Here is a 1,117,232-nt window from a genome sequence, read left to right as displayed (position 1 = left end):
CCCTTATGTAAGGGGAGATTCAAGTAATCTGCAGTTGTGAAAGCAATACCTGTGCTGTTTGAAGATTTCACACTGGTAGAAAGGGAGTATCTGAAGCAAAGAGAACATAGTTAAAGTATCTCCAGCTCTTAGAGACTCCTCATCTTTGCAACTTTCTTTAGCCAGCTCTAAAATGTTCCAGAGACTTGGGCTTGTACAAGGGAGCAGTTACCAGAGTGAGTTAATGCCACTTTTTTTCAAAGTGCAGCAGAGTTATGGCATGGGAGGGTCAAACTCTGACTGTCAAACTCAGGCCACCTGGGTTATTCCAGCAAGCTTTCCACCCATAACTACCTTAAGCAAATACTTTCTCACTTCCAAATGTTTTTACTAGATTTGGGCAGCAAGTAAAGAACAATACTGCAGAATTAAAATAGAAATAAAAATCCCACACGCTTTGCTGCTGGTGGAGCTTTAGCATTCATTAGTCATAATTCTATCCTGTTTGACTGTGTTATTACTACTTGCTTTCAGTCTTTTTCCAGAGGCTGTCTGTAGTTACACCTGATGACAGTTATTATTTCCATTGTTGCTTTTCTAGTGCAGTGCCCAGAATGGCGTATTGCTCTGCTAAATGTAATAAAACATTAACTATAAAAAGTGTAGAAAGGATCTGCCCACTAAAATAACAACAACATGCCTCTGGCATGTGAACAGCACTGAAAACCTTCCATTCCGGACTTCCAAAGATGTTCCTGGATCTACAGAAACATCATGTACAGATAATTAGCTTTATATATTGATTTCTTAGATCATTTCAGAAGACAAGAAGGTAGAATGGGAACCATTACGAAAAACAATTAATAGTCCTATACACTCTTTCTATCCTGAAAATGATATTCCTGTATTGGAAGGCAGCAGTTATTTAACACTGAAGATGACCAGACCTCCACCTCATTGAGCTGCAACTGAAGTCAAGGACTAGTCAGCAGTGGATTCTCCCTCTAGCAGTAAAGAATGAAGTATCTGAGGTCTGTCATTCTGTAATGTTGTTCATATTACTTTCTTTTCTCTCCCATCCTCTATCACACAAGCAATATGGGTTGATCACCATTCCTCTGCGATTGTACACCTTGTTTCTATAACTACTGAAAAGAATGTCAGTGCCGCAAAGAACAGAGTTGCTTTACTTAGCTACAATCTTGGCCCTCTTTTCTTTGTGGTAGCTGCAAAACAATTTCCATTGCTAGAGTAATAAAAATGCTTGTAGCTCTACAGGGGAGCTGAGAGCGCGGTTAAAGCGTGAAGGTGTATGTCTGCACTAAGCTGTTGCATTTCACGCTCTGAATCCCCCTGTACTAACAGAGCCCTCTCCTGCCTGCCTACCTCCCCCCTCCCATTACTCTAAGTCACTTCTGTATAAGAAACCTGACTTGTTGATCCATTACAATATGACTATGTCTGGTACTGTTATTCACAGGGAAGGATTTGATGAAAGATATTGGCACTATCCAACACTAGGCACCAAACTTAACTGCCAAAGCTGATATTCAGGGACTCCAATATAGACAGTGGAAGGTATCAGAGAGTCACTCCTGGAAAGAGTTGAAGTGAGACCTCTCTGTCCTCCCCAACCATTCAGGGAGTCCAAAGCTATCCGCCTAAATTCAGACTCTGTGAATACCTTTCAGTGAGACATTGTCACTTCTATTATTGAAAGCTAAGAGATTAACAACATTCACATAGAGGGACTCTTCAGGATAAAGCCAAATCTATTTCCCCTCCCCAGGAAAATCTCACTTAGACAAAACAGAATGAAGATTCAAACTAGTAATAAAAGAAAAAGTACCACAAGTACGTAATTGGTTCACAGGCTACAATATGTTTTTCTTTAACAGTTTCTGTAACATTGGGAAGTACAGTGCAATCCCATGTCACAGGTGGGGAGTTAATATACAAATACTAAGATTCAGGAAGTGTACAGTATTCAGATCCATACATTCAAAATTAAGTATTGACTCAATGTTAGGGTGTTAGAGTCCTAAATGCTTTGGAGGGATTATGCTTAGATAACTCTTCTTCGGGTCAGATCAGAAGCCAAGTGTCATTGGAATGGATCTTCCAAACCCCAAATTATCTCACTTCTCGGGACTGCCAGGGAAGCCATTTTCTTAGGCTGGTTTGAACAGTGGGGTTGCATCTTTTACCAGATGATCTCATGTAAACCGTCTTCATAAAACTCATATTATATCCATGGAGAGATTTCCAGACTTTGGTTGTTTGTGCAGATATTTTAGTAATTATACTGATGCGTACAGGAAAAAGCATTTTAAACAAAACACAAAGAATTGATCTCTAATTGTTTTCTGTGAGAATCTGCTTAAGTTTTTGAGTTCTTTCTCTTTTTGCAGAGAGAAAGTGAAGCTGATAAGAACCTTCCATGGGTCAGGCTCACAGATATTCCTCCAGGCTTTTTTATTTCCAATTCACACAGGCTGAAGAGACAATCTTTTAGTTCCTGCTTTTGCAAACATTCTGCTACTTAGCAGACTAGCTCCCATGACATTTGCATAAACAAGTCCCTCATCATTTGCAACAGTCTCAGCTAAAACAAGACCTTTCATTGGCTTCTTGCAAATTGGAGGAAATGAGCCATGGATATACCACAACCTGTGGGCATCTCTGGATCAAAAACTCCCATAATGATATCCACTAATATCTTTTAATATAATGCAATTTAGTAATGACAATATCAGGAGATCACCTGAATTGATAGGTGTTTTGGGGAAGAAAATGGACAAAAATATAAAAGAATCCATGATAAGCACTCAAAATGTAAATAGGCAATACTCAGAAGTTGTGGAGTTAAGGAACAGAAGGGCAGAAAAATAGGCAGAAAAAGACAGATGTTAAAATAAATACACATATATTGCAATCGAAATGTCATTATGATTCTTTTGTTTTAAAGTAAGGACAAAGTCAGACTGATACTTTCTGCTTCCTGGTAGCCTGTATACGATATCTGCTCAGATTTACTTTCTTAACAGACTGAATATAAAACTGACGGTAGTCTCCAGGTGGGCAGTAAGGGACCAGCTTTTCTATCTTCTGGACAGAATATTACATTTTCCCAATATTTAAAACATCTGCCTTGCATATTTCTGCATTATGCAAAAATGGCATTTTCCAACAGAAAATCATGGGAAATTTCCATCACAGTGTGCTGTATATAGGAGTGAAGAAAGCATCCAGAACAAAATAGTGCAGAACTGTCCCCGGTCAGTGGTAACATCAGCAGTGTATGAAGCTACTCCTCTGTGCTCCTGCTGTGTCTCTGCTCATTGACTGCTTTCAAGAGCCTTTCTGCCCCAAGCTCACCTGGCAAGGGAAAAACACACAGCTCTGAGGCCATATTGAAAAGGAGGGAGGCATCCCACTGCCCACTTTTGGCTCCAGTGGCAACCAAAGATGGGTGGAAGAGTTAGCCTGCCCAGTTCTTCTTCCCCTTCCCTTCCCAGAATGGCCAAGCATGCTGAATTGTCATCTATTTCACATTAGCAAATTTTGCCTCCTAATTCAATGTTCCAATACTTTATCTATTACCAGTCAGGAACAAAATCTTTGAGGATCACAAGTTGTTCTATGAAAGTGTTTGTTTGGTCAATGCTCTGTCAAAAGAGCAAATCACATTTGAAGAATTATTAGGAAAGCAATAGAATAGTGTGCCTCATTATAAATCAATGATGTGCCAATAACTTGACAACAAAACAATTCTGGTCCTGTAAAAGCAACAAGAACAACTAGAAAGCTCTAACAGCTTCTGATAAGGAATGATTAAGGAAACTAGAGTTTTCAGCTAAGGAAAGAGATGGTGGGTGTGGGAAGGGATGTCAAAGTGAGGATATAGTAGAGATCTAAAACATTATGAGTAGAAGGGAGAAGATAAATAGAGAATGATTGTTTCTTACCTTCTCCAATACAAAACATGGGTGTATCAAATGAAAATAGGAGGTGGTAGACCCAAAATAAAGAGAGATATATTTCTTGAGTAACAGAGTTAAACAGCATAGCCCCTTGCCATAGGACCTTATAGGTATCAGAAGTTTATGGGGGTTCAGAGAGCAATTGGATAATTCCATGGAAGAAAAATGATGCTTAGCAGCCTTCACTCACATAAATGATGCTCTTCCCTGCTAAGGGAATCCTGCATCACAAATTCCTTGAGCCTAGAAGACTGTTCTGAAAAGAGTTATCAGTTTCCCTGTTGTTATACATCTCTGTTGGCACCAGTTAGTGACCACTTGCAGAGACAAATTAGGAGACTAGATGGACCTTGGTCTATGTCGTATCAAACTGTTCCTATGTTTGACATTCATTTTTCTTCCAGGCTGGTGAGAATAGCTATCCATAGCTATAAGAATAGCTTTCAGGCTGTAAGAATAGCTGGTGCTCAAATGCAACAGAAAATAGAAAAAAACTATTCTGGTACACAGGTACCTTCCCTCTAATCTTTCAGAGCTGAGACTGCATTTACAGCCTGACTAGACACCTATAAAATGTATTTGCATGCATTCCAAATCTTCCATGGGAAAATCCCTACTTCACTGATTTGTGCCATCATAAGCACAGGCACCCTGCAAGTACACACTTATCAGCTACATTTCTGTGGGTATTCAGCTCTCAGGCCTGAAGCCTCTTAAAGTCCAGCTGCTCTTCTAGGAATGACCATGGAACAAAAACATAACGGAAGCTGTCTCCAAAAGGAAAATGAGTGTCCAGAAAGTCCTCTACCATCTTTCACCTTGCAACGTTTTCAGCACATTACTTAAAGACAAACAATCCAGAAAGTGAACTTTGTTCTTTATTATCACATTGGAACTTCCCCACCTGCAGCCAAAGCAAGCTCCAGTATCACAAAGGCTGACTGCTTATTGATTTTGCAAGAGACTGCACATCACTTCAGAGAGCACCAATGACAGCTTTGACTATCAACACGCCTCACTTTGCAACAAAGTTGGAAATAAAACCTTATTCAATTTTATCTGAAAATTTTCTATGTTTCTGATCATTTCTGATTAACCAGTTCATCTCCAAATGCTCACAAGTCAGATATCAAGTATCTGAGATAAACAGGTCACATTACCAAACTGCTTTTTTCTTTCACAAGTAGATTGCTGGGTCATTTATACTCCTCTCAGAAAAAGAATAATGGAGCCCATAGAGCCCTCTGGATATTTATGTTTTTGCATAAACTTTTTATTACATAGCTGATAGAGGAAAGCAATTTTCTTCCCCACATATATTTGCCTACAACTGAAAAACATTAAGCATTTTAATTTAGGCTGTAGTAACTCTCATGTTCATTAAAAGAATCCTGCTTAACTCAACTGTGCTGGGATTTTGTGTGTTCTTTGTCCCAATTAACGACCTTCGTTGATATGAATTATAGGCATTTCATTGAATGAGACACAAACACATACCATTCATGATATGGGGCTGCATCCATTCTTCTGCTCTGCATTTACACAGTGCATATATCACCTTGGATGGCAGTACATGACCAAAGTAAAACTCTATTTATTATTGTAATAAAGGATAAGCATGGCTCAGCAGTCTAAGTATCAGAAATGGAAGAGAAATTTTTCAGTATCTTTGACTGTGAACTCAGCTTCTTCCACAACAATAAAAATAATTTAGGAAATAGTTTTTAGCTGTTGGTCATTCATGCATGCTTATGGAACTGTGTGCCTGGTTACCCCTGTTGTATAGGCAATAGGACACAAAGAAGCAAAGACATAACATAACCATTTTAGGAAGCTAAGAATGCCTCGTAACATTTGATGTTGCCAGACATCCTTCAGTGCTTGGTCAGGTTACAGATTATTAAACTGTCCTGAGAATTTCCCTGACCTGAGTTAACTATAGCTAAAGTTTATCTCTCATTTCCTGTTCTATCCCCTTCATAAACCCCAGCTCCTGGTTATACTGTCCAGAACTGAAGTCAAGCCTGAATGTGTCACAACTTCACAATTCTAGCACAGCCTTGCCCCAACCCTTGAGGCTGGCAGTTTCCTAATTCTTCCTCCCTCATGTCTTGCAGGAATTGAGTGAATCTAAAACAAAGGCACACTTGGACATTTGTTGTCAAAATAGTGTGAGCTTTGCTGTAGAAGCCTGGGTCCCTTTTAGTGAGGCAAGAAGCAGTAGAGAACTCCAAAACTACCTTTAATAAATTATTTCAGTCGTACTCTGTTTTCTTCACCAGAAAATGTGCGTATTATCTCATCTTTTCCTTATTTCTCTTTTGTCAATATGTAGGTTAAAGTATTCATTAAGTTTTCTATTAATGTCTATTGTCTGTCAACTGCCTCTGAGAATATATTAGCCTTTTCAACAAGGCTCCTTTGAGCTCTTTGGCACCCCTTTCAAAGTGTCACCCCTGCACTGAACTGTGTTGCAATCAACTAAGGGCAGACTGTCAGTTCATAAACATTTCAGTTTCAAAGCAGCAAAATTATTTTCTATTTCTTTTATGAATGGAACTTGAACCCTGTAAATCTGCTATTGAAAGGCAGCACACCACAGAGTGCATGCTCTGTCGGAATGGAAGACAGCTGACTGTCAGCACGGAGAATTCAGCACTGCCTCCCCCAGCCAGGCACAGCCTTTCCTCATAAACTCAGTCATGCTGCCTTCGCACACCAAGTTTGGCACCCTTAGAAAGCAGACTCCAGCTTCACTGCCTCCTTTGTTCCTAGATCATCTACCAAGCAACTTTACATGAAAGGTGCTTAGCATGCATGCCAACCCAACACATTTAACACAGGTAGACTGCATCATGTCCTACAGCCCCGCTGACTAAGTGCAGGCCCAACTACACAGGTTTCAGTATACAGAATCAAGGCCCCTGTGGAGACCATAGAGATAGAGAAATAGTAGAGGGCAGAAAAGGAGATGTAGAAGGTAAAATAAAAAGGTTTCAGGTTTATTAAATTACATTTGTAAGTAGTTCAGACTGGGGTTTTACAAAGATGTTAAAGAGATCTGGGCATGTGAATCTAATTAAAATTCAGTGCAACTAGAAATTGAACTCACATAGGCTATTTTAAAGGTTCCAGTATCCACAGGCTTGTTTTTATCAGCAGTATCTTTCTCCATGTTATTTTAGACTGGTATTTGAATAATCACATTCTTAGATTCCTCTTCTTCTCTAGTGTAAGGAGGCTCCTCCATAACCTAAACCACAAATTGGATTGCCTTATTGCAGAGAGAGGAATTCTATATTTGGCTTCCTTATTACAGACCTTATCTGTCCAACATTATAGATGAAGGGAGTTTTGCTGGGTGAAGGAGGAATCCGGCAGCTAAGTTGGAGACAATAATGAAAGTGGGAGCTTTCACAGTGGTGGCCCTCTGTCTTGATTATATCCATTCCAGTCTGCCTACATGCCAGGCAGATCTTTGGATGCAAAGGCAAATTGTTCTCTTGTGCCAGGGAATGAGAAATTCCCTCTGTTCAGTAGGAGATAAAACACAGAGGAAACAAACAAAATCAGTGGTGGGGGAACAATACAGCAGCATCTCTCTCAGGGTACTCAAAGGAGAAGGAAGCAGATCCATCAATTTGGATCTTACATTTTATCCTTTATTAGCTTTTAGGGTTTTAATGGGTTTAGGCACAGACTTACTTAGTTTCCCTTATTTCAGCCTTCCCAAGTTGTTGTTGAGAGAGAAAGCTAAAAGGCACCTGTTGTTATTACTGCATAGTGTTTGTATTTCCTAATCTGAGGATTTCCTTATCATTTCTTAATCCTGTTATTGCTTCAGCCAATCACAGGATATTCCTGCTTTTGGTTTATTCCCCTGTGTCTAAATTTAGACCAATGGTTTGAATCTGTCAGCTCTTGTTCTAATGTCCTCTATTTGGGTTACTTCACAATCTTTCCCTCTAGAAAGCATTTACTTTATGTCCAAAGCACTATATAAACATAGATTAATCCTCATAGCTTTCCTTTGAGCTAGGCGCTTTGTGTATCTTATGCGGTTTAGTAACCTGAGGCAGAGCTATAGTAGAAACAGTTCATCTGGTATAGCCTCCTGTCGAAACTACAGCACACTATACAGAAAGCAAAGCTTTATCCACCATTCCTTATATTTGGTTACTTTCTCATCTCTCAGTGAATTTATCAGAAGAGTGTCCCCGGCAGGTTCTGCTCACTGCCCCTGCTGGTGTCTCTCCCAGGGCCCATATCATCCAGGTTAGCAGTATGCAACACAGACTGGCTTCCAGGTATTTCTCGATGCCTTCCTCACTTGAAACTTGTTCCTTCATTTCAGTGCCACACAGGTCATGACACTTCCTCGTAAGAACTTCTGCAGCTTTTTTTGCAGGCATCTGCTGATGTAGAGATCACCTATGCATAAGCCCAACATGCAGCTAACTCTTTGTAGCCTGTTCATTTTTATACTGCTTCAAATATAATGGCGTTTGACTCATCTCCAGTTTCTTGTGTCACTGTTACTAAGGGTGTACTTGTTTCCAGCTAGCTTCAGCTTTTGTTCTTTAAATTACATCACCTTAATTCTATAAATTATTGATACGCTTTTTTTTCTTTAGAACCTTTTAGGCCAGGTTTTCTCAGGCTTCCCCTGCTCCCACTCTCTTCACATTCTCCTTTTCTGACATTGGTAATATGTGGCCAAACCCAGCTGTGATTAGTTTAATAGATTGTTGTATTTATTCTAGACATACTGGTGTCCCACTGCAATGCCAATGATTGCTTTCAATCCTTGCTTTGTGTGACTACCTATCAGTAGGACCAGAGAGGCCTTAGGCTTTTTTGGCTGCTTTCTCACAGCACATTGCCTTAATGCCTTGTTTGACATCTCATCTGTGGTTCCTCCAGCCAGTTCCAGCAATACTATCCCTCACAGCAAGTAAAAATTTCAGTTCTCTAATCCATCATTCCTTTTTTGTTCACTTCTAACCTCCGTGTGAGTTTATCAAAGTATCTGTTGCCATAAGATAAGAAACCTTCCCTGTCACCTCCCCCTTGGCTGTCCTTACTCAGCCTGCTCATTGCTTTGTTTCAGACCATGGTCTTATTTGGCACCGAGGCATTTGAACAGTCCCCAAGTGTAGCCCTTTGTCCAAATGCAGTGGATATACTGGTGCATTGAGAGACCAGTCAATGCATCCTCAGTCACATCATGATAATGCCATGAAACCTGTATAACCTCTGACCAGTATGCTTAAACTCTTGCAGAGGGGGAGATTCCTCAAGCATTCTATCTTGTACTGTCATTATCATACTTTTCCTAATATTTAAACCAAATCTTCCATCCTAAAGCATCATTTCTGAATATAAAAGTTTTTCAAAAACTGCTGAGAGGTAGGACTTACAGGCTTGAGCACAGTCCTACAGCTAATATATACAGCTATTTAACTTCCAGAAAAAATCTATGTGTTTCTGCTCTGTCTGTAGAGTGTGGACCTTAATTATCTTGTCTATTTAGCTAAGTTCTTCAGGGCAATTTTTTTCTCCTCAGTATATTCACATAGTTCAGCCAAAAATGAAAACTTGCATGAGAAGTACATAAACTCTTCACTCTGTATGTACCGACATAGAAAAATTATTTGAAAATATAATTTATTTAATGAAAAATTCTAGTATGCTCTTGATTCTTTTTCTTCTCTTCTAATTATGGTTACTCTTTCATCACAACAGTAGCATATCAGCAGTCAGAGAACAAGACAGTTTTAGATTTCTAAAACTCCTTCTAATTGCTATAACCAACAGCAAAATCTGAATCTGCAAACTTATTCAGAGAAACTATTATCATACCATGAATGATATTCTTAAATTGCTTACCTGTAAGTGAAGTTCTACTGCTATTTACAACAGATATCCCTATTTTGGGGTGTTATAAGCACATTAGACTGAAATTTGATATACACAATATTAATCTCAAAAACAGTTTTAAATCAGAAGTGCAGGACTCCAAATACTTGCTTCAGCAGTGCAACACCTGAAGTGAACTTCATGATGAAAAGGGTATATATATTTGAATTTTATTGTTATAACTAGATTTTTCAGTGTAACCAACAAACTTGGAAGTGTGCCCACTAGCTTCCATCAATTTAGATTTTCACCATTTTTAAATATAAACCAGACCTATTAAGTTACTTCCATTATCAACCCTGTGAAAGCTACGTAGCTGTAGACAGCACCATATTATTTTCTTTGAGATGGAGATGACCAGATTAGAACATTTGCGGCTACTGCTCTTCAAGAGTGACTTTCCAGCCGGACCCACCTCAGTCTCCTTATAGACTCTCCTGTTTGTTTGGTTTACACATGAAGGAAATCACAGCCCTGCCCACAGATTCTGTTTGCACATCTTAAATACCTGAAGCAGCTCTCATTCAAGAGCCACAGTATAGCAAGTAAAACTTTATAGACCAGTGAGAAAACCAGACCAAAATATCACTTGACCGCAGCTACCTCTGGGACAGAGATATTAGCAAATGAATTTGGTTACAACAGGGCTACATGAGAAATAAGGATGTACAAAGATAAAACTTTTTCTAGGAGGCTGTCTAAAAATTTCACCTTGAAATTGATTAAAACTATTTTAGAATATGAGTTATTTTTCTTACAAATTTTTTCAGTCTGCTCACCTGTAAATAATAACTGGAAAAGCATTCAGGCTCATTTTCTCAGGAAGACATTCCTGCTCCTGTGCACTCCCAAGAGCATGGCAGCTACTGAATTAATGCATGGCTTTAGCACTATTTTTTTGGTGGGGGATTTCAAAAAAATTCGTCCCCAAATACAAATATATTCAGGGTGATTCATCTGTGATTTTCCACAGTGAGTATTGAATTTACATGCAAATTTGGAGGCTTGTGTAAATAGTTAATGAGCTTAGAATATGAGGAGGAATAGAGAGGGTTAGACCGCTTATTTGCATTAGACTGAATGCTGTGCATCTCAAATGTTGTCCTAACCACACAGTCAGTGGGAGTTTGGTCAGTGGTACTGATAGCATGCATCTGTCTAAGTATACAAACACCTTACTGCATTTCCACGGTGTAGAACTTACATAACTATAATTACATAGCAGGCAAGATATTGTGCTTTTTCCAGCAATGTGTCATTCATCTTGACTTTAAAACAGGTTAGAAAATAACTTTCAGAGTAGATAGTTTTGCATTCTATACCCATATATTGCACTAATTTTAACTTGCATGGTATTTACTTTTAATATATTTGTATAACATGTTTTTGGCTGTAACTCTGCTGCTAAGCAATTAGTTGTATCCAAAAAAAGCTAGTGACCTCATTTCCAGGCATGCAGAAGAAAACTACTAGTTATCTCTTACTATTTACCTTGAACAGAAGCAGGCTGCAAAATACCTTGGCATGGGTGTGCAAATACCATATATTCTGGAGCCGGTCCTGGACATGGGACATAGAAACACCATGTGGGGAACTCCCATCACAAGTTCTGCTTCTCATTGCTCAGAAAAGCAGTGCCAGAGCTTAGTCAAGATAAGGTGTAGAGTACATAAAGCACAGAAAAGGGCTTCCACCTCCCATTCTCCTGAGATAAGCTTCCTATACCAGGAGCATATGTGCTCACAGAATGAAGGGGCCACCTTTATGTCGCTGGTTACACTTAACGATACCTGTGAATGCAAGATGCACATATTGCACTCACTCCATAGCCCTGGGCAAATGGCACACATTCCCTGGGGCTCTGAGAAGCAGTCTAGGCTGCAGCTGAGTTTGGCAGCCTTGAGGATCTTATTGGCACACACTGAAAAACTGAGTGGCCTTTCCCTGCTATTTCTTCAGTATGCTCACCCGGTTGTGCTCAATTCTGAGTAACGAAGTGTGGGAGATTTAAAGAAGTGAAGTGAGAAAAGAAACAGCTAGAAGAATGAGCTGGCTCTGCAATCTTCAGATATCATAGAGTTTGTTTGTGTGGGAAGGGACAGGTTAAGAAACAATGAGTTGTTTTTACTTAATTTCTAGTTTTGATTTTTTTGGTGAAATAATTTGCTGGAGGAAAAAAAGAGGTAGTTTGAAGACACAACACAGCTAAAACCTGACAGTCTTTTAAAAGCGAGTTCAGTCTTCTGCTTCTCAATTCCAGAAGCCAGAACTGGAGACAATAGGGCTTCTTTTACTGTGAGACTTGTTTTAAAGATGCAGAAAAATGGAGGCAACATGAGTCTTGTGGAAAAAAAGAAAAAGGAAAAAAAAAAGGAAGAATAGGACTAAATGATAAACAAGACCTTTTTACAGATAGCAAAGGCTAACAGGGGAACTGATGCTAACATAATGAATATTAAATCAAAGCAAACGATCTTCCTCCCATTCATACAGCTCTCCATCGCTCAGTTGCACCTCCCATTGGATCCCTTTCGCCATCTAACCCTGTTACGGATGCTGGCTGCTGTTCAGATGGGTTAGAATCAGGAACTCTGCATCAACTGCTGCCACTTTTGGGGAAGATTCTGTAATGGAAATCATCTCTCAGTTGCATCTTTCCACAACATCTGCACACTGTTTTCAAGCTGCTAACTCCACTGAGTTCGACAATCTGGTCATGAGTACCATCACTGACAATTCTGTGCAAAACTGCAGACTGAGCCCACAGGAGATCTCACAATAGATTATGTTCAGGCCTTGCACTGATTGCTAGCATTCCCTGTCACGAGGAAGTAAGTCTGCAGACCAAACTTAAATATAACACAGCTTTATAAACAGAGAGTATATGACTCCTCCAGGTGAATCCTTGAACTGGAACTAGCTCCTCATCTTTATCGCTACATCCTGCACTTCTGACTGAAAAAAGAAAAAAAAAAGAAAAAAAACCCAGAAAACTGAAAGAGGAAGTAAAAAGCCTGAGATAGTTTGGCAAGTAAGACAGAATACACTGTCTCTTTAGGAGAGAACAAAACCAGACAAACAGGATTCCTCCATCATATAGGGGTGTGAGAATGAAAAGTATTGATGTGGTACATGGCTGACATGATCTCAGGGCAAGAATTGCAACAAGATTTGGTGGCCAGCAACTGCTGCGCCCGTGGTTGCTATGATTTTTCATGTGAAAGATTAAAGACCTTCCTGTCACTCTTCTCACAGGGAAAGACAGTGCCATCCACCCTTCAGGGATTCTTCTTGCAAAGAGATGAACTCAGGTAGAATAGTGAGTTTTGTGGGACTTTGCCTGGGTAGGAGTTTCACGGGTATTTCATTTTCATGACTGGAACTATAGAGGACTGCAATAATCTCATTGCAATTATTGGGATGTTCTGTCTCCATGGCATGTGTCAGTTAAGTCATGCACACCCTCTCAGTTTTGAACACTGCTCAGAAGGGAATAATATAGCCTACAGTGACTCATGTTAAAGTAAATATGAAAACTGATATAACCCACCTGTCAGCAATTGCAGGAACTCTTCTCTGCTGGCCATATCTCAAATCTGTGCTTCAGAAGCTGGTTTAAATCTTTAAGAATCTTTTTTTTTTTATTGCAAAAGTCCCCAGCTTGGTCACTGTGTGAGACAAAGTGGTTGCCACAACACAGAGGGCTCCAACTCCATTTCTGGCAGATGTAGCTTTCGCAGTCTAAGAGGTTAGCAGATGTTAACTTCAGCAGCTTGATTCAGTCATGCAGCAGTCACAGATCAGGCAGTGCATACAGGCCTTAGCTATCATGTGTTACAGTCTCACACATAACTTAGATGGTCATTAATGAAGTCATTAACTTTATTTTACAGTAATACACCAGAATGAACTAAGACTGAGAAGATCAAATGTCAGTTCTTCCACCCTACTATGAGAACAGTAACATCTGTAAGAAATGTAAGTTGGACAGCTCGGGACACTGATTGCTTAAGTTTCCCCAACATGCATCCCTAGATATCATAAATGTGATTTTATTTGGGATAAAAAGGGAGAACGTCTTAACACAAAGGTGATCATAGGCTTAAAGCCAGGATGACTTTACAAGGATTTCTTGGAGTAATAGTCATACAACAAAATGATACACCCAAAATACTGTATTAAAACTAGCTTTTGATTCAACAGCAACATGCATGTTTCTTGAGCAGGAGATTTTCTCCATTTAATATTCTGAACAAGATTTTCATAAAACACTCATCAGACATCATTAACTTTCCCTTCGAGCATGTGAACAGTTTCAGTGATATTTACAATTATTTGATTTATCTTCAAGCCAAATGCTTTGTGAACTAAGAGCAAAAACTCATAACAAAATGTGTTTGTGTACCAAACAACTTGAACATATGCATTGTTATAATGTGAAAAACTTGATTAATAAACAAAACAACCCAAAAATCAAAAAGTGGTATACAGGATAAATGAAGTGTTATGTCACTAAATCTTAGATGTGCATTCACATGTATCAGTAAATCATAAGTAAAATTTGATTTGCTACAAGATCATCAGCAGAAGCAGTGCATGAGACTTTGCTCTGTGTTACAGTAAAGCAAGTTTTAAGTAGCCTCAGCAAATGGATGCCATTCTTAACTATACAAGCCAATGCACACAAACCAACTTCAAAGCATACAGCTTGATACTTGGGGTCATCATGTAGATAATCTGAAATTTAAGAGCATCTTAGAGGATGGAACCTATGCTCCTTTTGCAAAAGCTGATTTTTCTCTGATGTATTTGTTCACTAATAATGCAAAGAGTAAGACACAAACCTGTGATACAAAGCTTTGCACAAACGTAACAAGTAAGCTGTCTGTACCAGTTCATATTCACCCACAATTTTATTGGAGTAATTTTTGTCCCTTCAAAACAAGATTAGAAAAAGCCAAAAAAATTAGTAGTTTGTTTTGGCATTAATGTATTTTAACATTTGCCCTTGTGTTAGTAGGATATCATGCAACATCAATCTCATCTAGAACCCCCCCCCCCAAAAAAGAACAAATCATACAAATTCACAGTTATTTCCTATCTTAATAAACTTGCACCTTCTCTTTGATAGCAAACTACTTTCTGTAACACTAGAGAAAATCAGTCAACCATTATTGACTGACCTTCAGAAAGTTCAGATGCTTTTCACTCCAGTGAGATTGGTGTACTTTATTTTTCATACCTCCACAGATAAACTTCATGGGGGAAGGGCTTTTAATCTATGGAGATTGCTCTATCAGGGAATTTTTATAATGACTTAAGTTTATCAATCAAAGAAACATTTTGAAGTCCTGACTGACTTTCATTCATATGACTTTAAGAGCATGACAGCTAGAATTTTTTTTAAGATTTCTCTCTAATTCAACTGTGGGTCACTCTGACAATACATTCTTTCTCAGGAATAAGAGAAATGGGCCCTGGAGAATTTGTAAACCACTGGTTTTTTAGGAATAAAAGGTGAGAAGTAATACTGGGCATAATGGAATGTGTTTCAAAGATGATCTGATTTAAAGATGAAAGCTGAGAAAAATGAAGTGGCAATCTACCTATAATTCAGAATGAAGAGCATAGAATTGCAGGCAAGAAACAGATTAAGGTGGTATGAGGAACTTAGTCTGTTTGCACATGACTTGAATGCCAGCTGCAACTTTAGAACTTCTTAATAAGAAGAAACAATTTACTTCTAGAAATACAGCATTCTCTGTGTTGAATCTGATAGATTATACATAGAACATAAAATTAATGAGAAGAAACCTGAAAGGAAAAGGAGGAAGACAACCTACAGCTACAATTTATGAAGAGAGAACATAGAAGCAAACAGAGAAATAAGCCTGGTGAGATTCACACCTAAGGAGATGAGACTGTATGCAGTCTTGTGTCACTTGGATGAATTGATTTCTAGAAAGCTGAAGCTCTGAGTACAGCTCTGTCTGTGGTTTAGTTATTCAGAATAGCTTTCCACCAGGTGGATCCTCTGATATCTAGCAAAGGCTGAAGCCTCTCCCTTTCCAAAAAGTGGGTGGGCAGGGGATGGAATGGTCAGTGAAAGAGTATCCAGCTTCATCTTAATTGCCTATTAAGGCAACTTCGCTGCATTTTGTGTCTTTCAGACCTTAAGCTCTGGCTGAAATTTGTCAACATGTTCAAAAGTTAATAGATGTCATTAATAGATGTGACACAGAGAGGATGCCATGACTCCATTCATGAAGGTACTTCCTCTTTTCTAGCTCTGATTATTTTTTTGGTGCCAGGCTGTCATGCTGTTATCCTAAGGTAGTCAAAACATTTTTTTTTTCTAATCTGGATGCTAATTCTCCCCTCTGGGTAGTTGAAAAAACCAGAAAAGATTAGATAAACAAACAAGGAAAATCTAAACCATGAAACACTAACAATAGTGCATCATCACCAATGCAGTGAAATCCAAAGGTACTGTTCACCCATTTCCACTCATGCAGTTTCAATTCTTGGCAATTTGAGAGCAAATACTAGAGGTAAACAAGCTGCAGTAGCCAGTCAAACACATTTTGTGCTCCCTTTGGCCAGCAGAAGCTTCCATTATGCATCTCTGCCAGCACCACTGAGAAAATAATCTTCTTACCAGCTTTATGTAAAATTAAATCCCACTATGCTAAATAGCTTGATGGGTCTTAGCAATACAGATCTGAAACTTTATTTTGCAATATATTTCCTGGTCATTCTCTATTTAATATAGGAAGAAACACTTCTGAGCCTGTATGGGCATTTTATCCCTGGAACTGCAGAATATTTCTTATAAGTTTTAGAATCTTGAATTTGCCTAAGATGAGACTTAATTTGCCCATCTTCCTGATGTTTCTTATTTATGTTTCATTATATAAATGAAGCTTTCAAAACCCTAATGTGCTTTAAGTTAATATTTAATAAGATGTACTTTTTCCCTCCTGATGACTTAGCTCTCCAAGACAGGACTACAGTAGCATGTATTGTATATGTTCGTATGACATATATACACACATACATAGACCTGAAACAATTATTTGCCAGGAGCTGGGAAACCACATCGTGCACAGTCAGCCTGGTTCTTAATGCTTTGCCTTTCATGCTCGTACAAACTGGCTACAAAAGGTAACTATGCTCCACTCACTTTGTACTTTTCTATCCATGGAAAACATTTTATCATACCAGTTTCATAGTTTTCCTTGTGTGAATTTATAGCTGCTTTTAAACAGTTTTGCTTATTTCAACACATTTCCAGATGAGGTGAAATCAACACAATCTAACTGTGAAAAAGAGCACCCAGGCAGAGGTCTGCACCAGCTTATCCAAATCTATTCTGAAACTTTTAGTTAATCAAGGACAAATAGTGTGTAGACCAGCTTTTACTTTGGTTGTAGCCTTTTTATCTATGTTATGTAGTGTATGACCTTCTGGTAAAAACAGTCTTAAATAAAGTCAGCAACCAGAATTTGAAACACCATTTAGTATTTAACACAGTGTTATACCCTCAAACATACCTTAGTTTTAACATTTATTCTGGTCTATGAATGAATGTTTCCATTGCATGAAAATAAAACCAGAAATCATTAGTGGATATTGTAATTCTTAATGATAACTTAAAAATTGAATCTATCCCTGATCAACTAGACAGCACACTATGCAAGCTCAGGACAAAGCTAATCCTATCGCTGTTGCTAGATAGGGAAAATCAGTTTGATTTCATGCTCTAAAATCATGACAAAAAGATTACATGCATGAACTATTTATATCTAAATAATATTAAGCACATTCCTGTTCAGGAAATGATCCTTTTACAAAGGAACAGTGGAAGACTTCCAGGTACAGCTAATTTTTTTTTTTTTTTTTTTTTTTTTTTAGAATCCTTGTTTTGGTTTTTTTTCCTCTAATGGTATTTACATTTATAAATGCATAAATATACCCTTCTGCAAGTCTCTTCAAGTCAGTCTCTGTGGACTTGAAATCACTCCTATTCACAACATTCTTGATTCTTAGCTCAATACTAACATTTTGCATGGCTTTGCTATTCAGTAGTTTAGGATCAGGCAGTTCTGTGAGGGTTAGTACTGTTGCAAAGGGAACAGGTCAACTGCAGCTGCTGGGCCTGTTTGGTCCATGCTACTGAGGCTCTTGTGCAAGGTCAAGCATTTCACAGGATTAGGAGCTCTAGTTAATATTGTGAACACCCTCTTTTCTTGGTTTTAGAACCTATCATATGACTGGTTTAGGGATATCTCAGACTCTTGGTCCAAAATTATACATTAAGGTCTTTGAGCTAAGTCCCCCTGGGTCTAAAACAAGAACTTTAGCTACTTAACCAGAAGCCTTCTGTTGGGTTTCACCCCTTCTCCAATATAAAGTCTCTGTACCTCTAAATCTCTGCAAATATGTATATGAAGAACTTGTCTGTGATATCCCCACACTTCTCAAGGTAAATGTGTCAGCAGGAGTCTTGGATCTCTATAAGCATTCCCAAAATTCTGAAATATTCTTTCACCTATTCAGCTCACAGGAGATAAGAGCTTTATTTCAACTGCCAGTAACTATGAAATCCACATTGCCTCAGACATCAAGCTAAAGATACCTTCCTGTGTGGGATATTTAGGCCCACTGTATGAAGGCTTCACTGGCATTATCTTTGCATATATTTGCTGCTTTATTTAAAGCTGCTGATATTAGAATAGCAAATCAAATTAAAAAATACAATTCCCAACATATGACTCCAGTCATGCATGCACACACATAATCAACATACAACATCAACACCAAGATTACCAAGACAAACAGTGAAACTGGGACATGCTAGAATTCACTATGTTTTACAGTTATATCAGAAATCAAGGTCTTAGGAAGAACACTGTTAGGTAAGCTTAACTAGAAATTGCCTTGGCAGTTAGGCTTCTAATATAAGGCTAGGAAAAGACCACTTAAGTACTGAAGACAAAATGTAATTTATTCAGCATTTTATATAAAAAAAGGAACATAAAGGAACATCTCCATGTTTGATTTAGAAACCTATATGTATATTACTGCCTTTTTACTGTATTCTGTGTTGTGCACCTTGCATAAAATAAGGAGCAGGTGGAATAAGTACATTCACCCATGATTAGAACCAGCAGTTAAAGACTAGCAGTGCCTAAATAAAAGAAAGGAGTAATTATGTCAATCTTCAGTAAGACGCATTTTCTGTAACTTTTCTGATGGGTGGGGAAAGATGAAAAGAGTGAACTGTAGGCTGATGGAGCAGACTTTTCCTAAGAAACTATAAATCAGATGCTTGCATTAGAATGTAAACCCCACAAAAAGCAATGGACTTGCAGAAACAGCAGGTGGTGAAGAGCAGCAAAGGAATGTGATAGAAGAATGTTTTTAATGAAAGGACTAATCAAGGAAGTCAAAACCTGACTGAAGGAGGTAGAGGCTGAAGGTTCAGAGGGCATTCTGAATTCCTTAAAAGGTTTGGATATAACCCGTAAAACACTCTTCAATGTAAGGAAAATATCTTTAGGTGTTTTATTATTTAGTTGCAAAAAAAGAGAGTGAATTGATTTCAGAATGAGCAGAAAAATCTCAGTTTGTTCCACTATGACAGAGGAGGCCACTGTGATCATCTAGTGTGACTTCTCATGTGACACAGACCTCCCCTGAGCAGTCTGTATATCAGTCAGAGGGCATGTTGCAGAGAAATGCATTTCATGCTGACTGAGAAGTTTCCAAAAGCTTCCCCACAGGGCTGGGGGAGCTGCTCCGTTCATTCCTCTCTAACTTTCATTTGCTGCGGAGGCTGTGAAATCAGCCAGAGCAGCACTCATAACAGTGGGCTTCTGCACAAAGGTGTGCTTTCCAAGCATGGTGCCTGCTGCCCAGGGGGCTGGCAGCTATATCGCAATGCTGAATGATCACATATTATTCAGGTCGCACAGGCCTATCATGCAGGACCCAAATAGGCAGCCTGATGTCAGTAACATTACCAATCTAGAGCCAAACCCTATGCTCTTTGGTCAGACATCCCATCGTCAGAAACATCTGCAGGCTTTTCCTTTAGAAAAGTATGCCGAGATTAACTAGCATATTACAGATCCACATTTGATCTAGTGTTTTAGATAAATGAGAGAAAGGGGCAGGAAGAGTTTGTTGGGAACCTCTAGTTAGTTTCACTCTGAATGTTTCAAAGACTCTGGCATTAGATGTAATGTAAAAACTAAAGTAAAAAAATTTTCTTCTCCTGAGCCCTCAGGATAAGCTGTTGTTGACATGGATAAAGCAAGATTCATCAGAGCACCCACTCCTTTAGAAGGAAGGAAATCCCCCTACCTCTTTCTCTGCTTTCACAGAGGAATTTTAATAAGGAGTGCCCAGAGCCATAGCTACTACGGCATGGAAAGCACATATCTTAAATTTAACAGTTGGCTTCTTTGAGACCTTCTGTTTTGAGATCAGGCTGCTTCTCAGTGGTAGCAAAGCACATATGCATTGGATATACAAATATATGCAAACAATTTTGCACACAAGGCTTGTACAACATTTTATATTTGTTATGAAGTGTTTGGGAGATAGGCGGGTTGTGACTAGTCAGCAACTCAAGCGTGAAGTTCATCTTTCTGGACAAAGTGTCTATTTCATGGTTAACTGCAATTCCAGGAATACGCTTCCAGGCCTATGTCTTATGGCCAAAGAGCCAACTGCTGCGTTATCATAACTATTCATATTTTGTGGTCCGCAGGGCTGCCTGGGAAGTAGACAAGGGCAGAATTTCATTGGAATCACCAAACTGATGTTCACCTTATCGTAAAACTGGTAAAATGTTTTATTGCTGCTGTCTTACTCTAACATCAATCTACTTTGCAGGGTAGAGTTTCCACTCTGAGTTTACTGATATGAGCTACCTATATAAATAACTTCACAAATCCTGCAAGATTTAAGTGTGTAGATAAATAAAATGCTCTGATGTCAAGCAGTAATTATTTCTGATTGTCAAGACTTGTGTACTCCCTAAAATAAACAGAAAACCAGCTTATTATAATGCCATAAAATGGGATAGATTACAGTATACTTTCATTTGGAAAACTTCAGTAAGCCAAACCCTAGGGCAATTCAAGTACTTAAATGCTATACATTCTATTTGCTAGAGGAAGGAAAAAGAATGAGTCATCCAAGCAGATGCTATTTTCCACCATAGACAAGTTTACACTTTAGTGTTAGCAGGTCTCTAATTGAAAGTGGCAAAAGAAAACATCTTCTGTTACAATCTAATATTAAATTATAACTATAACTAATCCACCTAATGTATTCTAAGCAAAAATGAGATATTTGAAGCAAAGCATTTTTCTGTGTTTAGGCTGATACGCTGCATCATACTTCCTGAAAGTAGAACTCAGCAGAAAACTTTACATTTAATTAGTAGTATTAATGGAGCTTACATGACAAGGTTTTAGAGAGTTAAGCCATATAGCTCGTAATTGTTAAATGAAAGCAAATTAGAAAGTACTCAGAACAGAGAAACTTAACTGGCTGTAAATGGAGTAATCAGTCACATCAGATGTATAGTAGTGAAGGAAGTTATTTATCACTACAGCTCATACCTGCTAGGATGCAGTAGGCCCTGCCTATATTAGAAAGTAAGTTTGACATTGCACATTTATGAGTGCAGTTGAACTAGTTTTGAATATAATGTAAAGGTAGAATAGGATCAAAGTGTTTACCACCAGTTCACAGATGCTGTGCTGTTCTGTTTGTGCATCTCCATTATAGTTTCTGAACAATGATTGCAAAGCAGACCATCAGTTGACTGTGTCTATACTTGCATTAAAAATATTCAACTATTCTTGTATTTCACCTGTTGATAATATCCAGGAGGAACAAAGCAGACATCTTATTAAAAAAAAAAAAAGTTCACATATATCAATTCTACAAACCATGCTTTCATCATCACACTCCATAATCCAAGACAGTTAACAGTTTTGCTTTGAATTATTTGTCTCCTGTTCATCTCTTTTCCCTACGTAATAATAAGGCAGTGTATCCCTATTCTCCTTGAAATACTGCATGCTTCTCAGACATTCTGTTTGGGAACAGAAACCTTGAAACTAAGTACAAAACAAGATGGACACTTCTTCTTCCCATAATTTCCATGTGGTTGGAGTTCTTAGTTCCTACCTCACCTCTGAGAGAGGTAACACAAGCAAAGAGGAACCACAGGTACCAGAAAGCAAATTTATCTTGTATAAACAAGCTTTCATCTTGTCATCTCCATGCGTAGTATATCTTGCTTTACTAGTTTTCAGTCACAAGTAATGTTAATACCTATCTTCCCCCCCTCCCCCATTCCTTTAAGGGCATGTAGAGAAGAAAGACAGGTTGGTTTCAGTATTTATTTCTGTGCTGACAGGACAGTCAACCAGACTCTGCTTATTTGTGCCAAATCACTTGGGAAATCACAGGACAGAACACAAATCTACTTTCTTGTACTTTGGGTTTAATACAGTCCTGGTTGCCAGCAGTAAAAAGGCACAAAGACCTGAGCTGATTTGCTGGGATTTCAGAAGCCTAAACTGGTACAACCCAACCAGATTTTATTGCTTATGGGACGTGTCTAATTCCCCATGATACAGCTAACGTATTCCTTCCAAATGTAAACTTCTGGGAACTATTGAGAGTCTTTTTGCCCCAAATACTTATTTTTAAGATCAGCCTGCCCTCAGATTGATCAGGGTTGCTGCTGTTATTCTTACTGCCATGTCCCTTGAGCAATCTCTCACACCTGGAGAAGAACAGAAACTAATGGGCTTGGGTGGATGTGTAAATATCTATGCAAGTATTTTTCATGTGGTTTTCTTCTTCCATGCTAGTGCACATTACTAAATAACTTTCTTGTAACATCAGACCTCAGGTGCATGTGCAGATATAACAAGTATACATTATTGTCTAGGTTACTAGAAATAAGCAATAGCTAAAAGTATTTATCTAAAAGTAGCTGACAATAAATAATAACGAAAATAAAAGAGCAATAGAGGACATTTCAATGATAAAGACAAGACCAGGCAAAGCATAATAATCTGGACGATTTATTTCTCACTAAGTTACACTCATATTAACTTACGAAGTGTAGATTTTAAAAGGTTGGTATATCTAATATGTGTGGAGAAAACGTTGGCTGAAAAAACTAAGAAGCTGAGAAAATTAAGCATGCCTACACATTATCAGGTTACAATGGTCAGACACAGGGTTTGCAAACATTGATTAAAAGAAAATTGCAGGTAATTAATATTTTTCATTCTTTTAGTTTTCCCTAGGGACTCGCTATCCATTCAAGAAGCATTTTTCCTTGCCAAGTCTTGAATTTAGTTGAAATTAACACAAGATCTAGTTCAGCAACAGCTTCCACTTGTATCTGTGTAATGATACTTAATGAGAGGTTTCTAGTGCATTTTACTCTCATGTAAAAATGCTGGTATACACAGTCTGATATTAGAAAGTATCTAACCCAGGACAGTGTCAGCTATCCACTTCATTTTGCTTTTAAAGGTAGAAACCTAATACACTGTCTTCCAAAGGAAGTAATACTCACTGAGGGGAAGGGGCATGAAATGGGTTAAAAGCAGCCCTAGGGACCTTGCCATTATCTTAGATATTTCCACCATGCTTTAAGCATTTGAGATCTTATGATTTTCTACAGTAGTGCTTTGATTTTAATGTATCATTGTCATATGTAATAAAAGTAGTGCCACATAGTAACTTTGCGTTTCGCTAAACCATTCTAACTGACATTTCCGTGCAGGAGAGTTTTCTTGTTGGCTGCTATCCCGCAGTAATCCCTGAAGACACCAATACTGGGAAGAGAAACGCAACGTCCAGCAACATTTCCTGCGCACACAGCCAAAGAGGAAGGCTCTTCATACTCCTCTGATTAAACACCACATACGCTACTTCATGGATTAATTTCAAGATGGGGAGATTTAAAATCCGAGCCTTACTCCTGTCTTACTACCCATCCTACCACTAAAGCAATAGTGTGGGGTGTGGTTTTTTCCCTGTAAATATAGTGAAAACAATATTTTAGTCTATATGGAACAAATTAAGGTAGCTCTTTAATTCTGGTGACAAAAAGCGTGTGGTCTTACAAAATAGGACCCTGGAGGTCAGTCTGTGACCCCAGGGCTGGTCCCTCTGCCTCCCTCAACACGGGCGTGGGGAACTCCCAGCGCTGAGGTTTCATTTCCCATCGCTCGTAGCAGAGGAATAAACTAAAAGCGAAACCGCTGTGCTCTGTGAGCTGCCCTTGGTCATGGCGGAGGGCCGTGCGCGGCCCAGGCGTGCTGGCACCGTGCAGGTGCGACGCCTCCCCCTTTCACACAGCCAACAGCCGGCGGTGGTCGGGGATGGCTGCTCTCCCCACCGCAGCGCAGCCCCGCACGGCAGTTTGGGGGGCGGCAGGGCAGCCTTCGCAGCGGGGCAGCCTTCGCGGCCGGACCAGGCCCAGGCAGTGCTGCCCGGCGCCACGCAGAGACAAGGCGCCCCGCGCGGCACCCCAGCACACGCGCTAGCTTGGGTCCAGCTCCTCCAGGGTCCCAGCCAAGGTCGCTGCCTCACAGTCAGGCCCAGAGAGAAAAAATAGGTGCAAAGCTTTTTTCTTACCGCTTTCTTCCCCAAGCAGCACTGGTGTCAGCAGGGTCACTCAGAAAGGCAGCCTGGTAGATCAAACAGCAACAGCCTGGCCCCAACCTCACCCCCCCCCCCCCAAGGGAGGCCCTAACTGAGGGCCCTGGGGTACCCCCTGCCCCCAACAGGTGCATGGAGGGAGCTAATTAGGCCCCTGTGCTTGCTAACGACCCCGCTGCAGGGCCTGCCGGGGCCTGCCGCATGGCGGACACCGGCTGCCACAGGCCCTCCCGTGGCAGCGGCAAGAGGCAGCGGACCCCTCAGCCACGTTTGCTGAGGGGGTGATGAGGCCATGGCATCTCCCAAAGGGAACGGCTCACTTTCCTTCGATGCCTTCCCGTACCGTAACTTCCCGTTCAGCTTGCTATGCCTCATTATGCCTTTGTGCTTTTTTAGCATTATTGACTTTGCAGGATCTTCTATCCTCTTACACAGCTGTGGGCTGCACTAATTGCCCAAATGAAGTTCCCACTACCTTTCCACAAGATCGGTCCTGGGCTTCACCTTTATTTCTTATCTCTTTCAAATTTTTTTTTATAGAGTATATAAAGGTGTTTTGTGTTGTGGTGTTTCTTGCTTATTTATAGTCACAGTCCTGCCTAACTTCAAGCAATCTGGAAATGAATTCAATTTCTGCATTACTAATTAAAATATCAGTTGAAGCCCTAAACACAAAACATTTACAGACATGTTTCATTTTGACTTCAGAGAGACTCCTCCTGAGTCAAATATTTAAGCTTAAGCAAAATAAAGAGATGGAGGGAGCTACTTTGCCATCAGGTAATCCTTTGGCAGGTCAGAAATTTATTTTCCAAGCTGCTGAGTGGAACAGACACAAGAAACATCCCAAAGTGTGTCCCACCCACCAGACTATTGGGTATCACAGAAAAGCCATCTTAATCCATTGGCATTGCTCCACTTGGGATAATGATTAAGTATTCATTGGGCCAGAAAGAAGAAGACAAGGACTTTAGGGCTCAGTGGTTAGGGCACTGAGGTGGAACAAGAGATTCTGGTCTTTGCTCCACTGGATATTTAATTATTTGTAAAGTAAAACAGCTCCAAAGATAAGGTTGAGAAAAACCCTCTCAAGAACAGCCAACAACCTGCAGTTTAGTGCATACAAAAACCTAGATTCAAGTCCCTACTTCTTATCAGACATGGTACGGGTTCAAATCTCAGCCTTTTATATCCGTCAGAGTACTTCAGTCACTGGGTTGCTGAGTAAAAGAAACACAAAAACAATCATTCCCCTGATTCCTCAGTCTTCTTGCTCTTGCCTGGCTCATGTGAAAGGCCATCACTCTGGGAGTGCTCAGCTGGCTGGACTAACAGCTGGAAAAGATAGTGACATTTCATCAGGGCTTTGCTATGGGCTAGTAACTCAGCTAGCAAACTGATAGGAGCTCTGGGGGTTGTACATCTGCTGTTCAGCAGGAACTTAGGTGTTAAACAATTAGTCTGTAGAACCAAGTGTAGACAGCCCTCAACCAGACTTCACTCGTGCTGACCTAGTAAGGTGCAGAGCATAATACAGTAAGAAGAAAATGCATTTTGATATCATTTTTATTTTGGTCATCAGGTATCATTGCAAATAAATAAGAGGGTATCATTGCAAATAAATAAGAGGATTTATTTAAATTTTCAAGTAAAGAAAAGGCTTGCATAAGCCCTTAATCTTACATAGCTTGACTTCCAGGTTGGTTTGAAAAATATTTAAGGGGGTTTATTTTGTCATTATTACTTTACATAAATCTCTGTAATTGTTTAAAGTGGCTGTTTTCACCTCACTACTTTTTCTTCTTATCCCTCCCCCCAAGAAATATGAAAAAAAATTAAAGCTTTTTCTTTTTTCATGAAGAATATCCCTAGATTTAGAAAATTGTAAAGCAGCTGTATTACATTTGAATCAGCTAGCCTTCAGAGGCCCACAGAAGGTGAAATCATAGTTAGCAGTTTCATGCAAGGGAGTTTAAAATGCTAATAGAATATGTCTGTCTGTCTTTCTTCTTCCTTCTATTATAAAAGATAGATTTTATCCATTTTCTTTAAAAAGCACCACAGATAGAAACAAGACTCTCATCCCATTATTAGAAACAAAATGGATGTTATTTTCTCTGAAGCCAATTCCAGTGACATGGCTAAGGCAAGAACATGGTTATCAATCCAAACTTTCTTTTCAACCCCTTCTCTGTTGGATATAGATGCTAAAAAAGGGGTTCGTTACTTGCACTGGGCGCATACTGCACTGAGAAGCACTAGAAGGGAGGATTATGGCTGGAGCTGTGGGAGCTAAGGGTTCTGGGTTCCTGGTGAGGCCACAGATTTCCTGCCTATGCTTGACTAAATCCTCACCGCTCCATGAACCAATCTTTTTATTTAAGTATATCAGCACTTCATCATGTAGATTGACACCTGATACCTTTAAATAACTCACACATGTTCCTTCATTTCCTGCACTGCTAAGTGGGGATAATGCTGTCTTTTCCCAATGGAGTGGTGTGAGGCTCAAGTCATTAACATATGTAAAATGCTCTCATAATCTCACACTGAAACCTGTGGAGACCAATCAAACACACTAATATTCTTGTTTACCATTTCCTTAGGCACAATTGTCTTTCTGGAAGATAAATGTTTAAAGAAAGACCAAATTCTATTCCAAATGTTTGACCAAAATTAACTATAAGAAGTCCCACTTCATGCTATGTGTAACAGTAGCACAGTACCTTAAAAACACATCTAGTTTCTTTGCCACATATACTGGAAATATGCATGTTGAGTCACTAAGGAAAAAGAAAGTCTGGTAGGGTTATGTTGAAAGAAGCAGAAAAAGTTATGTACTGCTACTGAGGTAAAACGCAATACACATTTTTCAGAAAACAAATATTTATATGCACTAAAAATCTACACAATATCTTCAAATCTTTGTTTGTCCTATGAAACAATGAGACTTTCATGGCACATTGTGAAAATAGATTTATGTCCACCCTTATTTTACCTAAGACCATATACTAAGCTAATGGAAGTGTAAATTCAGATGAGGGGGAGGTGTTATTGGTCTTAGATAGTCAGTATGTTTCAGTATATAGTATCTTATATGTTAAATGCTTTCATTATTATAATAAGGAAACTATGAATTTAAAAAATGTTAATATTTTTGGCTGGAATAAAATGATCTTCTGTGGTGCATGGTTAAGTGACTGAACAAATAAATAGGTTTAGAGTACTGCTAACATTGTGCCTTGTCAACTTTACCTTGTTTATCTCAAGTGATGTATTGATTTTCAGTGTAACATGTCATACTTAAAAAGGTGTGCCGCCTGCTGCTCTGCAGACCTAGCACAGAATCTATTTCCTGAACTGTAACAGGAATGAAATGCATCATCTCTGTGTTATAGTTTAGTATATAAGGGCTTTAAATGGTTAATCTATTAATTGACATTAAAAGAAAGTTAAGTATATTAGTATTCTATTGCATATTCACAGTCACACTAAAGACTTTAGAGGTGGTCAAAAAGCATGACTCTAAATAAACTCATGATCTGCTGACTCTATAACCATCACATTTATTAAAACATATAATCAAATATTAACCTTCTATAAGCATAGTTTTATCACATTCATGGAATTTTTCACTTACATCTTAAGGACATCATATGATCAGTCTTTTTCTTTCATCAGGGCATACAGTACCAAATGGATGTCCATCTCTAATTGTGAGGTAGATTCACCCAAGTCTAAAAATATACCTGCTATGAAGCTCCAACCAAGGAAAGTCCTTATAGTAGAAACCATTTCTAGGCAGAAATCTGAGCCCAGGCTGGATGCCCTGGCACTTCCTCAAGATGCAGATAGAGAGAAATTCACCCTCTGAGCTCTACATCTCAAATCCATGGTGGTTTGATCCAAGTCCGTGGCTTGGTCTCTTTACAGGAAACTCTTGCTGCTCATTTGCTTTGCTCAGGTCCCTCCATCCAGGCACAGTACCTGGAATAGCTGCAAAATATAAATGATAATTTAGCCAAATGATCGGTTCTAGATGAAAAGAGAAAGCAGCAATAAAGCCATATGGGAGACAGGGGTAAGAATAATGTGATCATCTTCTGATGTCTCTACAGATGTCAGGACTATAGGAAATAAAGAGAAACAGTGAGAAACTTAGCATACAGCCAAAGCCATGACAGAACTGGCATCAGGGAACTGAGATAGAACAAACTGTGAGATGAGTACTGGTATAAAAGAGTACAAATTATTCACAAAAAATAGAAGGGAAAATTCAAGAATATACTTTTTCAGTACATATACATATTCTAAGGATCAGGAACAAGTGGAAGGGTAAAGATAAAGAGGTGAAGAAAAAAGAGTAACATCATGGTAGGGATCTAACTCTAGTTAACTCTGGGAGAGATGTAGTAAGTCTCATGCTAAATTATTCTGAGTCCCAGTCATTTACATACCCTTTTAGACAACCTACAGAGACGGTTTCATAAAACAAAGGAAAAGTATCAAATGTACTGTAGCAGAAAATCAGGGACATTCCTCAAACTAGAAACACTTATAATTTACTCAGAAGAGAGACTGGAGAAATAAAACCACATAAAAATAGATTAACACTTAATACATTAACAGAAAGGCAAAAAGTCTGACAAGAATTCTGTTTCCCTTTCTGAGTTGAACTCTTGGGTACTTTTCTGTCAATTAGCAACAGAAAATGGAAGGCCATCTATATCACAAGTCAATGTTGTTCCACTGGAATAAAATCTACTTTAGCCTTTCAATTCACTAAAAGGCTTTTGCAGCATTCACACAGTTTTGAAGGGTTATGAGGGCAAGTTTTGCACAGACACCTCGATGTAGTTAATTTACTTACGGGTACTTTTCTTTGGGCAGTGTTATAAAAAAGTAAATTGGATTCATGCTTAGCTATTTTTACCACCAATGGAATCTAGCCTACCCAGTGCCTCCTCTAAGTAAACTGCACCTTCAGGAGTTTTAAGCTTCTCATCTGTCAAAGCTTGATTTTCCTGATTTCAAGATGTAACTTTCAGTAAACTCAATACTTTAAAAAGAATTAATCTCCCTTGTAGACTTGTAGATACTTTTGGACATTCCTCTAGAGAGCCAGTAACCAGTCAAATCAAAACAATATCTCATCCACGACAAAGAAGTAGGTGATGCTTTTTGAGAGCAACTAGTCAACACATCCAAAGGACAAAATTTGTTTGTAAATGGGAGAACTTTTCACATATGTAGGAGGAAAACAATATAACAAGATGCAGAAAGGCTATCAAATTCTTGGCATGTACTGGGACAACTTTTTGTTTCAGCAGCTGAGGAAGCTTTTCAGGGAACTGGTGCTCAGTATTTGGTTCTGAATAATAGGGAAGAATTGAGTAAGTACGTAAACGTGCAAGGTAATTTGCACAAGTTTAATGAGAACTTAGGCACTGTTCTAAGAAATGGAAACATAAAAACTAGGATAATTTCCTACAGAAAAGCAGAGTGCAGCAAACTCTGAAAATTGATAGGTAGTATTTCTCAAAAGATAGCCTGAGGATTAAGGGAGCACCAGCTGTAGTTTAAGAAATGGTGTTCAAAGCAGGTCCACAGCTGAAGGTGGCAATCAGAGCCCAAGCATATGATGTAAAAATAAGAAATACTACAGGCATCTAACTTTCAACTGGAAAGAGACCGAAAAATAACAAGAAGTAGTTCCACAAAGATATTAGAAATGAAAGCGTGCAAAGGGAAGTAGAAGAGGCTCAAAACATATAATGACAGAAGGAATGTTTTCTGCTCCAGTCCTCATACATGAGGATGCTCTGGGTGCATTTATTATGTTAAATGAAAGGTGGATAGGTGATCTCTGGCTTCAAGGTGGAATGGTACAGACTGGCTCATGTCTTGATTGCTCAGGCTTGCTTCCTCTGGAGTAGGCTGGATTCACCCAGCTGTGGAGCACTGGGCCATCAGCCTGCTGAGATGCAGATGAGGCCCTAAGATGTAGTTATCATTTTTGTGTTTTTTTCAGTTGGAAGTGTCTGACATAAAGAGGATGTTCACGGACCACTGAAGTGGTGTTCTTCTGGTAGAAAACAGAAGATATGTTCTGCTTGCCCTAGTGTCACATGGGATCATGTCACAGTGTTTGAGATAGCAAGGCCACCTGGAATAGAGTTGGTGCAAGGTGGAAGGGATCGAACCTGGGGTTATCTTATCCATAATGCCTTTTGGAAATGGTCCTTGGAGTCATTTATCTCCCAGACTGTGTCCACAGAGAGAAGTAGTTGGAGCAATCAAAAACAGATGCATGAAATGGATGGAAGTTACAGAATACGTTGATGAGATAGATGTATTCATTTTAGCAAGGTCTTCTAAAATTCATCTTACTTTGCTTAAGGAACTAGCAAGTGTGATTTCTGAATCATTAATAATTATCTTTGAGAATTCATGAAGATCTGGGTACATTTCAGAAGCCTCTAAAATCTCTCTTTAAAAAATGGCAAAAAGGGACTGAAGACATGCTAAACTAATGTCACAAAAATTGTTAAACAGTCCGTAAGCACAGTCTATAAGCCCTAGGTGGAAAAATGATACTCAAAGATGATCAGTTATTCCTTGTCAGACTAAAGACCCATACTCTGAGCTAGGCCCATAAGGATTGCACTAGGCTCAGGTCTATTCAACATTTCCATTACTGAGTTGGGAAATGGAAACAGGCAGTGTGCTTGTAACGTGCAGGTGACATTAAGCTCTGGGGAGGGAGAAAGAAAAAGCAATCAGTGGTTATATTCTTTCCATGTTCAGACTTGCCAATTGCTTCTCAAAGAATACAAGAATTATTCCTAAAGACCAGACTGAGAAGCATAAAATTTGTTTAACCAATGATTCAGAGATTTACAAACAGATAAATACATTATACATACATATATATATATATTTGTATGTATGCATGTATATATTTATACATATATATAGTGGGCCATTTTTTGGCAGAATGTTCTGGGAAGAGAATATATACAGAGAACGCTTGCTTGACTGACAGGGTGTTATAATCACAAAAAGATTACCAATATTAATGAAAGCTTCTTTGGAAGTAGCTGTATTTATGAACAAACATTTTCTATTATGAAACTACAAAAATTGTAATTAGTCTCACATAAAAGATTTTGAACGGCATTCCGTATTGTATGTGGCCACTGGTACATTAAAGTTAGATGTCCAAACACTAGATTCAGAAAGATAATGCCAAACTTTCAGTTCACATTGATTTTCCTCCTTTCTCTCAAACCATAATTTTTCCTGTGGTTTTCAGTGGTTTTAAAACAGATATACTCTTCCATTAAAATATTAAATATCCCTCTGTATTACTAATTTACACTGTAGGTATGCATTAGGACCACAAAAGCTGCCTTTACCGACTTGGTTACATAAGCTTGGGTTATAATGCTTCTGTATGGATTCAGCAAGAGAATATGGATGGGATCCAGGAAGACTTCTGAGACTTTGGAGGAAAGGACCACAATTAAAAATGATTAGGATGCTTCACAACAAATTGCAAATATAACCTGAAATCCCCAAAATAACAGCAGTGTCAAAGTTGAAGCACAGAAGATGAAAAATGTTTGTTTAATGTATTTTTATGTAATATAATACATGCTGTTGGACATTCCCTTCCTGACAGAACTCCTCAGGGGAAGAATAGTAAAGGACAGATGTGGCATAAGAAACAAATTAGTTTCCCTAAAAACATATGAAGTCATTTGGTATTCATTGTACTGGTAACCATCAGGATGGATTGGTTGAAAGTACATCTATTAAACTGAAAAAATATTCATTATTTAAGTGTGTTCTATTTAATCCATTGTTTCAAAATCATGCTCCCTCCCTCCAGGCTCCACTCACACTCCTACACAGTAACAGCCATCTATTCCAAAGAGCACCCTTTGCTAATCTCTGATTGGGACATTTCTCATTTGTTTAATATCCTTCCAGTATTAACAGACTGAGTTACTATCATGGCAAATACAAAGGATGAGTCTGACCCCCTGACTTCTCTTTGGCATTAGAAATCGTAATGTACTCTATATTAATTAGCAAGAGGCAAAGTTGTTTTAATAGAAATGAAGCTAGGATTTCGTCTGGGGCACTCTACTGATTGCAGGAAGCTGTTCTTTTTTTTGTTATCTGTTTTTTTTTCCTTAACATAATGGATCCCTACAGACTACTATTATGTTGAAAAGCAATTGCCTACCTAAGAATTATGCTCATGTGTCATCAGCCTCCGGCCTAAAGTAGGTTGGGAATTTTTTGATATATAAATATGTATTTTTTGTCCAAAGACGCCTATTCATCAGATTCACTATGTGTCAGGAAAGTTTCTCATGGACAATGAATTTCCTAAAAAAATAAAATGCGTGGGAGAGAAAGAAAAGGAGAGAGAGAGAGAAAGAAACAGAAGGACACTGGAATAGCAAATAGCTAACTTACGATAGGAAAGTTTGTTTGTTTTCTGTAAAATTGTCCATGATACAATTCTTTTCCCATTCCACATCAAGATAAAACCAAGATGTTTGAAAATGATAGGAAAGATGCATATGAAAATATTTAGTGAAAAAAATGAATAAGAGATACACAGTAATTCAGAACAGCCTAATGATTACGGATGTGATTTGGGATGCAAAAGACTCAGTTTTAAGCCCTGGATATGCATTATTTAGAGGAAGGACTCCCTGGTTCCTTGTCTCCCCAGTGACTGTTCTAATTTCTAAGCTGATCTGACAGGTTCTGACTGAAGTTATCTTGTGGAGTTCTTCTGATTATATAAATAATTGAGTGGTTTTTGGAGCAGAGATTTGAACCTCTCTTCCCAAATGAGTACTCTAACTGCTAGGTGGTACAGTTCCTCCTCTCACTATTTTTCTCTGGTCCAATGAGTATTTAATATTTTATATAAAGTAGAACTCCTCCAAGAAGAGCAACTGAAGAGAAGAACAAACTGTATTTTCTTTTAGCATAGTTTTTTTATAGTGACTGCTGCTACACTTTCATGTGTTCCTGTTAAAAATATGTCTGGCTCAGCACAACGCAGTCTATCAAATTCCCTTCAGCCTCTTTAAGAACTATATTTTGAAGGACCTTCTCTTCCCTATTGGTCTTGTTGTTGCATCCCATCATATTATTCAGTCAATAATGCAACACCTCTGATTTCTGCAAAGTGTAATGAATAAAAAGGCTACTATCTTCTTATTTTGGTATTATGTGGCACAGCATAACTGTTACAAATATGCTTGAAAATAATATTCAAAATGCATCTTTATTTCTTATTAAAAAAGCAAAAGGTTATTAAAAGTAATATAAAGAAGAGATATTAAAGGAAAAATAGTTCTTCTAGAAGAAGAAGACCACAAAGAAAACTCTAAATTTTTTGATTTTATAATAGAGGGTCCTTCTGAGGTGAAAGTAAGTTCATGAAGACAGCAGTGAAATAGAGACAATACTCAAGAAATGGAAGGGAAATTGTCATCATGTCCTATGCCTAAAACGTATTTTATGCTGATCTATAATTCTCTTATGCTCTTCCTTAACTGAAGTCCCTAAAGGAAAACTCCAACTGAATGTTGCCTTTGAGGTTATGAAATGCATAGAGAAGAGACTGATTAGAGGGCCTTTTTGCTACTCTGTATAACAATCCAGAAAATATCTCAATTGCAGTTAAATCTCAGAAAATTCTGGGAGAGATATTCCTTTTGAGATGGAATATCATCTTTGGGATGGAACGACATCCACTTTTTCAGTTCACAAATAAAAAAAGGGTCATGTTATTTTTATGTTTACATTAAAATTAAATGATTTCTAGCTTCTGTAGAATGTGTTTGAGGAGCAAACCTTGTGCACTCAAGCAATTCATATTAGTCCGGAAGTCAGTCTCTCTGCGTGACAGTTGTCTGAAACATGTAAATCATTCCAAATTTCAATGTATGGACACATCATACTATATAAATTCTGGCAGTCAGTATTTCTCAGAGCTGGATATGCAGTTCTACTGAGATTTCAAAAAAAGACATATTTTGAGGCATTCAGTTCAACCTATTGCAGCTGTAGTCTTTGCACCCACAGTTTTCAGGTTTTCCCACTTTCTTTAGTCAGTCTATAGTATTTTGAACTGCCTAGGTTTACCCACCCCAGCAATAGGAACCCAGACCTTTACTTCCTCAATGTTCCCATATGCCAATGCAACTCTGAGTCAATCTCCGACAGTACACGGATGGAATAAGTACTAGACATGACAAAATGCTTATTTCCTTACTGCTGAATGGCTTGAGTTTTTCATATTCAGCACATTAAAAGCCCAAGACATCAGGCATTTGAACAATGTTTTCTAAATGACTAGCCCTCTGGAAGGAAAGCTCACCAGCAGGTATCCTCCAGTGCAGGTGAAAGGAGCAACTTGTGGAATACATATCATTTTCTTGAAACAGTCAAAGAATAAGGTGCACCTTGAAATAATGAGGCAATAAGACAGTCTTTTCTCAATCCTGGCTACTCCCAGCTGGCACATTCTTCTTTTCAGTCATTCTTACTATACTGTTTCCCAAATGCACTCAGCACAGAAACCCAGTCAATGTAGACAGAGACAGTTGTCTCTAGTCAGTGAGCTGGCCCAGCCCGTCACAGTCCCCTCCTTCACTGCTTTCTGGGATAGTTACTTCCAGAAAATTAAAGCTCTAAATTTGGTCTTAAGACTGGAAGGCAAGTTGAATGGCACTACAAAATACTATCACAGGCTCTTGTTGATTATTTTCTTATGTTTGAAGTGAATATCACAAGGCATCATGCCAAGAATCCCATTTTGTCTGAGCAATCCTATTATCCAACTTTTGCCATTTGTGTTTCAGCTAGATTATATTTTCTGAATTGAATTTCCATTTCCACTTTCAGCACTGATGTAATTCTACTTGTACTCTTTTCCATTGCTATTTCTTGGTAAATAGATTAGTCCAAATATTGTTTTGTGTTTGTTTTCCAGAATTAGCAAAAGAAATGTTCTAGTGGACAAAGCCTTTTAAAGTAAAACATGCTTTCTTTTGAAATGTTATACATTAATTCATAAAGAGCTTGCACTAATTTTTCAGCTATTTGGGAGGCTATAATAAATCTCGAATGGATTATCAAGATGTAGAAGTGCAAGGAATAATTAGAAGCCTTTTACCCTAGGAGACCTGTGCCTAAATTCTGTCTAGCAGTTGGTAGCATGAAAACTGGAATTTGTTACTATCATGCAACTTCTTGGTGCCATTTGTGTATTTCAAAGCTGAATTATACCCTTTTCGCTGGAGATCCAGGGCTGAAGTATGCAAACCTGAAAGGCAGAAATACAAGCGCAGAATTATGTAATGCTGAGAAACACTAGATGTCTGTCAGCTGAGTTATTGAGATTGACAACCTGCAGAGGTATATCAAACATTCACTCCATCAGATTATGTGGCTTCCTCTCCTCTCCTTCAACTGTTTAATTGTACCTCTTGAGGAGGAGCTAGAATAAAACAGCTCTCCCTTTAGAGGTAGGATGGATACAACACAAAACATACCCAGACAAACCTCTTTGAATTGCTCTTCCATGGCAGGACTCCTTTACATCGGTGGGGCCTTCTCAGAAGGCAGGAGAAGCTGATGCCATCCTCTGCCACTGCTGGCCAGTTTCAGGGAGTGAGAACACCCTCGTGGATACAGCAAAGTGCACGTACCTCCACGGAGAACTGGACTGTTGTTGCAGTGATCCACTCAATAGATACTGAAAGAGAACGCCTTTTGGTAGCTATTGACTTCTATTGAAAAATGTCTATAACTATAGCAATATTCTCAGTTAAAATTTCAATTTAGAAGTTATTTAATTCGGGATTGTTTATTTTTCTAATAGGATGAAAATGTTCATTTTTCCTGAAGCTATTTTATTTATTTTTCATCTCACTTTACCTATAAAGGACTGCGCATCATGTGCTGGCTCATCCTCGATTTCAGTGCAGAGATCACAAAGATTCTAATCCCCTTTTTCTATTTGATGTGTTTCATCTTTTCCTTTACTTAAAGCAGTAGGGTCTATACAAAAAAAGATTCTTCCTGTAAATATATATATATATATATATATATATATTTTTTTTTTTTTTTTTTTCTAGATATCAAAGGCTGAGATGTGGTCTGGCATTTTTGAATGACATGTAACATGGTAGGGATGCAGACTATCTGTAATAGCTGTGATGTAACAGACAAACTATTTGGCTAGTGCAAATGCTACTTCCTTTCTCAATTAAACCTGCTGCTGCTTAATACTACGGGCTACATTCAGAGGAAAGGAACTGTTCAGCTTTCAGGAGGAGACAATAATTTATTCTTCAAAACTGTTAATTAAAACACAAACACAATGGCTTCTGAATCACATTTAGCCTGCATTATTTGTTCTGGGTTTTGAAATGGAGATTGTTGTTGGCAGCTGCAGGCTTCACACAAAAAGTTAAGACATAAAAGACTAATTTCTGTCTTATCACATGGAAGTGCAAATTATGCCTTTCTTTATGATGAGCCAAACTGACTGCTCAAGCTCTAGAATATCACTGCAGAGTTAGGCCAACCCACTGGGATAATTTCAGTGTTGGAGGATCAGCAGTAAATTTGGGTCTCCAGTAAGGACAAAGCAATGAATAAAAATATAAGAAAAGCTAGTAATATGTGAGGTTTTGCTCCCAAAATATTCCAAGGTTAGGGGTTAGACAGCTTTATATTTTTTCCTATACCTGGCTTACTCCAGCAAATAGATGTGGATGTTTTTCGTAGTAGAATCAGGCTGTTTCCCTATTGCTATTGGGATTATCCTCATGGCATTTAAAAACCTGACTTTTCCTTACTTTACCAGTATTCTGAGGACAATAATTTTAAGCAAATATATCACGGCCCCACTTGTTTGTGCCATATCTTGTTGAGGAGGCAAGTAAATAACACATGCAAGAAAAAAACATAAAACCCTGCAAATGTTCATCAGAGCAATTAAATGAAATCCCTGGCATTACTTTTGCATCGCTGTTGTGCTTACTTTCCAACAGTCAAGGAGGAAATTAATATTCCCTGTCATGAATATTGACTAGAACAGTAAATTTAAGTGACAATATATTCACCAAATTTCAAATTAGCATTTACCCTACACAGTGGAGATAAAGATGTAGAGTCAGTCACAACAGCCCGAATTTGAAATATAAAACGTTCAAAAACAACTCTGAAACAAGTTTTATACCTTTAATCGAGGAAAATTTCAAACAAGCCAGTACATAAACAAACTGGGTTAAATTGTTTCTCTCCAAACCAAACCAAAAAGAACTTTTACAATTTTTTAAGTTACTGTCTGCTGTGGAATTCTAAGCAATCTTCTTTGCAAGTATATTTGTCATCTTTTTCTTTATTCTGATAAACAAGGATGTTAGAAATCAGAAAGTCCTACATCATTATTTGTCCTGCTACTATCAAGCCATTATTACCTTCTGCCCAATCTCTAGGCCACATCCCAGGTGCATAAGTTAGCTCAGTGCATTTTAGATGCCCAGTGGTACCCTGCCCAGCCTTCCATTACTACTCAGGGAGGCCACCAGTCTTCCAGTAGTCCTGCGTCATATCTACCAGCCCTGCGCAGATGTTTAAGATACCCTTAGACATCAAGGGTGTCACTAGACTCCTCTGTGTAGACTGCCACAGTAGAAGTCTGAATAATCTAATATTAAAAAATTCCAGAGCTAGGGCTTATACTACTACTTTAAGAAAGTCTTCCACAGTGAACAAGGCCAAGTTTTAAAGGCAGTCCTTCGTCATATCTACCAGCCCTGCGCAGATGTTTAAGATACCCTTAGACATCAAAGGTGTCACTAGACTCCTCTGTGTAGACTGCCACAGTAGAAGTCTGAATAATCTAATATTAAAAAATTCCAGAGCTAGGGCTTATACTACTACTTTAAGAAAGTCTTCCACAGTGAACAAGGCCAAGTTTTAAAGGCATTCCCTTCCATATTCTCTGAACAACATTTTTTCTAACAAGAATATCTTTACCACACAAGGCCCTGTGCTGGAGATGCTTCTTGTGCATTAGCACCAACAGTATTTACCACACAGAAGAATTCTTGCAACACAGTATAAGAATTCTCCAGAGCTAAGACCTTACAAGGACTATACAATATAGCACAGTGAAGTCCCTTTGTGGAGTGAGTGCTTTACAAAGCTGGCACAGACTAAACATTTCCATTTTTTGTCTGAACTTGCCTTAGAAGGAATAATTTCTAAGTCATGCAGCAATTAGTTAAGGCACGTGGGTGCAGATGTGTTTCTGCAGCTCTGAATGCTGCATGTTGTTGTGAGCTTTTCTGTATTTCAGTTCACTTTCACCCCAACCTGAACTTTTTATGTTCAGTTTTAAGAAGCCTGAAAAGATTTTTTTTTAAAGCAGCATTTAAAGGTCAGTATAATAGAACATCTTAATCATGCATTTTAATATGGAAATCTAAAGACTGAAGACAACAAGGAATTTGGCCTTTAGTTCTTTAAGACTTCTTAGAATAGTTTAATAATTAACTTATTAAAAATTGTACATATAAAGTATATTTTGTTATCGAAGGAAATCTAATACACATGGGCATATGTAAAATCCTATTGAAACGGAGAAAAGAAAAAATGGGCAAAAAAAGGCAAAAGAAGAAAGCATGCATGAAGGTTCAGCCACAAATCAGAGACAGAGTATAGATAACCCCTGGCTATTTAACAAAGTGCCATACACAGGAGCCTTTCTTCTGACAGTCCTGTTCACAACCTTACTGAGTATATTTCTTGAAGTAGCACAGGTCTGCACACATCAGCTTCAATTGGAGTGACAAGCTAATGACATGAGGTAAAGACTGTGTGAGCAGAAAGGCATGGGTCATGTAAGCAACATAAACTATGCCAGGTTGCAAATGATAGGCTACTGCCATGGACTGCTTTCCTCTTTTACAAATTTGTGCATGAAATGGTTCAGCTAACCATGGCTGAACTAACCAGAAAGATAGGAAGGGGAAAAAGACAACAGAGGTAACCGGGCAAAAGTAGAACATAATTGGTAAGTGAAGTGAAGTCAACCAGTGAGGTGAATCTCAGTGAGGCCGAAGCTGAGGGGAGTGGAGCAAGCAGCCAAGTAATGAAGGGAAGTGAATACTCAGGGACAACATTTTATAAGAAACACTCCTAACTTCTACAGCAAGAGAATAAACTTACTGCTTAATCTACTCCTTCCTGGCATGAGCAAGAGGGTACTACTTCAATGCAGCCACAGAAATCAAAGATTCAAGGAAAAAATTTAGGCTAGTGGGGACCTCTGGAGATCAGCTAGTCCAAACTCCCCCTCCAAACAGAACTAATTCAGAGCCCGTCCAGGTTGCTCAGGGCTTTGCCCACTCAAGAGTTCAATACCTCCAAGGGTAGAGTCCCCATCAGCCTCTCTGGGCAGCCTCTTCCAGTGCTTTACCACTCTCATAGTGAAGAATTTTTTCCCTTATGTCCAACAGGAAATTCCCTTGTAAGTTGTGAGTGTTGCCTCTTGTCCTTTTGCTGTGCAGCTCTGGCAAGAGCCTGGTGTTGCCTTCCTTCTAACCTCCCTTTAGGTCAGAGAAGGCTGCTGTTAGATGCCCCTTCTCTTCTGCAGGCTAAACAACCTCAGTGCCTTCAGGCTCCTCCGGCATCACACGTTGCAGCCTCCTAACCATCACGCTGGCTAGCTTTCTGATGGATTCTCTTCTATTTGTCCACGTGTGCTGTGCTGGGGGCCCAATAATCCAGACACAGACTTAGGAGCACTGAGTAGCAATCCACTGGCTGCACTCTTCTTCATGCAGCCAAGTACCTGGTTAGCCTTCATTGCTGACCCACATTCAGCTTGTGCACCAGGGCCCCCAGGTCTCTTCCACAGAGCTGCTACCCAGCCAGGCAGTCCCTGGCCAGTACTGCTGCATACAGTTATCCCACCCAGATGCAATACTTTGCATTTGTTTCTGTTGAACTTTCTGAGGTTCCTGTCAGCCTATTTCTACAGCTTGTCTATGTCCCTCTAAATAGCAGCACTGCCTTCCCATATATCAGTTGCTCCCCCCACTTAGGTTTCACCCACAAACTTGTGGAGAGTTCATTCTGTCCCATTATCCAGCTTGCTGATGGAGACGTTAAATGGGATCGGCCTCAGTGTCACCTCCTGAGGAACAGCACTTGTAACTGATTGCCAGTTAGAAGGAAGAGAGTGGAGAAAACCCTTCACAATCACAATACTGGAATCTTACCCTGTCTGAATTTTATCTTTTTCCATCACTTTCCAAATCCTTGATATCTGCTATGCATCTTTCTTTGGTATTCCTGTTTCGTCAGGGCTTTGTTTTCATTTCCACATTTTACTGGATATCTAGAAGACCTCCTTCACCTGACAACAGGAGCTTCCATTCATTGACTTGAGTGGTTGTTGTCAGAGGGACTCACACTCTGTTACTCAGCACAGGAGGAATGAATTGCAATAATACTACCTGGCTATGCTAAACTTAAGGCATTATACTGGAAACCAGCCGAGAGCTAAAACAATGCTTTCTAAAGTACCGATGGGGTGGAAAAGTTTTCATATGAGAAAGCACTCATGTCAGAAGCTTTAATTTTCTTCCAAACATGAAAGAGAGGTATTCTTCAGCATTATGTCCCCTAAGAGAAGTTTTCTTGAAAGGAGTTATGTATAGGGGGACCATGAACAGCAGGGAAATATGTGGTTACAAGTTTTGATTCAGTTAACAACTTTCTGCATCTATTTCAAGAATTGTTGTTAAAAATGACACAAGGTGGGGTAATGTACTGATGGGATAGGAACTCTCAGAATTTCAAAGATCCCTGTCATTTCTGATTACACATAACTGAAATCTGCACAACATCCTTTGCTTTTTCAGGAACAGTTTAGTTTGCTATAGAAAGAGGGATGGTGTTGGGAGGAAAAGAAAGCTGTTATTCCATTACCTAAACTGAACTAGTTGGGATGAAATGAAACTCAGTCTTAACTGCCTTTTCCTGAGGCCTGATCCTTTTTCTCATTCACATTTTAGCTTTTCACTGTAAGCATATCCAGAAAAGAGAGTTAAAGACCTGCTACAAAAACACGATACTAATACTCCCTTAAGCTTCATGCGAGAGGCGAGTAATATTATAAGCACATTTGGAGGCAGCAGAAAGTCAAGGAAACCTGAATCTCTAAGAAATCTCATGAACATATACTGACAAAGGACACTTGGAAAACATGTTTGTCAGTGCAAGAAACCAATATCCTGGAAATGTTCTTCTAACAAAGATTACCAGAAGTCTCAGCCCAGATATAAGAAATCTTCCTAGTACAAGTGGCCAATTGCACATACATATGTTACAAAGAGAAAATGGAACATAAGGAACAGTTCAGAGATTAAAAAGATGTATCTCCAAAGGAGTAATTCTAAATTATTTTAATTGCAATTGTAATAACATAGTACTGTTGCATATCTCCACTTGAGGCACAGATAGAAACATAGCACAGACCTCACCCTCCATAGTTTATGACAAGCAATGTGCAGCAAGTAAAGACAAGAGTTCCTCAAGAAGTCTGGTCCAAAATTCAATGAAATAAACCCTAATCTATATTCAAACACTTTGCTGAGGGATGTGAATGGTATTTCGGAGCAAACTGGTCTTTTGGAGTTTTCAGTGTGACCTACTAACATTTGAATCAGGAATTTATGTTTGTCAAAACCTGAATCGAAAATGTGGTCCTCCTCCACTAAACCAAACCCTGTTGATTTGAATTTCAGAATAGTTTTCATTGTTTTCCACAACTTAAAATGAAGCCACTACAAAAATGAGACAGAAGAAAAATGTGGAGAAAAATAAAAATAACTCTAACATCTAGCTAGACCAGAAACTATGTAACATTTTCTCCCAGGGATAATTACCTCTAAAACTAAGGTTAAAACCCTTAAAACAATCCAGTCACTTTATTAAAATGTTTTAGGAAAGCTCTTTTGGCAGTAAGAACTAGAATGATGTGGAGGCCTCAATTATCCATGAAGTTTAGAGATAGCAGACCTAGTGGGAATGATTAACTGAGTGGTTTTATGGCCAAAACAAATGACTGTGATTCTCTCCTGTGGCTCATTTAAGTTTTGATTATGTTGCCACCAGTCCCATATGTTGCTTTCATCAGTGACTCAGCAAAAAGGGCTGTCTTCCTGACCCAGGAATAGGCCAGACTGCCTGCCTCTTACGTGAGTATATCTGGAGCATCCTTGGTGCATTACTAAACTGTCCTGAGTGCTAGGCACAAAAACAGCCCTGGTATTCTGGAGCAAGAAGGGAGGCGAGGGAGAAGATGGGAAGGAAGAGACAGGGCCATGATTCATATCCCATCAACCTGGCCAGCTGTGCCTGAGGAAGAGCAAGCTGCACCCTATAAAATGCAGCAGGCAGCATTAAAATAAATCAAATTCAATAGCGTACAGAGGCTCCTACATTGAAAGGAGCTTTGCCATGTGACAGCAGTTTAACCTTTTATAGCTCATTCAGTTTCTTCATTCCCCACAGTGTCCACACAAATCACTTCCTAGACAAGATTGTTGGGGTGACCTGGATCTGAGGACACCTACACTGGGAGACCCACTACAGCCTGAGACTGCCTGCTTCCTTGCCTATAAAACCTTCTCAGATCTCCCCACACAAGATGCTCCCCCTGAATCTTACTTGCCCTACAAGGCCAGTAGGCCAGTTTTCGATTGAAGACCCTATAGAAATTCCTTTGGATTTCACATTCCTGCTGGTGTGGTGACTCAGTGATGACTCTGTTTCTGAGTTCCTGTTAGCAATGGAGCCCTTCCCCCTTTTGCTTTTTGTCCACATCTATCCACATCTGTAGCCCGAACACATTAGGCAATTAGGAATAGGAACAAAATTCACTCTCCTTGCCCCAACAATGAAAGCTAAAACTTTTAGAGGGCATTTCAGCTGTAGAACTCATCTCTTTACAAACTACATCTCACAACCTATATTTTACAGATGGGCAAACTGAGTTTCCAAAAACTGCAGAAACTTGTCAAAGGCTGGCCACTCAGCTGACAAATGAAAATTTCAAAAGAGAACGTATTAAAATTGAGCTCCCATTACAAGGTACCAAATGCATGTAAAATGTGGGTATCATTCTTTTGAGGCTTAACAAGATACCCATAAGAGCTACCACAAGCACAGAGTCCATGATGAAAGAAAGTCCAGCAGGGTTCAGAGATGTAAAATATTTCTGTAATAATTCTATTAATTAACAGATTGAATTTTTAGTCATGCATGCCATCTACGACATGACAATTCTGCAGTACTGCATGAGCTCTGTATGTACTGCAGTACATAACCAAGAAGAGAAACCTTTCCCAGCAACGGCTTTAAGATGACTATGGTATTGTGCTGTCCCCATAGAACATTGGAACAAAATAAGTATTTATTCCCCTTGAGAATGGAGAGGACTCAAAAAATGCTGAATTATCTATAGCATGAAAGAAAATTAGGACCATTGGCACGTAAGCCTGAAGTATTACACAGGGCCAGTCAGATCACCCAGCCCAGGGATAGGAGATACAGCTACTAAAGGAAAACTAGTCTTCAGAACTGGAAAGCATGACACACAACTCAAGCTCCAGTTCCAATATTAGTTCACCTGCTCAGGAAGCTTGCAATTAATCCCAGGAAGGAAGTAAGGAAGGAGGGAAGAAAGAAAAATAGAGGGAGGGAGAGAAGAAGGAAGGAAGTTAGTTTAGTGGATACTACATTTTCTTGAACTGGAGAAGATATACTGGGGCAGGTCTGAGGTGTGGGGCTGGGGACCCAGGATGCAGCCTCCCACCCATTAGCACTGCCTGCTGTACTCTCCAGATCATGTAACAGAGGAGAGGCAGCAGTATCTTGAAGTACCACCTTCCCCCAAACACAAACCTTCCCATCTTAGCACTGTGCTGCTTCCAACTTTTTGAATTATGCCAAATGGTAAATCTCTAGACAGACAAGTTATCAGTTCAGGGTGTTGTATGATGTAGATATTAACAAGCTTCATTCGTCTGTGCATGTTTTGGAGTTTTCTTTTTTAAATGAAGCTCTGTAGGCTTTAGATAGGAATTGTGATTATTTAACAAGGGTGCCAATGGCTGCAGAAGTGAAAGATAATGTTAAGTGTTGAAGTGCAGTGCCATTTCTCTTCCTTGATGTTGCTGGTGAAGAAAGGGAAAGCATCCTTATTAAAAAACCTTTTTAAACATTTCTTCATGTCTGCCCTCTTATTAAATAGCCTCCTTCTTAGGCACTTGTGTATGTTTGTATTCAGGGGTCCCCTAGTAGCTGCTGCAATAGTTTGGGGCCTGCTCTGAGCTGCATGCACTATCTCATGGATAGTGACGAGGAGAGGAGAGCCACCGGACACATTCTCAGTACCTGCCCTCTGCCTGCGGCTGAAGTTTTAGCAGTAAAAAGCAGTTTTGGCTGCTCTAGACATAACCTCTTACATAAGGGATGTTGCTGGAGTCAGTTTTCTTTATTTTAATGCCCACAGAGCAGAGCAGAAAAGCCATTCCACAGTCCTTTTTTTCACACATCAGTGTGGGAAAGCCAGCTCTCTATTTAACCATTCAATCTAACACATAAGCATACACACCCCTATGTAATATATATATATAATGTTAATGAACTGTTTAATTGAAAATACATTGAGTCTTGTCCTTGTTTGGCTCCCAGGACTAACATATGACAAACCTGTCCTGACCTTTTTCCAGACCTGGTTTCTTGTTTGCTAGGCCAAGAGGAAAAGGTTTATGTTACTCTGGAAGAACTCCATGATTACATGAAGAACAGCTCTGACAGCATCCTTTCCCATATTTGCTTACCCCTTTTTGGCTAACCCTTTCAGAAACATGTAGCAGGATTAATCTCCCCAACTGTAAATGTCTACAGTGTAACCACCTACATCAGAGCTAGTCATCTGGACTCCCTGTGCAGTGGGTGGAAAGAAACAGGCACTTTCAAAATGCAATAAATCTTGCTTATTTTAGGTTTTCCCTTTGAATGAGATGAATCACTCTCTGCATGCATTTATATTTCTTCATTTGCTAGAAAACCTCAAAGACCTCAAAGACAGCTACACTACAGACTTCTGAAGATGAGCTGCATCCCACCTATCCATTATTATGACACAGTCCTTTATAAATAGAATGTTTGCTATCACCTTTTTTACTTATTACTGGTGTCAAGTTTACAAGTGCTTCTGAAGTTTATTAATTTGTAAATGTTTTTTGACAAGGAGTTTAAATACAGATAACATACTGAAATCTTGTGCAAACTGTGTGAGGAAACCATTGCACCCTTGTCTACTTGCAAGAGTTGTACTCCTTCAGCTAGGCAAGTGTAGCTAAAGCAACATAACCAGCTCAGTATTTTTGCAATTATCTCAGAATGAAGAACTCATGTCTTTTATTCCAGACCAAGAAGGGAAACAATACAGTTATCATATATTGAAATAAGGCATTTTTATACTAGGAAAACTGCAGTAATCGTAGGGACCTTACTGGTATAACTACGTATATTAAAAGCACCAAACACTGATGTTTTTAAATGTTTGTGTCTCTCTGGCTTTAGGAGAAACACATTTTCACAGTGCTCTTGAGTATTTCGCACCTCTGAGCTTGTCTTACGCATGCTGCCTTACTGCTGAATCTGCAGACATGGACAGTGCAGTCATCTCCCCTACTTTTGGTGTCTACAATGCAGATGCCTATCTCCAAGCTAGCAGACTTCCTTTATAGTCCACGGAGTGGAATGCCTTCTGGTGTTTTAAGGGTACAATTCATCCGACCTGTTTTAGACACCTATTTGAAGAGCTGAATCATGCAGTAGAAGTGCCTATTTCTCTCCATAGACTGCAGTCTCCCAAAGACTAGCACAGATGTAGATTTCTCTCTCATAGAGGTCTGCTTCTGAGCAAATGAATCCCACCTCACTGTTTTGCTAAGTCTTTGTCTCTTTGGCTGTCACTGTTGGTGAAACAGGGCCAGGACAAAGGTGGAAGTACAGAAATATAAGTACCCATTATGTCAAGCTAACAGCACAGTTCCTGGCATGATTTTGGCTCACACAAAACAGCAGTCTCCCAAAGGATGTCAAGGCACGATTCAGGGTTACCATGGACCAAGGACCATTCTTGAAAGGAAGTTTGAATGCAGCAACCTTATTTTGCCGCATAAGAGACTTTAGACATATGGAGGTGAGCCATGCTGTGCCCTGCAGCCTTGAGATGTGAGAACTAACCCTCTGGGTACTTGCACAACATGATTACTACCATATTTGGTTGCAGATTAGAGAGCTGATTCTAACCAAGCACAATAGCTAATATCTACCCCAGCAAAGATGAAAGTTAGTATATGCCAGTGTGCTCAGATTTTAAGTGAGCATGTTTCAAAAATGTCATTATGTCTGTGATTAACCAAACACCTATGATGAGTCCTTTTATTGCAGACATTTCTAAGAGAAAATGGAAATGTCCTGTGTGGTAACCTCCTAGGTGGCTCTGTAATCACAGTTTGAGAAGACCTGTGCCAATGTGTATTGGTTGTCATCCATTCTTACAAGGCATAAAAGCTCAGTCAAGCTTCTGGTCCCATTTCTCACATGTAGGGTTGTAGAGGACTCACCACCCAGAAAGCCTTGCCCCACATCTGAAGACTTCATGTCTTGACATGCAGTCCCCCACCTACAGACTTCCTGATAAACAGCCCCAATGTGTCTACCCATCTTTGCTGGTACAAATGCTGGGATCTCCAGTAGACAGCTGAGTTTTCAAATGTGAGGATTCGGACCTTGAATATAAAGAGAAATTACATGTGTTGAGGTGAAATTTCAAATCTTAGAAAATATGTGACTGTCCACTAATTGAGGAAACCAAAATAAAGTAGAGCTGTCTGCACTTTCTAGTTTTGCTAGAGCAACTTTCTTTGGGGATTGATAATTCCTCCACCCTTAGTGGTCAGCACAGGCATTTGACAATTTTGGCAGAAGTGAGAACACATTATGGAAAACAAGTCAGCAGGACCAATTCTGTTTACTCAGTACCGGTGTAACTCTGGAGTATATCTGCCTTGGTATTAACTTGGAATGGAAGTTAAAATGAAATACAGCTTGGTGCCACAGAATTTGCCATTTAATCTGACCCTTTTCCCATAGTTGTTAGTGACATTACTGTAAACTCTCCACACAGACATTAAGTTCCTGAGACATTAGGTTCTTTTACTGTGTAGGATGCCTACCCCAGTGGGACCCAGATCTCCATCCTTAAGGCCATAACAATATACAGGGATTTGAAAAAAAATCTAAGGCTGTCAAAAAGCACACAAATGTAAGTTAATTTACTTATTGATCCTGTCTATGCTTCAAATTCTACAACAGCTCCAGAGACACTACTTTTATCTCCCTGATTAATAATATTTTTATTCCTTATTCCTGTTGGGAAGCAGAACCCATTCTCTTAGTTCACACTTCTGAGCGTTTTTCCATTAGAAGTTGCAGGGCAAGAACCTTAAATAATTTCAAGACTGAGATCCATTGTAGGTGATAATAAAGAAAAGGACTCAATATCCAATATGTGCCTTTTGGTCAAATGTTCTCTTATTCTTAAATGTCCTTGTTTTGAGAAGGTTAAATTAGACCCATGCATTCAGCTCTGAAGTGCTGTTGTTTTGATAGTAGTTATCATATATGATATGATATGATTTTAGCATTATGTCATGCTAAAAGGAAGCTACACTTAATACCTTAGTCTAAATCAGTCACAGCAAGATCTTGCTAGGCTGCTTTGTGGCTTAGCCAGCAGCTTGTGATACATGAACGAAGTGAAAATGGACTGGGGAGTTCAGAGGCAAATACTCTGCTTCTGTCATTCTGCCAGGTCTACTACACCACTTTGTGGATTATATTGGAAAGGGGGGGAAATGCTGTGCCCCACTGAAATCAAAGGCAATGCTTTCAATTAATACCATAAAAGCAGGAGCAAGATTTTTAGGAGATTTCCCAGTATTAGGTTAGGTTTTCTTAGATTTTATTTGCTTTGTTGCTTTTTCAATCTAGGCATTTTAAGGCAGAACTGAAAACTGAGATCTCAGTTAAGGCAAAATATATGTGCTTAGGTCTCCATTTAAAAATATTTTTTGTTAAGAAGCAATGTGATTCAGTGCATTAACACACTGACCTAAAGGTCAAAGGAGACAAGTTTCATTACTTGTTCTGCCACTGAATTGCCTTGAGGCCTGAAGTAAGTCACTGTACCCTCTGTTTTAACAGGCTGTCTAGCCAACAGGTTGTAGCTCCCAATGTCAATGCTCTCAAGTGATACTAATAGATAAGCTTTGAAGAACATATCATACAAACAAGTAGGTTTAGAAACCATCTACTTTCTGAGAGTCCTTTTTCTCTTCACCGATTGTACTTTTCATACAGCAAACCAAAGCAAATTGACATTACAGGTCTTTTGGGCCTGACTTTAAAACAAAAACTTTCTTATAAATGTAAGACCACAAGACAAGAAATAAAGAATGTGTCCTAGGCTAACTGCACTAACTCAACACACCTTGTCCCTATCTCCTCGGCTATACAAATGAACACATTGCAAAATACAAAGTGATCTTGGGAAATAAGAGAGATTTTCACATAGATTTTCAAATCTATCTTTGAAAAACATTCCAAGTTTGGGTTTTTTTCATTTCAGAAAGTTAAATTGATCATATATGCATCTTCAAATAGAGATTTTTCACTAGGACATCAGAAAATGTTGACAACAAAAAGCTGAACCTGTCTAATATAAAGGGAAAAAGCTGGAACTTACATTAAAAAATTGGAGGAGAAACAAAGTACATTTGACTTTAGATCCTGCTTTAACATGTGACACAGCTTTAGGTATGAGATTTTATAAACCTGTGCTGCTTGAATAAACCTCTCTTCTTTTGTATGCAAAGTTGCCCTCACCATGCAATTGTTCTGGTGATCTCTCCTGGTCTACACAAGTCTACTGGCAGAAGAGTCCACTGCTTGGTAGAAATTACTCTCATTTCTTGAACGAAAAGCTTGGATGGTAAAAGGACATTTTCTTTAGTGATTATATGTGTGCCTGTATGAAGGTTTCTGCTGTGCCAGTTGGAGTATCAGATTTAAATGCAGGCCAAGCCAAAGATCGTGCCAGCTTTTCCATTAAAAAAATTATCTCCAGTTACTCATTGCTTCCTGAAATTGTTTGGCTATAATTGTCTTGAGCCAGATATTGCCCAGAGCTGTCATTCTGCTTCAGGGTTTCAGCAAAGAGACTATCTCTAAATGCCCTTTGAATCAGAGGAAGCTGAAGAAAAAAAACCATTTTACCTATAATAATACTTTTCCTCTTCTGCAGAAGGAACTTTGAGTAAGAGTTATATTCTGGCAAAGAAATAGTCCTCAATGAAGGAAAATGCCTTGAAAAGTGTTTTTGAAAAAACTGATGGCAATGTTACAGAGTTATGTAGAGTTCAAAATTGTATTTGGGGAATTATTTTGGTTTCAGCACTCTCTACCAGCTTTCTTATCCAAGCAGGACTGTGTTTGCATGTGCAGTTAAATTAGCTGATGGGAACATCTCCAAGGAATGCATTAAATGGAACCATAATTAGGAAGAAAGAAGTCAATGGTTGTTGCCTGTATTCTTTGCTCTTAAAAAAGTGTTCAGGCTGGGAACTGCATTAACTTGTATTCTGAAGGCTGTAAATCAGTAGAGGGTGGAATTATGGTGTAATTCTCATGAACATCTTTTAACAGCACTTCTTTTTTGTTGGACACTGTACTGCACATGTATTATTACAGGGTAGCTCTTAACGTGTATTAATAAGACATATGACTATTCAGGCTCTCATTCAACACACCTGCATCTTTGATGAATTCATGATCTTCCTATTTGAAAGTATTTCAGATGTCTGTTATGAAAAAGGCCTAGTATAGTTTGAGGGAGGGCAAATGTTTAAGTTGAAGAATCTAAGTCAGAACTGTACAACCTGTATACAATGTCTTGCTGTAAATGTTTCTGCAATTCCCCTCCTACTGAAAATGTCACTGACTCAGCTTTTCCTCACCACAGATCAGAGTTTCGCATAAGCTTTAAAGGGAACAAGAATGGGATGAGGTGCTTAGCCACTCCAATATTAAATCTGGAACAGAAGAATAAGTCTCCAAAGGCAGGAATGTTATCTTGAAGCTATAATAACAATGCAAATCCTATTGCCCTCAAAGGAAAAAGTCAGAAAACAAGATCCTACGGGTTCAACCTGCATAAACCTGCCTACAGCCCTGCATGCATTTACATTCTATGGGAAAATCTTTCCTAGTGTAGACAGGTGATTATGTGTCTTGGAATACCAGACACAGGCCTGGAAGTTAAATTTCTAACACAATATCCTCTCCTCCCCACTCCCTCCATTAGAAATAATTGTTCCACATGCTTTCCTTCTGGAGCCCAGCATGTTCTCTGTCCCCATGTCATAACCCAAAACCCTGGAAATGTTCCCATTTTCAGAGCCCATGGAGAAAACAGAGACAGAAGCTCCTTGTATGGATGCATCCCAAACATTTAACTCAAAATAGGGAATGTGATTTGGACACACGACTTTGGCATCTTGCAATGTGGATGTGTCCTCATCTCATATGTAGGTTATTGCCTTGCATTTAATTCTGTTTTTTGTTCTCATCACTCCTCCGTATTAATTCCTGAACTAGGAGTTACTGTCCCTTTCCAAAAGGATTGTAGGGTCTAGCAGAAATGCAATCACAAAGCATATGACTTGCAATTGGAATAACACCTGTGAAATTCAGGGTGCAGCCTGAACGAGTCAGCAGAAAATATGTGGGAACTGCTGCCTGAGATAGCAACAGTCCAAAAGAATAAACTGAAATTTTACAGACTTGCTTAGTAATGAAGACAGTTTCTTGTCTTTGTTGATGAGAAAAGCAGGGCAGTCACTCGCACATCTAAATTATTAGCAAAATGTTTAGGGATTTCCCATATGGCAGGCTTATACGGGGAAAACTGACTGCTGGGAGAACTCTCTTGTTTTGTCATTCTCTCTCCTTTTCCTTCTTCCAGCACACCAAATGATATTGACTACCACATCATGTTGCACCATCTTTGTAATAGTATACCACTCTGTATCAGTAAATCCTGCTTTATGGCTCTCTCAAGATTTTCTTTATATCCGATGCAAAATTCTGGCTGAAAAAAGAAAGAAGAAATAGTCGGTGAACAGTGAATGGCAGCCATCAGCCTCCAATGCTAAGAGATCTTTGTCTAGCATTTAGTGATTTAGATGCCCATGTTTTAATAAAACAGGAACTTTTATCAAGGTTGCAGACTGCTAATTCCTTATTGCCTGCTCTCTCTGATTTTCATTTAATTCAGTCTCTCTTAGGAAATTGGGAGCTGAGCAGTTAAATACACTGTCTGGCACTTTTCACTTCATAAATAGATGCTCTCTAGCCTTCGACCATGAGCTGGCCAGGAGGGCACCCTGACTCCATGCCAGGGAGCTCCCTTTCCCCATTGGTGGGCACTATCCCAAATGAAAAAATGATTGGAACTACCCATATATTTAGTATGCTGCTTTCAATCTTCAGGCTTGACAAGCAGAGGAACATCACAGAATAACTAATACCTGACCAGGCTGTGAATATTTTCAGATTTCAGTGTTAAGATCTGTTTAGAGATTCTTAGTGCAGGAAGATCCATTTTTGAAGTTACCCACTCTAGTTCCAGTCACGGCTGTTTTAAGTATGGAGTACAGTGAGCTAGCTTGTTAAGATATTTATAGATTCCTACATTAAACCAGTGCTACAAGTTTGTTAAAGAGATTTTTCATTTCTTTGCTTTTAATACACCCAATATGTTAGAAGCAACTAGTCGAGCTACCATTTGAGATCATTTCAAACACACATCCAGAAATTCTGTGCTATGAATCTCCACGTAAATGGAGGTATCTGTCCTTGTATTTTAGCATTAATTGAAAAATGTTAGGCTTGTCCCATAGAATCTAAATTACAAAGAGAATTTGGCCAGATTAATCTTTTGTCTCATAACACACCCAAAGTATATACAGATGCCTCAGGCTTGCACACCCTGTCCTGGTTTATTGCTGTAATTAAGCACTAGACCTGTCTGCATCTATTTCTTTTCTTTTTTTTTTTTTTACTGAAGTGGTTTAACAACAAGCACTAACACACTTTGCTTTGCAGTCTTGGCCTTCCATAGTCTCAAAAGCAATATCATAAAGTCATGCAGGTGAAGGTAAAAGAAAAGCTCAGACAGTATCTTGAGGCTCTTTCAGAGTTGAAAAGACAGGATATGAAATAAAGTTTAGTGTCCATGTACATAACTGACTTAATGGCTAATTCTCTGTCTAGAAAACAGCTGCAGTAGAATTTGTAAATGGAAATAAAGATAATTATATTCCCTAGGCACTCTAAGGCAGATCTGACTGATTTCTCAGGGATTATTCCTGACTCTATCAAAATGTATGGAGCAGCTACAAATGCAGCACAATAGTTTTCTAAATAAATTGTGTTCCCATATAAGCTTAAAATACATCAGACTCCTATAAATTATTATTTAGAAATACTTAGTATTGAATGGATAGATCAAGAGTTGTGTTCATCTGAGAGTTAAGGCCACAGCTGGGGTCCTGCTGTTGATGGGAAGGGTCAGCTGAATTGCAATATTTGGGTGGTAATGCAGGTTCCCAACCATATACTTGTATGATAGGAACATCATCGTTATCCTGGATTTTTTCTCTCCTGTGCTGGCTTGTTTACTACACCTGCTCTCTCTGATCACAGTCTAAGCTCCCCTGCTGCCCCAGGCAGGCAGCCGCTGAAGGCGGCTGTAACAGGAGAGCTCTCCCGCCCGCCAAGGCCGCTGGCAGCTCAGCGCGTCCCAGCCAAGCGACGCAGGAGAGGAGTACCTCCTCCAGCGAGGGCTGAGGAACAGGGATAACTGAGCTCCGCAGGGCATGGGGCACTGCTATATGACCATATGCCTCATAACTCCAGGGAGACACTGCTTAGGGGCATCTCTGTGTGTAACTGCAAAATACAAAAAGCCCTACATAAAGATATACATTTGAACTGAGCATTCAATATTCAGGATGATACAGACAGCTTTAATTAAGAGCGTAACATAAGAACAGCTGTACTGGGTGAGACAAATGTCTGTCTAGCCTAGGATCTTGTTTCCTGCGGTGACCCGGAGTGGATGCCTACAAAAACAATAAGGACATGGCGAATGTGCTGTGGCACTTCACACAGTATATCCTCCAAATCCGGGTTAGGGACCTGCTGACTCAGAGGTGTTTGTCTTTGTGGTCAATAGCTCCTGATGGACTTTTTTTCTGTTTTGTCTAACTCGCTTCTGAAAGCATGCAATTCTCTAACATTCACAGCATCTTGCAGCAAGAAGTTCCACAGATTACGTATATTATGTGGACAAGTATCTGCCTTTTTTGTTTTGAAAGTATCATCTGACAATTTCTTATGAGGCCTTCTAATTCTCAAGACTCTTTCCTGTTTGCCTTTTCCATGTCCATCATGATTTTATAACCATCCATAGATCTTCACTTAAATGTCCTCTTCCCAGGTAGAACAGTGCTAGATAATATATGTACGTAATTCATTACTTACCTTTCTTGCTATTCTCTGCATTCTTTTCAATTCTATCTTTTCCTTTTTTCTGTGTGGGGGGTAAGTGGGAATACATGCAGTATTCAAGGTATGGGTATATCATGGATTTTTATGGGACATAATGATATTTTCTGTGTTGCTCATTATTCCTTTTATAATGATTAAAGCATTATATTTAGAATTTTTTTGTTTTTGTTTGTCACTAACACAGAGTGGAAGTTCTCAGAGAACTGTCCACAGTGGCCTCAAAATCATTTTTCCAAGTGATATTAATTAACTCAGACTATTGTTATATAGAGCCAGTTAAGACTATTTCCCTCTGTGCATTACATTCCATTTCTCAGCATTTAATTTTATCTGCCATTTTATAATGTAGTCACTCCTTGTGGGACTTTCCTGCAACTCTGTGGATCAACAAACACTGTCATGTTCATGCTGCTCTCGAATTATTAATGACTATGTTAAACAGCAGAGGGTTCATCATAGATTTTTATGGATTCTACCTAGCAGCTTCTTCCACTCTGAAAACTCGCAGTTTATTTCTACCTTTTAATTCCTGACCTGAATCTGTCATAGGCCCACAAAAGGATCTCATTCCATGACAGTGTAGTTTCCTTAAAAACTTTTGGAGAGGAACTTTGCCAAAAGAATTTTGGAAACCCAAATAAGTGTTATCATTTTTACTGGCTAATCCACACCATCAATGATTTTTTCAAGGACCTCTGACAGAACTGCTTAAAAAACAAGTGTTGTTTTTTCACCACCATATGTTAACTGATTTCATTCTTCATGATTTCTCTAAGTTTGGCCAGTATGATCTGCAGCTTCTTGGATTACACTTGAAATCATTTTAAAATTGGTGACATGTTAGCCATCTTCCAATCCTCTGGTACCATAGCATTCAACATAGAGGATATATATCTCAGTTAGTAGTTCAGCAATTTCATATTTGAGTTGTTTTAGAACTCCAGAGAGAATACCATCTGCTTTTAGCAATTAGTCAGTGTTCATTATATTGATTTATTTTAGAACCTCTTCTACAGCCACTTTAATTTGAGACAGTTCCTCAGTGTGATCTGGAATGCTAATTAAGCTGATTCATTAAAATATATTTTAATATAGCTGAAAGTAAAATCCCTCACAGTTCTTAAGAACAGCAAATGCACACCACATGCACAGAAAGAGTGACTGTATCTTGGAAAGTTACTCAGGAAAAGGATGTAGGAGTCCCAACAGAAAAGCAATTCAATGTGAACTTGAAGGGCAATGATATGGCAAATGAGCTACTACACTCCTTTGACAGAAAAAAGGGAGAAAGGAGGAATCAAGCTGAAGGAAATAATTTGCATTTGTGTAGAGCACTGGAAAAACATTACTAGAGCACTATGTCAGCATGATTGGCTGTATTTTATAAGACTGGAATATTAGAAAAGATACAGAAAATATTCAGAAGAAAACCATTTGAAGGCTGGAAAAGACACCATCTTCTTACAAAGCAAGCAATTATTCACTGGAATTTCTGTTTCATCTCTGTTTCAAGTCTTCAGAACAAGTTTGAATGGCTTTTTGGTATGTATGCTTTGTCATACTTGCCAAAGTAACTAATCCCTCCCTTCTCAAATTTCTCTCTAAGTGGCCAAATCTTTGATATGGGACTTCTGAACTTAGTTGCTTCGGCGTGTTTGAAAATTATACCCTTTCTTTCTCATGACTCCCAGGCCCCCAGCCTGAAAACAAATGGAAACAATATGGACTCATTTGGATGTCAGAAATTCTGCAAGTCTGTAAATAAATACCTAAATAAATAACTCAGCTGATAGTGTGGGGAAGCACAAAACCAAGTCTGAGCTGCTGCTGACCACATGATAATATGAGACTGCATCCCTTTCTTCGGTAGAGATGTAAATCTTTTAAGATTGTTTGTCTTTCATGTACTAGTGAACACAACATGTGTCTCAGTGATTGATTGACTGATTGAAACAAAGACAGAAAGAAACAACCATTAAACTTTTAAGCCCTTTTTGTGGGTCATCTTTGAGGAAGCAATCTTGAATAGGCCAAGCTGCCATTGAAGGTAAAAAAATCTGTCATCACTTATCAGTTGAGTCCAGCTCTTACTTTTAACTGTTTGAATTATTTAACTGAAAAACAGGTTTTTTTCTCAGAAAGACCAGATGGAACTGTAACCACTTAAATAGCCAGGGGTCTTCAGGTTTGATTGTACAGGTATACAAGCCATTCTTTGCAGAATAGGAAAAGAAAGCTCACTCAGCACATACAGTGCAAGAAGTCCTGTTGATAACTCTTGTTTAGGTCATAAGTCTTGGCCCTGGAAAAAGAATATATATATTTTTTGCTTGCACAGAGTCTTACGAAGAGAATTAATAACTTAGAATTTTACAGAAAAATGCAGTACTATAAATCTCATAAACTATCATGACATACCTTTCACCCCAACATTAGCATAAAATCATAACAGTGTCATAACAGCTGGTCTGTGTGAATTTTCCAAATTGCAGCTGTAAACTGCAATCATCTGACTGAAAACAAGACAGAGATACAGTCCCAGTCACGTGGATTTGAAAGCCAAAATTTCTCGAAGGTTAGGGCATCTGAATACAAACATAAAAGGCAGATCTGTGATGAAGGTTTGACTCTCAAATTGTTAAGTGGAATCCAGGATCTGTTCAGCCCTAATCATTTTGCTAAATCAGAACCTGCCCTCACTTGTTGTGTAACTTCAGATGTTGTATTCCACAGCCCGTTCTTTGTCAAGGTTCACAGTTATCTCCCCCCAAACAACAACACTGTGTGACAGCAATTGATCTGCTGGCAAGGTATCAGTGCAACACATCACTAATCCATCATTCTGCTTCATTCATTGATGAAACACAGTAGGGAGTTGAGCACCAGCCAGCAAAACAGTCCTGGCTGTGCTCCCTGCTTCCCACGTGATTGACACAGATGGACTTCAGTGATGAATGGGCAGACAGCAGAGGGACAGGCTAACAGTTTGAGGACACGCTCTCCCACAGCACTGCTGGGACAGACGGCAAGCTAACAAAGCAGAGAAGCACACAAATTGGGAGAAAAAACTCCACCCAAGCCAAAACCTCCCTTATACCTCTGACTAAGTTCACTGTGAAAATGGATGAAGTCCACTCACCTTTCATGTGGACCATCAAACAATCCCAAACAGTCCTAAGGGCCTGCAGCCTGCAACTAACTTCATTAACAGAGAGACAACCTTGACAGACATGGGTTTTGCAGGGGTCCGCAAGGAAGTGTGATGCCTCATGCAGTGAACTGCTGCAAGCAGCTCTCTGTCCATTCCCATCAAGGCTGCACTTGCTTACCCAGTCTGATGGGATGACTAGCTGGGTAGATGAGGAGAGAGCAGTGGATGTTGTCTACCTTGACTTCAGCAAGGCTTTCAACACTGTCTCCCATAACATCCTCACAGGCAAGCTCAGGAAGTGTGAGTCAGATGAGTGGATAGTGAGGTGGATTAAGAATTGGCTGAATGGCAGAGCTCAGAGGGTTGTGATCAGCAGTGCAATCTAGTTGGAGGCCTGTAGATAGCGGTGCCCCCAGGGGTCAGTACTGGGTCCGGTCTTGTCCAACTTATTCATCAGTGACCTGGATGAAGGGACAGAGTGCACCCTCAGCAAGCTTGCTGATGATACAAAAGTGGGAGGAGTGGCTGATACCCCAGAGGGCTGTGCTGCCACTCAGAGAGACCTGGACAGGCTGGAGAGTTGGGCAGAGAGGAACGTCATGAAGCTGAACAAAGGCAAGTGCAGGGTCCTGCACCTACGAAGAAATAACCTCATGCACCAGTACAGGTTGGGGGTTGACGTGCTGGAAAGCAGCTCTGTGGAGAAGGACCTGGGAGTCCTGATGGACAACAAGTTAACCATGAGTCAGCAATGTGCCCTTGTGGCCAGGAAGGCCAATGGTATCCTGGGCTGCATTAGGAAGAGCGTTGCCAGCAGGTCGAGGGAGGTGATCCTCCCCCTCCACTCAGCCCTGGTGAGGCCACATCTGGAGTACTGTGTCCAATTCTGGGCTCACCAGTACAAGAGAGACATGGAACTACTGGAGAGAGTCCAGCATAGGGCTACAAAGATGTTTAGGGGGCTGGAGCATCTCCCCTGTGAGGAAAGCCTGAAAGAGCTGGGCCTGTTTAGCCTGCAGAAGAGAAGACTGAGAGGGCATCTTATCAAACTATACAAATATCTTAAGGGAAGGTGTCAAGAGGATGGGGCCAGACTATTATCAGTGGTGCCCAGTGACAGGACGAGAGGCAACGGGCACAAACTGAAACACAAGAAGTTCCATCTGAATATGAGGAAAAACTTCTTTACTTTGAGTGTGACAGAGCACTGGAGCAGGTTGCCTGGAGAGGCTGTGGAGTCTCCTTCCCTGGAGATACTCAAAACTCGCCTGGAGGCGATCCTGTATAATGTGCTCTAGGTGACTCTGCTTGAGCAGGAGGTTTGGACGAGATGATCTCCAGAGGTCCCTCAACCATTCTGTGAAGGCTGAATACAAACCCCAGCATGGAGATGCTACCCAGGGAGAGGATGGGCCACCCAAACCTGTTTTAGATCCCAGAACCAATACAATCCTGGGACTTGCCTCCCTCTCCATGCCTTTTTGGTTCGTTCCAGATGTGATCAGCCAACCCTTTCTCCATTCCTCCATTAAAAGTCTCCCTCAGCCCTCACGGTTAGACTCTTACCATTTTATTAACAAGGCCCCTGAGTCTTACTAATCTTAAGCAACAGCAGAGAGTCTGCCACTCTAAGTTTTATTTATGGTATTATTTGTACATGCCATGCCATGGTCAAAGGATTGGCATACCTTTTCACCATATTTTTGAACTCTGTGATATCTGAGAAATTGTATGTCACCAACATTAGGGCTTCCAGTCAGCTCTGTCAAAGTAACGTGCTCCAACAGGATAGGACCTGTGAGATGTACCTGCATCAGAGCATGATGCAGTGCCAGGTTCACGCACGTAGAGTTTCATTTGTGCTTCCTGCTAACTAGGTTGAGCACTGTAAGTTTAAACTCAGATATTTACAAGTTTATGAGAGCAAAACTTTTCAGGAGACACTTCACCATTTAAAATACAGCAGCAGGAGAGTTTAGCTGTCAGTTTTGATATCTCCTACATAGTGAATTTTTGTCACAGAGGATTTTGGGTCTTGGGTTTTTTTCCTCAGCAGGATTAACTGAGTCTGTCTTGAAAATCTCTCATTAAAACCCAGTAAACCAGTAGTACTGGGCACAATATGAGAAACCCGCAATCCAAGCAGAAGACCAACTACTACAAAAATGTGAGGTGGAAAAAAACTCTGCAAGCCAGTATATATGCTAGTGGGGCCAGAGATTCGCTTTAACCTGAAATAAGGGAGAAGGACACTAGAGAAATCTAGTCACATCCAGATAGTGACTTTGTGAAATTCACCTTTGGAAGGTAAGTGGCTAATAATTTCCCTGGGGTTCTTCCTAAGGTCACAGCAGCTCACAGTGCCACTGTCGCTCACCGATCACTTTGTCTCACAGAACTCCCAGGCACCCTGGGGCTTCCAGGTCCCCTGGAACTGAAGAGTCTGACCAAGTCTGCGGCATGTCAGCACTCTTCAAACAGCTCTTCAGCAACAGTTTATTCCTAAATAATTACTCATTTTAACCACAAGCATACATAGACTCCTATTCATAATACTTAGAGGAATCTTAAAAATCTGAATGCTCAGCTAATACTCATACAAAATCTGTTTCCTAAAAAATACCCCAAATTTTATTTTGGTGGAAAAATAAGTTTGGGGTGTATGATAAACTTATTTATTTACTAGAATAATCTCTTTGATCTAGAAATCTTATTTTTATACAGTTGTGTGTTTGACATTTTATAATTGGTTAGAATACTACAGTACTCAGTGAGGTTATTAAGTAACCTAATTATTTATCAGCAAAGGGGACCTATAGATATCATATGCCAGCAGAACCAAACAGCAAGCACTGGGAGAACCATAACTTCCAACAAGGATGCCAATCAATTGTTCAGTTCCTCATGAGAGTCATTAAAATAAAAAGAAAAAACAATGCAATGATCTGATAAAATATTTTCTTCATATAAGCTTATTTTAGAGGTGTGACTTTATATTATTTCAGGGAACTTGTAATTTTTTTTATCTAACAGAAAACAAACACAATTAAACAGGCTTTCAGATGGAATCAGTAAGTTTTGGAGAGTTTTAGTACTGCTTAGACACATACACTGTCAATATGGTATCGGAGGTGGGATGATTCCAAGATCAAATTAAGAAATACACCATGTTTCCATTTAAATTTTCCATCTAAAACCAGGATCTGAGTCGCCTTTTCCTTCCCTCTTGGGCTTATCTCAAAGATAATGGCTTCAAATTATAGTTCTTTTACCTCTACTTTCAGGAAGGCCCAAGAGACTTTGCAGAATCAGATTGATTGTTCCTGAACCAGGAATAAAGATTAAATTTACAAATATAGAAGAGGCCCTTAGCACAGCAAGTACTGTTTCTTACATGTAAGTATTTAACTGGTACGTACATTGCTGTATTAGCATACTGCTTCTTCTAGTATGACAGGGGAACTAGACGGAATATTCATTTTCAAAGCCAAAGAAATGAAACTTTGTATTCCTATGTTATTAAGCCCTGTAGCAATGAAGGCTAACCACATACTTGGCTGCATGAGGGAGAGTGCAGCCAGCAGAACAAGGGAAGTGATTATTTCCCTTTATTCATAAATTCCCAGATTTTATCTTGAGTGTTGCACTCAGCTTTGGACCTCCCAGTATAGCAGACACAGACAAATGGAAGAGAGCCCATCAGAGGGCCAGCCAGCATGATGGTTAGAAGGCTGCAACGAACAATGCAGGGGGAGCCTGAAGGCATGGGGGTTGTTCAGCCTGCAGAAGAGTGGGGACATCTAACAGCAGTCATGCCCAGCCTAGAGGAAGGCTAGGAGGAGGGCAACACCAGGCTCTTGTCAGTGTTGTGCAGCAAAAGGACAAGAGGCGACACTGACAACAAATTCTTGGTAAAGCACTGGAACAGGCTGCCCAGAGAGGCTGGTGGGGGCTCTAGCCTTGGAGATACTGAACATGTGAGTGAGCAAAGCCCTGAGCAACCTGGACGGACCCTGAATTAGTTCTGTTTGGAGGGGGAGTTTGGACTGGCTGATCTCCAGAGGTCCCCGCTAGCCTACACTTTTTCACTGATTCTATGATGCTGTTATATGCATCACTGTATCCACCTATATCTAAATCTAAATCTATCAGCTTTTTCACATGGAAAATTATATGCATTATATTTAAGTGTGAAAACTCACACTTCATGTGACTCCTCACCTTCCTGTATCCTAGGTCCCACAATTCCCTCAGAAATCTTGCCATGCACTCTATAGTAAGGCAATTATCTCCTTGTCACTCTTTTTGCAAACTGGCGACGACTGACAGTTCGAGAAGAGCTATAAGATGTGAGGCTTTTATTGAAGTATATTTGGAAATGAACAACAAAATCAGAGCACTGATTTCTTTTTTTACTTCTTTCTACTGATCCTGGAGTTTTTAATCAGCTATGCGTGCCATCTGGTGTCAGATAGCACCAGAGTCTATGTCATGCAGCGTATCATACTGAGCACAAACTGTGCTTTTGACATCAAGAAGGATAGAAGTCTTAGATGCAGGGATGGACGGACGGATGGACAAATTCATTGTCTAAGCATTAATACAATAAGCAGCTATTGCTAAGTTCACTGCTGAAAGTATATGCAATTTTTTTTTGAGAGTAAATAAGTCTCACTACAACAAACCATTAGCTATTCTGGGAGAAAAGGGTAGTCCCCACTCTGGTTGAAACTCTACTGCTGCACAGAGATTAAAGATTCATTGGATGAAAGAAGGAGCCAGCTCCCTCGTGCAGAAGGAAGCTGTAGCTCTCCCTGGCAGAGGTGAACTGTGCCTTCCTTACGTCCCAAAGAACGTCAAAGAACTGCATTTTACCCAGTGACTGTTTAACATAAAATACGCACTGTCCTTAGAACAGGCCTGGGACCCATGACTTCCCCTCTCTGCCCGACGTACAGACTGGAACATGACACTGCATTTTTGAAACAATAGGCTTAGATGAACCTTGCACCAGGTTATCAGGTTCTGAATCCCTGGTGGGTGGAGAGATGCCAAATAGCACTGACTAAGGTGAAAAAGCCTCGGTGATGCACGGGATTTCACTGGGATCACTGTTTCACATGGGAGTACTGCAAGGACATTGCACAGTGCTGCCCTAAGCAGAATTTTGTCCCAAGGAATTTAGCCCTCTGTGTTCACTAATCGAGAATACAGGTATAGCTCTAGATTCCCATGTGGGGTCAGGCATGAAAAGATAAATGCTGCAATGCTGAAAACTGTGGCAGCCTCTGTCTCTTTGTTAATCAAGGCCTCTGTCCTCGCCATAAAGCAGTGGGTTCACACAGAGATGATAGTGCCTTGATGGACAGAAATACCTCCAGAAGAGTGAAGGCGTAGCTATGCTTATCTTTACTTCCATAAGCTATGGAAAATTTGTGAAAGGCTTGAATTCTGATATCCAAATCTGCAAAATGGTAGGTTCTTCTGAAAATAGCACAGCTGCAGGCTTGCAGAATATAATGGATTTAGTTAAAACCAGGACAAATCTAAAGCTGTCACCACCAGGAAGAAATGAGACAGAAAAACTTTGCAGCTGCAACGCTTCATTGAACTTCTGACACAGTATTAGCTACTACACCTTTCTAACCCTGGGAATAGTTGGAATAAGAGTGCATTTGCTAAGAGAGGAGGAGAGTTTCAGGGCAACAGGACCTCTTCTGTAACTTGTTTGGTTCTTTATCCATTTGGTAGACACTCAGCTCTATATAGGTCAGTCAAAGCATGCTAAGCATTGGAATAATTATGCTCTGAAAAGGAACATTCATATCAGAAAGGGAAACTGCTTTATTTAAATAAGGTCGGAAATAATTATGTAAAGTCAGTGATAAAGAAAGAATAAAGTTCACAGCAGGAATTCATGACAATGATAGGTCATGCTTGCACAGTGAAAGCTTTGACACAAAGCTTGTGTCACACTGAGCTCAAAGGAAGGTTAGTCACTGTGTATTAGTAACCACTTGACTATATGATTTCCTAACAGAAGGTGCAGGACATGTCTGAACACTTTTGAAAATAGTGAGAATTCCTTTTTCACATTGCAGAGCCTTGGCTCTTCCTGGAGGCGGGAGGGAACATGCAGAGCAAAGCTGCTCTGGTACTTCACAGAAATATGTATCAATAGGGATATATTTCTAACCTGTAACCACTCTCTAGCTCTGCTTTCATTAACAGTCTGTCAAGCTTCTCCTATAAATCTCTATTTTCACTGCTTTACAGCTCAGCCATAAAAATTCACTGCAGTCTAACATTTGGCAGAAAGTTTCAGCCTCAGCACAGCTCTCACCTTCACACTTAAACCAAAAATTAAAACAACACCTTCAAAAGGAAAACTCAAAGACTACAAATGTATTAAAGTGCTGCACAGAATTCAGAAAGGCAAACCCAGGATCAGTAAGAGCGCAGGATTCACACAAGAGGCTAAGTTAGGTATTGAATGCCACATCTAGTGCTCAGGTGTTGAAATAATTTCCTACGGAGGACCATCTTCCTATACAAACAGTGTCTCATTGTGTACACATACACCAAGGCTGAAACAGGAACTGGGGTTGGGCTCTGCTTCTCCATGTGCGTCTGTGAAAGTCTAGCTGATCTTTACAGTTCAGTTTCCTTACCAGTTAAGGTAGTTAACCTGTCAAATGCAGGTCGATGCCAAAGTGCTCATTTTACTAGACCTTGCAGTAAACCAGATCTAGTAGCAGATCATAGTAGTAAGATCTACTATGAAGTTCACTGGTATTTAAGTGTTTTCCCCAGATCTGGGAAAGTATAGGGGAGAAATGGCTATAACTTGCACTGATCCTTAATATTCCCCCAGAGTAATCTGACATGAAGTGGCATTTCCATGTGCTTCTCTTGTCCATCCTTGTGGAACCTGTAGGGAAAGGAAGAGGTGGTGGCTATGCCAGCACGGTATCCACCATGGACTCCACCACCCAAGCCTTCCCAACTGGATTGCATCTAATTCTTTTGCAGTGTCTGGCTGGTACAAGGGGATGGAACAAGACAGACTTCTTTCATCTTCCTATTTATTCTAATTTCTACTGCAAACACACACTCTGGGGTTTGTTCATGCTACACAGCACAGATGGGAAAAGCACTCTGGCAGTCCTGGGCTAAGTGTGTCTAAGTGGCAATCTCATCTTCGGTTTCCTCTCGCCTCTAAAGCAATGCCTCCCCTCAGCATCCTTAGGCACTTCCTAGTGACACATCACTAATTAAACAGAGAGATCGTGGCAAAAACCAATGAACAAATAACAATGTGGCAACCAGGCTGGTCACATTGTCATTGTGAGAGGATGGAGAGAAAAAATAAAGGGCTGAGAGCAGAGTCTTTGGGGATCAGTAATTTACTGCTATATGCAACCCTTCAGGCCTTGCGCCTCAGCTTTCCTGCAGGACATGTTTACAGTATATTTCACTCCACCATATCAATGGCTTTTCAAATAAGGCCTCCAAACTTGTGCACTGTTACCTGTGGGGTGGAACTGAGCCTACAGAGAGACTAAAACTCCAACTGGTACTCAAATGAATGTTTGGAAGGAGGAAGGGAGGATTTGTCATCAGTTTACACAATGGCTTACATTCTGGATTTTTAAATAAAGTAAATCTTTCATACAGAGCTCATTAATTGCAATTAAAATTTGCCTGGTGCAATGAGTTTTTAAAGAAATGTCCCTAGAGCTATCCAAGCAATCTTTCATGTTACAACTAAAGATTTGTACCTCTACCTCAAGCAAAATGAGATGCTACTGACACTTAAGAATTTCCTGGAGGAACTGCTACTTTTGCTGTAAATAGAGAGTGATTATATAATAAAACATTACATTTAAATAGATAACACACATGCAACTGCACCAGCATCAGGGGTGATATCAGTTAGCCATGAAACATAACAAGGGGCATCAGAAGTCTTCCTGTATCATGAGTGTATTCTAAGGAATGAAAGCATAACTGTATTTTGTCTGGCTGAAATTATTATTAGGTCATCCAAATGAGGAAATGATAGTTGCTTTCAGAGATTGTATCACTGCTTACTCATGCAAAAAAAAAAAAAAATCTGGAAAAAACTAAATTTCAGTGACCATTTAAGAACAGACTTTCCTTGTGATGTGCAAATGCAACACAGATTTGCATTAATGAGAATTATTCCTGTGGTATGAAAAAAAAACCTGCCTAAGAAACTACCCCACTATATTGTTATGTAATAATAAATAAAACAATCACAACATTTAAAGGGAGCCTGCTGCCCTAAGGAAATCATTGGATATGACTTATTTATACAATTTATGGGAATTGTTTCCCTTTCTTTTTTCAGACTTCATTAACACAGAAAATACATCTGCCTGCTTATGTCTTATTTTGCTTGTTATATGAATTTCTGCCATATTCAGGTACTTTTATCGCTATTTTCCTGTGGCTGAAGGGTAAAGATGCATACTTATCACTGTATGACTTCAGAGACACAGGACAAAAGTTTAGCCCAAGGTGGCTTGAGAAAAAAAACTACTATTAAGCAACTGTACCCACATGCTCATCATTAGGGCATTATAATTCCTGACTGCATCTCATGGGTGACTCCCTAGAGATCTTACAGGCCGCTTTTCAATGAAAAAATGACCCCAGTCTATAACGCTTCAGACATATCCATCTAATTGTGGGTGCTATGAGGAGGGACAACATTAAATGCTTATGTCAAGTCTAGACTCCAGCTTACACAAGAAATCCCTGAGGCTTCATTACAGAGTCTCTGCCTGCCATCATGGATGTATTGAGAGCCATAGTGGATGGAAAAGGAATTTTTCTCAAAAGCATTTTGTTTTAAAGGCAGGTCACAACAGATATCCCAGACCCTACATCCAAACTACAAGTAATGTCTCCCAGGCAAGCTAACCACAGTGAAATTTCTGCAGTGGCAATTGCATTCACAGCACTTAACCAAGATGTAAAATTGGTACTGTAAAAAGTTCTACTGAAGCTTTATACTGTTGGTTATCTTTGTTTGCTAAGCATATTTTATATTTTTGTTCTGCTCTTTGCTCCATCTGCAACTAGAAGGTGAAATGCCAGAAAGATGCAAAAAATATAGCTCTTGCCTTACTTCTGATTCAGATTTAACTCGCACAAAAATGTCTTCAGATTCTGTTCCAAAGAACTAAATCCAATTATAAGTAACAGTGTTTTCAGGAAGTTTCCAAAAACCTGAACATTTGAGAGCTTAGCTGTTATCTGAAGCCCATCCGTTACGAGTGCTTTCACCCTTTAGGGTGAAAGTTGGGCAAGCAGAGGTGACTTCATGCAAAGCTCACTTATCTGCTACAACTGAGAATGGGAGTGACTGAAAGACTATCCAAAGAGGTTAAATTTATCTTTGACCCTGAACACAGAAGAATTTTCTGAGCTAAAACACATCTGGTAGCATTCCTATGGATCCACAGACCCCAATCCCTTGCACAACCTGAACAAAATGTTTGTGGTTAATTTTAATGCACATAAATTTAGACAAGGATATGAATTCTATCTCCCTGCAGTGCCTCATCAGATAGAGAATTACTCTGGGTTTGGGTTTTTGTTGTGGAAAAATGAAAGGGGGTGGGGAAAGTAGAATTTATATCAGCCTTCATAATTAATTGTTCATAACAAGTGTTACATTTCCAACTCTACATCAGTGTCAAGTGATGGGATTTAAAGATGTCAAATCAAATAATTCTAAAAGTGGCATTGAAAATGAAGCTTTATTCCAAAAGGCATGAAGTAGAGGGAAAAAAAGAAAAGTAGTTTGGCAATTGCTTGAAAAAAATTCCAGATTTCTTTCTTGCCACATTATGTTCTGTCTGGCAACATAATGTAACATATTTAGCAACACGTAGGCAATGCAAGGGCAGGCCACAAAGTACCATGATATTCATTCAGTTATGTGTATTTACTTAAAAGCAGGATAAACATCACTCTTTTCACCCATTAGAGCTGATTTGCAGACTAACAGCTGCCACAAAGAAGGGTCTGGCACCAGCTTTCTTGCTAAAACCTATTAGTGAGGCAGGTGCTAACTGGGCTGCTGACCCTGCGGAGTGCATGACAATCAGTGAGAAACAGGATCTCCCTTTGTTTTGCTACCTTTGTTTTATTTTTCATTATACTACTATCCCATAATCGCTACTTCTAATCTTCAAAACTGACAAATGCTGCTCGAGAATTTATTCAACAGACAAGTCTATGGCACTCCCGTGCCAGGCAGCTGTTCCTGTGTCTGGGGTTTAGCGTTGTGGCCACACAACTATTTTAAAGTGCTGGCACAGCGCCAGTTTCACATTTCAGCCTTTGCTGTACGTGTTTAGGTATATGCAGTGTGGGAGAGAAAGATGTGTTGGAAAAAACATAAGAAAACATCATATCAGAGAGAACTTCTGCTGTGGGCCTTTCTCCTCCCACTCAAAATGGGTCATTTTATGTGGCTGCTTTTCTAGATTTGAATCTCTCAGGCTGCAACCCTGCAAACACTCAGGCATCTGATTAACTCTGACTACCCACATGCATGAAGTGCTTGCATGATGGGGGCTTTAATTTGTTGTGACAATGTCATGGGGAAGGGAGCGAAGTGGCGATATGTGAGGAAAGCTGTATAACTGAGGCCACCAAAAGCAGGCTGTGTTAACCCTTGACTGGGCAAAACTTTGTTAACGATTGCCGCACCTGCTCAGACCAGTAGTTCATAGTATCATGTGTTTTGTTTTTGAGATGACAGAATCACTACCAAGTAGCTCAAAGGAAAGCACAAGGATGCCCATCGTTATGCAAACATTTGTTCTGAAGAGCTTTCTTCCCAGTGCTTGCTGTTACCAGCTGACTGGTGAATTGCCCTTGGGAGTGTAATGGCTTTGCTCCCGTGTCAGGACGGCACACTGGAGACACACCAAGTGCCTTGCATTACTGAGAACTGTCAGGCACACAGTGGTAAGTGTACCTCCTGCATTTGTGCAGCACAGTGCCATGGCCCCTTTCTCCCTCCATGATCCCCTGTGCCAGATACAGCTGGTCGGCAAATTTTGGTGATTCCCTGAGTGCTCACCTCTAGGACAGGGAGCAGGAGAGAAGCCATAGTGCTGAGTTGTGTCCAGTGCTCAGAGGAGCTCTGCTTTGGGGCATCTTCCCTAGCTGCAGTTCAGTGCCAAAACATCATTTAACTGGCCACAGGACTTGCCCCTACCATATGACAAAAGGTACCCCATGTAAATGCAGCACATATACACAAAGCCTTACTGGGGAAAGGTGATCATGCCATCTCCTGTGCTGGAAAAGATGAGACCTGGTACTTGGCTACTTTGTTCAGTGACTCCTTTCCTGAGGTTCTGCAGCCCTTTCTTTCTGAGGTCATGTTATTACTGTTTGGCAAAGGTTGCGCTTATTGAATTCACCACACTGCTGTCTCTCTCTTTTGTCCCAAGATACAGTTAAGAGTTGCTCTCATCATTTTAAACAGTGCAGGACAGAGTAATTTTCCATTTTAATCACATTGTAGTAAACCTTGGCAGACACATGCTAGGCAGAACCTGCACGGAAATATTGAAATGTCAATAGGAAATAGAGAGGGGTTGAACCACAAACATTTCTTCCCAATCTGCAGTAACACAAGTGACTGTAAAGATCAGTTTTCTATTGTAATTTCATCAGAGCAATTTAATAAGAGCAAAGAATATAACTTTTAGAAAAATGAGTAAGGCTAATTTGACTAATAGAAATTGGACAACATATACAAACACTCCTCTCAGAATTTTAGCAAGTGGCTGGGCCTCTTTCTTATATAACTCTCTGCTTCACTAGACTGTGAATGCCTGAGGACATTCTGTCATCATAATGTGTTATCAAGCACCTTATCTTCAGTTTTCAGTTCTGTGAACAATACTTCAACAGCTAGAAATCAGAACTTCCTATGAAATGACTGACTCACTCCAGAGGTGTCGATCACAAAGCTATAGGTAAAGTCATAAGGGATTGCCAAGTGTCATAATATAAACACTTGATTATCAGGTGATTACATTATTGCATTCATAACTCTGTACCTAAGATGCACAGTTTCATAAGGAAAGTTCCATAAGCAGCGGCATGGTTGAAAAGTGTTTTCCCTTGACTTCCTGTCATGTAGTTAGATCTTCCCAAGGAAATGCAAGCTCTGACTGATGCTTTTCCTGCATTCAAAATATCTGTCTGCCATGCAGATCCTCTTATGTCTAAAATGGCATATGATTACACTGCAGTGCTTCTGCCACTGAGAGCGCAGAAGCATCTCTCACCAAATACTTGAGCCCTCATTTCATGAAACAAGGAGCAATATCTCTGAGTGCTCAATCCCACTGTAACACACAGATCAAATTAGCCAAGACAATCAAACAGCTGGTAGGAGCATACAGACTCTGATTACATAAATTCCGTTTCTTTAGGAATTCAGGCTAGAAAACTACACAACATGAAAAACTTTGTAATTTTTCTCTGTGGCCAGATAATTTGAACCTACCTCCCTTGACTAGAAACTAAATTTGAGGAAGAAGAAAAAGTTTCCAATAAATATTTAAACTGCAATTTAAGAGATTCAAAATATTTGAGGACTTCATCTCACAGTGATGGTGCAAGGACCACCAAAGGCATAAACCCTCCTAATTTAAACTGCTGTACAAGGCCATTTGTATATTATGCCTACCTATGGGACGCCTGCATGTGCCAGTGCATATTTTGATAAAAAATCAATACCACAGTTTAGCTTAGAGTATGTCCCAGAACATCTTATTGTGAAGAACGGAAAATTTGAACCTCCATCTGGAGTTTTCCTGTTTTAAAGGATTTAAAAGTGTTTAAAATAGCCACGGTCCTTTGAAAACATTTTTTTGGTGGGGGGGCATTACACATTCAAAAGCTGCTATCATTTAGCCAGGTTAGTGAGGATTTCCTTAATCTCTACTTTGGTCTATTGGAAAAGGGTCTGTTTATTCACAATAAACAAAAGGGGCTTTCTTCTGGCCACATTCAGGGCAATTTGACCAGATGAAGAACTGTTGCTCTGTTGCAGATTGGGAGTGAATAGAACTGGGCAATATCTGTACTGGAAACATACTTTGGCATACTCACACACAAATGTAGAGGCTGTGATGAAAATGCATTTTCTGAATTTGTCTCAGGTTATTTTGTGTTTACAAAAAAGAAAAAATACGTATTTTTCTGTTTCCACTGCAAAAGATTTCTACTTCTAAAGTCTTCTATATGTTCTTTGGCAAAGTTTGATTGCAAAACTAGACTACTTTTTCAAAGACAGGGAGATTCCTATAGGCATGGTACAGCTTGCAGTCTGGGACCAGGTTACAAGTTCTGAGAAAGCTGCAGTGTCTACCTGATCTGGCACAGCTTGGTTGCCATGTGGCCCAGAAGAGCTGCAGTAGTGTGGTGCTACCTGAGCTAATTTACCTAACTCCTCCGTGCCAGTTAATCAGGGTGTAGCACTGTGCTGATACAGCAATTCTGCATCCAGTTCTGCAGTTAGCTCAGATATCTCTGTCTGTCACTGAACTGCAGGGTGTGCACGCTGCAAAATCATTTCTGGAGAATTTGATAGGGTTCTGCTTTATGCTGCTCTTGAGGTCTAATCCAGCAAAGCCCTTGGCACACGCTTAAATTCTGATGCGAGCCAATCTCCCACTTCCCCTTTTCAGGGTTTTTTGCCCCTTTGCTACTTCTCTAATAATAAGGAAGGTAGAAAAAGGTGGAAGAAAGATGTCATTCACCACCTCTTCTTGGAGTTTACAGGACATTTGTGTAGCCTTTTCACACAGTGTCCTTCCAAAAGAAAACCCAGAGTTTACACCATCTCTAATCAGTCCACTGCTGATCTCCCAAGGGGCAAAACTGGTACCATGCAAAAGAAAACAAACAAGAACATAAACCCTGTTTAACTGCCACATTTCATTCCTGGAATAGCTCTTGATTCCTGATATCAGCTTTGAGGTTTCCTCAGGACATTGTTACCTATTTCTTAATCCTGTCACAGAACTGTATATATTTTTCTTTTTGTTTAGAATGGAATTCATCTAACAGAAAAAGGGCTTGTAGTTTGCTGGTGGGAGGGGGGCATCCTGCTAAATACAGCCTATCTCATTGTAAAATAAATACATCTAGTTTTCTGACTTTACATAATTATAGTTGCTGAGACTTACAGTCCTCCTTTTTAGCATTCCTTCATTCTGGGAGGACCATTTGTTACAGGCACGTTGCAGGGCAGTCCAGTGGCTCAGAGTGTAATATCCTTTACAGGAGGCTGGGACATGCAGCCTGAGAGAAAGTGTGCTGAGAGTACTTTTAAAAGTGAAAGAACCAGTATTATTTCTTAAAATGAAGTATATGACATTACTGAGATTGGAACACATTTCTCTAAACCCCAGAACTAAAGCTGTTTGATGCAGATGTCCATCATGAAGGCAGACATACAAATGTGGGTTTTATATATAAATCCAATAGAAGTGACAAAATCTCTAGCAGACTTCATGGAATCTCTGGTATGTATCAAAAGTCTTCCTGGGCTAGTTTTCTGGTGGATTTTGTGAAACACAGAGGTTTGCATCCCGAGTGTCACATATAAAGACTTTCTCCTGAAGATAGTCAGTCTAAAGTTGACCACTTCCCTGTGGAATATCTCTCCATAGTGTTATCTCCAAGACAGTTATTTCCTATTCTTGAGGTCTCTCTCAGCATAGTGAGTTTAGATCATAAGTTTATCTCCCTGGCAGCTGAAGCAATGATTGCAGCATAACACAGGAATGTAGACTGAAGCCAGCATTAAACTTGCTAATCCACAAGCAAATAAGGTTGCCTCTATACTATTAAGTTCTGTATGCTTGGGGTCATTGCCAAAGCTAAGACACTGGCAGAAATTAGCCCATTCCCAGACTTTTAGACTTCCTCCCTTCCCCTAACAGGATGAGCACATCCCAGCTGCCTCTTGGGCAGCTCCTCAAACTCCTCAAACCATGCTAATTCCCTTGCCATGTCCAGGAATTGTCTGACCCAGAGGTAGCTGGCTCAGGTTAAAGGTGTGCCCAAGTCTAATGACCCAACAGCAAAAACAATTGAGTTCCAGTGCCCAGGAATGCTTTCTTGCACTTTTCAATTTAACTGCATAGACGCAGTCCAACAATTTATCAGTGAGAACACAGATTTCTGGACAGGGGTATTTACCCTTGTTGTCTAGCACTGTAGAGAAGTCTGAATTGAACTCTGCGGTTCAGCCATGAAACTGCTAATCAAACCGCCCTTTAAAAACATCATGAATTTCTGCTGTGTAGATACCCCTGTGTCTGGTTGCAAACACTGTGCGCTATTTGAAAGGGAATTGCAAAAATACTGTGGAATTACTGGGTCCATGACATACTGCACATCCTTTCTCTACACACAGCCTTCTCTAAATGTGGAGTACCAACTGCTATGCCCTATTTTTCCTAACAAGAGAGAGAGAAAAAAAGTCCTTCTGTAGTAGTTTACATTAAGTGTCTTTGATTCCAGATGAGAGCAGACTCTCTGCAGAGGCTTGCCCATTTATATATTCTGCAACCATACTGGAGTGGCACACTGACACAGCAGTCCTGTGGAGACTGTAAAACATTTCTGATAGCTGTACTTTATTACCCAGCAGTACGCACTTAACAACATGGGCATCTAGCTGAACTATTTAAGAGGCTTTTTGCCGGAGTGTCATCCAACAATGTTTGTATAAATACTTCACTGATCATCCAAGAGCTCTTATTGGCCTAAATGTTTATAGAAAAGTTGAACTGAGTTATTCACTTTTGTGCCCCGTCTCTGACAATGGCCAACACTAAATGTTGCAAGAAAGAGGTACAAGAAACACCATTAAAGACGACAGAACAATAACTTCTCCTATGGGAATTTCATTCTACTCTCAGGTAATTATTGATTGACTTGCACTCTAAAGCAACAATCTTTATATCTCTTCTGAAAAACTTACCATCTTTTATGTTATTGCGAGTGATTTTGTTTGTACAAGTGCCTAGTGGCTTTTGAATCCTTTCCAAGTTTTGGCCTCACTGCATCTTTTGGCAAGTAAGTTTCCCAGGCTGAGTTACTTTTCCATTTTTAATGTATGCTGCAACTTCAGTCAGTGGATTCTCTCCTTGTACCATATTATTTGATTAGAAAATAGGACCACACAGTTTACTTTCACTCAACTATTCCTCTCTCTGCCATCTCCCTCTTATTATTTTCTTGCCTAAGTGTTGCGATCTTTTTCCAAACTCCATAAGGAAACAATTTCAATAATACATACTTGATAGGATATGTCACATACTCCCTGCAGCTCTGCATCAAGAATATTTGAAAATAATCACCATCTGTGTGGATGTCTCTACGTTTGAAATAATTTAGAAAATGCTCAGGGTTTATGTCAAGAGCTTTTTCTTTTTTCTTTTTTTTTTTTTTTCCTTTTTTAATATCCTAAGAAATCTTCCACTGGAGTTAAAAGAGATGTTTCTTTGAGAAGAATCATGTTTGTGTCATCTGCTAACAATAATTGGAAGAAATAATAATAATAATGAACAGTCAATAATAATTAAAAGAGAAACTAGCAAAGATCAATCATGAGACAACGGAATATGTTGCCTCTGTCTACAAGCATACTTAATGCAATGTCTGTCTTCATGCTCTGAATCTCAATGCAAAGTGGAAAGGAAATAGAATCTTCTTCAAACAAATTACAGTGATACGCTTTGCCTCAGAACAAAAACAACCCAGGATGCTAGTCAAGACTAGCCTTCTTCTCCGCAGGCTTGGTAACAGGGAGAGAGAGGGTTGCAAACCCTGCTTGGATATTACAGGGTTTGCTGAAACAGAGACACAATCTCAAACAGCTCTTCCACACAAGAGCAATTGTGGTAGTCTGTTCTGTGTAATGTAACTGCCTCTTTGAATAGCTGTTTTGGACTATTTCTCCAGGTGGATAAGCTCCTAAATGCCAGTTTATTTCCTTTCATCTTCTACTCACCTTAAGAATATACTAGCATAAGAATCTGCAAAATGCAATCACAAATATCTGCTGTCCAGAGGGTATATGAGCAGGGAATTCAGCATGATACACTCCTAGACAGGGAGCAATAACAAAACAGAGAAGGCCTCAGGCAGATATAGACTCTCAAGAACATTTTGTGATGGTGCTGCCCCTATTTAGGCCCTATGGCTATTGGTATGAAACTACACCTCTATAACTGTCAGAAGAGGCAGATCTTATAGTGAAAAAAGCATACCTGAACTAATGAAGAACAATATATGCTAGCAGAAAATCCCACTTCTTCAGCACAAAATAGGAGCAGTAATGACACAATAAAGATTAATGAACTTCCATAATGTTGCTGATGAGGGGGAACAAACATCCCTTTAAATTCTAATAAAATGAGGCTTGTACAAAAGCTCACATCAGCATCAGTGAAAACAGTCATACAGAGAACTTGAAGGTTTAACACACGAAATGGCTTATATTCTACCACAGGGAACAAATCCACATTTAAAAGATCTAGAGCGCTCCTTACCAGGGTCTCTTCAGCTTTTTGTTTCAGAGACATATATTTACAGATTTCAGACTTTCCACAGTTAAGAAAACTGTCATGTTTTGTTTGTGTTCTTGCAGACCGGAGGTACCAAAAACTCCAAACCACCACTGAAATTTTAATGGTGACAAGTATATCAAAATGGAAGGGACAAGATGATTTCACAGATGAAAATTGCAATTTTCTATATTTAAAAGGGTTTGGGTGGTTTTTATTGTTTAAGCTGAGATGAGGTGTTGATTTGAAATCTAAAGTAGTGGGAGGTTTAATGATACAGAGATGAAGAATGTTTGGAGATTACATGATTCATCACACCAGCCTGGTTGTTTTAAAATAGATATGCATCTAGATGAATGGCTACAGATTTTCATCTGTTTCACCTTTTTCCCCATGCAATGTTTTGGCATGGAGGACATGCACGGTTATGAGACCAAATAAAATCAACATACTATATATGCATAGGAATCAGTGTGCTTTCATTCCAGTTTACTGCATATATCATAAAATCTCTCCAAGCTCCATAGTAATACAAAAGTCACAATGCCTTTTGTCCTCCTCCACGTTGCTCATTAGACCATTATAAGCGCAAAGCTAGTGTTATCTTCCTCACAGGCTGCTCCTCCTGCAAAGGCAGAGAACTCATTAGCTTAAGTCCTTAACTCCAGGAGGTAAGAAATTCATGAAGGTCTTATTTCATCCTTTATAGGTAAGTACTTTAAACAGATCTCATTAGATACGCATTCTAGGGTGAAACTGAGGGATATTCTGGAGTATGCTTAGGCTACAAGCACTGCTATGACTGCTGCTCTAATATGCACACTTACCCTGATTAGCTACTGCCAGCAGTAAGGAGCTCCAGCTGACTAATCACGGAAGAATTTACCCAACACTCAAATGGGTTTTTCAGTCCATGCTGGGTTTTGTGTTACTGATATCCAAGCCAGGTGGTGTACACTAGTCTGGGTAAATCTGCAAGAGAGGCTATAACAACAATAACAGCCTCATAAACGAATTCCTGAACTGTTCATATTATCAATGATCAAAATTTTCTGTAGGCTATTAGGTACCATTATTATCAAAATTCACATGGAAAACAGTGCAGTGCTGCCGACCACTTATCATGGCCTACAAAACTCCTTTGAGACACAGGAATCACTGATGGAAACACAGTCTGTGAGTTTATTGATGTTATGGGTGGATCGGAGGGCAAGAGGGTTTGCACAGATGTGGTAACCTGCACGCTACACCAAGAAGTGCTATTGATGCAGCTATGACCTTGTCAGCCAAAGGGTAAACCTGCATCTGGATCACTGAAAACAAATTGACCACGGTAGCATCTGGATCATTGAAAACAAATTGACCATGGTAGTAACTTGTAGTATTCCTATAAAAATGACTACGTTCATGTTTCCTTTCAATCACACTTCCCTGTCTTTGTCAAAAATTCATCTTAGATAGCTATGCAGGGAAGTGTTTATCGAAAAGGTAGCTAACTGTAAAGGATGGAATATACAAATAGAAGCATCTCTGGCCTACAGAAATCACTGCCAATTAGTGGATTCTTGATGTATTGGCCTTTAATCCTCGGAAGAGGGAAAAATGGGTCATCCTTTTCACATTGTTCTGCAGAGAATAAAATTCAGTGAAATAACATGAGCTTGTTAGTTTCAGTTGATAATTTCTGCCCTTTTCACGAACTGTCAAATCAGTTGGCTGAGGAATACAGTGCTAAGGGTATAGGAGAATAATGCAATCAGGGGAAAAAATACTGAAGGATATTTTTAGACGGCTCAGTACAATGAGGAAAAAAAGCCATGGAGAACATGGAGAACAGAAGTTAAAGAAAATGTGTCCAGTCCCATAGTGTGCTTGAAATATGCAGCTGAGAAACCATGTGTGTATTACAAGTAAATCACATAAGGATTTAAGTGTTTCTTACAAAAGGATTTTTTTCAGAGGTAATTGTCAAGTGCCAATTTAAAAATATATACAACTTAATTGCCCAGTTCCTCATGTAGCGCTGCAAATTTATACTTCAGGCATATGAGGCAAAGCACTGCAGATTTGTTGTACTCTCTTAACAACAGAGAAAATATCTGAAAAACAGACTACAGACTGCTAATCCTGAGAAAAGGATGTAGTAGCCAGGTGAAATGATCTTTCAGTCTTGGTAACAGACAAGACACTTGCACTTCCCTTCCTCTTTAGCACCATTCTGAAATGATCTGAAATTAGAGGCCTCTGCTATTCCAGAACTGAAGAAAAAAAAGAAAAAAGAGCGAGATCGACCCATGAAAATGGTTTGGTGCTTCCTGCATTCTGGGAACTGGTTTGGAGCTTGGTCGACCAGCAGTGTCGTGCAGAGCCGCTCCCAGCCTGCTCTTTGTGGTCTATTCCCACAGCATCCAGTGAACTGGGAGTAGCAGTGCACAAATGGAGCGTAACAGCCCCCAGTCTAGACTACAGCCTCTTTTGGCTACTTGCAAGATGCTTCCCTTATTAGCAGCTGGTAGATGAGCTGGCTTAGAGTTGCCCCAGCTGTTCTATTGCTTTTAGACAGTAATCTTATTGGAGTTATTTCACAGAGGCTTTGCCTCCTGTTTTATGCTACAAAGGGACTGCCATCGCAGTGTAGCCAGCCAGGAACTGTGCCCAGCGTAGCACTAGGAAGATCAAGGATTTGATGGGTGCCAGGCCTGGTTTCATTCCAAATAGGCTGTGTCCAGGCTGTGTAATTTAAATAAAAGAGCGCATGAACTCCTGTATTAGATACTCACATTGTGTTAGTCCGGAGCACAGCAATGAGATGTTCAATTACTTTTGGAGAGAACGAAAAGTGTATTAGCATATTTATCATTATACTTTAAAATAAGATTGAATACCCATTAACCATGAATGAAAGAACGTACATAAAATGAAATCCTCACAGGCAATTTTCAAACACAGGACCTTGCCACTTCAACCAAAACCTTTTGCCATGGTGCTCTGTTGAGATTAAATGCACATGTAAATTTGTGTTTTCTCACTGCCTCTGCAAAAAAGTAATTATATTTTCGAAGCAGTATTTACTTCTCCTTTTGCCTCTGCTACCATCTTTTCATCACAGCAAATGAGAAGATATAAGTAGGCGACATTCCATTTCTAGTCCAGCTAGGTACTGCCTTTGCTAATAGCTTCCTTCCAATACTAATTCTTGAAAATATTAGGTATTCACTAATATCAATGTCTTTTTTCCTCAGTGATTTATAATCTATTCAGAATAGCATGGTTTTACCTACAAAATCATATTGCTTTGTGTGTACTTGTGTGGGTATTCATGTATGAGTTCCTACATCAAGGGAAACGAAGTAATTATGCTACTTAAAATTATTTTTAGAAGCAAAATCTATCCTGAGACTGATATCATGTATCTGCAAAGTGAAAGAGGATTTTAGTCTTATTTTTCAAATCTCTGTTGTTATAATTTATTATGTATATGGCATCATTGATAGGATGCTTTAAAATGAAATATGGATGAATTTGTTTTTTTCGTGATCTCAGGCATCAGAGAAGTCTCAAAATCTCAGGTAACAAGTGTAATTTAAAGAAAATTAGATTGCACCAGGCACAGATTCAACCCCCAGCCTTTCCAAAAGCAGGAATCTTTCTTACTAAATCTCCCTCACTATGTCAAATTCGCACTATAACTCTCACCATTTATATTTAGTAAATGCAATACATTCTTTGTAGTTGCTGTGGACTTCACTAGGAGTTTGGCTGAAGAAAGATGGACTGAAAACAGAGGAAGATTTCACAATTTGGACTAATGTCAGTAGAGAATACTTGCAGGCCAGGCATATTAGATCCAGCAATTTAATATTAAAGTAATCCTAGCCCTTCTGTTGCCCATTCTTTAAATGTTTCCCCCTTTTCTATGGCTTGAGCATTGAAATAATTGCAATACAAGTATGACAGATAGAAATGGATGCTCCTTTCACTCAATTTTCAGCACTTACATCAGAACTGGGATGGTTTAGCCTCTATAAAGCAACAAATCATAAATGGCTTCCCATTCGATGACCTATGACATTCATTTAGATTGCAACTACGGCTATAGAAAGACATAGGAGGAAAGAGTGGTAAATGGGTCAGGGAAGGTGGAAAAGTACAGTATTGGTTTTGCTGCTGGAGAGGATTACTTTAGTGTGACACTCTTTATTATTCATGCTGGTGTCGCTTTGTCACAGAGCGACTGTCAAACATATAATCTGCTCTAAAAAACCTAAGGTGAAACATGAGATGGCTTACATCTTCCTAATGAACAACTGTATTTCAGTAGAAAAACAAAAAAATACGTTTCTCGGAAGAAAACAATCAAAGTATTTGCAGCATTACTGTTTGAGAATGTTAATTTATATGGCATGGTAATTCCAAAAGATCCAGGCTGTTAAAAATACAGATGCATATACTGGACAGGACAACAAAAGCAGCTGTATTTTCACATAAAATGTAACAGTTAATTTGACCTTGGAAATAAAGCAACATCCTTCGTTTGTCCATATAGTGGTTTTTACAAAACTCACAACGAGGCTTATTAAAAGGCATTGAAATTCCTAATTTTATTATTTCTAACTACCCACTAAAATAAAAATCAAGCCTTGCTCTATAGCAAGAGGTTTAAAATCAGTAGCAATGAGACAGATTAAATTAATATTCTGATCATACAAAGAATAGGACTGTTTACCTCAAGCCTTGTCCTACTAAAACTGCAAAAGTGAAATGCAATTTTTCAAATGCATCAAAAAAGTCCAATCAGCAGAAAAGGTCCAAAGGAGAAGTGTGAAGGTGAGAAATATGAAACAGACTTAAGTGTTAAAATACTGAGCACTGAAGGGTTTTACTCTCAGTTGTCTGCCACGAGTGGAATCCACAGTCCCGGGGTGAGTGTGAATACAATGCACCTACCAAGGGCACTGCCAAAGCCAGCAGGGGACCTTGCCAAACTCACCAACAAGGATCACCAAGGAAGAGGACAAGTGCTAAACTTTGCACTTCTGAAGGACTTGGACAACTTAGACCAATCTGTAAAGAACTGATGCCACTTTTTTAAAGGTTAAGTGGTCTGAACTCTCACTTGAAGGTAGGTGCCTGCAGCAGCCTTTCTCCCAAAACAGTATCAGCAGCTTCCCTCCCCCATGCCAGTCACTCAAGGACCCAAGAAAGACCAACCTCAGTGTTAAACACGAGATATGTAACAAACTTAAATCTATCCGAAGTTTCTCTTCTGATTATGTCAGCTAAGTCTGTACCCACTGAAGGGGACTTTCCTCCTTCTAAGAATCATATTATTCTTCACTAGCAGAAAGGACTCTCAGCTAATAGCGTAGGTGGGATAAGCTGCTACGTCTATAAACTAGCTAAACCTCTTCATAATCATATTGTAACTCCGAGGAGTGGGGTCCCCCAGCAGGACTTGTGTATAACGCTCCATGTCCAAGAATCCAGGCAGGATCCTTAAGCAGTCTGTAGCTAGAGAAGGCCAAGGAGGCATGCCAGGGAATGAAGACTTTCTTCCCTCTCTGTTAGAGGAACAGCATGCATGCTGGATTACTTGGCTGGCAGAAAGGGGAGGAAAACATGCCTGCCGATGACCAGAAATCCCTATGCAGGTCTCTCAGTACATGCCTTTACAGTTCAATGTGGGATAATGTCTATGTTCAACATACTGGGAATAGCCAGCATGGATTTACCAAGAACAAATCATGCTTGACCAACTTGATTGCCATCTATGAAGAAATGACTGGTTCTGTGAATGAGGGGAGAGCAGTGGATGTTACTTACCTTGATCTGGCAAGGCTTTTGATGTGGTCTTCCACAGCACATTTGTAGTGAAATTGAGGAAATAAGTTCTGGATAGGCGGACTGCAAGGTGTGTGAAGAGGTGCGTGAAGAACTGCCTGGTCAGCATGGTTGAAGATCAGCAATTTACCACTGAAAGTATAATTGACAGTCAGTTACAAGTGGCATTCCTCGGGGTTGACACTGGGACCAATACTGTTTAATATCTTCCTCAAGGACTGGGACAATGGGATGAACTGCATCCTCAGCAAGTTCATGGATGACACCAGGCTGGGGGAGAGCCCAGAACACAGAAAGAAAGCGCTGCTATTCAGAGGGACCTCAATATGTTGAAGGAATGGGCCAACAGAGACCTAATGAAGTTCAAAAAGAGAAATGCAAATACAGATGCACCTGGAATAAAATAATATCAGGTGCCAGAACAGGCTGGGGACTGACTGGCTGTGGAGCAGCCCTGCAGAAAAGGTCCTGGCTGGTCCTGGCGGACAAGCTGAATATGAGTCAGCAGTGCTCCCTTGCAGTGAGGAAGGCTAATTGGTCTGCATTAGCAAGAACATGCCAGCCAGTCAAAGGAAATGACTATTCCCATCGTGCCAAATTTTTGGCCTCTCAGCCAAAAAGAGCAATTAACAAATGGGACAGAGTCCACAGGAGGGTCCATAAGATGGTTTAGGGGCTGGAGCATAAGATACATGAGGAGAGGCTGAGGGAATGTGGTTCATTCAGCCTGGAGGAAAAAAAGGCTAAAGTGGAATTCAAGCGCAGACTTCCACTACCTGAAGTGGCTATAGGGAAGACAGAGCCAGATCCTTCTCAGATGTGCACAGCAAAATGACAAGAGGCAACAATCAAACACAAGTGAAATCCCAGTTGTATGTAAGCAAAAAAAATTCTCCACAATGAGGATGATTACACACTAGAACAGGTTGCCCAGAGAGGCTGTTGGATCTCCAGCCTTAGAGAGTTTGGAAACTAGAGTGAACAAGGGCTTAAGCAAACTGGTCTGCGTATTAAGTTAGTCCTGCTTGGAGCAGGAGGTTGGACTAGATGGTCTCCAGAGGTCTCTTCTACCCTAAATTTTTCTATGACTCTATTCATACATACTTCAGACCTACATGAATGACAAGGGCTTGTGGACAAGCACAGCTGAAGCTTTTTGCTTAACTAGGATGATGTTTCCCAGAATAAAGTTCATACATTACAAGTTTACTTTACAAAAAAGAAGAATAAAGAATTTTCACTTTGCAAACTGCAGGTAGCTCTCAAAGAATCTGTGAATCTGTGACCCTTCTACAATAAAAAAAATTATTCTCAGACAGAAAGGGAATCCATATACTTCAATTCACATACCTGGAAAAATACTCATTTGTGGGTGGGTAACAGGAGAGAGATATCTCGAGACTAGCCCTGTAAAAGTAAATTTGCTCTATAAAAATAAATACACAAAAACTGTACATTGTTCTGACACCCTAGACTTCATCAAAGTATTTATACAGACCAGAATAGCACCTGGTAGTTCACGACATTGTTTTGATAATGGAATCTGGCAAGGTGCAGAAAAGTTTCTCGGAGAGACTGGCACTTAAACAGCAAAAAGATAGCACAAATTTATGTTCTTAGTTTGAAAGGGCTTCAAGAAGCCCTGCAAAAGTCCATTTTAAGGAGCTTGCTTGCCAGTATGACTTAAAGAAAGGCCTCTTGATAGTGTTATGTGAACCAACTTGGAATAGGCCAGTGCCCTACAAGGACATTGCAGGGCAGTTAGTAATTTTAACAGGTCTGATATGGCCAGTGTGTTTGTGTGTGAACTGAAAAGATATTGCTGAAGACCGAATGTGAAAAGAACAGCTTATGGGTGATCTAAAGGTAAAGTCCCAGAAAACTGGAGAAATGTGAACTGGTGATATTTACTGAATACCTTCTAAAATCCCCTTGGTATTTTTAAGCCAGTAGGAGAATAAATTTTGCATTAGAACTGCTTTTTCCAGATAAAGAGACTTAATCAAACCTCAAGCCTAACAACGTTTCTTTACACTGCTAATATCGTATGTTTGCCTATGCTGGGAAAGAATTTGAAGTGCTCCTATAATTACCTTCCTATCTGACAGAAAAAAAAATGCTCTGCGGTTGCTTCTATGCCCAATGAGAATATTTAAGAATCTATTCTCAGTGGGACAAACACTCTCCAGTTAGCCAAGTGTGAGTTAATAGGATGTACCTACAAGTATTCAGCAGCAAATTCTTCCCATGTCCTCAGAGCACCTGCACAGCAGGCCAAAAATCTCAAAGAATTGCCACAAAGGGGCTGGGAAGCAAAGCTGTAAGACGTGGCTGTGCAAGGAAGGAGACACCCTCATGGGTGTTACCTCCATAGCCTCAGAGGGGGAATCTGTAAATGCTATGTTCCTTTAAAGCCTGTTACTGAAATCTATTCAATATGTGCGACAGTCTTATTAACTACTTTTAAAATGCCCCAACAGTTCTTTTCACCCATTACACTACCATGGTTTGGTTCCCCATGCAAAGTGGCTCCATTGCTGATGAGCAGACTTTAAATTTCAATGAAATCTGTGAATTAACCATTTGACTTTGTGCGTATAGAAGGCTTGCGCTGATCTCCCAAGTGCTCACCCAGGTTTTATGGGGAAGATGCTATATAAAAATAAACAGTTTGAAGGAAAAGTGAAGGCATTGTGCTCCCACAAGAGACTGTTCTGTTCAAGGTAATTCATTTATTCTGGAAGAGATCTTCCAGATATTCCTCTAAATTAGGTCCTTGGAATTACCTATAGGGAGTACAAAATGGTTGCAGAAATCATTCCAACCTCCGTCGTGTAGGAACTGGCCCCGCATTCCTAATCAAAACTGGCCTACCTCAAGCAGAGAAAGATGGCAGAATTTAACGCTTCAGTTTTACTAGGCCACAGAGTATCAGAGAATTCTTCACTGTTTTTCAGAAATAATCTATTTTTGAAGATTAATACAAATAGAGGGTGAATAGAACATACAAGATTTTCTGAGTGTAGCATTAATTCTTCTTGCTCTTTCATGGGGTAAATAAAAAAATAAATTACGTCACATTCTGTGAGAGAGAATAAAAACTGAAGTAGAGGAATTGGTTAAGTGGATTTCAGCATAGTCAGTTTCAATACAAAATTAATTTAGAAAATAGAGTAGAAGTGTAAACCACAAAAAGCAAATGGGAAATATCTAACATGTAAAAGCTAATGAGTCTTCTAGCTGAGTAGCTGCAGATAAGCAGAACAATGTGTTATAAGAAGTGTTAAATTATCTCGTAGCATAATAACAACAGGCTCATATTATCAGAAGAGAATAATAAATCTGGGTGTCTCAATTTTGTTTGCTTAATGAGGTTTCTTAAGGGAACCAGAACTGTGCATCCACTCTCTGCAAAACCTGTATTCCTTTTAACCTGGATAAAACAGGAACTGCTTACTTTCAAGAGTACTAAAATTTGGCTCTGGTTTCAGTGGGATCACTTTAATAAATGAGATTTTAGTTGTCTTATTGTAACTTTATATTTTGCCACACATACTGGCATATAAACAACATTGTGTAGCTTGTGATCGGCATCAGCCCTGATGCAGTTCCACTTCTAATACCAGCAAATTAGAAAATAATAAGACTGTGTGGTAGGCAAACAAATCCAATGTTTTCTAAGGAGTTCCAGGAAGGTCAGATGAAGGGGAAACCAAAGGCATCAGAACTACCACATGCAACATTTTTGGAAGCAAACTACAAAGACAAAAGGACAAACCACCAAAGCAAGAGTCAGTTCAGGTGACAAGGAAAACAGTTGACAAAGAAGCACAGAAAGGTGGGGTGCCGGCCATGCTGGCAAGGTTGTCTTGTACAATAACAGGATGTCCTCTATCATATGATTAGGTCCTACTTCGCATATAAAAAAAAATATGTGAGAGGGCACTTTTTTCACATTTTTGTAGTAACTAGCTACTTTTCCCAGTGTTTGGTATACCACATTTCCCTGAAAAGTACAGAGCAGGATGATGCAGAGTAACTATAATTCCCATGCAATGAATCCAAAGAATCAGACTTGCTCTGTTTGTACAGTGTAGTATGTTTTGTTCATACTGACTCACATCTCAACACTTGTAAATGTTTAGCAGCTCTCATACCAAAACAAAAAAAAGGTAATTTATTTCTTTCTTTAAACCACATTTCTCAACTTCTCTTAATAAGTTAACATTCCTTCTGAGGAAAAGGAAATGGAGCCATGTTCAGATAGACTAATTTCCATCTAATTTGTGCCTTTACATTGGAAAGAGCAAAATATCCCAGAAGACTTTGAAGAGAGAGACAGAAGGTCTAGCGCAGGAACCAGCACAGACTGGCCTTAAGGAGAGGGGGACTTGGACAGGTTTGAACCTTCTCAGTATGAATTTGTACTACCAGACAAAACTTCTTACTAGACATTTTGGACAACTATGCTCTGTGTGAGTTGGAAAGCCCTCCACATCAGCTTTTCATTCTGAAAAAAGAGCCCAAACTTAGGAGATTAGTAAAAGCTGGGAATATTCATAAGAAAAATCAAGTACAAGCAGCTGTCAGTACTTTCTGTAGTTCAGAAAAAAGCAAGTCTCAGGCTCCACAAGAGATGGCAGGTTGTGCAGCAGTTCTCCCAAGAGACACAGTTCCAGCCACAAGTAACACGCTCAGAAACTAGCATTTCACACGCAAGCCTGGAATATTTGCTCAGGAGCCCACCCACTGCATATTCCAGCCACGTTAACTGGGGGAACTCTTTGGAGAAGGCTCCCAGGTGGAATGTGTGAATGGAAATTCACACTTACGGGGACATATTTAGAATTACCTGCAATCTGCTGCAAACTTAAACACTGCCTGAAAATACTCTAGATCCAGAACTGAAGATTTCAGAACTAGAGTTAAATTCAGGGTATGTTTACGCAGCTAGGTACCATAGATTTGATCACTTCTGCCCATTCCAAGAAGCCTGAATGTAAGCCTGTTCCCTCTGCAAGTCGCACAGCTATTTCATACCCAAGCTGTCCTTTTCTGGCCTTTTTAGGGATAACGGCTATGAGGACCAGAGCTAAGAACAGTGAGCTCAGGCCAGTCTGCTTCTGCCAGTGGAGACATTTTCTCACAAGCCATGTCTCTGGGCTTGATCATGCTTTTATTTAGGTTAATGGCTCACTAATCTTAGTGATGCTAGATCAGGCCATGTCTCCACTTTGCTATTTTCTGTTACTCAGGTGTGTGACCCAACAGCCTGTGTCTCCTGCTCTGCCAATGCCAGCAATAGCTGTACCTTGGTCTAGCAACAATCCCTGTATTTTCTCCACATCATGCCCTCTGCACAGAATGCCTGTCCTGAGCTGTTCTGCAAGTTCATTGTCCTGAATTCTCCTTGGTCCATCCCCCAGATACACTGCTTTCACAATATCTTAATAACATTAGCCAATTATGACATTCACTCTAATTAGAATAAAACAACAAACAACCCCCCCCCCGTAACTGCATTGTACCAAGCACCATCCCTTGCTGAGCGACCACATAATCTTATTGTTGTTCCTTCTGTCATTCCTCACTGTCATATTACGCAACAATTATTCTATGGCTCTAATTAGTCCCCAGAGCGGCAACAAGATATTAACTCAGCCCCCTAGGCCTGTTTGAAGATTTCCTGAAATCAGAAGGGTTTTTACAGAGGGCAGCAGCTGCTGGTGGCAACTACGACATATAGATGGGGTTGGCAAGTCCCCCATAGGAGAGGATTTTGTGTCCTTTCTTTTCAGAAAGACACTTAGCCACCCCTAGAAATCATTAGCACTAATCACATTCCAAAAGATCTGTTATTGCAGGCCCTTACCTAATGAAATCACTAGGGACAAATACAGCTTCCCTTTCTCATTTCAAAAGTTCCCCTGATACCAGTGGAATTGCTAATGTGAGCAAGGTGAGCATGATTTATCCTTAAGCATTTAAGGCTTTGAGGATTGTCTAGTCCATCTAAATTATTTAGTGATTTCACATTCTTTCGTTTCTGAGAAGCATTCATCACAGGCAAGGAAAAAGATTCCTTCTTAAAATGAGGCCAGTAAGTCAAAATCAGCCAAAATAAATATATATATATTTTTTTTGCTCCCTTTAGAAAAGAATAAGAAATCAAATCTCTGCTGCAACTTGTGTGCAGTACCTGAACCATTACAAAGGTTTCTTCTAAATTTGACTTATATCCAAGTTCTGGATTTACTAACCGCTAGACAATATTAGGCAGATTCATCATGCTTGTTCTCTGTGTCCACTGTAATCTTCCTTTATAAGCATTCTTGAAACCATAAGATTTAAAGGACTTTAGTGTTTTATGGTTATTTTACATCTGTTTAGTACTACAAAACACTGAATAACCAATCCCTTCTCTCTAGCTAGCTCACAAAGTTTTTATAAGTGTTCTTAAAATTATAAATATGAAAATGCTCTTTTTAGGCTATCAAAGAGAGGATGAATTTAATGAAATTTCTAAAAGTCTTTTAAATGGCAGACAAGACACTGGTTACATTTTTCCCCATTTTCTAGCTTAGCAGAGTCCAAATTGGTTATAGAACAGCATATATGCTGTTGAACATAATTTCATTTGAAATGCCAAATACTTAAACTTTGTGAAATGCCAGAACATTACTTGTACATTAATTGGTCACTTCATTACAGGATCACCATTTGGCTTTCCAGGACCCTGATTTCAATAAGTCCAGAGCATAAATCTATTGTTTGAGGGATGAATCAGGGTATTTAGAAAAGGCCACTGCTGTGTATAGGGCTTCTTCCTGGTTTTGTTTTTCTTTTCGTTTCCCCCAAAAGCAAGGTTATCTCAGGATCTGATCAGCAGAAATGCTGAGCATGTGGAGAAGTAACTGATGTGAGCAAGAGCTCTGAACATTTGACGAAACCTGCAGAAAGGGCTCTCAAATTGGTTACTGGATTCCTCCCTGCACTCCGTTTCACTTTTGTAAAATGGGTGTACTAACGCTCTTTATCTGGCAGCATTGTTTTACGTAGCAGTGCATTAGTATTCAGGAAGAATTTATGAAATGGGGAACTCTGCAGAAAAGCCCCCAAATATTAAACACAACCCCAAGGGGACCTTCAGTGCTCCAGACACAAAGCGAGTGCAGGTGACACTCAGGGAGTGGAACCAGGCTGCAAGTTTCTGAGGCAATGATGCTACAAACTCACACTTTGGGCAATGCCACTGTTTCATGCTGCTGAGTTGTTGCACTTGTTAGATAACTATATTTCCAGGTTTGAACAGAGTCCACACGCCTCCCCACAGTCTGCTTGCCCCCGATAATGTCCTTGTGCTTGTCCATTCCACAAGTTTCAGGTTATCTGAGCTCTGTATGGCACACATGGTATCTAGGCACACGGGAAACATTAAGCTTCCTGCTGCACAGTACATTTACTGTTGCTATTACTTGGATTAGCTAATATGTTTTTTCCCCTATTTGTCCAGTCACAGGAATGTTGCATGATGCAAAATTAGCCAGTGACTAGTAAAACCAGAGGACTAGAGGTGCACTGTTTTCTTCCTCTACACATGCTCTCTACACTTTACTCGTAAAAGCATGCGGTGTTACAATGATTTTCTATCACTCTTCTACACCCAAAATATCTAAAAAGGGGAACATGAGACAGAAAAAATAGCAATCTAATAAGATACTAATTTCACTTATTATAGATTAATTAGAAAATATAAGTTATTTACTTTGTCATATGTGCAGATGATACACCATCAAATGAAAGCAACAACAACAACAAAAGTCAGAGAATAAAATACTTGGAGATTGGTAGCTCTTTCCACTGTAAGTAGCAGTACTGAACAGGCACAACATACAAAAGTCGCAAGTCCCCATTACTCCTGGAAGCTGAAGCTCAGAAAATCAATGGTCAGTCCTAAAAAGGCCACCCATATCTGACACATCTCAGGCAGCAACTGCAATCACACACCCCACACAGGCTCTGACCAGGCAGGGGCTGAGCTTCGTGGTAGCAGTGCATTTTAGTTGCCATGCCTGTTGTTTAGTCAATAGTCTTCCCTCTGAAGACTTCCAGCAAGGATACCAATTAGTGCAAATGGCTTGTAATTAGCAGTGATGATTTTTGTAATGTGGATACCTGCTCAGTATGAACAGGAATGAGCCACCAACTCATTTCACATGGTCCATAGGAAGCCAGCAGGAGGTAAAGACTTGCAGTTAATAAAGGCCCATGTGAGAATGAAACCAGTGACTCAGAGGGGTAATTGTCTTGCAACACTGGTCCCCAAAATCAGCACCTTTAATGTAACTGGATCACTGTTAATGCTGTGTTTTACTGAAAACGTAAGAATTCCCTGAGCACTCACTTCAGTTTCCTCAGCGATGCATGCTGTATGCAGCAAGTGCCCTGGGGCTCCCGACCTGGCGCCCTCTGTCCTGGAGGTGGGAGCTCACTGGCCGCCTCTGCCCTCCTGGTGCCCTCCACCGCCTCAGTCCCAGCCTCCTCCCGCAGACTGCCTGCACCTACTGTCTTCGTTTTCCCAGCACTAATCCTCTGCTTGACCTACTTTTGTACTGCTCTCTCAGCTCTCCTGGCACCAGATGCGTAAAGGCTGCTAATAAGTAAGTTCAAGTGGCTTCCCTCAGGTCCCACCTCCATTTAATGTGTTTAGGCTCCAGCTCTTCTGGGATTTTGAACTTCGGCACTTGACTCATTCCCTTCCTGTTTTCTTGATCATTTCACTGTCTTCTTCCATCACTTCGCTTTCTTCCCTCAGTATTTCAACCCTGGTCCGTTGGTTTTCTCACCAACGCAGCGCTCCTGCTGCCTTTTCTGTCATCTCCTCACTCCCGCAAAGGTCCCTGGGGGCTGCCACAGGGTTGCCCCAAGCCTGCTGCAGGGTCCCCGCAGGGCTGCCGCAAGGGTCCCCCCGGGGCTGCCGCAAGGGCTGCCCGCGGCCTGCTGCCAGCATCCCCCCAGGGCTGCCCCAGCCGCCTGGCCAAGCACCTCCCCCCGTCCTCTCTCCGGCCGCCTCCTTCCTCCCCGCCTCCTCAGCTCTCTACTTCCTCCGCAATATGTTTACGCTGGAAGCGGGTTCAAGGCATGTGCCTGTGCCTCGCAGGCTCCTCTGGCTGTCCGCCCGCCCGTGCCACGGCTGCTGGTTGCTGGTGCCAGCCCTTCCCTTGCGTTTCCCTCCCGTTGCTTCCTCCCCAGCTCACGGCCCCTCAGCGCCTTCCCTTATTGCCCAGAGCTGCCAGCTCTCGTGCCTCTTCCAGGACCCCTCTGAAATCCAGCATGTTCCCACACACCCTCTTGTGCTGTGACGCACTCTCCCAAGCTAACCTTCTAATTATTTATAATTAACAATAACAAGAAGGGACTGACACGACATGGAGATGATCAGATGTGAGGATGAGAAGCTCAGTGTAAATGCTTAGAGAGACAGAAGCAGCATCATATACTATTGAATAATCCTATAATCACTTTGTGTACATTCCCCTTTCCATAACCCCTGCATGACACTATCACGCCCTATATCCTATTATGAGATATCTGACCTAGATTGTAAGCAGAGACCATTTGCTTCATTTTTGTAGGTGCTTAGCACTTACAGAGTCAATTTTTCTGAAAATCAGATTAGCTTTTTTCTTTTTCTATGTAAAACGTCATACACAACTGTTGCAGCCTTTGCTAATATATGATAAAAAGCATTTAAATATGTGAGCTGCCTCAGATTCCCTGTACTAAAAAGTCCAGCCTTTCCAGTTCTATTCCTTCATTGTACCTCTCATGCGCTCTTCACTGTGTCTGTGCACTTCATGTGATTGCAGCTATGAAAAGCTGGCCTCGAAGATGACAAGAATTTTTTTTTTCCTTAGAAGATGAAACTTGCTTCGATAGCATAACCTTGCTTCCTTTCTTCTGTTCCTTGAGTATCCTTCTCTGCCACAGACGTACTTTCTCAAGCACTATACTTCCCCCTTCCCCTCCCCTCACAAAGAGTAGTCTTCATCCATTAGAGCCGGAAGGGCTTACGTCTAAGTCCACACATAGCATTTTTGCTTCAATTATAATTCTATCCATACGTTATATACACTGTGGTAAAAGATGACCTATCAAGGAGCAGGGTGGGAGGGGGGTGGTGCATGCACACACATATACACACACACATATATATATATACACGTGTGTGTGTTTTTCTGTCTAGTTTCTCTTCTTTATCATGTGTCAGGAAAGAAGTGCCTGAGAGAATTGGGAGGGTTGAAAGGTTTATTTTCTACTTCATTTTTTACCTTTGAAATAACAGCAATGTCAAGTCTCAGCAGCTCTGGTTCTGCAGGTACTCTCCTGAGGGACAAGGACTAGTAGTTTTCTTACTCTTCAGTTTAAAGGAGCTGTGGTTTTGTGTGTGTTGGAGGGGATGGGGAGGAATTTGCAGAAACTGTTTTTCTTCCTCAGATCTGTTGACAGTTTGCACTGCAGAGGTGTCAACAGAAGGAAAAGACAAAAATGTAGAGTTTAAGTTGTCTTTCTCAAATCTATTCCTCTTTCAAGCACTCAGCTCCCAGTAATTTTGTAATTACACAAATCTTCTAGTTTTCAAGAGATAGGAAAAAGAAGTTCCAGACCTGCCAGTACCACTATACAAGCCTTGGCTCCTTCTCTTCTCCATAAATGCCAATCCAAGCCCATAAACCTCCTTCAAACTTTTCAGCCTCTTTATTTATAATAAATAAGAAAAAAAGGACCATTTATGACCATAAATTAAAGAGGCTACTTTTAAGACCAGAAAAGTCCGTATGTGCAGAATTTTACTATACTGTCAATGTTTAAAATAGTCAGAGTTTACCTATGAATTTGATTCTAATGCTTGTTTCTGTAAAATTAGTGTTTGAAACATTGGTTGTAGCAGGTGCAGTCTTCCTGAGTCTGCAGTAAGACTGAAAAGGTGACCTCAAAGCTCCTTTTTTTCATCTTGTTAACAGTGTTGGCCTTGAGTTGGTCATTTGGATTGAAATACTGTGATCTGAGTCCTTCAAAAGAATTGTCCACAGGAAAAATGCCCAAAATGTTGAGGTTATAAATATGGTTATTTGAATTATTGTAGCACTTTTGAATCCTCTTTGTCTAGGAAGACCCAGTTGTGCTATAGGTTATCAACCCCAAAGATCTTAAATGCAAGTAAATAATTAAATGACCCTAATGTTTATTCCCCAGGGTGAGAAAAGAGAACAAAAAATCAGAGGGAGTTTGGAAATGAGATCTCCAGGAAGGGAAAAAGATTAGCTGAGATCTCTAGTAATGATAGTAGTAAGGCACTAAATATGCTGTGGAGCAAGGCTAGAACTTTTTATTTTTAAAACAAAAGTGGTTGAATTAAAAGAATTTGAATCTGGGCAATCCAGTCAATAACCACAGTCAGAATACAAGTATTTCTCTAAACCAAATCTAATAGGTCAGGAGAAAGATGGGGATTGCTCTCTGGTCGGAGGACTGCAGAGGTTGTGCTGACATCATTGAGAAGGCTTAGTGAGGAGAAGGGCAGCACCTTGCGTATTTGGGGCTGTGGGTCAGGAGGGATTGGGCTACCAGCACCCTCCACTGTTTTTTGTCCACCTCTACCTAAGATCCTCGTTGTATGGAGAGACACACACTCACATACAGAGCACAGTTGTTCCACCCTCTCCTTTATTTGACTTCTGAAATTATGGATGGAAAACAAGAAGTCACTTTCATGAATCATTCTAGATAAGCAAGAGAGGCAGAGCATGGAGAAATTTTCATTTTTGGCCTACCTCAGGAGAAGTCAGCCCTAAATTCTGGCAAAGTGCCAGGGAGGTCATTCAATTCCTGCAGCCAAGATCTTTTGTGGAGGTAACTTTAAGTTCCTCTTTGCTTTTTAAACCTGAAGAAACAGCTTTTAGTAACTCTTGCTCTGGGCTAGTTTTGAACCAATAATGTTTTTGTGCAAAGTATTGTGGATTTTTAAAATATTTTTATGCCTCCATACCAATTTAAGATATTTTCTTTAAATAAAAAGCAGGAAAGAGCAGTAAATAGTCAATCAAGATAATTCTGTTCAGATCACCTCCACATGATACAATGTAAAATATTTTTTCCCTATGATTTTATGATGGAGAAGAATACCTGAAACAGTTCCAAACCTGGCCTAATTCTATGTCAAAATGCCAGAATATTTCAAATTAGTATTGTTTCCATCCTGAAGCTAAATTACATGGATCTTTATATTCCATTATACCAGATTCCAAACACTGACGAACCACGATATTAGTTTCCAATACTGTACATTTAAATGGATTTTAGCTTCTTAGTTTGAAGGTATTAGTCTAATTAAATTGTGGCAATTCAATGTCTGCCACTACTAAAGTTAATAAAGCATAAAGAGCCTGAAAACAGACAAAAAATCTATGGCCTATACTATGCATGATTCAAGATGATTCCTTAGGCATATATTTCATTTGGGTTTCACAATTACTTATAAGAAGAAATACCTTTTTTTTTAATTGCAAATTTACATTTACATTTAGAATCCAAGTAGTCAGTCAGAAAATTCTCAGTTATGGATGGGCACTTGAAGGATCATTCTTTGAACCCACTATTTTCAGAACCCAGGAAATACTTTAAAATCTTTTTCTAGTTTCCATTTCTAAGTACCCTGGGCAATGAAGGGAATTTGTTCAACATTGCAGAATAGCATGTAACCCAAGCTCTCCAATTCTTTTTCTCATATACTGTATTTGAAGTGATTTCGTGAAATAGAATAATTTCAGACCACCTTAAGTGAATTACAGAATGCCCCAGAACACTGAGCGACTAGTGGCATCACTGGGTAATGCATTACGTTAACATTAAAGGATGACCTATTTGAATTATTTCCTTGACTTATTGCTACTGGCAGGTTAGTGCACTGGGCTATGCATGTACATATGTACATTTACCAAAATATATTTGAAGATTTGATAAAGGGTGTTTTGATACTCACAACAATATTTATTTTTTCTTGACAATGATGTCATTTCACAGGTCCACCCCTCATACCTGACAAACTTCGTGTGCCAGCTTTCATCTAGTCCTTTAATCCCCACATTTTCACTCAAGAACAGATGCTCCCAAGCTACTTGCTTATGCTGTATTTGCTCTCTTAAGTAGAAAAAATAGAATCACTGCCTGACAAGCAGAGAATAAAATCCAGAACATATAACCTTCTTGTAAGAGAAGTAAGACATTTGCTATACAGAAGAGTGTATGAGTACTTTTCTAATCTAAGCTTCCTATGTGCAGAATTGCAACAGGGGTGATACGTAATCGGGTAAAGCAGGTCAATTAGCGCACTATATAGTGTCTTATTTATGACAGGATCCACCCTGGGAAAGAATTTGAGAACCTCTGTTCTATATACAAGTTCTTATATTACAAGTTCTAAAGCAGCTTTCCCTTCTTGGGCTGAAAGGCCAGGGCTAAGGTGGTGTACTTTGAAATGGGTATTTCTCCTTAAGTCTATTGAACAGCCTCTCATATTTTGCAATAAAAAATAAAAAGTGAGGTGAGGATACAGTGCACTAACCGGAAAGATACAGAAAGGTTTTAGAAAGCATCAAGCCTCTAGGTACCACACATACACATTGCATACAGATAAACTTGAAGCACTTAATTGTGTTTGAATGAGGTGCATTACAATCGTCCACAACCAGTTAGCATCCTACAATAGCATTTAGGGCCTACCATCCACTTTTAAACATCCTAGACTTGAGGTCAGGCAGGGTACTGGCTTACACCAGTCTGAATTTCAGCCATAGAAAGATGATTTGATATTCAAAGAAATTGTAGCAGCTGAAGTAAAGGTTCATGCTTTCTCCGGCACATAAACATTCAAACAAAGAACTGTTTTTGAAGAGACTAAGTATTATAGCTCAAATAATTTTTGTGTTTCAAATACACAGAAACTGTGTGCTTACTGATGTCATTAAAAGTGAGATCTTACTTTGTAAGAGAAAAGGGCTCAACAGTGGTGGTGTATGTGTAGCAGAATGAGGCAAGCCATTGCCTCCCAGGAATAAAATCAATCATTTTCCCTTGAAGAAAATAGACAGCTGGGGAGCTGAATTCTGCTCACTATAGCAAGCATATATCTAACTTCACTGGACTGCCTAGAGTTACATTAATGAATCCATCTGAAGAACTCAATTAGGTTTTGTTGTCTAGACTTGAGAAGTAAATAAATATTACTTAATGCATGGTATTTGATAAAAGGAAAATAATGGTATTTGTACACACTTGCTGCAAGATGAAGCAAGTCAGCAATACCTCCTCTGCTCACTATTTTGGCTTGACATCTGTACCTCGTTTAGTCTGAGCTTTTTTATATTGCCTGCATGCTCTTTGCATTCCACTACTTTGATTGAAACACTGATGGCAACAGAGTTCTGTCTTTCAGCACAGACCTGGCTCAGTTATATGAGGATTAATCCGAATAAACAATTGAACTACTGTTTGCTGCAGTATCAGCAAGCAACAAGCTGTTGCTTGAAGACTACTATGTGTTTATATAGGTCCAGGTGCTACGTAAGCCCAGGCTACAAGTAGACATTCCTCTCCTGTAATTCCCTCTATTTGCATAGGTTAGACAAATAGCATTGCTTTTAATTTAGGACTTATAATTACTGTAATATATGTACTCTTATTAGCAATGGAATTGCACTGATTAGCAAACCAACTGTCAGCTGTCCTCAGATGTTTTAAGCTACTTAATGGAGAAGTAGTTCCATAAAAATTCTTGGACTTAGAAAAAAGTGGTAGTTGTCTAACATTATCAACTTGGTAAAGTAACCCAAAAAAGTTGATACTAAACTAAATCTGCCTTTAATCTTCTCACCTTTTTGTTTTACTTTGCTAGGGTTACCGTTTAACCAAGAGCAGGCAGACACATACAGTAAAGCACAAGAGAAGGGCAGTGTGCTTAATAACCTGGTGATGTGTATGCACAATTCATTTTAGTGTAGAATTGTTGGGATAGTTCAATTCCTTGGTGAATAACAGGAATGCAGGTCCAGTTATCACAGTTACTTTCCACTAATTATCATCCAGAAGGGAGGAGCAGTGTTCAGTCACAGTAAAACATCAATATCAAAGTGTCTTTGAGAGATCCATACTTACTTTGGGTTTATGTTTCTAGCCACTAGTATAATAACCAAGTGTCAAAGCTACAGGCTTACTCAGCAGCAAACCTGAATCAACTGTTGATGAAGCTTGCAATAATTAGAGCATATTGACAGTTGTGACTACTGCTGTGCATAGACTTGGACAGATTGCTCAGTTTTGGAGCCTCAGTCATCTACATCCTGACCTGCATCAGGCTAGCATTATTATTATTTAAGAAAGACGTCATAAACAAAGCAGACCTTCAAAGTTTTTAGTAAAACAAAGCAGGGCATGTTAAGCTGTATTGTAAAGAGAGTGGAGATTGCTGCTTCAGATTTTCCATTTTCTTTATTGCCAACAGATTTATATTTAAAATATCAATGTCCAAAAAAAAAAAAAAAAAAAAAAAAGAAAAAAGAAAAATTGTGTAATAAATACTTCACTTTAGGCTGTAATAAATAAAAAAATTATTAACAAGGAATGCACTTTTCCAGCCACAAGTGTGGGTAGTTTTTGAAAAATAATGAAAAAAAAAGAAAAAAAAAGTATGGCCATAGTTCACAGTTAAGCAGCCAGAAGCTGCTTATTACAGCTATTCCACAACAATGGAGCTCTCCCTTCCCTCCCTTTCCAGATGCGTATTCACAGTTTAACTCCATCAGAAATGCTCCCTTATAGAGCAAGCAGTCATACTCTGCTGAGTTTGAGTCAAAAATATCTTTAACACACACATGAACCAAGGAAAACTATGGTCCGAAGAACTCCTTGTCACACCATTTTAGTCCAACAGTAGGTTTAGGCTTCTGTCTAATAGAAGTGTGCCCAGCACACCATGACAGTCAAGTTTTCGTACCACCACACATCCATCATCAACATACTAGTTGCTCCACCATCTCCACTGTAGATTTCACAGTGAACAAAAGGGTCCTTTTGGTTTAACAGAGTCAGTCCCTTCAGTTACATCTCTGCAGCAGCATGTTCAGAGCATATTCCATTCTATGTTTTAGTTCCAACGAGCATCCAGAAACCAGAAGAGTTGTCAGACGAAACGTTGTGGATATCCTGTCTTCATTAATGTACGTAAGGAGGTACTCCTCACTCTGATTGCAAATGATGATTTTTGTATGATCGTGATAGAAGTTTACCTGCAAAGAGAGAAGAGTTGCTGTTTGTATACTTTCTCCTCTCAGTTTCTGGTGCTTATATTTAGGAGTTGTAAAGAAAAGCCCCAATCTCATTTTGCTCAACATTATTTCAGAAACACTTTCTCAGGTATATGCTATGAACTTACCTGAAACGTGCCATCATTGAAGAGCATCATTAATGCTCTATCAGATTTAAGCCACTGTAAGAGGTAAAGCCTGGGCCTACGAACATCTGTTAGGCTGGGCAGATCTCCTCCCTAGGAAAGGGAACAGATGCTGTGTTTAGCATTCAACTCGCATTTAGTTCAAGTTCCATTTCTACACCTCAAAACGCAGAAGGTGCTGTACTTACATCCATGAGGTTTTCTTCCATGTAGTGAGAGAAGTATTTCAGAACTGTTACTTGGCTAATGAACTGTTCAGGAGCATCTGTGGCTGAGAAGACAGAGCACTGGCCTAGCTCAGCATAGTAGTGGACTGTCCTGTAAGAGAAGAAAGAAAATAAGGATGTTAGAGGGAAGATTCAAGCATTTCAAGTATATACTGCCTTAGGGAATTGTCAGTTTTGTAATCGTTCTGAAGTACCTACTTTTTGTCTGGCAGAAGGCTCATGTGTGCCCCGTTGTTGAAGAGGACACCAACGGTGTGATCTGACAGCTGGTACCCGAAGCCATACTTGTTAGAATAGTCTACCCATTTCGTAACCCACTGGAAGGATGTCGTCAGCTGTTCCTTGGGAATGCTGTCTGCTTCTGGCATGTTCTCTAGACACCCTCGCAATACCCTTGCAACGGTATCAGCAACGCTTCCCATAGTACTGTCTTCCAGGCCTGAAAGAGAAGGACTGTTAGATGGACCAGACCACAAAGACAGCAGGCCCTCATTTATCTAAATCCTTTCTCATCTATCTCATCTTTATCTTAATTGCACTTTTAAGAAATCTAGCCTTCATGGCTTTCCAGTTTTAGTTCTCCCAAAATGCTGGTTATAGAACTTAGTGTCAAAATGGGAGGAAAAAGCAGCTGCTTGTTTCAGGCTTCTAAATCTGAGACACAAAGAATGTAAAAGTGGGGTTTAGAATTAGAGATGTTATGGTAAGTTTTGCTGCACTTACATTCACTGCTGCTGCTGCAGCTTCCCAAAGTTCCTCTGACTATCATCCGAATAGCATCTCCAGCCTGCTTTGTTTCTGATAACATCCCTGGCTTGGCTACTGTTGTGTTAGGAGGCTGGTTCTCCTAGAAGGGACATCAGACAGTTAAGTATCAAATACAGCATAAACCAAGGCTTACACAAAGTTTTGCATACCTCTTCTGGCTATCAACAAGTGATAAATTCCAGGAAAACTGGTATTAATGTTTCCCAGAAAGTCCAAAGAGCTGCTGTTAGACTGAGCTTAGAAAGGTCTTTCCATTCTTTAGATCCTCAATTTGCATCTTACATGCTATTAATCTATCTTTACTCTCCTGCCCTAGAAAAGGAACAGCTGTGTGCAGGCCTGGACACCACCTCATAAGAGTTAAATCTCAGCAATTTATCCAGGAAGAAGTTCTATTTGATCATGAGCTGGAGCCCTGTATTTGGAGTACAGGGAAACAGCACCCAGCAAGCAAGTTTCCACAGATGACAATGGCTTCTAGACAGATATTATAATTACTCAAAAGACAAAATTGATGGTCTCCCTACATAGGCTACCAAACCTTACTGAAGCTTGGTTAAGCCCTCTTAAAGCAACTCTGATAATCATTTAAGCTTGATTATGCTGTGCACAATCCCAGCTGGGATATCCAAGTCAAATATAATTTAATTATAGCTACCCTACCCCACTGTTATTGGATTTGAATTGAACTGCAGTTGCATTTACCTCATCTGTTCTGTGTTTGTGGGGCTGCTGGGTTATCGATGTCTTCTTCAAATCATGCCTGAGCTTGTAAATTTCTTCATCTTCTTTAGCTAATCTATCTGTAATAAAGAGAAAAAAAAGATACTTAATGCTGCATCTGGAAGCACTGTAAGATCCGGCATTACAGCAAACCTAGGAAGCTGGCCGCAAAGTGTATTATCTCCCCCAAAGTATTTTCTTTTAAACCTGCCATAGTCTCCAGGGCAGAAATACAGAGATCAACCTACACAGAGCATATTGTTAGTCTAGTATGTGTTTTTCAGAAGGCCACTATAGCTTGTCTGTATGCCATCAGAAGTATTTCTTTATGCAAGCTGATGTAGGTTGCAGGCTACACTTATCAATAAAGAAGTCAAACTAACCCAGGACAGCTCTGAGATATAAATACAACTGCTCTGTTGCTATCTCACAGCTCTGCATTACTAACATGACAATTATGGCATAAGTTTAAGTGTAGTTATAGACCACCACTTACTGTGCGTGTCAAAGTATCTTGCTTTATCCTTTTTACCACCAAAGAGGGCAGCAGCTGCTTTTTTGAAGAAATTTTTAGCAGGACTTGACAAATGGAAATCAGGAACAGTGTGACAACAGCTAGCAGAAAGTCTATCGGGTGTAAAGCCCTGTGGAAATGAGATTCAGAGACCAATTTTTAGACCACAGGGTGCATTTTTAGAGCAGATATTTTTTCCCAGACAGAATACCAGACAGTACAAACCTGTAAGAAAAAGTCATGTCGAATTATATCATCTAAACTGGGCCTGTCTTCAGGATTTTTTGACAACATGCTAGCTATTAAGTGCTTTGCAGGTGCAAGGAGAGATGAAGGCAGACTGTATCTTGCTTCCCTTATACATCTGTAGGTTTCTTTAAGATTTGTAGTCTCAAATGGTGGTCTTCCCAACAGCATTGTATACCTATTTAAAAGGTGAGGAAACAAATTTTATTTATTTTACATACCCACAACACTTAACTACCACTACCAAGAAGGTTTTGTCCATCTTATAACAAGGAGAATTTCTGCAGTTGGGTTAGACATATTTAAAGGGCTGCAAACTGATGCAGTACTGCATCCCCTTTGAACACTTACAAGCTTAAGCCAGTGACAGCAACATTTCACTTCAAAGGTAGCAAAGTACTTACATTACACAGCCTAAGGCCCAAATATCAGATTCACAGCCGTGCCCTTGTTTGTTGAGGACTTCTGGAGAGAGGTAATTTGGTGTGCCACATATTGTTCTGCAAATCAAAGAGACCACGGAGTTGGTTAGTATCTCAGAGGGGAGAGGGGGGAAAAAAAGAAAAAGAAAAAAAGAAGAAAAAGAGAGAGAGAGAACCTGTTTTTCATAGGGCAGATTTTACTCTCAGTTTAGGAGCCTCTGAGAGCTGAGAGACTCCTAAAGAAGAGTTCTAGGAATGTTAATAGTGGAACCATGTTTCATGGTGTCTTCACGCTGCTGCAACAGCAGACTCATAGCTGCACTATTAGTCAGTCAGACACCCTGCCTCTGGCATATGCTATTATCCAAATGCTCAGAGGAAAGCAGAAGTCACAAAGCACACAACTGTTTTCTAGGAGGGGAAATTCTGATCCCAGAAACAATTTGCTTTTGCTGTGGAACAGATGTCTCTCTCTCTCGTTTCTGAATGAATTTGGTTTCATTTACTACTATCCTTTACAGGTTTTTGATGCTCCTACCTCCTCCTGTGCTCCAGTGGTTCCAGCCTGGCTGCCAAGCCAAAGTCACCGAGTTTCAGTTCCATGTTCTCATTAATGAAGAAGTTACCTAGCAGGAAGAAATTCCAATTAGCCGTTTTCTTGTAAGGTAGGAAAGCATTTGCCACAGGTGCTGAGTCATACTTTGTTCAAAGCCAGAACCTAGCCAGGATTTTTTTTTTTTTTTTTTAAATAAACAGGAATACTTAATGTCATCCCTTAAGCACTCCAATTTTCCACTGTAAAGAGAGACTGAGCTGATTCGATCAATTAAGCTATCACTATACAAGTGTAAAGTGGTACAAAGCTGACAGGGCTGGAAGAATACGTTTTGAAGACAGCGACACAGAACTTACCTAGTTTAAGGTCCCTGTGCAAGATTTCCTGCTCGTGAAGATACTTTAGCCCTGACACAATCTGCCTGAGGTAGTATCGCACTTCTGGTTCTGTCAATACCTTCCTTGCTTTTAAGATGTGAGCCATCGACTGCAGGGGAAAAACAAAGGCACAAATATCAGTGAGCATTTGCAGATACGATTCACCTTAAGCAAAAGTAAATCAATGCATGGAGAAATTATAACTAAAGGAGCCATAAAAAAATACCTTTTACACATTACATATTTAAATTAGTTCCAGATTCCAGGTAAGTAAATACTGGATTTCTCCCAGTTGATGCTCACCCTTCTACTGCAGTATTCCAGAAGAATGTAAATATTCTCTCTGTCTTCAAAGTAGTGATAAAACTGCACGACATGTCTATGATTAAGCATTCTGTGCAGCTCAATCTCTTTATCAATCTGAAGACAGACAAGGGGAGGGGGAGAAAGCGATGTTAGCCTTGTGTCCACAAGGCTGAGCAGACAGCTCTATCACAGCGATCTCAGGGAAAGGGTTGGGCAATCCAGCACACAAAGAGTTGGAGGGAGAATGGAGGAAAAAAAAAAAAGAAGAAAAAAAAGAAGAGTCATTCATGCACACGCACCTTTTCCCTTTGATGAGGTTTTGCTACTCTGCTGTGAGGAATGATTTTTGCAGCATAAACTTTATTTGTTGTCAAATCTGTCATCTCATAACACTTGGCGAATCCACCCTAGAGAGACACACAAAAAAGGCAATTACACCAGGTACGAAAGAAGCGCCACACTTAGTCATTCACCAGCTCATGTATTAGTCAAGTAACTTCCTCTCCACAGGATAGTCGGGCAAAAGACAGGTCCTCGGTTCATCGCCTAGACGATGCCGTGCTGCCTCCCCGCTCCCCCGGTCAAGGCCATTCTTGCGGGCTCGCCCCAGCTAAAGCGCACGACTCCGTCTGCCTCCAGGGCAGAGGCGGAAAGGGGCAGCAAGGGCCGCGGACCGCACCGCGGGCAGGCGGCGGCACCTCGGCAGCGGAGGGGGAAGGCAAGGCGGCCCCCCCGGGGCGAGGCCGGCGGGGGCCCTGCGCGCTGCGGAAGGAGCCGGCGGGGCCCGCGGCCCCGTCCCGCCGCCGCTCCGGCCATTACCTTTCCGAGCACCTTGCCGCGGCAGTAGCGCTTCCCCGTCGTGGGGTCGGTTATAATCCGAGAGACCTCGGCGGCGGGGTGCGAGTGCGGCTGCGGCGGCTCCTCCGCCTTCTTCCTGCGGGACTCGCCGCCGGCGGCTCTGCCCAGCGCCGCCTCGCAACCCTTGGCGCCGCCGCCGCCCGGCGGGTAGGCGATGGTCCGCAGCAGCTCCATGCCCGCCTGCCCGCCTGCCCGCCCGCTCCGACGCTCCCGACGCCGGGCCGCGCCGCCGCTCGCCGCTATATAGCGAGCGGGCGGGACGGCTCCGCCCCGCCGCCGCCGCCCGGCCCCGCCCGGCCCCGCGAGGCGGCCGCGGGGACGCGCCTCCCCTGCGCGCCGCTGGGCGGGCGACACGCGGCGGGGCCTTGCGCGGCCGGGCCGCGGCCCCCGCCGGACTGCCGGTGCGGCGCTGCCGCGGGCGAGGGAGCCCTGCCCGGGGCCACCCGAGCAGGCTGCCATAGGGGAGGGACTGCTTTGTTATTTCTTCTGACTGCTTTTTTATTTTCACGGGCAAGAGCGCCCCCCCCCCCCCGTACCCCACGTGCACCTCAGTAAGCTAACTGACACTTCGAAGGCCTCCCGAGGCGAAGGGCAGCTTCGGCCGCGCAGGGCAGTCGCTGGCTGCTGCGCTACGTTGCACTGTTAAACTCCCAGCACGTCCCGGCCCGAGCGTGCGGGCTGCGGTGCGCGGCGGGTCTCGCCGTGTTTGCTTTGCTGCCCGGACCCTCGGGGCGGCAGAGCCCGCAGTCGCCCCCGCCGGCCCCAGCCCGGCTCCCCCGGCGGGAGGGCAGCGGCTCGCAGCGGGGCCGGCGGCGCGGCCGCCCCGTCCCGGCCCCCGGGGCAGCAGCTCCTGCCGCGGCAGGCTCCCCCCGCGCCAGGCTGCTGCTTTGCAAGCTGAAATTAGAATTTCCGCTCGCTGAGTAAGCCCTCGTGAACACTGAGGGATCCAGAGACCGCGTTTTCAGACGTGCAGCACCTCTGACCTAGCTGCTTGAGTACAGGTGATGTTCAAAAAAGTGCATTTCAAAAATTTTTGAATCCGGAACTGTTCCGCATTTCTTCTTTCCTTCTAAACATGCAAAAATGCAGACTTCATTACTTCCTCAGTTTATTACACTTTCCCGAAATATTGTTTGCATGTTGGTAAGCACTGGGAGTACATTTGCACACTTTCATTGCTGGTTTAAAAAAAAAAAAAGTCTAGTTGACTTAATATATAGGAATCTGAGAACATGTAACTGCATAAATGATTTTAATGCCACTCCCTGAACATTTCCCAGTTCACATCTTAAAACAGTAAAATACTCATTTTAAAACTGTGAACAATAGCATATCCCTTTTATCAATAACAGAAGTGCAGAAATGAACAATATTTCAATTTCCCTTAAAGGAGTATTGCATTATGAAGATGGCAGTGCTTTAGTATCAAATATATTTGATTGTGTATGCTTTGCTTTTATCCATCTCCAGTCATTTACTAGGCATGCACCCCTGCATGCAGGTCTCTAACTTCCTACCTCTCTCTCTCTGCAAAGTTTCATCAATTCATGTTAGTATTATTAGCATAAAGAGGGGGGTAAGCACAAGAAGAGGGAAAAATCAGGATACACAGACTACTCTGTCCTGTACCTACTCTCACCCCTTGCAGGAATCTGATTCCTTACAGCGATCAGCAGGCTAATGTTGTTTCCATCACACTAGTTAACTTTCTCCAAATTAGTATCAGTTACTGAAAAATAAGTTACTTAATGTAAAAGTGATTTCTTGATGCTTTGTTTTATATCACTACATTGCTTTTGTGACCTGTGCTGAAAGGCACCACAGAAAGGGAAAATAGCCAGGACGGATGTACACGATTTCCCTCCACTGGAAAGAAGTGGAAGTGCACGTGGCAAACCACAAATTTAACAAAAATAGGCTTTGTCTGCTGAAAGTTAAGGGGAGATTGTTGAGATTGACCTTAAGAGGATGCAAGCACATGCTCAAAGCTGAGAACACATGAGATGTTTTGCTGAACGAGGTTAAGACTGTTTATTCTTACCTACTTTCCTGTTTTTTAAGCTCCATTCCTGCCAAATTACAAAAAGCCATAAGGCTGCCAGGCTACCTCTGTGCAGTACATTTGGTTAACTCTAGTATTACTTCTACTACTTTGGCACAGGTGGCATTTAGCTAACACTTATTTTGAGGGGCCAAGTTCACCATACCACTACCATACCATGAGAGGTTTTACAAAGACAAAGACATCCCAAGAATAAGAATTTACTCTAAAGAAGTTCCAGTCTTTGAGAGCATTCCTGATCCTGCTGATGAACTGTGTTTCTGCCATTTCTTCTTCATAGTTCCTACTGCGTCTTTCCTGTTCCCTAGTTTTTCCACTATCTTGCAAATTCTGCCATGCATTCTTAGTCCAAAGGCGCACAGCTCATTTTGTGACTTCAGCCATAGGCACAATGTTCAATACTGAAGAGCTTCAGAGTTCTCTAAAAGCCTAAGTGCTGGCACTTACATACTCTTCTTACATGTCTTAAATCCTGTTAGATAGCAATTGGTATTTTGCAATGAAAATATTTCTTCTTTCCTTCGGAAGCCGTTCTTCTGGATAAAATAAACAACATTAAAGCAAGGACTTAAACTGACCCTTTCAAACCTTGCAAGATGAAAGTTATCCTACAGTCTCTCATATTTTCTTCCTAGCTATGCCAACATAGTGCTGAAGTCTACCTGCAGCCTGCCAGTGAAGTCCGTTTCAAAGCTACTTAGGATAGCAAAGCTTTCTAGCCAGGTCAGGATGCAGCACTGCAGTTACCCTGCCAAGAAACAGGGCAAACTTAGCTCAAAACCAGGCTTCAAAAATTCTTGTTCCCTCCACCTCCTCCAAAAAGTAATCCCTTATGCCAGCAACTTCATTTTGAGAGTTTCGTACAACTTTTTTGTATCAGCATGATTATCAGGGGTCTGGGAAGCATGGGCATAGGCCCCTGGCTCAAGTCAGGAAAAGCAGGAATTTGGTAGAGCAGCAAGCGTCCTGACTACAGGCCTGGGGCTGGTTACAGGGGGTGCCACGCTCCAGGCAGAAGCTCCTGGCAAGAGCAGCAATCTGACCCAGGTGTTGAGAAAAGAGGTGTTAAGACTCAAATTTCCAGTAAGCAGTATGGCAAGTCCTGGGCATCTAGCTGCTTGTGTATTACAACAGAGCCTTGGCACTGTGGCTGTCAGGGCCAGGAATTCCCTAGGGCACCCAAGTCCTTATGTGAAATCAGGTGGCCACACTATTTAGGTGGCCCCCAGACTAACACCTGAGCTTCCTTCCTAGGATGCTGCAAATATGCTTTTCCTTCAGCAGGATGCCACTGCCAACCTGACGAGCCCACAGGCAGGTAACTCCCTCCGTGGCTGCCCTGTTCGAAGGGCACTTGGCATTGGGCCCTCCCTTGTCAGAGACGGCTTCCTCTGCTCTCAGCTCTGCAAGGGGCTGCTCTGCAGCCGCGAGGGGGTTAAGGAAGTTAACGATTTTTATTACCAAAGGAAAGAAAAAAAGATTTCCATCTGAGATTTCAAAAAGTTTTTTTGTATTCTGTTTATTTCAGTTTGGGGCTTAAAACTGGCCTATTTTTATTTCATCTGAATCAATTTGCTGTGCTCCTGCAGTTACCCACATCAATAGCCCCAATCCATACTAAGTCCACGTGGCAAACCAAGCTGATGTTTTTGTCAGCCTTCTCCCTCAGGCAGAGCTTGCCTTTACCCATCTGAACTCATCGGTTTATTTTTGCTGTCAAAACGACCGCTTTCCTCCTTCGGGTTAATTTTTATCAGCCCCCCCAGACACACACACTTAGCCTGTCACGGAGTGCCCTCAGCTGGTAAGATGAAGTTATGACAGTGTTCAAAAAAACATTCTACATCAAGGTGGGACAAATTGTTATGACCCCCAAACAGCATTTTGCTGGAATACATAACAAATATGGAGAACAAAAGACACTATGTCTAAAACAGCCTTTATAAAAAGTATGTTATTAAAATCACAGCTTTTACAAAGTGCTTCAGGATCCTTTGTGACATGTCAGAGGATGCAGTAGTTACATCTGAAGGAACTAACCTTATTGCTAACCTTACTGTATTTTACTGACTGACCTAGGCTCATTTCCCCTCTTGCCTTCTGGTTCCCTAACCGGTCCCCTTCATTTCTTCCCTCCAGTTTAACTTAACATTTTCTAGCCAACCAGCTTCACACCAGCCTTCTTCCACCACCCTGTATAGGTCTTATAGACTTTGCTTTTACGTTCCACACCTTCCCCATTCTCTTGCTGCTTTGCTTGCAGTAGTCATCTCAGTCTGTAGCATGTCTAGCAGATAAAGATCAGATAAAGAATAAAAACTTTGGAGTTAAAGACACAGAACAAAACTTTTGATCTGATACTGCCATGCAGCTTATCAGTGTGCCATTCCCCTTGCAGGGTTTTACTGTCACTAGGTTATCCTTACACACAGACAGGGTACCATTTGTAATGCCTCATCCACTCTAACTCACTGCAGAGCTTCTGCAAAGCAGGAAGCTTCTGACATAAATCACTTATTTTCATTCCCTTTTTTGGAAGCTTGAGTTTCCAAAGACTAGAGTTCTTCCACAGTTTCATTTAAAGTGATTCACTTGAAAAGCAGGCAGACTACCAATATATTAAAACAATCATACCAGCGTATAAGACTGTATAAGTGTATATGCTTTCCCAGAAAAATCTCCAGAAAAGAGGGTTTCTAGCCCAACAGTCACATATGCTATGCTAGTTCTTCCATCCTTCTGGGAACATATCAAGGTCTACTCCCATCCCGCAGGCTCTGCATGGATTCCCAGGGCCAGCAGGAAGCCAGGGCTATGGTTGCAGTAGCTATACACTTCCATATTAGGTCCCCAAAGACAAAACTCTTCCCACTTCCTGGATTTTAATGATGAATCTACAAGGTCAGGATGCATGGCCAACTCTGCAGAGACTGAGTATAAGATGATAACTGGAAATAATATAGCTGCAGTCAAGTGTCAAGTCAAGAGTGTCAATGCAAGACCTGCCTTTCTCTTACCCCTCACTACTCTCACATTCTTTTCTCATGCTATATAGGATGAATCTCTCACAGCATGACTTCAGGCACTAGTCCCCACACTCATGAAAGTTCAGTAACGTCTCCCTGTACACGACTTAAGAGTGAAGTCAAACCACATGTTTGCACATGTGGTATTTTGCTCATTTTGTTTCTTACAGCCTAACTTGTTTTTCTTGCACATCTCAGAAACAAAGATACTAGCCTCAAAGTTACACCAGTACTGTAAAGGTAAAGGCTCTAAAGCACCAAGGTTCATCCATTTTGGTTTTTTAAACTTTGCAAGGTTTAGAGTTGAGGGTATGTTTTCACAGATAATACTGCCAGGTACCTCAGTGCCGTCAGCGAAATTTTCTGCCGCCTCCATTTGCCTCCCTTGTCATGCACTGGGTAGAATCAAGAGCGTTGGTCTGTCCATCCATAAAAAACAGTTTAATCTAATGATCACAAACACACTAGAATACCTCATGCACAGCCCTGTAAGACTCATGCCCACTCTGCCTCTTTCTACAGCATGAAGGCTAAGTGCCCACTTAGCCAAAGAATATCTGACCACAATTTAACAAGACATCCTGCCACCCCAGCCACCCATTCAGCCAGCATGCTAACCCACTGGTGATTTTTAGTATGTTTTTGGAGGTGCTTGAGACTTCATGAGACTAGGATTTAAGATACTACATGCCAATGATATAACCATTATGCCCAGAATTAGCCTGCCTCCCATATAAAAAACTGCTAGGTCCATTGTGCAACTTCAATCATGCAAAATGCAATAGGAACAAAGATCTGTGTGATGGTAAAGCATCATGCCCAGTATTTGGCTTCAAACCTGAAGAACAATCAGAGCAGTGTTTTGTGCCCTAAAAGAACTGTCTAGATTCTTTTACTTTTTTGTAGCCCTTCTCAGTGCTCAAATATCTTTAAACATAAAACCTCATTGTTAAAGGAAATAATGCCAAAGGGTAGTCAAAATCCTCTAAACAGAACAAAGTGTTCACTGCTTCAGTTGTTTCCCTTCCTGTTCCCTTTTCTCCCTTCCAATTTCAGTATTCAGCTACCACAGGACAGGAGACAGTTTCCTGCGGATTAAGCCTATGGATAGGAAAGCAGTTTCCTGAATCTGCAAGACAAAAGTCACTGTTACTGGTGCTTGAGTAACACAGACAACACAAAAATAAAGTTATGCAGTATATGAGGTGTATAGGGTGAAGGGCCCATGTTGCAAGGTTATCCATCTCCATGACATTTCTTTCTGCCAGCCACCATAAGTGTTTTTCCATCTACATATTGCCAGCAGCCAGACATGCATAGGCCACTTCCTAGATATTATAAATGTGAAGTACAAGAGAGGGGAGCAAGTATTTAGGAGGTTGAAGGCATCTGTTGCCTTATTTTCTGCAGTTAGGTATGCTTGTGAAACAACGCAGCTACAAACACCTAAGCACTCACGCAGACAGGAGCACAAGAAGTCATTCCTAACCCTCAACAATTGCATATAATGTTGTAGTTCAGCCAGACACCTATGGATGTCTCATGTATGCCAATGTCTAGAGGAAGTGGACAGTTAGAGCCGGAGGTAGAAGAGTTTAGTGGACTACAGAAAAATGAGTTACTGGCTAATTAGATACAAGCCAGGGCTTCCTTTCAGTGTTCCAGGTGCTACGATGGTGTTTGATACCTGAGAGAAGTGCGAGCAGCAGTCCTGAACAGAGCAGGAGGGAAGGACTGCACTGGGTGAGGAAGTGGGCTGAAAGCTGCCACTGTTGGCGGCAAGTGTCTGATGGCATCACCTGCTAGGAAGGGTATCCTGCACTCTTTTGCCCAGTGCAGAAGTCAGAACCCAGTTAACATTTCTTGCCTCTCCTAGATTTTTTTCTACCCATCACTGTAACTCTAAAGCCAGAGGCTTAAAGAAAAAGTTTAGAAGAAAGAGTTGACACTGTACATGTTACCATCAAAGCAGTTGTTCGTCAGGGGCAACCTGACGGTCACATGTTCAGAAACTCTGGGGAAAGCTTCAGGGAATCACCCATTTCCATTAGCCTTTTCTCTCTTACATACAGTAGACACTTTCTAAATATTTCTTGCTTCCATCAGCTCATGGATTAAGGCATAACAACTGCTCTTGGCAACACAAATCATTTTAATCTAGTTTAACATTGATCATATAATCATGGTTGTATTGTTAGAACTAAAGCTTGCCTTCCATTTACTGACAAAGAAAGTTCCATCAAGCAGCCCAAACACTTTAATTCAAGAAGAGAATGCCTATTTTCTTTTATACATAGGCCACTACAGATTTTCCAGGTAATAAGGTACTATTAGTTTATTGAAGTTGCACTCACTCTGACCACTAGTCTGAAAGTATCTCATAAGCACACTCAGTGTACAAAACTAAAAAACCACACAAAACAAAAAATTACCCTTTGATAAAAGGTATGTAGGAAACAGACATATAAAAGTAGGTCTGTTAGGCTTTTTAAGAGCAGAAATGATAGCAGGTAGTGGTTAAAGCAGGATAGATAAAAGATGAACAAAAAGCATGCCCTAAATAGCTAGGTGTGAAAGCGAAAATCCCCACTAGACTTTTCCAGCAACTTGCTTTGATTTTTTCATTCTAGCATGCTTTTTTGACAGAAGCTATTACCAGAATCAGTGACCCAGGAAAAGTAGTTAGGCTGGTGCGGTGCTGGCCTTCTCCTGAGCTTAGCTGTGCACTGCACCAGGGGCTGAAGATCTCAGGCACTAACTGGACATCTGTTAAGCCAATGCCCTCTATAAAGCTCTTCATCAGTACGAAGAAAAACCTCCAGAAAGGTATTTTGCAAGCACAAAAAAGCCATAACCGAGCAAAAACTTGCTGGCCAAATGACAAAATCCATGAGCCAGAAGGACAGATATTACTCTCTGAACATGAAAAATCTCTTTAAATGTGAAAAATCTCTTTTTGGGTGCAGTCACTGGCCCAAATACTGGCCACACGCTAAAGAGTAATACATTTTTATGCTTCCTGTCACCATAACAGATGCTTTTCTGCATGCCTGCAGTAAGAGAAACTCAGGAGAACTAAAAGGAAAAGTGGGGGGTGCAGACCCACAGCTACAAAGTGAGCTAGGCATTTTATCTGGAGCAGGGTGTATTTTGGCAAACTTTAGTTCCATATTATTTCTGTATAATCATTAATTCTATATCCAGTTTACATTTTAAGAAGGTTTGGGTTGTGGGTTCTCAGTTCACCTTTAATAGCCTCTCTGTATTATTGAAGGTGGGCTAGTTGGTGGGCTGGTTGTTTTTTTAGCTTAGGCAGCAATCACTGTTGGCCTAGACCACAGCAAATTTACTGTGTAACAAGCACATCACCCTTTGGTGTCTACATGCATAGTCTCAGCCCACAGCAAGTGCAAGTTCATGCAAAAGAAGTTAAAGCTCAACTGAACTTGTTACAAGGTAAGGACATGAGCACAGATAGTTACTGTGACTGTGATGTCTAGAAAGCTGTGAAGCTGTGGTATCTGAAAAAACAAATCCTCAGAAAGGAAGTAAAATATTGCAAATACAAGGTAGGAACAGGATATGATAGCTTAAGTCCACAAAATAGATTACCGACTTGCAAGATGGGACTGAGCTAATTTTAGCTCTCATTTCAGACAAAGCAGGGCGCTTCCTTCATTGAAAGTAGAGGTGACCTACACAGTGAGCTGTGAGGTTTCTCCTGTTGGTGTCTGCATTTAGCTTTAAAAGTTTCTGCTTCTATTTTAGATTTCCAGGAAGGATGGTGTGGTGAAAAGCTTGTCTTTTTTCCAGCTACATCAGTTTGAATAAATCAAAAATATTACCTCTCCCTGTAAACCTTTCCTGGCTTATATTTTTAGAGCCTAATGGCAAAGATACCTCAAGCTTGCTTGCCAGTTCTGGCTTAGTTAAGTAGCTCATTGCTGTGAGCCTCAAATGATAAATCTGAGAAACAGGAAATCAGCAAACTTCTGACTACAACAGACATCGACAGCTTTCAGCTATCGTCAGGTGATGGCAGGATCTCACTTGCAGGATTCCAGCTAATACCCATCTGATGAATGAAATGTATGAAGGAAATCCTGCAGTGCTCACTTGCACAAAACATACTTATTTAAAAAACAAAACAACTTTGACCTTGCTGATGATATTTTTGATTAGACATACAGTGCTTAAGGAAACACTGCCGCTTCTAGAAGAGTAATACTGATTTGGAGGGACAGAAAGAGTTAGCTGCTCAGTGAAGACATCCACAGTGATGAAACTCTAGTTTCCTGCCCCTTCTGCAGTCAAAGTGGTGCTGTTCACACTTGCACATGCTTTGCTAAAAGCAGGAAAAGGTCACATAAGCAGGAACTAATGTGGTGAGTGTTATTTTGCAGCTACCTTAGAGTGCTTTAAAAATATGTACCAAGACATTAAATATACATGGCTGTTGAAAAATGAAACATTTTCGAGCACACTTCAGTCCTTTGCAGAGCACTGCATCAAACCAACTTAGTTATCATGAGGTCAGGCTGGCCCCTGAGTGCGTGTCTTTGTATAACAAGAAACAGAGTAAACAAACTTCAGTGTTTGCACTTACTGAGCAGAAACTTTGTTATGCAGTTTACATGTATTAAGGACTACAGACTTCACTGGACTTTGTTAGACCCATGCCTACCAATTTGTTACTTTATGCATGGAAATATTTGTCACACAAATCTGCCTGCAGAATTCCTTGTCCTGCACAGACCTTCAATGCCCTGCAAAATTTACTAAGCACACTCATAGGACTTGCATCAGCTTTGCAAGCACTGGCCTAATCCAGATTCAAGGAAACTCTGTATTCTCATATGTCCCTCTTCCCAGTAAGTTTCCCCCAGGTTACTGAAACTTTTCATTGCAATGAACTTGATGCACAGCCACGTTCACTGATAAGAATAAAGAACTGATCGAAGGGAAAAATAAAACAAACTATTATATCCCTCTCTGAAGAAACGGGGGAAAAAGCGTTTGAGATTTGCATTAGACTAATATACATTCTTTTCTGTTCATGAGAGAGAGGCACAGACAGAGAAACACTGAGATATTAGGGCTCTGCTGTTAGGACTGATGGGAGGTAACTTTAGGAATAATGATTTTACCCCCTAAACTTTCCTGCTCCCTGTGTGCAGCTGTTCTTTTTCTCCTGCTTTTAACCTACTTAATTAATTTCTCTTTGTCATTGTGTCCCTCCTTTTCAGTCTGATGATATCCTCTGCTTCACTAGTTTAAGCTAAACTAAGCTGACCTTCCACAAAGCAGAAGCAGCACTTAGGTGTCTCAGGTGGCCCTCAGAAACCCTTCTATGCAGGCCAAACACCTTCCAGTATCTGTCTGGGATTCTCCCCTGCTTGCACTAATCCAACCTGTTCACTTTACTCCAGAAAAAAGCTGAAGAGAAGCATCTTCAACTTGAGAGAGTCACACTCGGCTGTAGTCTTGGCAAAAAGCTCAAACACAACCTTGGGAACACCAAGAAACAGAAAGTGTGGCAGTGTACAGAAAATTAGACTTCTGGAAAGAGAAAGGGAGAATAACCAAGTTATTGTGGAAAGTTCTCATTGGAAAGGACAAAAGATTATAAGAAGTACAGAGGAGAGATTGTATAAAAACTCATTGCTTGCCAAAAAACTGATGTCCAAACCCTGAGCTAAATAGGCACACTTAAGGTTAACAGTTTGGAATAAAACAGATAGGTTCATGGAAATGGGTATCTTGCCTGAGGTAATCTACATGCTTTCTCCCTCTCTGCTCTCTGAGAAGGAGTCTTCCTGAGATAATACATTAAGTAACATTTACCGAATTACAAACAGTTTAGAAAGAAAAAAGAATGTCCATTATGGACAACACCTCAGCAGACAGCAGCATGCTCAGGAACTGAAAAACCACCCTGTTCCTTGAACATTAATTGTACAGTTGTTCATTACAACCATGTGCATCATCCCGCACCTCACAGAACAGCCATTTCCTCAAGGGAACAAAGCAGAGTCTGTGGAGGACTTCAGACTCCCCAGATAATTATGAAGATACTCATCCATCAGCATATTGTCTCAACAGATTTGATTTGTTAATGTCCAAGGTAGTTGCAAGGGAGAGAAAATAAAGTCTGGTACCTGCTTTACAATCTTGTAAGAAATGATGAGCAACTCCTTTCCCAGGGACCACAAAGGAGACAGATGGGTTTGCAAATAAAAGTCATAAGGTGTTCATCTGCAGTTATATTTTGTTGTACGCATTCCTTGTGTCCAAAACCAGAAGGTTTCCCTCCCAAACTGCAGGTTCGCTTTGTACCAGCAAGGATCTGCTGGCAGCCAGAGGAGCTCTTCCCAAGGATGACAGTTGTGTTGCAGCAGGGCCAGAATGAGCAAGTGCACATATGACATGGGGAACGTGCTCAGCTGGGGCACAGCTCCCCATCAGGGAGGGTGCAAGGCAATAAAACCCTCTGACCATGAAACTCTTCCGACTATTTGGAGTTAATACTGGCCTCTTGAATTCATTTACTGGGCAGCAGAGGGGACAGGAGGGAGTTTGTTTCTAGGCCTCAAGCACCTTTTGTGACTGTTACACAGAACCTAATTAAAGTGGTACAAGAGAGGAATGACTCAAGATATACGTTCTTTCCAGCAACTGTGTTGCATTTCCAGAACAGCTAAACCTCTGACCTTTTCCTCAGATCTTGCCTCTTCAAGTTGCATGGCTGGAAGCCGTCACCATGTTGTGGTGGGAGTGCTGTACTTGTCCCAGTCAGACCAGTTCCCAACTGCTCCATCCCCCGTGCACGCAGTGGCAGGGTTCAATAGGCTGCAGCAAGCATGTCCCAAGAACCTTCTCAAAGCATGGTGAAAATGCTTTAACTGAAGAAACAACATGATTTAAAAGGGAAAGAAAACAAGACTGAGACTTCATGTGTCTTATTGAAAGATATGACTAGGCCTAATTTATACCCTCACCCCTTTGGGGTATGACAGTCATACTGCTTCCCAATTTCTCTGCAGATCCCTTCATAACAGCAATCTCCTTTGGCAGATGCAGTGGCTTTAAAGTGAGCTAAGCTGCCATGCTCTCTGAGTATTTCCCAAGAGGAATGTATGATGATTCATCTCCAGATCTAGGTGTATGATGCCTGCCAATGCTGCTTCTGAACAAGTTCAGTAAAAACATCCAGCTGCCACTATAAAAAAAGTGTTCGTTAACACTACCCCTGTGAACTCTTAACTAGCAATGCAAAATCTTTTACAGGCTCCCCCACAAAACCCCATGTCTGAACAAATGCACACAAGCACAGGAAGTTGGGCTGTGCTCAGTTCTAGAGAATGTATGTATTTTCATGAATGCCATAATTGCAAACATGTTAGAAACTTACTTAGTAATCCAAAGCTCCTCCATGGGAAGAACATGTTTTCTTCTTTTTCTGGCAATCAGTGGACAGAACAGAAGTGCTAGTAATTTTTCTAAAAACCATCTTGTCATAAGTTGTTCCAAAGATCTGTGGAGCACACCTGCGTCAACCCACCTTTCCCTTTTCCAGCTTGCCAGAAAGTACAGGCACTTCCAGGGACACAACTCCGCATTTCTGTTTTGAAACTTTCCTTTAGGCAAGAAAGTCAGAGTCCATTCTCTCTCTCTAGTTCCTAAAAATAGCAAAGGAAGGCAGGCAGCTTAAAGTACTGAGCGAATATTTTCAACTGCTTGTTTCTGATTCTGAAGTAGACCCCAGTGCTACTCCTCCTTGTGAAACAAGCAAATGAAAAACTCAGTGAAGGAATGGAAGCAGGGACTTCTGGCTCCCTGGAAACGCAGGAATGCACTATGGTGGCAGTCAAGTTGTCCATCTTCAACCATCTGAATTCAAATTCATCTCAAGGCATGAATAAATGCCTTGAGTCCACCATTTTCTTTTTGACTGTGCCTCTCTACATTCAAGTAGAAGTGTATATTCAGAGGCAGAACATTGCATGCTCCTGTAATAAACACATTGCTTCTTTTAACTGGGAGGTCTGTGGGAAGAAGATATACTCCTATCGTCAACAAATGGCTTGTGCTTATGTAGCTGATTAATAGCCCCAGTGCCCACAGGTCTGACATTTCTTTATTTTAATGCCTCTAAAAAGCCTGACATGCTAAAAAGAATGTAATTCATGTAATGACAGTGAATAACGTGGATTGTGAGCCTCGTGGAAACCAAAGCACTATATCATGATATGATTTACTGTCTTTTCTTAGTAATATTTTTGTCAAGCCTGAAGAAACAGTAAAACAAGTTTTTACAATAAGTATTAATCAAAATTGTGGCTTTGTTACAGGCATAATTTTAGCTTATAGTTAACCATACTTACCTTTCTTTCCAAAACATAAACAAGTTCAGTGCAGATATTTTGAATATCTGTCTGGCTGAACACATTCAGTGCTCAAATAGTTCTCAAACAGCTTGAGCTATACCATGGAAATAAGATATGAAAGACTTGAAGGTCCTCAGACAATATTTGCATAAAGTACTACATTGGTAACAAAAAGACTGCACAGATGGAGGTTCACATAGCTCAAAAAGGGGAAGAGAAGAAAACTGGAGATAAAAAACAAGGTAGTGACACCTCCTAAATAATGCTTCCACATTCCACCTTGCACAAATGTTAGAAGATAACTTTTATGATAGTAAGTTAATATTCCTGAAGGGCTTATTTCATGAGATAGTGTTTATGAAAAAAGGACAGAAGTGTTCCCCTAAGCCCGGCTAATGAGACACATTCATACCTTACTACAAGCAAAGCAACTTGCAGTTCAATTTTAAAACATGTATCTGCAAGTTATCACTTCCACCTACTTACGGAAAAGTTTGTTAATACCAAGCCGTACTCAGAGCAGACATTGCTCAGCAAGAAAGCCTCCAGGCAAAGGAATCACCCACTCTGTAAGGATCACCAGGTTGTTTTCTGCAGATGATACTCAAAATAGGCCCATAGTTGCTGGAAGAGGTCTAAGCAATAATACCCCCTTAAGGATAACTATTTTGTGTCAGAATGCACAGCCCTGGACCAGTGATCACTTATTTATAAACAGCCTTACTGAGGAACATGGTTGCTGCTACAGTCTGCTTCCTGTAGCAGATACACTGGGCTTTTCCAACCTTTATAAACAAACAGTACTTGGAGACACGTGAGCTTTCAAGGGTCATCAGCTTTAATCTAAAAAATTCCTATCACTGAGAATCTTTAAGAAAGAAAGCCTTTGAGGATGAAGGGATTCCTCAGCAATTCCTAGCTTTGTGTGTAATTATCTCCATAATGGATGTAATCTTCACTTTTTTTTTTAAACAGACAGCCTCCTGCAGGTAGGAGAGATTCCAACCCCCTTTCCTGATAACTCATGACTTGCCCCAAAAATATAACTCTTCTCACATCTAGAAGAAAATACACAAAAAAGCAAGATACTACAAAGGATTGTTATAAAACGGTTATTTTTTCCTCATCTCCTTTTCTTAGGGCAGTGTCTTCCATAACTTCATACTCATCATTATAAAGGTAACTACAGCTGCAATAGGTAACAGCATCTCTAAGTTTTAAGAAGTTAAGCTGTATTAAAATATTAGCGGAGAATGGTATTAGTTTAGAATTGAAAAAAAAATATATCATTATATCATCCCATTATCTCCCAATATTAACCAAAGGGGAAGAAAACAGAGCAGCTGTTTAGCTGGCAGCTAATCAATTATTCCTTTCCATTGTGATAAGAAACCAGTAAGTCTTTGTATATCTATGCAAGCTTACTTTTCTTAAAGGTTTGATTAAACCCTCATATTGTATCTGACTTGCAACATCATTAAGCATCATTGTGGATGATGATGCATTTTTCATAGTTTCATAAAGGAACTTAGTGAAAAAACAAATATTTACACTCAAATGATTCACATAGTTCGCAGAAGTGAGATGGAAAAGACTAACAGCCCTAATAAAAAACAGTTGGTTGCATAGTTTTAAATGCATGTACTGGCTTTAAAAATATGAAGCTATTATATGCATATACTAACCGTTAGTTCCAAACGGCATACATTACACCAGGTTCTGATTTCAACTCACTCAGTCAATTCAAGATTTACAGAGGTGATTTTGTCCAGGAGTAAGTTACTAGTTTTCTTTCCATACAAATGCATTTATTTGCTTCTGTTCCCTTTTCGGCATTTCCAGATCACAAAGTACTCAAGTCCTTTTAAGATGCATGCTATTTTTGATAAATAAATAATGCTCACTAAAAGCAGAAAGCAATACTTCACTGACCCTGAAAGACAACCTAGCTGCTAACATCAGGCCTCTGTTTCCTTACATTGCCTACAATTCAAAGCAGAGCATTAAGGACTGTCAGTGTTAGCTTCAGTGTTTTAAGGCATCCCTGGAATCCCCTGGACTACAGCAGGAGAAAAATGAAGATTTTTTGGAAACATGCAGCACTACTGAATTGGGCTGACAGCAGACTGTTGCTGGGGGGAAAGCAGCAGGCTTAGAGCAGAAGGGAGGAGAGCAAGTGCAGGGCTGAGCCGCGGCTTGCAGCCCACATGTTGGCTGTCACCTGGGCAAGTGGCAATGCCAAGAGGACTTCCGACAAGGAATGCCCCTCTCTGGGCAGCCAAGCCCGCCAGGGGCTCCAGGGCAGCCACCCCTTCCCTCCCGCCGCACACCCTCCCTAGGCAGGGCAGAGCCTTTTCCGAAGGAACACCTGTGAAGGAAATAGCATATGCCAAGTCAGTGGCAGAAGAGGAAAAGGAAAAATAGAGAAAACATCCTTTGTGGTATAAGAAAGCTAAGACAGAAGAATCATTCAGGTGCTGACACCAACATAAGAGCATGTTGTTGCAAGATATGCAGCAATATGAATAGCGTAGTTTGTTCTTTATTGGGCCTCACACTGTTTACTATCTACATTTAAAAACATTCTCCAGCTTGCTTACTCAGCGATTTCCCTCCCGGTTTTATCTGCTGTTGCTTACAACTGGAAGTGATAAAAGCCCAATAGCACACTGAGTACTTTGCAGCAGCAGGCCATCTTCCCATTAATAGCAGTGACTATGTTGCACAGCTTCTTATGGTGTCCAGCACTTTTCTGCTCCACAGAAGTAAGGAACAAAACATACTAAAGCAGCTTGCCTTGCTAATAAAAAAAAATCCCTAATATAATTTGCAGCAAGAAAAAACAACTTAGATTGAGTTACAGAACTACAATGCATATGATAGAGCTAATCCAGGTTCTCTCTGTACAGCAACCAATCTTCTTCTAACTACAACAGCCTTATTCAATGCTTTATAATAAAAGGAAATATTTTCTATGAGTACTAAGGTTAAAGACACTAAGTGCAAGCATGCCTGTTCAGTTGCTACAGAACAGGGGTTTTATGATGCTGTTCTAGAAGGTGCTGTCCCAGCTTCCCCACATTTTTTGGTAGTTACCAATGAAGACAGACAGGCTTATCATTTGAAATTATAGATCTGAGTTTTAGGAAAATGATGAATTTGCTCTTTAAGAGATATATAGGCTCATTTAACTATAAAACAGATTAAAACACAGTTAGCAACAACATAAGCTTACCTACCACACCTCTATACTTAGACTATTAAGGGCTGTTTATGTGTTTGCCAATTAGCACCTTATTTACACCTGCATGCAAGTGGGCATATGTCCCAGGGGAGCTGCTTAACAGCTAAGTTTGAGGGTGGTGGTTATGGTTTTACTGGGTGCCTACAGAGGAGCAATCATAATAGCAGCTAAGTTTTTGGTAATATCCTTAAAGTGTACTGATGTATGTAGTATCAGGTAACAGACCATAGGTTGAGCAATATTTGAGCTGAAAGCTTTGAAGAAAAAAGGATTATAGCACTTCTCTGAGGCAAGTGAAGTTATAAAGAAGTCTTGAAGGTAGGATGTTATCTAGCTTCTTGCCTGATAATCTCTTTAAGTAATGCATCTCTCACAGCATGTATGACTGACAACACCTATTTTTTTTCCCTCTTTTGAAACACAGGTGACTCATAGCCCCTAGAGAGGGATGATGTTTTTGTGCATGCTGCAGGAGAATTAACAAGGTAAAATAAGCCTTTTATTTCTTCCTTGTATATGTGAGGCATAACGAGGAAAGCACATGGAGAAAGATGCATTTGTTACATTGTTCCAAAGTAGTTTGACTAATCTGATGATACTATTAAAAAGAGCTTCAAAGATACAATGAGATTTTAATAAACTAACACTTTTCACAGAGACTTCAGGGATAGGACTTTGTTAGCATCTAAACCTAAAGAAGACTACCGAGAGAAAGAAGCAGACTTTTAAACTACCAGCAGCACATGGTAGGAAGGCTATATGTCCCAAGATCAAATTATCCATTACCATTTTCCAAAAAAAATAGCCAGACGCCCTACCCAACAGCCTGGGAAACAGCATGTTACTTGCAACAAGCAGCTCTCTCTGCTCTCAAGGAGTGAGTGTAGAAGCTAAAAATTAGGGAATTTTACAGAAAAGGAAATAGAAATCTGGCTTTAAGTTTATACTGTTGGTTTTATCCTGTAAATAATCAGCATTAGGCAGTTGTCTGCAGGCTGTGTTGGCAATAGCACTGAGCATTTCCCTAGCATGGTGGACAGCAAAGGAGGTTGTACGTCTTGTGCACTGCGCAGTGCCGTGGTTCCTTATCCAAGGCTGATGAGGCCTACGCTGTGGCCAGGGTGGTCTTTTTTCTGTTAAAGATGTGTTGCAGCAGGGTAGCAGGGAGCACAATACCAGCTCTGATCTTGTTTAGGAGAGCACTTGCTCAAGTAAGCGGTCTTGTTTTGCTCACTGCTTCGGAAGGCACCTCTGTGCTATATTCCCCAATTCATTGCCTTTACATCAGCTCAGCTTTTCAGGAGGGAAACAGTAGCATATCGAGATCTGTTTTAACTGGAGTGCTTCCCTTCCTGTCTCTTGCCTCATCTAGGGCTCTTTCACTCTGTTGCTCCAGACTGTGTTGAGAGCCCCTTAATGCAGCTTTCTTGTTAACCATTATGAAGTAGGGAGGATGTTTTCATTTCTTGTATTTGAAGTTTGGCAATTGGGAAAACTTGTCAAATAATGTTGTTATTCTATATCCTGGATTATTCTTTAATCCTTTTGAAAAGATTGTCTGCTCAAAGCTTTATATACATATATATATCTACATATATACAGACATACTTTATAATACTTCATATATACTTTTATATGTGTGTACATATACACACACTTTATATACATATATATATATATATATATATATATATATATGAAAATAAACAACTGAATAGGCCAGACCTCATTTATATTCTGCTTGATAAAAGCTGTCAGCAGAAGATGGTCTCCTAGTCTGAGATCTGCATCCATTTGCCTGGACTTCTCAGATAGGCTTGAACTGTTCTTTTTCCTACTCACCAACAGGCATCACCAAAATGATCTCCCTTCTCTTCTAAGCAACTAGACTTAAAAACATTGGATGCAACTCATATTGTCCTTCAGCTGAAAATCAGAGCTGACTACAAAAAGACATCAGGTAGAAAATTATCTTCTCCAAAATAGCTTTTCTCCCCATGAAACCTAATTTAGTCCCCAGGGTCTTAATCATAAAACTGCTCAAAGCTGCACTGAATTATACCTTGTCCTGTATCCAGATACAGGTGACTTAGATTAAGCAGTCCGTATAAGAAGTACTGCTTCCTAGAAGGACTACAGAATTGGGATTTGCCTCTTAATGTTCAGATCAGAGGTTTAGATTTTGTTTTATTTTTAGCAGAAAATACTCAGCTGAAAGATTTTTGTTTTAGGTCTCCTAGCAGATAGCTAAATATATAGATGATTAAATTACCTTTTTTGTTTGTTTGTGACCAGCAGTTTGCAACCACTCAAAATTGTTACAGAGTCAGGAAGGGAAAGGTAAGAAATGGTAAGAAAGAAAGGTAAGAAAAGATGAATGAGACCAGTCAAAATGAAAATCTCAAACTACATTTTGGAGTTTCCAGAGGAAAAGTGTTAACGCACCTCACTGTCTGGTCTGCAGTGGAAATAATTACCTACATAAGTGTCTAGTTTTCCTGTTTGAAGTAAAGAGGGAGCACCTTCATAGTAATTTCTAGAAAATTTTGTTTAAGTCCCAAGGCTGACAGCAGGATACTGATATAGTAAGCTGGTAACTTGACTCTTCTTCAAAAGGACGCCTGGTATTGCAGGAGAAACTGCTTAAGAACATGTGTTTTTCCCATCTCCATTGCAAGAGAAGAAGGTTTGGCCACAAAAGCACTTTTATAAAATGTTAGCTAAGGTATGAATTTGCAATGCTCTCATCACGTGGTAATAGAGAGGGAGCTCATATTTCTCTTGCATAGACCATCAGTTAAACCATGAATATCGATACTTCTAGGTTGCAAACATGGTAAATTCATGTCTCAACTTGGGGCAACAATGCCCTAAGCAATTCATGCCTCACATTGTATTTTAATGTAAAAAACTCAAAGATAATAAGGTTCCATTTTTTTCTTTTTTTTTTCGTTTGCAAAAGCAACACTGAGTATGACTTACCTAAGTATAGAAAGGAAGGGTGTGGCAAAGAGCTTGCATCCATATCTCCCAAGTGCCAAGTTCATACTTAATATTGTTCTTCCTCTGCATTACACAACTTTCACTTTGAATGATTAATTCCATTAATTTGAAGTATATTTGAAGTTAGACAAGAAAGAGATATGGATACATTCAAAATCTCTCCTTGAGCTTTCTGCTACAAAGACCCCTTCAGGAGATCTCTTTTACTGTAAGTAGACTTCCTAAAGCCAGTCTCCAAATCGGGCTATGCCTCCTACCAGTGCATGTTGAATACCATACAACTCAAATGTCAAATGTCATTGTCATTGTTGAAATCTAAAATCACGATGTCTGTGTTGTCTTTAGAAGAGTTCAGAAAACAGCAGGTAACCTGTGGCTAATTTTTTTTTTTTAACAATGCCTAACACGACCTAGGCATTTTGATTACAAGCTGGGAGAGCAGCCATTGCATGCACCCTTGAAGTATCTTCATTAGTTGGAAATCTTTGGCAGAACTGCTCCAAATTCTCTGGTCTGCAGGGCCAAGCAACTGTGGGGTGGAGAACTACATCAGGTAGGGTTTGGTACCAGTTTTGTGTTCTTCATGGCACAAGTGAGTGCAGCAGTGACTCTCTTTGCAGAGCTGTCCTAGGAGATTGGCAGTCTGTATACTAAAATCAGCAGATGAAAGAGGCAATGATCAGAGAGGAGCAGTTATGTGAGTTGTTGAAAATGGCAAACCTCTGAGGCAACAGTTAGCAGGAGAACATAAGGAAAAGAGGCATTCTGAAGCTGCACATAAACAACAAGATGTGTAACAAAAGAAGGTCAGAGTGCCTAACAAAAAAGGATATTTTAAAGTAGTTATTTGCGCTTTTTTTCTTTCGTTGTCAGATAAGATGCATGTTCCAAGCAGGATTATACAATCCATGAACATTTCAAGGTCCCATGGATGGGATTTTACACTCCCTGAGCATTACAGGGTAATGTTTCGTGTTAGTGGGGTTTTTTGTTTGTTTTCAGCACTATTTCACAAAAGAGACAATCGTATTGTTGAGTTCTTCTAGGACCACTTTGGTTGGCCCCAAATGTGACAGACAAGTTTGTCAGTTTGTAATGCATATTCCCCGGGAAAAGCTATTGGACATGTGCAAAAACCACCCAAGAACCTAGAGGTAGTGAGTGCTGGAAGCGCCAACACTTTACATGCCGTTCTTTAGGGTCCCTTCAGGCCCAGCAGTGCCAGGGCTTTGTACCACTGGCCTTGTGTCTGCCTTTTACAATTCTTCTGCAAGAACAGGTTGTAAGAGAGGTCTTGGTGCCATTTCTGTCAGTAGCTTCATCTTCAGTGCAGCAATGGCTGGGGTAGCACCTTGCATATCTGGCAGTGTTTCAGTCTGTCATCCTACTTCGAGGGTGCCTTCTAAAAAGCCAGATATAAACAATCCCCAGCTTCAGACTGTATCTATACCTACATCAAGATTTGGTGTTTTGGACCTTTCTGTGTAGGTGCAAGTCATGCAAGTACAAACTTTAAGCCTTACTTGACCATTACTTAAGGATTTTTAGGGTCAACATGGCTCAAATAGACCGATGTTTACTTCAAAGACATGGCATGCTAAGTCCAGAGGGAAGAAAAGGGGGCTTTCTCACCTAAATTTGAACAGAGCAAAGCACGCTGTTTGTGTGCAATAAACAAATTAGGGGAGAGAAGGAGGAACCAACAAGCAAAACAGGAAACCTAGCTTTCATTATGATACCATTATTCTGTTGAAGTTGGTTCAGTGTTACATCAGACTTCCATAGCACTTTAATTTAGGTGGAAGACTAAGAAGTGTCAAAGGACTGTGGTCATAATGCCCCCCCTGTATAAATATAAAAGGCCCTCCTGAAATGGAAAGAGCTTTGGGATAGGAATAGTCAAAAGACCATGGAGGCAGGTGGACTTTCATTGTGGTTAGGTGGCAAAGGCTTCAGAACATGAGATGTAGCATACTTCTGTTGCTCATCATGTTCTGCTTGGCAGAGTTGCTCTGATCTTGCTTAAACCTTGATTATGCAATTAAAAACAAATAAATCATCAGCAAAGGATGTTGGTAGAAAGTTTTGGAGCCTGGCCTATTTCAGTAGGTGGATGGGTTAGTTAAGGAAGTTAAGTGGAAAGTTAAAAGCTAGAATGTATGTGCTATAACGCTTCCAACTATCTTATCTGTGACTCTTCCCACTGCCCCGTCTTTGAACTCACGATACTTGAGATTTCTCCTTAGGCCTTTCAATAGCAAACCTGCTCTCAAGAGCACCATAACTTTCCTGTGCCTCACCCGCTCCACCCCCCAACTTTTATTTCCAACATTCCTCAACATTCTTGTCTTGCCAAACACCAGCTTTTCACAGGCATTTTCACAACACCAAAGAGCTTTCACAAATGCCAATCAGCTTATAAAGGAGAGCTAAATCTTCTTTTGCAGTGCCTGGTGATTCAGTTACCTCCCCAGATCTGGGCGCTGTCATGACTGCCTGTCTCCTGTTAGTCCCTTTTCTTACAGTGGGAATTGGTTGTCACATCAGTCCTTGGTCTTCCTGCTAAAATGCCCAGGGTACAAAAGTCAGACCTCCATTCTAACATTGTATCTCTAGACTACACTGCCTTAGCAGGCTAACCTATATTTCTTAGAAAAAAGGGTTTTCTTAAAGAATATTGCTTACTATTGTAAATATCAGTGTCTGAGCTTTATTTTCAAGGGCAAACTCTGTACAGGGAAAGCTCAGAGCCCTGAAGGATCGGTGGCTTTGCAGTTACAAGGTAGAATACTGATGCAGAGCTCTGTGGCTTGCAATGGCTCAGTTGTTTATTCAAAAGCAGCTTCTAAGTCTCAGATTACTTTGAAGTCATTGGCAACTATGAAGAAGTACAATTAGAGAATATGAAATGTTCAGTTTTGTTATTTCGTTTGGGATTTCTCTCTGAGCCCAGCAGTGACCCAGATTCCTCATCAGATTTAGGTTTGCCTCTGTTGCCTGAGAGCTGGAATAACAATTGCAGCTGTCTAGTGCAGATCATGAGCTCTCTGCCCTGACCCCAGATGTCTAAATTTTGACACCTTACAGGAGGTTTCCTTATAGTGAGCAGGGTAAGTATGCCAAATATGTCATTCAGTTTTATTCAGTATAGAGGCAAGAGGCAGTGATGCTAAAACAAGCTCCCAGGTATTTCACCCTGAACTGAAGTCTGCATATTCCCTAGGCCTCTCTGCATTTGCATCCACAGATGGTACATTTGTTGTGCTGTGGAAAGACATAAATAAGATTTTATCTCCTCATCTTATGGAAATACAAGACAAAGAAATATTAGACAAAGGGCTTTTATTTGCTTCTGCTGGACACAGTGTTTGAAGACTGTCCTGATTGTGTTTTGTTTTGCTCAGTTTTTAATAAAGTGACATAGTGGTTCTGATTCAAAATGATGACAAGGAGAGATCTGCTCATATTCTGTATCAAATTATAGTATATGATTTGACCTCCCTTTATCTTGGAGCACATATTTCAGTTACGCTGCTCCAATGGTTCCTTTGGTCTGCATTTCTTCAGGTTAAGGGAAAAACTGAGTGAATTTCCCCAAGCTCCAAAGACCTTGACAGTAATAAAAACTTACTTTAATAAGCAGAGTTTTCCAAGGAGCTCAGCTCTAAGATCTTAAGCAAGCAGTACTGAGGAAAGCATCTTATTTCAGCAAGAGATTATAATGCTAAAGAGTAAAGCAGCAGGAGAAAAAGGGTGGGGGGAAATTAATTGGCTATTACTACTAAAAGCAAACACAAAATGATATTGTCCTTCTGCCTCATATCCCAAAATAAGACCAATCAAATAAACATCCATAGCTTCATTTTCCTGTTCCCAGCAAATGTATCTGTTCCATGAAAATCACTGAAATGGGCATTTTAGCCTGAAGACCAGGGACTGAAAGGATGGCCAATTACCTCTCATTTTTCACAGTAGCCTTGTCACAGTGGTGACACTGTGCCTAAGCCACTCTGCTCCCTTGCAGCCTCAGCTGATGACCTGTCAGCCTGAGGAACAGGGAAATCTTTTCCCTGTCTTAAATTATGGAGAGGTGTAAATAGCTCCTGAAGGTCAAATTAAGGTTGAAGGAGGCAAATACAGTCATACTTGTGCATACATTCATAGTAACATCTGTGGGGCCTATTTCAAATTTGTGTTTTATGGCAGAGCTGAACCAGTTGCAATTACAAAATGAATCAATTATACCAAGAATATTTGTTGCAGGTTAATGGCCAACCTATTCACAGACCCCTGAGACAGATATTGCTAGTGCTTAACTGTCCTTTCTGTTAGAAAGTTTTCTCTGTGGTCTAAACTAAATCATCTTTGCTGCGATATTAAGCCCATCATTTTGACCTCATTTCTGGTGGATACAAGCAACAATTCCTTACTTCCTCCTTCTTTTCCGATATTTGAAGAATGTCGTATTGCCTCCCAGTCTTCTCCAGGGAAAACAAATCCCATTTTTTCTGTCTTTCCTCACCCAGTTTCTAGACCTCTGCCCATATATGTTGGCTCGATTTCTCTGGATACTTTCCAGTTTACCCATATCTTTCCTGAAGTGTGGTCATCGCATCAGGACTCCAACTGAAGCTTCACAAGTGCAGGACACAATGGGAGGACTGTGTTGTATGACTCACTAGCCATGATCTGGATGTCATGTTTTAGCTGATCCCTTTTTTCAAAGGATTACTTTTTTCTATGGTGATGTTGACCATATGACACCTTGTGCTCTAGATACTATTTTGTAGAAGTGCTATATAGTCAGGTGTTGCATTTTGTATACTTTTGCTCTTTATTATTTCTACTTCAGTTTGTGGAGCTTAACACTTTTCCTTAAATCATTCTATCTTATTTTTCAGTCCATCCAGTCTTTCTTTTTCTTTTTTTTTTTTTTTTTTTTTTTCCTGTGGGAGGAACACCTTGCACAATTTTCACAGTTGATATTTTTCATACCTTAATTCCCAGCTCCCAAAAAATCCTCTTTCAGAACTTTTTATTCTCACATTAATGCTATAAACAGCAAATGCTAAAGGAGTCACAATTTAAAATAATCCTGGGCCACATCTAGTGCAAGGAAGAGGCACTAAGTTAGCTGTGTCTGTGGTGACATTCCACAGACAAACCTGGAGATCACATCTGGTTTTTGGATGGGATTTGTGTATATGTGCCTATATTGGTCCATGCATAGAAATTAAAACAACCCCAAAGCCCTCTGACAGCTATTCTCATTTTTTTAATCTTAGAGTCTTGGAACAGAGTCTGTAATAAAGAGGCTGCAGCCCTGGGAGCCAGCAGCATAACATAGCTCGTTTTCATGCTACTAAACTCCTGCCCCACCAGTGAAACGCCACGACCTCCTGCGTACAGTGTTTTGTGCTGGGTGCCTGGCCTGCGCCCCGGCTGTGCCTGGCACTGAGTAGGGTGCTGGGGCCAGTGCGTGCCTGTGCATGCCAGGGGTGTGCTAGCAGGGACGTGCTGGTCATGGCGTGCCCTCGCCCTCTTCAGTCCATGGCAAAGATGTAGCTGTAGATCCCTTTGGTGTTTGCTAGCTGCCCTGCCGTTACACCAGCACCTTACCAGCCACCAGCTCCAGTTCAAACTCCCCGTTAATCACCATCAAAGAGCTGAACAGCTGTAACCCGAGTCTTGGTTTTGGAAGGGTAAGACTCAATCTTCTTCCATAGGGCAACTTCTCATAGGTAAGGACGTGTTTTAGGCTGGTTTTAAAAGCAGCGTGCTACCTCCTGCTAGCCAGGACTGACAGTGACCTACCGCATGATAGCAAGAGACAGCCCTCCACTTTGTTCTTAAATTCATTTGAAGGTTCAACATCAATTCCCCTGCAAGAGGACTATTACAGGACACACTTTTCCTTGCGTTTGCAGGTGATTAAAATAGCCCAGAGTGACTTGCTATAACAGTGCACTTAGCAGCCATCAGCCATTTAAAATCCTAGAAATAGGTAGAGAATTATTATATCCCCCATCCTCTGCCAATAACTGTCATTCTCACTAAGATCCATGATAGTAATTTAATTTCCATAAAGGGCACTGATAATTCAGCAAAGACATGCACAGAATGGTACATAAAATCTAAGCTGAAATGACAAAAGTGTCAGGACAAATAGGGCTTTTAGGATGGAAAACCAGCATTTATTACAAAAAAATTATCCTGCATGTCTCTATTCTGCGCTTTGTGAGCACGGACTCAAAGGTGAGTCCTAAATGCCTGTGCCCATAGGTTTAGACTTATCAAATAAATACATTTTGGAATTGTAATGAAATCTTTAGGATTTCACAGCTTTGCTGCCATAATATATCATTCATCTGTTAAGTATATGCTCGGTTTTTTTATTAACAATTACTGTATTCAACAGCATTTTTTTCTTAAAAAAGAAAAGATCAAGACTGAACCAGCCTGACCAAAACATTTGGTCAGGAACAGGAAATAATGTTTAAAATTAACTTGACCTTTTAACTAAAAAACCTCTTGCAATTAGGGGAACAATTAGAACAAGGTTAGCCTGAAAGAGACTGGTAGATCAGAGATTGTTGTTCTTTTCTTTTTGGGTGTGGTTATTTTGCATACTCTTTTCGGATAGCTTGTCCAAATACTGCCGCATAGCGTTGCCGTTTAAGAATCATCATGTGTTCGAGTCTGCACTTGTTCCCTATACTATTAATAAACATAATTATTAGGGATGAGCTGTAATTCTACTGTTTAACTTACAAGGTATTTACATCACACATGTTGACTTTTATGTATTGGGTTGATGAATCCTACTGACTGTCTTGAAATGAAGTGAATGCTGATGTCCCTTCATATAACACTATTTACCCTCTGGCAAAGACAGTTCACCTGCCAAAGCCTTTTTGGGATAAATAAACTTAGCTTTATCTGCTTGTGGTATTTTGCTGATTCCCTTATGTCGTGCTAAAATCCATTTTTCCTATTTTCTTTCTTCCTTCCTACCACTATTCTCACTTTATATCTCAGGGAAGATGTGATATGAACATTTCTGTAGATATTTTTTAACCCAGAAAAGGTCATGTAATCTATCCTGTCCTGAAAAATATAAATCAGAGAATTTTGCCTAGTGATGTTTCATTTTGCCCAGCTAGTTTTTGGTTGAACTGTGGGATTTAAGCTGTTTTAGAAAGTCAGCTAGTTTTGATATGTGTTTTTCACCACTTGGATTTTTTTTATCATGTTACCTCTTCGAATGCTTAATTGCTTTTATTGTTAATTCTGTGTTATTTCCAGTCTGAGCATTTCTGACTTCAAAATTCCTGTGTCTCTGCTTTCTCTGCTATACTGAAATAATGTTCTATTATCAGCTGTCCGTTAGCCATTTCTGAATAGTACAATTAAATTCTCTCTTTCACAAGCTAAATCTATTAGGCATCTGTGATTTATTTAAAAAAGATATTTTGGACGTTTCTGAAAAGTAAGGTCCTCTAACTCCAGTACAGGTTAGTCATGTTAAATATACGGGAAGACTGTATAGAAGGAGAACCCATGATTATAAAATAATTCAGGGCCCTGAAATGGTGTAGCTCAGTCTCCTGTCTTCCATATCACAGTATCACGTATAGAATAGTATAAGCATCCTACATCTTCATATCCTTCTGCCAAAGGTTTCTTAAGACTGTATGAGAAGAGACAGAATGAAGGTGACACTTTATAATGTCCAATATTAATACTTTGAATGCCTGAGCAGTTAGGAGTTATTTTTTAATATAGTGAGACCATCAGCCACTAGAGGCCCTTCAAGTCTAGGATACCAGCTGAGCCAAGAGGCTGTAGACTATCCCTCTGATTTGATTTAGTGCACCCAAAGGGGAAATACTGAAATGATAAACCATCTACCTGAAAAGCAACATTCACAGTGTCTGTGTCAGGCACTTCTGAAAGGATTTGGCCTCTTCTCAGCTGCTGTGTTATTCAGAAAAAATCCTTGATATAAAACCTCTTCTATCAGGCATGTTTTTCTTTTTATTCCCTCCTACCCAGATTTTTTTCATAATATTTCCTCAGTTGTTTAAATTGAAATATGGAATCTGGTATCTTTTATATTATTTCTGCTGTTAATGCTCAAGGTACCTTATTTGAGAAAGCAGGGGGGACCAGGGATCCGTGTGGAGAGAAGGAGCAGCAGGGCACATACACAGCACTGCTGTGTGTCCTTCCGCGGTCTGAACTAAGTAAATTCAGTTGGATGTGCCACAAAATGGGGACCCAGATCTCCAAACACTTACCGCGAGTGCTTAGCTGGAAGCATAAGAGTCATCTGATGACTTGCCAGAGTGGAAGGCAGGTTTTCAACTAATATTTTCTTGAGAAAGGGAATTTGCATTGAATTACTATTATTTTTTATGTTACTACTAGGCAAAAACTTCAAATTAAATTAGGATTTTGTTGTGCTGGGTGCTTTCAATCACGTATTGTGAGCGTATGATGCTGGTCCAGCTCTCAACTCTAGAGGGCAGGGGCTGGAATATACTGATATACTGAGAAAAGTGGCTGCCAGAGAAAAATGATCCCTTTGCCTTATAAAAAGGCTGGTACATTCTGCAAATCCAGTTATTGAACACAAGGAGTGAGACCTGGCTGTCTGTACAGTCACAGTCCACTGTGTCTGTCAGGACAACACACAGAAAACCTACAGATGAGGAAAACATATTGCATGTTTCCCAGCTGCCTTTTATTTGTTTGTTTGATTTTTACTGTGTATTATCTTTATGGCAATTAATTATCACTGTTATGGTCATCAGTGTTTTTAAAATATTCATATGGCAATTAAACAAAGGTCCATGCTGAAGACTAAATGACTAAATTTCAAGCATTGTTACTGCAATGAGAGAGGAGTTCTTTCATGCACCTCATGCAGGATCAAAATAACCCTTTGAAATGGCTCCGCAAAACTTCAAAAGGCTGCTAACATTGGAAGGGAGTCCTTGAGCTAATCACACTGACCATAAGGAAGTAGAATTGTTATGTGTAATTGGGAATATCATATCACGCCAAAGATGAAGTTTTTTCTTGATGTGCTAGCTACACAACAGAGGAAAACAGATCTGTGTGAAGCAAGGACACTGAAGTTCAGCAGGACAAGAAATGTTGTTCAGTAGCACGCTACATAGTCAACTATTCTGTTTGCTCTGGTTGGACAGTGAGCTGCAAACAGAGTAATCATCATAAGGGAGAGGTAAGGGAGATATGGCCAATTTTGCATTTTTCTTTAGTCTCTGTTCCTTCTTTACACTTTTTTAAACAGCATATTTTAACCAGAGCCTTTTCTTCTACTTGCCTGTTAATGCGACAGCAGGTACTGGCTGATTTGCAGGGAAGGCAAAATATCTTCTGCTTCCGTGGTAGGAAGAAAATAGAAACAGCAGAACGGACTATAACTTGCCCAGAAATACACAAAGGCTCAACAGAAAGCAGACTGCAACTGACTAGACATAACTGTGGAAAAAAAGCTGAAAAAAGGCTCGTGCTGTTATAAAGCAAAGCCTCGTTACTGAAGTATGGCATGACATGATTAGGAACTAAAGGCGTTTAAAACTGGAGTAATTGTTCCTGTGTATTTATTTTGCAAATGTTATCTGTATTCAGATACGACCTTAGGTGTGGTCTTTTTTCCTGTGTTCCACCACATGTAACAATTCTAGTGGTAAGAATAAGAATATTGGGTTAGAAAAACTGGAAAAATGTTTGTAAGAGCTAGTGAAAAAGTTGCTATTTCCAATGGAAGGCTGAACCAGGTAAAGCTTCAGATAAGACTCCTGCTTAAACACCTTTATTCCTTTCCTCTCTCCAGTCCTACATTTCCTCTGCCGTTCATTAGTGAACAGGTGAGTTACTACTGCCCCTGACGTGGTCCCTTGCCCTAGAGCAAGCGCCCAGCAGACCAGCACAGCAGTAACCAGATCCCCTTTTGCATGCTACATGGTGCTGCAAGTGAGCAGGAGTTCATGGCCACACCATGGCTTATGGGGGAAGGCAGATGTCACATCCTGAGACTTCCAGTAAATTGAGCCACTCTCCATTTTTTTCCCCCCAGACAAGTGTGAAAAGGGCACAGTGGGAGGAAAGGTGTGAAAAACCTGAAGGACTAACAGCGCTTGTCTGCTTTAGCCTTGGCAGACGGCACAAAGCACGTGGGCACTTGATGCAGGGTGCAAGGACGCAGGGGCTTTAATGACTGGACAAGACATGACCTGCATGCAAAATGCTGAGCAAGATGAGAAATGTTGGCCTCTGGGCAAGAGACAGCAGGATGCCCAGGGAAGACCTGGAGTTAATACTGCAATGAAGGCAAAGCCATCTCTGGCCTTTATTCTTTGCTTTATTCAGTTGTGACCTTCCTAGGGGAGTTTTTCCAGCAAATGAAATCAGTGTGGCCTGATGAAAACTCAGACTCCAAGGGGATGGAGTAGACTATTTCATTCTTCCTATGTCATGACAAAACTTGTTTGTGCCTTCGCTCTACCAGCATGTTCCACTGCAGGCAGTTCCTGAGTGGCAGTTATTATGCTGTGGAAGCATGCAGAAGTAGCCTGAGATAGCTTTTTCTTTGTACTGAATGCTCTTTGATCAAGGCTTTTGAGGCCCAGTCCTGAACATGTCTGCGTGAGTCAAGGCCAGTGAAGAATGAATGCAGCTTAAGGGTGTTTGAGGTCTCTGGTCAAACCTCCTTTTCCTTTCAGACACTGCTTTTCAACCCAAGTTGAGGTATGGACAGAAGTAGTGCAGATAGATCAAACTCAGACTCCTCGGAAATGTGGTCTTTCACAGGTGGCACCAAAGAGGCAAGTCAGTGTTGGGCAGGAGAACTGGAAAACCATAGGCTTTGCCCTGATGAGACCTCCTAGAACAGAGGTGACCAGTACCTTGGGTAGCACTCGAGCCCAAAACATTCGTTATGTGACCATCACCATGTCCAACAGGACAGGGCTAAGATCCATTCTCTGGAACGATAAACCAGTATGGAAATCCAGTATTTTCATAGACCTTATAAGTCTCCCAGATCAATTTGTACAAAACAAATAATAGTAGGAATATTTACAACATCAAGAATCATGATTAACCCTGATTCCGCTTTTTATTTGAGCAGAATTAGGAAAAGAGCTAATGAACTCCTTAGAAATATATATGTAAGATGGGACTATTTCCCTGGAAATATATATGCATTCAACAACATAATATGTTAAGAGAAGACAGGTTGTTGATTACAGTGATATTGGATGTAACACAGTAGTTAGCCCAAAATGCCAAAATTAAGGTTGTTTGTACAATTTAATTCAATCTCCTTGTGCAGCTGCATTTATGATAATCTTCTTAAATTCAGTTAGAATGTATTTTTTCCACTCTCTTTGCATAGGACAAGCAGCACTCAACTAATGAGCATCTGTTTAATATTTACTGCCCACAATTCAGTGTGCTATGAATACAGCTTTAGTAGCTTTCTCCTTGGTTTTCAATAGTTCTCATTTATATAATATGTGCACCTGAAACTTTTTTCTTCCAAAAAGAATACAGCTGATAGAGTTTTGTCATTCTTATTTACAGTTGGTAAGAGAAAGATTTAGGTAAGAGTATCTACTGATTTCTTGGGGTTTTTTTGTTTGTTTGTTTTGTTTTGTTTTTTTTGGATGCCAATCTCAGATCTCTTGGGTCTAACTTAAAGAAAAGTAGCAATATTCATTCTCAGAGACTAGTTCTTTCAACTAGGTTCAGTGCCACTGCTAAGTGGATCCTAGATGCACTAATTTAATGGATAGCCTGTTATTAGCCTGTTATTAGTTTTGACAAAATCTAAATGTTCCTAGAGCATGTCAAGTTTTAAAATATGTTTTTAACAGGAAAATATCCACATTATATGAGGTCTTTTCTGCCTACAGAGATGGATAACTTCAGCACAGTTTCACAAAAATTAGAATCTGCTGACAACAGTCTTACAATGGTGTGTGTCTGGCAATATTGAGGGTAAGCTATCAGTCTATAATATTGATAGTACTTGCATATTTGTCACAGTGTAAAGACTTGACTCTGACCTAAAATAAACACCCTTTTCATTAATGATCTAAAATTATATTATTATTTTATTATTATTACTATTATTATTATTATAGTCTTAGCCAAAATAATTCTGAAAAGGAAATAGACTTTTTTTTTATGAACACAGTAATTAAACACTGGCCTGCTTTAAATTCACATCCATGTAAATTACAACAATACAGTTAATGATATTATCAAGAAAACATCTTTCTTCAGTTTATCAGAAATGCCAGCCAGTAAATAGGAAATACCCTATGATACCTATGTATTTATTTTGACAGATATTGCTGACTTGATGTTAATATTCATCAATATTTTACTAAACCAGTGTAACCATTAATGTAGGTTGTTTTCCTGAAACAGACTTTTTTTAATGCTTGCTTTCTATGTATGCACATCTATGTTTTGATACTCTTAATAGTTTGATTTTCTTCTCTTCAAGTAGTTGAGATTGTAATGGATGCATAAGATAAATATATTATTTGTATACAGGAAAATTAACTATGAATAGCTAAATGTTATGAGTTGCTGTTTTTAACATTTGGTTTTATTATGGGTGTTACAATCCACTACAGAATAAATACAACACAGCTACTAGTATTGTATAATAGAGAGCTGTCAACTCTGACCTCTCTTATTTAACTGCTATCTGCAGATAACACACAGATACGCGATGTGACTGCAGAAGAAAGCCTCCACTGTGTCTGTTCAAAATAACATGTGTGTGACCTATGTGCAATTCTGGTTAGCACAGAGGATGCCACCAGAATTTAATTCTGTCTGTTCTCTGTGCTTTCACTAAGAACCAAATCAAGTTGGTTATTTGGGAGAGGGGACCTAGAGAAAATTATGAGGAAAAACTTAGAGATCATAGCTGGAGTTTAACAACATATCAATCAAAGTAGCTGGAGGGACGTACTCATTCATTCTCCCCTTTGCCCAGTATTCTGGGCCCAGGAAGTGTCCCCTGTTACCAGGTGCACTCACCAAGACTACCTACAGTGCCTGAAACACTGTCGTAGATTATATATCCAAACCCTGGACTGCAGGGCTCAGGACCTATGAAAAGCAGACCACTTCAGATGGCAAAACCTGCAGGAGCAAAAAGAGTACCTAGTAGGTAACCAGATTTGTTCTATTGTGGAGAAATATTGTGAGATAAAGGACATTAGTGTAAATACTTGAGTTTAAACCTGGCATGCTTTTTCTTGTGATGCATGGCACTTACAAACTTTTTATTCTCAGCATCAGCTGGTCTTGTTTTGCAGAAAGCACCAACAACCCTTCTAAAGGAGAATCCTAGTGTCATGAAAAGTCTGTAAGCTCTCTGCCCTCCACCAGCTCTGGCTGTAAGTGCAAAGGGCTCACCAGCTCCTGGGCAGTAATGTTTTTTTTCTTTTGTTTCCCCCCCCACCATGATACACAAAGGTAAACACATTTGACCCTTACATAAAGTGATTAAAGAAAATGAATCTCCCTGAGTGTCCACAACCATATGTCTTTCCAGGGCCTCGTTTGCTCTCGTTACTGAAACGTGTGTTGTTTCTCCTCTCCATTCAGAGCCTGGACAGAGCACAAGTATGTTTTCCCGCATTGTGAGGCAGCTTAGGCAGGCTTCTTGGTATCATTTCCTATGACAGGCCTTTCTCTGGGCAAATACCATTGCTGCAAATTAAACAGAATATGCATAATGTTTCTACTAAAGAAGAAAGGCGAATGCCATCCTCGTGACACTGAGGCCAGGCAAGCCGGCCTCCCTGGTGCCATCCTGGCATGGCAGGCTTGGGGGCAGGTACACACACAGAGATCTGCTGTTCCTCTGTGTAATCAAAGCTTCTGCTGGCTATTTTCTTCACTTCCTGATGCACTGCTTCTGGAAAGCAACATCATGTTTGTGTTACCCACGTAAAACTGATTGTTCATGCAGTGAAGCTATTCCCGTTTGAGGGGGACATGCTGTAAAACCCACGAGGCACCCATGACCGAACACGCATGAGTGTGGATCTCAGGCAGAAGTAGGTTCTGCCTTCAGTTTTCTCCCAAAAGAAATGAAATCAGAAAGTTCCCAAAAGACATGGAGAATAACTTCTCTGTTTTGCCACACTCCAGGCTTTTTGACGCTATACCCTTCAAATATATGGCCTTCTCCTCATGTTCCTGTAGCCAAAAAAAGGCCACCTGGGTCCCACAGATGACTGCAGCTCAGTTCAAAGAAGCTCTTTGCCCTCGCTTCCTGCAAGCTATTAGAGCTCAGCAACCTTAGGCAAAAAGATCCATGAATGAAAGATATCGTACATATTTCTCCACTAACTGCATTTTCTCCCTCCTTACTGATGCCTGATACTGCAGCTGCAGCCATCCTATCTTTGGACAGGAGAGCTCTTGATGCTGTGCTTTGCCTCCGTGTCCTTAACCAGTGTTCATTACCAGTGTTTAGCTGACTGATCTTATATCATATATTTTAGTAGCCGTCATGGGGCTGGAGTGATCTGGGACACTGGATGAATACAAAGAGGTTGACATTAACCCAGTACATATGTTTTTACTTTACAAGGCTGGTGGGTGAGTAATTAGGAAGGAAATTCTAGTGACAAATGAGATTAACAACTGCAAATCTACATTTCATATTTTTGAAACTCGAGCCATATGACCTTGCTTTGTGTTTCTATTCAGATGAGAATAATAATGTACTAAAATCTGAGGAAACAGATATGGCTTAAAGTAAATCCTTTCTTATGAATGTACTTATTCCAAGAATATAAAGAATGATTCATAAACTAGAAGAAATTTTTAACACAGACCATCAGGCAGTGCTGATTTAAGTGAAAACAAATCAGAATATGTCAGTGGATAATTTTGAAACTGGGTATACTTTGGAGACCTTTGTTTTACATTTGCTATGAAAAAGCTAATAGCAATACTTTGAGAAATATTACAGAACATAATATAACAATATTTTCTGCAATTTTGTGTTTTCAAGAAGGAACGTTTTGACTAGAAATTACTGACTTAAACTGGTAAAATGCTGTCTGTGCATGTTACTTGCAAAACTATTCCACAAAATGTTATGAAATCCAAAGAAAGATTAAGATTTGTTGCCAGTGCAACACTAATTCTCATTCCTCTGCTTTTTGATACAGTTCTAAAAATATAATTGAGGAATAAGCTTCCCATGGTATAGAATAATAATTATAGAATATATTTCTCTTGGCTCACAAACTATATAGATGGATGCTGCTTCATGAATGAATTGACTGGTTATTATTTTTATCCTTATTTGATAAGTATCTCTCTTAGTGGAGCATATTAATCACCATTTTCAAAGAAAATAGTCTTATTAGTTTTATCAAGATCTTTTTTGTTGTTTTTTCCTCACTGTAATAATGCTCCACAAACCTGCATCAATTTAGATGTAAGATAAAAAAGAGTTGTTATCTCATTTTACAGAAGAGGAAATGGAGACAAAGATTTCCTTGAAGTCCCCAATGAATCAGTGGTAAAGGCAGAACCAAAACCTATTTTCAAACAGATTTCCAGACTACATTTGTTCTTCCAGAACATGCAGCTTAGCATTTTGATTGCACTTGTGAGAACTAAATGTTTATGCAAATAAGACACCACTTAGGCTCCCTGAAAACGAGGAACATGGAAGCTGACCGTGCTCCGAGTTTCACTGCAGAATTGGCTGTGGCAGTTTCAGAGCTCCTTGCCTGCAGATTGCGCATTGCTGCTCCGGGTGCGACTGCTGACGAAGAGCCAGTGGAGTGATTTGTGAGAGCGCCCATCGCCAGCTTCAGCAGGGACCTGGCCAGCTCTGCACAATGTCTTAAAATGGCACATTTGGTTCTGCGGTGAATATATAACTGTGGACTTCGTGGCCAACTGCCAATGTTTTGTTCAGCACTTTCTGCAAAAGTTATGGTGGTAGAACTGTTTTTTCCCGAAAAACATTCATTTACCTTATCCCATTTTTCATTACTTGTGTTTTTGGCCTCGTTTTCTACATGTTTTCTAGCTTCTAGAGCATGTGAGACAGAGACATACAAACAGACTGATTTACTTCCCGATTAATTCCTCTGCAGCCTCCTTCCTGCATGCCAGATGAGACTGCCCCTGGGATTCCCAGGCAAAGTGTGCTAAATCATGTCACTATGGCTGAACCTGCCCTTAGGTCCAGATGTTCATGTTCGGTTATTATTTTGGCGAGATGTACGGTTTTAAAATGAATCCAAACAACAGAGGAAAACAGACATTCAAAACATGGACGTATGTGCATGGGACATAACCCCCAGTGCTTTTTCCTCACAGATTTAGGAGACAGTGGCAAATAATGGAGCTACAAAATGATGATTTCTCTCAAACGGCTAGCAGGCTCTTTTTTGATGGAAAATAATGGTGACCTAACATTGGGGGCACATTTGGAAATACAGAGTAAAATGGAGGCAATGATATGTCATTAATCACGTTTGGAATCTGTCAACTACTCAACATCTCTACTATTGTGAATAAAAATTATTATTAGCTCTTTTCAGAGATTCCAAATGATGTTTATGAAGCTGATGTGCCATATAAGGCCAAGTTGGAGCTCCTTCCCTGGGGTTGAATTTCAGCCTAAGATCTCAGACCTGGGAGAAGGACAGACGGACACCTCTCACTGAAAGCTAACAAGATCTGTGGAGGATCAGGATCTCCCAGAGTTACATCCTTGCATTTGAGCTTCAGTGGCTTATTCTTGATCTCCCTGATGAAACAGGACTGATGTTGGCCTGGTGACTGGTGTTGTAAGTACCTAGGCAGAATAGAAAATCAAGTAATGATTCTTTTTCTTCCTGAGTCATGCATTGCTAAGGAACCCAAAAATAGCTATTAGGTTGTTTCCTTCCACAACAGCCTCTTCTGACACAGCTGCACAGCATTCATGGGAAGTACTTGATAAAATCACCATGATATCATTAGCAGCAACTGTGTTTTTATCTTGAAATGCTTATTAGATGAGAAAAAGCAAGCAAAATTAAATTATATTTGAGTTGGATGTGAATACATTTATTTCCTTAGTCAATTTTACATTTTTAGCTGAAAAATCTGCAATCTGACTAGATGCACTTCTTTTAAATGAATGTTTCTTCTTTTCCCTGCCTCCTCCTACTTCAGTCTAGTTGCTCTAGCAGGATCACTGGAAATAAAAAAAAATCTAGTGGGCTGCAGAAAAGCTAGTGAACTGCAGCAATATTTGTCACTAACTTCCATTCAGTACTGGAAGTTTTATGCTAATGTCATATTGAGGGAAGACAGACCTTAGTCAGAGGCAAAATCTGAATGAATGCAACACCTGTGTGAGTCTGTTGGCTGTGTGTGTATCTGATAAAATCTGTAAGATTCTTTAATCAACCAGCCTTCCACCAAGAAAAGAAAAAGAAACACATTGCTTGCTCTGAGAGCCTTAAACCCATTATTTAGTGCTGCCACTTCCCTTGGCTGTTCTGCAGAAATTAGTACAGCCGAATTCATTAGACAGCTTTTGATGTGATGCTGTTTTAATAACAATTTTGGCGATGTACAAATGATCTGACAGGAAGAACTGTGTGAAAATTCCTACCAGAGCAGTGGCCTGAGCACCCTTTCTCTAGGCCATCTGATTGATCTGAGCTTCTGTCAGTAGAGAGCCATCAATGTCATCTAATGGCTGTCCAGAATTGTGACACGGTGTATCATGGATCTGACTGAATGCAAGTGCATTTTGTTTGCTATGTTTTAGAATTTCCATGCCCGACAGAGATGAATGCATACTCTTTTCTCCTGTTGGAGCTTCCTCTTCCCTAGGACAGATTGTGTGATGAATGGTATGGGGATGCACAGATAGTAGAAGACCCCATTCCTCTCATATACAGAAGGCTTAGGATGCTGCCATTTTGCCATAAATAGAAAGCTTATTTCAAAAGTGTTACGTAAGCAATACACTTAATCTGTAATTTAAGTACACTTTTTAGTTTGTTGAAGCATGTACTGTTACTAAGTATCCCTGAAGATATGTGCACAATTCTAAGGACGGTGTTTAATTCCATAATTTCTATAACCCTAATGGCCTGCCCATCATGGTAAGATACACTGCTTTGGTCTTCCTCTTGAATGGTAAGGAGACTCAGAGCCTGGAGCCTTCTTCAGGAAACAGCTAAGCAGACGCTTGGCTGCAAGGATATCAGTATTCCCCTTTTCAGTTTATTACATTTTTAAAGTTAGACTTTGATCCAAACACTATGCTGAAAGACTTAAAGCACTTCCCCGCACAACTCCATGTGGCGCACTGTTTCCCAGTGTCCTTACCGGTGGGCGTCACTGGACGTGCGGATGCCCATGCAGTGGTGAGAGCACACAGATCTGGTTGTGGCTGGAGTCAGCTGCAGGAGGCCAGTCTCTGCCACCCAGGACGTGCATCGAAGGCAGAAGCCGTTCCCTGTGTGAAACGCTTGTTTGAGCTTTGCTAATCGGGGTGAGGTTGCTGGATACAAGTAAGTGTGCTATGCAGCACGGAATGAAAAACACACTGCAAGTTTTCCCCTTCCTAGACTCCAGCTAAACCATTGCATATGGCATGTGAGGATGCAGGAGATGTAGTTGCGTTTCTAGTGCTGTGACCCGGTAGCCATGGCAACTCCAGTGCAAAGACAGACTACCCCAGTGCTCGCTGCCATCAACGGCAGAACTGTAGTTATTTACACTTGTCCCTCATCCACAAAATGAAAAGCACTGCTCTGTGTTACAGCGTGCAGTGGCTGCAAAGTTTAACAGGAAATAGACCCACAATATCCTTCATACTGGGAAATAGGAGAAAAAAATGACAGTGACAGGAACACTGTACATGTCTTTCACTGTAACACAGACCCATCAAGCTTCATGTGCTGAGCATCAGACTGGCTCTTCCAGCCACTGCTTTCTCATTCCCCACTGTGGCACCTCCAGTCTGCACATCAGCAGCCTGCTGTCATGTGGCCTGATAGGTGAGTCCTGGCTCCTGGGATTTTAGGGACTGGTAGAATCTGTTGTGGTCACAAAGCCAAGCATCTATACAGCAGTGATGCATCTTCACCTGTTGCAAATATGACAACTTCCATCTTTTACTTCATGACAAGAGTCTGTTTAGTTTGTCTGTCTTCTGGCCTGAGTGGAAGTCCCTGCATTTTCTCAGTGGTTGTGCTTCTGGCCTATGAGGATCTGTGTTTGAGACAGATTTTGTCTTGTTTCAATGCCTTATCCGTTCTCTTCAGAATTTCTAGTTTCGTTTCAGAACAGAGTTCTGTTAATTTTTGCTTGCTTTCCTATTGAAATAATGTCAAAACAGTCATCAGAGAGAAACATTCCTGAGATCTTCAACTACTGTTTTCTTGTTCTCTAAATCTCCTGTTTACCTAGTCAAAGGTAAAGATCCCATACTTCTTAAAAAGAAAAAAAAAAAAAGGCATTTACATTTGACAAGCATGAGCTAGACTTGCAAACAGGAAAGACTAAGTCAGGGTGGAGAACTTTTATTGCTCAGTGAAAGACCTGCAGCTCGCTCGCTGTCTTTTTTTTTTTCCTCTCACATCCAATCCCAGGATGAGTCAAACAGCAAGAAGAAGTAAAAAAATATAGTGTTCTAAAAGGTCAAGGAAAAGAAGAAAGCTATTTGACATTAAGGAAAAGAACATGAGCAAAAACATTGACAAGATATATAGATACTTCAAATTGGCTGGCAATTTACCTAACAGGAACCTTTATTTTCTTAAATTACAAACTGAAATGATATGTCTTTTGATCTATAAATTACTGAAAGGAATAATAATCATTAGTTGACTTTCTTTTCCTTATTTCTCTCTCTTTTAACCTAGGCTGCTTTAAGTTCTGAATCTTGCTTGTTTGTTAATTTTATAACATAGCCTTTACTTCGAAAGTTCTAAAAGTATATGTTTATTCCCAATACATGTACTGAACTTCTGAAATAAAAGTAGCACTGCATTTATTTTTGTTCATCCATGTAAGCCTCCAGCATGAAATTGAGAACCACATTTGTCCAACAGTGTGTCCATCATTCTAGAATTCAATAAAAAACATGACTCAGTGGCACACAAACTGATTATTTTGTGACGCCGTTGCTAACACAAGATTTCTTATATTTAGTATGTAGCCCTGAAAGTTATTGTTTTAATCTTACACATATTGAAAAAACAGTGTTCTAGCCAAAAAAAACAAAAACAAAAAAAAACAAAAAAAACCTGTGTTACAGATGTTGTAGAATTATGTCCAAAGGTCAGACTATTCTATGTCTGGGTCAGCCAGATTTATTGTACAAGCTATAGATCAGGCAATAATGTGATAGAGAGTGATGTGTTGTGATGGGATGGGATGGAGAGGTCATGTGATGTCATGTCATGTAACGTGACATGATTTGATGTGATGGAGAGTGATGGGATGGAGAGTGATATGACGGAGAGTGATGTGAAGTCATAGAGTGGTTTGATGTGATGGAGAGTGATGTGATGTCATGTGATGTCATGTCATGTGACAGAGTGATGTGATGTCATGGAGAGTTGTTTGAGGTGATGCAATGTGACGTGATGGAGAGCGATGTGACGTGATGGAGAGCGATGTGACGTGATGTGTGATTGATGTGATGTGATATGATGGAGAGTTATGTGATTTGACATGATGGTGAGCAATGGAATGGGATGGGATGGGTTGGGATGAGATGGAGAGAGATATGATTTGATGTGATGTGATGGAGAGTGACGTGACGTGACATGATGTGACATGACACGATGGAGAGTGATGTGGTGTAGAGTTCTGTGATTTGACGGGATGGGATAGGATGGGATGGGATGTGCTGTTATGGAGAGTGATGTGACGTGATGTCATGTGAGGTGATGTGATGCAGAGGGATGGGATGGGACAGGATGGTGGAGAGAGATGTGACGTGATGTGAGGTGATTGATGTGATGTGATGGAGAGTGATCTAATGTCATGGTGAGTCATGTGATGGGATGTGATGAAAAGGTGATGAGATAAGATGGAGAGTGATGTAATGTGATGTCATGCATTGTCATGTGATTTGATGTGATGGAGAGTGATGTGATGTGATGCTATGTGATGGAAAGTGATGTGACATGACATGATGTGATATGCTGTGATGTGACATGTTGTGAAGTGATGGAGAGTGATGTGATGTGACGTGGCGAGGGGTGATGTGATGTGATGGAGAGTGATGTGATGTGATGGATGCTAATTATAGGTTAGCTTTTGTGATGATATATGTTCTTTGGTAGGTAGGTTATGTACTTCCTGTTCACCACCACATTAGGATTGTGCCAAGCCAATAAGGCTGAGGTAGATAAATAGGACTTTTATAGTCTTAACTCACAAGATATGTGTTCTCCTCCCTTCTTCCACCTGTTCAGTTGACTATTCACTATTGCCCAAGGAATATGAAAATATCTGCTTTCTTCTGTAGTCCAGGTCACCAAATAATAATTTCCCATTTGTATTCCATGACCCAGCATTTGTTTTGAACAAAAATTCACTCTTGTGAGTGTTGGCAAATGAAAAAAAAGGTAGTATAATTAAAGGAAACAGCCACTGCTTCTGTAGTATTTTCTTTGCTGAGCTACTCCTGATTAAAGGAATTAGATGTCTTACTAAACTGGATGCCTTGTATATGTGGAAACAGGCAATTCATGGAAAATGACGTACAAAAGGGAGCTTCAAGCATACCCTGTTCCAAAATGTTAACATACTGTAAAGCAGTGATTAATAATCAACAGAAATTCTGGGTCCTAGATGATAGTGCTCTGGGCACAAGAGTATTCAGGAGTATTTTCAACAGCATATCACTGGATTGGGATGTCTGAGGCACAATGCAAAATGTTAGTTTTGTCTAGCATTAGATTATTTAATTCTGACAGTATTTCTTTCCCATGTCTTCTCCAAAAGTCCCTGAAGAAGAAGAAGATGACAGAAAGAAAAGGAGAAAGTTACTACTAGAATGTGAAAACAATAAAGAAAACTTGATGAATTAAAAAATTATATCTGTTACCAACAAATACGCAAAAATCTCTGCATTATTTATTGAATTTTTATACTTAAAAAAATCAGTTAAACAAGGAAACAGAAGAATATTGTTTGTGCAGAGATACTGTATACCTTAACTTTTTTAGATTCAGAAAAAATTATGACCTAATACTTTAAATAAGGATATATGACAATCTAAGAAATAATCCTCCTCTATATTCTATTGATAGTTCCCCATATGGAAGTTGTAGGTAAGAGATTGCTTGGAGGCATCAATGCTAAGATAAATGCCATATAATAAAAAGATGTAGAAGACCTTTTTGCTGGAATAAATTTGGGAACCCAGAATCATTTTAGTTCATAATTTTCCAATAGAGTGTCTGCAGTAAGTCTACTAAAAAAGTTTAATAGAATAATGAATTCAGAGTATCTGCTTCAAAAATTCTATAACCAAAAACATCTCTTACTATTCTAATCTAGTGCATCAGATAGCCGTCCAACTAAGATTTAAAATATCATTCCGAAATAAGAACTATTTTATGGAAAGCTAGAGTTAGTTTAATATGTTCATAGCTTTTTCTTAAAAACTGTGCAAAACATCATTTTTGTAGAAGAAGTTTTTCCCTAATTGCAATTGAGAATAAACATAATGTGCCCTGTTTTCACAGAGAAATGGGTTGTTATTCATGATTTGTTGGTTTGTATTCACCCAAAATCAATAGAGAGAGAAAAAAAATCACAGGCATAAGAAAATTTAACTCTTAATATGCTCATGCATACACACACACAGAGAAGGTTTTAAATGTAAGTACTGAGCAAATTCATGATGTCTGCATGCTCAGTGACAGAAAGACTATCACTAAGTGCTTCATGCAAGAAGGAAGGATCAGCTGCAAAAATGCATGATGAGATATTTCATGTCCTTGAAAAAAACACTTAATTCCTATTTTCATCTCATTAAATAGCTGTAAATGAAATTACAGAACACTCCAGTGTTAAAATTAAATTTCTTCTGACACCTACTTTACCATATTCATGACTCCTCTATACAAATAATTTGCATAGCGTGATAGCTCCTATAGGTGATCCGTTTTACACAACATGCATCACGTGTGTAGAAGTGTCACTCCACATGACAAACTGCTGTTTTCGTGCAGCCTCAGCCACCGCACCTGCGCTCTTCCTGCCCTTCCCTCTCCGCTGAGACAACTTCCAGCTCTCAAAACCCAGGCAGAGGCTCCAAGAGTTTGTTATCTGTGCTGGTCACACCTGTTTGGTCCTGACCTTTTCGGTAGAGAGGAACATATCAGGTCTTAAATATGAATACAGAATTGCTGGCTGTACAACATCTCTAAGTTTCTAAAACTAATTACACATTTTCCTGCCCACTGAGGACCTGTATATTTGGGTGCAAGATAACTTAAGGACTTAGAGCTAGAGGCATGGGAATATGGGGAAAAAGTGTCAATAAAAATGTCTAAAGCTTTTTCTTGGATAATGAAAACAGCTTTGGGGACACGTGCAGAATGTGTGCTGCTTTTCTGCTGCTTTATCGGTATTTATTTACGATGACCTGGACAACTCGGTCAGAGATGAGCGTCACCGCTCACGAGCAACGCGACCATTTCGCAGCCGGGCTGCCAGGACCACACGGCAGCGGGCCATGCTCTGTGCCGCTCTCGGGAACCGTCCCTGCGCCCGAGCTCCGCCGCTTTTTAAATAAAGCAAAGGCCCCTGCGGCCCCCCGCCCCCGGGGCCGCCGCAGGGCGCTGTGGGGCCGGGCCGGGCCGGGCCGGGGGGAGAGCCCCCGCCCGCCCTGCCCGCGGCTCTGCCCGCTCCCGCAGGGCTGCCGGCGCCCGGGCGGCTCCGCTGAGCCGTCAGCCCCGCGGGGCTCCGCCGCCTGCTTCCCGCTCGCCGCGGCCCCCGCCGGGGCGCCCCGCGCCGCCTCCGCAGCCCGCGAGACGCCGTGCGACGCCGCTGCCCCGCGAGCGGCGCCCGAGCGGCCGCGCTCTCCCCGCCGCCGGCTGCGCCGCCTCCCCCCTCGCCGGACGCGGCGGCGGCGGGCGGTGCGGCGGGCGCTGAGCATCCCGGGAGCTGTAGTCCTCCGGGGCCGCCGGGCCGGGGCGCGCGGGGGCGCGCGGGGCGGCGGGGACTACAGCTCCCAGGGGTGCGCGCGGGGGGGCGGGCCGGGGGCGGGGCGGGGACAGCTCCGGTGCTGATCGCGAGGCGGGCTGGCCGGCAGAGCCCGGGCGGCGGCGGCGGCGGCGGCGGCGGTTGTCTTGCGCCAGCGGCACCTGAGCGAGCGGCGGGCCGCGCCTGGCCATGAGGCACGAGGCGCCGGTGCAGGTCGGTATCCGCCGGCGGGAGGAGCGCGAGGGCGCGGCGGGAGAGCGGCGGGCGGCAGGGCGGGGGGGCTCCGCGCCGCCGGCGACAGCGGCAGCGGCAGCGCGGCGGGGCCCGTCTGCGCGCCCTGCCCGCCCACGCGCCGGCGGCCCGGCCCGGCCGCGCCGCGCGCAGCAGCGGCCCGCGGGGTGCGTGTGAGTGTGCGTGTGTGCGAGTGCGTGTGCGTGAGCCAGTGTGCGTGACTGTGTGTGCGTGTGCGCGAGGGGGGAACCGGTGCGTGCGTGCGTGTGCATGTGTGTGAGTGTGTGAGCGGGCTGGTGCGTGTGCACGTGTATGCGTGCATATGTGTGTGCACACGCGTGTGCGTGAGGGAGCCCGGTGTGTGTGCATGTGTGGGGAGCAGTATGCGTGTATGTGCGTGCGTGTGTGTGTGAGGGGAACCAGTGTGTGTGTGTGAGTGTGTGTGTGCGTGAGGGGTACTGGTGTAGGGGCACATGCGAGTGTGTGAGGGGGACCAGTGTGTGCATGTGTGTGTGTGCGTGTGTGTGCAGGGGGGCCCGGTGTGTGTGCGTGTGTGTGTGTGAGAGGACCCCGTATGTGCAGGTGCGTGGTGCACACGGGGTGTGTGTGTGTATGTGCGTGCGTGTGTGTGAGGGGGCCCGGTGTGTGTGTCTGTGTGTAAGTGCATGTGTACGTGTGAGGGGACCCCGCGTGCGTGTGTGCATGGAGTGCGTATGTGTGAGGGGGCCTGGCGTGGGTGTGCGCGTGGTGCGCGTGGTGCGTGTGCGCGTGCGGGGGGCCTGCCGTGTGCGTGGAGGGGCCGGTGTGTGCGAGCAGCCGCGGTGCGTGCGAGAGGGGCAGGGTGCAGGCGGGTCGTGGGGCCCCAGGCGGCTCGGCTGGGTGGCGGCCCCGCGGGCGGCCGCGGCCGGGGGCTGCCCGGGGCGGGGGGCGAAGGCGGCTGTGGCGGGCCGGGGCGGTGAGGGCGGCCCGGGCCTGTCCCCGGCCCCGCGCAGCTCCGCGGGGGAGCGGGGCAGCCGAGCGGGACGGCCCCACGGCGCAGCCCCCGGCGCCCGCCGCCCCGCTGCGGTGTCGCCCTGCAGGTTGGGGTCTCACCGTCGAGCCAGACGGTCTCTCAGAGAGGTGCAGGGTGCTTTGCCGCTCCTCTCCAAGTGAATTGGCCTAAGTTTTAGGGGTGATGCGTAACGAGCTCCTACCGGAGCCGCAGGCAGTTGGCAAGGCATCTCCACCTGTTTGTCCAGGGAGCAGCTATCCGCCCGCCCCGGGGAAAGGCGGCTCGTTGCTCGGACCTGGGGGAGCAAAGAGGTGGCCACTTTTCAACTGTTTTTTATATGGAAAAATATAATGTTCATTAGCTCTGGAGCACCTGAACGATATCCAGATACGACTGACGTATTTTTACATGCGCTTTTTAGCAGTTTCTAGGTAGTGGTTTCAAAACAATTTACACCGAATGGCTAACCGTACACCAGTTATTTATTAGGACCTGTTTTATAATCTCATCCGGGATCTCTGGGGGCCCCAGGCTGTACACTCGAGCATGTTACCGATGGATTGGAAACAATCAATCCTGTTGATTTTGTACAGTGCAAAGAGCTCTTTTGCACTCCACTGTCACTTAAGTTATGAATTACAGCTCTCTTGGCTAATTTTTTCCATGCTGGATGTCTACTCTGGCAGTGACAGAGTCTCAGCTTAAAGGGAAGATCTGCGTTCTCTTTAATATGCGTGCACAAAAAGAAATCTGAAATCTTAATTTACATGGCTGTGGAGTTGGGTTTGTTTGACTTTGGACAGAGAATGATAATCTCATAAACCTTTCCCAGACCAATTGCATGGATGTCGCATGCTGAAAACTTTCTGCCAAAGAGGTGTACAAGAAATAAGCCAATCTTCAGTAAGCATGTTTCAATTTTCTGATTGGAGAACAGCAATAATTAGGATGCTGCTTAAAATGCTTTGAAGAGCAGTTCTGTAAAAAAAACAGATCTTGCTTGTAAAGGATGGAAAATACAGACTGGTTACTACTGGATTAGTGACATATGACAGGTGTTGAATTCATTGAGGTTGTTAAATAGCTGTAGAAAGAAAATGGTTGTACAACATTTAAATAAAATTTAAAGAAAGTCCAGATCCAAAAAAAATATGTGTTTGACGTGTTAAATAACTGCTTTTTGTTTTTTATATATGACTGCCAGTAGAATCGGAATTATCGTAAAACATAATTGAATAAAAGTCAGCAGAAAGCAGAGCCTTAGTATAAAAAGGGACAGCAGAGAAGCTATAAAAAACCTATAAATTCCACTTTTTCAAGGATGGCAAAATTGTTAAACAATGTCTATTCTTAAGCACACCTTATACAAAATTATAATCACAAGCAATTGGATTTTTCCAAGACGTAAAAATGCTATCAGGCAGATTAGATGTGATTTTCATTTGTAATTTCTGAGTGTTTTTTTCTTTCTTCTACTTATACCACTTCCAGTGCACTTAAATATTATTCCTATTAAAGCTTCAAGTAAAACAATATTATATCGTGGGTTCTTCTTCTTAACAGTCTTTGCTTTCTCCAATATTAGGCTAGTACGGTTGGTCCTGGTTCAAATGTGGTTTAGACTGGCTGAACTAATTGCTTGATTTATCTCTTTTAGTTATCTGATTTCCTACATGAAACAAATGTAGCTGCTTCTTTGTACACAACAGGTTTATGGAACAGTCTGTTATAGAGCTAACATCTCTCTGGATTTTAGAGAAACAGGAAGACTGATCAACTACATATCTTTGTATCATGACAAAAACAAATCAGAGGAGAGTGTAAGCACTATTTTTCCATATCCGTCAAGCAATATTAAAAAAAAAATGTGAAGTTAAAATGTGACAGAAGGATGAGAATAAGGGCCTATCCAGGGGCACTGTATTTCTGTGTCTGCAAATTCTTTATTTGAATCTTCAGCTTATGCTGTTTCTCTGTAGATTAGAAGGGTCAAAAAGTACTAGAGAGGGAGCCCAGACAAGTCCTTTCAGAGAGGGACTATGTGATGTAAAAGTTTGTCATTGTCATCTGCTGAATGTAATTGGATCTGAGTAAGAGTTTATGACTACTTTTCACTTTTGTAGTCATGTTTTCAAAGAAAAGATATAAAGTTTAGTAGTGCTTATAGGCAGGGAGAGGGCTTTGGTTTAGAAATCAAAAGCAATGAACTCTTTTTTTGCTGAGAAACATAGAAGTGTGCATGGTTTCTGCATGTTCTTTTAAGAGCTGTTCTGAATTACTTGAAATACTCTGTGTGTCTCTTAATAGTTTCCCCCAGGACTTTGGTGGTACTCTCAAAATTAAAAATTCAGTGGGAAATTCTCAGTGGTACACACATTGATTCATTCACTTCAAGTTCCACTCCTTATCTGATTGTGGCATGCAAATTTTCCACGTTCCCGAACTTGCCAAAATCAAAAAGATAAAGTGCAGTTTGGGTAACTGGGTCTTAATGTTTATCAGAACATATGGGCATTAATGGCAGCAGTCTGTAGAAAATGCCAGGTCTCTGCACACCCTGCTGTTCATTTACCAGGGCATCAGATCATTTCAAAGGTGAGTGAGGCCAGAAAGGTGAGGGAAAAGTAGGAAATGGGAAAGAACCTGTAAAGACAATGTGATCATTCCTGATGCTTCGCCAGGAAAATAAATGAGCACATTTTCTTCTGAGCTTTCCATATTCTGCTGTCACTGTGATGGTTATGCCCAAACCAAATAGGTTTATAACAGATGCATCCAAGCAAAATGGAGAAGGGCAGCAGCAACAGAAAAAAGAAAAAGGCTCCTTCCAAATTTTCAAGAGTTTATTATAAAACTGTAATGAAGAAAAGCCAAATCAGAGCTATTAGATGAAGGAGTTAGCTTGGCAATGTGTCTCCTATCACTCAGCAAAATTATTCGATACCTCACTCATGGTTCATCTGCCAAGCCACTGAGTCCACAAAGCAAGTTATATATTTCTTTTTGTTCACTAGTCAAGCTTCATTTGTAGTCAGTAATTCTCTTTCTGTCGCTACTCCTACTTGGGGAATACTGTACTGTGGAAGTTCTCTCCTTTGCTTGTTGGATATAGTCTGATCTCCAGGTCAAAGGCACTCAGGACTAGTTTATACTCATTTCTTCTTAATGTCCAGTGTCTGCTCCAGGATATGTCAGTTTAAATAGTTCTCCCCATTCTCTAATGCTCCTCCAGATTATTATCTAGAGTAACCAATTTATGTTTTACTGAGCTTTTCTAGATTTCTCTCATGAGATAAGCTTTTCATCCTTGTGTCTTCCTAATAATCTTTCTCTGTACTTTGCAGTTTGAAATCAGCTTTCATGAACATGATTGACCAGAATTGTTATTAACAGCATCTCACCCGTGCCGTGGAGAGTGACATTAGTACCTCGCTTTTTCTTTCAGCCTGATGCAGCTGCTCTGTCAGCTGAGAAGCTGGGACTTTATCTCTGTTGTTGTTGCTATTTGGAGGAGAGTTTGCATTAATACCTAGAGTGGGAACTGGACATATGTTTCTTAAATTGCCCTTTCTGTGCAGAAGGTAAACCTGGGTTAAGAAAAGATGGCTGGGGTGGGGGCAATGCCTTAGCTCATCACAAGAAGATTCACCAGAATTCTTCTGCTAGACTATGTCAGAGCCATTCTCTACTGCACCTTGATTTCTGCTCCCCTGGGCATCAGGATCTGCCAGTACTATGGTTACATTCATGCTGTTTCTGCTGATATGAAGCAAGCAGAGCTTCTTTAAAATATGTTAGACTCTCGCCTCTCTGTATCTGCTCAACATTCCACAGCTTGGCATTTCAGTGTGCTGCTTGTATAATAAAACTTTGCATTTCTAACTACACCGGTTGGACGGGGTTATGATATACTTACACATATTCATGAATATAATCTCGTTATACCTTGAAGCAGATAAACTGATGCTGCCAAGTACATCGGTTCACAAGCTGTGCTCTGCAGATGGCTGGTAATCCATAAATTCCAAATAAGTGGTTGGTTCATTGTCCACAGAACTCTGTTAAGTCTTACTAATTGGTCAGTTAAAAATAGATGATAAAGGTGATCCATAGGGATTTGTGAGGATTGGCTGTGGTCTGCAGGGAAATGACTGGGGTATCCTTTGAGGCAGAACCAAGAGTAAGAAAGCTTGTCTAAGACATAGGGAAAAGGAGAAGGAAAGTCATAGGATACCTCTGAGTCAGGAATAAAATCCAATCTCTACATTATTGGTCTAGTACTTTACCCCTAAAGTTATAATTTTCTTCATGATTGGGTCATATTGTCGTAGAATAAGTGGAGTGTTTATATATTTAAGGATCTAGGTAACATTTTGGCTACTCTGATGATGATGACACTAGATCTGCACATTAGAGACACTCAGCTGTGATGCGTCTTCCATATAGGCCCAGGAGTTACAGGCATTGAATTTTCCCATTATTTTCCATTGCCCATATTACTTTGAATAAGTTTGACTAATAATAATTGACAAAAAGCAAACGGATCATGTCACAAAAAGCTACTTGTGCAGGAAACTGTCTTTTTATTAGAATACTGAGTAAAGTCAGTTTCTTCTTAGAAAGCAATGTAAATATATGCATTTCTACAGTGTATATAGAAAAGGAGCGTTGCTCTTTGAAACAACTGTAAATCACTGTATCTGAAGAAGCCAGTAAGTGTCTGTCCTTACTGTAGATAGGAACAGGACATTTTTTCCTAGGCTTACTATTGATCTGCTCCTTTACAACGGAATTGTTTTATCTTTGAAAGAAAATAAACTGTGAAAGATACAAAGGAATGAGACTCAGTATATTCAATCCCATTATTTCTTGCCTTTTGCATCCTCTTTTCCAGGGGCAATTCATTCTGTATAGACATTCAGAGTGGGGTGCATATGTAAGTGCAAACTGAAGTGATGTGCAGTCAAGGAGGTCATGGCACTGTGCCCTGCTTAAGTGAGAAAGCTGTTCAAATTAATTCTGTCAAAGAACAAGGTCCTCTAAGGCCAAAGGGAGTCAAGTGTTTCATTACAATCATGAGAGTGGCATACAAGCACATGCTTTTTCAGACATTTGTTTTCAGCCCATGCCCTGTTTTTCCCTGTTCTCTTGGGAGCAAGGGAGCAGCTGAACAGGAGACTTGAGAACTACTTGGACTTAATATAGCAAACTCTGCTTAGTGATTAAACTTGCACGTGCCCATAAATTATCTTCCTTTAAGGACTTTAAAGATGTCCTGAAGGTAGGGAAGCATACAAAACCATCTTTTTTTGTTCCTGAACCATATTCAAGGTGAGGGCCTACCTTCTCTCCATTATTAAGATAAGGAGCAGGAGTCTGATAGCTCTTGACAATAAGTGTTCTGATCGTTGCCTTGAGCTTAGATTTCCCTGCGGGCTCTCAGGTCTGTCCTGTGTCCTCTGGGAGGTGGCCTGAGACTGCCCTTGGTGCTAAAATCCAGATGGGTGGAAGATCTGAGTAGGGACTCATTCTGCAAAAAAGCAGGTATATAACATGCTAATGGAAATAGCCTTGTGCATTTTCTCTTTAATTTTAGTAAATAACTAAGGAGAGATTTATCCCAAAGAAGAAAACATTTATTTTGCTGAAAGTGATGTGTGCTTAATATATCCATTTAATCATTTGAGTACAAAGAGAAGAACTTTGTCAAAGTAAAGATAAGGTTTTTGCATTCTTGGAAGCAGAACATCATAACATTAGGGAGGCTGACATGTTTATTTGGTTTTCTGTCAACATATTTAGCATTTAATAACAGATCTGAAAATGGCAATCCTTGTGATTATTTCCACCATTGTTTCCAAAGGACCAACATAGCATCAGCACCAGCTTCTTCACATTTCTTTGCCAAATGCCTCCACAGTAGAGGCAGCTCCTGTTAGGAGTGAACTGATGTATTAATACATCTGAAAGTGGCCTACAGTGCACTCCATACTCACTTGAAGTCTACAGCTTGCATTTAAGAAAGAAAAGCACTGTGGATGTTTTCACAAAGCCCAGGAGGACTAAGCATCTACATTTCCTCTACAGTCAGCAGAAAACCAGAGACTCTAGAGTATCGTTAAGAGTAGTAGCCTGCTGTAGGTGATGGGTACTGCACTCTGAAGAACCTGTCTCTGTGCTGACTCTAAAATGAGTTTTGGGACGTAAAGGCAAAGCATTAGCACCAGTTCTGAGTTTGATGTTCCTTCAGACTCCACAAGCACTAGTACTTTTCTAAAATTCTCTGGATTTTGGACAGAAGAAAGGATCACTATCAGTAATCTAGGGATACTGGGTCTCTAGGAAGAAGTTAAGCTATCCCAACACTTTGAATCATTGTCAATACCTCACTAATCTTCCCATAGTTCCGCAGTGGAGAGGTAGGGAAATTAGCCCTTTTCCATGCCTTCTGCATCCAGCAACAGGCAGACATACTCCAACTCTAGAAATAAAAGCTGGCTGCAATTCTGTGTTCAGCTTGCCCATAATTCTGCCTGTGGTACTGTAAATAGTTAATCCATAAGTTCAAGGCATAGAGAAGATTTTGCCTTTTAATTTTTTTAATTTTGGGGGTTTTTTAAGGAACTTTTAAGGGAACGAGGGCAGGGGTAATGCACCTAATTTAATTTAGAGAAGCAATGAAATTTCTTTGTGGGGAAAGTTTGTGTTTAAAAGCTTCCACAGGTAACAGGTCCTTACTCAAGACAACTACAAAATGCACAAGTATTAGTGAGACTATTGTTCGAATTCAGGTCTCTGATTCCTCTGTTCGCTCAATGGTACTGTTTTTGAAGTGGTAGGCATTAATATATATATGGATGAAATGTAAGGCACGTAGGACTGGGGCCAGCAAATGAAATGAAAGCTAAAACCCCTCTTTTTAATTCTTAAGCAAGTTGAGGAAGTTACATGCAAGGATTTCTAAGAGATAAAATGAAAGAAGAAGATGATTCTTCTTCTTCCTACTGAAAACAATAACTGCTGATTTCCATTACAGAAAGAAGCCAGAAGGACAGTAGAAAAGGCTGCTAGTGAAAACATACAGGCTATGCACTGGCATCCGCCAGCCACTGCACGTTTTTTTTTGTCTGCTCTATTTAATTGTTTTGTTCTTGCAGTTACACTGGTATAAACAGCACTAGAGAGTCATGAAGCTGGGCGGGATTTCCTTCTGTCTTTTGCTAAAGAAATCAGAAAGATGAAAGATTAGTAATGTGTACGCTTGGTAATAGTTAGATTTTTATTCTAAAACTTCCTTATAGTGTATCTGTGAAAGGAGTGAAAAAATATTAAGGCCTAAGTGTAAGCACTCAGGATGCAAACACCTAAATATCTAAGACCACAGTTAGTCAAGAACTTTAGTCACTAATAACTTAAAGGGTAATTGTGTGCACAGAAATTCTGAAATCAAGCACTCCCTACTGCATTGTTAATAAAACATAAATTTTAAACCGAATTTTCTGACAAAGGCTTACTACTCCTATTGTCACCTTCAGGATGTTTTGTCTCCGCTTCTATATGCCTCTTCAGTATCCAGAGAAGGTGGTATACTGTTCTTTGTACTATGAGACAGCAGAATTAGCTGAGAAAATTTATGCAGTAATTGAAATCTTGCTAAGAAGGTGCGTTAGTATACAGCCCTCACCCTTATGCAAGGTCCAGCTCCAGTTGTCCTCTCAAACAGTCCAAATGCACTCTGAGATGTCTAACTTAGCTTTGACCTGGGCTGCTTTTCCATAAGCCTTTATGTTAGGATATACTGTCTTCTTTTTGTCTGAAATCTGTGTGCAGATGTATTGCCAAACTCCAAGAATTAAAAAATTCTGCCAGGCTCCCCAGATACTTGAGATTTTTCCTAAAAAGTATATGAGGTGAAACACTAGCTAATTCTAAGTTCTTTATTCTTGCCATCTGCTTTTTGAGCCCAGGTAAAATTTTGGCCAGGTTTTCAAATTACTCTCTGCAACCCTGAAAGCTAAACACATATCACAGCCCAGCTTTAGTCTCTTATTTCCCCCTCATACACATGAAGAGAAGGGCTTCTATCTGCATTTTCAAGGTATGAGTCTACCTCATCCACCATACTTTCTGAAAGTAGATTTTTTTTTTAATGTTATGCTCAAGAATTGTCATGGAGTTTTAAATGTTTTTTGGTACCAATCACCAATGACGTTTAGCTTTGGTACACTGTCTTTCATTATGAATGTAGCTTTTGCTGTTCTCTTTTGCAATGGGAATTATTAGCATGGATACAAGAATCAGGAAAATACTTAAGCCCACTGTGAACTTCTTGAATTCATTCATGTCTGTTACCAAAAATTCCAATAAAATATAAATGTTTCCAGTTTTATATAGTACAAGAGACAATAAATTATTCCTTTTTCTTTTTTATTACAGATGGCATCTGCTCAAGATTCCAGATATGGCCAGAAAGATACATCTGACCAGAACTTTGATTACATGTTCAAACTGCTCATCATTGGCAACAGCAGTGTTGGAAAAACATCCTTTTTGTTCCGTTATGCTGATGATTCCTTTACATCTGCATTTGTCAGCACGGTTGGGATCGATTTCAAAGTAAAAACAGTTTTCAAAAATGAAAAAAGAATTAAGCTACAGATTTGGGTAAGCTGAAAATAATAATTTTGTGAACTAAGCAAGCTATAGCAGTTTGATATATACAGCAGTTTGATACAGTAGCTTTTAAGCTATCGTAGGTATATATTCTTTATCATTATCTGTATATATATATGGCATAGTAGTAAAAAAGCAGTTAATTTCTTTCCTGCAGCATTCTTCTGTCTTGAATAATAGAGTGCAGACAGTATTTTTAAAGTATTGAGGTTCAGCAGAGTGTATATTCTGAATTAAATTCCTTTAAGAAATACTTCAGGATGATATACATTGATAGCTGTTCACCCAGGTATAAGGAACTGTGCTGTATACAGTCTGTTGAAAAGGTTACGTTATTAAGGAGTGTCTTGAAATACCAGGTAAGATCTGATTTTTTCGCACAAAAAAAATACAAATTAATTTGGGAACTATGATAGTGGATGCGTAACAGAAGGCATAATTTTTGTGCTCTCAGTTATGTTTGTCATCCTGGTCACTGGAAGCCTCTTCCACTGCTGATGAAGCAAACAAGAGGAAAGAGAGAGTGTAACAGCTGTGTTGCCTGAGTGTACAAAAACCTTTACCTACACCTCAGAGACGGAAGAAAGATGTCAAACATAGGAAAGCCTGATGCCAGGGAGAAGGTGTTCTTTTCTGCAAGCTTTCCTCAGAAAGCAAGGGTAGACAAAAACTTACTTATGCAGAAGTTGCTCATGGTCACAACTGCTAATTCTTGGGTGATACTCAGGTAAAGAATGGGTGATTAACAGTGTGGGACCTGGAGTTAAATTTTTAGGTCTTTGCTGGGGTGCCTGAAGATTTTAACCCACATTTCCTTTGTGGGATATTTGTAATAGCCACACTGCTCTGAGAGAAGTTTTTAATCTTTGTCTAGCCTGGAAAGATGTTTCATTAAAACAGATGTAAATTAACAAGTAACCAATATTTTCCTTATATGTGCATAAATGCAAGACATTTAAAAACGTGTTTAATGATGAGCAGCTGTTAAATCTGGGGAAACTTTGGATTAAACCTGACCAGACCACCTGACATGTTTAGAACAGCAGATAAAGTGAATATGTTTTTAATATGGCACGTTTTCCCAGCAAACCCATTTCTTACAAGAAGACTGTGATCAGGAAGGTAAATCCAAACGTGAGTTTCTCAGGTCAGGCTGAGTCTCATTCCTGCCTTTTTAGGTAGGATGCAGCCCTTGACATCTCAAATCGTTTGTCATTCTGTGCCCTCTAGGAACTGGAACACAGACTCTTTGCCTCTCAACTTCTCACCTTTTTAAACTTAGAGTCTTATTTTCATCATGGTTATAACAGATAGTGCTACAGTCTAAGTAACTGTGCGTTGTGCATGCTTTCACAGCACTAACGTGGTAGTTTCACTGTAACACAGTAGTGTTGGAGATGACAAGGTAATTCACACTGATATCACCTCATTATCTCCTGTTAATGGAGCAATAAAATTTAGTTCACATTAGAGTCTTTACGCAGTTCTTCTTCTTTTAATCACCAAGTGGCTTCTACAATGTGTTTAATTCATCATGTCTCTCCTAGAAAAAGCAGCAACATTAGTTTACAACATTGTATTAAGGCGATTGCTTTGACACCAACATATTTCTCATAATGCTGCTCCATAGCAGACTACGATACAGATATGTGCTTGACTCAAAGCAGTCCATTAATCTAAATGTGTCCAGAGGTATCTGTGGCATAGAGAGGATATTGTGTTAGCTGTATTGTCGCCACCCGGAATAAACTTCCAGTTCTATCCAGACACTTTGTTCTTCTTTGCACAGCAGTAACGTACAGACTCTGCTCTGAGAATGAGCTCCCTTTGTTCTGCAGTGACAGCCAGGAGAAACTCTGCTTGAAAAAACGTGCAACCGGAGTGGGTGAAACAAACACAAGTTTTCCATGTGTCACATGGAAGAGGGAATAGAGACTCAGATTATGACAGGGACCTTCCTAACATCACCTACCAGGACACAGAGAGGGTTAGGAACAGGTCTTCAGATCTTCTTACTTTTAGGTTAAAGCTTTTGCAGCAGCCAGCACTGCCTCTCCTTATTTGTTTCCATTAAAATTTTAATGCAAGTTCTTAAAAAGCCTTGTCATTGCCAAATGAACTCAAATTGCAACAGCTCACTATTACTGTTTGCACTTTTAGATGGAGTATTCTGCATTGGAATATTGTGTTGCTGTTATGCTTGCTAGAGTAAATCTGTTGAATGTTGCACTCCTGGGACCTTAAATAAAATCAGTTAAGTATCCCAGAAAGCTATTCCAGTGAGTGAAATTTGAAACAAACATAGAGCACTGTCACCACATCAGATAAGCTGAATCAACAGCTGTATTATTCCTATTATGTAGCATCTATATATGTAACACCTCTCTATATTATACTTTATTACTTTTCTTTGATTATGCAGATGTCTTTTTAAAATGAACAGTACTCATGCAATATCCATTTCAAATTGCTTATATAAAAGACAGTTTAGATTACCTAAAATATAAAACTGAGTAAATCAGAGTGAGTTTTTGATTTGATGTTAATTCTGTCTAGAAATATCCATGACCCTGTAACACTTCCTTTGAAATCAGTGACAAAGTACTTGGTGACATCATGTAATAAGTGATGTTCAACAGATATGAAATAAAACATTTTGAAAAATCTCATAGGTTTGAATAGAAACTGGAAATTGAATTCTGTTTTAAAACGTGTTCTGAATGATGAGATCAAAGCTAAAATACTTTACTATGTACTGCAGTGAAGAAATACAAAGAATGCCACTGTTCTGCTATCCTTGCATGGTAATAAGATGTAGAAATGTGTAAATAGTAAGGCTGTTAAATTCACCAGATTTCCTAGTTGGAGACAAGGTTGATCCAATATGTGTTCAGTTACAATCCCCCCCCCCCCCTTTCTTTTTTGGATGGATGTATAAACTTCATATTTACCATCTGTTTCAACATGTAACTTAGTGTTCAACTTGAAGTATGTTGGAGCATTGAGCATTGATTTTCCTTTGAATATGATTCTAGCAAGCTTATCAGCGAAGGGTATAAGACTGTTTGAAAGTCCACATGAGCATTCGAGGAAGCAGGGTCATTATTTCTTAATAAAAATCACTATGTGATTATTACAGATGAACTAGCAAGGGATAATAGGTTGCAGCTGGTGCTGTCTTACTTATTGGGATGCCCTGAAGGGTTTTTTTGTTCGTTTGAGTTTTTTTTTTTTTTTTTTTTTTTTTTTTCTGTAAGGCAATGGTGCTTCATTCTTGCATTCAAAGGACCCAAACTGAACTGTCCTCTTTTATTGTTAAAATCAGGTAGGATATGGCTTTTTTATTGTTAAAGTCAGGTAGGATATGGCTCTCTCTAGTGCTTATCATTATCGCTTTTTCATATGGTTAGAAAGAGCCTGCTGGGAGCAGTGAAAGGTTTACATTATTCCTTCTGAGACAAAAAAACTCCTCTACAATATTTCTTACTGAAATTGAGAGATGTTCAGAGTTCAAGTCCTGTATTCATTAGCAGTAGCACATTACCTTGTCACAGGACCACTAGCTGGCTCCAAACTTTTGTTTCAAGGTAAGTTATAAATGTGGCAGCCATAGTACAGACAGTGTAAAGACAGACTATTAATAGATTGTTTTTCTTTTTAAGGTGAAAAATCCAATAAAAAAGACATTTTACCTAAAAAAATTGATTTCCCAACAGAAACTATGAGAAATTTTGGCACGGAATTCTATCTGTATGCGGCACATAACTGCATAGGGTGAATTCCTATATGACAGGGCTTTTGAGTGTTCCACAGTGGAAGCCTCAGATGTGCAGCATCAGATTCTTTCAGTTTCCAACATTTAGATTTAAATTATGTTGAATGAAAAGATAAGTGGCCAGTGAGTACCCATCCTGATAAAAACACACGCTAAAGGAAAAGACTAAAAGTGCAAAGACCTGCAAACCAAAAAAGAAAATTAAATTTAACCTTATAAATCTACTACTTTATTCACTGTACAAAGCAGTACAATTGGTATACAATGCAGCTGGGAAACCGTAAAGGTTTGCAACATTTTTGCAAGTACTGTAGAGTCTTTAATGAAAATAAAAGAAAGCAAGAGCTTATAGAGAAAATACAGGCATTGTACAGTAAAATTTGTCAGATATCATTTGTTAAAATAAGCCATTGCAATCGGAAAAAGTAAAACACGTGCAGATATTGATTCCTGTAAAATAGAAGAAAATCTACAAAAACAAGTCAAAGATTGTATTTAATTGACAGGGTATCCATGTCATATCTTTAACTCCAGTCTAAAATTTAATTGATCAGAGCTCTCAGTGATTTTTAATTGATTTGAGTACATATTTTGTTTAAAGAATCAAGCATCAAGTTTTCCCACTCTGATCTGTCTGTCATACAAAAATGTTCTAACTGCAAATAAGAGCACTGCATTACCTTTTCCTGCTTAGATGGCTTTTGCCTGAGACCAGACATAGACTGCATGAACTAGAGGCGCTGATCATTGTTTCCCAAAACTGTGTGTGACAGTTTCATTTTGATACCAAAAATGTTGCTGTCATCATCTGCTGTCATCATCTACTTTCCATAAGCTATCATGCGCTCTGGCTTAGGGACCAGGTGAAGACTAGGTTTAATAAGCTGAATGAGGAAATCCAATTTCATCATTCAATAATTAAAACTGTAGTACTTGTTCAAAAAAAATGAATAAACATTAGGCACCTGGTTCTTTGCTTGACAAGGCCCCTAACACTGCTCTAGCAGTAAAAAAAATGAGTTAAAATGAGAATAAATTTCTCAGAATGAGAACAAATTTTTTGTCTGAGAGGGGTCTGTGGGAGCAGTCATATGAATGAAAATTGCCTTGATATTGGTGTCTTTAAGGGGAATCCTACAGTAAGTCTTTAGTGTGGAGGCAGTGCAATATTCCAGAAATATCCTGTAACAGTGACTAAGGCTATGATGTCAGTGCAGTAATGACTGGATATGCTGGTTCAGAAGAAAGGCGGTGAAAGCTGAAGCAACAAAAAATCTGTTACGGAGTTGAAAGCAGGGTGAGGGAGAGGATGATGATATATAATATATTGGAAATGTTTCATCATTTTAGGGACTGATTTTGTGTCGTCGGAGTCACCTGAGTATTTTTAATTGGTATGATAGCTCCATCAAAGTTTATTTTATGATTTTTTTTCCCCAGGTGCTAGTGACAGTGTGTGTGTTGCTGCTTAGTATATGCAGGCTTTTTAGATTAGAATAGTAAATCTAATATTAAAAATTTAATTTCCTCATCTCAGCATGAGAATCAAATGCATGTCCAGAAATATACCAGGCAGCAAGTGATCTGATGATAGCAGTAGAGAAGGCTGAAAACTTCAGGGATTTAAGATTTCTCTGGATCCATCTGTACTAGTAAATTAAAGATACTCATGTTGTCCTTTACCACTGAGTTCAGCTGGCATAGGATAGCTTGTGTCCATACATCTAAAATCTTTCAGTCTCTGAAACAGGATGGTGACACTCAGACTTTGTAGTGGGAATGGTCTCTGGCCTGTGCTGCCTCCTGAACCTTGCCCAGGAACTGTCTGGCAGAGTGCTAGTGAGTTTGGCTAGTAAGTTCAGAAAGCGTGCTGACAGTTTCACAGTACAGAAACTTCCATAGCCCAGAAATGCCCCCTGGCACAATTTATTCTGCTTTATAGGCATAGCCTGAAAGGGCAGCAGCTCAAGTCAGCTGACCTGTCTCTGGTGATAAGTGATGCAAAGTGTTAACAATTGATTTTCTGTCAGAAGGCTTCAAATGAGCCATTTCTGGGCAAAGATAGTTAATGAGGAACATGGTTGTGTTGGTCAGAAGACAAACTCTTGCTGGACCTCCTCTGTTATCTGAAAAAAGGTGTAATTCTGGGCAGCTTTTGTCACAGTTTAAGCTGCCCTTCAGCAGGGGCATGTTATCTGAGCTGTGATCTATGACGTTGTTAGCCTAAAATATTCCCCTGCCTCTCCTTGCTTTATTATTTCTCTCCTTATACACTATACGTATTATTGGAGACCCATGAAAACTTTTTACCTGGAAGTTTTGGGATACAATCCCTTTTTCATGTAGTGCTTCTTAAGTTTTTTCAAGAGCTATTCCATTTATGCACAAGTCGTATTTGGTATACTTTATTTCTCAGAAATACTGCTATTCATTAATGATTATTTTTCCATCACTATTTTTCCCCTTTTTTTGTAGCATACTTAAAGTATCCGATGCTAAGGATTTGCACAGTGAAGGAAAGCCCCTTATAGTATGGACTTGTATATGTACTCTTCATCCTTATACAGCTTGGGTACCTCGGTTACTTCAAGAAGTCTTGTGTTTACATTAAATCAAAGATTCTTAGTGTTCAATTTTCTTTGCTCTGCTTATTCTGTTTCTTGTTCCTGTTCTGCTATTTATATTAGAGTTGCAGCTATGGATCCAAGTCAGCTCAGGTTTAATTGTTCTAGGTAAATAGCCAAAAAATGGCCAAATAGCTCACAGTCAGCCAGTCTAGCGGGAATGAACAGCTGAGACAGGGAGATGGCTAAGGAAGACATTTGTAAGAAAAAGAACAGCACTTACCTGAAAAACAGGCAAGACAGCTTGCCATTTCTGTAGAATTCTAGCAGATCCTGGTAGCTTGTAGGCATCACAGCAGAAACAGATGAAAGCAGAGGTTGAAAAGATAATGTGTGCTGCTATTTGAAGTTTGACTGGAATTCTTTGAACATGGAGGTATGTGAGAGAAAGCACCTACGTGTCTGAGTGAGAATGGGACCAAGAGTTTATGAGAGAGAGCACCCTTAATCAAATAAAAATTCAGAAACAGTTAAAGATACTAAATGTGGTGCCTTATCTTGGTTCCTTGCAAAATACACTGCAAAAGGGATTACAGATGTGACTCTGCAGTCCTTTACTGGGAAAGACAAAACTGAACTCTGTAGAACTTTGTGCAAGAAGTGCTTCCTTGGGACCTATTCTGGGTGTAAAATATAGATACATCCCTTATAAACAATCCACTCCTTGCGATGCATTTCTAATATAAAGCCAGGGCCTAGTCTACAGTGCCAAAGAAGACCTCAGCAAAGTAAAAGACATGCTCAGTTCACATGGATTTCAGTGCAAACAGCACATGCTGTGAGCTTTGTGAGAGGCTGGCTAGGCTGGCCAGAGATGGCACTTCTAAAGGACATACAGGTGATATGTTTGTATTTAAAAAGTACCACTGGCTATTCAGATATGTATGTGACATGACATTTTGGTATTACAATAAAAAGCATGTCTTGAGAGTTTCAAACATCTGTGCTAAACCCAGAATGTCAAAAAAATGTCCCAGCACATCAGTCACACTGGCTTTCATGGTTGAAACTGCCATTTCACTGTGATTTTTAAATTTCCTTAATATTTTTGTTATCACAGCATCAGCTTCTACTAATGGATTGAAAGACACATTACTATCTTTACTTCCGAGAGAACTGATATAGTGTGTAACATGTCAAGACATATAAAGCCACTTGGCTGCCTAAATGCTGTAAGAAGACATATTATGTCTGTAAGACAATGTTAGTATTTCTGCTTAGCTATAAACAGTATGGTTATTTTCATGTTTCTTTTCAGTTCCTTCTCTTCCTGCTACTTCTATTTCTGGTCTGTGATTCTTTCTACTTAGGTAAATGCATACTGGAACTTCTGACTGTCTTTCAGCTGGACCATCTGTTTTTCTGTTTTCCAATTAAAGTTGTGCTGCTAAGGAGTTATATGGTTCTGGAAATGGTAACCATCCATAGAGCCTTTCAGCTCCAGGCTTGTGATTTAAATCCAGGTCAGGATTGATCAATAGTAGTTTTTGTCTGATAGATGTTTCGTTGATCTATGTGAAGTGAGTTCAGCAGTCTTAGACTAGTTTCTAATTAACCTGTATCCACCTTGCTTCTTCTAACTACTACATTTAACTGAAATTCTCATACTGCAAGCACTTCTGCACAATCTTAACATGTTTTGTCCCACTGATGCTTTTAGTTTTAAAATTGTCTTTTAAGCCATGTGCTTAATGTTATCTATGTCAAAATTCTTGAGCCACAAGTGTTAGGAGAGAGTTTGGAGCAGAGAATATACTAGCCCTGTTCTTATATTCCTTCCTAGGCAACAGCTTTTGGCCACTGTCATGATAATGAGCTAGAGAGCCCTGTGGTCTGTTCTAGTACAATTCTGTGCTTTAGCAAAAGCCAGCATTGCCTACTTTAACAATTTTGCTGTATAACCCTGCTTGCTGCATACAATTAAGGCCCCCATAACCATCTTAGTTATATATTATATATATATAACTAATATATATATAACTAGGTATATAACTTATATATATATATTACAGCTGGACCTTAAATATTCTCTGACAAAGGCTGCTGTTACTGGTAACAGGATACTTCTGTATTCAAAGGCAAAGATTAATTGGAAAGACAAGGTGGCGTTTAGCATAATTAGAATTCTAAATAAGGCTCATTTTGCTGTTTAAGTGGAAATGTCCACAGGGATTCTTCAAGGGAAACTCAGCTAGTTTAAGACACTGTGTAGAACATTTTGCTGTAGCGTGTCTTAGGCAGATTTATTCATAGGACTCCTGGGAAATGCATCCTGCCATCACATAGGCCAACAAATCATCATTCTGCCAGACCTAAAGTGACTGTAGGTCTCCCCAACCTGTGACCAGGCAGTTCTGGTATAACATTTTTTCAGTTGCCTTTGCCATCCCTATCACAATCTGCAAGTCCTCAGCTTTTCCTATGTAGGGAACCTTATACCAGTGGAAGGACTGTCATGAACCAGCACTTGTATATGTGCAAGCATCATATAGAAGCTACACAGGCCCCTTAAAAACTGGTGATGAGAAAGGGAAGATACAAAAGCCTGTCATTAATACATGTCTATCTGAGTAGAAAGATCTTCGGTTTTGCTTGAAGTAGAGAGACAGAATTGGAAGGAAAAAGGGGATGGAAAGATTTTACTGAAGCACGAGCAATAACCTTGGGCTAGTATTGAAAAACAAAGAAGTTATTTTAATTGTTCAGGATGAATAAAATGCTGAGATATCTGACAGTATATTCTAAATTGTGAGGTGTAAGTTAGACTTATTAATGCTATCATTTGAAGAAGCAAGAATAAGTATATTTCTAAAATGAGATTTATGTTGACATTATTCCTTAAAGTGAAGTCAGCTGTGCTGCCAGCTTCTGTGAAACATTTTAATGCCACATTTAAGACATCTGTACAGCTGCAATGAATCTGCAGAGAAAAGGCAAGACCGTACAGGCTATTCACTGCATTTTAATAAGATTTGGGTTGTAGATTATAGCAAAATGTTGCACTCTTACTGTGCAGTTGTCGCTTTGAAATCAGAGGACCAGAGCCTTGGATGGGAGCCATAATGTAAATACCACAAAGAGAGGAGTGTAGAAACAGTGTTTAAAGCTCAGTTTTGCCTTCTCCTGCTGCTCAGTGCAAGCTGTTTCCCTGTGCTGTGTTAGAACAGCTTGAAGTCATTCTGAAATTATGCTGGGTTGAGAGGGACACAAGTGACTGAGGTGAGGATGGGGGTCACATAAAAGCAACTCATTTTTATTTAACACTACCCACTTTGCATTGCTGTTCTGGAAGTAAGCTTAAGTGCATGTCATAAGAAGCCAGAGCCATAAGGGGCTCTGTGCCATTTCAGCATAATGCTTGTAGCGGTTAACACATTATGGACAATGCACCCAGCTTTTACATGTGAAATGATGACATCAAGCAAAGCAGCATCCCTGGAGGATATGGATCTGTATTATGTTGTTATTTCCCCCAATAGTCAGATAAGAAAAATGAATTAAGATGTTGATTGCATTTGTTTTTAGTAGAGAAACTGCTTTTTCTGCTTTTATTTCTTTTCAATGTAGTTTAGGGCTAATCTCCTTCAGTCTATTCTGAACAAATATATTGTTCTCCTGTAATCATCTAGCTATTTTCTGGCTTAACCCAGTAAGATTGTTTTATTACTCACTGTCTGTAAACAAATTCTTTCCACAGTTTTTAACTGTTATGAATTTATTTATTCATTAATCACAGTTTGAGAAATACAGAGAACTCTGTCTCAAAGAACTCAGTTGTCAACTCAGATGGGAGTTGTTGAGGGTATAATTTAGCAAACTTGTTTACTCTAAATGAGGATGGTATCTAAGTGTGAAGAGTTATTACTTTCATGCCCATCAGTTTATTATTTAGGTATATTTATAAAAAGAAAAGGAAGTTAGGTCTGTCTTAGAAAATCAGTTGTTCTTTTCTGACAGTGAGAATAAAATTTGGTAGATATTTTTGGCCCTTTTAGATTGGATACTATTGCCTTAGTTTTATTTTATTTGGAAATGCAGCCAACCCTGCAGAAAGAAATATGAAGTAATGTCTTGTAGAGATTTCTGTTTTTCCTTCCCTAGATGGCTTGGTCTGTCACATTTGCTAACTAAGCCTGTATTTTTTCAGCTTAATGAGTCATTCTAGGATGAGCTGAGCTAGATAACCCTGGAAGTGTCATGTTTTATAATTCTGTTTCACCTATAATTACAACTCGTATTTCCTGCGGACTCGTGAAGAACCTTCTGGGACCGCTTATTTCTGGCTTCTTCTCTAAAAGATATTCAAATTCTAGGCATTGTAAGAGGTGTTTTAAGTGCAATTTATTTGAACTATAGTTTCTTCGGAGCAATCTCTACATGTCTTCCCTATACAATGACTAGTGGCATGGAGTGCTGATATGAGATTAGAGTTCCTAGGTTTTAGTGGATATGATCACACATTAAATGTGGAGGCATCTGAGATGGCTTCACCTGCACTAGCTGTGAAGTGCCAGAGAGTGAAATGAGGAAGCATCACAGTGGGCTGAATGCAAATGACAGATTCTTTTAACTGTATCAACAAAAGGAAACAAAGAAATTTCCTGGACAAGATGGAATTTAGTAGTGAAAAGAAAGTTCGATAAGGAACTGGCTGATAGATGACAAGCTGTCTTGAAAGGAGAGGTCATCAGACTTGGAATGTATTGTGGAAATGTGTCAGGACTCAAGCAGTTAGCGATTTTAATAGTCAATAGGCACATGCTAATAATATTTGTTAATGACAGGAAGTTAGGAGGTATTACCAGTATGGAAGAAGACCAGAATATCATACAGAAAAAAATAATGACTTTCAATAGTGGCATAATAAAAATGGTATTTAACAGTTCCAAATTGTGCACTTTGGGAGCAATAACAAGAGATTAATCTATAAGGTAGAAGTTATTCAGTTAGCAACCACTGAAGAAAGGCACAATCTGGGTGTACAAGGGAGAGAAAGGATGACTATGAATCATCCTTCTGATGCCCAATGAAAAACAGTTAATACGTTCCTTGCATGTGCCTAGTAAAGCACTTCCAGAGGAAACAGAACTGCACCATTATCCGGTGCACTGGAGATACTTCACATGGAAAGAAGAACTCAAACTGAAATGGGTGGAGAAAAGCACTACTGTAGCGAGTAGGGGAACAGAAGGAGGTAGAAGGGAATTAAAAGTCTTTTTACTCTAGAAGAACAAAGGTAGAGAGTAGTCCTTAGTTTTTTGACAAGTAACTTTTTTCAAAAACGTATTTAATTCTGTCAAAAAAAACTAATTCTCCACTGAGAAACAGTTTGAACAGAAAAAAAGTGTAGGCAAGCCTATTATTTACATGACATCAATGTGCTGTAGGAAGAAGTCTGTAACAAATGAGCAGTATATGCACTGACAGGCTGTATAAAACAGAGAGGCATTTAGAGAAGTGGACACTAGACATGAATTGCCTTAGAAAACAAGGAGTTGGGCTGACAAGTGGGACATGCACTGTTCTGGGTGCTTCCAGTTGCTTTCTCCCCAAACATACAGCAGAAATTAATGCTTGTATGATATTTTGAATATGACAGTGGTCTTACTTATGGTACGTGAGATTCAAGTATTTGTCTTGCTTCATGTTCATGAGCCACCATCCTTCTTCCTGTGCTTTTTTAGGCCAAATTCCTTTTGTAAAGTCCATTCATGCAGGTGCTAAGAATGCTTTATTCACAGCACTCTACTTCAGACAGTTTAATGAAATAAGGCGGTGTAATGGTGTAATTAGCTGGCTGCATCTCATAAGAGGGAGCTGGTGGCAGGTACAAAGAGTTTTAAGAGAAGTGCGACTCCAGGGCTATCAACAGGAAATCAATTTGGTCATTGGATACGATCAGTTTGGCAGACAAAGAAACTCTCTGGCCAGCAGCAGAGCACGAATGTGTCTATTTGCCATGTTGCAAGGAGTATAGCTTCTAAAAAGGGAGACAGACATTAAAAAGACAGCATAAAAAAGGGGAAAGGGGGTTATAGCTGCTTTAAATGGAAAGGCTGGGAAACCCAACATTGTGCTAATTAGAGGGGAAGAGAGAAAAGAGTGATGTGATTGAAGTATATGAGGAGTCCTGTGAAAATGAATGTCAGACCTGAAGCAAGAGAGTAATTAACAACCTCAAGGATAAAAAGACATTACAGAAAAGTCAGACAGTCTGGGAGAAATGCCTTTACTCTGAAGATAATGAATGCCATTATGATGGCACAGAAACAGGAGTCTTAAAAGTTAATGGAAGAAACGATGATAGAAGATGACATTTGTATGTAACATCCTTAATTGGACATCAGCTCTGGGGATTAAACCCAGTATATTTAGAGCTAAAATCATGAGCTCTTCTTGCTTGATTTGAAAGGCTAAGTCAGCTTACTCAGGAGCAGGCATAAGTTTCTTGAAGCAAACCACCCATTATAAGGGCATCTGTATAAACATGGAATCTCTTCAAAGATTCTGTCAATCCTATCCATGTAGTTAAGCTGTGGAACTCCTTGCTAAAGGACACTGCACATGCTAAAAGTTGACATGAGTTAAAGGAAGTCTGGGAAAATTCATGGAAGAGATATTCATACTTAAAGGCACAGAAACTACATCCAACTTGGGAAAATCACTGAGCTGCAGTTGGTTGGAAGTCAGGAGTATGTTAAAAAGAACTATCACATGTGTCCACCTTTCTGTCATAATTTTCCCTCAGCAATTGCTCATCAACACTATCACAGAGGATACTGGCTAGATATACTTTTGGTCTAACCCAGCAGGACTGGTCTTATACAAATTTTTGTTTACATTTAAAACAGACCAGTTCCCTGCTTTCTTTGGGGAAAAATCATCCCTGCTTTTTATGGAACTCCATTTCCCAGCTGGAAAAGTGCCAGAAGATTCAGTCACAATCATTTTAGTACTCAGGCCTCTGTCACGTACAGATGAAAAATACTTTGAAATACTTATACCTGAATACTTAGTACTAAGAAAATAACAGGAGCCAGGAAAATAGAAATTTCACCTGCCCATCCCTCACAACAGGGTTTTTGTGAGAGCTGTCATGTAGTAATACACAAGTAATCCCAGGAGAGGTTGAAGATGAGGCATGACAGAACTGCAGTCTTCCTGTTTCCTCATGGTGAAGGGTGCAGGGATGGGAACTCGGTGGATTCCAGGAAAACTTGCGTTAATAATCTTGGTGCTTTGATTCTCATTCTTAAAGGAAGACTAAACTAAGAAGCTAAATTTGGTATAATTATCTTGCAGTTCTTGATAGGTTATTTGCTAGCTTTCTTTTACTAAGTTGTAAAATTCCTTTACTTCTTTTTAGGCCTCTGAAATCAGTCTATTCCCTGATGAGTTCCTTTAGAAATGCCAGGCCTCTTGCCAATGCAGTGATTCTTAAGCTTTCATGTTTGGGCCTATGGTGTTCTGTAGGACAGCCAGAAGTGGTCTGTGAAAAGACTTTAAATTAACAAATAGAATATATTCACACACATGCAAGTAAGGAAATAGAATGCGGGAATAAGAATAATAGTTTACATTGTTTGGTTAGAAATAAAACCTGTGTTTGGTTAGAAATAAAAACTCTTGTGAGGCATCTCAGAAAAAGACATTGAGTAACCCCAATTTAGAAATCCCTGTTTTCCATCTACAAACATAAGAACATATAAAAGCTACTTGGCTTACAATAGACATTTTCCCTTGAGCTCTTATTTACCTTTCTATTCTTCCTTTGTGAATGCTATGAAATAGTCATAGCACAGCATAGCCCTTGGGATTTAATTCTTCAGTGTTTTCCATTTTGTATGGCCAGCTAGGATGTGAAACAGAATTGTATGGCTTTCCTTATGTTTGCATATAAAAGAATAATTAAATACGGACACCTTCTTTATAGGAGTGGGTCAGATTTCCAAGAGAGACTGGTTTGGGTAAGGGAATTGATGCATTTTGCACTTATTCTAGAAAGATGCTAGAAACTGTTTCTGCTGACATTGATGAACATATGTTCATCTAATACATCTTTTGTCTTAGCCCAAACACTGTGGAAAGCAGAGTTTCCAGCACACAGCGTTACCACACAACGAGTTTCAAACACAAAGCAATGACACAGGATCACAGCATGGCAGCTTTTGTGTAGCAGAAAGGGAGTCAATGTTCTTCTAAACCATTTTAAGTTTTTTTTTTTTAACCTGATTTACCTCTGTGTCGTGGAGTGAGAATATAAAGAAGACTCAGCAGGTTTGCCTTAATTTACAGCCAAACTCCAGATAAGCTCTGCTTTGTGCAAGGACAAATCTGATTTTTTTTCCCTATGTACTGAAGTTCTTAGGAATGGAAATGGCACAGTTCTGCAGGGCAGGAGAATTTACTTCCTACAGCTGTTTCTCTCTGATTATGCAAAAAGGTGCCTGTGTTAACACTCTGCCCAGGCGTAAGTTTCAGCAGACCAAAATGAATGTCTGGCTTTTCTGAGAGCTTGGGTTTTCAAGATTAGCATTGATCTTTTACTAGGCCTGTTTATTTTGGAAGCATATAGTTAAATCCTCAGGTATAGTCTATCTGCACAAAGATATCTTGTTTAGCATATTTATAAACATGGCCTATGTAGAAAGAAATTTAAATGCTGGAAGTTCCTTTTATCTTAGCAGTTTAAAAAATGGATAGGACCACCAACATAAAAAGTCCATTTGGTATAATTTCCATTGATTTGTCTCATTAAATATAGCTCTAAACCCAGCTAATGTAGGATTCCTTTTTTTTCTCTGACATCCTTGTGGATTTGATCAGTGGTGTCTGGAAAAGGGTTTTAAATGTGGCTGACTGATTCATAGCTTTTTTTTTCTTTTTCCTTCCTTTTTTTTAAAAATCACATATCACTTTTCAGAACAGAGCAGATCCTCCTCTATGGCAAACTTCTTCCAAGTCTGAAAGAGCTGATGCTGAATTATGGTGATTCATCTGCTTGGTAACCCAAATTATATCTCCAGGGCTGCCAGACTTTTAGCATTTTGGAGATTAATGGGTTCTGTTTTCTGTTTCTGGAAGGGATTTTGAAGTCTGGCTTTGAATTGTCTAAGGAGGCAAGAAATAATTTTAACAACCATTCACATCCTTGAAGGTCTTCATCCATCTCATTAGCAGCCTTCCATCCAGAACTGAATCACCTGTGAATCTAACTTAGCAATTACACCATCATTTGCATGTCCCACACAAAAACATAGCTGGACTTCCTAAAAATAAGTCAGGATTTAGGTAAGATTTTAGATTTATCACAGCACTGAAACACATGAGTTTGACAACACTATATTAATTTAAGATCTCCCAGTTTTATCAGTTGCTGTGACTGTCAGCAGGTATATTATTGTAGGAAAGTCAAACTTTGACTATTACACCAGAAGATATTTTCTTCTCTCCTGTGTAACTAAATGGAGTGATGTTTTCTGAACAGGTCCTGATGAGATTTCCACTCTGATTTCTAAATCCAATAAGCTTGCAGACAGAACTTCCAAACCTACTGATGTTTGCTCCCCAGTAGTCAAACCAGAAAGGCTTCAGAAAAGTATACAATAGCAACTTCTCCTTTATCTCTGTTGGAATTTTAAGTAACTTTTATACTTAGAGGCAGATTGTCAGTTGATATACATCAGTTGATATACATCAGTTGATATACATCAGTTTTATTCCCTTGAAGTCAAATGAGTTAAGCTAAGATGAAGAACCAATCTTTATACTGAAAAGTGATGGAGGAAGATATAAAAAAGAAGTGAATCAGAAACTTAAAGTGGGCTTCATCGAATTTATCTTTTAGTCAGTAAGAGCTAGATATCTGCTCTAAGCTAGTAGTTTATGATGGCTCTATAACCAGTGGCCAGAGACAGACATCTTCAGAAGCATTTAACATTCTGTGCTAAAATACATCCCTAAAAAAAAAATTCCTCCTAAAAATATCCCCTTTGGATAGTGGTGTGCTCTGCTAAACTGACTATGTGGTGGGCCTAAGTTGCAGAAAACTAGATGATTATATTTTAGATGGCTGGATCCTACCCTTAGCAACTGGAAAAAAAGGGGAGGCTTTGATAGCAAGAGGAGTGAGTGGATGAGAGATCACTCCTGTTTTTGTCATTCTTTTTCATAATTTTTGCAAAAATCTGTAGGCTGTAAATTAGTGACCGCCGGACCATTTTGAACAGGCTGTGAACAGTTTAAATGATATTAAGGAGGCAGAGAGTAGCCAGTGAAACAGTATTATGCATGCAGAAACTTTTTTTAGTTGGATGCCAATGGTGCGATGATGCCAGCTTTTAATAACGTTAAGGCATTTTTTTTTTATTAGAACCAGATGCCTATGTCCTCATTCTGACTTTCACTCTCTGGTGAAGAAAAGGGTTTTGCAGAAGGGGACTAGAGATGAGTACTAATACTTGCTAGCTGGGAAGGTCTGGAGACAAAAGACATAACTAGGCCAGCTTTGCTAAATTTTTGAGGAAGGGGAAAAAGAGTGGCCATCAAGGCAGTATTTTTAAGCAAAGCAACAAAACTTTTCCTCATCCCACAGTATATATGGACAGAGGCTTGTATCTGTTTTATGGAAAAAAGTTACCTTTCTGATTTGGTCCGATGCCTTGACAGAGACCCAATGATTGCATTTTATTGTAACTGTGGGTCTAGCTTCAGAAACACCTTTGTGGCAGAATCCAGAGTATTCTAGAAAGTCTCTTTATTTATGGTCTAGAATATTTTATTGATGCTATATTTTTCTTAAAAGGCAGAGAACTGAGAATGGGACTGGTAAAATTCATTTTGGGTTGAGGTAATGTTTTCCACAGTCCTTGAAATACCTGTTGCAAGAGGACAAATTTAAGATCTGTACACTGCTAATCATCTCCATTGGTGCTGTCTGTGATGAATGCTTCCCATCAACTATGTCAATAAATATTAATGAATAAAGAGGCTACATTTTCTTAGTTTGCTATTTTATCAAGCATTTTTGAGCAAATTTTTCATGAGCGAATACTACTTTTCTTACCTTCAGTGGTGTAGTAAAGAACATGCTAAGGAGGTTATATGGTTTCTTGAGCTTTTTTGTTTTTTCCTTCTTTAAATGACGATTTTTAAAACAGCTTCTAAAAGTTGTCGTCTTCTACCAGCCTCTTCTGCCAATGGGTATGTTAGGATGTTTGGAAAAGGATCACATAGAGTTTTCCAATGGGACATGAGCCATGCAGCCTGAGGAATTGTGGAACAATAACTAAAATCAAGACAGAACTTTAAAGGGAACTGGCAAGAGTTTCCTAGTCTTCTGCTGTTATCTATGTAAGTGAGTAGGGATCTGTGCTTCATAACCATAGCTTAGGAAAAAGATATGTAATTAATTCTCATAGCAGTAAGTTCTGCTCGCCAATCCATTTTCTTTCTGATTTGTTTATATTTGTCAGAGAACATTATGCAATGCCTGCTGCCATTCTTTTCACTGTTAATTAGCTGGACTGTAATTCAATTGTCCCTTATATTCTTCTGCATTAGAAATCTTAAATAGAATTTTTCTCTAAAAGCCAGGCATTTCCCTTGAATACAAGCCAGAATTTTGCAACATATGTCTTAAGTAAATGAGCTACATGTGAGACTAATCATTTAGAGTTTCTCTTTTCCAGTCCTTAATAGGCCTTGGCACAAATCTACACTTCACTGTGTCTTTTCAAAATAATTGCTGGGGCTTTTCAAAGGGGAAATTTGTAGCTTGTTTTTGTGATTTGGCTTCCATGACAATAACCTACTCACTTGCATGAAAGTAACATACTTGCCTCTACCATCCATGAGTATCTGTTCAAGAGAAACTGTGTTCTTTGTCTTTTACTTCCTCCTGCTTCCTTCCTTGCTCCTGCAGGAACTTCCAGTAGCACAATTACATGTAACAGAAAAGCCTAACTTTTAGTCTTAGGCCTCAGTTCTTCAGCCTTTACATGAGTGATCCCCAGTCACATAAATTAGACTATTACAAGTGAAGAGGTTACTCAGGTAAATAAAGACTGAAAGATCAGCTCTATATCATATACTCCTTTGACTTCTGCATCTGCAATCATTCAGCTTCAAATTTTGCCATCAACTTGTCTCATTTGAGTCATGGCTAAATGCATTTCTACCTAGTAATAATTAGTTCCTGGTGGCAGCTGCCTGTTTTCAAATCACATTCTGTACTCATGTGCCTGCAACACATGTAGTTAATTACGGCAGAGGACCTGGAAATGTTATTACAGTACAACCACTTAGAGACTTTCGTAAATTTTATAGAGAGCTACCTGTGATCAGTTATGGTTCCTGCTTAGCATGTTTTGCACAGAATTGAGTTTGCGTAGAGAAAAATTATGAGGAATGATTAACCTTGAGAAAGCTTTCTACACTATGAAGGAAAAGAATGCATGAGGAACTTCAGAAATGGGCAAAGCTCTTTTATACTAAGATCCCATATTTCTGAGGTGTCTAGTTTGTAAATCTTGTCTACTGATAGAATATCTGAAATCTCAATGTTGTGTGTTAACTGAACTTATATGTTCATTTCTTCTTATTACTTATCCTAAAATTTTTCTGTATGCTTGGCAAAGCATGTTAATGCTCTTTGGGTTCCCTACTGAGTGTTTGAGAAAGGAAGTAGGATGAATAACATTAGCTGAGGGGTGCACTTACAGACCAGACAAATATCACTGAACCTCTTGCACTCTCCTTCTAGTTGCTGGGAACAGGTCTGTGGCAATAAGATAAGTAGTGGCATCTTCTTTGCTATATTTACTGAAGGACTGAGGCACAAAAAATTATCACAATTTGCCTAGGACTACAGAGTAGAACTGTCATTCCTCAGCTTTCCTTTTCCTCTTTGACATTGTTTCTTCCCATTTCCATTAAGTTTTCAAAACACCTTTGAAGTAATCAGCATATGGACTTTCTGTGTGATTGTTAATGAGCTTATTAAAAGCTACAGTACAAAATTACAGTTGAAAGTGATTTTGCCTTACTTTACAATGGGCTTTTAGTTAGCTGCAAGCACTTGATGAAATACTGTAGCTTAATAACTTTGCAATGTGAAAAATTCTGCAATGATATTTGCAAATGGGGAATTCAGTGGGCAAGTAGTACATACTTTGGCAAAGCAGTCTGATAACTTTCATTTAGAGCAAAATTTCTCCCCAGGCTACTGCTTAGAGAACATGATAGCTATCACAGTCCTGGTGATAAAATAATGGACACTATAGATGTTAATTAGATTTACATAGTACCTAGATATTGGGTTAGCTCTTTATAATATCAGTCTTAATTATATAATGACAGCTTGATATCAGAACATGGGACTATTTAATTAGCAAAGAATTTCTAGTTAAGTTCCCAAAGATTTTATTAAACATAGAATGGCGAAAGTCACTGAACTGTTTTTACTGTGCTAAAGTAAAAGACAAATTTCCATGTAGGCCAATACTTGAGAAAAAAGGACAACTAGGAAACAGGAAGATTTCTTTCAATAACTCTGTTTTTACTTTAGAAAACTACAATCCATGTGCAAGTGTTCTGCTTTGTGTTCTTGTGTTAGTTTCCCTTTTGCCTTTCAAGACTTTATAGTGAGTGAATCAGTTTAGTTTGTGTTGCTGATTGTAATCTAAAAATGTTTGTTACTTACTTTTTTTTTCTCTTCTTAATGGCCAAACTCTGCAATGGCAGGAATTGGGTGGACCCAAGTGGTTCATAGATTACATTGCTTCTACTTTACATGCTTCTACTTTAGTATTCTGGGTACCTCTTAAATTTAAAATTAAAAGCAAGTGTCATGCTAGGATCTCCAAATGTTGCTAAACATCATTGCCATATACATTTTAAATAGAAATATCTCTGGTTCTATTTTTAGTCCTCGAATTATCCACTTGGGGTGATGTTGGGTTGCTGTCTTGTGATATAGGCAAACCAAGCAATGACATGCCTGGTGTTGAGGCTTTCCCCTTATTTCATCTTCTAGAGCCTGTACTATGGAGATAGTGAGCAGATGAATTCATGAAGTAGAAGACAACAGTATACAGTGGACAGACACACAAGGCTAAGCTCAGCACTGTTATAACCAAAGGCCGTTCTATTGGTTTAAGAGTTCTGCACACTTATCCGTGGGCTGAATTTGGCCTTTAATCTCATAAAAATGAAAGAGATATTTATTCTCTACTATTCTCTACAGATTGATTAGAGAAATGAGACATACCCAAGATTTCTGATCTGAAAGAAAAATGGATGGGAAAATTTTTATGATGAAAGAGACAAGAGGTGCTACTCTTCACACATCCTGTCAGCTTTTGATGTTCCTGAATTACAGGTCTCTGATAGTACAGCTCTGACACATTAGGAACCTGTGACCCAGAATCATTCCAAAAGTTGATAGCCTGGAAGTAGCAACCACAGGAAGTCCAATAACTGCTTGAATCCAAAAAGAAATTTGAGCTAGTGTAACAGGAAGTGTGACAGAGAAAGTGCATCTAAAGCTGAAGCAGATGGGTGTGGGGGATACATGTGAAAGCTGGTTGTCAGGTTCTCCAAGCTGCCAACTGCTCAAGAGTTTGCACTGTAAATCAGATACACTGGAACAACCAAGTGATTATTGTTAGGTGTAAATTAGAGCTGCTTTTCATGATTTTTTTTTTCTTAAGCTACCTGGAGGCCATTAGGGGTTGCTGAATCCAGTAGTCTGATAGAGATGAGGCTGCCAGAGCTCCACATCCTGAGGTCCAGCCAGTAGCTAGGCTGAGCATGTATTCCCAACAGGCACATATGCACACATGCAAATAATTCACAGAGACATTATACACAGATTGACAGATCAACACAGAGAGAAAACACGGCACTTATACAAACACAAATAGCACCAATAGCCTCATCCAGTTCCCCTTTCTGGTTGATCAGGATGAAAGCGCATTAGTAGAATATATATACATATGCATATATATGTACAGTATGAATCCCTCCAGTAGCTGGGCTTAGATACTCAGTCTATCTGATAGCTGGCCCCTGGTTCCCCAGATCTCCCCTGTTGCTAATACCTGAACATATGAGCCCCTGAGGCTCACAGCCCCACTCCAGTTGCTGGAACTCAGACCTATAAGCACACATGCGCGCACACACACAGACACAGTCCCTCCAGTAACTGGCCTTAGACACTAAGTCTATCCAGTAATTGGATAGCCAGGTTTCCCAGTTACCTCATGCGTATGCACAGGCACACATGCAAATGGGTCTCTCCAGTAGCTGGTCCAGATTGCAACCTTACCAGTAGCCAAGCCCCAGACCCCACAGTCTTTCCTGTAGCTGGCTTGGACCCCCTAGCCTCTCCAGTATCCAGCCTGGACTTATGGCTTGGCTCCCAAGCCTCTTATCCTTGCCAGCTAGTCCATCCTGATGTTTGCTAGCAATTACATGTTGACATACATACCCACATAATATGGATGCACTCTGGCCTCTCCATTTGCTGGCACCACAGACACATGGTCTAACGCTTGTGGTCCCCACTCCAATGGCTGGCACTTAAACGTCCGTACACACACATGCAGGCAGAGTAGAGAGCTCCCCACACGGACAATAGTTACAAATGGAGTTTAATGATAAGACAGGACAGACAGGCGATCAGGCACAGGGAATGGCCAGGCAACTGTACTGACCAGCAATCTGTTTAGGGACAACTGGCCACTTTTTCTCCTCTTATTCCTCTATTTTCCTCATGCTTGTTCCTCCCCAAACCACCCTGATCCCTTTCCCTGCTTTTTGTCCTTTCCCCAAACATCCAATAATAAGCCTTGTACAATTCCCAAATGCTCCTCTTTGCATCCCTTTATGGGTCTTGTATATTCCCATAGTCCACTTAGACTACTCCATAATAAGCCTTACTCAGTCCTTAAAGCCCCTTCCCCTGTATCCCATAATAAGTCCCATATGCCTGTAAGCAATCTCCCTCTTTGTTTGCAAGGGAGCCCGGTTAGAGTTTCCCTCTTTTTTTCTCAGGGACACTACACTAATCACTAGACATTCCCCTTGGACAGACTTTGGGAGTGGCTGATTTCATCCATTTTCACTAACTAGCTTCTTAGGTTCCTCCGCCTATCACTTTTCTGATCTTCAGGTCTCTGTGCTTACGGTGATTAGCCTTTAAATAGATAACCTAACAGAGACAAAAGCTTACAACTGTTAATTCTAAAAGCTTGATCTAAAACTTTTGAAGCACACCTTTCTGCTGTTCTATTGTAAAACTTATCTATCGTTAGGAAACGGAGCAATGTTCATATGAACTGTGAATGATACAGGTGAATTTTTTTGTGCATTGTCTTCAAGGAGGCAGCTAACTGGAGCAAGCGTAGTGTGCTTCAGTGGAACCTGTGCCTCAGGACATCTTTATGGAGTTTGTGAGATTGGGACAACAATATTAGAGATCAATGTGGAGCTGCAGACAGCTGAGAAAGAGATATTTCCACCACCAGTTATAAATAAATATCCCTTCTTTATGGAGTAGATAAGACACACATGCTTAGAGTCCTCTGTAACAAAGCAGTGTGTATTATTTACATAGACAGCAGCTTTAGATTTGGATAGACTTTGTGAAGGGCCAATTTATTTTAGAAATAATTATTAGACTTGAGAAAAAGGCGTAAAATTGTCATTAAAAACTGAATTGCTCAGCAGTTCAAATACTATTAAGAAAACAAAGATATGGTAAATTTGTCATGTTAATAAGATCTCCCTTCTTACATATATTTATGTAAGAATGAAGCATTGTGCTTCATGAGCAGTTTAGCATTTGCTTCTACCTTCATTGGTCAGGTTAAGTGCAACTGAAAATGTTGTAGTGCCAGATTATGTGTGCCTGCAACCTTGAAACCACAAGGCTGAAGGTCTTCAACAGAATTATTGATGAGAGCATTGTGATAATCTGGTATGTACTGGCATGGACAACAGGTTGCTGACACAAGTGCTACCTCAAGAGTGGGCTGATACTGGAAACAAGGAATGGCATTGCCTTGCCCATGTCCTGACACTGCTCGTAGAATCTGACTCATTAAAATTTGCTCCTGTTAGAGAGCTGTAGACAAACCTCAGCAGCTTACCTCTGGAAGCTGTCATTTTCCAGTACCTTAGTGACCCATTCAAAGCTGAAATATGATGTTTCCATGTTGAATGTGTAGGGAAATATTCAGACTTCAGTTTTGCTCATTGATAAAGGAATGCAACTCTTCTGATGTCAGAGAGGTGTATCCATGCAACTCAAGGCAACCATTCACATCTTAAAAATAACAAATCACTAAGGATTACTGTTGATGTGTTTCTTCTTGCTTCCATTCTTGGCTTGTTTCTTAAAAGTCTCAGTGCCTCATAAAACCACATAAATTTGTCATAACAAAACATCATATTATTGTTTTTTAAGTCGTAAAAATAATGTGTTCTCCAATTTATCTTTGAAATATAGCTGGTCTCAATAGAGTAAGAAAACATCATTTCAGCTTTAGTAATCAGGACACATCTCCCTGTTCTTTTTCTGTTCTACTTAGAAGCACTGTCAACTTCTGAAATCCTGGAAAACTTTGGTTTTCTGCCTCAAAACTTGAGATTAGATGGATGTATTAGCTGTACGGTAAATGATAGAGATCAGGAAAAGAAGTAGCTATTGAAGAGCATTTGCTGGGAATTCTGTTGAGAGTGTATTTGTTTCCATTAAAAAGTGTTGCTCTATTGAAACTGAAAATTTCTGATAAAATTTCTGCTGAGGAAAGTTTCTGAAGTTCTACATAGTATAGGTAGAGTCCAAAGCAGGCAGTAGGTAGTTGGGTCTGTGACATCTCCAATGAGTGTTCTTGCTACCACTGATATAATGACCATTCTGAGGTGAGTCTGCTATTTTTTGATGAAAAAGTGAATGGTTTGGGGTTGATCTTGATGTGATCAGGGAGCTTTTTAAAATATTTCTCTTTGATGAAATGGAAAAAGAAATAATTTCAAGTCTAGTTCATGTTTAATATATGCAAGAGAGGAGGATTATGGGAATAGAGGAGAAAACTGTTTTTTTCATGGTTTCCCTTTCAAATTTACTAATTTCCTGGCAAACTTTTGCTAACCCACATGAGGAATCAAATTTGAGTTGAATAGGAAATTGCTCCCCTCACAACTAGGCTAATTTGTTTGTTTTGTTTTGTGCTTGTGTTGGCTAATTTCATTGAATCTAGCTGGCCATTAACAAGACCTTTAAAGAATGTATGTTATTTGCATACATTTTCATATATTGCATTGTGACATTAGAGGTTACTTTGACACCATGCATCACAGGTACAGTTGAAGCAATTAGAAGCTAGAAGGCATTTTCTTTTTCTAGATTCTTTTGTATTATGTAAATGTATTAAGAGATGAATCAAGACTGATTTCCTGCAATTTATACATCTGAATAATAGTAAGTCTGCCTTTCCCAGCATGATTCTCCATTAAGGACAAACTAACTACTATTTATTTCATAAGCACTAGTTATCAATCTAACAACTTATGCTTCTTCCATGGTGTTTTGTTTAAAAAAATTTAAATCAATTGTTGTCAGCAGCATGGACAAGTAACACAGAACTACTGGAGTTGTGGTTTTCCAGGTGCTTTCAGTGAGATCTTTCAGAACTTGAAATGGTATCTGAATTAATTTACAAAGTTGGAAAAGAAGAATGTACATAAAAATAGCAATGGCATAGTGCTGTTGACTTAAATAAGCCTGAATATATTTAAAAAATACTTAAAATCTATGCTGAAAATGTAGAGATTTTTTCCTGGTCTTTGGCTATTGTGATTCTAGTGGAATTTCAAATTTGAAATACATTCCTTACACTTAAAGCAATGGTACTACAGAAATTAGTTTATCTTTTTTGTCTGGTAATGAAGTATAGCTAAAATTCATAAGTTGTTGTACACATCCGATACTTTTGAGGCCCAGCATCTTCAGTACATCTTGGAAACAGAAATTTTATGATCTTTAAAATTCTTCTGGGAAGAGCCTTCTTTCAAAGATCCATGGAAAATAAATTTCTTTCATTCTCAAGTAACCCATCCAGTATGGGTTGCCTTACAGTGGTCAGTAAAGCCTTGGGGGTTCAAGTGGAACTGGGTTCCTTAGTTACCTTCAAGTTATTTTGTCTTTTAACAGCTAACATCGTTTTACCTTCTGGTTACCCGATTAACCCAAATTAAGCTGTATAGCTTGTGCATGTATATATGCATACACACATATTGTATGTTCTTAAATAACATATATGCATAGAGAGAGATTGACAAACTTACTAAGACTCTTAGTGCTATTGGCAAACTTATAAAAAAATTCTGTAGGTCAGAGAGTTACCTGCCAGACAGAGGGACCTAAACAGGCTGAGGGAACAGACCAACAAGAACCATGTGCAGTTCACCAAGGACAAATGTTCTGGGTTTTCAAGACCCAACTGGATAAAGCTCCAAGCAACCTGGTCTGATCTCATAGCTGATCAGGAGCTTTGAGTAGGAGTCTGGACTAGATGACCTGCCAAGGTCCATTCCAGCCTGAAATATTCTTTGGTCCTATGATTAACCACAATAGCAAGCTGCTTAACTGATAATTTTGCAGTCACGATTTATTGCAAAATAGTTGCCACAGTGGGATTTGAATTCCTATGGAGCTCAGACGTTTGGAATAAACTTGTGTGAAACTGGAAGTACATACTATGCCCAAGTAACTTCTCTCTTGACTATAAATTATAAAATTTTTCTGATGTATTTCTGTTGGCTCAAGATGGAAATAATTATTACAATGTTTTCAGCTAACATCAATATCCCAGCAATTCCCTTAGTTTGTTTACAGTTATGCAACATGGAGAGTACTTTTGTCAAGTTAGTCTAAATCCTTTGGATAAAAAATGAATATAAGCCAGATGATAAGTCTCTTGGGTTGTTATGTACAAGGTCCACTTAAAGGTGCTCTGCTGTGGTATTTTACTGCCATCAGGCACTAATGTTGCTATAGCGTAGTGGGGAAAAGTGACTAAGGGTATCCCTATGTGGTGGGGTTAGGAGACAGGATATATTTGCTCACATTTAGCACTGTAGAACTAACTCAGTTCTGTATTCATCGCTGTAGACGTGTTGCAAGTCAGATTGAAATTGGTATGTAAGGAAGAGTGAGCACTATCTCTTTTGATGGCTCATGGGCCTAAGGTAGTTTGCACTGACATAGCACACAGTAAGGGTGAAGTTTTTCTCTCCATGAAAATATAGTGTATACATCCTTATGATTCATTTTAGGGTGTGTAAATGAGAAATACCAAACCTCAGCCAACTGTTACAATAAAATAAAATCAATATTACCAATGTAAGCTTAATCAGTTGATTTACACCATAGTGAAAAACTGGGACTGTCTCTGCTTCCTGCCTGGATGAGTAAGTGCATATTATAAAGGAAGAAATATCTCTATTATGTGGCGTTTGCAGCTGTTGTGCCAGTGTGGGGCAAAGAGCTGGAAGAACAGTTTTGTGCATCTTCATACTACAAACAGACATGTTTTCAGAAAAGAGGGGGGAAAAAACATGCTCTGAACACTTCTAGCAAATTTAGCAGAGGAAGACCTTGAACTTGACTGTAACAGTATAGAGGTAATAGCTACTGTTTGAACCATAACTCGGTTCTGAAATACAGAATTACAGGAGTCCTTCTACATACTGGCCAATATATGAAATTCAGAAGTGGTAGATTTATTCTTCCGGTGCCAAGCTGCCCACTAAACCATTGCACATCTGTCCCATAGGTATAGTATGGCATCCGCGATATATTCTACTCCATAACAAGCTGTCCTGAGGAAGCCTGTGCCGCATGCTGCAGTACGCAGGCTGCGTTCTCCCAGCAGTCCTCGTCTGAGTCCTTTCCTTGCCCTCACCACAAGAAAGCAGAAGCAAGAGGCATTTGCACAGGTTTTGAAGGGGATGAAAGAAAGACTTCTGAGTGGTGCAGCTTGTGGCAGGCTGTGAACAGACAGAAGGAAGGGAATGTGGCATGCAGTAGAAGAGTGGAGTAGAAGTCACAGGTTATTGTCAAAGTTGGTAAAGTTAGTAGGTATGTTCATGTATGTTGTATGTCACACAGAGGCACTTAATCTCCTCAGCAGCCAACTCTATTTAACATTGATCTATTTAATTAATGAAAGATTTATCTAAGTCTCTTCTCAGATTACCACCTTACTCATGCTGAGCCATTTGGATTTCATTATATTAATAAAATGCACCTAATGTAAGCAATAACAGAATAAATTAATAGAAAAAAGTGTTAGCTTAGTCACAAAGAGCAGTGAAATAAAGCCTGCAATCAGGAAGCGTGGTTGTGTTTCCAGCTTTGTCAAACATTTCCCCTTCCTTTTGACAAGTAGCTGCCCTATTGCTCATTTCCATTAGGCATAAAGACACTTTCCTTTAGAAAGAGTTTTAGATTCTCTGCTTGATGCACAGTCTGCAGTGGGTGGGTCTTGAGCCAAACCTTTTGAACTAACTTCTCCTTACACAAGCAGAGAAGACCTCTTTGCAGAAGGGCATCTTTTATTTTTTTCTTTTTTTTTTTTAATTAAGTTTGATCAGATTTGGAGTTTAATATTTCCTTGGAAAACAGTAAGTGTATGAGAGCAACAGTTCATTCTGTAGGCAAAGTGAAATATTGATGATATTTTGTATTTCTCTTGGTGTTCAGTCCAGCGGAAAAAGAATAATATATTTAAATCAGTTTGGGGCATTTTGGCTTCTTTCTTCAAAATTTGAAGTTTTCACCTGATCTCTCTTTGTAGCTTGTTTTCTGAATAAAATGGTTTCATAATGTGAAGCAAAACATTTTCCTAGCATAATAGGCATATATCTGCATATTTAATGATGTATGTAGCATTTATAGTGCAAATAGTTCAGGCAATGGATGTAGCATAGAATCTGTGGGAACACTCTCCTCCCACCAGCACCTCCCAGGCACTGGTACTGATGCTGCTTCCCCATCACCTGACATAAACATGACACTTGGAATAATTTTTCTCTTCTTTTCTTCTTCATTTAAATCAGGACTTTGCCCATCCTTGTTATGTGAATTACACACATTTCAGACACATTTTGGAGAAGGAGCTTGTGCAAGAAGGATTATCATGAGTTTTATTGTAAACACTAATCTCTATTTACAGTATATCCATTGCTTGTGTGTAAAAGAAAAAAAGGGAAAAAACCCAACAAAATAAGTCCTAGACACTCCAAAAGTCTGTGGTTTGGCAGCAGTGTCAGTTTTGTAAGCATGCAGGCAGTAACAAGTAAAGGTTAACTCCTCTGCCCAATATTTCTGATTGCTGAAGGCCTCCTCCTTTGCTAAAATGTGCTTTCCTTTTCCACTTTCCTCCCCATTTTACATGGGTTATCTGAGGACCTGTTTCAGGTGTGGGCACCTTTAAAGACATTCCTATTGTCTGCTGTACTGGTTTCTGTGCATGAAAATACTGTTATTTAAGTTTTACAATTAAAAATGTTCTTATGTATAAAATGTTTGCTAAGCCAATCCTGATGTGTCAGAAGGTTGTTCTGCAGCAGTATGCGTAGCACAAGCAGCAATCACTGCAATCAGACAAAATTATATTCTAAATCTCTGATTGCTTGAGTGTCCCAGAAATGAAGGGCATTTTAATTCCTGAAAAAAAAATCGTTAAAATTAAAAGGCCTGTTTTGTATTGATGCTACCTGGATGCTTTTCAGTTGATTTAAAAGCAACTAATGATGGGTTTTCTCTTGCTTTTTTTTCCACCATATAAGGTATTCTTTGAATTAAAAATATGTAGTTTGTGTCTCATTTTTTCTACCAGATTAGATTTATTATTATTATTATTATTATTTCAGCTGGTATTTTTCATTTTTAGGAAACTTTTAAAATATTTCCCTCTTGCTAACAAACACAAAAAGTGATTTTAAACAGGGCTTTAGCAGCATTGTTCATCATGGTTCATCCATACTGGTCAATGTTGATTCAGAGGCCTTTCTTGCTGGTAACTGCTGTAAGAAGAGGTTATTTTTTGGGTAGAAGACCAATCCCTGGTGTCATCCCATTGTTCCAGGAACACTAACAATGCAAACTGGTGATACCCTTAAGAAGCTCTATTTTTCAGCTGGTTTTCTGACCCAGAAAAATATTTTGCACAGGACCCATTTGTAAATAAGTGGGAAGTATTCTGGATATACAGTAAAATTGATGTTCTTATCTCACTATGAGTGGAAACATGCTGTAGGCTCCACTGAATCTCATTTCTTGACTAATACCATCTGCTTTTCAGACATCTCAGGTATACTCTGGGTGACCTCTACTCTCTGTTTGGCAAACATCATCCCGTGAGGCATCACTACTGAAAAATTGACTGTTACAGGTCTATAACAGCAAAATGGATTTGAGTTCTTAAATAACTGTCTCTGTGGCTCTGGCCCCTGCTCATGCTTGAAACCAATAAATCTTTGTGCATATTCTCTCCATGAACTCATCTTTTTTTTTTTTTTTTTTTTTTTTTTTTTTAAACAGGCAGTGGTGGGTAAAGTGCTACCTTTCCCAAATGGTTGTTTTGTATTGAGTCCCCTCACGCCTGAGGACATAAAGCTCGCTGAGCAAGCATTGCCATGGTTCTGTATGAGTATGCTTGCCTCACACATATTCTTGTGTTACTGCAGCATTATTAATAATTAATGTCATATTAATGTTGTTTCTTTCCAAAGGAAAAAGTTTGAGGACATTTGTGAAAGTGGCAGTAAAAGGAGAACAGATGCAGTTACATTCCAATCTGATTCAATTTAACTTTTTTGTGAATAACTGTTCTCAATGTTGTTCCAGATCTCCTCCTGAGTAACTAACAACTGAGGAAAGTTCCAATTCTTTAATTAATAGATGTGTATATTCCAGGGTTGAATACTGTCCGTACATGTGAAGATGGACATCTCCAGGGTGTGTCAATGGAAAAATACAGAATAACTCTTCAGGAATATAAATGTCTCTGTGGACAATGAGCTTACTGAAAATAGTTGCCTCTTCTGTCAGAGAGGAAGGTAAAACAAATTATTCATGTCCTGTGAGTGGACAAGAGGAATGGGAAACTGCAGATCCTGAAACTGCTTCTGATACCTGAGAATGAAGGTCTCAGAGATCAGCTGACTTCTTCATTAGCCTTAGTTTGCAAACCAGCAAAACTTACCGGGTTTGGGGTTTGGATTTCCTAGCACTGACTGGGCATGTATACCCTGACGTTTTTTGTCCTCTTGCCTTTTCTTGATGATGACTTTCTGCTTGTCACTCTCCCTTATCATGTGACAGGAAAGGTGTGCTTTGCGAAGTATGTGAAGGAAACAACTCCTGAAGGGCAGGAGTTGGAAGTCCTACTCCCACTCAAGTGAGGAGCAGTTTGGGCTCTGCTGTCCTCAGAGCTGAAATCTCTTTCCTGGGCAGTGGAGGGAAGGAAGTGTTCTCTCTCACAGTAACAGCTTCCAATTAGGGGTGCAGTAAGAAAAGAAATAAAGATGCAGTAAGAAAAAAATTATGAATCAGCTGGGTTCAGCTAGGAGATTAAGGAGGATAATATCTTGGGGAAAAAAATCTCACTTTTCTACAGACAGCGCAAATCTGATTCAAACCATACAGGAACTGCTGGGTTTAACAATCCACATATTCCTGAGAATTTCTATATTCTGTCTTGGACTCTGTTATGTTCCCATGAGACCTATGAAATGGTAAAGGATATACTTTGCCTTACTAAAGAACCTTCCTGTAGAGATTCTTTCATTCTGTCTCTATGTTGATCTCTCTCTCTCTCTCTCTTTTTTTTTTTTTTTATACAGTATACAAAGGAATTTAATTTAGACCATCTAAAAAACCTTACGTTTTAGCAATGCAGCATTAATTAGAAGAATATATTTAGGGTCATCCATTCATTTTTGTAGGAACAGCTGCCTCATTTCTTCTGCATGTGAAGTGAGCAGATATTTTTCAAAAGAATGATCTTTAAATTATATTTCAAGAGGTTAAACTGCAGGTCTTCTGAAACCTAGTTAATTGATCAAACTGACTATAAATTAAATTAATTACCTGGCTGCAACGCTTGACCAGAGCCTGTACCACCACGGTTTTCACCTTCTTACGGTCCTACAGGACAGGAACAATGAGAATACCTAACTCTCATGCTTCTATCATTTGAGAATTTTAGTGTTTCAGCTCTTAAGTGGCACAAGAAAAAATAGGATCATAAATAACAAGTGCTTAATTCTTACAGTCAACTGCCTTTAATAGGTGATGCTTGAATGCAAGAAACACACTTTTCTAGCTGGCAGGAATCACATGTGAGCAGTGGCAGTTTCTCCTTGCTTTCCTTAATGAACTCTTCAGTAACTTGGCTGTTTTCCATATTATGGACTATATTATTGCTTTGCCTGTGCTAAAGCCTGATAATCACAGATTTTAATTTACTGCTTATCCATCATGTCTGCACTGCTGCTTGATTTTCAGGAAGGCCTAGTTTGGCTCTGTGGAGCAAGGTTATTCACATTAAATATTTACACAATATACAGAAAAGCAGTTCATACTCCTGCAATTATTTAGAGCCCAATGCAGTTCATATATGTATCAACAGCAGGACAGATGCACATGATTATCATTTGATCCAACAGTAGGAGCTAACACTATCTAAACATTTTCTACCCACTCACTTTACAGTAACATCGGGGCTTGTGCAACTTCTTCCCAGAGACTGAGTAAACATTTACAACCAAGGTACATACCTACCCCTTCAAACAGAAATTTTGCCCTCATTCCTATAGCACCAGAATTTATCAGCAGAGAGTTCCTGCTGCCAGCTGTCCCAGCAAAGCAGGAGCTTCCTTTCCTCTTTTACATATTGCAGTCCAGCGCTGCTTTTGAATGAGTAGTTAATGCGGCCATAAGGAAGCCAATATATGGGACTTAAGATGAAACAGCATCATTCTTTGAAGTGAATTTAATAATGGGATGTGATGTTCTGCTTTTAAATTGTCCTTGGTTTATTACAGTAATAAAAAGGAAGCTCTCAGAAGAATAACTCTGCAATACTTTATGGAATATGAAAGCTCTGTGCTATATTTTTTTCCTCCATTTAAACCGCATCCCTGTCAGGCTCTGCCTGAGCTAACCAGCCTTGCAGCTAGCTGCAGCTAGCCTCCTTGGTAGCTGATACCTTGGCAAGTCCTTACCAGCTGAGAACTGGCCTATACACCTGACTTTTTCTCCCTGCTAATGTATAAAGGAATAGCAGCAGTTTCCCTTTGCTGTTCAGCCAGTTTCTGAATTACATGATCTTCAGGCTTTTATTTTATTGCCCCTGTTCTTGGCTTCTGTCTATTCTAGTCCTGACCTGTAATTTGGCTTCTGCACCATATTCCCCAGTCCCACTTAGTTCTTACCTTCATCCTTGTTTCTGATCTTCTTTTCTGTCACACTGACCCTGATATTTCTTCCTGACTACCTTTCTTAGCCTTTCACTGGTCATGCCTGCTTCTTGTGGACCTTGCATTGCTGTTTGGTTGGTATGCCTGATGTTTTGCCTGCCTTCAAACTGTGTTCTGGCCTTGCACTATGCGTACAGCTCTCCTTGTGCACCTTAGCTCTCGCACTTGGCCTCTTTGCTGTTCTTTCTAACTTGGCCACACCTTGACTTCTGCTTCTTCCCTGGGTCCTATATTCAAGTTGGAGCCCACTGACATGCTAAGATTACCCTCCCCAAGTGCTGGTTTAATCTCTGTTGTCATTTAGGGTGCAAGTCCCAACTCCAATGGTAACTGAGGACTGAACTCAAAATACATCAGCCTTTAAAATATAAAATAAGGAGGAAGTGGAGCAAATTTGTTTTGAGAAGAAATTTTCTGTGCATATATCTGTGAATTATTCAGATATTCTCGAAATCTTCTTCAGACCTTTTCTATGTTCATAACAGCAAGCCTGTAAATGTTCTCAATATTTCTTCTATAATCTCATTTTTCAGGCCCTGCTGGGCCTGAAAACAAGGGAGCCTTTTAATTTGGATGAGCTCTCAGGCACAATCTGTCCACTTAATGTTGGTCTAAAACAAGCACTGAAGTGTAAAGTCTGATTCTGCTGAAGTGGGCAAATGCACTAGGCTAAGAGATGATAAAATTACCAAAATCCATGCTTTTCTCAGGATAGACTGTGGAATGATGAGGAAATAAAGCTGATTGTATTGAAATACAGTAGCCACTACAGCATTGCATATACGAAGCACTGATCTGGTATAAACTCTTCTGCTTGTTTGTTCAATAAATATCTGAGTTCCCTTTTTATGGGACAGCTTTGTATCATATTTACGTAAGTGACTCTGACCTTAGACTGGAACAGATAATGGCTGTTATTATGTAGATGACATACAAGCATAATGTCAAAATAAATTCTATAGGATGTACTCTGGTTAATTCAAAAAAAAATGTGCCCAGCTGCCGGTTTCAGATCTGTATCAAATTTACAGTGTGATATATTCCAGTATACATCTATAGAACATCAATACTTGTGGAGACATAAATGTCCTTAGCAAATAACACAGAAGTTCCTAAACTGTAATGATGAAAAACTGCAGCAGAATCCAGTTGCTGTGATAACTGCATGCATACTCCATAAGTCATGGTAAAACAGACTTTACATAAACATGACAGTAGAAAACTACCTTAGCAGGCTTATGATCAGAGAGGAAAACAATGGAAATGTATTCATTTGTAACTATCCTTGGGACTTGGATAGATGCAGGGAAGATGGATGCTTTCCATATCGAAGTATAATTCAAATTGCTTATGACCTTCAGGGATTTTCTCTAAAAAACAAGCTGAAGATGTATGTTTATGTCCTATTATTCCTTAGATATAGGTTTCACACATACACAGAAATACAGAACCTTAGCTTTCCAGTGGTGTAGCCTTAATATTAGAGTTATTTTGATGTGTTTTTCTGGAAATCGAAACACCTTTTAGATTTTTACATAAGAGCTTTTGTGGAGGTGCTGAATTGGAATAAATCACCTATGTTTAATGGAGACTGTCTAACACATTTTACCTCCTGTTGTAGGAAGCTATGGGTAGATATATTGCAGCATCATGAAATCAATCCTTTACCCTCCTAACCCTGAAAAATTATTGAAACAAAGCCAGGAATACCTCTGTCTTAAAAAATGATTTCATTAACCTACACTGTCTAATATTAAGAAAATTTTGCAATAAAGATTGTGCCATTTCTGGATGAGTTGCAGAATACAGAAAAATGCATCTTTTCATGTAAAGATGCTTTCTTTTTTTTCCTGCTAGATGCATTTATCAAGATATATAATGTACGGATATTGGTAGAAATGTCTTTCATTTCTCTGACATCTGGTGTACCATAGCTAGTATAGAGGACATGAGAAGCTATTTCTTTAAATGGCTGTCAAGATGATTTGTATGGTGATTTACACAACAGGCAGTAAATAAAGGTTGCTATTGTTAAATTAAAATATGCATTTGAACCTTAGTAATACAATCACTGTCATGTAGTTGCCTCTTTAAAAAATTTCATTAGGAAAGTAAACCAATTAAAATAAGAGTGTGCCTTTATGCCAGAATTTGTGTTCATTTGATCTGTTCTTTAAGGAACTAAAAAGACAAACGCCTAAAAGAAAAATAAAAATACAAAGGAGTTGGTGTTAATTAAATCTGTCATAACTAGCATTAGTCTACAGGTCTGTGAGCCTAATTCTACAGCCCTTACAGATGGAGCTGTCAGTTTCAGCAGGCTTGAAGAGAGTCTTTTTAGACATCAGCATAAATATAAAGCATTGCAATATCTCATCAGAAAAGGTAAATAATAAATGTAATGAGAGATGAACATTAAATGAGACAGATTAGCCTGTCTGCTATGTTTGCAAATGCAACTAAATCCAAAAAATCTAACTTGGAATAGAAGGGCCTACACAAAGAGAAAAAAATGTGCTCTGAGCTTAAAGGACAGGGCTAAGTGTTCTTTTTTTAATACTGTTAATAGATGTCTGCATCCATCTTTCTTAGGCAAATGTTAGTTGTATGGTTTAACCTGTGATATTTCCACATTTTGACTAGATGGGGAATTAATTCTTTGAGTAAATGTTAGGAGAGCTTTTTTTTGATAGCTCTGTGATATGTAGAGCTCAGGTCAAAAGAAGCTCACAAAGAATAAAACCTCTTCTCAGTTGAATTGCAGCCTGTTGAAAATTAGAGTATATGTGCTAGTCTCTTTCATAACTGCACAAGAAAGTAATAAAATACCTTCATGTGAATGGTGAAAATCTTCACACTTTGAATATAGAAAAGCAGCTGGGAAAGCCATGAACAAAAGCAAGAAACAAGCTTACATAGATGCTTAGTTCAGTTCAGAAACATTTACTAATTCTGTGATGTATAGTTATTTCTTATAACATCTTCTGATGAATAGTTATTTCTTATTACAAACTGGGAGATTTCTTATTACAAATTGGGAGAAACAAATACATGATAAACAAAATAGGTCACTATATTTGCTTTTCAGACAATTCTCTTCCTAAATACACAGTTTGGAGAAGGATGTATTTGTAATGATTTAGAAAGGAAGGTGTCAATCAAACAAGTCATAATAGCTGTCTTAAGATGTTTTTTATATATAAGGAAAAAAGAAACCCAAGCAGTTTTGGCTGATTTACTGGGCTCTGCAAAGTAACAACTTCAAGACCTCTTTAGCCCAGGCTAAACTCACATTACAATACTTGATGTGTTAGTGAAAGAAATATCAGCTGTAGCTAAGAAAAACATATAGGTTCTTTAAATCTAAAAGTCCACTTTTTGTACAAATTGCTTTAGATGAACATACTAGGTAGAAAATTTTGGGATCAGCAATCAATTTTGAGATTTTTAATTTTGAGAATTTTGAAAATGTTGCTTTATAAAGTTATGGACTTCACAGTTCTGAGGGAAGAACATTAAATGAGACAGATTAGCCAATAAGGACTGTGATTACAAAATCAATCAAATCCAAAAAATATAACTCAGACTAGAAAGGCCTACTCAAGGACAAAAAATATATCATGAGTTAAAGCATACAACTAACAGATCCACATTTACCTTAAAAAACACTGACACTGACCAAGTCTACTATACCAGTTAACAGTATTAAAAAAACCACTTAGCTCTGTCCCTTAAGTTCACAGTCCTTTTTTTTGCCCAGCACCCCAGTAAAATTACAAATACAAATTATTCATGGAGACTGTTGTGGATTTTGCATAATAACTTTACATTTTCAAGCTCTCTGATTGTTTTAGTCAGTATGTGTGAAGCTAAGTCATTTACGTAGATCTGTATTCTGGTCTTTGCACTTCATTCTGTTCCCATTTTTCAAAAACCAAATCATATTAGGACAGTGGATTCCACCAAAGAGGAAGCTCCTACTACTCTGTATAAAGCTCATTTTCCAATAACAAGAGAGGCATGCTCTCTGACTGTCCATCAGTCTGAAAAATTCCGTTTTTCCAGCATGATATTTAATGTGTTTGCTCCCAGTAATACAAAGCTAATACTTGAATGAGGCTGGGAGGGATGATTTAGCAACTAATGACCCTGAGAGCCAGGAATTCCTGACCTGGGAGCAGCAACATAAGTTGCAGATCTGCCAAAGGCTTTTGAAAAAGAACGGGGGATTGAGATGGGTGTCAGCTAAGAGTTTGGTGCAAATCCTGTCCTAGTAATAGTAGCTGCATTTCATGTAATTGTGACTATACTCTTCATGTCAAAATAATGTGTGTGTATTTTTTATCACTAAATCTCTCCCTCATTTTCTTCTTTGTTTCTTGACAAAAGTGCTTTAAAAAGAATATTTTCTGAAAAGCTTTTTCTTTTTTCTCTAAGGAATTAAAGGCATAACTTGTGGTAAAGTTTTAGCAGCAGGAATGCTCAGATCAACTGCGGTCACTGTTGATCACCTTTTTGACACTGCTTCCTTGTATTTGTTATAACTCTCAGAAATCATACCTGCCCTCTGTCATCTAGTAGACTTACGCTTGGGCAGCCTCTCACAGAGGAGTGAGACAAAGCTTCTACTGGCATTATAAAACAGATGGGTCTTTTATGAGCTATTCATATTTCCCTAATTTGTAGTGAGGTTCAGCTCTGAAATCAGTCTATTTGAAAAAGAACTGTGGGTTTCAATGCTTGCCCAGAAATGGCAGTTCTAATGTCTAGTTAAAAATATGCAAGGGGCCTGGTAATACATGTCTTAGTAAACAGTTAAATGCTTGGTCTCTTTTTAAATCTTTTTTTTTTCTCTCTCTCTCTAAGTCAACTTCACTGTTAAAATTCAAGCTCTAGTCTGCTTTTTTTCTCCTGATTTCAGATTTAAATTAGGGATTGGCTCATTCTGCTTTTATGCTAAGTTTAAATAACTATGACACAGCAGCACAAGTCAGATGTGAGGAAAATGTTATTGCCAATTGTATATAGTGATTATGAAAGATGTCATCCCACAGCTCAGTGACTATCCTCCAGTGTATAGATTATGTCACAGGCTATTGGCTATTGGGATTTACAGCAGAGAGGTTTATCATTACTTTGTTTACTGTTTGTGCTCATGTGAATATATTTCACACTGATTTTTTTATGTTTCTTTATAATGCAGATCAGCAGCCTTTGTAGTTTTGAGGTTTTATAGTCTATCTTTTTCCTAGTCATGAAGGCACAAATGCATAAAGAAATTTGGGTGTAACAAGAGCTTTCTTAGATACCTAGTTCCCAGAGTAGAAATCCCATACCTAGATGAGGCGACTGCATTTCCTAGTGCATAAGAAGAACTGGACATTTAGGGCAAGAACTTAAAACAGCCAGATGGTGCCTGGAGTGAAGGGTTAGGGTTTGTAAGACAGGAGTAGGAAACGTGGAAAATGGAGACAGGTCTGAAATTTTGTAATGCTGAATTAGGTATATTCATGGTATCAGAACTGACAGTATGAAAACAGCTCCCAGACTAAGGTGCTTCCGTGTTCTTTCTCTGTATGTTGAATAACCAGTTTATTCCTAATATGATGGATGTGATGGAGGTTAAGGAATTTGCCCAGGATGTGAGTAGTCTGTGTCATTGCTGCCAAGAATCAAAGCACTGTTCTCATCTTTGTAGAGAAATTCAAATCTGTAGGCTGAAGAGAAGTCTTCTATGTCTCTTTGAAGCTATATCTCACTGAAGAAACAATGCAAATTCCTGAGGCCACAGACAAGAGAGGGCGTTCACTAGGTGAGGGTAATTGAGTAGTAGGAACGCTTTCCTAAGAAATGGGAAATAATCTTCAGCCCTTGGGCTGAGCAGGGCATTGAGCCTGGCTTTTTCTCCTTTCTGAATAAGAGCTATAACTGTGAGTTTACTATATAAAAATGACTAGTGACACCATAACCACTGCCAGAAATGTGGTTTTCATTCACAAACAACAGTGGCAGTAGCTATGGTGTTTTGTGATGAGTTCAATACTGTCAGCATGTGGCAAAGACTGCTTCGAGGGAAATGCCTTGAGACTTTAGGGAGCTGGGTCCCTAGTTTGTGGTTTCTGAGTATACTTAGACATAACAGGAGGGACCTAGTCAGGATGGGAGAATTTTTACATATGAACAGTGACAGCGTTATCAGGAAGGTTACAACTGGTGAGGTTAGCACTTGCAGCCTAAACCAGGCGGGGAAGCTGTGGATTATATTCTCGGCACTTCAGTTCTCCATCAGACACTAATAGTTCACTAAGCTTTGAGAGTGCAGTTCAGTTGTTCTTATCTAAACACTTGATTCCTAGGTCAAAGTTCGATCCTTGGTCGAAGTTTTTAATTTTGGATTTATTTCATGCTCTGAGGGGTTCTAATCTCAGGTACTCAAAAATTGATCCACTTAAATATTTTTCTGATATCTATGGTGTATGTTTGGTGAAACTTTGTTATTGATCTTCATTGGGCTTTTGAATCAGCCCTGCAGTCCAGAAGAAGAATTATTAGTGCTGATTTGATAAAAGGAAATGAGTTCATACCACTCTTTTCCGTCACTTTTTCAATGGTCAAATGATGCCTAAATATTGACACAAGCATGTTGTTTCCAGGAGTCAAAACTCCATATGGATGAGATGACTCCAACCTTACCATCATAATTCATGATTTTAGGCATTAGTAATGACATTAGGACTTTTTTTACCTTCTGACTAATTCCTAACACAGGATTCTACAAATACTGCATTTAAGATGCATTTAAGATTAAGTGTTTTGCTGGATCAAGTATTCAGCACCACACAGGACTGGCACAGTTCAATAGATCACTTAGCAATTCCTGGGCTGTAAGAGAGAAACTGCAATCACATATGAGTGTGATGCTTCTGCAAAAGCTGGATAATATCCAATACCATATTCATGCTAAGTATTAAAAAGTACATTACTATGAATCACAGGAAAATGTGTTTGGATATCCAAATAGGTATTCGCTATTTTCACAACTCATATTAAATATGGAGAACGGAAAATTTGGCCTAAACTGAATTATCTTCTTCAAATAAGGTCATCTCTTCTGTGTTCAACTACACATTGGCTGTGTAGTTCATGTGACCTTACTTATGTTAATGTGATTTATAGATTGCCTTCTGAGAGCATTCTGCGGGGTTGGGAATGGTATACAATCCACAATTAAATTAGTTTTCAGAGCATCACTTCATATTACTTACCATAAGTTGTGCACAACTCTGCATAAAAGACATCTGCATCACAGTAATATTTTTGCTATTTATTTACAGCAGTGCCCACACTGTGCTTCCTGTTCTCCAGACACTTACCCAGTACCTGCTCCGAGGAGCTCAGAATTCAGTACTGAGCAGAGGAGTAGCAGTGGGCAATTTGCAATAATTGATAGCAGAGATCAATGGTTTGTTGTAAGCAGTATAGCAGAAGAGCACTATAGCAGAGCAGCTTAAGTGGAACAGGGCTAAAGATCTTGTGAGCAGGCTAAAGGAGCTGCCCCATGCACAGGGTAAGCAGATACAGGACAGAATCAGATGAGAATATAGTAGCGTGGATGAGCGAATGGATGATGGCAAGCAGAAGCCAGTCATGCTCCAGCGTTGTGCAGTCTGCAGCCTTTCTCCCTTAGTGCAGCGGCATTTGGCATAGCCTCAGAGCTGCAACATCCATCCAGCAGTACCCAAACTGCAAATGCTGGTTTGTCCTGCATGAGTAGTGGCTGCCAGCTTGGGCGATCGATACTCAGATTGAAGGGGGGAGCTTCCTCTGAGCAGAAAGCCTGAGATGCTGCTCTGGAGCTTAGCTGCAAAGCGTCAGCTCAAGTGGCGTAGCAGATTCCTCTGCTGCTGATAGCTCTAGGGTGCACCTTGCAACACATCCTCACTACTGCAATTACCAATGTATCTTCTGAAGGCAAAGATCCTCATTTTGAGCTTTTCCATCTTCTACAATTTTAGCAGATGATTTTTCAAATTTTCATTTAAATTCCCAGTAGTGAATCCACAGAAAAAAAGTGCAGCAGTTCTGATCCCTGTCCCTGCTTAAGAAAAATGCATATTGGCGTAATGGATTTTTCCTGAAGCAAGGACAGCATGATTAATTCTTACAGACTCATTGAAAATCAACAGATATCTCATCTGATCTAAGATTTTTTAGGTAAAAGGTTGGATTAATATAGTATATATTTTTATATACTAAATAACATGGTGTATTATCTGTATATATAATGTGTTGCTTCTTAATGACATAGATTTAATGATATAACTAATTTATGAGATTATCAGTATGCTTAGCAATATATAAAATGCAGAGGAATATAAGATGCCTATTGAAAAAAGTTATACTTGTTTTTGTAAAAATAAATATTTTATAACTGTATCTTTCTTAAAATTCATTCCTTAGCCCTCACATTATTTAATTTTAATTATCACTATCAAATTCCATCATATAATCCAAAGAAATACCCATTACACACCTCTAAGTGTATATGTAAATAATATCATAGTGGAAGACATCTTTGCTCTGCAGTCAGGCATTGTGTTACAATTGCCTTTTCGTTATTACAGGGAAGGTACATCATGACAATATACCCCAGGTTTTCCTGACTGGAAGCAAAAGAACTCTGTACTAAGGATTCAGTCACTCCGTTCTCAGCAAGAACTCCGGTTACTTTCTCTTACTGAGATGGAGTTGGAAGGGACAAGGAAAGTCAGCATGGTTAAAACAGGTTTGAGATTTAATATTCTGTGCCACGTTTCAAACACTCCACCTGGGAGGTATCCAGCTTACCTATTTCACCATACTGTAGTGAAAATAGGTTAATAATATGCAAAGGTGCTTTAAGAATAGTGAGAAGACAGAGAGGACAATGTATCATATTTAAACTGGGAAGTGGAGCTGTCATGTTGAGCATTGAGAAAGAAAGTGTGCCCTGCAAAGATTTGTCTCACTTTAGTTTTCAGCATTCTAACCTCTATATTATTTTCTGATTAAAAAAAAAATCCTAAGTGAAGAGAGGTTTTTGCTGAGCCACTGTCACGGAATATGAATGTCCGTAGGTCATCAGAGAGGACCCATGTTTTATCTCTTATCATTGGTGCCTCATGATCCATGTCCTTGCCCATGCCTCGTGTCACATGCGTCACTCATGTCAGTTCAGACTTCTGTAGCCCTAATCATACTACATGGATCCTGGGGTGATGCCTGGAGAAGATAGATACTTGTTTGGACCTCACAGGTTGAAAGTATACCACCTATCTTAGACATTATATTCTTTTCCCATTCCTTTTTGGGGAAGGTTTTAGCCTCAGGTATGCTATTTAAAAAGGAATTGACAATTTTAAGTTTGAACCTGTATACTTCTTTATTTTTTTTAAGGTGGAACTTAATTTATAATTCTGAACAAATGAAAATATGATGATGTAAAAATTAATTTGTTGCTATGCACTTTTCTGCTAAGCGTTACTGGAATGGACAACAAGCTATTTTCAGCAGTCTTTTCAAAAACTTCTTAATTCACAGCATGCTCTGAAAAATTACTGGGTCACTCTGACATTCCAGTTTTTCAATTTTAGATAAGCATATGGTAGGTTTAATACAAAATTTCAGAGCAGAGAATCATTTCTGTGGTTAGTGATTTTGCTCTAACTTCAGTTAAATTCTGCTGTGAGATTAAGATCATGCTTGGGTGTATGATGTGACTGAGTGTATTGTAGTTGCCATAAATCTGTGACATAAAAGTCATAATTAATTAATAATGACTCTACTATTTCCCTATACTACTCTCTTGAATATATGCAATATCTTACTAAGAAACATCCATGCTGGAACCACTTGAACCACAGTTACATAACTCCAGTTATAGCATCTGGCGATGAGTTAGCATTTCTTTGTGTGATCTTTCCGTAAATGCTTGAGTTGTTTTTCCTTCTGTCACATCTGCTTTCGGAAAAGTCTAACACTGAAATAGCCATTTAAGAGTACCATAATCTTTCTTCAGGAAGTACTGTGAAGCTAATATAATTAAAACATAGAAACACATGAATACAACAGTGTATTAAATAAAAAGGTAACTGTTATGTTGCAGTGAATGTCAGTAGGAATACTCAGACTTTTAATTCTTTCCTTTGGGAAGTTAGATCTTCACTTTGGTTTGCATCAGCCTGGATTTCGTTGCACTATATGTGTTTACTTAATTATGTTATGTAACAAAGGACAGAATTTGGCCCCCTTCTTTTTAAATTTCAGATCCTAGCAGTTATCATGATTTGCTTAGTGTCAATTACATCCTCAGCCTTCTTGAACTCCTAACCATGAAGATGGTTACTGGCCTATACAGCTGTCTTTATTGACAGTTTTCACATCTGGGTACGTGAAGTACTCATAGACTTCTGTGTCCTGCATAGACACAGAAGAGAAGTTTGGTTTTCGTAAATTTGGAAAATCTGTAACTTCCACCAAAGTTACTGGACACTGCAGGTGCTTGGCATAAAAGAAACAGCGGTACAAAACAAAGCATCCTAGTACAGCCATCTTAGCCAAAATTGAGTGTCATTACAGATCATGTTTTCCTCATTCTGAAGATTAAAAGGGAAAAAAATGGGAGAAAAATCGGATGTTCCACACTTTTATTTGTTGCCTCAGATCGCCAGTAAAGAGCACTTTGAAAACCAAAGTACATTTCCGTGCTTCTAGGACTGAATATAATTTCCAGGTTTACGTTATGAGGTCTGTCATCTAAAATGGCTGTTTGTTTTGGCAGATGTTTGGAAAGGACTATTTTTCCCCCCAGTTAGCATCATGTAGGTTTAGTGAAATCAACAACTTCTGTTTGAGCTATGTGCTGTGGGCTGGAACATGAACCCCTGGGAATTTATGTGGAGCTGACTAATAAACATCCTCCTCTTACTGCTCTGGAGCAGCAGTCTCTGAGCTTGCTTACCTGCAAAATGGCCAGAATTCAGATTGTTTTCTTCTTTCTCTGGCATTTCTGAAAGTATATTAGAAAAGACTCCTTTCTGCAGCAATATCCTGGTTTTGATCTTTCTTTGTTCGAGTCTCCTCTTTCATTGTCAGTCTTTCTTGTCAGTCACAACAGCATTTTGTCAGCTGATGGCTGATGATTCGGTTATGTCTGCACAACAAGAGAACATGTCCCACAGCTTAATCAAATCAGGGTAGAAATAGTCCTTATTTTTTATCTAGGATCAAAGAAAAAATTGGTTGAGTGTCAGATAATGCAATTTGCAGTTAATATGCTGATCAATGTAATATTCAATGAAAAGATTCCTGGAGGTCCTATTCAGGGCATAGCAACCAAAGCAAGAGACAGAATTCAGGGAAAATATACATCCACCAAAAAGATACCTTTTCCAGTGAATGAGGCCTGTTAAGGAACTTGAACTACATTAGCTCTGCTGTGTACTTCAGTAGCCACTCTATCAAGAGATTTCTTAACTTGGCTTTACAAATTAATTTAATCTAATCTGTAATTGCAAAAGGTTTGTTTGCATATATTTCTTTTAAATTTAACTTTATATTTGATTTTCTTTGGTAAATTCTATATGTATCTGAAATAATTATAATATTCCAATACAGTTATATTTTTGATTCAAACTCCTGAGTTTAACTCTTCTGGAAGGTAATTTTCTTTTTTGTTTATACTTAATAAAATGTATATGGGAAGAACTGGGACCAGATACATTTTCTTCTCCTGATACTCTGAAGAGGTCAATAAGAATTGTAGGACTGTAAGCACGGATTTTCAATGTGACAAATTTGCTTTCTTTATCCCCGGCATAAAGACATGGTATTTAGTGCAAGTTAAAAATAATTTTGTTTGATAATAATAGGAGTATATAGGATTTATATTTTTATTTATGTTCATAGTATTTACATATATGTTTATACTTATACATTTGTGTATGCACACAAGAACATGTAGCTTTGTGAATATATTTTCTGCAAATTGACAAATACTGCTAGTACTATAAAAACACTGTTATGTGGAAGTTAGAAGCCTGGGAAGAAAGAGGATAGTGCTGTAGCAGAACATGGAGACTTTCAGGAATCTGCATCTTTTTTTATTGAATATTTAAATTAGAGATGAAACAGTACAGTATATAAAATAAAACAATATTATCATCATCAAACATCTACTGCTTCAATGAAGACAGTGCTGCATTGGAGGCAGAGAAGCCCTTTGAAAGTTATTTATACTCAATTTGTTTTTAGACTGTTCTCTGACTGTGTATAAGCCCAATGTCTGGTTTTGTAGTAGCTAGTGCTTTAATCTAGCTGTGATTATAATTATGCATGCTATGGATTTCACAGCTGGTCATTTTTCTGCTTCCATTAGACTGTAATTTCCTATTCCTTTATGATGCATTAAGACAGAATAACTCTGATTACTGGAAAAATACCTGTAGTTTGAAAATTGCAGCTAAAGAATCACGCTAATTATAGTACATCATACATGATCTAAATCCTACCTTTAGAGATTATTTATAACCAGTATGCTTTATTTTATTGAAATATTTGTGTTCAAAACTCTTTTAAAATAACCTATGGCAATCTTTCTGATAGGTAATATATATAAGAATTACAGTGTTCTTTGGAAGAAAAGTGTTTTTAAGTCAGGCCTTTTACTTGGTCAAATTCTTTGCATACTGTATTTCTTTGGTACTTGATTTGGACTTTTGTCATGACGTTGTAGTTTCAGGTCTGTTAGAATTCTACCCCTTTACTTGATCAGTGTACGTGTTTTTGGTTCCTCCTAAAAGGTTAATTAATATATTAATTATATGATGTAGCATTTCTGCCCTTGAAAACATGCATTTTGGCATTTAAAAGAAAAACAAGCCTGAATATGAAGTAAGTATTATAGCTACAGAAGCATGAAATCTTTTTCCTCTAATTGTATTTTGCTTGAAAGTTCCATATAATTGGAACCCATAATCCACTGATTCACCAGCTGATTTAAAAAAGAAAACCAAACAAAAGAAAATCAATACTGTAAAATTAGAATCTTTGCTAGAAAGAAAGGAAAATGGAGAAATCTATCTGCTTGGACTCTGAAAGGATCTGTTGTATTTAGGCAATGTAGTAAAAGGAAATCTTCAAAATAATTGAAGAACATCTCAGATATATAGTGATGTGGCACCTCTTATGCTTCTGTGCATATTGTGCTCTACAGATTTGTAAACCTTGAACTAGAAGAGAACTTGAGCCCTTTGGAGTCAGATCCACCAGTCCCTTCAAAACAGAATTTTCATGATTCTGTTACTCCATGGATTTCTACAGCCTGTGGTGGGAGTTATTTTATGGTTTTGTCCAGAAATTCATTTATGGGTTTGATTTGATTCGAGTAGCTGCTGCAATGAAAATTTTCACAGAAACATAAACTTCACCAAAAGTTCATTTTGGATAACTCAGCATTTTCCAGTGCAATACACATTGCATCAAAAATACAAATTGACATTATTATTTCCTCAGTTATTTTAACACAAAAATCATGAGTATTTTTAGTGAATAAAAATTTTATTTTACTATGAATCATATAGTCGTATTACTTAATATCTGTAAGTAGTCAGCCAGCTGTTATTCAAACATAACAGTTAAAAATAGTTATCATCTGTAAGCAGTACAGCAGTACAGCAATTTCACATTTTACAAAGTGAATCAGCAATTTCACATGCTTATTCTGAATTTGTAAACTCAAAGTATTAGTGTTACACACGATGCTAACCCTCACCTCTCTTTCTTTGTCTAAGTCTAAAAAATCAGATTTCCTTAGAAGTCCAAAACATAATGTTTTTTCTTGTAAAATTTGATCCCAGAAGGTGATGAATTCTGGTCCTCATCCAGCAAAGCACCTAACAGCCTGAATTCCTGTGGAAGGTTGGGCACGGGGACTTTCCGGTAGCCAGGCTTTTATTTTTTTTCCAAAGTGCATCTACCTACCTATGAAGTTATAAAGTTTATAGAAATCTTGTCTGGAACTTATAAATATCACCAGGCCAGTTACCAAACATTCAAGAAGAAATGTCAAGAATGCTACTGCTCTTGATTGCCTGACGCATTTCTGAAGTATAAATAGAGAAGGAAAATCTCCTAGATAATAACCCTCTTCTTTTGATTCCTCTTCTTTGCTTCACATAGTGCTCAATTTTTCGTATAAACTTTTGAACAAATGTGTCTTTCTTTAAACTGTTGCTGGTTTTCATCCCTCTCTGAATAAAAAGGATTAGTCAGATTTTCTAGCAAGAAGATTTTGGCCAAATTGACATTAAAGACTAATTTTGAGCCTTCTTAAATGGTTTATAAGATCACAAGAATTGCCATGTTGTATTAGATCAAAGGTCCAGCTAGTCCAGTATTTTGTGATGATTGCCAGTAATAGATGCTTAGAAGATGGGTGAAGAACAACAAAGTGCGTTTCTACATAAGTACACTCTAAATGGTACCTCTTTTCCAGTTTGTCCAGGCATGTGCATTTGCACATTCACAGCTACCTATGTGCCTACTTTTTTCTCACAAGGGTTAGTTTGCACAGGAAAGCCTATTGCAACCTAGTTGGAAGGTAACAATTATGCTGAAGTTGTATTGTCTTCAAGAGACTGAAAAGCAAATGTCCCAGAATTTAAGGTCTGTATGCACATATGCAAGCATTTAAAAATAAAGTGCATTGAATAAATCCTCTCTCTAAATATTTAGCAGCCTTATATGGTTGTACTTTGATAAAATCAGCATCCAGTATAATGAACACTCTTTTAGGAGACTTTTGTCAGAGGTGTTTATATCCAGGGCCAAATCCTTGTGTAGTAAAAATTTGTATAGCTTTTTCTGATATCAGTGTGATAATACTTACAAAAGTAAAAAATTTGGCCCAACTCATACCATAGCTTTTCACTCATAAAGGAAATAGATATCTCTGTATTTCTTCTCATGCTGGATCATGAACTGTCTCGCTTACAGATTGCCGGTGAGGGTGTTCAGGGTTCAGCTTATGATGATACTGGCTACTTTATCTGGAAACTTACCTGTTAAATAAAACTTCTTAATTATTTCAGGATTTCCTTGGAAAAAAACCTATGGGAACAAAATGTGGCCGTTTTTTAGAGAGTAAGAGATAATATGTTTTTAATTCTCCTGACTATAAGAGCAGCAGTAACTATAATGCTCATGTCAAGTTTACTGTGGCAAAACCTATTGCACAGTGACCAGGACTCTGAAACAGCTGGCATATGTAGAAAGATTCAATTTATCATTACTTATAGAAAGCAAGAAATACTAATAGGTCTGGCAATTATGCTTCGTGGTAAGACTACATTCTTCTTGAAAGTTTGCATTTAAAATTACAAAGAGTTCATTAGAATTTCTAAATATGGTTACACATATGCTAGATACATAGCTCTTAACCAGTCTGAGCTAAAAAAAAAAAGAAGAAATTGGGGCCAAATTATTATTAATTGCCATTATATAGTAGTTTAGCTGATATCCAGTTTATTTATGTCACTTAATCCTAGAACTGAATTCAAACCAAGATCTCACCAGGAAGAGAATGCAAAGATAGGGACACTGTACTTGAGATAATTTGAGATTCATATATTAATCACACCTGGTATATTTTTATCTTCTTTTTATGATTCTCTCTTGAATAATTTACAGTCTTAAACTGGAACAACATGAAGTTTATGCTTCGTTGATGTGTGTTAAACTATGTCAGCTGCTGAGCTGTTTTGGGGGTAAACAAATATTTCCCTGTAAGAGTCTCTTAAATTACATTTCGCTCATTAAAAAACAAGGCATAGAGGAGTGTTCGAGGCATAACCTTTTGATGTCACCAGCTGTAGTGCAGAGGTCTTTACTAGCTTAGACAAGCAAGAGACGACTGAGGCACTTAATATAAATAATATAGTTTTCTGAAAAAAACCCCAGATCATATAGTAGGCTATATTCTTGTTTATATTTAGCATCTCTTAACCTTTTTTCTTTGCAAAGAGATTATAGCAGTGCTTATGCCTTATCTAAGAATTTTATCTTGTTTTGATGAGACATTTTTTTCTTGGTGACTTCAATACAAGTTAAAGATTCCCAAAATTAATAGATAAATCCTTCCTAGATGTAGATAATGCTACCAGCTTATTGATGAGAAAGGGATTTTTTTTAAAAAAAAGGAGGTGTCCTCTTAATTTTTCCACAAATAAACTAAAATAATTAAAAGTCAGACAAAGTAAGAGGTTTTCTGGGGTCCTATAAGAGCTGTTAATTAAAGGAGAGCTCTGACAGAACTAAAGAAGTCACTCAAAGCCTAAAAGTAATGGAGCCAGATTCATCGTCTTTCATGAATCACCTTTGTATCACAAGCTGTCTGGATGCAGCTGTGGAGCCCAATGTTGCAAAAGATCTTCCAGCACCAGACAGCTGGTATCATCTGTCTTGTGCCACCTGTCCTTTCTCCATCTTTCCCTATAACACAGAAGTATTTTGGACAGGTTCAGCTGAACATGTGGAACACAACAGAAGAACTGACATGGAGCATGTGCTGTATAATATCCATCCTTGCAAAACTGAATTACTGATCACTACTGTCAGACCCAAGAAAAGTTAAGATGATGGAAATTCATATGGGTCCCAGTACTTTAGCTGGGCTTCCTATCCCACAGCAACATATTTAAGGGAGTGTCTGGTGATGACAAATTGTTGGAAGGTAAAGGAGTTAAAAGTGGAAGAGATGAAGAGTCTGATGGAGCCTGTCCTGAGAACACCACAGTCACTAGTTCTGTGTCACAGGAGGGGAATAGTTCCATGAAAGGCAAAAGAGGCTCTATGGCCGGTGGAGAAAAAAGACTGTGGTAATCTGCTCATTTTATACATCTTTAGTTAAGTTCTCCAGACAGCATCAGCTGCTTTTTCAGCTAAGCCTTAAAACCTTAAAATACCTGCTTAAAATGCAATGTAGAAAGTGTTACCAGAATTTCTTCAGGTATCTTTAATATCTGCCCCAGAAGACAATGATTCTTTGGGCACTGCTGCTGTTCTTTTTATGTCTCAGTATCCTGTCACAGCCATAGAGAGAGAAAGGACACAGAAGTTACCTATAGATCATCACACAAGGAATCTTCCGGCCAGCATAAAAACAATGTCATGTTGGCAAAGTGGTAGGAAACTCTTTTAGCACAGACCACACTGTAGTTCCAGTACTTTTATAATAAGATTTTCTAAAGCACTAAGCTGTGACCTATATTTGCCCTCATTAAAGTTTTGAATGGGATCGAACCTGAGCCATAGCTGAACTATTCCAGAAATATTACGTGCATAGCTTCTTGCTTAAAATAGATAAAATGTGGCTTATTTTGTGTTCCAGAATGTCTCTTTTCTTTTTTATAGGTCATCTGGATTTTAAAATATTTTTATGCATGAGCTGATAGTAATTCTAATGAGCTTTTAAACATAGTTTGTAAACTTGATATTCCGCATAAGAACACTTTCTTGTACTCTTGGGAAATTTTGGAAGGTTATTAATATTTAATAGGAAGATTCCTATAACATGTTCCAAATGAGAGAAGCTTCACTGTAGATTTAAACACACAGGTTTACCAAAAGGAAAAGCAGTGATGAGGAGGTCTAGTTTCTAGCTAGACTATCTGGTTTATGGCATGAGAGGTCCTTTGCACCAGCAGTTCATACTTTTTCCTTAGAGTTGGAGAGTTACAAAACTCTGCTCCTTAAAAAGCCCCAAAACCAAAAATATGCCAAGTTTGGTTTTGTCATGAGGAAAGAGTTATGCTCATAGCTCTCAGTAGCTGAGAGATACTGTTAGCTAATCAGTAGACAAGGATTTACATAATACTGTAATATGATAACACAGTATTATGCAAATTCATGCAGTGTAGTGAGCTATTAACATAGAACTATTATCAAAATGGCTGGTCAAACATTTCTCCATCCAAGCAGCCCACCTCATTCTGAATAATAAGGGAAAGTTAATTAAATATGAATAATGAATATTAATAGAGAAAGCTGTCCTCAAACTGCAGAAGAGGACAAAATATCAAGGTAGAGAGAAAGCTGAAAGCTTATTGCTCATATTTTATGACTAATGAGTTCCAGAGGGAAGTAGTTCATCCAAAAAATTTATAGTATGTAATCAAAGTACAGAACTGTGAAGAGAGAGAGAAGATACAGTGATATTCCGATATACCTGGAGAATGCTCTCTGTTCATGTGATAATAGCCAGCTTGACTTTAAGTCTCCAAATTTATATTTTATCCCAGTGTTTTTCCCCATCTCTGATAAAATGAAAGACAAATGCCTTTAAAAATGAGGGAAGCTCAGGCAATGATGTAAAAACTTGAGTACGGCTGTGGAGAAAATACACATCTATCATAGGGCAAGAAGACTTCTACTTTTAGGCTACAAAGTGCTTTGTGGATGAAAGAACCAGTTTTGAAGCTCTGACAGGTTGCAAATACCTTTAGCAGTCACCAAAGCCAAGTGAGACAAGGACTGTTTAGTGGAACAGCTCTGCGTCTTATTTTCCTGATAGGCTGAAGTCTCACATCATTAGCATTGGCTCTGTGGCAACCTATCCATATCCCACTGTTTGACTACCGCTGTTTAGTCTCAGAGTTACCAAGTACACTCTGGAGGAAAAGGAGATTTTCTGTTGAGTTTCAAAATTGTTCATACCGGATTTGACTGTCAAGTTTCTAAGATTACAGTTCCTTGAAATGTAATTATAGATTAAACATTTTTTTGTATCCCTTTCACTCAAACCTAAGTTGTTCTGGTCCTTTCAGACTTTGCCAGAATCCAAGGCCAGATGTGACCATTCTGAAATCAAAAGTCAAACTTAATCCCAAGATTATTTTATTTTTCATGGAAGTCCTATTCTTAATACAGCAATTTGGGGCCATGTTAAATGCCTTCTGTTGTTTTCATTATGCACTAGACAGAAGTTTATTCTCTAACCATAATGATTAAAAAAAGGAAAAAAAAAAGTTGATGTTCTTGTGCAATTACAGGACTCTGGGAGCCAGGGCTTTAAAAATAAACTATGACAAGACTTAACATAAAATCCCATGATTTTTCAGTGCTGTTTCCTGTATGGTCATATCTACCTGTAGAATATGGATCCTTAAAATAGCTTTGCTGGTTTCTCTTGTAGATAGCAGTTTTTTTCAGAATGACTCTCCATTGCCTCATTTTTTCAGAAAAATATGAAGAAATGAGTACAGTCTGTTTGACTTACAAGTAATTAAAAATAACAATACAAACAGAAAACTGTTCAACTGATTTTTCCCTAGCTGCAGTTACAAGCTGGGCTCCAATATTAATTTGCCTTTAAATTTTACTCAGAAAAAAGTACTTGACATTATTACATAAGGTGAAAATTAGAATACTTCATAAATTCATGATTTCCACTATTTATTCTTGGTGCTGTACTTAATGTTTCATTCTATAACACTTCTCATTAAATAAAAGAAAAAAATCTCTTGGAAGTAAAACCCAAACCTTTTCGGAAAGAGGAATCCTTCTTAAGACCTAACATGAACCTTGTTTAAAATATAAAGTGGTGCTTTAATCAAATTAATCTGTTTTACTTTTGAGGAGAATTACAGGTCCCACTGATGTGACAAATGTTTTATAAAGTGCATTCAAAGGTGGGGAAAATGGACCAGAAGAATTGGTCCTAACCTCCCCCAGAACAGGACAGGCCAAAACCAAAATGAAGATAGGATGGGGAGAAAGCTGCTGCACCTGGCAGGGGAAGAGAGAGACATGCTAGGAGGGGGTCAGAGGGGCTCAGAACTTGGGTCCAGAATCAATGGCACCTGAGGTCAAGCTGGAAAGGAGGTGGTGGTACCATGACTCTCCTAAGCTTCATGTTTTAGGAAGAAGTGATAGTTTACAGAGAATGAAAGCTTTATGTGGGTCTTAAAAATAAAGAAGAAGAGATCCTCAAGAAAGGAAAGGAAAAATATGGAAAATTTAAAAGGAAATGAACTTCAGGCAGAGTCAACAGCTGCATGAATGGAGAGAGAAGAAGCAAATTTGGCAGTGAAGTACTTTTACAACCCTGGCTTTGACTTTCTGGGATCCAGACTGCCCCTGTAGGGTAAGCTCTGCCCACCTTCTGCTTGCCAGGACAGCCCTCCCAGGACCATTTTGCTAGCTGATTTTGGAGTAATGCCTCCCGCTTCAGCCCTGGCCCCTACTATTTCCAGGTGGCCCTGCCACGCTCTCTCATTACTCCAGTATGATGAATGAACTGTCAGTTGTGATTTTTGGGATGACTTCTAAGGATTGGTATGCCGTTCTAGCAGATGGGTATGGTCAAGCTGAGTAGCTGGATTCTTAAGTTCCAAATGCTGTTTTAGCATATATAGAGATAAATACACACACATATGCATACACATACATACATGCATGTGCACACACACACACACGTGCACACACACACATATACACAGAACAGAATTCTTGAGAAATCAAAGCTGTTAGAAGTCTGGAAAGAGCTGCCAGTAGGAGATGAGTGGGCAATATACTCTGTTATATCTTTTGTGCCTACCTTTATTTAAGAAGCTGTTTTGAACTGTGTTTTCCATTGCTTGCTATAAATGTTTGTATATCTGTGTTTCTACATGCCTCATACCCAATTGGGAGTTGCCTCATAGCTCGATGGCGCTGCTTGTTGATAAATGGTGTTCCCCAGGCACTCTGCTCCTGGCACCTTTCCTCCCTTTCCTCTTTCTTTGTGTTCTGCTCAGCTGCTCCTACTATAAACCTGCAGATGTTCTTCTTGGGTGTCTAGCAAAGGCTTCAGATGCATTTTCCACTGTCCACCTCCCTGCCTCAGAGGAGTTTCTGCAGTGCTTGTCCCTTGCCCCTCCCTGAACAGTTCACTTACTGGTTTTTGTTTGTCATACTTTTCTTTTTACCCTTTCTTGCCCTAGATCCTGGAGATCCCCAGGGAATGATCTTTTGTGCTGCTCTGCAAAAAGGCGGTTTAGATTTTCATTCATTTACTGCCTCAAGTTCTTTTATTTATCAGTAGGAGAAATTAAAGAAATATACTATCTCTTTGAGGGAGTATATAAATAACCTTTGAGCAGCAACAACAAGAAAGAAACATGAAACTTATAAAGGAGCTGCAGTTCTTGAATGCTGTGCCAATTCTGTTTAAGTTAACAGAAGATTTCAACCTGTAAAGTGACAATTCAACCAATTCACATTTCTAATTTTATCTTTCTGTTTGCCTCTCTTCCAATGTTGTGGATGTGCAGCAGAGATATAAACGGCATCCAAGAAATCCTCCTCCACTGCTGCCAGTTTTCTGGCACAAAACACAAGCTGTGTTGTGATATGAGTAAAACTTATCATGTGGGAAATGAACCTAAAATGACATTCTTATGTTTAACTTACAGGAGAGAAATGCAGAGGCACAGAGTCACTGAAGTGTGCTACAAAATCAGTTTGTGTTTTGCAGACTGAATTCCTTAAAGACAGTCTCATTAAAAGTTCTTGCTGCCAAATGCTGTTTGCTTTCACCTTCAAAACTGTCTGCATTAATAATGAGCAACTTCACTTGGAAGTTATTTACATAAAGTACTGTTCATGTCTGTGGCACAGTGCTAGGCAAGGGTGGGAGGGAGAGCACGCACACCCAGCAAATGAGTTCAAGAAGGGCCCGATGTAATGCGTTGCTCAAAAACGTTGGTAGAGTCTAAGAGTATGAGCTAGTATAGCACATTCTAGATGAAGTCTAGCTCAATAGGACTTGGCAGCAAGGGGGATTTACTTCTGCTTAGTTTACTCAGCTAAATGTACATTGCAAGTCTAAATAGTGATGTTTTGAAGATCACAGTCAGTACTTTGCTTTCTCTGTTTTGTATTTAAAGATTTTCCACCCCATAAACTCCAAACTTCATGTGGAATACAGGTTCTTCTACGAGTCAGGTAGCCTACCATTCCTAAGTGTTTCTACCTGCCTAGATGGCTTTTACTTTATAATAAGTCTCCATTTCTCTGGGAGCATTATTGTCAGCAACTGGTATGTTCCCCATACACTGAGGCCTTGAGTGATATGACAGTTCTATAGTATAATGAGAATCTGTAGACATTTTCCCATAACATTATTCAAGTGTGGTTTCAAAGTAGAGGCACATGATGAAAACTTGGTTTATGTGGTTACTGTAAAAATAGCTAATGTATCTTTGCTTTAAGCTTTATTGTAATGTCAGATTCACAGTTTTCAGAGTAACTCACATGAACAGGCAAGATAATCTAGAATTATCTAGTTAACCTTAACCTAAATGTGTGTATGAGGAAGGACTGTTGGACAAATATTTACCAGATTGCGATCTGCACCCTGTTGCACAAACAAATATTTTGCACTCAGTCTATGTCTCTATCATCCTTCTTCTGCTACCTACACATATGCATGCCCTGTTCAAGATTGTTAGTGATGGGAATGCTTTAGTGGTTCTTTAGGCTATCAAATTTCTGGCAAAAAACAATGAATTTTTGTAATACGCAATGATACATGTAAGGGTCTGGAGCATGAGAATGACTGCTAATACATTACTTCTATTGTTTTGTTTAAGATTTATAAAATGCCCCTTTTTGTCTTTTCTACATTGAACTTTTCATAAAGCATTCTCTCACTGTCATTCATTCCCTGATGTTTTTCAATTCCACTTCTTTAATGACCAGTCAGTTGTCCTTATCAGACATTGCCTACATGAATGAATAGCCCCTCTAGACAATCCATGCATCTTGTTTTCTGCCCATCAAAGATGGAAACAGACTGCCATGGTAACATTGCCATTGAATATTAGATCAAATTTATTCTTCCTCAGACTTATTTTATTTAGTTTCCCTTAAAAATAGACCCCAGTGTAAAATACAGACATCATGTTTCATAACTTAAACCTAAAAAGGTGATCATCAGATCAATTCCGTGATCTTACTAAAAGAACTATGATAAAACAGCAGCAGCCAGTAATCACAACTGAACTGGAAAACGTTTTATTCAAGTACATGTCTAAACCAGTACCTGACGATAAAAATCAAAGTGATTTACAGATATAAATATGATGAAATATGGAAATTAGTTCTTTTCTGCTCACTTCTGCCATAAGAATAGAACCTAATAAACAGAGAAAAAGGCCACTTGCATTGTTGGATTATCGGTTCAAATAAATGAAATCATAGTAATAAAATAAAGTATTTAATATGAAAACATTTAATGTTTCTAATACGCTAATTCTCCTGACAAATGAACATATTTGAATTCCTTAAAAGTACTACAGAAGAAGCCTTCTTTGAGGTGTTTATGAGTGTAATTATAGGCAGTATGCAAAGGAGATGCTTATGAATGCATAGAACGCAAAAATTTTGACAAAATTCATTACTGATATTTGGGCTCATTTCTTAAAAAATCTTAAACCCTCTACTGCATAACTTCTACATTACACCTGTTAAAATTTTTATTGCTTCATTACTGCAAGTAAATTGAAAATAATACCAATAGGGACATGATTACAGACATTTGAAACAAAAAAAATCTACTTTATTTGTGGTCATCCATCTATGCCATATGCTAAAAGACCACTTTAGAAAATCTTTTTTTTAACATGACATTAACATAACATTAGATACAGGCACATACTATAAACCTTCATTAAGAACAACCCCAAATACCTGGTTCCTTCTTTGACTAACCCAAACCAAATACTGAGGTCCAGAAGAGCATCTCATATCTCCAGTCTGTCAGTATTTGGATCTTCATCTGCATCAGGCTTTCCCTTTGTGTAAAAATATTTAAGAACTTCTATCTTGATTCTTCTTCCTTTACATTCATTTTTGTTCTCTGTAATCAAGAATGCCTAAACCTATACTAGCTCCCTTAAGCACTGCACAGAAAGTTATTGGTGTCTTGGATAGGAAGCCTCACTGGCTTGCGGCTAGGGCTTTTCACTCTTATCTGCAGACAGGCTTCAGCAGAAATCACCTGCAGCAAAATAATGTCTGCTTCAGTAGCAATGGGCTCATGCTTATCATACTAACATAATTCCAACCATATATGTCTCTATTTGACAAATGGGCAGATAATGGCAAAACATGTTTGAAAATCATGTCTGTTCTGTACAGTAAGTGCTTGCTATAGGCCATATTTTCCTTCTCTCCCTTCCACCTCTTTTTCCTAAAAGCAAATGAAAGAGATGAAGCCATCAAAGCATGTTAGAGTAAAACTTTTTGCATAAAAGAAGTACAAAGAAGTGGTTTTAAATAATGGCAGATGATATTCCTTCCGCTAATAAATGGTTTTACTTGACATTTCCATGGTACTTTCCAATTATTTACAGAGTATGACCTACTTGGAAAGAACTGATTTCTGAGCATTAGAACATGCCCAGGTTAGCTCAATCATAAAGTTTTGTAAATCCAGGCTCCAGACCATAGTTGAACCCAGCTCAGAGTATAGACAGAAGGAATGTAGGTCTGTCTGGCCTTTCCTATGCAGTCATATACTAACATCCTGTGAGATCCATTAGGCTCTAACTTCTATATTAGCTTTCAGTCTTAGATCGCTGAAGCTATAGCTTCTGTAGGCAATAGCAGCTGTTCATTCCAAAATGAACTGAATCCATATGTTTTGCCTAAAAACTTGTTTGTTTTTGGTAACCGGTTTGCTTATGTTTCTTATTCTATAAAAGCTTTCTGATGTATGTAGAAGCTCCTTTTTTACTTTATTAGTTTACAGGATGAACATGTGTAGAGGAGAAGGCTCATTTAATCTATTTTCTCTTATTCACGAGACAGTATTAGTAGCACAGGTACCATTTGGTAAAACCATCCAAATAATATATTATCTATTAGTGGGGTTTTTTTTCTCTCTAGGAAGACATATTAAATAGATTTGTCCATATCGTAAAGTAAGCTATTTGTTATCAACTCAAAAAATTCTGAGATAATGAAAGTAACTTTCAGTATCTGTTATAATCAAATTTGCATGGATGATCTGTTAGACAGTTATGGGATTTCACTGAGATGTTATGTTTCGTCTCTTAATGTGTTTATGGTTTAAAATGTTAAACAGGTAAGTTGAAACTGAAAATAGTTATGTATTTCCTATATTTAAATATTGCTGGTGTCTCACAAACTTACTAGAGATAGTGGTGGTTTATGCTAGACATTGTATATTAATGTAGTAACAGAGAGTCCCTGCCCTGAAGATTTTATAATGGAAATAAATAAAGTAGGCAGTAGGAGAAAGTCTTACATGTCCCAGTTAAAGGCAGGAGGCTGAGGTACAGAGAATGTGAGGGAGAAAACTGGTTTGAGGTAAGGGCCTGCTAGCAAACTCTTTTGGTGTCAGGTGTCATCCTTATTTTAAAGACCATTGCAGCCCAAATCCCAATTTTATTTTGTCATCCCAGGTCTCTGCTGGTGCCAAAGTTGGCACAAGCACCAATGGTTTACAGTCACAAGAACAGGACAATCAGACATCACCTTTTTGGTCAGGACATTCCTGAACTTCATGAATTGTCCTGATCTTACAGTGAAGGTCTGAAGGATGCTGTTTTGTCCCAGCTTTTTGCCCAGAATTTGGGAATGGGATTTTACCTATTCCCACTCTCAAACTGGGAAGGTCCAAGGCAGGAATAGGAGACAAGATTCTCAGGTTGTCATGTAACATGACTCAAAGCATGATGCCCATCATATGGCCTGATGTGGGACCATGCCTTTCTGCTTCTCTCTACTCCCACCACATGACAGTTGACATGTCCCTTGTATTATGAGCCAAAGCAGATTTCTTCTTTTTCCTGTTATTCTTTTCTATTTCTATTCAGTTTCCTCTCCCTCTAGGACTGCAGAGTTGTACAATGACCACTGTCAGAGTTTTCTTCAAATTTTTACGAAAAATTCTTTGTTTATTTATTTGTAACATGTAAAAAATGTTTGTTATTGTTTCAGGACACAGCAGGTCAGGAGAGATATAGAACAATTACCACGGCCTATTACCGGGGTGCAATGGGCTTCATTTTAATGTATGACATCACGAATGAAGAATCCTTCAATGCTGTGCAGGACTGGTAAGTTAAATTTGGAATTCATTTTAAATACTGTAGAGAATATTCGGTATCATTCATCTGCTGTGATAGTGTAAATTATTTTGGTAAGCTTATTTCCAAATAGACCGCCTAAGCATTCCTGTGCTCAAATGCTACTTCATTTGTTTTTTCTTCTGAGAAAAGGAAATAAATACTTTAAAATGTGTTGCATATAATTCGTCTCAACCACTGTGTTTTCCATGGTTTCCATCAATAAGGGTGGCTTGTTTATACCACAAATCCAGGAATGTCCTAATATGGAGAATAACTACAAAGATAACAGAAGGGTTTTCCATAGTTTGAAAGTTCATGGAAAAAATGGGTTACCTTTTGTGGGGAATTCCTTTTGATTTAATTTTTCATCATGTTGCTTTTAATCTTAGCTGGCTAGGCGTTATTGTCTCAGTCTTGTGCCTCAAGTGTAAAGATGATGAGTAGACTTCGTCATAGTAGCAGAACCTAAAATTGCTGGTAGTTATGTTAGGATACATTTTGTGACTGTCAAGATATCTGCATAAGTGCGTCATTTAAATCAGGCCTGGGTGAGTCAGCACCCAAATAGCTCAAGGCTTTTTTAAATAAAGCTGGCCCAAAAGGAAAACTAGAGTTAATCTCAGTGGTCTCATTTTTCCTTTCATAAGTTATGTTAATATCTGATGCTTTCCTAGCAGTGCACGGAGTGATGTGAATAGCATTTGTCTTGTGTGTGCCACATGCTCTCTTGCATTCTGTTCCCATGGGAGAACTGTGTTTGAAAGAGGATTGTGTTTGGAGGTTGGTGTTTTAGGGGGTGTTTTTTTCATTTCAAGTTATACGGGAATGTGTGCTTTTTCCAGGGCAGGCAAGGTCAGAAACATGTTTTATGCTTGAAGTAAAAGGCAGTAATGTTGTGATAGTTTTGTTTTTTGTTTCTAAAGAGTTGGTAAAGAGTGCCTGAACTCAGACTCCTCAAGAAAAATCTCTCTTTCTTTCACACTCCTCTACTCATTGTTACAGTAGGCGTTTCACTGAACCCTTGGAGCAGCTTCCTTCTCTTCATCTGGAGGGTTTTTTGATCTAGATGTGCTGAGCCTGGGTCACTCAGCACTCCTGAAAATAAGAATTGGGAACATGAATTTGATTCTGTTATAGAAGAAATAGGCTGGAACCTGGGCTGCCTAGCATTGCCTGCCTAAACAGGAGGGATGTACTCATTCATGCTCGATCAATGGAAAGGGACAACTCCGGAGTGTCTCCTCCGCACCTATCTGAGATACTTGTATGACTCTGCACTGAATTGCTCTTATACAGCATTCATGTTTTTCCATTTACCAAAGAATCAATAAGCTTAAATGACTAGTGTAGACCCGACATCTAGCTTTTGGACAACTGAATTTATCTGAGAGGAGTCTCTGCTTAGTACAGAAAGTGGAAGACAGGTTTTCTCACTGTAACTTGTTATACCAAGGAGATATTCTGCCCGTTTTACACAAGCAGGAGGTAACATGCTGAGGGGTCGCTGTTAAATAGTTGAGAGCACAGCTCTGTTCAACAGCATTAGTCAGAATCTCCTACCTAGCAGGAGGTAGTGGAAAATGTTATTCATGGATGCTGTGGTGTGAAAGTTTAGCATAACCAGGGATTCAGGCAGCACACCCAGCCTCCCAGCTGACCCAGCGATGGTGTCTGCAGCACCACTGCTTCCAGGCCCTGCCAGCTGAAGCTCTCTCTTGCTTTGGCTCTGCTGTCCTTTGTCCATGGGCTGATTCCATTCAAGCACTGGGTTAAATGGGGAATAGTGGCTGTCTAAGGACAGCCAGAACCTCTTTACCTCACTCCCGGGCAAACTGTATAGCATACCATGAATTATTCAGCTTCCCCTGATACAAAGGTTTCTTTATAGCAAGTGTAAATACAAGTGCTTATTATTAATTTCCTCACTTGTTTGCTTTCCAGCTTCCTGGATCCAGTGTGGCTGGCACTCTTTCTCGCTGATGAAAAATAACTAGGCTTCATACTAATAACAAAAAAACCCACTGTAAAATGAAACAGGAAAATATTTAAAAGCTATGGAATTTTTAAATAGGTTTGTGAAATATGATTTTCCATCATTTTTCACTAGTAGCTGTACAAATAGTTGGCAGCTACTGTAGATATTTGGTGGGCATGGGGGATTACGTAGAGCTACTGATCAGTGATCTGCATGATGAAAGGGGTGACAGATAGGCAGAGTGCCTCACTTTGCAAGAGACAGGGATTTTAATTTACTTTTATTTTTATTTTCATGAAGCCAGTTGCTGCCCTGCTGTTCTTCATCTCTGTTTTATTCCTCCCATCTCACAGCTGATAATTGATTTTAATTAGCCCATGCTCCAGTTTTGGTAGCAATCACAGAACTACAGCTTGCTTCTGAATCTGAGGGAAGTTAAAGAAAACTCCCAATTACCAATGCTGCAGAAGTCAAGTGTGTCTGTGTGCATGTCTGTCTATGTGTTTGTGAAAGATATGCAAGAGGGGGAGGGGGGCAGTGAGAGCTTTTAAGCCTTTCCATCTTGACATGCTTTTCCTTCTGATAAATTGCCTCTGAAGGCAGTAGTGCCATTGCGTTCATGTGCACAATTGGCCAAATTCACACTCAGATCTCATCAGCCTCAAGGCTTGATTTAGGAATGGCACTACAGTCAGGGTAATGAATCTACAAGTGCCTTTTAGATTTGGATAAGGGACTTCAGTTCAAAATGTGTGTTGGGATGATTCTTTAAAAGCAATTTGCTCAAAGCTGCTGTGTACCCATACTGAAAGGCACTTTTTCATTTGAAGTCTGGTTGAAATTTCTCCTTTACAACAACAGATGGATAGTCTTATTTCCAAATGCAGTGCTTCCAATATGCAGTGCTTAGGTCAGCATGTCTACTCAGCTGTGAGAGATGCTATATCTAATGTGACTATTGACATTTTGCATACAAAAAATCAGTATTTGTAATTTTATTTAAAGCTATTACTACCAGTATATGAAACAGTATAGTAGCCACGCATCTATTCACCACACTGTAAGACTGGGAAAGTGTTTGGTCTGAGTTTGGCTAAATGACTTGGAGGTGCAATAAATTTCAGCTAGACAACAGACACTTCAAGAAACATTCATATCGCATCTTCTTCCCTAAGTAAAGGGAGGTCCTTGAAGATTATAAACAACAGTAACAACAAAAGTTGTAACCTAAGTAGAGATCTTTTTTTTGAGATTCAGAAACATTTTGTATGAGAGATCTTGAGTTACTACCTTCTAATAATTCTTATGTATTATGTACACCCACTGATTTATTGCCTTCAGTCTTTTCCAGAAGATCATGCAAAGAATACAATGCCCGAGCTTGCGTACTATAGTTGCTCAGGCATTTCAGAATTGCTGACTTCCAGGGTACAATCCCTTACCTTACCTGTGTTCTCTGTGTAGCTATGTTCCCTATATACTTTTACATGTTTTAAAACAGATACTGGTTAAATGAGCCCAGTTTGCCAGCCAATTCAGGTTGTCCTATATAATTGACTGATCCTTAATAATTTTTACCATTTGGACTTTTTTTGCATCATATATAGACTTTATCAGCTGTTGTGCTACATCTTCATTAAAAACATTGATAAAATGATTGAAGTGTATTTTTCCAAGAACATGGAAACCAGTTTATTTCTGTGTGTTAATTTTAGGGAGTATTACTAATCTTCTAATTAGTTCTTCTGAAGAAGAATCAGTGACCTATTTGTATCACTGCTAGTATTCTGCTAGTATTCTTCTCTAATCAGACTGTATTTTTAGGTATATATTTTCAGTTCTTTAGAGAGTGCTAAAATGAAATGAAAACAGTAAAGTAACTGAGGCAAAGCATTTTCCTGCTCTAGATTTCAGAAGCATTTTGAATCTGAATTATGTAGCTAACAGTTTTTTTGGTACTTTATTTCTCTGTGAAATATTCAGAGTAGTTCATTCCCCAGTGTGGAAGAAACACTCAGTGCCTGCATAGCCTTTTTTCATGATGGAAAAGAGTTGGAGCGTATTATTTACAATACTGAAATATCAAACTAATTATAGAGGCTTGACAAAATGCAGAAAGAGAACTTGTCTTTCTCAGATAGGAAGGATCACGATTAAGAGTACTCATATGACTCAGGCAGAGGGAGAAGTTATCTTCTTTCATTGGGCTTCGACTTGTGCCCCCGGCAGCTGGTTAGGTGTGCGACCTGTGTTCACGTCCCTTTTCCCAGACAGCCTGAACAAGCCAGTACGGCAGGCTAGGAAGCAGTGCTAAGTCAGTCTCAGAATGTGTTTCCTTTAAAGAAAATACCAGTGGCAGCAGTTGCAGCACTGAACAATGTTCTCCTTTATAGTTACAGATTTTCAGAAATTCTCAGGGACTAACAGTTTCTGTTTTTATTCAGTAAGAGTGGGTGTGTGCTGAAAACTGGCTGCTAGCGGAAACAGCAAAGCAAACATGCTTTGACTCAGCAGATCCAATGGACCTCTGCCCAGATTTTGAAGCTGCCTTTTCCAGGAGGTTATTCCCTTCAGAAGTGCAGCTAACCAGGCAAGTGCAAGGTGTGAAACTTGCAGGGCTTTGGGGCATAGTAGTCATGCTGCCCTAAAAAGATGCAGATTTTTAGGAATGGATTTATTTCCTATGAATAGGAATCTGCTGGTGGGCATCTAGTCCTGCCTGGCTGAGGACTAGAGCCTGAATTAGAAACACGGAATAACCAAATCATGGCATTTAGCTGAATTCTTTAGACAGCATCCACAGGTTTCAAGTAATTAGTCAAGTGGAATTTGACTTCCTTTAATACATTCCTTCTTGTTAAATCTGAATCGGAAATCAGTGAATGTTGAGAGTGCCACTTCAATGCACATTTGTTTTATGAGCTCAGTTATAATGTCACAGTGGTTGCATTCGTTCCTTTTTTTATGCTGTCACCTATAGCATGTACATTTTTTAGACTTTTTTCATCATTATGTTTCAGTAGGGGGGTTTATGCTTCCCTTCCTCATAACAGTTCAGGCCACATAAAGTGTTAGCTTTATGGAAGTGGATCCTTATGACTGAGAGGAGAAGGTGAAGACTTTATGCTGTCTTTGCAAATGCTCTCAGATCAGTATACTTACTTCTATAGAGATTCCAGGAAAATAACTGTCCCTGAGTTGAAATTAAAGCTGTTTTTATAAATACAACTTTTCTAGACTTCTATTGATTGGTTTGGAGGAGGGAGAGTTTTTTATACCCATGGTATTTTTAATGCAGTGTCCCCAGCTGGGTCAGAAACAGTAGGAATGAAAATCGTGATCTAAAAGGCTCAGGTTTTATGTTCTAGGTTGAAATCCAGCTGGCTTGACTTGAAACTTTGCAAGGTCCAGAAGCTAGACAGGGGCAAAGAGCACACTGTGTAAAGTGTTTTTCACTCAGTTGTAAGTTGCTCCTCTGTACCTGAAAATGTTGTCCTAACTTCAAGTGCTTGTCTGGCAATATCTCTATAATTATATGATGACCAGGTAACTTCTGAAAGCACTATTGTGGAGGGCTTCCTAGGTAGTGCAGGAAATCAAAACTGAAGAATTCCACGTTGCTGAAGTCAGAGATTCAGGGATGCCTCCTTGGGAGACACACGAGGTTGAAGGAGCCTGAGAGGCTCTGAATTGTAAAAGCTGTCAGAAGATCTCTGCTCTTGTGAGTCTGTCAAGGTGTACAGAACTGGTTCATGCTGCTTTCTGTCTGAGGTCTAAGGGAGTGGTGAGCACAGCATCCTGGGAAAAACTCTCTTCCCCCACACCCTTTAAAAATAAAGTTTTTCTTAAAACTGATGAGATGGATGATTTTAATTCCCCTGTTATAAAGGACTATGACTACATCTCTTAAGGCAAGAAGTTCAGAGGGTCTTCTATGGAAAATGTTTCTGTTTTTTTCTTTCCTCTTGCTTTTTCTCTCTGGCATCATTTAAACAGATCCTCATCTGTCTGCTCATGGTCATCAGTTTTGGGAAGGGGTCGTCTGGCAGAAGATACATAAGATTCCTATTTAATGAAGGAAACAGATGCTGAGGACATAGCAGGTGATTTTTGGTGTTAGAGCTCTCCTGTGTTGCACATCTGCTTGTGTATTTTCATAGGAACTTGCTGTATAATTTAGTATTAAATGATATTTCTGGAAGAATATGAAAACTATCTGAATTTCAAATTAATGCCAACAGAATTAAATTCTGTTTCATCTGTGCCCATAACACATGGGAGATGGTTATTGGGAATTGGGTCTCAGCAAAGACAATAGAAATGAGATGTAGTCATCATGTAAGACCAGAGTAGATTTTGAGCTGTGCAATATTATGAGTTCAGCTACTAAAACAATTGCCAGGAATTGATTTTTTCTGCAGCATACATGTCTTGAATTAAATTCTTCAAGGCATCACTGGAGAAAGTTTTAAAACAGAACCTTAGATGAGTGACTATGCTACTATCAATACAAGATAATATTTAGAATTAAGACTCAAAAAATATGAACATTCACTGCAAGATGGCATTTGGCAGCTGGATTTATTGAGTATGCCAGTACCAGTAGTCATTCTGGACAGCATTCTGGGAAAAAAAAAAACAATTTCTTTAAACAATTAGCTTTTTCTTTCCCATTTAGTTGAACTAGAAGGTAAGAAGCTAAGACTGCTGCGGTCTAGATTTTTTGTGTCTTGCCCTGCCTCTGTTGTAATAAGATACACGATGGCACTTTTTGAATTGTCATTAAGAGAAAAAATAAAATTGGAAAATACATTAGCATGTTAATAGAGGAATGTAAGAAGTCCTCAAAGCAAATGAAGCCCATTAAGTTAATGTCAGTACTGTTACATGCACTCTAAAGGGCATATGTTGTAAAGGGTACATTCTTCTCGCTTCTCACTCTCAGTTTTCAGTCTAACATTTATTCTTGGTGCATGCTTGATCTACTGACAAGCTATTTTTCTTTTACCTCTCAATATTCAACTTAGTTCTATCATTTAGGAAAAATCTATTATTTGTTGTATATCAGCAAATGAATCTGGAAAGTGCTTCTAAGCAAATTTGACCTCCATCCCTCTTTGCCGAAACGTATGACCTGACATGCAGCACAATTTGTGCGGTCCTGCTGCCGAGAGCGTTGACACAAGCCGTGCATCCCGTTCCCCGTCTGTGCCCTGTGAAGGTCTATCCTGTGGGGCTCTGTCCGGACACGAGCTGCATCACGTCTGCCAGCAATCCACATGCAAACTGCAAGTCTGCCCTGCAGCCGACAGCAACCTCCCCACAGCAATGCAGCCATAGAGCCGTTTGAAAGAATATTCTGGTGGAGCACTCTGATATCAAGTATTAACTTGGGCTTGATACAGACAAAAAGATTTAAGCGGACACCCTGGTTAGCTGACATAGCTTTGTTTTCTAGCCAAGCAAGTGCTAATAAATTGCACATTGGTAGATAGTTCCATTTCACTCTCCAATTAAAACAAAAGAATAAAACACTAATAGTGCATAAGTGATACCTTGCAAAAAGAAGAGGGTGAAATTTAAAGATGACTATTTCAAAGGAAGCACAGTTTGGTATATTTTTTCATTTGTGTCTAAGTGTCTTTTTTGCACAATAGATATTGAACATAAGGGGATTGGTATTATATAAAGATTTGTATTTTATAATTTAAAATAGTATTAGTGGCTGGAATTACATGAAACTTCCAATTTTGGCTTGTAATGTTCACTATTGAAAATGGACTTTTGTTATGCACAAAATGACACTAAAATTCTTTGCTTCTTCATAATCTGTGAATACTTGCTTCACTTTACTCTTCTCTTTCACTTCTTGTTTCTGTAAGAAGAATTAAGTTCAGTGGCAAATTAGATATGCCTCAAAACCAAAATATTTTCTCTGACAACAAATAGTATCAAGGCATTTTTACAAAATAATTCTTGGTAGAACAAATATGCCTTAAAATATTAAAACAAAATTCTGTATTCCAAGTCAGTTTGCTTAGCAGCTTTTCACCCATTTTGGGGGGATGGAATACCTGATGTTGTAATTTGAATATGGATAACTTAGTTCTCTGGGGTAATGTGTTATCTTTCCCCTCAAAAGTCTATCTTCAACCTTAGTTTGGCTCCCAAGTGCTAAATTGGTACCAGCTCAAACCACTTCCATGCTTGCCAGTTTCACAGACCCACTCCAAAGTCTGCCACAATGTTTCTTCTATGATATCCAAGAAACGAGTATCCCCAAGTTTGAAAGTCAAGTGTGGGGAATATCCCCAGAGGTTTGAGGAGCAGCGTATACTGCAACTGACTCTCCCGGAAGAAAAGTTATGTTGAAAGGAAAATGTCACAAATAGATTGTTTTCCATTTTTAATTACAAGTTTCTATAATTTTCAACAGATTATTCTTATCACTTATGATGGACAAACAAGCAATGTTCAGTATCAACTATACTCTTTGTTGCTTGAAACTTCTGATGTGCCAAAAAGTAATGTATTGCCTTCTGCTGTCACTGACTTTGCCAAACACAGGGCTCTAGCTCTGCCTGGAAAACAACTCTCAGTGATGAAAAAGAACACACGCCTGTTGTATTTTTAAAGGCTCTTCCTGATAACATACCTGATATTAGGCTTAAGCAGCAATGTAGCCTGGACAATGTTGCTTTGATGAAGATAATTTTCTTATCTTTTTCCTTCTGCTAAGTTCTAGATTTACATATGCATATTACAGATGGGAATTTATGCAAATCCTTATCCAACTGTTTTTGTCTTGAAAATAGTAAACCTTTGATTTAAAAATTTGGACATCATAGTAAAAGTTTTCAATAGGTTTACACTCAAAAAATGATTCAAGCATTGTGGCAGTTAATTAGGAAAGACAGCTGTTAAATTTTCATTCAGATTTTCATACTTTTTTATTTTTAGGTTTTTAAATCACAGAGAAAACACACTTTGGGGTTTGAAATTATCCATACTTGGTTCTTGGTCTTATTTGCCCTTCCACACTTGCTCCCTTCATCCATATTGCTGTGGAATTAAGTGCTTCTGCAGAAGGTCCAACATCCACCTGTGTCACCTTCACTGCAGATGTGCCATCTTCTTCTTTGGTACCAGGGTGCCATGCTCCCTGGTACCAGTGTGTTTGTTCAGCTCTGCCATGCTGCATCAAGCCGTATTAATGATGTCAGCAGGGAGTCTAAGAAGGGGAAGCTAGTGCTGCCTAGACCAAATTCTCTCAGGCTGCTCCACATCTTCCTTTTCCCCCAACTCTGAGCATAGTCATGAAGGTGTTGGTAGCAGTGGTTCACCCAGATCCTGCTCAGCCGCAGGTGACTGAGTGGAGCTCCACAGTGGGGATAACCTCAGTGATATGCCCCAAGAATTCACCAGAAAACCTAAGTCAGTCTTGAATGCCACTGCACCTAACTGGCCCTGTGAGTGCCTTAAATGAGTGGCTAGCAAGTTTTTCAGTTTTAGCTAACACAGTTAACAGTTAGCTAAACAGTTCATTAGGGCTGCTACTGGCCACAGCTGGACATGATTCACTGGAGGGCTAGCAGGACAGATAGGGGGGATAATGGGCTGTAGCCTCTACAGATCTGTAACTATGTCATGAGTGTGGCTGCACCTCTTCTACTGCCCCCATCCCTTCAGATAAGGGCTGCAGTTTTGAGATTAATTTCTTTTCTCCTTGTTAGACCTGGGTAGTAGTAACGAAGGCTGCATTGCTCCTTTCCTAGTCCCTTTTTTCTCAAGCAGAAAAACTTGGCAGTCCTCTCTGATATGAAACCACCAAAATCTTTTCTTTGGAAAAACATGACAAAATAGCAAATCACAATTGAGTACTATCTGACAAAAAGAGAGGTCTGGCTTGAGATATAACTATCCCTATACTTAAGTTTTAATTCCCAAGAGCATATGCAGCAGAATTTTCCTCTAGTTCATGAGTTTCTGCCCATTGCTCTTTATGATCACACAGCAAGCAGCACAACACACCTATTTTGTAGCCTGCTATCTCTCAGCTGGTAAGTGAACTGAACGTCAATAATTAATAATAATACTGCAGATGTGACATTCTGGGAATAAACTTTCTTTGTTGAGCTAGAATTTCCACTGTGTATTTTCATTGCATTGCTGATGAGGCAATATAGATATTCAATTAGTTGGAGAACTGTTATTAAATAAAGATGAAGGCTCTTCCATTCTGTACCACATCCTGTTCTTCTTCAGCTGTAGTCACAGAGTTACACTGGGGCAGATGAAAGCAAACCAGAGAATCGGATTAACATCTAAATGCTGCCACGCTAGATTGATATTCATTAATTAAACTGTGCTATGATACTCTTAATGAGATTTGCAGTTTTGCCTGTGTTTTTTAGACTAAATGATATGCTTTCTTTTTTTTCCAAAAAATTTACATGGAAAATGCCTCTGAGAGGCTAATGGTGAGCTGCCTGAGTTTATTAGGAGGATAAACAAAATTAAGCAAGGTAATACAATCATATGCTAAATAAAGTATATGAAATATTGATTCAAAATTCAGACAGTCTAGTCTGCCTCTTTCGTGTATAGACAGTCACAGCCAGTGGCAAAAGAAATAAAAACTGGCATTTTATCATCCAGTCACAATATTTATTTTTGTTGGTAATAAATGTCATAATGTTTTGTGGCAATGAGGTAGTTTTTATTGGCTGAACAGTAACTAATATACTCTTTTTATCTCCCTGTAACTGTGCATGTTGACAAAGTAACACTGTTGCTCAGCATTCCCAAATGAAAACGCTGCCCCAGCAAACAACATAGGAGTCTTATCAGTAACAGTTCCCACGGCCAGCTCAGGTTGCAGAAAACTTACTTTTTTCCATACTCTAATTCTGTTATTCTTAACTTTAGAGGAATATTATGGTCTCACATGACTTATGAAGATACCAAAATCAAACCTGGAGATTCGCTGAAAAAGCCTTTGCAATTGGGCATTTCAGATTTGCAGTTATCCTCTGTGGACTGGGTTATGTATCAGTAGCACTAAATGCTGCACTTTCATTCATGTAACCTGGAGATTATCTCTTTAAAAACCCAACAAAGTCAAGAAAGTATGAATCGACAGCAAAGCAGTGTATAGCCATTTGGGCAGTATGAGGGAAATTTGACAGAGTACCTCTCCCCATCAGCTTTCTCACCTCCGATCTCCTTCAGGTTGCTTCCTTTCTCCTGCTAACTTCTCTGCTTTTGATTCCTACTTTCCTCTGCTTCTGATTTCAGCACAGATTGTTTAAAGTGTCAGGTACTGGCAGTTTTAAAAGAGTGCCAGTTGTGTGAGACACAGGCAGTGTGTGGGTGATACATTTTGTTGCAATTCGGTCTTCTGGCCAAGGGCAAGAGCTATCACTGTAGCTAAATTCAGATGGAAACTGTAAGGTAATGTAGCAATGTAACCCAATAGTTGTGGTTATTTTCAAAGCGCAGTTTAATGTTATTCAGGTCTGGCCTACAAATGAAGCAGCCTCCAGAATGCTTCTCATTACAACATTGCAAGAATCTGAACATTGAACTAAAGCATTCACAGAAAATGTTTAATAATGAATGTTTTTAGTTTTAAGAAGTATCTAGTGTCATCAGTCCCATTTTGTGTCTGCACTACTGCCAAATCCACACAAAGAACCTCATGGCATGAACAGTAACATGTAGCAAATTAAGACTTTTAAAAATTTCAGCTTCAAGGGAATCATGAACAGTGACTTAAGTCTTAAAACTATTATGGTGGTAGATTCTAGCTGCTTCCAGATTACATGATACTTGAAGAACTGTGTATTTCAGCTTCTAAGAAAGCTCAGGATGCAGATATTTTCTGAATAGGTTGTGATTTGTACAAGCCATCAAAGCATCACTGCATAGCTCTGATGGTCACAAAAAATCCAAAACTCCAGCCTCAAGAAGGAGCTTCCATTAGGAAATCTATTTTTATCATAAGCATGTTAAAGACAAATAAAAGTCTCTGAATTTCTAAGTTCCTGAATATAAAGTTAATGAATATAAAATAAGGAAAAAGAAGGGAAAATACCTTGTTAATCTTAGTTACAGAGGATATACTTCTATCCACAGCTCACTCCTCTTCCCCAGAATATGAGTGACATTAAAGCCCTTCTCTTTCTAGAGAGTGGGCAGGACACAAAAGCCTGTCTTCTGTTTTAGGCCAAGGTTTGTTATGCTTATGAACTGGGCTTTAGACAAAAACATTCTTCAATAGCACGTAATTTCTCCAAGCATCATGTTATGCCTTTGCAGAACTGGCAGTGAAAACAGAGCCTTGGAGCTCACGAGCTTCTTGAACTCTCCTGTAAAACTCCCCAGAGGGCCTGGAGGAGGTACTATGTCCTACTGCTTGTGTCCTCCCCAGTGCTGGCCACTCAGCAACTGGGAACTGGTTTAGTGGCTGAAAATGATGCAGCCTTTCACATACAATGTAGTGCTGCTCAGAAATATGCAAGCTAGCTAAGATGCCCCTGCAGGACTCTGGACTAACACTGTTTCCAATACCTAAGCTAATATGCTCCAGCCTGCTTTTAATGTCACTGTGCAATGCTTAGTTCATGAGGTATTGAGTTTAAGTATCTATTCTTCCTGCAAAGTCAGGGTAGGGTGATAGATAGATAGGATGACAAAACACAGCATACATAGCCTCAACCTTTTAGGTATGTTCCTTTTAAGTAATGGGCAGATGGGGTTGGACAGTGACAGCTCAGTGATTATAAGTGACAAAAAGTATTTCATCTATACATTAGTCCTTCAGCAGCAACTGGTAAACTATTGTTTCAGTGAAGATATGGAGAGGGTATTAAAAGGCTCTGTGTCTGTCCATAACTCCTGGAAACGCCCAGGAAAACCTACAGAAATAGACACTGCTACATTTCAGCTCAGACTCTACCTGGGACATAGGGCCCTCACTCCATCCTTCCCTCTTCTTGCTTCCTTTGGGATTTTCAAAAATGCAACTAAAACAAAATTCACACATGAAATCAAGAGGAGAGCTTTTGCTGCCCAGTGTTCACAGCAGGGAAGACTTTCATACCCTTTCCTCCACTCTGCTTGCAAGCAGCCACTCCCTGCCATGAGTTCACATCATAGGAACAAGATACTCCAAGGGGGGAAATAAATCAATGTATATTATCTTGAATTACCTACTGTCATGCGCACTATAAATCTCTATTTACAGTGCTTTGTTCACAGCAAGTGAAAAGAAAGTGTTATATCAATTAAAAGACAATTGATACAGAATGGCTCCCTTGGAAAACCATAACACTGACAAAACTGATTTCAGGTCCAGTTCAATGAAGAGACAGTCTGCATGATATTTTTCCATGTCTACATTTTAAACTATGCCTTTCAAATGTACACTAAACAGCACAAGTAGCATCTGTCATGCAAGATGATTGTTTTTGCTCTTGCTCCTAGAGAGCAAAACTCTGTAGGAAATCCATATTAATTAAACACATGAAATTCACACTTCGCTATATGTATGTATTAGCAGAGGCAAAGTGCACTAAAGGAAACAAAAATAAAGCAAAAACAAATAATTCCTACACTGAACTGTTTCAAAACGCATCTCAAGAGAGACTAGGGCTCTCTAGCAGTTTCAGCTGCTAGTCTTTGAGAGGAACCTGCATATTACAGTTCCCTTGTTAAAAAAAACTAGATAATGGAAATTGAGTGTTACAGCCTCTGGGAGAAAAGGAGAGAACAAGACATGAACCAGACAGAAAGGATGGGGATGCAAAACTTCCTTTGATGTAATATTTAATATCTTTCCCTTCACTTTTGGCTTCTAGGAGAGAATCAGGGAACATATCATTAAGACCCACTGACAATTCACCCACAAAAACCCCTGTGCCTGTAATTTAAAAAAAAATCAGATATAGATTAAAATTTCATATATTTAAGCTGCAGAAAAGTTGAGAGACATCATGAATATCTCTTTTCTAGTATATTTTTAGATGCAGAAATCAAAATGAGCTATCTTAGACTCTTTCTTTATTTCGTACAGCTTTTATAATCTACATTTTTTTCTGAGCTTTTAAACCATAAATGTTCAACAGTTTACACAGCAGTTAGATTTAAAGACATTTCCTTTGTAGATCAAGGAAAATCAATACTGGTAGCTGGTCTTAACTACAAGTGCCTACTCATTTTGCATAACCTTCAGAGTTTTATTGTCAATATATGTATACCTTTTTGTGTATTTATGTCAGTAGATTAAAGAAAATGTAAAAGTACCCAAAAATGATAAGGAAATGTTGCTTCTAGTTTGAAGAACATGCAATATCAGTTAAGAGAGATCTATATTCTGAAAAAGTCATGGGTGTTTAAAATGACTTTTTGGTCTCCATGGAGACTCTTCTCCAGGCTAGTTACTGCAGTCAAAGCTTAGATATATAAATAAAAGCACAGATACTACTGCTAATGGGGGATGTCTGGTTTATTTGAGGTTTTTAAAGGGCTTTTCTTACCGTCTAGCACAGTAAAACAGTCATGTGGATCTTCTGGATCCAGTGTCTTACTAAGAAAGCAAAAACTAATCTTTTCCTTACATTTAATGAAAATTTTCAAAACTGAATAGTTATTTAGATATCTTATTTTTGCATTCCACAGGAGAGACTTTCCAGGGCTCATATTTTCGAGAAATGTGGTCATGTTTCAGGCTCTTTTATTGGTATCTCAAAATTGCAAGTAGATCTACGTCTTAACTTGTTTTAATTCCAGTTCTAAGCCAAAATATTTCTCTCTCCTGATGAAGTCATGCAGAAAAATGCAGTCAGAACTGATAGTGCTTGCAAGAGCTGACCCTTCAGCAGAATTTAAAATATCTCAGAAGCTGGAAGGGAGCTGTGTAAGAGGGGTGACAATACTGCAGCTCTCCCAAAGAGACTGACAGTACTATCCCATGTAGCAAGCAGGGAGTGCAGAAAGAGACAGAAAATGATTTGACACTCCATTTCCTTTTTAAAGAGGATGGCAATATCCTGAATGGACAGAGGGGAGGCTTTTAAATGCGGAAGCTGAAAAAAGAGAATGATTCTCCAAGTGAGAGTCAGACAAGGAGAAGCGAAGGTGTTTGTCAAGAGTGATAGTTATGCTGGAAAGTGGATACGTTTCTAGTAGAGAAAGGCTGGAAGGTGAGCAGGCCTCCTTCAGAGCTTTCCTCAAGTCAACTTCTGCAGTACCGATGGACGGCAACTCTTGCTGCGGAGCACAGCCCTCGCAGCGTGGTGCTACAGGGCTGAGAGGAGTTTCTCTGGGAGCCACTGGAATTGGAAAATGCCACTAACAGGAGGGAACCGAGTGAGAGCTGGGGGAACAAGGCAGCAAGGATCATCCTTGTTCTCAGACTGAGTGTGATAGAGCAGGAGGGCTCACACATTAAAAACACTGGGGACATGCTGCTGGAAGCTTGTCTTTATTTAGTATTTCTGTCATTGATCTTTATTAATCCCTAGATCCTCTCACGCTGATTTCTCTCCCTCATCTCCACTGCAGCTCTTAAAAATCATTTCAACTCTGTGTGTCTGAGCTTTCTTACATACCCTCCAGCCTATTGACATCTTCATTTTCCCTGGTGTTCTTCATTTACCTACTGGATCCAGAGCACCAGCATCTTCTTGAGACTCTTCCTCCAAAAATGGGGTTATCCACTCTTCGTTTGTCCAGCCAAAGGCTTCATGGGAAGGGGTGAAAGAGGAAGAGAGCAAAGACCTTTGCTATGGGTAAGGAGAAAGCTGCAGACTGAAAACACCACATAAAGTAGTAGGAGATTTAAAAAAAAAAAATGTGAACAAATCTTTGAATTGTTGTTTTCACTTAGGGACTGTCAGGGCCTGCTGGTTGCCACACATTGATAGAAAGTCTCTGAAACAGCTCACCTCCATTTCAGTCTGATTTTTTATAAAAAACAGCTGAAGCTCACTTTTCTGACAGCAAAGGTTATCTTGAGAACAGTGTGGCAAAAGACCAAAGAAGGGTGTTTTAATATTGATCTAGTATATTTAGAGCACAAAGCTGAAGCTGATAATGGCAGCCCTTTCTCTGCAAAATCATTTCCTGAGCACTAAGGTCTAGAATGTGCTTTCAGCGCAGAGTCAGCTTAAAAGATGGCAGTGAACTGCACTATCTGAGAAGAAAGCCTGGGATAGCTTGGAGAAGTGCTGTGATCCACCCTGGGCAAGTGTATGGGCAGCACCCTCCTGTAAGCACACATGGTCAGCTCTTCTCCCTGAATGGGACCAGTAACCCACATTGTTTTCTTAAGGAAGAAGTGCAAGTACTAAAGTTCATCCCATGAGTTACAGAAAGGTACTGAAAACAAAGGCTCACTTTAAATTACTGGGCAGGTTAAGGCAGTTCGCATTTTCCATGAGGTGTGTCAAGGGAGAGGAACTGTACACTGTCTCTGTGCTCCTCTACCTATTGCCATGTACAGAAGAAATGCTTACATTTGCTTTTATAGCTTCCAAACTAAAGCTGTCTCATATTTCGCCAACTTATCCACCAGTCCTGGACAGATCTTGCTAGCTGCTGTCTGTGCCTCACCTATCAGACAGAACTGAAGTAGAGTTTTGAAGTGTAAGGTTGCCCTTTATTGTAGAGTCCTACAGATTGCTACAGAAAGGGTCCTTTTCATAGGTTTATTACATGTAAATATTTTTCATCTTTGTAATAGAAAGTGTCTTATATGGTTTCCTGCTTGGATATAGTGCCACAGCAGTAATCTTGTTGCATCTCTGGGTAACATTGACTAATACCTGCTCTCAGATTCTAGTAGTGCTTCTGAATTTGTTGTCATTTGCTTTTTTTTATGGTGTAATATTGCTTACGTACCTGAGCTCCTGTGGGACAGACAGGCTTTTTCTGCATTATTGTCTCCTTCTGTCGAACCCACCCTTTTTCATTTTCATGTTAACAAAATCTGGAAATTCTTTTAAGTAGGGTGTCCAGATCCTGGCCCTGTCCAAGTTTTGTTTTGGATTGAATGCAAAGCAAAATGGAAAACTCCCTCTGACTTCAGTTACACTGGGTTTTCACTTTCTGTCTCTTTAATCAGTGATATGCAACCATCTTACCAAAACACAGTATATTGAAACCAGGTTCTAGCTTTCATTTTTATTAACAATGATATTGAAAAATAAGAATACAAATGAAGCTTTACAAGCTGCAAAACCTACTGAGGGAAATAATGATACAGGCTCATTCCTATTTAGTAGAATAGCTGAGTCATTAACTGTGTTATTGCATGAGGTATGTACAAATCCAATTTATTTCTGTATTTCCTGTATTTATTAACCCTGTTAATAGTGTCATCCTGTAATGGGGTCAACACTAATCTCTATCAGACTTGGACTGACTTGAAATCAAGATCCTGATTTGGACCTTGAAAAAAGGATCTTCTAGTAGCAGAGGTCACATGGAAATAAATAACATCATAAACTATGTAACTATTTCTATATTTGAATATATTTAAGTTGTTTTTATTAGAGATCACGGTTACAATTAAAAAGTCCAGGAAATTTAGCGCTCCTTTCTTATGTGCTAGCAAATATTTCTCATGTAGACTATATAGAGTATTATTGAATAAAAAAACAAACTCAATACAGTCTACATGAGAATCCGAGAGGGAAAAATGCTCATAAACACAAGTGTTTCACTTTTAAGCATTATTAAGTCAATCAGTCAATACAGATTTCATTACCTTGAAATGATTTTTACTGTATTGCTTTTGGGGCTTTTTTGTTTTTCCTGAAGGCACTGTGTTACTTTCCTTGGTATACTTAATTGAAAACTATTGATTCATTACACTGGTTGCACTCCTTTTCGATGTTTTGCTTTTTTACAGCCATGGCCAACATCCTACACATATAAGAACCTGCTGCAGTCAGAGAGAGAGATGAAGTCCTCAACATTACTAAAAATCAAGTTTTAAATATTTTCTCCTTTCTTGTTTTCAGGTATAGTTAAGGTCGTCAAGAATGAAATCGACAAGTCCTTCCTAATTAAGTGCCTGAAAAATACGAATGCTTCAAATATAGTTTATTTAATATTCAGCAATTAATTAGCATTTATGATATTCCTTTTGATTGGCATTTCTTTGTGATTATTTTTAAGAAATCGTTAAAATGCCTTTAAGAAAGCATTCATAAACAAAAAGTAGGAAAATAAGGGAGAGGAGGGAGAGATTTTCTGGAAAGAATGTGTATCTGTGCAGCAACGCGTAAGTGCAGCCATGTTGCACATGGTTTCCTTCTAAATCTTAGCAACGTATCTAATATTGTAGAAAATAGTATGAGTACAAACTTAAAGGCCCGGGTTTATAACAAAGGGGGGGTAAGTATGAATAGCAAGACACCATGAAGGTATAAGAAAGAATGGTAGAAGTCTGATTTTTTATTTTTTGAGGAAAGAGAAGTGAGAAAAGAAGTGGTTTTGAGAGGACTTCATCAGGTCAGCAGCATTCACTCATTCAATACATTTTCTGATTTGGAAAGCTCTCCATCTCTTTTTGGACTGCTGACAAGCTGTGTGCACCTTGTGCAAGCTCACAGTGATGCAAAAAAGCAGTGTTGCTTAGCCTCCAGGGCAGGAGCATTTTAAATCAAGAGCATGTTATTGCATTTAGAAGACCCAGGAACAGGTCTGTTCAGCCTGGTCATGCGCCAGGGCTGAACAGGCTTCCTAGAGCGCTTGCTTCTTTGATATTTTCAGCAGAGCTTTAGACCGTAGTGGGATGGAGCTCAAGAAAATCACCCTGTCAAGTTTTAAACAAATTCCAGACATATTTTAAGCCAAAATATCATTTTCACAGTGAAAGTATGTCAAAATGTATGCTTCCTGACAGATACAAACATGGGGAGATGACAATGAAAATCAAATACACTGGAGCTAAGCTTGTTTCCTGCTCCAGACAGCTATTGCTTTGTTAGGTGAATAAATTCATTTCAGCAGCTAACTCATAATATCCATTTATTTAAACAAAATTCTGTGTAATCATTTATCTGTGACTTAGTGAGAAGACAACAAATATAGCATAAACTAGGAACATAATAAACACTGGAGTGTTTGTTGAACTTAGCACATCCAATGTTCAGTGTCTTACATACACTAAAGAAGACAGAGACATTTGTTGTCAGCCAGCATGTTGCTTCTGATGGTGATTAAAGAACATTGCCACCTTGAGCAAGTTAAGACTCAAAGTAAGTGATTTATACATCTGCATTATTAATATGTAAATATTTTGGCAGCACTTCATACAAATAGTGTATTCAGAGGGCTTTACTATCATTTTCAAATGAGTATCACTGTTAAAGGAGTGTTTGCAATATCTACCAGTACCAGACCATTTTTCAAAGATTCAGTAATGAAGAAATGGTTAGGATTCAACCTTTTTTTGAAGAAGCAAACAACTGTGTTGTAGATGAGCAGCCTTCCAGTATCAATCTTCTTGCATATATTTCAACCTGTTTTTTCATATTGCTGATTTCTGTAGAGCTATAGGAAAAAACATTGCAGAGAAGAGGAGTCACAAACATGGAAGTATTAACTTATAGAATATTTTTGCTTTAGGAAAAATGCAATCGGTAATAATGCACAGTTAACAGATGTCCTAGGAAGGAGGGTGTTAATCTTCAACTAGACAAAGTTAAAGAGAATAATGAAAGGACATGAGAATGAGGTCTGTAGACTATATTACCAATACTCCTGCATCAATGTAAGTTATAACAGGAAAAGCAGACAATTGGACTTCAGGGACATGATGAACTGCAAAGAGATTATAGCCTAATTGTTGACACTTTGTCAATATAAATGATTTTTGTGGTGGATTTTTAAACTGTTTTGTAAGAGTGTCTATAATTACCTGATCTGAACACTTTACACTGAAGAAGGTGCTAGAAATAAATGCCCTGATAATCATTTTCAGCTATGCTCTGCCAGATGCATGCCTGGCATTTTAAAGCCAAGAAATAGGTCCCTGTGTACAGATAGGGAGCATATCCTATCTGGCTTGCACATAGTTACATCACTGGGCTGTGCAAACAAGAGGCACTTGTTTCTATGGCCAAACTAAAACAAAGTATTTCAGTCAGTCTGAGAATCTTCTCTTTTATCTCCAAGAGAAAATTTTTACACTAGGAAGAACTGGGGGAAAAAATTCAGGGTGGAGATGATGTTTTATTCTCTCTTGAAACTGGTTAGAGCAGAACTGCATTGACTTTGTGGTGAAAGGGACAGTGTGGCTTGCAAAGGTCTCCATTTTATGTTTTATTTCCACTTGTAAATTTGCAATGGGAATGTAAAGAAGGAATTAGGCACTCTTCCCAAAGTGACAATTTCAATGGCAGGGATCCCTTTTTTTACCACAGAGGCCGGTGTTTAGAGCACTTCATGTAAGGAACTGGAGTTAATTTCCTCTTCTACTTGAGGGGTTTCGAGCCTACATTGCTATTCCCAGTGGTGTATCCTAATTGCCATACTATAGGCTGTTCTGAAGGTCATTTTCATATCCTCTCTAGAAGCTGATATCTTTTTTCTATAAGGTGCATCCAAGATATATTTTTGGGTTAGATGCATTGAACAATGAGAATAAAACCTTTTACCCTGGTGGCCTTGTAGTCCCTGAGGTCCACCTGAGGAGAGGGGTGAATGTTCTTTCTTGTTGGCTTGTGACTTCAATCTGGAAAAATATATTTATAATTAAAGTTATTCAACAAACCTGACTTTAACTACTCAACATTTCAAATTTGTTTTAGGCAAACAAATGAATAAACTTCTCCTGCTCAGTATGGGAAGGATGTGCATAGACATTTCCCGTAGCATTCTAAATGCCACAAACAAACAGGGCTGTGGTTGTACATTTTTCTTGAAAAGAGTTCAGTGTTTTCTAATTCAGAATAGTAGTAGTGTTGGAGTAGCAGTTCAGTACCTGCTAAGATGGAAGAGAATCACCTTCCAAATTGTTAGGACCCCTTCTCCATCCGAATAAAAGTCTTCCAGGCAGAATCTAAAACCTAAGCAGTCCCCCAGATCCAAGTTCTTTCCAGTGCTAATAACGGACAGAATTACCACATGTGAAGCTAAGTCTCTTGTCCACAACACAGTCAGTATTATCTCTAATACATTGAGATTATGCAACACCTTTACATCTAACATTATGTAAAACAAGTATATAGAAAATACCTACTGAGGAGCAGTAGAGAATGGTACCTCAGCTTGCTTTAGGATTTGAAGAAGCATGAAATTTGAGCTCCTTTTATTAGCTTTTTTAGTTGTTTTAAATGAAATTTATCGACAACCATGAGGGGCAATAATATCCCCTTTTTTGTTTTAAATAAAGATTAAATGTAATCACACAATCCCAAGAGCTGCAATTTCAAAGAAAATGCCAAATTTTATGAGAAGACAAATATGGTCTTGGCATCAGGAATGCTGTAAGCATATAACTTTTAAATGTATTTCCTTGCAAGGAACATGCCCTGGACAGAAACAAATCCATCTGTTCTACCTGGAAATCATGAAGAAGTGGCAAGCTTCAGAAAAGAGGCAATATCCTTAAGATATCCTTAGAGCCTTAAAAGTGGCTCTAAAAATTGCTTTATCACTTAAGTATCATGATGTGAACTAACTGTACATTAGGAGTGCAACCTAATCCTATTTGCACAGTATTGCTTTATACAATCCTCAGTTATTTTCTTCCTTCATCAAGTTCAGTTCAATTCCAGTTGATAAGCTATTTCTTCCTGTTCATTCCCCAACTTGGGCTTTCCATGATGCCAAGGAACAGAGAGTAAAAGTCCCCAAAATAGTTTGGAACAAATGATAATTGGTGATAACTGGTGTATGCCCCATGCTACACTGACCACTTCAGGGGTCTGATGTCATGGCTCTGTGTCATGCTGCATTGCATTTTACAACTTAGATAGCCAGACACTTCCCAGGAGGAGCCCTAAATTAGTGGCATGTGCTGTATGCATGCCCTCTGTATGTATGTTTGCATATACCATCTCTGCATTAATGATCCTTTCTATTTTTATTTTTTCTGTGCCCTGACATTTAATAGGATATGATGAGAAATGTAAATTGATTTATATTGTTGCCTTCTATTGTTAATGCATTGCATTAAAGGCCTTATCGGAGCTGAGTGCTAGCTGTAGTAGGCTTCATGCAAAAATGCCATGTGAAGTGTCAACTCTTACAAATTATTGTCAAGGAGATTATCATATACTTCTACATTTCAGCTTTGCTGTTTTCAAATATCTTCCTCATCTTAAAGGATTAGAAATCTCCCTCACTTTAAAGGATTAGAAGTGTAGGAGTCATGCATTTAAGCAATACACAGATATTCAAGGTAGATGTGAAGAACTTTATACATAAACTTTGCAAATGTTCCACCTTAAATCCATATACAGCAGCTGGAAATAGGTCAGCCCTGAGCATCTTGTTGTTTGATGAAAGAATTCAAACCTGTTTCCAAGGTAACCAATCCCATCCTTTATAAATCTCTGCCATGCTCCCACCTGTTTTGAGAAGCTGAATGCTTTTTTCATTTCCTGAGATATAGTCTGAACTTTAACACACACATGTGCACACACACCACATGCTGCTTTCTTTCCACCATCACAAAGGAGACAACAAAAGTAAATAGGAGGTGGTTAATATTTAAACTGCTAATGCAGGTGTCTCAGTAGCACATTTTTAAAGATATTGTAAGTGGTGCCAAACAGCACTCAAACAAATTGCTCTTACAGGAAAAGCAGATTAATTTTGGATGGATTCCTGGGTATCTGGTCTTCAGGTCACTGTAGTTTCCTTTGTTCTCTGCTTTCTATACAGGCTAGGAAGGGCACTGTGTTTTAGCAAGAGTAATGAGGATCTGTCAGTAGAGGCAAATGATGTTCAATAATACCATTTAATGCATAAATTGCCATCTTGTGTGATGCATTAGGTGGTTGCTCCACACATCTGACAATAGCACATAAAGGCAGAACGCTTATTTTAGAGAGTTCTATTTGCACATTTCACACACTTCTACACACATTTAAATATTTCCTGTAAAAGGTTTGACAAATCATGCATTTTGTTTCTTAAAATGGTTTTTCCCATTGAGACAATGACCCTTTCGGAGGGCAGAACACAGAATGTATGACAGGAGAGTACAGAACAGTACAGAATGGAGGAAGGCAATGAAAAGTCTTGCAAAAATATTTTCTTTCATCTGGAAAAAAGTATGGGCATGATACCTAATTAAGGACATTTTGAATGTTGCCAGTATTTTGTAGAAACCTTGTTTCATTTATAATTTCTTTTGCTTCTGTTTTATTTAAATATTGACAATACGGACAATTTAGAATTTCCTAAATGGCTCTCAGGGTAAAACTAAACAAAGCAACTGTGGCAACACAGGAACTGCACCTGTTCTGAGGAGATAGCATATGTATCAAATCTATAGCTCACTTTAATAGAGGACTTAGCAATGGTGTAACACGATCATCCATATAATAATCCAGTAGAAATGCTCTAAATCTAGTAACCTATTAATCATATAATTTACTACTATTAACCAAAGAATACCAAGCTGCCATGCTTAAATAATTCCTAATATAATTCCCTACAGTCTGATTAACACTTTCTGTTTCATTTTTGAAAATTTAACTTATCTGAAAACAGACCAGTTATATCAATTAGATAAATCAGCTTGATAAAAGATGCCACCTACAATAGGCACTGTCCCAAATTAAAGGAACGGGTCATTCACCAAATAACATTCTGGCAAGGTCTCTTCAACTATATACAACTGAATACAATATTGTTCAAATGTCCATGCCTTCAATTTAGATCTTAAGACCAAGGATCAACCTAAACTTCAGTTCAAGATGGCATTGTAATTAGTCTTCTATTGTCACAGAATTAGAAGAAAAAAAGCTACTGTCATGAGTACACTTCAATGCTTGTGATTGCTCTGGATGACACTAAAGAAGGTGAATTGCAGAAGAATTTCTGTCTGTACTGGAAGTTCTGCAGAGACTCAGCTGGATGATGTGCAGTTCAAGGAGAAGCAGTGAAATGGAATCATGTTTCTTTAATGAAAGTTCTGAGTGAGTGTTTCTCTAACAGCCTCTTCTGGAAAATGTCTTATAACAATCAGTATAAAACACATCATAGGTCATTTCTGCGTAAAACATCAGGAAAGCAAAATATGTACTTTTTGTAAGGGTACGTTTATTTTAAAAAGTACAATATTCCTTGATTAAAGGTGTTGATATATCACTATTCTGTTTAGGACTTCTTTAAAAACTTTTGACATTTTGATCACAAGAGAAGAATTTATTAATTGTGTTATTTTGAAAATTTCCTATTACCTACGTTTTAGGGAAGTTGTAGAACATGTACTTCATGTTCAGTAAATTCTTACTTTGGAGAGTTTGGTAGCTTGTCAGTAAATGTTCATCTTGGTAATTGCTCAGGTCACTGCTGAATTTTTTTTACCTTTGATATCTCTTTTTATTTCTATTCCAAAGTTAATTTTCCTCATCTCTTCGTATCTACTATCTTCAACCTCTTAATGGAGAGTTCCAAAGTCTGTTTACTTTCTACATGTATTGCATATTAATCAATATTCATTTATCTTATTTAGACCTTTCAGATCTGTTTAAAGATAGATGACTAAACTGTATGCTCAGTTAGTTATAACAGAATTAATTTCTCCTAACCTTAAACTACGTAATAGTCTAACCTAGTCATCAAGGCTCTCTTTAGAGTCAAAGAAGAGAAATAAGAGCCTCTGAGGGGAAATTCATCTACCAAACTTTCGTAATTTTGACCGCAGTCATTATGCAGTGGAATGAACTGCTCTCTCCCAGGTTCTGTGTCTTTGTTTTGACTTAGACGGAGACAACGCAACTAACTTAGAGTGGATACGCAGGCTCTCAGAGGCTGAAGTTAAAAGTGCTGAATCCAGTGTTCTGCCTTTGTTGTATTCTGCTTTGGACTTATGAGTGCTCACCGTTCCATGAAGAAATAATACAAAAATTATTTTGGACGTTCAGGACCAATATCACATGACGCAGTTTTTAACCAGCTAACAAACATGTTTTCACTTAATATTTGTTCATGGACAAAGACATTGTGGGTGGAACTGGAAGCAGAGGGACATTTCATCCATTTTGGCACATCATTCCATAGTTGGAGCATGGATGCTGCTGTCAAAGATCTTGTCTTTATCCTTTGTTAGAACTGTATAATAAAGGGCCTGGCACAATATGGGGGATTCTCAGGCTTGTCACGTTTCCCAGTGTGGTCCTGCAGTGCATATACAAGAATTTTCTCTGGAATACAATAAAAAATGCACATAGCACATTTGCAAAGCACAAGAGAAATGCTGATGTATGCCTGGGTGACTCTAATAAGAAGTGCAGCAAACTGATTTGCCACAGAAGAGGATATTCAGTACCATCTAATCATAGTAAGCCAAGCTTGTCAGCTACATCACAGAGAAAAAAGTGGCATGAAATCCAGACTCCCTGCCAATGGGAACTGTGGGAACCCCAGAATAGCCCTGCACTAGACATTCTCAATGGACTAGTGGGCTACTGTGAGTGCTCAAAATTTCTCATGGCCTATGCAACTTGTATCATCCAGCTGTTAAGTATGCTGAAGTAACTGATTTTTGCAAGCCATTAGTGAACCATTTGCCATAGTTACCTAGTGTTATATAATTTACCACTGTAGCCCCAAACTGGAGTTTAAGAGCCACCAGCCTAGCTTCTTCCTGAAAAATGTCTGTCTATCTTATTCTTAAAAGTCACTAGACAAGAGATCCCATATCTTCCATGACTCTCTGTTTCAGTGCTTATCTACCCTTATCATCTGAAACCTTATTCTGATACCAAAAGCTACTTCATTGCAAATTAGGCAAAACGCTTCTTGATCTGTCCCCAGTTAAGATTGAGCATTTTTTTTTAATCTTATTTTTATACTTCAGAGGACTGTTATCATGCTTCTTCTTCTCCCACTTTATCTAAATTTAACTTGTAACCCTTTCATATTTGTTCACAAATCATATTTTCTAAACCTCTGATGTCTTGTTTCTCTCTTCTACCATCTTTTTGATTTGTCAGTGCATTTCTTAAAGTGTAGCACCCAAAAGAGATCAAAGGTTGCAGCAACTGCTGAGTAGTATGAGTAATCCCTATTCCATGTAACACCTCTTAACACTGCCAAGAATGAGATTTGTCTTGTCACTCTGTTACTCATACTGAGGTTTTGGTCGCTTTGTAGCCCCAGACTCCTTTTCTTTAGAAACACTATCTAGTCAGTTATTTCAAAGTTCATATTTACGCATTTGTTCTTTTCTTCCAGAAGGTAGCACTTTACACTTGTCTATATTGAATTTCTTCTCATTGATTTCAGATTGCTTCATCAGTTTATCAAGATCTTTAGAATTCTGATCTCATCCTCTGAAGTGCTTCCAAATACTTCCTTCTAGCTTGGTGTCTTCAGATTTGATCATTGTGCTCCTTATTCTGTCATCCAAGTCATTAATACAGCAGTAAATAGAAATGCATTGACAGACCCCATTCAGAGTTCCCGTCTATCTTGACAGTGAATCATTCATTACTAATCTGGGTGCAGATTTTAATTTATTTCTGTTGCTTTTCCACATATTTCCCTTGTTGGTGTATAGAAAATTCCTGTTACATGTTATCCTTACTAAAAACAAGAAGAATCACATTCATTTTCTCCCATGTATCTGCCAGGTTAGATAGCCTGCCAATGAAGGCAATTAGATTGGTTTTACATTCTTTGTTAATGACATAGCAATGTCAGTACAAATCTGTGGTGACTATTTTTTAGCAACTTCTTAAACCTAAGAAGCCAGTAAACTTTTCTAGTTTTAAATATTTTCAGTCATTAAGGGGGCTTACTGGTCTGTAGTTCCTCAGTTCTGCTTCCTCTTCTTAAAAAATGTATTCTATTCTCAAAGATAATAGTTGTTTAGAGATTATTTAATGCTTGAGGGAGAATTTCATCAGGCCCCACTGACTTAAATACTTCTAAAGTGCCTAAAAATTCACTAACATCTTCTTTTGCTATTTTGGCATGCATTCCTCTCCAGTTATTAAACATGCGTTTGTACACAAAAAACATTTTTCTTAACTGAGTAAAGTATCAAGTACAGGATGTTGAACACTTGGGCTTTGTCAAGCCGTCATAATTCTTCTCTGCTCAGTCAGCAGATCTGTATTTCCCCCTTTTTTCCCACTCAGTTCTAATGCATGTATATAACTTTCTATTTAGGTTTTGTTATTTTTTGATCTCCCAGTTGTTGTATGAGATGTATCTCTTGCTCCCTGTTGCTTGTGAGAACCAGATTCTCCCAGAAGGGAAGGACTCAGGTAGGCACTCATAGCTTTGTTCAATGCAAGAGCACCTTTCTGCTCATCACCGATCACTTTAAGACATTTCCCCAAATGCAGTTTCTGTGTGGATATATTCTATTACTTTTTGGGTACTTTGGAAAATATGGGGAGCTAAGAACTCATTAAGCTGCACCAGGATCACAGTTTCTAGATTGCTTTCCCGCTTAGATAAGGAATATTTTGTCAGCCAGATACTTTCAAATCAATCCTTACTCAATTCAGGTTACAATTAAAAGGAAGTAAGATCTGCTTCTATTGGACCAAGAAATACAGCTGAAATAAACAGAAAAGCTTTTAAGCTTTTCCTTGAAGACTTAAAGAAGGAGATCTGTGGCTGAAAGCTTTTCTGTTTTCCCAACTCTATCACTTGGCCTAATAAAAGATATTACATCTTTGGACAGTCTTTCTGTATGCAGCTGACATTCTATAGATATTTTCCTGATCCACATGGTCAGAAATTTTTTCATCTTATGTATTCTCTGTCTTAGATTTTATTCCTCAGAGATGATGGTTGCAACTGAGCTTCTTAAAGTCTTTCAAGACATCCAGGCAGATTTAATTTTTCTCTCTAAGACATATTTACTGCTAACTTATTCAAAAGACAGTCTTAAGGTTTCATTACCTAAAGGACAAACTCATGTTTTCAGAGACACAGATACCAGTTGGCAGGCCAGAGACCTTCTACTGTACTTGGTTGGTCAATCAACTTGGTTGGCCAATCAAGTCTAACATTTTGTGAATGAATATGCATACCTTATTGTAAAATGTCCCTATCCACTGAACTTTTATCTTAGCAGACATACTTTTTAAAAAAATGTGAATAGGTTAGGTGCATGTAACTACAGTTTTTTGACTGAGACTAGGCACAGTGGTGCTTACCACTTTGTACACAAATTCTTGGAACAATGGTAAACCATTGATGTGACTGACTCCAAAGCCTATTGCCAAGGGATATCAAATAATATTGATGATATACAAGAGTGTGGGGAGGGCAGCAATGCACTGACAGATCTATTTTGCTCATAATTCTGAGCAGTCATCTGTTAGTCTGCATAGCTGTCCATCCATTTCTGTTTTAACACAGATAATTCAGCCAAAATGCCTGAAGATTTTTACATACCTATTATCACAGACTTGAAGCTGATGGTATATCCCTCTTTATCCTGCTTAACCATTCCACCTCCCCCAATATCTCTGTGTAGGAATGCCATAACCTAAACAGAAATAAATTTGGAAAAAGACCACATATGTTACATCAAAATACCAATTTTAAATTATCTCAGTCCTCCCACAGAAGATCTGTTATATTTATGCATATGTCTGTTCCCTATTTCTTTGCATAACTAGTAGAATCACTAGCAGTGTCAAAACTGAAAAACAGGGAGGTGTGAGCAAACATTTCACTTTTGTATACAAATCACAAACCAAACTTGCCAGCACTTACATGGAGTGGTGCAAGTGGGGTTGTAACTGTGATGGTCTAACAACCTAAGTAGGGAGATATCTTTTACTAGGCCAGTTACTATATTTGAAAATTGCAGACAAGGCTTTGGATTGCCATGAATCATTCTGAATTCAAGCCAGTATGAGGTAGGATGCAAAGAGATGTGTCTAAAATGGACAACGTTGTAATATTTATAAAGCAAATAGGTAGAGAAATCGAAAAAAAAATCATACTTTGTCTAACTACATAAATATCAAATCAATATCAAAGAAAGACTCTCCTCCACTATCCAATTTATTTGCTGTAAACTTTCCAAAAAGTATGTTGTCACTGAAAAAGTCCCTGCAGGATTTATTTTAGGTTGTGTTTCTCTGACTCCCATAGCTATCTGACCATCATGTGAGGCACCTGAAAAAGGCACTGACTAACTTCCTGCCTTCTAGCCCTTTCATCATGACAAGTTGTCCAGGCTCTCCTTCCTAATGTCTCAGGGAATGTCAGGTTTCTGCTACGTATGGATGCAAAGATTTTTAAAAAGCCTTTTCCACTAACTCACAATTGTCTGTAGACTTGCAACTTCAGTGCTTTGTTTTTTATAAAAACTACTTGGCTAAGTGAGGGTTAAAAGCATCCTTATTATCTATACTTACCAGAAGGCCTTGATTTACTTAGTCCTGTACCCAAGCAGACATCTCCACTTTGTGTATAGCCATTGTTATTAGATTTAATGGGAAAAAATTAGATGTTGAGCATGAAGAATAGAATTAATTTTGTGAAAAAGGCTGAGGTCTGGAAAGACTATTTTTAAATACTCTTTTTTCTGAAGCTGAAATCTGTAATTTGGATATGCTTTTCTCAGAAAAAAATATTATTTGGCTTCCATCTGTTACATATTAAATAAAGATTCTTTTTTATTATTTCCATCCATCAGTTACAATGAATTGAATGAAGACTTTCAGCTTCTTGCATTCATGTGGCCTAAACTGGCTTGCAGCTATGACTCCTGGAACCCCAGGATGGGCTTCCGTCCAAGCACTAGTCAGTAGTTTACTTAGGTATTCAGTCCACTATAAGAAGACAGAATACTTTTTAGTATTTTTTTCAAAAATTTCAAAAATCACAAAACATTTTTGCAGAATGAATAAAAGATGCTTCTTTCAGTGAAACTGTACGACTTCATTTGTCTGAACTGAAAATAAACATAAATGAAGCCATCACATAGGACACTGACTGTTCACAAGAAATAAAAATTCTGCTTTCCGTACCATACAGTATGTGTTTTCTCATGTCTTGTTTATACCTCTGGGCTGTTTTTATTTATACATTCCTGTGCCAGAACGTAGCAGTATGTTCTAAACAAGCTTCTGCAAACAACTTATATATTGGAGTATTAGTTTTGTTACGATGATGGTCAGGTGAAACTATGCTATTGATATGATGGCCATATATCATTAAAAACAAATGGAATAACCGGCAAAACCCCTGTTTTGGAATAAGCTAGCTGAAATGTTGAAATTCACTACCCAAAATATATGTTACACACAGTACCTTTCAAAAAACCAATCTGTGGTAGAGCTTGGGTCATGAGTTGCTGATGAACTGTAAGGTCAGCATTCGTCTGACAAGATGTCAGCGTCTGCCGTGTGCTACTTACTCCAGGCTCACTTTATTGCCTGAGCAGCGAAGCAGGCTCTTCTAGCACATAATTCGTCTTGTCCTAAGACAGACATCTAAACTAGGTCATGTATCTCCTATCATAAAAGTGCCTTTCCCTCTTCAGTGAGGGAGTCAGCACTGAGTAAATCAGTCATAGACACCTATACTGTAAATGTCTCAGGGTAGGTAAAGTGGAGCCTATTCCATGTGTCTAAAAGCAGAAGGCAGAAAAGCAGTCAAAAACAAACACAAAAAAACCATGAGGTGTGCTCCTCAGAGAAGGTGCAAGGCATTCTTTGGGCAATATGCTGGTTTTATGATATTTGGGGATTTGGGGATTATGAGCAAAATAATTGACTCATATGCATTTTCTATTGTGACCTCAGTGTTGTGCACATTTTTGTACGTGAGGGAAATGCATCAAAGGTCTAAATGGCACCATCTTCTACTAAGAAACAAAACAAAACAAAAAGCCCCATCTACCAAGCCCTAAAATTTGGCCAACTGCCTTCAGCAGAACAGAATAACATTTTTTCAGTATTCTATTCTGCCATGTTATGCATGCAGCCACATTTCGCTTGATTATTTAACCGTTGCTGCACAGGGAGCACCGGTTTTCATTAAGCAGTTTGCAATAACACTTGAGATTTTTTCCTAAGTGGTTGTAGTTAATTTAGACTTCGTTAGAGAAGATGAGTAGTTCAGATTATCCCTTCTAACATGCATGTCTTAAATTTAGCAACACTACATTTTACCAGCCATTGCTCTGTCCATTAACTTAGAATGGACATTCCTTAACTCCAGATGAATTTTTTCAGTCATCCTTCATCTTGACTATCTCAAGTTATAAATCCATGTGTCATTTTACTCTGTCATTTTACTCTGTCATTTTACCCTGTGTTTCAGAATGTGATTATCTGTGCTGTTGCACAAAAATTGGAGGCAATGCTACTCCTTTTTTCACTGAGTTAAATATTGATCTTTTTCCCTCTTTGTGTTGTCTCTTAGCCAGTTTATGAACTATGGTGGTTTTTAAGTACTCATTGTATACTTTAGTTTTCTACTTGTATTTACTAGACGAATAGCTGCACTGGCTTGAGATGTTACTTCCCTGCCTCACCTGTCCAACTGCTCTCCATCTGTATATCTGTATATGCAACTCAGCAGAACAAAACATTTACATTTATCTCAGCCAGCTCACAGCCCAGAGCCATAGTTCAACTTCATCATCAGTTTAAGCTAAATCATTGCTGTGGAAGTAAATATATAAGGGACATCATGCTTTGTGTCCTATGCTAAAATTCTAGCAGAGAGACAGTAAAGGAACAGTGGACAACCACAGCTAGTTTCACCACAGTTCAGGTGTCAAAACTGTCATTTTTCTTCAGAGCTTCAGATACTTTTAAACAGTCCAAATACATTATGTCAAATATCTGGTTCACAACCATGACAAAAACAATTCTTGAGCTTTAGAGAAAACATTTCTTCACAGAGTACTTGAGCTGAGTACAATTTTTCCTGTATAATTTATTGCAGAAGAAATTTTATTCTCTTTGACTTTGTAGCAGTACACATAATCCCTTTTAAAGTACAGTAAACATCAGAGTTTATATTCTATTTTATTTTAATACCAAAGCCTCAGAATGCTATGAAGTGTGGGGTATTTCATGATGCCTGTAAGGTGCCCTACATCATTCTGTCATTATAGGAATAATTAGGAGTAGCTTTAGATATAAATGCATTGCTCTTTTAATATTGCTGCCATTGTTCCCTTAGCCCACACAGTTAGCTGATATTCAGGCTTTAGCACAGTTATTTCTGTGAGACAGAAAAACTGATTATATTATTCAGCTATAATATAATCTTTTTTATTTACAAATGGGTAGGCAGTGTTCTGTTTCCCTGTAGAAGCAAACAGTTGCCAGAGGTCTTCATGTGTGCTCAGTCCACAGAGCTCTCAAGTCTCCCTCCTTCATCTCTTTGTTTCTGATTTCCTTTCTTGGCTATACTCTGGCCCCAACACCAAGACAGCTACAAACCAATAGTATATGGTAAGCCCATGTTACTTGCTTTAGCCCACAGTCTGGCCTAGTCGTTGAACTTTTCCTTAGAGTTTGCAGCACTCTCTGATATTGTCTTGAGTCTGAGGGAGTATGTGACATACTGTTGCACTAATCATTGTATATGAATATAAAAAAAAATCCCTGATGAAAAAAGTATGAGTAAAACATGAGCAGAGGCATAAGAAATAAAGATATAAGGCAACACAAAGAAGCACAGGATACCAGTGAAACAGTGAGAATTATTGTAGTAACTACATTCACAGCACTCCAGCTGGCAACTCATTACACAGAACCATCAGTACACAGGTTGTTCTTCGGGAGAGGTTTACAGGAGGAGAACATCATGCTGTTTTTACAAAGGACAGCTTGGGAGAATGTGTGGATGTTAGAAAAATGTGACAGATGAGTCTTCTAGCTTGGAGTTATCACTGAGGCAAAGGAGAGGTTTGGTAGCGTGATGAAGTATGAGAAACATGAGGTATTTTGCAAAGAAGCATTCCAGTAAGAAGCAGTAATCTGGGATTTCAGAGAAAAAAGCAACATCTTGCTTCCATTTGTCTTGTTTGGTAGTGAAAGAATCAGTCAGATCATGTCAAGCTCACCTCTTGACATCATCCAAGTACCACACACTATGCTGGAGACCTCTAGAAAGCCCTGAAAATGAGAGGCTTATAGTTCTTCTCAGGGCTTGTGGATGAGTGCAGAAAGAGGGAACAGCTTAATATTTACATCCATTTTGTGTATCTGTGAAAGGTCAAGCAGAGGACAGCCCTAACCATTCTAGGACTGTTCTAAATTGCCCATCTAAAATTAGACTCCTAAATCCATAGTGAGGGACTTCAACAACCATCCTAATTTTGTAGAATTCAGCATCTAGCTTCAATACTCAGGACAATGTGACTCCAAATTTTATATGTCCTTTCTCCTTTCTCTGAAAATCCTGTCATCAGTTTTAAAGGGCTATAGTACAGAACAAATTGCAAAAAAAAAAAAAAAAAAAAAAAAAAAGAATACCCGAAAACCTGAGGACTGTCTAGGATACTACAGTTAGAATCTGTCAGTGATTCATGTATCCACATTTCAGACTACAAGTAAAAATATTTCCCTTCCTCTTGTCCTCATTCTTAGTCTGAGATTTAAGACTCAAGTTCTGGGGTGTTTGCTTCTCCTTTGCCCCCTCTAATGGGAAGGAGAGCTCCTGTTCTCCACAGTGGGTCCACAGGGTGCCTGTGCCACCTCCCTCCTGCCAGGGATTTGCAGTAAGACTCTGTTGTCATCAGGATTAGAGCCCAGTTGTCCTGCTGCTTAGATACATACACTTAACAGAGCAGGGAGCAGTGGATGTTTTGCTACATGTTCCTTAGCTCAGATCTGCACACAGGCAATGAGCTTGCAGCATGCCTGAGGTGTCATTTTGGGGTGTCCTGTTTGCCTCCTCTTCCAGTGTTCAAGGTAGAGAGGACTGTCCTCAGCTTCTTACTACAGCTGTATAGTCAAGGGCCTCCCCATTCCAACCCTCTCCCAGCCTTTAGCAGTTATACCTACATTAAAAGTATTGTGTATTCTTTTCCAAGCCCAGAACAGAGGTGAAGGACAGAGGCATATAAAGAGATCAATTTTGCTTTAGCTACTCTTTCTCTGCATGAGGGTTTTATAACTAAGTCTTTCTTTTTTTTTTTTTTTTTGATTGCTAGGTATGCTTAAAGTGGTTGGCCAGAAAGCTTTGAACTTAACTGAAGTACAAAAAGCAAGCTGTTCATTTAATCAGCACATTTAATTCATCCTGTTTTGCATGCTGCTCCACACTGTCTTCTTTCCATATAAGGATTCTGTGGTATCTTCCTGCAGCACCCCTGCCTCTCTTCTGAAAACAGCCAAAGATGGCTTTGTGCGTATTGCTTATATATGCTATAGGCCCAACTCCTTTTCGCTGTGTAATATAGCAGCTACCTCCCTCTCATATATCTCTTCTCTTCGGGTGAGTTGTTTATATTCAAGTTCTTTTCACACCTACTGAGAGCATGCTCTTAATTTATCTTGATTCTTAATATTTATTTTCAATCTGCATGAATACATGGGAAGTAAATCAGCAATCCGAGTTTTGCTTATATTGAGGATTTATATCACTGGTAGATGTCTTCTGCCTTTAGATATTCCTTTTGTTGTAATTCTGGTTATTCATCAGATTTCTGTTTATGCAGCCATTTTTTAGAGTCTGATGAGGGTTTTCTAATGTTGTTCAAAAATTTTAGGCAAGCCTGCAAGGCAAAATTGAAAAGAGGGAGGAAAGGTTTTCTAATTTCTCAATTATATTATATTTAAAAATACAGCATATTTGTTGTGGGCTTTAGTAAGACTAGGGATGTTTGTTTGTTTGTTTGTTTTCTGCACACAGACCTGCTCATTCACTCTTGCATGATATATAGATATGCAACATTCAGTTTACAACTGATTAATAGCACCTTATGTGTAACTTTCTGTGATCTCTGTGTTTTATCTCATTTATCTTCCTACTCTAAACTGATTAAGGACAGTGTGGCACTTCAGTATTCAGAGATTATCTGCCAAAGTTTTAGAAAGGGTATTAGATTACCCTTCAGCATCTGTTCACGCACACCCCACTTTACATTACTGGACTGGTTTCAGATAACTCATTGTTTCTTTCTCAGCCTCTAAGTCCTTCCCCTGCCAGCTGTCCAGAGGGTAGAAGTTAAAATTTGTTTACCAAATGGTTGATCTATATATCATTGCTTTGAAGAATCAGAAAGAACAATTAAGATTTAAACACTGCAGCCCAAATTCTCTTCTCTACTTCTGCGTGGAAGACTGGAGCTCCCCCAGAGGCCATGAGATTGCAATGGAAAGCAATGTCCACATTTTCCTTGTCCTGTTCCACAGGACAAGCCCCTTTCCTCTGGAGCCCTTCTGCATGCTCCCAAGGGACTCCGTTGCCCTGGAGAGGAGAGGGCAGCAGTTTAGTTACATTCCAGTTTATTCTGCATTTCCCCCCAAACTTCCCACATCTGTACTTCGAGTTGGCCTTGGATTGGATACATTCCTTTTTATGGATTGTCTTTGTAGATTCTTGCCTTGGGTCTTCCCAGAATTATCCAGCTCCTATGTTCTATGCAGGGACAGATGTGAGGTCACACAGCAGAATGGTTTTGTGGAATCACATTGCCATGGATCTAAGAGCTTAAAAATATGCATAAATAAATAGTTTTGTGAGCAGTAAAATTAAAAAAGCCTGATTTCTTCCAATGCTGTGTCTTACACTGTCATCTCATCTCTCTCTTGTCCTTTTCACCTTCCTCTCAGTTTCTGTACTTACATACATCCCTGCCTACACACTACCTTGTGGTCCCTCCCCTCCTCCCTCTATGTCCATGTTTGACCACCTGGTTGGGCAAGAGACAACACATTCTGAAGCTAATTCACACATATATTGGTGTACAGTATGCGTATAAAATTGGTGACTGGATCTTGGCCAGGAAAGCCACACAGTGTCTCAACTGCAGCAGGCCAACAGATGACATCAAGGACTTTGCGCAGCCTGCAGGCCATGGCCTGTTGTAAAAACTTGATGTCTTTGAGCCTGGCAAATGAACTGAAAAGTTCTCAGGTGTGGGCAGGCAGGGAGATGGACAGCATGGTTATATAGCTGAGAAATTTTTTAGGAAGGCTAGTAAATATGGCCCCCTCTGTCTAATAAAGGTAGTCAATTCTAAGCTTTGCTCATGGCTCAGGCTCTGCTCAACGATCTGTTTAGGTTCTTTTTAGATTTATCCAGACCTTTAGACATTAATAGATGGAGAAAATTTCAGAGGTGATTCTTTTCCCTTGCTTTTCTAGAGGAAATTGGACAGGAAGGTTTTCTTCAGGTATATTATGTACAAATATGTTATAAATACTGTGCTGAGCACTAACATTATGAAAGGTAAGATTGAAGTGATTCACCTTGAATTTAGAGTGAGTCATATAGATATTTGTAGCTTCTGTAGATCTTCCATTGACTCATTCACTGGTTAATGAAAGATATATGGAAAACACTTGTCTCTAGCACAGATGAAATACACTTTTGCTGTAGACCTGTGTTTCCTAAAACTCTCTCACAGACCAAAAGGTCTTGTGTAGATCTTATTCTATGCTCAAAGATACATTGTGTGGCAGGGAGAGGTGACTGTGCGTTTTTGAAGACAAGCCCCAGTGAGAGTGAATCACATCCTTAAAATTTCTTCTTTTTCTTAAAAAAAGTTCTTAATAAAAGACCATCTCTATAGCACTTAATGGGTCCCACTAGCAGTTGCCCAATCTGCAAGTACATAATCTACAGTTAGATGATAATTTGGAGTTGATCTTTTAGCTGTCTTGGGCAAATATCAAGGAGAAGGATTAACACTCAGACTACAGTAAAATTTGTAGGAACTTGGAACTAGGCACTGAAATATCTTGTGTGACTCTGTATCTGCAGCCCCTATATCTGTAGGGTTAAATGAGCTCAGAGTAGCACACATTGCTAGGAAGACAATCAGTGCTAGCTGAAGTTTCTGAGAGGACAGGTTTCATGCCCAGAGAGATTTCTTGCTCTAGTCCCACCAGATGCTGACAAAGGCATATATAAATGAAGCCAGATTTGCTGTAACATTTCATTCAGCTGTGAACAGCAGAGACCTCACTTTCATATGTTGCTGTAGAATGCAGTTTCTGTGAAATCCAGTCACTTTCCTAAATGACAACAGCCGTGGCATCCCTTTCTTGTGGGACCTGATGGCATTACACTGATTTCAAATACATCACTTTTCCCTTCTAACCTTTCTTAGCTCTGTTGATTGGAGTAGGAAAACATGTGAGTATTCCCCAAATGCCATCACAACCCAGTGTGATGCCAGTCACAGAAGAATGGATGGAAGAAAAATTCTCCTTTCTGTCAGGGATTCTGATAGACCTTTCTGAGTTACATCCAGCAGATCTACTAAGGCTGATATTAGCACTTGGGCTTATGGCTCCCTGTGTATGCAAGCAATAGCATTGCATTTGCCTTCTATTGTCAGGAGTTTTAACAACTGAAATTGTTGAAGTTTTACCTTTTTAAGAAAATAATGAGTGCTGAAATTCTGCAAAACAAATGGGAGAGTCAGAAAAAATGAGTAGAGTCCCTGCATCTTGAGTACTGGTCATGGACTCTCTTGATATGGCCAAACTAAACACAAGGGAAAAAATAAGAGGTGTGTTAGCCTCTTAAATCAGTATGTTCTGTTTCTTTTCTTTTCTTTTCCTGGTCTGTTCTGTGTCAGTTGGGTTAGTTCTTGCATTTGCAAAATAGACAGAAAGCTTGTCTTCTCTTTGAGTACATGTGCTTACATTTGCATGTGCTCAGTGCTTATGTAACAGCTCTTTCTGGGCATAAATAGTTAAGTGATTCATACAGAGATAATTGGTGTAGCGGTTAGGATCTTTACAAGGGAGTCATACTGCTTGTAAGTGATCCACCAAATCCCATTTCCCTTAGTTAAGTCAGAGTCCCTGGTCTGTGGGATATATAGGTTCCTACATCCCCTGTCCTTATGGCTCCAAACTGGGGTTGCCACACAACTCTAATGGTGAAGAACAAGCAAAGCTGGACCTGCACCTGGGACCAGGGTCAGGAGAATGTCCATAAGTTTTCTTCACATTCTTTCACATTGAAAATTTCTCTCCTGCTCTGCATAAGAAATATGCCCAAACCTCCTCAGAACTTTTCAGGTCCACTCCAAGCTCTGGCCCAGGGAAAAGATCACAGGTCACCCTGCCCTGCCCTGCCCTACTTTGTCACCTAGTAGGCAACAAGATGAAACGCATCACTTTTTTTTTTTTTTTCCACCTACCTTGTTTGGTTCAGTCTGAGACCATATGGAGGAGTATGGGGAGAATAATACTCTGTCCAAAGCAGAGAGGAAAGAGGAGATGCCCTCTTCTGCTCTTGGAAAAGCAACCAGATAGTGGGTACTCTGAGGAGAATGTAGACATGGAAGCTGGTGGCAGGAGACAGTGCCATCATTCCAATTTCCAGGTTGGGGAAAAAAATCCAAAATCACAGATTCCAAGCTTTCTGCAGGTCCACAATACACACAGAGGTGTACTCAGCTGTTCTTGAAAACTGCCACAAGTGAAATCCTGTGTTTTTCCTTTTTCAGTTACAGGAAGTGAACATGCCTTAGGGGATCCACCTTGGCCAGAAAAGCTTCGTATCAACAAAGCTTAAATGAGTTGGCTAGCTAAACTATCCCCTGAGTGTAACTAGCTCTGGAAAAATCTTTCTCTGGTATGAGATAAGTCTGCTTAGTGTTTATTAGTTTATGTTTGTCAAATAGAGGTGTATGGGGAACCTTCACCTGATGCTGTTACTCGGTAAACAAACCCTGTAGTCTGTTAGTGAATTCTGTAACCTTGGAGCATGACAACATCCAAAGTTGTGGGTGAGACTGCTCAGAATAGATTTAGCTGGTACCTTGCAGTCATCCATATCCAAATCAATCATGTAAGGATACCTCTTAGTCAATGGCAAGAAACAGGCACTTTCAGCTCATTAGTCATTTCATTCTAGAAGTTGTCTAGAATAGACCAGATGAATTGGACCCAGAAAGACTTCTGCCAAGCCATCTAAGTCAGAGTTGTGAAGAGGTGTGACTCCTGACCTGTCTAGCTCTGCCAAGAGAAATCTCTAATAGAGATGCAGTTATACTGGCAAAAGTTCCACTGCTTAACTTTGTTTAGCTATAGGATCATGGCTGGCAGTGCATGATAGCTTATTACATTCCCAGGGCAAAATACAGTTTTGTTGATATAGCTATGTCCACACTGAAAACACTTTGCTGTTAAAGTGCAGTCATTTCCTGTACTCCATGCCTTATAAAGACCTACTGTCTGACTCATTCAGTCTTAATTGTTTGCATTGGTAGGCTTTTTTTTTTTTTTTTTTTCCTGGAAGAGTGCACGGAAAATGTTTTATCCTCTTATAAAATTCCTGAAGTAGTGTGTTGGAAAATTATCTTGTTATCCCCAGGGAACACAAAACGATTTCACTGTTGAGCTTCTGAATTGGTCACACTAGCCCTTCTAAGCTATCTGAAGATTCCTGTCTACCCAAAAACCTGTTCGATGCAGACACTTATGTCCCCTGAGAGGGTCTCTACTCACTGAAGTCAAAGGTGAAGTATCAATAGGATAATGTCAAACATTTAGGTTTTATCACCAGAGACAGGTTATAACCTCAAAAATGTGTCAGCTAACATGGTTTAACCAGCATGCTTGAAAGTGCTCATGGAGGCAGGTTGAGATATACTTTAATTTATGGCAGTTCAATATGAGCCCTAGGAGAGGCTTAGGCTGCATTGTATTAAAAGACTACTTCATTCAGTTTTCAAAAGTGTTAGAATGTTTTCAATCTAATCTCCAAATTCATAGCTGAAGGGTTGTATTCATGCCTGTATATGTTGCTGACAGCTTCCACCATATTCAGGATTTCATTTTAGTTCTGGCTTCTGGAGTCAGGTGATCACAGTATACATTTGTTTTAAGAATTGTGATGCAGAACAAAACTGGAAAATAGGAGAGCTAAGAACTGAGAACTTCAGAATGTATATACATATAAATGCGTATATATACACATACACACAGTCTAGTGATTCGTGAATCATGTAGCACTACTACTTACATTTTGAATGATTACACAAGACTTTGGGTTGTTTTTATGATTTTTTCTTGTTTTATTTCAAATCATCAAAATAAAATCTAGAGTCCAGTGACTCCCATCAGCTTCCATGAGTCAGCAGAAATACACCTGCAGTTTCCTTGAGAAGCCGCACTTGCGCAGAGGGTGAGTCAGCAGGACAATCCTGCCACCCTGTGACAGGCAGGAAGTAGACAGTGAATTGTTTAACACTGTTGTTGCTTGCTTCTGGAAGCTGTCCCAAAATAAATTTTGTTCAGTATTGTCCCAAATAGCAAAATGTGGCCAGAGTAGTTTGTAACTTACCTTCAGAATCTCAAAGGAAAAAATATATAATCGCGTAACTCATATTCCTCTCATTAATCAGCATCATTTAACAATGGGATTAAGGCAGTTGCCTTCTTCAGTTTTAAATATCTGCGAAAAAAGGCAGAGGCTCAAGTGTTCAGATGAAAACTAGGCCACCAATGTTCTAACTCAAAATTTCAGACCTCCGACCTTTTGCACTTGCAGGTGTACAGGTAGTGGTGCAAGGACACAGTGATGGAATCATATTTTTATGCCTTCAGGGTTCTAGTGTAGTTTTGAAAGATTCCTCTGTTCTGCCTCCAGGGGGTAACACAATATGCAACTTTAAAGACAAAATGCTGATAGAATTTATACCAGCTCTGGTGTAAAATGTACAGTTGCGAAAGTCACATACCTTGATGTTTTAGTAAAACACTCAATAACGTGTCTTCCTTATCAACAAAAAGTAAAATGACTCATATGATAGCACTGCCACATGGCTTGCAAGCTGGATGAATCCTTAACAAGGAAAGCATGTGATAATATATCACAGGTGGCATTTATGACCTAGTAAGCTTTTTCAGTGATTGAGGTTAAGTCTAATTTTTTAACCCTTTCATTAGGACCTTGACACAGGCATTTCAGAACACATTTCATGTGCATATGAGCCTCAGTTATGTTTGAAAGAGGCTGTGCAAAGTATCAAATGAGACAAATAACCAAAAATGATCTAGCAAGATCAGACATAAGAGAAGCAATAGCAGAATTCATTTAAACTTGAGAAATGAAACCTAAAACAATAGAGGAAATAAAATCCAAAGCAGTGTATTTGAGAAATGGGAGAAACTTAGAAGACATTCTTGGCAGAACAGGGAGAAAGGGATTAATGGCTACAAATATGAAACAAATCTGATAATGAGATATGACAGTAAAAAGTCAGTGTCAGTCCAGAATTCTAGAGAACTGTTTGATGAGAAGTTCCCTAAAATATGGACTTTTTGTTGCCATGTACTTGACATGGAGGAAATTTTCAGGTGAACAAATTATACTGGAAATATGAATCTGCATTTGATATTTAAAAGAGAAAAAGTAGAAAGGAAAAATAAAACACCCTGTTTGACCTACCTAAATGCACACTTTACTGCACTGTGCCTGTAAAAACTTTGTTATCACCAGAATAGTGTTGCTGTGCTGGTGCTCTGTGGGGTTGAAGGAGGAAGGCTAAGAGAACCACCACAAGCACAGGAAGGGCTTTTCAGCCAAATAATGCAGTCCAAGGTTAAGGGGACCATTGCTGGTACAGAGAAAGTGGGAGATATTGGATCCAAGTGTGTATGACCAAGAGGACCTGCTCAACTTCAATATTCCTCACTTAAATATCTTTTTTATTTCATTTTATATTAAAAGCACATCACAGCAAGAAAGAAAAACAGCAAATTAGAGGAGACATACGTGTGTGTCTGTATCTGTTTCCTGATATATATGAATATGAAATAGTAGCCAAAAATACATTTTAAAATGACAACAAATCACTCATTTATTTAAGAACAGGCATTGTAGTTGCATTAGTAAATGTACCCAGTATTCCTTTTCAGCATTATTCACAGCTATGTTTTTCAAATATGACAGGAGAGTTAGGATCAGCTGTATTGATTAGGGTCATTACTCAGACTTCCAAAGACAGTCTGTGCAATCAACATAAATTGGTGATTAACAGGATCATTTATTTGGAAGCATCTGGAACATGAAACCATGGGGATAGTCAAAAGATCTGTGAGTGCAGACTGTATTTTGCCTTTTATTGTTTCCATGAATATTATTTTCCTTGTAAATACTTTTTTCTGTCTCCTTTTATACCCTAATCTTTGATGATTGTGTGCACTGTGCATGTCTAGTAGGAGCTTTGAAGGATGATAATTTAATGGTGGGTTTCTCAGTGGGGAGAAAATTAAAATGTACAGCCTTTTGTCTGTATGGTGAGTTGCTAAATCACTTTGCACAGTGTGACACAGCTTGCGGCATTATACATGACATAAAAACTCTTCATTAACTTGTATTGTTACTGTGTCCTACTGTGAAAAATGTGGTATATTAGTTGGTCTATTTATAAGTAAACCTTGTTGTAGGAGAAGATTTTGTACTTCTCTGAATAATATAAATATTGAAGTCTATTTTATATAGTTTTATCATGGCACAAAACATGCAAAATAAGTTGAAAGATCTTTCTGCCTTTAACATCTATCACAGTCCTTATTGTGTCTTCACTACTGTCTGTGTAAGCTTTTACCAAGCAAAAGGCCTGGAAAGGAAATATATAATAAACATCAGAAAAGGAAAGAAGTACAGTTGACTTTGACAGGGACTTCACAGTCTATTATTAATTCTGCACACCTGCAGCTGAAGTCCACCTTGCCTAGGTGTAGGTGAGAAGTGCCTGTGTGAGCACTCTGTCGTCTGCCTTCGTGACACAAAGGCTACCGAGTCTGTGGCTGTCGGGATGACATGCTGCATGTTGGGACCTTACTCTGCCTATGGCTGTTCCTTTGCATCACCATTGGCTGTTTCAGTGCCAGCTGCAGAGTGCTGTCCATACAAGGTACAGGGAAAGACCGGACCTGGTGGGCTTTTCTTCTAAAAAGATGGCCATTAGAGCTCAGGCACTGGCTCCACTGAGGAGGAGGAGGGATATAGAGTATAGCACTGTCTTATAGCACAGCCTTTTTCCTTTTCATGTAGTAAATGCATAATTGGGCTCCTGCTACATTGGTACTGGAAAGTAGTTTCAAGGTGTGGATGACAGCTGGGAAGAAAGCAGGATGCAGAGATGGTGCCAAAGATGCAAAAATTAAGGACATCTGCAACCTGATTTATTTAATACAAATTAAGTATGCCCTGCAGGCTTCTGGTCCTTCACCCTAACTTTGACTAGAGACATACCTAAGAATTACAGTTTGAACATGAATATCTTCTGTCCACACTATACTGATTTGTTACCATATACCAGCCATCCAGTGAACTTGCATTTTAGTGTCAAAAATGAATCTTCTTCGATAATAACAGACTATTATTTCAAACAGCACTGTACAGACAAGGCACTGAGGCTGATTTGTGGGCTGTTAAGAAATTTTTTTGTGTATTACACTAAAAATGAAATGTAATGCAATATAGTACTCAGCAGTGGATTCTGGATGGGAACACACTTCTTTGTGAAAGGCAGGAATAGATAGTAATGGCTGATTATAAGGAAAGAAAATTCTGATTGATCAAGCTCTGCCTATCTGCCTATCTGCCATCATAGGCACCACACAGAATTAAATAGTTAACAATCAATGACATGTCAGTTCTTATTGTGTTGTGTTAAATACAGACGAAGGGCATTCCCAGTAGCGGACACTACTGGGCAGACATTACTGAGCAAGCATATACTTCTCCCATACAATGGTAATGGATTGTCACTAAGATACTTACATAAGAATAAGTGTCATAAATACATAGACAGTGTCAGGTCTTACATATTTTCTTGTCCTCTTTTTGGAGGAGTTCTCCATTGCAAAATGAGAAGTGACATTTTCTTACATAAAAATCTAGTACATAGACTAAGACATTAGCTCAGTTTTACCCAACAAAAGAACTGGAAATACATTTTGGCTCTCATTATGACCTATCAAAGCTGAAATGTGGCATGTGGTTTTCTGAACAAAGTTATGGCCTCAGAAACTTGCAGTGCAGTTTCTGTTAAGATTGCTTTTCTGCTTTGTTCACCAGCAAAAATAAATTTATTCTCCCTAAAGTAAACCCAGTTACTGCTGGAACATGGAAAACCTGTAACGTTCAGTGTAATGCTCATTTTGACTAGTCTGCTGGCTGAAAATGAACCTGAACTTTGTTAGTGCCACTCATCACACAGCTTCTGCATCGTCAATTTATCTTCCTCCAAGGGAGGGTTAAGTGTGCAGCCTTTCATTGCAAGGTGTGCACACTTAGATTCTGCACAGGGAAGATAAAGCTGTCAGAAGGAAGTGATGAGTCATTGCTGTTCTTCTGGTTTCTTAAATATTGGCTTATTTCAAAATCATAAGGCATTTTTCAATTCATTTGCCCTTTAATCCAGAAAGAAACTATAATGATGTTTAAATAATACCTGACAGACCAAACCCTGTTAGTCCTAGCAGCTATTCATGTACCCAGGTCTGTTGCAAGAGTAAAGGAGTTGGTATATCCCATTTTTGCTATTACATCCACTTCTCCCTGGATCCTTTTGCCTTGCTGCTGTGTGGAACTGAGCACAGAAAAAATTATATTTGTTCTCTCTCTCTCTCTCTCTCTCTCTCTCTCTCTCTTTTTTTTTTTTTTTTTTTCTTTTTTGGCCCCTTCCGTCCATGTCCAATACTGCTATTTCACTGGGAGATCTTAGCCTGTTCTCTATCATACATCAATAAACACATTAAGTCAACAGGTGCCTGGTACCACCACTATAATTCAGTAGCAGATTCAGTATGCAATCATCTATTCGGAATAAAAGCAGAGATGTACTAGCTTCAGATCCTCTAAGAGAAGGGCTTACCTCTGCCCAATTCCCCATTACTATCACAGATTCATCTACCTCGACTTTCTATTATGATAATTATTTCCTTTATTGATTGATTTTCATGGTTTTCACTAATTGCTTCAATAATTTTGAAGGGGTTCATGAAGACAGGATGTCAAACAATTTGTAGTAGTCATAATCACTGATCTTATGTGGCCCTTGGCTGGAGCATGCCAGAATGATCAAACATTAGTGTTGCAATAGTTTGTGTTTAAAAGTCACAGGTATCCAAACTCTTCTTGACAGTAATTGAAGGAGGAAAGATTCTGAGCTGTTTCTCAAAACTAATTCTCTTCCTTGGGGCTGTGAATTCCTCCAGCTGCTAATAAGTTCAACTAAAATCTGGAAAATGTTATGGTCTTTTTATTATTACTAATATTATTACTAATTATTGCTATTATATTACTACTATACCAATATGCAGGTCCATAAAAAGTCTACTACACAAATAAATACCCAAAAGCCTGAGGCTATCCCAGGACCCTTCTGCTTCATTTTGGCTCTGAGTAATTCAAATTCTTAAAATCTAGCACTGTTTTCAAAATCCCAATCAGCAAGTTGAGTTGGGGTTGTGGGTTGGTAGATTTATATACTTTGGATGGCTCATCTCCCACTAAGAGTGGATTATTCTGGAGAACAGATGGGAGGCCTGAGGCCACCTCCCTCCCTGCCCTCCCTGCTGCAGGGTCTGAGTGCCAAGTGCAGAGCAGCTGGTACACAGCTAGCTTCCAAATGGCCACTAACATTGCAGAGTGCAATGATTTAATGTGCTGTGTAGAATAATCCTGGACAGGCCCCATCTCCATCACATCCCCAAGTAGGGGGTGACCAGGATAGACAGAGGTATGAGGGCCTGAGGAACATAACCTATCAGGCTCATTGGGAATAATAAGAGCTTAGGAGGGGGTAAAGCAGGGCATGGGGGAAGACATGGGGCTTATGATATGCACTGAAGACATCTGATAATAAGAGGGAGACATCAGACCCACCCCACGGAAAAGGCAGATTAACTGGGAAGCGTGCCAAAGGCCCTCCCAGACAACGAGGGTAGGAAAGCATTCCTGACATGATCCCATCCCCTGAAAAGGCTGGACTAGCAGAGCTTGCCCTTACTATCCCAGTCCGTGTTGGGGTGGGAGGGAACTGTGCCATACCTTCCCACATCACAAGAAGGGGATTAGGAGAAGGGGGAAAGATACTCTCCATTGCCTCAATTACAGAAGTAAAATGGTTTCTCCCGAAAATGCTGGAGGACAGGCCTTCTTGCTCCAAGGTAGCCAGCCATTCAGCACTCTCACCTGCAAATAAATGAAGGAAGTTCAACTACATACTTTTGGGCAAACCTCCAAACTTATCGATGCTGATCTGAAACTGCCATTCCCCAAAAATTCAGACTTAGATAACTGAAAAAGTTTTGGGATAGATAACCTGGAATCCACCTCAGCACCAACGGTCCATGAAGGAGCTTTTGAAGCATCATGCTGGGGACAGAGATGAGAGTTTTTAAGAACAACCTGTGAGCTCAGCACAACAGTAGCTTCAACAAATAAGAATATTTTGGTTTTCACTTGGGAGGGGATTGCTTGCTTGGTTTTGTTTTTTCCTGGCAAGATGCTGCATTCCAGTTAATTGCATACTCCTTTCTGAAACCAGAACATCGGAAGTACAACACGTTTCCTGAACTTGCTCAAATAAGCATTATACGTGGTCCCCTTTGGAGCACTTTTATTAGGGTGATTCTCTGCTGTCAGTACATGTGACTTATTACATCTAAAAAGCCCATAGACACTAGCCCTTGTAGAGACTGTAACAGTCCTTGGAGGGCTCTGGGGCCAACTTTTAGTGCATGGATTACAATTGTTGCTAAAATTCAGATTCCTGAGAGATATTTACTGCACAGACACATCTGTATCTAATAGATATAAATGTTTATTTGTTTGTTTGTTTGCTGTCTATGGATAAGAATGTACTGGAGACTACTCCAGGTTAGATTAACTATGTATTCTGGAAATTATTATATGGGTTATTAAAAAGTGATCCTCTGGGAGTATATTCCAAGTAAATCCTAAAGTATGCTAGACAGTGGATACAACTTGAAATGTATGAAGCACAACAAGTGGCTTGTTTGCTCTCTGTAGCAACTTCAGCATGGCATAGTGCCATGTGCATACTCGAGTTAAGTTTGAACAAGGCAGCTTGGACAAAGCTAACCACTGCAGCAGTGCTACCATATTGCTCTGTGCTAGCTGACTTGGCTTCCAGAATCTCAGCTACCTCAGCCGGCTCCGGCTGAGTATTTCTAAACCACACTCCATCATGCAGTGCAGATATTCCCTGTAACCTGCCTACACAAACACACAAACATCATAGTTACCTGGATAATTATTTAAATTGTTGCATGTGAAGAGGTTGGGAGCATACTGATGCACGTAGGTTAGGTCTCCTGCTTTTTTTGAAATGCTGGTTCTTTAATGATTGGTTTCAGTCTCCTTTCTAGAGCCAAGATCTTTATTCAGTTGATTCTTTCATAAACCCCATGCAGAATCTTACCTGAGAAAAGACTTAGGCCTTTTGGCTCTTCTCTGATCTTTTCCCAAAACACAATACTCTGCAATATAGACTGTCTACTTGCTAATTCTTCTCTTTCATGAAGGTCCTTTTTACTATGCTTGGTTATAACTAGAATTGATGTTTAATTTTTCTTTGGCAGGCTTGGAGGGGTAGTCTGTGGTAATGGTGTCTTTTGTCTTTATAATGATGTATTTACTGTATGCATTGTAATATTCACTTTGAAAGCTGTGTGCTCATAAAAGATGAGGTAACAGTGGGTAGCTCTGCCTAGGCAACATTGGTATTATTCTCTCCTTTAGTAAATGTCAGTGTTAGAAGTAGTAGCAATATGAAATCTTGTCATACTCTTTTGAAGTAATAAGCAATTTTTTCAGAAGAATATTTTGTAAACTAATCAAGTATTACAAGGCATTTCCTAGGAGCAGAACTAGGTAGAATATGAGTACTGAAGCAATGTGTGTATGGACATATGACAATGTGAACTGTTTAACATTTCCATTCCTTTAGGTTTAATTTCAAACAAAGTAGAATTGCAAAACTGCCTTTTAAGCAGTTCTTCACAGGTTATTTCATTCCATCAAACAAGGAAATAAGCCTCCATATTATCTTTGAGAGTCTTCTACTATAACAGTCCAAAACTCTCTGGTAATTCATTGGTGTAACTTTGCAGTACTTTGAACCATTACTGCAGAATACAGTACTGGTTTTAGATGAGAAAATAGCACTGCTTTAGTTGGCATTCAGGAAGCGTTCTCCTCTGGCAGGGAGTATGGTGGAATCGTACAATGGGGAGAACAAGTCTTGCGCTGATCACTGAAAGTAATGGATCATTGCATTGCTGCATTAATCTGCCTCTCTGGTGTATATACATTATAAAAATTTGAGCATGTTGCAGATTGCCTGTCTACAAAACAAGTAGAAAGTGAAAGATTTACAGGGTAAATTCCTATTGACATACACCAGGTCAGAGAAACTGAACAAGAATTAGTGTATTCAGCTTACTGCAAACATCAGCTTTGCCTTTTCGTATCTTCAGTCTTCCTGAGGCTAAAGTTCTTTATGAGGACAATGTTATGTGTTTTGGATTAGTCAGAAGCCTCGGTCATTTGAAAGGCCATATATGCCAGAGATGGCAGAATCTGTTTTTTTAATGACCTATGTTTTGGCTTTTGTGGAGAACTGTGGAAAAAAGTCTATAGAAGCCATTAGTGCAAATGTATGTCAAAAAGAAAACAGAACAGTGGTAAGCCTATTAAATTATTTGAGTCCAATCTCCTACTGATGCAGGATTGGGTGGGGATATGTTGGACTGTTTTTTCACAGTCAGTCAGTTGTACTTTTGCACTACGGAGTCATTTGCAAACCATGAGCTGTTAGAATCATTATCAAGAACAAGAACTCTTCTCTTGATGCCTAAAAAAAACCCTTAGAAGATGAGACATAAGCAAACCAGATTAGAAATCTAAGAATGAAACAACTGGCCTTGATAATGGGAAGCATTTGAATGCATAGGTTCACAGTTCATAGAATGAAAATTGCAGCTTGCTCCATTTGAATGAAGGATTTTACATTCTTAAGCAAATAAACTCAAGTAAGGTCTGTGGAGCGTACAGCTGCAAAATAAGGCTGAATGAATCTTCTTTACAGTGGTGAGATGATATTTTTTCAAGTTATATTTCTTCAGAATTTAAGTTTTGCAGAAAATGCAGTACAATTAATTCTTTCAGTGAAACCTAATATATTTACTATATATTTTGCTTTTGAAACATCTTAAGTTATGTACCAATTGTACCCCAGCTCATAACTGATCAAAACTGAGATCTTTTATAATCCCTAATGGATTGTCCTGCTATTATGTTTGACTTGCTAGTATTTGCAAAGTTGCTATGGTGACAATTGTAGCTCTGGTTAAAAAAATATAATAATCCTATTTTGTTTAACCACAAATTCCATAAGATCTCAGCATGATTCCAAAAGTACATTTCCACCAAAATGTATGCATTGTGCCCTCTTTTCTGAGCAACTGTATCTGTCGTAAAATATAAGTGTAAAGGGAACTCTAACCTCTGCTTTGGTCATAGTACCTTATGACAGTCTATTCAAATCACTATATGTTTTTTAAATAGCTTTAGAATAGCAAATTTTCCATTCCTTGAAGAAAAGATCAGAGCAGACCCAAGGGAAGAATCCACAGTACAAAATTCCTAGGGCTTGCTTCAGCTTCTTTGTGATCATTCTGGTAAGGCAAAGCAGCCCTAAAGTCAGTCTGACCATGCCCTTTAATATTCCTCTGACCTGCACTGCAGACACATCCCATGCAGCTTTAAGGTGAGCTTCAGCACACTGATTTGACTTATGCCAAGGGGGCCTGAGTCTGGCTTTGGGGCACAAAGATTGCTTGTAGAAGCCTTTGCCCATGGACCCACACAGATCAGCTTCCAAAATACCTTGGCAAAAGATTTTTGAAGCTTTTGGAGATTTCAACTCTCACACAGACCTAGGGCACTGATACGCAGCAGGATTCCCTTCCAGTGCACCCTCTCATAAATGTGTAGTTAACCTTGTCCAAGGAGGAAGAGAGCCGCTCTTCACTGACCTCTGGAAAAATCTCTTTCTCTCCCCATTGATTGTATAGGGTGTGAACTGATATTAACATCCTGCCAAGCACTGAAATCATGAGCCTAAAGCCAGGCATAGTGACAAAATTCTCTGCAAGACAAAGAGTATTTTAGGTAATAGAGGTTATATTTACATTGAAGTGCAGGTACTGCTCTCAGCTGGAAGGTGGTAGCCAGCAGCGTCACTCCCCATAGGGCCTGGAGCCAGGACATGGTGCCCTCCTTCCTAAAAGTGGGTCCGAGTATCAGCAGAGTGGTGGCAGTCAGATGCTGAGAGGCGCTAAGAGTGTGCTCCTAAGTTGCCCATGAGCTGCGTCGCATTCAAACTGCAAAGAAAGCTTGGTAGGGTGAGTTGTTTCACCAGCAGCACGCACGGTCCTCATAGTGTTTCAAGACCTGGGATGCTCCTATTCAGCTGTAGTCAAGGTTAGGGCTTGAATAATTTAAATGAAAGGTAAATTAAAGTTCAAACTCAGCCCCAACCATGGCTTAATGTACAATGTAAATATTGCTGTCATCCTGCTAGATAAAAGAGCTATAGTGGAACGTGCTGGAGAGAAACAACAGAAGGAAAAAAGAGTGGCTTTGAAGTTTTGCTGATAAATTTAGATCCTAATTTTAAAAGGTGAAAGATAAGATTTGAATAAGCTGCTGATTTTGTTTCAAAGCTCTGGTTTTAGATGATAAGGTTTGCTTTAAAATGGGAAAATGTTTTTTCTTCAATGTGTAGGAGAAAGTGTCACAGCTTCTTTCTAAAAATGTAGGAAGAAATGCTGATGGCAGGAGAAAACTTGGAAACACTGTCTTGTTTTAACGAGCAAAAGTAAGGCCTGTGTTGATACTGTTCCTCTAATAATAATTCCTGACAGGTAATCCTTAGTTTATTTGAAATCCAGATTCAAACAGAATCGTGTTAGCCTGGATGTCAAAATCAGTATTGTCTTTGTTTGTCTTGTAACAATTCTGTTTGAAATTGATTTAAGGGAAATTTGCTTTGCTTTGACTTTTCTCCCTCTCTGTCTCTCTTTTAAGGTCAACTCAAATCAAAACATACTCTTGGGATAATGCCCAGGTTATTTTGGTCGGTAACAAATGTGACATGGAGGATGAGCGGGTAATCTTCACTGAGAGAGGCAAACATTTAGCAGAGCAACTCGGTAAGAAAATAAATGACAAAAGCTTTATGATTGTTTGTAACAATGCACAACATAATGTCACTAATTGCTAAACATTTGTAATGAAACGTTCATGATATAATCATTGTAAGGAAATACAGCTATACAACACCTCTATTTTGTTTCTGCATGCTGAGGTTTAAACTGCCCCTGCTGGTATCACGTAAACTATAACATTATTAGAATGGACATGTGTCCAGTGATGACCTTATGCAGAACTGTGAGATGCCATCTAAAAGGGCCCGCAAGACCAGTGTTGGCTCAAAAGCTGGCTTAGACTAAGGACATCTCTCATAAAACCTCCTTTATTCTGTTCCTTAGATAAGAAGTACATTAGGGACCTTGTGATAAGCAACAAAAGATTGTGCGTATATATGCAGATATAAATAATATGTTTATGTAGGTATAGACATATATAGATATGTTCTAGCCAGGGAAAATTAAGGAAAAAAAAAATCTAAGAGAAGGATCATTTACCACTGTAAGATTTAGCTTGTCCCAAACTGGGCAATTAGGAGGAGTTCCTGCCTTCCTTCTAAGCTTTGGCTGTTTCTTCTTACTCAAGATCTGGGGGGAAGCTTTTGAAGTGAGAGAATAAAAATGCCAATACAGAAATGGAGGCTTCAGTCTAGCTTGCCTTTTGGAACTGATATTTTGATTTTGAGGGGAAAAACATTCTTCCCTTGGCTTCCGTTGACTGCAGCTTATCTATGTCATAAATCAGACAAAAGCCTGCTAACTCTACTTTGCCTGGGGCAAGGTGTTTTAGTTACTATTTTTTCATCAGGTAACCAAAACCAAAATAGAATTATTTTTAATATAGTAAGATAATTCCTCCTAAGAGTCCCATCTGTGCTGCTTTGCAAAACACAAAAAAGAAGGGGAGAGAAGAGAAGAGGGCAGGGCAGGGCAGGGACAGGTATATGACCATAAATTAGTCCTTTAAAGGTGACAGAGAAGACCTGACAGCAGGTTATGTCCAGATAAATTGCCAACGTTGGTGAAGAAATGAATTTTTAAAACTGTTTGTAATAAAAACAAAATGGTTGCTGTAGCAGCTACTTTAACAGGGGATACTTTTCTCTGCAGAAATACATACTACACTGTATAATACCATAATCTGTTCTTCCCTCTGTTAGCACTCCTAATATTTATCCATTTTAAAAGGAGTTAGGAAGGTGTATTGAAGGAAAATGGGATCCAAACATTGTTGTAACTGTATATGCTAACCCCAAATTTTAAAGATGCACTAAAATGTCTGGCACTTCATAAGCTTGTAACGTACATTTTGAAGAATTATTTTTTTTAAGTAACATAACTAATCTGAGATTCTAATCCGCAAGCTGTTTTCCTATAGAAAGGTTAATACAGTGAGTTGACAAGCGATCCCCGAGGTCATGAATTCAGCAAGATGAGAAGAAACTTCGGATGTTGTACAATCAAGAATCCTCAGCTGTAATAACCAATGATAGCAAAAAAGGGTAATGAGATACATATCAAAATTCATGTTTCAGGATTTAAAGTAAACTTTAACCCCTGGGACTTAGAATTGAACATCTGTGGAAGCAGATTATCCTGTATTCCTATCTTTACCTACTCTGGGGGTTTCCTTTCTCTGATACATCTCCTGTGGCCATCTCAAGGACAGAGTACTATATTGGATTCTGGCTCTGATCCAGTAAGCCATTTACTGTATTCAGAGTGCACACACATATGTGTGTGGCTTTTTGTACAGCTACAAAGATTTCTTAAATCTGTTCAGAGATTATGGGAGATGATGGCAGGAAAAAACGAAGAATGAATTTCCCTCAATTTTAGTAGGTGCTCTGACCATGTGGGTCCGGCTGAAGGGCACTGAGTTGTGTCAAATATTTATAGTCTCTCCTTCGTCTGCAAGTGAGTTGATTAAAATCGCTTGCAGACAAGTTTTAAAAATAACAATATAGATTTTTGTGTCCAGCAAGACATTTTAAGGCTATGTGGGCTCTTTGAATGGTATGGTCTGCAATGCTGATTACAGGCACAGTTATAAGCGAGCACAATACATGTGAGTGCTGTACAAAGAACACATTGTGAAACATTGTGTTCTTAAATGATGTTTTATTTTGAGCCCTGATTTATTTGAAGTCACCTGGAAAATGAATATATATATTTTAGGCCAGGTTTTCAAAAGGTCAAAAAGAGCACTGAGCATTTAGCCCTCTGGAAAACATTGGTGTCTTGTTGAGAACTGAGTTATCTGAAAATGTGGCTTCTTATGTGGCTGCAGAGCTCTTTGAAAAGTGTGGCCTTCAATTTTACTAAGGAGAAGTACTCAATCATTTTTCTTTTTAATATTAATATTGGCCTGTTGTCCAGAATAACCCCCAAAATATGATTTAGATCAATTGACAGTAGGTCTGGTTACCTGCTGAAGTTTGGCTAAATTAGAGAAGTGTCACTTCTTGTCAGGAGTTCAGAAAAGAGATAAGGAACTGTTAATAAAACTAGATTTCTAAAAATTGCTTGACAGAAATTTTCTGATCAGATCCAACCTTGAGAATATATCTACAGAATGTTTATGAAGACAGAATTTCTCTCTTTCGTTTTACATTTTTTTTTAAAGCTTGCTGTTAATGACATAGAGCATAACAATGGCCGTACCTCTGCAGATGCTGGGGTCAAGCAGCTCACTACCTTACCTGCAGTAATGGCCAGAGGCAGGTGTCTTGGAAAAGGTGTAAAAGAACAAACAGGGCAAATATATCGTGATACTTTCACAGACTGCAGCATGTTGTGTTCAGGGATCTCATAAGCCAGAGGAGTATCTTTGTGTTCAATAGCCTTTTCATGATTTTTTTTTCCCATGGATTTGTCCACTGATTTCTTCGAAATTATCCACTACGAACTTTAAATATGCACAGTTTCTCTGAGTTATCTGCCTTGGCTTTGAATCTACTACCTGCTAGTTTCATTTTGTGTTTCTCAGTTTTTATAATGTAACACTGAACAATTGTTTCCTGTTACCTGCCCTGTACACTGCTGATTTTAGATACCTCTATCACACCCCTTCTTTTTCTCCAGGTTGAAAGTTCCCAGACTATTTAATTGCTTAAGATACAAAAACCACCTCATATTATAGACATTCATTGTCTCCCTATTCAGTAATTTTTGTAAATAGTACATTCTTCTGGAGAAATTAGTTCATGCTTGTTTAACATATTAGCATCATAAAAAAGTTACATGAGAATGAGATGAAAACAGGGAGGAGTAAACAAGTACAGCTGAGTCATGTAACTTTACCTCGTAGAGATATCATACTAAGAAATCATAGAAATGCGACAAATCAGCCAGTAGAGGGAACCAATTAATGTAATGTTAATATTGATGTGGGGATGATAGTCATCATATTTAAACAAGTTTATTCACTAATCACTACAAAATATGGTGTGGAACATAATTTATATGCCATTCTGTCACTTCATAAATGTTTGCTCTGAGGTCTACATGCATTTGTTGCTTAGTGAAAAACAGTACAACTCCAACATAGTCAACACTTATGTGCTCTGAAGCATTTTAGTAAAAAAGGTTTGGAATTTCTTGCAAGTAAAAGTGCATGTATACTTACCCGCCTACATTACTCACACAGTTGTCAGACATGTTCAAAGCTTCATACACTCGTACAAGTTTGCTGTCACTTGTCAGAACAGATATAAAAAGAATGACTCACAGATGGCATGAATTGCCTTGGTTCATTTGTGGTCTGTATGATATATTGCGATCTATATTCTGGCAAAGGCTTAGCAGGCAGAGGTGTGGGCACAGACTTTCAGTAGACAGTGAGTAACTGCACATGCACGTGGGCAGTTGCACAGGTAAGTTGATACACAGTTTCCCGATTTATTTACGCCATTTTGCTATTATTATGCCTGCAAATTATGTGCATAATTTTTTTTGTGTTTTTGCCTTTGGTAGTTCATGTGCTTCTTTACAACTCAGATTTTCTATGCATATGCTACAAATAATATAAATATTTATTAGCTTTTAATAGCAAGTTTTGTCATTACAAGGTACATTATAACTTTAAGGCCCAGACCCCTAAGGTTGCTGCAGAAGTACAGTCCTGCCACAGGTCCAAAGCATACCTGTCGTGCTCATGATACACCAGTTACTAGGAGGATACTGCACCATCTGCCCCAAATGTCTGGTCATCTTTGCTGTAAGATCCTATTTGTCCTGTCCTACCTTCTTGGTTGGGTTGGTTAAGGCTTTGGGAAATGGAGTAGATGTATCGTAGAAATGTTGGTTGGAAGAGATCTCCGGTGATCATCTAGTGTGACATCCCACTAAAATCCATCTCTGGCTCTATTTATTGTCTAGCAGTTTTCAGGGCAGCACTGTGCACCTCCCACTAGATTTGCTGTGCCTCCACACTTCATGCACTCTGCAGCCCAGGGTCATCTCACAGCTGACCTGTCTTGTACTTCCAGTAGGAAATTTCTGGGAAAATTTCAGAAAACTACTTTTGAGCATGCCTTAAGTCACACTCACCTGCTTTGTAAATGTATCCTGGCACACACTGTCTTTCCCAGCAGCCACCAACTGACATCAGAAAATGAACCAAAATGGGCCCTTCCTAGGAGAACGCTTCAGCAAGGGGAGACAGAAGCCGACTCTCGCACTGGGTTCTGGGCGCCTAGGAGGGCTGGGAGCACTAGGTGCCTCGGCCTCAGCAATGCCCTGATCTTCAGCATGCCTCCGCAGCTTGTCGCTCACAAAGGTGGTCACTTTATCCCTCAGCTTTTAACACACACATCATTTTGCATGGGTTTTGTTTTGAGGGGGGGGTTCTTCTCCTCTCTGTATCTTCTCTTTTCTCGCTTCCTTTGGACCTTTTCTTCCTCAGAGTCTTTATTTTCATCCTTATCTTTCTTTCTTTCTCTTGATTCTCAGTGCTTTGAAAAATCAGCCCTACCAAAAGCAGAAAGAAAATTTCTCACTTCCAACCAAAATCAGCCAGCCTTGCTTATTTTATTTTCATTTCATTATTGGCTCAGGCATACACATAATAACACTGCTGAGGACACGCCAGAGAGAAACAAGATTCAGCAGTGATTAGATTTCTTCAAATTAAATCTATTTAGAATCCCAGTAAGCCTGAAAGCAGAGCGTTTTTCAGTGCCGTATGCTTATACAGCGTGTAATTCAGCACCCATTCACTTATGTGTGATCTGACCGGGCCCACAAGATTAGGCCTGCTGGTAAAATTGGGCAGGAAAACATCTGACTGGTTTCTGAATCCTACCAGGGCTTGAGTATAAGAGAGCAACTCTGCAGTGTAAAGCAAGGGTGAACCGTCGCTTATCTATAGGTCCTTGGGGCACAAACGCTGGATGTTAGGCATCCATGAGTTTAGGCAGCAACCAAGGAGACATTTTTAGGGCTGTAGCTTTGACATCTGAGTCTGGGATGAAGTGGGACCTGGGACCTCAGCTCACGGCTCGCTAGAACGCAGAGTTCTGCGTTGTCTCCGTGCTGGCTGGAGGCCTGCGGGAGGAAGGCAGGGCCGCCAGCAGCTTCAAGAACACTGGCATATGGTTACTTTCAACTTTGTGTTAAAAGTGAAAATAATTGGGTTGTGCAGGAACAGGCCTTTTGCATATTTTCATCCTTCGCCATTTTTTAGCTCTTTTAAAAAGGCAAATGTTACTGCCAGAGGAAGGAGCCAGACTGACAGCACTGGCAAACACAAAGTCTTTGCTTTAGTCATAACAGACACAGAGTATTGGCAAAGTGATTAAAGGCTCAAAAGCACCTATCCACAGGATGTTTTTTTACGGGGGAGAATTGCCCATTACTTCCATGGACTCTGAGCTGCATTACAGGAAAGTTACTTGATGACAAAGCGAAGCAAGTTTTTTGCTCACCAAATGTCTCCTGTAAATAAACAAGAAAAAATTTCTTTGTCACAAATGTAATTTTTTCCTCAAATGCCCTATTTCATAAAGTATCTGGAAGCCACAATCAAAGTCAGTACAACTGGAATTTATGTGGAAAACTTTTGTCCTGAAAGACTGAAAAAAAAGCATTTACTAGACCGTACCCAGTAATTGCCCCTCAAATCTGTGCATTCTGTCATAACTGAGTGTCTTCCTTTAGCTTTTTTTTCTCAGTTTGGCCACCCTAAAAGGAGGATAAATATCTTAGCATTTCTATTAACAGTGACTATATTAGCTCTGTCTAGAATGGTGCTAAAGCACTTCTCTCTGCTGAGAAGTTCTGCCTATTAGCTAGGTGGGGCATAATGTTCTTTTAATACTTTTCTCAACACTGTCCAGCACTTGGCCTTTTCTGGACAGCATAGCTCCCGCTCAGCCAGCCTGAAAAGCAGAACACACTGTCACCAGATCTAGCATGGCTGCAGGTGCAGGAAGTCCTCTGGAAAACAACAGTGGTCACAAGCTACTTTCAGTCTGGTTTCCTAGGAAGGAAGACCTTTGCAACCCTGCCATGTGTCCCTATATCTGTCTCTCTTTTTGCGAGATGGCTACAGGTCTCAGAGATATTAAAAGTTCTGAGGAAGTGGCAGCTGAGCAGGGGAGCTGTAGTTGCCTTGAGTGAGAGAAAGCCTGCAATGTGAACACAAACCTTATTAGATGTTAGAGAATTTGCTGCAGGCAAGAAGATAAGTGTCTGTCAGTGCCCACCCCAAAACTGACCACAGGTTGCAAACACAAGAAAATGGGCATCGTTAGCTCCACTGCTTTTTGCACTATTACATTGTTAAATGATTCTATCCCACAGCTTCCTAACCTTTGCGTTTCATATACCATGGCATTACAAAGAGAACAGCTTCCTGCAGCTGCTTCTTGCTCTGATGTTGCAGTCTTCCTTTCACTCCTCAAAATACCAGATTGAAGAGGTTGCTGGTAAGGGCAGTACTAACAGTCACAGTTCAAGCTTGTCTTTGAGGAAAGATAGCTGTTGGGAGAACATGGCTTTGCGGACATCTGTTAAACACAGCCTAACAGTCAGGGGAGATAAATAAAATTGTCTTAGTTGTGGACAAACACTCTGAAACCACAAGGTATTCCTGATCAGCTGGTGCAACATTAACATAGCTCTTGCCTGTATGTGACTTGGCTTGGAAATGTGCTTAAAATGTGTTAGTTAGTGTGTCCTTTTGGTGTCATATTGTCTTGGAAGATGAGAGGGTGCAGAATGTTCTTCTCTGCATATGGCTCTCCTTTCTGTTTTTTTCTTCCTTATTTTTTGAAAGCAGGCATAAACCAGCAATAATGAGCACTGATGAAGGAGCATCTGCGGAGCCAGCACAAGTGCAAGACAGAGAGGGAATGAAGTCAGTAATTCAGGCTGTTTATTTGTTTCAGGGTGGCTATCTAAACTGCTTTTTCTTTGTGAGAACAAGGAGCAAACAATGGCAGTGGGAATGCCCCACTCCTTCTTCTGAAGTTGCAGAGAAGCTAAAATAGTATCCAGATCAGTTCTGTAAACCTGGACTATCTTGTGCTCTGGAGCCTTAATCCCTATCTCCCACATGCTGAAAGGCCTTGGCTGTTTTCTCTCCTCACCATGTCAGACTTCAAGGTGCCATGGGATAGAAAGGGAGTTCATTCTCCAGGGAAGGGGAAGAATAAGGATTATGTCCAGATCTGGCTTGTTCTTGTGAAACGTGGCCTCAGCAGGCAAATGATGCAGGGGGGAGAGAGGACCCTGTCCGGAGGCATTTCATGGGATTGCTGGCTGTAGCTCACCTTGTGCACAGGGCCATCCTGCTGTGGCAGGGCTCTGCCAGGGCTGCTGTGATTTGAATCAGCGCTAGAGGGGAGAAGGTAGATACAGAAAGAGACACACAGGTGAAAGGAGAGCAGAAGGGAAAGTGAAAGAGACACAAAAAAGGGAGATAAATGAGAACAGCTTGATGCATCTTCCACACACAATGTTCACGCTCAGGTAGCACTTTAATAATTTGGGGTTTTCTCAGTTTCAGCTGTGTTCTGCCTTATCTACCCACCTGCCTCTTGAGCTTTGTCATATCTTTGCAGTAATCTGCTCTACCCCGTCTCATCCACGTTTGAAGTACAGATCATGGTGGCAACATGGTGTTTTTTGAGCTCTGCTGTCATGATAACTGCAAGGGATTCACCTCACTTCAGTCTCATACTCACATGGAAAATCTTCCTCTCAGTTAATAGCAAACACTGGAAAAAAACCTGAAGACATCATTAAAAGGCATAGGTCTGAGGCCCTCATACACAGGCATTTTGGAAGCACGGGGTCTAAGCTCTATTAATAAAATATTTGCCAGATGAGTCAGGAGGACGGGAGAGGTCACTGGCAAAAAGCTCTGCAAAACATTCATAACAAAGTGAAAAACAACCAGAATTCAGGAGTTTGTATCTCTTTCTAGTTTTTTACTGAAGTACTTATTCCAGACACACTCCTCGAGGAAATACAACCTCTATCTCTCTGAACCTGTTGCACAGACATTCACGGGCAGAGTTAGTGATATTGATATTTTTAAACTGTGCACAAAACATCTCTTATCTGTCTTAACTATGTACAAAAGACTGTCCTATATGACCATTTCTGCATCTACAGGACCAGTTTCTACTGACCATTTACAACCACCTTACCTGAGTACAGTTCAGTCCATCCTGCAGCAGGAACTGTGCAGAGGGGCAAGGGAGAACATGCTGGGGTGCCCAGGTTCTCCAGCCAGGATATTAATCAGTGCATTTAAGCATATATATAGTGCCTATCAGCTGACCTCCCACAGCAGGGGCTGCCTGGGGGAATTTTCAGGACTATCAGAAAAATCCCACCTGGAGATCTCCTGTAAGAATTACTCAAATGCTTCCCTAGGAAGGCAGCTAGGGGTTCGGTCAATTATCTTCTCTCGGGTCAGTCCATTGTCTCAAATCAGTGCATTGTCTCATCTGTCCAGGGACTAGCTGGGAGGGTTCCTGGACCACCCAGGGAATTAATCATTAAGTGGACGTGGTGCGTACACAGGCACAACTTGATACGCAGCCACATCACTACCGTGACTACAATTTCCTTCTTATGTCAACATCGTACACAAACTCCATAGATTTTGACACAGCTGTACTGTGTATTTTTACTATATTTGAATAAATATGGCTCTCTGCTTGACATTCTATAGGCCCCTGTTTTACTGATACAATGGGAGCTTCTTAGTTTTCGTGCTGTTCTTACGCAGTACCTCCTCACTGTGGCAGAGGACCTGTTTTCTTGCTCCTGCCTGTGTTAGATTCTTTCCTGACATCTGTCTGCTCTCTTCTTTGTGACTTCTTTCCTTTCACTTTCTGCTTTTCTCTGTTCAGATATCTTATCTACCTGTCTTACCTATCATTCATTATGTAGCTCCTGTGCCAGTTATTCTGTCTTCCCAGTAAAACCTGCTCCCGTCAGAAACATCTTTTAGATTTATTCTTCTTCCTTCCGTTTTCTCCATGCTGTGGTGTTCCGGTCCTGAGCGGTCCCCTTGTTGCCCCTCAACCCTTCTGCCTCCCAGTCCTGCTTGCATCCACCTCCTTCTCCTCAGTCTGTCTCCATTGCCCTAAGCAGTGAGGGAGTAGTGCTTATGCTATTGCTTTTCCACACATCAGATCACTACTACTTGTACACTAAGATCTTTCTCTGCTTGCAAGGCGTTGAAGCTGGCAGGGAAGGCAATATTTACCAGAGAAACATCCTTGCTGTGTTAGGCAAATTTGAAGGCAGTGGGCCCTCCTTTGATTTCATACTCAGTTTTCATCTCTGTTTATTTATTTGAGAAGGAAAAGAGCTCAAATATGGAATGGGAACAAGGAATCAGTGCTTCTTATTACTCATGGGATCGTGGGCGGTGACATTACTGGATTATGGTCAGACTAGAAAACTGTTATCTAGAGAGTAATAATGATATTCTTTCGCCGTTGTGACTTGTTTGTACTGTAAATACAGAGTGATGTTCCCAGCAGTCAAGGGAGTAACGCTTGATTTTACGCCATCTTACTGAAGTTATATCTACTTCCCAATCCAAATGTTCTGATTTCAGCTTACAAAAGCACAGACAGCTGCCCAGTACCTTCCCAGCCGGGTCAGGGCAGCCTGACTGCCACAGCTCACACTGCTTCCAAAGTCTAAATTAGATAATGACCTGCAGTCACCCTTTTGGATTCCAGTGTAGACATATCCTGAAGTCAAATCTAACCAAATCAGCCTCTTTGGGGTGGCCACTTTCCTCCAGTTCCTGCTGGGCAGATGCCAGCGGCTATGGAAAGCTCTGGCTGCACCACTACACTGCAGGGCTGCAGCCGAGCTCCAGCACAGAGCGCTGCAAAGGGGGAGGCCATTCTTTCCCCCAGGCGCTCCCCAACACATCTGAACAGTCATCTCTGGCATGAAGCTCCACAGGAGCCCTGAAAACCACCAGCAAGTGGGGCTACACCTTCTTTCCACTTTCTCCTTCTATTTTAAAATGAAGAAGAGGATGCATAAATCCTGCTAAACTAAAACAAACAGTTGGTTTGAAATGCAGATTGAAATCATCTCCCAATATATGATTTCTGTATACTATGTCTTTTATTATGTATGTTTTTTCTGCTTTCCAGACACATGTAGAAAGGAAAAGTTTTCAAGTCAATATATGGAGGGTTAACCTCACATCAACATTAATGGAAGTTGCAGGAATAAATCCCTTTACAGTGTTTGTATCTCTAAGGGTTTATTATCTAAACTACCTACAAACACTAACTTTGGTCTCTAGTTAGCTCCTATACATTTAAGCAATTTAGCAGTTTGTGGCATTTCAGCACAAGACACTTTATGTAAATCAAAAACATTAAGAATATTTAGAACAGAGAAGTTAGTTAAGTTAGTTTTTGCACTGGTTATTAGCACATGCTGGGATATCATGCCAAGCTAAATATAATTATTTACTGCAAATCTACACTAATATTTGGACATGCAAAAGCTATTTGTTAAGCAGTTATTGGATTAAATGTGCATATTATATCTTGTTTAGAGGGCATATTGAATGCACAGTACTAGTGTTATCTAAGTAGTTGCATTTAATTTTCAAGTGGCCTTTTGAAATTAAAGATTAGCCCATTCACTAGAAAACACACACCATATGCAAAAAAAAAAAAAAAAAAAAAAAAAAAAAAAAAAAAAGCTTTCTCCTTTTCTGCCAAGAGTTTAAAGTGACTGGCATTTTCTGACTGGCATTTTCCTCATAGCAAAACACCGTGGTTGTTGTAGATTGTTACACAGAGCTAATCAGAAAGAATCAAAATAGTTCTGCAGATGCTCAGCCACTTCTGCAAGATTACCAGTGGATTAGATGTTTTGTAAACTGTCTTAATATTGAACCCGTAGGCACTGGAAAGACAGAATTACCAGAAAGTCTTAAATTACCAAGGAAACCTCGGGTGAGAGCAACGCGGTAACTGTGGGATAAGATGGAGTGCAGGAGAAAAGGCTTAAAAACCAAACAAACAGAAAAAGACAAAGGAGGCACAAAGGAAGCAAGAACAGGGGAAGCTCCAGCACTGGCAGAAAGTGGGTGGACTGCAGGCCGAGCAGCAAGCTGCCTACCTGGCTCCGGCGGCTGCGGGAGATGGGAGACACAAGGGACAAACTGGGGCAGAGGAGAGAGCTCAGGAAAGCTGGCTCTGCTACCTACAGACTTGCAGTGTCTCTTCTAGGTTAAGATAGACTCTAATTTTTACCTTTGGGGTAGTACATTGGGCTTGGATAGATTAAAAAGTCCTTCTGTATAAATGAATTAAGGAGAAAAAAGTATGCATCTTTGCTCATTTATTTATTTATGTGTTGTTTTGGTTTGGGGGTGTGCCTTTGTTCCAACAGATGTTCCTCTATTCTAAGTAGATATCACATTGCAGAAATCTTCCCTTGCCTTGTTTGTTTTTCTTACCTGGTTGTTTCCAGACGCAATTTTCTATTTTGGCACCAGGTTAATGACACAGTGGAAACGGCTGTTTCCAGCAGAATAATGCTCAGCAGAATGTAATAGAGATGGAAAACAGTAGATTGTTCCTTCACAATGGCCAGACATATAGGGCATTTCAAACATAATAGTACTCTCAAACTGCTGTCAATTTTGAGATGAAACCATTTTACAGTAGAATACGCTTAAGAGAGTGGTTTTGGGCCAATCACGGTTTTAGCTGGCTTGGTATAAAGCAAATAACTCTAATGTAGTTTCTCTGATTGTTTTACAAATTTAACTGCTCTTGCAATATCATTGCAATATCGTGTGTGCTCTTACATGTTTACTTTCTGAGTGTCTCTCCACTCTTCCTTCCCCAGGAGAGGTCTGTGTATTTATTGGAGATATTGGAATATGTTTCAAACCAACATGTTGTTTATTTTATTAGGTTTTGAATTTTTTGAAACAAGTGCCAAGGACAACATTAACGTCAAGCAGACATTTGAGCGACTCGTTGATATCATCTGTGACAAAATGTCGGAAAGTTTGGAGACAGATCCCACCATTACTGCCGGCAAGCAGAACACACGGCTAAAGGACACCCCCCCTCCTCAGCAACCCAACTGTGGCTGTTAATGCAGCCATCAGCAAAGGCAGCTCCAGTCTGCTCTATTGCCAACAGAGTATTTATGAATGGTCTATATGCCTTTATTTATACTGTCTTATTAATTTATTTGGGAGAAAAGTCTTTTATTTTACATCAGCAGCTGGTCAAGTATGTATATAGAGATGTTATCATTAGTTTGTGACAATGATCCTTTTTTAGCATCTGGCTTTTGCATGCAGGATGGCTCTTAGTTTCTCTTTTCTTTTTATTGTTTTACATTACACTTACTTCAGCTGGTGCCATGTCCTCAGACCACATTTGCCTAGAATTGATTCTTGCTTCATCAGTTTCAAATTATATGCTTGAATCCTTAGGGTAGTGGCCAAGATATTTCAGAATAAGCTTCCTGAAGCCACTTATATTTTTTCCTGACTGAAAATCAATTTAGAAATATTACTCTAGTGAGCTAATCGCTCATTCTGTCCAGATCATTTGTACAAGGGACACTTCCTGGAGCATAATGCCTTGGCAATTCTGGGCTCACTTATGTTACACACCGTGACTGCTTGGAAACTGCCAGAGTTAGGAAGGACAAACCTCCAGCCTTCCTGGGCCCAAACCCCCCAGATTTACAGCAAGGAACACTTGTGTGGGTTTCCAGCTAAGTATGGGTGTTCACTCCAGATCCTCAGAGATCTTAGGTACTTCATCCTGTTTAGATAGCAACTATATTTACATTTCCTTGGGAACCCCATGCCTAGTATCTTTCTGAAACTGGACTTCGTTTATCCATCACTAGAGAGAACCTGCCAAGACCTGCCCCGGTGGAGGGCTGACTAGCTCTTTTCAGTTCTACCTGCATTAGATAATAAAGTTCTGCTATTACCCCTGACAAAGCCAAATCCATTATGCTCAGTTATTCATAGCCAAAAACTGTCTTGTCATGTTGCTGTCAAACCTGTGTATTTAAGCTTTCAGGAATTTCATCTTCCATTCAGTCCCTGAGAGCTATCACTACACTGACTACAAAGGCCCCATGTTTCACCTCATACCCATCATAGAGATGCTGCTGATGTCAGTGAGTTGGAATTTGATCTCATTTTTACTTTGCTGAGGATATCTTTTTTTGACAAGACAATCAGAAATTCACAAGATTTTTAAAAGTTTTAGGAGTAATAAATAATTGTCAACATTTCTGGAGTTAGACTGAATAAAACCATAAAATCAGCAAAAGGTTGTGAAGACAGCAGAATAAAGTCCACCACTTCTTTCTCTAGTAAAATGTTAAAAATAGTCATATGTCACAATGCTAAAAAGTACTCACTCTAGTAATTAGCAGCAGTTTCTTACATCTGTGCCCTGTGGTATACTGCATTATTTGGGTCACAGTGACATTTTTTAACTAAATGTCATAACTGAGAAAGCATTAACTGTGTTATTGGTCCTGTTAGACCGGCTTTAGGACTAAGTTGACGTTTCTCAAACTGTCTGCAACAGGAAAAAAAAAGGAAGACAGGTTGAATAGATTGAATAGGTTGAATAAGTTGGCTTTTGCAGCTGTGTGTTTCACAGCAGTCCTGAGTGTTTTGCTATAAATTTTGGTCAGATTTAGACAAGAAGAATCACCATCTCAGTACCCCTCCTTTCAGTTCTCAGCTGGAACCTGGCTATTGTAGAGAAACCCCAAAACCACAGTCTTTTTGGAAGTAGTTTACTGTCGCTTCCCCAAACATTCTGAAACTGTAGTGTGAGTTCTGGGGGAACTAGCAGGATGGGGATTTTCAATTCTACTTCAAATTATGTCTTGGTCTGTTTGATAGGGGAGGATTTCCAAAAGCAGTCTGTGTCAGTCTAATTCTGTTCCTACCAACTTCTGTGGTAGAACAGCAATTTTCTTAAATGAAAACAGGGTTACCCAATACTGAACACTTTCAGAAATCTCATCCCTTACCAAGATGAAGATTTAAACACGCAGTCACACATATCTAATAGCCACTGATTATAAGCTAGTCGTTGGAGAAGGCAGAAGCAGGATTTGGTAAGATCTCTAATCTAACCACAGCTGTAGCACAGTTCTGTCAAGAGCAAGTTCCAGGCTAGCAAAAGACGTATTTTAGCAATACAAGAGGGCTGGATCATTAAATTGACTACCTGGGATAATATATCCAAAACTGTTTTCAGCCTCATCACAATTCCCTGTGGAAAAGCGCTCACATGATAAAACCCAGTACACTTTGCACTAATTTGTTGTCACTCTCACCACAGAAATAGGACTGAACATCATGGGAGCCAGCCACAGGTCACCACTTCAGCTGAGGTTTGGTCAGATACAGCAGGTGAGACATAGAGCACGTCAAATTTCTGAGAGACTAGACGCCTCTTGGCAGAGGGTCCTGAGCTCCATAGTGCCAGCTGAACTAATACCGCACAACCCATTTTCTGAGTTACGATCTAGACTAATAAATACTATTATAGTGGCAGGCTAATCCGGTGCATGGCTAGTACACCAGCCTTGTCATGCTCTGACAGTGCCTTGCTTGCTGCATGATCCAACCAGCGCAGAGAAGATGCCCAGGGAGCCCCGGGGAGCGCGGCCGTGCCGGCGCCGGCGGTGCTGCCTGGCCTGCCACCAGCAGCCAGCAAGCCCTGCAGAGCTGAACCTGCACATGCATGTTGGCAATTCGGATCGGAGTTGATGGACACAGATGTCCTGGTCCTTAACAGCGCAATTAACATGTTACTCTATCAGTTCTTTACTGTTGGTTTGATTTATTTAAACCTATTTGTTTGGTGTTTGAAATACATACAAGCTAGCCTGATTTTCTGACAAAAAATACTCTCTCTCTGAACTGCTGTGTACGTGACTGTTACCTGGGACTGTTTGTTCCTTTGTGCTTATCCTTAATGTATGCATAGAGAAACTACCTGAGCAGCTACATATATGTGGCCTTTCCAGAGCATCAGTCTGAAAAATTAGGTTTTCTTCCCAGTCTGCTCAGCTCTGTATATCCAGCTGTACTGCCTGCACCTTCTTTATTTTAGGAATGAAGTGCTATTTTCTGGTGCACAAAGCCTGCTGGAGTTTGATCCTAACTTTGAGAATGCTTTGAGTTCAATTGTTTTTTTAGGAAAAAAATGATTGTACGAATTCTATATCTGATGATGACAGCTTTGCTTCTTCAACAGCAGACAAATGATGCTGTACTTGTATATCAAAACAGACCCAAAAAACTTCAAAAACCAATCTGCCCCCAAACTACTCTTTACTGCATTCATTTCTGAGAGACAAGTTTTGTGACTGGCATTTTTTAAGGGCATCAACTAAATAGCTGTTCTGCTGTCAGGACAGTTCCTCCTTGGCCAGTTTCATAGGCAGACATACTGCACACAAGCCAAGTTCTTCTTCAGCATGACTCCTTCAGATTTTGCGGCATAAAACCATGGGGACGTAAATCCTCATAGGCATACCTTCAGGGGGTGTAAAGCAACATACCTTCACTTATGCCAACAGAGGGCATGAATTTTGTTGATTTACAGCATTTAATCTGTGCACGTAGTCTCTTCAGTACGGTTTGACTCCAAATTCTCTAAGGTTCTTCATCTGTAAGGTCTCGATTCAAGAGGCAACTTGGTTTCAAAATTTGAATGTTTTTTGTCAGTTTTCTTTATTAAATGAGTGGGGAAAATGCACTTCATCCTTGTTATTTAAGCTTTTTTCTTTTTTTTCCTCTTTTTTAACTTTGTTTATACATGGATGCTCATTTAAGCCAAAATTGCAACTACACATGTATAGTATGCATATACAGCAGTAGGTCTCTGACACTCATTCAGTTCCCACTGCTACTTGTTCACGCTCAGTGCAGCCTTCCCTAAATACCAGAGTGGAATTTAATCAGAAATTCTCATTAGCACTAGAAATCAGCTGCATTAAATTTGCAGGCTGTAGGATTATTATCATCCATAGTTCCAGCAGGCGTAAATGGCACATCATTTATAGTGTAAGGTAACTGGTATTCGATTTTGGGGGGGAAGCATAAATCCTAACCTTCCCATAAATTCAGGATCATGTGTAACATGCAGAAATAAAAGCCAGGGATTGTTTGACTACTTTTAGTGATAAATTTCCTTGAGTAATCCTGACATGTACCTGCAACTGGTGTTAAATGAAATCTGTTTGTGTTGTAATTCTCATTTAATATTTTGTCAATAATGTCAGCTATGTCGTGGTTCAGTTGGACTGTCAGAATGTGTAACTTATATACTAGTGTTTGTGGAACTGAAATGTCTTAAATGTTGCATGAAAATATGTTATAAAAATAGATTTGTTTTCTATTTTTTGAATACCTCAAAACTGAGGGATCATGGGCCAATAAGTGCAATATTTAATGACTTACTCAGTGTATATAAACTTGTGTGAAAGGGAGAAGTGTCATGTATGTGTGATAAGCTGTTGATGATGCCTGTGTGGCTTAAAAGTTTTCTAGTAGCTGTGTGTGTCTTGTAGTAAAATTTATGTAGTAAATGCTTTACCAGTGTAGTGTAAGAATACTCTATTCTTAAGTCATTTAAACTATTTTTCATATGTAAGATAATGATAAAAGATATCTGTATGTTTACTGCAAGTGCATGTCAATTTTACTTTTAGAATCGTGAGTGTCCTTTTCGAAAATGATAATGTTATATTGACAGTAGTGGGGCAATGCTTTCAGCCAGAAGATACTTGTAGCCATTTCTATCCTATCTGCTTAGATTTTTAAAGCATGTTCTCCAGGAGCATTAAAGGAACCCTCCTGGCACTCAGCACTTACAGAGAGTTATTTACTCCTAAAAGAACCAGTTATATGCTCTGTCTGCCTCTAATGCACAATATCATGTGAACATGTTTTCCTTCGTGTGATACAGTTAAGATATAATACTTACCTGAAATATTGAATATGAGTATCCAGGACTCTTGCAGATGACTTGGCGAGCTTCAGTGGATGCCTTGAGTCCACATTTTTGGGAACAGTTTGCAGGTCACAGTCAAAACGGTCCAGCACAGTGGATGGTGACCTTAATCAATCTCTGTCCATTAAGTTTCTTAACTCTCTTTAGAACCTAAAGGCAGAAGATATATTCCTAAAAATGCTGACCCAGACTCTTCACTCACCTGTTACCCCGCTCTCAGTGTCAAGTAACCCACTGTTAGCAGTAAAGTTGCAGTACAGATGGGAACAAAATGCAGCCCAGAATCCAACCATGAAATGAAAAGGAGACATCCAAGCATTTCTTTTTCCTTTCTTTTTAGCCTTGCATATTTCTAATAATTCTTTAAGCATGTGAGTAAGCCTGTCTCTATTCAGCAAAACCCTTAAGTACATTTGTGACTTTAAACCCTGAATCTCTGGACTGCCAGTGGTTCCCAGCTGTGCCGAGGGACTCCGCAGAGAGGAAGCTAATTCTGTTAATTCTTGCTGCATCTCTGGTTTCACAGGAACAAGCCATGTGCTCTGGGAATTTTCTAAATGGAGACAGGCCACTGAATCTGGGCCAAAGGGAGTAACAGTTTTTGCTGAACAATTTTCATAACAAATTGTTTTCATTAGTACCATGCTAAAAGGTGCATAAGTAGATTTTTGAGTTTGATCTGATACATTTTTGTGACAATATGTACAAAGTTGACTTAGTTTTTAAGGTTTTTTTTAATTAACCTGATCAGGAAAAGAACCAAACTCTAAGGCCTGCTGGAAAACAATAGCATAGTTTCCTTTACTATATCATCAAATAATTTCTCTGAGCAAGCAAAATAGCCAGGTTGCATTAAGGAGCACACAACAGTACTTGCTATGGCCTGAGCAGCTCTTAAAAATGCTTCCTTGTTTCTATACCATAATGCCATGAAACCATCTGCAAAATTTAATAGATCAGAGTGAAATGAAAATGTGTTTTGAGAGAGATTCAGGATTACTTAATGAAAAAAAGAAAATTTTGGATGTCTTTGCAGCTGAGCAGCAGACAAAGTAACAGTCATAATATGAGGTACAACTTAAATATAGATATACAGGCTGCCACAGGACTGAGGATGCATTACCTAGATTTTTTTTACTGCTAAGTGACCTGACTGTTCAAGGGCTGGCAGATAATTTTACCTGGTATTTTTATTATTGCTCATAGACATGTGATTACATAAACAAAAACAAATGCTATCTTCAAAATATGTAGCTGTTTTGGCTCCCTCAAGCTAACTTACTTGCTGAATATTTCTTGAAGAAAAGTTGAAGTACTTGCTTAGAATACATTTGTGAGGGGGTGAGCCTCAATCCATCCCTCCTTCCCCAGCTATTACTGCAATATAGTGACTGTGGTTCTAAAAAATATGTTAGTTTAAAATGCTGCTGGGTGACAAATGTTGTGAATCTTCTGCATACATCCATGGGAGCTCTTGTCTGAACGTGAAGTACAAGTTTTATCCACGTGCAGAGTTTTAATTATATGTGGAAGTAGAGACTGTGTATTCCATTGGATATTCTGTTTGTATGTGAATTCTGTATACCAAGTGGATTTTATTTGTTTATTTTTTGTTGGAGGGTTTTTTTTCCTTTTGCGATTACAATAAATATTCAAGAGACTATATTCATGAATTTCTCAGTTGTTGTGACATGGTCTTACCCTTCTCCTCCCTTTTTATTTTTTTTTTTAATAACAAAAAACAGTGAGAAAATTACTTCATTTTTGACAAAATAGTGGACAACAATACCACATCTGTAGTAGTTCATTTCAGGACTCTGCTTCAGTACCACTGATGGGTATTAGTTCTATCTTCATCCTGTAGAATTCGTTGGAAATTTTGCTCTAGAATTGTGTAGGAGAAAGACTGGGCATTTGCCTTCCAGAAGTGCAGAACACAGGCCACCATGGGACATGGTGCTAACTTAGCACATTCATTTCATATACACGAATTGATAAAAGGTTTTGTTGCTGTGCAGCAGGGTGTTTAAGGTAAACTAAGAAGCTCTTATAAAACATTCCTGGAGAGGTAAAAAGGAGAAGGTTTGCCCCGATGTCTGGGTACTTTTGCCTGAAAGCTACCTGCACCGTCTGGACCTTCAGTGTACAGCACTGTGCTTGTCACAGCGCGATGTCCCAGTTCCCGCAGTGCTCAGGCTGAAGAGTCTGTGCACAACAGCGTTGGGGCAGCCTACGTGCTGGCCCTTTTGCATGAGGCGAAGGTTTTTCTTTTTGCTTTTCACTGTGTAAGTTATTAACCAGCACCCGGTTGGAAGCTGTTATTATTTGGCCAGATAAACTTGGGCTGCGTGATCCATCTTAATTGCTGGGGTGGTATTTCACACACATTGTGGTATAACACTGTCCAGGAATTGCCTATTTCTAGACACACAGACATCCTTGTACTTGCTTGAGCCCTACTGTGACTCTCTCTTTTTTACCTTCCCTCCACGTAAGTCCTAATCTTGCGCCTTATCTGCTGAGCAGGTCACACTCACCATCCCGTGTCCCACAGCTCCTGCTCTCAATCCTACAGCTTCCAGGAGTCCACTAGCAAAGTCCTTTAGCTCATGTCCCCCCTCGCCATTCCATTATGTTTTGATCAAGTTCTCCAGCTCTTCTAGGGTATTTACATCTCATCTGCAGAGTAAACATTGCCCAGTGAATGCCCAGTTCTCCCTTAACATGAAGGGTTTACTAGTACATTGTGCTGGACCCTGTATCTCTAAGCAGATTTTGTTGCGGGGTCTAGCTGCATGGCTCACTGCCCTGGCTCTTGGTGCTTTTCTTTCTGGCACTGGTTCGTGTCATTGTACCACCTCTGGGAATGAAACTCCCTTGCTCCTCCCAGCTACCTGTTGAGCTTGGTTTCTTCTCCATCCACTTTCCTCCTGCCGTTGCCCCGTGAGATCGGTCCTAATATAGCTGCTCTGCCTGCTAGGGTGAGGGAAGACAAGAGAATGAGGGGTGAAAGGGGTAGGACGGGGGAAGGGAACAGACTGAATTCTGATTGGTACCTTGGAATTAGGGAATTGCTGTATTTTTGAATATGTCATGTCTTTTAACACATGGGACTAGACTAGAGAAAATCACAGCTGGGTAGATGGTATGGTGATCTACTAGGAAAAAAACTGTTTCAATGACAGGTGTTTCTTGCTCAAGAGAACCCATTTTATCTTATTTCCAGTCAGAAGCCTGGGGCCAGAGCTTGGAAAGTTGCCAACTGCCAAAGCAAAAGATGTCAGCAAAGATATTGGAAAGGGGAGATAGATAAGAAGTGAAGATTCATGACTGAGTAAGGAAGGGCAAATGAGTGTGATTTCACAGTGAAGAAGGGCTGGATGATTTAGCAAGGGCATCCACCAAAATCAAGAAGGACAAACTGTGGGCTCACACATGACCAAAAAAATGCTGCAGGTTAATCAGAGAACTAAGAGCAGTAAGTGCAGGGAGGGTTGGTTATATTTGGATAGATCTGTGCAACTCTTGAGCTGTAAAGTCAAAAACAAAGGTGTCTTCAGAAATCTTATGACATGTCTTGCTATATATGTGTGCGCGTGTGTTTGCACCTATGCAAGCTCCTGAAGAGCTAATCTGTAAACCATCAGATTCACAGCTTACCTGGTGAACATTAGGAAAGGGTGTGCTTTAAGCCATAGTGAACTCAGGTCATCAGTGGTAGGCACAGGAGACAGGAAGCTGGACTGAGGTCCTATCATCCGTGATGCGCCAGGCGAGGGTCTGCTTAGTGCATGGTCCCAAAGTGCCTGGGGTCTGTCTGGGCTCGAGAGGCTGGAGGTGTAGCAGGACAAGCAGATGCCCCAGCCCAACGGTTGATCAGCCCGAGGTGAGAGCTCAGGCAGCTCTGCCAGCCGGTGCAGGAGAAGGACAACCACACCAGAGACCTTTCCAACAATGGAAGAAAGTGTGGAAGGGCCAAAACCCACTCCCAATCCCTGTCATTAGGAAGATAAGAGCCATCTTCTTGGAGGGTTAGAAATTGTAGGGCTATGCTGTTCTTCCTTAGTAACAGCTGCCCCAAGGAAGGATACTTCCTCTAAGCAGGAACATGCTCCCCTGAGGAGATATCTCCTGTTCTGCATACCAAAGCATGCAAAAAAGGACCCTGGGCATGTGAATGATTAGCAGGACACAGAGACCTAATGAGGTGGTGCAATCAGCCTGCTACGCCCTGGCTGGACATAGACATGAGTATGCTCATGCCAGAGTAACCTTGTTCTGTGGCCGGTGCTGGGGTGCTGGGTTTTCTGAGGCCCCAGGAAGTGTTTATGTGCTTGTTTTAAACCAGTACTTGTGGTTAGAAAATAAGTCTATAAATAGCTCTAGCATCATTTGGGGATGCCACACAGGATGTCTTCCTTTAGCCAGCCTCTTAAAGCTTTAATGTTTAAACAAGGTTTTGGGAAAGTAACTTCAGGCAGCCATTTTTTAAAACCCTACCCTGCTTTTCTTTCATGAAGATGTACTGTAAGAGGAAAGCTGGCTACAGCATGTCTGCACTGTTACTGTTATCTTTAATATTCAACAAGCAAGAAAAGATCAAGCCTCTGACCCCAATACTACACAATCCACTGTACAGGCATTATCGCAGGTCTGCAATGCAACACCTCTCCCCAAAGGGAGCATGCAGCAGCTTGTGCTGCTCCGCACGCTCTGAACCAAAATTGCCCTGGGAACAGGGAGGGAGCGATTAACTCAGGCAACATCTGGTGGGTGTTTGAGGTGGAATTTTCCTTCAGGCCATCTCTTCCATTTCCACTGGGGAACAACATCAAAAATTGTGCAGAAAATAAAGCCCATTTCAAATTACAGTTTGTTTTATCTGCTTAGCAATTAACAAGAGAAAGAGTTGTTCTCTGGCATCTTCCTTGAATGAAGGCACATAACCGTCCACATGCCACCTGGCAAACCAGCAAAACACATTTTACTGTGTAACTGAAGCAGCACACAACAAATGTGCTTTGTGTCCATGCAGTCTATAAACATCTGCACTAATGTTACTGACAAGCACAATTCCTGTCACCTCTCAGGGAACGGGGAACACGGACCATCTACAAGGATGGCGGTACTTGTTCAGCTCTCTTCCTTCACCCCTGTGGTGACAGCACCCACCTCCACTTTGCGGCACAGGGAAAGGGCTGCCCTGGCCCTGCTCCAGCCTGGCCATGGCCTTCTCCAGAGCTGCGGTTTCAAACACGTGCTGGCTGGGTGATGTAGCGCTAGGGAGGAAGGCAAATGCACAAGAGCTCTCCTATTTCCATCCATGTTTTAAAAGAAAAAAGAGTCTCCACTTAATCAGTTCCTCAGGTGGCCATCTCAAGCCTGCAGGATGGTGTCAAGACTCAGGGCATATGCAGGATTTCAGACATATCCTTCCTTTCTGTGCCTCCTGCACTTTTGGCCAGCAGGCTGGCTGCTCTCAGCTCTCTTCTCAGGTGCCACCCTGTCCACACCTCCGGTTTTAGGGAATGAAAGCAGGTACTTTGGGATGCAAAAGCATTCCTTTGGGATGAGGCTTCCAGCCTGAAGTTGGGTGCCCAGTTCCCTTTCTGGATGTGACCCCAACTTTTCTTCCACCAATCACTTTCCCAAAATACAACAGTAGAGAGCTTTCCAATTGTATTAGCAGATAATGGTTTCGTTATTACATTTCAGAGGGAGCTAGCAAGGCAACTTATTAACTTGCTAAACACTCTCTGTTGCATTATCAATCTTTGCTAAAGGTAGTCCCCTCGCACACAGTCCCATAATGCAGAAATCACTAACACAGTGCTGACGGCGTCTGCTGACTGTTCCCAAAATGAAATGGAGAAATCACAGAACTTCATTTTGGAGACTCACTGGCAGGAGAACTTCCCTCTGCACTGAATTCACTAATGACCTGACATCGCAAACTCATTTCTGTCACCTTGTTGGAGTCAGCTGCCTCACCGCTAGACAAATAGGTGGTTTTCCTCCCTTTGCTTATATTCAGAAGAGAAATTGTGACCTTTTTTGTGCTGGGATTCTGGGAAGTGATCGTTGTTTTTGAAAATGAAGTACACATCAAATAACCAAAAGAGCTATTCACTGTGCCAGGAAAGGTATGGACAAATGCTACATGCAAATAATGAGCCATGCACTGCATGTGTGCATAATTATAGGAGTCAAGCCACAGCAGAAAAAGGCAGCTGGACCTGCATGGTTTTGATGACCACAGATACCTCATCAAGCTCAGCAAAGCTGCATCCAAGTATGAGCAATGGAAACTATGATCTTGTGGGCTGCCACTCTTTCCTGATTGTCTGTTTGTCTTGAGCCACCCTTTAGCCACCCTTTAGGTTCCCACCATGAGGTTCACGTACACTGTATTTGCTTGCGCTTTCCAGACAGGTGCTGTTCCATCACAGAAAGTGTGGACTCACACAGCTCAGCTGATGGTTTCATCTCATAATGCTGAAAGTAAGAAGGTCTGGGGAAAGGGCAGGGAAAGGGAAGGAGGAGTATAGGTCTGTGAGAGATGCACAAAACGTTGGCGTAAAAAAATACTCTTCAGGAGTAGAAGTAAAATTAGTAAATTAGGACTGATCCAGTCCCTTCTTCCATTTTAGAGGTCCAAGGCTTCCAGCACGTCAAAGCCCTTATGTGTGCATTTGGTAAAGTTTGCTATGGGGCTTAAAAGCAAGCCTGGCTACAGAGGTCACCTCTGCTGGGAGGAAGGGACTTCACAGGAAAAGTCACCTGATGAAGCCCCTTGCTACTGTGGTCAGTGTGTGGCCAGTCCCAAAATTAGCCCCGTTATTTCGGCATGACATTGAACTGCACTGCGCCGTCTGTGCTTCAAGGGTTCATTTCTTCTTCCCTCCCTTCTGCCTCTGTCCTTTTATTTGGACTGAAATAAAAATCAAACGTCAGAGACACCTTTTAACTCGCTGACACCTCTGTTCTCGCAGGAAGAGCTAGCCCTTGTGTTACATGATAGCACATACAGGTGTTTCTGGCTAAAAATCTCTCCCCACCTCCCTCCCAGTCTCTTCTATTCCCGCATCTCTTGGGAAGGAAAAGCGGTTGCCTTCCTCCTGTGTGGTTTATAATTGCATTAGATAGCCCTCTAACGTGTGTGTGCCGCAAATGCACCTCGCTGGATCTCAGCAGCCCATGCAGCGCCACGTGAGGAGTGCCTGTGCCGTCACCTCTCAGCAGCAGCAAAGGCAGACACCAGCACATGAGCGGGGGAAATCAACTGTTTTGTATAAAATTACCTAAGAGAAATAAGTTCAGAGGAATCTAGAGCAGAAGCGACTTTCCTGACTGCAGCTGCAGACCGAAGGATAGCCGCTTGCCTTTTCACAGCACGCTGGCAGAGCTACTTTCCAAAGCGGGGGCTATTCTTTTTTCACTCCAGTATTTGTTATGGGTATTACTGTGCTCACCATAGCATCCACCCACCTCCCCAGACTACTTGCCGCCTACCTTGCTGGAAGCCATTCAGAAAGGGGCTGGCTCAGAAAACGATCCAGGCCAGCAGCAAAGTTAACCATCTCTGCTTGGCCTTGCAGCACAACCCAGCACCGGCCTGGCCCAGTCTCACGGAGGCGCCCGTGTACCGCACGGGGAGAAGCCAGCTGGCGAGAGGAGAGGCTGAGGTGTGCGCAGGGCACTGCGAGCGCGAGAGCTGGCCCGGGCTACAGCAGAGAGGCAGGGTGGGAAGTGGCAGCTATTGCCGCGGGGAGCGACCCACGGGGTGTGGGGCCAGCGCACGGGCGTCGCGGTGGCGGGGGTGCAGGAGGAGCTGATAACCCAGGGGTAGGAGAACATGCTCTTCTGGAGAATATGTGAGAAAGGGGAAAAATTAAGCAATCTGTAGAAACATGAAGAGCAGTCAGGAGACAGAAGGGCGGGCAGAGCACCCCGGTGATGGGAATCGAAAGTGAGGATGGCTGTCGAGCCCCAGGCGCAAGGATCTTGCCGCAGAGCTGCTGTGGAGACCCATGCAGCCGCGAGTGGCTCCAGTGCTGAACTTCACTTTGAGGTGTCCATATGGACTGCAGGGGACTCCCAGTTTGGTTCAACAGATGTGTGCAAAATACTTTGATTAAGCAATGGCAATTTTTTGTTTTACATAAAAATGAAGACTAAACAAGTGAAAATAATCCTTTACAAAGGCCAGGTTTGGGAAATAGATAATCTGAACTTTTTTGTTCTGTGAAGAATCTGCCTCCTTCAAACAGCAAATTTTTTTCAGAGCGTTTTGCCTTGGGAACAGTTTTGTCATTTCAGCTTCCCTGCCATGGCAGTTCCCATTTTAACCCGCTCATACAACAGCAGGCTCAGCCTGGTCGATAGCTTGAGCTAGCCCGTAACGTGATGACATCCACTTTCCCCATCACTTTGATCTCTGCGTTTGAGCGTCAGGCCTGACGGCCAAGACGAGCCGCGTTATCCGGCCGCAGCGCTCCCTGCCTTTCTCCATGAGCTGCAGGACAAGAGCACTTGCAGCACAGCCTCTGCGTGCAGGAGGGAGCTTAACGCTAAGAGCTGCTCTGTTGGCCAGGGCCAAGGCGAAGCACCGGTTCAGTGAGCCTGTAATACACACATCTGTCCCAGTGACCATTTAGTGTCGCTTTGGCTGTCTTCCTTATCGCAAAGCCGTGTGCCAGACAGGGACTGTTGGTGATCGCCCTATGTAAACCTGCACTATTACATCCCAGGAACGACACCAGCTCTAAATCTAGATCAGATTAGATTTGAAGAAAATGCATTTTGACCTAACTCTTCCTCTTTATCAGCGGTTTTTGTCTTGAATGTGTCAGGACGGGGGTTAAACCGTGCTTCGAGGCCGCTGGGGCTCTGTGTCTGCAGAAGCTGCGGGCTGCCAGCAGCAGAGGGAGCGGCAGAGCAAGCTTCGTGCCGCCGCCCGCCCGCTCCGCTCCGGCGCCTGCTGCTGCCCCCGGGACCTGGCAGAGGCTTCACTGAGCATTTCCTCCAAACCGCCTTTCTATGTCTGTACGGGGCGGGGGGGAGGTTAGAAGAAGAAGAGGAGCTGTTATCTCCACGCCAGAAATGAGTGGCTCTTAGCTCAGTATCATCTTCTGCTGAATCGCTTGCAAATATCCTTATCACAGCTTTTTTAGCTGCTACCTTTTCCCATGCCAATACAAGCATGGGAAAAGTTTCTCTTCCTTTCATGCCCTTGCCTCCTTTTCCCACACCAACTCCATCCTGCTTTCCTGAAGCACACATTTTGACAGCAGCTGGTGATGCTTTTCGGTTCTGTCTTTAATTAAAGCCTTCAGTATTGTCATTCCTTTGATTTCCCAAGCCATGAGGCTGGCTCCAGGAAAGCTGTGAGATAGGCTCCTAAAAGCTTTGTAAAACATTGGCTTTATACTTTCTATTGTCTGGTCTTTAAGGGTTTTTTGTCCATAGTGCAGGCATGTCTGGGATGTGTGCTTAGTTTCAGGGCAGTTTCTGTTTAGGTGAGGGGGGAAAGAGCAGGAGAGGGAAATAATGCTGTGAGCTCTCCCATATATGTAAAGGAAAGGGATCAGGTAAAAGTGCCCTCCACCTCCTCTTGCAGGCAACCCAGTCCCTGCCTCACCGTCTGACCTCCACTCCAAGGAGCTCTGTCTGCCTTTAAAATATCCTGCATCAACAAGCCTTTCTCTGAGCTCTGAGACCTAGAAACTCCCTTAAAAAATAGTGCTGAGAGATTCACCGATCATCATCTACCAGGAACCAAGACCTTAAGAAAAGACTTAGTATCATAGCTGAGAAAACCACTGCATAGTCTGTGGGAGCCTTACCCACACTTCTGATATTTTTTCTGACAACAGGGTTTTCTGTGTTTTTGCAGCACTCCCAGGCAGGCTCACAGGGCCACCTGAACAGCTGCAGAGAGGGCGCAAAACCCATAGCTTTAAGGTGGGCCCAAGTCAGTTCCTGAAAAAGCAGCTATGAGCAGCTATTAGTTTAGCGGTCTGCTTCAGCAGCTGAGCGTAGCCCGTGGCTCAGGCCATGCTGTTTGTGGGAGCACAGGCTTCCCCCTGGCTTCCCTGCCTCCAGGGAACGGGGAGATGGGCAACACCTTCCCTCCCCTCCTCCTAGCCTAATGCCTCCCTCCGTCTGTTTCTCCTCCTAGGCAATGGGGAAAGTACCTTGGCACACCATGGGAAGGGGTTGCTCCAAGATATCAAAGCAAGAAAACGTAACGTAGAGCCTAGGAAATGCCCCCCAGTGTTCTGCTACTGATCCTTTGCTACCTTTGGTTTGCCGCATGGCAGGCATGTGCTGCACGAGATACAGCCTGCAAAAATGGTGCATCCCACTGCTAATTCTCGTGATTCCAGTGCAGCTCACGTGCTTCCTAGTGCTTCTTTTAAAGCCCTAGCCCTTAAATTCATCATCCTGCTCAAAAAAATGCTTACATTTAAAAAATATTTCTTATAGATGAAAGCTTGCAAACCTGGGCAAACAGCAAGAACCCAAAATACATTTCTTTTCAATCTTCTGGTCTAGGAGAGGGGGCCCTGCTGACCCTGCTGGCTCGCGCTGGCAGTGCGGCTGGGGTCCCTGCAGCAGCCCCGCTCCGCGCTGCCCGCACAGACCCTGTGCTCCTGGAAACCCTCCCTGTCGGCCGACCTCTGCAGTGAGCACGGGGCCTGGAGCAGCCACGTTGGGAGAATTTGGGCTGCCTTTTATGTTAACTGGAGGTTGAAAGGCAGGACAGAAAGAGCAGAGCTGGCTGCAAACACGCAGCTGACCCCCTGCTAAAATATCGGGGAAGGCCTGCCCCGCTTCTGTGGGGGAGAAGAGGCTTCTCCCCTCCTAGCGCCTGCCAGTGCCGGCTGCGTGGCCGTGGGGAACTGGCCTTTCCTGCCCCCTGAATTAGCATGGGCACAGGGTGTTTGGCTCTCCCAGGGCACAGGATGGCCTGGACTTTCCCAGTTTTAAGGGTGGCCCCCTCCAGGGCTGTGCTCAGCAGCCCCTCAGCCACTCCTGGGTCAGGGCTCCTTTGCCAGCCCCCACGGCACGCGGCTCTCCCAGCTCTGAGCCCCCGGCCGGCCTTGCCTCAGCTCCCACAGGCTTTCCTCCTTCATCTCCCTTTCTTCCGATGCCCTTCGTCCCTCTCCTGCTTCACGCATGGAGGGGCTCCCACACCTCGCCTGGCTGCAGGTCCCCTCATGCCCTCCATTTGCAGGTGCATTTGGCTGCATCCAAAATACCGTGAGTGACTGATGCCCCGTATCCAGCCTGAAGGTAGGGGAAAAGACCCTTAGCTCAGACAGGCTTATGGCTGCAAGCAAGCCTTGGGAGTCCCTTCTCCTCCCTGGGGCAGTGTCCATGGGGCCGGCAGTGAGGGACCGGATGGCCCACGTGCCACCCGGCGTGCCAGGGGACTTGCTGCTTGCATGTGTGTGGCATGCACCCCAGCCCTGTATTTCAGAGCAAAACTCATTGCATTTGTTATTTATGTGGCTGTTTAAGCACAGAAAGCACTGACCTTAAACAACACCTTCGAAAAGGCTGGGCAGAGAGAGGACCCGGGCCACTGCCATAATATTATCTGTGTCTTTTGAATGATGCCTGAATGAAAACCTGCCTTCCTGCGAGCCATTTTGGAGGAGAGCAGGCCCGAGAGGCTGGCGGGTGCCCCCAGCCGCCGGCCCGGCCAGGCAGCCCGGGGAGCACCGCGCTCCCGCCACGCAGCGCCTCGCTCTGTCCCTTTGACCTCACTTGCTGCAAGCGCCGAGATACTTCTCGGCAGGAGCGTACGCAGGACATGAATCCCCGTGCCGCCTTACGGCACCGGAAAGGATGCAGATGTGACCTCAGAAGGGTTTTGGGGAGGAACGCGTGCCCTTCTGGTGCGTGCCTGCACCAAAGCTGCGGGGAGCGCCAGCGAGGCGAACCCACTGCAGGAAAGTGGGACAAGCTGTCGCACCAAATACTGATGGAAGAGAAAAGGGTACAGATTTTATCCAAAAATGTGTTCACAGAGGGAGAAGGAAAGGGAAGATTTTGAGGTACATTCCACAGGAATTAAACACTGCCAAAACCTACTAAGACTTTTGGGTTCTCCCTCCCAGTCCTCCCCATCCCTTCTCATTTAAAGATGTGACTTCAAACTCTCAGGGTGTCATTTTCTTCTCAAGTGAGACAGCCTGGCCCAGCCCACAGCAGCAGACAGCCCTGCTGATGCCTGGCTCTGCTGAGGCTGGGATGCCACAATCTTGCTTTAATTTTCCTGCAGCAAGCGATTAGGAGAAATAGTCCAGCTCTAATTTAAATAGCAAAAGCGGTGATTGAGAGTGATTATCACACCCACAAGAACAGGGAACTTAAAAAACCGGAAAAACAAAAGCCAGAAATGGTGGGAAGACTGAGCACCATAATATTCATATCAGGCATAAATCCACAATGCAGTGGCTTTTCTAGGGCTAGATGCTAACATCTGGGGGGGCCTGCTGTGACTGTCCAAGGGAGAGGGACACTTGGTCATAGCCACTTTCACCCTTTACGGCTGCTGTTTTATCTCAGCCATCAATTCATCCTAGTGCAGATCAAGGCTTGTGTTGTAAAGACTCGTTAGCTAAAATCCCTCCACAGACTCACAACTCCCTCCTGACATCTTAGATCCCATCAAAGGAAGAGCATTGTGCAGCACTCCCTGCACTGCTGCAGTGACAGAAAAGGGCAGAGGAAGCAGCAGAGCCCCGGGCAGGAGTCATTGTTCGGTGACCGAGTGCACTGGAGCCGGGAGTTATCCAAGGGGAGGACTGCATCTCCTCTCAGAAAGCAACATGAGAAGGGAAAGCAGCCACATTAAACAGTTTCATGCTGCTTATTACCTACCACGCTGTTTCAAGCTGACATGATTAGAGAGGCCTGGGAAAGCACATCTCTGCTTCTAATGTAATCCTTGTTATATTTCTCCTGGAATCTCTGCCAGCTCTAAATTTCTAAGTTTAAACTAACTCTGACTGAAAATGCCAAGAAGGGGCTACATCCCATGCTAATATGTCTGCCCAGCTGCAGAAGTGACTGCAAGATTCATGAAGTCACAGGAAAGTTCACAATGAAACAAATAGGCAACACACTGGATTAGGCTTTGATTTATAAACTTTACTGTCATTAAATAAATGAGCAAAAGCAATTTCATAATTCCATTACATAGTATGATGGGGGAAGAATCTACACTTCATTAATTTTGTACGGCCTGAGGCCATGTGGGTTTTTTGTCTATTATTGGACAACGCAAAGGTGAGTGACCTACCAAAGTGCTGGAGAAGCTTCCTCAGCACATAACAGATGTCTCCTTCTGGTGTCATCAGAGACAGGGCTGGCCGGCAGAGGAGAGCAGCAGGAAGGCAGCAATGCTCGAGTCCGCAGGTGAGTTCATCATCTACTCAGCCCACCTTCTTCAAATACGGGAAAGTGCCACATGTTTCCAACCAGCCTCATTCACCAGCACATGCTGGTAGCAGGAATTCATGACAGCATGAAGCATTGGATCTAAATGAGAGGACTGGCAAAGAGAAAAGGACAAAAAGCCTCTTGGCATGAAATAAAATAGTTACAAAGAAATTATGGAGTATGTAGTCCTATGCTAATGGCTACCATGCATAATATTTTCAGCTGAGGCCAGGAAATCTCTGTGGAGCAGAGCTTTGCCTCAGCACAAGAAGAGTGGATAGATTTGACTTCTGTAGTGACATGCTTGTCTACCTTCAATCTCTGAGTCTGATGACAACATGTGCAGCACAGATAAGTGCCCTAGACAGAGAGCCACAGCACTGACATGAAGAGTTTACAAATGCTGCCAAATGTTCATAAACTGAAACTGGCTTCAAAGGAGCAAAGCACATTTGGCCACCCCAGCTTGCACAGGGCCAAGCAGAAGGGCTGTTAGCACTCCCGAGGTCCAAGGACCCAGCCAGCCCTCCTGTGTGGGAGGGCAGGAGATCCTGGCTGTGAGAAGTGGAGAGGCACTTGCAGACATAAGGGGTGGCATGGCAGAAGCTGCAAACTTAGACCTTATTGAGAAATGCAGCAGGGAACAGAGCCCTTTGCAAAGTGTCTGGGCAAAGGAAGTGGCATGTGAAAATTAGAAAATATCAGGTACAGAGCAGGATGTGAAAGTTTGCAGATATTGAGTGAAAAGTGCAAACAATAAGAAAAGCTGAAACAGAGAATGTGGGAACTGCTCAACCCCATGAAAACTTCTTGTTTCTCATACCAGGGACCTGTGTTGTTGCTCCTTTTTGAGCTAGAGAAGAAGCTGCCATGTTGTACTTCTAGGAAGAGAAGTAGAGCTTTTGCAGGCCAGGAAGAAAGAGTGTGAGGTTCCACACTGCATGACCTTACCTCATCCACCATACTCGCCCGCACCTGCATTTAACAAGGGTCCTTGGAAACTTCATGGTTTCTGATTGGCTCTAGAGCTCTTATAACAGTCGAATTGCCAGGGATAATATCAATGTTTTCATGAGGTGCATTGTCAGCTCCCCTACTACCTACAAGGTTGGGTTAAGGCTACCTTAATATTGGTCCATAAACTGTGATGGTCCAGGAATGGCTTTGCACACAGCTCTGCTTCAGGGTCCAGCAGTATCAAAATGAGGCCTGTGAAAGACTGCTGGAGATGCTAACTACATCTGAAACGGGAGCTTAACGCTCACACATCAACGCCCTGGGAAATGCTTGAATCCCTCAACTAGTGGTTATAAAAGCTGGAGAGCACATATAAACCCATGCAAAGTCACGTATAAAGTTATGCAGTGTTCAGGCAGAAGTCAGCTCCAGAAAAACTTCAAGTGTAGAGATGGAGAGGAGCCTTATAGGATTAGACAGACGTTTCCTATCACTTCAATGGAAAATCCCTTCCTTGGACACATCTTGGCTTCTCCCAGATCCCTTCTTTAAAGCTAGACCACACATACTGATGTATAGAGAAAAAGGTGGCCTTGGACTTGCCACCACATAATTCCGATTGCTGTGCTGGAGCCTTCTGGTTCTTGATGTCCAGATGGGTTCCTCCGAAATGCACCACATCAAATAGATAGTGGCTTTTCACAAAGCTGTAAGTGAACATTGTCTCATGACAACCAGGCTATAACTCTCCAAATAAAAATCATTTCAAGTATCTGCTTGCAATCTGGTAAATATATTTCAGTCTCTTTAATACTCTAGTATCTCTACTAAAGCCTCATTTTTCTTATTTTAGGACTTTGGAGACTAAGGTTTTTACCTTTATTACAGCCACATAGTGCTCATCAATAAACATAGCTCCATGTTCAATGTCCACTGTTTCCATGTTTAATACAGAAGCAGCTCTTCAGTGAAAATAGCTGAGTTTTCTGTATCAGTTACAGCGATATGACTGTCTCTGGAGCAAGTCCACAGTGTGCAAACTTTTCACCTTTCAGCAAAGTGAAAGACTGTCCCAAGAGAGCCAGGCTCCACTCGGCCATGCTCTTCTGGCTCACCAAAAGCCTTGTATTTGGTGGCAGTGGAAAAGGAAGTCTTCAGAGAGCCATTTTTAACATAACCAATAAATCATTTGTTAAATGTCAAGAGCTTCCCATTTTTTGACATTGCTACTTTTTAGTTCAGTTGCTTTTTTTAAGATGTTTTTGAATCAACAGAGCGATACAATTTAAAGTTTACTGTTATTGTGTGTTAATGAAGGTCGTCTTTCCGCTGCAAGAAGGAATCTACACAAGAAAAAGAAAAGCAGCAGTGTGTATAAATAGAGGTGTTCAACACAAGACAACAGTAATTATCTAACACAGCATAGCACCCTGGCCATCTCATATTAAATGTACTGAGTCTGATTCACCTTTCACACCCATGTTAAACAAGAACTACTCAGTAAAACTCCAGAATTATTAACTGCAAGCTTACAATTTCACAGTATTTTATTTCCAAAAAAGGCATTTTAGTGCTGTTGCATGTAGAATGAAGGTCAATGTGCTGGCCAGTATGTATGTTACCTGCTTTAGTATTTTCAGTCAAACCACTGGAAACCTTTGTTCTTGTTTTGAATCACGGATCAAACATCTAGTATCAATTCACAAAATAGAATAAAAATGAGATATGATTTCATTGCAATATTTAAATCAAGCTCTCAAACACTGCCAAGATTCAGTGCATTTCAGGTCTAGCTTTTAATCTAGCCAGTAATGATATAAGGGTTAACAGCAAAATCCTTATCCACTTAAATGCTGAAGATTGATCTTGCCTTTGTATTCATAAATATTCAGATCTGTGGGTGTGCCTCAGGTATATCTTTGCTGAAGATTTTGGGAAACAGGTGTGTGCACAAGGGAGGCAAGAGGATCAAGAGCTCAGCTCTGAGGAAGGAGTGCTGCCAAGACCTGTGCAAAGAGAGAGAGGGAGAGAAAGAGACCATGTGCATGCGTGATGAGGATGGGTTTGGTGTGATCAAACTCTGTGTTGCTGGGTTTGGAAATCAAGGAGGGCTTGAGTAATAGTCAGGAATTACTGCAAGTAATTCCTGTAGTACTTGCTCCTGTATCTCTTCTCAATCTTCAGCTGTGCCTGCTGTCCCAAAGACACTGGTATCAGGTCTGCAGCTGTCCAGACAACCATGCACCGTTTTAGTCAAACACAGCTTTGCATAACTACATCTGATTCTGGGACATGAAGAGGTCCGATTATATGATCTAATGATTCTGCAAGCCTCAAAGTCTGTGTGTAAGTCAGTCAATGAGGAGGGAGATGGGTATTTTGGCTGTTCTCAGCTGAATGAGTCAGAGGTCCAAACTGTAAACTCCTGTCTCCACTTTCCATATCTAAAATATTTCAGTCACCAGGACTGACAGTTTCTTCCCCTCTGGATTATGTCATTGGCTTTCACCCATGGATTCACACTCTGTCTGGTCTGTATATGACACATTAACTGGAACTCACCTTTAAAATAGGCATTTATAACTCGCCTGCCATTCGGTGAAGCCTTCCAAAAAACACTCTGAAGACATAAGACAAAGTCTTGAAGAAATACTGAAATCTCTGAATCATCTCCCCTAATGTTAACATTCTCAAGCAGTCCGAAAGTACTGCAAAAGCCTTAGCGCAGTGCAGCTTGTTTTAAACACAGCGAGTGTACCTTACCATATCTCAGGGCTGTTTTATTTTCTCTTAGGCTGACAACTTTGACCTGTACTTCTAGAAGCACGAGTCAGAGCTCACTGCAATGTGACCAGCCTCCCGCTCCTGCTCGCTGAACTGGAAAGCCTTGCATGTTTTCCTGTCACAGGACCTGTTAAAAGCTAGAGAGATCAGGAAAAAAAAAAAAAAAAAAAAAAAAAAAAAAAAAAAAACCTCCTCACATGCATGCAAATGTGCAATTTCATATCACAGTTCTGTGAAATACTTGTTCAGTTTTCAGCTTATTCTCCCATGGTGACATATTAGAACGTATGTTTCAGTACTTAGAGGAAGAATTTCATGAATGAATTTGCTGTCATCAGCTTCCTAAAAGCAAGCTTTAACCAGTTTTGCATGGCAGGCATTGAAAACTCTCTTTGTTCTAATGAAGCCAGCATAGCTTCAAATGGAAGCAAAACATTCTTTAGTTATATAAATGTTTCCATAAATGCTCCCTGAGGTTTGCATAGCAAAATTTTATTTTAAATTGATTGGGTTAGGTTAGGATCAGCACTACCATGTCTTAATGCAACGTGATGCCAGTTGTGTCACACATGATTCAATAGAGACAATGAGATAACATTACAGTACTGACTCTTCAATTCCTGCCATTTTTATTATGAGCCCAAATTTTCAAGGCACTGAACCACAGCACATTTATGATTCTAGGTATAAAATAATTAGATGAAATTTACTCTTATATGAATTTTACCCCTATACAAATTTACTCTATCCAGGAAGACCAGCACTTGGTCCCACTTAAGCCCCACTCAAGCTCTGTTTTGGACAGCATAGTAGTCTGTATTGATTTTCAGGAAGAATCACACCATCTCCGATAGCAATCAAAAGCTTCAGCTTGGAGTGAAGCACACGGTGGTTTACAAAGGCCCTCCCAGGCCAGAGCACAGATGCAGCCCTTACCACGGACCCCTAGCGAGGGCTGCTGAAGAGGCTGACTTCAGCTCCCCGGTCCGTCCTAGCATCCTAAATACGCCGTGTGAGGGACAAGGTGCAGACCAAGCCCGAGAGCTAGAGCTTTTGCTGGGTGAGGAAAGTCAACGTCAGGGCAAAAGATCTGCTTGTTTGTGTCTGCCCAAAGCAACAAGGCTTGCGGGGACTTAAGGCTATGTGCTGTAGAAGTGTGGAGAGTACCTGCAGACCACGGCTGTGCAGGAGCTCACAGCTGACGGCATGGGGATGGCTGGGGACTCGGGGGCACCATTGCCATAAAACGGGAGGAATATGCTCCCTCTGTCCCCGTTCAGCAGAAAGGACGGTTTCTCCAACTCAGGTGCATTACTAGTGTCAGCTATGACTGGTCTGACAGGGCCCTGCATGCCGGATGGTGCATCCTGCTGCTCGGCCGCGGGCCCTCAGGGGCGGGTGGTGCCAGCAGTGCTTGCCAGGGCTTGAGCTGACACCCTTGTCCCCCGGAGCAGGACAAGGAGCCGGCAGCCTCCAGCTGAGTTCATGGCAGAAAGATACACGAGTGCTGAAGTCAGCTTTCTGCATTGGAAGCAGTCATAATGACCCCAATGCCCAAACTCGCAGGAGAGCTAGAGCAGAGCATCTCTGGGCCCAAATCCAGATCTGGGGAAGGGAGAATCAAGGGCCTTTTTCTCTTCTCCTCCAAACTCCAAGAGCTATAAAAGTAAGCTGTGGTTAAAACAGTCTTTTGATCAACTTCTGCTTTCTGGCTGTCCTCCATGTGGTTAAATGAAAAGTCTGGGTCTGAGATACAACACATCTACGGGAATGAAGCAATGTGAGAGGATGTTGTGGGAAAAGGGTTTGGTAAGTTCAACAAAGGGTGTTAGTCCAGAAGTCTGGGTTTGAGAATAAGCCTATCCGAACAGCAAGGGAGGGTTGGGACCAGCTGGCCTGGACACGAGTGACCCAGGGCTAGAGTCATCATCACACTGCTGCTGAAGTGCAGGGCATCATCTTTATTTAGCACAGGGTAACTGTTCAGAGTTTGTATGGCAGCTGGAGCACAACTGCCCCAAGAAAAACAGGGAGGTTGGGGTTGAAATTCTGCTTTGGACAAACAGGCACAGCTCCCACCTACTCTGAGTGGAATTGCACATACACACCTGAGAGCACAACCTGCCCCTGTGACAAGCTAATGAAGATACACATGCTTGTCTTGTCCTGCTAGAGCTGGTTTTATTTGCAAGTATTTATATCACCAGGTATCCCAGACAGAAAGCAGAAACCTGGACACTACCTTATTTTTCTGCCCTGTAAAATAATGTCATTTCATAAGCATTCCTTCACATCCCCTTTCTTTGTCAAGATACACAAACTACGCAGAAGATGTAGGTAAAAAAAGAGGGTGGGAGGTAGTAGTTTCTTCATACGATTTGGCATTAGCGTGTCACCGATGTATCAGGGGACTCATCAGAGGCAGGAATAGCAGGTGATTCGTAGTGTGTGTGTGTGTGTGTGCGTGTGTGTGTGTGTGTGTGTGTGTGCGCGCTGTTGCACATCCCTGGCTTAGGTAGCATGTTTGCTAGTCTGATTTTATGTGTCACACAACTGCAATGGGGGATTTGTCAAGGCTGAGGCAGCTCCACCTCAGGCTGGCTGTCAGCGTAGGATCCCTATTGCTATGTTCAAGACCTGCTTCCCTCACTTGCTGATATCTGTGTTTTCTACAAGGCATTCAGTACCTAAAGAGGAGTGCTTCCTGCCTGTGCTGGCTACGGAGCAGAGCAGTGGTGTATGGGGCGGTTTCATGATATAGCAGGGCCCTAACGCGTGTCTGCTGGTCTGTACAGCTGCACCACGACACAGGAAGGCAGATGTCACAGCGCCCATCGCCCCGGGAGGTGCACCTGTGTCCGCGTAGCTGCAGCTCACTGCCCATGCCATCCCAGAGCGAGCTCAATGGTCCAGGCTGCACAATTTGCATCCTAACACATTGCCTCTGATCTAGGTCAGCAAACTTGCTGGCATAGTGTACTGGTGAGATCTGTCTTGCATTTATTGCCTTTGTACTTCCCTAAAGGAAAATAGGTCTTATGACTCTTTTCCCCCCCCCCTCCCCTTTTTCTCCTCTGAAAGGGAAGGATTCCTTTCAAACACAGATGGGATTTCCCAAGGAGCATCTTGCTCTGTGTCAGGTGTTTTGATGCAGAGTGAGTCATGTCCTGGAGACCTGGCAGCATGATCTCTGCTTTTTGGCAGCTCCCTGCTCCTTTCAGCAGCAGAGAACAGCATGCCATTTTCATTACTGTCTGTAATTAAATACTGGGAGGACTTCCAGGACCAGCACTAAGGCACCCAGCCGTAATTTGGCTACTAGCATGTGTTTTCCCATGCTCCAGAGGGAACCCAGGCGGCAGAGGAAATTCCTTTGGTTAGGAGATCCCTTCATAAGATAGGGCAAAGCCCTGGGCTGTCTCCAGGAGCATGAGGAAGCCTGTTTTTACAGCACTGCCTTACAGCTTCTCTTTCCTTCACATCACCAATGCCTTTTAGGGCATCTACCCTTGCCATACAGACAGAGACTACAGTCAGAGCCTACCACCCTACTTACAGGCCAAACAATGTCCTGGCTCTCCTGTTCTCAAGCGCCTGTGAAGTGACCTTTGCAATAACTCTGGTGCAGCCAAGTCTCCCTCTCTCAGGCCCCATCTATATTTTATGTTGGTGTTCATATGAAAGCACTTGCTCAGATGCAGCTTACCAGCTGTTTTGCCAAGACAGAGAGTGCACCTTGATCTGGCTGCCTGTGAACATCACCTTCCTGCACAGCACTTCTAGGGAGACAAACTTACTGCTACAATGGTCAAAAAAGGGTGGTGGTGGGATCAGGTACAGTGCTCCCATCCACACCACTTGTGGTAAGCAGCAGTGCTAACAACTAGACCTTGCTAACAAGAACATCTACCTCTTTCCCTTATATCCCAACAGACCCATAGCGATGTGGCTTTCTCTCCAGATACTTTGAGTGTAGGCAGACCTGGGGTCAAGCAGGGCTCTGGAGCACAGTCAGCAGCCTTGTAACCTTAGGTTTAAAAAGTATCTTCACTGCTAGTCATAAACCTCAGCCTGGGCCAGGCTCTGCTCTGGCCCTCTTCCACACACATGCAAACACCTCTAATGAAGGCTGAAGATGCTTTTAACCTCACCTAACAGATACAGCTAAGAATATGGGCTTGAGCCCAAGTTTCATCTGCTTCCAAGTGGACAACCAGCTTTTTCTGCACTGAGAATCAGGCTTGACAAGTGTTGATATTGCTGGGTCTCTTTGTGCCATCTCATGGTTATATGTGGGAAAATTGGGCTGTATTTCCTTATTTTTCTCTTTTTAACCTGTCTTCTGTGCTAAGAGCTGCCAATCTGTCAAAATCAGCTCAGCTTTTTGATTTCACATTTTCCTGTTCCTGGTGCAATCCTCCAGGAAGCAGACAAAGTAGCGGGGTGCTTAGATGTAAGGTGTTGTTCTTGCACTGATGGACCACAGTTCCATGCTCGATGATGAATAGAAAGTATGTGTGTGCACATGGTAAATCATCCTACTTCATGCTGTACAAAGATGTGGCTAGCGTCAGTATGAACACTGTTACCCTGGTCTGGGTGGGCAGAAGCATGCGATGAGAGCGCTCCATTTATGCTAGGCTGACTCTCATATTCTCTGATGAGCGCTGTGTCAGCGGTTTCAGAAGCTGCCTGCCCCTCTCCACTGCAGAGGCACAGGAAGGGAACACGCACCCAAATGTCAGTTGTTTCAGTGCACAGCTCCACATCTTTGTGCAAATCCATCTTCAGCAGCAGTCTAATGGGTGACGCCAGGCTTTGCTTTGCAGTGGTTGAGTCATGGGCAAATGTTCCCTTCAGGTGACTCTGCTGTGGGGGAGGCACCCTCCCCCAGAGGGGCAGGGCAGGCAGGTCAAGAACCCAAATGCTTAATCTACTGCAGCAAGATTCACCAGAGGGAACCATGTGTGTCCTCGGATCTGGAGTGAGGCAGCTCACACTGATGGTTGAGCAGGGCCAAAATCCTTTTGGATAAATGCTGCAAGAGTTTCTTTCAAATGCAGCATAAGGGATGGAAAAATATACTCTTTGTGGTAAGAAATAGTTGATTCTGACCCACTGATGATGGTTCAAAATACTTACCATTGAATGATGTCTATGCAGAAGGAATGCCAGAACCAGAATGTTTCTGGAAGACTCAGTGCCAGGAGGAAAATAAATTTTTCTATTTTGTATATACATATATATACATGCACGCACACACACACATATCCCAACCAATAGACTTTGGAAGCAGTGAGTTGCCTTGGGCTAGGGACAGCAGAAATATGTCCACAAAAGTGCTTAACCAAGGAACTGGAAGGTGCAAGAATATCAAGGTGATGACATACAACCTACAAAGAAAGAAAACTCATGGCACCAGGAAAAAAGATAGAAACAGAATCCCCTGGCCTAAGAGAAAAAGATTGCTGCGTGCAGGAAGGAAAAAAAATAAAATAAGTGAGAGTGTGGGGAGTTACTCAGCGCAAAGATGTGACGAGTGATAATGAAATGCAATGAGTGTGATGAACTGCAGTTAAAAGACAGTTGACAAATGGGTTATTTCTGCAGAGTTGTGACAGAATTTGATTTGGAGGAGTGGCAAATTCAGACTGCAACAACTCCTGCTCTGCAACCGCTTCCAACCCCCTCCCATCTCCTGGATGCCAAGCACTGCTTAGGGTGAGATCTTTTTACAGCCTAGCTACTGGAAGGGGAGGTGATATTTAATCCCTTTCTCGGTTCCTGACAGGAAAAGGAGTAAAGGTTGGGAGGAACAAGTTTTTGCACCTGGAGGGGAGTCCATGTGAAAAAATTAAATTTTGCTCACACAACTCTACATTAAAAGTAGATCCTACTTTGCGCAGCAACCGATAGAATAGACTTGGTGACACAAGGCATAAACACCAGACTCCCAGCATAACTTGGCTAAAAGTTTCCCAATAACTAACATCGTATGGTGCATATACTTGCACAGAGTGCCAGTAAAGCCTGCAGGCATCCTAGCTCCTCCTTGCAGAGCTGCATGAGAAGATGCTGCCTCCCACGCACCCTGAGCAGCACCCCAGGTCTTCACACTTCTCCCCTCACCGGAGGTTAAGTCCTTTCTGCCAGCATTAGCTGGGTATGGGAGCACTCACTGGCCTTCTCTTTGGAAGAAAACAAAAACAAAAACAATGGACTATTAAAAATGCTTTGGCTAACTTGGATTATTTTGGCTGAACAGGGTTGAAATAACGATCTGAGCCATGGTGCTGGCAGTGAACCCCGTGAGTAGAGCGTGGTAGAGCAGGATGGCAGGGTCTTTACCACAGCTGCTGCGGCAAGCTCCAGGGTTGTACAAGTTCTCCACTGACGTCCAAGAAGTGAACTAGTCATTGCAAATGAGCACAGAATTAACCAGCCTTGATCTTTTGACTCATTCAGTAGTTTAAGATGACCATGTCAAAACTTACTGCCAAAATATTTGCCATTAACAGAAAATAGAGGTAAACACTGACAGAGTTTTGAAATTTTGTTCTGATTTGTCAGAGAGTTTGCTCTGCTCTGTTCAGTCTAGCTCCTCATTTAAACTACAAAGAAGCAGTATTTTACCTCTTCAGTTTGCAAAGATAGCCTCTGCGACTTCCTGGCCTGCTCGCCCTTCCTGCAGCCAGAATGAGAGAACACAAGCCGTAGAAGTGTGAACTTTCTCCATTCATCTCAACCGAGCGTTATATTCAGTTTATTTTAATCGTTAAAGTGCCATCACCTGCTTGATTCCTGAGACTTTCCTGACCATCCCAATATAAAGGGTATAAAACACATTTTAAGTTGAGTCACAGTTCATTACATTGCATGATTTGCTCACAGATCCATAGTCATAGGCCATTTTAAGGCATGTCTGTGCAGTGTTCCTCATAAATAAAACAGAACCACCTTCGTGCGCATACATGTGTATATTTCCATACAGTAATCTGCTCACTTAGTTTGCTTAAATGTTACTTCAGATGTCTAAGGCTGTGCATTTTGCTGCTTGTTGGCAGAGGAACGGGTATGGTGGGCCAGGAATGAGGGCCTCATTCCCAGCTCTTTGTCCCTTGCTGGAGGAATGAGATCAGCCAGTCAGGGCATAGTCCCTCACCTTAGTTTAAGTTGTTGGTAGGAATGAGTTTAATATGAGCTAGAAGACTTTGCATTGAAGCTGTTAATATACATTCATATGTTTCTTCTTGTCGACGCTGTTGCAAGGAAGCTGCTTGCTTATAGAGAGCCTGGCCAGATGTGTGCTGGCGATAACAGCTGGAGTTGCACCAGGTGGAGTCCCTAGCCTGGGCACTAATGACCTGCACTGGTCAACCACTTTCTGACAAGTGCAAACTATTGCACCAGAGAAACATCTTCACCCACACACTCAGGCAGAACTTCCCCTTCCCAACAAGCAAAGAAAGATTTTCCCCACACACACCCCAAGCATAGATTATTTTGTATCTCTTTTACTGAGAGGCGTATAATAAATTTTCCTAGGCCATAAGTTTCAAAGCTCACTAAGCAATAGTGATTTCTTTACTGTAAAAGCTTTTTGGGAAACTTTAACTCACAGTTACGTACAAACTCCATGCTGCATTACAACTTGCTAGCTGATGTCAAACACCAACCCCCCACCTAGAAATACACATGGACAGTTTCTGTAAGTAGACTGTAACTTCCCTCTGTATCGGGGGAAGCTGCTATTTTATCATCTCATCTAATCAAAAATAAAGTTGTGGATGATCTAAAACAGGACTCCATCTGCTGTGCCTACGGTTAAGCTGTTCATCTCTGCTCTGCCTGTGCAATAGGCCTGATTTACTCTGAGCTGTCCCAGAGACCTTTCCTCCAAGACCTTTTCAGCCTCCACGCTCCAGGATCACGGTGCCAGGAGGTCCCTCCTGTGCTCGATGGGCAAGCGCTGGCCTGTCTCCCTCAACGCTCGCTGCACATGGTGCTCTCCCCGACCGCCCCGAGCCCTCTGCGTGCCCTCCGGCCAGCATCGCCTCCTGCGTGCAGATGCTCGCAAGGTAATAATTCTTGGGCTAAGATGACACCCCCCCCCCCCCCGCATCATCCTTTCCCATCAGCCACCCCTCCCCATCCCCATCCCACCCAAGGGGACACCACAGGCTGGAGGTGTATCCTAGAGGTCCTGGGGCTCTGAGGGGCTGCACAGCCATTTGTCTCGCTATAAACCATCTCATGAACAGACTCAGGCTATTTTACAGGTGTTAATTAAGGGATCCTCAGGGACAGACTGAGCCAGGAGGCCCTGTGCTTGTCCCTCTTTCAACAAGCACGATAATCTTGCTGCATGAGCCTTGCTGCAAATTTCAAGGTTGTTTTTCCTATTGTGTGTTTGCTACCTCCTCTTCAGGAACCTTCACTTCACCTTGGATGTTGTATTCAGCTTTTCTAACCTACCATTATTATCTACAGCAAAAAGCAGTGATTTTTTGTTACTTTTTTTTTTTTCTTTTTTTTTTTTTTTTTTTTTTTTTTACAAACGCAACCATCCTTTCAAGAGCTTTGGAATAACAGTGACTGGGTGGCTCTAAAAAACACACTTTCCACTGTCACCATCACAGAAAACAATGCCGACAAGCCCAGCTTCTCTGCTGTTCTCTGCTGTATTAATTATTAATGAAGGTGAACACTGGAGCAGTCCAGCTGAAACAGCACAAAGGATAACGGAGTGATTCATACCCACTCTTGCGCTGCCATTCCAGCATCCTGCTAATGCACTCAGAGTAATTCACTGTATTTCCAGTGACCCACAGTTAAATATCCCCTTCCCCTTTTTTTAAATCAGGCACAAAACTCTTTTCATTAGAGGAAATTTGAATTTATCAGTGATGGAGTAGGCTGTCAGTGATTCCAACAGCCCATGAATATCCCAGCCCAGCAGTGATGCCTGAAATGCAATATGGGGTTCTAGACATCACGGCTTTTAGGAAGGATTTCCCCCTATTGATCTTTTTTCTTTTCACAATAGTGTGCTGCTACATACTAAATTCAATGTAAAATACTAAGGAGTGTCCAAAATAGCATATCCCATCCACCACCACCATGTAATCTAACAGCCCAGCAGCCAGTGACCATGCTGACAGCTTTTCCACAGAGCCCCACTGGCAGCCCAGCTAGAAGCTGTGCGCGCTGTGCTCACTGCATGCCTTGTAGTGCCCTGCGCTGAGACCATCCACGGGCACAAGACCTATTCCCGGAGAGCTGTGGGAGTCCCCCCGACTGCTAGTGCGTAGCCACCGGGATCCCACTCCGTCATTGAGGGAGGAGGAGGGGGAAGCACTGGGATTTAATCTCCATGAAAATAGTCTTTGTTTTCATTTCTCCTGCATCCAGCACAGCGGAGGAAAGCCTGGGTACCACCACAAGGATATCTTTCACTAAAGGGAGGCAAATCTTAACATTGTCTCCCCAGAAAAAACAGCTGCTACTACTGCTGCCAGAGAAGGGTCATGGCAACAAGGAGAGCTGCAGGAGTCTGCAGAGACATAGGGATGCCACAGCTAACTGTCAAAACATATCTAAAATAAACCTCTAGGCTTCTGAGACTGGTCATCGGTAACCAAGAGTGCAGGTAGCCCAAAATCTCACCCTGCTCTCAAAGCCACAGCAAGCATGTTTCCCTATGCAATATCACCATCACTCAGTTTTGATTTTAACCACTCACCAAGCGCTAAGCCCTCAGGAGAAAAGCAAGCCAGCCAACCTGCTAGAGAAACATGCAGCATCACCACCCACACCACCTCCTGGGCAGCAGCTTGTGCAAACAGCCCATCTGGAGGGGATGAACTTCAGGACTGCCATCCCATGGGAAAACAGCACTGGGCCTTCACTGCAATCACCCAGCTGGCAGAGCACTGGGACCGGCAAAACCAGCTGAGCAGAAAGCCCCAGGGTTCAAAGCCACCTGAGACAGACACAAGGGCTGGTAACTGAATGGGAGCTGCAACAAAATGCTTAAAAAAGGCAACCCTACTCCCTAGACAGCTGCAGGCCAGTGAGAAGCACTGGCTGGTATTTATATATGTATATATAAAGGCAGGGCTTGTACAGGGAATTTTGGGGACAAAAGTGTCAATGCCACCTGATACTCCTGATAAAGCATGAATTTGAGAGTTGCCTTGCCTATCTGGAGAGGGAAAAAAAAAGCGGGACCACTTGTTATAAGTCATGCTTCTGACTGCTCTTTCAGCTTGCACAGCCTAACAGATAAACTGCTTGAATATTAATTGTGTTCAACACTGCTAGTTATTGACTGGAGGAGGGCACTGGGACTGCACTTGCAAGCTGACTCCTCTGGCCCTCCTAGGGGCTCCTCGCCCCACATCCGCACAGCTGTCCATGCGGCTGTCCGTGGAGCGCCGCACACCAAAGCCTGCAGCTTGTGGGAACAGCAGAGGCACCTTCCTTTAGGAAGCAGGATTGAAAGACTCCTTGGTGCCCCAGCACGTTGCTCCCCAGGCTGGCAGTCTGGGGGTGTAGGTGCAGGACGGCGTCGCTGAGCCCCAAGCCCCTCTCTGTGACTGGGGAGAGGGGAGCGGTAGGGACAGGGTAACTCCACGCTGCTCCTGCCACCCGGGGTGCAGCAAGTCCGATTCACGTGGTGGTCAGTTTGGCTGTGCTGACTTCGGAGGGAGACCTCAGAGACGCAGCGCAGAGCCATGCTCACACCAGCCCAGACGCATGGCTGGCCGGGCTGCGGGCTCCTCAGGCGCCGGGTCCTGCCCCATGCAGTGTCCACGGCGTCGCCTTGCCTAGCTCAGGCTGTGGTGCTTTGCTCGGTGTCGGCTCACCCTGAGCCACAAGCCCTACAGAGATGACGATCTCACCCCAGGTAATCCACAGGGGTGGGGGTGGGGGCAGCTTTCCGTCCCGGTCATGGTTGCGATATGGACCACCAGAGATACTTTCAGTGGTTCATTTCAGCCTCAGACTACCAGTTTTCCAAGGGACCTTTCTCTCAGATGCCTTCAGGCCAGCTTGCACTCAGACGTGCAGGCTGTATTTAGCCGAGAGCAACTACTCCAGATGACCCTAGGCTAGTCTGCTGCAGCAGGGAGAGACTGCTCAGGCTGAAACACGAGTACACAGCAGCCGCAGATCACAGGAGATTTTTTTGTTTGTTTGTTTTAGAAGATTTGTACCTCTTCAGTCCTTTCAAGAGCAGAATGTCTACAGTTAAGACACTTCTTCATTGAGGATCTTTTCCTTGGTTTCCTCCCATTCCTCCTTCTCCTCTCCATCTCTCAGCCTCCCCCTCTCCAACCCCTTCACAGATCTGCAGCAAGGCCAAGGGGTCTTCACCCACAGATACCCTGTGGAGCGTAAGGAAAGTAGAGGACACAGCATGAGGCTGCAGCTCTACGAAGTGCCAAGACCCTGGGCCAAATTGTAATAGCCTCAGTTTTGTATTTTGGGTTTTTTTTTTTCTAAATTTCCTTGAAAAAATTCTCCCTTTCCTTACTTGTGTCTCACTGAGGGTTTCATACCTGAATTCAAGGCGATCGCGGGCAGTCCATTTGTGATAGGCTGCAATGTGATCTCATCAGCTAATTGCGCCTGAGGATGGCTATGTCTTACATGAGTATCCTTCAGAGAAATTAGAGTTGTTAAAGGGATGGTCTCTTCCTGAACAGTCACACTAGCAAAAAAAAACCCAAAAAACAAAAAAACCCAACAACACACACCACCATGCACACACACACCTCAGGTGGGACAAGGCCATGTGCCATTACCTCTCGCCTTCCTTAACCTTGCCATAGCAGAGCTGACTTCTGGGCCTTTGAAGAAAGCACTCACTAGGGAATTTTTTTCAACCTGTTTCATATCTGGGCAGCACTGGGAGCCAGCACAGTGCTTTGAAGGGCAATGCTTGCCCGGGAGAGAATGCCTGCCTCTGTAGCACTGCTCTTTCAGTACTGGCCTGGAGACAGTTGTTAACTGTAGGCAGAGTCCCCTCTCTGCAGCCCCCCGCCAGGGAAACACAGCTGATGTACTAATGCTATCTGGCTACATGCCTATCCTTTAGCTCTTGAAGCCGTTGAACAAGTTTTACCACATTAAAGAGCCTAAATTCCTAAAAATATTGGGAGAAAAAACACACTCAAATTTGTCTCCTCATTGAGGGGCAGGCTCAGCTGGCAACTTCAGACAAAATGTCAGATCCTGGGCGCTGGGGGGGGGAGGGAAGGGGCACGAGAAAACAGGCTCTGCAAGCCCTGCTACGCAGGGAGATATGCTTTTCCATTACCAGTATTCATTTCACAATCATAACGCGACTCTTCAGAATGTGCTACGCGGGACAATGTCACACAATGCGTAATGTATCCCGGCACAATGTCCTGACACATTTCCGGACAAACTGCAAAGTTTTCCTCTCCCGCTTGCCAAGGAGACTGCCCTACAGTGCCAACAGCGCAATATTCCCCCCGGAGTGATGCCACCGCTGCGTCATCTGGAGAGCAAGAAATTCAAAGAAGGGGCCGGACTGTCGTCAAGTTATTGATTGTCAGGAATTCCTAAGCACTGAGCACAGGAGGCTTCGCAGCTCATGAATGAGAGATTTAACTACATCCTTGAGGGATGGGGAGGAATAGTGTTATTTGAAATGCAAGCTCCAGTAGCTGATGAGGCCTCCTAAATGCAAAGGTATTTGATATGGAAAAGTGAAAGACACAAATGAAAATGTACACACATATGTGTTCAGAGCTTCAGTCATACCAGAAGCACAGCAGAGCAGAAGGCTACCCTCACTGACTGCAAGCATTACTTTCAATACTGAAAGGTACCGTCTCCCCTGTGCTGGACACATTCATGTTGACCAACACAGCAAACCAACCCTGACAAACTCCATTACCTAAAGATGAGAGAAATAGGAAACCCAAACCATATTTAGAGCAAGAAAGAGAAACGACAGGACAGAAAATGCAGCTGCAGATCCCCACCTCGGGATGCCCATTGCTGCCTGGGGACCCCGAGGACGTCAGTGGCCGGACACGAGCAGGTGGGCTGCCGCCAGGGCCGGTGCAGCAGGGACCGGGTCTCCTGGTCCCTAGAGCTGGGTGCTCTCCTAGGCGCTGTGACTGCTGGCAGCATCCCAGGCCTTTAGCACGTTTCCCACCAGCCAGCACTAGCTGTGCCACAGCTGGGGCTGCCAGTGGCCCGGCTGGCACAGTGCCGCAAAGGCGCAGCGCTGAGTCCTTCAGCTCCCATGCTCGGCCTTTTCAGGCACGCTCGCCGGCAGCCAGGCTGACCCAGGCTGCATTCCCTAAAAAATCCAGAGAGGCCCACGTGCAATTGCAGCACGCGCCTCCAGGTCTGCTGGGGAAAACAGGGCTAACGCTGTGACACTAACGCAGGGGGACACCGAGCTGCTGCAGCGGGAGAGCACGCTGCAGTGATCAGACAGCTCTGCGGGCTGATTTCCCGGCCTCGTGCCACGCCGCTCAGCCGCCCTCTCTTAGGGAAGAAGTAAACAGAGTGGCATTAAGAAATGTTTTGCCACATGACCTCCTGTGCCACTAAATCCAGCAGTGGCCTTTCCCTCCTGCAAGCACATGTGGAAGCAGCAGGAAATGGAGAATGTTAAGCCAGAATCTCAGCTCGAACCAGGGAGGGGAGAACGCTAGAGCCTTTTGCCTGAAAAGAAAGTGCTTTGCTATTTTGCAATAAATGGCCCTGCTGCTTTATGGTTTGAAAAATCATTGCTGTAGGAAAAGCCCCTCCACCCCTTACCAATTCTGTGTCCTTCAACCCCTACCCCCATCATTTGGGCAAAGAACCAGCCCATTGCTGGCCAAAGGGGAAACAAAGTTATACTACATTCCCTTAAATCCTTTTAAAGGTAGCAGTTGTGGAGCTAAAACTAGTTTGTGTGGCTCCCAGCACATACATGACATTGCTCTGTCCTAACAGGTATGGTTATTCGATGGTATGACTTGATCCTGACTGGGGGGTATATCCACCTGCCCAGGTTTTGCTCCCAATTTGTCACCCCAGATCCTGGTCACCAGCAAGGTACCTGCAAGCCCCCAAAATGAATGAAATCAGCTGCAGCTGCTGCTCTGTATTTCCACTTGAATTTGTCTCACATCAGCTTCCAGTTATGTGGCTCCACTGCCTGGGCCTGCCTTTGCCTGCTAGACAAAAAGGACAAATTGAGGGACTATCCTGTTAAACTCAAATCATATCTTAACCTTCTCTTAGATAAGATAAATACCCCATATTCCTCAAATCATGTTAGACAGCAGGATTACAGGCTTTTAATAACTTACGTTTTCTACTGTATTTTCTTTCTTCTCACACTACATCTCCAAATATTGCTACCAGACCTGAACACCACACTGTAGCACCCTCAGCAGTACTAAAGTCTGTTTAAAAGATCTCCCATTCACTACTGCGCAAGCATTTCATTAGCCCTTTTATAGCCACAGTGTGGTAAGGGCTATTTCTCTGCAGCTCTGATTACACCAACGCCGTCTCACACACGCTGTATCAGTGACTCCTTGACGGCCTCTCGCCTGCTCAGTGTGCCCACGTTCTTTACTCCCAGGTGCATGTGGCTGTCAGGGACATGCTACCCTGGCTTATGGGAGAGGAGCAAGGGAGAGGAGGAGCGAGGGAGCACAATTGCTTTGAAGAAGAGCTGTGGTGCTTCTTTCTTCACTATAAGCTTAATAATTTCAAGGACCTCAAAATATTTGCTTTGTGAGAAGGAAAAAAAATGTAGCTTTGTATCTGGGAAACTCGGAGAGAATTAAAATCAAACTCAGTTCTCATATTTCCAAGGCATGGGATCACCTTTGATGGTACGACTTGATCCTGACTAGGGCGGGGTATTCCCACCTGCCCAGGTTTTGCTCCCAATTTGTCACGCTGATCTCTGTTGCTTGGCCTTCCTATCCTCCCCCTTTATTACTTTTGCAGATTTCTCAACCAGTTTTTCTGACAGGAGGAAGCTGGAGATTTTCCTTACCCTGCAGGCTACACTAAACTAAACCAGCTAAAGGCTTTTGCATCATCTTTGAACTTTGTCTTTTTTTTTTCTGCAAAAACTATGCAAAATTATTCACAGCTGGTGGAGCAACTGGGCTGGTCATCCCAGTAAACACTATGTGTGCTAGCAGCTGTCATTTTTGTTTTCAGTGCTGCAGAGAGGGTGAGCAAGCGAAGCTGCAGCCTATTCAGTCTATTATTTGCTTTACTAGGAAACAGGGGAGTCATTAGCTCAAAAATACATTCAGCTCAAGCAGCAGCTGGCTGCAGTGAACAGGGGACCCAGTTGGGAATTGCTCTGATACTTGCCTGCTCTGAGGTGTTATTATTCACGAGCACTGAGACTGAGAAGGCGCTGCCAGAGGATGTAAGAAGCGGTGGTGGGCCAATCCTGCCAGGCTCACCGTGCGCCCGGCTGTGATACCCAAGCTCCTTACTGAAAAGCTTTCAATAGCACTAACAAGAATTTGAGGTTTCTTCTTCCCTTCATGCTAAAGGCTATGGTGTATGCAAAACATCTTCCAGTTAAGGCTGCTGGGAAAGCATGAGGATGAGAGCGCCAGAAACAGCAGGCACCACCCGGTTCCTCTGCCCCGGCACTCAGGGCAGCAGCCTCCACCTTCAGAGGCTCACCACCCTCTTCTGCCACTGGTGTCTGGTTAAAAAGGAGTCTTAGGGGTTGGTAGTCCTTATTAGCAAACTAATCTCCAAATCCAAAGAAGGACTAAAAGTCTGAAGGAAAAAACTGAGATAGAATTTTTGTATTCAATCCAACAGTATTTTCACTTGAGCAACCAGCCAACCCTCCACGCTCTGGTCAACAGGAGGTTAGTTTACACAAGCCACTTCAAGAGCTGTACCTGCTTTAACACTAAGACTGAGAGCTCTAAGGCATTTCTTCTCCAAGATAACAGCTGTCATTTATATAGTAATCTGACTATTCTGGCATTATAATTTCTCTTAAGAGGTCACAACTATGGCTTGTGAGTATAAAAGTTTTACCTTGCAAAAGAAAATCAAGTACAGTAACTAGGCAGAATCAACCCATGCTTTTATTTCCATTGCATATAAAAATTCCATATGAAGGTATTGATGTACAGTACTATCCCATAGGCTGTAAGAGAGGCTAAGAAACCAGTGAAAGAATCATCATGTGCAATGTTCACACAAGTTGCCACTCTCAAGACATACCCAAAGGAAAAATCAAATTAAAACAGTAACAAAAATTGTTCAGGATTTCTGTCGTTATAGTGTCCCTTTTATACTGTTTAAAACAAAAGCAATCAAATTCCTTTGGGCCAGGGCTGCTAAAATCTACAGTTTGTGTCAAAAAGGAGGCTCTGTTTTTCCTTGAAAAAGAATCTCTCCTTTCACTGGAGTTGCATGCTACAAGGGCTGGGCATCGCTGGGATGGAGGAGAGGTACTGACCTCACACTGGCAAATTCACTGCTATCAGGAGCTCAGCGTGGTGAGAGCAATGTGATATTCAAACTGCAAGAGATGCTCAGCGTCCAACTTGCAAAACTAATACTAGTGTTATTAAAAGATCTAAAGGTTTACCATTCTCCTATAGACCTAGTGCATTATGCTATACACACCTGTACAAAGCCTTAGATACATCTATACAGAATAAAAGCTTTGGCTGCTTATAACACTAATATTAGTGCTGGAAAGCATTTCCAAGATTAAGGTTGTCTTTTGTCCTACTTCATGGATTCTGCTTATACACTGATAACTGCTGCTACTAAATACAGAAGGAATATTACGGATGATTGTGAAAGAACAGAGTGTATAAATTAAACCCTTTTAATTCCAATTATTTCATTTGCCAATATGCATTAGAATCAAATGCTTATTAGAGATGCTGTCTACATAGCACAGTTTCCAACACTGTTTCAGTAAAACTCAGTACTGAAACACAGCATCATCTTTTTTTAGTAGCAAGTAATGGCTGCAATAATCCCTGATGATAGTCTGTAAAAAAGATAATCAGAAAGGCAATACAATTATATAGCCAGAAGTCTGGAAAAGCTGGAACTTCCAGTGGGGTCACAGATGAAAGCTCATTGCAATATATATACTAGCTTGTACTAGTAACCCCATCGGTTAGCAACTAAAAATATGGTAGGAATGCCCAGCCCTAGCCCCACAGCTACCTTACTTTCCAATGCAGCAAAACAGAAGAAAATATTGTTTAAAGTTAAGGCACAGCCCTGGGACCAAAGACCTGCAGCTTTTTTATTGATATATCTTTATGTATTTTATACTTATCTTGAATCTTCCATAAACAAGCTCTAAGGTGACACAGAATATATTACAGGAGAAAAAATGTACAAGGAATATGTATACACAATAATCATTCTCTCACCAAGAGTTTCCAAATATAGCAACACCACCCTGACAAGGATGATGTTATAATAAGAACTGATAATTTACAATTAACATTACAGTATGTACATTACAATAAATACATGGTTGTAAACAGAGACAAACAAGACTGTATTACAGGTAAGGTCATTTGGTGAGAAAAATGCATGGCACAAATAAAATAAATAATGCATTTTAAAAGAATTGTCAAAGCTTTCTGTAAAATCCATACCATTCAAGTTTTTTAAACTTCTGAATGCTATTTGTTCTATCTATATTCTTTCATTATAGTTTTTTTTAAACAATGACACAAAACAATTTAAAAATTCAAATACAGCATTGTTGAGTACAGTAACTTGCAAGCTAAAGTGTACTGTTATAAGCAATGTGAATTTTCTTGTTTCCCCACTCAATACCCAACTCACTGCATTTTCTTATGGCAAAAATATTTAGAACACATAAAGCCACTTGTAAATTATACTGTTTTAAAGCAGTGTGCAATGCAAAAACACACTTTGGCAAAAGAGGAAAAAAAAGATTGTACAGTGCATTATATCCCTGGCTCTAAGAAATGATATAATTTTCTATTATTTGATTGTCCATATGTATGGGTGTATATCTCACAATATGGTATTATTCTCTTTACTTACTTTCAATTAGTGCAGATACAAAACCTTTTCAGGTCCCTATTGATTATTTTGGAATTTATATTGCTTTTCCATTATTAAGGTTCCAGGCACTCTTGGGGACTGAAAGGATTTTTAGATGGGTTGAGGTTCAGGGAGAAATGATGAACAAAAAAGTCAAAAACTGAAAAAAGATGAGTTCTCTTCATTCTCTTTCCCCCTTCAGTATCTTCTGTGCTAAGGCCCCGTGAGGGCTAAAGGTGGAGAAGTCTATGAGCTGGATACAGAAGAATGCAAAAGGCATTTAAAAGCTGAATTATTAGGCAGCAGATTTTAAATAGGTTCTCATTCTAGATCTCAGACACTAAAACAGACACCTATTCATATCCACAAATTTACCAAAATAAAAAAAAAAAAAATACAAACAGGGAAAATAATGGTTGTTTCTGTTTTGTTTTGTTAAGAGATCACCTTGAACTTGCCATTTTACCAGAACGTTACAAAGTGGGAGTCTGTTAACTTCTCTAGGCAACTATTTCTCTACACTCAAAACTACAATTTTAATGAAGGGTCAAACGGAGGAGATAAAATTCCTTCTCATTTCATGTGACATGTCACCAGGACTGCAAAATGACAAATATGACCCCTTAACTCCCTTTAACTTTCCGAATTACAAAAACTTTCAGTACTAATCAAACTTAAAAGTAAGATTCCCTCAGCACAAGTTGGATAAAGGATGAAAACATCTGGGATTGAAGCAATGTGGAGTAAACTACAACACTCATGAAGCATTGCCCATTTACTTAAAAACATAAGGAAAAGAAAATATACAAATAAGAAAACATAAAAAAGAAAACATAGAAAAGACTGATGTGGCTCTTCAGCCAACAAAACCATAAAAAAATGCTAATCATTATTATGTCTCAGATTAGCAAATGGTTTAACTAGACACTTGACACAGATAAAAAGTTAGTAAGGGAGACAAAACCGGAAATACTACACTGATGCTTTTTTGTCAAAACAAGTATTCCATACATTGTATTAGTCATTCTGACAGAGAAATCTATAGCTCCCTGGCATAAATATCCTGAAAATGATGTTTGAGAGGGACTAATTTTATTAATACAACAGAAGAACTGTTTTATATTTTAAAAAAAGACAATTCATCACCTTTTTTACTGGCTTTAGTCCTGCAAATCCTAATCTTAATGGTCCAGCTGGTTTCAACAGGACCCCATGTGTAAAGCTTAGTTTTGGAAGTAAGACAGAATTGACAGGATCAGACCACTACGAGGAGAAGAGCACAGCTAAGTTCCTCTAGTACGTCTGGGAAAATTGTAATAAAAACTAAAGAACAGATGCCATCATACTGAAAGAGTTTTATGTAACATAAAGGATATTCATGGAAGTCACTAATATATAAAGTGATAGACTTTTACAGCTCAATATTGCCATGAAATTCTAAGGTGCAAAAATGAAGGAAAGAAAAAAAACCAGAAGTATTATCCAGTGTAGCACAGATTTGTACTGAAAACTTGCAAGTTACTCTTTGGAAAAAAAAATAACCAGTGGCAGATGAAGTCTGAAAGTGTTTTTCTTTAAATATAATACCTCAGTACATTTAATAATAAAAGTAAGCTCTACAAAAGATCTCTTTTACATATTATACAAAATGCAGAGGTTAGTGCAACCCACTGGGTCACACTTTTTTCAGTCATATATCAGGAAGACTTGAAATTAGAAAATTATGCAATTTCCACAGCTCATCTTCCTATTGGTAACAGATTCATGTTGTGTCCCATCACTTATGTGCATTTGTTTTCCAGTAGGAACTTCAGTTTATTTTCTGTTTCCTCTGATGATGAACATTTTTCAATGCTTTCCTTGTGAAATAAAATGAAATCAAAAGCTATCAAAGCATACCAGCCTTCGGTTGGCAGGTGGTACTCCTCTGAAAACATTTGCTCTATTTAATCAAATCTGCCAAATGGAGAGCTTGTTAAAATGTAGTTTATGGATGTTCTTCCCCCTGCTTTCTGATGCCATGGAGGTGAAAATTCTGGTTACAATATTCCTGAGTGCCAAACTGAGTCATCAAGGTCAGTTTTGATCGACAAACGTCCTGGCAGATGACAGTGAGTTGTGATCATGGTTGTAGCATGTGACATACACTTTGGAAACTTTTTCTAATTAAAAAAAATGACAGAGAAAGAGGAAGAGAATGGGAGAGGGCAAGAGAGAAACAGACTGCATCTTCATCGTTACGTGTCAGGAGAATGGTCTTCTACTACACAGGGTTCTGTCTGGTTCTCCTCCTCTTCCACTTCTTCCCCTACTTGCTCATCAAGAGGAATTTCAGTGGATTCTGAATCCTGGGTGCAAAGAGTCTTGGAGTCACTGCAGCTGGTGTCTTCTTCTACTTGACTTCCACTGTCCTTTTCGGTGTCTGACTCACCATCTTCCTCCAGGGTTAGTTCAAACTGGAATTTTTCAGCTTGGCCCTGCCTACCCTCTTCCTGGTCATCAGGTGCAGGAGAGGGACTTTGAGGGATTGTGCTCTGGTACCATTCTCGATTGTCCTCCAGTGTATCTAAGATATCCTGGGCATCCGGGTGAACAAGATCCGCCCATGTCTCCCACAGAGGATGAACAATGTAGTCTATAAACCCCACCTGTTTCAAATAATGCAAAATTAGGATGAGATCTTATTCATAAAGAAATAAACAACTATGCATAAAAGTCACATTTTTTTTTCTGTACAAATGCTTTTTCTATACAGACAGACACTTCTGATAATCATGCTGTCAAAAAGGAAGAGAGCACAATGTCTGAGAACAATAAGAGACACTAGAGAGACTATCCTGAAGGTGCCTGAATGTTCCTGTTCTATGTAGAAAACTGGTTCTTTTAGCATTTCAAAAGTCTGATTCAGGATACTGGATAAGGACTTGGAAAGGATTTGTCTTCAAATGAACTGTTCATTCCAAACAACTCCAACTGCATCTACTGAGCCAAACAGCTATTTTATATTTAATTCTGCTTTTGAAGGAAATCCTAATGAGCAGATATACAATATCCTTTTCTGAAACATATGCTTCATTGCAGATAGCTACAGTGATGGAATCCCTTCAGCAAAAACAGTTATGCCCTATGTTTTCACAGTAAGAAAACTCCCCACACCCTCTACTCAGACGCTGAATTAATTAGGGGGAAAAAAAAGGCGAAATCTACATTCAGAAATTCATCAAAATAAAAAGAATGGCTATGAGCCATCATTTTCTATTAAAATGTCATAGTATGTTATTTGACAGCTATTCAAATCAATTACCTGTGATTTTTCTACTGATGCATTGTGCTTATCACACATGGGACTTATCTCCATTCCTCTTTCTCTTTCTCTATCTCCTTGTCGGAAGAATTCCTCCATTATTCTGTCTGTCCACTGGCGATAGAGATGGAGTGGCTTGGTTGGATTGCTTAGATCTGCACAGTGCACCATATTCTGAAGGACCTAAAATCGATGAAAACATATCATCTATTGAGCACCTGCTGTGTTATTACACTAGAAAAAAGCAGCTCCTTTTCCATTTACACATTTAATAGCTGTGAAACAGAATCTTGAAAATACATGTAGTGTAAGATTTACTCTAAACAGCAAAAACTTATGTGTGTGGGTGGTTTTCACACTTGCATTAATAGACACGAATTATCTCATTTATGCAGCTTCTGCCTACATAAGAGTTAGAAAATGTTTGAGTGAAAGACCAATCAGGCAGATAGTTTGAAGTGTAGGCCAAAGCCAAATTCAATCCAGAAAAAGTGCTTTACCACCTCATCACTCTCTCAAAGAGTCACTCAGTACCTAACAGAATATGGCATATGTGAGAAACACATACGAAGAAGACAGAAGAGAAAGAGTCATGAAGCATGAATGGACAGCTGATCTAACCCATGCTGGAGAACAGGCAGGCAAATGTCATTACTGACGTAAGTTCATGCAAGTGACCATTTTCAGATGAATTTTCTTACCTGAATCCTGTCTGAATAATTATCAAGAAGTAGGACACCAGAACTTGTCACTTTTTTGGTTTCAACCATAGTTTTTAAATCAGCCAATAGATTCATATGCTTAGACATGTCTGTTGCAAGTACCTTGAAAGAAAGAAACAAACAAACAAATGAATATTAAGTAAATTATTTTACTGATTTATTAAAAATCTTTAAACACAAAAAGAAATAGTTCTGGGAGAAAACATAATCCGTATATCTGAATATACTATTAAAGTCTGAGTATGTCAGTAGTGCCCAAATGATAAGTTTTTATTTTAAAAATATGAGAAAATAATTGGGGCGCCATTCATAAAGACTTGATCAGCCTGAGTTCATCAACAACTCAGTAGCCAATTTTTAACTGTGATGGTGCAAAGGCAGACATAGACATTTTAGTATCAAAACAGCCTGAAGCAAGATTGTATACCTTTCAAAAATGTATACCTGGTATTTAAATTAAAAAGAACCTGCTATTCACGTTTGGACAATACATAATAAAACTTAAAACTTCTAATTCATTGCTTACATGTCTAATTTACCATAAAACTTTACTGTGCTTTATTATTCAATTTGATAGCGCGATGAAAGTGGGACTCCGAAGCGGAACTTACAATGTCAATGACCATTTTCCTCAATGATTGCCTCTGTTTTTTGGTCAAATTCTGGAAAATGTCACAATTCTCTTCCTGCAGCAGCTTGAAGCCCACAGCTAAGTGGTGATTCTCCAGCACTGATGAGTCATTGTACATCAAGGCGAGTTCAGAATCTGCAATAACAGTCACAAGGCAGAACGTTACCAAAGCCTATACTTCCACTAAATCCCTTATGATTTTTTGATTTATTACATTCATAACAGATTTAAAGATGAACTTTTAGAAACAGAATTCCTGTAGTTCACATCACATCACAAATTATGAAATTAATGACTGAACATCTTAACAAATCGAGGCAAAGTATTTTGAGGAAAATAAAAAGCAAGCTTCGCACTGTGTGTACACAGGCCTGAAGTGGCAAGTGAGAAAACAGCAGAAGGAAGATATTTTCAGAACTCATTTTCATATGTAAACGAGGTCACATAGAAAACATTATGCAAAAACACACATACACTAAAACACATTCTACTGTTTTCTCTTCTCCTCCTTCCCTCCCACCACAACTATTAAAATTCAATTGTTTAAGTTAAGTTGTACCTATCCACTACTCAGGCTTTGTTGCAGGTCAGGCAGACAGCGCGCATCTTGGTTTTCAAACACCGCACTCTTGCAATGATCTCAGGCACTCAGAAGACCAGCAAATTAGGCCCTAGGGGGTCATTAGTCTATAACAACAGGATGTTTTGAGAGGAGGCTGATAGGACAGTAAAAGTTACACTTCTGATCTTTTTAATGTGGAAAGTCATGTGGCTTGAGAATGTCAGCAGTGGCCTTGCCTTTTGTCTCACACTTGAATGCAATCAAGTACTGATGCCATAATGCTGCCTTCTCTCGCAAAAGCATGCTTAACTCGGTCATTCTGTATGGCTGTGGGAGTAAGTGGAGTTCACATACCTTCTTAGCAATGCCCATACTAAGGCACGTGCAAGGTCTGCATTTGTCTGCTTAGGCACACTGAACAGCCAGCTTTGAAAACAAATGCAGTTAAGACTGTTTTCTGCATATATTTAGATTCTGCACAGGTACACATCTGGATTGCATTCACATAATCAGGTTGTGTGTGTTTTAAGACAAGGTTTGCAAATGAATCTGTCATTAAAGAATACTTTATATGCAATCACACTTGTCATGTATTGACATTAATTTCTATTTACCACAGTTCTTCTATCCTAAATCTAGCCATACATAAGTCTATTCTACTGTTTGTCCTCATTATCTTCTTTCACAGCAGCTTTGTTTTAAAATCCCTCTGGCTCAATGGGGTGCCAATAAAAGCTCTCCTCTTCAGATTTCATGAGTCTCATTATGCATTCTCCTGCTGTCTCCCTCTCCTGTCCTGAACACGTCAATCTTGTGAATCAGGAAATCCTTCCTCTGCTTTCCTTATCCTGACAGCAGCAAAGCCATAATAGCAAAAAGGAAAAAGAATGTGAATTTGTCAATGTCTTCTTCATCTTCCACGGAATATTTATAAAGCTTGCCTACTTGTTATTTTTTGTGCTCAGTTTTGAATGGAGGTGGAAATAGAAGAAAGCTTCTCCTTGACAGTCTCCACAACATTTTACAAGCCTCAAGAGTATTTCTCAGGAAGGACAGACTTACAATAATCAAATAAGCATCTCGTCTGATACTAACACAATCCATATTTGTTTATTCTTTAATAATATTTAAGAGGGATCTGATTTTTTAGACAACTGTGTAAATAGACTTTAAATCCTGAAATAAGGAAATAATTTTCGGAAATATCACATGTGAAAATTATAAAGAATAAGCTGAAATATGGCAAATATGTAAATGCTTTGAGAAACTGTAAGTCAACTATGCTTTTTTTTTAAATGTATTCTTATACTTCTTAGTGAAAAGTTAATACATTGTAGGCATCAATGGAAAGCACAGAACTAGATGGAAGCAAATGATGTTCCAGAGGCTAGGAAAATCTGGGGCTTGAGAGAGTTCCTGCATGACTTTTGTAAAAGCCATGTGTGCACAGAATTTTAAACTCTCATTGAAATTGATGGGCATTAGACACCTAAATAAATTTAAATTCAATGGTCTTTATCTCAATCTCTGTCCTCTCAGTTTCTTCTTTGTGCGCAGGTAACAACTCAAAAGGGATAAAATCCCTTTACCTCTTTTTAGCTTGGCAACAATAATACCGATTAGTGATGTTTGTCATTCACATGGACTCCTTGCCTTCCTTCGCTGAATTTGAACTGCCTTCCTAAAAGTAAAAGCTTTAAGTATCACTGCTGGTCCCTTCAGCTAGCCAGTCACCCTGCTTACACTTAAGCAACTTCATGGTTTCCTCATAGCACTTCAAAGGCACCAATATATTCTGCTATTCAATTTCTGACCAAACAAACAAAAAGCCTGTGTTTTTATCTGCCCACTCTTAGGAATCCAGATATTATGCACTGCTTTGTGCACAAAGCTTGATTTGCTCTGTTCCTGCTGCAGAACTGTACTCTCTATCAATACAGCACCTAAAATCTAGAGACAATCCAAATCTTCCTCCTTCCAGATGAGTCATCAAATTTAATTTCACTACAGGGTAGCCCTCAGGCCATTAAAGCACATAAAATTAGATGCAGGCAAGACTGGAGGTCTTTTTTGAACGTGCAGCAGCAGTGAGTCAGAACAGGAGCTCCCTTCAAACTACACTGCTCATTTTGGGTCATGCTATTTTAGCAGCAGTGCAGTAGATTCAACCAAGTGAAGAAATCACAGTGTCTATAACTCTGTAACCAGATGGGTCAAACCTGAAAGCCTAGATATTTTTCCATTTCCATAGCTTTCTCTTCTTATGTGCTTGGATTCTTAATATTATTTCTACTTCTGGGCCAGTTATTATAAAAGGAGAAGTCAAGATAGCAAAAAATAATAATGTATGACAGAACTTGCACTGACCTACAGCACGCTACCCACTTAAAATAGTAACATACACCACTGATATCAAAGCAGGTTACACTGGGGCAACAAGCCATTCAGTAAATGTGTCATGATCAGGTTCAGTGAAGCTAACGTGGCTTTTCTTCTAGTAGAAAATTAAAGGGGAGGAAGTGCAACGGTGCAGAGAACAGCCTTGAGGAATGGAGAACAAGTACACTGAGTTTCAAATTTGAGAGTTGGCATTAGGCACTTATTTCATCAGGGCTTTCTTATCCATATATGGAGCAAGAGACACACAAAAGAGAGAAGAGGTTTGCCATAGCCTGCAGAGATAGGCAGAGAAAAGTCAGTCCAAGAGACTGAATTAGTATGCAGAGGTCAGAAAACAACTATAGCAGCCATGGAGAGAGAGAGATGGGCCTGGTCATCTGTTTTCTAAAAAGTAACCTGTTTTCTACTATGCTTCCAGTATAAACATATTAATTGCTATCCTTCTTTTTCAATATTTTATGTAATCTTCCTTCATTTTTCTCCTACAGCTTTATTTAATTAGCTTTATTTATTTGTTTAATGTAAGCCTTACAAGCTTCCAGGAAAGAGATCGCATGCAATAAGCAGTGCCTGTATTATAGTGAGTTCAACCCATAGTAATTCTTGCTAGAGGGTACTGTATAGATTATTTCTAAGGTTACAAATAGTGCAAAATAATATAAACACCTATCTATTTACTGAGAAAAAGTACAAATAAGAGCAGACAAGGAATGAGCTGAATATTTTCATTTGCAACGTGCAGATCTTGCAGCAAATCTATGAGAAAACCACAGAACGCCACACTTACTTGTGTTGATAAGAAACTGGTTTGAAACCCCAGGATGATCTACATCATGTATTGCACTGGCAAAAATTGCTGCAAGAATCTCCAAATCAGTGAACACTGCCTAGAAAACCATGAAACAGAAATGACAATACCTAATCAATGGAAAAGTATTTTCAATAAAAGGACTGCACTTTGAAACTAGAGCTGAGCAAGCAAAACACATTTGAAGTATATTGGGATTTTAAGAAGAGATTTCTATATATAGGTGATAATAACCTTCTGTAAAATTGTCCATTACATAGACATTTGGTAAACATTTCAGGCTTAGCCATCAAAGTAGAACTATCCTTACCTCAGAACTGCTGAACACTAACAGCATCACTAAATTCAGTAGCAGCTGAAGGTTTTTCAGCTTCAGTCTGCAAATACAATCACTTCTACTAGATCATTAAGTACAGATTTAGGTCTCTGAACTAGAGCACAAATTAAAGTTAAAAAGTTCAGCCTGATTCTTACATATCATGGTATTATGTTATATCAGACATGGCTACACTGCACAATAAACATATAGTACGGTATTTGAAAGGAGTACATCTCCTAAATGACATTGAAGAAAATGGTGACACACTACAAGGTATGCAACTTAAAATCTACTGATTTTTCTTCTGTATGAGATCATTAAGAAGACAGGAATAGAGGACTGGAAGGGACCTGATGTGACACTGAGTCCAGTCCACTGCTGTCAGAAGAAACCAAGTTACATAAGTGCTTTTGTAACTGATCAAAAACAGCTTGTAAGTACATAGGTCAGCAATGGCATCCAGGCAGATATTAGTATTTTAGTGGCTAAAACACTGCTAAGAACAAAGCCATAAAAACAGCTGAAACTGCAGTTTTTGCAAAAAAACAAATAATGCTATGGGCAATCAGTTCAGCTGTTTGGTGAAGCCAGTGGTGATTTATCCAGACCTAATCTTCCTTTTTGAGATACAGACAATCTTTCCCAAGAGAATTCTTGAGTCTTTGAGGATCGGGACATGCCGACAGTCTTAGGAGCTGCTTATAATGTTCACTTTAATAAGAAGGTAAGGCAGAAACATTCAGTAATATGAAAGATTGGTCATTATGAAAAAAAGAGTCAAGATGCAGCCTTCCTTGAAAATGGGGGCAAATCCTTCTGAGCTACTGAAATTTCACCTATTTGCTTTATCTGTCTTTTTCCCCCACTTTACTGGGATATGTCAATGTTTGCTATAATAAGGATTGAATCGTGTTTAAAGAAGGGAAATAAATTTCTATCTGTCTTTCTTTCACTTCAGGGATTCACTTTCAGCAATTCTTCACATAAGAAACGTTAACTTTTTCAAATAATTTTGAAATATCTATGACAAAAATTAAATTGGCCAACAATAATTTAGTACATGGTCAAATCTACCTGAGAAAAAAACCCACAAAAGTAGCCTTTCAGGATCAGAATGAATATGCACAAGGGAAAAAACAAAAAACAAACAGCCCTACTGAGGGGAATTCCATTTTATCTTTCCTAAGTATTTCCACTAACTGTAGTTAGTGATAGTTCCACACATGAAATAATGACAGAACAGGATGTAGTTAATAATGAGATGGTGGAAACAAGTTACGCATTGTGTTACAATGAAAAGGTTATGACAGCAGAAATCTCAAAGTGTAAAACCATGCTTAAAAAAAATGGCATGATATTTCCTCCACAATAGTTACATGTAAATATACTTTGATCCTCACAAAGTATCTTTAAAAGAGAACAATTCATGAAAGAAACGTCAAGATCTCTGTTAAAAAGACCTGCAGACACTAAGATCTTTAACATTCAGTTTAGAAGTGTCTTGGTATTTCCCTTTCTCTCATGCCTGCCTCTTTCCCATTTCTGTGTAATTTACCTCCAATGCTGGGGTTGATAGCAGGACATGGGTTGACTGAACAACATCTGCAGCATGTATGTTATTGTGATATGCCACATCTGCATGGTAATGATCTTCTAGGGTCATCAAGTAAGTTATTAAAGTGTCTACTGGAATTTTAAAAGTTTTTAACAAATCCCGTTCCTGGAAAAGCAAAGAGAAACATTTAAGATTATAAAGCACAGAATGATCTCCAAAACAAGCAAAAAGCAGGATAGCTGCGCCTACTTGCCTGAAAAATGGTGTGCATGATGACTGTCAAAGGTCTGTTTCCAGATAATTCTGCTACTCTGAAAACCTGAAGGCCCCATTTGTTTACATCTTCTAGTTCCTAGAAGAGAATCCAGCAACAGACACTTTGAAATCTAATACACATAGTCCAATGGTTTCTGATTGAAACAGCTACAAACGGCAGACTCATGAAGATTCAAAGCTTGCAGTTTGGTTTAGCTACTGTGAAGATAATATGCTAAACTCTCTGAAAGGGTGAATGCTGCTGCTACTAACCTTGTAACATTTGAATTTGCAGCTATCAACTTGCCAGAATTTAACTCACTAGGCAGGGAAGAGTCCCTCTTTTAGGCAGATTGCTCCAGGGGGAAAAATGCTGCAGTATCTTGAATGAGTTGAACTGACACACTTTGCTATCTACCTGCCCAGTAACAGCACAGCTCAGCTAGGAGGAAACCTCCAGAGACGCTGTGCTTCTCCTGCTGTCTCACCTGCTCTTAGAAGCAGAATGTTCAAACAAAGGGGGAGATTCCTGAAAACACAAGGGCAGATGTATCTCAAAACGCAAAAGCCTAAAACTGAATGAAGAATCACTTTATACCAGTTTCATGTTATTGTCAAATAGTTAACTGCTGATGCAATAATCAGGGGAAATTTCACTAAAAATGAAAATGCAACTGATGTACATAAAATGATAAAGCTGAAGACAGGACCTGCAGGGATAGCTCTAATGCCACAGACAGTTGCGTATTTTCAAAATAATATGGCTACTATATATTTCCATCCTTCTGACAATATATGAGTCTTCATTCTTCAGATTTTATTTATTAATAAGCAGCTTTATTAATGCATACACAAATACGAATTTGCATTCCATGCCCAGACAGCAAATATTCTTATTGGAATCCTGTTAGTGCTGAATTAACCCTCATGGCCTGATTCTGACTTCATTTATGTTATTTTTCCACTGCACCAGTTTCATATTATTTTAATGAGATCAGCCTTTGGCATTACAGCCTGAAATCAACGGTTATAAACAGAAGATGGAATAATACTCTTGAGTCCATCTGACAATCTTTTATCTTGGCTCAATGGTTTAAGTTCAAGAATTTAAATATTCTTTACCTTGGCAAGAACATCTTCTTGGTCTGTTTTGACTCCAAATCTGGGAATACTGGAATTAGTTAAACTGGAGCTGTGCATCAGTTTTTTGACTCCACTGATCTGGGACATTGGCCTCTTCTTTTTCTCTTTCTCTTTCTGTGTTGGAGAGGGGATTTCAACTTCATGTTGTTTATCTTCAAAAGAATGAAGAAAAACAGAACAATTTTGTCCACTTTACTGTTAGGTTTCATACTATGGATATTACAGTTCTTAACAAAACTGTTTTTTTATTTTTAAGTGTGGGGATTTTGCAGTAGGTATTTCATATCAACAGCAGTAAAAAATGTGAAGCAACATAAACATAGACCCCTTCTGAGTTAAGCAGAACTATGTTTTACAGACTGCCTCATTATTTTCTGAACTGGCTTCGACTGTGACTTGTGATTGTGTGACCTCCCCCACCTTCCCAGCCCTGTAGAGAGAGTTAATCCTTTCTATTTAAAAAACGTTATTACAAATGAACAGAAATCTGCATTTCCATTTTGCAAGAAATTTTGAAATAACTGGAAAAAACACTCTCTGAAATTGCAATTCCAAAAATCAAAATGATATCTCACGTAAACATTTACAAAACATTTCCGAACTCAAACGACCTAATACTTCGGGAGTGCTTCTACTGCACAACTCAAAAAGGCTTTTGCCAGTGGAGCCACATCAACAAACCCCTTGGATGGAGATGCAGTTCACATCAGCAAGACAGTTCTTTACTATTATAATCTATACCACTTCCCAAACTGAGAAAAGGACTGTTCTCCTAAAATGCTACATCTTCTCGCAGGCTTTTGCCTCCACGACAGTATCAGTGGCATTACTTCTTATACCTGCTCAGCATACGTGCCAGCAAAACTTTTGGTGAGAACAGACAACGATTAAAGTGAGAGTGAACTATATCCACGCCGCTGTCAGATGACACCTGCAGACCCTGTCTGGGGCGGGCAGCACGGCAGGCACCTGCAGCACTGCTCTTCCGAGCAAGAGCTGTCGCCCAGCATTGCTGGTGAAGCCGTGTGGGACAGTCCTCATCTGCTCCTGTGCAAGGCGACTTGGGCTGGCTTACACGGCCCTTTCCAGCAAGTCTGGCCAGCCCCACAGTCACACCAGCAGCTGACTGCCAACGCTGACCTCCCAGGACTGTTTCTGCGGTGTGTATCTGTCTGCAGCACAGCTTCCATCTTAAACTCTATAACAGGTGAAAAGCAGCTATAAAAAGAGGTCCTTTTAGACCTGGATTTAACCAAATGCAATTCACCTGGGAAGCTTTTTCTTGAACTATCCGTATTTTAGTACTTGGGAATAAACAAAGGCTGCAACACTTAAACATGGAATCTGTTTTTTTTTTCCCCCAAAGTAGAACTTCAATAAAATAACCCTTAAATCCTTTCTGAAAATTTTTAAGATCTTTTCACCTCTGCTGTAAAGCCATATAAATTCTTGAATGTAAAAGGTGTTGAAACTAGACTAAAACAAATCTATAACTCATAAAGGACAGAAACACTTGCTTTCTTTGCATCATTAGGACACACGAAAGTAGGTATGAAAACACTTTGAAAGGGAGTCTTATGTGTTAAAGACTTCAGTAATAGTAAGATTACCTAGTGCCCATCTTTTGCAATATTTCATGGAAGACTTTTTGGAGAACTGAAGAGCTAAGGTTGTTCTCACCCACCTTCCCCAGAAGAAACCAAAGTTATATGCAAGAAAAGACTTTCTGCCAAGCTGGAATTTGTATTAATTTTTGCTGATTTTATTCATACAATTTTTTAAATGTAGACTTTTAATGTCTGTCTCCAAATTATCTCCTCTCTGCTAAAATGGAACTGCATCTTTTCTAGTCCTCAAGAAATCTTCTAAAAATACAGGAAAATCAAGGACAGGTATTTCTAACATAGTAGCCTAGAGAAAACTTGTATTTAAAAACACCTCAACACAAAAAAAATTGGGGATTGTAAATATCTGTAAATATGACCAATATGATCGTAAATATGATCATTTTTTTTCCTTCCTGTATTGGACATTTTCAATAAAGAAGTTGAAACCAGATGAGAGCAGAAAGTTCATTTCTAATATCTAGATTCTTATTGTGTTTGCGGCTTTTTTTTTCCTTTTTTTTTCCCTTTCTTTCTTAATTACTCTTTAGCAGCCTGTACTTACTGGAAACCTCGGCGAATTCCAAACAAATCACAGCAAAGAAGAGACTGTGGAAATGTCACCGAGCTTTAGCCTGCAGCACAGAGTTCCCTGACTGCCCCCACCGCTCTCCTCATATGGACGATTAATAAAAGGGGGAGCAGGAGCACTAGAGCTCTTGACTGGTGCAAACTGACAACAGACGAAGAGCACTGACTCGTGTTCATGCTTTGATGTTTATGGTTTCAGTCATATGCTCAAAGATTAGGCCCATCAAAGGGAGGTTCATACAGTGAGTTGTCAGAACAACTCAAGTGAAAGGACGTGTCTGTCTGAACAGCTTTAGCTCTCCGATGGAATTTCGCGGGATTGCCAATGTTTTCCTAATTATGAGCACATTAAACAAAATATCCTGGGTCCATCTGAACGTCCAGAAAAGACAGCTTGCCATTCTGACATGGGGTTTTGCATAGGGTTATTTTATACTCATTGGCAGGCTCTAATGTATTTTCTGGCTGTAAGAAAACAGGTTAATTACACTGAGAAATAAAAAGCTTCTGTATTATCATATTCAATGTAGGAGCCTTAATTCTTTACACAAGGAATATTTTTGGTGTCATCATTTTGTTGTCATACAACTGTTGTCATTATTAATAACTGCATACATATCATATAGCTCTGCTTGGGAAAACAATCCTAAACAGTGTTTTTCCCTTGTATTCCTCTCACACCTACATTTTTACGTATCCAAAGTTTTTATTACACGCAGCCACAAAACAACACGCAGGCTCTGCATGTTCTAAGCGATTGCTCTCCCAGAGCCCCTTCAGCTCAGGACTGAGGTCTTATGTGAAAGGCTGACAGATGCATTTCCTTACACCTGTCAAAACGAGTCTTAAGTTTTCAAGTGAAGGCGTGCAGAGGCTGATACCTCAGTCTTTTCAGCTAGCCTAAGTGGGTCATCGTCTCAGCCAGCCTTACACTGAGCCTTTCAGGGCTCCTGAAGCTGTGCAACACAGCTTCTCCATAACAGGCTCATCACTTGCCTACTGCACGAAATCCTGCTGTGCTGCTGTTCTCGGGGATGCTACTGAAATGATGGATAAACTGAACAGACACACTAAGTGATGCATTTAGGATACAGTGATAAGTAGGATACAATATGCTTAAAAACTCCTACTTTGTTAAAAAAAAAAAAAAAACACACAAAAAAGCCCCAGCTATGGTACCTCACACAAATAAAACAAGATGTATCTTGATTGACTGGCACTTTTTGAAGTATTTGTTATCCTAATTTAGATGTATTCAGCTGTGCCTCGCTTATATGTAGTCTTTGTGAACCAATGGTGTTTCCAAAAGCTAATTTTAATTGCTATATTAACTATATCTTCATGTTCAAAATCCACACAGATGGGACAAAGTTTCATTCCTTTTAAACAATTTTATCACAAAAATATATATTGCCTTTCGCAAAGCCACAGAGGAGGAAGCATACTCTTTGTAATATCATGTCAGGCTTTTTTAATGCTTACATCCCACCACGTAAGCACTTTAGCTGTACATATTCTCCCAGCAGCAATCTGTTCAGATGTTGATTTAGTCGTGTTTACCAACTTTCCCCTGTGCAGGCAGGGAATGCCAAAGCATCAAAACTGTGTGCTGTGAGACTTAATGAGGTTACTTATATTTATGTACTTCTGGCACAGTGACACCTCTTTGGTGTAACTTTCATTCTGTCCATACGAGAAACAGAATGGAAGAATGATTTTTAATATATGAAATACTTAGTTCATCATGTATTCCCTTCTTAATGTGGTAGCAACATATTAGTTGCAATTAATTAATTGTACATGAATATACATCTATCTGTAATTACACACACAGGGAAACCACATACAAAACCTAAATGAGCTGTGAAGAAATGCATCTACCATGATCTTTCTGCTCAAATACTGAACAATGAAATAGAAAATGTACATTTTCTGGAAACAGAAAACAGTATGAAAAGGTACTTGCTTTTACGCTGCATCACAGCACAGAGAGGGATAAAAAACAAAAGCCAAAAAATTAACTCCCATTAACTTACCTAAGAATGTGTTTGATATATATTCTGAGACCTGATTGCCTGACCTACTCATTTCAGAGAGGTGGGTTAGCTCCCGGTTGAGCATTCTTTTAAACTGGAAAGAAAAACAAAAAAAGCGCAAGTTAGAGGTCAAGACATATTTTCACTGTCATGAGAAAATGCCATCACTTTATAATTGGCAAAAGGACGCGCGACACTAAGAACATAAACTAAACTAACTGCAAAAGTAAGAATTACATGTAACACTGCTCTATCCTATCAACTTACTTGTGAGTTGGACAACAGAATTTCTAAACACAGAACACCCCATAGCGATTCCATTTCTTACGACACAGGGCCCTACTAGTAACTGAAAACTTTAACTATAAAGCATATGCACACACAAAACAATTAATATTGCTGTCTTTTTAATCTGGGGATTTTAATTTGGAGAGAAAATAAAAATGTATTTACATAAAGCACATCTTTACAAGCACTAAAGAAAACTATCATTGTTTCATACTTCTCTGATAGGAGTTTCTTATCATGTTTGTAAATCAATCTGCTTGTGCACTTTTGCCGTGTATCTTGTAACCTTTCAAGTTTATCTTCCTGTACATCATCAGTCTACTCAAATATGTTTCACGGCACTGCTTAAAAAAATGACAATACCTTATTCTTTTTCTACATACCAGTATGAATAGAAATGGGCTCTGTTGTCTTTTACTTAGAACTTTTATACTGGATCAGCCTAATGATTTGCCCATCCCACTATCTCAGAAAGTTGTCTGTATCTATACGAAATATCAGAGTAGAAACCAGCAGTCTATAGAAATTCCTTCCTATTCCCCGTAAGTTAGCAATTCACATGCACAGTTTATTTGATCCAAGTGGATATTAATATTCCACTAAGGACATAATTGATTCCCTAATCATAATTGATTCTTGATTCCTTCTGACGCCAGGATTAAATGATATCCCGTGGCATTGTGTTCTACAGGTTAATTGTGCAATACAGCTTTAGCTGTGTTATTTGCAATTTCATTGAGCGTATCTCTGCTTTGATATTATCAGTAAATAGAACTCAGCAATATTTATTAGCAATTCAAAGAACTCTTTCTGACATACATTAACATCTGTCACTATTGAATGTTGCCTGCCATTGTGCCACCCTTTCATTTTGTTGTTAGATTTCTCAGTCATCTTTTCTCTTAACAAAGCCAAATAATTTGTGCCATTTTCAGAATCGTCTTCCACCTTGTTCACCCAGTTATGACTATTTATTACATTAAACAACAGCTATCTTTGGTACGTATCCCTGTAAACATTCTTCTATGCTGAAAACTGGTAATTTATTCTTCTATAATGGATAAAGCACTAGACTAAACATTAACCACCTCCTTTCCATCCCACTGGCATCATCAAAGCCCCTTCTTCAAAGAGGCCTTGCATAGTGAAAGGTGTTATTTTCTTCACAATGTCTTTGTAAATCACCAATTACTGAGTTGCTCACAGTGTGCCATATAAAAATTACCTTTAATATAACACTCTAACCATCAGCCAGTGCATTTTTCCCGCCATCTTGACAAGCCATCAGCCCGGGAACTTCCTGCTACAAAGACTGAACTCTACTTTTGTCACAAGCCTAAAGCTCAACTTTGATCTCAGATACAGCAGCGTGCTACCAAATGCTCAACAGATTTCTGAAAATTAGACCCATACTGCAACTGCAGTTACAAATATTACAAAGTACAGGGCAATATAATATGCATGGAACCAGTATAGGTTTTTACAGTGAGTTCAGATGTTTGTCACGAATGTTAAATATTAAAATACAAGTCAACCTTGCCAAGCAATAACTGATCCAAAAAGCCCAAGAGTATTTTTAAAACCTTTCTTTAAACCTTTAACGTGCACTTAAGTCATGGTTGCATGCTTTTTTAATGCAATCATGAAGATAAGAAACTGAATTATTTAAGGTAAAAACTGAACATCTCACAGAATTACTTGTCTGCAGACTGTAACCAGAAACTGCATATTTCAATTAAATACCACATATAGGAATCTTAATAAAAAGTCAGAAGTTGACACGAGTGCATTAACTTCCAGGCCCGTAATGAATCCATCCATTACCTCTCCAATATTTCACCTACATTCTCTTTCTTAATTTAATTCAGCTAATTCAACTGGACCCCCCAAAACAGGTCTTTATGTCCATTTTTTTCCTGATAAACACTCTTAGACGATGTCCAGCTTTGCTATATTGTTTTTGCAGCTGCAGAGCAACACTACTGGTTGCTTTCCCCACTTCACTTTGAAAAAAGGCCATGTAGTAACTGAGTTGATGGTAAGTGCTGTTTAGGAACTCTCCAACTACTTGGGAGTACTGGCAGCTAGGAGGAAATATTTCAACCTGGTCAGATTGGCAGGAACCATTGCGAGAGGGTTTGGGCCCTCCTCTGTGCCTTAGTGTGTGGTCCATTTCTGAGTTACAGTGAACTAATACCATATAAATGCAGAGATGGAATACATCATCATGACCTCAATCTCTTCTGCCGTCTTCCTGCAGTAAATCTAATTTTGGCTTTTGATCTCTGAGGTTTGTTATCGAGCACTGGGAATCATTTAGCAACCTATGGCGTAGATGTTCTTTAAGAATTTCCAACTAAACAATTACTGCATGGATGTCCACAAATACAGATGACTACTACTGGACTAAAAGGGGCATGGCAGCTTCCAGTCCTACGCCCCTAACTGGTCTGATGCAAAGCCTGGCTTTCTCACCTCCTGTCATCCTCCGTAAGTCACCAAAACATTCAGCATGAAACGTGTGGATTACACTCCATGTAATTAGTGTGCTTCCTTGCTGTTGAACATGGGCATACAATAAAACAAGTCTCCCAGCTTCTGCAAAGCCCTCCTACTAACAGCGAATTCAGTGCGAGAAGCCTTTGGCTCTCAAGAACCGCAGAAGCACCACTTCCTCACATTCCTTCACAAGCTGCTGACGCAACACCAGAACGGCTTTAATTGATACCTATTTTGAAAACATCTGGACTGAGCAGGAGTTTAGAAGACTGCTTGATTTTATTTTTTAATTAAACATGACAAAGCCCTATGACTGTCATCCACACTAAAACATGTGAAGTTGAAGACCATATGCAGACAGCGGTTTCTGATGCAGGACAATAAAGTTGCTGCTGCTGAGTGAATAACATCAGGAAAAACATAACACAAGAAGAGCACAAAAAACTGTTTGAGAACATAAAAAAAAGAGACAACAGTGATAGAGAAGTTCAGACATTTTTACTGATTATAGCCTGGTTTAGTAAATCTATACGTTACTTAATATCTGATGTTTAATAGCCTGTCTTTTGGAAAAGACTCTTTTTCCTAAATAAAAAAATCTTGCTGATTTCAGTGAGTTCTCAAAACTTCATTTGGGCCCAAGTGCACCCATCCACAGGCTGAATGTTGCTTCAGAGCATTAACTTTCCACATTTTCATACATCTCTGTGTTATTATTTTAGAATGAACCTCTACCTAGTTCTCATGTGGCTCCCACAAGATCTCACGGCAAATCAGAGAAGATTCTGTTACTCCTGTGAGTCAACGTTGTTTCAGTCATCCAGAAAATGCCGCTTTTAAGTGCTTGAAACTTGGCTAGACTGTCCATATTCTTACAATTTATCATCTCAGAAATAACATTTGGCACTTGATTCAAAACAAGCCAAGTAAAACATTAAAAACCCCTGTCACTAATATTACATGTTAAAGATAATAGTGTATGTAACAAACTGTAAAAATCAGAATACCGTATACTTTCCTAGATGAAGAAAATGTATTATAATATACCACAACTGTTGCTACTAATACGTATATATTACGTCATATGCTTCAATTATGATATTGGCAGCTTAGCACAGGCAGGAAGTAGACATTTTCGGCTGAACCACGCATACATCGAATTCTTCTTCAGAAAGAAAGATTTTCCAACTTTACATTCTAGGCATTGTTAGATTGGAAAAATGATACATCTATGACTCTTTGGTACATCACAGCCATTGACTATAGTCTAGGAACTTTCCCCTGGGAATCGATAGGCTTTAAAATGTCCAATAAGTCAATTACGCAGTTCTTTGCTGCTGAATATTGATGTCGCGGCAACAGAGTTCAGTAAAGTTTTGACTGAAAAAAAATTTAAAAACAATTCTTTCAGCAGAATTTGTTTTATTTTACTTGTTTCTATTTTATTTTAATGCTTTTCTTTTACTCTCATCATAGAAAAAATATCACAGGCACAAAATCAAAAATTTCCCAAAGCAACAAAACTGCGTGTGCACTTTCACCTCAGTTTAAGAATCTATATAAAGTCTGATAGAGTTAGAACTCCGATACACAAGAATAAATGTGCATACATTGATGAGACTAAGACATTTTCCTAAATAGTGGTCATCTCCAAAGAACAGGTTACAAATTGAGGAACGAGCTAGTTTAGGTCCTTTTGGGCTGAAGCCCAATGTGTGCACATCTCTGCACATATGTTACTGCTGTCAATCTATGATTATTATTATTAAATGTTTTTGTGGGGAAAAATACCATTTTTTGATGCTAGCAAAGGTTTTTTGAAAAAATGTGGACAGTTTTCTGCAGTAATAGTGTTCCCAGATGGTACTCCAGTGCACTGATATGATTTTGGGGAGAGTTCGCATCAATGAGCAAGAAACTTCCAGTCTAAAGACATGGAGAAGATGCAGTTACAGAGTGAATTCATGGCCATGAAAAAGTGTTGAAAAGTGTGTGCTTAACATATATGGAGTTTACTGATTACACTTTAGACCTTCTCACATTTTTTTGCATAAAATTCTTGACTCGGTAACAGAAGCCTTAAGTGAACGTGCAGTCTGCGGCTCCTTGTGGAGGGAGAGGAAGCGTGCCGAACCACCCGCGGCGGGGATGCCCCGAGGGCCTCGTCCGCCCAGGCCTTCCACTTCTGAAGGGATGATTTGCTGCCTCTCAAGGACTGTGGAAGTGGCAGCCTCCACTGCAACCTTTGGCAACGGCACTGAAGGTGAAGCTGAGGGAGGAAGGTAGTCCACGGACCAGCAGGCCCCTTCCTGCGTGTCCTCCAGGCTGAGAGTCAGTTGTGCTCCAAGCCCCTGTGTGGTGGGTCCGTAACGCTCAGGAGGAGCTGGAGCCCTCCTGTCATGCTCTTTGCACGTGTCCCCAAACCCACAAGGCAGCAGGTCGCAGTTTTGACCTTTCTGGCTGCCTCCCTTCTAGAAAAAAATTCTAAAAACTTGCAGAGATAGAATACATACATGCAGTGTGCATGCAATACTTGGAATATTAAACTTATATGACAGCATATTTTCTTTCTGAAACATCTGTTGTTATTTTAAAAGATGTTTAAAACTCAAAAGGGAAGAAACTGTATTATTTACTGGATTTAAAAAATCTTATATTCTATAAAAATGAGTCAAGGAGCTTAATACAGGCCAGCCATATGAATTAATGCAAGTCTTCTGTTTTTATTGCCTAGCTATGTAAAACTATCTTCGATTTCAATAGCATTCTTAATAAAGGTTTCAGTTTGAACCCCAGGTGTTTAATAAATACCAAGGTCATGCTCAGATTTTTATACATAAGCTATAGTGAGGTACATATCTCTAAACCTGGCTTTGTGATAAGTGGTACTTACTGCTTCAAAGAAGGATACTCAATGAAAGGCAGAGAGAAATATGCCATCATGACAATCATTCTCTCAAATATAATTTAACAAAAGATAAAGTATAGCCTGAAACATACAGAAATTACTATGCAAAATATCTATGTAGTCGGGGATGTAAATAGTTGTAATGATCTCTGAGACTAAGGCATTGCGTTCTTCCTCCAAATTTCCAGAATACACTACATTTTAAAATTCTGATTGTAAGAAAAAGCAGATCATCTTTGCCTGTCTTCACATTTTTTCCTAAAATGTGTGTATTGTGACCTTAAAAACCCATGTACTAAAATCGTATTCAAATAGCTCCTTAACTAAAATCATTGTCTATACACAGTATAAGACACTGTCTGTAGAGAAGACATTTTATCATACATAATCAGCTACAGCTATCATACTCTCTGTGAACTTCAGTTAGCAAAAAATCTCTCCATTTTAAAGGCTGGGAGTAAGAATGAAAATTTGCTTAAGATCTGTGATGGAATACTTGTGATGGAGCAAGTAGGAGCAACACAGCAGTTGCATGGCATTCCAGGAAATGTTTCCAAGCAAATTATAACAAATGTTCCACTTTTGGCTGAATCTATCGTATTTTTTTGGTAAATGAGAAGGGAACCCATCTAACTGGCATAATGGAATCCAATCTCTTCATGGATGACTGAACGAAATCCTTGAGAATATACTGTAACAGTTCGGCATTAGCTGAGAATGGTCACAAGGACCTAATGAGGGTCTTGCATTTCCACCTTTTAAAAAAAATCAATGATGAAATTAGGTATTAATACAAGGCGGCATAAGAAATTCAGTCATGTGCAAACACAATGCTTGTATTTTATTAATAATCGAATTCAACTCTTGCATTATTCAGTTCAGGGGAAATGAGAATTTCCTTTGAAACAGGATAATTTGGAACAGCTTTCTATGTCAAGCATAGGATGATTTTATTACCACTTCATAAACAAAATTATAAAGGCAACATCATTTGTTAACGACAATCACGTAAATAAGGATAACACAAAGCCCAAACGTGATTCTGTATTAAGTGAATTTGAGTTCTGTATGCTAACATATTAATTCACCATGCAAAACTTTTCCATGAAAGAGCTAAAAGCTCATTTAATTCTAATTACTAGCACTACTGCAGTTTCAAGCTTTCTACGCTGCTCTACATAACAATTTTGATCAATACTAGAAGACAATTTTCAGTCTCCCAGTGTTTTAATCAATAAGCTGTCTCACACACACACAAACACACACACACATTCACAGAGGTTACCAGAAAATGCTGCTTGAGCATACTGTTGATAATTGCACATTTCTTCAGATATGAAAACCAGTATGAGTCATACATTCATCCATTATCCTCAGCCTATTCTCTTTAATCATGCACCCTCCTATTATATGGTATCTCAGGTTTATTTTGTGAAATCCTTTAATGTGCAGAAACATAGCTTTGTAGCATAATCTTAAAAAAAAAAAAAGAAAAATAAGACTACAACTCCACTGACGACTTTTGGCTTTATATCTGGTCTAACTATGCACTACAGCTACACTATTTTATAAGTCCCAGCACAGGTTATGAGAAGGACTGTACACTGTGCAGTTCATTCTCACTGCTGAACAAAGGCTTGCTTTTCTGATTTTTGTCTTTACAGTCATATTACTTGTAGTCATATTACCCACAAATACACATGCTATCCAATAACCATGCAATCATGCACTGCATATCAAGGTTCTTAAAAGGCAAAATAAAATCCTACCTTTATGTAGCCCCAAGAAACTGAGAGTAAATAGTTTGCCTCAGGCATTTTTGATTTTTTTATACTACCAATCTAAACTATTCAGTTCGTCACTATATGATACTGCAAAAGACTTTCGAGAAGAAAGATCCCTTCTTTTTCCCTCTTAATTCTTTTTGCTGATCTTCAGGTTCTCAGCAATTAGGTGCATACAAGACATTCTGCAATGAAATCCAAACGTGTGGTCTTCCGATTGTACAAATGCCATTTGTAAAACTCCAGACCTTCAGAGGCTAGGCTGAAGAGACAGATTGCATGAGTTGAAGAAATATCTGAAGAGCTAGGGATATGCATATTTCCTGAACACCAGGACTTAATGAATAATGTATGTCAAGATGCTCAGCTGCTGGAAAGACTTGTTCTATCAACAGCTACCAAATAAGGACCTGAAGGGGAAGCCACAAACAGTGTCAGTAATCCCTCCCACAGAGCCTAACTAGCAGCCAATAGCATGTCACCCGAAAAGATAAGGGCAGGGGGCTAGCGACATGGTGCATGGTCATCGCCGATTGGTCAGCAAGGGTGCCTCTCCTGGGAATGGGGTATTTCTTCTTTCTTATGGCAAATGCCATTTAATAATGGCATCCCTGCCTGCAGCATTCACTCCATTCAAAAATAATTAGTTTAACCTCTTTGATTTTCAGTAGTACTTGCCTGGTCTCTTCAACAGATACACTACAGTTAAAATGAGTATTCGGTATATTCATGCAGCTTGCCTAATGTTTAACTTTTTACATGGAAGGGAAATATATGAGTTTTATACAATATTAAAAAAAAAACAGAGAAATAAGACTATCAGGATTCCTGAGCAACTGTGATGTACTGTTAACAATGAAAATGTTTTTCGCTTTTATGCCATCTGGACTATAAAATGATCTGCTCAGCCCATTAGGCCAGTCTGCTAGTCCCTGCTGCTTTTTATGTTAGCAGATAAAAGCAATTATTATTAAGATATAGCAGTTCATGTGTGGAGTCTTACAATTCCCAGTAAGTTTGAAGTTTCCACGGAGAAGTCAGAACAAAGACATAAGAATCCTCAAATTCTCACTGCATTTATTCAACTTTTGCTCTTTCTGCCTTGGCAGAGTAATATAATCAATTACAGCTATATCTCACAGGCAAAAAAAAAAAAAAAAAAAAAAAGGATTAATTGAAAGTGAAGTGTGTCAGTGAGCTGACTCAGAGCATTAAATAAAATATCCCACCATCTGCCATTCAGAGACCAAAACTTAAAAGGAGGAATACATTATCTTGCACCATTTTATATAAGGCGTATGCATTACTGCGGCAAATTTCTGAGTCTTTGTTGTATCAAAAGGAGGGAGAGTTTCCTAATATGACAATGAGGAAATGTCTAAGGACAAGCTGAATGAGGTGCAGCATTCAGCCGAAGCCCACACTGCTGATTCATTGGAAGATGCTGACCGACAACAGTCATAAGGGAGCTTTTGGCTGAAGTGGCTTCTACTTCTCTGGGTGATGCTACACAGCAATGTCAGCAATACTGAGTGCCTGAAAAAGAATCGAACCTGGAAAAATCTATAGGGGAAAATATGAGATTAAAAAACTTCTTCCTTACAGGAGAGAAATGTATAGCAACGTGACAACTGGATACAGTCAAGAAGTCATCTAGTGCATATATAATGCATTTTCATATGGAAAACATAATGCTTTCCTTAAAATACATAAAACAAAGAAAATGTGAATGAACACATCATATACACTAATATACCTGCCCTGGATCTAAATAGCAACATGGCTATGAGATTATTAATTTCTGAAAATAGATCTGGGTTATCAGAGACTCAGGGGGACATTTAAATAGCCTAAAAAGTATTTCTGGAAAATATTTCTCCTGTTTGTTCCAGCTCAGCTTTGTAATGCTAAATACAAAGCTTCACATCTGTGTTGCATTGTTTTCAGATCACCCGCAAGAGAGCACTGCTGCCACCTACCCAATATCAACTCTACGAATTGAAAATACTTTTGTTGATTTCTCAAATTAAATACACTGCAAGATTACCTTCCACCCCATCTCAAAAAAATCACAGCATTAAAAAATGACTGCTAAAGACCCCTCTGAAGCTGGAGAAAATAAGCTCAAACAGTTGCCTGGCAATTTGGGAACAAGGGGGGCAGTAGCATGAAGCTGCAGTGCCCCCACCACGCTGCCTCCTTCGCTGCCGCTTTGCACAGGGCGAGATGGACGAGCTTGGACCAGGCAGCCCTGGGCACAGGGAATTAGATTCTTCCCCAGCCAAGAATTTCCAGATTTAGAGGCTCCACAAAGATTTCCAGTACTAGCACAAACCCATAAAAGAACTGCAGCCTACCCAGGAGGGGGAGAAGGGAAGAAAAATGATCCAAGAAAACTCTTCAGGGATGCTCTTGGGACAGTCCCCATTCCTTAAGCCTTAAGCCATTCATATCATGACTTAGAAGATCATATAATAACAGCCATTTACTTCTGGCTAATTAACAAGTTAAGCATGTATGCATGTATGACAGCTCAGTTGAAATAGGCAGTAAGAGTGGACGTTGCAAAGCTAGGGTTTTTCATCACTTCTCTTACTCAGCACTTCAAAGGCTGGTTTCTGGTTAAATCTTAACAACAACTGTCCTAAAAACAACAGAGGTTGTATTAGATAAGGAATATTTTAAAAGGGTGTTATATAAACTACACTAGGTTCTTAGAATGTATAAACATTTTTTTTGATTATTTTTCCCCACCACTGTATGAGACAAAAATATATCCATTAGAATTACTGCATTCTAGTTTATTGAATTTGTTGAAGGATGTTATCTCTAAAGCTATTAGCTAGATGGTTTTATTTTTTCTAAGGAGATTTTATGGTTCATGTGGACTTTTCTCTTATTTCTATCTTTTCCTGAGATGTTTACAAGTCTGTAGGAAAACTACATGCATACCTCACTGAATCTGCGAAATTCTTGTAGCATGCAAAATCATGACAATCTTTGTCCTCCAATGTACCTATATGGTATATTCTGTCTTAGTAGCAAAATAACTATGTTGGTAGTAGGAAATGATACTGATATTGACAGTTTATTCCTAATTTGTATGATTTTTTCTGACACTCCTAATCTCAATCTCATAAAAAGTACCAATTGCTGTGATATAATTCACCAGCATGACTTCACTGATTCTGCAGATATGCCCTCTGGCTTTGGCTACATGGAAAAGTATGACTGACTACCTCGAATTTATACTTGGAAAATTCACACCTGCATTCATTTACAGTAATTGTTTTTGCTGATTTTCATCCTCAATTCCCAAATTGGAACAAGTGATTAATTAGCTTCAGAGGAGGTTGTGGTGGGTAGACGTATATATCAAATAGTTGCCACACACAAGTAAATACCTAGAGTAATCTGAGATAAGGAAATCATAAATTAGAGATTAATGGAAATTTGGCAACTTGAAAGGAAAATTCTTGTTTTCATACACATGTACATCCATGAAGATAAAAGGGGTGAGTGTGGGGGCAACACTGGCATTTTTTGACAATTGTTCTCATCAAGAAAAGAATATGGAAATGAGAAAAGTATAATTTGGAATGATAATTACCAAGTAATAAAAAATTCAGAAAACAAGGAAGTTTCTAATAAGCACTGTTGCATATTTAGAAAGAAATAAGACAATGACCTTGAAAGGCAGAAAGATGATCAAATCTCTTAGAGCCCACAGGAAGTGATAGCCATTATTTAATGAACAAGCCTGGATAACTTTCTCCACAAGAGTCATAAAAGAGGTGGCAGAAATCCCAGGAGCAGTGATGTTCAGCTTTAGTAAATTTTGAAAAAACAGGATAAATTCCAACAGACTGCAAAAATGTTAACACTGGGCCAACTACAGTTTACAAGCAGGATGGCTGAGTAACCCTAGGCCACTTCACAAAACATCAGTCCTGCGCAAAACTATGGAAAAACTGAAATATATATTTTTTGGCATTTGCCTGATAAAGAATTAAGAGTTAGGAATATAATTAATGCCAGTCAATGCAGTTTTAAGTCTTTGAACATGCACTATTCTTGGATTGTTGTAAGGCATTTGACTTAGTACTGTGTGGTGTGTATTAGTCTGCAACATCAATCCTAATGTTGAGGTAGGACACATAAATGGGTTAAGAACATGATTACTGACTGATTTCTAACAACTGTCAACAGGAAGTCTTCATCAAATGGGACAGTTTTAAGTCAGGTTCTACGAGACCCGGCACTATGTTACGGTACTCAGTTTTGTTCACTGATGATCTGGAAGTAAGTCGATACTATGAAAATTTTCAGAAAATAGGAAAATTGGAAAAAATCAAAATTATGAGGGTACAGAAATCACAGAGAGCCATTTGTTTAGTCTGTTGATGCCACTCTCAAACTGTGATTCAAGGCAGTTTACTACGAAGTTACAGACCCAGTGACAAGGAGCACAGCCCACACATACCACATGGTGGGTTGCACTCTAAAAAGCAGGAATTCTGGAAGAGTTTACAGAGTCACAGGGGAAAGAAACACAACAGAACATCTTCTAGTGATACTGCACTCCCTACCCTGCTTCCCCCTCCAAAAAAAGAAAGTCTGTGTGTTTTGTGAACCTACAAATTATAAATAAATCACCAAAATAAGTGAGGGTCTAATCCTTTTATTCATCACTGATGCACATGATTTACCACAAGCACCTACAGATGCCTATGTAACCACTGTTGAGCACACAGATCGAACCAAAAGATCCTATGGCTTGGATCCTATGGATGCAAAAATTTCAAATAAAGGCCATTTTTCCACATATCCAATGCAGGGCTTCTGATATACAGAAACACATTACTGACAGGGACAATGAAGAGAATTATTGCTTCTTCAGAGGCCTAGGATGAATCCTGAGCCTCTGAAGTGAAGTATCCATGTTCCTTTCTGGCTCCTGCTAGCAAGCAAAGGTTCCTGAAGGCTCAGTCAACAGGAAAGCGAGATGGCAATGTTTCAGGCTTGAGGAAAAGGATGTGAAGAAGGCTCAAGAGCCAGCTTGTTGATTCAGTTGCAGTACTTTTGAACTATCCCACAGGAGACATAATTTACGATCTCACTCTTTCCTTCCATAGGTCAGCAAATGGTAATATGGGAACTCGAGCAGAAATGTGGTTAGCTTTGAAGGCAGAACAGTGCTTTTTAATTCTCACCTGCAATCCCCTGGATTGACTATCAAGCAGTCCCCTGGACTGACTACCAAGCTGTGCTATGAACCTCCAAAGGGATGTCTGAGTATCAATCCTGAGTACAAGGATGCTGGATGCAATGCCTACCATCTAGTAAGTGAGAAAAAGTAAAACAAAGAGGAGAACAGCTAAATACTTCACAGATTTTAGTTTTCAAGGTCCTGCATGTTATAAACAGGAACATGTAGTCTGTATCTCCTGAACCAGATGAGAATTCTGTCTGAAAAAAACACTTTTATACTGATCTTCAAGCACCAGAGAGCAGCAATAATCACCTATGTCAATAATCACCTGCTGGTCACAAACATGACTGTTTTCATAGAATTAGCCAACTTCATCTACAGTTTATACTGGCAGGAGCCCCAGCAGAGAGCCTCCCCACAAAATGGAAAGTCTGCTGAGCACAGGGAGACGACAGCAGCAAAGTACAGTCATTTCATCCAGCAAGCAAGGGTACAGGGATGGACTCAACCGAGCCACAAGACAGTCAAGACTGGTCTGGAAAAAAATGCAGCAGGACAGCTAGGGACAAGGAAACTACCCTGAATCAACCAGCCTCACCCAACTTCTCTGAGTTCCACCTAAGTCTCCCTTACTGGAAGGGGAGAAAATTTAGAGCCTAATGAAAAACCTCAAGGGATTTTACAAACCCTGGGAGTTGTGCCAGGAACTGCAGCAATCAGTGCCCACACACCAAACCGGCTGCAGTGGTGCAGATAACGGGGGTTTACCCTGGTGTCAAGGAGAGATGAACTCCACTGAGGTCTAACTAGGGATGGCTGTAATTGGAACAAATACCTAGCCCTTCTGAAGAAGTCTCAGCTTTAAGGTTCAAAACTGTAGCATAACTATGCTGCTGTAGAAAAGGCCTTTTCACAGCCTCCTGGTTTTCAGAAGTATATTCATTAAAAACAATGGAATAGCCTGAGCTATACTGTTTTACAGGTCATTTTATTTGGAGACACGATACATAATTCTCATGAATTAAGTAAGAGTATTTTATGTTGCTGAGGAGACTGAAATGAAAAAGTTCTTCTGAATTATTTGGAGGAGGGAATAAATAGTACAACTTAGCAGCTGAATTGTTTAATACAAAGTTAGGCTCCTTTATTCATTTTAAAAAAAAAAGCTTTCGGGTAAAATACATAATTCAGTGTTTGTATTTACTGCCCTCTAGTGATAATATGAGCATTAGCTACAGATACTTAAACTTTTGTTTGCAGCATTACACCTTTTCCAACGAGAAATCTCACGGTGTGGACCAGTAACTTTCACCCATGCTAAATCAGGGTCTTAATGGGTGTTCTTCACAATTCTGGTATTTTCCATAGTCACTCCAGAGCAATTGCACAAGCAACAAAAATGACATCATATTTCAACTCACATTTTGTTTACCAGCATCGATATTCAAGACACAGTATTCACCTACAGTTATCTTGCAGGAATTGTTCTACATAATGAAAGGGCAACGTATACAACGGATTCTAACGAAGTCCTTCCGTAAATGCAATCTTAATTTCAATAAGTATTTTTCAGTTTACAATATTCTGCCATAAATTTACTTTCTCCCTAATACAGTGCTGTCAAAATGATGCAGGTTACAGAAAAGCTATTATTACAAGCTGATTTAGCTCCCACACAAGTGGACCGGGGTGTGAACACACCTGCAGTCACAACCGCAGCTCCGAGGGGGTGACACCCTGGCAGAAGACAGTGATGAACAGCTCACGTAGTTACTCCTCTGTCCCGCTCGGCAACTGACAGAAGCAAATGCGTAACCACATCTGATGTGAATAAAAGGCCTTAAAAGTTCTGCCCTAAAATAATTAAAAAACAGCTCTACTTAGATACGTATCACATCATAAAAGCACAATATGTACCATGTTTATGTATATGTTTTACAAATCCACAACATATTGATGTAAGCATATGACATGTTTGTAACAGGGAAAGCTATGAAACAACAGGGCAGTTATTCATTCCTCTGGTCTGGACACGCTCCAAACAAACATCCTAGTTTAAGGCAAGAATTTTTTTAATGGTGCTTAAATTGTAGCAATATTAGCTGACAGACCTACTCCACTAAGACTTCACTGTATCAACACAGTTCTCGACAGACACCAACCTGTTTTGCTTACAGGTTTTCTCCCTAAAAGATGCTGGCACTCAAGTCAAATGTATGATCAGTTTGCACATGACACAAGCTCAGAGAGCTTGGAGCAAACTCTGTGAAATTTTTTACCTTTACATGATATGTAGAAATCCCTCTTACGTATGCAAGGTATTTCAATAGCACACTTCTCTTTACACTATTTCCCAATAACAACCAACTCTGCAGGAAACAAGCTTAAAAAAAAAAGTCTTTCAAAACATCACAAGAAGAAACAACAAAATAACACCACAAGAGGGCCCCGCCTTTGACTCTCTTAAAATAATGCATTTCTTTAGCATACCTGACAGCAATTTGTTTGACCATAATGCTCATATTTTACAGAAACTATAATTTGGGTGGAAAAGTGGAAAAGCCAATGAAATTATTTAATTATCACTAAAAGGAAAACAAACAACAACAAGTTATTAGGAGCATGAAAATGTATTTCTGTTTGCAATTATTACTGGAAAGGAGTTGCTAGCTAATGTTAAAACAGGTAGAAAAGAACCTGAAATGAAGAAGAAAGTATAAAGGTATGCTTCACAACTTTGGAAAGCAGGCAAATGGTAAGGAATCAAAGTTAAAACTCTCTCTGAGCCTTTGAAATGCATAATTACTATAGGAACCAACTGAGGAATTAACAGTGCTGACAAACTGGAAGTGCTGTACCTTCCATCAGTACTGATACTGAATCCCTCTGTACTACACAAGAATGGGGAATGTAACTTTTGCCATTCAACTTCATTTAAATCTCGTTTGTATCAATCTACATACACTAACACTACATAACTATGTAACACTAAAGGGTAGTTGTGTGTTATTATAAACAAACTGTCTTTCTGATTAGTATTTTAAAAGGGCATAATTAAAATATCCCTCAAACAATGGTGTTGGCAAAAATTCTAGTTAAAATCTGTTTCTTTCTTCATAAAAGATGACACCTAGTCTTTACCAGCGGAGAGTGCTGCCAAGCTACATTTAGGAACAAATGTGTGTTGTAAACTGGTAATGCAAACTCTGCAGGCTGGGAAAGAAAATATCTATGCCCATCCACAGATAGATTAAGTTTGGGTCTTCTCTTCCCACTCATCCTCTCCACTTCCGATAACCAAAGTTTGAAACTCATTACGTACCCAACTACCTTTGCACCTTTTTGCATATACCTTGAAAAATCCCCAGCCCACTGTAGTCAAAGGATCACAGAGTTTACTTCTAGGACTCCCCCAACATACCTCTTACACAAACATGGGCTTCCCCATGACCAAATCTCAGAACCAACTAGTTTCCATTTCATAATCCACCAAAAGACCCACTCTCCGGCCTTTCAATCATACCAGGAGAGGTATGAACACATTACTCAAAGCCTAAAAATCTGTGATAGAGATATACTCCTTTTAGGACTTCTTTCTTGGAAGAAAAGATCTAAGACCTGTGACATACAGAAGGGAAAATTCATTATTCCTCTTCCCTTAATGCTTATATTTTGCATACTGTGTGTACAGTGATCTGTACAGGAGAGTGAAACAGCCATAACGCTTACCAAAATAAAAAAAGCAAATAAAAAAAGTAAGTCATACATGGGACAAAAAAAAAGATATGACTTCCTTCTAAAATTCCCTCCACAGATGGCAGAGCAAGTCATTGCAACCACATCTTTTTGTCCTGTATTTCTCAGAGACTGCCCTGGGGGAGGTGTCTGCCAGGGCAGCTGCTCGCCCACGAGCCAAAGGCCCCGGGCTGGGCTGAAACGGGGTCCTGGGCCTGGGGAGAGGCCCCGGGGAGGGCCAGGGAGGGCTGGTGGGACTGCGAGGTCCAGACAGCTAACCCACCAGCATTTCTGGCCTTTCTCCTCAGTTCTTTCAATTACGCAGATCCATTCACATCTTCAGAGTAATAACAATCAGATTTCCACAGCGCCGCCCCCCTCCTCCAGGCATGCACCAGCACAGAGCCAGGTGGAAGTTTCAGCCTCAGATCCAACTGCATGATTTGGCTAATACTATACTTTTCATATCACTGAGTTGCTATTTTTTTCATGCTTTGAATTAGGACATGATACAAACAGCATATCAAAACCTCTCCCCCATTCCTAAGGGCAATCCCAGTGAAGGATACTTTTTCAGGGCAATTGATGCATAAAACTTGCAAATCTTGTCTTGAGCCCAGTCTCAGGGCTGCTCCTATGCTCTTAAGCCGCAAGGTCCTATGTTTTGCAGATACTTTAACAAGCTTTACAAAAAAACAAAGAAGAAAAAATAACCTGACTCAACAGACTAGTGTAGTCTACTATATGCGTATGCATTAAATGGCTAGCCCCATTTCAGTGCAGCTGTGCAGACTTGCAGTCCAAAGATAATCAAGACAATGAAAGCAAACATACTAGAGCTACTGCAAAGATATAAAACTTCCATAATGCACATAAAATCATGCAACACCAATGTTAAAGGAATGCTGCTGTTAATAAGAAACACTGTGCCACTAAGATATACATGCTCTTAAGCTCCAGCTAACCACCCATGCCCTGCAGGGCAGGATTTCCTAGAACTTGTACAGATTATCCTAGCTACAGTAACTCCAGATGCTTTTTTTAACAGCTTATTTGCATATGTAAGATTTACAAGCTATAACGCCTCATAAGAATATTCTTATTATGGGATAGGAATAATTTCACTTACAGCAAAGTTTAAGCCTTTCCCAAAACAACCTGTGCTAAATCCATGAAGTACTCACACTTGAGAAATTGTAAAGGTGGCAGTACGTACAGTTTCTTCTAATAACAGAACACTACTCTGAAAATAAGTATTTTGTCATTTAAGTACCTTGAAATGAGAAACAGAATTTTTTTCTAAAATACATTTTTAGGAAATTCCATCAGTTCCCTTCTTATTGAATGGAAAAGAAGTTTGACTTTAAACACATTTGACACAGTTTCTGTCCTTTTCCTAGCTCTTATCCAGTTAACACTTGTTTAGATAACACTGGCAGACATGTTGGACATTGAAAGTGAAAACCAGGAGTAAAAAATTCCAGCCTGCCACTAGTAACAAACAGGAATATTGCTCATGTTCTGAGGCAAATATTCAGAATTTCATCTTTTTTGTAACAAAGGAGAAACAAATGCATCTTCTCACAGAGAAACTGCCTTAATGGAACAATCACAGAGCTCACGAAGACCTAGAGCAGCCAAGGCATGGCTAAGCCAGTACCTCAAGATATATCAGAAGTGTAAAAAGTGCACAGGTTCTGGTAATGGAGCTTGTTCTTTGATCATTCCAGAAATCTCAGGCTGCTACTCACAAACAATCTAAGCATGTTCAGAGAGGAGAACTGTTGCAGTTTTCTCCTCCATTTGAATAACGTATACATACATACATATATATATATACACACATGTATACTATAGACAGATAGCTAAATAAAATGCACTGCAGGCAAAGACCTACCCTGCAAGTATCCACTGTAGCACAGTGACAAAAGAAGCTCGTACCCACAGTACACATATTTACAGAGAGGTATGTCTAACAAATGTGCAAAGAGGGATTACTGACTCACAGAGCTGTGATGGCATATTCACCTTAAAACTGATACAGCTGTACCAGCAAAAACTAAGCTTTTACAGGCCTTGCCTATTTCACTCAGAAGACTAGTTGGACAAATGCACAAAAGACAAAATACAGCTTTGCTGGTATGGCTACATTCATCTCATTTCTCCTGTAAACCGATATTCTTATTTTAATGAAATGTTTCTACTGTAGGCCCGGTCAAGCACATGTTTTAAGAGTTCATCAGAAATCTTGGTGAATGATAGCCCTTTCACACGAACAGAAATCAGTCTCCTAGTGGCCTTTTTCAAAGTTACAGACATAAAGGACAGTCATATTAAACATACATATTATTCTCATGAAAAAGGCAAAAATCTAAACCACAAACATGACATTTTTTCCAATTCTAATATATATGAAAACCAAATATCAAACAAACCTATTTCCCATCCATATAATTACTATCGCTCGGTTTAAAGAAATTGACAGCAGGTAAAAGACATCTTACGAAAAAAATCAGTGATAGCACAGAAAAAAGCAGAGAAATGTAGACTGTAAGATAACACTACTAACACTAAGACAAATTTAGTATGGCTTTCATATATACATGCCTTAGCAAGCTCCTATAAATCATCCAGAGTAGATAGAAGACTCTGAAGGTAGACTGTAAGTCGTTTCACATAGTTATGTTAGTTCAGGCTCCAGTTCTTATTAAACCGTGGCTTTTGTACTGCTAACTAAAGGGCATTTGATAGTGTCATTCTTCTTTCAGAGAAAAAGTCAGTGAGTTATTAATCAACAAATATTGATTCCACCATCTACTTGTTCATTTGATTATGTATTGAGACTACATGCTGTAAATCAAGGTAGATTCAGAAAAAAAATGAGTATTTCTTTGTCCAGACCATAGCAAACACGCAATCTCATCTATTATGTTCTCGTCTCATGCATACATGGAAATACGCAAAAAGGTAGCACTTCTTTTTCTCCAAGTGAGTACTTCATCCAAATGCCCTTAGCACAAATGAAACGAACAAGCATAAAACCCTCGTGGTTTCCAGTTCTGCAGGCAGGTGTGCTGTGAGGTTGGTTTTACTGGGATACATGAAAGAGACATGAAGACAAGATATAAAACCAGGCCAAGGGCAGCTCTCTAATTTCATGAATTGCTTGCTTACTTATCTGTGTAATTTAAACCGCTCTTATAAAAAGCCTCAGCATTTGCATGAGGAAGTTTATGGTATTTTCATGGAATGATTTCCTTACTCTCCTGTCTATTGGTATCTGTAACTCGTCTCTTATCTCACACTTAGAACCCAAGTGTGCTTTTGGCCACTGACTTCTTGTTTTTGTTTATAGAGCACAGTGAAACTCTACTCTGTTATGATCATCAAGAACAATCATTCTTACCTGTCACTTGATACACCATTTACCAGCCAGGGACGTTTGCATACTTGGCCTGGGTTCTGCAGGGTTCAGATTAGGCCATGCTAGGGAGGTGTTAGGTTAGTGCTGGTAAGGAAGAGCTTTGTAAACAGTGACACATCCAGGCCTGACTGAGAACACGCCACTTCTCCGTTCCGTGCAGAGCCAGACAGGTTAGTTTGGTTTTGGCAACCCTGCTTAACCTTGCACTGCAGCAAAGCAGAAGAGTCTGACTGCCACAACTGCGTCTCAGCTGGGCAGCAACTAACAGCTGAGAAACAGTTTAAGAAATAGCTTGTTACCATCTTTCATCTTTAGCCACTGGAGTTTCTGCATAGCTCATCAATCATAACATACAAAGCAAACAGCGTATGAAGGATCACATCTGCTCAGGAGAGCGCGTTCTTGGATACCACGCTCATAGGAGGCATCAGGAACAACGACTGAGGGTCAGCAGATGTAACTGGCTGCCTGGTTCTTGCATAAATGCAGGCCTAACACTGTCAACTTCTCCTGTGAGTATTTTGTCTCATCCTAGCACACACAGATTTTTGAGAGAGGATTTATTTCCAATTAACTTGGAATTGCTCTCACACTATATGGCACATGCACCTTCCAGACGGGAGCTGGTTCTCACCGCGCCAGCTCAGAGCCTCCAGGCACAGCTACAGTCGAAGACCCTGTCAAGGACAGCCCAAAACCACAACTGTTTTTGCATTAACTTTATGGCTGCTGCAGGGAACCATCAAAGCACAACTCCTACATCAGTCAGTCTCCCATATGTCTAATCACAACACTTCAAAGGATTTGGTGTAAGCCCTCTCACCAGAGTGAATTTCACCTTTTGTCATGACACAGAATTAACACAAAACAAAGCACCAAGATTACCTCTTAAAGTCACATAATATACAGGAGAAAAAAAATGTATGCATTTTTAATAAACTTTGTAGAGCTGGATTTCTGGTCAAATCCACCTTTTTTTTAAGTAATCCTCCATCTTTTTTAATAACTTCACAAATGATTATTCAAATATAGAAACAATTTTATTCTAATTTTTATAGAATAATAAATAGTATGGAATATATAAGTAGATATAAAGGTTGTACGCTACACATCAATATACACAACTCTCACGAATGTTACTGTGCGTTGCTCATGAGCAATCCTAGCATGACAGAAAGCCCATAAATTGACACTTACATGGAAATAATTTTACAGCTAAATCAACATTGCCTTTTAAAATGCTGATAAGCTTAAATTTAGCAATTCCAGTAGGTATCGTAATGTCATAGGATAATCACCTTTTGTAAACACTGCTTTTATTCATGGTCTATAACAAGTGAATCTTTTATACGTAACAATTGTTAAATCTATGTTGGTAATGAATTAATTAATATGCTTTACCTTTGATAATTTAGGTCAGTTATGAACTTCTAAAGTATAGCCAGAAAATCTAATTTAATTTGAAACACCAAGACCTGTGATTTAATCAATAATAACCCATCATTACTTATTTTCTTTTTTGAACACAAAACTGTAACAACTCCTGCCATTCATGAAAAATTAGAAACCAAAAGGTAGATTAAAAATAATGAAAGTAATATCACATACTGGCAAGTGATTGAGTTACACTAATAAAATAAAAGTAGATGATTACATTGGGATATATTCTCTGATAAACTTCTAACATGAATACAAAATACACAGACATTATTCAAGTAAAAGATTTTATACTGAGTTCATTATTTCTGGATTTATCTTTTTAAGAAACAAAATATTTTTCATATTTCAATCTGCTTAAATAGATATTCTTTAAACTCTATAAAAACCACTCCAAGTTTGGCTTGTATTTTCCTTATAAAAAAAACAAAACACTGGGAAAATTTAGCTGATTTTTGCCCATTTGCACTTATACATATAATGTTCAGAGCAACTGGAAAAGCTCTGAACAACTCATGAGAAACTAGAGATAGCTCTGCAGACTCAGAAAGACAGCACTGGTTTAGATGGGGGTTCACATCCACAAGAGTATTTTTGCTATCGGAAGGATAGCAAATGTTTATGCAGCAAATGAAACTGTTCCTTCAGCTCTCATTGAATCCAGCCACACTGCGTTTATACACCTCAGGAAATGGAAGGTGACACTAGTGCTATCTTCTGATGCTAAATACCACACTTTCAGCCAAGTTCCAAACCAGAACACAAAACTGAAAGGGTGTAACAGGTATAGCTAATCTGCATATCCCTATATAGCTAATTACTGAGTCTGTTTTCTTGTCGAAGGCAAAATCCATAAAAAATTACCTAGGAAGTAATACTTGATAATTTCAGTGGGCATTAAAATTAATTTTCAGACTCACTTCATGGCGATTGATATATCTATTACATTAATGACTGCTTAATTTAATACTACATAGAAGAAAGCATATTCCTAGCTTTTAAAAACCAAACATGGTGCTGAATTTTATGACTGCCTTCTCAGCATGCACTAGTTAACACATATGAACACCTAAAATATTGCACATTCTACTGTAAACACAACACATACTTAGCAATTGCTGACTAGGAACAAGCATTTGTCTTGTCTACCATGCAGCTTACTGTTACATTAATCTCATCTGAAAACAATAGTATCAATACATAAACCCCCAGTTTTTATTTATAAAACCTTTCCAAACCAAAAATAGTGCAAAGCTGAGGTAAGCTGCTTGAGTTTGCAGACAGACTCCTTGAAGCCCTCTGGCATTCATAATGTGGGAGTCAAAATGGGTCTTATCACTTCCAATATGCCACCTAGACTGCTGTGAAAACGGTGCTCAGCAGGTAAGGAGCGGGTCACTGCAACTCTTCTGTTGTTTAGCAAAGCTATAGGGATCAGCAAGGCAAGGGCCCATCCCCAGGCAGGAAGGGGGGTGAAAAGCCAGACTGGAGAAGAGAGAGATTTGTGTAGAACTTGCTCTTTCACAACAGCCCCCAGATTGTGGAAGGAACCAAAAAAAAAGCACCACCCAGATGGCCCCTCCTTTAACCAGCAGTTAGGGTGCAGTTTCATACTTAGACACTTACTAGTCAAATGATAGAGCCTAAGCAAGATCTAAGACCAACACCTGTATTCTCATCCTCCACACTGAGCTCTGCCAGGAAGTTTTAGTCTTCTATGACCAGGAAATTTTTCAAGCTCTAGTAATAATTGGAAGAGAAAACCAAAAATCCCTATGTATATCAGCATCTATTAAGTCGAAAACAAGGACGCATCAGCACAGTAATTTTATCTACCTGGAGGGGGAAAAAAATCACAACATAGTTATAAAATTATTTTTCTTTCTACAGTCCTACTTTATACCAGCTACACAGTTTTAGCTTTTATTGTCTTATCATTCCTCTAACCAATCTTTCTTTCACAACACTGAAACTGTAAAACAGGAAGATCAGACTACAGCAGTACATCATAACTAGTAAAGACAAAACATTATTTAAGGGTTTAGCCCCCAACTGCTAAGATTTGTTTCTGGAGGAAATTTCTCATGTTCTCATGCACTTTATCTTCTGGTATGTGGAATTCGGTGATTCAGTTTTAAAATGCAGTTCTGTAAGCAGGAGATACTGAAAGCTCTCCCAGAAATTCCAAGCGTACGCTATGGACTACGCATCTGCCAACTGCAGCATCTTCACAAGGATGAGCTTTAAGAGCTCTCCTGTAATAATGCCTCTGCAATCTTCTCAGTAAGGCCCCAAAAGAGCTACAGTAAGTTCCTCCCAGCTAGAAAACATACACGTCAGTTTTACTGATGCTCAAAAGAGAGGAAAAAGCAACTAATAATCAAATTATGAAATGTAATCTTATGTGGGCCCAATATTAAGACATACAAAACTTTGGACATACTTCATAGCACAAAAGAACCACAGTCATTTTACTAAGAAATATGAGCCTTGGACTTTAAAGTTCATGCTTCCAAAAAGATATTCCATGATTTGTCAAATAATTCCTCACATCAATACTTCTCATGAGTGAAGTGTGCTTATAAATTTTCCAGCTAAACTGCAAGTGAAAAAGTATTTCAATTAAAGACACCCTTACATACGGGATTGCAGATTTTGTTTTTTAAGCTGTCTTCTTGCAGATAATGTGTTTCATAAAACCTCTGATGCGCACACATAGAAGAGCTTTGTAAATCCAGCAAGATACTTTCCAGCTTCTTGTCGAGCCATCCTTGGCTGCATGCGCTCCAGCGGCACCGTCGCCTCGGGTAGCTGCGATGGCCGCACCGCCCGCCAGGCCTCCACGTTTTTCCTCCCCTGCTTGCTTATGCCAGGCCCAGGGGCTTGCTACGCCGGTGCGCGCGGGCGCCCAGCACGCACCCGCCAGCAGCGGTGCCAGCAGCAGCCACGGCGGGACCCCGCGGCAGGCAGCGGGGGGCCGTGCCGAGGCCGAGCAGCCCTGCCGGCCTGCGGGGCACCGAGCACCAGGGCTGTTTCAGGGAACGTGCCACAGCGTACAAACGATTCCAGGTTTTGCCGAAAAAGTCCTAGTTTTCAGTGGTGGCACAATATTGAACACGGGTGAGCTAAGGCTGAGAAGCGAGACTCTCAGGGAACCGCATGTTCAGAAAGCAAAATAAAACATGAATTTTAAAAGCTCCGATAGCTGTCTGTCCTCCCTCGCTGTAAGAAGCTGCTACAGAAATTCGAAGAGTTAAGCCTTTTAACTCGCATAACGAGCACACTAAAAGCCATTACTTTCTAATGCAATTCTAGTATTTCATAGCTTATTTTCATTCCAGCTATTAATCTGAAAATGTTTTGGTTGTTTCATGTGTACTCAGTGGGGAGGTCCCTTTGTGCACGGGAAAAACATGCCGAAAACCAAAGGTATGGTAACTCTCATACTACCTGCCCACTGCTTCTGATGTATCAGGGTTTACCCACGATACAAGATGAAATAAAGTCAGCAGTGCCATGCTGGTGGCAAAGAAAGTTTATAGGCAATAGCCAAGCACTTACATAGCCAAAGATTCACAAACCCGCTCTAATACTTAAGATCATTAGTCATCTGCAAACCCAGCACTGGCTAAGCTTATAACCAGTTATCACTCTTCTAAATCATTTAGAGAAGTACAGTGCAAAGCAAAACTTTTTTTTTTAATCTGTTACAAACTTCTAGAAAAAATCATCATTTTTATTTTTGGATATTTAATATTTGTATTTATTGTCATTACTTACAAAAGCCCCAATATACTTTGACAAATTTCAAGCACAGAGAATGTATTATCTGCTCTGAAGATTGTATGTCTTCTGAACATACTGAAGTTCATACTAAACAGACTGAGGTTTCTGAATATAAGAAACACTTCAGGTTAAGGCATCAGTTTACATTTTAGAAATCTATAAAAATATATATTTTTATAGATATAAATAATATATTTATAGATAAATAAATTTTTATAGATTTCTAAAATGTAAACTGATGCCTTAACCTGAGGCATCATATACACTGATACTTTGAGAAAAAGTAAGAAAGAATGTTTGGCACCTTCATTTTCAATCCCTGCAGTTAAAGTAACTTTTTTGGTAAAAACTGGTGCAGTGCTGCCTTCCTCAACTGTTAGCAACATACAATAAGGTAAGGATATTTCATGATGAATTTCCACCTACTCACCTCAAGGCAAGGTTGATGGTCCTCCCCTTAAAAGCTGATTTATGGTAATTAAAATATCAACATTATTAGCCAGTTTGCTCTTGGTCATTAGAAAAGACATCTCTGTTACAAGTGTTCACTCTAAATGGTTAAAATCAGTTGATGAAGATGTTAGTGTTTCATCTGGCACCATGAGGTTGTCTGTAATTTTGGGTAAACTGTACAGCCAACTTAGACTAAAACAAGATCAGATAGTCTGGTTCAAATATGTTAACCCCTACCTGAAAAGGTCCTTTCAATCTATCAGCTAATACAATTAAACAATACACATAATTAAACAATACACATATCCATTCAACCACACTCCTAGACTTCTGTGTCTGGGAAAAATTATTGATACAGCAAAATGGTTACAGGGCTGCAGCCTACAGTGTAAATTTCCTGTAAGGTTATTTCCAAAATAAAAGGAACTCTGGTTTTGCTTTGATTTACGTGACTCTGAAAAATCTGCTTGTAGATTGCTTCAAGAAGACAAACTTTGGAAGAAAGGAAATGTCAGGGGTTAAAATATAGTACTTATGAATGCAGGTGAGCAAAAGCTACCATTAATGCATGTTAAATTAGTGCAGGAGAATGATGGAGGAGTTTGAAAACCAGCCTAGGCTTGTACATATTAATGTAATTGCTGCTTCATTAACATTTTGCAAACGTCTAGTGTTGATTAGAGTGGATTGCATTCTGATGCTCTGAAAATGTGCTAATGATTGATCTTTCTAGCTGAAAAACTAGCTTACGTATGAATGTATACAGTGAGCAGCACAGCAGAGTCCTGATCGCAGACTGTGCCACCCAGGCACTCTAACTAGACAGCGTTACTGAGCACACGCAAGAGGCAGCCAGCAGCTCTGAAGTACGCTTCTGGTCAGCCAGCGGCTTGGACCACCACAAACACCTCAGCCACTCTGCCTCACTTCCCCAACCTGTGAAGCATGAACGTTGGGGAATATTGCTGTAGCACAGCATCTGCAATTTTTTTTTAAACAAATCTGATGGTACAAGTAGATGAAAAAAGGAACTTAATGATCTGCATTGTTTCAGGTCAAACTATTTCAGATATTGTTGTTATGTATTTTATATTCTGACCTGTTTAAAATATATCCATAAACTACTTATATTCATTCTGTACAAATTAGAGACTATCCTGGACTAGGAAAAAGAGGCTACTAAAATGCAAAACTAAATTTGTATATTAAGGGTAATTCAGATATTTATCTATAATAAAATACCCAAGCCAATCAAACTTAACTGGAAGGTCTTTCTCCAGTTTAACTTTCCTTTGTCCTTTCACTCTCCCTCCCCAAATAAAGCCAATAGCAAAAATGCATAAATAAACCAGCAGTCCTTCCTCCTGCAATTACAAATGGACGGTTCAGCTAAGCACTCTCTTGCTGAAGAATCTGATAGAAGTATTCAGTCAGCCCAATTTGATTAGCTGATCATACATTAGTGGCTTACAACTTAATTAATAGCAGAGGTAAGCTGTTTAAATTTTATTGGTAGATAATCTCCTAAACAGGCCCTCCACACCAGCTTGATTCACTGTTGTTGTTCTGCTTGTGATTTACTGCAGATACTACTACCGCTGTAGCTGCATTTCAACACCTGGGGCGGGTAAGTAAAGCCAACAGAAGACAGAACTTGCACGAGCAAAGAAGTGTTTTGGACTAACCAGCAGCCGCCACCACAGCACAGCTGTGCCACCAGACACGCTGCCGCGCAGCCGCAGCGAAGCTGCAGCCGAAGTGCTCAAAGGTGAAACGCAGCTCAGCAGGCACACGCTGGCCGCCCGGCAGCTAGCCCAGTCCCAAGGTGGGACGAGAAGCATCGCTGTCCACGATGCCTTAGCTTGCCTACGTTCAGTTTTGCAGCTACACAGAGGACTGGCCACAAGGAACTACAGCTGGGATCCATTCCTATTGCAGATATACCCTCTGCATAAGAAAAATCAAAACATGGTATATCCAACTGAAATATACTTAATTCTGTAAGTCTCTTAAAAACAGAAAGTTTTGGCAAATCATAACAAACCAAAACCCTTACTAATGTAACTGACACTGCACAACCGTTTCTTAGAGCAGTTTCTTTATGATACAGTGGCTGAATTGGTATTTTGGTGAACACCATATTCATTGCATGAGAAGTTTACTCAAGAGAAAAAGCTGCCTTTTATTGCAAACACAAAATTGAAAAAAGAGAATGGCCACTTCTTGCCTCTGAAATACTTAATCTTACGGTCTAACCAGGATTACGTCAGCACACTATGCAGAATACAACGCAGGAGTTCTTGGCTCTAAATGCAGTCACAACAAGCCACAAGTAGTTAGATACTTATCATGACTTTCAGTAGCCCTAAACTCTATCTTTATTATTGAGAAGTTATGAAGTGCTCATTTCCACAAAGCCTTTTCCAAGTAACACCTTTGAAACATTCAACACTATTTTTTGTAAATGTCATAACAAAGCTACACTGACATTTATACTTTAAATAAGACAATACACTTCATAATTTTCAAATCCTCCGTTCTGGTGGTTGAAAGTAAAGCCATTTTCCCACATCAGGCTCTAGCTGTTTATTCCATAACATTTTGTCTATATTATTCTGTGCCATTACGCTAAGAGGAAAGAATTTCTCATACTGTGGCATTTCCTATAATGAAAGAGGCTACAAAAATGGGTGGTTGTGTGCTGGTATGGACCATTTGCTTGTATTTATGGAAAAAATGATCAAATTATTAGTGACTGGGAAGCTATGTGATGCTAGAAGTTGAAAAGCTGAAAAGTGTTAAATCACAGCAACCTTAGAGATGTATCATTCCTCTTACGTAGCTCTTCCATTCAGGTCATTTTAAGAAGAAGGGAACACAAGAAGCAGAAATTAGTTTTTCTCAAAATTTAAAGTACAGACCAAATCAGTGAGATTAGAGGATCCTGACTTAGTTTGGGGCTCTGAAATGCTATTGAGATTTTTTGTTCTTACCATTATGGGTCAAATCTAGACTCCTTTCCGCTGACATAGAATAGGGGATAGTCTGCATGGTGAAATTCTGTTTGAGAAGACCCCTGACAAACAGCTAAGGGGCTCAACCCACCACTGGTCCTTGAGGGCTGGGGAGATGAACGCCTGCTGTCATGGACGTGCGCCAGGAGAAGAGGCTGCTCAGGCTGACCTTTAGCCTCTCCCACCGCATTTGTTTCTGTCCTTCTCAACAACAGACCTACAACTCTATCGCACCATCAAAGGCCCCTCTTACTACCTCCTTAGGAGAGCAGGCATTTCATGATTTTTCTCATTTAACACCAACTTGGCAGCCCCTACAGAAGCAGCACACTTTGTCATAAAGATCTTCAACCACTACTGAACTAGTGTCACATTTCTGACAAGACAGAAGTGTTCACAAATGATAGGAGTTGGTGCAAACCATCTGCATGAGAGTGAATTTCACCCATAATCTTGCTGCAAAAAGTCTTTGCGCAATACAGCCAACAAAGTGCTATCTCCTTGTTAAACCTCACTCATCACTGCGGTTACCCGAGGGCAAGTTTGCTGTTCTCCACAAGCATGAATAGTCTCACATGGGAGCAAGTAAGGCTGTGCACAAAGAACGGCACTCCAGCCCAGAGGTCTTAAAATTCCTTTGGACTGGCTCTGCAGCATAAAAAGGGTGGAGTGAACCTGGAAAGGAAGTTTTTCCTTACCTCCACAGTCCTCTTTTCCTTTTCTCCTGTTATGAAGTAAAACAAAATTGGGAGTCCTGTATAAATATGCAAAAAATTCAGTTCAGGGTCACCCATTTACCACTTTATTAAACTCAGGTCTCCCATTACTCTGTCACCATACAAATTCAAATCTTTAATGAATACTATTTTTCCTGACGCTGCACTCAGACAAGCTTTTGCTTGAGAACAGCTGCCTCATGCCTAATTGCAACCTTGTCAGAAGCAGCACTCTAAAGCAAAGAGCTAACCAAATCCTCAGATTTTCCTAGAAAGATCTGGGAACATCAAGAGCCAATTAAACTATCATGTCAACTGGCTGAGTGTGATGGTATTGCCAGACATTACATAAGGGCATTGTCACGCAATAAACCCTATGAATTTTTTGATCTGGTTATTTGCACTCTTTATATCTAAGAAGCAAAACAGAGGACCTGTCTGCTTTGCAGCACTTTAGTCATGCTAACAACAAACTCCTTTTCCACTGTTTTGTTTTCAGTATATATTTTTCATGTGCAATAGCTGAAACCCAAGAGAATGACTGATGCTCAAATCCTCTTAAGTGGACATGACAACTTTATCCTTTCCTGTAATTGGAAGCAGGTCACTCTAATCTGTGACTATGACAGAAGGAGATACTATTTTACCCTGCCTGAGCTTTCACATTTGGAAAAAGTATTACAAGAAGTTATGCTCCTACACATGAAATGCAATTTCTGAAGAGAAGCTTCTAACTGTGTGACAAACTGTATCACCAAAGTAGGCAGCAACAATTCAAAGAGACAACACTAAAAACTAGTCTGTAATAAAAGTTGACGTTCTGACCATGACTGAGCCAGTGACGTCAGCCATTTTCATCAGCTTTAGACTAATCCTATCTAGACTCTTCAGCAGCTACTGACCACCATACCATTTAAGTTTCTTCCATAGAATAAGACAAAGATAAAACAGATGAATGGACCAAGTCAGGAGCCCGAGCCTGTCCTGAGCTCTGTATACTCTGGAGACGTAAAGAATGGCAGGAAAACCCAAAAAGCTGCTACCAGCCTGCTGGAACAAGGCCCTTTCCCCTTTCCCCAGGCCGGTGCCGGTGCCTGCGAACGCCGGCCAGCACACACGGGCTCCCTGGCCATGCTTGCTCACTCCAGCCAGGGTCACGCAGCAACGCCGGCAGCGGGGGACTCACCCACGCTGTGAGCAAATACAGCAGTGGTAAAGCAAAACTCCCGTTCGAAACGTATTAGGGGATTTATACACAGTCCAGTTTAAAAACATCTAGTTTTTAAACCAAGTAATTCATTTAGCTTTATTTTTTCCATGGATATTACGTTAGTCAGCTCCCCTTGTTGGCTGTGTGAAATGCAACACAGACTGTAGAGGAAGAAAGGAAAAATACTTTTTAGCAACAGGAAAATGTGATTATAAAACAGCTCAAATTGGCAGGGGACTTCAGGGGACAACGTTAAAAAAATAAATAAATAAACTGAGCGGATTTCAAGTTGTTTTTTTTCCCTTCCAGTGTCCTTTTAATTTACACTAAATGTTTACAGCTAGGACATGGTAATTTTTTTAATAAAATATCATTAATTTCCAGTGCAAAGTTCCCTAGTTTCTTCTAACAGACAGCAAGGTTATTGTCTGAATATAAGTTATGAGTGACACGTACAGGACCATAAACATAAACCAAGATCGCGTTGACATTTGTACTGATTGTTACATTAGCATAGTCTTTGAAAGTTAGTCGATAGTTAGATAAATTTGATGCTTTGGGTACCTTCACAGCATCCAAAACAAAGAAGAGTTTTTGAACAGTAACTAACACGAGTAACTGCTTGTAAATAGACTTCAGCTTTAATCTCTGAGCATTTTCAAATACTGGTACACAAGCTGGACAACTACACAATAATTTATATAGAAAAAAGTACTTTCATACTTAGCATGGTCAAACTAAATGAAACTTAAATCTTTTTAGCTTTGATACCTAAAAAAGCTTCCTGTAGCAAAAAGACATTCACAGAAGTTTTCAGTATAAAAGAAATCTCCATTATGACCCTAACATCGATCCTCAACGACCTTTTTCCATGTTGCTGTTCATTACCAGTTATCAGCAAATCCTGCAAAAAAAATCTGTCATCTGCAGTAAACTTAAAACAGAAGCAACATGAATTGAAACTTTTCCATGTCTACATTCAGATACCCAGACACACAAAAGCAATACATTAGAGATGTTTGCAAAATTGTAATTACAGAAGTGAAAATATGTTTTTGCATATCAGTTTCATTATAAGTGTTCCTCCACATTTGACTAATCTACAATTAATGCAGTCCAGCAGAAAGTGGTTGCTAGATCTTTATTGTTGGCACTGCTTATTTATTTATTATCTGCCACAGTAATAACTCTAACTCCCTGCCTCAAATCAGGGTCCATTGACCATAGCCAATATTGACAACATACGGTCTATAAAATTAGAAATAGGTCTCCAAAATTTAAAAAGATTTTTGTCCATTTTTAAAATTGAAGATTCTTATCTGTTTTCTAGTTTCTGGGCCTTTCAAGATTTTACAGTTTTTCCTGCACAAATATGAGGACTGGAAGCTTCCTTAATTTTTTAAAAGAAGCTGGGATTCTCTAGTTACCATCTGATTCTAGAAGCTGGTAATTTAAGAAAACACCAAGTACTGTGAGAATCATATTAAAATAATAACTGACAGTACTTTTAAATATGATGACCTTTTGAAATGTGATTTATTTACAGTCTATGCATCAGAGACCTATCCACCCAGGATTTCACATGCAATGCCTCCAGGCACTTGGTAACCTGCTGATTCAGGGGTGGCTGGGAATCTGGACATCATCTGGACAATACAGTGGTCTTGGTGTAACTTTGCCAGCCAAGCATCCTGGCTGGCATCCTACAGGACAGCTCTAGAGCATGTTTTCGGGTTTGCCCCTACCTGCACAACATGCTGGCGTTCACCCGGAGGTTGTGGAAAGCACACCGTGCCTACTGTTTCATGCAATTTTAAGCAGGGAGAACAGAAGAAGGATCTTTTCCTATATCTGTATCATCCCACTTTCAGTCATCGAGACATGTGAGCTTGCACGTCACTGGCTACTGCTAACTGAGCAGTAGGAACATCTAAATGAAATAAACAGACCTCAGTCCTGGACTGACATATGCTAACGCAAGTCCTACGCGGGCACTGCTGAAGGTAAGGGGATTCCACGCGGATGCCATGGCTCAGGCTGCCAGCTCTCCGTAAGCAGAGGGATCAAAGATAAGCCTCACTCCCGGCCTAGTTCAGACCTACAGGCCACACAGTGCCGTTTCCTCACTGGAATTCTTTCCTCTGCTACGGCAGCCTTTGCGTGTCGGGCAAAAGCTCTCACCCGGAGCGGAGCTCTGCTCTCATGCCACCCCTCAGGTGTGAGAATCATGTAAATAAGGAAAACCAACACTAGTGAAAATGCTGTTATATAAAAAAAGGAAAAAGGTAGATAAGTAAAAGAAGTGAGAGTCTGAATTAAAAAAAAAAAAAAAGCTGTTTATTAAAGAAATTCAGGGAAAGGGAAAGAGGGAAACAGTGAGAGAAACCATGTTACATACTGACAATGTTCTGTTTCCTGATTTTCTCATCTGATTTTGCAAGACTTACTCCTGGGATAGAGAACTGGGTACTCTTGAATATTCCTGCTGTATTGAAGTCTATTTTCTTAGCCTTTAACAAAGTCTCTCTGCTGCAGTTTCTCCATAAGCCAAAATAACATCACTTCTCTATATACCCTACAAAGATGTCACAGAGAGTTTGCAGTCATGTTAAAATAGATAGTGCTATATAAATGCCAGATACGTTTTAATAATCTGGAATAAAATGATTGTTTAGAACAACCTGTTACACACCTAAAAGTAACATCTTTCTGCACTGAATTTTCTTGCAATATTGTATGGGCTCACTGATTTATTTATTTTCAGCATTGTTCACAGGATGGTTAATGGCACTGACCACTGAAAGATGTCACAGAGATTCCTATATAAACAGGGAGAGAAAGAAAAGATTACCTTCAAAACTGAGTATAACCTGCAAAACAGAACAGTGGCTACTCCTTCCCAACAGAGTAATACTGACAGTGTTCCTAAACACTGCAGTAGAAGACAGCAAGTAGCAATAAAGCGCTTCAGGTACATTCATACTTGATAGATCAAGCAGATTGAGGTGATATATTACTGCAATATAAATTTCCAGCTCTGATGTAGGGTATTCTTAATGACCTTCAGATTAACTATGACGACTGGTCTTACTGTATATCTTGCACCTATCCCTTCTCCGCACAATCTTATTTTTGAAACAAGGTGACAAACTTCCTTCTGAATCACATTTTCCTTTTAATTTGAATAAACACATGTGAAGAATGTTTATCCAGTAATCTATGGCAAACTATCCTTTAACTAGTTCAAACAAATACCAATGTAACAGTATAGGATGCAGCACCTTTGCATTTATTTATAGATGCAAAGCAGTTGTCTGTCATGTTTTATTTTAAAAATTGATCCTCTTTTAATAAAAATTTGAATGTACTTGACAAAGTAAAAATATTGATTTGTTATTAGTTATATCTAAAATATCTTTCCTTCTTCGTTCATAAAATATACCACACATGCTATCTGTTTTAGGGATGTAAAAAATAAATACTTGAAGGATGTCCAGGTTCTTGTGAAATAATGGCTATACAGATACCATAAATAAGGAAACAGATATTTGTTCAAACATGTTTGTAAGGAAAGATCAGGCCTCAAGTGTTAGCCTGATCTTACTCTCTTTAAAAACAACACAAGTTTTATTACTGGATTCAAAAAGTGTTGAAACAGACTCCAAAAACTCTTGATTTTACAACTTGACAGCACATATACAATATGTCCTGAATAACTGCATCTTTCAATTAGCAATAAAAACTGAAAACACAGTTTTGAGGATAGGGCAGCTCCAAATGGATAACTCTTAGAATGGAGATTTAACTGCTCATGAGTCTTTAATGATAAGAAAAAGTGCATGGCATGACAAAGAAAAAAGCTAGTTATATTATGGGACTAAACTGCATAAGAGTACAAGCACTCATACAGTTTAGTATCTTACACGCAGGCCAAGCTGAACATGGACTTAAACAGCAGACAATAAAAGTAGGTATTTGGTAACGGCGGTCAAAGCATGACAGCGGAATTGAAAAAAACCCAAAGAACTGGCATAAGTTGGGCCAAAACTCACAATTTCTTCACTTAAAAAACCCTAGTTACAACTAAAGTGGTAAGAAGGTACTAAAACATATCATCAGCCGCTTTCACAGGTATAAGCGAGGCAAAAACCAGTCCTTTTATTCGCTACAATTAAAACTTCCTTTTTCTCTCTGATTATGCATGTAGCTCCCCAGACACCCGGGGTATCGGCTGATGACAGACGTAAAATCCCATTCTGAAGCAAGACAGCAGGTCTATCGAGTTGGCTTTACAAATGAACTCCCAAAACGTGGCTACCTGTTCGGTTTGCCAGCCAAGATCAGAAGAGAAAGCGCAAGCACGAGCGGAGCAAGCGGGAACTCGTGAAGAAGCAGCGGGCGGCAGGGCCCGGCGACCCGCAGCCTGCACCGCCGGGCAAGGGGCCCCCAGCCCCGGCGGGTCCGGACCCCCGGCCCGGCCCGGGCTGCCCGGACGGCCCGGCGGCTCCCCGGTTCCCTCGGTCAGGCAGCGAGATCCGTCAGCACCACTTTTTACGAAGAAAACGCAGCCGGTCTCACGCACCGCGCCAGGGACTGCCTCTGCCACCTGCTCGCAGCGTTACTTTCTGACACAGGGCAGTGCACGATGCTACACGCTCATTTTAAATAACCAGCTTCTGACACCGAAACGCACAGGTTTCTCGAGCAGGGCCCAGACCGAAGCAGGATGCGCGCGGAAAGGGCGCACAGCCCAGACGGCTGCCGCTGCCGCCGGCGGCCAACAGCCCCCGCTGCTCTCGGACCGAGACGCGCGGAGGCAGCGCAACTCTCCGAGATCCGACGCCGGCTGCACCGCACCGCACCGCACCGCACCGCACCGCACCGCACGGCCGCCGCGCAGCCCCCCGCGGCTCCCCCCGGCCCCGGCCCCGGCCCCGGCCCCGGCCCCGGCCCCGGCCCCGGCCCCGGCGGGGGCGGCCGCCGGCTCCTACCTTGTTGGAGGCCATTTCGCTGACGGAGTGCCTGGTCTGCAGGGTCTCCAGCTGGTCCAGGCACCAGTCCAGCTCCTCCAGGGTCTCGCTGGCCAGCTTTTGGTAGGCCTCCTCTGCGAAGAGATAGGGAAAGCCGTACTCAGTCCGCAGCCGCTTCCCGGGACTAGCGGCCAGCTCCAGCGCGTCCATCCTGCCGCCGCCCGCCCGCAGGTGCCCGGTGCCCGCACATGAGTGCTGCTCCCTCATATTGCCAGCCCGGGCACCGGGCGCCGCGGGCTCTGCCCTCCGCGGGGCCGCGCCGAGCAGCGCAGCTCAGCGCAGCGGAGCGGGGCGCAGCGCAGCGCAGCCGCCGGCCCGCTCGGCCCCGCCGCCCGCGCACGGACGCGCCCGACAGAAACTTTCCGCCGCGCCGCGCCGCGCCGGCTCCCCGCGCCCGGCCCCGGCCGCCCGCCCGCCCGCAGCGCCGCCCCCGGCGCCGCCCGCCCGGCCCCACGGCGGGGGGGCAGAGGGGGGCAGGGCCTCCCGCCCCGCGCCGGCCGCCGCGCAGCGGTGAATCAGCGCCGCGCGGCCCCGCGCAGCCGGCCCCGGGGGTGGGGGCGGCGCGGTGCGAGCGGCCGCGCGGGGCGGCGGGGCCCGGCGGGGCGTCGTGGGGAGTAACGGGTCGGTGTTGCCCGCGTGCGCGGGGGGCAGGGGAAGGGCGCCGGGTGCTGGGGGGCTGCGCCGCGCCGGCCCGCGAGCCGTCGGAGGCATGTTCAAATACTGCAGTAGTCTTTGCTCCCACCCCAACGTCCGTGCGTGTGCAAAGCATCGCATGGTGGCTCCAAGGAAGTAAATTAAAAGAAAAGGCTGGTTGGAGTTTTGGAAATGGAGACCCGACATCGGTATGGAAAGTCGTCGTTTATTCAAAATTGCTGCGTGTCACGCTGCAGCATCCGGTCTTAAAATTTGCAGAAGTGAACCACAAAGAGGAAGGCATTCCCCACTTCAGCAAAGCACCGACAGCAGGACAGCTGTTATTAAGTAAAGGATTTCAGAAAAATAATTCCACTGCTAAGGTGCAAGTCCCACCTACAAAGCCATCTTTTTTATTCGTTCCCTGATGTAGATGGGGAAAATCTTTCTCCGCACCGAACTCAGCTGAGAGCTGTTTATCTGAAACACTGAGTTTTGAAAATGCTGCCATGCACGCTTCTGGGATCAGCGATGTGCAAGCCTAACTCCCAGGTAGAGAAGGCTTTGTTCACGGGACTTGTTTTTCCATACGAAACAGCTCCCTGAATTTGTTTCACACTAAATGAACTTTTTTTCAAAATGTCAGACGAGCAAAAGATCAGGCCAACCAATTAACTAAAACGCCTTTCTAAATAATATACTTCAGCATGCACTAGTGCTATTAAATAGTTCAGTGCATTACAGTCTGACATGTAGGATTCATGCTGCATTCATCTCTTTTTACATTACAGAGCACATGCTCCAGCACTCTGGGTTCCTTCGGAGCTGTGAGACTTTGTGCATACTTGTGGATATTTCAAAAACGCTACAGAATTTTGAATAGCCTCCACTCATTTTTGGAAAAAAGGCAAGACAAGAACAAGAAGTTTGGATTGAGATTAATTGGCAGAGCTGTTTAAAGAAAAAATTTCAGCGTTTGCCTGCATCACGGTTAATCTGCCACTTCAGCGAACACAGCATTAACAGATACTCGGCAACAACATCCCCACTGAATTGTAAACACTGTGTTTCAGATGTGTCATACTTACTATAAATGCTACCCAATCCCCCAAAAATTCCCCTGGCAGATGAAGTCAGGATTTTCCAGACTGTTTATCCATCAGAAGAGAATCTGTGACATTCTGCAACGCAACAGACATCACGGCTCACCTCACTAGCCTCCTAAATTATTTTTAAATAGTCATAACTGCAACTAGTTCTTGAAAGTGAACACTTTGTACACTGACCTCAAAGTGCAGATTTCATCCAGATCCATGCTAGAAATGTAAGAAACTTTGTTCATAATATGCTTGTAAGTGTACTGTGTTAAGTATTTCTGACGAAGCAGAGATGAGTTTAACATACGCATAGTTATCTGATGACCTTATACAATGATTTCATTGAGGATAAAGCACATAATGAAGTCAGGTAAAACGAATATGTGCGGCACTGTTTTGTTGTCTAGCTAGCCGGCAGCCTGCCCTTCAGCATTTCTTGAAAATCAGATATTGGGAAATTTGTATTTTGCTTCACAAGTAAGCATCACCCCTTCAAGTACTTAAGACTGTAAGAATGTGAGGTTTTTCCGAGAAGTCTGAAAGCAATAAAAAAACGTTGAAGGACACCAACTGAAGTTAAACTAATGAAATGCTCCGTTTGTTGTTTATTAATTTTGAAACATAAATCCCTTCTTATCCATGTGTTAAAAATGTCCTCAACAGCACCTTACAGTTGTGTGTCTTTATCCACCTTCCCTGTGCATCTCAAAGGACGTTAGGAACCAGAACCCCTCCCTCACCGCGCCAGCGCCACCCCCCTCAGGCGGACGGACGGACGGACGGACGGACGGGACGTTCCTGGTGGCCTCGCCGGGCTCCCACACTTCAGCAGACTCCTGGCGCTCCAGGGCCCTGCACGGATGCTGGCGGACCAGTTTGACTACGCAAAATCCTAATGAGCGCTGGCAGACTAAAGACCATCAGCATGACCCGCAGGTTTCAGCACCCCACACGAGTTCTCAGATCGTGGACCCCGCAGGCCAGCCCTGTTATCCTGATGGAAATAAGAAGGGTTCTAGAGAGTGGCAAGGTGCTCATCAAAACAAGCACCCGCCTTGTTCCCACAGCTCCCACAGGCTGCCGAACAGCCGTGGGAAAGCTTTTCCAAACAGTACTGAAGCTCTACATTTGGTCCACACTTTTGTTGTTATAAAATGTTGTGGAAAACGTTGTCTAGGTTAACACCTTTTAAGAATAACACCCTGTCACTGCTGAGCTAAAAATAAAAAAATAAATAGCCCAGATCTGACAGCCCCACAAAACTGTCTCTGACCTCTGTGTTACCTCTGGGGTAGCACCACGTAATTACTCCCAGCCCAGATAGTCTACCAATCCGTTTTTGGTATAGGCGCATGAGCAAGCTTTTTGCCAGAACTACACGAGTGGAAGAGGGCTAGATCCACTTCATCGTCATTCAGAAGGAGTATGCAGGCTGCTGTTTCAGTGGAAACACTGCTTTATATCAGCAGAACGAGAAGAGATTGCCAGGGATGGAGTCCCAAAACAGATTAACTTCTGTAAATTAGAGTTCTTTTTTGAAATTTCAAAGGTTCTTTTTGTAACTCATTAGGCCTCAATAAGAGGCAAAGAAATACAGTTTCTGAGAGAAACACCAGTTACTTCGAAAATTTGCATACTACTTCATGTATGCTTTAGAAAAAAAGGAAGTGACAGCAAATGTTCTCTTTCCAGTTCACAGATTAATATAAACAATTCCACCATGTCTAGCTTTCAGTACCCACCATGTCTAGCTTTCAGTACAGTACCTAGGAAAAACAAATCACAGGCTAACAAAAAGAACAAAGGTTAGCCATAATCCCTTGGCATTGCACACCCATTTTTCTTAAAAAAGGATATTCTAGTGTCCATGTGTATAAAAGGGTCAATCGTTAGCACAGCTCCTCATACAACACTAGAGATAGCATCCAGGCTAGTCAAAATGAAGATGAGCTGAAGGTCTACTGTGAGACTTGGACCTAGATCTCTTCCCTGCATTTTCCGACCATCTTCTTGCTCTTCTACCTAGTGTAACCCTGAAGTCTGGAGCAATAGAATCACTGGGCCAAGAGTTTCAGTTTCTCTCGCTACCACAGCATTTCAAAAAATACTCTGTGGTTCCAACTATGATTTTTTTCAGTAAATGAGTCTGCTAATACTTACAGCCTTAACTGATGGCCTATATATTGAAGTGACTTTGACATTTTAGTCAACGTTGCCACATTCTATTAAACATAGCCGTATTAAAACTGATTCAGCATAGAAACAGTATCCCTTTTCTTAGTCACACATATCACAACTGAAAAAAAATTAATTTTGCATTTATGTTTTACAGAGAAATTCATCAGTATTGTGACTCAAAAGGCTTTCTCTGTGGAGTGTTGAGATGTCATACTGTAGTTAAACTGTAATTATGAAAGATTCTTTGGTTTATCAACCTAGAAAGTTGCTGAACACCCTCTACAATCACAAGTAAAACAAAATAATCTTGATCAGATTTTGGAATGTGCATCTGGGAAGGGAACTCAGCTACAGCAGATTTCTCAGAAGCTTTTTTGATAGTTCCACTTTGAACACTTACTCGCTTCCATGCCAGGAATCTCTCCAAATTTCCATTCTAGAGAAGAAAAATCAAGTGTACCATTTAGTAGCCTTGTACACAGACAGACCATGTCCTAATGACCAGGACTGGTCTTCTTCTGAACCGGGAGATCTGTAGATCACACCCAACATACTGCTTTATGCTCTGCCAGCAGCATTAGCCTTAGGATATGGAAACTGCCTTATCTCCTTGAGCAGAAAATGTAGTAACCTCCAGGAAACAATAGGCGCACAATGATAAAGTCCATTTGTGGACAACCTGTCAAGCTACTCTATTTACACTTATTTTATAAAAAAGGACCATATAAACAAATGCACAGGCAAAACATACATTAAATGAGGACCTAAAGGAACTATGCTACTATTTTCATAGGTGGAAAAGGGTATTTTTCTACCAATACTTCATATTTCTCTCCTGGTCTCAGAGAAATCCACACATGCTATATACCAGTCTCTTTATACCCTAGGACTGCATATTTCAGGGGCAAAGGTATGAACAACATATGTTTACATTCTTACAAAACCAGGTAACAGAAAGGCTGCAGACGTCCAGGAGGAAGATATTGTGCTCTTAAAACAGGTTTGTTTTAAGCAGTTTAGTGTAAGGGTGACACTTTTGACTCCTGCAACTGTAGGAGAACTACATAATCTGGTCCTCACTGTGTCGTTCAGTTCCACTGCATGGGGTTGGGGTTGCTGTCTGTGGTGGCTTTCTCTACTGTTTTCTCTGTGTCAAAGATTTGGTCCACTCATTAGAAAAGGTTTGGAACTAAGTCACTAACTGTTATAACTTGTTCTAATGCCTGGCCTAGAAGTATTTCTATATTAATTCATCCAAAGAAACAGTCTTGCAATGCCAGAGTAGTACAGCAGACTATTAAAAAGCATCTTTCATTGAAGCCAGGTAGGAAAAGAAACATTAAATACATACAGCATATTTAAATAATTTACTACTTTAATGACAGAGCACATCAAAATGTTTGTGAACATTTATATCAACTCTTTACACTTACCAAAAATCCCACAAGGCCAAATGAACTTCTGTTTCCCCACATCCCTATCTAGTGCTCTCTTCTCCTCTGACTGCTTTTGGCAAAGGACTAATAATTTCCTTACTCCGCTGTCTGTAAGAACCTGACAGAAGGACCGCTCTCACTCAGAGGCAGAAGTAAGCCCTTCCATCAAACAACCGACCTTGCTCAAAATGAAAAAAAAGGAAAGCTTGCCTGATGTTTTGAATTTGTACTATAGCAAAATGTCCTTTGAACGCATTTTTATTGCTGGATTTTGAGAAAAAGATCTATATCTATTTAAATTTATTTTTTTTCCCAACAGCTGTAACTGTGTTGATTCTGAGCTCTGAGAATCTTGGGCAAGAAGTCCAATAAGGGGTTCATTGTTCAAGCGGCTTTCAAATCTTGTTTCTTGCATCATACAAAAATAACTTTTCTAGGTGCTAGGATGTATCCTAGAGATCAGTTCCTTTTACAGTGGTGAAACAGTTTGAGTCTGAGTAGGATACTGCTGCTGATTCAACACACTGAGACGAGTGACAGATTTTCAAAGCAGAATTAAATTAATTTAGCAGTTGAGAAAATAAAAGCTATTCTGGCAAGAAGTGGATGGTTCAAACAGTCACACTGTCATGTTTGCTGTTCTGCCACATTGTCTGATCCTAGCAGAAGGGATCAAGGGATATTTATTACATTGCGCCCTTCAGGATTTTGCTGAAGAGCTCAACTGTTATATGTTATTCTTGGAATTAGGATGAAAACAACAAGAATTACAAGTCACTAAATTTGTACATGTAAAACTTTACTGTTAAAAAGACCTACTAACAGTTTTGTCTTCCTATTTTCCTAGAACACCAAATCAGAACACAAAGGAATAGCCCAAGTTTTTGTCAAATACCAGTATAAGTCCATTAGAAACTACCATACACTTCGCCTTTAAGCAGATTACTGCTGGTTTCCTCTGAGAGACCAATAGCTCCAAAACCCAGTAAGTCTGTTTGGTCACAAAATCTTTACTACCAACCGGAACTTGTTTAGACCAAACCGAAATTTGCAAACTGGGAGTCCCACGTGGGAAAGAATTTCAGGATCTGTATTTGTCTTTGAAAAGAAAGGTGCTCAAAACTTCATAAATACATGTTTGGAAATCACAGCAGAATGAAAGAGAGAGAGAGAGAGAGAGAGAGAGAGAGAGAGAGAGAGAGAGAGAATGCACGTTGTAAGTACCACAACTAACAAAGTCTGTTTTCCTAAGCATTTGTGTCTCCTGGTTGATTTGACTTTTGAACTTAACTACATTAACGGTGCAGCCTGAGCTCACATGATCTTAAAAATTATAAATGCCCAAAGTGTAGAAAAAAACACAACTGGACTTTGCCGAAGAAACCTCAACAGAGGATTCCTGGTGTCTGATAAAATGTGAAAGCTGAGTGAAAACTTTCCAAGAGCTGAGGCATTCATATTGGCTCTTTTCTGTCTAGGTTCTCTGATGCCTAGCATGAGTTGTGCGCAAACTTCTTTTTTTTTTTCTTAAATGACAGTGTTAATAGGGTCCTCTATATAAAGTCGTTCCTTTTCACATAACTTAGAGGAATTTAATAAATTGCTACCTCACTATCAGATTTGGCTGGCAGTGGTCAATGCTGTCAAAAGATAATAGGTGGCTGCTAGTAATATATACCCATTTTCTGAAGAAAACACCCTAAAAACAACCTGTGTGTTCCTGTGGTAATTTAGATTTGAAATAGATTCCTATGATACTGATAAGTTAAACTAAATGAAGTGACGGCAAGAGAGCCCAGCTGGAGACAAGGCTTTATGAAGGCAGCGTGGGGCCCCGGGGATTCCCGGACACAGGAAACCCCTCGGTCTAGCCCCAGTTACACACCGGGAAGCTGACTCTCTTCCCAACTCGGCAAATGGAGAAATACGAGACTGAGAGGCTTCATTCTTCTTCAGTCCTGAAAGTAGCAAAAAAGGCAGTAGCAGGAATCAATTTTCCCCCTTCCCTTTTATGAAGCAGTTCTCCTTCCCTTCATACGCAATTAGCTGGAGTGCATTTACATGGGGCAAATGTGCAAAGCTTCTACGTCCTTCTCTAAACGAAGAACACGGGCAACCCGTAACCATCTCTTTTCGTTTCAATATTTATTTAGTTCTTAAAGCTTCCCTCTCAGGTCAAGTGATTGCCTGACACAGCCTCTGGGCTGGCAGCATGCTCCGTAGCAGCGGACCCTTGTACCCCACTAAAGATCATAGAAAAATGTGAAGGCCTGGGAGTTCCTGTCTGAATGACAGGGGATGCTCTCGATGGATTATTCCCAATAAGTGTGTGCTGCAGCAGACCTTTACTCTATAAAGTCTGGAGATCATCTACCACATCTCCTGTGTCCCGTAAAATTCCAAGCTTATCTCTGACTCCAGTGAAGAAATGAATAATCTTTTTGCCTACAGATTGTAAGAATAAAGAGGTGGATAAACATAGTTTTAACAAAATAATTGCAACACAATCTCAAAGCTGTTTTATTTACTGATATCATAAATATGTCTATCTTCTCTTTTTATTAGAGCCATCGTTTATTAATATACGAAAATATTTTTATAGTAGTGCCCAAGAGCTCCATAATTTTTTAAGCACAACTTCACTTGCTTTTCATGTTGTTTTTAAGGGAAAACTGCTTCCATTAGTTTATTTGCTTTTGCCGAGAAACACAAATACTCTTACACAAGTCAGATGTGCATAACTTTTATTATATTTATGTCATAGATAAGAAATCTGCACTTTAAACTGAATGAATTATGTTAGTCACACAGTTTCTTTCTACTGGACAATGAGTCAATCATTATTTCCATGACATTTCTGTGTCATATTGCCTCAGGAAATTATCCCAGAGGCTCATGACCCTCTAGATGCCACTGTAAGTATCAGTCGCTGTTTTTGCTGCTGTGGAAGGCCAGGCTGGGAGAGGGTTTGTTTTGGATGACAGGTATGTGACTGACAAACGTCATAAGGCAAAACCACAAAACAGCTCAACCTGCTCCTCCGTGCGTCAAGTTTAAAACTTGACAAACACTGTGTCAGTCTTTCCCTTACAGCACATTTCAGCTCTTTCACAATATTCATTAACAGTCCATTTCCCTGAAACCCACAGAAGGATTTTTTTCCTTACATTTCCTTTTTAAAAAAGCCTTGAGTCAAATGTTCAGCATTGATCCAAGCGGTGCCAGAGTTTTACATTAACTGATGAACTGTCCCCTGATTTTAAGACAGATGAAGTAAAATCATCGGAGATCAAAAGTAGTAGTAAGAATAAAAAGGTGCATGAAAGATCCATTACAGTAATTTTTAATCTACCTTGTTCTGTGGTTTATTTTCTGAGAGAGATTGACCAACAGGTTCTTTTCTCCTTCCATGGATATAGGTCCAAATTAGAAATCATGGGAAATTTTTTTCCCTGCCAGAAAATTTTTGAGATTTCAAAAAGATACATACATAGATATATTTATCCTGTTCTACAGAAAAGTGACAAAAATTGGTTCAAAGTTTTGGGTTTTTTTCCTGAAATGCAATAAAATAACATCTAACCCTAAAATAGCTAATAGCCTGATTATTATGCAACAGTCCTGGAATAGCCAGGGTTCAAAATCTTTTACAATTCTCCCACATCCTATACAACTGTCCTGAATGCAGCAGTGTTGACTATTTTGAGGTGGATCTCTTGATCCACTTCCACTGAAGTTCTTCTGATATGGAGAGATAATAATAAGGAAGCTTTTCACCTCCCTGCCCTGCAAATGATTGGTATCTCTGTGGTTCAATGTTTTATTTACCAAAACAAAGTGGAGCAGCCCCAACAGGCGATACCGAGAGCCACACCACAACCTGATTGTTTGAGATCCTACCTTGATAATCAGGCTGTGGAGGTGCAGCCGCGCAGCAGAGGAATGCCCTGATATTGCTATTCCAGTAACACTCTCTAATGAAGCTGAGAAATTTTTCCCAGTGTACACTTCAGTGACAGTGAAAAATTTTTGTTTTCTACAACCGTTATTTTCTAGTGAAAAATAACAGTAAGAATTCTGAACCTCTTAACACAATCAGCTAGATTTGGCAACCTGACTATTCCAGCAATCTGGGATCTCACCACAGCCAGTTGCTGTAGGTTTCGTAGTAACTGAGGTTAGTGTGCAAATTTGCCCCGAGAACGAAGGAGCCTTAACAAGCTCACTAATGATTCCCCATCAGTGCTGCAAAAGGAGGCTTGGCACAGTAAAGGATATGAAACTTGTTTCTCAGAACGTTTGACTTCCTAACAGCAAGAAAAATCGCTGTGGAACAAAGATCCATATTTTGTGATTCAATTCATCATTAAAACATATTGTTCTTAATCCTGACATTCATACGTGCAAAAAGCCAATTTCAACATGTCAACAGTTTTTTTTTTTTTTTTTTTTCCTTTGAAAGATGAGGTTTGTTAATCATCTTTTAAGGACACTTCTGCCAGGTGAGCTAGAGCCGTTCCAGTTTCAAAACAACATTTCTAGAAGTAATATCTGTAAGAGTTTCTCATCTACTCATTCCACGGGTTTCCAAGGAAAGATATTGGAACACACCTAAAGAAACGTAAGTAACTGCATTTCTCACTATGGAAAGATTCTTTTCTCTTTGCACAAAAACCTGTAATCAGAACCTGTAACTTCATCCCAATCTGCTACCCAAGAACTGCACTGTCTCCTATAGAATACAAAACCAAGCAGGTATCTGTAGTCCACAGAGCTAATACCAAAAACAATGAATTTCTGCAACTCAACGTGTAAATATGAAGGCAGCAGGAAGATACAGACAGTGCAATAAGACAGCAATCAGTTGTCTAGGCTTAGGAAATCTGGTAAAATTAATTCATATATATTCTGCCAGCAGGGAGGGGTTCATTAGTATTAATCAAAGAAAATCTTCCCTGCTAAATGCTGTAAGAAAAAAACAGATTTTCTCTGAATTCAGGTGTAGAATACATGTTTGATTCTGTTCTACCTTCTACTAATAACTTCCCTAAAGAGATAAATATTTTGCAAGTAATTATAGATATTTTCCCCATTGGTAATTTATAGGACATTTTTTGATTTTGTACATTTACATAATGACATTTGCCAACATTTACCATAGAAGGCTTGACCTTACTAAAGAGTATTTCTTGTTGAAAGTCAGAAGAGAATTATTCTTAATCAAACAGGACAACTGTTCATTGCCTGGCCCAAGACAGTTTGGTCTGTTGTAGTTTACAGTGGGTCCATGACAGCAATGCTATGCAACTATCTTGATTTTGAAAGCAACTTGAAAGACAGCGTTGCAGTTATAGTGCTTTGAAAGAGAGGGAAATTGCATTTTTTATAAAAACTAGTGATAGTGATGAATCTAAAATGAGCTTTAATGCAGTACCTTCCACTCTTGGGTATAAGAGTGGTTTAACAAGCTGCATCTAAATTATATGCATTTAGATTACATTCATGTTGTTCAATAGTGAAACACAAGAGTCGTGGCATGGCAGTTAGAGATTAGCAGAGTGTACAAGTGATAAAAGATAAAGAAAAGATTAAAACCTATGTACAACATGGGACCTACCTGAAACTGCATGAACAGCTCAGCCATGAAGTAATATAAGTATGACTAGCAGAAAGCCAGCCATGTCTACAAACACCAAATTTATATCTTGACCAAAACATCACAATTTTTTAAACTGCCCACCACTTAACAGCCTACTAACTACCATAGCTTAGCATTGATTTAGAGGAAAGGAGAGCACCAGCTTCTACTGCTGCATGTTCCTGAAAGCACAGTTTCGTGTGCTGACCAAACATGACTCTACATTTCCTTTGAGACCTAACATGATCAAAGCTTCTGGTAAAATGGTTTTATTCTGCTTGGCAAAGCTTGCGTAATCACCAGTTACTACCAGGTTTCAAAATCACTGGTTGTTTCTTCATAGCGTTTTAGGTAATTTCAAATTAATTAGATTCGTGTGTGTAGTTTGATAAAGCAAATGACTCTGTGCAGTGTCATATCAGCATTAGGCAAACACCAACTAATTTTTTTTCAGAATCTATCTAGTAACGTTCCACGTTATGGGAAGTGTGTTATGCGAGGGTGCCCTGGTCACAGGCGGTTTAACCACAGCTCAGTTTCTCTAGCGCTTGCCCAGGAACACGAGAAATGTATAAAACAGGAAAATGCCTCAAGAGTAAGCAAGGTCAGTCACTGCTAAACACGTTCTCGCAAACCTGCACTTACTACGCTTCTATTGGTATGTTTATATTTTTTAATATTTGTTCATTAGTTTTAATTGACTAGCATTTTTGTATATTATATTTGTATATATAATTATTTTTCTCCATGCTAGTCATACTTTTACAGGCCTCTGTCATAAGTAATATAGATTTTTATGCACCTGAGCATATTTCTCCCTCCAACACCTGTATCAAATTATCTGGTGCTCAAGCATGGACCATGGACAAACATCCTCTTCCATCTCTGCCCAGAGTAGCGGCTCCTTGCTAGAAGTTACAAATATCACCACATTGCTGGTAGAAAAGGTTTGGAGAGCTAGTACGCTTCACGGAAAAAAAGCTAAGACAGCTCCAGCATTTTAATTGTTCATCTGAGCTAAATTAGCTGATTTTTTCTGGAGCATATTAGGAAGCGTGCACCGGGACTACTTCACTGCAAAATAACTTCGGATGGTACCTTTTAGGAGCCTGTAGTAGCCTCTGTGACCAGAAAGCTGAATCTGAAAGAGGACATCTGCCTATGGCTTCAAATAGCGATATTTCCCTAAAAGCTCAACAGGAAAACAAAGAAAGATGTGTAGTTCCCCGAAGTGTATTTTACACTTCAGTTTGAGAACAATTACATTTGTTGCTTCATTTATTCAGCTGTTAAACACAAAAGTAGTTACTTCTCACAAGCTGATGCAATGAATGTTTGGTATCTTTTTTACTACAAAGTTTTTCCTGCAACCCCATAAATCTCTGACATATGCTTTACTGTACAGCTATTTATTCAGGAAATATTCAAAATTATTTCTCTCTTGCACAGAACATCTATACTGATAGAACAATTCTTGGTTATATCTAAGTCTATAAATAAAGAATGAACACCTTTTATCCTGTTACTAGAATTACCCTTAAAATACAAAATATTTTTTTATTTTACAAATCATCTCTATGATCCAGAAAAAATATAAAAAATCAGGAAATAAATCTTTATGAGAACCCACCTATACATCAGATCTTTGACTACATGTAAAGACACACACACTATTGCATTGGTACAAATGAATGGAAGATATTCACAAAATACTCTTGCTTTTAGTTAGTCCGTGGGTATATGCCTCCATTTGAACCTTTTAGTCAGCCTGAACCAAACCTAGCAGAGGTGCAGAAATCTCAAATGTATTAGATTCTACACCGTCTACAGCGAAAATCTTTATTAATGCCTCTACTAAGTGAAGAGACGTAGAGTGTGCTCAGTCTACATATGGACCGTATAGAAGCTGCAAAGCAGAGAAGAGCTACAAATTGGAGGAAAAAGCTTCCCTTGGAAGTTGTAACTGTTAGACAGGAAAGAATCTAACTGTAAGAAATAAATCCATTGTAAATCAGGCTTTGTTAAGCCTGCCACCCACAGAACTGTTTTTTTAAAAAATTATGAATTAATGTTTTTCATCTAATCATTTCACGCACTGTCATTGGAGTTGTTTAGATGTCATTATAAGAATTCTGAATCATTTTTGCCAAAAAACTGGGGGTTTTGCCAAAAAGTGCCCAGTTTCAGTGTCCACGATGGACGTGCCTGCTTCTGTGATAACATTGACTGTAATGGTGATACACACATAGGAAGGTGCCTGTCTTCACTCTGAGCTCTCACAAAGAGTTTGCATGGAAACTGGTCAGGAGGAATAACAATCCTTTTATTTATAGGCTGAGAAAATATGGTAAAGGCAAACAAGAGAAAATATGGGACCTAGCAATGGCACTGTACAGTCACTTCTATTTCCATGAGGAAAGTAATTTTTCAAGAGATAAGGTATTTTCTCCATGTACTATTGCATTTAGTACAGAGATGTGCAGTTATGATACAAGTCAATTCTTTCAAGTAACAGATACAAGAAAATGCAGAAGCTGGCTGTACTTTCTGTACAAAACTGTCTGCTAAGCCATTTCTGTGACGTTGATTCTGAGAAGCCAAGAACCAGTGGTAAAGAACAGATGGTATAGCCATTGTATGAAATATAGCCGTTATTTCAAACAACAAGCCCAAATGCCTAACTCAAATTAGAATTTCATGTATGAGTGAATGGAGCTGCTAAAGAATCTTCTCATCTGACAAAAAATTGGAATAAGTTGACAAAAAAAGTACTTGTACTTTGAAAAAGATCTGAAAAGGGGCAGAGGAATCACTGGCCCCTCGATGTCTCTCACAGCAGTTAATGAGAGGCTGTTGGTAGCATGTCACTCGCGTCCTTGGCAGCCCTTACTGCAGTCCCAAAGGCACAACACAAAAGAATGCAGTTAGTGCATATCATCTTTCATAGAGTGGATCAAAAATATATTGCAGAGGGTAAAATAAGAGACAAAGAAGCTTGAATAAGTAAAAATCAAAGCAGAAATAGGAAAAAAACCAATACAATATAAAGCATTAAATACAAAATTGAACTGTGGAGGTAATCTAAAACCTTTTTTTTAAAGAAGGAAGAAATGAGTAATGTTTTTAGACCCATTAACAAAATTTATGTGTGGACTTAACAAATCCTGTAACTACATTTTAAGGTCAAAATAAGACTTTTGAGTTCTGGCAGCCAACACTTCTTTTTTCCTGCAGCAGTTAGAACATTAAAATCTGAATGGAGCAGAACTCCTTTACATGTTACTGATGAAATCAGCCCACATAAGGGAAACACAAATCTTTCAAACTTTGGCAGGGATGAACAGCTATTTTCAAATATTTTCATTTAAAATGCAAGAATTGGAAATTTTCAAATTGAGATCAAGCTTTTAGCCATATTACTTGTCTCTTGTTTGCATTTTAAGTACTTCAGTAGTCTTTAAATCTGGACAAAAATGCACAGCTCCAAGTTGGTTTGTGAGAGGAGCGAGGTTGAATGATGTGGAAAAGTAAAGCAAAAGTTTAAAATCAGCTTTTGCTTGAACTTACAGATACATTTTAATATGAGATGTGAAGATACTGAAAGAACAGATTAGCAAGCAGCATAAAAGGAGAGATGAGCAATATTATCCCAGCAAGAGGCAGATACAAGTAACCTCCAGTGAAAGCAACTCAAACTCATGGCATCCTTCTAAGTCCAAAGTGAGCTCATGCAATATGTGAAAGAAAGGGAGAGCAGCATTCAGTGTATCACCAAAGTAAGAGGAAAAGGAAGCTCCAAGGAAAATATGTGGATCCCATAATTTCACATGCTTAGTCTCTACTGGCTACCTGTCCAACAAAGAATTCATGCTGAAAGCCCTTTAAAGAAGTATCTGCTGCTTTTGCCAGCAGCATACATACCAAGCTTCCAGAAGTTACTAGATGCAAACCTCCCAGTGGAGGGGTTAAAAAATACCAAATATAATTTACGATGAACATTTTGTTTCATTTTTAATGTAATTGTTGAAGATAATGCAATTCAATGAAGTGTATATGGGCTGACTGAAGAAGAATAAGAATAGCTATAAAACAAGAAGAGATACACAACTCGGCAGGATTCCAGATTGAGACAATGAATTTTCCAAAAGGGAAAAAAGAAAAGAAAAAGGAAAAAAAGTTCTAAACAGAAAAACAGTCATTATATCATAAAAATCCTCAACAGGAAAAGAACAGCAGTTAAAACCCTGGCTCAAGTGAATTCTTGGGCAAAAGTCCCACTGATTGCAACAGATCCGAATTTCACTGAAGAATCACTCCATAGAGTTGTCAGCAGTGGTATCAGAAGTGATGAATAGAGGTGGCAGAATGACAATGTTCGTTGCGCTTTCTTTTTTTAGCATTTGAAAAATAAAGTACTAACACATGGTAATTTGTTTTCACCTCAGATGACCTTTCTTTACGGAGATTTTCCAAAAACTACCTTCTATCATACACCTAATGTTAGTTTTAGTTGGAACTGGCACTTTTTTTTCTAAAAGGTACTGAAAAATGACTATTTTAAGGACTAGTTTTGGAAAACTTCTCAGTGCACATTAGCGTGTAGAGCCTCTTCTTCTACTCTCTTTGTCGGGCATTTTAGATTTCTGACATTCAAAACCGATTATTTCAACAAGAACGTTTACTTAGTAAATACAATCAAACCAGCAGCAAGCTATCACAAGTAAAGTAGCCAAACCTCCTGCCATAAGAAATACTAAATCAGACTTGGATTATTAGGTAAGCTCTCTCAACCTCTGTGACCTAAGCAAGGTAACACACTGAACTGCATCTTCATCTTAATGGCTTCTGTAACCTGTTTAACAGAGTTCTGCTTAAAATTCCATTTTGGTCCAGCATAAAGAAGGACTTTTTTTTAAGGTAAGAACGCTTTACACTCGGGGGTATAATTTTAACACCTTATCCTTTAAAACACAGTAAATGGGCTCACAAAAGTCTTTGCAATTGAAAATATATAAAAAAGAAGGGCTATAATAGCCAACAGGTAGGTACCAGTGATTTTAACAGGGCCACACTCATTTACTGCAGCTGAGGATGTAACACAAAGCTTGCAGTTGTTGCACAAATGTACTAAAATACGCAAAGAAAGCTGAATTCAAACTCATGAGTAAGTAGCTAAATAAATACCTAAAATTAAACAACCAAACAAGACAAGTTTTTGCAAGATTAGACAAGTGGTCAAGGTACCAAAATGTGCAAGACAAAAATGAGTGCTTCAAATAACCTGCAAATTATGTTGCCTCGTAATAACAGAAACCTTAAAATGTTCCACTGTCAACATACAATGGATTTCACAAAGAGAGTACTGGTGGTTTTGGGGAGGAATCATATTGTCTTTTTCAAATTGTATGATCATTTCTTTAGATAATCATTTACTTTAACAAATCTTCATTATAATTAATTTTTTTAAACAAAGCAAAACAAGAAATATTTTTGTTTCTTTCTCCAAAAGTGTTCTGGCCTCAGATATATTGATGAAACTCTAAGCATCCGATACAGAAAACAAGAATGAAACAATACTCTTAGAAAAGAGACTGAACTACCTACTGTGCCTGTGTGGTTTTCTGGAGGCTGATTAAAAGCGATTAAACTTTGGAAAATGTTCTTTTCTGATATAGTTTAGAACTATGTTCTATCATTCCCATGGGGTAACCGTGGCTGCCAAAAGAAAAAAAAATATGCTTCTCTGCCACTGTTTCCTTCTTCTAGCAATGCAGAAAAATACTTCCTCAGAAACCAATATTCAACAGTAATGTGTTTTGATTCCTCAGTACATAGGAACAGGAAAGTACCCATTTTATTGTTCTGTAGTCTAGTCAATTCCGTGGTCAAACACTTCCTTCGGACCAAAAGCAAACTGATAATGGACCATTTGCGATAGCCTGAGAATAAAGATGGAAAAATAAACTTTTTAATTTATGAGTTTTTAAGTGTTTTGTATTTTATGAAGATAGCCCTCTGATACAGGAACTGTGCAATTTTGTAGTTGTTATCTATTTATAAATCCAAATATATGGAGCTTCTCTTCTCTTTTGCATTGTGCATAACGGACGTTTCTCCTCAGGTATCCCATATGTCCTTCGATCTTTAAAAGCTGGAGACTAAAACTACACAGAAACAAAGTCAGGATTAATTAGGTCTGAAAGATGGGTTAAGCGCATGAGTAAGTTTTTGGCTTAGCTAGAAGGAGAAGACCTTGAGCCAAAAACTGTTTACGTATTTCAAAATAAACTGTAATTGGATAAAGGACCTTAGGCAAAGGATGGATTAAACCCCAGACTTTCCCAATTTATGTGAGTGGTGACCTTGGGTGAACAAATGGAAGAACTCCAGCTCCCCATGCCACCGCTGCATGTTGTGCACAACGTATGCATTACGCCTGCTTTAACTAAGCTTAGCGAAACAGTCCCCTCAGGAGGCTGCAGATGGAGTGGGGAAATGCAGCTAATTTGGAGTTTTGGATCAGGATTAGGCCAAATATATGTGCAGAGCTACTGGGACTTGACAAGCCAGAGCTGGGCATGTGCTAAAGCCAAATTTGATGCTGTAGTTTCATGACCACTTAAAACTGGATTAACTAGCACAAAACAAGGTGGTCATATCTTCCCCTGCCTCTTGACTCTTCATGGTCTCATGCAGGTATTTGCATGTCACATAGTGAACTGTGTTGGAAAACTAAAACAGGCTGGAAGTAACCCAAGACTAAAATATTAGCAGTTTTCGGTTCCCCAAAGCAATTCACCACATGGCTGCAGAAAGCATGTGAAGAGGGAAGATAGATACAAAGAAAACCTAGGCTGAGCAGCAGAGGCAAAGACGACCACTTCTTTTGGTAGCTGCACCAGCATGTCCCAACTTAAATGGGGCTGCACTTTCGAATTAAAAAAAAAATTGTTAAATCTTTTGAATACCAAACCCCAAGGTATTAGGTATTCTAAAGACCTCTCGAGAATGTACCTCCTTGCCATGTGAAATTCCATGTATCGGATCATGCAATCATTTCATCTCTGCTGTGGAAGGAGTACATCCAGCGTGTTGGAACATATATAGCCCACATGCCTGGGTCGTGTTTTTGGCATGTCAAGGCAATTGGAAAGTACACATAGGATTTCTGCAACTAGTCTGGCAAATTCCCAGACTTTGGTTCAGTGCTGGTGATCCCTCTGGCTCCGTGACCTCACTTGTCAGGTGCAAGTGGTCAGTGGACTGCAGATCAGGCTGCCCAGCTGCATTTGACATGTGGAGTCACAGAAACAGAGAGACTATGGTGCTTGGCTGTATGCTGGAGAGCTTAGGATAGGAAATTATGATGTCCAGTGTATGAAAATAGACAATTTGATTTCCTCCTCTGGTCAGGTTTGATAAAATATAGTTATTATGATTAAAGCCAGTCCATGTGCATCTTTCAGCCATGAGAGTTGCACATTTTTTTCCATCCTGTCAGAGGTATTTCTGCTATAGCATTTCTGTCCTGTGAAACTCTGGACACAACTCTTAACTTCCTTCTGGCTCCTGGCATTTCATAACAAAATAAAACTGAAGAGTGAATACTTCACTGGAATCACCATCATCTGCATTGGTCAGAGCTTGGGCTAATTTACAACATGGCAAAACAGTAGTTTAAAAAATCAATCATTTTTGATTGAAGGAGTTTTGTTTTGAATGGGAAAGCAACACCAGCATATCAGGTGGCTTATGCTGGATCAGCTTTGTTGGTATATCATAGCCAATAAACAAAATAACATTTGAACACCAGGGAAATGAAAAATGCAGGATTCAAGGTATGGTTCCATACTCTTGTTTTCTGGATGCGGTGCTGGGTTAGGTAGTTCTGTCCTTGCTCCGATCACTGCAGTCATTCTCACCCATTCTTACGCTTCTTTGTGGGGACACAGGGTGACGTAGACAAGGAACTAGATCTTGGCAAAAATAACTCTACCAAAAAGAGTTCTTTTTAACCTGCCTAAGTTCTCATCAGTTTATTGCATGGCTTCACAACCAATAAAGCTGGCACAGGTGAGGGACATGACCCCAGGGTAGGAATGAATGGCTTGGGATGGTGTACAGATCTCTCAATGTGGCCAAGGTATGTGGAAATGCACTCTCCAAGGAACAACCATTTGCTAGCAAAACATAGTTTTGTTAGAATTTATGAATATATATTTTGACCAATACCATACTAGCACCAATCATGTCATTTGCTGACTTACCAAAAAAAAAGGTTCATACCAAAGTAGAGCTCTGCACTTTCGGTGAAAAGTACAACACTGGGGGAACATTTGCTAAACACTGAACTCTTGGTTGCCATAAGAATAGTTTTTAGTAGGTTGAAACTGGTCAATCCTTGTGTTGCAAAACTATCCTCAGACTGCTTCTTTAAATGCTAACTTTTTAAGGCGGATGACAGCATGCCTTGATATTATACAATTGCCCAGCTTTGACTGCGGACAGGTAAAGAATTGGATAAAGTCTTTTAACTCCTCCGTGAAGATTAGGAGAAATAAACTCTCCCTCCCATTCCTTCCTTCTCATCATTGAAGGAGAAAAGAAATATCACAGCATAGTCTAGAAGAGTAAGTATACACCAAGAGTAGGAGAAGAACATAAAAATTGTTTGATGACAAGAAGATTCAACTGACCATAGAACCCTATACCTTATACAAATCTGAATTGCCCCAAATCTGCTTTAAAGAACATTGCTAAAGCTTAATAAATTGCACTTCATATCAGGATTCAACGAACTTTTAGCAACGCACACAGTGCACCGCAGCTACTCTTGCCATTAACTTCCATGTGGCAGCATATAGGTTTTTAGATTAAAAGAAATCACAGGAATGATTGGCAGAATATGACAATCATTAGAAAAGCAAACGGAAAGAAAAATGACTCACATTAATTTCCGTCTAGTCCAAAGAAACATAAGACTATAGCTGGAAATGACTATCGATTTCTCAAGTGCTGCATGTAGCTTGTTTAACAAACACGTAAAGAACCGGCCAACAGGAAGCTCAGCCTTCCACTGCGGACTAGCAAAATGCTTTGAACTACAGTCAATATGCACACCCAAATTACATACTGTGATACTCACAATATTTGAGCTGTTCCACGATGCGGAAGCCAATTATTCTTGGCAAGCATTCTCATCATGCCTTCCAGCTCACCATCATTCATGTGTGGAGTAGTGCCACATCAAAAAACCCCAGTTATAATTTCTATAAATCCTTACAGATGAAAATCAAGTGGAAAAAGTACTCAACCTTTAGGAGCAAGTAAAATTTAGAACTGAGCAGCATTCATCTATTCAGAGGTGTTATCAGTATAGCCCTTTGCTAGAAAGAAGAATAGCTATGGCTAGATCCATAAACATCATAGGCAGTTTAATAATGACATTTTGTTATGCTACAGTGCAATAAAGTGTGGCAATGGGAAATATTAATTACATTACATGAAAAAAAACCAAACCTCTAACTTTTTAAGGAAGTTTCCTGTATATTTCTACAGATGTTTGGTTACTGGCTGGTGTCAGCTGGATTAATTACACATACTATAAGAATTCACAAGACCCCAAGTGAACTTGAAACCTCTAGTGCTACTTATTGTACATCAGATTAAGAGACAGTCCATGACATGAAGCATCTATATTCTAACAGATTGCAGGAACAGAAGCACAGGGGGGCAAAATGAGTTGCCCGAGTCTATACCACATACCTTGTTTGTCCCACAGCTGTGACTAGAAGCCAGGTCGCTGAAATTCAATCCAATGTTCTACCTAGGAATCACACTGCCTCAAAAATTGTTAAAATTTTACTTTCAAAGTCTTCTGTTTTACTTCGTAATATAAGAATCAGTTTGGGGTACAAGTCAACTTGCAGCTCAAGTTAATATTGTGGTGACGACAAGCTCTCAGAGAAAATAAAAGACAAATCTAACTCAAGTGTTCCATAACACTGCATCACCAAGGGCTGTGATATTTGAATGACAGAGTCTTTAATGTACCCAAAAGAGCAAAATGTTATGCTTGGGAAAGGAGCAAGTGTTCCATTTATATCTCCTGCAATAAATAAGGATACAGGAGCTTCCCAGTTAAGGCAGTTAGGGAATCAAATTAAAGAATTAAGATGTGTTTGCTTATCACAAGAATAACTTAACTGTTAGCAAAACAGTTAAGTAGAAGAAAGAATGTCTGAGAGAAGAGTATGTGAGAAGAAGTGCAATCTCTATAGCATTCAGCAGGAATACGATATACTTGTTGGGTTGCCTTTGTGCTAACAAAGGCCAAAACTTGGTGATATAAATACAATTAGTGGCTTACAACAGAGTCATCATCCAGCAGTCCTGCGTCAGGCCTGAAAAAAGCAAAGTTTGGGCAAAGAAATGAAACACATTGGTGCCACATAGATAATGTTAAAGGGGACTGTGCAATTAGCTCTGGCAGAAAAAATGTATTACCAGAAAAACAAGGACATCAAGATTATAAGCTTTTACTCAAAACAACCAACACAACAAAAACCCTCAGGTGTTGGGCTATGCAGCCAAATGAGATATAGAAGGTAGATGAAAAAATGAAAGCATTCCTACAGGAAGTTTGTTCTCTGTTGTCCCATGGAAGAATTGTAAGTGGAAAAAATAGGTAGCAAAGTTTCTCAGTTTCATAATATTTTTCTTCTTAAGTTCTAAATTATCATTTCTTGAGAAACAGGTTGAACATATTTCAGAAAAAAATCCTAACACATACACTAACATGTGATTTTATATTTAAATATAAAATTGTATTTTTATAATACATAAAATAATCAGGCATGCTGGGCTGTTGGATGAGGTAAGAGCCCGTTGAACTCAATAGTGAAGCAGCAAGCCAAACCCACGTGTCTCTTGGAACCAAGGAATGTACCCAGCTAATCCACCACAAATGCAGTTCCTACCAACTGAAACTGGTCCTGAATCAAATACTTGGAGGTAGAAAATTTTATTATCTTATTAAAAATTCCCAAACGATTCAGTCCTAACATATACTAAAGCATAGCTAAAGCACATTCCACAAAATTACTAATTCATATTTTAAATGTTTTTGGAAATTTACAGATCACTGATGCCAAAAGGAAGAGCCTGTCATGGGGCAGCAGAAAACCACTGTATTAACCATCATGCCTCCCATAGACCACTGCAGCAACGTCGTATGCCCTGGCTTAGCTCCTCATACTTGGTGATGCCCTGAAACAAGACTGAGGTTAATCTTTCCAGGCTCTCAAATTCACTCACAGCTTCTCTCCTACTTTTATTCAATGAGAGTAGTTTTGGTATATTCATGGATTTAAATAATTCAGACTATTTCCGTTTACTCTTTTACAGGATCAAATAATTCAACTAATATTTTTAGCATTAGCTTCTTTTTAGAGTTAAACTGAAATGACAGCTCTAATTTTTACCAAAATGTAGCAGTCAGTTTAGGTTTCTGTAAGTATATTTTCTTCCTGCTTTTTACACAGATCACTCATTTTTACTCCTTAGACATAAACTACAAAGGATTTCACTGCACTATTCTACCTTACAAATATCCACTTAGAAGCACTTCACAGTCTGTCCAGATTAGGAATTTTTATCACTGTAAATACATAGCAGGAACACTTGATTAAAGTTCTCTAACAAGCATTTTGAACCACTCACAAATTCACTCCACTCACAGCAACAAACTGCGAAGAACCAGTCCGTGGTCGGTTGGGGAAGAACCACGACCTTGCCCCACACTATCATTTAAAGATCTGATACCAGAAAGTGGTTTATCACTGTGCACCTGCACACATAAATCCTGAATTTGGCCTGTCACGTCTTACTAGCTTCGTATGTAAGCCTCCCTTCTACAAACGCCTAAACATCCCTGAGATATCAGAGTAGTGTATGTTCTAATTTAATATTTAATATCTCCTTTTGCTTCAGTTATAAATCTCATTTTAATAGGATTTTAACTTCTAATTAATTAAGTTCTAACCTTCCTTTTGAATAAAGACTGAGATATGAATTCTCACCAATGAAGTGCACATTATACTTTAAGTTCTTGCTTTCTAGCCACACTGTGCAAATCAAGAGTTTCACAAAAGGCTATTTTTGTTTATTTATTTGTTAAGCACATTATAGTCAAGCAGGGAGAAACTACGGCAAAGCACAAATACACTTTTCTGATTCCATATGATGTCTTTTTTTCATTTTGTAAAAGATTCCTAACAAACCAGTGCATTCTGCAATACAATTAAAATAAAAAATGCCACACTGCAACTATCATGACACTAGTGAGGTAAAGAATAACGTCAGCCAACATCATCTGATAAGAATGTTGGAAGAATAGAAGATATATAATGCCAGGAGACTTCAAAGAGAACGCCAGGTTCCTTTTCAGCATTAACAAATGTAAAACATTAGCAATATAATTCAAATTAGTGGCTTGTAATGATGTCATCTAGCAGTCTGACGTCGGGCTCGAAGAAAACAATATAGAGGCAGTGGAGTGAAGCACATTTGTCTCTTTCAAAAAAGTCCACAACAAAGGAATACTTTTCCCCCATACAATTAAAACAAAACAGAACAAACAAAGGCAGTACCCAGGGCAGGATGCTTATTAAATTTTAAAAGCTGTTACTCTGTAAGTGGTAATGTTTTCAAATATTATTCTTTTTTCTGCTTTGTCTATTGGAACTCACTGACAGAAAGGGACATATTTCTTACAGTTAACGTAGTCCCGTGGACATAATGTTAATGGAACAAAGAGACATTATTGATTTTGTATGTTTTCTCTTAGTTGCATTTTTAATGTTCAGATAGAGCACCTAGAAAAAAAAGAATGTTTTATTATTTTCTTATCAAATTAAACAGCAACATGACCTTTAAGAAATCTCTGTAACAACCCTAGCGGATACCCAACAATTTTTCATTGTTGAACATTTTCTGAGCGATTCAATTTTCTTACTGAAAATACTTACAAATTCTGTATACTATGTTTTTATTTCATACCACATTTTGCTATTGTTTCTTTCATCAGATATTATGTAAAAAATAGAAGAATTTACTAGATATTTTAGTATTCTACTACTCTCGAAAGTCACAAGTAAAAATTAAACCTGCTATTTTTATTGTTTCAGTTTTCTTGAAATCAGGGTTAGCAAGGTTTAATGACAGCACAGCCCAATTCTCATTCATCAGAATAATCTTTAAAGGAAGTCAGTCATCAAAGAAACTGAAATTGTACAACTGGCTAATGATGGAGCAAAGGCTTTCTCATTTTCCTCAAGATACTGCTGAAAAGATTGCAGATATTAGTGTTTATATTGATTAACTGTAACTCACTTCAGACTTTAAAACAATTGCTTCTGCTTCTAATGTTGTTAGCATTGATTTCTAGGACCTAGTAGTTCAGGCTTGCAGAGGCAAATCTGGAAAATGAATAGGTCTTGTAATAAAGAGGTGTTAACCTGTTCAGAGAACATCTGCAAGCATGTAACCTTCCTACTTTTCCTTCCCTCTCTCAATAGGAAAGCTGTTAAAATCAGTACAATTGCAACAGAAGTTACAAGAGCACTGTTAAATTAGAAAGAAGCATTCTTAGGAGCCACTACTTAGAAACAATTTAAGAGTGTGAAAGGAAGATCCTGTATGGCGGCAGGAAGTGGCAAAGGGAGATACCAGCTGACGTGACCAAAATGACGACTTCTATCAAGACAGAAAAAAGGGGAAAGATGATTGGAAATCTGGCTAAACTCTCAAGAGAGAAGGGAAACACAGATGGGAAACTATTACACACAGTAAAAAGGCAGAAAAGCCATAACTGGAAGTATTTCAGTGGGATTTCTTCTATATTTATGATACGTGTCCAGATCAACACAATAGATGTAATAGTCTAGGAAAATCTGGATATAGATCTGAACTCTGTAACCAGTTTATTCTCTGTATGTTCACACTACCCATGTCATCCCTCTTCTGGCTTCTTCTTTTCTATTGTGCCAAAAATAAGCTATTTGCTTTAGATTTTAACTATTTCACAGTCTGCCTCCTCCCCTATTTGTTATCCCTCATTCAGCACTGAGACATTATTTCCCCTCCCTGATTGGGTCACTACACTTTTAAACTGACACAGTTTCATTTCTTCTGTTCTGCTTTCCAGTGTGGGGGATCTTGCGTAAATGTTGGCAAAGCCGCCTCATTATTTTCTTTGAAATCATGCCCCTGAATTCTCCATTCCTGCGATGCCTCCAGAACCTTGACAGAAATGACGCTGCTGCTATCTTGGGTCCCTTGTCTCTCATGCCAAATAATACTGCCAATGTCTTTTTTTCCTCATAACCCATCACCTCATTTCTTTCTTCCGAATCTACCCAATTCTAGCCCTCTGCTAGAGGGCTACATTATAAATGAAAAGGTCTTTGCGACATAGACCATGTCTATTATAGCTTGTCAGGGCAGGCCCTAGTCTGGGACTAGAGCTCCTTGGTGGTACTGTAGCAATTACAATCAAATGATAATGAAATGTTGACGTTTTCCTTCCAAATGTTGAAGTCTGGGTACGCTCAGGTATATGCATTGATTCTAACCCTGTAAATGAGGTTTCTCTTTCATTCTTTCTCAGTGTTAAACCAGCATTGAAAACACTCAAGAAGATTAGACTCCTTATCTTTAGAAACACAAAAAAATCCTACTTTAAAAGTGCATCATAAGCTACAACTTTCAAATTCTTTTAACACTAAAATACTAACCAATTCAAACCTGAGTTCTGTTAATATTAGTCCCCACCCTGTGAACTTTAATCAAATGACAAAAACGAGACGACAACCTAACATCTTTCATATTTTGAGATGTTCACACAGAAGTCTATCTGACCTCGTCGCCACTGTTAGTGCCTTCATATTTCTAATTGTGTAACAGAGGATAAATATTTAACATCTAGGTTTAAAAATAAATGTTCCAGGTCACTTTATTAAATGTTAACTATGTTCTAGATTTAAGAATCAGCATAGGACAGAATTGGTAGAGGACACAGAATGTATAGAAATTGCATATGTATGTGCTCAGTATTTGTCAAATATACCAATAACCTTTTTTAAAGGCTTTTTTTAGTAATATGGAAATCTGTCACCATGAATGCTGACCATCTAAGAAAAAATAAGAGTCTGTTTTCCTAAGAGTCTGGTTCTGAAATGCCACAAAATAGTGCTGTGGTGTTGTCTTTCAAAACAGAGTTGATACAAGATATGTAGCATCAAGAGAAATCCAGGGCGAGCAAGTAGGCGTAAGCTGAAATAGGTAACTAGAGCCATCTCACACTTGCAAGAGTCACTAGTTGCCAGCAGGCTGTTCCAGGGGCTGCTGGCAGAAAGGTGACTTTACTGAACGCACCACCCAAAAATGCAACTGAGGGACGCAACAGCTCAGGCTGGGGTAAGTGGACCATGAAAGGCCTCGTGAAAGGACTTCAATCTTTTGTAATCCTGACCGATGTTAGCTTACTAGCCCCAGAAAATACAGTCAGGCTTCTACTCCTGTGGGTCGCACCTTTATTACAGTATATATTTCCTGGTTAAATTGATTAGGCTGCACCATACGTATTACCTTATGTATTAATAATGTACATTTAATCTGCTACTTTATCACTGGACGACGTTTTATTACATGGAGTGATGTAAATACAACCACTCCCATTCCTGAAATATGATATTATGATATTCATAAAAATAATTATGCCTATATTGTAGCCTGATGTTTTAAGCAAATATACCAGAAATGTGAAAGATAAAAGCAAATAATGACTTAATGCTTTGTTATCTAATTTAATAACGCACAAACAGTCCATATTAAATATTACGGACTGAGGCAGAGTCAACCCAGACTTGTCTGAAGGACACCTGAATTGCAACAAAACTGTAACAGTTAATGTAGATTGTAATAGTCCTGATGCAGTCTAAGGATTTTAGACAGTAAATGAAATTAGGTCAGGTACCAAATAAAGGAATACTGGTAGTACTGCTTGTCTTGTCCTCAGCTGAGTTATTACAAGGAGCAGAATATGTATGCACAGGAAATTTGTCATTAAAGGATTTTAGGTAAATCACTTTGTGGGAAATACAGAGTATCATTGTGTATTACATCCTTATATGTATATATATGGATGCATGTGTGTGTGTGTGTGTGTGCCTTGCTACCAAGAGGTTTTAAGGATTATTGAGCAAATAGGTATGATATTTATACAGTATCAAAAATATGGTGCATAGCATTAAGGTGAAGAAAGCTATAAAGATAACTAGGAAAATGAAACAGGAGCTAAGCAAGCTCAAAGTGTTTTACAGTAGGACACAGGTCCTTATCAAACAGGGGGATTCTGATTTCCAGGCAACCACTGGTCTGTAAGAAATTAATAAAAAAGTATTTCATTTAGTGGATAAAAGATTTAATGAGTTTCAAATGTGCAAGCATTAGCCTTCAAGAATATATGAGACAGAAATTCCCACATCCATGAGGCTATGGAAACTTAGTCATCTTAAGCAGCATTCAGTTATAATCCAGTTATAATTTTCCACAATTAGATAGGCAGAGATTGTTTCTTTCAGCTACGTTTCCCAGACTATCTCAGAATATATCTGCTCTCCATTCTGAAAACGGAAGTTGTTCCACCTTCCTAACACATTCATTTTCAAAGGTCATAGCGACATATCCAAAGTGAACAGAGGGCAAAGGCACACTGAGTTACAGGATTCTCCAAGAAGTTCGCTGACCGCAAGCTCATGATGCGTAGGAGGAAAAGAGGTTTTTTGATCATACCTGTTAATATCCTAAATACGTGAGGTTTGCCTCTTGTGACACTGTCGCTCTACAATACCCTAATTAAGGGATATGGAGTGCACTTGAGGAGCAGAAGTCTCCCTCATTACACAAGCAGACTCTCTTCCACCCCAAATCTTTAGAAATGCGATGTGTACAACACCCCTATGTGCCATAATTTGAAGTATTTTAACATAATCCCAGCGTAAAACGGTCAGAGAAACTTGTCATCCTACTGATTCTATTTCATTTTAAGTCTATCTTTGCGCATATATAATGCATACAATCACTTAACAGAAATAAAAGGTAAAATATAAATTCATAAAAAGGGATAAAGTCATAAACGAGAGGACCAGGTATAAATTTGATGGAGTAAAATCAAATAAAACTACGCTGAGATTTGCTTGCAGACATAAAAAGACATCTGATTTTGATTTGATGCATATTTTACACAGAAATCACATTGATGACTTTATGGGGATATTCATGACTTAGAGAAGATTCAGATACAGTAAGTACAAAATTATTTTTCATTTTTATGTCGTGTCAAAGTGCGTCAATCACTAGCTCAGCAGCCACAGTATATTTTAAGGCAACTACAGTTAGAATACTATGTTTTCTTCCCTACCAGAAATACAAATTTACAGGAGCACCTAAAACTACGCTCTCATTTAGCCATCACAGTAGCTACAGAAACGGTTGATCAGCATGATTTTATAGACTTCAAATGCTGTAGAACCAGTTCGCAAAATATAGTGGGCTGCACTGGTGATATACTTCAGACAGTTTGCTGCTTATTACTTTGTACGTCTAATTTCAAAAGAAAAAACTGCACCCCCAGCGGCTTGAGCCGCCAGCAGAATCTGTACAAGCTTTGTGACAGCGCTGCTGGTTGTGCAGGCAGAACCTGCCTCGCGTTTGTGCCCAGAGTCGCAGAAAAAATTAAATTTTCCCCAGCTGTGGAGCTATTCCTCTGCAGGAAACGCATCGAGTTTTATTGCACAAAGGAGAACTTGTCTCGAAGATCAGGTCATACTTCTCTGAAAATCTACTCATGCCATACTCCTTTTATTTTAAGCTTGGTCTAACTGTTCATCTGTAATTATTGCGGATGCCTTTGATCCGGTGTACGTACGTGTACACACACACACACACACACACACACACACACACACACACACACACACACCCCCAGCACTTGGGTGGTACGGTTTGTTTCCCTGGGGGGAAGGGGATCATCCTCAATTAAACTACTTGCTCGGCGGGGCCGAGGAGGGGCGGGGCCAGCCGCCCCCCGCTGCCCCCGCTCCCCCCCCCGGCGTTGCGGCGCAGCGCGGGCTGCCCGCTGCCCCCCCGCCGCGCGCCGCTGCCGGCTCCGCTGACGTCAATGGCATTCTTATCGTGCCGCCTGCGACAGCAGAAACCAGCCCTCAGAGGCCGCTCGCGCGCGGCGCGGCCGGGCAGCCGCTAAACTGCGGCGTGGAGCCGGCGCCGGACGGGGTGCTCCTCGGCGGCGTCTCCGCCCGGAACGGCGGCGGGGCGCTCTGCTGCCGCCTCCGGCCCCAGCAGCTGGCGGCAGAGAGCTCATTCCTCAGCCGCGCCCGGTCGCGCTCTGCCTGCGCCTCCCGGGGTCGCGGGGCGGACGCGCGGCCCCGCCGGGGTCTTCAGCCGCAGCGGCGGTTCGTTAACCTGCCCCCCCCGCACCCCCAGGCGTGCGGCGGCCGGGGGTGGGGGCCGGGGCGGCCCCGCGCGGCTCGTTCCGCTGCGGGGGCGCAGCAGCCGCCGGCGGCCCCCGGCGGGGGCAGGGAACCTTCTGGAAGGCGGCGCCGCCCGCGGGTCCCCGCGGCAGCGGCTCCCTGAGGGCTCGACCTGGGGCCGCAGGAAAGGCCCCTTGCCCAGATCGCAGAGGGGTGTGAAGCTGCGGTTTTCAACTCGAGTATCCGATTTAAAACATTAACCCCAAGGGCTCCAGTCTTCACTCTCGCATCCCCGTTTTTTATGGGGTTACACCTCATCTCAGCATTACGAGTGAGATGAAGACTTGACACCTGCCTCTCTCCAGCACCATAGATGGGGAGTTTTTAGAAAATGTATTCCTTTTGGATTATTTAAATGGCACTGATCTGACAGTGGCTCCACCCGGTGCTGTGGAAACCTCATGGAAAGAACCGACACTCAGATCCACGCGGCAGCGGGAGGTCAAGGCCGCCTGCCCGCACGGCGGGATGTGACGTAGGGCCGCAGCCTGCGTTGCAGGGGACGAAAAGGACAAAGACACGCCGAGATTTTGCGAGATTAAATCCCTTCCGAGCTGGAGCTGATGGGAAAACCCTGGCAAAGGCGGACAGCTCCTAGTTAACCGTCTGGCTCTGTGATGTCAAGTCTAGCTGGATTTACTCGGAAATCTGCAGCATTTATGCATTTAAATTCTCACAGTGTTCAGCATATCAGTCTGTTTTGCACTTTACAACTGACTCAGCCAGTTGCTAGTTACCCTGATCAGCCCTTGCTGCAAACTGTGAAATGTCTGTTCTTGCAAGTTTTTCTGCCTGTCTGCACTGCTAGTATGTATCCATGTCAGTACCTGTTGTCTGTACACATATCTGTATACACACATACATCTGATACAGTCTGAACATACATATAAAATATGTATAAAATCCAGCAAACAGAATGTTAGAAATTATCACCGGGTTTAGCTCCTTCTCTCTAGAGCACCATCCCTTTTTGTATGAAGCACATAAGTGACATTTAAGCCCAAGTTTTTGTACATAGAGGCATCAAGCCCTGGATTTTTTCCGTACGCTGGTAGAGTGTTCACACACCTATGCTCTGTTACTATGTATGATGTGAATAATATTCCCACCCACCCCCAAAACAAAGCATTAAGAACCAAATCAAGTTCAGGCCTAGCAAAAACAGTTGTAACTCCATTACTTTTGAAAAGAATTATAGCTGTTTGTTCCGTATCTGAACTGGGCCCACAAAGTGGGAAGCAGCACCTTGATGGGTTTGCAGAGGAAAAGCATCACAAGCTGAAGGAGCAAACACAGCTGCTGCTCTTGGGGTTTTCACAGTGTTCAACGTGATAGCTATACTTTGCAAATTTTGTTGTTACTTTTGTTTTGAAAAACATTTCTTCAAATGGATGGTAGAGGAACTACACACAGATAACGGAATAGAAAAATGATTTTGGAGACTATACTCGTTCCTCTCTTGCTCAGTAAGGATATCACTCATTTCAGATGCCCCTTTTTTCAATTGCAGGAAGTGAGTATTTTCCACAGAAGCCAATAGGAGTCAAACAGGTTGATCTAAAGGACAGTTGAGTGGAAATCTCTAGTGATCACTGCATTTTTTTTAATATGCTAATCATGTGCTATCCCTAGTGGTAGTAATAGCTGTCTTTTGAGAGAATAGAAGAAACTATAAGGAAGAAAATAAAAAACAGAGTCTGTTCCCACATCTGCATTATGCAAAAAAGATGATTATTCTTCAGATCAGATGTGTTCCAAACGTATCCTGCCAGCATGAAAAAGATTAAGCCACAATCTGCCTAGGCTGGAAAAAGTGTCAAAAATTATGTTAGCTGCTGCCAGGCTTAGTCAGTTTACAGACAGCTCCCTAAAGCTCCCTAAATTATTTTTATTTTGTATATTTTTCTGTTGTTGTCGCTCTTCCAGATGCAGCCATGGTGCAGCAATACGATGCAAATATAGACCAGCTATCAGATTTTTCAGTGAAAACAACCATTACAACACCAAGTGGCATGTTCTGACAGGGCCCAATCATTCCTGCCACATATGTAGCTAGGTGAAAAATCAGTGAAAGCAATGGTGAGAAAGTAAGGAAGTCAAATCTACACCAGGCCTGAAAAGGCTTTCAAATACCGTTCACTGAGATTGTTGTTTTAATCCCAGAGTGGGCCATCAAACCGAGAACAGCAACTGAGATGGAAGCAAAACAGAACTGAGCTTTCCACTCATGAAAATATCTCTTAAAAAAAATGGTTAGGCTTCATGCATACCTTAGAAAACATTTTTTCCTGAATTCTGTTTATATTGAATATAATGGTTTAAAGATCCAGTAGAACTGACGGCTTTAAATTAGGAGTTTTATGCCAAAAGTCTATAGATGTAGCCTTTGATGAGCTCAAACTCTGTGGCACCAGGAAGAGAATATTTTGTTCTTTCCTTATTTATAGAATGAAATTCAAAAGTTACTGTGAGATTTCAGTTTGAGAAGTCCTCTGAATCTGTGTTTATAAAAAATAATTTTGATCGTGTCATTCATTTAAGTGAGTTAAGAATTGTATTTGTCTGGGAGGTAGATTCCAGTTAAGAAAATCGACATATCAGTAAAGTTTACCAGAAAAGAATTTCTGCGCTATACACAGTGCTTTGTCTCTGCATTTGCATCAGTAAATAAAATTGCAATGATTGTGACATTTATAAAGGTATTCTAAGACCATATAAAGAGAACATAAAAATGAGCCATCTAAGTCTGTTAAAAAATTATATTTAGACTTTGTAATGCTTTTCTGAGTGTAATACAAAGATATCAGAACTACTATTATGAATGACAAATATCTACATATTTAATATTATTATATATATTGTACTGGGAGGAGATAATATATTGAAAAGTAAAAGTCAAGCAACTTAAAGTGAGAGGCCAGATTATATTTTTCCAGGATAGTATGGCATTTAATAAGTAACCATAGGATATGTATTTCTTCAAGTATAAATTTTCTAGCTGGATATTTTCAATAACCCAACTATCAAGCACATACATGATTAAAACCTCTCTTCCATGCTTTTTGCTTGAAGAGTAGCCTAGAAATTCCATTTCCACTTACAGCTGTGATGGCCTAAAATCTGTTGTGCTAACATTTCCGCTTCACTGGACAGCCTGACATTCATTCTCAGCTACATGTTTCCAAACTATTAGCAACACTAAAGCCATCTCTTTGCATTGCAGGAGTTTCTGTCTGTAAAAAAATGGCAGGAAGTGGAAATTACAGTCTTAAAATATGGCCAGATAGATAATAGTGGCAGTGTATCATGAATAACAGCACAGGCTGAAATAATTTATTCTGGAGAAGAGCCTTTACAGCAAAGCACAGTAAGCAGAACCTTCTTTTCTCTCTTTAAAGAACAATTCCTGTTTCCAGCCTCAGCTAAAAGAACAGACTGTATAGAGAGAATGAATTTAAGAGCACCACCTCCTGAACCTTTTCATCTGCTAAGTGACTTCATATGTTAAACAACTCATTAAAAATGTGGACCTATCTTTTCTGTGAAGCAATTCATGTATTAGTTTCCTATTCCAGTTATATAGAATAAAGCCTTTTTTAATGAACCTGAATGCCATCTGATGGTAACAGTCCACATGCCAGCAACACAATGCACAGCCTACTGTGAGAACTGCTCGCGGCAATCTAGCGTAGCAGGAGTGGCTAGTTTAATAATACACATGGGATATATTTTGTTTAAAACTATGTTGACACTGCAGCCAGGGATGTGCTCATAGCATGTGCAGATATAGATAAGCTGGCCTTAATCTAATAGCCATGAAGCTGTGAGAGCATGGGCTTTAGCCCAGAGTTTACTAATCCACCAGGCCCTGGGCTGTTACTCAGATGGGTGAAAGGCACACTGTGCTTCACTATTGTCGGTACCAACGCTAACTAAATACAGCTAGCTCATGTATGTCTACACATTCTGCAATCCTGCTTATGCGCAGGACAGATACGGGATACAACCTTGCCTGGAACAGACTAAGGAAGCTATTGCCCTGTACTGAAATATTAATGCTGGCTTCCAAATAAACTTGGCTAAGCATTGCCAGATGATGAGACAATCAGTAAGGTAGACAATACAATGGCAATCTGTTGAAATACAAGAATACTGAGCTTTGTCATAAAGAATATTTGAGCTACTGTTAATAAATTCATTTTTCCCTAAAATAAAGTTTATAAGGCATTTCATATTAATCATTTTGTATTTAGGAGTGGTGAAACTATAGCATTGGCATACACTGTACACAAGAGAAGAAGAGAATGTGAAGAGAAAGGGATTTTACTACCCAACAGATAGAAAGAAAAACCTACTTCTTGATAAACAACTCTTATGAAAGAATTAAAAAAATTTAAAAAGCCTGGAGTGATAAAATGTTAATTTTCAGAGAACTCTCATTACTTAGATTGAAAAACACACAAAAAAAAAATCATTGAATCCAATATTCTAAATAAAAGTGGTTGGATCCAGTTCTACTTTTATAAATGTTCCATATGCAGTCTGTTTTGACAAGTTTTTCCTTGTAGGTCTAGAATTATTCTAATCTGTCTAAGTCTGTGCATCTGATAACTTTTTTTTTTTTTTTTTTTTTTTTGTGGCTGCTGCTGCTGCTGTTGTTTTGTAAAGAGGATGTGAAGGAAAATAAAGATAATAAAGATAATAGATCGTAAAGATATGACCACACATTGCAGGATCACATTTAAAGAAAAACATGAAGAGATTTAAATAAGAGAAAAGAGTAAAGTCAGGTCATAAGAGTGGAGAAATAAAATACTGAATGAAGGAAAAAAAGACATAAGGAGAAGACAGAGCAAAATAATGATTTTTTTGTTTGTTTTCAAGGAATAATTTGAAGGAGAACAGTAAGTTGAAAGGAAGACAGAGCAAACATTTAGTTTTTAACAAAATGCTTTGCATTAACACAAGGCATTTTAGTCCTATGAAATTTGCTAAACAAATGTAAAAAGTGAAATTAAATCTGTAATATACCTAACAGGCTTTTCAAGACTTTTTCAGATTTCTTGCCTTCCTCAGGCTATTCCAGACAAGTAAGATCACATGACACACACTGTTATTCCATCTCTCCCAACAGCTGCGTTTTGAAACGGCTGATCACCAGATCATCAGAGCATCTCACAGACAGTAATGTGTATGTCCTCATAATGTGGTAGGAAGTGTGAGACAGGAAGTCACGGAGAAGGTGCGATGATATAAAAAAGCTCAGGGCTGATTCCAGGTAAGAGTCCCAGCGCCATGCCCTAGCCATAAAGCCATCTTCTGAAGGCAACCTATGTTGCTGTCAAAGCCTTTATTGCTGCTGGCTACAAACAATCTCCTCCATGCAGCAATGGCAGCACAGCTCAGGGTACAAACACCACAGGGAGACACTCGGGCAGTCAGCTCCGTGCTGAACTTCATGCTGTTTTGACTTTTACGCCAACTTGTGTAAACTTTTCTCTGTGGTCAGACTTGCGCGCATACACACACAAACAAGTTAGCCTAACAACACATGAAAGCATCATACAAGTGCCCTGAGTCACTTTTGTCCTGTTCAAAGTGTCACTCTACATCTTGCCCTTTTTTCCCAATGTGAAGATTGAAGACTTTCAAAAACAGTTCTAAAGCACTATTCCTAGAATGAAAACTAAACTACAAGGTTATGGCGAGTTACTGTTTGAGAATAAATTAACAACTGGTTGTATTTATTACATTTAGAAATCTGGGTAATGGATACTGTTAATCTTCAATAAGTTCATTTTTAATAAGCAATGGATATTTTGACATTTTCTCACCAAAAGGAAGATGAAACTATTTACCTCAGCAAACTGCTCTGAAAGTTGAGCGGGAAAAACATTTTAGGCCACAACATTGCTGTTTGTTCATTTCGGTTTTTAATAAGCTTTCTTACTTCTGCTCATATGCAGTTGAGTCTTTACAGTTAAATCTTATTTTTCACCTTTCCCAGCAAAGAATCATGGGTCTTCTCAGCTACATCTGCTTTAGGTTTGATTGGGGGCAGGGAGGAAGGGGATGGTTGCTTTTTTGTTTTTTGTTTTTTCTTAGAGAAGTGAACAGGATGCATCCATGTTTCATGTCTGAATGTTGTATCTGCATAGTGATCTCTCCTGCACTTTGATATGCAAGACTTTTTTTGCCTATATGAGAAAAGGGCAGCTAAGTCTTTAAAATGAATCACTGTTGTTTCAGAAAGAATCTACCTGGGGCAAAGAGTTTAAAAGAAAGTAAAAAGAAGTTCTGGAGGCACAAAAGCTGAATATTTGCCTTTGCATTTTAAATGTTATTCAGCTAGCTGAAGGAAAGGAAGCACATCTGCATGATGTTTTGTGTGATTTTTGGTTCCTTTCTAAATATTTTTAAAAGACTCTGAAATGCAAGTTCCATTTATCTGTTTAAGATTCCAGTAAAACTAGTTTTGCTGCGTGAACCCTACAGCCATATTTCAATATACAGTTCCATTTTCAGCAATTCAGGTTGTCACTTTGTGTGGATTAAATGATGACAAGAGGCAAAAACTTGTTAAACATGCATTTGATAATGGAAAGGCAAGCTCTGTTTATGAGCCCATATGCTTATACACAGTCCCCTTAATTTATTTTATAAATTTAGCTATCGTCAGATCTCTTAATCTGTTAATCTCTTAATATACCAATTTTTAATGCTATTAAATTCCTTTAAAATTCTCCTAGTGCTGCCTATGCTTCCAGCAGGCCTCAACATCATATGGAAATGTTTGTCTGTGTTGTTACACTGGGCCACCTCTCTGTCAGTCAGATAACACATGTATTTTTGTGGAAAATTTTCCAGCTCTGCAGTGCTAAGTGCTGTATGCTTGTAAAGGTTTGAATGGCAGCAAATGATTTAAGGCAATATTTAAACATATACTTATCTTCAGAAACTTGTAAAAGCTCAGTGCCGCTATTCTGTGGTAGTACTGCTCAAGCTAATTTCAGGTTTCTAGCCTATCCCACCATTGGCTGCTTAATTCTGTCCCTGTGCTCCCCATCTAGTTGTTTTCAAACAAGTGTTCAAGTGGCTGTGTCGTGAATCAGTTGGAAAACTGACTGAAAAAAATCTGGAAAAATAATACTGGTTATTTTTCAGTCAGTTTGGCTCCTTGATTATTTCACCCTCTATCTGCACAGACAAGTTGATAGCTTATTGCAGGGATCAGTGAGGGGAAAGAAAGGAGTGACAGGGTTCAGTTATATAAACTGACTCTGTTTTTCAAAAATACATGTTGAACTGTGGCCTAAGTCCTATGTAAATCTATAGGACCTAAATACATATCTTAAGTTTTCTGAAACAAGGCTTAAAGTGGGGAATAAAAAATGGGGAATAAAAAGAATAATGATTTATTTTTAAACCACTTGAGTTGAATTTTGGATGTATCACTCAACTGAGCAGTTTCAAATGAAGCAGAATGAATCTGTGCATCATACTACGAAGGGCAGATCAGCAGAAACCATGTAGAACATCTAGAAAGTCAAATGGCCGCCTATGACTGAGGTCCCAACTGCAAAAGAAAAATGTTCCCTCTGTTGCTAACACTTCTTCTACAGGAAATGTAGACAGGAAGTCTGTAGATTTTCAGAAAAAAAAAAAGGTTCCTGAGGAGCATAAAGATTAAGTACAGACATAGTATATTCTTCTTTCAGTCCACTATACTATCTAGTGTGCATCACAGAGTTTAGCTGGTAGGCCTAACTAATTTTAAATAAGGTTTCAACTCCTACAGCTGTTTCATTCCTTTAATTACTCCAAAAGAAATTATATTAATCTAATTTTGGAAGCACTGTTTCAGACATAATCTCAACACTTCTTTAAAATGGGGTTAATGTCCATTTGCACGATCTGGATTGACTTCATTCCACTTTTTAAATTTGAGAAATTTACTCTAGAACATGGTAGTAGAAAACAACATCTTGAAATATATTTTCTCTGGAAGGTAGTATTTAACATCTTCTTGAGAGAAAGAAGGGTATTTTATGGTTTATTTTACTTTTTTGGCTGGACAGAATTGTTATTGTTATTTGAAGAACTATAGCCCAATGTGAAAACTTTTATTGTATTGTGATTTTATTCTTTGAAATTGTATTCTTTAGAATATTGATTTCAAACTTTTTTTATTTTGCAGAAGGAAACGTATAGACATTTTATAATCAAGCTCTGCAAGATCAATCCATACTTGAGAGAAAGGCCTATAGTACTCGACTCTCACAGAACCATCAAATCCTAGAAATAATTTTCAAGAATCAATGTCTATCAGAAAACCTGCCTAACATATGAAGTAGAAACATCTCGTTATTTTAACAACCAATCTTCAAAGAAGTTCTTGGAAAATCTGTGCTATAGGCAAGACTAACAACATCTTTGGAGAAAAGAGATTTCAAGTTAGAACTGGTAAGTATTTCAACATATCAGGTTGTACCACAAACACATACTATATGTTGAAGCAAAAATTACTCCTTTGAGCATCAGCTTGGTGTTCCAGTGGGTATGTGTTGACAATAGCATTTATAAGAAAAAAAAAAAAAGTATTTACAAGCAACAACCAATGTGGCTTTTTTCTTTGCAATGAGGAATGAGGCTACAAGGATCCTCTTTGGAATCTTCTCCCACTGGGGCTTATCTCAGCTTCATATCATACTGCCAGCTGTACCTCCTAAAGAAAAATTTACCTCAAAGAAATTGGGAAAGAGGTGAGGCACAGAACTCAAGGGAGTATAAATTTGCAAGAAGAATAGAACTGTGCTAGATCAGAGATAAATACTATAATAGCCTCATTGGTATTGCAGGTTCAGGTTTTACTCAGCAAAACAAGGTCTTGCAGACTTCATCGTGAGAATTAGTTAGAGCAAAGCAATCACATTTTGGTTTCACAATATCATAGAGTGAAAATCTGTGGCTCATAAATAACATGCTTATATGTATTTCCAAGTAGCAGAAGCACATGAGAAGCAAGTGGTTTTGCCACCTTACTATTACTTTCCTGTGTAGCAGGCTTGTACGTAGTAAGTATGTATATCAGCTGCTTGCTCTTTCTCTGAAGACATAGCCTTGACCGGCAGAGACATTAATTGCTTCAGGACTATAGACTCCTTCTCTGTCCTCCTCCTCCAGCCTGGTAGATACCCATTTTCAGGGTTGAAGTTTGGGGTATGACAAGGTTCAAACAGCCTTTTTATCTGATATGCCAAAAAATGTTGAGAAGAACAGAAGAAAAGTATTTCTGCAGCTAATATCCATCAGACAGATCCCTTTAGCTTAGCAAACAGAAAGGATAGAATACAAAAGACAGATTTAGGGCATTACATTTGCCAGAGCTCATAAGGGTCTGATCATTGCTGCTGCTTCTATTTGCCAAACTCAAATAAAGAAGAAACAAACCTGCCCAAAACTGTGATTTTGCTTTTTCCCCTTAAGAAATTGGATTTGAAAGCTATAATAACAATAATGGCATCGAAGACTCTCTCCAAGTAACTACTGGTTTCTTTTCCTGTCAGCTGCCCCTCTTCATCCATCAGACCTTTCTGCAAGCCATTAATAACATTTGGTTAGCTTGTGTAATCAGGTTATGTCAAACAGTTTTCTGAATTTCTCCTTCATTTCTTTGGCACTGACTTCTTGGGTTTTTATTACTTTTGTCTTTGCACTCCTTCAATTAAAGACAAATTAGTCAATGGTTGTTGCAGCATGTCATTAAGCACTAGCATATGGCTTACTGAATAACAAGTGGCATTTTAAAATGTCTACTAATCCAGTAGTCACTTGTATAATTTATTTCTGAGTTATTTCCTGTTTCTTTAGCATAGTAATAAATAAGTTATCTAGTGGCAAAGTTCACTCACTCACATGTAATGCTACATTATTCTTCATTATGAAGGAAAGAAACGCAAATTATTATTCTATGACATAAGAGAGACTAGCTACCTTAATTTATTGTCTGTCACCTTTATTTTTTATTTGGCTTAGAATTAGTTCAACTTCATATCTAATTTACGCTTTCAAAACTAAATGTCAGTTGCAGAAATTAATTTAAAACACTACATGGGGAAAGAATCATGAATTAGATCTGCAATTTACTACTAGTATTTTAATGCAAATATTTGGGAATCATTTTTATTATTTAGTATCAACTAAAACTTCATGTATAATGCCAAAGCTGCTTCAATAATTCAGAACATCATAATAATGGGGATACAATCTAGATATTCCTAGTACAAAAAAGTCTGTCCCTGTATGAGTTGGAGCTGAACCTTCTTAACTGTGAACAGATAAGGACTATGATAAAAAATATTTTTTTCCAATGTATTAACAGAAGCCAGAAGTCATACAGCTCTAGAAACCGGCCTGAGGAGAACTACAGTTTGTATTTGATGAGGAAATTTAAAAAATATCATACCCTGGACTTTTTAATATTTACAGTGAAAGCTCTCCAGTAAGAACTACTGGGTTTTTCACTGCCTCCTGTCATTGCTCCTGGACGCCCAGAAACAAGTCCAGTAAACTACTTGTTGTTATTGCTCCCCAGCAGGCTTCTGCGAGGAAATGCCCGAGGGTGTCTGGGGCTACGCTAGGCTGCCCACTACTGGCGCATCATTTACAAGCAGTGACACTCCCCTAGTGTTTGCCGGGTGACTCCAAAGTCTCGCCCAGGCACCTGGGGAGCTGAGGCTCCAGAGACCATTCAGATCGCCTTGGGCACCTGCCTTCCTCTGCGGACGGTGCAGGAAGCCTGAGGCTTTACAGAAGATTAAATATACAGAGCCAGCTAGAGCCAGCTAATCGGAAACATTAAAAACACACGGGCATATCTGAATATGTGATTGACTACGGTCCACACACCAGTTACTTTCATGCAGACTGAATCCCACCACCACAAGGTCTTCCCAGGTTATTCACCTAACACAGGAAAACAGTCTGATGGTGACTGTCTTTTTGCATAAAGGTGTTAGAAGCTGTCCTGAAAGCAGAAGCCTGAGCTCTAGGCTCTTCTTATCCTTAGGATTTGAATCCATTGATCCCAATTCCCAAGAAAGTGCGGTAAGAACAAGTCAGTTTTCCTACAGCCAAAGCTGGAGTTACTCCCTCCAGCTGAAGATGAGTCACTTTGCAGCATGTAATGCAAAATGCATGAGATCAGAGAGAGAATGAGCAAAAAGGAGGCTGCCTCTGTAGTCTGCTGCTGAGGTCGCTCCTGGAGGAGATGCTGTGCAGGTGTGAGTCCTAAACTGTGCACACTACTCCCAGGGTTATTTATACACTTGACTTGAGCATGGACAATATATGGTGTGTGGGTACCTGTGGGACTTTCTGGTCTGCAACAGAGGCGCTGTTATTCCTGCTTGCCTCCAGGGCCTCTGATTCATTGCCTTGCTCAGGCTCTGTAATTAGGAGCTTGCATATAATCAAACCAGACCTTAGGCACTTTAGTGGGTAGTCTCAATGTAGCTCTTAATATTTAAATGGATAGTCGGGAAAGTGAATACGTTTCAATAAACCATTTTCTGAGTAACCTATTAATGGAAAAGAGTTCTACTTTCAAATCCATCTTTTCAGTTGGAGAGAAGACAATGTCACTGATCACAGATGTTAGAAGTCAGACGAAGTGTGAGAAAAGATGCACTCAGGCTACCTCAGATGGTCATACCAGAACCCACATCTACAGGTAGTTTCATTTTCTATGTATGTCCACCAAAGGGCTGCATTCGTAACAGGAACAAAAAAATGACATTGACAAGAGTCGTGTTTTTTCTTGCAGATTCTTCACATCTCAGTCCTACAAACCAAACCACCTTTCACTCTTTCAGCTGTTCTGCTAGTCTTATCAATGCGGTAAATGCAGTCTGGGGTCATGTATGTTTCTCAAAAGTGACAGTAAGTGACACAACTGGGCTGAAAAGAGAAGAGGAAGCACACTAAGCTTATCATCCTGTCTATCTTTCCAGTAAAATGGACAGTTTTGGTGAAATGATGATATAGTGATTTTTCCTGAAGCAGCAAAACACAACCTCAATTTGACTTTAAAGGTAAGAAGCTGCATTTGTGTCGGCTTGCGTATCAAATCATCAATGTGGAGATAATCTAGACTAGTCTCTCTCACGTTTTCTTTTTGAACTTCAGTAGATCTTTTTGTTTCAGCATGCCTATATTCTAACTACAAAATGTGTTAAGTGTGTTTCAGAACCAAAGCTGTACTACAGGGCAGTCCTATGGAAAAGTAACCTGAAGTCCTGGATAAAGCTTACAGGCAGAGGTCAGTTTTGAGCCTTCTAGTCTCTGTGCGCTTAGATAGCTTAACCACACATCACCACCAAAACCAGATTATTATGAGATCTCCCGAAATACATTACAGCCAAGTGATGTAGTCTACACACTGCAAAACAACTACGCTTATTTTCTAATTGTTGGTTTTGGATAGATCACCGGGGAAAATGCATCTTTTCAGAATATGTGTTAATAAGCATTTTAAAATAACATCATGAAGACTGCTCTTTTGCCACTAATGCAGACAGGTAGGTCATCATTTAAAAATATCCTAGGTGATCCTGATAACTGATCTCATACTTTCACTATAGACAAAGCCTGAATCTCTCAAAAAATTGACTACTATATTTGACTACTATACAGTAGTCAAAGGTAGGGACCATTCTATCTTGTACTCTGATTTTATTAACTTCCTTGAATGTGAGGTAATAAGTAAACAGCTTATGATGCCCAAAACCACATCAAACTTCTTCCTGCCATTCTGCCTCAGGAAAGTTAATCACTGTTTAACAAACCCATAGAACTTAAGCCAGCACTAGATAAAAATTACATTTTGATTCTCTCATTCAATTGGGAAAATTTTGCAGCATGAATTGAAGGTCTTCAGATCAAGGTGGAGAAAGCATTCAATAAGCCCTGACAGATGTACCCTGCCAATGACAACAGCTCCCTTAAACCAAGGAAAGGGCTAAACTAGAGACATGAGTACTATTCACTTAAAAAGAAAAATACAATTTATTCTTTTTATTTTCAAATGATCCATTTCAAGCAGGTGCTTTTTCATTATAACACATGGCTGTGCTGCACAAACTGTGACACAAAGAGCTAGTTTTTAATAGAAAATAGGCAAATAGAGCCCCTGTTTATGAATATGAAGTGCCTGCAAACTCTGCATGTGCAGGGAAAGAAGCTGCTAGTTCAACCAGGGAAGTCGACTAGTGACAGTGCAAGCCTGGGTGAGAAGGGGACTCCTGTCTTTCCAATTCACTGCTTCTCTGCAGAAATTGTTTACTCTGAGCAGGAGACATATGACTGAATTTCACTCCAAATTCAATTTCTGCCATGTACCTCACAAAACAGTAAGATTTTCCTTCCATAGAAAAGCAGGCTGTAAATGAGATAACTCTCCTTTTAGCTATCATTACCTACATAATACCTTTAATGATTAACTGGTTGTGGTTTTCCAAATCTGTGTTATTTATGTGAAATATTATCAATCATTTAAAAAAAAAAAAAACAATGTATAGGCCTCTATAAGCTACTCTGTAGTGATGAAGGTTGGGTTCAACTTCACTGAAGTTTATGATTATCAATCCTTTATTCAAAATACTTGTTGTAAAAATGTGACCTCTTTTTTAGAACAGAATAGTTGAAACTAGCTGAAAGACAGGATATCCGCAGTTCCAGCTGGTTGCCAAACTGTGTGGACAGGCTGGAGGGTTTTCACTGGAAGCTAAATGTATATTCACTCTGGATTGCAGAGCTTGAAGCTCAGTTTCTTTTTGTCTGTTATCTGAATGGCATGACAAGAAAAAATTCTAGTCCATAATGCATCACTCCAAATATTCAACAATATCGTTTTTTTCTCAAATCCAAGCTTAACACATACATTTGTAATAGAGTTTGTCACATAAATGTGAATTGGGATCTGGTCTAAAACAGCAAGAGAATGGAATACTTCTCAGACTGAGATGTATCTTAGATTTTAGCAGCAATAGTAATATTGCCACCCATTCAAAATATCTTTTCAAGAAGGCACTGTACACCACGTAGACCCGGGTTCTTCCACCTCAACCATCTGTTTCTACTATCCATTCAGTATGTATAAGCCCTGAGATCAGTATCCTAATTAACTCTAAAACAGAGCAAGGATGCAGACCATAAACAAAATTCAATATTATGTAACAACTGCTTACCAAAAAGGCACAAAGGCATTTAAAACTCCATTCCATTTGAAGAACTACTAATCTTTTTCCAATTGCATTCTTATTTTATGTATTAATACTGAAATTAGATTTGTTAATCCAAAGAGTGGGTTACATTCCAGTATTAGGTTTTTTTAGGTTTTAATAAAACTTTTTTTTTCCTAAAAAAAGTATGTGCCTTTCTTGCAGGTTATTTTCCTCAATATTCTCCTCTGCTGTTTCAAGTTATCTACTGAGCTTCAAAATTTAGTGACACTGTTGACCCTAGAGAGCCATCAGAAGTAACAGCAATAAAAGAAAGTAACAGCTGAAGAAAATTACCCTCTACACATGAAATTTGCTTGTTATTTATCTGATTGACAGTGACGAAGAGCATGTATATGTGCTGTGGGTATCTTCTGAAAAATACATTCTTGGGATTCCATTTGTGTGAAGAGCTCAGCGTAAGTATATACCCTTCCATATAGTATTTCTTTCAAATTGTCAATTACTCTCTCTTGTTCCACTACTCTTCACATAACATAAAATCCACACCAAATGACACAGTATGTTATTTTTGCTACCTATCTGAGAAAACAATTACAGTGAATGTGGCTACCTTTGCATAGGTCAATTAATGGTAAAATTTCAAAAGCATTTGCAGAAGTTAAAAGTTAAGAAGTTAACTGACTCTCAGTAAGAGTTCTGGTCCTAAATGCCAGTTTTGGAAATATTCCCCTAGAAAGTAAGTTTAGGTGGACTTGCGTTTGTGTGCCAGTGGCTTCCCTGCACATAAAGCACTTCTAAGTATTGAATTCAACCACTGGCAAGGTATACTGTTATGGCTGCTGCAGTCTGCAGATATACATCTGCTAATTTCTCAAAAATTAGATGTAATTTACTGCAGACTAAAGGATGGGAAAATGATACAAAGCACATTTACATTTGAAAATATAAGTATCTGTGGTATTCACCCTGAAATTCAAATAATTTGCTGAGGTGAGTTATATTCTGTTAAATATCCACAGATGTATGGGTATAAAAAAGGTGTGAAGAACAAAATATTTATATATCTTTTACCAAACTACACTGAGAGCAAAAGTCGTTTTACCAAAAACACCCCCCTTCTCTTTAAAAACAAGCTGTCAGGTTCCTTCAGTGCTTTGGGAAAGCGCCCTTTACTCAATTAACTTGAGTGAGAATTTCAGAACATTTTATCTTGCCTTTGCCAAAAGTTTGGCAGTAAAGTTTACTGTAGGAATACTTCTCTGTAATAAGAAAAAAATATATTCAATGGGCAAATGAAGTGAGAGTGGGAAGTGCTCATTATAACTATAATCCTGCTGACTAAATCTAGAGAAGTGATATATATACTGCAATTATCTCTTGAATAGGGCATGTTTTATAAATCTGCCTAAACCTGGGTATGAAATCTAAGGTCTTCAGCATTTTAAAATGAGACACTGATATTGCAATACAACATTTCTTTTGTTAAAAATCTGAAATATTATTTTTAAATCTCTGTTCTCAAGGGCATTAGCATCCACTCAGTTCCATATATCCATTCCCAAGCTAGCAGCAATTACCTCAGTATTGCATGAATTAACTTCTGTAAGGCATCTGTTGTTCTTTTCTGTCCCCTCATATGTTCTCCCATTTACTTTATCCCCTGCTGTGCTCTGGTAGAATCACAGACACAAGAAAAGATAAAAACCACTTAGATTATTTAGGACATCTCCATGCAGTGATACACTGTACAGTCCAGCCAGGTCAGCAGGATATTTAACGCTTTACCTACTGGGCTTTTGAACAGCTTACAGCATATCATGATCAGGAATGCTTCCTCTTATTCAGCAATAATTTAACTCTATTTTAATTCCATCCGATTATTCAATAAAGCCTTTAAACTACAGAACTGGCTTGAATGGGAGATGCTTACATATAGATAAACACACACATATTTGCATTTAAATGTGTGTGCATGGGTGTGTGTGTATAAAGCTAGACTTGAACATTTTGGTACTCAAGTTTACAGCTCCCTTCCCCGATGCCTTCTAGTCATTTTCAGTCTGCTTTTGCTTACTTATGCTTGCCCTCCACACCAGGGAAGCTACAGCAGCCTGACGCAAGTGTACTTGCTTGCCAGGGGTTCAAGCATATTTGACTCTTCATAGAGTCATCCCACCAGGCTGGATATCCCTTTACACACTTTGCTATGACTGAGTCTAAATCTGTGCGTGTGCATGTAAAGTTAAGGCACAGGAATGAAAACGATTACATTCTTTTGGACACATGTTGATTTGGAATTTCAAGCTTCAAAACTGAAATAACGTTTTGCATGTGACTGGGTTCACATTTTCAATGGAATTGAACTACACTGATTCAGAAATTTCTATATTTAAATTTAAATGGAGCAATTCCTCACTATGGAATCTACAAGATTGTTAATGGACATAATTATGTCTACACATCTGGGTGGTAGGGCCTTAGATTTCTATATAATCAGGATTTTTTTGTTTCTCACTACTGTTAGTGCTTTGAATAGTAATCTTCCTTTTCCATTACCTATAGGATGGATGTTTAAGTTACTTTGGTGCTGTTAAATGTATCATACTGAAAGCCAGGAGGTTACTAATTAATTAATTAACTATATTTAATTATTAAATAATGATTGATTATAATTCCAATATAATAAAACAAAAACTATAGCACAAGACCTGTAGATTCCATTTCACAACCTTAAACTTTATTAGGCAACCTGAAGCTATTCAATACAAACCATATAATATGTTGGAAAAAGCCTATGAGAAACATGCAAGAAATTCCATTTAACTAGCAGGATATTGAAATTCTGCTGGATTTAACATGCAGAACCATATAAAGTGCATAACTCTAGTCCAAAGAGAAGTAATAAGAACATACAGTAACACATTAATTCAGTTTAAATTTATAACCTCATAATATTTGCAACTACTTTATTTCACTGTTGGCATGGTTTTTGTATATATGACAAAGAGGTCTTCCTGACACTAAGCCATGTGCTTCCTACCTTTTAATAAATGAAATGTAGAAATATTTGATGGCTTGTTAGTGAATAATTCCATATATTCTGTTCTATCTATGGGATGAAATAGGTTTGAGTTAGCTTTTAGTGGAAAATTTTAAAGTGTAAACAACTTCTAAAAAGTGAACTTTTGCGATTAAGATTTATTTTATTATTAAATAAAATGGTTTATTTGTTATATATACACATCTTTACTTAGAGGTCCTTTGACATTCTGTTTGTAACATAAAGGGCCAGTTATATAAGCTATATTTAAGTCCACTTCAAAGCTATTTCTGTTAACAAGATGTCTCTCTAATATATGTGTGTGTGTGTATATATATATATGTATATATATATGAATCAGATCCTGTGTCTGTGATTTCAGGTTAACTAAGACTTTATTTGCCAGTTAATCACTAGTTGTGATAGTATGCAGAGGCTCAGAGACTCATTCTCTTGGAGAGACTTACCTCCTTTTGCCTGTATATTTTTCATATAAAAACATCTACCAGATTGAGTTCACGAATTATAATTAGTGGACAGAGAAGTTGTGAGATCTCCTATCTATTTTAAATCTAATAGACATTAAGAACTTACATAGTTCCTTCATACCTAATTCATATGATTTTCATTTAGAAATGCAGATATTACAACTATAATAATCAAAAGATAAGTAATGTTTCCTCTTTTTTTCATCAGTCAAAAATCACAACACAAAAGTTCAGTCCTGGCTTCACAGCTATTAGTGTTTTTGGAAAATGAAAGGTTATTTATAGTTCACTGGTGATGTTAAGAGAATTAAGAACCTGCCATGAGGCACCATGCACATCACCGCCTTGAAAACGTGACTCTTTGTGAGGGGAACCCCTCTTTTGGCCGAAGAAAGACCACCAAGCATGGCAGAACCGTAAAAACACAGAGCTATCTCAGGCAGGCCTTGGTCCAAGAAGAAAGAAGGTACTTTTACGGAGCAGTTCATCTCCCTTTAAAGACAGCATCTAAAATAAGTCAATTTATGTCTCCTTATTCACACTGACTATAAAAGGACTTCAGAGAGCCTTGACAAGACAGAGATACCTACTTTCTAGATGTCTAAAGCAGGTGAGAAAAGTCTGTTATTACATGAAAAGCTCCTACCTCCTGCCCCCTACTTCCTCTGGAAAAGCAGGCTCAGCACGCTCCACATGCTGTAGCATACCTGGCTTATACCGAAGATCAGCTATGCCATTGGCATTCATTGCCTTTTTTCAGTGCAGTTTCTGAAAGGGATTCATGGGGATATATTGAACAGAACAGGCCATATTTCAGCCATTAACTTTTACATATTTGCTTTGAAAAATCACTGCAAATTGTAAGGCCACCATCTTCTTCTCTACGTCCAGTCTTGTAGCTGTGTTTTACTGCATGGTTGCTAGGCTTCTACCAGATTGAACATTTTATTCACGTACTGCTGCACCTCTCAATTCCACTATTCTCAGTTTCCTTAGTTCTCACCTCTCAGTTTCCTATCTCTTGCATTTTCTCCCACATTTATTCCTCAGGGTGAATTCTTACAATAGTCAAAAAATACTTTTTCATCTAAATGGGAAAATTTTGCCCTTGCAATTTTACTTACTTTTCTTTACCAAAACCCTTTTCATCTTTTTCTTTTTTCACATATCTTCTGCCATAGTTCCTTCTTGCTACACTTTCCTTTTGCTTTCTGTAACCTTCCCTTTCCTCAATTAGATCCTTCCTAAAGACACTTTTTCCAGGAAGCTTAGTAACTTAAACCCTCCCTTCTTAGGTGTCTATTTCTGTTTTAATATTGACATTGTTTAGTGATGCTCTACCTTCCAGACACCTATTTTATTACACTGGTGATCAGTTCTTGCTGAGATTGCTAGCTGTGCCAACTGGCTGATGTGAGGGTCCCCACCTTTCTGGTGTATTACTCTAGATATTCAATGACTTAGACTGTGAAAGCAGCATGTACAGGAGGATTTTTCAGCAGGAAGGACTCTGCACAAACTGAGAAGAATTAGAAAAGCATGATAGCATCTGAAAGGGTTTTTAATCATTCTAAGAGCAGGAAAAGTGTTTGTAATATATTTTTCTTCTTAGCCTAGTGTTTTACTCTAACATGCTTTACTAGGATTTTATATGCCTCAAGAAAGCACCTATGCATTCTTCTGTGCTTACACCATGAAATTTGTTGCTATGGAAATACCGAAAACAGGCTATGATTAAGAATGGGCAAACCCATTCAGGCAGAATAGTATCCAGCTTCAATCTCCATTCAACAGCTAAAGTGAATTGCAGCCATTTTCATGCTTTATAGTGGCTTAATATCTCTTCTGTATTATTAAAGCCTTTTAGCCTGCTATATCCAACTCACACAAGCCCCAGCTCACCCAATTCAATGGACAGTTTGGGCACAGCAGTTCCAGTAGCTTCTCTGATAAATCAGATTAAACTAAATTAGATTAAATTACCCTTACTCTTCTTTGCCCTCTGCTCATGCTTCCTTTAAATTTCTTGGCACAGAAAAATTTTTTAGATTATTTGCACCACTGACTGCACTACCTTCCTTCTAAACTTCAGATGATTTAGTGCTTCTGACATGTACAGTGTACTCCGGAGGTTAACCAAATGGAAACCTTCAGATCAGTGTGGAATTTAAAAAGAGCAACATTAACTTCCAGCAGAGTGTGTCTTGGGTCCTGCTGTCTGAGCAGCTTCTCCTTCTGGAAAAAAGCAGCAGACCTCAGGCAAACAGCTGTGGGAGAGCATGTAAGGTGGCCTTGCTGTATGTTCATGTGCACGCATATCTTCTGTTCTGGATGTCACATATTCTTTGATTATCAGGGATTTTACTGCATTATAGACTTTCTGAAGTTAGTCCCTTGGAACCACAGGAAAGAGACATATTTTTCAAAAAACTCTGTCTCCATTTAAGATAACAGACTTCAGGATCAGACAAGTAAAGCGCACCCTTAGAAACAGGTGTAACATCTATCAATAACTGAAATGGCTAATGGGTGGTAGTTTGAAACCAACACCCAGAGTTACCTCTTCAAGGAATACATTAACAAAGGATTATACCAGAAGCAGGTCATGAGAGATCTATGAATTTATCCTCTCTCCTCCTCCCCACTCAATTTATTTAATTACCACAACTTTAAGGATGGTTGCAAAACATTCTTAACTGAGGATGCTTTTCAGTGAATAGAGTGGATTTATAAGGTTTAACCTTCTGTTCCCTGATAAGCCGTAAGCACAAATGCTCATATTTACATATTGAGTTCCTTGGAGAATAAAGGATGGCTCTTTTAGAGGTAAATGTGTATATGGTGTGAGGACAGATGAAAAAAACTAAGGATGTTATCACATTGGAAGCCTAAGAAAAGAATTATTGAACGTGACAAAGCCATACTTCTCTTCAAAAAAGCTAAATTACTGTTTGTTCCTTGCGTTACAATCCTATTATACAACTAAAAAGACAAGAGTTTGAAGATCATCAATAAAAATCAAGCCAAGTTCCATCTGGAAAAAAAATAGAGTTGAAAATTCTGGAAATGATAATTTTTCTGTTTAAATGGTAAATTATCTGTTTACTAAGTATCTCTCCATGTTCATTAAGAGGCAAAGCAAATGCTCTTTTACTCTGCCAGCACGACACTGAGGATGTAACTACCTGGAAAATTACACCATCTAAGAACACATTGATTAACATGTATTAACAAATATGATGTAAAATAAGGTGTGTTCCCATAAAGATGTCCAAGACCAAGTTGCCAAATACTAATTCCAACAATACCAATACTAGCCAAAAGTGTTACAGAGTAAAATTTTTAAAAGTGATCATGTAATTTAGGATTCCAGTCCTGATTTCAAGTTAATATTTCTTTAGAAATAAGTGTCTTTTACAAGTAAATTGTTTTTAAGCACCTAAATGTTATAGAAATAGAGTCACAAAAGTTAGCTTTGAAAATTTCCCCTCATTACCTAAAGTTTTGTAATGCCAAGACTTTGCCTCAGTATAGAACTCCACCTCCCAAATAAAAGATCAATCTGTTCTTCACACCAGTTCTTTCTACTACATTTCATTGCAAAAAATTACTGATGAAGATAATCATGACATACTCAATCACTGATATATGAAGAAAATGGAGGACAAAGATCATGTCAAAAAAACCCCACCAAAAATCTGGGAACGAACTTAGATTAAAAACAGGATAATAAGACAGAAATCAGAAGGCTAAGATGATATGTCTCCAAAACTATTTACAACTACACAACTCCCATTCTCTTTAATAAAATAGATATAAGGATATGAAAGAATATTAGATTACTATTTCAATATTCAATCTTCATTGAGACTAAAGTTTTCATAAATATTAAATTTAGAAACCCATGATGCTTTCACAGACGAATCTGCAGTCATGTGAATTTCTCTTACCTGTTATAGTTGCTTTGTTAATAGATGGTTGGTTACACATTGGTGACCGTCTGATAAGGAAAAGAAAAAAGGTGTAAGCCTGATAATCTTGTAGATTACCGAATCTTTGAACAATCTAATAGAAAATACTTTTCCTCAGGAAGTTATTTGGAGCTGGAACACACTGTCATAGACAAGAAAAAAGTTCAAATATTTTTTCTAGAACTAATATTTCTTAATAGGATAGAAATTTCTTTCTAGTAGAGAATGAAATTCACAGCTGACCCTGAAATGTCTCTGCAGATTGGGAACTCCAGTTCATTAAAAACCTGCTTAATCATACCTAGTACTTGTACCTAGCTTGAAGTTTGGTCCATATACATGTTTATCATTATTCTAATATGGCCATTATAAATTATAATTTATTTTTCATTTTCTTATTTGAATACACATTTCGCAATAATCTTTAGAGCAAACAGCTCAGCATACTGTTTTGCTCATTTAAGAAAGCTGGAATTTGTTGGCCTGACACAGTGACCTAGGGAAGTGTGGAGGCTGCAAGCAGAGGTATATGAGGTCTGCATATTCCATCCTCCGGGCTGGAAACATCTTTCTGTATTACTGCATCTATAGTGGTAAGCAGCTGTCTTACATGCTGAACTCTTCAGTGAGAAAATGCTGTGAGTCAAAGCTGCCATGAATGCTAATTACTTTTAATTTTTAGGGATGCACAATTTTGGTGAGGGAAATTATTCCACTACAAAAGCTGCCAGTTTAACTAACATTAAGTAGCACTTAAAGCGCCTTTAAATAATCCCTTTCAAGAGAACAGAACGATCTTTGGCAGCAGATACTTCCCAATATAATGCTGTGGTTTTACAATATATACAAAAGGATTAAACTTACCTGTGGACTACCTGAATTTGAATTCTTAAAATTCATAGTTAATTGTTTTAATATAATATAGAAAAACATAATAAGTATATAAGAGGTATGCTATAAAAATGATGCTTCTTCCATAAAATGTCATTACAGGAAACTTAGACTCCATGTACAGTTTACTCCAATTATTTTGCAAATCTCTGTAAAAGTTTTTGTAAGCCTTAAAGACTTACCATTCTGTCTTGTATGGAAAACAATTATTACGTTAATAATTGATATTATGATGCTGTAACATGATTGGAGAAAGATCATATTTATTATGTCTCATGGATAATTATGCACTGCTGTGGATATGTAGGATGCCTAGTATCTTGGATGGATTAGGCAGAGTTCTAGGTTTACATCATGGAGGTAGCTCACAGTGAGGGTAGCTGTCCACTCACTTGGGTTCATTTATAGGACTCAGCCTCTTTGCCTGAATGGTCATCTTTGAATGATCTTTGACATATGACTAATTTACTGAAAAACATGGACGATCCATGAAAAACACTCCAAATTTACGCATAGACAGAAATACAGGAGCAATTAGTAGGTGATGGGGCTGTTGTCTCAGCTACCAAGTATAATGGTTTGAAAGGATTAATAAAATCATTAGCCATCACATGATTTATACAAGTTTAGTGACACAGACTGACATTTGCAACATCTAATCTCATAATTCTTAGTTTCAAAATTTAAAAAGTACCACTGCAAAAGTTTAGTCTCAAAAAATTGACACTCACTTGCTGGGTGCCCGATCTTGTAAGTTGGTTAATGCAGCAAAGTTATTCCGTACAGTACGCAGGCTGGCCAGCACCTGGAACAAACAGAACGGTTGCATTCTGAATATCTACGCAGGTAAGACGGATTTATCTCCACTCCACTGTGCTGGCAGCAAAAGGAAAGGACATTGCAAGACAACTGTAACAGGTTTCCAGGACTGGTTTAATGTCTGTGGCCTTTGACCATTATTTAACAATAGCATGTCTGTAATACAAGGGCAATCGTTTATTTCTTTCTTCTTCCTCATAAACAACTCGCTATTTGTTTAAAGAGCCTTACTTGAAGAGGAGGAAAGTTTTTCACAGAATACTACTTAGTTCTCTAAAATGACCATAAAAGCATTCATGTCTGGAAGATAATAGCCCATTCAAGCCTATTGCTTCATACATAAGAAATGATCAGAGAATTTTCCATTTGCAGCCCAGCCCCCACAAACCTCAAAGGACAAAAGCAATGACATTGTCTAGCCTGGCAGGAAAAGTAAAAGTGGCTCCTTTAAGGCGCTGCATTCCTTTGGGCACTTTGGACAGGCGGCCAGAGTAAGAAGAAGGTATCACCTGGGCAGGTGGGAAGTGTCTGAGGACTCTTGCAAGATCTGCCCATTGAAAAAGGTAATATAAACTAAGTACTCCTGCCTGGCCTTCCTCCCGTGCAAGGCAGCAGCTAGAGGAGGCAATAGCAGAGTGTCTTCTTGTTGTAAGTGGCTTATGCAGTCTCCAAAGATGGAGGCTGGATAAAGACATCAGATTTTGTACCACATAAGGGTAATACGACACATCCATGTGACTAGAGAGCAGCTGTTCAGCTATGCCAGAGAGGGAACCATTAATTATTTAGAACCTGACTGGGAATAAGAGGAGGCAGCAAAACTAATCGCTGATGTGTCCCCGTGGTAGTTGCTCATGGTTGTTTCTCAGCCCAGACTGGTCTGGTTCCCTAGTGAACCCACACTAGGAATTTAGAGACCGACAAAGCTGGGAATGGGAATTTGGGCTCCTGAGATCTGAGACAAGGAGGATACAACTCTCTCTCCACAGTCCCTCACATTTATATGTGAGGACGCAAGGGGGTAGGAGGCTGGAGACACATGAAGGACTTAACAAAAGCTTGTAACAGACAGAAAATATTCAGGAGAGAATCATGATTAGCAGTGTCCAAGTTACTGTGGGCAATTCCCAGATGGGTTAAGATAATAAATTTGTTGCTTAGTTAGGGAATACTCATTTCATTATGTTTTTCTTTAAAAAGATAAGGACAAGGAGGCAAACTCATGTATTTTACATTTAGCCCTAAATAAAAGTAATTACATATGCTATCAAATTTGCATTCCCAGGATATTATGACACTAACAAATATTGTATCTAGATGATGGATATACATAGATGGGAACATGGCATGAAGTGAACAAAAGATGGCTGGAGATGCTGGTGTTCATAAAAGAGGTGACAATAGAAACTGCTAAAATACTGAGGAAAGAAATATGAAAATATTTTAAAAGGAAAGCATGAGCTAAAAGTGGGAGAGAAAGGATAAAAGTAAAAAGGTTGGGCATATTAGGGAAAGACGTACATTTTATTGACTGCAGTCAGTTTTCAGTTCTCTTTGGTCAGTCTGCCTGGATTCTGATCTACCTGTGCCAGAATGCTGAGACTGCTTGTATGTGCTGTGGTTATTAGAGGTAGCACTGCACACACAAACACATCTACGTGGCTCCCAGAGCTGCCTTGGGCCATGAAAAAATGTAGTCCATTTTTCTGGTGGCAAGTTCCTACTCAGTAAGCCCTGTTGGGCTCAACCTGGCTGTATATTCAGGTGCACTGAGAACTGGGAGCACATACAAATACAGCAAAGTGACTCCTCAGTGAGTCATCTCAGATACAGCTATGCTTGTTAGCTCTGCCTCTGCTGGACCAGAATGAACGTCTCTGTATCCGCTGCGCTGTGCTGAGTTTCAGCAGGGTTAATAGGCTAGGCACAATGCCATGTGAAAACGTGAACCTAGTTGAGGTTCACATTACAACTGAAATAATATAACACTCAGAACTTGGAGCACTGGAGACAGAAGTGTGCAGAGCTGCAAGACTGCTCGGGGCCAGTTATGAATTGAAGCTTCATAAGCTTAGCTAGACCCAAACTTGGGCCCCTGAAGAGATGCTAGGGTGTCTCTGCTTAGTTCATGTCACTATTGACATGGTTCAGATTTTTCCACTGTCCGAGTCATTATGAATCTCTGTTATTCCAGAATAAGGAGACTTGACTGTGTAACATGCATGTGCCTCCATTTTTTTCTTCTTGCAGGTTAGATAGCTGTTTCCTTGGACAAGGGGTAAAATGGCCAGCATCTGCCCAGCGTTCCAGCTGCTTTAGCATACTACAGGCATACCTTGGCACTTTCTCCAAGTGCAAGGGGTCTCCACATACACAGCAATGAACATAAGAGTGACAACAAAAACTTTGGACATTGGTTGCAGTGAATTCTGGTGTTAAACAGCTTGATTTATTGAATATAAGACCAATTATTTGTGCATCTATAATATTTAAGCATCGGTATATATAATAATATTTTCACTTCCACTTTTGCATTATAGTTTGCTTTAAGTGACAATTTCTCTGAGCACAGAGGTTCCACTTGTGCTTAATGTTTCCAGGGTTAGATCTATGAGCAAAAAAGCAACCTACAAATTAGGTTTTAATCCCTAAGTAAATAATATTAATTTCAAAATCAAGTTATATGTGAACAATCATAAGTGGATTAAAATAGTCGACCATTTTGAAGTTAAAAAACTACATGTGGTTCTTAAATTTCACATCATTCAAACTATATTCTTTTGAAAAATAAAATTCTAAGAATTACAGCAGCTGGTTTACATTATAGTATAGGGAAGTGCAACTAATAATATCCTTGTGATAGATTTTTATTTAGTCTACTGAATCCCATTTCTGTTAAAAGTAGTAAATTGTCTTGTCTGTTTGGGGCCAGATGCTATGTGAGGGACATAGCATTCCACATTGCCCCCAGTAACATAGTATGCAACTGGGCTACCATGCTGATACGGTGATACACTGAATGGTAATTGAAATGCTAAAAATTGAACTATTACCACCAGGTGGCTCACAATCATATGAAACAAGCCTTCTGCATGAGTGAAGAAAATAAAGACGTTTTGAAATAAATAGAATGTGATCCACATGCCATGACCTAGTGTCACTAGGAACTCCCAAACTGGTTAAAACAGTGCCTTAGCTGTTTGCAAAACAAAAATGAATCTACGTGAGGAAACACTGCTCTTATTAAGAAGAAATTAAAAGGGTGTTTTATATGATGTGTATGCATTATACTAGCATGTGAGGTTCAATCGCTGAAGTCCGCAGCGAGGCCCTGATACTGCTAAAGTAACTCTGCGGGATGGGCCCTGTGCTTATCTGGAGTTGTAGTCTGTGAGCAGGCTCCAAAAGGAGATGGGATTTTGCTTATATAAATCATTTTTAGATAAGGGCTATTTTTTCCTAAGAGCATAATCAGATGCCACTTCCCCCAGTTAGGCACTTCCCCCAATCTCTCAACTGCATTTCAATTCTCCTTTTGGGGGGGGGGGGGGGGGGGGAATGTGCCATGTGATAACTCCTCTTGCAAGTGCTCTTACTCCTGTTCAGTGCAAAGGAAAACAGGTTGATTTAAACTACTGCTACCAGTGTTTTGCACTGAAACAGCGTACAAGTGTTCAAGTAATCAATTATGACACCTTGGTTCAAGTAGCAATAATGTCCAACTGCTCCTGCTCTAATTGCAGAAGCACATCCATCTATGTCCATAGACATACCAAACCCTATTTAAAGCAAGTAGGGTGTTTTGTCTCAGGAAAAAAAATCAGTAAATGTGGTGCAGTATTTGTTGTTTTCTGAGGAACACTGTAACCTGACTTATCTATATAGTATAATTTGTGATAAAAGCTAGATGGAGATAAGTATAAACTCAGCTAAAGTAAATATTATTAGATTGTGTGACTGCCATAGGATTTCTATAATTTCTGTGCTTATGAGTTAGAGCTTTCATGTTTTCTGAGGAACTAATAGAGCCCAGAAGTGGAACTTTCTTTTTTTTCTCCTGTTTTTGCTATAATTTCTTCTCTTTCTGTATTGTTGAAGTATGTTTATCATTTGACAGGTCTTAAAGTATTCTCAGAAAAGGCTCAGGCTTAATCTTTTCTCTGCTTATAAGAAAATGAAGCTAAACTTCATATTAAGGATGTGACCCAGTGTCTTATAACCACTACATCTGTTTGTTTACAACAGAATTAAGTATATAATAAACTATTAAATGAATATTCATTTTGTGTATTTTGAGCATTGGGCTAAAGCAACTTGCGTATTCGAACTTCAGGTGGTCACTGTATTCCTATTTCAGACTGTTGCATGTCTGAACCTTTCTCCTCCTTTTCAATCCCTTAAATCACATACAGCTTCCTGATTTTTTTTCTCTAGTTAGGCTGAATTAACTTTCATTCCTATCTACTACAGGGGAAAAAACTATTAATACGAGTACAAGGAATATCAGTGTTAACTTTTCATATATGACAAGACAGCTCTTTTGCTAAAAATTGGGGAGTTTCTATACAAGTTATACAAAATTTTGAGTTGGTATTTTATAGAACCCAGAAGCTGAATGGAAAAATCAAATTAATAGATTTGGCTTTGTGAAAGAGCATAAGCATTCTGTATAAAACTCATATTTCTTATAAAAATTACCTTGAATTGAATAGGTAAAAGATGTCCAGAAGGAGAAACCATGATTATAAACAGCAATAGAATAACAGAAAACAGATTTGTTTTCATCAGTACATAGTACCACTATATCTGCTACAGTAGTCGAAAGGTGACTAGTCTCAAGATCCTGCTGCTTTTGCAACTTTTCAGATAATCAAAGAGCAATAATGAAATGAGAAGTATAGGTAACAGAGCGGGAAGATTATTACTTTTTATATAGGGTTTTTTTCCCATTTAAAGCAAGCATGTATATTAACAACAGTGGAAAACAACTGGTTTGGCCTTTTAGACCTTTAACTCGCAAGATTATGTGAGAAATATAGCAAAATTGTGCCTACCTGAGCAAATGGTGTCACAATCAAGTCATCTCCATGTCTGAAAAAAGGAGCAAAGTTGTAAGTTAGATTTGACTGAAAACTTTTATCACTGCTGCTGCTTTAATTAGAAATAAAATTAGGTTTTACAATTCACCACAGTTAAGTCTAGTTTTTTCTTCAACAGTTATTCAGTACAGGTGCTTTAAAGATTTTTTTTGAAAACTAAAGCTCGAGATACTTATTGTTCAATGGCCTGACATGGCCATGGGATGACTGATGAACCAGTCAGTTTCTACAGCGCCTGTTGGGCAGACAAACAAGCAGGACAGACCTGTGGAGAGTTCATCCCAAAGGCTCCCCCTCCCCTTTTCTTTTTAGCTTGTCTGGAATTAACTGGAATGTCTTTAGCATAAGAAATAACCATGTTTGCCTTGAAGGTTGGAAGGATCCAGAATTGTTTTCACTGGCAGGGTGCAGTGCTGCTAATACTAAGAATGATTACTTTGAGGGTTACTAATAGATCATCTGTGAGCACGGGACAGACTAGTAACTGCATATGACTGGGCCCTGCATCACAGACTAATAAAAACCTAGTAAAACTTTTAAACTGACTCACACATCTGTAGTTATAGGGGGGGCTACCTAGTGTGTGCTGTTGCTGTGGCAACCTCACCCACACCACACTGGTGACGTAGGAACCAGCTACTGGGATGACGTGCCTTAGTGGAGAAGGGAGGAAGGAGAAGAGGGATTTCAACTCTTCTGCACTGAAAAACTTGTAAGAATAAATTGCCTTATATTGTGAAGTAATTCCCACTCACTTCATAAATAAAATATTAAAGTTACACACAAAGTACCATGTGTAGTCACAGCTTGTGCTACAGGAACACTGAGCAACCACAGGAAGAAAAAGATGGGAGACTGAAGTACACATAGATACTCATCCTCCTCTGAAATGTTCGTGAAATGGTGGCTGCCGATAAAGTGCTGGGGTGAATGCCCGTAACAGATGCGCAGAATCTGGCAAGCTGTCACTTCAAACAGTTTTCAAAAAATATAATCTTGTAAATAGAAATAGACTGAGCTGCTGTTGAGCTTATGAATAACATAGGTAACACTGGGCATATGGAATGAGGCCTCTCTTAGAGACTCGCGGGAGACCATGGGAGCAAGCAAAACGTTGAGAGTTTTCACTTACCACTGACAACAATCAAAATAAGACAATGAGACAATAATCAAAATGAAAATTCCCCAAACCAAAATCTCCTATGACTCCATTCTCTTATTTTTTCTGCAGTGGGTTTACCATGATGAGCTTTCACATCTGAAATAATTCATCAGAAATTACCACTGCTTTTGAGCTATTTTCATATTCTTTAAAGTTTTAAGCATAAAATAGGAGTATTTAACAAAAGATTTTCAAATCGATAAAAATCTGATCACAAGAAAGCTTTCTGATAAATGGAGAAGTTTGACTGACAAATCAGTTGATCTAATTGCTACAAAATCATTCTTACAATTTACACAGTGCCCACAAGATGATAGTATTTTTTTTGCAGGTATTACAATAACCTATAAAAAAACAGTAAATAGAACCAAAAAGTGCATAAGGATGAAACAAAACTCCCCAATATTAAAAATGATCATGACACTTAATATCTCCATAGCTGTTTTTATGGCTATCTCTCTTGTTCCTATTAGTTGAAATAGAGAATTAGATTTTTACAGACCCTGTGGAAGAGGTCGGCACTTTAAACAAGGTCTTTGCAGGAGTGGTTGGAAAAGCTGTTGCTTCAGGCGTAAACACAGTCCCAGACTGAGCAGAAAGAGCGTAAGCCTGATCGCCACACCAAACTAGAAGAAACATGGCACCACGGGAGGAACTCAGAGGCTTTAATTGTCTAATGAAACCAAATCCAATTGGTTATTACAGACATGATCAGCCCAGGGCAATAACAGGGGAGTTAATGACCAGTTGGGCTTAATAGCTATTCATATTTCTGTTGAGTCATGAAAATATCAGGAAATGCCTTAGACCTTGATTTTTTCTTTAGTTTCTCAGAAAGTGTCTCAAGATCACAATTTAATGAAGCATCCGGACAACAAGGATTTCCTCAGTCAGCCAAGGAGGAAAATTTCCTTCACACCCCTCCCATCAGCAGGGGAAGAGATTTTTCTCCACTGCTGCTGAAGCAGTCAGCTTACCTATTTCTCAGTAAAATCTGTTCATTTCTTCCTTTTTAAAAAAATATTTTTACTATTTGTTTATCAGTCTGGATCTCCATTTTCTCTACAGTTATCTTTTTGACACTGTAAAGAGGCACGGCTATGTAAAGCAAGGGCTCCTGCTTTAGTCATTTTGCAGAATCACAGAATAGTTGGAGTTGGAAGGGACCTTTGAAGATCATTTGATCCAAACCCCCTGCTCAAGCAGCATCGCCTAGAGCAGGCTGCCCTGTCCAGATGGCTTTTGAGCATCTCCAAGGATGGAGACTCCACAACCTCTCTGGGCAACCTGTTCCAGTGCTCAGTCACCCTCACAGTAAAGTAGTTTTTCCTCATGTTCAGATGGAGCTTCCTCTGTTTCAGTTTGTGCCCGATGCCTCTCGTCCTGTCACTGGGCACCACTGAAAATAGTCTGACCCCAGCCTCTTTACGCACCCCCATCAGGCATTTATACACATGGATAAGATCCACCCTAAATCTTCTCCACTCCTTGGAGGAGTAAATGCTAAGGCAATTCAGAGAGGTACCAAGTATGTGTTTCTGGGCCTTCTGCCCTGGAGTTTTTTTCATAAAACGGGATCACTCCACTCCTCTAATTTTCAAACCTCGGTCTATTTGAGCTCTTGCATTTCATTGTGGAATGCTGGAAAATACTGTGTCTTGTTCTTTTTTAGAGGAAACATTATTAAGTATTAATTTAATACACTGAAACCAATTTGAGATTTAATCTTCACATTTCAGATGCCCCTTCTGTCAAGAATGAAGGAATTGTCATTATTTTGGTAAAAGCGGAATGCTGAAAGTACAGATATCCAAAGCTTTCACAAAGTAGTCTAACAAGTGCCAGACCCACTTGGACAGAAGAGCAATTGCATAGTGTGGTGAGTAATCTTTAATCCACATTGGGTCAGGAAATCTGGAAAAGATGAGGCTGTTCAAAAAGGGAGCAGAAATGTCTAAAGCACCTGTAATATGAAGTGATTCACTGCTGCTTCTTGGGCAGGCAACAGTAGCAGCCATTTAGTCTATCACAACCTGTAAATGGGGAATGAATGAAGTTCTGTTCCGTTGTGTTCATCCAAAACAATATTTAAACATAAAAACATTGTTCTGTGACAGATTTCAAGAAAGCAGACTGAAGTTATTTTTTGTATACAAGTGCGAGAACATATGATTTAATCTAAGTGTTATTGATCCACCGTGTACTGCAGTGTATTAAAACACTACAAGGTATGAGTGCCCTGCTATTTTCTTTTCAGGTGCTATGGAAGCCGATAGATGATTCTGTCTGAATTCTGGACAGGATAGTGCCACACATCTCTATACAGAAGCAGCAAGAGGGAGTGTAAACCCCGTACAATATAGCACAAGCTTCTAAATATAGACAGAGCTGTTAACCTTTAAGGTTAGAAGAAATTGTTGTGATAACCATTAGGAAGACTCAGTTAACTAGAATGCTGGGCATATTTGTTTGTCTGTTCATTTTTCAAAGGAAAGCCAGAACTGAAAGCAGAATAACTTTCACCTGGTTGAAAAATGTAAAACAATGTAAATTCACCACCATCGAAAAATACTGTTAAAGCACATAACAGTACTCATGAGATGAATCAGTGTTTCATACAACTTAGACCAAATATCCAACAGTAGACCAAAGAGTAAATAAAGCACTGCAAGTTATTTGCCAAATTAAAGTGATGAAGCCTCGTCTTCGGCAGATTTCTGGTTTTTGTTTCTTAACCTTTCCTACGGGACATAGCTGACCTCTCCCCGTATCACCTATGATGGTCTCCACCCCAGAGAAGGCATAACAGTGCTATGCTAAATCAAAAGCTAGATGTACATGCTCAGCTGAGTGTTGCCAAATACAAAGTATAAAAATTTTGCCTTTCTTTCCTCAAGAGTGGCATTAATTTGTCTCTCCTATCCCAATTATAGGAAGGTAATTAACTTTACCCCCACTAAAGAGGAACTTAGAGATATATGCATGGACAGAGGGAGAAGCAGGCACAGGGATAGACAGGGTGACTGCATAAGATTTATTTCTTAATTAAGTTGGGATAATTTAATTTAATCATTTAATAAACAGATTCGCAAGAGAGACATTCTGCAGACCTGCCAGGATACAGTTAAAAAAATACTTATTTTTTTGAATGTGATTTGAAAAAGCTCAAGATATCCATTAAGGGGATGTGTCCCAGAACTTAGAGACCACTAGAAATGTGAGAGTCTGCATTTGCCAATGTGGAGCTTGCCGGGAAGAGCCTGACTAAGATTTATCTTCATAAAAGACATAGTGAACTCAAGTTACTACTTTCTAGACACACAATATGAAGAACACCAGGTGAGTGATTTTGAGGACTCATACTGTAGATGTGAAGCATAAACAGGATAACGAAAGCACAGTTTAAATAGAGGGGGCAAATGTACAAAACATATTTAGATCAACTTGACACAAGATAGGGTCAAAATAAAATTATTTTTTGACATGCTCTTCAAAAAAACAAGGCAATGGAGAAGCGCTTCCTCACAATGCCCAGTTCTCCCTGGCAAGTTTTCTGTAAGTTGAAAAAAGGTTATTAAGGTACAGCTTTCCTTTTCAGGATAAAAACTGAAATAACAAGTGCCATAAAGGCAAAGTTATAGTTACTGATCAGCATACTCAGTCTTTAGCACTGGTATCACTATGCCACAGAATCTGAAAGAGTCACTGGAGAGCACAGTGGGGACAGGACTTGAAGGAAGTCCTTCTGAGCACTTTCAGAAAGTGTACCACACAGCTAGGAAGGACATGACAGCACTTGTTAAGATTTTCCAATCAACATGTTCTAGTCTCAGACAGCAAACAAGAATTTTCAGAGCTGGTTAATCTTCATACAATTTATATAACGTATTATGACGGTAGTGTAAAGAATCTTGACCCTCTGTACCATTTTGAAGCATGATCATGCTGGTTTACCCACTCCATTTGAATGAAAAATTCACTTATCTCCCTAGGATAAGTATTGGCTCAGAATGTCTGTCAGTCTCTAAAGCCAGCTGGCATACTCTGCATTGGATTCTCTGGCTACAGATTCGGGACATAGCCTGTTTGAAAGAATAAAGCTGCCAACAGACTTTGAAAAGCCCGAGGGGACAGGGCTGTCTGGCAACCCTGCACTGTGCTCTGTAGCAAAGGGCTAAGGCTATTGTCACATCGTGACAAGAACTGACTCCTTTTTTACAGAGTTCCATTCTGGCAATCTTTTTTTTTTTTTTTTTTTTTTTTTTTTATTGCAACATATCAAATATAACAAAAGCAAGGGAAAATCCATGCTGTCCACACACAAAAATGCACAAAATGTGAAAGAATACCAACATGAAAGTGCCCTTCTGTTTGAATCAGAAAATCTATCGCAGCCCCTTTTTTCAGTGTAAACTTCTAAATTTGGATTAAACATGACATCCACCCATTTCTTTATATAGGGCAGATTCAGACAGACTATCCAATAGCAAGCTATAAACACAACTTAGATGAGACATTCATATTTTGCTGTGCACACACTCATGCAAGCCCATTGTTCACCCTATTTGCTAGTGTTTTTTTTTTTTTTTTCTGGCCCATTTTATAGGAGAAGCCAAATAATCATACAAGAAACATATGGATTAGACGTGCTGAAAATATGTGCGTTGCTCAGATTCAGATTTTAGCAGCAATGAAATCTGATTCCAAATTGCACTATGATTTAGTAATGGAAACATTGTGTAATAATACTAGCCAACAGAACCTGTCTGTCAAAGGACAGAGAGCAGGAGGAGAGGTGCCTGGCTGCTCCATGCAGCCTGCACTTTCCTGTCATCTGTATTTGGAGAATCCGGGATTGCCTGGGTTGGTGCATGGTACTTGCTGCTTCAGAAATCATAGTGCTTCAAGTTAGTTTATTGTTAGTTTATTCAAGTTATTTTCTAGTTCTAGTGTGAGATGAGACACAGGCCTGCCTCCAAAAGCTAAGACAGACTGCAGATAAGAGGCATATCCCAGTGCCCTGTGCACTGAGACATCACCTCACATCCTAGAGCGTGACAGAAACTGGCTTTCAGCTTTTCTCAGGTAGTCAGTGGGTTGTCAGTGATTTGCATTTCACTGAAAGAAGCAGGTTTTTTTCAGAACCAATAGGGAAATTGGCTGAGTGTCATTTGGGTGCCTGCTGAAAGTACTACAATCAAAATCAGCTGCCTAACTCAAAAATTGTAAGTATTACTATTTTCTCCCATCCGTTATAATTTGGTGCTAATTTGGTATTATAATGCTATCGGACTTCTTCCATCTCCCATGAGAGTATCGTAGTGCCTTTGGAAGAGTTGAAGAGGTATTGCTCAGGAAGCTTAAACATCTTCCACAGACACTGCACTCTAACCTCTAACTTGTGTAGCCTGCCTGAGGAAACCATCTAGTTACTGATCTACCTGGCCATCTGCAGAAGGATGCTAGCATGATGCACAAGACCATAGGACAACTCAAGAAATTAACTGTACCACATTGTCCCAAACAGCCATCAAGCTTCAGTGCTTTAACCCTACCATAGCGTATCAGCCGTGTGGGTGAGAGAAGTACTGTGGACAGCTCTGAGAAACTGGCTTGCATTAAGTCTGAGAGAGAAGTATTCACGCCTAAGGAAAGACAGAGCATGGACTTGCCAATGTGCTTCACTAGTGCACGTGGTTTTCTTTCTAAAATCAGAAGGCAGCCTGCCTGGTGTTCACTGGGGTGATGGCGGGGAAAAGGAGCTACTGCAGTGCAGAAGTTTGGTTTGTGGGTTGAAGGAGGGACTGGATTAAGCCAGAATGGTGTGGTGATGGGATGTGATCCAGAAAAGAGCTGAACTCAACCAAAAGAGTCCAGGCCAATTCAGCAGTGCTGTGGCTGGACTGTCATACAACAGGAATCACCATCTAGCCCTAAGCAAGGCTGCAAAATCAGCAAGCATCAGTGACTACGGGACAGGTTTGTTTTCTGCTCAGGTTAGAGGAAATTAATCTTTGGGTGGGCACACATGACTGGAAGTAATCAAGTTAGTGCAGCTCAATGAGTTACCATTCATCAGTTTTAATTGCATTAACTGACACATGTAAGCTCTTAGCTTGTTGCAAATGAAAATAAAACATGCTAGCTTGAACTGCTTTTAAACAGCAGTCAGTTGGTTGCATGCTTGTCCCTCCTCCATATATTTAAGTGTTGAGAAGTGTGTTGTTTCATAGGAATAAGAACACATGACTTTCCATGTGAATCTCTTTCTGACAAAGGCTGAAACATTTCCTCTGTGAGAGAAAACAGAGCAGAGCTGTTGAGCGCAGCCCTGGCGCAAGGTGACTTCCTGCGCCGGGGGAGCTTGCTGCCAGCCAGTCGCAGAAAGGCTGTCGCAGGTTCACGGGTCAGGACAGGGGGTCCCCTAACCAGATTCAAGGGCCCCTACATGTCTGTATATAGGAAGAAACAAGAAGGCTTCAAGAGAAATGAGCAAAACACCTAAGAATTTCTGCCTCCCCATTTTTAGAGAAGGAACTCCACAGTTAACACAAAATTAGCGTCATCGCAAACATACAGAAAGTTGTTTGTGCCCTAGGGTATGAAACAAGAAGTAATGTTCTTCTGCGCTGTGAAATCAATTTAGCCTGTGCATGTAGGTGGTCACTGAGCTGCAGCACGGTCTGAGAGGTTTCCCCAACAACATCCAGCTCCCTCTTTTCAGAGCAGCCTTTCTCCACACCACTGCCGTCGCTGCCTTCGCTCCTGCGCGCACACGCCTGCGCACGCGAAGCACACACGTGCCCCCTCCCTCCCGCTACAGCGGCGGTAGATCTGGATAGCAAGCCTGGAGATGAGCGTCCTTAGGGTTTATGTGAAGTCTCAGCTACAAATCTTTTTTGGTACTGTTATTAATAACATGCTGTCTTTGACTGAAGAGGTTTAGGAATTCAGTTTTGCTGGGTTAGCACAGGAGCAGTAAGTGTCTTCCCATTTTGTTTCAAACATCCATAATTTCCACAAGAAAAAAAAGGAAAAAAGAAGCAAAAGCCTGACATCTTCAAAGAAGTGAGTGTTTTATGGTAGAGATTTCTATCTGGAAAACAATTAGCTTTTAATGATTACATATAGCACCAGTGATGATGCTGTGTTGTCTGAATGTAAGATAAAATCAATTTGCATTTCCTCAAAAAAGCCCTGAATAAACAACCCTGTTTGGGCACATTTTAGAGCACCTGTGGGTCTCCTGAAATAAAATGCTGATCAAAAAAAGCCTTGTCAATGAGAAAATGTTCTCTTTTTGTTTACAAAATAACTGAGTCCATGATCAACAAATGAAGCTTACTCAAACTTCTTATTTAAATTTAAGCAAACTGGTTATTACCGAGTTCTGTGGTTTAGACCGCATTTGTAAAATGTCCCTAGCAACTGGAAAGGACACAGTAGTCTTTTTCAAATTATTTTTGTTCATAACTGTAAAAAAGTGATTTACTAATTAAATTATTTAGCTTAATTTAAGCTGAAACATGATGACTTATTCAATTTAAAAGATCTTAAAAACAAAAACCAAAGCTAATGAAGCAAAATATTGGCCTATCTTTCCTAAAGTCATATAAGTGCTTTTTTTGCAATGAATAAATAGATGACTCAAGCAACCTTTATTACAGTTTTTCATTAGAAATTGTTTCTAAACTGAAATTAAATAGAAAATATTTCATCTCAAAAGCTTTTTTTAAAGAAGGTTTGACTTCACAGTTTAACTGGCTCTTTTCAGCTCTTCCATACAGTTTTATCACAAATTCTGTGAACAGAAGTTTAAACAGCAGTTTATTTCAAATGAAAGACAATTACTTCTAATTTGTTAAATTGCAGTGTGATTAATTTGTTCAATAACTATGTGTTTTTTCTCCCAGAATCTTGTTCAGAACTTTTTGCAGATCCTCTTTCACGGAAAGGGTTTTTTTTCTCCCTAACTCCAGATGCATACTCAGAGTATTTTATAAATACATCCAGGCCTTCCTGGCTCAGAAAAAAATAATAGGCTCTATCACTAGTAATTTGGCTTCCTGTTCTGGATGAAAATATTGATCCTCATTTTATTGGTGTATTAAAGGCTCAGATGAAGCTTTTTAACTGTCCAGGTTTGCCATCTTTGTATGTCATTATTTTTAAGTACTTTTCCCTTTATGAATCCAGTCCAGATTGAATACAATACATTTTTTTTTTAACAGAACAAACAATCTAGAACTGGAAAAAGTGTATGTGAGTTCACCTTAAAAATTCCCTTCCTCTGGGAGTTGTTCCACATGCCAGTTAAATGGATATTTCAGTCCATTTGCAGCTTCAGGTCAGGACCAGACCTGTCAGTCAGTGACAAATAAGGGAACGCCCCATCTTGGAATTTCCCTTTATTTAAGGCCATTTTTGCAGCCAGAAAAAATCTGTTTTTCTTTCTTCTCTATTATTTGCAAAATTACAGATTATGTTAGCTTTGTTTTGGGGAAAAACCTCAAACAAATGTAAAATCCCACAACTATTTCTCCAGCTACTGAAAATGGGGATAATTAATCCTGGCAAAACAGTCCCAAATCTATCTATGTCTATCAGACTACAGAGGCTTTCCTTGTCCCAAAGTACATTTAAAATTTATTATTCAAAGAGAGGACCTTTTTTTTTTTCTCTCTGGTAAACATGGAGCCAAGGTTTACAGATATATATGTTACAGTGTAATCTGTAAAGCTGCATGCCCATGAGACAGACACAGAATTATAGTTATAGTTATAGTTATAGTAGTTACAGAAAAAAAAATCCTGCAGTAAACTGGATCCTCTGGATACTTCTCAGGGACTGTGGCAGAGAGATGCTGCTCCCTGCAGAAGGCAGTGGCCAAAGAGCAGCAGGCCAGGCTGGGGACTGGGGGTACTGATGGCCATTTGGCCATTTAGCAGATCACCAGGCAAATGACATTGCAGTTCTCTTAATGTCACTGTTCCCTGGCTGAGTCCTGATGCTTAAAAGAAGGAAGCAAGGTTAAACAGAAATTAGCAAATTTTGTGTAATGTTGCTAATTACAGCTTATATTGATATTTCACAGCAACAGTGCTGAATCTCTCCAAAGAAACCCCCCAAACTCCCCATGCCAGCTGCCTTTTTACTGAGTGAGGTTCAGTTGGACAACTCAGGATGTCTTTTTACTGAATGGTGCCCCAAAACCATGTTCTGTGACCTTGGGGAAGTGTGAAAAAGGTAGGTTTCAGGAGTGCTTACTGTCATGATTTGTTGAAAATAATTGTTTCCCAGATACAATCAGAAGAGGACATGGTAGCGCTCAGACACTCTTCCATACTAAAATGTCCCTGGAGAATAGAGACCATGCTTTTCTCCTTTTAAAGTGGTAGTTAAAACATAGGCTTTGCCCTAGCCAGTGGACTGCTTATTGGCTTCTTTCTAGAGTTTATGAGAGTATTAATGATTTCATTAAAGAACCCATTTTTTAATCTGATTAGAAAACTGATTTTTGGTAAAGTGGAGATTCTCTATAAATTAAATCTCATGCATGGTTAAGCCAGCCAGTGATCCCTTAGCACTGAACGGCATAAAATGTATTACTACTGCCTCCTCTGCCTAGATTTGCATGTTCTGGGCAGCAATCGCAGTGGTAAGCAGGCGAGCCTTAGGTAGTCAGGCCACCTCTGCAAGACATTCACATTCAAAGCTCCCTGGTTTACTGATGTTTTCAAATGTAAATGAGATATTTCTTCCACTACAGCATTGATGATTTCTCTCATCTTTCAGCTGGCTTCTCTTCCTTCTTTTCTCTGTGTTGTGACTGTGTTGTTGTGGGCTTTTTTATTTAACTCTACTATCTTAATTCTCCTCCCCTTTAAACATGCTTTCCTCTCTCTCTCATCACAAACCCTGTCCTGTAATTCCTCATATGGGCTTGCTCATGTTTTCACTTCTGACCTTCACATGCTCATGTCTCTGCTGGAAACCTCACAGCCAGGCTTCACACCACCAGTGTGCTTTTATGCCTTAGACCTGGTATCTTCCTATCGCAACCACCTGCCTCTCCGGTTTACAGCCTTGTATGGCTTTTCTTTTTTAATCTTCGCACATCTTCTCCTCAGTCTATTTCTTCTTCTCTCTAGGACCATGCTATTTCTTTCAAGAGCTGATTGAAAAAATATGTTACTGACTCCACTCCTTTTGATTTGCTTTTCCTTTCCTATCCTACAGCTGCCTTCTTCTGCCTTCCTCAGTGCCATCAGTGCACTCACATTTGCCCCACAAGCTTTCTCTTTCTCTCATCTTATCTGCCTTGCAGTATTTTATTATTTCCCTCATCTACTCTGGCTCCTCACAGTACGGTATGTTTTAGTATCTCTGATTTTAAAAACTCTCCTCCTCCCCCTTCTCTGCACTTGTTTCTGTTACTTTTATTTCAACTCACTGAATGAACCCTTCGGCTGCTCTCTGACCTTTCGCTAGCCTACTACTTTGGGCATAAGGACTCCATATCTTCTTCTGGGGATTGTATCTGACTGTATTAATCTCTTGATTATTATCTTATAGTTCAATTTTAAGTTTTTGTGCAGTAGAGGCCATCCTTTTGACCTGGATTTGCAAAGAACTGAGCCTGACGGAGTTCCAGTCCTTTGCTACAAATAAAAAATAATGGTAGAATAATGAATTTAATACTTTAGTACTGCCATCTATTGGCTGTCTTTGATCATGACACCTCAAATTTGACTAATTTTGAACTTTTTGTTTCATCTGCTGCTACTGAAATTGAACGTATTACAGTAAGCACCCTATTTATACTAATGAGTACTGAAACTATCAGAAATATTTATGTTACTTTAGAAACAATACATTTGTTTCCTTCCAAATACAAGATGTATGCCTTTTGCTTTATAAAGTTACATATTGAGGTTGAGAACTGAAGCACTCAGGGATCAGGGGATTCCAGAATTAATTCATTTACGTTACCTGAATGATGTGTATATTTTGTAGTATATTTTACTCATACATAAGAAACATGCAATACTTAGAATAAATCATGTATATACACGCAAAAGAGAAACAGGACAATTTGAAAGTGATCTAAATGTGCATGTGATACTTTTCCTGACTACTCTTCTAGCTTCCAGCTCTTTTTGGAAAGTCCTGACCCTGAGTGAGATTATATTTAATATCGTAAGTAGGGTTTTTCCCATGAGCACATTCAGTTTCTCCTTGAAGTCATATGTAAAGAGCTTTGTGATATTTTTTCTCTATTTGTTCTTCGCTATTTTCTTTTTAAAATTTTCCTGTCTTTCATTGCTTGGTGTTTCTTTTCTTTGTTTCTATGATATAGTCAAGCTTATTAGAGTTAGATTTACTGATATATGATTAATATCCTGTAGTTAAAACAACTTGCTCTTTACATTTCCTGTTGTGTTCCATCCTAAACAGTGGCAGGATTAGTTCCTTCTAGTGCAGCAGCTCATATAGGACAGGAAACTGTGGAAATCTGTCCAGGTGTGAAGTCCACTTAATTCAATACAAAGATGTGTTTTAGGAAGATTTTGAAAGGAAGAGTAGATACAAGTATCCAAAGAAGAAACTGTGCTCAGTGTTTCAGTAATTAGATTGTTTATCCAATTTACTGCCAAGTGCTGAAATATTACCCAGAATTCTAGGAAACGCAGAAGTGCATTATGAGTTCAAGGGTGGAGCACTAATCGAATTTTTAATTGAAATGACTCATGTAAGCAGAGCAGGGATCTGGATTGCCCCTCAGAACGTGACGGTCTTCCCAAATGGTATCCTGACATGGGTGTCACACTAAAAGCCTGACTTCTGAACATCTAAAGAAAGGTTAAATGTCAGAGGGAGACTAAGGGTCTCCATTTGCAAGTGAAATGCATTTTTCTGTACTACAAGGCAAAATGGATTGGTCTGTTTCTCGCTTATCTTGTCTCAACCAAAATCATTCACACTGGGCACAAACTTACTAAAGTACTTAAATTTACAGGGCTTAACTGATGTATGAACCTTACATAAAATCTCTGCAAAGGCATTAATTTTGCTTATCTTGATACTTAAATAGGAAAAAAAGCTATTAATAGATTGACTAATCAGCATTTCTGAAAATGATACATAAGCTGAAAATAGGAATCCCCAGTTATAATGACCGCAAGTTCAATAGCAGTTGAATTGTCACTCGTTATTATGAAAAATATTTTCCTTCGACCTGTGTACTGACTTTTTTTAAAGAGGATGTTATATTCTGCTTCTTTACAAAAAACAGCATTTATATTACTGCTGTATTTTTAATGCTTTTGACTTCCTTGGTCACTAGGGGACTTTCACAACCCTGGTCATTTATTTTAGTGGTTTATAACCAAACCATAAACACATACTTGGCAATGACATTTGGAACAGAATAAGCAAAGAAAATATTTAGCTATTCTTCATTTATACTACTTATAAGTGACTAGAAACTTGAAACTAGAAACTAGAATATTTAACATGTTTTTAGTCTTACAAATAAACAGAGATTTGCATCTGACTGCCACTACTCATGCAACTTAGAGTCTACACATACTTGCAAAGTTTGATTCACTAGCAGAAAATATACACATCACAGAAGAATAGTCAACAGCAGTGAGAGAATAGAAAAATTTCCCTAAAACCTTTCACTAAAATTTTTCCACTTAGTTGAAAAGCTATTTGAAATAATTTTTGCCTCTTTTGAATTTTCTCATTTCTGCTAGCTGTTAAATCTTTGCTCTGAGAGCCTCAAAAACACTTCAAAGGTGCAAATATGTCTTTGTAACAAACAGCTATTGTGCTGTCCACAGTTGTTATGACAACAGAAACTGAAGTGAGGGTATCTTACAGACTTTTCCACCTCCTCCTTAATTTGCTGAATTATCAAACAGTATATATTTTAGGGAAAAGCATACTCTTTCTTAGGAGTGGGCATTATATAATTTAATTTAACGTGTGGTTAAGCTGAAAACAATTGCTGTACTTAAACTGGGGAAAATGAGTAAATCCCTAAATGCTTCAATCTGCAACTACTTATGCAGGATTTATACTAAATTAACTGGGATTGTTGTAAAAACTTTGTAAAAATTCCTAGTGCAAAGAAATGGAATCTTAATATTAAGAAGCAGAAATCGAGTTTGTATAGGTTGTATTGAAAAGAGCTTAACAGCCAAGATATCAAAGGTCTCTTTAGTGTTTTGGTACATCGATATTGATTGTCTTGATTATTCTGTCAAAGCTAATACAGTGCATAAACACATCAGGTACACCCTCATGATGTTATGTTCAGAAAACTGCAGAAACAAATATGAGCTTGATTAAACAAGTTAACAAACAACAATTTTCCATGACTTGAATGGCATGAGTGATTATTGTCTTTGATTTTTAAAATAAAATTCTTGTGGCTGGAAAAATGTTAGCCCAATGATAGCAGAGGATAAAACATGGGCTAAAAATATTTTTTAAAGTACTTACATGTCACTGGCAATGGAGGAGTTCCTGGACATGGACTTTGGAGAAAGGTCATAGTCACTGTCTGACCGGTAAAGGAAAGACTCCCTACGTTGACTATGGACAAAGTTTGCCTGAAGAATCAGCCCTGATCCAGGGCTTGTCATGGGATCCAAGGGACTTCGTCCTGATGATGTGCCATTGTCTACATCGAAACTGCAAAAGAAAAAAAAGGATGAAAAGATTTATGCTATTGACATATGAATTTTGAAAGTAATGAACACTTCTGACAAAGTTAGCACTAGGTAATTGCTTCTGTTAAACATGGGAAAATCAAAAGCCAGTCAATTCCACTGCTAAGGCAAAAACAAGGGGCATAAGAAATATACTGTATAATTACTGATAACCAAAAAGAACAAGTCTGAAGGAAAAGAAATTTGGGAAAGGAAAAAGCTAGTATTAGACATATGGAATATATGGGCTACATGCTTCTCTGCATGCAGGGCGTCTATGAGCTCTAAACCTGAAGAAACACGATGTTTCATTGTCTTCTTTCCCAGGCCCCATCTCTCTTGATGTGGTACCCTCATTACCTGCTTCCCACTCCCATGCTTAGTTATTGAGCAGCTACCCATCACTAATATTTCATTACTACTCAAACATTTTAAGAACATATTTTGTCTTTTCTCAATGATTAGGAATCAAATACTGGAGTATGATTAATGTGCAGATGTGTGTGCACATTTGTATGCATTAGAGATAGTTGCTATTGTAGAACAAGAACAAAGAAATGACTTCTACAGTTACTGCCAGCAGAGTAACTTCTGTAGCTCTTCTGGCTATTGCATTTGATAGAGGGGTAAACAACAGTACCGTTCCTAGGGAACACTGCTGTCATGAGAGGCTGGGGCAGGAGGGCAAGAGAGAGGGGGAAGGTCTTTCGCGTAGTCCCTGACAGTTCCACAAAGTGCTTTGAAAAGCAGAGCAAAGACCTTGAATGGGACTCTGTAATCAGTCAGAAGCTAGCGCAGGGCGAACAGTGCCCAGAGTATGTGCTCTTGGCAACCCGTGTTGCTTAGCAGCCTGATAGCTGCTGTATGTACCATATGGAGTCCTTTTGGAGCATGTGGCTCCGTTTCTAGATTTAATGAGTTGCAGTACGCAATCTCAGAGGTCACGTAAGTAAGTGTGGATCAGCAAGATTATGTCTGCATCTGATAGGATGGAGCACATTTTATTCAGACAGAAATGGAAGATAGTTTTTCCTTCCTTGGTTGGTCATGTCTCTAAAAGCAAACAGCAATTTTAGTTTCACAGTTGGACAGTAGAAAAGGTGTGTATGAGACCATGGTTTATAACTAGTTTAGCTCCTTTGCAGTACTAATATAGGAACTTAAATAATGCTAAAACATTTAGTAATGAGGGACAAACAGAGGATCCATCATACAATCTTTTAAATATAGATACATGTTAGTATCATAATATGTTTTTGCAACAAATTCATCAACAGTACTCATTTGGAAAAGAGTGTTCACATAAAGGACACCCACTGGTTTTCAAATATATCTAATGACAGTTGAAGAGAAACGATTCGGTACACATCAGCTGTTGATTAGACTTCAGCCTTGCACGTGTCCTAGCAGGTACATGCTGCTATCTGGACTAACGTGTTTCTTGCTATTAACTGCTACTGACCTGAGCTTGTACTGTCAGCAACCATAATGTTTCACTGAAGTGACAGCATTCCCATTGCTTTTTTGGTTTTTTTAAAGGAACAAATATATGAAACAGATAGTGCTTATCTTGACAAAGATGCACACTGCCTGGCAGAGAGTGAGTCTTGGTTCCATATTTTGTTTTTATCATTTTAGCAGCTACTTTGTATACACACATGGAATTTCAAGCTTTCTGCTGCACTCAGGCTAGATTTCATAGGACTCTCTCTTCATGCTGTACTCACCTTTCACAAACAGTGTGAATTTAGGAAAGCAAAATAATTATTTTCCAAAAAACTATTTAGAAAAAAAGAATTCAACAAATCAACTTGAAGAGATGCTTTCAGAACAGTTCACTTAAATAAATCCCAATATATACACTTCTTCCTAAATTTGATTTCTTTTGATTATGCCTGAGTACTTCTGTGTCCTCAAATATCCTACTACTACAAGACATTATTTGTCTCAAATTAGCTGAACTTAATCTGTGCTAATGAGCATTCTGCAACTAGTCTGCTGGGTGAGCATGGACAGCTCAAGGCACCTCTGGTTTCAGTTTCTCTATCCATTGGATGGTGATAAAAACTTTAACTTTTTCAGGATTGTTTTGAAACTAAAACTGTATTTTATGATCCACTTACAAAAATATTGGAAAGGGCTAGATATTATTAATATTAGAGTAAAACATCCTTTACAGCTTATATTGCCATATGTTAATAAACATATTGCAATTACTTTTAATGTGGCTATTTTCACTCACTAGCAATGCATATCCTCAAGCTGGATTTCCTGAGTATATCAGGAGCACAGAACACTCACAATGTCTGTGAAGTTTTTGGAACATTTATGAGCTCATCATATCCAAAAATTATTACACTCTTATTTAAGCATCTAAATAAAAAAGTTTTTCCTCAAGCAGCTGTAAGATAACACAAGATCCTAAACAATACACAGCATGCGTGTTTTTTTCAAATGAGGGCAGATCTTTCACACAATTTTGGGTCAAATAGAAGATGATTATTTTACCCCTCTGTGCAGTAATACTAACTTCTGCAATGACACTATCATTTTACATACATATAAGCTTGTCTGAAAGCTCTAATGCAAAAGTTAGAGTGTTAGAGAAATAAATTAAGGGAAAGATAAGCCAGTCTCACAGCAGGAAAACGCTGAGTAAGGAATATTCTTTTACATAGATTTTCTTAGCAGTGGACTTCATCAGTCAACTAAATAAATGGTATTTTATTGGATTAAAGGAACATGTGGGTTTGTTTGCAGATTTGGGGTTTTCTTTTTCACCGACCCTTTGTGAAGATGATACGAATATTCTGTTACCAGTTTTATTTCTCCCAGTGAGGACCTATGGCCTGTTTCAATGAATGATTTCATTGTCAGATGCGAAAATACTTTCTTTCTTAAAAGCTTAAAATTTAAAAGTTCATTGGATAAAACTGCAGATTTGTCAGTTGTGTGGGGCCCTGTGACCTGTACTGCTAGATAACAAGCATGCCTAAGATTTGCACAGAGCTGTTTTGACAGGAATTTTATCCTGTGATACTATATTATGTCCACTAGATGGGTGTCAAAAGTAATAAAATGGATCCAGGTGTATCAGCTAGGATTTGGCTCATACTGTTCAACTGAAATGTCTTTCATGTAAATATCTATCAAGAAAAAAAATGCTCAGTGCTACAGTCAAAGGGGAAGTGTGAATACAGCACTGGCTTGCCAAATACATATGTTTATATAAAAAGTTTGTAAGATGCTACAGCAGTTAAGTGTTTTGTTTAGCTCTTAGTTACTAAGACATTTGCTAACAACACTTTCAGACACAAAAGATTACACAAAACTAAATGAAAAATGTGTTGTTCCACTACATGGCTTGAATCACAAGGCTTATCTGCAAGAACTGGAGCTGCTGATCACACGGCACCAAGTGAAAAAAGATTCAGAATGAAGAATTGAAGACTTTCACCCAAGTTGTCTGTCTGTTCTTTGTATATACCCTGAAAAACTTCAAAATTTAAGTTACAGAATGGGACAGACTCTTCATTTTTCCTGGGCAGAGATTGCAGAAGATCAGTTGTGGTTGCTTCGTATTTATCTTCCCACTCCTGTTAAGTTTTGAGCTGCAGCTGGGAACATGCTGTGAATTTAAAAGACTTACGTTCATTGACAAACTGAACGTAGTGAATCTTTGTGCTATTCTCTCCCTAGTGTGTTCCTCTGCCTCCTTATACTTTTGGTGGAGGGTACTCTTTTGAAAGGAAGGAGTAGTATAGAAGTTGCTACTGAAGGCACAAGAACTGTTTTGCCACCTTTTCACGGGCAGAACATGAGCACTTAGAGAATTTTCCACTGGAGTTGTACAGCTACCTTTAGGCACTTTGCATGACATATGCAGAGCTAAGTTACTATTTTTGACAGGAGTGTCTGGCACAGAACGCACCACAGAATTGTCTACGTTCAAAGAACTTGCACCTCCAGAGGTGCCAAGGTTCAAACAAGCCAGTACTAATTCAGCACCTTTTGTGTGTGCATTTTGACAAAATGTTTCATGACATTACTGCCTACTGTCAGTCCTTAGAACCTTCTTTGTTCAGCGTTCAATGATGACAAACAGGATATGAGATGAAGGTTCAGTCTTTTTTCCTTTTTTCGCTATCCATTGTATTTCCATGTCTTGTCCACTGCCTATCATCCAGATGGGCATAAAGAAGGTGAACTCTCCTGAGTTTTGTGTAAACATTCATGGCTGATCTTCCCTGTGCTCCTACTAGGACAAGAAGCAATAACATCACAAGCGACCTTTAGGAAAATTATTAATGATTTGCTTAAGGTGATGCAGGGAACCTGTGGCAAAAACAGCAAAAGTTCTAGTTCTCCCGGACCCTACATCTTAGAAGCACTGCTTCACTGGTAACACCACCTAACTCCTTTGTACAATGAAAGAAAACCTCTGCGGACTTCCTTTTAAGTCTTTAAGTAATTCTCTCTTAATTTCTGCCAGGTTGCTAAAAAGAAGAAAGTAGATCAAAATATGTACAAAATATCACATATAGCTATTTTGGACATTAAAGGGACAGAGATAGGTAGGAGCCAGACTAATTGATCCTCTAGGGATACCTCATCTTTTAAGACCATCTTTAAACATTACAGAGTGCCAAGCAAGGTCTAGAGAAAGAAATTTTGTCTCCTGTCACAGGAGTCTTCTCCTAGTGGCAATCAATCTCTCCAGCCACCTTTCTGCACAGCAACCTACCTACCCAGCTCACTTTCCCTTACTTTCCAGATGCCCTGTCCTGTATTTTTACCTGGAAGCACAATCCCACCATCAGATAGGATGGGTACATACTGCATGGCAGCTGTAATTCACTTAGGTTATCACAGAAGTGCCATTCTGCAGTAACTTCCTTTGGACAGGCCCTCATTTATAGCAAAAAAACAAAGTAATAAAATTTTATTTACCTCTCCAAAAAAAGGGTAAACTATTTATAGCATGTGCTCCAGGACAGGAGCCCATAGATAGGCATCTACTGTGGAGGAGGTGGCCTGTGGCTACGGGAGAAACGGGAAGGTCGGATGGGCCCCTGAACTGCAGAATCCTAATTTGTTCCTTAGACTGCTTGTGGCTACGGCTCACTCTGCTTGCACTGTGGGCAGACACGGCAGGATAAGCCCTGCTCGCCTGCTTGGTATTCTGGGACTGAGAAGAGCAGTAAGCAATCTCACCTGGCTGACCCCCGCGGCACACGGCGGTAGAGAAAGGCCACAGCGTGCCCGTGCCTCGGTAGCTCCGTATAAAGCCCAGGCGAGGAAAGGCTCCTTCCCTGCCACGCAGGATACAGTGAGCCACGCGTGCTCTCACACCTTGAGTATACTGATGTTTGTGCATGCTGGACATTTATGTGTCTCAAATCAAAGTAGGATAGTTTACAGTTTTGCTCTTAGATTTGTTGGCTATATTCTGCATTAGTTACAGATTATTTTCATATTTCAGTTACTCCAGAAATTATGCCAGCTACTGTGACCCAGTCCTTCAAAATATGTAGAAAGACTCTTGAGATACCATGCCATTAGAAAGCATTTTGTGTAAGGTGGACACTGATTCTATTATATTGATTTTAAAATCCCAGTCAGAGAAGGAAGGAATAAATGAACAAGATGAAGGGCCCTTTCTCTCCGGTGAAATACAGTCTTTCTGCTAATAAAAACTGACTTTTCATTGACACATTTTAGGTAGTTAATTTCCATCTGAATTTAAACGCTAACTACATTCACTGAATTCAGTGCTTTCAACGATAAATCTGTCCAAAGACTTGCTAATATACCACATAATTATTATATTTCTTTTGTGAAATACTGATTTTAGACAAACTTTAAATAAATTAATTAAATAAGACTGGACAAGCACTTTCATGATGTCTTTATGACTTCTCTTGGGCCTCTTGATTTCTTATTAATATACTGAGCATTATATTGAGCCAGCAGCTGACTTGGATGTCTCCTTTCTTGCCAGAAATAGCTACCCAGTGACTATTTTAATAATAAAGATCCAAATTTACAATTTTCTTCATCAGAAAGAAACAAGTTGTCAGCAACCAGCCCCTACCATAGGCTCCCATTGGACTTTAGATATTAAATAGATTAATGTGCAGTTTCAGAAAAAAAAATCATAAAATAAATCAGTGGATTTATATAATTGAGTGGCAGGCCTGAAATGTATTTCTTATGTTAATTCTCTGGCCAAGACCTGTCAAAATGTTTCCTTTCTGTCAGTGACGCAGGAGTGACCACATCCGGCTTTCTCTTTTGATTTTTCTTTCTACCTCCTCCCACATGCCTAGTAAAAAGCAAAGACCTGAGGGAAATGAACAACAAAAATGGCAATGACGTTTTTAGAAGAAATATCATATAATCACTCTACATTTGAAGAAAAAATACTTTATATACAACCTAACTGGTATTTTTATTTTCTCTGTAGCAAAGCTAACAAAATACTTCTACCTTTGTTGCTCGCATATGCGCTCAGTGAGTTGTAACCAAATGATATTAAAATAAACTTACGATCTAAATCTGAATTTTGTCCTACCACTGTATATGGGAGAATTCAAGCCAACTATCTACTTGTGGCTTTGGGTTTCCAGTCAAGCAATTCAGCAAGCAAGCCCTGTGATTAAGTCCATTTTTAGAAGCGGTATGGATAGCTTTTCCAGTACCAAGACTGCAAGCGAAAGAAGAAAATGTGTCATTTCATGAAATTTCTTTCTTTTAGCATCAGAACTTGGCTTTTACTCTTGGCATAACTGTTTTAGTAAACACTTGGAGTGTAACAGGGCCTAAAACTAATATTAAAAGCACAGAAAAAAGAGTAAGACACCATGAGTAGGACAAAAAGATACAATGAAGCAAAAAGATTTATAGGAATTAGTCTACCCAAACATGTTAGCAAAGGAACTCCAACTACATGTTTGAGCTTTTGTCTCATGATTTTCTAGGAAGAGACTTAGGAAATGTAGCCAATCTCTACAGAAACTTTTTCATGCTCTGTTACAAAGTTTGCAAGCAAGTAGCTTCCTACAATGACTATTCCCTATCTTTGGGGATTTTGCTTTGAAAAGTCTCCCCATACTAAATTCAAGGCGTACTTCTCATAATGTCATCTCATTATTCTTAGTTATACCTCAGTAGTCCATGTATCTTTGATACATCAAGCCTTTAAAGCCTTTGTTGCACCTATTAAATCAATTTGCTTGTTGTGCCAAGCCATACTAGGATTCTTTTCATGATTCTTTTCATTCATTCCTCATTCTTGCCTGATGATTTTTCATCTCTGAACTTGCCTCTTGGAAGTTAACATCTTCCTAGTAACACGATGTGCAGAAATGAATGTCAGATTCCAGATACTGTTACATGGATTATATCTTCCTTGCTTTGATATTTCTTTGCAGTTTAAATACTTAGCTTATTGCAGCATAATAAAAATGCAAACTAAAAATGTGGGAGAAACAAAATACAACATAAATTTCCTAGAGATGTCATAATCTGACCATGATTCTACTAGTTTTAAGTCATTTTGTGTGATTTTTCTGTTCTAATAATCCTGTTAGGACTAGCACCCCCATTTTCAGATAATAAAATATGGCCACCAACATAGTAACTGTTTTCCCCAAAGCTTCTGGGGAAATCTCTGGCATGTCAAAGTCTGAACAAGGAAGTCTGCAGAAAGTATTTAAGAAGCAGAACTATTTCTGTGGAATCTGAAATAAAGAAAGCTAAAAAATAGAATCGCTCAATCCAAACATGAGAAAGAATATATAGCAAATCTAGTGGAGCTCAAAAGCAACCCCTCAGCCAGCTGGCCCTGAGCCATCGGTGGACTCTTATTGCTTTAGTCACCTAGTCAACTCCTGGGTATATGTCTAGGAGCGCTACCTCAATGGTATCCATGGTTCTCCACTTAATTCCTGTCATTATTAAATTTACATTCTCTGATTCACCATTCACATAAATATTTACATAATATCATTTACATTATGAGTGCTCTTATTTTCAGTAAGTTATCTTTTCTCTGGAGTACCTTCAAACTCTTTTAATAAATCACTTTACCTAATTTCTTCAAGAAATTCTAGAACAACACTTCCTTTTCCTTTCCAAGGGCGAGTGTTGATTCAGCTATCCCCACATCTTTTTCTGTACCAATACTTTCCGAGCAGTATTTTGGACACTGGGATATAAAACAAGCTTGTATTGAGTATAAGAATATAGTATGCATTTGCTGAAATTCATGTTGGTATTAATTTTCCGTTGTTTTAAATATACCCAAATTAGCTCTCAGAGCATTTCAAAATACTTCTCTTGCAATATAATAAAAATGCAAACCATCCATCAAGCGTATTGGCTAATGCTAACTAAAATGCAGCTCCTCTAAGATATTAGCTGAATAGTAAAGTCTTTCAGGGAAAAAAAAAAATCACATATAAAAATGAATATGACATCACGCTTGAGAAGCAGACTGCTGCCAGAGAAGGAAAATCCAATCCACTGACAGAACTCCGCCTCCTGTTTCGGTGAATTCAGTCGGATCTCATTATCAGAAGTGGCCAAATAGCTTGTATGTTCCTTCTCATTTAGTGGTGTGATGAAGCAAGTATGTAGGGAAAGAAGCAGCTTCTCAGATGTATAATTCTTAAATCAATATTCCATAGTACTCCTGAAAGCAAACAGAATCCAGAAGGGAGGCATAACAGTTCCCTGGGGCTAACACTGCCATGTAATTGGAAGCTGCCTGGAAAACAGGACCTCCTAAAAAGTCTTCATATATAACCACAGTGAGAAGAAACACTCCGGGAGGTCACAGAAGATACGGATACAGGTACCCTGTGCTTAGTGGCAGGGGAATTCTGAAAACACTGTCCTGGCCAGATACAGGTGGAAAATAAAAGAAATAATAGTTATTACTAGCTATTTTCAGTTATTACTGGAGAATGAGCTGCAGAAGGAGGTTCCAAAGAACCTGAGTGTGCAGACTTCATGACAAAAAGGGGTCACATCCCTCAGCATCACCTGGCTCATAATCTTTAAGTCTTCTATCCAACTGAGCTTCAACCAACCTGTGCTTAAAAAGTTTTTCTTCCAGATAATGGATAAGGCCTGTGGGCAGAAAGGTCCAGAGGCAAAAAGGGCTGCAGCCCAAACCATTCATATAGGAAATTTGCACACAGAAAATAAGATACATTTTATCGATACTGTAATTATCACTTACATGATGGCATCTATATTTTAATACACACAAGGTGAAAGTCTTTGAGCTTCAGAGATCTACAATTTTTGTACTCAATGCTTTTTTGAAATTCTTTCACTGAAATCCTTTCCACTTCAATTCTTACCACACTGGGTTTTTCTGTTTTTTTTTTTTTTTTTTTTTTTTTTATTTTACCCAATTCTCTAAGTTATTAGTCTTCGCCACTTCCCTAGACTTCTACTGAATCTATCAAGGTCCACTTCTTCACGGTCTGACCTCTTAAAATCCTGGCTGTAGCTTTGCCACATACAAGCAACAGCCTTAAAAGGGAAACAGAAAGGTTAGGAGCCTGACTTGGAAGGATGCCGAAGCTGGAATATCTTGAGTGCATGTGCTCATACTGTATTTTATTTAGGCCTTTAAATACTGATGGAAGACTCTGAAGCACATTTGCTAAACAAGCAGTATGTCCAGAATGACAATTCCAGTCATTAATCCCAAATGAATTATAAGTAACAACAATGGATCATTTTTTGGATTCTACTCATTGATATTTATTATATTATTTTATTCTTATATTATGTTATTATAATGCCTGGCAACATTACTTAAGAAGACTGGCTAATACTCTACATTATAAGACTCCATTTTCCATTCTTTTTACCCTTATCAAATTCTGGCCAATGGTGCTGAAATCTTCCTTCTGCAACCTTTTAGGGGGGAGTGGGTGAACTGCTGATGAGAAAGAGGCAGAGAAAAGTACATTATATTCACTTTTTAAAAAATGCTGGAAGCAGTTTCGCAAGATACTCTAGTGACTCATATTTTATAGCAGGGACCTGGAACTTAGCCAAGTGCCTGCAATACGCTTTTTTGCTGATTCGGTGGACATCTTCCTACATTTCAAGAAGTTATAAGCTTAGGCCAACCTTAACTCAGTCACATATGTAGTAAAACAATTGTAAAACTCCTGCCTTGCTCAGCGCACAAGAACGCTCTGAGGAACGCTCTGTTAGTGGGATTCTTGTCACATTTACTGCAGAAGGTGGATACTGAAAGAGGCAATGGACTGCAAGAAGGTAAAAAGTTTTATCAACAAGACCTGGAGATAATCTTTGTCCAAGCTGCAGACCACCCACCTGATCCTAGGATAGTCACTTATATGTGTTTCTCATTCTTGGGCTACCCACTCGGATAAAGCCGTTGTCTGAGCTGTACGGGCACTGGCACTTTCAAATACAAACGAATTTAGAAGACAGGAGAAGCTATACTGGATGAATAAAAGTCCATCAGATCCTGCCTCCAGAAGTGACCAAAAGTGAATGTCGGTGGAAGAGCGTTAGAACAGGGCATGTATATATGATACTTCACCCACTCTCCCAGCCTGTAAGCATTCGCTCAGCCTTTCATAGGAACTATGCTTTGAATATATGAATCATTATACAACAAGTAGTCCAAAAAATGAAGTCCTAGGCATCTCATTTTGGATACACAATTTAGGGAATATTTTCACTTTAATCTCTGTGTTTCAATTCTCTCTTTATTAAGCAAGGAAGGTACCACATGGGTGCTGTGAAAATTAAGTTATTCAAGTTTCAGAAGTAGGAAGATACCATAGTGATGAACACTGTAGAAAAGCCAATGAAAACACTCATAATTGCTTTCCCAATAGGTCTGAATAGCAGGTTGCAAATAAAGCATGAGACCACATAAAGAACAGCAAGAAAAGATTAGAATACTGAATATCTCACTAATTGAGTTGTATTCATTCGTGCACTTGGTGAAGTAAAAACAATATGGAATCATATTATTAAAGTCTGTGCCATAATATTAATGTACAATAGGACTAAATCAAGGTCCCAAAGTCAATCTCAATGTTGGCATTCCCTTCTGTGGCGCCTTTTCAACTGCAATAATGAGCATATGAGGTTATTATGTATATGTTTGTGCATATGTTGGAGAGATGCTTTCTCATCAATTATTACAGTAATATACTGCATTTATAAAAGCCCTTATTTACCTAAACTCTTGCCTTTCCCATTGTTTTTCTCCTATTTTTTTTGTCAGCATACTGAAAAACCATCGACAGCTATTACCAGTAGACCGTCAGAGTTCAGACTTCAAATGTAATGTTGCAGACTTGCTTTCTAATGGTTAGTATATATAGTAAGAGCGAATTCCATTTTGTATATCACGCACATTTGATTAACCTCATATTTTACTGACTTCAAGATCCTTGGAACACCTCATTCATAATCTCATTATGATTAACTACCATCATAATATAAGCATTTTCTAACTTAAATCCTTTGTGTTCCTATACTGTGTGCAAAGTTTCTCTTACTAAGAGTAAGATCCCTATTCTGCACATGACTGTTGGACTCTATGAACAGAAGCTCTAAAGCCATCAATGCAGGGCTTTGACAAAATAGAGAACATATTATCAGGTGTAAAATTACTACATAAATTAAGCAACTTTAATTTGATGAAATACCTAAATCAGCAGTCTACAAGTTCTCAAGAACTATTCCTAAATGAACTTGAAACAAGATAAAACAAAACTCTAGGTGCTGCAGTATTCTCATGCCCCACACAGGACCAAGCACATCACACTAAAGAAATGATTCTTTCTCTGTTGAGGAATATAGTAGCAAAAGTATCAGTTTACACTGATTCACTCTTCAGTTAAAACAGTGCTAAGGCAGTTCCTTTAAATATGATCCTATAAATGTACGTTCAGTTGTCCTATAAGAACTAGCTACTGAATGGCATTTTTTCCCAGTATTAAACGAAGTCAGGAGCAGATCTGATGGGGTAGGCTGAAACAGGAACTTAAAAAATACACTTTTTAAATAAATGTGAGTGGTCTGGAAAGACAAAGCTGTTAAAAATTACGGTATATTGCAAAACCAAATCAAGCATTCCTCTTACAAAGTGATACCAAAGTGTTTTACAAATATTTACAACTCAGTCTGCCACATATAGAAATATGCACTTACAGACCTATCAATACATACAAAGACAACTCAGGCTTTTCCCATCAATATGAAGCTATTTGTAAATTCAAGCCAATTCCAGAGAATGAGTGTTGGGGGGGAGCAGATTGCTTGCTTGCTGCTGTGCTGATCCAGCACCCATCCTCCCAGCTGGACCTGCTTCTCTGCTGCCATGCTAGATCAGGCAAAGCACTGCTGCCTTCCCTCCTTCCTCACTTGATTCTGCAGCCTTCCCCTAACACCAAAGCACTGGGTAGTCACACTACTAAAAGCATTACAAAGTCTGGTCAAATGATAACACTTAAACTACAGAGTTAGTTAGAATAAAATGATTATTAAAATGACATCTGTTTACAAATAGAAAAAACAAATCCAAATCAAAGGCAAAAAAAAAGTCTCCTGAATTAAGTAATTTCCACTTTTCAGGGAAAATTGTGTATGCCTTATTTTACTCTGTGCAAAAAAAGGTGTTTGACAACTTGATTCCAAAAGTCTATTTTCTTGATACCGATGTCATTACTAAAATTGGGGCAGGACATGCCATAATTGCTGGCGCCACGGAGGTGATTATATGACTTTGGAAACATTACAAAATGTGCAATGCAACAGACAGAAAAGCAGAAATGCCAGCTTTTAGTACTAGTGGGTACAGCTGAAAAATGAAAGTATAATGTTGTTGCTTTTGGAACGAGCTTTGTCTAGATCTTTTTTTTTCATTGAGATCTGGTTATTTCACCCTCTGAAGTGTTCCCAGTCAAATCAATAATTTTGCCAAATGTAAAGCTGCCTTCTAAGCAGTTCTTTTCAGCAAAACTCAGTCTGCATGTCCAAAGCCCTGACAAGCCTGTCACACATGCGGACACCCTCCCTCCTCAGCTGACACAATTATACATGCACAGTCAACCAGCATGTATACCAGTGGTTCCGGAGCAAAATTCCTATCAGAGTCTTTGGTTTGGTGTGGAAAAGAAAATAGTAGCTGAGAAACCTTAGACAGACATGGGGCCCTCTAGGCAGCTGAGTAAGGAACACATATTTTACTCTATAAGCTATCAGGAAATTATTCATTTCAGTCTTTTCCTCTGCAGGAATGAAGTGGGATAATAGGATACAAAACCAGTTCTTTCATCGGGTGAGTCATCCTGAGTGAATCATTTTATCCCCTTCTGTGCTTCCATTTCCCTTCCTGCAAAATGGATACTTTGTAAAGTGCCTAGAGATCCACTCATAAAAAAAAGAGACTTAATAAGGCCTAAAATTAGTATTACTGGGAGTAGCAGTATTAGTGGTGCTAATATGAGAAAGATTGTTCTTCAAGAACCTAGCAAAAGTGGATTTTTGGGAGAAAGGGAGAAATTTAGAAATTTTACTTTTTTTCTCATAGGAAACAGTTGAAGAAATATGAAGAATAGAAGGAAGGAGAGACTTGCTTATTTATCTGTTTTAGTACTTTAACTTTCCACAACCTTTCCACCATTAAAAAGGGACTAGGGGAAGACATGAGACCTAGTATTTACATAACATTTAGTAGCAAATGGAAAAGAAGGAGAGAAGGGGGGAAAAAAAAAACCTCACCAAAGATTTTATTATAAGAAGTTTTATGAAAAGTTTTGGAAAAGAAAAAAAAATCATTTTTGCCTCAGGCCAGAAGTCAGTCAGAATTTGTTTTTTAATACATTTTTTTCCTCTGCAGTCTGTGCTCTTCCGTAAGGTGCAGATAATCATTATAAACTCATTTTTCAGGTGAAATCAGATTATTTTGATTTCAGAATGAAAAAAGGTATCATAGAATAAAATAAATGCTAAACAATAGTAATTATTGCAACAGATTAAACACTACTGAAGTCTAAAGGACTGAAACCTGGCAGTGACCAAATCTGTGCTTGGCACTCTGCTACATAGCCCTACCAGGCCAGCACACTGGCACGCTTCTCCTCCTGTGAATCCGGCAACTCTGCCTAAACTAAGCCTTGACAGTACAGATTTTCCTGTACGATTCTTTTTTCCCCCCTCCAGGCATGGCTCTCTGCCCACAGAACCTGCCCATCCATGAGAGAGACGTACATACATTAAAAAGGATAGCCACTTAAGCAGACATGCATACTATTTTCTTCTTTGAAATTTGTCTTTCAGTTTTGAACTGGAAAATAAATTGTTCTTCATTTTGGATTTCTAAATGCCACTGAATAAATAAATAAAAATAAATTCTTATTTTGAAGCAAAAGCCCCAATATTACCACAATCAGTATCTGGAACATACAAACTAAAGTAAGCAGAGAGAACAGCTGGTCCATCTTAAGGATGAAAGACTTACAGTATTTTGCTTTCAATTACACAGGACAATACTGGACTTCTCATTTCTACTATTAGGAACCAGTAAGAAAGTAACTACTGGTTAGGAAATTAACAGACTTTAGTTGAGTAAGCAAAATGTTCTAAAGAATTAGGTACTAGTAACTGAAAAATGCTTCCTTCCCACTCACTTAAAAGCATGTAATGATACTGATAGCATAAATACAAAATTACATTTTACTGTTGAAATGAACAATTATGAGAAGTTGCAAATGCGCAGTATCAGTCACAAAGCCGTAAGTTAAATAATATTAACAAATGAAGGTCATCTTACAGACAGAGGGGAGAATGCATTTCTTCTGGGGGAGGAGAAACTGCTTGGACAAGATCAAAAGCTGTGATAGCTTTACAAAATGTCATTTCCTAGTCATTCATTTCCAGCATTTTCCAAGAATGGAAATTCCAAGAAGAATAATACATTGCTTCACAGCTGTGAATGCCCTGCCTGCCAAAAATGTGACTGTAATCACTATCTATGAATCAAAGACAAATGATGGCATTGCTGATAAATATGAGTAAGGACTTTATGGAAACTTAGCCCTATAGAGCTGAAAGTCGGTCTCATTTGGAAGTGGTATGTATGCACGTGCTGTTTAACAGCAAGCACGTAAGTTATAAACTGGCCTGTACCAGAAGGAACGTAATCATAAGAGATAAAATCATTTTAATAGGTGATTGTGGTATTTGTGTTGGCACAAACGTTAAGATTTTACGAAGGCTGACACCACCACTACTCCCAGGGATCCAAAGAATTCTTCATAACATTTGTCCAGCTCAAATCTCTGGCCTTTAAAGAATGGAAAACACATGTCAGCAATTACGCCACTAGTCACAGCGTTACTAGGCATAAAAACAGTTCTTGTGCCAAAATTGACTGAGTCACTTCTTTATGCATTTTCTCAAATGTCCTGGACTATACATGGCATCTAACCGAACTGGTCACATCGGTCGCAGTGAAACTCAGGCTAGCATGCTCCTTTCTTGAAGCGCACAGCATTCAGCACAGACGGCGCTGAGCTGAGTATCATGGGAGAAGCCGGACGTTAAGACAAAGGCCAGCACACGTCGGCCTAGCCAGGGTTTCCAAGAGGATACATGAAGAAATAAACTTCTGCAGACTAGTCTGGAAAGGCCACAGACACAGTATCACTAAGGCAACATCACTGTCAAGCTTTAGCTCATTAAAAGAAAGGTATGCAACCAGTTAGCTTCATAACACAGAGCAGGTTGTACACTTTAAAAATAATTAATTATACAGTTGCAGTGCCTAAAACTGATCATCAGCAAGGTTTGAACCAGGGGTTCCCACTGGCTTTGGTCCACTCTTACCTGCTTACCAAAAATATTGTAACTTTAAAAATATTCCTTATGCCGTGTATGTTTTCACTTGAATATTGTAATTTTTTTTGTGTATCTCCTTGATTCTTGTCAGATTTCCTTGGTATCTCGGTACACACGAACGAGTAGTATCACAGGCCTTTCCTGGTAAACCGCCAGCGGTACTGGCCTCAGATTTTTGAGTGGGGCTGATAAAATTTCTCTCTTTTTGCTTGTATTCAAAGATTAGTGTGTATGTGTCTAAAGCAAATTATCCTTACTATACTCAGGTCCTAAATCACCAATATCTCCTCTATTGTTATATTGGCAAGTTGGGAACTTCTACCACTTCAGACAGGCCACAGTATGAAATGGGCATGTGAGCACAATAAAGAGGGGGAGAAAGTAACAGTATGGTCGGCTCTTTGGGCACTGACTGTCTTCCAGAGATTGTGGAATAGCTAGCAAAAAGGCACTGAACAATGAGAAATAATGCTGAAACTTTGTTTTCCAGGATACTTACAATACAGTTTCTTTTTGTGTCGTGTACTGCTAAGGGGGGAATACTAAATTTAAAATTTTAAAAGTCTACTTGCTAAAGCACAAAGAAAGAACTTAAGTTATGAAAGGTAATGTAAAAATGTATTTACAATCCTAAATAATTAGGGGACAGCCCAAATGATCATTATGCAAACCAAAAAGCAGCCAAAGGATTTAAGGAGGATGTTTCTTTGCCACCCAAAAGGCACCCATCTACTATCTCAGTTTATGATTCATATTGAGTTTTATATTATAGAAAAGACACAGAAGAGAAGCTAGAGCAACATCACTGTTCTCCAGCCTCAAAAGCAACAAATCATAATAGCTCCTGACACACACAAAATTCCTCTTTTCAGTCCTATTTTGTTGGAAGAACACGATCCATTCTAGCTTGACTTTTTAAGAATCTCTGAAAAAAACTGTGGAACAGTGTATATGAGAGGATAAATCCAAAGGAATTAGAGAAGAAAGAAGCAAGAAGCAGAATAGGAGGCAGGAAGGAAGAGAAATCCAAACCCAATTGTCTGCTGCTGTAAACAATCATTTGCATAATTTACAGCCTGGCGTTTCTTCCATTTAACTGACGGAAGATTTGTTCCCAAGTAAACAAGAAGCCAGGAACTGCCTGAGCAGAGTCTATTTGAAATAGCAGCCTGCGCTGAATGAATTGTTCAACATCCAGGTGGTTTAATGATTGGCAAGAGATAATAAGAGAAGTGGGAAATTAAATTATTGTATAATTGGAGGATATTTCAACTTCAGAATTCAGTACTATTTTAAGGGTACCGTAATGTAAAACTGAAGGAGACATGACGAAGATCTGAACGTCATTTGGCAGCATTACCAGCATCGCACTGAGTGTCTCTTTCGGCCTAGCTGACTAGCTGGACACTGCTTGCCAGCTGTATGCCACAGCAGCACGCTCAAGCGGAGCAGTCCTTTGTGTGTTTTTAATTGCTTTCAGCGTCACTAATCATGCTTGTAAGGAAACTTGGGTTACAATGGAAGTAGGTGGAAAATGGACTTGGTTCTGCAGCATAAGCAAGGGATCCCTTCAGGGCCTTCGTTCCATTTCCCACCTAAAAGAGTTTGTGTTATTGTTTCCTTTCCGCCACCGACCTTAGGTCAAAGTTGTGTGTGTTTCTAGCGGTACCCAAAAATGTGCACAAGAATGATGACGACTACAGGAACTAATATGGCCTCTAATACTCACAGGTGTCTGATGACCAGTATAACCCAAACGCGTACCCACAGACAGATACCCTGAGAAGATCATTTACTGCTGTTCTTCTGTGACTCGACATTTTTACTTGTCGTAAATTAACATGCCCGGTTTTACCATACTGAATCTGCCAGGGTTAGCTTAAATAGTTGTCTTACACTCTTACTGCAAGTGCAGCCCTTCTAACTTTTAAATATTCATATTTAATTCAGCATATTTCTGTCTATAAGACAGGGCTATGCCTACTAACAATTTTTTTATGCAGCTTCAGACATAACAGACTAAAACTGATGAAAATCTGTACACAGGAATTGTGCAAGATTCATCCAGGGTTTGTGAAATGGCTTTTCAGTCTATCAGACATCCTTCCTCTGTATTTCCTTTTTCCTATGTGCACTATAACCTCAACAGATAATGGCCTTATCATACCATCTTTATACAAAACATATGAGAAGTAAATATACACACAAATCAAGAAAAAAAGGCAAATAAACAAAACAAAAGGATCTTTTTGTTCTCTAAAAAGTTGCTAATACACTTGGAAAAACTTTAAAAATGCTTTGTTTAGAAATCATGTGGGGAAGATTTACAGCACGTATTTTGATAGATGTCTCAATTTGGAAGTTAGGGTCCCTAGGTAGTCACTGGAGAGACAATTCAGAGGAGAGCCTTGAGCCCGCGTTTCAGTGCGTCGCCTCAGACCTTCTGAATGGCCCGCTAGACGCACACGTTTTCTCTACTGTCTGTATAAACATGGGTGAAAACTTGTCAGTGTATCATCTCCCATGTTGTGGATATGTTTTATATCTAGCAAGAGGGCTGTCTGAGCCCGAGGACTGAAGAGCAGTTTTGGCCCTGGCAGTGGGAGCATGGGTGACGCCTACCTGCCTGTGACCCGACTGCCTGCTCAGTCCTAGCACCGACGACAGAGGGCAACGCCGAGAAGATGGCATGGCCCCCCACGCAACTCTAGCACAGTTCTTGCCCACATGGAGATTTTGGCATGCAGCCTGTGTATGTGAATATAATAAGACATACATGTTTCTTTAATTTTCTTTTGTGTATTCAACCAACTCTAAGTACTGCAAAATGACGAGGCTGTCTTTAGAACTGTGAGATTTTAAAAACAAGTAACATTTTTTCTTACTCTTCACCTTTTAATGTTTGAACCTTTGAATTCAAATTTACAACCCTTTCTATCACCATTAAAATACAATTTTTTTAAATGTAAGAGCTGAGAATTTCACACAACTATGAGACTTAGGTTTATATAAAAATGTCTGGAGCTATGCCAAGTAGAAAATAACAGCAGTTGGTAGATTTTTGTAAATGAAAAAGTCTTAACCAAAATATATGTTAGGATGGGAAAAAGAAAACAGTATTTATGTATACCATTTAATTCAGACACACTATGGGATAGTTCCTTTGAGATGACAGCCACAGGACTATAAACTGCTAAAACAAAGGCGGTCACTTATCGAAGCCTGAAGTCCTTCATTTGGTCATACACACTACAAGCAGTACAGACATCATAACACTTGATTTGGCTTCTTACTTCAAAAAAGAAGAAACATAGCTTGTGAGCACTAGATCACAAATTTTTAGCACACCTGGAACACCTGGAAAAATGCAGAGATACAAAAAATGAAAGTGGAAGTTGTAGTATACAGCCACAAAAGCACATTTGTGCAAGTCTACAGGCATCATGTGCCTAAACTGCCAATAAACAAAAAGGATTAAGCTGTTATTAAAATAAATCTACTTAAAGATAGTTTCCCAATGTGTAATGCAATGCCTTTATAATCATTTTTAAAGTATCTGGTGATTTGTATGTTAATAAAATAGAATTTAAAGTGAAACTTTTATTAGGGAAATTCCATAAGATGATCTGTTAGAAACGGTAATGCACCAAATCACTTATTTTTATTACTTAACCACCTCTAGTAATTTAGGTCTTGTTCTTGATCCTTTGATTAGCACCACTGGTAGGCTTCACTGCTCTTTTATCACACAATATTTATTATTTTATAGCATCTCAGAGTATTGCAGATGCTTTTTAAAGAAACTGAAAGACACAGCTCACAAACAAAGCATTTACAACATAGCTAGATTTGTGATACAGTAATAAAGATGACAAACAGTGTAGGAGAGGTTGAACAAGGAAGGATGAAAGCTGCAATAACACAATTATGTGATTGCTCAGTTTTAGGCATATAAATACATATTTTATATCTGGAGGTTTTGAAAGACAAAAAAGGAAGCCAAGGCTTTTTTTTTTCATGAAATCAAGATAAAATTTTGAAAATTGTTTTGCTGCAGCATCACAAAGGCTAATTTTCATGACGCATGCTAATTAGGAGGGTTATTTCAAACTCAGGTAGAAAGTAAGATTTAAATGCAAATGAGAAAGATAGAAGAAGCGCAAAAGAAAAATGGGGCGGAAGTAAAAGTAGCCTATACTTATGGAGATGGGACCCATATAGTAAGGTAAATGTATAAAGGTATGATAAGAGGAAAATAGCAGTTGGTTAAGTCAAGGAAACATCACATGTCAAATGACTACTGCATGAAAGATCCGAATCATTAAATATAGAAATGTCTCTGGACAGTAGAAATAATTATGAACATAGAGTTCTAGGAATGAAGGTGATCTTAGGTAACTGACCTTACGGATGGGATGCTTCGGCACTGCAGCCAAGGAGCTTTTGCAGCGATTGGCTGGTTTTTCTACATATATACCTCTGGCAGAGAATTTCCTAAAAGTACTTTTCGGAATCTGCCTTGATGTTTGTGTGGGTGGATGGTGGCAGAAGCTATGAGATGCAGTACAGCACCACGTGGAGATAATCATTTGGGTTCAGAAAGCAGCATAGCCACAGCAGTGTGGTGTAGGGCTAATGAGCCTCTGTACAGCATCATCCCTTCAGGTCCAAAGCGGGCAAAGCTAGCACCAGCTTGCAAGTCCTTGCAGCATCTGTGTATGTATCATCTATGTCCTTCTTTCTTTGATACATTTTATGGCTGCTTGAAAGAAAACATACCCTGATTGCTAATGGATTAGATTTGCATATGATTTTTTCTTGTAACTTCTCTTTCAGCTGCAAGAGAATTTTAGAGCTATCTGTTTGTAGGTTCTCATATAGTTACTCATGGGAATTTCTTGACAATTTTTGATAATAGAAAAATATTGCATCAAAGCAGAAACCTTTTGCAGGAAAATTATTGTATTAGAAGAGATTTAAGGATAATTTTCAAAATTGTCAAAAATATTTTTTATCAAAATAAAAATCTTTTTTCTAGTTTGACATGATATTTTCTTCAAATAGCTAATTCTAATAATAATTTTAAAAACTGAAATGAAAATAATGTAAAATGAAATTACTGAAATAACTGATCTGAGATGAATTTATTTTCACATCTCTGACAAAAAAAGTCAGTTATTCATACTTCTGAGCCAATCTGCTCTTTCCTTTTCTTTAATGCAACAATCTCACAGAAAGTTCAACAAACTAAATAGCCATGATGTAATGGAAGTGAATAAAAGGGAGGGCACTTCTTTATGGTATCTCAGGATTGATCCAGAATGTGGCTTTTGGGCTAACTCTTATCCTCAGTTGATCCAGCTGTATATGAACTTCTGGTTATGCAAGCTGAGCTGTCAAGTCAGCTGCCCACGGAGCCAGCCACACTACTCCTTATGTGACGCTGGGGATTGAAATTAAAGTACCTCAATCCCACTGGCCTACTGGCCCAGCTAAATTGTAGTGGAGCTTTATCCACGACCTGATTCTATACATATGTGCACAAGAAGGTATGAGAATGAACGGGGCTGTAAAGACGAGCTTGTATCCTCAGGCAAATTGAGAGTGGCTTGTTTGTACACTATACAGAGTGGCAGAGAACTACATCATGTACTTGCATGCAGTGAGGAAAGAATATCCTGTATGTTTTCCTAGATAGATTAATGTTGCTTGAAAGAGAATGTCTCTGAGGAAGTGCCCTTTCTTTGCCGGAGTCAAACTTTACATTTTGAAGTTTTATTTGGCATGTTTTGTGATATTATTGTTTGTTTAAAAAACATTTATTATTTGTAGATAGCGGTTCTTTTCACATTCATGTTAAAATACTTGGATTTTGTGTTGGCAAGGCTAATACTTCTTGCCGTAAAAAAATGCAGAGATGTGACCATGCCAAAAGATTTTATTGGCACAAAAAATCAGTAAAAGAATTCTCTGAAATCACTGACTCAATTTGCAGTGGCAGCCAAAAAAGCTAACAGTATGTTGGGTATCATCAGTCAGGGTACTGAGAAAAAAAGCAGGCATAATTTTGCCACTATATAAAAACCTCGGTGTGCCCACATCCTGAATAATGTGTGCAATCTGATCTCTCTACAGTTCAAGAAGTACACACTGGTGTTCAAGGAGATACAGAAAAGGGCAGCTAAAATGACCAAGGGATAGAGCAGCTGCCTTATTAGGAAAATCTAAGATGGCTCGACAGAAAAAGGCTGAGGAGGTTATGACTGAGGTTTACAAAACCATGAAGTTGGTGGATAAAGTGAATACAAAGTGTTTCACCAAATTCCACAATGACAGAACTAAGGGACACTTGTTGAAACTAGTAGGACATGAGGTCAAAGCTCATGTCCTCAGCTCAGTAAAGCTCAGTAAAGAAGGTCATCTTTACAAAGTAGGTAAGGCTACCAAAAAGCTGTGAAGGAAGACAGTATCAGCAAATTCTAAAAAGAGACGAGACAAATTCATAGACAACAGATAAATAAATGGACTCTAAAGGGAACAGGCAAGGAAGAACCCGTTCATATCCCTAATATACACTTGTGGATGCTGGGCAATATGATAGGAATGGACTGCAGAAGTTGGACAGATTTTTCTGTTCTCCTTTTGCCACTGATGAAGACAGAAACTAAGCTAGGTAGACCACTAGTTGGGCCCAGTAGGACATTTCTTATATTGTTAGAAAACATGACACCTGATTAATTCAAATGCCACACCTAATTCAGAAGACAAAATGACATTTGTGTCCCTGTTTCATTTTGCAAAAATACCAGTATTTAACATACTACAATGTGTAAACTAACAGTGACTATACAGGCTTCCTCATTAGCACTGACGCTGGCAGAATATATACCACCTCAAATTTCCCTGGCCTTCATTTGAGGCCCGTACTGCTTATGAAGGCATATGTAGCTAACTGAAGTCAGCTATGAATTCCACCAAAGTCTGACTTCATGTAGGAAAGGTCATCTCCAGCTTGCAGGCTTTGTTCACCATTCAGAAACTCCCCAGTTCTGGACACGGTATTTGGTACTTCAGCATCCCCATGAGTTTGGACACTGTGCAGCTTGCTTTGAGCACTGTATTCTGCCCCTTCAGCTATTAAACATGTCGTTGAAAATTATATGAGTTCCCAATCCTCTTTTATTCAAGAGTGGTTGCATAAGCTATGACAGCAAGGGACAGGTAGTGATCTCCCATGGTGACAACAGACTCCCATCTCCCACAGATGACTGTAATACTGGAGAGGAAAAGAGATTCATCTTGCCCAGAGATATAAAAGCCTGATTTCTTCAACAGCCTGGCAGTGTGCATGCTGTTAATATGATTCTCAGTTATGTTTATATACTGTTCTCTGTCCTATAGACAAAAGTGTACCTCTCATTCAAGTCAGCGTATTTGCTGATTCCTTCACAAATATCCTATTTTGCTGCTGATCTCCCCAGCACTGAGATTCTCAGTCTGAAAGTCAGCAATTATTTCAGACATAGGCCTGATGCCAATAACCTAGAGGTATGTGACTCTTTCAATAGTATTTATTATATATCTCCACCACCATAACACTGGCAATGGGCTTGCCAGCACCAAGTGATCTGAACTATTTTGGGATAGCCCATGTGATATAGCCACATGTTCATCCTGTCAAAGGCTCCAGAGGGCAGGTCATGTTCATGGCATAGTTCTACTTTGTGGTGCCTTTAAGTCGGGAAGCCAGTGCAGCTGCGCGGGGCTGCGCAGTGGGATCTCACCCCATCACTCTGCGCTAGTACTTCAGCTCCAGAAACAATACTGTCCACTGAATGGATACCACAGTTGTTGCCTTGTCCGCTCTCAATAAAAATTTTACTCAGAATCTCCCTTGTGATCTACACATTAAGGGTAAAATCATGAAAAGCTCATCCAAAAGATCAGTATTGTTCTACTTATCTATACATATGTTTTACCAAACAGCCTTTTAGACTGAGTAAGTCATACATGACAACATCCTTCAGTAATTCCCAATCTTCCAAACTGAATGATACCACAGACAAACATCACCCAGTTTTGGAGTTAAATAAGGCTGGATAAAGTGTTCTACACAAACAGAATCCTAGAAGGCCTCTGCTCTATGAGACACCAGGGAGGCTGCGATATGCTCTTCGCAGATCAGCCAACTGTAAACTCCAAAAACCAGGGAAGCAGGAATTGGTGTATGTTATAAAAATAAATGAAGACAGGGAAGGCCAAGCCACAAGGTAAACAGATAGCTATCATCTAGACACACCACGTAGGCTGCAGAAAGTATTGTGGGCAAAAAGCTGACACTACTTCTGGATGTATTAGATCTTTGGCCTAATTGTCCACATCACGAAAAAATAATGAACTTCTAATACCTGATCAGCTGCATGTTTCCTAGCTAATGAGCCCTATCTTGTCCAACAACCATGGCTATTTGTTTGACTCACCAGCATGTTAATTCCTTTCTTAAACTTTTAAAATTTTATTTGAGTTCTCCAAAATAGAATTTTTCAGTAAGTTCAAACTTTTCGTTCTGGTACAAAAGAAAGGGAATCAGAAATAGGACATTTCTGTGGAACATAAATTCCCTTTCCATTGGTGCTCTACAGCTCAGTGACAAATAGTCAAGAAAGTAGAGCCATATTCTCATTTAAATGCATATAAATGAGCCAAGGTTTTATCTTACAGTGATTTTCCCTCCGACCTTGTTATTTCTTCTGAGGAATAACATGACAAATCAATCTTCTCTCACCAAAAAGTCTGTACTGTCATTTATCCATATTCTAGATATTCCCCAGAAACATTCTGCTCACTTCACAATCACATCTTGGTTAGGAATGAGTGGCAGAACAGAGCAACATTAAATTAATAGTTAATAATCCTTAAATAAGTCATCTTCCGCATTATTTTGTATAAAATCCAACCTTCTGCTTCTACTTCTGTGACTATAATTTCAGATGAAATTTTCAAAGATGCATCAGCAACAGAAGGTTTGTCTACAGACCTTAATAGAGTGCTTAGTGTCAATCAACCCTAACTGAACCAGCCAACTTTGACAGGGCAAGCATCAGCCCAGCTTTCCACTAGGCCTAATTTGCCCCTCCTCAGAGCTAGCTTGGATGTCTCTGCACACTAAGAGTGGGTGATATCATCTGAATGCATCATAATATCCATACTAAAAAGACAATCATGATTTCAGCACATATTGTGAAGTTATTTTTACACCTTTTGGACAGAGGGTCAGTGTGATTTCAGGGAACTGAGAACAGATTTCTCTGCCTTGCCTCATTAACTCTCTTCCATCCTCAAACTGGTTTCAGCTAGTTGGGAGTCTGGATTTGGTTCCTCATGGGAACTTTATTTATACGGGAAACTGCAGTACAAGGACATCCTGGGGCCATTTCTCTCAAACCCTAGCAAATGGGATATTCATACTTCAGGACAACCCTGTCCTCCTGGGACCCCCAAAAAACCCTCTGTGATTTCTCCTTCTTCCTACACTGTCCCATCTCTCTCTCCCTCTCGTTTCCTTCCTCCTCCAACACACAGCAGGATCGCTGTGCTGTGGCTTCTGTTGATACAGAGAGTTAAGAGATACAGAAAGGAGAAACTCGTGCTCTAGCTCTCCCTGCCTGCAGCCTCAGCATCACCTCACTTCGGTTGAACGGGAGAGCGGTTGTGTACAGCAGGCCTGCATCAAGCCAAACAGGTGCCACAAAGCAGGACTCAGGATCGGTACTGCTGGCTTTTGCCTAATCATTTTGGAATTGTTTAATATTGTGGTAAGACTGCTGTGTTGGTATCCTGCCTAACAGTACTGTACAAAACAGCATTGATCCACGGATCCTAAATCTGTGGATTAAAACCACTTATGAGTAGGTGAAGTCATGCAGGTGTTTTGGAAACCGGTACTGCTCAGGTCACTTCCGAGCCGGGATCCAAGAAGGCATCTCGCCTGGACGCAGCTGTGGAGGGGCTGGGGGGCGGCCTGGGCTGCCACCTCCCCCGGGGGGCTGGAAGTTCAGGTGCAGGGGGGCCTCATCCCTCCCCTCCTCTTCCTCCCTCTGTGTTGCTGTTTCCCTCTAGTCTCTCAGTGGGGCAGGGCTTGCTTGGCTTCGCTCCATGCTGCCACTGAAAAGCATTTACCTTATCTAGACAACTCTCAAGGCTCTCCCCTGAGCCACTTCCTGGGCTCAGGTAATGTTTCTAAATTGCAAGGTAGCACATGACTCTCAATTCACAGTTAGCAGAAACTGTATTCTCACCTCCCGGATCAATACTCTACCCGAAAGCGGCAGCAACGAAAGGGAGACAGGCAGATATTTTAGACAGAATACTTAGTGGTCATATCAGCCTGCACATCTCAGCTCAGAGGATTTATCTGTTTGAAAGAACTCTTTTTTTTCCTTCAAGAATCGATGGAAGCTGTCAAAAAGATATCACTGAAGGGCAGAATTAATCAAAAAGATACTGATTTTCTTTGCATATTTGTACATAATAATTAGGGCTTGTATGTATTAGCACACTGATTTGGAGACACTCTGCCTATTATATAACGTTTCCAGACATCATTGTTTTACTACCTTGCACAGCGTAATATCAATACAATATCAGCTTTACCAATATACAGTTCACTAACTTTTGTGTTACTTTGTTGCATTTTAATAAAAAAAAAAAACAATTCTTACTGCTATTTCAGCAAAATTCCTCCTCAGCAGCATATGAGAACAGCTGGGATTACTCTGTACTTTGAGTAGGGTACAGATTTCCCTTTCTACTACAAGATGGCTTTAGCAAAGGATAATTGGAAAAAAATAGCAACTGCTTTAATAGTAGTAGTGAAATAACTTGGAATGATTTAACTCAGAACCAAGACTGTCTGAAACATAAAGCTTTTAATAGCCTAGAGTTCAATTATATTAACTTGATATATTTGCTTACAAAGTAATATAGTTACTACTCTAGCTCACAATAAGACATCACCCATTTAATTCTAAACAAAGATTATATTGTAAAATACATCATTTTATGTCAGTGACTCAGATTTTCCAGTTAAACATAGTCCTGAACCATTAGCCTACTATGAGTATATAAAAATGATGGTGGTTTTAAGAAAAACATTGAGAGAGAAAAGAAAGTGGGAGGCTAATCAGCCTCATAGAAAATTGTCCTGTCTGTGCCTATTAAGCTATATGATGCATAAAGTTCTCACAAGAAAAATAATTACTCCAAAGACAGAACTTTGACAACTGCTAACTGAAAAATTAGCAAGAAAATCATACACACAGACCACTAATACAGTCTGCTTCTACTTCTCTGAGCCCTGACTGCAGAGGAAAGACACAAAGCATAACACTGCACAATCTCACTTCTGCCACTATAAAATCTCTCTCCTCCCAGGACACCTACCTCTGCTAGTCAGTCTGTTTATGCAGCAAAACTATTTGCACGTATCCCAAAATAGCTCATGCAAACTGTAACTTCATTTTACCCTCCAGCCTCCAAAGCTGAAAGTTTTAGGTTATAACTTTATCACTGAAACAAATCTACTGAAAAATTTTAGAAAGTATTCCTAAGTGCAGAGAGCGGCACTGACTACCAAATGTGAAAATCTTATGTAATAGGTCTCGTTATGAAAATACTACATACATAGTATTATATAAGAAAAAGCGAAATAATTTTGTTTCTTACTATTAATTGTGAAACTTAGCAGCTGAACATCTTCAACAACCATGCAGAATCTATCAAACCAAAATTAAATCCTGTCACTTTCTTGGGACATGTCTGTGTGTCATAATAGGAAGGGAAGCTTGAAAGAAAAAAGCCAAACACGTTACCACATTGCATCGGCAGTCCTTAAGGAGCTGGTAGATCGGGATCTTGGCTTCATAACAATGCTCATTTTGAAAAAATCCTCAAGTATTTTTAGCAGTCAAACATCAGTTGGCCTTATAAAGCTCATTCTCCAAGTATTCCATTTCAAAGTGTTTTCTAAAATCCTCCAAAATCCTTCTCCTGTAATAATGCAAGCTCCGAAGGAAGAAATCTAACACACTGCAACTCCTTCCTTTTTCACACTGAATTTACTCTAGCACTGTGCTGTTCGGAAATGACAGTGCTTTTCTCTTCTGTCTTGTATTGCCCTGGGAGGAACTAGTCTATTTTGAATCTATTCTCCCGGTAGGTCACATGGGAACCAAGGCAGCTGAAAAGTGTCTCTATCTCTTTCTTGCAGTATTATAACAACAGGTTTAAAGGTTAATCACACTGAAAAAAGAACACTACCGATGGACAGTAAATGAAAGGAAAAGATGAATGTAAAGCATAGTTACACTAGTGAGTTGGCAGGGAATTTCCATTTAGAGACTTGCTAGATAAATTAATCTCTGTGGAGTCGAGAAAGGAACAAAGATTTTTATTCCAGGGAAACGAAAATCTTACCTAGAAATATAATTCTTCCCTTTTTTTTCTACTAACCCTTGCCTCTATTACATACTGTGAATAAGTACTATTGTTTAACTTCACAAAACAGAAAGTATTCCCTATCTGAAGGAAATTTAAAACTCTGTGGGGAAGTTAAATAAAAACAAAATTCCTTTTTGTCTGTTCAAGTCAAACACACATACAGACAGCTATTGTTATAAATCAGTGAAGGACAAAATACCTCAGTAAAAGATCTCTAACATGACGTCTTCTCTACCATACTGCAGAAGGAGACCTTTTCCTGTTATAATAAAGACTGTGATAGCTTCTGCATTACAAGCAGCTGAACTTGTATTTGAAAAACTTATCACAAAAGCTTTGAGAATGAATTTGTTTTAGGAAATATTAACATAAGCTTATTTGGCAATTTCACTGTTAGAAGAGGAAAAAAGGAACCCCCCAAAACTGGACTATGAAAATACAATTGAAATTATATATTTTGAATTTGCTCTGAACTGTGTTGGAATTGTTTTTAAGCTGAGAGAGCAGAGTTATTGCTCAACAAGTGGTTACATGCATAATAGCCATTCCTTTGTACAGTGTTTACAAGTGTTGCGGCCTATTACTGGCAGCGCAGCTTGGTTAATAATGAAAGAAAGCACAAAATTTTGTATTTATAACATGTATACAGACTTGGCAAATAGAAAAAAATACGGCAAATAGTTTATGCATAATATATCAAAACGTTCATCAAATAAGAATAATTCAAATAATTCACTCAAATAAGAAATTCATCCCTTTCTGGATGACAGTTTGCAAAGCTCTATAGAACCTTTGCACTTTATTTTATAACAGTACCATAAAATGCATTACGAACTACAATATATATCGACAGGAAAGAACTAACTGCCCTCCAGGCTTTTGCCAGCTATCTGCATATAAAGTGCTCTACAACAGCAGAAAGAATATTAATAACATTTCATGCTAAGCATTCTGTTCTTCATATTTTCTGGGCTCTATCTTTTAAATATCATCTGGTGGTTAACACAGAAGTGTCCCATGGAATCATAAAAGTTAGTCTCAAAGAGTGGAAAAAGCATCTGTGATAAATTTAGCTTGAAGGGTCATACAGTCATGAGACCTTTAATAACAGTTGGGTCTGTCTCCATGCAGGTCACATGTCTATAAGAGTGGACATAAATCTGGTGGCTTTTGCTGAATCTGTTTTACTCCTGAAACAAATGTTATAGGTCCTGAAGAAAAACAAAATAAGTATGAAATAGAAGTGCTGGTATTTTTAAAGCTTTTTCTAAGTTGGTCTGGTTATTTAAATATATATCAAAATTATTCCTGTATCAGTATAGGAGCACAGACTAAAAAGTTAGAGCATTTGACTAAATGGTCTCACGGTACTACCCTGGAATGAAATATTCAAGGACAACATCTGCTGTGTCACGCAGTAGACATCTCAGGATGTTTTGTTCTCCAATGTATATCACTCAAGATGCTGCCTCTGACTATGCAAGGTACTGATGGTTCAAAAACTATTTTTCAGTGCAAAGATTCCAAAAAATGTCTGATACAGATGCAGACCACCAGTGGAGGTAAATATTAATTAATGCCTATTGCTAATAAGCTTTCTTTTTTGGTCTCCCTCATCGGCTCCTTAGAAATAAACCTCAGTTCTCTGAGTGCCTGCCAACTTCAGACTGGAAGCCATTATGAGATGTACATTAATTAGCTACAAGAAGACTGCTATACTGCAACCATACATATCCCAAGCAGTCAGATCACAGCCTGTCCCTCAGGTGCCGACCTGAAGCATAGATTTTCTGAAGCCAAGAAGGTATCAGTAGAAGGGAGAGCTCAAAATCCTCCAAGGAATGCTAGTTTTATGTGAGATTTAAAAATTGATGAAACTAAAAAAAAAAAAGGTAGAGTTTGAAAAAATGAGGAATAAAATGGAGCAAAAATAAGTAACCAGAAAACCTCATTTTTTCATCTGGATTGGTATCCTGCAAGCCTCGTGCAAAGTAAGAACAATTGCAAAGTGTCTGTGTCTTCTCAGCTCCATTAATGGGAATAGATTTTTGCACATAACCTGGGTATTCAAAAGTTGGTGTAAGAAAGACAAACCTTTCCTAGAGATGCTTCTAGAAAAACTTTTAGAGCATATTCAGAAGTTAACAATAGCTTTTAATTCATATATAAAACCTCGTCCTGTTACCATTAATACAATGGTCACTTTTTCAATGATTTAAATAAAGATAGGAGCATACCCATCTACTCTGCTGGTGAAAGATGACAGATCATTTGTTTTAGGACCCAGGTCTTGGTAAGTGGTGGGGGGAGGGATGTCTAACCATATGAACTCTCAATTTCTCACAGCGTGCCATAAAGAAAGAAATGGCCATTCCACTCTGATAACAATGGGAAAATGTATATCACCATGGTGATATAAATTAATTAATTGTTAAAATACCCAGTAAGAAGCCATCAGGAAGAGAAGTAAATGAAACTTCTCAAAGACATAAGAAATCGCAGTATCACATTCAACTGAATTATAAGAGCTGAGCCTTAAATGTAGGCAGAAGAAATCGCAGTATCACATTCAACTGAATTATAAGAGCTGAGCCTTAAATGTAGGCAGATGGAAAACGGACGTATGTTCATTGGAGGATTGTTTTTCCCAGAACAACTTTTTACAATTAAGAGCTATTGCACGCTATGGTACTAAACCCAAAACACCAAAATGTAACTTATATACAGATAAGCACATAAAGTCAAATAAAAAAGAATATAATAATTTATTATTGTACTCTGCACGTTTATAAGCAGATGTACAGTTTTTTAAATATGTACATATATTTTTTGCATGTGAAAGCAAGCATTTATTTGAGACAAATGCAGTAGCCTTTTGTAACATCTGATTTGTGCATTTTATTCTGTAACTTAAAAGTACTGTATTTCTTTTCCTTTCTTGCAATCCTTTGTTTTGAGTGGGAGCGACAGAGAAGAGAATAAAAACTGCTGTTGAACTGAGCTTTTGTTATGCCATCACAACTAAGGCAAGTGTTGACTGCATAATGAGAATAGGAAAAAGAAAGATTTTGAGATAAAGAGAATACTAAGAGATGGAGTGCTTCACTTCAGTACTGCTACTGACTCTGATAATGAAAGCATCAAGAAAAACTATGTTTTATCTGCATGTGTCAAACAGCTGATGTTTTGACTGCATAGTCAAACTCTGTAAGGAAGAAAAGATATGGAAGTGATCAAAACACCAATAACAAAAGTGCAGGATTCAACCCACTTTAAGGGTGCTTTCATTTTAGTTTTTCAGCCTCAAACTAGTAAGAATTGAATGCAAACCAGTGTTACATTACACAGAACTGAAAAGTATCATGAAACGGAAAAAGCATGGCTTAGGGTACAAGGCGCAGGACTGCTTGTTCTGTTCCGGGCTTGGGAACATCTCTGTATTGAGAGTTTGGAAAATTTGCTTAATCATTCTGAGCTTTGGCTTCCTTATTTGTAAAACAGGGATAATGCATATCATACTGCTTTGAATAGCATTTGGACATCAAAGGACTAAAAACATGCAACATGTGCCAGGTTATTATTAATGTTATTGTTCTACACAAGTTGAAGAAATAGATTCACAATCTTCCTTTTTAAGATAAAGTGAAAAGTCCCTTTAATTTGGCAAGAATTGAGTTTAAGATTGTGAGCTACACCTGCAAGAGCTGATATCATTTCTTGTGTTTATTGGAGCGAAAAATTGAGGACTTTCCAGCAAATATGCTTTACTTTAGGAGAGTGAGGGACACTGCCAATGTATCAAGGAAGATAAAGAAACCTGGAAGCCTAAAAATCAAGTCTTAACATGTAAAGAATGAACGGTTTAAGTACGTTGTTTGGAATGCGTATTAGCAAATGTAAGGTATGCTACACACTTCTGTTTCTTGAAATGCAAACTCAGTTTCATCACAAACTTAGCTGAAATAGGATTAGCATAGCTTCTCTAAAAACCTGGAACCAGGCTTATTTGCTCAAGACTATCCCCAACATTGCTTTGCTACCATAGTATCTGGTCTTGTGAACACTTTGTATCCTTCCTTTCTTTTTATCATATACGCTTGCCAGGTGACATGGTTATACCAAATGCAGTTTTCAGTACAGAAGGACGTATGCACGGAGATCTGAACCCAACCCTTCCATTCCCTGGGAGCACTTGCTCCACAACAGGGACAATTGCTCAGAGCTAAGCTCCGTATCAGGTAGTTTTGTTTAACTGCAGTCACAGGGTTAGTTCTGCCTAAGTACACCCCAAAAGAACAGCAATTCTAATATAAAGCAGAGATGGTTATTTATCCTTTGGGAGAAATGCTGAAGCCTGCTAGGTTGATTAAATAGGATATCTGTGAATTGCAGATCTCTGGAAGAAAGGTGTGAATCTGAACAGAATTCATAGGAGAGAACGGGATCGCAAGGCGTACAGATCCTCCCAGCCATCTTTCCATGAAAACAGTAGTTATTAGGAAGATCTTGCCTGGGTGGTTAATTCCAGATATTAGAGTCTCTCTGGGGGTTAAATTTTTGAGCTTGAATTAATGAATGATTAGTTTCCTTTTATTTTTTGTAGATCTAGATGTAAGCATAGTAAGTACAATAATGTTTGGAATGAAACAAAGAAATTAGGGTGGAGTTCTTTTGGCATTTATTAGTGTTAAGAGTGGTTATAAAACAGATGTATTCCATCCCCATTGGAGTGTATGTATAGGGATACTAGTTCATCCTCTTATATCCTGAACTGCAGTACATGACTGAAGGACAGAAAAGATTAGCAAGATGTTCTTATTTTACCCTCATGGGTGGGTTTGAGAACTAGTACTGCAAGTGTTGCTATAGAAGAGACATCTATAACAAGCATTAGCCAGAGAATTACAGAAAGTAACTTTTGTCATAATTCTTGTCACCTCAGAAGATCACACTAACAATTGATTTCAAAGATACACTTTTGTAGAGTGTTGAAGGAATGCAGGAGAATTAAATTCTGCCTTTCATTTCTACATAAAAGCATACTCTCTTTCAGCTGGAACTGCTTTGTCAAAGAAGAAAAAGGTATATATATAACTCCATAAGTAAAATAACTAAATAATAATAATAATTATTATAACTCTCGGAATTGTTAAGAATGGAAAAAGGCAAACCAAAGGACGCAGAAGAAATATAGTCTATTTCATTTATCTATTTTCTTTCTATACTCATGTATACTCAGCTGTTCAAACTATGTGAATTATGAATAAATACGCTTTATTTGCTAAGTGGTTACAATAAAGTTACTACACATTCTACAGATGTTTTACTCAGACTTAAGTGTGCAAAAGTCCTCAAAGGTAGCACTGTGAGGAGAGCCTTACGTGAGGATACACTGCTCTGCCATGACACTTTACCCGCGGACATTCAGCCATGGGACTCTTGGAGACTGACAGGTGCTGCTTCCTGAGCTGGACCGAGTGGCACGTGCAGCACGTCTCAGAAAGAGGTGTTACAGTCCCTCACTCCCTAACACAGCAGAACCCAGTATCTTAAATATATGCTGGAGCCAAAATGTGTCCCTCTGCCTTTATTCTGGCCAGACTTCCATTTAATCCCATCAATTCTGCAATCTGAGATTAGAAAATTCAATACTAACAGACCAATACCAGTCCCAATAGACTGGTTGCAGAAATAGAGCTTTCACTGAACCACAGAATAGTTGGGGCTGGCAAGGACCTCTGGAGGTTATCTGGTCCAACTCCCTGCTCAAGCAGGGTCACCTAGAGCAGGTTGTCCAGGACCATGTTCAGTTGGGTTTTGAGCAACTCCCGGGACGGAGATTCCTCTCTGCTCTGTATCACAATAGATCAAGTACCCATGTAAAGCTTCACTTGCTAGAGCTCAAAAAAAAAGGGGGGGGGATAAACTCCTATTTTTTCTAAATCTTTTAGGCCCATTCATATAGCCAGATATGTGCAGGAGGATTTTTTAGAAGGAGAATAATTTTTCCTGACAAACATTACATTCTAGGAAAAAAATTGTGAGCTCATGCTGTCAGACTGTTGGGTTATGGTTATGGCTAGGGTTAAGGCTGGGATAAAAGATACCTACTATCTTTATCTAAATCACTAGAAATCAGTGAGAAGCCTAAAATTAGATACTGGACAAATGGGAGATTTTTAGACTTCAGCTGAGTGAAGGCTGCCTAGTGTGTCAGGCTATTTTTTTCTGTTTTTAACAAGCCATGAAAAAACAGGATATTTAAACATGTCTTTGTCCACATGAAACAAAATGACAATGCATTCTATTTATGGCATTTATTATAAAAGTACGGTTTTGCTTTCTTCTTCTCAGCTCTAAATTGACATACTGCAATAATTACAGCTGTAATTATGCTGTTAGAGGGAAAATCTATTGATGTTTCCATCATACCCTCTGTTTTTCATGGGTTCATAGCTCATTAGCATCTATTTGCTCCACAGAAACTTGGACTAAAATGTCTTAGCTAAATACTGCTTAAAAAATAAACATAGGTGGCTTATATTTAAGTCAGGACAGAGTTAAGCAGTGGGTATGTTTCTCAAGTGCAGTGTGTCAGTCTTTTGGAATAAAAATGGTAAAGACTAACATTTTTCTTGCTTTTGTTAACAAAAGAGTGGCCTTAAGGAAAAGTGAATGAGAACTGTATTCCATTTACAAAGACTTCCTAACCAAGTTGGGTCCCATAGAAAGTTACTGTTAAGTACTGCTAAGTACTCCTACTTTCAGAGTAATGCTCAAATAATATTTTGGGCAAAGTTTCTGGCATATATCCTCATTCATTACTGTTCAGAAGAATAAGGCAGTTCTGCTGAGTACCACTCAAACACAAAAGTGGGAGATTAAACAGAGACATCTGTGAGATACTTTGGAATATTACAATTTCGAGAAGACTGCAGATATAGACAAAAAAGTATATATACAACTTGGAAACTTGCACACACAGTTAAATTTTAAATATGTTAGAAAATCTTATATATTAAAGTACATTTTTGTATTTTATCTTTAGTTGAACAAAAATCTACCATTAAAAGCAGAGCTGTATGCTCCAACCACTGATATTCTAAACTGAATGTGTTTCAGTAATGTTTTTGTCTTTTTGGAAATGGTGAAGAAAACCTTTACTACCAGAAAACAGATTTTAGCTGGGATGCTTACATCTGTGTAACAGCACAGTACTTTGCAAAACCGGACAGTGGATTTCCCCATGTTCTTCACTAAAATCTTGACATCCACAGATATTGGATTAACTGCGATTAAAATTAAAAAAAAGGTAACAAATTCATCTGTTTAAAAATGTGGCAACCTACTGGAGAACATTCTGTGAGCACAAGTGAAGGTTAAACTCAGAGTATATTACTTGCCATGAATTATTCACTGAGGTCTAAACAAGGCACACTAAGAAGGGGATTTTCTCACTAGCCTTGAGCTGTCTGAGAGTTTGGTTGCTGACCGAACTGGTCAGCTAGGGTCCCTTTACTGACAATGCAGACAGTCTACTTCCATGATTTAGACACCTATTTTAAGACAGAGTGAAATGCTGCTCATAGCTGCCTATCCCTCTGTTGACTGTAGGGCATGCCTGCCTATTTTACACTAGAAACCTAGATTTTGGGTGATTAAAGATATACTTGATAAATCCTATGTTACAAGTCCAAAAGCCGTAAATAGGTGTAGCATGACTGTTTTTCTTTTTCACTCTCTCACTTGTAGCAGTTGAACTGAATGAAGATGGGATTACAAAATTTGCTTTTACAGAAATGCAAATTTCAAAAATTTTCAAATTTTCAAATTTTTGTGTTTGGCATCACATATTTGGCACAAGTGAGTGATTAAACAATGTCAAGACATCACCTCCTCAGTGCATAACTAATGTAGTAACTATCATGACTCAGAAAAAGCTCCACCTTTGACCCCTCACTACTTACTTTCATTCAGATCCCGAGAAAGCAGGCCTGGCACTTGCCCTCCTGTCACTGGACTCTGACACTTCCAGATGGGATTTCAAGATTACAGCATCCATTCACCTTTCCTAAACACTCCTGCCAGCGGTTGAGCTCTGCTGCAGGTTTCCATCCTAGCTTTGTGTCGTGTAGGTAAACGTAGGTGACACTGAATAGTTCTTCAAAAGAGTATCTGTTGATTTACCCATAAGAACATAGCAAAACAGAGGAGGAAAAAGTAAAGCAATGGAAAGGAATACATGCATTGTGTATCACTTTCACTAAAATTTATGTACGACTGACTTCTCCTTACTACCCAGACATCTGGAAGAGGAGCTACACTGTTTTCCCATACTCACTGATTCTTATTTTCTCTCCATTTAAGGGCTACTTTATTAGTTCTATCTGAAAACTTTATTTCATTTTTCCCTGTTTGAATTTTCCTCATACAGATGACTTGCCAGGCACAAGAAGAGCATGTTGCAGAATAAATCTCAAAGAAACTGACAGCTACACTGACTGTTAAATACCACTAACAGAGGTGACTACAGCCAGAGACTTTTAGTTATTGTGGATATATCTGCAACATACCTCGCTCACAACCATGTTCACATTTGTAAGCCTGTGGTAGAGAGCAGTGTATATAATGTTCATAAATGTCATCATTCTTGACAGTAACAAACAGTCTAGTATTAAAATACACCTCCCTAACAAAACAAGTTAAATCCAATCCCTCAACTATTAAAAATAAAACCCCGAAAATTTCTGTTTGGAGAGTCATAGGGAGAAAAATGAAAGGAAGGCACATTAGGAGCATTGCTGTATCTATAAAGGAGTTAGAGAATGTTATTAAATCTTGGGAAACATTTCTCTACAAAATCATAACAACTGTATGGGAAGCAAATACTCCAAAGAGAACTTACATTTTTATTTGTCCAGGAGTAACGAAGAACAAAACAAAATTAACTTCTTCTGTGTTTACCTTTCTCAGAGGAAGGCTTGCAAGAAAAGAAAAACTCCATGCATTTCTCTGTGCCAATACTCACATACGTGTAATCCTATGACATCTGATACTCCCACCTATTATATAAATATTGGAGTATTTTGTGCAGCCTTCATGGTATTTAAAACAGACACAGGGTGCCCTGGAACAGAGCACTATTCTGATGAAAATGCAATAGATTTAAAAGCTGTTCAGTTATTAAATTCAAAACAAGTTGTTGCATGGGTAGCACAGTAAGTGAAGCCTGTTTTTCTGTGGGATTGCGTCTTACATCCCACACCTCTACACTTAGCTTTACCTTCCCCATGGCATCCAGTGTCCTCATGTCCCCTAAAACTGTCTCACACATAGCCTCTTCTTGCAAGGTGGCACACTGAGACCAAGCTGCGGGAACGCTAAGGAGAGCCTGGCCTGGAGGCTTTTTTCAATCTGGCCCGCCAGTGCTCCCACAGCACAAACACACTAGAGTTTGCAGTAAACCCTTCTCACAGCAGGAGCACTAACTTGGGTCTCTCATGCTCACTGTCCACTTTCCCCTGCCCCAGCATCAGTTTTTACACGGCCTTCAGGGGCTTGATGTCTGTAGGAGCCCTACATTGATTAGTGACTGTTGACACTGGCTCATGGGTTCAAAAGCTCTAATATCAAGATGGAAAGATAGAGTGATTATCTGAGCGTTGTTTCAGCATAGTAAATTCTGTGGTGCTGTTTTGGGGTAAAGCGTCCTGGAAAGACAAGTAGGGCAGTAAGATTTCACTTTTAATTAAGCTGATATACAAATAGCTCTCTTAGAGCATTGTTCACTTGTGAGACGACCACAGGAACTCAGTGCTTTCTGCAGATAATTTTGACTTTTCATTAAAAATCTTAGTGACCAAAGTTTTTCAGAAGATTCATTTTCCATCTGAAAGGCAAAAGATTTTGGCTTAGATATGTGCTTCAGAAGAACTTCACTCACACCAGGATCTTCCTGAAGGCATGGTCTTGAAGGCATGGTTATACACAAAAGAAGACTCGGATACAATTTGGGTCCAGCCTATTCAGAAGCATAGGAATAAGCAGTATCTCAGCTCACGTTCGTGTTTAGTAATGATGTGGCATATCAAAAAATACAAAGCTTTCGGTCTCAATTTTCTGTGAAAAAATACTTTATGATCAGCCATAATTTTGCCTTTTTAAAAGTAAACATTTTTTCCTTAAATTATTTCCTTTTTTATCCTTGAAACCTTTCTTGTCCTCCAGGTCTTATCTGTATGCCCAGAAGACAGAAGCTGCAAGCTGGGCTCTCCCATGAGACAGTAGACTATCTGATCTACAATGTGTGCACCAAAACTGTAAAAGAAAAGCAAGCTGAATCTCACCTATGCATAGCAGGCATAAAACCTGCTAATACTAGCAAGGTTTCAAGAAGCATTTCAGCATTGCCAGTGAGGTGCCACATAGAACATGGTTAGTGACGTGCTTCTTTCATCTTCACCCTCTGTGAGTAAAACACAGTGTAAGTGTGATCAAATTCCTGAAAATGTGTCATAGCTCAGAATATTATATAGGTTTCCATAGAGGGATATTTATAGGTAGAACAGCAATTATGAAACTAGCAGCAGAAAGTTTTACTTAGCTAGTGACTTCCTTTTCACATATTATAATGATAACCCTCTACTACAGAAAATCAATCTTTTCTCTCTTCTTGATGCTCTCATCTGTTAGTTGATTAGCCAAGCTATCTCTATTTTTAACCATTGAATCTGATCCAGCTAACTTCCTTATAGACATTTGCTGCTGTGTTAAATGCAGAAGAAAAAATCTTTATTTAAAAAAGAGGAAAGGCACCAAGTCTTTCTCTTTCGTGAATTAATTTTTTTTTACATAAAAGGATTTTCTTCATCAACTTTACAACATCATATTTACTAAAAAAAATCATCACTGCATTTGGCCCATTGCAATAGAAAGTCTTACCTATTCATTTCCTTTCTATGATCCACATGTCCACAAGTCCATTACTGATACATTAAAGATAATTCTCAATGAAGACCAAGAGTTCAATTCAATTGTTAAGGGGCCTGGACTCAACTCATTCCTTTTCTTTCCAGAGAGTACTTCTAAAAGAACACATGTGACTATCTATCACTGAACTTGGTATCTTTTTAAAGTTTTAATTTCTCAAACTGAATAAAAACTAAATGTTGTCACTTGGTTGAAGAATTATGAAACTTTTCACTCATACAAATCAAGGAATTCATTAAGAGTAACCCTTCTCCCAAAGAAATCTTCCTTCAGAGGAATCTGCTTTTTCCAATAAAATAACCTTTGTTATGATATTTTTTAGAAAGGTTAGATTTACACATTGTTCTAAATAAGAGGTCACAATTTAAAAATACAATGTCAGTTGAGTTTTGTCTTCTAAATAGCTACAATTGGGTTAGTCAGAACCTCACAGATTTTCAGTAGTTAGTTTGCTCTTTTATCAGTCATGATTCAGAGAACCTCCTCCTGGCCAACCAAATCTTATTTTCATTCTCCTGGAGCTCTGACAGATTTGGGGCCAGAAACCATTCTGTAAAATAGTCCTAAAATTCTGACTTCCACACTCAGCATCCTCTCCTCTCATGTTTCAACTCTTCTGTCTGATTGAAATCGTGTTTTCTTCTCTCAATTTTGCCCTGCATCTTCTCCAACGCTAATTCCTCAGCCCTCTGTTTTTGACATTTTCTTTTTATCCATAGTTTTAGATAAAGCTTTATACTGAGAAGTCACTGTCTGTCGCTTTCTATATTAAAGAAGTTCTATCTCATTTTACCTAGTCTTGCTTCTCATACTATTTTCTGATGTCCTCTTGCAAGCAAAATGTTAAAACTGAGCTTTAAATGAGCATTAGCTAATCATTTTTTCCGGCGGGGGGATAGCACTCAAACTTATTCCTATTTTGGGCTGTCTCCCTGCCTTTCTTATGTAAAATATAAATCTATTCTCTTTCATTTTTGACACTTGCATATCCACCATATCTACTAGTTTGTCAAACAGTTGACTTCTGTCTGATAACAGCTTCAGTCACCAATTTTTTGTTTCTTTCTCAAACTTCTCGTGTTTTCCATGCAGAGCCTCTGTGCATGGGAAAAGATCCCATCAAATTTCATACCCTCCAAACCTCCTCTTTTAAATTACTCCTGAAAACATGCCTAGCGTGGCCAGATTATTATCATGTCTGACAATACTAGAGAATTACAAGTTGGATGTCTATTCTGTATAAGCTTGAGTAAAATCCTAGGACCACTGAGGACATGGAAATTTTGACACTAACTTCAGTAGATCTAGAGGCACACTGTCTATATTGCTACTATTTCTTCTCCAGACGCAGTTGTCCAAGTTGTCTGCTTGTTTACTATTGCATCATGTATCTCCTAAACACTGTGGACTCCTTGGGAGATTACGTCTATGCCATACCTTGAATTTATTCCAAAAATGCCTGAAACTTGAGAATGTTCAAGCAATCAAGGAACAGTTATTCAAGGACTAAATTAATTTTGAATATTTTAAGTCTGTGTTGAATCTCATCACAGGCTTTCATAAATCAGTGTCAAATTAAAGTATATAGGCATCAGATTGTGTTTGGCAGTTGATTCCATATAAATACTGTTCTGTGCCAATGGAGATTTATAATGTGCTGTTTTAGAAATGTGTATCAAAATGTGTTTATCATTTTTCATGCTCAGAGGCACATTATCTCATAACTATTATCTAACTTGTGCTAGCACATACACTGGCAGTTTTACGAATCACAGCAAGAAGGACATCTCTGTTTGAGGAATGTAAAGTTTTAAAATATAGAAACTTATTTTTGCTGTTTAAGCAACTTCTATATATGTATATAAACTCAGTTCTGCAAAGTTATGTTCATGTCTAGCTGGTAAACGCTCAGATAATATAACATTTAAAAAGGGAAAAACTAGCTGAGATATTTTTCCCCCTTGTTTCTCTCCATTGTGCTCAGTTATTTTGGACAAGAACCAAAATATATGATTCGCTTTTGTCTTTTACAACCGAAAAAAAAGGTCTTGGAATATAGAACATTTCTCAGTTAGGATGCCATTCTTGCAAACAAAGCTAAGGATGAGCTACTTGGACATTTTATTCAAAAAGCTTTCAATCTAATGCATATTATGTAATCAGCAGTTGAAAAATTATAATTAATAAAATACTTCTTAAATGTTTATTTTAAATTACATTTCACAGAGTTAATGAAGTTAGTAATTTTATGAACATTTGAAGCTTAGTTGTCCCAATCTTACTTGTTCAAATAAAGTCCTCCAAATACTGGACTGGAAGTTTGGATCTGCACTGTTTTCTCCTCTAGCCTTATAGTCTCCCTGCTCAAGCCCTCTACTGATTTCTTGCTTTACTGCCCCAGCCAGATGGTTCAATAAGGCAATATTTTAGAGAAAGCTCTGGGCAGAGATCTTTGTTTTAGAAGGACTCATCCAGAAAGCAAGTATAAGAAGCACTCATTCTGCCAATATCCTCTCTCAGAAAGGCGCACAAGGAAAATGAAGGCTCAAGAATCTTCCTCATCATTAATAATTTTTCAGCTCTCTAGAGAAAGAGAATAACCTAGAAACAGAAAAACGCGATTTTAAGGAAAGTAAGGACTACTTTGAAACACATTTAAAAGCCTACAGCTACTAAAATTATGATTACAGTCCTCAGTTTTGCAGTTCAAGAAGGATTCATGTCCTCTTGTCTGAGGTTGTAATCTTTTTTAATATAAAAACCTCCTGAATACACAGCCCAGAGAGAATGAGGAAGTAACATCTGTGGCAGCCCAGCTTGACACAGATGCGCCTCACGTGGCACAGATGCACCTCACGTGGCACGTGGCACACAGCTGGAGACTCCCAACGCTCAGGAGGGAGGCTGTGCTCTAAGGAGCACGCAGAGCACCTCCAGGTCTGCTCCTTCACAGCACTGCTAGGGCTGCCCATGTATTTCTGAAATGTGGGCCAGCAGCTATTTACTTCGAAACTGTGTCTGCTCCCAAATTCTAAGAGATTAGAGAAAGATTGTTTTGTTTTGGAGATAACACCTTGTTTGTATGATATTTCCTTATACAAACAACTTCCATTCCTCAGTTAATGACGTCTTGGTTAATGAAAAAAAGTACAGGTTCTTCCAAGAAACTTTCATAACCTATAACACAGCAAAATATTCTTTTTCTGCTGGTGACTTAGGCCAATCCTGATGAATTATAGAACCACAATATCCAAGAATAATCATTAAATATTGTATTTTATACCGTAGTTACAGAACACACAAATAATCAGTATAACAATGTGCAAAGATTGTATGTTTTCTAACAATTGCTCTGCTGAAATGAACAGAGAAGATGATAGCTTACAGAAAAATGAAAAAAAGAACCCCCGAGGGGATGTACAAAACCAGCCACTATGTCACAAACAGTTATTAAAAGGACACTTTCTACAGCAGATGAAGAAACAAGAACTAGAGGAAAAGTCTGGGTCTATCTGAAAGGATTTATGGGGATCTTGGATGTTCCAAAGAATGAATATATATATATACGTATGTACACATACATATATATATGTGTGTGTGTGTGTGTGCGCGCCAAAAAAGGGCATAAAAAGAGCAAGGGAAAGTCCTTTACCCAGGTTTTCATTGTGTCTTAGTAGCACATCTCTTCCAGTTTGAAATACAGCCACCTTTTAGGTGAACTACCTCTGACTTTTAAAGGGAGGGAAGCATTTCAGAGAGTGGCTGCAGGGGCAATCAAGATGTAATTTCTTTAAGTTCTTTAATTTTGAAATCCCTTCTGTAAACTTGGCTTTTTGTAAAGAACATGATCTGAAACTAATCTTCTAGGGTGTGAAATCAATTTTTCAATCATTTAGATATTTAAAATGATATTCGTAGTGCCACAAAACCAGTTTAAATGTGGCAAGTTTACAAGTTCACAAGGCTTTTCTAGAGAAGCCAGGTTTGCAAGAGAAGATAACATTTTTCAGAAGATGAGTTGACAGCTTTAGAAAAAGGGGACAAAGTTTGGATACACAATCTTTTCATCTAGGTCTGATTAAGAAGTAGCAGACAACAGACGACATAAATTAGAACCAAATGTTCTAAATTTAATATAATTCTGTTAACTGATTAGAGCTGCTAGTAAGGGAACAAATGGCAGGTCCATATAGAATAAAGAGAAACAGCGTCCATAGAGCAGAAAGTGGCCAGTGAGAGGATGGAAAAAAGAAAGGGAACACTGAAAAAAACAGTCCCTCTGTTGATTATATTAATTTCAGTGTCCGGTAAAATAATGACTTTTAATTCCCAGGCTTGTCTGTTGAAGATATTCTTAGGTGTCCTTTGTGTATCAGACTAAGGGATCAGAAGTAACAAGGCTGCTGCTGTTTCTGACCTTCCTCTGCCGCTTCAGAAAGGTCATTCTAGATTACAGAAGTTGCTTATTCCCACCGATGTAGTCTCTGCAACAAATGCATGGGATGAAGTACATCGCACTGATGATGAACAGATGTAGAATCTATGGATTTTGATAGTTCTGTTGTGAAAGGGGTTTCTCTTTTTGTACTGTAGTAGGTTTCTGCTTGGATGGTTCATTCATTTTTTCTTTACAGTTGCTAGATTTTTCATATATCATTACACCACTTTCCACTCTATCTATGCTGTTTGGAGGTTTTCAAAAAGATGCAGAAGCAAAAGGCAGAAAGTTCTGCCTTCGAGGAAGTCTATTTTAAAATATTTTAAACTAAGAGAAGCAACTCTTTTTTAAGATGAAAGAATCATTAACAGAAATGATTCCATTCAAAGCTCATTCTATTCAGCTATTCTTCAACAGGTAAATGATCCATGTTCCCAACAAATTTGCAGCCTCATTGAAAAACACTTGAAAAAAGAGCCTCTTCCTCTCACTTTTATGTGGCATTTTAAAAAATCTGACACATTTATTCAAAGCACATTCAAGTTCTATGTCACTATGTGCAAAGTCACATTTTTCAGACTACATTGCTAAATATATTACCCTATCCCCCCAACGAAGCACCCAGTAACTATAGAATTCAATTCATTGTACTCTATCCTTTTATTTGTTCCTTCTTCCTCAGACATTTCCAAACTCTCCATTCCAGTTTATTGCTTTTTCTTGCTAAATGCAAGAACAGTTTATGTGCTACATTTGATATAGTAACTCACTGTTTTTGGACAGACATCTACACTTTCAAACTGTTTATTGTATACCCTCTTTATCTTCAAATTTTCCTTTTTGCTCAGTTTATGCATTGCACTGAATTCCTCCTAGTAGCCTCTCAAAATTGCTTGTAATTAAACCATCTTCATGTACGCTTTATTAGCAGGGCTTGATTATAAATTCTTTGAATCAAGAACTTTCTATTTTAATGCAGCTATTTACACAATGAAATCTGTAGGTCATAATGAAATAAGGAAACAAAATGTAAGTTTTCTAAAGTTCTTTGATTTGAGATATGAAGCTGACTTTGATGTGTACTCCACTGTCTCAGTTTCTTCCTTCTTAATGAAAAATATTAAATACTCTGCTTGTGTCCCTAAGATTTTAGCCTTTACAACTCTCAAGTCTTTCTTGTTTTGTTTTATTAAGAATGCCTAAAGTATTTCCATATAAAATAGACCTCAGGTCAGTAAAGTTGGAGAAGAAGTTCATGGAGCATTAAAGAAAAGAATAAGAAAAAAATGCATTGAAGCATTGGAAAAAAATGAATTATTTCCCTGGCACAAAGTTCTCATCACCTCATATCACCTCATCACCTCATATCACTAACTGAAATCTCAATGGAAAAAAGCCATTGAACTTGTGAGCAGTTATATCACTTTTCTAAAAAAACGCGAGGGACCCTCATCTGGGACAGCTATCCTTTCCATAGTTTAGGTTAGGTTTTGGCTTGACTATGAAATTTATTTGACCTATTATCAATGCATATATAGTACTTAAAAGCAAATTAATAACATGAGTGTGTCTCCTTTAGGGATTTATCCTCAGATATATAGCACTGGTAGAGCTTCAGTAATTCTAATCTGTTGTATTAGACATGAAACAGTGGTATATATCTGAACCTGAATGAGAGAATGAGAGCACCACATTCCACATTATCCCACTTCAGCTCTTTCAACATAAACTCTTTTAATAAACCAGACTAATATAGTCACACTGGAGCAATGTTATTCACACTGGAGTAATGCCTTTCCTTGGTACACTTAATACTTAAAAAATAAGATACATACTATAAACAAATGCTTCACAAAAAATGCATCATAATGTAAGATCTTGCAGAACATATTCCTATAATACCTTACTTGGGTTTCTTCAATTTAGCCTTGTGACCTCAGTTCTGACCTTATTGTTTGTTATCTTATCCTTAATCAGCGGGGAATTTTTGTTTTGGACTCAGCTGATTAGCCGTTATTCTTGAAAAACTAAGCCCAGCTATGGCAAGTACACCCATTACATGTATAAAGTGGTATTTAGCTGCTCACTGCATTTAGTTAACATAACAGATTTTTGATATACACAGTGATTTTTACTTTTTTCCGATTGATTTATAAATTGAAGACGTAGTTGATGGTTAACATTAACACTTTCCTGCCTCATTTTGTATTATAACTTCAGCAAACACCACCTTATTGTTATAGAAAAAATTAAAGCACACAGTCAAAAAAACAATAAAATGAGTGCTTATTTCCATTGGTAGAGAAAAGAGTACCACCTATAATATATTTCCAGGCTTTTTAAAATGTCAGTCTGCAGGGGAAGAAAGAAAACTCACCTAATAAACATGACTCTCTGTATTTAAAAATACCATAACTACCACGAACAGAAAAATAAAATAAGGAATGATGAATGGCCCAAAGCATTTGCACCTCAATTATCCAGAGTGATATTTGGCTGAACAACAGGAGAACCTCTTCATATCTCAGTGGCTTATCTTTGTTCCTCTATGCTCTGCCAGCACTTTTTCTGCCCCAACATATAAAATTTAGAAATATGACAGTTCCATACTCCTGTATTATTCATTTGAATTTCATGCCAAATGACAGTCGGAACCTCTTGTCCAGTTATTTTCCCTGGTTTTAATCAATCTGAATTGCTTATTACAGTGTGTCAGTTCCCTAATGTTCATCTTATGTACATATGTACAATTCAATTAATATGATTTCACATAGATTTTGGAAATCATTTTTTTCTCTGTAAATTAGCTAATATAATTAGCAAGAAGCTGAACTATCTCAGCATTTGTCTGACTACTTTTTCATAGTTTTTCTTACTGTTTTACATACCAAAGATCCAACTAAACCTGTAACTCACAAAGATGAACCATATCAAATAAATGTAGACATCTGCTTCATGAAAATTTCTCCCTGTACTTCAGTCTGGCAGACATAGTATACAGTAGCAGCACTCTGCCACAGAAGTTTCTTCATGAACCCGACTGACTACGTACCAAAAGACAGGCCCTTATAGAATATCTGACTTCTGTATAGAAGACCAGGAACTCACCACTGACCAGTGTCCTACAGTTGCATTACACTGCTTAGTTTAACTGGGCCTCCAGAATTTTTCCTTTTTGGAGGCAGAAGTTTTTGAATTTGAACTAAGAACGAAAAGTGTTGACAATTAAAACCCTTGATTTCATCACCAGCAAAAACTAACACTGCATACCACCTCAGAAGGATCTAAATGCAGGGTTTGATTGGAATATGTTCACAAGACCTAAATTTTAACAACTTTATGTTGATTAGATCACTTTGCAATGGTTCAGAGATGGACAGAGCTCAAACAGGCATTTCACATGCTGCCTTGAAGCGTACAGACTGCAGGGGTGCATGTGGAGAGGGAATGCTGTTTTCAATCCTGTGAGTTGGTATTCCAGGGAATGTCAACACCTGCTGGTCATTTGGATGACCTTGGACTGAAAAGCAGCCAAGTTTGTAAATTAAGTGCCTGGTAGCATTACTTAGATGGTATTTCTTTGATTTAAGAAAATCCTTAGAAAGCCTTTATGTTTTTGCCATATTTTTGATTAAAATCAATTGAAGGAGGTATTAAAAAGTAGTTTTCTACATTGTGAAAATCTGCCAACAAGATCTGTCAGCAAGATCATTTGTCTTGATACTAAATTAATTCACCATGGTAATGTTCCTTTGAAAAAGAGATGAAATAAATCTTCTACCATTCAAGAGGCTGTGAAAGAGAGAGAGCTGACAAATAACAATGAAAAAATGTTATGAATTCTCTGTCTGAGGCCCATAAGGGGAGATTTCTGCATGGCAGTACCTGCATGGCCTGCCATGCTCTTTATGAAACAGCAAAAGATTTTCCACAAATTTTTACCTTGAAAACTGTAATAAAGGCATTATATAATTCTAATCTATATCTATATCAAGACACTGCCTGTTACAGTCAATCTGGTGTGCCCATAACCTATGTCTCGCCATTACACAAATTATGGTTATTTATTATGCAACCGATTCTAATGGATTAATTTATATTCAGAGGAGGGGAATGCAGACTCAGTGGGGCAAACTATCAGCTCCAGGGACCCTATATCCTGTTCCCAACGAGCTGCACATCTTAGTTTATCAAAGACAGGTATTACAGAGCAAAAAGCTTCTAGGCAGCTGGGAATTGATTTCAGCCCTGCAAAAAGGCAGCAATAAAACAACTGAGCTGTAAGCTTCAGAGCAGGGACCCGCAAAGAGAGAGGCTGCTATGGAGAGAGGGAGGTATGGAAGAACCTCTAGCAACAGAGACCCAAGAATCCAGAAACACCCTTAGGCATTTAATTCCTATTCCTAAGAGACAAGTTGATACCCAAAACACAGGTGCAGGTTTATATGATGGGACCAAGAGAGACTACTTGCATAATTTACTTGCTAACTGACAGAAATATGACTGGGCTTAAAGTAATACAGTGTAAAAGAAAAATGTTGCTTACAACCTTCACACTGAAGTTCAAGACGTTCATAACTTAACTGACATTTGCTTTTCTTTCCACAGCTGAGCATTTGTATCCGCATTGCATTAGGAATCAGTTTCTACTGGTAGTGAGGAACATGTACAACAATTTTTCTGTCCACATTCTCTCCCCCAGAAAGAGACTAATACCCAAACTATTTTGACCCGGGGTAACACAGAGGAGAGACTAACACTTCTAACATTTATATAGATAATTATAATTGAAGAATTTTTAAAGGAAAACAAAAATGTGAAAAGGAGGGGCACTGTGCATAACTCTTCCAACTCCACTTGAATTCAGTCAGGAGTGCTCAAATACAAACACTGCTAGCAGTATGATGCAGTAGCTTTTGCTAATGCTTGCTTAGACAGTGGTTGTACATCAGTGGAGTATAAACATCTTTCATCTGCATGCTCTTCTCTCCTTTTCAGCTCTTTCATCTCTCTTTTCCACTCTCTTTGCCCTACACTTTTCTGTAATGTGGCCAAAACAAAGACGGATATTAAAGTTGCAAAAATTAAATTTATAACTCCTGCTCCTAATCTTCTGCAATTATTTATTTCTTAATTTGCAGATCTTAGTCCACAGGTAGTGAGATGTACAGACAAACATTTGAAGATGAAAAATAGTATCAGACAATATTAAATCTGAATTAAAGAGACATTAACAAAGCCTAAGAAAACCATTAGATTATTAGAAGTACACAAAATAAACCCATTATTTTCTGTATCTTTCTGCCAAGTATGAAGTATGAAAATAAAATATTCTTCCATAAAGGTGCTATGAACAAAGTGTTACTCTACTAACTGTAAATCGAATTGCAGTGCTATTATGTATACTCAGAGATAAAATCAACAGAAAGAAGGTAACTAAAGCAGGCAATTTGTTAGCCAGAAAAAAATTCTAAAAATATAGGAAAAATTCTGAAATTACCTCAATTAAAGAATGGATAATAAATTCAATCAGAGACAATTATTTAGGCTGTACATAAAATATTAAATATAAAAATGTGCAACAGGTACAGATGTAGAAATTATTGAAGAAAAAAACCCTTTCAACAAATCCCTTTTGTTGACTATGCAGAGAGAGAACATGTCTTTCTAACAGTATATTCATACCTCACTTTCTTAAGCTATCTAGTGTAACTGCAAAAATAAAGATGCTGCGCCAAATGTAGGATAAGATCTGTATGACTTCAGAAGCAGATGCCTAATAATGCTTTACATTATTACCACAAACTGCTTTACATTATTACTATAAACTCCAAAAGCAGCAGTTTTGCGGTGAATGACTTTGTCTGTAAAACCAGAGAGCTGACATAACCAAGCACATATCCTATTGAAACAGTCTGTACTTGGAAGCATTTTTATCCTTTTATAGTAACAGACTGTATGACATTTAACAGTGAATTAAATGTTCCAGGATCAAAATAATATACTGTACCAAAAAGAAATGTTATCTACTCTATTTAGAAGTATTATCTGAGATTACATTGAAAAAAAGATGCTAATAACATCCATTTATTTCTCTTTGTGGAAGTTAAGCTGGCAAACTGTAACTACATCAGATAGTTCAGCACTGTTATAACTAATTATCACTGATTTTCTGTGACTGTTTTTTATCCTCCTTAGTTTAAACTTCCATTAGGTATTTTAAACTATAATCAAACATGACAAATTAATTCCAAATGAATGGGTCAAACTATGAAATCTTTTCTTGGCTGAAAATCAACTGCTCCTTTGAAAGGGTGAAGAGAACGCCGATTTAGCAAATCTCTTTCTCAGTGGAAAAGATAGCATACCTTTTCCAGGATTGTCTGCTTCTCCCTTTACATCTTAAAACTGACCTGTTCTACAGCAGGGAAATGCATGTCGCGAGAGAAAAGCAGGGCAGAAGAGGCTGGTGAGTTCTGCACCTTAAGAGCAGTCTGTGCAACTCTGTTGCCTATCTTAATACCAACCCAGGATAACGCACTGCTTTGAGCTCTAAAGGAAACAACTACCTCAAAACAGGCGGAGTCCTGCACATCAGGAGGACCAGTCCGGCCTCACTTCCACTGTCTGTGCTGGGACAAAACCCTTAGTGAAATGAAGTACAATTCTGGATAAATAAAGTTTCCAGGGTGTGACCGTCCAAGCTGCATGATCCTGCCCTGCCAACCTCTGAAAGGTTATTTCCAGTCTCACAAAGTAAAGCCTTCCTTAAAGATTTCCTTCTTTTTCCTTAAAGCTTCTACAGTCCAGCTATTATATGAAAATATCAAACTGCATTTTAAGAAAGCTTCTGGCTTTTCTGGTTTTGGGAAACTCTTTTAGCAATTTAACCACTAAAAGACAAACATGAAGAACTTTTAAACAATCTCTGGTGGATTCTTCAAGGCATAGTTAAAAATAGTTGGGGTTCACAGCATTGTAATATAATCAAGCAGATTATAGTATAATCAAGCAGACAAGTTGCAATCAGTTTATCTTAACGGAGCAGGAAGGGATTAAAGCATTCTTAATGAAGATTTACTAATGTACAATGCATATGTATAACAGAAGCACTAAGCACTGATGCCTCTGCTTTGAGACTTTTTATTTCTGCTTCTCTGTAGTAGTGCTGTTTCCCTTAGCCCACATTTCCACAACCACGTCATTTTCTGTCACGGTTTCGGAAGATTTTTCTTTTTTGTTAATAAGTCTTTTAAAGGTTTTTTTTCATTAGTAATCCTCTTATTTCATCTGTACACTTACATCCATATATACTCAGGCATGTATGCATACGCCTTAAATAAAAAGAAAGATTGCCTAATTTTTTGTAGGTTAAATATACTTGCAAAGTGAAAAGCATGCAAAAATGAACAAATAAACTCTCGCTTCTAATCTGCAACAGAACATGGGCATAAGACCACAGAAGATACAGCGCTCTCATCAAAGTTTGTTCATTGGACTCTAAAACCATTTTTCATTGAGAAGGAATGCCTTCATTATGTATATATATTTTATTTTCATGGCCCTTTTGTTAATCTCAGTATGAATGCGATCAGCAGTCTGCCAGCTGAAGAGAGCCCCTTTACTGCCTCTTGCAACAGCTGCCCAATGAGCTGTAGGTGCTGCACCCTGGTATCCTGTTGGTTTCAGCACCTATGTAACAGTATGCATAGGAACAGTTTATTTAAGGTTATTTTACTAACCTAATGAGGCAGTTTGCCCTCTTAAATGTTCAAAGTGAATATGATGATAGTATTCTACTTTTTCAGCACTGATTCGTTTCAGAGTGTTGCTGTGCAAATGGTTATTTCATCCTGACCAAGGGGCTGGCCAAACGGTTCCATACAGATATTAGCCTTCACAAGCTACAGATATATATTGATAAGTCCCTCTGGTTGATATTTTAGAGGTCTGTCATCCTTTGATCACAGATATAATAAAACTGCAAAGCATTATTGATATTAACTGCTGTGAATTTTAACAAATACTGTAAAAATGTATTCCTTTATCTTTTCAGGTTCTGATGCCAAATAGGTTGTAAATTTCTAAACTAATTTTAACTTTAATTTCCTGTACGTCTCCTTCTCTTTCCTTTTTTTAAATGATTACTCTGTTACATATCATGCCAATGTATCAAATTATTAAGACCACAGACCAAAACTCTTCCAATGCGGTATTCAGCGTGAAGGGCCCTCATACCTCGTCCTTTCAAAGAAAGACAACAGGGCATGCCTGTACTATTAAACCCAACAAGGCTAGGGGCCAACCTCTAGCCAGCAGTGTTCAACACTGTTAGAAAGGTCCCTGGCACAATTTTGGCCTAGGCCACCAACAATCTTCCACACATCTCAGAGCAGTTTGGAGATGACCACGGCCACTTGAACCCTGGACCAAGGACAACTCTGACTAGGTATTTTGGACCCTTGGGGAGTGGCAGAGGTTAGCTTTGTCAACATGAGCCTTGCCATGCCAGCTAGTCTTCGTTCACCAGCTGGAATTATTCCTGGTCTGTTTTATTCACTGTGTAGAAATAACCAAGGAACAATAATGGTCCTCACATGGCACTCGCTAAAACTAGTCCAGCTGGCACTTTCTGATAGTCTTAAGCTACTTCACAAAGAACAAGAAAGCATGGCTTTTCCAATTACTATACAATTCAGTGTTTAACAGACACGACCTGGATTACTAAATATTTCTGTTTAATTGTATTGTATATGGATTTGCAGGTTAATATTTAGTGTATTTAGGAGTGTGTATTGAAAGGTATGCAAAGAATAATTAAAATTGTCTATCTTTTTATGATATCCCAACAGGGAGAGCCAAGCAGGACAAACTGTGACAGCAGAAGTTACGCCTTTGATGGATCACAGAGGTATCTCTTTCTCTGCATGTGAGGATCAAATGTTGTCTGTGTTTTGAAACAGTTTCTAATGAGATCACGCTACATTTTGCTAAGCTCACAGTATAAATTAATACACCATCTGTTCTGTATCATTAATATTCTTATCTATAAACAATAAATATATTAACTTATTAAAATGTGCTTGATTTGCATTCACAGAATGGTCAAGGTTGGAAGGGACCTCTGCAGATCACCTAGTCCAAACCCCCTGCTCAAGCAGGGTCACCTAGAGCATGTTGCACAGGATCGCATCCAGGTGGGTTTTGAATATCTCCAAGGAAGGAGACTCCACAACCTCTCTGGGCAACCTGCTCCAGTGCTCTGTCACCCTCACAGTAAAGAAGTTTTTCCTCATGTTCAGATGGAGCTTCCTGTGTTTCAGTTTGTGCCTGATGCCTCTTGTCCTATCGGTGGGCCCCACTGAAAATAGTCTGGCCCCATCCTCTTGACACCCTCCCTTAAGATATTTGTATACATTGATAAGATCCCCCCTCAGCCTTCTCTTCTGCAGGCTCAACAGGCCCAGCTCTCTCAGCCTTTCCTCATAGGGGAGATGCTCCAGTCCCCTAATCATCTTCATAGCCCTCTGCTGGACTCTCTCCAGTAGCTCCATGTCTCTTGCACTGGGGAGCCCAGAACTGGACACAGCACTCCAGGTGTGGCCTCACCAGGGCTGAGTGGAGGGGGAGGATCACCTCCCTCAACCTGCTGGCAATGCTCTTCCTAATGCAGCCCAGGATACCACTGGCCTTCTTGGCCACAAGGGCACATTGCTGGCTCCTACTTACCTTGTCCACCATGCATTGTAAAACCACTCTGGCTAGAATTCCTTCTGTTTTCTATGATCCTGAGCAGAGTTCATCAGAAACCAGAATTACATGTATTTTTATGCCAAATTCAGATAAGCCTCAAAATATGCCATGTTTCAATAGATACTGTACCCTCTTATGGGGTAGAGAGATCAAACAAGGACTTTAATCAAGAGGAAACAAGGAACAAACATGGTATCCAACTTACAGCCTCATTAAGACCGTAAGATTCATTCATTAAGGGAATCACCTGGATACTGGGTTTAATATTAAGAAACCTGACCTGAATTTCTAACTTTATTTTTTCTATTGGAAATAGAAAAATATCTGCAAAAATCAATATTATTCAGAAGACCTACATGATTAACCATATATACCAGTATAATGTCCGCTGCTTCTTGATTCTCAAGTTCAACAGAATAATGCTTCTCTTCAGTAGCCTCTCACTTCTAAACGTCTCATGGAAAACTCATGGGAGTGTTTTCCTTATTTTGTGCTTAGAAGAAACTTAATTTTCTTCTCTGTCACCAGGAAGCCTAACTCCCCAGTCTCCAAATAATCACTTTTTTTGGCTTTTCTGTCACAGCTTCAACAGAGTGCAAAGGATGTTGAAAGATGTGGCTAGGCTTCCAGAGCCTGAAATAAAATGGATGAGCTTTGCTGCTTAGAGTAGCTGACTTCTTCTCTGCTTTTGCTATTTAATGTTCACATGACAACATTCTTTTCCATTTTCTTTTCTTTTTATAAGTAAGAGGAGAAAAGAGAAAGGGAAAATTATTTAATTGGATGGTCACTTAGAGACTCCATTAGAAGTTGAAATGTGTTTCACACATTTAGGAAAACCACATAAGAAAAGATCCAACACCTGTTAGTGTCATATGAATTAAGGTCAAAAACCTCATCATTTTCATATGTCTTCCTCAATACTACTTGATGCCTTACACCAGAGCTGTTTGAGCAGTGTATTCTGCTGCATTTGCAATTTTTTAATTGGCAATTATAATTTCCATGTATTCCCACATTTTAGTTTATCACAAGAGCTTTAAATTGAACAAAAGAGACTAGAGTGTTTCTAATATGGAAAAAAAAAAAGATGATGCACTATTGCCTAGGCATGCACTACGCTTTGGAAGGGATGAAAGCTTCAGCTAGCCAGCCAGCCAGCCTCCTTGCTGCTCAGCAGACCTAAAATGGTCATATAGAGAATTAGACAATTCACCATTTAAGAAATTGGCAAAGTTACCCACAGAGTGTGAACTCTGTGGTTTTCTCTGTGGTTGAGATGCTCCTTAGAGCAGATCTGATCAGGGCCAAATATAATTCCTAAAGAAGTAACTGGAAAGTGGGTCACCAATGAGTGCCTATATGCCCAAGGGCTTTTGGTGGCTGCTGGTGCTTCTGTTCCAGCTTATATCAGTAACAAGGGCTGCGCGTGCATACTGGTGTCTGGAAAGAGCTTGGGGGAGGAAAAGGTGCCTCTAGATGAAGTGTTGTGAGGACACTGAAATGTCTTCTACAACTCACTTTACAGCAGCTGTGGCTTACGTTAGATTCGCAGTCCATCTCAAAAGGTATATCAGAGAAATACACAGGTAGCTCAAGCTTGGGTTACTTCATGTTTTTCTTTATTATATTTGGCTTTTTGCTTCACCTACCTCTGTTATAACAAAGAAGAAAATAAGAGGCCTCTCCATCTGGAGACAGTTATATCCCCACCTAAATAGTTTCTTCCATTTTAGGTTTCTTCATAAGATATTTGTAAATAACTTCAGCTAGCGTTAACAGGAGCTTATCTGATCCTGTTTGGGAGAGATGATAGATATTCTTAGGCTTCCCTTTTGTTTGTTCTGCTGGGTCACTGTGCTTTTACAGCTTCAACTGAAATCTGTTCTGAAGCCTGTGAAAGCTAAGCCCCTAAAGAACTGACTATTGATTGACTGGAAATGTTGCAAAGCTAAAATAAAATTTTTAAAAAAAAGGAAAAAAAGGAAAGTAGAATCTACGTGGACAAACAGTAAAATTAGTCTGGTGTATTTAGCTTCTTCCTGACCAGCTTTTGAGCGTTTGGTCATTCTAATGTAGAATAAAAATATGTGTATGTGTATATACATATGCAGATATACATAGACACACACACATATACTAATGACCAACTGCTGGACAGTGGTGATGGGAAGCATCTGTCTCCTACTACTTCTGAGACCCCTGATTTCTAAGGTTGCCTGGATTTTGGCAGCTTCCCTGAAGGACTCTCTAACCTCCTAGGGAGTCAGGAATCCTGAAGAAAAGAGGCTATAAAAAACCTAAATCACATTTATATTTTATTATCTTAAAACAGAAATGTTCTTCCCATGGAAAACTGTGTACAACCGACTATTCATCATGAGGGATTTTTTTCTTTTAGAAATGCAAAATTTCCAGTTTTTCCAGCCTTCATGCAATACCATGTCTTTATACACTCTCTCAGAGAGAAGAGAATGGGCAGACATGAAACATCAAGATAAAAATAATGGAAGTGACAATATTCCAACAGGGTTAAAAGCACAGATTATCTAGTCTGGGCAGTATGGACAGTACCAGGTATTTAATGGAATGAGAACTTACTGCTCAGTACTGAAAATTAATTAACCAGCAAATCTATTAAACTACACCAGAAATGAGATAGAGAATAATAATGGAAATGTTAGAAGGGAAATATTACTAAAATTATATTTCCATGACAATAGGAATATTATAATTTATCTAGAACATATGTCCTCATCAGAAGCTCTGGATTTACCTCTATTCAGCCAAGATTAAAAGGAATATTGCAAAAGGAGAAGGGGTTAAGAGATCTGCAACATGAAAAATTTTCCATGTGAAAACAGGCAGCAAAAATTTGGATTACTTAGAAAACTGGTGAACACGAGTGGTTATTACACAAATTTTCAAAATAACAAAGAATATAGCGTTGTTGGGTTAACGCTTTTAACAGCATAAGGTCAAGATACGTTTTAAAACATTGAAAAGACAAAAGATGAAAGCAGAATAAAAACACTGTTTTGCACACAACGTAGAGTTCACTTGTGGAAGTGAGTGTCAAAAAGATACTGCTGAAGCCAAAAATTTTACATCATTTTAAAAAAATAAAAACTTTGTATGAATATATAAAGAATCTAGACTATCAGAGTAAGCAATACATACAGTAAGAAGAGTTCTGGAATATTTATTCTTCAGCAAATCACTGAGGATTAGGAGGAAATTTTCCCTCAGGCAAGATTACATGTAACCATCAAGTTTCTTACTCCTTTCTCAAACATTTGCTGCTGGCTGCTGCCACAGACCAGGGGCTGGATTTGACGGCATGGACTACCCTGGCGATGAAACATAACAATGCTCCTATTGTTAAGGATGCCAGAGCGGTGTGGGTGCCAGGCCCTTCTATGTGGTCAGGAGTCTCTTCTATTTTTCTCCTCTTCATTACCTTTTTTCTTTTTTGCTTCATAAAGAAAGGCACATTAGAGCCTTATATTACCTTTTGGCATATTGCAGAATGTTTTCTGTTAACACTCACATACTGCTTTCACAGAGATAGCTGAAACACTAAATGAGCTTCAGATATTAGTGGTTCCTGGGGCTCAAGTATAAATTGTATTTACTGGTTCTAATAGACATGTCTGATCTCCAACAAGAAACTCCAGTTTTTCAATTTCCCAAATTTCAATAAAAATGATCTATTCAGATCCACAATGGACATAAAAATATTCTACAGTGGCATAAAATAAGCATCGATAGGTTACTCCCTCTACCAGTCTTGTTTAATGCAGTATTTAGAAATTAATTATAACATTTTGACATGGTACATGCTGAACTAGCGTCAGCTTGTTCCTGATGTATTGAGTATCAGATTGGATGCTAGATCTATTTATAGTGCTTCTAGCATTTGTTATACATCAGGGAATCACAAGTCAGATAGCCTTGACATTAATATAAATATCCATAGACATCTAAAATTTGTAAATCAAACTGAATATTTCCTGAGTATCCCAAAGTATTCTAACATCTACTCTCAGCTTAATCTGGAACACCAATATTGTTTTGTAAAGGACATAAGTCTGCAGCGATACCAAGAGTGAAGTATGATTCACTTACCTTCCTACTGCTACTTAACCTGACCAGCAATATGCCTTGCTACTTTTTCTGCTTCTTCAAATCAGAAATTCTTTCTTCTTCAAATTAACCTAAATGACTGAGTTGGATGTGATGACATTTTGGCATGTGGATTTGTCTAAAGCAAACCTGAGATAGACTCAAAACATCATTTTAATAGTGATAAGGCATACTCTGAATTACAGAACTTTCTGCGATAAATACGAATCAATTGTGTGACTCTTGCTAGCTAGAAAGAGTCCACACTTGCGCAGGCTAACATTTTATTTCCCAGACAATGCTTAACGACTAGTCAAAAAGAACCAAAGTAGTCCCAGCATACCTAACATTAGGGACTCTAATCCCTAATAAACAAAAAATAGAATAGTAACTTTAATCTGGTTTCTATTCCCACTTCATTGCAAGGCTTTAAACAACAAAAAAGTTAGAATGTTACACTCTGGCTTGCTAGAAAAGCTTAGACATCATTAAGAAATCCCCTCAGAGCAGGGATTCCCGAAAATTGCTGTTTGAGAGAGAGATTCCCGTTTCCAGCCCTGCTCCCGAGAGTGCAGCGGCCGGGCGTACGACTCTGGCAAGAGGCACCATGCCTCCTTGCGCACAAGGCCCCGAGCAGCTGGCTGCAGACCTGCTGCTGGCAGCAGCTCCAGCCACATGACCGCTCCTCCTGTCCAGGGAAATGCGCCAGATGGCAGCCAAGGAAGAAAAACAGAAAGCAGGGGAAGGAACAAAAGCCACTCACATAAAACAACAAAGCAGCCTCCTTTATTTTCCATAGGAAGAAATAAGTTTCATGATGCTGGAGTCTCAGGAAGCGTACCTTCCTAGCTAATCAAAAGAAGATGCAGTTCTGGCACAGCATTAGTTAACAAACTTATTATTTCCTTGATTATTAAATTTAATGCATACTATTGCCAGCACCACTTCTCCATAATAAGCTGTTTCTTTGGAGCTACAGAATTGTCATATGCTACACAAACCGTTTTTACTCAGCAGGTTTTCACTCAGAGCTACTCACAAGTCCTTCATTACGAAAAAAGATTTAATGACTGGCCAGATCATCAGGGTAGATCCTGCTGCCTGTGGAGAATCTTCTAAGTGGCCCTGAGGACCTGTCATTAAGTCAGTGGGAGGTGTGAGCATTTAGCTTCTAGCAGGCTTGAGTATCACATAACACGTTCTTATTCATATATCTTGGCTACGTGTACGAAATTTTGATAGGTGTTTCAGTTCTGTTTCATTTATGTGTGATAGGATTTACAGGTCATGAAGAAGGCTTCTGTCTACATCCATTCTTCATGCTATTGCATAAGCCTGGGCAGCTCTAACTCCTACCTGTGTTATAGTAAGGACCCACTTTTTACAGTCACATCTGGTGGTATTTTCCTGAGCAAAGCTAACCGCAGCGGGAAACAGCATTCCTGTCTGTATCTCAGGAAATGAGGTGTGCTTCAGTTTAGAGAGACTCAAGACTGAAAAAAAGGTAAGTTTTTTTTGTGAGTCTTGAAGACATAATGAAGATATATAAATACCGTGTTTTTATTAGAATAGAAGAACGTTCATGCGTCAGAAAGAAGGATGGGCAGAGATTCACTGTTTCCTTTCAGAACAACTAGGAAAAAAACCTAAGCAACTCTCCTCTTTTTCCACTGTGTAAAAATACACTGAAATCATGAAATGGTTTTGCAGTCTCCTGCATTTCTTTACCTGTGAAATACTGGGTCCTGGCCTATGCACTACTTCGAATGCTGTGAATACTTACATTTCTAGGATACAGTGAATCATACATGAATCTCTCTACAATTTTTTGTCTACTTTCCTTTGTTTGCTGCTGCTCAGTACAGTCGGGGCTTTAAGCTGTGGTTTATTTGATGGGAAGTGAAGAGGAAAAGGACCTTTGACTGACTGCATTTCACTCTAACTCTTTGCAGAAAAATGTCATTGTCTCAAGCCATATTTTTTCTTAGTCTCTGAGGAAACTTACATTTGCCCAGTTGTCCCACCACCTTTTGAAAGACATGTGCCTCCTGTGTGCCCCAGCACTTGCTCATCAGCAAAAAAGAAACCTGACTCACTCTTCAGCCAGGAGAACGCACCACTATATAACGGCATCTCCCCCAAAGGAGATATATTACACTGCGTTCTGGGTATCCCACAGTTGAAATTCTATGTCTTGCCCAAAATGGAACAGAAGACGTTATAAAAGCATTCACAACTTAAATTAACATTATGAAGTAGAACAGCATGGTTTGCTAAACAATGTTCGTCATGGAAAGCTTGGCTGTTACTATCAGGCATTTGGCTTTAGAAACCAAAGCCCCTTGACATCAGATAGTTCAGTGACGTGAGCAGAACTGTCAGTTGACATAAACAAGGTTATTACATTACATAGGGACCACGTACTGTAAAATTTTGTAGTAGATTTCTAAATATAACCTACAGTGTGAATGGAGCTATGGCAGTGACATGGCAATATGTATATAAAGGATTTTAATAATCTTTTCAGTAAAAATTCACGGTTATATTAAATAATAACAACACAAATGGCTAGCGTTCAATAATACAATTACTGAATGTCAGTTTTTATGAACTGAATGCCAGTTTTTATAAACTTAACTTCAGTTCACTACCTCATGATAATTCTTTAAAGCTATTGAAAAATACATATAATACTTTCTCTATGGTAAAGCATAATTTGGTCATACCTCTTGAGCTTAGGACAGGTTTATTGTTTTTCATTTTATCAACAACTTTTAAGGATGTTCTCAGTTTGTCACACTGAAAAATTAGACAACGTGCTACACTTACACTAGTTAACCTTCAAAAACATCAGATTATATATTAACATGCTTCTTGAAATATTTTGCATCTCCAATATAGATCGTTCATAAAAGAAATTTGACTAGATGTTTTTAAAACATTAAAAAAACTATGTTAAAAATATTTTTAGAATCTACGATAGAAAGATTATTTTATGGTCTTGAGAATGTGTTAACTGAACTATGTGATTCAGTTTTGAATTTTTAAAAACTGTAACGGTTACCAAGTAAACATATATTCTGTATTTGAATGTTTATTTATTTTTATTATTTTAGTGTGATAAAAATAGCTCCCTGTGTATAAACGACCTAGCTTTTGCAAAAGAAAACACTGAGAGAAGTTGGATTGCACCTAGCTAGTATTTTGACAGTATATACACAGGCAGTGTTTACTATTGTTAATCTTATGTAAACCTTTTAGCTTCTTGGGCACTTGATGTTGCACATGTGCAAATAAATGTGACTATTGCATCAATGAATATTAAAGAGCTATCATTAAGATGCTATGTAATAAGTTCTTCAAAGTATTATATACAAATGGGAGGATATTTTCTTCTTTGTTAAGAATTTTATATTTGAAAATTTATACTGCATCTATTATAGATAAACGCAAGGAATTTCGAAAACAGCAACTATTGGTTCAGTTGCAGAAAGCAGTACAAGAAATACTGGTTACAGTTAGAAAAAAATAGAACCTGCATATTTTTCTTGTTATTTTTACACGTTGAACAAAAAAACTAACAAACACAATTTTCTAGTTAGGCAAATCAACCAAAGCCCCTCAACTTTAAATATTAATTCAGGTGTGGTATGATGTATCAGTATCACATTTATAAGTACTTAAGTTTACTTATAATAAGTACTTTCATAAGTACTCTAATGTAAATGTTAATCCACTTTTTCCTCAGACTTTGAGTGAGAAAAGATTCAAAATGATTATTTTTTCAAAAGTTCAGTTTCATAAACTGCTGCAGTCACTTATATGTTATATGTTACAACCGCACAGAAACACTTATTATTTTCGTAAAATACATGTGCCACAAAGCCTTTATGAGCTCAGTGAAATAATGGGAGTCACAATTAACACAAGACATTTCCATACTTTTACATACAGTAATCCTATAGAAGAATTATAAAGAACCACAGCTACAATTTATTATTAATGTCTAGTACACCATAAGCCATTATAAGAGATACCTGTAAGACTTCAAAAAGCGAAATCTCATCTTATTTCTTGGAGATGGACGAGGGATATAGACTCCAAAAGGATCCCACAGAAAGGCCATTGGCAAAGTTAATTCTAAAATTCTCTGAAAAATGTATTTCTCACAGGGCAAGCAGGGCAGTTGTGCTGGAGGTGCCCTGCACTAATCATGAAGCACTTGTAACTGTGTAAGGGAATGTCCTTTTCCTATGGTATGCTTTGGCAGAGATGTGGCTGGCTGAGAGCACAGACTAGAAGGGATAACTAGGATTTCCTGCTGCATGAGACTTGCCCTTTGCATGAACGTTTCCTATATTCAGGGCTCTTATCTCATTATTCAAGTGAGAACTGTTATGGTAAATCTTGGATAACTACAGCAGCCATTAAAGAGTACAGAACTGCACAATTAAGATAGACCAGAAATAGCTGATGCTCCTGCTCCCGTTATTCACCGCTATTCAAACAAAGGCCTTCAAACTCTGACAATCGGTTGACAATATTTTTCTATGGATTATATTTGAACAATCTGTTCAGGCTGGCATCAGGGAGCTAAAGAGTATACAGCACAAGAACAACGGCAAAACAAAACCCCTCCATCCAAATCCTCACCCCAATGCCTGTCTCCTCCCAGCACAGTAAGGAGGTAGTAACCAGGGAAAGAAACTGATATTGAAAACATGTCCTCAGACTGCTAAATTGCCTCACTGTTAAATTCTTAACTGTGTTCAAGTGTGTCTTCCTTCCTCACAGTTTCTAACGGGAATCAATTTATGTCATTAAGTAGCTTTTCTGAAAGGGCTTAATCATCTGTGAGAGATCAGCCACTCTAAGAAAATAAGTCTCAGACTGGTAGATAATTTTCAGGCCTCTTGGCAGCTTTTCTCAAAGACGACATCACTCCTCTTACTGAATTACAGCCAATGACTTTGACAACTAAACTCAGTTTACTGTTAGTGAGGGTCATTCTGAATTCCAAAGAGCTGTTATTTTCAGATTCTCTCTCCTCTTTTTGTTGTTTGGTTTCTTTTGTTTTTAATCCAGACCCCAAGGGTTGCATGCAATTGTTTCAGGCCAGTGATAGCAGCGGTGAACATGGACAACAACCTACAATTCAATTCTGCCACTGTCTGAGGCAACCCCAGCCCTCAGCCAGCTCTGAACGTGGCAGGATTTCCCAGCAGAAGCTTCTTGCTTAAATTCAGATGATCTTTGAAACAAATCTAATGCAGCCATTCTTACCCATAAGAAACATGAGGGAGAAGACATTGAGTATTTACACAGAAAAAGGGTGAAAATGAAAATTTAAAAATACTGAGAGCTCTACTGGAAAAGGCTGGAGAGTTAGGAAGACAAATTCCCAGGGATAAATTACAAGGATCAACTACTTATCTGATGAAATGCACTATTTTCATGGTAAAGGGTACTGTGAGAAACTACACTGTTCAGAAAAATATAAATGTACTCTAACTGAGTTTATTTTGCTCCTTGGAGCTATCACGATCTATGTTACACTAAAAAATACACTACAGGATCAACTGACAGTAAATCCCTTCACACCATGAAATAAGCCTTGCATATATGGGATTCACAGGTGAAATCACTGTTTCCAGAATAAAAGTCACATTATTGTTGTGCAGTTTAAAGAATATCCTTTATAATTCAATTATAATAATATAGCATCTAATTTCCACAGGAACAGAATTTTGCTAACTCCAACAATAGCAGTTACTAAGCAGCTTTCTGGATATCATAAGCTATTACTCATCTTCACAATCACTGCATATCATTTAAGTTTTGAGAGATTAATAGATCACTCTAAACATAAATGAATAATAATATTGAATGTGAACACTGCCAAAATCAACACTTCTCTTCTGGGAAACAAAACCGGGGATAGCTTTCATTTTTGTAATTACATCCTGAATAACATAACATTGCCAGGTATCTTTCTCAATATTTCTTTCTTACAGAACAAAACAGAACCAAACATGCTTATTATTAACTATCTTTTCTCCTCCTGCCCTTCCTTTACTATTGCACTAAACCTGCTAACGCAGCCAACCGCAATGAGGTCATAGAAATAAGCTTCTTACAACAGGATTACTGCAGACTAAATTTATACCTTGATATCAAAAACACTTATTGTCACTATATAGTGACATGCAGTGTCATCACAGTATCATGACAAATTGCAGTGTTTATGGAAATTCAAGGAAATGAAGAAGCTAATAGCTCTGTTATTTTCCTTGAATTTGTACAGAGAAGTGGCTAGGCTCTTCCCAGTTTTTGTCTTTGTTCAGAAAAACCTAAAACAGAATATCTCTAAATGCACTCAAAGAAGATAAAATGATTTGACATGACGTTGTTATTTGAAGGCATTATTTGGGGGATAAAATAGCTAGATAAGTCTAGTTCTGTATAAGAGGTAAAACCAATTGTTGCACTTCGGTGATGATCCAGATCTGTTATAGAAATGTATAATTGTAATAAATATTTATTGTGCAACATCTTTGACATTTTACACTGTTTTGTGTTTACAACTTTTGCACAATGTATTTGACACATATTGGGATTTTGGCCTCACTCTCTTAGCTGTTCAGCGGCACCACTATTTCATATTATTGTAGATGGCTTCAGATTTACAAGACCTACAATGAGAGAACTCTTAAGGAAGCATTTCTTTTACTATCCAGTACTCCTGAATAGCTAAAAAACTGTTATTTGTTTTCAGAAAAGGCTATCATAAATGAATCACAAAATAATATTTTTCTTCGTTAAAAATATGAAACAAATTAATAATGAACACACAAACCCATCTAAAACCCTCTTTTGCTTGTCAGTTAAACAGTCCAAATATTGTAGCATTTGGTCACAGGCAGGTTCAGTGATAACTGTAAACATCTATATAGAATCAGTTCACTTTCCCAAACCTATTCTGAAGCATTTTACAACTCAAAGGGCCAAGGTTTTGTTCTAAAATCCTCTCAATGTATCCAAAGCTCAAACAACTACAGCATTAAGGGGACTGTGGCCAGGAGGCTCACCTATTAGTGGCTGTGGTGCTTTCATGGACATCTCTTTCTCCTGATCCAGCTCGACACTTTGGGTCACATGACGCATATCGATTAAATTTTGTTGAAATCATACAGTTTATATATATGCATGCACATGCACTCACTCACTCACTCACACACATTGATTCTGTAAACTGAAAAGCAAGCTAAAAAGTACCAAAAACATTGCAAAACACCTGAGTTTTGTTCTTACAGTAATTTTATGCAAACGTAACTTTCTTTCAGTGCTAATTTACAGATTATAAAATAATCCCATTCGATAGTCATTTAAGAAATATTTGGTCTAACAGTTATTAACTATTTGTGGCCTCTCACATCCCTTTTGTGGAAATTATGGTTGAATTATGGTGGCAAATTTAAAGCAAGAGAAAGCTTGGTGCTCCAATCATTGCTGCTAAATTCATGCAACGAAGCACTAATTTCTTCCCCAGAAAGTAAAATGAATGTTTCTGTGTTGGAAGTATATCACATGGAGAGCTAAATGTAAGATAAAGAAGTGTGAAATTCTTTACTAGAGATTGAAGTATTAATGCCAGAGAGCAAGAGACAGGGTCAAAAATGTACCAGTCTGAATAGATAGGTCTTTCATTTAAAGATGCATAGAGACACTGCCTACAAGAGATGACAAGTATCATCAGGAAGGGAATATCAGAATGAAAGCCAGGAGAGACCATAGCTCAGAAATAATTTGGCCAAATCATGAGGATGGGAAGGAAAGGATGGTGCTAGACCAGGCAGAATGCTAAAGATATTGGAATGCCTCTCGTCAAGCCTGTTACAGAGTTTGCACAAAGAACTTTTACTGAGCAAGGTCTTCCTTTGAGTTCATTGGCAACCAGTACAGCCTGTGAAGGGCAGCCATTATCAATTGTTTGGTGAATGATTATATGGTCATCCATGGCCATTACACAGGCACGGCACATTTCTCTGGAGTTGAAAAAGTTATAAATTGCAAAATTCTGTAAAAGCTACAGTTGAAAGTATTTGCTTACAAAAGGTAGTCAAATTAAACAACATGTGGTATAGAAGTGCTCTTATTACTGCTAATTTTCCAATATATGACCTGTATTAAAAAATAATCCTCTAAATTATTTTACAAAATAAAATTCTACCATCCAAATATATGTTGTTGCTATTTTTTAAAACATTGCTTAAATCAAAGCTCTTCAATTTATCTATTTATTTTTCCAAGGGATGCTGATACACTTCAAGGACAAATGGTGCCTCAAGAATCACAGAGGAACCTAATTTTAGTACAAATGAAACTGAAGAGCTTGTGCAAATGATTACCAGGCACCTTTGATTCATGTGTGGAGCTGGGTCATTGAAAGGGGATTTCACAAATAAGGAAAGTGTATATTCAGCAAATTACCTAGGAAAGCTTTTAGTTGTTCCTGGGGACCTTAAACAGTTGCTTGGATTCTCAAGGAACTGCCAGAGAAGCATGAATTAGAGTCCATCCATGCCCCGAACGCTTTCAATCTATGTTTTTAATGGGATTTCAAGAACTATTTGGCAGGAACCCATTCTGCTTCTAGTTGACTGCAACAGAAGTGGCATCAGAACTGCTTAGATCAGAGCTAATTTGAGAAATCCTGCCTTAGGACAAGGGCAAAAATGGGACAGCTCTGGAAAGTATTGAAATTATTTACCTGAAAAAAGATTGTTTTAGCAAATCTAAAAGAAAGTGTTTAAGAAACAAAACAATTGTCTGCATTTTAATTTACTAAATTTACTTTTAACACATACAAGAAATCCTGTTTGCATCCTGCAAAGCATTGTGATTTTTTTTAAAGATGGAAATAAAGATCGTATTTTAATGCCTCAGCACCAGAAGATAGAATTAATGTTGCCAAAACAATTTAGCAAATCTGTTCTGGAAGTCTGAGTCTTAAAGTCTTAGCAACTCAGCCTTACTTCTCCGCGTGACAGTTAAAAAGCATCTACAAATTCCCCTGATATTCACTTGGTTTCAGAGATTGTAGGCAAGTTAATCTGTCATTCAAAGTTAATATACAATATGAATAGGTAAGTTCTAAAAGTTTAAATGGGAATGTACGTGTTAGGTATACATGGATGAGAAAATCAAAGTCTTACTCAAAAGAAAGAAACAATTAGAGGGAAGGCATTAGGCCTGCCCAAGAGCAATCTGCTAGAGAACAAGCAGACTGTGCTGCTGCTTTATCCTCCAAGAAAAATACATCCTATGAAAATAAATATAGTAGAAAGGTGGTAAACATGAAAGATTAAAACACTGAAAAAATATGTAAGTGCAGTGTGCAAGAAAAGAGCGGAGATTAACTCTTTTGCCTAAAATGCATAAACACAGACTTAAAATGTGAGGTTCTCAGGATGTACTAAGGTTTTGCTGATTAAGCTGACAGAACAGGCATACTATACATTTTGTATTCAAGAGAGAACATCCTATCTGTGGAACTACATCTCATTAAATACCACTTTAAATATCTGTATCAATACTGGAGTTGTTTTTTTTCCTTCAGCTTACTAAAAAGCATGTTAATCATCTGGTGGTAAAGAGTATTTTCTCATTTAACAAATATGGAAGCTGAAATAGGGAACTTGTTGATTTGCCCTAAATCCAAAAGGAAATCAGTACCCGAGTTAGGACTGGAATCTTGCCTGATATATGATTCTAATGTAATTAGAATCCATGTAATATACGCTGTATCTACCATGTTCTGTTGTAATTAAGGGAGCTTAGATTTAAACAAGGAATTATAGTGCAGATAGATTATATTTTGTTTCTATTATTTTTTCCAGAATAGTTATTCCAATTAATTTTCTTCTGTAAGCTTGTGAAAATCAAGAAGAGAATTAGATGCATAATTCATTCCTTTAGAAGCTTTAACGGTATAGCACAATCCTAACATAAGAATTGCAATATAAGTCGATGAGAACAGTTTTATTTAATTTTATATTAAAAAACTATCATAAAAATCCTAACGGAATTAATGCAAATCAACTTATATAAGAGGAATGAAATAAAGAGGCCATGCTTCACACTGCAAGTTACCCTAAAAGCTGAGCAGATCCAGAAGGAACATTAGACCATTTGTTGTGGCAGGTAACTGTGGCAATCTTTGTTATAACAAATTTACCAAAGATTTCTTGATTGAAATAAGAAATGGCACAGTAGTACAACATGATATTTACATCATGTTTAGAGCACATCAAAATTACAAATCAAGCTGCAAAATTATCAAGTGACTGGTAAACCAATCCATTTTCTCACAGTTTTTGAGACTACGAAAATTATGTGATTTCAGATGCTCTTTAATTTACTTGCAAAGGATTTCTGTCCCTCTGGAAACATGCTTTCATGCCCTCTAGCGTTCAAAATCATAAAAGCTTTTCTCTCCCTTTGGTCAGTTACACCTAAAATAATCACTCATCCTTGCATATGTCATTCAATCCAACAGTTCCTCTCACCAAGACGAACAGTCCAGCTACTGATCAAAAGAGTGAACAAAAATAAGAGCTACATTGAGATATTTCTTTCTAAATGGAGTAACTTCTGTATGTTACATATATAGAGAAACTTCACATGAAAGATAAGCAATCTGCCTGTTGTTCAGGTGACTTAAAATGCACAAGGAATATATATAGTTTAACAATGAACTACCACAAACACTTCATTTGTTAAGTTTTAAGAAAACAATCATAAACATCTTCACACAAATCATCAGTATATTTTAATAGGACTCAATACTATAGGATATATTCTGTAGCAAATACTATACTGGGACATAGAGCAGGAGGAATTCACACATATGGTGGCACATGCCAAGCAGTAAATACTTGCACTGTTTTGTGGAACATCAGACGCTAGATTTGTACAAAAAATCAAAATCAAACCAACACCATACTAGGAGAATTTCCTAACTGCCACAGTCTGGCAATATCAGCTAGGGTTTTTAGCCTGTTTTCTCTGTATTTGTATTTTTGTTGCTTCTGGAACAAATGATTTAAATAATCACTGAAGCAGGTACAGCAAAACATAGGCTCTAAATCTAGTGCTTGTACTAACCACTAGTCCAAAGAGTCATTCTTACACTGACTTATTGCTCAATTAATATTTAAATAGCTCAAACAGACTGGAGCAAAATAGACAGGAAACAACCCTAATCAGAAAATATAAATACATGAGGTTCATTAAAGGAACCTAAATATAGAGGTTCAATTCCTTCAAGCAGGAAGACATGAACATGGGACTCCTACAAACTGAGTTATCTGATAATTAGGGCATTATGTAAACAGAGTACTATCTCAAGCTCCTAAAAACATTAGCTTTGAAAAATTATCAAATAGAGAATTTCAGAGAAAAAAATATAACAAAACATCTGTCCTGGATCAGAAGAAGGTTCATCTAGAGCAGCATTTCTTCTCTACCAATGGCCAAAAGCGGCTGACTAGAAAATACTACAAAAATAGACCTAGTACATGGTAATACTTTTCCTGAATATACTCGTAGGCTTCAACAAATTGTGACTCTGGGTCTTTGTGAGCTAAAGATAACTGGGTTTTGTTCTGTTTTTTTTCGGCTGTTGGTTTTTTTCATTGAAATTACTGCTGGACATCCCACCCAGGGTCTGAAAGCCCCTTCAATTCATGGAGGACCTTGAAGTAGCTTAGTTTATCTCAAATGACTCATTTGAATATGTGCTTAATATATTTCTTAGAGTTTTTTATATGTGAAATGCTTTGAAATTTTATAATGACAGTGCTACATAGAACTACTGAGAAAGAATGTAAACTAACAGACAAATCTGATTGATTTTTTCTGGTTTTATGGGATATTGCATATATTTTTTTCATATTATAAACTTGTTTGATTTTTCCTTTCATAGCAAAAACAACCATTCTTAAAAAATGCTAAACAGAATCATAATATATTTGAGAAAAGAATTTGAATATGTTCAGGCCCCCATTTTTACTAAAAACTCTTTAATTATTAAGTTAGAGTTGATTCTATACTTTTAAAAATACAAAGAACTTTAAACAGAACCTATCTAAAAAGACCACTTAAGTACTCCGATTTTGCAGGAAATAAATTCTCACGGAGCAGCCCTATTCATACCAAAAATTCCTTCCAAATATGAAGTGACTGAATACTATGACATGCCTGGTCTTCCTTTAAATCTGCAGGTGGGCACAATAAAAGGCTAAAAGGCTAAATGAATTGAAATTACATTTACAGTGCACTAAAAGCACACATACAGACAATGCATATTAGATGACAATAATACATTCTTTTTTTCCTTTGAAAAAGTTTATTCAGCTAGCCATCACCGGTGCCTGTATGGTGAGCTGAACTGCTGGTTAAGCTGTGCTGACAGAACCGACCTGTTTTCTATTGACTATAATAGTTCGACATCATACCTGCATAGACCACCTGCTTATAGATAGTTGTCTGAACCTAGGGCAAATCCTGTCCTGGGATTCTTAAGGGCTTAAATTCCTCAGAAAATGGGATTTAGACAACATTTTTAAAGGGAGCTAAAAGCCTAGACATGTTTAAAAAGATGGGCTGTACACAGCTCAAAATGCTTAACATAACATTCAATCTCTAAAATATGTGACTGTGAGGTAGGAGCTGTAACAAATATACAGATTCAAAGTAGAGGTAAACCGAAACAGCAAAACTGACTTAGCCCTGTATTCCCAAATCAACGATCTTAACTGGGGTTGGAATACGACTTTTTTTTAAAATAGGGACCACTTGGACTTCACATACAAACACCTCTTCAGTACTCTAAAGTGTGAAGAAGGATATTTTTGTTTGAGTCCACCTCTAACACACAATTCACATACCAGCCACTGACACGTCCTGAGCATGAGTCAGAATTTAGAACGGAATTCAGTTGCCTAGGAATCACTGCTTTTATGCCTCAAAATGGCATTGTGCCTATTTTTTAGAAAGAGTAGAATCCCAGATGCATTAAAAGCAAGAATTAATATTTCCAACAGTTATCTCACACGGTTTGGCTCTGTGTCTTCCTCAAGGGCAGCACTCCATTTGTCCTTGTTCACTAGATGCCTCTGTATACATGGCATCCCCTTCCAGGCAACAAAGGCTGAACGAATGCTACCTCAAAGCTCCACTGGGGACTCAAATTTGACCAAACAGGCCTGACTCTTTAAACATATTTCAAATAAATGACTGCGAATTTCACTTACCATAACTAAAAAAGACCTCACTGCTCACCACTAAATTAGCCCAATAGAGAAGTGTCAGGCAGTGTAGAAATGGCTGTCCTTTAAAAACAGTACCCTTTCAGCTAGTCTGCTATTAAAAACAAGTGCAAATTGAGGAAGGAAAGATTATTTTTGAACAAAAGTCAGCTGTCCCAAAAGAGGTCCTGAAATGGAGTCAGTGAAAACGTCTCTTCCTCGCATGACAGAATTGAAGGAAAATACCTTCATGCTGCTCTTCATATTTTTAACAAATTTCCAGCATAGCTCTTTCGATAACCAGAAATAGGAACAAGAACAAAACGTGCAGGACCCACTGTCTGCCATGTCCTGAGACTGCAAGACAGAGGCTGACTGTAGTCAGATACAAATGGATATCCATGATGGAGATTTACTTTCGCATGAACCTGTGAACCACAGTTTCATACGAACCACATTTCCACCCCAAAAAGATGGAGAGTAGAAGTAGGAGAATGATCCAACTGGAATAGATTTTTTTCTTTCCAGAAGAAAATATGAGAGAGCATGAGTGAGAACACATGTGGAAAGGGGTGGGTAGCATACGTGCCCTGAACAGACAAATATAGATGACGTACTGGATAACCTTTGTAAAGAAGCTACTTTAGAAGCACTAAAGAGTGCTTTTTTGGCATTGTATTTCAGATTATAAAAACAGATGGTAATACCTTGCATTGTGCTGCCTTTTATTTATTGGAATGGTAAAATGTGACTGTACTAAACATATTTGTTGTTTAGTAATTCACAGGTGAAGTTTTACAAAATATAGCATATATATTGAGGTAGATAAATATAGCCCATGTGCTTAGAGTTCTCTTCATAACTACAGCAACGATCATTGACATAAAGTTGAGGGGCTAGAGAGGACCAACAGAGCGACCCAAGAGCCAGGTGGATCTAGATGAACTTTGGAGTATTCAAAAGTTAAAAGGAAAATCACGGGAATGGAGAAGAAACGGGCTCCATCGAGAGAATGTCCTAGAACTTCCAGAAAATAGGGAAGGAAATCTATGAGAAGAACTGAAAAGAACAGGTAGCAGTTAGGGGACAAGGAAGGAGCGAGCGATGGTAAATGCAGCACAGAGATGAAACAGGCAATAAGACTAAACAGAGTTCCAGGCTCTAGGCTAAATTGTCTGGGACAAGGAGAGGGGGTGGTTTCTAGTCTAAAATAACAATCTTTTTTTCTTTTTTGCCTTTCTGCAATAGATGTGAAAACTGCTTCATTAACATACAGATATTTTGGTCAGAGAGAGTCAACGTGTTCTATATTTCCAACATTTTCCACAAAAAAATAGCTTTCTCTCATAAGAAAGACAGTCTTCAGTGAAAACCTGTAAGAAAATTTGAGCTCACCCCCTAGATTTGCCTGGAATATTTTATGTGACTTTAAAGCAAGGGCAAGGTCCAACTTTTTGATCATATTACTTTGGGAGTTTTTGATAGGCTTTTATATCTGCATTAACTAGTAAAGGAAATCCTGAGAGTCACACAGAAAGATTTCTCATATTACAAATATAATCTCAGAACAAAACGACTAATACTTTTTGAAACACATATAAAAGGAAAACAGAATCTGAAAATGTCCAGCAGTGATCTTCAACCTCTGTTTCACAACAGGATTTCTTTCTGCCCTATCCGCAAAGTGTAAGTCAGCACTTTTCTTCTTAGATACTGTTGAATTATGTAGCAGTTAAGTTGTGATTGTCTATTGTATTGCAAGGTTATAGTTGAATAAAATCATTGACTATTATGCTGATTTGCAACATTAGTTGCCAGTACACTAAACCATTTTTATCAACTTCACAATTCTGGACAACAGACAATATTTAGTTGAATGAATAAAGATATTTTGGAAATTACTTCAATGATATTTCTGTAAATTGACAGTTGACTGTAACAGATGAAGCTGAATCATCAGCCAGTCATGGCTGAAATCAGGAAGTGCAGCTGTAGAGTACATTGATTTCATGTTTATTATGCTGTTAAGAAAGTTTCAAGACTTTTTAACCTTTCTGACCAGACCTTAGCTGAATATAAGTCATTTCCTATCATTTTATAATTACATCTACTTTATAACAAAAGGCTTTGCTGAGCTCAGGTAGCTGGGCTCTTGTTGTCTTTTGGGAACTTTTTTCTCATTAAAAGCCTAGATATTTTAAGTATTTTAGCCAGGTATACTTTTCTGATAGATTTGCTTTAAAAATCAGTTGAAAAGCATATGCTGTAACAGGCATAAGTGAACAAAGTGTCATTTTCATAAAATACTAGTCTGCTGTTGTCCAGACATCTGTCTTTCCAAAATTTAGACAGATTTGCTATGTCTACACTGTACATTCACTGACTATTCTGGAAGAAACCTCACACCTAATATGCTTTCAGTACTGTCAATACTTTGGAGGTGTACTGGACTATGCTGTCTGTCTGACATCAGTCTGACAAGGCCACTGCAAGAACAGAAGAAGGCTGCCTAGCTCACTGCAGTTAGTCATGACCCAGGCACTTGGTGACTAAGGACACCACTGGATAAACTGAATCCTATGAGCCATATTGAGTTTTCTTCCCTGGCCATAGGAGCTGAGCTTTCTCCAGATTTAAAAAAAAAAAAAAAAAAAAAAAAAAAAAAAGGAATCTACACAGATAAGTTTTTGAAAAAGCTGAAAATCTCACCTCAAGACTGGTCTCAAAATTATTGCACAGCAATATTGATATAGCCATTATTTAACATGAATAAGGTTTTTCAACACAGTTCAGGGCCAAAGAGGAAATTAAACACTCACAACTGAGTATTAGGCTGCAAAACTTTACCATAGGTTCTCTTAGAGCATTCTTCAAAATCTCAAAGCTCTATACACTAGAAGGCAGACTAAATAAAAACAAAGCAATATATTCTGTCCAAGGGGGTTCATCTTGATTTGAGGGCTATGATAAGCTTTGAAGTAGATAATGCTTCTTAGATTACACACAAAAATATATCATCTTATTTAAAAGCTAATTTGTAATTTCCTGAAACTGTTGTCAAAAGCAGCCCTTAGGAGAGTAGTAATAGTGCCCTGGCAGTCCAAATTCAAAGCACACCCATTCTTCTGTATGTGTTTCACTTGCTACAGTCTGGTAGTTACAACAGATATTAGGCCTGCTATTTTAACAGTGATATTATAGTCCATATTTGCAAAAGCTTCTTATTCAGATCCAGATCCAATAACAGCCATTTCTTTTTTAACATTCCACTGATGAATAATTTACATTGAACAGCCCAATTAAGTGTTTGCGAAGACCCACACTGCAAAGCACTTAATTAAAAATTATCAAACTAATAAGAAAAAAGAATGATTTCTTTTCCAAGATTACCCCCGGATAAATACGTAAAAGTCAAGATTAATACAATATCTCAGAAATGCTGGCAATATCAGGCAATTGGCTCCTGTCCGCAGAATGGCATCCTACAGCTCCTTGCTGTTCAACGTCTAATTTCCCTCTTTTTAAGTCTTTGTGTCTTAAGAGGCTTTGTTTTACAGCCTTGATATTATACTTTGTAATAAGCCACTTTTCACCTAAAAATGGCATAATATTCACAAAATATTCTGGAAGACTGGAAAATTGTATTGGTCACTTAGTTTTACGTAGTTGCTGTACTGTTTGCAAAACTGCCTAGCAAGGTGACAGACCGAACAGTTCTGTTGATTGCATTTGAAAATCATTTTCCATATTTGCACAGATATCCCACTAAAGTTCCTGTCATCCAGAAACTCAGAAAAGGAAAGGCACAGAGTCCCTTTGAATGATGAGGAAACTGCAGAGAGGCTGCAGGAGATATCCAAAGACTCATGGGATCCATGAATTTTGGCCTCTTCCCACCATTTAGAAAGAAAGTACATGGAACAAGGTCAGAGAGAAAAAGGAAGGACAAGTAGCAAATCAGCCCAGCAGGAGTTGGCACTGGCTGACCCATTGCAGGTCTTCCTAGTGAAAAGAACCCAGAACATGAGTCATTTGCTGTTTCCACAAGAAACTAGATTGCCAGATCCTGCTGTACCTTTTTCCTTTCTTCTGACTATATACATCCCAGCAAATCCCTCTTCTAAAACAGATTTCTGTGCACGCTAGAAAGGCCCAGTTGTCTCAGTTCTCTGTCAAGGGCAACTAGCACCTTTTCCAGCTTCTAAGCAGATGAATAAAATACAGAGTAAGAGAGGGATTTCATGTGAGGTCAGCGCAAACAATGAAATTGCCAATTTCCTTTGTCCTCTTTGTACATGTGCATTGTGTTACAGTCTTTAATTAGAGGACCATATATCCTTTTTATCCACTGGAGTCTACTTAATTCACTAAGATGGAGCTGATCTGGAGAGGGGAGAGAGGAAGTATGGACAGATAAGAGGAGAGAGGTATGTCTCCTAGGCATTGTTTTGGCCAAAATTGGAAGCCATATAGTAAATGAGATGGGAGATTATAGAGAAAGAAAGGGTAATCTTATGATTGAGGAAGTTGAATGCAGAACTGAAGAAAGTCATAGATAACAATGCATTATATTTTCCTCACTGACTTGCTATTTGAGCCTGTTTTGCTGAAGTACTGAGTTCATAAGTTGAGATGAAATGAAAGGAAGTTGTTTCTGAAAACACAACAAATTTTTATTACAAGTCTTTGAGGCATTCAACTAAGTACGTAAAATTAAGAGTGAAACTTTACCTTATTTTCTCAAGTACCCAGTTACAAAATGAGTCTAACAGTAGCCCCTTCTCAAGCAAGTGTCGTTGTAGACAATAAATAACCACTGCTGTAAAGTACTCAGCTATTCTAGCAATGAATCACAGGATCGCAAAAATATTGGTTGGAAGGGACCTCCGGAGGTCACCTAGCCCAACCACTCCCTGAAATTAGGACTATTACCAGCACAGAACAGTTCAGCTGTGGGTTTGTTTAGCTGAGTCTGGTAAACCTGCACAGAAGAAGATATGACAACCGCCCCAGCAACATATTAAAGAATTGCAGTGATGTCCTAGCGGAAAAAAAGAAAAATTATGTCAAACACAAACACACACACACCCCAAAGCCACAATTTGTGACCACTGCTGCCTTTTAGATCACTTTCCACTATGGAGAAGAGCTTCGTTATGTCATTGCTTGCAATTACCTTTCAGCAGCTGTAGGTGACTATCAGATCTCTCCTTAGTCTTCTTTTTACTTGATTAAACAAGCCCAGCTCCTTCAACCTCATCTCACTCCACCTCGGTAGCCCTCCACTGGATCTCTGCTGGCTTCTCTAAATCCCTTTTTAACTGGGGACCCCAAAATTACACACAGTATTTCCACTGTGGCAAGTGCTGAGTTGAGGGAAATAACTACTTCCGTTGATCTGTTGGGCACAGTCACCCTAATGTAGCCCAGTATGCAGTTTGCCTTGTTCTTGATGAGAGTGCACTATTGGCTCATGTTCACCCTCGTATCCACCAAAATCCCAAGGTCCTTTTCAATAGGATTGCCCTCAGCCACTCACTCCCTGCCCCCTGCCTCCTGCATTCCTCCTTATTAAACTTCAGGGTTAGCCCAATCCTCAAATTCCTCTGGTCTGAAGATCTGCTGTTTGTCATGTTAGCAGCTTCCCCCACCTTCCCCCACAAGCAAGAGGCATCCTGAATGTTTTTTGTTTCTTTTAGAACTAATACAGTCTGATTTTCAGCTCAGTTTTTAACTCCCAAAGGGATTTATCAAGCAAGCCATGTCTGAATTAAAATGTTCAATATTTAAAAGTTATGAATTAATTAATTTTACAAGGGCTGTATTTTATGCTATTTTTAGATTATTCTGAATCTAAAAGACTGAATGAAAAATGTCAAGTGAACTTCAAACTAATAACCTTGAAACTACCAAACCAATTTTCCTGTAACGTTAAGTTCAGTTAAAAAGTTATTTCACTCTTTAAATATGTATATATACATTGGCAACCATCCGTACTTCAGACACACATTTAAAACAGCAATGTTTACTGTTCATGTGCCACCCTGTGCTTTTAAACATTGATGATTGAACTTTTTTCACTCCTAAAAATGAGACTTGGATCTTCAAGGATAATTTTATTCCGGGAACCCCAGCCTTTCCTCTTTATCATTAAGAGTTTCTTGGAGTCTGAAACCCACCCAGAGCACAGTTTAAATCTCAAAATATACTCCTTTCGCAGCAGGAACTACACACACTGGAAGGAAAGGCAGCCAATCTCCATTTCATGGAAGACATGTTGCTCCTATGTTTGAGGCTTTTTCAACATACTCTCTGATGTTGCTGCTGGCAGCACAACCTGATCTTCTGAAAAAAGTACATGTTCCTTGTTCTTACACTTTTACTTAGACAACCTCTGCTAAAGATATCACAATCAAGGGACTTCTGGTCTTATCTGCTGTGACTGCTATTTTTTTCTTCTATTAATCATTTTAGAATTTATGTAATAAGAAAAATAATTTTTCATTCTTCTTCCAATAATCTATATTCTTCCTGGTAGCTCTATCAACAGCTCTAGATAGCTTCATTTGTTCCCACTGAAAAGGAAAGAGGTTGACAAAAATCTATTATTTCACTAGAAACAGAATTGACTTCACTTACTTTCAGTCACTTAAAAGTTAGGGGTCTAGTTCAAGACATTTTTGCAGCTCTCTGTATACTAATGGACAAAGACAGGTGTCTCCAAGAGGGTGACTCATCCCACCTGCCTTGAAGATCAATCTGAGATGAACCGCTGGAGATGTCTTTCTCTTTTCAAAACTCAGAAAGGAAACGTGAATGATTAGTCTAACAAAAATGCTTGTCTCTTGAATGACTATGGAGCTGAATCTCAACCCAGCTGTTTAATTACTGATACGTAGCTATATTCATACAAATTCTTTTGCTAGTTCAGTCCCTTGAAGCGTCTAATCTTAAAAAAACATTTTATTTGTCAGGGGAAAAAAAAAAGCTTAAAGAATTACAGGAAGAGGGTGAGAAGCTGATTCAGAATTACAAATGTCAATGTATTTTTTCATTTCTAGCCAATATTTAAAATTCTTGTCTTGGTTGTTAAACATCCAAACTGAACTGCAGAATCTACAAAGACCATATCAGCAGTGATATTTTATTTTCCATATGATATGTGCAGTCACATACCATGACTCTAGTCTTCCATATGAAGCTAAGAAAGGCAAAAAATTCCAAATGGTGTTTCAGAGAAAACAGTATTACAGACATGTCTATGCTTGAAAATATTTCATCTCTATATGTTCACAAATACAAGTTCTATGACCTTTTGCATCTTAGGTCAAAATGACACATCTCTGGTCAGGTTAATGATTCATACTTTTCAAGCAAGCCCTTTTTTTCAGAAGACAATTTATATATTATCTTCCAAACAAAACTGGATTTAACAGGAAGCTGCAATCACATGCTGCGTGCTTCTGTTTAGTAGGGGGTTTTTTTGTTTGTTTGTTTTTTCCCCTCTTTTCAAGGTAATTATTAGGTTTGGAGAGAAAGTAAGAAAGACAGTTTTGTCATTACAAAAAAGTTTTCTACCAACTCCCTGTTACAAAGTCAGAAAACTCAACACATTCTGCTATTTCGCTTACTATATACATCTTTTTTTTTTCCATTCATAAACAACTGCTCTTAGGGTCTCTTCAATGAAACCTGTTATGCAATGGTTGGAGGATTTCATTTCCCATTTTCCAAATAACAATGTTCTCGGCCAGTTTATTACCCATTTTCAAATTTTCACTGCATCTGGCTCTCAGTCCTGCCACACAAATGCGGGCTTTGGGGGAGGGGGACAGGGAAGGTGGTTTGCCCCCAGAGCTCTCCAGCTGTTCTACCTCTGGAATGCCATAGCTTGATAGGTGGGAATAACACGGAACTGCAGACTTACATTGGACCTGCCCGGGACTAAGTATCAAAGTTTGCTTTCTCTCAATGAAGCATCATTTTGTTTGTTGCGACAAATCAGCAGGGTGGGTCCCACTACAACTCTCCTTTTGAAGATGACATGTTTAGTGATAGTCCTGATATTTCCTCGTGTTTGATGAGATGTCCCTTGGGAAATGCTGTAGCTATTTTGTGATATGGAAGCCACAGTTTTATTAATTTTATTTGGTGAAACAGTATCATGATACTTCCTACTACACAAATGATTCCTGTTTGTATTGAGAACACCCGCGGAAGATCTGGCGAGGAGTCAGTGACTGGCAGAGCAGGCGGTAGCAGGCCCAGCGTGTGAAACTACACACTGACCAAATTCCCATCTGGGCCGGGCATGCGTGTTCCATTTTGTCAGCAATGTCTGGCTGCTTCCCGGACAGTAGTTTCTCACGGTTAGCACAGCTGAGATACAGAAATAGTTCTAGTAGATTTAAGGGGCCCTTAGGATGCAACAAGGAGAGTCTTGCCTGGGCTTCTGACCTATGCATCCGACCTGTGCCTCCAGCAGCCTCCCGTTGGCAACCCCTCCACGCAGTTCCTGGGGCTCCCTGTGCAGCTTGGAGTGCAAGTCCGTTATTAAACCTATCCTGTTTAACCCCTCACGAACCTTGAGCGTCTCTCTATGCCAGTATCCAATCCTCTCTTGTCCACCTTTTGGTCACACTGCTAAATATCTTTTATCAGCTGCATGATGTATTGGAATAAATGTCTCCTATTCTTCTGTTGCATTACAGTAACTATACTGTCTGCTAGATTTATCTTCATATGAAGTGCTATAGGTAAAAAATTAACACATTAGGAGAAAAAGACATTAGACTTCTTATCAATTACTCCAATAATCTCTCTGAAGTGTCTATTACAAGTTGCTTGATTTCCTGACAGCTCACTACCATTACATACACAGTGTGACTGAACGTTGGTAATGAATGCGGGACTGAAGTCTATTTCTACACAACCTTCAAAATGCGCTCTAGTGCAAACCACACCTAGGCTCCTTTTGACACGTAACATTTCTTCAATACATCTTTTATTTCAGAGAGCTGTCACCTTGCATGTTCTAACAGTCATCAGTACTAACCATGTCTATCCCTGCACATTTACTTTCTCATCAGTAATATAATACCAGATTTTTTTTTTTAAATCTCAAAGTTCAACAATTGTATTTGTTATTACTCCTTGTTATCTGAGTCACTATACAATCCAGGAGCCTTATCAGTGAATTAGGTCTCCCCCTTGTTAGCTACGAAACAAACATATTCAACGCATAGGACTTTTGTATCAATTCAAATATTTCCAGTGGGCAAATCAATCAATATTGATAAAGAAAAGTTATTTGAATCTATTTAGGTTGCTATTTGTGTCTTTGCTCTTCCTTTTTCCAGGTAAATATAGCCTTTTTCAAAGTGCCTTTGCATACACTTATAAATTCAACAGAGATTCTTGGAGTTTCTGAATTTTCCTGATTTACTTGAATATAGGTCATAATTATCTATTTCTGCAATATCACATAGGCATAAAATATAGTTATAAAATTGCTTAACCAGCCCATGAAAATACAGCAATGATCCATTCCAAGCAACATTTTAGGAACCACTGCTAGTAAGTATCAGAGCCATGTATCTGAACGATGCATTAAGTGAGAAGAGAAAGTTAGGAATTAAAAAATACAGTATGAAATGAGGATCAAATCATTGTGCTATATTCCATTTAGAAATCCTTATAGGGCTTAATCACTATAGCATTTGAGAAGATGCAAATGCCAGATGCATCTGAGAAGATGCTATAATATTGAGGACTATATTTATTACATGTTACATGAGGTTCTAAATCCTGGACAAAATCTGAGTTATAGATGTTAAGTGAATCAGCAAAACACACAGAACTACTCTTCTGTTTCTACAAATTATTGTATCACTAAAAAAAAAATGCAGTAGTTCATCCATCAAAGAGATTGCAAAATATACCAGTAAAAGGGAGCAGCCTGATCAGAAGGGGCTGCAATTACAAGTAATCATATCACTTAGTATTTGAAAAGGACAGAAATCCCCTTGAAGATAGGGGCAATTTTTCCCCTTGTTTTTTTTTTAAAGCTTTTTCTTTTTCTTAAACTTTGTCCTTTTTCTTGAAAGGCAACTTTGGAAAATTTTGGCTGTAAGGAGCTGCAAAGAAGACTGACTTTTATTTAGGGCTATTTTAGGTGGCAAAAGCAATATGAAGCACATTGCAAAGAAGAATGCAAGTAAGAAGTAGACACAAAGTTCTGAAAGCTAAAAAAAAAATAAAAAATAAAAAAAGCACATTTTAGAATGCTAAAGGAGAAAGTAACCTTATGTAGTTACTCTATCAACAGAGGAAATTATGACCGAATGAGCAAGTAAGACTGAAAGTGGCTGTATGGCATGAGAAGTACATCAGTATCATTCTCTGAAAATAGAGCAGCAAAATAGCAGAGGCAACTACTGAAGTAAGTTGGTGGCACAGTACTACTAGTAGACATAACTTTGTACCATAAAACATTCACACTTAGGCATCTCAGCAAAACTACTACTTTTCCTGAAGCATAGAAGTGGAAGTAAAGAACAGTCTCCACATTTTCTTAATATTTCTACTTAAGATACTAAGCGTATATGGTTCTGGAATCAGGCAGTTGCAAACTCAGAGGAGCATATGTTAAAAACAAATGGATATATCTCCCATTCTTCTGTTTTGTATGTATTTGACCCCTGCAATGCTAATGGGTGATATCCACGCTTATCAAATAGCGAACATGCCCCAGAATGTAAGCATCTGCTTCAGATTTCCTGGCTTTTGTTGATTTGTCCCAGTCATAAAGCTATTTAAATGTACATTTCCATTACTAAATAAAAAAAGTAATAATGATGCAGTTGCTGTGCTTATCTAGCCACCAACATCTGTTGCTTTGTGGCTGGTTCTTATTATTTACTTTTTAGAAGACATTTGCTAGTTAAGATCCAATAAGCATTTCTAATAGCTATTGATTTTGCTTTTATTGAAAATTAATGAGAGGTTAAGGAAAATACACAATTGTTCTATATGCTTACACAACCTATATATCTTAAAATTTATCAAGACAATTTAAGATCCTGGTGGAGAGGCTTACTGACATTTTTATTTCTTACCACTGACTTCATTAACATTATTCTCAAATCATGTATATATAATTTTATGATGAACATTTACCAGATGAGTTGCAAGACAGACTAGGATTACCGAAAACAGAAGGAAACAAAAGTAGGAACACATCATAACTGGACCTTTTTCTTGTCAAGTAACCTGTAGATACACAATTGACTATTGTATCAGGTAGAAAATCTTAGCTGTTTTTTTGGTATAAGCGACAAAAGCGACAAACCTAAGTCTAATATTCAGGTCTTTATCAGTTTTGAAAGCACAAGCCTTGGCTTTGGCCAAATCTCTGGCCTGAAAATATAAACATATTCTGGCCAAACTCCTGTATATTTGCAACCAGGCACATGCATACAAACTGTTACAGGCATGAATGAACTTCCTTTGGCATTTCTTTAAGAAGTTTGCAGCTAGATTTAAGTAACTTAATGCCTCTGCACCAAAGGAATCTGCACTTAAAGGAATCATAAGCCAATAGGAACGTTACCAGCTGCATTTACTGCAAAAAATGTTAGTTATCTTTAGGCAAGACTCTGGTGAAATGCAGTGATTTATGCCGGAGAGTCAGATGATCTGATTCTAATTTTCTCAAATGGTCTTAAGCCTAGAAAGTTACAAAATATTTCTATCACATTAACTTATCTACTTGAGCAATACTCTAACATTAATTCATTTAAATTATATTTTTCTTTTGTACTGCTGAGAGACGCATGTTGGTAAGAAAACTAGGAATTTCTTGACTATTCAAAGAAATTCAGCTATATGACTGAAAGGGGCGGATTCTTAACACTAACAAAAATAGAAAAGCAAGTGCCAGCCGTAGAAAAAAGCCACTAGATTTGCCAGCTTTACAAAACAACGCAATGCAGTTTGTTTCTTGATATGTTCCAAAATAATCATTCTAGAACACATCCAGAGTTCACAGAGTTCGCACAACAGCTCTCCCATCAGATAATAAACACAACATACAAGTTCAAACTGAGTGATAGCTGCTGTCATTCAGTATGCCCAGTCTTGCCCACTGATCCCATATTTCAGTTTCCCTTTGTGCATTCTTCTTGCCCTTTCTGAATACCAAAACAACAAGAGCTCAGTCAGCAGGTCAGTCTAGGGGTTGCTACAACAGATTTTCATCACCTTCTCTGTCAAATATGTTGCATACAGCCCAACGGAGAGGGAGGTCATTATCAGCCATGTTCTATCTGAGAAAGTAAGATTAAAAACAAAAGTTTGACAGCATTTGCTGAGTGCAGACTGGCTAATTATTGCATCGCTGTAGGAGAGCAGCTATAAGTATATCACCAAAAAGGTATACTTCCATCGTTTCCTCTTGCTTTATTATTTTGCATTATTTTTTGTGGATTTTAAATTAAAAGGTTAAATCTCTAGTGTATTCTTGATTATTAATGATGTCTTAATATTCAAAAACATTTTTATCCTAAAATTAGAATTCACTGAATAGCGTTTGTCAGTGTAAGCATTAAATGAATCCTAAGCATTTTGGCCTGCAAGTAACTTGTACTAATATCCTTTCATTGCAAATATATTGGACATTCAAAAAATATGCCATATAGTTGGAATAAATGTTTTCATGATTGAAGACTTCCAGACCCAAAGTTTGGGGATTTTGTTCCATGAATTTGTCCAGTTGCTCTTTGTACCCATGGAAACTCTCAGCACTCACAACAACCTTTGACAAGGAATTCCACAGCTTAACTGTGTTTCATGAGAAGATCCCTTCTGGGGTCTGTTACAAAACTGTTCCCCACTTACTCTGGCTCATGTTTTGCAATTGTACTACAGAGATGCTAAGCAGTCATTTCCCATTCATATTTTTCATGATCTTTCTCATACTTGTCAGTCATCTCTTTTTTAGGCTGAAATGCCCTAATTTTTGTTTCCATTCCTCAGAAGGTTTTCATATTTTTGACCGTGTTTGCTATCTTTCTCTGTACCTTTTCTGACTATGCTGTTTTTGAGATTGAAAGAAATCAGAGCAGTAAACATTCAAAACGAGGCCATACCAAGGATTTATATAATGGTATAACATTGCTTATCTTTCTGTTCTCTGTTCCGTTCCTCTCAATTCCTAACGCTCAGTTTTCTTCCCTGACTGCTACAGAGCACTGAGATAATGTTATCATAGAAATATCTACTAAACTAGAAAAGCTTTTGTTCCTGAAGGGAAACTGGTAGTTCAGCGCCCCCTCAAATTCTCTTTGCCGCATGCGTTACTTCATATTTATCTGTGTTCAATTTTATCTGCTCTTTTATCAGGTTTTCAGCACATCAAGGTCCTTCTGCAATTCTTTGCAGTCCTGTTGGCCGCTCCTGTTGACACCTTTAAGAGTTACTTTGGAACAGCATCACCATGTTTTGTTTGTGATCCACCACAACCTACAAGTCCTTTCCTAGTAGCTGCCAACACAGCTGCCAACCTGTTTGTATTTGTACAGTCTATTCCTGTTTCCTAGGCACTTTGTGCTTGTCTGTATTGAATTGCATCTCAATTTGATCTCAACTATCCTGCTAAGCCTTTGCAACCCTTCTCAGATTGTTGTTATCCACACACATTGCAAATACTTGCTATTTCATCACTCTCTTAATTCACCCTGCTTGACATTATATTCTTATTTGCCAAAAAGAAATTTAAACCATTTTTTACTAATTTAATCTAAACCACATTTATCTAGTTTGCTTGCAAGACTGCCAGTGGACAGCAGCATAAGCTTTCCTAAGATCAGATGCACAAAATCCTCAGATTTTCCCCTAATACTAGGCCAGTTACCTTGCAAAAGAACAGTCACGTTGGTTGGACATAATTTGTCTTACTTAATCCACATTGGCTGTCAGGGTTCTCTTCCACTTAATTGTTCTCTAGTTGTTTATAAATTGAATGTGTGATAAATCATTAACTATCATTCTGGGTGTGAAAGGTAAGGCTCAAATATGCAATTACGTTTAAAGAGCTACCATTCTTCAGCAAAGCCGTAAGAATTGTCAGCGCACGTGCTGTTAGGCTATCACAAGCCCCAGGCAAAATATTTTAACTTTGATTTCTGACAAATGAAAGATGATGTATTAAATCAACTAAAAAGTAGAAATAGCAGAAGATACACTAACACACTGGGCCAAAAATATGGCTGGATCAGGAACTCATTCACAAATAGATCAAACAACCCTTTCTGTATTAGGAAGAGGGCAGCTGGCTGAGGGCACCGAGAGCCTGAGTTATCCAATTGTATTTTGTGCCTGCACATTTGTTAGAGCCCCCAAATCTCAGTAATGGAGACTGAAAGCACAGCATCTTTTTCTTCATACTGCAAAAAGCTACAGGGTCATTGCCACAGATCAGCTGAAATGCAGTGACTCAGTCCTGTGTGTCAGCCACTAAGATGACTGCTGTACAATTTCTTCAGTCAACTTTTTGCCTAACTTTTGAAAGATGGAGCTATGTTTGGCCTCACTACTCCTCTTTGATCCATCCCACTATATGAAAATCCCATAGATAAACATTAATTATTTAGCTAATTGCTTAGATGCTTTCCATTTTAAAACATTTAAAGAGCATGACTGTGAAAAATATAAAACTAAGTCAATGATACGAGCTGCTTATCACTTATAACAGTATTGCCTCAAATGAAACAAATTTTACTTTTCTTACTTACTGATGGAAATGGCAGACCTGAAGTTTCTGTACTCTTGTTGACACAGTATTTTCCACTATATTTCAAATTACTCGTTCGCAAATCCCATAGTGCACATATCTACCATCATTCACTGATGTGTTTCCCTGAAATTTCCCTAAGCCAAGGTCATGTAAAATATATCAGTACTTGGTTTCAGCACATTACTCTCTGAGAAGGGAAAGTCTGAAATCAGTCTCTACTTGTATGATAAGCTAATACAAAGAAAAATTACTTAGTTGGTCATTGTGATTTTTCTCAACTATTAATATTAGCCATACAACATTTAATAACTAATTAATGAGCTACATTCTAACTGCTACAAGCCATGTACCCATCAAAGGTTACTCTATTGCACTTATTGCTACAGAACAATGAAGTCTTATTTCTAAAGTATTTTGTTAATCCACAAGTCATTACAATTCCCCAAAATACACAGTGCCATCATTTTTTTGTTGGGCTAATTCTGCTTATATTGTTTAGATTGTTTTTCCTGTTCAAAAACATCTTCTGCTTTTTTTCTTTCTAAAGAAAATTCACCAATACATAAGACAAGACATGCCGTAATACAGAACTTTAGGAAGAACATCATTTCTCCAGTACTTCTGAGTTGCGAAAAAAGTCACCAATACTGCACCAAAACCTAAGCAGCCAAAAAGTCAACATAATTTTATCCTATTTAACCACAAACCAAACAAAAGCAAGCTAGCAAAAACTCGGACTGTACTTTCCTATACAATCCATTGCCTGCATACATAAGTCATTGTTTCAGCACCTATTCTTGCCCGATAGTGTTGATATCTGTGAGAACTTCATTATTTTACTTTGAGATCAGCACCTCTACATTATGATAAGGCAGGGAAAAAAAGGAGACTTTTTAAACAAAGAAATTGAAAAAATTAGTGTATAAATGCAGAAATGCAGATTAGTATATTTTGTAGTTCAATATATACAAGTGGGTGGCTTTCAAGGGTCCTGAGTACCATTCCTCAGGAAAGAGTACTGGCACAGTTCAGAAGGGTAACTGCACCTAAATAGCGAGGAATCGTCCACAAAGCTGAACTACTGTAGCTGGCCTCCAGTGGCCAGACAGGCTTGAGTAGTGATAATAAATTAATCTCTTCAATATGAACCTCTTACTCTGGCTTGTAATGAAATTAAGATCAAGTTCAGTAGTTGTTCTTTGCAGAACAGTCTGAAAATGAATTTAGAAATGAGTAGTAAAAATATTTAGACAAACTCAGAGAAACTGCAAGTTTCATGTATGGATTCAATAATAAACACTTACTGGGAGAAGAAACAGCTACTGCTGTTTCAGAATCTGGCTGAAGCCTCTCATCAAAATAAAACTGAAGTAACTTTCAATCTAAGAAAATCATCTTTGCTCCATTTTTGGAAAGAGTTACTGTAGTTCCTTCTAAGCCTCAAAAGAAAAAAAAAATCAATGCACAAGTATTATAACACATTTCTTTTTAGCTTTCCACATGATATTTAAAGTAGGTTTTATTAAAATCTTGCAGAGTCAAATGGACACATATGAAAGATATACATTTCATTTTTTAGATTGTGAAAGATACAAAGACATTGCCAGTGTTCGCCAGCTAATTTCTCCCAAGAATTTCTCCCAATTACAAAGTGAACCCAATGAATGAGTGAAAGAAAACATTAGATGCAATAATTGAAATTGTACTGAAATCCCTATAATTTAGTGGAATTCTTTTTTGGGGGGAGGGGGGTACTGGAATAGTATTTTCATGCATTGCTTCACAGCCAGAAGTGTTAGAAACTTAAAAAGAAGCCCAAGATTCTCCCCTTACAATTTGTCTCAAGAAACTAAACCTGGAAGTCAGGCACTCAGAAGGCAGGGTTGTAATCAAAAAAAGCATACCAGACTACGTAAAACAGACTGTGCTGTAAATGTTCTTTAAGTCACAGTTATCCTCAGCTTCTATTCAGATGCACCAATGCTTGTAAAGAGCAAGAAACAAACAAAAAAACGTCATTAAAGTCTCAGTGAGCTCTATGCTGCAGCAGTTAATCATCGGGGGGGGGGGGGGGATATTTTAAAAGGAATGTATATGAGAACATTTTTAGTGATACAAGTTAAATAGCAGATAAGTAACAACACTATATCCATGCCGGTGAGAAGAAAAGCTAGAAGAAAAATGGATAGCTTAATGTTAAACAACAAAAAACAGAAAGATATTTTCTACTACTGGAAATTGGCTACAAAAGAAATGTATTTAAGAAATTACTATTCCAAGTCTATGTCAGTACTGCTCACAAACAAGAAGCATATAAAGTACATAAATGCAAAGTGTTGGATCTGTATTAGCCTCCACAGCAGCAGCCAATATTGTGGGGGAAGAAAAGAAGTCAGGACTGCTGGGATCTCCTGATGTTAGAGGCAGGGAAGAATATGTGTTTCACAGACCCGGCGAAGAAGAGCAAGCGCAAGCAGCGAGCTCTTACAGGCCCGGTGCCCGCAGAGCATCACGTATGGGGGAGAGGACGACAGGGACAGGAACTGCGAGGGAGTGAGCGCGCGGTAAAAGCTGTCATTCACAGAAGCCGAGGCTGTAACCGCAGCGTGGCTAAGGTGCCTCCTCCATGCTGACAGCCTAGAAGATAAAAGCGAGCTGCCAAACGAGCTAACCAGAGTCCATGACAACAGAGGATGAGGCAGGAAAGCAAAGGGGAATTTTCCTATGAGGAAAAGTTTTGCAAGTCAGGTTAGGATCCTTCTCAGCGTGTCACCACGGTATGACTTATGCTGATTTGAAAACACTGTCATCTACTAAAGCAGCATTTATTTCAAGCATCCTGGAAGTGCTCTATGTTATCATTTCCCCAAATAATCTACCTGATGCAGACTTAACATGACAAACTGAATGTACAATGCGGTTTTTCTATGATAACACAACATATCTTAAAATGGCAGTGAAAAAAAAAACAGGTTTTAGAGACAATTTCAGTCAGAATACAACATGAATACTAAAATGTTATAATGCAGGACCTGCTTCTCAATTAAAGCTGCTCACATCAACCAGTGAACAGAGCAGAAACAAATTAAGTAGAATTACTTAGCTCCCTGTCATGGGTCAGCTTGTGCTGTAGGTGGAGGAAACATTCAAGATGGTGGTTAAATGAGCCAGTTTTATACCAGAATCAGACCAGTCACGTGCTCGTTACATTGTCAAATCCAGTTCTGCCAGCTCACCTAAGCATGGTATTAAAGAGAAAATAAACTAGTCTTCCCCTATACACTGAACATAGGTTCTCTGTATATTCCTTTGTAGTAGAAATAAAAACAGGACTTCTTTATATCTCTCAATTAGAGCAAATCACTTTTTTACGTCAATTAGTTTCCAATCAAATCAATTCTTTCTTAGAACATGATGTATTTTTCATCATGGTTCACCCTAATAATATTGGGGCTCACTGATTGTTTCTATTTTTATTGGCATGAAGATAAAACTAATACATGATTATTAGTCCAAGTCCTAACTCCCACCACTGTGTCATTGCAACTCAAACATTTCCATGGATACCATTATAAAATGATGAATAGCTTGATGATTTGACGAAAAACTACTTGTACTCAGACATAGACCCATATGAGAAACAGTCATCTTGCTTTGGGTGATAAATTTCACAATTTTTTAAATTTCTTCCTATTTCAGAATGGAATCACATCAAAACATTTGGAAATTTCACATGATCCAAAATTTTAAAAGGCCTGTATTTCAGGCTAATTGAAATGTATTTAGTTTTAAAAATCAGAAATGTTTCTTTTTCATTTTAGCTTTTTTAATTTCTGCTATTAACAGCCTTCAGAGGCTTCATAATGTAGGAATATAATAAGAAAAATATCCTTTGAAACAGAAATTTGAAACATTTATTCTGAAAGATAAAAAGGAATTTTCATTTTGAAAATATTCATTTTCAAACAAGTTTTGCAAAAACAGAAACGTGATTCTGTGAAAAGTTTTTACTTTCAAGAAACACTGGGAAATATTCAACTTGCATTATTAAAAGATGAAAATTCTTGTTTCAACTTTGGTAACAACCATGACAACACTTCAAAATGTAAATATCTATGTGTATGCTCTGTGTACGTATGTGCATATAACATATACCTACACATATATGAATGACTGGGTTTTTCTCTAGAGACCTCCAGTCATCAAAATAATTCATAGTCCGAACTCCACAATCTAGATATACCTACTTGTCACCGCCTGTGAGTATCTGGTTATGAAAAATGTAATGAATTCCCTCAACCTTGATATATTTTGCATTGATAACAAAAAAGGAATCAGCTGAGAGTCTTCTTGCATATTAAGCAATGCATTTAGTGCCAACCTTGAGAGAAATTCTAGATCCACACATTCTCCATACAATTCCTACAATCTCAAGACCCCAGAATTTCCTGAAAATAAACTGTTAAGAAAAAATAACGTATTTCCAAGTATGCCATATCTGATTTGGAACTGAGCTTTGCACTTGCTTCCATAAACTATGCCTGGATTTATTTATATTTTTTGAAGTAACTGCTGCATCTCAAAGTATCTTGTTTCCATGACCTCCAGATATCAACTTGATGAACTGAATGAGGTATAAACAATCCTAAGAAACTTGAAAAAATTTAGTATTTGCAACTGCATTTTCTACCAAAATTTAGGATGATCTGTCACCTAGCCAAGCTTTTAATCATCTTGCAGTATAAAGCATGACTTCTTTTTTCCAGTTACACAGCTCAGCAACTGATATCCCTACCAAGAGGGGGGGGGGAAAAAAAAAAAAAAAAAAAGAAAAGGATGGTACCCAATTGCAAAACAGTTCCCTTAAAGTTTTTTCTATTCACACTTTTCCCCAACAGTTAAATCTGTGTTTTCTTCTATTAGCCAAGGAAACACCTGTTGCAAATCCTCACTCAAAAAGAGTAGCCTGGAGTATCGGGAGCATCAGTTCCAGTCATTTCCTTCATTTTATGAATACTCCCATTGACCTAAAAGCTTTAAAATATTTTAACAATGAATTCCACCTTCTCAAGAGCTCCTAAATCTTGGCACCACCAAACTAATAATCTTATTCTGCTTAGAAATTCTTTACCTACCACTTTCCCAAGTCCTGCCTTAAACTGAGACAACTGGAAAATATGAAACTTGCATTTTATGCTTTTGAAAGGACCTTGTGCACAGCACCTCTTCCGCCCCCTGAGAACAGAGAGCAAGGACTTCCAGCTGTACGCAGTGCGGCCCTGCACTGAGGCTTGCCTGAGTTTTCTAAAGAAGATGAATTGATAGGTAAAGAGCTACAAAGTCCTTTGGGACATGAAAAAGCTTCAGTTCCTAATACTATTTTTAACTTTAACTGATTTAGTTTTGAGATTGCTTAAGAGAAAGGAGGAAGAATATGTAGCAGTCTCTTTTTTCAAAACCCAGAAACTAAAGTGTTACATCCACTATTAAACCGGTTGCAGTCTGTGCTTGAATTGATGTCAAGTAAGAAAGAGTTTTCTTTACAAGAAGCAGTAATACATTGACTTCAAATTAATGGCATGACAAAGAAAGGCCTTGGAAATGGAGAGCAGCAGAAATATCACACCATGTCTAGTGGATGCTAGAATCAGCCACCATATTTTTCAAAGGTAGCAGAGTCATTCCCCATCGTGAAGATAGTTTAAAGGAGGAAGTTTCCCTAGCTCATACATACAAATGAATCACTGCCGGTAAGTAAGTATATCGTTTCATATCCTGCAAAATGCAGTTATGAGTGTGTACAGCAGCCAAACACATGAATTTCACTAGTACACACACACACACGCTTGTAAATTTTCACAGGACAGTTTACAGGACAGAGTAATATGCTTATCCAGTACCAAACCCCCAAATCTAGGTTTTAATAAAAACAACATATAGCCAGATATTATGTTAAGACAGAGAAACTTCATTTTAGGAAGAGTTATGAATTACATAAGTTTCCAAATTATGAAAAATCAGCAATGTATTCAAGAGGAAACTTGATTTTGTAGAAAAATCATGAAACTCTCTGAACACACTCCTTGAAATCAATTAAGCAATTCCTGCTAAAAATAGGAAATATTATTTAAAAAGTACTCAAAATTTCCATAATCAGATTATTTTTATTCATAGTAGTATTTTAAAATTACATTATCAGAAATATTCCAGAAAGACATCATCTTTCTGAAAGTGGATCAAAAGTTTCATTGCACTTTTCACTTTGGCTTTTTCAAATTAAAATATGCATATAATCTTGTCATTTAGATATAAATCTCCCATGCTTATGTACCATATATATGCATCAAGGACTTGAGGTTATAAATATTGATTTAAACTGAAACTACTTTGGGGAAGGCACCAGAATAAGACAGCATTATTCTTAAGGCAACTCTTTTAGAATATTGCTAGTGTACCTTGTATTCAAACAAGATAAGGAAATGAAACTCTCCTAACACACTAACTGAATAACAGCAGCTGTCTGATCCCAAATGAACTTTATGTACTATATTTTTATATATAATATATATATAATTTTTCCCCCACCAAGATAAAAATCAAGGAAGACTGATTCTTCTCTACAAGAAGTTTCAGTAAGTCTTTCAATTCCTTTCATAAAGGAAGTTTCTCTTCATGGCACAGTTTGATAAGATGGCATAGAAAGAAATTTTGCCACACTGAAAATAACATCTCTTTAGTTGGAGATGTACTTCTTAAGCTACTAGTTCAAAAATACAATATCATTAAGAAAATAAGTCTATGACAAGTACAATGACAGTATTGTGGGGCTTTATAAAAACTATCTGACATATAGTTTGGGTCAATTTCTAAGATGGTTATCACAGATATGCAAAAGTCTGTTTACATTTATTTTGTTAAAGCATGAAACAAATCTATTTCAAACAAAAAAATTGAAATATTCCATGTAATGCATAATATCTGACAAAGAATTTTTAACTAATAAAACTCCCAGTATATTTTGCTTGAAATTCAGAAAGAGTAAGCCTAGTTTACTTGTATTCGAAAACTTAAGCAACATTTCTTCCCTGAAAAAGTGTCTAATTATTTATCACTGCAGACATATACAACACTGTCCGAAGAATAAATATGCTGAATAAATAGACTGTTCATATCTTTGTGCAGAATAAATATAAATGTGCTGGTATAAGCCAGCCAATTTTTGCAGTTATCTGGTATTGTATTTTTTCCATCACATTTCTCTTCCACAGTTCAATACCAAATACAAACAGAGGTTTCTTTTTTCTTTTGAAGTACGCCCCTTCTCCCCCTTTCTCCACACACAAGCACAGAACATTTAAAGGCTGCAAGCTGTAGACAATGCAAACGTTTTTCTGAAGAATAATAAAGACTCATACCGTCTCCTTTGCTGTTTAATATCAATTGGCTTGTTAATAGCATAAGGTGATCCATGAATGTAAGCACTCCGGCATCTAGCTACTTTCTCCAGAGTCAGGTGCTCACAGCTAGATGGTAAACTCATTTTATCCCGGTATAAGCAGCGTACAGCTAATAGCAAAAAAGATGCATTCCTAGGAGAACTGGAAACAAAATGCTACATAACGAATTTCATAAAAGTATGCTATTCCAAATGAGCTTAACACTCCTTTGCCTGGAAAGCAAATGCCCCTCTTTTCAGCTGCTGCAGTCACCCTCTTGGATACAGGAAGTTGGCTGCTTATTTCCATCTAGTCATACTCCAACCAATTACTGATTAAGCAGATAAAGCAGAAAGTCTTTAGCTCCTCAGAAACAGTTTCCCCCACTCCTGGGCACTAATCTTTTCTAGAATCGTTTTTTTTGGTAGACACAGACTGTAAACAGAGTTTGATCAGTTAAGACCAATGTCTAAAAAAGCCACAGACTGAATTTACTTTGAAGCAGGAGATGGGGCAGTAGGGCTACTTCTGCATATATCAAGTGATCTCTTCAGGAGGAGGGGAATCTATCCGTATTTCAAAAGGGCAAATAACTTTTCAGATTCTAATCAGAATGATTAGATTTGATATAAAAAAGACTCCAGGAGTTAATCTATGTGAAGACAAAAATAGGATCATATATGCTTTTGCAAAGTTTTATTCTTTGTGACATGTTTCTCATTACATAGCAGCATGTTCTCCATTAATGCAAAAAAAACAACTAAAACATATGTATGACCTCACATAAGAACTTACTCAGACCATGACCAACAGGAATATATTAAATTGAAGATGCAGCTGTTTTAAAACATTTAACCCCTTAAAACTATCCATGTGATTGCCTTTATTCATGAAAGTGCACCTACTGTGGCCTGCACTGCTTCTGCCTCTATATGGTGCTCTTTCAGGTCCCAACTACATAAAGCAGAAAGGTAGTACTTCAGCGGTACCTTGGAAATCACACTAAATCAAATTAAAAACTTGATGTTACACCGCAACATTGGAATTTGAGAGAGACAAAGGAGAATCACATCCTGCACAAAAAGAGCTGTATCATGGAGAACTGGAAAACAGTTTTTTTTTTTTTTTTTTTTTTTTAATATAGTATTATATGCACCTAATTCTATCTGGCTAATATTAATCCTCCTGAATGGTTGGAATTAAATCAAAGGAGGCTGCAAAGGTGGAACCCCAGCAGGAAACAAGGCAATCAGAAAGATAAGGCTCCTTGAGGAAACAATGGAGCGGGGGGAGTGCTTGCAAGAGGGGAATACCCTCTGCCTGGCTCCAGGCAGGGTGGCAAAATTTACCTCTCCCAGGCTACAGCATGCTAGAAAAGGAAAAAGAACTGAGTGATAAGAGGGTGCCCAGGATGTCTCTCTAAAAGCAGACAAGTAACAGGGATACCCACTGAGAGAGAGTCTGCTGCTGCGAAACAGGCTGCTTCTCTTTGACACAGAAAGAATTAATGGGAGGCAGGGATACTTGTAAGATCTGCCAAGAAAAAGTTAAGACATTAAACAGCTGGGCATGCTGGCCATATAAATTTGCTTACTTGTTTTTCCATGTGCTTTATACCTTTGAAGGGGAAAAAAAAGTGATTCTTTGTTTGAAAAGGCTGATTTGGGAGTGAATTTAACAAATTCTCCATTCAGAAGTAACCAAAATGAGTGACTCCAGAGACATGGACCATGGCTGCACCTACGTTCTCACTACCAGAATAGGAGAGACTGATGTCGAGGAAGGCAATCACAGGACACGGACCAACTGGTGCCACCAAAGTGCCCTCCTGAAAGCCAGAAACAATTCATCCCTTGTCTGTGGCATGCATCAAAATCCTTGCAGGAGATTGTTAAGGGACCAAAAAGCCAGGCAAAGGCTGACAGTTCTTTTTGCCTTACCTTTCACTATGTCTAATACAAACCTCCACTGTAACAGACAAGCATTTTTCCAGTTGTTCTTAATTCTGTTACTGTCCTGAAACTTTTCTGAGGTATAATGCAAACATAATTTTGCATGCACAACAATTATAAACTTCAGCTCAAGTGAAGTAAATTTTATAGTGCATTAATAGCAATTCTGAGAAGTAAAGGGGGATACATACTCCTGAAAAGATAAAAATGACTGAAGTGAGACTGCCTGACAATCTGCATTAGTTTTTTAAATGTGATAACACTATAGTAGATGTATTATAGTATTGCATGTGTGTATATATATATATATTGTTTAGAGTATAAGACATCACTAGTTAAAAATTCTTTTAAAAATGAATTCAGCTTTCTGCTACAGAAAGCTAAAATGAATACATTAGCCTAACCTAAGTCCCACCAACTAGCAATTCTCCTAACTTGTAGAAAGAAAAAGACCCAAAAAGCATACAATCTGCACCCCCTATCTTTAAGCTTTCTGACTTTAGTTAGGAAATAAAAGAGAAAAGGTAAGAGAAGCAGGGAAAACTAACGATCATTTAATAATAATCTGATAAAATTCAAGGTAGTTTTAGAAAAAAGTACAACTAAAGACAACTTTGAAGCAATATTTCTAAATATGGACCAGATTCTTCCTTTTCATGTCATGGAATCAATTTTTTCCCATTTCGTAATGGGTACATACACACAACTAGAAATATTTGCTAGATGCAAAAATTGACTTAACTGACGCACATTCACATAGCTATGCCACAGAGAAGATTCATCTCTCTGAGGAAAGAGTTAAAACGTGCACAGTAGCACTTCAGGAGACAAGTGTCAGTACCTTCCCGGGGCACTGCCTTTACAGGTGCCGCAGGAGTGCGTTCATTGGGCAACCCTCCTCCGTCTTACCTCGGAAGAGCTGCGACACTTCATGGTCTCCCTCCCAGCAAACTCCCCCTCTTTAGAGGCAAAACTAACTTACAGGGAGATCTGTGGCGAATTACCTCCTCCCATCGCATGTTCTGTGGTCACGTGTCAGATGAGGAGGTAGTCTCCCATCTGCAGAGCACTTCTTCCAGCTCTGAAGAGCCCACTGTGTGGGATTTTTTTTTTTTTAGTTAAGAATCTTCTTTTTTATATTCATAGATCAGACAAAGTATTTTCTTCTTTTTAATAGTTTTAAAGATCTTCCCTTTATATATTTATTTGTTTAACTAATTTACTAAATCTTGCTATTGAGCATTGAACAAAGAACTCCAGAAATATGTGTTATTTGAATTTCTGTTCTTGATTTAGGAATATTTGATAGTCCTTCTTGTCTTTGAGAAGGTTAATTTCTTCAGAAATTCACTGCTTCTTTTATAAAATTATTACAGGAATTGTCCCCAAATTTGCATGTATATTTTTATTAGGTTCTGTATGTGATCTGACTACAGAGATCTGAGCAGGTATGCTAGGTGACCAGAGAAGTGTACATATGCTTGTCACCCCACCCCCCCCCCCCCAAAAAAAAATCTAACATAAGGGTCATATAATAAAGTTGTGAATATGAGTACGTTCTTAGTCACTTATAGCACTATACACTTTACACAGACATATCAGACCACAAGTACATCCTTTTTACATAAGGGGATCACAGAAATGATTTTATATGGTACATATCAAACACACCCTGGAGAAGCCCCTATATTCAAAGGAGTGAGATATATATTCACTAAGGATGTATACTTGGCTGATAAGACCACATACAACCTATAGCCTCATCTTGTTCAAAGCACTTTATATGGATTCAATGAAAGGTATTCCTGAATTCATTTTTAAGAACTGAAATTTCTGTGTGGATTTTTTTATGTTTTGTCTTATTCAACACTTAAAATTGCCTTATGCAGCTGCACCTGTTTTCAACATATATTCAATTATTTCTTTTACCTCTGCCAGTATGTACTTTTGCTCTTGAAACCTGGGACTTCATACTGCTGCCCTTTGAGACTTGCTTTGTTATTAAGCCTCCCCAGAGAACCTTTCATCAAACCTTCTGTTCTCTCCCTTACATATCTTAAAGGCATTAGAATAACCACACTGGGTCACTCTACAGAAGTCCTTTCGGCTCAGTACCCAATTTCCAACAATGGCCAAGAAGCCTACTGTGTGTGTGGCATACTTCATAATTACAAACCAGAAATGTCCTATAGGTAGAACTTCAATAATCACGTTACAGAAAAATCATATTGTTCCAACAGAAAATTTGCTTAATAGCACAGAGTAGTTGATAAATGTAAACAATTAAAAATCAAGAGTTCTTACTAAATCCTGTCTCCAACCATAGACAGCCAGTGCCACTATATATAATGTTACTCATTAAAAACCATTAATGACATACTGCTGTAGTTACACAGCAGAACAATTGTGTTTATTCATCTTTCCAAATGAACATCTTCCTTGAACATCAGCTGCTACCACTATATTTAGAATACCAAGGTAGCAATGCAAACGTTGTTTATTGCATAGGCAAAATAAAGACATTTTAGAAATGGTAGGTCAAAAAGTACTGTTAATATGCATTACCTACGTAGCGTACTGACTAGCACTTTGGCCACTTCAAATTAAATCTGTATATTTTGTACAAGTTAATAATAAACTCATTTATGAACCTATTTCTTAGGTATATACAATGCTCTTTTTCTGTGGTATCACCTTCCATGGATTTATTTCTTATTTTACCAAAATATGGGTACAAATAAAACCAAACATGTATCATGTATTTGCACGCTATTCATCAGGGCTGAATTAAAATTGACAGCATACAGGTGAAACTCTATGTATCCCATTACTGGTTTCCACTGATATCCAATTTTCCAAAAAGATTATTTCCATTAGAAATCATAATTTTAAGAAGTTTATAATTTTGTAGCTAATTTTCAACTTCTATAGGTTGTTTTATTCATAACTCAATGAATTAATCAAAGTAAAAGAACCATTCAGTCCCCTTTACACTGCTATTATCAAGACTTTGCGACTCCCACTGCAAAGACTAGACCCCTCCTCTGTATAAGCTGACCTCCACATGCTATAATGTTTGAAAATGCATAATATTGATCTAGTAATATGCATTAGTTCCACTTGGCACGCTATAACCAGGCTGTCTTAAAACTATAACCATCCTTTTTAAAAAGCAAATGTTGTCCACATAGATCCCCACATAAATCATGCATGACAGAGGGAGAAGAAGGACACATCTTCAGCTTAGGGTAGCTGATGAAATGATGAAATGAGTGATATCCTTTCCCTATTGAAGGCAACAGGGCATATGATTCTTAAAATCTACATTATGTAGCAAGGAAAAAGGAGGACCATTTGCTCTAAAAAAGACTGGTATAGCATAATTATGGTAGATAGCTTGATGCTGGTCCTAACAATCTGAGTTTTTCTGCTATGATGAATTTTCACAGTACTTTGCTCACAGCACCGTTTAAGCTGATCTACTACTCTAAAGACATATGAATAACTAGGAATCAGATCTTAAATATCTTTTCCTTATGTTTTAACTAGAATCTCTTTTAAGCTCCTGATTGTCTGACACTACTCTTGAAGTTACAACAACCTCCCAGAGTTCGGCATGCCCACAGGTGAGCACTGGTATGCACAGATATCGCAGAGCTGACTCTGGCTCCCTTTGGCTCTTGATCGGACACCCCTATGGCTTTCCTTGAGCTGGCTATAGTGCTCATCTGAGCCCATGGTGAGCTCGTACAAGGTGTTAACCTAGCTGAAAAGCAAAAGATCAAGAACGACAAAAGTAAATAGTGTTTTGCTAGGCTAGGTATTTGAGCTTCTAGAATGAGAAGTTACTCCCTAAAAATGGCTGCATCTTTCCATAAAGAGTGCCTGGTGTGACATCCTCAAATATAATGCCTACAATAGAGGTGTCCACCTTCAGCCAGGTGGACATCCCTTCCCTATTGCCCCATCTGTGGAAATGATGAACATTTTCATTTGAAAGTGAAGCTGACAGAGATTTGAGCAAAAAGGTGCTATAAAAACCCGAAATATCAGGACCTTGGTATTTAAATTCAGTGTCTAAAATAACTAATGTATATTTCTGCCATTAATCTTCCTGTATGCAATACTTCATCCGAAAATAGAAACAATATCACTATTTTATCTCTTCAGGTTACTGAAAAGATAAACACACAGGCCATTTGTCAAGCCCTCAGATATTATAATGCTGAACACTACAGGAAAGTGAACACAGGAACTAAGAAATTTTTTTACAGGGCAGGATTCGCAAAGTTATATAGACTTTGTGATGGAATTAAAAAAAAAGGGGGGGGGGAACTCTCCACGAGGAACAATGAAGATAAAGTACAATAGCGTTGCCTACACAGTGAGCCCTATCCATCTCCCTGCAGAATGAGGGTAAGATCTTACGTACAAATTGGTAATTATACAACTGAAGACTATAAAATCAGGTATGCAGGGCCAAAATTAAGTTTATAAAGTAATAGTAATTTAACCCTTTCCAAAGCTGGAATGTCAAAGTGTGAAAGATTTTTCTTAACGCATTTTTGTTGTTTGGAATTTTAAGTAGGCTGCGGCAGATAAAGGAAATATAAAGATAATGAAAATATTCACAGTGGTGCAAATAGTTCAGAAATCATAGTCTGTATAGAACAAACAAAATCCTCTTTTCTTCCCCACCGAGATCTTGAAGTACTGCACTTTAACATTTCAACTGTGACAATTATAATACTTTTATTCATGCTGCATCAGCCATATTGTGTTAAACTAACACAGAATTTTGGATTCTTTTCCTTATTATCATCATCCCAATTTCTGATCTCTGCTGGAAATGAACTTCAGTTATTGCAGAGAAAATTGCATGCTGATTTTCAACTGAAATCAGTAGAAAATCTACTTTCACACACAGGGGCACAGCTTCTGAATTACTGCATGTGGCATTGTGACAGGTATGCTATTATGATTTTCTTTTGAAAGAAAAGAATGGGTTTACTTCTCTTGCAGGAAGTATTGGGTAGGGTTTCCTTTCCCCTTTCAAACCTTTGAAAACAATTAGTAGTTAGTCTTCCTCTCTTCCTATGTAATGTATATACCCGCTTCTGTTCTATGTCTATCACAAATAAGTTTTGATTCCTATCAAGGTAAAACACACCACACCACTATCTCATAGTAAATCATTCTCTACAAAATGGCTTCATTGTATGAAATGAGTCACTGCTTTCCAGAGTAAACCGCAGAGCAAGAGTTAGGGAAAAGAATACACTCGCTCAGTATTTGCAAAAATTACTTCACACCCCAGACGAGTTTGATGAGCCTGTGTTAAGTCAACTATAAAAATAAGGAGAAAAATACAAATTAAGCCATTATCTCACTTTCATACTGTAAACATTCATTCACACATATACAGTAATGCCTAAGTAAACATCACGGCAAAACCTTTGAAGCTTTGTAGCAAAGACTTCTGACTGAAGTTTTCCCATTTCTTCACCTTAAATTTGAAATCCATTCAAACCTGAAAAAACATATGGCTTCATTAAAGACTACTAACATGAGTTATCTACTCCTGTGCTATCTGAGCCTTAAACTAGTGAAGAAAGTGTATTCTGTTGACGCTCCTCAGGATATTACAAGTAAAAAGGCTAGAAGTGACCCTTGCCAACTTTTGGAAGTTTTCTATGGCTTGAAGTTAAAATTGTGAACAGTCACCAGATGCATGATGCCATGTTGAATATCACTGAAGCAGGTAAAGACAGCGGGAACTTTCAGAAAAATACACTGCAAGCTTTGAGACACAGCTAGGCGACTTATGTCTGGCGGTAAGTTTGTGTGAGGTATAAAGCCATTCCTTCTATTTTCTGGGGGTGTCAGTGTAGATGCTATTACAGACAGCTGACAGATTGTATCCCCTCAGGATGGTGGAAATGAGAAGTTCCAGTATAATCAGTCAGAAGAGACTGTAATGACATTCTTAGACTTGTCATATGATCCTTTTAGCATTATGTGTTTGACACTGCTGAACATCACGTTGCTTCTTTGCAGATTTTGAGAACTACTGTATCTCCAAGGCTGGCAGTCTTGCTTGAATGTGGGTAGAGCAAGCCTTAATATTTCATGGGAGAGATAATCAAAGATATACTCTGTTATTCTAACAACACTGAACTCAAGAAGGCCATGTGGAACTTGTAGTCCTTTTATCTATTCAAACAGACTTTCTCACCTTTGAAAAAAAATCAGCTCTTTTCAAAAATAAAATGGCAGACTCTCCACATAGTGTTGTTCTTTTGATATAGTGAAGCAAGGCTCAAAGCAAAATTTTGAAGATGCTACTGGAATACGAGTACCTTGATTAGAGCAGAATTTTGAAACCACTTTAGGAACTGATTTAAGTTGATGTTTATGTGAAGACTCTTTTAGGGAGATTGGTAGTAGTGCTCAAAGCCTTTCACACTCTTCTAAGCTGAGGAAGTAGCCATTAGAAAAAAAAACTGCAGAATGAAATGGTATAACCAAAACAGCCTGAAAAAGGCCAGAAGGAGACTGTTCATAAGTTGCAGAGAGGTGATTATAAGTTCCAGGCAAAAAGAGATTCATTGGTGAATAAATGCATAACAGTTACCTTAGTCAATTGTAGTGATTGTGTTTGGATGGAGCATCTGACCATAGTAAGGTGAAATCAAATTTGGAGCTAGGTAGGCACAGATTCAAAATAGTAGATCCAGTTACTGTATACAGTCACCTACAAACTTAGTAAACATATAAAAAGTGAAAACATATAACAAGTTGTTACAGCATATGACAAGTTTCCATAGGTTTTATTTATTTTTATTACCAATGTGTAAATGCATCACAGAATTCTCCATGAGGTTTTTGCTGGCTATCCTCAAGCTTGCAGAAATGGACATGCGGTAACTTGGGCTGAGCATGAAAAACATGTAGGAGAAAGTCACAAGGTCCTTTACGTGGTAATGGGCTTTTTTTTCTTGCTTTACAGTGTATAGTCCTAACAAGATGCAATTAAGTTGTTACCTGAATAAGATACTGTTCTGTTTTGTACAGTAAGGTTCTCTTCTACATCTGCTGCATTATACATACACATTATTAAACGTTATGCACACACACACACTACTAGAAAATTTTCTATCAAGACTCCTACCATATAAAAAGTATCAGAACTATCATAGCTTTTGTCCAGCAGGTCAGTTCCATTTTAGCACCAAAATGTTGAAGTGAAAAAAGACTAACATGCAGGAGTAGCAAGAGTTAAATTTTGTAGGATATTATAATATAGTATAAGAGAATAGAACTACATAAACAAGATCAAAGTATGATTTTTCACATTTTAAAAGACTAAAAGAGACACCCAGGAAAAGTCTTTGTTTTCCAGAAGCCTTCGCTGAAAAATCAAATACTAGCTTGTACATGATGTTTAGTAATGGACAACCTGTTCTAGAATAACTCTCTAAAGCAGGAAAGGGGGGGGAGGGGGGGAAAACAGACCCTCAAGAGATATCCTTGCTGTCACTCTCTGCCACATAATAACTAAAACTCCATAAAATTATCCATAAAAACAGATTAACAGCATTAAAGTCCAATTAAAAAGTCCAGCTACTCAAAAATAATACAAACTTTGCTTGTGAAATCTCTTCCTTCCTTCCCTCTCTCCTTCCTTTCTTCCTTAATAAAATTTATAAAGAATAGTGTTCTTACACTCTGACAGTCCTGTAGTTCACCAAGGTGGGGAGGGCAGAACAGTACACAGGCCCAAAATATGGCTGGAACAGGGGAGAAGATGGGGAATAGAGTCATGCTGAGAAGACATTTGCTCAGGGCAGGAAGGGATGAATAACACAGGACAGAAAGCAAGATCAAGGACTGTCATGGATAAGCGATGAGTGAGGCAATTCTCTTGTGAGAGAGAAGCAGCAGTATGTTTTATTGAGATGAGATAGTGATTTAACAAAGTTCAATCATAAATAAGACAATGATTTAACAAGGGTCGATGGCAAGGTTCACTCAGTTATGTACTGTGTGGAGGACAGGGTCAGGTAAAAGTGTCAAGGAGACCCTCCCATTGAGTCATGAGGTTCAGAATGGACCCCCTTGCTTTCCAAACTCCTCCTCAGAGGAGTCTGGAGGCAGCTGGATCCAGTCTTAGTCCCAGACTTGGTCAACAGTTTATGTCTAAAGGATTATGTGCACAATCATTCAGAGATGTAACTTTACAAAGTTTCAGCATGCTATTAGTCCTTACCAAGGATCTATCACAGGTAAGGAATCTTTCGACCTCAAGGAGTAACTTTGAGGAGTGTCCCTGCCCAAGAGGAGGTCTTGCAGTGCAGCCCACTGCTGTGCAGGAGAGCTCAATGGGCTCTGGGCTGCCCCCTATTTATGGGGTAAGATGACTGACTCATTCATATTTGCATACTAGAAGGATTTTAGTTGGCACATGCTCAATTAGCCCCTGCCTATGGGCTGTTTACGGAGAGGTCAGGGGAGAAGGAAGGAGCACACCGTCACAAGGACGTCTCTGGTTACCCAAGAACGTTGAGAGCTTCCTGCAGCCGCTGGCGAGAGGGTGAGACTGGCATGTTAGACTGTACATATTACTTCCAGCTCCAAATGGGAATAGGGTAAAGCCACTGGACTTGGGGAAGGGGCAGGAAGCAGCCTGCTCTTCCGAACTCACCAAGGCCACATTAAAACCTTTTTGTGAGTGGCAGGCAACAACTACAGCCATTTGTTACAGGCCAGCATAGAAGATACAGACTGCCACCATCTCACACAGTCTTGTGTTGTAGGGAAAGAATACCCTGTCTTCTTATTACTTAGTGAGTGGAGCGATTTAGCAAAATCTACAGAAGGACTACTACCGTGGTCACAGAACTGAAATTAGACAGAAAAGCTCAGCTCCCCAGATTTCCTTCTACATCTCTTGTATTTTCTGTCTGCAAGTCACTATGCCAAACTCAGTTACCCCTATGATCTAGACTTAACTGCACGTGACCTGCCCTAGGTGACCCTGCTTGAGCAGGGTGGTTGGACTAGATGATCTCCAGAGAGCCTTTCCAACCTCAACCATTCTGTGAGTCTATGTTTTTTTGTGGGAGAATCTCTGAATAAAGTGCATGATATTAAGAGTTTTACATAGATTTCAAATATGCGAAGTATGCAGTACGTTACTTTATAATTATCTGATGAGTTAAATTAAGTGTCATGATATTTGCTCTGAATCTGAGATATGGACAAAGGTTTTGAGTTCATCTCAGCTGCAACAAGACAAAACAGGTACATTTCCATTTCTGGTGTCATTGGCTGTAACACGCACTAACTGTGACTACTTCTCTTTTATTAGCTTCCTCGTTGAATTCTAGAGTCTACTACACTCCTCTCTCCTATAGGTACCCAGATTTAATTCTTATAGCAGCCTGTTAGGATACATTATCGTTCATTTGAAGAACACCTTTTCAGTGCTTAGATCTGGGTTTGCATCATAACACAATATGTATGGAAATGCTAAGGAAATATACTCAAAATCCAGTAAAACCCCACTGTATGCTAGACAACAAAAGTCTGATTAAAAAATTCTAATACTCAAGCTTTAGAGTCAGTAAGACTCTGTTATTAAATAGATGACTTGCCTTTAATCTTCCTCTAACAGAAAGAACACCTGCATATTAAATCAGTTTGGCAAAACATGTTAGAAAAACGTTAGTAGAACAAAAAATAATTAATGCAATTAAGAGATTGACACAAAGTGGCTAAAACCATTCCAGGTAAAATGTTAATATTTAAAAACAAAAACGATTAGGTTAAAAAAAATAACTCCAAAACACAACCATATTTTAATTTAGCTTAGTCCATGTTTATCAGCACACAATTATGTTTGTGCCATTTCTCAGCATTTTCAGTTGTGCATGCACAAGATATTCTTAGACAACGTGCATATATACAGGATACTACCTAAGTAATGCAATTTGCACAGCTGAGTGACCCCTGCATGAAGAACCTTAGGCCTTATCTGAAAACATGCTCATTCCTTTATTTTGTGTGGTGCAGAAGAAACTCAATCTGCTCTTATAAGTCCCAATTCCTTTCCTCTTATGGATCTTTTTCTAAACAGTACTTCTGCTACTGGGGAGATGGTAATACAAGGATCATGGGAACCAGGTCTAAAAGGATGCCTTTCAAAGGACTCAGGAAAGTCAGATTCAACCTTACTAATCTGTCAGAAAGCATACAGCACTATGAAATGTGCCTATACAAACAGCGCAGTGTTTGCTAGGCCTATGCCTCACAATTGACTTTTACCATATAAATGTATTCGCTGCTCTTCCCCCTCCTCCACAAAGGGTATTTTAAGTGAAAAGACAGAAGATGAAAGCCGCGGGAAGCAGAAGCACAGTCACAGGGGTGTTTTCTCCATTTTTAACAAACATTAATCCTCTCTCCTTACTTGCAATATGTCATTTTTTCAGCTTAAAGAAAAAGATAGAAGGACATTATATTTATTCACATATCAAAAGATTTATGAGACTGTACTTTTTAACATTAATATGTTTTTCCTTTCTAGAACTACAAAGAAAAAAGATTTTTTTAAATGACAGCAAGACTGTTTCTATCCCGTAACAACTCAAAACAAGATATATCATTTTAGCATTAAAAGCAGCAAAATATAGTAACCATAAGTATTTTGTATGAACTTTTTAACTGCCTATAGTGAACTTTGAATGAGCTTTCTCATTTCTCTATTACAACCTCATAAATTTTGCTGTGCGAGAAACACATTGCCCTCTACAGGTTGATTTAGTACAGTACTCTGTGGAACAGCATTCATTCATGCTGTTTGCCTGAAGCGTAAGGTACCTCCCACATTCTGGAACAATAATATCGATTGTGGAAAGTTTTAAAATTACGTATTTATTGCATTGTTATCAAATCCTTCCTAATGTTTTCAGAACAAATGTAGAGGTTTTTAAGATGTGAATACAGAGTAGCTGCATAGATTCATCAAGAAAGAAAACTGCATCAAATGCTATGAAAAATAATACATTAAATGTGAAAAGAAACATCACTGATGGCTTTAAATTTGTTGTTCTTGCTGTTCTTTTAAGTTTAATTTTTTAATTATTAGAATACTCAGTTTTAATAGCTGGCTTGATTAACTTTAAATATTTCAGCCAGAAAGAAGTTTGCATTAAAAATAGACACGGCAATCTTCTATTTTCATAGAACTGTAAAATTTTAAGGGAATATTCTCTTATGTATGACCTCATTTAGTTATTGAAAAATAGAACATGCAATTCTTTAAAATGAGAAATTGTCAAAATGTTGCCCTGTTCTTCTTCCTCTTTCTTAGATAAGACAGAGCTCCTTATCCATTTTTCCTATAATTGTAGTAAATATTATGCCTAGTCTTCTCTTAGGTATCTCTTTCTCAGCCTTTTAATCTTTCTACAGAGAAAATGTTTTCTATACAGCTATTTTCATTTTCATTTTCTAAACTCCCTCTAGCTCAATAACATTTTACATGTGTTTTTATCGTTGTTTTGCATGTGTGTATGCACACACATGTGTCTCTGTACATATGCAAACACAAATATGGGGGAAATTTAAAGTAGGCAGAGTACAATTAGACAAGTTAAAATTCATGCAGGATTAGAGTTAATAATTATTTTTCAAGTATGTGCCAGAGAAGCTTTAATGGCTACAAAGGAAAGATCTTGAGTTTTGTAATGAAACATATATTGATCCCTAGGCCAGCAACACTGTTCGAGGATACACAGTTTTACGCTGGTACTAAAAAGGACAAGTAGATTGAAGAGATCAGAGCCAGCATGGTAGCCTTCGTGTCCTGGCCCCCGGGATCCATTATAATACCACTGAACATTCAAAGCCCACATTCAGAGAATTGCCATAAATCACGCCAGAGGACCTCACCATATGACATCACTGCTTCCAGTCTTTGGTTAGGTCCCAAAAAACACCTGAGCGCAAGAATCGCATTTCCACTGCAAAAGCCTTCACTTGTGTCATTTTCCTTGTAATTTTTTTTCTCGCCAATCTCCTCCTCCTTTCTTCTGCTTTTTCCTCTCTTTAGCTTTCTAGCTAAAAGCAGTCTGTCCTAACAGACAAGGAGTGCATTCTGCATTCCTATGAGAATATGACTAGAATGGAAACTCTCAGTAATGACAGAATAGCTTGAATTTGGCGCAAGACAGCCAGATACTGGAGTAGCTCAGAAGGCCATCTGTTTTACCTGAGGTTTCTCCACCATATGATTGTTACAAAAATTGCAAAGAACCACAGTAAAGAGCTGCATTTTCCGCACTTTCCATTTGTGTGTTCTTGCCTTGTCTCTCTTTAAGGAAGCAAGGAGCATCACCACCTCCTCCAGATCACCTTATGCAACCCTTCTTCCAAAAGGACAATTTCTTCCATCTTTGATACGATCTACGCAAGTGTCAAGTATGGAGATTTCTGACATCTAAACTCTCCAGTTATGCTGTATTTCAACCTTTCAGGAAACAAAAAGCCTCTGAGCTAATAACACAATGCTGGACCGTGGAGAGGGGTGGATGCTGCCTGCTGTTCACCTGGTTTGCCAGCAGGCACCATGAATATTTCATGAAAATTTGCTGCAATCCATTTCTCTTCTCTCACCAATACCACACATACAACCCTCTGTAACAACCACAATCCTTCAAAAATTAAGTAGATGAGCACATAAAACAATCTGAATTCTTACCAAAAACTGTTTCATTTTCTTTGCCTTGTTTTTACCTCTTTTATCACACTTCAAGAATACCTTCCACTTCAAGAATGTCTACCATAGGCACGGTAGATTTTCTGTCAGCTTAATGAAGAAGAACACAGAACGTACTTACCTAGAAAACAGAACATTAAGAAAGGAGTTATTAGAGCAGGAAAACCTACATTTATACAGCATCATGAACACACACAACTATTTGCAGAATCAGTAAAGAAAAGGAAATTTTTTGTTTAGCTATAAGAGCCAAACTTACTACATCAGTGCATCATGACTGTGAATTCAGCAGATAAATATATATATATATATATATATAATCTCAAAGGACATTTCATTTCTTTGATACTCAAAGTTATCAGCAATTTTTGTTATGAGTCTTCTTTCTTACAGAAATAATTCATTAACAAGTCACTTAGAACATTTAATATTTGACACATCTCTTCTGTACAACACACTTCTCTGTACAATCTGATGTAAATTTTTACTTTTATTTTAAACTACAAAATTAACTGCTAACATATTTTTGTGCAGTTGAGTTTAAAATTAGTTTTACTTTATTATTATTGAATCACTATATTTACTAATAGCAAAACATTTTGTGAGTAAAAATTGAATTCTCATAGTAAATGAAGAATTTTTCAGCCATGACACATCTAGACAGATCAATTTTTATTAAATATGAAGCACTGCAGTATTATCATCTCCGAAATTCCTTTGCTTTTTAATGCCACACAAAATTTCTGCGCAATAAATTGTGACAAAAGAAAAAGATATAGTAATAACTTGAATGATAGGAAGAACTGGGCAAGAGGAAACAAGAATGCCCTGCATTTAAAATATGGCTAGAGCACTAGCAATATTACCAATGCTGAGGGTAGCACTTCTCTCTCTCTTTTGGGAAAAAAAAAAAAAAAAGTTACTCAATTTCTGCTAACAATGAAAAGTAAAGAATTAGTGGTTTAAAAGATATCTTCCTTAGTGGTCTAAAAAATATATATTTTCTGTCACCTTAGTTACATACATAGGGGGATTCCTGGCCAAAATAACCCCAACCAAAACAAAATACCCTAAACACAAAAAGCCTGCACAGAATAAAGCCTATTTTACAGTGCTACTGAATTTCCAATATATTACACTTTTGTGGAAATACCATGAAAAATGTGAATAATGCATAGCTGAATGCTCAGTCCAGAAGCGATACTGAAGAACCACATGAATAATACAAGTCTATACAAATGGATTCTGACACTCATTAGAAGTCATTGTCACTGTAAAACAATTCTCTCCATGCTTTTCTATTCAGCATTTTTTTGGCTTGCTTTTGATGATCTATTGCTCAATAAAAACAAATCACCCTTTGGTGTTGTAGAATAGCCTAACATCTGGACTTTCCAGGCTTCACTACCTGCTTCCTCCTGGTACTTTGCTACTCAACTACGCACAATTAATGAGACTCACGGCATACCTCAATCCAAACATTAACAAATGGCACATGCAGAACTGGAGAAAACAGAGTCAGAGCGGAAAAGTTACTGCTCTATCTCTAAACTCATCAGACCACCATGAATAGGATCGAAACTTAATTTCTCAAATCCATCTTTCTACTCAAGGGAAAAAATAATCTAAACCAGTAACAACCTTCGATGAAATCCAGGCCATATTGATGCAAACTGGATTTTAACTACTGACTTCAGTGAAATAAAGATACTGCTCAGATTTTCAAAAGTGATGAGCTCCCTATGCGTCATAGTGACAGTCAAGAACTGCAATACCTACTACTAAAAATAAATAAATAAATAACTTCAAACATGAGATACATTAAAAGATGAGGGGGAAGGAAAACAAGTCAACATGTCAACTTTATTTTTAACATCAGCTTCACTATAGCTGATTCTGTTTTCTATTAATGTTAAATCACCATTTAAAATCACCATGATAGCATGGTAATAAATCTGCATGATAGCAATTGTCCATGTATGACACTGCTACAAATGTCATAATTATCTTGTATTAAAAATGCCATACTTTTTCCTATACTTAAAATTTTTCCTAATGATTTAGAAAGGGAAAATTAACAATGCAACTCTAATAGAAAAGAATGATAGAAAACAACCTTTTATTAAATTTAATTCAGACCCTTTACAAAAGGTTTTCCATACTGGACATCCCTCTTAGAGGGGAAAAAAAATTGAGTGGAAATATATTATGGGAGTAGATACAGTTTTCAGCAGAAACAGGCTGAAGAGGATCTTAGGTGTCTGAAGAATTGAACGTTATTAATTAAAGACCTCAGTACATAGAGACTATTAATATTTATAATCAGTAGATGCTGACTACTGACACTTTCATGTTTTACATCTGTAGGTTGAATTATATTTTCACTCTTTTTCAAAACAGGTTTCTAAGATACCTCTTTTGCTTTCATGATAGCTATTCTCTAGCCCTTAGGGGATGGCAGAAATAAGGAGATTATAACAAAATGCCTGTGACAAGTGCCAGAAGGAATATTCTCATATTCAGGAAAAAGAAAACTTAGCAGTTAGCAAAAAAACTTGATTTAAAAGTTTTCTGTTTTAACACTTTAAAACACCATAGAAATGCATGTCTTACCAGTGTAGAATGCAACTTATTCTGCAAGGCAATTTAAAAAGCTTTAGATGCTTTGTCAAACCCAGAGGTTCAAAAGAAGACATGCATCCCTGCACACTATCCCATAACAGCATCATCTATCTGCTTCTCCCTTCATAGCTGCTTCAGTGACAAAAGAGCTTCAAATCAGGTTTTAGAAAAGGAGGAAGATTCTATATGGCATGAAATGAGAAAGAATTTTATGATAATTGATTTAGCTTTAATTATGTCCTCCTTCCTTCTTGAGCTAAAGAAGCTATCTCCATAAAGCATGGCTAAAACATACTTGGTTTTTAAATAGCCAGATCTGCAAAGGATACCAGTGCCTGACAAAGAGCTGCGGGTTTGCTAGATCAGCTACAGCTGCTAGACCGCCACTTCTCCCCCAACCACAACAGTAATCCGTACCCTCCTGGTTGCTGTGTGGTGTCACAGCTTCTGCCGGCTGCTGTAGGTCCTGGCAGAAGCTGCAAAGCAGCGCTGGGTAATTGTATCAGGCAGAGTCAAGCCCAAGTTAATGAATTCTTTTTCTCACTAGCCTTTATTAGCTTGGCAGCCAGACTGGCTGAGATCTCAGGCAGTTCAGAGCATTAATGGAGCAGGCGCATGACCTTTCCATTGACATGAGCAAACTAGAAAGAGCCCAGTGGGCGACCACTAAGACAGTCAAGGGGATGAAACACAGTGAGGACAGTTGAGGGAACTGGTTTGGGGAACCCTGGAAAAGCGGATAAGGGGGAACACCCCTAATTATTGTCTTTGACTACCTAAACGGAGGTTGTAGGGAGATAGAGCCAGACTCTTCTCAGATATTCATGGAGAAAGAGCCAGACTCTTCTCAGATATTCATGGAGAAAGGACAAGAAATTACAGTCACAAGATGCAGAAAGTGAAATTCTGACTGGACATAAGGAAAAAAATAAAAAGTCTTTGCAGTGACAATGGTTAAGTATTGAAACAGGCTGTCCAAAAATGTTGTGTACTTTCCACTCTTGGAGGTATTCAGAGCTTCACTGGGGAAAGCCCTAAGCAACTTGATCAAACTTTGATGTTAACCCTGCTTTGAGCTGGAGATTGGACTAAATAGCTTCCAGAGATCCCTTCCAAGCTAAATTATTTTATGATTCTTTGATTCTACATGTGTATTTACAACTAATAATAATAATACAGTTTTATAGCATGAGAACAGAATAAGAAAGCCAGAGCATTCTTTATTCCTTTCCCTTCCCTTGGTTTGCCACCATACATTCATCAGCTGTAGGCATCACTCCGTTCCCTCCCACAATAGGACTGAATCTTGAAACAGCTTCCATAATGCCGTCTTTTTTCTAGCAGCCCAGATGTGTTGTGAACACTTGTCTCCAAACTAAGAAATTCATCTACATATCACAAATGCATAGTCTAAACACATGAATATTGTTAAACATTTCCTATTTCACTATATATCATGTTATAAAACAGTTTTGCACCTCAGCAAAAGGGAATAGACACTTCCTAAGGAGTAGACAGTGGTATCAATGAATTAATTGTAACCATTAGATGTGTAAGTAGATATTTGCTTTTGATTTTTTCTAATCTAATCCATTTGAGAAGTGCTTTGTGAATTCCTAGGACAATTTGGTAATGACTGTAAACTTTTCTTATAATTGCTTATAATTTGTGGATAATGGGCTAGATTATGTTCTTTCATAATAGGGTCTGGTGAAAGGAACATTATTTTTGGAAAAGAGACATAGGACTGAAGGTAGGATATATTATTAAATATATTATTAACATTTATGTTACATTAATATTACATTAAATATATTATTTCATAATGTCTACTGTTACCTATTCTGGTAGTAAGCCATGCTTCCTGACGGCTTATAAGAGGGACAGGTATCCTGGAAGCATTAGGCAAGGCTGTGTTTTGTATGTTTTTCCAGTCCATAGAAGGAGGATGGAAAGGATCATCTTCCCTCTGCTAGTTTAAATCTTATAATAGACATATTCATGAAGTCCAAAATTATACACAACTTTGAAATCAACAAGTTCAATTTTTATAAACCTATTTCCTTTAGCTGTAAGACCACTATACATTTATAATGTTAGAATCTTGGCACTGATGGATAGACTCTATCAATGGTGCTGTTGCAGAACTCCTAATTAAAACCACAGCTGGAGGAAGAATTATAAGGACAAGGAGAAATCTGGAGCAATTTTAATTTCCTCCCCCATAAACACATTCAAGTCCTCTCAGCCTTTTTGTAGAACTGCTCAATACCAGATGAAGAAGCATAATTTGCTTCTCACCAGAATAAAAATACTTGCATAATGAGCATTTGAAAAGTGTGATTGCTGTATGGCACTGCCACCAAACTAATGCTCTCCTTCTACTTTTTCTTTCATTTGTTTCTCTTCGGAAAAGAGATCAGAGATGCCTACTCTGAAAATAATGATTCTCAAACTCTAAAGCCACAGGTCAGACAGAGGTGGGTCTCTGCAGGCCTCTGCTCCCACTTTGGGGCTGTATGCTACTGACAGCTAGAGGAGTCGACAACACGGCAAACATTCCTAATCTAATGTAATATATATGTTTTCTCCCATTTTGAGAGAAAAATGTTAAGTGCTGTCTACCACAATATTACAGCCACCCAAACTGTTTTCTTCCCTCTATCCTCCTCCGCCCCACTTTCTCTCTTCCATATACTTTCCTTTCCTTACTTTTCCATAAATTCATTGCCTTCATACTTTTTCATTTGGGAAAAATACTTTAACATTTAGGACTCAGACATGCATACATTTAGCAAATGACTGTGACTTTTCCCTTTGTTCAACTGCCCATCTCCTCTACCCTCTCAGTTTGCTCACCGATGTATTCCTGTACTTCTGCAAAAGGTTACTGTTTCCAGGGAGAAGCTGAAGAAATGGAATATGTGAGTGCTGGAGAGCCACTTCAGCACAAAGACTAACTTAAATGGTCATTGAAAGTGAGTTGCACTAAGTTATTGTATCTCGGACTCAAGTGGCCAAAGAGTGCTCAGGCTTCCTGTTCTGGCAGAGCTCTGGGGAAAGGAAGCACTGTGGCGGGATGGTATTAAATGGGTGGAGAGAGAGAGTCATCTGTAACTGCTGTTTGCACAATGATCTTCACTCCATTCTGAAAAAGGAGCAAATGAAGATTCTGCACCTGCATTGCCCAAGAAAGGAGCAGGCTCAGAACAGACTTCCCATCAACAGAAGCAGCAGCAGCAGGGAAGACCCTAGCCTTCTTATCATATGAATACCCTTGGTAACTACTCCTGGAGAACTAGGGCGGAAAGTTTCTATATTTCTGTGCAGCAGCAGGCTTTTTTCCAAGTATTGCACTGGCATAGATCCTGTGTTATCATTTGGAGTGACTCAGAGTTTCAGTCCTGGCTGTATCTGCTTATAGTGCTTGCTTCAACAACTCTGCTTCCAGGGAGACCAGGCCATGGACTTCCAGGGAGGTCTGCTTGTCATGACTTCCAAAGAGAGAGTCAGAGAGGAGAAGAATGAGAGAGAAGCTGGGAGAAAACGGTGCAACATCCACAATTCCTTCTTATTGCCCCATCGCTGCTGTGCAGCTGCCTCAACTAGGCCTAGGAAGAACTCTCAAATTCATATGTACGTGTATTTGGAAATCATTAACAGCACTGGCAAGCACCAAGTGTGAGAGCGCACTTGTGACAAGAGAAAGCATTCTGGAACCTTTACAACATCCCCAGGATAAACTCCACCTCCCCAGCAACTTACAGACCAGCGTTCAAATCTGGAGATCAAGAGAATTTTGATGAGAAATTATAAATGGTGCACATTTATACACAAGGACAAGGACATCATGGATTAAAGTGGTAGAGTCAGCCAGTACAAGCCTGCTCAAGATATTCTGAATGAACAGATAGTGACGGCACTCTTTCTCAAGATAAGAGAATGGCCCAGATCCTTTATGTTATTTAGGCATCTTTTACCATTGTGGCCAGGACTGCAGATTAATTTCACTGAGATTTATATAATTAAATATTTTCTTGAGTTTCAGTAAATAAATAAATAGAAGATAAGCAGCAATGTATTTTCTCTTCCTGAATATATCACGCCTATATCTATGTCTCTGAGCACTGACTGTGAGTATAACTTAAGATGTTCCCAGCTGAAATTTATGCAAGCTCCTAGATCACATAGTCTGGAACCAAGATGCCTAGAGTATGAAATATGTCTTAAAGAGAGTTTTTAAGGGATCTCAGAGAAGGGATACTGCTGAATCTCCTTGTACCTAACTGCTGCTCTGTCCTCCCCATCACTGCAATTTCTTTCCTCACAAACTCCCTAATGTTTAAAGAGATAATTGGGTAGCTATAATTTCAATGCTCTTTTTGCACGTCATTGAAAAACATACTTATGGAAAAAAATGCAGATAGCTCTTGAATCTATTAGCTCTTTTTTTAAAAAAAAAAAAAAAAAACCCAAGTATGTAATACTTTGTCACAAACGATCTGACTATTCAAGCAATAAGACATGACCAATATTCCATTTCTGAAGTATTTTGCAGTTGAGTAAGACTGCACTTCAAAGTAAAACAACACACGATACCTTATATTTAAAGGATTTTCAAAGGCACTATGGCGATGAAAATGCTGCATTATTTACAAAAGTTATGAAAAATTATTAATATCACCACTGAAAGATATTTAAGATAATACAAATTGCCTTCCGTGTAAAGAAAATGCACAGAAAGCTATGACTGATCAGTTAACACCAAGTATCTTTTTCTTTCATGAACAATACCTTGTTATTTAGTTATTTATTTATTGTTAATTGTATTGTTTTCCTCAGTAATATTTACAGAGATAGGATCAGGAACTTTTGGATGAAGGACTGTCTTCTGCTATGATGCTCATAATGGATGAGACAAAGTTCTCAGGAGGATGCCTAAGGAGGTACAAGCAGTTGTATGCAGCTCTGGGAACACTCAGCAAATGACAGACATGCACAAAAGAATTGCCTTCATTCCTTCCATAATTTCTAGTTGAACCAGCAACAGTTTATGATTCACATTATCTAGCACAACAGACCGATCTTAATAACAACGGCTGGGACATCCAATCTTAAACCACAATCAGGAGAGTATCTACCAGTTCCACCACTGCAGTTTCTAAAATGCACTATGCCTGCAAGGAATAAATATATTTTAAAACCTGGACCTGTTTGTTTGTTTTTTCTGTTTAAGTGTACTTAAATAGCTCCTGTAGCAACACAGCAAGCGATGTTGGTCCATATCTAACTGGCAAAGATCCAGCATTCTCAAGACCTCACTTTCCACCCAGAGTCAAAATGCTTGGTCTGGAACTGATAACCTAAAATTTCCTTACAACAGAAGATAAACCAGCTCCCTGTTTAACAGCAGCTTGCATAGACAGATAATTCAAACATCCAGGCCATGATACATGGTTAATGCACTAGTATTGTGCAGTATGTGTGTAAATATATATGTGCACATATGTATGTCTAAGTACTTCTCTCAACCATCTGCACTTTACATGAAACCTGCATATAGAGTAAATTCTCCTTTTTCCTTTTCCATATGGGTAAAACAATGAGCCAGGCTATGACATTAAGGCAGAGACCTACACCGAATAAAGTGCAAGAGCTCTCTATAGTTTTGCTAACAATACTCCCACCTGTGGCCTGTCAATTCTTTATATCCACCCTGATTTCAAGCTGTTAGCAACTCTGGAAACATTTGCAGTTTGAAGAGTACTGTATTACAGAGTTTCATTCATATGAGAACTGATAAGCATCCTTTAGGATAATTGTGACTATAAGTGAAGCATACTTTTAATAAATCCTTCTTAATAGTTGTATAGTACCACTTGCTGTACTTATTTTGCTGGGAACTATACAAAAAAGTAAGTAGAAAAGCTACTTGATTTTAGGGGCTTAGCATATAATTTAATGTTTTTTCATTTGCTATGAAAATTTGTATGTCCTAACTACAGGCTTTAGACTTACTTCTTAAAATTCTATTACTCTTTTTCATGACTTAATAAGGTGTCAAATTTATTTTCAATAGCAATATAAATTTTCTGCTATGATTCATTTCCATCTGTATAGAATCCAAAATTCACACAGCTTTACACAATGTAAAATTACTCAGAGCAAAAGTCAGTAGAATAGCAATAGTGATGGGCAATAAAACATTTATAGTTGTACCTCTACCTAATTAACTTAACTGAGACATTCATGATATTACTCTGGGTACCCCAGAGCAGGGTTAATTACTAGCAACATACAGTTATAAATATTTTATCAGCTGATCACATAGGCTCCTCCAAAGAGCTTTACTTCTCACTTAACACACACCTAATTTATGACCCAGCCAAAACATTTACAAGGCGCAGAAGGAGAATTAATGTTGCATCTATCAGCTTTAACTCCTCTGTTCTTTATCCATTTAATTTTTATGGATAGCTTGTCACAAATAGCAAGTGAAACCATCTCTCCCTCTTACATGGCTTGGCTTGCTGATCCTCCCTCCCCTCCACACCCAAAAAAGCCTAGGTACTGAATGCTTAAAAAGAACTTCCAAAAGCCCAGTGAAAGGCGTCTCACAGTGCAGTGCTGCTGCCGCCGCCGTTGCTTTCACCTCTTGTGCACCTGCCACGTTCCATTAGCTTTTGCTTGCATCTACCAGAACAAGTGGAAAGCAGCATAACCTCATCAAGTTTTAACTTTAAAACTGTATGGCTCTGAAAATGCATGATCCTGCAACTGGACCTGCATCATTAGACTGGAACACATTTATCAGGATACATATGTACACACTGCATTGTTCTTTTATATCACTGTCTTTACTATATTTCACTAGCTATACCTCTGAGTATATGAGGTTGATGTTTGTGACAGTCTCAGGACTTCCCCCAGTTGCAACAGTCTGGAGTACTGTCGTTTTTTTCTAAGCTCCCTTCACTGAAGAATGTAACTTGTTCCATTCCCCTGTTTTTCAAAATACTTCTTACATGCTGAGTGGATGCATTAGCACAAAAAAAAAGAATCCCAGATTATGTTATGAAACATCACAATTCCTAAAATACATGCTGGATTTGAAAATATCCTGTAAGATAATAGTTTTCTAGGAAATGAACATTTCTTTAACTATATTTCAATTTTTCTCTTGCCCCCAGTTTCTGTGTGGCTGCCTCATCTAGCAATCTTCAGCATGCTAAGAGTTAAACAAACTGAAAGATCAGGCAAGCAGTGATGGCACCAATGAATGCATGGTGGAAGAAAAGGTCCTATGACATGATTGCTCCTCTACCACCAACCCTGCTGCTAATATTTCTTTTTCTGGAAAACGGGCTTATTTCTATTTCAGATTTACAAATATAATGGGTCAGAAATGTTTGAAACTTTTTTGCATTGCTAAAAAAATAGACAAAAACTAACAGAAGTTCTTTTTAATAGACAAGTATTAAGTTTCATGAAGAAAGATTTCCGAGGTCCATAATAGAATTTCCAGCCAAACTTAAGACAGAAAAGGAGTCAAGTGTCTCCACTGCAAGGAAAACTGTTTTAAAGCCTTGTCTTTTATTGCTGTAAATGGCTGTCTTTGAAAAGGACTAAACTCTGTTTTTTAATTACAAATCATAAAAGGTTTGGCTTCATGCAAGTGAAAACAAATGAACAAAACATCCAGAACCTTGAAATAGCAAATGGATCCCTTTTTTCTAGTCATCCTTTTTCATCCTAGCCTCATGTAGCAAAAAACAAGCAAGAAGTCTCACAGTTTTGGTAGCAGTTTTTTCAGTGTGACAAACAATATTTATTTTACCCTTATAAGCAAACAAGATATTTACATACATGAGTGGAGTTACACATGTGCTTAACCATCTGCAGGATTAGGCTCTGCAATGTTAGCAGAAGAACAGATATGTAATGTAAGCAGTGAAAACTTAAGGGAGCATTTAGAGCTGGTTTTCTTTGAGAAGGATAATGGTGTTAGACACCACTGAAAGCCTCAGCGTAAAATAAACTTATGAAAACCAAACAAAACTATTTTTTATTAAGAAACTTCTATTTTTTGCATTATAAAAGATCATGCTGGCTTGTATAAAGAAAAACTGCTTTTTATTTTAGAACTCAACGTTTGGGGGACATTTCAGGCTCTGTGTCATGAAGCCCACCATAAGAACTTCCAAATCACACCTGAGCCAGGGTCAGCTACCATGCTGATATTGTAAGCAAGACTGGTTAATAGCAGGATACTTCAGGGAAAGGTAAAAACGTGTTTCCTTCCAAGTTTCCAAAATAACTGTTATCCAGCATGATCTTATTTCTAGTATTATCACATATATTATTATTCAATAATTCCCCAACCTTTAAGAAATATTAAACTAATGTCACTTATATATCTCACTGATTTAAGGAGGATGCAAGTGAAAAAAACAGGAAGACAGCAATAAAAAAGACAAACAACAAGTTGCATAAAAGTGAGGGAGACTTAAAACAGACAGTATGGTACACTCACAGACGCAAAATCTACCACCTTTGCCATTTATTTTTCTGAAGAAGTTCATCGCTGTTTGCTATTCCAAACATAAGTGAGAATGCATATGCACACTCTAAGTTTCCCTGCAAAAACATTGTATCCAGATAACTAACTGAAGCCTTTTTTGTCTGTAAGTATAGTCTCATAAGAGAAAAGGATGTTGCTCATCTTAATTTATACCAGACTAAACATGAACTTCATTCCTGTGAATATATGTCTAATGGAAGAATAGCAAAGCCAGGCTAGAGATTTGAGTTTGATGAAGCCATATAATTTATCAATAATCGAGAAAATTCAGCACAGGCTAAAGATTCAAAATTATATGAGTATATTATATCTTCTTTCATTTTACCCCAGCTCTTAGACTGACTTTACACTGAGGGAAAGGGAAGCACAGAGCCGCTCCTGGCCAGCAGAGCTCACACAGCAGCTACTTCCAAATTGCTTCCAGCGTTCCCAGCCAGCACTGGCTGTTCTTATCAAAAGCTGTAACCTGCCCAGCCATCTTCTGAAGTCTCCGAGAGTCCCTTCTCCCCAAAATTGTTCCCAATTTTAATCTATCATAACTGTGATTTATTGGCACCAGTGATTACTAGAATTCACTCATTTCTAACATTTTTTTACCTTATTTTTTAAAAATAGTAAGTGTAAATGTGTATTTCCTATTCATTTTCCCCGAAATTCTCAACCGAAACTGGTGTTTCCTTTTGCAAAACATTTGGAGCTACCAGGGACTGGTGGAGGGAAGCCTTCCCCTACCACAGAAGGGCTAAGCCTCGTTTCCTATTTTCCAGGATACAGTTTGTTTAACAGCCTGCAGGAGACAGGTGCCACCTGTGCCCGCGCAGCGCTGCCCGTTGCCAGGGAAACAGCACTCTGCCGGGGCAGCCTCTTCCCTCCCGCAGCGTACCTCGCACCAAGGGCAAACAGAAAAAGGCTGCCATGATTGCTAACGTATAGGAAAAAAATAATGCCTTCAAATACTTGCGTAAAATAGCATAATATTCCAGTAATATCATAAATGACTTGTTAGCAAGACTACAGATTGTAACCTGTCACCTTCCATTAAAACTTTGCTTTGCCATGAATATGGCAAATCAAAAGCATAGTAATAAATAAGAGACTGTTCGTAGGCATTACGCTCCTATTAAGAGTTATAGCATGCAGGCTATTGATCCCGCTCAGCAATATGCAGAGAGCCATCTTGTTTGCTGTGGAGGAAAAAGGTCTTTATCACAACTGCCTCCAGCCTTGTGGAACGACTCATGCGATGCAGCCACAGGTAAAGATTTTCCTCAAAAATACAGCAAAAAATCTAATAGCCCATATCTGCAACAGGAAATAAAGCCCAATATAAACAGAAAATGAGGATGACAGAAAATGGCACTCTTGAAATGCCTCGTTTCTTGTACCGCTCTTGTTCCACAACAGCCAATTTAGAGCTGCCTGAGTGCCTGCACGAGAGGTGAAGCGACCCGCCCCAGAGCTGACTGCTCACCTCCTGCAGCGACAGCAGCACACCTGCACTCCATTACTTCACAGCCACTTCTGAGGCTGCAAAATAAAAATAGTTCCTAAACACCGCAAAAACCAAAAACAGAAGAAAAAAGAGGGAGCCCAGGTTCCACTTAGAGTCATTAATGCAAAGCCACTTAATAAAAGAAAGCTCAGAAATTGATAGCATTACTCAGCCCCTAGAGGAATCATAGGCTGACTATTCCCCATTGTACCAACACCTGCATCCATCTCTGGCTTCAGCAGTCAGAGCAGGACTTATAAGCAGTCAGTAAACATCATGTTTTCAAACCTTTCAATGCCATTAGGAAACAAACAGAGAGCAAGGAGCTGCCACAGCCCGGGGCGGGCAGGTGGGCCCTCCACACCTTGACCGGGGCTCACCCGGCACCCCATGTTTGCCTGAAGGTTGGAGGCTGCAGCAGACCCTGCCACCAACCCATGGGGCCTGTAGGACACCCCATGCCTACCTGTGCCACAGTGGCCCCCAGCCCAGCTCCCCTGCCAAGACATCCTGCTCTCACAGCCCCAAGCCAGGGCCTGCTGAGCCCCCTTGGGTCGTTAAGGCCCTTTAGGGCACCTGGCAGCCCAGCTGGTGCTGTGGGAGCTGGTAGCCTGGCCCCAGGAGCTACTTTCAAAGGCACCTGTGGAACGAGCAAACCTTACAACACATTTACTTCAGTGACTGAGGCTGCAGCCTGGAAAAGCAGTCTGTCCCTTTCTCACTGCTAATCTCCAAGAAGGAAGAGGCAAAAGAGAATGAAATTTAACTATGAGAAAAGGTAGAGGGTTCCTGAAACTGTGCTGCAAAGGCTTTTAGCCTCCTCTCCCCCCCCCCCCCCCCAGAAGATCATGCACCTTTAATTAATCATTTGGTAGAAAACAGAAGTAAACAACTTACTGCTGTGCTGTGCATTATGCTCAGATATTTTATGCTCGCAGGTAAAGATATATTCACTAACAAAATTTAAGTATTCCAGATAAGAAAACGCTGTGGTTATGCAGTGTCTAGAATACTTGGCAAGAATGAGAGTCCTCCAAAACAAAAATTTGATGCAAATAGTTTTCACTTATTGACAGACTTCTCAAATACACAGTAATTAAACTGGGCTGCTAAGCAAAGGCATATGTAATATAAGAATGAAAGAAAGAAGGCTTCTGTTTCAGAGCTCAGACAGGTTCAGGAAATCTGGGGGTTTGATTCTCATTGCAACAGCAGTGATGCCTTCTGAGTCATACTCTCTGCGCGCTTAATTTCCTCTGACAATTAAAAAACTACTACCCTTCCTGACAATTATGTAATTATGATAAACCGAGAATGTTCGGAGATATCATTGGGACCTTCACAATAGCTATCTAGGCAGATATTTCACATATTGAAAGATTTTATTGTACATGATTCCACCTTGTGTCTTGGATCGTGATCCTGTATCACCGAGGGAAGTGAGATTTTCTTTAATAGACTTATAAGCACATTGCCAAACTTTTAACTCTAAGTGAAACACTTCCTATTGCAAAATATAAACAAGCCCTAAGTTTTGAAAGAAGACAGTTCTACCAACTTTCCTAAAATTTTATTAGAAATGATCCTGCACCATGTAACAGCCAAACTTGCATTGCCTTTGCAGGAAATGTGCTAAAGCTAATATTGAACTATAGAGGTAGCTGTTTTTCAAGAAAGTGCATTTTAGTTAAAATATGCTGCTTTGAAGTCAACACATTTCACAGTGATGCAAATGTTTCAATTGCATTTTCAAATAGAAAGATTCTGAGGTCCAAAATGATGCCAAAACCACACTAGGCACCTCTGTTTCTTAAAATAATGAGAAACCTGATCGTTTTGATCCAAAAATGGCTTTTCATGGTATTCTGCTAGACATGAAAATTGACAGAATATTTATTTTTATATTAATTAGCACTGAAATGAATTTTAGACAATCAGGAGGAGCATGAAATTGAATCTTCTTCCTTCAGCCAGCTCAATAAAATGCAATTTCAACAGTTCAAATAAAATGAATTATCTGCAAATTTTAATAGGCATAAATACACTCACAGAATGAAATCTCCAATATTTGAGACAGCCACATGATTTTCACACTGGTTTCACCAATTCCCATTTTAAATAGAAGGGCTACTAAAGAGCCTTTTTTAAAAGGTGATTGAGCTTTTCAGAGTAATACATAAGAAGTTCCAAGAGATCACAAATGCCTTATTATAGCGTTAACAGCATACGAGAACAAGATAGTCATTTTCTTCCTGAACCTTTTTGGCACTTTGGTACTTTCCAAACTCTGTTCGGTTTCCCAGAACTGTGTTCAAACAACTGGAAAAAATAAGGGACAGACACGGAGTGTGTCATGGTACGACTGGAAAAGAGGCATTATGAGGGAATCGCAGGTAAGACTGTAATGCACGGTAGAGTGGCAACGGAGAGTCTTACTCCTAAAGTGTAGCAGCAGTGGATGGAAGCTGGCTTACCTCTGCCTTTCCTCTGAGGCCATGTCATTGAAGTGCATAGCGATCTTACTTAATACATAGCAGAGCGTTCCTGAGTCTGAACTATAAAAGGAGTGTCCTGCATTTCATAAATATTAAAATGAACCATTAAATCTCATGAACTCGGAAGTCTTTACAGATGAAGTGCATTTTTAATCACATTTTTAACCCTCCTGTGATTCAGATTTCCCTTGCCTTGCTAATACCTTATGCTCTAACAAAAATAACTTATTCAAATAATTGCAAGTTTTGGAACCTTTTTTAGAAATTTGGAATAAAATTAACTTATCAAGCAGAATTTAATGGAGACAAGCTTTTAAACCATATTTTCACTACTGTATCTCCTGTCATACTGCATAATCTTCTCCAGTGAAAGTGGTAATAGCTCCGTTGGTATGTTCAGCTGTGCAACAGCACCTTGCAAAGCTAGTCCCTTTCACATGAGTGAGTACATTTATTTCGACAGACTAATAACCCTGATAATGAATCACTTAGGACACTCCCTGCATATGTTCTGAGGTACGATTATACAAACTGAATATTCTGTAAGCTGATTCTATTTTAGGTTTATCATATTTTATTCTAGACTACTCTAGATAATTTAAATATTCTTGTCTGAATTTTTATATATCCTTGCATCATTTAAAGCTATAAAAAGATAAAATTAATAAGGCATTTCAATCCTTCTCACTTTGTAACAAAATCTTATTTGAACCAGAAATAAAATAAGCAAGCTTTTATGCAGCCTAAATTCATTCTTATGATCCTGCACAAAAGTCCAAAGAAACACGAACATTTCAATAAATCATACTTTACACATCAAAAATAGGCACACACTAACATTTTAGGGAATAGTATATCCATAAAGGGTTGTTGTGCCCATATTCTAGCTTGTTTAAAATCAGACCAACATACATGAGGAAAAGTAATGGTCAGCTGAATTAAAAAGAAAATAATTACAGTGACAAAGTAATTGCTGCTAAACCTTTGTACCTTTCTATCAAGCATCAGCATTTTTCACTGGAAGTAATATTTTTGGACAACTCCAAAATAATTAATTTATGCCACTGCAAAACTCATGTTGCTCTTTTCCAGGAATATTTTTCAGTCATAGATGATGACAAGAACCTGCATGCGAACAAATGCCTATGCCCAAGCTGTAAATTTCTTTGCTTCTTACTTTTTCATTCTAATTGAAGGAAGATTTTTTTTCCCCCTTAACGTTAACGACATTGACAACTTTGCATCATAAGCCATAGGATGTAACAGCAGGAAATAACACAGTAATATCTGAGCAACCAAGCTATTCAAAAAAAATGTTGCATATTCCAACTTTAACAGGTGGTCGTGCTCAGCTGAGAAGAGTAACAATAAATCTGAGTATAATGCAGACTGTGATACAGAGCCAATTATCTGCTTGCAGCTGTGCAAAACCCCCATTGAAGAAGTCTCAAAAAAAAGATTTAATCATTTAGGATACAAGAATTTGTTCTTGTAATTCAAAATGACTTATTTTCTTACACAGTAACTCCAAATATTTTCAACGCTCCAACTCTTGCTGCATTAAGGAAGTCCTGTTGTTCTTTTGTAGTCTACCCTTATATCATTTGTGTCCATTAATATTGAAACATATTTTATAACGCTTATTGAGCTGATGGATTGCTACGGCACTGAGACATCCGCAAACAGTGGTTTCCTAAAGCTTAGTATTACTCAAAGTGTCATGGGAACGGTCAGCTGCTCAAGGGCATTCTAATGTTTTCTTTCTTTTAGCTGTTTGGAAGTGGTGCACAAAGCAGCTGCTGCCTTAGCACAGGAAACTGGATATATGTAGTCACCACAGCAAGTATCTCGTACCAGTGTAGTAGCAGCTGTAGAATGAGCTCATGTCACCCAATCTTTCAAGACTCTTTTTCTTAGATACATCAACAAAAATGTGCTACTAGAGCAACTATTTTTTTGTCTTACAATCCCCTTTGAAGATTAATGAGGCATTGAGGACTACTGAAACTCAAAATAAATAAATAAATAAATAAAAGAGGGGGGGATAATATTTATATAATAGAATGATATGCTGATTAGGTTTTCCTATATTGTCCATTGCGCTGGCAACAGTTTTGTTTCCTCCTGATGTAGGCTGTTTCTAAAAAACCATAAATGAATAAATGCTTTTCCATTTTAGACAACTACATATAGGATCTCACGACCTGCTCATTGGTCTTGGCAGAAGCCAGATATATCATGGAATATGAGAAGCTATACTATCTGTAATTTTTTTAGAACAGATTTTAAAATGTGCAATTGAAGAATCCAAAACACAACTTGGTAAATTGAGTTAGCAATTAGCTATTCTCACTGTTTAAAATGTAAATACTGTTTCTACTGTTAATTTTCTAGATTCAGCTTCCAGTCATTCAATTTGTTATAAATTAATCTCCAAATAAAGTGGTCTTCCCTTAACAAATTTCTCTTTATTGGTCAGTGTCTCTCTGCTGTCATTGGATTACCTTTCAGTTCTTTGCTGGAGAAGCAGGATGGATTGAACTCCTTCACTTTATTGTTACAGATTACTTGTTGCAATTTTTTAACTTTTTGCTTTTTCACAAATGAAATGGACTTCTATTCTGCCTTTTCCCCCAACTAAAGAGCAAAAATATTGATTAAATTCTTCAGCTTTTTTAATATTGGTAGACTGACAGCTTTTATCTCACACTGTACCAGGAGGGTTATTAAGAAGATTTTTCTAACAATCTTTACAAACTCTTAATTCTTTTGATTTTAGATTCTTCCGTGCATCCTTTCACTTATCGGTTTTCTACATTGACTAGTTTCTACATTCTTCTTCTTTGCTCTTCACATCCCCTATTTGTTGTCACGATTTATTTACAATTTTTTTCAAATAAACATTCATCTTGTTCAGTCAAAATATTTTTGTTTCCCTTGAGTGAATTTTATCTTTCTAAGGTATGTCAGCTCCAGAAATTACTGAAAGTAAGCCCTAATGAAAGAAAGAGTATGGACAGTTGTCCATGCTCAAAACTGCTGACTTGTAAACAAGCTCTATATCTAAGCTTTGGAATAACAAGTGACTGATGGTTATTAATTATATTAATTATCCAAAAGGTAAAACATTTTTGCATAGGCTGTTCATGTGTTAATATGTTTTAGCCAGCACCTTTCCTACCTCTCAACTCATTCCTTCTTTTCAAAGCACTGATGTCTCCCTGTGCCTGATATCATACACATTGCATGCTCCTGAATATGGAAGAAAACAGTGAATTTTCAGATAAGGCTTGATAAAGGACAACAAACTTACTGTGTAAATTAAAGATTTGAAACTATTTTTGACATAGAATGAGACAGGAAAACGTCAGTGTCACCAGCACAAAGAATGATTCCTAGTTTGCCTGTGTGCAGAACTACTGTATGAATGAAGTGTTAGCGACATGCTACAGGCAGTGTGCACAGATTTTTATGTGAAAACCATTAGAACTTGGTAGGAGACAGCTGCAACATAATATCTATGTATTTTTATATATTGTCAATGAAGCAACTAAGTTGAAAAGTTGCACAGTTTGTCCAACACAACTGGGAAAGTAAATTTGAGAAACTGGATCACAACTCAGTATTACTGGATCCCAGTAGGCCTGTGCTCAAACAAGTTGATTGTGTTGTATCTCAATGTTTAATCTTCTTTCCTCCTTTGTCAGAGCAGATTCTTACATGTGTGTCTTTGTGAAGACCTAATCTGGCCCAGCTACATAGGTAATCTCACCAAACTCTGTGGGACTTAGAGCATTAAAAACTCCTCCTGAAACACACTCATGATCACAGTCATAGCCTTTAACTCTCTGTGCATTATCAAGGATATAAACTAAACAAACAAAACACAGCTGTTCTCTGCAAAGTTAAACCTTTTCAGATTAGCTTTTTTCCTTGGTTTACTTCTGGATTTCTCAGGCTGATGGGTTGAGGAGATGGTACTGGCATTTACAAAACAGCAAGTTTAGCAATTCTGGCAAGCACTGATGGGAAGAGAGATCATATAACAACATCTATTATTATAACAATAGTAGAAAATGTCCACCTGCCTAACAAAGAATTGATTTTGGCATCAACATTCTTCCTGGAATATGTTCAAACAACATTATTAGCATGAGACTGCTGAAAGAGGAGCAGGAAATTACACTTCTTTGCCTCTTGATTGCCCCTTACAAATGTGTTATGTAGGTGTGCATAGCATCAACTCAAATGCTACATTTACAAAAAAAATATTATCATGGAAAGGGAAGAAGGCAAATATTTAGTATATAAATCAGCATGCTTTTGAAACAGAATAATTTTAAGTGTCTTACATATAAATTTTCAGAACTAAAATATTTTTTCCTTCTAACAGATCATGCCATTACTAGCTCCTTGGACTAGCTGCACAAAATACTTGAATGTCTTTAATTCTCAAAAGAAAACTTTCCTCTATTGCTCTAAAGTACAAACTAGTCTAGGTATCATGACAAGACTAAGTAGAGGTCCACGTTATTATGAAATGACTCAGGCATGCTGTCAGCCAAGGAGAAACCATGTGGGTTCCTTATCTTTAAACAACTCATTGTTTTAAATTATGAGCATATAACATCAACATGTTATGTAAAAAGGTATAAAAATAGAAATCCTGATTAATTTGACCTACTAAAACTTCTTGAAATCTTGATTTTCCTTTTAAATTTACATTGACTAGGTACATTCCACCTACATCCTTTTAACAATAATTCTTGCCAATTATTTCCTATATGGCTAAGGCTAAAGTCCTAATCTGAGTCAGTTTGCACATCTGTATAATAGGTGTAAAATTTCACAGACTTTATGATAAGGCTATGTTATTGTATATAGCCAAGCAGAACAAATCATAGGGGCATCCTACAGCAGAGGGAGCTCTAAGACAAGCTGTACAGTCTGAAATAATACCTAGAGAATAGCAGAACCAAAGTCTGAAAAAAAATAAGAAAGCATACTAGGGGAAAAGAATGCCGGGGAAAGGGATGTGATGACAGACAACATGAAACAAAAGTCAGAAAGCATGTTTCCAAGTATACTTGAGAGACAGATAGAAAAGAAATCACTAATAGTAACTAGAATGGACCATGAAAAATCAAAATATGATGACAAACACAGAACTTCATTTCATAGATTAGAACTTTAACTAGAGTGTGGTAGCATAAAAAATATCAGCTTCAAGTCCTTACAGCTGTGGCCTGAGGTAGGAAGGAGGGAAAAGGAAAGTCATTGATAACATTCAATGAAAAGTACTATAACCAAGATCAATTTGGTAGAGCTTTTGCTAGAAGAGTTTCAGATAAACTTGGCTTGGATGTATCAGCGGATTCTCCTTTCTTATAACAAGCTAAAATGCATTTTTTAAAAAAGGACCTTCACTTTTCCAGCATACTTAATATATACTTTCTCTCTCTGTAGGCTATACTAGATTTTGCTGATTCTACACTGATTTCACATACTTTTTGTGATAATTTGCACATTTCTTTTCAGACCTTTGGAAGTTTTTTTAAAGCTGCTTTTGTCTCGATTACTGTCTTTATCATCATCATCATCATCAGACTTAGCCTTGTGGCCAGACAGTAAAAACCTAAAATAAAAATACATCTAAATGTCTGGTCCTTTGAGCAGGTAAGGTGATCAAGTTCTCAAAATCTGTCTGATGAAATCAAGTATTTTGTGCAAGTCATACATGAGACTGGTTAACTGTTCTTCAGAAAAAGACAGTCACAGCTCTCTGCATCACTGGAATTCCATCATCCCTCTTTGAAGAGCTACAAGCAATGTGGGGCTTTTAAGAAACTCTATGGATGACAGTGTCATAAGAAAACACTTAGAATATATAATTGCACATGGACACAAGTTAATACACAAACCTAAGATAACTAAAGATGAAAAAAAGTAATATACCTATAATGATATTAAAGCACTTTATGCACCTTATCAAAATAGCAAGAACTCACCAGTGACAATTCATTTGCATCAGTATTAGCCTTTCTGGTTTCTGTTTTTTATAATATATATTGCACGTGATTGTACTATAGAGAGAAAAGAATATCTAAAATAGGGTCACAAAGACGAAAGAAATTCTAAAAACATAATAAGAACAAAAGGCTTTAGGACTTTCTAATACATCAGTCAAAGCAAAAAAAAATCTGACACAATGAAATTTACTTAACAATCATTCCACACATTGACTAGGAGGAAAATCATTTGCACATTTCAAAGAAATCATTAAAAATTCAGACAAAATTGATAGACATGTTAAAATTCTATATTTATAATTCTATAAACAGCAAAAATATATATAAATGGGTGTCATTGTATACACGTGTGTAAGAGGGCAACACTATGCAGACTGTTTATCGATTTTTCTCATCCTGAAAGCGTCATTTCCTAGCTGTCTTAGTAGCTGATAAAATTAGGGGCAAGACCTTTCCTTCAGGACAGGCTGGAAAGTCTCAATTATTTTTGAAAAGTCTCAGCTGTGAACTGTTTTATGTGTGTGGGTGAGGGAAATCCTCACATGGTCTCTGCAGCAAATCAGCTGGCATTTCAAATCTTATCTGGTTATGCCTCTCATGGTATGTGCAGCAGTAAAATATTATCACTGGTTTCTAAAAATATCTAGCATCATTTGAAATCCAGCTACTGCATTTGACTCTATGACCTCCTGCAGTAATGAATCTCATAGGCTAAATAAAACTATGACAGTTTCCTGTCTAACTAACTTTGTAGTTTAGGCTATAAAGCCTTATGTTTTTAGCTCTGAAAGATTCTCCTGTCTTAACCTCCAGAGATTCAGCCAGGATGGCAGATACAACAGAAGGTCATATATATACACATTTTATACACTTTGGGAAATTATAACTATATTGAACTGCAGAGGGCAGTTCTGCCCCTAAGAGATAAGCTAACACTTTTAAAATAGAGTCTGCAGAGCCAAAAAGAGACAGGACACGAACTACAGGTCTAATTTGCAAAACACATATATTCCCTCCTCAGGAAAGAATGCTACAAAGCTACTAAGAAAATGAACAAAAGTAGATCTGGCCAGTACTTTAGCTGCCCTGCAGAGCACTTTGCAAGTGGGAGTAAAGGACACTGCTCCCTGCTTAACTAAGGCACAAAAGTGTAAGCAGAGACTGGATTTCCTTAGTATCTTCCTCCCCACCATCCTAGCTCAGCTTCAAGAAAATAAATTCGTTATTAGGGCAAGACAACTGAATTTGACTTTTAACTGCACTAAACATGGGGCTCATAGATCCATTACGTATAGTAAAAAGGTTGGAAAGGCCAACATGAGGAGGGTAGGTCATTTGAATCAACTGAATTAATATTTTAAATTAACATTTGTATTCCAGTAACTCCGACAGACTCCAGGGAGTTACTCTGCTTAATTCTGTGTACAAATATAGGAGACAGCTGCTATGTCAAAAAGCTTACAATTTAAAGAGGCAAGACATAAAAAGCAACTTGACAGCATGAGAAGGGAATCAGTAATGGAAATGTGATTAGCTCAATTGTTTTAAGGTTTTTTTAATATTTAAATTATAAGATATAATTAAAGCAATTAAAAATCTTTTCTCATTTCAAGTTTTTCAAATTGGAGGAATAGGAATATGAACAATCCCAAAGAATCATTAATATTCTAATGGTCTATCTATTTCTGCACTGAAGATTGGGATATTTTGAAATTAAAAGCCAATATAGAAAGTCATTAGTACTTGCAGAGCCATGGAGTTAAAAAACTAAAACAACTGTGTAAATTCTACTCCCTCACTTACACAGTGCTCAACCTGGAAAAGCAAGACAAAACACCAACATGAAAAAAAGCCGATGATACATACATATGTATATGTGTGAGAGTTTGCATGCCCACTCGAGAGAGAGAGAGAAATTACCACTACACAGTTTGCATTCACCCTTTTCCTCAGACTTTCAAAGGTACAAATCATTTCTTGTAAGAAAACTAACAAGTAAAATAAGGTACATTTTTGGTTTCAAGTCAGACTGTTCAAGAAAATTACGTCCCACCAAATAGACTTAAGACTGCATCTGAGATAACTTCTTGACCTACTTACCTTTGCTTTCAAGTTTTAGGCTATTTTTCATCAGCTATATACCATTTAGTTGACTTGTACTCGTCTGGCATCTTAGACATGAGCAAGGAGGAACTCAGAAGAAAAACATTTTAATTCATGGAGTAATTTCTCAAAAGCAAACACAACAGACTGGTAAATTGCTAGAAGTCTAGGCTGAGGTTGGGGAATTAAACATTACATGGGGTCCTTTCAGTTTGGCTATAACATCTATTGCAGAGTGAGAATGATCAGCCTTACCAAAATCTATTTGTTTTTTTCCTGTCACACCCAGAGTCCCTGGCTCATCTTTGCTAGTAATATCTAGTAAATGCAGTCACTTCAATATATACCTTATATTTTGGTTAATGGTGTAACTTAGCAGCAGCATTAGCATTCTTAGGCATACAGGTTACCATGTAATCTCTCTAAGGTAAATTTAAACATCACTTTTTAATGTGATCCTATGTATCTGATCAATATTGAGCTGGTTTCAGATTTCCCTAGATTATCTGCTGGCAGTTTGTCTCATGCTTCTAAGCTTTATTCTGTTCAAGAGTGACAACAGTTTCTTCCACGTTTACCACTCATTTATTTATTTATTTAGAGAAGGCCTTTTCAGTTCCAGTGAAGAAACCCAAAGTACATTTTCACCTACTTATCCCAAAATCAGAGAGAGTACTGTCGAACAGAACTGATTAAATGTGGCAGAAATACAAGCGCAGAGATTCGGAAGCCAGTCACCCTTTCCAGATCACCACTCATCGAGAGACACTACTGCAGGTTTGAGCTGCTGCCTCAGGCAGAGAGGATCCCCAGGGAGGGTCAGGATCCACATGCTGTAGGATGTTTTTCAAGGTGTGACAGGTTTCCAGTGGGAAACCCGCACTGAGCATTAGAGTCAAAAAATGCCTGAGAGACACCGTATTTCTACTGCTACCTTCTTTTAGAGCAATGTGACTTCATGATGAAAGCCAGAGCTGGTCCAGATTTATTTCTTATATTATTTATGTTGTCTTATATGAGGTCATTCGTCCTTGATGTAGACCGCCTGAAGTTACATCAGAGAAGAGATATTCAGAGTAAAATATAAAATATATTCAACTGGACAGCTGAATCTTTACAAAGAAAATGTTGAGAAATGGATTATGATGACTACAGGTCTGAGTACATCTAGATCACAAAGTGTAAACCACATTTGGTTAATTTTTCTCTACACCTTGAGAATATTTAGTGTCTTATGTTTAAGATCTGATTCATCCAAAGTTAGATTTGTCTTACAGGTTTTGATAACTGAAGAGGTTTCATGGTTAGATTATTAGCAATATTCTAAACTTCTGTTTCAGTAACAGCGTATCAATTCCTATCAGAATAATTAATAATTCTTTACAGTTTAAAAACTCCAAGCACATTTTCTAGCCAAACTAAGTAAAATTTTCTTGGCTGCTCTTTCTCACAAAATGAGTTTGCAAAGGCCTACTGAGTTACACTGAGGAAAATATACAATACGCTGCTCACATGGTCATGTCCAAACCAAAGAGAATGCCAGCATAGCATATAAAATTAGTATTTAGTAAACCTACCTCGTTATTGCCCTAGGAACAGTATCAAATTCAAACAGAAGAACCTAATTATCAAAATATTGTATCAGCCATGTTAGGTATGAGAAAATTTGCTGATAACACACTTGCAGCACCCCAGGTAAATATGTAAGATAAAATATCTGATTAAATCTCTGCATTATTGGCATTGAAAGTGTAACAGCTAATAGCTATTGATTCCTTTTAAGATACTATGATCCATAAGGCAAGCAGACAAAAATTACTTTGTTTACTCAACAGTAAAAGCATTTATATAATTTAAGCATATTTTTAAAGCTTTTTAGTAACTTTCCCAGTTTTAATAACTACATCAAAGCCTGCTTAAAAAGCATTATTTGACATCTGTCAAAATAAGGCTGGGATATTCTGTTTTCCCCTTAAATATAAATATAATGACAGCATTATCAAACTATTAGGCATCAAGCCATTAAAAAATAGTGGGCAGACAAATGATACTGAACGTTTTTGGTAGACAAAGATAAAGTTCAGAAAATGGAAATACCAGGTTAAATAATAATATAATAACTTAGAATATTCAAATCGGCAGGACCAAAATGAAATTTACCCCAGTGTGCTTGGGAAACTAGCTGAAATGTTTAAACCATAAGTCATTTTCTTCATGAACTGAATAAGGATGGTGAGATCTCAGAGCACTAGAGAGGGATACACACAATACCGATATGGAAGAAAGAGGAACAGCAAGCTTAACTTCAATACTAAAAGATAATCACCTGTCAGTGTATAAGAATCTAGAGGAAAAGCTGATAATAACTGGCCCATATAGAAAAGGAAAAGAAAAAAAAATCCATAAAAAAATCTTGCTGGACTAATATAATTTTCTTCTTTGGAAAAGTAACTCATCTACTGGCTAAGGAGGAGGCTATAGGTTTCATCTAACTTGAATTTAGTAGAGCTTTTGATACAGCTTCATTTGACATATGCAGAAACAACATAGGGATACCTGGGCTAGACTGAATTACTATTTGGCAGTAGCAGAAATCATCAAGAAAAATAAAAATAGTAAACAATTTCTATCAAGTTTCAAAACAACATATACAAAGAAGTCCTTCAGACTGTCTCATGTCAGGTGTTTCCATTAATGGCTTGAAGTAAAGAATGAAGTGATAAAAAGTAGATATAAGTAGAAAAGGGATGAAAACATTTACAAGAGATGGATTAGCATCAAAATGATGCTAATTGAAAACAATGGTGTGTTAGAAACAAGCATCAAGTACAATATTATAGAAAGTAAATCAAAAGCACTAAACCAAAGAAAAAATTAATGTAGTGATACTGCCAAAAGGGACCTGAGTGTCTAGTGGATCACAATTCAGTTTCACTCAGCAATACAGAAATGGAAAATCTCAATTTGGGAGGTATTAGCAGAAGTGATTGCCTGCAGGATATTGGCAGCAGGTTTTTCCCCCTAATCTGAACTGGGGAGGCCTCCAGATAGAATAAGCTACCAATTTTGGGCACTATATTTTCAGAAAGGTGCAGAACAGTAACTCCCAAACACCTGGGGCTAATTGATCATCATCAACACTCAAAAATTCTATGTGCCACAATATACCCCCATAACTACACTTTACAACTATTTACAATATTTACAATTTACAAAATGGAAAATCTATGCATAAACTGTATGTTCTGTGGATCACGTAAGGTCCACTTACTATAACCTTGTTTGGGAATCAGTGCAAAATGTTCAAAATGTGGACTTAGAATAAACAAAAATTTTACCAACTTCATCAACGAAGTAAGGTCATATTTAGTCTCAAAAAGGGAAGACTAGGAATAAAAAGACAACAGCATATGGTGGCTCTTTTAATACTCTAAGAATACACTGATTGATTATTTTCCATATCCTCTGAGCTTAGATGAGAAAAAGCTTGCTTAGTTTGCTGCCAGGGAAATCTAACCTAGGTACTGTTCTAATGATAATGATGACTAAAAACTGGAATAGATTATTCTAGTCAAGGTTTTTATATGTTGTGGCACAGAGAGTGGCATACAAACCTACCTAAGAACCTGTGCAATGTTTATCTATAGAGCAGATTGACATACTGAGGCACGGTTTACATTCAGCAGTTAAAAGATAGAGAAAAAAGAGATGCAGATACGTAAATTAATTTTTCATTTCCATTTGGCTGCTTCTGAAGACTTGCATCTTTTTTTGGACTGTCTTCAGACTGTTCTCATGGAAAATTAAAATACTGACTGCCAAACAAGGCACTGGAGATTTTAATGCCGTTCTCCAGTTTAGGCACCTAACCTCCTGTTTCAAAATCAATAGGCATTAGGCACTGAGACTGTTTTGTACAGCACCCCAACCAGAACTGTATTAATAAGTTTGGCTGAGGAAGAGGTGATAGGTCTTAAGCCCAAAACTTCTTTCGATGAGCTAATCGCCTCAATATAAAAACACTTACATGAAGTGCTCTCATCTTTTCTCTTCTTGCATATTTTTTGTGGTATGTAAGTTGACTCTTGGGTGTTGGCATCAGTTTAAGAACTTCAGAATAACTGACCAGGCAATATTTTTAGATTTGGCCTAAATTTACCAGAAAGAATAGTCTGTCAATTCTCTCAATTACTATGGATAGTATGTGGATATCACTTCAAAATTCAGGATTATTTATCAAAACTGATACACAAGAAGAGGTACACAGTGAGGAGGAAAGTAAAAATGTGGCATATTCAACTATACATAGAATACAAGCATATGAAAAAAACACATTTTCATTTTCCTTTTTTTATTTAGAACTGGAGAGCTGAAAATGATGTCAGATCATTTGACCTTCAACTGATCTTTGCAACTGTAGTTCACCAAAGTTCAAAGCCATTCTGACAAAGCTATAAGATGAAGGCATAGTCTAACAAGAAACAGGGCTAGAAAGTATCACAAGGAAAATGTAAATCCCTGTGTATAATTTAGAACATGCCTTCCTAAATCCCAAGTCTAGAAATACATATTTTTTTCTTTTTTGTCAAAAGGAGTCGTCACAATATACATTTTCAAACCTAGATTTATTGACAGATAATTCATCACAATTGTAGTACACTCCTAGATTACGTATGGAAAAATTAGGTGAGTATGCTGTATTTATATAAAATCCGTATCTTTCAAAAGAAAGGAGAATCTGAAGACAAGAGTAACAAGGTACTTTAAACTTGGATTATACTAGCAAAATACAAATACACAGAAAGAGAATGGTTCCCTTCCAAATCACTTTCCATCTAATTTAAGAAAAACTATGATTTCATTTAAAAAAGAGAGAACTTAGTGCGCCATAACAGTACAATATGTGGAAGCCTCACTGGCACCTACCTATTCATTCTAAGACTACAAAAGGCCTAGAGAACACAAACACACATCCTGTGGGGGTTTCCTTTGCATTGCTTACCGTAGGGAATGGTCATGCCCGCCGTAAAATGTCTGAGCAGTTAAATTTTGTGCAGAGCACTAAGCCTCACAGTCACTGCAATTGCTACTCAGAAGGCCGGATCGTGACAGAATTCTTAAAATTGTAAAACACACAAAAAGCACAAGCAACAGTAGGAATACCTAGTCCTACCAAATCGACTCTCAGAAAACATTTTACTTTCTTTGTGCAACCAGTATAACATCCATGTCACATATACTTGGGCTTTTTAGAAAATCACTGGTCCAACCTATTTCAGTATGTTACTAAGGTGTTGAAGGTACAGAGTGCCTTGAACAAATTTTCATATCCCTACGGGTTTCCATTCAAACTCTTCTTAAAACCCTCACCTTTAGGATGTCTGTCTGAGAGCTGCCATTGATCTCACTGGGACCAGGTTTTAACCCAGATCTTTGAATGACAATTTAAGACATTATTTGTTATTACAAAATCATAATTTGAAATTGCAATGGCATTTTATTGTAAATTTTCCCCCATTGTCTACTATTTCACCATATTTATAATTAAAAGAATAAGAAGATCTTCAAACTTTTGAGTGAAAGCAGTAGGCAGAAAACAGCAGAAACGAACTTCAGAGGTTTACACTGCACATACTCTATAAAAACTCTCTTCCATTAATGTCCTTTTAATTTTTTTCCAGGGCTGTCTTGAAATGTCAGCTCTTCCCAGGTTAGGAAAAACATTTCTATCCAAACTCTATGAGAAACTAAATGGGCCTTTTCAGGCAAGAACACTGTAGATGCTTTTTCCTACATGGCTGGTTGCAGCTGTCATTTCAAAACCTCACATTCTTTGGCTATTAGGTAAGTATCTGCACGTCGGTTATTCTCTGTCCCAGTGTAAAGGTGACTTCCATGCAAAACAAGTTATGTACCCAGGTTATTTTAAAAACAGAAGTGATGGCTTTTAGTGACTGCTTTTTATTTCTTTTGAGTGAATGAAAACAAGCTCTTACATGACTTATTTTAAGCATCTTTTTTTTTAAAGTCACTCTTAAGTTTATCATTAATGGTTTAATCAGAAGTGATTTCTTGTTTCTCTTCAGATACCTTGATTCTAGACTTTACATCGCAAGCATCCTTTTCCTATTACCAAAGCTATTTTGCAAGGTGAGCATGTTTATTTCCATCCTTTTCTTGTCTTAGAAACAGACTTTAAAAATTAATGTAATACACTATATATAAATTTACAATATTTATGACCATTGCTGTTTCTGAGTTTTTTTAAGAAAAAAAATTCCATTTTTTCCCGAAAATTTGGATGGATACACTGAAGTCCTATAGGTGCAGTTGAGGCAAAATAAACAGAGATTTGTGCATTCCCATTCATTCTTTTTATTTCTGCTTACTAAGCTCTTGCCTCCTACCTGAAGTTACTCTGCAGCTGTTTCATCTACCTGCTGGATACCTACCCCCTTCCTTGTATTGAGTTTCTGTATGTAATTTACTTTTAAAAATCATCCTTTGATTTTTAAAAAGCTTTTTAATTTAAGAATGAGTGCTAGACAATTACAAAGATTCAATGAACATAAAATATCATGTCAACAATAATTACAGCTTTCTAATGAACAGATGCAGATGTGCAAATATGCATATTTATTGTTATCTTGAAACTTCATATAACACAAAAAGTGCAACATTAATCAGCATATTTTTACACAAGACTGTAGCAGTTTTATGAAGTTCTGTAAGAATTTCATTGTTCACTGTGCGACTACGTGGCCTGATGAGAATTTTAATTTCTTTCTAAAACTTCAGCTAACAAAATAATTATGTAAGAATCTCAATTTTTATTTTTATGGTATATTTTCAGCTTTTCTAGGGAAAACTTGAAAACATCAGTGCAGAGCCAGCTTCAGGCACAGTGGTACAGCGGTAAGCAGCTCCCTCGGACAGCAGGTCACAGCAGACACCAGGCCTGGGGCTCCAACAGCAGCTCTTTTCTGCCTTGCACAGCCAGACACAGAGGTACTGGGGCTGCAGCTGTCCACACAGCAGTGGCACACTGAAAGACAAGATCTGTGTACACTAAGCAGTGAGTACTGCTGTGGAGGATAACACTTTTAAACTTTTGACTCCCAACCCCTGGGTGCCAGTAGCGGGAGAAGCAAGCTCATCTTTCTAGGGCGCTCAGCTCACCTCACCATCCCGGACAAACTGCAGTCTTTGTCCTGGAATGGCAAAACTCAGCTATGCCACTGAGACGCCTCAAGCATCTCAGGCTCAAAAACCAAAAAGCAAATAAAAGGCCCTTTTTTAATCTAATGACTTTATAAACAAATTTTGGATTTTTTCATTTTTGATCATTTTGAGCTTGAAGTACTGTTGATGAAAATGATGAGTGGGATTCCCCCTGTGCCTGTAGCCCTTTTCCACGAAGCAAAGGCATTACAATGAACTCCAGATGCAGTACAAAAAGAATTCCCTCTTTCCTCCCCTCCTCTACTGTTGAAGTTTTCACCACTAAAAAGAGCTGGGAAAGAAACACAGAAAACATAAAGTAGCTAAGGACCGTTTGTCTAAGCTACACATATGGCCATTTTGCCCTCTTAACACATTTCAGACTAGGAAGACCAATCGATGGCTTACAGAAAACTTATTCCTCCCAGCTTCTCTAGGAGGTAGGGCACCCAGTCTCCCATAATTTCTGGAACTGAAAATTTCACTCTGATAAACAGATTGAAAAAAAATTGCTGAGATAAATAAATACATTAAAAAACAAAATCAGTATTTAGTTAGAATCTGCAAGAGACTTTTCACAGCATATGCTTTCCTCTAAAAAACAGAATATGAGGGCATGGGCAAACTGCAAAGTCTTCTGAAGGAGAACTTACAGACTGAGACTTCCCCCACTTTGAGGTCAGAAAAAATACCACTGTGTGAACCAATTACTTGTCTGTGATGTTAACCCCCTTCACAAATACTTCTACCAAGTTTTCAGTAATAGCCACAGTGCCCTCATTTTTCAAATTCCCAGGCTCAGTTGTTTATTCAGGACAGCTCATTTCAACAACTAAATGATTGGTAAAGTCAGACTACATTTAGCCTCCAGCATTCCTTAGATGTCTGACCTGTAGAAGTGTACAGAAATATATTAGAAAACGTGCAGTTCCATAGTGGGATTCTGAAGCCTATCTGCTCTGACAAGCTTTCTGTCAATGTCAAGCCAGGGATCCTGTCAAAGCAGGAAAGAAATGCAGCCCTTTTTTATGAGGTGCACGATAGTACAGCAACAGTGGTTTGTAAAACATCAAAAACACTTCAATAATAGTGTTATTAAAACTATTCGCAGAGAAATCTCCAACCAAAGAACTATCTTCTAGTTCTCTTCCTATTTCATAGTTTGTAGTCCTATTTCTGTATTATTTATCTCTCATTACAATCATGAGGCTATTCTTTGATTGCCTCATGCTGTGTTTTTCCATGAATTTTTATTTTTCAGAAAGTGCCTTTATTTTTCATTATTTTATAAAGTAGCACCATCCTTTTGTGCATTTTTTGTCTTAACATATGTTTTGAAATAGATTTATCATAGTGAGGTTATATACTTCCGACTTGCAACATTTACAAAACAAATTTAGAAATCCCTCAACAGAGTTGCTTGAAATGCCAACATTTTCAGAGTAACAGCAAAACTGCATGTGTTAGGTTATGCGATAAAAGGCTCGGCTCCACGCAGAGAAAGGAGCATGGAGGCACGAGGGTAGGCAGGAGAGCCCCAACAACCCCAGCATGGACACGAGCCCCGGCCTCTGCCAAGGCTGTCCCAGGGAGCCCCTGGGCAGGGGGACATCCGGCACCATGAGCCGCAGCAGCATCGCCATACAGACCGGGTCACTGCCTGGGGGAATGGGACTCTTTATGGGATGCAGAAGAGCATCTTGGGACTGCACAAGACCTATGTTGGGATGTTTACAGGGTGAGCCAAAGGCAGGGAAAGGGAGGCATCAAGGTGATTTGGAGACCAGCAAGTGTGGGAAAACAGGGATAAGGGCATAAAAGGGGCCCGCTGGGTGTGAACAGGTTGCTGCTCAGTAAACCTGCCTGGCCATGCCCTGCGCCTGATCACAGCAGTCTGTCCTGTCTTCTCACAAAACTCCATTTCTAACTATTTTCCTGGGTGAGAGGGCTCTACTCTGTGAGCGTGGGTATGTATGGAGCTCTGAGCACCAGCACGTGCAGCCAGACCATGGGTCATCGGGTCCATGCGTCTGTGGTGCCAGCAGTGGGAGCACGGGAGGGATGTAAGTCAGGGTGTGACCCCTAAGCGAATATCATGCTGGTCTAGCCAGAGAGTGAAAATCCAGGGCAAACTACTGGATAGACACAGTGCCTATGCTCATGTACTGGGGGAATCCACCATGTGTGTGCATGTGTGTGTTTATGTTTATGCACAGCAGGCTGTACCAGCAGCTGGAGTGGGGCATTGAGCCTCGGGGGCTCATATGTCCAGGTACCAGCAGCTCAGGAGACCTGGGATCCAGGTGCAAACTGCTGAGTAGACTGAGTGTCTCAGGCCAGGTACTAGAGGGATCCACATTGCATGTGTATGTATTTCCCACTAACAGACCTTCATCTGGATCAGCCAAAGAGGGAACAGGATGAGGCTCTTGGTGCTGTCTGTGTTTGCGTGAATGCTGAATGTTGCTGTCTGCGTTGATCTGTGTGGCTGGCCATGTGTATGTGCACGTGTGTTGCGTATGTGTGTTTGTGCGTATGCCTATCAGGAACACATGCTCAGCCTCATCACTGGTTGAACCCGGGGACCTGGAGCTGCAGCTGCCTCTGTTGGACTACTAGATTTGGCAACCCCTAACAGTATATATGTAAGTACAAAATCTAAGATTATACAGAAGACTCTACGTACCATTACACTGTATGTAAACACTAAGAAAAGGAAATGATACTTCCCTCCATAAAGTTTGAAGGAAAATGCAAAAGAGAAACTACTATATTGCTGCAAGACTAAAAATCAGCACAGAAGAATAGAACCCATTAGTGAAATCATCTTTCATGTTGTTGGCAATTTTACTATCAATGACTAACTTACTAAATGTGAATTATTTACTTTTTTATTGGTTGGTACTACAGAAGAAATGAGTAAAGAGAATCTGCTGAATCAGATCTTTTGTGGATGCTGTAGTCTGAGTTGTAGAGGAGTATTCAGTAATTAATAGCCAGCTGTACATCTTGATATAATGCCAGGTGAGTCCCACGTCACTAAGTATTACTGAAATAAGTCACTATTTATCAGGTAATGGTGGCAGGAAAATAAATCCTTGGACAAGCAAAGCAGTGTTCATAAGTGACAATGATATATTTAAGGAGGGACAGTATGGCCATTGTTTTAAGCCATTAAAAATAAATAAATAGAATGCTATTTTCCTGTGCAAATTATTTACAAGTTAAAGGGAGAGAATCTATTACTAATCTACATTTACGTTTCAAAGGAAGCTCTTTCAAAAAATTTAGTAGCACTGTTGATAACATTTCTTGATACTTATTCTAAGATGTTATTTTTCAGCCATTTATATCTTTGCCTAAAATTAGTCATTCAATCAGAAACTGTTCATGCTGGATGTATGTCCCAGGGTAGTTCAGCACTGCTAGTGTTGTTTTGGAGAACGGTATTCTGAGCTCCCAGCCCCCCCCCCCCCCCCCCCGGTACATTCCTCAACATTTTTGATACTTAGCTCTGATTTTTGAGGATAGATTAGTAGGAACTCAGAGTATGCCCAGCTCTAAAAGAAGATTTGAGCAGTATTTGGAATGCATTTTTTATTACAGTACTAGAAATGCTGGATAATTAATCTCTGTGTACTTCAAATTACTTACTCCACATTAGTAGTCACTTCTGAGAAATCTGGGCTGGACTTCTTTGTACTTCAAATCCCCATCTGTAAGATGGGTCTAACATTTTGTCCGTCCTGTTATAGCATATTCTTTAATCTTTGTGAAACACCTAGAATCTACAGTGAGAACTGTTAAGGAAATCCCATGAAGAAATAAGCCATTATGAATCTGGTGCAGGTTTTAAATTCTTTATTTTGAGAAAGACCTGCAGGCTTTATACTGAAAAGAAATGGTGAGCAACTGCCGATACAGTGAAGGAACAAGGCATCCTGTAGAAGCTACAGTATGCATTCATGCATTTAAAACATATAATACATGCACATAGGAAGGCCAAATTTAAAGTCACCATATGGTGCAAGTCACCAGAATTGTAACATTTCCTAACTTTTGGATATTTTGTAGCCTTCTAGTTTTTAACATAGTTGCATTTGTTTTCACATAGGCTCATATAGACAACAGTTTTGGCACTGCTTTTTGCTACAAGACTGAATTTTATATGGTGCTAAATTTATTCAAACAGCTGCATGCAAAATTATGCTTTAGTACATTCTGTAATCTTTAATGGGAGGAAATGGGGATTCTATTAGAATGGCTCTTTACTAACTACTCAATTTGCATGTGCATAACAAGCTCATGAGAATGTAACCAGTTATTTCCCCATCATTATACTCTCTGAACACCTGAGATTTAACAGGCAGGAAGTTGGTCTGGTATAGTCAGGGAAGTATTTAAACAGTTTTAAAGAGAAATATAAAAATTTTCTCTCTGAGTTAGATTAATAACATTATGTCCCATTATATGGAGGTATACAAAATAAAGATGGACAGCTGCTTGTCTTTATGTTGCCTTCAAAAGTGGGTGTAAAAGGTTTTTTGGCTTTATATCTATGTTCCCATCCATACCTGTGCCTGAAGGGAAATTAGCCTAATCATAAATGTTTTCACTACAGTGTAAAAGACAAGACAGAAAAAACCTAACTGGGCAAACAATATTTCTACTGCAAGATTTTTTACAATGACAATAGAAAAAGTATGAATATTCATCTCTGCTATCTCAGACTACCGCTCTATCCACATCTGAACATAGATAAATCAAAGACAAAGAATTATAAGGCATCCAGAGATTGCTAGAGTTGGTTTTCTCTGACTTTCTCAATGATCTATCCCAAAAAGGATAAATCAAGGTTATGTTAAGTGTCAAAGATGTTTTCTTGTTTGCATATGACACAATTGCTTTGTTAAAAAGTAAGATCATAAATAAGCTCTTCTTCAGTAAGAAATTAGTAGTAGCTATCAACAGTACTCAGTATGCCCTCCCTAAGTTTCACAAATCTAAATTTCAGTGAATAACCAGCTGAAACAAAAAAAAGATATACAATAACATAAGTTGTAGGATCCACATTCCAAACGAAAAATGAGGTGGTTGTTCACAGAGCAGGTTGTTACTTATGGGATTCACTACCAAAGGGTATTGTAGATGAAGAGGCTTACATAGCTTCCAGGGGAGACTGGACAAGTACTTAAGAAATATTTGAGCTGAAAATAATTGGAGGCTGGGGGAGCACTTGTGGGAAGTATCATATTGCATTTTCTCACATGGACATCTGCTTTCAGCCACTGCTAGAGACAGAATACCAGTCTCAATGGACCCTTGGTTTGAACCAAAACAACCCTTTGCATAGCACTGTCTTCACCTCATAAAAATATGCTCGAACTGAAGCAATTTTATTTTGAAAAGAGGACAGCTAGCATGATCTAAAGATTAGAAAGAAGAAAGTTACATTCCAGACCCCACCACCATTTTGCCCTCTGCACATGCTTCTTTCTGTCTCAATTTCCACTTTCACCCCTCCCCTCCCACTTAGATTAAACTCTTGTGGGGTTGAGATTACTTCTTACTACTAATTTGAATGACGCCTATTATGAAAAAAATCTTAATCTTGATTATAATCTTTACACTCTACTGTAATAGTAAAGAACAGACAAGATATTTCTTAAAAACAATGCAAAACTACAGCAGAAAATGCTTTTGGTCATCCATTTATCTGTCTGTAAATCTGGTAAACAGAAAGTAGTGTTACCAGTTAGTTACCTTATGGAAATACACCTTGATATACCCACAGGAAATACAGTTTTGAGTTAAGGACTTGTTATTAAAATGAAATATTCTGGGAAAATAAGGAAAATTGAACAAGCCTTTGGCTTTTCCACATTCCAGAAAAAGGAATGAGAATTTTGAATAATCAGCCATCGGTGTAAATATAGAAATATATTTAAAATCGGATGGTTCTTAATTTCTCTCTAAAATAGAGAAGTATCCATCACACAACTGGACAACAAAACGTTATTAAACAAAATGGTAGTAGGAATCTTAGAACTGGAGATCCAAATCCCAACTTTCTTAAGACAAGAGAAAATCTTTTCCTGGCTGCTGGGGGATGGATCTTGCTTGTTAAACTTTATTTTCCCCAGAAAGAAACAACTAATTTGTGTCAGCAGAGCAGTCATATCCAAGGAGAACTGGTGTCAAGCATAATAAACAGGACACCAAGAAGAAAGGAGCTGTGACTCTGAGTACCCCAGAATTCTCTGTTTATTCAGTCTCTGATACATACTCCTTTCTGTAAGCCAACCTGTATGATTCAGTCCTTTACACCTACTAATGTCAGAGAGTTATGGTACTCTCTACTATAAAATGCAGCAAAATTAGTGTACTAGGTTGACACAATACATATTTCACTATTCCCTCTGAAGCTTCTGTATGACAGAAGCTTTGTTATGGTTACCTCCTTTACAATAATGCAAGAATTTTTCAAAAACATACTTGGAAATATATTTTTATATTATATTGTTTGGAAATGTTGGTACATCTCTTCATTTTTAGTAGGTTATTCAAATAACAAAACAAAGAAAAGATAGAGCTAAATGTAAAATAAGCTTAAAAACACATACAGCTTTACTGTTCCAATGTCTGAGGAACAAACAGGATGTTTAATGGAGCATGAAAAATGAAAAGTTCTTTTTCAAGTATTGCATTACATGTTGTTTTTTAATCCTTCCAACAATCACACTTTGTATAGATCTTATCTTCTGTTCCAACTTAATGGTACAATAAAGAAGCTATGAGAGAAAACCATGGTCAGTGGAACTGTGCACTCTAATGCATTGCAAATAAGTTGCTACCTTTGAGATTTGTAGGCCATCTCATCCCCACTCCCCTCAAATTTTACATGCATGTATTTTTAATGCAAATAACTTCAGTCTGTATCTGTTCAAGAAAACCAGGATACGTGAAAGGTAGCTTGCAGTGGAAAGAACTAGCTTGAAAAAAACACAAGTCTCATCTCTTACCTATAGTTACCAAAATCTGGCTGTTCAAAGATTGTGTTTCCTTTATATAGTTTACAAAGTGATAGGTAGGAAGCCCTCACAACAACAGAAAAGGGATTGCACTCATTTTCTCTAGCTGTTTTTCTGCTTTTCTGCAAATTGCAAAGAGCTCGAATATGCAATCTGACCAAAACTGATAAATACAGTCTATGGAAAATATTAGAAAGAATTATTTCCTTAAAGAATATCATACAAGAATGATAAATCACACAGCTAAATCACAATCGAAATCAAAACTGCATGACTTCTCTTTTCCTAGGTTTAACAATATCATATATTGCCTTTTCTGGATGAAGAAGCATTCCTGCCATCTGTTTCTTGAGAGAAGGATTTATACCATTTCCCAGCAAACATTGCAGACAGATCTTCCTACCTCCACTCCAAGAATAATACTGGGGTCTATGGAAATTCAAGCTCCCTATGAGTTTTGTAGAAGAGTAAGATATTATAATCTGGGTCTATTTGCATGCAATTTTGTTTACTGTTATTGTTTCATGTTTCTAATACAAGGTAATAGATGGTACATCACAGTTAAGTAAAAGCTCTTGTTTTCTCAAAACAATGCTTGGTATATGCACAGTTAAGCAATTATAATTTTCACCATCAAGCATGATAACCTATAGGTTTACCTTTGATTTTTTTAAAAAACAACCTGTATTCTGATCTACAAATCACTTCTGTCTATAATTTGAAATGTGTCCTAAATGAATAAATAACACTGGAGGATTTTGAAGACTGTCATCTACTGACTCCCATCTTAAAAAAATCAACATTTTGGAATGAAAATGGAGTCACATGCAAAATGACAACTTTTTAAATAATTTTAAATAATCTTGAAATCTAAATTTTAAATTTAAATATTTGGACTCAAAACTCTCAGATTTGTAAAATAAATCTTTTTAAAGCATTAAGGCCATGGAGTGACACCAGATATATAGCTTCATCAAGAATAATTAGTGTATAAAAACAGAGGCCAGTATCACACCTCTAATTAATCATTTTTACTGCAAAATATACAATTTTCATGACTTATGCACAGGCAGGGTGAACAAAGAGCACCTCTCATTATACATTAATAATTAAGATTTAATCTATAAGATTAACAGTTGGCTCTGAAAAGAACACAAGAAAACAATGTACCTTAAGAACCCTGCTGAAACACTGATTCAGAGGGGAACAATTGCTCCAGTAGTTTCGGAATGGCATCCCGGACTTTATTATTGAGATCAGTCCTGCACTTTTACTAAGTATTATTAATAAAAAGTAACTTTGGATTTTTAATATCTTTTAAAAACACACTTTAAAAATATTCAGAATGTTGCTAAATGAATAAGAATTTGATCTCCAACGCTAATCATCCTTGTACAGTGCACACTACCACGTGCAATTTTACACTACTGGCGAGACATGGAATTCACGCCAAAGAGCTGTATCACATGGTTAATGGCAGAAGCGATGAAGAGCTACTATGGTCAGATCTCCATAGTTTCAAAATTTCATCTTTTTTTCTTAACATATAATCTTAACAAACATTCAGAATGCAGAATTAAGAATGCAGAGTTTAGATTTTCTGTATCTTTTCTCTGGAGAAGCCACGCATTGAGATCACTAATAAGCGGCAGGTATGTTAAGGTATTCTGTGTACATTCCATACTAATGAACTGTTCAAGCAGTAAGGTCCTGCTAATTTCATTTTTGAAACTAAGGTAATCTATTGGGTCACTTATTTAAAACTTATGAACCTACACATACGCATCTTCTCAAACCCCTTTAGAGTAAATTTAAATGCTTCTTTTACAATTGAACATGGGCTTTTACATGGCTAAAATACTTAATTTATATATAACCCCTTCATTAGTACATTCAATGGATCTGCTACGGAAAGGTACGTATAAGTAATCCACGGATTCATATCTATATCCAATATCCAGTGCTCATATACACAATTTATCTATGAGATAGCCATTCTATTCGCATAAGAAACAATACAACTAATTTAATATTATTTTTATCAGTTTTTCAGTTTAGAACATCATTTACAAAATGAAGAAAAAATGGGACTACTTCTTCTTCTTTGAACAGTATTAACATAGCCAGTGAGTAAAATGCAATAAGTATATTATGGCTGTGATAAGTATGGGCTTTCCACCACTAAGATGACTAGGATGAATTTGGGGAATGGGGGTGTTTGGGGGGATTTTCTTGCTGTAACGTGGCAGCTAAAGACTTCCAAGAATCTTTGAGAGTGCAGCAGCTCAGTGTCTATACACTATTGCTCCTATCCAGGGATAGGGTCACTTCCCAACAGAAAGAGTATGCAGAGAATTATTTAATACAATAAAAGCAGCTGTCTAATACGACACCTTTTTTTAACTTCTTCCTACAAGGCAAAACTTCTAGTCCCCAGAATTTGCTTTGACATTGAAAAGGCTGCAGTCAGCATACTGAGTTTGTAAGATAGCTAAAACATTATAGCGCTGAAATATTACATTAAATAAAAAGCTAACCAGACATAATATTTAAATTTGCAACCTAAAGTTGGGCACACACACCTTAACAAAAGCCTCGACTTTCAGAGATAGTTAGCAGGATCAGCTCTTTTTGACTTCTGTCCATATTTTCTAAAATTAGAAATTGATTATTTCACTGGTTCCAAAAATCAATTTATTTCACCAGCAAGTGATGATTTATTGTAATTTATTAAAGAAAATAGCTGGGAATTTTTAATCAAGTAATGGTTGGGTTGCTTTTTGTGCGGCTGGGGAACTCCAAGGGGGGGGGCTGGATTCTTTTCACTTGTCATTTTTTAACCAAAATTTTTCACTGAAACATGTTGATTTTATTGGATCAGACTTCAGATAAGAAAGAAATTGCAGTGAAAGCCAAAAATGAAAGAACCCCCACACACACACACACCTTGGGAGTAGGAGGCTAATAGTTTCAAAGCAACAAGTTTTCTTACCTGGTTATTAACGAACATAAAACATAGACTGAATACAAAGAAAATGAACATTAAACCGAATCATTAAGGCTAAATTCTGCATTCAGAGCAGTAGAGCTACATGCTGTTCTTGCAGTTATGACGTACACCGTGTTAGGCAAACACAGGAAAACCAAAGTCATTCTTTCTAATTTTCCCCGATCTGCCTCAGTGTGTGGCCCTGTGGTTAGCAGCGCCAGCATTTGGAAAGGCATGACAACATGTAGCCAAGGCTGGGGATAAGGAACGCATGGCCCTTTCAGTGGCAATACATTTATATCAGCTTAAAAGAAAAAAACACATGCCAAAGACCTGAATATTACCATGTAAGCAATCATCAGAGATAAAAAAGGGGGAAGGCAAAATGAAATGCTAACACTAGATGATGCTAACACTAGATGATACTTACTCATATTATATTTATAAACCGAAACTCACTCGAAAAAATCTCAGGATGAAGCAGAAGAAATCCCAGTTGCCGAATCAAGAGTTACCAAAACTCACTGATCAGATCACATCACAGTTCTCAAAGACACTTATGTACGCCATTTGAGAACTCTGACATAGGTTTTCATTGCTGCCGTTAGAAATGAAAGAGTTATTTACGTGGGCAAATTACTTTTGATCAAAGAAAAAAATCACCAGGTGTACAGTGGCTTTTTGTTCCTACAATTAAAGCAATTTGTCTTATATCTTTTGAGATAATTTCCCTCCACAAAAGTCTATCAGTGACGGCAATTATTTTATGGTGCTCCTCTGGAGTGCTTTTTAAACACTGGCACAATTTTCCAATTACCCAAGTTTGCTAGATGTTAGAATTTGCAAGAGTTTAAGGAACTTCCTGGACAATGATCATGTCATCCAGTTCCTTTCATAACCTGGTCAAGCTTCACCTTAGAATGGCTGTGATTTTTTAGGCTTCCACTATATCCACTACCTTTCAAAACCTACAGGTTAGAACTCTGTTTTTAACATCCAGTCAAAATGAATTCATGTCCACTATGAATGTGTTAAAAAGCATTGCTTGGAGCAATGAACTCTCTTGTTTGCAGAGATCCATGAAGTTATTGTGTAGTTAATGTGATCAATGATGTTAAATTACTTTGATGGTGTTTCTTTCTCTTTGTTGTTTTTGCCTGACTGTGATGAGCATACAGGCCTTTGTTTATCAAAAAAGTTTTTTTCAGAAATCTGCACATGATTCTCCTTTTAATAGGATGTGAATGTCGAGGTCAAAGGGCTAAATCATGACGCAGTAGAAATGAAGTCTAATAGCATTGAAACAGGTGTCTGGCCTGTTGTAAAGTTAAAGATATCATTAGTAACAGAGAAAGGAAAAGAGCACATGGATGCCTAATAGTGATAGCAGTAACGTTAGGAGGAATAATAGCTGCTGACGTCTCAATGAAATTAGCTACAGCAGAGCTGGCTTATGAGGTACTGAAATAGTACTAAGAGAACTCAGAACTGACCTACTGAAAGCTGACCTATTAATCACAAATAGAGCTAAAAAGCTCTACTGGGTACTAAAAGCCTGCTGCTTCTCACTGATGAGTGTAACTCAGAAAAAACTTTCTAATATTTATAGTCACAGTCTAATGCAGAACTAGGGTACGGGAGAGGAAAATCAGTAAATAAGAATTCTGAAGCAAGTGCTAAGGAAATTACATCGTAATTGAGAAAAATCTAACCAGAAAAACAAGTAATAGTTTTGCTGGCTTATCACTGATGGAAAACATTTTCTTGAGAATCCACTGCCCCTGAAAAATTAAAGATAGAAACTTCTTTATTAGATCTCAGCGACATTCATCACGTTTTCTATCTATCTTGTATGTATTAGTATCAGTGTTCTACAGCCCCTACAGCAAGATTTGCAGCAAGAATAATGTAGAAAAAACACTGCAGAGGTAACAGTTTTCTCTTATGAAGAAAGCATACAAGTATTTCATAGGAAATATAGATAAATGGCAACATCACTATAAAGCTATTGAAAACAATAAATAGGAAAATTGAAATTAAATGCAAATGAGCAACAACTGTACCAAACATTGCGAAAGAAATAAAAAAAGGGACAGTATTTCTCAAACACACTACAAATTGTGTGCTTAGAAAGGTATATGGAAGTTATTGAACAAACATCTTTTAAAATGTCAATCTATTCTTTGTTTGCAGTGAGAAGAAGCAAAAATGCTTGATGATATTGCCAAATACACAAGCTAAATCAAAAGAGAAACTATTTATATAATTGAATGAGGTAGAAGAAACCTAGTATTCCTGTCACCATATTTCAGATGTTACACTACCGCTCCTGACAGAATATGCACAAAGAAACTAAAATGATATAAAATTTCACCCAAATAAGCTATGAATAATGTAAGAGAAAATTAGGCTGTCAGTGAAAGATGTCATCCTGGTTTTAAAATTAAGAAGAGATTGGTAACATCTGTTTAGCATGTTAGACAAAAAGCCTAATATATTTATCTCAATTCCTTATTTCATTAGAAACCATTAGAAGGCAGAAAATTATGAGTAAAATTTATTTTGTCTAGGCATACTGTAAACAGTACAGAAATTTTTGAACAGAAATGATAAAATTATTAGATCTGTGATCCACAGATATTAACCATATTGCATACTTATTTTAATAGATTACTATATTCACACTATTTTATAGAGCTATTACATAACAGATCAGGTTGAAAATATTCAGATTACATAGTCAGCATAGCTAAATTCCAAACTGTCAAAGTTATATTCAGTTGTAGAACCTAATTGTGCCTGTTTGCGTACTACTTTTATGATCCCAATGAGACATGAATCCTGTGGAAAAACAGTATTAAAAGATTTTACTACAATGTGACATGGAAAATGCAGAAGTTTGCAAATAACATTGCTCAAATAACTAGATTTTTGATTCAGCTACCTAATTTTAAAAAATTAAAAATAAATTTGGTTTATTCATAGCTTATTTTTAATATGTTTTTCTCACCAAGAAAGTTGCTGTTACGGGCACCATTAAACAGCTTGCCATTATACAGTAGGATCTAGATTTAGCTCCTATTGGCAGGATGCACTATTTGCCATGATACAGAACTACTGTGGGAGTATTCGATGGCAAACAGAACAGCTCAGAAAATAGAGAAAAAACAAAGGCACATCAGAGTACTGAAGTGAAAGATGCTATTTCTTGATAACAGTTACAGCCAAATATAGCAGACCCCACAGAACATGATACAACCATAACTTGCAGCTGAGCTGGAGTTATCTTTCTGAAAGATATCCAAACACGATTTAAACTCCTAAAGTGACAAAGAATGTAGCGAAACAAATTCATACACCAGAAGTAACGTAAAAGGAGAAGAGACATTCTGGGTGATTCAATCCAGTTCCCCTGCTGTCACAGGTTCCATATCATACCACCCTTCTCACAACTATTTTTAGTATGCAACAATGAACTACTTCCATACTTTCCTCCAATATGCTATTGGAAAGCTGTTCCAGAGCCTCCCTTATCTATCGGAGTTTAAGAGTACTCTAATTTCCAGCCTAAAGGTCCTGGTAGCCAACTAAAACCCATTGATTTGTGCCGTTTTGCAACATGACTCTCTATCATAGAAATATTAGAAAAAATGATGCAAAGCAAGATCAGCTGTAGCTAAATCTACCTAGCAGATGTTGGTTTAACTCTGCAGTGATGAAGACTCCAAAAGCATGACATTGCTCTTCCCATCTGAATCACATTTATATGAAGAACAGCTTTCCTACCATTCTTAACAAGAAACTCTTAGAATTTGCAACCTATTCTCTTCCATCACTACAGGTACATATCTAGAGTAACATTCTCTGATATTTGGCATTTACATTCACAGTACATAAGAAATCCCAATGTTCAGTAACTGAAAACCTCTGCAAAGTAACAACTGTAATGCCGGACATGTGATATTCTCTACAGGAATTGTTTCGTTTAATTCCCTGTCCTAACTTCCAATACAAACAAACAAAGATTCAACAAAATAAAATATTTTTCTCCTGAAAATTAAATTGTATCTATTCCTAAAAGTCTGGACACAGAAATCCTTGATCCTTGCTTCATAAAAGTCTATACCTACTTTTCATATACAATGCTACGAAAGACTCGGAAACTAGACAAAATGTCTTCCTTATTGTTTTAGACATGCAAGAATATTTGCTCTTTCTTCAAGGTATTCCCTAACATTAATGACTGTTCAAACTTACATGGATAAGAGTACAGTGAAATCAAAGTCTCTTTTGATATCAGGGATAAAACACCTCTTAAAGCCTATAATGGCAACGGTTATTAATGCAAATCCCATTCCAACTGCATTGTATCCTCAACTTACGTTCATGAAAGCTAAAACTGATGCATCTTGAATACTCAGCTTTCTTAGAGCATTACAGCACTGATGAGTAGGTAGGAAAGAGAAATGACTTTTAGAAATTTAAATATGCTTCTAATCTAATTCTATGCTATCTGTAACTGTCAGTCAAAATACTGAATATATTTTTAATTATGAAAATATTATGACATTATGTTTGACGGGGTTTTAAAGGTTTTTTGGCACTTTCCAAATCCTTGCAGTAATCTATGCAACTAGTAATGGAAAAGAATAGCACAGCTGGAATAGCCAACAGTCCTGATTTTATATGTGAATTCTTTCTCAAGAGTTCAGAAGCATCTTAAAGACTAATTAAGTGAGATTTAAATGAAGTGCTTTTGAAAATTCTCAGAATAAAATGTTAATAGATGGAAATCTTTCTTTGGTTAACACAGCTACTGGTTTATCACAAATGCACGTTCCATTCTATCCACACCTCTGTCCTCAGCACGTCTGCATGGATGATCCTTTCACTTTACTGTTTCTACACCCACATGTATATAAGACTTCACTGACCTCTTTTCACAATAAACCTGGATTTCAGAAACAAGCAGTTCGATGAAGAGCGTGAAGCTTAGCCAGTGCCCCCTCGCAGTGAGCTGGCCTGCACATGTTCTGTTTGAGGGTGAAGGGGCAACAAGTGTTGCAGCCACTTGGGAGGGCTGCAGGGGTTTTGCCTGGCCAGCTGCTACCCAGGAGCTGAATAAGCAGGATGCAGAAGTCCTTCCCTCGTGGGGAGCACAAACTGAAGTCACTTTCTCATCAATGCCAGTTTCTAAGAACCTTGTAACAACCTACTATTTTTAAAATTCCTGTCCTCCTCTCAGATTTGGTTGAAATCAGTGGGAGGTTCAGAAGTTAAAAAGTGGGGGAAAGTGACAGACAAGTATGACCATGTAGGTCTCATTTTCTTGAGAAACCAGTGGAAAAAAAATCCAACAGTAATAGCTACATACTCAAATGTAAGCTCCAAAACAACTTTTCCTGACCCGTGTTCTTCCTCTGTTCTCTCTACTCATGTCCAGTAAAATACTCGTGAATATATTGAGAGCAAATTAAGTTTCTAGAAAGCAATGAACTGAAACTTATGGTCACAAGTATGCTTAGGTATTTCATATTTTTCAAGTACCAAAATCTTTATTAAAAAAAAAAACCTACATAATGAATGGAAGAGTAATCTGAAAAAAATCCTGAAACCGAAAATCATGAGGTTATTACCGCTTATCTTTTTTCCCTTAGTGAGCTTTTACAGACATCACCACCTGTCTGATCAGATCTTTTCTAAATACAGTTCTAAAGGAATATCCTGAAATTGTAAAGGTGTCTTGAAACATCGACATGCTTTCTATTTCAGAAAGTGGATCCATTTTGCCTCTCAGAAAAAATACATTGTTGATACTGTTTTATTATTCAGATAAGGGCCTGAGTATCTGATCTTATTGCATCTTTTAGGACTGTGCATGCTGATGGTTCAAAAATTTATGTTATTCAACACTCTTAAAACTTTTATTCATATTCACTTTCCAGGGGATAAGCAATACACTAAATCTTCTTCTCTAAAATCCTTCTTCTGCTTTAGGGAACAAGTGAGTGAGCCCCTAGCTGGTACAATCCCTACCTTATTATGATTTAATCTCTGATTCCTGCTTGGTTGCCAGAAATAGCCATATATTAGCTCAGCTGCAGCTCAGCATGCATACCTCACTGTGACTGGGGTATTCCCAGTGGCAGTTACTTCACCACAAGCCACATCTACTTGCAAATTGCAGTGCTACAGGAACAAATACGATTAGGTTGTGACTATTATACAGCATATTGAGATTCTGCCCTTGCTAAAGATGCTGTATATGATATAACTCACCAACATATTATGCAATAATTTAAACATCACAGCATTCAAAGCTTCAAAATGTTTATTATATAGACAACCAACCTAGCACTCTAACTGCCCCTTTATCCAGCTATAACTTCCTAACAAATGAAGATGGTCTAATGTCTCCAACTAATCCCCCCTTAAAATTCTCATAATTTTGGAAATGGTAATTTGAATATTTGTTAGTTGGATAGTCCAAATGCTTTTGCATTGCAAGTGGGAAAAGGAAAACAGTCTTCAGCTATTCTCCTTCTCTGGAGGATTCCTAGGGTTATTATACTTCCATAGCACAGGTCTGGTAGGGATATTCGCTTTAGGAGGCAGAGACCACTTTCTGTGGCAATTATCGAAAGGGCTTAAGAAATTCTTTAGGGAGAGCTGTTTAGCCGCACTATGGAACTGCTTCACTTTTGCCCGGAAGAATGCTCTGAGGCCACTTACCACCAAAGTCCCAAATGACAATAGGGAAGGAAAAGGTATTTGTAAACTGGTAACCTTCACTGAAGCTCCATTTCAAGATTTTTGCCTTAGAGGACAGTCAAGAAAACTCTACTCTCTAATTACATTAGAGAAAACTGGCAAAAATCTGGAAGAGTGGAATGGATACAAAAGAATAAATGGATGAAGACCTAGGTAGTTCTTGGCTTTTACATGAAATATGTTTTTCTGTATGGCACTGGCCTGGCACTCAAGGAGATCTGAGTTTATTTCCCATTTTTCCCAGGTATAATTTCTTCTTGCCTCGATTCTCTAAGTACAGGATGGGAAAAATGACCATTTTTATTTCACCGTATCTATTTAGTACCTGGGCTCTTTGGAAAGTGACTTTTCTATCATCATCTCTGGTGCCTATCATCATAGCTTCTTTGTTTTATTTGGAGCCTATTGTTTCTAGTAGAAGGCAAGATGCCACAAAGCTGAATGATAGGATGCCAGATGAGAAAAAGTTTCATATAGCATGATGTATATGGGTGCAAAGGACAGTGCCAGAAAATGAAATTGTATGACTCAACTGGAAGGTTTCTAATTGTTCAGACCCACTATTTACAATTTAAAACTGCGAGGAAAGGCAAAGCAGAAGAGATATAGGTCAGGATTGTTAAGGTAGTTCTGTCATGGGATCTATCACAGGAAATTATAGTAGTTAGGCAGAAACATCGGCGTAACAGATTGCAAGAAGGTGCTGGGAAATCCTGAATCCTCCATGAGTTCAAATACATAGGATAAAAACTCCCTATCTGAGTTTGGGAATTAAAAAAACATCTGAAGTTGGATGTCTAAATTTTCATTTAGATGGCAAAATATAAATAAGCCTAATGAACGCTAATCCAATGCAAAGCTGAATATATTAAATACATCAGTATTTTTTTATATATAAAAGTATAAAGCTTTACTGCTGGAAGATAGCTTGCTATGTCCATTACTATTTCTCAGTATACTAAACCCAACCTTTTAAAATTGCATGGCAGCAGGGTTTTTTTTTTTTTTTTTTTTTTTTTTTTTTTTGTCATATACTTGTATATTTTAGTTTTGTTGAACTAGGCTTCCCCAACATTTCTGAATGTGTTTGGGTATTGAATGTGACAGGATACACATTCATCTGTCTGAAGTTCTAGGAGCAGGTTTTGATGACATGCCTCGTTCCTTTTTCACTTTAAAACTTAAAGATGAATTATCTAAAGGAGTAATATTGGAAGATAAATTCTTCTTAAATCCACACACTATAAAAACAAAATCTCACAAATGGTCTCAGATGCATAAAAACCTTAGACCTAGATGTGTTAGTATAACTTTCAGTTAATAATGGTCAAAATTTTAAGTACAAATAATAAAATCCAGATTCACCCAATCAATTTTTTCCCTTAACTAAAGCAGCAGTCAGAAACAAATGTGTGGCTAACCTGCTGTTTTTAACATGTCTCAGGTATTTAACTGCAAGCTAATGGAAATAATACCGTTTTGACCATTTGATAATTAAAATTTACTCTCTTCCCTGAAGTTGTTATTTGCCAAAGGAGAGTATAGTTGGGTACAAAAGATAAATGAAACCAGCTATTGAAACAATTCTTCCCTAGGACTCACACACATATGCCACTGTTGTATAAGAACTGTCATTGATTGCTTCTTCTGACAGTAATCAGAAAGACTATTTCACCTTAAAGGTCTTACTTGTCCAGTTCTGAACCTGCAAGGCACATTACAAATATTTTTTCAGTTAAAAGGAAGTTAGACTGTGAAAACTTTGAATTACTTGTGAATAACTCAGAGCATATTGACATCAGCAGAAAAGAAATTACTCTTAAAAAACTGATGGCTAAAAATCTAATTCTTTAAAATCTGTTCCAATAAATTATTAATGAAAAATAAATCCAATAATAACAAGGAAGAAATATGAAAGAAATACACTATAAAATGTTATGATACAAGGACACAACATGAAACACCTTTTTTCACAGAATGAACTAAAGACCATGTGATTACACGGTATGTGTAGTACTGAGTTTAGAATTTCACCAAATAACTCCTCTTTCAAGCCCAACAACTTCTGGAGGACACAAAACCTTTCTGCTAGAGTTACATCCATATGATGAACATAGTTAACTGATCTAATACTTAACCATTCACACTATTAAAAATCTGTCTATATTTCAGATTAACTATAAAAGACAATTATTTAGTGAGTAAAATTAATAATTTGATAAGCACTTTACAAGAATCATGAAATCAGGAGCTATATTTCATTGCAGATGGAAAGAGCTAGAGTCATCTCTTTTAATCTCAGCAAGAATTATCTGTTTTCCTGAAGGGGACAAGCTGTCATCTGTCATATCAGAATAATGCAATTAAAATAAGACAAAATAATTTTGTAATACAAAATAATATAATCTAAAGCAATTGCTTCAGATAATTGAGAATAGGAAGCCATGCCGCTTTAGAAAAAAAAGAGAAACCTTCCAAGTTTTCTTTAAAATTATTGAATAATACCACAAAGTAAAATTTAATGTTGTGAGATAATAGGAAAAGAGACCTACCTTTTGAGAGAAGATTAACTAAGCTAAATAAACAAACTAAAGGAAATACAGTTCCCTTTGAACAGCTGAATTTGAGTACTCTGGTATATTCAGTATCATTGTAGCTTTCCAGTGTTTGAATGTCATTAATATTCAGCTACTTTTTTAATCAGTTCTCAATAGAAACAGGATTGCTGCTTAAATAAGGCAAAATGTTTTCCATACTACTAATCAGAAATAGTAATGAGTTCTCAAGGTAATTCATGAATATGAACTTAACTATTTTTAAAAGTAGTAGAGAAATATACACCTCTCCCTTCTATTAATAATCTTACATGCAGATGTACCTTAGATATAGCATTAGGATGTAAATGGATGAGCTACAAAAATAATCACTATTTTCCTATGCATAATTGTTCAGTCCTTTTTCAGGCATTGTACGTGGTTCCCTCCTCTCCTTTGAAATTTTGAATTTTCCGTACTCCATTTTGCTAATTCCAAGGAGTGAGTCATACAGGGAAAATTATTCCATTTATTACAAGCAACTAACCAATAGCTTTTACTGGAAATATTGCTGTCTCCTTTTTGGTTAACATAAAAATTATCTTAGATCATTCTGTTATTATCAAAGAGTTAATCCAATCGTATAAAAATATCAAATGTCATGTATTCAGTTCAGATTCCACCAGGCAATACTGCAATCTAATTAATATTCACACTAAGAGCCCCATTTAACATAATGCACAAGCAAAACCCAACCATTTATATTTTAATGTGATCATAGTATAATAAGCTGTAAATTATATATGTTTGCCAACGTTCTTTAGTTTTGTAATTGTGAGTTCGTAACATTTCCAGTAGTTCTTCTCTCCCACCACCTCTGCTCTCCTCCTCTCCCTGCCCAGGTATACTATGCTGAAAAGATCAAACAAAACAGTCAATCTTCATGTATACATCTGGACAATTCTTTGCTTGTGTCCAAATGCTAGATACATGGATTTCAAGTAAACCTGCTAATTTCTCAGAAAGTTAAAAATATCATTACTTTTCCCAGTAGTAACCAAATTCCCATCCTCAAGTGACCTAGTCTATGAGTGAAAAAACATACCCATTTAACTCAGGCCAAACTGCTTAGAAACAATATGAGTATCCACAAATCTACTTACAAAATACTTTCCAAATAAATCAGTATCAGTTATACACAATATTTAATAAAAATTTTTAATTTAATATAGTAAAAATGAACTTTTTCTTCATTATTAAACCATTGTTTAAGAGGTAGAGCTGTAGGGTAATTTTTGCTGAGTCAAAATGCAGGTACAGCTTAGCTCTAGCCAAAGCAGAAGAGAAAGCAGCTCTCTGTGACCAGATAAAAGTAAAAAGACAGCAGAGAAATTGCATTAACTCTCAGGAGAGATTTGTTATGAGCAAAATAAGCTTAAATTTCACTTCTATTATTGTGTCTTGAGTTACCAAGAAAGCCAAAATCCAGGAAGGTGCAAGTCTGGATTATGTGCAGTGTTCATACTTAATTCAGAGAAAGCAAGATATTCTGCTTGATTATAGAAATCTTCAAGAAATAATTTGACTGTACCTGGGCCTGAAAATGACTAGTAAAAAGGTGGGCTATATGCACTGCGACCTACAGTCAAAACTCATCTGTCAGTTATCCTGTTAACCAGTTGTCATTCAGGTAAGTAAAGCAAAGTATGTTCAATATTTCCATGGGAGACCTTGAAAAAGTCGACGCAATTCAGGATATGGCAGTTATGCTTCCAGATAATTTTGATGCATATATACAAAGTTGGCATGCTGCTGAAAAGAACTACACTACGATTACTTACAGCAATATACCCTATATATCTACACCTGTATGTATGTATATATAGGTATAAATATATAAGCACAATATATAAATACATAAGCATAATACATATATAAATATATAAGCACAAAAATGGGATAGAAATCTACTGTGCTATACCCCTGCTGAGAGATAGTGCTCCAGTGTGCTTTCAGTCCAAATTAACAAAACAAGTAGTGAATCAAAGGGCAGAAATATGAAATAATAACTTCATTTGCAGATGATATGCTGAGGACAGAAGTGCAAAAGGCAGACCTTGGCAGAGCCCACAGGAGACTTCCACCCGTGGCCTTAATTGAAAAATTGTCATTCCAGTTTCTTTCTTGCATATTGGAAATACTACATTTTGAAGATACAAAATTATAGTTGAATCAGTTTGCAAAAATATAAAGATGAATGGATTAGTGATCTAAACACAGTTTAAATCATCTGGTTATTTTGGAACAAGAGATTAAAATGCCAACAGGATAGTCATCTCGCTGGGACAGCCAAATTGAGCAACCACACAGTTTGCATCAGCTCATTTGGTTAAACTACTTTTCCTGCACAGAATTTTGCTGGTAAAAGCAACACAACTACTGTGTGGAAGACTATACAGTATTTCAGTGATGAGGGATGTAATTTATATATACACACAGATACATATCTAACCTACACATGAGAAGTGTTGTCAGACTCCGGTAGCTAGGATTTCTGGTACACTTTTGGCTTTTCTCAAGGAAGGCATTACAGAAAGTAAAAACATTGTTAATATAAATTATAAGCAAATAAATCTTTGCCCTAATTGCAAAGGAGAGAAAAAATTTCATCTTTTCACTGACATTCAACCTGCTGAATAGTAGTTAGTTGCCACTGGACAGATAAGGCTTTTGAAATCTAAAGGAAAGGGCAACAGATTCCTTAAAATGATAGCCACCTACTCGTTGTCTCATTCAGTATATAAATCTTACTGCATTGATCCTAACTTGAGCAATAAACTTCAACAATGCCTGAAGAAAAATAACACCTATTATTCAGCATAAGAAAACAGAGGATAAGGTGACCTTTCATATTTAGCAGTACTACGAAAACCTACTGGCAACAGAGGATTATACAAACTTCTTTGGCTTGAAGACAATTTCTTCTCAATTTTAGAAATCATGAATTTTTCTTGCAAATTCAGTTTCAGATCCAGATTTCCAATAAACAATAGTTTGCAGGTTAATGTCTGAAGTCTACAATGTCTAAAAACTACTTAAATACTGCGCTGAAAAGCAGTTCAGAAAAAAGCTTGTTTTTTCCACTATAAAGTATGCAAAATCTTTTGGAACAAACAAATGAGTAAATACCTGGGTGAAGCATTTCATTCTGGTTTCTGTTATAGACATGACAAGAAGAGACATGACTCTCTCATACAGCATTTGTCAGACTCAGTTCCCAGAGATTCTTTAGTGAGCTGAGGACTCAGAATGTCCTAAGATCATACCCAAAGTTTATTTCATGCACTAGCATTGAGATCTTTATTTTCTTTCATTTTTCTTCACAGTTACATATTGTTCTATTCTCACAAAATGGAAGAATTTCCATAACAATGAACAGCTAAACCACTCTGGCTGTAAGATATGGGGGATTCTATAAAATGTACAAACAGTTTAGTATCACTATACAATGCTGGAGAAACCAGAAGACAGAATCTTATTAAAAATTGCATTAATTCAGGGATTGACTAAGGTGCTTTTCAAAAGCTGCATAGTCATCAAACTAGTCTGAAGCAAAGGATAATGTGCAACCAATGCATCCACATCATTTTGCATGAGATGAAGTACATAGAACAGTAATGATCAAATGAAGCAAATATCGTGAGATTAAAAAGGAACCAGCAAGGACTTCTTTCTTTATTCAGTGGCTTGGTATCCAAATTAAATTTCATTTGATCTCAACAGTAAGAAAGCTGGCACAAAAGGGTCAGTCATAGGTTACACTTTTTTTGCTGAAAAGTTAGTTTATTCACCTGTAGATTAATTTCCAATATTTACCAGTTTAAAGACAGATGTTCTTGAATACAGGTGTTCACCTCTCCTATTTTTCCTACGGTAAAACAAAAAAATATGTACAATATCCGTTTATCCAATTAGGCAAGCCAAAATTGAACATCGTGATTGTCTTTATTTGGTTTGGCATCAAAAAGGCAGATAAAGTGTAATGGAAAGGAAAACTAGGTTATACAATTTGACAGTAAATGTTTCTAAAATTGTTTTCAATGTGAATGGCAGTAAACTGCATGTTGTTAATACATAATTTGTTATGTAGTATCTAACATGGTAAGTAGTTATAACAACCTATTCCTCCTTTAATGTCATCATAAATGTTTCTCACTATTGCTAGGACCCACTTTATCCTTACCTGGAATATCACTTGCCCAGCCACTGAACCTTTCTAATCCCATGTACTTTGCATTTACTTTTACAATACATGCTATTTAAAACAGCTGCTGATAACCTCCTTTTCTTTGTCTACTACAGAAATCACCTCTGATACATTCTTTTAAAATCCATTTGGAACCAGAGCTACCCCTACCTCTCCAAGACAATTTTGATGCCATTTGTTCTGGCAGGGCACATAAATATTTTGTAGCTGGTTTTTGCTAGTAATCAGTGTTTTGCTAGTAGTCAGCTGGGATCTATTACCAACAGGGTCTTCAGACGCTGGGATTCTCACTACACTTCTGCAGGCTTGTTCCTTCCCCCAACTCACATACGGGACCAAATACACAAAAAAAGATCCACCACCTTGACTCACATCACATACTGTTAAAGTCCTAGGGCTTTGGAACATACAGGGGGTACAACAAATTCAATTTCAAAAGGCTTCATTTTTTGTCTTCCCCTCTCCTTCCCCATATTCAATGTGAGACAAGCAGGAACTATCACTTGAAGGCATAGTGCAAGCTTACATACAATAAAACAATGTCTAAGGTAGAGAAAATTATTAGTCCTACTTCTGAAACACTTAGTTCTGCAAATAAAGGTTAGAAATATTATATATTATTAGAAATAATATGATGCTGGCCACAAAACACCTTTGATATGTTGCATCAGCACTGGGGGAAAATTATTAATCCACTAATATTCATATTAAACAAACATAAAAATAATTGGATCCCAAGATGGTTATCTTTTCCTTTATCATCATTAGCATCCTCTAATGGACATCTGAAAGTAGCACAAGATGAGGTTATCTACATATAGAACACTTTTCTGTGTACCAGCTCCAGTTCACAGTCAAAAAGCCTGGCATGCCTGATAGGCAATGCATAATTTGAGAAAGTTCAGAATTTAAAAAACTGACTGGCAACTTAAAACTCTGAGACCCAATGCTGCTTACAGACCTACCGTAGCATGAATAAGCAAATTTGCCAATTCTGTGAGTGTCCAGAGGAACAACAGTGTGCTAAAAACATTTCAACACTAAATTAAGGTCTAGGATTAAGTGAGCACAAATGTACGCATGGTATAGTTTGATTCTGTTAAAATACTAAATGTAGACCGCAGAATAATCTTCATACGTTTTCACAGCAGCCACTTTTCTGCCACAGTTGCTCCCAGACAATGGGCCCCCCTTCTGTGGCAAACAGCACGGGGACTGGGAAGGAGCACGCAGGAAAAACAGCCAACTGCCTTTGAGAGAGGATAAATAAAAACAGCTGGTTTTTCAAAGATCCCTTTCAACAGGCTTCAAAAAGTGCTGCTTGAAAACCATTTAGACAGAAAATGAAACCAAGGGGTTAAAACAGTCTCAAAATAATCTAAGTTATTAAAATACAGAAGTAGGCCAAATTCTTAGAAGACAATGGATAGGGGCTTCCTGTTAGGTGTGGGCTGCAGGACCCTTTCCAACACACGTTGCTAAATAAACTGCCAGAATAGAAAGCCGAAATACATTAAAGATCACATTTATTCCTTTTTATAGGTGATATTGTTTGAAGTTGGCAATAAAAGGAATTTATGTAAACTCAGATGGTCTTATGGAAAGGCGGAATAAAGGCAATGAAAAGATACATTAAAAGGAGAGTGTGTCTACTAATTGTTTATTAAAATTAAGTAATAACAGAAAACGAGTAGCCACAGCATCACAACCCCCTTGCCCCCCCCATAATCTGGCAGCCTGCTCTCCGGCCCCTGCCATTGGCTCTCCACCGAGGAGCCGGTGTCTCTGACAAATGACACTCAGCTGACGCTAGTGGTGGTGCTGCCAGGCACCAGCATCTCAATTTTACACTGTTCTTCTTAAATACAACTTTGAAATGCCATAAAAAGAACTTGGCTTCAAGAACTTCGCAAACACATTTCTCAGGGAAAATTCTGTCTCGCATCTTTCTGCAAACTAGTTAAATAGACAAGCTAACGCACACTAAGGGCAAATCTGTCAAACAAACATGCATACTGAAGCAAATCCTTCAACTTAAATGCAAATTGTGGTAAATGGGCTTCCAAAATATGCTTACTTTTAATATTTTAAAAGACTCAATGTGTACCCAAAGAGCAAAAGCTTTATGTGAAAGAATTCTTCCTTAGCTAACATTCACAAAACACTCATCCAGACACAAATTCCAACATAAGGAGCACGACATGACGCAACAACTGCTGGTAGAATTTATAAGCAAGTCACTGTAATACATTGTAAAGAAGTTACAGGGAAAGATTGCTCAGTGAACAAGAACTATAGATGTCTATGGTTTAAAGAGGAAACAGATGTTTTAATGATGATAAAGGGATTTTAATTCTATGTGATTGTCTTCCAAACAGCCTCATTTGAAAACCTACCATACAAATGTGTTCATTAAATATTACTGAATTATCATATGAATGAGGATTTCTTTTCCTGTTTTCAGGTCACTTGAATGCAAAGAAATAAATAAATTACACAGCAAACAATGCAATATCATATGGGGAAAATAAGTCTTCATCATTTCCTTCAAGTAATGCTAAGAAAGCACTGCAAAGAAGTGTTCCTTTCATACAAAAAGAAAATATGTCTCCCTGCTCAAAAGCCTTTGAATAATAAAACATGACCATAATAATACTACTAGCATGACTTGCCTGTTTTTGTAAAGGAGTAACAAACTCGTATTACTTCATCAGCATTATCTCTGTTAGATTTTTATTTTACTCATAGCCCTAGCCCACTTAGTCCTCATTTGACATTAATGTAGGGAAAAACTCAGCATCTGGTAGTTACCACAGTATTTTGCAAACAAGCATTTTGAGTTTAACAATCTGTAATGTGTATTGATTACTCACCATATCCATGAATGCCTCCTAAAGGGGAAATTATTCACATGCATCATGTTCACAGATCTTCCAACATTAGTGTTTTCCTTGTCAGACAGCTTTATCTGTTATGGTATTCATAGATGCATTCCAGAACAACTGCATGAGCAGTTAACAGCAGGGTTTATTGCAAGAATTACTGTAATCCACAAAAATAAAAATTCCCAGGATCTGAAGAAAGACTTAGCATAAGGTTTTCTAGGTACATGTCCATCCATTTATGCCTCACTTTCTACTTAAGAAACATTAAATTAATCAGTATACAGAAATTGTATGATGATGCCAATGGTTCGCCTTGATAAAAATCCAAGTGCTTTTAATGTGAATTAAAGCATCTTCATATGCAGCATTTTGGACAGTTGGAAAAGGTTAGTCAAAAGATAGTTTCTTGTCAGCCATGCCAGATTGGTGGTTAGGGGGAAATGTATAACTTCATATTGCTTTGCCATGTTATCCTTCAGAAATGAATATTGCTTTTTCTTCTTTCTTAGACACATATTCATGAGCGATCACTTTAATGCAGTTTTCAGATATTACAAGCCCAGGGAACAGGATGATGTTTAATAACCATGTACAACAAAAACAAACTTCTTTCTGAATTTGATTCTGTGGGATTATTTCTTCATCTAAGAAAGAAGGAAGGAAGTATGCTTTTTCTGCTCCATAGGACAGGAGTATAATTAGATACCATCATGAGTGTAAGATCATATCATGATCAAATTCATTTTCGCAGTCTAACCCCATAGTAAGGCTGTCTGCTCCCTTTAAGTGAAATGACTAAGCTATTGATTCTTTCACTGCAGAACCTAGTTCTGATTTGATGTTATACTGTATATCAAAGCCATGTGCATCCTTTTGTATTTTGCAAAAAGAAAGCAAAGCTTTAAGTCCCGTGTTATCTAAGAATTCCTTCTCTGCTGTCCTTTTTTCCCAGTTCAGCTCCCAGACAGTAGTTCTCTCTCCCGAGGCTGTGGCAATATCCTTGGGAAGATTCTTAAGCCCAAGCTAAACAGACCGTGTATATTTTAAAGCAATGCAGGCAACAGGCTCCTGTTTCCTTGCTGCTGACAAGAATTTCCAACATACCCCTCGGGATCCTTGTCGCCTCTCCCAGTCTGCCTTTGCTCCCCAGCGCAGCAGCAGCCCAGGACACTTGCAGACTCTGGGGCACTTACTCTGCAGCAGAATGGGCTCCGGCTGCAGCGAGCGCTGCCTGACAGAGGATGTGCTGGCGTCAAGGGGGCCCTCTAGGTGGGTTCTCCTGACACAGCACATCCTGCGCTCCGTCCGCGCTCACGGATGGGGGAAGGACGGGGTTTTTGGGAAAAACGAGAGCCGCCAGCCTTCCTTAAAACAACCTACTGCTCTTAGTGACTACGAGCAAATGAAATTGAATGGCGAGGTACAAAAACGAGTAGAAAAAGACACGTTTAGAAACGCCGTTTACTGTATGGATTGCTACTGAGATTTAAAAGATTTCTGGACAAGCTTTTATACCCTAATGCTCCCAAGCCATAGTTTACTTGCCCTTCTCTTTTTAAATGGTTTATACCGCACTAAGACTTTTTAAACTTCAGACGACCCTTTGCCCTTTTGGACAGGAAATCCTACAGTGTGGAAGCCAGCTGCAACTTCAATGGCATTAAAACATGTCATAAAACTGTGTATTTGATTAGGGTGTGGGTGGACTTGGGAGTAACATGATAAGATACTGCACTGCATATTTTTATAGATCCTATTTCCTTAAGCTTCGTTCTTTTGCTGTTACAGCCCTGTTCTACAATACCCCAAATTAGCCCTAGAACAGTTGATGCCATTTTGGAGAGAGAATAAAATATTAAATTACTTGAATGTCACAATGTATGGACAGTGTAGTAGTATTTATTCTAATTCAGTAGCAAAACATGAACTTGTACTGCTGCCCACATTTTTATATTGTATATTACTGTGTGCATTACATATTACACTTTGAAGACTTGGAGCACCAAAATACATCAGCTTTCAACATTTAAAGGAGCTCTAGCAGCATTTATGTCCAGCTACTCTGTGCAGAAGGTTGGGCTTTTCTTTTTTCATTTAAATACGGCCATGGCAGAAACCAGATACTGTGAGTTACAGACAATGAGAATGAAAATCAGCCTCTTTTTTTGAAAAGAAGTTATAAAACAAAGTGTATGATCATGTTCAATTATGATACTTATGCAGTATAGCTTTTAAAAGACCACATATAACTATGATGATATCAGTTCATGCTTTATGTAAAAAGCAATCCCCTTCTTTTGGTATTTATACCAAAAAAAAATCTGAGAAGAATATAAACAAAACTGTGAAAACTGTAAAGTTGTAAGATTTATATGAATATTTGAAAACACTACCTCTAAGTAATCCCGTTCTTTACTACTCGTTCTAGACTAGAACCACTTACTATGAAATATTTAGCACACCCAGTGCTACACAATTCTGCACCATTAGTATTTCATATTGCACCTACCTAACCACATACTTGCCTGGTATCTGTAGGCACTGACATTTTCAACGCTAGAGTTACTTGATGCCTTAGATTACCTTGAAAAGAGAACTTCTCAACACTTGCCTCCCACCTAACATCTGAAGTTCACAGGCTAGTTTTTTCTGCATCTATATGCCCTGAGGAAACCAATCTATCTGGCATTCTCTAGTATTTCAGCATTAAATTCAGCACAACACATAGCACTGGTTTCATTCAAAAGCAGAGTTGCAGGAGGAGGGTAGGCATATATAATATTACTATGTAGCATTGCACAGCAGTTAGAGAACTGAACGCACAAAGTGGATGGGCTTTCCAGAGCAAGGATCAATTCAAACCAGGGACCTTAACCGGTACAAAATTCTGTTACATTTCTAGTATAGGTTGACTTCTGAAGTTCTTTCAGTTCAGGCCCATAACAGTTTGCTAGTCAGTTCACCTTGGAAAATGCAACATTTAAAACCATTTGGTGACATTAACTTCAGTAGCATCATTCTTTTGACCTGAGAAGCATTTTGGTATGGCAGTTCCATTCCGCTTCACCAGCTTCTTTAAAATAGTAGTTTAAGCACAATTTCAATTCAAGAAAAAAAGAAAAAAGCAATTCAAAACAGGTTTTTCTTTGATTTCTTGGCTTTGCTACCGGGACAGTAGCAGTGACTATTATAATTTAGACTATAGGAAAGGCTAGTGACACTTCCCCCTTTCTGTTGAATCTATGCCAGGTTTAAGGAGCTGGAGAGGGAGAGGGAGCTGGAAGGAGCTGGAGAGAGAGGGAGACAGAGGGAGACAGAGAGAGGGTAGGAGAGAGAGGGAGAGAGAGAGAGATGAAGCCAGAGAAAACAGGAGTCTGAACATGATGCTGACTCTTCCCCAAAACAGAGTAGTCCCAGATTCCAGGCCCTTCTACAAGGCCTACTTGTGAATTTCCCATTACAATTAATTCGATAAGTGGATAAAATATGTAAATAGCAGGAACTACAGCACTTCTCTCTTCCAGGGAAATGGTCCCATTGGACTACAGAGTGAGGGTCATTCATCTTTTCTCTCTCGCTCACCGGCCTTGTGAATCTTGCATTCCTGACTGTCCAGTGTAACATCTATCCAGAGAGAAGGGAAGACTGTCTGCCATAAATCTTGTTTTTATCAGCTTATTAAAAGTGCAAATTGCAAACACCTTTCTTTCCATTCTGTTTTTTGGGGTGCTGGGGAAATTAAGCAAGACTTATTTGCATCTCCATTTCTCAGTTTTAACGTATTGTTTTTCCTCTCACAGCACTCAGCTTTTCAATTACCAGTGATATCAGAATATGCAGTTAAAACTTAATTAACCTCTGTGCCTTTAAACTGAAGTCCTATAGGAGTATTTTCTTCACCTTTTTAAATGTATTAGTAGATACCAAAGGAACGGTTTGCCTTGTGGTACTTCTAGTCCAGACAATAGTGCTAAGGGAGAAGTAACAACTGCTGTTCTAGCAGTGTCAGATTTTTAATATGAAATCAATAAAAATAATAGTAATATATAAAACAAATCCTACTGGTCATGAGAAACAAAGTGCTCTGGGGGCATATAGAATGACTACTTGTATACAAAGAAAGAGTACTCATTTTCTCAAAAGATCAGTTGACCAGTTTTGTTTTTACAAAAAGGGGCAAAAAAGTCATTAAACCAATTGATTGGGTAACAATACAATAAGCTACTGAGCAAAACACGTGTCCATAAAGATAAAGCTAATGCTTAAAGTCATGCAGAGGTACTGAAAAGCCAACCCTTAATAACACTACACAAAATCTCATCAGTGTTAATAGTGACAATGATGGAATGTAGCTTTCTGGAGACAGTGTGCAAAATGAGCTGGGGAGCTAAGCCAATAAATTCTGAGCAGGTGTCTACATAAAATACTTACCACCAAACTTGGTAATTTTGTAAAAAGACTCATAATTCTCTCCAAGAAGTGAATGGTTGTGGAGCCCGAAACATGCTGTCAGTGGCAAGGAAGGTTCGCTGAGATCAAGACTGAGGTCTGTGATACAGGCTAATGTAAGAAACATATGTTGCTAACCTAAATATGTTGCAGATGCGTAATTTTAATCTTCAGGAGAGACAAATTGATATTGTTCATAAACATGAAAATTCTTTTAAGGAAAAAAATGAAGAAAGGCATGACATCTTTGTATGCATTTCTTAAAACCAATAAATACCCAACACAAAGGAAGGAACTGAAAGTTAACCATGACTTAAATATTGATATTTATTCATCTGCAGTAATGTGAAAGTAGAGTAGTAGTACACAGACTTGTATGGAGGTCACAGTTCCCTATACTTGTAACACATCTCTACACAAATCGACCTGACTTTGAATGTTAGGTTCCACTGAGTGTGTGCAAGTTCTCCATGAAAAGGCATACAGACTAAAAAATCAACTTGATTAATGAAGTAGTAAGAAATTTATTCCACTCTGCACAGCTAAAGGAAATCATCCAAGCAATAGGTCTTTAGTCATAAGAATTATTAGGTGCACAGAAATTACCTTAAATAATAACAGCATAGGAAGGAAAGGCACAAATTCTTCTCATCAGGGTGAACAGATGAGCCCAATAAAAGCATTTCATGAGAGTACATCATGCCAAATAACTTAGCTTTTTGTCCTGCTCAGAGGGATTTGGTTCCTCTGTCATCCCCCCTGCATGTAAATCAGCTCACTACTGGACCCTCTTTTGGAGTAAACTATTCCTTCTGAAAGAAAAAGCTGTTTAGCTTTAGAGGCAGGTTGTCAGCAGTACAAATAACAATAGGTTCATTTGTCTCCATTCTTCCTATACAGTCTTTAAAACACCCCTACAGGCCTTCTGTCCTCAAACATCTTCATACATCTTCATTCCACATCACAAGGCAAGCAACGTAAATTTTTGGTGTCATGATATAGAAATATCATTCTGGTGGGCTCTGGCACAGCCTCACATGATTTCAGACACTTTGAACTGAAAAATGACACACACAAAATTGTTCCTCATGTCTGCACCCAGAAAAGATCTAAATGAGAGCTATGCAGTGTGGGTATAAGTCACTGTGCAGAACTTGCCCTCAGGGCTAGAGAGCAGAGTTTGAGCCATGATTATCTCCATGACATTAATACCAGAAAAGAAGACTTCAAAAAACATATAGTTCACATTTGAACAACAATCACGAATTAGGTAGTGTTGCTAAGAGCTTGTGACTATTCCTTAAGAAGAAAAAGAACTTATTTTGTCAAATTTTGGTTCAGAAAATGATCTGCTCAACTCTACATGTAATTTGGACAGAACATTTTCCATCCAAGCCTCAGCCCTTTTTAAGGCCAAAGAATCTTCAGGACAAGAATGTATAAAAATTAAAATTTTATTTCTCTTCTATTAACTTCTTAGGGTTTTTTTTTTTTTTTTCAAAAGAGCAAGAGATGGTTTACAGGTAATCTCATTCTAGTATGTAAGATCTGCTCACCTCTATCAAAAATGTTATGCATCTCACTGCAAACTGCTATTCTCTCCATACTCTTGCTCTGCCCTTTATTTCTCATAATTCACATATTCAGATCTTTACAGTTCTATGGATTCAAGCAGGGATGGATGGAGTGGTGTGGGAAGGAACATCAGTTTCTCTCAGAGAGATTAAACTACCCTTTGTCTCATTTGAAGCGAAAGTCCCCTTCTCAATACCACAGAACTGTGGTGTTCGAGGAAAAATAATCATAGCTGTCTTGCATAACGACCTATCTCCCTAGATCAGGCAGCACTGGTCATGCTCACAGACTCATCTCTTTCCTCTTGTGTGAGAAAGAGTCCTCATGCCTTAACGATCATTCTACAAATGTAAACAGAAACTTTACATGTTGGCAAAAGAGATGTAAATAGAAACTGCAGATCATTACGTTCTCTCTTTCCCCATTTGACCCTTTCCCCTGCCTACCTACTGACCCACTGTACCCCTTGTCCTTACTGAAGGAAAGCAGAAAGGAAAAAAGAAAAAAAGCAAGTCTGCTTTAATAGTATAATAGAGATTTAATATTTTTAGATAGAGATTAGTTTTAAGCTCATGTTTAATAAGTCGTTTTGCCTCCTATGTCCTAGCTATCTTATTTATTGTTGAAAGCAGACCTTGAGATGTCTGTAAGGTATCACATTATTCAAATAATTGCTATTTAATATGTGGCTGACACTGCAGCAGCTGTTTGGATGTACCCCTGCTATGAACAGGAAATGACTTGAATTGGGGTAGCCACTAATTCTAAAATAATGACCTGAGCAAAAGTAACTATTGGGTACCACTGAATATTCAAGAAACACTTTGGCAGAACATTTAAGAAAATCCAATTGTCTGTTTTCACCACTGTAAAACTGAAAAGTTGAGAAAAAAATGGCAATTCATTTGGCACTGGCAATTGGCTCTATTATTTATAATATAGTATAAGGAACTGAAGTCAAGTTACATACATTTCCAGTGAATAATCATGACCTATTCTATAATATGAAAACACTATGTACTGTTTTCCTTATTATCCTATTTCAAATCAGACTCAGGCTACGGAGTACTTGATTCTTAAATGACACGGTGATTTCATTCCTGAATTAAATTTTTTTTGTTCATACTTCAAAAAACAAAATAACTCAAAACCCAAAAAACCCAACCCATTTTATTCCAGTAGATACTGACATTAGTTACTTTAGTGTGATAAAATATTATATTCATTCTGTGGGAAGACATGTAAGTGAAGCAAAATGATCACTTTAAAATAATTCTGCTTATGAAGTATGTTGGCTTCAATATATTAAAATGAGGCTAAAGTTGTATTTATTTTGCACACAAATTTATATGAGAAAACTAGGTTCCATTTCCTTTTTTTTTTTTTTTTTTGCAAACCTAGATTTACCAAGGATGTTGTGAAGATGGCACGTGAGGCCTACAGGAATGAATTAACAGAACAGGGCGCTGCTTTCTAGCAGCCCATACTTTGGCTAATGGAAAAGGAGCAATGAGGAATTCCAGATGGAGTTCTTTACAGCACAAAGTTCACCTGAGTATTCAAAAATAGCTGAGAATATTAAGTGAGAAAATAGAAACTTTTTCAGAAACAAAAGCATATCAATACGGAAGGGCAGAAAGTATTTCTTTACTATGCATACTAGAAATTCAGCTATACTCCATTCATATCAGCTTTACCTTCTCTGCAGGGTTGTGGAGAGAAGATAGCCTATATCAGGTTTGGGGTTTTGTCTGACATCAAAAAAATACATGCTTTTTCCCCCCTATATCTGATAATGCTTGCATTTCATTTGCTACTAATTTGTATATTCATCTGGTCAAGATGGCTTCTTTCTATAGTGCCATGCATTACATACATATTCTGATGACAACTATATTTTGTAAAAGGTATGATTACTACCTGAATTGAAGAATCCAGAGACCATTTACAAAAGGAGATTATTTTTCCTCAAACGCCAGAGAAAAGGACTCTTCACTGACAACTCTTCTGGAATCTTACTTAGATGTTTGATTTTTTGACACCTTCCTGTCCAAATGGCACCTTTTTAGAATGGGTGGATAGTGGTGGAATGGGACACGGGAAAAGTAGGTGAATAATGCTTTGAGACACTTTTTCTGAAATGTCCAAATATATCATATTTTTCTATCAAGTACATTTTTCTGATGCCCTCAAATACACAGTTCGGTCATGTAAATTTCAATTTATGATTTAAAATAGCAGTTTTAGAATATCCAAATTATCTTTTTAATCAACTCCTAGAACTTCATGAATCTTTAAGTTTTAGATCAGCCTATCAGAATCACTATTTCTGCATTTTGTCTAAACTTGCTTATTCAGAGAAATGTTTCTTGTTACTGTTGAGATAGTAACAGGTATGTTGTAACTCTTTTGCTTTCAAGAAACTGATGTAAGAAGAAATTTAGACTATTTTCTAACCAAAGATTCCTGAAAATTGTCCGGACACCTGACTGAATCTTGCACTAAAGAGTATTTTCATATTAAACAGTCTGGGTCCTCCTGCTTTCTGTCAAATTTGAACTTTTGATATAGCTTTTCTGAGAAAGAAACTGAAACACATTAATATAATTTTTTTCTGAAATCAGAATATGAAGCCAGATATTTGATAGGCAATGTACGCTAATAAAAGAAATCCATTTCTAGTCATCCACATTTGCCTTGTTGCTTTTTTTTTGCTTTTTTTTTTTTTATTTATGGGTAAAGATTTTCTGTTAGTTGGGAACTTAGTCATTAATAAATACATTATGTCAAAAACTTCAGGGCCTGCAAAATCAGATCATTTTGTTACTGAGATTATGTCATGAAAAGGGTTATCAATTATAGAAGTATTACAAAAAGTGTTCAGTTGCTAAACTTGTCTTTCCCTCATGCTCAGCTTAGCCTCACATACGTAAATAGACTTTCTATTTTCTCTCATAGTTTCAAAAAGGTTCTGAACTTAAAACTTTAAAGCATTCCCCTCCTGCTTCAGCTACGCCGAGATCCTACTATTATACTATTCCTGATTTCATAAGCTTATTAGAAATCCTCACTACGAGACTGAGATTGCCTGTACCAGTTCTTTCAAAGTTCTTGAACAAAGATCATCCAGTCCCCCTAGCTTAAGAGCATTAATGTCTCAGGTTTGCTTCCATTGCAGATGTAATAATTTACATTTACATACTTTTGTTCCCATTATCCATCATGACGACATTCTGATGCTGAAAATTACTTTCCTAATTAAAACTAAGACAAAAGAAAATAATCCTCTACTTCTGTTAACTACAAAACTAACCCTGCAACACAGCAACTCTGTATCTTTTCTTGTTCTCTTTTTATTTACATGCTTTTAACTGTTTATACATCTTTCATTATTTTTTTCTGTTGGTTCACTGAGTATTTGATGAAGAAATCCATTAACTATATCTTTTATCTCTTATCAGACTATCCAATCCTTGCTATTATTAACAGATTTTTTTGCAGCACAATTTTTTTGTTTCCCACAATATCATAATTCCTGGTATTATTTATTTTTGTGATAAAATTACAGATATTCCTATGCAAATCCAAGCATTCTTCTAGAAAAACCCCTTTTACCAAGTAATATTAACTCAAAATAATTCTGTTGTATCTACGCCATACCTTCTTTCTTCTTTGCAATATTATTTTTTTCAAATCATAGAACTGTAATCTCCCCGCCATACACAACACCAGTGGAAGCATGGATCCTATAAAGTAACTTTCTCTGAACTGTCAATGAAGTTATTTTTCTAATTGTCTTTCTTAGAACTAGTGCGCAAAACCTCAGGAGTCTGCAAAGAACATGATAAATCGTACAATGCTACCCTTCAACCTTTGTACATACATTTTTCTGAACAATATTTTATTATTCGGTATGACTGGAGTTATCCTGGTAATTACCTTTTGTACACAAATACCTTTTATGTCAGTTGTGCACAAAATGTATATGAATAATTGTATACTCTTGTCCGACAATTCCTAGCATTAACAAAGTGACATGTATTCTAACATAAATGCATATATCTGTAGCTTGGGTTAGAGGACAAAAACGGAAACTCCTTGTTAAAAAAGCCTTGCAACCTGTCTTGCTACTTAAGTAAAAAACAACACAAGAATCGTCCCCTCAACTTCTCTATTTTCTGGGAATTTAAGAAAAATAGATCATTTAAATTGCAGAGTGCCCAAACGAAAGCTAATTCTGCTAGCAGTTCTGTCTCCCAGCTTGTAAGAAAAAAATAGTTCTTTTATAGTATTAGCAGACTCCCACTGTCCAAGGAATAGTATGCAGTTAGAGAGGGTGCCCCGGTGCATACTGCTGGATAAAAATGTTATTTATGCGTATGTAGCTGCAATGTATATGGACAAGTATTCAACAATAAATACACAGTATTTAATAGCAACATAGGACCATAGATGCTTAGAGTAACTGAGATATATAAAAAAAGAAAAGATTTTTGTTTCAAATGGTTTGCAGTCTAAATTAAGTAGGAAAAACAGGGGGAAATTACTATTCATTACATAGAGAAGTGGACTAAAATGTTCTTAACAGCAGCAGAATAATAAGCTGATTATAAAGTACTTAATGAGATTATTAAATGAATATGGGCCAACTATTCCCTCTATACAAAGCCACGCTTGATTTCTTTTTAATTTATTATTTAGAGAAGTACAATAAAGAGCAAACATGTGACAATCTAAGTAGTAAATCTCTGGTTTTCAGATTGCAGTACAAATTTGTATGAGTTTATAGCAGCTTTTTGTAGACTGGAGACCAAATTCTACTGCATTTACATCACTGAAAACGCTGCATAACCTCACTCTCATCAATGGTGTTAACCACTACCAGTGCGATTATAAACCAGCTTTAGACTTTTTGGCTGATACAGTTGAGATGAGGTTCAGTTAAGGCTAGTTAACCTGTGAAATAAATGTATAAGCCAATATAATATTATAATGTTCCTGGCGTCAAAGCCTACCTATCCAAACTCTCAATATAGCAGAATGTATACATATATATGAGGAAGGAACTTGTAAAGCTGGGAGAGCTTTGGACTGCTGGCATGAGCTAACAGCAGTTGCCTCAATTCCCTCCATTTGGCAAGTAATTTGAGTAGGATGAGCACAATGACACGCTGGCATCACTCATATACCTTAAGTTAGACATGTATTTAAGGTCCTTGCATAATTAGTTGAATCTATGGCTAGCCTGCCATTACCCTTAGGGAATAATAGCAAGGTATAGCACTGTATTATATACTTATATGCTAAATAATAGATCTAGTCAGGTGATGTGTAAATTGATTACTTTCCAGGTCTATTAAAATATTCCTGGAAACATAAGCCACCCCTATGATATTAAAAATAAATAAATTAGATATTTTCTGGCATTTGTTTATATACAAAAATTAAATGTTAGAAATTTGAGTATGGGTGAATTGAAAATAAAGGTGTACGACTGGTACAAAGGAAGGCAGCTACAGGTCCGCTTACAAGATTAGGACTCTTAAGTCAAGCCCTCAGATCCCTAGCTATTAACACACGGGAAATCATCACGACCTAGCTTGATCTTATTTTGTTTTGCCAATATAACACACACCCATTTTTCAGCACAATAGCAAGCCAAGGCAGCACTGTTTGAAGCAGAAGCACTAAACTGGCATCTTATGTCTGAGACATGGCAACTGCACCGCTCTTGCTATTTATCCAAAACTAAGTCTATTAAAATAGCTTATTTACAGTGCTTCAGTAATACCTACAAAGTGCAGTGTAAACAAAGCCTAAGAGATTTTAGTAGAATGATTAATCAAAGAAAAGGATAATGTCTATCTGTAACTTCATTATTTTTCCCTAAATGCTCATTTTTCAGATTTTTTCTTTTAACTCATTAAATTTACCAGAATAATATTATTTCCTAGTGGTCTGACAAGTAGCGATAATTCCTCTAAAAATAAGTTTCACAACTTCTTACTCATGGCTGCCTTCATATGAGATTCTCCTACAAAAACGCATATTGGATAAATTAGTTAATGTGAAGGAGAAAGAAAATACGTTATGGATCTCAAAGTCTATTTTGCTGATGTTTCCTATTTTCAGAATTGTGCAGGCAATCTTTTGATAATTAAATGACACAAAAATGTCTGCCTATAAAAGTCTTGAATATTCTTTTCCTTAACAGGTCAACCCCATAGCACATACTTTCTTGATTCTTCTGAGAAGATTTTGATTTTTTTCACTCCATGACTTGGAAGCCTGTTTGTGTGTGTTTGTGTGTGTGTTTGTGTGTGTGTGTGTACATGCAGAAACAGAACAGAAGCATATTAGTATGCATAGGCCACAAACTGATTTCCGTAGTAAATGACACTGTCCTCAGAAGCATAGAGCAGCGTTGATGTCTTTATATGGTCAAATATTCTTTCTCGGCTTAAGGTTGGGTAATTGGGGACAGAACCATTTCACGACTCCCTACAGAATGATGCTAAACCTGTAAATATAATTTCTTATTGCATTTTAAAATAATGAAATGCTGTTCCACACCCAGGATCTTTCTTTTGTGTGTTATCTACCTAACTCCTATGGAAATTATCTTTAGTGCCTAAAATATAAGACAGAAGAAACATAATAAATGTGTTTATAGCTTCCTATTGCAATACTAAGCTAAAACTGAAAAACTACTGGAAAGACTTTTTCCTAAAATAGTACTTTAGGTTGCCAAGTGAAATAAATGTGTTATCAAAATGCAATATATCATTATAAATAAAACAGCAATTCATAATGTGCATTTATAACAGTGTATTTTGTCAAGTATTAATTTTAAACTCACTCCAGTACTGGACTAAATAGAAAATTGTTGCTATATCATTTTATACTTCTTATTGCTATATTTTATTGCCACTTTAGCCAATAACCTCTCACTCTCTAGAGAATATTATGTAGAGGTAAAAAACATAAATTTTTTAGTAATGAAGTGATTCCTCTTGCATCTGTTTTGCATATAGCCATTATCTGACACAGCTCACTCAAAAACATATGTATCTTCTTACAGATCTTTGTCATGAGGGAACACACTTTTACAAGTTTATAAAGGGAGACACAGAAAACTTCTGATTTTCTCGTGAGGCTGGATTGCAAAAAGATCAGGAACCACTGGTCTAAATATTCTCAGTTAAATCAAAGTTTAAATTCTAAAAGGTAAAGCTTGAATTTAATGGCATCTTTGTATTTTTTGTCTGACCATTTGAAAAGGCAATGCATTTTTTTCATTCTTTAAATTAGGACCATGTCAGATTAGATTACTGCAGAAATCATACCCAATGTAAGGTTGCCAATTGCTGCTTAAAGAAGGTGGTGGCTCTTCTAGATTACAAGTCTGATTAATGCCGTGCCTGTGCAGACACCCTGCTATCTGTGTGGAAGAGAATGCTACCGAAATCCAGGATCACCTCTTCCTCCCTCTCCTTCTACCTCTTAGAAAACAATACTCAGTAATGGGCATGAAACTGCCAGTTCCACTACAGGAGGAGAAAGTACCTCTTTTCTTTCATCCTTTAGAGAGACAATAATTGAAGCTAGCTTTATTTTAATAAGGATGAATATTTGAGAAAGAAACCCTGAAAATGGCGATACATAGATGATCAGTAAAGTTCACAGAAAATTTTCAAACAAATATTTCAAACAAAATATTTTTACAATCACTATTAATGTTCATGCATTTATAGTATAAAAATATAGCATAAAAATTTGCATATTTCACAGCTGGCAAGAGGAAGAGTTATGTTCATTAGTTAAAAAGTAATCCTAAACTGAATGTAGGTGCATTATGATAAAATATACACAAAATCATTACACACAAAAGTATTTTTCCTCCAACTTCAACAGACCCAAATGGAATCTTTGATGTTAAATCAAGTAACATGAAGTCCTGGCACACAATTTTTCTTTCATTCATTCAGGATATTTAAAATTTTAATTTGCAGCGACTGGTACAGCTCATCTTGACACAATCAAAGCATGTTTCAGATAATTTTACATAAATTTATTAAAAAGTAACAGGCAGAAATTGAAGTGCATTGAAGCATCATGTTGAACCAGCTGAGCGCTTCAGCTGGGTGACCTATTCTTACACATTCTACCGTGCGATGCTTCCAAGGCTTAGAAGTATCTTGTGTATATCATAATTACAGTGTTTTTCATTCAGACTTTATATATTTCTCCATTTTAACATTTCAACACAGATATCTTTTACACATAAAGAAATATTCTCTTCCTTAAAGAACCTTTAAAAAACCAAAACCTTTTACATAAAAAGTCATGCATAAGCTCTATCAAAAAGGATGACCAAAAAGTTTTCAATACAAAGATTTTTATTTTAGGACTGTGCAATACCTGATCTGTGCCACACAAAGAAGTCACTCCTGGAAAAACATTTTCAGTCTTACTCAGCCAATCCTAACTTAGAGGGTTTTGCAAAGTTTTCTTTCTCAAATGCTTTAGAGATGTAAAGCTATCTATGAATGCCAAATACAATTAAGGCCAAAAAAACCCAAAAGCAATGGTCTATGTGGTAGAGTTTAAAAATAAATTCCTTCATGATATTTAGATATGGTTATGAGGGCCAACTGCAATTAAGCATTACAGTGTACTGTTTTTAAACCATGATACATCTCCTGGAAAATCATTTCATGAGCCCTACATTAAATTTCTAATGAAGACATACATAATATGGGCAATTATGAAGATTTTCAAATTAAAAACTTGTATTATAATAATCGTAGAAAAAGATTTTTGAATGATTGATTCTTAATGTACTTCTCAGCAGAGATGAAGATTAGACAAAATGACAATTCTTTCTTTTTATAAAGTAGTCATGGTACTTGGAGGTCAAAGAAGTATACTAGGGAGTTCTGAAAACACATGTTGTTTAATATGACTCATGTAGTTAATATGTCTCACAAACTAACTTCAGTTTGAAGACTCATTTGATAAAAACATCTTTAAATAAATTTGGATAGGCAAATTTATGTGAGCAAGCTTCTTCACCTACTTTACATTTATTGTGATGTTTTAAAGGTTATTTATTAAAGACATAAGATAAGATCTAAGGTTTATTTTAACACTTACATTTTCTGCTTCCTGAATGTCAACAAAATTATTCTTACTATAAGTAGTTAATGCTTAGTCGAACAATACATTTGGACGTAGCAAACTAAAATATTCAAGCAGCTATAAGAAATAGAGTGCCTTAAACATTGATAGTTTTAGTTGTGATGTTGGTGGCATTATTTTAACTAGTTGGTATCTGACCACATCTAAAACCCTAAAGTATTATACATATATTTACTGTAAAATACATCAGAACATATGATGTATATTAAAGAAAATTTTTAAAAATCTCAGTAAATATGAGGCATGTTTTTAAGCAAGGTGTAAGTGTATACACTTACTCATTCACACACAGTTCACTTCAGGTTAACATAAGCTGAGTCAGGTGATGAAGGCTCTAGATCTACATGCATTTTACTAAAAAAGATCTTTTTCCATACGATTCTGTAAGATTTTCAAACTTATTCATAAAAAACCTCTGTTTTTTCCATACAATTCTATTCAGTTCAGCTCTGAATGCCAAAAATATAATTACAGATTTGGGGGACAGAATTATTTGCTTCTCAGATAAAAACTAAAATAAAAAACTCTAACACTAGGCCTCTACATTCTTACTGATAGCCTCCCAAAGCTGCCTCTCTAGAAAATGGAAAGGCAGCTTTGAGAGGCTATCTCAAAGCTGCTCTCTCTTTTTAACTTTTAGGTATCTTCATATGGTAACTATTTTGCAAATGAATGACATAACCATATAAAAATCCCAGAGCAAAACCTGCCTGACACAGAACAAGCATTTACTACTCTTTCCAAAACACATAGCTAACTGTACACATTTGTTAAAAGTTGTATAAACTTCAGGGTCAATTTATAAGCACACACACAAGCAGAAAAAGCTGAAGATATTCCCATGCTCACTACTATTGCTGGAGTGTCTGAACATCAGCTGACAGTGTTTCAGAAGAATGCTGTTAAATGATGACAGCGTTATTCCAGGAAAGCAATGACTTGAGTCAGTCGGTACATATAAAAAAATTACAAACATATAATCTTGGGAAGAACAGCTGGTTGTGATATTTTTTAATGTACAGTGAGAAACAATGCTTTACTGACCAACATTTACACTGAGCTCAAGGTCAGACTGCCAGCATTTCCGCCAGGCCTTCAATCTGAATTAATCATTATCTTTCAGGTACTGGGGAACTACAAACTCAGTGGAATGTCTTTTGGATGGGTAAAAAAGGATGGGAAATTGAAAAAAGAAATAAATGGTTTATAAATTTTCCTCAGATTGTTCCTTAGGACTCTCCATAATGTATATAAAATAATGTAGGTTATAGATTTTAAAACTAGAAGAGATTATTATAGGCAGCAGTCCTGATTTTTAAAAAAGCAAATTTCAGTAAAATCTAACTTGGAAATCCCTTCATCTAACCCCAACAACCTGTGGCTTGAACTTTTTTAGAGCTAATCTAGATAGAAAGAGTTCAAACGATGGAAAATTCATTTGACATGTATTGAAGTAATTTGTTTCAAAATATCTCTTCTACATATTTTGCCATTTTATACATTGCTAACCTTACACAGTGATGAATATCATCACAGTTTTTACTGCTAGGTTAAAGAGCATTTTCCTATTAAGTATTTTAGCCTTGGGTAGTCTCTTGTATCCTTCCACCATTAATGTCCAATAATTATATATTTTAGGGGCAAGCGTGCTGTTGCTCCAAGCTTTGGTTCAGGCCTTTTGTAATGCACTCTGTTCTGTTTGGGCAACACATTCACTCAGAGCAACAAAAGGAAACTTTCCAAGAACAAGCTGCATCTCTATTACAAGGATTTACCGATAATGGCTATACAAGTAGAAATAACTGGAATCCCCTTTTTATATTGCTGGTGACTAACACTAGCTCTCAACTGCATCATTGCTCTGGAAAATCTATGTTCATATATTCACTATGATCTACAAATTCTTTTTATTCTGCTTTCAAGAATGAATATTCAAATCAGATGAAGCTTATGTGCTGTTTTGGGTCTTACATTTGTCTAAGTGGTACTTAATTCCCGCTTAGTTCTGGCCTCCCGGGCAAACAAGACCACACACCATCAGTGGCTCATTTTTATCACTTTTCTTTACCATCTTTTTGTGGATCTTACAGCATTCATAAAGAATTTCCTGTTACACTTTTCTTTCTGATCCCTCTTCTCTCATAATTATTTTTAGCACTTTCTAGCTTTTATAATGTAATAAGTGTACATCCATACATATTTACATTCATATAAATAAAAAATCAGTCAGATTTTAATTTTAAAGAAGAAGCATATCAAGGCACGATTGTGTATACATAAAGTAACACTAATTTCAGTTTAGTAATCAAATCACTGTCCTATCCTGAATTAGGTACCATATTAGAAACTTTTGTTTTACAATCTACAAGAATTTTTAAGACTAGAACATGAGGTTGCCAACTTAATTTCCTTATGGTTTTTTTCCAATTTGCTATCAGATGTATTAATTTTCATAATTCCTAAATTCTGAGGTAGCTAAATACATTCCCTTTAATGATCACGATAAACTTTATCCTTCAAAAAAATGAACAAAATTCCTACTTTTCCTTCCATCACAGCCAAGCTGGAAGGAAATCCAGGATGGACCCTTTATGGCACTATGTGCTAAATGAAGCAGCCGGCTAAAACGGATGAGTCCAACATGCTACGTATGTGAATAGAAATAGAATGTCAATGGCACTTGTTTTAAACTGGAGTTGCAATAAAACACATTATATTTGTAAGGATCATCTAACTAAAGCCACTGCTGAGAAAACTTGTTACACGGTCAATTAAAAAAGGTGAAAAGCAAGTGTAAAAGATAGGTCTATGAGAGATTCATCGTGTAATTAACTCTACTGGCAGTGATTTTTCTCCAAATATTTCTCATTTGGCAATAAATAAGTAGATAACATCATTGAAGTATTTGTAATAGCCCCCATATATAAATACATATATAATTTCCCCCATATAAAGGAAATTTAGCTACAAAACACTGCTAAATCTGAGACAGTGCTTAATCAGCTACAGAAATTATGTTTTTAAGTTTCACACCAATGTGCATACAGGACATTTTACCTTTCAGCTACCTTTACTTACAGGACTATAAACCTTTGCATGAGTACTAACAGATGAAATCTAAATAAAATCTAAGTTCTCATTTGACACCTGACATATGTCAAAACACTCACGACCTCACTGAGACCAAATAGCCAATATTTTCAAAAGTATTTCTTCTTTTTTTTGGAAAAAATATGCCAATAACCTAACATTTATAATTACTGCTATTTCAGCAATGTAGTGTGAATTAAAAACAGAGGAAAATAGTTTCGGAAAAGAAATATTTTCTTCCAGTTTCTTGATTTCCAAAAGGGAGCACATACAGAAATACTTTCAAATCAAAAGCCCTGAGATTATTATTTTAAAGCAAACTTCAGAAGTGTACCTTTTTTAATTAGATTAATTAAATGCTTTAACAAAGGTAAATAATAGCTGCTTTAAACTACATTTAAAATATGTTTTAAAAGTAAACGTATTAGGTGGAGTGAGACGTACAGAAAACAACAACTCATCATATCTATGATGAATTATTTTTCAGTGTTTGCTGTGCTATCAAATGAAAATCAAATCAATTTAACATACATTTCAAAGTGCAAAGCCTGCTTGTTAACCTTAAAAGAAGGTAGTCCAGCTTGGAATGCTTGAGAAATATTGCTTAAAACAGTAGATAAACATCTATTTATGTCTTTTGTTCATTAGGATAACCTAAATGTGTTTAAGTATTCTTAGTATGGAATATTTAACTAATGTATAATAAAGAGACTGAATCTTTTTCACCTGTAATCAATTATATAAGATAAAAATACTATTCCTTTTCAGTATATATGCAGTACTGAATCAGTTTCAAAAATGACCAGGAAATACTAAGAACGAACCAAATAACTCCAAATGAAGATCCAGATAATGAAGCTTTGAAGCCCCCACACTGAGCTCCACCTTTGATCAAAACGCACATATAAAGGCAAGACTGACTTCCTTAACTACACCACCGTACCCATCCTGGGTATATCTAACCTGCTAAAGAAAAGAAGAGCCAGGAGTAGCTGGGCACTGGAGCCATGGCCGCTCTTTGGCTCTTCTTTGGGGAACCCCAGCTAGCTCTCTCAAAGATAAAATCCAGACACAGTTCCTGTAATAGTTCACTCTAAAGGTCACTCCCAAAGGCCATATGGACCAGGCTGCATTAGGTTTGGTTTCTTCTGACCTACACAACCCTCTTCCGAGTTTTGCCCCCCAACATCACTAAACATCCTCATGCCACATCCTGAGACATACAGCATTAAAACAATAGTGCAGTGGGCTGCAATACAGCCCACCTTATTTCTTGTTATATCAAAAACTTTGAACCGAATAAACAAACAAAAAATAATAATTATCTAGTCACAGCAGAGCCCAGCTGGAATCCAGAGTCAAGCACTATGCAATGTGAACACATGCCATCTGGCCTAGAGTCCTGAGCACCTTGGGGCTCTCCACATCATCTGGCCCATGGAGTGAGCATCGCACTCCAGAACTAATGCATTCTGCAGTATAGATGGATGACTTCTTCATTCTTCACTAAATTCATGCTAAATTCAATCTAAGAGCAAAGGTTTAAAATGGACTAAGGCCTGGATCCAAATCATACTCATGAAATTAAACTGAAGTGCTTGATATCTTAACTTAGGACAAAGGTTCTTTCAGCATAGACACTGAAGACTACCTCCTCTAATTTTGTTGGACAGATTTAAATAAGTGATTTAAATCTCCAGTTTTAATTATGATTTAAATTAACAAGTGGAAATAATGGTTTAAATAATTGATTTATATCTTGTTTTACATTTGCACTTTTCAGTGATTTTCCTAAAGAAAGGTCAATTCTCTTTCATTGCTACCCATTAAAATGTGTTAACTTGCAACTAAATGCAGCCTTTACCTTAATGTTTGTCAAGAAGATACACTATACCCACATATATTTTAAGTAATCACGGCCACGGCTTCTCACCACCAGTTTAGCATTTCAACTTACTGGTTTTAAGTTCTCAGTCAGGAAGTTGGCTAATGGTTTAACTTTCTGTAAAACTCTGACAGTAAGTATATCATGCTTGAATCCAGCTTGAATAATTTTAATTATGCATTCTATAGTTATGGAATTATACTCATGAAACACAATGGAAGAAACCCATTTATCTACTACATAAACAGAAGTCTAGTTCACATAAATAATAAGTATACATTGTATGGAAGGTATAAAATGAATTAAAATGTCTGAAAACTAATCCTTTATCTATTTTTCTAAATAGAAAAATAGACAGATTTTTCTAACAGTCTAGATTGGACTAGATTATTTTCGATCAGGCCAGATCAGATCCTGGAAGCAGTCAGACATATCTGTGGTTTTCTTCAACTAAAAATAGACGGAATACTACTTGTTAAAATTTAAAATGCTCATTCAATAATTTAATATGCTTGCAAGGTTTCCTTTTTATATATTTATAATTTGGAGGAATGTGTTCACTTTTAAAATGAACTCTTTAAATACTTATCCAGAATGAAGATAATATTTTGTTCTTGAACTTTTAAGTTGCAGAATAATTACATGAGCAATATATATGGAATTCAATGAATGTTCCCAATGTTCAACCACAGCTGGCTGTATTATTTTTTTGGGAAGAAACCTAACAATCATAATTCCCAGTATTTTGCACTAATTTCACAGTGGATGCAAAAAGTAGAATACAAGAGTTATTCTTAAATAAAACAGCAAATTCAATGAAGCTGACATCATGAAGTGCAAAACTAATACAAATACAAACCTCTTTACTCCAGAGCAGTGATGACTACATTTTTACAGTTCAGAGATAAAAGATAATTTACAGTCCTTTGACTTCTTCCTTAATGTAACACTTTTGTAAGGTAGTGATAAATGGCAATCAGCTCTAGTAATATTTACTTCTTTGATAAAATATTTCTTTACCAAAGGGGTTCAATTCAATAGAAGAACAATTACTACGTGACAGTTTATGGACCCAGTAACTCCCATCTCAGCTGAATGTGTGGAGGAATTTTACTTTTAAGCAGTAATATGGTAAAACTAGGCTAATATTGGACACCAATTTCTACACAGTAGTTGAAGGGATGTCATTTGAAATGTTACCAACATTTTTAGAAGTGATATAAAAAACTTTATTTGGGGAAATACCATGTTTATGACAAAACTTAATAACACACTACGAACTGATATTCCATGGAAGAACATTTTACACCATCCTTGCTTTAGAAAAACTTTCCTCTTTACAGCCAAGGTGCAGAGTTTAATGAATCCTTTTGTGGTCCTTTTGTGGTCAACAGTTTCACCCAACAATTCTACTTTATTCAGACAAAATTAAGAGTGACCAGTTCCCACTGAACTGAAACTCACTACACAACCATGCGATTATAATTTTCCATAGTGCTGTCTCAAGCTTTTGTAGCTGTGACCTAGAAAAGGTCTATATTATTAAAAATCTGCCAAGCAATCCTGCTCAGTTAAGACTTTTCACAATGTTTTACAAGAAGTCATTAAATGCATTCTGACTCTTACTGAGAATACTAATGCCTACAATACAAATGAATACAATGCTAAATTGTTCATTGGTTCCCAAGATTCAGCTTGCTAAGCCATGCATTCGGCAAATCTAAAAAAATCGGAGATCAGTGATATAATTTAGCAAGGCACATACAACTTCACATCTACTTCCAAGAAACTATGGCCAGTCTCTTCCTGAATACAACTAATTGTTTCAAATATTTACATTTTGACTTCCCAAGCTTTTAATCTTTTGTTGCTGCTTAGCTGGAATTGCAACAGTTTCAAAATGAAAAATAAACTGAAGAAGTATATAAGAACCAAAGTGGAAAGAAAATGTTTCTAATAAAGTTTTTCTAGCCAACTTTTTCCAGTTCTGCCAGGGATGAAATAGTAATAAAAGAATCTTTTTCAAAGTTTTGGTTTGTTGTTTTTCTTTCTTTTTTTCCCCTTTGCATTACAGCTTTCCTTGTGACTTCAGTTTTTCTTGGCATTGTATCAGTCTACCGGGATGTTAACATCATGCCGCTGAACACTGAACAAGAGTATCAGTGTTTCGTCAGCTTTATGAAGTCGGATTCTCTTAAAAATAAATTCTTTGTACATTGCTTCCCAAATAATCCTGTTTGTGGTCTAAACTTGGGGGTGAGACAAGTGCATTTGAAATATCTGGTTATGTCAGAAATACTGCTTTCTGAAGCAAACGGCCACAAGACATTTTATATAAATCTTTGCCGAGGAAATATGATGCTGCCAAATGTATTGTACAATGCCTGTGAATAAACCTTTCTCCCTGACATCTTTTAAAATCTAAGAAAGGAGGGGAAAACACGGATTTGTTTCAAGAGCTAACATTTCACTGCATTAAGTAGTTGATTCCTTGGAATACTTTAGAGAGTCTCATTTTGTTCCTTATGCAACTTCCAACAGTACTAACTTAGATTTGGAAGTTCACATATTGCTAAAGATATTTTCTAAGTATTTCAGTTGCTAGTGGCTGAAAATGTATTTCTGGTTAGAGTTATAGATTTCATCTGCATTTTACTGATTTTGAAGATGGATATGAATTTCGGTTGTTTTGAAATGTTTCTTAGAGAAAGAGTTGTCTTAGATTTATGCCTAAACTTTTTTACTTTTTGGTGACATTTACTGACTTTATAAAAATGTCTTCAGCATTTGAAGTGACACTGTCATTATAATCTCATCAACTGATACCCAAACTTAACATTTCACATGTTTGCAAAGTATTTTTTGATGCTCAGATGACAGAGGAACTGTTGATATAAAATAACATTGTTTAAAATATTATAGTTTATTCCTTTTAGTGCAGGAATTCTATCTTTCTTATGCCTGTGGACAATTGCTCATATTTTATTTGTTATCTTAAAAAGCAATAGGATAGTGCTTACTGTGACAACTGCCCCATCAGCTTCTACATGTTCCCACTAAAGCCTGCTGCTGTTGCCCTGCCAGTGGGACAAATCCTGGATTTTAAAAAGTTTGTATGTTTAGCTGTTTTGGTAGGCTGCCAAGCTTTTCTGAGGAACACAATCAGCAGAAGGGAAATGGTATTTTCGGCAGTATAATTCAGCTAAAACTGAGCAGAACTTATCAGACAAAGGAGCTTCTCTAGCCAGAGGGCTTTAACACTCTGCCGAACTTTAAGAAATCTCATGGATTTGCTGAAAACATCAGAGGTGTTGGGAACTTCTAAACATACTTTTTGTTTGTAACTCTTTGTATGATATTGCCGCTAATTCAGAAGCAAAACAAACAAAAACAACAAGGAAAACTGTTGCACAATACATTTTACATATTCTGTTATTAAATAGAAAATTCACAGTGCTTTTAACTGGCGAGTGAGAAGAAACCTCATCCTCATTTTAGTACCTATGATGTTCTTATTTTGTAAATTCTATATTCTTGAAATTTTAATCCAGTCTAATGGAGGAAGTGCACAGGGAAGAGGGCAAGGGAAAACGCATCAAATATCAAAGAGGATAAGAAAGTCATCTTCCTTTGTCTTCCTTCCCTAGAAAATGAGGTTTGACCCACTGTTCTCCAGCTGCTTAAGTGCTGAACAAACTAAGGAAGTGCTAAGTCAGTCCTGAGATTTAGGCTGCCATTTCAGGGATCCCAATCCCTACTCATCCACTGTTAGAGAAGTGAGCTGTGCTGGGAGATATACAAGTTAACCCCCCCAATGATAGTCCGTGGGGAGCAGGGGCTTGTAACTGGGCTTCCTAGAGCACAGCTAAGTACCCTTTTAACCACTTAGGTGATGGAAAATGTGAGGGACTTGCTGGTCACTTTCTCCTGACTTTATGTCAATAAATTTACAAAGGTTGAGTTTGTTCCAAAAAATAAACCAACTCTTTTTCCAGCCAGACCTGGATAACTAGAACCTATTTTCACCTAGTGAAAACACAGATGATTTTCTTTTTCCTCTGCCTCAGAGTCCAAGAGGCTCCAACAGAAATGCATATACTTCTCATCTCCTTTATGCCCTTTTCCAGACGGACTCATTATACTCTCTTCATTGCTCTGGATATTGGGCATCCTCAGCAGGCATGCACACGATGTTAAAATTCCCCAGCATACTGTATGTTGCAAAACAGTCTAACATTAAATAGCCTTGTCAGCACCTGTGCTCTCTGTACAGCACCACATTTCACAGAATGTCTTTTGGAAAATAATGTTAATTGATGTAACAACAGCTTCTTTAGAAAGAACTCTATAGGCAGAGAAAACTGGCCTCCTCTACTGGTCAATCAAAGAAAAAATCTGTATGTAAAAATTAGAAAAATAACGTTTTCAGTATCTGTATTTACCTAAAATAACAAGAAGAATTAGAGCCAAAGCTTATCATGGCAAAATGCACTTTATTACATTTAAACTTCTGATAGCTCTTTGAAATTGTATGTACAGTAGTATACAGAAAGCAAATAACAGCCAGTAATGCTTATGAAACAACAGAGGCTATCACTGTAGCATTTCAACAGAATAAGGGTGTACATTTACGGAGGTCCATCTAGGGAAACAAAGAAACTAATATCTTACCACAGAACAACTAATCAGAAGACTGGTCAATAAGACTCTTACATTTCCTTTTTAGTTGCATACAATTCACAAATGTGCTATCATTATTTCTTCCCTAGTAAAATTGTCGTAGCCTCCTGAAACCTCCTAACCTAGGGTTTTTTGAATTTTTGAATTTTGAATTTTTTTATTGGAGTAGCAATCAATGCACACCATCTGGTGATAGACCTAGAGGCAACATAGATGATGCACTAGAATAATGTAGAAAAGTGTTTTCTATCCCTTTTAGATTATTCTAGCTGCCTCTGTCACGTCCCCTTATCCCTCTCTTTCCTATATCTGAAGACTAAGAGGGAACCAGCAGCTCTCCTCCTCCCACACACCATCCCTATTCTGTTCACTTGAAGTCCTCCACTCAGCTCTCAAACTGGCAATACTGTTGTGCCTCCACCAATTTTTTACCTCCTTCCTTTGCAGAGGTTTCGGTGTTGCTAACAGAGGTGGGCTGGGCTTAGTGGAGCTTCTGCAGAAGCAATGTCATCTCCCTGGTAATCGCTGCTTCTACCTCATTTTCATACTGGTAGCTCTCAGTATCACCTGCTTCAGCTAAGCAGCCCAGGAGAACCTGGCTGCTGGTCCATCTCCCCAGCAGAGCGAGCGCACAGCACTCACTGGTAATTCTCGTTCTAGAGAGCTGGCTGACTGAATCCAGCACTACTTGATGCTATATATTTTTACTGAGAATGATATATGCTGCCTCTCTGACAGTGAATCTTAGCTCTATGAGCACCAACGTCAAAATCATCTCTCTGTCCCCCGTGTATTCCAAAAACATGGAAATTTTTCTCTCGCTGTCTCCAAGAGCTTGCATATTTGATTGTTATCATGCAAACTGGGCACTCAAGTTCATGCCACTGTTGTGGGAAGGATTTGTTAACAGAAATATATGAGCTTTTGGAGTTGTCTTTTAAAGCACAGGTAGACTTGGGGTGAGATTGGCATTAGAAGCATTTGCTGTTCCTTTTCCAAAAGGTAACCAAATGCCTGTCTTAAAAGTGCGATTTTTCCCTGTGCCGTGCACCTGCATTTTTGTAAGTTTGATAAATAGAGTGAAGAACAACAGTGGCTGGTTCAGCTCCTGCTATTGAAACCCAGTTCTCAAAGCTACATTGTTTCTAACAGCTAATTCTAACAAGAAGAAAGAACAAGACTCTATTAAAAGGTTCTTATATATTTTCAGACTTTATAATCCCTGAGGACCTAAATCCCTTTTGTTCATTCTGTGCCATGGGCTTTCATTAAATTAATGCAATATATCTTATAATTAGCTAAGCTGTGTCAGATACATGACAAACCTCCAGGCCAGTCTGAACATAAAAACTATGCTGGTATAGTCCGCATTAATATGACAACAAAGTGTTAGCTTTCCACTTTATTCTTCAGTCTGAAGAGCTCCAGATTTCCTATTTATAGCAAGCACTACAAGGAGGTATGATGCATGCTGTAGTGAAATTCAGTTTGAGATGCCAGGAAGCCAAGATTTTGTCAAGGACACAGAAAAAAAAATCTCAAAAACTATGGCAGCTATTTATAAAAAGAAAATAAAAGCCATGGCTATATTCCAAACCTACTTTGTTATTACTGATAGGTTTGAAAGATGCTGATGGCACCCCAAGAGCATAATAGTGATGGTGGCCTTTATGCCGCAACTATAAAAAGCTTTACTAATTCCAGCGCGTGTTTTGGCACTGTGGGGCTAAGTAAAAAGGGCAATTAGCAGAGGTGACCTAGAGTGTCAAAAGTCATGGCCAGAGACTTCAATTCAGGTGCATCTCAGGTAACTGCCTTAAATGTGACTTCCAGAATACTGATTCTCTCTCTGGTCCAATGAATAGCTGATTATGCAGATGGAAACAGCTCTGTTGGGAACTAGCGAGAGAGAACCATGCCAGAGTTAACCTTGCACTGCTAATCAGGCCAAAGCCATGACCTAGGACATGTACTTAAGCATGAAGAACCCACTTTTATTTTAATAAGCTGTTACTTAAAATAATCATGCTAATGATTCTATCCAGCACTTGAAGATAAGATATGGATCTGAATTTTCTTTCATTTGAAACAACATATATCAGTTTTAACAAAAAAAATTGATTTTAGTTTCAATAGGAAAATTCTGAATTCTCTCTGGGTTTATTTTTGCCAAGATTCATTTAATGTTCCTTTTCTATTCAAGCTATAAACCCCCCAAAATTAAGAGACTATGTTGCAAACAATAAGAAATATGTAAACTTATAAAAAAATGTATTTTAAATAGAATTATATAACTTATGTATGCACACACATACATTCAAACCAAAAAACACTTTAGAAATGCAAGATTGTTATTTATGTTTTACATGTATATAAATAATACATACAAAACATTAACAGATTTTAAATCATATGCAATACCTGCAGCATAGATGCATTTCTCAGAAGAACTTGAAAAAATGGCTGCGAAATGCTAGAAACGCTGCTAACCAAGCAATTTAATGGTGCAACATCCTGTTGCACAGATCTTGTCCTGAAGTCCATTCAGAAACGATGTCTAATAGAAATTTGAAAGCAACATATTTTGCATATATTTTTATTTAATGTCCACAGTGAAATAGCTTCCAAAGACCCCATTGTATCCACCTACTACAAAATCATCTAGAAAGTCACAGTTCTTTCCCAAAGAATTTAGAAGCCCAAACTAATGCTATAACATATAAAATCTGTATCTTTTCTCTCATTTTAAATATGACTTAAGATATTAAGATCTCAGTTACCCTATGTGTCCCTTTACATTCTAAACAGAGACATCAGCTATCTCGTTTCTCAGAAAAGCTACATGAGAGGTTCATCTAGTGAAGGAATTGGAATGAATACCTGAAGCTGGTATTGCTTAGATCTTACTTGAGAAACAAACAGAAAAACACAATTTTAAACATTCTAAGAATTTGCTTTTCTATGGTATGATTGAATTGTCCTTATTCAGGAAACAATAGAATTTATATCTACTAAATTGTTTGTATGAACTATGGTTTTAGAAAAAGAAATAGTTCCCTCTTCTGGTTATGCTGGGCAAAAAATATATGTCCCCCAGAACCAATTTTTTCCCTAACAAATTTAATGTACAGCAAGGAAGAAGACAACATGCACCATTAACCTGCAAATAACAATAGTAACAATAATAAAAAAGTAGTTCAGCTATTTCTAACTTTAATATAATAATTTTATCTATGCACTGGCAGATAAGCAAGAGGAAAAGACCAGGATATTCAATGTGAAGACAGGAAAGCTGAATTCGATCCGTAAGTGCCTTGGGAATTCTGCACTCCTGGAGCAGGTGCCGCTTGCACACCCCTGAAGAGGATGGAGTAAGACACCATAGCCTGCGGGATGGGACCCCAAGTCAGAAAGATTTTAAGAGGGTTCTGCCTGCACTTTATCATTGTGATAAGCAGATTGAATACACTGAAATGACTTTTAACCTATAAAGATAGATTTACTCAAACACAAAATGAAATTTTGTGCAAAACTACACCACAGAGTGGGTTCTTCCCCTCAGAGTTCACCCTCAGCTTCCTCATCAACAACTTCCACAGATTCCCTGGGCTTCAGCAGGGCTTCCCACCTGGGTCGCAAGGAAAAGCCTCGCTTTCTCTCATTGCTCTGATCTAGCCACACATCCAACTTCCTGCGCTACCCCAAAGTTTCTCACTCTCTCCTGATGCTGCGGGCTCCTTCGGTTTTGTCTCCCAGCCTCTCCATGTCCCACTTGTCCTTTCTTTGCTCTCAGGGGTGGAGAAAACTCCCCTTTCTCTAGAGAGTTGCACCTATTCTGGGTGAAGCAGCTAGAGCAAGGTGCATGGGCACCTTCATTCCTGCTTCATTCCAGGCACGACTTCCAACAGAGCTTAACATAAATATGCAGTAAATCACAACCAAAGAATAAAATGAACACCAACCAAGGTAGCTTATCTTTAAAAAAGGTTCACCTTGCTCTTACACACGATAGAGGCCTTTCTGTTCTCTGAAAAAGATATTGTCTAACTATGTTTCAAATAGTAAAGCATTTGACTGCTTTTCGATTCTCTCCCAGCTATGTTCTTGGGAAGAATAATGACATCTAGTGATCAGATAGAAAATCACAGCTGGGTCTTCACTGCAGAACTGAATACACATGTTCACCTCTACACTTCTGAGCTATACACATACACCTGTGAGCTATATACGCTTGTGAGCTCATTGCAGCGTCAAGACTGATCACGTGAACAAGTCTTTGTAGGCTTAAGGCCCCTGTGTTTCTTATGATGGAAATCAGAAATGATAAACCAAATATAATGATTGTCTGTCTTGCTTGGATCTGTATCCAGGTGCATGGCATTTTAAATCCACAAAGTAAATATCCCTTATACTTTAAGATCTTACACTCTGACATGTTCAAAATAGCAGCAAACTATAACATGCATTTGACAGACTTTTTGTAAGACTAAGACTAGCAGAAATGAATGTACCACTTATTTACTTTTTTCTTTTTTCTTTCTTTCTTTTTTTTTTTTTATTATGGATGTTACACCAGGAATGTTCAGAGTTTTGTTTAGTTCTATTACATAACATAAGAGCTTAGTGCTAACACTGTAGTTACAGACTAAAATGCATGAGGTTAGGCAATACTAGTCTCTGTTTTCAAATTGATTTTTTTTCCAGACAGCATTATTTCCATCCCAGAGTCCTGGAAAGTGAACAAATTTCTAGGATATTAAATTCGTGCTCATGTCTCTGCACATCAGTTCTTCTTAATATCAGTCTCGGCCTATAAATGCCTTAGCATATTATGTAGCTTTGTCAGCCTTTTCTTTACCAGCATGACCACATAACACTGTGTGAAGTAACATTGGTATATTAAGCAGTTGTTGTCCATATATTAGTTTATTTTATGAACTATTAATTACATGATAGAAAACAAGGCACTGAACCACATCACGTCACTGTAATGTACTTGGCTCCCTTGTACCATGCTGGAAACTGACTCTTTTCCAGCTGTTCTTGACTGATAATTCATTATAGAAACCACAGTTCTTGTTTTCACAAATAACTACAGATCTAACATGTACCATGTATCATTTTACAGTCTTCTATTTTCTTGCTCATAAACTATAAAATTCATCTAAAAAAACTATTGAAATAATGATGTTTAATCCTCAAATTTCCTTGTAAAAATCACAATTGCACATGACATGCTGGCCCATTTTGTGTTAGGAAAATACTGAAGCATATGCTTGTAAACTTCCTTCCGTTGCAAAAGCACTTCAGAATATATATGAATTCTATATAATAATTATGAAACAAACATTGCAAGGTGCTGTTCTGCATAGTTAGACAATTAAATATTTACTCAAATTTTGTGCTGACCTTAAGCCATCTGTGTCCTGTTACATATGCAAAGAACAACTTTGAAAATTCCTAAAAATAGTCTTCTTAAAATAAGAGATTTATTTATACATGCACTTATACCCATTAATAGAAGCAAGTAAAAATGCTTTGCCTTTCATGTTTGCACAAAGTTTCATTAAACACAGCAAGGATTGAATGGATTGATAAACATATCCACTTTCATGTTAATTCCTTGGTAACTCCAAGAGATGCCCTACAGAAGATCAGAAAAAGCGAACAAAACTAGAGTAGTAAGTCCTTACAGACAATTTTTTAAACAGAGATGCTTATCAAAGTATAGCTTCTACTGTATAGACTTGCCCAGTTCTGTTTTTTTCCTGCCCAAACAACCAACATTTAATTATTAATAATTTATCTACAAAATGTTTATGCTGATAATGGAAAATCTGAACCATCAGTTTAGTTACGGATGATGATAAAACAATACAGTAGTAAAACTAACTCCAGTTTGCCTAATAAGATGAGTTATCATTGAAGTATGGGCATTTACAAGGAATCATAGTAGAAACCACATCTGTTTTTCCACATAAGAAACAAAATATCAATTATGAAGAAATTTGCAATTAGAACTGCAAAAGATGATATTGCTTATTTTATGAACTGGTGCATACAGTTATTCAGGGCAACATGAAACAGTTATCTTAAAGAGGCAGAATCTGTTTTTACACATACCAAACTGACCAAATTTTACTTTTCAGAAATAAACACTATTTTTCATTAATTTCAGTGTTCTTCAAGATAAGACCCTTGTTCTGTTACTTGTCTATAAAGAGTACAAACATATTCTGTTTCAGTAAAAGAGGTTGGCAAAATCAGCAGCCATTTATAATGGCTATATGCTCATGGTTTAAATCTTGCTGAAAATGCAAGGATATATTAATACTTTAGTTTGGATCAGGAGTGAATTTTGAAGCTAGTCCACATTTCCTACACTCTGGTTTGCATGCTGGAGAAATCTTGGAGCACTCCAACACAACATTTGTCTTTGCAAATGACATGAAAGCAGGAGGTACCTGCCAGGGCTGTGCGCTGGGGTCACTGGGACTTGACCAGAGTTAGTTTGAGGTAAACCCCCGAAACACTGACAGTGTGGACACTGGTTTCTCAATACTGTTTCACCCTACGGTAGAAAACCCATTAGGATCTGCTGGTGAAGACACAGCCTAAAAGGTCTTTAAAGGAGACAATCCTTTGGAAGCAGATTTCTTACAAATATACAGGATGTTTATGGTGGCAACATAGGTATCACTGCTAAATGCCTGTTATATTGGGGACCAACATTCTGAACAGGTTCCTGTGGGATGACTGCGTATGGATCACAAGCACGGACCTGCTCTGCAATAAGTGTTCATTAATCTCGCCCAGGGTGAATGTGTGTGTGTGGGGAGGGAGAAGCGGAGTTTTCCTCTCACTAATGAGGAGCAAATGAGGATTCTCGGGACTTTTTACTGCAGAAGAGTAGTTAGGCCTACCTCAGCAATGCAAATCTCCAAAATACAAAAGTACAGCTGTGTAGTTAATCCACACATCTGTGTGTCTGTGGGTCTCTGAAGGTTGTGCCACTTCCTGGAGTAGGATGTACATAGTCAAACACGTATCTATCAGTTATAAATAGAGATGAAAATTATAATTTTCAGTCTTACACCTAGCAAATATTCTTAGTTTTCTCTCTATTTCCTTGTACTAAGTGGAAACATAACATCTGACGGCATATTTATTATTCTGGATGAATGTTTAAGCAGGTTGTGTACCTGCATACAGTCAAGAGAGCAATTCATCACAATTTCTGAAATGTAAATGGTCCTCCTTCATGGGCTGCTGAGTGCTTCAGCTTTCACTCACGTCTAAGATAGTTTGGTCAGTAAAGAAAAATTCAATAGGTCATCAGTAAGGAAGATTTCTGAGTAACATTTGGGTCGCAAAAGCATATATATAAACATATCATTGGATCTGTGCTTTAGATCACAAATATTCATATGAATGATAAAATTACATATATTTAATAGTTTCCAACCATCCAAGAATATTAAAGTGTTTTATGGCATCAGTTAATTCAAAACTATAATTTAACCTTGTATGTTAGGCGTTAGCAGCCTTGAATGTTACACAGTGGTACTCTGTTTACTTCAAAAATCCTCCAGAGAGTTTATGAGAACACATTCCTGGAGCTCCAAATCTTGATTTCTGCAAATTCTGGCCACCCCTGGCTGTCCTGTTGTTCTACTGAACACTATACCACCAAATAGCTAGCGTTCTCTCATATGTATGTTGCTTAAAAGTCTTGTTTGCATACAAGCTTTATGATCTTTGCATGAAAGACCACAGTTACGCATTGTACATTTATTGATTTGTTGCTATAAATCTTCATGCAGGTCTGTGATTTAATTTTTAAATGAGAGTATGCAACACAATTCATCTGACTTGAGATTTGCAGGATGCTCTGTGATAGTAATAGACAAAAATGCCAGTACCATCATCACTAGTTAAAACTACCACAAATATATCACCTATAGGTTTTCTTACAATTGTTCTAAATAGCCAAAGGTTCCACAAAAGTGAAAATCTAGGCATCGTTCTTATCACTTATCTAAAGCAACACATGTCAGAAGAGGAAAAAGATACAGTTTGAGAGGTATTCCCACAGATCTTATCCAAAGTCCAGAGAACTCCGCAGGAAGATTCCATTACACATAATAGTAATTCCTTGCAGGACAAGTTTTAAATTTCAAAATATTTTAAAAAATTAAGTCTACTTACTGGACACTGGACATGTGAATTCACAGAAGGGCACAATGCAAACACTCACCCAACTATGTATTTCTTCATAAATGGTACTTACCTATAAAGCAAACAAATAGAAAACAAATTTAAGTATCCATACACACACACAGGCACATATTTCAGCAATCTAAGAAGTGTCAAGAGGATCAAAATATTCTACTCACTCCTATAAAAGGTTCCAGTTACAACATCTTCCAGGATTTATAGGATTTATAACTACTTACACACCATTGGTCATCTATAGTAACAGATTGTTTAAAGCAATTCTCACATCAGCCTGGGCATAGCTTTTTACTCTTCCTCCTTAATTTTAGTAAATCAAGGTCTAAAAGGACTTGCAAAGCCTTGTTACTCTACATCCTGATTTTAAGAATCAGCTACAATGCAAAAATATGTGTTCAATAATATAAGCTTTTAACTACAAAATTAAATAAAATACTAATAACATTATAACTTTAGGAAAATGCTAATGTTAAACATGCTATTTAGGAACATGCTCTTGCTAAATAACAAGCTGGTTATTTAGATAAACAAACACACAAAAATCTATGTTTTTTTAAATGCTTTTAGGCTTTAGTTTCATATGATGGTACTCTGCAATTCCAACCACTTCTAATATCACAGCTCAAAAAAAGTGTTCCAATATTAGAAATGTTTAGCACTAAAAAACAATTTTTCTCTATAAGCCTTACTTTCCAAACAAAAGTGTTGCCTGCCTTTAACAGAATGATAATAATAAAAGAACAGGGCACGTAAGTGAACCAGCCCAGTTCACAAAATAAATCAATAATCAGATTGCAATAATACTTATGTCCCAGTCACATGACACATAATGGCGTGGATAAACATCATTAATCTCTGTCCTTTAGATTCATTTCATTAGTAATTATGCTATCAAATTGTGAGGCATTCACATTCACAGTTCTTTTACAGAAAAGAAATAACAGGAAAAAATTCTAAACTGCTGGGAATTTCCAAGCTATGAATTTCCTGCCTTGCAGACAAGGGTCACCAGAAGGCAAGTGTGTTCCACAGCGGGGTAAAAGACTTTCTAAAGGACCACATGCATCTCTGTATGCGGTGAATAAAAACAACTTAAGCCTTATGCCCACGTCCTGGCATTACGCTGTAGGATTGGTCCATCCACATCCTGGCATTACGCTGTAGGATTGGTCCATCCACGCTCACAGCGGTTCTCAATCCCGCTGTGCTCCTGCATGCACGTGTGCCCACACCTCTGTGCCAACAGTCAGTTGTTGCTAGCGCTCCACAGGAACTAAGACAGCTGTATACTTAGTAGCTGTAGAAAGGTTTGGGCTTGTGTCCAAACTAGAGAATCTTATATAAAAACAAGCTTTGATGTGAAGGATCTGTAAGTAATGACACTGGCAAATCTAAGACTCTTCAAGTGCTTTCACATCGTGTTTTATTGGTTGTGATCTACTTTTACACAGCAAAATCCAGTGGCAGGGCCTACATCATTGACCTGGGCCATATCACATATTTATGAGTTAGCAGTGCAGCCTGCTCCACTGGGTTTTGAAATTCTGTTGCCCAGTAACCTGATTACAGTAGCAGTCAACTTTGCTTTTTCCTTTTTCTTATCTAGGTCCTATAACACAAATGCGCCATTTTTGCCAACCTAGGAATTTTCTGCTTCAAGCAAACATGCCCTTCTGTGCACGATGACAGAGCTGACGAGTGCATGCCTATTTTTTTTTAAAAAACCTCTTTAGCTCACAGACTCTTATCCCAGTCATAATATACAGACACAATAATGTCCAGAAAGTCATCAAAGGCGGCTTTTGATAAACAAAAATGTTATCCCAAATTCAAACTCAAAACAACAGGCATATGTACCTTAGACCCTGTAAAACAGTAGACTGTCCTGCTCCATACGGCCTCTCTTTACTGAAATCCCTGTGAATTGAAAAGGCATCAGAGATACTTACTCCAGGCTGATAGACATTAGAGTTGAGGAAGACTGAGAAAATGTGTAGTAACTCAGTATTTTCAATTTCAGGCATAGAAAAACTGTTAGGTGGGTCCCCCAAAATCCTGGGACTAACTTAAAAATGTTATTTACAGAAGGTAATAAAGGTTTGGGGGCAGGGAGAAGGGAGAGGGTGCTTTGTTCTTTTTGTCTATATTCAAGACTTCTGAGTCAAATCAGTTCATATTTTAATCTCTGTCTGTAACTACAAAGCTTAAAAAGTTATAAAGATTCTCCTGTAATCACCTGCCTCCATAAACTGAGACTTGAATAAAAACATATTACAACACTGAACAATGTAAGAACTGACACGACTGAAGCTTTTGATATTTACCTGTATAAAGCAAGTTCATCTTGACAGAGATTCTTATCTTTTACATCTCTGCAGTGCTATAGAAATAGCAGGAACAGAAGCAGCTTCAGAGACTTGAAAAAATGTACTGTTCCAAACTAATTTTACATTTTCAAGACAATGACAGAAGCTGCAAGACAGAGTCACAGTTACCACCAAACCAGCCCTGCTTAAAATTCTAAATACCACTGGAACAGGCTTTCAAAATCATACTATAAATTATCACAGATGCCTCTATTTTTCTAAATCCATCCACGGTTTATATCTTCCCTAATGAAAGAAGCATCACATTGAAATTCCTAATCTATATCTATTCCATACAAATTTGCGACCCCTTTGCTTTAATTTTTGAAAACTATTTACATCAGATGAGAGAATAATGAAGTGGAGGTTACAGAGAACATGACACGCTCTGATAGCAGAAATCTCACAGCTTTTGAGGATTCCTAGGAAGATTTGCTTTATCGCTTTCTTCACCATTTTGCATCTGCAACATATCAAGCTCATTTATAGTAAGTCTTAGCAGGTAATATGATAGGAATGCCTTGTCTTGTAGTTAGAAATTTCCTACTGGGACAGTCCAATGGTTCAGGAAGATCAACAGCACCACCTCATTATTTCTCACTGTCGTGCCTGTCTCAAATCTAAAAGCTGGTTCACAACTAAACTGCACAGAACAAAATGCTTACTACTGATTAGTGAATATAGCTATAGGTAACAGAAGTCATACTTTTTTTTATACTAGAGATCAAAAAAGGGAATTCTTCCTCCATCCCCACTCTCTGAAATAAAAAAGAAAAAGGAGACCCCAAAGAGGTGGTCACCAGCCTTGAAAAACCCACCTCCGGTCAGCCCTACACTGAAGCCTACGTGACTAAGGAATCGCCTATCTACCCCACCATACGGGTATGCTTAGTAGCACTGAAATCTTATTATTGTTAATTTAAGTAGAAAACAACAGTAATGTTTAATAGTCCACAGTTTCAGGATTTTTGGTGAATAGGTTTATGACCTGCCAGTCAATTTATTGCAACTGAATTCGATAGATTAAGTGTGTGCCTCAGTAAGCAATGGCCATTCTGCCTACACAACTGGGCCAACAAAGCGTAACTGCAGCCGCAGTTCTTCCATTACTTCGCATTTGTGTCGTTCTAGAGAACATAGTAGCAAATATGTTTGTGCGTGCTCTGGGTTTGTGAGACAAGATTAATGTTGTTAATGTTTTCAAAGGTTTTTGAATATGAATTGTTTGCAGCAAAGCATATATTTTTCACCATGTGATATATGGTACTGAGTTCAATGAGCATTTAAAAAAAAAGCTTAGTAAATCATAGCAAAGCAAGTAAACTTTGCTTGTAGTTGGTAGGATGTAGAACATTAGAAGATGTAACCTCCTCTCATATCAGATAAGTAAGTGCTGTTTTCTTTGTGACTGCTAAAATTTTTTCCTTAAACATGAATCTTAACTTTTCTAATTTATCCAAAAACCAAGAATGTTTGCATTTTTCCCATCAGCAAACAACATCAACAATAATCCAAAGATGAATTTTGGAGACTGCAATTCCACAAAGATTATCAGAAATGGACTTAGTTTAGTCAAACATACAATCTGACTCCTGTTCATTTCATGGCATTAAACGAACTTAAAAAATCTTTAAAAATGCAGTTACTTGATAAATTTAATTGTATCTGTATATAATCATAAAGAAAGTAGCCAGAAAGCACAAGCAAATATTTTCTGTATTTTCTTGTGTAACATTGTGTTTTAAATTTTAGCCTTAAAACCATAATAATAATTAACACTTGAACATAAGCAAAAGAGGACTTTACAAAGCCTACTGAGGTTTACAGCAGCAGGAGTTGTGAATGTGATAGTCTGCCAACAAAATAACAACCTAATTGTGCAATGTATCAGATGTATTACACAACCAAGAAATGCATTATGAGTTTAGACTATGTAGAGTGCTAACTCCATTAAACTAAATGTTTGTTTTCTTATGAATTATAAAACAGGAAAATATGCTATAAAATAATGTAAATACTCAGCTGGGAAATTATACCCTTAATGAGATATTTCCTCTCAGATTTTATCATCAAAGGCTTTATGGATGTTAGGTATTTATTTTTCCCTTAATTTTAAAACTGAATTTGCAGTAAAATAAATAGGAGCTGAGAAACCATTAACCTGTCCATGGGCACAATCCTGTTGTCACACCTACATCATTTGTCATCTTTTAACCATTAGACTCTCATGTGGAGTCTGTTGTCTCTCATATTCCCTTTATTACTCAGTGTATGCAAATACCCTAAGCAAATTAGGAGTGAATAGTTGCTGAACATTAAATTAATATAAAGCCATGCTTTCCCTATGTAAACCTAAATCTCATGTGTTCTGCCTGACAGCCTTCATTCAAAACGGTTAGCATTCCAAGCCCTATAAAAGCACTCATGTCTTCTTTTAAAAGCAGGCAGGCCTCCACATAATTATGAACCGTGGACCTGTTCTTTAAATATTTTTTGCTTCTTAAAAAACGCAAAACTCTTTTTCTCTCATTAAATGTCCTGCAATCTACTTTACACATTAACTGGCTGAATGTTTTATACACCTCCTTTTACAACAAATTTATTTCTTCTGGAATACAAGAGTACTGTGGCCCTTCTGGCATCTCTAGACTGATACTAGTTTGTAGACTGATAACTGTAGACTAGTACTCTGACCCTTTTAGCATTTGTATAACAGATAAAAAACAGGCTCAAATTTGACTAGGGTAGATAAAGTGATCAGTCGCTTTCACAAGTCTCTCCTTTCTTTGTAAAGATACTGTTATTTCTACCCTCAGGAAGGAGGAAATACAATCTGTCAATCACATACAAAGTTTTATTTTCTTGCTTTCTTTCTTTTGAAATATGAAATGCCAAATCACCAATGAGATTGTCATTATGGTAATTAATAGGATAAGCCTGGGGGAAAGCTACGCTTAGAATCACAGAATCTACAGCAACACCTCCAGCTATTTGGATGTGCCAACATTTGCCACTAGACCTCCACTTTTGGCTATAGAAATCTCTCTTAATTGTGTCTCACTTTTTTATAATAAAAAAATTGCAGGTAAAGTCATTTCTCCTTGAAGCAGAGACTAACAGCAAACTTTAAATCCAGCATCATATGCAGTTGTTTCTTTCTTCATTGTACTTGCATTACTTATTCTCTGTTATTTCCATTGTATCTCCCATGATCACACATTTGAGAGATTTTCAGATATGCAAAGATATGGAGTAGGATGACATTCATAAACATATATTCACCCATGATTTATATTAGGTTAATGTTTACAAAGGTAAAAGCTAATATCATAATGGCTTGAAAGGGGCAGGTACTAAACATGTAAGTTCAGTTGAGGTCCAGTTCAGGTTGATAGGACTATTCACATGTTGAAGAATAAATCTTTTCAATAAAGAAACAAAAAGAACTTTTCAATAACTGAACTTACATGTACACTGTTACACTTAGTAGTAGTCTCAAACAAGAATGCTGAAACTGAAATACTGCAACATCCTGTTGGTGGAGACAATCTTTAGAGCCAGTATCTGAGACAGAACATCTATGTCATATGTAGCAAAGGAAGTCATACATGGCATAAGGTGTGGATAGCTACTGTGAAGTTTCTTCTTCCTACTGTCATGGGTTCCTTTGTTGTTATAGGAGACATGTTTTGAGGAACATCTCATATGCATATGTGTGAATAAAGTCTACAAACCACACATTACGTATGGACTTTTTAAAATGTAGAATCTGGTAGAATTGATATTTCCTGCTTATTAGGACAGGCATGTTAGTTAAAAAAATCTTGTTTTGCACATAAAAAGAAAGTTTGTTTTTTATTTAATTTTTTTTTTTCTTGAAAGCTTGACACTTGAAATAGGTTCTAAAACAAGAATGTTTCTCGTTAAACAGAATTACGCACAGGAAAGCATTTACTGTCTTAGAGCCTAACTGCGACTGTCATACAACAAAATACTTCAGTACAATGTACACTTAGAGAGAAATGAATATTGCAAGTTAGCAAGGTATTTTATCTTTCATTGAATATCATAGTAGAATGATTAATCACAATAATGGATTATCTAGATTTTCTTAAAGCTTTTGTTCTGCTAATAATAGGCACTAATTTTGTGAATAAATCCAAGTCACAGTTGAACTTCCTTTAAAAGCTGTAATTACAATCTACATTGTATCATGACTCACTTGTTATAACAGGGTGCTGGAACACTGTTGCTCAGCAAAACTGCAACTACCTCTGTACTGTATTTTCTTTGCTTTCGGCACCAGTGGTCATGGTAAGCCACGTGGTACACCACATGAGACTACTCCATAGAAAAGTCACCTTTGGGCAGGCAGGACCTCACATACAAGCTCAGGTAAGCGGGCTGAACCCCAAAGCTGAGGAGTTTCTTCTGCTTACCTGCTTCCCCTGTTTTGGGCCATTGTGAGAACAGAAACAGGCAACTTTTTCTTTCTTGTATCAGTTTTACTGAGTCATTGTCTTGCACTCATTTTCCAAATGCCAGAAGCAGTATTACCACTGCTATGAGAAAACAACTTGAACTTTGCTCTGAACTTCCATGCACAGTCCCAGAAGTCAAGGTCCTGTGAGGCTTCTGCGTGCCAGGATGGAGATGCTACAGTTCGAGCTCCACTGGGGCTCAGGCTGCCAAAGCAGAGGGGTGTGTGTGTGCGGAGGGGGGGTTACTACAAGGTTTTGAAACACACACCAGTCTCCCTGGGGTAACAAGCTTCTACAGAACTACTGCTCTGTGGGTTTTGCTCTTTGAGTGCTCTCAGGACAGGTGACATTTCTTTAAACATTCCACAATACCTAGGCTTCCCCAACACAATCACACTTTTACCAAGGGGTGTAAATCTATGAAAGCTTCCTTCTGTTGTACTAACCTGTTCCTCTGCCAACATGATCTCAATGAGAGATAGCACATACTCAGAAAGACGTCAGCTCTGCAATGCGAGATGCAATGAGAATTGCCGCAACCCCCTCCCCTTCCTTCAGCCCCAACTAGAATTTCCCATTCTTGCTTCTCTTTCACCTGAACTTACAGACGGCTGCAGCTCTGCTCTGCTCACATGCACTTCTCAGAAGAAGGAAAAACACTGTCAGCAGGGCAACAGGAGTGAGGCTCACCTCTAGGACATTCCTCTCTCTACAGCTTGAGTAGACAGCTGAGGCAAGCAGCCGCTCTCAGAGCAGGCCACGTGGGAGCAGTGCCAGAGTGGGACAGAGCCAGACCAACTTCCACAAAGTTGCGCAAAGCACAGCACAAGACTAGTATCACAGATATTTAGTGCTTAAATACTGCTATATAGCTTTGTATTGTGTGAATAAATTTAAAACCTTGGCATTATGGTACTGGTGCATGGGGCATCAACAGCAAGTACATGGAAAGCAGAGGACATGCTGCAAATTCATACAGTACTTTACACTATAACATGAGCTGAAGTTATAACAGCTCATCAGTTGTTAATTTTTAATCAATTCCTAATGTAAACATTCTCGTCTGTTAATAATTTTTTGATGTGTAGCCCTCTTATTTTTTCAAGATCTCCTAACTTACAATATCCTACTTGACGTACTCAATATGTACTAAAGAGGGTATGCAGCAGCTACTCCCATTTCATCTTGCCACTCATTCAAGCTAACTTTCAGTGAACACATATCATTTATATATAGGTACAAAGCTACAGTTTTATGAATTCCTAAAATCAGCTGGACAATTTATGCAAAAATCTTAATGAACACTGATTTATTTTATGCTTTCTCCTTTCAGTTCCCAAGCTCTGGTCTAATTTCCTTTATAATGACATACCTAGCATATATGCTAAGCCAGCTGTAGGCAGATAGGTGAAGATACTTATTTTGCTCAATAAACTGCCAAATATGCATAAAATATTAACAGAGAATATGCAACTTAATTGTTAAAAATTATATTTTTAATTAGAAGGCAGATGTATATATGTATACACAAAAACACCTGAAATCCTTCCAGATGAAAGTAGATATTTGATCAGTGAGCGAACTCATTTTCATTGTTCATCCTTAAAATCCTATAGAAAATACAAAAGAGATGTAAAGTATTACTTTTGTGCCTCCTAAAATTGACTAAGCCTTGAATTATAACACTACCCAAAAATACGCTTTAAAGAGAGAAAACAGGCAATGAAAATCTTTTCAATAAAAGAAACATTAAAAACAAACAGAAGGTGATCAGAGAAAATCTCTACTGGTCTCCAATCAGCTGAAATGCTTTCCGAAATTCCTGGGAATGGTATTGCTAACTGACAGCATGCCACTGCCTCCCTGCTCCCTGGTCCTTTAGGAGTAAAACCCCCCTTCTCTGCCTTCCACATTACTGATGCATGTCACACACATACAGAGCCAAAACACTGTTGAAAACAGCAGCAGATTTTACATTATTCCACAAGAAAACCATTTATAGGAGGAAAAAAAGACAGCAGTGTGCCATACCCTATCAGAAATATAATTCTTTCTTAATTATATTTATTGAACATTGAACAAAGGAAGTGTAATAATCCCACATCCCCCAAATTAAAAGCAATGGAATAATATTCCTGTAAAATTTCTGCTCTGCAATTATACAATGACAAAAAATTAATCTAGGTGAAAGGGACTGCATGATTACTTAATTTATTTTCTAATAAATCAAATGAGATTGATTTTAGCAATAAAACATGAATAAGAAATTCCCAAGTCTCAGCTGTGTTGAACAGGTTTTTTTCCCCCAAACCTCTACTAAATTCTCTCTCTTAAAAACATAAAGAAACATGCAGGCACATTCAGGTAATCAAATCAAACCAGGTGAAATCAATGAATCAAATCGAAGCAATCAAGTCACCAAAGAGCCAAATGTTGTTATGCTTTAAAAAGGTCGTAAGACATGACCTTTTTTGCAGTGAAGACAAGAGCAAAGTCCTTCAAAAGAGGAAGAATGAGTCAGTGTTCTCCTGGGGCAGGCAATGTTACTGACTCAACAGAATTTGAGGCTGATGCAAAACTGTCTAACATTTTAGACAGGCAGACAGATAAACAAAATTCAGAATATATGCAAATAACTTAGGCACTTCAGGTGAACAGATGAAGCCTTTAAGGGGACTGCTATTGATTCCTGAAAAGCATTAAAATGAAGGCAAGATAGGATGGATTTCTTTGCTCTGATACAGTCATATTCCACGTTTAAATACTGCCGAACCATTTCATCCCAAATTGAGAGCCCTGAAATCATAACAGCACTTTGAAAAACATTTTTTTTCCATTTTGGAATGCCTCAGGTTGCATTGGTTGGCTACACCTGTACAGCCACCTCGCTCTGGTCACACGCACACATCGACAACCACCCTGGGTTGGCCCAAAGGTTCCCCTAATCAGATTTTTCCCTTTCTCTCTCTGACAGAAGACACTAGCAGATGCTTAGGATAAAAGTAAAAAGAACACACTTTGAGTACAGAATGATATTTCTCCCAACATTTTCTGTCAAAGTATGGCAATCATGGTTGAATCGGTGTGTTTAATAGATCTTAAAGGACTTTTCTTCTAGGATTTTATCTAACTATCCTTTGAACTCATATATACCTTAGCATCCAAATAAACAACTTACTATGTCTTCTGTGAAAAAATACGTTGTTTGCAACCTACTGCCTGGCCATTTCATTGAGTGACCTTGGTCTTACATGAGAAATAGTGAATGATTGTTTGTTACTCATATTTTGTATGCTATTCATAATTTTATATATTTTATCATATCTTCAGCCCCTTTTCCAAACTCAGAAATCATAGTCTATCTCATTGCTCCTTGTTTCACTCACTATTCCTAAAACTTTTAGCACTCTGAATATTTTTTTGATTCCACTTAGCACGGAGTTGATATTTTCAGGGACTACCTACAATGATTCCTAGAGCTTTATTTTTATCCTTTGTATTACCAATGTATCAATATTTTTTCTTTCTTAGAATACTTGACACAATAAAAAATAGCCATTTTCCAGTAAACTATACAGCATTCCCATATCCCTCAAACGATTAAGGCTACTATTGTTTTTATATATATTGTAAATTATAACTCTTGCAAATATTTAACAGCCCAAGACGTGTGATATTTTTGACTTTAGCAAATGGCATTATAACATACCTACATTTGCCAGGCATGCAGCGTATGGGTTATCCAGATAAGATATTAGCAATTGCTGTTTTGAATTATGAAGCTAGCTCTATGTTTGTATATATTGAAAATACATTACTGATTAAACAGACCTCAAATAGCCTTAATTACTATACTGAAAAGTCCTTTCATGTTTTCTCTACAGTCTTAAATTTTACTGACATGTAGTAGCACTAATCACACTTTACAAAAAATATTCAGTAAATGGCTTTAAGATTGTTCCCCTCATAAGCTCTGTTCATCTCGGCATCTACGCTGTTCTGGCGTGTCAAACGCACTGCAGCAGGGGGGAGCTGGGACAAGCCGCAAATGAACGAGGCAATCTCACTGCAGTATCCAGGCAACACAGAAAAGTGTAATGCACGCACAGCATTCTGTTCATTGTTCCAAAAGGTGTTACAACTAATGATTACTATCTGGGGTTTGGGTTTTTTTTTTAATCATTTCTATTTCTTCCATCTCATGTATTCCAAGCTGCTTTTTTCCCCCCTTTCTAGGTACTGTGTATGAAGAACATCTTTGTCCTAAAATATTGTTTGTCAGTGTAATCAGTCCATTCACTCCTTGGAGAAAGTCCCACAGTAAAAATCTATTACTAACCTGAAAGAAAAGTCAAATGATAAAAAATCATGTCCTGGAACTTATTCCTTATTTGATCCTGATAAATCAGAGAATAGAGATGAATTAGAATTTTGGCAGAGGGGATCTAATGCATTGAGCAGTGACTGTTTCACTGAAGATATTAGTTAATGTGCTTAGCTGAATTATATAAAATAGCAATGTAGATTCACATTCTGAATTAAAGTAGTCTTACTTTATTTGGTCAAATTGACCTCCAAAGTGAAAAACGAAAAAACAAAAAACAAAAAAATGAATTAAATCTATTTAAATTATAAATGAGAATTCAGAGAAAATGACTTAATTAGTAGTTGGTTATAATCAATATCTTGTTAATTTTGATTTACTTTCTAGAGTGTTCATGCTCACTATACTGCACGTATCAATCTCCACCATAGGCACCCAGAATCTTCTAACAAACCTTTACTGTTGCAGATCTGCAAATTTAACCGTGTTGCTATTAACTATAGTAGACTAGAAACTCCTACCCAACTGCAACAGGTTTTCAGTGTCACTACAGAGATAAATGAGTGTATTAATGTATAAAATTGTATTAGAAAAGAACAAACAACACTCCTGTTTCCTCTCGCTAATTAAATACTCCTGATTTATGGTAACAGTCATTACATGTAGGCAATTTGTTCCTCCAGCATGCTGAACTCTGAGCTCAGCTCTCGAGAGCAGGTCGTTCGGAGCCACCGGCGTGGTGGCACACCTTACATTTGGCCTCAAAGTCATCTCTAACCTGAGCAAACGCAACAGCCAACCGACTTTCCTGACATCGTGCCACCCACACCTAGAGCCTACGTGTTCAGACCTGGTCTTTCTCCGGCATCTTTGGTGCCTAACTACTGTAAGCAGCACAGCTGAAGGAACAGCAAAATCTTGCTGGTGTATTATTTACACACTAGCCTATGTCTGAGAAGAACCAGTTTGCAAGGGAATTCTTTATTTTGCCATTTTGCTCTTAATCCTATACATTTTTTCTCTCCCCAAATAAAATAAAACTGCTGATAATATCTCTGCATTTTGAGTATAGTTTGTCAGAAACAAGGACAGATGGATCACGCTTTTCTGAACTGAATTATTTTTATAACTGGATTGTCAGTTTCTAAATGAATGGATTGTTATAATAAATGAAAAAAGTAAATTTTAAAGAGGTACAGCAATATGACAGTGTAATTTTGATATATATTAAAATATTCTCACATTAAGAATCAGTTCAACAACAGCAACAACAGATTTCCTTTATTTACCTAATCTGAATTTTTTTTTTTACTATTTTAGTCAATATAAGTTCATTTCTCCATCATGTCCTCAAACGCTGGCAACAATAATTGTCCACAGGATTTTGTTTGTTTGTAATCTACATTTGAGAAAACATTTACATTTCTGCTGGACTTAGGATATGGAAAAGATTATTCGCAAAATAATACTCTTGGCAAAATTAATTCATTATCATCTCTTTCAGCAAAGCTACCTTTAAAATATAATAAAGTTAAAAAAAGAACCCACATTTTTTAAATTAAGAAAAAGGCCAGTATTACATTAATTTTATACTTTTTTTTTTCCCTCAGAGTGCTGGAGCAAAGAAATTTGAAATATATTCAAGTTCTAAAATCTAATTTGACTCTGTTAAGTTTAACTTCTACTGCCTTTAAAACCTGTTGCTACTCTAAAAGTTTCCTCTTTTCCTCACAGTGAAATTAATAATTTCAAAACATTTCACCTTCTGAAGAATCTCTCTGGATCACAGTACTGTAAGATTTGCATTGCCCCAGCTTGAATTTTTTATTGTTAAATATTTCTGTGACACTATACAAGTATGACCACTTTGCACTGAAATAAAAATATTTTGTGCTTTTCGTATCAGTGTAAAAACTATCGGAATAAGGACCTTTCCTTTTACTTTCTTTTTCTTCCCCACTTGCTCTTGTTTTAAGAGCCGTAGAAACGGAACCATTTGTTTATTCAGTTTCAGTGTGGGCTCTGCACAAAATTCAAGGGTCTTCTGAGAGGCATACAGTTGCAGAACTAGGGCACATGAAGGTCTCAGAAATCTTAGAGCCCTTCCAATATGCAAGAGGCATCAGACTACAAAGAAACTGTTTACTTTGCCACATTAGTCTTAACCTCTTAACTACACAATAACTTGGCACTGGTGGGAAAGACCTTTCTTTGAAAGCAGTGCATCACTGACGAGCGCAGATTAATTGCCACAGCGGTGCATATAGAAAATATATAAGCAAGAAACAATGTAAAATTAAAATTAATGAAAATGTGAGAGAGTATATAAAGAAACGCAGGACTATTACCTTAATATTTTTTCATATTTATTATCTGACTTTTGGGTTCAGATCTGTAGTCCTCATACACGGACATTCATGAGCCACTGGAAGTACAGAAGAGAGGGTCCATTACTGGATACAATCCATATTCTCTACCCTGATGAATACAGACATTTTCTTCTGCTTCCCTTTTGCCTATGTCTGGCCATCATTAAGAGCTGTGTGGGCAACATGATTCTGAGTAACTTAGCTTCCTCCCTGACTGTGTGGGGCAATTCCACCAGCACCACAGAAACTATAGCAATGAAATGCATTTTCAGAAACAAGCTTTTGCTTATCATAACTAGCTCAATTTAAAACTACATTTAGCATCCAAAGAAGATTTTGTATGTACCTAAGGAAAAGTTTTTCTGAGATGTGACTGAGCACACTCTAGTGTGTGTGAGTCCAGAAATTTATTTGCCTTCACCATTGAAGAAAATAAATTGTTCAACTAAAATGACATTTTATGCTACACCAGAAATATTATCAAATTTATATCGCTTGCTATAGGACTATATGAAAACTAATATGTAATTATAATGCTTCTTCATGGTGTTTAACAGAGAAAATAAAATGTCATCCCTTAAAAATTGCAAAATTTCAAAGCAACAATTTTAGACTCAAACCAGTCATAATAGCTCTTCCAGTTAAGTCACCTGGAAAATATACCCCCACAAATGCATACAAATGGGTAATTTTTGCGATGTTGCCTATTAAGCATCTGCCAGTACTTCCTGGCTGGGTTAATGCGCCATCTCAGTCAAGTATTATGTGAATCCTTCATCACAATACTAGAAAGTTCACATATCTCCCTGTCGAATCACTCAATATAAATATCGAAGGCCTATGCAGCATACCTACACCTGCAGAGGAGTAATGAAGAAGAAACGGCAAAATTTCATGAGATTTTGTTTTCCTTTAAAAAAAAATCTGAAATTGCCACAGAAAAGGATATTAAGATTTTTAAATCAATTCCTCAAGCATTAAGAATGGTAGAATTCAGTTTGTCCAAGCAGCCATAATTTGTCCTTCCTGTGTGCCACAGATGCTGGAAACTGTATAATGAACAAAAGCTTTGTATTTAAGACAGAGAAACGCTACTCCAAAGAATTTTGTTTCAGCCCTGTCTCTACCCCAGAGAAGCCTACACCTTCTGAAGGTAGGTCCTCTTTTGCACTGCCTGCTGCCTCAGTGAGCCAGACACAACCACAACCGAGCTCTGCACTGCGTAGTCAAGGTTAGTGCAGCACATGCCAGAGCTGATAAGCCTGATGACAAGCAAGATATATTAGTTTGGGTTTGGCCCTCAGCTGCTACAACTAAGGAGCAGAGCTGACTTGGCTCTGGCTAGTGAGGAGCTAGTATTTGCTCATTTTCAGAAAATTTATGTAGTTTGCACGTGGTCCTAGTCAAGTCATCCAAGCAAAACTTTCCACTGTCAGAAACTGGGTACTGCTAATTTTCATGAAAAAACAAAATGAAGATAGATGTTAAGCAAATGAATTGGCTTCTCTCTGTCTGACACCTCCGCTGTTTTTTCAAAAACAAGTGGTTCCTGCCTCAGTATAACACAGAGAAAAACACCAGGCTCTCACTCTTCACCATTTTCCCAAGGTCCTACAGATGGGCCCGAAGATGTTTGCGACGGTGTGACAGCTGCCAGCCCACTCCCATCTAGGTTCAAGGCCTCTCATCCCCATCTCTCTGGGGACAGAAAGGAAGCCCCCTTTGTTTCCAAATGAGTCAGCTGATACTGGATTTTAGATCTAGGGTCAACTGAAAACATTTGTGTAAAACATGAAGCACCTCAGAGTGTGACATCCCTGATTTAGAACAAAAAAAAATTTTGAACTGGTACTTACTTTTTTTTAAAGCAACAGGACATATGGATAGAAAAGCTATCAGTATAGTTGAAGTTCATGTCACAAAAAATCTCTCTCCACAAAATCAGTTATCTCATATTATTACATTAATAAAACTTTAGAAATATAAATGCTTGCAAAACATCCAAAGTGATTTGTGTTTACTGTTCTGAATTTACTAATTTGTACTAGGGGAAATATTCTGTCACTAAATGTTGCCTCAGCTCCTGTGAGAATTTCAGATGCCAATATGCACAGAAAACTTTTATACAATATGACTGCGTCATATAACCTCAAGTCTTTTTCTGTGGTTAAAAACACTGACATATTAAGTAGAGCTGTTGACAGATTTTCTGCACTTGAGATGAATTGTTGCTATGGAAAAAGTGATGAAGTTCTTTGCCATATAAAAAACATTTCACATTCAATTTTTATATGGTTACCCTGAACAAAATCATTTTATTGATTTCTTCTAGTATTAAATGGATGCTGATACCTTCTACTTCTTCCCCCCCCCCCCAGTTTTGGAACTTCACATTTTGGCTAATATAACAATAAAATACACAAAAGATCCTTGGTGTAGTACTTTTTTAATATTATTACATAGCTCAGAAAGCAAGCAATAAAACAAATTAAAAACTGTATGCTCTACTACATGGCTGTATGGCAGAACCAAATAATTCTAGGGAATGTCAGGGAAGATTACCATGGAACTGATAAAGCCTCCATCTCGGCACTTTTCTGTCAGAAGGAGAAATGAATCCTTATTTGTACTATATCATAGCATAAGCTGATGAAGAAAAGTATAAGCAAGATCATTTCACTTTGTCTGTATTGCACCACTGATATAGTTAATGCCTCCAGGACTGAACAGAAAACAGCAGTCCCTGTGTACTCCCAAGTATAACCACAGTTGTATTTGGGAACTGTAGTTAGGACTGCTATTCCACATGACCCATTAGATGCACATGAATGATAAGGAAAGATTTCTTCCAAATACCCATTTCTTTCATCTCCAACTGTGTCTTCCTTTGCTGTTCTGTTATATAACCCTAACTGACCTGGAGAGTAGGAAAATCCCAAGGATGTATGCCATGCTAAGCTTCCTTATGCTGAGTGTACTAAAAAGAAGGAAAAGTTATCAGAAATAAAATCAAAGAACTAAAGGTTATAGATATTAGCTTTTAAATGCAGAGGTGCTTCAGAACTAAGTTGATTTCAGTCATACTCACTTATATTAATTTTCCAGGTTTTTGCTATAAACCAGTGCATACTTTTAAAATTGTACGGAAAAACACCCCTAAAGCTGGTATTGATTTGTTTTTTGCTTCAGTTAAAATGTTCAAAGCTAGGACAGTGTTTTCTTAGATTTCTACAATATCTCAAATGTTGACATAACTAAAAAGCATGAATGAACATTTAATATTTAGAAGATGAAGAGCGAACATTCTCTTGATCAGCAAACAATGATAGCACTTCCTATCTGGAAAGTACTGGAAAAATATTAACTAAATAGAACATTGTAATATTTATCTCACAAGAGTTTGATGTACTTAGAAATTACAAGAATATAGTTTAAACAAGTTTGTTAAAGCCACAGAATGGGAGATGATAGCAGAGTTTGGATTAAAATTCCAGAGTATTTGGACCCAATCTCATTCTATAGCCACAGGACTATATGTTGCATTACTTGAATTTGCTTACAAAACTCAATGACTGTAATACTTATTTGCCTGTTATTACTGCAGGCAGAAGTTATTAGTTTATATTCTGCTTATGCACATACCTCCTCTCTGAGCTGGAGAAACTCATTCTCTGGAGATGGCAGACTGCTGCACACAGCAATCACACAACAATTACGCATTTATTTCAAAAGAGCAAAATAAATGCGTAACTGTCTTTCATTTTTTCCCCCAATGTGACCTTACAGCAACAACACTATGATATATGCATAAAGATTGATTTAGAAGGGACATCTGTATACTGATTAAAGTGCTGCTCTATAGAATATATATTTATGCAACAAAATCTTTTTCAAATGTTAAAACCATACAATTCATCATGAAAAATTTGGAAGTACCTGAAGTTCATCCCTCACTATGTTGGTGAACTCATTTAAATCTGTTTCCTGTTCAAAAGCAATTGAATAATAAGAAATTAATAATTATATGTTAGAACATAATGCTCTGTTCAAATAGATGAAGGGGGAAAGAACAGGTTTTACAGGAGTCCTTCCTGACCCTCACCCAAAGATTTCTACTCAGGAGTGAATCAGAAGCGGCCAGCTTAAGCAATATCATGTTATTCTTTTTAGAGCAAAGGTGGACTTTTATTTTGTGGTAGCAAACAGGGAAATCAGTTATTCAGCAATATCAATTTTTGTATAGTAATTTTATTTTTTACACTGCTAGAAGTATTTTTAAGCCACATCACATTTTATTTTAAACCTGCTACTGATATTTTCATCATTCACTGTTCTAAAATCGCATTCCAGTAGGATTTAACTACTATTATTTTACAGTCAACAAAGCTCCTGAAAAGCTAAAATAACTTCAAATTAGTACCAAAATCCCTACATACTGTAAATCACATACTTGTCCTGACACAGTTATAAGAGCTATTGAGTTTACTAGGGAACTACTGAGAAATTCATTTGCCACTGGTGGCAAAGAGCATGCAGAAGAGAATCTTGCCAGAGAAACAATCCTTATTTCTCTCTCTCTCTCTCTCTCTCTTTTTTTTTTTTTTTTAGACTGGCTGGACTTAAGCAAATAATGGTGTGCCAGTTAAATTAATCTGAAATTGGATGGCCACTTATTATATTGTGCTTGACCTCTACTACACTCTATCTGTCAATATACCAAGGGCAGTCTTTGAGAAGACAAAGCGACTCATAGTTGTAGTGGGTTTTGATTAGATGACTTTCATAGGGAAGATAAGCCCCAACATTATGAAACCTGCTTTTCTCCAGCCCTCCTAAGCCTCCAATATTAATGCTGCTGATGACTAAAAGGTAGCAGCAGCCACAGGGTTTTTTTAATGATTTTGTGCCAAGCTGTGATTCCTCTGAGGTGCTCTAGGAGCTGAACATCTAGAACAAAGGCGCATCTTGGCAGACCAGTTAACCCAGAGGGGAGAGAGCAGGGAAGTCCAGACTTATTGAGAAAATAAGCTTGACTCGCCTCACCTCATTAGAGGTGAGTTAGATATAGAGCTCGGTTAGATATACATACTGCTTACTAATAATAGTGGAAGTAGTCTTTTCACAGGAAAGCTCATGAAGCCTACCTCAGAAAAGTTTAAGCACAAGATTTTTACATAAGCTACCATATACGGCTCTGTTGGTGAAGAAACAGGGTCACCTCATAACGTCAGGACTTCGCTTTCAAAGTCTTTATTGTTTATTTTCTGTTTAAACTCCCTCTATGAGATCTGAAACATAACCTTTTAATGCCAAAAGGGTGTGGATGGAAAAAGCAACTATTAAACAGTTCCAGTGTGTAACACAAACCTACATCTAACAAAGATAATCAAAACAAATTTTACAGACCAAAACTGCTTTGTGCCTTTCACCTGTCTTTACCTTCTTTATATCTTTTAATAATGATGTTTCAATTGTGTATATCACACCAATTGATGACATTGTTGAAAGGCTTTTATGCCCTAATAAATTTCTTTTATTTATTTTTGACTGATGATGATCTTTGCACTTGGGGCATGCAAGTAGCAGCTTGTGGCACAGCCACAAGACACAAAATATTTTTCTATATGTGTAGGGTCTCTCTAGAGGTGAATCTGTAATTAAATGCAGCATGTAGTCTGGAGAACAAGACAGCTCTGAGAATATACGGAAAATGAAAGACAAGCTCAGCAAGTCATTCCTGGTGAAAGGCCAAAGGCTCTGTGTTGTCATAGCTGCTTCTACACTAGTGACTCCAGATGTCACAAATTATCATGTGATCAAGGGGACAACAATTCTCTCTGAAACATGTATTTCATACAATGACCACCAACAACTATATTTAACCCACAGGAGAACTGCATGCAAGTTTCCGAACCACAGTTATCGCACTAAGCAAAAAATTGTTCTCAAATAATCCTTTACTAGCTGGGTTATCCAACTAGCTCTCACATACATTGCATTCTTCTAAAAACAGCATTACTTACTTGGAGAAACATGATAGTTTAAGTTTCAAATATTTCTTCTGAAGTAAATTATTTTTTGTGCGTGCTCGGTAGAGCTCATTGTGAGCTCAGTTCTTAGGCTTTTTAATTAATATATGTTTTGTGATCTTGCTGAATTTCTACTGTTAATTATGTGACCTAATCTATTTCCCCTGACAGCATGCATTTATATGTCATTATTTTTTTTTGATTATGTAATATGCTACATGCTAAGATTGTAATTAACTCTTTGAGAATTAAATCTGTCATGTGAATGTGTAAAATAATGAATAAGTCCAATAGATAGGTGATATTTTCAGATAACTTAGATCTGGTAGCTTATGGTTGTACTGATGAAAGTAAGTAGAGCAGGTTTTAAAGGTTCTTACAGCTGTGCAGCAAGACTTTGACAAGACTGAAAATACAATAGCTAGCTCTCCAGATTCATCTTTCAGCAAACCATGCCATCCCCAAAAGAAAACAACATATGTTATCTGTGATTGTACCTAAGTGTCTTCTACAATTTGTATTTATGGTTATGTTCAACTAAATCAACTAATTATTTGAATGTAACTGGCAAACTGTTGTGATATTAAAATGCCACATCATAAATATCTACTTTTCCTTTGACTTAATATGGAAACTTATACTGCTCAGATCAAGCTGGAAAATCCCATGTATGTTACTTCTAAAATCTATTCTAGATAAAACCTATTTGCTGTCTTATCTTAATTTCAGACAAGTTGGAGTCTTGAAGTAGATATATAGGCAGAATATTCTTAAAAACATCTTGTGGAGAGTCCTCTAGCAAGCTGCTGCTACTTGTTCTGACAATTATTTTTTTTCAGGCTCAGCCAATGCAGATTTATCACACAATCACAATAAAATATATAGGCAATATTCAAACAATTAATTCATATACAATAAAGTTCATAATTATCAAGGTAACAGTACCAAGAGATAATCCCCAAAACAAATTCATTCTTTAAAGAACACTATGAAAGCTCCTGGATATTCCAGCTAAAATTAGTCTGGCTCATAAAACTAATATATTTAATTGTACATTTAATTATATATCATGCATTCCCAGACATTATTACACCTTCAAGTATTCCATGAACAATCTTGAACAATCCATTGCCCATAAAAATCTCTGAATACTAGTTTACAGTAATCGACCTTTTTGTCAGGAGTATACCTGTGGAGCACCTGTCACACTGAAATCCTGATCCATTAGTTTTATCTGTTATAACACTATTTACTGTGTGCTGATATATTTGGAACATTGAAGAACATGGAATAGATATGATCACTGTCTAAGGAAAGGACAATCTGAAAGGAAAGTAGGTAATGACTGCAATTAAATCATTATCACATAGATGTAATACATGATCACAAATGTTTCTTTATAAAAATAAAGAATGAAACAGAGTATGCCCTTCTCTTGTACTTCTCCATAGCCATGCACGAAGCTTTTTTTTTTTTTTTTTTTGGACATCAATTCTGTACGTGCTCTTTTTAAGAACTGAATTCTGAGACTTATTGAAGGCTAAACTACTGAAAATAAAGGAGATAAAATACTGAATGTTTCCTAAGAGGGGAATGCATGACTATCAAAAAAGAAGATGAAGTAGTGTCATGCCATCTCTAATGGAGAAAGAATGTACAGCTGCTTGCTGAATTTTCAGGATTTACAAAAGGTGAAGTCAACCCACTGGAAATGTATTAAATGTACTGATTCATAAAGTATAAAACAGTAGATGTTTTATAAGCCTATTCCCTAAAATTTTGCAGTGAGGGGAGATGCCATTATTACCTCCCAGTGACCAAGAATAGACATCAGTTGGGCATGAGTGGAAGGAAGGATCTGGCAGTACATTCCATCGTGACCGAGTGACCATTTCTACTGCAGACAGAGCCCCACTAAGTACCAGTTACTTGCCCCAGCTAGAGGCTGGTCCTAAGACCAGATCAGAACAGAGGTAAGCCTTCAAGTTAGCACCAGTTTGCCACACTGTTCCAGTAAGTCAGAAGACAGGTGGCAGGTAGCACTTCAGCAAGGTACAACTTGCTGGCTGTGGGTAACAGTTGCTCTTTGTGGGACTGGCAGCCTGACAGAGGGAGATGCCTAGATCCCTCTCTCTTTGCTTTCTCACTTAACGTTAGCTTACCTGTTGTAACAGACTCTTACAATGTTTAAACTCCGCGTTGCCCTTGACCACCAGTGCAAAAACAGTACTTGGGACCAGAGGAAACAAAAGTATGAACAAAGAGTTCATTGAGAAACAGAAGAAATGTAGAAAGAGAGAATAGAATAGCAACTACAAATCCCAAAGAAGCTGAAGCTCTCTGATAAGAAAGGAAAAGCCAGCTAATTGTCAGGCTGAGCTAGAGTTGTAAGAATATGTATTCCCAGAAGAAATGTGCCTACTAAGAGATACAAATTCCTATGAGAAATAAAAAGGGAAAGAAACTTCTGAAGCTTTTATAATAGATTTGAAACTCTGAAGTCAAATATACGTGGGTATAGCATACCTGTGAAATCCTTCATTTAAGCCCAAATTACAGCACAGTGTTGCGATCCAAAACAGAGAAAACTGCTACTAGGAAACCAATTTCAACTTGAATGAAAGCATTGAAAATGGGGAAAACTGCAGAACAAACCTAGATAAGACTGTTAAGGCTTGGGTAAAAACAAATACCATGTGTTACCAAATGAAAAACAAACAGGAATTCACACATGCAAAATAGAAGTGAAGATAACAAGCAGTTTGTAAAATGCAATCAGAGTGACCCAGCAAGAAACAACATGGAAGATTATTTGAGCCTAATAGGCTTCCTAAGATGTTAGGGTGTAAGTTAATAAAACTGCTCTACAAAAACTACTGAAGCTTTTTGTAACTCATTAAAAAGAAAACAAAGAAAAGAAACTTAAGGAAATCAAACAGAATTTATGATTGCAGATAATAGCATGCAATATAATACTATAATACATATAATCAAAGTTTGTAGATGCAAAGGCGCTCTTGCAAAGCAGTTCTTTGTTTTTATGAGGTCATTACTAAACAAAGGCAGAACTAGAGAAACTCGGTTCCATTTCTCCTGAGTTATCCAGAATTTCTACTAAACTCTGTCCAACGCAGAACAGGCCATGAAAAACAATGAGCTACGAGGCAAGAAGGTCATCCACAAGACAAAAGGACGTAGTGAAAATGGTTGACATACATTTTCCTTTTCAAGGACAGGTCAAGACAGATCAACTGTTCCTGCTCTAAAAGAAAATGGAATATCTGGTTCAAATCAGAAACTAGAATTAAGGTGATCTGGTACTAGCAGATCTATCAGAACAAACTTACTCTTCTTTCTGCTTCACATTTTTCTTGCTTACTCATTTATTTGTTTTTATTATATTTATTGCTGGTTTGTACAACAAAGACTTTGATAGCTCACTGATCATTATGAAGAAGTTTGGGGGGTTTCTTGCTGATACCAGGAGCTCTGCTCTAACATATGATCCCCCTCTGGGACAGCACTATGCAGAAGCTTTGCCTCTTCCTTCTTTAGGGCAAGATGGACTCTGCCCTCATCTCTCCCTGCTCGGCTTTGAGCTGTGGAGAAACAGTATTATTTTCTCTCTAGTAAATGAAGTCATCAGTAGTAAACACCATTAGGCAACATCCTCAGCATATTGCAAGCAACTCTCCAAATATTAGACAGTATCATGTCCCCCTAGCTCATTCCTTGCCTCTGCTCCATGAACAGAGGCATATACATACCCAGACACAAACATACACATATATGCATACTGTCTTTGCAAGCCTGTTTCCTATTTGTATATACACATACATATCAGCATTTGCCTTAAAAAATTTTAAGAAAAGAATGGATTTGTGGATTGAGTTAACCTATATATTTGGAATACATTTCTCCAAGAATACTGGCAATTAAATTATTTCCTGGGAATAATTTATGCATATTTTATGTATATCATTAAAATACAAGAACAGTGGATACCAAACAATTCCAGAAAAGGAGTATGGCAACCCAATCTATAAAATCTGAGAAGCCCTAGAAGAGAGTGCTCTGTAATATGGCAGGTGATATCTTGCTTAAATTTTTCATTGATATTTGGACAGCTGATTTATCAAGTATGAATAAAACTGGGGTGTTAAAAACAAGCATGTTGTAGGTGACACTCAGCTAAATCAGATTTTTGAGACAAAAAAAGCCTTTATTTTCTTAATTCAACAGAAACAAGTGAGGTCTCATCTGCAAATGTCCAACTCTGATCCTCACCATATTCAAATAATCTTCCCTTCCAAAGCTGTACATTTGATTTTAACAGTTCCAAAAGGACATTATTGTTAATTAAATTTTGTTGCATCTGTAACCTGATTAAACATTGCCTTTAATCTCATGAGTACATGCATCTCATTAAATCAGGAAAATATGCTGCAATCTGGCTGCTCTTTGAAATATTCATTTATAATACTAAAAGCTTTTTCCACTGAAGTTTGAACTACTCTGCATGATTCTCTAGAACCTGTTAGTTGTTAGTATAGAGTATACATTGTTTACAAACCCTTTCTTAATGTTCTTAGCATAGTTATCATCCCTCTTTGCTTTGATGGAGCTTCCTTTTGGAATGCTTTTCATACAGCAAACTGTAGTTACTTAGATCCCCGAGAAGCACAGAGTGAAGAAAACATAGATATGCATTAAAGGTTTTTGAAGAAAATGTATTTTGAAAATTGGAAGAAGGTGTAGTGAGAAAAAGTCTACAATTTCAGTTTGGTATAGTTTAGTATTGCTTTGCAATAGTGTGAATCCAGCAATGTAGAACCACATCAAGAAGTTAAGCTGTGGAATAGCAGCCTATTTATGACTGATAGCTTAAGATTTTGTTGTTTTTTTGTAATTAGTGCTGAAAGTGCATAAAAAGATATTGTGCAATACAAAATAAACACAGACCTGAGTTTATCAATACCCTTATGTCAGTTGCATTCCTAAACTCACAGTGGCACACCCTGCCTGTATCTGCCTAAACTATTTCTAAGGCATCTATCATTTTCGTATCTGAGTGCCAAAGTCAATGTAAAAATATTTACTATGGGTGGGGACAAAGGCTGGTTGAATTCAGAGGAAAGTACTGTATATAACTGGGTACATACTTGTATTCTTACAGTCAGTAACTATAGTAAAAGTTTAGGTTTGGGAGCTCGTGTTAAAAACAAGTCTAAAGAGCAAAAACATAAAACACAAAACATTAAAAAGTAATAAATGAGCCCCAAAAGAGGAAGAGGGGGCAGGGATATGAAAATAGAAGGATAGTAATTAAATCGTGAATTATAACAAACCCAGTTTTTAATCATATTAAAGAATGCCACGTATCACTACTAGCTGTATCTGAACACATCAAAAAAATCAGAGGCATCAAATATTCTGTCTAAAATTATCTACAACAGGAAAACTGACTGGACATTTTGTGTTCACAGGGAAATATTAAGGCAACAAATACTAAAAAGAGCACATGTATGCCCTGACCTTTTATTTTCTATTAAACAGACGCAATTTATTTGCTACGTGGCAGCGGCCTTACTATCCTGCTCCAAATATTTATGCATGTTTCTCTTTCCTTTCCTGCAGGAAGGAGTTTTTCATGGAGAATAAAAGAAAGCTGACTTCCCTCATGAGTTACTAAAATTGTATGATGCAGTGTCTAAATGTCTTTCCACAGACTTTTATGCATGTGCCACAGATTAGCTGTTCACACGGCTGGGGAGCTGTCTCATAACCCAGGACCTACCCCCACCCTAACAACCTCCTGTGCAAAACAGAGCTGGGGGACAGGCTGTTTAGGAAGGCATACAGAGAGGCAGCCAGGAGAATAAGGGAACTGGATCTGTCAAACACACATCAGAAAAGTTAATTTATGTTGGCCATGGCCAACTGTAACGTGAGCTGCAGCATCATTTTATTGAATATATCTTAAAGCACTACAGTTATTTTTGTTGTAAGCAATAAGTCGATATAATGCAGATTTTGGAGGAAGCTGAGTTGTTTCTATCAAAGTGTATTTGAAGTCCTGACCACGCAGCGTTGAAAGGCTTTGTTCTCTTCAGCTGTTATGCTGGTTTCCTATCATAGACTGATAAGATTCAGTCTAAAGTTCAAGATGAATTATTAGTTTTGGTTTCACATTTATAGGCAAGACCAGCTACTACACAGCTCTGAAATGAAGTTATTCAGAAACTTCTGTCATAAATCAAGATCCTATGTAACTCCAATATTAACGCCTTTTTATTTCAACTCACTGTTAATGCACAGTCTTTTCCCTCTACTACAAACCTAACAGCAGCAATCTGAAAGCCTCTCTCATCTCTAAGTGGCAGGAGGAGAAGGGGATAGAGAGGAAAGGGAAGGGGAGAAGGACTCGCATAAAATGTCAAGGCTAATGGCCAGTGATGAACTCTGAGTTGAAACAAATATCAAGAAGTTTTGTTACAGTCTTGTAAGCAAACTTAAAGTTATATAACCCTCTTTCTGAACACAGTGCAATAAAACAAAAACCAAATAAAAACAAAACCAAAGAAATATCCATTGTTCAAGTCATGCATTCCTGAATAAAACTGGTATAGAAAACACAGATTTAAATAAGTGCCTCCACCAGTTTTTTTAAGCACTCCTAGTAGGTGCCCAATTTGTGCCTAATTTTCATGACAATTTTTATGCATGATGTAGCTTTCATAAAACACAACAGTTCAACTTTTCTGGAAAGGTGGATCATAAGTCTTCTTACAGAAGACTTGAGGCTTGCATACTGCATCAACTTTTTTTTTTTAATCACAAGTAGTCACATGCCTTTTACATAATATACCATCTCCCCACTCTAGATGGATGTCTATGAACATCGCATCATATGATTAAGTACCTCATCATATAACAAAAAAGAAAGCATTTTAACAGCTCACAACCAGGCCATACATGCAGTACTGAATATTCCTGCCATATGACTAAAAATGTAACCTTCTTTAATCATGTGACAGGACATATAGTAGGCACCTGATAAAGTGCATTCATTTGGGGATCAACAGTTTTGCATCCTATTCCATTACTGGGCCAGATCTCTGGGCCTAATGAAAAGCTTGCATTGATGCTTTGACTGCAAGGCCCACGATGTTTTGGACAAATTCAAACTCAGTCTACAATTTAATTGGTGTTTATTAAGCTTAACCGGACTATTTTGGTGCATTTCATGGCAATCTGACAGTACCAGCTGACCCATTTTGTAATAGCTTTCAGAACTTGGGGCTTCTGCTGATTCCTTTCAGCACTATCAAAACCTCCAGAAATCTTTCAGAGAAAACTAGTGGTATTTTACAAAGCCAGAGAGGACTTAATATTACACAAATGGCAATTTAACTCATTAGTGGTCTGAATAAGTTTGTCACATGACTTTAAAAGTTTTTATGTATGCAAGAATGATGGACTAAACAAGATGCATACACAATGAATTCAACCACTGTTCTTAAACTATAGACCAGATTAAATTAGAAAAACAAGAATTTACAGGAAGTGTCATAACTACAGTGGAACAATCTATATGCACTCAAACCTGCACAGTTCCACCATAACACAACATTCGGGAACAAACTTAGAACTATTCCATACTCCAAAAGCCATTCTTCCTGCAAGCTGCTTAAAATAGATTATATGGACATGAGATTAAGACCACTATACTGTCTACATAGCCAAAGGATCTAGAAACTACCTGTCTATTACATGGCATCTCAGTCTTCTAAATAGACAACCAACTGAAGAGATCTCAGTAGCTACGGACTTGATGGGATTTGGCAACAAATAGATTCTGGAGGCACAGAACAGAGCTTCTGCTTCTACTGCTTCTTCCCTTCATCTGACCATAAATGTGATTGGTTACATTGTTACTTAAGACTTTTGGTTTTGCTCCTCCATCTCCACTTCTGAAATACTATAATTCCTCTCTGCAGGTTCTCAGGTTACTTATTCTAACTCTCTCTGCTCAGCTCTCCACTTCTCTTTTCACTGAAAAAAACCCTGTTGCTAAGATGACCCAGTCTCACAAACCATTTAGAACTAAGTATGAATTGTTCAGCATCAGTATTTTACAGGGTTAGTATTTCACACATTCAGAGAAAAATAAACACTTCCTAATCTCCACGTGATGCTGAAAAAGGCACTCTAACCAAACTCAAAGCTTTCTGAAGCTTACTTGAGCAAGGGTGATTAAGCAATGTTCCACCTTTTAATACTGTGCCAACCTTTGCCCTTTAATGTTTACCAAACCTGTTTGTTTGCTTCGTCACTGTCCCTTTTAGTACACTTACTTCTGCTGTCTTCCTAAACTGTCTAAAATAACTTATAACACATACATAATCATGTATGAATTTTCTCTGTAAATTCTTTTGACAAATTCCTATGTATTTTCACCTTACAACGTAAAACCATTCTGCCTGAATTTATTTTTTATCCTACATGTTCTCATATACAGACTACAATACAGTTTATTCAATAAAGACGTAATTCTGAAGTGAAAATGAGATCTCCTAATTTCATTCAGTTCTCCCTGTTACATGTACAACTTGTCATCAGGCACATTGGTTTCAAAACAAATATTCCTTAAGTATAAAGGCATACTCATTTTCCCCATCCTTTTCAAGAATAATAGTAGTATTCTATGAAGAGAGCCTTTCACTAAAACAGGTCTAAAATTAGTACTTTGAATAACAGCAGTTCTCTTGATTTTTTGCTATTACATTTTGACACACCATAAACTAATATGTCTGTCTTTGGTTCATTTTTTTCTCCGTGATGTACCCAAACACTGCACCCACATGCTTACCCTAGACATCCTCCTCTAACATTTCTTGTTTATTCTGCTGCATACATATTCATTTTTGTATCACCGATTAATCCCTAAATTTATATTACCATTTTGCCAGTAAATGCATGCTCTATTTTAGCTACAGATATATACATATTAACAATTTAGGCAGACATACACAATCCGCAGTGCACATACAGGGTTTATACCTGTCACATAGCTACAGTATAAATCTAATTTCAAATGCAAATAAACTTGAATAGAAATAAATCCATTCACTGCTTAGAATACATGACTTCTTTTCACTGAACATTTTTTACTGCCCTCCTTTCTTTAAATAACATTTTTCTTTGAAAAATAAATTAAGGAAAATCTCACAAGAAAAAAAAAAGAATAGAGCACGTCAAGATATCAGGACCATCAAAGCAAACATGAGTTTACTGTTGAGTTAAAATCTCATACATATCATTTTGAAAAAGAATAAGTTATGAAATTATCATGCTGTTTTACAGAAGACGGATGTAACAAAATGAATGTCTTTTATTAATTTGCTAACAAACATACACCTCAGAAATGATCCAGTTACAAAAATGTAGGACAAATGAATCAGTTAACACAGGGATCCCTTTCTGCCTTTCTTCTATTTATTCTAGTGACTGTTTTAATTAAAATCAGTATTTCATATACAATATCTATTCCCATCCATTCTTCTCTATCTTCTCCTTCTTAATTTGAGCTCTGTTAAAAAACAAACAAACTTACACTTTCTGTTTTTGAGTTTGGGGGCAGAGGGGCCATAAATTAACCAAAAAAGAAAAAAACCCCAAAATCTCTGCCTACTCACTCTGGCCTGAACAGCACAGAATCAGATAAGTACAAGTCCTTCCTAAGACTCCTGTTTGAGTTTCTGGGGGGAAGGGGAAAAAAGGGATAATTACCTAAGAATTCAGAGAATATAAAGTAGTTTTTAAAAAGCAGATACGTATTCTTACTTTACATCTGGAACATATTATATTAAACTTCAGATGTGAAATTAATTTGAGTGACAAATTAGAACTATTAAAACTATCTCTTTCAACCCAAGAGAGTCACTCTGAGATTAAAGAAACAAATATAAGCACTGACAGCAATGCTCTATAAAGAAAAGTAAACCTGACATTTCATGACAACCTGTTCAGTGCTTACCAGGTATGTGCCACGGTGAAACGCCGCTGTTTTGGTATGTTGCTATTCAAAAGCATCCTGCGTAAAAGCCTCGGAGAATTTCTAGGAGAAATAACTGGAGACAACCGGGGAGAAGCAGATGAAGACTTCCTAGATGTCCTAGGTTTTCCATGTTGCAACAGGTTTTCCCTCAGGGTCTTCACAAGATCTTCATTTAACCATGGATTTTGACAATGTGAATTATCCACTTCAGGAACAGTCAAGGTGTCTGGACTTGTCTGCTGAGCCATGTTTTTCCCAAGTAAGTTTGTTATTAAGATCTAATACAATCTAATACTAGTTTGACTGCTTAAAATATTTTCTTTCTAAATCAGTTCCAAAGAAGCGTGCAGAGCTTCAACTCCAGTTCAGCCTATTCTGTTTTCAACATGGTGTCCCCTGCCCTCAGCGTCTCTGTAAGGATAACGATCTGCAAAGAAAAAAGCAAGCTAACTCCTCCGCAGAAACCTATTAAACATTACCACTCCTCTCACAGTCCTGTTGCCAAAGATCGCTTAGTAGCTATCATAGCAAGTGAGCAGGGGAGGAAGAAACTGCCTAGCACAGTCTTTGTCAGAGCTATAAAGCTGCCTGTTAAACTATTGGAACTAATGTGCTGCAGCTGCTTGAGTGACTTCTGGTTATGTACATAAAAAGTGCTGGAGGAGGGCTTAAACATCAGATGCATGCTCAATTTGTTCAGTTATTCTTTGTCTGCTTATTCCTGAATCTGCAGGGAGGTTGAAAGGAAGAGAGAATGTCAAAGATCCTCTTCTGTTTTTTTCCAGGATCTTCGGTGTTTATATTTGTGGTCCCCATTTACAAATGAAGATTACAAACTTTTATCTCTTAAGATATCAAGCAACCACTACAATCAAATTGTGTAAAGGTTTCCCCTCCGCCTCAAAAAAAGGCAGGTTCATCAGAACCACTGTGCATATGCATTTAGGAAACACTTATACTTCCTAGCTTACACTTTCCAGAAATATAAAACAAATGTGAGGCTAAGATCTGCACAAAAAACAAAATCAGACTCTAACTACTGATATCTGTTCAATGACATATTTTAATTCCATATATCATCATATCATGACCACTACTTGGGTTAGGAAAGTGCCTTATTTCTATTCACAGCTGGTGATGAAACAAACTATCTAATGATATTAAAAGAGAACCTTTAAATTATAAGACAGCAAAAGTACTTACATTTATTTACTATTAAATTTCATTTTTGAAATATCTTTTTTTTGTGGCATTATGCAAGCAAGATACTGCTCCTGCAGTTTTCTGATCCAAAAAAACTTTTGCATTCAATCCTCTAGTATTTTTTTTTTAATTAGAATAACTTACTACAGCTATTCAGAAGAGGAAATACGTATAAACACTCATTTTTTTCATGTCTGACTGACAGTGGACAAGGACCTGTAGAAACCGATGGGAAGGCAGACATTTACTTAAGCTTAATGCATTCACTATTACGGCAATGACAACAGCAAAATCTTTTCAGCTATACCCATTCCTCTTGCTCATCCTACAAGAAGGAATGATCACCATCTTATGAGATATTTCTTTTTAATAGAAAGAGATTGGCTACATATCATTTTCATTTGTGTAATGTATTTTTCTTTTTTACTTTATCTTACAAGGCAGCATTCCTTTGTGGGTAAGAATTTTATTTTAGCAGCACACAATGTCCAGGCTTTCGATAGGGTGAAGGGTGCTCGACCACAAGTACAGGGCCATGTGTTACAGGCAAATTCTGTTTTCTGTCTTAAGGTGAAACTAGAAATCCTGCAAAAGCAGCCCTCTATCACAACAGACAGGAATCACCTCTGCACTTAGCAGCAAAGCCACAATTCAGGATAAGCATTAGAACGAGAACATCATGATTCTGACAGAAGTAGAGCAGAACTGCAACTGAAAGGTCAACTTACATTAAGAACGACATTGTTATCATGTGTCAGCCCCATTATGTAGACAAGTTTAACCGTACTACGTCATATATGAAATTTGATAACAATGTATTTACAAATTTAACTCAATATTGGACAGTGCTACAGAAGGCAGAAGTCATTGGGCATTGTTTCTGTATATTTTTCTAAAATTTCACACAAGATTTAATCAGCTTGTGAAAACTAACATTGACCAAATATGGACTAAAACCCAGATACAATTAAAATTACAGAAACAGAGCTTAAATTATGCTTCATTAAGAACAAGATTTAAACCAGAAATGAAGTGTTAATCATGAACAGAGAAAGAATTAGAATTAAATCATTACTGCATAACTAAAATAATAAATGCTTCCACTTCTTTTCCATTGGAAGAGTAGTGTATATGGCACTGCCCCGGAACAGGTAGGCAACATAAGCAGCATAAAATACAAAAATGCTTATCTGATCTTTACGAAAAAGAAAAATATTACTTCTCTCGCTATTAGTCTATTTGCTATTTATTAAAAATGCTACCAATCCCATGTGAATTCAGTCATTTTTTTCAAACAATATAGTTTGTATAATGAAATCTAGGTTGTTTTATACTATGAAATACTGCCACCTTATGTTTATTCTAAAGCACAGTTTTAAGACAGCACTACAGGCGTGGCCTTATAAAACTAGACAGTCTTTTTGGAGATCAATGAATCAATGAAGTCAGTAAGACCATTAACATTGATGTCAATGGACACAGGCTCACACTAAGTTGTGCTACATTAGAAGGATGAGTATAGAACAGGAATGTATTAGTCAACAGATCGACAGTTTTATTTCCCCCGTTCCTAAGAATAATTAAAACTAAATCCACAAGAATGATTGTCTTGACATGCGCTAATAGGTATTGAGCAGATGTGCCACATATTCAATGAGATAACATAAAATATGTGCAGAACAGCAGGGTAAGGCCTTTTAATAGGAAAACTGAACTCAACCATTATAAAGTGGCACAATTTGCATGAATAGCTACTGAAATGCTTTTCCTTACTTTATTTAATGGGTTAATATCTGAACTTCGACATTCCACTCCCCAGATACCTTATTGTGACACAATACCACCTCCTCCTCCCCCCCAAAAAAAGTTTGGGAGTACTAAACAAAATTTTCATGCACTGAAAACTGCAGACCAACACTTTTAATTGATATAAACTGTCCCACACACCAAACGATTTAACAGTCTCTTGAGCTAATTTATGTCAGTGCCTAGGACTTACATGTACTAAGAAAACCCTCAAGCTAATTCATGCTCATGAGGTTAAATGAAAGCCTTTGGACTGTCTATAATGCAGTCTACAAATGTAAGCAGTCCCCACTGCACTAAGAAGCAGAGGTCTAACTTGAATTTTGGGTACTACCAGCAATAACCGATAACCAGTATGTCATTTAGACAGAACGTTCGCCAAATAGTCAGGGGAGGGGAGGGGAGGGGAGAAGTCAAGGCAGAAAAGGATGATAGTATGGGGTAATATAGCTATAAACTTTTTTCAGGGTACTAGAATAAAGCCTTGAAAGAAAACTGTCCTCTACAGAAAAATGATCATTCCCAGTTCCTTTAGCTACATATTAAGAGTGATACTAAAAACACTTTTTTTTTTAAATAAAGACAATGATTCATCAATGAACACCCCTACTTGATTGTCTCTTAATAAAGACATACCTGATTTTCCTATTAACATCACCACATCTATTACTAAAACTAGGAAGCCTTGTCAACTGCTTCCCTGGGGAGGAAGGGGGAAAAAATCTTCAGGGTAAAATCAAAAGGTATTTCTCCTCATATGCTGAGAAAGGAAAACACAGGGCACAAGTCTTAAACTGCTATAGGGTTTTTAACCATTACAGAAAAAAAATGTACTTCTCAATGTTTTTTGACAGAGTTAATTTTCTGAGCTCTTCTCTAGTCCTAATAGCAAAAAGGGATTGCTGAACATAGGCTGTTAAATTCCACCAAAAAAAAGATATTTACTGCTTCTTTCAAAACTGTAACATTTGAGAGCTCATACATTACACTTGTCCAAAAGGTAATGCTGATCCTGCTTTAAGCATGTCCATATTGTATGTCCCAAGTGCATTTGGCTTCCCTTCAGATTAAGATATTCTAATTTAATATATTCACAGTTAAATCTAATTTTGCAGGTTTCGCTTGGTCACAGCTGCATAGGTAAGAGTTATATCATGATCAAATTTAATCCAGCCTACTATACGTTTAACTAAATCAGATTAAGGCTCAGAACAAAAGCATGGAGCTACGATCTCCTTGCACCAGAACATCAATATTATAAAAATCTAGAGGTAACCAGGAGCTTGAGATACTCCTGCTCCATTCTAATTACAAGTTAAAGACACTAAAACATAAAATTCAAGCATTAAATTCTTGTACTTTTCAAAAAAATTAGTTATGAAATATGCTTATTGTGATACACCTACTTAAATATCACAGGCTTAAAGTTCTCACATTTCTGTTAGCCATTAGTAATAGAAACAGCTATAGCACGCAGAGAATAAGCTGATAAAGTAAGTCTACAAGTAACACTGTGCAAGATTAAACATGTGTTTGATATCATATAAAAGAGACTAAACAAGGATTAAAACATAATTTCTCTGCTACAACCAGTTTGAAGACAGAGGATGATAAGTTACTTTGATATTATAACTATTAATCAAAAAATAAAATATTTGATGAGATTGCAACTATTTTTAATTACTTTTAACACAATACACAAACAGTTGCTCACAAGGAGGAAAAGAAGCTTTCTATATGAAATGCAAAGAGAATACATTACTCAAATATATTAAACAGGATTAGGAAGAGAATTCAAGGTATATATAGGAGTGCAAGTGAAAGAACAAACCTCTCAGGTACTGCTTCTTTGAAAGCAAGTGGATCAAGATCATAGGATACTTTCAGCTGGTAGGGATCTCAGGCCATCAAGTCCACTTTCCTGCTCAAAGCAGAGCCAGCTGTGAGGTAAGGCCATATTCAAGTACCAGAGCACCTGAGAACAGTGCAGAGTTTATGAAGAGAAAAGGAAACAGAAAGCCAGACAAGGTGGTGAAGAATGGGTGCTATAATCCGGTTTAATTTCCTGAAGCAAATGACAACACTGTGAATCACTATCCTCTGATTGAGGAGAGCCCTAGTTCTAGCCAAGGTAGAAAATGAGAATTGATGCCATGATTCTCATTTAGGAAGAGAGTTTCATGTGTGAACAGAGGAGCACAGCAGTGGAGGAAGAAATAAGGATAAAATGAGAAGCAATTAACAGACGACAGGAACACTTAATAAAACGTTACATACCAGCAAAGTTTATCATTGCTGAAGAAAATCAGATTTTGTTATTTGTATATGTTTCTTATAATTTGCAAACTCTGCTAAACAGCTTATTTTCATAGACTCAAGAGTTGTGACCTGATGATCGCATTACAGTGTACCTCTTCGTAAGTGCACGTATTGTACTGTAGATTTTTTACCAGTTAATTTACAAACCAAAAGCACTGAAAGAGCTGTTGTGCTTCCACTGATTGCTCAGTCCTGAATTCCTACATTTAAAAACAAGTGTAGTACATAAAAATGCAGGGCAACAGTAGATTTATAACATCTTTTCACACCTTGAATCCCAGTGAATTTGTCATTAGTAAAATTTAGATACTTTTGCAATATGATTCTAATACCACATACCACATACCAGATACTAGATACCACATACCACATACTCCAAGGGCTGATGTGACAGTCAGGGCCTGTCCAAATGCAGGTAGTGCTTACCTGTCAATCTGCCTAACAACTGCACTCACTGCCTACAGAGCAGACCATAGGTACCAGCTAGCTGCAATAGGTGACTAAAAAAAGTGTTGGTTGTAACTAGCATAGAAATGGCAGGAATCATCTGATAAAACTCTTTGATAGATAAAGATACGGGAAATGTATATGCAATTCTAAAAAATCCAAGGGAATTTCAGGCTATTGCACTAATTCTTCATATCTGATATAAGTAAAGCATTCTGACATCTTGTATTTTATTTTCCAGAATGTCTTAATATAAAAATGGCACCTAAACCAACATAAAATGATCAAATTGGGTCAACTTTTCCATTTAATAGTCAGGCAGACATACATTTAGAAGTATATTTTCAGAAAGAGAAGAGCAAAAAGAAAGAACAGCTGGTGGCATGCCCAAACTGGGGCATGGTATGTTCACCATGTCAACAAAGCATTTGCTTTCACTTAAAATTTTAGAGCATTTCTATTCTTGATAGGTTCCTAATAAGAACTATATACATAATTTCAGCTTTGTCTTACAATTTGGTAAAGTGGGCTTTTTTTGTGTGTGTATTTGGAATCATTGTCACGATTCTATGAAAATAAAGTACTGCTCAGTTGCTGATTCCTCCAAATGGGTTGCCAAATGATTCTTATACTTTCTTTTTTGTGCATGGCACAAACAACATGGATAAGAGAGCACAGAGTATATGACAGTAAAGAAAACAAGCAGATAAAATGGCTACTTTTGGCGATATGGCCAGTGTCCAATTTAATAAAAGAATAATAGAAGATTTTGTGATTCCTGCACAAAGGCTTCAGCAGTATTTTATGAAAATGTCAGAGGAAATACTTGGACAATGTTTTACAAAATAACTTGCTAAATGGAATACAGACCCATAACAGCTTCTAAAAAAGCTGCATACCCAATAGAAATATTTAAACAGAACAGCACAATGTGTTCCTGGAGAACAGATTGAAAATAGAGATTATCTCTCAAATCTTTGCAAGCTTAGAAAACTTTCTACAGTTCATTGTAATAAGGAGAATGAATTAAGGGCACTTCCAGAATTCACTTTGTTTCTGGAATAGAAATCTGTAACCTAAAAGCTGTTAGAGGCCAACCACTGCTAGTCTGCAATTATTGTAATAAATGGTCTGTCAAATAACTCCAGCTTAAAAACACACACATTCCCATACATACACACAAGAAAACAAAACAAAAAAGTGGGGGAAATAGTCATCTGAAGAGCAGTCTAATTAGTTTGGTTATAAATGAAATTATGTCAACACTGCATAAGATAGCCTGGAGACGTCTTTCTAACAAGATTAGATGTTCTTTCACGTAAAAAAAGGATTAAGAAAAATTGGTCTTTAATCACAAACTTCCATTAGAAACAGTTGCTGACACAATCCTGTCTGACTACACGAAGGAAGCTATCAACACTGGGAAATAAAGTGGCTTTACTATACCAGCCCTCGGAAAAAAAGGCCTCAGCAGAGATGACACAGGTTAGCATATCTAACAGAAACTTCAGACAGATAAGAGTACCATGTCTTTAAAAAACTGATGCGCTATGTGGTAAAAATCTTGGCTTACCAGGAAAAAATAGGAAGACGTATCATTCCCCACACACATGCATTTACAAAAAAGTGAATGACCTCATAAGACAAATAAGAATAAACAGAATGGCAATATCTGTAATTTCTAAACAATTCTGTAAAAGAACATTTCCTGGGGTAAGATTAAAGGAAATGAATGTACTTTTACACAATTACAAGACCAGAGAGGAGCATTAGGCAGCGTTCCTGCCCCTGCAATGTATAAAGATATCTGTTAACTATTAAAGTTAATTGTAATTGAAGGAGATGGCCCGGCATGAGCAGAAACCAGCTATAAGCATAAACTGCTTTGCAGAGCAGTCATGAGGAAAGGGGAAAGTAAGGGACAGGGGACAGGGGCAGAGAAGGGAAGGGAAGGAGTGTCATCCCCCCTGCCCCCTCCCCAGTCAGCATGTACCGAGGGGTAGGGGCTCGGTTACAAGGTAGAGCAGCTAGGCAACTTCAGGTCCTGTTCTTAGATTCCTGCGGGCTAGACCTGTGAAAAGCACAGTTTGAGCTTTTGGAAGATCAATTAGCTTAATGATAAGACTAGAATTTTGCTTGTGGATGTCAGTGAATACACGATGGAGCTGTAAAAACCTAAGGATTATAAAGTATCACCAGAATTCAGCAAAAAGCATACCAATGTTCCAGATTCCTAAACCTTGGAGTTTATTTCTGAAGCTAACAGGAGCAATCGCTCTTACCAAACGAGACGGAACGCAGGCCCTCCAAGCATGGTGGTTAAGCCGAGATATAGTGCACAAATAAACAAATACATTTCTGAGAGGTCAGACACACACGCAGAAGAGGAATCAAGGCCATCTGTTGTATTTCAAGTAATCTGTTATTATGACTGTGCATTAAAAGCTGGGATGAATTCAAAGAAATATTTACAAACTTTAGAGAGGTTATAAATAAAACATTAAATCTGAAAGTCTAAAATAAGGTTACATAACTAGTTCATTGTCTGTAGTTAAGCTATTATTTGATCAAGAAAATAAATACATCAAAAGAGAAATCAGAGCTACCGAGAAAGCACTATTATCAGAGGATTTTTCAGAATTTGGAGATTTCTGCTCAGGCTTGTCAACTTATGAAAGGTCCAATATGAGCTTATTATTATAAATCATTTTTAGAACTGTCCCGTTATTGAAAATTATGACACAATTTTGAACAGATAAGGAAAGCTTTTATGGAAACCCATTCATACATTTTATTCAGAGTCACTTTTGGTGTCTCTTCTAGAGATATTAAAGTTGTCATTTTACACATTTGTTAGAACTGGAATTTAAAAAACATAAAGGATCTGCTTCTAGATTGTTATTAAAAACTCAGAGACTATTCCCAGGCAGCTGATTAGACTTTTGGAACAAGTTTGGGGATGATATATTGTGTGTGGGGAAAAAAGTTCCTTCCCTGAATGGAGAAACTTGGGCTTGAAATACTATGAACATATCAAACTTTTTCCCTTACAGAGTTGCCCCGTAAATAAGATTTTGGTAAGTCCTTCTGAAATCAAGTTAAGTAGTTGCGTATTTGCTCTCTTCACCTTAAGATGTAGGAGTCAGATGATTTCAGGCAACTTTTCATGGACATAAATGGAAACTGGATTTGTACCGTGCAGAAAGGGTACAATCTGAAATACCTTTATTTTCTTCTGCATGTACAATAAAAAAATCTTCAAAATCCCTACATACTTTTGGTTGCATATGGCTTCTGAGCCTTTCATATAACAAGAGATCTATTTTTCTGTATGAGCAATATTTTTCGTCCTAATAATTGCCCAAAGGTTTGGGGAAATTTTCTGATAACTTCTGCAAGAAAGAAACGCCAAACTAGAGTACAATACACAGTAGAGAAAGGTAATGCATAATTAATGCCTTAGAAGAAAATAACAAAGTTACTTTTTGAGTGCATCTAGTTAAAGACATACCAAATCATTTATTGTATGGCATATATAATTACAGAGGAATGGAAATATATTATGACTAATTATGAAAGTTAAGCATTACTGTTCCTAGATACCCTGAAGTACTGCAAAATCATTTAGATAAGAGGGTCATAAATGGGCTATCAGGTTACAAAATTAATACAATTATGGTGGAAGGCAAACATATTTAGTAGGCCTTTAGAATCAGCTTATGGACTGTCCAAAACTAGTACTATACTGAGGTTTTGTGCCTGAGTCTATTGACTTCAAATGGGTACAAGAACAATCTCTACATTGCAAAAACTCAAACATGCTAAAAGCAGTTTTCACTCAAAACTTAATTGAAGGTTTGATTTGTCAGATCTTTAGTTGTATGCATGGATGAACTCAAATTAATGAGATTACACATGTTCTGGATAGGATGCTTAAATGAGTAATTTCATGTAGAAGTAGGACAATGAAATAATAGGAGAAATCATCAGTCCACTGTCACTCACTACAGGAAAAACCCTAAACCAGAAGCAGTTCTTACCTATTACAGAATTATACACATCTGTGTCAGCACTTCATCATCAATTTTAAGGGAATCTATTTTTGGAGAAATTAACGTTTCAGATCTGCTTATCAGATAAAACATTAATGACAATGTCATATCTTTATAGAATATGTTAGGCATTTGTGCTTTATTAATACCCCTGGATTACTGACTGAAATCAAAGCAAGCTAAAATGACAAAATTTAGGTGAAACATTTGAGTTAGACATCCAAAATTCGAAGCTAAATCTTAAAATACCCTATCAGTTTTGAGAGGATTGACTCTTTACTGTTAACAAAGAACACACGTAACAGCCCACTAAAATGTAGTTTATCATTAAGTGAGAAAGCACATGTTAGGATTTAGAAGTGGTTTTATGAATTTGAATGTAAAACATGAAATTCATTAGCTAAAAATCGAAAGGCCAGTCCATGAAGGAACATAGTATTTTGTGATTTTATAATTCTACTGCTTGCTGCTTGTTTTGACAATGTTTGTTCTTATTATTAGATTTCAGATAATTAGATAATGTCATGAGATTTGTATTAAGCATAAATACAACATTGGGTCTGTTTATACCTTGACTCTAAACACAAGGGGAAAAAAAAACCCTAAAAATGAGAGAACTTTTTCTTGAGGTTATATTACTTTCACCGACTAAGGTAGCTTGGCTTAATGAGAACTAACTTAATTTTCTGTAGGAAGATTTACCTTTCCAAGTTTTATTATCCCTGTTGTTTGAAAAGAAAACATTTTACAAGTGGTGGGCACCTACAGCTTGCAGGGCCTCGAAAGCACTAAGAGGCCCGAGGCCCCAGGGCCCAGGGCCCTGGTGCCCCAGCCAAGCACAGATCCCCAGCACTGGCCACAGGTGTGCTGGGGACTGAGATGGGGATGGGGATGGGGATGGGGACGGGGATGGGGATGGGGATGGGGATAGGGATGGGGATGGGGATGGGGCCAGCCCTGCTTCCTGCTCTCTCAACTTGCTGTCCCTGGATGGGCTCCAGACCTGTTGTCAGTAACGTTGGCTCCAGCCCCATCTCCTGCTGCTGGCCTGGCAGTCCTACTGCACTCCCCAGGCAGGCCCTGCCCCTGACTCCTCTCCTCCTGGCCCTGTCCAGGGCTGCTGACAGAGCCTGTCACCATCTCCACCCCAGCCCTGCTCGGGTGCACAGGACTGCATCCTGTCTGCCCTGCAGTCAGCCTCTGCCCCAGCCCATCTGAGCAGTCCTGCTCTTGCCACTCCTTGACACAGCAATATCAGTACCTAACTTCTAAAGCAGTGTAGAGCATTATTCTAATGTACAGTCAAAAGGTCTCTAAAGAGGTATATAAATGGTCTACCTTGACAGAACAGTCAGTCAAAGTGAGATGTATCAAACCATTACAAGTTCATGTCTACAGTGACTTTCGAAGGCACAAAATTGAAATTGTACTGTTAGCAGAACACAGGAATTTAAAGAGAAAAAGAAAAAAAGACAGTATGTTTAATTTATCTTAAAATAGAGTTATACAATCTATCTTTCCACTACAAAAATTATCCCAAGAAGAAGCAGTCAAATCTGTAGGACTATCAGAAGAAAATCCTCCAGCAGTCAAAATACATTCTTTCCTCTTTGTATCATGCAGAATCCCAGGAAGGCTAGTGCTATTATAGTTTACTTAGACAAGTGCAACTGAACAAGCAGAATTTAGATTTTATAAATTTCTGGGAGAGCTCTGGAGGTTTAAAACTTTCCCTTATTCTTTGGTGTATACCTCTCCTTTTCCTTGTCGTGTCTTCTTCAAATGTAGATAGCTTCATCCTCTGGTGACTAAACATTATTGATTAATAACATTCATAGATATAAAAGACTGTAATTGCATTCAAAGTAATGCTAGTAACTTTGGTTCAAAAAAAAGGAGTGTTTTCTACAAAATTCACTAGAATGACAATGTTCCACAGGAATGTACTGACTCCACTGAAAACTCTTAGGGGAGGTAGGCAGCAAGCCAGCAGGTGGTCTGCCTACCCTTCAGGTTTGCAGGCTAGCCGCTGTTACACTGCTCAGTTTCCAAGCAGACTTTTTCCCAAGGCTCTGCTGACTATATCCTATCTATATTTAAAAACCAAATCCATTGTAATTGTTTTAAAAACAAAATATTTTAAAGAAGTGACACAAAAGAAAAAAAGTATTTCATGTGGATAGTTGTATTTCTAACATTCTTTCCAATGAGAAATGTTCAGAAACACAGTTTCTGAATAAGTCTGGATTTCTTTATTGAACTAAAATTTCATGAACAATCTGATGCCGCCATGCTTGCTCTACACTTCTAAGCACGACATCTGTATTGAAAAGAAGATAGAAATAACTAGACTAATGAACACCTACTCACTGAAACGATGCATCAGGTAAAAAGGGAAGTGGTTTCTTGGTATGCCAAACTGATCTTTCAAAACTTTAGGTCCTCTAAATCTGGCAGCTACGTTCACAACTAAAGGCTGTTGCATCACGTGTGTGTTTCAAAGAGGTATAAATGGAGTCCAAGTAATCAGTAACTGCTAAGTTTACAGCTAGTAGAAAGAAAATGCTGGAGATCTGACAGAACATTGCACTGAAGGCACACTTCTGAAATGTGCCTTACCTGGAGCTTGCATCAGAAAATGTCTCTGTAGCTAATGGAACCAGATAAGAAAAACACTATCAGCTACCTTTCACAACAGAAAAAATACCAGGGTCGTTAGAGAACGTAGCAGTAGGGTGACAGTATTTGTTAATGGTCACTAACATTACTGATTTTAAGATCACTAGCTGATCCTGTAAGCATTGTTTCCACCAATGTTTTCTGTATCTTTCTGCATTTCCTTCAGTTATGTAAAAGCTTCTGTGAACATCATTTACATGCTACTTACTCACTCTCCAAAAATCTTTCATTAAAATGATCACTGACTTTCTTGCACTACTAAAGACATTCTCTCAACTTGATACTCTTGATACTAGTATTTTATTATCTTTTACCTATGATATTAAAGATGGGTTTCTAACCTATGCCAATGTTCTTCTCCAAATCAATTTTCATTATTACAAGAGCCAGAGGACATCTTATACTTAGTACATTCCATATGAGTGATGTGAAAAATACAGAAAGAAGGCACAACAGGCACAGGACAGCACAGTTATCCAGGCCAGTGATTTTCTCCCTGAGTTGTTGTGGGTTCCACAGGCCGTATACCCTTCCAAGAGGGCTCTCCAATGCAAAAGAAATACAATTAAGTTTCTCTAAAGGCAGTAGGGTAGAAAGTATTATCTTCAAACTGGACTGTGTATTTAAAAGCTGCTATATCTGAGAGCTGTTAGTGGGAAACCATAGTGTCTCACATAGCAGAAATTTGTCTTTCTGAAAAGGTTATCAGTGGTGGCTTTACTTGGAAAGAGATGATGGCATGCAGCTCTCTGACATACCTTCAGAAACTCTTGATTTTGAGGGCACTAGGGCTAACATATTGAGTTTAGAAGGGTGCCTACAGTTAGTATAGTGCTTGCATTTGGGGATTGCTGCTGCCTGCCCTGATAAGGAGCCAGAGCAGTTAAATACTATATCCTAGAAAGTATCTGAGATATACATGGACATTTTCTCTTCAGTGAGGTTAGAATACCTTTAAAGATTTTAACGTGGCTCTAGCATCACTTGCTGAATGTAGAACTTTGGGTATAAGCTGAAAAGTCCCTTGCCATTGAAGGATACTAGAACTAGATACCTCTTTAGGGAATAAGAGATCAAAACTGCCTTATCTAAACATCTGCAGTAACCACAGAACTGCATTTTATATACTGGTTGCACAATGAAGTCCTACAAATGAGCTGGCTCTCTGGGAATCAAGGCTCCTCTTGAGGTTTGGTGGAATGGAAAGAAGATTAACTGAGTCAGTAACTTTTTGCAATATTTTATTAAAGTTGCTGATGTAAAAATGAAGGGTAGCAGAAAAAATATAACTTTTCAGCTGAAACATCAAGGCACTTCCATTCCTTTGTGAACACTGCGGCTCTAGTCTGTCCTTTTTAGTGTCAGTGGCTTTCATTAGTGACGAAGAAACTCACACCTCCTACATGGATCTTTTTAATGGCTTTTTTTGTTTGTTTTTAATGTGGCCATGGAAGAAATCATGTTTTGTCAAATGAGACTGGCAGGATCCAAGAGGGCAGAGCTGATAAACCGTGTCACCTCGAACAGTGACAGAAGATGTCCACAAATGAGTGAGATGAACCTAAGGAGAGTGCCAAATACCAAGAAAATAAGAAAGACCATACTGGGTCAGACCAAAGCTTCATCTACCTGAGTATCCTATCTCCAACAGTTGCTAAGAGTAAATACTGATGGAAGAGTAGAAGACGAGAAGCAGCATGCAATGACACTTCCCCATAATACCCAGTTTCCAATAATTTGCAGTGTTTGGCACATCCTAAAGCAAACTATTGACTTTTTTTGACTTCCACAACTTAATCAGAAACTGAATAAAGAGCAACCTATTTTTGTTCATTCTGAACATGGGAGATACTGGTATCTTTATCTCTAGTAAGAATTTATAATCCTCTTGCATTGAACTCTGTGGAATCTGCTGGCCTCCATGTAATCTTTTAGAAAGATGATTCTGAACTGTTTGAAGGAAGGAAACATAAAGTGAAAGACTCTCTCCAACAGCTGGAGAGTGGTGATACAGTTCAATGCTGGGGTACTGACTACACCAGAAACGGCAGTATTCTTTTGCAAAATAGTATCTAACTGAGTGGTCCCGAAAGTGGCCTAGCAGAGAATTTTGAATATATACCATGGTGGGCAAGACGTTTGGGAGAAAAATGATTGTGGTGCCCAGATGAGCTTTCTCTTGGGAGCTTTCATTTGATCACATCTTGATGGTTACACAGAAGATTAGAAGAGGTTACAGGGAAGGCAGAGGCTAAGAAAAGCAAGGGGTTGAAGTGCTGTCACTTTCCAGCCCCCAGGACCCTCTTGCACAGGTGGATATTGTAATTCCTAAGCTGCCTCAGATATCAATGTTCCTCATGAATCCCACTTTGCAGAAACTGTGGCAGAGGTCTGGAAAGACCTCTAAATCTCTCATCTCTAGAAAAGGACCTGGAGCTGGTGTGTGTGTGCTGCTCTGACAAGGCATATGTTACCAAAGGAAGATGAGGCAGTTCAAGAAATGAATCATAAGAAACCCTCCATGCATACCTATAGTATTACTGTATAATGAATGGTTCAAGTGCTTGGGTTTTTTTCCACCTGCTCAGCTGCCAGAATGAGTGTCTAGTATCCAAAACAAACCTCTCCTGACAACCCTTTCAGATCAGTCTTGGAGCTTAAATGGAAGAGTAGAAACAGGAAAACAACTTCTGTGTCCTGAGGACGTGTCTTAGATCCTTCTATTATCACATAAATTGCTCCTAAAAAAACTTAGCATAAAAAATTCTCTAAAAAAGCTATGAATAAGCATCACAGTGTAAATGTGCACTCAGGCAAACACTCAAAGGAAAAATAGAGGGTTTAGGATTAAGCAAAAGAGAAAAAGTACATAGGAAAGGGCATATGAAAAGTGGTACACAGAGGAACTAGAGTAAAAAGCTGGAGGTCTGAGAAATAGCAGAGATGGTGCAAGAATAAGAACAGTACCAAAAAGTTAGTTCTGCCAATTTTGCTAAATGAACAGCCAGTCCTTTGGTCATCTGCCTCAGAGGAAACCAAAACTCTGGTGGGATGTTTGTGTTATTGTCTATAGACTGTAAATGTCATTATACTGATGGAGAGTTTTACAACTTTAGCTCTGCATACTGGGGAACCCTGATATGTCCAGGACAGAGTAGGGTGCGGGTTTGTGCCTACAATCCAATTTTCAAAGTCATACGATGATGTCACGACCTCATCCATCCACACAGACAGAACTCTCATCTAGGCAATCATTATCCTCCATCCTTTTTCCTAGCCTTGACAAATACAGTCTTGCCAGCAATTCAGAAAACTGTTGAAAAGAATAATTTTCCTGGTCAATCACTTTCCTATGACACCCTACTCAATTTTCTCTCTCCATCTCTGTTCCTTTTTTGCTGATGCAGACTGCCTGCCCTCACTTCCCAAACTCTTCTCTGACTATTCCACTCTACCTCTTTTCTTTCATCTTGCTGAAATCTCAACTTCTGCTTTAGATATACATTTCCCTCAACACCCTGACATAACTAAATGCCTTCAAGCTGTCTCCAAGATAGCCCTTCTCTTAGGAGAAGCTGACTATAAAAATCTGCAAACCTTATCTCATTATCTACCTTCAAATTCTCCTTTGTAGTAACTTTAGAAACCTGACAAACTAGACCACTGAAAACAATACTTACTGTAACCTTATATTCCCTTCTTCATTTCTCTATCAATCTATTATATATTCAAACTGTAAGATCCATTTGGCAAAGAATGTTGTTTTGGTACATTTTTGCTTTTTTTTTTTTAATTTTTTTTTTGATTTTGTATTGCTTAGAATTTAATACCAGGACTATAGCTACCACATAATAAAGTAACATAAAGAATGAGCTAAAAATAGCAGTAACAGTTTTAATTTTTCACGAGTACTTGAAAAAACAAGCCCAGGGTTCTGTTAATATCCAACAAAGTATAATGATCTAGAAGTACTAAACAAATATATTAAAATCAATTACAATCAGCTGTAAATGAAGCCGATGGTAGCTACAAAGCTTACAGTAGGAAAATGCTCAAAATCTACCAAATCGGACACCTGGAAACATTTGGGGAAATACAAATAGAAATTCCCCCTCTAGCGGACAGCAAGAACAACTACAGAGTTACAGTAAAAACAAGCAGACTATCAAAAAGCTAGGTTTTTTACAATTCATTAATTGTTACAAATATATTTATGTTATATATTGAACAGAACAACACACTGCAGACTAATTTGATTTCAATAATCATGAGCTGAATGGATTGAATGATTTTTTTAATAAAAAATTATTATATAAAATCCACTCTACTGCAGTTCCTCTGAGCCACAGCCAAGAAACTACAGCCCCACTGGGCCATATTCCGTACAATTACAGAATCAAAAGCTTCAATAAGCAGCTCAAAATTTAACAGATATTATAGAGAACAGAGAGATAAGACAAAGAGAAAAATATAATAAAGCAGAAATTACCATCACGTAAGGCAGTGATTCACATGCAGTGGTGATATATCAAGATTTTGAACACAATGCAGATACAGAAAGTCTGAAAGAGGACTTCAAAAACAATGAAATAAATATAAAATATATCTGTTGATGTTCTAAGGATAGCTTTTCCCACATATGAGAGGGAGAAACAGAAGAATATATTGTTGGAAATCTAAGAAGAAAGGCATTGTAAGTTCCTCTATCAAAGCCAGGTGCTAAACTCTTGCAATGTAATGGGAGATCATTAGTGAGCTGAACAGGAGTAATGAAGGATTTTGGAGGGGAAGACAATCACTTTATCATTGATGTGATACAGAAGTGAGTGTCAGAGGACTAGTGCAAAGAAGAGAGGACATAAAGAAAACCTCTCTCTTGTTTTCCCATTTAGCTTGGATAAACAGAACAGTTTTACAGTTTTCAAGTCCAAAATTAGAAAAAGCAATATATAATGATAAGATTGATTTGAAAATGTCATCACTATTATAGGAAAACCTACATCTTAGAGTTATTGTTCAGCTTTGAAGGATTTTATAATTTTCTGGAAAGCCAACAGTTAAAGCAGTGCTCAGTTCTGATTACCGAGAGCTGCAGATGCTTGTGCCTTCCGGTCAGTTCCAGTCTCCTTCTCTCGTCCCTCATACGCACGCACTTGATTACAAAGCTCACTCCCTCTCTCTTTAACCTTCTGCTCCTAATTTTGGGTTAATTTCAGCCTCTTCCCTACTCCAATTTTCCAGGCTGCAGCTGCTGTTTTCCCCGTTAATTTTTGCCTTCTGAACACAGTTAGAAATTACAACCTGCAGTCTGGATGAAGAGAGGCACAGCTGCAAGTCCTAGTGCCTGGAACAAGAGGCTGGAATTGATTAAAACCAAATCCAGGGTTTGAAGAGGAGAGAGCAAAGCAGAAATTATAACTGGCAGGTTTAGCTCAATATGTTCTAAGGAGGAGTGGCAGTGTTTACCGAAGAAAATCAAATCCCAGAAGTGCGTAAAGTTACACACAGAGTTGCAAGGTAGTCCCAAATCGCTGGAAAGTAGAGATCCTTAGACAAATGTAGTTAATCAAACTACATCTTCTCCAGCATGATCAGTGATGCTTCATCCCAGTTAAATCGTATCTGCATGTAAGCATAGATCAGTAAAAACATGTTTGGTTGGTACTTTCTGTCTGAAAGAGCAAAACTTGTACGTTTCCAACAGAGTTCACGCCGTGGTGCCCTGTTATACACGCTGTGCTGGGAAGCATGGTGTGTGTTCAACACTCTTTTTTTCCTCCTCACAAGAGACTAATCAATCTCTAGAGCATCACCTTTTTCAACTGATGGAACTGAAAGCCCTATGGGTATCATTGCTGGTATACAAGGTCACATAAGGTGACTGGAGGATGAGAGGAAAGACATATCAGGCCATGAGACAAGCTAAGTGGCAGGCACTAGGCTACAGCTCAGAAATATACTTCTAGCTGAGCTCCTCTGAGTGCAGAATAAATACTCTATAGCAGCAGAGACGAGACAATCTGGTACATATGGCACCTAGGATCCCAGAGTGGGAGAAAAGCCATGATACATGAAGAATGCCCTAACACTCCTCAGCAACATTTTTGGCCTTTTTCTCATCCTGCTTTGCACTAACCTTAGCAAGCAAGTACTATCTTGCTCTTTGTTTCTCCTGATATATGATTAGAGCCACATTCTTTATTAATGACGCTACCAGCAGTTTTTCTCAATGATAAGAAGTTCCTTTTGGTTCTTATACACATTTAGTCTTGAGTATTTACAAATCTGACCATCTCCTTTTCCCCTGCACCTCCAGTCTTCTGCTAAATTTGAGTCTTCTACATTCTCAACAGAGTACGGTTGCTATGATAATACCACACTCCTGGCAGGGAGTGGAGGCTGCAGTTGCTAAAATGGAGAGCAGGGCTGCTATTCAGAAGGACATACAATGGCTGGAAAAAATGAGTGGACAGGAATGTCATGAAGTTTAACCAAGGTAAATGCAGTCTTGTGTCTGGGATGGAATAACCCCATGCAATGGGGGTGATGGGTTGTTAAGCTAGAATGCTGCTTTGCAGAAAAAGACCCTGAGTGTCCCCATGGGCATCAAATCAAACATGTTTTGGCAGTATGGCCTTGCAGCAATGAAAGCCAATCACATACTAGGCTGTATTAATGAGAATGTAGTCAGCATTGAGGCAGGTGATATTTTCCTTCTCGAGACCACATGGAGAGTACTGTGTTCAGTTTTGGGCTTCCCAGGATAAGAAAGATAATGATTTACTGCAGTGAGTCCAGCAAAGGGCCACTAAGACGAGGCTGAGAAAACTGGGCTTGTTCAACCTTAAGAAGAGAAGGCTAAGCAGAGATCTTATTGCTGCCTATAGCTACCTAGTAGGAGGATGTAGAGAAGATGGAGCCAGACTCTTACCAGAGGTGCAGAGGGATAAGAAAAGAGGCAACGGATACAAGTTGTTACATAGGAAATTCTGACTGCGTAAGGAAAAAAAACTATCCCATGAGGTTGATCAGACACTAGAATAGGCTGCCCAGAGATGCTGTGGAAATTCCATCCTTGAAGATACTCAAAACCCAAGTGGTCATGCCCTGAGCAACCTGCACTAGCAGGAGGCGGGACTAGAGATCTCCACAGGTCCCTTCCAACCTACCTGACTTTATGAATCCATTTGCTGTCCTATCATTCACCATTATGGAACAGAAGATGCTTTTTTTTTTAACTAATTGAAGTTTTCATAATTAGGTCAAGCACATGATATACACCGCAAATACAAAAAATCAAAATGTAACAAAAGTGACAACATTTGCTGTTTATAAGTTACTCAGCTTAAGTGAAGATGAGGTCCTGTTGTGAGGTAAACTTTTTCATCTGAAAAATAAATGAAGGGGAGGGAGGCAAACATATGCAAGATTATGTATGGAAGCAGAGCACAAGAATAAGTACTTTGTTCTGTATTCTGATTGGAGAACTGGGCATAAAGTGAAGCTACTAGGGACTGAAGTTCGCAGATAAACAACTTAGTTCTTCATATAATAAATACTCAAACCATGGAACTCCTTGCCAAGAGTTGCTGTAGATGCCCAAAGTTTACGTGAGCTTAAAGGGACTCTAAGCACAATCATGGAAGAGAAATCCATTCCGTGTTAACTGGAGAGAAATCACAGCCAGCTCAGAAAGTTCCTGAGCTGAAAATGGCTGCAGGATGAGTCTTGAGTAGACATATCATATATGCTTGTGCTGCTTTTACCTAAGCACTTGCTTATGGTCACAATCAGAAACAAAATACTGTGCTTGATGAACTGTTGGCCTGACCCCAAATGACTGTTCTTATGGAGTGAAGGGATGGAGGGATGGATGGAAGGGGGAGGGGGGAGAGAATGGTAATGCTAAGAGAAAGAAAGAGAAAGAAAACAGTGTGCAGCCAAGTAACAGTTAAAATACATGATAACATGCAAGAGGGGAAACCTATTATTAAAGAATTTCTGAAATGGAAACTGCCCATAGATTTGAAGATGAGCAATCTGAGTTTTAACTTCATGTGAAGTGGGGAAAAAAGAGAGCAAGCAATTGCACTCAAAAATATATTTAGGAACAAAATGAAAAAGCTTGGTGGAACAACAGGAATAGACTTGTTAAACAACTGTTATGTGTTTTACAATGGAGATAAAAATGGGCAGACCAAAAGAAAAGATGTTGCAATAGATAAGGGAAGACATCAGAATAGGCATAAATTTTGCTTGTAGAGTCAGAAAGTGAGAGTAAGGAATTTAGGGACATGCTTTAAAGAAAAGTGGCAGAATTTGAGAATACAGTTTTGAGAAAAAATTTGACCACAAGATTGCAAGCCTGAAAGGCCAGATATGCTGAAGCACCAGGATAGAAAGAAAGAATAAGATAAGCACATGTAGGCTTTTGGAACAGCATGATGAATTGATAAAAATCTATAGGGACAACCCATCACCCCCCAGCAACAAAGTTATTGCAAATCCTGTTTCTTACAAAGGTGCTACTTTTTAGTCATCTTCAATTTTGAATGGCCTGAGAGTAGTTTTAAAAATAAATCAGGACCTGAATATCTACGAAAGGAAATTATTTCAAGGGAGAAAACAATACTATCTCTCCTGGCATAGAACAAGCTTGTTGGGATAAAAAACAATAACAATAATGCAATCATTCTTGAGGAAATAGAAGCTTTTTAAAGACTTCTAATGATGATGTTATATTGTTTCCAAAACACCATTTCAAGCTAAAGCTTTTTAAAAATCTGTTTTCCCCTCCCATAATTGCCATCCAAGAGAGCATTGCACAGCAGGAAAGAAGTCTGACCTTTGAAAAGATATTTTAATGAAAAAATACAGAAATATAATTTAAAAGTCTTTTGAATGCACTTCCTACACCATTGCTTCAGATTCTCATGTATTTCCTGTCTTCAGCTGCATTACGTGTATGGTAACTGAAATCGTATTATTCTGTCATAAAGGCACAGGACACTGGGCTAGGTTTTGGCTCAGGTTAGAATTAAGAAAATTCCATTTCATGTTTCTAAAAATGGGACACATAATACAGTAAAAATTCTTTCCTATCCTTTATCAAGAAGTTCTTAGGTTTTCATACTTAATAGAGGAAAGATGACAGATCAAGAAGATAAATCCTTCTCTTGGCATATCACAAAGACTGCCTTTCACAAATACACTTTGCTTTTTTTAACCTAAAATCTGAATCATGCGAAGGAATTTAAATACATCTGGCAAGACAGCCTTTACTGGATCTGAAAATCTGTCCAGAGATAAGAAAATTGCCTTTAAAAATAACAGATGTTATAGGAAATCCTTTTATTAGTACCCAGGAGAGGACCTTAGGTGTTCTCACCAAACACCAAATGATAAACATAAAGTGATGCACATGCAGGAAACAGGTCTGGAGAAGCCCCCCTCCATATCTTAGACAGTGTCATCCTTATAGAGCATTCATCAGTAATAACTGAAGCTTTTCTTTTTGTTACCAGTACCAGGAAATAAAATCAAAATTTTGTTTTCAGACATCAGTGTAAAAAATAGCTCTGTGACTTTCTGTGGCATTAATCATGACATTAATTTTTAAAACTTTTATTTCCATTGTAAAAAGAAGCCATTATTCAAATGCATATCCTCACAAAAATAAATAAATTGCTGGTGTCTGAGTGATCTCACACAAATGGAAGTACAGGCAAAAAAATGTAGTGTTCCTGAAGATTTGCAGCCAAAATGTACAAGCTTTACAACTGACAAACAGTGCAGATCATGAAAACAAATCTGGCAGCATTTCTTCAGTTAGGTCACAGAATGCTGTCAGCTGGCTTTCATTTTTCCTGAAATTCTAAAGATTGTGACCACACACATAAAACGAAAATGAAAGACACGCCTCATCTTCAAAGATAACCCCATGCTGTGTTAATGAAGAACAAAAAAAGTTCAGAGATCTTGGCTACTGGATTTTCTCCAGCTCTTCTGTTTCCTCCTCTTTGTATTTGTTCTAGATTAAGAAAAAAATAACATGCAACAGCATTTACTCCTGTTTAACAGTAGAGGGGGCCCATTTCCTTAAAAAAGATCAGTTTCAGGTGTTCTTTGACAAAGCTGAATATGTTTTTCATATTACTAATCAAATGGAAAAATTGAGCAAACAATTTCAAATATACAATGGAGTAAAGCTTCTGTGCATTGAAAATACATAAAGAGCTATTTTAAGTCCTACCTTGGAAAGTGAAAGACTTCTGATTTCATGTGAAAACACATTCTAATTTTACCTAAATTGCTTACTCATTATAAAAATAAATGTGGAAAGACAGTCAAAACAATAAAAAGGAAGGAACTCTGTTACAACACCCACCCACCGCTGTCTTCATGTAAGTAGACTGAAATTCACCCATCGACAGAGGGCAAGTGTGAACTTCCCACCCCATGAAAAGCCTAGGAAAAGTAACTGTGTGGGGGCTCTCAGTGTGGCCTGGGAATGCCAAGACGCTATCATCTGTGGCAACCTGTGCTCAGAGGAGGCACGAGCTTCATCAGGACCAGCAGATGCGTTGGACAGAAGCACAAGTAACAGTGGACGATTCAGAAGATATTAGAATATGCTAACAAATACTTTGGGGGGCACATACTTTAAACATATTGTTTTGATAGATGATTTTCATTTGTACTTTCTTATTCTAGAAGAAACTAAAACAACAACAAAAGGCATAGGACCAACTTCAGCTTTCGGATACATTTTGGAAGGTGTTTTGCAATAGACTCAAATTCGTCTTCCCCACTACCTTTTCTAAAGATAAGAATTACAAAGAATGACAATATTTCTGTTTGTTTCTTATGTAATCAAATGTAATTTAAAAGAAATGAAAGTAATACTGCTTTGAAGTTACATATGATAACTGTGTTACAGACAGAGCCAAGGCTTATCAAAATCAATGGAAGTCTTTTAATTGATTCCTTTGGCTTTGGATCATATTCTTAATGAATTGCTTCATGAACATTAAAAGTAAACAAGACTATAACCTATATCCCATAAACGACCTCAATGGCCCTGTAGTGATCAAATGAGCTGACCATCTCATCCCAGAAAGAATTCATAGAAATCTTTTTCTTTCCCATTCTTGCCCTGAAAATGTAATTACCATTCCACAAACGGTGATTTTTCATTTTTCTTTCTTTTCCTTTAATATACCAACTGAGGTAACACAGTCTTTTTATTTCTCTAGCATAGTAAGCAGTTTGTAACTTTCTGCAAGCTGACCTGTTTGGTCCACCATATGTTTAGGCTAATCCTCTACAGGTAAACAAAGGAAGATAAGCCTACCACCATCAAAGTATATAGACCTGCAGACTGGCCTATCACCATGAGAAAAAATTATTGCCCCGAATGATTTTAATGTGAAAATGATAATGCAATAGTTTCTCTTTTTTTAGGTTAACATTTCCAAAACTTAATGTTATCATTTAAAAAAAAGTATATCTTCTTCTGAATTGCATATAGTTACCCTAACAATAATGCTTAAATTATTTTGTTAAGTTAATCAAGTTCCTTCGTCATCAAAGTTTGAAAAAATGAGTATAATAGCATATATTTTATAACAATAGAATCTATCTGGAGTTCTTTTGGGGGGGAAGGTCCTTTAAATGAATATTTAACAGTGTTCAAGTTATTTCTGAAAACTGTCTCTAAAATTCTAATTAAGCATATTATCAAATCTAATTAAGCAATTTATCAAAAATAGCTTACAACAAACAATGGTATAGTATATGAAAAGTACAATAAAAAGCTTTTCAATATAATATTAAGCAACTTTTTCTCTTAGCTGAATCAATAAGGATAAGACTCTAATAAGTACTATCCAGTTGTGAAAGGTCACAATTAAAATGTAAAAGACAAATTGTGTGCACATAAAAAACTATTTTGCCAAACAACGCATTTGAAAGATATTCTAAAATGTCTATTAGTCCTTTTAATTTTATAGTCCACAGCAATCACTATCTGTAGGACTGCTCACGGTTATAACTGTTGAATTTCCAAAGTTTGTCTTCTCCTCAGTCCCCACACTGAAATACAGTGTCCCCAGCTACAGCACTTACACATTTCCATACCAGCCCCAGGAGCTAATTTTCAAAATTGAAACCAAATAAATTACATACAACATTTGTGAGCTAGGTACATCACTGAAGATTAATCAATCAGTTCTCCATATAATTAAAAATATAAAACCTGCTAAATTCATTTTACCAATAAAGCTCTGTTTCTAAATATATATGCACATATTCACAGAATGGTTAGAGAGGTGAAAGCAGGCTTGGAGGAGGTTTGTTAACACCAGTTTAGACTCTCGGAAAATGAAACAAAAACTAAATCTTATAAAAATAATTATTTTTATATGAGCATCTATTAGACATCCCTTACAGAAAGTAATAAACATTTTAACAGAAGGAAAAAATGTTAAAAAAGCAAGCAACCTAATTGATTTAGAAGTGTAGAATATATTTGTTTGCTGTAGCCTTGCCACAAGGACTAAAGAAGAAAAAAGAAGTGTGAGGAGATATCAATAGCCAAATGCCAGAATGACTGCATTAAAATAATAATTTAAAAAACAGGGAAATAAACATTTATAGAAGCTATAGAAGTCAACTGTCAAGCAGAATACTATCTCTTATAAATATCTGGAACAGAATATTTCAAAGTCTCTGCTTTGCAGGAACCCAGATTCTTCTGTACTGTAGTTAGCTTCTGACAAAATTCTTCCTTCTAACCAAGTATTGGTGAAAGAGAAAAAAAAAAAAAAAAAAAAAAAAAAAAGAAAATGCAGACTCTCAGAATGCTAGCTCACTATAGGTTAAACCGATCAAATTCTGAAATTGGGTCTCCTTAGTCTTCAAGCCATGTATTTCCACCTCTTCCACTATATCAGTCCTATCACTATTGCAATTGTATGGTAAATCAGGACAGAAATTTGAGCCAGTTGAAATTATTCCCACCATAAATACACTCAAACCTCAATTAGTTTACAAGTGTATTAATTTCCTGAGTCAGTTTGTTCTGTAATATCTGTGTTAAAGGAGGCAGTTGGAAAGTAGATTTTTTTAAACTGCTCTGAAACTGCAGAAGTTCAAGAGCAACCACGGCTGTGTTTAAAGTGTTTACCCTCTCTGCAAACTTAAGCTTTAAAAAAAAAGTTTCCTATGATGAATAAAATCTTAAACTTCTGTAACTAAATATTTTTTAATGGACCTATATCTTCTTTTGACAATTTTGGAAAGTTTAATTTTTACTTTTTATTTTAGGAATATTTATTATAACTTGGCAATTTGAGACAAAGAATGGTTTCATTGGCAAAAGCTTAAAGCAATCCTTTGAAAAAAATTTCTCAAAATTCACAGAAATAGGCCTTTTCCTAGGAAAAAAAGAGGCATGGATTCAAAAATTAAACATTTCTCCACTAAAAATTTCTGACTTTCTTGAGGCCGTTTTCCTAAGTAAACTAAGTTTTTGAGATCAAGCTTTATAACACTTGCTATTTTCATTATGACTTCGGAATACATTGGCCAAACTGAAAGGCAGAAATTGTAAAGATATAGAAAGACAAATCAACAGCCCTTATTTTTTTTATAAATTTCACAAGAGAGGCACTGATGTAAGGGAGCAAAATTGTGTTTGTGGCCCCACTAAGCAGACACAGTGTGAACTTTACATCCAGAGAATACACATAGAAAAACATATTTTCAAATGTCTCTCAACAGCATTTAAAAGCTTCATGCTGAGGACATAACGCTTCAGACACCAAAGTCAATCAACCTCAAGACATAGACTAAGAAAACCTGCTTAGCTAGGTGATGTAGGTAAGCAGGATTTCTTAGTTCTCCTGTTCATTAAACTTCTTTAGCAAGGCCAGGAAAGGATAGTCTATAGTGTTAATAAGGTATGCAGTCAGGATTGCAGATGTTCGAGTTGTACCATTGGCCTGCTTTAAAACAATGTTAGTATTTTTCTCTATTTCTCAGCCAGAAATTGAAGTTTTAATAGCAATACATTGCCTGATAAATTTGCATACATTCTAAACCAGTATGAATATGTATTGTAGATGCTGCAGACAGATCAGAGATGGATTTACAAACTGCATTTTTGGAAGTCATGCTAACTAGAAAATATTTGGGGACAAGATCACATGCTTTAAAAAAATGTTAAAACCATGTTCACATGAGAATTTTTTTAAACTCAGAATAGATGGTTATCAATCATAGATGACTATCAGTTAAGACAGCTAATGTATTTGTATGTACCTCATCTTCAAATTAACCAGCAATTGTATGATTTAAAAACAAAACAAATTTATTCAATATTCATAAGAATTTCTGCAATTACAGAATTGTGGAAAATACCATTTCCTAAGCTAGGCAATGGAGAGGCTCCTTTAGTGTTCCGATAACATGTCATGCTTCGTTCAGTTTGAATGATTACCTTGAACGGAGATACTTATTCTAACAGAAATATTCTCGCAGCTCGAAAATTGTACAGTACAGCATTTATTTTACAAAACATTGATCAAGAATTCAAATCTTAAAATATTTAAATTAGTAGGTGCTTTTTGAAGAAAGTACTTAAATCTTATCAGACCTAGGTATAAAGGAGTATAAAATTATTTGTATTGCCAATATTCTAGGAAAGTGATGGAGTGAGTTGTCTTTTGGGATTATTGTGTGTTTTCTATACTGGTAACTTCATGGATGGATCAGAAGTTATATCATATTTAATAGTTTACTGTTTAGATATTCCTCTTGAAGAGTTACATTTGGGGACAATTTTCTACTTTCAAAGTAATTGCATGCTTCTGTCATTACAGTTACACTTCCTTATGCAATTTAAAAATATTTTGTCTGTTCTCTTACTATGGCTTTTTTCAGGAGAATTGGTAAACTCAGCCCTCTTTGCCGACCTCTCCCTCACTTTACTACACCAGAAACAGTTCCACTAGCTAAAAAGGAAACCATACAAAGCACTTCATTGGTGAAGTGAACACAGATTGGTGTTTCTTTTTTGAGTGGCCAGTACGGATGAGAAAACTATTCTGTGTACCTTATACCTTAAAACATCTTTAAACACAGAAACTAAAGGCAGAATATCAAAAAAATCAGTTTATTGTTAGGAGAGGATACACCTGCTGTCTTGTTGTTCAATTTGCTACAGTCTGAAACTGAGCTAGAATCTTTCCTGTTTATTTGACTGCAAATCATACTTACATCGTTGAACAGTATTTGACCCTGTTTTGATATAGTCCTAGCCCTATTTCACTTTTTGCATGATGAAACACCTGTAATTATTTTTGTGTGAAGCCTGGAGCTTTAAAGATTCCTGCTATTCCTTGATTCATTTTCTGTCTTTGTTTTGTATGTGAGATTAAACAACAGTTTCCTTGAGGAAACTAGTGTTTACACACAACATGATTACACAAGTATGGCTTTTTATGACAAATAATAACTGAGAGAGACATTTTCAAGAACATTCAGTATAACAAGAACTTGGCCCACATATTCAAAATAATTCTATGACCAGCATTCCTGCTGTTCTCAAGGGAGGCTTGTTGAATACACATGGAAACCAGATAATTCAGTTGGGTGCCTAAAGCAGTTAGATCTCTCTTGAAAAATCTGCCATCTGCCTCACATTACTGTTGCCATAATCTTAACCAGCTGGCCAACTTGAAAAAAAAATTATATAAGAAAGCAAAAAACATCTTTTGCGGGAGAGTTTCCCCCAAATACTTACTGAAAACTTTTGAAAAGGTGATTTCTTCAATGAAGTATCTGAAAGTAAATTACTGAATAAAGCTCTTTTTACAAACCCCAAGTCAAAACTGTCATTATTATGAATAGCCTTTATTCATAAGTTTTGAAGAGAAACAGAAAAGGGAAAGAGGTTATCTAAGGCTATGCCTACACTAGGAAGCAGCGTGGCCCAGTTCTGAAGACTGAAATAGCTGATACTGAGGACTACACATCCTATATGTGTTTCAGGGGTTTTACTTTGGGCTACCTCTAGTCTGATCCCATAGACTAAATGCCTATTAGTTACAACAAACGCAGAGTGCCATAGAGTGTGCTCTGACGTCTTCTGGCTTAGGTCTAGAACATGAGAAGATATGTAGGAGACTAACATGTTCCGAAACTCCTACTCAATGTAAGCCAAAATATGATAAGGGGTTAATCGGAAGTTTTAAAAAAACTCGTGAGCGAGCTGAAATGCTTACAGTAGATACACTCTTTCTCCTGGAGCCAGACAGAGTGATAATATAATATTTTCAGTAATAGAGTTAACCACAATTTTTCTGTATTACATTAGCCTACCTTCAGATTCCGTTCCTGAACTACAAGCATTTGGCATCCAAAGAAACCTTGAAGTTAGGCAAAAAGATTGTCATATTTAACTCAGGTGGAGGCACTGGTCTGAATACTGTGATTTTCTACATTAATGATTGGCAGGAATAGTTTGTATATCAGCATGTCATGTTCAAATTTTCTTTTTATATAGACATACACAACTACAAAAAATATTTCTATCATAAAGTGAGCTTTACTTCAGGAATGAGATGCTCTGATGGTATAAATACGGATCAGCAATCTTTAAACTACTAACATTAATATGTAGGGCAGGCGTTCCTATTGCCCATATAATACTGTTCTCCAAAGACTATGGCAAAATGATCACTAAAATGTCATAAACGCAGTAAACAACAGAAAGAGAATAGACAAAACCAAAATAACAGAACACTCTTCTCTCCCTCTTCACATAACTCAAATGAGCAGCTTTCTCATTTTCTTCTTAATAATGAGAAAAGAATATTTAAAATTTGGCAGTAACTGTAAGTAATAATTTTGATATAAAGTGTTCCAGACTCTTAAGTAGCCTGGAAAATAATTACAGTTAAATAAAAATGAAATAATACAATGTGCAACATGATATTGTAGAATAAAAGTGTTTTGAATGATAGTAAACACAGTCTGGGGAAATGTGATGGTGTTTTTGTCACAATATTTCTGTTAAGGTTCTATGTACATATGGCAATGATAAATTATCATTTCAATTGATAATCAAGTGCATTTCAATCAAGTTCTCATCAAACAAATGCCAGGTTGAACACCAGGTATTAGAATCAAAGCTTTAGTGAAATTAATCCTATACTGAAAAATAATTATTTCCCGCACACCTTTTTTTCAGAGCAAGGGTATTGTTCCCAAAACACAAAATTGAGAAGAGGCTGCAGAGTGGTCTAACCTTTCTCAAAGCAACATTTAAAACCCCAAACTATTATTTTGTATCTTCATTTTGTATAACACACCTCAGAATCGGCTTTATTCTCTTCTGAAAGTTTCAGCATATGCATAATAACACGGAACAAATTGCACAATTTTATCCAGTTCCGTATCTTTACCTGAATTCCACCAGAAAGATTCCAAGTGTATACTTAAAAGTAAAAAAAGCTTATCCCCAGAGACTTCTTGATAATGTTTCTTTAATGATGAGCAATTACAGCATAGGGTTAACTAGATTACCATTATGACAACATTAAAATATTACAGCTGCTTGGTAATTTTCCTCTAAGCGAAGACAAAATTAAAATGTTCTGCAGCCAGTATGGAAGAATTTGTAGACTCCCGGGGAGCTAGCGTTCAGATAATTACTCACCACAATTCTATCCATCCAGCTCAGAGATTCTCAAAATAATCTTTCATATTCTATATGTGTTACCTGTAGTCTTGATTTCCTGATATCTGACCTTGCATTTTACCTTTTTAAGGATTATTTTTCATTTTACTGTATTCTAGATCACTGAGTAGGACCCTGCTGGTCTTTCAGCTTTATTTATGACTTCATTGTTTTTTTAATGTCATTTACAAACTTTACCTGCCCAGGTTTTTTTTTGTTTGTTTTGTTTTTTTTTTTTAATCTCCAGACACTGTGTACACTGAGCCAATAACCAGGCACTCTGACACCCCTCCAGAAACACCTGCACTGAAGATTCTCTACAGGAAATTACCAGTACCAGCTAGACAGGCCTTACTCAGTGGTACACTGACGTCTGTACAGTCTAAAGTTACTAAATCAGAACATCATATAGTTCTGAGCCAAATAGTTCAAGGAATTTGAAGAATAAAGTGACGGATTTATTGTGGTATCCACACTTATAATCTCATTGAAAGAGAACATTAAATATAGAAATATAGGAATGGAAATAAAAATGGTAAATATGTATCTTTAATTACCAATCAAGATATTCTGAATATCACATAGAATATGGTTAATAAAGCAATAACTGACATATGAGAATTTCCTCCAGGAGGTTAAACCATAGATAAAAGTTGGTAAGATAGCAGTCTTAATTTCACTTAAGAAGAATAATTGCCTGCAAGTGAAATTATATTTCATTTACATAGTGTAACATCACTTTCACTATCCATTCTAAAGTATCTCAGCCTCTAAGTACTAAGATTTCTAAACTGTACTACAATAAAAGCATTATCTTAAATTAACCTGAAGTACAAATTACAATTCTGTGTTCTCATTCCAATCAGATAGAATCCTGCATTTAGAATACCCCTCCGTTCTCTAGGGAAACATATGGTCTTGAGTGCTGAAGGAAATATGAGTCATACAATAGCTTGCCTTTTTCAGAACTGCACATATGAGTTTGCGGTAAAAAAATATGGTGTAATCAAGTATTCTACAGACTTCTGTCATTACAAATAAATTTTATCAAGACTTTTCTAAAGACACTTAATATTAAATTTCACAAATGTCCTACTACATGCAGCTCCAGACAAAGTAATATTTTGGTGAAAACTATAGAAATGCTTAGGCAAAAGAGCTGTATCTCATTTCACAGTTTCAGTATTTTACACTTTTATTTTATGCTTTGCTACAGGATGTCAAAATCAAGATGTAATATACAGAGCTTTCATTAGCTGTTCAAATTACCTAAGCTGGTAGAGCAGTACTTAAACTAACCACCTAGTTACAAAAGTAACCTCCACTATAGCTGACTTTCTCTGTAATTGAAAACTCAGAAGGCATTTCAGAAGGCTTTTCACAGGAGATGTACTGAATTTATTTTATTTATTGAATAATGCGATAATTTGATTTTACAAAAAGCAAAGCAGTGAAACGTATTCCACTAAGTAATGTACTTTTTCTCTAGTCTTCAAAACCTGAAAAGTTATAGCATACCCACTCCTTATACTATTCAGAATACGTCACAGGATTCATCACTGCATCACTTGCAAAAGCTACCAGTGAAACAGGTAAGCAGTGGTTTTCTACCCAAACACATAACCTATTTTTGTACCATATTGTAGAGAATGTGTCATATCCTAAAATCACAGAATAGAATGGACATCTGGATAATGTTAATATACTTCAGATTTTGGAGAGGGGCCACATTAACCTCTCTAAAAACCATCCATCAGCTCAGAAAGTTTATCTTACAATCAAGGTGGTTTTGGATTACCCAAATACAGTTACATTACTGGTAACTCAGTGATGAAGTAAGCAGTGATTGAGTTCAGGACTTACTATCATAAACCAAGGTGCAGGTCAGAAGGCAGAACACATGCATAGATTATGAAACTGGCCATTCATCATTTCATCTCATGCATTTTTAAAGAAGGAATGCCAAACTTCAATGCAAAGAATAGAGAAAATCCTAATACGTCCCCAGTTTACAAGAAATTAATTTTATGCAGCCATTAGACTTCAAACTAGTTATTTATCAGCACAGCTGATAACTGCAAGAATAAACTGTATGCACTGTTTTAAAATTTAACCCTACAGAACTGCTGTCTATACACAAAATGGATTCTTCAGTGTAAACGAAAGTAGACATATTACTAAAAGCCTTGCTATTTACATGCATTAGGATGTAAATGAAGATGAGTATAGTAAAGCTATTTAACAGCTTAAGGATGAACCTGTTCAAGTAATAATTAACTATTTTCACTAGACTTTGTCTAGCCTAAGTGTAGAACTTTTCCATGTTTTAAACCTAGTTTTTTAGAAAGTGCTCACCAATTTATTTTATTTCAGTTTTCTTAATCCTACATCTTTATTTTTTCATGTAGATACTTATGTGTCATTTTAATCAGGGAGTCATATTCATAATTAATGTACATTGTTTACTCTCAAGATATTTAATATTTCATCTATTGAGTATTACTGAGTCTACGCTTTTCATTAAAATTTATACATAGAGACAAAAAAATGTTGCTGCTTCATACAGATGAAGATAATGAAAGCTATGCAATGAACCCTAGTATTAACACAGAATAACTGTGTTTGTGTATTTGATTAACTGCTTTTTATAACCTCTGTTCATGGTCTTTTTATCTATTTGTGATAAATCACCCCAATCACACATGTACATGGACATTCAGATTACATACATATATCTATATCAAAATTTTGTATTCACAGGAACATCAAATAACAACAGATAGATAAGACACATTCCAAAATTTCCTGCCAAGCCTATCTATCCAGATATTGTATACATGAAGATTCACTATATTGAATATTATCTCCAAAGGTAGACAACTGCCAAACTACCAAAATCTCTGACCTTTTTTTTATATGACTGCTATCATATAGGATTACCACTAGGTATTCAAAGACTAAGTTTACATTGCATTAACTACTCCAAAGTAATGGCTTGTTTTCAAGCTCTTACCTCATAGAAAATGTGAAGTAGTTTATCCCTCAAGTGCAATTATTCCTTAACCAAAATTCAGAATTAGACTCTGCTTAGGGAGAAATTATTCAGCCTTAATTCTACATGGATGTTCAAATTTTTATCCACGACTAAAATCTTACTTCATCTGACTTTCCATTTTAGTTGGCCATTCTTGTGCAAGCATATAATAACATCTTCAAAATGGGATTTTTGTGAGGCATTTATGAATTAATAGCCTATTTCACATGCTTGTAGCCTTTATACAGCATGCTACAAAAGTCTGGTTTGTAATCCTGCTTCAGGCTACAATATTGTAAATGAGTTATTCACAGTTCTCTCCCCAGCCTACTGTGGAGAAGTACCTTTTTGGCTACATCAATATCGTGAAAATTCATTTTCATTTCCCTATGCTTTTATGCTTCCTTCCAGAAGTTCTCTTATTTTCAGTCATGATCCTTGTAAGTAAGTGGATCTCCTGCCACTTTTGAGAAAGCTGGAAAGGTTTATCCTGGAACTAGAACACAATCCAACCTTTTACCACATATTACTGTTTAACATACATGTTCAGCCTTTCTGCAGTGCACCACTTCTGCATAAATTCCAGCCTATCTCCTCACTATACTGGCTCTAAAGCAAGGAGTTAAAATATGTTTTATGATTTTTTAAAGTATGAGTTTTCACATATTCCTATCAAAATCAGTTAAACAGCTAAAAAACCCTAAAATGTATAATACATTCAGTTTGATTGAAGTATCGCTCTAAAATCCAGAGGCGGCAATCCAGATTTAAGTTCAAAGTTTCGCCTCTTTTCCCTTTATGCACAAGCATTGCTGATTCTATGGTGTTCTATTTTATGCAACTGAAACAGAAAGGGATCCATTTGCAAACACATTAGACTGCATCGACCTAACACTCTCCTCCATCCATTATATGTATAAATTCTTGGACATATTGAATGGAGAGATGATTTGTCTTCTCAGTATAATATATAAGCATTTGTCAACATTGACACCAAATATAATGTATGAACGCTTGTCAACAGTGACATCAAAACACTAAACTGAAACCTGTAGGTCTAAGCCTTGGCCTAGTTGGCACAAATGGCCCTCTCCACTGAGGATAAGCTAAAAACCTGCATTACACTTATGTATGAAATAAAAAAATATACTATTTCAGTCTGTTGACATGTAAAACTTTTTAGTTCTGCTGTTTACTGCAGTTTATGTCTAGGCATATGCTTGTTTGTGCAGTTATGTAAATGCACTGCTTTGACAGGTAGGATGTAGTCTGATCTCCCCTTAAACTTAAAAGGTTGTACCTAAATTCCAAAATGACACTAACGCTCTTACATTTATTGAACAGGACCCTGCAGGTTTTCCTGAGCAAACACTCCTCAGTTTTGCAGTTCACTTTGTTTATGCTGCAACATCAAGAATTCAGGCATTTGCATTGCAAGGCCTATAGGCAAGGACTACAGTTTAGGCACTGGGACAATTTCTGCTTATTGTCTGTTTGTTTGATACCTGTGCTGGGCAGAAACGGCTGTCATTTTGTTTAGCTCTTTTCATTGTGAATGGTTTTGTGAATGCCGCCTTCATCCTGGCCCATATAGCAAAGTGGCACGTAGATATATAGGAACATAAGAAAGCTATGGGAGGAAAGCAAGAATGTTTGCTCACTGCATGTAGGCTATTCTGCATACCTATCCAAATGCCCTCAGCTAAATAGGAAGCAGCTTCCTCCTCCATAAAATTTCCTGTGACGTCACAGCATGCACCTACGCAATCATGACAAAATAGCTGTGGTTCTGCCTCTTTACACTCATTTACTTCAGCATAACCTCTGTTAGGGTTTATACTCTTCACTGAATAATTTCAAGCATCTGCAACAGCTAGGAGTTCAACAGATGTGTTCACTACCTCTGAAAATACTGTCTTATCAGTCTTCTCTTTACACGGCAACAGCAATTTTGCAAGCAGCCCAACTTCTGGTAGGGCACAAAGTACCTAGGCAAAACTAGAAGCTTCATTCTTAACTGTCTATCTTGACTATTATTGTTCTTTAACTAAACTCTCAGTTCTACAGTCATACAAATTTCTGTATAAACTACTAATTTGGCCGCTGATTTCAGAAGGTAGCTGGAGGCTTAGTTTCTTTAGGCTTCCTGGAAAACCACAGTCATAATGGTAAGTAAATACACACACACACAAATAACACACTTTTATTTACATAACCATGACTATTTGATATCTTTTTAATCAACTTCCTACCATATAATTTTATCATACTACCATCTTCTTAAAACAGCTTTTTAGCAAGTGACATGAAAATTTATCAGCCTACATATAAAGTCTACCTACTTGTCAGTCATATTTTTCCTCCTTTGATTTAAATATATGTATTTTCCTCTCTCTGTAGGTGAAGGGAATTTTGAATTATAGGTACCTACAGTTTCGGTCAGGACCTACCCTCTCTTAATATATGAAGATATATTAAAGTATTGTAATAGATACCTAATATGTCTTAATATCCTCTTAAACTATTACAGCAGATATGACATCCTAGAAAATTAGTTTGATTCAAAGTAACCTTTAAAAAACATGCAAATACACTTTTTTTCATAAAATAGACTAATTGAAAAAAAGTATTGTGTAAAGAGCCAAAGTCATCACTGTAAACTGGTCAGAAAATATCTGAAACAGGATACTTTGCCATTTGCATCCAATTTATTACATCGTCATTGTTCAAAACACACTTGGTGTTCTGCAGTATCAAATCACATCCATGTGAACAGTTACTGAATTGTCGCAATTATTTCAAGGATTCTGACACATGCTTTTCATTCATATTTGTAACTATATTCTGTTAAGGAAAAAAAGGGAAAATATCATTGAAAGCAGAAAGCAGTGCAAAGCAAAAATTATTGATAGGAAGGACAGAAGAAAACCCCTTTTATTACAATTCCACAAATACCTCTCAAGGTATCCCTTAGACAAGTCTAGTTCATTGACTTACTCTGATTATCAGGCAGCTAATGATAGAAAAGCAGAAGCCATGACTCCTTCCATGAAGCCCCAAAAGAACCATGCAGCCCGGAGAAGCCATGAAGCCCCAAAAGAGACTCTTTTAATGAAATAATAAGAGGATTTGCCATAATGCAATAAAATATGCTAATTTAGGAGTCTATTTCTCTGACTGGTAAGTGAGATAGTTGCGCACAAATCACCCACACATTACTAGAAGAACAGACCCTCTTTGCAAAATGAACATAGAGTTTCACTTGAATACTATAGCTGCTACAAATAAATGTAGTTACCTCTTTTCATTACTAATACGGCACAATCCTGACACTCAGGAAGCCATCCTTCAGGTTTTTTTCATATTTCATTTACATATGGATAACAGGATAAATACAACTTCGTATTTGTCTCAAATCATATTATAACATTCCTATTGAAAGATCTTAGAAAATAAAAATATTTACAAAATACATAGGAAATGAAAGATATGAAGTACTAGAGTAAAATACACATGATCTTTTATCCACAGCATTTCCAGAATAAAGTCAAAAGATGTACAACTCTTCTACACTTGTAGAGGTTATCTGGTACAAAAGACTTAACAATATTGAATGTAGCTGCTTCACAGTATGTGTACATTTTGCAATAGATACTTGTTCAGGGATGATCTATGCAAGATAGTAAGTCCACACTGAAAAGCAAAACACTATTAATTTTAGATACACCTTTTCCCATCCATGTATCTGCAAAGATAACACTCTAATCCACAGTCTCATTATTTTATATGTCATTCACTCATTTCAAATTCTGCTGCAAAGAAAATTTCCTAGCACGTTTCTTCAGCATCTCTCTATCCGTTGCTGAATCCCCCTACTGTCTTTCCTCATTCTATGGCATCAAATACAAGTTGTTTCTTTCACCCTCAAGGTTATTCATTAGTTGTCCCCAGCTCATTTGTACCTTTCTTCCTGTATGATAACTCGCACTTCCAAATCAGCTCATGATGCCAGGCCCCAATTAACACTTGTCAAATTTTCAAACAAGCTGAAAATATTCTTTTCTTATTGTTAGGGAGAAATGCACTAGAAAGTAATTTGCAAAACTAACCCATCATGCTCTTTTAAATTCCTTTTGGAGTGGCTGCTTTTCCATGTTTGCAAAAATATTGATCTTATCTTTCATGAACATGACTTTAAGTGATTAAGCCTGACCAGTCAAGCGATTTAGCATGGGACCCAAGTAAACCACACACCTTGTCATACATTTAGCCTGTTCAGATGACAGGTAATATCTAGTGTTAATATTTCACATACAATAACCCATCTATATAAAAAGTAAGAACTGACATCTCCCTCTGCCACAAAACAGAAAGAGAAAAAATACAAAACTATTTTAAATTAAAGAGTCCATAAAAATTAGCATCTGCACCATTTGTAGCATGCACAAATTTCACTGGTGTTAAATTTTAATATCTTCCAAAAGGCCCATTAAGTTCCTCTAAGTAAAGGAAAAAAAGGTGATTCTGTTTATAGAGCTTTGACTCCACCATTTTTCTTTCTCTTAGATGCCCTCCTTCTTGTCCCAAGAGAGAGAAATGCAGACAGATCATAAGGAAATAAATAAGACTCAGAAGCTTTATAAAATCTGTGGAAGCAGAAATGGAAGTCTGTATCATTTAAAAGCTGCAGAATGCAGATACAGTGCTTACAGAAAGGCCTAGAAATACGGCTGACTTCTGAGGACGAAAATGATCAAAAGATGCTGCTTTTTCAGTCTTGACACCTATGTGTATTTTACAACCACACTACCTAATGCAAATGCTAAGAAAGTGTTTTCCCATGCTGATCCAATATTCCCAGATACTCCAACTGTAATGCTTGACTCCAGTTTTAAGAGAGCAAGAAAGCTTCCTCTTTGGAAGGGAGTCATTTTAGGGCACTTTGGAATTCTGATGCAGGCTAAGCTGCCCATAAGTTCTGTCTCTTTTCTTTGTATTTCTTTATCTATCTGTATCCATCTGTAATCTCAAATCATATACCTAAATTCTAGGATGGCTGGATTATCGTTGGATGACTTGGTCTTTGGAATAAGTCACCATTCTATTCTAGGTTTCAACACTACCAAACATAACAAGACAATAATGCAATAACAATGGATACATAGAATGGCTATAAATATCATAGTTTAGGTGTTTAGGTGTTTAGGTGACTTGGAAAGTAATACATATTTTCTGGCTGTTTATAACTTAATACTGCACCCCAACAAAAGAATGCTACATTTCACTTTATATAGCCAGCCACTGCCTGTACATGTAAAATCAAAGCTATTCTATACCCCCAATGTGCTAAGCATACAGGAAATCAGAAATTTTTCCAAGGAATAAAGGAGAAGAATTTGTGCCCACTTCAAAACTCAACATCTAATAATGTAAAAAATGCAATTAATATTGTTATCTAATTTTAATTTCAAGCTATGTGGGAGTTTTATTAATTAAATCAACATTAAATATTTTTCCTATCAGCCATGTATTTATTGTACTAGTTGTTATAAAGGAGGAATAAGTTGTATAATTAGAATAAATACAATTATATCTATACCTTCATTTACATGAGATAAAAACACAACATTATATATTCTCTAGATTTGATCCAGCTCCTTCAAAATCCCACCGAATTATTTTATCACTGCACCAGGTTTTTATTAATCTGGATTGCATCAGTTACTCAGAAAGCAGTTATTTTACCTAAATTATTCCTCAAATTTAAATTTTTCAGAGTATACAACAGCATTGCATATACAAAATTAATTTCTTAAAAAATAAAACTTAGGAATCTAAGTATTGCAGAATTATATTTAATAATATATAAATGACAAAAAAGAGACACTAAATATAATGGGGATTATATAGTCACAAGTGAAATTAGGTTCTAGCCAGGAACTGGAGATCATTTCACTTCTCCCTATCCAATTATAAACTGTAATTCATAGGCAACTCATGTTCGTCTATGCACTGATGTTCTAAGCCAAGAATGTTGGTCTGCTTTTAAACATCTTTTTTCATGCAAATGAATACATATTCATATAAGATATTCAAACATATATTCAATATTCTTGCTTGGTTTTCAAAAACTAGGTAACAGTTGAGACAGGGGAACGTACCCTCCATTATGCCCAGGAAACTATAAAACTGGGGATCAGACATTAAGGAGGTTGGCTCCATCTTGCATTTGCCTGAACCTTTTGCACTCTCTAGGGAATCACCACACTGCACAGGATGCCTTAGCTTCTTTTTCTGCTGAAAAGCACTTTAAGTTCATTTTGGCAAATCAGAAAATTTCATCCAGGGTATTTAAAATAAGCACTTGCTGAAGTATCCAGCAGTTCAGAATACCTCCAAGTTTTGGGAACATGATGAGGTTCATCTTGTGAAACTCATTACAGATTCTCTCTACTGATTTTAGTTTAATGTAGTGGCTGATTATTCCCTCTAAAATAATATCCTCCAGTTTTTTCAAGCTATACACTAAGGTAAAACTGGAGCTTCAACAATCTAGAAGACTTGAAAGTTCAGATTTCCGTACATTTGGGATGTATGAGACTTACCTCTCCTTTGTTACTCTTTCTTTTGGTGAAAAGGGCAGTCAAATCAGAACGCTGAATTTGAGCAATGTTAAAGCTATTTCTTCATATAAAGCCAAACGATATTTTTGGTACTAAGAGAACAGTTTTTCAATTTTATAAGCACATAAGCAAGCTTATAAAAGGAGCAATGCTCTAGGATCTCTTGGCCTTATCAACTTCCTCTTCCAAAATCTAAGAAGGCAAAGTTCAATGACATTCAGACTTCAATTAGGTTATTACACATACACACACAGCTCCTGGAAGAGGAGGTGGAGAGGAGGCAGCAGCGCTTCTCTTACATTATTTGGTGTGTGCTAACATGTGTAATCTTAAGCTAAAGGTATATATCTAAAGAAAGAATCAAAGCGAATAAGCTCTGTGAATTGAAATTAATTGACATCTATTTATGCATAATTTCTCAACTAATTTCCTACTTCTGCACCAGTGAAAAATATTATATGGTTGGAAGGGCAGAAAATGCATGTGTGGGTTTCAGTCCGCTCATTTTTCTAGGTTTCTATAGAAGTTTACTATTCCTTTATTCTTTCAATTTTGTTACTGCCAACTCATAGCAAAATTTCTTCTCTTAGCTGCTTCTCAAATTGCACTTCAAGATTCTTTACCCCTACTTTGTGTAGATATACTTTGATAAAAAAGGGGTTCTTTACATACAAGGAGAAAAGAGTATTTGAATTCACATTTTGGGCAACAAGGTTTTCTAAAACAATATAAAAATGATTTGCCAGACATCTGACAATTTTCCTCCCATAATCATCTTTCAATCTATTCTTTCTAGACCACTCATTAAAATTTCAACCATGTTTATAGTCATTAAAAATTAAACAGATCAGAAAAGATTTAATGCAGGTTCTGGACAACTGTGTAGAAAAAGTCTACAATGGAAACTACGGATAGAGTTCTGCTTCTGAGTGTGATCCAGGTAAGAATTAGTCAGTTGCTTCCATTCATGTGGATTGTTCTATACTGCTGCATTATTTAACAGACATAAGAATTTTACAATGAATAATTTAATTATTTCCTTCATGCTTCACCCCCTCTCCCCCAAAAAGCACTTCCTTGCCTTGTTTTATTTGAGGATACACCTGACACTAAAAAAATCCCTATAAATCATTATTATCATATACAACAACAATTCTACTACTAGAGCATCAATGTTTGCCTGTTATTTCAATGGGACCATCAAGTCAAAAGCATTTCAGTATTTATAGAACACTAAATGTTGTATCAAAAGGTTTAGCAGTCTAATAGGGTTTCCTACTGACTCTATGCTATATGTTACATTATAAAAATAATGATATTTTGACTGTATTCATTTTTCACACTTCATCACTTCCAGGAAGTACTTGATCTTTATTTATTATCATAGGATTAGGAGGAACATACACCTGGGAAGAATCAACTGCCCAACTGCAAGAAAACCAATTAAACAGCAATTCTGTTGAAAAGCACTTGGGGTTATTGTGTAGGAGAAGCTTGATATGATTCAATATTGCCATGCTGTTGGAAAAATGTCTACCATCAGACTAGGATAAGGAAACAGGAGCATAACTTGTAAAACTCTTAAGCTATGCTTCTGCACTATCCAGTCCTAGCAGTTCTGCAGCTGAAGGCCTTTGATTAATTTTAGACATGGGATATAATGAAAGGTATGAACCAAAACTGGAGATAGTTTAATAAAAAACAACTACTAGATTAGAACTCTAAAAATATCAAATGCAGGGAACAAAATGAAAGAAAAGAAGAAAACGTCTGTTGGGAACAACACAGGTGTAGGTGATTCTGCTTTGAACTCTCTTCCAGTTCTATGATTCTACAGCAATAAATAGAGAACAAGAGATTTTTGCTGTACAGTTTTTAAATTTATATATGAGGCTTGAAATGCCTTTTGTAGAAAGCAATTTTTATTTTTTAAATATTATAGAACTTTTCAAGAATAAATATGAAATCCTCCTTAATGCAAGGAATTCTGCTAGTCTTCAGAAGATCAGCACTGGAAACTGGCTTATTTTTATTTTTACAATGACACATAGAGTTTCTGGCAATATGAGGTGACACGAAAAGTACTTTTTCTCAGAGCAGTCTCTTGCCATAAACCAAAACTGCTCTGTTGGCAACCCTAGTGAAGCCTACATTTCTCAAGCGACCACATTTTCTGCTAGTAGTTTATAATCAGTAAGCATGAATGTAAATTGGTTTAGTTCCTAAGGAAAATCAACCAATCTCTGTAGAGACTGAAGGAAGCTAACCAGAAAGTAATCAAAAGATGGTGAGATTTGTGAGATGATTTTAGCGAAGATTTAGTGGCAGGCTTTGTTTGCTTATGTCTATTTTTATATAAACTACATTATTTAACACTTAATCCAATATTTTGGTTTCTTCATGTCCTTGAAGTGTTATTATTTGCTATTATCACTTTCTTTTATATTTTAGTAAGCAACAGTAATGGAGAACAGAAATTCAGGTGACTATCTCACTAATTTTTATAGGGTATTCTTTATTTACTCCTTGTTAACTGATGAAAAGAGATGGATCATTCATCAAATTTATGTATAGTGTTAAATTTCATTGAGGCATTTTTCTCCTCACATATGGGAAAGCCTGTAAACAATGTAGATGTATCAAAACACCTATCTTAAGTGTATGTTGTTTTTATTCACACAGCCAAATGCAGATTATGCCTAAACATTCTTGGCTCAGAACATCAGTGCATAGGCAAACATGAGTTGCCTATAAATAATAGTTTATAACTGGATAGGGAGAAGTGAAATGATCTCCAGTTCCTGGAGCATGTAATACACATGTACCAGTCCTCTGTATCATCCTGTCATCAGATTGGTTAGATCAAAGAGGTTACTACTATTTTATTTAATGATATCTCAAGCATCTGTGTGAGTGTATATGTGTGTGTGTGTGTGTGTGTGTGCGCGCGCGCGCGTCTGTGTCTGAGAGAGCGAGCAATAAAGAGCACACGTGCATGCGCACAAAAGCATCTCAGCCTTCAATCTGTGATACTCTTTATTTGATGTTATAACAACGGATGGAACACTCGGGTAGAACATTTTTCTTTCTTCCATTTACTAGTCTCCTCTCCCCTACTTTCTTACCAATACCACCTGTTTTTTCACCCCTAAGTATTCACTTCTATAAACACTCCCCTCACTGTTCCTTGAGAACCCAACTGTCATCTTGGAATACTCTGTCCTATTTCATTTTATGAATAGAAAGAAAACAAAAATAAAAGAAGCTGATGAGTTCAATCTAAGAATATAAGTTCAGAGATAATAATTGAAAAGAAAATGAAAGTGTCCAAAACTTAAAAGGTAATTTTAATAGTAGCTGCTCTTATTCTCCTCACTTTTTATGGTCAGCTGCCATAAGAAAGTGAAGATGACTGCATCCAAAAATGTAGATGTGATAACCTATGCTGATAACTGAGTGATGTCCATCCAGTGGTTTCCTAGTTTCAACATTTGGCAGGAAATTTTCAGCTATGATAACATTTCCCAGGAGAAAAAGAAGGATAAATAACTGTACATTGTCTTCAACAGTTGTAGATCTTGAGCACAGCTTTACAGCACTTCATATTCTCCTGAAACAATCTGCTCTCTTTTTTTTTTAATATAAATTTATATTTTTTCCTTGTCTTTGCATGTGTGTGTTTAAATACATATGCATGTACATGCACAGAGATTTTTAATGTAGCTTTTGGATTAATCTCCTCAATGTAAGGTTAGGCCAAAGGACAGATGCTTCTTTTATACATTTATTTCCCTTTGGGAATGTAGCCCTATGACTGCCTCAGAAAGAATAATAAAACTAAGCTAAGCTATTGTTCCAAATATATTCAAGTTTCTAGTGATTTTTAAGACCTCAAAGAGGGTAGGTTTTTGCTCTTCTTTCCTCTGTAGACTTGTGCCATTGTTTGAGATGAAGTCCTCAGAAGTTTTCCTACAGTGTAGGGTCCAAAAGAGCAAACGGACCTGTTTTCTAGGGAGGCCCAATTTGGGAAAATCTTTTGGAAGAGGTTATAGAGACAGCAGTAAAAGGAAACAAAAGAATTGGGTTCCAAGGCCCATTTATAGGCACATACTAAGTTAACCGGGCATTTGATCTTGCCTTATTTATCATCAGACTATAGTAACAGGTATGTCCAAAGGAAAAAAGGTATCACGACAAACACTATTGTACACACTTCTGCCCTTGAAGAAAGGATGACAGCACAAATAGCATGTTGCAGAGGTCAGCTATTTTTCTTTAGGGCATTACTAGAAGGTACTCAGAAACTATGCTGCAGATACTGTACTGTAACACATACCCATTTTAAGTAAGTGGAAACTAGACAGATTTGTATGGAATAGCAGGCACATGATTAAACCTAATGATTAGTCTGAAATCTTCAATAAACCTTTACAATTCCCATCAAAATAATCCTGCAGGAAGCATTAAGCCAATAGTCACTGGGAACACACAGGAGCAGAGACAGATGCAATTAAAAAGAACTTGGAAATGAACAATAATGAGATATCTCCTTGCATATGTAAGTGACAGACTTTGCTCTGCCACTGAAACCTTTGCTAGGTATAACGTAAGGCCTTAAAACATCAAGGAAGAGAATGTAGAAAACAGAATAACATTTAAAATAAACATCAACAGAATTTTAATATATTTTACTTTTACATTTTCATTCCTATTAGCAAAGGGTAATATAGTATCACCATTGAATATGTGGCTTAAACAGGCACTATTCAACATAGTTTCTCTAGATTTCAGTAAAACTTTGGTTTTGATCCAGACATGGTGATGATCTACTATATCACCAAAAAAGAACCCTCTTTCTCAGAAATAAGCTGCATTCTTGTTTATAGAATAAAATCCTTTAGTAATGCTCTTATTTTCTGGAACCACAATATACTTCATACTGATTAAACTTGCACAGGAAAATTGAAATTCTGCGTGTCTGCACTTACAAATTTCTTTCAAATCATTCCATTAGGTGATATTGAGAGGGGTTTGTCTAACACATTTTCTTCATGAAATTCCTGCCTTTCACTGGCGAGAAATTCAGTCTTGGAACCTGTCCATCAAAACTATTTACTTAGCAGTCAAATGGTTCTGCCCTGCTTTTGAACCTATACTTTCCCCGCTTCCTCTCACATTTACACTTCTAAAACATCAGTATATTCTCACAAGTTTTCCAATCATCTGCTGTCTCCAAAATCTTCTCTAACAGAGGAGTACAGTGTAGCTAAAATGATTTAATTCCTTATAAAATAACTTCTATAAGGAATTCACTAAGGGTCTTTTGGTATTTTATGTAGAATTCCCATCTAAATTACCCCTCAGCTAAGCACCCTGTTGGCCAAGAGAGAGGCTTTCAGAAGATGAGCCGAATGCCGCAGAGCTGACACCATGACTCAAGACGCCACTTCTTGGAGAGACGTGTCTGCTAATACTTAAATAACGTTACTATATTAAAACCTATTTTAAAAATACTAGAAGAAAAAATGCTTTATATAAATTAGACAATTATGTTAATAATTTTAAGGTAGACATTACATGGCAATGTCTATAATAAAAAGGTTTTAAGTCCCAATTAATCTCTATTTGGTTATGATGGCCTGCTAAATCACCAGATTTATATCCTCACTAAAGTAGGAAATTAGCACCATTCATTTGCAGCAACATTCATATTCAAATAAATATATTTGTATATGTGAATTTTAAAAGCTAATATTTTTAAAAATTCCAACAGCATGAAAATCAGTGCTACTTAGAGCATTCAAGGCAGACAACTCTAATAATCTAAAGTAAGCCTTTTGAAACGAAAAATTAAAAGAACGCTCTGGTAGTCCCTTATTTAAAATATTTTTAAAATATGAGTGTCTTGCTTAATTTATCTTTTATGAATAATTCACAGAGAACTTTAATCCAACAGTATTTATTAAGTTGTGGAAATTCTTTGTATGTTTGAGGGAGGGTTAGCATATGCCAATTATTGTAACATCTTGGTGCCAGTATCTCTTACTATTAAACAAAGCAACAAAGTGCTGCCAGACAAGTAAATGACAAAATTCTTAATTATTACTACAATCACAGAGACTGCTACTAAATTCTGAGAACTCTTTCTATTGGCCTGTAAGTTTGAAAATATTAATCCTTCCCCTCCATAGGCTGGGTAGAAGTAGTTAGGACATACTAGATTAAGAGGAGTTTTTCAAACCAAACAAGAACAGAATGAGTTTTAGAACGGAAAGGATGGCTCCATTTTACTAGAGCATGCATCAGATTTTTGGCAAGATTTGTACTATTATTTTTCCAGACGCTATAGTTATAGCTACAAAAACCAAGAGTTTATCTAGCCAAATCATAATTGTGTCATACAGTATCCCAGACTTCAGAGTGTCAAGAAACTAACACATAGAGCTCCCTTCTTCTCCTAATAGAAAATAAAGCCTTTGGGCCACCAAAATATTATGCTGCATTGAAACCTGGATATTATTTTGGTTTCTAGATCCTTTATCAAGTGGTATAAATACAAGATTCAAGTAAAAAATTGATACTTTGGGAATCTCCGCATGTAAGCAACACAGCAGTGTAGGCTACATGGTTAGAGATAGTCCTGTACAAGGAAGGGCAAGGGAGAGGAAATACTTTTTCTTGACAGGGGCAAATTTAAACAGCCACTTACTAAAGTACAATTTTAAAATAGACAGCATTAGGGAACGAGCACCAGCCTTACTGGACTGCAGAGGAAAACATTGCCTTCCCTATGCTTATATGTAAATAAAGATGAAAAGTTGGTTTCGGAAACCTAGACTTGCAAATCACTTGAGATAAAACTTTTACAGGAGACCTGTTCTAAAAAATGATGGTCTGGGAAATGTGGTAGAAAAGAAGATGTCTGAGAGAATAGAACGTATCTTAAGGATACAACATCCGGGGAAATTCCACGACTAGTGGAACTAGGACCTATGGTAATTCTCTAGTTTTTCCTGTCTGAAATTTCGGTAGTGAAAAATGGAACATAGTAAGATGATATGGCAAGATGATTTAACTGACATATGACTAACGGCCTTTAAAACTGCTAAGTTTTCTTTTTTTAAACAGCTAAACTCTTAATATAGTCTATGCAATAATGATAATTATGTGAGAAACAAATAGAAGTACATGAAATGTTTAAAGATAACCAGAATATCAGCTCCATTTATTACACCGAATGGTTTTCATGATAAATTGGAAAATTATTTGACTTCAAGTATTTATTTCCCAATTCCACTAGCACTATTTATGATTAGATAGTACCTTTCATTCTGTGATCTTAAAATCTCTTTAACATAAATCTGTAATGACTGCGCTTCTCCTTATATTTTATATATGAGAAAACAATGGCGCAGAGAGGTTAACTGACCTCTCTGACCAAGACCACACAGTAAACAAAGGGCAAGAAAGAGATCCCAGGTCAGTGGGCTCCTCGTCCCAACTATCTGCTTGACTCCCCTGTCATCTGTATTGCTCTTGTGTATATGAATTCAAATCAGATTCAGATTCAGAAAGACAGGAATAATCTTCAGTAATAAGACATCAGCAAATGATTCTGGTGTACTATTCTATCTAATGAATTACTATTATGTTCCTTGAGGAAACATAGCACTATACTAACCAAGTTGTCTACAAAGTTGCAGTGATAATTATACGGAGACAGAGGAAGCATTAAATTGATATTTATAAATATACCTTATATTCTGAAATAGAAGCATGTTGTTCTTCAAATATCTATTTCGGTTTACAGTTTGTGCTGGTTCACTTTGTGTTTTAAATTTTCACTCTATTCCATTTGGATAATAAAGCTTTACTAGTCTGTTTTAATTCTGATTTTGACATTAAAGCCTTGTTCCTATTTCTTTTGCAAAATGTAACTGTTGCATATTCTTAAGTTTTGTGCAAAACTTAAAATAGAAGAAACTTCAAGGTCGCATATTTAGCTACTTCAGTGTTCCTTTACGGTTTTCACTGAGGTTTTAAGAATTATGACATTTTCAGAGCAAAATAAAATAAATTTAGGGAAACTGATTTTATAGATATAAATGTTGCATATTTGAGCCAATAAAGTTTAATACCATCCCTAATACATGTCATGTTCTATACGTAAGTACACAGTACACAGTTTTGTACTGTTTCTATACAGTTTTTCCCCACTCCCTCATGTTTAGAGAAGTTTGGGTTTTTCTGAAAGACAAATTATCATCCTAGACCTTACATCCATGTGAATCCATATAACCATTAAGAAACTTTCCTCTGACAAACAGATTAAATCATTTAGAAATATGAAAAAAGTTAAAATGAAAAAGAAACCAACTATATAAAAAGGACTGGTGTCTTTTACAGAAGTGTTGGGGTTTTTGCAATTTGCATGTTATACTAAGAAGATATTCTGCTTTGCATTTAGTGAAGAAAAGCAATATTGACCCAGAACTTGGGAAGAAAGCCCTGGAAAGACCACTCTTTTCTTAAATTTCTTTAATATATTTATAAAACAATTTGTTTCAGTTCACTTTGTGCTTGCATATTACAGTTGTCTGTTTCATGCAAAATGCTTAACTGTGGGAATTTATTTTTGCTAAGAAAGCCATGGAACAGTCAATTTTACGAGCTTCTTTACTCCACTTTCCAGAAAGGAGGAACATCTGAAGCATTTTTTCCTATCCCATAACAAAAATAACAGCCATTTACCCCTTTACTTTTGAAGCAAGATGGCTTGTCAAAACAACATTTTTGCACTAATGAAAAGAAGATAAAGAAAGAAATACTGCTTATAGAGAATTTTAAATTCCTATTTAAACAGGCATCATAAGAATAATAATCTGAAATTCCAAAATGGCACAAAACCTAATGCATACATTCTTAAAGACTGAAAGCCCTAGATGCTGAGTGTTTTGTCTGCAAAACGAACGGAAATATATTGAAAAGAGTATTAAATTGAACAATAGTTCATTCTTGAAGCATATGATTTGTCCTTTCAAATCTTACCTAGAGAAAAAATTAACATCATTAACTTTGGACAAGCATGAGTTCACACAAGTGATACAAAGGTGTAGCAAAAGAATGGCTGCTTGAAAACCAAAGATATTGAAAGACAGATTTTAACAGTTATTGATGTAAAAGTACAGCTCAAATTTGGAATTGCTGAACTTGTTTTTTACTTCTCAATTATATACAAAGTGGAAATGAAGCCAGCATTAGATAGAAATAGAGGAAACACTGCCAGAGAGTATTCAGGTATGTCTCACTCAGATTTATGGGCAAGGCTGCATACTAAAAGACTACAGTGTGCACCAGAGAAACACACAAAGCAATATTTGTTCAGAAAGGATTCTATTATTTATTCATCGAGCATATCATGCTACAAAAAAATCTGATTATCCAGGAAATCAAAAAACGAGAGGGCAATTGAGTATTGAGTATCTCTCCTCTGCCCACTGTTCTTAGTATAAATCCTTTATTCACAATGTCCGTTTACTATTCAAATGCAAGCATGCGGCTTTCCACTAAGAGGAAGTGGTTGTAGCTACTAAAAATGAGAACAGAATAATAAATTGAGGGATCAAATACAAGTTCCTACTGATTCCGAGAGAGAATCCGGTTTTAAAACAGATGTCTGTGACAGCTACCAAGGGCAAAATAGGCATTGGTGAGCTACATACTGCAAAATAAAGCCACAGCTCATTTAACAGGGAACAATGGACTAGTAAAGGACGGACTCCTCCCTCCGGCTAAGAAACCATTAGCCTATTTCCTCCTCTCGCCCATTCAGCCTCGGAGGACCCTAACCCTGCATTTGCCAGACCGTCTCCCACCTCCCGCAGCGCTCATTATTTTAACTCCGCGGGTGTGCGCAGCGCACGGATCCCGTCCTTCCCACTCCGCCCCAGCGCGGCCGGTTCCCGGGGAGCCCGGGCAGCGGGGCAGCTTCGGCGAGGCGCGGGCAGCCGCGGCGGCAGCGCAGCGCAGCGCAGCGGAGCCGGGCGGCGGCGGGCGGCGCGCAGGGCCCCGCTGTGCCGCCGCGCCGCTCGCGGCTCCTCGCTCGGCCGGACGCGGCCCCGCTGCCGCCCACGTGCTCAGCGCCGGCCCTCGCACGCTCCGACCGCGCGTGTGGCACGACGTGCCGCTGCCCGCCGCCGGTGCCGCCGCCCCACGCGAGCCCTGCCGGGGCCCGGGGCAGGCGAGCGGCGCCCCTCGCCGCGCCGGCCAGCCCGGCTCTCCGGCACGGCGGCCCCGACGCCCCCTCCCCGCGCACGGCTCCCGCCGCCGGGCCCCGGCCCGCCGCCCGCCCTCACCGCCCTCACCGCCCGGCCCCACCCCCCTCCCGGAGCCTCCGCCGCCGCTCGGCGCCTCTTTCTTCTCCTCGCCGCCGCAGCGAGCGGGTCCGTCAGAGGGAGCCCGGAGTGCCCGCACCCCGCGGCCCCCGCCGGCTGCCCTCCCCCGGCCGGGAGCAGCCATGGCGGGCGGGAGAGCGGCCCCCCGCCGCCACCCACACAGACACACACACCCACACACCCACACCCACACACAGCCCGCCGGGGCGCGGGGCCAAGCCCTCCCCTACCGTCTCAGTCCCTGGAAAGAGGAGGGCCAGGACATCCGCGATTTCTTCAAGCCGGGCCGGTGGCCGGTCTCCACGGCGTAGGACACGCGGTCCATCGCCCGGCAGTAGAGGTACCGCTCCGTGTCCGAGTAGCCGCGGTGCCTCACGCGAGCCCCGGCCAGGCAGCGGCCCCGCGAGGCGGGCGGCGGCGGCGGCGGGCCGGGGGGCTGCTGGTGCTGGAGGAACTGGTGCTGCCGCAGCTGCGGCGGGTAGTGCTGCTCGTGCCGCCACAGATGCTTGGGGGCTTGGAGGCTCCCGCTGCCGCCGGCGCCCTCGCTGCCGCCGGCGCCCTCGCTGCCGCCGGGCAGCGCGGACAAGGCGCTGCCGCCGCGCTCTGCCTCCATGCTGCGGCCGGGGCCGGGGCCGGGGCGGCGGCGTCCGCCTTCCTTCGGCAGCGGCGGCGAAACTGCTGAAAAGTTGGACAGCTCCTGCCGCGCCGCCCCTCGCCCGCGTGTGGGAGCGGCCGGGGCCGCCGCGCCGCCGAGTGCTGCCGGCCCCCGGGGAGGGGAGGCGGAGGGAGAGGCGGGGAGGGAGCGGCGCGGCGCGGCGCGGGGGGCGGCTTCCCGCTCGGAAATATTTAAAGCCGCGCTGGAGCCAGCGCGGAGCAGAGCGGAGCCGGGAGCGGGCTGCGAGCGCCGCAGGCGGGGGCGGCGCCGCGCGGGGCCCGGCCGGGAGCCCCGGGACGGGGAGCGGGCGCCCAGGGGCTCTCCCCGGCCCGCCGCGGCCGGCAGGGCGCCGCTGCCCTCCCGGCACCACGGGACCGGGCGGCGGGAGACCGGCCTTTCGCTGCCGGCCGGACGTGACTGCTGCCTCCCAGAGGGGCCCGCGGTGCGAAGCGACAGCAGGGGGCAAAGTTGCTCGCGATGAATTTCACCGACAAGTTTGCAGGGGGTTAAAAACGGGTCCTTACTCCCTGAACTCCTCCTCCTGCCCCTCTCATTACCCGTATCATAATTCCAACCTTTGCCATATCGGGTTCAGAAATCGTCTGTTTCTCAAACTGAAATCCTCCCTTGGTCTGCCATCTTCCCCGAAAATTAAGCTTTCTCCCCACTGCGAGTAGGACTGGCTGTGAATCAATGCAAGGAAGGTTTAATTACAGCGATGCCGAGCCCCCTGCTTGAGCAAAGCTTGTCCATTATAAACAAGTTTTCCATTATAAATGCCTTTCCATCATAAACAAGTTCCAGGAGTTTGAAACTACTGTAGAAAAATCACTACAAGCATCTACCAAATTTACCAAGCATGAACTTCACCCGAAAAAAAGCATTTAAAAAAATCAATTTTATATTTCAAATTCTTTTTCACTCATATACCACGAATAATCCAATATAGATGGGAAATTTTGCTTGATTTTCTTAAGCAGAATTTACATTTATCTAGTATGTGTGGTAATACTCTATAATCTAACACTTCTTTTTATTCACCGTATTATTATAGTGGCTACATTTCTGACAAAATATAAAAGAGAAACTTGCAGGCATTCATTTGAAAGCCACTAAGACATTATTTGTCAGGTCTTTCTATTCTGTTTGTCAGGGTAACAGCTATAAGCAAGAGGGCACCCCACACATCTCTCTCTTTATAAAATATACACTTTCTTCCAAATCAATGCTCATCTGCTCATTAGGCTTTTCTGATTAGCTTCACGCACAACTTCTGCTTGCTCTATATATGCTCCTCTAAATAGTTTCTCTAAATAGTTCTTGTCCTTCTTTTTCTGCTTCCTTCTCACATTTACAATCTTTTTAAACCTCATAAATTTCTTTCTACATTTCCTAATTTCATATAAATGGAAATATACAACTATGCCAAATCTTTTATGTGTTGATGCATTTTTTCCATTCTCCAACTCAGAAGACACTCTTCCTGCCCAGACACATAGACCTCCTTCAATCAGGATTCATCCTGGAGCATGTACCTCCAAAATGTCACTCTCCCCCTCTTGGGCAAAAGTTCCAGGCCTAGCTTTTCCAAGCCAACAGCCCTTCCCTAGTAAATCCTGCTAAGCATCAGTCATCCCCTCATTTCTTCTCTCCTGCTTTTTTAGGGGGTTTCTCAACCAATTTCAGACAAGATAATAAGTTGTGATAAATACTGTGAAAACTAGCAAAGACCCAAGTTAGGGTTTCCACTGAAGAAAAGGCTTGAGCTTGAGCTCACCCAATTATCAGTTCTGATTGCCCTGCTATGTATCCAGTCACAAAAGACTAATTCCAAACCAGACACCTCTTTCGCAGATGGTAGGGGAAACTGGAGCAGGCAGTGATGGTTTTGACAGCATGTAGAGGACACGAGCATCGGAAGAAAACTGAAGGAGTAAAGATTAAGGTGGGGCATGAAGACAGAATGAAATTCAGTACTGAAGACAAATGAGATAACTGCGATATGAGTTGTAGGTCTACAGGATGCAAATTCATAAAAAAAAATAAAAATACCTTTTTCCCCCTCTCTTCATCTCTATTCCCATATTGTACCATGAGTGTAGTACACAATCATCAGTTCCCTCTTGTCTCCTAAAATCAGACATAGCTTTTGTGAGCAACACTATAATTTCACAGAATCATAGAAATGTTGTTTGGAAGGGACCTCTTGAAGTCATCCTGTCCAACCCCCTGCTCAAAACACTCCTGTCAGCAACACCAGATCACATCAGCCATGGCTTTGCCTGAGTCTCAAAAACCTCCAAGGACAGAGATTCCCCAGCCTCCCTGGGTAACCTGCTCCAGTGCTGCACCACGTTCCTAACAGAAAAGTTCTTTCTGATGCTTAACCTGATCCTCCTGGGCCATAATCACTAGCCGTTGCCCCGTGTTGCACAGCGTGCCACTACTGAAAAAAGCTTACCTTTACCGTCCTTTGCAACTGTCTTTCAAGCAGTTGCAGGCTCCTTTGCAATGACATTGCCTTTCACCTCCTCCACACCACACTAAATACATGTAGCTTCCTCAAGCTCTCCTCATCAGCCTTGTGCTCTAGGCCCCAGCCACTTTGGTTGTCCTCTCCTGGGCCACCATCAGCTCCCATGACCTGATGGCCACAGTCACTTTGGCATGCAGTTTGCCATATGTAGGATGAGAGTGCACTGTTGGCTCATCTCCACCCTGCGGTCCATTGAAACCCCAAAGCCCTTTTCAGCAGGCTTGGGACCCAGCCAGTCACTCCCTGGCCTGTGTGAGTGCTTTGGGTGAACCCACCCAGGTGCCAAACCCTGCACTTCTCATGGGGTGTACATGTACTCTCCCTTGCCGAGGTTCATCTGCACATTTTGCACATGTCCATCAAGCACTACCTGCCTTGGTAAATCCATATGTTGAGCAGTCCTGACTATCTTCCTGTCCTTCACATAAGGAAATAGATTCAAAGAAGATGTGCTTGGACCTTTCCAGCGACTGAGCTGAGGCTGTAGTACTTTGGTCTTCCTCCTTGCCTTTCTTAAGGGTGAGTATAACATTAGCCCTTTCCCAGCTGTCTAAGACTGTCCACAGATGATAGACAGCAGCCTCACATTGGCCATCACCCTTTTGTTCAACCTGATCTGATCTTGATTTGAATTCATAAGGGCAGTTCTGATATTCTCCATTTGCTCCCTTATGTTCACAGTACACCTAACGTTTTAACGACTGAGTACAATTTAACAGATAATCATAATGTAATACCATTTAAAATAAAAAATAATATTTGCTCTGGGAAATATACCAGTTTTGAGTTCCATGTTATTCCATAGGGCAGCAGAAGTACAAGCCATCTACCTCACGGTGCAAGAACTTTTTGAGGTGGGATGGACAGAACTGCATCAGAATTCATCTAGGTAGATGAATCTTTTTTCAAGTAAAATATTTGTTGGGTTTTTTTTGTTAGGTCTTTTTTTGTACAAAGGCCCCATTGTATTTTCATGCCCATGTGACCTGCACAAAAGTAGATAAACTTAAACCAGACTGGCTTGTTTCACTTTGGGTCAGTAATGTAAACTGCATTAGTGTGTACACTGATTTAAGTATAAGAACGTTTTGCTGAGATAGCTTTGCTGACAGCCATTTTTGTTAAGAGTCCAACCCTGACAGTGTTTTTGTCTTTTCTCCTGAAACTGGAAAGAAGGGAACCAATTAGACACATGTGTAGTTATGATGTATTATAAACACACACCTTTTAATTTGGAATTAATGGGGAGAACTTTCAGTCAGTATGAGCAAAGACAGATTAAATATCAGTAACTTTCTAGTTCCTTACCAGTTCCCTGAGCTTTTTCATTTCAATCTACCCCACACTTCTGCCTTTTCACTCACCCTGTTTAAGAAACAGGTATCTTAAATCTTAAAGGACATTTTTATATGAACCAGAAAAGAATTATGTAATGTAATATGTATGCCACTATTGCCAGCAACTGTAATCTCAATCCATAACCACATATATTTGTAAAACGCCATTTAAAAAGTAATTATGAATTACGCTTAATAGAACAACCTGTGATTATTACTATGCTGCAGTTCCTTCCCCCTCAGCAGTGGCAGAGCAGTGGTGTCTAAAAGCATGCTGTGCACCAGATCACCGAACCTGATTTCACAGGTTGTGGAGCAGAGCTAGCCCAAGCCAGTGATCTGGTTTCCAGGACAGCCCTGAAGCTTGGCATGATGGTATTCAAACACTCAGAGAGATACTTTCTGAATATGCTTGTCCACTAAAACCAGTGTCACAGACTAAAGCCTTAAATTTTCCATTATCCTGTAGCACTTGTGAACAGCTTCTACTGCTGACTAAATTTATAGTGATCTTAATTGCCAATAGAGAAAATAATCACCATTTTTCTAGAAGTGAAATAAATTTGTCAATACTTATGTAGAATAAGAAAGGTGTGAAATCAGACCATCTCAACCTTTATTAAGTCTTACTAACTTTTACTAGTTTTGTAGAATTTGGTTAAGGTAACAGTTCTACAACTTTTGAGACTGCCCAGATGTAGAGAAGACAACAGATTCCAATGCTTTAACAAATTATGATGGAAGGCTCAATTTTTTAAGATACTTTTTGTTTACATCCTCTTTAGGGTAGGAATTTTTATTGACTGACATAGCATACCTTTGAATTTGGGACACCATATGAACAACAAGGATAAAATTGCACACATGCATCCTTATGGCTCCAAACCCTTTCTTTTATGTTGAACTCTTAACAATCCTACTGACAACTATAGTACAATCAGAAGTTATATTAAATTTATATTAGAGTGAGCCAAGTTATGCCTCACTATAGAGGGAAACTAGTTCTTTTTTCCATTTATTAAAAGTTTTTATATATATATATTTTGAACAAGGAGTAATGGCTGCTGCAGTGGCTTTTGGAGGATGTGGAAGAATTTACAGCAGTAGTAAGAGGAAACACAGACAGACAGACACATCTAAATGATTTTAAGAGCTTGAGTCCTATTCTGGAAAGTAGCTTAGTCATTTAAGAAATTTCAGTGCTGTTATTCTGCGGACCCCCAAAGCTTTTTAAGCACCAGTCCCCCTTCAGGCACTTAACTCACATTAAAATCACTCAGAGTTTGACACCTGCTTTCCCTGAGTAAATCACTTTTAAAAATTTTACTGGAATGCCAGGTTTCAAAAATGAAACTAACAATACATGAATACATATTTTCCTGCATTATAAATTCTTTGGAGAAAAATCTTTAGTTTTTGTAAAAAGTACAGAATATAGTGAATATTAATATCAGTAAATAAAAATAATGTGAATATCTCATTCCTCTCCTGTTAATACTTCCATTTTCAAAGGTCAATAGAAAAACTGAAATTGTCTCAGAGACAGAAAGAGTGAAAGAACAATGGCCAAAATAAACTGTTCTTTTGCAAATCCTCTGAAATAAAATTTAGAAATATTATGCTTCTCTGCTTGGATGCCTCAAGAGCTTCTCTGAGCCTGCACCTACAAAAGCTAATTCTCTCTGAACAGGGTTCCTAGGGACTAATCAGATTAATTATTCTGGATGCAGTACTTCCACCTTAACTGGTCCAGCAGCTAACCTCTTCCTTGTTTCTGTCAGTTAAATGGTTCCTCTGATCAGTCGCTCACTCAGTTCTGTGAAACAATACACCTTAAAAAAATTAATGCCAAGTGAGAGCCAGCCAAGCCAATAGTTAAATTAACAGAGGTGATAACCTCCAATGAAATGGAGGTGATAGGAGATCATCTTTATTCAACTTGCATCTCACAAAGCCAGTTTCTGTGATCATGCCCCTGTTTAATACAGGATTACCCAGGTTTCATTTAAAACCGTCTTCATAATAAGCAAGCATAATGCACATAGTGAAATCAGTATATACTAATTATAGCAGTGGTTTATGTCATTTATATAGCTATTTTATACTTTGTAACAGTATTAACAATAATGACGTTTTGCAGTTACCTAGTGTTTTTCATCCACTCCATCCAGCAATACAAACATGGTATCACTACCTCTCCGTGGGTATAGTAGTACAAGTATAGTGGAAACTGTACTATAGGGCATTAGTGACTACACAGTATTAAGGCAGAAGTGCAATTATAGTTAAATACCTGACTTTCATTCCAGTCATCTAATAATCTTTATTTTTACATCTACATTTTAAAAAACATGTGTATGACCAGCTGTTTTTTAGGCCAAGGTGCTAAACCACTGCCGGAACATTTTGTTCCTAAAGCACAAAATATTTACACTTTCCTACTGTTTTAAAGGGACCTACCAGCTTCATCTAAAAAAATTAATGATGATACATTTTTGACAATATATCCAATATGCAGTCAAGGTGGAATTTTTTTTTTTGTACTTTCTTAGCTTATTTCACCACAGAATCCTCAAAAGTACTAACTCTGCTGAAGACTCAATAGCAACAGAACATTCTACATTGGAGAGTTGTAATGGAAAATGATTTAGAAAAATACATTCCTTTTTCATTTTCCTGGAACTTGCCTGAGCCTCCTCACGGGAGAGTAGGACCTCCCCAGTGAGCTGAGGCTTGAATATGAGAACGGCTGCTTCAGCCGTACCCACCCATTAGCCTCATATTAGCATCTCCGAGTTCTCTCTGTGAGTCACACCTAAACGCACAGAGATCCATAAAATAAAATGTAGCATTTTACCTCAAAAGAAAATGCCATTTTAAGTTAGTCAGGATTCTTAACCTTTCACATCTCTTTCTAAAAACCTGTCCTGTTTCAAGAAATACTCAGAAAAATAAAAAGAATACAGTGTTACAAAAAATAGCAATTTTGTTTGCTTTTGTATCTTTCTTTGTTTACAAAAGTTCTGACAATATTTTTAAGTTTCTGTTCAGCTTATGATGGTAGCATTAATAGTCTACTAGATAAACTGCTGTATCTCTTATTCCCTCAGAATGGCACTGCAATTCTTAACAGAGATTCTACGATGGCACCACAAGAAGATAAGTAATTTTGACATAAAGAAAATAACTGGAGACATGTTATTTTGTCTCTTCATTTCCTGTTATAATAATGACATGCCATCCTTACAAACCACTGTATTTTATCTATGGCTTGAATATAAGGAAAGTATGTTAGCTAAGTGCAGTAGAAATGGTTCAAAATTGAGACAAAAAATATAACTTTGAAGGTCAAGGTATTAAAGAAAAAACAAGTATAATGAGATCAGAAAAAGAAACATAAAGCAATTTAATTAGGAAGCAAATAATATTCACTCATTCCACATCAAAGAAGATACAGTTGTCTTACACCTAGTAAGTTGCGGTAAATAAAGTGGGACAAGCTCACTGGTAGTGTGTGTACAAGAAAGGAACCAATACGAAAACACCCAAGGTAGAGGGTGGTAGATTTTGTTTACTGCTATTTACCACTGACTACAGACCCGATTTTAATCCTGTTATGATTCAGCACAATAGCACTTAAGAAACTGTACCATATGTTACCTATAGCCATAAAGTTTCTCTAAGTCCTTTAAAGTCCAATAAGCTTGAATTTCTGATACAGTGGCCAGTCAGTAAACTAACTGTTCATATCAATCTTTTTATCATGCCTGACTCATGAAGCAGAAACACATTCCTGCTGCTAGAAATGGAAAAGGAATTCAGTAGATCATCATTATATAAAACAATTGAAAACATGAATTATTGAAGAGAAAAAAAGTGAGTGCTTTAGAAAGTAGAGGTCTGATTAAATATAAAAGATGTTGTTAGATGTAGAACTATAAATCATAGCAAAAGAAAATAGTACAGGAACAAATCAGTACAAGTCTCTCATAATCCAGTTGTAGAATACATTTACATTAATCATGAATTTATTTACAGCTGCAAACAACAGGACAGTTAAGGTAAAAGCAATGCATCAGTTTCAGTATACATTCTGAAATCCTACTGAAGAGAAAAACTGGCAATCAATAGCTTTTTGTTGAATGCCTTTTGTAAATCGTGGAAAGACTTCATAATTTAATTCTATCAAAATTACTGTTACCATGATAAAAAAGGGAATAATCTAAAGCTGTGTAGTTACCTATTAGGTACATTGTCTTTCCAGTTTATAGAAAGACTTTTCTTCAGACAGCTACCTGGGGACTTACATTTTGGATACAGTTTGCTAGTGAGGAAATAACACTTCCAGGTTGGAAGAAAAAAATGGTAATTTTATTAGCTGTCCAATGCAGTGTCCTCTATAATTAAGCATAATGAAAATGCTTAATTTTTTATCCTATATTTGTCAGACATTTTTGTGTGTTATTCAAACCTTTTCTGTGCTCAGTCACATTTAATTGAAAGATCTGTTTTTCTTAAAATGGGTGTGGTACAAATACCAAAATAATCTTTAGTGTAAAGTAAAATATAAATCACATCCATTTAAAACTTTTACTACAACACAGACTACTGCATGGCTTTTAAAATGTGCACACAAGCCAAGCTAACAATTCCTTGGGAGCACACAATTCTCTTGCAGAGAGTATGTGTGTTAAAAGGATGTTTCTCTGAATGCCTCAAAATCTCTATTGCAAGAGCACGGTCTTTGCTGCACAGTTTGTATGCTTGTTCTGTATATTAAAGCATTGAGTTCAGTCCTGTAAACTACATTCATCACCAGTCAGCCACACAAAGAGAAATATGCTAACATACAAAGCTGTTGCTCTGCTCTTACCCCGGTGATTTAAAATCTGAGGAACAGTGTGTTTAATGCTTCATGTGTTCGATACTCCAGGTACATGGACAGACATAGCTAAAGCCTTGGCTTCGACTCCACCAGCCTGATGCAGAGCTCTACTCATGAGCTGACTGAGATGAAAGGCATTTCACACCCACTAAGATCACAATTTCATATAACCTCCTACTTGGAGTAAAGAGCAAAAGCTCAGTCTATCTCAGAAGCAAACTGAAAATCACAAGCTTGATTCTCACTAGCACTATATAATTACTGAATGTAAAAGGGGACAGATCTTAAAAACATTCTCTTGCCTGCCTTGATTTGCAGCTGGAGCAGGAAACAACAGCAACAGAGTTATTACTTTCCCAGTTGGAGGGCACAGGAGCAAGAGAGGAGGGATTTAGCACAGTCAGTGCTCTTCCCGCTTCCTCTTCGTCTTCGTCGTACCCACACAGGCAGACTAAATGAAGCATACTCCCAGAGACAGACACTGTGGAGTTTCCTAATTTTGTAGTGATAGCGGAGAGCGCTACTCTGATTTGAACTTTGTTTCCCAAACAGTTCCTGAATAATACAACTATGCGTCATCCATTTATCTGGAAAAATCACAAATTGGAAGGCTAACCCCTTCTGAAAAAGGTCTGAATGATAAAGGTACTTCTCCAATTTATTTTCCACTTTATCAGTTGAAATATTGATCTGCTCACTTCAAGCAAGGGAACGTGGGTGGCACCCATACTATTTTATTACGGGTATGCTTGTATGAAACAGAGTGAATTCAGCTTGCAGTGATTTAGGAGCACTTTATTCCTACAATATTTGCACAACATTAAACCTTCTTTATTTTAAAAAGAATTATAAAAAAGAAAACCTACAAGTTAAAAGTAGAGCTCATTCAACCGTAGTGAGTTTTACTTGGATCTCAGTGAAAAATCATGAAATTATACTAGCTTAACAAACATCCTGACGAGAAATGTCAAAAAAAAGTGCTTAACTAAACTGCAAGTCAGAGGAGTTCTGCATGATTTCAAGTTTTCACCAATCTCTTGAATAAGTTGCTAGAAAATTCAAGCACAATGTTCAAAAGCTGAAGAGCTGAAAAGTAATTAGATGGAGTGGTCTTCATAGAAAAGATATTGTACTTCAATTTTCTTTTAGAAAAGCAGTATTTTTCCTACACAGAAAGCAGTTTCTCTTCCAACCTCAGCAAATTAACCATAAAAATGGCCTGCACATACTAAGTTTGCAACACTACATTAAACTGTGCTTCAATACTAAGGCTAACCTGTGTACACCTGCTACAATGTTTGCCACATCATTCCCTAAGATCACAAGTCCATTTCTTAAAAATAATCATATGCCAACTTTCTATGAGGTTGAAGTTTACAAGGAATTAACCATCCCCCCCCTTCCCCTCATTGCACTCAACATCATAGCATGAGCTTTTAGGTGATCTGATTCACCGTGGCCCCATCTGATTCATGCACTGTCTCCTCTCCACTCCCTGTCAAATTATCGCCGTCACCACCTGATGAGCATATGTAAAAGCACATAGAAAAGAAATATAGCCATGTTCCTCAGTGCCAGTGTAAATATTAGAACTCAATTATTTCCTAGTAAAATCCCACTGGAAGGGATTTGTAACTATTTATACTTGGGTTGACTAACCATTTGTCTTCTGCCTCCGCCTGCTCAGTGCCCACTAAAACACTGAAGAGACGCTGCAGGAGACAAGGGTGTGGGATGGTTCTTGTCGCAGAGCTCAGTGGGCTTTGCATTTGCTTTGGTTGGAAATAATTCCTGCCCAGCTTTCCTCCCAGAACACGAACGCAGTTCTTATAAAGAGGGGTGTGCTAGGGGCTTGGGGAGGGTCTCCCTCGTGAATCCAAGCATTAACATATTTCATTCCTGATGAAAACGTTTTTCTAAAAATGTCCCTTTTTCCACTTTTTCAGAAAATACATAAAGCATTCCATAGTAATATTTCACCTACTTCCAATTTGTAAAGACTGAGGTTTTGGACAAAGCTGGATAATATATTTATTTGGAAATGGGTATTATAATTCTTTGGCTACTCGGTATTACTCAAGCGATACCTAAAGCTTGCTCCTCATTGTCTTAATTAGTTTCATAATTTTTAAGGAGGGTTTGGATTACTCAAACCCCTCACATCCAAAATATTTCCATTATTTAATTTCTCTTAAAGACATCAAAAAAAAAAGCTACTAGGTATTCCACTGAACCAATATTTTTGATAGGGCTAACCTTGAAATAACCGTGTTTTAAGTAGATACTTTTCTCTGAATATGGCCTTATTCTTTAAGACTCTCCTATAAGCTTTAACAGTTTCCTCCAACTTTTTCATGCAAGATAGAGAGCGAAAGTAAGAACGCTTTGATAATAAGCTTTGATAATAAGCAATCTCTCTGCAAGAAGCTCTCAACAGGAATTTTGGTTGATTGATTCCAGGTAGTAAGAAAGAGAATGGATGGAAGGCTCACACTAATAGATTTCAGCTAATTGCTCTCAAAACCTCTTAAAAATATTCCTGTACTCTTTTTATTTTTTTTAGTAAAGTAATAGATCCATCCACTGTTGATAGAATGAATAATAATGTTCATTTCCTTCTTGGAAACAGCATTAAAAATAAAATTACATTCTCCTGTATAATATTTTTCAATTATTGGAGAGCTTAATTAACATGCACTTAATCTTAATTTTGTCAGACACAGACTAAAATTTAAAAATATAATGCATTGAACCTAGTTACAGTGTGGAAATCTCCAGCATAGCAGAAACTACATGTTTTTTAATTAGAAAGTTAGGAATCAGTATCAGTCCTTTTTTCAATAAATGATTTTTAGACAAATAACTCATAGATGTAAATTATCTTAACAAATTATATTTCCAGTAAAAAGTTTCTTAATTACTTCCTTTTGGTGAATCAAAAATATTATCAGTTTGAATAGTAAAATGTAATTTGGCATGTCAGTGGATTACTTATTATTTAAATGAAGGATAGAGGGGAAAGTAGCATTCATTACTGTGTGTAAGTGAGTGTGAATATTGCCAATTTAATTTCCCATCTGTAACGCTCAAAATTAAAGGCCTTTATTGAAGGATATTAACTTGAGATATAAAAAAGTTTTAAAATGTTATTTATCAAAATTGTCATTTCTTACTTGTGCCTCTCATGCTTGCAGAAAATATCCTGGTGATATTAAGGACTTCATTTACTGGGCTTAGCTTATTTTCTTTTGATAGTCCTCCACTAAGAGGTTTTTCTCTCGTCTTCACTGAAAGTTGGATTGCTCAGCCCATTTTTGAGCTACAAGGGAACCTTATTTGAATTGCAATATTTGCCCACAGCCTATATATCAATTTTAGTTATACTCCGATAATATGAAATTCATTGGCTGAAAATTCTCTTACATTTGTCAAGTGAATCACTTTCATAAGTACTGCCCTTCAGAGACAAATGTGAAAGATCTCAGAGTAAGGCAACTGTTTGCAGTGTAAAATGCAATTTTTTTCAAGTTACATATTTTAGAAAAATGGTGGAATGCTTTGATACTATTTCTCACTCCACCTAGTGTCCAGATGGTTGTCTTTAATCTTCACTTTCCTCTCATCAGTGTTTTCAAGTTGAAAGAGAGAAATAAAGAAAGAGCAAATGATTAAAAACTCATTTTCACTTTTTTAAAAAAAATAGAAGCTGATTTTCTGCTTGATATTTCCAGGGTTCAAATGCCTATCGAGATGCTAGCCAGACTGTGACTGTCCAAGGCAGCAAAGCACAAAGACGAGAAGCTCAGAGGCCCTTCCCAATGGCCTATTTCTCAGGTCGGCATTCACCAAAGCGCTGCCACGCTCCTGCCTCTCTAACTCATGGACAGAGCTTTACAGAGGCATCAATATTAGTCTCAGGAATTACTGCCTTTTTTAGAGCAGTGTGACTACATGCTGCTCCCATCAACATGGCCCAGCGCAATCAGGATATACTAAACTTGTAGTTGAAAAGGGATAAAGATGGGGTTAGAGATGCTGGAAGCTATCAATGCCTAGCAGCTATCATTTGAAGCGTGTCAGGATTAATGGGGAACACCTGGGAGATTTTATCTGTGCATTTTTGTCAGGCTTGGGGGTTGTGGGTCTTCATGTTCTTTTTCAAGTGAGTCCTTCAAAGAAAGAAACTTTCATGTATTCAGTATCAGTAGGGTGCCCAGGAACAATACAGCAGCTTCCTATACACATAAAAAGTTGGTCCTGAATACTTTACCCTAAATCTATGTAATCTACATTCTTGTAGGAAGCATTGAATATTGTAATACTGTAAGCAAGAAAACAGCTCATACTTCGGGGAATCAGGACTTTGAGTGCCACTGATTATTTAAGCAATGAAATAATCTGGTTTCAGTCTTATTCATGAGAGATAGCTAATATTCATTTAATGCTGAAGTGAAAACCACCAACTATACTTCTATACTTTTTGATTTCTCTGACTGAAATACAGTCCTGTGTGAGAAATCATGATCCACTTACCACTTTAATTACTGAAATAATTGCTGACAGTAAATGCTGTCATAAATACAAAAAAGTTGTGAAGGCTGCTTCAGTTGCAATTTGCAAGAAAAGGCAAACACGCTACATCCTTCACTTCCGAAGTGAAGCTGATGTTCTTAGTTCACAGTCTGACATTACTCTGCTGGCAACAACGGTTTTCTTGCCTTGTTTTCTTTTATCCATGCTACCTTTTCTACAGCTTGTTGCTCTCTTAATAGGCTACCTATAGCGACAAGCCCTCTTAACTGTTAGTTAAGTACATCATATAATAGCATGTTTTAGTAGCTATGCAACTATGTAGCATGATACAAGTCTCAATCTTTCTTATAGGAAATACTATACCAAAGAGGAATTATGATAATTTAAACAATTTTAACTGCATCATTTATTTATTCTCATCACCATTACTTCTGTAATACTCTATGGACATTTTATTAGCCTTGACAGTAGGTGGAAAACTGGTAGTATAGCTTGTCCACATGATTTCTCTGCTTGTCTGACTGTACCTTTTGGCAAAGCAATTACCACAGTTAATCTTGGCTTATAACTTCAACTCCTTCTGTGTTATGCAGGGTGAAAAAATTTCTCCAGATACCTTCAGATTTTTCTATGGAGTGTAGGGGATTCTTAGCTATATATATATGTGTATATTTAAGTCATTCTAATTCATAGTTAAAGAAACCAGGTAACACCCACTGAATCCCCTGTATAAAAAGCTGCTAGTCCTACCTCTTGGAACCACACCAATGGTCAGCAAAGATTTCTTATTTTTGGATTTCTACATAGGAATCTAAGCCAAAGGGGAGCACCCAAAACAACTCATCTCACTGTAACGCCACCAGCTTCTCTTGAGTTGGTGCAAAAGACAGAAGCAGTTACTGCTGTGTTACAGGACTACCAGGAACATAATGACTTCTGTTTTGTCCACATTACCATCCAGGCTAATTAGAAAGCATTCTAGAGGCTGTACAAATTTCCTTTACTGAATATGCTGCCAGCCTGAGAGTGAAAAAAAAATGTTGTACTGTCCATTGCAGTGCAGCTTTCCAAAGGTCTGAATTTGAATAAAAAGGTTCCAGCCTTGAATCTCTCCGAGGTACTTAGCTCTCTGTGGAACATATCCAAACAAACAGCCAGAAATCTTAAGTGTTCTTAGAAAATTGCAATTCTGTTATCTTTGAAATATATGTTCTCTGACTTTACTATATTGATTATCTTGGGCTACGCCCACGCAATCCTCATAAAATATCCTGGAGAGGTTAGTGTCAGGTGTTCACTTTTCCAGATTTTTTATCACAAGCCTAGAAGGTCTATTATTCCTCTTTATGTAGTCTTTGGTAGATTGTCCTCATTCTTGCTCCTATTTTGACAGTTCTTTTCCAAATTCAGGGTGTCTCAAAGATAGGCAAAATAACCCCATATTGAAATGACTGTACTGAAATCTAGGGAAAACTATCAACTCCTAGCAGTTCCTCACCTTTCTTGGAAAAATCAGATTTCACATACATCTGCATGCATTGTACAAGTGCAAGCACTGTATTTCCAAGAGTATCAAAGGAATAACGGAGTTTCAACTCCCTATATAATTGAAATGCCACTTTTACATTTGAACTGGGCCTCAAGACACTTGGGTTCTAGTCAAGGGTGTAACAGAAATCCCCCAAAGTATAACCATTGCAATTCTACTACTCTGTAAGGCATTTGGCAAGAAGAAAAACCCAGGAAGGTGAGGTAATCAAAACCACAAAAAAGCTTCGAATATGAATCTAGTACTAACTAGAGATGACAGGAATTACCTAACTCTAGAGTATATTCATCTGCAGTGATGTAGCTGTTTTTCAAGTTGGTATCTTGTACTTCATTTTATATAATTACTCTCCAAAAAAATATGATAGAGTACAGCTAGCCTCTGATTTATGCAGCAAATCAATGACAATCATCTGAAATACAAGTATTGTAATGAATAGCTTAAAGATTTTGAAACTATCAGGGAAATCAGCACTGCTTATTTTATTATTATCTTAATACTGGGATTTTAAAGGCCTTTCCTATACTTCCTTCATTTTTGGTGATTTCCTCCATTACTAGAATAAAAATTTTATAATTCTAGAAGATTTTAATACTTGCTGTTATTTACTTTAAGCTAATGTCATTTATACTTAACAGAGAAACTCTTAAAATCATGGTATTATTTTTCTCTCTTTTCAATTAAGGGTAAATTTACAGAGCAGTCTCCAGAGGAAACCCCAGACTGCTGATGGCTTTACATTAATCTCCCACACAGCTTTTAGTATGTCTGTGTAGGCCGCATCTTGCCCCAATTTAATTAAGTGGGATTTTGCCACTGTCTCTATGTGCAGAAGGATCAGGCTTTGCAAATATATTCTATTTCAAGAACTTTTAGCATCAAACATAAACATGACAAAACCATAGTTATTGTCCAAGTTTATATCAATTAATCTGTAAATCAAAAAGCACAATTACACATTTGCATTTGATGAAGAGGAGTAATTGCTACTGATTCACGCATACATGGTAAATGAAGCATCTCAAAGAATCATTTAGGGCTAAGGGTTTTTTAATACATTTTACTTTTGCAATTAGAGAACCAAATTAGGCCTTTGACTGAGGAAAATTTTTAGTATGACATCAAGATTTACTATTGATTATTGAAGTCTCTCACTGTGGTTCTCTCTGTATATAACAAAAAAAATTACACTATTCACACCTGCATTTATGAGTTACCCAACCAAAAGCAGAAAATTCTTTTTCCAGAATTGTGTAAAAGTTTCTATAATTTCACTGTCATAAAATGGCTCAGAAAACCACTGTGCTGAATATAATGCAAGTTACTTGATACATTCTTCTATTCAGTGTTCCCTATCAATCTTATATGTGTCCAGGGTGATAATTCTGAAACATCTAAAATTCAGGTCTTTCACTAAAGATGAGACACAGTGATGACAAGATACAGTGACAAAAATGATAAGGTAGTTCAAGAAAAACTAACTTACGCTCTGACAGACCAAGAAAGGCACAATGTTTGTGACTAATAGATGTTTTGTAGAGTAATAGAGGTTATAATAAATACCTGCAAGTATCAGAAAGATGTAAACACCTGGAGGAGAAAGGACATATGAACTAAGGTAGAGTAATAGAAGGAAACTAAGGAAGGAAACGTTGCAGAAAGGTTGCAATAAGAAAAAACCACAATCCCCTCAAACTTTTCAGACAAAGTTTAAGACATCATAAAAGTGCTATTGTCTAAGACAATCCACACTACGGAAAGTAATTTGGCAACGTTAGGAAGATGAAACTGAGGAGCCAATGGGTCTTTTTCTGCCTAGATTCCATATTTTTATGATTTGAAGATAAAGCTTTTAGAGGCTTAGAGGTACAAAGCTGATGATACATGGGCATTTATATAGTGCTTTTATGTTAACAAATTTCATACAGCTTTTTAAATATCCCCAGGATGTTCATCCATGCTCACACATCTCCATTCTTTGGATTATTTTTTGTCCTAATCTATTTTCATAGGGAAAGCTACAGAAGTTTATGCACTAACGAGGACATGCGGATTGATAATGATAGTGCAAGTGATTAACCTATTATGTTGTAGAATGGAGTATCACTATTTTTGCACATTCAGTGAAATTCAGATCATACTTAACTATCAAAATTATTATCACCATATATTTATTTTCTGTCCCTTCAGGTTAGGGATATGTAGACATGTCTAACATGTTAGACCTGATAAGGCCATAGATTGTCATACCAAAACCTTCGATTGTACACTCTGCAAGATTCTGCAGCCACTCGTGCCCACATTTCAAACTGTTGCTTCTAATCATTTGTCATCTATACCAGAAAAACACTAGAGTTACTTTTGAATTAAATAAAATTATGGTTGAGAAGAAATGTTGGAAGAGATAATAGAATGAGACCTTTACATAGCCTTTACTTGGATTGCTCAGAAACTTATTTTGTTGAAACTAGTAATAGTGAATCAGATCTTAAGCTAAAGCTCATAAAATTGGTTTAATGTTGGGAAAGGGGTAAACCCACAATTACAGCCTTTCAGTCTTTGGCTATTCTATTTTCTTTGCTTCAACAAAAATTACAAATTAATCTGCCAATATACTTTTGCAAGCTGATTGTGAAGCACTTCCTTACCATCCTCATTTTATAGATGTTATTTCTTTCAAAGAAGACTGTGTTTAAGGAAAGAAAAATTTTGGTGTACTTAATTGCCAAGAGGATCTGAACTGTTTACTTCTCAGAGGGTTATTGTCTGTCTTTCATCTAAAGTGAAAGGAAAAACTGTAATTAGGCTGATTAAAAGAATCAGAAGAAAGTTTGGAGGCTTAGACCAGAAACAGAAGAAAGTCTGTTAATAAGTGAGTGCCATTAACAGCCTGTTCTTACAGAGTACATCTAATATAAAACATGTATGTGAAAATCACTTTCCATGCTTGATCATTTCAAAATGTCATCTTGATTACAACTGTGAAGAAACCAGCTTTCTCCTATTTCCAGAAAATCACAGTTATTCCCCTGTATTCCAATCTGACATATCATTAATTGTCTATTGTGTGATTTTTTTCCTCTTAAAATTTGTCTATAGGAACCTTAGTATCATCTCAATAAATTCAGATCTTACATTCTGCTTTTGAGCTTTCTATTTAATAAGAGACTGTATTTTTCAAATCAAAAAATTATTCCAAAGTCAAGAGAGAAAAAAGTTCCATCTGTAAGAATATAAAATACATTTTTCTCTAAATAAAATTTTATATGAAACTGGTGTAATTTGATGAAATTGCATTTTGACAAAACTATTGCATTATAAAATGTTCATTCTATACCAGCAGCGTGTATTCCTACACAAGGCAGGAAGGTCTTGTTAGTACTATCTAAAATATGCTGTCTACATTTGGAAGTGATATCATACAGTATTTAAACAGCAACTCTTAGAGACACTAAATGTTCAAATTCCAAAGTGAGATTTGGAATCTGCATTAACTGCATTAATATCATTTGATAATAATTTGAAATATTACTGGAAATATGTACTCACCCAATCTAGTCACATGCATAACAGGAAAATATGAGGGGGGAAAAAAAGGACCATATTGTTTAATATTGCTATTAAAGAGGAGTATATTATTTGCTTCTTTCTAGATATGCTTTATGTTAGCAGTAATTAACATTTACATTGAAGTTGTGTAAAATATATTCCTGATTACTCCTGTGTAACATAGAAAATAAATAAAAACAAACATTATAGATAAACTCTGTTAATGCAAATATATGGACAATTGAAGAATTATATTTTTCTGTTATTGTGACATGCATAAGTAGCAGAATTTTATGTACATTTTTAATTAAAAGTTTTGACATTATAAGAAATTGTATTGCATAAGCAATAGGAGACACTTCAAGCTATAAAACAAATGAATGCCTAACTGTTCATATGCTTAGGTATAAATATAACTTTATGAGTAAAGTTACAATTACCATCTCAAAACAGATGAAAATTCTGCAGAGACAAGTTGAAGCAATACATATTACAAACAGAAGATGATCATCTAGAAAAGAAGAAAAACTCTAATAATCCATTTTGCATGGGAATGGCCATACCTAGTCAGACCAAGGGTCTTCCTAGCCAAACATCTCATCAACCAGCAGTGGCCATAAGCAGATGCCAGACAAAGAGTAAGAACTGGGCAAGCACAGATGATACACTTATTAAGTCAGACCTTCCCAAATACCTTCCTAACCTCCTGCACTGTTTTCTTCAGAGGATTTACTTAACCAGTTGTGTTTTAAGTGTATTAAGGCTATAAAGTAGCTCCTAATTTTGTTATGATTTATATGTAAACTGTTAGGTTATGTGATAAAAATCTCCATACACAAAAAGGAGTCCAGAGCAGGGCAGGTGAGGTGGGACATGAATAATACCCTGCCCTGGCTCCTCCCAGACCCATCACAGGAGAGTGACCAGCCCATTAAAGACTCATCTCCACACACAGGAAGCAGCACAGAGGTGACAGCAGGCAGGGAACCAATAACCCCAGCAGAGACACACAGCATCAGCCCCTCCTGGGCTGCATCCCAGGGGAGCATCAGCCCAACGGGTGGGGTGGGGGGGAGTGGGAGGGACAGCCAGCCACCCACGAGATTGAGTCACTGGCAGACTGAGGGGGTCAGTGCCTAGAAGTATGGGGCTCATTATGGGATGCAGGGAAGTGCATTTGGGGATTGCACGAGACCTATTTTGGGATGTTTACAGGGTGAGCCAAAGGCAGGGAAAGGGAGGCATCAAGGTGATTTGGAGACCAGCAAGTGTGGGAAAACAGGGATAAGGGCATAAAAGGGGCCCGCTGGGTGTGAACAGGTTGCTGCTCAGTAAACCTGCCTGGCCATGCCCTGCGCCTGATCACAGCAGTCTGTCCTGTCTTCTCACGAAACTCCATTTCTAACTATTTTCCTGGGTGAGAGGGCTCTACTCTGTGAGCGTGGGTATGTATGGAGCTCTGAGCACCAGCACGTGCAGCCAGACCATGGGTCATCGGGTCCATGCGTCTGTGGTGCCAGCAGTGGGAGCACGGGAGGGATGTAAGTCAGGGTGTGACCCCTAGCGAATATCATGCTGGTCTAGCCAGAGAGTGAAAATCCAGGGCAAACTACTGGATAGACACAGTGCCTATGCTCATGTACTGGGGGGATCCACCATGTGTGTGCATGTGTGTGTTTATGTTTATGCACAGCAGGCTGTACCAGCAGCTGGAGTGGGGCATTGAGCCTCGGGGGCTCATATGTCCAGGTACCAGCAGCTCAGGAGACCTGGGATCCAGGTGCAAACTGCTGAGTAGACTGAGTGTCTCAGGCCAGGTACTAGAGGGATCCACATTGCATGTGTATGTATTTCCCACTAACAGACCTTCATCTGGATCAGCCAAAGAGGGAACAGGATGAGGCTCTTGGTGCTGTTTGTGTTTGCATGTGTATGTGTATATGTGTGTTGCAAACGTGTTTGTGTGTGTGCTTAATGGAAACACATGTTCAGCCTCATTACTGGTTGGACCAGGGGGCAAATTCAGCACCACTAATACTAATGCCTTGAAATTACATTAGGATAGCTTCAGTTTAGTTTTTAAGTTCTAGAAAAACTGAAGGAGAAAGATACAACCAAGCACATCTAACCCCAGGTAGGATCAGCTATCCTTACTAATCTTGATAAATGTTTATGGAAATTATTATTATTGGATGTCCTTTAAGAAAGAGTTAGAAAATCTCCCTGCAAATGTACTCTAGTGCTTATTGAAAGTTTTCCAACTGCCTAATCTGAATCTTGTCTGCTGTAATTTAAACGCATTACTTGTTGTTTAATCTACCACTGACATGAAGTGCAAATTGTTGTTACCACTTTCCAGCATCTTTTTACATATTTGATGGCTCCCATCCTCCCTTTTTTTCTCTTCTTTATGTTAAAACATTTGAGTTTACTCAGAAGTTATGTTTTCTAGACCTCTTCTCATTCCTGTTTTTCCCTGGGCTTTCTTTGTCTGGTTCTTTATTTTCTGAAAGTAGACCCAAATGGATGCAAGAAAGCAGAGGAAGAAGGCTTCAAAATCATGTGCAACCTGTCAAAAAGGAGCAAGAATTCTGTTTTCCTCTTATCAAAGGCTTCAGGATGGGATGACCTATAACATTGAGAGGGACTGACTTGGCACTCAGGAGAAGAGCAGGAGGGTACGCATAACACCAAAGAAAAGATAAGGCATCAGTCAGTTGTGCTCCATGCTGAATTTGGTACTGAGGAGAGTGGTGCCGTCATGAGCAGCACTTTCAGGCTTTTTAGAGGAGGGTTGACTGGCAATGAAGACCACCTTAGGAAAAAAAAAATTGTGAATCATTCTATTGAGGCAAGAAAGGCAAGGACTATGCTGACAACAGCTTGATTTGCTAATGCAGATCCGTTGCCTGAGCACCACCTGTCATATGCACATATTTAGTGAAGGAACTCACGAGAAAAAATATGGCACGTAATCAGCATTAACAGAGATTACGTAACAGCGACTATGCACACAGCACTGGAGAGAGACTGGGTCATGTAAATGTTCAAGATTAATATGCTTCTACTTTGATTTTCTCTCCTAGGGATGCAGTGGCTGCTTAGATGCTAGGCACCATGGTGTGCACAGCCACATGTGGCAGCTTTGGGCTGCTGGGCTCTGTGCTCTCCTCTAACTGTTCACCATTTCCTCCTAGGCCAAGACAGCTTGGATGCAATTGTCCTATAGGCTGGATTCACCCACAGCTGCCGGCTGGATCGCTCTCTTAAAGTAATTCCCATGTTTCCCCCAGCTTTATGTGTCTGTGACATTCAAGCAGGTTTCTTGTTTGTATTTATAAGCTGTTGCTGTAGGGATGATTGAAATGCAAATCAGAAAGAGCCCAAGATATCTCCAATAGTGAAGCTAATCTAAAGAGACAATTTCCAACATGAAAAAATCTTTGTAAGGAAAGCACTATATATTCCTCTAATTAGATTAGTTTTCTGATTTCTTTTGTCATCACTAAATTGACACAAATATGGCATAATGAAAGAGTACATATTAAGAGCTTATTTTATTAAGCATCTCTTTTTTACGTTGTGTTTTCGACAGTAAACCAAACATTGTGTGTGGCCTTGAGTTTGGCTGATTGCCCACAGAAATATTTTACCAGAATAACTGTTTTTCTAGTTAACTAACTGCTCCAAAACAGACAATGCCTGAAAGGTATACATCTTTTAAAAACTATTAATGCCATATCTCCTCCACTTACGGTACAGAAAGTAAAGTCAATCTCAGCAAATTCCCTGTCTTCCCATACCTCATACTTCAACCACGTATAATTAGAAAGCAGTCTTTTACTTTTTGAGCTTTCCCTGCAAGGTGAGCCACTGCAGCTGTGGGCCTTGGCACCAATAACCATCTAAACAGACAAGTGAGCAATGTGTGAATGACCTTAGAGTCACTAAAAAAAAATACATTAGACTAGAAAGAATTATCAGGAGAAATGATTTAAAGAGATCAGCAGCAAATGACCAAACATCCACTTTATAGCTACAATAAAATCAGCAATGAAACAAGAAGATAGTCTCTTACTCTGTTTAACACACAAGAGCACCAAACGATATGAATGCAAAAGCAGGAAAACAGTGAAGCAACTCTAGTCACACAGGAAATTCCTCCTTTTTATGGGAGGCATACCAGAATGTAATAATAATTGAAAATTAAAATAATATTTTATCATAAAAATCCTACACAATCAGCTCTTTCTACAGGCCAGTGACTCACTTCCCTGTAGTGTTCTGGAAAAAAGGTGATTAAGGGCTACAAACAATAGCAAGGGGGCAGCTTGGCTGAACAGGGAACTTCTGACTGAGCTCACGTGCAAAAAGCATGCATACAGGAGCTAGAAGCAGAGACAAGTTTCCAAAGAGGAATACAAAGGCATCACCTGAGTTTTTATGGATGGACTTAGTAAAGTCAAAGCTCAGCTAGAGACGAAAATAGCAACAGAGATAAAGGGCAACAAAAAGGGCTTCTACATGTACATCAACAGCAAAAAGGAGACAAAGAAAAATGTGGGCCAGCTGCTGAATGGAGCAGGCAATGAAGTGAGGACGGACATAGAAAAAGCTGAAGCACTCAAACCCTTCTTTACCTTATTTTACTGGCAAGGTCTGCTCTCAGGCCTCCCAGGCTGTTCAGTCTAGAAGGGAGGTTTTGGGGAGTGGAGGGTACTACTTTGGGGAATTAGGGACTACTCAGGCAAAAAGGACGTATCCAAGTTCATGGGATGATGGGAAATACATCTAAGGGCGCTGACAAATCTGGCCAATGTCATTACGAGGCCATGTTCTATTTATTATTTTTGAAAAGTTTTGGTGATGAGGGAGGTCCCCGGTGACCAGAAAAAAAGGTAAAGGTATGACCATTTTTAAAGAGGGGAGGAAGCGGACCCAGGGAACTACAAGCTGCTCCAGCCTCATCTCAGTCCATGGAAAGATTATTGAGCAAGTCCTCATGGAAGATATTTTAAAGCACATGAAGCACAGGAAGGTGATTGAGAACAGTCAGCATGAATTTATCAAGTGTCATCATCATGTGTGATGAGCCTGATTCCCTTTCATAAAGAAATTCCTGGCTCTGCGCATGACAAGAGAGCAGCAGCAAGGCTTTTGGCGAAGTCTTCCATCGAAGCCTCACAGCCAAGCTAGAAAGATATGGACTAGATGAATGGACTACAAGGTGGGCAATAAACTGGTTGGACCACCAGGCTCAAAAGGTACAGGGCAGTGGTTCCAAATCTAAGTGGCAGTGAGCTGAGAGCAGAATTCCCCAGGAGTCAATACAGGGGCCAAGACTGATTAACAACTTCATCAACAGTCTGGACACTGAGATGTAATGCACCCTCAGCAAGTTTGCAGACGACACCAAGATGGTGGGAGCACTTTATACACTGGAGGGCTGCCATTCACAGAGCCTTGGCAAGCTGGAGGAATGGGATTACAGGAACCATATGAAGTTCAGCATAGGCAAATACAAAGTTCTACACCTAAAACAAAATAACCTCAGCTCAAACTACTATCCACTGTTACCTAGCTTTTTAAAAGTTTTTCTCAAAGTTTATCTGCTAATTATACAACTCCACAGCCAAAAAGGACTATATGATGTTCTAAAATATTTCAAATACTTACTTTTAATGATAAGATATATTTTAAAATGCATATTTTAAACAAATAGTAAGTGTAGATTTTTTCTTAAACTAGAAAATACATACACACGCTATTCACCCACAATTTACAGTAATATCTGTTTCCAATCTATGCAATATTAATATTGCTGCAAAGAAGTCGCTTTTATTATTGAAAAAAGGAAATCTTACCACTGCCACATAAAATTGTGGTAGTTGATCAAAATTATGAATTTTAAAAAGGATTTCAGCATGGTTAATACTGGACTGGATGCAGTACATGCAGTGCTCTACAGTCTACCAGTGAATCAGATCCAAATCCTCAACTCAATTCTAGACATAAGTTAAAGTAATCCTTTTTTGCAGGGATGCAGGTGCAGGTAATTTGGGGGTTTGAAGTCTTCCACACACATTAAGAATGAAAACAAGTGTTCTGGTTCTGCCAACTTCACAACTTCCTTATCTCTGTCTAGCACCTAGCTGGTGCAAATCTTTATCAACAGAATTATTTTTAAGTTGTTCTCCAGAATGATTCCAGAATACATACAGCTACATGGGAAGTGCTGATGCTGGTCACAGAGAAGACTCTCTTAAAAGTCAAGGCTTGGATTCCACAAAGCATTAGGGCTTCTAACTTCTACTTAGCATCACAGTTTCCAACAGATTTTTCCCACTGATGGAGTGGAGCTTAAATGCTGACTCAGTTTTGGTTTGCATGCTAATTAAATATGCTTTTCTTTGTAACAGACACTGCAGTCAGATAGCATTCTGAGAGACTGAGACAGTGTAATAGAAACCTAGATTCACTGTGGGTTCAGGTGCATAACAGCAGTTAGGCATTTAACTCCCACTAATAACAATCACATTCCTTCTCAGATGAGGTCAGGAAAATTCTCTTTGGCATACTAAGTTTATCGTTTAAGGTTGAAGTAACCTTGAGGCACCAATTCTTTTTTGCAAGCTATATCAACAGCTTTCTGGAAAGTAGTATAGTCTAGACACAAAATCAGGAGCCAAAAGCTCTTGAGTTCTGCTCACAGCTTTATCATTGGTTTGCTCAATAGCCTTGGCCAGTTGCACCATCCTTTTGAAAACAAGCCTTCCTATACATAAAATGAAGATAATAGTACTTGCTCCCTAACTGATCTCCCAAAGGTAGCATGAAGATTAGCTCATGTTTATGATGCTTTTAAAATAAAGAAATGTGCAATAAAAGTGATAAGAATTATTGTGTTATTGTTCATTATTCTTACTGGCAGGTGAGTCAGAGAACACAGCAGCTGTTGAAAGCAGCCTAAACCCACGAGAAGTTGCCTGAGAAGAGTTACAGCTTGGCAGCCCAGAGATCATCATTCTGAGTTTAAAAATAAACCAAATGTTCTTCCATCTCTCTTTCAGCACTATGTAAGCCATAGCTCCCACTTATTTTCACTACATATACTACCCTACTGAGTTGTAAATAGATAAATGTGAAGAGTAGTTTTTTCCCAGTATTTATTTTTATTACATGTTACTCTGCTAAGATCTAATCTGCTTGTTTTCATCATCTCTCTCTAACACTCAGTTCCTTAAAAGAATAATCAAAATTTAGAATTCTAGCTGTTGTTTTAAAAACACCTTCCTGGTATAATAAGTGAATAACAGCAAAATTATAGCTCAGCATTCACACACTTTCATGGTTTAACATTTGAAAAAGGTTTTCTTGCCATGAGTACAGAGGACAAAATCTAGTCTTTGAGGTATTGCTCTGAGAGGAGGAAGACAATGCGAGAGCAAGAGATACTTAATGTCTCTTAATGCGCATTTAGTCCGAAAATTAGTACTGTTAGTCATTACTTCCATAGTATTGAACTTACACTGATGATTCTAATAACTATTTTCTAATATTTCCTCTCAAAAACAGAAAACAAAAAGTTTAATGGGTGGTTCACAATCTGCAATAATTAAAAAGTATAAGAACACATCTTCAAATGGCAGAAAGAAAATTCAGAGATAATTTTAAAACAATGTTTAATCTGAAATCCAATGCAGAGAGTTTTGATGACTTCTTTTGAAGCAGTATAGTGCCTATCTAATCCACAGATTTTCCCCCCATGAACTTAATTTAAGGAGCAACTGATAAACTGGGAAAGAAGGAACATTGCAAAAAAGATTCTTCAGAAATTAACTGTCATGTAAGTCACTCTTGTAGCTCCCAAAAGTCTCATGAATTCATTAATATATACACTTCCAGTTGTACGTAAGCAATACAAAAGCAATTTAAAATAAACCTTATGCAGTACAATTATAATAATCTCTCACAAATAATGTTTGAGCAAAGAACAGGATACATAGTTAGAAGGGACCTTATATATGCTTCATTACAGGTAACTAGATGAAACTCAGCAATTTATTTTATATACTTTGTACTATAAGTCTTCCTAACCACATCTCAACTCCAAAATAACTAATAACTAAGCAAGCCTTTTAACAAAGTCTCCAAGTACATGATACACACTTCCATTTCCGAACTTTACAGCTAATTAACACAATATTTCCCACCATATTCTATCAGTCATGTGTATTAAGACTGCAGAAGAACTGCTGAACACTGTGGTAGTTCACTCCTTTGTCACTGAAAATGCCATCTTTAAAGGGAAAACAAAGGGCTACCTCAGCTTCTGACACCCTGGACGTACACTGCTTGGAGTGGGGTATGCATACATGCCATCGCATTTCACAGTGGCCAGCCAGTGCTGGGCCAGCCAACTCAATGTCTACATCCCAGTCTATCTTTTTCTCCTCCATCTCTTCCTCTGAGTTAAACAGTGCAAAGAGATTGGTTCTGTAAGAGAGGTGACTGGAAAGTCTTTCATCATATTTCAAGAAGCTTTACAGGTGGACAAATTAATCCTACCATAACATATAGACTTGACCAATTGTCTTTGTAAACCACATCTAAGCATCTGAAGGAAGAAATTAAATTTTAGGTACTATACTAACTGTAGCAAATATTTATATAATGAAAGCATTGAGTCAGAGGTAGAGCTGTGCATATTGGACAAAACAAACATAGAGAAAAGTAAATCTCCCTTGGAAAGTTTTTTTTATAGAGGAGATAACCTCTAGTGTTATAATTGTCCTAAAACAGAAGAGTTTCCATCTTTAGCAGCTCCCCTATCCCTTTAAAATCTACTTTGGGGTAAATGGAATTATTCTGCTACCATTCCCTTCCTATCTCTGCATTTCTTCTTAAACCACATCACAGCTGTTATCTATATCAAACTGCTGGTAAACTTAGTTCTAGTTATTTGAAGAAAACTGTCAAAATTTAAAACGTGGTCACATGCATAAGTCAAATATTGATATTCTAACAAGAATAATACTAGTACATATAAAATTAGATACACAGGCTAAACAAATGGCTTATTTAAACAAAAAAATAAAGGAAGAACTCAAATATCAAAAGCAACTGCCTACTAATCTTCCAAATAAATCTTCCAAATAAAAGGCCTGGCAATTTGTTACATTTAATAAATATAACTCTGTTACTATCAGCAGAAGGCTCAAACTATCAGTTGCATGTACTTGTTTTCATAGCTCCTGATAGCATTCGCATGTGAAACTTTAATACAAGATGAATAAATCCTTCATCTTAACAATTATTTTATTACCTTCTCAGATTAATATGGATGCAAAACTTAGAATCAGGGTCAAAACCATCCTAAAAGCTTGGAATGAAATTACAAGGGAAAAAGACAAGTCACTGTGATGTTTCTTTGTAGAGTCTGAAGACTAAGAATTTACAAAGTGCAAAAGACTTAGAGAAACATTAGGCATGCCACTGAACATTTACTTTCTAGTTTTCTTTCATCTATTCTGTTTCTTTCTTTCTTTCTTTCTTTTTTTAAGAGTAAGTCTGCTTAAATCAGTGTAGTTCATCCCTGTACAAAGCCAGTGTAAAAACCAGAAACAAACCTGAGATTTCATAAAGATAAAAAGAGAGAGAAAAAGTGAGGATGTGTGTGTGTGTGTGCACGTGCTTAAGAATAGAATCCATATTTTATTTTCAAAAAGAAATCCATTGCCATTGTTCTGAGTTTTGCACAATCCTGGCACTTAAATCATAATGTAAGATGCCTTAAAGTGCCATGTTGGGGATGTTTTAGCATTCGTCCTCCAGAAACATACATTTGCAATTTAGGATATTTTCAGTGGTGAAATTCTTCTTTCTTAGAATGAGTTTCTAAGACCCAAAAGCTCATCTGCCTCCACCTGTCCACTGAATATAGGAATCCTCCCATCTTCCAACCACACTTCGGGGTCCTTATCTCAGTTGCATATTTCCATAAATTTACTGATTTAAGGAGGTAAGCTGTATTTCCACATACATAACAGGTGCCCAAAATATATGTACTGTCACACATACAAGAAGCCTGTGTAGCAAGGGTGGCTTTCTCCAGCTGTTTGGCTGACATTATGATCATTTAAATGGGATATGCACAGCTGCTCAAGAGAGCTAAAAACTGAAAAATGACATTAAATATCTAAAGAAATTTAATTTCCCAAACAATATTCTTCCTGTAGCAGCATAATTGCTCTTTAGCTAAGAATCATAAGAGCTAAAGATTTTATATTACAAAGAAACATCAAAATCATAATTATTTCTGCTGTTGTGTTCAGTTTGGGTTTGTTTGTTTAAACAGCCTGGCAACAGCCTGGCATCTCCATCCAACAATCTGTAGATTTGCTGTTTCTCTGTCAGAAATAAAACTTACTTGTAGATAAACCTTGTTTTGTCCAGTTTCAGAACAAATTCTAATAACCACAGGAATGAAAGGCATAGACAAGATAAAAAGTTATCTCAATGTCCACAATAGATAATAGATGATAGATAATAGATAATAGATGTCTGTATGTTCCACACAAAGAGAAAAGCCTCTCACAGAAGTCATCATTCTCTGGGTACAGCAGACAGCTACCCATAATAACCAGTATGTTCTATGTTTGTTACTTACTTGAATACATTTCCAGCTGTCTTGCTAGTCCATGTTTGAATTCAACCTAGAAAACAGCGCAGTCTCTAGAAATCTATAATCACATTTTCACTTCATGTTTTCAAAGGACAGGAGTATTTCTTTTCCATTCTGCTATCTGACTTTCTGCCATATCAGGAATATATATATATATTTTTAGTTAGTGTTACTAAAAGCCACAAAATCTCTCCAAAACACAGAATACCTCCTGTATGTTACACCATTTACATGGGGCATCACAAATGCTATTGAAGTTGCAAAGTCAAACACTCTAAAGTTTGGAAAGGTCAGAACTGTGAACCGTAATCAGTGCCCCTGCACCTATTTTCCTTCCAGATCTCAGAATAATCTTCTCTCCAGCCTCCATAGGTAGAAAACAGAACAATCAAGACAACAAGCTATCTCTTAAACTTTATTAAATGACATTTTATTCATCCCTCAAAAATTTTGAAATCTTTTCCATAGCTAAATGTTTACATCCTTCTATGGCTGTGGTCAATGTGGTCTCGCCTATTTCAGAAACAAAGATATTCACATGGGAATAAGACTCTGGAGGTGATGTTATATTTAAACATAGTATCAGATGCTTTTCTGCCGTAGTAAAAGATCCATGAATACTTCTGTTTGTTTCTCATCCACGATACATTCTTTCACACCTACAGTTTTCAGAATACACTATCTTTCTAAAAATACAGCCACAAGTTCTTAAGTCCTCAATTTCAGCTCTTCACATGTCTGTCTCTCATTTTCCCTACATGCACCCAAGTTACTGTTTTGGATCACACCCTGTTGCTACAGTGCCTTCACCGTTAGCCACGATTTCATACCAAATAATTCACATTTTGGAAAATAACAACAGAAAATATGATGTTATCAGAAACATTTAAGAGCAGGAAAGGTTACTTTAGAAAACATGAATGATGCAAGAAGTCACAGGTGTAATATGAGGAAACTATAATAACAGCAATAAAATCACTACAACCAAATACATTCAACTATGCAGAATATAAATAATCTAGACATTCAGGAGCAGGCAAAATGTCCTCACAATTCCTTGAAATTTGTTTTAAAATTGTATTATGCAAAATATTTTCTGTGTAAAACAAGTCCTGTCTTTATCGTAATACTCCAGAAAATAGTTATTTCTATAACCTCTGTAAGTCTTATATTCTGAATATGAAGTACTAGTAATGCCCAGAGAAAATGTTTCCCAATGCTTGTATTTGGACATGACCAAAAAATACACAAGCAGTACTACTGAGCTGCAGCCAAATTTAGATATTATATAATATTTTATTCCTATTTTTAACCAATATTACTAAACTGTACAAAATGACTTCCACAGCTTTATTTGGGACTTTGTAAAATAAATAAGCTTCTGTCCTGGAAGCTGCATCTGCTGTCCTGCAACTGCTACCGCTGAAAATACAGGAGTCAAATCAAGAAGAAATTGCTGGGCCTTACCTGCTGGACTCTGCAGACGTAATGGCAATCAGAGGAGGAATCCTCAGTGGGAGAGTTGTGGGCCTTGGGTTAGTCTCAGTATCACTCTTCTTATCCCAGTCAGCCTGTTCTAATTGCCTGAAAGCCAGAGGTGGAAGCTGGATGTTACGGCATGATAATCTCCGCACAAGATAGGGCTCCATTCCCTGGATCAAGTCTTCGTCCTCAGTGCTGTGATGCAGTGCTTCTTCTGAAACCTATGATCAAGGCAAAAAAACACCTTTCACGTAAAAGAATACCCATAATGTAAATTTGATAACACTTTTTATTCCTTTCCATAGCTTAATTTCTTAGGCATATTATTCAGACTTTACTATAATTATTGAGAAAATGCAAAAAAAAAAAAAAAAGAAAAACTGAAGTAAAAAGCCATATTTGTGGGAAAGCAAAATATGTGGTTGGACCCTAATACAAGTAGATGGAAAGAGAACCATTTCTAGTGTTTAGCTGATTTGGGGCTTTAAAAAAAACAAATTAAGACACTCTGCTATCTAAAATATGTACTTATACCTGGATGGGGGACAAGAGTTCTGTATATTAGACAAATTTCCGTCCTACAATATGCTTGCTTCCCTAGAAGTTGTCTATATTTTGAGAGTCCAAGTGAGTCCAGATACCAATAACAATAAAATAAAAATAGCAGTCAAAGATTTGGAACTATACACCTGTGGACTAAAAACATGAGCAAATTCACCTTAAATTCTCTTATTAAATATTTTTAAAAGATTTCTCCAACTGTCCCAACTCTCACCTTTCTCCCTTGCACACAGCAATTTCATGCAAACAGTGATGACTACTTAAAACAACCAATGCAGTCCATTGAAATGGCAAATAATCAAAACTTCTGAATGTCAAGCCCTAATGAAATCTCAAATGTAAACATTAGTAAAAATGTTTTTTTTTTAAGTTTAAACATCCAAAACCCTGGTAAATCTCCAGGTGAAGGAAGAATGACAGTCAATCTATGAAAGAAATTTCCAAATGATATTGATATAAAGGGGAGAAAAAAATCTGAAAAATTTTTGGAACTTCTAACAAACTGCTCACCATTTTAAGAAAAAAATCTCAAAAAATAGTTTTCTGAGATCACAAATATTCTGGGAAGCCTTTTGTAACAATGAGAAAAAATTGGATTTTTTTTCCTCATCTTATATGAAGTTTCATACCATTTCTTAATAAATTCCCCAGTACAGACACCACTGTCTGAAGCTACAGACTTGGTGACATTCTCATAAAGAAACCCAAGTTCTGAGTAAGTCCAAAGATTTTCTACACCAAAACTAATTACTATGAATATAGCATATATAGCTATGTACTATTCCATCCAGTTCAGGTATCAGTGGCTTCAAAGTCCCAGTACCGTCACCTGAGACCGCAACACGGAGTATTTGTTTCTGTCAAACTAGAGTTCACAGGTGTGGTATGCTATATACAGTATACAAAATAAAGCAAGCTTGACACACATGCAAGGAAAGCTTTGATGGCAATGTATTCTGTGCACACAGGGAGAGTCATTAATGAAATACCTTTCACAATGAGTAATATTAATAAGCTCAGTTTATATTTGGAGCTCAAGCAGTTGTTGCGAGCAAACTATTTCTAATTAAATCTTTAATCAGAAAATCTAAATTCATAATATAGCTATTTTTCTTAATCTAGCTGTAATGTATTTTAAAAAAACAAGGAGTATAAAACGGTGTGCATTAATGCATGCACTCTGAAATAAATCAACAGCAAAATCAATCACTATAAAAATGCTATAAGAATTAATGTGTTATAGTCATCCAGGGAGTAGTATAACTTCAGGCTTGTATTTGAAGTGTGTGCATAGTGAATATTCAAGACAGATGAATAAGTTAAAAAATAAAAATGAAAGTAATTATAGCCCCTCAAGAAATGGAAAACATTGATATCAGACCTAAAAATCATCTTTCACATGAGGTTATTTGATCCACTTCATTACTGACGAAGAGCTGACTTTTTGGCAGTCTTTAAAACATAAAAATCCTTGAATTGCAGGTCAATCAGAATGAGATTGCTGAATTGAGAAAGTGAACCCATTGGGAAACTTGCTTTTAGACTTATGTGAAAAAATGAAGAGGTAGAAGCCTGCAGCATGTGGAGACTGTAAGGGAAGGGAAGAATGCCAACCCAGTATTAGGACCAAGTCTTGCAGAAATCAAATGATTGGTACCTAATGTATTTTTCAATTAGCGACAATGGCAAATTAACTCAATATGTGGAAAGACAGGCCACCTATTCAAGTACAAACACTCATATATCAAAACTAGGAAATGTTGATCGAATTTGTTCTACTTCATTTGGCAAAAAAAAAAAAAAATGCAGTACTGGTTTTGCCTTATTTGTGATAATAGTTGCAATAAGAATTATGTTTACTCACAGAATCATAGAAATGTTGTTTGGAAGGGACCTCTTGAAGTCATCCTGTCCAACCCCCTGCTCAAAACACTCCTGTCAGCAACACCAGATCACATCAGCCATGGCTTTGCCTGAGTCTCAAAAACCTCCAAGGACAGAGATTCCCCAGCCTCCCTGGGTAACCTGCTCCAGTGCTGCACCACGTTCCTAACAGAAAAGTTCTTTCTGATGCTTAACCTGATCCTCCTGGGCCATAATCACTAGCCGTTGCCCCGTGTTGCACAGCGTGCCACTACTGAAAAAAGCTTACCTTTACCGTCCTTTGCAACTGCCTTTCAAGCAGTTGCAGGCTCCTTTGCAATGACATTGCCTTTCACCTCCTCCACACCACACTAAATACATGCAGCTTCCTCAAGCTCTCCTCATCAGCCTTGTGCTCTAGGCCCCAGCCACTTTGGTTGTCCTCTCCTGGGCCACCATCAGCTCCCTTGACCTGATGGCCACAGTCACTTTGGCATGCAGTTTGCCGTATGTAGGATGAGAGTGCACTGTTGGCTCATCTCCACCCTGCGGTCCATTGAAACCCCAAAGCCCTTTTCAGCAGGCTTGGGACCCAGCCAGTCACTCCCTGGCCTGTGTGAGTGCTTTGGGTGAACCCACCCAGGTGCCAAACCCTGCACTTCTCCTGTCTTAGCTTCATGGGGCTCCTGCTGGCCCAATCCTCCACCATTTGGCATGCAGGTACTCTCCCTTGCTGAGGGTCATCTGCACATTTGCTGGCAGTTTGCTCCCATATTTGATGTCACTCCATGCCATCATCCAGATTACTTGCGGACAGCTTGAGCATTTGCTTCTGCCAAGCTTGACAATGCCAACATGTTACAATCACACAGTATGGGCTCCAGTATCAACCCTCCATGGTGGATATGCTCATTAGCAGTTCCCAGCCAGATGCTGAGGGCAAAGACATTTGTCTTTGGATTCAGAATCTGATTCATTATAAGGACTATGAGAAAGAGATGCCAAACAGCAAGATTTGTGTAGCTTTGTGGAAAAGATGGAGCAGGACATGTATCTTAATGTAGATAATATTTACTGTGGTAACACTGTATGAAGGACAAGAAAACTACTCGTAAGTTTGACAGAAACAAAAATAGAATCTTTTAATTATAAAGAATGTAGTTACATGACGGTAGAAAGGATACTTTTATGAGGTCCTAATTACAAGATGGATAAAGGTAAACAACAAACAACTGAAAATCTAAAGGTGATGTAGAAGATCTGAATTTTCAGAAATGCAAGCAATATATGAAAAACAACAGTGCTGGTGATGGCCATCTTCCCACTGCCTCTATACCATTTCCAGAAGCACAGAAATCAAAATCAGCACAGCACCAGCACCCAACATACCTTTCAGCACCAACACTCTCTGCAATAACACATGAATGTCAGACAGATGGGTTATGTGCATATATATAAAATAGATTTTAAGAAAGTGGATGATAATGTGTCATAAGACCACCTTTATGATAAAAAGAAAGAAATTGGCTTGCCTGATATCCTTATTAGGGCAGTATATATATTGAAATGCAAAAATATGGAATATTTATTTGATGTTTATAGGATTAAAAAATGGAATTCAGTATTCCTTCTTTCTTTAACATGAATATGGAAATACAGTAATTGCAAAATTCTTAAGATTTGGTGAATTTAAATAACATATTTATATTTAATAATTTATATTGATATACTGAAAAATTGTGGAAGGTTCATGAACTCAAGGAAATATAAAAACATTATGGTGGGTGTAAGGACAGGCCAGTTAAGGTTCTCTTGTACAGCCATTCTAACTATTTTTATGATTGATCAAGAAAAAGATGAACTCATAATAAGCAAGACCTAAAGACTCTCCATATCAGTTACCCACAAGAATAGTGTGCCCTTGAAAAAAGACAGAGATGATGGTGAACTGTGAGACTAACCAAGGATCAGATTTAGGAAATAAATATTTTATAATAAAAGACTAATTACAACAACTCATTAACATTTTTATATGACCCTTGACTGCCCATCACTCACAGATCACAGTTCTGGGGACAGCTTCTAACACACACCTCAGAGTCACCACACAATGGCAAGTTATTGATGACTTGCAGAGACAAAACCTAAGAACTTTGCAATAAAGCATGGCAGAATCTATTTAGCCAGAAAAAAAAAGTCATGCACTTGCAAACGCAGCCAAGCAATTAATTCCCTATTATGTTTCAACTTTTCTAAACTGTAGGCAAAGTCTCTCAGTTCGTTTGAATGGCCTACTTGATGCGGTCTGCAAACCAGTTCACAGAAGCAACAGGTGAGAACTCTTATTTGCTTGCCTGAACTTATATTATATGGTATTTTTATTCTTTTTATGTTGCCTTTCTGACTGCTGGAAAGTTGATCTCACTTTAGGATCATACCTTTTAAAATGTTTTCATTGAACTACTGCTTAACGCATTTTATTGAACATAAAAGAAATATCTTTAAACACCAGGAAAACAACCCTTATCTATGGCTCCAAGAGTTCAAGATTTCAACTCAAGAGCTGAACTGGTGAATTATTTACATCAAAATGTACATCCTAACAAGGTTAGGCTCTGCTTTTTTATTCATGTAAGGTGGTAGGTTTTGTGTTTATTTACAAGTCTCATGGTGCTTTGACCCATGTGTTCTAGAAGCCCAAATTTTGAAAAATTTCTTTACTAGGAGAATAATAGGCTTATTATTAAATCACCATTTTTGTTGCATTACTCTTTATTCACAAAGAAAAACATACATAATCTAGCTCCTCTGAATGCAATAATAAAAACAAATACTTTTCTTCCTTTTAATTTCTAAATCTGTCTTTGCAGCTATCACTCTATGTAATAAAGATCTCTTGCTTTCTCACAGGCCCACAGCGAAGGTGCTCCCCTGGCTGCCCCTGCTTGCCCCTGGTGCTTTTTGTGACCACCTTGCCATCTAGGTTTTAGCCAGTTCCAAAGAAATTTTACTCTTAGCATAGTGTTACTAGCTTGATTGGTCTCATGTATTGTTAGTGGATAGTTACTCTATAAAGCACTTTCAGTTGCTTCTTTCACTGACTAAAAGATGGTTATCATACCCAGCAAGTTCTGCACTTGACAACAGACCAGCACTAAGACTGCTGGCAGTTACCACCACTGTAACCCTTTTAACAAGTAAGGTGTAAGAGCAACTTAGCTTTGGATAGAACTAAGTATCATATATGAACAGGAATAAAAATCTCTCTACATGGTAATTAAAATTGTAGTATTCTGATAACAAGAAGTATCCTGAATGTACTTCCCCATAAGGTTTAAACTATGCTGTAAACAGATTTAGGTTAAATAATAATAAATATCTCCTGTTTAAGGAAAAAGTATAAAAGTATATTATTTTGTAAAAATATTTTAAATGGCAGTCAAAAGTTTAACTTTAAAACTATAAAAAAACAAGGGCACAAGTCAGTCCTTCTGCATGTTCTTTTAGACACGCAAAAACTCAAAGAAAAAGAATAATTGCTCTCATATGGCATGTTTATATAAGACAAAACAAAACCTACCAAAACACCATTAATAAGGTTGATAAGTTGTACACCTGAACAATAGAAAATGCCAGATTAGCAGCTGCTTGTACTACTTGAATTTAATCACCTTGTGTATGCACGTTACAGAACAGTGGTTCACCACAGAAGCGGTACGTCCATTTTTCCACAAGGTGTTTGTGTTATTCATTGCATGAAACTGATGCTTCTCACTTAATGAGTAGCTATTTGATATTTTATTTCCCCTCACTACTAACTGTGACTACGTGCTTTATTTACTACGCACTACACAAGTCTTATCTCAAACACACAATTTTTTTCCTCATGAGCTTTTTCTTAGGTGCTTATCATCACAATAGCAAAGTGCTTCACGGGCATTGATTTATCTTCATAAAATCAACAGAAGATACAAGGATGTCATTATTCCCTTTTTATAGGCAAGAATCAGAGACACAATGAGATAAGCTGAAAAACAGTCACTAGTGTTGCATGACTGATTCGGGAAATAAGAGTTTCAGAATACTTCACATTAGCTTGCTCTTAATATGATCAAGCATATTTTCTCTGACTTTAATTTGCAGGAGTATAGCTAAACATGTCTGCAAGCAACACTACAAGCTCATGGTGGACATTCAGAAAAGAAGGAAAATAGGAAGTGACCAAGTTTTCTTTAAGCAATTTATCTAGTGTTACATAGTAGTACCAGGAGTAGAAGGAAGCTATCTCTAGAGTAACAGCCTATTATCTTAACTTTCAGACCATTGTTTCCTTCTCTTCAAATCTGCCAACATATTTGCTAAATGTCTTTAACCTTCTGCAACAAATGCGCCGAAGACTATAGCTACCATTACTGATCCTGCAAGCAGCTTTAGCCTACAAACTTAGTGAAGCAGAAGTCTTGCCTAAGAGAATATGTGATCATGTCATTAAAGTCTATCATACTATATATACTATATATATTTTATATATATATACTGTATATACTATATATAGTATAGTATAAAGGACAAAAAGACACAAGTGAAGCCTGCAAAGGTAATTCTGGCATTACCTAATTTTTGAGTGCTTGACTTTCCACCTGAGTGATTTTTATGAAAAATTGTGCATGTAATGTTTAATTTTCTTTCATTACCATCATGAGGAGTGACACTGACACTGGCTTCATTCCTCTGCTTCTTTCCCAGACTGTCCCTTCTCTTCCAGACCCTGTAACATGTTCCCATCCCTAGTTGCTTTTATGTTTTGAAGCGAGTATCATAGCTTTACACAGCAGAAACGTCCATGCAAAAGGTTGCAGAGCATGTGTACAATGTAGTTTCTTCTTGGTGAGGAAGAATACATGTCATGTCCTGTTCCTCCCTTTCTCCAAAGAGAAGCAGATGCAAGATGTTCAAGATGTGCAGCATGCCCAGGTCTGCTCCCTGAGGGCAGAATCATCAGACTTTTTTTCCCAAAGTTTATACTCTGATGATCCCTGGGCAAATTTTCACAAGGATGGCACAGATGCATCTCTGGCAAACCTCAAGTCTAAGGTCTAAATTGTGAGAGTGTTAAGTTGTTTTGAAAGTTTCCCAACAAAGTTTAATGAGTGAAAATAGCCTCATTCTGTTTAAGAATTGAAGCATCTTGGGTTAGAATTGTGAAAACAATTTTCCTAAGAAAGACAACTGATGCAGATAATTTTATCCAAGGTCACAATTAAGGCTTTCCTCAGTTGTAAGCATTTTAAAACCATATTTTATTGTGGAATTGTTGGGCAAGCATAACACCACCAAATGCTGCTATTACAACAAAGCCACCAAGAACAACAACCAAGTTTTGGAACAGCTGGTATCTGACAGGCTACATAACGTGGTCCAGTATCATAATTCCTAATCAGAATAAAACGACCCCAATAAACAGTTCTGTTGTTGACATGGGAGAGTGTACACAAGTAAGAGAGAGTTCCTGTAAAGTGTCTGTTAGTGTAATCAGTCAACAGGACATTTTATACTTTCTTTTTTAAGTTAGAGGTTTCAGAGACTCTCTGTTAATACCCATCCTGCAAACAATTAATTGAATTCCAGAACCTGACATCCTTGTAGATACCAAGCAGCCTATTTCAGCTCTTATGGTATAGGGCGGACTTCAGTTTGGGTCATTTTAATATGTGCCTTCTTATCTCATTTCTTCCTTAAATCCCTCTGCTAGTATGCTGAATCATTAGCTGGCTAAGTTACTATTCACGAGCTCCTTTGCCAGCCTTGTAATTAGCAGGTATGTTTGTTAGTTCTTATCAGTAATTGCTCATTAGCAGGCATGGATTTTTGTGCAACATGAATTGATTGTAATCTAAGGAACAAAAGTCAGTCACATATCACAAGCGTGCTAGAAAATAAACACAGTCTGAGAGAAGTTGAAAAGCAGAGAGCCTCAACACAGAAAATATGGCCTGCTTTTTGTTGCAGTTTCTCTGCAGGCTTCTCAACAGACTTAACAAGATTATCTATTTGTCATCCACCCTAGCTTTTATTTGAAAAGCATTCTTTTAGAAGTATCACAGTGTGCATCTCTAATAAAGTGGCTGTATATTGCCTGCTCTTGAATCATCCATAACCAACCCACCCCAACACACCCTCCCGTCCTTTCCCATCTGCTGCTCAGTCTTGTCACATAGATCAAGTGACTACTGACATCCTGACGTTTACCCACTCTCTTCCAAGAACAAATAAGGATACTTCCGAGTGCTTAAAAACAAACACTGCTGTCACTCCACTAACAACTTTGACATGCCAGCACTGTTCTGTGTTCCCCAACTGAGAAAAAAGGTACAGCTTCTTAACCTTGTGTGTGCCCTTGCATTACCATGTCACACTATACCCTATGCCCACATAACAGCAGAATTAATCAAGACAGTAGCTAAAAAAGTAGGTAAAAATGATCACCTCAGTTTGTTTATTTGCAGCCCACAGGCACACTAAGTGCCAAAGAGCAAGAGGCCACATTGGAAATTTATTCTGGAGGTTTGACGCATGAGGGAAATCGGTTCTGCTAATGAATGATGGGGTTGTTTCTAACCCACCTACAGAACAGCCTCTTGACTCAGCTCAAGGGTTGGCTTGAGTCAGAAAATAATCATCTCTAATAATTATACCTACTTCTGTACATTTGCACCAAAATATTTTGGGCAAACTGCCCAAATATTTGTTTTACACATTTACTTGGAAGAGGGATTTATTATTTTATGTTTTATCAGAAGCTGACATAGCAGTATTTATGATAACTTAAAGCATCAAAATAGTTCATATAAGCAGACAGTGGATGGGTACCTTTCTGTTTCAAATGCCAGTAGTAAAGCGTCACAGAGAACAGGTGCTGGATTGAGAGTATTAATATCTGATTCTCTCCTCAGCTTTACTATAGACATTCTTCGTTTTACTGGCAACTTTCTTATCACCACTATGCCTTAGCTTCTATACTTGAAGAACTGCTATAATAATTCTTGTCCAACTATGAGTCTGATGAGATCTACTAGCATTGTTTATTAGCATAGCTATATTAGACCTAGACTGAATACACCATCCTTCCTTCAGGCAATTCTCTACTTTTCACCTCTATATATTTTCCACTTCTTTTTCTCCAATGAGCATAATAATACTTTGAAAACGTAACTCAAGGAAACTGCATCAAAACAGTAACATTTTCTTGCTCTTGGATTCTTTTAAAATTTTTATTAAAAAATAACTGAACCTGTATTATTCACACACCATTTCAATGTTACATTTCACTGTGTCTAGATTCATTGCTGTTCATTATTTGCACTATGAAAAAAAGAAAACAATGATGAGTCATACTCTTAATCTCCCAGCTAAATAAAATGAACTTTACACAATCAGGCAATCTTTCCCTCTTTTGTCTATGATGCAAATATTTTTAGTGGAAAAACCTCTAAAACATTGTCAGAATAAATCCATTGCTATATTTTTCTTCCAGTAATTTGAAATAATTCTTCAGTTTAAAAAGTGATTATGTATCTCAGCACAAGTTAAAAGGTAGTAACATACAATTCTTAGTAATGGTATAGTTAATTAGATGGAGATGGTAGAATGGCGCAAAAAGTACCCCTATTTATTTCTGCTTTCTATTTAGAAAGAAGAAAATTATTTATTCAGAACAAATGAAGAGGAGGTATTTTCTAGGCCATTAGTAAAGGTAATTTTCTAAGAAGAAAATTTTAAGTCATCAGATCAAATGATTTCCACAGAAAAGTACTAAAAAAGTTGGCAGAGTCTCCCTTAGCTCAGCTAACAATAATAAATCTTGGAAAGCAAGGGAAGTGCTAAATGACTAGAATATTGCATATTCTAAGAGAACAAATTAGATGACTTGGATTCCAATAGCACAGATAGCCTACCAACATCACAAAAAGAAATAAATCCTATTAATATAGAGAAATAAATTATATTAATATAAAGACGTAAGAATAAACCAGTGAATCTGACTTCACAGAAAATAGATCTTCTCAAATAAATCATTGAGGTTTTGGTTATACATGCAATAGGGTTTTGTAAGGCATTGATATAAAACTGATGGCAAAAACAAATGCTATAGGAACATGACTGTCTGAGAGGCAGATACCCTGTGAAACTATCACAGGACTTTCAGGTTTCCAGCCCCAGTTTCATAGGGTTTTAGGCTCCTTAATTTAGCACAATGATCTGAGCTCTAGTTCAGGTGGGGATTGCTTAGTCCTGAACTTTATTCTTGGATAGGTCTTTCACAGAGGTAAAAAATCCAGGACTCCAGCCTCAGGACCATGCATTTTCAATGTCCTCAGCCCAGGCATTGATTCATGAGACAGGCTTTCCTGGCCCTGCACTTCTTTAATCATAATTTTTCCTACCAGCACTTTTTTATATCTTAGGGCACTATTTGTCTGACAGTACAAGTTTTTTGAAAAGGATTAACAGGATGTCTACAGTTAGACAGATGCTCAGTAAAGAAAAAAAAATCATTCCAAAAGCCAAAACTGAGGAAAAAAAAACAAAAAAAACAAATCAAGTCATTCAGAGTCACAGGGGTGTCATATACAGCTTCAAATTTCAGATTAGTTTCTGTAGGAGATAATGCTAACAGTACTGAATTCTCTGTTGCACATATAATGAAGAAAAGCAGGTATACGGATTTAGGTTTTGTGGGCTTTACTAAAGCAGAACTACACTGACTGCAGATTGATGATGCACTGTCAATTGTGTAGGAGGACCTCATTCAGAAATAATCTGAAAGCCTGTGTTATTCAAAAACTAAACTATGAACATGTGTATCAGGCAGCTGCTGACATACTTATCTAAATGTTCCTAAAATGGCTGTACAAGATTTAGCCTCTTAATGGCAGTTGAAAAATCAAGAGATAATGGTTCACCCACACTGATCCTATTGTTTGGTATCTTTTTTTTTTTTTTAATCTGTTTGTTTACTGTTTCCTGGAGTTCCCCTGCTAAGTGCATTGAGGTAGACTGCCCTCAACTGCATGGGAAGGAAGTTGAGGTGAAAACATGCAAAAAATAGACTTCCCAAGATAGACAAATACTTCCTCAGTTCCTTTTGATAAGGAAAAGAGTTATGCAGCATCACAGATGTCAGATCTTTCAGGATGAATGAAAGCTTTAAAACGGATGCTTATTTTAGGATTAGTTGCACCTTTCTGGAAGAAATCAGGGACGTACAAGAGGAATCTGACAAAAAACTAAGATCGACACTTCTCTCGGCTGCTAGATTGTTCTCTGGGCAATTCAGCAAGTACTTTGACTACCACAAGTGCTGGACAGTTGTGCTTTAATTGACCTAGTCCAACATCTGAAAATAAGGATATTCATTGATAATGGTGTTTCAGAAAATGTCCCGAATGAAGGCCGTGGCATTACAAGTACATAACAAAATCAATAAAAATCTCAGGCAACCCTGATAATTGAGCTTGACTGTATATGACATGGCTTTTTGCCATAGCAAAGTACTAGACAGAAGTTCTTCCTTGTCATTTTTTTCCCAAAAGAGAAGTTTGCCTTTTTGAATGCTACTCAAGACACAGCTCTGAGTATAAACCTTTTTCCAGAAGTCTTCACCTCCTAGTTTTCACCTCCAAGAAAACAGTTATTTAGCAGCTCGTAAGGTCACTTGTATTCAGACACACAACTTAAAATCCAGCTTCAGCCTTACTATACTTGCACTATATATTTTGATGTTTTTCAAGTTTAGGTATTCACAAGTTTGCAAAATCAAATCCTTTTCAGCTGAATATTGAGAAGGTAGCAGATATTAGCCATTGAACAAGATTAATATTAAAGAAAATCTGATAATCCTCTTGTAAACTTCAGACTCCAGGACCAAAGATAGTCTTCCTTAACTTCATGGATATGTAATTGTAAAAAAGCTATTTACATTGTGCTCACATACTGCTCTCCCAACATTTAAAAACACCTTTAGTACATCTCCAAGGGTTTGGTTAGAATTTACTGGGATGAAGATCTCATAGGATTGCGTCTTCCTTCCCACCTTTCATAAGATAAAGCTTTTACCTTTCTTATACACCTTCTCTTATAAAGAAGTTTTACTCAAACAATTTTTAATATCAAGCTTTCTGGACTGTATTCTTCCAACCATCCAACTATTATATTGCTATCATATGTAAAAAGCAGGCCAAGTTGATTTCTTTCCAATAATTGCTATGGTTTCTTTTCCTTTAACTCTATGTATCTTTGTTTTTGATCAAAAAAGATAAATGAATGAATATTTCTTACAAAAATTGAAGAACTGGTAGATCCATTGACCAATAACATTTTACAGGAACTAATATATAAACAAGAATCCAGTAAGACGGTATTTCCAGTTCAAGACTAATAAACGCAAAATAGTCAAACAATCATCACTAAGAATTAACACTAGACCCTACAGGTTTCTCCATGGATATGTTATATATATCTCATATTTTATATCAGATGCTCCTGTATGTAATGGAGGGAAATACTGAATTTTTAATGGTAACATTTACAGTACACATATGTGAGTCACATGACCCACAAGTAGAATTATAGAATTTTATACAGTCTTCTGCAGAAATATAATTAGCAATGGAAATGAATGAGCACGTTCAACCAATTCATTCCTTAACTGTGCATCCTCCAGCTCTTCACAGACTCTATTGAAAGAAGAATTTCACATCAAGCTGGTGATATGAGGGAGAAAAGGTTCTACTAATTTACCCCACTGTAGCTAATCAAGATACACAAAGGGGACACAAAGAAAAAACTTATCAGCACTTTGTGTTCATTAGGGACTTGATATCAATAATTCCTTTTTTTCTTTTTCTTTTTGGCAATAAAGATATAAACTCAGAAAAGGCAGATAAGGTGGCAATTATGAAAGAAGGCAGGTACACTGTAGCATTATTACTATGATTTAACAAATGACTGCTCATCAAACAGAACAAGTGATCACAGATGTACTACTAACTTCTCATAAATTCAAAGTTAAATATTTTAGCTTAAATCTCAGTGAAATAAGTTTTGTTTTTTATTTGTCATTGACTACAGATGTGTACTTTGTTAATTGCTTCCACCTTTGTTTCTGTGCTAAAATTGTATGACTGAGTTTTGCAGGTCATTCACACATATGAGAAAATCTCACTCCTCAAAGTTTTCCTTAGGATTTGATACTCTTTCTGTTGATCCAACTCTTCTGTTGTTACAACTAATAATCTTTGAAAAGCTCTCCAACACCAGGACAAGAAACCAGAACGTTCCATTGAAGTCTGGCTGAAGAAAGAATTAATAAATAGTATAACTCTTCACTCCAGCAAGAAAGGACAAATGAAGCTAGTTCCATAGTCATCTACTGCATCTGATAGAAACATAGAAACTAAGTTCCCTGGACAAAAGAAACATTTCATAGCAGAAAAGCTACAGATTCTCTTCCAGAAGTGAGTTTTACTGGAATCTGTTTTGCAAGCTACCTGAGCAAAACTTCCTTGGGTTGAACAAAGCAGTTTCTCTACTTCTCTTTGTATGCAGATGACACATAACACTACCTGTCAGAAGTCTGTAGAAGGCAGTATCACACTTCCCACAAAGGATCTTTTCCAGTGTTGTGAAACAAGTTGTTCACAGGCTGGTTTCTAGATTAGCATGGTTCTTTATCCTCTCCCTCTGTGAATGGAGCTTAATAACATAATAAGCTTCCTAACTTGTATGAAAAATAAATTTCAGAGGGATAGGAACCCAATGGAATAAAATCTCATATTACTCAAAAGAAAGTTACAGAGAAAAGTAATACTGAAAAATGCTATAATAGAATGAATTACTACATCGAACAGAGGCCTCCAGTTGTACTAATAGGAAGAAACAATAGATTCTGATCTAGACATAATCTAGCTCAGTTACTTCCCCCTTTGCTATTGTGCTGGGATGATGAAAACATCCTAAGATCACTGAATAAGGAACAAGACATGAAGTATGTCACAGATAAAAAGGAAAAAAAAAAAAAAGCCCTGCACTAGGAACTTGCAAATTAAATTTACTTTTGTAAAATTTTAAATTTTTGTAAATTTTAGCAGACTGTAAAAATGACAAAGTTTAGATGGGCAGATGATATCCAAAGTTACTTAGAGAAAAATACATTCAGAGATAGCCAAACTAATAAAACAAAACAAAACAAAACAAATCTTCTATAATAATGTAACTAGACATTTTCCCATACCGCGTGTTAACAAGTATTCCTGCACGATGTTAAACTATAAGTAAAAGAACTTCAGAGATAATTTTGTATAGACCAAAACTTAAATTTCAAGAGCTCTTTTCAAAGGTATAATTTTATTTTAGAAGGTTTATGATCAGGGATCAGAGCTGCCTTGAAGCAATCCTTCTATTGCCTAAAAGGGAGAAACACTTCATCTTACTTCCTCAGACACAGCTCTTGCATTTCAAGTTGTTTCTAAATCACACAACAAGCAGGACAATACTAAACCCAAATATGTGCAATTTTGGAGGCATGACTGTAGCTTCAAAGTGTATATTATACATGCTTCATTTTATCAATAAAAGTTATAAGAGAAAGATGTTTCTGCATTTTATACTACAAATAAGTACATTAAGGCAGCTTCTGAAATTTTCATTGAAGCTATATCCCAAGGTACAGAAGCCATGCCCTTTTCATTCAGAAAGATTAGACTGCTGTGTGAGCACTGTTTAGAGATCTTTATTCTTTACTAGCGATGGCTTCAATTTTATCAGGATGTTCTGTTCACCTGCCATAGTAAACAATCCACACCAAAAAATCGCTATCCAGAATTCAGAATAAATATCGAGTTTAAATGCTACAGTAAATCAGATATATTTGATACCACAACAGTTTCTTTGTCTTGTTCTACCCAGGGAAGGATGGCCATGCAGGTTAATATTAATACTACACCTAGCCAACTCTCCTCTCTGATAACAGTTTAGGGCAAGATTAAGAGCTACTGTCCTTGATAGCCACTACTTTCTTTCAACCAACAGCTCTAAGATTTCCTTAGGCAGGGGTTGCATTTGGACTGCTGTGTTTAATAGACATCAATAGAAAGTCATGGTTAATTCCATGAACTTATCCACCTTTTTTTGAATCTGTCTATATCAATATCTTTCACATTTTGCAATTTTTAAATCTTACAATTTAATCATATTCTGTGTCAAAAAAAAAAATCTTTTTGGTTTAAACCAGATTCCTGGTAATTCCTTCGCTCTCTATTCCTTTCCTGATAATTCCTAATATTCCATTTGACTTCTTTGACAACTGCTAAGTACTGAGTTGATTTTTTTGAGAGAAATACCCACAATAACACCAAGATCTCTTTCCTGAGTTGAAATAGTTCACTAGAAAGTCCTTCTTATGAATGTATATTTACGGCTATTTTTCCTATGCATGTTTGTCAGTATTGATCAATACCACTAGGAAAAGCATAGAATCTTTTGAAATACCTTAAGACCAATTTAGTGGAATTATTATCTTAAAAGAGTTTAAATCAATTACTTCAGCAAATGATGAAGTGGCCTTTGTTTCTCAGCATATTCTTTGGCAAACAGGTACCTATGAAGCATTCAGTCAAAGAATATATGAAAAGAGTCCCTGACAAAGAATCTTTGTTTGTACCTATAGGTTCAGAAGAATTTCTAAAGACAAATAGCAAAGCAAGGGAGTTCTATTTCTTATTCTCAGGTCAACAGGGAAATAAAATGTTTACAATTGTATTTGGAAAGACTTTGTGCACTGCTGGTGTAGAACGACACACTGGGAAATCATTTGCAATTGATTTCCTACAGAATCATCAGCAATCTGACAGGAAAAAAGAGGTTGGATTTTTTTTTGCTGAAACACTAGCTAGTAAGAAAATTCAGATCAAGTTAGATGTTTATATTCAATTAAGTGATAAAGAGGAACAAATATGGTGCATAATTGTAAAAATATAGATTGTTTATATGTAAGAGACATAAACAGTGTATACAACACAATGAACTCAGAATTTCAGGAGGGTTCTTTTGTAAGTGTTAGTAAGTTAAGATTTATTAAAAAAATGGAAAACTTGCAGACTAGTAACCAAATGCTAACTGCTGACCAAAAAGGCCTACAGAACCTACTGTGTCAGTAGAAGTACATATGGAATTCTACTAAAGACATCTGTGACAATTATAAAGGCACTTTCATACCTAAATATTCAAAATACAGAAGACAGAAAGAGAAAAAATGAAAAAAGGAGAAGGAGTGAAAGTTTAAAATCATTTCCACTGTGGGTAGAATTCCAAACATCCATACAAATACATGTCTCTATGAATAAGCCCAGGAATATGAATTTATTTCTATAATGTTCTCTACAAATACTTGCTGTCTTTGCAATCAATATACATTTTAAATACAGTTTAATTCTGGCACTCCCATCTACACATAAAAATCTCTGAACTGAGTTGAATAATGATTTAAGCTCAATTCAGCTGAACTGCCAGGTGTATGGATGGAAATTCAAGTGCTAATAACATTTAAGCTCTTAACCTTAGAGGGGAGAAGCGTAGGGCTGCCACATCTCTGTGTTCACGCTTTGCCACGGGATTATTATTGCTTGAGTTAATTCAATTATAACTCAGGCTAAACTTGCAGTAAAAACAGTTCCATAACAAGGACATCGTATTGACATTTTACATAAGATTGCACTAGTGCACTTTCTTCCAAGAAAAACATATGTCATAAGAGTTGAGTAGGAAATTGTTTTTCCACCCTGACAAACTGTTCAACTTTAAAAATGTTCTTGTTCTATGTCAGAGAGAAACATTTTCATAAAAAGCAAGAAGTCGGAGATACATACTCCCCCCAACAGTCCAAGACACAGCACAGCCTCATCGAACATAAATGAGACCCAGCTCTCTTAAGTTCACATTAGGCCTTCACTCACCTAATATCCTCTCATATGGACATCACTAAAGTATTGACTGTGCTTGGATAGGTCTTTCTCAGCATCTCCTGCTGAAATTGATCTTTCCCTGCAAATAGTTACTTGCGGTGTGGGTGGGAGAGACTCACTCTTCATCTAAGTAGATAAGTTACTGGCTAGTTCTTGTTCCAGTTAAACATAAAACAGAACGGTACCAACAGGAAAGTGGCAGAGCATTTTAAACTAGCCTCATTCTTCACAATTCTTGTGAAGAAATGAGCAGAGAAGGAAAGGACTTGAACCTCTTTCGATCAGAAATCCAGTTTGTACCCAGAACAATCCTCATCAGTGAAATATTCATCAGAACTGGTACATTTGTATGAAAAGGTTCAATTTGGACAATTTTTTTTCTAATGATAAAAATAAAATTAAAATGTCACACATAAGTGTTATGGGACCTTGAACACCAAAACACACACACGTGCACACACACACACACGAACACAGTGTCTGCACAATAATAAAAAGGAAGTGCTATAATGCAGGACATGCTCTGCTGCAGAGTAACTTACCACTTCTGTATGTTTATGCAACAAACCCAGGAAGGCAGGGGTAGTCTCTCATTGCCTACAAAATGTTGTATACAGCAACTTCAGTAAGACTTGAGACAATGATTCAGCTACTACTCCCTGCTGTAGTAATTTCCACCAGAAAAAAAGATTACTTTTTCTTTTAAGTAGAATTCCCTAAGGAGGCAGAGAGCAACATAGTACACTGCTCATTAAAATTAATTTTCTAAGAGTGTTAAGTGTATCTGATCATTTTCTTAACTTGTCATACAGAGGTCCAAAAGGCATACTGCTTTGTAGTTCTGACATACTGGGTTTGACACTAAAAATCAAAAAGGGTTGTTTATATTAGAATGCACTGTATGAGCTGGTCTTCCAGGATGTTTGTAAGTAGGACTGAAACAGTGATACAGTGAGTGATCCACTCGATTTCCGTACGGTGGGCAAATCCAGCCATCGACCTCTACCATGGCAGCAGAACATTGTGCGGTCACAGCAAAAACATACCCATTCATTGTTGTAAGCCGAGACTGGATGGAGGGAACTGGAACTAGCATACACATTTGCAGGCACCAGTAAGCTCAGCCTCTACCTTGCTATGCTGCAGGTGTTAGAGACCAAAACATGGAAGGGAAAGAAAGAAAAAGTAGCAAATACAATACACCAGCTCTTGACTTTTGTGCAGCACAGGCATGGCAGCACTTTATCACGGCAGACTGAAGAGCAAAGGGGAATCTCTCCCTTCCACTTTAGTGTCCCTGAACCCTGCCTAGTTACTCAGGCTTGCCAAAGGCATGGGATAGAACAAGAGGAGAAATGCATTTCTTCCTGCATAATATAGAGATATCCTGTGGGGACACAGTTATGCTACTGGCATGTAAGTATGCAGCTAAGAAAGCAGAATATCAAGAGAGCAGAGCCCCATGACTCCGGTACTGGAAAACGGGTTCCGTTTCTGTGTATTATGCGAAGTGATGCAGCTCAATTACCAAATAATACTGCTGCTCTAACATATCAAGGTAATAAAATTTATCATCATTTTAGGTTATATTTTAATATTCTACATTATATTAGAAAAATGCTTGTATATCTACTAGCATCCACTGGCAAAAATACTGTACTTTTTTATAGATGATTGATAGCTATTTTCTGAATAATCTCATTTGGTTCCTTGGGATTTGCATAAAAATTTTAATAACTCTTCTTCTTAGGCATCCATGCATATGTCATGCTTCTTTTTGCTTCTAACTTCTATCTTGCTTCTAAGGTCCCCTCAGCCTAAAATGAAACAGCCTACCCCTGCTGGAAATCTGTACAGTTTTTCTCTACTGCAGATCTCTTTCCTCACATTATTCTTTGTGCTGATATTCTGAAATCCAAAGTAGTGTAATAGATGACTCATCTTCAACTATCAGACACTCATCTATTCACTTTTTGAATTCTGAGGTCCTTTATTTGAAATTTACACTTCGTCTCCAGTTTCATCTTAATTCATATTTTACATTATTTCTAGTTGATTTATTTTTTTCCATTTCCATGATTAAATTACCAGTACTTTATTAGTTTTTAGCTAGACTATGGCACTAGATTTATTACTTAAAATCATTAATGTGAAGAGTTTTTATTATTTATGACAGCCAAATCATTCATCTGCATTCATATTTTTGTCTTTAGGGTGTGGGAGTACTCAAAAGATACCCTTATCACTAGACAACCCTGCTGTTTCTTCTGTATCCATGTTCATCTTTTGACTTTTTCACAGGAGAACAAGCTGTTCTGTTCTGAAACTGCTAAAGCATGCAAGCACCTCTCACTATTATTCTGTCTACACACTGAACATTGCTCTTTATATACAAAAATCACAAATAAACCTGCAGTTCCTGAGCCTTATTTACGGTATGAGAGAATACACATACATATTCCATTTTTCATGCCCTTTGTCTCATCTCCTGTAAAAATCAGTGCCATTCTTTCTTCAGTTACATAGTTTTACAGACATAGGATTTTTTTTTCCTCCAGCTCCCATAGTAAATATTCTGTGGGAGTAAGTCTTATACACCCAAAATTATTTTGTCATATATCAGTGAATCCTTAAGATTAGCAAAATTACAGCTTACTGCCAGTGTTTGAAATCCATGACATTCCAGACAATATTTTCTTTTCACTTTTCTCTATTGTGAAAAGTTTCTCTCTTTACCATTTCACTCTCTGTCAGGGTTATATCATTTATGACTTTACTTATGACTTTACCCAGATTTGTCATGCTTGCTCTTTGCTTCATTTTGAATTGAACACTGCAATGCTATTTCTCATAAGAGGGTGAGGCATACTTCTTTTCTTTCCTACACACCAGTATTAAATTGTTACAGTCTGAAACTTTCCTCCACGTTCTCTACATATGGAAGATTTTTTTTTAAATTACAATTTAATTTGTTTAGGGTATTTTTGTCGTTATTTTTGCTTAACTATTTCTATGTATTTTTCAGGTCATCATTTTCTCTACAACATTTTTTATTCTCTTGCTGCTTCTATCTAAATTATAGGAGTATTGTACATTTTCTTTTTAACTGCTGGCTACAATCTTCGATAAGCTTAGTTTGTCAGGCAAGGAGATTATAACTTTCTTTCCATCACTGCAATAGTTCTGTCTTTTCTCCTGAGGTAGCTGTGGTATCTCATTTTGAAACAAACTTATTTGGTTCACCATATCACTAAAAAGTTCAAGCTAATAGGAGGAAATTGAAAGTGCTCCAATAATAGCTGGTTACCTTATGGCCACAGAAGCTCCATCCAGCCTTTCCTGATACTTGCACTACTGGAGATGATGAAAAACTACTGGCAGTCATCTGCCATTCACTGCAATGGCACCTTGACACTGCAGTAAAAGGACATACACAGCACCCATGAAAACAGGTCTTAAGGCCTCCCTCCTTCACAGAACTCTCTGCACAGATGAACTACTCCAAGCGTTTGACACTTAGGTCTACTTAAGACAAGTTGTGAATAGGCAGAAGAAAAGCCTTATGTGTCTCAGACTTCAGCCCTTTGCCCATATTTCTTGACTGAATGTGGACTCCTTTCAGTTCAGGGGTTGTTTTGGTAAGTGGGAAGCCTCTACCAAGCACTGTATGTTTGAGGCCTTTTCTGAGAGCAGCAGAAGCCATTCTTTTGGTCTGCTAGGTGAGGACTTTTCCCTTTTGAACATAGTTTCTCTGAAGGTAGAAATGAAAGAACATCAGGAAGAAGGAGGTCCCATTAAACTTCAACAGAAATAACTCAGTGCCCAACCTGTTTTCCCCACCTTGTATAACAATAAACACAGCAAATACTGTCACGCAGCAGTGAAACCAGAAAGTGGGCAAATTCTTACTTTCCTAGTACATCAGACTGCCATCATGTAGTGGCCCTTCTTGTCTTTTAAAAAGAACTAAAAACTAAATCCAAATTCATACAAATAAAAGCCAGTACGATTTTGCCTTCGTTCTGTGGTGTATTTAATCATGAATACATCAAATCCATCCACAATAAAGCATACTGTTTTATTGATATTAGCCTTACTGTACTAATATTGTACTGTACTACTGTATTGGCTGCACTATACCTGTTCTAGCTAGACACAGGTCTAGCTTTTATTAAACCAAGATGATCAAGATCATGTTATGCTAAACACTAACCGCAATGACATAAGAAACTCATTTGGATCCAGTCAAGCTGATTGCAAACTGGAAATGGGTTTGCAAGGCTCTGCTTTATGTATATTTTGAAGTACTAGCAATGCTTCATGGTGTTCCATAAATTTACACCAAATAGTTGTTTATCTTTTCTCAGATACTCCTGAACTTTAAAGACAGAATGGTAAATACAGAGGTACTACAATGTATACCAAATGTACACCAAATTCAGGTAAGACTGCTGATAGTATCCAGTTGTTATAAAAAGTTAGAAAGGTACGATATGTTTCAAGATAAAGCCTTTTTTAATAGGGTAAACATTCATTTAATCAGAATTTATTTAATTATCTTCTCCCAAATATCTCTACAAATTTAACACCTAAATGCCACTGTGCTACAGAATACCGTGTAAATCTTCTCAAGAAAAACATAAACTTAGGAGAAAGAAATAATTATAGTAGCTTATCTCAAAGCATGTTCTCAGAGTTTAGGAAGTCAACAAAGGATTTATGAAAATAAACTTATGTCTGATCACTTTATAACAAAGTACAAAATCTTCCCCTGAAGCTTTAAACAGGTATTGTTTTGTGGTTACAAACCACAATATATATATTGCTGAAAAGTCATTGTCTTTGGGATGCACACAGCACACTTAGAAGAAATCTTAGTTCACCTTTAGAAAAAGCATAACTGATACAAAATAAACTACACTTGGTAGTTCATGAATCAAACTTAAAATCTCCTTGATATACACTATTTAAGTAATCAATATTCACTTCATTTAGTATTCAACGCTAGATGTTCTCTGGGTTTTCTTCATTCCAGACTTGTCCAGTACAGGCCCAAGGTAGTCCTACATGGTTTTAGGCACTAATCCCACAAAAATAATTGGAACTGTTGTCATTTACTAGGCAGCATTGCTCTGCATATTGTCTACAGAATTCTTTGAAAGCTAGAATAATGAATGTAAATATCTGGTATAGGTAAAAAGATAAATTAAAATACTAAAAAAAAACCATTATCCTTGCAACATCAAGCTTGTTCCTTAGACAACTGAATGTAAAATCTACCTTTGGACCTAAAGTAATCTCAGTGTTGCACAGTTCCCTGGAAATAAATAAACCATGAGTCATACTACCAAAGGATACAAGCAAGATTCCCCTTTCCAAAAAAGAAAAACTCCTTGAATCTTTTTTTCTTCCTCTCTTTTTTTTAACAAGAACACCTTTGCAGTACTTTGCAGTGAAGATTTTTTTCTTCCTCCTGCCTTCTTTATAAGGACTAGAAATTACCTTTCATAATATGGAGCTGATATGTTTGTGCAGTCATATTATCGCCAGGATATGAAGTTTTGATAAAATCATTATCATGAGATTCATAATATAACTGTAATACTATTTTAATTACTTGATGACATATACTATGACAAGAAATTTCAGCAACTCATCCAAGCAGTCTCTGTAAGTTGGAACAGATGAGAACTCAGTCTCTCTTGATGGGTTCTGGTTTCACTCCCATTGTCATTCAAAACTGAAAAGTACAAAATCCAGCTTAAGCTTTCTATCTAGAGTGGTCTATCCAAGGCGTTCCTTTCCAGGGAATTCACTAATTCTTAGACAAGATTTGTCCTGAAAGAATCATCGTGAGGTAGAACACAGCTTTCTAACACAATGAGTGAGCAACATCTCTATACCCAACGAGACAGTACCCTACTGACATGCCACCGGGCTTCAGGGGACAAAAGCCATCATCCACAAACAGCTCCATTCTCCAAAAGTGAGCCGTTTCCATTTCAGTTATGACAGCAAGGTGTTAATGAATGCATGAGGGCAACAGCCTACACTCTGCTTCCAGAAGTGTGAAGAGAACCATAATTCGATAAAAACATAACACTTCTTTCCCAGGAGCATGCTTCCTAAGTTCACACACACAAACCTCCTTGCAGATTTCATTAGAGGAGAGAAAGTAACCATAGTGCTAGATAGTCACAAAAGTTTACATTATAGCAACCTCTGAGCACATATTCATTTAAAAAATGTTCTAGTAAGCAGAATTTCTAACTATTGGTTTATGCTGCTTTTTTTGTTTGCTTTATTTTTGCTATTTTCTACCTTTCCCCATTTTTCTTTTTTTTTTTTTTTTAAGAAGTTTGCCCTAGAAAATTTCATGCAGGATTTATTTACAGTAGGATAAAAGAAAAATTCAACACAAGAATATTGTCATCAAGAAGTAAATGAAATTAAGTTCACACTTTAAGGACCAAATTAGCCCTCTTGTAGGGAGACATACTGTAAGTCCCAACCCTGCAAACTGTATTGCATCAACAAATGACCACACTCTGATCACTGTATACCATGGGGCCATGCTCAATTTAAAAAAAAAATTTCAAGTCATCAAAATCCTTCTATATTTTTAAGCCTTATCTACACAAATCATTATCCAAAACATCCATGCCCAATCTACTTCTTGTCGCAGCAGCTGGTTGAGACATTGTTTTTAAAAAATACCCCCAAAATATAATTCTATTATACTGCTTCTAATAATGATGAACTTCATTAAACTGTAACTGCAGAGACAAATGGTTATACTCTGGGTAGGTTATAGTTCTCCAGCTGCTGACCTTATGGTTGCTTCTAGACCTAGCTAGAAAACAGAAGAGGTCACTCATCAGCTGAAAAATCCATAATTCTATAATCCAGCATTTCTAACAGGGTGTGATGTCCACAGGGCACCAGCGACACACATTTCATCCAGACCCTGGTCCATTCCTGGCTGCCAGCTTGCCCAGACCCTTCTTAGGAATAGGCAAGACATGAGCTGTTCTGGTGGCAGCAGTGACTGGCTCCTGACCACCAGCTTTTCTGGGGTCACACAACTTTTCTCTCCTTAAAAAGGGGTACAAAGCTGTAAGAAATTCTTACTCACAGGGCCTTATGCATTTATATACATTGCCTATTCCTTGTTGAGCTGTATAACATTTTTAAAGACACCCTCGTCATCTTTAAACTTATCTAGACCACAGCTTAAGCCTATTAGAAGGCAAAAGCAGTATTTATTATATAGTAGATTAGTCTATTTTTTAGAAGACCCAAAAGCACCTCTGCCTGATCAATTGATAATATTCCCTTATGGTAAACATTGATAGTTTTAAATACTTCAGCATATTTATGTTATTTGGGACATTTTCATTAAAAGACGTTAAAATATGATCAATTCTTTATTTTAGATTTTCTTAAGGAAAAAAAACAAGTAGTGGTTCCAGATGTTTAAGTTAAATCAATTGTTTTCTATAAATGTACAATGCAAATAAAAACTGATTGTCCCATGCCAGGTAAGAACCTACCTCTAAGTTTGTCCTTTATGTGAAACTTGTTTCCATTTATTCTTCCAAGTATAAATTTGGCACATCACTGTGCAACCCCACTCTTTTAATGTCATTCTCATCCTTTTAATCTCTTTCAGCTGTTGCTGTTTCTTAGCATTGCTGTAACTGTATATACTTTTATCACTTATGATGTGATCTATAACCTTGGCAGCAATAACTTGTTAGAGAAAAAAATCTTTGAAATCAAGTCAGAGTTATACCTGTAACACTTCTTACTGGCTTTCCTATAACTTTTGTAACTAAGCAGGAAAAAATCTTTAAAGAAAGTTTTAAATATATTAGAAAAAGAATATCTACCTTCTTTAAACATTTTATAAAGCATAACTTCAGTTAGAAAAGTGTTAAAGCAATAGCAAACGTGTTGAAATAATGGCAAGTTATTTTTCTCAGGCTTACAGGAGAGATGATGATTTCAATTAAAGATTAATTGAAAAACATGGAGACACCATCTTAGGATTTTTCCGTTGCACAGCTTAAGAGTTTGACTGCAGCTGTTCAAATATTTGTAGCCCGCCACTACAATGGTGATTCTGAATTATGTCTATAATTCACACCTATGCATACATACACACACACATACACAGAGGCAAAATGGAAAACAAAAACAAAACACCTGGGACAAATGTCATGCCCTTTTAAAAATCTACACTACATTTGTCAAATAAGTGACTCGGTGGAATTTCTGTACTGGATCAGCTCTGTAGTTATCTCTTGCAGTCTCTGGCTGTGGGCAGCACAAAATGTATCAGGAGAGGGTAGAGAAAATGTTGCAATAGGATTAGGTGGGTGGGCAACAATTTCCTCTTATCTGATTACTGCAAGGTTTTCTCTTCTAAAGAAGACCCACCTAATCCTTACAAAAAATGGCTTAAACTCAGAAACACGCAGTTTTGTGTTCTTTCCTATTTTCCTTCCCTCTTTTTTCAGGATGAATTATTGTAATTCGAGACATTATTCCAGATTTATATAAACAAGTAATCCATTCATAAAAGTCTGTTAAGTTCTTGGTAACAGTAGACTGTGACAATGAATTTCACATTCTACTTATGCAGTATGAAAAACAGTATTCTTGTTTATTATATGCGTATACAACTTCAGTTTTATCTAGTGTCCCCCAGGCTCTTTTTATTATCACTAGAAGAAGAGAAAAATTTGATTGAATGTTCTTTGGTTACATCAATTTTTTATCATATTCCCTGTAAGCTGAGTCCTTAGTATTGTAACCAATACCAAACTCATGTGAATATTTTTTTCTGTCCCTGGCTGTCTTTTGTGATCCAGCCTCAATTCTTTAATATCTTTCAGGAGATGAGACAATCAATATTGCACATGACATCCCAAGGTCGAAATCTCAGCAAACCCCTCTATTTTGAATCATTTATTTGCATAAGAGTATTTTAATATTCTTAAAGAGGGCTGTGCAGCCACAAGAATTTCCAGTTCTTGCTAAACTCTGTATTTCTAATTACTTTTAAATTCAGACTGAAAAAGTTTTTAAAAAGCATTTCCATAGAGCATATTTTTTCAATATTCTATTTTCAGAGGAATCACAAACACTGTTAAAAAAGTTACAGGCTGGCTCACTGGATTATCTCCAAGCTTCCACCAAACCAACTAGCAAACAGTCGTGGAGAGTCTGCTGGCCTGACAAATTTTCAGAAGTTTTGACAGAATTATGATGTCCTCAAGGATCACAGATTCTGTCAAACCCCTGCTGCTTTTTAGTAAACTATTTCACTACAAAATTTTTTCCCAGCTCCACTCTGCACATTCATTTGCCATTTTTTATCACAATAAGGAGGAAAAAGCTGAGTTATTCACAGCAATGCCCTAATTCCTTTTCTTAGATGATAATGTTTTTATTTAGAACCCTCTAAGCTTTCTAAGTACTTTGGTAACCTTAAACTAATTAAATACTGAGGGAAAGTGTACTTTAACAGTAACCATAACCTCAGATGAGTTAAAGTGCCTTAGGAAAATAGCAGATACTTCTATCTTAGGGAGCCTCCTGTAGTGAACACAGGTTCACGGGCATTTATAACTGTATATGAAATCCATTAACACTAATTACATGATTTAATATGTACTCTAACGTTAATGAATTGGAACAAAAAGGCATTTTATAGAATAACTGCTTCAGCCTACTGATTTATCACAGGTTTCCTATAAATTCCCATGAAGTTGGCAAAAGAATAAGAATTCACACTGAAAATAATAGCCTTACTAAAATAATTATAAGGAACAGGATTCAAAGCCTCAGTATCCTTAACATTTACTTTGCATCTGAGCATTGAAGTTTATTTGGCATGTTAGATCATCCTCTGCTTTTGAGGCCCATGAGATAGGACTATATCTTTAGCAAATCTAACCCTGCAAGAAGCAAGTTATACTCCATGTTTTAACTTCCACTCTCAGATTCCTGAAGTTTAAGATTTGGGACCAAGACACAATATTTGACTAAACATTTGCTTCTTCCTCTGTTCACACACTAAACCTCTTCTTCCTCTATTCGCACACTATGTTTAGTCAAATATTGTGTCTTGGTCCCAAATCTTTTGATGTGTACAGGACACGTTCCTCAGCTCCATGAGACCACTCTGCCTGTATTACAGACCACATATCATTTTGGTCAAATGAATGTGTACTTATACACTACATAACTTCAATTCTGTCCTATGCACAGTCTCCCGCTTCAGTTTTCACTTCTCTTCTGCAAGGATCTTTATAGCACAGAGAGGGAAACAGAATTCCCCTTAAATTTTACCTGTGCAGAGCCTCTACGGCTTTTCATGCACCATAAGAGTTACCAGGTTTATGTGTATGCAGAAGTCACAAGAGACAGATGCAATCACTTTCCACAGCAACCTCCTCTTCCTCCATATGTGCATGGGATAATGAGGTTCCCATATACTCTCAGTCGTCCAATCAACCACCAATGTGCAGAAGTCAGCATTGGGTTGTCTCAGGGTTTGGTGCTTGGGACTTAGTAATACCTGTATCCTAATACCTTGTATTCATGTTGATGTTCAGTGTCTGTGATCCAAGAAAGAATCTAGCAAAACATTCCTAGGGACAGACAAAGCATATAAGGGGACGTATCAATATTTGTAATGTTGATGAGAAGTTGACATTGCAAGGATCTCTCCAGCTGAGGGAACAGACCCAGGATTCTGCCCTTCCTCTGCTATTGAATGCATGCTGTGTATCACAAGGACTTACTCCAAAAGGAATCTTTTATCTTCAGAGTAAGAGTTGAAAGTTTATTCCAATTTTTGTCTTGGAATCCTTTGGAGTTTTCTTTGAAAGAGGTGAATAACAAAATCATTTACTAATCATCAAGACATGTAGTTTTAACATAATTACCTACTTAAAAAAAAATTTCCTGTGAAATGCCTAAGATCCAGGGGATAATAATCCACAGCTGGGAGTAGGGCTCTATAACCTTAGCATGTAACACTAAGCTCTTTTTGATTTGGACAAGCACAAACAACAAGAAAATGAAAAAGAATCTGTGATTTCTACTGGCATAGCTTTTCTGCCAACCTGTCTCATCAAAAAGTCTTGTTAAACAAGCAATAGTTGCTGATGGAAGAAGGCAGATTCTATATATCTACTTTCTGGAATCTATTACAAATTCACAGCAAATAAATGATGAAAAAAGAAAGAATTTAGAGTGGGCATGTAAAAGAAGTATGCTTAGCTCCTGTGTAACAGAAAATCTCATTTGTACAAATACAAAACACGAATGATACTACTTTTTAGTTACTACTATTTTATTGGTATTCTTGGCAAGCCAGATGCTTGATTTTCAAGTGCTTCAACTCATTTAGTATAGTGTATAAAAATACAAACTCAATCCACATACTTCACAGACAGAAATTACATTTTTGTTTTGAAGGATACTCTTTTAACATTAATTAAAAAGACTAACTTAAACTGTATGCTTGCAGGAGAGGGAGAACCATCATTTTGTCTTTAACTGCAGCTTATGCCAATGTACGGTAATCAGCACTCCTAACAAAGCCTAAACTTTCCATCCTGCCTCAGTTTTTCTATGTTGTTTTCCAGTAAAACTGCAGAACCTATGTATTCATATGCTTTTACAAATAATGGAGCCTGCATTCACTGTAGTTTTCTTAAATCACTTACCCTAGAGCTGACTGATGCATTACTAACTCTACTAAATTTACAACATTTGTGTCTTTCTTACATATGTACTTCTATCATCTTTCTAAGTTCCACGTGAGTCTAATCCAAAATCATAGCAGTGTTTTCTCTCTCTCTTTTTAAAGTACTTTCTAATCTAGGGTAGCTATTTCTAGCTCTGGAAATATAGTTCCTCTGGGCACTATAACGGCCCCTTTGATTTTTCTCAGGTCTGAGGCCCACATGTGAGCCCACATCCCAGCTCAGTTAGGCGCTCAAGAGATCAGAGTGATGCTGGAAATTATCTGTGCCAAAGAACTAGCTAGGGCATTAAAAACTGCTCTGTGAGAAAGACGTTACAATAATTTTGTCCACACTGGTAGGAGGAAGCAAGCAGAGCAATAGCAGTGGGCTTTCTTTGTTACTTGCCTAGGCGTTCACCAGCCAGCCATGTTTTCCAACCATCACACTGACTGTGAGAAGAGCCGTAAAGGAGAGTAAGAGGAAGTGGCTCTATAAATCTGGTGCTGGAAAAGAAGTTGAAAAGTGGCTGCTTGAGGCTGACATCATCTACTAGAACTGAGGGAGCATGCTGCCATACTGCTTCCTGAAGAACACAGAAACCACAGCCAAGTGCCTGGTCTGATGCAAAAGTAGCTTTTTGTCTGGCTACCACCTCTTCGGCACATACAGCCATCTAGCCCAGACAATAGCAAGCCAATTACAGGTTAAAAAAAAAAAATAATAGCCAATGCCAGGTCCTCTGTCACAGGAAGTTCATGCACAAGAGTCTCGAGTCCCCTCCTATACTAAGATAACTTTTTCCCACAGAGAAGAGCTCCCTCCCTGTCCAAGCAAAATCTAACTAAGCATTCTGCTTTTAATTCTTCCAACAGTAGCATCTGCTGCACATGAAGCTAAGGAGGCCAGACTGACCACAAAGCAATGTCTTAAGCAGTTCTGGCTTACGTAAAGCCATTGCATAGCCTCCTTCATCCCTACTGGCAAAAAGTCTGCATTCAGCTATGTTTTCTCTAACTGTCCTTGTACTCTAAATGCTGCTGGAAGGGTAGTGCCATCACACAATTTGCTATCATCATTTATGGCATGTGGGCATCACAGGGATCTAGAAAAATTTTAGGAGACAGTTTTGAAGGGCCTCAAAGCCCAGTTCACAGTCATGCTCTTCTTATCAGTGATAAGACATATAGTGTATCTCATAGAAAGAGTTTCTAGATGACAACACAAGACTGGATCAGAACTCAAACTTTGGGATACAATATGGAAAACAAGCTCCTTAAATAAATAACTGTCATCTCTGTCTGGTTCTTTATACAGAAGGCACTATAATGTTTGGTAGCTTTTTTTCACATGCTGCTGTTCAGCTCCTACATCTGTCCTGCCATTTACTTGAGCTAACCTCTTGCTTTAAACAGATTTTCCCCATGCATTCCTAAGACAGCAGCATCAGAAAGCATACATTGGGCAAAACATTACACAGATATAAGTTTGAAAATTTGGACCCAGTTCAGCTATCCATTAGCCACTGCCGTTGGGTGGAAAGTTCTCTCTATAATATAGTCGACATAAGAGCTTGTCTGAACTGGGCTCAGACTCGTATGTATGAGATGTAGGTGATTTTCATTGGTCTGTCCAGTAGAACACCTACAAGATGGCTTATATTGCTTGTGGCCACTGCACTACCACACCCAGTCTGAAGATGCTGAAAACTAGTAAAAACGCTCTGAGGTTTCCCTCTAGGACCACACGGGTACACCTCTCTAGCTCTTCTGATTTCATCGCAGCTGTGCTCCTCCAGAAATTAAAAAGCCACGGTATTGACTACCAGTGCATTCCTGTTGCCAAAATAATCCCTAAATATGAGATTGCTGAGCTTCCCAATGCTGTTGATTCCCTGACATCCCTTTGAAAAACCAGTCTCATTCCGAAGAATCCCCATCGAGCACCAGAGTGGATGAAACAATAAGAGTCATTCAGGCCTCTCTCCTGTACAGGAGCTAAATTTTGAATGTCTGAATGTCTGAATTCTCTGCTCTGTACAATTGTTTCTGGGTTTCATGGAAAGCCACTACTGTACAAAATGTTTTTATTTGTCTGATACACCCTACTGGTGTGGTAATTCCTACGGTAACTTAATTTAGCAACCACAAATGAATCATTAGTAGCTAATCAAAAATATCGTCTTGCATCTGGCCTCATGTCCCTTGTGGGAGCAGTTCAGTCCAAGCCTAGCCCGTTAAGCCTTGCTCACAGGGTAAGAGAGGTGGCTGTCTGTTCTTTTCCAGCTATCATATAACTGTGTTGGGCTTTCTCAACCTCTCCCTCTAAGAGTAATATCTGCTCTAGTTATAACAGGACATGATCAGAGTAGCTTAGTTTATTGTTCAGCCTTGAGTTTGTACCACAACAGAGCAACTGCCCTTTGTTAAGACATGAGTGTGAAAATTCTTGAAGACAAGATTTCAAAGTGGCTTGACATGGATAAACAATGGACACGATTTCAGCATTCTTCAGTATACAGCCCAGCATGGACAGTTTGCACATTTTATGACTGAAGTAGTCAGAATATATAAGGAACCGCTGAGGTTAAATAAATCTTTTCAACCAATCCTTAAAGCTATTTGCATGCATCTTTCGAAGTTTTCCCTCTTCCATATCCCTTCTCCTACTTCCTGAATTTTTACTAAATATTGTTTTTATGACTTTGGTGTTTTACCCTGAAATCTCCCTCTAAGCAAATACTAATAGTTAACATTTGCAGCAAGTATGTACATGCAAGTTACATTCAAAACCTAAACCTCCAATTTTCACTCTGCCTACTCCAAATATTTATTTCTGCTATCAAGGCCTCGATTAAAGCTGAAAATAGTACTCAAGTGCTGAATTTTTGGTGCAATTTTTGTAATACATATTTCTTCAAAATGTTCTTTTCAAAGTCATTCATAAAATGGTAGCGAACCTCAGTTTCTTAATAAAATCCATTTGAGCAGGTGCAGTGACAGATTGATTCAATTTCTGTTAGTAGTTCCAGCACAAGTGCTGCTAAACATAGCAAAAAAGCACTATACTAACAATTTTATTTAATTTATTCATTCATTAGATTAAAGAATTAAAAATGTGATCATATTTTAAGTTTTCAATTAAAAATATGACTATGATGACTAAACATTACAAATAGCTACTTCATGCAGATTTATAACCTAAGGGTCATGTTTATTTTTCTTACACAAGTAGCATCATAAATTAAAATAATATTTCACATAGCTGGATTTATATCAGTTTAGGCAATTTAATATTCTAGCAAATGCAGCAGTAGGCAAAATCTCAAGTCTTTTTTCATGAAAAGGTAAACAAAGAGACCTGTTTAATGGTTTCAGTAACCAGTAGTGAAGTACATGCTCAGTGTCTCTCCTCCCTGAAAAAGAAAACTTGCAGAACTACCATGTCAGGTAACCTATTAAACATCGGTTTACCTGTAAGGCACGCACACAGTGCTTTGGCCAAGAACTGTCTGCTTTCTTCCTTCTAACAAGACCTTCTGACAATCTGGATTCCACCTACAGCAGATTTTCACCTTTCAGTTCAAAAGCAGAAGGCCCATTGATCTGCCTGACATAGTCAGGCTAAGCCAGGCTTGAATATAGCACGATGAGTGGAAACGGCACCCATCCCCCCCTGACAAGTTTACGCAAAGCTACTGCTCAAATTTCTATCATGCTCTGAGTCATGCAGTAAAAGAAGCAGCAGACATTTGCCACAAAGCATTGAATAGACACTAAAGTAGACAGCCTACTTGCATTTTCACTGAGCACAGATTTTCTTTGTTAAACGCTAGTGGAAGACAAAGCAAGGTGCAGGTCCTTGGCTTCTATGCAGCATGAACTGAAAAGAACTCTATGTCTTCACAGTTAATGCCTTCATTTTTTCGCTGCTCTGCCAAGATACTAGGCATTTCTGCCAGTTCATTTTCTAACTATATGTTTTCCTGAGCCCTCATATCTTTGCAATTGCAGAACTTTATCTTCAAGAATGGAAAATACTTGCAGCAGAGCCAACTGTCCTCTGTGCAGGCAATCCAGCCACAAGGGACATAAAACAATGTGAAGGTAATGCTTATCATGTTGCCGATAGATTCCTCTGTCAGGAACAGATACGTTTTTCCTCTCTGCACAAAGGCCATATACCGTGCCCCATCCGCAAAATAACACATCTGAGCATCCCCACATAAGTCCTGCATATACAAGGCCGAAGTCACACTGTTATAAAGATTATTTTAATTACTCCTTCTCTTCTGGCTTGATGCTACAAAAAAGATTTTACAACCCTTATCTTCCCATGCCTCCTGGGCTTCAGAGGAGACTGTATATTGAAATTTCCTTCTCTTCAGTTATGGAGGTCATAAAGACAATAGCTTTAAAATAAGCACTTGATTTTAAAATAAATCTTTCAAAAGAGGTCACTACCTTTAAAATAAGCAAAATGCTTGGTTACACCAGTAGAAAATGTATTTGTCAATCTTGAAAACTTAAGAGTCAACATTTGCAGAATCTTAGCCCCTATCATAGACTAGCCTTTAGATCAGTATACTTAAGGCCTGTGAGTATAATCAAAGGTAGATCAGAGTTACTAAATATAGTACTGTGAAGAAAGCTACCCAGATCAGTCATAAAATGGAGTTCAGCTGCACTGCACAATATCTTGAAAGTAGAACTGAGTGCAGTCCAAGGCAGCTGGACTTTCAGTGGAATAGAGCCAAGTGTATATTGAAAATAAAATGACTGTCATGGATAAATTACATCCAAGGTAGCACTGAAATTTCATGTAGGCCCAATAAACATTAATTCCAGTGGTGCACAGATTGCAGGGAAGGCTCAAGTAATGAAATCAGAGGGCCAAATTAATTGCTGGATTATTCCCCTGAAGTCAAGTGAACTAGGCAAGAGCTTAGTTTATTTTGTTACTTCTAGACAGAATCAGTACCAGCTGAAGCTGTACAACATACCTGATAAAATCAAAAAAATTATATTCCCCTCTCTGAAAGGACTTCTGTGGAGGAAAACATGTCTGTCCAAACTGGTATGTTAAAGGATGCCCCTTAGCATCCTCAGCCGCTTCAGAGGGGTGTGCTCAGTGGCACAAAGTCTAGTTGGAGGACTATAGCAGTGGTGTCCCCCAGGGGTCAATACTGGGTCCAATCCTGCTCAACTTACTCACCAATGACCTGGCTGAAGGGGCAGAGGGCACCTGCAGCAAGTCTGTTGATAACACAAAACTGGGAGGAGAGGCTGATACCCCAGAGGACTGTGCTGCCACTTGGAGAGACCTTGATAAGCTGGAGAGATGGGCAGAGAGGAACCTCATGAAGGTCAGCAAAGGCAAGTGCAGAGTCCTACACCTGGATAGGAATAACCCCATGCACCAGTGCAGGCTGGGGGTTGACCTGCTGGAAAGCAGCTCTGCAGAGATGGACCCGGAGGTCCTAGTGGACAACAAGTTGACCATGAGCCAGCAGTGTGCCCTTGTGGCCAAGAAGGCTAATGGGATCCTGGGTTGCATTAGGAAAAGCGTTGCCAGCACGTTGAAAGAGGTGATCCTCCCCCTCTACTCAGCCCTGGTGAGGCTGCATCTGGAGTTCTGTGTCCAATTCTGGGCTCCCCAGTACAAGAGAGACATGGAACTACTGGAGAGAGTCCAGAGAAGGGCTAATAAAATGATTAAGGGACTGGAGCGTCTCTCATATGAGGAAAGGCTGAGAGAGCTGGGCCTGTTCAGCCTGCAGAAGAGAAGACTGAGGGGGGATCTTATCAATGTGTATAAGTACCTGAAGGGAGGGTGTAGAGAGGGTGGGGCCAGACTATCCTCAGTTGCCCAGTGACAGGACAAGAGGCATCGGGCACAAACTGAAACACAGGAAGTTCCATCTGAACATGAGGAAAAACTTGTTTACTGTGAGGGTAACTGAGCACTGGAACAGGTTGCCCAGAGAGGTTGTGGAGTCTCCATCTCTGGAGATATTCAAAAGCCATCTGGACATGATCCTGTGCAACATGCTCTAGGTGATGCTGCTTGAGCAGGGGGGTTGGACTAGATGGTCTATAGAGGTCCATTCCAATTTCAACCATTCTGTGATTCTGTGAAAAGCAGTAAGATTTCACATTCCCCAGTTCTCACATTGATCCTGCAGGTTTGGGATTTTTTTTTCTTTTTCTATTAAAACAGCTCCAAAGAAGCCATACTTACTGCTTCCTCAAGGAGCATTTCCTATTCCAGCAGGAGGGTCCACAGTATACATTCTGCCACATTCTCATGGCTATGAAAAAAATTGAATTTGGCTTGTTATTCTCTTCAAAACAGTGGCTACTAGCAATTGATGTGAGCTAGACTCCAGTCCATATGGTACAATTTAGTTCATACAGATTTGTTTTAATTTTTCTGAGTGAAGAAAATGGGAAGTTTGTTCATCTAATTTTAGAATTCCTTATTTGTTTCCTGGACAAACAATACATTTGAGCTCACCATTCCTTGGCCCTTACGCCCTATATGTACTGATGCAACATCGTACAGTAGGGAAAAAAGCTGTGGAAGTTACGCTTCCCACTTCCAAAGATGCAGGGGAAGAACTGGATCACTAGTTTGCAAAGTTGGAAAAAAGGAGCTAACCGAAGTTCACACTCCTCCATTTACATCCCCTACTCCTGCTATTCAAGTGCTTCTGTGATATTATCTTGGCTTCATTCCAAGGATTTGAACACATTCTCTTGGAATCATAACTAGTACATTTTTTTTAGCAATGTGCAGACTAAGTGATGCAATCAATCAGGTTTGTGTTGTGTTTGTACAGACCCATGTACATATGTAATGATGCTAGTGGGAATAGCATCTGGGCACAGATTTTCACAATTTTCACAAAATTGTATTACTGAAGGACCACAGATCAACATATATAAAGAGCATATGAGTACATTACACACTTCAGATACTTATTGTAGGAAACGAAACAAATACTTCTGAATTGTAACTTATTGTATATAAGCTTTTTATCTATGCTCCAACCAATATGTCATAGTTGAAGCCGTCTTTAACTTCTGGATTTCTTAGTCCCTTTTCCTGACTGTGCAACCTTTCTACATAAAGTATTTACGTATTCCCCTGTTGCTGTTGTACTTCAATATCACACCTGCATATAATTACCATCAAAATTCCATTGTGTTGAATGAATATTTGATTATCTCCATTTTACAAATGGAAAACAGGCATAAAAAACTCCAACTATACCCTTAAAAGGGTACCTGTATGGCAAAGACTTTTGAAATTTTTATAGAGATTTTATGGAGTAGAAGCACATATTCATGTATGCCTTCAATATGCAGATTCCCTCTGTTGTTGAAAATATTTGGAAGTGTGAAAACTAAGTTCATGTTAAAGTAAATACAACTTTCAAACAATGTCTTCATATATTGAAAAGATTTTATTTTCAATAAGAAACACTTCCAAAGTGAAATAAATCCTGCCTAGTAGGTCCATTTCTGACATCGGCAGCAGCAGAACTGAGTCAAAACTCAAAGACAACTGAGTCTCCTGCTTTCATGGGACTTTAGGTCAGGACCACTGAGTGGCACTTTACAATTAACAAGTTCCTTTCAGTCTTGACTAACAATCTACTAGCAGGTTCAAGAAAGATATAAAGGCTCTTTCAGTTAGTTTTACATAAGATGTATTAGTGTAGTTTAAATGGATTTGAATTCATTATTGTGTAGGTCTATCTTTATTTCAACACATTAGCACCACTGTATAAAAAGTATGAGACATATAGCTCACAGCAAAAGCAACAAACTTCCTACAAACAGACAGACATAAAACAACAGCCTGTATAGACCCCCAAGCCATTTACCCCAGAGAATCTCTAAAAGATTACATTTTGATTCTCACCTTTCAAAATCAAATGAGCAGTTTGAAAATATTTTATTATTTGATTTCCAGAAAGTAACTGGATGGAAATAGACTATTTCACGTTTAATAAATGATCTTACCATTACTTGTTTTTTTCAATATTATAAAATAAACACAATATTATCACACTAACTAGCATATCATTTACGTGGATGTAGTCAGTACAGGATTTACCCTATACTTACAGACAGAGCAAAAGAGTAAGCACTCTGTTAATCATTCATCTAATGTAATTATCAACACACTGGTCACAATGTACACTTTTTTGTATATTGATCTGACAAGACCAAGGCTGAATATAACAGATACCATACCCTCCCCAAATGAGTAAGTTCTATGATGCAGCACAAAGAATCCACAGTGATAAAAATACTTTAATCAGTAAATGATGAAAAAACTTTCATTTAATATATACTTCATAGACTAAAAATATCACTTGTGGCAAAATTCCTTATCTGTAATATGAATTACTTGTTAATTATACCTTGTCAATGGTTTTGTGCTGCTTTTAAGTATACTTAGCATATTTTTATTATACATTAACAATTGTTGCTAAAGAAACATCTTTTCACCATAAGAACAAAAGCAGTTTTGGCAAAACCAGAAGAAATTTTAGTCTCTTACTATCTGAGAACATGACATAACAAAGAATATTGCCAAGAACATTTAATAATAGGTTTTAAAGTTGTTCATCTGGTATATTTCATAAGCCCCACACTCATTTCCCCCCTTAATTAATGAAAATGTATCCATTAAAAAACAACCTCTGGTGAATGCTCTTATTTAATAACAATATATATATAATTATATATATATAATATTATATATATATATTATATATATTATATATTATATATATATTATATAATATATATAACATATAATATATTATATATATAATTTTATATATATATAGTATATATAATATATATAAAATAATAATAATAACAATATCACAAAAGCTTTAGCATCAATGGATCAACAGGATCCTCTCAGAAGCTCCTCATTTCAAATAGCAAATTTTATGCCTATCTGAACCACTAAGCAGAAAGAGGGAAAAAGGGCATCCCAAAATCTGAAATGCTTGAAAACTTACTTAAATACTGATCTTCCTACAGAGATGTTACGCAAATTTGTTATAAAGCAAGGCTTTTATTTGTTCATCCTTCCTTCAATTGCAGAATATACTGTTATTTTATGGTAACTGCTCTAAAGACCTCTAGAGGCCAAGGCTGGCAGTGTGGTGACAAATGGGAAGACAAAGCTGGCTACAAATCTGTAACAAGTTTAAACAAACTTGGGCAGATGTCCAAATAAGAAATAGCTGCTTCCCTTCACACACTATTTGCTGAGGTTACTACTCAGACTGAAGTGTCAGCAGAAAGGAATATGTGTTTGTGTATCAGCTGCTTCAATGTAAAATTTAGGGGCTTAGGCCATCATTTCATATAAATTTAAACTAAGAATTTAAATTTAATTAAGTTCCATGGTTCCACAGAAATTAAAACTAAACATGCTGTCATGAGCTCACCCACCAGCCTTCCCCCATCATAAGGCTCTATCCTCTCATACTGTTTCTCACTTGATCCCATAGCTTGGTGACTGATGAGAACTGAACCAAAGAAAACTATCCACATGTCTTTTATACACTTAGTTTTCTTCCAGGATACCTTCCCGAACTCACTTGTAACAGGCTTGGACAAGCACCACTGCTGATTCAAGAGAGGGATCATGAATGCCCTGTTGCTGGAAAGGGAGAGAGAAAGACCTCAGCACTGACTTAGATCAGCTTAAACTCTCAAGGCACCCTCACCCTTTTTGCAGACTGCCAGCAAGAATGGCCATTTGAAGTGCACTGGGAGATCCTGCCCTGAGGTGGCTCAGCCATGTGCTCTGCCAAGTAAGAATCTCCAAAGGGCATCAGCCACTCAGCACATCTCCCTGTTAAATTTGGAGATAGCCTGCAAAGACTGAAATAGGAGATGAATAAAGTTTGGTTGATAAGCTTTCATATTTTGGTCAGCACTGCAATCTCTCACTCGTTCTACTAATCTACTAAATCCATTTTTTATATTGCATATCACAGGTATAACATCTATGCTATGAAAATGAAAAACGATCACACTGACAATTTGTAACATATCTGATGCATCTTGCATATAAAATCAAACTCCGTAGCACTCTTGACATCTTTCATTACATTCAGTTCTTCACACAGGAATGTGGAAATTCTTGTTAAATTTTATTTTCCTTCTCAAATGTGATTGAAGAGCAGCTAGAATGCATGGAGCTATGCTGGGGGGAGAACAACAAATCATCTGAGAGCTTACAGGTCAAGATGAGTGGGAAGACCAACATGGGCTATGTTGTGGTAGGTATCTGCTACAGATCGCCTGATCAGGAAGAAGTAGATCATTAGGCCTTCTTCAAACAACTGGAAGTAGCCTCATATTTGCATTATTTGGTCCTAATAGGAGACTTTAACCATCCCAAAATCTGCTGCAAGAGCAACACAGCAGGGCACAAGCAATCCAGGAGGTTTCTGGAGTGAACTGATGATAACTTCCTAACACAGGTGATCAAGGAACCAAGGAAGGAAGGCTCTCATCTGGACCTGATACAAACAAGGAAGAACTACTGGGGGGTGTGAAGGCTGGGTACAGTGACCGTGCTTTGGCTGCAGCGACCACGAGATGGATGGAGTTCAGGATCCCGAAAGGAGGGAACAAGGCAAATAGCAAGATCACAGCCCTGGATTTCAGGAGAGCAGACTTTGGCCTGTTCAGACATCTGCTTGGAAAAGTCCCATGGAAGATGGTCCTGGAGAAAAGAGGGGTCCAGGGGAGCTGGTTGATCTTCAAGGACCGCCTCCTCCAAGCTCAAGAATGGTCCATCCCCACATGCAGGAAGTCAAGTGTAGGCGGCAGCAAGCCAGCACGGATGAACAAGGAGCTCCTGACAAAAGTCAGATGTGAAAAGGAAGCATATAAGAGGTGGAAGCAGGGACAGGTAACCCAGGAAGAATGTAGAGAAACTGTCCCCGCACACAGAGATGGGGTTAGGAAAGCAAAGCCCATCTGGAGTTGAATCCAAAAAGGGATGCAAAGGGCAACAAGGTACATCGGCAGCAAAAGGAAGACCAGGGAAAATGTGGGTCTGCTGCTGAATGGGGCAGAGGACCTGGTGAAAAAGGACATGGAAAAAGGCAAGGTACCCAATGATTCTTTGCGTCGGTCTTTACTCGTAGGACTTGCCTCCAGCAATCCCAAGTCCCTGTGGCCAGAGGGGAAGTCTGCAGGAAGGAAGACTTGCTCTTGATGTGGGAGGATCAGTTTAGGGACCGCTTAAACAAACTGGCCCTACACAGGTCCATGAGACCTGATGGGATGCACCCACAAGTGCTGAGGGAACTAGCTGGTGTCTTTGCGAGGCCACTCTCAATTACCTTTGAAAGGCCATGGCAGTTGGGGGAGGTTCCTGAGGACTGGAAGAAGGCAAGCATCGCTCCTGCCAACAAACAAAACAAAATGATTCTGGAAACCATTTCCAAATACATTAAGGATAAGAAGGCAATTGGGAGCAGTGAGCATGGATTTACAAAGGGAAAATCATGACCGACCAACCTGACAGCCTTCTATGATGAAATGACTGGCTTGGTGGATGAAGGGAGGGCAGTGGATGTTGTTTATCACAACTTTAGTAAAGCTTTCAACACTGTCTCCCATAACATCTTCACTGACAAACTGACAAGTACATATTAGATAAGTAGATGGTCAGATGAACTGAGAACTGGCTGAACTCAAAACTGGCCAGGCTCAAAGGCCATGATCAGCAGCATGAAGCCCAGCTGGGGGGCCAGTCATTAGTGGAGTACCCTGGGGGTCAATACTGGGACCAATGCTGTTTAACATCTTCATTAATGGCCTGGATCCTGGAACAGAGTGCACCCTCAACAAGTTTGCAGATGATAAAAAAAGAGTGGCTGATACACCAGGTCGTTTTCCTGTCATTCAGAGGGACCTCGACAGGCCAGAGAAATGGGCAGAGAGGGACCTCATGAAGTTCAACAAAGGGAAATGCAAAGTCCTGCACCTGCAGAGGAACAACCAATACAGGCTTGGGGGCCAACCAGCCAGAAAGCAGCTTTGCAGAGAAGGACCTGGGGATTCTGGTGGACAGCAAGCTGACCATGAGTCAGCAATGTGCCCTCACAGCAATGAAGGCCAAGAGCATCCTGGGATGCATTAGGAAGAGCATTGCCAGCAGGTTGAGCTAGGTGATCCCTCCCCTCTACCCAACCCTGGTGTGACATTTGTAGTGTTGTGTTCGGTTCTAGGCTCCCAGTACAAGAACGATATGGACATGCTGGAGCAGGTTCAGTAAAGGGCCAAAAAGATGATTAAGGGCTTGGAGCATCTGATATAAGGAGAGGCTGAGAGAGATGGGGTTGTTCAGCCTGCAGAAGAGAAACTTCAGGGGGGGAGGTGGGTCTTATCACTGTGTCTAAATACCTGATGGGGTGGAGCAGAGAAGACAGAGTCAGACTCAGTTCTCAGTGGTATCCAGTGAAAGAACAAGAGGCAATGGGAACAAACTGAAATACATGAAGTTCTATTAAACATAAGAAAAAACTTTTTTATTATAAAGTTGGTCAAATACTGCAAGAAGTTGCCCAGAGAGGATGCAGAGTCTCCATCCTTGGAAACAGTGAAAACCCAAATGGGCAAGGTCCTGAACAACCTGATTAAGTGACCTTGCTTTGAGCAAGGGGGTTGGACTAGACAATCACCAGAGGTCCCTTCCAACCTTAACAATTCTGTGATTCTAAGAAAAATGAGCTGAGAATTATTCTGCTTCAAGGAAGTAGAATATCTTCTTGAACTTTCAGGCACGTAGAATGGACGCATAAACCACTACGACATATAGGAGGACATTCACTCTTTTTTCCCATTCCAACAAAGCTGACAAGCATTCATACTGACAATGCAAAAGGAAGAGAAAGCCACCTGACCAACACTGAAAAACCACGTAGAGGGCGCTGTAAGAGCATGGCCTTGACATAGGTGATTTTTATGAAATTGGGCTATCCACAGAACACATAACATCCCCAAATGGGTTATATAAAGTAAAATGTTACCACTGGAAATAAACTGTCAACTGGCCCAGCACAAACAATTTGGAAAAAAAAGCCTGAGTAATAATAACAGTTTGATGAATGTCCATTCTTTTCTATCTTACTAATTCCCTGAAGACACACTGTTCAAGTTACTCTGCATACAAAATTACATATCAAGTAATTTCTATGACGAAACATTGGACTGGAGTTCATTCATGAACAGTTCATAGTCAGCATTTGTATTCACAATTTAAACTGTGCATGTAGTGACTACAGAGCATGTCACAAATCCTTAGGGGAAATACTATATCTTTAATATCCTTTTAGATGTTATTTTTAGCTTCCTGTAAATAAATGTTCTAAATAAATGTTTGCTAGCAATACAGAGGTGGAGAAGTGTCTCGTTTCATTTTTGCATAAACATGGAAGTAACTAAGTTCTTTAAGAACACAGTGGGCAGAATACTTTTGTAACACAAACTAAGTTGTAACAGTATATACATTGTATATACATTAGAACCTTACTTGTATTAGTAGATTAGTTAATTTACTATACCTCATTTTAAACTAAATGAAGGAAACTTAAAGGATCTAACTTGCAGGAAGAATTATGCTATAATGCCAAATTAGAAGTTAATTATAGTGAAAAGCAAAACTATGAGTGTATTCCAGGAGCTAAGAATAGATTTTCACATTTACCATAACAGTCATCATTCCAGAGTTTATGCGTTATAGGAAAGAATCAAAGGTATCTGGTTTTGCCCTCCCTCATGTTTTTTCAAGGAAGATTTGGAAAAAGGAGAAATATTTTAGATTGCCTTCTTGGACAGACTTTGCATATTATTATGGTAATGAACGTAATATGGGATAGTCTTTTGTCTAGTGTTTGAAAAAACGATCAGTATTAGTTGAATATGTATTCTATTTTTTCCTCAGGTTATTTTGACACAAGGCTGTAATTTTTGGTCTCTTGGGTTATTATTTTATGCATTTGCTACAGCAATATAAAGAACTCCACATTTCTGACCAGCCCCAAGATAAACACCAAACGTACATAACACAAAGGAGCGAATGGTTTTGTAAACATAAACAAATGGATGCCATTTTTTGATCCATCGTGAGGATTTTTTATTTATACAATCTCATGGAAAACATGAAAAATGTGAAAAATATGCCACCAGGAGCATTCAGAATTAAAAATACATGCATATTTTGGTTGTTGAAAATATAAATAAGAGGAAAGAGTCATTAAACACTATTTTAACATCTTTTATTTTACCCTGCTGCCTCCCAGCATCTTCAGTTTACTTTCACGGTGGGGTTAGCTACAGCTTCACCAACAAGCATAGATAGAAAAAGAAGCTCGAAATAAGTGCCATGCTGCCTAGGTATGCATGTGCATCTCTGGTTCTGAGCATTACCTTTCTCCCATCCCTTCTCCACCCTACAATTTTCAGAACTCTTGACCAGGATCAATAAAATCTCACTAGAATGTAGGTACTTCAAATTTATATTTTTCTACATTTCTGTGAAAAAAAATCTGAGTAGAGAAGAAACATTTTGTAAGTCTCCTGATCCCAAAAAGCTGTATCAAGTAGACATATTTTACAGAACATACTGCAGGGACCTTTGAATTGTCACTCTTAAGAGAAAAAATAAAAATAAAGCCCACAGGTTCTTAAAAGCCATATGAGTCACAGAAGCAAAAACCTGCAGAAATCCAGCTTTCACAAGTGCTGGTTCAACAAGAACCTCATAAACTTCAACAGGTAGGTGTACATCTAGGACACAACTGTCCTTCACATATCAGACTGCATCAGCAGGAACACAGCCAGCAGCCAGGGGAAGCGATTATTTAGCTCCACTCAGCACGCATGAGGCTGGGTCTGGAATACTGGGTCCTGCTTTGGGCCTATCTAGTAGAAGAGAGATGTTGACAGACTGGAAGGACTCCAGCAGAGGGAGGCTCCCAGCACGGTCAGGAAGCAAATGGCATTCAGGGAGAGGCTGAGGGAGCTGGGTTGGTTTGGCCTGGGGAAGAGAAGGCTCAGGGATAGGGGGAGCGGAGTTCAGTCTTCCATGACCTATAGGGTGCATGTGGAGAAGACAGAGCCAGAGCATTCTCAAAGGTGTGCAGCAAAAGGTCAAGAGGCAGCAACCAGAAGTTGCAGCAAGGGATGAATGGGTTGGGGAAAAAGTTCTCCACCAAGAGAGTGCTTTGGCACTGGAAAGGGCTGCACAGGGAGGCTGTGGGATCTCCCATGGCAGAGTGCACCAAAGCTCCACCTGAGCAGCCGGACCCAATTTTGAAGCTAGCCCTGCTTGGAGAAGGAGGTTGAACTAGATATCTCGGAGAGGTCCTTTCCAACTTTAATTTTTCTATGAATCTACTTTTTCATTTGCTCATTTTGTGTATTGCTGTAACCTACTAAGGGGTATCTAGTTACGAGATAAGCGTGTCACCTGGAAGTGTTCTTGCCAAGTCTTGAGTTCTTGACATTTTGTTAATGTTTATAATGTACATGCATAAGTGATTGTTTATGTGTGATTTTCATGATAAGCACAATTATTTAAATCTTCTATGGTATTGATATTTTCTGGGTATTATAACATCATGGGTATTGTGATGGTATTCAGTTTTTTTATAATAAGCAGTGCTTCTGGGGCTGTGAGTTGCAGACTAGGGTAAGTGTGCATGTGTCTGTGTGCGTGTCTGGACCCCTTAGTCCCTTGCAGTTAATCTGAAGTCATCTGTGCAGACCTTTATGGAGGCTGCACCTGAATGTTTTCCTTGTCTCTTAGGGCACGTGATTGTCTCCCCCATATAAGTGGTAGTTATGCTTTGTTCTTGTAGCTTGTTGGGAGAGCAACCAATGGGTGAAGTGCCACTGGACACAAGCAGGGAAGAATAAGTAATGCTGGAGTACAGCCTAGTATCATGCCATATCATGCTGGTTCAGATCACACTGCCTCAGCTTTGGGAAGGGGGACATTGCAGCTAGGCTTTATGGCATGGCAAAGTAGCCAGAAGCCACAGCTGGAAGGAGTTCTGACAGGAAGCTTTATAATGACAGTGCAATAAGATTTTAGGAAAGTTACTACTATGCTCTCTAAAACAAAGCAAAACAAAACTGTGACTCACTGTTTGAATAGAATGACTCAACCCACAGCTATTATAAAGTCATTTTAGGCTGTTAGTAGGGAATAAGAAGGGCAAGATATAGGTGTATCCATTGCTCTCTGGTGAAGCAGGGAGGGAGAAGGGGAAGGTGGACAACCTTCAATCAAACATCCCAGGCAGGATTCTCCTGACACCATCAAATTCTTCCTGGAGACTGCCCCTATGGCATAGCTCTGTTCCTCCACTGCTGCACTGATATCTAGGGCAGGATCTGCCTCAAAAATGATGCAGTTCTCACTCTAGAAACTTTGGAGAGAACTGAGAAATGCAGAAAAAAAAGTGACAGTATATAATGATTTGTGAGGTCTGCAGAAAATAAGATTTGTTTTTACAATATTCATGTATAATTAACTCTTGAGGACAAGATAGGGAATGACTGCCAATTTCTGTCATCTGAATGAATACAGTACTGTTGAAATTCTTAAAATTCAGTAACTTGTAGAACAAACTCTTTATTTAAAGTAGCACTTCAACAATTGTTAGTTTCCATACCATTTCTAAGCAGCATGTTGAAGAGATTTCAGGATTATTTTAAGCTATTTGATGGTAGTCCGAAACAGCAAGGCTTATGCTAGAATGCTCTTTTCACGCTTGGTGAAGCCTGAAAGACGTAGGCTTTTCTGTCAACTGCTGGAAGGCAGTTCAATATAGCCCTTAATACTTTGGACAGAGTGAGAAGGTGAAGGAATAAACTTTCTCTTTCTTTCCTATCACGACTTTTAAAAATAGTAATCTCTAGCATTTTCACAGATCCATGCAGCAATTTATTTCTTTTACTAACACATTCTGCATGACTAGAAATTAAGAGGGGTCTAAAAAACCTGATACTCTCAGAGGACTATTTGAAGGATAAAGGGACTTTCAGCTCCAATTCACTAGCATGTGTCCAGTCCAGGCAGCAGTAGACAGTGAAAGTTGTTGTCATCTGACAGGCATAGGCCTCTGAAATGATGGCTGTGGATCAGTTTCCAGTGCATGCTTGCTGTGTAACAGAACTCAAAATGACACTAGAAAAATAATGCTGTTTCTATTTTGCAAACAGAGAAACTGAAGGATAATCAATTGTGTGGAGAGTTGGTTGCAATCTTGGGAGCAGAATCCAGATTCTACTTGTAATGTACTACACTATCTAGACCAATTTGCTGCCTTCTCACCCAATTACCCTCAATCTGTATAAATAGTAGCAGGTTTTATATAAGTTCTTCCAACAATGGAGATATGCTACGTCTTTTTTCTGGAGCACAGGTGATAATGGAAAACCTAGCCTAGGTGTTTTGATTTTTGTGTTTTCTTTAGACTACATTGCGAATTGCGGCATCTATACTGGAGGAAAGCATAACAAAAAAATAAAACTAGGAAGTGCATAGCTATCAAATGCTAAATTGGATCACATTGCTCTTGAATAACAACATGGGTGTTTAAAAAGGCAAAATATAAATGCAGGATAATATACTCCACGATAATGGAATTTTTCTTCCAGTGATTAAATTGATTTTAAAAGTAATGTTTGTAGTTACTACGTCTGTCTGTCGTAGGTATTTGTATGCATATAGCCTTTTTAATATTATTTAGATCTCAAAATCAGAGGAAATCCATGTGGTAGACATCGCTGTAGACAAAAAATGCATACGGAATTTTACATCTATTGTATCTCTTCCTGGATTAGTTAACACAGAATTCTATAAATGATAAATGACTACATTTGCTATTACCAAAAGACTAAAAGGAGGTCATTCCTGTTAATATTAGGTAGGTGAAGTTGAAATAACCTGTACAGTACTGATCGATGAGAATCCTGCTGTTATCCAGAAGCTGATGAATCACTAATGGTAGCTGCTTTTAAGAATGATCACTATCTTATTTTAACAAAAGTATTTGGTTTCTTGAAGTGGTGCTAATAGCCATGAATGGGGAGATTGCATTTCTACACAACTGCTAAATCTGTCTTACAGATGGGACAGGATTGTTAAAATAGTAGATTAATGTAGCTGGATTTATTTTCAACATTTCTTCTGGTTTAGCCTGGAATGAGACTGTGTGAGTCTGTCTTTGTTTTCTGGAACTATCTTATCTTGACTTTTAACATGGTTCCCATATGATCACTTTTGAGGGCAGACTTATGGTGACTAATGTCCTGCTAAGTATTTGTGTCCTGACACAGTCTGACATGAAGCTATCTGTAGAGCAGAATCAAATAAAATCAAAGTTGTCACACTTTGTGCGCCATAGTTTAGCTAGGATAACTGTTTTTCTAAGAAGCAGAGGGAAGCCTGATGTATACATTCTGTCTGCAAAGCTGATCTTGGCCTCAATCATCAGCTGTTCTATAGTAATACTAAAATTTAGAGGGAAAAATAGAGTGGAAGATGGGGGAATAATTTGCTAAGAGTATTTTTGAAAATAGGAAGAGAAAAAGGATGATCAGATGAAATAATGCACTGAGAGCTGTAAAGGACCAGCATCAACAAGAACTACTCTTGGCAGTACCACCTATATGGGAAAGCAGTAGAAAAGCCTTTTAGTCAATAAAAGGAAAACCATGAATAGAAATGTGTAGCTGGGAAATCCCAAGGGGAATGAAGAATGGTAAGCAAAAACCCAAAGGAACACTCCTAGTGAAACAGGACATCACACAAGTCAAACTTTTCTAGTTCAGCAAAGAAATATAAACTTCCTGAAATGCTCAGAAATTTTGCTCCTTTATTGATTCTTTTGCCTGCTTATGAAGCTTCCATAAAAAGTGTGACTAAGTCCCTGCTGATTTCACTGGTGCCAAGAACCAAAAAAACTAGAACTTCAGTAATGCCATGAATGGCTAATCCTTCTGCTGCTCCCTTTCACACAGCTTTCTCTTCAACCTCCCTTTGCAGGTGGAGGTGCAGGAACCAAGGAAGGCCCCACTGTCCTTCATATGAGCTAACCAAAGCCCTGACCTTCCCACCAAATGGAGCGTGTGTTTAGGCATGTGAATAAATATGCAAAACTAAAGCTTAACTTTGAGCTTTGTGTCTTTGTGACCAAAAGTAAGGAATATTACCTGTCTGCTCCTAGTGAATGAATTCTTACAGGCTTAAACAAACAAGCAAGATTCCAGAACAAATAAAGGTTACCGGAAAAGCTGTTGGCTTGGTAACTTTCCTAGTGAGAAAGATATAGTTTTTCAAGAAAATACACGAGGTAAGGAAACATCTCTGCTGCTTCTCTACCTGTGAGTAGAGAATCTACTAATGTCTTTTTTTCCCTACTCCATTCCCAATATCTTGGTTAGTTTCCTTCCTACAGCAATATCTGGTTTCATCCACTCTTATCAGAATAGGTCTATACTGTATCACTTGTGAAGATTCAATGAAACAGATTTTTTATTCAACTATCGCTATCCACTGAGAAGTTATCTAAAATAACTCTATAGTGGGCATCACAAACATTGAAATACTGAGTTTTTACATGAGAATTCAGAGCAAAAAGCATGGAACATCTGTGAAAAATCCTAATAAATTTTGAATTCTTTTCACTTTCCATTTTAATATTGTGTTGCAAAACCAAACATTTTAAAAAAATGATCTTATGTCCATTTGATTTGTTTAATCTAATATGATATGTGTGTTAATGATTGTTTATATTCTTTTAATGATGAGATTATCAAGCATTTTTAAGCATTTTTTAAACAGCTTTATGTTCCAAATATTCTTTAGTCAGGCAACAATCAGAGGCTAAACTAGTGATTTGTAAACCTATTTTCAGTAATTTGCTTGATTATGTTTTGCTGATGGGTGGGCAGGTACAAGATTGCATTTTCATGGCAGACCTTTAAAAAGGATTTTTAATAATTCATCATTTCTTTCCCTCATTAGTTTAAATTCTGGAAATCTTTTCAACACAAGAAGACTTTGATTAGTATTTGGTTGATTTTCTTGATGGTGTACACAGCATGTCACTATTCTGATTGGTTAATGCATTTTTCTTCAGCTATCCACTTTAAGGAACTCCTGCAAAATGAAAGTACTCCTCCTTCTAGTACCACTAAAACAAAAACAAATACTGATTTAATACAATATGCATTATTTAATCTGCATTCAAAATAATTTTAAAGTGAAATATTTAAAAAAAAAATCCAAGAGATCCAAGTCCTTACTGCAGTAAGCACAACCCTCAAACCCTGAAGGGCTGCTTGCAGCCTGAAACATAAAACTGATAACTGATTGATAATTGATAAGAAAAATTTGACACAGGAAAAAAGTCCTTAAAACATTACAATTTTTGATTATTAAGTGTTATTATTAAAGACAGATCTGTATACACAGAAAGACGGTGCTATAAACTAACTCTGTTATTGTCACGGACCTTGCACGGACTTTGCAAGGTTCAGGCAATGCCTTTGATGTTGCCTGTTGGCTAGAATGCTTAGGACTATATTGGATCATACCATAGAAAGCCCTGACATTTGTGAAGAAAGAGAATGAAAATTGTTGGGGTAATCCCACTGGTTATTGAGTTGCCTTATGAACATTGACTGCAGCATCATTAGAAAATATCTGTATTCAAGTAAATTTTTTATCTGATTGTGAAGAATGGCAATGTGAGTGAATTGCAAATAATTGCAGTAGGAAGTGGTGCTGACAGGGCTAGTAACTGAAATATCTACTCACAAATAACATTAAATTGACTCTAGGCATTAATATGGAGAAAACTCTGATAACTTGCTTTCATAACTCTGATTTAAAAAAAAAAAGAGAGAGAGAGAGAACCTGAAACAATGTCAGAGATTCAGTAATTAGGTAAAGTAAAAAACAGCTATAAAAATAAGTAAAATGTCATGGGATAGACACCTGTTGAAGTAGCATTATTTTAACGCAAAGTATTTCAGCATGATCCTCCTTCTAATGTCTGTTACACAGAAATTATCTTGGGTGATTATCAAACAGATTTCAGTGCAGTCCCTCTGAATAACTGGTTGTTCAAAGTGATACAAAGATAGACACAGACCACCGCTAGCTACTACAGCTTGCTATTAACATTGTTTTTCACTAATCTGGCCAAGAACCAGATGGAAGTGGCTGACAGCTGTGATAATGCCTTTACCAGAAACCTAGCTAAAAGCTCTACTGTTGTTCAATTTAATGACCCCAACTCTTTAAATATTCAGTGAGATGAAAGAAATGGTAACAACCAATTCATTATTTAGTCATAAGAGCTCTCTTCTAGAGCTAATAATGCATAATTCTCTTCTAGTACTACTGCCTTATTAAGGAAAAACTTGGTTGACACATTTTTTTCCCTTGTTAAGAGAAGCTCTGAAATAGGACCACTCAATAGCACCATTTAAATAATGATGGACCTAACCACAGGGTTCAACTCTAGAAGCAGATATAAACTTATCCAATAATTGAAGGTATTTGATTTCAGGTTTTTCTATCTACAGTAAGGGAAGCCAAGCAGAGTGTTATGATTTGGAAACTGGAAACATTTAGAAATGTAGAAACATTTAAAGTCTAAGTTTAAAACTAGAGGAAACTTCATCTTCCAAACCATAACTTGGAGAAGAAGCTGTTACAATGCATTGAGTACCAGTAATGAACAATCTGAAATAAAATAGCAGACAAGGAAAGCTTGTCTACACCAAGTGAAAATGCCATTTCATTTTACAGCTTCACCTGGATTTATTAATCCAAATATGAACATTTAAGTTGTTTGATTTTTTGTTTTTTAAAATTTCCAAAATAATCTGAAATCAGAACTAATGTGCATCTCTAGTCTGTCTGGATTTTCTAGTGAGTTCTGAAGTTCAGAGTTTAGATGGAGACCTAAATACAGTATATGAGGATTAATCCCTCATTTAAAAAAAAAAAAAATCCCTCACCAGGAATTAGTGAATGAATTCTGTTCTAGTCTACTTCTTGTTATGACACATACAGCCTTCTGTAACCAGTGAAATCTTATGTCCATACATGAAAAATATATCTTGTTGTTATTCCTTACCACACTTCATTATCGCCAATTTCTTATACCTTCTTTCTTAAAAGAGGAATATTTTTCCCCAAAATTTATAGGAATAACAGCAAACACTTTTATGGAAAATATTCTGAAATCACTAATGAAATTGTGCACTTGGTTGTTACAACTTCCTGAAGTGTTCTTTTGATCTTGAAATACATGAGTGTGTTTGCAGACTTCAAAGATAAGCAGATGTCAGTTCAAAGCTGAAAAGTTTCAAGGATACTTTTTCAGTCTGTGAGGGCAGAACTGTAAATGTAGCATTCCCTCTGTCTTTGTCCTTCTTGTTCTTTTCCTATAGCAAATATGTTTGAGACACTTAACATGGAATGGAATCTTTTGGTCAAGGTGTTTTTTTTTTTCTTTTTGATCCTCTAATCATATATTCAGTCTGGCATAGACACTTTTAAACATTATCTTCTCTATCATGCAGAGATTACCACTGCACTGTAAGACAACATTTATGCTTCTCAGATACTAGAAAGCTGAGCTACCAAGCACAATCTCCCCTGGATTGACTGGTTAAAGTTTTCTTCCTAAATCCAGTATTACAAGAAGTTGATTACTTTGTAATTACAGTTGAAATTTCTTTTTGTTTTCAAGTATCTAGTGTTTGCAAGGGTCCTCACACTACCCTCTTTATCCTAGCATGCAGCATAGTAACGTGAGATTGTTTTTAAGGGTTTTTTTGGTTTTAGGACAGACATCTGACACTGGAGATCTATATCTGTTAAATCATTTATGTCACAGAAAATTCTACCAAACCATTCAGTAGATTAAAATATGTTTCCTTAATCACAGAACAAATTAGGTTGGAAGGGAATTGTGATGGTCACCTTAGTCTGTTCCTTCTCCAAGCAGGGCTAGCTTCAAAATTGGGTCCGGCTGCTCAGGTGGAACTTTGGTGCACTCTGCCATGGGAGATCCCACAGCCTCCCTGTGCAGCCCTTTCCAGTGCCAAAGCACTCTCTTGGTGGAGAACTTTTTCCCCAACCCATTCATCCCTTGCTGCAACTTCTGGTTGCTGCCTCTTGACCTTTTGCTGCACACCTTTGAGAATGCTCTGGCTCTGTCTTCTCCACATGCACCCTATAGGTCATGGAAGACTGAACTCCGCTCCCCCTATCCCTGAGCCTTCTCTTCCCCAGGCCAAACCAACCCAGCTCCCTCAGCCTCTCCCTGAATGCCATTTGCTTCCTGACCATGCTGGGAGCCTCCCTCTGCTGGAGTCCTTCCAGTCTGTCAACATCCCTCTTGTACTGGATAGGCCCAAAGCGGGACCCAGTATTCCAGACCCAGCCTCATGCGTGCTGAGTGGAGCTAAATAATCGCTTCCCCTGGCTGCGCTCCTGCCAATGCAGCCCAGTATGTGGCTGGCTTTCATTGCTACAAGCACGCACTGCTGATATCCTTAGAGATTTGAAGTGTAGTCAATGTTAAATACTACAAGTCTCATGCAGTTGAGATGAAACTGATAAAGAAATCAGTTGCTATAAGACTGGTCTATCAAATATTCTCTGCTTTCCATAGTGTACATTTTAAATTTCAATATTCAGTAAGTCAGTCATTTGAATGAAAATGAAACATTCATGTTAGCGGGAAAGAAGCAGTCACAAAGCCACACATTCCCAGAGTACCTTTATCTAGCATATTTCAGAAGCTTATACAAACATTCAATATAATTTCCTGTTCTTACCATATATTTATTCTAATGTCATAAGAAGACATATTACCAGTCACACAATGTTCAAACAGCCTTTCCAGGTTCAGTATAACAACAGACTCTATTACTAGCAAAAGATGTACTAAGAGCTCCAAAGGCTGAAGCTCTCTGTTATCTCAGTAACAGATTACAGGAAGCATAGCCAAAGTTTAGTGACACTTCCCTATTAAACTGCCTTATACCTAAACTCAAGAATTATGCTATCCTGTGCTATTACCTTGGAAACGCAACAAGCTGACAACAGCGGTATGAATTTAGCACTATGCATTCCTTTGCATTTGTCTTAAGAAACCCAGGGTATAGTGTGGTATCAAAATGGGTAGCCACAAATCAGACAAAAATATAGAAGAGAGACTTAGCTAAATAGACAACTCAAGACGTTCCTTTACAAAAATTCAAGAGCTCTATATCAGTTCACTTTCTAAAACTATATTCAGGTCTGATTAAAAGTTTTGCTTTGTTTTTAGGGAAAAGAAAAAAAGAAAAAACTCATACATTCACCAAAAGAGAGCTTTGAACTATAGTCACTAGACTGCAGAACTTTCATTGCAATATCTATTTGCAAAGGTTTCTAATTACTTTTGTCTGACTTTCCATTTCCTGATGTACAGCCCCAACAATGCCAAGGTAAAAATATTACCGTTGTAAAAAACTGAAACTGTGATTGTGAACATAATCATAAATATCACAGTTCTTGTACCTGTTTATGTCTGTTTCCCTTCGTCCTATTATTTCTCTCATTCATTGTGTTATGCTAAAATTACATTATTAACTCTGTAAGACAGAGTTGGTCTGTTTATAATCATTCTGCTACATGGCCAACACACATTTTAGATGGAATACAAAACAACTAAATAATAGTTAAGTTTATTATAAAGATTTTGCATGCTTAGTTTTGGGATTTGGGTTATTTTTGTTTGTTTTAAAGAAGTCTGGCCTAACTATGAAATACTAATAATGTCATTTAGGAGAATCACTAGTGATTACACATGCTGGCAGATGCATTGACTTTATCTATGTACATATAATATCCCTAAATAAACATGCCATTACACAAATTCTTGACTATTGATAGATGAAATAAGTAGATATGAGAAGATGGGACAGATCCTGATCTCAATTCCATGAGAACAAAGAGAACTCCTCTGGAGATTAAGGAAATTATATTGATATAAAAACAGGGAGATCAGAATCTGTTACACTCCATTTAGTAAAAGATTTGATAAAGGATCAGAATAAACTACCTATCATTCTCTATCAAATGAGTGCTTACATATCAAGAATGGTTCACAGTGGCGTATACGTTATGCCATTCTACTCTTCTATTTAAAGTGAAAAAATGGCAATTGATAATGCAGACCCTCCTCATCAGACACAACGCTTAGTGTGCAACAAAGAAGAAAAAAGGACTCAGTATTACATTTCATTCTGAATTTGAAAACAATGCACAAAGGATCAGGTGATGCACTGTTTGTAGCACTAAGAACACTTTGATTCATCCCACATTTAGCCTGTTTTCAGCCTTTTCCCCAAAATAGAGTACAATCCCAAAATAGCTGCTGCAGCCAGAATTGCAGTATTGCAACACATTGACCCAACTAGTATCAGATGCTCCTGATAACGAAGGTTTAAGCAGAAAATGTGCAGGTAAAGCAACAACAGCCATACTGCCCCTTTTACTCCTTCTAACAAAAGGAGGAGGAAGGGCATCAGAACTTGCTACAATATATCCTGGCACAGGCCTTTTTAATGACAGCTTCAGCAAAAAAAGATGGAAAGAACCTGCCATTTTAGATAAAGAAACTAAAAAAAGAAGAAAAATAATTAGAAGAAATAATTGCATTGTCCAAATTAGTCCTGTGAAGGTTAGATTAGGTTTGGGAAAGAGTAAATTAAGTCAAATGATTCTTAATTGCAAAGGCTGCACTGCTTTGGGAGGCTGACTTTGCACAGACCTAGATAGAGTGGAGACTGACTAGCCTCCACAGAAACGAAGTATGTTGATGCTTGCCTTCCTCCACAGTTATTTCTCTTGCTCCCTTTACCATATTCCTACCCTGGAGAATGTCAGGTGATACTTTAAGTTATGCTATTTTGAAGAAATAAAGTCTGTAACAGGGTAGGAGATAGCAACTAACTATCTCAGAACTCTACAAAGCCCAATAGGTTTTTAGTGACCTGAGAGTACGTTTATTCAAAGACTGCAGTTTGGGTAAGGCTGGGACAGAGACATATAAGATGCTGAGGTTCTACAGGGAAAATCTACAGGCTTTCTGGGACCTTGCTGGGACAAAAGAAAATAAAAAGAATAAGAGCAGATTGAGGTGACTTAAGGCTACTGAAATATGAACACACATTTTACTGTATAGCCTGAAAAAATTACGCAAGTTAAAGTGTTGTTCTTAATCTATACTTCATGGTCTCAATGCTTGCATTTTTAATTTTGTTTAGAAAGAAAGAACTCTGAACAGAAAAAGGCTTCATACTCTGACATTAACCCATCTTTAGCTAAATCCTGGTGATATTCCATATGAGGAACCATAAAATCATGTCTCCAAAACAGAGCAGTAGGGCCTGCTGAATCAGTTACCAGTTTTCAATGAATAACCGAACAGCAGGCCCAGTAAGTAAAATAATTTCATTTCCCAAATCTCTATGCTGGCTATGTAACTTAAGATCCAGGTCTCCAACAGGTACTAAGTAACAGTAAAGAACAATATACATTAAACAATGTCCTCCCATTAAAGCCAATGGCAAAGTTCTCATAAACTTTCAACCTGATCAGTATTTTAACTAAACACTAATCTTAAGTTAACTGTTTATGTAAAATAGAACTGTATTGAACTCATAGGATGTTTTGAAGGCAAAAAGGCAAAAGAATGAGAACTGAATTTCTAGCAGTTAGAGATTTTTCAGTCCCTATACCTATGTGCCAGGAAGAGCAGTCCACAAGAGGCTAGACTGGCAAGTCTTTTAAAATCTTGCTGCAAAATTATTTAGTTAAATGAGGGATGTGCCAGCATACAGAGTCAGTGTTCATGAATTCTTCAGGAACTGTATCAACAAGATGTTTGGTTTATAGTCATGCACTATAGTACAAATGAACCAGGTGTAACTGTTGCTTTGAATCACTTAATGCATTTCCTGCAAATACGTGAAAGGGCTCATGGCTTCTCTGAATGTGACATATCACATTCACAAGATGATTTCCCAGACAAAGAGGTATGACAAAGAATGTATGTATACATATCATTTCTTCTTATGAACTAATCCTTCTTGCTAATGGCTGCAATAATTTAGTAGAATAATTTTAAAATTCTCAGGATTTTCATTGCAGTATTCCATGCTATGGTGATTTATGGCATAACAAAATCCAGGCACAGGCTTCAGCCTACTGCAAACATTTCAGCAAGGAGGTTCATTTGCTTTTTTATTGCATTATGGTCAAGATAGATGGTTCTATTTTATGAGGAAGGAAACCATTATCAGTAAGCACACAAATCTTTTAAATATTCGATAACTTGATTTTGTTACTTAGTATTCTTACCTCTGAAAAAAGACTCTATTCAAAAGAAAAGACTGTGTGTCTTTATCACACTGTAGACAATTTATATTGTGTTAATTCTAAAGTTAGTTTAACAAAACATTTCTCTACAGATGCATTTCAGTCTCATATTCTATATGATAGCATTAGCTTACGAGTTAGCACTTGCTGGTAAACAAAGGAGTTTATTCTTACCAGCTGGAGCCTGCCTTGTGACTAGAATCTGTTTTTACATGATGTTCTGCCAGTCAAAGCCTAGAGTTTTGCTTAGAATAAGAAAATACAAAGCAGAAATTGATGAAAAAGGACAATTAATTAAACTCTTTCCACGCCAGGTTATGCTTGTTCTTATTGGTTTCATAAGCTAATATTTTTTCATGACTGTAACCAAAATGTACGTCTCAGAAAACCATTCCTGGTGAAAAGTTCCTGACCCACTTATGATTAACTATGAAAGTAATATAAACAAAGCATCTATTAATCAACAGCCAGGAGTTCTTCCAACAGACTAGTATTCAGAAGAGTTACAACTGTTACCAGAATGAAGTTGAACACAGGGACTTTGAAGATACATGTATTAAAGTACCTTTTCTCCAGAACAGAATACACAGAGCCAGAGCTATCTGCTGAAATTGTCAGGGCAAGCATCTGAATTTTTAAATCTGAATGTAAGTTTTTATTTCAACAATAACAAGGAATGACATGAAAGTCATGTTCTTCCAAGGCACTATTATCATGCTACTGCATGTACAGGTTTTCTTCTCAATATATTACTAATGCTGAACAAACAGCTTATTGCATTTGACTTCTTACTGCACAGTCCCACAGAGTTCCATACAGCTGTCTGCTCTGAGCAAAAAGATCCCTTCTGCATCATTGAACTCTTTGTAGACTGGGTACTTCATTTTGAAATATTCTACATTAGCTTACTTTTTTTGTGAGACTGCAAGAAATACAAGTAGATGTAAAGCAATTGAAAATGTAACATTTGTCAGTCAGGAGAAAAATCATGTTGATTAAGTAAATGTACAGATACAATATAAAGAGAAATTAAAGTAAAAACAGAACTAATGGAAATTTTGCAAAATTTGTTCTTGAAAAAAAGCCTCTTAAGCTTGTCTAAAGGGAAATCATGCCACATGAACCTATTCAAATTCTCTGAAGGGGTCACATGGTTGGGTTTCAATTAATAATCTGTTTGGACTTGCAGACAGCTTTCCACAAAGGCTTTTGAGAAGACTAAGCAGATATTGAAATAAGAGAAGGTCTTTGCATGAATAAATGAATAGTTAAAGACAAGAAACAGAATACAGGAGTAAATGGTCAGTCTTTGCAGTGGAAGGAGATTATTAGTGAAATTTCATGGGAATGTGTACTTAGGCCTGTGCCATTCAATGAATTCATAATCAATAAAAAGACTGAACAATGAGGTGAGAAATCTTAACGATGATACTAAGTCACAGTACTAAAAGTAACAGCTACCTATGAAGATCAGAATAGAAGCCCAGTTCTGAGTGACCAGACAATAGAATAGCACCTGAAATTTAATATAGACAAATGTAAAGTGATGCACATAGGGAAAAAAAAATATAAACAAAAAACCAACTAACTTCAGATGTAAATCTAGAGCTTTGTGCTTACCCTTACCACTCAGGAGACCATGGAGTTATGGCTCCATGGAAACATCACTTCAGTGTTCAGTAACGGTTAAAACAAATGAACAAAAAAATCAAACAAAAAAAAACCCCACCAGATATTTGACATTATTATGAGAGTAATAGGAAGCAAAACAGAGCACATCATTACACTACTGTATAAATCAATGCTTCAGGCACACTTTGAAACCCTGCATGCAGTCTGCTCCCATTTCAAAAGGCAGATTATATAACTCAAAGAGGTTCAGAGATGGGTAAAAAGGATGATGAAATGTGTGGAAAAGCTTCTTTGCAAACAGTTGCTAAAATTGCAGTAATAAACACACTCGTAAGCAGCATAAAGAAATAGATTAGACTGATCATAGAATCACTGAAGCTTGGAAGGAACCTCAGGTGGTGTCTAGTCCAACCTGCTGCTCCAAGAATGGTCAATACTGACTTCAGACCAGGTTGATCAGAGTTTTATCCAGATGAGTCTTGCTGGGTCATCCTCCAAGGACAGAGATTGCATGGCCTCTCTGGGTAATCTGCTTCAATGCTAAATTATCCTCATAGCAAAAAATATTTTCCTTATATCCCACCAAAATCTCCAGTTCTTCAATTAATGACCACTCTCTCTCATTCTCCTGACATTCAACTCCTTAAAAAGCTTGGCTCGGTCTTCACAGGAAGTTCCTCGTAGGCATTGGTGAGGCTGCTATGCGGTCCCCTGAAGTCTTCTCCAGTCTGAGCAAGCCCTGGTCCCTCGGTTTCTCCTCACAAGGCAAGTACTCCAGCCCCCCAAGCATCTTTGTGGCCCTCCAATGAACTCATGTTTATCAGCACCTTTATTCTCCAAAACAGGGGGTAGGGGTCAAACAAAGATGGCAGGAATTGGGTTCAAAAAAGACAAATGAACAAGAGTCTCCCCACAGCAGCTAGCTGACCTGTGGAATTCTTGCCAAGGCTCTTGAAGATGCTAAAAGTTTATGGATGTTCAAGGGGAGACTTGGGATATTTGTTCTCAGAAGAAGAATCTACTGAAGCTACCTAAAAAAACACAGAAACCACATCTACCTCAGGATGTCATTGATCTGAAAATAACTAGTCTATGGAAGAACACAAGGAAGAAGCATCGTACATGCTTGCACAGTTCCTAGATTGTGACAGGAGCCATAAATGAATGCTTAGGAGACACGACATTTGGCTAAATGAACCCTTTTTCTCACCTGGTACAGCTGTTCTTCCATTAATGTTCTTTTAACTGACTATCAGCTTCTGGCAACACAGACCCACCATTTGTGGGAACTATAGATTCTCATTTTTCAGCTATGATTTTCTCCTTATTAATTCTGTGTAATGATAGCCCATATCTCTACCCACAGCTTATTTATACAGTGTGCATCAAACAAAGATCTTCGCAGTTTTAAACACTCTACAATCTACCTCTGATAAAGCTTGATAAAACCTATGCTGAGTAGAGACCCAAAGTACCAGCTCTTTTTCACTATCCAACATTAAAATAGATGTACAGTAGGCAAGTGAGGATTTGTCGAAAACACCATCAAGGCTCATAAAGCATTAAAAATAATGGTTCTGATGGGCAAGAAACCTTTTTCATGAATGCTAGCCCTCATGCTGTTTAGAAAGCTGAATTTAGTGCCCTTGAAAACTACGGATTAATGTTATTTGCTACATTCAAAGTGCTCTTAAAATCTCCTGCGAGAACCACCACCAGTGCACTCCATGACTACCTACAGCAGTATATCATTCATTCAGTACAAAACCTCTCCTAAGCATATTTTACTGGTCATTAGACACTGTCCTACATGTTCTGTTTCATTCTACACATCAGCTGACTCCAGAGTCTAAACTGGAGTTTAGACTCTTAAGTCATTTCACTTAAAAAAACATGGGTAGGGAGCAAAAATAAATCCCCCCAAGAAACAAAAAAGAACAAACCCCCAAAATTCAAGACCACGATTCCCTTTCATCTCAGAGAAAGTTTGCTGTTCATATGGCTTATTAACCACCACTGACCTTGAGATTAAAAGCTTCTTCTTCTATCCTTCCCACTGTATTTCCCACTTCCCAGTATATTTCATTTTTATCAACAGCAATTCTAAAAGTTGCTGCCCCAAGATTTACTTTAAAGATAGGAACATACTGAACTTGTGTGGAAAACAGAAGTTCAAAGAGAAGAGGAAAGAAAGGAACAAAATGACTCTGGCCAGAGCCAAAAGCTATTAAGTGTCTACATAACCTGTTTTTTTATACAGAGTGGTTAAAAAAGATGAATGACTCAAGCTGTAAACACAGTCAGCCTTCAGCGGACAGTAACATGAGAAATCTGCCAGAGGTAGAAACATACTCTAGAAAATAAATGTCTTTCCCTAAAGAGAAAGGTTTTATTACTTTGCCCTGTATTCACTTGATTGAAAAAAAGACATCTATGCCATAAGGAAGAACCATATCTTCAAATTTTACCAAAGATGTTGTCCAAAATACCTTTGAACACTACAGATAGCACACTCAAAGAGCATCAGAAAATCTTGCATTGCATCAGTCATTGCATCGATGCAAAGCCCAGCACTACTGAAAAGAGCTGCCATAAAAACCAAAGCACAATATCATCAGTTATGAGAAAACAGCCATTTTTTCCCCAAAATTTGAGACTCAGGGGTAGGGAGAAAGTTATTTTTCCCAAGGCAGATGATTCTGCAAAACCTTTAGCTTCACTGAAAAGACTTGTCAATATTCAATCCAACAATTTACCCCCTCCAGAGGCAACTCCGAGTCTAAACAAACAATAAAGCCAAATACTTTGAAGAACCTTGCAGAAGAGGAAGTAGTCTAGCTGAAAATGTTGTTAATTTGTAATATGTTTATATTATATATATTATATATTTATATTATATTGTGTAATATGTTTATTATAACAGAATTTAAGTCCCAGCAGAGGAGGTAAGACATACACCAAAATACCTTATTTCCACAGGTGAATCACCACATTTCATTAGAAGCAGAATCAAATATCCTAAAAAGCAAAGCATGTACACAAATGAATTCACTCTCCTGATAAAAGTTATGTTTTTAGTTTAAATGTATCAGATTAAGCAGATTTTTTTCAGAATGAAGACACAATCTAACACTGCTTTTTCTAGTTTCAGAACTCTCCCTCTCCAAAGCATTGATGACATTGGAAGAGCCTTGCAGGATGATATAAAACCCAATATATCTGCCCACATTTCTCCACAGCATTAAAAGTCTATACATGCAGACATTGATGGAAAACTAGGAGAGATCAACTAGGCAAAAAATAATCAAATACTATCTTAACACCGTTTATTTCCCTCTTCTTCCCTCAGTAACTTCACAATCAATTGAAAACAGAGTATGAAGGGGAAGGAATCTACATCAGGAAGTTGACAGAAAAGAGAAACAGGACTTTCTAACACAGAAGTGAAGACCAGCTAGTGGGTATTCAATGCCTGAAGAGAGGAATCTAACTTAAATTTGCAACCTAGATTCCTTAGCTATCCAGCAGACAAAACTCCTATCTTAGATACTCTGAATTGCTTTGGAGATTCTCCAGTCAGTGGAAAATGCAAGCTATCCTGGACACCTGAATGGCATAGCTCAGGTACGACTGCAAACCACTCCCTCAGCATGCTAAATGTGGCTGTATCCCAAGCAGCTTCGCTTTGATATCCAGAAGTTGTGCCTTCATTACTTCTTTATCTGTTCACAAGAACCATAAACAAAATTCCATCATTTAGATAAGTGACTTCAGCTATTCTGAGAAATAGCAGCTAGCTTGTCAGGTTGCCAAATTAAACTATATTTATCAGTCTATAAAGTTTATATTCTGTATGTCTAGAAGGCCTGCCCGTGAATCCAGTAATGGAAACCCTCGACTAGAAAAGCCTCCTCAAATGTATCCTACTGTTAAGAATTCTGCTAATTGTGTTCCATGATCAGTCTCCTACCAAAAGCACAGTCAACCATGTCATACAATTTGTCTCACAAATTAATCAAAACCCATTGTTACAACTGACCTAGTTAAATGATTGCTCTGAAGTCTCATTTTCCTGATGGTCTTCTTATTTCCAACCTAATTTTATTCCTGGCCACTTCATACCCATTTGGTTTTGTACTGATACTTCTTTCAGTTTAAGCAATATTTTAATCCTTCCTGGCTCGAGGACTTTATTTCTCCATTGCTAGCACTTTTAAACTTCTGTTCAAGAATTTTCACCAGCATGACAGCATACTACAGGCCCACTTCATACTTCTTCCAGTCTGGACAAAACTTTATCAAGCCTGAGAAACAAGAAATGTATACTAGATTCCAAATGATTTTTTCCCATGGTACAAGACAATAGTATTTATTTCCCTAGTGGCAAAGTTCTGCCTTATGCATTCTAGAATCCCATTTTTTCTTTTTCACAGCAATCTTACATCATTAAGGTTACGATTAAGATTTTATGGACAACAGACAAAGGTTAGATTCAACTTATTTAAAACAACGTATTAGGTACATCTTTCCTCTGCTTTGCATATGGGTGCTGGTACATCATAGCATTCTACGCATGCTGCCACTGTATATTTCTCTATTTCAGCATGTTTGAATTAACTTGAAATTAACTCAAGTTAACTTGAAATTTCCTAGGTTTATTTCAAACCTGAGATTTTTATAACTACAACTCCTTAGGAACACAGTCCACCTCAAATTAGTAATATATGCTTTCCACCTGAACTCCATTTAGATATTGCTTATGCTGGAAGTTTTATATTACCTGTGTATTTTGAAAATTGCGTATCTCATGACAGCAGATTTCTACTCTGATATGAAAGTAAATTTATACTGTTTGAAATACGATAGTATAAATCTGCTTTCAAGTTGCAGTATAAATTTACCATCAACATGTATAGTACATGTCAGCTATAAGGGAAATATTTAAGTAAATAGCTTTAGCCAGTCTAGACCTTAAACTGAGTTAAAGAATAATATACACAGTCTTATTTAGAGTATGGCCACTTCTCCAGTTCAGTCCAAAGCATGAACCACTTTAATAGATTTCATAGAGAAGCCTTCTCTAGACCTATAGAGACTCATATTTATAACGCAAAATAGTACAACTCAAGAGTTAACTAAAGCATATTTATATTAAGCTGTCTCATAATAGTATTTGCATAACAAAGGTATTATAGCAAAAGTATATAATCAACTGCAGTGCATGCAACGCACGCAGCAGGCATAAAACCATGCTGTTCAATGAGTGCTTTAGCATCAGTGAATAGATTGTCAAACTACAAATGAAGCTTGTCTCTTCAATAAGCTTTTGCAAATCACATGAGGTTCAGCAGTTACAGGCTGACCATTTCTGACACTAGTGATAACATCCTGATCCTTTTCACCCCAGAAGTGAAACGTGAGAAAATTCATAGTCCCAGCTATTCAGCCTAGAATAGGATTTATCAAAATCTTACCACTGCTGCAGTTTCTCATAGGCAGCTGTAATTTTACCAAGAAGATGAATATTCTTTATCATTTTTACTAAATATTGCAAGACCACTATAAACATAGATTCATGCGACTTTTAAATTTAGTGTCTTTTCTAAAAGGAGCTCATCACTTCCAAATTATTTTGCAGTTATTTTATATATATGATTCTTGATAAAAGGAAGGAGGAGGAAACCCAAAACATCTTTCACTGCATGTCACAAGAAAAATAGGAGCTTTTGCCTCCACTTTAAAAGTTTACACTAATTAAATAATGAAAAAACAAAACGAAAACAGAGATAAATACCACCAGGTTTCATCTGCATGACATTTGAAGTGCCTTCCTGCATCAATACAAGGCCTCTATTATTTTCAGATTGCATTACCTGCACCTTTAATAAAAATTGGTCAAGCATGGAGAGTTACAGCATGTGTTGAATTTGGCAGTGACGTATCAACAATTTATTCTAAGACCAGCAAATGCAGGGCACACAAGATCTGCTCCAAAAATAAATTTCCAAATAACTTTCCTACTTTCTTCCTTCCTCTGAATATTCAAAACCTGAAAAATGAAGAACTCACTGTGAGGAGGATAAAATTAAGGTCACAGTATTACAATATCATCATAGATTTTTTTTCTGTTACGAATAACAAAATGAAATGAGACCTGAACATAAAGGATCACAGATGCCCATTTTGTGCACATTTAAACTCCATATCCCTTTGTTCCAAAGGAGCAAACAAAAGTTGTTTTAATCATCTTCAACAAAACTTCCATAAAGCATTTCTTTTCAAGAATCAGTTGTGATTGATTTAATTTATTTTGGGGAGGAATTATCTGAATTCAAATGGTGTTGTGATGCCAGAAGATAAACTGTCCCATCTGAAAGGATGGAATCACTTCAAACACTACACATTCCCACCATCATTTTTCATTCTTCATTATGCCACAAGTCTGACTGGCTGTACAAGAATCACTGAACACAAAAATATTATATTTAATAAATATAAGATTCTATAGCTGTTATCATGAAATCGCAACAAAAGCATAAAAAAGGTTTTGTGACCATTAGGTATACATACAGAGCAGTCAAGCCTGCTTTTGAACTTCAAAAGTATCCACACCCCTTGTATCCACTTATAAAAGTCTTTGCAGCTCTTAAAACACAAATTTGTGCTTGAGCTCTAAGTCTCCCGGAGCAGTGAATGAGCACTCAGGAGCAGACTTCTGGCAGTACACACAGTGCTGTATAGACAAAAGACGTGGCCATGACTCAATGCCTGGGCAGGAACATCTCCTAATCCTGCTGTGTTCACCTGAGAGTCATACAGTTAACTTGCTAACATGCCATTTCTCACAGTCAATAAACAAAAGTCCTTGCAAATATCATCATTTCACACCCATTGAACCTATGTCTTACAATGACATTGCAATTTTTTTTTCTAGGGATTTATTTTAAAGTTCTGTTTTTAAAAATCAATTTACTTTAGAGAGAGAGAAAGGGAAGAGATGAATCGTTAGCTATTTAAATGGGTTTAAGACACAATAACGTGAAAGATCTGGACATAAATTTGTAGTGGGTTATTGAAGAGTCCAAGATAAGCTGTTTATTGCTGCTAATGCAACCATCGCCTACATTAACAAAACAACACAAAATCTACTGTGAAACTTCTACTTTATTGACTTGGTCTCATAACTAAAAATACTCATTTTTTTTCAAATTTCAGACAACTTTAGCAATAATATTCAAGCTTCCAGAAATGAAACTCTTAAAAAATCTCATATAACCCTTGATGACACAGTTAATATTGAGGCTAGGTTCTACAAAAACATTACAGGGCAAGAGGTAGGGTTCCATTACTTTACACCAGCAAGAGGAATGTCAAAGGATAGTCTCAACTCTAAATGTTTCCTGGCTTATAAAGCTTATGTTATTATTATTTAGATTTTGTTTGGTTTAGTATAATCAACCTTTTCTGTAGTTTATTTTACTTATGTTCTAACAAGTAATCCCAACCTTAAAGGTATTTTCCTCTAAGAAGAAACTAAAGGTGACCTTTCTCCCCCCCTCCTCATTCTTATCAAATGCTATATTAAGCCATGTATCTTACCTTAGCTGTTTTTACTGAAGACAGACCTTCCTAGATTCTGTTCTGGCACTCTGAAAACTTGCACTTCTTAGTTCCTCATGCATGAGGGCAACAGTTAGAAATTCAGTTCGTAGTTTAAGAGTCTTTATTCTTCCCTGCACTCATTTACTGACCCAGCCAAATTAAAGTCTTTCCTACACAGTCATCAGGTATGACATCTCTGGCCATCAACCAAAAATACTGATCTTCAAACACATCTGCTACTGCTAACGTCCAGTCTATAACTTAGAGTTCCTCACACCCCTAATGAAAGGATGCTTACAATGTTATTTCTGTGTTGCCTTGGTGATGCCATGATTTTACTTTTGTTTCTATAGCACCCAGAAAGAATTCTTACATCAGAAGAAGACTTGGTTCTTTTGTTTGTTTTTTGTTTTTTAATAATACTGGAATTCTGTGATAATGACTGCTATATAAGGAAGAAAAGGAAGAATACAAAAACACTGTTTTGCTGAGATTTGTGTAAGCAAGCTTTTATTAGCTATTCCTCTCAGCTTTAATACCCAAAGTCTTCCCACCCCACCCCCCACTTCCTGCCATGGGTCATTTCCTCTCTGAAACCACTGTTGCAATGTGAATGTTCATTTTACAGCCCCAGAAGGAAGGGGGGGGGGGGGCGGTAGAAGGGAGGAAGCAGGGAGAAAAAGAGGAGGAAGAGGGGGGGAGAATTAGGGTTAATGCTTAAAGTACTTGACTGTATCATCGACACACACCCAGTGGTATGCACCAATGTGCTGGAATTAAGGGTGCGTTAAGCAAATTGCTGTTCACTCTAGGAAACTTCGAGTTGCGACATCTGCATTTTTTCCTTATTTATTTTCTTTTCCTGTTCATGGAAGTAAGAAGAGAGTATTTAGCAAGGGCACAGTGAAAGAGCTTCAGCAGTATCTGTAGCTTTTATATCTCCTTGAGGCTTTTCAGACCAAAGAAAATGCAAAGATTATGATGGTCCATCTCCTTGTGATGATAGATAAAAAATCTATTGTGTCAGTTTTCTTTTTGATCTATCAACTGTCTTTAAAATATTGACAGCATGTTGTTAACAAGTGTGCAGTCCCTGTCTAAAGAGAGCTGTGCTCATGTAGCTCTTTTCAAAGAGTGCAAAAGGCATCACAATAATTTCTCAAGTTTTATAAAGGTTCTTCCCTTATTATTAATGTATATATAAGGCTGGTAGGGGTAAAGATAAGATGATTCACACTGCATTACCATCAGTTTGGAGATGACTGCTCTACATCTTCACTTTAGTAGATCTGGACTGTGCAGCTATTAAGGCTTCCTTGGCTGAGACTGCGCTTGACTGAAAGCCAGCATGCAGAAGCTCATTTTAGGTAGACCACAGTGATTAAAACAGCAAAACAACCAAAGGTAAGTGTGGAAAGGAGACCATCTTCTTTGCATCAAACATATCCACCCCGTACGAGTAGGCTGGGTAACCTATTGTGTGTCTTCTGTTTACTAAGCCCAGGTAGCAACAAGTAGAGAAATTATATTTTTGCCCATTTGGGATGAAAATTTTGTTTCTCAAGCTTCAGTCATTCCCAGCACAGACTCCCGACAAGAGCTGCATAAGGGTTTCTAAGGCCACTTACAACATACCTTCTTCTGTCAGAAATCATTCCCTTTCTCTTCTGTAAAATGCTAACTGAGAAAACTTATCAGACTCATGGCAAAAGCTGCAGCACCAATTCTACATATATTTTAAGCTTTGGTCTGCCAAAGCCTGAGGGCTTTCTTTTGCCAGACCATACCGCAAAGTCTACAGATACTTTCCTGAGAGAGTGGTTTTGTTACAAGGAAGAGAATAATGTCCAGCTCTGTGAATGGAGTATTTTAATATTCTTCACCATATGATATTTACCTTATTGCACTATTAATTTTTCAACCTTTTTTTCCTAGAGATGAAATGATGGGTGAACGACGTAAACTGAAAGAATAAATGAGATACATCTCAGCTAGTCCTCAATGCACCTGCAGCCAAAATCATATTCTCTCATCCAAATCCACTAGTTTTACTGTGACTTGAGTATTTAATTTCTATTCATTGATTTGGCCCTAGAATAGTACACTGGACATAAATTTTTTTGAATGTCCTAATATTTATAATTTAGAGGAATTGCTCATGGAGAAAGACAACCAGAGGATAGGCTAAAGTTAAAATAGAGCAACAAACAAAAGCTAAAACAGGGGAGGGAATTCTCATGCAATGAGAAACAGAATAGGAACATATGGTTAAGCAAAGGGAAAATGAACAAGGACCTACTATTAGTGAATAATGTGGAAAAAAAAAAGAAGACATGATTAGGGGAAAAAAAATCAGATAATTTTATTCTAATTTGCATCCTATTTTGTCTTGACTATCCTGCTGACTGATAAAGTCCACTACGCAGCAACTTAGCAAGTGACATTATGGTCAGCACAAGCTAGTTAATTAGTATATATTTACTTCTAATTAGATTTTCTAGAAAAAAAAATCTATTTTTAAATAAGTTTCTCCTTGCCTCTTCCAAACACACACACTTCTCTACAAATATAAAACAGGCATAGAGTTAAAACACATCCACTCTTGTACTGAGTCTTGTAATTTGAACAATCACAAAATACAGCAGTTTGCTTTCTTGGGGAACTATGCAAGTCACACATTACTCATTGTGCAATACTCTCGAGCTTGATGAGCTTGCCATAATAGTATATAAGCTTTAGAGGTTCCAGTCTCTATCTCTGCTGCTGACAACTCATCCAAAAGCATAGCACTGTGTATTGTTTAATGTAATAAAACAGGAATGAAAGAAACAGTAGAGAGGAGCGCCTGCAGGAAATCAGAAAGGCAGGAATTTCACATCTTCAAAGCATCTGTTGCAAGGGCTGTAGATGATTGTTGAGAATTCCTGTGTTATTAGCTATCGAAAAGGTGCAAGACACCAGTGACTAACCAGATTCAATACATAAAATAACCGAAAACATTACTGAAATATAATTGTATTAATTTCTGTTCATCCACAGAGGGATCTCAGAGTGGTGACTTTTAGTTCAGTAGATCACATCTGTTGTCTGTTATTTTAACTACTTTAATTAAATCTTTGTACCAGAGTGCAAATGAAGAGTAAGAAGCAATCATGAAAACAGCAGATGCTTGTAAAATAGCAACAGTTCTGATCAGACTTCTGATCCAGCACCTGATTAAGTATAAACAACTAGCTGAGACTGCATCGCTACTCAAGGTACTGAACAAACAAAGGAACCAATGGACAGTTTTGAAAATATGAACAAGCACATTCAATAGAAGTGAAGTATTTATGACAGGTGTTATAAGTACGTTCAAAAGTTGTCAGTGTTCCAATTATTTTCTATATGTTCCTATTTGCTAGCAGTCTAATTATTTTAAGAGGTATATAGTAACTTTTGGTTCTATCTGCAGGAAACACAAGAAGGAAATGCAAGACAGTTATTTCTATATGATTTTACTACCTCAGATTTTTCATCCGACTGAAGTAATTCCAAAAGACACAGGATGCAAGAGAAAGAAGTGTAAAAGTGAGTATATGCATGAGTACCAGGTATCGTTGTGTCTCCTTTACACCAGCTTAGTTTTGCTTAAAGATACAGTACAATTTGAGGATACAAGGAAAAGAAAACAAGGTGAATAAAAGCTTACCTCAGACAGTTTTATGATGGTTGCAGCTCAAGTAACTTATGACAAATAGTAGTGTCTCTGATTACTGAAGACCTTGCTAACCCTCACCATAAGGTAGGTATAAAAGTAATATATATAAAATATATATTTGTGTATATATATATATATAAATATATCATATAATATATGATATAAAAGTAATTTTCACCCTTGCAAGAGAGAATTTAAAGTATTATCTTTCACCCCAAGGAGAAGGAAATTTAAAACAAAACAGGAATGTGGAAGGAAAGCAGTACAGCACAAGCACTAGAACAGAACAGTCTATAGCTGTCTCTAAACTCAGGTTTTGAGTGATTTAAACTGATTCTGTACACAAATGGAGTGAATTGCTGGATGGCATGTAGAGTGAGATGTGCAGTAGAGCCTGCAAAGAAACTCAGAGTCAGAGCCTGTGATAGCCACCCCACGCCCAGCCCACACTCAGGTCTTATTAGCAAATCATACATTCTTTGTGAAATGTCATTAATCACTGCTTTATCTCATCTTGTTTCTTATTGTAGTTTCTCTTTTTTCTCTCCTAAATCAACAGCTTCCAGAGTCAGAGGGGTTGCCATTTCTGGAAATAGCAACACACAAAGAGAGACAAGAACACAGAAAGCCTTTTTTGCTCTATCAAGAGATCATTAAGCAAGAGTATTTGAACTGGCATGATTATTTTATTCTGAAAACTGTCTAGCAATACCCCGAGACTTGAGCCTTTACTGTCTGGATTGTGTGGTTGAGCTGGTTTCTCATGAAGAGACAAACAACAGTTGAAAATTGTTTCCAAGAGGTCATTTTTAAAGGAACCAAGAAATCCTTCAGCATTCTGTTTGCTGAAGCAAAGCAACCACCGAAAAGCCTAGGAGATGCTCGTAGACAAATGATAGTTTATTTTTTTCTTCACTATCCATGTGTAAAGTGTTCCCCTCACATCCTAGTTCATTTGCTCTTATGTTGCCACTCAGAGACTATTGTTACTAAGCAATGTCTAGATCTCAGCATGTATCATGTAATATAGAGATAGATCCCTGCTGGGAAATCAATGATATGCAATGTTCTGCCCCAGAAAGAGACGGAAGTTGCCTATTAAATGACATTATTTATAAAGCACATGCAGTGAAAAAAATGTAGACAACAAGTGTGATAACTTTTGTTTACGTTTCAAACTTGATAAGCAGAAAACTCAGTAATTTATTTACCAAGTAGAGAAATTTGACAGTATTGCCTCTGTGTATTTTCAACAGTTTGCTTATGTTTTGAAGACAGCTTTCTCAAGACACAGTACTTCAAAATTTATCAGAAAAAACATAGCACATACACAGAGAAAAAATGGCCCCTGATCTCACATAAAATTTGATGTTTTATTTCAAATCCTTAGCCAAAACTAGTGAGTATATTTGTTACTTTTCTTAAATCAAATTATAACCAGTTGTAGCTTGTTTATTTAAGATCAGGTGAAGTACCTAAGTGTCAGTTTGATACTGCTGCTTTGGTTTTCTTCAGGTGGGCCCTAATAGATTTTCTTTCTTTTTTTTTCTCTCCATATTACATTTCACAGGGAAATATCCTGGTTAGGGTGATGTTATCTGATCCAGTAAGACAGCTAAAAGAAATGAGCTTAGTTTATGTAATGACCAAAATAGTTAGTGCTAAAAAAAGTGACTGCTTTCATTACCTTTCTGAATCCTACAGAAAGGAGTGGGAGGAGGTCTAACATCCTCTGAGAGACTAACATAATGTTCTAATCCAGCAAGTAGGACCATGAAATATCTATAGGCAAGTCTGAAGAGCACAGGTGCAAGCAGCAGGTAGGAACCTGGAGCAACAGAGAAGCTCAGTAATTGCACAAAAGCAAGCCTACTACTTCTTTATTTTCTGTTCTGAAAAAGATGCAATCATTAGTAACTGAGCCTGTTGATGGAGTACTCTGAATAAAAAATAAATAAATGAATAAATAATAATAAAAAAGAAACAAGACCAGAGGATGAGTAAATATAAAAAAGGCAGATAGAGCTGAAAAATAAACCATCGTATAGAATGCAGGATCCCAGACTGGAGTGCTAACCCATAGAACAGGTTCAAGCCTCCTTTGTTCTTCCATCTAGAGACTGAGAAGGCAGGGGCAGCTAACTCAAGCGGCAAAATGCTAAACTATTTGTTCTAGGATTTACTGAAAGTATGGTGGGCTAGGACAATTAGAATTGGTTCTATAAGGAAAAAAAGAGAAACTGGAAATTTTCCATATTCAAACATGAGAAACACAAAAAAGGGAAGCAAAGCATGGACAAACACTGCACCATTTTGCTCTCTCAGTACCCTCTCCCTGCTGTTCCTACAGTGAGATGGGACAAACCCCTCATAGAGTCTCATTTGGTCTTTTGGGGATCGTCTTTAAGATCCATCTCTGAAGCATCAGCTGCGACAAAACCAACAGCTTAATCAAAAAGCTTGGGGACAGGTTTTACTCCTAGATCTATTTTGAAAATCAAAATATTTACATGAACCCAGCTCCAGGTCTGAAAAAAGAGAACAGCACTTTATGAGTATTACATTACGGAGCTGTATCACAGAATGGCTGAGGTTGGAAGGGACCTCTGGAGATTATCAGCTTTACTAAAGACAATATTGCTTGTCTTTCTGTTTAAACACTTCTCAAATCTATATGCTGATTCAGATCCATCTTAAAATAAGCCATGATTCAGATGAACGCAAGAGAAGAGTTAACGGTCCAAATTTAGGATCATTTGACTAACGGACTTCAGAGATATCTCGCTTTCAAAAAATATTTATAAAGTCACCTGTTTCTTTAAGTAACTTAACAAACCTAGGGATCACATTTCTTGAAGCTGTATGCCCTTCTCCTACGGGAAGAAATACTGTTATTTAAAGAAAAAGAAGAACTGCAGCCTGTTTTTTCATTAGTACCAATCAAAAAGGATGAAGTAAGAACATGCAGCCAGGCTGGAGGATGTTACAAAGGAGTTTCCAGATTCATTATCAAATTGGGCAGACAAAAATGTATGTTCTGCAGTCTTAGTGCAGCACAGACATATTCAAGCCAGCCATAAAACAGCTAGTGGATGGATACCTATCAATTACAATTCAGACACAGCATAGCAAAACTGAACACGGACTAAGCATCTCACCAGTTACTTCCCCTATTAAGCAGGCTTTGCAACCGACACTCCCTGCTGTGATGCTGTGGGCTGACTGCTGCCATTACCTGTGCTACAGAATCATTTCAATGAAGGGCATACAGTGGTCACACAAAATGACTTGATGCATACACCAAAGCTGAACTACATTTCTGCGTATGCCTCTTCTTTGGCAAGGAATAAGAATAATGCAAGCGAAGAACAAGAAATGAACATATTCAAGATAAAACATGAGATATAGTCTTTGAAACCTGTCAAAGACCCTTTTTGTCTGAGTCCAAAAGTGAGACAATGATATTATCAAATGCTCTAAAATTGACAGGCAGATTGATTTAACTCAACAGAAGTATTAGTGAGGAAAATGTTATTAATTAAATATGGAAAAGATAAAAATATTCCAGAAACCACTTAGCTTAATATAATCATGACAGGAACTGATTGAAAAGCAAAAATTCCCCAAAACTTGGACATCCTTTTTTTTCAAAATGGGATATGGGACCAGATCATATCAAAGTAAAAAAAATCCCTAGCAAACCAGAAGTTTCCAGATCCTCCAGTGCTGAAGGAAATAGGCAAGAACCAGAAGATTCAATTAGCACTTTCAGGGATGTTACCAGAGTTTCCAGCCTCAAACCACCAGGAGCATCTGCCCAGGAGCTACAGGCCATGCAGCATCACTGTTCACAGGCTAGCATGCTGAGAGTTCGCCATGTTCTGTCTGAGGTGCTGCATAAGGTCATCACCAAACTCAAGTTGTTTTTGATGCAGTGGATTAGGTTGAACAAACTAGCATTTTGTGGAAAAGCAAGATTTTGCCAGAAATTTGCTATCAGCTCTTTTCATGACTATATTCTTTGAAAATTTTCTGAATAATGGAACTGCACATTCACATAAGAAAAGCAGATTAGTTTATTTGTTAGAGGCTTCCTGATGCACATTCTTAGCATACACCCCCTGCATTTCTACAGTGCATGTGCACGCACACACACACACGTATGCATACAAATAAAGGATGAGATATATTGCATACAATATATTTAAGAAATAAGCTGCCTTCCTCATCTCCTTTCTAAAAGCTTTCATAGTATATGTATTTTTTACTCAATTACTAAAAATTAAGGTGAGTTATACAATTCCACAGTTCTTCCTTACCTACACGGGCCAATCAGTTTGTTCAACAGTTAAAAACAAGATTAAAATTGGGATTAATTTTCCTAATGAAGAAGTAGCTTAACTGAAGAGATGACCACAGAATAATCTGGTACTCCCATAGCAATGACCCTTCAACAGGAATGAAATATCTATGCCGTATCACCTGTTGCCATATTCTACTAGAAGTTATTGAGATACTGCAGGCACTGCATCCTGAATGTAAAGAAAGTAGCTTGCAAAAGCACAAACCACAGTTTTATAGCTGGGTTTATGTAGTGTGTTATTTTGCAACTGTTTTTTATAGTAAAAACAGAAAGCAAAATGAAAAGATTCAAATTCCAAATAAGTCTATAGAATTAGCTTAATATTAAGTGGAGACTAAGTTTATGTCACCAGTGTTGAGCAAAAAGAAATGCAGCATTGACTAAAATATGCTAAATATTCAGATGATTATTTGTGTAGTTCATTCATGCCATATCACCAATCATGGCAATCATACCTGTTCAAATAATGGAAGACTAAACACACAATGGCATGTGTAGTCAACAATCAAGAGCCCTGAATGCATGCTTGCCAATATATCTATAAGGGTCTACGTAACCTAATGATCCTGAACACAGAGCAACTGCCTTAAATGAATATTTTTTCATTTGTAAAATACCTAGAACAGAAGCTGATCACATTCTGTAAGTTCAAGTGATACTTTGTCACTTGCACCTGCATGCTAAATTTCATTTTGCACATGAAATCACAGCTGTTTCTTGAAGCCCCTGCTAAAGGAACACAAACTAAATTGTAATACTCCAATAACAACAGGTCAGTCTAAGAGTTCAGGGATAGTCCCAGTTCTGAAACTTGCTGCTTTTGTCAACCCAATCAGAAATTTTATTACTACTCAGGTTATTCACATTCTGTTTCAAACTCTTCACGTCTAGTGTATGCTCAGTGGCCAAAGAACAGCAACCCTTTCTAGAGATTATGTGTATCTTTCAGTAACAACTTGCATGTCTGAAACCATATCTATTTTCATTTCCCACAAAAATATCTAGCAAATTATTCTGCCATCAATTATGGTACTTGTTCTCCTACAAACATCCTCCACGCAACTGCTTATTACCACTCTTGATTACTTTTAGTAGTTACACCTATCATACTTCTGAATCCTTGACATTTACATGTTTTTGTTAAAATTATTTAATGTTTATATTTCAAGTATGCCAAGAACCTTACCACACTGGAGAAGCAATTGTTCTAGCCATTGCAGGCACTGTGACAGACACAGATACTGACCATAACTTGCAATTTAAAACAACAAGTGACAGATAATAGGTGGAGAGATATACCATCAAATTATACAGCATTATATTTCCATTTTCTACTGCATATAGTGTGTATCAGTCACATGCTTGTTCCCTTCGTGTGCCCCTCATTCTAATCAGTAGTTAGCCGCATGTTAGGCATCATTCCAGAATTTTGTCTGAAAGAGGGATTCAAAGGATGAGGAGGATCATGATCTGAGGTGCCTGAAATATCTCTTTCATATTTAAAGAAGAACAGAGAACAGTGCGGAGACGTGGATAAGTAATGGCTAAGAAATATACAGCAATAAGTGAAAGAAGTTGAGCAGGGAAAGACCATGTTGTATTACTGTTCTTTATTTACTTTAGCCACCGCTCATGTTTATCCTCTACTCCCCTCCCTGCCTGCCAGCCTTCATCAGTGTGAGGTGTAAAGTCCCAGTCTTCACAGTCTCTCCTCCTAATGCATCTGCTCCAGCCTCTTGATCATTTCAGTTATCAATCATATCCTTTCCTATTCCTTTTCTCTGAATTCCATTTAAGCGTACACTCTTTGAGGCAAGCATATTCTCTTACAACCACAAAGTAGAATCCTCAGGTTCATTTAACTTTATCCCTGTAGTAAATGATTACAAAGGTGAGATGAGAGTTCCCTCAAACAGCAAAAGCAAGAGCACTAGAGCTGGTTTCAGAGAAGATTTGTTTTTGCCCAATTCATGTCAGTAGGCAGTAAAACATGAAAGTAGGTATAATTCTCATATGAATGCCTGAGAGCCCTTCCCAGTAAACAGGGCCTAAGCGATCCACTGAGCATCTCAAAAATGGCCTGAATTCCAGCACAAGGTGAAAAGATTCAGAAGTATAAAAGTAATCCACGTTTTTGAAAGAGACAGAGCCTCATGTGCAGATGATAATTCTTGGGGAGAGAAAGAACAGGAATAGAGAATGCCTGTGATGAAAATATTCAAGAATTACAAAGAGAAAAGGCTCCACTACACTTCAAGGGCTTGCTAGCGTAGCTGAGCTGTCAAGTTCTCCTTCAGACCCACTCAAACCATCAAGGGAAATTTTTTGTTTGTATAATTTAAACTAAATAAATGTTATTAGCCTGCAGATTTTTTTTAATCTACATAACTGTGGGTGACATTTGAGTTATAGTTTAGGATTGCTACTTCAGTTTGTACAGAGGTGGGAGTGTTTTCATGTTCTAAAACAGCATAGTTATGAGAGGTAAACTTTTAAGTATTGCCCAAGGCTGAGATTTAGGAAGGAAGAAGACTTACTTCAAAAGCTGGAACTAACAGTTAAGAAGGTAGACTGGAGCTGAACCAGGAGATGACTCACAAAAAGGAGAGAATGATGACAAAAGTATGTGTATTAGTGTCAGAAATATCAGAAGTAGAAGGAAGAAAAGCATGGAGAACAGCTTTTGAGATCTGATCAGAACGGGATGGCTGGAAACAGTAGGAACATCCATAAGAGATTTGAGAGGGTGGAAGACAGAAAGGAAGAAATCCAGAATGAGTGGGAGGAAAGACACTCATTTGCAATTGCTTTGTCAAAAATACACTACAATATCCCTGCTATAGATCCTTCTCCACAGTGAAAAGCAATTTCAATGTATACATGTCAATGCAGTAAATGCATCCAAAACTACTCAATTTAATCAACGGTAACTGACTATTAACAGAATTAATTTATTAGGGGTCAAATCCAGCTATTCTTTCTCAGACAGCACTCTCACTGTGGACATAAGTTACTACCTCGCACAGAGAGAGTGTGTTAGAAAACATGCAGAAAGGGTTAACACTGCTTCAGGCATTATTCTCTCTCTCTTCAGGCATTTCCTGTGCATCACCTGCTGCTCTGCCTCAGCGAATTTGCTGCTTAAAATGTCTGTTCTGCCAGTCAGTCATAGTAACTGACATTAAGGGGAAGGCAGCAGCACTGAATGGGCTTCAATTTGCCCCTTAGCAATGTCCCAACTTTGGCTTTTCTATCCTTTGTTTCCTTTGCAAACACAGTATTACAGATTTGGGGTGGGGGTGGGGGGGAGGTAGAAGAAGGCCAAACATATGTAATGTGCTTCCCATTAATAAAGAACCCATTTCCCTCTAAATATCCTTATATCAGATAACAAATGGACCTAACCATTGGCAATAACATAAAAATCCGTTTATTTGGAAGTAATGCAAATTTATTTTGAAAAGTGCTTCTGGAATACCGCTGGCTCACTGCTGAAGTCCTCCCCTTTTTGTTGATGAATTGGTTACTTACAACTATTTGCTAAAGCCATGATTGCTGTCTGACAGAACTGCACTGACAGGAACAGGCCCAGGACTGAACTCATTTGCAGTTCCTCCACAGGCTCTGTGGAGGAGGAATACATCTCTCTACACTTTTGCTGCAGAGTATCTTACCCTATTGCTGAAGAGCTATTCTGGCTGGTGAGTAGAGGAGCAACAGGAGGATGTTGCTTCTCCCTAACCACTTGCTCACAGGGGGAATGACGGACAAAGAGCCCCTGCTCTTGTCATCTCCATGAGTCAAAATCTAAGCAGAAATGAGCACAGGAATAACGGAAGTTTTTAACTTCCTTTTCGCTCCCCCGCACCTTAGCAAGGGTTATGACAATCTAGACTTAAGTGCTTTAGATGAAAACATCTCAGTGAGTCAGTTGCTTGCAAATAGCTCTCTGCTTTATTTTGCATTTCATCTCTATGGGTGCTCCATGCACATTTTGCATTCAGACATGAATTTTTCTTCCAGCTTCTGCATGCAGCTAAGCTCTCAGGAGCATTGCTGTAGGCTCTCTGTGTGCCCTTATTTGAGGTCCAGCATCTTTTGATCCCATGACCAGTTGCAACTTCACTTTTGAAGTTTTGATCACTGAATGAGATAGCCGTTTATTTTGTCTGCCTCTTACTACTGATCTGTAGTTTACCCAGAACTCAAATTAGTTGTTGAAAATACACCTTTTAAATGTAATACCTTCCTGAATTCAAAATGGTCTCAGAGTTCTGGGCTTTTACAGGGATTCTCAAGGTAAAAGGCTGACCAAATGCTGTTGAGGCACACAGAAGCCTTTGTTCTTGACAGCAGATCTAATTCTGTTTCCCCACACCTTTCTTTTTTTTTTTTTTATTTGTTTTTTTATTATTTATTTATTTATTTAAGCTGTTGAAATCCTGCAGTTTAAGTAGGACCAGTTGCTAAACATATCCCCCTGGTTGGTTCATTTTCTTGCAGTATAGCTACTTTCCGATTTCACAAGAGTTGACTCACTTTGACACAATGTTCCAAGATAAACGCCCACACAGTGTAACATTCAGACTTTATTCTTTCCTCCACATATACTGGCACTCTCATCAAATATCACCTGCAGTAGAATCTTATTTCCTTCAGCTGAGCCAAAATGCCTCCAGTATATTCCCTTAGAAAACTAACTATTATAATACTATTGAAAACAATTGCTACTGAAAATTATTTATGACCAATGGTGCATTACTGATCAGTAAAGCTGTGTTAATTTACCTGAACACAGGCTGAAAGTTTGACTTAAAAAACATTAACAAATAATGTATTTTAGCATGCTTTTTGATAAAGAATAATCACTGTTGAAATTCATAAAGCTGTCTGAATCCGTATATGCTTTAGAAATACATTGGGTTTTCCACCCAGTTATAAAAAAATTTGAACCCCTTCCGAAACACAAATAATAAAGTTTAATATTTTATTATAAAAATATTCAAAAAAGTTTGTTTCCATAGCTGATCAGTGCTAACTAAACTCTCTATTTTATCACAGAAGTAACATTATAAGAAAAAAGGGAATCAAATTAGACAGGAGTGTTAAAAAGAACAATATCTAGCTGTATTTAAGTACTAGATGGTAAATAACAGAAGCCAAAACAATAACACATCTAGATTATTCTGAACAGTTCAAGACATCAGCAATAGAGACATTTCAGGAATGGAGGATTTTATGTATGAGGTAATCAGTTAAAGAAACAAAAACCTATCTAAGGAAACCAACTAAGGGTATAAACAAATAGTCTGCATACACTTAAAGAATATAAATGCAGACATTCTCACTGAATGCTGTGAGCAGGAGTGAAAGAAGGAGCTAAGTCCTATATAAACCTACATCACAACACACGGTTAAATGCAACTCCATCAGCAATCAAGAGCAGAATGCATAACAATACTGTGCAAACCAGTCAGAGAGAGGGTGGAGGACTAGCAGGACTATCCGTGTTCTGGTGTCTCAGGACACGAAGTACAAGCAATGGAATTAAAAAAAAAATCTATCAGAGGAAATTTAAAAATAAATATTAGCAACATATTTTCAATGAAAAGATCTCTTGCAAAGTTTTTTTTTTTTTTTTTTTTTTTTTTTTTTTACAGCATCAGTCCTTCAACTTGCAGCAACACTAGTCAGTATTCTAACTATTGTATTGTCAGAAAAACTGGAAATGGTAGTATCTTTTCTACCTACAGTTTGTATTATTCTACAGTGTTAAATGAAGCTTCAGCTGGTTCATGATGTGCATAGTTATTTCTCCATCTGGTTAAAAACCAGTGTTTGCACACATCTGCAAGTTTGTCTTCCATATGGAATAAATTATGTTCAGTGACATTCTGAGACCAGCAAACCAGGACTTTGATTGCCATGCTGCTGAAATCCTAGAAACACAAAAACCTCTTTGAAAACTACATGACATCTACCCAAGAAATAAAAGCCATGTTCTTTTTTCAAAATTACTCAGTTCACTGGTGACATCTTTCCTTATTCATTAGCAGGTCTTTGATGAAACAACTGGTTTCAGACTATATATAACTTCTATAATGCAAGTTCATACTGATAGACACATAGGAACTGTGGAAGATGTGATCATCATGTGACATGAAATCTTCAGCAGTACTCAAACATAATGAGACACTTTTCCAAAGTCACTTTGGTTCAAATAGAATGACCCTGCCACCCCTCCCCGCCAAACAACAACTGTCAAGGAATTAATTCAACAGCGTGCTACCACACTGCTTAAAATAATTCCATAAGGATCACATATTTTGTAATTAAAAAAGAAAAAACAGTAAGAAACGTTTTATATTTCCAGTTTAAAGAAAAATATCTCCAAGTGGTCATGATCGAGTTCACACAGCAGGACGTACCAGAATTTAATACTAATACGAAATAACGAAGTCCATTTTGTAGGCTTAAAATTTCTCTTTCAGGCTCTGTTTCAACTTATTTATTGAACTCTTAGAAGTTCACATTTCACAAAACCTATACTAGGATATTTGTACTAAAATATGATCCTTTTTGAATTAATAAAGGTGAATAATTTGTCTCAAATCATCTGGTTAACTTCAACTGAAACAATGTTGGTCTTTCCACAAAATTTGGCCAAACCAACTTAGATCAACTAAAGTTAGAATTTAATGATTTACAGTTTTCTAAAACTTTTTTGGACAGCTTTGTACTTCACATGATTCCTTATCACATCTAAAAACAGTAATAGCCAGGTTTATTAAGCACTCTGAATAACCACCTTCAGAAGATTAAGCCATACCAGGCTGTTTATTTCATCCATGCATTGAACATTGGTACCATGAGGAATTTACCTTACTTCTGTCACTTTCCTCTGTGAATATACTTATGTATGTTGATGGCACATATGGCAAAATTATGGGAAGAAAAAGATATTTACACAAAATATTAAAAATAATAATCTTAAGAATAAGCCAAAAGAGCAACTGCTCTCAATAGCAAGGAGCTCAAGCAAATACAGTTTGCCAAATTCAGGAAGCTCCACACTAGGCCTACTCAGATGTCTGCATCACTTTCCCATAGCTATGAGAATATGGAGGTATTTGAGCAGCTCTGGATAAAATCAACTAAGGTCATCCTCTTGGTCCAAGAACCAGCTCCACTGGATGAGGAAGCAGAGGAAGGAAAGGGGAGAAAGTAGCAGACACACCAGGCATTAGTGGCAACAAGCTGAGACAGCAGTTCCAATGTCATTGCAGTGCAAGGCAGCAGAGACTCACAGGAGAACTGAAAACCTGGATCCAGAGTAATTTGGAATATTTCTCAAGTGAACTTTGTCTACCTACAAGCTGGGAGGCCTCAGAAAACAGAGAACTAGATCTGTAGATGCAGTGTCTGAGACACAAGAACTTTTCTTTCCTATTGCCATTTATCAAAGCACTTGAATAAAATATTCTTAGCCATTAGGAGAAGGGGCATATTGGAAAGCTTAAACATAGCAAATAGCATATTAGGAAGGAACATTCAGTTCTTGTCTGCACCTGTAGGGCAGTCTCATCAGTATATAGTACAATGCATTACTGTTGTTCCATGAAGAGTCTGGAAAACAGAAAAGGCTACAGGAGCATCCACGCCTTTCTGTTTCAGGAGTACTCTTGCATGTTGGGAGAGAGAAATACACAGGACAAGAACACCACAAAGACCAGTAAACAAACAAAATTAAGCCTCATCCTAACCCATGCATATATCATTAGCATATTATCTCACTGCTCACCTGGAGCATTTTGCAGTCAACACTTCTACAAGGCATTATCAACTCCAATGGAGTCTTTGATAACCACATCAGTGCAGGGGTATATACCTGAGTGTATTATAAGATAATGTATAAGCTTATATTTCAATGAATGCTGAAGAAAATTCTCACTTTTAATAACACTGCATAAAATACATTCACAAAAATGTATGTCGCAGTTCCAAAAATCATTCGAAACAATTATTCAATAATCTTATCTCTGAGGGTGCATGTCATATATACATATTTATTAAGGATACAGATACAAGAGCAGGGGAAAGCTAATACAGATCTTATCGTAGCTGGTATACTACTCAGCAAATGGTATGTGAAAGGCTAACATAAGACATACGAGATCTGGAAGAATACTGATAAAACGAATAAAAGCAAGGAAAATAAAATCTTCTACTTACACTTTTACTCCTGCCATGAAGAGTACAGGTATACTTGTTCATGACGACTCTGTCACTAAATCTGAAGTGTTCTGCAAGTTTCAGAGTAGATGTTTTAGGCTCCTGACCATTCAAATACCAGCTGTTATACTGAAAGAAAATTAATTTATTCAATTAGCATCAAGGTCTCTGCCTGTTGCGCAACATCCAGGTATGGGCTGCTGCTTCACAGTACTTGAAAGTTGCAAATATTCATAAAACACAATAGAGCAGACGTTTCATGTAGCACTAAACCATATAATACACACAGTTACACTGAATCATATAACCCATTAAAATAAGCACACCTATGAATGGTGGCTGTTTTCCCGTCACTAACAAATGCATGCCAACCCAAAAAATTACAGAAAATTGCAGACATTTGAGGCAGAGCTTTTGCCACAGAAATTTAACGAGATACTGGCAGTTGTTTTTAATAATAACATAGACCTTATTTGGTATTAGCCAGTTTCTTGGTCTGATCTGAGAGACATCTGTTAACCTGAACACAATTCAGACCAGCAGACATATGCTAAATCCACAGGAAGAAAGAGAGTCAAAGTAATTTTCAAATCTAGGTGCCTAAGGATGGTTAAACCAGCACTTGGGTACTTTTATATAGGTGTCAGAGTTTGACAAATTGGCCTTTGTATTATAATAACAACTAAGCATAAGCCTTGGCTGCTGATAATGACATGGCACAGCAGCTTTGAAAAGCGGCATTCATCAGCCTCTGGGTAAAGTGCATAGCAGTCATCATGGAAGAGTGGAGTAAAAGGGAAATTCATATGGCTCTAGGATGAGGCAGCTGAAAGATTTATATTCTCATGTGGGCTAGGTACATCTCTGCAGACACTTTTCTCCTTAGCTCTGTCAGCCAAGATGAGACAAAGTGCAGTTTCTGACCAACGGAGCCTTTCTAGCAAAAGCTCCTAATGGAGACTCAATCATAACACCAAAATTACAGGTATAGCTTATTCCCTCATGGGCAGCCACATCACTGATACAAGTCATACAGGTACAAAAAACATTTTGCTAGGTTAGCTTCATCCACACTAGCGTAGTTTTGCTAACATAACATTGTTCTAAAATGACTAAGTTCTGTGTGAGATACTTTGAAGTATCTAATTTGAAAGACCACTTTAGCAACATCAGAAAAGTAGCCATTAAGTGTCAGTTTGATACTAAGAGCAAAACATATTCATATGAATATGCAAGCACACATACACACACACACAGGTGTATTCCCCTCCCCCCCCAACATACACAGAACATCGTGATCTGTGACAGATCTAAAAGTTGGGCTTTCCTTCCCAAGAAACCTCCTCAACTCAACACATGAGCAAGCCTCCAACATGCTACCCATTATTTTATTTTCTAAAACTCTGCCACTACCTTCGGATACATAATAAATATATCTTGATTATTTATGTATTTAATTATTTATAGGCAGCATTCGGTAACAGAGAAACAAAGTCAACTGTTGAAGAAACATGTAATATTTTTCATAGTTAGATGAGATCATATATGAACACACATGCACCACTGTTGTGCCTTCACAGTTTTAAAACAAAAAATATACAGGATTTAAATGTGTATGTGTAAATGCTTATGCACATAGGTGGTAGAGTCTTTAGGTGAAAAACCACAAGAATCACATCAGTAAACTTGGGAGCACATAGAAGGGGATCAAGAGACCACATAGAAAAAAAAAAAAGATCTTAATCTATTTGTAGGATACTGCTATAAGCTTTCCTCAAGAAAATTCACATTCTCAGAAAATTTTATCTTATCAGACATTACTGACATATATGAATATATAAAATACACATAAAAGCCATACCTATCTATGTTTTGAGGGGAAAATAAAGAAAAGAATTTTCATTGATACATCTTTTATTTGCAATCTCTACATACAAAGCAGTACCCACAAAAGAGTTTCTTAACATTACTTTTTCTATTTTGCATAGCTATAGGACAAAATGGACATAAAATTAAATAAATCACCATTTAATCCATTCCAGTAATGTTCAAAATACACTCAGGAGAAACACACAGTTAACAAATTAAGCAAGTAAGTACATTTAAACAAAATTCACCCAAGCTACATAAATTATATGGGACCATGTACAGAAGCAAGTTACTAGTTTATGGCTCTAAGAAAGGAAAGCAGGAGTAACACATGAGATGAGGTCAATTATTTCTTTCACATGTTAAAAGAGTTTGTCTTAAACACATTCAGCTGTGTTTATGCAAATATCCCTAATGTGCGAATCCAAAATACAGCCAGAAAGCAGAATAGCAGACGCTTTAAAATCACTGAACACAAAAGAAAGAACAAAGAATATTCCATGCTTGGGATGAAGTTTGAAGAGGGAACCGTTTGACAGAAGAGACTGGTGAACATTCCTTGATAACTTTTTCCAGGGAGATAATACCTAGAATCACCACATGCCACCACAGGAAAAGAACCCTTAGAGAAAGTATCTCATTCAGCCAGTCTAGAGCAGGGTCCAGCAGCCAAACTGGTGCAGTTTAATACAACAGGGACACGAGTCATACAGGCAGACCATGCTATGCTTTAAAGCTTCCCGAATTTTTATTCAAGGTACTATAAACTACACTCCTGGTGAAAATGACAGATCTCCTTATCTGCTGAAACTATGGAGCTGATTACATAATCATACGTAACACATAGTGTCACCTCTAGAGATGCTGCACCCAAATTTGCTCTCAGTGATTCTCCTTTCTTCTTGACAGAAGGCTTCTTTAACAAGGACCTCCAGGAAACAAGAACAGCAGAAACATCTTATGCTACAGAACAGGACTTCAAATGTTCACATAAGTATTTTCAAACAAATTCTGTTTTCTTAGAGCAAATTCTATGTCCAAATATCACATAATGTATGCATATAATCTCAGGCCAGTTTAAAAGTCTCATTTTCAACACTGTAATTTTAGATTAAAAAAAAAAAAGAAATAAATGCAAAATCTTTCCTAGCTATCACCTTCTCTCCATCATCCAATCAAAAATACAATCTAGGGTAAAAAAGTATAACTTTATATAATTGAATTTGTGGAAACATGTAAAGAGAAAAAGAGGGTAAGATGCCAGTATGGCAAAACCACAAACCAAGACATTTATGCACTTACATCTCAGGCATAAAAATAGATTTTAGACACATCAGTCTACCTGGGAATCTTTAACCTAAATAATGACTGGCACTTGAAAAGACCAATTTTTCAACATCAAATCTCAAAATCTTAAGAACTTTGAGATTTAGCCATCAAGGATTAGACTGAGGTGCAAATATGATCAAAGTATTAGCAAAACAAATAGAAAACATTAGCAAAATAAATAGTGCAAACAGAATTTATTCATAGTTGACTTTAAATAGGACAATCTCTATCCTTTTATTTCTCCATCTTAGTTATTAAGCCTTAATAATTACTTTTAAAATAGAAACTGTCAAACACAGAACATCAAAGAAAAAAAAAAGCTAGTGGCTTTAACCCAAAGCTTTTTCCTGAGTCTAAATAATAAATCTGAGCATTTAACACAACTCCAGTTCACACAATCAGCAGACACGTCCTTATACACACTATCATTTAGCCTTTAAACAATAAAGGCAAATTTAAATGCACATGCTTCTACTGAGTTATCTCAGTTATAAGATTTTTTTTTTCTAAACAGCTTTTGGGGTGATATGAAAAAATAAAAACAATTTCCTTCTTGTATTCTAAGTGTATGTTTTGGCTACTCTTCCAAGATATGTGAATACAGTGGAGGGCCATGGAGCAAACAGCATATTTAAACAAAGGGGAACACTATCATTCACTTCAGGATATTACAAGAAATTGGGGGGGGGGGGGGGGAAGAGAAGTATTCAAAGAGGAAAAATGAAAAACAACCAGAAATTTAGCTGGATTGCTTGAGCAGATTCCAGGGTGAAGATATCTGTATGTACATGTTTTCATAGTAGGAATATGTTTTCTTTAAAAAAAAAAAAAAAAAAAAAAAAAGCACTGCAGAATAATTCCTGGAGCACAGTTTGATGAACTCGCACTCTTTTTGTTTGCCAGGTAGCCTTAGATTCCCTTCATGCTATTTATTATTCAAAAACTTTCACAAAAAGTTGTACTGGCATACATTGAACTGGCCAGGAATCTCTTACTTTTTTCAATATTTATGACTTAACCATGAAAAACCTCAAGCATTTACTGTTTGTGCATAATTACTGCCTATCTACCACATACTAGACATTGAACAAACAGTAATTAAGTGCAAGATGCTCTCTTCTGGGAGGAGTCAGTGATCCACATGCACACATGCCATGCTTGCCAATTCTTACGTTATTTAAGTTCCTTCACCTTAGGTACTCATCTAAAACTTGAGCAGAGGGATTTCAGTACACAGAGTCAGACTGCCCTTCTAAAGTGATTTTGGTGAGTAGACTACAAGCAGCTAGCAAGATTATGGTACTTTTTAAATCACTATTTTACCAAACCCAATTCCAGAGGCAACTGTATCTGTATCAGAGCAGTTATCAGACCTCTAGACTTAAATTTTTTCTCCTGACTACAAACACAAAAGTTACAGTTTATCATTTGGAAACACTCATCATTTAGAAAGACTCTAAATAGTGATTTTAGTTGCCAATCACTGCCTAAAATCTTTCTGTGAAAGGTGTAACAAGGACTTTAGATTTGTCTTACTCACCGTTGCCACCCAACATCTGTACTCATGAGTGAGGTGGAGAACTAATACAGTTCATCTCTGACAAGTCTCTATTTCTGAGCAGTTCTGGGCTGATAAGGCAGCCAAAATTCCTTCAGTTAAAAAGACGGAAAAACAAACACATCATCACAGGGGATTAAAGATCTATTGAATTATCTACCTGTCTCTCTCATCTGCCATAAGAGACCTGCCATTGCTCTGAATAAGTTTGTTGTTTACAGATTTTAATCTCAAAGACAAGCAAAGCACAGTCCCTCTGCAATAACTGAGGATAAGAAACCAATAGGCCTGAGCTGCTCTCTGCAGTGCATATGACTCATTCAGTGACCAAGACTGATTCTGGAACACTTTAATGTTGGTTTGTTTAATTTCAGTTGGAGATGCTGTTTAGGGACATTGCTCTTTTCCAGCACAGCAAGAGCATACAAAAGAAAAAAGCTGAATCAAAAGAGCAAAGGCACTCCAATGAATCTATTAAGCCACATGGATAACATTTTCAAGAGCAACAGACTGTAAATGATCTAGACAACTAGTACAGACTTGCAAAAGAAACCCAGGAACATGTGGAGGACAGAGGTCCCAAAATATGAATGCATTTAAGTCCACCTTCTTCAGGCCACATGTTAATTTTTTATTCATCCTTTCTAAGCTTAGCATGAGAATGTATTTCTACATACATAGTTTTTTCTAGTTATTATGACTGAGAAGAAAAGAAATCAGGACATATGGAAAATTGTGACCAAGACTTGAGAAATCTACATGTAAGAGAGAATCACGCAAATATATACTTCAATATTCAAGACCAAATGTGCTCCTATTATCACTCTACTGGCCATTTATTTCTTTTATTGTAAGGTACAGTCTGACCCAGAAATCTGTCAAACTTGCCTAGCTAGACTAGCTTTTTGCCTCCCTTCTTTGAATATCACACATTTTCTGTAGTCTGATTCACACTGTAGGTATTTTTCATAATCATGCATTTCTTCAGTAAGGATATACACCAACCTAAATAAGGAAAGTGTAAGTTAAAGTCTAAAACAAATTCCATTGTTCTAAAGAAAATGAATATCTATAAACTGATGTTGACAACTGAATGACCTAACCAAAACCTCAGGTATGTTAATTATTTTAGAAAAGTGAAACTTTTACAAAGTGAAGTAATATCAAATAGAATGTACATAATATCTTTATTTACATGCTTATGTGCTGTAAAAAACAAACAGTGTGAGCATTCCATGCTCTTTGCATTTGACAAAAGGCAGCGCAAACAACAACATAAATATTGTATCAAATGGTTAAAAAGATTCAATGTTACATCAAACAGTCATGAAACTTACCTGTATTATAAAGGTGAAGAAAAGCTTATTTCTTCTTCCCTTACATCCTCCAAAGTACCAAAACATTACCATAAAAGACAATGTTTCAGAACTCTTAGGGAGTTCTCTGAAGAAACGTATTGCATACAATATTAACATATCTGAAGACTTCACAAAAATAGCATTTAAAGATGGCAAATAGACCCAATTATTTCACAGTTGTTGTTATTTTAGTGTTTTCTTGGAATTTCCTGTTACTGCAATAACCTCTTCTGTTAGCATGAGAGATATGTAAATGAAATCATCTGTTCACTGGAGAAAATGGTAATTTTGCTATTGATCTAGATGATATCAAAATATCATTTCAGTAGAACATACATGAACTCATCACACTCACAGAAAACTTTATTTTCAGTCATTTTCTTTAATTTTCAAAGGGAAATAATACTTACCATTATTACCTTTAACAATAATGCCTCTACAAGTATTAATCACAAATCTAGCCATCAGCTAGCAAACAGTTTAACTGTCAGTTCTTGATTGTTGAGTACTCTACCCCATTTTTCTGGAAATGCAAATCCCTAAGATGCTATGGAACACGATCAGGCAATACCAGAGGATTACTTTCCTACATACTTTCTCCAACAATTAAAACACAAGAAGCCAAAGCTATGAGAACAACTTTTCTGGAAACTTTTGCAGCTGCTACAAGAAGGAGAAGACTTCTACTTTTAAAAGTTCCTTAAGCAGTTATATTACTGTATTGATACAATAAAAGTATTGATGCTATGCAGTTTTGGGAGGATGCAATCATAAATGTTATTAATCATAGCTATGTATGGTGCATAATGAGGATTATCTGGCAGAATGCTGGCTTTTTAATACAGCAGAATACAACATGACCTCTAGGAGAACACTAAAGTCCACTTTGGGTTTTTTTTTTTAATATAACTTCCATCCATGCAGAGTTAAGTGCCTGGTACTTTCTTATCTGGAAAAAAAGTCTTAGAACAGAAGGACAGATATACGAAAGCTGGGGAACTGAGTCAGGTGTTGAGGCTGGGGGGAGACAGCCAAGAAAAAGATTGGGAATCTGATAACCATTTTCACTACATGCCTATATAATTTAATCAAACTGGGATTAGAAAAGATTTCTGTATCATATACTTTAAAAGTATTAAGATATTTTCAGTAAAAATATTTCTACTAACTATGTTTTCCTTAAGACTATGTATTTGATAGGTGCATTTATAGACATACGAACCAATTATTAGTATTTTACTAGTGACTTCTGGGTGTTAGCACTACGTACTCACAGCCAGGCACTAGGGCTGCGTCAGTGGTAGGGGTTATATAAAAGACTGAACAAAACAAGATAGTTCTTTATCAAAGTATGTGCAGTCCTACTTCATGTACAAGGCTAACTACCAAGTGTGACCACAAGGAAAGTAGCACGTGCTCACCTTTAACACAGTGGGAATAATCTATGTTATAATGGAGTAATATTTCCCCCCCCCTTTTTTTTTAAATGTAGTCAAAACTTTTTTTTCTCTTCAATCTTTCTCATGCTAAAAAACATATCAAAGGAAGACAGAAAATAGTGGAGAGAGAGTAACCAAAGCATGTTCTTTACTAGTCTTGCAATAAAACAAATTCATTTCTGGCACAGAAGAAACAAGAGCAGCGTTAGCATTATACTATGAGTGTTTGTTGGTATCTAAATAGAGTTTAACTAAAAGAACACCATATTCCACAGTTAGGACACTCCTTTTCACACTGAAATGAAATACACGTTTGACATTGAGTCACATGAGTCTATGTATCTCCTGATAAAATAGACATACCTGGGAGCACTGGCTAGCATTGATCCTGCCAGCCTGCATCCAAGACATTAAATTTTGTTAGCCTCAACAACTGTGCAGCAGCACCTGGGCAGCACACTGGGAACAGCCCATGCCCATCTCTGACTCCCAACTGTACCAAGTCCCAGGGAGCGCACCAGCGGGCCAGGGCCCAAAACAGGCCAGGAACTACTCAACTACTCTGCTGGTAGAACAATAGGTACAGTTGTGCTTCCCTATCGCTGCTTGGTTTGATAACACAGTGTACCGGGCATAGGCTGCAGAGCTCAAGAAGCCGGAGCCGCAGGGGTGCCCTTGGTGGGAGGAGGACATGAGCTACCCAATACCGGTCAGGGCCAGTTCCAGCCTGTTTGGTAACGGCCCTGTGGGTGCCAGAGCTCCAGCCAATCAGAGGAGGCCAGGCACCGCATAGGGGCAGGTGCAGGCACAGAGGCGCTGAGGGAAGGGGGCACTGGTCCCCAGAGGGGAGCCCTTCTGAGGCCACCCCACCCCGGAGCGGGGCACCCCTGAGAGGACCGCAGCCACCGCATGCCAGAGCAAGGACACCCTCGAGGGGACAGTGGCCACCCCACCCCAGAGCGGGGCACCCCTGAGGGGACGGCTGTTACTCTCCCTCAGCCATCTCTTCTATAGCCTCAACCGTCCTTGTCAGCTTAACTATTTCTCATATTGAACCTGTTCCACAATGATCTTTATTGTCACTCTTTTCTGAACCTGCTTCTTTCCACTCTTCTTGGAGAGGCTTCCTTGCTGCATTTATTGTCACACCTGCAAGAGAATGCTGTACATGTGCTGCTGCTATGTGCAACACTGTGGGAAGAGCAAGGTCAACTACTGCTAACCTCAGTTATCTGCCCATTGGCTAACAATGACTCTAAGGATGCTTTCCTTTAAACATCCAACTGACTTAAAATATCTGCGACACACTGCAAATCCTCAAACACATGCATACCTACCCAGCTTTGAATGGATACTACATTTACTTAGTAAAAACAGGTACACTTGAGATGTCTGACCTGAACCTCACACACTGCCCAATACACAGGTGGTCTTGGCACGTACACACCGGCACATAACGACATTGCCTGCTTCCTTCTCTGCTGCTTTCTGCACACTTCCCAGCCTTCCAGCTTCCTCCTTGGCCTCTGAGCATCGAGCTAACTTATTCATACTGCTGTCTACACTTTTGTTCCAAAGATCTCATTTCTACACACGAATATTCAGTGAGAGCCCATAGTGGAACTTTAAGCTTGTTCCCCCCCACCCAATGTGTATCACTTCACATTTAATTTTAGATTTCATCTGCTATTTTAATCACATTCAATGATTTTGCAATTTTTGATAGTTGTCAACACCAGGAACAACTTGGTATCACCAGCACACTGTCAGCGTATTTTTCACTTCCTTTTCTGAATCATTTTATTCTGTTGAACAGCACAAAGCTCTGCTCCATGCCCAGTTCCACATTTCAGAGTTAGTAATTCATCTGTTTAATCCCTGAGCTCCTTTAGAACTCTTCTGTCCATTGTCCTTCTCCATTTTACCTATTTATTTCATAACATCTACTATTACTACTTAAATTTGAGACAGACCCTTTCATGTCTCCTACAAGAAAAATTCTATCATAAGAGCCTTCCTAAAATGTCCCACACTAAGCCTTTGCCAAATGCTCCTTTTATACGCATTATCTATCTCCACTCTCTCTAGCTGTCTTCATGATTCTGAAGAGATTTATTAGCAGATTTTATACTTTCATACCTTCACTCCTATTGCCTTTTTGGTCTTTCTCATGGCATTTTTACATGCAGCTTCAGATTTTATAGTTCTTTCTATTTTTCTCATTTGGATACAACTTCAACTTTTTGAAGGGTGCCTTTTCTTTTCAAGAGCTGTCTTTATCCTCTTGCTTCACCACATCAGCTTCCTGTCTCTTTTTCTCAGAATTAGAAACTGTATATTCATATTCTCCCAACCACATTTCTTAGGCTTCTACTAGTTGTACAACCCCCCCCCCCTTTTTTTTTTTTAATAGAAACATGTCCCTTTTCTTCTTTTCTGCATCCTGTAATAATGGCACCCTTGGTTCTGTCCTTCCAGATTTCCTATTTGATAATCACCATTTTCTACCTCAACTTTTCTATAAAGACACAAAATTCCTTAGGAGAATGCATCATTATGAACCATGTGCTATTTCACAGCTGTCTGCCTTCACTCTTCCCGAGTTTAAAAACTCACTGAGGTTGAGTTATATTAAAGTTTAAAACCTTAGTACAACATCTTGATTTTACATGACATCTGCTTCCTTTGAGGTTCAAATAAAGTCCATCCCTTCCAAACAGAATTCTTCTATTCCGGAAACACAGATGCCTCTTTCTTGCGCTATTTTCACATCCACATGCTGCAACTTTCCCCCTCTGCTTCTGCTTGTGTTCTGCATGCAGTGTAGAACCACTTCAGAGAATACTACAGGAGAGGTGAAGTATTACTTTTACAACTTCTGAAATCTCTTTTTTCAGAAAGTGTTTATGTTCTCCCCATTTCATCATACAATCAAGAAGGGATAGCAATAACAAGTCATTTCAGAATAACATGGACACCTTTTCCTTTCTTTCCATTAAAATCATATCTGTTGGAGTTTGTTGATGCAATTATTGTATGCAAAATTCTTATTTGATATTTCCATTTAAAAATAGCATCTTATCTAAAAGTTGTCATATACTATTCCCTTTAAAAATTATTTAACTGCTATTAAGTGTCAGTAATTGTTTGCATTCAATCTTGTACCTATACCATGCTTTCCTATTATAGCATAATAGAGCAACTCACTGTCCCCTTCAATATGTTATTTTTGCTTTCTTTTACAGGCAGCACTTAGTACATTCACCGGTGCCTCACAGTGCTACCATTTCTAAATATACTATGCTTTTTTTTAAACCATCATAATTTCCCCTCTTCTGTTCACATTTAATACTAGATACCTTTCTTATTTTTCATAGTTCATTAAAATTAGTCCACTGAACCCCAAGCTACTCCAAAATTTATACTTTTGTCATATCAGGGCATTTCCAGAGGAACAGGTCCAGACTGAACTGACAGTGAGGCAGCTAAGCTCAGAATTTGGTTCAGTGTCAAAACATATAACACACTGTATATAAATGACTGCTTAGAGAGCTGCGTGAACTACAAAGCCTTGAAACTTGCTATGCAAGGCTAATGATTGTACCATTTAAGGAGGATGTTTGTGAGTATGAATTCTTCATAGAGGGGAGAGCTGAGAACAGATGAAAAGATTGGTAAAAAGTTAGAAATAAAACATGTAAGTATGATAATTTTTTAATGTCATATTTGGATATATTTTTGTCATAGCACAGAATAAAATCAAAGCTAGCAAGTGAATTGAGAAAACAACGTCATTGATTATGATTTTAATATTTTTTTGCCTAGTAATGAAATGCATAGATAGAAGGCATTGCATGCTAGACAGATTCTTTAATGTGTTTGCTCCAGAGGAATCTCCTGCTTTATATTCTTGTCACATGTCAACGACAGTCAAGGTCAATTTGCTAATCCTTAGTTTGGAAACTCTAAACACCGAAATATTACACTGACAAGGATCTTGGCTTTCATAAAATAAGATACATATGCACATATTACATCATTTATGTAAATTATACCACAAATGAGAAGCATGTTACTCTGAAATTACTTACAGTAACTGAAAATGAACTGTTCTTAGGCTTCATAAACAAGGTCTGAAATTGAAAGGCTATTATTCCATTAGACTAGACTGTAAAGGTTTAAAGAATGCAAGTTTGGCATTCTTCCTTTGGCTAAATTTAATCAAAAAAGATTGGACCTAGAATTAGTTTGCTTAAAATGCTATTCAATGTTTCAAAAAAAAAAAAAAATACACCTTTTGTTAGAAATAGTAGATTTTCATTTCACAAGGAATTTCACTTACTTTTAATTGTATTTACAGTCTATGTAAATGAAGGACACTTTAAATAAGAGGAATTAATATGATCTAAAACATAAACAAATTGAGGAATCTTCACAATATAGCTAAAATACATTTTTCTGCTTACCCAAATTTTCTGTTTGCTACAGGAAAAAATCCTGGGGCAGAAAAAAAAAAATCTTGTGACAAAGTGCAAAAGAAAGGGGTAAAAGAAAAAAAAAAGAAAGAAATCTAAGAACAAAGTTGTGTCCAAGTGTAAAGTAATATTTTGAATTTTCCTCCCTCTTTACATCCAACTGGACAGCAGCTTTCACAGATACAGCTAGCACAGGCTGCACGATATCTTAACTTTTCTAATCTTTGCTGCTGCAGATCAGATTTCCCTTAGATCATTCACGACAAATTCCAGCACAGACATCTATTTTTGGATACAGAAAAGATGCATCTTAAGCTTTATCTTCACAAGTCTAGGAAAGGCCAAAATACCTTTTGTTGAAATGGATTTTTCCTCCTCTTTTTTGACAGAAGAAGGAGAGCAATTGAAAAACAGACTGAGGACTCAGTTTTGCTGTATTTCTTAGTTTCAAGTCCTGCCTGCTTCTTTTGGAGTTTTGATTCTGGGAAGAAAAACAATTCCAATGTGCAAAAATAATCAGAGAAGTCACAAGAAATAAAAAACCATCACTGAAATTAAAGCCCCCCCCCCAAGCCACAAGTTACCTACTTGCTATCAAAAAAGGAAAGAGCACAATGAAAAAGCATGCAGCGTCAATTTGCAAGAAGACTTCAAGGCACATAGCTTCAGCATTGAAAAATCCTTTTTAGCTACAAGTTACATGCCCAGACTCACTATACAGCGCGTAGTAAAGAATTAAAAATAGGATCTGCGAACAGCAGCGCCAAGTAACCAAATTACTGAAGAAGAAAAGCCAAGTTAGATTTAATTTGGGAGGCCATGCATCTTCCAGCCAGAAAACCCTTTCCTGAACTTCAGATTATCTGGATGATGATCCTGCTTCTCAAACAAAAGAGGTCACGGTCTCTTCTGGTTGTCACCATTATTCAACCAGCCTGAATGCTCCCTGAAGTACGGGAGATGTGGGCTCAGCTTCCTCCCTGTCCACTCTGAAAGAGGAACTTGATTATAGATCTTCCAGTTCACAGGCAAATGCTGTATATAATGTGCGATGCAGGATTCTGTGGTGGATCTCTTCTGCAGCTGCACAACTTACTACAAATAACTATCTAGAGGAGCAGAAATTGGTGCTCTGTACTTAAAGTCTCCCATTACTTTCTGCTTATGTTTTAGATTAGATCCTATCCAGTAAGTACATTATCAGGAGACACCAAAGAACTGTGGTTAGTTAATGTGTCAAATTGCAGGATATTATCTACTCTAAATTCAGTGTTAGTTTGGAGTAAACTAGCCTTGCTGAATGTTCAGTGAAATAAAATAAAATCGCTTACATTTCCCACAGAGTTTGCATTGTGATTTTTAGGAAGAAACTGTCATTCAGCATGTGTACATGCCCTGGCTTACTGCACAAGAACTTGTTCACTAGCCCATACCTGAAGAATGACTATTAGATTAATCCCCACAGGAAAGATAATAGAGAAATGCTTAGCATGAAAATCTAGGCATGAAGAGCATTAATGGCCAAACTGTTCAGTGGTACCTGCATATGGTACCATGGTACAATGCACAACCAGTGTCTAGTTTTACATTTACAGACAGCTGTCTAATTTAAATATGTCCATAGTTAGCAGCAGGGAACAGAAGATTTGAGATCCACATTGTAGGTCTAGGCATTACAGGCCCTTTATAGATACAGCCCTACTTCAAGAGAAATGGGACTTGGTATTTACACAGTAAGAGCTTAGACTTCTTCCTCAGAGGTGGCAGTAGATATACTACTGAATTATTTCTGTGCAAAGTTCAAAAAATTGTTAGGAAAAATGAAAAAAAGCAGGGAACATCAGATAAATACAAAGAGCAGAATAGAGTCGCAACATACTTAGTGTGATTGCTGTGTAGTATATATTATGGTGCTTGTATTTCTGTGAGTTTCTAATTCTGAACTAGCTACGTTCCCAAGTTGTGGCTGCAAGAGTAACCAGGATGATCGTGCACAGGCTGCATTCACTGAGCCAGGACTTTACCAGCTGGTTAAACCTGCTGCGCTGCATGGCTGCAGGCTGGCAAACAAACTGGAGCTTGCCCCTCAGTGTGTCCTTGACCTTTCAGATATGTGTGTTTTTCCCAGCTGAGGGAAATGTCATGAGGTTATCTTACTAGGTTCCTTAATATTATGATGAATCTGAAATACCAAAGATTTTTACATAAGAAAGACAGCATGTTTGTCAGTAAAGTCTCCAAACTCGTGTCTTTTGATGGCTGAATAATGAAATAATAAAACATATGACTGCAAAACTATATCAGGCACAGAATTAAATTTATTTTCCAGTTATAGCAACCAAACCATTTACTTAGGCCAATAACTCGGCCTTCAGAAAGTAAAGCAGTGTAATCCTACATCTTTAGCATCATTCACTAGATTTCTACTGCCTAGTAGTGGATGAAACCAGCCTGGGGCAATTACAAAACTGAATTTTAAATTCCACAAGTCTAGATTTTCATATTATTTTCTAGATTATCCTTTTGTATTGAAGGCAGGAATAATGTTACCATATGTGTAGTTCTTCCACCATAGCTAATAAGTTTTTTTTTTTTTTTTTTTAATATCTCCTTAAGTATCAGCCTCTGTCTCAGTGTTAGGAATCACTGTTATAGCAACCATCAGGCAAGCAATGCACTAAAAATTCTGCTCTTCTGCATATTATCTTCATTTTAGGGAATAAAATAATTTCTTACAAAACCAAATCTGCATGCCTATCTTGTCTACTGTCTAGTACTAAATTGTTGGCTCAGGCAGTATAAGAAAGATCTGAATGTCTTTGAAAATTTGATTACCAAGGTAACTACTGTAGAATCCACAGTTTTAGCCACTAACTCATTTTGAATCCTACTATTTTCTTTTTGAGAACTTAGTCTGAAAACAGATCTGTGATGGATGTCACATTTAAGTGTTTTCATATATAGACATACACACACACACAATTGCCAGTGCACAAATACACACATTTTACTATACACATATTTGTGATAAGTGGGAGACAGAATTCTGAAATGCAAACATAGATCTCACACTATTTAATTAGGATGTGACTAAGATCATTTATGTGACTATGACGGATACTTCATGAGCACTTAAAAAGAGGCTGGAAGAAAAAAAAAATCAACAAAACACATGAAGATGATATAGCATCTGATACCATATAATGCAGAAGAAAATCTTTTCATAAATAAAAGAATATACATTGGTCAGAACTCCTGACTGAATAATTATGCATGTTTAGATTTAAAAGCCTTGGCTGCAGGTATTGCTAAAACATACATACATGCATAAAACATACAAATCCACACACCAGCCAGAAATTATAAATAAAAATTAGGAAGATATTATTGGAAAATGAAAACCTAATACCTTCTGGTAACTTAAAATAAAGTTAGAAATTTGGGATATTTTTTCCACTTTCTTAACAAGTCCTCAATTTCAAGAAACAACTTAGGTGGTAAGGTTTAATTCAACTCTATTAATTATGTACAATATATGCAAAATTAAAAGAACATAAAGGAGAGATTATACCTGAGGGGAAAGTGAAGCTGTTCTCTAATTGCTGTAATTTATAGACAGATTTCAAAATACACGCATATCTAAATCTAAGTAAAGCATTCCTTATAACATTACAAATATGCCTGACCTTGAAATTTAAAGGATATAGATATGTGTATCTTGGCTCAGAAGCAGCCGAATTACTTCGAAAAGGTCATGGTAAAGTGTCTTCAACATAGTCAAGTACACGTAAAACACAGGGAATACTTTCCTCAAATTTAAAGAAATCCCAGGTGTCCGTCTTTACTCGATGCTGTGCCTTCCTTTCCTGTGCAACATCAGGTTGCACTGTTACTGACATCCCTATGCAGTGTTTGACATTTTGGGGATAACATACATTGATCCATTTATTTTCATGTTGCTGTTTGCTGTGATTACTATTAATTTGTATTTCTGCTCTTGTCCTCATTTGTTTGGTAAACTGCCATAACTTTATTTTGCTTAAACTTGCGTAGCAGGAGATGCAGTCTACTGACTGGCTAACAGCACTGAAAGTCTGGCTATTTCAAGTTCATTGTTTTAGTTTTGCTGTTCTCCTCCTTTCCCTGAAAAACTGTGAGCACAACAATTTCATCATTTTCACACAAGTTGCCCTCTATTTTCACATTCTCAAGAAAATCCCACTGCTTAGACAGAATTCTTCCAAGTTGTATTTTTAGCTTTCTATAACAGGAAGCTGTAACAAAAACATCAGGAATTTGATGGACAGTAACTATCTTGCCATATTCCTTCCTCGAAAGATTTCTGGGAAGTCGTGCCTATCACAATATCCAGTGCTTTGAGTGAATCTGTAATTGCTCACAAAAACCACTAACCTCTTCTTCCAGGTTTGGTGGTATGAAGTGCAGCATCAACACAACAGTGCCTCTGATTTTTTCCCCCTTTAAGTACCATCTATGGGCTTTCAGCAGATCCCATTCCTTCTGCATTCTGAGTTCCAGACCACACATCTTTGATTTATAGGGCAACACACGTCTTCCTCTTATCTGCCCTTCCTATTATAGTAATATTCCACTCAGAGAAGTTATCCCACGTCTTCGTTACGTCAATTAAGTTGTAATGCCAGTTGTGTATTAAGACTTTCAGCTCTTCTTGCTTGTTCCTCATTCTTCCTGTATTAACATCCAGACATCTAAGATATCCGGTTGATCAGAAGGAAAAAAATAATAAGCAAAGCAAGACAAGAAAATAACAAGCTGATAGTAGCCTTAATGGTAAGGATTTCACAATTTTTCCCTTAAATAGATTCAAAAAGTCATTATTATCCCTTAACTTGTTCAGTTTCCCTTTGCTCCTCAGTAAACTTCTGCCTGGAATCTCTCCAGCCATCCTCCTCCACATCTGGTTTATAACTGCGTAATAGGATAAGCTCCTAGAGCTGTTAAATTTTAATACAGAGCAGTCATTCAAAATCAAGCTTTTTCCTGTATCTGCACAACTGAACACCCCTGGAAACATCTATCCTTTCTTATATGCAATCTGTGATGTGAAGAACAGCACTGATTTGTGCTGAATGATTGTGTTTCTAATTAAGAAATTGGAAGTAAATAAGGAAAATATCCTTTCATCTTACCCTAGATCCTCAGGTTGGAATCAATTAACCATAGCAATTCTGTGTTGAGACTAAACAAGCCAAAAGTATACAAGCAAGTCAGAGATGTAGGTCTACTATGTACAGTGCAAGATTAACAAAGAAAACAAAATAAAACAAAAAATTTTCTTACTACTTTGACAACATCCTCTCTTAGTGGATCTTCAGGGTTTCTGTAGCATAGGAGTTAGAAATATGACCAGATACAAAGTACAGCAAATGCTAGTGCAGGTAGAAAACAAGGTGGTTGAAAAATTAGAAAAAAATAGCTTATGAAGAGTGAAAAAAAAGACTTTTTTAATATGTAAAACCTATTAAAACTTCTTGAATACATACTGAAACAGTTACCTAAGTGCCATTTGTCAGAATTGAAAGAGCGTAGGTGCTTTGATAACACATTTGATGAAAAAATGTTGCAAAACAGTTTTCTGTTTGCAAACTAAAATTACTCCATTTCAACAGAGAAGGTAGTGAAAAATTTTCAGGTTATATCATTGAAGAAAAAACCTTCATGACAACGTCAAGTTTTGCTCTGATGCAGTCACAACTATTTTTGAGAAGAAAAAAAAAAGGAGAGAGAGAAATTTCCTCCTTTAAATACATCAGGAATCAGTGAAAGACAGTACATTTCCTTAGAGATATAACTCCTGACTAGGAAAAGGGCCTGGAAAGCTTTTTCCGGTCCATGTTTAGCACACACTACTTTCTCCAGGACCACATTAAAAATGCTGCTTTGGGATATGACCATATATCTTTGTAGCCCCACACTCTGGTGTTTTCTCCTGCCTTTCCTCAAAAGCACAGTCTCCTTTATTTATTTATCAGTCACCAAGTAATTTCTCAGCTTCCACAAAGCATCTTTTACTAAGTCTGTTATGCAGGCTGATCGGCAAGGCAGTGGCCGCCACCTATAGGCCCTATAAGCACTTATAAGGACAAAGAGGTGGTTCTCCATCCCCTCACTGAGGGGAAAGGTGGCCGCTGTAGCTAGGACACTAACCAGTTACTCCTCAGGACACAACTCTTGCTGAAGACGACTAAGTCCCATTCATCCCCCTCATTTTTCCAAGGATCTTTTGTAAAAAAATAATAAAAAAAAATAATAATAATAAAAATCACAGATCGTGCTTGAATGAGGGTTTGGGGTTCCCCCCCCCACCCAAGATAGGTATATAATGGACAAGAACACTTTTATTCAAAATCTTGTTGTAACTTTCTCAGATCTGAGCATGGTTGGATGCCTGGACAGAAAGCAAAAAGATACACGAACATATATGATTTGGGAGTAATTATAAACCCACTCCAGATTTATGAGTCCGAAAATCTCTCAAAAACCCTGCAGTTGCTCCTCTAAAAGTAAAATACAACTCAAATGCAATTGTTTAGATTCTTTGTGTAACTCTTTCTTCCCCCGTATTATCCTCCTTTTGTTTTATATCACAAAAGATACTTGAGCTTGAAATCAAGACGTTTATTCTCCATACAGTTTGTCTAATCACACTAGCTCCCTCACTGCATACCGTAAACATCTTTCAGGCATCACTAGCTGATCTGGAAACAAGAATAGCATCACGGTCAAAGGATTATGGCCAGAGTTCAGAAAAGGAGACCAGAAATTATTCACAGATAGATGCTTACAAACAGAAATTAAAAAAAGAAAAAGAAAAAGAAAGAAAGAAAGAAAGAAAGAAAAAAGAAAACCTGGATGTACATCTTCCAAGAGTAATATATAACTCCTTCTACAGAGCAGCCTAACCATTACCATTGTGTCTTTATCCTAACTGAGAAAAATCCAGGTCACATCTAAGCCACAGCCAGCTGTTTAGCTTTAGTCCTCACAGTGACTAGTCGAAGAAGTTTAAGTAGTGAATTTAAACAAATTTAATAAAATTCAGGTAATTTCTCTATTGTCACATACGTAATAGTAATTCATAATCTAATGAAGATTGAGTAAGGTCAACTAGGAATGGAGTTTAGCTAAGCTAAAATGAATCACCCCAAAGGAAATAAAAGCACCTATACAGAAGTTGCTCAAATTGTCTAACCTGCTTTAATTACTTCGTGTCTGTTTGTAGGCAAGGCTTTTATCTAGCAATCTATCTATCCAAAGCAAACTCCAGCAGACAATGACTTTCTTGGGGACAAGCACAAACAGAAATTATATTGATTCTTGCCATCATGAGGCTGCACAACCAACCGTTCCACAATACCCACAAGATTGAGTTAAAAGTTCTGATAAAGAGAAGAGAAAGCCCAACTACTATGAAGGGTATTTATTGACAGAGGGAGACACGCACTTGCAGAATGAATAGAGACAGTTTATTTTGCAGACTCAAGTTCTTAGTTAGCATCAGTCAGCTAGAATTCACAAAACCCTTATCTGAGACAGGCTGTCTAAATGCTCCTAGTTCAGAATAAAGTAAAACAAATGGCCATGAGTCACTACTGAAAGTGATGCAAGTTATATTGCTTTACTTTGCCCTAAAAATGGACTTAGGAGCTCTTACTCCGTTACTACTTTTCCGAGCTGATGTCACAGTAACCACAGCAAAGGGTGGCGACATCTTGTCCCTCCTTAGTCAAATACAAAATCATACACAGTCTATTATAAACAGGGTTAGCATGAAAACTTTTGCAGATGATTATTTACCCAGGCTTTTTTTGGGTGAAGCATGCCTATACTAACAAACTGATACTGTGGTCAAAATTTAAAAGCACAAGAATCACCACATTGTCATATTAAAGCTCCATCTAACACAATATTTTGTCTTCTGCAGTGGCAACACCAGATGCCTATGGAAGAGCAAAAGAACACAGCAAGAAAATACACAATATTTTTCTGACACAATCTCCCAGACTCCAGCAACTTCCAGTTCAGAGACATTGTGAGCTAAAGTAATGTCCTTGTATTCGATTGCCCTTGAAACATTTGTTTATCATAAATTAAGTCACCTGAAACCTCATAAACTGCATCAGCTAGGAAACTACTTTCAGATAGATGCATGTTTCTCATGCAAATGTATTTTAACTTCAAAGAAACAATAAGCAAAGGTTCTAGAATTTGTCCCTTTTTGTATTCCAAGTTACAAGTGTTTATTTCACTACAATATAGATCACTTTACAGTGCACAGATGAATAAAACATAAATGTCATTCCATTTCAGTTTATGGATTATAAAAATAACTGCTAAGTTTCAAATGGAAAGACTTTGCCTTTGCTGAAGAAAGAAAACAAAATGACCCCCAGCTTTATTTTAATATATCAGTATATCGGCAAAACCTACAGTACATTTCCCCTTCATATTAAAAACTATCTAGAAGAAATGGGAGGATAAACATGTAACTCTAATGTCATCATAAAGAAGTTATTTCTTGGAGCAGAACTGAGGTAATTTATTTTTATTTTTCCCTTATGGATGAGCTAACATGGGATAAAACAAAAAGAATAACTGAATATTTTGGAAAAAGGAAAAAAAGCGTGGTTAAGTAAATCCTGCATAAGCTTTTTTTTTTTTTTTTTTACCTTTTTTTTTTTTTAAAGGAACCAAAGATTCAAATAATCACTATTCTCTTCTAAAGATCTGTACTTACAAATGGGAAAATTAATTTTAAGCTCTATTGCATAGGTTATTGAAATCTGAAGATGCTATATTGTAAAAATGCTCTCCTTAAACTTGTTGGTAAGTCAAAATCTGAGTAATATAATAAGAGATGCAGAAAACACTGGTAAATGGCAAATCATTCAATTTGCTCTGCTGAAAGGTTTTTGGAATACATCATGTCTTTCTCTACCTGGAAAGAGAAGTCTACTTGCTTGATGATGAGCGAAGAAGAGGAGGAAGCACTGAATATTCAATGGTTGCTTTTGAAGAAGTTTTACTACTTTCCATGAGACTATCTTTCTTTGATCCTCTCTATTTAGAAAATTTTTCTCATGATTGAGGTGAAGAGAGAAAATCTACAATGTGCCACCTTGAGAACAGCAAAAAAGGCACATATTTGCACATTCCAATACAGGCTTTTATCTGATCAAGTCAATCAAAAGTAGATAGAAAAAACACTATTTTCCATTCTCAGGCTGGTATACTTCAAGTAGTTATGACAAAAAATAAGCCAACAATTTTTATTTTTAGTCAGAAATTAACATTGACATTGTCAAATGCTTCCTTGTAGCTTTAGGAACAGGCTACTCAACCCAGGAAATAATTTCCAAATAAAAGAGAACAAGACCAAGGTATCAAGTGGAAGTGGAACTACCATGCTGGTAGAAACAGGTGGATGTCAGAAAACACACACCATCAAAAACTTACCAGTCTCTGCATTCCTGGAAGACCTGCATAGTAACACAGTGCTGTAATCACTATAGTCACATATGCTCAACTTCTCAAGAAGAAAAAAAAAAATTGTGGTTGAAGAACGACAAAAGATCAAGTTGATCTCTCTGTCACAACACATCCCATCTCAAATCTTCAACCTGATCTGCTTGTTTTGCTGATAAACTTGAGTATAAAACAGTATTAGAAATTCTTTGGACAAATGCCAAGGTCCAAGGGTTTTTTTGTTTCTTTTTTTTCTACATCAATCATTTGGGTGTCAAAACGTGACAACATGACCACTGATGCTCTACAGTAGATAGCAGCTAATATTGGTGACACATGTGGCTCTGTATTTTTAGATGAACTGCTATCAGCCTTGCTAAATGTCAGCAAGTAAGCAAGAACTTCTGAAGCCAAGTCATTTATTTCCAAAGCCCAGAAAATATTGCACAATTTTGAACAGCAGATAATCTGCACACAGCAGGAAAACACTATAAACATTTGAGGTGTTTATTTTTTTTAAAAGGAATATCTACTGTAATATAACATAAAGACATTTCAATATGGTCTTATCATCAACCCTATGAACTTAACCGGAAACTATCCAAGAATCTCAAAAAATTTTATAAATGTGAAATCTTCCAACAATACACCGAGATATTCCCGCTTTCTCTACTTCCAATTACTTGCATCAAATTAATGACTTGCATCAATTACAAAATTGGAAGGAATTGCTGCAAACTTGACTGTCCACATAATCCAGACTAACAGATTGCCCCAAATTAATTGTTGTTTGAGTGAGCTGTATTCTTGAAACATCCAAGCTTGATTAAAATGTTTCCATGATGGAGGGTCTATGGCAATCTTAACAAGTAGTTCAGTGACTGACTACCCTCAACATTTGAAAAAAACCTGTCTCCACAATCGTCTGAATTGGTCTTGTTTCAACGTTCAGCCATTTAGTCCTGTTATACTTTCAGTCCTCTCTAATCAGTTTGATTGAGCTCCTTGAGTCCTTTCATGACAAGTCATTTTGCCTGAACTTTTCCATTATCCTTGAACTGCAGTCTCCGCAACTCAACACAATACGGCAGTAAGTTGCACCACCAGCAAATTGAAAGATAAATTGAGTAGGAAGGTTATTCTAACACTGGTCTTTTTACACATCCAGTCTTGCAGGCTGTTTTGGCAAAAGCAGCTCACCAGCAGCTGATTGCCCGTCATGACTCCCAAGTGTTTTATAAGTGGAGTAATTTTATGTTATTAGCATCTGCCTAATCAATGGGACAAAAAGTTGTACCTCTCCTTTGTGAAAATCCATTTGAAGTCAAATAATCAATAGGACAGTATCTGAATTTTATTCCATAGTGCACAGTTCAAAGTTGACATTTCCTTATGCTTTTTCTCCTGGTTATTTTGCAGAATTACAGTGTAAAACATCACCTTCAAGGTTAAATAATTGATCCTGGTCTATTGACAGAGCTACATATGAATATAGAGTTACAGCAAAAGTTCAAATGGAGAAAAGAAATAAATAAAGCATCAGATTTGACTTGTTTGAATAGAAAAATGTCTCGGAGCTGAGAAATGACTTCATAGGCAGAATTAACATATATTGGACTTCCGCAAAAAAAAGTCACACAGTACATGAATGTAATATTTCCTGTTTCTAGAACATTCTCCAAGTACTTCTACACAAAACAGCCATGAGTTGAGTAGGCCATCATCAGAAAGGCAAGTATTTTTCATACTGAGAGTGGAGATAAACGCTAAACACCTAACTAGAGAGCTGAGGTCTCAATGCTTCTGAGAACCAAGCCCTGCAAGATTAAGTCATAGGTCCCAAGGTTTCATGCAAAAGATCGTTCAGGTATTTAACAAGAGATACAAAAAAAAAAAAAAAAAGATGGGGTACTTGTTAAAAATAATTATGTCAGATACTGGTCAGGACACTGAATTTAATATCCTTTTTTTGTTCAATAGTATTTACTGTGGCATTTTGAATGATCACAAGTGACCAAGACCTCAGAGCTTTTCACTTTTAACATCTAAAAATAATATTTTCATTGACACACTAAAAGCCTTGAATTCTTCTATGACTTTGCAGAAGATTAGTATTAAGGCACTTCTTGAAGGTCAATTAGATTTCCTACACAGTTCAGTAAGTTCTTAAAAATGAACACAGTGTTTGGAAATGGGGATCATGGACTTGGTGTAAGCACAAAAACCTTACTCTTCTTTTTTAATCTCCTATTTTGCCCCGTTACCTAGCTGCAGAACAAGTTTATGTTGTCTGACTGATATCATAAGTGGTGAAACCTGCTTGGGCAGCAGGTTAAACAGGCACATCACAGAAAGTCAGGGAAAGACGGACAGTTGTTGATGGTGAGATCTCTCACCTGCACTTGCATCTGGAGGTCTCCAGAAGCCCAAGAAGTGGAAGACAACAGCACAGGTTGGAGAAAGACTCCAAGAATGGGTCAGATGAGGAAAACAAAAAAGTGATGGATTTCCTCAGGTCAGTAGTGCAAAGAAGGTGGGCTTTAGGTCTGGAGTCCACATTGCAGAAAAAGCAAAATGAAACTGTAAAGTCTGTGACCCCATATATGGGAGCAGTCATTCTCCTTGCTGCTAGTGCTGCTTCTCCTTCCATTAGCAGGCTCCTAACCAAAGCAGGCAGAAGGCACATTTGCTAAATGAGAATTATAGTGAAAAATATAGTTCAACAACCCTGCAATTAAATTTAGCTTTGACAAAGTCTCAATTGTACAACAACATGACCTCACAAGAAAAAATGAAAACTGACTGACTCATCAGCTAGCGTGAAGAAACAGTACCATTTACTAGAAAGTTTTAAGCAGCAGTCCTTTAAATCAGGCATAAATCGTTCTTCCTTTTAAAGGACAACACCCAGTTAAAGAGCTGCATCATTTCTGGAAGCTGTCCTGGTTAAATGAACTCTATTGCTTTTTTCTAATTTTTCTTTAAAATGCTGTCACAACACACAGGAAAAAAAGCAAACAGCTGGCTGAATAAAGAAAAGTTTACTTCTATCTGTGTGAAACTTAACAGCTCTGATTTTATGTGTAATCATACAGCAGTTTAAAAAATGTTTACTAAAAAAAAATAATCGAACAGACTTTTTTTTAAATGATACACAGTATATTTATTACTGAAAGCCTGATAGATTTCTGTTCCTGTCACCTCAACCCCAAAAATGCATTATATTTAGCAAAAGAGAAAGAGAAAGGGATGGACTTCCTGGGCTCGTCTGTTCCCACCCCTTGGTGCAGTCCCACAGTGGGGTCATTGCACCACTCCCTGGTGACCTCCCTAAAACTATTATGGCCACCTCCAGTGATGCAAACCAAGGCACACAGTTGTGCAGAGAGAAACAAATTGCAAATTGTCACTTTGCAAACCAGTGAGACATATGTCAGAGCACCTCAGGAACAGTCTCACTGGGGATCTCACAGTACAACGATGTGGTCACAAAGTGATTAGTCACAGGTTATTTTTGAAGCTCCAGACCGCTGCATGGACTACCGCTCTAACCATTAAAGCATGAAATGTTTGCACTCATTTTCATTCCTGTGCTTCATGGAACATTTAATGCCTGCTATAAAATCATTTAAAAGGCAATCGAGTTTTCAGCTGAGGAAAAATAAGATGACTCCCAAACAGTATCAGTGTATTGACAAAGCGTCAAGTAAAGAACAGCTTGAACTCAAACAGAATGTGAATTCTTAAGGCAATGGCAGATTTTAAAAAGTATTTTTGGAAATAAACATGTAAGAATAGCTGTGTAGGTATTCATTCTCTGCCTTCCACTTAAAGTCTTAGCCCTGAGAGAATGACACTATAAAGGCCTATATAAATGTTGTAACATTTTCCAGTGTAAGAATATTCCTAAAATAGTAGAATTACTACTTGCTGCACAACACTAAAAGCCTTTGTACACAGCCAACCAGGCATAGCCAAATTGCTTAGATATCACCTAGAATGATGGCAAAACCAGTTAACATAGCTGAGCTATCCTCTATATAAGCTAGATTCATTTTTATGAAACTTTATGAAAGCCTATTATTCTTCCTTTCTTACAAGAAATGAAATAGTCAGATAACTATATTCAGAATACTCCCTGCTCAGCTAAAATCGACTCTTATATCACGCAAATAAATTGGAATTTCTACCGGAAATCACAGAGAGGTCCCCACAAAATCAGAAATCAACTGGTCAATAAAATTCCCCTGGCTCTTACACTGTGGTTTGCCATGGGTTCCTGAAGACAAGAAAGAAAACACTTGTATTATTTCCATTAAAGTCTATGAAAATAAATTAATTGAGCAATTTGTATTAAAAAAAAACAGTAGGCTTGATCAGTAACTTAAATACACTCAAAGGTGAGCGTGCACACAAATCATGTTTAGCTTGACTTGGTCTTCATTCTATATTGGATACTGCTACATTTAGATGTGAAGTATACATGACTTGCAGTGTTACTAGTCTTTAATGTATACGATTAATTAAGGAAAATGCTTGTCCTCTCTAATGCCTAGTTCCATCCATTTTCAATCTCTAGGCTTCTCCCCCTTCTTTACTCATCCTCTATTTAATTGTTAGCACTGATAGCACAGTTAATCTACAATGCAGTTTCTTGATAATCAAGCCAAGTGTGTCATTCACTATTGCAAATCAAATGGTAGTTTTAGGTCAGGGTAATGACTACTCTAAAGACAGACAGGAATCTATACATTGTGCTGAGTGGGCTTTCAGTGCAAGGAACGATCAAATGCCCCAGGTACGCACACACAGAACCCATGCGTTTTTAGAAAAACACACTGAAAAAGAGAGAAGGCACTGGCAACATTAGCACTGCAACAAGACTGGAGTGTCTTCCTGTGTCCTGTGCTCAGGGACATGTGTTAACCAAGTAGAGGGAAGAAGCTTGGTTGGGTTCAGGAAACACTTCAGAACCTCAAAGGTATAAACAGAACCTCAAAAGAATATACACAAACAATCAAGAATATCTCCTGTCCTAAATGAAATAGACTTCCCATTCCTATTTGTGCCTCTGGAAATTTCCTGTGAAAATTTCCAGAAGACAGGAAGATGCTGGACATAGAAAATACATTTGTACTGCTTTACAGCAACAACCAGCAGTACTTCAAAGGATAGAGGCCTGTAGGTAAACAACAGAAGAGTGAAAACAAAAACATGGGCATTTGGATGGCAACAACAAAAAAGTTGAACACTCATAGGTCTCTGTGCATGGGTCTCAAAGCCACATCACGCAGAGCTCAAAGGATGCCGTAGGTATAAACATGTGCAGAGCTGAAATGGAATACAAGACAAGTATCCTTGTGCAGCACATCATGACAAGCCACAGTCCAATCACAGAATATACCCAGAGTCTTTGCTGCTGAATGATGTTTGGGCAAATATGCTGGAGCAAGAGTCTGGGAATCTAATATCTGCTATTGATCTATCACAGCACATATTTTTTATTTCGCATCTAAAATGGTTCCGACAGAGCTTGGCAGAAGAGTAGAGGCTTCTGTAAGGTATATGTTAGAGAGCAAAGAATCACAACTCAGTCAAACAGTGGTCAAACCATGAATTATGTATGCATTAGAGCTCTGTAAACACTTCTGCCTAAATTTTTTTTCCAGCAAGGAGAGCAGACTTGGTAACTCAAAGATTTTGCAGTATCAGGTAGCTTGAGAAAAACAATGATCATTTAAAAAGAGTTGAACGTCAAACTAACAGAAATGCATTAATAGGCCTTATATATATATACGCATAAAAGTCTCCAAGCACACTTCAATGCTGAGTTTCAGAGTTTGAACTCTCATGTTCTGGGAGTACCGGGTCAGCATTTAAAATGTGTACTTGAATGGTACTTGAATCATGCCATTTAGAAGAAAAAGTAGGAACAACAACTCAGGTTCTGAGCAGAAGCATCTCTGAATCAGCGTATTTGAAGAAAAACTGGTCATAGAAGCTAACACCTGTCTTAATCTATTTCAACCTAGACAAAATACTGTGTGTTCACTGCACAATACGGTTGGGACACAGCTGAAGGAAATTCATGCTGTGGCATGGGCTGTGGATGAGCAGCTGAGGAGGCAAAATCCCTGGACTTAAGACTGCTTTCCTTGGACTGCTGCTGAAGCTCCTACTGCCTTAGAAGCAAGAGCAACAACAGTGCACGTTGAAGGACATCACGTGGTGTTCAGCATCACAGACTCTGGTATCCTGCCTTTCAGAGCGTTTCAGAACTGAGCCTTAAAGAACATGAGAGAAATTCAAAGGCAAAAGTATCTTTCGGACATGGCTCTAAGACCTGTATGCACTGCTGCCAGTCTCAAGCAAGTTGTCTTAAGACAGCAATCAAAAAACCAGTCTGCAGGCTCCCAGTGAAAACGCAAACAGCAACATATCACCCCTTGCTTGTCACATTGGGTCGGCAGGAAGGCAGGACCCTCAATGCTGAGACTGGGACGAACTAGAGAGCAGGCCAGTTCTGTGGCTAAGAAAAACTCTGGTTTCTATTATAACATTTTTGCCTGCTGCCTTCCCTTTGTTTACAGAAATGTCTCAGTTTAAACCAAGAGCTATAAAGGGCCCAACATCCCCAAAGGGAAGATTACTTAAATAGCGTACAAAGAAATAAAAATATATGAATCATTCTTTGCAGGATGCACTCTCTGCACTGGAGAAAGAACAAATAGCTTTACTCCTGATACCTTTACTAACTTTTTCGAGTAGAAACAAATATCTGAAAGAAGGCTTACCTGAAACAGCAACAGGCAAAGAAGAAAGGTGGAGGACAGGTTACCTTCCAGTTAACTATTTAACTGAAAGGCTAATATTTGGAGTTAAAACACTGTTGCCAGGCCAGCCTTCTAACAGGACAATTTATTGTGCCCTAAAGTAAGTGAACAAGCCTTTCCCTTTGAAGTGTCTTCATCCATGACTACCCATGCTTTGAAGGCAATTAAACTTCAAAAGAAAAATGCTATATGAGCTATTTAACTTTTATTTATGAATTAGGAATATCTGAACAGCTCCTGGTTTTTCTTTGAAGCAAATATGTATCAGACTGGACCCGTTACTACAGAAGTACCACCAACTCAAACTGCTAGAAAAGGTGATAAAAAAGAAAGAATGGGCAAAACAAGAAAGAAAAAAATTACTGAGGGTTCCTGCTGCCTTTTTTCCCTGAAGCTAACAATTTCCACTCTCTGAATCAGTATACACATGTTATTTATCAAAGTTTTAAGAACTTTTTCTTATTTACTAATGTATGTTTAGAAACTACTTTTTAAATAAAGAAAACATTTATGCAATTGCGGGATACTGTGTTTTGAGGTGAGAGACACAGAATAGTAAATGCTTTCTTTAGTCATGGTGTGCTAAACAGGCAAATGCATACTATCATTCTCAAAAGCAGGTTAGTAAACAGTATCCCCATCAACAACTCTCAAGATTCATCAGAGCAGGTAATATGTTCAGAAAGGCAAATGAGATCAGCTAACTCAACCCAATTGCTAATTAACATTTTGCACATACTAGAAAACCACCACACACACACAATTTAGCACAATTTGTACTTTCTGTTCAAGGGAGTCCCAGACTGGAACAGCAGGAATACTACAGGCTGCAGAGGAGTTTAAGTAGTGCCTTGTATGGGAGCTTGCACAGACCTGCCCACGCAGTGATTTGCGAGAGCACTAGCTGGAAGCACTCACTGTCTTGAGTACCAACTTCACCCCAGGAAGGGTGCAAAGGAGGTGAAGTTCATGCAGGTCAGCTGTGCATAGACTATGTAATTTAATTGTACACTTGATATACCAAACCTAATTTGCATTCCACCGCTATATATCTGCTGGGGGACCGAAGTGGTGCTCATAAAGTAATCATCTCAGATTAGGGCGAACTGGCAAGAAGCAGCTCCCTGAATCTAAACAGATACTCATCAGCAAGTCAACACTCTTTTTAAGGCAGAAAAGCATGTTAAATTTAAGCAGACCACTTTAAGTGGGAAGTGCTGCTCTGATGCATTGTGCCTGAGCTGACTACCAATTGATTCCTTTGTTCCTTGCTTGTGTTTTAACCCTCCTGCCATCTTCTCCCCGCACATCTGCTTATGTAATGGTGTCGCTACTGAATCCCTGCTTCAAGGTGCAGTTCGCTCTTCTCACAAGACTGAGGAACCTAATCACTTGAAGGATCCAACTGGCAGTACATAATTTCAAGCTGCAAGTAATAACCAAAGCAACATTAAGTAAGCACTGGAATATATATTAAGGGACATGTTTGATTTTACATTAGTTGAAGTTTTTATTTCAGGTCGGATGATTTGCTACATGGTTTGGGCCCAGAGTTATCATGAAATACTACGTAGCTCATGTTGTGAAGGTCATTTTATATTATTCTAATGGTTCCTTTTAGCCTTTAAAAGTATGCTGTTTATATTCAATACACGTTAGAAATACATAATGTGCATGTGTTTAGCTTTTAGCACTGGTGATACTTTGTTATGGCTACAAGCTTCTAGTCACTGTAGAGCAGCTTTTAATTGATAAATGCAAATGATTTATCAGCTCCAGAACAGCCTACATAATAATCTTTATATTCTCTAGACTCATTGTCCCCAGTAAATGCCTTGCCCTTGTGCTTAAAAAGGCAGCAAGAATTGCTAATTATTAGCAGGTGCTTTTAAATCCATTCTCAGTACATACCAAAACTTGCATATTTAAAAAATCCAAGTTTATACTAGGAGACCAAGAGGAACAACTGCAGTGTTCCTCTGAAAAGATACCCATGCTGCCAAGGACAATAATTTTGTTTTACCTGCTGTCACATGCAGAAGAGCAAGATAAAGAATAAGCTACTACCTCACAGCTGAGGAGTTTGTCTTGGCCCAGGCTGCATCAGATAGAAGTCTAAGAAAATAGAAGACAGTAACTGGGAAAACAGATGCACCTTGAACAGATTTGCGACACACCTGAAACACAGCATCTTCCCTTTCACAGGAATAATCAGACAAAGCAGTTTACTAGATTCTCAGCACTTTTAGTTATGATACCAGTTCTCTGCTTTTGCAAAAGCATGTTTTTCCTTTCAGCACGTTATCTAGACATTGAGCAAGGTCTGAGTTAGCTCATACAAACAAATAACATGCGTGCAAGACAGTTTCTCGAGCTAGGGAGGAGCACCGTGGAAGGAAGGACTCTGCTTTAAATGAGTTACGCTGCCTTGGAAGACTAACGAGCAAATAAATTACTGAAGGCTGATCACGCTGCTGCTGCTTTTTCTTGTATATTCCATTACAAGTCGCATTTCATTAGAACAACAGAACTGAATGAGACTCAGGCCACAAGTTTCAAAAGGCTTAGCAACTACTCTGGCTGTAAGATTAGAGAGAAGCTTGTTTTCTTCGTCCAGTCAAAACCGGATTTTAGGAAACTGAATTATATCCCTGGTGTTTCTCTGCCTCAAAGGGAGGGCAACAAGCAAGTGAAATTTTCTCAGTACTTCAATTTCTGAACGCGTAACACACGAGTAAAACAATTTCCCACCCTGATAAATTTGTGAACTGCTTGAATTAAAACACTAAAGCTACATTGCTGCAATTGCTATAGTTTTGAATTTCAAAACTACTTGTCCTTCACTGAAGTATTGATATGCACTATATTTTACAATAATAATTATACATGTTTCTCTACTTAAATTCCCTTCATAGAAATATTATCAGGTGACCTTATTTTCCAAAATGACATTAAAACGTGATGTTTCTCATTTATTTGAAAGGGCTGAAGTAGACAATTCTATCAAGCAGGCTCAGCAATTGCAGTGTGAAAGTTACAAAAGGATAATATACCTAAAAGCATACAGCAGCTACATCGCACAGGTTTACATTTACAACAAATAAATCATTTCCTCTCCCCCTTTATACTCAAACATATCGCTAATAAAGCATGGATAAGGTTTTAATCTATTGAATAGATGGGCAAAATTACAACCGATTTCAAAAGGTCCTTGAATTATTCCCAACTTCACTGTCTATGCTGAAATAATCTTATCTTTAAAATTATACTACATTTTGTCAAATCACACATCATATACAGACTGATGATCCAGAAGGATTAGATCACTACCTTAAGAAGTTCAAATACAGTGCTTAAAAGCGGGTGCCATTAAAATAATTCAGAGAAATTATGGGAATAGTAGCATTTAAAGCATGAGACAAAGTAGGCCCTATAATATTACAGATTTCTATTTTAAGTTCCACACTTTCCTTTTAGGTTTTTCATTCATTTGGAATTTTTAACTTTCTTTCTAAAGTGCATAAAGCACTTCTCTAACCTTAACAGTGTAAAATCACTTTAATATCGTTCATATTTGACTAGAGAAAATGACAGATAATTGAAATGGGAACAGAGTCTGTCATAAGGAAAATAAAAGTTCTTCACCTCCAAATGCATTCAGTACATTGAGTCATGAATTCTAGGCAAATAAAATATATTTTCTTTTCTAAATATTCTTGCTTGGGTTTGGGGGGGGTTGTTTTTTGGGGGTTTTTTTTACTTAAAAAGAAACAAGTGAGTCAGTTAACGGGAACAAATACAAGCTGGCTATCAGTGGAAACAAAACAAAACAAAACACAAAGTCAAAGACTCCTTGATGTTCTTACTATTACAATCCTCTGAAAAAGAAACTCTTGTAGAACTATGAGCTGAACATTAAAGCTTCTGATTTCAGCTGCCTTTCAGAACACATGTGGAAAAGAAAGGGAGGCAAAATTTCTCCTTTAAGCAGCTTCAGGGTTGACATTTCGTACCTGTGACAGCTATGACACTAAAATTTCAGAAAAAATAACATTAAGTGAAATTTAAATTTTAAAAGGAAAATTTAAATACTTAAGCTACCTTTCCATTTGTGGTTCAGCTGACTTTGAAATAAACATCTCCTGTAGCTTTAGAAAACCTAGCACAAGTATCAGCTGACGCTCACAATTTTGGGAAATATCACTTTTGCCATCTGGCTCCTATGATTCTTCTAGTGTAGTCTGTTTCGCGTCAAAACACTATCAACGTTTAGCTTCTGCTTTATTGGCAACATATTTTTCCTTATGGCCGAGTCTTCCAGTATTAAAACAAATCATAAAAAGTGGTTTTCTCTTCGTTACTGAAATGGTTGCATAATCTCTTGGTACATCATCATCCATTAAGAAGGTTTAAAACTCCATTAAAATGTAAATTGATTCTAGACAATGCAACAGCAATTGCTGCAAATGAACAAAGGTAAAGCCAGGTTCAGCCAGAAATGAAAATATTTGGATTGTAATCAAATTCGTAATTATTTTTGTTGAATTGCCTTAACAAATAGCATAGTAAACTGGTACTGAAAAAGACAAACAAGTGCAACAGTTAAAATATCAGAGCCAAGTCATTTTTTAAGTGAAAAGTGGTGGAATTAGATAAAAATAGCCTTATCTTCACATTTTCTTTAATTTCCCATTACACATCTAAAGTGACTAAACAGGAATCCCTTAAAAAACAACTGTGGAGGGTGACAGAAATCCAAATCTGTTTTGTGCTAGCGAGGGCAGGAAGATTCCGTATTGCCATATATTGCAATGATACGTGAAAAAACCGAGAGGGCTTCTCTTTAACATTGCTGGTTAATCTCTCATTGTCTTTCTTTTTTAAAGACTCTCAAGAATGTAATACTTTGTTCAAAGCATGTTTGAGGAATTATATTTAACAATACCAGAGTATTCTTTGCCTCTTAGGAAAGTGGAGGTAATTTAAAGATGGAGCCAGATATGATATTAGTTGTTCATTGATACCAGTGCTGAGATTCCGAAATCATTCCAATTCTGTTTCTTTATTCACTCTTCTCTGCAAGGATAGGAATGTGTAAGTAAGCTAGGTTTAGTAAAATCATGTCTAAGATGTGCTTCATTCCCTGGGCAAAATGGAAAACACGAGCAGAGTTCGGCTGAGAAGAGCTTTGGGGCAGTTGATGAAAGAGCGAGTCTTCCCTTGACAAAATTACTCTCCGATTAATAATCTTTCCTAACATATGTTCTGTTGAAAGCATGTCAACACTTCATTTTAGGCTTTCAAAATATATAGCGTTTTCAAAACCTTTCATTTTATCATATGACAGCTGCACCAAAATAGCGATGAAACAGAAATCTCACATTGTCTGAACTGGAGGGATTCAAAGCACATCGCCATCATTTCTATTTAAAGAACTATTTTAGTTCTGACATATTCTGTAATAGTCCTCACAAAGGCTAGGACTGCTTATAAACATTAATAGGCAGTACATTTTTCATTCTAAATTCCCCATTTCCTATACTATTTTACGTAACTTATTCTTGTAATTAAAAATAGTAGCACAGAGAGTATTCACACGATCTTATTTTTGCACATCTAACCGAGGGAGGTAACTGAGCAACGTAAGCTACCAGCACGGCTCTTGCAGCGAGCAACGCGGCAGAGGACGGAGGTGCCCTTACGTGGGCTTTCATTGCAAAGGCAGTTACAAAGCTGTCCCCTCGCTGCCTCTCCAGCTGCCTGCTCCAGTCCTCTCACTGGGCTTTGCCTCCGCACAGCTATGCTAATACAACCGAGCCTGCATGAAAACATTTCAGAACGTGCCACTGAAATGATTCAAGGTCCCTCGCCCCCGCACACCTTTTTCTTTTTAGAGGGCCAGTTAACCTGGATGACTGCGGCGCTTTGGTTTGCAGCCTGGCCTCCATCTCGATGCAGCTGCCCGGCAGCGAGGTGCGGCGCAGGAAGAGCAGGCGAAGGTGCCACGTGGCAGAGGACACCTCGGCTGGCTGTGCCGCCGCAGCCAGCATCACGCACCACCTGCGGGGCTGGCACCCTCCCGCTCTCCAGCCGTGCGGGAAGGTTAGGCATCTCAGCTGGGCTTCAAAGTCAGACGTTAAAAATAAGCTGTTGTCAACACCCAAGAGTTTACAAAATCCTAAAGGATAGCTCTCAATATCCAGGGTGGGGTTTTGAGTACCCAGCTGGTCACGCTTACGAACAGGAAGCTTGCTTCATATTTGAATACAGCAAACATTGGCCCCTTACCACTTTGAGCTTTTGATAGGCTGCAATAAAACAGTACACATTAAAGTTTTGCTCTATTTTCGTACACATCTATTTGATCTGTGTTAAGAACACCCCCAACCCCAAACACAAAAACTGTGTTATCTACTCCACAAAATAAAGTTAGACACTATTCCCTTTTAGCCAGTATGCAGCTGGTTTTCTAGTAAAAATAAAATAGGGGGATTATTTCCTTCTCTAGCAATTTAAAGAGCCGAGAACATGTCACGTGCTCATTAGTCCATAAGTAAGGACTAAGTCTTGTTGCCCATCTCCATTAGATAACAAAATATTTTTTCACACACCATTACTCAAGATGCTGCGAATTATGACACCACACTTGGAAGTGATTGCAGTGACCTCAAAGAACACTGACATTTCAGAAAGTGTTTTTAAACAGCTGTGAACATTTGCAAGATACAAAGGCATAGCTATTTCTCTGATGGGTCTGTTAAATGACCATCCCTAATATCACATTCTTAATAATACCTAATTTTATCCTACTCCCTTAAGAAGCCCTCCTTTAAGAAAATTTTACCTTGAATTTCCAATTTCTCTGTTATTACATAAAGGCTTCATTGGTCCTTAGTTCTTGTTCACACACATGAAGGTGAAAAGACTGAAACTTTAACATTAAATAGTTGCAAAAATTACCTAGTGAGAGCTTTGAAAACTTCAAGCTGTATGTCCTTCCATTGAATTCAGTGGGTTTTGCAGGAATAAGCACTTTTTGAAATTTCAGGAGTTGCCTGACTCAGTCAGTGGGTGTCTGTGGGAATCTTTATTAAAGAGAATCTTGTCTTCGGGGCTACTGCTGAAGAAAGGGCATAGAGTATTTTCAGAATTTTGAACCAGATCTCCAGCTGAGATTCAGACCTTTTTAGTATAACTCAGTATTCCTACGATATTACGAACAATTTATTGCTCTATTTATTGCTAAAGCCTCTCTATGCATCAAAGACAGGAACAGCTCTGGCAACAACATTATTGCTCAAAAACGCTCCACCACTTTTTCCATTTGACAATTAGATTGGTGAGATTGCTAAGGGGAACATTTTCTTTCAAACTTAAATTTGTACCTTGCTGACCTAACAGGGGAAAAACAGAATATACAGGTGGGTTTACTTGAACTACATTAGAAAAAACAATGTTCTCGAAAGTAGCACTTGCTGTCATTAGCGGCAAGCACATAGTAATTTCACACACTACGTTTGGGTAAATGTGACTGGCTTATGTTTTTTGAACTTTTCTTTCCACTGTATAGTGTAGTTGCAGAAAGGTCCAAGTGCTTGCATGTAATAACCACAGAGAAGCAGAACATGTTTAATAAAAAAGTAATATAAAGTGGGAGCAATCTAGAAAACAGATTTTAGTTTTATTTTTACTTTCCTATTTACCTGAATAAATAAGTAATTCTTTTTGAAATGTTAATATTATACCCTACAGATACAATAGCACTAATTTCATAATTTGACATAAAAACGTTTATCTGGTGATAGACTACAAGTAGAAGGTAACTTTAAATATGCTGTTTTATATCACAGTCCAATAAAAGCAAAATTTGTTCTCAGTAAGTCACTTAGCTATCTAAAATACAATGAAACACAGAGCTACAAGAGCAATGATGCCCCTGCTGCAGCTTTCATCCATACAACGTTAGTATCAACAGCAGCTGCAGATATATACACCTTGGGGATGGGATGTCATTATGCCTGGAAATGAAAGTGAAAAATCACACATCCAAAGTAATGTAAGGCATGTGGGGAAGCAAGCAATGCTGAAGCCAGAAATTTTATACTCACATTATTAAATTTTTGCATGAATTTTGTGCTGTGTGCCTGCTTTGAAGGGAAAAGTAGCTGCTTATGCTTAAAATACCTTGCGTGTGGAAGGGGAAGGAGGGAGAATCACATAGGATACAATAAAACTGTAATGCAATGCATTAAAGGATGTGAACCTACTTTCATGGAAAATGCATGATTAACCAATAAAAAAAATGGAAAAGAATGAAATGCAAAACATACAAACTTATCAACGAAAGACAATTTTTCAATATTGCTGGCATGATAACTCTTTTTTCAACAGTTAATTATACAATCTTGCAGATTAAAAGCCTCAAAAGATTTTATTTTTAATGCTGTCAGATTAATCAGTAAGTAAGTCAAAGCTTTCAATAGTTTTTGGTAGTAATTCGCATTTTGAATCTATGGTACTGTCAACTGCAAATCCATTTGGAGAGGAAAAGAAAAAGAAAACCTTATACAATCCCTTTCACAGTTCTTCAGGATACCCCAATTCAGGTTAATTTTCAATTGAATCAGTGACTTGATTCAAAAATATGGTATTAGAGAATGCAAAGAAGAAAACTGGTTTCCACAACAACCGGTTCCACTGGCACTACTGTTACTAAGATCATCTAAACAGCTGTACAATATCTGGGACACTCGTCTGTCCTCCAGATCACCTCTATGCAGCAAGAAGAACAACAAAGCACCATTGGTATCCATAGATCTTCTCTTGACTTATCTGAACCTTAAATTCCAGTCATATAAGGCTCAACTCCCAAGCTTTGGCTTATGGAGAAAAAATTCTCCATCAAATTTTGATGGACATAAACAAAAACATTGTTTGCAGTTTTGTATAATTTGAACTTGCAGAGGAAATCACCAATCCTAACAGCGAATGATTCAAAGAAACTTCAAGGCTCTTTCCTCAATATTTAAAATAACTGATATTTAAACAGTTGAATATCTCCTTTACAGTACTATGTTCAGTTTTTGGGCACCTCAAGAACTTGAAGAAGGACGTGGAACAACAGGAAAGAATCCAGAGGAGCTGAACACCAGTGGTCAGAGGCTTCAAAAGCAAACTACTGGTGAAGAGTTATTGAACTGCAGCTGTTTAGCTTAGAAGAAAGGGTTGGGAACACAGCTGTATGGCGAGCAGAAGGAACACAGTAAGAGTCTTCAGGAACATATAAGGGATGTTATAAGAAAAGAACAATCCTATAAGGGATGTTATAAGAAAAGAATAATCTTTTCTCAATGCGTGCAATAGAGAGAACAAGAAATAACAGCTGCAAGGATTAAGAATTCATTTCAGTACGACAAATCTCATATTAGGAAAACTTTTAAACAGCACAAAAGGCAGTGTAGTGGGATATGCTGCCTGGAGGCTCTCCTATTGCCAAGGGAGAGGTGCAGCCTCTCCTTTGGAGGGTTGCTAGAAAAACCTTACTCTTCAATGGAGACATAGGTATATTTAACTGTGCCCTAGGACAGCAGCATGAGCTGACCACTTCTCTTCCAGCCCAGTGACTCCACCATAATGCTGCCAGCTAGTTAAATCCTGGACAGCTAACTGCTCAGTGCAACCTCCAGTACGCAGGAGCTCGCTGCATTTGAAGGACAGCCTGATTTGAACAGAAGAATGAACTATGTTCAACCTTAATGCATGATGTTATGAGGTTATTTCCATTCCCGTCCCCATCCTGTGCGACTGCAGAATCTCTCAAGAAAACAGTAAATGCATTCAGTTATAGCAAGTGAGGCTTTGCCTTCCAATCAACCTGAAGCAGCAAGAACAATATACTTAAATTCATTCTATGTTCCTCTGGTTCACACCATAAATAAGAGAATCCCAACCCAGCGCAAGCTGAATAGATTATTCTCATCATCTGCAAAAGCTAGTGAGGTCTCCTTTAAGTTGCTTCCAAAAGTGAGAAAAACCACACTAACTCACCTCCAGGTGACTCCATCCCTACTGCTCAGCTGAACCCAGCAGAACCTTGCTGCTCCCTGGCCTCAGTGGTAGGTGACAACAGCTCCCTTGCTCCTAAGATTGCTCACGGTTCTTTTGACACTTTAAGCTGCTCCTACACTGGCTTTAATCAGTCCTCCAGCCTTACACTATAATCATGTGTATACTGAATACATTCTTTGAGCTTGTACTCTCATGCACAAGTGCAGATAGAAATCCATATTTCTCCTTAATACAAGCTCCAAATGATCCACTTTTCTGTGAAGAGGCAGCTAAGTATCCTAGCTAAGTGAAGATGCTGTTGAGTTGTGTTGAGATAATAGTCTGGTACCATCCCATAATTCCTGAGTGTTTCATATTCCAGTGCTTCTGTTTACTCACTTCCCACTCAACGGCCTACACCTGAAGGCACTTTCTAGTTCACATGCAGTCAGTGTTTAACCCTCAGTTCCACGCAGCATCACTTCATTTTTCACACAGCTTACTGCACGTCACTCAGCGAAAGCCTACCCAGCAAGCTGCCAGCTGGCCAGAGCCGCACAGGAACAGGACGGCTTTGCACGCTTAGTCAGAGCCTCCTTGCTGCAGTCCGAGCTTTAGCCATAACTCACAGGCTGTTCAAGCAGCCGTGGCTCTTGGTCTGCCCTGTGATGAGCAGGGCATCAGAAGTGAGTCAACCGTCCTTGGGGAGGCCAAACGCCCTGTATGTGCTGTTCTTTGGACAGTGATTCACAACGTCTGACATTTAATTACTGAGACCAATCTCTGCCCGTGCGAGTGCTTCCCTCCCGTTTCAGCACAAAATCGAGGAGGAGACTAACCTGTGCGACTGCGCAGTGGAACAGAGAAGAGCAGGGTAAGCACACGAGGGAGTAGTTATAACTAAAATACCTTAAATAGCAACTAGTCTGAAACTGTCTCAAAAAGGAGAGTAAAGCGAGGATGAAGCAGAGTATCTAACAACATAGCTAGCATCTACCATAAATTTAAAGGTAGCAACCACATGGCCCAGAACTCCCTGTTTACCTGCCACTACACTAAAAGGTTTGACCTTTTGTTTCACCATTACTTTCTCAGTATGAACCTTATGTTTTTATGCTTTGAAATAGGTAGGACTGAAACAGCAACAGAAAAAATAAATAGATTACAAATAGATCACAATGCACAAAGTACCTCAGACTTCAGTCTCCTGGGTGCACAAGCTAACAGGAATCTTTTATTCACGGTCCAAAAAACTATCCGAAGATAAACTGGAGACTCATTTAGAGAACAAGCAAACACTCATGCTCCAGTGCTGCCAGAGATACAGATAGGTAGCAGCTACCATCCTTAATTTGCATTATGAGAAAACTTCCAGGAAACATGGGAGTAGTTTCCTGGGTTTAACCAACAAAAATTACTATTCTGAAGGGTACTGCAAGCAGGGAAATGGCTTTATTTTCCACTATGAAAACAACTCATTTATACAAAAAATTACAAAAAAAAACATCGTGAAGTACCACCTAGGCCTGCACAGTCTGTAACTCTCCACATAGTCTTCACAACTATGCCACATCAATCAATTGATATTTCTACCACTAAAGCATTGCTCCTGCTGGCCTATGTTGTGTAGTCCTACTACTGTATCTTTGAAAAAGAAAAAAGAATTCATTATGTGCTTAGCTGCTCCAAATTATCTGTGGCTTGGTGTTTGGGGAACAGCTGCAGATCAGTTGTTAGCAGCCTTCTGCAACGTTCACTCACACCGTCCCCAGTGATGGTAGATGCTGGTAAACCGGACCACAGAAGCCCAAGGTGGTTAGAGGGACTCTCTGGTGAAGGAATGGCTCCGTAGCTAATGAAGTAGAGGGTGAGTGAAGCTGCTGGCATCAGTGAGCACCAGTGCTCCATTAATATTTATTTCATTTGAAGGAAAGCAGGTCTTCTCTATCCACATCGATAATAAAAGCAGATCTCTTTAGCAAAATGGCATCCTGCACTTTCCGAGAGTATGTTGTTGTTCACTCGCCTGCCCCCTCACAAATGCTTTTGTGACAAAAACCATACTACAAATTTGGATCTCTGTTCCCTCAATGCCTACATATAGTTGGGCAAGAGGCGTTCATCCTGTCTGGAGTCCTATTCAGAGTTCGCGTAAAACATCCCATTAAATGTTCAGATTCCCTGTAGTGTTTTCATATGTTCAAAGACAGTGGAAAAAATCCTGCATTTTTATACATAGGGAAGACTGCAGATTGACTTTTTATTTTCACTCCCTAGTCTTTCATTAAATTATTAACACAGATACCAGTTGTGAGACTGCTGCTTTTAACAGAGAGATCTACAGAGCAGAAATGTAAACTATCAACTTATTTCAACATGGCCTGCAAAAAGATTTAGGATGCTAATGATTTTCTGTGGTGATTGAACTAGATTGTATTAAAGTAACTGATGTATTTTTTACACAACAGTATATTGCATCATCTTTTCCCCTGAGCCATCCCTGCCCTGATTAGATATTCCTCTGAAATTTCTGTAATTACTGTTTTGTTCTACACTATGCAATAGGGAAGGGAGTTTTTTTTTTTTTTTTTTATGTAGAAGATAAGGTGTACAGATGTGGTGAATGGAAAGAGGACATACATCTTTAAAAGGAGCAAAAAGAAACAGACACTTCACATACAAAACACAACCAATACGCTTTTGATGCTTTAACTTGGACTTTAAACACTCACATATGTGCTTCCATTCCCTGGTACAAATCTTTATAAGAATAGAATTTTAATCACACATTCTCAATATGATGTGGATCACACCAACTTGATGACATCTCTAGTATGAGAATTGGCTGATTATCTGGTAACAAGTCTTCTTTCACACTTAAAAAACACAGTATGTTAATATAAGCCACATTTGTTTTCTGAACATTTTAGCTTTCTGGTGCTAGGGAAAGCCCTATAAGAAGAGAGTCTGCACATTTCAAGAGACTCTACTTAGACTTCTTAAAAAAAAAAAAAAAAAAAAAAAAGTCTATTTTAGTAAAGTACAATTCTCATTACGAAGTTACCAGATGTTCCCTTCTTCCTTGCCCTCAGACAGATACTCTATATTCTCTTTGGATTAGGACACTTCAGGACGCGTGTTCAGGGGCAGAAGGTACTTCTGACTAAATGAGGGTCACAGAGCTGATGAGCATGCTTGCTGCTCTGCACCCACGCTCTGCTAATATCTGTCTGTAACATAACAGCCTGGAGTGTCTTGGAGCAGCAGGGAGCTGCCAGCGAGGCCTCGTGGGCGGTCATAAGAGAAAAGGCAACTGGAAATAGACAACCAAGAAATATGGAACAGTTTGTGCCCAGACTGCATCCCAGCTTCCACCTAGTAGAAATGCAGATTAGGCCGTAAAGGGATGCACACCCCACAAAAATCCTCTTTGAAGTGCGTTAAAGCTTCCCAGTAAATGTAAACACTGGATTTGCAATCTTTTGTTCTATCTCTACAGGCCCAGTAGATTTTAAAAGTGCAGATGGAGAAGACGACAAGCTACACACTTTAGCTGCTGCTAAATGGAGCTAAAGTGAGTTTGTTGAAAATGATCCACTGACTGCTAAATGTTCTCAGTTCACATGGTATGAGCCATCTTTTCTGTCAGATGTGCATATTATTGGTCTGAATCTCATTCACACTAAAGGTTTTATATTCTATTCTGCCAAGTCGAAAGGTTGAAAGGTGCATGTAAGAACATTTAGCTGCTGACTGCTCCTGTAGCCATAGTAATAAATGAGCAAAACAACACTGAATATTGGCAATTCCAGTGAAAAGTCTAGTTCTCAATGAGGAAATGGATTTTTCGAGAATAGTTTCTATAGCAAAACTTCTGTTGATTTTGAATCAGATAAATAATTACTACCCAAAAAAGTCTCACCAAGCTCAATAGCTCTGCTGTGGAGCAAGTGTCTTACAAATGACTTGGTAAGGCAAGATACAGAGACACAACCTAGAAGCATTTACTAAAAAATTCCTTCTTTTATTCATCTAGCAAATAAAATGCTATCTGTCACAGTCTGATGAATGTGTGCACTTTATGTAGACAACTACAGAGGACATGAGAGTCCACCCCAAAAACATCTCTACTCATTGTACTTCTTTCTTGAATCCACCAGTTGAACTGCTGTGAAAAGATAAACCTACACTGCAACAAAACCTGAGACCAGATGTCATGGCTTTGCAGCTATAAATAGAAAGTGGAAGCTCATACCATTTTTACAAGATCCTTGAATTTTTGGAAGAATTAGTTGAATTCTAAATGAAATGTCAGTGCGAAGTAGAAATCACCTCCAACCGGGCTCTAAGGCTCCTTCTGAATTTGAATATGTTTTTAAGTCTGATTAAGACAGTGACACCCAAAGGGAACAAATCCAACCAAAAAAGAACTAGAAAGAACAAATCCCTTTAGAGTAAGATCGCCAATCCACAAGGCTCTGACATTAAAGCTTCATGAGCTTCACCACTGGGGCTAAGAGAAATCTTTCAGTGAATAGCAAGTTTCAGTGAAAAACAAGACCTTCAATAGCATCAGAATTATCTGTTAGTTCATGTCAAATTCAGTTGTTTCAGAATAAAAGAAAATGGGGACTCTCCTTCAACACTAGTAGAAACATGGATTCCAGTGGTCAGATACACTTACGAAAAGGTCTCGCAGCATTTAAACAGATTATTCCCACTTGTTAAAATCAAAAATTCTAATCACCACCATTGCTTCTGTTATGCTGTTAATGACTTTTTCAGTGACAAGATAAGGATTAGTATGTGTAACAGATTGCCACAATGTAAAAGGCTTAGAGAGCTGCTAAGACGGAGTCGCTGGTGCTAGTCAGCGTTCCTCCCAGTGCCCAGAAACCCACGTAGAGGAAAAAGCAGGTCTTTGCCATAGTCCAGCTACCCTGTTAATTGTTATAAAAATAACAGTATTTACAACCTCAAAATTAAGTGATTTGCATTAAAACAGTTTCAGAGTGCTGTAAACATTGGTTACACACACCAAATGAGACACTGCAGAGGGACTATTTCTGAGACACTATAGAGAGACCACAGCTTGGCCCAGGAAAAGTGAAAATTCCTTTCTTAAAGTGGCATCTGTCCTTCCAGGCTTCCTGAAGACACATGGGAAGCGGAGACAGCTTTCCTATCTAAACACAAAACACTGAGCTCGTAATAGGCATTTTATCTCCTCATAACAGGAGATACCAGAGGTGGCCCTATTATAATGCTTTGTCCCTCCGGCCATCGATGTCAGACTGCAGGGCCATGCCTCCCTACCCTGCGGAAAGCTGTGTTCACTTCGGCCCCCACTCTGCACTGAGAGCCTGAAAGCACAGGGAATGACAGAACGAGCTTTCCCTATTCCTTTATTCTTAAAGGCAAGGGGCGGGGAGTGATTTCCCCACACACACTTAAAATAAGCCATGAACTATCTTGGAATTTGGGGTGGGGGTGTTAGGTTTAACGGTGCCATTTAAAACATCTCAGAGCAGACGTTTTTTACATACCACCACTCCTGTACCAAGCAAATGGCTCTTACATATGAAAGAGTGTTTCTTAGGTGACTACCAAGTGCATCAGGCAACTTGGCACATGCCTTGAGGGCCTTTCAAATAGGAGCTCTGGTTACTATTTCATTCACCTACAAACACGTGGGGTTGTGTAACTGTGCGGCTCCATCTGCTGTGAAGAACCTGACTCATTGCTGACAGTGACTGCCAAAAATGGGACCCTGAACTGGTATCTTTTCCTTTTACATTACTTCAGAAAGAAGGAAATGTGGTTTAACTAATAATTTACACGGCATTATGTCTTTGCTGCTTGCAAACATATACGAGAAACCTTGTAAAAATTGTTCCAGATGCAAGTATTATCAGACCACCCTAGAAAAAGCCTGACTATTAATGAGACACAGTACTTGCAAACATAGAGCATACACCCCAAACAATCCAGCCAAAAACATTACATTGAGAAGTACATGTTATGATTTAGCAGACTTTTCTTTTTTTTTTTTTTTTGTTGTAAGCTATTATTCTCAAATCCCCAAGTCACAATTGCATTTCTACAGGGATGATAAAAAAAGTCATATACCACTCTGTACAAGCTGCTAAATAAATTCTGGACTCGCAGTTTGGAAAGACACTATGTTGAAAACAGTGACAGCCAGCAGGAACACCAGGCCATTTTGCTAAGCAAGCCGATGTGTAAAAAGCCCAACACAGTAAGAGCATTCTTGCATGAAATCAGGGTATTCGTGTTTCAGAGAGAGAGCTGGGTTCAAAGGCGGAACTATAAGGAGGTGTGAATAACCTAGTTTAAGAATCAGCAGAGGACCATCACAGTAACAGAAAAAGAGAACTGGATGAAAAACTGGTAAGCAAGTGGACACGATGAAATTTGTGCCGGGCAGGAAACAACAGGGTAGAAATAAAGGACTGCATGTTAATATTGCTTATTGACTCAACTTGGCTTTTTGTCATATCTGTGCCACTTTAAAAGGGACCTTAAAGCACATCAAAAAATGGCACTTGCAAACATGGATTAGCCATTATATCCTCCAGATGTGATCATGGCATAGGTTGAAAATGAGATAGACCTAGGGAAATACTAAGGGTTTATAGCCATGAATCAACATTCAGCTTAGCAGACACCTGGGCTGCCTGAAGGTGTTACCCGTCCCTCAGCCGCTGGTGACTCCCCACCTGCCTCAGGCTACCCCTCCATGGCTTTGCCAATGGGAGGGATGGCTCAGGAGGTGCTTGCACAATCCAGGCCAGTTCAGATGAGCCAACCCCCCTCATCAGGCATTTAATCTTACAGAGCAGACGTAAGCAGGAGTCGGGTAATCCCTTCTTTCAGCGGCAGACATGTACGCCAGTACCGGAGGCAGGATGACGAGCAACGCAGCAAGAATGACTTCAGATGGCATAGCTGGACCCAAGAGAGGACATTCGTGGCTACTACAGACCTCTCAGCCTAAAGCAAAGGACACTTTCTAGAAGCTTAGCTTTGGCAGTACAGCTCGTTACAGAAACGTTTACAGTTCGCCAATGGCAGCCCAAGGTGCTAACGTGAGAGGACCATCCAGCCCCAGCTCAGCTTGGGGCTGCAGAGGGAATTCTGATTTGCCTAGTGCCCTGCAGGATATTATACCACAGAAAATCGGCAGCAATAGAGCTCTGCTCTGCCTCTGCATGCCTTCCCCATCCAGTGTGCACCTTCTGCCTTATGTTAGGTGCCGGGGTGGCTTCTGTAAAAGGCAGCTGAGCATTTCTGCAAGTTCTTCCTGTTTTTCTTCAAGAAATGTGTTGAGAAATGGTATTATATCCCATGTCTATGTAGTTTCTGTGTTCCTATTATTAAATCCTTTATAGATTTGGGTTTACTGTATCTTTCATGCATTAAAAACATACCAAGTATTTTATATTTTCTCCAAGTCAGGGTCAGGGGGAAAAGCCCTAAACATGCAATATAACCATTTTGGGACCTGGAAAGAACAGATCATTGCTCTTCACAGACCAGTTCCAACAAGAGAGTCCTCCTTACACGCAAGCACAAACTCCTCCCTTTTTGATTGTTTAGTCTCCTTCCTTGCAGCAGATTTCTTTTCCCTTAACGCCAGGTCAATTCACATGCTAAAAGATTCTTATCAGGCTTTTAAAAAGACTTTTATATAGATACATAGAAAATATGCTTCCACAGATGATTTATTACTGTGAACTGTGCACATTACTTCATCTTCATATAACAAGAGAAAAAAAATCACTGACTTAAAGGAGAGAGAAAATGGCATTAAAAGAATAAAAAACTAGGTCCAAACAACAATATTAGCAGGGAGTCATCCTAATCACTGGCCAAACACTATGTTTCAGAGAGAAAATACAGGGTCTGGTATATTTCTATTCTTGACAAAGCCTTTTTCCATCTGGAAAATAACAACCAAGCCAGCCAAGCACAGATAGAGAATTATCCTCATGCAGCAATTAATCAATCAGACAGTCATCAATGTTGGTGACTAATTATTGGAAAGACCAAGTGAGAAAGTTAATCTATTTCAATCACATGCATTTCCTAGAAGCATACAGAGTTAGGAATAACTAGAATTTTTTCCTGAAACTTGAACTGCCCCATATGCACACAATTTTCATCAAAATAGGCACTAGCTAACAAAGCAGAGAAAAATAAGAGAGTCCAGAAGTTCTCATAGGAAGAAGTCTGGAATCAAAGCAAGAAAGTACACAGCAGGAGCTACGTACAACTCTTCTTCAACAGAGCTATGCCGGTGCTCATCTTGGGCTGCTACGTTAGACCAGTTACAGTTCTTTTCAGTCTTTTTCAAGGTTGGAAATGATCGAACAAACATACAAAAATGATTGCGTTCTCTACTCCTCTTTTTTCTCCTACTCCCTTTCTCTCCGCTTTTTTCAATCTTGCCACTGAAAAAGACAACGAAGAAATAATGTGAAGAAAAAAGAAGAGTGAGTAGAAAACAATGAATTTTCAGTTTCAGAAACTGAAGATGAGGGTTTGTATTCCCCCATCTCCAGTCAAAAAGAGAACATAAACAGAAGCTACTGAAATGCCTTAGAACAAGTCATTTGTTAAAGTTTTATATGAAATACTTCCGGCTTCAGCTGGCCTACTCTTACTATTCACAAATACCAGGAAGGATACTTTTTGTATTTATCAGGTTGACATTTAATAATTTTTCTGCATTTGTAGAAGTTTTCCTTCAATTCCCAGCATTTCTTGTTTGCAAATAGATGCTTGCCCTTGAGACACCTCAATTCTTGCTTTAACAGCCATGTGTGCATCCAGAGTTCTTTTGCCAACCACTATGACAACTCTTTTGAAATATAACAAGCCCAGCATATTGCTGTCATTAAAGGACATATTTCAGTCCAAACCTGCCAGAGAGGAAAGTCAGGAAGAAACAAGCCCATAGAGGAGCAGGAAAAGAGAGAAATCACAAGTAGCTTGCTCTCTGGTTCAGTAGAGCAGAGGAATGTGAATGCATGTTATTCCAATTACAACTCTCCTTGAAGGACTAGTTGAAGAACAGCATTTCTTTTGGCAAAGAGGCAAAAATCAGATGCTGGGCACCTGACTGTAAGAGTCATATTAATTATTTTCCACGTGAGATGGCAATTTCTCACCACTAAAAGCATGATTGTTCTCACCATTAAAAGCATGGTCAAAGGGTACAAGTCTCCAGTTTCTCAGTGCTTACTTGTGGCTGCCATGTGAAAGTTTGTCATCTTCAGGTGCTTAGAAATTCTTTATTCTAGGCTAAAAAGATGCTGTCTGCATGCCTGAATAGCTTTAAGATTACAGGAACAAGTTGCACATGAATATGTGAAAAGAATTAAAGCACCATGGAGAAATCCACTTCTGTGGTTCCTTCTCATTCCCAACGTATTTTGCATTATATAATACTGTTTGTTTCAAAGCATCAGTACTATGTCCAGAAGAATCCATCAAGGTATTCTCTTTGCCAGCTTCAGAGATAAGCATGGTAGACAAATCTCATTTTATTGTGAACTGCAAGATTTTGGCCATATTTTATCTTCCTCATGCAAGCTGTTTTATAACATGTGCACTTCATCTGCAGCCAGACGCTGGCAGTCAGAGCTTGCTCCAGAACAGGCCGTTCAGAGTTCATATAACTTAGAAATGGCGCAGCATAATCACAAGAAGGAACTGATCCCTCCTGGCCCCATACAGGCTCCCTCTCAGTTGGCCTTTTTTTTTCCCCCCTTGAATGACACAGCTTTAAAATTTATGATCATTGCTTGCTCTCTTTACTAGCTAGCTATACAACTGTAACTGCATTTTCTGATGTGTAGCATTTCTTTTCAAAGTTACAGCCTTTTCTGATTTCAAACAGCTCAATGCTTCCTCCATTTTCTCAGCAAAGGATGGCTGAAAGATGACTTCCTCGGTTTGAGGAATTGGTCTGTGTTGGTGCCATTCTCTTCTTCACTGACTTTCTCAAAAAGGGAAATAATTCATATTGATTTATTTAAACCATCTCATAAGAAAGCTAAAATGTCAATAACAACTTTCTAAACTCTCTATGCTAGAATATACTTCTACTTCCAAAAAACAATGTGTAGTCTGCAGATTCTGTTACTTCTTTGAACGTTAGCTGCCTGGAAACTAATTCGCTATTTTTATGGCTTTTTTTAAAAATCCCCCTCTCTATGATAGCTTTAAAACTATTCACCTTTTTTCAGGTAAAAGTCAATACTATATTTCCAAAAAGCCCAGTGTCCTACCATGACTTTTTAGAAGTTCTACAATGAAGCCAAAAATCTTTTGTCTTTTCACAAAGTAGTTAGGTATTTTAGAACGTGTCAAGATTTTAGAAACTTCTCCCCATACAAATGTAGGAATTTCACCTTAAAGGCTGAATAAAGAAAGCTCAGTGATGTATTAACACATTTTGAGTGGGCAAGTCAATTTGAGAAATATACTGTGGTCAACAAAAAGTCCCATTGTCTCTTCCTATTGACCTAGATTTTTTTCTTCTTCAAGGAAGGCATCCTTTCCAAGCTCTATATCCTCATAGAATAACCTTCAGAAATAACTGTAGCCAAAATGAGTTTGCACTGCAGTTAAGTCATCAAAAAGTTTCACCTCACTTTTTAATTGTGTACATTCCTCAACAACATGCCTTTCCTGTGCAGCTGTGGTATATCTTGGAAGTAAAAAGCCCTGGTAATAATATTGACACAAAACACTTGCTTTAAATGTAGCAAAATAACCATTTTAACCAAAGGCAAAAAGGTATAAGGTAAAAAAGGTAAAAATAAGGTAACAGCAAGTGACTGGTATTTTTATCTTGCTGAATATTCAGTAACAGGACCACAGATTTTGTAAAAGTCAAGAGGACACTTGACACTGCATATTTCCAATCAGTATTAATAGGCAATTTTTAATACTCTTGATCTAATGGATAGAGAAGCACTACAGTGCTGCAGGCATTGAACACGCAGCAAGCAAACAAGGCCTGCAATTAACAGGCTGGTGAGCCCACATTTGAAGCATGAAACAATTAATGAAAAGAACAGGAAAAGGGGATGCAAAAAGAGATAGGAGCATGGATTTTTAGTAAGTGTTGAAAGTCATCCCAATGACATTCAGAGTACTGAAGCACTGTGTCAGTAGAGTCTTGGATGTGCTTAATCAACTTAGTTCAGCTGAGTTACTTTATTCTACAGCAGAAAATTCAAAGATTTTATAAAATCTATTTTTGCACATGTGAACTCTAAAATAGAGATGTAGAAAACGTCTTCATATAAGCTGCACAGATCTTTCAGGAATACAAGTGAAAATTTTCTGCATCTATTGGCTCATGTTAGCAAGGCCAACTTTGCTGCCACAAAGATCTCTTAAAAGTATAGGAAATGCCCACACTTTCTTCCCACCTTATCTGAGGAACCGTAATCAGAGACACCTAAATAATTCTCATTTCACCAAATATAAAGGAATGATATCTCATATCAACCTATTATTAACTTAGCTACAGTTGTTTTTCCCCTGTGAAGCTTATACTCCATATCATAAAATACAACAGCAATTGTTTGAATGCAGTGCAATTTGTAAGGCATGATTCTCTTACATCTGTTGCAGATCATTTGTCGTGAAGATCTGCATGCAACGGGGGCTTGCAACAGATCCTAGTAGGCTCAGGCAGGAGGCTGAAGGCCCTGCTGCATGAGCTTTGATTGTGTCATTCGAGCAGCGTCCTTCATCATTCTCAGCAGAAGTGAACTACCAGGATTTCCTTCTCGGCATTGTCAGAGCACTCGGTTGAATACGTACAGCGTTAGAAGTACATGAGGAGACCCCCAAAGAGTTATGGTGCTCCCCCTTCCTGCTCAGTCACAGCATGCTTTTGCCTACTCCACAGAAAAAAGATGAAGCCTCAGAGGGGAGAAACTACTCGGAGGACACAGAGCAAGACTTCTTACCCCTCCACTACCTACAGCTATGCAAAATGAAAGTATGGTCTTCATACCACTTCCTCAAGGCAGGTATTAACAACACAAAACTCTGCCTAATCCCAGCTGATCCATAACATCACGCAAACACCAACTGACTCTGAGTGAAAAGAAAGTAGCTCCACTTAAGCAGCCTCTCGAAAGCAAGGCAGAGCGCAATGATGAAACAGAGAAGAGAAACAACAGCAGTCATTGCCAACACCAAAGTTCTCCTGTGGAGGAGAAAGGGATTTGGTGCCGCTCACTGAGCATTGGTTTTAAAGTACAGAAATTCTACTGGAGCACTTCAGCTTAGAAATAGCTGCTGAAAATTCATCTTCCTCTATTTGCATGGTTCTCACTCAGACAGGCTTGCCGCTCACTGGGGAGGCTTCCTGTTGGTTTAAGCAATGTTATGGAGCCACATCTGCTGGCACACAAATTCCTACACCAGCCAGCAGCCAACTGGGCAAGAGCCTGTGGCTGCAGCAGAAAACCATCACCACAAACCACAGCCACATGCAAGTTGCTTATTCCTTTCCTCCATGAAAACCATGTCCCACAGCTTACTTGGTTGTATGACAAATGTCAGGTTAGATAAGGATGAGGAACAGCATAGGCTTAAACTTCTGACTGTGAGGCATTCATTAAAATTCAGGGCTGCTTCCTCTCATGCATGCCATGCCATGAGCTACCAGCTGCCTAAGGAAGGTTACTGTATTCACATATGGCAGAAGTTAAATGAGGAGACTAGGAAAGCAAGCCATGATTGTTATCTCCATCAAAAGAACAATAGTAAATATTTCCCTTAAATAACAATTTAGTAAAAGTACATAAATGTCATGATTGCTATCGCTTTATATGTTCAAGTTGTTTAAGTAAGACAGCAAAAAGCAAATAAATATCGAATATTTGCAAGTGTAAAGACATTTAGTTCCACTCTTACCTCTTTCTTAATTATATTATCATTCTGTTGGGGGGTAGGGACGGAGAGAGAATTGTTTGTTTTTAGTGCAGAACAGGATAGATCACAAAAAACAACATTTTTGCTGTGTACCACATGGCTTTCAAGTCAAATTCTGCATAGTGTTTCATATGCTTTACCAAATAAAAGCTGCCTGCTGGCATTTGAGAAATGTGTAGCATACCTTGTCCCATTCCTCCTTCTCTAGTTTTATCATTGTCACAAAATAACTACAAGGCACAGATACCAACTGGTTTTCATCCAAGAGCAGTAAAGATATTAAAAGACTGAACTCCCTTCAAAAATACAAAACCCTTTAAAAATCTGTTACTTTGTCAAAGACTTGAGGGTCGAAGATGTACATAGAAGTAGTATAAAAGAAAGAACTTAGGAATTAGGCACTGAACCTTGCACTTTCTTATGAGGTCGGCTTTCTGAATTCTTTGTCAAAGCTGATCAAAGCCCTTCATTTAATGGGGAACACATTTACACTAAGGGCAAGCTTTTGTGTAAGCTTAGATGCTCCAAACAAACCAGGCAGTTAAAAAAGTATAGAAAGGTACGGGAATAATGAGAACATGTACAGTTACACTACATACAATGAATTTTAAGACCTAATTTCAAGTCAGGTACTAACAAAAAATCATGAGGAAGAAATCAGACCTGTTGGTATTTGTTACAAGGACTCCTACACTCCATTTTTCCATCAGATAGGATTCCAAAAAAGTTGGAATTTTGCTGATTTTCAATTAAAATATGCCAACAAAAATGACATTATAAGAACTATTTTAGGACACATGCAGAATAATTACATTGCAGTCCTTCGACAAGATGCCAGAGGCATACTGCTATAGCAGCACGCCTGAGCAATTACTGTTACTGTACCTGTTTGGAACACAGATTACTTTATCAAGGTATTAATCCGGAGTCTATCTTAATAGTTTTCTTGCAAGTCTTTATACGTATATATGTGTATATGTATTATATATATAAATTACATATATTATACATATATGTATAATAAAGTTCATAACTCCATATAAAGTTTAATTATAGTCTAAATATGAGTGCTGAAAAAGTAGCATGAATTCAGATACCAGGTGATAAACAGCATGAAATTCCAACAAAATTTTAAAAGGTATAGTGTAACATTGTTTTTTTTTCATCCAGCAGTAATAAAGGCCTCTTTGTTGATGATACATTCCAAACACAAATGCTAATCATACATAGCACCTAGGAAGTTATTCTGCAACCATGAAGCACTCAACATTGCTCATATTATAAATAAAAATTTTAAAAAAATCATATTTGTTCTTCTTTTTATTGGAAAAGCCTGTGCCCTCTTCAAGATAATAGCTTACTGAAACCCACCATTAAGTGAAAGGATATTCACGACATTTAAAGGACTTCCTTATACTGTCTGCAAAACAACAATAATTTATTTATCAAGCAGTGGAGATTGTTTTTGTATTTAGAATTGGAAATATCTACTCATTTGTTATTCTCCTTGTTTTCATATTTCTGAAATTAAGCCAAAGCAAAGAAGATATTTGGAATTCAAACTACTAGTTTAATTTGCAATGCATATCACCACGATGCCAGCAGCTCAGAGGTTTTGTCAGAGAAAGCGTTGTTCTGTACATGCCCTCTCCTTATACTCTGCAGTAAGCATTTGCTCCCGGCCCTTGTCAAAGGGAGAATACTGCACGCAGTGTAGCTTTAGTATGACCAAGGCTTTTATGGTTTACAGGTAGCACCACTCACACAGGAGTGCGGAGAAAAAGCACAAATGGAAAGAGGAATAAAAAAAAATTTTTTTTAAAGCAGCAGAAAAAAACCCAGTATTGATTATTTTTGTCCCTGTAGTTCCTAATGGATTCCACAAAAGCGTCTTTCAGAACCAATTGGTGTAATCCAATTTTTTGTAGTGAGTTCAAAACTGAACACATATAAGCAGTGACCCATACACTTGCACCACTAAAACTAGAGGAGAATAGATAGGATAGATCTTTCTCTTTCCTCCCTAAAAAGTTGATAGTATCATTAACTAGATGAAACCTCATAAAATGTTTTTAAGTTTGAAGCTGAAGTTTGTCCGCTTCTGTCACAAAATTCTGCACAAACTGAAGCTAACTAGGGACTGTTTCAAAACATAACTCCACTACTATTTAAGTGGATTACCCTCCACATCATTACATCTGTGCAACAACAAAGTACCTTATGTTGAGCGGTTTGCTTTTTTCTTTGCTCACTCCTTCATAAGGCATAAAATTAAGCAATCAGGTTTAATTACACAAGTAACAATTCTTCATTGAGCAACAGATCGGTGAAAGAGAAGGCTAAACATGAATGCTTAAGGAGAAGGAATACACAGTCCATAAGCACACAGAGTAAAACATCTAGTAGTTTGTTCCCACCTGCCTGCACTATGCCTGCAATGCTCGTGTCAATACACGTACATTTTGTAGCTCTTTTGTCTAAACCCTTGATCCCTCAAAACTGTTCGCACTACAAGAGAGGAGCTATTTTTCTCTGTCGTATTTAATGCAACTGTTAGAGAGCAACTAGCACTCGTATGTCCTAGATCCTGGATATAGAGTCACGGAGTCTTATGTCCGACTGAAGCTTGGGACTATGCCGGGAAGCGTGAACCACTGCTGCATTGACCCAAGTCAGACAAGTAGAAGAAAAGCAATCACCCCAGCAAGTAGTCTAAAGTTATCCAGTACTGCACCAAGCACAGGCCAAGATATTTCTCTATCAAAGACTGAAATCATGAAAACACAAGAAGGTAGCTACCCCAGCTGACGGGGACAGAAGAGTCCTGAGTATCTTGTATTCAACATGAGTTTTCTCCATAACAAGAATATGCAAACTGCCTTGGTTTGATGTAGCAACCATTTAGTCTGGTTTTCCTCTTCTTTTTGAACAGAGTTGCTCTGGGTTTCCTTTGCACCTGCTGTTCTCCCTTCTAATCCTGATAATGTTCTAAAGCCAAATCGTATTTCTTTCAGATAGAGGAATAAGTAGCAGTAGCAAGTTTTTTTTTTTTTTCCACAAAAATAAGAATGGTTTGCACGAAAAAGCACACTCAAAAAATTACCTCTGAACAGAATTCTTTCCAGCTTTCTATATCCAGCTGTTTAACTGTGAAATGATGCAAGTGGCAGAAATTCAGCATCAGAAAAGACATTCCACACTGATGTAGTATCCTTGACAGTAATAATTCCTTGTTACATGTGAATTTCACACACAGTTCAGCATCCCACACATAACAGCGCGAGACTGTGCTGGCAGGCGATGTCCCAGGAACGCCAATGTAACGTACAGGTTGTGGCTGGGAACCCCAATGCCAAGAGGTGCAAGCTGTTCTGTTAGAAAAATTTACTTATTCATTAATTGACTTATTCAGATGGCTCTGAAGCTGTATCTGATTCTGTCTAGTTGCTTGGCTGAAGATAGCCTGCCGGGATGATGACTCTCCCCAGACTATCCTCTGTGTTATTATTTTCAAATCCAGTATACACCAGCATCTTAGCAACCCAAATATTTAATGAAATCCAAGTTGAGACTTTGGAGAATTAAATAAGTTTGTTTCCTCTGGCAGTTTATAGTGTGTTTTTTCTTCTCTTTTAAAGAAAATGCACATGCCTTCGCTACACGCATCATCTGGTTAAGGTATCCCTGGTACACCCACTTCTCTGTGTGAACTGATAATGAAATCCATTGCTATGAAGTGTGTAATCAAAGTAACACAATTTAAAGTCATCCATCCAATTAAAACCTTTTTAATAAAATATCCAGAGATTAATAAATGTCTTCTCAGGATAAAATTTTCAGCAATATTTGTATTTAAAAGTGACTGTCCAATTTTAGACAAGTGCCACAACAGCTTTACCATGACTAACCAACTGAACAAAAATCCCAGAAATAGCTAATGGGAGGAAATACTTGGAATCTGGTTTTCTTGGTTTTGATTCAACATTCACATTAATTCTCCCCCAGATTGACTGACATGTAGGACAAGTACAGAGCCAGCACCTTTTTTAATAGATGTGCTGAATTAAGAAAGGAAAATAACAAACAAAATAACCACAGCATAAAAAAGTAATATTCTTCAAATATATTAGCATAATAAACAGGTACTTTGAGATTTTTCCAAAAACCATGGAAAGTAAGGGGGGGGGGGGGGAGGGAAATGAACAATTGTAGGAAAAGAAAAAGTTGTTTTAGACCTTAATCTACTATAAAAACTATAATACAAGAAGAAGCTGCTTTCTACATGCTAAAATGCAGTTTACATTTTTAAAACAGAACAGCATTACCTAAGCACTTCATATTGCAGTAATGACAGCTACAGGAATGCCTGCAAGTTATCCCTTTATCACCTTTTAGGGGATAAGACTTCTCGATGAAACACAGACTCAAGATAGCTCATGAAACATGGTAAAACATCCAAAAATTGCAAGAGCAGCTACCAATATAAATATTGGCATATTTCATGTTTCATTTCAGAAAACTGCTATGATTTGATATATACAGCATACAGATCAGTCTAGCAGATGAAAATAAAAACCAGATGAGATACAGAACACAGTCCAGAGAAGCTAAATTCAAAAGCAAACAGCCTCCTATACCTTCTCTAAAGCCTATATATTAGAGCCATCGCATGTCAACCAGTGGAATGCAGTACAGCTTTACTCCTACGCTATTTTCACCATTCTGAGATTTTTTTTTTCCTGTTTAAACTGGATTAATCTGGTGTTCATCTATCCTTCCAACTTAACAACCCTACATTTCAAATTATGAATTAAATTATCTAAGCTTCAGATGTCTAATGAGATGGTATTATGAAGGAAATGCCCTTCTTGCCTCACGTCATAAGGAAATGTGCCACAAAAGAATATTACATTGGAAAGAAAGAGCACAAACTCTTACCCTTTTCAGAAGTTTGCATCTAGCTGAAGAATAATTTCTGCGAAAGCTTGAATGGTCATACCAAACTGCTAGTATTTACGCAAGGAATCAAGACAGGGTTTTAATACACATCCTATATGGTACTTCAGTGGGCAAAGATCTTAATCTGAACTTAGTTACAGTTGCATCTTATCTTTAGTGTAAGCAGCTGTGAGTAGCACATAGAACATAATCAAGCAAAAATATATTTGCAAACATGCAAGTGAATTTTTTTAAATAATCAGAATTTCTCCTTACTTTCACAAATACTTCCTCCTCCTTGCCTCAAAATATACTGATATGTTCCAAGGGAAGGAGGAAACCAGATACAGGTTTTAATTAAAACTTTTGTCTCTTAAAGTTAAAAATATATGTATTCCTTTTTCGAGTGATTTTTATCCACATTTTCTTCCATCAGCAATGACTTGCGCAATAGTTCCTTCTTTATCAAAGTTTAATTATAAACAAAATCCCTTTACCTTTGCACGTTACTAATGTGAAGAAGGTAGACATAGATGATACTGCACACAAAAAAAAATAAAAATCTTAACAGAAAAGTGAACCAGTGCAACAACGGAGCCTGCACAGAGCAACACTTCATGTATTAGAGTGATAATGTCCAATATTCACTGCTCAGTGAAAATTGAACAAATTTGAATAGCGTGTCCTCGAAAAGATGCAGATAAGCATCTGGTAGTTTTACAGACAAATCTGGCTGGGTTACATAAACATATGTATTCAGTAAAGCAATGGGTTGCTAGCATTGTAAATCTGCTGTGCTTGTAGTGTAGTACTAAATTCAACTTCTGAACAGTCTCACCTCATCCAAAGTCAAAAGTGCTGGTGCACAAGGTGGCGATTGCAGGCTTATGCTAGTAAGTGTTGCTAGACTGTACCACAAGAGGTAAGGGTAAAGGATTTGAGAAAGAAATATCCTATCCTAAATTGTTATGGTAGCAGAGTAAGGAAGAATTAAGCTATGGCTAGAACTGGTTGGAAAATGGAAATTTTCCCAAAGTTCCCAATGCAATAAAAAAACCTTCCGATTAAAATCAAGTAAATCTTTTTTGTTTCCCTCTTCCATGGGAAAGAAAAGGGCAAAAAGATGAGAAAGATAAAGGAGGGGAACAAAGCACGCTGCCATACATGCACACAATCCTCTCTGGGATCTAGTATGTTAAGTACTTATTAACTTATTTAATGTTAACTATTTTAATTATACTCCTAACGGGAAGTCCTACTTTGCCCTCTTCCGTAAGCAAGTCTCAACACCAGCCTGTGCTGTTGCCAGTGTTTTGACAGCTTTGTAAAGGATGGGGGCAGGATGGATGGCTGTGCTATCCACAGGCCAGGTACAGAGAAGGTAGATCAAAACCAGTTTTGAAGACAACCTTTCAGAGACATAAAAAAGCATAGATATCCAAAAAAATTGATGAAGGACAGAAGACAGATACAGGTCTGTAACAGTAAAAACATCATCACAACTCAGATCTAAGATTGTTTTTGAAAGGCAGCCACACTATTTACCCACAAATTATTGTTTTCTATACAGGAATCCTCACTGGGAGCTATTCTAGACCTGCATTATGAATGATGTTCTGCTAATTTATCATCAGCATGGCCCCACGCAGGCAAGCTCACAATACACAAAAGCATAAGTTAAGACACGGTTATCAGCAGACAAAAAAATAAAGAAAGAATCTTACGTTGCAAGCCCAGACATGAAAGCCAGGGATTTTTCCTTTTGATTTCAATCTGTGCTACTTCTAGAATGATTGTGTGATTTGGCTCACAACAGTGTATTAAGTCTGGTTGATCTAAGAAAGTTATTGCAATATTAAATGCCAATAGCATGATACATGCAATTTCCTGCCTGGTATCAGAACCTGCACCTTTCTACAAGATAAGGGACAATGGAGACTGATTCCTAAAGGCTCCCATTGGGACAGCCCCAGTGCGAAAACAGAAAACCTGGAATCTGTGAAAGCCAGTTTGTCCTGACCTGTCTGTAAGGACAAGGGGGAGGGGGAGGGGAGTAAAGTTATCTGCAAGGGGGAGAAAGGGCTGAAGTCCAAATACTTAGAAAATAGGGGGAAAAAAAAAAAAAAGAGGATAAAGAGAAGAAATTTCAGAGATTGCACAAGTTCAAAAAAGAATTCTATGATCTAGAGATCCTGGCTCACCAAAGGAGACCTGAAAATTTGAAAGGCTGCTGAACCACAGGATGCACAGAAGTAGGAAAGAACCAATGACAAGGAATGGCAGACACATATTATTGCTTTAGCTATACCTAGTACTGTCTAAAATGAATCACCATTTTTCAGTGCAGAATCTCTATTTAAGTTTTTGAAAAACATGCATCAGGCTACCCTCAGTGAGGCTGCCTGGCCTGATGGGGTGTCTTTGGGCAATAGCATAGGGCTCACTGGCACTGAGCAAGAAGGTCCCGCTGTGGGAAGGGGCATGAAGGAGCCCATGCCCAGAAGACTAAGTCGGCAACAGCTGTGGACACCAGACCTGGGGACCCTCCCCAACAACCACAGGGTGCCAAAACACCTGGGCACGCACCACGCTGCCGAAACAGCAGCCTGATGAGTGTACCAATGGAAAGCTTGAGCAGAGCAGTGACAGATCACAAATACTAGTTTAATCTGTATGCGGCCTGATAGCATATAGGCCAGCCCAGCAAGCTGAAATGCGGTTCAGCCCACAGACTTTCCTCTTGTCAGTAAGGAAGAGCAGCACGTGTCACCCCACCAGCTGAGCACCTACTCCCAAACCTGTGCATGGCTACGTGCGTAGACCCCAAGCAGCCCTATCCGGAGCAGAGGAGAGGGAGAGGCTAGAAGATTCTCCATATCCCTGTGGCTGACAGTATGGGGAAACAGGAGTACAAAATCTGGAATCCAGTCGCTGCAGCTTGTCCACCCTGCACATGTCATGAGAAGGTTCAATTAATCTTTGTAAATGGAAAGGGTGTTAGGTTTTCTTTAAGTGCCACCAATGCCAGCTCTACTGCTCTGTTTTGAGGAAATCATCAAATGAAAAATGAGAACTGGAAAAATGCAAGGGAAATGTGCAAATTATATGTTGACAAATCGCACTTATCTAATAGCAAGGGCTGAGAAATCTATTTTCACTTGTCAAACTGATATCGGGCTTGCGCTGAAACTTGCAACATTTCTCCCACAAAAAGAGAACTTGGATGAGAACTGTTTTTAATCCTTCCTAAGCTCAAAATAAACTCCCCTACTCCTGAAATCCCCTAGTTACACCTAGGAAATAGATTCTATTTGTCAGAGAGTCTGAGAACAAGCACACACGAGTGTGTGAAATGTGTTAATATTGCCCTTCTGCCCAAAAAGGGGAAAGTGGAAGACTTAAGTCATAAGAGAGCGCTACAAAGATCCCCTGTGTAAACATCATCCCAATGGAATAAGTTGGACTTCTGCTAATGTATTGCATGTTAGTGAGCGTGCATCATGTGCAAAAAATACACGCCTTCCCCAACATTGTATTAGACTTGGACCTTTCAACAGGAGAGCCTCCAACAGGGACAGAAAGACTCCAAATAGATTTCCAAAAGCTTCAAAACTGTATTCTTATTATCCACCCACCAAGTTAAATTACTAACAAAAGAAGAAAAGTTGTAATACTCAGAAACATTCTAGACAGTTTCTGTAATTTTATGTATCTTGGGATGAATCTTGCTTTATGATACGTGAATAACTGTTGTCATGGCAGCCTTGTCATGGTCCCAATGGGAAATAAATCCTCCTAACAAATTGTGACAAACCAGCCTGGTAAAAAACAAAATTACTTCAATGTTGCTCAAGGATTATTGATTTATTATTTGAAGCTCAGCAGTGGTCATTGAAAAATCGCTACCATAAAATCACTGCCATCTCTTCTTTGGATGTGTTTTCAAGTGCAGGACAGGAGATTGCTAAGGATTTTCTTTAAAGGTGATTTTCTTTCAGAATATACAACTTCTGAAAAAACAGGTTCTCTCTCTCTACCCAGGAAAAAAGAATTAACCTAAAGAAAAAAAAAAATCCAGAAATGTGTATTTAGGTCTGGTTGATTTGAACTAACTCAGAGCATTTTGAACAACTGAAGGGAGGTAGGACATTACCCTAAAATAGTCCAAAATTAATTTGAATTTCCTATTCATTTTCTGCAAAAGAGCAATAAGAGGTGGGAAACATTAGATAAAGCTCGTAGGAGTCAGGTTCAAACCAATTACAAGGAGGTGGTTTTTCACACAGGTATCTGACCTGCATAACTCCTAACTACATGGAAACCAAATCCAGTTCAGGAAACCCCACACCTATTTCAGTGCAGGGATATCCTGGACTGGAGTGGAGGTTCAGAGAACATTATGAGGAAGTATCATAAATGCTGGGGAAGTATCATAAATGCTTGCTCTGTTTCTACATCCTAGCGAGGCACTCTCTTAGCCAAGTTGAGAGACAGGATACTGTGCAAGGTGGACCTTTGCCACTAGAAGCACTCCTACGAGATTCAGACTTCCAAATTTCATACTGAAGTTGCACGGTTTTCTAGACTAGCTTATCTGGGATAAATCAGGCTAATAATCTTCTCTGACAGTGACATGCTGCATTAAGGAATGGCCATCTCAAGGCAGAGGTCATGTAAAGATGCAGTCTGATAATTAGAAACCCAAACTATTACTCCAACAGCTAGGGAAATTTGGTTTAACATGGAATTTACTCAAGATTAAACATTTTGTTGTTCTTAATAACCTGAAACAGGATATTCTCAAATAAGAAGCACGTTGAACACGGGAATTTTCTGCAAGACAGAAAACCTTCACTCTCCCAGTTGCATTTTTAAGTTTAAATTACTCTGATGATATATCATCCCCCCTCAAAAGCTGTGCTCACTACCCAAATTAAAATTTCTTCTTACAAGCTTAAAAAAAAAAAAAAAGTTAGTTTCAGCATAAGTGAGGCTGAACAAAATTTTTAAAAAGTTAAATTCATATCAGCCCAAATTTAAAGTGAATTAGGTAGCAGTGACTAAATATCAGTATTATGCTTGAAAAAATGTATATATTTTTCTAATTCTTTCAGTACCATACAGGAACTGTTAATTCACTGTAATCTTGGATAACATCTGATAATACTCAAAATAATGCTTACAGCATCTTGCCACTAGTCTGGCCAGTCTTCCAGTTAAGGCTAAACAAACCATTTCCTCCCCACATATACAGAGTCCCCATGACAAGAGTTCCTCCTCTTCCTAAGCCATTCATAGTGACCATTTCATCCTCCTCAGGCTCCAAGCACTGCCAGCCGAAAGTTGAGACCTAGCCTCAGCAAAAATTACTTCACATATTCCTGGTCCTGTTAGCAGGATACCTCATCTGCAAGGCTAAATCAGAGGTATAAAAAAATTCACTAATGTTTTAGACTTCTACTAACTCCAAAAAGGGTAACTTCTCATAGTTTAGCTGCAAGACTCTCAGCTCTTCACAGACCACATGCTCAGCCATGCTGACACCAAGCACAACTCTGCCATGTTGCTGTTTAAGGCTCAGTTTCAAACAATTCCCTACTCCAATGGCACAGGGTTGAGAGTGGAGGAGACGACTGCCTTCTTCCTTCCCCAACCCAAGGACACCAACTAAACAACCTCCAGCTAAGTCCCTGTGGGCTACAACAGATGGCACATCCTCCAGTCATTGCCTCCTGACTTTCTCATCAAGTCACTGGACTGACAAAACCTACCAAGGCTTGTCACATCCTTCAGATGCGGATAGATATGATAAAGCAAAAAATAGCACCTGGAAATCAACCATTCTGGAGAGACCTATCAGCTTCGTGCATGGTCATCTACTTCCCATGGTGGGTTTTTATTGATACCTGAGTCAGAGAACCAAATGTGCAATGAAGAAAGCAGGCTGCTGCTGAGCATGCGCAGGGGCGTAAGGATGGCAGAGGTAGGAATCACCTTAGCTGCAGAATAAGCTGAAAAATGATAAAAGCTACCAAAAGAAGCAAATCTCTCACAGCAGAGTGTCATGGGAAAACAGACAGATGCCTAATAAGTAAGCAGTAGCAGTGTGAAGGGAGGCAAGACTAAGAAAACAGGAAAAGGCCTGTTGTGGGAAAGAAAAATTGCAGACAGCAATTCTCAGCAAGTATTTTCCAGAAGTTTTACATTCTTAAGATGAACGAGCACTTTTTCCCTCCACACAGGAGCAAGGAAAGTCATGCTTGCAGAATTCTGTACAAGCTTCAGCACTTGGAAGAGCTGAAGTTATTCCATATATTACCCATTGTTTTCCAATGCTTTACAAGCTCTAATGTATTGAAATGCAAAACTTTACCCCAGGATAGACATTTTCAGTCTCATGTGACAGACCTAAGACCTCACAGGGAGGATCTGAGGATGCTGGCAACAATGATGCAGCAAAGTTACTAGAAATTCAGGAAGTTACAGCACAGTCTAAAGAAGCGTCTGAAAGATTTCACGGCAGCAGAATCCTCTAAGGAGATAAAAGGAAGGCACAGAAAAAAGTAGTTTTTCTTTTTTTTAAAAAAAATGTAGACCTTGATAAAAGAATAAATGCATAAAAGAACAAGTAATGGGAAAGTATCAGTGGGAAGGAGGAGAATATTAAACTAACCAGTCTGCACAGGTAGAGCCGAAGCATCAGTACTTTTCCTTTGATTGCCAATCCCTTTGCGACAAAGTTCAGCTCCCAGTATCTTAAAATATGATAGTCTTAGGAGTCTAGAAAATAAAACAACCTGACACCAAACATCCTTCTGTTTATTTTTATCTGTATCATGTTTTGGTAACTCAGTCTCTGGGGTACCATTCCTGATTGCCACCAAATTGTTTTTTAATCTAAAAAGGTTATTGAACTGTACCCTGAATATAACAGCAACAGTATCTATACTTCACTGAGTACTGCGAAGCTTAATGAGTGTTCTTAATGAGCTTTCAAAGATCATCAAAACAATGTAACTACCTCATTGGCACACAGGAAAAGTGAAATTAAAATGAGGAATCAGTATTTGTGGGGGTGATTGTTCATACGCATTAATTTCATCTGTCAGTTCTCTGCATGTTCCTTTCAATTTTATAATGAAGCAATTTCAAACCAGACGTTTAAGGTTACATCTGCAGCTATATTCTAAAACTACAAATTTAGAGTTCTAAAGAGCTATGCCCATAATTTCTACATTCAATTAAATGCAAGAAATATTTATAGATACAGTTATTACTTCTACTATTATACTATGGCAAATTGAATCATCTACTAGAGATACTCAAACTGATCAAAAGAATTAGACCCACTCGCTCGGAAATACAGGAGAGAGTGTGCTGCAGGCCTGGCATCCCAGCCTAGCAATACTATGGTAAGATCATTATGTTTCTTCTAGAGTTTCTTGACCTCTTAGTATCATGACAGGTCTGTTAGAAAACATCCTAAACCATCTTCCCATTCTTTTTATTTTTTCCAGGATCTTTGACTATCTACTCTCAATTCCATTCTTACTATTCTTTCCTCCCCATGTTTTCTCTCCCCTCCAGTTGTGTCCTTCCATGAAAGGCCTTCCATACAAGAATCGCAACACTTTCCCAAACTGGATGTGCAGTCATACCTCAATTTCATTGCTTCTGCACAATGCACATGGAAACCTCAGCTCCAAGAGTGAGCTTCACTACAAACTCTTCTGGGCAATTCATTTACTTATTGACTCCACCTGACTTTGTTGTGCTCAGGGCTAAATCTCTTTCCTGCTACATCACCAGGCTTTACAGTCATTTCTGGCTTTTTCTTCTGCACTACATGAAGTTGCCCTCAGACTCCTGCCAACCTTGTTTCTCAGCTTCTGGCTGTGTTTTCAGTTGTACAGAAAATCTGTTGGTCAACCGCTGGGCCTATGGCTGTGCTCATCCTTCCTAGACAAATGCTTTGTGCAGAGGACATCTCACTCCAGGCCCTTGTAGGTCTCAGCCCAGAGTAGATGAAGCTGTTGGCAACACATCGTACAACTGCATCAAAATCTAAATGTGAAGGAGAAAACTTTTGCATCCTTATTGCTGAAAGAGACAGGGACACAAACCTGAGGAGAATTTCAGCCTGAGGCCCAAGAGGTATGAACTACTTTAGGGGCATTTCTCCAGGTACTGCGTAATGACAGTTAAAAATTTTCCAATGAGGTATTTCACCAAAGGAACATTGCTGTGAGGAAATGCATTCATTTCAAGGAAAGTTTACCTCAGAAGGGCACTTACAGAAAGTATTTTGATATAGTTGAAGAATTGTTTTGACCTTTTTAAAAATGGAACATTTCCATCTGCCATTTCAATAGAACTCTTCATGTTTTAGTTTTATAGAATACAGAATTACCATCAAAACAGGAACAAAACATTTCACATCAATTGAAATGAGTTTCCAGAGTTTGTTTCACTGTGGACACTGAAAGGTGGTGTTTTCATTAGATTCTGGAACAGATACGATTTTTTTCTAAGTGTGAGTTCAAAAATATAAACCAAGATCCCACCCAGCCCAAGTCGTTATTGTGCCAAGATACACTATTGGGGGAAGCTGCAAATATTATGCCCATACCAGCACACATCCTTTACACTAAGCATCAAGAATTGCCCCTTGCTCTCCAGAGAATGAAAAAGAAACAGACACCCAATGCTACTTTAACAAGCAAAGGCAGAATGGGAAACACCACTACCCAGCCACGCTCATTTCCAAGGCCAGCTATGGGTGGCCCCAGCTCAGACTGAAGAAGGCAACATAATCCGCTACTAGAACACCTGAAACAACCGAGGCTCACGCGAGCTGCTGAGGCAAGTTGCCACACGGTTTGTGTATGCATACACAAGCTCTTTGTTTTACGGTCTCCTAGATTTCTTTATCGTGGCTCACCTTTGTGATATTTAATGTTTCTAGACAACTCTGGTGGACTCCTTGGGTTTAAGTCTTTGAGCAAAAAAAGATGTAGAAAACATGGGAGTATGTGGATTGTGTCTATAAAAAGTGATGACTTCATGTAACCGTTTTCATGAATTTCTACCTATTTGTTCTCAAGACTGCATTTTTCCAGAAACATTCCTAGGGCTTAGGAGACAAGGATGATAACTTATGTGTATCTGTTCCGAAGAAGGTAATTGTTAAAGACTGTCAGCACACAAAACAGTCCTGGCCTAAACTAAAATATAGCTCTAATCTAGGGGGAAGACAGCCTTATTTTGCTGGTAAGAGGGGAAAGAGGCAGGGTCAGAGGAATGGAAAATTCCCAAAGGGAGAACAAAGAATCCAACTATCAAAAGCAACTTTTAAAGGCTTAAGTACTAAAAAAAAAAAAAACTCAGGAGAGCACAGAGACGCATCCAGTAAGCAGGAACTTTGACTACCAGCGAAGCTGCAAGCAAGCCAGCCAGCACGCAGGAAGGATCCTAAGGAGCATCCAGAACAAGTCTTAGCAGAGCAAGCTTACAAAAAACAGCGCTAAATCCCCAGGAATGCTCAAGCATACAATGGAAAATGAAACCAGAAAAGGCAAATAAGTGATTCACTCTGTTGCACAGATCCTGTAAGCTGGAATGAGCCTGTGTACATCAGCGTTACAAAGCAGTACTCCAAACATGCTCAACAGTAAATGTACTGTTTACAGCAACACAAAGTGAAGTCATGCTAGACTTCTGTATCTACATAGACCACTGCCTATAGCTATATATCTCTTACCCTCTAAAGCAAAGAGCACTTATATTATAAATGCATCAGCATGAATTATACATGATTTGCTTCCTATAATTTGTCCTTGAAAGTATAAGCTATAACACAGAATACCCACTAAGAGCAGGGCAAAGCAATGGGGAGGACGTGCTCAGATTACTAGACAGTTTGGGAGATGTCCACCGCTTAATGTGCAAGCAGATCATAGTATCCTTACTATGTATTCCTTATGGACTCCTGTAAACATCTCTGCATTGGTTACACAGCCCACCTTTCTGAATGCTTTTCACAATGACAGCAGCTAGATAATTACTTTTTTAAGTAAGACTCTAGAAGAATGCTGGGCACTTCTATAGTTTGAGGAGGTACAAATAGCTCTAAATTAACTTGTCCTGTACTCCCCCTGACCAGGGGCAAGCCAGCTGCTTTGACAACAGGTAGCTGCACTTGCTTGCAGGACTGTGCCTATGCTAATAAAGCCCACCTGAGATGTGCCAGTACCCACACGAGTGTGCTACAGCATCTCAGAGGCTCTGGGATTAGGGTCAGCTTCTACCCTGCCAGCCTGGAACACATTAATCATGTGATTACGGCCTGTAACTTTGGAGAACTACAGCAGCCTGCTTCGCACGTTCATCACATCCTTGTCCTCCTCATGGAAAAGGGAGAGAGCTGCCCTTCATTCCCATCCTGAAGTAGGACTCATTGTGTTAGCCGATGCTTTTCCCCCAAATAAAAAAAATAGAAGTATCACTAAAACTAGCCCAAAGAAGAAAGGAGTACAGATCAGAAGGATACTGAAAACTGAAGTGTGGGAATATAGCAATGGGAGTGCTGCATTCCCAGAGCTGCATAGTGAAGGGGGAGGAGGGAGCTGAACAGCTGCTTTGCTTTAGGATATGCATTTTGTATCATTTGTCAGACTTTGCAACTCCTTACTACCCAGTAGATGCTGTGGGGGTGGATGGAAGAATGTCATGACCATTTTAATGGATCTAATGACCTTCCAGGGAGAGGTTATAGCCATGTTCCAAGAAAAGGGGCGCAATTCTGCCTGGACAGTGACTAACAGGGCAAGAATCAGCTCCTGCAGAGGGCTCGAAAGATACAGATCCAGCCAAAATTTACCCCAGGGACTGTTTTACCAGAACTCAAAAAAGTTTCAAAAACTGACCATAACAAAAACAAATCTCAACTTTGACTTGAGAGGAGCAGCAGAAAGCAGTCCTCTCCTCGGCCGCTTTGAAAGGCCAAACTTGGTACCTGCAGCTTCCAGCGTCTGCACCGCGGCACTGCCAGACCACGGCAACACTGCACTTCAAAGCCTGAACCCCCTTCCCCAGAAAAACACCACCACATTGAGGCAGGAGCTTTCCTTATTTCATTCTCACACATTCCTACATACAGGAGTCATGGTTCGTCACATAAATCCGTTCAAATTTAAACAGAAACCCATTTTCTACCCCACCAACATTGAATCAAGTTACATTGACAGAGGGGTTCACAGTTATATTTGTAAATGTAGCCACTTAATATAAGCTTCAGAAAGATCTGTCTAAAGCAAAACTGGAGTTTATACAAGGTCTTAAATGGACAATTTGAAAGATTATTAATAATGTTGCTTTTATGTCTGTGTGCACATGTATATTGTCAGTGATTTTTTTTTTTCCTTCAAATGAGCTAACGTTTCCCTTTACAAATCTTATCCCAATGAAGCAACACTCTTAGGGCATTTCCTTTTATGTACAGCTTCTAAATAAAGCAGTCTTCTATCCTCCATCTCCCTTGATTCTTATCAGATGCCTGCAAATACCACATACAATTTGCATTGGACTTGCCAGACAGAAATGTACAAAATCCCTATCCATAACCATGTTGTACTTACGAGTTGTTTTGAGCCCTATTACCTAAAAAGAGTTAATAAAAGTGAATAAACATACTTGTAACATCAGACTGACAAAGCATCTGCAATCTTCTTTTCCTAACCCATTTTACAGTGAATGAAGGATGCTGCTGACAGAATTATAATGGGCAAGAGAGAAAACCTACTAAAATCTAAGGTTAGAAATCCAGTGTTCTACATTTCTGCTTTGATCCTATTTCTTTATCATTTAGAATTTTTATGCTCCTATATCCATCAAGTTTGTATCACCGATTTATTCACCAACCACCGTATTTCAACATCTTACCTGAAAACCAGTCTCCTCACTCCACATTAACCTTTGGGTGTTGTCACTGTACCATGTGTTTCCACCAGAGCAAAGGGAACCTTTAGGCTGTATTAGCAGTTGCATGCCCAGATATACCTAGGAGCGAAATGCACCCTTGTACTCTTGGTGTGGAGGAAGGGAGAAACATCAGTACAAACTCTGATGCCATGTGGGGGTGCTTGCTCATTTTCCCAAGTACTGGCCTCAGATGCCAACACAAAGACACAAAAGGGCTCAAATAATGTTTTGCTAGGCAACTTTGAGAGGCCCAAAATATATAAACACTGACAATCTTGTACTCCTTTGCAGAGTCATTTTGTGAACTCAGGCAAATAATTTAACCATGTACCACCTCAGTTTGGCACGTTAACTTGGGACTAATAAAATTCCTATAGCACAGAACACTTACGAAGATTAGTTGCTTCTAAGTCACAACAAAACCTTAGATAAAATATACCTTATAAGTCAAGAATGGTCTTCTTTCTATTGACTATGTCATAAATACAGATATCTTCCATCCAGAAGGATTTCTTTCTTCTTTCTTGTAGAAATAATTTTTTTTTTCATGTTGTTTTTCCTTGTAGTAGTAGTTTTGCTCTTTATTTTCTACAGACAGGAGAAGATTGTGCTTTGGTGGCTGGAAGACACATTCTGTCTATTTGTGAGACTGGTCATACTTGCATATAAAGAGCTTGAGCATATTCCCTTAAAAATAACATGATCTTAAGTTACTGAGAGGCCAGGCATAACAGTAAAAGTAATTTTGCCAGGTACATTAGAAATTATTTTGTTATTGATATTTGCACTACACTTCAGAATGTGGCTAATGAAAGTGACGGATTCCACACGAAAGTAAATGAACATTTTTCAGATTTTCCCTTCAGATCACCAAGTTTACTTCTCCTGATCTTATTCATGTATGTTATACTAAAAAGTCTGTGAGCAATGCAAGCTAAGCCAGACATGTTTGAAGACGCATTATGAATAATTTTCAGGGTTTGTGTGAAAGATACACAACAAAAACCTTGAATTATCAGGAAGAGGAACAAGACAAACACTTTCAATTTAACTGCAGTTTTCTACATCTAGCTTCTTGCATGTCTTTTCCCAGTATGCATAGTCATTATGCCTATTATAGTAAAAAACTCATTTTAAATTTAGCTGAACACCCAATTGTATAAATAGGCAACTAGTAGGATTTTCAAAGGAAATAAGAGCATAATTCCATATACATTTTAATCTTCAGATATCTTAAAGTGTCTAAAATATAGCCTAAATTATTTTTTTTGGGGGGGGGGTTCTCAGGTTTAGGCCCTTGAAGTCATACTTTAGTACTTAGTTGAAGCCAAATTTAGAAAACATCTCAAGCTGAGCTGAAAATAAATCAATGTGAAACACTACTCAGGGAAAAGGGTTTGTGTTCACTAGTTTTATATACTGAGCTCTCTTGCTTAACCCTAGATGGCACTGTCTTGGCAAGCATCTCTGCTCATAATAAAATTTCCTGGGCGGAGTGTAGCCTAACTCAGAAATGCAGAATTGGAGAACCCAAACTGTACACAGTAACTCACATGTTCCCCTCACTCAAAGCTCCTCATATGCATTTTTGGTCAGCACAATCTGCAGCTATGTTTCAGTGCAAACAACATCCCCTCTTTTAAAGTGTTGATGCTAACAACTCAATTGCCTGCATTAGCTTATGAGTCATCTTTGATTCCTAGCTTGCAATTAGTCTGAGACTATTTTTATTTTTGCTCTCTGCTTCCTCCAATTTTCTTATACTGATCTGGTCAAAAAAGGAGAAAAAACAAGTAAACAAAACAAAAAAAAAAGGCTGTTTTTCATCACGGATATATCTAAAGGAGTTATTATCTCTCAGCTTCATAATAGCATACCTCTAGGCATGCTATTTTAAGTCTGAATTGCATTTGCAGTGTCCTGCCTGCATACTGGTACGTAACACTCAGTTTCATGCCTGATCACTGCTTGTTCTTTGGAAGTTTTCCCCATATCATTAAATTCTGCTTACAGGTTAAGCATCCCTAGATCTCTTTATGCTATATCTTTCGTCTTCACAAGCACTCTCAACCAATTTAAATGAATTGTAGTGGATATTCTGTACTACCTGATTTATACTGTCACTTACAAGCTTTATTTAGACCAGAAGCAACATCACCTCTGCTGTTTCCCACAATTATATGCATACAATCTTTAAAGAGAGCACCAAAAGAAGCACGCATACACATGCCTGCACTGTATTTACAACATACCTACAACACGCAGTGCTGCTGTGCACTCACGGTAACCCCATTCTCTTCTCAGAAATAGGCTACTGCTCTCATTTCCAGACCTACTACCATTTCAGTTGCATTTTATTGACAGCTCCTCCAGCAAGCCATGACAAAAGCTCTAAAGTTCATTTCAAAAAACATAGCAGTTGGTTTGTTTTAAACACAGAAGCATTCACCAGCTAACTCCCTGTTTGTCCTTATTTCCATGAGGCCAGATCTGAACAGGGTCATCCCACTAAATACTGAAACAAGATTTACAGAAGTCTGAAAACCACGTTCAGTTCTCAGTCAACAGAAGGAGAATTCTAGTCACATTTCCATCACGCACTACCAATTGCTCTTTATCCCTGCAATACAGGATTTCTAAATGCCGCCTAGCGCATGGCCATCATTGAAATGAAGAACAGCATTTTAAGGAGCTGACCTCACCCCAGGAAGCTATTATTTCCTTTTCCATCTTACAGTGTTAGCTTTTCACCCACTTGTAATATATCATACACTTTGTCTAGCTTTCACCTCACTTTTCAGCCTGTGGCATGACAGCTAGCTTCAAGGCTGAACTTCCAGCTTGATGCATGGAGGCATGTTGTGCCAGAGAGGGAGTTCAGGGTTACAGCAACATCAAAACATAAATCTAAATATTTAGACAGTCCTTGCAGAGAAGAAGGAATTACAGATAATTCTATGGTGCATTTTTTTTTCCCTTTTTCTCCTCAGTGCATTTAAAGTAGAAGGCAATAGCAGAAAGAAATAATTAGTCCTGAGAGCACTTGAGTGACTTTCAGAAACTTCTTCATACCGAGTGGAGAATTCATGTGTAGATGAAGAAGCATGTAGAATTCCCAGAGTACCACAGTCCTTGGCAAATCCCTTTGCTTTGGCAGATTATCCCACTCAACCCCATTCAATGCATTCATTAGGACCTACTCGACCTTGAGCCCTCCATCTGCCAGACAGCAAAATCTACCGTTTGACAGTTTTGATGACAGACTCTCAAGAGGGGCACCTGTCATCCTCACTGAGACCTGGGTTTGACTCACTGAGTGTTATGACATTTTCTCTCAAATAGAACCACTTCTGCTGCACTGATTAGCACCAAGTGACCTCACTAACAAGCATGTCCTTCACAAGCAAGTTTCCTCCAAGCTCTTCTATTTTTCAGAAATATCCCACTAATAGAAAACAAGGCAAATATGCGCTTCCCATGCAGTGTCTTTCTCAGTCTCTCAAATCTTTTCTACCCAAACCATCATCATCCTCAGACTGTAGATTAAGAGAGGTCTCAGTTGGACCATAGAGGAAAAAAAGAAAATTCTGAGCCTGACTTTAAGCAGATAAGAATAAAAAAGAATAGAATAAAATAAACATGATCAGCATCCTGTTACCTGTAGCCAAAATCTTTAAGATACTTTTATCCATATTTACGCAATGAAATACTGAGAAGTAATCCACAAGGACACATGGTATATAAACTTAAAATTAATTCCTCACCCCATGGAGTTTACTGCCCTAAGGAAAATGCTCCAATAATTCTCAGTTATTCTAGATCCTGGTTTCATTTCGACAGGTGCTTTTGCTGCTAAATAAATACCAGCTGAGATAGCTTCACACTTCAAGAGGTCTCACAGGAAGCTTTGAGGGTTTTCTTCTTCGCACTGGAGTACAGCACTACGCTGCTCTTTGTAAAGGGTCACGGTCCATAGAATCTAACAAGACCTGAATCAAAATAGTTTGAGGCCTATCTCTGGCACAGGCCAAATAAGGATGCTTTCCTGAATATTTGATGGAGAGGCTTGGAATGGATGATGAAAGAACTAATGATTCCAGTTAAAACCGCAGCCTGAGCCATCAGCTCCTGTTTAAGTGTTGTCCTAGTCACCCTTCGGAAAATCTTCTGCTTCATTGTTCCACTTCATTCCCTTCAAAATTCTTATTATTAGACGAGGGCAAAGTTTGTTTTTTTCTATTATTCTAATTACTTGAGATTTGATTTAAAAAAACAGGCCAATAAGACTATCTATAAAGTGAGAAAACAAATACCAATGATGATGAAAAGTAATTAAAAATGGGACATTTAGCCAAGCTTTTCCTGAGATGTAATACTTTTTCAAACAACCAAGCACCTCCTTGTACCTTGGCTTCAGCTGAACTGGAGCACTAGTAACTACAGCTATTTTACTGATGAGGGGGGATGTCAGCCACACAAATCCAAAAGAAATTCTACCAATTACTGTGATGGTACTACATCTAGCCCTCTGGGACACTTTGGCAAGGAAAGAAGTGGCCTGATGTAAAAGAAAAAAATCCTGCAAAAGTTTCTGGCAAAATGCAACTGATGCACAGACAGTGCCAAGTATTTACAGATTAACTCATAGCCTTTGGAAGACGCTACCCATTCATTTGAGGCATCCCTGGAGAATATTACTTGCTTCTGACAATTGAATTTTTTGCACGACGAATACATCTGGAAAGATCATGGTGCTCAGTAGAGTCATTCATTTGGTTTCCTATTTTACTCTAGGCACTTTCTAAAATACCTGTAATTTTTAACACAATCATGTAAAGGATATTTTGATATATGTACATTTGCTACTAATTTAGAAGAAATTTATCCCACACATTCCTACTTTTAGATCCCCATTATTTTGAATAGTCAAATATATCTAGACAAAGGGAGTATAGAGAGTAATTTGAAAGTTGCAAATGCCAGCAGCTGTGCAATACACAAACATTCAATAAAGGAAGAACAATGAAAGTAAAGAACAAACTAGGCAGTACTCACACTCCACCATAGGTAAATACCCAAGTATTTACCGCTACATTCTTCTCAATGTGGCATTGTGTGTTTTTACCATAGAAATACATACGAAGATCTGCAGAGGTTTTATCTTTTGGTCAGCAAATAGTAAGTCTGCTCATTCTACAGGTACGTTCCTTCATGAAAATAACCTTTACTCTACAAACTGTTTGGGGATAAACTCGGATACACGTTCTTTCTCTTGTCTGTTTGCCCTAGTCTTTCCTGGCCAGAGTCAGGGCTTCCCTGTTATTTGTTGTAAAACACCGTGTTTATTTTATGGACATAATGTGGTTCTCAAAACTGTGTGCTTGAGATACCTGGGTGCAGCCAGAGGCACTTAAGGTTTTTCTGAACTTATTTTTAAAATAGTTTTCTAACTTGCCTGCATCCCTATTCTGAGAGCTTTTTGTCCCTCTTTCATATAAGGAACTAAAGGGTTTTTTTTGGGGGGGGGGGGTTGTTTTTTTGTTGTTTTTTTTTTTTTTTTTAGAAGAAATCTTCTGGAAAAAATATTTTTCCTCCAAAGGAATTCTAACCCAGGCAAACCGTGAAAGGTAGCTCCATATGTTGCTTGACTGAAAGGAGAAAAAGTGTTCTGATAAAAGAAAAGTAGTGAAAGAAACTAAACAAAATATTCAGAAATATTATGGGAGCTACCCAACTGGACACAGTCCCAGGCAACCTGCTCTAGCTGACCCTGCTTTCAGCAGGTGCATTGGACCTGATCTCCACAGGTCCCTTCCAACGTCAACTGCTCCGTGATTCTACCTACCGTAATCGAAAAGAAACAGAAGAGTCTTAGGTAACACAATATGATTTTTTTTTTCTGATTTTAAGCTGTACATACTTTATAGCATCATAACCATTGATCAGATTTTCAGCACAATTCTCTTCAGCAATTGAAAGAAGTCTACATGTTTTAATATATATTTTTAGAACTCCTGATATGCATTTCAATAGGAAAATTCATTTCTGACTTCCCTTTGGAAAGGAGTGGCTGGATCTAGAGAACTATCTTTGAGAATCTGTCTTCATTTAACCAAGCTATTTGTATTGTTACATTTCGCCATCCTCAGACTGATATTGACAATGGGAAACAGTATAAACTTGGATTTTTCTTTCTTAGCAATATTTTAACAAAAACAATTCAAGTACCTAAATAATAGTACTGAATGTAACATTTACATAATTTACATAACATAACCATTTACATAACATTTGCACAACTGCCTTAAAAAAATTGGTCCGAGAAATTAATGCTATAAAACTTGAATTTAAACCTTTAACTTGCTCTGAGAAACTGCGCAGAGCTTTTAAAAATATTTTATTTCATTGAGCTGAAGAACCACATTTTAATTTAAGCTTATCTAGCAAATCTTAAGACCAGTATTTAAATTTGAAAAAATAAAACAAAATGCTCCCTTAAATGCCTTTATCTTAAATGTGAAAAATTCCTCTCCATACAGAATCTGCCCTGTACATATCAGAAACATATTTTCCAAGAAATTGAATTTAAGCCACATGACTATGAAGCAGAGAGAAATGTTAAACCTGATTTGGAAAAAGCCCTTTAGAAATTCAGGATCCAGATGGTCAGCTGCATCTCAAGCAGCACTAATGCAAGTATGCAGATATCTCCTTTGCCATACGACACAAATCACGCCTGTGCAGGTTTAGGGGCAACTGCGTAAACCAGCTCCCAGCTACAGGAGAAAGCAAGAAACACTGCCAGAGCTGCAATCGTTTCCTCGCTGAGAACCTGGCTGAGGGAAAGCCCAGCCCCATCGCTCCGGAGGGCCATTTCCAGCCTCCAGGCTGCTCCAGGAGTTCCCCTTCCCTGCTGCATGCAGAAGCTCGAGCACCTCAGTTTTATGAATTCAAGGCACAAGGCTCCCGGGATAAGGATGGCTAAACCACTCTTGAGCTATGCCTATTACATAAAACTCCTTTACTCTTCTTTGTATGAGAACCTATTTTTGGTTGCTGACAAATTTTGACAAACTCCAGGTGTTTGGAGTGAAATTCCCCTTAACAGATGTTTTCTGCAAACTGAATTTTTGGGAGACAGGTTAGCCACAGAGTTCAGTGAACCGGGAGAATGTGACCAAAGGCACTTTCTGTTATCCCTGTGAAAATTCCCAAATAATAAACACCTGGAGGAAGGAGGAAAAGGGGGGAAAAAAAAAAATCAATTGACATACGTACTTCAGAGGCTGAGTTTTCAGAGGACCTGGATCAACTAATCTCTTCTGTCCCGTCTCAACTACCATGGGCCAGAAGGGCTGCAGGCATCATATACATGGTAGGCTGGAGCACGCTAGCCCTGAAAACAATCAGCAATTGCTGTTTCTTCTACAGCTAGAGTGGATGGCAATCCCAAATACAGAGCAAGTACGTGTCTTTAACCACCAAGACTCTTCTTTATTATTATTACAGGATTGGTCTTGATTTTGCCTCCAAGTCTAGTACTAAGGCATAAGCAAACATGGCAATAAATCAGGGAGCGAAAGCAACCGAGTAGAAAAAGATTAAGACAGAAGTTAACTGAATCAGGAAAACAGGCAAGTAGGATAGGTATCAACATGGCTAGCTAGCTAGGAAAAGGTGGGGTGGGATGAAACAGTGAGAAATGCAGGAGAGGCTGCCAAAGGCAAGGACTGGATTGAAGCACACAAAGATAAAAATATGCTGGACACAGAACCAGCTAAACCCACCAGATTATAACCCCCTAAGAAACCTAAAACTGAACCTGGACTTCCACAGTGCCTAACGGGAACTGCCCTGGAGGCAGCAAACGCTGAAGCTCCCCACCCAGGTTCCTCCCTTTCCCTGTACCCAGTGGTCCACACAGTGGTATTTGACAGTAGTAGGCCTAAAATTTTACTACAGGTATGAGTTTTGTGTGACCTGCATTCTGCTTTCAAAGCTACCTATCAAAATCAGGGTGGCCAACAACCGTGACAATCTAATGTTGTTTTATATTTCTGTTTTCTTCAAACTGAGTATTATATAGTCTTGCTACGAAACTGTTTCATTTAAATCTAGGGCTTTTAGAATGATCAAGTGTAAAATGTAATTTCATGAATGGATTAGTATTATAAGTGGTTTTAGTACTATTCTGCTTTTAAAATAGGCTATTTGCTATTTGATGATTTATATGGTCTTATATAAACCGAGTTTTATTAATAAGTATAATTGAATTCCAAAATTACTGTTTGACACTTGATCACTTACAAATCTGAATGATGAGAAAATGAGCATAAGTAGCAAGTGGGGAAAAAAAGGAATAATAATAAAGCCAGTATATTATGATAAATTGTCATTTTATCAAAAACATGATCTGCCTCTCAACTATCCTTTAATTCAGTCATTAGTGAATATCAGATCATCACAGAGTAGAGCACACTTTTTGAAATATTTAGTGCATGGGTCAGCAAGACATTACATACAAAGCATTGCCTGCAAATTTCAGATAGTCAATAGTAGTTTCAAGGCAAGAATTATTATTTCACCTGACGATATTTTTTTTTTTAAATCAGCCAGAAATATTTCTCTCTTCACATTTGTCTAATGTTGCTTGAAGGTGTTAATCCATGAACAATGTGTTACTCTAGGTTTCCTAAGGAATCAGTCTGGATTTTGAAATTTTGATTTTACATGCCTATTAATCGCTTCCCTAAAGCAATACAATAAGATTTTTTCCCCAGAAAAAGCTATCCAAATTAAATTGCATATGTAGTGTTGGACTGACTGAAGTCAGACATACTATGTGGTAAAGCAGATCAATAAAAAAAATTTAAGCAAGTATAAAGTGCTTAAGAAATTCCCACACTAAACTGCTCATGGATCATCACAGTGATGAACAGCAAAAACTAAGCAGGCTTTAACATAAAAAAATGCAAACTAAAATATAAGGTAAAAAATATATACTGTTAAACCTTTTCACTTTGAGGTACTACATTAGCACCTAATTTGAAGCTAACAGATTTCAGTGGAATTACATGCTTAACTTCTTGTACATTTTGCATTATCTTGTTGAGCCAAGGTCATAACTTTTACTTCATGTTGCCTTGATATATAGTAAAAATGAACACCTCTGATGAGCACAGATACAGCTTCCCATAGAAAAGCAATTTAATTTTTGTAACTTGCAGTTTTCTCAAGTCTTTTTGCACAAAAACTCCCCAGAGTTGCCCTGGAAAGGAAGATCTCCCACCCACATTGCTGGTGCAGTATTGACTGTGGCAGCCAGCATGGTGGGACAGCACCCAGGCATGGTGCGAGGGATGGCACACTTCGGGGACATCCCCAGGAGCAGGGACAGGCAGGATTTCCCCAGGTTTGTCTCCCCCCACCCTTTGCTATCCCAGCTGGCTTCAGATCCTCAGATACCCCCTTGCGTGCTGCTGCCAGACTCCGAAGCATGCTGGACATGTCATGTTTCCTACTACGAAAACTTCACTCTGATGGTCTGCTAGAAAGCATCATTTCAACATAATTTCAGACACTTTCTACTGGGGGTGGGGAATGGAGGGAGTGCACAAAAAAATGAATGTTTTAAGGCTATGGCACCCAGAGCAGCCTCGTATGGATACGTACAGTCAGTGATACTTGGCCTCGAGGCCAGAGTGACCCTTGCCCATGATTTATAAAGGATTCCAACCCAACAGCCTTGCAAACATCTCGGTTCAGAAAACAAACAAACACAAAAGCAAAGAGACCACCCACAGACCTACAACACAGACTTTGTTTACTATCATAAAAATACAGTTATAATTTTTAGCGGCCAACTTACTGAGCTTCACTGCTGAAGAACCTCTCTAAAGAGCAGATTTTAGGAAGAATAAATACGGAAGAAAATAAATATATTTTTCCAGAACAGATTATCTTAACACTAATACAACACACATGGTAAAGTGCTGAATATCTCTGAAAATGACAACTGCCATGAGCACATGAAAACTTCTGAGGATGAAAAACTTCAAATGAAAAGAGGAATTTTTAAAGTAACGCTCCATATAGTCTAGAAGGATCAAGAGTATCTAAAACCAGGGATTACATTAAAAACCCTGGAATCTCAGCCAGCACTGGAAAGTTGTTACTAATGTGTGATAAAATCATTATAAATGACTTGGAAGGTGATATTTTGATGTTAAACTGCAATAAGACTTACTAAAAGATAGAATTAAGAGTCAGTAGCTGAAGCTACAAGAAATTATCCTCCAAAAATAAGCTTTTTTTTCTCTCTCATGAAAACAGCATATAAGTGTATTATTTTAGGAAGCAGCTAATGTAAGAACTCCAGAAAAACTGAGTCTTTGAGCCATAAAGCATCCCCTTCAAATCTCTTAATTCAACCTATTGCTAAAGTAGGGAAGACATTTCCTATATTTTCAATTAATAGCTTCTGAAAGGGTTATTTCATACCTTTTTCCACACACTTTCCCACAATACCAAGTATGCCAACAGATGTTGCTAACTACTAAACCAGCTAAAAATCATCAGTTGCCATTTTTTTTTTCTTCTCCTTTCCCCTCTTCCTCCTGCTATTGCTGTTTTTCCTACTGCATGCTAAACCTGGAAATGACGAAAGGCCCTATGGCCGATTACCTTGATGTAGCTATTTTCTAGCACTACTTTTTGTGTGTATTTTAAATGCCATCTGTCATTATTCCTCTCGCACGGAGGAACTGACAGAAGGATGCCGTTTGATCAGTCTATATTGTACTTTGGGGGGAATTTCAGTGTTGTTACTCCCTTCCTGTAGGTTATCCTATACGCCAGTATTCCCACAGCCAGGCATGCCAAGGCAGTCTGAATGTTTCAGTGCTATTTCTGTGAGAAGACTTCACGAAGGGCCTGTAATGACTGCGGTTCACATACTCAGATTCTGTTTTGTCATCAGGAGCAGCCGTCTTCATCCGAAATAAACTTGAACAGATTATTCAGAGCAACAGTTGTTTTTTCAAAAAAAAGAGATATATATTTGAATTTAAAAAACCCCAAAAACGATGTTGATTAGCTGGGCATTAGGTAGATAATCCTATACCTTCCAATTTGAATTAAATGCACAGCATATCATCTTCCAGGTCTTTTCAGGTTTCAGCTAATAGTTTAGTTTACCATATAAACACATGCTGTGCAATATCCACTATATGAGAACCTATCATAAAAAAGGCTGAGTCAGTCAGTAATTAACAAATTCCCCTCTCAACATAATTAAGTGTCTTGCTAGGAAGCATCCATATGGAGATAACTGAGGCCCATCCCTCAAGTCCAAGAGCAGCACACAGCTAGAATGGACCAAAAGACTGGAGCAAGGCCAATCTTTTTAATGGTCAAAGATAGGTGGATGTACAAATGCATTTGTGCCAAACACCATGTTGCATTGCAAATGCCTGGGACATCACAGATTTTACCATCTGTTTAAATGGATGAGCCACAGATGTTCAAAACCTCCATGTGAGTTGAGTCTAGAAGCTGTATACAGTATTCAGATCATGACAGGCAAAGATATTAAAAATCCAGGCTTTGATTTAATTTAAAAGTGGTTTCAAGCATAATTTGGATTTTATAGCTTTTCTCTGTGATGATCTTTTGTACACATACTTTAAATATCTACTCACCACAGTAATCTTGCATTAGGATGTGTTTTACTGAGGGCACAGAAAGTAAAAAACACTTTGTCTTCTTTTCTATAGCACTTCACTCATGAAGCAGGAAAGAGGGGGAGAAGGACATAATGCAAACTCATTGGCTATATATGAATGAAACTACAATCTTTCACATTAGCACGCAGATCTCAAAAAGCTTGCGGGGGGAGGAGCGTAGCTCAGATCCCTAGATAATAGGATACAGAATAGACAGAATCCATTTCAACTTAACTGTTAAATATGTTGGATTAAAAATAAATAAATAGATTTGATACATATTTTCCCCATAATAAAATCTTACATTTAAAATGTAAAAACAACAAACAAAATCATTCGCATCTCCAAAATTCAGCTTTTAAAAGCATATGTATTATAAGCACAACCACATACTTGCTGGCTCTGGTTTGGTGGTGTCATTATATCACATGCACAACATTTATTTTTACATGGTAGAAAAGCTACATAGTTTTCACAGGGAGCTTACTGTTAAATAAAGGCCTACATTTTCAAAACTGTAAGACAGGAATGAGCAAAAATTAAAAAAAAAAAAAAATTGGCAAAAAGGTTTGACCACAGGGAAAAACAGCTATCACTGAAGACTTGGTAAGCTGCATATTAAAATTCAGCATAGCAAGATGAGCAGCATTCCTCTCTGCGACCATATCTGAAGGCTTAAGATATAGGAGAGTTGTCTGGGATAAAAACAACCGCAGTCAAGCACAGATTCAGTGAATCTGGTTCTGTGGAACACACATCCCTTTTAGTCTCAAAATTCTTGTTTTCCTGTGAAACTGGGCATAAAACAGCTTTCAAGCTTTGCCAGCTCAGTTTCCACAGCAAACTCAGCAGGTCCTAGGAGTTTCCCACCTAGATCCTTGTCTATCACAGGCCATAAAGCCACACCCCTTTTAGCCCTCCACTTCAGCTCCTGACCTGCCCTCAAGCCACCTACAAACACACATCACGCACAAAGGAAATATTTGTCATCCATGTCCACAAAGTATACTGAACTAATTCATAATACACAAACAGCTGTTCCTCTCCTTTTATCATCTTTTCAGATCTATTACTGAACTGGAATTATTTCATTTCCAAGCTCTAGCAGCCCCCAAAGAGCATACTTGCAGTCCTTACTGAGAGCCTCTGACCATGACAATTCAAAAAAGCTTTGGTCTATGTAGGTTTGGCAGAAGCGGAGAGATAGATGAGATCATACTCAAGATAGGCTGTCAGCCGCCTTGGTACATCATATCTGTGGGCTGTAACTCAGATTCCAAGCGATGGCAAATCGGAGCTTTGCTAGCTCTCAGCTCACTGACGGGTAGAACTTGTGAGCATATTATTTAATGCAAAAGACAAAGACGATTTCTCATACAGAGAACACTGAATTCACCATACAGGAGCCAGCAGCTATGTTACTGAGGGAGAACATTGGTATGATAGCTCAAAAATTTAAATACTTTTGTTTTCTACTTTGAGTAGGAGCATTTTCATTTGAGGAAAGCAAGCTGGAACACGAACAGGTTATTACTTTTTCAGATGCACAAAGCTCAGATCCTGACACAAAGAAACCATGACCTTGAAAATGTAAATACATGCAAATAATCTGTATAGTTTCTGCTTAAGGCATTTTCAACATATATACAAATGCCAATGTTCAGCTACCATGAACATTCACACATGCAACTTTGAAGTGTATTTTAGCTTCAGAACATTCACCACAGAAGCGTCCATAAGAAGTGACCGCACAGACAAAATTAGACAAGCTAGACAAAAGCTACTTCATTAATAATATTATCTGAAGATTCTCTTCCTCCCCCATGCAAGCAAAACTGCATTGTGCACTTCATTTAAAATTATAAAACAACATTTTAAAGACATCTTAAAAACATCCGTTTGAACAACTAATTTTAGCTTCAACATTCCCTATTTTTCCCTTTGGTTCCTTCTTATTTCTAAATATGATTGGAACTAGGTTGTTTTTTTTTTCCTTCAAGTTTCCCCACACACACCTTTTACATGTGCTGAGTGAACTACTGGGAGACACAGATATCACAGATATACTCTTATGCTGTCTTAAGACGATATAAGGATATAATACCTTACTGCAGCAATGTGATTACCCACTTTTTTTTTTTTTTTTTGGGGGGGGGGTGCAATAGCTCAGTGATCAGCCTGGTAGAAAGCAACATACCTCCCATTTAAAAAGAGAAAAAAAAAGAGAGAGAAAGAAAAGATTTTTGGTTGAGCTTGACCTATTTATTTTCAAGCCCTAGAATATATTTTATATTGTACATAGTTAATTCAGTAATGTAAATAGACCACTGTAAACAAAAGAGAAGAAAAAGTTCAGTGTACATTTAGGCAAAGTAAAATTCTACTCTTTCTTGTGAACTGCAGATTTCTGAATATAAGCTCTGTATCGTTTGTATGAAATATTATAACATAAACCCACAACAATCCAGTGATATCACTACATTCTTCTGTGAAGCCAAAGTATTTTAAAACTGTAAAACTGAGGAACACCAGAGTATTTACTCCTGGGATAAGCAGTGCCTGACTCAAAGTCACTTACTATTATCATTGAAATAATATTACATAGCAACAGTAACAGAAGGCCCTGTCAGATCCTCCACTAATTTTGACCTGTGCTTAATTCCCAGAGCTGCCGTGAATTATTAGCAGGAGCAGGGGCATGCACTAGCTGCCCTACCAAGCGATGATCTGTGCCTTTCAGTGATTTTTTTAGGATCAATTCTCTGTCAGCTGCCTGCATGAAGGACCTGCCAGTGGTACATGCATAAGCTGCGTGCCATGGATCAAACGGGGACAGTTTACAGAAGACAAAACTTGTTTTTCTGTTTTGTAGCTTTGGGGGCAGGGATTTCCTCATACAACTGGCATCTGGTGCAAGTGGGCATAAAATGGAAGAAATGTTTCACTGGCTGCAAATGGCTTACTGGAGATTGTAACACAGAGAAAAAGCAGGACATAACTGCAGCCAGTACTGTAGTTCTGTAATGAGCAGACATAGTTCTGAATATTTGTGAGCAAAATGTTTACAAAAATATTTTCCAAAACATGTTACAAAGTTTTTATATTAATTATCTTGCTGGAATGGATACCTGAACTTACACTGCTGATTCACTAGCAAAGCATCAGACCTTAGAGTTTAAAGGGGCTTGGGTGTTTTTTTGTTTTTAGAAGATCTTCCAAATTACATATAAAAGCATTTAACACTATTCCTTCATATCAGTCTTACATTAGCAGATGAACACACAAAATTTACCTGCTCAAGGTAGTACCTTGAGTTTTACTGGGTGAGTTGCATGCACTGGTGTTTGGACTAAGCAGATAAATTAACATAATAGTGAACAGAAAGTTTCCTTCAGGAAGGGCCATTATAGCCAAGCAGGCACTGAACTATGAATTAGGGAACTTGGGGCGCCTACACGGGAAGCAGCAGTGTTCAGCACAAGTCAATTCCACACAATTCAGGTAGATAATTACCTTCGGTACAATATATCTATACTGCTTCTGGGATCAAACAGGTGTCCTAAGGGAGACCTCCACTGCCCTAGCTCTTTGCTACAAATATTTCTAATACAACACTATATTGTAGCCCTGTCCTAGGATTTTCTTCCCTCCTAAGTTGCTGACTTGCTGTGACTGGCTCAAGGTTATGTTTAAACCGTATGTACTTCCATCTTGTGTCTACCATCCTGTTTAGTTTATAATCTCTTAAGGGCAGGGACTGCCTTTTACTACTTGTTTGAACAGCATCCAGCACAATAGAGCTTTGATCCAGCCTGCAGGCACTGCTCGCACTAATGTTAGGTCCCAATTCTCACCTACAGAATTTAAATCAATTACGTCGCAGTTCCTGGAAACATGCTATCAACAGTATTGAAGCAGCGCATGTACTCAGCTACAGCAGAAGACCGGTTTTCCCCATTAGTCCCCTTGGGATTATGGCATATACACTGCTATAAGAAACTCACTTAAAAAATATGCAAGCTTTTTTCCATAGATTAGTCTCTCATTTTTGTTGAGCATAGGGACAGTAAAGGAGCATGTTCAGATGTAAATATCCTGACTCAGTTAAAAAAAAAGTCATGGCAGAGATAATATTTGTTGAAAAAATGTGACAAGTCATGTGACTGTTCAGACCACAATACCACATTCTCCAAGTTTAATACCTCCCCAAGGTGTTCCCTTGTGTTTTGCATACATCATAAGAACTATGCATGTATGAAACATCTAAGAAAATTACTTGGGATTTATTTCAGAAATATCCATAGTATAAACTGGTTTTTTTCCCCCCTATAATTCAGTGACTCACTAAATGCATACCATCTCAGTCAAATGAATTTCACTGTGGATTAGGTCTTACATTACACGTATATTTACTACACTTGACAGCTAAAGGCTGAGCTGGAGAAAGTTATCTCGAATACTATCTGAATGAAACACAACACTTCTGTTTAACTTCATAAAACTATTTAGAGGAATTAAGTTTATTTTGCTGAGCCACATGTAACAAAAGCGATTGCGACAGTATTACTATAGTCTTCACTTCTACTTTATTATAGTCAGTTTAATCTTGCTTAACTCTGTGCATTACAGCGTAAGATGTGTAAGCAGTAATACCGCATACACTACAGAACACACTACATGTAATTGACCATTTGGAAAAACATGCATTTGCACTCCTTATACGAAGAAATTTCATAGGCATAAAGCTGCTAATAGAGAAGAAATTGTTTTACTTCATTATTAACCATAAATTCAATAGCTAAAAAACTTACTTTAGAAGTTGAAAATGTAGCCAAACACTATGTAAAATAAGTATTTAACAATAGAATATAAGCATTTTGCTAAATTGCATTCCTCTTTTTCTATTACGGGTTCAAAAAAGAATTTCTTTGCTAACAAAAAATAATACTGCAGAAGTTTTACAAATGCATTTTATATCCCTGAAAGCTATAATAATCATTAGAAAAAGTCAGCTGTCTGAAGAACATTTTCTATTTTAAAATTATTTACTCACATAAATCCGTCTGAAAAGCTATGGCTTCAAGAAGGAAAGCTAATAAGAAACAGCATAAGCTTACTTTCTGCTAGCAGAAAGTATGTACTTAGTATAACCCAAGCTATTTACCCACAAACACCGGTTTTATTACATCACACAATGAAATGGTATTTCCATTGGAAAAGCAAGCAATGTGGAAAGTTCCTTGCATGAACTAATGCATATATAGTAATGAATATGACCTTGTAGCATTTACTAGAGAGATGTAGAGCACTACCTTGGTAGCTTTCTGATTTCAATCTGCTGCTCTATTGTTTTAAGCCTCTGTTGCACCGAAGTAACACTCCACAATCTCAGGAAACCGATGAGGGAGTCACTGTGATAACTCCATCTGATTAAACCTGCAGATCCTGAGCAGCATTTCCCACTGTTTTAATTCACTGCTAGTAGGTTTTTTTTTTTTTTTTTTTTTTTTTTTTTTTTTTAAGTGAACTCTAACATGCTGGCATTTAGCTTGCTACAAAAACAACTCCTAAAGATTAAGGAAAGCACCATATAAAAAAAACACTGAGTTACGCTTTACAATTGTATAAAGTACTGGATGTTAACACTGTCCTGCTTCTTATTGGTATGTCTATTTCTATTTAGAGGAGATGGGGGAAAAGGAAAAAGAGAGAAAGGAGGGTGTTTCTTTATTCTACTGTAAACTGATATTTCTGTGCATTCCTTCAATATTTCAACCACCATTGCTATTATACAATGTACAAACTATATGAAAATGTAAGACACCGTATGCCTTGATTAGACACAAATGAGGTGTAATGCAGCATCAGTATATTTTATTATAGAAGTACAAGGAATATGGGGATCAAACAGCCCTTTTCAGAAATGATTGAACCCCAGATGCACTAAGCACATGCAACGGCATGAAACTGTGTTAACCCTAGCAAGAGAAGAGCTACAAGGTTAACTGTACTTGATCTCATACAGCACAGAATCTCAAGTGTTAGCTGCTAATGAACTATTTCCTAAACACAAGCATTCTTGCTTACAGTATGTAATTAACTGAGAGTTGAAAAAGTCAAAATTACTCACAGACTCCTGAAGATGCAATAGCAAACTATCTAAGACAGGAAATTCCAGTGCAATATTATAAAACAAGTAGGAATAAACATGCATAAAGTCAGGAACTGACAGGCCTCGGGATTACTGCAACTGTAGGAATCATGCTCATGCATGCTGTGCTATAATTTATGAAACTGAGCCCAGGAAGCAAGCAATCAGTTAGCTCCTCCTAACAAGTCCAACTGGCTACAAAAAGCTGGAAGGGCTGCACAGAACAATGAAGAGGAGCTATCCCACATATTAATCTGCTTATCTAGGATTGCTTTCTGTGTAGAGGGAGGGAAACCCGAAACAAGGCAGGCGCGCAGGGCGGGGCAGTGGGGGGAAAATCACAGCTTCGCTGTTCAAACAGCAGAATAATTTCAATCAAACAAATCTCCCATTGCACTCAGACAGCTAGTACTACATTTGAATATGCATAACATCAGCTGAAATGTTTCAGAAGAGAGCCATCCTCCTAATGAGTTGATTTTTTTCACATTATTGACAGAAAACTATGGAAACTGGATTTGTGTTTCATATGCAATTGCTTCAGTGCTCTCCTGCTCTTAATTTAAATATAATGCTACTGCTTAATGTGAAATATTCTTCTATAAATCTGATTAGAGCAGGTTTTTATTCAGACCACAGGTGCCCATTCAGTACATTAATCAGCAGCCCTTGCAACAAAGCCACCTGCATGGCCATAGTGTAAAAAAATACAAGGTTTAAGATTTAAGAGACTATCATTTTCCATGGAGATAGGGGGATGAACAAGAGTCAGTGTCTTCAACTAATAAACAAAAAAGAAACACTAAAACAATCCAAGACAGACTAAGATTCACACACTAGAGCATATGATGCCAAAGTTGTCTTTCCTGGGAAATCTCATGGTTTTGAAAGGTCGTTTTGATCCAATTTGCAGTGAACATCATTTTGACATTTTCTGCTAAATATTTTTCCAAAGTGCTTTAGATTAACAAAAACCACTTTTCTCAATTCAAACTCATTTTTTTAAATATAAAATATATAGTTTCATTTGATGAAAAATGCTTAGGGATTTAACAAGATCAGAGTCAATGTTGACCTTAGAGAACTATCTTCTTCTACACGTGCCCAGTGAATACTCCATGCTCATACATTTCTATTTACTCAAGCAAGAAACGAGACCATCTTTAGTAAAGAATAATAAAAAACAGGTACACTATTTTTGAAAAGAACTGTCAGCCTCTTCATATGGAAATCATGGTAATGCTGTATGAAAAAAAAGATACTTGGGGGTGAATGAATGAATTTTAAAAGGGTAAAAACAGCTTGGCTGTTTTTTTCTTTTAAATCCCTTTTACATAAAGTTATTTCTTCACATTTTTTCCTCTTTCTCCTTCCTCTTGTAATCCATGCTTTAATCATTTCAAAAATCTTGGCAAAATACATGTTACTAAACCCCCTCCAGTGTTTGCAGTCAGGACACTCATATTCACCAGCTACTATAGATATTTTGCAGCTTTAGATATTTACCCAGAAGACTGTTAGTAGCTGCAGATGACCATCTGGACCACCTTTTCCTGCTGGGCATCATTACTTGAATTAGAGAAACGGAAGCCTTTAATCTCATGAATCAGGTCTTTTTGCATACCTAAGCAGTCTCCTCCCCAGGTCTCCAATCTATCACTACATGCAGTTAATCATGAGCTATTTCTGCATTGCCTCCCTTTAATGCCTCTTGATGAAAAATTACAATGCAAAAAACCAACATGCTGAAAGTTAACTGTGTACATATATATCAGATATTCAAAGTGATATTCAAATATCTAGTTTCAGTTAATTAGAATATAAGAAATTTTTCATGTCATCTAGATTTCTAAAGCAATAGACAAAATTTTATTCAAAGAGTCTACAATCCCATGAGATACATGACTGGTAATGAGTTTTTTAAACTATCAGCACTTAATATTCAGATATGATAGGTTACGATTTTGTTGTTCAGACCTGACCCAAGAGGAACAAAAGAGACGAAGGGACAAGAACATCATTCATTTCTCAACAGGTGTTTAATAGTAGGTGAGGAAAAATCCCTCTGTGCAGTGTACAGAGGAAATGCATTTCTTACTCTTATTAGGAAAACAATGCTGTAAGTATTTGAGGAAATTAAATATCTTGAAAAAAGGTTAAGTAGATATCTAGCTCAAGTCTCTGATTTGAAATGAGCTAAGGAATATCTTAGAATATGACTATCCCAGAAAGTTGTTACAGTATTTTTAAGATTACGACAAAGATGAACGAAAAGCCACAGCCTGACAGACTTACCCATTCTTAGTGATAGGTTTGTGAGTACACAGCATGCAATTTCAGGTTTTTCTTTGTATGCTTTGTTTTAGAACAAAACCATGCAATGCTTGTAATGATACTGTTTTGACTAGTCCTTAGACTAGTCCTTAGAAATTAATTGTCCTTTTCATGAACCAGGAACTAATCACAGTTTTATCTTTCAAGAACAAAAATAAAACATAACAGTTCTGGATTTTAATGCTCTCTTTAAGCATTATTTAAAGAAGAGATAGTGCAAATAAAAATACAATCCAAAAATAAAAACAAGTAATACTATACATTTTAACCTGTTCTAGTCATACCTCTGGGGTGGGTACAATAGCCTCATCTATTTATACCCACCAGCAACCTTGTCACAAGCCCAAATTCTATTTGACAGATACTAGAGTAAAACACAATGGCTTCAGAGAGTTTGAAATTGAGATTATCAACTTTTCAAGTCATGCCCCCAAAGGAAAATAAAAAACACTAGGTGTTTCAGTTTCAGCTTCCTTCTGCCCTAACCTGAAGAAAATAAAGCAATTACCAGCTGGTTTCTCTCCACTGTGATTGAGTAAGAGCTACATCCGAAGAACATTTGCTAACCAAAGGGCCAAAAGAATGTATACATACATGCTAAGGTATTTTTTTCAGTCTAACCCAATAAGGCCTTGCCTTCCCCCAAAAAGCAGGCTTCATAGTCCTCCCTCCCACCACATCATCCACTAAACCACAGAAAAAGAACAGGTAGAAGGGAGAGTGCTTCCCCCAACTCTCTGCCAAAAATATCACTCTTACACCTTCTGATTCTTTTTATGAATCTGCCACTTAAAACATGAAGCTGCTGTCTCTAGTTCTCCTAACAACAAAACCAACCACAACTCTCAGCTACACCTTCTAAGATTGGCAGCCTTTGGTTTTCCTTCTCAAGATCATAAAGAGTGTTAGCTCCTCCCACTTTCACCAATGCAGAGGTACAGCCTGCACCAAGGTTGAGATATAGCCAAAACACATCTAGTGTTTTGAAAACAAAATGCACTTAGTACCACCATACTAAATGAGTACCAGTCCATTACTGCATAATTCTGAACAGTACTATATTGTCAGTTTACTGTAGTTAAATTTATAATCAAATAATTTATTGAAACAAAATTTATAATCAAATAACTTATTGAAACAAAATTAGCAGTTAAGAGCAGCCTTGACTGAATAACTGAAATGTTTGAAGTAAAGCAATGAAGTTAATCCTTTAGTACTTAGGATATCATATTCTTAGCATTTAATTTTTTCTGTCTTGTTAAATTACTTATGTCCATAACAGGAGCTTTCTGCATTTAATTCATTCTTTCTGTACTAGGCTGCCTTTCAGAACTCTGATTTATTGGGTTTTGTGCCTGGTGTCAACTTTAAATCTACTAGGAAACTCAACAGTCTTAATAGTAATGACTCCTCTCTCCGTTACAATTTTTTAAAAATGGTTAACCCACAAATCATTTCTCTTTTTCAATATTTGAAATACTTTTGATAGCTGTTTGAATACTAGGGCATACAGCTTAAAAGGAAAACATATCAAGCAGGAGCTTCAACACTTATCTGCCTGGAGGTTAGTCTTTTTGGCAGACTGAATGGGATTCTCACTTTCATACATGGAAGTGTCTCGGCATAACAGATTTCAAGTGCTTAACCAACTGGAAGAGGCAGACACAACCTAGGTAAGAATAATGTAGCTTGGCAGTTGCAGCTGCCAAATGGGACAGTGCTGATTAGGAGCCTCTTCCTTCCTCATCTCTCCTCAGCTAACTTAATACCTGTGAAAAGAAGGGCAATAGGCTACTCATATCAGCAGCAATTGGGTTGCCCAAAGGAAGAATGCACGTTATTAAGTTACGTTCCAATATATTTTATATTTCTCAGCACAGGTTCAACACAGCAGCTACGTGGCTTATCCCTTCAAAGCGTTTCACGTTCCTTTACTGCTGCAATTCCAAGAGTGTCTTATGGATGGCCAGATATACACGAGCTGAAGCATCTGCAATACTTACAATATAATCTTACAGAGTATTTGTGTTTAGCTTTACCAGGATTTACAATCCATGAAATTCATATGGAGAAGATTGCTATCAAGTTCTCTATATGAACCAGCTATACAAACAGTAACTACCAAATCACCCCTTGAAATGCACACAAAATACAATGTAAAGAAAGACATCTTACTATTACACCCAGTTCTAAAAAAGGCAGGGGAATTCTATACACTAGGACAGTATCGAAAATAAAAAGTATGGACAGTGGCAGTAGAGATCTGCGGACAGGTTACAAAAGAAATTCTATTTACTCATTTGAATAACCAGCAGGTATAATCCACTAAGGGCTAGCGTATTACGTGAAGAATCAGGTTTCTTTGATAACATTAGGAAACAAATATTGTGAGTTAAACAGCTTGAAGTATAAACATACAATAGCCAAATAAACAAGTTATTCATGTCTCCAGATGCTGATTTTACTTGATACAACAGCAATGCCAACAAATACCAGATCGTAAAAGATAATTATACTCTATATGATAGTTTTGTGAAGGAAGTCTTTTGAACAGTGCACAAAGACACATGGAAAATATGCAAGGAATGGAACATATGATCCATGAATACACTTCCTACGTCAGAAGCAGAAGGACCTTGTCCAACATGTAACTATATAATGATTTAGCAAAACAGTAAGTAAAAGAATTTGAAACTCCTGCTTACAGTAAACAGGAGCAACGTCTGGTTAAGGTTACACTGTGTGACTACAAAAACAAGCAGAAGAAAAAGAACATTCATACAAGTTTTTTGAAAAAATTCCTACATACCTATATTCATTTAGGGGCCCAAGGAATTATCTATACCACTGGTTCAGGAGTACATGAACAAGCTAAGCTGGTGCTAAATTTACTCCTAGGTGAACAATTAACCACCAGCTTCAACACAGAAGCGATATAAGCAAATTTTCATAGCTAATCAGCTCCGCATGGAGGGAGAACTGTGCTGCACGGTCTGGCTAACTTGCTTGCAGACCTTAATGTGTAAGGCTGCACAGTGAGTGTTATGCAGTATTGTCTAGAGATGTTTGTATTGCACTCAGGATGGAGATCCTCCAACGCACCAAAAAGCTTTTAACAAAATTTGATATTTAGTAAATATTCTTATTTCAGTAGTTAGAATAACTACCTATCATTTTTTAAAATAGAACAGTTGTACCAAACCAGACCAAAGATCCATTCAGCCCAGCATCCTGACTCTGAAAGTGAGCTATAACGGATGCTTAAAAGAAGGCATCCCCATCCAGAAAAAAAAAAAACCCCACAAATAAAAAGACAACAGCCGCCCCCTCCCCCCAATAGAAAGCTAGCAAGGCTTAGTTATTAGCATCCTTTTTTTTTTTTCCAGTAAAGCCTAGAGAGTTTGAGTGAGATCTAAGACCCACTGCATATTTAAAGAAAACAAAAACCCAGGCCCTATAAAGGGCTTAAATTTGTTAAATTGTTATTTTGTTAATTGTTAAATTTGTTAATTTGTTAAAAAGTATGGCAGTGTAGAATTCCTCTCAGTTTAACACATGCCAAGGAAGACACAGGGTATTATTAAGCAACTTGCCCACAACCATAGATTCTGGAACGGAATCCAGTTCTTCCAAGTCTCACTCCAGGATTTAGGCCATGAAATACCCATCTGCATTACTATTACTGCAGTGAATTATAACTCATAAACTACCTGTGAAGCCACACTGCTACTGCACAACTGAGCATCCTGCACACTTGGAATCAGCTTGTGCTATCAGAGTTGCATCACCTATATCCCAGACCAGAAATAATGGAGGATTGTTGATTTGATGGGTCCGCTATCAAGCAGATTCACATTTAGACAAATGGGCGCTTGAAGCCAAGGGATATCAGTCTACCCACACTGGCTGGTCCATGAAGGAAAAAGGGTAGTAGAATTATTCCAGAAACAGAACAAGATCCTGGGGCAGTTCGGAGTCTCAGTAACTGGAGAGATATGGAGGAACTTCAATTCTCACAGATACACAGGACACTTGTCCAAGGGAAGATCACAGGAGACAAACATATCCCAAAAAGTGCTTCCACTTGCACATATCCTCTTTCAGAAGATAAGAAATTCAGAGGAACAGAGGGAAGAGACAGACTCCGTGATTTAGAGAAACTATTTTCACAAGGGGCTCCTTTTCTCTGTAGGAGTTACCGACATCTGGTCAGGAGTGATGAAGAAACAGTCAGAGTGCCTAAGATAGCATGTCTTTAAAAGAATGAGAAACCTTATACTCTGACACATGCCAGAGAGCTAAGAAATGAGCCAACTGCAGTTCAGCAACTAGCAGACCCAACATCTTTGGACCGTATGGATTAGTCTACTGAGTATCCAGCTAGGGAAGTCCTACAAAGACTACATGACAGCTGTTTAATCGACCTTTTTGCCCCCAGAAAAATCTGATTGTAAAAAAAGTTCTTTTAATACACCAAGAACCAGAGCACTAGAAAGTAAAGAGAGAGAGAGAGAGAGAGAGAGAGAGAGAGAGAGAGAGCGCGCGCGCGCGCCAGATCTGTAGTTGCACACAGATTTGGTGCATTGAGTCCCAGCAGTAAGAAAGTTTAGAGTCCTTTGACAATAGATAGCAAATGTGGTAGAAACTAGCTATAAAACCTGGCATTTCCAACTTCTGAATAGTAGATTTCAGAAGCAGTGCAATATTTTACAGAGGATTTGCCAGGGAGGCTTTTCTAGAGGGGGAAAAAGTGACATGTATGTAGCTTCCTAGGTTTATATTTAGAAAAATGGAATGTTCTATCTGCCATTAAACCTTCAGTGATGGCTGGGAGATAGCTGTCAGCCCACATGACAAACTTTAAGCACTGAAGCACACAGTTTTTGAAGCACACCCAGAAGCTCACCAGCTTGCTGTTGCGGACAACCACTGGAGCTGAGCACTGGCTTTCAAGGGAGTGAAAACAGGCAACTGATGAAAGCACCCTCCATGATCTCTCTCCCCACCCTAACTCAGGAACCCTCAGGCTTTTCTTTCATTGCTCCCAGCTGGGAAAAGTAGAAATATTCAAACTATCCATGGGATCTTCGTCTCCAACAAATAGAACCAGGTACAAAACAGAGCGAAGAAGATTAAACTAGCATGTTTCCTGTCCTTTGCAATCCCTAGAGATGATGTGAGTCAAGAGATCCATGCAGAGTGATATTAAGGGCAGAAAAATCCAAGGCACTTTGTGAGACTCCTGCCAAGTCACTGGGAAAGGGAAGAGGGAAGCACAAAGCTGTTCGGAAGAAATTAAAGTTATAACATCAGATGGGAGAAGGAAGTAGAGCCTACCCTTTACCTTTTTTCAGGAGCCCCTTAAGTCCAAGAGCAGTGATGGATCTGTGCGAGGCTGGAGTCCTGCCCCGATCTTCCCTCTCGCCCCCTCTGGCAGTCTCGGATGTTCTTAGTGAAGCAGCAGCTGTCACTCTGGCAGCAGCAGTGCGAGCCCAGCTGAGTTCATATGTGCAGTTATTTTAGCACATTGCTTTTTTCTTACTTCTCAGGAAAATTTCTGGCAATTTAATACTCTGGATAGCTCAGCTAGACCTGGATAGCATTTCACTGGGTAGACAAAAAAGTCCCAAACAAAACAGTTCTTTTCAAAGAACTAGTATTCTTTTCAAACAGCTGTTGTGATCAGAGGCACAAGAGACTTAAGAGGAAGAGTTTTGTTTCTGGTGGGAAATATTAAGCAACCAAGTTATAAGCAGAGCTGGTCACATTTCTGGTTGCAAAATGCCAACTGAAATAGTCTTAAGAACATGAAACAGGCTTAAGAATTGTCAGTCATCTCTAGACCACAATCAAATGGTCTAAGCCTGCGACAGGGGAAACCGTGCTGGTTGTTCCTTTCACACTCTCTTCCCTGTTGTTCCACTCATAACAAGCAATAGCCTGGAAGTTGAGTCATGGCTGAAGTCACATTTCTGCCCAGTGCACCCTTCTCTAAAGTCACAGTTTAACCACTGTCTAGATGTAGGCCATCCACAGTCTTGTTGGAGGTTTTGCACTTTATATGAAATATGAACAATTTGGAGCCCACACTTGAACATCCTGGGTCCTCTGACCTCTATTCCACACAGAGACCATTTCTTTCTGACTTCATAAAGTTATAATACATTTATAAATATCATTGAGTTGCACTGAATCACCAGCAATACACAATCATGTCATAAGAATGGCTACACATATCAAACCAAAGGTTCATACAGTCTGGGATCCTGTCTCAGTGGCAAGCTTAGATGCCAAAGAAAGAGTAAATGTGTAGAAAATACTTTGCCAGAATGCACCTGTAAACTTCGGCAGGCTGTGCATCAGCAATGTACTGAGCCAAAGTTGGCATCTTGGTTTAAAACAACTCCCAATTAATTTTCTTCCATTAATTTGTGCAGTCACATTTTTTAACCCACATAAGCCTTCAACGTTCGTAGCACCCGTTCATAGCACAGAAATTCAGAGTTTAATTACACAGCCTATGAAAACTACCTCCTTTAGTTCTGAACCTGCTACCTCCTAGGTTCATTTAATGCTTCCTAGTTTTTGCACTTGAAAATGAAACAAATAATTGTTCTCCATTCTTTTCTCTTATTGTATCATAGATAATTGACAGGAAAAATTGATGTCTCTTCTCCTGGTTAGAGATTCCTAGTCTATTTATTCCTTATTCATGTGAAAGTCCTTCCACTTTATGCATTGGCATAACAATGTTCTTTTGATAAGTGATATACTATATAACCTATACTGACAGCAGGGGTCCTACCTGTTAAACTATTGTCACCCCTCATCCCTAGGCTCACTGCTATGCAGAACTGGAAACAGTTCTTAGTACTATCCATTCATCTTCCCTTCTCTGCATCTCAGACAGCTACAGCTTCGAGCTTCTCCTACAGTAATGAAATAATGGAAAAGCCTCTTTATGCTGCACAGTATGACTGAGAATTTCCAGTGTATACTGGAAAACCAGAAATGTGAATCATGGACAAAAGGACTTTTCATTCCAGCTGAAGATCACCTTCAGTAATTCTATTCATTTTGTTTTCTTTTTTTTAAGCTTGCAATTGTTAAGTCAATTAAAAGCTATATCATATTGTTTATATTCTAGCTCAAAATGATCTTTCAGTAGTTATTAATCTGTAGTACTTATTTTTTCTTATTAGCATCAGTTGCTTCAGCAGACAAAGAGAAGGCTTAATAATTGTCTTCCTTGTGCTATCCATTTTCAACCATCCAGTGTAGTCTACAGTTTTAGAGGCATGAGGTACTTGCTAAACTCCCCCAAAAGTGTGAACTCTGAGATGTACTTACCTCATTGGAGGAACTAAAATTTGTTTATTCCATTTGACGTACAGAATAATGACTAGTTTTGTTTTTTGCCACAAACAACGAGAACCTGACCTTTGCATTTAAGCACATGTTGAGTGGGAGAGATTATTCTTCAGGGCATCTGTGTAATCAGGCCCTTAATGAAATCTGAAGCTTAAATAGTAAGGGAGACCATTGTCTAAGGCTGGAGCAAAACATTTAAGCCCATTTCACATCTAAATGCATGATAATCTATTTGGCAGCAGATACCAAAAAAGCACACAGCAGTTTGACATTCATAGGGTGGGATGAATGAAAGAATTACTAGTTCAAACTCTGTTGCTGGAATTTTAAGAATAAACAAGCTGGGACACCTGATGAAAACTGTTTCAATTTCATATAATTAACACTGGGCATTCACCTCAATCCATAAAATACCATCAGTCCAAACACATATTTAATAAACAAAGCTGGTTTCTAAGAATCAACTGTTATTTAAATATTACTTCATTCTTTAACAGTGTATATCCAGCTGATCTGTTTAAGGTACCATCTCTCCATTTGAAGTTGTATCTGCTAGGTAAACGTATTTAAACAGCTTTCAAATGTATTTAAACAGTCTCAAAAACAATGTGACATGTTTGGAATTATCATCATTTCCTTATGAACATCCTTTAGCTTCATGCGACAAAAATGCTTGAGACAAATTCCTATGAAGCTGTTGTTCATTATGCTATACTAGATCTATGAAACAAAGATGATAAAACATTAAAAGATAAAGGATACATTCTAATTAATGACATGCCCTGTTACAGCTGGAGAAGACAAAGAAACAGTTTCATAACTTATCACAATATTAATAACATTCTTGGGTTTTTTAAATCATTTTGTACTGGGACATTTCTCAAATACATATGTAAATAACTGGGGAAGATGGAGCTAATATATGTTTTATCAGCACACTAGAATGGCCCAGACACCAGGCTGAAAATACATTTCAGAGTCAAACCAAGCACCCAAGGTATAAAAGCGGTTACAGAGTCCTGCAGCCATGAATCACATGCAGATATTTAGGTGAGGGAATGTGGAGAAACAACTGACTAAAAGCAGACCCTGTCTAAAATTGCAAACAAGCCCAAGTTTTAAAGTGGTCTTTCAGGTGACCTAAAGTTCCTGGAGAACTGCCTGAAGCAATGTAATGTACCATGAAGTTTAAGAGCATAAACTGAACAGCAGCCATATGGTCTCATTGCCAAAAGCCTGATCCCTATCTTTACTCCTAACAGTCACTTTGCCTCATCATGCTACATTCACACAAACACTGAATAATATAGAGTATAGCAGTTTCTGTGGTCTTAAATAAGAACAGAAATGTTCACGCTATTCTGTGAAAGTTAATTGTAATATGCAACTAGTACAACATCATTTTCAGTAATCGCTGAAATGCTCAACCGTCTTTCTGTGATCTGGTTTGTATCTTAGCAAGAGAAAAACAAAAGAGATTATTGCTATACTCTCCTTAAAAATAAATGCATATAGCATACAGAATGCCACTCGGCTACCTTTAGGCAGTGCCTCAGGCACTTCAGCTACAATACCCACAATATGTGTATGATTAGATAAAAAGGAATAGTCCTTAGTAACTTTTCTATTCAAAGTGAACATTTAAAATTAAAAGAAAAATTTAAAATCCTTTTTTAAAATCCCATTGTTACAGATACTGTAACAATGAAAATTACTGAAATTTGGAACACGTCCAAAAGCCCAGACAATGCATCCTTCCTCTCTTCAGGCATTCACATTTTTTGCTAAGAGTCACGCAGTTCCCATCACTTCTGAGAAATACCTCAGAGTTCTGTAGTTTGCTTCAGCGTCCTTTCCATGAAGTTGCACATATTAGTACAACAACAGAATAATATTTCTGAAGGATAATATTTTAAATTTTACCACATCAGTACTGATGTATAAATAGCCAGACAATCCTTTAGGGTTGCATAGACAGCATATACCATAAAAAACAACCTTTAGAAAAAAGCACACCTGGAATAAAAACAGTTTTCAATCAATTCCCACAGATGCACTAGCTCAACCTAGATGAATAGAGGTAGGGGGGTGGGGGCCAGGGGAAAAAGCATTTAAGAAAAAAAGCAAGTGTGGCTTCAGCAAAACAGCTGTACATATATCTCGACCATGTTGGTGACTAGTAATTGCCAGATATGATGAAATATGGGGTTGCAGTCTGTCCTATAATCTTTTTCATTCATCCAGGATTTTTTTTCTTGTAGTCCTCCAGTCACTTTAGTCATGTCACTAAAGTAGTTTCTGGACTCTGGGGATGAGAGGATAAAGGGGAGGGTTGGAGTGGAAAATACACAAGAAGGGTAAGGTTATAGAAGTCCATTATCACACAGGAAACCTGCATGATAAAAACATTTATTTTCAAACAGATTCACAGGTACTATAGATTTGCTTGAAGAGTTAACAAGTGACAAATGGATAGTCTCAAGGAACCAGTTGCCACCTCCGGAGTTAACAAAAATAAAGTCATATATATATATAAAAAAAAAAAAAATACTATTACCAGTTTTGAAATGCACAGCTTCCCAAAAAAGAAATTTAAATCATCGTTCTGTTTTTTTAAGGTAGTCCAGAGCATCAAACTCTGATAAATATTGCTGTGAGATTGCAAGCCAGAATTTTAAGTTCTTCTGATAATTTGTGAAAAGGATTCAAGCTATCTAATGAATTTCATATTAGAGTTCAAAACGGTTCACAGTTCACTGGGGCTGCACTGCCCACATTAAGCACTGGTAAAACAGCCACAAGGACCTCCTGGCATAGCCTTGTTAGAGGGAAAGTTGGTAAATTGTCTCATCCAAATGGAGAGCAGCTTGTTACTGTGCCCACTACCTTCTATAAGATCAGCCAGTCAGGAACCAAAAACAGTACACAGTCACATCTGCATATCCTAAAAAGCTAACATTGTGACAACTTAATGAAATAATTGGCTCAAAATGTGTAAGCTGTCAAGTGTCAGAAGAATGTTAAGTTGCTTTTACAAAAGAACAGAGTAAGAACCGAAAATGTTATGCCATCATGTTTTCCCATCTCTTCATGTCTAGCCACTGAACATCCAAGAGGATACAGTGCAAATGGCAAATGAAAAAGGACTACCAAAGAGTTCAGAGGAACTAAAAAATACATATATAAAAAATGATTAAGAGAAATCATGATACAGATTCTATTTGGAAAACAGAAGAAAAAGCACTGAAGACATGATTAGTTCATCTCAAAACCCAAGAACCAGTGCAGGAAATTAGAAGGCAGCATTCCAATAGACAACATTTTTTTGAAATTTGCTATTATATTTTCCACCTTATTTATCTAAGCATTTATAGATGTGTAAATATCAATAAAAGTTATCCTATGTCCAAAGTAAAAATTTTATATTGCTTTCCATTTTCCATATTCAAGAAAATGGCCCTTCAAGTCAATTTATCATCCAGGCAATGAGATTGCCTTTACAGATATATAATACCATGTAAAGAAACAGATTGAGAGACCCTCTGAAAATATCTTTCACTGCTGGTACAGAGCACTAGCTTTTTTCATTGGCATTACCTACTCCCTTGAAAAAGTATGCAAGAACAGCAGTGTTTAATATGCTTCTGGGTATTTACATGAGATGAATAGCATAACCTTTTTGTGTGTCGCAATGGAACAGCACTAATTCTTTTCAAAAAAAATTGCTCAAGTCGCTTGACAACAAAGTTAGACAGTCTCTATTTTAGCCAACTGACCTTTAAATGTGTTTGATTCTACCAAGCCCTTTTTAATAAGTATGGATCTGGCACTAGACACATTCTTGCATAATCTGTTTTCATAACACACAGATGGAGTTCAAGGAGCCCTTAAAGAAAAAAAATTGCAACAAAGTAGCTTTTGTCAATAGGTGAACCATAGCTCCCCAGTTACAGAGTTTCCTGTCCCCCACCTCAACGCTAACAAACACCAGCACAAAGGAGTCCATTCTCCCAGGCTAACAATGGGCTGCAGAAGGTACCACTTCTTTAAACCTACAATATCTTTCCCCTCAAGATAGCTTAATAGCTCAAACCTATCTTCCCCTACTAAGCCAATGTGAGAGCATGCACAGGAGAGACGGTTTGGGAAATCAGTAACCTCAGGTGATAGTATTGCAGTTGGTCTAAATCAACAGCTACTTATTTATTCTATTTATAAATTAAAGAAATAATAAAATGGCTATCTACAAATGGTATAGACAAACTTTAAATGCTTGTATCAAGTATGACTATTAATGTATTGATTGCTACAAAATCTAAAGGTCCAACATGAGAGGCATTTTGTGTTGAAGCATACCAATGAGACATGCAAAAAACAGTTATGTTTCATTAGGGTGAGGAACCTAACCAGCTCTGTACAGAAGGCAATAACTAATCTAAGTGAAACAATTCCTATTTTGATTAAGAAGGTGGCTTGACTGTGTACTGAATAGGAAAGAATAAGATGAGTTTTAAGGATGAAGACTAAAACGTTTCAAGTATTATTCAATACTGATTTTAAGATTTTTCTTGACTGAAAATCCACTACAACCATTTAGAAAACTGTTTGAATAGTTATTAACTTTTTTTTTTATTATTACTATAAGTGACTCCTAATTTCTAATCCAAATTTTTCTGAATTCAGTTTCTAGTTAAGTTAGACTGTTATGTTTCATCTACTAGACAACCGGGCTATTACTAAAATTTCTCCCTTCATCCTAATGAAATCACCACCTAAAAATTTTAAGAATATTATACAGGTCTTTTGTTAGGGACACCACTACTAACTATAGCAAGTTAAAGGACATGTCCTGTACGAAGTCATGATAACTAAGGATAATTAATGAATATTCTCACTGCTGACATAATGCAGAAAAGCATTTTAAAATGACAGCCCTTACCTATGAGAGAGTCTGTCAAGATTTCAAAGTCTGCTTGCCAAGAAAAGAGTTAAAGCAAGGCAACTATTAGGAAACCACAATCAGCAAATGCAGTTGCTGAAGACAAGGGTGTTTGCAGGAAAACAAGCAGCGTAAGATAATTGAAAAGACTGTAGTCAGAAGCAAATATGGTTTTGGCTTTTAAGATGGGGGTGGCAAAGAATCCACATACTGGAGGTGAGCAGTAGACTTGTGCCAGGAGAGAGGTGCAGCATATGGAACAAGGCTGATGCTGAATACTTGTAGCTGATAGAAGCTATGATGGCTGAACATTATCCTGGAAGAGATATGGACCTCAATGGCTAAAAGGCTCTGGTAAAAAGCTTCCCTATTCACTGAGGAAAAACACAGTAGGAAACAGAATCTGGAACTATTTTCTTGAGCTTTTCCAGAGGTGCGGCTCATTGGCAATTTTGACACATGCTGGAGAGTTGGCAGTTCTGTAAAGGCAGTTGCAGCATGCTGCTAATTTAGTGTGAGATTCACGAGCCACTGCTCCAAGCAAAGGAAAACTAATGCCTCTGTGGAAACCCAAAGGATGCTTAACCTGAGGCTTTTAGGAACATTATTGGCAAAGTGCACTTAAGATTAAAAAACAAGTGCCTCTGAAGGACTTCCCACAGCATAAGGACAGCCTGCAGTGTGGTGAAATTATTCTTTTCCCTACTCTATATCCAAGTGCCAGGCCCCACTGAAAAGGCACAGTATCTTTCTCCAAAGTTATCCTAAATGAGAAAAAACCAATAGGAAGGGAATTCCAAACAAGAGGTGTTTCAGCAGCACTGAACAAACTAGAACTGCACTAAACATCAGATGACCTTTAAGGATGCTCCCAAAGCACAGTCAGTGCAATAGGTTCACTGACAGAAGCATTATCAAGGTCCGAGGGGGAAAGAGAAGATACAAAGGGGGGGGGGGGGGGGGGAAAACTAGCAGACTGCACTAGCTTTAGTAATAATATAGCATACCTTAAATTAGAATGAAAGCACTAAAGCATATCAACAGAAAACCAGCAGTTTCCTATACACATATAGATAGTCCCAGTGATATTTTTCCATAAAAACAACAGAAAAGTACTGTCAGGTCATATAGTTTGAACTCCTAGCTGTGGCAAAACATCATCCTTGGAATTCTCTGTAAAGGAATGGCAGTTAGAAACTGGATTGATTTCTGTTGTTTGTTTACAAGCATATCTTAACACCAATTGCAATTATAGGCCTCAAAAACCTTTAGAACTTTTGGAACAAGTAATATAACGCCCTGGTTTACATTTCAGAAACATGCCTTGCCCTATCTACGCAACAGAATCTCAGAATCTCTAGTCTCCATACTGTTTTTTTTTGTGGCAGCTATGCAGTAACATAACAAAATAAGCTTGCCCACATGCTCCCCACAGACACCAACAGACAATTCTGAGAGTGCAAATGGTGACAATGACTAATTTAAACCTACCAGTTTGTACCACCCAAGAATATAATAATAATAATAATAATAATAATAATAAAAACTACAATACCTATTAAGCCTTTCAAGCAATCTGAGGAAAGATCAGTCCTACTACTCTGAAGAGTCCTTTCTTTATCAGGGACCAAAACAGAAGAAGAGTAACTCTGCTCATGGAGGCATTTTAGCCTCAAAGCTTACCCAGTCTCTTTTCCAAAACCCACAGCAGTCAACTGCAATTTAAGCTACAGTATTAACAATCAACCACTATGAAACAAACATCCTTACAGAAGAACATTTGAAACATACAGAGAGAGAAATATGATCAAGAGTAAAAGCATACTTGATGACATTCTATTATTTAAATTTGCCCTTTTTGCCTTCGCTAGGAAAGGAGACATAAGGGACACTGGCAAGACAAGGTAAGACTGGCGAGCAAGGTCACTGCAGTAGAGATGTGACTCTCAACTTAAAAAGCAAAACAGAACCACTCAAAATTTCAGCTTTGCTCCTAAAGATGCTTAGTTTTATTTCTCTCTTTCAGAGAACTTACAACATATCTTCTGAATAAACAAACATGATCTGGTTTTATTACTGCTTATTGCATATTAACAATCCTTTAAAAAGTTGCCTGGAAGAGCCTTTCCTGCCTCCCGAATGCACATTAACTTCCAGCATTTCTTCACAGAGAACTGTTAGATGCCTTTTACCTCCCAAGGTTTATATCCTATTTTGGCTAGGATAGAAACATGAACCTTATCCTCAGTGAAAAGACAAATCAACCACTTGTTAGCCCTGAAAGTGGTCTAGTAGAAGACAGGCTCTCCTCCTCCCTGTTACGATAACCATCTATGCTTTCCAAGTCATCTCTTAATTTAATTTTGCTAAAGTAAAGAGAATATCAAGCTGAACTGATCTCATTACTGAACCTTTCCAAATACCTTATTCTGCATTAATTTGTTGTCCATTTGCTCATGTATAAAGCTGAATGCAACCATATCAAATACTAATAGAAAATTCACATATGACTGTGCAATAGTCATCCTGACAGCCATAACAGGTTCCCCCTCCTCCCAATAAAATCACTCCATTGATTTGGTCCAAACAATGTCTAATCCCACAGCTCACCCCTTCTCCACTCACCTGCTTTTTGCCACATCCTCTTTCTATATTATCTTTGACAATTTAAATTTTCTTATTCTGCCAAATTCAAATACTGGTTTTATGCAAAATGTTTCAAATGTCATTGATTTGCTAACACCAAGAAGATCTTGCTATTCTTGGAGGCTAGCACAAGTACAGTCATGACCATGCTTGGAGAACAGACTCCTAGAGACAGTAAAGTTTGGAGCTAGACTTGTAATGTTCATATTCACAAACTGTCCCTTACTTTGGTAGCAGAGCATGTCTACATGCTTGATATATTGCATCAAAAAACAACTGAGGAAAAAATGAGCCTCTGCAGATACAATATTTAGGCAATTTCCAAAATACTGGAAGCTGAAGACTATAATGTCATCTTGCTTAACGCTTTCAGGGCCACAGAAAAGCCAATGGCAAAAGCTTGTATTAATAGCTGTTCTTCACTGAGCAAAGATACTTATGTACATTGAAAAGCCTTTCCCACTGAAAGCAAATACCTTGGAGGTTAAGCATTTAAAAACAAGCTTTTCATAAAGTGGGATGATTCTAAATTTGTGTCTTTATCCTCATTGTGGAGCGTGTAGATAGCGTTCAGCCTCAAGTCTGTTCAACACATTTATCAAGGCAGCTTCCATTTTGTGTTAAACCTTTGGAATGGAATCACTGGTGGAGCTTAAACATATTTTATGCAGTCATTTAGATAACCCACCTATACCAATACTGGCAACCACTCTTCCCTGATCCAGCCATGGCAGACCGCAGCATCATTACCAAGATTATTTCCCACTGAAAGCTACCAAAACCTACCAGAAAAGTTGTTTATAACTGTACAAGCCTGAGACATGACTGAGCAGGTTGCCTAGCATAAACCAATATTTTATATCAGTTAATATTTTGCAGATACTTTGAGTATGTTCAGATACAATACTAACCAAATATGGGAAATCAGCTAATAAAACAGGATGCCCAACTTGAACCTCGACTCTCTTCTTTTCCCAACTTCTTGACTATAAGAAAATGGACACTGCCATGGTAAGTACAATCAGTACTATCCTACACACAGGTAATCCACACAGCATCACAGAGCAGCAGATAAAGCAGGCTACAGAGAAACAACACTAGCTTTGGCCAAAAAAAAAAGTTGTGAGAGAAAGTCAACGGAGGAAAATCTCTAACTTGAAGCAAGAAAAACAACTCTTAAACTCTTAGTAATCTGTCTGGTGACAAGAATCAGTGAAATTCAGCTAGCAGTTTCCCAGATGAGGCTTTTTTCTAAAAAGAGTTAAGACAATCTTAGAAAAGCTAACACAATCCTAATGCAAAAGGGTCACAGCTAGGGTTTTCTACAGCTGTGACTTTACAAGAGCCTATACAAAGCCTTCAGAGGTAAGCCTGTAGCTTCAGGAATTCAAGCCTATTTTGTCTAGTCCACTCCATATTCTAGTTGGTTAGAAAAATATTTACAGTCATTATAAAATTAAAAGCGTGCAATAGTTACACATCCTGGAATGCATGTCCTCCAGAGAAATCCAAGTCTGATCTGTTTGAACATGTAGTCTTCTCCACCACTCAGGAGCATGTGGTGCAGCTTTTCTGGACAGAGATTTGCACAATTACCCTTGTATTTTCTCAAATTATATACACCTCTCCTCACCCACCCTGGGAAAACAAGACAATAATTTTACCGGGATTTGTTGTTTTTAAAACATATGCACTGTTTGTCTGCCTGGTAAATACAATATCTTCAGCAGACAGAAATGGGCTGCTGTTAGGTTTCTATTTAATCCAGGTGGGTGGAAATTCAAGAGTAACACATACCAGTTAAAAACATTTAGGCTTTTTGAAGACTAATAACAAGATTTGTAAACAGCATCTTAGAAGAATCTAAGCATGCCCGGATAGACCCAGCTTACCCATTTGAGGGTGACCTTATGGATGCACATGTCTAAATTCTGAAGCGTTTATTAGCTGAGGCTCACATACAACACTAATTTAGCTATGCTGCGTCTAGAACCAGTGTAGGACTTTGCAAAACATGCTTCTCTGTCAAAACCAGACATTTCTGCACTGGGTTCTCAAAAGCAGAAGTAGGAGAAAACAGGGCAAACATCCCAGCCATTTTCCACCCAGAAAGTCTAAATTCAGGTGGGCTTATTAGCTTCAGCACAGCTGGACCCAATTTGATTCCATGCAGAGCACCTGATTTTGCATCTACTTTTCTTTCACTAGGTTTAACAAAAGCTTATTAAATTGTAAGGTTGCTCACAAGTCCAGGTTTTCTATAACACACAAGATATCAGGCAAAAGCCATTGTGCTTGTGCCATGGACAAAAATGTATTCCAATAAAAGATCATTAGGACAGCAGAGTCAAATATTCAAGAGCTAGAAGTGCTGTGTTACTCATGCAACATTAATATCTCTTATATCCCTTCTTTTGCATATCCATTAGATTATAGTCTAATTATATAAGCACATACTATTATGTCCACAGGATGCCCAATGCATTCAACACTATTTTCATTTCAACAGGATGAGTGGAAAGGAACAAAAGCAACAACATACACTGTTGCTGATTAACACTAAATAGGGTTCATGGTCTTAAGACCTTGGCTTTCCTATTCCCCAGCAAATAATAAACACTGAATGTCTTCAACAACACGTTCAAAGAGGAAATATTACAGCATTCTGGTCACAGCATAGTAAGAAAGGCTTCCATTTCAGAAAAGGCTTCCATTTTAACAAAGTTCTTATTTTCTGTCTCTATTTAGAGAGCATTTTTATGAAATTATGCTCTCTAGCTGCCAGTTTTTAGATGGTATGTAACCATCTTCTGCAAAGGATAAAGAGAAAAAGAGTAGCTTTGGGAAAAGCTGCTGCTCCAAGTTGATCTTGCCTCCAAAAAGGCAGAAGAGGGTAGAAAAGAAAAACAAAAATTAAGCAGCACAGTCTCTATTCCTGAGACTGATTTGACTTGCAGTCTTGCTGCTGAAGAGAGGCACAGCATATGGTTTTAGCAGCTACTTCAAGACCTTGCAATATTGTTCTCAGCCCGGTGTGTTCTTAAGCCATTATAAACAACTTCTGTGAAATAGGACAACTGATACTCTGATTATTAAAAAAAAACCCACAGTAACAATAAAGGACTAAAACATCTTTGTAAAGTTCAGAAAAACTTTTTGGCTGAACCAAAAGGCAACATGTTTTCCCAGGTCTCAGTGTCACGCTCTGGTCATTAAACCAAGTTCGCTCAGGTGCAACTCTGACAATACTCTTGTTGCACAGCCAGTTCTATTGTCTAACTGGAGAAAACTACTTTGGAGTTAGCTCAGATTAACACAGAAGATAATACTCAAGTGGGGCAGAGCAATTATATCAGCCACTGCTGAGTTTTCCTATTGAAGCAGAATTTATAAACCACGTAGTGAGTCCATTTAAAACAAGACTGCCACTATGCGTGGTGAGAGGATTATTATCTGAATCACCAACTCTGTATGCAACTAAAGTGTTACCCTTACTAACATCAAGAAAACAACCAGTGATTATTCTAGTGTTGCAATACAATGTAGGGATAACATTTTACATCTGCGCTTCTGAACTGGTGTTAGGAAAAGAATCAATCCTTTCCCTCTTCCCTTTCCCCTAATTTTCACTTCAAAAAAAGTATCACAAATTAAAAAAATGCTCTTTCATAGAGAGGGTAAAGACACATTTTATTCTTATAGACTATTAGAAAGAAGAGACAAAATACACACCTATTCTCCCTCCCCACTTTTTTTTTTTTTTTTTTGCTGCTTCAGTCATTACTGTTATACAGACACTATTTCAATATGTCTTCATGAACCTGAAGCATGTAGCACTTAAACAACAGCGCCATTTAGTAATTTGTTTTTTTAGTGTTCCCTCTTGATGTTGTTTTACTCAGCTATGCAGCCAACACTGGAAATACAACACTACTATTGAATAAAATCAGTAAGTAGGTATTTTACTATACTAATGAGGTTAACATTTGGAAGGTAAGAATTTTACAAAACAATAATCATTACTATAGTGCCTAAAGAAAAGTCACATACCTAATTACGACACAGTAATACCAGCCTAACTCTAATTAGCAACAGCATGCTTCATAAAATAAAATTCTAAAGGCTTTTATATGAACTTTGTCTCTACTCCTTCTCTTTGATTGTATGTTTTGAACAATGTCACAAGGGTGACCTCTGCTGGGTCATAAATTACCAAACATCCAGACTGATAAATAGACATAAAAATTAAAATCTAAATGGCTATCAAGACAGAGAAAGGGAAGGATCCTTTCATAAAATCCCCAAATATTTCCCATAGATTTCAACATCAAAAAAGCTTATTATTCTTTGCACAGTATCTTGCAACAGGAAAGCTAATATACTGCAAACCATTATAACAAACAAGGAACGAACAATCCCACATCTTGTTCTCTCCCCACTGCTGGCTACAAAACATAGAACTGCTGCTTTTCATGAGATTAAGCCTGAAAACCAGCGCTGCACACAAGCTTTGAAAACAAATAACAAAGTCTTGGTCAAGCACAAGGCCAGATCCTCACATGAGTAAGTGCCAAGGTTAGAAAAGGAAATAAAAGTAAAATTTACAAATACGTGAATGTATTGCAGGTATTGTGCCTTTTATTCACCTTTGGAGTCTAGAGCTGCTGAGGACAGTCCATCCTCTCCCTTAGCAAGCAGGTTCAGGAAACACTGCCAGAAGCTTCTTCTCTCAGTCATTCCTAAAGTTTCAGAGAACCTTGCAGTGACTTCAAACCATTGTTGCAATAGAGAAAATACAAAAATTCACTTCAAGAAAAGTAGCTGTAGATGACTTTAGGTTAATATTAAGACAAGAGACACCTTAGGCTGCCTTGGATGTCAAGAATTCTCTTTCCTGGATATCAGTTTTGATCAATGCAGCACCACATAATCCCAAGTTAAAAAAAGAGAATCTAAACTTAAGATGCACATTTTGAAATACTTACTTGTTCTCTCAAACTGCAACAAAAACTGTATTACTAGAATTCATACCAGCCACTAGACCACATTTCCATATATCTTATCCTCTCTGTCATTCCCAGGCAAAGCAACTGCAGCAGAGCAGACATACCTCATCCTCGCAGAGCAGAGCAGAGCTGATCTTCATTATCCCCAGCAGCAGCTGTGCCTTGGCAACCCACCAGCTGACCCCTCTTTGCCTTTATCCACTGGGATTTAGCTGAAAAACAGAAGTAGCCAATACTGATTTCTTTAGTTGCCTCAGAAATCAAGCAAGCAATGACAAATCAACTGTTTCACATCACCTCCTGAGTATCAAGTCATTGAATGAAGATAATTAATTTGAACAGGTGTGTCTCACATGTAAAAATCCATACCATGCAAACACAGAAGGGCCCTAAGATTTTGTCTGACCTCTCACATATCACAAGTTGTTATGCTTCCCCTCTGCTCACCCTGCCCTGAGCTCAATGACTTGGGTTTCAGAAAATACCCTCCAGAAAGACCTTGTTCTGAAGATACCAAGAAAAATGAAAATTCATCACATTCCCATCTTTCAGTGCCCCAATGTTTTTTAAAAAAAAAAAAAAAAGTCTCCTTTTTTTAAGTGTATCCAGCTTCATTTTCTAACCACTGAACATTATTCTTTTCTTGGCTGGTTTCTTTGCTGCTTACCAACATATGTACTTCTCTCTGCACTTCCACAAGCTAATCAAGTGAGCTCCTGTTCTTGTTTCTCATAAATGGATAAGACTGTGCAGCAATGCAAACTCAGTCTAAGGAAAATAATTTTGAATACTCACATTGCATCCTCTACAGTTTTACAAAAGCCTGCAAAAACGGCAATGTTTTCGGTGTCAGTCTCTCGGTATTGAGTGCAGAGGTACACACAAGAGATGAGTCAGCTGATTTTATGCAACAACCTCCAGTTTAGACCTTCAAGAATCACAGTAGTCCTTTGCCTCAGCATAATACTGGAAAGCCTTGTTCACTGTGGGAGTAATCTCTTACAGAGCCATAGTTTTCTAGAACAGTCTTCCCTCCTCCTCCTCTTTTTTTTTTTTTTAATGACCTACATTTCTTTTTCTTAGATGTATAACCTTGATATGACCATGTTTGAATTCATTTTCAACCTGAACTGTTCCATATTAATACCTTGATTATCATTATTAACCATTCTGAAACATTAATGAGATTAGCTAATTATTCTAACTGATTTTTATTTTTACATCCTTAAGGAAAACACTGTCTAGCAGGAAAATCTAGTACTGATTCCTGTAGAAATCCATAAAGAGTATCTCCATCAGTTATGATTCCCTCGTGCCTGCAGTTATTCAGTTCTTAATCACTTAAACACTTATTGACATTAACTAGTAATAATTTTGTCAGATGCTACTAAATGAAATGCCATAGAAAACCTATTGTGGCCACAATTTTCAGCCACAGTCCACGGCTCCATCAGTACCTCTAAGGAATCCATAAAAAATAAATAAGAGGAGCTAAGTCTATTTGGTCAGCTAACCTAAATCTTCTATACTGGGATCCCAATCCCACAGGAAAATTTTCAGGAGTCAAGAACTGAAACACACTATCAAACAAACTTACCTCCATTACAAACAAAACCAGCTTTTCCAAGCAATGCATATTCTATTACAAAAAAAAAACACACACAAAGCAAAGCAAAACAAACAAAAAAAACCCCAGCATATTCTGTATCAGTTTTTCCACTATTTTGCCCAGGATTGCTTTCAGACTCATTTGCTATTAGCCGTTTAGATTATTCCCACTTACCCTTTTGAATAAGGGTGTATTTGACATTCTTCTGATCTCTTCCTGCTTCTCCCAGAGCAAGCAAGATATGTCTTCAGTCAGATTTGGATATCCAAAGGTCCTCAAAAAGCTGTAAACTTGAAAGTAACTACCCCAAACTAATATTGTATAAACATCTTGCCCCTCTCAATCACTTTTAGAAAGAAATCATGCACATATATCAGCTTCATTCTTCTCAAACACAGGCCTGAGCATCTCCTTTATGTTCTACAATTATCACAATGAAACTATATGGGAAGTGGGAATCCAAACAGAAATACATGAATAAAGAAATACATCTCCTAACTTTAGATGTCTAGAACTAGTAGAGTTGTCTACTCCCTTTACAGTCAGTGGAATGCAGTGGTTGCCCCTCCAATGTATCTATGTCGCATCCAAATTTTTATCCAGGGAGGAGATAAATGGTGTCTTAGATATCTAAATATTCTATAATCTGAGTTTCTGAAAAAAACAATTACAACCCAATATAGCAAGAGCTCTTGATCAACAATGACTATACTGCAAGTACTTAAACACAGGGCTAAAAAACTTACTTGTATAACTTCTAATTCTATCTTTCAGGCTTTGTTTTTCTGAGAAGCCTCTCATCCCATATTTCTGCTATAAGCATGAGGAACTGATGAAAAAAGTAATGTTAGCGCATTACAGCTAGTATAAAGCACATCAGTTGTTCCAAGTTAATAAAATTCAAGTGCACTTAAATACCTAGGAAGTAATATCTGTAAGTAATATCTGTAAGAAATGAGTTTCTGAATTCCAAACCTAAGAAGTCTCCTAAAGCTAAAATAACTAGAATCATAAGCTCAAAGGCAGTAGGAAACTTAAAAATTTCTGGTCAAGAGATAAAGTGAGTCATACTGAGTTAGCATAGGCTAAAAGAAAGAAACTAAAGGAAAGAGAAGCTCTTACGTTGGAAAACACGCTTCTGGAAGGGAAGGAAAAATCTCTGGCATATCATGGTAATACTAAAAAAGCACAGTTTGGCAGCATGCTACCCTCTTATCTTTAGTTCTTATTTCTGCTTAACAGAACAAGACAATGAGATCCCCCAGATTTTGCCCAAACTTCCTCTCTACAATAAAGTAACATCTGAAAATAGTTTCAGAAAATAACATCAGGCATCAATCATTCTCTGTAGTCATACATGTTAACAGCTGATATCACAAACTTGATAAATTAGTAGGTGAATTAGACTCATTCAAAGTAAAAGTAATTAAATAATCCTTGTGCATTAGTAGCTAATGATGAAAGCTATTACTCACAGTATGATCAGTGCCAGGATTACAGCAGAAAATGAGACATGTGAACCAAAAGATGTTCTTGATGACTGGTTGTTAATTTAGGAGCTGCAGTAAACTGCATTTGTGTAAGGAAAGAAAGCACTGCCACAAATAGCAAGAGCGATGGGGAAGCAAAGTCCCATCTCCCTTCCCATGAAGGGAAGGAGATCAGTAGTGTTCTCCCCTCTTTCAGGAAATTCTAGAGCAAAGCTGCCATAGATATGGGATCACCAGGAACTACCAGATCAGGAAAGGAATTCTGGTCAGGGTGGGGTGGGAGGAAATAAAGGATGCTGAGCTGGGGGCAAGGATCTTAGCATAGCAAAAAAAGAAGCTTCTATTCAAGAGTCCCTGGCCCTTGCACAAAAAGCAGAGTAGCACCATGACACCTAATGGCTGTTTCAGTATTAAGGAGTTAAACGCCATTGTTCAAATTCAATGAGAAATAGCTCCTACTTAATTTAAGAGCTTACAGGTGGATATTTAGGTTGTTCTTCTTTGATGAAAAACATGAGCCTGAGTAAACTACAAAAGCAACTAAAACCACATCTTCTACCTTTGAGACTTCCATCTGCTGCATTATAAAAGGATGTGTCACATAGCACTTAATTCAGTGGGCCTCTTCAGAAAATGGCCACTGGTAGGGGCAAAAGAACACTTGGCCTATGGTCCCCACACAGTGCAAGCGCAATAAACCCAACAGACCTCAGGCTGTTCGGTCTTAGCAATATAAAGACAATATAGGGCTTTAATGAAGTTAAGTGTTAATTAACATTTAATAGTTGAGAAGTTAATATCCAAACTGAAGTTTCTATTGACTATAGCTTATGGCTACAGACTAACCTTCTAGCAGCCTTCTTCTCACACCCTCCACCCTTAAAAAAATAAGCAAGCTTACTTTTGTTCATACCATAGTCCTCTTGCGTATGTGCAGTTGGTCCAGTCATAAGGCAGGTAAGAACTATAAGTAGGGGCCATAGTCACATGTCTTAGTAATAGGGGAAGAGAAGTCTTGTGTCTCCAAGATTGGGCAACAGTTATAATTCAGTCTGCAAAATTATGATTTTGTATATAGTTCCCTACAGACCCTCTGAGCTTTTAGTTCCCTACAGACCCTCTGAGCTTTTAGATAATTTTGTGTTATTGTTTGGCAGGCATGGAAATTGTGAATAGACTTGCTTTATTTTTACTACAGTCAAGGAAAGAATTCTTTGAAATGAAAAGGCAATTGACCCATAGAAGCATTTAAGATATCTTCATTTTCTCCTCATGGAAACTTATGTGTAAACTTTAATTGAAATTTCAATTAAGTTTAATTACATTTTAAACAAAAAAAAATACTGTTTAAAACAGGCTAAAGAAAGCTAAGAATAACAGGAGGAGAAAAAAAAAAGGAACGATGGGGAAAAAAAGATCCAGTGCAACACCAAAAGGCACATCAGTAAACAAGGAAACGATTTTTAATGGCTTAAGAGATTGGCTTCTATCTCTCCTTTGCAGTTAAGGACTGATGTCAGAGTTCCCTTAGGCTGAGTTTCCACTTTTTGACACAAGACAATCTTTCCTACTAGCCTAACTCATTATTGTACTTCATGTAATCAAATTTTTTTTATGTGAGTAGTCTAGTGATAGTCTAACTTCAACTGTACATAAGCATAGACAGAAGACTATAGCAAATTTAAAAGGTTATGTCACATTTGGAGACCTCGTACAAAAAGTAATAAGTTGTCTCAGACTACTTTAGATATAAATTAGTTAACATTTCTTTAATATTGCTAAAGAAAAATGTATCACTTTTGCTTAAGAAATGGTTATTAAAATCAAATCCAAGTATAACCAATGTGTGAAAACACATCATGGAATCATGCATATACTGTTCATCAAAAGCACAATGCTTGAGGAATTTTCCAATCTATTAAGCTAGCCACCTTGCAATGTACATCTTAAAACTTATTGACCAGTTAAGAGGTTAGTAAAGTGAAAATGCTCTCAATATTACATTACAGGACAATCAGTCACCATGATGCTTATTATATTTTCAGATAGCAGTTTGGTGAGATGTCAGCTACCTTCTCACCTGCACAGATTCTACTCTGGGGATTCAATGTGTGTGAAATGCTGCTTATTAAAAATCTGATTGTTAACATGAAACCACCACTTTAAGTAAATATCTGAAAATGTTAATGCTTTACTAGCTCAAAAGTGCTGTCAGGACCAATCAAGTTATACATAGTCAAGTTACAGATACAGTATATTTCATAATGCACTGAAATGCAACCATTAAAGGGATGTATCCTTTAATGTCACTTCCACATTTGCCTGTCTTTTCCAGAGGAAATGCACGGCTCAGATTTTTTTGATAAAATGTGCAACTTCTATTGGACAAGCATCCAATTTTAAACAGCAATATTTATTAAGAGGTATGGAAATTGCTTTAAAAACCTGGGTTGGCACTATAGAAGTTAATGAAATTTCAACAGTTGACTCAAACTGTAATGCATCACATGAATCAGGAAATTAAGGACTAGTTTTTACGCTTCGCTGAAATCAGCCTTAGATATCAAGAATGCTACGATACACAAACAAAATCCAGTGTTTCATACATATTCAAGTATGTACAGCATATTAATTCCTCAAGCTAAATGTGAACAAATATAGTCCAATTTATACAACAGACTTATTTTCAGGGGAAAAATTTCTGTTTACAAGATGCCAACAGTACATTACAAAAAAAAAAAATGCATTTAGATCATGAAGGCATGGTTAGAATACAGCAAATATGTCTTACCACCCATGTAGATTAACCATCGTGGTTTTTCAAAAATAACGGGCATTAAAAAAAATAATGATTTTAAAAAATACTGATAAAGGTTCACATTTCTACCTCCTCAATTCTCTCCTCTTCTTTTGGCCTTTTCTACTGCGCCAGCAGTAGAACTACTACTCCAGTAGTTTGAGTAATTACTCGCTGGTCAGGCTCCTTTTGCATAATATCCAATCGATAATATGCTTGGATTCAGTTTGCTGATGAATTGCAAACCATTTACATCCGAAAGCTTCTGGTTCTGTGAAATGGTTGAAATGGCTTTTTTAAGGCCCACATCAGTATTGGTGGTTTCTGCTTATTTTTTTCTGGAAATAGCACTGCTTCAGCTTCAGGAGTAGGAAATCGTATTCTATACACTTCGGGGTAAGACTTCTGAAACTAGAAAAATACATCAATTTAAATGAAGAATTCACTACAAAACTTAGCATTTAAGCAAAGTGCCACCTCCACTTATAGAACAGGAAAATACATATTCTTCTAATGCACTGTACATCACTCTATATAGAAAACTTATTTTCCAATATGGTTTGATTCATCACAGCACCTCTATTCTAAAAAAATTTAAAAAGCTATAAATCCAAGAATATCTATTATTTTAAATCTCAATTTCTCTTGAAAACTAGACATTTAAGACTCAATAGAACTTTTTAAAATTAAGACTGTAGAAGAATTTATTTACTTGTTTGAGTTTCTTCTTCTTGTCTTTGACAGATATTTCTTTATTCATTGCAATTTCTTCCAATAAAGCTTCCAGTGGTTCTTGAGAGCCATTTGCCCTCTGTGATTCAAATTCATCTGTACTGATTTGGTGACAAAATGATGGTGCAGGAAAAGTTGCATCAGTGTCAGCTCCAGCATATTTTATCTGAAGAGAGTAAACAGAAGAGCTATGTCTTCCAGAATAAATTTGGGAAAAGTGGCTTAATCAAATTGACCACTTAAAGTCCCTAAATAAAGAAGATAAGGAGTGAAGACCTGAGATTCTGCTTCCCATCTCTTGCATTAAAGTCAAAAAAACATGACACTAAGGAAGCCTGCCTCATTCTTGGAAGAAGCTAAAAATGACTAACCATTTCGGTACATATTAAGGAAGAAAGAACTAAAAAGACTGCAGCTTTGAACAAAAGAGAAAAAAAGGAAAAGGAAATAGAAAAAAAGTTATGAAAAAGTTGAACAAGTAAGGATAGCTCTAGCAGAAAAACAGAACATTAATGGAAGCACTGAATACCCCTTACAGTTTTTCTTCACTACCACAAATTTAATTTCCCAGATCAGGACCCCATTCCCTGAAGATACAGAACTGACCAACAGGAAAACATGTTTACATGTTCCTGTCTCTAAACGACCCAAGATCTGCTTAGTTTGATTTAAATACATACTTATGATTGATAGACAACAGTGAAAATTAATCAGCTCTGCATATACTAGCAGAAATAAGGTCTTTAAGATCTGTCAAACTTTCAGGAACAGAAAGGATAAATTTGTTACAGTAGCACAGAGACATAAGAATTTTTCGCTAGACACCTACTTGGACTCTTTGGAGATGTACAACATGTTCCTCTATAGAAGCTTTTAAGGAGGAAGGAATGTTTAAGATTTCTTGATAATTGTCCATGAGAAAAGATACTAGTTTAGCAGCAAGCAGTTCATCCAAGTCCATTTCATCCTTTGAGCAGAGAATGCAACGAGAAAATGCCTGAACCATCTGAGGGGGAAAAAAAAAGTATAATTTTTCTCTATTAATAGGGGAAAAAGTGAGACTATATTAAAAATGTGATCTTTCAGAAAAAAAAAATTTCCAGAGTACAAAACTCACCATACTTCCAAACATCAATATAAAAAAAAACAGTATTATGTACAATGACACTGTTCAAGTGGATTGAAGACATCTCTTGCTGCAAATACCTACAGTCTAACCCTAACTTCAGATGTAGAATGGCTAGGTCCATTTTATTCTCAAAACTTGGCCAGACAACCATTTTACATGGCTTTTCCAGTTAAATAGGACACATATTTCAAAGATTTAAAAATTACAAAGCAATTTATTAGAAGTTAAGCACCAGAAAAAAAAGTTAATGTCATGATTTTCAAATCCTAAACTAACTAAAGTTCAGGTCCAGCTCACTTCATGTAGTTTCAGGCTCAAACATTCAGTCTAGACCATTAGTTACAGGAGTTTTTTGTCTGTGCACAAGTCATTAACATCATTAGCACAGAAGGCAAGCAAAGTGTTCCTTTTCTGCCATGTGCCATAAATATTTTACTCTGCTGCAAAAAAACTTAGTATGAAGTACATGGATTGTAAAGGAATCACTTCTAAAAATAAAATGTAGATTTTAACATAATTTTAATCAAATACATTTATAGTTAATTAAATTATAACATTAGCAGTCAGGAATTTAATTATTCTAATCAAATACCATTCATAGTTAATTAAAGTCTTAACCGCTATAGAACAAATTTAGGTTTATGTGTGTAACTAACATTTCTACAGAGTGGCTCTACTGCTTAGCTTTCTGTTGCCCTTTTCCTTGCAGAAGCCTTGACAGTTAACAAAAGAGAGATGTTTGTAGCCAGATGGAATCTCTATCAATTATGCCTAATGCAATACATACCAATTTGACTTTGTCATAACATGCTGTTGCAAGCATCAGTGATAACTCCACAAATAGCGCTATACAAAAAGAATTAACACAAGCTAGGACTTTGTCAAAATCTGATTAAAGTGACCATCAGAGAAGAAAAGTTTTGCAGTTAAGTGATGTACAGAAATAGGTACTAAAATAATCTGGCAGGATTTTTATTAATGGCTTAGAACAAGTAAATCAGAATCAGAATATTCAGCTACATCTTTTTAATTATGACTGAAACAGTCAGCATTTTTCTGCATCTTTTTCTCACTTTCTGCAGCAAGAAAGAACACTAGAGACCTCGCCTTCTGCTGTATTTTATGTTTTCCACTCAGTAGTGGAAAACCAGCTGAGATGTTACTTTCAAAGACAGGGAAACCTCCAGATTCTGAGCTAATTCTTTATTTGCTTACATCTTACCAAGAAACCCTAATTTATCTAAATTCAAAGTAGCTTTTCACACAGTTGGAGTAGATCAGCTCTTCAACATACAGGCAAACTGTATTTTGCATACATTCTCCAATCAGAACCTTTTATCTGCTACTCCAAAAGTCCTGTCTAGACTCTTTGCCTTAGACTATACATACCAAGGTTCTGGTCCTCACTGATTCAGAAAGAGGTGGCAAGTCCTTGTTAAAGCTAATTCTTGCCATCATCTTCACCAACAGCTGTAGTTTTTTCCGATTTTCTGGAGGCAGCAGGAGACAGGAAATCTGAAGAGCTTCTATGACCTTGCTGTGTTTTTGCAGCAGACCTGGTTTGTAGAAGATCAGGAAATTCAGCAACATTTCAGATTTATGCTTTTCCAGAACTTTTAAAATGTATTTCTCGAACTGTCCCTGCTCATTTAATATCCTGCTAGAAACTTGACTAACCAGAAAATCCAGGAAGATGATTCTAGGACTAGAATCATTTCCCACTATGCACCTTAAGTACTTACAAGACTTCCTTCTGATACACTGGGGAATATTAATAATTGTAACCTATATACCTAGACGGATATTAGTAAACATCCAGAGAACTACAGTAAGTTGGTTTCATCCTCAGCTTTCTCTCCTCCCAGCTCCCTCAGCCTCCCCTCATATGAAAGAGGCTCCAGTCATATTCGTGGCCCTTCACTGGACTCTCTCCAGTAAATCCACGTCTTCCTTGTATTGAGGATCCCAGAATTGGACATATCATTCCAAATGTGGCCTCACCAGGGCTGCGCAGAGGGAAAGGATCACCTCCCTCAACCTGCTGGCACTCTTCCTAATGTAGCCCAGGATGCTGTGAGCCCTCTTTACCACAAGGGCACATCACTGGCTTATGTTCAGCTTGTGATCCACCAGGACCCCCAGGCCCTTCTCTGCAAAGCTGGTTCGTCCCCAGCCTGTATTGATGTGTGAGGTTGTTCCTCCCTAGGCACAGGACTCTGCATTTCCCTTTGTTGATCTTCATGAGGTCCCTCTCTGCCCATTTCTCTGGCCTGTCGAGGTCCCTCTGAATGACAGGAAAACAACCTGGTGTATCAATCACTCCTCCCCTTTTTGCATCATCTGCAAATTTGCAGAGGGTGTACTCTGTTCCAGGATCCAGGCCATTAATGAAGATGTTAAACAGCAATTGCCCCAGTATTGACCCTTGGGGTACTCCACTAATGACTGGCCTCCAGCTAGGCTTCAAGCCACTGATCACAACCCTTCAAGCCCAGCAGTTCGATCTCCAGTTCACCTCACTGTCCACTTATCTAGCCCATACTTCAGCCTGAGGATGTTACGGGAAACTGTTGAAAGCCTTACTAAAGTCAAGATAAACAGCATCCCCTCATCCACCAAGCCAGTCTGCTCCACACAATGTAAAAAAGTTGTTTGTTATTAAAATAAGAACAAAAAAGTGCAGTAGTAAGCATGGCAGCCAAAACAGACAGTATTCCAAAAAAGCATGGTAAAGCATTGTAATTAATTTCATTTTCAGAGTAAAGCTTTTGTTAAGTTCAAGGGAAGATTTGGCTTGCATACTGGTGCATATGTTTAGAAGTGGCACTGAGGAATAGCTAGTCATAATAAAGTTGCTATATAAAGAATCATTACAACCTATAGAAATAGTAATGATATGTTAAATTTAAATAATGAACAGTTCTGTCCATATGCAGAATGGATGGTACAGGTTCTAAAGAAATTTGACACTCTTGATATGGTATATTAATTCAAGAAAGTTAATTCAAAAGCACACCTTTTTGGTTACATCCCTGACTACTTACCTAACACACTGACAAAAATATCAAAAAGATGAAATGTGAGAAGAGGTTCTTTCATCTGGCCAAAGTAGTCTGCTATAGTTTTGAAGACATCTCTTTCAAATCCTGAATATGTGGGCTGCTTCAAATCTGAGCAGCTGGGCCCTAGAAAAAAAAAAAAAAAAAAAGAAAAGAAAAGAAAAGAAGAAAACATGTGCAGCCAGCAGCAAGATCATTATTTTCTATTCTAGAATAGAAATGCAACTTCAAGCAGAAAAAAGTTTAGACTCATTATTCAAAGTTACATTACACTTATTTCAACAGATCTAGTGAAAACATATGTAACAGGAAAAATATGAATAGAACTGTTAAATGCTCTATATATTTCAGTGAAATAGACTGCACTGGCAGGAGGACAGATGGTGGTAGATCTTTCTCAACTCCATTTTCAAGTCTGCAATCAGAAAAAAATATCAACTCTGAATACAAGAGATATTTGATAAAGTGGTAAAGGAGCAATTAATTTTTTTTTTTTGAATATACTTACAATTTGCTAGACATTTCATTGCTGATAATATCCAGTGAGGTAATTCCTCTGCACAGGGGAGAAGGGGGGAAATGAAAGGAAGAAAAAAATTGAGAATTTAAGTGTTAAACTGTAAGATAAAACTGAAGTTGAAAACTCTTGTATTTTAGAAAGTTTCTCTAGTTGGAAGTTGAGTAACTAAAAAGGCAAGTTATCCCTTAACATATAAATATCTTCCATCAAATCTAGAGTTAGATCAATGCTTTAGTACCTCCAGTACTCAACATCAATCAGTTGCACCTATTGCCCTTACAACTCGACCAGCAAAAGAAGAAATCCTTAGCCTGCCTTGCAAAAGTCAGCCAAACTAGATCGAGCTACATCTTCAATAGTGCTTTACAGTAAGGTGTTTACTTTGCACTGAAGTTGCACTCTCAAATTCAGTTCTGTCAGCTCTGAAAGGAGGTAGGTAATATTCTTGAACTGCTCCAATTATCCACAAAATGAATACATACAGACTCTGGATGTGGTTTCGTTCACAGACCAAACCAGATTCCAGTCTGGTATTTCACCACTTTAGATGTGTTTTCCATGAGATTGGTAAAGTAATATATCACAGCATCAACGATGCTTCAATTTCTCCCTGATGCACCAAAGGAGTTTTAAACTTGGCATTAATCTTAAAACACGTTGACTGAAGATGCAAAAATGAGAAATATTTAAGCCTCTCTCAGTATATATTTTGATGCTTTTTCAATTCGAGATACATATTGACCTCACATAGCCCCCTCCAATTCAGGTACAGTTAAGGGTTGGGCTGACAAAGCCAGCTTAAAATGAGTAAGATCCCTATCTTCATAGGTAAAGACTTGCTGTTCTTTCACCTTCATCTTTCAACCCTGCTAAAGCAAAAGTATGTTGAAGAGGGTAAAAACATGGAAGAATATTGCTTCCTGCTACTGGGACTTCAGAAGACAAGAATAGTATATTTCATAAAAACTCTAGTATAGATGTGGTTATACAAGTACAAAGATGCCACATGTTAGTACAGATTAGAGTTAATGCTTTCTATATTAGCAAACTACAATATATTAAACAAAAGTTAAATAAAAACTACTAAAAATACTCACTTGATTTATCTTCTAAAATGACAATGCCTTGCTTATTGACATTGTACACATTTTGAACAATATGCTTGGAATTCACAAGCTTTGTATCTAGCACTTCATCCAAAGAATCCAAACCCAAGATCTTTTGTAAGCTGTAAAAATATATAAACATATGGTTCATATATCATCTAGTCTGAAAGAGACAAACACATAGTATCAGTATAGATATGATTCTGAAAGAGATCCTTTCCATTTTACTGTTTTAGCATATGGAGGACTAAAGCAGTTTGAAATCCATCCTTTGATCATTAAAATTTCTATGCTATACTGCAGAAGACTAAGGTTATTGCATGAAGACAACATACCATTTTAAATATAAAAATCTGTAGTAAGGCTTCAGACATGTTGTAGAAACAGCTGATCTGTATTTTTTACAGGAAAAAGCTTTACTGGTCTAGAGGAATGCCTTTAATTTTGTATAGGATATTCCTTCTAGAAATAGTAAAGACTATCTCAGTCTTACAAAGCCTTTTGCATTCATGATCAGCTGTTCCATTTCTTATATCCTCAGACTAAATATTGCACATGTCATTAAAGGGTTCTACAACATTATACTGCTACAGGAGTGCTTCAATTTCACAACCACAAGAAAGGAATTGGGGAAAAAAGTAAATAAACAAAAAGCCCACAGAACAAAAGGAATGATATAGCATAAGAGGAAAAGAGTCAAAGATGTTAAACTCACCGAAGTTTCTTTGCAAACTTTATTTGCAGAATTTGATAGCCAGACAGCAAGCAGTATGGTTAGCCTAGCTAATACGGGTGTAATGGCAGTGAGAAAGGATGAGCAGATGAAATAATGAGCATTAGCAGAGAAGACAGACAAGACTCGCCCACTATACAGTGTTAGTCTAACAATGGATGACTCACAAGTACACTCACCGTGACAATGTCATGGATTTCCAGACCTCTTCTATATTTGCCTGTGTTAGCTCTCTGCGGTACAAAAGCTTGCACGCTGGTACTTCTCCTATAGCTATACTGTGACGCTTGTACCACATTTCAGAGTTCTGATATGCAAAAAAACAATTCTCATTAGCTGGCAATTTTTTTAATATTAAATCGTATAGTACACCTACAGTATATTTTCTGTTACGAGTACTTTAAATATTCATTAGTTCTGGTAAAGTCTCCAGGCTGCAAGCATTTAGGTTTTATAAATACGAAGCATCTTTGCCTCTCATATATTTTGTCCGAAGTCCTGGACAAAGTCAGAAAATATGCATCAGAACAGCACTTAAAATTCAGAAATCAATGCCATCCTGTCCTGTATTCAGATTCTCTCCATGATTAAAACCAGCTCAAGTCACTTGTTCTCAGCTACCACTTACAGGAGAAATTACTGAAGAATTATTAGCCAAGATACAAAAGACTGATATTCATTCTTATTCAGCATACACTGACCATAACTAAATAGTAAACTCCTCAAGGAGTTTTTACACAGGAAGAAAGGAAAAGCCAATAGCTACAGCTAAAGAAATTCATCAGAGCTAGTCCACCATTGTAACAGAATGAACTAAAGCAACAGAGAACAAATCTGTGAGACTACCGTCTTCTGGTTAATCTTCCAGTCCCAGCTCAATGCCTGAAGGTTGTCATGAACGTGTCAATGGATGCATTATGTCAGCAGTATACTTTTCTAAGCAAAGCTCCTGATCATCTTCAGCAACTGTGTTTTGGTTTGCACCACAGACCAATCCTCAGAGCACATTAACAAGATTCCCTGTGACCAAAACCAAACCACAAAATGCAGTCCAGGAATGCACTTGATCACTCCAACCAGTAGTTGGCAGTCACTCCATGGCACCAGACTAGAACAAGTTTGATACAGGTAATGCCCTCTGAAATGCTTATGATGTGAGATAACCGGTCCTTAGCACAAAATATATGAGTATTTTCATACATCATGACGATATATCAAGATATCAATTACTGCAGCATTTTAAGACACTGCCACTTTCAGCTACCTGTCCACTTCACCCTTCCACTGGAAGCTACACCTTTGTAAAAGAACCAGCAGAAAGAAGCATATTCCTGTGGCTCAGTTACTCCAATTCACAAGTCCATTGTATTAGCCTAAACTGCTAAAGAAAGCTATTTTGAGTTACAATGCCAGACAATACCCTGTAGCACCTGAGGCAGACATATATGCAATCCTTTGTTGACCCCTATCGGGGAGGATGCTTGGACAAAATTCAGAGCAGACAACTAAAGGCTGTAACATCTTAAGACTGCAGCAGTGCCTAAGAAACATCATATTCTCTGAACTTCCGTTCGGCACCATCTTTTCTTCCTCCCCTGTAAGTCATCTACCTACTACCGATGTAGGAAGGGTCATGCTTTTCTCTTCTCTAGAGGAAGAAACCCTCTTCTCAATTCCTTCACTGCTCCACGGCTTTACGATCAGTTCAGATCCAAAATGGCTGAGCCCTTTTCTCCTCCTTGTCCTGGACCACGCATTTCCACTCTCTCCCTTTCACTGGCTCCAGCCCACACAGTTTCAACGAGCTGATTCAAGGTGCTGGTTTGACCGAAGGGAAAAAATTCTTTTCAGCTAGCCTAGCTCACTGAACTACCTCACCATGTGGCCCACACATTTAGGTACTGTTACAGGGAAAATGGCAGCAGAAATGTCTAGCTGAAGAGAAGACTGAAATCAAATCTACAGACTTAGATCAGCATATATTTATATGGAACCACATGCAGGCACTTCGGATACTCCACTTTTCTTCAAAAAAGGACCAGAGGTTAATGCCATTCAAAGGAATAGGTCATATCCTGGAACACAGAGGTTTGAGTTTCAGACACTCAGATCCTAAAATTTCCTGTTTTCTTGGGAAATCCTACATAAAAACAGATGTATGCTGTGAAACAGGTGTACTACATCAAGACAGAAACCTGCTGTACGTGAAAGGCATATTAGATCTGCACATAAGGAATTAAATTCCAAATATGGAACAGCTATTTATTCAGGACTTCTAGATGTCCAGCCAAATAGTAGGAGCTACTTTTCCAGACGGACTATTGATAACCAAGAAATCCAAGGCTAATGTGCTGCACTGAACAGCATTAATAAAAAAGAAAAAATTACAAGAAGTCCCTCCAGTTCACAAAAAGCATAAGTATACTCACACGCAAAAGATATCCTGGAGGAAGGGTTCAGAACACATGTAATGGGCACAGTCTAGGCTTTTAAGATGTTAAGGTTGTTAGAAGTGATGTGATTCTGTTTTACCAATGAAGGCAACAGTTTAACAGCTTGGAAAGGTTAGATCAATCAAGGTAAAGATTGAGCAGGAGCATCCTCTAAGCTCACAAAGGGAAACAAGGAATCCAGCACCACCTTTCATTAGCCACAAGACAGTTATGGTGACAAAGGGAATGGAAGCCCTAACAACTTCATAGTAGCTAGAAAGGGAGTAATATTGTATATGTTCTACTACATGAAAAGTCCCAGTAAAAGAGTTACACAGTAAGCAATACTAAAATAACTATTTTTTCTTGTAATATAACAAATGCATTATTGGAATTACAACAAACTGGTATACAAACTGAATGTCAGATACAACCACACTGAACTTAGTATACTAAGGATACTACAATCTGTAGCAGAAAGAACACTCAAAATCAACATCCCCAGCAAGCAATTAAGAACAACTTCACTTTCCATAATTTTAAAATAATGGAAGTACTTTGCATTTAACCTCATTGCCAAATATTTTGTGATGCAACTAAGATAAAAATAAATTGAACAAATGTTATTACCTATTTTGCTTTCCAAATATGCATATGTTTGGGGAAACGAAAACAAAACTTACCACTGTGACTGATTTCACCAGGATGTGTTCTTGGGAAGTGCCAGCCTTAGGTTCATTCCAATCTGGAAATTTAATTACTTCCTTTGTACATGAAGGTTTCTTTGGATATGGCTTCAGTGGAGAGGAAGGAGGAAACCTACAATTAAAGAACATTTTTTTTTTTTACAGCTTGTGAACTCTGAATTACGTAATTATCCAAAGCTGTGTACTAGGCCTTCACATGCATACATATGACAAATGCCTCAGACTTCCACAGTGTGACTTAGTTGCCTGGGACAGGTGTTGAGTGACACACCAAATGTCCTAAGCCATCCTGTTTGGCCTCCAGCTGCTCCTCCAGAATACTGCAGGTCCCTTGTACATCCTATGACATAGCTGAGAGCCTCATATGGATGTCTAATACCCCATTGCATCTCAAAAGACACCAGCTGCCCACACTTAGACAACTGACTCAAGCCCTCATGAGAAGATGCTGGTTCTGCTGAAAAAGCTGTAAGTAGATTTTCCCATCTCAGGTACACGTCTAACATGCACCTTCCAAAGCAATGCAACATAGTAGATCACATGACTAACACTTGGATTTAATTTGCAAGCATGCATGTCACAGAAAAATGTTATCCACATCACCATTTCTTCTGTTTGCACGCTTTCCAGACCAAGATCACATTCCAGAGTTCTTTTCAGCAATTGTTTTCCAACCAGCTGTGCAAAATTTCATTCACCCTAGAAGTCATTTGTTGGTGGAAATGAAAAAGGATGCCATAGACTAGCCTCTGCAGATATTGCAAAACAAACTCCAGATCACATTAAATTCAGCCACATCTACAATCTGATCAGAATTAAATCACTTTGAAACACCTTGGTTCCTCCCCACCCAGCTCTCACTATTGAAGGCTACAGCAGTTTAAATTTACCACCACCACAGCTACACCACCCTGACCAATATTCTGCTTTGACAGGCTTGCACCACAGTTTGAAAACACCTCTCCTCACAGATCTTACCTTCTGATCCTCAGAAGACTTCCTCCCTTACCAACCAGTAAAGAAATGAGTTCTCACAAACAGAAAAAAAAAGTAGGTGCATTCCACTTTTTTCAGGCAGCATTATGCCAAGATCCAGAAGGAGCAAGGCATTTGGGTGAACAGCTAGAAATTTCTAGTTTTATGGTAATCAAATTCATTAGCAAAATAATGTTACCTGAAGGTAGTAACTGGGGGACATTCCAAAGCTGCCATGTTAAAATTAACTGTTTCCAGGCAAAAACACTCATTTTAGGAGTTTACACAAGGGAAGATAGCTGTTTGTGGCTGATGTGAAGACTGGAGAACAGTATCATCAACTAACATAGGTACCATCAGTAAAGCAAGCACCACAGCGGGTTTCCCAAAGGTTTAGCAGCAAATATGCAGTGCTCTCCTTTTGCTTTTAATGCAAATGTTCAGATTCCAAGACCTGTAAAACCTAAAAGCTTCCAAAACTGTAACATCCCATTTATTGTTGTAGACTACATTGAGCCAGTAAGCCAGGACACAGAGACGGCCTTTGCTATTTCTAGAAGCCTCACTGGTTCTCACCTTCTTATTTAAGGTTTGCCTGACAAACCAAATCAACATTTGGCAATGTTCATGAATGCTTTGTATGCTCTATGGAGTGAATAAGAGCAGACAATTACGTTTACATCAAAGGTTATTGAAAGATCTAACCACCCTGTTTCTAATAACACAGCTGTGCAATGTATTATACAGTTGCAATTACATTAAAATGAGATAGTAATTTATAAAAGATATTACTCATCTCAAGGTTTCCAGAGTAAGCATTGTCAATGGAATTAAAAGGTACTTGCACTTGTACCTATACCAACATGGTGCGAGACCTGTATTTACAGAGTAAAATTAGGAAAGTCCACCAGAGGGAGCTGCCGGGACATTGAATAAAGGAAGACTGGAAAATGGGAGTTAGGTTGCATAAACAGGAGACCAGTGTGTGTTACCGATTAAAGTCACACATCAAAAATATTAGTCTACACTTTATTTATACTTCAAGCCTATTGGAAAAAGATAGCTCCAAAATGTATAAGTAGTATGCAATTTTAATAAAAATATCAAGCTGTTCCATCAGTAACTCAATTATCCTTTGAATTGGAGGTGGAAAAAGAACATTAAGACAGCAAAAGGTCTGTCTAAACAGCAGATGATTAGGGAAAGACTGTAAGAAAGTGGCAAGCATAAAGCGATATTTCACCCAGCCAACTCTCAGAGCTTCCTATAACCTTCAGCTCATGAAGGGGTAATGGCTGATAATACGTAATAGAAATCAGCAAAATCATTTGAATGTGTCACATTGACAATGAGAAAAACAAGAGAAAAACAAAAAAAAAAACCAAAAAAAACAGAAGAGAAAAAGCATAATATCCCTGGTTACCAAAAACTATTCAGTCTTGACAAAACTAATCCACGTCCAGGAAGAGAGAGGACAAAGTATAGCCTCTAGCCACCTTAATGCCTGTGGCTCCAGTGGAAAAAAATATAGATAGTGCTGCCCTAAGAAGAATAGACAGTGCAGGAGTGGGCTCTACCAAACCAGTGACATGCATGATCACCGTACACCATATCAACACCTAATCATTTTAATATCACTTGATAACATGCATCGCTTTTCTACCCTTCAAAGATTTGGGTATATGAGGAAGGAAGAAGTGAGGGTCCATGAAAACAATGAGTCGGTGGTTACAGGATTCCTTAACATCTAAAAGGGCCAATTACCACCTTATCAATTTTAAATCAAGAGCTAGTAATGGCCAATATGAGGATGTGAATATTCTGCTTATATCAGATGTATTTGTCTGATAAAAATACAGACTGACAGGATAAAACACTTCATATGGAAATGCAAGTCATCAGTAGAAGCAGCAATGTATATTGAGCCAAGATCAAAAGAGCCACCAGGTCTGCCAAAGCTGTATTAACATCCCCAAAACAGCATAGTGGCCCACCATTTCACAGGAGGGAGCGTCTAAACTTTCTTCCCCCAATTTATTTCTCCTAATTTATTCAGGGTTGTGAAAACAAATAGGAACAACACTCAAAAGTTGCTAAACGTAAGACAGACTACACAGAACACTGCAGCAGATAAGGAAAAGTCTTCTCTGTAGGACATGCAGAAAGACAAAAATCTCAAAAACAGAAGTACTACAATACTGGCATAAGTAGAAAAAATATGTATTTCTTCTATTTCATCTGTTTTATGGAAAAATTTTTAAATACTGATTTCTTTTGATGTTTTCCAACAACTTTTTTTTTTTCCTTCACATTGCCTCACTTCAGCTTCTTTCAAATTGAGGGTAATTTCAGTCTGAGTGGTCAGCTTACAAACAGTCCTCACCTGGAGAACAAAATCTATAAGGGAATACTTTGATAAGTATTCTACAGTGAAGAGACTAGAGCATATCAGAAGGATAACGAAGTGCACCTTCACAAAAGATGCAGAGACCTGAGAGCAAGTATCAGAGGTCAAAAAAGAAAGGCATGTGTGGTGACACATGTGAAAGCTTTCCAGCACAAAGAAAAGTTCAATTCCAAAGATTCTAAGGGAAAAATTTAACAGGTATACTTAGAATTGCAGCACTAACGCAGTGTCAGTTACCCATTACCAACGCAAAACACTAGAGGATATCAAATATTAGGCATTTATCCTATTGCTTCCATATCACAAGTTGTTTTAATGCAAGTACTCCACTCCTTTTCAAAAGAAGTTGTTTTGTACAATCAACACCCGGTGCCCTCCCAGGGCCTTTGCCTTACTCTCTTTCTCTCCTGTGTTTCTTCAAAATCCCACTCCTTTCTCTGCTTTGCTGTCCAAACACACACCCGGAATTATCCTTAAAAAAAATGTCATTTTTCTATTCCACATAATGACCATAATCCCTAGAAACACCAATCACAGTACACAGAGATGCCAATTGCTGTGTCTTCCACCACTCTCAGCATACTTAATGCTCCTCTACTAGTCTTCGGAGCGCGAAGTCTATGGCATGTTTGCCAAGGCAATTGTTTTTCCAGCTCTGTTCAAATAAGCAAAAGGCCCACTCCAAACTATCCTTTACATTTAGTCTTCTCCAACTTGAAGTCAAGAAAGAAGCTCCTCTACAGCTCTCCTTGTCTTCAATATTTCTAGTGTAAGGCCAGCAAACAGGATCTTTAGTTTCCAGCTTTAAGGCCATCCAACTTCTTAATGTGTGTATAAGATCTACGACAGTTTTAAATGCAGTGGATTTTTCTTTAGACACTTACGGAAGGATGTCCAATAAGACTGGGCTTTTGTTGCAAATAAAACTGTTTCCCCTGTTAACAAGCCACCAGTTAAGAGGCTAAACAGAAGTAAGTAAACAAACTTTCTTGAGGGTGAGCTAATAAAACTTAACTTTCTCTTTCTTCTCTTAACTTTCTCTTTTATCACTTAAATTCAGAAAACCCTTCTCTCAGAAAAAATGGAAAAGAGCATCCAAAGTTCCTGGGTGAGCGGAGGAAGAAGAAAAACTGCAGCTGGATACTCAACACCATTCTCACTTCCATCAATATCTCCTCAACATGTGTTCTTTTAACTAATAATTGACAAGTTTGACATCTATTAACAGCAAACAGAACTTATTAACTGATAAAAGTTGAAAAGGCTTTTGTTAGTATTCATAAGATGAAATCAAGTAAAGTGCCTTCCAAAAGCCAAACATTAAATCACAACATTTGCGCATTACTAAAGAAAAAGACAGTCTTTAACAGACAGGCAGAAAAAGAGACAGTGTCACCTTTTCAAAGGCATTTTGTAGAAATATTTATAAAAGCAATACTCAAGTATTACTACTCCCTGTTTTCATAAAACCAAGATTTTATGAAGTCACTGTAAATAGGTTTACCTATATAAGTGACCATCATCTTGAAAGTCCTCTTTGCCCCATCTTCCTTTAATGTCTTCAATAACATGATTTTTCAGGAATTTTTTAAGCAGCTTAACTGTTTGATTGCGAGTTACTTCTGGGCCAAAGTTTTGATTACAGCCGAGTAGTTCATGTAACCAGTCCACTGCCTCCGAGGCTTTGAAACAACGCTCATAGCTTTTGAAGCGGCACCGATGCTTCCGCAAAGGCATCCCAGAACGAAAGAGCTCGATTATCTCATTCCACTACAGAAAAAGAGCAAAGCAAACTGTCATGGGAGCTCTTCTGCTAGAAACATTTTAGTCCTGTGAGGTAAGATCAGAATGCAGTCAGATCTAAATGCACAGCTGCATGCATTTTGATCACCTTTTGTACAAGAGCATTGAAATCTAAAACTAAGATTTAATCACCTAGGATTTAAGCACAAAGACAGGATTTTGCAAACTGTAATATCCAGGCTCCCATGCTACCCACGGCTCCACAGCCGCAGCTAACGGTTTAACTCCCCCTGGGGTTTCACCTGACAAAAAGGTGGGCCCAGGCCCAGCGCTGCCGGGCCCGGGGCCCTGCCCCCGGTCGGCCACGCGCGGCGCACGGGGTGCCCCCACCCCACACGCGCTGGCCCTGGGAAACGCCGGTCCCCGGCCGCGGGAAGGCGAGCGCAGCCCCGGGCCCCCACGGCCGGGGAATGGCTCAGGGCCAGGCCCGGCGCGCCCCGCCGCAGGCCGCGGCCAGGCCTGCCTCAAGACAAAGGGCCGCTACCCGGGGTCCCCGCGAAGGGGGCTGCGCAGGACGCGGGGGGGGGACAGGACGGGACGACCGCCGCCCCGGGATGCTCTCACCAGCCGCGTGGCGCGGTAGGGCCCAGGGCCGACAAGCCTCAGCTCCATGGACGCGGCCGGGTCCCACCGTCTCCACGGAGACCGGCCGCCGCACGCGCCGCGCCCGCCGACCGTTTGAATCCCGGCCCGCAAGACACTGCCTCTCCCTATTGGGTAGCGGGGCTGCACGTGACAAGCCCGCCCCTGCCCGTGAATGGCGGAGGGGCTCGCTGCCCCGCCTCCCCGCTCGCGCGGAGCTGCCCCGCCTCCCGGCGTCCGACGCCTTTAGCGCCCCCAGCTCCAGGGGCGGGGAGCCCTGCGGGTGGTCGGTAACGGCTGCTCGGGGCCCGGCAACGGCCGCGCTGGGCCCGGGGGACGCGGAGCCGCCCGCCGCTGCCGACGAGCCCTGTGCTTCGGGAGCGCGGTCTTTGGTGCGGGCCTCGCCCCGCGGCCAGGAGGAGCGGCGGGGGCGTGGGGCCGCGTCCCGCCGGGCCCCTCGGCTGAGCAGGGCCGCTGGGCCCGGCTGAACCGCAGCGGGAAATGGCGGGCGGGAGGCGGAACCACCGGGGCGGGAAGAGGCAGAAAGAGTGGAGTGTAACTTGACTCCTGCAGGGCAGGCGGGAGCGCCTTCTTTTGTTACAGTCCCCCGGGAAAAACAGGTAACAGACCTTGCACAAGGCCCAAAAAGCACTGATGGGCTCCTGGGATGTTACCTTATGTAAAATGCTGGATAGAGTGGGAAATTAAGTTCGTGGGCAATCTAGCCGAATACCTGCTTCAGCGGGACATTTTAGCTTCCTGAAAGATACATTACCTAATTTTTAAAACGAACATTAGCTACTTGTTCTTCTTCATACTTCCTTGAGCATGTGCCTGAACCGTAAACGGTTCAGGAAGGGGGGCCAGGTTTACGTTTGAAAAACATGCAAGACATCAATATAGGTTCTGTCCGGTTAATTACCACTTTGATAAAGAGACTGTGTCCTTTTCACACTAATTCACACAGAAAGAAAAAATGTCTGTTTTCAGGACTATTATAAAGAAGTAGCTGGCAACATTAGCATTTCTCCTCAGCTACATCTAAGAGATGCAGCATTTTAACTCCACTTCCTCTCATTATCAGTAAATGTTTGCTATAATAGTTTTGTTTTATATTGCACTCCCCTGTCATAACTGAAAATTATGATACATTTAAGCATGTAGGATGCACAATTTTCAAGCAGGAAAATAAGTGACTGTCAAGATCAAGACTGCATGATTCTCACAGGCATTAATATTGTGTGTACCATGATGGGTTCAATAACATTTTGTATTGATGTCACTAGAATACTTGGGCTATATGCAACCTCTCAAGATATACCCATACAGCACCCTGAAATAACACATTTTTTTTTCTCCAAATGCCAAACTTGTCAGTATATCAAACAGAAAAGCAAACTATGTTATAGTAGTTGTTACAGGAATAAAGCCAAACATTTTGGGAAAATCATTAATAAAACCAAGGTTTCTGTTTTACGGCCAAAGGAACATGACAGCATGACAGTTTTTAATATAAAACGCTTGTTGTATATTAACTATTTATCTTGCAGAGGATATAAACTTATAAATCTATGTTGCCTTTATTTGTATTCCTATTTCTTGGTTAAGTAAAACTTCAGAGAGCAAAAATGACTGACAGTTGGCTTCATAACATACAGAAAACTAAACCACTATGCAAGTGAGAAATTACGTAACAGAAACCTGGAGTGGCCCTTGCTGACAATCTGCTGAATGATCAGCATCTCCACTTTCTTCTACAGCTTATTACTTCTTAATTTCAAGCAAACTGGCTCTGGAGGCACTTGGTGATTGTGCACCTGCTAGATTTGGAAGTTCTTCCTGGCTCGCTACAGTCCAGCACCTGCACATGCCCAGAGCTGCTCGCTTTTGAGCACGTATACTCCCAGCTCTCACTTAAGCCCAGCTGAGTTTGAAGAATCAGGTACTGATCTAGGTCTCAGACCAACAGTGTGTCTGGCTTCTCACACTCAGCTGCAGGATGCTTTTCTTTCAAAATGTAGATGGAGACACAGTACCTCTTACTTTTTAGAAAGCTTCCAGCTGGTCCTGATACCTGCATATTTATGCATTTTGTATTACTTGCAGGGGAAGTATTGTGAAATGAGAGACCAGAACCAGGACTTCCCCCACCATCTTACTAATTATCTGCAAGAGTACAGAGTAATGCCCACCCACCCTACAGAAGAGGTAGAGAATAGCATCATCCAGCTCACACCACAGATTAACAATTGTTAATTGTTAATTAGCAACAAGCCTTTTCCTAGGAGGCCTCTGTTTCCCATACATATGTTTGGGCCCTCAGGCTCAAGAAAGCTGTGAACCAAATTGTTCCCTTTTCTTCCTTCATCAGTTTTTATTTGGTAAACTCTTATATTAAAAATGGGGAGTACTCAAGCTTTAAAAATAAAAGAGAGGCAAGTTCTGTCCATCTGTTTGACTAAACAGTGGTAGGTGCCTATCCTTAGGCACCCTGGAACCTAAGGGCACACAGACATGAGCTGGAGGCTGGCTGGATTCAAGACTTATGGTCAGTGATTACAATTCCCACAGAAAGTTGGTGTGGCCCCTAGTCAGCATCCTGGCTGTTTTGGATTCTGCACACTGCCAGGGAGCTTAAACTCAGCACAGAGGATTCTAGGATCAAGCAGCTAAAAATTAAAGGGTTGCAATATACATCTCAAGCAAAGTGCTTTTGGGGATCTAACTTTCAATCTGCCATGATTGTTGATAGCTGCAGCAATTAAGAAGTAGAAAGATAAAATATAAATTACTTTTTATTTGTTTTATAAAGGAGACTCATATGTAATTTTGTAAGAAATCATTTGCAACTCACGTCCAAGATAAAGTTCAAAGTCTTTTAGCATTAACAGAACACAACAAATGTCAGTATTCCCATAAAAGTATCCAGGTAACAAAATTTACTTGCTTGGAATTGTACAACAGGAAGGCAATTCAAAAATCCCCTAAAGTTTAAGGTATTTGAAAATCCCACACATCCAATCAAGTACAAAATAAAGCTTCTTTTCTGTTAGTAGTGATCGTAATAGAAAACAGTACATTTAAATACAACACATTCACTTAAACTTCGTTAACTTCTCATTTACATGGCTGTTGCATACAGTAATTCCTTAATAAACTCATACAGTATAAATGCAACTTGCATACATATAGCTAGGTCCTTTAATTTCTGTACATGTGTGACCATAACGACCTGCCTAGCAATGGAAAACAACATGTTGGTTGATTATATATGGACTGCAGTCATGCCGTATGACCATCTCTCTCAATAGTTCAGGGAATGGCATGCATCTTTTTACCTAGTACCAGAAAGCAGAAACAAAGTGCTATTGGAGAATGGAGAAACTTTAACCTTGAGTTGTTACAAAAACAAACAATAAAAAAAAACTTTCTAGGAATGTATTTCAATAGGTAAGGGAAATGGGAGGAAACAGAGTACAGTACAATCATACTAGCTGACATTTAGGCTTCAATCAAACTCTGTTTCTTTTTTAAAAAATGTTATTGGAAGACTAAGATTTTGGCTACTGAATTACAAGATTCAACAGTCTGGCCTACTAAGATCAAAATATATCTGTAGATATGTTGAATAATATAACAATATTTCGATACTTGGTTGAACAAACCAGTAGGTTTTTTGATCATTACACAATAACACAGTTCAGATAATGTTTAAATTAGTAGATGTTTCCTGCACTTAGGATAATGCTTAAATGAGTATAAATTTCCTACATGAAATGACTTAAGATATTTTAGTAAAACAGGGTATATCCAGAAAAATCTATCATCTTCAAATTAAACACCATACTTTGACAGATTAAGATATATCCCATTCTTTAATGTAATATAGTTGGTAAACACATATAACAATGTTTATATGTATTAACAATATTAATGATAAGCTTTAGATTCTATAAACTGTATTTATTGAAGTTTCATTCTTTTAATAAAATGCAGCTGACATTCTCAACAACTTATAACAAGGTGCAGTAATGTTCTCAGTGTTCAAAGTACTATGTACTTGTCATACACATTTTAATTTTCCCAATGAATACCCTTATTTGCATGCATCTTCTAGATAGAGATCATCTATCCAGTCATTTCTAGCAAGACAAAGATGAACAAGGTATTGGGAAAAAAGAAAAGCACAACTTTTTTTTTAATCTGAGATCCACGTTGTTCCACCCACCCCACCCCCCCAAATTCTGAAACCCAAATAACTTATGGTAAAAATACCAGTTCTGTTTTGGAAAAAAAACATACAAAATATACACGATGTAGTGTGTGCACCTAAATATCTTGATTGTCAAGTAGTACAAGTTTCCACTTGGAGATATACACATTTTTATAGACAAGAGTTTGTTTCACTGATCTTTGCTGATCTTTTCTTTTGTCATCTTTGGTAGTCTTTGCCCCTTTGTGTAAGCATGGTACCAGAAGTGGAGAAACAAGACTAAAAACATAAAGCCATATAGCCAAATAATAAACATGAAAATTGGATACTGGTACTGACAATCATCCATAATGTAGATTTGTCCTATGTGGCCTGTAACCATAATAAACTGGACCTAGAAAAGATAGATATGAAAAAATAAGTATTTCTTAAATAAAAGACAAACTATACAAGTTCAACAAAGATTCAGCATACCTCACATACAGAAAGAACACAAAGTTGGGGAGGCTTTGTCCGCTATAGAGATGGACCTTTAGCGTGCCCCCAAGATGTTACTCCACTGAAATACTTTTTCACAGAATAAAGAAAGGGAAGTCCTGGGATAAACTGAAAGTGAATTACAAGCAGCATGGAGAAAGCCTTACTAGGAGAAAGGAAGTCTGCACTTCCCGGATCAGAAAAGAAACAAAAAAACAGGCATGTCTGACTAGTGACAAATGGGAAACTCCTTTAGAAAATATAGCCAGAAGAACTGGTGAACATAAATTCCCCCCCTCCCTACCTTACACACTCTCATATTACACAAAGGCCTGCAGGTCCCAAGAAACAATTTAACAAAGAATTTTAAAGAAAAAAGTTCCACATAAAAGGAAAGTTAATAATCCACAGGTTGCACCACCAGGACAAAAAGACTTAAATAGGTTATAATTGTTCAGGCTAAATCATCCTTAGTTACATGAACTCTTCCATTAACACCAGACCTGGTTTAAGCAGTTACTAGCCATGGTTACCTCTCCCTGCTCATTTCCCTCCTCCACCAGCAGAAGTCTCTTTGGTCAGGCCAAACTAATAGTTTAGTCAGAACCAGAGTTTAGAGAATTCAACCATAAAAAACGCAGGGCATGAAAAAGTAGCCAGAGCAGTAACCATTTCAAAGTGATTTGCTGCTGATAGAACAGCTAATGTAATTATTGCAAGAGCATTTTTTCAGGCTCTGAATCAAGGAGAGGTAAATTCTTTAAAATCAAACAGTTTCTGTGAAAGAATGGACAAGAAATTCTTAAGAAATACTTCAGGTGACACTCTTTTTTTCCTTTACTGATTACTGTTTACATGTATATTCTGTGCATTAATAAGTTATTTGTATGTTTTCTTGGTGAAGGCTAACATTCTAATCATTTTTACACAGGCAGTGAGTTTTGTAAATTTATTCACCAAGTACTGCATAACTGAAAACTTCTTGTGTGTAAATCTCAGGAATTATTGCAAATGCTGAAATCAGCGGATTTGAGTGGATTTTGTATGAAACTACTTAAAACAAAGTAGAAATTTACTGCATAAACTCTGCATTAGTCACAATCAGCTTTCTGAGAGATGTTCAAGTCAAACAGAAAATTACTCACAAGCTGTATAGTTGTCATGTATTTTTTCCACCACAAATATTTATGATAGGCTGGTCCCAAAGAACAGATTCCATAATAAGTATACATGACGACATGTACAATACAGTTCAACAAAGCATGAAACGTTCCTAAACCACCTGCAGAAGAACAAAATATGGTAGTATTTGTGCATCACATGTTTAAGAAGCCAGTGTGGGGGTCCTAGCAGCTTAGGTTTTTTTTGTTTTTTGTTTTTTTTGGGGGGGGGGGGCAGACATACTTCAAAACCTACAGGCTTTGATTAGCCCTTAGAAGTATTTAACCTGAATTGTGTTGACACCAGTTCTGAAGAGTCTCAGCAGTTTCCCTTCTCAGTAAAGGCTTATCTAATCATTTCCAAAACAGCAATAAAGCCTAACTGATCTACATACATGCAAGAAGTTTTAGTGGCTTTTTTTGTTCTTTTGTTTTTTTCATTAAAATATGCTCAGAGAATTTAGTGGTAACTGTTCCTCCTGCTTTATGCCTCTTTTCTAGGTATTATGATGAACTTCGCACAGATCTAGAGGATAAGCTGTAGTTTTCTCCCCAACAGAGATTTCCAGGAAGGGAATCCCAGTTTCAGATAGTAAGTTTTGGGACTCAGGAGCTAAGTGAAAGTTCCAGAAATCCAGGTTCCATCTCAAAACCACACTGACAGGGGAAAGGAAATTTAGAGCCAAGTAACTCCCTGCTTTGCGGCAAACTCAAGACTGAGGCAGAAACATTTCAAAAAGTGAGCAAGGAAATGTTCCTTTCTCCTGTGGATCAACTATGCAATTAGATGATCCTGCCAAGAGTAATTTTATTTTAATGAACACAAGAAATTATAGGTAAAAATGATCCCAGAAGTGGTATATACAGACAGGAAAGTATTTCTGAAATACAAACATGAAAATATTGAGTACCAGGGGAAAAAAAAGTCATGAAAGCCAGACACTTAATGAGAAATTTTTGTAACCAAAAGTCAATTTTCCATTAAGAATCATTCAAGTTAAAAATAAAATTTATTTTGTGATTTTAGTAGCTCACACTAGCCTTCCAGCTTTGTATTTCACAACCACTTCAGCTGTGACTGCAAGCTCTCTTTGAAATTTAGCTATTTGTATTTCTGAAAATAATTTGAAGTGTTCCTACAATCCAAATATACATACTTTCTGGCCTGCACAGTGGATATTCAAAAAGAAAAAAAAAGTTAAAGCGGAGAAAAAGGAAAAAAACAACCTATACAACAGTACAAAAATGTGCTCCAAAAAGCAACACCACACATAAGCACCGTTGTACAATTCCCTGTTTATATCAGGTTAGAGAGAAATCAGCCTCTCTTTTCACAAACCCATTGTTTTTTAAAAACAGTTTCCAAAGCTTTGTCAGTAGAGGCCATAATACCTCTATTTAGAAGGAAGGACAAACAGTGATGAAACTGAATACAAGATAAACATCAAGAAGCCTGAAATTCTTGGAAACAATTTTAAGTTATCAAACAGAACAATATTTGGGAAGATTAGTATGAAGATAAGCAATAGAGTGTTAGAAACAAACACAGCTCTTCACAAATGTGAGCGAATATCACTATGAGAGGACAAAACAGATCTTGCACACTTTGCAGAAAGTATTTGTCAAATTATCACATGGGAAATTTGAATCTGATGCTAAGTCAGAAGCCTGTATCTGGTATACTGATCTGATGTCCAGATAAAAGCTAGAACGTTAATGACCTATAATGGAAACTTTTCAAGGTGGAAGAGGAGGGACTGTTAGTTGCTGGGAATTCTTAGCAAATCTCAAAACATACTGAACTCCACACTGAGGAAATTATTTACAATTTCATCATTATTTTAAAGTATCAGTCACTTGGGAACATTTCAGAAGGACATGGTCAAGACACCAGCTTCTCAGTAACAGAAACAAGACAGCTACAGCAAAAGTGTATCCCGTTATACCCTAGGAAAACCTGCACCCTGACACCTTCAAAAGACCCCACCTACCAACCTTCTGGACTGCTTCAAGGGTTTGTTTTGTTTAATTCATAAAACAAGCACTAACAGATCAGGTTTAATAAGCAATAGTTCTTTTCATCAATTTGTCACCCATTTTCCTAGGAAAAATAACATGCCAGAGAACATGATTGAAGAAATATGTATAAAAATCCTATTCCTCAGTGAAAACTCCTTCTGCTTATGCTGAATGCTAAAATATATACATATATATTCATATTCTAATGGCATGCTATATTTATTAGTGTTACACACTAATGCTATAGCGTAGAAAGATGCACTGTAGGTAAATGAAATGCAAGGATCCCTCCCTTTTTTGCTCTTCAGAGAGACTGCAGAGTAGAGTCAGGGGATTAGAAAGGTTTAAGCAGGAAAAATTAAAAAAAGACTCAAAGCAGAGGAATGAGAAAGTGAAAGTAAGCTAGAGGTAGAAGTGGACAAAGAATTTCAGTTCAACACGATTCAAATATGGATACAGCCTAAGCTTATGTAATAAATAAGGCCCAGAAAATATCTTGGTAGGTTTGTGAGGGCCAGAGTATTATAAATAAGCTCCAATTATGTGATCCAAGGCCAATAAAAATAACTGAAACAGAGCCTGAATAACTTCTAAAGCAGGCAAAACAAAGGATGCTCAGAACAATGAGAACACACTTCTCCCCTCCAATTCAGTTCTTACGTTTCAAGGGACAGATGTCTTTAATGAAGTTTCAACAGAGTATCTGCCCCATACTTCTCCCCTACCACTTCTGATTTTGCAATCATGTTTTTATTTTCATTTAAAAATGCTCTTGGTTTATACATGTCTCTTTCCTCTGCACTTTCCTCCCCTAGCAGAAAGCAAGGGTACACAAAATGCTGTCAAATAAGAAAAATGAGTATTTCTCATCCATTTAAAAATTGTAACGTACAGTTATCTCAGCTGTTACATGAGAACTATTAGACATTATACTTTAAAACATTGATGTTCGCAAGATTTTTAATGCTGTTCTTTAAATAATTTTTTTGTCTTTTTGTCTTTTTAAACTTTTGCTACCAGAAGAAGTGCCATTCCACTACCTGGAGCAAATTTGACTCCAAACCACCAGGTCCATGGCATGATGGAATGATGAAAGACATGCAGGAATGTCACTTGGCTGTTCTTCTTACGCAGAACAAAAAATACCTGAAACACATTTTAACAAACAGAATGTTACAGAAGATACACAAGCCCAACAGACTTAGAGTAAAGTGTGTGCTCACTACTATACAGTTAAAAATTCTTCACAGTTGCAGTCTCATGAGAAGAGGAGAAACTGAGGCACTGGACTTGAGTAGCAAGTTTTCCAAAAAAACCAAACCAGTAAGTAAAATCCACCAAAATCCATAGAAGTTTTCTCTGGCTTTTGAGAACAAATGTCCAAGGTTGAGTCATCATCAATGACTACAATGGAGAGTGTAAGATGGACTTGCTTGGACTGAAAAGTATCTAGAAACATCAGATTTTAAGTCCCTTGAACTACTAAGAAAAAGCCATTTGAAATGAGTAACTGAAGGACTAACAACAGATACAGACAGGAGAAAATATTGTTAGGGAAATAGCACTTTATTACGAACCCTGACTTAGCTAACCTTGGAAAAAGATAGCATTAGGAAGAAGAAATGTAGGTATTTCTTAATGGATATTGACTGGCTACATTTAAATGGACAGACACAGGGAAGTGTTAAGGAAAGAAACAGCAAGAAAATTTTATAAGGAGAAATCAGGTCATGAGAAGCATGGAGTCAGAGGACAAGAAAACGAACATAGTGGGAAAGAAGAGTCTGGTGTGCCATGGAAAACCTTTGCAACCTTTGATTGGGAGGATTTAAAATAAAATTTAAAAGATTTTTTTCAGGACCAGGACTAATTACAAAGGGACAATCTGACCACTGGGTGGCAAAGGTAAACAGAGCACTAAACTGGTCAGGCTTTTCCAGCTTCAGCACTCCTGGTCCTTCCATCAACATTCCACCTGGCCCAGTCAGTACAATCTTCAGGTGTTGAACCACGAGTTTTTGTAGATGAAAGTTAGATGGGTAACTCTTCTTGCAGAGTGTAGCACATCCTAACTGCTCATTAGTCAGCTCCTGAGTCACCACTATTGTGCCTGACACAGTAAGACAACCCGAAATCACAGCCAGCTCCAACATTCAGAAGCTGGTGTCAGAATCGCTAAACCAACCCTGCTGGAAGGTGTCCCTTGGGTATGGCAATTTATGCTGTATTCAGAGTTGTTGATGCAAATATCCAAAAGGTGGAAGATAAAATCTGAAGATGATATGGAGGAAAAAAAAATCAAGATAACCAATGGCAATTTTAATCTGCAGTAGTCAGTGTTGAGGCAAGTATCTCTGTAACACAACAGCTTAGTGTATTCAGCTGTTAAATGGACAATTATTTTTGAGGGCTTCCTCTTTCTTAAAGGTATCTCACAAATTAACATTTTCCCCGATAATCAAGGAACAGCAGTGTAATGGGACAATAAGATGAGAATACATAACAAGGGTAAACACCTTGATGGGATTCCAATAACTGAAGGTCTGAGGGCTAATAAATGAGCAATTCATGCCTCCCACCCCCCGAAACAGCACTGGTTCTTTGACTGGGAAGAAGAAACTTCACTATTTATTTATTAGTTTACAAATACTTACAGTGTCTAATAATTCAATGAACTTGGAGAAATAGTAAAGCCAACAAACTCGTACCATCTGCAAGAATGAAAACCAGAAATAGTAAAGTCATAATAATCATAAATCATAACACAGAAGCTGCAGAGTAATAAGTAACTATACAACGGGAAAATATATGGACAAGTATGTGGTATCACAAAGTTGACTGAAAGGGATTTAATTAAATAGTTGGCTTTTTTGTTTGTTTTAAACATGAAACTTCCCTTAATCCTTATGGAATTTTAAAACTAAGATGAACAAGCCAAAAATACATTGCCTATTTCTTTTTCCTAAACAACCAGCCCCTTCAGTTAACTCACGTGCTCTCCATTATGCAAAGGGCATTTTCATTTAGTGCATTCTGCTCTACAGCAGTGTGCTTGGTGCTCAAAAAGGAGTTCCCAAAACAGAGTCAGTGTAGCATAACAACTTGGCCTCACATTTGGCAACTTACTCTTAGAGCTGTAGGTGACCTTGAGTAGTCAACAATCTCACATCGGAATGAATACCCTGTGGCCCAGCCTGACATAAGAAACTGGAAAAAAAGGGAGGGGGGCAAAGGTTTACTTTATGATTTATGAAAGATTCATTCATTTCAGTTGACTTTTGCAATCACTAAGCACGAGAAAAAAACAACATTAAAAACTTGTTGAATCAGCAGCCTTGTCAGTCATCTACCTCTGTAGGCTAGCTATCAGGAAATCCTTTGCTGCTGCAGATTAACAAATTTCTACTTCCAGGGCCACACCTATGGATAAAGGGATGTAGAGAGATGGTTCTTATCTCAGCATTAGCAACTGAAGAGGATAAACAGCTGCAACTCAAAACAAAAGCATCTTGTGTAAATCAGGTCACAAAAGCAAACCAACCATTTTTAAATTTCTGAAGTATTGAGATGTTTGGCTCTAATAATTTAAAAAAAACAGTACAACAGAAAAGCACAGTTTAAAGTCATTAGGACAAGGAAGGAATTAATACGTTCTATATTTTTCGCCTCACAGTCTCCAAAATTTTGCTTAAAAATTGAACTGTTTGATGCAATTAGTCTTTCATTGACATCTGCATGAGAAGCTAAGGTTTAACAATCAAAAGCAGAGGTACAAGACCAGTGGACTGTATGTAACAAGTATCACATGTAATCTTTTCTCTTGGAATATATTAAAACTCAGACAAGAGCAACATTGTTAAAATTACACTTGGTTCACTCTCCTGCCAGCCAGTAGGACTACTAGATCTTACATTTGTTTAAAAAATACATGTTATTGATTAACCATCATAATCCACCACTCGTGCATGATAGGAAGTTCAGTTTTCTTGACAGATGAAGTTCTTAGTCCATAACTGCAATAGATGTTTAAGTTTTTAAAGAATCACTTGCTTAAATTAAACAAGATCTGAAAGACCATCAAGGTGGCACAATGCTAAAGCGCCCACAAAATGGCTTGGATTCAAAGAGGGAAAGAAGTAGCTTTTTGCTGAGAGACAGACAACAGCTGAGATTCAATTTGTTATACTGTCTCTATGCATTTGTTCATGAAATTTTAAAACAGAAGCCTCGACAGCAGATTAATCAAACACTATATTAGCATTAGATTCTTTTAAGTTTAATTTTGGTTTAGTTTTCTAAGGGTTTAAAAACAACAGCAAACTCAACACCTAATCACAAAAAGAAGGCTGTCTAGAGATTTTTCAAAACAAAGAGTAAAAAAACCAAATGCATGCATCTCTCCCAACACTTCCATTCGACACAATAGTCATTACACAAAATAGCAGCTGCTGCATGGACTTTAAAGCACTGTTTAAAAAAAAAAGTCAGCAGTTCATTATAACTCCTGATAAAAGTTATGCAAATTGAGTTAACAGAAAGCTTGCAGATTTGGCAGGGTCACCAGGGAACTTTTCATTATGAATTTGCCAAACCTGAAATAGCTGCAGCCATGTAACCACATTTAACACAAAGAGGGTCAGTACTACAACACTGGTGTTTTATCAGGCAAACGTGTAAGACTATCATTCACACAATACTATTGTTAACTAGCTACCTTTTTTTTCTTTTTTTTTTTTTTAACTGAAGAAGCTGTCTTAAGCTTTAAAAGCTGGTTCCAAATTATAGCTTTTACATGGTCTATATCACTCATGCTTAAGGATTTGTAGGTCATTCACTGCATAACCCTATGTAACCCATCTGGCTTGAAAGTCCAACATTTGCTTGAACTATTAACTACAACAAAATCGCAAGACTCCTTTTGAGAGAAAGAGTATTTACTATTTCCAAAAAGTCAGTGCTAAAGATTTTTTTTTTTTAAGGATAAAGATACCAAAATTAGATATTGTTAACTTCTTCAATTTAGAATCTAGATTTAACTGAAGATTATTCTGCAGTTATACAGTGTTTGAAACATCATTGCTGACTATCATGTAGCAGGACAGAAACAATTACAACAGACTAAAACATGTAATCTACTTTTCCTTCTCCAGCCCAGGGAAATTAAGTAAATTATGAGGATTTTTCATTTTTAAAATTACATCTAATGGCACATAAAATATTTTACAATCTTCCCTTCTAGGTATGATTTACTCCTTTTTCAAGTATCAGCTCAATTAGTTTAGTCTGCTCCTTGGAGGAATGTAATTACAAGAACCAAAATAATGCTTTTTTTGAGAATTGCAGAGGAGAAATTAATAAATTCCTCAAAACATGATATGCAATAGTTAGAGACACAAAATGTATATTTCAAATAAATGCCATACTTACTTCATAAGTCATATATAAGGAGAGGATTACCACACCAAAATTGTAATATACCATTATGTGCCTGAGTTCAAAAGGCTTTTTATTTTCCATGAGTTTGGGTCCCAAAGAAGTGGCAAAATAAATGTAGGCTCCAATGATAATGGTTGTTGGAAAAGGTGAAGACATGAGCAGCAAGCCTTCCACTCTTGGATCTAGGGGAGGGAAAAAAAAGAAAAACAAAAGTCAGATCTTTCCAGTACTTATCAAGTCCTAAAAAGCTACTGATCCTTAATCAGAAAGTTTCTGCATGCACTGCTCAAGCTGCTGAGCGCGTTCACTGCAAATCCCCATCAACTGGCTCACAAGGTTTAGCGCCTGCCAGATTCCAGCCTTCCTTCTGCATCGGCCCTTCACACTTGCAGCCAAGAGGGAAGATGGCACTCCAGAACCAGGAGCGCTCTGATTTTCAGGCTAAAGCTCTGCCTCAAGAAAAGTCCACATTTTTACACATTAATACACCTTGGGAGGCAACAGCGGAAGGTAACAGGCAAGCAGAGCACTGAGGCTGCATCTCCAAGCGAAGCTTCATTCTTCTGGGGGAGCATGAACCTTATGTACCAAGTTCAGGTCACAGAATAACAAGTAGCCCCACTCTTCAAAATCCTTGAGCCTTATAAGCAGTATGGTGTTAGCCAAAGTAATCATGGGGATTTTGAAGTTAGAAGACATTCTGTCCCATCAATCAGTGTTCATAGCTTAGTACTTGAGGCCTGTGCCTATTAAATCCAGGCATGTCAACACTTTCAATGCACCATAAAACACACAATTTCATATTGCAAGCCTCCAAATGACAAAAATGCTGTAAATTCCTCTCCAATTATCCCATACAGATTTTAACTTTTGCAGAGTCGTTCTTCTACGCATGTGCTGTTCTCTCCCTCCACACCTGACCACAGCAGACCTGCTAGCTTCCACTACGATTCACTTTTCTTGTGGCCCATCATAGAGGCCTGGCTCACCAAAGGCCTGACCATTTCTTCATAATCAGGAGACTGCCAAATTAAATATATATATTATTTTTTGTTTTGTTTAAATAAGCTGACTTTTGGAAGTTTCATTTCTGAATGACCCCAGCTTCACTACTGGGTCAGCAAACTGCTGCTTTGGTGCTTTGTTGCTCTATTTTGGAAGTGGAACTATACCACTACAAATTTTTGTTAAATGTTTAATTTATGACTGAACCGCCCTAGGTTAGTGATCTTCAGCCCATGGCATTCAAGCAACATATTATCCCTGATGCCCTCTGATGTTGTTTCCAGCCACTGGAAATGAACAAAAAGCAAGGAGGAGGGCAGAACGCAGTGCTGCTTGCAGCATGTAACAGGCTCCGTCCTGCTGCCCGCAGACCAACAAGCGCTGTGAACCACAGCACCAGGCATTAGATAAAAAATGAAATCTCTACACGCGGCACCGCAAGAGAATCACTAGCTCTTTACAGCCCCAAACTTGAGATCTCGTCTGTCGTCTCTTTGGTAAACATGAAGAGCTACAGAACAACAATGTCAAACCAAAGCATGTTTAATATCCTCCTACCAGCTGCAACAAGAGAATAATGTTCCTTTTCTAAACAGGAGTGTGATACAGTGAATTACTCTGAAGAGTAATTTCAGATAATATAACAACTCATCAGGTTTTGTACTTCCTTTTACCTGCTACGTTAGCATCAGCCAAAGCAAAATACAGCAATACTGTGCACCTCACCCTATTAACTGATAAAATAACATTAGTTTTGCAACAAAAAAAAAAAAGCTTTATGTTTAGTAATGCAGAAAAATATAAACTACTATTTTCTGGCAAGCTGAAAAACCCTTATAGAAGAATCACTATCTATACTTTATTTAGTCTGGATTTTAAGTCCATAAGTATCTGTGTTTTGTTTTTTCATTTTTTTAATTGCAGAAACTATCCTGTTCTTTATAGTTAAAAATGTCAATAGGTAACCTGACAAGCCTTAAGAAACATTTACAGGAAGACAAAGCTACTTTAAGTTGCTGATAAATAGTATACTTAGAATAGCTACACAATACTATTCGAAATCATTGAAAGTTAATACATTTTAGACTGAAATGACTCACCGGCATCTTTAATCCATTCATCATAAAGTAGTACAGCCTTTGATGTCAGATTGCTAAAGGCCATTTTCACTTGATTAAGATTTTATGATGCTGCCTGCAGGAAAACAGAACAAAACAGAAATATGGATTTCTGTAATTAATGAAAAAAAAGATGAATAAAGTGTTTTGGGAAAGATTTTCAGGAAGCAGAATGGAAAAAAACATGGAGAAGGTTAACAGCGCACTGCATGTGAAATACAGACCAGGGAGCGGTAGCTGACCACATCGCACTATGCTTGGGGCTAATTTACAGCCGAGTTGGTATGCGCAACAATATGATTTTGTAATCTCTACATGCCAGACAAGGTGCTTCCATACCATAAAACGTTATCTCAAGAAACCACGCTGTGGTTAACCGTTACAATTAAAGGAAAAATATAAATAAAGGGCAGCTGCTTAAATCCATTTTTATTACCATCTCCATTTAAAGTTCAATTCACTGATATGAGAAAAAGTTCAGCTTTGCAACATTTGCTGTTATTACTGAGAAGTTTAATTTTCTATCTAAGAAGTATTTGTAAGGTAGGAGGGCAGGAGGAAAGATGTTAGTATGTCTGCATGCTCCTTTTAAGTACAATAATTAGTCATGCTATAATCAGTATGCAAATTACACTCTGATGAATCAACTGTTTCCACACCAGGACTGTGAAGTGTCGCAGTACTACTGATATCAGTAACTCACAAAAATTATCCAGCACATATAGTTTGCAAGCAACACCGCCTGCATATGTAAAGCAAAGAAATAAGCTTCTGTGCATACTGATATTTGCTACAAAATCAAATACTCATTAGCCCTCCCCTTATCTCATTCCCCCAGAAAATACTTATATATATATATATATATATATATATATACACACACACACACACACACACACACATATAGATAGATAGATAGATAGATCCAAACGGTGCCTCTCCTATTCCCATTTCAGTGTGTCACTTAGCCATGTGATTTCTCTCAATACATCTGTGCAACCTTCACACACGATTTGCCTTCGCTGGCCTTGCAGGCAGTGGTGCCTGTTGCCAAGCAGCCCCTTTCCTCCGGCCTCCATCCCTCCCGCCTCCGCCGGGCCGCGCCAGCTGCAGCTCGCCAGCCTCTTCCGCGCTCCCAGTGGCCATGCCGCGCTCCCTGCTCTCTCCAGCGACTCCTCATTTGTCCTCCCTTTAACAATCCTGCATAATAATGTCACTCGTCTCCCTTCTAAATCTATCTCCTGCTCACTCCCATTGCACAAGGGTTTTTAGGCACCTCGAGGTACACCACACACACCCTTCATCACAAGGCACAGCACCACCAGCAAGCCTGCCTCCGTTAGAGTCCCTCCCACCTACCTCTCCCCAGGTCCCATTTTGCTAACCACTTCTTTTCCCACTTATTCTTCCAGGTTATGTGTCTGTGTCTGTGTATCTGAAACCGCCATCCCTTTCTTGTTCAGAAAATGCTCCCTCTGCAAATCTTTAAAGTTCACATCTTCCAGAAATACCATGCTCCAGCACCAGCATTTCCCAAGTCAATGTCACCACCTTTGTGCTGACCATTTTCAGACACATACTCTGTACTACCTTGACTTAGCACCATACAAATTTAAAGAGCTACATGAAGTATCTTGAGTCCAAAAGAACAAAGAGGTGATGAGTTTCTCATTTCATCATAGCCACCATATTTAAGATATAACGTTATAATTCTTGCACTTTACAGACTAAAAACTATTTTTGTGGATGCCAGAAAAGTGAATATTGACCCAACAAGCCTATCATCCTTCACAAAACAAGATACATCTTTCTTTTCTTTTTCTTCTATTTTCTATATTAAAATATCTTTTTCTCTCTCATCATTTTTCTTAAAATTAAGATATATTTTTATGGTAAAAGTAATATATTGAGCTAACAAACATTTTTCATAAATGCAAACTTACTCCCCACTGCTCAGAGGAAAAACAGATACAGCAACTAAAAAGCAGAGGACTGTCCCATGATCCCTCACACAGCCTGCTAACTGTAATGCTAACTTCACAGAAGTAGTATTCTGTTATTACACTGAGCTGAACTTTAAAGTTAAGTCAGTCTCTCCACCACATAACCCTGGATACAGGGGACTGCTGAGACAATTCTGAACATTCACCAAAGGTCAAAAGCTTTACTGGAAGCCATCAAGGTATTTCTGATTTAAATATGTAAGTGCAGAACAGTCAATTTCTACTTACATAAATTAATCTGCTTACTCCAAACTAGTGACCATGTCATTCCAATAGAGTAAATATGGCTCAGACATGCGGGCACTGTAGTGTGTAGCATAACCTCCAATGTCAAGTGGATCAAAGACTCCTTTTTTATTCAAATGAAGTATAAATATCCCTTTTCACTTTTTTACAAATGTTTTCCAATCTACATAGCTTAGAGCACAACAATACATTAGGAACTAGACTTCTTTAGAGATTTCAGCTTCATCTATTATCATTTTTTTATTCAGTGGTGCCTTGCTCCACCCATTTCACATTGAACTGGTCCAAAGGCATTTGCTGTAATCGATAAACCATTTTCTGCACATTCCTGAGCTCTAGCTGTGCCCAGAAGTCTGCAGTAACTGCATTTATTCCCAGTTGTAATGTACACACACGCACAATCACGCCCGAGTTCAATGAGCCTGTGCAGGCACACTCATTTTATCACAGACCAACAAGAAAAGTCCATGTTCATTCTGACCAACTCCAACCTGCAACATCTGCTGCAAAGGGCATTCATGTGTTATAAAACTCTACGGCTAAAAAGGTGTTGGCAAAATCAGGACAAGTGGGAGACGTCCGCTGCCTTTCTAGAGAAGATTTCAGTGATGCTCTTCTTTTTGGCAATAGCAATCACACAAGAGAAAAGGATTCTATGGCCAGCGGTAAATTTTAAACACTCCACCATCTTGCTTCATAAGCCAAGCTGTGGATGATATCAAATGTAAAGCCTACGCTGTCTTGAACACCTAGTAACTTCAGAGTGTCTGATGAAAACTACAGCAACGCAGCTGCAAGTGACTGAGTGATGCATGGTGGAGGGAAGGGAATAAAAATCTGTTTTATGAATATTTTATTAAAATAGTTAGATCGATTACATTATCCTTCAAATCCAATATTCTTCCTATTTCAGTCTCATGAGTCTAGGAAGAGACAAGGCACAGCAAGCAGAAGATACATGGTTCAGCAGTATGGCAAACAGCTACAATGGTATTCTGCCAAAAGCTACAGACACCTCATGCACAGCATGGCTCAATGTTCCAATAAAATTATATTCACTGAATACAAATAACCACATTATATTTAATCAGCACTTCAATAAAACAATAGTTTAATAACTTCACTGCACACTCAAATCTTCCTGCTCACATCCTGACAAAGACATTACTGCAATTCAGGCTGGCTAGCTCAACTTGCTGACCAAACCCTAGGTTAAATCAATAACTTACTACTTCAAAATATGCTCTCAGAAATCCAGAAAATTCTGGTGTGGTTGCTGGCTCAAAATGTGGCTGCCATTTATTGCAGGTTTGGGGGAGGAGCTGGTCCGACTTTTCCTCCCTCTCATGGCACAACCTTCCCTCATCCTGACAAAGCAAGCTGACAAATATGTAATTCTTCACATTTATCCTCTTACCTCGTCAATACCACTTTAATTTTGTATTCGGAGTCAGACAAATGTGCGGTCTGTGTTTGAATAGCGACTCTTACACCTGCTCGCCGTTGTGGCCAAAAGTAAGCTTTCCACCTGGAACCAGACCGTTGGCAACAGGGAGCTGCCGCTGCGGGTGGAGGCGCAGCAGGGGCAAGCAGCCCTCTGCCCCTTCGGCCGGGGAGGCACCGACCCCGCTCCTGGCCCCGGCCCTGGTCAGCACTGCCAGTTCGGCTCCCTTTAAAACGTTTCACGAGCACTAATAGAGCAGGGGCGCTCTGCCTGCAAGGCTCGTTTGCGTTCACAAGCGAGGCAGCCGGACAGGACTCCGGAGCAGCGGGTAAGCCTCCGAAATGTCTGCAGTTCAGCTACTGTCCCTGGGAGAAGGATGCACCAGGCAGAGAGCAGCCACCCCAGCTCAGCCCCAACACACAAGATACATTGACGAACTGATAAATTGCTCTGCATCTGAAAGTAAGTGTAGTATAATAAATTAAACTAATTATTCTAAGAGCAGGCATAATGCCTGCAAGAAAGAGACTGCTCTTCAAAGGTTTTTTACAGCTGAAAGGTTGATTTCAAATCAACTTTTGTATATAGCACTGCTGCTTTACTTTCAATATGCTTTACAACTCTGCTCACTAAATTTAGCTAGCTATCTAATTTGCCTTTATAAGGGAAGTATTCCACTTCTGTGAAGGATTGTTTGCATTACAGTAGGTTTTTAGGATTTTGTGTTTGTTAACTACCTAGAAATAGGGTTAAGAGCAGCATGGAAGCTATTTTGTGTTATCATGTTCCACTTCTTTGACAGACTTAAAATTCTTATGAATAAAGGAAAAATATGATCAAGGCCTCTTATTTTTTTAAATAAAAGAGTAAAAGAACCCCCCCCACACACACACACAAGACAAACAACTAGCTGACGCTTCAGCAGCAACCAAACCATTTTTGAAAGACTGCTTTTTCACCATACAACCATGTTGCTAAGAAGCAACCTGATAATGCTTTGCCCATAACACAATCCTCCATAGTGCTTGGCAGTTTGATTCTATAGAACTTATCCGTATAAATACGAGATTGGAAATATCTGGCCTGAAGGGACAGACTGGGGGCAAACCAAGAAAGCCATTAGTTAAATACAAAGCCTTAGTTCTTTATGCTGCAAACTCATCTTCACTTTAAGCATCTATATAGCCACAATTAAGTTGGATAATATATATTTAGTTTACACACTTGCAACATACAGAATCAACACTTTACTTTCCAGTGTTCCACTTTCTGCTTATAACAAGATTACAAAATGCAAATAAAATACCCCAGCAGTAAGAAATTTTCTTTTAAAAATAAGAGTGTCCAGAATGCAACAAACCCTCCCAAAATGATAGAAGTCAGACTGGTAGACTAATTTTCTAAATGAGGTTATTTTAAATGATGTATCAGAAGTGATTGACCTCAATTTAAAAAAAAGTCCAACTATTTAAGTTCAGTCTGTGTAGTTTGAAAAGTTCTAAAGCACATATATGCAGCCCTCCCAAACACATGCATTCAGAAAACAAGCACTGAAATCACCTCACAAAAACATACACAACGTACTCAGCTCTTGGGGGAGAAAGGATTTTTTTTTATTTTAAAGATATCAATAGAAGTAATACTGCACATCTAGGTTCAAGCAAGCTGTACTAACACTATTTCTGAAGACAACTCTAAACAAATGTGTCTTCATCATTATAAAAACTGGGGTCTAAATGAGCCAACTGATGGATAAGGCCACGTGAAAAGAGCAAAGTAGTTTGCTGGCCTCTGGTTTCCCGCGGCTCAGCAGACAGCTGACGCAGCTGCCCCCTAACTGCAGCTGAGTCAAGGCACGCAGCTTTGCAGAACCAATTTCAAGTCTGATCATTACCTTCACAGGAAAGGCAAACATGGACAGTAAGACCATTTATACCAGCAAACAGTGTGCATTTTTTTCCTCAACCAAAAAAGCCACAAATACCACAGCAAACCACGTGAAGACAGCCGCCTTGTGACGAGATGTAGGTACTAAGTTGTTGCAAGTGCTCAAATTCTGTTAGTACACAAAGGCTATTAGTGATCCTCGTAATGGGAATTACTGGTATGCCTCAAACATTCTTCTTTAGGAGAACAATCAGTTTCTCACATTCCTTTGCCTAACCCACATGAAAGATATTTGCCATTCTTCAGGCTATCTATTCCCCCTACATAGAGTTTTTAAATATTAAAGGAGATACCAAGATTTGCTTTTAAACAGCAATTTTATAACAGAAGTTTTAGCACCAACAGCCACTAAGCAGAAAACAAGTGAACAAAAGAAGCCTAACAGAACCGAGCAAAATGAGACAATCTCGCCGAGGATCTAATGCAAGTTTTGCTGTTCCAGAAACCAACCTCCAAAGCTCCATGGTCACTCATGTTAAGAATTTACACTAGAGAGCAAAGCAAATAATTCGCAAGATGGATAAGCTATTTTTACAGGTATCTTTTAGCAAAAGACAGGAAAATACAAAAGTAATGCACAAACTTCCACCAGGATAATTTCCACTTGCAGCAGATGCCAAAAGCAAAGGTTCAGGCACGTACGCAGGTCAAGGCCCCGAGCTGGCAGTCCAGTAATGATGGGGGACCCTCTGTCCCTCAGATCCCACAGACAGACAGCGAAAGCCTATAGAAAGCATTGCCCCAGGCAGGTCTGATTTCAAAATGATAGCTTAGGAAATAAGAGTAATACTGACTTATGTATTCAGGCACAATTATGTAGTATTTCAGAATCGCTCCATATGCTATTGTAATTCTGCTCTCAGAGTTCACAGGGCAGCAAAACCAGAACATTTCACAGATCATATCTTTAGCTTTACCTGGGAAATATTAGCTCTGCCTTTCCTATTTCCCAAGGTTGTGTGGTTATACAATCACACTTATTCCAACTACATTACTCCTTTATACCACACGGCAAACAAATACAAACTGCCTATTACATTAGATTGGTTACTCACCTATATTCTGCAACAAAGTTTTAAGCTTTGGTTGGGTGTCAACTATTGTTACTGATTTCCCAGAGAGGAGCTTCTATTACCTCCCCAACCCTTTATGCCTTCTCTCAACCACACAACCCATTTTTGGAAAGATTCATCTTACAGCCAAGCTGGCTACTTCCTGCTTAACAATAGGAGGTCTTCTCTTTCTTCTTAATCTGACTCATACACACTGCTCCTGTTAGATGACAGTTCTGCCTAAGTGGGGTACAGAAAGTATGCAAGGCAGTTCTGTAATGGAGGTCTTCTGAGAAATTCCCAAGTTTCAAGAGATGTATTAGTTGCTACCTTGATTAAAATTCAGACTTTGTCTTTGAAGGATGATCCTTTTTTAAAAAAGAGATCTTAATTCATTACAGTGCATCAACTATTTCTCCATGTATATTTTGCATTAGACATTGGAGAGGGAATAGCAAGTTTCACAATGAGTGCAAGTTCTTTTAATTAAAAAAAAAAGACAAAAAAACCAAAAACCTCTAAAGGTATGAAAGAGATTTAGAAACTGTTTCAGAGTGTCTACTTGTAAAATCCACCTTTGGCAATATTCAGTAAGAGACCAGACAGTTACCTTGTATAATTACCTTTATAGAATTATATACACAGTACCTCTTTATTTAATGCTTTGCTTTTTAAGCTAGCATCAAATCTGTTGTTTACCTACATGAATAAAGCATTCTGTAAGCAGCAGAACTAGTGAAAATACATTTCATTTCAATCACACTTCCCACTGGTTTTCTGCCAGCCTAATGGATTTTCCATTCTGATGCCGCCTAAAATAAAGACCAATTCATGTTTCTTTCCACACCTGCCTATAAATTCAACTGCTAAAAGATCTGATACTGGAGACTTCACAGCAAGGCTGAGCAGTGGTAACAGGCACAGAAAAGCTCCTTCATCTGGGAGCTGTTTCAGGTCCTTCACGCGCAGCAGACGCGGCACCGCTGTGCTCGGCTCAACGAACACAGAACGGCGGGAGCCATCTCCCCATCGCCTTATACCACCCAACCACTGCGACGGCTGAAAGGGGGAACCCCCCAACCGTGGAGTCCCACAGCACAACATGACAGACTGGTCTGGTCCTCAGGCAGCTGCAGGACAAGCCCCAGCAGCTCACTGACCCAACTGAAATCTGAATCTTTCAGGGAAAGGTTATTTTTCAGTCAGATCAGTGGGTGCAGCTGAAAGAGCTCACGCAAGGGAAATGGGGAGAGCACAGCACCCGGGATGTGCAGGAAGGGAGCAAGGAGGGAGCAGCAGCTCAGCCACAGATGAGTTCAAGCTGATGGTGAAACACAGGGATCATCAAGTCCAGTCCTGCACACTCATGGACAACCGTGCACGAGAGCTTTAGACAGAAGTGCGCACACTGCACCTCACCAGGTCATCGCTCTGTCCATCAAGTCATCGCTCTGTTCATCACAAGCCACAAGGGCATTCACAACACCAGAACTGAAGCCACAGAAATTACATTGTGCTACAATAAGGCAGTGAGGGATATGGCATCACTAATATCTTAAATTACCTGCCGTCACAATGATGTAAGTGCAAGTGAACCTAGGCACTAATGTCCCACATGACCTAGAAAGGCACATCAAGTCCAAACAGTCCCTGAGGGCACAGCTGGGATGCAAGTCTGAACAGGATTATCAGTTTCACTCAAGTACAAGAAAAAAACATCAGGCAGGCCCCTGAAAGGGTTCCCAGTTTCACTGGGAAAATAAACACCCTGCACATTAGCACATCTTCTCCAGTTTTCTCTCCCCACATTTCCAGTGTTTCAGGGAAAGGCAAAAACATAAACGAGTTGTGGGAAAGGCTGCTAGAATTTTAACTTGCTGTCAGCGCTTCCCCACCTTAGCTAGAAACGCTTTCGCTGAGGATGCTCGCGTGTCAGTCGTCCTACAGACCACTAATCTACCCGTCGCCTCCTCGGGGCCGAGAGCCGCCCCGGCAACCCGTACACCAGACGCCGCCACTGCTGCCGCCCCAGCGCAAGCCTCGCGCTCGGCGCTCCGATCCCACTCCCGTTCCGCGACGCTGGCTCCCAAAGCCGCCTACTCCTGCCTGCGCGGCGAGCCCGGTGACACACGCCACATGACTACTTCTGCTTAGAAGTCAAAATAAGGTTTAATTTCACCTATGATGTCATTATTCTTATTACTCCAACCTCCTTTCCATTAGATAATAGTACATCATGATCCTTATTAAAAACCTTGGTGAAGTATTAATTTTGTATTTCGGCCATATCTGACTCAGGTTAATCTCTTCCTCATCCAAAGGGTTTAATAGTGTCTCTTTTTCATCCTTGCTAATTATATGACCAGAAAACTTTCTGCAATGTTTTAATTTTTCTCCCAGACCTGATCAGCTAAGCTTTGGGCCACTTCAACTAGGCTTTCACAAAATGAGAACTGAGAGCTAGTAATGCAATCTCATGTTTTCAGATGCACAAAAAATGGTGCTAACACCCACATCCAATGCTCCCCATTCATTCTGCAAGTCAGTATGAAGAGCTTATACCCATTCTGTTTTTTTCCCCTACAGTAGCAATAGTTATGATACATAGATAAGAACAATTGATATCTGTAGTATTTCCAAAGTGCATGTACACTGTTAGTAACCAAAGCAGAATATAAAACTCCATACTGACCTAGAGGGGTAGGGAGTGGTATTCAAGCTGCACTACAAATATAGCATGCTCTGTTTTTTAACCTGAATTTGTGCCATTAACTTTTTTATTAGAAATAATATACTTCCTATGTTTTACAAACAATTTACAGATAAGCTCTAAAAAGATGCAGGTGGTGGAAGTGCTGACTAAATACTTAGAACGAAAGTGACCAAAGATCTCTGAAGGGACCAAAAGTTAGCATTTTTGAAGACTAAGAACAAATGGGCTTTGTGGAGGCACCCATGAAATAAGATTAAGGATACCAAATTTCTTCTTATGCAGCGATGAAAATTACTTGTTTTGAATACACAGCGTAGCTATTTAAATGTTAAATGGTAAGACACTTTTCAACTTTTCTACCATTTCTCCTTTCAGAGAGAAACATCTGGAACACACATGAGAGCACCCTTGTGTCAGTTCTCACGACCACCTTCACATACCCTGACCACGGGCAGGCCACAAGCAGGTTCAGCTAATGTTGCCAAGATTTGTGTTCAGTCTAAAACTCTCCACACCTCTTCTCTGTTATATGTTTACACAAAGTCTGTATCATTCTTGTACTTCCAGGCAGGATGGCTTAGAATTGACTCTAGTTATGAGCACTATTGCTTGTAACCTACCTGCCTGATGGAAGTGTATGATGTGAAAACACGAAAAGGGACATGAGTGAGTCCCCCTTCTTCAGCTGCAAGCTGAGCTACTACGTTGGCTCAGTCACATAATCTATCCTCATTGACCATTAATGAGAGATTTGCACATGAGAATCTCATGCATCAAATTAATTACAACAGAAACAGTTTGTTACCAAGAGCTGGTAAAGAAAATCTCAGTTTGTCTTTACCCTTCATTTAACAGAACAATTAAATAAATCATTGTTAAATAGTCACTACTGGAGGGACTCAGTTCAACTCCTTGGAAGCTGAACAAGAAGAGAGATGCAGAATGAGACCTCAACTTTCAGAGGAAACACCTTAAAACAAATGAAAATAAGATTTGTTACACAGGTAACAGCTTCCTAATCTGCCTAATACCAACAGAAAAAGCAGACAAGACTTCCAATTTTCAAAGACATCTTGTTACCAAATATTCAATGCCAATGTATCTGTGGGTATTCAGCACTGGAGAAAATTAAATACAGGAATAAAAATAAAATAAAAATCAAACCATAAATTTCTACCTGTGATAGACAGAGAAGGGGAGATGGTGCTGTCCTTGTAATACCAAAATACAGCAGAAAGGTGTTTCACAGGAAGGGGAGAGAAAAAAAAATTGTTACCTTAAAAACACAATATTCACCCTAAAAAAAGAAGAGGTGAGCAAGCAAAGTGAAAAATTTTTACCAATACCAATGGAACAAGCATTTTTCTATGTCTGCTTTTCTAACATCCTGCCTACAGCACGCACTCAACCCAGCTGCTGTCACTACAGATAACACGATGCAAAGCTAATGCCAGTTTATGGCACTTCACAGCACCAGCTGGAGTCTTGCTGGGTTCAGAACATGGGTAAGTAGTAGCACTGATAACACCTGTGCAGAGCTGCAACGCAGTATTTTGTTCAGTCTTTAATGCAGCAATTTACAAAAGCAGAACTGCCCCCACACCACTGTCATGCTGGCTTGGGCTGATTTCTCTTCCCGTTGTTTCCCACCACCTGCACTTGTTCAACCTACCCACCCCTCCGGGTCCTAAGCAGATACCTCAGCTGAGCAGCAAAATAACATGTTCTCTCTGCTCTGATTTTGCTCACACTGCATTAGGTGGGTACACATACACGCACGAATTTTAAGTAAGGCTGACCTAGAACTGTTCATGACAGCCCTCCTCCCCCTTTTTCTAAGCTGCCACGCAGCGTAGCAGACGTTGTTGAGCACGGTCACTGTGAGGAACGGCATCCCCTAGGAGACTCTTCCAAAAGAAAGCTGGAAGCAGCTGCGCAGGCACATCCGCACCGCACAGCAGTGAACCTTGGGAAGTGCAACACCGGCAGTGACTGCTCAACAGTGAGAGATGACGGCAGGACTTTAGGGTGACAGAGGCCATTTTAAAGGAAATTGCGCTAAGCATGTTTGCAAACTGAAGTACCAGAACACCGCTTCTGCAAGACAAAGTTCGCTCACATAATCATAAAAAACCCCCGCTGCTTAAAAGTTCAGTATTGGCAAATCAGCTCCTGTTGTGAATGTGCTTTGTGAAGTGTTCCAGGAAGCTACCGCACTGCAACATCCTGAGCCTTTCCAGTCCAGAGGTGGGAAGTCATAGAAGTGCAGTTGGAGGCCCCAAATCATTGAGGGATGTGCAATGAGATACAAAGGCATGGGCTTTTTTGTTTAAAATCAACAGCCTGAGATAGATCTTCACCATGATGAAAGGTCTAGTTAATTACTGCAAAACATTCACTAATATTAGTGTCAGGCAAATCATGAAGTTACATTACGCCAGCGCCTGGAGACTTGGGTCTCAGCCAGCACGAGTAAGAGCAGGCCGGCTTTCTGGAGCAGCAGGAATACGAAAAGAGTTCTAATTTCTCCTAACAGCCTGCGAGATCCGGTTTTCCTCCTGCATCCCAAAGAGGATCTCCACTTGGAAAAAGAGAAAGAATTGGTTTATACTTAACTGGAGTTACTGAAAAAGTGAAATATAGTTTCAGAAATTGAAGTGAGGTGGAAATGCCTTGCAAAAAAAGCCAGATGTTTCCCAGCAAATGCATGTTGTGTTCTGTACTCAAGAGAGGAACCATGGAGGGTGGACAGAGGGCAAAGAGACATCTGAACTCTAGGGACAGCTGGAGAAAGCAACCCTGGGGAATGATCCTGTCATCAAAAAGGACACTGTCAAGATTGCATTGTGCTTATACTTTGAGCCCAAGGATGAATACAGGCAAATTAGTATACGATAAACTCCCATTCAATTCTGTTTGAAATTTGAGTAAGCTTCTGGGTACCACCAAAGCTCTCTTGGATGCTGCCTCTGCACAGTTGGTATCTTTCTACAGCACCTTTCCCTTCGGAGGCGACTGTATCCCTTGCAGGGCAATCCAGCTACACAGGTTGGGCACAGGGTAAGAACACAAAACATGGTGCAACTTTGCTTTGACTCAGTATTCAGAGCAATTCCAAAAATGCTTTTCTCCATTCGCTCTCTCTCTGTCTTGTAAATGTCTGTCATTAGCTTACCCTTCTCCATGGGACTAGCAGCTGCCCTGCAAAGGATTACAGAGGTGTTGGACTTCCAAAGGGCATCCTGTGAAAGCACTGGGGATCAGGGCTCAATCAACAGGACAGAACAGGGCCATTCATAGCTGCCTGCGAACACCAGAACGAGAAAGGAAACATCCAAACAAGGTGACTCGGTGCAGCAGAAGGCCTTCACAGACAACACGGAGGTCACTCCAAGGGCGAAGCAATGCTGTGAGGCAGTCATCAGAAGATAACCTAACCACTAGAAACGATTCCACCTCAAAAGCTTACATGAGAGCAAAACTCTCCATGAGCTAAAAAAGTTAACTGACTTGATTAGCAAAAGCATCTTAAAACTTTTTTTAAACTAGATTTGTTATACACGTTCAAATTTAAAACAATTTCTGTTCCTCGTTCAATTTCCCAGCAGTCAACATGCAGTGGTTTGCATAACAAAATGAAAAGTAGAGATACTATGGGTAAAATATAAGTGACGTGACACAGCTTTGAAGGTTTATTTCTATTCCAAATCTAGTTACCTAGATCTTAGTTCCCTTGCTAACAGGAATTTAAAAAACAAATCCTTCAGTATTTTACACTTTCAGGAAGCTCAAGAACATTGTGTAAAGCAGCATTTTACAGGTTGTGAGTTCGTAACCCTGGGGTCTTTAGACTTAGCTTAAAATATTGGATAATAACATAAGAACAGAATGAAATATGCTCCATTAACGTATAGGTTTAACACAGCTATGTTGTAAGGCACAACTCCACCTAGGAAAATCACTGAATATTTTCCATCTTGTATCGGTATCTTCCAGGGCCACAGTAGGAATGCAGTTTTTATCATCTTTCCAAGCACTCAGAGGCCACCCAGGACCACAAGACATCACCACAGATTAAAATAGATCAGTTCGGCTAGATAGCATACAGGAATGAACCTGGTACATCTGGCCATGTCGACTGCACTTATTTTTCCCTCTTTCTGATGCTGAAAGATTGCCAAATACAAATAGCTCAAAAAGTTCATCCCATCAACAAAGCGCATTAGGCAGTAGATGCACCACATCAGAATAACACAGGAGACAACGATACTTTCAGTGCAGAAGCTTGGCAAGAAGTGAAGCACTCAGCCTAAGGCTAATGTTCCTGTAAAACACCAGCATACAAGAAGCAGACAAGTGTCTAATAGTCTACTCAGCATACAACAGCAGGAAAGAAGAGGAATACTGGAATCCCTCCAGTACAAAGAAAGATTAAACTTATATATAACTATGCATTTCAGTTATCAAAAAAAGGTCTGACATAGCATTTTCACCCACAAGTTTCAGTGCTTCACAGAAGAGGTCAGAAAGAAAGGGCAATTTTTCCATCACCTAGAACAGCACAACAAATCTGTGAACGAAACCAAAGCCTTGGATGCCAGTCCACTACTCCAGTCATTACGCAGAACTACCAGATGGCACACTGCAGTCTGAGCCTAAAGCAACACTGCAGCCCTCATCGCCCAGGCGGTTTCTACGCAGGCATGGTAGTTTCTTTTGCACTGTTCGTATTCAAACTAGGGAATTCACTTTCACCCAGTCACCTCTTTCCACACACCTTATATAGCTGCAGGTTTGCCCAGCTGATGGTATCCAAAAAGCCTGCTGCTTTTTTACTGACTGGGATGGAGGACTAAGCCTCTTCCCACTGCTGCTACTGTCTCAACAGCTGACTCAAGGTCATATAATTTTGCCATCTGTAAAAACAGCTCCCTTCCTTAGCACAGGAGTCTCTCTAGATTCAATTAAGCATTGGCCAATGCTCTGGCACCTTGCATGAAGGCAACTAATGATGCGTGGAGTGCAGTGTAAATGGATTTATGAAAGCCGCTACAAAATAAAAGCAAAAGGGTCAAACTGCATAATTTCCACAGCTCTAGAAGCTTTTTTCCCTTCAATAATTTTAGAGGTAAGCAAAAGGGGTACCCAAGCTGTTCAGTTTTAAAGCGTAGTAGCAACCTCATTTCAATGGAGTAGGAAGAATGCAAAGATAAGTCGGAAGCCAGTGTTTTCCAACTCAAGTCCAGGAATCATTTTTCCTGAAACTTTCAGATAAACTCCTCTGCCTGATCAATGGACCATTTCAATTTATCAGAAGCAGTTTCAGGATAATTTGAAATTAAACTGGGAGATTATTCACCCCATAACATTTCAAACGCTCATTAAAAGGCTTTTGAATGGAGGCACAGAGAGCTCTAGCAGCTTATATCTTTTGCTCTTCCTCCTCCCAACTTCCGTTGTCCAAACTGTACAAGTTGTGTTCATGGTTAGAACATGAAAGGAGTGGATTTCCTGACCACCAGAGCCAGGCAATAAGCGATTAGCAAACTTCTCTTACAATTTCATTCCTTTTTCAGGTGAAAGGAAACTTGAGCAGACTCCTCTTTAACAACTTCACTTAATACAAAATAACAGGTGATACAGAAACAACGTTATTGGGACAACAATATCCATTCAAGTGATCTAAGGTAACATCTATAACAACATTCCCTGGAACATTACTCAAAAGAAGTTCTGTGAAAGGTTTAATTTTGAAGTTGACAGTGAATGCCTAGTTTACTACATTAGCCTCTTGGCTTTTATATGCAGTTCCTGCTATATATCTCAGTCACAAGAGATAAGGGTGGACAGGCCACTTCCAAAATGCATTACAATAATTTCATTAAGCTTGTCAGATCCATTCTGTACATTTAAAAGTCTTGAAAATGAAGCTTTTATTTTAGTACTGAAGAGACAAGCCACAGAACTCTGACTATAAAAGTGATTAGAGAATCTAATTTAATCCAAATATTTCCAACTACATATCTAAGCAAATAAAAAAAGGAATTACAATGGATGTCATAAATGTAAATACTGCAGAATACATTAAAGTATTCAGTTGAAATATATTTAAGTTTAGGCAATTTTCACCTTTACAGGAGAAGACAAGATTATCAGCTATAATTCCTCTGAATAAATGATGGACATTTCCATGTTGCCCATCCCTATCTATTCATAAAAACACATAGTAAATAAGTATCATGATATTTGCTTAACAGAATAAATGAGCATGACCTATAACCCTGAATACTCTTGATGCTTCAGCCAATCCCTTGTATTTTAAAAAATGCACTTTATCAAAAGGAAACAAAAGAAAGCATTGGCTGTAAAGGCCTTACACAAAAATCCAATTTAAAACATTTTAAAAATACTGTATTTCAAAACCTGATTAAGCAGAGAGAGTTTTTCATCAAAAAGATCTCTTCTCTTCCACCAGTGACAACAGCTCTAACACAAGAAGTTTCTCTTTCTTGGTTACCTTGCACTCTTCCCAGGTACAAATCACAAAACATTAGTTTCAACCACTTATAACAGTTTCCAGTATTTCTTCTTTCTAACTGATAAGGCAAAACCCAATCAAAAAACATTTGTCAGCTCAACCAACTTTCCTGAAAGAAAGGGAATGGTACCAATGTGAAACGTATCCATACTTTAAAAGCGTGCAGAGAAGCACTGAATCAGGTTATTGTGGCTTTGCTTTAAGCTGTTTCGGGATTGATCATACAATGCAAATTATTTCCAAATCAACAAACTGATCTTTGTGTTTCAGACTCCAGCATGAATTGTTCCCTTCTTTTGTTAGAAGACAAAGAATAAAAGGAGCAAAGTTATTCCTAGTGGGCTGTTTGTTTTTTTTTTTGTTTTTTTTTTTTAATCTCAGTCATACCCACAAACCTAGAGTACAGTAATTACAATATTGGCATTCTCTTGAATTCCAGTCCAGGAGATGCCTAGGGGAACTTCTAAACTCTTTGCACTGCACATACAATTTGTCAGTGTGTGTTTCATGGTGCATCATATGGAATTAGGTTCATATTCACACACATTTTGTTGAAGTACTGCCTTAAAAAAAAAAAAAAGAAAAGAAAAAAAGGAAAAAGGCTTTGAACAGAGGCTCCAGGCACAGGGCCCAGTGTGCAGGCACCGTATCATTATAAAAGATAATCCAAACTGCAAAGAATTCACAATGCAATTAAACATTCAGAGGCAATGTGTCCGGATTCATAAAGCTGCTACAAGAGGCTTCTCTCAAATACTGACGGTTCAAGGAGACCAAGTCTGACAGTTCATAGGCTAAGTTTGTAATTTTAGGAGCACTTTGACTGGTACCAATGTCATCTTAATCCACCCCTATACCCATTACTCATTCTTGCTCCCACGTCATCCTTCACTTGTGCTGGAACAACTGCTTTTCTGGCTGCATAATAAAACTGACTGGGACACAGACCACGGGCAGGGGGGACAACCCCACAGAAAACAGAGGGCATTTTTAAACCAGATCTGTTCCTCAATGCAGCCCAGCACTGGCCTACACCAAGGGTTATGCCAGCATAACAGAAAAAGCAGCACAAGGGCGTAAGTATGTAAGATAAACAAAATGCTGGTGAAACTACAACGTAATTACGCTAAGTCGGTATCATTAGCTGAGTGGAGATAAGTGTTCATTACTTTTACTTTGATGAGTAATACGGCCCTGACACAATTAAGAGGGGCAGTATGAATTCCTTTGCTCCTGGTAAATGATTATGATGATTCATAGAGTTTATTTATTAACACCTGAACATCTCCTGCTTGTGACATCTGTGCCACTCCACGGCTGGAACCCAGGGCTTATTTTGGGCTGGATAGGCTTTAGGAACGGAAGTTTATAAGAGTAACACTAGTTTTGTGTGCTGCCTCAGGATTTCAAGGAAGGAAAAAATCCTACTGAAATTCAGTTCCTCTGATTCTCTTCTATTATCAAGATAACAACCAAGACACGGTTTACACCTATAATGCTCTAAACTGTGCATTCTTCTCATATTACTTAATTTATGAGCTGCATATAGATCTTTTCTAGTCAACATCATAAGTAAAAATACACATTTCTTGTAACGTCATAATCAGGCAGAACATAAGTAGGAAAATACATGAGGCAAAAAATATCAAAAAAAAGAGCTATACTTACGTCAACAAGCACACAGAAAGCATTTTACTACATCAAACATGGTTTTAGTGTATATTAAAAAAAAAAAAGCCTCACCTTTTCTGGTCAGAAGTCAACATTAAACACTGAAACCAAAGACAGGTGATAAAGCAAAGAGACATCTGAGTTGCTGTAGTGCCTCTGATCAGGGTGGAAACTTTCAGATTTAATATCAGCTGAAATAATTTCTATTACTTTTTGGATTTCATCTAAGTATCAGAAAAATAGAAAGATTCTGAACTGCTACATCACTTGATACTTTTCAAAGCTTCTTGTGGTCTGTTATCATGTATTCAGTTTACAAAAAATAAAAATGTATCGCATGACCTGCTTTGGCTTTTATTTTCTTGCCCTGTAAAGCAGCTGCATTTAAAAAGAACAATCAGGCATAAAAAATTATTTTGTTAATGGTAGGTTTTTATTCTAATAATCCAATATTTTCAAGTAGTAAAAGGTCTACTCTTCACTACTGATGCTGTGTTTGCCTTCTGCAGCTGCAGTGCTCAGCCCGGGGGCAGGATGCTGGTCCATCCGTTCCACTTTGCCATTCTCCCCCCAGACCAGGCACGAGAGCTGCTCTCCAGCACTCGAGAACCATGGAGAGTAACTGCCCAGCTTTTAATGTAATTTCTTCTTTAAATGAGCAGAAAGCTCTTAAAATTAAATCTAAAACAACTGCAAAGCTTTTGTGGTACGCTTTAAATCTTTTTTATGGCAATAATCATTCTTAGCCGTCCCCGCTCGAGTTTCCCTGTGCTTCGCTTCTGCCCTTTAGGTTGCACAGGCAGCTTCCAAGTACAGATCAGCCTCCTCTCAAATAGTCAGGAAGGCCTACCAGAAATTCAGCTGCTGTTTGAAGCATCTATAAATTGCAATAGAGAAAAATGTTATCGAACTTGACAGTTCTCAAACTTTAGATGCTCTCGGGCAATGAGAAAAATGAACAAAATGCACCTGTGCTATTCTGCTGTAACTTAAGGTAAGAAAAGAAGAAGAGTGAAAAGCTGCTCTGATGGACAAAGGAATAGCAAGAGGAATGGAGGAATAGTATTTCTTCCTTTTCAGCTACACAGGATTAGGGAAGTAACTTCAAACTTCAGACACCCACTAGCCTGAAACCAAGTTAAGCCATAAAATGATTCTTACAAACAGCGACACCACTGAAGGACGGCACCAGCTGAGCTGCTCACCCTTGCCTACCTGCCACAGCTCAGCAATTCAGATTTTACAAACAATCCCTACTGTAGCAAGCCAAAGCAAGTGAGATTAGTTCACCCCACCGTCTTGAGCTGAACTCTGTCATTTTGGCCGGAGCAGAGCAGGGAGCGCTCGCACGCCGAGCCGGGAGAACCGCGGGGGTGGCCGCCCCGGGCAGGACAGCAACGATGGGCACCAAGCGTCAGCGAGAGAAACCGTCTGAAGCGTGCAAAACTAGAGCCAAAAGAGGGCAAAGGCATAGGACTTCCCGAGTAGCCGACAAAGATTCAGGAAGGGATCCCGGCTCCCTTCCACTTCCTGTACCTGAACACGGCAGAGAAGTGACTTTCCTGCCGCTTCCCTCAGCCACACACACGCGCCCCCCCGCCGCGTCTGGCCGTGGGTTTGTTTATTCCTCCGCCTCATTCCACGTTTGCTAACAGCTCAAAGACAAACACGTAAGGAACCTGGCAGGGGCCGGCCCGTGGAACGGAGGAGATAAAATTTGAACCAGAAGTACTGAGCAGAAACAGATTCACAAGAAAGAGCAAGAGCATAAGGTGGGGGGAAAAAATTATCCCTGTTTATTGCAGCAGAGCGAAACAAAGCCAGGAAGAGAACGGCACCGAGAACGCCACGGAGCACAGCCAGCGGCAGCAGTCGACTTATGTCAGGACACAGAAACATACCTGATTAGTTCTTTTACTGGTGTGTAATTTGCTGAGAGATGTGCCACAGCATCCAGCTAATTTCATAACTAGTGAAGTCCTGTTTGACATGTCTTATTTGACTCATGCCATGGCATCTGTCCCAACACATTCCATGAATATTGCTTCCTGTACTACAACCTGCCTTACCGTCGCTGTAAATAAGTACTATTTAATAGAAAATTGATTGACACATTTCAGCCATAAAGCTGTGTTATTCCCCTGCACTTGCAAGAGAGGTGCTGACTCGGAGAACTTAGAAGCATGTTTGCCTTGGTTTTTATATCCTGCGTTTCTGTACTTACTTCAAGTAAACGTGTAAATAGAAATGTTCCCAGTCCAAAGAAAAGCATTTTCAGGGTACACCCACACTGCCTAATACAGTGTAAATAAACAACAAAGATATTGCTACCCAAGCCAGCTCTAAGCAAGCCAGACTGCGTTGTAGCCAGCATCCCGGATGCTGAGCAGCAGAATAAATTAGGCAGCGCCGAATTCCCAAGCTGTCAGCGCTGGCCTGCTACTGACAACCAGAAAAACTCGTTGAAACCGCTCCCACGTGGTAATCTCCAGCACAGACAGACACTCGGTTCTGGGAAGGATGGAGTTACAGCAAAATAAGGAAAGAGGGTACCACACAGAGCTGCGAGGTTTCTAATTTGTCCTAACAGCTTTAGGTAACTTGATTTCCTCTACAAGCAAGCAAAGAGGTCAGTAAGAGCTGGTCTGCAGCTTCACATACATCTTTTCAAGACAGACCCAGTCCTATTTCAGGGGCAGTAAGGCCTAAGATCCAGCTGGAATATCACAGCTCAAACAACCAGTATCAGATCCACGCTCACAAGGGACAAGTCCAAGAGCTGGGCTTGATACAGCCTTGCTGGCCACGTGCACCAGCGACCGTTCTTGTTGCCTCACCACACCGCCGTACCGATGTCGCGCCCGCCCAGCACACTAACGGCGGGAGAGCCGTCTCCCCTGAGGGGAAAGACGGCCGGCCCGGCAGAGCTGCCCCACTCGCGGCCAGCTAGACAGCCCCCGAGCAGACACCATCCCTCCAGCCGTACGTTTTCGTGCCACCTTCACCGCGTGAGCCACACCTCTCCCCGGCCGTCTCCAGCCGTAGCCCCCCGGAGGAAGAGGCCTCCATTTCCCACCAACTCTTCTCTCTTGCGCGTGGCAGGGGCAGAAGGCATTTTTTAGGGACAAAACCCTTGACGCAGCCCCCTGTGCCAGGCAGAGGCCTTCCGCACGTTTCACCTTTGCTGCCACTTGTTCTTCGAGACGGGGCGATGAGCCGAGCGCGCACGAGTCCGCGGGGCGCAGCCGGGCGCTTGGGGCACCGGCGCCGCGAGCACAAGCCGGGGGGACGCGCGAGCCCCCGCGCAGACACGGAGGAGCCCGGGGCGGACGCGCCCCCCGCCGCCCCGCGCCCCCCGCCCCGCTCGGGCCGGCGCCGGGGCGCAGCCGCCCGCGGAGGGAAGGAGCGAGGGAGCGGCGGCAGGGAGCGGAGCGGAGCGGAGCGGAGCGGCCCCCCCGCGCCCCCGGAGCACTCACGCGGCAGCGGCGCGGCCCCACCTGTCCCCGCAGCCGCCGGACAGCAACTGCGCGGCGCCCCGGCCCGCCCGGCCGGGTGGCTGCCGGCCCGGCCCGGCCCGCCCCGCCCGGGCCCGGCCCCGGCGCCGGCCCCGGCGCCGCCCCCGCCGCGCTCACCCCGCGCAGGGGCGGGCGGCCCTGAGTCAGCGGCCCCGCCCGGCCCGGCCCCGCCGAGGGGGGCGGCCCGGCCCGGCCCGGCCCGGGTCCCGGCTCGCTCGGCTGCGCCCCCGGCTGCCGCGGGGCGTCGAAAGCGCAAGGAAGAAGAACTATTTTCCCCGAGCTGCGAGACTCGCGGCTGCGGTGCCCAAGCATTTCTCCCGGTGCCTGTAGGTCGCTGATCAGTGCTTTGCACAAGCACGGGGGACTGCAGAATTTCGGCTGGACTTCTTCACGCTGACGGATCAAGGACCAGCGAGGTTCACTGACGGCAAAGCTAGGAAGACTGATTTGTTGTTCTGAAAAAATAAAGTATTGAGCTAATTCTGACCAGTTGTGCTTTAGGTCCCCCTCTCACCCCAAAGAGATCGCAATATACGAACGTTCCCCTCCTTGGAACTACCTAGGATGAGGATAATTCCCCCTAAAGGACTCCCATATAGAGAAATATGGGGTACAGTGAAGGGTTGTGGTGAATTTCTGAAGCATAAGGAGGTGCTCCATTTTTCTGCGTCACTCGAGCCCATAGAAAGCCTTTGAGATGGCAAGCAAGGAGATAACAGCTTGAGTCAAAAGAGGAGGCAGAAATAAGGAGCACAGAGAGCATGTAAAGGCAAAAGTGAAGAAAAGAGGAAAACTCCTTTTATGAGCTGTGGGGAAAAGATAATAAGAAGATGGGTGAATGCAAACTGATGCTGTGAAATTAATACACAGTCAATGTGTAAGTGCAGAAGGGGTCTCTAAATTGGAGGGCAGCGAGAAGTTTGAAACCACAAGAAGCCTGAGACCACAAGACGCAGAACCAGCATAGAAAGCTTGTTATGAGAGTGAAAATACTACAAGGGGCTGAAAAACAGGTGATGGGACAGGGATGGAGAAACATAGGGATCCTACAGAAATTCATAACTGAGCAATTGATTAGGCTGGAGATTAGGAGATTAAGACCTGAAGCTTTTGGGTGTGCTTCATGCTCCTCTTGGAACTGTTAGGATTATGCTGAGTGAAGAAATCCTGGGGCTTTTAGGAGGACCTCTTAAAAAGATAACTGGGTTTGGCTAAAAGGGATATGTAGAAATATAACAGCCCATTGAGCAATACCATATGTCTCACCTGGGAAGGAAAAAACAAAACAGAACAACCACCCCCCACCACTTAATTTTCAAAAGTTGAAAACTTCTTTGATTCGTTGGTTCAAATTAATTTTTAAGACAACAGCCAAGAAAAACTACAAAGAGACCTTAAAAGCCAGCACATCCCTGCTCAGGCAGAGCCTTTGGAAGCCTTAGACTAATAAGTCTTGACTTGTCTTGAGGGCTGCAACTGCATGGCTCAACAAGCAACCAATATTCATCATGTGTTGTAATATCTGTTTTCCCATGCTTGATAGGACTGCCTTGGTTGCGACAAAATGGGACACCATGCTCCATAACAATAAAAATTAACTAGGTCACCTGTAGGCTTCAAAATGTAAGCCTGCTGTCATTCATGCAAAAAAAAACAACAATTAGCAGATACAAGCTAACAACCCTAACACATCTGATGCCAACAGTGTTAGCAACAGCTACTACTTGTCTCTTCAAACTAGAGCCTCATAAAGAGAATATATGGCCTCACCTTTGGCACACTTCAGGAGTAAAGGTAGTTATAACCATTGGACAAGTCTGTGAAGGCTGAGAGAAGACAGAAATAATGGTTTACCTGCTCATGGCAGGTAAATGATTAACATACAGTTATATGTAGCACAGCAAAGGCAGGACAAAGGAAGCAACTGTGCCCTGCACACACAAAAAAGCAGAGCAACACAAGGTAACAGGAGGTCAGAGACATTTAAATTTAGAAGTGAGAGGCAGTAGCAACTAGGCTTTCTCAGTGGTCAGCATGTGGAAGCTGCACATGAGAATTACCTTTGAGTTAAGTAGGCTTTTGAGCTCCATACATTCATGATCCAAGCGCGGGGCAGGAGGGAAATGGACATAGACACTGGAGACAGCTTTGTGGGTTTTATGAGACACTGAAGATTTGGCTCCACGTCTACACAGAGTTCAGACTTGTGCTTGCTGTGAATACTGCCAACCAATACTTTTCCTTATTTTGATGTCTTACTAGAATGAACATAGCTTAGATGCTACTCTTCTACTGACTAAAGGATTTTTAGGCTGTCATTTTGTTGATGAGATCCTGTTTTAAGAGCCTTTTAGAGATTAATATTCTCTAGAAATGCACAAAAGCCTGAATAGCAGAAGAATCGGAAGAAGTGCTCCTGTGGAGCGTATCAGCATGTTGGAAACTTGATGAAACAGTAACAGTTGTCAACATGCAAGGAAGTCATCCAAAGAACACCAACAGATATCTGCATACTAATCTTGAAGAGAAGTGCAGACATTAGCCAAACCTTTGCAAGCATTGCTTTCCTAGAGAACTGTTTTGCCTGTGTAGTGGTGTTCTCAGTCACAACAACCAAATGCGTCTTGAGGAGCAGACTGTTCCAAACGTCGTGTGAGCCGTAGCTGTAACAGTGCTGAGCTGTGCTCGGCAGCAGGATGAAGACAGAAAGGCTCTCCACGGCCCTTCTCATTTTCCAGCTGGAGTTACTTTCAGAGTTTGCTTACTGCTTATTGTGGGAGAAACTGCTTGTTCTACTAATCCTCGGAGCTGTAACACCCTACTTTGTTTAGCTCAGGTATTTCTGAACTTTCCTAAGCACAGGTCTGTTCTGGAGGGCCATGCATGGGTCTGGGTGTAAGACTCTAGATGATATTGCAGAAGCCATTTCTGAATGGCAAAGAAACTCCTCACGTGTGTATTGCTACTTTGGCTGTAGCACGGCATGTTAGGACGACACAGTCCTGCACACCTGCCTATAGGTGAGTTGTGCAAAGACACAATCTTTATGTGGGCTTATGCTACTAGTAACTGCACAAAAGTACACAGATATCACTGTCTCTGAAAGGCTTCTTTTTACTGTGAATCAACTGCAAGCTCCTGCAGTGTTGTCAAATCAGCTCTGTTTCAACGCTTAAATCTTTACCCACACGTTCAGCTAAAGTTTTGTCATTTGAACAACAGTGAATTTGATGAATTCTTGTAAGTGTGACAATATCTATTCAGATAGGTGGTTTATTTGAAGGGTTCCCTATCAGTACCAAAATTCCCTAACAAAATTTCCTAACAGTATCAAAATCATTAGGTCCTTACCATGAAAAACTGTTTTACTGTCATGCAACTGAGACTGGTGCTAAGCAAGAATGACGGAAGGTGCTCTAAATGGAAGGTAAAAAATGACAATGACAAAAGTAGAAGCAATAACCAAAAGTATGAAAAATGTCTTTGTGGGGATATTTAACAGAAGGAGTATCATGGTGTTACATGTTATACAAATATTATCTATAATGTATATATAAAACAGAATTTTTCTTCATACCTGAAATGAAAACTGGTAGTGACACACTTGCTCCATTCAGAATGTATCACTTAAATGCAGGCTGATCATAACTGACTCTTTGCCAGAAAGGACAAGTAAATTACTCCCCCAAAGTACATTGTACTCATTAGCCAGGAATGCCTTATTGACGGTAGAGAGAAAACCACAGCCAACATACTTGGCCAGCCCATATTTCCAAACACAATCTTGCACCACCAGATTTTTTAATTTTAATTTGTTCGGTCTCTAAAAACAGTATGTGAAAGAAGCCAACCGCACTAGCATCATGAATATAATTTCCATTTTAAAATGAATGATCATGAGAATATAAATGATTGTTGCCCAGCAAGGATAACCGTTAAGTGAACACTCCTAGGATGTTCCATTATCCAGCAGGCAGTGGCTATTCTGGAGCCTGGAACATCTTATGGCATTTCACAGCTGAGAACAAATTCAGATACTATGTACCTACTGTTTTTTTGTACAAAATTGATAGCTAATCTTATCACAAGTCAAATTTTAGCTGTATGCATTGTTGCCAGTGCCAGAGACCTTTTCACCAGAGCCCGCTGGTTGTTTCTTATGCAGACAGCCGAGACACAGGAGCTCTCTTATCTGGTGACTGACCAGCATGGTGAGAAGTGGAGGTCTATAAAACTTTTGAGAAACCAGTGAAAGTTCATCCCGCTGCCAATGATCACAATTCTGCAATGAGCAAAGATGAATTCAAGCAGACTGATTCTCATGAAACTAAGTGCTGTTGCTATTGTCTTTGAGAAATCCTACTTGGGGATCACCTGTGCTTGGTACACAGACTAGAGATTTCTAAGTTATTCTGAAACTGAAGATACCCACACACTACTCACAGATGGGCAAGGCATGGAAAAAAGGCCTTCTGGCAGACATGCTTTCGAAGACACTCATAAAAGGAATTACAGTCAGATATATTCGAAATTGGTTAAATAGCTAATATTTCCTAATAAGAACTCCAATGAATTCAGAAGCAGCTGATTAAATGCAATAACTTGCTAATTTAGATAGTATACTAAAAAGAATAGCCTTGGAATTTCAATGTCTAACCTTGCTGAAGAATCTTTTCAGTTCACATTATGTCATCATAGCTGGGTTACACACAAAAACAGTTTTGTTTTTTTTTTAAACTGAGCCTCTTAGTTGGCAATGTAAGACTTGTGTCAAAGATTCCTAGAAAAATAATTCCATAACCTAATGGCCAGCCAGTGCTATTCTTTATGTAATAGTTGCATCTGAAGCCATTAAGTAATAATCCACTATACCATGCAGGTCTCTCTTTGAACTCCTGACTCCATGATTGGAGTTAAGAGATGGAAGTCTATATATTTCATTCTATAGCTAATGACATTTCTTCTGAGATGTCTCATATCTACTGTAATGCCACAGGTCAGATATTTTAAGTTAGGCTTTTGAAATTTAAAAAAAAAACTACATATTTGATTTTCTAAAAACATTTGCAAAAGGCATAAAGGACATCTTCCATCATCAAGCCATACATGTCAAAATGTACATGTTTTCCATTATGAAAGAATGCACTGTGCTGATCTTCTGTTACACCTAAAAGTTATTAGAGTCACAGGAGCCCCTCTCACTTACAGCACATGTTAAGATAAGGTGGTACAGGTATGCTGGAAGGTATTGGTAGCAGCCACCAGAAAACCTTTAGAGAGCCACATATTTGGTTTAATCTAAAGAGTGAGAGAGCACCTTCTGTCACACTCAGTAGAAAGAATTTTTTTCCTCCTTTACGGAGTTAGGTAGACAGCTACAAAAGCAGTTAAATCAACCAGCTGCATGGTAAGATACTGCAGTATCTTAAAGATATTTTTCCTAGGGCTGCTTACAATATTCCAGTCCCTAGGAACAATCAGTTATAACTGTGCAGGAGAGACAGCAAATAAGGGAAGCATGTACAAATAAAACTTCTGGAGTAAGCCAAGAAACAGTTTCTCATGCAGATACTACCCTTATGGAAATCAGACTTGGATTTCGAGCAAGAAGGCTGTCAGCTTGAGTTTTTTCCCCCCTGTTATTTTGGAGAACCATTGTTTATAAGGAAACAGGCTCCCACCAGAGAATATACCCAGTTGACTCAAGATTTTCTTTCTAAAGAGAACCCAAATCATCAAGACCCTAAATGCTGGCTATATGCTGCACCCCAAAGAGGAAGAATGCCCAGGGAATAAAGCAGCCAAATGAGCCTTAGTTTTCTGCTTATTGACAGCATTCTCTGTATGGTGCATCCTTCTCTTGGCTACTTCAGTGAAAATTGGGAGCAAGTTCATTGGTCCAGCTGATTTTCATAAACGCTATAGTAATTATCAGCAGAAGTGTGCAAGAGTTAAAGTCATTGTATACAGTGATCCAGAAAGATGGCTGAAAATCATATGAAGCTAATAGGCCTTCATATTGCGTAAGCAGAAGAAAGAATAGTAAGAGGAGTTGAACGAGTAACTAGTTCTGCTATTTTATGACTTGAACACCTAATCCTGAAGTTGCAGCAAATTGCGTTCTTTTCCTGTAAGTGCAGCAGTTGCACTCAGCCTCTCTGTACAGTTCTCCATCTGCCTAGTGCAAAAGCCAGGGCACTTAGCCGCTCTATTACACAAGGCTGGTTTTCTAGGCACTCTGCTGGGAGGGGCACGTGATGCAGCTCCCCCCTTACAGTTTTGTCATCCAAACTACCCCAAAACCCTTTTCCACTCAGTTGCACTGTTGGTGCTCCCCTTCCTCTCAGCCAACAAGTTCATTCCATAGGAACAGACAGAAAGAATGTACTCCTTTTTTCCATCTTCCCTCTTCACAGATACCCCACAATCTGAGTTTTAACACTGCAACAAAACAAGGCAAAAAAAAAATCAGTACACACACATAACTAAGCTGTGCTAGTGTGTTGCTGTGCTCAATAGTTCTCACTTGTTTACGCGAGTGCTATCCCTAGCGTTCTCCAGCCAAGAAGTCTAATCTTTACACATTCCCAACCAGCTAATATGGACGTGCATATACATCACCATCTTTCCCTCTGTGAATTTAGAGCATGAGGAGACTCACCATCAATTCCTTTTCAGGAAGAAGGCAGATAGTCTTAGATTAGTAAGACCTTCATTCAAAGCATTACTTGTTGCATTCCTCTTTTCTGTGAGCCTTTATAATCAAATGTGAGATTTTCACACTAAACACAAACCAGGACCACACACCAGCAAAACAACCCATACCTTCCTACTGTAACTTAAAGCTCTCCTTCTAAAGAAGGACAGACACTTACACTACTATCCCAATAGCTTGCACAAACATACCTGAACTCTTATTCGTGCTAACTCAAATGTCTCTATTAGCATAACTACAGCAACACCAAACTCAGAACAAGTAACTAAAGCTTACTTGAGAGCTGAGTGAATACTCTTTAAACTGTGAAGCCTAACAAAGCTAGGTTGTACTTAATTATCACTATGGCAGGAGCAGAGGCAAGAGGAAGGGAGCTGACCCCGGGAGATAGCTGACAGTTGCTTGGGCTGTTACTCACTTAGCACCACCTCCTTTTTGGGATCGTACCAGCTTGGCTTTATTAGTGCCTGAAGGAAAAAACACCTGTGCAGCCCATAAAAGACAAAGGAATGATTCAAAATAAACAAGCCAACACACACGCATTTTATTCCCACAGTATCATTGACCTTCAAGGCAGGTTTTTTCCCTGAGAGTGGTCTGTTAAGCAGACGCAACTACTAACAGGCACTACTAGTGATACAGGTGCGAGTTGCTTATAGAGATGAGCAAAGTAGTCTGACTTGTTCTGAAGTGCTCAGAATTCCTTATGTCACTACCCAGCTTAAATATCATCGGCGGCAGCAGTTCAGAACACAGGTTTTTGCCGATAATACGTCTGGAGCTTTATGTGTTTAAAGGCATGCATCATCAAACAGTGAGGCAGAAGGCAAGGCTTAAAGATGTGAATGGTGACATGACTTGAAAAACACATTCGGTCTTGGAGAATCTGCAGTGAAACCTAAAAGTTTTGTAAGGGAGCTGGAGGCCAGAATGAATGGAAGGAAGAAGAAAAAACATCAAAAAAAAAATCACTGACTTCCCATTCTAGCTAAGCAATTACACTTGTCAAGGAGAGACTTCAGATGCTGCAGGGTATATTACTGACAAAGATATTCCTGGACCTATCGTCAAAGTGAGGACACTCCCAGACAGACTTCTGCCATCTTCAGTAGTCAGGCAATTTGCACGCAACAGCTGTATGTCTTAAAGTGTGCTTCTTAGTAGGCGTTATTATTACTCTCCTGCGATTTCTTTACTGTTGGGGCTGCAAATTTAAATAGGTCAAGATTAACAGGTGGAAGTGGGAATGTGGCTTCATATCAGATGGCAGACCATTATCTGACTCTTATGTGTAGGTGGGAGCTGGAAAAAAAAGCCTTTTAAGTAGATTTGGTTTTATATCTCCATCCATTTTGACATGCCTTAACACTCACTCTGGGGCAGCCACAGGCAAAATAATGTCTTATAAGAACAGCTCAAACAGCATGCTCAATCTTATTAAAATATCCCAGCATTTCAAAAAGAAGCTTATACTTTCCTGATTGTTATTGTCCAATGAATTGTTATTTCTGCATTAACCTACAGCATGTTATTATGGAACAATACGTAGCTTGATATTCTTCAGCTAGAGAAATTTGGGGGTTTAAATTTTCAGTGGCATTTGAAAGACCTACATTCTGAGACCAGTTTTGCAACTGAGGTACAATTTTCTCTGTGCATGTGACACCAATGCCCACAAAAAGGAGATAATTTTTAGAGGGAGCTTAGGGCGAATTCTGTAATCTTGGAAGCTGGTAGTTTCTCTTCAAATTTTTAACACTGAATAGTACAGAAATATTAAATAAGGCTGCTGGTCTTTTTTTGTCTTTATAACATGGCTTTCTAACATGGTTTATCAAGTATTTCTGAATGTCTGAAGCTTGTTCCCCCCTCTCCCTTTTTCCTGACAACCGTTGTCTTATCCAGAGGTTTACTGTAGTCAACAGAAACTATCACTATATTGGGCTCGCCTTTGCCTACTGAGAGATGCAATTGGAGGACAGAATGGAAATTTTGCACTTATATCAAGGTTTTCAGAAACATTTCTGGCTCATGTCTTACAGGCTGCTCTCAGCTTGATCTCACTCATTACTGTTTATAATAAGTTATACATACATAAAAATTCTCAAAGGCTACATAAGCTCATGCATATGAATGCAGTGGAAATCTGTTCCTGCAGAGATAATGTCATGTGACATGAGGAAAATAACTAAATTGCTGTGCTTACTATTCTCTCTTACCATTTTAAGGTAATTTGTCTCATTGTCGCATACTGAACACTCGCAAAAAGAAGTTACCCTCAAGCAGCATCGTTTCTTTTGGTGGCAGTATTTTCACATCTGAAGCTATACAGGAATTAGTGCTCTTTGTCAGGGCATGAACCCTCATTTTTCTGGTCTAAGATCTTGCAAAAGGCAGCAAATACTAAAGAAATCATTCTACATACTGCCAGTTCATGTAATAATAATAGTAAAAAAACCTGAAAATAATTCTTTAAGAAAAGCCAATATCAGTCCCTTTCTCCTACTGTCTTTCTGGTTGTCAGTGTGGTTGGATCTTGTCCCAGGGTGTTTGGTCTTTGATTTGTCTAGAGGATTTAGGTGCTTCCAAAACACAAATGAATTTATAACAGAACTAATCATTTTTCTTTTAAGGCAAGCCATTTGAAATGTCACTGAGATTTCTAAAAGAAATCTCAAAGCCTAGCTCCACCTAGTACTCATTCTTTAAAAAGTTTAGCTAATTGTGTCTAAATGGTGAAATCACTGTGATTTTACGGTGAAGTAGAAACAAATCAATATTGCTAAAGAGGGACTAAGCAAAGTGCTGTGAAGGAAACAACTCCTTGACAGAGGAAACTGCTTTTAATCACCTTGCATAAAGGAAAGGTCCAAATCTCTGTTAATTTATAGGGAAATCCAATTAAGGCTGTAAAGTTTTGAACATTTAGATCACAATGTTTGGCCTCCAAATTCAACATAATAATAGATACTGTTTGGAAAACTACTACCAATACCTTAGCACTGGATTTTCTATCTGTGTGACTATTTTAGAGCTTTGCTTTTCCAGCCAGACGTACACATCATCCTCTCCAGAAGGACCCTTTTTGTTTGAACTCCTGCATTTGCTACACTCACTATTTTTTTTCTCTCAGCACAGACACGCGTGCACCCTCAGCCCCTCTGTTCTGAAAGAGCCCAAGCCGCTCTCAGAAAACAGCTCACTGGAAAGCTTCAAAATCAAAATCTCTGACAAATTGTGCCACTGGAAAGACAGGCTTTTACATTTGCTTGCTTGCAGTCAGAGGCTTTCATGGCATTTGTGTATTTTCCACATAGGACCTGAGCTTGCCTTCCTATTAACCTGGTAAGTGTGAACAAGCTATTAAAGGATTACTAATAGCAACTGAGTTTCAGAATATAGCAGGCTAGAGTCAAGTGTCACGAAAATGTGTGCTTTTCCACAGATGCTTTCGTGGTTAATCTTTAATAGTTAAAAGAGCTTTAGATTAGAGTTCCCAAGAAAACACCTTATTTTTCCAAACAGGCTGGTTTAGGTAGTTAGGATGAGAACAGTCTAAAAATATAAAAAAGAGATAAACTAGATAGGAAAAAAAGGAGAGAAATAAGCAGACAAAGCAATGAGTTTCCATACAAATTTCTTCCATTATCCTGGATTTGTTTTAAAGACTCTGCCAAGCCATAGCAGGATTTTTGTGCATGGAAACTAAAGAAGCATTCCGTTCCTGTACCACAGCTCTCCCTCTTGCTACCTGAGGAGAGGTGAAGCAGTTAATTTTAGCCACTTTGAACTCTCTCACACAATTGCCAGGACTTCCCTGTGTCTGTTTGGCCTGTCTTTACCTTAACAGCCTGGAGGGGCTTTAAACTACAAATTCTGCAGGCTGCTGTGGGGCAGCCTGGACAAACAGCGATGACAAGGACACGACTAGGGCTCTTTCTGCTGACTGTCCCTGCCATTGCCACTGCTGATGATTTTGTCATCTGTAATAGATGATAGCTCCAGGTGGGATGACATTGGATGGCTTTAGAATAATGTAGAGTATCTACTTACTTGCAGATTTCTGCAAAGTCCAGTCAGGAAGATCCTCTATGTTTTGTTCAGCATGTGTTCAGATTTTAATAGGGTCTGGGGAGAACTGTCATTTTCTCAAAGCAGTTTTTATAATGTTGTTCTTTTTAAGAAGTTGAGCATCTCTATTAAAGCACTGTGGTCAGTGTTCCTTAGACATACTCTCTAATTCTTGGTTAATTATCCTGTAATAATTTAGGGTACATCTGTGGATGTCATAAAATACTACTTGGTTTTGCTGCTAATGTTAGATGAAAGCCTACCTACTACATTAAATCATTCATATATTTAATATAGCTGTGCTATACTTTTGCAAACTTACTCGTTAGGATTATTACCAGTCTCATGTGCCTAAAAGGTGTGCTGGCTGCATTATAGTATCAAGAAGATGTGAGTCCTCATACAGTGAAGAGTTAAAAGATTAGGACAGTAGAAAGGAAAAGGAGTGATTTAAAAAAGTTAGATAACAGTGATGTCCCAGAAGAAGTAAGGTCTAATGTTTGTCAGCTATGGTCAGTTCTCCATTTTCTAGGTTATTCATGGCCTGGGACACACACGATAAAGGGACAGCACGGGATGCAGCTGAAAACACAATACAGAAATACCTCCTCATGAATATTTAAGAGGTAACCATAAAAAAAGTCCAACTCATTTTCTAAAGACATTATGACACAAGTGGGTCTTGAAATCTGATACGAATGAGAAGTTACAAGCTGGGTGGACTAGCTTGGAGTAAGGCAGTAAAAGGGTGGAGATAGTTGCTGGAAGAGTAAATGAACAAAGATTACTTAAGTAGGCTAGGTCAGAATTATGAAAGGTATTCAAGGTAAAGAAAAGGGGCTTAAAGAGGAAGTAACGCAGTGCGAGAATAAAAGCAAAAGCTGTCAAAGAAGATAGCAAGACCTTAGCATGGGAAGTGCCTTAAATTTGTGGCACCTTTCATTAAATAGGTAGTAGAAAGGAAACGTGAGAGTAAGTAAGTAAAGAGGAAATAATCAAGACAGAAGGTGAGGGAATGCAAGTTAATGAACTCTGGGCACAGAAAAAGTTAGACCAGATTTTATACAGGAAGAAGTATTAAAATCTCAACACTGGGTATTTTGGGTGGAGAAGACCTTACAGTTTTGAGTCAGGGAGGCTGGTGGCATTTGACATGGTGCCATAAGATGAGGCAGCAGAGAATATTTTTAAGGGGAATTAATTAATTCAGATTGGACTAGCCTAAGCTTAAGATGAAACAGCATTTAGAAAATGATGGGGAGAAAGGCAGAAATATGAATTTGGGTAGGAGAAGCAGAATCTACAAATCCGTACAAAGAACAAAGCTGGTAACAGTTTTATATTGCACAAAGTTTTAAAATTGAATTGAAAGTTTTTAATTGAAGGTCTTTAATATGGCAGTACTGCTAATTTTCAGAGATTTCTGCAATATTTTAGCTATACTTTTATTTAACTAAATATCTTTTCAAATAAACTAGATACTGAACATTTATTTGGTAACTTTTGTTAAAGTTAGCAATGTTCTAAGAAGATGCAGGTGACTGGGGAAATAATAATGAAAATAGGTCAATTATAATATTTAAATGTCATTTTTTCAAGACAACTGTTTTCTACTGACATTAATAAACAAATACTGGAAGAGTTGGAACGAATGCATTTCTTCATAGGAAAATATTGCACTGAGTCCAAATGAGTTAAACAACAGCTAGTGGTATTCCAGAAACCGGTCATATATGTCAACATAGGATTCTGAAAAAGCTAACGAATACTCCCTCTTATTTGGCCTTATTCTGTGGGTACAGTTCTGCTCTGACATACTCAAATGACTTTCAGATCAAAGCTGTCTCACGTTCTTCTGCTCAAAACACTATTTGAGCTGGCAAACCACTATATGCACCTAAGCATGTAGCCATGCCTACCAAATGGAAATGGGGAAGAAAGGGGATGACAGGCTGAAGAACTGCCCAGAGAGGTTGGGCGACATTTTGAAAGCAAAGGGAACTGCAGATTCTAAGCAGAAGAGCTTAATCCATAATAATCAATGAGTAAAAGGTTGAAGGCTTTAGTGTAGAGAGAGGACAGGACTGAGTACTGGCTTGGAGACCTGTTTGTGGGAACGGCTACGTGCAGCAGAGAGAAGAGAACGGAGATAAAAATTAACAGCAATGGTTATAAACGGCCTGATGTTGAGAGAGGGAGAGGAGGCAGTAGCTGTGATGATGTAAGACTTGAATGTAACTGACTGTGGGTAAAGCAGTGGAGACAGGGAAGGTAGAGCTGTGCAGGATTCACTCCTTTCATAGCTCATGCACACTGACCCATGCGGAGGGTAAGCTTTAGATAAGGGCTTGGTAGACCAAGGCACCGCAGAAGTGAGCACAGGCCCTTGCAACGCACTGGTGCAGCATGGAGGATTGCTGAGCATACAAATCCTGTGTGTCTTGGGACACAAACTGGGTTCTGGTATCCCCTCCAAAAAGCTGCTTACTAGAATAGCTCCTTTGTTTCCTTCCTGTAAATTCTGTTTTTCTTGAGATTGTCAGCTTAGTGCTCGACCAGTCTGGTCAACTACTGGACCACTTTCCACCTGCTGACTCACATGGTTTTTCCTCTTTCTGTCAGGAAATGAAACTTTGCTGGCACAGTGCTCAAGATCACTGAAATACATAAACCTTCTATTGTCACAAGGTAGAGCAGTGAGAAGAGCTTACACGTGGTTAGAGCACACAGCATGAACCTCTTGAAGTGTTGGAACCTATATTCCAGCACAGGGGTGTTAGACAATCAGTTCTGCCAAAGCAGCAATATGATTCTTACATCAGAGTTTTGCATGTATCTATGTTTAATATAGTGCCCCATCACTGAGTGTTATTTAAACTACTTTGATATACTTCATTAGTCAACCTAAACCTTATTATGTGTCCATAGTGAAAGAACAGGATTAAGCAGGTGTTTTGAATATCCACTTAGGCCCTTGGGTACATTAGTTTTCTGCAAAGCAATTAAATGCTCTGGAAACTTTCTTTATAAACAATGATGAATATTCAGGTAGCAGAGTTCAGTGCAACCTGAGATATGCATTTTTTTTCCTTGTAGGTAATTTGGGCACTACCCTGAGAATATGCAATACACTCAAAATGAGTGCCAAATGTGACCATTTCCCACAGAACGCATGCGGGTGTCCTGCTCCGTTTGCACTAGTAGCAGCGCAGAACCACATCGGACCCTTCAGATACTAAGTGCTTAGCTCCAACGGAAATAGGCCATAAGCGTGCTCTAGGTGCAAAGACGTATTCTCTGGGCTATATAATCCACCTGGAAAAGCCAGTGATATGTAAAAGAAAAGAGCTTTATATAAAACTACTATTTTATAAAGTCCCAAAATATTTTTTTCATGATTGCTAGCATGATAATTATAATCAGATGATTTCCTCAGGTGTTACAGAGCAGTGTAGGAGGTGATAGCAACACTAATTAACCATTGAGCAACATGAGACACTCCCTACTGACTGCCAGAAAACATGCCAACTCCTCACTGTTCTTACCATACACCTACTGTTTGGTGTAACTTCTATTACAAGAAACACAGGCTCCCCAAAATGACGAACCCACTGTGCCTGATTGATATAGCATATCCACAGAGAATAGGAAAGAAGTGTATTATCACAGTAACAAATAAAGTAGTCTAGCCATGGCAATATGAGTTTAATATAGATAGGCTAAGCTATAGCTCAGCATTACAGCAAAGCAGTTTAGCCTGTGTTGTTTTGGCTGGTTGCTCATTCAAGCTAGAGTTAACTTTTCTATATTATGCTGCTGCCAGCAGAACAGATGTACCCTGAGTTACAGGAAAAGGATCTCTTTTTTAGGCTATTTGACTTTCTTAAAATGGCACTGACTGATTAAAGATCTTCCATACAGACCAAGAAATATTTTTGAGGATGGAAGTAACACAGACATGTGGGCATTAAAAGCTACAGTTCCTTCAGAGGCCATCCTGAACTACTAACAAAAGATTAAGAGTCCATTTCAAATTGTAAATACAAATAGAAGTGTCTGGCTACCAAATATAAGTCTGTTCTTGCCAATGATCCGCATTTTTGAGCTAACTTTTCTAAAAGTATGATTCCAAATTTGCTTAAACTTAATCTGAGAATAATTCTGTTGGAGGATAAGATCTGTAACTTATATAAAGCAAATACCCTGTTAAATAAATCCTTTGCAGTCACTAGAAAAGGAACATGCTAAGTATCTTTCAAATGCGGCTGCCACCTGACAACAGCAAAATATTTTACTAAACTCTCTCCCCCTCTCATTATTCTAACTCATATTAAACAACAGCATATTATTTTTGTTGCTGAATAAATTACCCCATTCTTGCCTAAACATGTTACTTTGGATTATAAACATATGGCTGTAAAAATTACTGGGTGGACTGATTTGAGCTGCTGATTTTGATCTCCTACGTGGCATGAGGAAATTTACTATAATACCTATTTAGGATTATAGATGCATCTTTTGCACAGCTGCAAGAAAAGGGCAATTTGTAATCTTCCAAATGTACAGACCTCAGTGACTGACTGAAAGTCTCCTTCCTAGCACAACATCTTAACTCACTAAAATGCATAATTAAAAATGTTTTCTTTCTGCGTTAATTTGAAAGCAAATGGTGATAAATTGAAAATTAAAAAAACCCTATATCCCTGTGCAATTTTAAAATTCTTTTTTTTTTTTTTCTTGGTAAATAGAAAGCTCTTCCTCAACAGCCCCAAATAGTTTTTTCCACTCTCTTGGGCTTGGTGAAATTTGGGAGGACTGAGAGTGGTAAGGGTTGACAGCATAGTGGATAACACTGGTTAGCAGTCATCCAGGGAGAACGTGTGGGCTGGTCGGTACAGCTGACCACACCGCACACAGATATCATTAGGAAGAATGAAGCTGTGGGGAGTAGTTATGCACCTGCCTGAATTCCTGGCAGTCATCCCTTCCTCAGTCATCCCTTCTTACCCTCCATTCCCATTGCTTTCATAAAATAGACTAAAAGAAAACAAAAACAAGGGAAGGAGAAAAGAAGGCATGTGTGTTTCACAGTTCATCTTTAATCTCACAAGAGGACTTTATTAACATATTTTACATACTTTTGTTTAGTTGGATATTATAAATACTAACTGCTGGCCACTGTAACCAATATACTGCCTCCAAGAATGTCTCTTAGACACCTCAGAATCTCAGCGCAGGTCTAACTGACTAAGCACACGGCAAATACTCAACCTCTCTTTCATTGTGGGCGACCTTAGCCATGTTACTTCGTATGTGTTGCATGTCAAATATATGTAGCTGGACAATTCCTATGGCTTAACTGATATGTCATAACTTGATTACAGGGCTCAAACTTTATTTGTACTAAGCTAATAGTAGGCTAATATGTTCATTGTGACAGATGCTACGTCAATATGCACTGAAGAGCTTAACCGTATGCCCTAGACCTTTACCTGCATTGAAGACTGAGAACCTTCCTCAAATGGAGCCCCAAAAGTGGTGTTTCTTTTATTTATATGTGCATATGTGTGTTTACATGTACACACATGCACACATGTTTTCTTCAGTACTTGGGATTTAACCATATTTCTATTCTCCTGTGCTAATGCTTTCTTCCAGGTCTCTCTGAAAGAGGAAAAAGAACCAGCTTTTTGCTTGGATGTCTCACAACCCAATTTTTTTCAAGCATCATAATCTAGACTTAAATAATCAAAAGAGTCATAGTTGACTGTCTCTAGAGAACTCAACTTCCACTCAAGCTGAAAGAGGCTTTTCTTTGACTCTCTTGATTTTTTTCAGTTGGCCTGTCTCAGACTGGTTCCCATCTCCATTTTTCACTTAGGCTAGAAGGGAAAGAAAATTCTTTGATCTCCTGTAAGAGAGAGAAATTCTTGCAATAAATTCTTTGTCTTTTGGTACCTTCTGCATCAAGATGAAATGAAAACCTTCTCAACTTCCTCGCCAGGCAACGCAGGTCTTCTAAGTCTTCTAATTCCTGGAATGGCCTGAAAGGATGAAAGACTTTCCTATGTATTCTAATTTGGAGTACAAATACTAAATTCCAGTACCTGCTATTACAATAGCTTGCTGTCAGGTTCAGTTTAAACCAACCCTTTAAACTCTTAACCTTCTTACTATTTTTAACAGGAATTTAGAATCCAGCTATCAGCTAGTCGCCTCTTAAGTGAATGACTTTATTTCAACATGAGTACAGTACCCCATCTGACACCCGACTGGATTTTCAAATCTTTTTTCAGACTGACACAAGGATGGGAAGTACCATTAAGTCTGTAATACTCCACTTGCTGCACTTTGGGCTCTGAAGGAGCTCAAACACTATAAAAAGACATATGCTATAAGAATAGAAACAGAATAGTCATAGAAAGTGAAGACTCACAGGTACCTATCACTTTTGACTTACACACAAGCAAGATATGCAATTGCAGCTGCCAATCTTTGCTTAGAGTTTGGTTCTTCTCTGCAAAAACTAATATATATCTTCATTGTCCTTTTTAATCTTTCATTCAGAAAATATGAACACTTCACCTAGTAATTAAATAGTCACCATAAGAATGCAGTAGAAATTTTTTTAAAAGCACCTCCCTTATCCAGAGAACTTAAATAACAAATTTACCACATCTACAGAAAACATTAAATACTGAAGGAAATCATAAGGTATACACCATTATCCAAAGCAGAATTTTCACAGAACCTGATGTTCGAGATGCTGGCTAGTAAGAGAGATTTAACAGCTTGGAAACTAAACATCACCCATCAGCTATTGCCACTGTATGGAAGGTTTTCAGCTGCTGGATTGTAAAATGGGCTTGGATTCTTGCCCAGACGAGACACAGCTGTTTCTATTTCCCCCACCGGAAACTTCTCTCCTTCCAGCAGAGGACAACAGTCAAGAGGGGTAATAATGACATCATCAGTTGATACCAGAAGGGAATTAGGAAAGATTCATGTTTAAAAGATATTAACTGTTAACAGGAGCAATAAAACCCCAAGGCTATTTCTATTTTTAACCAAGACAGATTCAGACACTAAATTGACAGGTACATGAGTAGATAACTATTTGGCCAGATAATCCCCAGCCCACCTCTTCCTGAGCTACATCCCACATTGCATTCATGGGGCGATTTACACAGAACTGGAATGATGCAGAAAGTTATACAACAACAGTATAAAAATGATCCTCATAAAAGTACAGAGGAAAGTTTCCACATTTCCAGACAGATCCCTGCTTATAGATCTGCTTGTTGGAATCCCATGGGAGAAAGTCTTGGAGAGAAGAGGGGTCCAGGGGAGCTGGTTGATCTTCAAGGACCGCCTCCTCCAAGCTCAAGAATGGTCCATCCCCACATGCAGGAAGTCAAGTGTAGGCGGCAGCAAGCCAGCACGGATGAACAAGGAGCTCCTGACAAAAGTCAGATGTGAAAAGGAAGCATATAAGAGGTGGAAGCAGGGACAGGTAACCCAGGAAGAATGTAGAGAAACTGTCCCCGCACACACAGATGGACTTAGGAAAGCCAAAGCCCATCTGGGGTTGAATCCAAAAAGGGATGCAAAGGGCAACAAGGTACATCGGCAGCAAAAGGGACCAGGGAAAATGTGGGTCTGCTGCTGAATGGGGCAGAGGACCTGGTGAAAAAGGACATGGAAAAAGGCAAGGTACCCAATGATTCTTTGCGTCGGTCTTTACTCGTAGGACTTGCCTCCAGCAATCCCAAGTCCCTGTGGCCAGAGGGGAAGTCTGCAGGAAGGAAGACTTGCTCTTGATGTGGGAGGATCAGTTTAGGGACCGCTTAAACAAACTGGCCCTACACAGGTCCATGAGACCTGATGGGATGCACCCACAAGTGCTGAGGGAACTAGCTGGTGTCTTTGCGAGGCCACTCTCAATTACCTTTGAAAGGCCATGGCAGTTGGGGGAGGTTCCTGAGGACTGGAAGAAGGCAAGCATCGCTCCTGCCAACAAACAAAACAAAATGATTCTGGAAACCATTTCCAAATACATTAAGGATAAGAAGGCAATTGGGAGCAGTGAGCATGGATTTACAAAGGGAAAATCATGACCGACCAACCTGACAGCCTTCTATGATGAAATGACTGGCTTGGTGGATGAAGGGAGGGCAGTGGATGTTGTTTATCACAACTTTAGTAAAGCTTTCAACACTGTCTCCCATAACATCTTCACTGACAAACTGACAAGTACATATTAGATAAGTAGATGGTCAGATGAACTGAGAACTGGCTGAACTCAAAACTGGCCAGGCTCAAAGGCCATGATCAGCAGCATGAAGCCCAGCTGGGGGGCCAGTCATTAGTGGAGTACCCTGGGGGTCAATACTGGGACCAATGCTGTTTAACATCTTCATTAATGGCCTGGATCCTGGAACAGAGTGCACCCTCAACAAGTTTGCAGATGATAAAAAAAGAGTGGCTGATACACCAGGTCGTTTTCCTGTCATTCAGAGGGACCTCGACAGGCCAGAGAAATGGGCAGAGAGGGACCTCATGAAGTTCAACAAAGGGAAATGCAAAGTCCTGCACCTGCAGAGGAACAACTCGACACATCAGTACAGACTGGAGAACAACCAGCTGGAGAGTAGCTTTGCAGAGAAGGACCTGGGGATTCTGGTGGACAGCAAGCTGACCATGAGCCAGCAATGTGCCCTTGCAGCAAAGGCCTGGGCTGCATGAGGAAGAGCTCCCAGTATGTCAAGGCAGGTGATCCTTCCCCTCTACTCAGCCCAGTGACATCTGTAGTGTTGTGCCCAGTTCTGGGCTGCCTAGTAAAAGAGAGACATGGACATGCTATAGCGGGTTCAGTAAAGAGTCACAAAGATGGTTAAGGGCTTGGAGCATCTGACATACAAGGAGAAGCTGAGAGAGATGGGCTTGTTCAGCCTGGAGAAGAGAAACCTCAGAGAGGGAGATGGGGGTGGGGGTCTTATCTTTGTGTATAAATACTTGATGGGGTGGAGTAAAGAAGACAGAGCCAGACTCTTCTCATTGGTATCCAGCGACAGGACAAGAGGCGTTGGGCACAAATTTTAACACAGGCAATTCCATTCAATCATAAGAAAAAAAACTTTTTTACCCTAAGGATGTCCACCATAGACCTATTTTCTGTAACACCACCATCTGCAATCATTTTACAGATTGGAAACTGATCACTGAGAACTGATTGGAAAAATAATGCACTCATTAGTTGATAATTAGCTCTGATATGATTTATTGAGCAATATTTTAGAAATTCAAATACCTAATATATGCAATGTTGTTCAGCATATACAAAATAAATGCACAATTATAACATGCAATAAAAGTCATCCCTAATAACAGACAACTTTTTAAACACAAAATCAAAACGTATAATCTTACTTCAAATTTGTTTCCCAGTTTTTCCAGTTTTAGACAGAAAAAACAACCATTGATAATGAAAACTATCACTTTAAAAAATAGCAAATTAAGTTCTTTTTTTCTGTTACCATAAAGTGACAGGGTCAGGCTGGTCCTTAAACTAACTCCAGCTGAAACTTCTGCAAGTCTTCTACCCTGCAGCAATCCATTTAATAGAGCAAGTTAAATTTTCAGTCTCTTCCTGAACATACAAACTACATACGAAACTTGCCTAATAAAAATGTTCCCTTGATATGCCCCCTCCTCACCTTGTCTTATTCCACACTGCTAGGATCTAGACTGATACAGAAAGTGACAGTCTACATTTTGTATAGATACTAAAATATAAAAGCACAGTGAATTAATTCAGAAATGCATACCAATCATATCTATACAAAGATTAAATTACTATTTTTCATTTACTTATAAATTTATTTCACTTCCAGAAACTGTATATTACTGTTTGAAGTGCTCCATTTCCTTCCATTTTTTCGCCTGAAGTGCTGTGTCTCCATTCAATGCAAACTTCTGACTTAGCTCTCAGATTTGTGAGTACATTGCTGCTGAGGCACAAACTAGTGACTGAGATTAGATAACAACCCCCCCAAAACTCCTCTCTGCCAAAACAGAGTAGGTACTAGGACCACAAATTCAGATGAAAGCAAAGAGTTGTGAAGGACTACACTCTATATTTCTGACTTGAAACTTGATCCACACTTTGTCTTGTACTGTACCTCAAGTCTGCTTCTGTCCATGAATTCTCCACCCTGGCTAGGGAAGTATGTATGAGGTTCATACATACAGGACTGACCTTAAAAACATGTTAACAGGAGCAAAAAAACCTAATCAAACTAATTTCTATTTTCAACTTTCTGGGACAGATTCCGATGATAGTTGATAGGGGATGCCATATAAATACTTGGATAGATAATCTACCTCTTCCTGAACTGAAGATCTCATCCATGGAGAAACTTATGCAAGACTGATAAAACACAAAAGAACAGGCATATAAACCCATTTAGGCTCCCACAGCACATAGACATTCATAAAAGGACTCAGTCTGCTCCATCTAGACATTGCAGAAAATAAAATGGAAGTATCCCTGAGCTAGTCCTCCTTAAGGCAAAATCCTCTGCATCAGGTCTCTCAGAAATGAAGGGATTATCTCCCTATGTATTAGTGATACCAGAAACAATGTACTACTAACTGGTCATAAGGGCTTTTAGTTTTTTTTTCATCTGCTGTTGAACACTGAATAAAGTATACCAATGTGTAAGGGTAAGTGCAAAAGTCAGTAGATACGAGAAAGTAATCCTTTAGATAATGCAATAAAAGTGAAGAAGATGACAGGAAAAAAAAGTGGAAGCTTATTTCTGAAAGACCTGGCTTTAATACAACTGTACAAGGAATCCAGTCACAATAAGCCTGACAATATCCAATTTTGCAGATAAAGTCCTTGAACATAGTGCCTGAATGTCAGTTTTATGTCAGCACACAATTCAGCCTTCATCCTCACTGCTGCTCCACGCATCTTCATATGCTGGATTTAAATGTTGTTGAGACAGAGACTAAAGAAAATAAAAATTCAGTCAGAGGTTTACTTTAATAGGACTCTAAGTAATTAAAAACATTAAAAGCAAGTAAAGGTAACACCAAAGGCGTTTCTTAAATTACTATCTGCAGACAAACTGTTTTGTATCTCACAGATACTGTATTTTAGTAATCAATTCTTTGCCCATTCTGTCCATGAGAGACAGGATAAATTGTGAAAAGACATGGTATTCTACTTAATTCCGATTTCAACAAAAATATCTGGAATATGAACTGGAAGCTCTACAAATGTCTGAATGTAAAATATAATATCTAGATATTATAACCTGTGTTTGTTTTCTGTTGCTTAAAACATAATTTCATTGTTCCAGCATAACTGAGTGCTACTGTCTCAGGAAGAAGTCTCAGCCTCTAGCTGCATTCAGCTAGTTCCCACCTCACCTTTGTGTCAGCTCAAGGGTTTGTGCACCCAAGCAGTGCACTGAATCACCGTTCTAACCCTTAGCAAAACTTTTTTTGGGGGGGGCTTGTCTACTTCTAGCCTGGGTTCAGATTCTTGCCATGCTGGCACACGAATGCCTGTTCTAGCACATGGGAGGGAGCAGGAACTAGTGGCCTGCGGAGAGCAGAACTGCTTCTTTCAGAGGCTGTGCCAGCTTGCAACGTTCGTAAACAGCTGCAGTAGCTTAACAGATTTCAAAACAATGGTATACATGACTCAAGCACCATAATGCCAGACTTACAGGGGCAATTATAATGCGAGCTGAGTAAACGATGGCGCTTTTTTTCCCCTAGACTAAAAAAAAAAATTGCTTATACTGAGAAAATAAATTTCAAAATTCTCAGTTTAACAGAACAAAAATGTTCATTTCAGGTCAATCAAACACATTTTGATTTCAGGTTATCTAAATTTTGAAATTACTTTTTTCTTTGTTTAGTTTTTCATAAATTTCAAAACAAAGCAAAAAGTGTTTTGTCACAATTTTTATCTTTTTCAAAATGGAACATTTCTGACATTTTAGAAAATTGGATTTTTTGTATGATATAAGTCAAAATATCAGCATCTTCTGATTTTTTAACAGCTATACAAGTTGCTGGACTCTTATTTTATAAATGGCTTCAATCCCTTAAAAATCTAATTTTTTTTTTCCTCCTACAACATTTAAGCTTTTATTGCCCAGTTCTAATAGTAAGAGGGAAAGTATGTTTTCTCATGGAAAACAGTGCTACTTATTATCTGTCCTGTAACAGCCTGCATGTTGTCTCTCAAACTCTATGTTCTTTATTATATGTCTGTATCAAGAGCATTTGGATGTGAATTGTAGCATACTTAATCTTATTGTTTAGTAGACAGTATATTCCTAAACAAATTAAAATGCAATTTTTCTTTGACATTTTTCACTTCCAAATGAGCATAAACTACAGAAAACAGTATGGAATTTAAGGAAGCTAAAGTGGAAGTTGAAAGACTGACAGCCAAATAACAAGTACTACTTTTAATTAAATGAGAAGCTAACATCTGCATGAGATTTTTCTAGACCACAAAAAAAAAAAAAAAAAAAAAAAAAGGCCCCCAAAACCCCAGAACAACAACCAGGAGATTGCAGAGAAACAACACACAGGTGATTTTCCAGTGAATCAGTATTGTTACAAATTTTGAAGATGAAAATCCACTTCACACATAATTATTTTTCTTGCAAGTATAACACCCATGAAGACTGTATTTCAGCTGGATAAACTATTAATTACCTTTTCAGAAATGTCATCAGGAACTGGCTCTCGAAGAGCAGGTATCCAAGCAAGGATATTGCAATCTTTGCTACCGCTATAAAGTTCCTTTAAAAAAGCAAGCAAAAAAGGTCTCCTATACAAATTTACTGAATACTGAAATAGAAATAATGCTGGCAAATAAAGTGTATGAAACTTTTATTTATAAATAAAGACATATATATAATTTCTAATTTGTAATATAATCTTACTAAACAGTCTACTCTTAAAATACACTAGACAAAAAGAATACCTTATGATATTTCCTCCAGCCTGGAGGCATCAGAACAGCACTGTTCACATTTAAATGAACTTCATTGCTTAAATGTATTTTTTTTTCTTCCCTCTCATGTGTCTTCTGAAAAGTAACCTAATTTAAAAGTTAGTAAGCTTAGAAGATAACTGTATTTATGGTCAATAGAAAGGGAGGAAGGAAAAAAAGGAAGAGATTTTTCCATTATAATTAAAAATATGAATCAATGCAAAAACTTCTAACAAAAGATATAGATTACAAGAGTGCATAAGTATGGAGCAAAGAAGTATTAAGTAAACATAGCTTAAGTATGCCTAGGCAAGGAAAAGAACAAACAAGGAACAACTTGAAGCCTGCATCCTGTTGGGAAGGCAGAAATCAGAAAGACTGATTTATTATTTTTAATATAAATAACCCTATTTATTATGTTAATGGTTAAGGACTGGGATCCCATTGTGCTAGGCACCCTGCAAACACATGGAAGCAAACAGTCTCTGCACCGAACAGCTAACAGTCAAATATAGCTTCATTTTGTTAGTTCTTTATTAAAGGAAATACAAGTTTCTCTGTCACTCTAAACTGAAGAAATTTTGCTATTCAGAAATACTGCACCACCTTTGCAGTAACTTTTGCACTGATAATGCTCCTGTTTTCCAAACAGCTACTCACATGAATGTGTATGAAGATATTTTCATATGCCTTCAATCTTGAATTAAACTCCTGCTTATTATATAAAATGTCTGATAACAATTAAGATGAGAACTACCATATGTTTAAAAAACCTGAGTGAAACATGCACAGTATTCTTTTCTGTATTCAAGCTGACAATGGAAAAAATCTTCTAAAAGATACTGGCTCCTACACAACCTAGCAACTCTGTGCATATCTCCAAAGCTATTTTAATAAGTTGATTCAACATAATTCAATAAATTACTACAGTTCTGTCTTTGCAGAAAGTCTCATTTTGTATTATGTATATTTAAATCTAGAAAAGCATGAATTACTCTGACAGTTGGTGCAGGAACTTAATAGTTAACTATTAAGTTAACTAGTTCCTATAAATACCCACTTATGTGGGTAACCTTATTCCAGCAAGCTGATATACTGACTTCTGTGAAACTACTCCCAGGAACGAAGTTATTCATGCATAACACAAGACTGGGATTTAAAATTTTCTGAGAGATAAACATCCCACTTTTCTTGCTTAAAAGAATAAAACAGGTCAAAGTTATACCAAGGTATAGGTCAGATATCACTTCATCCTATTGGCAGTACTCTACTCAAGCATCCTGTCTTTTGCAAGATGCACAATATCAGTGGAACTTTAAAAACAAGCAATATCTCCCACCCCAAATCCCTCCTTCTGAGCAATGTAATTGGGGAAATCAGTATAATTCAGTTAATCTTTATGACTACTTGTCTCTCTTTCTGGTCCTGGGATTGCAAGATCTTCAGTTATTATAGACCATGTTGACTAATATTTATAATTATTAAAATCTGAAACAGTGACTCGACTGTAAGTCAGTCAAAAGAAATGTCAATGTATAAAGCTCCATGCATATTTACAGTACAGTATAGCATAATATTTCAATGCTATATTTTAAAATTCTGAGGAAAGATTGCAAGTAAAGCTGAAATTAATTTTTAGTTTTTGTTATCTGTTAGCCTGCCACTGGATTGTTACAGATGGGTAGGTTTGCCAGATAACTTTGTAGCTGTCATTGGTATTCCCCGAACGTAAAAGGACCTATATTTAAAAAAACACTATTCCTGATGCACTGCTAATATTCTTTACTTCATTATTGATTAATTAATTATTAGTTATTTACTTCATTTTTGTTTCTGAAAGGGAAACACAGCTGGTCTTTGTTTACTTAAGTTATTTTAAGCAGTTAGTATAGCACAAAGGGACACGAGCCACACAGAGAATGCAAAACCAAACTGTAGTAAGGGTGACGCTGAAAGAGACTCAGGAATCACAGTGGATAAGCAAATGAAGTTAAGTTGCCAGCAAGCCCATGACTATACTGAGTGATGCAGTTCTTGTGCGCATGCTCACAAATTGTGTGTACACGCACACAGGCACACAGACGAGCGATACACAAGAACAGGGAGATAATTCTGGCATATTGAATAATACTGATGCTGATACTGCAGTGTCGTTTACTTTTCCAAGTATTTCAAAAGACAAGGTAGAGACAAGATAAAGAGACATGTTTTTCCAAGGCTGGAAAACATGCTTTCTAGTGATAGTTAAGAAGTCTTGTCCCTTCAGCTTACCATAAAGAATACCAAAGATGACTTTATACAAACACACTAGCACCTTCATTTTGAGACCATTCTTAAAAAGACAGAGAGCTTTTTAATCTAGCCAAGAACAGTCCAAGAAGAATTAATGAACAGAAACTAAAATCCAGGAAAGATTTGCCTTAGTTATAATCTGAACCTATTAATAATAAGGATTTTATTTGTTTGCAGCACCAACAAAGGAAGCAGATGTTCCATACTTTGGAATGTTTAATCAAGAGAGAAAGATACATATCTTAATCCACTGATTCTCAGCTTTTTCATAATTGAGTTCCATTTGGGGCATTGGAGGGCAGGAGAGGCAATATTCCACCTCTCAGTTGATCCAGTATCTCCCTGCCTATTCATCCCAGAAACGTTTTTCCAGTCTAGTAAAGTTTGTTAGCTTGGGCTTTACTGCCTCATCTGTAATGTGTTCAAATCTCTCAGTGAAGTCCATCTCACTGGCAGGGAAACATTCCTTCAGTCAAAGTTACTGTACTCGACGTGAGAACAATAGATTAAATTCCACGATGCATTGTATGAGAGGTCAGAAAAGATATTCACTTGACCTTTCTGTCTCATATGCTTCTGCCTGTTATTTCAGAAACAAAAGACTAGAAAGAAGGAGCTGGAACATTAAGTACAGTCCTCAACAACTGAAGGAAACTATGTAAAAAACTTAAAAAGCTTAGGAATATCCACCCTTCCCTTGCCACACTACCACAAGTCATAAAAACAATCTGTTGTAAAATACCTCACAGCAAATTAGGCTTTGTTACCTTTAGGACTTTTAGTACAAGAGAAAAATGTACCACAGCAGGAAAGAAAAAAGAGGCTGCCATAGTCATGAGGCCCTGAAAGGCCACGGGAATTTCTTACGTGAAGTACACCTGGTTTAATTTAAGAAACTGATCACGTTCTCAACAACTTTTTCCAAACTGTTCATAGATGCAGTGATTAGTATAGCTTACAAGCATTTAGGCAAGATCACCAGCCAAGCACATCAGAGTGCTTGGGACTGGGAATATCTATACACTTCATCCAAACGTGCTTCACTTTCTTTCTTACTGTGACTAGTCTTAGATGTTTCAGAGAAAGGCAAATACCTCTTCATAAGCCACTGACTGCCTCAATAAAAAGGAAGAAAATTCCTCTTCACTCTTACAGAAGACCAGCAAAAGCCTTAATAACACATACGATTTATTAAGAACAACATAAGACAAAAATTACTACAGGTATACTCAAAAGACCTGTGTGAGAGGAAGTGAATAGGGGAAGGAATGAGATATAGAAAGGGCCATCAGAAGTACTTGATCTAATGTTTCTCACTTGACAAAGCCACTTAACTCCCTGTTACTTCAAGCTTTTCTATTAAAGCACATCCCTGTGAAGATACCACATTTTGTGCAAATGGTTTGGCAATCTGCATAAATATTCCAGGTTGTCCCAAATATTTCACTTACCTGAAAATTAGGTTGAAATACACAGCAGTCAACAGTATTATAATGCCCTCTAAGCATAGTTATCAGTTCTCCTGAAAAAATAGTATAAACAGCAATGGTACTACCATACGGTACAAAAGCAAACTCTGGATTACAGCCACAAGAGATGGTGAATTTGAGTCCTTTTCTACTTTCATTACAGACTTTCCCATAGTTCACCTGTAAAATGAAATATTATGCAGTTAGCTATTAACTAATATTATAAGAAGTAGCTTTACATAAAAAGGACATTTTAATTTTTTCATTAATAACCAATAAAATCCATGTTAAGCTTCCCATTTTAATGTAAGTCTTAGGATTTCCAGATCAGATGTTCATCAAGGGAATTATTTTTCTGTTCATTAAAGTTTATTCTCTTTAATATAAACTTTGAGAAATGGCCGGGGCGGGGGAGGGGGGAAAGACATGCCTATATATGCAGCAGTTCCACACTTAAAGATGGAATTTGCATAGACCATTCAGGCCAGATCTACTCTGATGCACTAAAACTACTACTGAAATCAGAATTAGTTCAGGAATTCCTGCTTAAACATTTTCCTAGATGGTCCAACATTGCCATTTTCTCTCAAATATTGAAACTGTTAAGAGAACCAGATATGCACAATAGTATACATACAGTTATAAGACATAACTTATGTTTTCTGAAAGTTCCAGCAACTGGAAATGTTAAATTTAAAGCTTTAAAGAGCCCCCTTTTATGTTAAGGTACAGTATTTACATTTTCCTAGTGTGTTCTCCTTAAAATACTTCACACAAACAAGCACACACACATAAGTTAGTTTATACATAATTTTGAAATACCAGTTTTCAAGTAGCAGTAGATAGAAAAATATTATTTCCCTTTAAACTAAACTACAGAAAGCAAAGAGGTAACAAAGTTTCTTGTAGTCACACTGCTATATTAACAATTTCAGTGGTAAGTATAAAGTGAGATAGTGGTCTCAGCCTAGCTTTTATTACATGCACTCATCTCAAAAATAAAATACTGACAACCCAACCATTTTACTGTAAGACTTGCTTACTCCACACACTGAAGAAAACTTAACCCACCACTTCCTTCTCACTCTGAAAGTGCCCTTTATGTGTCGATCAATATGGCAGAAGGCTATATTTCTGAAGTATATATGCTATTTGGATGGCAAAGAAAAGAAGCACCAGTCTAGCCAACACCAGAACTAGCCCTCAGGGTTATCTCAGCAAGTCATCTCTTGCTCTTGGAAGTAGGAAGAGAGGAAGAGCATCAGCAATGCAGATGAAGTTTCTGTATCTCTCCCTCATGAGTTTGCAAAAAACAGTAGAAGAGCAATAGGCAGTATGAAAAGGACTGAAGGGCAAACAGGATGTCATAAATAAAAGGCAAAAACAAAGGGATTAGGAAGAAAAAGAATCATGAAGGAGAAGAAAATAAAGAATAACTCCCTATATTATTTCTTATGGACTAGTCAAGAGTGATATATTAAAATGCCTATCTTCTACCCACTGCTAAATCTTGGAGTTCATCACCACTGAGAAATTCAATATCATTCCCTGTAAGTACAGCTGGGATAAGAGCATTGCTATATGGCTAACTAGGACTCTGGCTTGTGAGTTGTGTGGGAAGCCTTGCAAATAAAAAGTATAAAAAGTATAGCTCATCATTGTTCGATATGTTTCAAGCTCTTGACAAGTCCTACAGATTGAAAGCTCACCGAAGTTTAAAAATGGAAAATTCCCAAACATGCTAGGAAACATTCCAATTGGATATATCAGTCTAATTAGGTCCTCCATAAGAGGTCAGAAGTATATTCGTGTGAACAGTACATCTTACCTCTAAACAAACGTAATTAAAACAAAGTATTAAAATTTCAACAAACAAAACATATATTCACAATGAGGAAGAAGTCCACTATGAACACCTGAAATTTGCAAATTATTTCACGATTAAAATCCAAGTATTTCTTCCTAATAAAAATAAGTGTATTTTTAATTTAAGACATTAGATAAATTCATTAATAGCATTATACATAAAATATTTTGCTTTTAAATATTATTGCCCTGCAATCCCTGCTCTTAATTTCTGCTGAAAAACAGAGAACTGCTTGTACGTACAACTTCAGTAAAGTTCTCTGGGTTCATTTTAAAGCTCTCTACCAAAACCTCAGGGCCTACAGTTAAAAGCCTAAGTATTTGAAATCTGTTGACTATACCCTAACAGATTTGTAATGTTTATCAAATAAATATTTTAAAACAGATGTCTTGCTTTGTCAGGTTCTTGATTCATCCTATGTCGACTGCCTGAGTCTATAGTTTGAGGCAGATACAAGGCTCAGTCAAGCCAGGTAAGGAAGACTCTCTGTTGCTCTCTTATTAAAGTTTGTTCTTTCATGGCTAAGAGCACTTATGTAAGAAAAACTGAAGAAAATGAGTCTAGAAAAAAAAATATCTCTCAATCATAATAAAAATGTTTACAAATAGGCAGTTTGATTAGCTTTCAGGTAGGTTGACATTTTCAAATTGAAAGGATATTTTCATCAGATGTGGGGCTTATGTTGGGTCCTTTGTGCACACCAGTGCTCATTTTTAAGCAACTGTGTTAAGCCCTGTTAAAGATAATAGATTTAAGAGGCATATTACTCTGCTGATAAGAAACAATTAAACTCTTTTCCAGACTATGTCAGCTGTAACAGCAACAACTCCCAAGCCACAACACTGCTCATAACAAAGGCATGTGCAACGAAAGAGGGTGGAGGGCAGAATTTCTCTGGATATACTTAGTGTAGATGTTTCTGCTTGACAAAGAAGCAATGGAAAGGAAAGGATGCTACCAAAACAAGAACTTAAGCAAGATCCTAAAAAGCAGCTTTGTCCTTAGAGCAAACAGGCAAACAAAACCCCCACCTCCTTCTGTTTGAGTCTTCCTATACTCAGTGAATCAGTACTTTGTATTCCTTTTTGTGATAAAGAATGTTTGTAAGATGTGTGACTCCAATATTCATTTCTCCTACTGACCAAAACAATTAACTAGATCCCAAGTTTAGTTCCCTGCTCAAAAAAATTCAGATGACTAGACTAATTTCTACACCACCTGATGGGATTTTTCAAATCTGAAGGAAGTAGATAGACCTCTATCAAATAGATACCTGGACTTTAGGAGAGCACTGTGAAAAGTTGCTGAATATCATCTGAGGCAGCCTAAACTTCTGATACAGACCTTCTCTCTGTACATTTCTCTGTATCTTGATTTTCTTCTATACTTAGTGGATTGCTTAATAAAGATATGCTACTGAACTTTTGCATTCTACTACTTTTTGCTTCTTCTGCAGCAACGGATGACATGCCTTGTTTTATGCCAACATTTTATTGAGGGATTCACCAGAGGGATCCTATCTTAAAAGTGAAGGTAAAAGGCACTGAGTGCTGCTTCCTGGCTTACAATACAAGCCAACAAATCTTTGTCAAGAAGTTCCCATGCTCCAAGTTTGTAACAACTGAAGAAAATTGCTCAGCATCCCTTGTGATGTTGTTTAGATCAGGTTTCATTTTTTCCAGGCATGATGCTTATTCAGCATCATTCATTCATTTATTATTATTCAACTAGGAGCATTTTTTTTCTGAGCAGCTTGTGAAGAAGTTTGTCAGTTAGCACAGGTACTGAATAACTGCCATGCAGAATAGCCCCTGCTTTGGAGTAAGTCATTTCAATAAGAATTACAGTTGCTTTGCTGTTACTATGTACATGGCAGTTTGGAGCATGTGTGCTGGAATTTGAAGTTCTGCTGCAAAAATAATTGTAATACACAATTAATTTCCAAGCATATTCTCTTTGACCCTCACAGTTTAATTTTTTATTCACATTTTGTAAGTCTTGTTGTTTTTCATTTGTTTCCAGAATGAATACAGTCAAGAGAAACATTTGACCTACTAGTTAAGCCAATGAAAACTGTACCCAAGATAACTCCCCTGGCAAAGAAAGAGTTAAGGCACTAACCACATATATCAGGGCAAAGAAGGGAGAAGACGGTCTCATCTCCTACAGGAAAGCTACAGGATAGCTTCTGCAAGGGGATTTACACTTGCTGGACTTCTTTCACGACATTGCAAGCCCTAGTTCTGTTTTGTGGTCACGTTCCCACCCTGCAGAACACTGCAGCTCAGTGGACTGGGATGTGAGCATCCTAGTGCTACGTACTGGCAGCTTGTTCACAGTGCGTGCTTCTCTGAGCGCTTCTGGTTGGTCTAACTCCAGCAGAATGTATTACAAATGGTCAAACATAGAAAAGCTTTCGGTACAAAGAGATGCCTCAGTACTAAGGCTGCAGTGTCACTCCCTCCTTCGCACCAGGGCTGGTACTTGCCTAATCTCATAAGGAATTGGCTCAGAGAGCTAAAACTGCAGAAGACTAACCAGTTATTTTCAAGGGGCCACAATTCTGTCAGCACCCTAAACTGCCTCACTAAGAGGTCAGACAAGAGCTGGGTGAAATGGGAAGCCAGTGTAGTGTATGCTAGACAAGAAGAGCAGGATCATTCTTTCTGGCAGCAACTATAGGTTAGGTCAGCTTTGTTATAATGAAATTACAGCTGAAGCGCATTTGCTATCTTTGCATACATGTTTCAGTTTCTTTAAGCAGTTGATCGATTTTACCTGAGGAAAGAAGTGATAAGAACAGAAGATAGAGGAAAATCAGAGAGGATAAAAAAAAAGATCAAAATAAAGAAAGTGTTACTGGGCTGCCGTTAACCTTAAAAGTACAGCGAATATTACTAATTTCTGTGTCAGTGAAAGCAAGCACTTTTGACACAAAGTTAGTATGTGTACTTCCTATTTCCAAGGCCAACTCAGTCATTTTATATCTAGAATTGAGAGGATTCAGTTTATCCAAGTTTAAAAAACAGACTATACTTGAAAGAAAAATCACCTCTCAATAGGGGATGAGAAATCAAGTTCATGACTAACAAATTATTCCACAAATGTTTAAAAATTTGCAAATTTCAAGAAGCTGCTTCCAAGAATCCTATACACAACAGACTGACTTCAAAGACAACCTTGTACTTTACTTCTGAAAAACAAATACAAAATAGAACTAACAAAAAGAAAAAACAGTTAAGGTTGGGGTTCTTAGATATTCTTCAGAGAACTATATTTGAAAAAAGCACTTTCCCAAATGACAAAACACTTCTCTTATGATTTTTCAAAAAGTGGAAATAAAATCCCAAACTCTTCCTCCTCCAAAAACCTCTCTTCTGACTCTCCTAATGTTTTCCCCACAATGTCTGATGTAGCCAAAATATGCGAAGAGAAAATTTAAGATTATGAGAACTTGAAAAAACCTCCTCCTGCACCATAATCTTTTTGAAAGGTGAAATCAGATTTGGCTAAAGAAACAAATTATTACATGCTTAATTACAATGGAGTCATAAATATAGTTCTAGCACGCAAAAATTAAAAGTGGTGGGAAACTATCTTAGATTAGGATCATAAGCCTTGCAGTGTATCAAGTGTGAGTATATTTTCCTTTAATATTTAATCATGTTAGTTTCCTCTTCTAACTCCCAAAGTGAAGAAAGAAAAAAGACTCTCCCCAGTTTTTGCTGAGTTTAATTGGCAAAAAGGAATAAGGATAGCATACATGACTTCTCCATCATCCATAGCTAAATTTTAGAACTTAAGTGTTTTTTTAATGTTCAGATTGATATCACAGATATTTTGTACACTGTCCGCACAGAAGTCTTGTAAGATTTTGGACAGGAGAGTTCAAAGTCATAATTCAGCTGGCATTCTGCTGAAAAACAAAGCATTTTTATAACACAATTGGGAGAAACAAGGATTCTTTCTGGTTAGAATCAACCAAATTACAGCAGTTATCTTTCAGATCTGTCTCGAAGTCAGAATTTTCTAGTTTAAGCATTCCAATTAAAAAAGAAAAAAGAACAAAAAAGAAACAGACAACTTGTACACTTATGAGATGGAGAAAGCTTCCCAAAGCTATATTAATGATTTGAGCAAATTCAGGAGTGTAGGTGCAGTTTATCTGTATTCATTACTGGCACTTGCACTTAATTTGTTTATTTGTTCTTTTGCACTTTATTTGTTTGTATATTCCCCAAGCCCAAGAGAACAAGCCAAACCTCATATAGATGTCATGTACTTAAATATACTTCACAGAAAAGTATTTAGCTGCTTCATATCTGCTGTTGTATGGTTCTCTTTCTACCGAGAGAAGCTGGGCAGCCATTAAAATCTCTAGTTCTTTGAAAAGATTCCTGTTATAACTAGGAAAAAAACCCCAAAGGTAAAGAAGATAGTGGGTTATTTGGACAGAGGAAGCAGCTGTATGAAATCAGATGGGGACTGGGAATTCAGGGTAGCAGAAGTGAGGCAGGCAAGCAGATAGAGTTATTTTTTGTGTATATTTCTCTTCCCCCAAGGTGGCTGCAGATTCAATACAATCCTCAGTTGTTTGTGTAGGCTTGTTTTTATATCTGTGAGGTCAGCCAGAAAGAAGGGGAAGGTGTTACTAGCACAGAGAAGGAAAAAGACCTATGGAAATAAGAAGGACTAGCTAGTGGGGATTAAAGAGACTATGGGAGTGAACTTGTATTACCTGCACATGCATTTATTTGACTGCTGATGACTTAAAATAATTTTAAGCAATACGTCTGTGTGGTGTATGTAAATACAGTACTCTGGACAATACAATTCTGGACTTAAAACAGCAAGACAGGATCAAGCTATTCAATCCCAATTAAGAAAACGGTAAAATAGCCCATGAAACAAGTCTGTGAACTAACAGGCACAGAAAAACAAAAGGCATTGATCCAGCTGGTGGTAGGAGAGTGAACAAACTGTATTATCTACTTTGGTGATAATGATTTGGAGACAGAAAGATGTCTGTTTATGAAGTGCTGAGAAGGAGCTGGCGAATATGAATAGTATGAGAATAGAAAAGTCCTTTCATTTAAATGTCTACAGGGAATATTTTTTGCTGTGTTCTGAAACTAAGCAGCAGGAAGTAAAAGACTGCTAAATTAGAGATTTCCCCCCCCCCCCCTTCCTGATAGCAGTGAGAGACCATGTTATCCTAATTAGCTAAAATCTCACAGAAACTGATGTGGCTAAAATGTGTCCTTCTTTGAAAATAAATGTAGAAAACAATTTTCTTTATCAAAAGGAAAGTTAAAACAGGAACCTTCAGCAAAAATCTGGTCACAGAAAGGACTGGAGCAGTAGAGATTTTTTTCCCTGTTGGGTTACAATGCAGATGTAGAGGGATGGATATTTTTGACACTGATGTAAACAGGCATGAGAAAGATTCCACAAAAACACTTAAAGAAAGTAGCAAGGAAACCTGGCAGTCAAATAGTGACACACTCAGGTATGAGCACCTGCCCCATGGATAGCACACATCATGTCCTATTTTTTTTTAAACAAGCAAAAATAAGGAAAAAGATCCTGAACAAAAAGGCCTGAAAAATCCTTAATGAACTGAGATAAAGCAGCAATACCCTTTATGACAATGAATGAATATCCAGAGGTGTAACTATAATTGCACAAACTATTAGCAATCTTTGAAAATTAAGTGCAAATAAAAACATAACCAAAGATCCTTGAAAACTTACTAATGTGTTTTCTCCAGTGGAGCTATTCCAAAGTCTCATCCGATCATCTGTACCAACAGTCAACAAATGAAGCCCATCATTTGTATAGCATAAACCATTAACTCTCCCACTGTGAGCAGTGTTTGCTGCCAGAAAAAGAGATGGTTCAGAATTCTACACAACTACTATTCTGTATACACATTTCTATAATGTATAACTAAATAATTTAACTTTTGGTTTATGAAAACATGACTATTTCCATGGATCACTTTATTTAAAAATATACAGCCATAAATAGCTGGCATGTACAGCTGGCTTTGCACATATTGCTCATTGCATACTATAAAGGAATGCAATTGAGTTCATCCTGCAATTCTGCATATGCTTAAGTAGGATAAAGTAGCCAACACAGGACTCAGTGCTACCATGGCTAAACGCATTATGGTGCCCACAAATCAACTCATTGAGAAGAAGATGAGGTATCTCCACGTTAAACTGCAGTACACAGTTTAGACATATCTTTCAGGTAAGGAAGCTTTATCTATTTTGCAACGATTTTCTAAAAAAATTTGTTAGATGCGCTTCTTTTAGTTCAGATATATTTCAATATATTCAATCTCCTACTTCATTTGATTGCCACTAAATTATTAACAAATCAATTTGATCCTGTCAGACACAGAAAAACAGCAAAGTGAAAAGAAAGTAGGTGTGTTTGAACAAGACAATGCATCATTCAAACAAACATACAAAATTACACTATATAACAGATAATACAATTACACTAATTAATTTCAGGAGTTACATAGAAGTCCACTGTCCACCTTTTATAAACAAAGTTAGATTAAAATATAACCAATTTTGTTTTACAAAAGTCTTAGCTTTCATCTCAGTAATTTCTTATATTTCAATGAAATTAAAAATACTCAATACCAAACACCTATATTGCCACACTACAATTTACACAGCAGAGGGAGTAGTCATTAAAACAGATATTCACTGCTATTTCATATCCTCTAACTGTACAGTTTTGAAAGTCAGCTTGATTGTGCGTGCACAAATCTATGCACAATTTAAATTGCGCATAACAAGTTGGAGCCACTTGTAGCTTTAATAGCTATGATACACCCTATGCAAATTCCTTCATTCAGAACCAGGAAACACAAGCAATTTCTACTTTGTTTCTAACTATTTTAACATATGTATGTTAAAATAAAGTAATATATAAAAAATATTTTATATCTCGAGGCCATTTTACAGATCTGTCTCAAGTCAGAATTTTCTAGTTTAAGCATTCCAATTAAAAAAGAAAAAAGAACAAGAAAAAAGAAACAGACAACCTGTATACTTAGGGGATGGAGAAAGGGTCCTAAAGCTATATTAATGATTTGAGCAAATTCAGGAGTACATATATATAATATATTTCTAAATAGTATGCATTTCTACCTCAGAGCAGCTACTGTTCAAGCACTTTTTTGGCCTGCCCAAATTACAGACCTTTGGTCCAGAATTAATTTAAATTCATGAACTGTATTTTAAAGTACAGCACCTTTCCTTTAATTTAGTTGCTTTTTAGGTATAGAAATGTGACTTGAAGTTATATCAAATGTTAATGTTGTAGTTAATAACTACTGATATTAGGAACCACTAATGTGTTTGATTGTACTGAAATGAGCGGAATTTAGCTTCCTGCAAAATTAATTATCATCATAAAATTCAAACTCTTTTTTATACCTTATTCAGTATAAAATGGTGATAATTAATTTCACAGAATCATATCTAAGACAGAATATTCTAGAAACTTGCCTTGGAAGGAGGACCAGTTTATATGGGAAAAAGGAATGTGCTTTTCGTCATTTTTTTGTTTTGTTTTGTCTTTGTTTTATAAGAGTGTAATTAACTATTATGACAGCTAACACGTAATGTAGTGATTTTTCATTATAAGAAACCTAAGCTACAACAGGAATGAATTCTTCCCCATAAAAAATGGATGGCACAATTCCCAATTTTAGGGGGAATAAACATTTAAACCAGACACAATATTACTGTCAAGGAGATCTTTCTAAACAAGACACCCAACCACAATCAATAGGTTCGTAACAGAAGTAACTAAACAAAATTCAGTGGCTTGTTATGCAAGACGTGATAACTGGATTATCACTACTGTCCTCGCCTGTCCTAATATTCAATTTATTTATGAAATTAAAGAATGAATCTAGTCACATATGGTTTACCACCAGTTATATTCTGTATTACCTGCTTCAGAAGATGCTTTGGACTTCTCTCCATTGTGCTGATCAAGTGTAGTCAGACATCCAGATGCTCTCCTCACATCCCATAATTTTACTCTACCATCAGCACTGAGAAAAACAAATTTGCACTGATGTATCCATTAGGGAAATTGCTTCCACTAAAGTCAATATCTTTCTTCAGCCAATCTACCTGGCACTCACCCTGGTCCAGCAACTATTCTGAACTACTCTTCATGCAGTCACAATCAGGCCAAAAAAATTTCATGAAAAGATTTTAAGATAGACTTCAGACTTTTGTTTACATGCATTAATAAGTATAGCTGGTACACTATAAGCACCCAAGTTACGTGCATATCTTTGTGTACAACATAATACACTTGCCTCAGTCTACAATATAACACTCTTGCATACATACACAGACTAGAATAAACTTGCTAACTCTTCTATTGATAAAAATGTACCTACAGAATTCAGCATTGCATGCAATGGCTGTCCAGGAACTTAGGCAATTGCTCATGCTACCACAGCTCCATGGTATGACTGGTACCCAAGCAGGCTACCTAAATGTAGGCTGGGTAGGTCTACATGATCTGTTGTACAGTGCTACAGCAGAGAAACACTATGACAGCTTGCTTCTGTCTGACCCACCAGGTATGTCTGCATTAACGGAGCAGCACAAGCAGGGAAAAACCAAGGTTCAGGCTGCTGTGATTCATGCCAGCTCCAAGACTGCATGTCCACATTGTTTTATTACCAGCAGTATAATCCATGCTAGCTGTTGGTGCTGCGTACACATTGCACACACCTAGACACACACGTGCTAGAAGACCCTGCACCCGCATTGCAAGCAATGCGCTTTGTAGGGCACTCTGATGTGCAGCTTGGTTTGAGTGCTTCAGTCATATACTCCTGTGTGTACCACAAGACTCCAAGTACAGACAAAAGGCAAATTCACACCAAAAAGACCCCTTCCCATGCACTAAATTGCTAATGTAGATATATCCATTGTGAGTATCTGGTCAGCTCCCAGCAACTTAACTGCTCATTTTGAGGGAAAAAAAAAAAAAAAAGAAAAAAAAACACTTTTAACACTTTTGACCCCAGCTAAACAAAAACAACTGCTTTGCTTTGATCTACAGCTGGAAAATATATCCCATCAAATCGCTGCTTACATAAGCAGTCTTCTAACTATACATTTTTTCCTGTGCATTCTTAAGTTAGATCAGTGCATTAATAGTTGAAAGATATACAGTCCTAACTTAACGAACTGACCAAAACCACCGCAACTGTTTATAAGATTATGTCATATCTGTTCTTTATCTGTCCAAGCTAACGACTAATATTTTCTTTTGTGCTCCTCTCCACTACAGATTGATTGCTACCTTCCAAGTGGCATTCCAGCTGAATATGCTGAAAACATCTCATTTCACCACAAACAAATATTCTAAGACTATAAATAAGAGAGATTTGTTGAGGTTGCAGCTGATTATAAAATGAGCAATAAACTACAGGTGATTCACTGAAACATTCTTAAAAGGCATACAGAGAGCTTCCTTATTAAAAAAAATTACTGTTTTATCTTTGCCAATGCACTTTCTATTGCTAACCTTTTTAAGCCAGTTCCAATGAGCAGGAAAGAGCTTATAAGCTTTTCTAGCACCTGAAACCAAAAAGTATGAAAAACATCCAGAAAATAAGTCTCTTCTCTGGCTATTCTAATCTCCTGTCAAAACTTTCTAAGTGTCTGACATTCTTTAGAGAAATTTCGCATAACAGGTTTCATACATCAGCCACATAAAAATCAAATTACATTCTCCCTCCTCATAAGTGATCATAGCAAGCGTACAATGGTCTTGGAAAAAACTCCCGATACAGGATAAGTTCAGTCTCTTTCTCTTTTCAGCAATACTAGTCAATTTCTCCTCACTACCTTGTCAGTACATCAGTGCTGCTAATTCTAGCCTGTATCTGTGAAAAGACCGTGTTATATTATTTGACAATATCGTCCAACTGAAGTCCTAAACTAAAAACAGAGCCATGAAGGCACACATTCAGCATGCAGTTACCACAAGGCAACATGACAACATAAGTAGATGTAGTTTAAAGTTACACAACCTCAAAGCAAAATGTTTGGGAGACTTTAATAAATCAATATTTCAATAAAGAACAAAGTTTGCCACTATTTCTGTGATGGAAAAATAAAGAAACATAATTTTTCATTTGTTAAGACAATGAAACAAAGAAAAAAAAATTCACGCTGTTAGAAAGTTCCACAGCTATGCTGAATCTTCCAGAATCATGGCATCACAAGCCAAATGTATGCAACTCTGATATCAACTTATTATTCAAATTTCATTCTCAACTAATTAAATAGCCATTTCTCTCTGTAATTCAAAAGAAAAAACACATCAGCCAAGAAATGGAGAAGAGAAATTTCACATTATACTCAAAAGGTAACATTTGTAAAATCTATAGGAAAGCCAAAAGGATCTTTTGAACTGAAAATGGCTGGGATGAAAAAAATGGCCTGATTGTATCAACATAAAATTGAAACTAACTGAAACGCTGCAGCTTGGAAAGTTATTACTCATCAGCTAAGCTACCTGTGCACCCTTTGACAGAATTCACCACGATAAACCATGACGGTACTCTGAGCTAAACGTGTTTTACTTTGTCTTAAGAATAGATTAGCAATATGCACACTAATAAACAGTAAGAAGAAGTATCTCTACAGCGTTGCATCATTTGCCCACACCTTTTAATGCAATTACTATTTCAAAATTCTGTTTACAATCTTCCTACAAAATAAGTATCACTTGGATAGCTCTTCAGGCCTAGTTTTTCTATTAAGAATCTACAAAACTGTAAATAGGCTAAGTACATAATGAAGGCTGATTTTCAAAGTTCAATTGAGTTGTACAAAACATGCATAACAAATATGTAAAATTTTCCCATTGGACATTATTGCTTGTAACAGCATAGAAACATCTTTACCTTGCTGTTGCCAAAATATATTCATGACGCGGGGACCAAGACACTGCCAGCACTTCTTGCCTGTGACCTAAAAATGGTATGAAAAAGCTTACATGATTTTCCATGAAAATATTTATATGCACCTCTTTATGAGAATAACTACAGTAAAAAACCCGCTCATTTCTATAGGACCCACCAATTCAAAACAATAATCTGAATGGCCTACATTGCAATATAAATTTGTTTTGGTCTAGAGATTATTTTCCTTTCTTCCTCTTGCTTGACTGGGATTGCAGTGAGCTGAAAGTGATACAATATACTATTATACATACATAACTTTTACTGGTGTTAGTTGTGCAAAACAGAACAGCAGTCACAGCTACTGAGATTACTTTAAACACTGTTATTAAGTTTTGAATTAGCACTGGTACTCTCATATGCAGAAGAAATTTAGCATATACTTTTCTTCAAACCATTTCAAAATGTTTAATAAAAAGTATGTTTACTTTATGTACTTAAGATTAAAATCTTACTCAGCTGATCCTCATATAGTCTTGTCCTTAATTTGGGGTATTTGTTTTTCCCCTTATTATGCCCCAAATATCAAGACATTAAGTTAAATGTCTGTTTTGACTTCTTAGCAGCATCATCCCCAGCACCACTTAGTGGCAGGTAGCATAAACACATTTTAAAAATTGGAAAAAAAGTTCCAAAAGTGTTAAACAAATATAGACAATAGGAAGTGTAAGCTGACCTAAATACAAGGACTGCAACCATGCTTCACAGAATAATAAAAACACATGGCCAAAATAAAAACAACATTGCTGAAAAATAAACTAAGTCATACAAATACTATTTTTACTATGCAGTTTAGAGCTACAGGAACCATCTTGCTTCTTGTACACCTTCTATTAAACAAATAGTTTTCCATTGCCTGAGTTAATCAAAGGGCTGGCATGCCCAGGATAATGGAAAAATCTCTAATGCGGGTACTACAGGATACACTTGGAAGGCACAGTGCAGGCACATTTATTTGGCTCCATTGAGTAAACAGCAGTCCAGCATGAATTTAGCTCCATTTCAGTTGTCAGAGTAGACTATGTGAAAATATTCATATATATTTACAACACACTATTGAGTGCTTCAGGTTCTGTAAAGAATGATTAGATCATGTTTAGTGAAGGACATAAACCGCTTCCATCTGTTCCTGTGATATCACACTTGAGCTAACTGCACTGTGCTGCGCATAAAGACACAATCAGCCTGTGCCTGGAAAGCACTAACCCTGACTCAAAATTAAGAAGCCCTACTGAACCTCAACAGATTCTCTGGAGAACTATTTTTTCCCACTCTCCAGTGATTTCAATTCTAGAAATAGATCATTGAGACACCCATCCTGGTTTGCGTAGAGCTGATTCAGTTCAGGAGGGCTTACTAGCTCAAGCTCTGCGTCACACAAAAGCACCTAGGCTGCTTTTAGACAAGCTGACCACAGAAGAAAGAGAGATGTATTTGCATGTTTCTTTGTCCAAGCTAACATTTCTCTACAGTTTCTAGATCAGCTCTGGCTCTTGCCCTGCTTATTTGAAGTATAAGCACATTTGTCTCGTCACTGCCATCACTTGATCGTGTCTACACTCACCTTCCTTCCCCCCACCCAATGACCTTTATTAAACATTAGCAAAACTGCCTTAAGGGCAAATTCTTACTAAATGCAAAAAGTAATAGACTTTGTTATGGGAGACAGTGTCAAAGGCCTTCCTATTCTCATAGACAAAGTGATAAAGTACAGGCTAAGTGAGTGGACAGGGAGGTGGACTGAAAACTCTGAACTTCCAGGCTCAGAGGGTTTTGCTCAATGGCACAAAGCCTGGTTGGAGGCTTGTAGATAGCAGTGTCCCCCAGGGGTATAGTGGATCCAATACTGTTCAGCTGATTATTCATCGGTGACCTGGATAAAGGAACAGAGTGCACCAGCAGCAAGTTTGCTGATAACACAAAACTGAGAGGGGCGGCTGATACCCCAGAGGGCTGTGCCATTCAGAGGGACCTTGACAGGCTGGAGAGATGGGCGGAGAGGAACCTCATGTAGGTCAACAAAGAGTCAGAAAGTGCAGAGTCCTGCACCTGCAGAGGAACAACTCGACACATCAGTACAGGCTGGGGGACAACCAGCTGGAGAGGAGCTTTGCAGAGAAGGGCCTGGGGATCCTGGTGAATACCAAGGTGAACACGGGCCACCAACGTGCTCTCGTGGCAGAGAGGACCAACAGTATGCTGTGCTGCATTAGGAAGAGTGTTACCAGCATGTCAAGGCAGGTGATCCTCCCCCTCTGCTCTGCCCTGGTGAGACCACATCATCTGCAGTGTTGTGTCCGCAAAGATAGCTAAGGGATGGGAGCATCTATCATATGAGGGGAGGCTGAGAGAGCTGGGTTTGTTTAGCCTGTAGAAGAGAAAGATTAGGGGGGATCTTATCAATGTTTATAAATATCCATAAATATAAATATCATTGGAGAGTGTAAAGAGGACGGGGCCAGATGCTTCTGAGTGGTACCCAGTGACAGGACAAGAGGCAATGGGCACAAACTGAAACACAGGAAATTCCACCTGAACATAAGAAAACACTTATTTACTGTGACAGTGGTTGAACACAGGAGCAGGCTGCCTGGAGAGGTTGTGGTCTCCATCCTTGGACATTTTTAAAACCTGACTGGATGCTTGTGCGGGGTGTGTGTGCATGTGTGTATGCGTGTGTGTGTACACCAAATGATCTCCAAAAAGGTCCCTGCCAACCCTAAGTATTCTGTGATTACAAAACAATAAAACCCTAGTTTCTCAAATTAGGTAAACACAAAGCATTAGATACCACCCTTCCATAGTGAATAGTATCTTGCTCTTTATGCAGAAACCTCTTAAAATCATGCAAGTGCCTTTATAGGATATTTTGTTGAAAATAGTAAAGATTTTTTTTTTGAAGAAAGCAGCACCCATATTGAATTTACACGATCACAAAACAATGCCAGTTAACAAACAATGCCGATTAGAAAACATTAACTACTATTGATTTGATCAGGGTTTATCATGAAAACATCCAAACATCTATAATAAATGTTCATTAATTAATATGTGTATTCTCCAATTCATTACCACTAGAATAACATCCAGAAGAACCTTTTCCACTGTGTAACTTTCACAACTGGTACAAAATGTTACTTACAAAGTCATGTTACTTACAAAGAATACATTGTATACAGCATTTCTTTATAGGGCCTGGTTTACTCAAAGTAGTTATTGTTTAACATTTATGTTTCAGACTAAAAGTACCCTGCAGAATGTGAGAACAGGATCCAGACTTCAAGTCACAGAGCTGTACTTTGGGGCTTTTGGTACCAACTGTAACAAGAAAAACAAAGACAGCTAAAAAAACCCCAGCAGTTGAAAGGAGAAGAAGAGCAACAAAAAATTCTAGCAATGACAAAGAAATAAAAGAAAAATGTTAGCTGCATAGCAGTTCATTTAGTCAGAGTACTACATAGGCTGTTGATGCAACATATTTTATTAATAGATTTACATTTTTTAAGTGTAGGTGAATTTAAGATATTACAAACAAAATATAGAAACTGAGGGCAAACAAAACACTACCTATGAAACTTAAGAATTAAAAATATGATTTCTCACATAGTTAAATAGCATACTTGTAAGTAATACATAACACACATACATACCCATATATACAATTTATTATGTTCAAATCTAATAACCTTCAAATGCTGACTTATGTAACTGAGGGTAAACTGGTTATACCTAGGAATTTTAATCTGGAAGGTGAATTGAACAACACATTATTCCAGAAGAACAAATGTGAGATCCTCATCATAAACATCATCAGTCCAACTGAAAATATTTCATCTTAACAATGACCTAATCCTTACATAATTTCAGTCTTTGTAAGATGCAAGACAGGGGAGGGAAGAATCTCTGACTATTACTTACTTTTTACTACAGCCCCAAAATACATAGGAAATCTCTGAAAAACACATACATACCTGCTATTAAACAATGTTTGGTAGCAACTGGAGACATATGATGGCTATAAACTGTTCCCTCGAAATGAAACACATCTGCAGGCTGATAATAAAAAGATTAATTTAATCAGAATCATAAGAATGTAAATCTTTTTTATTAAGCATTTTTCAAGTTGCAGCTACAAATAAGACTAATACAAATATTACTATTTACATACTAATAATAACATGCCTACTTAGTAAACCAATCATGGAAACACTGCAAAGTAAGTAAGTCTGCTTGCAACACTAGACAACTATGCCGGACCTGGAAGGTGACCCAGAAGAAAGTTCAAGAAAGTTGGCTGATCAAAAGCATAAATGGAAGACATTCAAGGTTTATCACAATTTAAAAGAGGAAGCAAGACAAAATAGCAAACAGGAAGGTTACGAACAATATGGAGAAAGAAGTCACCAGGAAAGAACAACTTAGACTAAATTCAGGAGCCCCTTGTCAGTTCACAAACATCACATGCTACCCTTCGTTCCTCAAAGAAATAAATACGAAAATACATGCAATGATTAGCTCCCTTGACAACGTTAAAAATTAAAAAAATACAATACTGGCTTTGATAGCTAGTACAACGACTTTCAGGTACTCTTTGTTTTGTTGTCTCATTCTAAAATATTGAATAGAAAAAAAAATTAACTTAAACCTAAGTTGTCTATGTTTCCAAACACACTGTTTGGTGGCAGAATGCAGGTCAATTAATAGCCTTCACGTAAACATTGTGTTGTGTAAGTCACGCTCACAGAGCCACCTGGAAAATGAACAGAGCTTTGCACTTAAGAGAAGGTTTAGTGACTGCAAATATAGCTTCACATCTCATAAGTGATCAAAATGAATTCTCTGTTGTGTCCCTAAGATGACAGTCCAGAATTCATAGTTCAATAGTTAGATGTTAGGACTATATGAGTCAGCAACAACCTAAAGCCAACGGAATCTGTGAACTTAAAGTCACAGTAATATGTTAGCATTTCTGTAGTGGTTTCTCTTGTCCTCCTCCAAATTTTTGAAAGTGGATATGACATAGTGCTTACAACCGCAGAATTTTGGATGTAATGACCCAGGAGGTCTTTTCCAAACCTACATGACTACTGTTTTTAAATAAAAGACACTCCATTTCTATCTTTTTTATTTCTAAATGCCAAGGCCAGCCTTCCAAAAGCAATACCTATGCCTTGCTTATTAAAAATAACCAGCTCTGCTGTACACTCTTATTGCTGTACACTCCTATTGCTATACAAATAAACTAAATATTTACTATTTTTGTGAAGCACTCAACAACCCTGGAAAAAGAACTACAGTTTCAGATCAGTCCTTGGCAGAAGAAATTACCTAGTATAAAATCAGCTGCACGTACTCCTGTTTGTGGCTTAAGCAGAAAGGAACAGCCCTGAGGGTTCCAAGATCTCACACAGTTTAGGCATTCAGGTCTTCAGAACCAGACAAACACACGTTAAGGTAAGTGAGAAAGCCAGAACCACACCACCATGCTGCTGTACCCGCAGTTCTATAAACCAGTTATTTCCACATGCTCGCTCCTGCTGAGCTCCGAGTGAGCTGCAGACGCAGAATGAATGATACGGAAAGAGACCTGGAAGTCATAAAAATTCTTATTTACTTACTTGTAAGGTATTTGTATCCCATATTTTCAATGTTTTATCAAATGAGCTGGATGTAAACATGCCAGTATCATGAGGATACCACTGGACTGTCTCTACACTGAATCTGTGTACATCAGGATGGCTCCTATAATTAAGTAAAAGATCCCAGTTGATTAGAGTCAGCAATTAATTGTCTGGAAACTCAGTGACACAAGTTGAAAACATAGTTTAAACATTTCAAAAAACTGCACCTAAGCTTTCAAGAGAAATGACTGATTTTGGTGCCTCAGTTTTTGACCAATGTAAATTACTTGAAAGAGCCCTCATTTCAAGAAAGTGCAGATCATTTACCTTTTTGAAATATGGTATCTGTAGCATATCTCAAGTTAAGCCAGTCTGAGGCACAGAAGATACTAATCTCTTGAAAAACTTGAATTTTTGATGTTTAAAGATCAAGTTAGGCCTAACACTACAAACCACTTAAGTTTGTTGAGACCCACTGACTTATAATTGGATCCACTGAAAAATATGATCATACACGTAATTTGAAGAATTACATGTTAGTGATTATGATTTAACATTAGCTAATAACTACAGCTATAACAGTTACCTGATATTCAGTTACACTGAAGTCACCAGAAAGCACTGGAATGAGTTACCAAGAGTTAATTGTTTTCACATTCACAAGTGAAAGAAGAAAAAATTATCTTGATAACAATAACTTTTGATCCCACTGTATGTAGTTATAAAGTCTAATTAATAATACATCAACAGTGCTGGGAAGAATGCACACCAGAGCCAATTTTGCCAGCTCAAGAAGGATATGATTCTATCAGCCGGGCTCTGAACAGCACAGGCAGTTCCTGAGCTGGCTCCATGTAGATTCAGCTCTAGTGTTTTGATACCACGCTCTCAGATTCAAAAGCAGCTTGCAAAAATAGCTGAATTGGCTCTATTTGGAGCTAGTGAAGGGCCCACAGGATTTCTTCACTTCAGCTCTTATCTTCGCATTAGCCTCTCAAGTAAGTGTCCCGGCCTCCAAAGTGATTATTATTGCAGGTATCATTATGTAAATGATAGAGATTCCGTATGCAGTTGTGTGTGTGCACGTGTAGTTTATGTGTATATACACATATACATATAAACATGTATGTGGTGTATATATGTGTACATAGAAATACATACACACGTATCTGGCACCACACCTAAGCTAATAAACCTTCCTATTTACTTGGGTTGCTAGAAAGCACAGAAAATATCTGAATGTCTTTAAATAGAGTCAGTCTGAAGCCACATTGACTAAGCAAGAACTATTGAGCAGCTGTTGAGCTTAGTTTAGTAACTCCTGCATTGGTTATTTCTAAAGCATGCCCTAGAACAGCCTGTTACCTTGCCACAGTGCTAAAACTCACCTGATTTTGTGCTACAGCAGGCCAAGCTAAAAATCTTCAGTACCTGAAGTACCTGGAAACCAAGCCTGGCTTGATCTAAACTGATTCCTGCAGAACCATTTATACACACTGAGTGGGAAGATCTAAATTCATGGAACTAATTATCCTAGTACAATAAATGCAAGTGCACAACTGTGAACTGTGTTCAGCACTGCACCAAAGCTATTAAGTTCTCCCACAACCAGCAGACTGAGGGATGAATTCAAAAACACTTCAGTAGCTATGAAGGAATCACCTTTGGTCTGGCCAAGCTTACCGGTGGCCACGTGCCATTCAGCTTGTCTCCATGCCTCACGGCTCTATGCTACTCCCAGTTTATTCTATACTCAGTATTCTTCCCCACTGCTCAGGACATCCCAGCCTTTTCTACCAAAGATAACAAAGAATTAATTCTATAGATGGCAAGGTTGCTGCCATTCATCTCGGACAGGCTTGAAATAGGGAAGATAACCTTCCACACAAGCATCAGCTACATATTATCTAGAAGCTGGCTTTCTCAAATGTCAGTTTTTGCTATGCGACAGCATAGATCCTAAAAATCTGGCTGAAGTTCAGCATGTAGACTCCTGAAATTTTCTGTGTTCTTTTAGGAAGTTTTTATTTTTACTATACCAGCCTTAACTAGCATTGAAGATTGCTTTAAAATAGAGTCATAAGCTCAATAACTGAGATTTATTTTTTTGTTAACGAATGATGACTAAATCTAGCTTTTGGAGATATAGACTTCTGGGACTTAATTTAGTTGTTGACAAATAGGCATCTAGTACCTTTTGAATTATCCTATCGTATCCTTCAGCTGTCAGTCTTGTCAGGTATGTGTCCCATAGGTAACGTTACATGTTAATCCCATGTAAAAATTTCAGCTATTCTAAGAAATCTCAAATGACACTTGACATCTACAAGAAAATGTATCAAGCCATTTAACCTCCCAAATGTTTGTACATTGTAAGCTTTTCTTCAAGACAGAGGTGTTGGTACCCTTCATGAGAGCCGCATGAAATAATTGCTAGACAAGTTATTAAGGTAGCATTGGCGAAAAGTCAAAGATTGTATTTGCTGTAGATTGCAGCAAAAGCCTTCCATAGAAGAAGAAGAAAAAAAAAAGCCACGTTCTCCAATAGACAGCTGTATTTCTACAGGAATTACTTTATTCTAGATGAGAAGCACTGGGTATATTACAGTCTACCATCAGGAACTAGCTCCTCTAATGCTCTGAACTACTGGAACCTCAACAGGCTCTGTTCAGATTTATTCAGAAATAGCCTCAAAAGGCCTCTAAAAAGGCAACTTCCTCTTTTACTTATGCAGCTTCCAGATGAGATTTACCTTGTATCCTGCAAACCTGGGACACAGGCAAACCTGTGTAATATACCATTATCAAGTGATACAAAGATAGGAGCCCAACAGTCGCATAGGAAGTATTTCTTCCTGGTAATTAAACATTGATTTATGATGTCATGATGTCTGCATGAATAATATCCCAATAGCTAAAGATGAATTAGCTAGAGTAAATATATGAAACGTACTAAGAAACTAAACGAATACTTGGAAAAAATAATTTGAGGGAAAAACCAACTAAGTAGCTTAAGAACCACCTACTCTGAGCAATGAGAGGTATTTTCTATCATATGGAACATTGTGCCACACAAAATTAGATTCTACAACTACAATTTAAGCCCATATTCAAATCATAAGAAATAAAAGATGTATCTACTTGAATTAACACCTACTTAAGAAACCACCAACTATCTATCAACACCATGTTGAGGTGCTCACAAGCAGAATTTTCAAGTATGGAATATTTCCACTGCCATAACTGAGAAGTAAATTATGACATCATTTTAGTACAGATTTGCAAGTTTTTATGCTGTGTGTTGTCAGCATATATTTCTTCAGTTTGTTGTTTATGTTTCAGAAATTTGTTTCTGGTTCTGAGATTCAGTGATGTATAGTCATTACTCATTCTTAATTACAATTTTAATTTATTTTGTTGAAGCAGTTCCAGCCATCAACACTTACCAAATGCAGCTTACTTGCAGTAGATTCTGTTCTTACCCATTTGTAGGGTAGGAACATTGATGCATGCTCTATTATCCTTTTTCTTTCTTGCAGGACACAATTTAGGCCTCTTACTGTTACAAATCTTTTCTGCTCTTGTCGATCTTAGTCATGAAGCTCTTAGACCTCAAATAATTTGAAGACTGGGAAAAAATAAGGGGAAAATGTAGCTACTAACCTTTTAAAATGCAGGATGTATCTTATTACGAGCCTCAGATAAAGTCCTAACCTACTAGATAGCCATACTATCTAAACACAAGGATAAACAACTTTTGCTAGAAGACTGAATGCCTGTAATGGACAAATTTTTACTGCCTGCAGTAAAGTCTGACATCTATAGAGGCTTTGAGTCTATACAGACTATATGAACAGTATGGTAGCACTGGTCTTCAAAAAAATGTTCCATTTTTGTCTGTAACACATCTGTCCTTACTCAAACACGTCTTAAGAAGTTCTGCTTTAATTACTTATGCATCGATAATGTCTAATGTCCCTAAAATACTTGTGAAGCTGAAGGCAGGGAGAGAGGGAACAAAATCAGCAACGGAATCTATGTCAGATTTTTTCCAATCAGGTGAACAGAGTTATGCATAGGTCATTTTCCTTTGCTTCGACATACAATTATTCCAAAACACACATTATTCCAAAACACACATAATAATTGTATGCTTATTGGAAATATAACCAAGAATATTTATATAACAGTCACAGACTGATTTTATCATCTTTACTGGCATAAAGTCAGATAATTTCAACATGAAATAATAGGAAAACTGAAAGATGAGAAACTGTTACATGGAGAAGGATGATTTTCTTTTCTAGTGTTGAAAAAAAAAGAGATCGGAGTCCTAATCCTGGCTTTTTGTTGGTGTCGACACCAACAAAACAAAGGGTGTAAAGATCTACACAGCAAAGGGTGTAAAGAGGATGGGGCTAGACTCCTCTGAGTGATATCAAGTGACAGAGGAGAGGCAAGGGCCACAAACTGAAATACAGGAAATTCCATCTTAACATAAAAAAACACTTCTTTACTGTGAGGGTGGTTGAACATCATAACATAAGAGAGGTTGTGGAGTCTCCATCCTTGGAGATATTCAAAACCTGACTGGACACGGCCCTCACCAACCCTGCTTGTGCAGGGGGGTTGGACCAGATGGTCTCCAGAGGCCCCTTCCAACCTCAACTATTCTGCGATTCAGTAAGACAGACCTCTCTACCTTACTTCCTACTGAGCACAACTAATACCTACCTTTTAACTTTTTGAACTGACAGGCTGAAAAGATATGTTCAAACAACAACAGCAAATTGTCACAGTACATAAAGTATAACTGTTAGATTAGACAAAAATAAAAGAAAAAAAAAAGAATTTACTCCCACTGCTTAATAAATCACATGAACCCTCACAATGTTTCTTGCTTTTCTCTATATGCCAAAATATATAATGCATAATGCCAGCTTTTCTCGAAGATTTCTGGTATGATTTACAGCAGTCTTTTTCTTGGAAAAAACAATGCGCATTTATTTGTGAATTTAATGCAAGTCACACAATAAATATCACTATGAGCATTTTCTGGAATTTTTGTTTCAAGTACATACCTTCCTACGGAGCAAACTGCTTTACATGTGTAGCATGGCTTTTTGCTGAAGTTTTCAAGGTCATAAAGTACAATAACACCATCTGACCCACCTGATAACATGCTGAAAGTGTAAATAAAGCACACAAGTTACAATAATTATGATCTCAATCTCCTCAAACTAATTGAAGGTTCATATTCAACAAGAAAATAATTCCATAATACCAAAACACAGTGAGGTACTCATATCATATGCTTACCAAACTAAGGTATATACTTACTATCTGCCTTCAACAGGCTCAATATCAAGGGTGTTAATACCACTCCCATGTATTCTTTCCACATCCCTGTCTTTATTTAATTCCAAACTCAGAACCCTTAAAGAAAAAAAAAAAGAAAAATATGAACAACAGGAATAACAAAAGTGTAAAGTGTTGCCTGTGTAGCTCAGAACAGAATAAACTGTAGTTTCACCTTGCCTCAATGCATTTACCCATCCCCATTACTTTTTTGCAAAACTAGACTTGCAGACATGATACAGAACTGAAAATAAGTACTGTGAAACTTATACAGATTTTTTTTCCCTGTATGTTGCTTGAAAGGTAAGAGGTAAATAAATATGTAAAATAGGCTGAAAGGAAGAGCAAAACTGCACTTGGGGTCAACATATGAAACCTAAAAACAGGAATTAATTAAAAAAACCACAGAGTAAAGTAAAACATTAAGAAGTATTTGTTGTAATCACAAATACTGCAGTTACACTGAAGCTTCATCACATATTATCACTCCTGCTTGGAACTATGGACACCTAGTGGACAGATTGGTCTAGTTCTATAATATTTCCTTAAAGAATCAGAATGTTTATTTTTATTTAATATTACAGAAAACATAGCAAATAAAATTATCCACATGGTGAAGTATTTCTGATAAACATTCAAATTCATCTAATGTTTTGTTATCTATGCATAAAGTCTTATGAGCAAGGCTTATCATTCCCAATTTGTGAGATCACGAAAATTTAATTGCCTAGCAAGCAATTCTCTACCATTTCAACTAAAACTAAAATTTTATCTCCAGTTTCAAAAAAGACACTAGGCACTTAAAAGAAAAAAAAATCTGTTACCAGTATCTCAATGCACGCTGAGCTTAACGTCCTGCAGTAACTTTGCAAAACCTAGTTGTGATATAGCACACTTACAAAATCATATATTTTTGCCTGAAAAACAGTCTATCATATGAGCAAAATTTATGCTCCTGAAGATGTTTTAGCAACATGTTATATTTTTGCTTCAAAAGTAGCATCTTGTGTAAACTTAAATTCTGAACTTTCAGCTCCAGTGCAGGCAACCAATTCCTTCCTGTCTCTTCATCCCTGTTTACGCTCTTCTGGGTGTGCACTAGTCTGTCCTCTAACCAGACTCTCCTAGCAGCTCAAACAATCTGAGGAAAAATCTCGTTTGTAGCAAAGCTTCTGAGACAAAGTTTTTTGAGCTGAAATTAATAATTATTATCTTGTAATGTGTTTTCACTTGGTAGTAGTCTGTATCTTCGATAATAATAACAATCCTGACAAGTTCTCTGATTCTGTGACTTGGACATGATTCTAGTTCTAATAGTTGTATATTATATACTCCAAAAGGATACAGTCTGCTTCCACCTTCTAATATGCATTTGCCAATGAGAATACACTTAAACCACACTATCTGATATAAAGGTAGCCTTAGAAGGTGGTCACTGCTTCCTACAGCATTAGTTTGTAAGAGCCACTACCAACAAAAGGAGCCACTACCAACAGTTTGACTAAGCAAACAAGCCGAAGCAGAACAGGAGCAATACACTAGTGTAGCTTTCCAACTGAGTGGCAAAAATCTTTATAGGAGAAGCAGTGACTTCTTAAACTGCTACAGTTAGACCCCCAACAGCATGTCTCTACAATGAGGTACGCTTCAAAAGCGGTAAGTCATTATGTTCTTTTAAAATATACTATATTATTAAATACAGCATAATTATTGCAAGAGTTCACCCAGAATGTGAGTTCTGACAAGAACAAGGTATCCAGTCACAAGCTTTTGAACTCAAGACTGAATTTTAATGAAATAAGAAATCCTCTTAAATAGATGTTTTAAAAGATGTGACTTAAAATATAGCTATAAATACAACTTCAGAGGTTTAAAACCCCGGAGAAGCGCAAGGGGACAGGAGGGAGCTCTCCGGCGGCACGGAGCGCGCCGCTCCCCGACCCCCGGCGCCGCCGCTGCTGCTCCCACGGGCTGCGCGGGGCCCGCCACGGACTGCTGCTGCCGCCCTGCTCGGGGGCCTCCTGCGGTCCCGCCCTCCGCTACCTCCGCGTCGCCTCGGCCCGGCGCAGCCGCGCGGGATCGTCCAGACCAGCCTGGCGGGCCGCAATGAAGCCCAGCATCGCCGCGCCCAACCGCCGCCGGCCCCGACCTCGACTCCGCCATCTTGGGAGCGGGGAGGCCCGGATTGGCTGCGGTGCGGCCGCCCTCCGCCAATCACAAGCAGCGTTGTTAACGCACCCATCACCGGCGGGTAGCGGCCGGGCTCGGGTGAGGCTTTGGGGGACGGAGTCAGCTGGTCGGGGGCGGGCGCGTGACGCGAGCGCTCCCCCGCAGGGCCGTCGGGGCGCGCGATGAGCCGGTCGTGGCAGGCGCTGCGCGCCCTGCGCCTGCGGCTCCTGGGGCCCGCGAAGGAGCTCGTGGGCACCGACCAGTTCGGCAACAAGTACTACCGGGTGCCCAAGCACCAGACCCGCGCAGGTACGCGGTGGGGAGCGGCGGCGTGAGCGCCCGAGGCGGGCGGCGGCGGGGGGCCGGTGGCGCTGCGGGGCGAAGTGAAAGGCGTGTGTGTGTGTGTGTGTGTGTGTGTGTGTGTGTGTGTGTGTGTGTGTGTGTGTGTGTGTGTGTGTGAACCCACGCGTGTGTGTGTCCGCGTGTGTGTCCGTCCTCCCTGCTGGGCCGAGGCCGCGGCGCGGCGGAGCGCCAGGGGCAGGGCGGGGGGCGGCCCGGGGGCCGCCGAGGCGCGCCCTGCCCGGCCGGTGACACTTGCTGGCGCCTGCAGGGTAGTTTGGCTGCCGCTGCTGCCCGAGTTACGCGGAAGAAAGATTTCCAAGCGAGAGAAGCAGTGCAGCTGCGAAAGGTACCAAGGGTGGGCCAGCTGTGTGCAACACTCAGTTTCTGATTAGACTGTTGCTTTAATGTGGGAAAATGCTAAATCCCATCATCGAAAGATTTTAGAGCATACTGTCAGCCTGTAGTAGGTAGGCAGCAGTAAACATCTTGACTGTTCTTCATTCAAGACACTGCTGATTATACATTTAGTTGGATTTCTCTGTGTATGTTCACTGAACTTCTAAGGAGAAATAGTTTTCTAGGTTTCTGCCAGTGTTTGAGGAGGCTAGGTATTCTTGGAGCATGTCCTCATGTCATTCTCTGCAGAGGCCACGCTTATGCTGCACAGCCACGTATAATTTATTGCATGCAGCTTCTCTTCTTCTCTGGAGGTTTCTAAGTGCACATGTTACAATATAGTTAACAGCAATGTGTTCCTTTTCCCTGCACAGGCTTGTTCATCTGCTTGCTGTACTCTGTATGTGTATGATCATATCAATTAGAGCATCCCCAGGCTGTGGAGACTTTCTGAACATGATATTCTTCAAAGTTGAAGAATGAGAGCAGAAAGTCTGAGGCTGTCAGTCATTTAAAGTCAGGGCCCTTCCTGAAAGGCAGGTCACACCTTCTCCTCAGACACAAGTTATTTCTTTTGGATTTAGTTTGTCATCAGAGCAGGTTCTAGATCTGTCTTGCTGTGCAGCTTCATGAACCATGGACATTTGATTAAAGCAGGTCTGCTCGAACAAGCATCTGGGAAGAGGATGTGGACACCCTTTCAGCAGCTGTGTGGATTTCCTCTGGGTTAAAATGACACTAACAATTTCAGGCTTTCTGCTTCTCGTTTTCAGCTTGTGATCTTCATCTTCTCACTGTTGGCGTTCATGGTGGGTTTCTAAGAGGTGCACAAAAGGTTACTAAAGAAAGCAAGCTGTATTCTGTGCAACTTTGTGTAAAAGTTGAGAGGGTTTCATACATTCATGGAGTAGGTCTGCAAGCTGAAAACTGTTTCATTACTCAGGAGGTCATCACCTGGTGTGCTGGATGGAAAGAAAGTCAAAAAAAGCAAACACAAACATCTGGAAACACTGGTGGAGATAGTCTGTCTATGCTTGCTTCCAAGTTGGAGCATAGGTACCTTAAATTAAAATATAGCAGTAAATGTAAACTAACACAATTTCAGATTCAACTGGGAGAGGAGAAGACAGCTTTCTGACAGCAAAGAGGTCCCAAGCAATGAAATAATATCCTGAACAAGAGAGACTGCAGAAACACTACTGTATAACTTTTGTCCATGGTACAGCTATGTCTTTTAGCTTATGTTGCAAGAAACAATAAAACCTATGGTCATGTTTCTTATCTATGATTATGAAATCATTATAGAGTCAGTCCTTATGAACCAGTAAAAATGACTTGTTTTATCAGAAATAGTGGAAGTATTTTTTTAGATATTTATGCCAACATGTGTTTCACAATGAAAGCCCTCTACTGAAACTTTGACCAAGCTCTTTATTTAGAACTTTATTGTACAGTGGTTGTAGCACCAGTAAGAGAGTAGGGGGAGTAGGACATGGTTATTGAACTCTATAGAAGGACAGTGTAAAAGGCTTTTAAAGTTAGTAATGATCTGAGATAGTTAGATCTAAGAACATGTCATGATACCCTTTAAATCCCCATTTTTTTCATCAAATGAACTTTAGAAATATTAAGTGTAACACTTCAGAGGTAGTTGCACTGATTTTGCTTTTAACAATGGGGCTGGCTCTTCTATAAGACCTCTGCAGTTACCACCCTGACTGAAATCAGTGAGAACAGCTCTTCTATAAATCTTCTAAAGGCTCTCACATGTTTTATAATTTTGCTTTACAAACTGCAACTTGAGATGCTTGAAGGTAATACCACATTTTCCATAAATGTGTTTGTTTATTGACAGTTAATTCCCTCTTCCTCTTCTGGAAAATACACATGCAAAATACTACCACTAAAATTCTATATTAAAATACTACTTCTGAAAATTCTGTAATTCAATGTCATATATATCACCTAGTGACACTAGGTACTAGCTGTGGCTGTAGATGTGTCTTTAAAAAAAAAAACACTCAACATCAGCGGAATGAAAGAACTTTGAATGATCAAAGCAAGGTTTCTTCACAGAAATAAGAAACTGATGGGTGAAACTTATTCATAAAAGTGTCTAAATTTTGTTTTTAATTCTGTTGATTTGTTTTGTGATGATGGAGCTCACTGTTACAACCAGGCACACTTGACCATGAAGTGCTGGATGTAATAATCATTAAGGAAGGAGGGAAATAAGGAGAGTAAAAACAGTGTGCATCAAGAAATTTCAAGGCGGCTTCAATAAATTCAGGAAATTGATAGGAGAGATCCTGTGAGCATTTAAAAAGAATGAGTGAAAAAGGTGTGTAGGACAGTTGGTACTTGTACTCTGCCCTCCCTCCCCCAAGTATTAAAGGCACAAATATGAATTACCCTATTTTGGAGGAAAGCTGGGAAGTTTAGAAATGAATTAACCTGGCTAAATCATGAACTCAGGTGCCCCCATGAATCAGGTTAACTATCCTGGGAGCTGGAAAAATAGAGGAACAAATAAGCAACCTGTAAGTATATAGAAAATAGCAAGGTAATGAGTAAAAACCAATATGGACTTGCTGATTTGACAATTTTTGTTCCCAGTCTAAATTGTTTTCTGAGTGGGCAATGCTTTATTGATAAGAAAGGGGCTGTGTTTTGACCTGAGGTGTTTGATGCTTTTTGAGACCTGTTCATGAGCAAAATTTAGACTACGTGGGTTATGAATTTACTATGTAGATGCATAATAGGTTGGAAAATGTTCTGAGAGAACAGTTAGAAATGGTGCCCTGTCAGCTGGAGGGGAGTGTCCACAGGGATCTACCAGCTGTCTGTCGAGGTACAGAACTATTCAAAAGCTGTGTTAGTGATGTGGATGAAGAACAAGAAATTATTTTTATTAAACTTTCAGGCCAAACTGTATGGGAGGAAACTGGGAGTAGCTGTGAGCATCTTAGGACAGGATTAGAATTCAGCTGGCACATCAGCTGGGATCAAGCCAGGTTTATTTTTAAAAGATGAGTGCTGGGTGTAAATTTAGCTATTAAGAGGTTCTGAGAAGATGAACCTACACAAGTGACAAATCATCTATCATATTAATAGTGTTCAAATAATTTTCGTGTCTATATTCTGTTATTTATTTATTTATTTATTTAGATTTACAGCCTCTGACAGTAGTCCTGTGTTACTTTGTCTTACTTGGATATAGGAGATTGAATATCCCTTAAACTTCCCTGCCCACAGGTAATTTGGTTCCACTGTAATTTCTGCTTATTTCTGTGGATGGAGGTTCTAACATTGTTTTTCTTTTGGTATGAGCAGAGAAAAGTTTGGTCTGTTGCATAACAGGAAAATACATCAATTCTCCCTTATGTTTGTATTATTATCTTGGGGCTGAGGATAAGTTAGTTCGTGCTAGCACTATGGATATACTTTGTAGGAAAGTGGTTACAAGTGGTTACACCCACTACCCTTGAATAGTAGTAACTGTAATATGCTCTCATCATCTTGTGCTGGGCACACTGGTGTACAGTGTGTCACACAGGATTTGTGGGCTTTTGTGTCAAACCTCTGGTTTCCAATCCGGTGGTGATGAAACTATAGTAACAAGGCTGTTCAAAGAGACTGTGACTAACGTGGTTGTTCTGTCTTTTTTGGTTTCTGCCTTCAGAAGCCAGGTGCCTTTTAAAAAAAGGATGGGAAGTGGCTTCCTGTTGCATAGGGAATAACCTCTGGATGTCTAGATGGTTGCCTTTGAAAAAGAAAGCCTACAGAGATGGGCTGTTGCCATTTGAAATAGATTCTATGGAGAGTTTCTTGTGTTGGAATGCTTGGTAGTTATATTGAATGAATTATCCCATGAGGCTTGTTTTCTTTTTAAATCTCTTTGTTATATGTAGACTTCTTTCTAAAGAAGTTTAAAGATAGTGTGTGTGGGGAGAAACTTATTTTAGTCTGCAGAATACAAAGGGTATACATACAGAAAACTTCTGAAGTTCAGTTTCTAAAGATATTAAGTATTTAAAAACATGGAAGGGGGGTGCTGAAAGGACAACTGCACTGAAGAAGTAGCCTCTGTATTTTGAATGTGGGTAGTTATTATTGTACATTAGGAAAATTTGCAGCATATGTAATTCACATTCTACATTGTGTCCAAGCCATACAGAGACAAATGGGGGGTGGGGACAGCACTGAAAAGAAAATGAGTTCTGGAGAAAATGTTGTAGAGACACTAAGCTGTTGTGTACAGTTTCCACTGCAGGGTCACTTCAGCGTCTGCACCAGGCTTTGCTGTACTCCAGATTCAGGGAGGACTAATTAGCTCTGGCACAATGCCAGGCCTAATCTGTTTTTATCCATTTGTACTGTACCTGAGCAAATAAGCCCTTGGAGAAAACAAAGGCTCAAAACAGAGACTACTGCTGCTTTCTCTTTCATGTCCTAGACTTGCTGGGTCTGCCAGGACCCAGATGTGGGGCTGTGCGCACTCCTGAGTGTTCTTGACCAGCAGAGATTGCCACCTTCAGCTGGAGGTGAGAGTGCATGGCACGCAGTATCTATGCCTCCTTGTGCCTCAAGTGAAAGCTGGCTGACAACTTTCTTTTGGGTTGCGCTGTTCATTGACAAGGGGAGTCTGTTGTGCAAAGAACTTACCATCTGTTTCTGTTAGTTACAAATTGTTCTCTCTCACTTTGTAGTCCAGGATTCTCCTGGACCCTGGGGCTATGTCTGCATTAGTAAGGCACAGTAAGAACAGATCACTGGGTCCAAATGGTTGATGTTGAGTCTCCTCAGAAAACAAGGTGTCAAAAACCAAGATGGCAAAGGCAGAACAGCCACAATAGCCCCAGTCTGTTTAAACAGCCTTCTCTGCTGTAATCTTCAAGGGGTGACTAAGGTGATTAAGGGACTGGAGCATCTCTCATGAGGAAAGGCTGAGAGAGCTGGGCCTGTTCAGCCTGGAGAAGAGAAGGCTGAGGGGGGATCTTATCAATGTGTATAAGTACCTGAAGGGAGGGTGTCAAGAGGATGGGGCCAGACTATTTTCAGTGGTGCCCAGCGACAGGGCAAGTGGCATCGGGCACAAACTGAAACACAGGAAGTTCCATCTGAACATGAGGAAAAACTTGTTTACTGTGAGTGTGACTGAGCACTGGAACAGGTTGCCCAGAGAGGTTGTGGAGCCTCTTTCCTTTGAGATGTTCAAACGCCATCTTGACAGGGTCCTGGGCAACATGTCCTAGGTGATGATGCTTGAGTGGGGGGGGGGGGGGGGGTGTACTAGATGATCTTTAAAGGTGCCTTCCAACCTCGACCATTTTGTGATTCCTTGCATTTCTATCACTTGTGGTTCAGAGAGTTTACCTCAGATTAAATTTAGCTTGTTTCTGTGGGCTGAACATCTACATTATATGCATTTTGAAGTTCTCTGAAGTGGTGGGGGAGTGTTGGGTGAACGCTGCAGACTGGTCTTTCATATTGTTGCGGAACATAATATCCTGTCAAGTTTTGAAATACTTTGGAAGTGGAGATTCTGGTTTAGTTTCATTCTGAAGAAAGGCAATTTGTCTGCACAAAAACAACTTTGAGAACCAAAACAGTGTGTGGTAAATAGACAACAAAGAGATTCATTACAAAACCACACTGTTGCTTTGAATCAAATTGCTACTGTAGACATAGTCTGAAAAATGTCCTAAAATCTGGGATGGCCACATCAAACTCAAGACATACAACTGTATCTTGAGACTGCCTTTACCTAGTCACCGGATGGTTGTCTCAAATCCCTGATTCTGGCTGTCACTGAATACTCCAGTTAGTAGAAGGAGAGCTAGCAACTTGGATATATTTCAATGGAGTATAGGGAATCACTGGGGGAAATTTAAAAAGGGGTAGCAGCTGTCATGATATACAAAGGTGATTTTAACAGCTGTTTTGTCTTACTTTAGAATGGTCTGAAGAGTAGTAGCAAAAATAAGAGTTGCAAGGGTAGGACTGTTCTACTGCGTGAATGGAGAAAGGCTTGGCATCTTGGAAAGGCAGGGAAGGAAAATGTAAAATTGAGTTGTTTACTGTGTGAGTCCAGTTGCATTAATTCTTTTGAGAGAGAGAAGATCAACTTTAAAAGACTCTACAGACTGTAAGAGTAAGAAGTAAGTGATTCAGTAAAAGAAGGAAGGAATTGCTACAAATAGAAAAAGAGCTAAGAAAAATCTGTTACGAGTGCCAAGACAAGGCAAAAACCCTGAAAAAAGAACCATTTTTGCCAACAGAAATACAAAAGAATTTGTGAGCATCAGAATAGTTAATTTTCTCCAAATGTCAAAGTTCAGATGCAATGGGACTGAAGTTGTGTAGTATATTTATCAGGGACTTTTAAAGTGGGGGGGAAAACTGATCTTCAAAATAAAGCCAAACCTTCAACACTGTGGTGGGGTAGACTTATTTGGAAGAAAACATGGTAGTATTTAAGGATATCCTACAAGTGAAACATGACAAGACTACCTTAAAAAAGTGATAACAGTGATTGAATAGTGCAACTGCATTGTGCTTGTCTTGAGAGGAACATCCAGCATAATTCATTAACTCTGAGATGACTCTTCAGTTGCCAGTCCTCGGTGTGATAGTCACTGGATGTGATAGAAGATGGGAGCAGACAGTCCAGTAACAGTGATTGATGACTCATTTCAGTATCTCAGACAAGTATTTCACTAAACAGACTAGATTTATCTATGTAATGCATTTATTTTTCTTATTGTATAGCATAACTGTCAAGGCATCACCATAGCATTGCTACATAATGAATTGTTTTTTCCATCTAACATAGAGTGATTCTTAAACCATTTTTATTTTTTTAATTACAACACAAATTTCTCATACAACTTATGCATTTATTACAACAGAATATATTTTATAGGAAATCAATGGTTACATTTTCCTTTTAAAAGGTTTATTTATAAAGACTTTTAACACCGATTTATTAAAAAAGGAAAAGTACAGGAGGATAAGAGGCACTAAGTGTTTAAGGTCTGGTATATATTTTTCATATTTTTTCAGGCTGGTTCATGGGCAGCTTCTTTTTCAAACCCTATCTTTTCAGTATCTTCATTTGTACTGGCATTTATTGTGATGGTTGAGAGTTAAAATGAGTGCTCTATGAAATACATGAATAGGCAAGTTTTTCTAAGAACAGTAGATGAATAACAGAAAGGCAGTTTTGTTCAAATGATTATTTATCAGTGCTAAAAGTACTAAAACAAAGGACTCCAAGAAGTCAGTGAAGAATGACCAATCACTAAAGTAGTCAATTCTTGTTGAGGTAATAGTCATCCTAGAAAAGGCTTGAGCTTTGTGGTTCCCTTTGGAGCAAAAGGGGAAACAGTAGACGGACGTTAGACTTGGTTTGGAGCTGCAGCTTACCAGAAGTATCTGGAAAAAGCCTGGAGCGTTCTGTATCTGTTGTTTTTTTTATGTTGCATAAACCCTGTATTAGGGGCCTCGTGTTGCCTGATTCTGTGATGATCTGAGCTTTAATTCAAAAGCTGGCAGGCAAAGCATGTGTTTCAGTTTGCCAGATGAAAAAACAAGGTGAAGTCATTGCAGGTAAACTTGGCTTGAATTATTCTTCAGAGTTTTAGTCTTTTAGTTTTATTTCAGCATGGTAGTGGATGAATTGCTGTATTTTTGGTGGTATTAAAATTGAATTGAAAGGAAAACTACATTTAAAATTGGTGACCAATTACTAATATTTTTATTGTAAGTACTATCTGAAAAGTTACATTACTAAATCTCAGTCCTAAAGTTTGTTGCTCTGATATTTGAATGTAAGCACTGACTTGCATGGAAACCTTTTCTTTATGTGGAATGCTCAATTAGGTCCACATTTAGGTCCTGTATCTTGTCAATTGTTTTTCTCTACAAACCAGAAACGTACAAGTAAGTAATAAGCCATATGAGAAAAAGATGATAATTGATCAATTGTGTGAAACATGTAGGATATCCTAAATCTTATAGAATCCAGACTTTAATAGAAATACATAATTTTTTTAATGAAAGTTAGAAAAGTTTACAATTCTGTTGGGACTAAAATATTCCCGTGTGGTGGTTTTTTGTTGCTGTTTTTTTTTTTCCTGTTTTGTATAGTGTCATGTTATCTTTCAGTGTATGAGAACTGTAGAGTAATTTTACTATTTCTTTTCCAAAATTTTATGGTGAAGACTAGGTTATAAAACATTCCCAAAATGCTTTATAGCATATATGCTTGGGTGGAAGGAAGAACATCTCATCTCCAAAGCATGTTTTCTGAGGTTAGAGCTACAGCTTGCTTTTGATTCTGAATGTTACCTTTCTCAATATATGAATATTTGAGGAAGAGCCAGAAACTGATTCTGATGGTATGCAGCATTTGTGAATGGTATATCAAATGTTGCAGATATCACAGGTTGCAAGCTAGTTTTTTCAAGTATAGGTTGAAAGTTAATAAACACGTTTTAGTTACACATGGCTAATTCTAAGACATTAAGGAAACTTAGAATTCAAATTATGATTAATGAAGATGAAGCCAAATTAAGTGACTTAATTATTTTGGTTATGAAAACAAGAGTATCTAGAAAGTGTTATATCTCATATGAAGTATCCATTGGATGTGAGAGAGAGTGTGTGTGTGTATGTGTGTGTGTATGTGTGTGTGTATATATATAACTATATATGTATAGAAATAGATAATAGTTGACAATATTAGATTTGTCCAGACGGTGGCACCATTGCCACATAAATGGTGTATAGCCATTGCTTACTGAATGTTCCTTTCAGTTGAGACTTCATAACAAAGAAATGGAACTCTAAAATAATTGTGTGTATGTGTATTTGTACAGAAATAAAACTTGCATTGCAGACTGCCAGCTTCTAGAACAGTAATTCTGGAATGACAAAATAGCTTCTCAGTCTGAGTGATACATTATGCAGAAAAGCAATTACACTGTGAAGAGTGTAGATTATCAAAGCATTAATATTTGAAAAACATTGTTTGGGTGCAGTGATATGTTGTTTCCTTCAGCTGCCAAAAATGAATTGACAGCAGACATGATATGTTAATCTCACTGACTTGAAAACTATGAATAGCAATAAGTAGTCATATGGACAAGCAGTGACTTGCATGTTATCTGTTGCTAGGGTTGGGTTTGATCTTTGGTGTGTACTGCACATTGATATTAAACTGAGTTGCTGATCTTGTTGAATTTTTCCTGCCACTATTAAGCTATATATGCTGTGCATTTATACCTTTAATTATTCTGGTTTTTGTTTGATAGCCAGTTCTGATCTTTTTTTTTTTTTTTTTTTTTTTTTTTTTTTTGAGGTCCATTTGACAGTAAAAAATCAGAGTAAGAATATATGTATTTTTAATTTCTTTGTGTTAGTAGCTTTCTCTTTTTATATGTAGTGAAAGAAACGGTAAACTTAGGTTAAATAAATGTATTTAATAGCTGGAAAATTCTTAGTTGACTCCATTTTTCTGGTGCAAAAGGAGAAAAAAATTGGTCATTAATATAGGTAAGAAAGAACAAATTGCCTACTTTGGATAAAGCTTTAGTGTTTGAAATTGTATTACCAAACTAAAGAACAAATTTAACATACATCATAGACTTGAAGTGTGTCTGTAGCTGGCAGAAACAGTTTTTTAAGATGTCTGTACAATTAGTTTCAGCTCATTAATTATATGAATTTGAATTAACAAGGTCATAAATACTGTCGAAATGCTTTGCAAATTGTGACTCTCATATTTATCTTCGATGTCCACTTTTGTTTGTAGCTTATTTGGCATAATCTTTTTCAGAAATGTTTTCTTACTGTAAAGTAAGACTAGGAATAAAATTAAAACATTAAAAAATGGAGGGGCTACATTATTATTTTAGAAAAGGAATCGGTAGAATAAGAAGAGTAAAGAGCTGAACAAGAGATTGCAGTTGGGAAATCTTAGTAAAAGAGAGGTTAATAAAAGGAACTGAGGAAGGCTGGCACGCTACCCTGTGGGCCACTTTAACCTTTTCAGTTTGTCCTGAAGAATAGAGGAGGCGGTAAGGAATTTTGACTTCTGCCGTTTACAATAAGTTTTTGTGTGTGTTTCTTTTTAATATATATTTTTATATATACACACACACAGATACACACGTGCGCGCGCGCACACACACACACACACACACACACACAGATAAAAAATATATATCGTTAAAATACCAAATATAGTTTCCGTCAAAAGAGGCTTGATAGTTTTAAGGTCAGATTTAGAAAGATAAGAACTGCTTTGCTTTGAGGAAAGGGAAGAATGATTTCATGCTCTGCCTCTTGGTACAGGAGTTGCACAGAAAGGAGCATGACTTAAAAAGGATCATGACAGAGGAATTAGATGAAATAGAGAAGTCTGATCTTAGTTTCCAGGTGTTCATTGTTTATGGCCATATGCATGTGAGGTGCAAGGTGTAATAATTTTCTTCCTTCTTGAAATGAAGGACTAAGTTAACTTTAACTTCTTCAATTTAGAAGATCTGGAAGCACCATCAAAAGGAACTGCAGCCAGTGTGAAATTTGCTTCCAGGCAGAAAGGTCAAAGAAATGATGAATTTGGCAGATTTCTGGAGGCGGTGATCAATGCTGTAAGGAATGAATGTATCACAAGCTTTGGAGTTTGTGAAGAACATGGACCTATTGACATTTTGTACCTGTAAGAGGGATATTGAATTTGGGGTGGGGGGTGGAGGGAGTTGGTCCACTGAACTGCTAGCCAGAAAGGTAGAATGCAAAGTTGTATAGCAGTAGGCAGCAGGATGACCACAGCAGAGCCTGAGGAGCACCCTGAAAATGCAGCCAACAACACATTTAAATGTGGTGGAACTAATGCCCTTGAAAGGGGTCACATCCTTTCACTGGTGTCTAGAGAAAAAGAGAAAATAGGTGCCAGTGAAAATGGCATCATCTTGGCCAAAGTGTATTTGATTGTTATGGCTGGTAGAGAGAATGGAGGAGCACAAATACATAAGAGTCCGTTGCTTGCATATAATCAGTATTTTTATAGGGATGTTGTCTAGAAGCATACTGGAAGAAAAATGCCTGTTTGGCAAATAGGTGCCTCTAAATCTACTAGCCTGTTTATATTGGCTTGAATTTTATTTCAGTCTTGCAGCAGAAACCTCTTCATGTAGAGTTTTTCAAACAACATGGTTTTCTAAGCAACTTTGACTTCCCATGTCCTCTGTAGTAGCTATTTATTCCCATCAGTCATTTATTTGCTTCTCTGAAAGAAGATGGCAAAAAGGTCCAGGGCATAAATTGAGGCTTCTCTCCCAGTGCCATGGAATAATTGTTTCTTTTCCACTGAGGAATCTTAAATTAAGATGATCTAATGAGGCAGCTTGGAATAACAGCAAGAACACCACTAGTGCTTTTCAGCCTGCCCACCCAGTTCTGCCCACTCCTTTCTCACCCTTATCGGTATACAGTATTTACATTTATCCATTTTTTTTGTTTGTTTGTTTAGTGCAAAGCAGTAACTGAACAGCATGGTCAAGAATCTTCAGATTTGACAATGGCAACAGGAAGGCCCTATGTAGGGAAGAAATTAAATATAAATCCCTTGAGATTAATTGCTACTTCATGTTTTGTTGTGTAGCAAATTAAATGCTTCCTGCCTCCCATTTGGACAGGATTGTTATTTATCATGTTTTGCTTTATGGATCAGGGAGCAGCACCCCAAAGGCTCATAGCAGCCAAGACAAGGATCCTGCTAAATGAGGAGGAGAAATAAACTATGGAAAGACCTGGTGGAATGCATACGGTTAAGGTTCAGAGTTCCCTTGCAGCTACAAATCTCTCTTACAGAACCATGGGTTAAAGCTGTAAATGAAGAGTGGTTACACAAAAAGACAATGTTTGTGGCCAGGCATACCCTTACTCCTTGTTATTCCATGCCTGCATCACAAAATAATGACAGGTGCCCTGTGCATTTCAGCTTCCCGTACATGTATACCTATATGTTGATTTACAGTAGCTGGACTGCTAGTGATCACTGTTTTAAAGTTAGCTGTTTAAAGCAACAAAACTTCTGGCGCTGTTCAAGCCAGTTACTGTGTGTATAGGGAGGGAACAAGAGAGCTTCAACCAGTAACAGCTCCCACCTCAGTGACAGCTGTGCCCTGGCTGGTGATCTGGCTTTAAACTGGCTTTCGTGAACTGTGATTCCCTTTGTATGTCTCTAAGCTTTGCTAGTATACTTACATTGTATATAGTAGGCTTACTATATGTATACATATATACATATATTCTGTATGAACAGTAGTTATCAAAATATGCTGTAGTAATATGTTTTCATTGTGAATTGTTAAAGTACAGAAGCAATCAGCACTGTTAGTATGAATTACTGTCTCAAGATCCAAAAAAGGCTCTGCATTGAGTTTTACCACATTATTGGTTCACCATGGGAGTCATCACAAATAATTTTTTGATTGTTTGGTTTCTTTTGCAAAAGCCCATATCATAATATCCAAGGGAAGATGGAGATATCTAAGATACTCTGTTGTGGATGTCCACTTCTAAAGAATGATCTTATTTTTCACCCTGGAGGCACGCTGCTATGAAAATCTTATTGTAACGGATCATGCACTTTACTGTGAAGAACAGTAGGAAGACACAGCTGCGTTAATCTGAATTTACTGCCCCCACTCCCAGCCCCTCTTCCAGATAAGGAGAAGAGTGAATCAGATGGATGGATGAAGATGGAAACTGATTGTCACGGATTTATGTTAGTTGCTGCTTGGTAGAATTTATCAGTCTGTTCCGATGGGAAAACTTATTTCGTATGCTTCCCCCCCCCCCCCCGCCCACAAACACTTTTAAAATCATCTGTAACTTCAAAAAGTTGGTTTGAATTGTCTTGGCTCGAGAGTTTGGAGTATCGAGAAGTTTGTGTTTATTAATTGTTTCAGACTCTGCTTACCAATATCTATGTACTTTTCCTTACCATGCAAACTGAATATAGTTAGTAAACTCTGGCTTGCAGCAGGCTTTTACAGCTGGGTCACTAGACTCTTTTAAAGAAGATGTAATAGAAATGCTGACACAATGTTACATTACCTCTGGTAATCAAGACAAAGTACCTGGTGATTAAAATATATCTCCTTGCAAACTCTGACCTCTTCTGAGCTGAAAGGGATTGTGTTCCCTTGCTCAAGTGTTCTTGAATCCCTGTAGATATATTACCCTGGGTTCAAAGAGGAAATCCTGCAGAGAGGAAATCCTTCTGTAGTAGGAAGATATGCCATAACTTGAATGAAGAGTGTAACTAAGTAAACGTAAATGGAGAATTAAATGGAAATAAATTGTGTGAGCCAGAAGAAGAGAAATTGTTAATTATAATAGTACGCACAGTGAAAGCCAAAGGCAAATGCCATGTGGTGCTTTGTTCTGCTCAGATGAGTAAAGTGCAAATCCTATTCGTGGATGAGTGAGGAGAGGGAATAAATCTTGTATCAACTTTTAAACTTTTTTGTTGAGTTGGCAGGCATGGCCTGAAACCAAGTGTGGCTTTGGGAGCTGGTTTCCTGGCTAGTTAGACAGAATAGGCATATTAAATAGTCCAGACAAAATACCGTCAGGCATTAATTAATGAGCTACCAGCTCAATATATTCTGTGTATTGATCAGGTGTGGATTTATGTGCTAAGTGGGTTATAGATATCCTTACTGTTACAATGATGCCACTCAGTGTAATCCAATGGGAGTGATGTTTCCTGGTCAGTGTTTCTGTCAGCCCTGTTTACTTTATCTGTCTCTTTGTATATCTCTAAGTTTAAAAAAGGTTAGGGAATCTCAAATATTTCATTTCTTTCTTACTGCAAATTCATTTTCTGTAGAAAACTGTTTTGTTTCTTTCATATCCTACCAAAAAATCCCAAAAAGAGATGCATCTCTTCTGAAACCGAAAGAGGCAGAAGAGCTATATTAGGAAAAAATGAAGTTCAGTTACTGCAGTTACAGTTACTGGAGAAATATGTTTGCCTATGTACAGTTATTTCAAGTTATTGACCTTATAAAGGAAAACTCTCCTGTAAAACTACTTCAGATTTGCTTTAGTCATGGGCAAAGAACAACAGCTATCACTGTAATTTTCTAGTACCTTTCTGGCTACTGCAGCAGCATTTCTCCCATCCGTGTAGTTTAAATTTTATTACAAGTTTTGCTCTTTTTATTGGTAAGCATATAATGCTTATGAGTCGTAAGCCATGATCTTGTGCCTTTGAGTGTATGACGGGTAGTTGAGATAGAAAGATTTTTTCCACAAAGCGTTTGATACATAAGGGAAGGAACTCTGGGTAAATATGGACAGTAATGATCAGCCTGATTAGTAAAGACTTAATCCATCTGCAGCTTGACTAACTGAAATTTGAGGGTTTGTTTCATTTACATTTTTTGGTAAGGGAGAAGGTAATGAAAAACTTTGAAATTACTTTGTGGATATTCATGGAGGTTGCCTGTCTATTCAGGGAATAAGAAAATAAATATGGGTTGGCTGATACAGGCCAGCTCGTGATGGGAATCTGCCTAGCTCAGGCTGTAGAAAGACATTTGAGAAAGGGAGAGTTTGCAGTGGAGTTTGAAAACAGAGTAGCTTGTAGCTGAAGTGAAATATAGTAGAGATCCTGTGAAGGGTCTAAAGACAGAATTGACATGCTCACAGTTTGATTAGAAAAGCAATCTTTGCAGTGGTGTTATAAATTCATGAGTGAAGTAGGATGCATATGCCAAGTCAAGAGAAAACAATGTTGTAGTAGTTGAGCCTGGATGACAGTTTTAGTATTGTGGAAAAGGAGGAAAGTTTTATTGAAAAAAAGTCTTATGCAGAAAGAACCTATAAGTTTGAGATATATCCTAAGCACAGAGACAAGAGAGCTCTAATTGTAAAACAATGCCAGTAAGTAAAAAGCAGAGCAATGGCATATTTCATAGTGATTGGAAGGGAAGGAAGGAGAGTAAGACCCATTTTGGACATGTTGATTTTATTATAAAGATCAGTCTATTTGGAAGTGACAGAGATCTTAAGGCAGAAGCAGGTAGGTCTCAGAGCTCTTAAAATAATTTGTATTTGTGCATGAGATGAGAGAACCCTGATAGTAAACTTGAAGCCGTTCTGGAAGAATGCTTAGCAGTAATTTGCATCAGAAACAAGTGGTGAAAGAGGTTGTCATGAAGCTGTGGCATTTTGTACTACAGAGAGTTTGTGAGAGGGTTTGTGTTATGAAGATGGCAGTGCATCCAGAGACGAAGTGCCGAAAGAGAAAGGGGGACCAAGGAGAGAGCCAGTGCCATGAGACAGTAGCCTAAGAAAAATATTGCAAAATAGTTATTGGTTATGTATTTGAGAGCAGCTGTTGGAACAGTTGCCACAAAACCTATAGTGTGCTGGAGCTTTCTAGCTCATCTTGCTGTTCAAAATGCTGATGTGACAGAAAAAACTGGAAGCTAGTGAAGTAGCATAGGAGAGAAAAATGTAACTACAGCAAGAAAGAGGTTTTTATTTTATTTTTTTTCTTTTCAGTGCAGTATTGTTGACAGACCATAGAGGGAGTATCATTAAAGAGCAAACAAGAATACATTGGAAATAAGAGAGAGATGACAGAGATTTGGATTAAATCAGGGATTTTACTTAGTAATGGGTATAGCTAGAAAGAAGTGAATTTATAGAGAGATGGGCAGAAAAAGCAAGAGCTTAAATGTGGATTAGCAATACATCTTTAGGATTCAGTCCATTTGTAACTGCTTTTTTAGGCAATACAACAATTTGGAGGGGGGAAAGAGAACAGAAATGTATATGCAGTTAAGATTTAGTCTAATCTTGCAGTGTGTGTGTTTTTTTTTTTCTCCACCAAATATGAAATGTGTATTTTTTTCATACTAGTACACTGTGCATCAATGTCTATTGTTTCTTCAATATTTAGTTTGAAATACTGTTTAGTTTGAAATGTATAATGTGATGTAATGTCAGTGTAATTTCTGCAGCATTCAGTTCATTGTTTTTTGGGGTGTTGCACCTGCTGCTTAGAGAGTAGCTTTCAGCTTCATTTGAATTATATTTTAAATATTGGTCAAGTTAAAAAATGAAAAATTCCATCTGTTCAATTGTCATGCAGAAGAATATTTTATCTCTGAAGCACATTATCACATCTAAAATTGACAGCATAGTCTGTGGGTTTTTTGTTTTTGTTTGTCCCGCTTCCCCTGGCTTCTGTTGGTACAGTTCTGATTAAAAAGAAAGAATTCTGTACTAAAAAATGAACCTGTCTCAAATAATGAGATTTTTTTCCTGTCACTTCTGTGGTGTTGCGATGGCCAGTAAAGTTATAAGTATGCAGTATTCACTAGGTTTGCACTTATTTACCCCTCACATTTCCAAACTGTGAAGAGTATAGCAATCACTGTGTTTAATTTTAGTAACAATTCACAAGTAGCAATAACACTTTACCCTTTATGAATTCTCTGCTCATCTGTAGCAGGCATTCCACTAAATAGCTGTATGTGCTCCTTTTTCTCAGGGTAGCTTCCCAAGGCATGTTGAATGGCTTTCTTTCTGTCATGCTAAAGGAGCTCACGGGTGATGAACCAATGCTTCTCTGAGTTAAAAAAAAAAAAAAAAAAAAAAAAAAAAACTCAGAACAAAGGTTCTAATCTACTGAACATTGCTTCACTGTGAGCCTTTTCAAAACAGATCCAAATTTATTTCCTTAGAGCAACTGGCAAACTGGAACTTTTATCTTATGTTAATTTACTTAAAGTTGTCTCAGGTTAAATCATATCACTATTTAATATTTTTAAAGTCCTAGCACTTAAAAAGACAATATTATCCAGAAATCTTATGTAATAGAAGATCTCCATACTGTTGAGTGACATAGAAACTGGTAATAAGGGATGATTTCTATCAAGTGTTGACAGTCTGTGCAAGTAAGGCAGCACACAGTTGTAATAAAGCTGCCACTGGCATTACGGAGTTCTAATTCATTTTGTAAATCAAGGAGTGAGAGTATGGAGATACTTAGATGTGTTTCTGTAATGTACTGGGCAACTTTAGCTATTGTTTCTGAAATTCTGTGGGAGGAGATTCAAGAATGCATTGTGTGTGTTTGAATGCATTGAGTATATTGAGTCCAGCTAGACAAATTAAACTGTGGGGGAGAAAATAGATACTAAGATGAAGAAAGAGCCAAGTAAAAATGGTGACAGTGCTAATTAGCAAAGAAACAGTGAGAAAGGTGACTAAAGTGTAAAGAGAATATGGAGTTGTCTCAGAAGAGATGATGTTATTGGATACATCTGCAGATTGGCCTAGGTGGGGATAAGTAATAAATTGCTGAAGATGAATGTGACCTAAAACAGCACTTAAAGATCAGCGTAGAGGAAAAAATCTGCAACTTCTTATTAAAATGAAATATGAGAAGATACAAAATGTATTTAAAATACAGAAGAGGAACTGCCCATTGGGATACTGGGACTAATTTTTTAAATATGGGAAATATTAAAGACTTAACAATGCATTTGCAACTGACAAGAAGTGAAATAGTGGACTAAAAGGAAAGTAATCAGTAGCTTCTTCCATATCAATATTGATAAGTATCTAGATAGCATACCTAACAGGTGTTTAATAGGTGCTAAAGAAAATAAAATGGGGAAAAAATGATTAGAAAACAGAGTAAGTAATTGTAAGCACATGGGGACCTCAAAGTAGTGAGGGATAATTGCACATTACATTCAGAATAGGAATAAAATATGTATTTACACACATGCACACATAAATATGGCTTTTTAGCCAAGTCTGCCATTCTCAGTAGACACTATTGCTGTGACAGTGACATTGTATGTCAACAGTTATTCTTTTCTTATAGAAGGATGTCAAGTGATTGGTTTAATTTATAGCTATAATGTTCACTTATATGTATGAATGTCTTTTACATAACTTACAATTGTCATGACTTTGCAAATTTTTTTTAAGAACATTGCAGAATTAATTGTTCCTTTTACTGTTTGAAAAAATGTTTTGTCCAATGGACATGTAAGTCATGTTTGATATGAGTCTGATATTTAAGTTATGCCTCTGTATCACCATATATGGAATATCCTAATGTGAAATAATATAACTTCCCTTTTGACTGCCAACTTCCTTCTTGGACTTGTAAGTTAAAAAACAAAAAAGAGAGAGATCTTGTCTCTCTCTCTTCTGCTGATCATAAGATATGGGAAGGACTGGATGAAGGAAGCAGTATTTCAGGAAGTCCCACAAACCTGTTTTCATTTTCAGTGCTCCCCTTTCTATACTTTTTTATCAAGCAAATTGGGCAGTACTCTGCTGGGCCTGCTGTTTGTGAGGCGAGTTACAGCAGCGATTAAATTTAGAGAACCTCTAGCAGCTATGTGTGTATTGCTGGCTACCAAATTCTTTATGACCCAGACACTCCAGGGATGGAAGTTCATGTAGAGGTGAGATGCTTTGTCATCTGAAGCACCTGTGAGATAGTTCTTTTTTTATTTAGAGGAAATGTGACATTAACAGAAAGGTGTTTGGGCTAACTTTTGAGGAGTAAGTGAAAAAAGATGAATTTATGAAACAGCCATAAGAACTTGCACTACTTTTAGGATGGCCTAGGAATCTGGACGTCAATATTAATGAGCACAGAAGACTAGATTTTGATGGCAAATATCTAAAAGGTTTAATGCTCTTTTTACTCCTGTTCCATCAAAGCTGTACAGAATTTTGCTTTATTTTGCACATAGCCTATTTAAAAAGATTTTTCTTATGACTGTAAATCTCATTGTTGCTCATCTTATTGATGCAGAATAGTTGAAAGCAAGACTTAAACATGCAAGATCATAGAAAAAGGATGTGTGCCTGATTATACACTAGCTAGGATGGCCTCACTCCTGATGAGGCTTTCAAGGCTATCAAAAATAATAATAAAATTGAATATCATTGAGTAAGATGATTCATATGATTTTGCGAAGGGTTCCAAAATTCTCAAACACAAGTTTTAACAGGAGTATGCACATAAATTAGTATTATATCAAAAAAAATGTTTAGAGATTGTGGACTGACTGTTTTGTTTTAAAAGGTAAACCTTGTGTATATTGGGGGTGGTACAATATTATATATAGTTGACATTATTCAAGCAGTGCTTATAAAATACTAAAAAAGTTTCAGTTATGCCTGAATAAATAAGCATAAATAAGCATTTCCATCTGCTTTTTAATTTCACTAGGTCTTTATTTGGTTAATAGGACAATTTTTCTCTAAGGGTCCAGCAGGTAGTGGGAGCTCTCAGATTCCGTTTTCTCCTCCCCCACTGGCAAAAGAAGAAGAAAGTCAGGATGAAAAAGCCATTGAAACAGATAGGGACAAGAAAATGCAAGCACTTAGGAACCAAGCTCTCTGGAAGGATAGATGTTTTCCCAGATCCTGATGTCAGTTCTTTTCTCTGCTATTGCTGCTGTCCAAATACTTATCTGCAAGCTCTTCCTGAGAGAATTCAAGTGCAAGAATATCCTATTAGAAAACTTGCTATTGTTGCAGTATCAGTCTTTGCTTGCTGTGTATCATTCTGATGTTTCCCTGTTAACATGCCACAAACAATGAAGAACTATTACCAACTTTAATGAAAGTTAATGTTCCCACATGCCCAAAGGCATGTCTCTTACACCATATGGAAAAGTATGTGGCAATCCTGTAAATACTGTAATTTTAACCACTGTATTTTTCTTTTCTATTTTAAAGACTATTAATTACACTGTAAAGCTTTTAAACTTCATGTCAATTTTAATTTTTAGAGTCTTATGAGTGGAACAACTTTCTTGCTTTTATTTAGAGATCATCATAGTACAAAATACCTTTGAGAAAGTAATTGATAATTACAGAAACACAATGAGCAAAACCAAGCCCTTTTATTTATTTTTCATTTCATTGACATTTCGCTCTTAGCTTTGGCCCTTCCTAATGCTATCCTCAATTATGCTGTATTTTAAAATAAACATTCACTTCACAAAGTTGTAGAGCTACTAGCCGTTCCAAGCAAAACTTGTGAGATGTCTTACCTTTTTCTCAGGCAATTGAAAAATTTTGTAAGAGAATGAGAAGGGGGAAATTGTCATTAATTTGCATGCATCAATGGGGGGGGGGGGTAAATTAAAAAAAAAAGCAAAGCTAAATTGACTGTTTAATATCATTGGCTATTGAGAAGAAGAGCCAAGGAAGATGTGGTGCAGTTGAAGCGATGAAAAGATGTGAGCAAGGCAAGGTTTGTAGATAGAAGGCAATACTGTTTTTTATTAAAAGAATCAATATACCTGTTTTTTATTAAAAGAATCAATATACCTTCAGAAAAAGTAAATAGCCAGACTTCTGATTGCGGAAATATGTCCTCAGTTCTGAAACAGAAGTAGAGTATTTCAATGATAAATATGTGAGTTGGGGGCATTTGGAAGGAGGTTAATAAAATCTGCAGGTGGCTTATTTTGCTGCCATAAAAATTGTCATTTTTTTAAATTTGAAATTCTGCCAACAACTTGCAAAAATTTAAGGTTAGCTTCATCTTAGGTTTATCTGACTTCTATGTTACTAATTGATTTTTTCTTTTTTTTTGGCATCTGCGGAAAACTGAATTTCCCTCCTATTACAGCTTTTTACATTACATAAAATTCTGTAAAGCAACTTTTTCACTAAGGAATAGGGGTTTTTTGAGTTCATTAATTTAGTATTCCTGTTGAACATGCATACTTATTTGACATGTGAATAACTTCCAAAGATTATGTTGTAAGGCAAATAAATTACAGATGTTTAGTAACTATAACTATGGTGCCAGAAGATGGCATTCAAGAATATTTAACATATCTTAGGCTTTGTAGGATCAAATTTGTTTGTTTTGTCTTACAGTGACTTCTCTTTCGTGCAGTTCCGTGTGTTGCTTATTAACACTGCTTGCAAATTTCTTGCCTAAGTTTTCAAGTACTCTGGTGTTTTCAGTTTTGGTAGGAAGTCTGAAAGTTGGCTCATCTGAGTCCACACAGAAATTGCAAAATTCTACACCTCTGTGCGTTAGATGAAGTTTAATCAGCTCCCTTTGGAAGTTCTTCATATCTGTGATTTAATAAAGCATGATGGCCTACAACTTCAAAGATATGCCTAAATTGGAAATAATTGTTTATGATAAGTTGAGGCAAAATTTTAAAATAATGCAAGACAAAACCTTAATTATAATTAATATTGTTGAAATGAATTCTTTGTGCCTACCTTTAGGCATGTATTACAGGCATGCTACCAGTAGTATTCTGGATATTTTGAGAAATAGAACCAAATTTTCCTGTTATGCCTCCCCTCCCTTCTGGAAAGCACCAAAGATAAATGTAACAAAATATTCAAGAAGCTGTATAATGCAAGCAATTATAATGCAGTCAATAGCTACCATTCCTACTGTCTGTCCTAACAGAATCTGTAGCTACACGCCGGTGCTAAAACTAGTGGCTGGGAACTGTGTGTGTGACAGAATATTTGCTTCACTATACAAAATGACTGGTGTTAGAGAAGAGCTTGGTGTGCGCTTTTGTTTTTCTGTTAAAGCTAATAAATATTTGACCACGTCAAACTGAAAAAAAGCCCTTCAGCATTGTTTGATCAGGAATGTTGTGACTCAATGAAGCAAAACCAGAGAGCTGTTGAAATAATTTTTTAAGCAGGAAAAAAAGGGGGAGGGAGGGAGGAAGGGGGAGAGAAAGAAAGTGGGGGGGGGGGGGAGAGAGGGAGAGAGGAAGAGAAACAGACAGACAGACAGACAGACAGAGAATGAGAGACAGAGAATGAGAGACAGAGACAGAGATGCCTGAGCAGGGAGGAACTTGCATTCTAAGAACAGCAAGTTTATAAGGATCAGTTTTATGAGTATGTTTTAAAAGGGAGCCCAGTAGTTTTCACTGAGCAAGTTGCCCCCCGATCTGTATTACTTGCCAAAACATAAGATTTCACATAGACAGTGTATGTCCCATTAGCAACTTGCCAGTATTCTTTCCTTGGACCTCTTTGCGAGACAAATCTGATTTTTGGCATAGAGTAGTTCTCTCACATGTTTTATACATGTGTTTGGAAATACGATCATTTTTCAGTTCATTCCAGTTCATATGAAACAGAATGCAGCGCAGGTAACTGAGATGATTTTCTGGGGGCTTGAGTGAAACAAATGCTGAAGTGACTTTATTAAGACTAATAAAACCTTTTTTTTTTTTTTTTTCGTCTGGGAATTATTCTGTAGCTAACCATTTTTAGGTTTTCCCCATTCTGAGAATTAACTGGATGTTTTGGGGCTTACAAGCAGAAGGTGCCACACTGAATTCTTAGGTGAACTGAATGACACCCAGGTATTTTGGAAGACATTTTATTGACGCATCCAAAAGGAAATGGCTTTCCGTGATGGACTAATAGTAAGGTCCACCTTCCACCTCCTCAACACAGGAATATTCATCTCTGGAGAGAAGAAAAGAAACACAAAGACAGCCAGTTCTTAATTATAAGATTTGTCTATATCAAACTATGATTTTTTTCATTGTGAATGATAATTTTTTATGTAGAAAGGAGATGAGAAGGAAATGTAATAAACAGACTATTTCATTTGCTTCACAATTGGAAACGTAATATTTTTACATATTTCATGTTAGTGTCTACAGAAGAGAGGAACAAATTTTCTTCTAAAGCAAAATACTTAAGTTGCTATAATATACCTGGTATGTTGTACATTTTCTTTAAGCTGCTGTGAGAAATAGCAGTTGAATGAGAAATTGTATTCTGCTTTGCTCTATTCAGAGAACAGTGAACTGTTCAGAACTGTATAAACAATTCAGTCTTAGTCATTTAATTGTACATTTTTTTCCATCAATATTTAATATAAGTGGAGATTTAGAAGAAAGAGGAACCATCTCTGTGAACTTAACTTGCTCTCCTTGAATATTTGACAATCTTGACACTACAGGAAATACTTTAGTTTTATTGCAGCTAATTTTGATTTTTATCACTGCAAAATACTGTGAAATTAATAGTAAGTTCAAATAAATAACTGATTTGAAAAGCCTTTGGAATGTATTGAAAGCATTTATATTTTATTTTACTGCTAAAAGGAATAGAAAATGTAATTTTTCATGTAAAAAAGATTGTTTTTCATGGATTATTATTTAACCCTTTCTGTAGTAGGGAGAGCTAATGAGGGGAAAAATGACTTGTCTCAAGCTGGTAGACACTATATCTAGGCTAGCTCTATTTTAGTGCAGCTCAAATTCTAACATGAGAAAATTGCAGAAATTTACAATTCAAAGTGTGTTTCATCAGGGAGAAATCCACAGATTGTTTTGACACTCAGTTAGAAATTCAGCATGAAGATGGACGTCTCATGAAATTTGCAGCTGCTGATTGAATTTATATTTCCATAAAGGCCATCAACAGTAGCAGCCTGCAGGGGAAGTGGGGGGGGAAATGACAAAAATTGTGAGGCTAGCATTTTTCCTCAGCCTTAAAGTAGCAAATTACTTGTAATAAGGTCTTACACTGACCAGGATTAAAGAGAAATATAGGCAGCCAGAAGGGAATGATTTCTCAGTTTAATTGATTTGAACTAAAAATGTCTGAATTTGATATTTAAATATATGTTTAGTCATCTGTACAGTATGTAAAATGCAGCTACAAGTCAAAAGTGTCCTTAAACTGAAAAATAAGACTCTTACTGGTAATTACAGAAGGTTTATCATACAGGTAATTTGGTTGTATAATAACTTCCCAGGGTAGAAAATGAGTGTTATAGAAATGTGCGAAAATAGGTTGTCTTTATTAAGGGGTGAAAATCTCATCTCATCTTCTCTCTCCTGCATGTGCTTCCTCCCTCTCATTCATACACACACAGAGATATATGAGAGTCTGTATAAGTTCTGAATTTATTTTTGAGTATCGACTCTCAGTAAGTTTATCATTTAAAAAGTAGACATACATTCACAAAAACAAGTTCACGCTGTCGAAACAATTGGTAAGAAATGCCACTGAGATGAGGTATAACGTAATTGAACAGGTTTATCCTTCATTTAGAATGTTTTATGTATTTGCGTTACATTTCCATAAAAGAAAGTGGGGGGGTAGGGGACTGTTACGTATTTTTTGAAATTTCTTTTCTTTTTTGGTAGAAACAGTGTCATTTTTATCATCCTTGGGAGAATGCAACTCCCTGATCGTCCATGTTTCAGGATACCTGTGTGTCTTAAGGCTGCTGGAGAGTTAAAGGTTGAGGCATTTTCCTTCCTCTCAGTGCATGGGAGTTTATGCACAGAACTCCACCTACATTGCAAGGCAGCTACACCCATGAAGTTGTATTCAGATGCCTTTTCCTTATCGCTAATGGTCTGCATCTGTGCCGTCCTATGTTGTAGTTCTGTCATGTCTTGCAAGTTAAGCAAGGCCAGCAAAAATATTGTTGAGGTGAGTAGGCACCTAAATGTTCCAGAAAATAAGGGGGTTTTCTGTGGCTGGCATAATTTCTTTTAGTACCTTTTATTATATTAGCTATTTTAAGGTATCTCCAAACTGTATTTAGTCTTTACATCTTGCATGCCAAATCTCCCTAAAACATACTGAAAACAGTACTTTTTACTTGCTGTCCTAAATGGTTGTGTGTTTTCACTTGTTTCATTGCAGAGTTGTGCTTCAGTATGAGGAGACAAATCGTGTATCTTGATATCAATGCAGGTTTTTAGAACAAGGGAGATGCTTAAGAATGAAAGAGCTTGTGTGACATCTTAATATAAAAACATGAAGATTATGCATCTTAGCTGGAATTTGAATAAATGTTAGAATTCTGATGAAGTTAATCCAATAACTTTGAAGTAATGGGAATCTCTATGAAAATCCTCATTTCTGAGAGTTCGTTTCAGAGATTAAATTGGTTAAGCATAGTAAAGTAACTGTACTTTTGTCTTCTAAAAATTAAAATAGAGTTGAGGTGTCTACAAGTCTTTGAAGTACCTGGTGAAATTATTTGACTCTAGAGTTTATAAAAATCACAACTTGTTCTTATAGTGATCATAAACTCTGTATATCAAACACTTAGCTTCTGGCTATCAGACGCTATGCAAGTCCAAAAAACTTAGCTGTCCCAAGGCAATCTTTCATCTTTTCTATTCAGTCATCGACATAAAGGCTTTCACGTAGAAACTTTTATATGTAGTTATTGGCCACAAGAGCTGCAATTAGTGCTTCAACTTCTAATAGCAGCACAATACTCTAAAATCAACAGGCCTACAACTGAGTGTTTAAACACTTGATTGTTATTTACATACTGTGAAAACGCATAGACCTCAATATTTGCTGGTTAGAGCTTTCTAACTGTTCAGTTAAGCCAGAACTGTGGAAGTAGAAAGCAGGATAAATTGCTAAGTGGAGTGCGCATATTGCTTTTTGTGTGTGTTTTTGTTTTTCTAACTTCCAAAGTGACAACAGAAACTCAGATTTGAGGAGAAGAATCTATTTGCAGGAATGACTCGGTACAAAAAAGCTTTGACTCGCAGATAGTGCTTAGTCCTGCTTCCACTCTGTCTTTTTCCTGTTCTTAGGAGCTTGGAAAGCAGCTGCTGTACCCTGGCTATGTAAAGGTTTTGTGTTCCCTCTCCCTCCCTCTCCCTCCCTCTCCCTCCCTCTCCCTCCCTCTCCCTCCCTCTCCCTCCCTCTCCCTCCCTCTCCCTCCCTCTCCCTCCCTCTCCCTCCCTCTCCCTCCCTCTCCCTCCCTCTCCCCCACCTACACTATTCTGAGCAAACCAAAAGCAGCTAAGATGTGATTCTTGCAGAATCAGCATTGTTGGAAAACAGTTTTAAATAACTGTCTAGCTTAAAGAAACAAACTTTTCAGGTACGGGTTTAAAAGTAACCTAACAATGTAAAGTATGAATTAAATCAGACAAAAACTGTCAGCTCTTGAAAGAGAAATGATTTTGCTTTATTAATCACAATCTACTAACTTATTGTACTTTTTGGTAAGTATTATTTAATTTCAGTAAGCAAGTAGCAGTTACTTTGGAAATACCTTTTTTTTTAATTATTACTATTTTATTTTTAGAGTGCTGATGAAGTAAAGATTTGATTTCTGTATATAAAAGATGATATTTTGCAAACTGCTGGCTTTAAATGTTAAGAGCTATAAGGTAGTGTGCTAAACTGAACAACAGCAATTATGCTCCTATAAACATTAATATAAGCATTCTTTTAATCACTTTATATTACTAATTATACTTTCAATCTATTTTTGAGACTTCAAAGATATGTGAAAAAGCAGACCAGAAGTCTACTGTAAGTATAAACAAACTTGAAATCAAAGCAAAATACAATGTCTGAACAACCTCCCCCCCAAGAACAAAAACTCAGGAAAACTTACTGAACTCATATGTAAACTGTTAAACTAATGAGTTGAAAATGCCTTTAGAAAGTTGTTTCTAAACTAGCGTGCACCCTTGTTTAGATATCTCATTTTAAGCATCTCTTTTTCAGTCCTCATATGTCTTAAGCTTAAATTAGGATACAAGAATAAGGTGGATTTTTTTTTTTGGCTTGTTAATGGTCCACCCAGCTTCTTCTAGGGAATCCTGAGGGTCAAATGCTATAGAATAATTAGTATAAATTAGAAAGGATGGGACATATCCTCCATTTATTAGAGCCGAGATACCGATTTTGAATTTGAGATGAATACCTGTATCATAGTATTACAGATATGGAATTGTCTTTAAGCTCTTTTCAGCAATATTTTTTTCTTGTAGTCAAAGTAAGGCATTATTTATGTATGGGATGAGGTAGTCAAGTTCTGAGTTAGTTTATCTGAGTAAATATTTATGCTTATAAAATGGAAATAGCTGGTGATAATACTTTTTTTTGAACTCACTGCTGCAATATGTATTTGCTGTATAACAGTATTTTGAAGGAGAATTTTTAACTTGTAAGTTTTTGTGATGGTGTTTTGAGCTGTCAGTTCAATGTACTTTCTTAGTTCTGGCAATGTTTGTTTTATGCTCTTCTCTGTTTCTTACAATACTGTTTATTGTTTTGTCTCGAATGTGATTCTTTAGAACTGGTTTGTCTCCCATAACATGCTCATAGGCAAGCTCAGAAAGTGCAGGATAGATGAGCAGACAGTGAAGTGGATTGAGAACTGGCAGAAAGGCAGAGCTCAGAGGGGTGTGCTCAGTGGCGCAAAGTCTAGTTGGAGGAGGCCTGTAGAGAGTGATGTAACCCGTGGTGAATACTGAGTCCAGTATTGTTCAGCTTATTCATCAGTGCACCCGCAGCAAGTTTGCAGAAGATACAAAACTGAGAGAGGTGGCTGATACCCCAGAGGGCTGTGCTGCCACTCAGAGGGACCTCGACAGGCTGGAGAGGTGGGCAGAGAGGAACCTCATGAAGGTCAACAAAGGCAAGTGCAGGGTCCTGCACCTAGGGAGGAACAGCCTCATGCACCAGGACAGGTTGGGAGCTGACAAGCAGCTCTGTGGAGAAGGACCTGGGAGTCCTGGTGGACAACAAGTTGACCATGAGCCAGCAAGGTGCCCTTGTAGCCAATAAAGCCAATGGTATCCTGGGTTGCATTAAGAAGAGTGTTGCCAGCAGGTCGAGGTTAGTGATCGTCCCCCTCTACTCAGCCCTGGTGAGGCCGCATATGGAGGACTGTGTCCAGTTCTGGGCTCCCCAGTACAGGAGAGACATGGAGCTACTGAAGCAAGTCCAGCGAAGGGCTGCTAGGATGATTAAGGGACTGGAGCATCTCTCATATGAGGAAAGGCTGAGAGAGCCTGGACAGGGTCCTGGGCTACATGTCCTAGGTGATGCTGCTTGAGCAGGGGGGTTCGCGCTAGATGATCTTTAAAGGTCCATTCCAATTTTAACCATTCTGTGATTCTGTGAAAGCTTAGTCCAAGCAGAAGGTCTATCTTTTGAATTAAAAAAAAAAATGTTATTTTGTATACAATATGAACAAAACATCTAGATTCAAAATTCAGTGAGAATGTTGTAAGACCCAATTGTCAATCCAGTGGTCACACTCTCAGGCTGCAAAGCCCCTGCATGCACACGTGTCTTCTGTAGAATAACATCATCTGTCCTGTCAGTGTCTATGCCTTTGTAACCCTTCAGGCTGCTTTATCTGAGAGTTTAAGGTGAAAGGCAGCCACTATTGCTGTCTTACCTGCTTGCCTTGATCCTGAGAGATTGTCTCATCTTGCCAAAAAAAAAAAAAACCCACCACTTTGTCATACAATTTATTTTATAAAAGTACAAAACTTCCTGTTAGACTCACGTGCATGATGAAATGGAAAATATTCTCTGTCTGGTCAACCCCATCAGACTCTACTGTTACCTACTTTTATTCAGTCTTTGTTAGGTATTTTATTCCCTTTAAGATGTACAGTGTGTCTCCTAACTGCAGTCAATCATGCTTAGCGTCTCTGCAAACAGTTTGCTTGTTCCAGGGTCATGCTACACTCACATCTCCTCTACTACTAAAATTACTTCCACATCTTCCAAGAAAGAGCTCTTTCTCCTTCCTAAGATTGCTCTCCGGCTTTGTCTTGTCTAGGGGGCTGTCCTTCTGAATGCATATTAAACTGTTCACTTTATCATCCTTCCTTTGAAAATGGTATTTTGGTGGCCATTGCCCCAGCTAGAGCAGTCAGTGAAATGCAAGATAAACTGTCAGGGTCCCACAGGTAGCGTTCTGTAGGGACCACATCATGTTACTTTAGGTTAGCTGATCTTCCTGTTCTTCAGAAGTTGTGCTCTTGTGGTGACTGTGGCTGAAATACGTTAACCTTTTCCACCTATGCACTGCAATTAAAAGCAAATGCAATAAAACAGCAATATTAATATTTTTCATCCATCAAATACTATACACAGTATTAGCTATAATTGTATTCAGGCCTTGTATATGACTGAATCTTCTTTGCAAATCTCAAAGCTGTAATCCTTTTGTAAAATTTATTAAAACCTCCAAAAAACCAGAAATAGCGTTAGCTTCTTCAGAGTGTATGTGTGCTGCTAGCTATAATAATTGACTTTGTTCTGAAAAATGGAAATACTAAATGGGAGTTTGTAAATGATTTATAATTGAAATATAATTAATCATCCAAACCAGACTGTAACACTGCTGTGTTGGGTCATATTGCTTAATTGATGTTCTCCACAGCTGTAACTTTCTTTTCATTTCATTTACAATTCACACTCTTGCTGTCATTTGCCCATTTCTCTTCCTTGCATGACTGCCTTTTTGTTTATCTTCCTGCATTATGTTTTTATTTATAGAGTACAAGTTATTGTACACTTTCTATCTACTTGCTAAATTCCCTTTATACATGCTAAATCCCCATTTTAAGCCATTTTTCATACATTTACAGAAAATATTCAGTACTTCAGTCCCAGATTTATTCACATTTTGACAGTAATTGGTAGAAAACTGTTTCTTGAATCCGATAGACCAAAACAAACCAGAAAAACAGTTGGGAGAAAGCTTCCACATGCCAAAGCACTGAGGATCCATCAGCTATTCAAGGAAGTGGCATTTGTACTAGTTCTATTTACGCTTTTGTTGCAAAAAGAATGTAATGTTTTGTATTTCTAGTAAGCTGCTTATAGATTCATTTACACAAAGTGGTTCCTGTGTAAAGGTGTAGTATCTGTTGGGCTTAGTGCTGTTTCGATGAGGTAGAATGCACAAGGGTTTTCAAAGAGCGAGAAACAGGCTAGATTTCAGTAAATCTTACTGCAGTCCTAAGCGAGTTAGGGGACTAGAATGACAAGCAGAAATTTAGTAGATAGTTTTTAGATCTCATTGTTCACTGAAGGAACTTGCTCCTTAGACAAACTACAATAAAAGATATTTTTACTTTAGTTAACCCCTTCCATCTGAGGTAAAGCAGGCTTTCAAAAAAACTAAAGTTTGTGTGAACCTATATAAAAGCCATGGGCTCTGGTCCCTAGTGCAGTTACAGGTTCATTTTTTTTATTAAATTTCTTTCCTAAAAAGCCAGATCTAACAAAGAATGGCCTTATCCATATGTTTGTGACATAGGTAAATACAAATTGACCACTAGCCAGCTTGTAACTGTAGCTTTCTGATTTTATTATAATAAACCATTTAGCACTGGAGAGAAAAACGCAATTTTGGTATCCCTTCTGACTAGTCTGCATGTGCTACAATGAAAAAAAACAAAAAAACAAAAACCCCAAAAGCTTAAACTAAAATAGGAAATTGTGTGCAGAGAAAAGTGAGAAATCAACCTTACTTCTGAAATGAGTATGTTTAAATTCATTTGGTTTTTACATATAGAAAACATGAATCAGCGCAGTTCAAGCAGAGGACAGTTTTCAAATACTTACCATATAATGGATAAGATCTTGAAAAGAACTGCAAAGTAGATTTATTCCCTAGAAAGCTTTTGGGTTGAAATCCCAAGAGTACTTTCAGTATGTTATATATTACTTCCCATTGCTTTTACTGTAAATAATGCCGCTAAAAACATAATGTGTATGTGGGGGTAACTATTAGCGGAGTATCTGGAATAAAAATTTTTGAAAGTGTAGTTTTGCCTTAAAATTACCTAAACTGAGGATTTACACTTGAAACCATTGAAGCTATTTATCTTGCTCTGCCTGCACATTGGTTTATCAGGCAGGGAATTTTGAAGCAATCTTTCTGCAACAGACCTGAGCCAGGTTCAGAGCCTGGCCAGGCTTATGGTCATCCATATCAACAGAACAGACTATCTAGATTTGATAGGCTCTGTTCAGCATACTTAGTAATTTTTCTGAAGAAACGCATAATGCATTATATCATCTAGTAACCTGAAAAGAGGAAATTATGTGTTTTTGTGCTTCTTAAAAGGTCAAATGAACTACTTGGTTCTTTTTAAATTACACCCCACCACCCCCCAAAACCCTTGGGACCTAGTCTATCACTGATTGATTGGCTGAGCATTTCCCCCCCCCCCCCCGCCATAGACCAAACTAAAAAGTGGTGTTTTCAGTTAATGATTTGCTCAAATAGATTATGCTCTAGACTTTTGATGTAAGTGCCTCAACACAGTTAAAACCAGAAAGGTTACTCTCTCCTGTGGACTTCCCAGACCCGTAAGTCTGCTCTTATCTGTGTTAAACTATTTAGACTATAGTTCGTTTTAAGGTATGTTGACCAGAGGCTGCAGTATAATGTAGAATATTTGTGCTAGTTTCACCTGCCTGATCAGGTATCTGGAAGTCTGACAAGCTCCTCAGCTGGAGAAATTAGCAAAGTGCTCGATTTGCTGCGAATAGACTGTTTCCAGTAGGTAGATGAACTTGCTTAAAACTAGCTTGGCTACCTTTAGCATATACTAGAACATGAGCCTAATCTTAATCTTTTTGTACCATGTAAAATGCATTGTTAGTGGTATACAAATAATATTTAATGAAGTATATTAGAAAAAATTGTTACCCAAGTGAATTGAAGTTGGCAAACTGCTTCCACTCTATTGGACGTTAGTTGTAAATGCTATAGAGACTCATAGCTAGGTAATAGTGGTGGTTCTGTTACAGAGACCCTGGGATAGTTGGAACTACAGAAAGTTAATGCAGTTAATATAAAGTAGATACTAAGTTGGCACAGCTGTGACCACAGCATTGTCAGCTGGCATTCCTTTTGAGAAGGGAGAAGAGGTTTGTACTGCGTGTGAGAGGGGTTTTTTTTTTCCCCCCCTTTGACAGTGTATGTTCCCAAACATGGAAACACTCATCCATAGGACCTTCACATTCATCTGCATAGGACTTTCAAAAGATATCTGAAAAAAACCACATCTTCCTTTGGAGAAAAAGAATAATTAGTACTTGCAAACAACTCTGTAAAGCCAAATGTAGTGTTGCTAAGATGTAAACATAAAAAGCAAAATCAGAGCATCTGTGGTTTGACTCTGACTGTCACATACTTGCAGCTTCTTCTGACTTGCTCATTCAGCACTTGCCAAAGTTTAATATTGCTTGATCCTGCACCAGTGTAAAACTGGAAATCATTGATCCTGCTTCTCTTGAGGTTAATGGAAACCAGAATCATAGAACAAAGTAGCCTGTGGCCTTCCTTGCTACTCTTAAAAGCTGAAATTAGTTTCTAATATGATTTTATAAAGCATAAAGGCTTTTACCTGACTTCAAGTCTATGAATTGTTAGAAGAAAATATAACTGCTTGTGTAAGTGATAGATGTTGGGTGCAAATGTTCAACTTTTTCTATTTTATTTGAGACCATAATATTTATTTATTTATTTATTTATTTTACTGGCATGAACTATTGAAAGTACTTAATTCGTCACTCTTGGCAAAAATTAAGTTTATAGAAATCTGAGCTTTCTAAAAATAAAATTAGAATTCTTCAGGAGAACTATTTATTTTAAAAGGTTGATTTCCTAAGGTGAAGATTATTATTGTAGAAATACTGAAAATACACTGAACTCTGATTCCATTATGATATATGCTATGTTAGTGTAAACAATGAGTTTACTACTTCTTGTTTTAAATTGATCTGATTCCTGTTCTACTTGTAAGGAGGAATTGTTAATTCATTGCAGTTCTGCAAAATTAATACATAGCTGTGCATAATCCACCAGCAGAAAGCTTTCAAGAACAGTTTTGAAAACACAGTAAACTAGTTTCATGATTATTCCTTTATGATTATTTTCTTTATTTGTAGGACAGAGAACATGGTAAGGAAGTTCAGCTGGTTCCCTTTATTGAATATACCTCTTAGTAGTTGAGTGCATCATCTTCTTCCTCTAGCAGTGAGTGTACTATTAATGTCCGTTGTACCACGAAGTTAACATGTTCTCCTTTATGGAAAGGAGAAGTGGGCAATATCTTATAACCTTAATTACATATCTTTTAACTGCAGTGGCCCAATGATTTACATTTACATTACACACACACATGCTTACACACACTTTTCTTAATGCTAAGAGTATGTACTTCAGGATCAGATTTGAAAACATATGCTATCCTGAGAACTTAGTAAGATGTTTCTATAGCAAAAAGATCAATGAATGACTTGATTACAGCCTGCAAGTACCTACCTGAAACATACCTTTGATAATAAAGGGTTCTTCATTCTGGGAGCCAAAGACACCATGTCCAATGGCTCAAAGTTAAGTTTAGATAAAATCCAAATTGGAAAAAAGTGCAGACTTCTAACAGTAAAGGTAATCATTTTTCTGAAAGCGATGCTGTGGTTCATGCATCAGAATTATTTTACTTAAATCCTGTGATATGTGTTTTAAAAGATCAGACTCCATTGCATTTCTGTCTGTATAACCAGTGGAAAGTGTAGAGCTGTAATCATCAGACAGTGGAATTTGGACCTCATGGAGACAGGGATGTAAGCTTGCACAAATTAAAGTTCACTTAAAAATGGGTTATTTTTCCCTTGTTTCACAAAAGAACTTTTTTTCAAAAAGGAGAGAGCTGTGTGTCTTGCTTTGAAGGTGGTGGGTCACTCCTGCGGCCTGTACAGGAGTAATCTAGTTTCTTTTTCCCTTCAGAGGAGTAATTCATCTTGTTTCCTGGGAAGAATTACGTATAGTTCAGTTGCTTTTCTAACTTAAGTACTGTTCCATATTGAGCAAAAACTGCAAAGTTGGTTGAGCTGTTACTAGACAATACGTAAGAAAGGTAGATGAGTTCTGTGAACTAAAGATCCTGCTGAAAAAAATTCTAGAAACCTTTTTCTTTCTACTATGTAAAGTTGTTGTTGTATTATTGATGATAAAATAATGTACTGTTAATGAATGAAGTACAGTACCATCCCTTCAAAGTATGTAGCACTCAGTCAATAGGTATGCTTTAAAATTATTTGCTTGTGTTTCATTGCAAAGTTTACAGCAATGTTATGTAACTATGAAAATCAGTGTTTGTCTTAAATTAATAATGACTGCATATTCTGTCTGTGAGTTGTTTTGATTTGTTTTCCATAAGTAATCAATAAAGTATGTCTTCCCTGACCGCTTATCATCCAGATAGTGCAAATCGGCAAGCCAAAAGAGAGCTCCGGTCTTGAGCCCTCGTGAGTGTTTGAGAGCCATTTGATCTGAATGGGAGTTGTGAATTCTTGATATAATATGGTAGCTTCATGCATGTGCATGTATGAGTGTGTGATCCCGTTTCCATCTGACTGCAAAACATGCTGCTATTTCACAGCCAGAAGGGATTCTTGCTCAGTTCACGTATCAAAAACTTCCAGTTTGCTGTTGATGGTCCAGTTTCTCCTCTTGCTGATAGTGCATATTGTAGTTTGTCATAGTTGCACACATTAAAAGTACCTGTTTAGAGATTGCCAGAGGAGTCGTCTTAGGCTTCATAGTTGATCCACAAACCTGTAGAAATCTAGAAAATAATCCATTAAGTCATTTGCTACCCGTCACATTCCATTTAGCATTTCCCTTGCCGGCCTCAGCTACCCCTTTTCTCTTGCTGGCAGACTGCCTAATTTTTGTTAAACACTTTTTCTTTTTTCAGGCTTCACCCAAGTCATCACATTGACTTATAGACAGCCAGGGACAGAAAGGCTTAGGGAAAATATGTACAGTAGGAAAGTATGTAAAAATGAAAATGTGTAAATACAGTATCACTGACTGAAAGATCTATACAGTACTTAAATTTCTTGGCTATTTTCCCTAGCTATAACTCCTGCAAAGTTGCAAATCTTGGCTACTTCAGTGTTTTGTGTAAGTTATGTTGGATGTGAGCATTCTATACATCTGTTAAATCCTTTCTGAAATAATCTGTGTTTTGTTTTATGAGTTATTGGCTGTTATTCTTTGGATATGTTATGTCCCAACTTGATTCTTTTATGCTCCTAAGATCTGGTGAATGAAAATGAGGTTAATTTTAAAGTTCAAACTGTAAATTGTGGTTCTTAAATTGCTATTTGTAATTGCTTTGTATGTATACACTTGTAAGTGAAGTCCTTGAGCTGCAATAGCAAAGACACTGGTGTTTATTTGAAAACATGGGAGTAAATTAATCAATATAAAGCAAAATACTATCTCTAGTATGAAAAAATACCTCTGTAAACTGTAAAAGTTTCAGATTAAATCTAAAGAGGGCTCTGTGTGATCTTGAATAGAAAAATCTATGTAAATTATTTGTTAGCAGGGTTGTGCCAGAAGAAACCTAGGGGGCGAGGCAAATCGGCGGTTGAAGTTAGTGTCATATCCACATCACAAATGCAGAGAGACTTAAAAGCCACCGGCACTACCATGTGATAGTTCTTTTCTCTGGGAAATAATTTTCTGAGTTTGGCTCTAAAATCTCATTTGGCTATGGAATATAGGGATAATTTTCTTTGTATGTGTTTTCTATAAAAGCTTGTAGCAAAATGCACAACAGTGTATTTAGTTAAAAATGTCTTAGTTAAGAACATATTTTATCTGGGGAATGCATAAAACTATAGTATCAATCACACGGAGTGATAACAAGTAAAAAAAATATATTCCTTATTTGCTTACATCAGTTTACTCAAACTGCTTTTCTACCTGCTCAGGACTAAAATTATGGACAGTTTTTAAAAATGTGCTGAGCTAACGGTAAAATGTAGTGACTTTCCAAGAATGAAGAAGTGTGTTAATTCTCAGAATTATATGGGCTCAGGCCTAATTAGATTTTCAGCTTTTCTGGAAATCTTACGTATGGAAAAAAAGTAATTCTGTATTTTTGGTTTTTGTCTTTATTTTTTCCAGAAAAATAAAATTTTGAGAAATGGACGTATCCACAGTATTGTTGAAATAAATTATTTAAAACAAGTGTATTAAGTATAATATATTCAGTATATTGGAATTGTATACATGTATACCTATAAAACAAATATAAATCATTTATCTTTCAATACTGACAAATACACCTGCTCTTAGAGATGGAAGTATGCTACACTATAAAGTATTTTCTTTGCCTAATGGCTTATCTCTGAAACAGACAGTAACAATGTTAGATTTAGAAAAATCAGCAAAAAATATCAGCAAAATTGATGCTTTGCTTAAAAAGAAATATTACAAATATAAAGGTCATTTCTAAAGAAGGTACTTAGAAAATGAATAGCAATTTCTATGCAAGTTCATTATTAAATACTTAACAAAGCAGAATAAGAACCTTATCAGTCAGTTCATCTGTTAACCAGAGAAGTTTGAGTTGTAGCTTCTGACTGCTATCTGTTTTGAAATAAAGTAGCTTTTGTAAGTGAAGGCTGCAGGGGTAAATATTTAAAATATTTTTTAAAAATCTGAAATACATGCCATTTACTCTTCTGCTCAATAGCATGATATCTGACAGCACATCTGCTCTGCTGTGTGTTGCTGTGGGTGGGGTCTAAATTCAGATTCTTAACACTGGCTCCACTTTTCATATATTGTGTGTTCCCTGTCAGATAGACCTCTAATCATGTTCATCCCACTTTTTAAACACAAAATATTTAACTCGCATAGATGTGAGAAAAGACTGGCATGCACAGAGTAGTCGCCACTGATTTGAGGTGATATGGTCTGACCCCTGGGCAAAGCTCACCAGTGAAATTTTGGTGGCAGGTTTCTGACTCTAGAACAGTTTCGGGTTTCTGATCCCTCGCCAACAAGGGCATGGGGGATATCTGAATGAAGGAGAAAACAGCTGATGGAAAACTGAATGACACCTCTTCAGAGAAACATTCTCAAAGGGAGGGATAAGTAGGGCTGAAATGCATTTGTCATTAATAATTGAAATCAACTGTAGAACGCGCAAACTTTAAGAAAAGCTACTAAAACAGATAGCATTTCTAATTGTGGTATCTGGATCATAATCATTTTCTCAAAAATGTGTGTGTATATATATATAATCTGTTGTTTTTGTTTGTTTTTGTTATAGGGCAGACTATTCCAGAGAGAAGATTTGTAGAGGCAGTAAATCAGCAAGCATATCAATATGAGACAGGTGACTTTCCAACAGAATGGGAAGGTAAATCTTGGAGATTTTGTTTTTATTTCAAGATAACATTGCTGTTAAACATTGAATCTGAATTCAGTGCAATGCCTGACTATATGAAAAGGTTGTCTGTTGTCTTTCATTTTCAGTAATGGAGACTTTGTTTAACAGCCTCGTTATTACGAATTCTTAAAGTAACCTCTTACAAACAGGATAAGTTATGTTTAGGAAATCAGTACTTAATAAAAATGTAAATGAAGCCTGCATCACCATGACTTTCTCCTATTAAATGTGAAAATATTTGTGCCTGAGGAGAATCTGATAGAATAACCAAAATTAAATGTGTTAAACTTCTTAATTATGCCTTCACTGCAGTGTTAATTTGTAGGCCAGTTGAATTACTGGTGGCACAGTGACTGTGTTTGTGGGGTGGCTGGTTTTTTTTTGTTTGTTTTTTGTTTGTTTTTTGATGGTGGTAGTTTCCTGTGCTCTTCGCTGCACCAGGGTGTAGGGAGCTGGAGAACCTGTTAATAATTAACCATTTTTTCTGATACTCTTGCTGAAAACTTTGCCTGGAAAATTGGGGCATAGTAAGAAATACAGGGAAGCTAGTGAAATTCCTGAACAGGACAGACTGTGGTAACTGAGCAGCCCTAGAAGAAAGAGAGAAAGAGAGGAAATGTATGCTGGTCCTGAGGCTGTAGGAGCTTGAGCAAGCATGGGGTTAGGTATGGTTTAAAATCTAGGGCTCTATAGGATAGGCAAGAAAGCCCTGAAATAGTAGACATAGTTATCCCATCATTCATTGTGTGTTTTGGGGAGAATAATATCCAGACATCTTCCAGAAAGTGCTAGGTTTAAAACAAACAAAAGGAGATCTTTTTTAAATGGTGTGTGGTTAAACTGTAGAATTCCTTGGCATTGACTGTTCTGCGCTCTAAAAGTTTGCATGAGTTCAACAAGTGGTTAAACCAATTTGCGGAAGAAAAATCCATCTCCCATACAGACATCACTTTTGATTTAATTTATCCATGAAATGCAAATTGATGGAGACTGCTGTGCACTTTGAGAAAATATTACAGTATACTTGCTTTATCTCCCTCCTCTTTCCTTGGCACCTGCTCTTGGCCCCTGAAGGAGAGGATACTGAGCTGAGATAGAACTTTGGTCCCAGTGTGTCCCTTCCTGGAGCCAGGAGAGAAATGTCAGATGTTCCCATCTTGCATTTTGTCAGTGTACACTCCACCAATTCCCACAAATTTTTTGTGATCAGCCAAGGCTGGAATTAACAGCTAAAAGCTTCTGAGAGCTGTTTCAGCCCAACTAGCAGCATTTGCCATCTGTGGAGAAAATACAGTATCAACAACTTGAGTCTTTTACTGTCACAGCACCCACAGCTGGCTGGCAAGTCTTAATCTAGTTGCTCCTTGTTCTGTATCAGTCCGAGATAGCCATCTTCTGAAAGAGAGCATTAGCTCGGAGGGCTTGTGCCTTCCTGAATGGTCTGGTGCTTGAATGAGACAGCTACCTCATCCAGCTCTCTGAACATTACTTCCTCATCCAAAAGTTCTCCAGCCGCTGCCAGTCATCTTAGGTCTGTGCAACAGGCACGCAATCATTCTGCACCACAAGCACTGAGAAGCACATGTAAAGCCTCAAGTAACTCTGCTCTGCCTGTGAATGAGTTCTCATCTGAGACCTGCTGCTGCCTTTTAAGAGTCAGAAAATGCAATCCAATAATCCCTACCAGAAAATAAGCAACATGTACAGCCAGAATGCGTCTCTGATGCATCTGTGGGCTAAGCACTTTCACAAACTGTTTTAGACTGCTTCTCCCAGCATGCTATACGGACCTATTATTAGGACTGCTTGAATTAGTGGCAGGCACTGATAAGCCTGCACCATGTTTCCAGAAGCGTTAGTGCAAATTGCTGCAGTTGTGACAGTGTGATATGCAGAATTTGGAGAGTGTACAGCCATTTGGAGGGATACTTTTGGCAAGCGCTAGTACAGAGACCCTGGAGTCAAGGGCCAGGTACACTTCCGTATGGATTTGCCTAAGAAGATGCAACTGCCAGACCTGAGATGCCCTTTGACAAGCCAAGGCATTGTATTCAGTTTTCTAATTTAAAGAAGAAAACATGATTGGCCATTCACAGTTTTATTAGCTGCATTTACATTTTTAACACTTACTTGATCATCTTTATAAATGTAATTTTTTTCTTTATGATTCTGTCAGCACTGAAAAGGAAGAATTCATGGAAGAAAGGAAAACTTAAGTAATACAGATAGGTAACAATCTTTGGTTCTACAGAGTTTCTCAAGGAACAAGAAGAGAAAATGCATACATCTTTTTCTGTGCGCTACTTAAAAAGATTTGGTATTTAGTGCATATTTCTGATAAAATTACGGATTTTTACCAAAAAAAAAAAAAAAAAAAAGCCTGACCTGTATTTTTTGTTTAATGATAATTTAAATAAAAAAAGCTTAAAATCATTGTAAAAAAGCCAAAACTGGTGCTTCTGTTGTGGGTGTAGAGGCTGTTTGGAGAATTATTGTGCCTTTGCTGCATATTGGGGTGTGAATTAGGGACGTGAAATGTTCTGAAGTTCTTTACTATTTCTTTTCTGGTTCCTGTAGAATGAGGGTTTGTCTGTTAACAAGAAATGAGAAAGAATAGAAACAGTAGAGTTCAAATAGTACTGTAGAAGCCAGTTAGCTGAGTCAGGAGACACAGTTTAAAAAATGTTTTTAGGCATTCTTTGGTTAGAGGCTCACTGCAATTATGTCCCTGAATTTTTCTCTTTAAGATTGGTGTAGAAGAGGAAATCTGATGTTACCACAAGACCTGTGCTGAACTTTCACTCCATTATCTTCCTTCCAGTCTCTCCTGAAAAATTCCCAATACAGTCTCCTTGTGGATGTATAGTATGTACATGTATGTAGTTCATGCTGTTGTGGACACTGATTATACTAGCAAATAGACTGAGACTTTGCAGAAAGATTTCTAAAACCCTTGCTGTTTTCCATGAATGGTAGAAGATGAATATAAGGTTAGAAGGCTCCATAAATTTCTTACTTCAGTTTTCCCTTTACTCTTGGAAATTTTTTGGATCCTCATTCTTAGTGTTCTAAATCCCGGCTGCTGGATCCGTGCCTTACACGTGCCTTCTCAGCAAATACTGCATGTAGCATTCTACTTTTTTAGCCTTCTCAACATTTTCACTTTAAGAACTGGGCTGAAGTCTCTGCTGCCTTATTTCCTCTCTTCTTTTTCTAGAGATGTGCAGAGAGTTGCTTTCGCCTGTGTTGTCTTTGTTGTGCCAGTGCTCCGCTTGTGGATCTTCCTTAATGACTGCCTGATTTAAAACCACTCATCCAGGCACACTTTCCCTTTCATTTCCCTGCCTCCCCCTGGGGGGGAAGAGGGGCAGGCTAGAGAAAAGCCTCTTGTTACCTAAATGAACTTCCTCTGGAAATATTTAAGGGCATGAGTTGTCTGAGGAGAGCTTGCTCAAAGTCAGGGGAAAGTATCATTTGGGAAGTGGGAGCAGGTGGTAGAGAGATTTGAAATGGGTCTGAGATAGACCTGCCATTGCATACCTAACAGATGCAGCCTGAACAGCTGGTTAACCGAAGGGCTGAGTTTTGGCCAGGGTTTGTCTAGTTACAAACATGAAATAGGCTAACTGAGAGTAAGTAGGAAACTGTAAAACGGATAGATAAACCAATCCTCCAGATTAGAGACCTGGTGTGTGCAAACTGCTTTCCCAGGCTCTGGAGAGGATGTTCATGTATTAGTCCTGAGAGTCTACTGAATATAGGGCTGAGGGCTCAGCCCTGCAGAGTTTTACTGCTTTTTCTTTTCTCCTGAAGATTTTAGCTGAAATGCTTCACAGGATTAAATCTCCTAGGTAATCAGACCTGTGAATTTTTACAACAGTTCTGAATGTCAATCAGGGCTTTTGTAAAACTGAAATGTGCTCAATATTATAAAAATAGACTCATAATCCCTTGTGTTCTCCTTAGTCCAGCATTAGTTATTTGTACATAAAGTCTATTTTCTTTCTTAAAAAAAGATAAAAAAGTATGTTTCCTTTTATACTGTAGTTTCAAATTTAGAAAGTAATCTATGTTCACAATACAAATATTAGATATTTTTGTTTATCTAAAGCCTCTTATATTCTACTACATGGTGGGATTGGATACTGCCCCCGCCCCCGCAATATGGATGCAAATAACAGATAACCTTTCTGTAAGGGTAGTTCTGAGTTTGCTTACTGTATTGCCTGGCAGAATGTGCACTTTACCTCCTCAGCACATGGCAGTAGTGCTCCTGAAAGAAGATCAGTAATTTTACATACATACCTGGAGAGATTCATGAGACTGTGTGCTTCATGCAGCATTTTATTGCCTGTCTGCTCCTAGTCCTTTTTTTTTCTTTTTTTCTTTTTTTTTTTTTTTCTGGTAGCATTTAGTGATTAATGGGAGCCTTAATTTGCATGCTCACTTTTACGCTCATTACAGTGTGTTATGTGCCAGTAGGAGTCTTAAAGTTCAATGAAAATCTCATGCATACTAATGCAAATGCAAATGAGTGCTGATGAAAGAATGCTGGGGTCTCAGGGTATGAAATGTCCAGTTAGCGAGCAAAATTCCTCTTAGACAAAAGTAGCATTATAATGAGCACAGAGTGCAGGAAGTACCATCCAGTAAAATTGGAAGCAGCAGCATAATTAGACAGCCTGAAATGGAGGCAATCTATTCATTTTTCTGAGGGTTTTTGGGGAGAGCCAGGGAAGCATGTTTCGGTTGCAGTCAGTCCATACATGTTACCTCCTCTACTTCACCAGGTTCGAAGCATCTTGGCTGACAATGCGTGAGAGCATTTCACTTTGTTAGTGTAGTGGAAGGGAGTAGTTGTGTGGAAATCTTTTCTAGTTGTAACTGTCACTGGACACTTTTTAATTGAGTGTGTGTGTGTGTATCTGGTGTTCAAACAACATGTAATGAAGCACCTAATTACCTTGTTTCCATCAGTAAATGTTTAATTGATATAAATCTTTTTAGTAATTTAAAACTGTGTTGACTAAAGGTGTAAAGGAGAGTGCAAAGAAAGGGGGGAGGGATAAGACTTTTCCAATGCAAAATTGTATACGTTACTATATATTTTAAAAGAGAATGAACTGAAAAGATTTGTAGTCCTGACATTTATTAAAAGGGAAGGCAGGCAACACATGTAAAACCATACATTCAAATGTTTGTTATAGCTGGAAGGAAAAACAGCATGATTTACTACCTATGTATTTAAATAGGTACAGTGTGATAATGGAATGATCGATGTGAGAAATCTTCTTAAATTGAGGATCATTTTGTCGCTTGTGAATGTTGGTACTAATTGAGGTCTATTAATGAATGAAAATATGTTGGATAATACTCCTCACTTCATGTGTTCTGTTCTCAAAACTTGTTTCCCTGTAATACCCTTCACTGTTCTATTTGTGGCTTGTTGAGCTGAGGCACATAATTAAATGATAAAATCTTTGATTATTTGAGTATTCTGTTCATCAGAAAATCATTACTCAAATAACTGTAAGTCCTATCTGTCAATGAAAAAGAATCTACTGTAATGTTTGTATTTCCAGTAGTTTCTAACTGCAACTTAATTTGTAGGATTTTAATTTTTAATTCTTTTAAGAATGATTAATTGTGATAAGATGAAGTTAAAATGCAGCTATGAAAATACTGTCATTTTAAGAAAATGCTAGAAGTCCTTAGGTGCTGAGAGTCATGGAATTGAAACACGGGTGTTGTAACAAAGGTCTTCATGTGATAGAGAAATGAGGACTGGGAAGGAGGGAGAAGACGATTCTTTGAAAATAATGCGTTAGATTTTGAGGAGTTAAAACTTTCATTTTTCACAAGACACATTAATCTTTCTTCTTCCATCTTTCTCTAGATGCATCTTTTATTGGTTAGTGTCCAGTATACATATTTATTTGTACGTAAGATATTTCTACCTCTTTCCTGCTTTTCCATATGCTATTAGAACTGTTGCTAAATATGGAGAAAGATAATTTCTGAAAGGAGGAAAAGCTTGTGGGCTATGATATTCTCTAATAACAATCATGAGAATTCCTTCTTTAATCTCTTTGCTGGTCCCTGTACAGTGAGTGTTTGCAAGGCTATCAGCGGAGAAGTGCAGGTCTCAGTCATGGCAGTTCAGTTCCTAGTCTTGCCACATTCTGCATTTGGAAAGTGCTATAAAATTAAAATATGTGAAAGGAATAGAGGTGCATTGAAAATGTTTTGCAAATCTAAAAATAAATATGACTTTCTGTTAAATTCTGTAATTATCTTTATGGGCTGTTTTGCTTTTCAGTAATATCAAACTTTCTGCCAAAGTTTGATGTTGACTACTCGGTCATTTCTCTACAGTGGCAAATTTGTGTCTAATTTTTGTTAGACTCAAAAGACCTCTGAGAAGAGCTGGTAGGGAGTGGTGTTTGTAAGCATACACATGTCAATTTTAAGAAAAGATTTTTAGGATTTTATTTAAAAGAAAACATCTTGAAAAAGTATCATCTGATGGACAAGAAACAAAGTCAAGGCCTTGTTTCATATTGTTGCAGACATTTCGCCATTAACCTCAAGTTAATTAACCTTGCAGTCATAGCATCCAAGCTATGGGATGCCATTTTGCCTGCCTTAATCCCCTTCTCCTGTTAATTGGAAGCTATTCCTCCTAAAACGTGTTTCATAACATTGCTGAAGCAGAACGATGCTAGTGTTTCGGCTTCTGTGTAATCACATTTTCAGTAGTGAGGTGAAATTATGACTCTGTGCAACTCTGTGTATGTTCTCTCTCCTCCTTCTCCAATTCCCCTCAAAACACAGCATAAATGGTACTAGAAAATTAAAATCTGGAATAGTTCCTTCTTAAAGCATTTTTGAAATTTTACAGACAACTACAGACCAGACCAGGAATTTGACTGAGTGATAATGAAAATGTCATTTTGGTCTAATCTTCCTGCACAGTAACAAATGTCTTAATTATCCAAACATACAAAAGAACATTTTGCCGTATCTCTGTGCTTGGAGCTGGCTTTCCTTATGTTTTTCCTTCTGTTCATTACTGGCCACTTGCATTCTGCTACTCATTCATTTGAAAAATATGAGCAGAAGAGACAAACGTCTACAAAATATGCAAACAGGCACCTACCAATTCTGTGCATTGAAAAGTCACAAAAAAGTGTTACAGTGGTGGTACTTTTAAAGAATGATTAGTATTGACCTGTTCACAGTCAGGAATTTGTTTGTCTAATAACATCTACAATAGAGTTCGAGCTATCTGTAATAACTCCTTGACTGAATGAGGCAAGATTTGACACAGTGGCATTTCTCTGTCTGTGATGGGATCCCTTTGGATTGCTGCAACCAGTCATTTCCAAAAGAGCAGGCAGTGTTTGAGGATGGCGTGGGCATAAGTGTATTGGTTTTTGGTTCGTAATGGAAGTCCTGCATTAGAGGACAATCAGGGTTGCCACTGCTTCAGGCAGAGTAATTCCTCGGCTGTCCCTTCCAACGTGAATTTACTGCGATGGAGGAGCCTTCCCTTATTCTCTCAATTAGGGCACCTCCCCCTTAATACAGTGAGTCACCTCGTTCAGGTTTTGGCCTGCATCTTGCACCTCTGGAGAGGAAATCTATTCAGCGCTGACATAAATAAGACTAAGTTCTTAGGCTTTAACAGCCTAAAAGCATAGGCAGGAGTCCCTTCTCTCCAGAGAGGTCTCAAGCTTTTCGTGTCTTTCACTACTTGTCCTGTCCTGTTCTCGGGGTGAAACTCAGCCTTGTGCAGCAAGCTCAACAGAAGGCCTTGGCATCACTTGAGCCCTGCTTAAGCCTTATTTTGAGCCTGGGTGGTATGCAGGCTGTGTTCAAGCTCTCATCACAGAGGTGAATTCTTCCTTCTGTGAAGACTGAGAGTATTAACAAGGGAAATAGTATCTTGGAGCTTTATATTTGAGAGTTGTTACTGTGACTTGCCAGGCTGTAGCAAATTTTATATAAACATTTGCTTTCCATTACAATTTACTTATAATTTTGAGTTATAATACTGTTTGTCATCTTTGAAATAATCCATCTGATTTTTATTTCTTTTGCAGCTTGGATAAGAAAAAAAAGAAATGATCCACCCACTATTGAGGTGAGAGATGAAATGCCTTTACATTTTCAATTATTGTAGTTAAACTACAGTAATTCATTTATAATGGACTTTCTTGTTCAATAATTTTTCACTTTTGGGAGGAAAATGCAGTATTTTGTTTGCCTAATTTGTGAAATTATATACAGACTAGATATCTAGTCTTAGAAAAACAGAAAAGATGGAAATCTAAACTCCAGTGTTGCTTAATTGTTTCTTTTATGGAAATCTATATGAAGTTAGATTCTGGAAGATGACCATGGTCATTCAAGGGTTTCTTTAATTAAGTCAATCCTGAAATTACTGCTGTGAATTTTTAAAGCAGGTCCTCTTTACATTGATACATTTTGTTCATGGTGGTTGACATTAAAATGCAATTTTTCAAATCCAGTTGCCAGCATATTCATCAGTACAGCAAAACAAATTGGATTAACATTTTACAATGCTAATGAGATGGGGGAGTTGTAGCCATGACTTTTTCCATACGTGGTTTCTAATGGAATAAAGCAGTGGAAGTCTTTCATGCTGATGACATTGTAAAGCCTGGAATGAGTTTGACTGTTGGTCTGCGTATGTGCGTACGTACACACTCACACGTATGTACACACTCCTACCTTACCCTGGATTTGTATTACAAGTCACTGAAAGCCAGCTAAGAATGACTGAGTAGATAAAGTACAGAAGATTCAATCTGACACCCACAAGGGCAGATATTTGACTTGCATCGGTAGGAATAACTGCATCGAATTCAGTGAAGCTATGTTGGCAAGCTCTAGCCAAGGATTTGGTCACTTAAATCTTCTGAAATATACTGGTTGTGAAAAGTTGTCCGGCCTGCCTGTGTGTTAAGATGACCCATTCAGGAAACCTGTCAGCTTATGTTCACAAGCCATAACTCATAGAAATGGACTCCCATACAACTTACAGCTTTTCATCTGTTTCTGTCTGCCCCTCTTTCCCACTGAGGTTATAGAGATTATAAGGGCTATAATATACCTTAGAATGCAAGAAAATCAAGTTAAATTTATTCTACAAGGTTTTCAGTACCTAAAAATTAACATATTTTTCTTTATATTAACCTTCAAAGAAGTATTAAGCATGTTTGTTTTCCTCATCCTAGTTATTTGGGCAGAACTGATTCTTCTGGTGTTTTATCTCAGCTTGGACTGATCTCATTTTAAGTATCTCTGGCCCATCCTAATTGTATGTATATAACTTTTATTGTTGTACCGTACTACTTGCGATACTTGGAGGTAAGGGATGTTGCCTCTCTTTTGCCATATTATTTCCCTGAGCCAGACGGCCATGATAATTTTGTGCTAAGTAGAATCTGCCTCAGAGAACTTGGGCAGCCAGGGTTTTTGAATTGATGCAATTAGACTTCTTCCAGCACTGGAGGTGTCAGTTGCCTTTCAAAAGGAGGAGCAAGGGGTTTCCACAGGTGAGGAAATTCTAGAGCAATAGTGTTCTAAATATTTAACCTTCCAGAAAAAGCGATTTATGGAGAATAAAAAAATATTGGGAGTAGTGGTGCATTCAGAGTTATAGGACTGCTTATACCTTCAGCTTCCTGAGGTAATGGATCCAAAAAAATTATTTAGCAGCTAGATACTTTACCTGCAGGGCTGTGCATTGACCTTATCAGAGCAGAAGTGATATACTAAACTGTGATAACTACTAAAAAGTAGTTATCTTTTCTTTCAAGTAATTACTAAAGTTGTTCCTTTTCCCATATAAGAAAAACTAGTTAAAATCTACGTATGTAAAAATTTTGCTAATATTTTGACAATAACACAAACATCTTAAATATGTAATGGTGTAGTTACAGTTATCTTATTCTGTATTACTATGGGGTGATATGCATGATCTACCTTTTCTTCCAGTTTAAAACCCTTGTACCACAATAGACTCTGTTTTTACAGATGTATTTATACTAGTGAAGTACAGGTAGAATACTGTTTGTTCCCCATATATTGTACTGATTGTGTTTTAGCTACTGGCTGATATTCTGTATTATATTCCCTTTTTGACAGTAATGCTGATACAGTAAACTGCTGCTTGACAGCTATGGAACCAGGGAGTATTTGTGACCATATTTCATGTTGAAACCCTGTAAAAGAAATCTCCATGTTCTTTCCCATATTTCTCATCAGACTAAACAATTTCTGAAAAAGGATGTAAAGCCCACAAATTTTGTATTTTGCACCTTAATGACATTGTACTGTCAATACTGCATTGTAACACCACAAAACAACATTACAGTTCCTAAAGCATAAATTTCTGGAGCTCTGCCTATATTCTTCTCTCTGTGGTCTGCTGTATCACTTTTTTTGACTTTTTTGCTTTTTTTTTCCCCCTTCTCCTCCATCCTTTGCCTGTCATGTCTTTTTGTTTTTCCTTTCTTTCTTTTTAATATCAAATCTGGCATATGTTAAACTTCATTAAAATTTCTGTTTCCCCCATTCTGCTTTACTTGCCTACCATGCCCCTTTAGTATATCATGTTTATATTTTATATTTGTCAAACTTTCTTTTTATTCAGCTTCAGCTGTTGGATAATAACGGTTGCCAAACTGCTTGGACTCTCAGCTGAATGAACTCTATGATCAAACTTTCAATTGAAAATCTTGCAAATATATTATGGCTTCACAGAGCAGCTGGACACATCTTACTGGTAGCATCAATGACCGCAGTTTGGGAACCAGTGACTTAGTGAGTAGTGTAGGCCAACAAAATATCATATCAGAATCACCATGACATATCACTCACTCAAGTAAGAACAAGTATGATTTGTCCTCATGTACACTGGTCACTGCAGTTAGGTCATCACACCAGCCAAGTCTTTTGGCAGTGATCTTGAGACTTGATAATATTTTGTAATCAGGCCTTTTTTTCTTCTAAAAATAGCTAACTGATACCGTCTTTCATTATAAAGTTTTAACTTTCTTATAAAGGACATTGGTTAACATCTCTATTATCTTTAGATTCTAGTTTTTCTTATGGTAGAGTAATGCTGGGCTGATTTCACAAGGAAACTTGTTCGGCTTTGTGTTTCACATACTAACAGTTCCTTTCCTTTCCCCCCTCTCTTTTTCTCCATTTTTGGAGGATGGGCACTTAGAGCAATACTTTTGTGCATTGGGCTAGTCATAAACCAAAAATGTTGCTCATTATGGGTTACTTCTAATCTGACCAGTAATGTAAGGAATGTTAGTGGTTGGATGGAGGTCTTGGGTTTTAAAAGCCAGCCTCTGGGATACTGAAACAGTTGGTTGCCTTTTGATTTTATTACAGCTTGAAATATGCCAAGTCTCGTTCTCAACTCAGTTATGATGAGGGTGATAACTTTGCAAATGAATGCAGATCAAGTTGTTTCTTATCTTGTACTTGAATATGTTCAGTTCCTATGGTAATAAGAGCCCATTTTGATAGAGAATTTTGGATCACATCCTCACCTGGTGTAAGTGTGCACGTGCGCATGTACATATATATACACATACTGTTCAATAGCAGGTAAGAATCTGAGCTTATATATATATCTCTTTGCATTGCCATATTATTCTATCATCTGTCCCTTTACACATACTGTGTATGGTAATATATGTTGGGCCAAGGATAATTTGTCATTTCATTTATTTCTGTGTAGCTGTAAACTATATTTTAATCAATTTAAAAACTGATGATTAATTAAATACAACAGAATTTTACATTTTTTTTATAACGTATATAGAAAACTAGGTGTACATAGCATTTTGTGGCCAAACAGGAAATAGATTCTTGTCCTGAGACCTTACTGTTTTAAAGTAATGAAAATATTTTAGAGGCTACATATTAAAACATTTTTAAATCAAAATGCTATTGTGTGGAAGTAGATTTGATAACTTAGCACTTTACATGCAAATTAGTTTACCTGCTAAGCATTCATGTTGTCAGAAATTGTTAACAAAAGTTGTATTGGGATATAGCAGATGTTTTATAGAAGTGATGTTCCATCCATGCAAAATAATTTTTTAAAACACTTTTCCCTTCTGTTCTTCAAGCCATGGTCTGATTTGACTTTGAGTATGGTTTGAAAGTAAGCGTGCTGTCTCACATACACACCTATGCTGCTATTTTTCCTTCTGACTGTACATTTTACTCCTGATTTAAAAAATGTCATCTTCAGATTATAATTCTACAAGTTGACTGTTGGATTTTTCATGTTTCAGTTGCAAAAGAATGAAAAAATATTTGGGGGTGGAGGGACTCCTCCTCCTGAGGACTCCTTTTGGGGATCATGTTGCCCTTCCATTACTGAACAGAAACTCGTCAAATTTAAAAGATGTTAAACACCGTAACACCTGCAGAAACAACGCGGTATGCCTTTCTTACTGTTTTTAGGCACCTTCATGAATTCCAAAGTTCTGTTGACAAGAACTTCCCAAGACTTCTAAGCACTTTGGTGATCACTCAACTTTGCATGGTATGCACAAGCTTTGCTATGTTCTGCATCTCCTATATTGACTCTGGGTTAGATTCCTTTTCTAAAAATTTTGTTTTATTTAAAGTTTGAGATCGCATTATGCAAGTATATTAAACATTAAGGAAATGTTTATCTTCTGCTGTTGCAGCTCCTAGTTGAGATAGTGGTTGGATGCATAAGACACTTGTAATCTGTCTCTCCTCTTTATATGATCAGTGCGTATGCAACATGTAGCCAGTTTTTCCCCACTTAAATAATAGGAGTTTTATCATTAAAATTGGTTTAGATAACTTGTATCTAAGATGTACTGAGTGTTCAGCTTCTAAATCTGTAGTTTAAGAACTAGGTGGCATATTTTTAAGGATATAGCAAACCTTAAAAATTGTCAGGCATCTAGTGAGTTTTTAAAAAATCTCTGTACAAAAACCTCCATTTGATTTCTTTAATATTACTGATTTCAGTGGACATCAGATTTGTAGGGGCTTTTAAAGATTTCTCCTGTCTGTAACATGAGGTACCTGGATATATTGTTTTCTTTTCTGTAACAGACCTTGTAGTGACACGCTGCTTCTGACAATGTCCTGCAGCTCTAAGAATATTTGGGTAACTTGTCATTGTTCATGTCCTTGTCTGTAAAATGGGCAGAAATAATGTTACAGACTGTCTTGGGGTGCTGCAGAGTATGTGAGAAAAACAAGGTTCTCATGGCAATCCCTACAGAAACTGGCATGGAGAGTAATGTGGTTCATTTCTGAACTTGCCAGTGTGATATCCTGTAGTTGCCAGACGTGTATCTATAGTTAGATTACTCTGTGAATACAGATTTTTATACTAGAAGTAACTTTACTGTAAGCTAAATGCTACTTCCTCTGTTATCCATATGGGGCTGGATAGCTAGAAGTATTCTCAGTTTAAATTGAAGCCTTACTATTGCTTTGTTATGCATGTGTATGCATGTACGTTAATATTTTATGGGAGTTAAAGTAGAATCGCATGTTCCTTTAACTAATGTCAAAAGCCTGAAAATAGTTTTGAGTAGAAAATATCACAGTAAATGATGATTTTTCTCATGCATTATGTACTTGATACACAGTAATAAAACTAAATGGCTTCTGAATTGCACAGTTGGATACAAGGTGAAATGTTAAAAGACGAAACTTTTTGTGACAGCTCCTGTCTTCTTTCAAACTATTTCTATCATTTCCATAATTATCTGTTTTGACAGCCTCCTTGTCAAGAGGGGAAAAAAACGTACTTCAGTGAGTCGTAATAAGCATAAAGTTTCAATGATTGTTTTTGCCCCCCCTTCCCAAAAGAGAATAATTATATTGAAATTACATTCTGTTTAGTTGCCACAATGCATACCTACTTTTTCTGTTTATTTGATCATAAATATTATATATTTGAAAAACGATGTGATCAAAACTATCTTCAGTCATGGAGATTGGTTTACACAGAATTCTCACTCCTTTACCCAGAATGGGATGCAAATTAGAAAAATTCTTTGTTTGACACTGGATTGCACATTATGCTTCTATATCCTTTCAGGTGCTTTAGTTAGGAAGTTTTTTAAATGGGAACTCTGAGATGGAGATTGTACATTCTTGCATAGAGAATAGGGCTTTAGCAAATGAGTATTTTATTACTGACGCCACAAAAAGCTGCAAAATACGATTCAGAGTTGGGAAATGCTGTTAAAAGGCACAGGGATTAAACAGCTCTTCTGAGCAAAATATTTTCCACTATTGTCCAGTATCACAACTAAGATTGAAAATTCAGGACATGCTCAAATGTCTTTACGTGCACCAGATAGCATTTTTCACAGTAAAGTGTGCATGGCTTTAGAGAGGATTATTACTAAATGTGAAAGGGCATTAAAATTTGGAGTTTAAAATTAAAATAAGGAGTTGAGCTGCAAAGGTCTGAACAGAAGGAACTGGTCAGAGAAGTCGCTTAAAAAAGAGCTTGAGGAAGCCGTGCTTGTTTACTTTATTCTGTTCGCTTTGACTTTGCCCTCAGAGCAAACATAGCTGCTCAGCGGCCTCCGCAGGGGGGAGTGGGGAGAGGACCCCCGGGCCCAAGCTGTGCCCTTCCTTGCGGGGCACCCGGGCTGCAGTGGGGAGCTGCTGCCCGGCTGCAGCTCGGTCCCTGTGGAGGGAGCGCAGGGAGCCTTGGCTCCCTCTCCTAGCTCACTGGCAGCACGGCTGAGCGGGGGCCGAGGGAGCAGGAGCGCGTACCGGGGGCGACTGGCACGGATTGCCTCAGCCAGGACCAAACCGGCACCGGGTCGCAGCTCCCGTTCCCTCCTGGCCTGCTCTGTCGCACCAAGGCTGTGCGCGGCCCTTTCTTTGCAGGCAGAGTGCTGCGTGCCAGACTAGCTTGTGACTTTGGTGCTTCTGTGCAGTTTTGTCTCTGATCTTGAACACACTGGTTCTCTATGAAAACCTCTGTTGTATCATAAAGGCAATTCAGAAGCAAACCTACACCAACGACGATTGTTGCCATGCGTCGCGGTCAGCGTCTGCGCCCTTCTCTCTTCCTTTTGCTTTCTCATCGCAGCGTGCTCTTGCCAAATACATGAGCTAGGTTGTGGTGCCCTAGAGGCTGCTTCGGGTCATGCTAAATTCTGTAGCTCAGAAGCAGTGATATAGTAATTCAGTAACAGTTACCATTGCTTTTCTGTAGATTTGAGTTCAACTAGAAGTGTGGTAAATTAGAATTAGTATCTAAATGAGCTAGCCTGATGGTAAACATGGTACTAGCACTGCATGTAAAACTAAATATGAGGATGGTGTCAAAGCATGACTGTACATGTTTGTAGCTAATGTAAGTGTAGCCTAACACTTGCATATGAAGTGTGAAGTACTTTACACTTTAATTACAGTTTTCGTGCTGTTACTGACAGACACCAAAGCACCTCCCATTTAAAGGATTAGGAACCTGAAATAAGCATTGTTTTCACGATGAATAAGCAAGCCTTCCCCCAGGGTGGCTCTAACAGAGAATCCTAAGGAGTTACCTTTCCCTTGCAAGGGAGTGGTAGTCAGATTTTTCTGCTTTCAAAAACACGTGTTGTACCATTAGAGGTCTATAGCTGCATATGTTTAAGCTGTTGCTGCATGTTACAAGCAAAAGCAACTGTTCTAAAATAGCAGCTGCTTTAGTTTAATAATTTTGTTTGGGTGATTTGTCTGATTTACGTTGAAAGGTTAAAGAAAGCTGTTCTACAAAACCTATAGACAATGAAAGATGCCATAAATTGGGATGTATCCAACAAAGATCATTCAGATCTGTTTGCTTTTGAAATATGCAGGGTGCATTCTCCCAAAAAATCACACTGAAGGCACAGAACATGGTCTATATTTGAATACTGCAAATGTTCGGAGATATTTGCTCTAAAATAAAATCTGAATAAAACAAATCTTACACTGATTTGACTAATGTTGATTGTTGACTGACTGAAATTATTTAGCAAGAGTGTTTTTTATAAAATCAGTAGTCAGCTGGCCCACAGTTTGATTTAGATAAGTTTCTTAGTGAATGGGAAGCAGCAACAATATAAGATCATTTAAGAGTGAAAGAATGCTCCGCTCCAAACCTTCAGCCTACGAAGCAGCTCTTCCATGCAGTCCCGTAGCCACTGAAAGTCCTTCAATTTGAGATGGATTTCTAGATTTTCTTCTTCTATGGATTAGAAGTGAATACAGTTTCCAAACAGCAGACAATGGCTTGGTGATGCATCTTGGCTGCCAGAGGGAAGTGGGAGCTTTAAAAAATATAGAGAATTTGCAAGAGTTTGGAAGAAAAGTGGAAATTACAGAAGGTTCCTCATTTGCTTGCTCAGATGCAGCAAATGAAGACTGAGGGTTTGAATGCCAGTGCCATGAAAAAGTCTGATCTGTTTTGCAGCAATGAACTTGGGAGGCAGCAGCATGTCTTAGGCTCTGTTGCCTGCGTGAACAGGCTGCGTTTCGTTATTTGTTCATGTCACTGCTACCATTACCAAGATGTCAGAATATGTGGAAGAAACCAGCTTCTGATGGAAAGCAGCTGCCTCACACTCCACATAGCCACATTGGCATTTCCTCAGTAACAGTGTTAAGTTCTTTAAGAAAACCTTAGAGATCATTTTCTTAAACCCTACCTTCCTAAGGAGGGAAGGTATTATCACCAAAACTGCATTAGTAGCTGTTTGCAAAGAGTAAAATTTCTTCTTTTACATCCCACTTTAAAATAAACTGTAGAAATCATTGTTGGACCTAGAGCTGGCTACACCGTGTCTGTCTGGTTCCAAATTTTGGGAGTTAAGGTGAACATCTAAATGCTGAGATTTCAATTGGTGTAGAAGGTGGCTGGGTGTCTTTCGGCATGCTTCATTTTTTATTTTTGCAGAATAATCCTAATCCTTAGATTTCTCTTTTAATTAAAATGAGAAAGGGCATTTCATTCCTTGGATGTCATGTGGCCTCCTGAGAACTGCAAGTTCAAAGAGTTTATATCATTTATTTGTAAATAGAGCACAATACTTAGAGAGTGTTGGAAGGATAAAGCCAGCACTGTGAAAACTAGTTATCTGGTTGATAACAATATTCTCTGTGTGTTAGGTAGATGTTGTGTTTCCCCTAAAGGTCAGAGCACATTACTTATTCATGTTCATACATTTCCTGAGAAAGCTTCAGTGGTGTATTTACTTGGGCAGTTGATAATTAAGCTAGCCATTTTATAAAATATGTCAGTTCATCTTACAGGAGGAGAGAAGATAACTGTTCTGAACTTGGCAGTGTAGTTCAAAGTGAAAAACAAATGAGCTCTTCCTCACCTGTGCACAGGTGAGCTGGAAGAAAGCAGAGCAGGGCTGTGGCTGCCACACAGACTCGCAGCCTGCTTGTCATGGGTGCAATGGCCTAGCGGTGTCACCTCCTCTGCCGCTGTTCAGCAGGCAACAGGGAGCCCTGCAGAGCCAGGAGGGTGCAGGGGGAGGAACCTTTCTAACGTTCACTGTATTTAATTGCACTGGGCAATGCGCATAGAGAGACTGAAGCCAAATTTGGAAAGAGTGGTTTTAAAGATCCTGTATGTTTCTAGCCCGTCTTAAAGATAGTTGGTCCTATAATATGCATGCAACAGTTTAATTATAATTTGCATTATGATTAATTATCCTATTCAAATTTGGAATTACTTCAATTTTTCTTGTAATGGCAGGAAACCTTCTGTCTGGTAACTACTTAAAACTGCAGTGGTTATGGTAATTGAAGCAATAGTATTTAGAAATACAGTCAGTGGTCAAAAAAGATACATGTCCTAGTGAGACTCTATCAAGTGAACTATTTGCCAGTTAGATATTAAAAAAAAAAAAAAAAAAAAAAAAAAAAAAAGACTCAGTGCCCTGTGAGGCACTTTCACGGAGTAAACTCATCAGTATCAAAGGACAAGATACTAAGAAAACTTCTATGTATTTGACCCAATTTCTGTATTGTGCCAGTTGACACAAGATTCCTGATTCATATTTAGTTTAGAGTTTGAGCACCAACCCTTATTTCAGTGTACGTATTAATGGTGTGAAGTTTATGCATGAATTGGATTCATGTAGTTTCTTTCACTTGAAAATTTTTGTCCTGATATGACTGTATAGATTCTGAACAAGTCACTTCAATATTTTTTCAGTATTGACTGATGATGATCACTTCTCATGCTTTTTTCAAGATCAAAATGTTTATTTTACTAGACCAGAACTATGCTTTGGCCAGTGAAACCTCATAAAATAGTCTTGGCCGAATCTGAAAACCAGATGACAATTACACATCAGAATATAAAATGGACTTTTAAAGCATTTGGAATTTAGTTACAGCTATTATCTGACTGTATAAGGTAAGGTAACTGTGTTAATGCAATCACCGGAAAAGATTTGAAATTAGTAAGTAGCTGTTCGCAGTAAGTGAATTACATTTTTTTTTTTTTAATAAATCATTTGATGCTATTCTAACAGAGACCATATTGCACTCTTCAGATATCACAAAAGGTATGTGCCCTTGTTTCTTAGTAGTGGGGTATTACAAGCACTATAGGGGTAATTCCCTTAAAATCAGTGAGGTTATGGTAGATTTATACAGGCACATGGTAAATGAAGACAGAATTGAAAGATGTAATAATGAATTCATGCTATACTGACTGTTTAAAATTTGACCTTGTGACACTTCACAACATTTTTATTCGAGTATGGGAGAATTTCCTGCCCCCCCACTTCACTGCAAACTTGTTTATCTGCTATTTGTGTATTTTCATACTATAATATGTAAAGTGTTTTGCCTCTGTTCTGTGTATCTGTGAATTTAGGTATAGAGGCAATTGTAAGTGAAGAAAAAGATGTTCATTTTCATGATACCTCTATGATGAGCTTTTTTTTAAATACTTTTTTATATGTTCCTAAATGTTGTACATACTTGTTTTGTCAACTCATGGCCATATTGCATGCATTTTAATACAATTCCTAAAATAATTCCATGGTTGTCTGCTCAGAGGGAGGTGTACTGGTCTAGTTTTTCCCCCCATCTCTGACATACTTGTAACCTGGAGAAAGCTGTTCAGCCTTTTTGTCTTATGTATCACGATTCTAAATGTGGCTATCAGCAGCTCCCTCACACCATGGTGTTGGTTACAGGTAAGTTGTATTTGGGTTCAAAGTGTAAAAATTCATACCACCTTTCTTCTTTTCCTTCTAATCATCTATAGAGATATTTTGTTAGCTGTATCTGCAGATCATCCTTCCACTACGAAATATGCTAATAGATGAAGGACAAACCTCAGTATTTTTTGGGTTTTTTTTCTTTTGTTTGTATTTACTTTAGGAGTTGTGTTTTCCTCTAAGCAAGATAGCAGGGTCTACTAATAGCTCCTTTTCTGCTATTCCAGTGGACAAGTCAGTAATCACACTTGCTTCAGCTCATAGCCTTAATATTTCTCTGTGGAAGTGGCCAAACTGCAGTTCACTAGATCATGTTTATTAGTAAATTTCCAGCTTTAACCTGTACCCAACTATATGTCAATACAGAGTTTCATTAAGAAGAGCAATTTGTAGAAGCCTGCTCTGAATACAGATCGTAGGTTTTTTCTTTGGCTTTCCAACAGAAACGTGGAAATAGTTCTACATGGAAAACAATGTAAAATGTAACCTGATTTTTAATGCATTTTCATATTTGACAATGACTGTATTTAATCATTTTTCCCTTTTGATCCAACAGAATAATGAAACTGGGTCACCACAGTACAGTTTTGTTTTGACAGTATGATCAGAACATTAAGAGCATTTTAAACTAGGGCTGAAATGGACGTTGTACAAAAACAGTTAATTTTGCATCATTTTACCTGCTTACCTTAAAACGTGGAGTGTAAAATCAAGAAAAACAACTGCTTACATGTCTTATTCCAATATTGTACATTATATTTATTTCTATTTTATCTAATTATCTTTATCTACTGTGTTTCTTTTATAAGGAGATTCTTAGGAATGAAAATTATAGAGAAGAAATGAAACAGAAAATCAGAGATGTATCTGAAAAGGACAAGCTCCTTCAGGCCAAGGAATACAAGGAGGGACTTGTTGCTGAACCACTTCATACTCATGTTAAGGGCCATGCATCAGCCCCTTACTATGGAAAGAAAGAGCCTTCACAAGATCCAACAAGCACTGCAAATACTTTTCAGCCAGGTTCCTGGATGCCACCAGGCAGCAGTAGCAGTCATAAGAAATAAATAGCTGTAATGTACAGGTATTGCCAATGGATAAATATTTTAATAGACAACACAAACAATCACTATATATAGTGTGTGTGCACAATAAAGCAGTATTAAAGCTATGTATATATGTATCTATTTTTGCAGAATTGTTAAAATAGGCTTACTTATGACAAACCACTGTTAAAAAAAAAAGTTTGGATTTAGTGAAAGAGGATATATTACTAATGACAAATTGGTTTTTTTTAACAGTTGCTATTCTTCAGTTATTCTTTAAATCACTTTAGGTAAGAGGCTTTCTAGCTAAATGAGTAACTTTTGTAGAATTATTTTTGACTTTTTTCTTGATATAATGAATTTTAGTTAATTAGTACACTTAATTATCTTAGTTCTCAAACTTAGACTTTTGGTCAATATATTTCTGTAGAATTCCTGTTAATTCCCACCATGCTGCCAGTATATCAAAGTTGTTAGCTTTCCTCTGGTAACTGGATGGTCAAGTTGATCTCATTAACAGGAAATACTTTAACACTACAGTGACCATGCTTGTCAGTAATTTTAGGGACCTAGTCTTGTAACTTATGTTAATGAAGGAGTCAACATCTGATAATATTTTACTAGCCAGCCAACAGTGAGCACAAAATACAATCAATCAGAGTTAAACCATATGTAAGTACTATAATAGGGTTCAGAAGCACTTAGTAAAGCTAATGAAAAGTAATGAAGAGGTGTGTTCTTTTTGGCATGAGAGACTGTCAATTATTTCCAAAAGGAGTTGTGGTAGACTTGCTCTTTTCCTTTCTCAGCCACACACAGTTGCGCCACCTAACAAAGCAGCTAAAATCTCACTTTTGGCCTAAGGATTAATTAGTTTTTATTTCTGAGTGTATGCTGGGACTCTCTAGATTGTTAGACATATTTGGCTATAGTTTACATATACACAGATTATTTGCTTAAAGATGATGCTTGAGAATTTCAAATCAAAATAAAGACCACACATTTTCTGAAAAAGTATCAAATTTATTTATGCAGTGTAATCAGTTCTGTTTCCTGTGTTTTAAGCCATGTAAATATCAAAGGTAACAACAGTTGAAGAAAAACGTTGGAGATTTAATTCTGTGTATCATAAAATTTGTAAACATTACATTCTAATAATGCTTGCTTTGACCAACAACATTGGAAGAGGGTCAAAAGTTAGTGCTTGTATATAAATATTTCACATTTATCTCTTATTTCCATTAAAATCCCCACTTTTAATCCTGCAAGTATCAATCACCTCTGTAGGTCTCCTCATTTGAGCAATACATCTGACTTTTTAAACACACAATGAATGAAGGACTAGATGCTAGAACACATAACTATGTGCTGCTGTTTAGAGACATGCTGAGTCTAATAACCTAATGACTGCCTCTTTAAAACTAGACTAATAATAAAAATTAAGCTTTGAAAAACTAATAATTTGTTTAAAATGAATTGAGATTACGGTTAAATGACTTTGGCATACTTATAATGCAAACCAAATTTGGATTTTTTTACAATGGCAACTTCTTGCAACCTGGAGGTTAGCAGAGTTCCAAGGGCTATGACAACACTGCCCCCCCTGCCCCCAACCTCAGAAGGTCCCAAATCACATGTAGCAAGAAGGTTAGAAAGTAGGAGGAATTATCACCAATGTGCATATCCTCCTCATATACTGTTCCACAACCATCTGCTATAGGCCACTAACACAGGATACTAAGCAAGGTGGGCCTTTGGTCTAACCCCATTTATGGCTGTTCTTTTAGGCATAAGAAGTTTCTGAAGGCAGAAACAGGTTATAGCTAGAGTGTTCAGGTGATAATTTAAAAAAAAAAGTAGCATATTTTGTAGACCATGAGTGGCCTGAGACATCTTAAGATGTCAGGAACAACCAGCTTCCTGGAGTCTGGACTGAATCTAAAAAGATTCTGTTGATGGCTGGTAGCTCAGGAACCAGAAAAAGCCAAGTTTCATTCCTTTGTGCAGAAAAGCCTCACCATGAAATAAGCTACAGCAGCCTCTCTGGGAACAAATCTCATTACTGAATCTGTGTGAATATTTTTACTTCACATGGGGCCATATGAAATGTCCTTAAAGGAAATCAGTTAAGATACACCAGCAAACTACAAAGCTCTGAAGCTATTTTTGCTCTACAGCTCTGCCACAGGTATGCCAAAACTTGCCTTTTTGTAATCCAGTTTACCATGTACTGCAAATACCTGTTAGCACAACATGGACTACTGCTGCAGAAAGTTTCTACAGCAATAGAAACAAAGGGAGTGGCTTGCTATGCTAGGGACCAGAGATCGCAGCATAAAGGAGTCAGTTAGCATTTTTCCC

The 1,117,232-nt window shown here is 38.4% G+C and overlaps 7 protein-coding genes and 1 long non-coding RNA gene across 18 annotated transcripts; 2 read left to right on the top strand and 6 right to left on the bottom strand.

Annotated features, from left to right (window-relative positions):
* Positions 1 to 75,656: 75,656 nt before the first annotated feature.
* Positions 75,657 to 90,049, bottom strand: LOC135325040 (uncharacterized). Its single transcript, XR_010386259.1, has 4 exons — positions 89,763 to 90,049; positions 81,054 to 81,203; positions 78,011 to 78,050; positions 75,657 to 75,855 (listed from the first exon to the last, which is right to left on the bottom strand). It is a non-coding gene; the product is annotated as an uncharacterized LOC135325040 (long non-coding RNA).
* Positions 90,050 to 96,598: 6,549 nt separating this feature from the next.
* On the bottom strand, positions 96,599 to 102,812 carry LOC135324617 (serine/threonine-protein kinase PLK2). 2 transcript variants are annotated; one of them, XM_064501233.1, is made up of 14 exons: positions 102,537 to 102,812; positions 102,017 to 102,124; positions 101,715 to 101,831; positions 101,391 to 101,520; positions 101,017 to 101,104; positions 100,461 to 100,556; positions 100,036 to 100,234; positions 99,793 to 99,940; positions 99,279 to 99,376; positions 98,529 to 98,652; positions 98,004 to 98,244; positions 97,767 to 97,896; positions 97,561 to 97,671; positions 96,599 to 97,414 (listed from the first exon to the last, which is right to left on the bottom strand). In XM_064501233.1, exons 1-14 carry the CDS (start codon positions 102,747 to 102,749, stop codon positions 97,223 to 97,225), a joined length of 1,995 nt encoding a protein of 664 aa, XP_064357303.1. In that variant the 5' UTR covers positions 102,750 to 102,812; the 3' UTR covers positions 96,599 to 97,222. The 2 variants fall into 2 exon arrangements, with proteins under 2 accessions (XP_064357303.1, XP_064357304.1); XM_064501234.1 differs by lacking the exon at positions 101,715 to 101,831.
* Positions 102,813 to 146,657: 43,845 nt separating this feature from the next.
* On the top strand, positions 146,658 to 286,348 carry LOC135324645 (ras-related protein Rab-3C). The gene is made up of 5 exons (XM_064501299.1): positions 146,658 to 146,783; positions 156,229 to 156,456; positions 215,464 to 215,582; positions 267,028 to 267,152; positions 279,578 to 286,348. The coding sequence occupies exons 1-5, from the start codon at positions 146,760 to 146,762 to the stop codon at positions 279,763 to 279,765; spliced, it is 684 nt and encodes a 227-aa protein (XP_064357369.1). The 5' UTR covers positions 146,658 to 146,759; the 3' UTR covers positions 279,766 to 286,348.
* Positions 286,349 to 317,978: 31,630 nt separating this feature from the next.
* LOC135325140 (3',5'-cyclic-AMP phosphodiesterase 4D) lies at positions 317,979 to 922,524 on the bottom strand. 5 transcript variants are annotated; one of them, XM_064502789.1, is made up of 17 exons: positions 922,117 to 922,524; positions 835,945 to 836,073; positions 753,670 to 753,905; positions 444,211 to 444,402; positions 429,492 to 429,528; positions 424,350 to 424,423; positions 422,707 to 422,756; positions 371,354 to 371,466; positions 335,897 to 335,990; positions 331,645 to 331,817; positions 330,521 to 330,619; positions 330,268 to 330,432; positions 328,373 to 328,472; positions 324,604 to 324,758; positions 323,972 to 324,094; positions 323,271 to 323,453; positions 317,979 to 322,614 (listed from the first exon to the last, which is right to left on the bottom strand). In XM_064502789.1, exons 1-17 carry the CDS (start codon positions 922,198 to 922,200, stop codon positions 322,204 to 322,206), a joined length of 2,418 nt encoding a protein of 805 aa, XP_064358859.1. In that variant the 5' UTR covers positions 922,201 to 922,524; the 3' UTR covers positions 317,979 to 322,203. The 5 variants fall into 5 exon arrangements, with proteins under 5 accessions (XP_064358859.1, XP_064358860.1, XP_064358861.1 ...); XM_064502790.1 differs by lacking the exon at positions 922,117 to 922,524 and adding an exon at positions 848,323 to 848,482; XM_064502791.1 differs by lacking the exons at positions 753,670 to 753,905; positions 835,945 to 836,073; positions 922,117 to 922,524 and adding an exon at positions 672,154 to 672,716.
* A 26,758-nt stretch (positions 922,525 to 949,282) lies between these two features.
* On the bottom strand, positions 949,283 to 967,020 carry LOC135324670 (DEP domain-containing protein 1B). Its single transcript, XM_064501395.1, has 11 exons — positions 966,497 to 967,020; positions 965,634 to 965,899; positions 960,724 to 960,859; positions 957,788 to 957,915; positions 956,867 to 956,997; positions 955,758 to 955,805; positions 955,235 to 955,375; positions 953,580 to 953,746; positions 951,891 to 952,067; positions 951,042 to 951,227; positions 949,283 to 950,740 (listed from the first exon to the last, which is right to left on the bottom strand). The coding sequence occupies exons 1-11, from the start codon at positions 966,542 to 966,544 to the stop codon at positions 950,579 to 950,581; spliced, it is 1,590 nt and encodes a 529-aa protein (XP_064357465.1). The 5' UTR covers positions 966,545 to 967,020; the 3' UTR covers positions 949,283 to 950,578.
* A 2,271-nt stretch (positions 967,021 to 969,291) lies between these two features.
* LOC135324648 (very long chain fatty acid elongase 7-like) lies at positions 969,292 to 1,003,150 on the bottom strand. Of its 4 annotated transcripts, none has more exons than XM_064501313.1 (8): positions 1,003,054 to 1,003,150; positions 981,925 to 982,018; positions 979,811 to 980,001; positions 977,510 to 977,590; positions 977,038 to 977,094; positions 975,424 to 975,529; positions 972,350 to 972,486; positions 969,292 to 971,121 (listed from the first exon to the last, which is right to left on the bottom strand). In XM_064501313.1, the coding sequence occupies exons 2-8, from the start codon at positions 981,986 to 981,988 to the stop codon at positions 970,918 to 970,920; spliced, it is 840 nt and encodes a 279-aa protein (XP_064357383.1). In that variant the 5' UTR covers positions 981,989 to 982,018; positions 1,003,054 to 1,003,150; the 3' UTR covers positions 969,292 to 970,917. The 4 variants fall into 4 exon arrangements, with proteins under 4 accessions (XP_064357383.1, XP_064357384.1, XP_064357385.1 ...); XM_064501314.1 differs by having other exon boundaries at positions 1,003,033 to 1,003,146; XM_064501315.1 differs by lacking the exon at positions 1,003,054 to 1,003,150 and adding an exon at positions 1,002,736 to 1,002,839.
* Positions 1,003,151 to 1,023,113: 19,963 nt separating this feature from the next.
* Positions 1,023,114 to 1,056,728, bottom strand: LOC112995761 (DNA excision repair protein ERCC-8). Of its 2 annotated transcripts, XM_026120950.2 has the most exons (12): positions 1,056,567 to 1,056,728; positions 1,054,506 to 1,054,601; positions 1,054,247 to 1,054,348; positions 1,049,163 to 1,049,286; positions 1,047,516 to 1,047,597; positions 1,046,794 to 1,046,862; positions 1,043,488 to 1,043,554; positions 1,040,498 to 1,040,601; positions 1,038,266 to 1,038,390; positions 1,030,628 to 1,030,825; positions 1,026,605 to 1,026,691; positions 1,023,114 to 1,024,872 (listed from the first exon to the last, which is right to left on the bottom strand). In XM_026120950.2, exons 1-12 carry the CDS (start codon positions 1,056,641 to 1,056,643, stop codon positions 1,024,804 to 1,024,806), a joined length of 1,200 nt encoding a protein of 399 aa, XP_025976735.1. In that variant the 5' UTR covers positions 1,056,644 to 1,056,728; the 3' UTR covers positions 1,023,114 to 1,024,803. The 2 variants fall into 2 exon arrangements, 1 of the variants encoding a protein (XP_025976735.1); XR_010385986.1 differs by lacking the exon at positions 1,023,114 to 1,024,872 and having other exon boundaries at positions 1,026,876 to 1,030,825; positions 1,056,567 to 1,056,711.
* A 35-nt stretch (positions 1,056,729 to 1,056,763) lies between these two features.
* LOC135324688 (NADH dehydrogenase [ubiquinone] 1 alpha subcomplex assembly factor 2-like) lies at positions 1,056,764 to 1,116,332 on the top strand. 2 transcript variants are annotated; one of them, XM_064501447.1, is made up of 4 exons: positions 1,056,767 to 1,057,001; positions 1,094,420 to 1,094,509; positions 1,102,645 to 1,102,685; positions 1,114,635 to 1,116,332. In XM_064501447.1, exons 1-4 carry the CDS (start codon positions 1,056,875 to 1,056,877, stop codon positions 1,114,890 to 1,114,892), a joined length of 516 nt encoding a protein of 171 aa, XP_064357517.1. In that variant the 5' UTR covers positions 1,056,767 to 1,056,874; the 3' UTR covers positions 1,114,893 to 1,116,332. The 2 variants fall into 2 exon arrangements, with proteins under 2 accessions (XP_064357518.1, XP_064357517.1); XM_064501448.1 differs by lacking the exon at positions 1,094,420 to 1,094,509 and having other exon boundaries at positions 1,056,764 to 1,057,001.
* Positions 1,116,333 to 1,117,232: the final 900 nt, after the last annotated feature.

Source organism: Dromaius novaehollandiae, chromosome Z (assembly GCF_036370855.1).
Source record: "Dromaius novaehollandiae isolate bDroNov1 chromosome Z, bDroNov1.hap1, whole genome shotgun sequence".
Taxonomy (NCBI): domain Eukaryota; kingdom Metazoa; phylum Chordata; class Aves; order Casuariiformes; family Dromaiidae; genus Dromaius; species Dromaius novaehollandiae.
Note: the sequence above shows the minus strand (reverse complement) of the source record. Positions and strands in the feature narration are given on the sequence as shown.

What these genes read in the sequence shown, in the direction of transcription:
- LOC135324617 (XM_064501233.1), bottom strand. Translation starts at nt 102,749, where the DNA reads ATGGAGCTGCTGCGGACCATCGCCTACCCGCCGGGCGGCGGCGGCGCC. An exon ending in CCACTGGAGCACAGGAGGAG is followed by an intron (nt 100,557 to 101,016) that starts GTAGGAGCATCA and finishes TTTGATTTGCAG; the next exon opens with AACAATATGTGGCACACCAA. An exon ending in GACATGACTTTTTCTTACAG is followed by an intron (nt 99,941 to 100,035) that starts GTTTGTACTGTC and finishes TCATTTCCACAG; the next exon opens with GGCTTTACACCCGATAGACT.
- LOC135324645 (XM_064501299.1), top strand. Translation starts at nt 146,760, where the DNA reads ATGAGGCACGAGGCGCCGGTGCAG. An exon ending in GAATTAAGCTACAGATTTGG is followed by an intron (nt 156,457 to 215,463) that starts GTAAGCTGAAAA and finishes TTATTGTTTCAG; the next exon opens with GACACAGCAGGTCAGGAGAG. An exon ending in ACATTTAGCAGAGCAACTCG is followed by an intron (nt 267,153 to 279,577) that starts GTAAGAAAATAA and finishes TTATTTTATTAG; the next exon opens with GTTTTGAATTTTTTGAAACA.
- LOC135325140 (XM_064502789.1), bottom strand. Translation starts at nt 922,200, where the DNA reads ATGCATGTTTATTCCTACTTGTTTTATAATATTGCACTGGAATTTCCT. An exon ending in AAGAAGATGTTCTTGCCAAG is followed by an intron (nt 330,620 to 331,644) that starts GTAAAGAATATT and finishes ATTCTCTTCTAG; the next exon opens with GAACTAGAAGATGTAAACAA. An exon ending in CATCAGTAGAAAAATCACAG is followed by an intron (nt 322,615 to 323,270) that starts GTAATTGATTTG and finishes TATTTGAAACAG; the next exon opens with GTGGGGTTTATAGACTACAT.
- LOC135324670 (XM_064501395.1), bottom strand. Translation starts at nt 966,544, where the DNA reads ATGGAGCTGAGGCTTGTCGGCCCTGGGCCCTACCGCGCCACGCGGCTG. An exon ending in AAATCCATGACATTGTCACG is followed by an intron (nt 956,998 to 957,787) that starts GTGAGTGTACTT and finishes ATATTTTTACAG; the next exon opens with CTTACAAAAGATCTTGGGTT. An exon ending in CAGTGAGGACCAGAACCTTG is followed by an intron (nt 952,068 to 953,579) that starts GTATGTATAGTC and finishes TTTCCCCCTCAG; the next exon opens with ATGGTTCAGGCATTTTCTCG.
- LOC135324648 (XM_064501313.1), bottom strand. Translation starts at nt 981,988, where the DNA reads ATGGCCTTTAGCAATCTGACATCAAAGGCTGTACTACTTTATGATGAA. An exon ending in TCATTGAATTATTAGACACT is followed by an intron (nt 975,530 to 977,037) that starts GTAAGTATTTGT and finishes AATGTGTTTCAG; the next exon opens with GTATTTTTTGTTCTGCGTAA. An exon ending in TGGAGTCAAATTTGCTCCAG is followed by an intron (nt 972,487 to 975,423) that starts GTAGTGGAATGG and finishes GTTCTTCTGCAG; the next exon opens with GTGGTTTAGGAACGTTTCAT.
- LOC112995761 (XM_026120950.2), bottom strand. Translation starts at nt 1,056,643, where the DNA reads ATGCTGGGCTTCATTGCGGCCCGCCAGGCTGGTCTGGACGATCCCGCG. An exon ending in CAAACATTGTTTAATAGCAG is followed by an intron (nt 1,046,863 to 1,047,515) that starts GTATGTATGTGT and finishes TTCTTGTTACAG; the next exon opens with TTGGTACCAAAAGCCCCAAA. An exon ending in TATTTCAACCTAATTTTCAG is followed by an intron (nt 1,026,692 to 1,030,627) that starts GTAAGTGAAATA and finishes GCTTTTTTAAAG; the next exon opens with GAACTTTATAGCGGTAGCAA.
- LOC135324688 (XM_064501447.1), top strand. Translation starts at nt 1,056,875, where the DNA reads ATGAGCCGGTCGTGGCAGGCGCTGCGCGCCCTGCGCCTGCGGCTCCTG. An exon ending in CTTTCCAACAGAATGGGAAG is followed by an intron (nt 1,094,510 to 1,102,644) that starts GTAAATCTTGGA and finishes TTTCTTTTGCAG; the next exon opens with CTTGGATAAGAAAAAAAAGA. An exon ending in ATGATCCACCCACTATTGAG is followed by an intron (nt 1,102,686 to 1,114,634) that starts GTGAGAGATGAA and finishes TTCTTTTATAAG; the next exon opens with GAGATTCTTAGGAATGAAAA.